The sequence below is a fragment of the Eschrichtius robustus genome, chromosome 8, assembly GCF_028021215.1.
Source record: "Eschrichtius robustus isolate mEscRob2 chromosome 8, mEscRob2.pri, whole genome shotgun sequence".
Taxonomy (NCBI): Eukaryota; Metazoa; Chordata; class Mammalia; order Artiodactyla; family Eschrichtiidae; genus Eschrichtius; species Eschrichtius robustus.
The window spans coordinates 85,384,217-86,467,223 of record NC_090831.1 but is presented as its reverse complement, the minus strand read 5'-3'; the positions used below and the strand labels follow the sequence as shown (position 1 = coordinate 86,467,223).

Sequence of the window (1,083,007 nt, the reverse complement as noted above, 5' to 3'; positions counted from 1 at the left end):
TCCTGCGGCCAGGCTCCTCCAATGCGGCTTTTTTTTTTTAAGGAGTTGCTCGCAGCGGTTTAGTCGTCGGCTCCTCCATACTAGAGAGGGGGCCGGGAGGAGGGGGTATCGGAGCAGCCGGAGATAGGCAGAGAGGAGTGGCTGCGCTTCCCGCTGCGCACCGCTGCACAGCCGCCGCCGCCGCCGCCGCCCGGGCTGCAGCGACTGCCCGGGGGCGCGCCGCTGCCGCGGCGTCCTCCACTCCTGCCCTCCCACCTCCTGACGGCCCCTCAGGCTCTCAGCCCGGCCCGCGCGCACGCTCACTCCGGCGCCGGAGACCCGGGCGCCCCGGGCGCCTCTGGGAACCCGCTGGGGGCGCCCGGGCGCAGGGGGGATTGCAGAAGCCCCGCGCCGGGCGCTTGTCTTCGCCAGGCGTCCAGCCCTCTCCCCAGCCCCTCGAGGGAGGCCACTTGCCCCGGGGCACGGAGCGGAGCGGGGCAGGCGTGTCTCCACCGCCCGGAGCGCGCAGCGCCTTCTCCCTTTCCCGGGGGAACCCTCCCCTAGCCGGGAATGCCGCGCCACCCCCGCTCACACCCGGGTGCTCCAACCCTGGGAGGGAGCAGAATATGGGACGCAGGGCGCCTCACCACCCCTGCTCGTTCCCAGACGCCCCAGCTTTGGGATGGAGCGACACGGGGCGCCGGGGTGGGGGGTGGGGGCCGCGCGACTTTTCTCTCCCTGCTCTTCTTCTGTCTGCTGGGGGCGAGACAGCGGACTCCCGCGCTGAGCGGACAGAGGGGCGAGGGGCCTTCCAGATCAGTGTTCTGTGCTTATGTGTCTGCCAGTCGTGACACTAGGGAAGACAGAAGCTGAAACTACACGCAAGGTCGATTAATAAACGCACAGAGGCAAACGCTTTTCGCCCTTAAAAAAAGAGAACAGTCGCTCCATGACTCCTCCCATCCAACCCCGGGCGGACCGGGGCGGGGAGGTGCTGTTTGACTAATCATTCACTGACCCGAGAAAGAGGGAGGGACCGGCGCGGCGGCTAATCTCCAGCAGGAATAGCCACCCCGCGGCCTCTGCAGCCGCAGCCCTGGGCGTCCAGGAGTCCGACCCTACGTACGGCCCGCGGATCCCCCCGGCCGGATCGCGGCCTCCTGCTCAGGCCGTGGCACCCTTTGCTCAAAGTGGGGGATGCAGTGGAGGAGAGAAGAATTTTTGTAACCAAATGGGAATTAGGGGACGCTTGGCAAGTGTTGGGACCTGATGATCAGCTGTCCTCGGAGCTCGCCTTGGGTCGCCGGCTTCCTCTTCCCACGAATGGAAACGGGACCCCCTCACGCCCATCCTCCTGGCGGGTCGGCCTGGGTGGATCTAAACGGCAGTCGCGGACTAGCCAAGCACGTTTCTAAGCGGAACGCACCTAACAATTTCCCGGCGCAAAGTGGGTTGTCGGTAGTCGCAGAAAATAAACTATACCTTTGCAAATACATTAGTCAGTTTGCGGACACATTTAGTACAGTTTCCTCTTAAGCCCTCCCCTCTTTGGGGGGGCGGGGGCTGTTTATTTGTTTTTATTTTTTCGAGTAGTTGGAGCCTTCACTTAAAGCTGCAATGCCCACATTCCGGCACGCCAAGGAGCCAATAGGAGCGCATTGCTCTGACAAGGAAAAAGTAAGAGAGGGGAAAGCTGTCATTAGCTTAGCACGCTCCATTTCCCTCTCAAAACAGATTTTTAGTGTAAAACTTAAATTAAAAGAGAAGAAAGATGATGTGTGGTTGCTTTTTTTCCCCCCAAATAACCACCACGGCCAGGCAGCTCCTTGAAAATCAGAGTGTTTAATGTATTTACTAACGATAAAGAGAACATGCAAAAAAAGAACTCTCTAAACCTAGCCTTACCTCCCAATCCATTTTTTATCAAAAAAATAAAATAAAAACGTTTATGACTACAGAGAAGTACAGTCAGTTGAAACCACTACCTAAAAAAGATTCTCTCTGCATGAGGCTTTTAGATAAAGATGATAATCGTGACTTAATTAAGGAAAACGGAATAATGGGTAGGCTGGGAGACCTTTCATTGCCCTAGACTTCAGCAGTAGACCTGGATAAACTCACATTAGAGAATTGCAGGCTATTTGAAGAGTACACATTAGTTACTCAGATGTGCCTTCCCTGACATCAGCCATACGTACTCAAGGGTTTGCATGACAAAAGTCTTTATGATGGAATCTGTGTGTGTGTGGCATTTCTCAAACTAGGGACCTGGTGCTTTGGGGTGCACTGGAACTTGCCTTATAGGTATAAATCCAAAAACCACCTGGAAAACATTTTCGTCTGCCTGGAAGTTTACCAATGGGAAAGATGCACAGAAGCCTTTGGCAAACCTGTCCCTTCTTCCTGTTTGTTCTAATCAGCTGCCACCAGTGATTTCCCCTGCTGCTTTCTTGGCAAATGGGCCCTACTTCTGGAAGAGCATCTTTCTCCCCAAAGGGCTTATCAGCCCTCCACTGCTGCTGCCACCACCCCTTCAAGTGACAGTCTATCAGCTGCCAGTTGGCCTCTGTCTACACAAACCTGAGATATTCTAGGGTCAAAAAAAGAAAGAAAAGAAGCAGGCATGCACGGAAAAGCATACAGCTTCTGCCTTCACTTGTTTAAAGTAAAGGGCGGAGCTTCTGCCTTCACTTGTTTAAAGTAAAGGGCGGTACCATCCAAATCCCCAAATGCTCTTGACTGAAATCAGAAGGAGAACAGATATGTGTTTGGCTCTGTTTATGACATTTTTCAATGTAATGGAGGTAATGGGTCCCAAAGATCATTATTTAACTACAGCTATCTCATGCTCTTCAAAATGAAATATATAACCTAATCAGACCAAAAGAGAACGAGGCCTGTGGTAGGAGAATTCTCTTCATCTCTTGGCAAAACTATGATGCTGAATTTGCACTGAAAAATCCAACTAAATATACCACTTAGTAATGTGGATTCAAAGTTACTTCAAGAGAAATTACAGCAGCCCAGTTTCCTAAAAATAGAAATAAATAGACCCTTCAAAAAGGCAGCAGGGGAAAGGAATTGTGATACCAACCACTAGGGAGGGCCGAAAGTATTCCATAAATGTGTGAGGGTTTTGCTTTATGAAAGACACGAGGCATTTCAGACTTGATGAGGATAAGGGATGGTGCTACCTAGGAGCTTGCAGTCTAGTAAGGGAGATAAAGCATGTTTATAAATGAATGCAGTACAATGTAGGAAATGAATGTAAGAGGAGGAGATAACATGCCCTGTCATGGAAGTTTAAAGAAAGAAGAGACTTAGCTTCATGGAGGAGGTGGCAAAGGAGCTGAGATTTGAAAAGCAGGGGAGGCTTTAGTAGAAAGAAGGACAATCCAGGAGCAGCAGAGAGTAACAGCAGGGAGACGCATGATTTACAAAGAGAATGGGGAGCAGTCATTTAATTGGCTCTATCTGTCAGCTGAGCAGAGCTGTGGGAAGGCTTGATAATGAGGGATGTATAGACAGCACTTGAAGGATCCACCTCAGATTAGCAACAGGATATTTACCATGGAGTAAGTGCCTACCTCTTAGAAACAACCAGACTACATTTCTTTAGATTGGAAAGTATTTCTGCAGGTGCATTCAGCAATCTGTGCATTTATTCATTATTAATCATGATACTGGAGAGCACCATTTCCACCTCCATCTGTTCAAAAGGGTTTGGGTGATGGAATGAGTAATACATCATGAATCGGTTTCTCAACCTCTTTAGCAATGGCTATATGATTCTTCTGGGGATGAAAGTAGAAATGGTGCTTTGACATTTTTTTTTAAAACACTGGAGATCTTAGAGATCATATAAACCAACTCCCTGCCCTTTCCCTTTGAGAATGAGAATTCTGAAGACTGACAGGGAAATGACTTGCCTAGGGTCACACAGCTGGTTAATGGCATAGCCCATTTAAACAGAGTTCCTCTGACTCTCTGATCATAATGCTTTCCATTACAACTGTTCTGCCTTATTGAGTCATAAGAATATAGGAAAGGACCACTAGATGTTTTAGATATGATACAAATTAAAGTTACAGAGTTAGCGCAATTGGTACTGAAGTATCTGTTGAACTGAACTGGCACCAATGACGCAAGTTGTAAGACCAAGAAAAACAGACCACAACTTCGCTCACCAGTTGAACAGTGACTTTACTCTTAGGTCACTAGGCTAAAACATTAAAGAACTGCACTCTCTTCTGGGTTTTGCTACTGGTTTGCTCAGTTTCTGGTCCTTCAGTCAGGAGAGGGTACCATTGAGGCTGATGAGAAGTCCTCTAGATTCTGCCAGAGGGCTCTAAGTCATGTCATTCCAAAAAGTCAGAGGCTCTGAAATTACTTTTTCTGTGAAGGTGAAGAGACTGGAGACAATGACAAAAGCATCACTTTAGTGATATTGGTCTATTTTATTTAAATGATCTTTGTTAAAATTGAATTATTATCATTATGTGATCTTTCTCTCACTTAATCATTTTCTCTACTGTTTGTAGCCTTAAGGGTCTTTTCATATGACTGTACTCACTGAAGAGTTTATTCATTTTTAAAGCAGGGCATTTTGATAAAGACGATGGGATCAAGGCATTTTTAGACACAGTTGCACTGAAATAACAAAATCAATGTTTTTTTAAATTTTGAATTAATATTGTAATAAATAAACTCCCCTTCACTCCTTCCCTGACCCTCACTCACCTTTGGCCTCACCCCAATCCCTGCCTCAAGGATGGTGGTTCATCATGATTAATGAGGTGAGTTTTGCCTGTTTTACAAAGTACTTGTTCATTTAAATGTCCATGAGCCAAAACAACCACAGTGGAGTGTCATAGATTCTCCAGTTCTACAATTAAAACAAAAGCAACTATTTTTCAAAGATTTCTAAAATTTTCATCAACATCTAAAATGCTTAATAAAGAAATCATTTTGCTATTGGAAGTTATAAAAATCAGATACAAATTTGACTCCACTAGGTAGGCACCAATGTTTGCTCATTAATAGAGTATGATCTTTGAGAAAGTGTCCTCATCTCTACATTCCATCTGGGAAGTAACTCCCCAAAACAACTTTGCCTAATCACCAGCTTCATTGGCACCAAAGCTGTAACCCTGTCTATCTGAAGTAGGGGATAGTTGAGGGGATCTCAGCACAAGCCCAAGACACCAGAATATAAAGCCAATGCCTTATGCCTATTGTTCTAGGTTTTACGAGCTCTCCTACAAGACTTGATAAATCAAGTTTGGAGTAAGTATCAACAGAGCTGAGAAAATCACCATTGCCTCAGAACTATTATTAGAGATTATCTATAGACTCAGAGAGAAACAGTTCAACATTACCTACCTAAGGATGTATATTCCAAGATGCTAGTTAACATGTATGGAGACTCTGGCAGAGAATCCTGGCTGTCCCCCAACATCCATTCTTTCTCAGTATTGAGTCCCTAATTTGTGCAGTGTGTATGGCTTATTGGCAATAAACACCACTTTTCTCAGCCGTGAGTGATCCCATGACTAACTTCCAGCCAATAGAGTAGAAATGGAAAGTATCTTTAAAGAAGGGACATTCACTTCCTTCTTCCCTTCCTCCTTTCTGGAAGGAAGAAACAGAAATAACGCTGGAATAGAAGCAGAAATAATGCTGCTAGAGCTCCAGCAACCCACTTGTCCCATGTAAAGACCTCAGGAAAAAAACTTTAGGGACATGGCAGAGCAAGAAGAGAGAAGTTTAGACTCTGTTACCATGAAATGCAGTATGAGCCCCGGGCTGACTACCTCTGACTTTCAGCACCCGTCTTGTTTCAGCCCTTGTTGGTGTTTTCTTTCCCTTGTTATTTTCAACTAAATATAAAATCTTCTGAAATAATTAGCCTCAAAGACAAAGTGCCCAATAAAAACTAAATATATTAATTAATTAATTTATTTATTTATTAAACACTTTCTGAGAGAATGAACAAATCTAGGATCACCTGTGTAGTCCCTGTTTACATGTGCCTTATCAGTTTTAGGAAATTTAGAGGAACTTATACTATTCTTTCTTTGAAAAAACAATCTTTAAATATTTGTACATCCATGTTCATAGTTGTATTAGTCACAATAGCCAAAAGACAGAAGCATCTCAATTGTTCATCAGCAGATAAATGGATAAGCAAAATGTGGTATATACATACAATGGAACATTATTCAGCCTTGAAAAGGAAGGAAATGCTGACACAGGCTACAATATAGATAAAGCTTGAGGACATTATGCTAAGTGAAATAAGCCAATTACAAAAAGACAAATACTATACAGTTCCACTTATTTGAGGTTCCTAGAGTAGTCAAATTTATAGAGACAGGAAGTAGAATGGTGGTTACCAAGGGCTGGGGGAAGGGGGGGTGGAGAGCTATTGTCTAATGGGTATAGAGTTTTAGTTTTGCAAGATGAAAAACATTCTGGAAATTGGTTATACAACAATGTGAATGTACTTTACACTACTGAACTGTAAACTTAAAAATGGTTAAGATGGTAAATTTTATGTAATATGTATATTACCACAATTTAAAATTTTTAAATAATTTTTTAAAAATAACTTTTATATTTTCTTCATCATTACCAAATTAACATAATTGTTGGCCCGAAAAGTAAGAAATACAGATCAGCAAAGAAAGAAAATGTGGCACTCTTTGATAAACTTATTATAGAGCCTGGCTCTGTGCTAAGCTGTTTATATGGATTACCTCATTCATTTCACCCAACAAGCTTCTGAGGCCGATACAATCGTTATTAGCCCCATTTTATATCTGAGTAAAATTAAGCACAAAAATTAAGTAAATTGTTCAAGGTCACACAATGGGGAGTTGGTTGAGCTAGAATCAAAATCCAGGTTGCCTGACGCTGGAACTTATGCTCTTATTGGTTAAGCTATTGTGAATGTTTTTGTCACTAATTATTCTTTGGCAGCATCATTTTTAATGATTATAGAATAATCCATTGTATAAAGGTACCATAATCTTCCTCAATAATCTCCCATCTAGAATCTTAAAAGCATTACGCTAGTGGAAGAAGCCGGTTTATATGATTCCATTTATAGGAATTGTCCAGTGTAGGCAAGTCTATAGAAACAAAAAGTTACCAGGGCTTAGGGTCTTGGGAGGAAATGAAAAATGACTGCTAAGGGGTACAGGGTTTCTTTTAGGGGTGATGAAAATGTTCTAAAATTGCTTGCGGTAATGGTTGCATAACTCCATGAATAAATCAGAAAGTATTGAATTGTAAAAATAATAATAATAATAATAATAATAATAATAATAATCTCCCATCTAAGTTGTTCCTGTTTTTACTACTCTAAGAGATGCTTCAGTGAACATCCTTTTACTCTTCATCTTTATTTCCTCGAGGATAAATTCATTAATTGGCAGACCAAAGGTATGTGCATTAAGGCTTTTGAATCATAATGTTATACATTCTTAATCAAAGATTATTTTCCCCCTTGTTCTTAAAATTTTTATATGCTAGCCTGAAATCCTTGCTTAAAAAGAAAGCCAGTCATTAGGAGCTCTAAGCTAGTTCTCAGAGTGATCTTAATAGATGTTTGTGGATGCAGGAGATATACAATTAATTTAAGCCTTGTTAAAAATAAAACACATTCCATTGACTTTCTAGACTTCATTGATTGTGTGGAGTAAATATTTATTTAGGGAATTCTTAAACAATGGCGACTTATTTGACCGTTATCTGCTTCACGGGTAATATCAAGTGTCTGTGACCTGGAAGATAATAATCAGTTTTGCCCCCAGTCTCTCCCTCAATCTCTTCCTATAAGCAGTTTCTTTCAACTTGAATTCTCAGCAGCTTTTCTTTCCCCAAGCCATACTTTCCAGTACTTCCCATCAGAAAGACAGTAATCATATTAATGAATAACCTCAGCATCTCTCAGAAGGCAGCTAAATTAAAAATTCAAGTGCCCAAGATTTAAACTATCCCATCAACTCTAGCTTAATTTATAGTAGTTTGCTACCAATGAGATTAGTTAGTGGTCATTACAGAATGAACAAAACTAATTTCACTAATGTGGGTAGCATTCAAAGGGAATCCTTTGAAACTAATCCAATCACTTAATATGTAGTCCTAGTTCTGCCACTTGACATTCTAATGATTGAGGCAAATTAATTAACTTTGTGAAGCTCGGTTTCCCCCATCTAATAGGAGGGTGAAGTAGCATCACCTCTACCTGCTTGTCAGAGTTGGATATGAAAGCATTTCATAAAGTGCTACGTAGGAACGTAACTGAAAACTAGAGATTTTAGATATGAAAGGGCCCTCAGAAAGCATCTAATTCTACTCCCTCAAACAAACATACAAACTCTTCAACTGAAGTTCAAATAAAGTAACTTGTTCCAACTTGTGATGGACACGAATTTTTTTTCCAGAAGAGCAAGCCCCTTCTTTGGGAAATATTCCTCAAAATATATGGTTTTACTAAAGTTTTAAATAATTATACCCCCCCACACACACACACATACTTCCAGCAAACAGGAAGATCATGAGGCCAAAAGGGGGCCAGTTGTAATCTCTATCCCTCTGACCACATTCATTGATCCAGGGTTGAAGATATGACCCCAGTTCTTCTCGTGGATTTTTCAAACTTAAGCTGCGAGGACAGTACATTTTCCTCTCTGCCTGAAGCCTGCCACACGGTTGCCCTGAACAGAAGTTGGCCAACATAGGTATTTCTGGTAATAATAATTCTACATAATTAATATACCAATATCTGGGTACAACAGCATCTGCTAATAAGCAACACCTCAACCTAAAGAACTAAAACTAAAAGTAGAAAATTTGGGGCTTAAGAGTAGGAACTGCAAAGGAGGAAAGAGATACTAGCCTTGCTGAAGCCCTGAGATCACGGTAAGTAGATAGCAGCAGCCAGCTTCCCACTCTGGAGCCCACCCTTATCTTCACAATCCATGTCAGTCTTTGCTATGCAAACCCAGCAATCAATCTTAAGGCAGTAAATGCACATTTTTTGAAAAACTACAATGTGCATAACAGATACTTTGTTCCCATTGAAGTTACCATACTTTCTTTCATTTTCTTCCTATTAAAGTTGCCATAATTTCCACTATTCTAATTTGAGACATTCTATTCTCTAAGATATATAAGGCCGTCATTTACATTTAACCATTTACATATATGTATTTTATCTGTGTAAATAGGAAGGCATTGGGGAGAACTCAACACCTTTCTTGCATAATTTTTTGAGTTAATAGGCTATTTATTTTTTTATTATTTTTTTAATATCTTTTTCTTGTATATTTTAATTGATGTTGGGAAAAAAATATCAATTCCAAACAGAAGATCTAGTTCCATTGCAGTTTTCATCCCCAGTGAGGTGTATGACGGAAATAATTACTGGGCATTAGCTACTGTTATAATAACAGATGCCATTCAATGGACCCTAGACAAAACAAACAAGTAAATGACTGTCTATTTATGGGTCACTTTATTCTTTACTTCTATAAATAGCTTGTCCTTTGAGCATCATAGGTGTTTGCTCTGTATCACATGTGAATGTGTTACTTTTTGCCCTTCAACATCTGGAGACTCATACGCGTAAGCATAAATGGAACCCCAAATCTGAGGGATATTAGAAGGTGCTTCCTGGTTGTTAAGTGGGTCAGTGGGTCTACTGCTCTATACTTCCATGCAGTCAATTCCCTAGATGGCAAAAGAGTCAGACTGAAAAACCAAAAAAAGCAGAAAGTTTAATTTTGACAAGTTTTTCTTATGTTGGTATCATCATTACTCTCCCTCAAAGTTTGGAAAATAATTCTCATGGTGCATAAATTACCCTTTGATTGAAGGTGAAATTCCTTTAGGTCACAGAGTCTAAAGACAAACACTTTATAATCCAGCCGGGGTAAACGAATAGAATATTCGGGTAAATTCACTGTTCTAGTTGATAAAGTATTTTAGATGGGACATAGATTATAGTTTACTGACTCTCAACATATTAGGAGACAATAAAGTATAAGTAATACACAAACAAGTAAAATTTTATCTTGGCGATTCAGAAGAACTTCAAGATCTTCAAACCCCTTGAAACTCAAAGTGCGCTTGCCAGTAGCTACCTCATCACCTGGGAGCTGGTTAGAGATGCAGAATCTCAGAGCCCATCCCAGATTCACTGAATCAGAATATTCATTTCAGCAAGGTCCCCAGGTGAATGGTATGTACATCGAAGCTTGAGAAGCACTGTTAGTACCGCAGGAAGGCCAATTTAAACATGACCTTTGTAGTATAAATGTAGCATAAATGTGCCCAAATGTTGATTAATTAATAGAGTTTGAGCTGGTAAAAGCAAGACAGACACTTTGTTTTGTAGTTTAGTCTACAACATTAATGCACTCAGATTGGCTTGGATTAATAGAAATAATTTACAAATGGACCAAGATTTGGGCCGTGGTAATAAAGTCCCTACTCCCTTATATAAGTGAAAAATTTCTGCTATAGCATCTTCATTTGAGAAGTTCAGATTTTCAAAGCTCAGGGTAAGCATCATTTGCCACGCGCAAACAGAAGCTCTTTGTGACTGGTCAACTCAGTTGTGTGCACTTTTATACTTGGGAAAGGTGGGACAATAATTTGTCAGGTAGTGTGTTATGACATATATGGACTTTGGAATGGGAGTGGCACGGGTTCGAAACAATTGTGTATTGGGTTATTCAATCTACCTTGAAACGGGCATAAAGCTACTGATGCTGTCTGTTATGTGGATTGAATGCAATTTCATGTGCCAAGCCCCTAACTCAGTGACTGGCACTTGGTTCTACATCAATGTGACATTTCTGCATTTCCATGTGTGGAGCTCTCTCTGATTTTATTTTTTCATTCCCTCCCCCCTTTTGGAAATAATGTTTATAAATGTCTCCCAGACTTTTGTGTCTAGGGCTAGAGGCATTAAAACCTGTAAGAGAGGGAAGCTAATGAGGAGGTTACCCATCCAGCGCCGAGCCAGCGCCACCCCCCCCCCGCCCCCGCCGCCCAGGAGCAGTGAGGGCTGCGCGCTTTGCCTCAAAGGCCCTGTAGGTGGCAGCACTGAGGCTACCGGCGAGAGCAGCTCTGGACGCTGCAATTGAAGTGCCCGCCGCGACCCCGACAGAGGGTAAGGCCCTGTCATCTGCCCAAAAGTGCAAAGAGTTTGCTCCCACGCATGCAGAAACTGTTCTTTCCAGTACCTGTCAAAATTTCCTTTTCCCTTCCCTTCCAGCCAAACTTCGCACGCGTTTACATTTGTAAGGCTTCTCTTTTAGGAGGAGTCTGAAAAACTCAGAAAACTGGCCTTCCAGTATCTATCTGACCAATTCCTTTTGATTCACATCCAGATGTTTTCCAGTGGTCTTTGAGAATTGCTTCTTCCTCCTCCTGGCCACTCCCGCCCCATCCCTGCCCAGTTTTTGGCAAGTCATAATGCTTGCAAACCACGTATAGGAAATGCTTTGCACAATTCTAAGCACGTTAAGTACCTTTCTTCATCTTTAAAACCAGTCCATGAAGCAGGTTGTATTGTCCATAACATGCTCAAAGTCAGACTGTAAACCAGAGTTCAGGCCCAGGCAGCCTGGTGAGTTGCTGTTTTTAACACCATGTTGAGCTGCCTTTTGAGGGAAGATTGTAAAAGAAATTTTCAAAGCCATCAGATAATTGCCTGCAAATTGAAGAGATCTCAGGAAGGAAATAAGTCTCTGCTATTGGAGAGTTCCCCAAATATAGATAATAACTCTTCTGGCCCACAAATAAGCAAGCTAATGGGCTCAGTAATGGTCTAATTTAGGCTTTCACCAAGGCAGTAGAAAGATGAGAGAGGTCAGGTCTGGCAACAAAACAGGGAGTCCCATTCAGAAATGCATGTTGAAAGAAAAGAAGAGTTTCCTATCTCAGGTCTTGAGAAAAGCCACACCCAGTTCATTTAATGTCAAGTCCTCACCTTTAGGGTTGGCTTTGTGTCACTTCTCATGACACTGCTTTCCCCAGGGAGATCTAAACCAGAGGTGGAGTGGAGTTAAGTACTTTCTTCTGTGGTCTTCGGAATCCAACAGACCTGGATTCGAATTTTCTTTCTGTACTTACTTGAGGATTTCAAGTTAATCAATGGTAAACCCCATTTCCTTGTCTGAAAGATGGATCTCTTGGTAACACCTGCCTCAGAGTGACACGAGATATTCCAGGCAGAGCTGTTTGCACAGTGCCCTGCACTCAGTAAGAGCTTCACCTGGGTTTTCACAGTAACACTCCCAAATGTTTCCATTTCCAGCTTCTATCTGGTCCAGTCAGAGAGACTCCACTCCCCAATTCAGATTCATCGATCTGAACTGAGCAACATGCTGTCATTCTTTTGCTCACCAAACTTCACTAGCTCCCATGGCTTAGGAAAGAACATTTAAATTCTTTCCACTGACCATGGATTTGCTGCACATCCCTCTCCGGCTGCCTGTACTACCAGTGTCCTTCTCACACCCTGGGCTTCAGCTGAGCTGAAACGCGAGCTGCACCCCACACCTGCCCCCATGATTTTCTGCTTCTCTCACTTTTGCTGTTTCCTCTGCCTAGTCCTGGGCTGTCTAGTACCGTAGCCACTGGCCATATGTGCCTGTTTACGTTAATTAAAATTAAATTTAAAATTCTCCCCTCAGTCACACCAGCCACAGTCCAAGTGCTCAGTAGCCGCCCGTTTTAGACAGCACAGATTAGAGCACATTTCCATCACTGCAGAAAGTTTAATGAGACGGAGCTGGCCTAGAGGGTGTGTCTAAATCCTAACCATCCTTAGGGACCAGCCCAAATGTCACTGATGCCACAAAGCCACTTCTTTGCCTCCCCAGCTGCAAGTTATCTTTCCCAAAGCAACAGAGACCCCACTAGCCATGACTCACCCAGCCGCCTGGTCACTACTGAGACACCCAATGTCCCAGGCCACATGTCACTTCAAGTAAAGCAGCTCTTTGGTTTCTGAGCCATGTGTGGTAGACGGGGAGGCATGGAGGCTGGAAGCTCCAGGGAGCAAGAAATTTAATCTTATTGGTCTTAAGGAGTTTGGCTCCCAGTTTTAGGTACATTACAGATATTATCTTATTTGGCCCCCTTCTACTCTATCAAGTAGATAAGATTGTCCCTATGCTACAGATGAGAAAACTTAAACACACCATGGTTAGGTAACTTGTCCAAGATCACACACCAGGAAGTTATCAAACCAAATGCAGAATCCAGAGTTTGTGACTCAACACTGGGGCTTGTTCCATACACAAGCTGCCTGTCCTCAAGCCTTCATTGCTTTCAGGCTAAATTGAGTGATTTCAGGCAGACTTGGAGGAGGGGGATGAGGGAGGGGGTGGATATCCCTGAACAAAGGACAAGAGTATTGTGAGTAGAACTGCCTTTCATTCATATAAATGTGTTACCTCATCGTCATCTGGTTTTCTTACCTCTCTAAGGTCCCAGGAAAGAAAGAATAAGTCATATTCTGAGTGTGAGTGTGTGTGTGTGTGTGGTCTTAGCACAGGTATACAGGGGACAGGAAAAGAAGTTAGGGGGTATGGAATATAGTGAAAAGACAAAATAAAAACCTTTCAATATCTCTTCATTGATGTCTGAAACCATTTTGCAGTATTAGATCAAACCATAGGAAATTGCTATATTGATAAGCAAAAATGGTTGAATATTGGCAGTTTCCTATGATTCAACTGAATAATCTTTATAATTATCAATTATTTTATCAATTTTTCTATCAATTATTTTATCAATTTTATCTATTTTCATCAATTAGAAACATTGGCTATTTAGGGGTCCAGCCTTGAATTTAGCACAATCCAAGTATCAATGCTTTAAAGCCCTTGTCAGACATCTGGGACACAGAAGTGGTACCCTCTGCCTGCAACCCTCACCTGAACTTGTAAACAGGGAAGGCAGGCTACTCTCTGAGTCAACTCTATGGACTCTATGGGCGCCATAAATAATCTGAGTAGAGATAAAAAATCCCTTCAAAGAGGCTGAGAAGCTGCCCCAGGTAGCTCCTTGGAGAGGGCATTAACATATCTAAGGAAAGAATGTGAAGATCTGAAGGGGAGGAGCGGGGCTCAGAAAAGGAGAATCTCAGCAGGAGTCAGGAATACGGGGACACTGCCGGTCCTGGCTGACTGCCTTGCAGGGATATCTCGCCTGGCTGAGATAGAGGAACCAGGCTAACTGCCATGAAGATAGCACAACTCAGCTTCCTTGCAACTTTCCATGTGGATTTTTCTTCGGGGGAAGGAATTTCTTGCACTCTGCTAGCCATTCCTGGATATACAGCAGTTTCGTTAAGTCTGCACAGAAGCGAGGTGATCCATGCCCCAGTCTCGCATTTCTGGAGCAGGCTGCCTCCTTCTCTAGATAATATCTGAATCAGAATGGTCAAAGTGAAAGTCAGTCCTACTTGTGCGAGAACCTGGTGTAGAACCAGAGAGAAAGTTAAATTCCCAGAATATTTACGTAAAAGGGGAGAAACCTAGGATTCCAAATGTGTTTGGCTGAATTCTTTAGTCTATACCAGAGTCAAGTACCCTGTGACATTTCACTTCCTGTGAAACTGATACCCACAGTTTAATGGGCACATTTAAACAATCACAACACAAGCCAAACTACTTTGAAATGCTAACAGCCCTATCAAATACAAAAATGGAAGTGAAGAAAAGTTTACCCTTGTAAATATGAGTGGTCACGTGTCCTCCTGTACAAATGCTTTACTTCTGACCCACAAAAAACAATTCACTTTAAGATTTAAGTGTATGCAGAAATTTTAAAATAGTGTATGATATTTATTTTAGTTATCTTTAAGGAAAGCCTTTGAAGTCTTATAAGAAAGATCTCCGTAGGTTCAAATTCATTTGTTTAGTGATAAATTGTCCTTGAAATGTTGAACTAATGTTTCTGCTCATTTCATTTAATATTTTTTAAACCTTTGTGGCCAAATGATCTCATCTTTAGAACTTCCTAAAAATCTAGAGACAGCCTTAAGTCACTATTAAAATTTAAGATGTCAAGATGGACCTGTAATGAAAATAGGCAGAAGGTTTCTTTTTTTAAGTGAATAAAGCGGTCCAGTAGCTTGCATTTTTTATAATGCCTGACTCCAAAAAAAAAAATCAAAATGCAAGAGAATATTTAAAGTCTGGTTAATATTAAAAAATAACCTCTGAACAGTACAGTCTCAGTACAGTCTTCCTTTGAATGATGGAGAAAATAAAGCCCAAGGAAAGGAGCTGATTGGCCAGCAATGCCTTGGTGGATTCTAGCACAGATCACCATCATTAGCTAAAATTACCTGATGGCATCTGGAGACCTGGGGCCCTGCCTCCACCCTGGATTGTGTCTCAGTCCCATTCTCACTTTCTCTTAGGGTTGCCTCTCAGACTGGACCACATTTGCAAACCATTAAACCAGAGGTTGCTGCTGCTGGTCAGACCATGGATAACAATGATGATGGACTAGAAATGACCTTATCTCTTTCAGAAGTAGCAATCCCTGTTTACCTTGCTCTGGGATGCTTCTAGCCTCACAATTTAGCACTGTCTTCAGAGCAAGATCATAACCTATTCAAAGGGTAGGAAGAGTATTTGAAGTATCTTTTAATCTTCCTGATCTAAAACTGAGGCTCTCATATAATCCAGTACAAAACAAAAGTGGATTATTTTGAAGGCTGAATATCAGTGGACTCAGGCAGCATGGATACCCTTAACTATTCCAGCTTCGTGATAATTTAAAGAGATATTAGGTGGATAAAGTTCACTAAGTAAACAAACCTCCTAAGGTTTGTTTTCCTTGGATGCAAAAAACATATACAGATGTAAGAAATGAGTAGGGCCAGCCTCATGCGGGTGCATCCTGTGCAGTGACACAGAGCTCTCGGTTTAATGCTCTGCTATTTCAGTCTTGAAATTCTTAATACTTTCGAATAAGGGGCCACTCCGCATTTTCATTTTACCCAGGCCCTGCAAATTACATAGCTGGTCCTGAAAAATGAGAGTCCACACTTGATTCTTGGGGGTTTTTTGAATCGGCAATCAGAAGACTTGGGACTTATTATTCCAGCATTCTTTGACTTCAACTAGATTTTTACTTAAGGCTTTTATCATGAGCATATTCTCAAACTAAAAAAGGGCAGCACCGTGACAATGTTTTTAAACAAAACTATTGATGTTGCAGTAAATGCACACAGTCATCTTTGTTAATATAAAATATTAGCCAGCAGCCAAGTAAGTTGTTTCTGTGGTCCATGGTCAATTCAACCTCATATTTAAGGGTCTACTATGTGCCAGGCATTGTTCTGGGCACAGGAGACATCAATCAGCCAAAGAGATAACAAACTCTGCTTTCAGCTGGTTTAGATCCTAGTTAGGAGAAATAGACAATAAATATAAATAAATAAGTCAACTGTATGTTAGAAGGTGACCAACTACAGAAAAACAAATCAGAAAAGAGACACTGGGAAAGTTTTAAATAGGATGGTCAGGGAAGAACTCAATGAGAAGAGGACATTTGAGCCAAGCTTTGGAGATAAAGGCACAAGTCGTGCATTCTCTGGCCAAGAAACAGAAAGCTCAGAGGCTCTAGGGCAGGTGTGCGCTGTTTGAGGACTAGTAAGAAGGGAGAGAGAGTGAGAAAGAAGAGGAAAAGATGAAGGCATAGAGGTAATAGGAGTCGATTTTTGCACAGGCTCGTAGATCACTGTAAAAAAAACTATACTCTGAGTAAGAAGGGAAGTGATTGAAGGGTTTGGAGCCTGGGAGTGACATGACAAGATTGAACAGGACTGTTCTGGCTGCTGTGTGGAGGGGCCAAAAGGCATCAGGGATGAAACCAGGAGACCAGATAGGAGTGTGTTGCAATCATGCAAATAGAGGTGATCATAGCTTGGACCAGGTGATTGGCTGTGGAGGTGATGAGACGTGGCTAGATTTTGGCTTTATCTGGAAGACAGAGCTGGTAGGATTTGCTGAAGAGGAACCACAAACAATAACAATAACCACAAGAAAAATAATAACAAGATCTTAGAACTTATTTTTCAACTAGACTGATTCTAGCCAACTTGGCTAAACATTTTCTCAATCCAGCTTCACAGCAACCCCGGGTGAGAATTATTACCTCCATCCTGCCGATAAGGAAACTGGGACTCAGAGGATTTAGATGATTTGATAAGGTCACTAACCAGTAAGTAGAGGAGACATTGATCTATTTAGATCTAAAGCTTTACCAGCACGCCATGCTGGATGCATGCTAGATTCCAGAGTCAACTCAGAAAAAAATAAATAAAAGAGAGCAAGAAAAATCTTATTTGGACTCTGAACTTTATTCTCTGTTTCCTGGCTGAAAGGGTAGCTAATGAGTTAGCTAGTAGCTAGTGAGTTAGCAGTGGGGTACCATAATGAACTTTGTTCTGGGAAAATGAGAGCTCTCCTACCAGGCACTAATTTAAGAGAAATGAGCTCATCTAGTTCTTTGAAAAATTTTAACAACCACGGAACTGTGCCAGTAGGGTAGAACCTGAGCTAGATAGATACCCGCTAAGGCGGCTTCATACCAGCCACTTTCACAAAGAGCCCATAGCTGCTCCTGGGGTGTGGTGAATGGAGTAACTACAGAAATGGCTTAGAGTTGATGGGAAGTTTTTGCCCTGGGGGCCCAATGGACTGAAAGGTATCCGCCATCCAAATGGGGACGCACAGGGGAGGGAGTAAGGAGCTGTCAGCTACAAGTGAAGTATGGAAAGGGGCTGGGAGTGGGACCTGGGGGCCTGGCTAGGAGAGGCAGTAGCAAAGCAGCTGGCTCATCTTTGCCATTCTAAATGCCCTTATCAAAAGATGAGATCAGCCCAGCCTGTGCCGTCTTCAGAGGACGGCCGCCACTGTATCCACAGAGTTCACTGAAAGGTAAGAGCTTGGCGTAGGGGACAAGGAAAGGAACGTGGGCTTCCCCTAAAAATAAATGAAGTGAGATGATGTCCTGGCTACTGCTGCTGTGCAACAAGTCACCCCACAAGTCTGTGGCATAAAACAACGACCTTATTATGCTCTTGGATTCCATGTGTAGGGAATTCTGATGGGGCATAGTCAGAGCTTGTCTTTGCTCCATGATATCTGGGGTCTGGACTGGGAAGATAAAAAGATGGGGCGGTGGGGGTGGTAAGTTGAAAGCTGTGGACTGGAATCATCTGGAAAAGTCTCCACTCGCACATCTAGTGGTTGATGATGGCTGTTAGTTGGGACTCCACCCGGTGAAGTTGGCCAGAACACATGACCTGGGCCTCATAGCATGGCAGCCCTGTGGGAACCAGATTTCTCACACGCTCAGGGTTCCAAAGGTGAGCTTCCCAACAAAAAGTTGGCAGCTGTGTCGCCTTTTCTGACCCAGCCTCAAAAATCTTGCAGTCACTTTTGCTGCATTTTATTAGTTATTAGCAAATCACAAGCCCACCTAGGCTCAAAGGGAGGGTATGTAGATACCCTCATGGGATGAGTATCAAAGAATTTGCATGCTTGTTTAAAACCACCACAATGAAGCTTAAAATATCCCCGTGTTTGGGGAGCCTGCACTTATCCCAGGATCTGGGAGGAGAGTGGGAGGGTGCTGTGACCTGTAGGGGGTGTCAACCTCCAACAGGAAGTGCTTTCGTCTGTTCTCTGCTCCTTTTCAGAGTCTACAAGCTCATTCTTATTTTCTCCTGCTTCTTGATGCAGAAGTGGGCTCCTCCCTGCCATCTTTATTAAATTTATAATTGGGGCTTCCCTGGTGGTGCAGTGGTTAAGAATCCGCCTGCCAATGCAGGGGACCCGGGTTCGAGCCCTAGTCCGGGAAGATCCCACATGCCACGGAGCAACTAAGCCCGTCCACCACAACTACTGAGCCTGCACTCTAGAGCCCATGAGCCACAACTACTGAGCCCACAAGCCACAACTACTGAAGCCCGTGCACCTAGAGCCCATGCTCCACAACAAGAGAAACAACCACAATGAGAAGCCCGTGCACCACAACAAAGAGTAGCCCCCACTTGCCGCAACTAGAGAAAGCCCATACACAGCAATGAAGACCCAACGCGGCCAAAAATAAAATAAATAAATTTATAATAAATAAATAAATAAATAAATTTATAATTAATTTAGTGAGTTAACAATTTAATACTTAAGATTACAGATGACCTGAGTTTGAGTTCTGACTCCACAAGTCCTTAGTCATCTGACTTTGGACAAGTGGCATGACCTCTCTGAGTCTCAGTTTCCTCATCTACAAAATGGAAGTTTTATAAGGATTAAAAAGAATGATGCCTGGCAGAGAAAAGCCACTCAATAAACGCAAGCTGACCTGATTTTAAACTGTTCAGTGATAAGTCATTTTTATTTTTTTAATAAACTTCCTACTCCTATACTTGGTTCATGGCTGGGACCAGGGAGACCATATTCCCATCCTGACCCCAGATCTACTACCTGTGTACCCTTGGGAAGTCCCTTTATCCCCATTAGCCTCAGTTTTGCCATGTGTGTACAGTGGATAAGAGAGAGATAGATAATAGAGGTCTCAAGGGTACTTGGGTGTGTTAAATAAAATAAAACATATAAAACAGCACCACCAGACCAGGCTCTTAGGAAGGTTAATTCCCTCCCTGTCCCATTTAGCACCCGCCCACCAAACACACACACACATATCCCCCTCTTTTCTTCTTTGGTACCACTGTGCCTCAATGAAGGGAAAAAAGTTCATTCTGCTTAAAGATTCAGAACTTTCCATCTCCATCTCATGAGCCTTTCCCATCAATACCCATTGCCAATTTCCCAGTCTCCCACTATGAAAATTCAAATACCTGAACCTTTTGTGAGAAGATGTTGCCTAGAGATAGCATAATCTACCGGAGCCTTGAGAAGAAAGCCCACAGGACAGCCCAGGGTAGGCTGGGGGCAGCCGCAGATCACAGTGGGCCGCCTTGCCTGGAGGCCTGGGTAAATACATTAGCCACGCCTGACTCCAGCCCCCTGGTGGGGAGGCTGACACCCGCGGGCTGGCGGGAAAATCCCTCTCACTGTATGTCTGTTACTCAATTTCCAGCCTTTGTACTGAAGGAGCTAGAGGGGCAATATTGCTAAAGCCCAGGGTTTTCTCATTCAGGACTAAACTGAGCATAGCGTGACAGCCACTGCCGGGTGTGACTTCCTCCCAAGAGAAGAGCTTAAAGACTTCTCCCCCAAAGTGGGGTAGGCCTTAAGTGATCCCAATCCTCCCTGTAGTGTCTTTGCCCAAATACCCGTCACAGTCACAATCGTGTTCCCTGGCAACCCAGCAGAAACCGTTCCCCCAAGTAACTGTCAGTTTTCCTTCCTTTTTTTTTTTTTTTTTAATGGCAGGAGAATTTATTTATCAGTGAAAGGAATCTGAGTGTTTACATTCCTTAGACCAAGAGAGGAGACACAGCCCCTGGGAAAAGGCTAGCCAGAAAGCTAAATGAGCTGCCTCCTTCTCGTTTCTTCCTCTAACTTTTTTTTTGAGAGTACCATGGGGTTGAAGGTGTCATCTTTTTTCTCCCATTACCCTGTGTCTGCACTGGTTCATCGACTTAGGCCTTCAACAAGCATTTAATGAGCATCTATTCTGTGCCTGGCTACGTGACCCATCCTGGAAACATAAAGATGAATTAAACAGGATCCAGCCTTCGAGATGCTCCGTGTGTGTTTTGCTGGGAGGTGGTGGGAGGGCCAGATACGTGAGAACACATAAATGTCATTGGGTATCCCAGTGCTGCGGTAGAGCCTGGCAGGGCAGCCACACAGGAGGACCAGCAGCTTCTGGTGATGAGTGAGCGGTGGGTGAGTGGGCGTTTGCTGTGCGGGAAGGAATAGGAGAGTATTTCAGCGAGAAGGCACAGCATGCACAGAAGGCATAATGCAACAGGACCCTCTGCGGCAGGGCGCTGGGTGCAAGAAGGACTCAGCCAGAAATGTAGCTGAACTTGCTGGCTAGGCTGGGACTTGCCATGCTACAGAATCTGGGCTTTTCTCCAACCCTCCGGAGAGCTGCTCTTCCAAAATAAGAGCAGTTGGCAGGCAACTTTCTGATGGCCACACTCGGGGACTTGGACCTGGTGCTGCCTCAGTTTCCCCCATCTGCAAAACATAAACGGTTGATTCTCCAAGCCCTTGCACGACCTGGATGAGCTACAAAGAGAGTATTATGTGGCTCCCAACTGTCATCTGCTTTATTGGTTCGAGAATGAAAACGTTCATTTATTTTTATGGGACACGTGGGCTTGGTAATTTTTTTTATTATTATTAAAAATGAAATTCTTGAGAAAAATTCAAAAGTTCGGTTTCACAGCTTCCTACAATACTGAGTTTGGACTGGGTTTCTCAGGCAAAGCCAGGGACTAATCTATGCTGAATAACAGTGAACCATGTGGGTTTCTTTTGAGACAAATTGAATGTGTGCACCACACTCCTCACCCCTTTCCTACATGTTCCCCCAGAAGACTTGTGATGATTTCGCTTCTCTATTGTTCAAGGAGTTGACATCCAAGTAATGAGCCGGCTGGCTGGTGGACTAAGTAAGGCTTAGAGCTGGTTGTTTCAATCTGTGACCACCAGGATGTCCAGTTGACAAATGAGAGAACACTGCTGTAGAGGAGAGGAGACTGTCTCCCTCCTCCTTTGTAATTGTTCTCACTTTTCAGCCTCAGATCCCGAAGAATTGGGACCTGACGTTTTTATGCGAAGGTAGACCTTGTCTGAATTTACTCTTGTGCTGAGGGAAAAGGGTGGGAGGGGAGGTATGGGTGCTATAGTGAGGTCAGCCCAAAGTGGTGGGACGAAGAATGGGCTTTGGAAAGAAATGAACTTGATCGAGGGAGTTTCATGAAATAGGCAGTGAGTCTTAAGCTGGGGTTCAGGAAGCCCTTGCATCAGGACCACCGGCACTGCTTGCTTAGAGTGGAGATTCCTGCGACCCCACCCCAGGGGTACTGAAGGGAATCTTTTGGAGTGAAGCAGAGCAATCTGCATTTTTGATAAGGACCCCAGGTGGAGTTAGAGAATTACTATGAGGGCGAGTAAGCGTTCTGCCTCTGGACTCAGAAAGAGGAGGATTCCAGGCCAAGCACTGCTACTCACTAATGTGTCACCCTGGGCAGCCTCAACTGTCCCCACCTATACGATAGATAATAACAGGACCTATCTGTATCGGTAGCATATGGTCAGCTGCAGTGAACAGAATTCCCAATATATTTTTTTCTTTTGGCTGTGTTGGGTCTTCGTTGCTGCGCGTGGACTTTCTCTAGTTGCGGCGAGCGGGGGCTACTCTTCGTTGCGGTGCGCGGGCTTCTCATTGCGGTGGCTTCTCTTGTTGCGGAGCACAGGCTCTAGGCCCGCAGGCTTCAGTAGTTGTGGCTCTCAGGCTCTAGAGCGCAGGATCAGCAGTTGTGGCGCACGGGCTTAGCTGCTCCACGGCATGTGGGATCTTCCCGGACCAGGGATCGAACCCGCGTTCCCTGCATTGGCAGGCGGAGTCTTAACCACTGCGCCACCAGGGAAGTCCCCCCAACATTGTCTTAAATAATGAAAGTATTTGATTCTCTCACATAACCAGAAATCTGGAGACGGAGTCCCAGGGGGTCTGGTTCTGCAACTTTGCATTTCTGCTGACCTTTCCTCCAAGCTCCAAGGTGACAAGATGGCGGCAAAAACACAGTCCATCAAGCTTTCACACTAAGGTCGCAAGAAGAAGGAAAGAGTAACTGCAATAGGCTATCCCTAGAGGAGTTTCTGTCCTGTTATCTTGGGAGAATCCCCTTACATGTCATTGGTCTGAGCACTGCCACCTCCTCTGCAAAGCGGCTAGGTAAGGGTGCCCAAGCAAACGGAAACTGAAATCCACGACAGGCTTCCTGCGGGGCTTTGGAAAAGGGTGACTTCCCCTGACACCTGGACTTCTTTACTACCGGAATAAACGTGGCTCAGTGAGCAGGGATGAAGAAAGCAGGCATGGCTGAGAACAGGTGTGTTTTTCCTCTTAGTCAAGAACCTGTAGCAAGTCCTTTGAGGGTTTTGGTGATTTTTTTTTTTTTTCTTCATGCCTTTTGTGCAACTCGGTTATAGCCACTAAATCGTCCTGTATGTCCTGGCCCAGGACCTTGACTTCCTATTCCATTTATATTATACTGTAGGATAGCTCAACGCTTTTGTTTTTGGATAAAATAGGCGAAGACAGGCAAACAGTAGGGAGAACTCAGGAATGAAAGAGTACGTCTGTTCTGCTATAACTGCACAGAGCAACCTCCCTCAGCTTGAATTAGCAACTGGCTACCCTTGTTCTTAAATGTTTCCTGGTTGGAGTTAACAAGAATGAAAATCAAAACAGTCCAGATTCAGGGCCTCACCCCATCCCGTCTCCACCCAGGGAAGGGCTGGGAGCCAGGATGGGAAGTAGGAGGAGATCAAGGTAATGGTCTACTGGATAAAGTAGGGAGGAGACTATGGGCAGCTCTCTTGGGAGCCATAAGGCTGGCACTAGGAGATAACCAGTCTAGACTTCCTGCCAGGGGCTGGGAGACAAGCCCTCCCCAAGTACAGCCCAACAAAGCGGCCCACCCACCCCTCTGCCATGGCTTCCCAGATGCTGCCACCATGGAGTTGTCAGAAAATTGTGATAATTCTTTTTATTGATTGTCTCTATTGATTTTGTCTATGGTGAAAATATAATGCAGACACATTAAGTAGCTATTATAGGCAAATTGTCTTTTAATGAATTGTACCAACAGACCGGATCTTACATTTAACCCTAACTGGGACTTGGACTTCTTCTCAGGCACTGAGTGATCTCAGAGGGACTAGATTCTAGTACAGAACCCAAGCTGGCATTTGACTGTGGAGATTTTCCTGGATCCTGCTGGGGAGCACCAAAACCTGCCCAAATAGAAGGGCTGAAAAACATCTTGTTAGATGAAACTGATCATCATCAAAATCATGCAAGAATCAGTCCTGTGACTCAAAGCATGCAATTTTCGCCATTTTCCCAAACTTTAAATATTAATCTCCATATTTCAAAACTCCAGCAAAAAAAATGGGCATCACTCTGGATGAACTCCCTGTTCTCATCCCACATCTTAAAAATGAGATTGTTGCTATTAAGAGGCTAGAAGAAAGCAAGACTTCATGCTTTGTCAGAGTGTGCTTCTTCCTCCTTCATGTGGTTTTTTGGGGGTTTGTTTTCTCAAAAAAAAAAAAAAAAGTGTGTGTATGTGTGTGTGCGTGTGCATGCATGCGTGCATTCTGGCAAAACTCTATTCAGAGGAATGCCTGGAAGCTTAAATCTAATAAGCTAAGTGTTAGCCAGCAGCAAAAATTTCCAACTCTGTTATCACATCCCCCAAAGAGGGCTTGAATTGGAAGTGTCACCTTGTGGTGGTGCTAGAAGATACTTAAAGGATACTTTATTATCAGAAGCAAGATTTTTTTAAATTTAAAAAATTTTTATTTTATTTTTGGCTGCGTTGGGTCTTCGTTGCTGTGCGCGGGCTTTCTCTAGTTGCGGTGAGCGGGGGCTACTCTTCCTTGCGGTGCACAGGCTTCTCATTGTCGTGGCTTCTCTTGTTGTGGAGCACAGGCTCTAGGCGCGCAGGCTTCAGTAGTTGTGGCATGTGGGCTCAGTAGCTGTGGCTTGCGGGCTCTAGAGCTCAGGCTCAGAAGTTGTGGCACACGGACTTAGTTGCTCTGTGGCATGTGGGATCTTCCCCGGCCAGGGCTCGAACAAGTGTCCCCTGCATTGGCAGGCAGATTCTCAACCACTGCACCACCAGGGAAGCCCCGAGTTTTGGTTTTAAGGGGAACAATCATTTAAGGCTGGTCACATGATAAAACTGCCCTTTCCTTACACAATACACAGGAAATAGAGTAGCCCTTCCAATCCTCACTGGCCAATGCTCCAGAGTCCTTTTGGTGCAGATTCAAATGAGGGTTCCTCTCCAACTCAGAACCCAGGCTACTGCTCAAATCACACACACTGAACACTGACTATGGGTCAGGCTCTAAACTTACAGCTTTGGCCCTCTGCTCTTCTGATTCTCAGCAGAGGCTCTGTCCCACAGCTGTTTTGCCTCTTGGTTACAAGATGGCTGCCTATTGCAGTGAGTGTTCATACAATTCCTGGCTCACACCCAGCAGGAGACAGAAAGAAATAAGCAAAGAATGCTTTTTCCCCAACACGGGATGCAAATCATTCCTGCTTGTATGACTAGGTCAAATCAATCTTGTGCCCTCTCTTAAACAATGTAGATGCCAAGGAAGGGCCATGGTCTCTTTGGTTTACACTGCTCAGGACACCTCTCTTGAGCTGGAGACAATGTGGATGTCAAATTTGTACCCCCAAGATTTTGATTTAGACTGATGGCAAAAGGGGATAACGCCATTGAGAGAAGATTTTAGTTACTTACGTTTCCCAAGAGAAGGAGACACACCACACCGTGCAGGGCTACATGGGAAAATACCAGGTTCTGGACTGGAGGCAGAAGCAGGAGCCAGGGGGAAGCTGGGGCCAGGGACTTTCATAGCGTTTTCATGCAAAAGACAAAGTGGGGCGGGGTAAACAGTTTAAGATTGGCTAATTTGAATAATTTCTGCAGACTTCGGGGCATGGGGGCTGTCCCTAGCTGCCTGGTAGCTGGTCTGGGTAGATTTAGGGCAGGGGAATGAGGTAGATAAGGAGGTGGGTGGGGCCTGGGCACGGGATGGAGCAGTCTGCAGGCTCCGGGCAAGCTGACCACCACGTCCAAGAATTAGCCAGCCTTGGGAGGGGAGGTCACTCCTCAGGTCTCAAAGCCTCCCAAGATGTCAAAATGTATAAGACGCAGAAAACAAAAAACATGATTAATACAGTGCTGCCATCAGCTAAGTCTCCTCAGCTCTCCTCCACATTTTCCAGTAAACTCCACTGGGCTTCTCTCCATAGCAGCAGGACTCCAAGAGAGAATGCAGATGCTTGCAAGGTCTCTAGAGGCCAAGTCTCAGAAATGACATGATGTCACTTCCATTGCATTCCATAGGTCAAAGCAAGGCACAAGGTCAGCCCGGGCTCAAGAGGTGGGGAGAAAGAATCCACTTTTTAATAGGAGAAGCCACAAAGAATTGGTGTTTGTATTTAATCTACCCAAAGAAACCTATCATATCTCTCACCAAATCGTATTGAAATTGCTTATTGATATGGCAACACACACACTAAACAATAAGCTTCTTATGGGCACACTTATCTTTGTACCCAAGGGCCTGAGATAAAATAAACACTGTTTATCCAAAGCTAATGGGTGGGAAGATCATCCATATGGATGGAATTAAATGAGCAAAGACAGGGAAGCAGGAAAGTACAAGAACTGCCCACTTTTCAGACGTTGTCCCATTTGGTGTTTGATAGAGGGTAGAAAACAAAAGTTGTCAGAGCTTATAGTCCAGACAAAGGAGTTGGACTTAGTTCTTGGAAAGTAGGATACCATGGAAGGTTTTCCAGAGAGAATGACTGGTACTATCGTTTCTCTCAGGTTGCTTAACTGATGGTTAATTACCTGATGTCTTGGCTGAGGGACTAGTTTAACCAATTATTTGCCATAACAAAGAAAAATGCCAGGGGACACAAGCCATCTGATGCATTAGCCTCTTTGGCACACCAGCACTTTTGCAGAATAGCCCAAGTCAAGTTGGTCATTCACAACTGTTCTGCTCTTTGTGATTTCTTTAGCCTCTATTAGAAAAAGGTGAGAGCTACAGATTTCTCATGTCCTCAGGAGCACATAGTGTGTTACAATGAAAGCAAGTCTCTGACCAAATTTTGCCTCATAAACAAGCAACTCTTAACATAAAGGAATGAAAATGTCTTGTAATCTGCTCCTGTAAGCTCAGGGAAATACCAGCTCCACCCTTCAGACTCTTGACAAGTAGCTTGCTTGAAGGTTTTACTTGAGACAAAGGCCACAGTGTTCCAGCCGTAGATCTTAGCTAACCTGAGTCAAATCAAGCCACAATAATTCCTCCATGTGATGGCCCAATCCAGGGCTGAACGAGACTCCTAGGCCTGGGGTACCATTTAGAAGAGTACTGGGCTCTGGGCCTACCATATTCTTATGCCTTTTACATGTAAAGGCAGAAGTACTCTACTGCACATTATTTCTAGCCAACTCATATACTTTGTACACCACCATATACTTTCACGAACATATGTATATGTGTTTAATATTATTTATACTATCTAATGAATGCTCTAATATACATTTTAAGTAACTTTATTGAGATATAGCTTACAGACCATGTAATGCACCTGTTGTAAGTATATAGTTAGATCAGCTAGTATAGAATAAAACATGATCCTTGTAGCTCTTGTGTATTAGTTATCTATTGTCGCATAACAAATTACCCCAAAACTTAATGGCTTCAAACAACATTGATTAGCTCCTGGTTTTGGTGGGCCAGGAATCCAGACACAGCTTAGTGGGGTGCTCTGCTTCATGCCCTTCCACAAGCTGCAATCAAGGTGTCAGCCGGGTCCATAGTCATCTCACAGCTCAACTTGGGAAAGATCAGCGTCCCACCTCGCTCAGGTGGTGTGGACAGGATTCCATTCTTTTTGCAGTCTTGGACTGAGGGTCTCAGTTTCTCACTGTCTAGAGACCTCCCTCAATTACTTGTCACATATGCCTCTCCAACATGGCAGTAGCTTCATCAAAGCCACCAAGCCTAAAAGACACGATATAGAATGCCAGCAAAAATGGAAGTCACAAATTTTTAAAAGCTAATCTCAGAAGTGACAACTCATCTTTTTTGCTAAAGCCAGTCACTTGGTCCCGCCCACATTCAAAGGGGTTTGCACAAGGGAGAGAACACTGGGAGGCTGCCCACCACACCTTGTGTTAACTTCCTGGAGACGCTTGGTTAGGGTTTTTCAAATGTTTACCGAACACGGCTAGTTAGGTAGCTTCAATCAGTAACTTGCCCAGTTTAGGGTAGAGGACGAAATTAACACAAGTATTTATCACCTTGAAGTCCATGTTGAAATTTGTCCATGTGATCACTGATCTTTTCGTTTAACTTATCAGATAGGACTTATGTTTGTCTGGAGGAAAGGCAGGGCAGGTTAAGGTGGAGGAGTAAATAGGCCTAAACTTTAGAAAGTTGGGATGTTTTTGGATTATAAAATGTTTAAACCAACAACAAGATGCAACACAAAGATACCATGTATCTATTGAGGTTACCAAAGTTGTTTCTGGAAAAAGACAGTTGATATTGAGGTCATTCTTTCTAAGAAAATAGCAAAAATATTTTTGTCTATCTTGAGTCGAGGGAAAAAAAAAAAGAACTGCAGGATTACTTCTGCTGAAAATAATCTACTCTCTTTGTAAATGAAGAACATAAACTGTATATTTTGATAAAAAAGAAAATATACTTATTCGGGATGTGATTTTTTAAACCTGACATAAAATCGACAACTTCTGTTGTGAGACTTGGTTAATGCAATGAAATTTTCTTCGTGTAGATAAGCTTTCAAACAAACTGCCTACCAGCCTGTACTGTAAAGGATAACGGAAGAGAAGATCACAGACTCCCACCCCTGGACTAGATTAGGTTTCTTGGAAACACAGGACATACTTTTATCCATTGCTTTATTCAAATACCCCTTGGAGAGAAAATCATTCTTGAGGTACACAAAAAACAGAAGGCTCTTGGCTAGAATACAACCTGCAAAAATTAAATGATTCCAATCTTGCAAAGTTTCAATTGGATTCATGTCCTTATAAAAGCCATTTTACTTCAGTTTGGCAATTGCAAGGTGAAATTGAAAGTGGACAGAGTGAAATCTTTTAAATGGTATCATTAGGGAGCCAAACCTACAGAATGTCAGATTATGAAGGCAATGTACAGCTCACTCATTGTTACTGGTAAAATCATTTTATCCTAACAGCAACAACGAGCTTGTAAAATGGCTCAAATGAAAAGCAAAAAAATTCATTTCCATCAGCTTTGGAAGGAGACCATTACTACCACATATCCAGCAATAAGATGAAAATTTCTATTTGTTTTTGATATAATTGAGAGCATCTTCATAAATGTCAGAGTGACTACTGAATAAAATCCATGTCAGTCTACCGCATAAAAAGACATTTTCTTCTGATAACCTCATGAAGTCAAGGCATTCCCTGGCCTTGAAGCTTGTTCCAGTGAGAAACAATAAGATCCTTATGCAGCTATTCATTCTGAGGTATAAATAACCAGAATCCCAGATAAGAAAATTATATTTACAGCCTAACTTTATATTTTTAAATTGTTATTTTTCTCCTTAAATAGGTCAGCTGACTCTGGATTGCTGGAAATCCCTGCACATTTTATCACGCCTGGGTCAGCAATATATTCTTGGCTTCAGAAACATTGATGTTGAAAATTGAACATCTGGTCTTCCCTTCCCATTTCTCTCCCCACCTTCTCTCCCACCATTTCTCTCCCAAGTAATCAGCATTTCCTCCATTGTCTCTCTGGCTTGAATAGTATTTAAAACTTGACTTTGGTGTATACTATATTTATCTGTTTGTTTTTGGAGCCAACTTGGTCCCGTTTCCAGTTCTGAAAAGTTCCTAGCAGTGCCATTTCCTGTGGTTCTTGTTTATAAACCACGTAAAAGCAAGGGCAAAGGTTATTCTGATGGGTTGGATTAATAGGTTACTAGTAAAAGGAATTATATCTCTGCCCAAGGTCAGAATCCTATTTCTTTCCTCCTGTCTGTCATAGACATTTTCTAAATGAAAATTCTCCCATAATGATGTTCTAGACCTGGAGTTTTTGGAACCCTGAGACGGAATGTGATATGTATATGATACATATGTTCCCTTTTCCTTGTCTTGAATTCGTTTTTCAAAATGATCTCTAAACCTAATACAGTTGACCCTTGAACATCAAGGGGTTGAACTGCACAGGTCCAAACTGCACGGGTCCACTTATACAAGGATTTTTTCCAATAGCAAATGCTACAGCACTACCCGACCTGCAGTTGGTTGAATCCATGGATGTGGAACCACATATATGGATAGAGGAACCACGTATATACTGAGTGCTGGCTATAAATTATACTCGAATTTTTGACTGGGCAGAATGTCAATGCTCTGCTCCTAAATCCTACCTTGTTCCAAAGGTCAACTGTATTTTACGAACTGCATTTCTAGACCAAGAAGATTCGTCACTTATTTTAAATAAGCACCCAAATTCCATCCTAGGACAACTGCTGGTTTTCAGATGGCGTGAAGGACACTGCTGAACAGAAACTTGTTAAAGCATAGAGAGCAGACACATCTGGAGCAACCCCACGACGTTCCCGAAAGCATCTGAAATGTGAGGCACACACTGGCTGCAGAGCACACCACGATTACTTGAATCCCATTTGGAACCCCCCAATGCTTTTCAAAAACAGATCATTCTTTTTTTATTATAATGTAAGATTCTTTGATAATTCTTGCCTCTCCAGTTGAAGACACCTTTGAAAAAAAAAGACAAGTTGTATATTTTTTCCTGATTCTCTAGCAATGTATCTTGCTGTAGTCGTTGAAAATACCACACACTATCTGGGGTCTTTGAAGTACATGGTAACTAAATGTTTGATTGAGAAGCGTACTTCCTGCAGACTTTCCTAGGGTCACTGAGATGTGAACAGAACCCAGTTGAATTCATTTCTGCTGTTCCATTTTAAAATAGGGCTGGGAATAGAAATGATCCCTTTTTAAGTGGAACTGAGCTTCAACTTTTAAGAGATGCTGTAGATTTTTGAGGGAACAAGGGGATGTGTCTGGGACCCAGCATCCCCATGTGGTTTTCAGCTTCTAAAATGTTACTCATGTGTTTTAAGTGTTTGATATAAATCTGTGGGACTTCACATTTCCATCCAATGTGTTAACACTTAGATTAAGACCACACTTACACACCTTTTTTAAATTCATGAGCAATTAAATGATGCACTAACAAGAAAAGTGACTTTATAGTACCGATGGAAAAAAATGGCAGTGTGATAACTCAGTATAAAAATGGGACTTCTTTTTATACATTTCTAAACTAACTTTTAGAACAAACTATGTCTTTTTTTCAAGGCAAGGCCCTTGGAACCACTTGGTGAGTATATACTGAATATTTTACTTTCTTTTTCCTGTGATAAAGCAAGAAGTTCATCCAAAAAAGAACCATGCCTCCACCACATAAATCATTCAGAAGATCTGGTCACTTTCCATGTGATTCAGTTAAATCCTTTAAATCCCCCAGGAGAATTTACTTGCTTTTGGCATATTTCACCATATTCGGAGGAAAACCAGTCTCCAGGGACATGGTGGTTAATGGGAACAGGCCAAAAGCAGACGTCCTAAACTCAGTTTTGTTAGCTGAGGCATTGTCAGATGGTGTTTCTCTTGGTGCCTGGAGAAGTTTCCTTTCTGAATCCTCAATACCCCTCTAGGCTCCCCACAATGCCTTTAAAAGGGCAGAACCTTTCCTCCCCTAATTAAAGATAAGACAAATGCAGAAGGAAATTAACACGTTGAACTAAATTCATGACACTGAGCTGCAAATCCAGCTATACCGAACAGCAGAATCCATGGGTTTGCAGGCAGCAGGAAGAAGGGACATGAGGAGAGGGACGTGAGCAGGACACTTGCTGGGAAGTGGAAGGACTGTGAGAGGTAAACCAAGTTTTCCCAGCTCTCAGTGCTGCCCAGTCTTCACCTGTGTGTGTGTTCTCTGAGCTGAGATGGAGGCAGTTAGTATTTTATGGGTGATGCAAACCCTAAACTGCATTTTAAGCCAGAAGTCTTCCCCATTCTCTATTTCTTTAGGTTTCATTAAGTAAACATGCATCTACCATGTCCAGGAGAGGGGTGTCCTGGGCCCTAAGAAGGTGTTAAGATCATAACACATATTTTGCTCAAGAGACTTTTCCCTCAAGTAGATGGAAATGAAATGGGAGGAGGGAGAGGAGACAAAGTCAAGCCTGAACGCCATCTATTACAGATCATAGTGATGCCACAGTGAAAGGAAACATCTCTTCTGAAAGACTTCACATATTCCGATTGATCAATAAAGAAATGATGTAAAAATTTCTCAGTGCCATAAATTGGAGGGTAAATTTTAGAAATCTTAACTGGAGGTCTCTGCTGAAGGACGTGGCAAAGTCTAGTTTCTCCCAGGATCAGATTGGTTGCTGGTCATCCCCACCCCGGGGAAGTTTCAAGAATCTGTATCTTCAGACTGGAGAAGGGTGGATATAGAGTGAAGAAGGAAACAAAAAGGGAAGTTGTCAGAGTGTGGCCTCTTACTCTGCCTTCATTAGTGATCTTAGTCGTTCCTGGTGAGCCCCTCCCTGCTTTTGTGCCAATATCTGCTATAGAAAACTTCCCAGAGCAGAGGTACCAAATTTATTGCATTTTTACAAGTACACTTGCTTTGAAACTCAGTATACCTGTTATGCTAGCAGATAGAAGGAGGAAAAGTACTGCATTCAGTTTAACCTAAAAGGAGCATGGATCACCAAGGGGTTCCCTGCACCTAACCCGGCCCCCAACAAGGCTCTCATTGGGGCTTATTCTTCCTTAAATTGAAAAATAGACTGTGTCTTAAAGTCTGCATGCAAAGTTTCAAGTAAGATATAAGATGCTATTTGTTGAGGAAGAGAGAAGAATTATAAAATCGAGGGATGAGTGTAGATACCAAGCCATGTCAAAGGATGGACTGTCAGCTTTTCAACTGAGCGTAGCGCGCTGAAATACTCCAAGCCTGCAGCTATGACCTGAGCCCAGGGCTCCAAACTTCAACAGAGTGGCTCCTTCCCAAGTCAGCACTTAAACCAGCCACGCTCACCCCCACCCCAGCCCCAGATGTAACAAGAACTGGATTAATCTAAGGTCTTTCTAGACTCCCACTTAGCATACATTTTTTTAAAATTTTTATTTTATTTATTTATTTTTCGCTGTGTTGGGTCTTTGTTGCTGCGCACAGGCTTTCTCTAGTTGTGGTGAGCAGGGGCTACTCTTCCTTGTGGTGCACCGGCTTCTCATTGAGGTGGCTTCTCTTGTTGTGGAGCACAGGCTCTAGGCTCACGGGCTTCAGTAGTTGTGGCTCGCGGGCTCAAAAGCTGTGGATTCTTAACCACTGCGCCACCAGGGGAGTCCTAGCATACATATTTAAATACTGGAACTCCCGAGCCAAAATTCCCCAGTGGACCACCTTATCCCTCGTTAATTAAAAAATATAAACAGGGCTTCCCTGGCGGCACAGTGGTTGAGAATCTGCCTGCCAATGCAGGGGACACGGGTTCGAGCCCTGGTCTGGGAAGATCCCACATGCCGTGGAGCGACTAGTCCCGTGAGCCACAGTTGCTGAGCCTGCGCGTCTGGAGCCTGTGCTCCGCAACAAGAGAGGCCACGGTAGTGAGAGGCCCGCGCACCGCGATGAAGAGTGGCCCCCACTCGCCGCAACTGGAGAAAGCCCTCGCACAGAAACGAAGACCCAACACAGCCATAAATAAATAAATAAATAAATAAATAAAATTTAAAAAAATTAAAAACTTCATAAAAATAAAAATATATATATAAACAGTTCTGTAGTAATGGAGAAGGGCCCTTTTCACAGAAATGTCTTTCATATTAAGGCTGCTTTGAGCATACATGTTCCTTTGCCTCCTGTGAATTTTAACACCAGACAAACTCAAGGACCCCATGATACAGGGGGGCAACCAACAGTCAAGACCAGAGTGTTTTCCGTAAAGGCAATGCACGGGTAGTTGTGGTCACCCTGACTTGAGGTTTGGGGTACTGGATCAAGGGGTGGGGAAGGCGTAGGGCAGTAACAGCTCGCGCTTCAACACAGAAGGCAGAGCTCAGCACAGTGCTGGTGTGACTGCCACACGCACACCAGGCTGCTGCTGCTTCTCTCTGGAGGTGGTGACAGCTTATGACACCTTGGCTGTTGCTGCTGATCCTCTGGAAGGAGCCCATGGAACGTTACAGCCAAGCCACTATTTCTCCATTTACTTATCTATCACCATCATGGTGACAGGAAAGGAGAGTTTGTCACTCTTTCCTTTATTTTTACCTAGGCTGGGGAGTGGAGGAAGCTAGCGTGTGCCTATATATTCTTGTTTTCAGTTGTCTGGTTTTAAATAAGCCTGACAGCGTAGCTGACTGTGACTTTCTCCTCTGTGCAGGATTTTTATCAAGAGAGTAAAGAACACATATCCGCAGGGTAAAAAGAAACACCCTTGTGTGTGACACAATAAGAAAGGTGGTTATATAGAATTAACGTCTGGGTAGACCAACTTGCCAACAAGCCCACACCAATAAACTGGGAACACATGCTGGTTAAAACTACGTGTGCTTGAGTCAGTCAGCCTTGGGTTCAAATCCTGATTTCTGCCACTTAGGTGGATAGCTGGCTACAGTCAGCTTCTCCCAGAAGCAGGCTCTGAGCCAAAGATTCAAGTTCAAGTGATTTATCAACAAAGAACTCCCAGGAAAAAATGGTAAAAGTTTGAAAAGCCGACTAGGGAAGAAGAAGCTAAGCAAGGGTCTGATTTCAGTTGAAGACCAGCCTCAGCCTGATCCCTGGAAATCTCTGACGTATGAATTTCACCCCACAGTTTATCCAGAGGTTAAAGAAGCTGGGCTTCTGTACTTGAGTGTCAGTTAGTCATCAGCTCATGGATGGAGGTTCAGGAGCAAACTCCTGGGCACTTGGGGAGGTGGGGCAGCTATGGTAGCCCGTAAGCAATCCTCTGAATAATTTTGTAGCTACAAGCAATCAGCAGCCAGACACACCAAACTTAGGGATGGATGCAGAGCAATGGTGAAGATGACCAGAAAGAATCTTGGTGGGAGTACCAAGAATATGCACTACAGTGACTATGGGCAAGTTTCTTAACTTCTCTGAGCATGTTTCCTTCTATGTAAAATGGAGATACTAGTACTAACCTCAGAGAATTGTGATAATGAAATGGAAATACCACCTGTAAAATGCACAGAACCTGATACAGAGTAAGTGTTCAACTAAATACAGTCAGTCCTCCATATCTGCTGGTGCCACATCCACGGGTTCAACCAATGACAAGTGGAAAATGTCCAGGAAAAAAGAATTCCAGAAAGTTCCAAAAAGCAAAACTTGAATTTGCCACACTCTGGCAGCTACTTACATAGCATTTACGCTGTATTAGGTATTATATGTAATCTAGTGATAATTTAAGGTCTTCAGGAGGATGTGCATAAGTTATAAGGAAATACTAAACCATTTTATATAAAGGATATGAGCATTCGTGGATTTTGGTATCCACGGGGTTTCCTGGAACTAATCCCCTGCAGATACCAAGGGACGACTATACTACACGTTATATTTTCTGACTGAACTATCAGCTCCGCAAGAACAGGATAACATCTCCTTCATTATACTGTCTCCCTACTCCCTAGAAAACTGCTTTGCACATAGGAGATACTCAATACCTATGTGTACAGCTTTAAGATAAGAACAGTGTCACAGGGATGCATGAGACTTTGCCAAAGAGAGAAAACTATATTCAATTGGGATTGGACAGTGACATGACAATTCAAAAATTCTATACTTGACAACAGAAGCAGAGTCCTCATGTAAGTCCGTGAAAGTAATAAATGAGACTTACTAAAAAGACTTTTATTGGCAAAAATCAAAATCGCTGTTCTCCAAGTTTAGAGATAGACCCAGAGTACTGAGGGTCTTCTGAGCTGCCTTCAGTGCATTGTAACCCACAGGTCTCAAACCAGTAGCTTGACTTCTTGGGAGCTTAAAAAAGGATTGTCTAGGACTTCCCTGGTCGTGCAGTGGTTAAGAATCCGCCTGCCAATGCAGGGAACACGGGTTCGAGCCCTGGTCCGGGAAGATCCCACATGCCGCGGAGCAGCTAAGCCTGTGCGCCACAGCTACTGAGCCTACGCTTTAGAGCCCGCGATCCACAACTACTGAGCCCGTGTGCCACAACTACTGAAGCCGATGCACCTAGAGCCTGTGCTCCACAACAAGAGAAGCCACTGCAATGAGAAGCCCGTGTGCCGCAATGAAGAGTAACCCTTGCTCGCCACAACTAGAGAAAGCCCGCGCGCAGCAACAAAGACACAATGCAGCCAAAAATAAATAAATAAATTAAAAAAAAAAAAAAAGGGATTATCTAGTCCAGTGATTCCCAAATTATTTGGCCCCAGGACCTCTTTACATTCTTAAAATTTATTGAGGACCCCAAAGAGCTTTAGTTTATATGGGTTACAGCTAGGAATATTTACACTATTAGAAAATGAAACTAAGAAAAAATTTAAATATTAATTACTTAATTTTTAAATAAAAATTACATGCTAACATAAATATTTTATAAAAAATAGCTATATTTTTCTAAAACCAAAAAAGTGAGAGAATAGTAGGGTTGTTTTACATATCTGCAAATTTCTTTAATGTCTGGCTAATAAAGACAGCTGGTTCTCTCTTCTTCTGTATTCAGTACATTGCAATATGTTGTTTTGGTTGAAATATCTAAAAATAAACCAGCCTTGTGCAATTATGTAGTTGGAAAAGCAAGAAATATATTATAATATTGCCAGATAATTTTAGGTATTTTTCTTTGATAGTACATAAAGTCTTGACAAGCATTACTTTCTTAAAGGCTAGTTGCAATGCAGAATTTGATATCATGTAATTGAACATGTCATACTCTGTTACATTAAATCCATTGCCTATCTTGCATTCTAAGAGTATCTTTTATCCTGCATGATTCTGTAACTTAATCCATTGGAAAATATTACACCTTCATACAGATTGTCCAAATGTTAACACTTTTCATTATACGATATTTTTAATTTAATATATTGAATTTACATTATTTTTAAATTGAATTATAATTGACATATTATATTAGTTTCAGGTATACAACATAGTGATTCAATATTTTTATACATTACAAAAGGATCACCACGGTAAGTCTACATATCATCTGTCATCATACAGAGTATTACCATATTATTGACTATATTCCCTGTACTGTACATAACATTCCCATAACTTATTTATTTTATAGCTGGAAGTTTGTACCTCTTAATTCCCTTCACCTATTTCGTTTTTCCCCCTACTCCCCTCCTCTCTGGCAACCACCATTTTTTCTCTGTATCTGAGTCTGTTTCTGTTTTGTTTCTTCGTTTGTTTTGTTTTTTAGATTCCACATATAAGTGAAATTATACAGTATTGTCTTTTTCTGTTTGACTTATTTTACTTTGCATAATACCCTCTAGGTCCATCCATGTTGTTGCAATGGCAAGATTTCATTCTTTTTTATGGCTGAGCAATATTCTACTGTATGTATATACCATATCTTCTTTATTCATTCATCTATTGATGGGCACTTAGATTACTTCCATATCTTGGCTATTGTAAGTCGTGCTGCAATGAACATAGGAGCACATATATCTTTTTGAATTAGTGTTTTCATTTTCTTCAGGTAAATACCCAGAAGTGAAATTGCTGGATCATATGGTAGTTCTATCTTTAGCTTTTTGAGGCACATCCATACTGTTTTCCCCAGTGGCTGCACCAACTTAACATTCCTACCAATAGTGCATTAGGGATCCTTTTTTTCCACATCCTCACCAACACCTGTTGTTTCTTGTCTTTTTGATAAAGGCCATTCTGACAGGTGTGAGGTGGTATCTCACTGTGGTTCTCATATGCATTTCCCTGATGATTAATGCTGTTGAGCACCTTTTTATGAGTCTGTTGGCCATCTGTATGTCTTGTTTGGAAAAATGTCTATTCAGGTCCTTTGCCTATTTTTTAATCAGGATATTTGGTATTTTGATATTGAATTGTATGAGTTCTTTATATAATTTGAACATTACCCCTTATCAGATATGTCATCTGCAAATATCTTCTCCCATTCAGTAGGTGGCCTTTTCCTTTTGTTGATGGTTTCCTTTGCTGTGCAAAAGCTTTTTAGTTTGCAAAAGCCCCATTTGTTTATTTTTGCTTTTAATGCCCTTGCCTGAGGAGACATATCCAAAAAAAAAAAAAAAAAAAAATTGCTAAGACCTATGTCACAGAGCTTACTGCCTATGTTTTCTTCTAGGAGTTTTATGGTTTCAGGTCTTTCTTACATTTAGGTCTTTAATCCATTTTGAGTTTATTTTTGTATATGGTATGAGAAAGTGGTCCAGTTTCTTTCTTTTGCATGTAGTTGTCAAGTTTTTCCCAACATCATTTATTAGAGACTGTCTTTTCTTTATTGTACATTCTTGCCTCCTTTGTCAGATCAACTGACCATAAAAGTGGGTTTATTTCTGGGCTTTCTATTCTGTTCCATTGATCTAGTTGTCTGTTTTTGTGCCAGTACCAACCTGTTTTGATTACTGAAGCTTTGTACTATAGTTTGAAACCAGGGAGTATACAGTATTTTTTTTAATTCCATTTATTAATAATACCACTGATCTCATCAGGGAAGTCTTTAAGTATTGTGAAGCTCTCAAACTGAGAGTGGAAGATAAAAGTTTTCCAAAATTCAGTTTACATTTGAGAGCTCAAACTTACACTGCTCCTCTACCTCTTGTTATGGTGTTAAGGACTGGTTACCCTTGAGACTGGGAAGCTTTCCCTGATCTTCCTGGGCTGAGTTATGGATGGTCCTTCAACCACATTCTTTCTTGATCCCTAGTAGAGCACTTGCTGAAATCTATCGAGATTGTTTTCTTCCCTGTATCTCTCAACGTGCCCATCAGCTCCTTCATAGCAGCACTGTGTCTTCTATCTCCTTACCCTCAGTGCCTCACACATAAACATTGCTCAGTGAATAAATGAGTGATTGAATAAACCCCTAGGACTGATGGATGTGGTGACTATGGAAGTCTATCTCACATTCCCAGACAGGAGATTTTGTTATAATGTAGATATGTATCCTATGTATTACTAGAAATGGAAACAAAGTCAAAGAGAATTGCTTTACAAACGTGGGTGTGACTTAGGTAGCTATGAAAAAAGATGTATCAAAGAAATAAAGGTCTGATGTCCTGGGCCAAAGACCTGAAACAAAAGGACCAGATGGAGGTAGGGAGAGAAGATGGACCCCATGAAGCCAGAAGCAGAGTGGGTGGGTCATACGTGGTATAGATGGGTGTAGAGTGATACTGTGAGTGAGGGGAAAAGAGGGAGAACTGAAAGGAAAAAGGAAAAATAAGGATAGCAATAAAAGAGGCCAGCCAAAAGAAGAGAAGAAAATAAGAGGAAAGAAAATTAAAGGATGGCAAAAAAGTTAAAGGAGAAAAAAATAACCGGGGCCCAGATCTTGTTCAGTAGCTACAGATAGGATAGGAGATGGTGTGGTGATAGTAAGACAGTCAGATCTGAGGTCAGCTGAGTGGACAGTAAAAGATAATAATTTGTGAGATTTCTGTGTAGAATTAATCTATTCCCTAAAATCCCCATGGCCTTGCCTCTTGGCCCCAAATGTTTAGGTGTGCAATAACATTATGTCTCTGGGTTGGTCTACACTGGAGAGAAGGCCTTACCTTCCCCAAATATTCATCTGTCCGTGTTTGAGAAGACCCGGGCTGACCTCTTTTGTAAGACCACATTTCCAGCCAGCAACGACTCCTTTCAAAGTAACAGTTAGCCAACGAGTCCATTTCATCCTGAAAGATGTTCTGTATTTGCCCTCTGTGTCCAGGACCCAGTGGTCATGCAGGAGAGTTTTACCACCTAGACCTGCCTGACAATCCCACAACACCAACATTATGGAGGACGGAAAGGACAATTACCAGACAGGCTGCAAACCGCCTGAACACTACTACGTGGGCTGCGGGGCTCGGCTGAGCATCTGTTCTGTAAGATATTAACAGCTAATGACATGAGAATAAGTTAGGAAAGTTTGGGGTTAAACCAAAATCAACAGGTTTCTTTATTGCAGGGCTTTTCAAAGGTACTCTTCAGAATTGGGAAAAGAGCACACTGTATTTCCCTAATTTCTTTAAGAACGAGACTCTTTTCTCCTGAGCAGTTATCACTCAGGTTGAGTTCCTGAAAAACACATTTTGGAAACACTAATATAAACTCTGATGGCAGAGAGAGGGTCTGTGGGGCTTCAAAACCTGCTAGCTCCTTTTCCTGTGGGAAAGCTGCAGGTTTCAAATAATTTCTGACTAAGGTTAAGATAGTTCCCTCCTTCGGAATTCCCTGGTGGTCCAGTGGTTAGGCCTCCCTGCTCTCACTGCCAAGAGCCAGGGTTCGATCCCTGGTCAGGGAACTAAGATCCCCCATGACATGCGGCACGGCCAAAAAAAACCAAATAAGTAAATAAATAAATAAATAAATAAATAAATAAATAAATAAAATAAAAACTCAAACTGCTAAAAAAAAGCAGAAACTATTTTTAAAAACGTAGTTCCCTCCTCCGAAATAATAGGAATTTATTAATCTACAGACTGTTTTCAAGGTTTAAGCTATTACCATCATAGACTGACTAGAGGTGAAGTCCAAAGCTAGAAAATATCAGAAGGAAGCCCCTCTCTATGCCTGGTACATATTCTCCCAGGTACCTGCATGGCTAACTCATCTCCCTCCCTCAAGTCTGCTCACATGTCATCTCCTCATCAGATCCTTCTCTGTCGGCCCCATTCCTTAGCACTCTCTGTAGCCCTGCTCTGCTTTGTTTTTTCCCTATCACTTCTCAATTTCTCACATACTGTATACTCCCCTTATTTATTTTGTAGACTGTATCTGTATTTCACAACTGTCTTTCTCTACCAGAATGTAGGCTCCACAAAGACAGGAATTTTTATCTCTTTTGTTCACCATCCCACCTCTGGATTTAGTGTTCTAAAGCTAGAACGTTGTCTAGAATAATGCCTGGTGCACAGTAGGCATTCAAGAAATATTTGTTGAATGAATGAAAAAATGAATCAAAAAAGACAGGATGTTGAGCTTTTACTTGAGGCTGTGGAGTGTGTTTTATATTTGCCATTCCTCCATTCTCCAACCTCTAGGTCCCAGCATGCTCGGCAGGCCCCGAGATTACATGTTGGTCCTTCGGTACTGCCTCAGTTCAAGTCCTTGATGCAGCTTTGGTGTTTGGTATCCTGGAGATGAAACAGCAGTAGCAGTAACCTTTGTATTTCCAGGGCTCTGTCACTCAGAGACATCACACAACCACCCACAAAAATGCCAGCTTGCGAAACTGTTAAGGCGAATGGGGAAAATATTATTTTCATCACCACACAAATAAAAATGATCAAACATAAACACAGAGCTGCTGATCTGGGAAATAGCCATCAACCATCAAGAGAAGGTGACATCGTTTACTTAATATTCCCAAATACTCCATTTTTAGCAGTATTTGCTAATTTTTTCTATTATAAATAACTTCTGAATGAACATTTTAGGATAGAACTCTTTCATATTTTGTTTATGGAACTTACTTAAAAGTATAAGTACTGAATCACTCTGTAAATTTTATTCTTGATTATTTTCATCTAGTTCCATTTCCTGGGTTCAATTATTCAGATTTAAATTTTGAAAGACGTTTTTATTCTTCCATTAATAGTTCAACTTCCATGTGTAGTTCTACTGTGAACAGTTCTATTTTAATTAAGTATTTATACCCCGTTCTTTATTTTTGGTGAATTTTTGTAGTTTTCAATATTATGAACAAGAGGTGACTTTTCAGACAGTTAATCATTTAACACTTTGTATTTCATATATTATCTTTAGCAACATATTATGAACTGAATAACAGTCTGATAGTTTGTATTTATTTCTTAACTAAACTGTAATAAAATTGTAAGCAATTCTTCTCAGATATTGGAAGCTTGCTGTATTATGAAAATACTCTCACTGTTCTCAAGAGTCTTTTCAACTTTGATGAATTTCAGTAGGCTCTATGCATAGTCAGCACATTCTTGGGTCAAAATGGTAGGGGTGAAAACGGTGGGGACAATATGTCCTGCTTTGGATAAGAAAAGACCTAATGCAAGATGTTAAATTTCAGTTAAGCATTGAAGGATAATTAAGATTTGCTGCCAGAAGGAAAGAATACAGATTGTTCTCATGCAGCTGCTTTGCTCTGTATTTCTGACTCCACCATTTGACCAGGTGGATAGTATGATCTCAACCTTCTAGCTTATTTTAGCTCATGTTTGTGGATTTCTTATCCAAATTTTGCCAACACTGATGAATCATCTTCTCATGAAATCTTTCTTGGATGAAAAGCATTCTTTGGGTCAAATGCCATTAAATCATTTTACTTCTTTGGTCAAATTCTATACCACACGTTTAAACCTTTTAAAACCTGTTTTCCGTTTTCATTTTTGTTCTACTGAATTTTTTTAATCAGATTGTATTCCTCGTGAATTTTAAGATTTTGTGCAACACGTTTTTAACTGAGATACTGTTATATGCTGGGCTCTGTTCTAGATGCTGGGAATATACAGTAAATAAGATTAGATATTGTTTCCTGTAATCATGGAACTTAATATTCAATCATTAATCAGGATTTCTTGTTGTCTAGAAATAAGTTGAGAGGAATAATCTCTGCCTTGTGAGCTTTGTTTTTGAGGCCACTATTTCTACCAAGTTCATGTTTCTAGGTCCAATTTTGCAGGTTTAATTTTTAAGAAGACTTGATTCTTCTATCAGTTTTTTTAAAAAATCTGTATCTTGCCATGTGTAATTTTAGCTGTTGACAGTTTTATTTCATGTTGATTACTTCGACCAAGTCTAATTTTTGTCCTGAGCCAATTCCTGCACTATCCATTATGACTGACAGTATATGACCCGTTAGGCAGGTTTTCATTTATAATAAGTTTTACCACTTGCGTCTTTAGCCATTGTCAGTTTTATTCTGTGTTGATTATTTCAGCCAAGCCAAACATTTCCTCAGCAACCTAGTAAAAATGTCCTTTGAGTCAAATTTGTGGGATCAAAACTGCAGAGTATTAAAAAAAAATCCTTGATTGAAAAGATATGGTAAAAATTGTGATTCAAGACTTTCTATTATGAAAGAAAGAGCATTAGAAAATCTGAGAAGTCATGATTGTTTAGAGTAGCACTTCTTACACTTTAATGTGCATAAAAATTACCTGGGATCTTGATAAAATACAGATTCTGATTCAGTGGGGTCTAGGGCAGGGACCTGAGACTGCTTTTCTAACAAGCTCCCAGGAAGACGCTGCTACTGCTAACCCCCAGGCTGAGTAACAGGGAGTTAGGATATATGCTCTGTGGTCCATCAGGCCTGGGTTCAAGCCCCATGCTGCCCTATAAACGTGAGCAAGTTACTTAACTTCTGAGCCTGGCTTTATTCATTTATAAAGCGGGATGATAATACAATTATCTATCTGAGAGGTTTTGTGTTAGAATTAAATAAGATGATTTATGCAAAATGCTTAGCACAGGGCCTGGCACCTAGTAAAAAATAAATGGCAATCATTATTAACTGACAAGTAAAAGCACACTGCAGTTTCTGAGAACGAATGGTAAGCAGCCTGGCTAATCAAAGTGTGGTCCACGGACCAGCAACATCTGGGAGCTTGATGAAAATGGGGAATCTCACACCTACTGAATAAGAATCTGCATTTTAACAAGAACCCTGGAGATTCGTGTGCCTATCATAGCTGAAGAAGCACTAGCACTGAATTTAAAGAAAAGGGGCAGGAGACAAGTCTAGAAAGTCATCAAGAACTGTCAAGTGCCTTAAGTGCCCACTGAGGACTTTGAAACTTTTTTGGAGAACTGTAGGGTGGCAAATACCTGCCCATCCTATCCCTCCTCCCTGCTACACAGACATTCCCCTGGCAGGCATTGTTAATCAATCAGGCACTCTTCCAACTCAGCCTTGGTTAATCTCAGGATCCCTATTGACACAATGCCCTAGGCAAGGCAAGGCCTTGTCAATGGACCCAATGTGACAAAAATGGTAAATTGCCACCACTGCAAAAGACCATGTGGAACCATCAAAGATCTTTTAAAAAAGAAAAAAAATGAGATAACACACATAAGGGCTTAAAAGAGTGCCTGATATACCTGGAAAAACACTCAGTAAATATGAGTCAATTATTTCTACATAGCCTAGCAATCTGTGCCAACATTTTCTCCAGACAGTGAGTAAATGAGAAAACTTAGGACAATATTCATATTTTTGGTGTTACTTTTATTGTGAAATGATAGGGAGAGTAGATAGATTTTTTTTTTTCTCATATGGCAAAATTACAATTTTAGCAACCTGCCCATTTTTGGGTGGTTGGGGTTTGTTCCCAGAAAGAATGACACCATGAACACCTGGAGGGGATTCTGGCCTGTATTTCGGGGCCTGCGGGCACTTGGGTCCCTCAGGCTGGCTGAGAAGGCCCGAGCAGAGTAGGGCAGCCTTTCAAGGTCTGCCTTTGGACAAGTGAGGATGAGAATGCTTTCTTCTGCAAATGGCCTGAGCGGTGCCTCTTACCACATCATGCCAGAGCTGACTTGGCCTTTAGAGAAACGCTGCTGACAGGAGTGGAAGCCCACGGCAACTCCAGGGGTGGTAGCAAAAAGCCATCACGGAAGAGTAAACTCCAACTGTCCCCACGAAGCACAGTCCACTGAGAGCTGAGTCTCCACATCAGCAGCCCTGCGACAGGCTGAAATTGGGTAGGATTAGCACAGAGTCCAAGGCCCAGAGTTGAAGAGGGTTTGCTTTGTGCTGGATGACCCGAGAGAACTTCTCCAGCGCGAGCATCAGACTTCTGGACATGAGTGAACGGTTGGCTATGTTTTCTGGATGCTGCACTGCACCAGGACACCCTGAACTCCCAGAGCCAACACTGGCTTTGAAACGCATGTGCTCCTTCTTCCAAGAGCTCAGGTCTCCCTGAGAGCTCACTCAGTGATTCAGAGACCAAACTGTTCTCACAAGCCCAAGAACCAGTCTATTGAGGTTTAAATCTCTCTCTTTTAAAAAATATTTTGTATTTATTGCCTTTTATTTTCGGTCAAACCCAGGAATCCATGTGCTGTAGAAAACCACCCACTCTTTCATACCGTCCCTGGTGTTATGTATTCAGTTGCATTGCCATCTGATTCTAGAAAATTAATATGCAAATGGAAGTAACAATAATGCCATATAGTGAAATACAGTGTTATGTGTAATTTTCTAACTGGTTTCTTCTCGGCAGGGCAACCCAAGACAGAGAGAAAGAAGGGGAACCAGAGTTCATGTGGGGATGAGACAGGAACCCCCTTTATACTACAGTGTAAGCCATTTCCAAAGGGGGACTGTCCCTGACATCTTTTTGAATACCCAGCTTACCCAAGCTCATCATTAATTCACTTTCAAAGTGTGGTATCAACAGACTCTGCATAAAAACATCTCTCAAATAATGAAGGCTTTGGTTCTACTAGATCGCTTTGAAACAGCAGCCTTTAAAAACATGATTAAAAGTTTCCATTGAAGTTTATTATCAATGAATAAGGTTTTGTACTTATGCATATGAGGCCTTCTACAGAGAAAGATTTCAAAGTCCTTTCCAAGCGAGGACTGGGACAAATATAACCGCTTCCCTTCACGAGTGGATACACTAGGGCTGGTCTACGTGGCTAACTAGGGGCCATGACTTAAAATGTAAAGTGTTTTAACGTTTTATGAAATGTTTGAAAAGAAAAAGAAAAAGTGGTGCTCACCGCCTCCCAGCTGGCTTGTGGTATTAACTGTGTCTTTTATTCTCTCTATTCAGATGCTCTGACATCTGGGGCCTTGCTGACAGTGGAGAGACTGCCCGTCCCAGGGTTTGTTAATTCCCAGAGATGAATGACTCACCTGGGAACACACTTTTCAAATACACACCAACCACTCTAGAGCCCATAACCCAGCCACCTCCTTTATCAGGCTTTCACACTCCTGGCCACTGCCCACCCGCCCTAATCACCCCAGGGCTAGGGTCCAGACAGCCAGGGACAGCTCCTGTGCCCCTGAGTCCACCGAAACCATTAAAACTAGCCAGTCTTAAGCCTGCTTACCCTACTTTGCCTGTACCTCCCTGTGCAAAGCATAATAAAGATTCTGGTCCACAGTTTTCTCTCTCTCCCTCTGCCTTCTAACCGAACCCAGTGCCTCTCTCTGTGGCCCCCCTTGATGTGCACACCCCCTCCTCCTGGGAACTGTAACACACCATCTTTTAATGGTAATCATCTCCTGACCCGTTGGCCTTACTGTACCTCAAATTTTCTATGAGTACACTTTATACCAATTTTCCAACACTTATTTACATAAACTCGACAGTCTTGGTCATCTTCTGCCACCAGGTGAGCATAGCTCCAGTATCTTTGCTCCCCGATTCTTCCAGAGGGGTCCTCTAATCCTCCACGGTCCCCACAACCTGCACCTATGCCCCGTTTGCCATCCCCACTCCCCTGAAATGACAGTCAGTCTCAGAGCTGCCACCGTCACTAGGCAGCACTTTGAAGTTACGACCACTTCAGCCTTCAGCACCTCCTAGGGATTCCTTTCCCCGATTCGAGGACCAACCTCTGAGGCCGCTCACTTCTGTTGCTACTTCCAAAAATGTGGAGTTTATTTAATCTTATCCTTAGGGGGGATTACAGAGATGTTGTTATGCCTCTTCTTCCAGAAATTCCTCTGAGGCCTCGGAAATGACCCCCTTTCTATAGATATTGAGGGTTCTTGGCTTGGTAAAGAAAAGATTTCCGCCCCCTCCTGCCCCAAACAACTCATTTTAGTAGAGCTCTATTTCCTGGAGCCAGAGGGCCCTGCCCCCAGTGTGGGAGAGCAGAGAGATCCACCCCCCTCCCTCCCCAGTCCTGCCACGTGCATGTCCTCCCTCAGGAGGATTTGGTAATAATTTTCCACACAATTTATCATGTTCAATTTTATGAAGGCCAAGGTAAATGTTTTCAAAAGGTACACAGGGCCCAAAGGTTCTTCTCCCACTGGACTTGAGATATGTAGGGAAATGCTGGGTTTCAAACCACGCCCACCCCTAGCAGCCTACACCTTCCTCCCCCAACAAAAAAAGAAGTAAAGATTGTTTTCTAATTTTCCAGTGCCAACTGTGTCTGAGATGACTTCCACATATAGGTTTCCTCTCCTTTTATCTATGTTTTCCTAACTATACCCCCAACATGGTTTCCTATTTCTTTATAATATTCTACCTGAAATAGAGGCATGGTTCAAATGACAATAAACACAATTTGATTGTGTGGAAAAGGAGAAAGAAAAGAAAAGAACTGATTTAGTCACTCATTGCTATAGGGTTTTTGACTGAATTTGGATTTAAGCTGGGAGGACAATATGTCTAGCTTAGGGGTTTGGCGTTTCTGGGAAATAATGCCCCGCCTCTTTCTCCATAAGCAGCCTCAGGACCAGGAACCTAAGAAAACGAATCCTTCCAATCACCTGAGACAGATGTTCTCAGTACTCTCCCCGTGGCCCAACTTACTCCCTCCCAGGGAAATGCACATATGTTTCTCTGCTGGAAGGTCTTTGCTGCTGCTTGCTTGGCCAAAAGTACAAGGGAATTCATGTTGCCCATGAAGAGGCCTGAACAGAATACTAATGGGAGTTGGTGTGTAAATAGTCCAGCTCTCTTACGTCTTAGGGGGAGTACTTTCCACCCCAGGGTGTGCCCCATGCTGGCTCCCAGCGATCCACAGCAGGACAAATCTTCAGCTACCCACAGTGGGAACTTGCTTGGTAATGGACCCTTATCTTGGCTGCCTTCTCTTCCCTGTCTCACCTCCCCACTCTCCTACCTGTGTTTCCTGGGATCACCTCCACTGGAGTCTGCGTCTTAGCATCTGCTTCTGCAGAAGCCCAGGCTAAGACCATTTATGAAAGAGAGCAATCCTTTTGCTCTAAGTTCGCCTTTTTCACACTAGGATGTGAACTTGGGTGGAATTATTCACGTAAGAAGTAGTTATTGTACATATCACAGTGTGCTAAGCCCCTTGCCTGCTGCCTCTGCCTAAAAAGCCAGGCTCAGTCCCATTCCTAGTCATTCCACATACTAAAGAGCAATAGGGTATAATGGTGAAAAGTCGGAGCTCCTGAGTCAGAGTGCCTGGGAAATTAATGCACACTTATAATATATGCATATATGTATATATTATATGTACAAGTGTGCATTAGTGCACAGGCAGACAAAAAGATGCCTGATCTCATGGAACAATAGAACATTACTGTTTACCAAGGAGGACAGGCATTAGACACATATTTGAAATAAACATTAGTGAGGATTATGATAGGTGAAGAACAGGGAATACATGAGAACGTATGAGAGAGACTTAATCTCAGGTCAGGCAAGGCTTCCCCTAGGAAGGGTCATTTAAACTGAGACTAGAAGGACAATAAGAAGAGCTGACATTTATTGAGGACTTGCTTTGCAACAGACGATGTAAGTGCTTCACATAAGTTATCTCATCTAATCCTTTAAGGCACAACTGTTATCTCCATTGGAGATATAAATTACTCAAAATTGCACACCTAACAGGTGTTAGGACATGGACCTATCTTTTGGGTGACCACCACTCAGCCCACTACCATATACAGACATAATATATATATAATGAATGTGTGTATAATATATTCATATATGTACATATACACACACGTACACATATACATATATCCCCTCCATGAGTAGCACAGACCTGTTCACATAATGGATGTTCCGTAATAGTTGCTGAAAGAGCAAATGGATAAACAGAATAGGATCTCTGCCTTCTAAGAGTTACAGAAACTAAAACCAAAGGTAGACAGAGTTACAAAAAAGGCAAAGAGAGCCTTGCTTTGGTAAGGCTGCCAATCCTTCTAGAAGTTCTGCTGTTTTCAGGTCACTGCCAGCCTCCAAAGTTTCCCTGGAGAAAACACAATAGCCCTTTTACTTTCTAATCAGCAGGACCCCCTCCAGAATATTCTAGCATTTATAAGAAGCTTTCATTCACCCTCATTTTCCCTCAGGAAATCCTAGCTCTCTACTGTTCACAACTTTTCATTATGAAACTGAGGGAGAGAGTTGGGGGTGGGAACCCTACTGTTTCCTTTTCCTCAACACCCACTATTTCTCCTGGGCTCTTTTGCCGAAAATGGCACTTCAGAAGATATAAGAGGGAATAAGAATCAATTATTGCCAAGATAACCACGGAGAATACCACCCATCTAGGCCACACACCCTCTAGAACACAAGCAGGAAATTTGCTTTTCATTTCTTTCTGTTTGGTAAAGACAGATCTGCAAAGACATGGTGCAGCGTCTATGGATCACTTCATTATTTGGAAATGTCGCTTTGACAGCGGCCACCCTGTCGGAGTGGCTGGGTCACCTGAAGGCCACGGAGAGGTGTAGTTCTTTCTCCCTCCCGTGTCACACTTCGAAGGAAGGGCAGGGGCACAGAGAGGCAACGCTGGTGCTGGAGCCCTGGTCGCAGACCGCCTCCCCGCCTCACCTCCCGTCACCGGGCAGCTCCAGATGGTGTAACCATTTCACGTTTTCCCAGTTAGGTTTGGAACTGAACCAGTGTCAGCATCTCCTCCCTGCCCCCACCGATCTGTAACGGGATTGCCCGGGGTCAGCTGCTGACATTTGCTTCTCTCTGTGGCCCTCCCCAGCCCTAACTTTGGTGCCCAGGCTTTCAAACAAGGAGCTGTGGATACCCCATGCTGGGGCAGAGCACACAAATGCCACAGGAAGAGGACGGTGTACCCTGCTCTTTGCTATTAAAAATTGTTTTTCTGACTACGAAAGTTGAGAGTGTAAAATAAAAGTGTCCAAAAAATATAAAAGCAAAATAAAATCACCCATTATCCTACTATTCAGAAAAAACCACTATTACCATTTGATGTCATGCTTCCAGGCTTTTTTTCCCAGGCTTTTTAAATGCAACATATACTGTACATATTTTCTTTTGTTCTTTCTTTATCCTTGCAAAATTGGGATCATATAAACAATGGATCTTGGTGGATGTTCAAAAGAACCTTGCCCAGTTTATGAAGTGGTTTTAATCACTACAGCAAAAGTGAGATGTTAGACAAGGAAGGTGAGAACTCAGTCCGATGCAGGCTGGGATGATGCAGAAGGCAGAGCAAACAGGTACAGCCTGGCTTCTGAGCCCAGCAAACCTGGCGTATCCCACTGGGGCCCTCAACTTACTAGCCCTGTGACCTAGCAAGTTCCACAACCTTTCTAACCCATAGCTTCCTATCTAGTGTATTTGCAATGATTAGCTCCTGTCTAACAAATAAGTAAAAACACGAATAATGTTAGTACCCTTCTCTTTCTAAGTGACAATGTGGTGCCCAAAGAGACTTCTATCACTTCCTCTGGGTAAACATTTTATTCTTAAGAAATCAAGGTCAGTTCATAGGATAATTACTGATTATATTAGCCTACTCAGGCTGGCATCACAAAATGCCACAGGCTGGTGTGCCTTAAACAACAGAAATTAATTTCTCTCACTTCTGGAGGCTACGGGTCCAAGATGAAGGTGCTAGCTGATTTGGTTTCTGGTGAGAGCCCTCCTCCTAGCTTGTAGATGCCACCTTCTTGCTGTGTCCTCACCTGACAGGGAGAGGGAGAAAGAATGAACTTTCTGATGTCTCTCCTCATAATGACATTAATCCTGTCGGATCAGGGCCCCACCTTCATGACCTCATTTAACCAGAATTACTTACTTATAGGACTTATTTCCAAATACAGTGACATTGGAAGTTAGGGCTTCAACATTTGAATTTAGTGTGTGGGAGAGACACAATTCAGTTCATAGCACTGATTAATAATACTTACAAAATAATAATTTACTCCTGTTGAGAAAAGCAATATGATGCTTTTAGCCTACAGCTGATTGAACACATAGAAAAAAAAAAAAAAAAAAGAGGGCAAGATGAGTCCTTTCCATTGTAATGAGAGAAGCACAGTGATCTATTCCCTCGAGGAGACCAGCATTTTCTTCAAGGCCTTTGTCAATGCCCAAGGAAAAGCATAGTTGATTTCTATAGACTCCGAGAGGAATTCTTGAGGTGAAAGCTTACTGTCTTGGAGGCTTGTATTACAAGGAGTCTTCCTTATTTTAGATGAAGAAGAGATAAAAAGGATATTAACTTCTTTTTAGAAAGTAAAGGCAACTTTTCTCTTCACCCCCACCCCCTGTTTTGGAGTGATTTCCTCATCTTTCCTGTAGCTGGCTGGTAAGCGATGTTTCTGAGGAGGACAGGAATTCACTCTAACTCCAGAATGATGCATCTTGACTCACCCATTCATTTCTCCCACTCTTCCCTTCAGCCATGTAAACACTGGTCTGACTCCTTGCCCTCAAGCAGTCTCCTGAAATTCAAACCTCTGAGGGGCCGAATGTAATCATACCTACAGACTGTGAGCGAAGCTCTGGTTCCAGAATCCCATCTACCATTCCCTCTCCGTTTTCTGCACAAAGAACCTGGGGTTGTTTAATTCCTGAGAAATGCCTCAGTCTTGTGAAGAGCAGAAGTGCCTCAGGCGGTGGGAATTGTGCTCTGATTTCTCGGTGGTTCCCGACTTCCAGATTTTGCAGACCAGGATAATATATTCTGGGGGATTATCAGAGAGTTATCAGTTGAGTACATGCTGTCATTAAAGAGAAGGCATTTTAAATCAGGGAGAAGATATTCCTAAAATAAATGACAGTCTTTCCCACAAAAGACCTTTAGCAACCTTAAACTGGCATATGGTAAAGTACTACACTGAGCTTTCTCTTCTCATTTTGCCATAGGTTATAAAATATCACCAAGATGGCACCAATCCATGGAATAGACTTTGAAATCTTTGGCCTTTTACTCTGTTCTTCCTTTTTTCCCACAGCAGAGCTGGCTCTATTCCGCTCTGCCATTATCTTCTCACTTTATCTTCTTTCTGTCGTCTTCTCTATTTTGCCCCCAAATTTTGTTGGCTAACCCCACAGAAACAATGGGAGGTGGACAGATAATTGTGGTCAGAGTTGGATGGCTGTCAGGTCTAGAGTGGGACAGCTATTCCTGCTTCTATGTAAACTCATCTCCAGCCCTGCAAGCCTCTGGTCTGAAATGATTTATGTAGAATAAATTTACTTCACCCACATTTCCAAGTTCCTGGAGAGTCTAAGCCCTTTGAGGACAGGAACTAGTGATATTTTATCTCTGTATCCTCTGGCTTAGCACAGTGTCTGGCCCAGAGTAGGGCCTCAATACTTTCCTGTCGAATTTATATATGCTGCATGATTATTCATTCATTCTCCTTGATTATTACTATTTTTTCTTGCTGATCCTGGACCTAGTTCAGCCAAAGAGACTTCAAAAGAATTGTGATTGAGACCCATCCCATCACCATTATACATTGCTATATTTTATTCTCAGAAACAACATCATCCAAGAGTGACAGGGCTTGGAATAAGAGGGAGCCAAGTACTGTTAAAAGTACAAATGCTGACCCATGTTTCCCCCTTTGCTGAGACTTCCTCCTGCCCTCTCTTCTGCAGTGGACTGATTCATGTGACATAACTGCATGTTCATAATAACCTCCACCTGTGCACTGGCTTGTATCACACAAGTAGTGGTCATTTTGAAAACTTCAATACCTTGGCACTTTATACTAATTTTTAAGTCTTTACTTAAATAAGCTCTATTTAGAGCTTAGTTAGTAAAATGAAAATGAAATAATTAAAAGGTCAATAAGGCCAAGGCAAAGTTTCACACTAATTGCCTAAAACCTTTATCTCTTTAGAGGTGGAGAATTTCAGAAAAGAGAGAAAATATAGGAGGCTCTGGATTCCAGAGGTCTTTTTAACCAACATTCCCACTGATGCACATCCTGAAACTAGATCAATCTCTTCACCTTCTTCAGCCAAATCATTGAGTTGATGCAATCCAGGAGGGTTTATGAACTGTTGTTTTTGTTTTTGTTTTTTTTAATTATTATTTTTATTTATTTATTTATTTATTTATTTATTTATTTATTTATTTATTTTTTGGCTGTGTTGGGTCTTCGTTTCTGTGCGAGGGCTTCCTCTAGTTGCGGCAAGCAGGGGCCACTCTTCATCGCGGTGCGCGGGCCTCTCACTATCTTGGCCTCTCTTGTTGCTGAGCACAGGCTCCAGAAGCGCAGGCCCAGTAGTTGTGGCTCATGGGCCTAGTTGCTCCGCGGCATGTGGGATCGAACCCATGTCCCCTGCATTAGCAGGCAGACTCTCAACCACTGCGCCACCAGGGAAGCCCCCTGAACTGTTGTTTTAAGAGAGATCTGAAAGAAAAAAAGATTAACCACTCCACCTGATTTTTCCTTATCAACAATGTAGTACCTAAACAGTAATGCCATCAGTCCAACTCTTACTAACTTAAGCAGAAATAAGACATTTTTGGAAGGAAATAAGGAGAACGCTTTAGGTCAAAGGGATGCTGAAGGATGAGGTTTGGGCAATGGTAGGAACCAAGGGAGCATAACTGAGACATGCTATTCCCAGACTTTGGGCAGAGCTGGGCTGCACCTGCCTCAGACAGTAGGTAAAAGCTTCCCCAACCAGAGCAATCACCCCAATGTCTCCCTCATCTCCCCTTAACCCTGACTATGTGCATTGTGCTGTGTGTGTGTGTGTGTGTGTGTGTGTGTATGTGTAAGGGAGAGAGAAAGAGCGAGAACAGACACATCCATTCAAGTAGAATTTTACAGCAAACGTACACGGACCATTAGCATGTGCTGTCATTCTGCCCCAAGCAAGCTTTTCATCTCAGATTTCACGCTGTTCTTTGTCACTCTCCAAGATACAGAGATAGGGCTCAGACCTCATTTAAACACCAGCAGTGGGACAACATCATCTCTAAGCACACCAACAGTGTAAGAGAGTCCATGGCCTTCCTTGGCCACCCACTGAGCTCTACTCACACCTGTACTGCCCAGATCCCAGAAAGAGCCTGAGCTTCCCTTGCCAGACTGGCCACTCTCTTATGATCCTTAATCATCAGCTACTGGGGACACAGAATGGGGCTGCCTGGAATCAGTGACTGGGCACCTCGTTGGCCCATCACAACAGAAATGTTTCCCAGTGTCGATACGCCTTTCCTGGACATAGGATGGCAGCCTTACAGCAGCAGGCATGAGAGAATCACTCAGACCATCTGAGTGAGAATGTGTAAAAACAAGTGCAAATATAGACAAGGTTCCAGGCCTTCAAGGTCAATAATGGCCCACAAATGGACAATTATAAAGAGGAAAGGATGGCTGCTATGACAGTGGACAAAGAAGAAGCAGTAAATTTGGGCAAATATGGCAGAGCAGAGAAGCACTGGGTGTAGAAAAGTAAAAGACTTGGAATTGGGGCTTTATTCCCTGCCTCATGGCTCAAGCTGAGATCTCCAGGTTTCAGAATGAGGGAGTGTTGTGTTTGTTCCTGGTTGGCTGCCCTTGTCCATCAAGACCTTGGCAGCAATCTAGACTGACGCCTATGTCTGGACAATCATGTCACCAACAGATCAGATCTCAGTGACACAGACCCACATGGCAAAGAGACAATCAGTGCCTCTAAACTTTGTCCATTGGGAGGTGGTGCGTAGGAAAACAAAAGCGAGTCTTTTGGCTTGCTGAAACCATCTGACACATTTCCCAGATTTTCAGGTCATTTCAACTGAAATCTGAGCATCCAAGATTTGGGGTGCTGAGTTAAAAAAGGCTGGATATAAGATGATATAAGATGACTCATATGCCAGCTGAATGAACTATCAACTCTGTGATTTTCAACTAGATAATCCAAATGGTTTCTATAAACTTCTAATGGAATGGCTTCTGTTTTAAAACCTTTGGGCTGCCAAGTAATCTTACATTTGAAAAGAGCCTCTTAGGTTGCCAAATGCCAATTCGTCTCAAGACTCAACTTCTTAACACAGTTATTCCTCCTTCAGAATGTGAACATTGCTAAATGATTTTGTTGTAAATGTCACCTTATTTTATTTGGGGGTTATCCTAATTTATTAGCCCTGCATGATTCCTTTTATAAAGAACGAAATGTCATGACTACATAAAGGAGGCATTATAGCCCCTTTGACTGTCAGGCCATAACTTGAGAAGCAACTAGAAAATCGCAGGAGAAAGAAATGAAAGAGACAAAGATGAAATCAACTGGCCAGCGTAAGACTCCCTAGAATAGACTTTGGAGTGCTTTCTGCTGTGCCATCCGAAATGGCTCAAGAAATGGGATTTCCATCTTTCCTTTGAAATGCTTAGCAGCCCAATGGATCTAATGTTTAAACTCTTCCCTGCTGGAATTTTCCTGAGCCAATTTTTATCCAGATTCATCTAGGAATCTGTGCTAGATGAATGCAACTCTTTACCTCCTTAATATCTGCCTGTCCTTCAGATCTGTCCTTCAGTGCAGGGCTAGGTTGTGTTATTTTCTTATATGTGTCCATAGGGCCTTGTTCCTTTTTTTTGGAGCACATCTTTCAGTTTTCAATTACACATTTGTTATCTGGTCATTTGGTTAACATCTGTCTCTGCCCTTGGACTGTAAGCTCTGATTGCAGGAAAACTATCCATTTTGTTCACCACTTATATTAGTTTGCTAGGGCTGCTGTAACAAAGAACCTCAAACTGGTTGGCTTAAACAACAGGAATTTATTATCTCAGAGTTCTGGAGGCTGGAAGTCCAAAATCAAGGTGTTGGCAAGTTTGGTTCCTTCTGAGGGCTACGAGGGAAGAATCTGTCCCAGGCCTCTCCCCTTGGCTGGTTGATGACCATTTTTACATTCGCATGGTGTTCTCCCTGCCTCTTCACATTGTCTTCCCTCTGTGTGTATCCCTGTGTCCAAATTTCCCCTTTTTATAAAAAGCCCAGTTATATTGGATTAGAGCCCATTCTAATAACCTCAGTTTCAGTTCATTACCTCCATAAGGATCCTATCTCCAAAGACAGTCACATTCTCAGGTACTGGGGGTTACTTCCAAGACTGAGTCACGAAAGACAGTGACTTCCATCCTGCTTGCTCTCTTTTGCTTTCTCACTTGTTGCTCTGATGGAATTCAGCGGCCATGATGATTTGCATGGCCCTTTGGAGACACCCACATGGCCAAGATTAGGAGTGGCCTTTGTCCAAAAGCCATCAAGGAACTGAGGCCCTCAGTTCAATAGCCACATGAGTGAGCCTGGAAGTGGATTGTGCTCCAGTCAAATCTTGGGAGCACTGGAGCCACAGCCGCCAGCTTGACCGCAACTTGGTGAGAGATCCTGAGCTGGAGGACCCAGCTAAGCGATGCCTGGATTCCTGACTCACAGAAATAGTGAGATAATATCATTATGGGTAATTCTTTCCACAACAAGAGATAATTAATATACCTGGCACATGTACGTTGTTCATTAGGTAGCACTACAAATTACTTGAGCTGGAATTTCACAGGATAATTTTTTTTTCACAATTTATTTTGATAGCAACTAGCTTAGGGAAGTGAGATATTGAAAAAGAAGATGTTGTTCCTCTGAAGTTAGCAGTCAAAAACCTTATCCTCAGGCTTCCCTGGTGGCGCGGTGGTTGAGAATCTGCCTGCCAATGCAGGGGACACGGGTTCGAGCCCTGGTCTGGGAAGATCCCACATGCTGCAGAGCAACTAGGCCCGTGAGCCACAACTACTGAGCCTGCGCATCTGGAACCTGTGATCCGCAACAAGAGAGGCCGCGATAGTGAGAGGCCCGCGCACCGCGATGAAGAGTGGTCCCGGCTTGCCGCAACTAGAGAAAGCCCTTGCACAGAAACGAAGACCCAACACAGCCAAAAATAAATAAATAAATACATACATAAATAAAGTTGCATCCATCTCATGGATATTTGTTTAAAAAAAAAAAAACCTTATCCTCGTTTACTCCCTACCTCCGTTAATATACTAACCATGTTGCTTGTCTACAACATACTCTCTTCTTGGGTTTAGTTGCTCAAAGGATCCTCTACTGTCTGCTAAGGATTCAACTGTCTTTGTCATTTTCCCAAGCTTTAGAATTAAAGCCCTTGCAGATCAAGATGATGTCAGATTCACTAATTATTCTCCCTTATGTTCTGGCAGCATAATCTTTTTTTTTTCTTTTCTTTTTAATTTGGCAGCTTTCGAGTAGTTCCCTGACCAGGTATCGAACCCGTGCCCCCGGTAGTGGAAGCACAGAGTCCTAATCACTGGACAGTCAGGGAATTCCCAGGGGCAGCATAATCTTTAATAGGTTGAATCATATGACATTGCCCATATTCAATTGTTTCTGCCCTACAAAGATGGTCATTTCATACCGTTCGACTTAACACCTCTCTGATATTGCTTCCTGCTCTATGTTGTCATTCTTTTTCACGTGCCAATCTCCTCTAGACACTGGCAACTCTAGGAGAAGTAACAGTGATTTGTTCATGTTTGAATTCCTGACACCTGGCCCAGTGGCTGCCATGTGGCAGACATCAATAAACATCATCAGAAGTGAATTGTTGGGCTTCCCTGGCGGCGCAGTGGTTGAGAATCTGCCTGCCAATTCAGGGGACACAGGTTCGAGTCCTGGTCTGGGAAGATCCCACATGCCACAGAGCAACTGGGCCCGTGAACCACAACTACTGAGCCTGCGTGTCTGGAGCGTGTGCTCCGCAACAAGAGAGGCTGCGATAGTGAGAGGCCGGCGCACCGCGATGAAGAGTGGCCCCCGCTCGCCGCAACTAGAGAAAGCCCTCGCACAGAAACGAAGACTCAACACAGCCAAAAAATAAATAAATAAATAAATAAATTTATTAAAAAAAAAAAAAAAAGAGACACTGAAGATTTTCCAAAAAAAAAAAAAAGAAGTGAATTGTTGATTGGCTTACATTGCCTTGCAAAGCAATTAATTATTCATCAATTCAATATATATTTCCAAAGAACCTATGTGTCAGGACTGGGCGAGGTGCCAAAGTTACAAAGATGAATCTGTATTCTTGACCCTGAAGTGTCCACCATCTAATAGTAGAGAGACAGATAAACAGAAAATTATAATTCAATATAGGAAGAGCTTAAATATATGTATTAACAGTGATAAAAGTCACAAACAGAGCTAATTGTATTTCAAGTAGAAAAAATTTCCTAAAGGAAGTACATTCCAACATGATGGAACCCCTGTGTCCCCCAGTAACCAGCTCAATAAGATGCTCTTTAATGTACTAAAAACCATTTCATTGTATGCTTTAAGTGGGTGAATAGTATGGTATTCACTTAAGAATATAAGAAAAATAAACTTTCCTGTATATGTTCCAATTATATCTCAATAAAGCTATTACCAAAAGAAAAGAAAACAAAACAAACAAAATCTCTTTATGGGTTTTCCCTGTCTCCTACTCCTGCTTCCTGGGATAACCTTCCAAATAAACTACCTGTATCCAAGTCCTTGTTGGGTTCTGTTTTAGGAAAAACCTAACTAGGACAGGCCCCAAGTAATTCCTCACTAAATCACATTTTTTAGTTCCTCCATTTAGTGATGCTACAAAAACAGGCCTATGGCAGCTTCTGCAGTGGAAATATTGCCAAGAAATATGTTCACCTCACCCTTTGATGTCTACCAGGTAAAGTCCCGCATTAATGTCCCTCAGGTTGGGGGCTCCAAAACTGCCTCTGTACCACCAAGGAGTTTTCCCTCTTTGCTTCAGCCACTAGGAAGCATCATCCAATCTATGGCTTGCTAATGCAATTAACTAGGACGTTATGGCATGTAGATCTGGGTTGTATTTTTATCTTTCAGTCTTGACGTTGTATTCAATTTTATTTTTTCTTCAATCCTGATTTTCTAATTGTGTTTAATCATTTTATCCTATGTATGTCTCATAATTAGCCTCAAATCTCTTATGGAAAAATGGGCATGGTTAAATTAAATAATGTTACTTTTGTCATACCCTTTAATAAACTGCTCAGTTCTTCAAAAAATATCAGAATTATAAATTTTGAAATTATGAGTAATGCACATTTGTTGTTGAAAAGATGGTGAATATAGAAAAGTAGAGAAAAAAAGATTTTCCATAATCTCACCAGCCAGATATAAACCAAAATGTAACAGTGATTAAGTACTTCTAATATTTTTCCTATACATATATTATTTACCAAAATTATTTAATTCATTTCATTCCCTGCCTTTTTTACTTAACATTGTATTAAAAAATATTCCTTTCTATGTCTCTAAACAGTTTTCAAAAGTGATTTTATGTCTGCAGAATATGTATGTCATAATCTATTTAACCATTTTCTTATATTGGGAATTTTGTTCCCAATATAATAACTTTGTTCCCAAAGTTTTCATTCTTAAAATGATGTGATGAAAATCCTTGTATATATACATTTATGTATGTTACTGATTATGTCCTTAGGATAAATTATTAAAAGAAGCATTACTGAATTACAGTGTACTAATAATTTTATCTAAAAACCCATAACAGGGCTTCCCTGGTGGTGCAGTGGTTGAGAATCCGCCTGCCAATGCAGGGAACACGGGTTCGAGCCCTGGTCCGGGAAGATCCCACATGCCACAGAGCAACTAAGTCCGTGCACCACAACTACTGAGCCTGTGCTCTAGAGCCCGTGCTCCACAACGAGAGAAGCCACCGCAATGAGAAGTCCACGCACCGCAACGAAGAGTAGCCCCCGCTCACCACAACTAGAGAAAGACCGCACACAGCAACGAAGACCAAACACAGCCAAAAATAAATAAATAAAATAAATAAAATTTAAAACCCATAACAATTTATATTCTTATTGGCAATGTAGGAGTATGTCCATTTCCCAACCTCTCACCAACAGTGGGTTCCATCTTTTTAAAAAATGTCAACATGATAATGTACTGCTCGAGATTAAAGAGCCAGCTAAAGAGAGTGGACACATCTGCAAGTCACTTTGTTTCTCTTAAAGCAACACCTCCCCATTAACTCTTCAACTTCTACTCAAAAGCAAAGATATTCTATTGAATAAATAAGTATTGACCATCTACTTGTGTAAACAAGGTCCTCAATTCTCAGTTCCTTCAGTCAATATCAGCTTGATGAAGTTTCTTGGCTCACGTAAGATGTAAGACTTTGCCATGTGCCTGGGAAGCTCAGCATTACAAATACAACCAACAAAAGTAAAATCCATAGCTACACGTTTTGGTGCAATGCCACCAGTTGTCAGACACTGGATTGATGTCTTTGAGAGTTTTAGAAGTGTGCACTGTCGCTGGGAGATGGGACATACAGATAGTTCCCCTGGAGGGTCAATTTTGAAATGAATTCCAACGACAAGGTCACCACTCCAGCTAGATTCTCCTCCCAGGACAGTGACTCCAAGGGAATTCCCATAGTCCATATACAGCTGCCACTCGTGGTGGGTGAGAAGGTGAGATGAACACAGATCTCTTTCTTTGAGGTCTGTGTCACTTGGAAAATAATTAACTTTAGCAGGTGGTTTTGACATCTTCGAGATCCTGGCTTTAAGGTGACCCACAAAAGGAAAATTTCAGTTGAATTAAGTTGTTGCAGAAATAAGAATGGCCCACCACCACCCCTACCGCCAACTGGGGCAATCAAGTGACTATCAGGCAAGGCTTCATTTGGAAATGCAGATCACATTCTGTACCAACTGTTCTTGGCCAAGAGGTAAGAGGTAGTGGGGAGGGGTTGGCCTTCGGGCTGAATCTCATCGCCTTTCTCTTCTCAGAGATGCATCGTGCAAGTCCATTTTATTTTTCTTATATGCTCCAAATTTTGGTCTCTCCCATAAGGAGGAAAGATAAGGACCAGGTCAGATTTCCTGCCTAGAGGTGATGGTTTTTGCTCTTCCACAGGCTATCCCATGCACTGGCAGACATGGAATCCACTCTGCTCTGATACCCTGAATCCCAGAGTCCTCTCTCCTTACGCCTGCACTCCAGGAACTGGTTTCCTCAGTCAAATTTCCCCCACTTTTCCCCCACTGCATGAGAGCTCATGTGCGTGGGCACACACACATGCACACAGACACACACATGCACATATACACACACACACAAAGTAACGTGCCCAGCAGTTCCTTTTTGCATGCCCTTTTGCTTAGAGACTTCTTGTACAGGTTTCCTGAAATTCAGTTCATTTTTCATTCCTATTTCTTCTATTTTTTTTTTTTTAGCATCGTTATAATGAGGGGGACTAAAGCAATTCAACAGATGCTTCACCATTCCTTTGGTTTGTGTATTATATCCTTCAAAAAATGAAGAAAATTCACATTACTCAATGTCTACCCATGATATAAATAAATGTTTTATATGTAGCAGAGGGTAATCTCCATGCTCCAAGTTAAATTAACTCATTTTAAAACTTTATAGGAGATATTTTGATTTTTTTATATTCCCAAGAGAGAGATTAGGGAAATAAAAATCTCCGCCCTTCTACCAAGTAGAAAAAAATAGCACATTTTGGCACAATTTGGGATCAGAGAAAGGGCAAAAAGAAAAATGTAAGTGAGCAAACATATAGCCATATATTTTCATATCCCACCTTGTTTCCAAAAGGATTTATCATGGAGGAGAAGAAAATACACCAAGATTGTGGCAATTTTCACCTCCATTCACTGGAGCCAAAAGGAAAAACCCAAGCCTGCATTTGGATTTGTGTTCTTGGGACTTTATCTCAACCATTCCCCAAGATTATGAGCAGAAGTTGAAGGAAACTTAAGAAAGAAAGCAACCAAGTTAAGAATTTGTATGTTAAAGCTAATTTATTTTTGGCTTGGGATTCACTATAGCGCAAAACAACTTCCTCTTGATTCCCTCAAGGTTTGCCCACGAAGCAGCATGTGCTCCACTCTGGGAAGGAAGGAACATGTACTCTGTAGCATGTTTTTCACATCATGAAACAGGCGGACTTTAGAGCAGGAACCTCAAACAGCCCACAAAACTGAGTGAGGCTGCGAGTCAAGAGGAGTCCTGAGTCAATAGCAGAGAGGCTGCCCTAGCCTGGGCTGGTCCCACCAGTAGGTGTTACTTTAGCCATTAATCCAGGGCTCTCCATGTATGGAGGACGGTCCCTTCCTGCCAAGAAACACACAACAAAACTCCAAACCAAACTGAAATCTGCCAGCCTGCAAGTCTCCTCTGAAGGCAGAGTTGGGCCCCTAAGACAGGATGCAGAGCTTGCCTGAGAGGGCTGACAGCAGCCCTGCCGAACAGGGGCAGAATGGACAGCCTCCTGGCTGCCATTGCAGGCCACTTCACTTCATCATTCAAAGTGGCTTGTGGCATTGGGATTAGTATGATTTAATGCAGTCACAACAATAACCATCCTCACCTACTGTCTGAGGCCATGAGAGCCCATCCAGCATTGTTTATTAGCTTTGGCTTCATTCACCATGATTAAGTTCTTTTCAAGCAAGCTTTCCCTGTCCTCTCTTGGTTTTACTTCTTTCCAAAGGAGCTCTACACTCTAGCTTGATGACCCAAATTCCCCTAGTTTCCCTACGTAAAGCACGTGCTTTATGAGTTCAAAGGCATCAGGAGCAAACGGAAACTTCCCTACTGACCAGCAGAGACCTCTGTGTTGAAAATGAGTCTGAGGGTCTGATTCCTGCACAGATTTGTTACTTTCTTGTACTTCTCTAGCCTACGTTACAGCAAAAGGTCCTCCTGGCCAGCAGGGGGCGATGCAATCTATCACTGTCAGGACAATTGGCTTGTGGATTGTTGGTAAGTTGCTTTCTGGTTTTTGGACTCGGATTTATAAGTCTGACTTCATCTTCTTCCCTTTCTCACTCTCCTTCTTGTCTTTCTTGGGGTTAGAAACAAAAAGTGAAACTGTCCTCAGAGATCATTTAATCCTGCGATAGACAAGCTTTTTCTGTACAGGGTCAGACAGTAAGTATTTTATGCTTAGCAGGTTATACAGTCTTTTTTGCAACTAAGCTCTGCTGTTGTAGCTGAAAAACCAGCATATGTAAACAATTGGTTTGGCTGTGTTCTAGGAAAGCTATATTTACAAAAACTAGCAGTAAGCAGGACCTGCCTGAAGGAGGCAGGGACTCCTTATCAACTAATGTCCTCATTTTCTTTTCTTTTCTTTTTTTAATCTAAAAAGCAAACAGAATCCCAGAAAGTTCAACTGACTTGTGCAAGATCACAAGGCTAGTTAACTGAGAGGTGGGGGAGGAATCGAGGTTACCAGGTCCCCTTTCTAGAACTCTTTATTTTCTGCACTATTTCCTGCAGTGGGAGTTTACCCCAAAGGCCTGAAAGCATCTCTTAGCTGTGATTGGCTAAGATCTATCAAACAGCCACTGGCTAAAAGCACTTTATTACTTATCGACGCAAAATAGTGTAGAAACATGATGCTATAAATACTTGCTTCCTTGATGCTGGCCCATGGTTGGTTCAGCCACTGACTTCATGGTAGGAAAAATCAGTTCGGGGTCTAATTCCTGTACAGATCTGTTAACTTTCTTGTAGTCCATGAGCCCACACTACAACTTCAACTGTGATCATCAGTTCCTCATTTATTCCCCCAAATTTTACACCTGGCCACAAGAGGACCAATTGAGAGAGCATGGGATAAATCCAACTCCCCATCACTGGAAAATAATGGAAAGAAAATGCTGACCTTTCAAATAGCTTTGAAAATAAATTAAATTGCCCCATTGTTAGATGAGTACCATTGTTTTGGCATAGATAAAACACTCTTTGGGAGGTACCATGATGAAGCAGAAATAATCTCTGTTGTCAAATCCTTGTTGTGTTGAGTTGCGTGTGTTGAACCAGTTAACCTCTCAGAGACTCAGTTTCCAGACATGAACAGTGGAAAGAATGAGATTTTTCCCTAGAAAGAGCCCTTGTTCAGACTATACATAGGGCAACCATGTAATTTACTGTCTAAACCAGGAAACTTCTGAAAGTGAGAAGAAGTTTCATGGTTAATTACGCTAAACCCATAGGTAAAATCTGGGACTGGGTGTATGGCTACCTGAGTTATGCAACATAGATACCTGACAAATCTTAGTGTCCTTTCTCTTCCTTTTTCTCAAGAATTCAAGCAAGTCTACATTAATATCCTTCTCTTCCATTTGTAAATGTGATGTCAAGCACTCCGATTGACTAGTAAAGCCTCCATTTACCCTATGGAGCACGTCCTCTTTCCTAATACTACAGAAAACCACAGCTATGTGATTCTACGCACTCTGCCTTGCGTGTTCACACTGCCCTTCCAACCTTGCTGTGACACCAACAGGGCCTGGGATGGGGGTGAGAGGGCAAATGGAGATGGCATTCACTATTCTGCCAAAAGCACAGATGGTCATTTGAAACAACAACATTCCTATTTGGGAAGGAGAAACGTTGTGCTGTGACTACGACGCTTATGAAAGCACCAGAACTGAACGCCTTGGATGTGGCAGAGGGCCGCGTGAGGGTTTCTGATCGGTTCCACCCGTGTACACTACATGAACTCACTTAGAAATAATAAAGCCTCTATGCTCTCTCAGTCTTGTATTTGTCTTAAACTCAGGCCCACCAAATTGTGCCAAATTATGTGTTGTTCAACTTGCACTGCTCCGAGAACACTAAGCTCATTTTGTGAGTTAACTGGGCCGTGTTTATAAGATTTCAGCATTACAACCAGGAGTTATCGACAGAGAAAGGGAAATAAACAGATACTTTTTTAAAAGTCAAAACTACAGCCATTTTTCCCTTCAAGCTTGAATCAAGGTTAAATTCGTTCAAGTCCCTAGGTGACATTTACACATATGTACACATGGGCAGACTCATATTATACAGTGCTCTGTGTATGAGAACATGTAAATAAAGAGGATTAAAATAAACATCATGCATTGCATTTCTGAATTTTGCGTCTATTTTAAGACAGGACATTTTGGGTGAACTTCTCTTTCACTTTATAGAGCATCTTTTTTTCTACATGAAAATGTGATTTATTCATTTCTATTTCAAGCTAGCTATTTTTTCCAGGCTAATAATGATAATACTAATAAATTCTTTTGAAATATTACATTTCCAATATTTTTTAAAAGTTTCTTCCCCTTCTCCCTCCACCCTGCCAATCCCCTCCACAGTCAGGCAGTAAGGCACACACAGTGGATGGGAGTTTGGAAGGTAGGTTCAAATCTCAGTTCTTCCACTTTCTACAATATGACATTGATCAAGTTACTTGACCCCTCTAAGCCTTGGTTTCCTCATCCAAAAATGGGACTAATGAGAGTTCCTACTTCACAGAATTTCTGTAAGGATTAAATACATGCAAAGTGCTTAGCAATTTGGTGGGCACATGGGAAGCGTCCAGAAACGTTGGCTCTTACTCCAGCCCTTAACAATTCAGCATAGCTACTTCCTCCTCTGCAAATCCCCTCTTTTCTCCCCTTCTGTGGCAACTGGAGATCACGGCTTCCTGGCTGCACCCCTGGATTCCGGCAGTCTGGTCTCCTGTCTGGTTTCCATGTCACCTATCTCATCCTACCTGCCAGTCTGTCCTGTGAACACCTATCCCATGTTTTTCTAAACTAGCGTCCTCATTCACATCAGAGGCTCCCTGTTTCTAGGGGATAAAATCCAAACTCCCAAAATGTGACAAGTTTGCTCTGATCTCCCTTTCCAGTCTTACCTTGAACCCCAGATATGAATTACTAAATACCTCCCTACCCCAACAAGAACCAAGCCCTTCTCTCCTGCACACCTTTCCTTCTCCAAGGGCCATCTTATCCCCTCCTCTTCAAAGTCTTGTCTGCCTTCTCCACCCTCACCGTCTCATCCCTGCAATGAATCCACTCCACTCATTGTTGCCAGAGCTCCTTTGGCACTTAGTTATAAACTGTCTTGTGACAGCTCAATGGACTTTTGGGGAGCAAAGAATATATTTTATTTTATTATTTTTTTAAAAATTGATTAATTAATTTATTTTTGGCTGCATTGGGTCTTCCTTGCTGAGCTCGGGCTTTCTCTAGCTGTGGCGAGCGGAGGCTACTCTTCGTTGTGGTTCGTGGGCTTCTCACTGAGGTGGTTTCTCTTTGTTGCGGTGCCTGGGCTTCGGTAGTTGTGGCACGCGGGCTTAGTTGCTCCGCGGCATGTGGGATCTTCCCGGACCAGGGCTTGAACCCGTGTCCCCTGCATTGGCAGGTGATTCTTAACCACTGCGCCACCAGGGAAGTCCCCAAAGAATATATTTTAGATTGTTCTAGATTTCTGTCACTTCCACATAGGAGATGCTCAATAAAAAACTTCTTGCATGAATGAATAAATTAAGAGAAATGAAAATATAGACTATAAGAGGTCAACATTTTTTTTTTTTTTTAATAAATTTATTTATTTATTTATTTATTTAATTTTGGCTGTGTTGGGTCTTCGTTTCTGTGCTAGGGCTTTCTCTAGTTGCGGCGAGCGGGGGCCACTCTTCATTGCGGTGCGCGGGCCTCTCACTATCGCGGCCTCTCTTGTTGCGGAGCACAGGCTCCAGACGCGCAGGCTCAGTAGCTGTGGCTCACGGGCCTAGTTGCTCCGCGGCATGTGGGAATCTTCCCAGAACCAGGGCTCGAACCCGTGTCCCCTGCATTGGCAGGCAGACTCTCAACCACTGTGCCACCAGGGAAGCCCCAAGAGGTCAACATTTTACAATCTAAAAAATCACACACTGTGATAAAGACCAAAGGCCCTAATTTATAATGACCGCAATAGACTTTTCTACCCTGGAAATGTATATCATGCTATCACTCGTAAAAATGATGTTGAGAGATATGATTGACGTTCCTTCTTGTGGATGAATATTCCAGAGAATTTGGCCAAATCAAAAATAAATGCAAAAAAAATCCTGTGTTTAACTCTTACGTTAGTCCCATCTCAGGGGCAAAATCGCCTGAGATCAACCTACCTTTTACTAAAGTTCCAGGGAACAAAGTCATTTAAATGATTATCTAACATATATACACCAACACATCAAATACAGTAAGTCAGAGATTCAAAGAGATCTTTATTTTCTAAATAGATGTAGTATACCTCCAAGTCCCCTTTAAGCCAATATTTGTCACAAAGGCAAGAGAATTTGCTCGGTGCATGGAGAAACTTGATAATGTCTCAACATTGTCTGAATGTCTGAGACATGTGCTACCCATCAGACCCCAAAAATGTAAAAATGCATCTGTTTTTACTCAGAGCCCACTTTTACATCTTTATGAAGTGAGCAAAACCGAAAAGTCACCAGGAATAAAAAGATGGTTGTAACATACGCAGTACTAATCGCTTAATCCTCTCTCTAGTGCCCAGGCTGTCAGGGCCAAGGACGATAATACCGACGCTAATACACGCTGTCTGCAGGAGCTGTCACTGCCGCCCATGTCCCTGAGTTCTATTTGTCAATAACAGAGGGATTACAGAGAGACAAACTACATAACTGAGTAAAGTTCGTGTCCAACATGGATCCAGTTTCCTTGTTTGTCAGTGAGTGCTGATGGATCCAGGAGGACGGTGATGACACCAGCTGAGCTCTCAGCAGGCAGATGCAGTGGAATTTCTGTTCCAACACAAAGTAACAGGCAGAAGAGGCCAGAAGAAGAGGCCACAGAAGAAAGTGTTGGCTTTTAAAATACCTGGGTGCTTGGAAACCCAAAATCAAAGACCACCTGTATGGCTGTTTGAGTAGAGCAATCACATCCCTTGCTTAGGCCTCCCCTCGGCTCTGCATGAAAAGCAGTAGGAAGATCAACTGCTCAGGGATGTAGCGAAACTAAAGGAAGAAAAGTAATTGAATGCCCCTCATACGGGTCCTGCAGCTTGCAAGGTGAGGAAGGTGAGGAAGCACTGTGGAGTGGCCCTGAACTGACTGCAGAATTGCACGACTCTCTTTCTGCATTGGCTGGGGGATGCCCAGCTTAGGTGTGTCGCCAAACTTAGCTCATCTTATTTAAAGACCATTGTCTAAAACACCAGTTCTCCTCCACCACGCCTTCCCAAAGACCTCAATTCCAATCCAGCTGGCATTCGAAGAGAGAATGGATTAGGTCAAGTAGCCAGTCTTCATTAGAGCGAAGGCCGATAATGTCTAGAAGAATAACAGGGAGGCAATGAAAGGAAAAACTCCTCTCACTTAACCAGCTTTATGACTTTAGCTGTTTCACCTGAGCCTCCCTTGCCTCACCTGGAAAGTGGGATCATCATGCCCACCACCACAGTCCAGCGCTGAGGCTGAAGTAGATGATTTATGTTAAAAGTACCTGGCGTTGTTTCTAGAACTATATAGCCACTCAAGACTATGTTATTAGCGTCCTCTTCCTGAAAACAAAAAATTCCAGAACATGAAATGTTTAGGGACAGTTTCCAATTCAGTGAGGCCACAGCGGGTGGTCTCAGACTCTACCAGATCCTTGGAGTATAAGAAGGAGGAGGACAATCCCATGGAAAGAAATAGTCCAGCAATAGCTTCACAGCTGGCTCTGACAAACAGGGGCCTGACTTTCCACATCCTCCTCCAGGACACGGTGTAGCTTTAGCAGGACGCAGGAGGCCATAGCCACAGTTCTTTGTGCCTCAATAGATAATTGAATACACAAAGGTTGAACTTCGGGTGTTCTCAACCTATCACAGAAAGTGCCCAGTCAGATTTTCTAGACCGTTTTTTCCCTTATGTAACAGAAAAACAGGTGCTGGGAGGAACGGGCTCAGGGCAAATCCAGCTTAGGGAAGGGACAGATAGATTGGGGAAATTTCATCAACACATTAATAAAATTGAAGCTTACATTTCCCCAAAGTTTGCTTTCCATCACACTGTTCCATTTTCAATGTGATGGAAAGTACCACATAAGTTTCTTACTAAACGCAGTGCATGTGTTCCAAACCTCTGAGGACAATTCCAGGCAGGAAGGTGGTAAAAGGAAGGGCCCGGGGCAAGCCTTTGTCCCTGTGAGTACCAGGAATAACAAGCCAGACATTCAGACTTCAGTGCCTCTGCTTCTCTAGCTTGCCTGATGGTCTCTGAAGACTGTCTTCCTTAAGCCCCTGATGAGGTTAAGACACAATGTCATGTGAAGAGAGATTGTGAGAGGCCAGCATCCAGAAGTTAGATGAGTCCCAGATGGTTTATGCTCCTCTGCTAGGGTTCCCATGAAAACCTGTGCTGGGCACAGATGCTGAACCGAGGGTGAGTTATTCTTATTATCTTATGTAATTCCATGCTTCATGTCTTACTAGTCTTTTCTGGCTCCACACAATCCAGAGCCACACTGACCTCCTTTGATATTCCTTCAAAATGAGTGCATGCTCCAACCTCAGGACCTTTGCACCAACTGTTTTCTCTGCTCAGAACACTCTTCTGCAGATGAACTGCCTGGCTTGTTCTTCACTTCACTGAGGTCTCTGCTCACATGTCAGCTTACTGGAGAGACCTTTCCTGACCACTGCATCTCAAGTAGCACCATGAGGCCCCACACACATCCCACCATCACTGTCACTCCTTACATTTCACCCCACTTAGTTTTCATTCCCAGCACTTACTACCCCTGATATGTTATATATTCATTTGTGTTTTATTTATTGTCTGTCTCTCTCACTGGTATGTAAGTTCCATGAAAATGGAGGCTTTGCTTGTTTTATCGCTGTAGCCCCAGTTACTACATTGCACTTGGTACTTAGTATGTGCTCAATAAGTGTCTGCTGAATAAATAAAAGAACAGTATTCCTCATATCACAGAATGTAGAGCTGTAGGGGGCCTTATAAACTATCTGGTTTCCTCCTTTTGTTTTATAGATCAGGAGATTGAGTCTATTGAAGGGAAATAACTTACCTGAGAGCCCATAGCTAGTAATTTGAACAACATAAGAGGCCAGAGGGGTGATCAGCATGAAAAAGCAAACGGTCTAGTGTGGAGAAAATGTGGATCTGGCCAAAAGGCAAAAGACAAAAGCAGAAAGCGCAAAAGAATAAGGGAGGTGGGGAGGAGGGAGATGTGAAGGGAGGGAGGGAGGAAGGAAGGAAGAAAGGGAAGAAGGAAGGAAAGGGAGGGAAGGAGGGAGGAAGGAAAGGAAAAGAAGGAAGGAAATATACACATTTTACTGGCTGAAAAAGAGTCTAGAGTCCAAACATGTTTTAGATGGGGCTGAATTAGTACTGAGTATGCATAAAGCACTTTCCAACTGCATCTTTTGCAAGCAGACAGACAAAACTCAGGAATGGCCCCTGAGAGGTCCAGTTCTCCATTCATCACTGTGGTGCAGTGAGGATATTCTAACTGCTGGGGTTTATCTAAAGAACAATTATTGTTTTGGTTCAAATCTCCCACCTGCAGGCCGAACTCCACTCATCTTAGACCGAGAAGGGGAAAGGGGGAGGAAAGAGATATTTACTGAACTAGGCACTCTGCCAGGGGCTTTCAAGTATCTCAGTTAAGTTTCATAACATCTTTGCAGATGAGCCACTTTACAGATGAGAAAACTACATCTCAGAGGATTGAGTGAATGGCTCAAAATCTCATAGCTGATCAGTGGCAAAGCCAGGACACTAACTCGGGTCACTGCAGCTCCAAAGCTTTTCACTCTGTTCGGCTCTTCTCTGTAACTTGTAAAGAATTTCAGAAAAGAAAACTTCCCCATGTGCATTTTCACCTAGCGATTTTATAGTCACCCTAAGGCAAGGCGGGATGGATGTTTAGTCCCCAGAGTGAATCTGGGTTCCTCAGTTTTCACAGATAGGTCTGATTCCACCATCCAATCACTGGACTGCTAAAGTATTCCAATTTGGCATCGCAGAAGACGTGCTTTGGCTTTGGGCAGAAATCCATCAGTATCCCCCAGAGCCACCTAAATAAACATGCAATCTAAGCAGAAAGCACAGTGTGTTCGCTATGTCACTGTGGCTTTGGAACTCCCAGCCTGGCACTAGGGTGATCCACTGTTCCGTTTGCTGAGGACTGAGGAGCATCCGGGGATGTGGGATTTTTAGTCCCCCAAACTGAGAAAATTCTGGGCAAGCTGGAAAAGTTGGTCACTCTACCTAGCGCCTCCACTTCCAACCAGACTGTCCCTCTTAACCCCCTGCCCAATGAAAAAATTCTGAGGCCACTATTGTACTTATACAACCTCAGACTGTCTTCTACCCAATTTTTTATTGAAACTCCATTGATAAAAATGTCATTTATAGGAGATACATTAAAAGATATGCATTTTATCCATTTTTTTTTTCAATTTTAGATTTTAATTCTGGATTTGTTGGAGCTCCAGAAATATGTACCCATGAACCACCTTCTTTTAGCCCCTTTGCAGAATTCCTTTCAGTGGACTGTGCTTTGGTATTTTGCCTCCATTGTAATATTGAAGATACCTTAAGAATTCTATTGAATGTAATGGGCAGAGGGGAGTGATGAGGAAAATGGTGATCCAGTGTCATCCTCAATCTTTTAGAGAAATTTATTTCCAATCTAAGTGCCAGGGAAATCTCTGTGCCCCTTGAGAAACTGTATTTTCCATAGTTTTTTTCTTTATGAGAATTAGTATCGTATACCTGATCTTATTTTTCTTTTTACTTTGACCCACAGGAAATTCAGAGCCAAATTTTTTGCTCAGCATTAAAAATTGTATAGGACTCTTTTGTCTGTATATTCACATTTTAACTTCCTGCATTTCCCAGATCTTAATTTTTTATGTAATACGATGAGGTGATAAATGAAAATGTGATCATTTGCACATTTTATTATAATTTGCAGTTTCTCCTTACAACAACCCAGCAAAGTGGATATTATTGGGGGGATTTAAAGTTCATGTTGGAATCTGTTAGACAAAGGAAAACTTTGGTTCAGCATTGGAATGGGAATTTAAGATATGAGGCAGCTGAACAAACATAGCAACGATTGGTTCAAAATTTTCTAATTTATTCCAACATTTGTCAACACCCTCTATATGCTACCTAGCAAGACAGAGAGTGCCCAGCTGAAAATTTCTTTGTTCCTATCCCTAATTCACTTTCTTTGCATGATCTCAGGTGAAGTGGGAAAAAGCCTTGGTTCCTATTGACCAATAATGGAGGACAAATAACCAGCTTTAGGCCATCTAGCTCTATGTTCTCAAGTCATCTTAGGGGCAGCCTGGTGCAGAGCAGGTAATGGGTTTGGAGTGGAATCTCAGTCCCAAGATTTATCACCAGTGTGACCCTGGGTTTGTCATCTAAACAATTTGCATCTCCATTTTATCATTGGTAAAGTAGAATTAATAATATCCACATTACAGTGATATTATAAGGACTAACTGAAATCACGTGTGTAAAAGCATCTCCCCCCATCCCCACTCCCACCACCAGCACAGTGTCTGGCATGTAGTGAGAACCTCCCACCCCCAGAAAAAAAGGTCTGAGCTGTTACTATAGAAAAGTCAGTCCTCAAACTGACAGGGACCACACTGTCCCTGGCAGTGACTGGAGATTTTATCATAAACCTCTGGCAGCGTTGCCTAATATAATTTTGGCCACTTCTGCTCATTTGTTAAAGGATACTACACAGGCCCAAAGCAGAAGCCCCACATTAAAGCGGTTATTATAGTGGGTCACTGGGGTTCTTTTTCCCTAGGCAACAATGAAACTGAATTAACAAGCACTCACCAGGGCAAACCACAGGCAAGGAACATTAGAACTTTGCAAAAATAATAAGCTCTTAAAGAGACACACTGCTACATAGGCCAAACTTTGGGGCTTCTTGCTTTTTGCACATGCTGAGCTGGCTGGAGCCAACACAGTAAAGCAGAAGTGCTCTGCGCAGCCCTGTGAGTGTTCATCCTTGGGGTCCCTGAGAGCCAGCCTTTGAGAAGTGGTAGATCCCACTCCAATTTTGTTAGCTAAGGACACATTGTCTTGTTCGGTCCCTCTTGCCTCTTGCTCGCTTCCTCCCCATCTCCACTCAGCATCCCACCCTGCCTGAATTCGATGTTCTGTGAGCTTCCCCACCCACTGCTCTCTCTACAAATTCAAGTGCTCGAATGCACCGAATAAACAGAACTGATTACACATTTTACCCCAGTCTTTGGATCACAAAGCCCCATCACCAGAAACAGAGAGACCAACAGGGTCAAGGCTCCCAAATCTCCCGCTGGAGGCATCAAACACTTCTGAGATGCTCCGTGGACCGGCAATTCAAAGAGGAAAGGGATAGTGCCGGTGAACAGAGTGGCAGAGCACCTCCCGATAAGTTCTGTTCCAGGAGTGACTTGAATATGTGGAGTATTCAAAGCACAAATTCTTGGACCTGACTCTTAGAGGCCATCTGGGCCAACCTTTGTCTGGTGTGTGACTCCATCTAGATGTATGAATCTCTGTTCACTAACAGAGAAATGAAACCCACCCAAGGCAGTCCACACCCCCTTTAGAACAATTATAGTGTATAAACTGGTCTTCACTGTCACACAGTTTCTTTTTCATCTTGAAACTCTTTACGTATTAATGAGCACCTGCTGTGAAGTCAGGTACTGGGCAAAGGGGGTGCAGTGGAGGGCTGAGGAGCTAGAGATGTGTCCCCGCAGGGCTTTCTCTAGTTGCGTGGAGCAGGGGCTACTCCGTTGCGGTGCATGGGCTTCTCATTGCGGTGGCTTCTCCTGTTGCAGAGCACAGGCTCTAGACGCGCGGGCTTCAGTAGTTGTGGCATGTGGGTTCAGCAGTTGTGGCTCGCAGGATCTAGAGCGTAGGCTCAGTAGTTGTGGCGCCTGGGCCCAGCTGCTCCGTGGCATGTGGGATCTTCCCGGAGCAGGGCTTGAACCCGTGTCCCCTGCACTGGCAGGCAGACCCCCCAACCACTGCGCCACCAGGGAAGCCCGAGAAACATGTTTTTTAAAACTGGAGAAAAAGCAATCCACGTTATAAAATGTGAAAACACTTGGCTGAATTGAGTTCTACTGTTGGGCAGAAGGCAGAACTTGTAAGCCATGAACTTGGATATTTAGCTGAAGGATTTTTCAAGCCAAGTCTGGAAGATGCAGCCTGGTCTCTTCTTGGTGCTTATATAAAATGTGAGGGGAAAGATAAATTGAGGAAGGAACTGCTGAGCAAAAAGGAACCAGCACTTGATGATTTGAGAGGTTCTTGGCCCATCTAGATTGCAAAGGATGCTAAAATTAGAAAACTAATATAAGTGTGCTCACTTACTGACAATACATCAAGCTGATACTTACAAATTATATACTTTTATGTGTGTCCGTTGTACTTAAAAGTTTTTTTAAGAGCAACACAAGACAAAGTGAGAGAGTGGTAGTGTATATATGGACATATATAGACTACCAAACGTAAAACAGATAGCTAGTGGGAAGCAGCCGCATAGCACAGGGAGATCAGCTCGGTGGTTTGTGACCAACTAGAGGGGTGGGATAGGGAGGGTGGGAGGTAGGGAGACGCAAGAGATATGGGAACATATGTATATGTATAACTGATTCACTTTGTTATAAAGCACAAACTAACACACCATTGTAAAGCAATTATACTCCAATAAAGATGTTAAAAAAAAAAAAAAGAGCAACACAAGCTCACGGTTGAAAAATTAGAAAATAGATAAGCAAATATAAGAAAATAAAAATATTATCCATATTTCCAATACCTAGAAACAACCCATATAACATTTTATTTTATATGCATCTAGATTTTCTTCTACATATTTTTATGTTTCTACATACATTTTCACCAAAATAGGACCTTATCACACATTCTAATCTACTGGCTATTTCTGTCTCTTAATGTATTTATTGATGGATAACTTTCCAATAAATATACTCCTAGAAGATCATTCTCAAAGATTAAGAAGATGGTAAGTGCTTTACAGGTTTACAAGAATTTCACAGTAGCATATTTTATTTTTAAATTTTATTTGAATGCTTTTTAAAAAATAATGTTAAGGGATACAAAAGTTTATAAAGTAAAAAAGGAAATGCCCTAGTCCTCAGAGGTAACATTTAAATATTCATTTCTTTGATTACAAGCAAGATTAAATATGTTTTCACATGTATTGAGCATTTCTATTTCTTTACTGTGAATTACCTCTTTATAGCCTTTGCCCCTTTGTTTCTATTCATGTTTATTTTTTTCTTATAGACTTGTAACGATTCCTTACATATTGAAGATATTAATCTCCTGTTTGTCTTATATGTTAAAAATATTTTTCTCAGTTTTACCATTTGCTTTTCATTTTGTTTGTGATAACTTTTATGCATAATTTCACATTTACATAGTTACATATTTCAATTTTTTATGGTTTCTGCCTTGGGATTATGCCTGAAAAGACCTCCCACATACCCAGATTATATGAATAGTTAACTAAGATTTCTTCTGGTGTTTTTATGGTATGTTTTATCTTTTTGATTTTTTTTATCTTCCCGAGATTTGTTTTAGTCTATGGTGAGAGGGAAAGGATTAACTTAATTTTTTTAATAAAAATTATTCTAAAAAAAAATTATTCTAGCATCATTTATTGGATAACCCATCATTTCACACTATTTTTAAGTGCTGGAGTTATTTTTTTTTCTTTCACATACTAAAAATAGATGTATCCTTGCATTTGGGTCTGTCTATTCTATTCCATTGCTCTATCTATTTGTTACAGGCTCTGCATGTTTATTTGAATGCAACTTTATGTTACAATTTATTATCTATTATTTATTTATTCTATTATTATTTATTATTAATTTATTAACATTAGTGTAATGTTCCCCTCCAATTTCTTCTTTTAACTATATTTTTGCTATTCATATGTCTCTCTTCTTTCAGATAAACTTTAGAAGTTACACAAACAAATCCATTTGCATTTCAATTGCAACTCTATTAAATGTGTAGATTAATTTTGGGAAGAACTGCCATCTTCTCCTGAATACAGGGTATTCAGGAAAGAAAGGCTGGCTATATGGAGAAACAGTGAGAAACACAACTCTGTGCTTGAAGAAAAGTATTCATGTAGAAGCTTTCTGTAGAAGCAGAAAGATAGAAGCACTGGTTTTGGTCAGAGTGTACTTAGATTTCTCTTGGAAGCAGTACAAAGCACTTTTAAGGAAAATTAATCTCACAAACACATATGCCCTAATGAAACTGGAGAGACACAAGATGCTAGAGGCTGACTGGGGGCTCCTGCAATAGTTTGGAGGTGAAAGGAATAGAAAGATTACAGAATCAGGACCTGGTACCTCTTCAGGAGTGAGGAACAAGAGAGGAGAGCCTCTTATGATACTGCTGAGGAATCAGCCTCATCGGACAGGAAGAAGCTGCTGCCAGCAAAAGGATCCAGGAAGTTAGGAAGTAGCTTCCAAAAGGCAAGGGAGATGCTCAGTTCCAGTTTAAACAGGCTGAGATGAAGTGATGGCACGACTTTTAGGTGGAAAAACATTCCTCCTCCTGAAGGAGGTTGTAGATCTGGAGCTTCCAGAGGATGAGGATTGCAGAAAACACAGAGCCTGGTGCACAGGGTAGCCTGATAAACATGTGGCATAGCACTGATTAAGTGGTAGGTGCGACAGGACGTGAGAGCTGAAAATCACGTTGTGAAAGAGCAAAGATTCAAGAAGCGTCCCTAAACTTTGTTGAACACTGCATTTACAGGACCGAAAGAAAACTAGAGTCAGAAAAGTAAGCAGTTAAGAACAAACCAACTGGGACTTCCCTGGTGGCATAGTGGTTAAGAATCCGCTTGCCAATGGAGGGGACACGGGTTTGAGCCGTGGTCCAGGAAGATCCCACATGCCGCGGAGCAGCTAAGCCTGTGCGCCACAGCTACTGAGCCTACGCTTTAGAGCCCGCGATCCACAACTACTGAGCCCAAGTGCCATAACTACTGAAGCCCACGCGCCTAGAGCCCGAGCTCCGCAACAAGAGAAGCCACCGCAATGAGAAGCCCGCGCACCACAACGAAGAGTAGCCCCCGCTCACTGCAACTAGAGAAAGCCCGCACACAGCAACGAAGACACAATGTAGACAACAACAACAACAACAACACCAAACCAACCTACCAACCAATCAATGGGCAGAATGGTTGTGATTTTGAGCAAACATTGCTGAGCATCACAGATCTCTAGTGATGATTCAAGGTGAACACAAGTGCACACCCCCAAGATAATGCAGTGGTATGTTTAGAGACCCTTAAAACATTTTAAAATCACCTTCTTATTTGATCCTTGTAACAATTCTGATGTTGGGAAACGCCAGAAGGTTCCCACCAGCAAGGAATGGCTCTAATTCAGTTAAAATTTGCCCAGTCCAGTTGGGCCATGTCACTTGTGTTTAAGGATGTGACTTCAATCATATACAGTCAGCAAGAGAAAAAATTAAAGTCATGTTGTCACAGGGAGGAAAAGGCTAGACATGGGATGTGTGAAGTGTTCACTGGAGTTTGTAGGGAATCCATTGCCTCGTGGTTTAACATTGTTGTAACAGGCTGCATGCTCACAGTTATATACACAGAACATGGTGAACAATTTAAGAAATTTTCAAGGGTAGTTTTGACTCCATGTGATTGTCACCATAGGCAATGACTTTCAGATTCTAATCTTTTCATGAGATACGACTTTAACTTGGTCCTTTCACATAGTTTTTATCATGTCACGTTTTTATACTCAAGTTGCCATGAGCCCATTATCTAAGCTAAACCCAGAGAGATTTCTGGGTGGAAATCTCACACGGATCACATAGATGGAAATGGTACTGCTGGGACTCACATTCAGGTCTGTTGCCCGCAGACCTTTCCATCACTACTAGAGGGAGAATAATACAGTGGCTAAAATAATGGACTCTGGAGTCAGACTCTCTGTGTTCACATTTTAGCTCCATCACTTTCCATCTGTGTGAGCTTGGGCACAATGCTTAATCTCTCTGAGCTTCAGTGGTCCCATCTGTGAAACAGGGTGAACAATAACCTATCCCATGAGATTGTATTTAGGTAATTGTCAAATGAGTTTGATATATGTGAAAAGTTTAGAACACTCTCTGGCCTCTTATAGGTCCTCATTAAATAAATATTAGCTGTTAATTTTCATTAGTACTCCACATCCTTTTCCAGCTGGTTAAGTGGTTAGATAATTAATAAACATATACAGTTAGTAAGTGGATGAACTTATAGTTCTCTTGACTAATGCAATATTTTTTTCTACTATTTTACACTTGCTCAAACAGGTATACTCAAAGGAATGAGCTGTGTCCAATTTGGATAACAATGTTATTTGGCAAAGAACAAGGGCTGCCTAATTCAATTTATTTTACTTTCATTTTGTGGGGCATATTAGATATATTTATACACACACAAATACTTATCTTGTGTATGATTGACATGTTGACATGTCATTGATCATACCACTACAGATGGTTCTAGTGTCCCTCGGAAGAGTGAAGAGCCTCCGCAACCAATCAGTGACACAGGCCCTCTTGCACTAAGGGACCCTGTCACCACAACTTCCAAGTCTGAAGAATGAAACCCATGATGAGTACCATTTTGGGGGAGCCTGTGGTACGTTATACTATGCCAACCTCTTTACAGATATTTTGTCTAAAATAATGTTTTATGTCTCATCATTCCTGTGTTATAGAGGGGAAAACTGGGGCTTAGGGAGGTTATATAACTTATCTAAGGCCAACTTACTAGTATGAGATGAAATAAGATTTCAAGTCTAGGTCCAACCCCAAAGCTCTTATTCTCCCCTATCTCAACCATGCTGCTCCAACTGATACTAACAGGAATTAAAGAAGAAATTAGGTAGCTGAGATTTATAGATGACGAACCACTATAAAAGCCACTGTTGTGAACTTGAAAAGGGGAAAAGCCAGCCAGTTGAACATTGGTTAAGGGAATGCTTTTACAATGAAGACATTTTTCCCCTTATTTTTCATGTTGTCCAAAAACAAGAGAACAAAGGGTCAGTCCAAGTTCATGGCAGGTAAATTTAGAAAAAAAAGAAAGAAAATACGTTTTGCCCCCTAGCATGGAGCCTCTCTATGGACTTCCATATTTGCAGAGTCAAATTTCAGAGCTGTAGTTTTTAAAAACAATTGTGTTGATTTAATGCCCCATAACAATGCTGGCTGTTGACTGGGCGAAGATTAGAGTAATCAAATCACACACTTCAGGGCTTCAGCTAATTTCTGCAGAAGTCAAAGAAGCAGTTTTCTTCTCTCCTACTTTTGCCATCTGCTGCAGACCCAAGGATCCAGGGGTCCTCCCACTGTCTTCTGGAGTTCCAGGCTCCCAGCATGACCAGTATGTATCTGACAACGCATCTAACCGAGGCAGAAAGTCTCAGTCTCCACAGAGGTAGCTAATCCAGTCATTGAAGGGTTACCCAGTCCAAATCTCCACCCACAAAATGAAAACAGAGCAGGGTCTTTGTTTATTGATTTGCCTAGGATCCTCTGACTGGCAAAGGAAGAAAAAAAATAACCCGGCACAAAATAAATGTTCGATTTCTTTTATGTAAACAAGATTGAAACCAACTTGGCTGTACAAAGCAATTCTTTGCATGTACAGCAAAAAATAGCTCCCCTGAGGAGGAAGGAACCCAAGCCCCACTCAACTGCCCCTCCCCTCCACCCTTCCCCGAGCCATTTTCAGTAACCACTGCCTTTCTGCCAATGAATGTCTGTTCAGGGTCCCTGTGCGGGAGTCACTGCAGGCAATGAGCTCACCCCCACCCCACCACGCCATCCAAAATGTTTTCTGATCGCGATAAAGGCTATGGACTCTATGCTGAAAGTCAGTATTATTGCAAATTATCTCCGTTAAAATTGAAAAACTTTCATCCAAAAATCTCAGTCTCCTATTCCTTTCTGTGGGGCTCCGACCAGTCCCAAACTGCTTTTATGTGGGTTTAGAAGTGGACTAAAGGGAGACCTAAAAACAAAAAATCCAAATTCTGTTTTGTCAAATATCCAGATGGTGGATGCCAATTTGGAGGCAAATCCCTTAAAGAAGGGTCCCAAAAACTTGGTTGACCTTATGGGACCAAGGAAGTTAATCCTAAATCCTTGTTCGATCTTTATTCATGTCAAACTCTTAGTGACTTAAGCAAAACATCTGCCAACTTGGATCACATGACTCAGCTTCATTAGCCAGTATATCTATGGACAGGAACGTTTTACGGAAAACAAGAATCTAGCTGAACCTTCACCCAAAACTCAACACCAACACAAACAAAGACACTCAGATTTCAGAAGACCTGATTTCCTGTGGAAAAAAAGGGCTGCTTTCATTTTCATATAGGTCCTATTTTCTTAGTGAATTCAAAATGAAGCCTGGATACATCCCTCTGGAAAACCTAGACCCCTTACAGCCCAGAGACACCAAGCCAATTGGCATCAGGCATTTGGGGGAGAGAGTACTTGTAATGCTACTAAAGCTCCAAGTGTTAGGGAGGTATTTGGACTCATAAAGGTTCCCACATTTATTGGGGTACTCAGTGAATGCGAAGATAGAAAAATGGATCTTACACCTGACTCGCTGATACTTCTCTGACTGAGAACCCAAATCTTAGGGGAGAGGCTCTGAGAGCATAAGGATGTCCACTGATTAATGATGTAGGTATAAGAAGGCTTTTCCTGGATTTACTCAACAAACCCATGAAACATCCTCCACCAGAACACTTGGAGTACTCCTAAGAACCATGGTGGTGTCAATACCATCCTTTCTTCCTGATCACTCATGGTTCCGTCACTTGGTAGGGAATGTTCCTGGAACTGAGTGGCTTGGTTATAGAGGATGGGAGGGGACAAAGGCACTCCTCTCCTACCTAATCCTGCCCTTTCCCAACCATCCCGGTGATCAGGAAAAGCACTTGGGTGTAGAAAGTGTTAGGTGTAAGGAACAGATAAGCAAGCCTTATAGGTTCACATGAAAATTCCTGGGGGCTTCTCTGGTGGCGCAGTGGTTGAGAATCTGCCTGCCAATGCAGGGGACATGGGTTCGAGCCCTGGTCTGGGAAGACCCCACATGCCGCGGAGCAACTAGGCCCGTGAGCCACAATTACTGAGCCTGCGCGTCTGGAGCCTGTGCTCCGCAACAAGAAAGGCCGCGATAGTGAGAGGCCCGTGCACCGCGATGAAGAGTGGCCCCCACTTGCCGCAACAGAGAAAGCCTTCGCACAGAAGCGAAGACCCAACACAGCCATAAATAAATAAATATATTAATTAATTAATTAAAAAAAAAAAAGAAAATTCCTGGTACCTCACCCATACAGCTCCCCCAGGCTTGAGGGAACTTGTGGCAACCCAACTTTTCTATCTAGCAATGAGATTAACCTCACAAAATGAGCAAGAAGAGCTATCAACAGAAACATGTATTGCTTACTCACTTGTTCACACAGGGATATATTTATAGCCTGCCTCATTCCACAAAGGATTTGAGGTGGAATGACTTCACTCTCAAAGGCCCAGATAAAGCTCTTTATAATGGTTATCATCTTGACTCAAAAAGACAATTCAGAAAACACGGGACAAAATCGAGGAAGCAATCGCCACCAACATGTCAACAGACCCCACCTAGCTGCCAGTCTCCAGGTAGAAAACGCTCTGATAGTTAAGAGTATTCTATTTCGGGATTTTTGCAGTGGTACAAACTGTATCAGACTGACACTTCTTTTCATTCACCATAATGTCTGCCTTAACCACTGGCAGTAAACTACCTGCAAGGCTAATTCATTCAAAGTTTACCAAAAGGAAATGAGCTATGGTAGTAAAGTCATGGGAGGAGGGAATTATTATCAAGGGACACATGACATCCACCTATTTCCTACCAGAAATCTAATCTCTAAGGCAATTCTTAGGAGAGAGGTCAATTCAAATTAGAAAAAAGTCCAAATTTTAGACTTTTGGAAAAATAGACTTTATTTTTTAGAGCAGTTTTAGGTTCACAGCAAAACTGAGCAGAAATACAGAGAGTTCCCATATACTCCCTACCTCCACACAGGCACAGCTGCTCTATTATCAACATCCCCACCAGTGTGGTACATTTGTTCAGTTGATGAACGTATATTGACACATTATAATCACCCAGAGTCCATAGCTTACATTAGGGTTCACTCTTGGTGTACTTTCTATGGGTTTTGACAAATGTATAATGACACACATTCACCATTACAGTATCAGGCAGAATAATTTCACTGCTCTAAAAATTCTCTGTGCTCCAACTATTCATTCCTTCTTCCCCACTAACCCATGGCAACCACCGATCTTTTTACTGTCTCCATAGTTTTGCCTTTTCCAGAATGTCATATAGTTGAAATCATACAATATGTAGCAAATATGTAGCCTTTTCTGATTGGCTTTTTTCACTTAATAATATGTGTTTAAGGTTCCTCCATGTCTTTTCATGGCTCCCTAGCTCATTTCTTTTCAGCACTGAATAATATTCTATTATGTGAATGTACCACTATTTATTTATACATTCACCTACTAAAAGACATCTTGGTTGCTTCTAAGTTCCGGTGATTATGAATAAAGCTGTTATAAACATCCATATGCAGGTTTTTGCGTGGACATACATTTTCAGTTCATCTGGGTAAATGCCAAGGCATGCAAGTCCTGGATTGTACGGTTAAGAGTATGTTTAGTTTTGTAAAAAATGTCAAACTGTCTTCCAAAGTGCCTGTACTGTTTTACATTCCTGCCAGCAATGAATGAGAGTTCCTGTTGCTCCACATCCTCACCAGCATTTGTTATTGTCAGTGTTTTGGATTTTGGTCATCCTAATAGGTGCACAGTGGTATCTCACTGTTGTTTTCAGACTTGTTTTTAGTATGTAATACATTTTTTCATTTCAAAGCATCCACTTATACGAACTCAATTAACCAAGGAAAGTTGATATCTAGTGAAAGTGGATACCCTCTATGCCCAGGAACAGCGCTAGACATTCCTTATTCCTGTTTCACAGACAAGAAGACAGAAGTTCAGAGATGTTGCTTAATTTCCCAGGACACGCAGGAAGAGAGTTGAGGCCTGAATTTGTACCTACATCTCGCTTTCTCTAAAGTCCTTCCCACGCTATACCACACCAGTCAAAGCAGAAGGGAAAGCGAACTCATTTATGGAGTGCCCACATGGGGCATGCCAGGCCTTACGCATTCACAACCTTAACTACATTCTCTCATTTAATCCTCACAATAAAGCTAAAAATGGCATTACTGTGCTCATCTACAGTGGATAAAGAAGGTGAAACTCAGAAAAGTCAGATTCTTCCTGGGCTAGGCATTAACCATTTGGTTGTTAGACTACGCGGGAGGATAAAAGGTGGGGTTGCGTGGAAGGGACTGGGGTGCTGGGATGGTGGGATGGAGGCCCTCAGTGGGGGACTCTTAGAAGAGACAATTTATCAATTACTCTGGAAGGATTTCAATATATCAATCTGTATAACCACATCAGCCAATGCCAACTCTGAAAGGGCCTAAGAGGATTTGCTGATGGATTGGACATGGCGAGGTGTGGACAGAAAAGAGAAGGATCATAGATGTTTGCTTCTGCAGTTGGGTAGTGACGCCATTTCTTGAGACAGGAAAGACTGCAGAAGAAGCAATTTGAGGGAGGAAATCAGAGTTCCAGGGGGATGCAGTCAGTTAAGGGGAGCGTACCAGCTATCCTCAGGTTTCAGAACTAAGTCAGGGATACAACACTGCAAAGAAGAATAAGACATCACTCCTGGTCTCACAGCTCCAACACGGCAGACAGTCACACCTCCCAGGAGCTATGATACAAGACAGAACATGAGAGATGGGGAGGGGTAGAATTTGAAAGCTGTACTAAATCTTAGCTTTCTATATACTTATTGACCAAATCAAGGCTGTACCATAAACCTTAAGATTGAAATCCCAGCCTCAAATCTAGTTATAGTAGGAGAAAGTTATAGTAGGAGAAAGAATACAGAGAAAACCCCAGAGAGGCTAGGGAAAGATAGCCTACCACACACAAACATCTGGTTTGCTTGCTATGACTTCAAATGGCATGAGAGTCATTTATCATTAGTTATCTGCTCCAGGAGCTTTTCTTAGTTTATGTGGTAGGAAGGGAGGGAACGTGGTCTAGTGTTTTGTGTCCTAGGTTTCTGGCTCTGCTGCAAACTTGATGAGTGGCCTTGAGTAAGGTATGGAATGACACTAAAATGTGAATCTATGAGTGTCTGCCTTTTTAGAGGAGTATGAAGAAGAATAAGAATATGCCACAGCACTCTGCAAGATTCCAACAGCCCCAAACAGCAGTATAGGGGGTCATACGGAACCTGGATGTCACACAGGAGAAGGGAGTCATCCCCTCATTAAGGAATCACCTTAAAATTCCCTAGGGCACGTTCTGAAGAACCACTGAGGCACCCTATAGAGGGCTATGCACTCAGTCCCTAAATGAGCCCAGAAAGTTTTCTACAAGTCCATAGGCAGCCGTGGTGGGAAAAGAGGTTGCCAATTATTGACTGTGTAGGAAAGGCAGGTTTTGCAGAGAATTTAGAGTTAGTGACTTAATCAAGGGCAAGGAATAGCTACGGAGATACTTAGTAGAGAGCGAATTTTAATGATAACCTGACTCTCCCGGGCGGCTTGTGCGGAGAAAGAGGCTCTGTCCTCTAATTCTCCTTACAACCCCCAGGCAGGGAGACACTGTACCCCTACTTCGTACACATGGAGCATGGAGTTCAGGAACTTGCCAGAGGTCAAACACAAGCAGAAGAGCCAAGATGCGAAGGCCAATCTGTCCAACCCCTGAGTCCGGGCACATTCCTCCTGCCCTACATTGCCCAAGGCAAGGAACTTTTGCCAAAATGAGTTTTCCTCAAGGATCAAATTCAGTTGCCCTCTGAGGACCTTTGCTGTGAAGGGAAAGCTGTCTCAGGTGATCTCTGAGGACCCTGTGAACTCTAGCACTACCAGAGGCTTTAGTGTGATTTTTTTAAGCCAAGATAAGGCTGGTTTCACAAAACAGCTTAGAGGAGAAAACTGCCTTTATAAGCTCCACCTTTGATATAACTCTGAATTAACTGCCTTGATTTTCCATTTCAAAAAATAGATCTGTACCAAGCTCACCACTTGCTGCTCTCCAAATATATCCCATGTTCCTGAGAGATACATTTATAACTAAGCGAAAAATGAAAGTTGACGACAATGCTGTGAGAAAAAGCAGGGAATAAAACTACTTTGCCAAATTTAACAAGGTTATCACTCCTCTTTGAAAATATTCTTTTAAAAATGCTGGTCACCATGCACTAAGGAAAATGCAATACGAGGCGAGGGATAAAGAATGGGTTGGGCACCTCACAATCTGTCATCTTCCCTCCTTTGAAGTGTGAGAGCTAAAGTCTCACTAGGCGCCCCCCAAAGCAGGGTGATGCCAGGAGTATTAGTGGTAAAAATCAGTGTTGATGCACCGTTTAATCGTGCCAGGCAGCATGCTCAACTTTAAGAAGAATGATGGCTAAGATTTAGTCCTTGCCCTAAGAGCTCGTGTTCTTTTCTGTTCTTGTCTGAGGACTCTGTTTCCATCATAACACACGTGACTAATGACTTTCATATCACTGACACACTAAGATAAATGATCACAATGCTCAGTTATACCTATTCAAATTCTGGAGCTGGACCTCCACCACCTCCTGTCTCCCTCCCTCCCTCTCTCACTCTCTCTCTCTCTCTCTCTCTCTCTCTCATATCTAATATTGAAATAAGAAAAACAAAGCCAGCGTATCTAACTCATAGTAAGTGACCTAGCAATGATGATCTTGGCTTTCTTTAACTCATAATAAAGAAGGGCATGTTTGCAAATGTTTGTACTTTATTATTAGATATGAGTGACTTGCAAGCACCCGCTAGGGTATTGCTGCAGAAGTACACTGAACACAACGTGAGGCTGAGAATGACTCACAACGTGAGTCATGTGGAACTGAGGCTCAAGTTCAGGTTGCTGCCTCCTGCTGTGCAGGTTGTACACTGCACTACTCCAGAGGGCGCCAGGCACACAGTCGGTAATGTGAATGATGCCCACCCTCCACCCCCCACCCCAACCCCCGAGTTGTATAATGAGATGAGCATGCCCAGATTGCACTTTGGAACCAGTGTGGAACCTCCTACATACCCACTTTGACCAGGTTACACTTCTACCTCACAACCTTCCCTCTGGCCAAACTAGACAGACTGGGGCTTCCCTGGTGGCGCAGTGGTTAAGAATCCACCTGCCAATGCAGGAGACACGGGTTCGAGCCCTGGTCTGGGAAGATCCCACATGACGTGGAGCAACTAAGCTCGTGCGCCACAACTACTGAGCCTGCGCGGTAGAATCCGCTTGCCGCAACTAGAGAAAAGCCCGTACATCAAAGACCCGATGCAGCCAAAAATAAATAAATAAATAAATAAATAAATAAATTCATTTAAAAAACAAAACAAAACAAAACTAGACGGACTGTTTTCTACAAGAGTCCCTTAACCTGACTTCTGACTTTGGTGAAGAAGAGAAAAGCAGGAATGCTGGTTTGCACTCTAATCAGCCTTTAGGAAGACTTGGCTTCTTATGAACCTGGGCTCTTCCATATAGAGGATAATCCATCTCTAAGGAAAGGAGAACTTAATGTGACAAGGCGTGTCTCCACCTCCTTGCTTTCTGTTGCCAAAAGAAAACTGTTCTCAAAACCTAGGACCAATCACATGGAAATGACCCAATAGTAGCATGCTTGCAGAATGCCTAGCGGATGCTGGAGCCATGGGAGCAGCTCTGAGGTGGGGGCAGTGCCAGAGGCCCATCCTAGGGATGGGAAGTAGCCCCACCTCTGCCCCAGTGACAGTGGGTGATCTGGGCAATAGTAGCTCCAAGAGGCTGAGGGCGATTCAGGATGTCTTGACTTTGTCAGGAGCTCTCGTGTTCATTAAACCTCTTTTAAAGACACGGTGTTAAGAGAGTTTATGTGTGGGGTACATTGGGCTGTCCTATAAGAGGGCCTCCCTCTCCCCCCATAAATAAGCCCAGATGTTTTGGCCCTCATCCCTAATATATCATCATCAGAGTTTCCATTAGGAAAAAGGCTCTTAGAAGTAAGTGCTCCATGGGAATTCCTGGGTGGTCCAGTGGTTAGCACTCTGCGCTTCCACTGCAGGGGGCACGGGTTCAATCCCTGGTCCAAGAACTAAGATCCTGCAAGCCACGCGGCAGGGGGAAAAAAAAAAAAGAAGTGCTCCTCATTCCCCAAGAAAACTTCCCAGTCGTCGTGGCTGCTTCCATTTCCCCCCACAAGCTGCTCCAAAGTTATTTCAAGATGGCAGCAGCAGAAAGATGGATTGGCTCTCTCAACAGGGAGTCCTGAAGTCCTGCCATTCACTGAGCAGAGAAACGTGTGCCTGCCATGGGCGGCTGATAAGGGAAGTGGACACAGGATAAACTTCAGCCCAGCCAGCTGACAAAGCTCAAACGCAGCCTTTGAAAAAATAGCAACTACTGGGCCTCTGCTTTGTGAAGCAAAGACTGTGGGCTTTGTTCGATTCCCAGGCTATTAACGTCAGCAGGAGGCTTGCAATTCTGAACTGTTGCCACCTGCTACAGAGACAACAGGACCCAAAAGTGTATCTTATAAGACAGTTTCCTTGTAGGGAACCTAAAGCACAAGCTGTCACAAAAATGTTCTTTCACCTCCTGCCCCAGCTCTCTGCCCGTTGTCTCTACCACCTAAACCTCTCCATTCTGATTCATTTTCAGGAGCAGAACACCATTTGTAAGTAATGGACTTCCCAATGTCCATTTCCAAACTGGATAACCACTAAACTTATTGGAGGGTTTCGTATGTGCTTAATAAGAATAGTACGAGTTTTACATGCATTATCTCATTTCACAGCACTCCAGTGTAATAAGCACAACATTTTATAGATGACGAAATTGAGGTGCAATGAGGTGAAGATCACACAGCTAGTAGGTGGTAGCCCTGGGATCTGACCTCCAGCCAGATAGGGCTGGTTCCAGGGCAGAATCCTCTTTTATTCAGGATTTATCCTCTCTCTGGCCCCTTCTTAGTCTATGGAAAGAGGTCACATTGAGAGAAATTTCAGACTTGTGAAGGGTTGGGAACATTTTCCCAGATTACAGGTTTGAAGAAGCACAAGCTGGACGTGTGCCAATGCAATAAAATAATAAGCATGACTCCTTCCCAAAGTCCCTCGTGTCTGAGCTTGTCCCCTTTCAAACGCTGTCCACTTTGCTTGTTCCTATCTTATCATGGTTAATCGAGCTATATTTTAGTTTTCTCTGGCTCCTGTAAAGATCCCCTGAAGCCTTCCCCAGCTAGATAAGCCTCCCAGAGTTCTTTCTCCTCACAGTTAGTCAGAATTTCCTAATGTTGAGCCTCTGTCCAGAAGACAGAGGAAGCAGCTCCAAATGCAAGTGATTAGCTTATGTGTGGGGCTTTGACACAGAGTTTTGCTCACTTACAAAGGCAAACACACAGCTGGTTCAAGGGTAGCTCCTCATCACTTTCCATCACTGAAAAAAAATGTAAGTCTCAGTAATGGCTTCCAAACAGCTAGTCCCTTAACTTCTGTGGGGATAACTCGGCAGATATCTGAAGACCGTTACCGGGTCTCCACACACCTGGGCCAATCTAGGAGCTCACCTAATCAAGGCAATGTGCACATTGCTGAGTGCTGTTTTCTAAAAAGCTCTGATGGTCCATTAGGACAACTCATCCAACCACACAGAGATTTACAAATGAAACACGTATTCCTGTGCCGTTTCTTTAACAAACATTCCTCTCATTGCAATGCAAGGTCCAGAGCCAGAATACTAAACTGCGCTGAAAACTTAATGAAAACTGTTATCAAAGAGAACAGTTTTTTTTTAAATAAATTTATTTATTTATTTGTTTTTATTTTTGGCTGTGTTGGGTCTTCGTTGCTGTGCGTGGGCTTTCTCTAGTTGCGGCCAGTGGGGGCTACTCTTCGTTGCGGTACGCGGGCTTCTCATTGCGGTGGCTTCTCTTGTTGCGGAGCATGGGCTCTAGGCGCGCGGGCTTCAGTAGTTGTGGCATGCGGGTTCAGCAGTTGTGGCTCGCGGGCTCTAGAGCACAGGCTCAGTAGTTGTAGCACATGGGCTTAGTTGCTCCACGGCATGTGGGATCTTCCCAGGCCAGGGATCAAACCGGTGTCCCCTGCATTGGCAGGCAGATTCTTAACCACTGCGCCACCAGAGAAGCCCAAGAGAACAGTTTTGAATTGGATTTAAGTACATTTCTCAAGTGGCCATTATTTTTTAAGGGGCATAGAAACACTGTTTTTTGATTAATAGTTTTCTGTTGATATCCCTGGGATTTAAATGCCTTACCTATGTATGCATTCAATCAACAAACATTTCACTGAACACCTACCATGCGCTTGCAAGACAATAGGGATCCCAAGATAACAGACTGAAGCCTCTTGAGGAGTTCACTGCGCCATGGGGATAACACATGTTGTATCAGGAAGGATTAGTTAGGTGATGCTGCAGTAACAAACAGCCCCAACATCTCATTGCCCCAAATTAGCAAAATTTCTTGCTCATGTTTCATGTGCATTGTGGGTCAGGAGTCTGGGTTGATGGAGCAGTCACCATCTCTAACATTGCCAGTCACCACACTAGAAAAAAAGATATGTCTGAAGATTCTTGCACCGGCAATTAAACGTTCCAATCTAGAAATGACACTCATCCCTTCCGCTCCCAATTCATTATCCGGAACTAGTCATTGATCCCACCCAATCACAGAGAAACCAGAAAGGGCCATTCTACCTTACTACCAGATTGGGGAAGATCCAGCAACACATGAAGGGTAGCCCTAACGAATCCCACACACACATTGGTAGGTAATTGCGATACAACGTGGAAAGTGCTATTATAGAGAAATGGAAAAAAAGAGGGAGCAATCGCTAAGAAACTTCTTGGAGTAATTACAAAAGGTGCCCATAGGAGGGGACACTTGCGTTTAGTCTTGGAGGATAAAAAGGCGTTTTTGTGGGGGCAAAGTATGAGCATTCTAGGAGAAAGCGCATTGCAAAGGCAGGAAATGTGAAAACTCCTTCCATTTGAAGGGAGTGGAAGGAAACTCAGTGTGGCTGAAGCACCAAATCCGGGAGGCATAGAGAGAAGAGGGGCCAGCTGTGAAGGACATTTGCCTATCTTGGGAGTTTGCTTTCACCCTGCAGACAACAGGAGATAACAGGGATTGTCCTATAGAGGAGAGTCTGGCAGTGGAGTGTCAGGAGTATGCTTGCTTGCTTTTAGGAAGATAACACAGAGGGAGCATGGACAAGGACCTGGAATGGAGAGGGAAGCCGGTTAGGGAGCTGAGTCTGTCATCCCAGTGAGAGACAGAAAGCCCGGACTCAGTGGAGTCTGAAATTTGAGGCATTTCTGAGGAAGAGCTGATAAACCCTAATGTTTTATCGTTAAAAAACATTAACGTTTTAAGTTGATGGGGGCTGATGACAAGGGAAACCTTCAAGACCACTTCAAGGCTGCCAGTTTAAGATATGAGGTAAATGCTACACCATTCACCAAGACAGGATTACAGCTGGAGGATAGAGAGGGTCGAGGCAGGAAGATTTGGACATGTTGAATTTGAGGTGCCTGTGGAGATTCAGGTGGAGATGTCCCTGGGAATATAGGGTCCCGGAGTCTGAAATCGTTAGGTGATATGAATTTGGGATCAATGTAATTTACGATTAATGCATGGAGCTGGCAACTGAGCCCTGTTAATACTCACAACGCCTCATAGAGAAAACTGACGGGATAAGCGCAAATATATGGAAACATTCTGAAGTAGACCTTGTTAGCCACCACATTAAAACACACACACACACACAGGTGTGTGTGTGTGTGTGTGTGTGTGTGTGTGTGTGTATACACACATATATCTGTATAGTGAAATCTCAGGGGAAAAGAATTTGGAAATATGTCATCCATCCAAATGCCCGGAGAAAAATTTCACTTAATATCTACCCCCATCGAAGCACAAAGTTCTTGCCTATGGAAATGTCGATAATTTAGAACAAAGAGATGTATATATTGCAGTCAGAACTGATTGGATGTTTAACCTGGAAAGAATTTTGAAACTGAACTTTTAATGACAATTATAATTAATCAATGCTGTTTTTCAAAGTGACTAATCAAGTTTTCAGGGTTTCTGCAAATTTGGGTGGCCATCCATAGGAATTTTCATTAAACTGGGTTTTTTTTTTTCTTCTAATTTTTAATTAAATTGGCCAAAGTCAGCAATCAAGGTTTCCATGTTACTATGTAATGTATAAGGTAGCGAGTACACTGGGCTCCCACCAGCTCCAAAAAAGATCATTTAGAAGGCTGGAGGGAGAAATCTGAACTCTCATTGTCAACGTTCCAAGAGATAAACAGAGCATTATAAGTCGTTCTGAGGCAACGAGATCAGGGTTTTTAAGTAAATCATATTAATATGTGAATAAGACAAGCATTATTCTCTTCCTTCGAAATTTAATAGAGCTTTTGTTTCTGCCAAGTAGGAAGGTGACTGTTGGGCTGTGTGGCTGGGGACACATTGAGGACTTTAGGGTCTTGCCTGTCACATGCACTGCAGGGTCACACCACGTTCTAAGTAGGTAACCTTGACCCCCAGGGTTAGTTCACTTCTGGCAGGAAGCTCAGGCGGTTTCTGGTGACAAGCTACATCCTATGTCAAGGAAAAAACATCTCTTCTGGGGTGCGGACCACTCAGGAATCGGTAACAAGCCACACATTTCCAGAAAGTGAGAGTAAAAAACTGACAGGTTACATTCTGCGGGGCTGTTTTTAAGTTTGATTTTTTTTCAAAGGCCAGGTGACTGAGAGAGGTTCAAGCTTCTATCCTCCACATGCAGCCCCACACAAAGATAGTTGAGTCTGTCTTTTTGCGTTTTAAAAACTAAACATACTTTTCCCCTTCTGTGCTAATCTATGTTCTGAAAAGCAGTGGCTTTTAAGTGCCTAGGGCCTCACATTAAGAAATGCACACAAATATCACTGAAACAAAAGATTCACAAAACAACATTTGCCCTTAAATGTGTGACGCAGCCTGATTTTTCCCAGTCTGTTCTATTTCTCTAAAAGATGTCTGCTTGTGTCCTAAATGATTCATGACCCACTAAGTGATTTTGACCCACATTTTGAGAAATACTGCTGTGGAACATCCCTTCCAAAAATATACATTTAAATCTACCTTGAAAAAAAGCAAATAGCATTGGTAATGGATGTTGCTCTCAGCAGGTATATGGAAGTACTGAGTCTGTGAGGTAATCTATTCAGGGCTGACTGTCTCCCATTTCAGAGCAATGTTGATCGGATTCCAGTGGGCCTCAACTCTGTGGAACCATCTACAGTACAGCTTTTGACCCAACTTTCATCACCAGCATATTTACCACGTTCGGCTTTTACCTTCTCAAAGCGCCATTTTTTTCTGACTTAACTTTCAGCTAAGAGGCATTTGACTTTGCTGATTCTAGACCAGCACTACCCACTAGAACTTTTTACGTCGATGGAAAAGTTCTATACCTCCCCTGTCCAATATGGTGGCTACTTGCAACAAATGGCTAGTGAGCACTGAAATGTGACTAATGCAACTGAGGAACTGAATTTTAAGTTTTATTTAATTTCAATTATTTAAACATAAATAGCCACATGTAGTTAGTAATTACCATATTAAATAGTGGTGACTCTAGATAAACTCTCAAAATATGTTTCCATTTCTTCATTATATACCTTCCCTTCTTATTGCTTATGGTTAATTGCTTTGCATCACATTGACAGTATATTCTTTACACACTGTCTGGTTCATTCTTGGTCCTTTAAAGTCCTGTTTGTGGACAAATGATTTGATCGACACGTACAACACTCTCCATTTTCCATTTTTAAAACGCATTTTTCTTTTATTTTTGTCATAGCCTCATCTTCCTAGAATTTTCAACATCCTACCCATTTTTGAAAGCTTAAAAAAAAAACCAGGGGCTTCCCTGGTGGCACAGTGGTTAAGAGTCCGCCTGCCAATGCAGGGGACATGGGTTGGAGCCCTGGCCTGGGAAGATCCCGCATGCCGCGGAGCAACTGAGCCCGTGGGCCACAGCTACTGAGCCCGCGCACCACAGCTACTGAAGCCCACGCACCCAGAGCCCATGCTCCGCAACAAGAGAAGCCACCGCAATGAGAAGCCCACTCACCACAAGGAAGAGTAGCCCCCGCTCGCCACAACTAGAGAAAGTCCACGCACAGTGACAAAGACCCAATGCAGCCAAAAATAAATTAAATAAAATATATAAATTTCAAAAAAAAAAAACCCCAGAAACCTAAAAACTAACCACAGACTCAGTAGGCATGCTATGGACTGGTGAACAAGATGTGGTTGAGGCTGAATAACCAATCCCAAATGCCATCTGGTGGTAGTGAGCAGAGTGAACTTGCTTTAGCTCTGGACTGTACCTTTTTTTGCATCTATTCTTGGGAAATGTGTATATTTTGTATCTGAAATTGCAGAGTACATAAGTAGAGATTACTATTTGAATGGAGTAATATGTTGGGGCATAAAAAAGGAAAGATACTTTCTGCCTTCTGGGGAGATTTTGACTGAGGGAGGTAGACCAACATAGGTAGATATAACTTCACCATGAGGCGGACTCTTTATGAGATGATGCTGTGAGGCAGGTGTAATATTTAAGAGAGTGTTAGAGACGAAAGAGTTCTGAGTTGGGAATGGAGGTATGGAGGGCTTCATAGAAAAGATGACTTGTAAGCTGTATCTTATGGATTGGCACTTAAAAGGGTTTTGGGACAGGGAAGAGCATTCCAGGCTGGAAAACAGAGTGAAGGGAGAATTATAGAGCTTGAGTGTGTGGCATGTTCGAAGAAAGCTAACTTACCTAGAGTCTCAAAGTCTGATGTGTCTAATCAGGTCTGTATTTTAAGAAGATGCATCCGTCAATAAATATTTACTTTGGACAGCAAGATAAAAATAATTGGTTAGAGGAAAATAATATTGGAGCAGGGAGATCTGCTCTTGGAGTGATGAGATAATCCAGGTGGGAGGTAACAATCCTCTAAACAAGAAGGTGGCAAACTATGTCCCACGGGCTAAATCAGATCAGAAGTCTGCTTTTGTAAATAAAGTTTTATTGGAACACAGTCATGCCTACCTTCTCATTCATTCACCTATTGTCAATGGCTGCTTTCATGCTACAAGGGCAGAGTTGAATAGTTGTAACAAAGCCAGTGTGACTCAGAAAGCCTAAAATATTTACTATCTGGTCCTTTCAAGAAAAAGTTTGCCAGCCTGTGGTCTAAACTAGAGTGGTGAGAACAGAAAGGGTGGCATCCACATCAGGGAAATGATGGTGGTGAAATTCACAGGATTCAGAGATACATGGCATACTGGGATTGATTCACAGGGGAAGTTTAATTCAAGGTGTCTTTAGGGTTTCTACCCTGGGAGACATGAAAGAAAGCAATTTCATTAACTGAGATAGGGATGAGAAGAAGGTAGGCTAGGAAAAGAGACAAGGAGTTCCAAGTTAGACGTGTTGTGTTTGAAGTCCCGGTGCCTCCCCCCACCCCTGTGAAGATGAATGTATGCATCTTTGGAGCCAAGGAGAGAGGCCATATGTGGCTGAAGATGCAGACTGGGAAGCTACATGTCTGAAGTCAAGAGGTGATAAGAAGATGGCCCAAAGAGAAAGGAAAGGAAAGAACAGGAACAGGCTGAAATCCCCGGGGAACATTTCTATTTAAGCAGCAGGCAGAGAAAAGAGAACCAGTAAAGAATTCAACAGAAAGGTAGGAGGAATACCAAGGCATTATGGAACTAACAGGAGGCAAAAACATACGGGAGAGAGGGTGGCTGACAGAGTCAAAAGTTGTCCTAAGGGTGATAGAATGAGGATGTTTCAGGGGAGGTGACTGAACACATTAGAACACTATTGTTGGTATTTGGGGACAGAATCCAAGGAATGAACAGAAGGAGAACAAATTGTGACGGCAAATGAAGACTAATCCTTTGAGATTCTTAGCTATTGAGGAAAGATGAAGACCAGCTGGATGCTGGAAGGGGGAACAGGTCTAAGGAGGGTTTTCTTGAGGAGATGAGAGCTTTGGGTCAGCTTATTTTACACAAATGTCAATAGATTCTGGCATGAGGACATTTCCCAGACTTTGGACAGTTTACATATTGCTCAGATGCCTTTGTTTGCTTCCTTTGGAACTTACATCATTGCTATGGTCTGAAAAGTTGATACTTCTGGAACCCAAGCATGAGCTAAATGAAATCTTCCTAACTCAGCCTAAAATCTTCTTAAGTTTTCTAAAAGGAAACAAAGCCTTTTTAAGATCTTCATATATAGATCCTCAGGTCAAGAGCTTCATATGCTTTGAGTTCCAAAGGTGAAAAAAGCCATGGTAGAATCTGCCAAGTTGAGGAGAGGCTGGTATCTGGAGTCTTTGGCCTCCCCAGCTGGAACAATCATCTCTCCTGAGCCCAGAAGATTTGCCCCCAGACTCACTTTTTTGGGGCGCAGCGTTCCAGCCCTCAGGAATGTGCCTCTTCTCTGGTGTTGCTTTGAGCCATCAATTTAACATTTGACTACAAATAGCAGTACCTTAGAGGGAGAACAGAAACTAAAAACTTCCAGATTTGGAACCCTAAGTTCTGGGTTGAAACCAGTAGTTGATGAGCAAAATAGACCCCAGGGGACATTTGGCTATGTCTGGAGAAGTTTGTGGTTGTCACAGTTGGAGGTGGGGTGCTACTGGCATCTAGTGGGTAGAGGTCAGGGATGTTACTAAACTTCCTATAATGTACAGGACAGCCCTCCCATGACAAAGAATTATCCAGCCCAAATTGTCAGAAGTTCTATCCAGTGTGGTCTGAGCCAGCTGCTCTATTGGAAAAGGTGTCATATATTAATTCATACTAAAATAAAAAGACATTGTATTAATGTGTCATTTTTCCTGGTGGGGGTAGGTGAACTGTACAGTTGTAGGTAGTTTTGCTTGCCTAGCCGAAATTCATCCCCTGCTTCCTTTTTCCTCACAAACCCTCTTTTTAGTTCAGGAAACTACCCATTCCCAGCCACAAAGAGCAATTAATGTATGGCATTCCTGGTTTAAGGGTGGGCATGTAAGCAAGATCAGCCCAATCAAACTAAAGGAATGAGGGGTTGGTGCTAATAAATGCTTAACAATGGGCTATCCAGAGAAAAATACAGTCTACATACATATAGATATCTATATCTATACATATCTGTTTGTATAGATAGGAATACATTTATTATAAATTTTTACTGATCTAATGGATGTTTAGAACCCAAAATACAAATACAATAAAACATGAAATGTTCTTTATTGTAAATTCCACACTACAAATTGATTTTTACAGAATACTCTTACTGGCTTTTGCCATTCTTGCATCTATAACCAACCTATGGTTGCAGTTGACAGATGAGTGTAATACTGGCGTGAATGCTGGCTGCTTTTGCTTATGTTAACAAGTAAAACGATGAAGGCATATGATCAGAACTTCACTCACCTGTCAATGATGTGAGTGACTTTGCTGAATCAGATAAAACTGGAAAAATATCTCCTCAAGTTTTTGCACTGTTCACAATGTAACAGTATTAGAATAACACTTTTTCAAATTTAGTCTGCATTATTTACATTTCTCCATCACTTTCTTAAGTCTAGATGGTCAAAAAACAATAAATCATGACTTGATTTATCGCATTTGCCCATTTCTGTGCTGTAAACACTCCCATCATGGCTGATTTCAAGACATCGGTATGGAGTTGGAGAGGGCAGTGCCGTAGCTCCCCTTATAGCGTATCCCCACCATACAGATCCGATAGAGGTAAATCACGTCAGGGGCATGGATGATAGTAAAACTAGTAAAATAATAGTGAGTGATGAATTTTGAATACTTATTATCTTTGTTTTCAATGTAGTTTATTTTAAGTTTATATAATTTAATTTTTAATAACACCTACGTTTAACAACGAGCTTGCAAAATTCTTGAAAATTTGACAATCAATCTCAGGAGCCAGGACAAGCCAACTCCAGTGCACCAATGATTCGGGGAGAGAGAGGTTTTTGCTTTCTCTCCTGCAGGGTGTAAGTAAGCACGTCGGTCCGATTTTCACTGATGGCCGTTATAACCAGGAGAAGAACATCCAGCCTTTGGCTGAGGCCAGTGGTAAAACAGGCAAAATGGAGAGACAGAAAAAGGCTGAGTCCTCAGTGCCATCACTCAGTTAGTGATCAAACCCGTGCCCGGAACCCACCCCAGTACTGATCTGCTCATGGAAAATACTCTTGCCCTTATTGTTCAGGCCAGCTTGTATTGTGGTTTTATAATGTTTATAGCCAAGAGCATTCCAAGTCAATATTGTTTTTTGTTTTTGTATTTTTAGGAAACAATGGCTTAATGAAAGAAATCATCTCTGATCATAGAAGTTAGGCCTTTGAAATTGGGGAGGGTATTTGAGAACCTTTCAGAAGGCAGGGAGGGAGACGGCTTATTTCATCTATATTCTTTACTCTTTTTCCTGCCAATCTGCCTATGCCAGACTTCCCTTCAAAACTCAATTCACTCAGCTCCTTGTCTTTGAAGCCTTCTCTAAATCTTTCCTCTTCCATTCCCCAAAACAAAGTGGATTCTCTCCTTCAGTGACCTTGGTGTAGATAAATTGCCTATCATGTTGCATTCTTTTACGATTGTCAGACTCCCAGCTTCCCAGAGGCCAGGTTGTTATACTGTTTTTTTTCTGTATCTCTGGTGCTCAGCACATAGAAAGTGCTCAATAAAGTTGTTAAGGACTGAATTGTGTCCCCTCAAAGTCCATATGTTGCAGCCCTAGTTTCCTGTGTGACTGTATTTGGAGATAAGGCCTTTGAAGAGGTAATTAAGGTTAAATGAGGTCATAAGGGTGGGGCCATAATCCAACAGGCCTGGTGTCCTTATAGGAAGAGGAAGAGACACCAGGGATACATGCACAGAGAAGAAGCCACGGTGAGAACACAGTGAGAAGGCGGCTGTCTACGTGCCAAGGGGAGAGACTTCAGGAGAAATCAAGGTTGCTGGCACCTTGATCTTGGACTACCAGCCGCCAGAACTGTAAGAACGTACATTTTTGTTTCATAAGGCTTCCAGTCTGTGGTTTTTTGTTATGGCAACCTGAGCAAGCTAATACAAAAGGAGTGCTAACTGAACGTATGAGTGTCCTTTAAGAAGGGAGGGTGGGAGGGAGGCTCAAGAGGGAAGGGATATGGGGATATATGTATGCATATGGCTGATTCATTCTGTTGTACAACAGAAACTAACACAGTATTGTGAAGCAATTATACTTCAATAAATATCTATTTTTTTAAAAAAAAGATCGTTCACACATATCCATGAATCTACTGGTCTTAAGCGCTTATTTGCTTTCACTACCCCAAGAATATGATTTCGCCAAAACTCTGACAAAGTAATTTAATTTAATTTTGGTTAAGAAAAAGAAGAAAACAGAAAAACAGCATATCTCTCTGCCATGGAAAATAGAGATATTTTCTCCATTAAGTCCTTCCATATCCCGAATTTCTGATTTGTTCTCTTTTAGGTTTGTTTTAAACGGAGAATGATGAACCCAGTGGAGACCTGGGAACTATACACAAAAGGGAAATATGACCAAAGAAAGCAGTCACTTTCATCTCCATGAAAGCAAAGCTGTTTTTGTTGATACATATGGAAAAAATCAGGCCCAATTATAGATTGCGATTTGGCACCGAGGTTGCAGCCTCACCACAGGCCTTTTCTTTCTTTCCACACATATACCATTACAGTCCACTGAGCCCCAAGCCCTCCATCACCGGCAAGCCATTCCTCGGAGAGATGGACCTCGCCAGAGGTGTCTACATCCCTGTCAGGATGGGTTTCAGTGAAAAAGTGTTTCCTGTCTGTTGACTCTAAGGAAGAAGATCCCTACTTGGTCAGGGCAACACCCAGTTAGGCTCCCGTGGAGACAGTCACACGCTGCTTCACGCCAATGGGTGTGGGCACCCCTGTCTTAGCTCTCGCTCTAGCGTCAGCCCCCCTCCAAAATCAGAGTCTTCCTGGTATTTCACATGGGTTTTAGGTTGATAATGATCAACCCTCTTTTCTAATCTCCTGGTCTAAATCAGGGATGTTCAGAATGTTTAAAGTGGAGAATATCAGGGTGCTTGAAGACCTGATTCTGGACCTGCTCTCTGCTAACTTACTGAATGACCTTGGGCAAGTTCCCGCCCCACTAAGAACCTCAGTAGTGTCATCTGTGAAACAAAGGGGTTGGACTAAATGATCTCCAAAGTCCTTCCCAGATGAAACCATTCCTGTGCTGCCACCTTAGTAGCAACCAGCCACACTGGCTGTTTAAATTTAAATTAAATTTAAATTAAACAGCCACACTGGCTGTTTAAGATGTAGTTCCTCAGTCTCACTAGTCACATTTCAAGGGCTTTTATAGCCATATGAGGCCAGTGGCTACCATACTGAACAGCAAAGAAAAAGAGTATTTCCATTATTGCAGAAAGACTACTGGAGAGCCCAGGTCTAATGCTCTTACTTTATCATAACTGTAGATAATTTCACTGCAAAGTCTGACAGTTCAATAGCACTTCTATGTCTATCATGTATTTCAACACACCATTACATTCAACCACCCAAAATGGGTAAGAGAGGTATTATTATGTCTACTTTATGAGACAAGGACACTACTCAAAGATTAAATGACTTGCTATAGGGTCATGCTGCTAAAGACCAAATGTTATTTTCCAAATTCGAAGCTGTCTCTACATGTGGCACTAAGTCACAGGGAGAAGACATGCTTGGCCTCGCCAAGGCCACTCCAACCCATGGTAGCACAAGAACTAAGACCTCCTTATTAAGAGCTGATCTAGAGACCCTGTGCCTTAGTTTAGATTTTAGCTCAGCACGGCCTCGCTGTGTGACCACAGACAAGTTAGTTAATGTCTCTGGGCTCCTTTCCCCTCATCTGTCAAATGGGGATGACAACAGTATCCACTGCTTATGAGAATCACACCAGCAGATGCAAATCAAGTGCTGAGCTCACAAACTCATTCACATAGCAATTGCTCTCTGAAAGTTAACGACTAGTGAGAATTGACATTCTCACTACCTCTATCCTTCCCCCAGGCCTTTGCATTTCCTCCACCACAGCAGCCCCACTGCCAGCCCTTGCAGACTTACTTACTGCCAGCTTGTCTAAGGAAGATGCTACTCTTTCCACCTGGACGACAACTCAGTTTTTGAAACCTACTGAGTAATTTGTCCTCATAACCTCCTGAGGCTGTGAGCTTTCCGGATTAATTACAAGTTGTTCAGGAAGAGCTCTCTCCTTGGAGGGACTGGGTTAACCGCCTGGGCAGCGTGCCACAAGCAAATAGCTCTCCCCCCTATAATTTTTCCAAACCTTTTTGGTGCTGGGAGCCCACAGTATGCCTGCCCCCGAGGAAGGCCTGGCTCACGGTAGGTGCCACCAGTGCACGTGGGTGAGGGGTGGGCTGGTGGGGCCCTTTGGAGCCTCCTGCAGGATGATTTTCTCCCCTGCAGCAGGGTCCAGCAGCCTGACAGCAAAGCTGGCTCTGCCCAGACTTTTGTCTCCTGGAAAAGGCACTGCAGACATATGTGTCCCCCCATGATGGCTTTTCCTTCCCTGTCCCCCCACAGCGGAGTGCCTCAAAGAACAATATGTACACTGACGGAGCTGCAGAGAGTGGGGGACAGGCTACCAAGACAGGTTCAGCCAGAGAGTTGGCGGGGGGCGGAGGGTGTCCCCGAGTGGGAGCAAGCAGGGCACTGGCCCGGCTGCACGGGGCTTTCCCCATCCTGCCCACCCTCTCCTGGGGCCAGCCCAGAACTGAGGAGGCAAGGAAGGATCTTCTGGCCATGCTTCATTTATCCAGGAGCCGGGAATGGAACTGTGGTCAGACCCTAGGTGTTTCCTGGGGCAGGAAAATGAAGTGCTTTTTCTCCTGGCTGCAGCAATGGACATCACAGCACAGAAGGCGTGGCATGAACCATTAACAGGGCCCAGTTGTGGAATCGGTCTGCTGGCCTCCATGTAGCACCAGGGCCGTACGCACCTCATGGAGAAGGGGCATAAGTCACTCACACATTCATTTGCTCATTCATTCATCGAACAATTCAGTCCTAGGATGATTCTTTTTTTTTTTAATTTTTTTTTTTTTTTTAAACTTTGGGTTTATTTATTTATTTATGGCTGTGTTGGGTCTTCGTTTCTGTGCGAGGGCTTTCTCTAGTTGCGGCAAGTGGGGGCCACTCTTCATCACGGTGCGCGGGCCTCTCATTATCGCAGCCTCTCTTGTTGTGGGGCACAGGCTCCAGATGCGCAGGCTCAGTAATTGTGGCTCACGGGCCCAGTTGCTCCGCGGCATGTGGGATCCTCCCAGACCAGGGCTCGAACCCATGTCCCCTGCATTGGCAGGCAGACTCCCAACCACTGCGCCACCAGGGAAGCCCCCTAGGATGATTCTGAGATAAGTAAAAGCCAGTTCTTCTTCCAAGAACCTCAGAGACCAATGCAGGGGTGGAGAAGATAAAAGAAAAATTCGGTGTCAGTATAGCAAATGCTAAAGCTGAGACACAAGCAAAGGGCAAAGGAGTGCACAGAGGCCCAAGGGCCTCTCCAGGAGGAGACGGCATGTAAGTTGGGTCTCAGTGGCTAAAGGAGAATTTAGAGGTGCTAGAGTGGGGAATGGGGACTTAGGGGAGAGATCTTGTGCATCCTTGTTGACTACTGTACAGACTTACTCTGAGAGATGTGGAAAGCCTCTGGTGGGTAACATGATCTGAACATACATTTTCCTGGGATCACTCTGGCTGTTCTGTCGATAACAGGTTGTTAAGGGTGGGGGATGGATGGAAGCAAGGAGACCAGTTTGGGGGGCTCTTGCCACATTCAGGTGACAGATGATGGAGCCTGTTAACCCAAGCTCCAAGCAGTGCCTGGTGTATGTGAGACATATGATCACTGTTTGAAGGAAGGACACAAGCAGTCACTGTAACATCCACTCATGATAGTTTTTAACCACCTGGCCAATCCAAACCTTCTCTCTCCTCAGCAGCTGCCAGTGTTCTGAAGACTGCTCTCCCATAACAGCTATAGTCTCTATCTCCTTATTCCTTGCTCTAATTTTCCTCCTAGTCTTCAAATAACCACTAAGCTCGTCAAGTTTCCTTTCATAGTATCCTTTCTGGATCCAAGTGCTTTGCAGAGTGCCTGCTCTGTCTCTGGGGTGGTAGGAATCCCCCTCCCGTGGAATCAAGGGGACCCTGCTTTTGACAGTGGTACTGGCTCAAGCCAAACCTGAGCGCAAGAAACCCTAAAAATGCTCACAGACCCAAGCATTGCTCTGAAGATTCAGTCCGAGTGATATGGGATGACAGATATCTAAAAGCCATGTGAGCACAATAGATGCTATTCTTCCCAGAGTTCTTAGGAGAGACCCTGGCTGTCTTACAGAAGACCCTCTTTTGTTTCGTTTCTCTCCCTTCCATAGTGAGCAGAGTCCTTCAAAGGAAGCTTTTAGAGGAAAATGTCTCCACAGGCTGATCCCTTTCTTTGAAAACATAATCACACTCAAGAATGACAACAATGTAAATCGCCAGAATCATTAGGCGGAATCTCGATGAATTAAAATTGCTTACATCAGGGTAAGATTAGGTCAGTTGCCTTGAAGGGAGCCTGAGTGCTGCTGCGGTTCGCAGACTTCCAGCCTTTCAAAAGCAAATACTGTCAGAGCTCTGCGGTTGCCTCAGCAGCGCTGACAGTCAACCCCTGATAAGACCATCCTTGTCTGGGATGGAACAAATTACTCTGCTGCTTGGTCTCTGAGACCCCTTCATTACGCATCCCGCAAAGACAAATTACCCTGGACACGTTGATAGGATTGATCCTTCAAAAAGTCTAGGTTTGTCCCACAAGCAAGGGCTACCTCTGCCCATAAAATGGGCGGAGGCAAAAGAGATGCCCGAAAAGTCCAAGCTGTTGCCTCGTGAGAAACATTGCATTCAAATCACCAAGCAAACCCAGGAAGGTCTGAATGCCCAAGGGCGGGGCGCCAGGGTGGGCGGGTGGGAGACCACGGGAATCCTAAAAGCAAAATAGAGCCATTATATCTCAGGCCTAGGGGCAGCCTGAGAGATTCTGGTGCCTGAAACAAATAACAGGAAAAATATGTCAGATGTGTGGTCGCGGTATAAATCATGAACAAAAACACAATTCTAAGACTCCAGAGAAGCAGGAGGAGCAGTCACTTGAGTACAAACCTTGATAACTACTGAATACAATTTTGGCTGCCGAAAGGCAGGCAGTGTAACCAAGTTTATTTTAGGATGTCAAGAGTGACTTGCCCTGGGAAGCTATGGTGTGTTCCTTTTTTTTTTTTCTTTTCCACTTAAAATAAAGTAAGACTTATCTTAGAGAAATTGGGAGTTGATTTTTTTCTGGGAGTAGAACTCACTTCAGACCTCAACTGACTATGAGAATAAGGAGGGAACTGGCCTGGAGGACTAAACGTTGGTGTGAGTTCTTCAGTTGTGTCTGAACCTCACATCCCATTTCCTGTTCCACACTCTCTGTTCACAGGTGAGTCTTTGGATTTATCTGATTTGTACTTCATGATTTGGGCCCTCATTTGTGCAATCTCTCCTAATGGGCTAAAGGAACACCCTGTGGGTGAAGGCGCAGTCCCTAACGACACTCAGGTTCTGAGGTCAGACTGCCTGGGTTCAAATCCCATCCCCACCACTTATTTGTTGGATAATCTCAGATAAGGTGAAGATTAAATTAGATCATCCATGTAAGCCACTTAGCTATCATGAAATATTTGCAGAATTGAATGAAGAACAGACTAGAGATGAGAAGGCAAGGGAGGAGCAAGGGTCTGTATAATGCATGGAGAGTAAGCATTAAACACCTAGTCCCTGATGATCAAGAGTTGACCTAATAAAAACAGCAGAGACAGTCCTAGGGCAATCCATTTTCATTTGGGGAAAAATAGTTTATATTTTAAAAATTAACAAGAGAAAACGATTTAAGGTGGGAAGTGATCCAGAGGGCCAGTTATCGTATCTGCCAAGATAGAGGCAGATGATCCAAAGTGGCCTGGGGAGAATACAGAAAGATCTAGGAAAGGTTTACGTGCAGCCTCTGAATGTGGCCATTCTCCACTATATGGCGAGGAATCTTGGGCCATCGTGAGGACTTTAAAAAAGAGGATACAGGAGCCGGACTTCTCAGGAAATGAGAGGCCCAGAGTGGAAAGGAAAGAACCAGTGATTCACTTTTACGATGTTACATGATTCTCAAATATTGTTTAATCATAACAGCCCAAAGAAATATCCCATTTGACAGGTCAGGAGACTGAGGCTCAGGGAGGGGCCCAAAGTCACTCAACCAGTTAAGTGGAAAATCTGTAATTACACCAAAGTTTGTCCAACTTCCAAACCAGTGCATCCAAGCGTCAGGGGTCACCAGCCACACACATTTGGAGAAAGATATCAATTAATCTACTAGGCCCATTAACAAGCCAGTCTTTCATTAATGACAGATGGCAGCGATGGTGAAAGGATCTTTATTCTTTCCCTTACCGGATCCTCCCTACTCTCACGATGCAGTTATCCTCGGGCATGTTTCTGCAAGGCAATGTAAGGTTTCAGTGTCCCATAATGTCAGGCTGCCAAGCAGGAAAGGAAAGCCAGTTTTAACAGTGCATCTCATTTTTCGCCTAATTAGTACCAACACACATAGGGATGTTAAGGGTGAAGTCTGACTTGTCAGCTGCTGGCAAATACAGACCCATCAGTGTAAATCTCATCCCGGATGGGGGCCGGGGGTATTTCCCTAGTTGAAGGTTGTTGTTCTTGGCTGGGTGATTGACAAAACACGGTCCCTTTTCTTCCTCGTCTATGGTTCTGGGAGAGTCTGGTGCTGCCTGGAGCAAGGCTGACCTCCCTTCCAGCGTAGGAGTTTCTTGTGATTCTTTACACCTAGGAAGCCCGCCTCTGAGGGAGTGAAACGACAGGGCCACCCTTTCTTTTGCCCAGGAATAGAAGCTGCATTATGTCAACTGTCCCCGACTATGGATTCTCCCTCCTCTCTATTTACAAAAGGGAAACAGATGAATTCAATCAAATATAAGCCCCCCGAATTATGGCTTCCTTTATACCTTGTGGTAAAGGAGTTTATACATAATTGGCACATGATTTTCGCCAGTGGTTTCAAGTTGTTCCCAGTTGTAAAAAGGAACCTTTCAGTTTGGGAATGAGATGGTTTTGTTTCAAACCAATCCATCATGCCTTCCAGAGGCAAAGAGGGTGGGTTGGCTGAGTGAAACCAGGAAAGCAGCAGGCAGGTCATGGCCTCAGCTGCTTTAATTGGGTAAATGGAGGCAGGCAGTGAGTCAGGGAGAAGAGAGGCACAAACCTCCTTTGAGCAGTTGTGATGGTTCTCATTCCCCATGAGACCCTCTGTCACAGTTGGGGTGGAAAGCCACCAGCTCCCATGCATTTAGCACTGCAGTCTCTGTTATTAGACTATGAGATACAAAGGTAAGTCCTCCCCTTGTTCAGGTCAAGGTCAACCAACACCCGAAGCCTTCACCTTCTACAGACTCTGAAAATCAAAAACACCCTCTGCCTGCAAAAGCCAATTCACATAATTGGCTGGCACCAAAGAGCAATGGAGTCACCGTCCAGTTATGTTTATGCAAACCTTTAATGAAAGTCAACATAGAAAACAAGGAAAGACCACTTTACACTTGGCTTTTAAAAGCTGCGTTTGGAGCCTGAGAGATTTTCCTAAATTACTATTAACAAAGTCAACAGGTTAATATGCTTTCAAGGCTTCATCCAAATGGGGCACCCAGATAATGATCCTATTACATTAAGGTAAACAAAAGTGCAATTGTGCTCACCCCAGGATTAGGAAGTATCTTAAAAGTTCTTTCACATTTCTTTTCCACAGTTTAGCAGGCCCAAAAGGGAAATGTCCAACGTCATTAGAGAGGATTGCTTACATGTTGTGGAAACAACAGGTCACTCCGGGTTCTCAAGGCATTAAAGATTCATTTAGGAATTCTACCGAGATGACAGGCCTCAGTGGGTCAGTCTGCAAGCTCCTCCAGGAGATGGTGGATGCAAATTCCAGACGATAGAACCATCACGTGTGAAAGATAACATCTCCCACAACCTGTTATTGATTGCTTTTGGGGACCAAGAGGCTTTAGTTATCAAGAAAGTCTAGATTGATTGTGAACCAATAGTCTTCCAAGCTCAGAGAACCCAAATATGACTCTGTGGGTTGCTTCACTGAGTTTGGCTCCTCTTTGGTCCCCCTCCCAGAGGAGTAGAAGCTGAGAGCTCTGGTCCACAGACAGTGGCCTGGCAGGAGCCTGGGGCCAAGGGTGCACTGTGTGGCGGAAGCCAAAGGTCCCAGGAGAACTCTGAGAATATCACCACAATCAAAGCCTAGACCATCAACACAACTGGGACCCAGTGGAGAGGAACCACCGCAGGCAGAGCAATGGTTTGGAGACTGTGAGACAGCCCCTGAGAAGGAGTCCTGTGGCCACTATTGATAGGACCTGTGTTACGAAGCCTTTAAGAGGGCCCTCCACTATCCCTGCCTCCTGGTAGTACAGGCTCGTGCAATCCCAGCCCCATGATTGTGGACTGGACCTAGTGACTAGCTTCTAAAATGTAGAATACGGCAAAAGTGATGGGATGCTATTTCCCAGATGAGGTTACTGTCAAAAAAGAAATCATATCCGGACGGAAGTTAGAGAAGTGAAGGCAAAATTTATTCAGGAACTACTGCAGTTAGGGAAGAGAGACCTCATTTATAGAACTGGGCTTGATTCTGAATGTGAGAAGGACAAGTGGGGCTGTATGGCCAAGGAGCAGGGAGGGCGTCAGTGGATAAAAAATGACTAAGGAAACATGAGGTTAAGGGAGATCTGGCTAACCTGACGCAGCAGAATTTTTGCTGAAGGTAGTTCAGGGCGATAAGATACAGAGGGTTGGGGATGAGGAATTTGGTCAGATATCGAGAGTGGTCATACACCAAGAGCAGGGGATTCTGACTAAAGGGACTCAGCAGCATTCTTGCTAAAACTGGAATAAGTGGGCCAAGGACAGAGACCAAGTTTGAGGCCTGAAGGGCTTACAGGAGCCTGACTAGAGTTAGGTCAAGGCAAGAGCCTTGGTCATTACAAAGGGAGGTGGCTTCTGTCCTGCATCCCCTTCATGCCATGTCATGAGCTGCCCTCTAGAGAGGCCCACAAGGCAAAGAATTGAAAAAGGCCTTTAGCAGACAGGAAGCCAACACCTGAGGCTCTCTGTCCAATGGGCTTCGAGGAACTGAATTCTGCCAACAGTTACATGCGTGAGCTCGGGAGTGGGTCCTCTCCTGCCTTCAGATGAGAACACAGTCCCAGTTGACACCATGATTGCAAACTTGTAAAAGATCTTGATGCAGGGGCACCCAGCTAAGCCATACCTGCCTTGCAGAAACTGTGAGGTAAGAAGTGTGTGTTATTTTAAGCTGCTGGATTTGAGGGATACTTTATTACAAAGTAAAAGAAAACTAATAGAGGGCGTCTGAGGGCCCAGATGGTTTAGGGAGTCACTGAAGTTACTCATGGGCCCTAGGACTTGATCCTTAGAGCCTCTGGGGCATCTTGGGGGTTGCCTCAGTGGCCAGGCACTTCCTTCCTTTGATATGGAATGAATAAGAGTTCTGCTGGGATTCACCATCATCAGGTGACACAGCAAACCACCACAGCCACAACTGTGGACATCAGTGTAAGGCAAAGGAACCAAAAGGAAAAACAACCAGGGTATTCTCTCCAGATAAGTTTTATGATGGAACAGAACAGAATCCATTTCCAGGATAATAACAACCCAATGGAAGAAAGCCTTAGGGTTTACAAAGTGTTTTATACCTGTGATGGCATCTAACCCTCACAAACACCCTCCACATGTCTTCTTGGATTTTGAGGGACCATTGGAAGGACTGGTAGAGAAGCACACTTTCCCACATTCCCAAGTCAGAAGGACAGTCCCTCTCTACTTGAGAAGGAGACTAATCTCGTTGACCAAACACAGAGCTTCAGGTGAGGAAGGCAGGGGCCACCTGCATAACTAGCCAGATGGGTTGCATCAGTGGGTTGATCTCTGCCAACACAGAGAGAGAAACGCTGCAGGTAGATCACCTTCACGCCTGTGCCCCAGAGCAGAGGCTGTCTCCAATTCTGCAGACGAGGACATTAAAATTCGCAGAGGTAGTCCCAGGTAGCATAGCCAGGACATGGCACATATAGAAACTGGGTCCAGGCCTACCTCATACCCTGTGGCTTTTCTGCATTCCAAGTTGAGCTGTCGACTATTTAGCATGCAAATCCAGGTTAAGACCTTTTCCCAGGTTGCACTAGCAATTTTCTCCAAGCCTCGGCAGGAAACAAATGAACAAGGAGAATATGAGAGTATTAGCAATGGGGCTTCTGCATTTGGAATTATCTCACACCCTTTGATGTAAAAGATCAAAATGAATGGGCATGCTTCTCATTCCCAGTCCATGCTCTAGCTGAAGTGTTGTTCTCTCTCCTCTCTATGCCTTAATTCCAATCAACCCCCAATCATGATTTGCCCTCCTGAATACGGAGCAAATCTCTTTCTTCCCCCATCACCGTTGGCACTGATGTTGAGCAGGTGATACCCCTTCTCACTACTTCATAACCAGTCTCCTCATTGCTGGCTTTGTGCCTTGTCCACAGAGGGAACTTAGAACCCAGATCTGATCCCACCACTTGCTCCTTTCAAACCTCACAATGTCTCCCCATAGATTCCAGGGTGGCTCTCACTTCTTAAATAGCAGACAAGGTCTTCCGTGGATGGCCTGACCACCATCCACCTCAGCAGCTTCAGCTCTTACCCGCCCATCACCTGTCCCCCAGTTTATGTTCCAGCTACTGCTGGAACTGTTTCTGTTAACTTACACAGACCGTGCTGCCTCACACTCTAGACCTTTGCTAGCGCCATTCCCTCCACGTGAACTGCCTTTTCCTTGTATACACGTGACTAAATCCTACGCCATCTTTAAGACCCAGGCATCCCATCCTACTCCATCCCCGGCCCCTCCTTCCCTTCTCCAATATAGTCCCTCGCTCCTTTGTGCTCCCCTTATACTCTGGGCATCTCCCTGCCATCACTCGACGTCACATTATAGCATCATTATGCGTGTGTGTACATGCCTCCTATGCCAACTTGGGATGGTAGGTGAGAGTGAAGCACACAGAGTACAGAAGGCTGACAGTGAGGCCTGTTATCCACACCCTGGAGGCCAGACAGAGCACACACACGCAAGGTGAAAAGCAAGGCAAATGGAAAAATGACAAGCAAAGGAGCAGGTTCACACAGTCACCTGCTATGAATACAGATTCAGGCTTGCTTGCTAGCTCTCTTCTCAGTGTATGGTTGTATGGTCATACAGCCATACCTAGGTGGCCAAAAAAAAAAAAAAATCCTCTTTCTGGATGCAAATCAAGCACATCTGCTGAGGGAGTTTCAGGCAGATGTGGGAGAACGTCAGGCCAGCAGCAGCAGAGATACGGGTGTTCCTCAGAACATTAATGCCAACAAATGCTCCCTCGAAAAGCACTTGAGTGGCAGATGGCGCTGTGAGGTTCTTAATATTATGATCCCTTTTTGGGAAAACAAAAAGGCATTTGTAGGTCACAAATCCTGCACGGTGGTATACGAGAAAGCTCTGAGAAGTCCTGCAGTTTTAAGAAGTCCACCAATGTCGTTCATCTAACCTTTCCAAAACGCATTTGCTCATGGCCCATCCCACAACGTGTCCCTTTCCACACATTATCCGTGGTATTCCCATTCTAAGTATACCTTAGGAAAGGCTACTTTAATGGAAGCGTGTTTAAGCTACAGAATCAAGCAGACCCCGGGTTGACTATGTGCTCCACCATGTTCTAGCAATGTGGGCAACTCATTTGAATTCTCTGAACCTGAGTGTCCTTATCTTTGCAAAGATGGACAGTAATGTTAACCTTGTGGGTTACTGTGAGAATTAAAAGAGATACCTTAAGCAAAGCACTTGGCAAAGTACTTAACGGTTGTTAATTCACTTTCTTTCCCCAAAGTTGCCTTATTTTTACCCTAGAGCCCTGCCTATATGGCCTTAAAATCTCTGGCAACAAAATAAATGCCAGCTGCGTGGTTACTTGCTTTCTGAAATACCACACCAACACACACCAAGCTTTACTGAATTTATTTTTAACTAACTCAACTTAAAACAATACCCCCTGTAGGCACACCAGCAGACGCTCCTGTTTGAACTGACTAATCACTATTTTCAAATAATGACCCCTTTTGTGCCATGGATATCAGAAGACCATGACACAGACAATAAAGCAGAATGTTCTGGCGCCTGGGAGACGCTCAGTTATAAATTAGCCCCCCAACTAGAGGACTGTGGCCACCAGGGTACCATTCAGAACACAGAGCAGACACAACCTTCGTTCTGTTTCTCTTCCTTTGAATAAAAACGTGTCTGATGCTTCACCTACAATGAAAATATTCTATAAGTTGTAAAAAACAAAAGTAATAACACACTTCATAGGCATGCATAACCATGAGATAATTGTGCTTCTCAGTTCGTTGTGGTCACCTCCCCCCCACCAACCCGGGTGCTATAATGTACGCCTTGTTGTGTGGAAGTTCCCCAAAATATTATTCGTAGGAGGTTTATAATAACAAAGCATTACCATAATAAATACTGGTCACAAGAGTCTTCTATCGAAGGGAAGCCTGCTAACCTTGCTCACATTTCCCTACCCTTGATTCAAGATTAAATTTCACTTTTTTAATCAAAGAGTCTAAATCCTAAGAACTCTAAACCTTGAAATTGATACCCGTCTTTGAAAGAAAAATTAGATTGGAACTGTCAGAAGGAGCGAGCAAAATGGCATGAAGCAAATCAGATGACGTGTGTGTAAGAGGTTTTCTTTAGTTCAGCTGTCAGGGAAACATTGAAGTGTCTTATCTCCCCAAAAGCCCCAAAGCCAGTGTCCCAGGCCGGGCAAGACAAAATTGTTTTAAGAAAAACTAAAGGCACGAAAGGCTTCTAAAGAAATTCACATTTAAAGTGTTACTTAAGCCCATGTTTTGGACCAGTAAGAAACAGGGAATCCAGGATGGTGGTAGACAGATTAAAGAAATTATTTATACTAAAGATCAAATCCTGTTTAAAACAATACTCTAAAGAGACCAGGATTGTTTAATTATTCTGCCATATTACCCTATCAAATATTCCTCCAAGTAAGTGGATGAGGTTTGAGACCTTAGAAATTTAATTATAATACGCAATTTTGTTGGAGGAGCATTTGTCACAATGTGATTTGACCTTCAGCTTTGATTGAAAAGAGAGACTCCTTTTCAAAAATCCCTTTATAATGAAGTATTGGTAACTGCTCTCGAAGGGTCATTGTCTGGATGTCTCTTAGATCATTTAAAATGGATAATGCAGCAGAGTTAAATCTGTAGTTAAGCAATCTGGGAGATACCGATTATTAAAGTTGCTGCCGGGACTTCCCTGGTGGCCCAGGGGTTAAGAATCCGCCTGCCAATGCAGGGGACATGGGTTCGAGCCCTGGTCTAGGAAGATCCCACATGCCGCGGAGCAACTAAGCCCGTGCACCACAACTACTGAGCCTGCGTGCCACAACTACTGAAGCCCACGCGCCTAGAGCCCATGCTCCGCAACAAGAGAAGCCACTGCAATGAGAAGCCCGTGCACTACAACGAAGACCCAACACAGCCAAAAATAAATAAATAAAATAAATTTTTAAAAATAAATAAAGTTGCTGTGTTCTGGAAGTTAACTGGAGCCCCATTTGCCTTAACACTTGCAAAAAATATTGAGAAAGGGTTTGCACGCACACTCATCTTTGCAAGGACTATATCATGACTGGGATAGAATGAATGGCCTCAATTCTTCACCCTCTCTTGCCCTGGTCATGTCATGGGCAAAGTGCACTTCCTTACCTGCATCAGGAAAGGTTCAATCAGGGAAGCAGAATCATGAGGCAAATACTGGATTTATTTTAGAATTAGACTCTGCGTGATCTTGGGACTGGGTGAAGCAGTCCATATGAGGGTGATGTGCTTGCAACAGGTGCTAGGCCTGAGGTCAGCAGGGTCAGCACGTGAGAAGGAAAGCTATGGGCAGAGTAGGGAAGACCAATGGCCAATCGGAGCCTACAAGGATGAGCTAGTATTCACATGGGTGTGTCACTGCCTTCAAGACCCCAGTGTTCGTGCAGAACTGCAGAAGAGCTGGTGCATTTCTCCCTCCGTGGAGCTGCCCACAAACCCGGCCCATGATTCAGAGGGGCTGAAGGTGGTGTGGAGGGCACTAAAGGAGCATGGGCTGGCCGCTGCTCCACACTCACAAGGTGAGCCAGCGGGTCCACAGCAGTGATCTGCAACTCTCATAGACACCGCCGTGGCTTCAATGCCACCTTCCAAATCTTCTGCAAATTTCTCTTGTGGCCAACCCTCCTCTAGAACCATGCAGGGAAGGGCATTCTCGGAAACATAGCTCCAGCTTAGCTAAGCCACCACACTGCCCCCTGACTTTGAGCTCAGCCATATAACTTGTCTTGGCCAGTGCATGTGCCCAAAAGTGACAGCAAACCAGTTCGACGTCCAGAATTTGAGACCTTAAGTTGCATCTGTCCGCTTGTACCATCTTGGGCAGAAGTGAAGAGACAGAGCGAGCTCAATGCAACTGCAGCAGTCACAGCCCAAAGCAAAGGCCCCAGCCAAGCCCCAATGAGATGAGCTGAACCGCAGCCAACCTGCAGATGTGTGAGCAGCAGCAAATGATGGTTGAGGCTCCTGCATTTGGGGGAGTACTGATACTGACCTACCTTCACTTTTATGATTAAGGACCCCTCTCCCTACCCATCACTCTCATGAACCTGAACTCCTAGAATGTACCAGGCCCCTACAGCCCACGGGCACACACCCATGAGGTGATACAGTCTGAATCGCTATAACAGGAATCTAACCCACTTGCTTGATTTCAAGACCTCCCTTTTCAAAACAGCTGGAGAGTGTGTGCATAAATTTAACATTAAATCCCAACTACGGCCACAACAGTATAAAACCTGGAGAAATACAGTTAAAGAAATGCACGATTCCTGTGTGGAGATAAACCTAAAATCTGATTAAGGGACGTGAATAAACAGACAGAGACATAATGTTCCTATGTGAGAAGAATCAGCATTGTCAAGAGGCCAGTCCTCCAAATTTAATTATAAATGTCATGCAATTGCGTTTAAAATCCCATTGGGGTTTTTGGAAGGGGGAAGCTTGGTAACATCATGAGGGAAAAGAGATGCATGGGAATAGATGAGGAATACTTTTCTGAAGTAAGGGAAGCACACTCAGAACCTGTTGGCGAAGACTCTGCTGGCCCCGAGGATGCCATGAATCTTTGCCTTGAAGATCTGCACTTCTGTCTCCTCTCAAGAACAGGCCAAGGAACTCCATACAGAGAATCAATAAAAGCTGATGAGATAAACACATACTTACACACATACACAGAAAAGTCTTTTTGTGTGTGTGAGTGAATTTGTTTGAATTTCTTTTTTTAGAGGTGTCTTTCCATTCTTTGAGCTACTTCAAAAGTCTGGGAGTTGGGACTTGTCCCTGGGCAAGAGAGAACAAAAGAAGGGCAACCCAGGGCTTCCAAATACAGCCCCAGCCCCCAGCAGTGCAAAGCTGTCAGCTGCTTTGTCGTGATTTAGACTCAGAACAGACTGCTGCGCAGGACAGGGGTGAGAGAGGGATGTGAAGAGTCTCCAGTCTTGTGGAGGATCTGAGACGGACAGTGCAAATGTTGGTTACTTTGGTCTTTAAGAAAAAGGCTTCACTGGCACTCAAAAGCCTTCCGTTTTAACCACAAAGGCCCTGAGTATCAAGGAAATCACATGCCAGCCACTAAGACTCAACTGTGGATTTTCCTGACTGCTGGGCTATTTCTTACACAAGTAGCATCAGCTATAGCCTTTTGAGTCAAAGGCTTTACTGCAATAAGATTTGGGGAGAGAGCCCAAGCAATCAGTAAGTTTACATTAGCCAACAAACAGTCCCAGCCCCTGCAGTGAGCCAGGGCCCAGGGGAAGCCAGAGAACAATCTGATGGCGATTCTGCTCCCAAGAGGGTCGCAGCTGAGTATAGGCGCTGGAGGTGGAGTTAGGTCCGCGGATAACGAACACAGAGTTGAATGTGGTGAGTCAGGCGGTTTAGCCAAGGAAAGGGAGCCGGCTCAAGGGTAGAAAGTTCTGGGTTTAAATCCCTCTTCTACAGACTGTATCACTCAGAGAAAGTCACATGGTCTCTCAGAGGCTCTTCTTCTCATCTGTAGAAGGAGGGTAATCACGGTTTCTACTTGATAGATCCTGATGGGGTGAAATAAGAAAATTATACAAAGTCCTTAACAGTGAGCCTGGTAGCACTTCGTAGATGCTTTGCGTATAAATGAATGCTGAAAACAGTGTCTTAAGTGTAGACTGTGGACACATTCAATAGGCAGCAGGGGGTGGGGCTAGGACCATTTATTGAGCCTGGGATGTTGGTTTAGGCTTCTCATAGGAGGTAACACTTGACCTGGAGCTTCAAGAATGAATGCGTTCCAACAGCTGATGAGGAAGGGTGCGCTTTCCAGGATGAAGAAAGAGCTTGTGCAGAAGGGTGGAGGTATAAAGGGCATGGAGGATCTGTGGAGGCGGGAGAGGCAGGTGAGGCCACAGAGGCAGGTGGGCCTAGGTTGTGGGGTGCCCTGTGTGCTTCGGTGAGGATGTGGGACTTCATCACGTAGTCGGTGATGGAAAGTTGTGAAGCAGAGGCCATGCCCAGTCAGATAACATCAATTTCTTATACCACCTTTCCCTTCTAAACTTAAGACCTTCAAAATTAAACAAAAACAACTGAGGAATGGCTAAGAAGCAGATGTCCCCAGAATCCCATCACCCATTACCCTGCAGATCCTGTGCAGCGTATTACACTGTATCCGGCGGAATCTAATCTTCCCACCATACCCTGGCCGGGCAAGCCTGGTTGCCAGGCTGTTCCATTTTCCCAGAGCCCCTTCAGGTATAAGAAAATATTTTTCCACTGGGAGTCTACTAAATGTCATGTCTAATTTAATCTTAAATACATTTCCACAGAAAAAGGAGTCAAATGAGTAAACCTCTCCTAACGTCCCTGATTTCTTGTTTCTCTAGCCCTTCACCCACATCTCCGTTCCATCATTTTTTTTTTTTTTTTTTTTTTGCAAGGGAAGTAGAAATGAACAGGGCAGGTGAGGGGGGCCTCCACGACTTACTAATTTGTTTTCCATCCTCAGCCCTGAATCTTTCTCTCTGGCCTGCACTGAGACAGGACAGATGGGATGGTGCCAAGGGGAGACTACCTTATTTATCTTGAAAGCGTAAATTGCCTCCAATGATCAGAATACCAATTATACCCAAGCGAGCACCTCTGCTTCTCCTTAAACGTTTTGGTTTTCTCAGCTGTTCATTGAAGTTTTAACAGGGTAGCAGGAGGTCCGGAAGTTGGGGAGAAATTTAACTTTGCTGTGGATTTAAGCCCCTTTCCCGCTCCACCTCTGTTTTCTTCCCTGCTCTTCCTCTTGGGGGGAACTGAAATGATCCCAGTCAGAGTCAGATGGTGGGAAGAGGCCTGATTAGGGACCAGAGACCCAGACGTCCCGTCAGCTTGCCACCACATTCCCATGTGGAGCCAAACCCCTGAGACTCATATTCCACATCTGTAGGATAGGGGAATTGAAAGGATTCTCACCAAGATCCCTTCCCATTCTCACTGCAATGATTTCAAGATTCCAACTCAAATTCACTTTTTATTTCTGAATCATACTCAGCTTGATTTAAAATCATTTACTGAAACCTCCTGTGTTGTACGTGTGAGCACGATGCTACTCAAAGTGTGGTCATGGACCCAGGCCAGTCTGCAAACTTTTACTGGTCTGGGATGAGATAAGCAGGTGAGTTGAGAGTAAGCATTAGAAATTTTCTGGCACTTGAAGTGGCCGCACCAACCAAGCATGTGACCAGTGGCCTTGTTTGGTTGCGCTTGCATGTGAGTTGGATGTGGTGTGAACTGTGTCCTGATTGTGTGCAATAGAACCAGGTATGAAATGGAATGGAAATAAGAAAGAAAAAAATGCTCCAACCAGGTGATCAAGATCAGCATCAACCGTCATAAATCGTGTTGATAGTTTGTACCCTTGATATGGTGTGATGAGAATGGCACTTTACCTCTGTGGTCTTCCACCAAGACCAATAGCCCATAACCCCAGTCTTATTATGAGAAAAATATCAGATAAATTCCAATATTGGGACATTTTATGAAGCATTTGACCAATATTCCTCAAAACTGTCAAGGTCATCAAAAACAAGGCAAGTCTGAAAAGCTGTCATAACCAAGAGGAGCTAAAGAAACACGATGATTAAATGTAATGTGGTGTCCTGGAGGGTATGCTGGAACAGACGAAGGATATTCGGTAAAAACTAAGGAAATCTAAATAACTGTGGACTTTAGTTAACATATTTTTTTGAAGAAAAAGAACAGAAACAAACTGGTCCCTACTGTAGATAATTTAAGAATTGTTTTATCATATATTAGTTTATTTGATCCCCTCACAAAAGCCCTGGGAAGGTTGGAGGGTAGACAGTAGTATGGTTGCCATTTTATGGATTTTATGGTTGAGGAAACCCATTTAGTGACATTTAGTTAATAATGAAAGAATAAAGTTTGAGTCCACTTCTCTTGACTTCTATTTTCTCTTTCTTTTTTCTACTTGCTTTTCTAAGTAGATAGACATTTGTCCAAATTTAAGCTACTTTTCTGATTAAAACTAGGCTTAATGTAAAAAATTAGAAAGTACATAGAAGAATAAGCAGATTCCTTTTTTAAAAGTCCGCAATAATTTCCTAATCAGAGCAAACAGTTGTTAATCTTCAGATTTCCTTCTTTTTTTCTTCTTTTTTAATTTTTTCCTGAGCACTTATCACTCCTAAGTGTGAAGGAGAGTGAGAGAGCACAAGTGCTATGTGGAGAGGGCTATGCAACAAGAGATCAGGAGGTAGGACCTCCAGTGGAGGGATGCAGCCAACCTGCTGGAAAAGGGAGGGAAAGAAAAGGAGTAGCTTACAGGAGTGGCAGAACAGAGGAAGCTTGATCTAGACCAGAGTAGCCATGATCGTCTGTACACAAATAAGAAGGTGCTAGTTAAGATGAAGGGACTGAAAATGCACAGGAGAGGGGGCTAGATGGTAAACCAAGGCACTGGAGGGGGTGAGAGGGATGGGGTCAAGAGCCTTAGGGAAGAGTCCAGTGTTGGAACCAAGAAAGAACTAGATTCCTCAGAATCAAAATGAAGCACAGAGGAAGAATGAATATACAGTGATCTCTGAGGAACAAAGGACACAACTCATATCAAACGACCTCATGTTTTTTTTTTGTTGTGTTTTGTTTTGTTTTGTTTAGCAAAGTAGGACTTGAGGTCACCTTCTACTGAGGAGGGGACAGAAATGTAGTCAGAGTTTGGGGTTAGATATACTAAGCTTGAAACATCTGCTATAGGGATTAAGCCAGAGAACTCATAAGACATTGAATAAAAGTGGATTCTAGCACAGTTTAGGCCAGGGATGTGTCATTTCTCAGCTGCGTCATTGGAACAATGGCTACACTTGAACAAATTGTGTAAACTCGGCATTGGCGAACCTTCGACCTCATGACAGCAAACCTGAAAGGAAGCCCCATAGTCACCAATCAGTTCTCCCAAGCCTGCCACCAGCTGCTTCATCTGCAAAGGCTTGGACTCAACATTCTCCACACACAGCAATGTGACTCAGCTTGAGCAGCACTTGTAATCATCATTATCCACAGAAGAGACATGCCTGCTACCCTAGTATGCTATGATATTCTAATGAGGAACCTGAGGCTGTGAAGGAAAGCAGAACCCAATACAGAAAGAAAAACTATGGTGAGAACGAAATACAGTCGAATCCACAGGTTCCACATTCGTGGTTTCAACCAATCATGGATAGAAAATATTTGGGGGAAAAAAATTCCAGAAAGTTCCAAAAAGCAAAACTTGAATTTGCTGCATGCTGGCAACTATTTACGTAGCACTTACATTGTATTAGGTATTATAAGTAATCTAGAGATGATTTAAAGTATATGGGAGGATGTCCATTTGTTATATGCAAATACTATGCATTTTTATATAGGGAACTTGAGCATCTGCAGCTATTGGTATCCACCGGGATCCTAGAACCAATCCCACATGAATACCGAGGGGTGACTGTACTTGAAAAGGTGGGGTAGAGCAGGCCCTGAGGTGCTATGGATGTGCCCTGAGGACTTAGGAAGAGGGGATCTTCTGATCGGTTTAGTAGACACTGCTAGTTGTCAGAATAGTATACCTTCTCCCCTTCTTTAGAAATGAGCCCCAATTTTGTTGGGGACAACAACATGCCCAGCTAAAAGACTTGTACTTCCAAGCCTCCTTTGAAGATGGAATGGCATGTGAGATAGTTCTAGTTAAATTATATAAGCTAAAGTTTTTGAATACAGTTTCCAGAAAAGCTCCTTAAAACGTGGGCATGGGAGTAGAAGGAGAAGGAAGCGCTCAGACTCAGCGGCGTCCCGCCCATTCACCCTTCGTCTGCCCTCTTCATCCTGCCTAGAACTTGGAGAAGGTGCCAGGGAAGAAGAGAACAACCATGGGTCTGCAGTGAAGAAAGCCAAGAGATCACTGAGGACCTGGATCCTGGCATCCCTGAGCTGCCTCCAGACTTCCTATTGCCTAAGAAGAATGGGGGGCTTTGCTTCTCCCAGTCAAATATAATCCCCAATCCACACAATAGGCAACACTTCATTTCAGTCATTAATTTAGAAAGCGTGTATCAGAAATTTGCTTATACTAGAGTTTCATGTAGCAAATGTCCCTTGAAAGAACCAGGCCATCCTTCAGAGGCTTGGAAGTACTTTCATAGAACTGTTTTGTTTTGGGGGTGTCTGTCTTTGCTGTAAAGTGAGCTGACCTACATGCACAACATATGATAAGCATGAAGCAGCCCAACTGGTTTTATTAGTTTTCCTTGGTCTTTGGTCTAAAAAGGTTTCTTGCTGAGTTGATTTCACCCCCGATAACTTCCTTCACACTCCACTTCCTAATCGAAAAAGGCCCACATCAGGGGTAGAGAAACAGAGACCAATCCTTTCCCACCCCTCTCCTGGGACTCCTTAGCTCTTTACTACACCCCTGGGCTGGCTTAGCAAAAGCAATTTGATGTCCAGAATTTCCTGGCAGCCTTCCACGAGTCTGTCTGCCTCATCAGAAAACTCCAATCAGTAAGTCTGTGGACTGAAGGGAGTCTGATCTCACTGGTGGTGTTGCCACACTTTGTTCTTTTTCTGATATATTTTGCATTCACAATGGTTTTGTTCTTTTTTAGTCCTGAAAGCTGACATGATTTTGAAAAGTGAAACATGCTTCCCTAAATTCTGGTCCACACTCCCTCAGGTAAATCTCTCCAAGTCATTAATCTTAAGGTAAATCTCCTCAGCGCAGGGCTTTTTGTGTTTGATTCCAAGAGCTACTATTCCTAAAGACTTGATTTTAAAATTGTTGTTAGTTGCAATGTAACTTTTCTAAACTAAACCAAACGGGGAAGGCCAATACATAAAAGTGATAAAAGCAGAGTTGTTCTGATTGAAGGGAAGGGGAGGGGAGGGGAGGGAAGACGTGTGTGAGGGGGAGACAGCTGAGAGCTCCTCCATATTAACCATAACCTTTCCCCAAGGGGAACCCCATGGGAGATCCTCCAAAGAACACTGGGATTCCAAAGAACACAGTTTGAAAACCTCTTTGCAAGTAAGTCTAGAATGGCAGGAAGATGTTCCATCATTGTCTTTAAGACAAGCAAGCTAAATACAACTGGAATCCGGGATATTAGAGACTTGTAATGAAAAGAGTCTATTTAAAACCTTCCCTCAATCTCCAAATCCTATTGATCATTTTCAAACCCCCTGCGTTTTGTTTGGGTTTGTTTTCAGCGGGCTTGGAAAGGTTGTTGATTTGCCAAACCTAAACAGGCTTGGATCATTACTACAGCTCCCCACCATTTTCCAAGTTGCAAAGCAATGAGCCTGCCATATTGGAAAATGACCATATTACATGACCAACAAGCAGTGATTCAGAATTAGGGACTGGATAAAGGAACACATTCTTTGGGGTGTGGTGCTTAGGTATAAAAAGTAGGCATTCCCTCACCTGCAATGCCAAATTATATTTCCTTTACGTGTTCTAAGGTTTTGCTTTGCTTTTCTCCAATATCTGCCTTCGATCTCAAAATGGACAATTTCCTCTGATCTCTTTTATGTTTAACTCTCCTAAACATACTATAAACATTCATAAGCAGACACACCTAAAAAAGACAAAAGCCCCATATGCAACAGGAACTCAGGTCCTTCACCAGCAAAATGGCGAGATTAAATCTGTGTATTTCCTACCAAATGAAATAAGGTCACATGCAAGCACTTAGAACAGTGCCCAACACACCCTAGAAATTCCATTAAGGATGTTGTTTTCCCTTTGTCCTTCCTTCTCCTCGCCTTTCAAGGCAACATGAGAGGACATGGGTGAGAGTGTTCTGAATAATTTAGAAAACTCAGAGTCGGTGAGTGATTAGCACTCGCAGAGGCTCAAGACCGCTGGTAAAGCTCTGTGCTGAGTCACTGTGGAGCCTCTGAGCCCAGAAGGCTGACGCTCCTTCACCTTGGCGCTCGCTTGCTCTTTCTTTGGTTTGTGTGTCTTTGACTCACCTGTCAGACCTGTGAGAGGGGAGCTTCAATACCTGCAGTGACGAATGTGTGTTCTGCTCTAACCATGAAGCCTTCCATTTCATTCTGGAAAATACGTCTTCTTTAAAAGGGTGCCCTTGGACCAACAGCAGAGTTAAATGTTAGAATGAGGAAAATGTCTCCCATTTCCTGCTCCGCTTTGGACCCTTTTCTGACAGAGTGGTAGAGAGCATGACCCCAAGGGGCACCACATTCGGAGTGAGGCAAAGAAGCCATTTCTACTCAGCTTTCATCCTGCTATCATGAAATTCCACCACAGAGCTGTCTTTAAATTGCTCTGATGGTTAGAAACTATATTGCATTCAGATTTCGCTTAAAAAGATGTGTGTGTGTGTGTGTGTGTGTGTGTGTGTGTGTGTGTGTGACTGTGCGCACGCATGTGTATACACTTATGTGAATTCGCCAAGATTTTGGTAGAATGTGGTGGAAGAAAACCCCAATTGCTGTCTTCCCTGCAACTCCATCTTGCCTTTCAATGTTACTAAAAAAGTTTCTCATCTGCCTCTTGCCCCAAACTGGAAGTAGCAGTGGGAAGAGAATTAATGTATTTTGATTCTAGAACCTTGACACTACTTTAATTCATGCAATAGCCCTTAAGGTCAAGTACCATTATTGCCATTTTTAAGGTGAAGACGCTGAGGTCAAATACTTCAAACTAAGCTCTCAGAGAGTAGAACTGCGTTTTGTTCGCTTTTCTATCCAGACCACAGTTCCTGACATGTCATGGGGACTCTCTCGGGAAGGTTCAGCTCACTGTAGGGACAAGGGTGATGACTAAGATTAGAAACTCAGGCCAAGTGGAAGCTGTTGGTGAAGGAGCCCAGGCTGAAGAGGGGGACGGTCTGGAGAAGGCCTTATCCACGGGGTGGGCGAGGGCGTTGCCTGGATTTCCTCAATAACAGATTATGGGGTTGCAAAGAAAAGTGGGCTTCAGAGTGGGAGAGAAACACCCACTCTGCCAGTTACAAGCTCTATCATTTTGTCGTCTCTTGTATGATCTCCTTGAGCTTTCATGTTCCATCTGAAACAGAGATGTCAGTATTTATCTCAGACAATCATGAGTACCGAATGAGAGTATTACATGAGAGAAGTGTGGCTCTTCCTGGCCTAGATCTTGGCATACGATGGATGCTCCATGAATATTTGTTTGTTCCCTCCATTTCCCCCTATGCCAAAGCAGTCCTAGCCTCTCTTTAGAAGGTGACAAGTTGTGTTAAGTATCACCACAACCTCCAACATTCACAATCTCAAAGTCTTTACGGGACAGTATCTAGAAATGATGACATTTTTAAAACTCAGAATAATGAAACAAGAATATGATGCAGTGGAGTTAACTATCTTCTTTCCACGTTTTCCCCCCCTGTAATTGAAAGCATTTTCAGGTTTTATTTAGTACAAAATTAATTTCACATTTCCATCAAGGAACTCATGTGGATCCCAGGGTGATTCAGATTTTCCAGTACAGAAATTCATCGCATTCATCACTGGTATTTTTCAAGACAAAAGAGTTTATGCCAGAGGAAGCCAATTTCAGTCCTGCTGTATGAGCACAATAAAAAACCTTTTACATGACACTTCCAAATTCAGGCCTAACATTAATGTTTTGTAAGAAAGCTGATTTAAAAAAAAAAATCTGTATGAGTTACTCAGCCCCAACATTCTTGTTTCCCAAATGAAGAAAACAACTTGACTTACCTTAGAAATAAACTGGTTTCCTCTTGAACTGTACTCAGGAATGACACTGGGCTCACCTGTCAGGGAGAAATGCACGTTATGTCAACATGTGTGGGTAAAGCTCTGGCCATGGAAACTAGGAAGGTTGGCCTCCTGCACTTCCCTGCTGGCACGGGCTCCCCAGGGCGACCCCAGGGCTGTTGTACGGAGGCTCATGCGATACACATGGCATCAGCACTAGGACCCCTCTAGGCTGGATTCCATCCCAGGCAAAGAAGAGCAGAGGCTGGGCTTTGGGACATCACACCTATGCATTTCAAGGAGTGCTCCCTGCTTTTAGTCACCAGAATATAATCCAGGGTCAGAAAAAACAGCCAAATAGGTGCAGGTGAGCAGGGAGCAGTGGCCAGGGAAAGGTGAATGGGTACGTTCTGGACACCCCTGAGGCTCACCAGTCCTGACCCCGAGATCCTTCACCTGCCCCTCTCCAACGCTGGAATCCAACCACCTTCTTCCCAGGCCCTGTCCCCAGCCCCGGGAGCACCTCTCAGCACTCTCCAGGATACAATCAGCCCTCTGTTCCCTAGCACTGGGGAGACCTGACATTTGTTCCATGGCTTAACACTCTTAGTTCCTGGTCCCTCTTTTTTTTTTTTTTTTTCAATTGAGGTAAAATTCACTTAACATAAAATCCACCACTTTAACCATTTTAAAGTGTACAATTCAGGGGCTTTTAGTAAATTCACAGTGTTGTATAACCATCACCACTGTCTAATTCCAGAACATTTTTATTACCCCCCAAAGAAACCCTGAACCCATGAAGCAGTCACTCCACATTCCCTCCTGCCGTAGCTCCTGGCAACCGCTAATCTGTTCTGTCCCTGTGGGTCCGGGCAAGTGCCCGCCCCACCCCCCCACCCAATGAGCAGCACTTCGCCCTTGGCCAAAACCATGAGAAATGAAGGTCAAAAGATGACCCAAGCCTTTTTAAGATATCAAAATGTCTTCAGCAAAATGGTAAATTGCTCTCAGAATAGATTTAATATACTTTTTTATTTGATTCCCAAACTCCATGACACTGCCATGAACCTGGACTCTTGATCAACAGGTCAAATGCACGCATGGACAGCTACGTGTGTTTAAGTTCGTCCCTGCATATGTACATGTATGTTACTGCACAAATGTGTTCTGTTAACACAGAAAGGCAACCTCCTATGGTCTCTGTACTAAAAGGCCTTGCTACTATCAAATGAAGGGAAGCACATGATGCTAGTTTCCAGGGAGAAAGAAAGGCCCTTGACTACAGCTGGGCACAGTGGGGAAAAACAGTGACGCTTGATTTGGCCAAGTCACCCTTGCCCATGGGCCTTGTGGAATCTGTCCCCCTCTGGACCTGTGCTTATGGAAGTTCAGGAGGGGGGGTCGTCATACATTGATCTGTCTGAGGCCTCCTGGCAACACTTGGGGGGCACAATACAGTCTTGCAGAGTTATGTTCAAAGGTCAACTCTACTTGTTAAGATTCTTAAGGTGTCTGTTTCATTTAAATCAAGTTTTGTGTTTGTACATGTGTGTTTTTTAAGGGAGAATGGAATCTCCTGAGAGAACAATTCCACACAAATTAGAAACATATGCAGGCATTCAGTAGGTCGGCTCTGTAAAGATGTGTTACTGTATCTTATGTTTATAGGAATCTTATTCACAGATAAGGCCACATATGAATTGTATGATTCTCTGGTGGCCAGGTTAACAGGTCCCTCCCATGCTGATATTGTTTAGATATAAAAATATATATATATTTTTTGCTGCTCCTTCAGAGAGAGATAAAGAAGAAAAATATATTCCATACAACTCAAAGAGCTAGAGCTCTTTAAGTGGGTACACTTATGAAATATTTCAATGTGGCATCATATTTGATACCAAAAACGTGGAAGAGACACAAGGTCTGTGTGGACCACACTGCTTTTAAGTAGCCTTGGCCTGTTTTGCTTTCATTGTGGCGGCACTGCCCACCTAGGGGCTAAAAAATTCTATCTAAGTATGAGACAGATTTAGAGACAAGGTTAATACTGTTAATGGGAATTTCTACATTTAAAGTTAAATACATAAAAGTGTATTTTATATGTTGTTTACAATTACTGCTTCCTCCCCTGTTTCCAAAAATTGCTAAATCACCTATGTCAATATAATGGGAGAAGGAAGCAGGAATAAGAAGGAAAAGAAAACTAACATTTATTGACTGTCTTGTCCTCTCTCTTAGGTCTTAATCTATTTGGCCTTATTTTTATTTCTTACAACTACCATGTGGGGCAGATAAAATTATCTCCATTTTATAGATGAGAAAACTGAGATTCAGACAGATTGGGTGAGCCATTCAAGCACCCAGCTAAGCACTGAAGGTGGAATTTGAAGTTAAGCTGGTCTGACTTTAAGAATCACATAAGACTGTCGGTATTAGGCGAGAGGCTCCCAAACACAGTGGGAAGAGCCTACGCATGAGGCTGGATCATCCTGCTCCTTCTCCAAACTTTGCCACTTTCTTGGTAATGTTGTGAGAGAACCAAGAATTCTCTGGGTTTCGCTTTCCCCACTGGTGCCCTGGAATAACACTGCCTGCCCATGCTGCCTCTTAGGGATATCATCAAATAAGGAACATCAAATAAGGAAATTTATGGTGAGACTTTGAAATACAAAAGGAAGGTATTTTATAATATGGTTTAGTGATCTACAGGTCTCCCCAAATTGGGATGCTCAGGATAATTCACTGGCGTGTCGGGAGAAATTAATTATTCAAACTCCCATTTATATTTCATTTTACTCTAAAACAAGAAAAAATATATAGACATATTAATAATAGTAGATGTACATAGTTTATCAGTAAATTCACAGATATTAGGAGTGGATGTCCAAAAATTTTTTACTGATTAGGTGCATGATCAAAAAAGTTTGAAGACCACAAATCTTTACAGTAAAAAACAAAACTGTTGTGGGCATATGGGTAGTGGGTGGTGGCTACAGACGTATAATGAAACTACAAAGTGAGTAGCTTAGAGCTGTACTAGTAAGTTGTCAAATATTTGTTTTTAATCCTCAGGCATCTCAGCGTAATGGAAAGACCATAAAAGTCACCTTTTTTTTTCTTTTAATGAACTTCAGTTCTAGAGTTGATTATTCATTATCTTAGTTCATCATTCAACAATCATTATTGGTCTAAGCAGGGTGAACTTTTATTTCATTCAATCATTTACCCAATCATTCATTCTGTTATAATGCCATGAAGCCCATGAACCCACTACTCTACTCGAGAACTTGAAGTATATTTACCCATGTTTGTCTCTGTCTCTATTATCTTATCTCTTATCTCCTCACACAGAGGTAACCAGTATCCAGAATTTTATGATTATCATTCTTTTCTTTTAAAAAGTTTGATCATATACGTATGTATGCTTAAATAATATATTTAGTTTACTTGTTTTTGAACTTTATAAGAAGAGTATAATATTCTAAAAAGTCATTTGGGACTAGTTTTCATTTAACATTATATTGAATGAAGTCCATATTTTTGTGGGTGGTTGTAAGTCACTCCATTTCACTGCTGTGTAATATTCCATTATACCATAAGTTATTCATCCATTTCCTTAGGGATGGGCATTTGGATTATTTGCAGTTCTTTGCTGCTAAGAACAATACTTCTTTGAACATTCTTATATGTGTCTCCTGGCACTCTCATGTCGGAATTTCCTTTGGGAATATAACAAGAAGTGAAAATTTGGGGTTGCAAGTGAAAGTTCAATTTAACAGAATAAAACCAAATTATTTTCCAAAATAGTTGCACCAGTGGGTCACTTTCTTCACCAGTTTACTCATCTTTCTTATATGGGAAAAACTGACTAAAATGACTGCCATACAGGGACCTGTGGAGGTTAAAGAAGATAAAGAGGAAAGTACTCAGCACCCTTCCTAGAAAACAGAAGACTGTCAATAAATTAGCACTTAAATCTCTCTCTCCCAGTTATCTTAATCCCATGCCTTATGCAGCCTCCTTTCCCATTTATAAAATGAAGGAGCAGGATGGGAGGAGCTCCAAGGCCATCACAGCTCTGACACATTGTAAGGTAGTGAAAGGAATGCTAGACTAGTAGGCTCTCACTGCAGGTTCCAGAGGCTTAAGTTCACAACAGGATACGCTTTCTCACCACCCTGGTACTTATTCCCTAATCTTTGGAGCACATACGCCTTGGAATTCCTGCAAAATTGGATGACAGCTGGCAGGTTCTTGATGCTATATAATGGTTGAAATTACAATGGGAAGGGAATAAAACTAATGATGAAATTGTACTTAGAATGAAACCCAAACTCTCTACCAAGGTCATGCATGACCCATCCCTGCCGACTTCTGCCTCATTACTCCCTAGCAGTTCACTTCTTTGCTCTCTAGGCCATAACCCATTGGTCTTGTTCAGTTCCTGGAACACTCCAGGCTATTGCCTGCCTCAGGGCTACTGCACATGCTACTTTTTCTGTTTAGAATGCTGACCCCTTACTCTTTTCATGGCTGGCTCTTTCTCATGCTTTAGCTCTCTTCTTCAAGTCACCTGCTCAAAAAGCATTCCCTCTCCTACCTGGGACATAGTTTCACTCTTACTACAAATATCCTCAGTCTCTGCATTTGGGATCTTTTTTAACATTTGGCTAAATTTATAGTGATTATATATATATTTATCTGTTTACTTTTATTTTGGGTCCGTCTTCCCCACTAAAATGTTAGCTCTATGAGGGCAGAGACTGTCTTTATTATTCTTGTATGCCCCAGCCTATAGTGGTGTGCCAGATGTTTGTTGAATGAATGGATATATTGAGTGTCCACTAGGTATCAAGTTTTGTGTAAGCCACTCTACACATGTCACTGTTTTCATCCTCTCAACAACCTTGTGACATAGCTATTATGAACCCCATTTAGAGAGTAAAGAAGCAGGCTTATAAAGGTAAAGTAATATCTCCAAAGGCCCACATCTAAGGAGTGTTAGAGCTGGGATTTGAACACAGATCTGACTTCAAAGTCTGTTCACATTCCACTGAATCATGAAGACCATAGGAGAAGGTATTTAAGGAATGCAACTGATGCTGGATGTCCTCTTCAAACTAGCAGCCTAGAGTTTCCCTGGGAACTTCTCATTTTCTATGCTAAATCTCAGAGCTGTTAGTGTTGCAATATTGCACAACCCACTGATGGAAAATGTCACCTGACTTCTTTATCTGTTAACCAAACATTAAGAATAGCTATTTGGCCAAACTTATGCTATTGTTCCTCATCTATCACACTACAGTATTACTTATCGATGAAAAAGCATTGTTCCCAAAATGTCACAGCAGGACTTTAAAAGCTAAGTAGACCCATAAATCATTCTTCTAAAAGCAAAAAAGCTGACCTCTTCCTTAACACTCAGATTTCTAATCTGTAAATTATATAGATTGCACCATTTCTTTTTCCCAAAGCTTAAATAGTAAAGCAGCCATTTTTATTTCCTTTTGTATTTCCCTAAGTGATTAGAAAATAGCACTCTTCAGAAACACAGGTCACATTTATATTTTCAATAAATGGATTAAAAGAATAGGTTTCCTTGGCCCACTAGATGTACTGTGCTCCCACTCAAGGGACCCAAATGCCAAAGGAAAATTGTTAGAATATAAGTAACTTCCGATTTTCAGGTAATAGTGACAAAGTTGGAAAAGACTAAAGAACCATACACCTCTCTGCCAACCACAAACATCATTTCTCTTAAGATTTAATTAAAGATTGTGTTGCCCAGAGACTCTTCGCTGGACTAGTCCCAATTTGTGCTGCTCAATCCCCTTCTCAACACTTACACATGACACTAATACCACACTATTAACTTCTGATTTGGGCGCTTCCTTATGTTTTTGTTCCAAAAATTTGCTGCATGAATAAAAGTTCAGTCTTGTCATACTTAGATGGCAACCATTTCAAGAATATAGACAGTTTCTTCAAATTCTTTTGTGTCCTACACACACCTATGAATGCATGTTCATACTTCTATCCCTCCATCCACTCAGCACATCCCTCAGAGCAACTTTCAGGCTTTAGAAATAGTGCTAGGGCCACCTGGGGAGAGAAAACTACATGCAATTTGAACTCAATCAAAATGAAGAGGTGCTGACTCAATATGCATAGAAAAAAATACAGCAAAATGTTCACAGTGGTTGTATAATCAAGGCAATAGAGTTCCTTCACTGATTTTTCTATTTTCAATAAGAATATGTGTTTATTTTCTATCAAGGAACAGCTATTTTAAACAAAATCTAATTGGACTTAAAATCAGATAGGACTTAAAGGTTTGAATCTGAGTTGGGAGTTTGCCCTTTACTAACCTTGTGAACTTTTCAAAGCTTGGTGTCTTTGTCTATAAATTGAAGATGAAAATATCTCCTTCATTGAGTGGTTCTGAGGATTGTATGAGATAATGTGACTGAAAATGCTTTACAGGACTGTAAGAGGCATTAAATAATGAAAGGTATTATTACTTATGTTATGAATTGGGTCTAATTTCAATTGGCCAGTGCTGCAAGTCAAGCCTATTGTAGACACCACTAAGCATATTATGGGATTAGGAGGCTCAAGGCCAATTATCCACAAAGGTGGTTTAAATGTTTGGTTCTTCCCATCCCATGGATATCACAATTTTCTCCAGTTGAGTGGATGCTAAAAAAGTCTTACCAATTCAAGTGCCCTTCCTACAATTAAGACCCAAGCATTGGGGACCACATAACTGGCCTAAAAACTGCCAAGTAAATCACTACACATGTGGCGTCCCCACCTCCTTTGAACCTCAGGCCTTTAAGGTCTCTCTCTCTCTCTCTTTCTGTCATTAAATGGAAAGATTACAGCTGTTGGAGTCACTACCCTGGGTTCAAATCCTGGTGACCCCACTTACAAGGTTCATGGGCTTGGGTAAGTCAGTTGGCTTCCTCATGCTAGTAAGAATACCTAACTTGCAAAACTATTATGAGGATTAAACGAGATGATTGTAAAGCATCAAGCACAATGCCTGGCACATAATCAGGCTCCATAAATACTAGTTTCTATCTCCCCCTCCTTTGCCTACTTAATGCTGGTTTGAGCACTGCATATGTCTTGATTGTACATTCATCACAAATTCCTGGACCTCGGGCACATCAGATGTTCCAAGCATTGAAAGGTAATAAATTGGAGGAAACCCCCAGGGCTGTGGGAAGCCTGACTTCCCAGCCCCTTAAGCAGACCACCTACTGCTGCCTGAAGCAGCCACCCCGTGAGGGGAACAGCTGCCAGACACAGGGACAGGGGACAGAGGCCTCCATCTGCACCTCCACCCTCTTGCCTTCATGCACAGAGTGCAGCCGCGGTCCCCCAGGAGACTCCAGGGGGAGATTTCAGTGTTTCAGATGACAGATCAGCCTGTGTTCTCTGACCCAGATTAGACCTGACTCAGAACTAGCTCACCTGCCTATGTCACCAGCAAATGATTTTAATTCACCCCCGGGAGACTGTAAGGACCGCTTGCACCAATAATGCATGTAATCTGGCTGAGCTCTGCAGTGAGCACTCATAAGGCTGTGGCTTTCACATGTTCCACAAATATTTCACGGGCCTGTCAGCCTCAACTTATCCACGGGGGCCAGACTGCACATTCAGCACTTCCGTGTCCCCAGAAAGTTGGGGGAGGGAGAGACAAGGGGGAGGCAGGAGAAGATCCCAAAGAGAAGAAAGGAAAACACACTGAGGACCTAACACGGTGGTTCTCAGAGTGTGGCCCCCCGTCCAGCAGCATCACAGAGAACTTGTTAGAAATGCACTTCTCAAGTCCTGCCCCAGTCCCAGGGAATCAGAAATACTGGGGTGGGGCCCAGCTATCCGTGTTTTTACCAACCCTTTTGTGAAACTGGGGCAGGTTAGAGTTTGAGAACCACTGACCCAGCTAAACAATGTATAGGTAGACTGAAAGTCTAAATTCAAGGAGAAAAGCCAGAATCCAGTGAAGTGCAGTTATGATAAAGGGGAAAACCTCTGGGTTTGATCAGGAGGCTTTCATCTGAATTTCAACTCCAGTGATTGCTAACTGTGTGATCTTGGGCAAGTTGCTTAACTTTTCTGAGCCTCAGTTTCCCTGTGTGTGAAATGGAGGTAATTAGACCTCCCCTGCAGAGTTGGGGGATGAGGTGATACACTCTGTGCTTGTTCTTTTCTCCACTACACCATACAGCTTCCCCTGTTGCCTTCAGAGCAGGATTTCTCAACCTTGGTATTATTAACATTTGAGTTTGATAACTCTTTGCTGTGGTGGCTGCCCTGTGCACTGTAGAATCTTCAGCAGCATCCCCGGTCTCCACTCACTAGCTGCCTGTAGCTGTCCCCAGCTGTGACAAACAAAAATGTCTCCAGGCATTGCCAAATGTCCCCTGCAGGGCCAAATTGCCACTGGTTGAGGACAATGGCATTAGAGTATTAGAGATGCAGCATAAGTAAAAAGCAAGAGCATCGTATTCAGTTAGACCTAAGATCCATACCCCAGTTTGCCCACCACCTAGCTATCTGACCTCAGATAAGTTTAGTAACCTGTCTGAGCTTTGGTTTCCTCCCCTGCAGAATGGCAATTAGAACATCTACTTCACAGGGAGGAGGTAAGATTGAAGAGTTATCATATACAAGATGCTCAACAAATTTGCAGCTCACCATGAAAATCTGATCTCTCTGTGCTTTTGATTTGACTACTATGGGGCAGAGATGGACTTTTGATGACCCCTCTTAAATTACAAGGTAAGAGCAGCCCAAGTCATGAAATAAAAGGAAGGCAAGCTAAGGTCAAAAAGAAGGGCTGGGTCTTCACCCTGCTGAGCTTGGTATGACAAGACACCCCTCTTCCAGAAAAGAACAGAACAGGCAAGTATTTGACAGGTCATATGACTGCCCATTTCCCCAAGTTCCCATTCTGAAGCTCGGCCCCAGGTCAGTATTGGAGCATCATATGCTTGCTGTTCCCATCAGCATGGCAGAATGAGAGGCAGTGAAGAAAATGGAGTGATGAAGAACTTGGGGTCTGATTCTCACAGACCCAAGTTCAAATCCTAGGTCTGCACATATTGGTTCTGTAAGCTTGGCCAAGTTACTTACCCTCTCTGAATCTCAATTTCCTTATCTTTAAAATGAGGAGACAAAGAGTAGCCATCTGTTAGGGTCTTAGCCAAAAGGTATATGAGCTCATGTGTGTGCAACACTTAGCACAGTACTTGAAAGTTATCATAACGTTATTGTATCAGAACCAAAGAGGCCATGAATTTTATAATGTCATCACATTGGCTAGGCTCAGTACAAGCATGCGTGATAAAGTTGAGAACACTGTCTCTTAACAATGGTCACAAAAATGATACATTTCAGAACGATGAGAAACTAGTGCAGCATTTCACTTTCCATCATTCAACCCTTTAAAGATCAATCTAAACCTAGTGGCTGTCCAAGCAGAGGGAGTGCAGCTCTCACCAAGCCCTAAAAGATTAAGCACCACAGCTTTCAAGGAACACTTTCCTTAATACCTGTCGGCGTGTGTGTGTGTGTGTGTGTGTGTGTGTGTGTGTGTGTGTGTAGACAGAGTGAGAGAGAACATGAGAAAGAGAGTCTTCTCGAGCTCAATAACAATCAGCTGGAATCTCTCACTTCTAGGATAGGAAGGAAAAACCTCTCTCCATAATCTATCATTTAGGGATCACTTACAACAAGGTGGCTTGGTGCATTACCTACATAACTCATTTTATCCTCACAACCACCAGTCGAGGTAGCTACTACCATAGTCCCCATTTTAAAGATGAAGAAACTGAGGATTATAGGGCTCATTATATCTATACCATAATCGGCAGACAGAGAACTGGTCTAAATAACTCTTTTCCTAATTCTTAGAGAGATTTTACAACCAATCTTTGTCATCTAATGTTTGTCATTGTCTAATACTTTCCACAGTCAGAAGAATTATCTTCCCCTGCCTTAAGCTCAAGTCGCTCTGAGACCTGATTTAGGGAGGTGAAAGGAACTGGACTGAAGCCAGGGTCATGGGCTTGATTTATGGTCTCCTCCAAATATCTTTATATCCAGGCCAGACACAGCCCCAGGGAAAGTCACAGAGGTGCAATTCAGTGTTCCTAATTTCTACACCAGGATGGGGCTCCCAGCTGGGATTATGCCTGAATGACAGCTGGCAGACACCTGTCTGCATCTCAGCCATATCTGGTACCATTCTGGGGAGCTGAGGTCCTCCTTTCCTTTTTGAGATTACCAACTTTCACTGATTCACACACTCTTCATTTTCTGAATCTCAGTTGATCACAAATTTGATGCCTCTGAAATCTGAACATTTATTCTGGGTCTGCATTGACTGAGGCATCAACAGCCTCTGGACTTCCTGGGTGGTTCTTCAGACATAGTTGCACTTTGCTCTCCTCCTGAATTCTTTAAAATGTATACACTGAGAATACGATGAACCAGGCTCTGAAAAAAATCCCACTGCGGGCTCTCTCCTCAGTGGCTTCCTGCACCCTCTCAGTAAAGTCTTGGTGAAAGACTCTCATTAGGTTGGTGATCTCATTGTCCTGATTAAATCATGGCAAGTGATAATTTCAAAGGTCTCCTCCAATTTTCTTGATGATGTTTACACTTAAGTCCCAGTTTCATTCTTTTCAGAAAAAGAATTTAAATCACCTCTCCCATCTGCTCTGGTGTGAGTCCATCTGAAACCATTTGGGGCACATTGTTAGGAAGATGTTTAGTTAAGGCCGGAGTTGCATGGAGGGTGGGGTTGGTAAATGTGATTAGGTGACTGTTAGGATCAGCTTGATTAGCTTATAAAGCAAAGACAGGCTGCGAATTGCTTTTGCCATAGAACTCTCACTTCTATTAAGCTTAGTCCAGTTGGAAGATCCTTCCCTCTGTCAGTGGAAGAAACCAAATAATAAGCATGCTTTGTAATTGAATTTGTGAATTTTGATTTCTAAGGCATGTGTGACATTGGCCCTTGAGTTATAGTGCTCACTAGGCAGTGGGAAATAATGCAGAGGAATTGAGGGAAGCGGCTTGTATTCATCCCTAATCTAGTAAAACTCCAGTTCATGCTGGAACAAACTTGTCTCCAAGGTTTTGAGCAACATTTGGTCTTACCATCTTTCCCTCTCTCTGACGCATCTGGACGGCTGGGTTCCAGGCTAACTGGGAATGAAACAAAAGCTGAAATCTTGCAGCCGGAAAACCTGTTTATTTTTATCTGAAGGACTTAAAAATTGTATCTGGGAGGAAGTGTGGTCTAATTGTTAAAATTGTGAGTGGTCCCTAATGTCCTGAGTTCTAGTCTCTTTTACTATTAGCAACTAATCATACAAGAACTTTAGTGATTTAATTTAAACTAAATGTGGCCTCGTCTTCCAGGCGAGTCCTAAGACCCTAGAATTAAAGATGTTATTCATGTACAAGTTAGCATCTGAAATAGAGAATTTTATCCTGAGCAAGGAGCTAGAAGCTATGATCAAATTTGGCCAACAAAGAGAATCAGCAGGTATTGCTTTTAGGGAGCCAGCATCACCATCCCGTATTTACAAAATTTCTATCCAGCACCCAGGAATTAATGATAAAAGTCTTCAAAGGCAGTAATGAGAATTAGTGAACAATTTCCATTACTTCAAAAAGCCCAGTAGAATCTGTATGTGTACCCATGATAAGACTTTACAAGCACACTATCTAAAACACTAAATTTCTTTGATTTTTAGCTAGAGAAACACAACTCATCTGGTAACACTTGTTGTCATATTCTGAGCAGAAGCTCTGATAGGCAGTCTTTAATGAATGAAAATCCAAAAATTAATTTCTAGTATTAATTGAAGTCTGTTTGCTAGACCAAAGCTTTGAAATATAGGGTCTACAAGGAAAAAAATAATGTAAAAAAAGGGTACTTGGTGGAGATGTTTGTTCATTGGACCACTGGGTGGTTGGTTTGTCTTGAGGATGGTTGGCAAAGTGGGGCAAAGAACTAAGTGAGTGTGAAAAGGAAACAGAGTAGCCAGCAAGCAAGCCATAAAGCTTTTATAAATTAAGGGTAATAGATTATAGCGCCACCTAATGTCTGGAGGAGTTTTCGTTGTAATAATTTATTTAGGCTGCATTCACTTACCACTTTTTCTCCAACTCAACTAGAAGATGCGAAATAATTCTCCTCTAAATAGGATGCTTTCAGGGTGTGATAGCCTAGGTATTTCCTGGGTGCCTTCAGGTGTGTTCTACTTCGAAGAATATGAGCCCCTGAAACACTGGTTGACCACAACTTGATAGTTTCCAGAGTAGCAATTGGGAGGCATTCTTTCTGTGGAAGTTTCTTCCCAACAGGACAAGAACAATACCTTGCTACCAACTTATACACATCAGGATACTTGATGCAGGATGTATGTACAGGATATACATTACTACTCAAAGCAAAGTTCACACAGGCACAATTTTACCAAAAGATGAACTATCTCTCCTAGTAACCTGAGGGGAAGGCCAGCATATGCTTAGCCTGTGTGTGGCTGCTCTCCCCGCAGCATACATGCCAGACATCATTAATCAATCACAGGCTCTTTCCCAGTAAGAATCTTTCTCAACGCAGCATTCCAGGCTCTACTACTAATCGGCCGAATTTGGCATAACTCCTATTTGCCTACCCAGCCTTAAAAAACAAAGAGGTCGGGCTTCCCTGGTGGCGCAGTGGTTGAGAATCTGCCTGCCAATGCAGGGGACATGGGTTCGAGCCCTGGTCTGGGAAGATCCCACATGCCGCGGAGCAACTGGGCCCGTGAGCCACAACTACTGAGCTTGCGTGTCTGGAGCCTGTGCTCCGCAACAAGAGAGGCCGCTACAGTGAGAGGCCAGCGCACCGCAATGAAGAGTGGCCCACGCTTGCTGCAACTAGAGAAAGCCCTCGCACAGAAACGAACACCCAACACAGCCATAAATAAATATATAAATAAATAAATAATTTTAAAAAACAAAAAAAACCCAAAGAGGTCACATAAATTTAAGTTATCACTCTTGGGAGGGAGTAAGGCATAGGAGAAAGAGCATTTCAGATCCCAGCCCTGTGCCTCAACTAGCTCTCTGTGTTTGGGCAAGTTACTTTGCCTCTCTGGGTCTTGGTTTTGTTCTCTCTTAAACAAGGATTATATCATCCACCACAGGATTACTGTGAGGAGTAAATGAGAGAACATTTCCAAACTGTCAGCACAGTACCTGGAATTTTATGTGTTTCACAAATGCAAATTCCCTCTCCTGCCAGTATGAACCATAAAAGGATTCTGCATCTTACCTAGAACTCTAAATCCTCCCTTAGTATTCCCTGCTGGTCTCCCCAGCTTTGGTTCTTGAGCTCATGAGTGTGAAGCTCATGAGAAGAGGCACGCATTGTGAATTTTAGGCTAAGTTAAAGAACTAAATACAGACTGAGAAATCCCAAACATTAAGTTTCATGGCTCAGCTTTGACCCTATACGGTCGAGGGTTAACTGTCCTGTTGTACACAACGTAGGCACTAAACAGACAGTTAAACCTATGACACCAGGGACATATGCTACTAAAGCAAAGTGAAGGAAAGCAATCTGGAGACAGAACTGAGCAGACTTGCCATCCTCCAGGCCGTTTCTGGCTAAAACTTCTGTTTCAGGTCCTGTGACAGAGAATCATTTGCCTCAGCAATTCCATTTTACCATACAATCTTTTTCTGCTTCCTTCCTCTGCAATAGAGCTTGTCCCCGGGTGTCTCCGTGACCTGTTTCTCAGTGCAGATACTAGCTTTTGCTGAATCCAGGAGAAGGGAAAACCAAAGAATCAACAAAGAGAGACGGCTGCTACCTTGATCTATTTCCAAAGAGCAACCCTGCTGTTTTTGATGGGCAGACAGGAGCTGTGAATGTAATTATGACCAATGCTGAGATTAAACCCATGAATGATTTGGCTTGAGCTTTTGAAAGAGATCAAAATTGTGTAGCATAGCAGTGTTTACAGGTTTATAGATTTGCCTGGGGCATCTGACGCCCTTGAATATGATTTATTATTACAGGACAGAGATTATCTCAGACTGGGCTGGAAATGGATCTTGGCTGAGTTATTTACTCACCGGATGCAATGTGTGAGAGTTGATGGCCTTGTTTCTCAATTTGTCAGTTGTAAAGGGAGTCCCCAAGGCTCAATTTCAGGCCCAGTATTGTTTACATAGCCCAGCAATAATACATCACATGTGGCAAAATATTACAAATTCATTTTTATGCTGATGATATGGCTCATGCATAAAAGCAGCTAATGTGCTTCTCTTTTTAGTTGAAATTGCAGCTAAGTTTCTAAAGGCACAAAGGGCCTTTTGTGTTCTGAACCATAAAGAAGAGAAAGTATATTACAGTTTTTAGAAGGACTAATGAAGGGTTTGATCTGCCTCGGCTGCCATCTGTAAAAGAGTCCCATTATAGCAGTTACGGTCATTATAATACCATACCCTCTGAAGGTATCTGCCAGGATTTTTAACGCTATTATTGTTATTATTATTATTATTACTACTATTATTATTATTATTATGGAAGCTATGGAAAATGGCTTCCCATTTTGCTGTTTGCATTTAGGTGATGGGAAAGGAATAATTTGAACGATGATTTCCATCTGGTACTTTATTCATATGGTCTGCACCAACCATATGGAGATGACACACTAACATGTATACTACATACCAAGGGATACACTGCATTTAAAACAATCTCCATGTAAATCAACTCATTACGAGTCACAGCAAATTGCCTGCACTCTGTCTCTGAAGAATCTTTAGCAGGAAAAACACCGGCATATTTTAAGGAACACAGAGGTGCCCCAAAGAGGCAAAAGCTGTATATGGTTTCTGGACTTAGACTCTGAGAACGCAAATCTTGGGCATCTTTCTTAAGAAAGAACAGTGATTTTTAAATAAGGTTTCATGCTCTGTGATACTAACAAATCAAAAAAATAAACAAATAAAACGGCAACCTCCTCGGGAATTTGGCATGTTTTAAATGAACATTTACAAAAAGGAAAAGGACAAAGCCGTTGCATACCTTTTCTTTAGATATATTCTAGCCCTAAAAGCCCAACTTTTCCCCACACCAAAAGACATCAAGTAGCTGCTCGGCCATGGGTAATTTGGATTTAATTGTGTTTGCTTAAACCATACATTCCACTCCCAAACCATAAAAATGAATCCTAGAAATCTCAGACTTGAAAACTTGAGAGTCCCTGTCCTGTTTGCCTTCTCAAAGGAAGATTCTCAGGAAAGCTTTATTGCAACTTGTGTGTTTACCTTTGGCATCTTTCTAACTCGCTCCACACGTATTCAGCAGCACCTTATTTGGAGATACTCACCAAATAGTGATATCACAGCCAAGTGTCAGAGGAGGCGAATCAAGAAAGCAGAAATGGGGTTTCTCTGGTGGCGCAGTGGTTAAGAATCTGCCTGCCAATGCAGGGGACACGGGTTCGAGCCCTGGTCCAGGAAGATCCCACATGCCGCGGAGCAACTAAGCCTGTGCACCACAACTACTGAGCCTGCGCTCTAGAGCCCGTGAGCCACAACTACTGAAGCCCGCGTGCCTAGAGTGCTCTGCAACAAGAGAAGCCACTGCAATGAGAAGCCCGAGCACCGCAACGAAGAGTAGCCCCCGCTTGCCGCAACTAGAAAAAGTCCACGCACAGCAACAAAGACCCAACGCAGACATAAATAAATAAATAAAATTTAAAAAAAAAAAAAAAGAGAAAGCAGAAATGGATTCCCAAGGCCTTTACTCTCATTTGCATATTACATGAAGAGCTTGCATCCATTCATTCTTTTGTTTTTTTCAACAAACATTTAGTGAGCACCTACTCTGTGCTGAGAAGAAAAAAACAAAGTAGTGAGAGCGTAGGCTTGGAATTTGAGAGGCCTGAGTTCAATAAATGGTGTCTGCAACTTTCTAAATGGGTGACCGTGGGCAAGTTATTTAACCCCTCTAAGCCTGGCACATAGTAGGAAGTCAATAAAGTTTTGTCAAAGAAATAAATGACTAAGTTTTTGTTTCTTAATCTGTAGAATGTGGCTATCAGGGCCTACCTTGCAGGGCTGTGGAGAATCTAATGAGAAAATGGATGGGTAGTGTCTTATCATTATTATTATTATTTATTTCATAATAGTCAGCGGTGCCCCACTTTTGGTCTCATGAGGAAGGCAGATAAGCAAATCCACAATTATTCTACAGTGGGGTTGAAGACCAAACCAAACTGGGGATGGGAGGGCACACTGTGGTGAGATTCAGAAAAAGCTTCTCAGGGGAAATAACTCTTGAGCTGTTTTATAAAACAGGTAAAACCTACCCAGGCAACAGAAGGGAAGAATGGCATTCCAGGCAAAGGGATTGGAAAGCATAGAGGCAAAGAGGCATGAGGGTACAGCATGCCCTGATCAGGTGGTTCAACTTCCAGGCCTGAAGACGTAGACTATGCAGTACACCTGCTGGGTCTCGAAGGCTAAGCTGAGGAGCCTGAGATGTGCCCTAAGAGCTGGGAGCTACGAAGAGCATGCAAGGACAACTTAGGGTCTTAAATCCAAACCGAATGCCAATGATGGAGGCTGTGATATTGTGATTTATAATAAGAAATATACATATTTGGCTTCCTCCTCATTTCTGGCACAAAGCTCCTAAAACCATTGGAATTTCCTAAGTGATGGGAGCATTGAAGGTGTCTTTTGCAATTTTAATGGGGCGACTTTTGGACAAAAAGAAGGATGGGGGCTGGTTGCCAGGAGAACCAACCAAGTGATTCGAGGGTTGGAACTTTCAGTCCCACCCCCACTTACCTTCAGGGAGGGAAGAAGCGCTGGAGGTTGAATGGACGATCACCAGTGGCCAGTGATTTAATCAATCATGCTTATATAATGGAGCCTCCAAAAAAAACCTAAGCAGAGAGGGTTCAGGGAAGTTCAGGGCTGGTGAACACGTGGAGATGCAGAGATAGTGGCGCTCTAAGAGAGGGCATGGAAGCTTGAAACCTCTTCCCACATGCCTAGCCCTGTGCATCTCTTCTATCTGGCTGTTCCTAAGTCATATCCTTTTATAATAAGCTGGTAATCTAGTGACTGAAATGTTTCTCTGAGTTCTGTGAGCCACTGTAGCCAATTAATTGAACCCAAGGAGCTGGTCATTGGAAGCTCCTATCTATAGCCTGTTGGTCAGAAGCACAGGCTGCTTGGACTTGCTAATGGCATCTGAATTGGGGGGGAGGGGGGAGGGGGAGAGCAGTTGTGTTGGATTGAACCCTAAATCTGTGGAATCTGACACTATCTCTGGGTGTAGATAGTGTCAGAATCGAGTTGAATTGTAGGATACTCAGCTGGGGTTGAAGACATCTGGACATCTGGGGCTGCCCCCCCCCTCCCCCCGCCACGTTGGAATTGGGTGCAGAATCTTTAGGGGTGGAGAAACCACCCACTGACGTCATTGCTGCTGGGCAGTGGGAGGTTCCAGGTGCCAGCTCTCACAGTAGCCACCAGAAAATCTGGGGGAGCCACCAGGAAACCTATTATTCCCTAAGCACTCAATTCTGAAGAACTTCTGAAGTCTTAGAGTTTTCATATTTTCAGCCTAGTCTTTTTAGTCCTGAATTCTTGAACTTAATTCCTAATCCCATCAACTTTTACATTTTTTGCTTTTCATCTCATGAGCCTTTTATCTTAGCATTTTACACCTTCTTCTTTTATGTTTTTAACCTTTTATCTCATTAGCTTCAAGCCTTTTATCTTTAAATATTACCCATTTTATCTCATGGACTTTATCTTACAAAGATTTTAATTGATTTTTAACTAATACTCTATTCCTTTTCCTTTACATTTTTTTCCCATCACCTTGATGGAAATATTTTAGTTTTATTCTCCTGTAACTTTCTAGTTTCCTTTTATTTTAGGAGAGTTTCTTCATCCCTTTCTTTCTCATTTTCTTCTTCCTCCTCCTCTCTTTTACCTTCTTCTTTTTCTTTTTGACCTTGTTTTGGTTTTGTGTTTTTAATGTCCAGGAAAACAAATGCTGATAGAGAAGGAAACATGGTGAGACGCTGCCCCAGAGCCTCCACTATGAGGCTGAAATTGAGGACCGGTTACAACGGAAGCAAGGCTTAAAGAGAATTTAGAAGGAATGGAATTGCCATGATGGGGGAGGGGAGAGAGTGCTCTCCAGGAAAATGAAGCAGGTTCACTGCACTCCATTGAGATCCCAATTAGCATAGTTGTTCCAAAATATATGATGTTATTAAGTTACCCAATTGTGTAAATTTCCTCTGGTGATTTTCAGATGCCAGGAGAAGGTGGATGTTAGGTTGATCCTAGGTTGGAATTGCACGAATTCCATTTTGGAAAGAAAGAACTGCGTAAGAACTTGTTTCATATGCAAGAGAGTTGTTTTATGAAATCTGGATTGAACAACAAGGAAATAAAGGTATTACTTGTATGGGTGGGCTGGTCAAAGGACTGGAGGTCTCAATTAATTCTAAGAAGAGATGAAAAGCAGGGAATGTTGAATGAAGAACTGGAAAGGACAAGAGGCTAAGCTAGAGAGTGAGACATTTGATTTCTGTGGGGAAGTTCCTGGAGATGGCAATGACCAAGGTGTGACCATGGGAGTGAGCAGCTGCAGTTGGATTCGGCAGCAAAAGATGACATCGTCAAGGGACTAGGAGGAGGTTGGATGGGCTAATGCCTTGTTAGCCATTTGTTTGGTAAGCAGATATATTAACCTAGGTAGAAAATTCTACCACAATTTACTACAGAGGTGGTGGCATTAAATAATAATGTGGGAGGCACTTTTGGGGAGAATGTTCACATCTCTTACCCAAAGGGTATAGCATAATATATACAATTTGCCTCTCTGCTCTCTACTATTATTCAAAACAAGAATCTGAGGGACTTCCCTGGTGGCACAGTGGTTAAGAATCCACCTGCCAATGCAAGGGACACGGATTCGAGCCCTGGTCCGGGAAGATCCCACACACCGCAGAGCAACTAAGCCCGTGTGCCACAACTACTGAGCCTGTGCTCTAGAGCCCACGAGCCACAACTACTGAGCCTACGCGCCACAACTACTGAAGCCTGCACACCTAGATCCTGTGCTCCGCAACAAGAGAAGCCACCGCAATAAGAAGCCCGCGTACCACAACAAAGAGTAGCCCCCGCTCGCCACAACTAGAGAAAGCCCGCTCACAGCAACGAAGACCTAACACAGGGCTTCCCTGGTGGCGCAGTGGTTGAGAGTCTGCCTGCCAATGCAGGGGACACGGGTTCGAGCCCTGGTCTGGGAAGATCCCACATGCCGCGGAGCAACTAAGCCCGTGTGCCACAACTACTGAGCCTGCGCGTCTGGAGCCTGTGCTCTACAACAAGAGAGGCCACGATAGTAAGAGGCCCGCGCACCGCGATGAAGAGTGGCCCCCGCTTGCCCCAACTAGAGAAAGCCCTCGCACAGAAACGAAGACCCAACACAGCCAAAAAATAAATAAATAAATAAAATTAAATTTAAAAAAAAAAAAGACCTAACACAGCCAAAAATAAATACAATTTAAAAATTAAAATTAAAAAAAACAAGAATCTGAATGGTGTAAAAATGATTATCCCCCACCTCCATTTTTAAAAGGGAGTTTTATTTCTTGGTGTAGGAAATTTAGAAAATAAAAACAAGGAAAAAGAAACAGAGAAAATGGGGGAAAAATGTATACTCAAAAGAAGTATCACTCAAAATATCACCCTAAGAAGAAAACCACTATTTATATTTTAGGGTGTGTGTGTGTGTGTGTGTACATGTATGCATGTTTTCTTTTCTTTTAAGAAAATGTGATTATACTGTACATACTATAAGGTAATATGTTTATCTCACCTACTTAATTACAAACATATTTCCACATCAAGAAAAATCATCCAATATGATTTATTTGAAAAATGTTTTCTTCAGTATGATTTTTAATGCCCATCCCATTTTATGAGCAAACTCCGATTTGTTTAATCTCCTATTTTGTCATTTTTAGATATTAGAAACAATACAGCAATGAACATCTTTGTAGCGACATCTTTGGGCACACCCATGATTACTTCCTTCAGTGAATTTCCTAGAAAGAGTCTTCCTCAAGGCTATACATGTCTTGATGTGTTTTCATATTTCCTAATAGCTGTGCAAGAAGGTAATATCAATTTAGTAATATAAAAAGTGCCAGTTTCTACATACCCTCACAGGTATGAGGCATTATTATTCTTTTGAATTCTTTATGACCTTTGCCAATGTGATAGCTGGAAAGTGGCTGTGCATTTTCATTTGCACTTTCTGGATTCCCAGTGATGTCGAACATCTTCTTGTATGGATGCATTCCTGGCCCAACCTTAACCCTTCCCACCCAAACTGCTTTTTTCAGCCTGAAACTTGGAGTATTGCCTTGAACGTACATGGGAGGACACTATAAAGAAAAGTCCCACACATGTGTTTGTATTCACACTAAGAATGTTGTGAAGGGTCATTATGAAAATAATGTCTTTTTTTAGGACACATTTTAGTACTAGGAATAGCTATATTTCCTCTTGAACATCCAATTTATTTTTATCTTATTGATACTGGGGAATGTGCAATTGACTGTGTTGTTTTTTGTTTTTGTTTTTTGGCATTGGCAGCTAGAAAGTTCTGAGCCAGTTTCCTTCCAAGCAATGTCTATTTGTGTACCAACTTCTCTCTTGGCTCCATCTTATCTTTCCAACCCTGATTTTCCCTTTGTCATATTTTCTTCAACTATTTCACATTGGATTGCATCTTGTTTGGCAGGCATTTATGCAATGCAGGGTGTAGATAAATAAGATATCACAACCTATGGGTTGATTGTGGCTCACCTTGTTTGGTGCCAACCATCGCCTTAGCAGTCACTGATACTGAGCTAATGGGCTACTTCTCAGGATTTTCCACATCAAGGTGAGCATTGAAAATGATGGTGTTGGTATGATTCACTGCAGTGAATGGAGGAGATGCTCAGAGGCCAAGGAGATACTGAGGGTTCTATCCCCACCTGTCCCATTCCTTAAGGCATGAGAAGACCATTATCTCAGGGCACCACTGGTGGCACACAGGTTGAGAGACACTGTGCTAGAGGGGGAAAAAAATACCTTACAAAAGTAAAGCTAAGAAAAGTAAAATAAAACTCTTCCCAGGCTCGTGCCTGCTTCAAAAGAAATACTTTCATTTCCTTTCCAAGAAATGTCTCTTCTTTAGATATTCTATAAATAAAATGAGAGCAATTCCCCAGTACAGAAGTAGCATGGATAGCTACTACCCTGACATCCTTCCTGGAATTTGTGCTTGCCTATGCCCTTCTTCCTTCTTTTTCCATGCTTCTTTAACAGCATTCAGGGCCTCAAGGTGGTATTCTCTATTCATGGAGATCATGGATTCTTTGGCTCTTTATCCTATAGGTAGCTCTCAGATATCCCTTTCTCTTTGCTGCAGGCTCCACAGACTCTTGCCTGTCTCTAATTCTCAGTAGCGTCCACCACCTTCTCCATCTCTTGGGTCTCTTCCTTCTGCTCTTCCACCAAGATTAGCATCAGAATAGGATTCAGATAGCTAAACTCACTATTTTTTCTTTCTCACAGAGACAGAGATGAATTAGATGTTCACCATGTATGTTTCATTTTTCTAGGCACATGGCTAAGCCACCTTTCCTAGCACATGTGTATCTAGGTGGGGCACGGGACTGATCTCACCCATGGAACGTGAGCAGAATGGGCTACGTCACTTCTAGACCCAGGAAGTTAAGAGCATATGTCTTCTGCTTTCTTTCTCTCTTCCTTCACCTACAGCTGGACCACATCAGAGGACCTCAAAGTCCCATTCTGAAGATGGCAAAGCCACAGAGCAGGAGGAGTATGGATGCCTGAATGACTGCATGGAGCTGAGCTCCCCACTAACTGCTTTAGACTGTGGAATAGTCTTTATAGTTTAAGATCACTGAGATTTAAGGAGTTGTTTTTTTAGTGGTTAGCATATGCTAATTAATGCATCCATTTTTTTCTTGTTATTTCTAAAGAAAGAGAAAAAAAACACAAGCCTTTCTAACTTTTCCAAAACATTATTATTAATCACCAGGGGAACACAGATTGCTTTTTTTTGGCGACACCGCATGGCTTGTGGGATCTTAGTTCCCCAACCAGGGATTGAACCCGGGCCCACATCAGTGAAAGTGCCGAGTCTTAACCACTGGACCGCCAGGGAATTCTACAAGATTTTTTTTTTTAAAGCAGGAGAGGTTTTGAAGTTATAAAATTCTTAGAGCAGTGCTTCCCAAAGAGTAGTTTGTAGAACACTAGTTTTCCAGGAAGTACATAGTAAAATATGAAAAACAGAGTTCTATGACAATAATATTAGGAAGAGCAGTATGAAAGAAACAGGCTTCCTTGCTGCGGAACTTCTCAGAGCCTTTAATATAAAGCTGTATATTGTGACTCTCCACAAGGGGGCTCTGTTCAACAGATTTGTCTCAGCCTCAAAGACTGAAGATCAAATTAGAACAAAACAAGAACTTGTTCCTTTAAGATGTGAGATTTGTACCTCTTAGTACATTTTGATGCAGAAATTCTATTCCCCTGGAACTCTGTTATAGTCTTGAGTTCCTCCCCAAACCGAGGACTCCTCATCCCCCAGAAGAGGAGCCAATCCAGGGTTGACTGTTCCATCATCTGCCTCATCATGACGCATCAATCACTCCAGAGTTTTGGCAGTGCTACCTCCCCCAGGCAAAATAACAGGTCCCTTCCACTTCTGAGTTCCTGCTACTTGGAACAATGATGGCCTCTTTCTGGGAAGATGAAGGAAAAGACAGTCTCTGATTGCTCAACAGCTACTGCAGTTGAATTGTTGTTCCGGTACAACTAAAGAGAAGGATGGTGAGGGGCATATCATGTGTGGCATGAAGGAAAAGAGTGGGGAAGGACAATAGGATGGAGGAAACCAAACCAGCAAGGCAACGTTTGCAGTGTATGCTTAATGACAGTCCAGAGGAGGCAAGATGGGTTGTTGTCCAAATTCCATATGAGCACATTAGCAGCAAACTGCCTACAAGCCTCTTGGCAAATAGAGCTCAGATTCGCATTGATTTCTAAGGGGATACTGTCTGAACTTGCTCTGAATCACATCCAACTGAATGTTGTAATGCTACAGTCTTCAAGCCTCGACACCAACTCCAAACTATATTACCTGCCTCTGCCGAAAACCCTTAGATTCCATTCCCAAAGAGGCTCGCAGAGCACAGATCTCAGCAAATAGGATTGCTTGTGAGATACTTTTAGAGCCCACTAAATAGGCATTTTAGGTTTAACCTCATTTGGAAGATTGCTAACACCAACACCAGGAGAGCTCCAAACCAGAAGGAACCGACATCATCCCCAGAAAGGGAGCAGAAGAGGGCCTGGCCACAGGCCTGCAAGCCAGTGGTGCTCACTAAGACCCTCACATCTGTGGCACATTGATGGGGTGATAAACACCAGCTGACATGATAGAAGTCATCTGGCACCCAGGATCCTGGACTGCTTCATCCCAAGCACTCAAATCCTTGTCTCTCTGTTCCTAGCTCATATCTCTTGGCTCTGTCATCCAGACTTTATACCTACCCCGAGCCTAGACACGGCAGCAGAGCTAAATGTCCAGACTGAAACTGCCCCTTGCCTCTCCCGGAAGCAAAAGCCCAGGCATTACGTTCCTCCCAACTCTCGGTACTAGTACCAAGGCATAAGCCCAGCAAACCGAGCTGGAGCTGCTGCCGGTGCTATGCAGACAGATGCAGGAGGCATGCCTTCTTTACTTGCGTTTCCTGCAGCACCAGACATACCGGAGGTCAACAGATACTGTCAAATAGATGAAATACACACAATAATGCACTTATGATCTCTAACTCTACCCAAGTTGCCGACAGTCTCTCCTGTTCACCTTTTGTTTCCTCACGGTATCTCCTGGGTGAGGTTAATTGCTTGCCAGCATCATGATCCCCTGGTACTTTTAAAACAGCAATTGCCAGGTCTCTCATCAGAGTCGGAGGGAAGAGCCCAGGAATCTGCTTTCTGAAAACTCTGTCCAAGAACTGCTTTTGCACGTAGAGTCTGAAGAACGTTGCTCTGGGGGTTCCATTCCCAGCAGTCTCCCCTCCCATCGAGAAGGAGCTGCGGATCTGCCCCCACATGTCCACCTCCTACTCCCCATTGGCCCTCTCCTCCCCACCTCTACCGGGTCAGCGGGGCCTCACCTCAGAGCAGAGCTGTAGCCTTCTCGCTCTTGCCCATAATCCCACCTCCACTGCCTAGTCCAAGACAGTCCATCACACGGACTCCAACCACACGTGCTGCCAAAAGAGATTCCCATCCCGCTCCCTGCACCTGTCCGTCTTCTCCGCCTCCCACTTACTCTTTAACCCCCCAGCATCAGACTTCTGCCTGCGCCACTCTACTGAATCAACTCTGCAGCATTTGTTATGAAAATGATGATATATTACACTCCAAGGGTACTTTACAGCTAATAAAATACTTTCACACATACTCTGTCATTTGGAATTCATGATCCTATGAGAAAAGCATGTAATATCTCAGAGATTCCCAAACTGCAATCTAGATTAACATACTACCTTCCCAATTTTTGCCGTATCTATTTGCCCCTGCATTTTTATGTACTTACTGTATTTCTGAAAATGACTTATATTTTTTTTAAAAGCAAACATCTGACTTTTTAAAAAAAATTAATTAATTAATTTATTTTTATTTTTATTTTTGGCTGTGTTGGGTCTTCGTTTCTGTGCGAGGGCTTTCTCTAGTTGTGGCGAGCGGGGGCCACTCTTCATCGCGGTGCGCGGGCCTCTCACTGTCGTGGCCTCTCTTGTTGCGGAGCACAGCCTCCAGACGCGCAGGCTCAGTAGTTGTGGCTCACGGGCCTAGTTGCTCTGCGGCATGTGGGATCTTCCCAGACCAGGGCTCGAACCCGTATCCCCTGCATTGGCAGGCAGATTCTCAACCACTGCGCCACCAGGGAAGCCCAAGGACTCATATTTTAACTTAAGTTCATTTTGAAAGAAAAAATGTATATCATTCTCATAAGTGGAGAATCTATATCATTTGTCATAAGTAAGAAGAACCAGTATAAAGAAATTCAGTGAAAACAAAATAATGTTATTATATTTTAAAGTGAAAGGGACTCTGGCCTGTGGGCCTATAGTTGAGGGTAGAATCCAAGCCCCTGGAGAAAATCAGCTCTCTGGTTTCCCCACTGCTCCACCCAGAGACTAGGAAGGCTCAGCCCTACTGAGCTTCCTCTTGGACTTTCCGGGTTCACAGAGGCTTGGCTTATTCACAAGGGGTCTATCAACCTCTTCCGCTCCCCACGTGTCAGGCCTTTCCCATGACCTAAGCCCAGACACTGCTCCCCAACCACTGGCCAGCCCATGGGGAGGAGGTGCCACAGCAGTTCTCCCATAAGAATCTCAGCAGAGTCCAGGGCCTCACTCCACCAATTGCCCACAGGTTTCTTCCACAGCACATAGAAGAAGCAAAGAACAGGGGTGGGGGCCTCCTTCAGGTGGCCATGTTTCCAGCATTCCCTCTACAGTATTATTCTAGCTTGAATCTACTGCCCACCAAGGCTTAGAGGCTAAAGTCCATTCACACTTTGTTTAAAAATGAAACCAGCACATCCAGTAGGATAGCTATTTTGAAACAAAGAAAAGAAAAGAAAAAGAAAGAAAGCAAAAAGAAAAGAAAGATATAAAAAAGAAAAGAATACAGAAGAAAAGGAAAGGAAAAGAAAGGAAAGGACAGGAAAGGAATGGAACAAAAAGAAAAGAAAAGGACAAGTGTTGGCGTGGATGTGGGGAAATTGAAACCCTTGTGCATTGCTATTGGGAATAGGGTGTATCCACTGTGGACAATAGTATGGTGGTTCCTCAAAACATTAAACAGAGAATTACCATTTGATCCAGGAATTTCACTACTGGGTACACACACAAAAGAATTGAAAGTAGGGTCTTGAAGAGATATTTGTAGACCATGTTCATAGCAAAATTATTCACAATAACCAAAAGGTGGTAACAACCCAAATGTCCATCAACAGATGAATGGAACATTATTTAGCCTTAATAAGGAATGAAACTCCGATACAACGTGGTAGCTACAACTTTATGCATAGTGAAATAAGCCAGTCACAAAAAGAGAAATATTGTATGATTCCACTTACATGAGATACCTAGAGTAGACAAATTCATAAAGACAGAAAGTAGTTACCAGGGGCTGGGGGGAGGGACAAGTGGGTAGTTATTATTTAATGGGTACAGAGTTTCAGCACAGGATGATGAAAAAGTTCTGGAGATGGATGGTGGTCATGGTTGCACAACAATGTGAATGTATTTAATGCTACTTGAACTTTACACTTAAAAATGGTTAAAATGGTGAATTTTATGTTATATATATTTTACCACAATTTCTAAAAATGAAATCAGCAATTACTTATTAGAAATGTGTTAAAGTCCTACTAGCACCAAACTGAGACTTTCTACTTGACCAGGTTAGGACTGAAATTGAACTGGGAAGCAGATACCTTTCTCACTAGGTGATTCAATATCATCAAAGGTCACATTCCAGCATTTCCAAATCCACCAGTAATATGTTTACGAAGAGTTGAGAAAACACTCTAATATCTTATATACTCATTATACAGATGAGGACGCTGAATCTCAGACACAATAGAGATAATCAGTGAATTTTCCAAGGTCACACATTAAATGGCTTGATACCGGCTATTCTGATTCTGATTCCCGATTTAGTGTCACTCCCATTAACCCAAAGTACTTTTTCCCACCCCTCTCTCTTTCCCTCACCTTTGGTATCCAAGACACTAAACTCTTTTTGTTCTCCTCCTACCTATTTTTCTTTCCTTATTTTTTTTGTGATTAAAAAAAATATATATATATATATTTATATATATATATATTTTATATATATATATATTTTTTTTTTTCGAGCAGTTCTAGGTGTACAGAAAAATTGAGCAGGAAGTACAGAGAATTCCCATATACCTTCCCTCGCTTCCCAGTATCCCATATTATTAACATTAGTGTGGTATATTTGGCATTATTGATGAGCTAATTTTGATATAATTTTATTAACTAAAGTCCATAGTTTATATTGGGTTCACTCTTTGTCTCCTACGTTGTTGGTTTTGAAAAATGTTTAATGACTTGCATCCACTATTACAGAATCAGACAGAATAGTTTTACTGCCCTAAAAAGCCCCTGTTTTTTCTCCTCCTTCTTTTTTTACCCAAGTTGGGAGATTCCCCAAAGTTCCAATCCTGACCTGTTTCTCTTCTTGCTCTATTTTCCTTCTTAGGGAGTCATTTCCATTCTCACATTTTCAGAGACCACTTCCATCCTGACAACTCTCCAAGTTAAATCTCTGCTGGCCCGCTGCACACCTCCACTTGGATGTCGAAAGCAAGCCTGCTGTGTGCTCTGCCCCCCCAGCCCCTGACCACACATTTCTCTTAATGACAAGCCATCCTCCTAGTCACCTCGTCACCCTGGAATCAACTTTGACTCTTCCCTCCTTATCCTTTGAGGCAGAGGCATTAAAAGGAGTGGGGAGGGCACCCAGTGACAGGTTGGAGTCATGTTCATGATGAGCTTAGACTCTCTGGCTACAGGAATCTGTCTTCAAGTCCTCTGACCCATGCAAGGTGAATGGCAAAAATAATGACCTGGTGAGCCAGCAGCCATTTCCACAGAAGTGCTTCTTTGTAGTCAACCTAGCAAAGACCTCTCCCTCTTTTTTAACATCAAACAGGTCTTCCCCTCTCCACCCCCAGTTGCCTTTGATGTCTCTCTTCTCTGACCCAGATCTTGGCACTGGCAGGAAAGAAAGTCAGGATGAGACCAGATTTGCTGATCGCCAATAGAAAGATTGAGCTTATTCTCTGAGGTCAAAGCTCAAAAAATTCATTAAAGTTTTCTTTTAAATATAAACCCAGCAGTTTAGTAAAATGTACCATACAAGGCTAGGTATAACCTGACGTTTTCCCCCAGTTAGTTTACTGAAGAGTTGAGGATAAGCCCATGTAAGTAAGTAATGAAAATTCAGTGTGATATGTGTCATAATAGAAGTTTTAGTAGTTCAGAAGAGGACAAAAGAGCGTATTGGTTAGGATTGTGTCCAGGTGCATGAAACAAGAAACGGACAACAGGGATGTAATGAAACTGGTGTCATTTTTCTCCAATAGCAAGAAGTGCAGAGTTAGGCAGTCTAGGCAGGTATAGAAGTTCCATGAAGCTGTCAGGGACCAAACTCCTTTTATCATTCCCCTCTGCCATTCCTCATTTGTGACTTCCATCATCATGCTTGCAGAATGACTGCTTGCACATCCAGACATCAAACGTGAGTTTCAAGCAGGAAAAACAGGTAAGGGTAAAAGAATGTGCCAAGTAAGACTCTCCCTTTTAACCAGGAAAATAAGAGCTTTCCCACTTGCACCTTATCGGCTAGAATGGTGTCATAGGGCCACCATAGGCTCAAGTGAGCCTGGGAATTCAAGTTTGTAAGGTTGGCACACTGCTACACTGAACAAAATTTGAGGTCAATAAGCAAGGAAGATCTGGGACAAGCCAGCCACCGTGTCTGTTGGGGAGACACTTCATCAGCTCAGTGAGGAGGTCCATGTGTCGAGGAACTGAAGCATCCTGCCAACAATTGGCACTAATATGTCAGCCATGTGAAGTGAGACATTTTAGAAGCAGATCCTCCAGCCTCAGTCCAACCTTCAGATAACTGCAGCCCAGCTGTAACCTGACTGCATCCTCATGAGAGACCCACAGCCAGATCACCCAACTCAGCCACTCCTGAATCCCTGACCCTCAGAAATAGCATGCAATCAAGGCAAATGTGTTAAAATAAAGGTCTATGGCCAAGGCTGGTGGAGATAAAAATACCATGCGGTAATGATCACACACAATCAGGGTCAGTGAATGGAGGGTTAACAGGGATGTAGGATGGAGTAAGAAGTGTTTCCTAGTTAGTGATGTTCACTTTTTAATTTCTCCCCAAGAATGGTTTTTATTTCCTCAAAAGAAGAAAGGAGAAAAAAACCCTCACCTTTAATAAAATTTAATAAAATACATTGCAATGAGTCTTTTAACAGACACACAACACCAATATGTAGTATGTTTGTTTCAGAATGAAACAGGGTTAGAAAATATGATTACGTAATGAATCAAAATTTTAATTGTAGACCTGCTTATTGATGATGTATATAAACATACTAGTAAAAAAGACTCTTGATCAAGTAATAAACACTAAAGGTATGTTTATGTCAAAAAAAAAATAGCATGCCATCATAAGTGATTACTGTTGTTTTAAATAAGTTTAGGGGCAATTTGTTATGTGGCAGTGAGTAACTAATATGGAAAATAAGAAAGAAGAGACGGAGGGAATATGGATTAGGCAACGAACTGTGCTTGTCACAAAGAGGGAATAATTAACTTCCAGATTTGGAGAGCAGACAAATCCTTACAGAGGAAGTAATACCTTAGTAAGTTGTATAGAAATAAATAGTTTACCGGGCGGAGAAGGAAGGCACATGGGGAACCCCTTTCGGGTAGAGAGGATACATGTACAGCTCACTGACCCAACACAGTGTGGGAACGGAAGTTGGAGGCAACATGACTACTTCCACTTGCTTCCATCCATCGGTGGCATGGAGGTGGGGAGGGGGTCTGGGGAGAGACGCATGAACGAAGCAGGAGGTATATGCAAGAGCTGGATCATAATCGGTCTTGAAATTCTTCTTATGAATCTTGGTTTTCTCTCATTGGCAATGGAGAGCCATTGAAGGATTTTAGGAGGAAATACTCGTGATCAGATTATATCTGAAAAAGATTGCCCTAGCAGTGGTGAGGGGCACAAACTAGACATGGACTTCCTAGAACATCCAAAAGAAGATTCAGTTTGTACAATTAGATGCACAATATTTGGCAACCATATGGCTTTCAGGTACTTTAAAGTACCTGAGATCGTAAAGTAGCAGAGATCATGGACTATTTCCATGAGGCCTAAGAACAACAGAGTATTTCTTACATCCAAAATAAAGTAGTGGACAATGGGCAGAGTACACCTGCCAGGACTCTGGATTTAGACCTGGGCCTGAATCATACTCTGCTACTTAGGCGGCACTGTGGCTAACCCTCTGAGCCTAATGACGATAATAATGTAGCCTACCTTGTGTATCAGTGGGTGAGCCTCAGAAGTAACTATGTAAATATCCCAGCAGAACACCTGGCATGTGGTGGAGTGTACCTAACACTTCTGTTGACGATCCCATTTTACCTGCAAAACGGATGAGTGAGAAAGATTGGGCTGAGTTATTCTCCTCACAGGTGGGAAAGCTGAAACAAAGATGATTTATGATTTACGGCAGAGTTAGGGTTTGGATCTGGACATCTGGATTGTCAGTCCAATGCTACTCCACTGTGCAACCACACAGTCAAGCAATTACACTGTCACTTCTTTTTGGTGGTGAAAATAAAAGTTGAGAAACGTCAATGAAAAATAAAATGAATAATCAAAGTAAAAGCAAAGAATTATTCCCACAAAATGATCTTCAGTCTTCTCTCCTCTACTTGCAATTTACAAATCTCCAGTCCATCTTATTTTTATTCCTTGCTCGTATTCATAATGTGCCATAAGGAAGCTGATAGAAGATGATCATACTTTCCTATGAATGATCTCATTTCCCCTCATAACTGTTCAGTGAACAAGAAGAAATCAGCTCTTGGTTTTGTCACGTATGTTACAGGTACATTGTTTTAATTCAGAAGAAACTGAGGATATAGCATGTGCTGGTTTGGGGGTATCTAAAGATGAAAATAAGCCTTGGGGAGTCTAGTACTTAGTGGGGAAGTCAGACCTTGAACTAATACCTATCAAGTCCAGATGATAAACCCTGCACTAGAGGAATAAACAACCTGCCCTGAGCACAGGAAGGAAACTTTCAGTCTATTTCAGAGTTACAGTAAGGACGGTGAATGGCCCCCAGAGTTATGAGGGCACTCGAGTTAGGTTTTGAAGGATGAGTAGAAGCTCACCAGAAAGATAGGCATTTGAGCCAAAGCGTGAGTAATGCCAGGGAAATATAAATTGCCTGGGAAATTTAAAGTATTTTGGCGCTGCCAGAAAGAAGGATACACAGGCAGGGAGTGGCAAGAGATGCAGCTGAAAAAAGAAGGAGAGACCTTGATGCCTCACTGGGAGGTTGAGGCTTAATTTTGAAGGCAATAGGGAGCACCTGGGATGTCTGTAAACACTGCGTTCAGCTATTAGACTTTTGGAAGAGGCACCTACCGTGGGGTCCTCTTTCTGGCCACTCGGCTTGTCTTACAGTACTGCGGTTAATCATACGGCTGGCTTGCATGGGGAATGTAAGGTATCCGTTTTATTGGGGACTGAGTCTGTCCCTTCCGTGAGGCCACTGGACTCACAAATGAGAACTATTATGAGTAAATTACAGGATCAAGAGACACTGAATATGGGCCAAATGCATTTGGTCATGAGTGTGATTTATCCAGAAAGTAAACCCACTGCCAAGATAAGGGAGAAGCCTCCTGATTTACACTCGCCAGCAGAACAGGAACGTGGCTGCATCTCACTTCCCAGCCGTCACCACGCCCTGACCACTTTCTTGCCTCCCGGCCATCACACAGGACTACTGGGAAGCAGAACCTCACTCTTCAGACCACAGCACCACAAACACAACACCAACCAACAGAAAGGCTTTGGGGTCCATGGAAGCTGTCATGAGGTCCTCCCCACCCCAACCTGGCTCCAATAATGTGATTTCCAGCCCTCATGGTGGCCTTATCTAGGGGCCAATCTGGGCACTCCATAGAGACACTGGGCGCCACTGGGACTGAAGAAATTATTTATCACCTGCAGCTTACAGGGTTGCAGGGGCCGGAGGGAGACCTAGACAACTCCGAGCCTCCCATGGTTCAAGGAACACCCTGCCCAAATATTATTCTGCACCAGGCATTTACTACCCTTCTCAGCAGCCCTCTGGATTCCGGCTCTGGGGCATTGACATGCTCTGTGGGAGGAAGCCCCTGCCATCCCCGCCATCCCATCCAGTTCTCTCAAGTGACATCGGACCCAGCCAAGGAGCATACCGATCTAACTGGCAACTGCCGCCTCACTACCCGCGAGACACATAAGGATCTCGGGGCCAGGACCTCATGCTGTTTTGTAACATAAGCACTTTCCACCCAGGGTGCATAAGTCAAGGAGGGTCTGGTTGTGGACTCCAAATAGTCCCTATCGCAGTGTTATTGTAGCCTCCCATTCTTCCTCCTGATTACTCCACTCAACATAATCTACAGTGCTCAGCGATAAACCTGCTGGCACTCAATTTATAGGCAAACAATTCCCGTCTCTTTTCAGCCACTTATCTTTTCCAGCAGTCAAAGAAAAACTATATATAGTGTCTCTCTGGCGTCTAATCTTCTTCTTCTTCTTTTTTTTTTTTTTTTGACACGAGGGAGGCATCAAGGTTTTATGTTGGGTAAAAAAGCAGAGTCTAGCTTCTCCCTGGAACATAACAAATGGCCGTGCACCGGGATGGGGCGGGCTGGTGAGGCATGCCCGGCTGTAGAAAGAAAAGGCAAGAGAAGAGGATGATCGAGGCTGGAAACGTGGCCCTGATGTGGCCTGTGATGAGCCCCCATGCACAGACTCAGATGTGATAAAAAGAAGAATAAGTGTTGGAAAATACAATAGCAACAGTGCCAATTAACAAGAGTAGTCCTTTACAAAAACACTCACTGCTTCTTCACAAAGCCTGGTGTCATGGAAATGCCATGGGAAGTCTGGGCAGTATTTTATTTATTAAGCATTTTCAAAACATGTGACTGTATCCCCATAACAATCCTATAAGGCAGGTAGAGATGAGAATTATTCTCAGTTTTAGATGAGAAAATAGATATAGTAAATTCACTTGCTGAAGGTCCTAGCACTGGTAAGTAGTAAAGAGAGGGATAAAATACAGAGGTTTCTGATGTCTAACCCACTGCTTTTCTCATTCACTCCACTGGAGGTTTATCCTCCTCAGGCTAACTCAGTTGCACCCACACTCAGTTACACACACACACACACACACACACACACACACACACACACACACACACACACACACATACATATGCATATCCTCACCTACTCAAGCAGGAGGAAACCTGGAAATGTGGCCAAAACATCTCTCTATGGCAACATTTATAATATTCTTGATTACTGCTAAGAAAATATTCTTAGCACTTCAGAAGGAAAGTGAAAACTAATCAGAAGTCAACAAAAGAAACCTTCATTTAATTGATTATTTTCTGCCCTCTACTTTTGGAGAAAAATATAAAATTCTCAGAAAACAAGTAGATAAATGGGGATTTATAAAGGTTATGCTCCAGATTCCTCAGCTTGATTCCCAAACCTACATCTCTAGTCCTCAATCCTAGGAGAACAAAGTGAGCGTCCCATTTGCTGCCTTTCACCTACTAACACAAAAAGAGATGTAGTTTAGGCAAAATAGTATCAAGAATTACAACTTAAAGGGGTTTGGCTTATGACAAATTAAAAGAACAAAGCTTCCCATTTCCCAAATATTCCAGGTAATCAAGGTTTTTTCTACAGAACTTTAAGAGGCTTTTAAAACACTTAGAAGAAAATGCAAAATCACTCACTATGAAAAAGCACCTGCACCTACCTGTTAGTTTTAAATGAGTTTTTAGGGACTAGACCCGGTCTTTATCCAAAATTCCAGATCAAATTCTTCTACCAGAAACCCTATGATGATGAAATGTTTCTTTCCCACCTCTAGTCCTGGCCCTATTTGGTTCTAACATGACTTTTTCAACAGCAGCACTTCTTGAGCAAGGATTGTGCTAGGAAGCCTGTGTGATGTAAGTCAGGGAAGACGGGGTTTAGGCAAACTGAGGGGCAAGTTCCAGACGTATGAGGTGCTCAAAGGTGTGCATCAAATGGTGGGCAGAGCCACACAGGAGTAAGGAACGATGTTTTGATCCAAAAACAGGAAAAGAGAACTAAAAAGACTCAGATGGAAGGTCTTCATGGAAGAGAGAAGCTGAAAGGTGAAGTTGGCCTTTGCAGCAAAGGGCACAGGCCCTACTCTGTCCTTGAGGAGCTCACGGTCTAATGGACCAGACTATCGAGGTGATAAACGCCACGCATGTGAACAAAGAACTATAGACCCAGGAGGGCTGTGAGTGAGTCTGATAGTGCAGTTCAGGCAAGGTTTCATACCGGTGTGGGGTACGAAAGTGATACTGGAGTGGGGACTTGAAGGATTTTTCTAGATAGAGAAGGGTTGGGGAAATAGCTTCAGCAAAAAGAGATTGTAGTGTGTTGAATAGTGCCTCCCCCAAAGTATCAATACACCCGGAACCTGTGAATGTGGGCTGATTTGGAAAAGATGTAACTGAGTTAAGGATCTCCAGATGAGATCCTCCTGGGTAATCTGGGTGGGTCCTAAATCCCATGACAAGTGTCACACAGAGGAGAGACACACAGAGGGAAGAGGAGAAGGCCACGTGAAGACAGAAGCAGAGACTGGAGTTATGCAGCCACAACCAAGGAACAACTGGGGTCACCAGAACCTGGAAGAGGCAAGGAAGGACTCTCTCTGAGAGCCTCTGAAGGGAGTGTGGGCCAGCTGACACTTTGATTTTGAACTTCTGGCCCCCGAACTGTCAGAGAATAAACTTCTCTTGTTTTAGGCCACCAAGTTGTGGCACAGTCCCTCAGTATCCATGGGAACTGGTTCTGGGGAACACCTCCCCCTCCCACCATGGATACCAAAATCTACGGATGCTCAAGTCCCTTATATAAACTGGTTTAGTATTTGCATATAACCTACTCATATCCTCCCAGGTATTTTAAATCATCCCTAGATTACTTATAATACCGAATACATTGTAAATTCTATGTAAATAGTTATAAATACAATGTAAATACTATGTGAATAGTTACCCAGGCACAGCAAATTCAACTTTTGCTTTTTGGTACTTTCCAGAATTTATTTTTTTTCTGAATATTTTCTATCCAGGGTTGGTTGTGGGTAGCAGATACAGAGAGATGACTGTAATTCATTGCAGCAGCCACAGGAAATGAATACAGAGGCCTGAAAGGAATGCCAGTCCTGAGCCTGGTTGCCCAAGGTCCATTCCTCACCCTTTTCCTGCTCCACTCTCTATGGCAGGGGGCTGCTCCCTGCAGACTGTTTCCTAGACCCCTGTGGTTTCCAGCTGGGCTCGGCCAACGGGATGCACTTGGCAGAGACCAAGGATGGGAAGAAGGGAGCAGCCAGGGCCTTTCTTCCCTCCTTTCTCAGCCTCGAGTGACACCCCCAGCAGCCGCCCTGTCTCTTCCATGGCTCCCACTCCCACCAAATAGGATCACTGCGATTCCAGGTTCCCTTGGGTGATCCCAGCCCCTGTTCTAACTAAAAGTCACAGTAGTTTCTAGAAAAAATAACTCCACTATGACTAGACCACAGACCATTGGGGGAGGGTGGGGAGGAGAGCCCGGAGCAGTAGACTGACGCTGGGTTGGGAGGTTTTGGGCCTCATCCAATAAAGCAAAATCTCAACAGGAGTCACAAGCTCTTGTCTCTGACATCCACTGGTACCTGGCTAAGTCACCATGAAGGCTCCAGACATTTCCTGGTGGGGGATTATATTAGCTTGTTAGGGCTGCCATAACAAAGCACCACAGACTGGGTGGGTTAAACAACAAAAGTTTATTTTCTCACAGTTCTGGAGGCTAGAAGTTCAAGATCAAGATATTGGCAGGGTTGGTTTCTTCTGTGGCCTCTCTCCTTGGCTTGCAGATGGCTGTCATCTCCCTGTGTCTTCACGTGGTCTTCCCTCTGTACTTTCCTGTGTCCAAATTCTCTCTTCTTCTAAGGATACCAGTTATATTGAATTAGAGTCCACCCTGATGACCTCATTTAACTTAATTACCTCTTTAAAGAGCTTATCTTGAAACTCTGAGGTACTGGGGGTTAGGACTTCAACATATGAATTTGGGGGGAACACAGGTCAGCCCATGACTTAAGTATGCACAGCAGATTGAAAGGTAGTGAGAATCACGGCATGCCCGATGGGAATCTGCTGTAACCAGCAGGGGTTCAGTAAGAAACAAAGGTGCCAGGTGGACTCAGGGGTACTTGGTAGAAATCATAAGGTGGTGGATGGGAGACCTGTCCAGCAGAAGAGGCCAAAACAAGGAAAAAAGGAAGAAAATGGAAGACGCCTTGTGGGAGTTGACCAGATGGACAACTGGACTAGCTTTTGAGAGCATGTGAGAAATTCACCGAGGACTTGCAGAAGGCTTGAGTTGAGGGTCTATTGGCCGGTAAGGGCAAAATTCGGCAAAGGAAAGGTTTACATTATTAATGCGATTCTGTTTGTACCCACAGGTTGATAAAATCTATACGGTAGAAGCCTACATTTTGGAAGGAATTAAATTCTTCTTACAGCCCCACTGTCCCCTCTACAGCACATACGCAGATGGTGTCTGGTCTCCTTTACATAACATAGCGTCCCTGTAGAGATAAAAACAGGAAACCAGGGCCTGCAAACAGTGATTGCAAGGAAAGGGAGAATCAGACAGAGGCAGCGGGAACTTGACTGGGGCTCAGTTCAATCGGCACAGCTCAGGTTGTGTGTTGGCCACATGCAGACGTGCTGCGGCTCTAAGGCCGTAAGCCTATGTCCAAGGGAGCCATATACACGTGCTTTTGCAGATGAGACTCAATTTATTAATATGAGACTCTGCAGGGTGCAGGGCAATAAATTGTAATTCGTGAAATTTATAAACTGAGATAGCAGTAGTGAGGGTCCTGTGAATTGTAATTCTCTCGACCTGACAAATGAACTGCTCTAGGCAGCGACAGCTTCAGCAGGGTGAGAGAAATAAATCAGCCGGCTGAACTGTGGTAAGAAAGCAAACAGTTTTATTGGTCTACGGATCTTGAGAAATGTTGATTAAGTCAGATCTGGAATCCCCCCCCACAGTTGTTTTACAAGCTGCTTTATCCTGGAGACCCCCCAGTCCTCCCCATATTATCACAATCTCCCAGGAAAAACAGGAAGTGAGTTATGCTGTGTTTGGGGTAGGAAACAAAAATATGTATCTTTATGGTCCTGGGAAAAGTTAGGTCTGACCATTCAAGGAGGCTTCTGTGTTCCCAAGGTCTCTATTAGAGAAAAACTTTATGGGATGTTTTTCCACATTGATAACCTCGCAGTCTCCAGAGAGCAGAGAACAGAAAATACCTTCAGGAACTCACAATTTGAGAATATATTTAGAATAAGTAGGACTCATCAGAGGTTAGCTTTTGAATTCATAAAGCATGGATTTACTCGGCAAGAATAGACAAAAGAACGCTGTGGGCAACGTTTAAACCGCAGACACTAGAGCAAACTGCTTTTAATTATATTTGTGTCCTAAGAGAACCCACTTGCTATCAAATAACTAACACGCTAATGACCCTCTGGTCTGTTCATGAAGCAGGACCCTATGGACTTCATTCTAGAATATGGTTTGGTTTCAGTAAATGATCACATTTATTCTAAACCGTAGCCTTCAAATTCAAAATGTCATGTATTCGAGACTTGTGTTCTCTCTAGTTGATCCAAATTACCAGATGGGAGTTATTTAATTCAGAAGTTTATTTGCAAGAAACAGCAGGAAAGAGGTAGCAACTCCAGAGAAGGGAAGGGTAGGAAAATTAACATTGGTTGGCCATCCATGTGCCAGGTAGTACGCTCAGGGTCTCACTACCTTCGAGAAGTGATTATCATCTCCTTTTAGAGAAAAAGCTGAGACTCAGAGAGGTCTGTTAACTGGTCAAAGTCACAGAGCAGCAATTTTAAAAGGCTGCTGTTAGTGAGATGAATGAGCCTATTGATGAAATAGTATTTCATGCTGTATAGGCCTCTGGGTAGTCAGAGTATCGTCGAGGTATACCGGATGGACCTAAGAAATGTTGTGGGAAGAGGGTCATGTTGATGGCTACAAATATGATTACAAAGTGGATTTTTGCTCATGTTGGGTTGAGTGTATATCCTGAGAATAAAGGAATTAACTGACAACTAAGAATAAAAGGAATTAACAGACAAGCAAGTTCATGCTCTTTCCTTTCAAAATTGAGAGCCTTAGAATCTTTCAGTTGAGTTCTCTCCATGTCACCCAGCATCCCTTTCTGCCTACAGATGCAGGCCTAATTGGGTCCCAGACCTACATCACTGCCTCACTTATTCTAAACCATCTCTGTGGAAGGAATAACCACCCCCTCCCTGGGGTAAGAGGCCCAGGAAACCCAGTCTGCCCAGCCAGTTGGACTACCATGCTTGGACACAGAGGGAGGCATTAGGGGTAGTCCTCTTCACCCCATGGGAAGTGGAGGCCAAGGGGCTTTTGGAATCTCCAGTTTCAGGAGCTGGCTGCCCTAAGATTGAGGAAAGCAGGTGGTCACAGCGGTGCCGTGGGGCAGGCCCCAACAATTCGTTGCAGCTGTAGGAAACTTCCAAAATGTCTTTCACAGAAGCTCTGGCTCTACCTGGAGCAGCCGCGTGTTTGTGTGGCCGCAGGGCACCGGCCGCCCCTGTGCTATCCCGGCTCCCCGGGGTCGGGCGTACAATCAGCCACAGCGATGAAATCTGACCTCAAAAGCACAGATCCTGGAGATGTCCACCTCCAGAACACACATCTCCTGCCTAATGTACAATATCTGGGCTGCCCACCACCTGAGGGAGAGGTCAGGCGGTAGAGGCCTGCCTCAGGGGTTGTTGCTCTCGTCAAAATACCCATCTCTGACTCTCCTCTTCACTCTCTCTCCTCTCTGCCACACCTGGATTATGGCCATGGGCTCCTTGGTGGGTGTTCTTCAACCACTTCCATAGGCTTATTCACCAAAACTTTTTCCATCCCATTACTTCCCAGCTGCAAAATCTTTCTTGCTTCCTCTTAGCCTAGAATAGTACTTGAATGAAGATACAGATCTCTTGGGGTTCAAGTTCAAATGCAGATTATGATCGTAGGTCTGAGGTGGGCCCTGGGATTCTGCATTTCTAACAAGCTCACAGACAACAGTGTGTTGCTGATCCTTGCACCACACTTTGAGTGATCAAGACCAGTAGGCTATGTCCCAAATTCCTAAGGCTGGGGTTGAAAACTCTGGGCTGCCCCCAACCCCCAGACCGCCTTTCTGACCTCTCCACCCCTCCTTCCCACCCCCCTGCTCTGCTCCAGGCAGACATCATCCAGCCCTCAGGGATGCCCAGCCCACCCACTAGGGTTATGTGCCTACCATTTCCCTTGCCAGCAATGCTTGCATCCTTCTCTTTGTTGTTCAACTCTTTCTTCCTGGTAAGTGCTAGCCTTCCCATAAAGACCATTGTCTTCCTAACAGGAAGAGCTGCATTCCAGAGTTGTGGCACACAAGGGAAGAAGCCAGGCTTTCTCAGCAAGTGTCAAACCCAGGGACTATTTGGGAGAGAAGGATCTGGACCACCTCTCGCCAGATGGAGCATGCCCAGAAAGCTGCCTGCCCTGGCCCATCACTTTCCAACTGGAAGTCTGCTCCAGGATGGTCAGGAAGCAGCCAACTTTGGAAGCAGCAAAGTTTAGCTATTCTTGACTACTTAGGGACCAGAGTGCCTTGTACAGTGAATACCTGTGTCTGAGAGAGCCTGGCTGACACAGCTAGAGTCGAAATTTCCTGCCTCACATTGTTGAGGCCAAATACTTTAAGAAACTAATGAAAAGTAGATTAGGTACTTTCTACAAAAAAATACTGGGGCTTCCCTGGTGGCGCAGTGGATAAGAATCCGCCTGCCAATGCAGGGGACACGGAGTTCGAGCCCTGGTCCGGGGAGATTCCCACATGCCACGGAGCAACTAAGCCCGTGTGCCTCAACTACTTAGCCTGCGCTCTAGAGCCCGTGAGCCACACCTACTGAAGCCTGTGCGCCTAGAGCCTGTGCTCTACAACAAAAGCAGCCACCACAATGAGAAGCCCGCGCACCGCAACAAAGAGTAGCCCCTGCGCGCCGCAACTAGCGAAAGCCCGTGCACAGCAACTAAGACCCAACACAGCCAAAAATAAATAAATAAAATTTAAAAAAATTTTAAAATATACTTTATATAGTCTGATGTTAAATTGGGAGATGACTAAAGAGTACAAATTCTTAGCCATCTTTTGTTTCAATTTAAATATTCAAAAGCCCCTGTCATAACAAAGCCCCTCAAGAAAAGCTATCTGAGGCCCTCCTTAATTTGCCTTTTTTGCTTCCAAACAGTGAAACTCCAGCCAAGATTTTCTGGTTGTGGAACCTCTTCCGATCCAGATATCTCGCTGGCTGTGGAAACTATTGGGAACTGGAATGAAAATTTCCATCTTATCTGCCCTCTGTTATTTTGCAGGGGAGGGTGTGGCGTTATCAGTTTGCAGTGGGGTGTGGGGGAGGTTTAGCCTTGCAGAGACTTGTGGGCCCTCTCTTCCCCAGATTTGCTGTCCGTTGTTTTGAGGGAAATGGGTAACCGGATCTTAGAATCCCTGGATGTGACGAGATAACATTGACTATAGGCAATTCTATTTACTGATAAAAATAATATATAGTTTTCAAATAGTCCCATAGTGAGTCACTTCTAAATAGTCAGAAATACATTTCCTGCAATTCTTCTTTGAGATTTGAATTAATAGTTTTTCAAAATTTCTCCCCTCACTAAGATAGTCCTATTGAATGCTCATAGAATTAGCACCATGCTCTTAAACTTGCCATAATCTAGACTTTGGGGACACACCAGATATGAATCAAAGTCCAGAGCGTATTCTCTCATAAGAAATGTATTCTACTCCTAGCCTGACTTCCTGAAAGTAGCAAAGAATAGCATAAGAGCAAGAGTTAGACAAAACCTATCGGCAAGTTTCCAGAATGCCAGACCACTGGCAAAAGGCAAACATCCCAAGTCATGGACGGATGTAGCAGCTGAAGCCTAATTTAAACACCATGAGCTAAAGAAACTGAGGAGTCTTGAAGAAAATGTCAGGAGACTTGGATGCCTTGTCCTGTTCAGCCACTCAGCTCTGTAACTTTGGATAGGTCTTTTTTTTTTTTAACATCTTTATTGGAGTATAATTGCTCCACAATGGTGTGTTAGTTTCTGCTGTACAACAAAGTGAATCAGCTATATATATATACATATATTCCCATTTCTCCTCCCTCTTGCGTCTCCCTCGTTCCCACCCTCCCTATCCCACCCCTCTAGGTGGTCACAAAGCATTGAGCTGATCTCCCTGTGCTATGCGGCTGCTTCCCACTAGCTATCTGTTTTACATTTGGTAGTGTATATATGTCCATGCCACTCTCTCACTTTGTCCCAGCTTACCCTTCCCCCTCCCCGTGTCCTCAAGTCCATTCTCTACGTCTGTGTCTTTATTCCTGTCCTGCCCCTAGGTTCTTCAGAACCATTTTTTTTTTTTTTTAGATTCCATATATATGGACAAGTCTTTTAAATCATCTGAACCTCAGTTTCCTTATCTGGAAAGCGGGACTAATGACTGCCCCATGTACCTTGCAGAGTGGCTGTGACAGTCAAGTCAGATCATCTCCCAGCGAGCATCTTTTAAATTTACAAAGAGATTGATGCCGTGTCGTCGGCAAGCAGTACTTTCTGCCAGTTCTGGAGCAGCTCTCCAGAGCTCTCCACAGAGCAGCTCTCTTCTGCTGCTGCTCTCCCAGACCTCCCTCCCTACTCTGGTTACTTTGCACAAGTAGAAATGGGAGGAAGGGAAGCAACAGGTATTTTAGAAGAACCATAATCTTATCCAGTTTCAATTGTGATTCTCTAAATCTCTCTCCTGCATTTTCCTCATTAAGTCCCCCAATTCTCTGGTCCTACTTCCTTCCCTATCTCAGTAAGAGAGTTGGTTAATTCTAGTTAACCTAGAGAAGCTATCTTTCCCCTACCCCCTAAATCAGAGGCCATCATTGTGTTCCTATAGGCTCTCTGCAGGGACATTACTGGCTATCTTCTCTAAAGGATGGAGAGGGAGACAGTCCTATTAGTGAAGGAAATCCAAAAAGTATTCTGGCCTCCTCCAGGGGCTGGAGGGGATAGAGACCTGTGTTCCCAGGTGCAGAGGTTCTACCTCCCTGAAAGCCCTCGGTTGTGGTGGGGAGCTGCAGGGCCTCAGGGAGAAATTACAGCCATGGCAAAGCTTTGCCAAGAGACGGTAAAGCCACCAGCCTCCAAGGACGATGAGGACCTGGCAAATGAACACATCAGCAGTCACCCATGTGGACAGGAGACCAGAGGGCTCCACCTGAATGTTCTGGGTGAACATTCACAGAAACTGGGAGGAAGGGGCTGTTCCAGGAAGGTCTGAGCCTGATTTTCCCACCACCCTTGCAGGATGGCTACAATAGCATATCAAATTTAATTTCAAGTAACAAAAGAAATGTGACATTTCTTATGCCTGATCACGTGGCACAGAATTCACAAGCCTGTTGTTCTTTCTGGGACATTCTGGCAGATAACACTGCTTTCTTTGGATGCTCCAGAGTTTGGGGAAAACGGTTCTAAAGATCAGCATAAGCTCTTTCTGAAGTTACCTTCCACTCCCTCCCCTGGTGAGAATTTACCCAGGGAAATACCAGCCCAGCAAGTATTTCCTGCATAACCTGAGACTCAAGGCCTGAGTGGCCTACATCCCCTTCACTAACAAGTGCTTCTCAGCCAATCTTTGGTGGAAAAGAACTTTTCATCCCAAAAGTTACACATAATAAACACATCAAAAAATAAATATGAAACATCATGACTAGCAAGCAGTGTCCATGATTCCCAGGCGAGAATGATTGTTGAACTACTCTAGCAACTAAGCTCATGATTTTGGAAAATAGAGGTGTTATTGTCCTTATTTCACCCTGAGGAAACTGAGGCCCAGAGGTGTTAACTAATTGGTTAAAGATCTCAGGCTACTAAGTGGCAGAGCTAGGATTAGAACCCAACTCTTTATTCTATTCTCCTGGGCTACTTAATCCCAATTATCTGGGGTTCTTCAGCAATATGCTTCTCTTTCTCAGTAAGTGTGTGTGTGTGTGTGTGTGTGTGTGTGTATCTCTGTGTGTGTGTGTGTGTGTGTGTGTGTGAGATGAAGGCCTCAGCTGCTGAATGTAGAATAGAGAGCACAGATTTTTAAATAAAACTGTTGCCATATGTGCTTAATTCTGGAAGGAGAAACTCTGAGGTCCAGTAGGCATCTGTTGAGCTTGGGCTGAAATGTGCCCATTGCTGATTTAATGTGATAATCAGGGGTGGGGGACCTGGTGGCAGACTATGATGTGTTGACTGTTGTTTTGTACTTTGATGTTCCTTGGAATTTGTCAAAACTTCACTTCAGCACTCCCAGAAGTGCCATGGAGTCATCTGTCCTGCTCTCTGACTGCAGGAGCAAATGGCAGGGGAGTGGTGGCCACTGGAGTTAAGGTCAGCACCAGGTCAGAAAGTGGCAGACCTTTCCTGAGGACAGCCGGCTGCCGCCGCTGCCCACTTCACACCCAGGGGGCTCCTGTCTCTGGGGGATAAACATCTTTGCTGTCTCTGACTGAAGGGGGCCTGCAGACCCCTCCTGTTGCAGCTCAGTCTCGGGGCTTCTGGAGACAGGGATTCTTTTCCACACCCTTAGTCACGGGGGATCGAGCTGCAGGCAAGGAAGGCAGGCATGGAATGCAGGGGGCACGCCGGCTGAGCTCACTGCCTCCGGGATGCTCCGTCTCAGGGCTGCGTGGCCAGCAGCACCCAGGGTCAGGAGCCAGCCTCTGCCGTGCCTTCAGGCCGCTGTGGTCACGGCAAAGGCAGCGGCAGGCAGGAGGGCATGCTGATGCTCAGGCTCCCGCAGCCAGATGATCTCGCCAGCTGGGCAGCAATGCCTATTTCCCAAGGCTGGTCTGGGCAGCATAAAGACTTTGGAACACTGCTGGCACCCAGCACGGGGGATACGTAGAGCCTTCTTGGGAGCAGCTGATCTGAAGGGTCACCCTGTCCTAGCGGTGAGGAATGGCCAGGTTTGGTTGCCCCAACTCTCCTGTTGGAGAAGGAGAGAATGGTTTGCCTAGAAAACCCTAGTGGGTTTTTTTCTGTTGGGTTGCTTCATGTTGGCCTCTTGAGGAGATGGGATCTATTAAATGGGGTCTCACGGGGTCCTGGTTCTGTGATGTTGGGATCATTGCTCTGATCTTCCCACGTAGGATGACATCACCCCTACTGAGAAGCCAACCTCCAAGAGAATCAAGAAAAAGCCATATAACTCTTCATTTTATTTTTAACTCTCCAAATCTTAGTTTCCAGATCTGTAACATGAGGTTTATAATAATGTCCTAGCATGGGGAGTTCTTTGAGAGCTAAATGTGATTATATGCATTAAAATATTTAAGCACAGTGCCTGGCGCAGAGGAGGAGCTCAATAAATGTTCATGTGTTCCCTCCTTCCTTGCCCCCTTGGATCCCTGGATCCATTGCCATATCCTCCCCATGTCCAAATTAAAATGAACACCATTTTGTAATAACTAAAGCTTAGGAAAGATGATGCGACACTGTCAACCATGACAAAGCCAGGGACTCAGCATGAGTGCAGGATTCTGCTCAGTCTATTGTTGGAAGCCACATTTTAATCCTCCAAGTTGGGGGCAGAAAATCATGCTAAGTGCCTATGGATGGTGTCTAGCTGCTGAGGATGACAGTTGTTACAACTTGTGGAGGCAAAGAGGCAAAGATCGAAAGTGTGAGGCTTGGGCCGCCCAGACATGGGTCTGCAGGGGAGAGGGCCATTAATTTCCTTTCCATTTCAGATTGAAAGGAAAGCTTCCTTGCCAACTTTAGGGACCCAGAAAGGGCCACTTCTCACTGCAAACCAAAAATTTCTGACAGGTGAGTGGCCTGAAGGGTCACTTGGGATCAACTTCTAGGAAGCAGTTCCAGAAAGGAGCCCCAGACATTGAGACAGTTTGGCTCCCTGTGCTGAGAAGGTGACGTCATCCGTGCAGATAAATTCCAAAGACTCTCTCAACCCTCCAACAATGTTTTACCAGCCTGTAAAATGTCCCTGAGCTCTTTCCATACTGACAACCTCTGGGGGCTGCCCAGGGCGTCCTGGAAAATTACAGCAAGAGGGTATCTTTCCAATTCTTTTTTACCCAGAGACTGATTTCTTTTAGACTTAGTCTAATTTATTTCTGTTCTATCAATTAGTGTTAAATGGGAAAGCTTGTTCCAGTACTAAATATTGAATGCTGTGCAGAATAGACTGGAAAATTCCAACCACAAAACTCTAGGTTCTGATCAGAAAATATGCCAGAGTTGGATGAGGACCACAGTACTGAAATTTTACAATTTTCCTCTCTGAGTTCTCACTAAGTCATTTCTCAAGGCCTGCTTATGGTACTTGTGTATCCGTTCTGCAGATCAAGAAACCGAGGTAAAGACAGACTAGATATAATCTGCTTATGGGCATTCAGCAAAACAGATGCCGAATCAATCAAACGTATGATGCCTTGCTCCCAGACCTCCTTACCATCATTCTGCAGGAAAACAAAGTGAGATTCAGGAGATCAAACAATGGTGGGCACAGAAGGGCCTAAATAGAGCAGGAGTTCCCTTGATCTAATAAGCTCCCAGTGTCCTTTAGGGGGCTCTATGAGAGAAAAGAGATTTCCATGGGGTGGAGAAAGGGGGGTTGTATGGGAACCAATCAAATCCAAGCAAACATTTGCTACCAGCCCTCATCACTTAATGAAGAAGGCAATCTACTTTTACAAAGAGCTTTTTAAAACTATATAAAATCCTCCCTCTTGTCGCTGACAACAGAACTACGAGTACAGTCTTATTATTGCCATTTTCCAGGCAAGGAAACAGAAGTTTGGAGAAGGTACCAATGTCATGCAGCTAGTAAGCAGTAAAACCAGACCACCCAGCAACCCAGCTTTCCTGAAGCCAAGTCCAGTGCTCTCTGCCTTACATTTCAGAAGTTCTTACGCAGAAGAGTTAGCCAGAGCTTGTATCACTGGGCACCAAAGGAAACACTTATCAAAAAGGATGTCATAACTGGAACTAGGGGGGTAACTTATTAAAGGAATGTTCATTTGTCAGCACCCCAAACTACTGACACACGACTCAGATGGCAGAGGTGTTCTAGGGTGGGGATCAGGAGAAGTCCTAAAAGTCTTTCTTTGACCAGAGGACCCCTTAGGGCGGGTGTCTTTCTATAGTGGGGGTCTCGTGTTCACTCAGCGTAGGCCAGTATGGCCCCTGAAACCTTGGACCCTGGAGCCTTGCGGGGAAGCCAAGGGGTGTCTCAGGCCTCCTGAAATCCTGGGATCTGATCCAAGGATCCAAGAGTGTCAAACCTGGTCCTCACGTTCCCCCGGGATCATGAGAGAGACCAGCCCCCTGCTCTCTGTTCTGTTCTGTGTGCACAGGGCTGGGCCTCAGGAGGTTAAGTGGGGACAAGACAACGCCCCCAGGTGTCAACTCCAGCCTAGGCACAGACCAGGGGAGCCCAGTCCGCAGCAAAATGGTTTGCCCTGGCCAACACAGTCATAAGCAGAGACGACCACAGTCCAGGCTAAAAAGGCGGAAAACCAGTAGGCAAGGAAAACGTTTTGTCATCCAAGGACAATAAAGTTTATATATTCCCAGATGTGGGTCCTCCCACTTAATCAAAGCTGAAGCCCATTCCAGTGAAAAGAGCTTTTCTCCAGCAAAAAGGGAAGGCAGTTTCTTTGGGGCTAAATTTAGACTTCACCCACAGGGGAAGGGCTCCAACTCTTCCGGGCTGCCAAAAGAACAAGCAAATGGTTCAGTGTCCCATGTGGCCACAGCCAGCTCCAGAGCCAAGCCAGCGCGAGTCTGAAATGCTCCTAGCCGGGGAGTGTGGGCTGTGCTGTCCCCAGGGCTGGGCTCTGTCCCGGGCTCGGTCACAGCTTGGAGGGTGTGTGGCTCTGGGCACTCTGCTGGGGTGTCAGGGCTCTTCGCTCACTCTGCCAGGGGGCAGCTGCTCAACTCCCACTACTCCAAAGACCAGGGCTCAGAGCTCCAGAGGTGCTAGAAGGCCAGGATTCTGCCCTCAAACTTATCTTAAAGGTATCTCAGAGATCCAACTTCAAGAGGGCAACGCTTGCAAAATGACCAAATTAATATACAGAGTGGTAAGGTTCCCAAGAAGGAAGAATAAATTACGCACGGTCACATAAAGCTTCATGGGAGAGTTGGAGTTTTCGCCTGGGACAGGGACTCTTCCCCCATCTAAAGGCTGCAGTGTCCTCTCCCTGACTCAGTACTTTTTCTCAGTGACCCAAAAAAGTCATAGCAGAATACTGAGGAAAACTGTCTTGAGGAAAACTTACTGTGGTCCCTATCAAAGGAAGTCACCCAAGTTCCATTCACTTCTCTCCTTGTGGCCAAATCAAAAGAAAGAGGGAAGAAGCTGGCGTTTTCCCAGTGGCGCCCTAGGCTCAAGATCTGGCTTCCCATCCTTAACTCTCAGGAAGTATGTGCCAGCTCACCTCACTGTGGTCGCCAACTCACTACTGTCAAATCTAATCATAACTTATACCAGGCAGGGCTGGGGTGACTTGGAGGGGGAGTGATAACAATAAAAATTGACTGCATCTTTCTCATCCAGCCTTCCTGTAGACATGACCAAGGTTTGCTTAGGGAGTGGAACAAGATGAAAAATTCTGAAACGTATCCCATAGACACAGCTCCAGCTCCACCTCCTCAAGAAGCCTCCCATAGGCAGAGCTCATCACCATTTCCACTGTGCTCTCATAGCCATGCACCCTTAGCTCAGTTACAACACTTACTCCTCTGTGGGTCATTAATGGTTTGCACTGGTCTCCCACAGAGACTGGGAAGGGTCCTGATCTTATTTCATTTTGAATGTCTAATTTCTGGCATATAGTAAGCCTTCCACTGGCATTAGATGAGTGAATGAATGAATGAGTGAATGACACTCAAAAAGTATAAACCATCGTGTTTAAATATCTTGGTACCTTCCTTAATAAAAGGGGCTGGTATGATATGAAAGTTAATAGATGTCCATAAAAAAGAAGAGGTATCCCAGGATTGCCCAGCCACCTCTTCCACCCGATGATGGGACAAAAACGGTCCTCTCCAGAGTGAACAAGTAAGCATCTGCTAATGTTTGATTATCCCCTCTGCTTAACTGGAAAGAACAGGGCTGCCTTGTGTATCTCTTTCTCTCTCTGCCTCTCTGCTTAACTGGAGGTTGTTGCACCAGCTTGTTCTCATGTACCTCCCCCTGCAGCAGGTTAAAGCAGAATATCAAAGGTCCCACTGCACTCATTATCTGCAGTGAAGCCCCCCAGCAACTTCCCAGCCTCCCTGCCCCTGCACCACTGACCTGACTGCTGATCAACATCATAGGAAGGAGTTCCTAGACCCTATCAGATAGACTCAGGAGATCAGTTTCTTGGTGGAGAACTTTTTCCACCAATCTTGGAATGAAATACATATACTGGCAGTCCAGCAAACAGAGAGTATAGGTGGGAGAATTCCCACTTGAGGAGTGGGAGAATTCTCGGATAACCTATAGCAATTACCCTATCTTATAAGAGCAATGCCAAGGATATAAATATTCAAAAGAGAAGCATGCCTGTGTCATCTGTCCTGAGCCACAATCTGCTCTGCATTTTACCCAGCCACCCAGGAAAGAAGGGAGAGAATGCAAATCCTATTTAAAAAAAAAAGATAAATTTCAAGGCAGCCAGACATTTCCAGAAGCAGCTTGGGTTAGAAAGCAATGTACCAAACAAGAATATCTGAAAATTGCTGAACGGAAGGATTACTAGGATAGACACGTGTGTTTCTTTTAACAATAAATAAGTATGAATGATCATAAGTTGCCATGATTGTACTTCAACTGGATGTTTAAAGACATTGGACTTAGCTGGTGGGAACTGTTGCCCTCTACTGGATGGAATGTCACAGGAACGTCATGATGTCACATTTGCAGTTGCCTGGGTGTTTTCATCCACCCAAGAATGCAGACGGTCCTGATGGTGGTGATGATGAGAATGAGGATGGACAAGGGGGAGGGGAAGGAGAAAAGGAGAGAGAAGGAGGAGATAATAACTGTGACAATGGGGAGAACCCCTTCGATTTATATAGCACTTTAGTGTCTTACAAATTGCATTCACAAAATTGTCTTACTTGAACTTCACAATTATCCTGTGAAGATGATGTATAATGTTGCAAATAACAAGACTTTGGCAAAGAAGTTAAATCATTTGTAGACAGATTCAGAGCCAGAAAGGGGCAAAGATGAGATTCCGACTCGGGCTTTCTAAATTCAAGCCCTGGAATGGTTTTCCTTTACATATTTGGTGGGCTTTACTTACATTTCCTTAAATCCAGTCTTGGATTTTTAAAAAAGTCTCTTTTATGTATTGCAGACCCAATTCATTCACACACTCATTCAAAAACATTTATTATACACCTTCTCTGTACTTGGCCCCCAAGATATAAACTGGGAGATAGCAGAGAACAAAGCAAGGTCTAGCTCTCATGGAAGGGGTAGTCAACAAACAAGGGAACAAATCAATAAAGAGCATAATGTCAGAGAGATAAATGCTTGGAAGGCAGTGAAACAAGGTGAAAATGTACAAAGGCCCCAAGATGGGAATCCAAATAGCAAATGACAAGTTTTGGTAATTAGAATTTTTGGAAAGGTAATCTCTTATGGCAGAGGACCGCCTTGGTCTTCCCAAGCAAAAGTCTGAAAATCATTGGTAGATATCAGAAGGATGGCCTGGGAATGGTCATTTGCCTAGACACCCCTTTAAGAAACCCCTCAAGAATGCAGGTAGGAAAGAACTCCCCTAGAAATGTGTGTTTTTCAATTAACAAAGATTAAAAGAGCTCATTCGTAAAATATCCATAAGACTATTATGCATTTAGCTTATCCAACCAGTTTATGTCACTTGAGCATTTTGATTTACACTATCCAGAACCTGGAACCAATCCAACGTCCTTCAGCAGGTGTGTCCATACCATGGAACACTATTCACCAATAAAAAGGAGCAGATTATTGATACATGCAACAACTTGGCTAGATCTCAAGGGCATTATACAGAGTGAAAAAAAATCCAGTCTCAAAAGGTTATACATACTGTGTGATTCCATTGATACAACATTTTGAAGTGGTTGCCTGTAGATAGAAAAGTGAAGGAGGGTGTGGCTACAAAAGGGAATATAGGTGGCTCCTTTGTGGGACAAAACAGTTCTGGAACTCGATGTGGTGATGGCTATACAAATCTATACATGTGATAAGATATCATAGAATTATACACAAAGACATACCAAAAATGAGTGCATGTGAAAACTGGTGAAATATGATAAGATCTGTAGTCTAGTTGATGGTTTGGGGCCAATCAATTTCCTTGCTTCATAATGTATTGTTATATAAGAAGGCACCATTGGGGAAACCTGGGTGATGGGTACATGGGACCATTCTGTATTATTATTACAGTTTATTGAGTCTATAATTAATCCAAAGTAAAAAGGTTAAAAGAGAAAAAAAAAGAAGAAGAAGAAAGTGTCCTTGGAACTGCCAAGCTGTCCCACCACTTAATCAGGCTCTTGGGAATTCCCTGGTGGTCCAGTGGTTAGGACTCCACGCTTTCACTGCCGAGGGTCCGGGTTCAATCCCTGGTTGAGGAACTAAGATCCCACAAGCCACGCGGCACGGCCAAAATAAATAAATAAATAAAAATAAATAAAAACAAACAAACAAACAAAATCAGGCTCTGCTATTACCCTTAAAGAGAGTATCCTGGGGTCCCTGGGCTTTGGAAGGTGGGTAAATAATTGTATGATGCGCAAATAATCTGACAGTGACAAGGATGTCATATGAGAAGGAAGAAATCAGGCTCCACAATGAATGCTGAGTTTCCAAATCAAAGAGAACATTCTGCACGGAAAACTCACTCCATCAACACAAGATTTGTCAGCCCCATGCAGTAGAGAAAAGAGAGCGAGGGCAAGGGAAGCACTGTGCTGGAACAGAGCCTTCGTCCTTTGATCTATGGCTTCAGTACTGCTCCTCTGTGGTTCCTAGAGCCCAGATCTGGGGTGGCAGCTAGAGCACCTGAGGTGCTGGTAGTCGGGCTCTGGTGCTGGCGGCTGTGGCCTCTATGGAGCTTGGTGGCTCATGTAGCAGCTGCTCTCAGAGCTGGGCCCACAGCAGAAAGAGCCTGGAGACAGAATAGCCTTGGGCACTTGGAGGTCACTTTGGGAAAACCCTTGATGGGGGCTGGCACTGCTGCTGGGTCTGCTGGCAGGACATTTTGGTGGGAATTCAGTCAACGCTGAAAGAGGTATATTTTTATTTTAAATGGAAGGATTATATTAGACGGCTTTTAGGACTACTCCAGTCCTCATCTTCTGCACTTCCATGAGTCCCCTAGGCTAATCTAGTCACTGTGATTCAGCATTTACTTGTGCTCTTTGCTCTCAGCTTCTGGGCGGCCAAAGTGAAATCACCTAATTTTTGTGCCAAGTATTTGACGCTCACCATAGATGGCTTGTACTAGTGCCTATAGTTTTGAGTATCTTGTCTCACAACTAAAGTATAAGTTCCCCCTGAAACCATAACTGACTATTATTTGTAACCCTTGGTGTCTTTCACACAGCAGATATAATTGTGGAATTTAATTAAGCATAACTCAATAACTAAAAAAATTAAAAGGATTCAGTTGAAATGTTGGTAGATTTAACCAGTTGACTATATAAAAAGTTTAAAGTTTTGCAGGGTAAAGATCACCACAAAACGAAAAGAGTATTGGCAAATTGGGCGACATATTTGCAAAATACGTGGAATAAAGAATAGGCAACTCACAGAACAAAAACCACAAACGGCCAAGAAGTATAGGGAAAGATATTCAGTCTCACTACTCATCAAAGACATGAAAGTTAAAACTATGAGATGATGGCTTTTTGTTTTTGCTTTGTTTTTATCAGATCAGCAAAAATTTTAATGAATCAGAATATATAACATTAGTGATGATCTAGAGAAGTGGACATTCTCATACTCTCCTGGTGAAGCCATAAATGATGGTGGTAGAGATAGAGTAAAATGTGATGGGAGATAATGAAGGTCTTAAAAATGCATCTGTTAGGGATTTGTCTTAAAAAATAATAATTTGGGGACAAAGAGACATACACAAGAATAGCCGTTGCAGAATTGCTTGTAAATTTGAAAACAAACTAATTGTCCATTAGTAGACGAATATATAGACAAATAGTAGTGTTTTTATTCTATAAGCTATCATACAAGTTAAAATTAATGGACTAGAGCTACATGGGTATATTTCTAAAATACACTGTTGATTCCAAAGACCAGGTTGGAGAAGGAAATACAGTACAATATAATGCCATTTGAGTACATTTGGGTAAAAAACAAAATACCGTTTGGGTAAATTTTTTAAACACAGAAAACAACACTAGTTTTTCAACTACATATTGTCCATAGAAATGTAGCAAAAATATTTTTTAAAAGTCCGGAGAAGATCCTCGTCAACTTCAAACTTGTGTTTAAGGGAGGGGGGTGAGATTGGAAAGGCATACAAATGAGGCTTCAACTGTTTCTATGATTTTTTTTAAAGAGGTAGATTAAATGAGAAAATGCACATAAGGCACTTAGCATAGTATCTGGCTTAATAAATAGAAATATCAATTATCTTAATTATTAACACATACCGTGGCTGACTAAGTATAAGCATAGTCTAAGCGGAGAACTTAGACTTCATGGGGGAAGATACAGAGTAAAAAGCAAAGCTCAAGTTTGAGCATGAGTATAAAGGGGAGCAGATGCTGAGAGGCCGCCGGTCAGGAATGGTGTACGACATCCATTGTCTCTCTGAGTCCTCACAGCAACTTTTGACATGATTTCACAGGGCCCAGTTCACTGACTGGGAAACTGAAGCTGAACCAGATTACATAATTTGGACATATCATATCTCTGCCAGTGGAATCCCAGGCTGTGAATCCCTGCTGGCTTGATGCAAGTCCCTTCTTCTGTACATTGGAGCACACGGAATCCAGAAATGAATAAATAAATGAAGTTTCTACACAGATGCTGGAAGGGTTTGCAAAGAAAGGCAGGGTGACATGGGCCTGTCCTACACTCTTACCACATCTGGGGATGGGTTTGCCATGGAATTTCCTGCTTACTTATTCTCAGAAGCCATCCCAGGGCTGGGCACTGGGTCATTAACCTACTAAACAAACTTCCGTGCTGACAAATCTGAAGGCTACGAAGATGGGACATGGAGTGGGTAGGAAGTTGACCAGAAGATCCCAGCACCCACAACATAATCAGCGGGATTTCCAGCAAAGTGCTCAGGCCTAGAGCATCGGGGTTTCCCTGGTTTTTGGCCCTTTGCTGAGGCCATAAAAGAGAACAAATAATAAGGAAATAAGGACCGCCTGGCATAAAAAACAAAGTCAGGGACTTGGGACTTTTTCAGGGACACATGATTTGCAAAAAGTTTTTATTTTTCCTTTTTGTTAAAATTGCCAAGACCTGAAATGTAAGTGTTGGGAAAGCGGAAGATGGTGCTAGTGTTATTGCAGATAATACAGTTGCTTAGCCAGAAACTGCAAGAGAAACATGTGAAGGACCACTGGAACAGAGCATTTAGCAAGGTGGTGATTATAACATGAATAGCTACATACCAACAAAGCTGAGAGGAAAAGTCATCTAATGCCAAAAAGAAATCCCCTTAGGGAAGAGATAACCAGATATTAGGATGAGCCCTTGGAAAAATCACCCTCAGGGCATGAGCGGATGGCCTAAGAGTAGGACCAAGGGAGCCTTCAGCGGCCCAGCATCCTAGATAAGCAGGAATTGAGGAGTCTTGGGGCAATGACGCTAGAAAGAGAGAGAAGGATGAAGGGAGTAAGAAGGAGCCTGGTAATTTGGCAAGAGTCTAGAATTTGCATAGAAATTAACACTGCTAAAAATTTCTCCAGAGTTGGAACAATCTACAAATTTCCAAGAACATGAATAGCCGGACAATGCCCACTCACCCCCACCCCCCCGCCAAAACTGCAAGTCTTAATCCCTGGAACCATTGAATGTTAGCTTATATGGGGAAAAAAAGGACTCTGCAGATGTGATTAAGGATCTTCAGATTGGGAGATTATCCTGGATTATCTAGATGATCCCTAAATATTACTGCATGTATCTTTATAAGAAGCGGGTGGAGGAAGATCTGACCATAGAAGAGAAGGCTGCATGGCTACAGAGGTAGAGATTGGAATGGTGTGGCCACAAGCCAAGGAATGTCAGAAGACGGTAGAAGAGAAAAGGAAAAAGCTAGAGCCTCCCTCTGATACCTTGATTTCAGTCCAGAGACACCGATTTTGGACCTCTGGCCTCCAGAACTGTGAAACAATAAATTTCTGTTGTTTTGAGGCACCAAATTTGTGGTAATTTGTTACAGCAGCGATAGGAAACTAACACAATAACTGACCTTCAATTTTGAGAAATTTGCTTTGCTGTTCTGGTAAATAATCCCCGCTACACTGTTAAATGGCCATTTCAGCTTTGCTTATAAAAGTAAAAAATTGGAAAGAGCCTAGAATGTCCATAAATAGAAGTTTAGTTAAACAAATTATGATAGTTTGTTGAGTGGAGCACTATGAAACTATTAAAAATGAAATGGCAGAAGTATACTCACTGACATGGCACTGTGTTCTTAATATCCTTACCATTAGTTTAAAAAAAACCCAGTTATATACTAATCTTTTTAGATTTAAATTTTGATACATTTGGAATTTATCCTGATATTCAGCATGAGGTACAGATATAAATTCATCTCATCTCTTTACACTTGGCTACGATTTTATGATTTGTTCCAATACCATTTATGGAGTAGTACAGGCTTCCTCCACTGATTTCCCACATATTAAATTTCCATATACTGAGGTTTATTTTTGTACTACTTAGTCTGTTCCATTGATCTGTCTGCTTATTCATGATCAATACCACATTGTTGCTATTACTGAGTAGTTATAATAATATAATTTAATATCTCATAGGGCAATCTCCTCCATTGCTCTGTTTTTTTCCAGAATTTTTCTGCTCTTCTTTCTTGATTTAGAATTACCTGAAGTTTTAAAAAGTCCAATGGGTTATTTTTTGTTGTGATCATGTTAAATTTGTAATTAGTGAAAACTGTCATCTTTATGGTATTATCTCCCTATCCAAAAATTGATAAGTCTCCCATTTGTTCAAGTGTGTGTGTGCGTATGTGTGTGCGTGCACATGTATGGTACATGCTTTTTAGAAGTGATTTTAAAGTTTTCTTCATAGAGTTTTTGTTATCCTTATGAAGTTTATTTCTAAGTATTTTATCTCTTTTGTTACTGTTAAACATGGAATCTTTTTCTGTTATACTTTCTAACTAATTATTGTTTTATATGAAAGCTATTTATTTCTCTATGTTAACTTTGTGCCCTGATATATTACTGAATTTTCTCATTTTCAGCAGTCTTTCAGGTGATGCTCTTGAGTTCTACAGATTTACAATATCTTCTGCAAATAGCTATAGTTGCATTTCCTCCTTTCTAATATTTATAGCTGTAATTTTCCTTCTTATCTGACTCTATCATTTTGTGCCTCCAATACAATGATAAATAGTAGTGCTATCTATATAATATTCCTGACTTTGGTGGGAATCTTTTAGCATTAAACATAGTACTGGCTTTTGGACTTGAGATAATGTCAATGAAATATCTGATTGCTATAACCTATGGAGTGTTTCATCAAGAATGGACATGAGATTATGTCAAATGATTTTTTTCAGCATCCATAAAAATAACAGTTTTTCTTAGATTAATATGATGAATTGATTTGCAGATTTATTAATGTTGAACCAACCTTGCATTCCTAGAATAATACCTACTCAGCTATGATACGTTATTGTTTTAACGTGCTGTTGAATCATGTTTTATAATATTTAATTTAGGATTTTAGAATAAATATTCATAAGAAAGGTTATTGTTTAACTTTTTTGCCACCTTTTTTAGTGTTTTGGTATCAATGTAATGCATTTTGTTGAACAAAATCAGAAGTTGTCCTTCTTTTTTCTATGCTATGGAATCATTTTTTATTTAAAGTTGTGGTACAGTTGCCCTGTGAAGCCATCTGGGCCTTGTGCTTTTGTGGGGGATTACTCTTTGACAACTTTCCCTATTTCTTCTGTGGAAACTGATTGGTCTAGATTTTCTTTCTTTCCTGGGGTCAGTTTTGGAGAATTATATTTGCCTGAAAAATTGGCTATTTCATCCAAGTGTAAAAATTATTTGCACAGAGTTTAACAAAAATAGTTTTTAAAAATTCTTTTTATTTCCTCTATTTCTCTTATCTTCCTTTACCATTTCACATTTTTTCAAAAAATAGGGGAGTCTTCTATTTAACTTCAGAGTAGAAAAAGAAAACTTTTCTAACTATGACTTAATGTCCAGAAGCCATAAAAAATAATTGATAAACTCTACCACATAAAAAAATTAGAAACCTCTGCATAGCATAAAGTACTGAAAGAAAAGTCAAAAGCGTGAAACAAACTGGGAAAATATTTGCAACTTACATAATAAAGCAAGCGTTAATATTCTCATAAATGTATGAGACATTTTAAAAGAGCTTTTGTAAGTACATAGGAAAAAGATCAACAAGCCAATGAAAAGTTACCAAATGATATGATCATACAGTTCAAGATAAACATTATGTATGGCTCCTGAACATATGACCAGATGTTCCCTCACTCACATTAAAACACAGCCAACTTATAGGTGGAATCTAAAAAAAGGGTACAAATGAACTTATTTACAAAACAGAAGTAGAGTCACAGATGTGGAAAACGAACTTATGGTTACCAGGGGATAAGGGGGGAGGGGAGGGATAAACTGGGAGACTGGGATTGGCATATACACACTACTATATGTAAAATAGATAACTGATAAGAACCTACTGTACAGCACAGGGAACGCTACTCAATACTCTGTAATGGCCTATATGGGAAAAGGCTCTAAAAAAAGAGTGGATATATGTATGTGTATAACTGATTCACTTTGCTGTACACCTGAAACTAACACAACATTGTAAATCAACTATACTCCAATAAAATTTTTTTTAAAACAACCAAAATATAATTGCTTAACCATATATCGGCAAAATGTAAAAGTTTCATTACATGCTCTTTGTAGTGTGGGCTGGGGGAAGCAGGTGGTCTCATATATTGCAGGTGGAAGTACAATTTTATACAATATCTAAGGAGAGAAATTTGAGACTTTTCCATCAAACAGGAAAATGCTTTGACCCAGACACTCCACCTGCAGAAACAGTAAGCTACATTTCCAGGACTGACAGCCAAATGCAGCCTCTGACACCATCTCTGCTTACAACAAGTTCCACAAAGTCTCACTGGATGGGAACAGTTTTCACACAATGGAAGACAGAGGCTACAACATACCTGACAAAATCACCCTTGCTGATATTGGCCAGAATATTTCTCACAGCTGGTTCTCTTTCCTTGGGATCTCACGCCTCTCAACATACCCAGCTATCTGATCTCACAGCACAGCACCCCTAAGTCTTCAAACAGTGAGAAACCACTAATGAGATGGGTATTCCCACCACAGATTGCTCTAAGATGTGAGAATGAATTCAAGTCACCCTTCTCTTTTTCTAATTCAGACCCTTCTATTAATCTTATTATGCAGAAGTGAGTATCCCAATTTTTCTAAATGTCATTTGGCAACCTGCCCTTCGCTTCACATGTATGCCATGTTTCTAGAGAAGGCCTTTGTACAAAAGTGCCCTCCTTCCTTAGACTTACTAAGCTGTACACACTCTCTTCCCTGCCTTTTCATAATTCTATATTCTGAGGGGCAATATGAAAAGTGACATGAACTTTCTTTACCCCGAATGGTCATGATCCTAATACAACATGTTCCATTTCTATCTCATTCTTCATTTCCCCCCAAATCAGTGCAGCCCTTCCTCCCCTCTTGCTCTGCTATTGGAATAAGAGAGAACCAGATGCTGGGTCCTGAGCTGACAGGAAAGGCAGCATTCAAAGGGTTAACTCCTTTCCCCCACAAAGTGAAGCGTTTTGCTGACCCAGTGTGAGATGGGTTTGGACCAAATTCAATTTAGCTGCAGTCAACAGGAAAGTAGGAAGGAAAATAGGATTTAACAAACGAAGCATTAAAAAAAAAACAAAAAAAGGCGTCCACAGCAGGAAATAATTATTTGGGCAATTGTTCACTTTGTGAAGGGGCTGGCCTGTACGAATATCCGTCAGGATGTGATGCTGTGTCCGGGATTTCTGTGCAGCACCCTGTCTGGTCTAATTAGTTACAAAAGTGGCTCTATGGGTTGAAGAAATTTGCAATTGTGTTGTATTTCGGGGGAACAAACACGTATGTCATTGAAGTGGAGTCTGGCACCAGCTTATGCTGGTGAAACCTCGAGTGGTTGGCCAGAATGGAATCAGTACGAAAGGAAGCTCTGAATGCCAACAGAAGTGGTTTACAAAAATAATTCACTGACCATTCCATCTGCCTCAGATTAAGCACGTTATACGGTTCAGTTCAAGTTAACATTTCTAATATATGGATACACATAAATAAACAAAACCACATATTTTTATCAAATATTTGCATTTGAAAACCTCCGCTAATGCACATAGAACCCAGACTGAGGTCTTTCATCTAACCATACACTTTTCCCCATAGAACATTTACACTAAAAACATGTAATCTGAAGGAGAATTCAGATTGTTCCCTTAGAGAAGAGTAAACCCCTTTTGGAAAGGAAAGTGAAAATAATATTTTCAGAATAAAAATCTTTCAGTCCGTAAAAGGAGTTTTATAGCTTAGCCTCAGGAGAGTCAGCCAAAGGTTCAATTGACAGGCCTTGGGGAACCCAGGCCTAGCAGATTGGTTTATTCACTACCCCAACAGTGGGTGCTGGAACCAAATCAATACTCTGTTGATATTGATTTACATCAATTTGCATGTAAAATCCATTTTTACATGTATTTTAAAATCACATCAATTAGAAATCTAAGAAGGTGACATGATATCATAGTTAAACCCCAAAGATGTCAACATGTATTAAATACTTACTAAGTCCTTTTCATGTAATTGCTACAGGTAGGTATTTTATGACTATCCCTATTTTAACAAATGTAGAAACTGAAGCACAGAGTGGTTAAGAAACTTGCCCAAGGTCACAAAGCCAGTAAGTACATGAGGCCTGCATTGGGATCCAGACAGTCTGACTCCAGATCATGCTCTACTCTGCTCCCCCGTGTACATAAAAAAGTCAAGGGACTTCCCTGGTAGCGCAGTGGTTAAGAATCCGCCTGCCAATGCAGGGGACACGGGTTCGAGCCCTGGTCCAGGAAGACCCCACATGCCGCGGAACAACTAAGCCCGTGCGCCGCAACTACTGAGCCTGCGCTCTAGAGCCCGTGAGCCACAACTACTGAGCCCACGTGCCTAGAGCTCGTGCTCCACAACAAAAGAAGCCACCGCAATGAGAAGCCCAGCGCACCGCAACGAAGAGTAGCCCCCCTTGCTGCAACTAGAGAAAGCCTGCACGCAGCAACAAAGACCCAGTGCAGCCAAAAATTAATTAATTAATTAATTTAAAAAAAAAAAGAAAGTCAAGAGAGGGGCCAAACAGAAACCCAGAGCAGTTTCCTAGAGCAAGTCCTAGGAACAGACAGAGTGAGATTCACCTACTCTCCTGCAGGCCTTCGCCTCCCCTTGACACTCCACACCCCACCCATCACAGGGCTATCACCCTTGTTCCAAAATAAAAGGACCCTCCATCCACTTGTCTTTCACTGCCTGACCCAGCTCCTGGCCTGCCTAGACCGGGTTCCCCCTGATTCTCACCTGTGATAAGAAGGGTACCATGGGATAACTTGAACTTTCCATCAGGGAAGAAAGCTGGCTGCTTCCCTGGGAACAAATTCCTGGGCCCTGCTAACAGATAGCTTTGCAGACTGTCAAACTCAAGCCCTGCAACTGAGCATGTTCTGCTGGGTCAATAGGCTTTAGTGCTTCCGTGTTCCTGTAGGGTCACGTGATCCATCGTTCCAGGCTATCTGGTAGGAAGCAGAGAGTGGAACAGCAGGGCAAAGTTCCAGTTCTGAGCAAGATCACTATTTTCCCAGCTCACCTCATTTGAGTCTAGCATAACATCCTTGATTACGGATGATGAAACTAAATCTCAGGGTGTGTAAGTGGCGCGCTCGACATCACACAGGCAGGAAATAGCAAAGCAAGGATTTGAGCTGGACTCTGACTCCAAAGTCCTTGCTCTGTCCCCACGGTGTCACTTGGCAGCCCTGCCACCAGCCTCAAAGCCCACTTTGTGTGAATTTGTCAAAGGTGACCTTGCTCAAGACACTTTGCTGCCAACTGCCAGAAAATGGTCATGATCATTAAAGAAAAACCTACGTGATGAATGGCATCCCTGTCAGCGGGAGCCCTGATACTGGAGGACAGGAACCCATGTCCCCCAGCACGCTCTCCGATCGGCCGACGATCCTCCTTCCCTGTAAACCTCCCTAAGGGGCAGAGGCACGTCATGCTTCTGGCCGTGCGGGGCGAGAGTTCACGCAGCTCCCGCAGGCTGAGTGAGACTGTGGAGTTTCCAGCACTCAAGGTAACGGGAAATGTTAAGCGAAGTAGGTGAAAAGCCTTGTCTAACATTTCCATTTACCTACTGTCTGTCTGAATGTGTCATTAATTCAAACCATTTCCAAATGGGGCTTGACGATGAGTGAGAGCGGAAGCCCCCGAGCACCAGGCCGCCCCGCATCCTCGCTGACGCTATCTCTTGCCTGGAGCGATCAATTGAACCCCGGCAAAGGTGCCGTGAATACTGTAGCTAAACTGACTGCTAATGCGCTTGTGTCTGTGCGCGCAGCAGGGACTGGGATTGAGGGCGGCAGCCGAGGCCGCTCTTCTCAGATACACTCCCCTGGCCTGACTTCCCTCCCTCCCCCAGCTACCCTTCTCAAATCCCCCGCTTTGAGACCACGCGAAGCCCACCTCAAAGGAAGAAAAGACGGATGAGTGTGGTTTCCTCTGTAGGAAATACCCCCGCAAATCAATTGCTTTGCTAATGCTTTTCGTATAGACAGCAGCGTTCTTACTCACAGCCTCAATAATACTGTAAAAATTCTGTAGCCAGGAGGAAAACCCAGCCCTTTCCAAAAGCAAGAGAAAAGTCTGAAAGCTTAGCAACGTACAACTTTAATATTTTGGTTGATAACATGCCATGGACTCAGAGTATTTTCCATTTCCTCTTTGTCCTTTTCCCAGTGATTTCAAAAACCTTTATTAAATCTATCAACACCTAAATATGGTAAAATTAGGTAACTTTTTTTTCTAAAAAATACATGAGAAAAGTATATGCATCCAAATAAGTCTCATCGTCTTCAAAGTAGATTCCTATATGGGACTTGGACTTATTTCAATGATCCCCTCCCTTCCCCAACACACACACACACACACACACACACACACACACACACAGTCACACAGTCAGTTATCTATCTACGTGAGAAATTCTTTTGCAATTGAGTTTAGCACTTAGCACATCATTTTGAATATCCTTCATGGTTGCATAGCATGATTTGTGGGAAAAGTCCAAGATGTTGAGTGCCATGTCTGATGTCTTAAAAATAAAATCAAGCTGGACCATAGTATTTGAGGGTTAAAATGAGATTGCACCAAAGCAAACAAAAAAAGTTGATTTTCATCACAAAGCTTTTAAGGGGGCTCTGCAGGCCACTCCAGGCCAGCAACTGCCAACTTGTTCTGCACAGAGTGAAGCATCACTGGCTAAATAGACTCTGGGAATGTCAGGGAACCTCAAGGAACCTGTTTCCTCACCAGCGAGACAAGGAAATTAAAAGCTGTCCCATCTGCCTCACAAGGCACCCTGAAGACCATTTCATGAAGAAGTATTTCTTCAGAAATCATTTATATTCCAAATGAACTTATTTGCAAAGCAGAAATAGAGATAAGGGTGTAGAGAACAAATGTATGGCTATCAAGGGGGAAGGGGGGGGTGGGATGAATTGGGAGAGTAGGAATGACATATATACTCTACTATGCATAAAGTAGATAACTAATGAGAACCTACTATATAGCACAGGGAACTCTACCCAATGCTCTGTGGTGACCTAAATGGGAAGGAAATCCAAAAAAAGAGGGGATATATGTATACGTATAGCTTATTCACTTTGCTGTACAGCAGAAACTAACACAACATTGTAAAGCAACTGTACTCCAATAAAAATTAATTTAAAAAGAAAAGAAAGAAATCATCTATATTCTAATCCAATACCCAAAGCACATCAAAGGAGAGCTGCTCCAGTTTGGGGGCAGAGCAGGAGGGCAAAGCCCTGCCTGTTTAACCTCTGGTAGTCAAATCCTCCCCACCTCTCAGCAGTCCCCGGGGCACCTCTGAGACACCCTGCCTGCCCTCTCCACACAGCCCAGTATTCAAACATCTAAGCCAGTTCTAGAAAAGTCTTTGTAAACTATAAAGCCTGGGATAAACATGAGTCTCTTCTCCCCAGTCTGCCCTAACAGCCTCAGGGTCTGTCATCTGTAGACACCAATGGTCACTGCTAAAATAATAATCATTTAAAACATGCATCTACAGGTTCATGGTCCTGGCCCTGACCTCTAGCAACTTCCTGTCCACAAAGGAGTTTCCTGTTCTCTCCAATAATCACTACTGTGGTAGGCAGAATTCTAAGACATCTTCCAAGATTCTCACCCCTGGATATTTAATCCAACACTAACCTAGGCACTCCTGTGAAAGGATTTTTTAAAAATATTTATTTATTTATTTGGCTGCATCGGGTCTTAGTCGTGGCACGTGGGATCTTTCCTCGCAGCACGCGAGCTTCTCTCTAGTTGTGGCGCACCAGAGCGCACAGGCTTAGTTTCTCCGCAGCATGTGGGATCTTAGTTCCCCGACCAGGGATTGAACCCATGTCCCCTGCATTGGAAGGTGGATTCTTAACCACTGGACCACCGGGGAAGTTCCATTGCGAAAGGATTTTGCAGAAGAAATTAAGCCAGGCAAAATTAAGAAACTAATCAGCTGACTTTAAAATAGGGAGAATGTCCTGGATTATCCAGGTGAGCCTGATATAATTACAGGGGCCCTGAAAAGCAGAAGAGGAAGGTGGAAGTGAGTCAGAGAGAGATGTGGAGGAAGAGCAAGGCAGAGGACAGAGGAACTGGAAGGACAGATCAGAGAGATTTGAAGCATGAGAAGGACTCAAACCACTATTACTGGCTTTGAAGACAGAGGAAGGGAGCCATGCACGAGCCAAGGAATGCAGGTGGCCTCTAGAAGCTGAGAATGACCGTGGCCAATAGCCAGAAAGGAAACCAGGACCTCAGTCCTGCAACCCAATGGAAGTGGTATCTGCCAACAATCTCAATGAACCTGGAAGCAGATTCTCCCCGCAGAGCTTCCAGTAAGGAGCACAGCCCTGCCACACCTTGATTTTAGCTTGGTGAGACCTATATCAGACTTCCACAGAACTACTACCTACAGAAATGCAAGATAATAAAAGGGTTGATAGAAATAAATTTGGATTGGAAGTAAATAAATTTTAAGCTGGCTAAATTGGTGGTAATTCATTATGGCAGCAACAGAAACCTACTACAACAACCCACAATGTTTTTCAGAAAACTGCAGCCTTCTAGAGAAACCGAATTATCCTTGGTATCTGAAGACCTTGTTTTGGTCAAGTTCATTTGGCAAACATATGAAAACCCATATACTGGGTGGAAGAGAGGGCATGGGGCAGGCGAGAATGAAGAACACACTCCCAGCAGCTGGATCGGTTATGGCCTGTTATTTGGAAACAGCCATGGGGAGATGATGTGAATCTAGCAGTGGCGCTCAATTTTGACTGCTCAGTAGAATCGCTTGGGGTGCACCTCAGACCAATTACATCAAAACCTCAGGAAGGTAAGGGTCATTGTATTTGAAACCTCCCCAGGTGATTCCAATGAAAGCCAAGTTTGGGAACCACTATGATCCGTGGGCTGGTTAGACATGAGGACAGAAGAAACTTTGACCAGTTGGGGGAAGATTTCATCTGGTGGTAGAACTCACAGGAAATACTTAAGAACAAAAACTCATATTCAGGTGCTGGTAGGTTGTCCTGATGGAGTTTATCTTCATTGTTGACATGGGCTGCTCAACAGAGGAAGGTGCAGACATTATCTGTCTTGAAAACTTTCATATCCCCCAGAACTTAGCAATGTACACAGTTGGTGCTCAACTGTTTATGAATGATCCTATCTTTTCAGTGATTCTCAGTTCCACCTAGAGGAATATGGACACATTGCAAATTTTCCTAACATAATAGTCAAATGCATTCATTAAGGGAACAGACGCTCTGCTCACCTTTGCCAGGAGCAGCCTTTAGAAAGACATAGGAGGTTAGAAGGTTTTTCTCAGAAATGGAGAGGAGAGTAGAGTGGAAAAACTGCCTGTCACAAGACTTTTCTTTAAGTCCAAGGTATGGATACCAACCGGGGTGTGATCCTTGTAGAGAGTTTCTTTCTAGTGAGTAACAAGCTTTGAGCCATGATGGAATTGACAATTCTACAGCTTGGGTTGATGGCTGGTTTTTCTGAGTTTGTAAATTTCCAGAGAGTGCTTTAGATTCTTCAAATTATTTTGTGCATTCTCAACACTTGGGCTTCAGGGCAAGGTGGAAGGGAGGGAGGTTTGTCTTTCTGGTAACATACTCTGTTGAGTAAGGCCTGTAGGATGCATTCGCTGGCTGAAGTATGAAGCCTTAGATACTAGATGGGTTCCATGTGATCACCTTATAGAATCTTTCCCACATGAATTACATCCTTGGGCCCTCTCTCCTATACCTGAGTTGGCAGGCAGAGCTGGCATTCTCCCTTGCCTGCCTGAGATTTTCCCACACCACAAACATGCAAGGTTTCTCTCCTGTATGGATTCACTTGAGGTCAGTTTATGGCTGAAGCTTCTCCCCACAGTGGCCCTGCGGATCTCACAGTCTCCTGAGCTCACATGCTAATCACATTTTGAGACAATCTGAAAATGTCAGTTATTGTTCCAAGGGTCCTTCTATTTCATATGTGTGAATCTGTTTTTATTTGGCCAATGGCCTAGACAAATACCATTAGCAACTCGAGCACGGGTTGGCACAAAAAACTTTTCCGCAAAATGTTTTTGAACACACAAATATTACTTGTCAGAGGCTTTAAATGCCACTACTTGCTGGCCCAGGAACCGAGAGCTAAAGTTTCTCAGCTGTTGCTATTGCTGCTGCTGTGAGCTGCTCCTTCACAGCCCCCTAAGCAATCCCTTCTAATAGCCAGTAAGCTTGAAGAGAAATGCAGAGCTGGGGGAGCAATGTCTGGGGAGGGTAGCCTGAATATAAAAATTGTGCAACTAAAAGGTTTTTACAGTTAATTCAGCTCTTTCCCATACAAAAGGCTACCTTTAAAAGCTGCCATTTCCTTTGCATTAACTAAAAATGGACACATCTGTTGAAAGAAAGGGGGAGGGGAGAAGACAATGGCTATTATGATAGCCAGGCAAAGTGTGTGTGTATGTATGAGGGTATGCGTGAGCATAAGCCGCTAAGGAAAGTGCAAATGGAGGCAAGACTGTTGGAAAGATTGTCGTGGAACTGCTGTCAGTTATTATTTATACAGCATCATAAATGCACGGCCGTCAAAGCCAACGGCCATCTTACTTAACTGCTACCTAAGTGCTGGCAATGCGAGACCTCAGAAGAATGACTCTCCTATTTAATATTTAACCAGATGCTTCCATTTTTGAAAATAGGCTTTGCTCCTTATGGAGGAAGGAGGGGAGGCTGACTTGCAACTTCTGTGATGTATGAGCTATTGTTGGGAGTAATAGAAAGCCAGTTTTTGTTCTTCTGACTTCACTGTCGATATTTCCATTATGTTGCCAAACAGAGCATTTTCTACAAGTTTGAATGACCACATGTATTATTATATTCATTAACATCCTGACAAAATAAGCTAAGGCTTAGTTACTCTGATCCTGTAATGCAGATGTGAAAAGCTAAGGCAAAAGGGTATAATGCAATTGGCCCCAAGTTGTGCTAGCCAAGGGAAGGGATGAACCAGAGGCTGACTTCTTTTAGGGTTTGAATTTTGTGGTATAATGGAAAGGCCGTGTTACCTAGACTGCTGAAGTCCCCGAGAAATTACCCAGACTACCAAATGGAAACAGGATGGCCAGTTCCACTTAGCACACGGCGATGTGCCAGGTGAAGGCGTCATTTTACCTCCTGCAACTGGCTGACTTTCCACCTCTCTTCCTTGAGTCTTCCTCTCCTTGAGGGCACAGGATGTCTTTCTCAGGTACATCCCTTGCCTCTCTATCATCTCTTATCTTTGTCCCTCATCTCTGGGCCTCCTCTGAGTCCCTGGAGTCTCTCTCAGATATCACAGCCACTACTAGCCATGCATGGGACTGAATGCTCGTGATTACATGGACTCATCTGGAAATGGACTCGGATGGCTGTCACTTCAACAATACAGCAGCCAACAGGCACACAGTAAATAGGTGCCTGGAACCTCTGGAGTTCACCTGCTGAGACACCCTTCTCCTTCTTCTGCATCATGAAGAATTTATCCTTGTTTCATCCGAGTGTGTGGTGAGTCTCTGAACGGCTCTGAGCTTCTGCCCATGATGTGGGGATGGATAGAAGAGGTCAGCCCCTGGAAAGGCCCTCTATTATTCCAGTGCTGTTATTGTTACAGCCCAACTGTCAAGCTCTTTCTCCCATGTCTCTCACACATCATTTCCTCCTGTGCCTGTATACTTTAAATGAAAAACGTAAGGACAGTAAGACAGTCTAAGAACAAGAGAGCAATACCCCCAAGAAGGAAGACTGTCTGGTCTTGCTGCTCTTGGTTTACTTTAATCTCACCTTTGGGCCCCTTTAATACATCCCACCCCCCTAAAGGGAGAATAAGAGCAACAGAGGAGGCTTGAACAATGAAGCATTTCTCTACTCCATTGCCCGCCGCCCCCACCCCTCTGCCCCAGACCCCCTAGGGACTCCCATGCCTCATGAAATTTCAGATAATGTTGAAGGAGGGGTGTCAGAATGACTTCACTGGCCCGTACAGACAGCATCTGCACTGGCTCCTGAGGGAGATGGGATCGGACACAGAGCAGCCTCTTGTGCTGGGGACAGTATCAGAGGGTCCCATTATCTGCTGAAGGGATGTGAAATTGGAACAACTCCAGCTGAGAAGGCAGGAAGCCACACCATTTACATGAAATATACGGTGTTGTGTCCGCCACAAAGTTGACTGGCTTTGATCTTGGTGAACTTCTGAATTATGTGTGACTAAAGAACTCTTTACAAAGAATTATTTCAGCTTTCTGAGTTAATGAAAAGCCAGCCCATACAATTTATGGAAGCAAGAGACCAAGCATTAGAGGAAGGAAAAAAAAGTCATAAAAAAATCCCCAGGAGCCTTTAATGTGACAGTCCTCATGGTCTGTGTGGATCCCTAACTCCACATTTTTCTGTCAGATTTATTGGGTTTTACTGGAATTCGTTTTTCTCAGCACTGAGGTTTGTGGAGATAATCTTCAGGAGAAAAATGTGTCTGAAGCAAAATGAACCGGATTGATGAGACAAAATCAAAGGAGTAAGCCCCTAATTATTGGGTAGGATCAACCCTATGTAGGCCACACTGCAAAACCAGCAACACATACGCACCACCACAGTCCCAAGAGGAAGTTACAGGAGGCTCTGATACCCAGGATCAATCGGTTGTAACCGATGTAGCAAAACGCCACAAAATCAACCTGTCTCTTTTATTGTGTGAAACAGTTCTGCTTCCTAACCTACTTTATGGTCAACAATGTATTCTCAGGGGAAGAGAAATATGGAAAGCTAGGGGAAAAGTGACCACTTACAAGCAGAGTGCGTGTCTCTTCTGAAATGTATAGCATCTGCGTGCTTTGGCTGGGAATTGGCTGCAGAGCCATCATCCAGAGAGTAAATCACAGGATATGTACAAAGAGAGAAGTTAGAGCAAAAAGGTTAAGACGTGAGTCATCTCAGATGTGGGAAACCATTTCTCTCCCAATGCTGGGCATCGTGCATTTTCATTTATCCTTTCCCAAGACTTCTCTTTCAAGAAGAGATTAAAGACAGCAGTGATCTCTGAGAGGTCTTCATTCCTTATTTTTTAAAATTCTTTTTAATAGAGCATGTTCTTATTAGTTATTTATTTTATACATATTAGTGTATACATGTCAATCCCAATTTCTCAATTCATCCCACCACAAACACCCCACCTGGCTTTCCCCCCTTGGTGTCCATACATTTGTTCTCTACATCTGTGTCTCTATTTCTGCCTTGCAAACCGGTTCATCTGTACCATTTTTCTAGATTCCACATATATGCGTTAATATACGATATTTGTTTTCCTCCTTCTGACTTACTTCACTCTGTATGACAGTCTCCGGGTCCATCCACATCTCTACAAATGATCCAATTTCGTTCCTTTTTATGGCTGAGTAATACTCAATTGTATACATGTACCACAACTTCTTTATCCATTTGTCTGTTGATCGGCATTTAGGTTGTTTCCATGACCTGGCTATTGTAAATAGTGCTGCAATGAACACTGGGGTGCATGTGTCTTTTTGCATTATGGTTTTCTCTGGGTATATGCCCAGTAGTGGGATTGCTGGATCATATGGTAATTCTATTTTTAGTTTTTTAAGGAACCTCCATACTGTTCTCCATAGTGGCTATATCAATTTACATACCCACCAACAGTGCAGTAGGGTTCCCTTTTCTCCACACCCTCTCCAGCATTTGTTGTTTGTAGATTTTCTGATGATGCCCATTCTAACCAATGCAAGGTGATAGCTCATTGTAGTTTTAATTTGCATTTCTCTAATAATTAGTGATGTTGAGCAGCTTTTCATGTGACTCTTGGACATCTGTATGTCTTCTTTGGAGAAATGTCTATTTAGGTCTTCTGCCCATTTTTGGATTGGGTTGTTTGTTTTTTTAATATTGAGCTCTGCATGAGCTGTTTGTATATTTTGGAGATTAATCCTTTGTCCATTGATTCATTTGCAAATATTTTCTCCCATTCTGAGGGTTGTCTTCTCGTCTTGTTTATGGTTTCCTTTGCTGTACAAAAGCTTTTAAGTTTCATTAGGTCCCATTGGTTTTTTTTTGTTTTTATTTCCATTACTCTAGGAGGTGGGTCAAGAAAGATCTTGCTGTGATTTATGTCCAAGAGTGTTCTTTCTATATTTTCCTCTAAGAGTTTTATAGTGTCCGGTCTTACATTCAGGTCTCGAATCCATTTTGAGGTTGTTTTTTTTTTTTTTTAAATAAATTTATTTATTTATTTATTTAGTTTTTTTTGGCTGTGTTGGGTCTTCGTTTCTGCGCGAGGGCTCTCTCCAGCCGCGGCGAGCGGGGGCCACTCCTCATCGCGGTGCGCGGGCCTCTCACTATCGCGGCCTCTCTTGTTGCGGAGCACAGGCTCCAGACGTGCAGGCTCAGTAGCTGTGGCTCACGGGCCCAGCTGCTCCGCAGCATGTGGGATCCCCCCAGACCAGGGCTCAAACCCGTGTCCCCTGCACTGGCAGGCAGACTCTCAACCACTGAGCCACCAGGGAAGCCCCTTGAGTTTATTTTTGTGTATGGTGTTAGGGAGTGTTTTCATTTCATTCTTTTACATGTAGCTGTCCAGTTTTCCCAGCACCACTTATTGAAGAGACTGTCTTTTCTCCATTGTATATCCTTACCTCCTTTGTCATAGATTAGTTGACCATAGGTGCGTGGGTTTATATCTGTGCTTTCTCTCCTGTTCCATTGATTTATATTTCTGTTTTTGTGCCAGTACCATATCGTCTTCATTACTGCAGCTTTGTAGTATAGTCTGAAGTCAGGGAGTCTGATTCCTCCAGCTCTGTTTTTTTCCCTCAAGACTGCTTTGGCTATTCGGGGTCTTTTGTGTCTCCATACACATTTTAAGATTTTTTGTTCTAGTTCTGTAAAAAATGCCATTGGTAATTTGATAGGGATTGCATTGAACCTGTAGATTGCTTTTGATACTATAGTCATTTTCACAATATTGATTCTTCCAATCCAAGAACATGATATATCTCTCTATCTGTTTGTGTCATCTTTGATTTCTTTCATCAGTGTCTTATAGTTTTCTGAGTACAGGTCTTTTACCTCCTTAGGTAGGCTTATTCCTAGGTATTTTATTCTTTTTGTTGCAATGGTGAGTGGGATTGTTTCCTTAATTTCTCTTTCTGATCTTTCATTGTTAGCGTATCGGAATGCAAGAGACTTCTGTGCGTTAATTTTGTATCCTGCAACTTTTCCAAATTCATTCATTAGCTCTAGTAGTTTTCTGGTGGCATCTTTAGGATTCTCTATGTATAGCAGTATCATGTCATGTGCCAACAGTGACAGTTTTACTTCTTCTTTTCCAATTTGGATTCCTTTTATTTCTTTTTCTTCTCTGATTGCCGTGGCTAGGACTTCCAGAACTACGTTGAATGATAGTGGCAAGAGTGGACATCCTTGTCTTGTTCCTGATCTTAGAGGAAATGCTTTCAGTTTTTCACCATTTAGAATGATGTTTGCTGTGGGTTTGTCATATATGGCCTTTATTATGTTGAGGTAGTTTCCCTCTATGCCCACTTTCTGGAGAGTTTTTATCATAAATGGTGTTGAATTTTGTCAAAAGTGTTTTCTGCATCTATTGAGATGATCGTATGGTTTTATTCTTCACTTTGTTAAAATGGTGTATCACATTGATTGATTTGCATATATTGAAGAATCCTTGCATCCCTGGGATAAATCCCACTTGATCATAGTGTATGATCCTTTTAATGCGTTGTTAGATTCTGTTTGCTAGTATTTTGTTGAGGATTTTTGCATCTATATTCATCAGTGATATTGGTCTGTAATTTTCTTTTTTTGTAGTATCTTTGTCTGGTTTTGGTATCAGGGTGATGGTGGCCTCGTAGAATGAGTGTGGGAGTTTTCCTTCCTCTGCAATTTTTTGGAAGAGTTTGAGAAGGATTGGTGTTAGCTCTTTTCTAAATGTTTGATAGAATTCACCTGGTCCTGGACTTTTGTTTGCTGGAAGATTTTTAATCACAGTTTCAATTTCATTACTTGTGATTCATCTGTTCATATTTTCTATTTCTTCCTGGTTCAGTCTTGGAACATTATACCTTTCTAAGAATTTGTCCATTTCTACCAGGTTGTCCATTTTATTGACATAGAGTTGCTTGTAGTAGTCTCTTTGGATGCTTTGTATTTCTGCGGTGTCCGTTGTAACTTCCCCTTTTTCATTTCTAATTTTATTGATTTGAGTCCTCTCCCTCTTTTCCTTGATGAGTCTGGCTAAAGGTTTATCAATTTTGTTTATCTTCTCAAAGAACCAGCTTTTAGTTTTATTGCTCTTTGCTATTGTTTTCTTTCTATTTCTTCCTTTCTATTTCATTTATTTCTGCTCTGATCTTTATGATTTCTTTCCATCTGCTAACTTTGGGTTTTGTTTGTTCTTCTTTCTCTAGTTCATTTAGGTGTAAGGTTAGATTGTTTATTTGAGATTTTTCTTGTTTCTTGACATAGGATTGTTTTGTTACAAACTTCCCTCTTAGAACTGCTTTTGCTGCATCCCATAAGTTCTGGATTGTCGTGATTTCATTGTCATTTATCTCTAGGTATTTTTTTATTTCCTCTTTGATTTCTTCAATGATCTCTTGGTTATTTAGTAACATATTGTTTAGCCTCATGTGTTTGTGTTTTTTACGTTTTTTTCCCTGTAATTGATTTCCAATCTCATAACGTTGTGGTCAGAAAAGATGCTTGATATGATTTCAATTTTCTTAAATTTACTGAGGCTTGATTTGTGACCCAAGATGTGATCTATCCTGGAGAATGTTCCATGTGCACTGGAGACGAAAGTGTAATCTTCTGTTTTTGGATGGAATGTCCTATAAATATCAATTAAATCTATCTGTTCTATTGTGTCATTTAAAGCTTGTGTTTCCTTATTAATTTTCTGTCTGGATGGTCTGTCCATTCATGTAAGTGAGGTGTTAAAGTCTCCCACTTTCTTTGTGTTACTGTCGATTTCCTCTTTTATAGCTGTTAGCATTTGCCTTGTATATTGAGGTGCTCCTATGTTGGGTGCATATATATTTATAATTGTTATATTTTCTTCTTGGATTGATCCCTTGATCATTATGTAGTGTCCTTCCTTATCTCTTGTACCATTGTTTATTTTAAAGTCTATTTTATCTGATATGAGTATTGCTACTCCAGCTTTCTTTTGATTTCCATTTGCATGGAATATCTTTTTCCATCCCCTCACTTTCAGTCTGTATGTGTCCCTAGGTCAGAAGTGGATCTCTTGTAGAGAGCATGTAGATGGGTCTTGTTTTTGTATCCATTCATCCAGTCTGTGTCTTTTGGTTGGAGCATTTAATCCATTCACATTTAAGGTGATTATTGATATGTATCTTCCTATTACCATTTTCTTAATTGTTTTGGGTTTGTTTTTGTAGGTGCTTTTCTTCTCTTGTGTTTCCCACTTAGAGAAATTCCTTTAGCATTTGTTGTAGAGCTGGTTTGGTGGTGCTGAATTCTCTTAACTTTTGCTTGTCTGTAAAACTTTTGATTTCTCCATCGAATCTGCATGAGATCCTTGCTGGGTAGAGTATTCTTGGTTGTAGGTTCTTCCCTTTCATCACTTTAAATATATCAGGCCACTCCCTTCTGACTTGCAGAGTTTCTGCTGAGAAATCAGCTGTTAACCTAATGGGAGTTCCCTTGTATGTTATTTGTCGTTTTTCCCTTGTTGCTTTTAATAATTTTTCTTTGTCTTTAATTTTTGTCAGTTTGATTGCTATGTGTCTTGGCGAGTTTCTCCTTGGGTTTATCCTGCCTGGGACTCTCTGTGTTTCCTGGACTTGGATGGCTATTTCCTTTCCCGTGTTAGGGAAATTTTCGACTATAATCTCTTCAAATATTTTCTCAGGTCCTCTCTCTCTCTCTTCTCCTTCTGGGACCCCTAAAATGCGAATGTTGGTGCATTTAATGTTGTCCCAGAGGTGTCTTAGGTTGTCTTCATTTCTTTTCATTCTTTTCTCTTTATTCTGTTCTGCAGCAGTAATTTCCACCATTTTGTCTTCCAGGTCACTTATTCATTCTCCTGCCTCAGTTATTCTGCTATTGAGTCCTTCTGGTGTATTTTTCATTTCAGTTATTGTATTGTTCATCTCTGTTTGTTTGTTTTTTAATTCTTCTAGGTCTTTGTTAAACATTTCTTGCATCTTCTCGATCTTTGCCTCCATTCTTTTTCCGAGGTCCTGGATCATCTTCACTATCTTTATTCTGAATTCTTTTTCTGGAAGGTTGCCTATCTCCACTTCATTTAGTTGTTTTTCTGGGGTTTTATCTTGTTCCTTCATCTGGTACATAGCCCTCTGCCTTTCATTTTGTCTATCTTTCTGTGAATGTGGTTTTCCTTCCACAGGCTGCAGGATTGTAGTTCTTCTGCTTTCTCGGTCTTCATTCTTTATGCTGTGGTAATGATAAATCTAATCCCTTTTGCTAGTTATCTTTCTCAATATAAAAATGTTTTCTCTGTAAGCCATCCTCTGGATGATGAGAGGGTAGTGCTTGGGATAATTTCTCTACTATAGGGAGGCAGCCTAGTGCAGAGGTTAAAGGCTTGGTCCCAGCCCTATGCTTCTTCCTAGCCAAGCTCTCTCCCTTCTTAGCTGAGACTTTGCACTTACTCTCTAAGCCTCGGTTTTCTCATGGGAGTAATGATGGTGTCTCCCTCCTCGGGTTTTTATAAGGACCAGATGAGATAATAACCACTTTCTGGTACACAGGAAACCCTCAGTAAATATTGAATAGCATCCTAAAACTAGATGCCTTGAAAAATAGATTATAGGTTAGGTCCTTTGTACTTAATTTTAAGAAGCTTTCATATTTGAGAAAAAAACATGCTATTTAAAAAACAGAACTGGAATGTAAATAACATCCATTTGTTATTCTAATACAGCTTTCAATCTAACAAATTCCCAATAACTATTTTTTAGGGTGTACCTATGTGTAGGCATCATTCCTGATGATTTGATGTACATTATCTAATTTTAATTTGCAGAATAAACATATGCAGGAGATCACTATCTTATAGTCTTGAACAATGTTCAGTGAGGTTATACGATCAGTTCAGTTTCAGAGGTAGGAAGTCAGAGCTTGCATTTAAACACAGATTTTCTTATTCCAAGTCCAATACTCTTTCTAGACACCATATTTCTTTCCTGCTTGTTTCCTACTCAGTCACGTTCAAAATTCAAATTATTGTACGCATAGACTTTATTAATACTAACAGCATATCACATTGTAAAATTAAAAGTGTGATCATATTATAATATGTCCCTTAGACAAATACACATGCCTTCTGCAAATCAGGGAAAGTAAATTATGTGCCTCTTGGACAACTAGTAACAATTAGGCATGGGATTAAAGAACATTGATCATTAAGGGTTCAAATTTAGAGGAAAACTAAAAAATAAGTCAGGAAGTTGCAATGAAGATTATAGAGTGCTACAAATCTTTAAGAAAATAAAGTGAAGATTTTAAGGTGGTTGTTTTTGTTTTTGTCATTTGAAAAGGAAATCCACAGAAATACCTTCTCTCCTTAAAAATATTCCATCAATAACTTGTGAATTCTTTCACCACTGGTTAAAATAAGTATTATTAAATTGCCCTGAGGGCGTTTCTTTCTCTTTTTCTTCCCTGTCCAACATTCCACAAAATAAAAGAAAGCTAATCTGTGAGTTCTTACCCTCCTCCAATACCATTTTTAAAAGACAAAAGGTCCTTATGCTGGGCAATACTTAATTCACAACCCACGCTTGGCATCTCTGAGAAAAATACTCAAGTTCCCTCCTGGCAGCCCAGAGGAAAGTGAGCAGCTCTGATAGGCTGAGGCAATATGGGTCAATAGACCCATATTCCCTCTACTTGAAGCCATGATGTCAGAGTTTGGTGGGCATCTTGGTTGACTAGAGCTGCCATAACAGACTACCACAGACTGGGTGGCTTAACCAACAGAAATGTGTTGTCTCACAGTTCTGGAAGCTAGAAGTCCAAAATCAGGATTGTGGTAAGGTTGATTTCTTCCAATGGCTGTGAGGGAAGGATGTGCTCAAGACCTCTCTCCTTGGTTTGTAGATGGCTATCTCCTCCCTGTGTCTGTTCACATCACCTTCCCTCTATGAGTGTTTGTGTCCAAATATCACCTTCTTATAAGGCTAGCAGTCACATTGGATCAGGAACCCACTCTACTCCAGGACGACCTCATCTTAATTACACCTGCTCTAAATTTTGCCTGGGAAATATTGACACTAGTCACTGAAAGGATGAGTTGAGTATTAGCCAAATAACATCATGCCCATTAATGTACTTTCTAAGAGACATTATACAAACGCAGATGGTATTGTTTCCATAATCTCCTTACAAATTATTTCCCCTGAGCAAATAGACTCTCAACCAGTATAGTCATGAGCTCTAAAATGGCACTCAACACTTGAGATTCCTAACTTGTTTTAGTGTGTATCTAACACCCTGAACTAAAAGGAGGAAGAAGCAGGATTGGGATGGGAAACCAGTAAAATAATATCCAGACCCATTATTATGTCTGAGTCACAATCCATCACTTAGTAAGACAGACAAATGTTTCTCACTAGGAAGTAAGGTTTGGGGCTTATTCTATGTAATTCATTTACATTTCAGAGTATCAGAGTCAGCTTCAGTGTGGTCTTCTCTGGATACTTTTCCTGGAAACCTCCCTCTGTGCCTCACTACCAAGATGAATTATCTGCCTTCCCCTGGCCTCCCCAGCATCCTGTGTTACTTCAGCATGGTTATTGCTGGGTTACTGACGTGTCTCCTTCAAGTGACTGTGAAATCCTTGAGGAAAGAGACCATGATTAATCCCTATAACCACAGTACAAGGAAGAGTATGGTAAACATTTGCTAAATGAAGGGAGTTCAGTAAGTGTTTGCTGAATTAAAATTGGACAAACATGGACCATCTTAACTCAAGAGTCTCTGAACACCTGACTGTCCCTACTGAATAGAGAGGGATGGCCATTCCTCACTTTTTCTGAAGACAGCACAGAGGAAACAAGCAGAAAGGATCTGGAACTGCACTAGAATGCTGCTCACCCTGGGATTGGTGGTGGCTATTTACACCAGTCCCTTGCTGGGATGTGCATAAGTGACATCATAGACCACAAACCACAGCTGACTCCCTTGTGAAGATGGAAAGATTATTTTAAATAATTTTGAGTCTGTTTTAATCAAAAGTATTAGGATTTAGTCTTTGTCCTACTTTATCTTGAGCTATCTTTGCTGAATCTCTGGCCAAAGCTGATAGTAAATATATATATATATATATCTTTTTGCAACAGTTTACCTTTCATGAGAATTTCACTGTGGCATTTACCCCTATTTTATTTGGGCACATTTGGTTTCTCCCCAAAGGACTATATCAACTGGCATTCGAAAACCTTAGAAATGTGTTTACACTAAAACACTCTTGAAATCGAATCTTCAAGATGACCCAAATCTAAAGGGACTGTTATTTTTTTAATGCAACTCTGTTTCCTCTAAATTTGCTTTTGTGAAACTGAATTCTCTCACAAGGTGGAGGCAACAAGCAAACTTGAGTTAACTCCTTATCAACTATAAATGATGCCAAAAGGGGGAAAGTTGACTTCATTTGGGTTCCCATCTCTGAACTAGCTCAGCATGTGGCCAAACTTTTGGCAGCCCCAAGCTAACTGCCTTCCAAAATGCTGTCTTCAAATGTCTTCTTGAGCTACCTTTGCATTCAAATTCAAGCACTCAATGGAAAGAAGTTCAGAGAGGTGTTCCGGGATCCCAGGACGATGTGCTCTGGCTGAGTCCAAGTTAGTCTTAGTTTGACAACATTCTTTAGGACGTGAAAGAAAACAAAACTTACTTTCTTGTTCGATGGCATTTTCATTAGAACTCCAAGCACTTAAGAAAAAAAAGATTCCCTTCACCTCTCATCTACCTGGTTCTATATGTGCCTTGTTCTGGGGCTATGCTATCTAGCCTTCACCTTGGGAGAAGAAGACAGCTCTTATTATTTATAAGATATTTTATAACACACTAGTCCACTGCAGTACAGATAAACCCTTCTCTTGCTCCATGGAAGACAGTGTCAAGAGTAGATGTGCAACCAGAAGATGGGGAGCTGAACCACTTCACACCACCCGCTCCTCCCCACCCTCCCACTGAACCCTGATCACCTATCCAAAGTCTTACTAACACTGTTGTGAGCTCTACAAACCATCTTACTGAGCCAGGCTCTGCCCATGGAGGAGATGAGCTACTCTTTTATTTCCACTTTCTGAAGAAACTATAATAGTTTATGTTTGAGGGGGAGGTATATATTGGTGAGAACGCAATATGAAGCATGCCTCCTCCATAGGCCATGTGGAAGATGACTCATGTTTCCTTACACATTTAAATCTGGAGATGGAGGAACGTCAGAAGAACTTCCCTTACGACTCTGAAGAGCCAGCACATGGGATAAAGTTATGGCTACATTAAGCCAATGCCAGGTAATGGATAAAAACTGCAAAATCTTTCAGTGGCTTTCCTTGTCTGCTGGATAGTTAAACCTCACCCTATTTTTCAGCATTCTACAGTCCTATCCATCACAACCTTACCCTTTCCTCCCACACCACTCCATTCCACTAAGCTTTGTGCTGTCAATTTCCTCCTTCCTCACATGGTTGGTCCACTTCTCAACTCGTGCTTTCCCTCAGTTTTGCTGTTAATCATCGTAGTTTGCCCTCTCCATCACTTCCTTTGAAGATCAGGTGAATTATGTGTCACAGTCTTGTCATAGCCACCTCTTCAAACTCTGTTTTATATCTCTCTCTTTTTTAAACATCTCTCATACTGAAAAGATAGACTTATATTCCTTTTTTCTTTTTTAACATTGGACATTGAATCAAGAGACCTTGTCACAACCATTCTCAATTCCTTTGAAACATTACATCTGAAGCCAGTTGTGTTGAATGTATTCATAGGTTTCCTCCTCTAACATTTTTCCCTTCCAATTCCCAGCTTTGAATTTCTCCCAAATAAGTACTCTGTTGGTGGGCTTTTTTATCTGTCCAAACGTTTCATAGTTAGTGTAAGCAACGGAAAATGTATTGGGTCTAATGAAATTGTGTTGAATGTCAGTAAGTGGCATTATCAGCTCTCCTCAGCCTCCTGGGCTGTGGGCAGTGATCAGAGAGGTCATCAGAGAATCCAGAAGGGAGAGGCTGTGTGAGGAACCATGGTCTGCTCACTCAGCTCTAAATTCAGTGTAGACCAACCTCTGAAGGGGGCTGGAAATCACACAGGGAAAAAAGACAAACTATCTTCAGAAACTGAGCTGGTGTAAATTTATATAGAACCTTCTAAATCCACAAATTTAAAAATGACCCAGTTCCTATAATGAACTCATTATTAAGTACTGATACCTCCACCTATTATGCAAGACAAAAGCATCTAAAACTATCCTGGCCCTTGAGAGGGCAGGGAACATGTCTTATCCATCTTTGCATCCCTAGCACATAGAAGAGACTAGACATATGTCCACAAAAAGAAACTGACTGAATGAAGATATGTATCTGTGGTTGCAAATAATAGGGCCTTTAATCCTTGGTTTTAGGATAAACTCGATCTTTATCAATTTTCTATTAATTTCAAGAACTAGGGCAGAACTCCAGGTATAAGTTTCCTATTGCTGCTGTAACAAATTACCAGAAACTAGGTGGCTTTAAACAATTCAATGTATTATCTTACAGTTCTGGAGATCAGAAATACAAAATCAGTTTCACTGGGCTAAGATCAAGGTGTCAGCAGGGCTACGTTCCTTCTGGAGGTTCTAGGGGAGAATCCGTTCCCTTGCCTTTTCTAGCTTGTAGAGCCTGCTCATGTGTTCATGACCTCTTTCTCCTTCTCCAAAGCACATCACTCCAACCTCAGTTTCCCACCTTCTATCTCTCCCTCTTTTAAGGACTCTTAATGCCTACATTTACTCCAGCATTCAGCACATAGGAAGTACCTAAAAAAATCTGTTGAATGAAAGACAAATATATAAATGCCTTCCTTCACTCAGTAGAAATGTTAAGAAGTTAAATGTACATCAAAGTGCTTAGGAATTCTTCTTATTCATAATCCTCTGTTAAACGAACCGGGTAGGAATGCTACTTAAATCAATCTGTGGAGAGTTATTGTATAAAGCAAAGAATTCTAGTCTACTGCAAAAAAAAAATCACCTCCAGATCAGCTGCTATTGCAAGTTTAGATTTCTATACATATATTTGAGAATCATGTCCTATTCTAATAAAATGAATTTGAGGAGATACTTTCATATTGCATTTTTACATCTATTTTTAAATTTATTTGTGGATGTTTGGGGTAAAATAAAATCTAAAATCAACTACCAGAATATTTATAAATAAAGTTCGCCACACTTAAAATGGGGAACTGGGACCAGCACACTATGTAATGTCTCCTATGGATGTAAACTAGCAAATGAATAATAGTTAAAATTATACATAAGCATTTAATGAGAATTAAAACACTGTGCTCAAGTCTTTGCATTCAAAAAATAGTAATAAATCAAGAATCTCTTAGGAATTTTTTATCACGTGAGGAAAACTCTCTCTCAACTTTTAAGGAGTTTTGTAATCTCATTAAAAGAAACATAAATGCTGACCCCCTCAGTCATGTTTAGGAAAAGTAATTCCATATGTTGATTAAATTAGAAAAGGTAATTATGTCAGAGGCCAAACATGCAGAAAATAAAGACAAACTCTAAGGTAAAGCCACCTCATGATTACCCCTTTCACCTTGAGATTAATCTTTGACCATGAGAGGAGATTCTGGAGCAGGCAAGGTAGGTGACTTAGGTGGCTAAGAAGGGATTCAAATTTTGGATCTGCCATATAAAGAAAATTAAAACAACAGTGGGGAACTGCAACAAAATCCTTTTTATCATTGCCCTGGCATCCCCCTAATGCCAGCTATTAAACCTCCAGCTCTCCTGGGCATTATGGCCCATGTTCCTGTTTCCACTTTTCTACCTTTAACTTCTGAGGAGTGTTTGGCAAGAGAAAAACAATTTAACGACCCGGGGTCTTTCGTCTAGATTTGCTACAAGAAGAGTTTAGTTACAGGCTGACTTTGGGAGTATTCTGGATTTCTTTCGGCCTCTTGAGATTTACCAAGCATCTTTCAGTGAAAAATCAGCAGGCTGAGTCCAAAGCATGTCGCAAGAGTATTACATTACTATCTCATTGCTTACTGAGCGGGATTCAGCATAATCTTTCTCAATATAAAGCTTGTCTTTCTGACATATTTTGTAAGGAAGAGGTTTAACAGGAACAAAAGAAGGAACACCTTGAAAAATCAGCTTCACCAATCCCTCGACTCTAGAATACCTCACTCAGGCTGGCAGCCACGTGCACCACACACAGCAGCCGTGATACCTAATTATGCTGCCACTAGAGGAACTATTTGTACTTGTCAATCACAGGACTACACTGGCAGAAAACCGCTGCAGGCCAACCTATTCACAAATATGCCGTCTCCTGACCAAAAACATGCTCTGTGATGTAATCTTCTTAGAGTGTCTATTGTTTGAGACTTGCAAAGAATGTTAGGTTTTATGTGTGGTGGGTTTGTGGAAGGACTAGCTTATAGAGCTAGAAACACATCTGAGGAGATTTTTTTTCCTTAATGCTGAAGACCAGCCTGGTTAACCCTTCACTATCTACCTCTCTCACTAGATTTCAGGCCCCAGCTCTGTCTGTCCTTTTTAACATTAAAATCTTTTAGTTAATTTTCTTGTCAAGTATATGTTTTTTCCTATACAGCATGTGTATAAATAATGTCCAAAACATAAAGCAGTCAGGAAAACATATGTGAAAACATGTAATTATAAACACCCACTTCTCAGGCCAGATTCCAGGCCCCGAAATTCAATAGCATCTCAGGAGGCAACTTCAGAGCTGTGGTCACACACTTTTCTGACATGTAAACTTAGCTATCCCATCCTGGGAGATTTCTAGATTCAAACCAATCAGCATGATGAACTGGGTCTAGCTTTAGAAGTTCAGGGTCATTACACTTACTTTCCTCTGCACCACCTGCCCCAGAAATCACCCTTTTCTAAAACTGAATTTTAATGCATGTTGCCTCATCAACAAGAAGCACAAACCATGCCTGATACAAGCATCCCCTGAATCTACTAGTACATCCACTCCATGAGGGCAAGAACCATGTCTTTGTGGAAACATATTCGACACTAAACTCAGTAACTGGCAAATGTTAGGTCTGCACTAGTAGTTAATAAATGAATACGTCCTACTAACTTAAGTCAACCTTGAAAGGTTTCTCAGGGTTTCAATATCTAAGAGTTTATACATGAGAGAGTCACAGGTCCCACAAGCTTTTTAATGTGAATCTGGCAGTATCATTCAATTATTGCGACTCTAGCTAGATTTCCCTTTCTTTAAGGAAGGACCTAGACTTTGTGTGTCTTTTTTAATGCCTCCAGGACCTAGTACTAGCTGCAACTAATTCTGGTGTTGGCTAGAAGGCAATATTTCACCTCCAAAGGTTATGATCAATGAATAAATTATGAATTTTGTTACATTTATCTTAGGTTGAGACATTTATCTCTGCACAGAAAGTTGAGTAGAAAGAAATGAAATGTTGAAAACAAGATTAATGAGAGCAAATAAAGAATTTAGAATTGTTTTTAACTCTTCTCTTAGCAAATGGGTTGTTGCTTCTCTGTTTTACCCCAAAGTAATAAAATAGCATTTCCCTAAAACATGCAGTAAAATATGCTTTTGGGTCATTTCTATTGCTGCTTCTTTCCTTTAGTCTCAACTGGTAAATTCTTTGCTACAAGAAAAAAAGGACCACTCTTAGTCATTTTCATAACCTTGTGTTTGAGAGCTGATTTAAAGCATTAATGGATAAAGGTAGAAATAATGACAATTGCAACTCTTATTTGAATAATCTGAAAAGATTTTCATGTTCACTCTTGTCTTAGAAAAAGAACCATAGAGTTTACTACTTCTAAAAGAAATGGAGCAGATGACTTTCTTTTCTAATTCATCCAGAAACCTTTCCCTCCTTAGATTTACCACTTGAAATTCAAGTAACCAGTACAATTCTGTCACTATTAACACATCTACACCACGATGACACTGTCTTTTAAGAGAAGGCAGAGCTTAGATCTTCCCAACACTGTCCTATTCTCCAGGGACGTCAGCTCTGGGAGAGACCCTTATTCTCTCTGCGTGGCCTTCCCTAACAATCCAGGAATTGGTCACTATTGATTAATGTATAATATATATAAGACATAAGAATATATCTAATACTATAGCATTTATCACACTGTATTTTGTGTATTTCTTCCATGCTTACCCCATGACCACCACCCAAAGTGGATTGAGTACTCATCAAAGAACAGGTTAAGTCTCACTCATGGTTTTTATTCCCAGTATGTAATAGACAACCAGAATAATAATAATAGGCCCTTGACAGATATCTGATGAAAAAAATGAGCAAATAAATAAAACTAAAAAGGGAGTCAACTAATGCTAAAAGTTTTTCTGAAACTCTTTTAAAACTACCTTCAGAACCATTTTTGCAAGGCATCCAAGAAAATGATTCTTACTACTTTACAGTGTCACCTCATGTATAAATTAACATGATATTTCATGCTTTATTTACATGACATGGTTGCGAGGTTTACGCAATGGAATTCATCCTTAAAAGGATGAAATTAATTGAGAGTATCCAATAGATCATGCTTCGATCTGAAGGCAGCGCTGGCACCAGAATCCACTTTCCCAAGAGACTAACCATGATAGAGGCCATATTTATCTCTATTATTTTTATCATCATTTTACAGCTACACTTCATGGGAGAAAATGTTTACCACTATCCTGAAATAAACTAAGCTCAGCAATGACCAAGTCATGCTATGCTCCCCAGGGAAAATATAAGCAAAGCCAGAAGCACTAATAGAGCAACTTATATGCTGTCCATGTCAACTCGTCTCTGATTCTAAGAAAGAAGATCGAGAACTTATAGGTGATTTATCCATCCCCTTTTGTGAACAATCTAATTAGAAAAACCTATGTTAACCTCAACAGCAGAGTTTTAATATTGAGCTAGAATTCTGAATGTGTCTCAAATGAGGGAGTCAGTCTCGATTCCATTGCAGCCCTTCGCAGGAATACCTTTTTAGGGAATTCAGGAATAGGCAAATCTAGCTCACTGTTAAGAAAAGTCCCCTTTGTGGTACAAGTCTGAGCACAAGGATTTTCATAGAACATGACAGCTGTTTTCTTAGAGAGCTATACAGAGAGTTCATAGAGAAGTACAGCAGAGGGCAACCTAATAGACCACATTAGTGTATATTTTGTGTACATAATGTATACATGCATATTAGATTATACTCTAATCTAATATACTAACTGCAGAGGTCAAACTGAACTGCTAAGAGGAAGAAATTGGCTTCCTAATGAAACCTATATAAAATCAGCCATAGATGACAAAGCACAAGCTCACCAACACACACACCACAAACACACACTGATGTACAAGTGTGTACACATCCTGCAGTGGCTATACCTGACTCATATGGCAGGTATCTGTATGTCTTGACTCCAAGATTTGAGAACCCCTTTAATTCTTTTTTTCTTTTTTCCCATTAATTCTTAATAAGACCACATTTAGGGGTTGAAGAGAGGGAGGTGACTAACATTTCTGGAGGGTCGGAGTCTTTGTGAAGCAATTCAACACTGAATCATTTTCCCTTTTCCATATGATGTTGATTCTCATCTGTAATCCTTGCTTATGCTGTCTCCATAACATGGAATATTCTTCTACTTCCTGTTCAGCTGGGTAACGCTTACTCTTCTCTTAAGATCTGCCTCTCAAGTCTCAGGTACCACCCTCTCGAGAGCAATCCCTGACATGCTCCCAACCCCCAGGGCGGGGTGAGTTGCTCACAATCTGTCCTTCCACAATGCATCCCTCTATCCCAGCACTTCCATTCTCTACCCTAATAAGCATTCCTGTGCTTCCCTCCCCTGTTAAACTGTTATCAAGGATTTTTGGATTATTTGTCTTTGCCTCACCAAGCATAATGCTTGGCACTTAAAAGGAGTTTCAGAAATATTTGTTAGGTAAATAAATGAACTAACTTCTTAATTCATTTAATATTTTCAATAACTCTTGTATTAGTTTCCCCAGCTTGTGGGAGAAGAGACTGAATTTGTACAATTGTTTAACTTATTCAAGTTCACATAGTTCATAAGGAACCAGCAAGATTCACACTCTGAAATAATGAGAAAGCCAATTATTTTTGCTTTGAACCAGATGAAGAGATTGGAAGCAAAGATGAAGAGCATTAAATTTTTTTAATTTATCACAAGCATCAGGGGGCACTAACCTTAAAGAGAGGGACCCACACAGTGAAGTGCCCATTGACCAGGAGGCCCTTGTTTACCTCATCACCAACTCTCCTCCCAGAAATACTTTGTATCTTTGGCTAACTTGATGCTGATGGTCTAAGGCAACTAAACACAGAATCAAAAGTTGGAAATTCCATGAAAACCAAACTTAATTATTGTAAAAGGAAGAAAGAGGGTTTGTTTAGCTTCTTTAGCATCCAAGTATTAATTTGTACCTGGAGCAACAATGTTCCATTTCTACTATATTCTGATGTAAAAGTTAACACCAGAGTCTTCACATTTTAAGATGATACAGTAAAAGGACATTCCTACCTCCTTATCCTCTGAAAAATTCTCTCCAAACAGTAAACAGAATGAGAAACAGAAACACAAATTCTGTCTTTAGTAGTATTAGGGGACATCTATCACCTTATACTGCAATACATAAACAGAAAAAGAGGATGGACCCAACAGAGTGCTAGAGGGTCAGAATAAGTGCCTTTGGATGGCACTCTTGATGAGAAGCAAGCTGAGTCACAGTGAAACCCTGGAAATGTTCAGACATTGGAAACACCACGAAGGCAGCAGGGAGGAGGATGGCTGAAAATGGGGTTATTTAAAGTCTTTATTAGAGTCATTTATAATTCCAGGTTCCATCCTTATCTACTGAAACCCTTTCCCCACCAGAGATAGACAATATGGTCTCTGGAGAAATTGAATTAAGAGAGGCTCCTGAAACAAGGATAACAGACTAAAAAGAAAAATGAAGTGAAAGACCAAACACTGAACAAAGATACCCCCAGGCTCCCTTTCCCACACAGCTCTGAACACCAGTAGTCAAGCTTAAAACATTTAGGCAGGAAGTTGAAGGATTCTTCTGAGGTACTGTCCCATTGAAAAAAATCTGTAGATACTGACATTTGAATCTGAGGCCTGTTAGTCACTAGACCACAATACAGTGAGGTATCACACACAGACACTTCCAATCAGCTTTTTAGTAACCCATTTTTTACCTATGAAAAGACAGCCAAGGATTACTAGACACTTGAGGAAAGCTTCCAAGATGAACAAGGGAAACTAAAACAAATAAACAAAAGGGAAGTCAGAGATTACAGATACACTGCAGGAAGCAGTAGACCATTTCAAAGAAACCATGAAACAAGAACAGGTTGCTATATAAGGGGAATAATCAAAGAAGAAAAAAGTTCTTGGATATTAAAAGTATAATAGCTAAATCTTTTCAGTCAGCAAAAAGTAAAAATGTCAAGTCAAACAAATCTCCCCAAAGTAGGACAAAAAAATCAAAAGTATATATAATAGAAAAAATAAGAGAGAGAAAGAGAATTTGTTCAGAGAGACTAGAGAACATGGCAGAAAAAATTATCAAAGAAACAATATAAGAAAATTTTCCCAGACTCTAAATTTGAAGGGCCCACTGAGTGCCCAGCACACACACACACACAAAAAGGCCCCACCAAGGCATATTATCATGAATCTACCAGAACACTAACAATAAAGAGATCTTAAAATCTTCCAGAGAAGAACAAAAGTTATTTACAAAGGACTGGAAAACAGAATGACATCAGATTTCTCATAACAATATTAGAGGCAATATTAGGCATGAAAAATGCTGAGTGAAAAAGAAATTCGAGAATCTTATATCTTGCCAAATCATAAATCAAGCACAATAATAAAATAAAGATACTTTAAGACATGCAAAGTCTCAAAGGAACCCATGAACTTTTTTCTTGAGATGTTACCAAAGGATACATTTCACCAAAATAAGGGAGTAAGCTTAAAAAAGAGGGAGAAGTGGGATCTGGAAATCAAATGATACAACAGACAGGAGCATGACAGAGGGAATTCTCAGGATAACAACTGGGCAGCTGGCCCAAAGATAGGCTTCTTTGGAGCAGGAAGTGAGAAAGTTATTAACTGAAGAAAAAGCAAAAAGTTACAAAAAACAGGAAAAAGAATCATGAACTATAACTTGGCTCAGCTGATACATGTGTGTGCATATATCACTAATAAGAACATAACCCCAAATTCTGATATTATTGCTGTTGTTCACAATACAGTGCTGGCCACCACAAGCCAACAGCAAGATGACCAGGAAGATAATACAGGAAACAGCTTTGAAGCTGGTGAGCCTCTGATTATACCTTCTCTAACAAGACTTATCAAATATTCATTGCATAAACTGACAAATCAATACATTTTAGAATTTTCTTTGTATCTTTATTGGAGTACAGTTGCTTTACAATGTTGTGTTAGTTTCTGCTGTACAACATAGTGAATCAGTATATGTATACATATATCCCCATATCCCCTCCCTGTTGAGCCTCCCTCCCACTCTCCCTATCCCACCCCTCTAGGTCATCACAATACATTTTAGAATTGAATCAACTATATATGTATTTCTCTTTCTGCCAGTTTCATTATGTATGCAAACATCAGACATACTGAGTAATAGAGAATTTGTAGAAATTATTCTCCAACAATCCTCAAATCCTAAAGTTTATTTCAATCTGTTACACTTTTTTGTTATACTTTTGTTGGGCATGCTATCAAGTCTTTTGAGCCTCAAAAAACACGGAGAACAATGCTTTGTTAAGTGTCTATTTTGATCCAGTTCCTTTACAAACATATATTTTCCACCTCATTCACCATCTTGCAAGGTAGGAAAGTATGACTATACATAAATCATTTTAAAACAAATTGGTTAAAATAACAAACTGGCCAAAATGATTAATCAGGTAAAAATGAATATTTCCAGACATAGATTTTTATGATATATATTGGTGATTTTGGTGTATCGTTAAGCAGTTTTGGTGCTCTTTATGAGTTTTTATGCATTTTGCAGATTTTTTACTTTGGAGAGCAACCCCAAATTTTATGTGTATTTTGCATTTTTGTCCATCTTCCAGATCATTAGTTTTCAAATATCTTTTAACCAATTCTGCCTGTTTGGCAATATATTTTGTGAGTTTTAAATTTTTATGTTCAGTTCTAAGTGAAGTGATTGAAAGTAAAATGATCCAGAAATTCTTGTTTCTGATAAGTAATTCACATACGGATGACGTCTGTGTATCCTAGAATGATTTTCTGATTTTTAATTAGAATTTTTATTTTAATTAAATTTTTAAGATATTTCACCACTTTCTAAGTACTTTGCTTTTGAAAAAAATTAAAACATATTTTCTGGTAGTCATGGCAATTTTGCCTTTCTAGCAACTGTGAAATAAAAGGACCTGCATCATCTAGATGCACAGTAATGAACTTGAGAAAAAAGTACCAACAATGCCTACTAGAATACTCAAACAAAAGAAAAAGTCTAGACAAATATTCCTCAGTTTTTTATTTCACATTCCATTTTTTAAAAAATATCCTATTAATGACCCTCTCAGGAATACCTAGCAAAAATTGGACAAAAGTAAAGGAATAAAATAAAATTAAAATATTGTACAATAAAATTTGCAGAAATACTGGCTAAAGAGGCAAAAATGGGCATTATTTTCACTGATATTTTACTTTTATTAATTTTGTCTATAGTTTTCAGTTTATTTTATCTTTATTTCTAACTTCATGTATTCATAAATGACAAAATAAATTTGAAATATAGAATATATTTAGATTTAGATTCTATATATAGAATCTCAAAAGCAAACAGAGAAAGCATTAGAACACATTAAAAGTTGCTACACCATCCTAGAAGTTATGAAACAAAGATTTGTAAACAAATGTTCTTTTAAAAATGCCTTTAAAGTGCATTAAAAATTGTAAATAACCAATATTTGAACAACCAGAAGCAGAAAATATCAATATTCAACCAATTAGTTATTTTGATATATTAATTGGCAAATAAATAATGTTTCTGTTGTTTTTGTTACTGTCAGGTTACTGATGAGGAGGCTGAGGATGGGAGAAGTTAAATAACTTGTCAAATGTCACATAGCTAGTAAGGGCAGAGCTGGATATAAATCCAGGCCTATTGACTCTTACTGTTCCCTGGCTGGGCTTTCTTTCCTGGCCCTCTGTTTTTTCCGGCTTGATACTCTTAATACCTGACTCCAAAGTGCTTGTCAAGTGAAAGTAAAGGGGAAAATCTCATGTCTAGGTATTTCATTTAAAACTTTGAGTTTTAAAAATAGCTTGATGTGAGAGTAAATTGAAATCAGTGGTTAAAAATGAGACTTTGAGATTCAAGATGAATTTCACATATATTTCACATATTCTTGATCCAGAATCAACAAGAATGGACTATTCTGGCAAATACGACCACCACAACAATGCCTTTCTCTACAGCAAAGACCAGGCACAAAGAGAGATGGCACCTGGAACAAGGGTCTTTTTGCTTGTACATGGTTCCAAACGGGAATAGGGATTTCTTTGCCAGACATTCCCAGGCTGCATCCACGTTTCTTGGACTCGCTTCTTGATTTGCCAAGTCAGGGAGATTTTTAAAAACAGGCAATGTATTTCAATGGGAACCAGTACATTTCCCTAATGTTCTAGCTGTCTCTAGGATGCAAATTCTAAACACAGTACACATTCAGGGCAATGGCACAAGCTGCCAGAGAGGAAGCCCTTGCCTAAAATAGCAAAGCTGGACATAAACATAAATAAAAACTGAAATATTTATAAACAAAGCAAGTTAGATTCATGGCTTAATTTCTTTATATCTTTTTTACCCTCTTTTAAAATATTAAATACATAAGTTTGTTTATAATGTTAGTAAACAAAACTCACTTGGAAATTCACTACTATTTGGTTAGTCAGATCATCTTTTTTTCTTCTTTTTTTTCCAGAATCATCATTGGAAACATTTAAAAGTAGAGAAGGGTGTAAGAGAGTGAATGAGTTCTATCTCATTATATAAATTATCTCCTTTAATCCTTACAACAATCTTGTGAACAGGATATTATTCTATCCACTTTACAGACGGGGGTGGAAAATTGAAGCCGAGAGAAATTAAGTAATTTGCTCATGTGCACACAGATAGTAAGTGTCTGAACAAAGTTTGAGGCCAGGTCTACTATTCCAAAACCCCCATTCTACACTGCATGTGCCTGGCACTGGCTCTCAAGGAGGGAGAGATTCTCAAACACTTTATTAAGGTTTCTGAAAAATTATTAACTCGAGGGGAAACTCATGTTGAAAGCAATGAATGAAGACTAAAGGTCACTTCTCTCTATGAATGTGATCTCACCAAACACATTAGTCTTCTCTGAGATGACCCCACTAAATAGGAGGAAACCTAGGAACCAGGCCTACTTCCCCCGACTGGAAATCCATCTCAAGAATATTGATTGGATACTGCATTACCCTTTGGTCAGCTTTTTAAAAGTTAAACAAGCTTGGTCATGTCCCACAAATCACCCCTCCTGTCCACCACACAGAAGGTAATACTTGGAGTGTAGATTTTCTTGTAGCTTCACTTTGCCTGATTCTGGAAGCTTCCCTCCCCCAGTCCTATTTCTCAGCAGTAAAATGCGGGGCCATGGGGGGTGGGGTCATAACTGGAGTTTAGGAATTGCCTGATTGTTTCCCTTTCCTCATTCGCTGTGCATTTCAAAACAGGCAGGCTTGGGGCACACATCAATTCAGACAGCTGTGACAAAGAACAGACTTGGAGAAAAAGCAGTTTCTTGTTTAATCTGTGGGCAATTTGTGGGAGCCATTCTTAGGATGAGCACAAAACAACTTGAAAGGGACATTTACTCTAACAACACAGAAAGAGAAAAGGGTAGGCAGATAGGCCAGGGGACAGGAATCGTTGTGGCATCTCACAAGATAGCACTGGTTTTAATTTGTCAAGTCACAGTGGTATAAGGAAAAATGGCAGAAACTGTCAAGGGGGTGTTGTGAGCTTGAAAGCAGAGAGCTAGCTACCTTTTTCCTTTTTTCCTTTTTTTGAATTTTTTGAATGGTGGGAGTACTTCTTGTGCTGCTGTTTTCAGCTAGCCAGAGCCTACAGGAGAAGTTGTTCCCTCCCACTGGTAATCCTGTCCTTCTCACTGGTGTGTTACTCTTGGGGGAGCCCCATGTAAAACTCGGGGGTATTAACTGGATCAGTCCTTCAACTCCTCCTAACCTTGGGGAGTTTCTTAGTTATTCTGCTTGACTGTAGTGCTGTTACCTTTTAGAGAGTTAATAGTCCCCTGTAAGTATTAAAAGTGCACATTTATGTGCTGGTTCATTTTGTGAAATCAATCAGATTTAGCTCTGACACATTACTCAAAGACAGTTAACTTTGACAAGAAAAACGTACTGAATATGATATTCCAGGATCAAGGAAGAATGCTTATTTTTCCCCCAAATGAATTATGTATTAACATGATTATGCAAATGTTTGCATGCAGCATCTATTTTGCTTTATCATTCTTGGTCTTCCAGAAAACCATATATCACTGTTATTTACAAAATCAATATGTCCTAATATTGTAACACAAATTCATAAATAATTTTAAAATTTACACATTTGTCAAAGATACAGAGATTCATACTGAATTTCTTAGAGACTCGATTTAAAGTACCCTCTTCCACTGTAAGGTCATAGTGCACAAACTGTAGTTCAAATTTTTGATTCAGAAAATTCTACATAAAATACCAGCCAGACCATGAGTTGCCGAACAAGGCAAAATGCTAAGATTACCCTGATGTGAACCAAGAGGTGCTGCAGAAGCCCAACCCCAGAGGCCAAAGACCCGACTGCAGTCCTTGAACCTTGAGTCCACCTTGCCTGGAATAGATTTCCATATTGAAGGTCACGCATGAGGCTTAGTTCAGAGGCAGCAGATACATGAAAGAGACCACGCTTTGCTCTGTTAATCCTTCAAAGTGGGGTTCACAGGAAGCCATTGCCAAGCAAGCAGAGGGCATAGCTGGAAAGAGCTATTCACTTAAAGATGCTGATTCTTGCAAAGACGTGAATCTATAGTTAAACAGCCAGCCCCTTACTTGTGTATATCATGTAGCCTTTTGTTCACCTGACCTGGGGCTCCCAGCCGAGAAACAGACACCCTGAACAACTTCATGACGTCGGGTGCCCAGCTCCTCTTATCCTTTGTCTTAGTCCGTTTGGCCTTCCATAACAAGATACCACAGACTAGATGACTTAGAAACAACAGAAATTTATTTCTCACAGTTCTGGAGGCTGGAAGTCCAGGATCATAGCAGATTTGGTGTTTGGTGAGGGCTTCCTGGTTTCATAGATGGCACCCTCTAGTCATAACCTTACATGGTAGAAGGGGCAAGGGGGCTTTCTCAGGCCTCTTTTTTTTTTTTTTAATTATTCTTTTTTTTTTGGCTGCATTGGGTCTTCGTTGCTGCACATGGGCTTTCTCTAGTTGCTGTGAATGGGGGCTACCCTGCGGTGGGCAGGCTTCTCATTGCGGTGGCTTCTCCTGTTGCGGAGCATGGGCTCTAGGCACGTGGGCTTCAGTAGTTGTGGCACGTAGGCTCAGTAGTTGTGGCTCACGGGCTTAGTTGCTCCGCGGCATGTGGGATCTTCCCGGACAAGGGCTCAAACCCGAGTCCCCTGCCCTGGCCGGCAGATTCTTAACCACTGTGCCACGAGGGAAGCCCCGGGGCCTCTTTTATAAGGACACAATTTCTGAAGCCCTCATGACCTAATCACTTCCCAAAGGCCCTATCTCCTAGTCCCATCACCTTGAAGGTTAGGTTTTAACAAGTGAATTGGAGGAGGTGGGTAACAAAAATATTCAGCCCACAGCACTCTTCTTTTCTCTAATTAACAACCAACAGAAAGAGGACCAAAGCAATGTTATCAGTCAAGTGATATCCACCAGGCTGACCTTGTTTCCCTTCACACCCCGTTTTTGTCAGAGTTAATATCTGTAATACATTACAAAATCTACAAAGAAGGTGTTATAAAAAAAATATATGTTTATCATTAATCCAAAATAGGTTAAATGAAGGTAGGGGAGTGAAGCACACCTTTTGAACTTTGGCTCTGGATCAAACAAGAATTCCTAAAGGAAGAGATCTCCAAATGCCTACTTCTTTTTGCCACATCTGGAGGTATAATGAGATATCGCGCTGGCTTCTAAGGCCCAGGAAGCCACAGATATTCCTGTCTTCTCTGCTCTCAGGAATGAGCACTTGCTATAGGAAAACCTCAGAGACATTTTCTAGACTCTGAGGTTTCCTTGGAAATCAAAAGTTGGATTTTCCAAAGTTGGGGGTAGTTAAAGCAGTGAGGCATGCTTACAGTAAAGAGATTTCTCAGGGAGACATGCTGAGGAAGAGCATGAGGAGAGTTTCTAAATGTCTTTGGAATGATGAGGCCAAATGAAGGTAAATCCTGGGTAGGATTTCAGTGCTCCAGCAAAGGACCAGCATCACTGAGCGTTCCTTTTGCCCCAGGCTCCTACATGACTCAGTGTGGCATGGTAACTTATCTGATCTTTATTCACATTTTTGATATTTTTGTTCCTCATGGAATTTTGTATTAATTTGGATTTTTTAAAAATACTGTATCGGGGACTTACCTGGTGGCACAGTGGTTTAGAATCAGCCTGCCAATGCAGGGGACACAGGTTCAATCCCTGGTCCGGGAAGATCCCACATGCCACGAAGCAACTAAGCCCATGTGCCACAACTACTGAGCCTGCGCTCTAGACCCCATGAGCCACAACTACTGAGTCCACAAGCCACAACTACTGAAGTCTGGGCGCCTAGAGCCTGTGCTCCGCAACAAGAGAAGACACCACAATGAGAAGCCCGCGCACCGCAACAAAGAGTAGCCCCTGCTCGCCACAACTAGAGAAAGCCCAAGCGCAGCAACGAAGACCCAACACAGCATAAATAAATAAATAAATAAATAAATAAATAAATAAATAAATAAATAAATAAGTTTATATATATAAAATACTGTATCGAAATATCATTTATCTTGATGACTGAGTTTTTTGACACCTCGTTCTATTTTGCACCCAAGGCACGTGCATCGCTCATTCATCTAGTCCTGCTCCTGCAATCCATCACAGAAAGTTTGCCGACCCCTGGCTAGAACATAGAGGAGATAAACAGAATTCTTCCTATTAAGAAATAGAATCAGCTGCCATTAAAAATAAGCTTGAAGGAAAGGCAAAGAAAAATGAAAGCGTTGTGCGTGTGTGTGTGTGTGTGTGTGCCTTCTCATCAGCACAATATCGTGATTAAGACCCTGTCAGTTGAGCCAAATGGAAAGGTGAACAAGTCCCCTCCCCCTCAGTTCTCCTGCCATCGGCTTGCTTCCCATCAGCCTTCACTGGAAAAAGCAACAGGTGGAGTGCTGCACATGAACAAGTGGGAGCTTGAATAGCCTGCAATGTAGTCGATGTGATGCTATCAGACACAATCACAGTTAGCTCATCCTCAGGCAAGCCCAGTGTGCTAACCCTGCCAGAAGACCTGTCCCATTCTGTTGGACTTCCATGAGCCTCTAGAACATCTAGATGCAGGGATATGCCTCTTTTATCTGTTTGCCACATTACTGGTACTAAACTATTGCTGAATGAATGAATGAACGAATGAGTGAATGATTGAATGGATGGATGAATGAATGAAAGACTAAGTAGCACACGCTCTACAGACAGAGGCCCTGGGCATAAATCAAACCTTGTATGACCTTCAGGAATTCTCTGAAGTTCAGTTTCCTCATCTGTAAAATGGAGATGAGAACGATAATTATTTCACAGGGTTTAGGAGAAGATCAAATGAAAAAATATTCATTAAAGTGTTTCATAAACTGTAAGAATGTAATTTAGCAAAAGATTGTATTGGTTTATTAAGTGATACTGAGAAAAATGTTGAATGCTCTGGAGGGTATATTTGGAGAAGGAGAAACTCTTCGGAGCCAAAATAAAAACAGTGAGGGAAGGTCATGAATGATTAAGGGAGGTGAGTGTCTGCTACTGTCTACGGAAAACAAAAATCAAAACATAATTCCCTGAAAACAGAAAAATGAGGCTTTCAAGTATTGACAAAAATCGTGGCAACAGACCACGGTCATCATTCCTGCATAATGGGAATATGTTTCAGATTATAGATCTAGTTTACTCAGGGCATAGTCAGAATCCCCCAAAGCCATCATTTTCTATTTTGAATGCTTTTCCAAATATGTAATATTCAAAATAAATGGGTAGATGCCCCCCACACAAAAAGAAAGCACGCGTGTTTTCAATAGCTTGTGAAATGCAGCAATGGGCCTGCTGGTTAGGGTTGAAAGGAAGTAGCCCATAAACAATTCCACCAAGCATGACACAGCACCTAAGTTTCACATAAAGGAAATTCTTCCATAGTTCTAAGTGCTCGGGTCCCTCAAACAAGATCTCACCCTGCTGGAAGAGACATAAGGCCCTTCAAGAAAGCCACAGTGACCCCTCGCAGACCTAGTCTCAGGACCGAGAGATGTGAGGTTTAGGATTTATAAGAAATGTGGGATGTATTTATTGCTCACCTCTAAAATCGTTTGATAAAATCTTTTCTAACAGTCTTATAAAATTAGAGTTTGAAAGAAAGCTTACTGGGAAGGGGGACAATTTCCATTTAATTTTACTTTGGGCCAATTAAATGTGCAGAGGAAAAGATATATCTTTGGGGGAGGGGCAGGGGTGTAATTCTTTTAGATTCCATCTTCTAGTACTTAGAATTACCTCTCAAAGCAGTTACAGAGTCTACTCAAATAACTTATTAGATTCCCTAGTCAGATCTAATGAAATACGTTCAAGTAGGGAGAAAACCAAAACCCAAGATCTGGGTTTCACTTTAATCCACTCAGTCACTTGCTGTCTGAGTGTGTCTGAGTCCTTCGACATCTTTTCATCTGAGCCATCACCTCAGATAAATGGGAGCCATGGCTCTCATCCTCTGGAATGACTCAAGCCGGCTTAATATCAAAGTACGGCTCTTCTCTACCCTCAAAGGTGAGTGAGAGCTCCTTGGCCCTACTACATGACCCCACCCTCTAGCTGCTGTTGATTGGCCCAGTGGGACCCAAGCCAGGGAAAGTCAGTCCCTGCAAAATTTGGATCAGATCTAAGAGATAATCATTTTCTGCCACCTGCACAGCTAAACAGGGAAGACTGCTCTGTAAGAAAGAGACAAGGGCCCAGGAGAAGCCAAGAGGGCAGGCACTTGAGGATTCTCAGGGTTCCACTTGCAGAATCCCTTCCTGAAGCCAAACTGCTTCCCAGCTTGGGAGGTTCACAATGGGTCCCAATCATGAAATCCATAAAATCCCCCAGTTTGAACATAAGCTGCTTGGTTCAGGTTGGGTTTCTATAACTGCAGCCTAAACAGCCCCAAATAACACATTACTCTAATATAAACCCCAAAACTAAATTAGGTACTACTTGTGAAGCCCACCCCCATAGTTCCCCTCACCTCTCTGTTTGCTGAGTAAATCAGATTTCTAGATTTGAAGCCTGGATGAACCATAGAGAATATCTGACCCCACTCCTTCAGCTTAAAGATGTAGAACCAGAGAGATTAAGTGACTTGCTCAAAACCACCCTGCCTGTAGTGGAAGACTCATGATGCTTTCTGCTATAGCCACAACATTTTAGGCATAAGTCTTAGGAGGCTTCTATTTTTCTCTCTGTCTCTACTCTCTCTGGATAACTCTGGTTTCAGTGGAAGAGAGTGTGTTCTAAGAAACCTGATCTAGGAATTTAAGAGGTTAGTATACAAATCCTATGCTACAAGATAGCACGAGGAGGTAGTGTGCTATGGTGGGAAAATGTGGTTTGGGCATCAGACTGGCTGGGTTCAAACCCAGTTCTAGTGCTTAGTGGCTAGGTGACCTCAGCAAGTTAAACTCTTCAGAACTACGGTTTCCTCCTGTGAAAATGGGGAGGACAATACCTATCTCATAGGGTTGGTATAGAGATAAATGAAATCATATTTGTAAAATGCCTGGTTCACCACGACATACTCTTGCTATTACTTTTATTAAAGGGCAGTTCATCCAAGCAGGCAGGGAAATATGGGCCACTCATAGACCTTTCAGCCTCACTGGTTTTACCTTATCAACAATACCTGCTGCCAGAGTCTGAGAGGAGTGACAGCTGCCCCAGTTGTGAGAGAAGAAAGCAGACTCATTAGAGATTAGGGAAAGCTTAAAAAGCCACCTGGCAGGGCGTTCACAACCTTGCCAACCGTTCCAAACAGATGGGTGTTAAAATGGGTTTTGTGCTTTTTTACAGTTCTCTCTTTCTGATTTCTACCTCCAGGTGACTAGGACACTCATTCACACCCTGGAGCTAAATACTTTCACATAGATGTGCAGAAATACTCCAGTTACTTCATAGCACTGATACTTTATCTGAGAAATGTATTTTTCAATTTGCCCATCCCTACTCCTTGGGTCTTCACTGCTAACACCAAACAAAAGCTCTCAGTCACTCCTTTTCTCACTGACACTGACAGAGAAAGTCATTTAGCAAAGCGGATATTTGTTCAAGTGACTGGGCGTTGATTTAAACACTAGTGATAAATTCGTGGATCTTGCTCTAAAGACTCTTATTCTTGGTAATGTAATTGTCATGGGTCATAACTACAAGATAAAGTACAGCTTCAGTCATCCTGTTTGTTGCAAGAGGATGGAATGTCAAGTGATGTTTTGACAATGGAGCATTTCCTGGAGAACAGAGAACAATAGATCCTTCTCAATAAACACATACGAAACATATGAAAACATGTCTTGAAGTGTGGTGGAAGCATGGATCTAGTAAGGAGTCACGGGACTCTTTTCTTCATCCCTCCCTCCCTCCCTCTCTCTCTCTCTCTCTCTTTCTTTCTTTCTTTCCAGGAAACAGCATTCAGTTAATGACAGTCAATGGCACCCCACTGCCTCCTAGAATACCTCTGCTTTTCTGTTTGATCCATGAACCCACCACACTTTCCTACCTCTCTGTCTTTGCATGTGCTCTTTCCCCTCTCTGAAATCCCTTTCTTTTTTCGTTTACTTTACCAAAACTTAACTAATTATTCTTCTTCATTCCTCAAGAGTCAGCTCAATTCTCACTTCTTGGAAAGTTTCCCTGAGAGTTCTAAACTGGATGGGGATCCTTGCTCAGTGTTTGCAAACCTGTGTTTCATGATCCCCTGCTGGTCAGAGTGGGTGCACGTATCTGTTATCCCAGAAGCATGAACTCCTTAATGCAGGGTCCACGATGCATTCACCTCTGCACAATAGGTGCTCAATAGATATTGTTGAATGAATGATTGAGTCTATTCACAAATCAGTGAATGACTGGCCTTTATGCCAAAAAGAAATTAAGACAGTATTTCTTGTAACTTATACAAACTGCGAAATTTCTGCCACTCCAGCCCAGCTGAAAGTACCCAGTGGATTTATGCAGCCCAGAGCAATTACATGGTAGAAAAAAATTTCAGCTTTACTTTTGGAAAGCAGTTTGTTTTAGAAACAATCTGAGATAACAGATCATATTTTGTGCATTCTCCTATTCTTGTTTCTTATTCCCAAACAATTTTCAGAAAAATAGGATGTTACTTGCTTCAGAAATCACTTATTTCTGATCATGTGTCTCCAACCTCCCATCAGAATGCCTAGTCCTCAATTGCTAGGCACTAAAGAAAATTACAATACCTCCCCACTGGGCCCTAACAAAAACACGATGTCAGATGGGTAAGAAGCTACAAGAGCAAAGAGGAAAAGTAGTAAACCATCATCATGCAGGTCTTATTTCTGTTCCTGTGTCAGACACAATGGGGAAAATGAAAAGAATCACACCATTCACGTGATACGTACGTGTTCATAGTGTTGTTTTGCAAGAGCCCACCCTAAAGATTCTCACATAAGAAGCTCTGATCATACAGGTTGATAAAACATGGAAAAATAACATGTTATCAAAATAGAGATGGACTTGAAAGTATTTAAATATTGTACAGGGAAATTACCTGGATTGGCCCATAATGACAATTCTGTAGTCCTTTGGCAATATGGCAGGAAGGAAAGTTAGAAATTAGATTACCAGTTTTTTTAGCAACAGTCCTACTGATGAATCTTGCAGTTCAGGCTCATGAGAAAGGCTTCCTGTGTCCACAGTGCACGAGGCTAGCCAGGAGTCTCAGGGTAAGAAGGAATCCCTCTGAACCATTCCACATTAAGATAACCTCCCTTGTTGACTAAATGCCTTCTCAAAGGGAGACTCTGCAAAGTCTTTCTACAGGCCATTCCACACATTCTAATCAGATCTGGAAGAGATGGCCTTATATTTAAATATAAATGCATATACCTATCAAACTGTGTGCCCAGCAATGTGTTAAGTACATTCTTCACAAAAACCCTTCAGGTTTCCTAGTACTGTTACCCCATTTTACAGAGAAGGAAACAGAAATCCAGAGAGATTGGCCAGTTTGATTATTTGTGAAGCTACGATGTGGTTGACCCAGATTGGACCCAGGTTGCCTAACTTCCAGGCACATTTGCTTATTCACCACATTCAGATGGATGGTCTCCATGATCTCCACGCTCGATCTATCAGAACACAGAAAAAGCCAGCACCATCCCTGCATGAAAACTGTTTGAAGACTGTTTCTAAGGCAATTCTCTCCTCAAGGCTGAACCATCGTAGTCCTTTAATGTTTCTTAATTCAGATGACTTTCATGTTCCCATCATCATCATCATCACCATTGTCATCAGAACTACCATTTACGAAGCCTGTACTATGTGCCAGTTTCCTTATTACAAAAATCCTGAGATGCACAATTATCTACACTATGAATGCACAAAGAAAACGCTCAGTGAGGCGAACTCATTTGCCCAAGACCTGGTTTCCAGTGAGCTGCGAAGCCAGGATTCTAATGGGATTGTGCAACCCTATAGCCCTGCTCTCCCTGCAATTCCTTGCTCCAGCCCAGCTGTTGGAACTCTTGACTTCATTCTATCCAAGTTCTTCCCAGTCGTTCTTTAGTCACAGAAACTAATGCTGGACCCTCAGAGCAGGATGGAAAGAGAATAAGCTTACGTGCCAGCATCATGCTTCAAATACCAGTCCTCATTGCCGACGCAATGCAGAGTCTTCCTCTATTGCACACCTTCCCTCCTTTCTTCATCTGAAACACTGTGGGACAGTGTGGAAGGAGAATAACCTGATCCAGCACAGCTGGTCAAATTCCTTCTGCTCATAGGAACTGGATAGGAAGTTAACTGTAGACTAGCCAGTTGAGAGGCTTTCCTTTGGAAGTCTCTCACGATGCTGTAGGAAATTTCCAAAACCCTTCCTGATTTAAAGTGTTTGGCAGGCTACTTAAAACTTTTTCTTCCTTAGTTTCCAGAAGACCCCCTGGGACAACGTGGTGGAGTTAAGTGGCCTGCGGCACAGTGTCACTCTCAAAATTCCACTTGGAACGGCAGTAGGGACAATGAGCTAGCTGGAAGGGGTGGCAGTGTGAGGGGGTGTCTTAAAGCAGATTTGTTTAGCATGCTCTATTTTCTTCATTATGTGCAATTTCTGCCAAATTATCAACATATTATTATTCGGTTAATTTTTAGTGGTAGCTTGGTGGTGGTGATAGGATGTTAATGAAGCCCTTGAAGCCAATGCTTGGCACCACGTTCCTTCTTCAAGGAAAATAACCTTTCTGAGCCTCCATTCCTAACCTGTAAAATGGAGATAAAAACAGCCACCACGTAGACTTTGAGGACTCAGTGACTTCTCATATACAGGGCTGATACACAATATATACTCAACTAACGGTAGCGACTCATTAAGATGGAACTGCGTTAAAACCACTAACCTTGCCTCTTTCTCTTTCACAGAGCTGCTGCAAAAATACTCTCTCTAATATGCATGGAAGTGCTTGGACTACTCCGACAGAAAAGTTCTATGCAAAACCCTGGCTTGAAGGACAGATGACAGTTTACATTTACTAAATAGTTATACTCCATCGAGGGCCAAAAAGGATTTGAAGTGGCTCACCATTAAAAACCAAATTACAAGAGCTCCAAGGAGCCATTAAAGAAGATGAAAGACGAGATTCCAGTAAAAGAAAGAGGAAGTCGTGACAGGAAGACTAGAGCAGGGCTTCTCATGCTAGTAGGACTTGCCTGGGGATCTTATTACAATGCAGGTTTGGCCTCACTGGGTCCTCAGGAGTGGAGCCTGAGATTCTGCGTTTCTAACAAACTTCCCCAAGAACCATGCTGCTGGCCCATGGACCACACTTTGTGTAGCAGGGTTGAGAGGAGCTAATGAAAGAGCAAAAATCTACTAGTTTATCGCCCAGGTAAACCTTTCTTTAAAATGCAGTGTAGGTCCTAATACAGAGATGCATTCTAATAACTTTTTAATTAGCAGAAAACTCTGAGGATATTGGTGTGTGTCAAACAGTTCTCCCCTCTGAAGAAATGCTTCTACTCTCCTGCCTCTCCCTCCTGCTCCTCCTCCTCCAAGGCTTTCTAGACGTGACACTGTGAGCAGGAAATCTGATGTGCCTGATGACCCTCTTTCTAAATGATTTCAAGGAAGAAGAAGCAGGCTGCACAGATACTGGAAATGCATGATGTAACCTTTTACATTCAGAGAAACGGCTGTCCCTAATTCAAGCCATATTTCGTCTAGTGAAGCAGACATATTTGAAATTGGAAAACATCCAAAGAAAATATGGAATTCAATATATTTCTGCAAGTCCTGGCCTTTGCCTTCTTGTGGCCCAATTACCTACCTGTGCCTGGCATGTCCCTTCCTCTTTCCTCATGCTGGATACCTCCCAATTCTAATTCCAACTTGAGCTCTCAAGTGAGGCATCTGTGGGTGAGAAATCTATAAAGCACTTAAAGGTTGCTGAGAGCTTCCCAGGACTCAGGCCATGTGCTAAAAGCTGTAAAAGATTATCTCATTTAACCCACGATGAGGACTTTACAGGTGAGGATATTCATAAAGACGGAGTGTGTTACAAGGTCACACATCTATTAGGTGTCATAAGAAGGATTCAGATTGAGGTCTCTGTATCTCAGGATTTCTCAGCCTCAACACCACTGACATTTTGGACCAGATAATTCTTTGTCGTTGAAGGGCTATCCCGTGCATTGTCTGATATTTACAGTATCCCTGGTCTCTACCCATTAGATGCCATTAGCAACTTCTCACTCTAGTTATGACAATCAAAAATGTCTCCAGACATTGCCAAATGTCCCCTGAGAGGCAAAATTGCCTCTGGTTGAGATTGTTCCAACCCAAAGCCTGAGCACCTGATAAACAAGGATAGGTATTATTTTTCAACACTTTGCAAGGATCAGCCCTGTTAGGGGCTGAGTTGTGCCTCCCCAAAATGCATACGTTAAAGCCCTGACCCCTAGTATCTCAGAATGTGATTCTCTTTAGAGATAGGGCCTTTAAAGAGGTGATTAAGTTCAAATAAATCTGTTAGGGTGAGCCCTAATCCAATCTGACTGATGTCCCTATAAAAAGAGGAAATTTGACCACACAAAGAGACACCAAGATTTCATTAACAGAGGAAAGATCATGTGAGAACACAGCAAGAAGGTGGCTATCTGCAAGCCAAGGAGAGGGGTCTCAGAAGAAACCAATCCTGCCAACGCCTTGATCTGGGGCTTCTAGCCTCTAGAATTGTGAGACAATAAATTTCTGTTGTGTAAGCCGTCCAGGCTGTAGTACTTTGTTACGGCAGCCCTAGCAAACTAACACAAGCTCCAAAGAGCCACACTGAGCTTTCTTCCTTTACTTTCCCATTTTGTTTAGAATACACCTTGGAAGGTTTCAGAATCAATTCCAAGCCTGGCAAAATAAAAGGTTAACTCACGGCAATGCTGTTTATAATCCATGTTTCTTTCACAGGCAGAGGGATACCACTGCTTGAAAAATATTTTTGAATACTTAAAATGCCACAGCAATTTGCTTTAGACGTTTTATGACTGCTTGCCTTTTACATTCTAACACACTCTTGTTTGTGCCCTTATCTTTGTATATCTTTAATGAGAATATACTTTCTAGAAACTATGAGTGGAATGGTAATATGGTATAGTGCCAGGATAGCAAGGGCACTTGTGATGTCAATCCCCAGCCCCAACTCATGGCAGACATTATAATGATGCACAGTTTCTTGCTAAGACAAGAAGGTCTCAGAATCCTTCTTAACACTAGGCTCCAGGTAAGACAACCAAAAGATCAGAGGAGGCAGGAGAGATGAAGCCTTATGCTATCCTCGATGTAGGACAGTGTTCTCAACTCTGGCTACACAATGGAATCATTTGGAGAGATTTAAAAATATACGAGTGATCAGTCTTTAACCCCAAATTCTGATCAATTCATCTGAGATAGAGTCCTGTGACTCTTATGCACCACCAAGATTGGGAACATTGGCTCTGTGGAACAGAATGTTCAAGCTTGACCAAACTAGCTATTGGGTTATGCATAAGGCTCTCAATTTCTTGAGGCCTCAGTTTTCTCACTTGTAAAACGGCCATCATAACTCTTGCCTTGTCTATCTTATAGGTCACCATGGTCAAATTAGGTAAGTTGGAAATCACATAGAAAGTACGGTATTATAAATTTTAAGTTATAACATCAGCACTGTTGGTTCTCCACACCACCGACCCACTGTGCATCCTCAGGTGAGTAACCACTTCTGTAGGTTTCCATTCAGACCCATGTAAAATGCGGCAGTGTCTAAAGTCACCTTCAGACCCAACATTACATGTTCTTGGCAGGGCAGTTTAATACATTGTATACAATAATGACTATTTCAATTGAGATCTGATTTTCTCATTAAACTAGAATGTTGAGGGCTTAGATTCTTCCTCTTAACCATCAAGATGACATTAGGAATAAAATTTAAATTACACTGTGGCCTGGAAAGTAACTTGATAATTTGGATTCAAGTACCTTAAATGTTCATTTTTAGCCCAGTTATTCCAATCCTGAGAATCTATTTTAAAGAAAGAATTGAAATATAGTCAAAGATTTATATACAAGGATGTTTGTTACAACATTCTTTATAGAAGTGGGAATGCTGGGGTGTGTCTGTGTGGATATAATGTCTAACAAAAAAAAAATGCTTCTGTAAATTATGATAGTCATAGGATAGAATGTCATATAGTCATGAAAAAATGTAGTTTTCAAAAAAATATTTAATGACAGGGAAAGTATGATAAGTAAAATAAATAATAATAGATAAATGAAACCAGAGAATGGGAAAGATAGAAAGCTATACAATATACCAATTAAATACACACACACACACACACACACACACCAGGAAATGATTAGAAGGAAGAACACCAAACATTGATCAGTCATAACAGTTGTGATGGTTTTCAGAATGTTTTTTCTTTGTATTTTCTGTACTTTCTAAATTTTCTTCCATATACATGGGTTGCTTTTATCATCAGAAAGGAAAAATCATTCTTTTAAAGAGCTACCGTGGGTTCAGATTGAGTAAAAACATTACTTTTGTATAGAAAGTGCCAACATCTCCCCAGCCAAGAAACCCACACCGTCCACCAGAAGTGGGTTCTATGAAAATCAGTGGGAGATCAGTCAGGACATCAGGTGAAAACTGCTGGTAGCTCCTGTCTCCAGTAGAAAAGTGGCAAAGTCTCACAGCTCATGCTTACGGGGCTTTTCCCATCTTATCTGAAAAACTAACACTCTATCTTTGGAGGACACAGTGTCAATAGTAAGTTGTGAAGTTAAAGTACTTTTTAAAACTATCAATAGCAAAACAAACAAACAAAGTTAATTTGATCAATCATGTCAGAGGAAAGACAAAATTATCTTTCTGTTCTCTCTATAGAAAAGTATAACATAACATGTCATATGAAGAGACAGCCAAAGAGTACGCAGATCAAAGATACAGAAAAAGTGTTACAAGGTCAGAGATCTAGCAGTCAATTAATTTTAAAAATTATGTTATTGTTCTGGATGTTGTAATATTTGTGACAATTATCAGCTTTTTAATTTTTAATTTGAGATTTTCCTCCTTCTTATATATATATTTATATATTTTTTAGTCTAATATATATATATTTTATAATCAGATTAAATCCATGAGGGAATATGCATTATTGTGCTACATTTACAGTATATGAAATGAATTAATTTGAAAAGCATTGTCTCGTTTTCTCTTTTTTATTAAATAAATTAGTGAAGTCAATTAGTTTTAAACTCTTAGTTCTGTATCTTTTCTTATAGGGCCCCCAAATTGCATAAGCTTCAGGCCTAACCACCTGCATGCTAGCCAGGCCCTGGGTATATGTCCTTTCAGGTCATACTCACACCCACTGATGAAATGGGTCTTATTATATCCTTTTTACAATTAATCTAATTGATTGGCTCATATACTTTTCTCCAAAATATATTAAGGACTCTGGGACTTAATTCAGAAGTACCCATAAGTCTACATCAGGGAAGAAATCTTTGCCATCCTTTATCACTGGACTCCTTTATTACTGGACCAGATTATACTAGCTAGAGTCCAAGTGGACTCTGGTGACAGAGAACAGACCCAACGCCACCTCTCAGCCACCTGCAGTGGGCACGGAAGCTCTTGAGACAGCAGCTAACATGAGTGAACACCTACCCAAACAGCTATGAACTAATCAACCCCATTACATTGTCTCCAGTTTTTCACATGTAAAAGATATGTTTTGTAAATTATACCATGACTAGGGCAAAATAAATAATCTTAGTTTACTATCAGCAAACTGCACAGAATAGCTAGGGATCAGCTGGCACTGTTTGTAATATTGGGCCATTTACACTGATAATATCTATTTTGGTGTTCTGAAGAGGCATATTTTTAGCCTTGTAGGCCATCTGGGAGAGGGTTTTTACATTTTCTAGAAAATTCCATGAAGACCAGGACAATGTGACAGTGCCTCGCACAGCGCCTAGAGCATATAGGCACCCAACAAATATTTGTTGAATCAGTGAGATTCTACCACTCTTCCCTATTTCCCGGAAGTGAGAGAGGGAAGGATACAAGTAAATATGAGAAGTCATTTTCTTTGCGCAGTGACCCCTGCTTAAACGAAGAAACTCATTCTTCAAAAACCCATTCCTCAGATTACAGAAATGAGTGGATTCTTTGAAAGGAAGCAAGGATGAATCCTAGGGACTAATGCAGACACATCTTAATTGCACCAACAGAGTCCAAGATGAAACTTATCAGAGCCAAAAGGCAGATAAAACCTAGAAATCCCCCACAGGGGGCTGTTTATTTACCTTAAAGACTAAATTTAGCACAATTCTTTCTCATATCAAAGACCAGGCAAGCCAAAGATTTAGCTTCGGAAGGGTGTAATTGATTATAAAATATTTTCAGTTTCCAAGCCTGCATTTCTACATATCTGACTGTTCGGACTATTAGCCAGAAAAGTATAGTATATATCCTCTTAAAATGTGTGATTTATAAAAGTTGCTTCAATCTCAACACTGATTTTTATTACATAGTGGGACAACTTCCTTCCTTCTCTTCTGAAAATGTACACCTCTAACACCATATTCCACAGGAAAAAGTTTCCTACAGCCAACTTTATAGAAACATATATTAAAATGAATTCTAAAAACCATTCCAAAATCCTTTCCTCACCAATGACAGGTTATGTATTTGTTAGACTTGAATCAATATACAATATTCCTATATCCTCTTGATTTTGCTTTTTATAGATTTTTATTTAGATGTTCATCCTTGTCTGTTTTTAAAAGGAGGCAGTACAAGATGATCATGCATAGAACTGAAAGCTTTCTATTTGACCTCACTCTGTCATTAGCTGAACCTCATGGTATAACTTTTCCCCTCTGCTCCTTTATATTTCTTCCTGCCTACTTACCAATGGACAACCAGAGTAAATTAACTGTCACATAAAGTATAATAATTTTCCTATTAAATTATCAAATTACTAACCCCATTTTGTGGTCTATTTGTAAAGGATATATAGAATATTATTTCTTTCAAAAGTATTTTTTAAGATCACATAGGTGACGGCAACCTGGTTTCTAGTTAATTCAATTCAAAACCAGACCACTGGGGCAAAAATGCAAAAAATTCCAAATGACTCAAAAATCACAGTAGGCTTCAATTATATTTTAACGACTTTCACAACAAACCCCAGTGTCTGTTTTGGCAAAGAATATCTCATAACTTTATTGAGAAAAACAAGCTTAAGATGCCAAAACATTTTTTAGCAAAACTTCAGACTTGTGGTTTATTGCTTTGTGATTTAAAATAATAGGAAAAATAATAATAATAAAAAGTCTGGAATGAAACTGCTAAAATTCAAACTTAAATTCTTCCAGCTACCTGCATATGGATGTTTATAGCAGCTTTCTTCATAATTGCCAAAACTTGGAAGCAGCCAAGATGCCCTTTAGTAGGTGAATGGATAAGTAAACTATGGTACATCCAGATACTGGAATATCATTCAGCAATAAAAAGAAATGAACTATCAAGTCATGAAAACTCATGGAGGAAACTTAACTGAAAATTACTAAGTGAAAGAAACCAATCTGAAAGGCTACATACAGTAGCATGACTCCAACTATATAATATTCTGGAAATGGCAAAACTGGTGACAATAAAAAGATCAGTGGGGCTTCACTGGTGGCGCAGTGGTTGAGAGTCTGCCTGCCAATGCAGGGGACACGGGTTCGAGCCCTGGTCTGGGAGGATCCCACGTGCCGCGGAGCAGCTGGGCCCGTGAGCCACAACTACTGAGCCTGAGCGTCTGGAGCCTCTGCTCCGCAACAAAGAGAGGCCGCGATAGTGAGAGGCCCGCGCACCGCGATGAAGAGTGGCCCCCACTCGCCACAACTGGAGGGGGCCCTCGCACAGAAACGAGGACCCAGCACAGCCAAAGATAAAAATAATAAATAAATAATAAATAAAAAATTTTTAAAAAAGATCAGTGGTTGTCAGGGGCTAGAGAGTATGGAGGAATGAATAGATTGAGCACAGAGGATTTTTAGGGCAATGAAAATACTCTGTATGATACTATAATAGTGGATATGTGTTACTATACCTTTGTCCAAACCCACTGAATGTAAACACCAGGAGTTAACTCTAAGGTATATGGATTTGGGATGATTATGATGTGTCACTGTAGGTTCATGTTGATGATGGGGGAGGCTAAGCATTTGTGGAGGCAGGGTATATGGGAAATCTCTGTACCTTTCATTCAATTTTGCTCTGATGCTAAAACTACTCTAAAAAATAAAATCTTTTTTTAAAAAAATGCAGTGCATCGCCTGAGGAGTGAGTCTATTCCTCTCACTGGAGCTTTTCAAACAGATTGGAGCATCTCACTGTCAGAGCTGTGTATAGGACCCAGGCAGTGGATGGGTGTTCAGATTAGATCATTTCGAAGGATCTTAAAAACATCAGGGAGTATTATATACAGCCAAAATAATTTAAGTCAAAACACCACCAATAAAACAAAATGGAGAAAAACCCTGAAGGCAAAAAACAATTTTGAATTAGGAAATTTAACAGCCAGTCTGGCTAGTAAAGTCATATTAACAATTTTTGCAAAAAAAGTCTTTTAGCAGAATTTCAAGTCTGTTAGAAGGTAGGCAATCAAATGATGCCAGTACCAGTTGCACATCTATACTCTGCCATGCTACCCCTCACGAGGGGAGATGATGCTTGCTGATAGTTAAACTGCGTCATGTTGTTTCTAGGGAGTGGAGCATACTGGACTCTATATCCCCACCTATGAACAGGGAAGAGGCCCAAAGGACAAGAAGTCCAAGTTAGGAGAGGGGCCAGTACCTGACTGGCCCACAACCAATCAGCACATGACTTTGGTCCCAAGTGCCAACGGAATTAACATTTAACACATAGGACTCCCATGATGTTCCCTGAGGTTAGGTAACCTTGGGGAGGAAATAAAACTTGATTCTAAGTTCATCACACCGTCCCATCATGGACCACATCTACTGCTACTCCTTCCTGAGCTGGCAACAGATAGCAAATAACCAAACCCTATCTTCTGAGACCCACGGAGGGGAACGACTAGCCATGCCAATCTGCAGCAGTGCTGGAAGGGGGATTCAGGGCTCTACACTTGCAACTAAAATCTTCCATGGCGCCTTCCCATATCATTCCACCCTGAAATAAACTGATTCTACTTCTTACCCCTTCAAGTGATTGTGATTTATGCTTTTCACTGAAACTCTGCTTGCCTTCAACAGTAGCTCTTTGCTAGCACCAAGTTCTATTCCATCCAGCCAATCCCTAACCTCGCCACGCTTTAAAGCAAGTGCCAAACGAGGAAGATAATGATGTCAATTGAATCTTCTCATTTCTCTCCAGAGAAGTTATGAAGTTGCCTGATGAAGTTAATTTATTATAGAGTAAATGAGTGTGGGGTGAGGGTGGTGGCTGTCCCATTTCAGTTCCTGGGTCTTTTGCTGATGAGGCCTTTGAACTCCTGCCCACACCAAGCCCATGAATCAGTGTCATTTACCATGTGCATTTAGATAATTGAAATAATGAAGATGAAATGGATACAAAAGATCTACTGTTTCATGAATAGCAACTCCTTTTTATCAGTGCACCAACAGGGAAGCAAATTAGACCACCTACATTCTTGCTTCATGAGCAAGATCTGATCATTTTGCCCCTATCTTTCCATCTTACTATTTCCATTTTCTTCCTCAAAAAGTACTAATATGTTCATAAAACTATATATATGACTTTCTAATCAAAATTATAATTCTGAACGGAAATGACGTGGGAACTTATACTAATGCTAATACACAGGAAGAAAGTTGAACACAACTGTTTATATTTTCTTTCTTCACCACGGTTATAAAAAGCTTAAGCGTACAAAAATTGGAAGTTTAAAAACTCAGCTTACTATAAACTTTGAAATACTATGCTGAAAAAGAATAAAAGTGTTCATATTTAAAGGCACTTAATGTGCTATAAAGTCAGGAAAAAATATCATTCTTAAAAATTAAATACCCCTAAAATAAACAGAGTCAGGAAGACAGTGTTGTTATGAAAGGAATTCATTAATTTTGAACATTATTTTAAATGTCCAAGCCTAGTCTGGAATCCCAGTGATGATGATAAATCATGCTTTATCTCCCTTAACTAGAAACTAACACAAATTTAAAAGTGACAAAACTCATATGATTCAAAAGGATCCTTCTAGATCCATTTCCAATTTCAATATTGGTTTTCTATCTAGGATTGAACTTCAAAATGCTAAGCAAACCATCCATGACCTCAAGTCAAAAAGAAACTGATGGATAAAAAGAGCACATACTCTCGACAAAAAATGCCAGAGACGAAAACTGAAGAAAATCTCTGTAGAAATAAACATTTAGCTAATACACGCATGGTGTTACCAATGCACTTTGTCTCTTGCCTTCTATGTCACAAGAATGCCACCCTGACAGTGGTCTGTGTGGACCTCTTGGCAAACATTTCAGAGCTGATTCCGTCCTTTCCCCATGGCAGCCCCCCTTTGTCTTCCTGTGCTGCCTCATCCCTTCAAAAGTTCATTCTCCCTAAAGATAATTCTTCCTCAGTGCCTAAAACAGTGGCAGTCACACAAATGACACACGACAAATATTTGTGAATTAGTTAGTTAGTCAACACTCCCATATCTCCAGGGTGTCTCCTCCACCTAGCCTTATAACCCAGCAGGAGAAAGTTAATTTCCCCAGAGCCTCTGGACCTTTCTGCTCAAACCATCTTGACACCTCCTTGGCTTGGCTTTCAAACTGGGTATTTCTCCACCTAGGAGTGCTCTCTGGAACTTTTACTATAAGTGATCAGATTAAATCCGCAACAAAAGAGGAGAAGAAATCAGAAAGTGCATAAATCATAAACCCTCATCTCTCTCTCCCACCAAATATTTTCAAACAAAATCAAAAACCTCCAGTACACTCTGGGGGACTACTTTTTATTTCTTTATTTTTTTGCATTCCTTAAAATGTGGGTATCAGTACTTCATGAAGGCAGGAATTCCAGCCTCTTGTATGAGGGAGTTTTATTAGAAAACCTGAGAGTTTAGAGGGTTAAAACGACACCAGAGCCAGGCTTCAGGGATCAGAAGACCCCCTCTGTCTCTGGGGACATCAGTAAAGAACTTTACACAATTTTGAGAAAATAATGAGTATTGGTATTTGCCAACCCAAGCATAGACCACTCACTGAAAGGAATTCACAATCCAATTCAATTCCAAAATCATCTTGTTGAACATCTATGCAGTGCCAGACACTATGTCAGACAAAGGGGAGTCAGATATGATTGAGACATTGTCCAGAGGAGACACATAAACAAATAGCTGTAATAGGACACACAGATTTACCTTTTGGGATAATCAGTTCTTCATTCACCAGACCTCATTACCAAAAGTGACTGATCTTTTGCCTCCAAATATGTTTAAAAGATTAATTATAAGCAGTGATCAAGCTCTGAAATTCCTGGAGGAAATCATTTTACTTGAAACATTATCCAGATGAGAGTTTGGGAGGCACTGCCAGGTAATTTGTGGGAAACACCAAGGGCAGAAGGGGCCCTTGCCTTCCTCCCTGTTTGAGAAAATCAGGGGCAAAATGCGATGCAGGGTTCCAGCCAACTGGGGGCAAGCCAGGAGAGCAAAGAGGGAAGAGCACGCAGTCGGGTGGAGAGGGCTGGTGTCTACTCCAGAGGATCCGTCTGGATCAAGGGGATTGGACACTGCTGAAAACCACTAGGGCTGCCCCAGGACCTCACAGGACACACGCTGACCTTCTGGCACAGCCTAAGCAGAGCAGCTGAGTCAGGAAGCAGGTGCAGGACCAAGGGAAGGTCTCGTCAACAGAGAGGGGCCAATCATCATTGGCTAATAGGAGGAAGACAAGGTGACACATTTATCAGCTGCAGACATCAGGGAAAGAGGCCAGCAAAACACACAGGGGCATGGCTGCCTGCAGATGCCAGCAGCCACAGTGTAGCTGGATCCAGGGAGGGACTCGGGCCCCTCATGTAGATCCAGGCACCATCTGGATGTAGACCCGGGGACCAGCCCATGGGGGACCACCCCATGAGAGCAATGCAGCCTCCACTCTACACACCCAACTACTCTAAAGACAGCAGGAGACATGGGATGGAAATTAGAGAGGAAATTAGAGCCATCATTCCCAAAGACAGGTTTAATTAGAGACATTCTTTAAATTATTGATTGGGTCTAAGGCTTAACGTGGATTGTGTACTTCTAAGAAGTACACAGTCTCATCTAGAAGGGTGGAGAGTCCTACAGAGTACAAAATAGTTCTAGAAAAAAAACCCTGTACTTCCTTTTGTGTATCTGAGTTTCAGTGGACATCCCCATCGACAAAAAGAAAGTGGTGGTGAGGGTAGGCCAGGCTCAGAGAATAAATGAAGCAAAGGTACAGAGTTGGGAATATGAACAATACATTTAGGATTAAAAAGATTTTCAACTTGACTGCAGAAGAGGGTTTAAAAAGACCCTGAAAGGTCAGGGCAGTACGGAGGCTTACAGTTCCCTGGATATGGAGTGTGAACCTTATTTTGCTGACTTTAAGTCTGATTTCACGAAGCAGCAGTTTTTTTCTTTGAACAAAAAAAAAATCAAAATTTCAAATATGTCAGCATTTACCTTCAACGCTCTAGTCTGAAGATCTTTTTCTTTTATCAAGATATGCACTAACAATTTGATTCCCAATAGAGGGAAGAGACATCCTCGGGGTAAAATAAATCTCATGGGCAAGAGGAGCTGAATTCATTTATGCATGTTCACGTAAAAAATGATCAAAATGAGCAAAATAATAAAAAGAGACACACAGTAAAACTGTACCACACCAAGGGATTGAATGGTTTTACTTTCCACCGGACTGTAAACTGTCTGAAAGAAACAAAAAAAGGTATGTCTGGGTTGAATTTCAGCACATTACATGAGGAATTAATTACCTCCAATTTCAAAACTAGCCTTTCTGGAGTTTGCTTTCAGTTTGGGATATTTATGACTTTGAATTATTTTTATACTGAATTAGCAGGTTTCCTCCTTTTTATTATCTATGATACAAAAACAGCCACATCCTTCCCCGTCATCAGCACTGAGGTCCTCATGACTTCATCGGGAAAGGTGGCTGTCATCAGAAGCCCCTTCTGTCTATCCACCCCTATAAGGGTCAGTAAGGATGTTCCCCTCCCCACTATTTGAACGTCTTCAGCAAAGGAGGGTGAGGGTGGATGGCAGCCCACTTCAGCACTGGGTGGTGTCACCTGACAGGCCAGGAAAATCTGCAGCAGGCACCAAGCAATTGAGGAATAGACTCATTGTCAAGGTCTCCCCTTCCATGCTGGTCTACATGCCTGTGATTTGAAGGGAAATGGATTTTGACCTCCTGGACCATGGGCATCTGTGGCTCACATGCTACATTAACCCAAACTTCACTAATTTAAATTGGAATTTTGTTTGGCCTTTGGATTGGCTCTTGTTTTAAAGTCAATGGTACAGTGCTCCTGCCATCCAATTTCCATGGGCTTTCAAGTTATTGAAGAGGTTGGGATACATGGGATTACATGCAGTTCCTCAACCATGCCACGTTGTTTCACGTCTTTTTCCTCTGACATACCCTCACCCACTTAGCCCATGGTGAATTCCTACACAGTCTTGAAGACCCAGCTCAAACACCACTACTAAAGGCTTCTCTGACCTCCCCCAGGGAGGGGTGACCTCACACAGCCCCTGATTGTGGTACAGATCTCTCTTCATTGCACTCATTTGTTAAGAAGTTGGTCAGTATCCCCACCACCACTAGGGACTCTAAGAACCTTGAGGATAAAGAGTTGATTCTAAGACAATGCTTGGCCACTAGTAGGTGTTCAATAAAGACCAATCAAACATGATGGATCCTAACGAAAGGACAAGACCACTGGGTTAAGCTTGCTGGAGACAAGCAAGTTGTTTCAAAGGCTTTGCTTTGCAATGAGCTTTGTTGAGTATGAGAGTGGGGTGGGTGGCAAGGGAGTTGGTGGAATGCCCATGTGAAATTCAAATCAATGGTCATTAACTGCTAGGCATTAATGAATGACTAATGAAAGGAGAGAGTATAATCAAATAAAACATTAGAGTTGGTAGAATAAATAAAATTTCCAAAAATTGACTCGTTAACTGGGTCTTCCCTGCCACAGAAATCCATAGGAGGCACAAATGCAGCCATATCTTTCCCCATCATACAGCACTGAGTCCCTCATGACTTCATCAGGAAAGGTGGCTGTCATCAGAAGCCCCCTCTGTCCATCCACCCCCTACAAGGGTTACTATACATGGATAAATGAGGCAGAGAGATGCAGGGTCTGATTAGCTCAGGGTGGTCTGAGTGAAACACCAGTCCTCAGAGTGTGGGCCACATCCCCAGGCATGAGAATCATCTGCAGTGAATCAGAACCTCTGGGAATGTAGCCTAGGAATCTACGTTTTACACACATTTCATGATGATTCCTATGCACAACAGTCTGAAAACCTATGCATGAGAAGAGAGTGATCTTCCTGTTGTGAATTTCAACCTTGCACTTGTTTCAAAAGTGAATTTTGGTGGAGAAAGTGTGAACTTTTAAAAAAATGATGTTGGAGAACTGCAACTCTGTATAGGAAAAAACCAAAATAAAACATGTACCTTGACCTGCACCTTAAACCACAAACAAAAAATCAATTCCAAATGGTTTGTAGATCCAAACCTTTTTCTTCTGGAAAAAGACATAGAAGAATAGCTCCATAGGAAAAGATTTCTTAACAGGACAAAAAAACCATTAAACAATTTTTCCTTTAAGAAAAAATATATAAATTGAAATACATTAAAATTAAGAACTGATGTTATCAAACGACACTAGTAAAAAAGTGAAACCCAAGCCACAGAATGGATGAAGATAGTTGCAATACATATATCATATCTGACAAAGGACTCATAACCAGAATAAATTTTAAAATTCCCATAAACCCATAAAAAAGGCAACTTGACAGTAAGATAGACAAAGAACTTGAACAGGTACTTCACAAAAAAAGAATAAACATATGTAAAGGTGTCCAACATTATTAGCTATCAGGGAAGTGAACATTAAAAACACAATGAGATGCCACTTTACACCCAACAGAATGGCTAAAATTTAAAAAACTGACGAAGCCAATGTCGGTAAGAGTGTGGAGCAACCGGAGCCCTTATACACCACTTAAGGGAGTGAAAATTGGTACAACCACTTAGGAAAATTCTTTGGTAATATCTACCAAAGCCAAGCACATGCATGTATAATTTATGAGCCAAGAATTCCACTCCTAAGTACACATCTAACATAGATACACACATATGTTCATCCGAAGACATCTGAAAGAATGTTTAGTAGCATTACGCGTAATACCAAAAAATTGGAAGCAATTCAATGCCGTTCAATAGTAAAATGGGTAAATAATGGTATATTTCTACATTACAGGCCGCACTATGAAATTATACAGTAAAAAGAACTGAAGAATCATTGCATAGATGAATCTTGCTAATAATACTATGCTGAGAACGAGAAGCCAGACCCTACAGAGTACATTTTGTGTGATTTGATCTATGTGAAGTTTAAAATCAAGCAAAACTAACCTATGGTGATAAAAAGAATGGAGGTAACCAGTAGGGGTATAGGGAATGAGAGGGGCATGCGGGGATATGTAATGTTCTAGCTCTTGACCTGAGTGCTGGTTACATGGATGTATTCACCGTGTTGAATTCATCAACCTGAACACTTATGATCTGTGTACTTTTTTGGTTTGTGTGTTTACCTCACTAAGAAGCATACTTAAAACATAAACTTCTCCAACAAGCTCCTTTATCTGAATATATACTTTGGCGTTGGCACTCCACAGCCTCATACACTCTTCCCTCCAACAGCATCACTAAGCTGGACTTCACCCATAAAGCCACTCTTCGGTAGGAATATAATGGATTTCTGCATTTATATGGCGCCTTTCCTCTGCAGAGATCAAAGGGCCTCTGCATAATAAAAGATAGCATATCAAATGCAGCATATCAAACACAGTTAGGTCTGAGAGAATAAAGGGGAAATACTGAACTCAGGGACACATAATCTAGGAACTTTGTAGACGTAAAAGAAGTCATAAAAACTGTATGTAAAAACAATCATAAACATCAACTCTTAAGAATTCAGTTGTGTGAAATAAAAGGCCTGCTGCTCTTGAGGTTGCTTTTTGACTCTTGATATGGGAAGGACAGAGCAGCCTAGGCATTCAATTTAGGACTTAGACTCGTAGGCACCACATTGCAAGATTTCTCTGGAGTCAACTTGGCACCTCACTGCAGTAAAACAGAACAACTAAATAAACTCTCTGTGCTGCTGTTCAAAGAGCTTTCACATGTACTTTAAGACATAAAGCCACTAGCCCTGACAACTAATTAAATGGGCCTTTTTCATGTTTGTGAAATAAATATTCTATTGATATATCTCTCTGAGGCATATAGAATTATATACACTGCTACTGTGTTTTACAATAACATTCACCAAATGTTTTCCTCAAACTTCAATTCTTAAAATCACCAAGGGAAAATGTTCACAATGAGGAATTTTTCACTGACCTGAGGCCGCTTTCAAAAACTGTATGGGGTGACATTCTGCCTTGGCCAGTGACCTCAGGAGATATTTCCATTAGCCTAACAAAGGACATCTTTAGCTTTGTGAATTGTGAAACAGCAGCTCAGACTTCTCTCTGTAATCTCTCCACATGCACAGAGAGGAAAAGAAAATAGGTGGCCTTGGATAATTTAAGTAGTCCCTGTTCCGCACATGGATGACTTCAATACACAGCGTCAGATAAATGAAAGCAGTGTTTTAACTTCATGTATATATCCCTTGAGAGGGATGAAAATAGTCAAAGATAATGGAGAGGAGAAGGAGGAAATTGGCCATAGCTGTCAAACACTCTAAATGGATAATCTCACTAAATTATCACAACAATCCTATTAAGTTGGAAGTTTATTATCTCCATTCTACAGATACAAAAATGAGGATTAAAAAAAACAAAAAAAAGGTTAAGGAACTTGCCCAAGGTCACACTACACAATAAGTGATGAAACCAAGACTTAAACCCAGGCCATGTGATTCCAAAGCTTGTGCTCTTTAGTACTAGAGTTTATGGAACTAGGCAAAAGCGATACTGAGGCATTCCAAGGTAAGATTTTGTGTTGAAAGAGGGCCCTGTCGTCTGTGGCGGCTCATGTTTTTTAGGGACTGCTCTGGCAGAAGTTGCTCCTATAACCGGTGATAAGCTCCAAAGAGAGGAAGACCTGTTTCCCTAAGTAGAAATGGATCACAAGTCCCATGTTCCTACAGGGACTGTTAAGATTCCAGGCACCTCTTGGAATCGTGCTTTGACACAACTCACATAAGTTTAAAATACTACAACCACCCCCACCATCGTTAGAGTTTGCACTTCTTGCCAATTTCTGACTTGTCCTGTGTTCAGGCTTCTAGCCTAACGGCATTTACAAAGGACTCCTGGAAGGTAAATTCACGTTCCTTGGAAGCCCTATGGAATAATTCAGATTTCCTCTATAGGCAGTAGCAATGATTCATTCATAACAAGAGTGTTGCTAACTTATTCAATAGGAGATCAGTCTTTGGGGAAAAAACAACAGCTAGGAGATTTTCATCTGAACAGGAGGTCACTTTAAAATTCAATTTAGTGACACTCTTGTGGGTTTTCCCTGGCACCTAGAATATATGGACTAATAATTGGGAACAGCTGCTTGTCTTGACTAGAACCACTCTATTTAAATAGCTCCAAGATTACACCCTTGGCCTCTGCTTCTTTCTATACTTTGGAAATAAACTACTGTGGATGCCCAAATGTATTCAGACAACGGAAGAAATGATTTATGGAGACTGACCACATCCAGAGCTGCAAGCCTCATTCATTTCCCTGGTTTAACCATCACCACCCATGCAAAGGAGAGGGAGCAAAATGACAAGGTCACACGGTTACTTATTCCCAGGAGTCACCCTGAATAAAAGTTATCCTCAGATTGAAGCACTTTTTCATAACCTTCACTCTTAGACACAGTTGCTGCATTTGACTCTACCAAAACCCTAACTTAATTATAAAGTTTATTCAACCTGACATTCCCAGAGCATTTATTTCTGGTGTGCCCCCCCAAGTGAAGTACTAAATAGGTAACGAAATTCCTGTAGAATATGAGATTTACATATTTTAACTGGACATTTTAAAGGACACTTCAGCTTTCTTCCTATTTGGGTAGTTTTGGTCAGTTTTATTTTTCTTCTGAATCATTTATTCCATAAAGATTTATTACAAGCTTATTCTGGGCCACATGCTCATCCCTCAGAATGGCCTGAGCTTAAATGTATTCATGCCAAACACACTTGTAACCTTCCTTTTCCAATGTAAACATCCAACAATAGAAAAGTAATCAAATATAGCATGACATATCCACTTGGCAAAATATGATGGGCCTATTCACAAACAAGATAGCATCTACAGGATTATGAAAGAAATTGGGGAAATTAAAATAATATTGTTAAGTTAAAAAGAAGCAAGATTGAAGAGACCTGTGATGACAACTATGTAAAATTACTCACAGACAAAAGATGGAGAGGGAAAGATCCGAAGGAAATAAATATTGTATATTCTGAATCTCTCCATAAATATTCCTGACCATACAGAGTAACAAAATGAGCAAGTCAAACCATTTAGAACTCATGCTTACAGCACATCTATGAGACAGAGAATACTACAAACTTCAAATTATGCCAGAATAGGTAAATAAATGACCAAATTCAGAAAAGCCAGTTCAGAAAAGAGGAAAGGAAAGCAGACCTAGGTGTAGAAAAACAGATACGATAACTCCCAAAAAGAGAATGTCTCCCTCTAAATGGGAATGAGACGTGGTAGGCATGAGACATGGTAGATTACAGCATTATTATTTGACAAATCAAAACGAAGGAGCTTGAAAGTCTTCAAGAACAGAGGTGGAAATCTTGGGAAAGCACCACGTCTGGAGGAGAAGTGGTAACTTGGAAAGAGTAGCCTTCAGATATTTGGTGATGAAGAAAAATAATCAAGAACTGGAAATTACAAGTACTTCAAAAACAAGAGGATCACAAAATCAGAAGATATACCACCCCCCCCCAAAAGGGGGCAGTATTTTTAAGAAACTGTACTTCACAAACAAAAGAGGAAGCTCTTGAATTAAGAAATCTCATATACCACCCAAACCTTCACCTCCTCACCTCCTTACTTCCATGCTTCTATGTACGTGTGACAGTTATTCTGGTTCAGGAAAATAAAACATCTCAAAATGAAGAGTAAACAGCATAATATCCATACAAAGTGACTGTAAGAAGAAAACATAAAAATCAAAACTTTTTAGCTCATGACTATTCTCCCTCCCAAAACAATAACAAAGCAGAAGATGTCAACACCCCAACCTGAATTAAATATCCTTAAACAAGCATTTGAAGGCTGATTCAGAAATTTTTAAACTCAAAATATAAGTGGACAAAAATCTAATAAGACTGACTCAGAATGGTCAACTTCAAGACATATTCTAGTTAGACTTCTAAAGAAAAAGAAAAAGAAAAAAAAAAAATCCTCTGGGCCTCCAAGCAAAATGACCAAATCACTCACAAAGGAAAGAAAATCAGTTTGGCATCAAATTTCTCAATAGCAATAGTACAAAACAAGACAATAGTAGATCAGCAACTTCAAGAGATTTGAGAAAAGAAGGAAAAAACCAAGGTCAAGTGTACAAAACATGAGGATATAAAAGACATAAACAAAACAGTAATGTATATTTAATGTATATTTCTTGATCTCTCCACTTTGATAATATACATGGAACATTCACAAAAATTGGTGATATGTTAGTTCACAAAGAGAGCTTCAATAAATTCCACAAAGTACAAATAACAAAAACATACATTGCAACGCAGTAAAAATATAAATTAATAACAAATTTGTTAAAACAAAATGGACTTTCATTGGGAAATTTAAAACCTTTTATTTTTTTAATTGAGATATATTTGACATACAACATAGTGTAAGTTTAAGGTATACAGCATATTCATTCGATACATTTATATAGCAGTATGTTTGCCATTGTAGCATTAGCCAACACCACTATCACATCACATAAGTATCATTTCTTCTAGTGTTGGGAATAATTAAGATTTAGTCTCTTAAAGGCACATACCATATGATATCACTTACATGTGGAATCTAAAATACAACACAAATGAACATATCTACGAAAGAGAAACGAGTCACAGACATAGAGAACAGACTCGTGGTTGCCAAGGGGCAGAGGGAGGGGAAGGGAAGTATTGGGAGTTTGGGATTAGCAGATGCAAACTATTACATATAGGATGGATAAACAAGGTCCTACTGTATAGACAGGGAACTATATTCAATATCTTGTGATAAATCATAATGTAAGAGAATCTGAGAAAGAATATATATATGTATAATTGAGTCACTTTGTTGTACAGCAGGAAGTAACACAATGTAAATCAACTATACTTCAATAAAAGTAAAAAAAAAATTTAGTCTCTTAAAAAGTTCAATGTTTATGATACTGTTTTGCTGCCTATAATTACTGTACTGTGTATTAGGTCTCCAGGTCTTATTTATTTACTAGTTGCAAGTATGTACCCTTAAACAACATCTTTCCCCACCTAGCCCATGGTAACCACCATTCTACTCTCTGCTTTTATGATTACAGTTTCTTTAGATTCTACATATATGACATATCACACAGTATTTGTCTTTTTCTGTCTGACTTATCTCACCATAATGTCCTGAAGGTCCATCACGTTGTTACAAATGGCAGAGTTTCCTTTTTATCATGGCTGAATAGTACTCCTTTGTGTATATATACCACATCTTCTTTATCCTTCTTTCTACCTGCTGATGGACATTTAGGTTGTTTCCATAGCTTGACTATTGTGAATAATGCTGCAATGAATATGGGAATGCATATGTCTCTTCCATAACCTGTTTTCATTTTCTTTGGCTACATATCCAGAAGTGGGATTGCTGGATTGTATGGTAGTACTACTTTTTTGAGTAGCCTCTATACTATGCTTCATAGTGGCTGAACTAGCTTACAATCCCACCAACAGTGCACAAAGGGGTTCTCCTTTCTCTACATCTTTACCAACACTTGTTATCGCTTGTCTTTTTTTTTAAAACATCTTTATTGGAGTATAATTGCTTTACAATGGCATGTTAGTTTCTGATGATAGCCTTTGTTACACGTGTGAGGTGATATTTCACCATGGTTATGATTTGCGTTTCTCTGATGATTATTGATATTGAGCACCTTTTCATGTACCTGTCGGCCATTTGATGTCTACTTTGGAAAAATATCTAAAAATGTTTCTCTGATCATTTTTTTAAATAGGATTGTTTGGTTTTTTGTTATCAGGTTGTATGAGTTCTTTATAAATTTTTTTTATCTGATACATGGTTTGCAAAATTTCCTCCCATTCTGTAGGTTGCCTTTTCATTTTATCGATTGCTTCTTTTGCTGTGCAGAAGCTTTTAACTTTGGTTTAACCCCACTTGTTGACATTTTTCTTTAGTTGTTTGTACTTTTTTTATCATATCAAAAAAAAATCATTGCCACAACAAATGTCAAAGAGATCTTTCCCTGTTTCATCCACAGTCAGGACATATGTTTAAGTCTTTAATCCATTTTGAGTTAATTTTTGAGGGTGGTGTAAGATAGAGATCCAAGTTCATTTTTCTGCATGTGCTTATCTAGTTTTCCCTACACCATCTGTTGAAGAGATTATTCTTTCCCCACTGGATGTTTGTGGCTACTTTATCAAATATAGTAGACTGTATAGAGGAGGTTTAATTCTGAGCTCCCTACTATGTTCTATATGACTATTTTTATGCCAGTACCATACTGTTTTAATTACTGTAGCTTTATAGTATGGTATGAAATCAGAAGTGTGATTGTCTCCAATTGTTTCTTCTTTCTCATTATTGCTTTGGTTATTCAGGGTCCTTTGTGGTTCCACACAAATTTTAGAATATTTTTTCTATTTCTGTGAAAAATGTCATTGGAATTTTGATAAAGATTGCATTGAATCTATAGATAGCTTTGAGTAGCATGGACATTTTAACAATATTAACACTTCTAATCCATTAACACAGTGTCCTTCCATTTGTTTGTGTCTCCTTCAATTTCTTTCAGCAAAGTCTTATAGTCTTCATTGTACAGATCTTTCACTTCCTTAGTTAAACTTATTCCTAGGTATTTTATTGTTTTGGATGCTATTGTGAATGGGATCATCTTCTTCAGATGTTTCATTATTAGTGTATAGAAAAACTGATTTCTGTGTATTGACTTTATATCCTGCAACTTTACTAAATTTATTGATTAGATCCAACATTTTTTTACTTGAGTCCTTGGGATTTTCAATATATGAGATCATATCATCAGCAAATAGCAATAATTTTACTTAATCATTTCTGATTTAGATGCCTTTTATTTCTTTGCCTTACCTAATTGCTCGACTAGAACTATGTTGAATAAGAGCGGAGAGAATGTGCACCCTTGTCTTGTTCCTGACCTTAGCGGAAAAGCTTTCAATCTGAGTATAATGTTAGCTGTGTGTTTGTCATATGTGGCCTTTTTATGTTGCAGTATGCTTTTTCTATACCCAGTCTATTAAGGATTTCTATCATGAAGTGATGTTGTATTTTATCAAATGCTTTTTCTGCATCTGTTGAAATGATCATATGACTTTTATCTTTCATTCTATTAATATGGTGTATCGCATTTATTGATTTGCGTGTATTGAATCATCCTTGCATTCCAGGGATAAATCCCACTTGGTCATGGTGTACAATCCTTTTAATGAGCTCTTGAATTTTGTTTGCTAATATTTTATTGAGAATTTTTGCATCTATGTTCATCAGGGATATTGATCTATATTTTTCTTGTAGTGTCCTTATCTGGCTTTGGTATCAGGATAATTATGGCCTCACTGAATGAGTTTGGAAGTGTTCTCTCCTTTTCAATTTTTTGGAAATGGTTAAGAAGGATTGGCATTAATTATTCTTTAAATGTTTGGTAGAACTTGCCCATGAGACCATGTGATCATGGGGTTTTCATGTTGGGAGACTTTACTGATTCAACCTCTTTATTGGTTTGTTCCACCTTGCTATTTCTTCCTGGTTTAGTCTTGGTAGGTTGTATGATTCTGTAAATTATCTTTTTCTTTTAGGTTATCTAATTTGTTGATGTATAACTGTTCACAATAGTTTCTTATGATCCTCTGTATATCTGTAGCGTCAGTTATTATTTCTCCTCTTTAATATCTGATTTTATTTATTTGAGTCTTTTTTGCCCCTTAGTCTCACTAGAGTTTAGTCAATTTTGTTTATTGTTTCAAAAAGTAGCTCTTAGTGTCATTCTTGTTTTCTTTCTTTCTTTCTTTTTTTTTTCTGGTCACCATCTCATTTATTTCCACTCTGATCTTTATTATTTCCACGCTTTTACTAATTTGAGCTGAATTTTCCCTTCTTTTTCTAGTTCCTTGAGGTGCAAAATTAGTTTATTTGTAATCTTTCTTATTTCTCAATATATGCATCTATCACTATAAACTCCCCTCTCAGAACTGCTTTTGCACTGTCCCATAGATTCTATTTATTTGTGTCTCTATTTTCATTTGTTTTGAGATATTCTTTGATTTTATTTTGATTACTTTGACCCATTGGTTGTTCAGGAGTGTAGTTTCCACATATTTGTAGATCTCCCAGGTTTCCTCATGTTGTTGATTTCTAGTTTCATGCTACTGTGGTTGGAAAAGATATTTGGAATGATTTTAATCTTCTTAGATTTGTTAAGACTTGTACCGTCTCCTATCATATAATCTACCATTGAGAACGTTCCATGTGAACTTGAGAGAATGTGTATTCCACTGTTGTTCAATGAAATGTTCTAGAGATATCTCTTAGGTCCATTTGATCTAATGTATGGTTCAAGTCCATCATTTCTATGTCGATTTTCTGTCTGGATGAACTATCCATTGTTGACAGTAGGGTATTGAAGCCCCCTACAAATATTGTATTGTTGTCTATTTCACCCTTCATATCTGTTAGTATTTGCTTAATATTTTTAGGTGCTCTAATGTTGGGTGAGTATTTATTTATGACTGTTACACCTTCTTGACTAATTGATCCCTTCATCATTATATAATGACTTTCCTTTTCTCTTATTATCATTTTTGGCTCAAAGCCTATTTTGTCTGACATAAGTATAGCTACCCCCAGTTTCTTTTGGTTTCCATTTGCATGAATATCTTTTTCCATCCCTCACTTGAGTCTATATGAGTCCTTAAATCTGAAATAGGATATCTGTTATGTAATTGACCATATTACTAGATCTAAGGAGAAACTTTTATAAACTGTTTTTACATGTAGAAAAGGTATTTGAAAAAAATCAAACCCATTCCTGATGAAAATACCCTATTTAATAAGAATTGAAGGATGCCTTTTTAAAAATTTTCTAATATTTACTTATTTTTTATTTTTTTAATCTTTTAATTTTTTTAATGTCTTTATTGGAGTATAAATGCTTTACAATTGTGGGTTAGTTTCTGCTGTATAACAAAGTGAATCAGCTATACTAAACATATATCCCCATATCTCCTCTCTCTTGGGCTTCCCTCCCACCCTCCCTATTCCACCCATCTAGGTGAAAACAAAGCACTTAGCTGATCTCCCTGTTCTATGCAGCTGCTCCCACTAGCTATCTATTTTTCATTTGGTAATGTATATATGTCTATGCCACTCTCTCATTTCATCCCAGCTTACCTTTCCCCCTCCCAATGTCCTCAAGTCCATTCTCTATGTCTGCGTCTTTATTCCTGTCCTGCCCCTAGGTTCTTCAGAACCATATGTATAAATATATTTTTTTAGATTCCATATATATGTGTTAGAATACAGTATTTGTTTTTCTCTTTCTGACTTATTTCTCTCTGTATGACAGTCTCTAGGTCCATCCACCTCACTACAAATAACTCAATATCGTTTCTTTTTATGGCTGAGTAATATTCCATTGTATACATGTGCCACATTTCTTTATCCATTCATCTGTCTGTCGATGGATACTTAGGTTGCTTCAATGTCCTGGCATTTGTAAATAGAGCTGCAATGAACATTGTCGTACATGACTCTTTTTGAATTATGGTGTTCTCAGGGTATATGCCCAGTAGTGGGATGGCTGGGTCATATGGTAGTTCTATTTTTAAATTTTTAAGGAACCTCCATACTGTTCTCCCTAGTGGCTGTATCAATTTACATTCCCACCAACAGTGCAAGAGGGGTCCCTTTTCTCCACACCCTCTCCAGCATTAATTGTAGATTTTTTGATGATGGCCATTCTGACTGGTATGAGGTGATACCTCATTGTAGTTTTGATGTGCATTTCTCTAATGATTAGTGATGCTGAGCATCCTTTCATGTGTTTGTTGGCAATCTGTATATCTTCTTTGGAGAAATGTCTATTTAGGTCTTCTGCCCATTTTTGGACTGGGTTGTTTGGTTTTTTGGTATTCAGCTGCATGAACTGTTTATATGTTTTGGAGATTAATCGTTGCTCAGTTACTTCATTTGCAAATATTTTCTCCCATTCTGAGGGTTGTCTTTTCATCTTGTTTATGGTTTCCTTTGCTGTGCAAAAGCTTTTAAGTTCCATTAGGTCCCATTTGTTTATTTTTGTTTTTATTTCCATTTCTCTAGGAGGTGGGTCAAAAAGGATCTTGCTGGGATTTATGTCATAGAGTGTTCTGCCTATGTTTTCCTCTAAGAGTTTTATAGTGTCTGGTCTTACATTTAGGTCTTTAAACCACTTTGAGTTTATTTTTGTGTATGGTGTTAGGGAGTGTTCTAATTTCATTCTTTTATATGTAGCTGTCCAGTTTTCCCAGCACCACTTATTGAAGAGGCTGTCTTTTCTCCATTGGATATTCTTGCCTCCTTTATCAAAAATAAGGTGACCATATGTGCGTGGGTTTATCTCTGGGCTTTCTATCCTGTTCCATTGATCTATATTTCTGTTTCTGTGCCAATACCATATTGTCTTGATTACTATAGCTTTGTAGTATAGTCTGAAGTCAGGGAGCCTGATTCCTCCAGCTCCGTTTCTCTTTCTCAAGATTGTCTTGGCTATTCAGGGTCTTCTGTGTTTCCATACAAACTGTGAAATATTTTGTTCCAGTCCTGTGAAAATGCCATTGGTATTTTGGTAGGGATTGCATTGAATCTGTAGAATGCTTTGGGTAGTATGGTCATTTTCACAACGTTGATTCTTCCAATCCAAGAACATGGTATATCCCTCTATCTATTTCTATCATCTTTAATTTCTTTCATCAGTGTCTTACAGTTTTCTGCATACAGGTCTTTTGTCTCCTTAGGTAGGTTTATTCCTAGGTATTTTATTCTTTTTCTTGCAATCATAAAAGGGAGTGTTTCCTTAATTTCTCTTTCAGATTTTTCATCATTAGTGTATAGGAATGCAATATATTTCTGTGCATTAATTTTGTATCCTGCTGCTTTACCAGACTCATTGATTAGCTCTAGTAGTTTTCTGGTAGCATCTTTAGGATTCTCTATGTATAGTATCATGTCATCTGCAACAGTGACAGATTTACTTCCTCTTTTCCGATTTGGATTCCTTTTATTTCTTTTATTTCTCTGATTGCTGTGGCTAAAACTTCCAAAACTATGTAGAATAATAGTGGTGAGAGTGGGCAGCCTTGTCTTGTTCCTGATCTTAGAAGAAATGGTTTCAGTTTTTCACCATTGAGAACGATGTAGGGTGTGGGTTTGTCATCTATGGCCTTTATTATGTTGCGGTAAGTCCCCTCTATGCCTACTTTTTGGAGGGTTTTTATCATAAATGGGTGTTGAATTTTGTCGAAAGCTTTTTCTGCATCTATTGAGATGATCATATGGTTTTTCTCCTTCAATTTGTTCATATGGTTTATCACGTTGATTGATTTGTGTGTATTGAAGAATCCTTGCATTCCTGGGATAAACACCACTTGATCATGGTGTATGATCCTTTTAATGTGCTGTTGGATTCTGTGTGCTAGTATTTTTGTTGAGGATATTTGCATCTATATTCATTAGTGATATTGGCCTGTAGTTTTCTTTTTTTGTGACATCTTTGTCTGGTTTTCATATCAGGGTGATGGTGGCCTCGTAGAATGAGTTTGGGAACGTTCCCCCTCTGCTATATTTTGGAGGAGTTTGAGAATGTTTGATAAATGTTTGATAGAATTTGCCTGTGAAGCCATCTGGTCCCTGGCTTTTGTTTTTTGGAAGATTTTTAATCACAGTCTCAATTTCAGTGCTTGTAATTGGTCTGTTTATATCTTCTATTTCTTCTTGGTTCAGTCTCGGAAGTTTGTGCTTTTTTGTGCTTTTCTAAGAATTTGTCCATTTCTTCCAGGTTGTCCATTTTATTGGCATATAGTTGCTTGTCGTAATCTCTCATGATCCTTTGTATTTCTGCAGTGTTAGTTGTTACTTCTCCTTTTTCATTTCTAATCATGTTGATTTAAGTTTTCTCCCTTTTTTCTTGATGAGTCTGGCTAATAGTTTATCAATTTTGTCTACCTTCTCAAAAAACCAGCTTTTAGTTTTATTGATCTTTGCTATCATTTCCTTCATTTCTTTTTCATTTATTTCTGATCTGATCTTTATGATTTCTTTCCTTCTGCTAATTTTGGGGTTTTTTTGTTCTTCTTTCTCTAATTGCTTTAGGTGTAAGGTTAGGTTGTTTATTTGAGATGTTTCTTGTTTCTTATGGTAGGATTGTTTTGCTATAAACTTCCCTCTTAGAACTGCTTTTGCTGCATCCCATAGGTTTTGGGTCGTCGTGTTTTCATTGTCATTTGTTTCTAGGTATTTTTTGATTTCCTCTTTGATTTCTTCAGTGATCTCTTGGTTATTAAGTAGTGTATTGTTTAGCCTCCATGTGTTTGTATTTTTTACAGATATTTTCCTGTAATTGATCTCTAGTCTCATAACGTTGTTGTTGGAAAAGATACTTGATACAATTTCAATTTTCTTAAATTTACCAAGGCTTGATGTGTGACCCAAGATATGATCTATCCTGGAGAATGTTCCATGAGCACTTGAGAAGAATGTGTATTCTGTTGGTTTTGGATGGAATGTCCTATAAATATCTATTAAGTCCATCTTGTTTAATGTATCATTTAAAGGTTGTGTTTCCTTATTTATTTTCATTTTGGATGATCTGTCCATTGGTGAAAGTGGGGTGTTAAAGTTCCCTAGTATTACTCTGTTACTGTCGATTTCCCCTTTTATGGCTGTTAGCATTTTCCTTATGTACCGAGGTGCTCCTATGTTGGGTGCATAAATATTTACAGTTGTTATATCTTCTTCTTGGATTGATCCCTTATCATTATGTAGTGTCCTTCTTCGTCTCTTGTAGTAGTCTTTATTTTAAAGTCTATTTTATCTGATATGAGTATTGCTACTCCAGCTTTCTTTTGATTTCCATTTGCATGGAATAACTTTTTCCATCCTCTCACTTTCAGTCTGTATGTGTCCCTAGGTCTGAAGTGGGTCTCTTGTAGACAGCATATATATGGGTCTTGTTTTTGTATCCATTCAGCCAATCTATGTCTTCTGGTTGGAGCGTTTAATCCATTTACATTTAAGGTAGTTATCGATATGTATGTTCCTATTACCATTTTCTTAATTGTTTCGGGTTTGTTATTGTAGGTCTTTTCCTTCTCTTGTGTTTCCTGCCTAGAGAAGTTCCTTTAGCATTTGTTGTATAGCTGGTTTGGTGGTGCTCAATTTTCTTAGCTTTTGCTTGTCTGTAAAGGTTTTAATTTCTCCATCGAATCTGAATGAGATTCTTACCGGGTAGAGTAATCTTGGTTGTAGCTTTTTCCCTTTCATCACTTTAAATATGTCCTGCCACTCCCTTCTGGCTTGCAGAGTTTCTGCTGAAATATCAGCTGTTAACCTTATGGGGATTCCCTTGTATGTTATTTGTTGCTTTTCCCTTGCTGCTTTTAATATTTTTTCTTTGTATTTAATTTTTGATAGTTTGATTAATATGTGTCTTGGCGTGTTTTTCCTTGGATTTATCCTTTATGGGACTCTCTGCACTTCCTGGACTTGATTGACTATTTCCTTGCCCATATTAGGGAAGTTTCCAACCATAATCTCTTCAAATATTTTCTCAGTCTCTCTTTTTTTCTCTTCTCCTTCTGGGACCCCTAAAATGCGAATGTTGGTGCATTTAATGTTGTCCCAGAGGTGTCTGAGATTATCCTCAATTCTTTTCATTCTTTTTTCTTTATTCTGCTCTGTTGTAGTTATTTCCACTATTTTATATTCCAGGTCACTTATCCATTCTTCTGCCTCAGTTATTCTGCTATTGATTCCTTCTAGAAAATTTTTAATTTCATTTATTGTGTTGTTCAGCATTGTTTTTTTGCTCTTTAGTTCTTCTAGGTCCTTGTTATACGTTTCTTGTATTTTCTCCATTGTATTTCCAAGATTTTGGATCATCTTTACTATCATTAGTCTGAATTCTTTTTCAGGTAGACTGCCTATTTCCTCTTCATTTGTTTGGTCTGGTGGGTTTTTGCCTTGCTCCTTCATCTGCTGTGTATTTCTCTGTCTTCTCATTTTGCTTAACCTACTGTGTTTGGGGTCTGTTTTCACAGCCTGCAGGTTCATAGTTCCCATTGTTTTTGGTGTCTGCCCCCAGTGGGTAAGGTTGGTTCAGTGGCCTGTGTAGGCTTCCTGGTGGAAGGGACTGGTGCCTGTGTTCTAGTGGATGAGGCTGGATCTTGTCTTTCTGGTGAGCAGGACCACATCCAGTGGTGTGTTTTGGGGTGTCTGTGAACTTATTATGATTTTAGGCAGTCTCTCTGCTAATGGGTGGGGTTGTGTTCCTATCTTGCTAGTTGTTTGGCATAGGGTGTCCAGCACTCTAGCTTGCTGGTCATTGAGTAGAGCTGGGTCTAATGGGAAACATCAGAGGCATACCTACCAATGTGAAGAACAACTATCACCATATTGGAGGTATTCACTGATGCAATTAGACAAGAGAAAACGATTAGACAAGGGAAAAACAATGGGAAGTCAAGAATTAGAAAAGATTCAGAACTCTATTTTCAGATAATAGAAATAATATACCTGGAATAATATACCTGGATAACAGATAATATACCTGGAAAACTCAAAAGAATCAATGACTAACTTAACCATTAGAGATTCAATAAAATAACAGGTCATAAAATTAACATATAAACATTGATAGTATACACACACACACACACACACACACAAAGACAATAGAAACACCTCATGTACAATAGCAACAACAAAAAATAATATACTTAGGAATAAACTTAGGAATATACTTTATATACTTTATAGGAATATTCCTAATATACTTAGGAATAAACTTTTTTAAAATGTGCAAAAGCTATTGAGAAAAACTTTAAAACACTCTTAAAATACACAAAATTATTCTTGAATAAATGGGAAAACATCTCATGCCAGGAAGAAGTGCTCAAAGACTGCGGGGACATCTAAAGGACTCATGGACTCACTGAAGGGACTATCACTGGCCAAATTTGGGGGCATCAAAACAACTAATAATGATAATTGTAAAACATTCAGTAAAGCAATCAAAGAGTCCATGTGAAATTAAGAAGGGGGGAGGAGCGAGAAGGGAATGGAAAAATTCTTTACAAAAGAATGCTAGCTAATCAATGTAGGAGTAATAGAATTTTTTAAATCACCATTTTTCATCCATTAATGTAACAATTAATTCAAGCAAATATTATCGATGGATGATAAAATCATTGAGGAAAAGTTTGGGGGTGGGCATGGGGAACAGAAGATCCACGCAGTGTCAAAATATTACCCTAAATAATATTTATTAATTGTGAAGGGAAAGAATATTTTCATGACAAAGGAATCTGGCAGACACTTTCTTAACCAAATTATCCAATTTAGCATCATCAATAATGTGATCAACTGACATTTGACTCCTGACTGATATGGTGAAGAGGAAGTCACTTCACTCGTATGATATTTTTGCCAAAAATGTTTAATCTGAATTGAATCATTAGGAAACAATCAGACAAATTCAAATTGAGGGCCATTTCATAAAACAACCAACCTGGACACTTGGAAAAATGCCAGTATCTTTTTTTTTTTTTTAAAGGAGCAGAAAGACTATTCCAGATTAAAGGAGATTGAAAGATGTAAAACAATTAAAATACAGCACATGATTTTTGATCCTGTCATGGATAAAAGAAACCTATAAAATTATTGGAATGATTGGAAAAATTTGGATATATTTATATATTAGATCAAATTACTCTATCAATATTTAATTTTATGAGTGTGCTAATGGTATTGGGGTTATACAGAAGAATATCTTTATTTTTAGGTGATATCTGATAAAGTATTCAGGGGTGAACATGGTGCTTACAACTTTAGAATAGTCCACAGAAATAAGAAAACAGTGGCAAAATGTTAACAATGAGTGAATCTGGGTAAAGGAAATAAGAGTGTTCAATGTACTACTCTTTCACCTTTCCTGTAGATTTGAAATTTTTCAAAATTATAAAAAGATGTGGATAAAAGAAAAAACAGGCAAAACTATTCAATGGGATTAGAAGACAAACCAGGCTAGCAATTTCCTGAGTGGGAGGGATGGAAGAGTGTCACTGAGAGGGCCCTTCCAGGGAAGATTTCTGGGGGAATGACAATGTTTTCTTTCTCTTTCTTGATCTGGACACTGGCCACACAAGGATGTTCACTTTTTGAAACTCTTAGAGCTGTAAATGTACGATTTAATTCTTCTGTGAGTCACACTTTAATAAAACTTTTTTCCTTTATAGCAATTGTCATTAGGCTAAGAGATTTAATTACTTTAGTTATTTTCTTTTCTATATTTTTTCAAAATTTTAGTTAAATAATTAACTTGTATCATTCAAATGGTTACCGTTGGTGGAAATAATCAATAAACAATTTATAATAGCAATAGAAAAGAGTTTTGTTTGAACCAAACTGAGGGCAATAGCCCAGGAGACACAGATTCAAGAAGCACTTGAGTCCTGGTCGGGCTCCAGCCCTGTCCCGACCCCTGGCCTGGCCCTCTCCAACCTTGCCCTGCTGAGTGGTCCGCCTGGCATGCGGTGGCCTCTGGAGCAGCCCAAGCCCATGAGGGTCACGCTCCCGGCCGCCAGCACTGATGAGATGGAGCCCCCGGCCCCCGAGGAGGAGCAGAGGATCAATGCAGTTCCAGAATCGATTCCAGCGGTGCCAGGAGGCAGCCAGGTATCATTTATTTAAGCCGTCTGGTGCCGGAACAGGTTCATAAACCACATATGCATATGGCACCTCATGTGCATTGGTTTATCTAGCTCATGGCAGCTGGAGGAACCATTTATGTATTTCTCTACCACGAAAAGTACAAGGTGGTTAAGCTCTTTTTCTATCTCACAATGGGTTTTTCTCCAGCCTTGGTGGAGACATCAATGAGTAACACCGAAGGACTTCACGAACTTGCCTGTGGGGGCTTAATTTATTTCCTGGGAGTTGTGTTCTTCAAGAACGATGGCATCATTCTATTTGTCCATGTCATCTGGCACCTGTTCATGGCCACGGCAGCTGCAGTGCATTACTATGCCATTTGGAAATATCTTTACCCAAGTCCTACAGACTTTATGCGACATTTATGACCAATCTTTACTAGGTCTCCAAACCAGTATTATTTCAATTATGGCACTTAGGAGTGGGGTAAGAGCTGAAAATTGCACAGAGGGAAAAAAAGAAGAAGAAGAAGACAACTGCACTGACTTTATATCTTTTGAATATAATTACTGTGAAAGTATAAAAGCTGTGTTCTGGAATTTTCCCCCTCACAGCAAATAAATAAGGTAGTGAATTAATTATTCATTCCATTCCACTATCATGAAGTACTCTGGATAGACTTGGCCAACTGATGTTTACAAACCAGAATTTTGTATTTTAATTTTACAGATTTTACTACATGATTTTTCTAAATTATTAGGTCAGGCTGTAAAAGTCAGTGCAATAACAAAACTTCCTTTTTAAGAGAAAATGGTTTCTATCACTTTCCCATTAGCTGTGTAAAGAATCATGGACAGAACTTACACTACTTTTTACCATGTTCATCTTGGCATAACATGGTTATTTTTTAAATAGAAACTTCAGTTTTTTGTAAATTTTAAAAAAATACTTCATTGAAGCACATCTCTGCAGTTCCTCATTCATGTGAATTTTTGCAGCAAGCTGTCAACATTCCAGAAATGAACAAACATTATACCTCTTCTGATAGTTTTATTAAGCATGGAGAAATTGCCAATTTTTAAAAACTACAAGTTTTCCAAAACTCTTCTGCCAGGCTCTGACTCTGAATTCCATGCTGCTTTGGGCCGTATACTTGACTTAGTTTGGTTTCCCAGCGATGGAAAAGTATTGTGATATCATTAACTTTTTCAAAAGATTCAACTTTTTCTCTATGCCTTTGCCATGTCTTCTTCAGGGTCTTTTTCAACAGTGGATGAGTATCTAGTCTGTACTAAGAGAGTATTGTTGGGTTGGCCATCCACTGAAAACTCCTGAAGAGCATTATGAATTACAGTGAATAGTGGTCATGCCTGTTTGGTGCCCAATGGTTAAGTCATTGTCACTTAGCTTTATATTATCAGTTTGATAGTCATTTTAAATTATGGAACTAGATGCATAAATTCGCATTTCTACCTTTCCTTTGCATCTCCTGATACACTTTCCTCTTTTTCATAGAAAAGTGTTTAAAGCACTGTTTGACAGATAGACTCATGTGTCTGTCATCCATGAGTTATATCCTGGCTCAGTGGAGTGGTACTTAATATATTGTTTTTGGCTTTCCTTCAGTGTCTTATATTAAGATTAACATATTAGTTGCTTTGTTGGTTAATATCCTGTTGGTATTTTAATAAATGAGATAACCTTAACTTTAGATCAGGTTCTGATATTGCCTGTTTTCTAGTGATGTGTTTGATCACTGGAATTGTTGGTTTGACAATACATTAAATTCAATTCATTGAAATTTTGTACTGATGTAGCTTTAAATGAGGGTTTATTTTGTGTGTGCATGTTTAGAACTCTCTGACTTTGGTAAATTATATAGGAATGAAGAACAGAAGAACGGCCTCTTGCTGATGAACTCTTAAATAGGCAAGGTAACCAGTGATAACACCAGCCAGACCACCCCTTCTGCATGATTCTGAACACCTGGATGCCTCTTGTTTTATTGTGTATATTTTATTTTAAATGTATTAACTTTTGTGGATTCATTTAAAGTCCGCTCGAAAGTACCACTGTCAAAACCACTAAAATGTATGTAAAAAATTGTGCTGTAGACTAAAATAAAATTGTTACTTGGATTTGGTAAAAAAAAAAAAAAAAAAAGCACTTGAATTGTATTCCACCGGACTACAAAATGGGGGAGGCTTATATAGGCAGAAACCACAAAGTTACATTAGTTGTTTGTCAAGAATTAGGATTGGAGCTGGCAAGAAGTAAGGATTTGTTGGGGTTTGAAATGGTTGCATAGTTACCAGGGGAGACCTTGAGACCATAAGGCTGCAGCTGACAGCAACTAGCAGATATTGTTTGGACAACAGCTGATGGTATTCTTGAGTTTGATACAGTTCAGAAAATTCAAGTGCGTAGTGATGCAGGAGCATGTCAGAAATCACATCCACAATGGTCACCGGCTCTATTTTGGATGCCTGAACCACAGTTACTCCATTTTTATTTTTAAATGCATCCTTTTCGTTAATTGTTAAAGCAGATGTACAATGCATGTTTGACAGGTTGTTCTAGTTAGCATAAAGTTCAGTCCAAATCATGTATAAGACAGAATGACTTCCTCATACCTCAATATGTGAACATTTCTTCCATCATTATAAATAATTTTTTTTTAAGTTTAAATCTTCCTTTTCCTCTTTAGGGATGCAGGAATATGAATAATTTAAGGTATAATATCCAGGTACTCTCATTCAGAAATGGGTTGACCTGCATACATTTTTTTTTTAAATTTTTATTGGAGTATAGTTGCTTTACAATGTTGTGTTAGTTTCTACTGTACAGCAAAGTGAGTCAGCTATATGCATACATATATCCCCTCTTTTTTGGATTTCCTTCCCATTGAGGTCACCAAAGAGTACTGAGTAGAGTTCCCTGTGCTATTACAGGACCTACATACTTTTTAAACGGAAATTCAGTACATTTACATGTATACCTTGTGTCTTAGTCCATTAGGGCTGCTATAACATAATACCACAGATTGGGTAGCTTATAAACAATAAACATTTGTTTTTCTTCTGGAGGCTGGAAGCCCAAGATCAAAGTGCTAGCAGATTCAGTGTCTGGTGAGAACCCAATTTCTGATTTATAGATGACATCATCTAGCTATAAGCTCACATGGTGGAAGGAGCAAGGGAGCTTTCTCAGGCCTCTTTTATAAGGGCATTAATCCCATTCATGAGGGCTCCAACCTCATGAATGGGTGGGGACACACATATGAATTTAGGGGGGACACACATATTCAATCTAGGGCACCTTGTAACAATAGGAGAAGTCTGCATTTTAAATATTCCCTTTGGAGATAAGTGACCATTATTTCATGGTGGTTAAACAATGGCTTCGTGAAAAATTATTTAGAACATCTGGCTGAAATGATTATTACATGTGAACGTTTGCTTTTTCACAAGTTCTCTGTTATGTTTTCAGATTAGTAATAAGCCATACCCTGGAATCTACAAACAAAGAAGAATTAGGTTAACACTGGCATCCAGACCTGCTATGCTCTGGTCTAAACTTGTGCAAAATTGATTACAATATTTATTTGTAACTAAATAAGAGTAGTAAAGATGTTCTTATCCTTATGTCCATCCATTTCAGAACAGACCTTGTAATCCAAAATGCAGATTTTATTTGTGATCTATATTTTCATGTATCTGTAGGATAAAGGTGGAAAAGTGAATAAAAGTGGTGTTTCTTTCTAAGCAGGTACTTGTCTAGAGAAGAGTGTCAATTTTTTTAAGGGAAGAAATGTCAGCTTTTTTTTAAGATTGTGACCTACACTCTGATTTAACTGATTTGATAGGGGAAAGAAAATAGTCCAAATGCTTCTTAAATAGACTGGAGAGCCAAAAGTGGGCAGTGTCCTTGTATCTCCGAAATGAGATGAATGAGACCTAAATAGGTCATTCTCAGTATCCTCTAGGGTTCCCTATATGTTCCTACTTCTCTGAACGCATTTTTGTAAATTATAAACTTACCTATTTTTCAAAACTTTATTAAATTAAAAGCATTTTAATCTTTGGAGAATGAAGCAAAAAACGATTAAGAGGATAATTCATTTCTTAATGGTTGTAATTTAAAACCTTGGCAGTCTCTCTTCATGTAAACAGTCCTCTGCTCTGAGCTCAGAGGGTCTGGGGGTGAAGTAGAGGGACTCACACAGACTCCAAAGAGAAAGCAGGTCTTTTCTAATGGAGGCCACATCAACACAGCCCTTGCTAAACAAAGTCTAGAAGGATTCCATTTCAAGGCAGCACTAAACCTGGGAGCAGTCTTAGTCTATATTCTTCCATGCACATGAGCCCCAAACCATTTCAAACAAGTCACTGTTACCCGTTGGCTTCCGATTCTCATAATGGTGGAGAAAAATGAGAGAATAGTGTTGAGGACATGGGAGGGGAAGCTTCCAAAATTCATCTGCTGAAGGATACCAGCTGGAACAATTACTGTCAGTCTTTGGCTCTGCCATCTGAAGGAGATGCAGCACATACACAAGCAAAGACTTCATCTCTGGGGACACGCTTACCTCCAAGAGACGGAGGCAAATTAGGCACCACTTCCCCGTTCCAGTAAAACATCATTTCCCTTAAAAGAACACAGTGCTGACCTTCCCATAGGAATTGGTAGAAATGCTCAGCCAAACATCAGGAGGGAAAGGAAATCCTCTTGAAAAATGACTTTGCCCATTCCTTGCCACCGGTTAAGATTGAACCAAAGTCATCTCGGACTTAGCACTTACAGCCTAAAATTTAAAATATCCATAGAAGGAAATCGATTCTTTTTTGTCCACGAAGTTCGAAGAATGAAAGAAAGGTATTTTTCTCTTTCTATATAAACTGAGTTTTTGTCAGTTCTTGATCGAAATGGAGAAAGCTTCTTATAATATTCCAGGCAGGGCTTCCCTGGTGGCACAGTGGTTGAGAATCTGCCTGCAATGCAGGGGACACGGGTTCGAGCCCTGGTCTGGGAAGATCCCACATGCCGTGGAGCAACTAGGCCCGTGAGCCACAGCTACTGAGCCTGCGCATCTGGAGCCTGTGCTCCGCAACAAGAGAGGCCACGATAGTGAGTGGCCCCTGCTTGCCGCAACTAGAGAAAGCTCTAGCACAGAAACGAAGACCCAACATAGCAATCAATCAATCAATCAATTAAAAAAAAAATTCCAGGCATTCATCCTTCATACATTGGAGCTATTAAGTCCCAACTCATATGAACCTTCTTCAGGTTGGATCACCTCATTCCTCTATCATTTCCTCACATGCATGGCATTTCATCATGAAAAGATATATTCTTAAATGTAACAAGCACACGTGCATAATACATCCATAAATTGCAAGGTCCTTATTCACTTGCCATACAAAACTAATTCAAATAAACTTGTAACCTATTTAGGAGTCAGAATGGCAGTTACCCTTGGGGGTGGGTGACTTGGAAGAGAGTACAGAAGTGTTGATATTGTTTTGTTTCTTGATCTGGGAACAGGTTACATGAGAGTATTCTCTTTGATAGTTCATTGAGCCATGATGTTATGATTTTCTGCACTCCTCCGTAAATGTGTTACTACAGTAACGAACTGTTAATAAAATGTTTGCAAAAACCCAGCAAACTAAATCACGTCCCCTACTGTCTAGTAGCTTACCAGCCACAGATGCCTCCTGTATCAGACAGAACCCTTACCCTTGGCTATCTCTCAGGGTTGTGAAAAAGAATTAAGATAATGTTAGGAGAGAGCTTTGTAAAATGTGAGATAAGATATAAATGTGAAGTTGGTGCTGTTCTCATCGATGATGAGCTTCTCAAACAAAGGGCTATGTTCACAGTTTCACAGGAGCAGCCTATACCCATGTAACATATTTACTGTATATGTGGGCAAAAACAGAAGGAATACATGATCTACACATTGTTACACCACAGTTGGAACTCCTATTACCCAACCCTTCTCTAGCCCACAGTCCCAAGATAGATTATTTTGCAACTAATTACTTACAGATGTGAAATCATTTCGAGTGTTATGAAAATAGCAGAACAGATCCTGGAATGGGCAGCACTGAGGACGCAGTGGACAACAGAACAAAATCATTGTTATTCTCAGCTTGAGGCCTTATTTTGTGGCTCTCAGTTCTGTCTCCTTCTAGTATTCTCCTAGGAAGGAAGTTGAAACTGTATCTATCTCATTAAAAACAAATCCAGATTGTGTTTTCTTGTTTAATTGTTCACATTCTCGACACCAGAAACTGAAAATACAACTTTAGCCTTTCCATTGTTTTCAAATAGCTTTTAGTGTCAGCCAATTGAAAAGACGACAAATTCTTCAAGAAAAGACAGAAGGGGCATTAACTTACTACAAGCTGGAAGGAAGTGGAAGGAAGAATAATGAAGCCATAAGTGGGAAGAGAGAAATTACGATCTGTAGGAGCTAGAGGCATGGGGTTTTGTCTCTCTTCATCTCTCTTTCGGCAAAATATTTAGCCAATGTTAGTAACCACTAGAACGGAATGGCTTTATTCTTGCTTTATGCGATCATTAAGAAAGAATAGAAATTTCAAGGGTGAAGGACAGAAATTGAAAAACACATTCGTCCCAAGTGGGAGAAGAACAATGGTAGAAGGAAAATGCTTGCTTGAGACACAGTGGGACCAAGCACTCCCTGCAGGATCAAATTGATCTGACAACAAAAATCCAGGTAGAGGCCTAATTGGAGGAGGGGAGGGGTTAAAGCTCAGTGAGGGGAGAAATCCATAGGTCATGAATCCCCTTAATTCATGTCTAAGTTGGCAGATGCACATCTTCAAGAAAATATTTAAAATCGCATTGCTGGCTGCTATAAATTTCTGAGCTCTTGCTACCTGAGAACATCTCTCTGCTGCTTCAATATATTCCAAACAACTTTGCTTCTAAATAAATTATTGGGTGTTCCAAAATAGAAAAGAGTAACCATTTACCTACAATGGAAGAAGTAACCGCAGATGCAAGAAGATAAAAAAGCAATAACTACAAAGTTCAGAAGGAAAAATTATTTTGACCTGGAATTCTATTGAAATATTATTCACTGAGAATTTGTCAGTCAAGAACTCTTTCTGTTAGGATCATTAGAAGATATCTTCTAGAAAAATAAAACACAAATCCAAGACACAAACCGAGAAAAGAGGAAAATATGGGATATGAGGAAAAGCAATAAATAAATTAGAATAACTCATAAGGAAACCTAAAAATGTATTAATAAGACTTCAGGCAGTTGTCAGGAAATTATACCTAAATAGAGGCCTAATGTTAAAAACACTTTTAATATTAGCATCAAAAATTTTTTCTTTCTCCTAGGTCATTCCCATCTGCAATAAAACTCTCTATTGTCAGTTCTTCCAAATCTAAAAAACAAAAAAACTTGCTTCAGAATAATCCAAATTGGTGAAAATTTATTGTTTTAGAAGCAGAGTGACATTTACTGTCCTCCTCTTTTGTGTTTGCTTGAAGTTTTCCATAATAGAAAAATTATAAATTTCCTCCTGTTGAAAGAGACACAGACTGGGCAAAAAAAAATTTTTTATTCTATGTTGATGTTTAAAAGAGATTTAAAACATCAAAACAAAACAAAATTATTCAGAAGCATTAAAAATAAAGAGATAGATATAATACACCAGATAAATGTTTTCAAAAAAGAACTAGATGTGATATTAGTATTCCAAAAATATAACTCCAAATGAAAATATTAAACATGACAAAGGGAAAACACATTGACAAAAAGTAGACACCTTTTAATGAATCTTTATGCACCTAAATAGTAATATATAAAGCAAAAATTGTTAGAAGAATAAGGAGATATTGACAAATCCAATGTCATATTGGAAAACTTTAGCCTAACCAACAGATCATGTAAGGCAATCATAAGTAAGAGTGTATAGAATATTTACAAAAAATGATGCAATGGTCCTCAAGGGGAACAACTCCATAAATTATAAAAAGTAACAATCATAGAGTGTTTACCCTCTGATCACAATGTAATAAAACTAGAAAGTAACTGTCAAAAGATAGCAAAAAAACCCACTTCACTTAGTAAATACTTTATTACTTCCTTTTAAATAATTTGAATACCTAAAATCTCAGACTACTTTCAGTGTGGCATATCAAAAGTTAGGAGAGGCAGCCAAATTGGTACTCAGAGAAAATTTTATCATCTTAACTACCTGTACTAGAAAATAAGGAATATTGAAAACAAAAGAACTAAACATTCAGCTAAAAGAAGGAAGAAAAAGAACCGAAAAACCTATAGAAAATAAATATGTAGGGACTTCCCTGGTGGCGCAGTGGTTAAGAATCCGCCTGCCAAGGCAGGGGACATGGGTTTGAGCCCTGGTCCGGGAAGATCCCACATGCTACGGAGCAACTAAGCCCGTGCACCACAACTACTGAGCCTACACTCTAGAGTCCGTGAGCCGCAACTACTGAGCCCGCGTGCCACAACTACTGAAGCCCGTGTGCCTAGAGCCCGTGCTCCACAAGAGAAGCCACCGCAATGAGAAACCCGCACACCACAACGAAGAGTAGTCCCTGCTCACCGCAACTAGAGAAAGCCCGCCTGTAGCAACGAAGGCCCAATGCAGCCAAACGTAAATAAAATTAAAAATAATAATAATAATAAATATGTAAATTTCATCTTATTCCAATTGTCTTTTCATCTCAGCCTGATCTCTCCTTTCAGTGTTGTTTTATTTGAAAGATTTTTTGATGTGGACCATTTTTAAAGTCTTTATTGAATCTGTTACAATACTGCTTCTGTTTTTCTGTTTTGGATTTTTGGCTGTGAGGTGTGTGGGATCCCAGCTCCCCGACCACGGAATGAACCCGCACCCCCTGCATTGGAAGGCAAAGTCTTAACCACTGGACTGCCAGGGAAGTCCCCAGTGTTGTTTTACTTCAGAGTCCATGTTTTGTTTTTGTTTTGTTTTTAAACGTATTGCTGGAGCCTTGTCATCTTTCTAAAAATTTCTTCCAGAATCTGTAGTAGATCTTTTTTTTTTTTTTTTTTAGTCTTCAAGATATTGGCCCCTTTCCCTTATTCTACAGTTTTTTTCTCACCAGCCTACACTGGAGATTTTTTCAAAATGTTCTATCCTCTACAGGGAGAGTTATCTAAACTCAGTATTTGCCAACAGCCAGCAATGCACCAACCTCCAGTAGCTCTGCTGACTGCCCCCTTAAGTTCTGGTCAGATCTGCATGTAGGCTGAGGAATATCTCACTGCCCAATTCTGAATAACTAGTAGGTACTCATCAAGTATGGCTCTGCTGCGATGAGGTGGAATTTTTTACTCACTCCACTGCTGAGAATCTGAATTGGAGATGGGAAATACCTGACCCATGTGGTATCACTAGAATCCACTCCTGTGCCCAAGGCAGACATCACTAATAAATAATCATGGCCGACCCACTGAACCTCCATTCAACCTCAGACTCTTTCTGAATACAATTCTCCAAGTAGTCTTCATTATCTGTCAAGAATCTTCATACAAGATGAAACCTATTTTTCTACCCTGCTCCAAATCAATGAAGCATATGCAAACTCCTGTCCCTGGTATACACTCTACGTGAACACTGCCCCTGACCAGGGCTCTGGTATTGCTGTTGCCCTTGGCCTGGATTCTCTGTAGCTGACTTTCTTCCCCAGAGCCCCTCCCTATTAAAAAGTTTTCCCCTCCCCCAACCCAATAAGTACAGAGCTCAGAAGTAAAGATAACATTTTGGGTTTCTTTAAAATAATCTTGCAGCCCTTTGGGATATCCACAGTGACCATAACTTGGGTCATAACCTAAAGTTGGGACCCAGTAATCGGTATTTAAGTCCTGGCAGATTTCCAGTTTTCTGCAAGTTGACTCAAACTCAGTGTGGAATGATCTAAAATTAAATTGCATTGTCTTTGCTCTTTCAAAAATAAAGTGACTTTATCATAGCTGCCCACTACTTTGAGCATTTTAGATGAAAAGAAGTATATACAGACCAATAATCTTACAATGAATTTAATTTCCTCCTTAATTACTCAGTGTCATTCGTTAGAGTGGATACTTCAAAGAAAAACACCTTATAGACTCTCCTGTGTTTGGATACTTAATAGTGATTTTAAGAAATTCACCTCAGGGAGGAACACCTTGGAGTTGGTTAAAGCACACAGAATTTTTCCAGAGAGAAGTGACAGAAACGCAATGCAATCTGATTAAAATACAAGGGAGGTTATTGGAAAGGCACTGGGGATAGCTCACAGACAGGAAGAGCTGAAGCTACATGGACCAGGCTAGTTCTGGGGTCTTGGGGGACCAGAACCAGGGCCTGGTCCCAGCAGGCCTTGCTCCAGCACTCATTTTGGTTTGGCTCGGTCCTGGGCTCCCCTTTGGCATACAGGCTTTCTCCACAGAGCAGACAAGGCCCTAGTGTTTCTAACTTCACAAATGGAAGACGGGAGGGCCTTCCCCAGTGTCAAGCAACTTGGGCAAGAGCTCTGATTGGCTTAGCTTGACTTTGGAGCCCATACATCAACCATCACCTGGAGATACTGGCCGAGGGGTAAGGTGCTCTGAGAGTCCAGATGGGTCCTCTGCCCACCCCTGGGGTCCAGACACCGGGTCTGTGACCAGAGAGGGATGGAGTGGGAGTAAAGGCAAGCAGGGAATTGCAAAGCCACAGCCGCCACAAGTCAGTACAACATCCCTCACGTGTGTTGCAGCATCTGATTCTGAGCACAGGATTTAATGGAGGGAGAGAGAAGGACGCTGGCTATCTGATGCCTTGGAAGAGTCACTAAAAGTGGGGAGGCAGCAACAATAAGGCCAAGGACCCCAACGGAGAATGTCACTCGCTATACACTTTTCCCCAGAGCCAGCTCTGCCCCCTAAACCCGTCAGTGGAGAAGAGCAGCGATTGCACACGCCTGCGCCTCTGTTTCTGCTGTGACCAGTGAGGGCGGGAGGAGTCCACTCTGCCATGTCCAACCCGACACTCAGGACTGAACCTGTAGCTGTAGAACCTTTTCTTGGTCACCATTGAGACAAACCATGGAGCCAGATCATCCTCCTTTCACTTGACAGGTTTCCGTTTCTGACCAGGACCTGCCTCAGCTTTCATTTACAACCTATCCGGTGAGCACACATACCGTGAGCTAATGCCTTATCATCAGTGTCTCTTAAATCGTGCCTTGTAGGGTTTCTTTGAGCTGTTTCCTACAAACATGCACTGAATCTGTTCTACTTGACACAACCTGGGGCAGGACAGAAACACACTCCTGGGGTAACGGCACCAACATATGCTACTGCCGACAGTGGGGGCATCTGACAGGGGTCAGTGGGAAAGTCTGGAAAGGCACTTTTGTGATTCCCAATATGTCAGGAAGCACGCAAAGTATTCTATACGTATGATTCAATTTAATCCTCACAACAGCCATGCGAGCAGGTATTATTATCTCTGCTTCATAGATAAAGAAAATGAAGCTCAGAGAGGTAAACAGCGTGACGGCTCACTGTAACCCAGATGCCAGGCTGCCCCATGACAGAGTCCATGCGAGGCCTCCCGCTCTAAGCTCACCCAGTGCCTCCCCTGCCTCACAAATTACATGACAAAAGTCTACGGGCTCTGTTGGGTCTTGTCCTCCTTTTCAGCAGAGCACTTTAGCCAAAACTGAGCCCTGCACGCACCCACCTCCCGACTGAAGCTCAGGCACTTCTGGGCAAGGCAGGGACTGGGAAAGCAGGGAGCCTGCAGGCTTTAGTCCATAAGCCTCCATGGGGCAAGGGGCTTGGTGAAGGAGGCGTTTGTGCAGCTTCTGAGGTGTGGTGGCCGACACCTGGGACCAGGAGAAGGCTGTGCAGTGCCTGTCTGCTGCCGATTCCTAAAACAGTCCTTTGGGCTCAACTCTGAACCATGAAGAGAAGCGCCGTGGCACCAGGGGAAGCAGCTGTTTTCCCAAGTTCAGGAAGGACTCTGAGAGATGAGGTTGGCAGAAGGTGGAGAGGGTGGGTAGGAAAACAGCTCTGATGCCCAAGTGACAAACTCCAGTTCACATGGAGGAAAGGTAGTCTACCAGCAAGAAGTCTCCCTTTTATTGACCTCAAAACCACATTTCCCAAGATAATTATATGAACACAGTTTTTACTAGAGGAAAAGAAATCATTTTTCCTCAGAACAACACTGCAGTTAAACTTGTAAAGTACATACAAGTCTTCCTTTATTACTTCACGAGGAAGTTGTTCCAAAGATCTTGGGAAAACCCATAAAAGTAACACGATAACTCTATTTTGGTATTTACCTGGTAAAGAGCTCCTCTCTTATCCTTATCACAATATTTTTCAAACCTGATTATAAAAAAGTTCACTTCACCAACTTCACAAGGCAAAACAATTGTTCAGATTGTCCATGAGTTCCCAGCTTTCAAAATCTGTCAGCTGAGTAATATAATTTTTCCTGAGAAACATTTCCAAAATGCATCCCCCAAAAATATATCTGTCACTTTTCCCAGAAAAAAAAGGCAATTGAGTGATTTTTTAAAAGTTTTTTTCCCAAGTCTTTTCTTTAAGTCTTTTTAAAAACAAGATAAAACTACATAAAACTGTTTTCTAGTAAAATCAGTGACTACATTTGCACTTTGCATTATGGGAAAAAAAAAAACAGTTCAATCAAGTCAGAAGTAACAGGTGAAGAGAAAGGAATTTCGTGTAAGGACAAAGCTTCAGTAAGCAGCATGCAAGTGGTTTTTCAGGGATTAAGTATTAGGGCAAGTGGCTTCCCCTATGCAAAATATCTTAATTCACAGGCCTTGTTTGGTTTGCTTAATCCAACTTTGAGCCATCTAATTGGGTCACATAAGTGCTTTAGAAGGGGTTAGGCTGTCCACTGACATTCTCCAATTGAAAGGTTTCAGTGATCCCTTAGAGCAAACCAAAGAAATTCTTCCTTAATGCTAAACATTGCCTCAACAGCCTCCAGGCATCTCCCTCATTTAAATTCACCCCAAAAGAAACCCTAAATCAGTTCAATGCTTTTATTGACATCTGTCTTTCCACTGTGGGGTTTTTGTTTTTTTTTTCCAATCAAGAACACTGGAGTGTAGAAGAGTATATATGTTAAAGCCGATGCACAAAGGACCCTAAATAATTATTTTTTTTTTTTATTGTCCTGGTCCAGGAGGGATGGGAGAGACAGTGCTATAGCCTGGCATCAGAGATGGGCAGTGGTAGTTCTGAAGCCCAACGCCTGAGCCCAAGCGGGTCATTCTGAGACAGGAAAACACAGGCACAGGCAGATCCAGAGGGAGGATAGGGCAGAGAGGCACGTCAAGCCAGAACAAATGAACAAGCCATGGGGGCACCCAAGGGTGGGGAGCTATCTCTCTGGGGAGGAAGGGTTGGCACGCAGGATGGAGAGGATGCAGGGTGCAAGGGAGGGAAAGCTTGCTGGGAGGAAGCCCTGAGTCAGTGGGTGCAGCACCAGAGGCTTTGGGTTTGGTATCTGTCGAACTTCGTCACTCATTTACAAAAAGAAAATAATGTCCAAAAATGGAAAGTAGCTTTCATTCTCTTCTCCATGGACTCAGCAGAACTGTGAATAGTGAACATTTCTCAGGGTTGTTTCTGTTTCTTGGAGCAGCTGGTGAGCAAAGGGGTTAAAAATCATCCAGATGAGGACCATTTGGTGAGTGCCAAGGAACACCAGCAATAAGATGGACTCAATTCTTCGAAAGAACAGTAAAGGAAATTCTAAAAAAAAAAAAACCACTTTTTTATTTGAGCACCTACCCCCTTCTCCTTCTGTCATATTTCATTACAGTCCGGGCATACCAATCTGGCCAGCAAACAATTTCTTCTCTACAGTTTCCAGCCTAATTTGTAGGCAAATCTCTCCTTTCCCTCAATGTGAAATACAATACCTTTCAGTGATGAGAGGGAATTTGTTCCATCTATGCCACAATTAACGGCTGTGATTCCCCATCCAGGTTTCCCTGTTGCTCACTGGAACACTCCCAAGAGGGAACAACCTCTCCCTCCAGGATTCCTTTAATAAGCCCCGTCTTTGGAACACCAAGCTGGGAAAGCTGATGAGAATCGGGGTGGCACCCGTAGTATGGAGTAAGTCACGGTTGAGTTCTTCTGTACAAACCACATGCTTCCACATCATATCCAGTGTTTCCTTACCATCTGAAATTACATCAAGCTGGGATTTGGTTTGAATTAAAAGGGAGGGGTCTTTTTGAGGGAAGGGGCCCCTGAACTGATGTTGGGAGAGTTGGGGCCACCCGCTGGGAAAGCCTCTGAAAATTGGACTCATACGGCCAAGTTGCCTCTCTCCATGCTCAGCGAGCAAAGCCTCCCAATCACGCTCAGCCCTGCCTTTCCACCTATACCCACTCCTCCACAGCAGATGCCTGCTTTGTGTCGGAGCCTGTGAAAGGAGCTGAGGATGCAAAGATCAGCAGGCTACAGCTCCAGAGGGAAGGCACTTCACTCTTTGGAGAGGGCAGGGCCGCCAAAGGCTTTCCAGAGAAGGGGACGCTTGAGCTGAGCCCAAGAGATGAAGGTGAAGTGAGAGGAGTGTCTCTCTCCCTCTGATGAGTGCAGCCCCACTGTGTTTCCTCCTTCTCTATGCTTCAGCCACATCCAACTTCTCTTTCTTCTAACCCACAGCTCCTACTATATCTTGCTCCTCCTCCAGTGCTCTGCCTTCACCCAGGTAACTTCTGCTCTTCTTTCTGTGTCAGGGCCACAGTTACTTCCTCAGAGAAACATTCCTGACTTTCTGACCAGATCAAGTCCCGGCATTTCACAGGGGTTGCATCACCCATGTCGTTCACCTCTGCATCATCCCTCAGAGCAGTCGTTTAATAGTTGCCTGTAGGATTCTTCAGTTAGTCTATTTCCTCCACTTGACTGTAACCCCATGAAGACAAGGACAGGGTTTCCGTCTGGCTTCCTATTGGACCCCCACCGTTAAGCATGGTGCTCATTAATATTTGTGGGATGAATGACTGAATGACCGAAAGGATGAATAGATGAGTGAGTACAGAAGACATGAAACCCAACACCTGGGAAGCGAGTCTTGTGTGGACAGAGGAAAGGGTGAGTGTGGTGGGTAGGGGATGCCAGAAGGAAGCCAGGGAATGCTGTGAAGGAATTGGGACCTACCAAAAATGTGAACTTCAATTCAATACTGAAAGCTGTGGCGATCCACTGAAAAAGAGGAGGGGAGTGGCTGCCTGAAAAACCCAACACACAGAAGACCCTAAGTGTGCTTAAGCTTTGGGGGCCTTAGAGAACTAGCGAGGAGAGAGAGTTTGCTCTCTAACTGACACAGGGGTGGGAAATACTGTGGTTTAGTAATCCAATTGAGTTTGCTCAACAGGCAGTAAATGCAATTTGCTGTGAACCATAATTATGTATGAATTTTGTTTTTTACTCCAAAAATTTCCCAGAAGAATCAATTATGCTCTGATTTTAAAAAACAAAACAGTATTTCAATGTTTACGCTTCAAAGTTCTCTTATCTACCTTCCCCACCTTATTTATCTTTTGTTCTATTTCAATTTGAATGAAATCCTCCACATATGCACAAATAAAATGGATTTCCTGTTGCTACACTGCTTGAAGCACTTTTCACATAGATCTGTTTTGCTTTGCTTATGTCTCAACCATACCATTTCTGTGTGTTTTAATCATTATTTGGCAAGGGGTTTTCAGATGTAATTAAAAGCAGCTAATCACATCAAAAATTTAAATGGAAAGGTTTATAAACCTGTGGCACATTACAAAAAAAATGTAAATAATACCAATGTGAGAACTGCGCTAGGTTGCACATAAGAGAACACGAACTGGATGAAAGCTCTTGAAATATAAACTGTTGAACCGAGAAGGCCCAAATCTGAAATTAGCCTTTTAAAGTCTTCTAAATATTTACACAGCAATAAAATACAGAGGCGTTTTAAAGGGACTCAGAGGTAACCACAGTAGCAAGTATAATTGTTGAAGTTTAATTTGCTGCTAACGTAAGAAATTGTATTTATGTAAGGGAGATTCAGCTGAATACATGGTTTCACAGAAATGTAATTTTAACACTGAATAAGGATATGTCACCGCGATCGCTTGTCCTGTAAGGTTTAAGTACTCTGTTTCTGATAAAGTTTAAAGACTATGTTTTAAAATATGTGAAAGGGAAAGAAGCAAAGTAGTATCATTTAAGCTCCTACTGTGTGGCAAGCATCATACCAGAAGCTTGCCATATTTTCTCCCAGCCTACTCAGCAAGCACCACAATGGGCTGAGGTGGTGTTTTTCACTCTTTTTACATACGCTAAGAACCTAGGTTCAGAGCCTGAGGTCACACAGCAAGCAAGCGGCAGAGCCAGGAAAAATTAACAAAGGAAACAAAGATTAATTTTGGAATCATTTCCTAAATGAGAGCTGACACATGAGTATTTTAGCAAAAACCAACAACAACTCATACACAGGATTTAAGAGTAATTATGTAAATGACATTCTTTGGCTTTGGAAACTATCCCTAATTCACACAAAATGCACATTCTCCTTGTCTGTGTTTTTGCCCCTGTACAGCCTTTACTGCACTAAGTCCTCGAGGTCAGCACTGATTTTGCTCCTTGTGCACAGACACTATTCAACAGGTTGCACGAATGAAAACAAGAACTCAGTTCAACCGGAGTTCACCCCCTCCCCTTCCATGGACCCCAGACACACCTCCACCGCTGGCCGAGTTGGGAGGCCTCTCCTGTTTGCTCCTGGTACTCTGGGCCCACCACTGCCAACACCTGTCACATTGCATTTTACTTAGTTATCTGTTTCCCTCCTGTTCTGAGAGCAGGGAAGAGTATTTTCTTTTTTTTTTCTTCCTTTTTCTTTTTTTAATTGGGGTATAGTTGCTTTACAATGTTGTATTAGTTTCTGTTGTACAAGGAAGTGAGTCAGCTATATGTATACTTATATCCCCTCCCTCCTTGGACCTCCCTCCCACCTCCCCCCCCCATCCCACCCATCTAGGTCACCACAGAGCACCGAGCTGAGCTCCCTATGCTATCTATTTTAAACGTGGTAGTATATATATGTCAGTCCCAATCTCCCAATTCATCCCACCCCCTTCCCCCTGCTCCCATGTCCACACGTCCATTCTCTATGTCTGTGTCTCTATTCCTGCCCTGCAACAGGTTCATCTATACTATTTTTCTAGATTCCACATACATGCATTAATATACAATGTTTGTTTTCCTCTTTCTGACTTACTTTACTCTGTATGACAGACTCTAGGTCTAACCAAGTCTCTACAAATGACCCAATTTCATTCCTTTTTATGGCTGAGTAATATTCCATTGTATATATGTACCATGTCTTCTTTATCCATTCATCTGTCGATGGACATTTAGGTTGCTTCCATGTCCTGGCTATTGTAAATAGTGCTGCAATGAACATTGGGATGCATGTGTCTTTTTGAATTATGGTTTTCTCAGGATATATGCCCAGTAGTGGGATTGCTGGGTCGTATGGTAGTCCTATTTTCAGTTTTTTAAGGAACCTCCATACTGTTCTCCATAGTGGCTGTATCAATTTACATTCCCACCAACAGTGCAAGAGGGTTCCCTTTTCTCCACACCCTCTAGAGTACTTATTGTTTGTAGATGTTTTAATTTCATTTTCCAAGTGTTTGTTGATAGTGTATAGAAATATTATTGATACTTTATATTTATATTCTTGAATCTGTAACTGCTAATTCATGAATTCTGGTAGCTTTTTTTGAAGATTATATTGTCTGTGAATGAAGACAGTTTTATTTATTCCTTTCCAATTTCTGTGCCCATCACCACCGCCTGCTTTTTTTTTTTTTTTTTTTTTTGCCTTACTGCACTGGATAGGACCTCCAGTAAGATGTCAAATAGAAATGGTGACCGCAGACACATTTTCACCTAATTTCCAGTCTTAAAAAAGAAGAGTTCAGTCTTTTACCACTAAGTATAATGTTAGCACATAAATGCCTTTTACCATGTTGAGGAAATTCCTTTCTATTTCTAGTTTGCTGAGATTTTTAAACCAATAATAGGCATTGAATTTTATCAAATACTACTGCTGCATCCATTGAGACAATCATACTGTTGTGTCAATTTGTGTTTCCATACAAATTGTGAAAGTTTTTGTTCTAGTTCTGTGAAAAATGCCAGTGGTAGTTTGATAGGGATTGCATTGAATCTGTAGATTGCTTTGGGTACTAGAGTCATTTTCACAATGTTGATTCTTCCAATCCAACAAAATGTTATATCTCTCCATCTATTTGTATCATCTTTAATTTCTTTCATCAGTGTCTTATAATTTTCTGCATACAGGTCTTTTGCCTCCTTAGGTAGGTTTATTCCTAGATATTTTATTCTTTTTGTTGCAATGGTAAATGGGAGTGTTTTCTTAATTTCACTTTCAGATTTTTCATCATTAGTGTATAGGAATGCAAGAGATTACTGTGCATTAATTTTGTATCCTGCTACTTTACCAAATTCATTGATTAGTTCTAGTAGTTTTCTGGTAACATCTTTAGGATTCTCTATGTATAGTGTCATGTCATCTGCAAACAGTGACAGCTTTACTTCTTCTTTTCCAATTTCGATTCCTTTTATTTCCTTTTCTTCTGATTGCTGTGGCTAAAACTTCCAAAACTATGTTGAGTAATAGTGGTGAGAGTGGGCAACCTTGTCTTGTTCCTGATCTTAGTGGAAATGGTTTCAGTTTTTCGCCATTGATGATGATGTTGGCTGTGGGTTTGTCATCTATGGCCTTTATTATGTTGAGGAACGTTCCCTCTATGCCTACTTTCTGCAGGGCTTTTATCATAAATGGGTGTTGAATTTTGTCGAAAGCTTTCTCTGCATCTATTGAGATGATCATATGGTTTTTCTCCTTCAATTTGTTAATATGGTGTATCACGTTGATTGATTTGCGTATATTGAAGAATCCTTGCATTCCTGGGATAAACCCCACTTCATCATGGTGTATGATCCTTTTAATGTGCTGTTGGATTCTGTTTGCTAGTATTTTGTTGAGGATTTTTGCATCTATGTTCATCAGTGATATTGGCCTGTAGTTTTCTTTCTTTGTGACATCTTTGTCTGGTTTTGGTATCAGAGTGATGGTGGCCTCGTAGAATGAGTTTGCGAGTGTTCCTCCCTCTGCTGTATTTTGGAAGAGTTTGAGGAGGATAGGGGTTAGCTCTTCTCTAAATGTTTGATAGAATTCATCTGTGAAGCCATGTGGTCCTGGGCTTTTGTTTGTTGGAAGATTTTTAATCTCAGTTTCAATTTCAGTGCTTGTGATTGGTCTGTTCATATTTTCTATTTCTTCCTGGTTCTGTCTCAGAAGGTTGTGCATTTCTAAGAATTTGTCCATTTCTTCCAGGCTGTCCATTTTATTGGCATATAGTTGCTTGTAGTAATCTCTCATGATCCTTTGTATTTCTGCAGTGTCAGCAGTTCCTTCTCCTGTTTCATTTCTAATTCTATTGATTTGAGTGTTCTCCCATTTTTTCTTGATAAGTCTGGCTAATGGTTTATCAATTTTTTTAATCTTCTCAGAGAAACAGCTTTTAGTTTTATTGATCTTTGCTATCATTTCCTTCATTTCTTTTTCAATTATTTCTGATCTGATCTTTATGATTTCTTTCCTTCTGCTAACTTTAGGGTTTTCTTCTTCTTCTTTATCTAATTGCTTTAGGTGTAAGGTTAGGGTGTTTATTTGAGATATTTCTTGTTTCTTAAGGTAGGATTGTATTGCTATAAACTTCCTTCTTAGAACTCCTTTTGCTGCATCCCATAGGTTTTGGGTCGTTGTGTTTTCATTGTCATTTGTTTCTAGGTATTTTTTGATTTCCTGTTTGATTTCTTCAGTGATCTCTTGGTTATTAAGTAGTGTGTTGTTTAGCCTCCATGTGTTTGTATTTCTTACAGATTTTTTCCTGTAACTGATATCTAGTCTCATAGTGTTGTGGTCAGAAAAGATACTTGACATGATTTCAATTTTCTTAAATTTACCAAGGCTTGATTTGTGACCCAAGATATGATCTATCCTGGAGAATGTTCCATGAGCACTTGAGAAGAATGTGTATTGTTGTTACTGGTTGGAATGTCCTATAAATATCAATTAAGTCCATCTTGTTTAATGTATCATTTAAAGCTTGTGTTTCCTTATTTATTTTCATTTTGGATGATCTGTCCATTGGTGAAAGTGGGGTGTTAAAGTCCCCTACTATGATTGTGTTACTGTCAATTTCCCCTTTTATGGCTGTTAGTATTTGCCTTATGTATTGAGGTGCTCCTATGCTGGGTGCATAAATATTTACAATTGTTATATCTTCTTCTTGGATTGATCCCTTGATCATTATGTAGTTTCCTTCTTTGACTCTTGTAATCGTCTTTGTTTTAAAGTCTATTTCGTCTGATATGAGAATTGCTACTCCAGCTTTCTTTTGATTTCCATTTGCATGGAATATCTTTTTCCATCCCCTCACTTTCAGTCTGTATATGTCCCTAGGTCTGAAGTTGGTCTCTTGTAGACAGCATATATACAGGTCTTGTTTTTGTATCCATTTAGCCAGTCTATGCCTTTTGGTTGGAGCATTTAATCCATTTACATTTAAGGTAATTATCAATATGTATGTTCCTATGACCATTTTCTTAATTGTTTTGAGTTTATTATTGTAGGTCTTTTCCTTCTCTTGTGTTTCCTGCCTAGAGAAGTTCCTTTAGCATTTGTTGTAAAGCTGGTTTGGTGGTGCTGAATTCTCTTAGCTTTTGCTTGTCTCTAAAGCTTTTAATTTCTCTGTCAAATCTGAATGAGATCCTTGCTGGGTAGAGCATTCTTGGTTGTAGGTTTTTCCCCTTCATCACTTTAAATATGTCCTGCCACTCCCTTCTGGGTTGCAGAGTTTCTGCTGAAAGATTAGCTGTTAACCTTAGGGGGATTCCCTTATGTGTTTTGTTGTTTTTCTCTTGTTGCTTTTAATATTTGTTCTTTGTATTTAATTTTTGATAGTTTGATTAATATGTGTCTTGGTGTGTTTCTCCTTGGATTTATCCTGTATGGGACTCTCTGTGTTTCCTAGACTTGATTAACTATTTCCTTTCCCATATTAGGGAAGTTTTCAACTATAATCTCTTCAAATATTTTCTCAGTCCCTTTCTTTTTCTCTTCTTCTTCTGGGACCCCTATAATTCGAATGTTGGTGCGTTTAATGTTGTCCCAGAGGTGTCTGAGATTATCCTCAATTCTTTTCATTCTTTTTCCTTTATTCTGCTCTGCAGTAGTTATTTCCACTATTTTATCTTCCAGGTCACTTATCCATTCTTCTGCCTCAGTTATTCTGCTATTGATCCCTTCTAGAGAATTTTTAATTTCACTTACTGTGTTGTTCATCACTGTTTGTTTGCTCTTTAGTTCTTCTAGGTCCCTGTGAAACGTTTCTTGTATTTTCTCCATTCTATTTCCAAGATTTTGGATCATCTTTACTATCATTATTCTGAATTCTTTTTCAGGTAGACTGCCTATTTCCTCTTCATTTGTTAGGTCTGGTGGGTTTTTGCCTTCCTCCTTCATCTGCTGTGTGTTTCTCTGTCTTCTCATTTTGCTTAACTTACTGTGTTTGGGGTCTCCTTTTCGCAGACTGCAGGTTCATAGTTTCTGTTGTCTTTGGTGGCTGTCTGCAGTGACTAAGGTTGGTTCAGTGGGTTGTGTAGGTTTCCTGGTGGAGGGGACTAGTGCCTGTGTTCTGGTGGATGAGGCTGGATCTTGTCTTTCTGGTGGGCAGGTCCACGTCTGGTGGTGTTTTTTGGGGTGTCTGCAGCTTTATTACGATTTTAGACAGACTCTGTGCTAATGGATGGGGTTGTTTTCCTGTCTTGCTAGTTGTTTGGCATAGGGTGTCCTGCACTGTAGCTTGCTGGTCATTGAGTGGAGCTGGGTCTTGGCGTTGAGATGGAGATATCTGGGAGATTTTTGCCATTTGATATTACGTGGAGCTGGGAGGTCTCTTGTGGACCACTGTCCTCAACTTGGCTCTCCCACCTCAGTGGCACAGCCCTGACGCCTGGCTGGAGCACCAAGAGCCTGTCCTCCACATGGCTCAGAATAAAAGGGAGAAAACAGAGAAAGAAAGAAGAAGAAGATAAAATAAAATAAAGTAAAATAAAATAAAAATTATTAAAATAAAAAATAATTAAGAAAAATTTTTTAAGTAATTAAAAAAAAAAGGACAGACAGAACCCTACGACAAATGGTAAAAGCAAAGCTATACAGATAAAATCACACACAGAAGCATACACATATACACTCAAAAAAAGAGAAAAAGGTAAAATATATATATATATCATTGCTCCCAAAGTCCACCTCCTCAATTTGGGATGATTCGTTGTCTATTCAGGTATTCCACAGATGCAGGGTACATCAAGTTGATTGTGGAGATTTAATCTGCTGCTCCTGAGGCTGCTGGGAGAAATTTCCCTTTCTCTTCTTTGTTCGCACAGCTCCCGGGATTCAGCTTTGGATTTGGACCCGCCTCTGCATATAGGTCGCCTGAGGGCGTCTGTTCTTCCCTCAGACAGGGTGGGGTTAAAGGAGCAGCTGATTCGGGGGCTCTGGCTCACTCAGGCCGGGGGAGGGAGGGGTACGGAATGTGGGGCAAGCCTGCGGTGGCAGAGGCCAACATGACGTTGCACCAGTCTGAGGCACCCTGTGTGTTTTCCCGGGGAAGTTGTCCCTGGATCACGGGACCCTGAAGTGGCGGGCTGTGCAGGCTCCCGGGAGGGGAGGTGTGGAGAGTGACCTGTGCTTGCACACAGGCTTCTTGGTGGCGGCAGCAGCAGCCTTAGCGTCTCATGCCCGTCTCTGAGGTCCGTGCTGATAGCCGCAGCTCGTGCCCGTCTCTGGAGCTCCTTTAGGTGGTGCTCTTAATCCCCTCTTCTCACGCACCAGGAAACAAAGAGGCAAGAAAAAGTCTCTTGCCTCTTCGGCAGCTCCAGACTTTTTCCCAGACTCCCTCCTGGCTAGCTGTGGCGCACTAGCCCCTTCGGGCTCTGTTCACACCACCAACCCCAGTCCTCTCCCTGGGATCCGACCGAAGCCCGAGCCTCAGCTCCCAGGCCCCACCCGTCCTGGCGGGTGAGCAGACAAGCCTCTCGGGCTGGTGAGTGCTGGTCGGCACCGATCCTCTGTGCGGGAATCTCTCCACTTTGCCCTCCGCACCCCTGTTGCTGCTCTCTCCTCCGTGGCTCCAAAGCTTCCCCCCTCCACCACCCGCAGTCTCCGCCCACAAAGGGGCTTCCTAGTGTGTGGAAACCTTTCCTCCTTCATAGCTCCCTCCCACTGGTGCAGGTCCCATTCCTATTTTTTGTCTCTGCTTTTCCTTTTTTTTTTTTTTTTGCCCTAACCAAGTACATGGGGAGTTTCTTGCCTTTTGGGAGGTCTGAGGTGTTCTGCCAGCATTCAGTAGGTGTTCTGTAGGAGTTGTTACACAAGTAGATGTATTTCTGATGTATTTATGGGGAGGAAGGTGATCTCCACGTCTTACTCTTCTGCCATCTTCAAGCTCCTCCCAGTTTTATATATTTACGTGCACGTTTACTACTTCTGGCAGTCTTCATTCCTTTGTGTAGATCTGCGTTTCCATCTGGAATCATCTTTCTTCAGCCTGAAGAACTTTTAAAAATAGTTATTGTCATGCAGATCTGCTAACAATGAACTATGAACTCTCTAGGTTTGTTGGTCTGAAAATCTTTTTAATCTTAACTTTGTTTTTGAGTTATATTTTCACTGGATATAGAATCTCAGTTGACAGTTTTATTCTTTCAGCACATTAAAGGTGGTGTTCCATTGTTCTGGTTCGCATTGTCTCTAGTGAGAAGTCATCTGTGCTCTTATCTTTGTTTCTTTGTATGGCATGTCTTTTTCACTGGCTGTTTTTAAGATTTCCTCTTTATCATTGGTTTTCAGAAAATTGATTATGACGTGCCTTGGTATGATCTTCTATATATTTTGCTCGGCATTCTTTGAGCTTCTTGGATTTGTAGGTTTATAATTTTCATCGAAATTGGTAAATTTTCCCTTATTATTTCTTCAAATATTTTTTTCTCACTCCGCACTCTCCAACCACCACTTCTTTAAGGGGCTCAAATTATACATATTTTTAAAGTCCTTGATATTTTCACACAGGTCACAGAGGCTCTGTTTATTTAATTTTCAGACTTCTTTTTCTCTGAGCTTTGGTTTGGATAGTATTTATTGCTAGTTTTCAAGTTCATTAATCTTTTCTTTTGCAGTGTGAATTTGCTGTTAAGCATACCCAGTGTATTTTCTATCTCATATATTGTAATTTTCTCTAGAGTTCCATTTGATTTTTTAAAAATATCTCCCCTTTTTCTCATTTGATTTATTAGGAGCCATTGGTGACAGATATAAACACAATCCCAAATCATGGGAAGATGCTTTCTAAAATCAACTTAATAATTCCAATAGTAGTTGTGTAATGGAAATTGAGGAGCCACCTTATGAATGTCCAAAAGGAGCCTGACCTCTGTAGCAGTAGTGGTACAGTAGCAATGTAAATAATAAAATGAAAAAAATCCAGAAAGTCCCTTGGCATAATAGACAGAAGATAGGCTTTAGAGTCAGACAGATCTGAATTTATACCCTTAATTCTGCCACTTATGTAATCTTGTGTGAATTCCTTAACAGTTTCCTCATCCAGATAACAGAAATAATCACTTCTTAATATGGTTGTCAAGAAGATTAAGTGCTATAATATGAGTAGAACTCAGTGCCTGGCACATAGTAGGAACACAATAAAGGCTCATTCTCATTATTTTATTATTATTTATAAACCTGTACAAATAATTTCCACCTCATCTCAAGAAAGAATTTTTATTCTTCTTGTCTTATATTTAAACCATCTGTCTACATTTTGAGCCCATATAGAATAGGACCCCGTTACTATATTTTGTGCTGTTTCAGGTGATAATCAAACTTTAAAAAATGACAAAAAATACAAAATCATCTTTCCCTCATAAACTAGTTGGACACTTGTTACTTTGCATGGATTGCTGGGAAAGCCCCCTCTCAATAAGCAGGCACCCCAATTGTTGGTGTCAATGAAGCCTAGTAAACACATATGTCAAGAGTGCTAGTTAGGGCTTCCCTGGTGGTGCAGTGGTTAAGAATCTGCCTGCCAATGCAAGGGACACGGGTTTGAGCCCTGGCCCGGGAAGATTCCACATGCTGTGGAGCAACTAAGCCCATGCGCCACAACTACTGAGCCTGAGCTCTAGAGCCCGCAAGCCACAACTACTGAGCCCACATGCCACAACTACTGGAACCTGCGTGCCTAGAGCCCATGCTCCACAACAACAGAAGCCATGACAATGAGAAGCCTGTGCACTGCAACAAAGAGCAACCCCCGCTAGCCGCAACTAGAGAAAGCCTGTGCACAGCAATGAAGACCCAACACAACCAAAAATAAATAAATTAAGAAAAAAAAAGAGTGCTAGTTAAAGACGACAATTATGACAGGGCACATTTCTTAAACCAAGTTAGTTTCTGTTTACAATATTTTAATTGTTGAAATAGGACCTGTACCAGACCAGATGTGTTTTTAGCTGGGTACTCACTGAGCTAGATTCCTCTATAATCAGGATGACCATACATCTCAGTTTGCCTAGAACTGTTCCTGTTTATGTGTCCCAGAATAATTATTAATAGTGCTCCCTTTCATTCCCAAAAGTGCTTGGATAATTAATTCCATGGTCACTCTATCTATAATTATCCTTTAACAACTATATTATGCAACTCATTTGGTAGATACCATAAGTACTACTGTGCTGTTGTTACTCTTAAAGCTGACCATGGTTTAAGACCTATATTAACATCTGGAATGTGAGAAATACCACCTGGTGAAGCAAATTACTTTTATTACAAGCTCATTGTGAATTTAGAGAAAACACATTCCAAGTCAATTAGAAAATGAAAGAGGAGAAATAGATCTTAGCAGTCCTGCCAAACAGAATGTTTATAGGAGAAGGAGATACAGATGGGTTTGTTAGATCAGAAAGTTAATATTTGCAAAACTTTCTGCCCACTATTATTCCCTGGCTTCTGATGTGGCTATTGTATGGTACTTCTCAAGGGTTGAGGGTAGAGGTGGGCGAGTGGTAGTTGATGGGTGGAGAAGTAATCAAAATCTAAACAGAGAGGGATAGGTATATATATTAGAAAAGGTATATTCGATATAGTATTACATATAATTTTACATTTTAAGAACAAAAATACCCATTGTTTTCTTCAATCAAGGCAAGTAAAGTTTAACCAAAACCTCTACTGGCAAGGCAAAGAGATTTGTAAATTGGGGCTCATCTCTCAAGGGCTAAAATTTATCAGAATATTGAGGGAGGTGATATATATGAGGTTTTTTGTTTTCAACTTTTTTATGGAAATAAAATTGCTATGCAGAGACACAGAATTCACTTTTGCAAATTGGTCTGGTGCCAAGCAAACTTGCTAATTCTTAACAATTAAAATAATTTATTTGTAATTTACACATAATTTGGGTGGGGAGCTTTCTATACAATCATGATAGCTGCAAATAATGACAGTTTTGTATCTTCCTTTCCACAATCCATATACCTTTTAAATCATTTTCTTTTTCTACTGCTAACTGGTACCTCCTGTAAGAAATTGAATAGGAGTGGTTTCTCTTGAAGGTGATGTCAGACTAGGAGGTCCTGACCTTCATCCCCTCATAGAAACAACAACTACTCATGAATGAAAATAGCTCTGAGAGTTCCAGAGCATGATTAAGAACAACAACCCAGTGGAGCACAATAACTGAGGACGGTTGCAGAGAAAACTGTAGGAAGCATTCTACCTGCATTATGCCATCCCACAGAGGGATTCCTCAGACCACGACTTGCCTTCATGGGAGAAAAAGAAAGCAGGAGGACCCCAGGGTCTTTTGCCACTGAGGAGCCGGCAGCCCTTGCCACAGGTACAGATACCCACAGCCTTTGCCATCCAGGATCCCTGCAGTCTTTTCAGGGCTTGATAGCTCATTTCTTTTTAGCACTGAATACCATTCCGTTATCTAGATGTATCACAGTATATTTATCCATTAGCCTACTGAAGGACATATTGCTTCCATATTTGGCAATTATGAATAAAGCTGCTAAAAACATTCAAACGTAGGTTTTTAACGTGGACATAGTTTTCAACTCATTTTGGTAAATACTAAGGAGCATGATTGCTGAATTGTATGGTAAGAGTATCTTTAAATTTATTAAAAACTTCTAAATTGTCTTCCAAAGTGCCGGTACCAGTTTTATTCCCACCAGCAATGAATGATTGTTCTTGTTGCTCCGACATCCTCACCAGCATTTGGTGTTGTCAGTTTTGTGGATTTTGGCCATTCTAAGATAAGTGTTGCAGTATCTTATTGTTGTTTTAATTTGCAATTCCCTAATGACATATGTTGTTAAGCATATTTTCACATGCTTACTTGCCATTCATTTATTTTCTTTGGTCAAGTATCTGTTAAGGTCTTTTGTCCATTTTTCAAATCCAGTTTTTTCTTCTTGGTACATTTTGGGTAACAGTTCTTCACCTGTGAAGACAAGTCTGTGGCTTGTCTTCTCTTTCTCTTGATAGTGTTTTTCACACAGCAGAAGCTTTTAATTTTAATAAAATCCTGCTTATTAATTTTTCCTTTCATGGATCATATCTTTGGTTTTATACCTAAAAAGCCATTGTCGTACATAAAGTTATCTAGATTTTCTCCTATGTTATCTTCCAGGAATTATATAGTTTTGTGTTTCACATTTACATCTATGGTCCACTCTGAGTTAATTTTTGTGAAGTATAAGGTCGGTTTCTAGATTCTATTTTTTTTTTTTTTTGCATGTGTATGTCCAGTGGATCCAGCAGGACAGACTACACAACCAAAGATAAGGCAGAGATGACACGAGTCAATGCCACTGGAGGAATCAATTATATATACACAAATGATGAGAGGGACTCAAATCAAGGACAAAGGCAACCAAATCAGGGGAGGTGATGAAATCGGAGGCCAGCCTGAGGAAAAATATACCACTGTTACTCGGGTGGAGAGGGAGGACTAGGTCCAGATGGCACTGGTTTTAGAAGTAGAATGTAAACTATGTCTGGTATGGTGTGTATGTGTGTGTGTGTGTGTGTGTGTGTGTGTATGTGTGTGTGTGTGTGTGTGTGTTTTAGGAAAAGTTGAAAAACATCCCACCTCTCGTCCTTATCTATCTCATGTGTGATTAAAATCTGGGAAATGTTTAATGTTTTCTTTCAGAATTACTTGTTAATTGCTTTTTTTCATTTTTGTGAGCTGCTGAGTGTGAAAGATGAGGATTACATACCATCATTTTCTCCAAGGAATGAGTAACTACTTAATTTTATCCCAAAAGAGTTAGGAAAATAAAAGATTCAGTTTCCTTACTTATGACTAGAGACCTAAAGATATTTCCTAATTTTCATCCTCAAATAAATAAGACAACTGTTCACCTAAATGCAGGAAGATAACATTAAAGGATTCAAGGAATATTATAGAACTAAACTTCACTAAATGGCAAGTGAATGGAGTCTGGGCTTAATTAGTATTCTGTCCTAAGTTAGAAGACAAAGTTTCTAGATTTTTTGTTTACATGAAAGGATTTGGTACCAACTGTTCCCCATATTCAGATGATCTTAATGTTCTTGGGATGTCAGGCACGAAGAAATGAGAATTTACAAGTGATGCCATGAACTTTTCTCTCTGGAACTGGTACCAGATGGAACAAGTATTGATTACTATGGCCAGTTAAACAGAATTTAAGTTAATAGCACTTTAAACCTCTTCACTCTAACTAATCGGATGATCCTGGAGCCAATGAAGGGGATGTGGCCTTCTTAAATTTGATAGCGAATTGGGGATGTAATATTTATGTGGCTTGCAGTCAACTCTGAATATGGCTAAAATCTCACTAGCTGTTCTGCTGAGGAATAGATTCCAGGAATTTCGCTACCGGCCACTGCTCCTCCTCACCCAGTGTCATGAGAGGAAGGCGCAGAGCAAAAGGCTGTAGCACTAGACGAGCATGTTCTGTGGTGCCCGGTACTGAAAGTGTAAGTGTGGTGGAGATAAAACACAGTTTGAAACATACGAAATCTGATGTTCTGAATATCAGACATCTAAAAGTGTAAGGGAAAGATTCCAGTTTCACAGACACCAAGTCAAAGTGGAAGTTCTTGCCTTTCAGGAATATTTGATACTTCAAAGTACACAATTACAAACCTATCATATACAATAACATTCTTTGTCATATAACTCCCATATAAAATCAAAAAACTTATTCTGCTATCAACAAGAAAATCATAACAAAAACACTTTAAAGTCATACCAAGATTAGTTCATTAAGACGAGATGATAAATTTCAGATAGAGGTAATTATATATAGGCTCTTGGAGTCCTTAATAATCTAGCTAATGAAGAAGAGTGAATCATATGAAGACATTAGAAAAATATTTAAATATCTTCCTGCTTTCACATAAAATACTGATGGTGATGAACATAACCTCAATGAGGACATTGATGACAAACTGGCTAATGACAGTTGTCAGTTCCATGGCTATTTAAAATTTATCACTGGACTTCCCTGGTGGCACAGTGGTTAAGAATCTGCCTGCCAAAGCAGGGGACACGGGTTCGATCCCTGGTCGGGGAAAATCCCACATGCACAGAGCAACTAAGCCCATGCGCCATAACTACTGAGTCTGCATGCTGCAACTACTGAAGCCCCCGCGCCTAGAACCTGTGCTCCGCAACAAGAGAAGCCATCGCAATGAGAAGCCCACGCACCACAATGAAGAGTAGCCCCCTCTCGCCACAACTAGAGAAAGCCCATGCGCAGCAACAAAGACCCAATGCAGCCAAAAATAAATAAATAAATAAATAAATTAATTTTAAAAAAATTGCTGTCTCTGAAACCACTAAAAAAAAAAGTTAAAAAAAATGATAAAATTTATCACTGAACAATAAAATTTGAAATGCTCTGAAATCTTATACTGCAGATATGAAAGAAGATTGATAAAGTTTCCCTAAATATGATAACAATCCTAAAAACTAACACATTACTAATAATAAGTTGTAAAGCAGAAAGAAAGTCCTGCAAACTATTAGTAACTTTTTAAAAATATTTGCTCAATAATGCCAGAGGAAAATTGAATTATCTTTCAATTCATGCTACAGAAAATGAAATTATAAAATTGTTGTTAATGGAAGAGGTGAATAAAGAATGTCAAAAATATGCAGAAGTATTAAAAAAGCACTATCCAGCAGTCAATAGTATAAATATGTTATTTTTATGGATTTTGTGACATTTGTGGCAATTATTGACTTTTTACAAACATGTAATATGTTGCTATTCTTTCTTGACTCTAACTAAATATACACTTTTATACCTAATGTTGTACTAAAATTTTTTATTCTTTTTCTTTAAAAGTGCTCCAAAATTGTATAAGCTTCAAACACTCACAAAACCTGAACCCTGTGTTCAAATTAATGTCACCTAAGCACTCATAGAAAAAAATGTCCTGAGCTATTAAATTTTTCAGAATCATACCTCTCTTTAAAGCCAACTTTAAGTAAACACAGTTGGAGAGTCATATCAGCCTCTTCTTAGCACAATCTGCAAAAATAAATTTGGAAAGTAAGATCGCAGCCAGTATTCTAAATCATTGATTGCTCCATTTATCTATGGCTTGTTGACTGCTTTTAGGTTAGTTGATTTATTGGTACAACAAATATTTACTAAACAGTAGAAAGAATCCAAGAACTGCTGTGTCCAAGGAATGTGCACATCTATTCTAGCAGGAAAGGAAAATCCAACTTGTGAAATACAGTAAGTGAGAGAGGTCGTTAGAGGGGCATGGAGTTCACAACGTTCTCGTGAGGGAAATGTGACTGCCAGCAATGGCGGTTAGGAAAGTCTTGAGAGGTGCCAATATTGATTTATTCACCTCCCCCCCGCCCCATTACAGAAGTGATTTAAGGGGCTTACAAGGTCCTGTCAATACAACAAAAGAGAATATATTTAAAAGTGGAGTGAAATAAAAAGACAGAAAAGGAGGAGAATATAATAAGGAGCCAGCAAATGGGACTAAAAGCTGTGATGCACAATGCTCTGCCCACTTGCCCCTAGAGGGCCTCAAATGTGGCTCTTGGCATCCAGGTGAGGAGATAATTTATTCAGACCAAGCCCTGAAGGAAGGGTTGGGATCTAGGTTGAATATAATTAAAATGAAATGATGGCGAGCCTGAGAATTAATGGTTTTGCAACTTTTTTTCCACATCAGCCTGAACAGAGACCCTCTCTCCAGCCCAGAGATTAGGCACTGGGGGACGTGATCACTCTAACAGCCATCTTACTCTAATTAGGCTTTGGCAATATTGCTGTACTGTAAGTTATACCTTTTGAAGTCCAAATCAACAAAACTCTTAACACATGCGATGTCCACATAGCTTCCATAATTTACCTACAAAAATAGAAAAATAACACCAGCTAATTCAATGCTTCATACACAGAAAGACTATAGAAAAGGCAGCATCTGTTATAATCTAAACAGCCTTGTGTTGCTCTTTCAGAATCCTCTTAATATTATTTTCATATTTAATTGACACATTTGCTTTTTTGCATCAGATGATGTTAAGGACATGAAGAGAAACTGTAATTTTCAATACAATTCTATGTTCATATTACTGCTATAAATTATAATAATCATGCTATTTTGATGAAAATACATTACACTCTGGACTTTTCTGAACTACTAGAGCTCATTGTCCAAGTAGATTATTCTCTAAAACTCACGCTGTTAATATAGAAAATGCTAATCAGCAAGAGTACATTTCTAATTATTATTTATACCACTAAAACTGATACATTCTAAGATGGGATCTGTTCTCTTATTACAAGAGCAATAAATATTCATTTAAAAAACACTGAAAATATAGATCAGCGAAAAGAAGAAAATAAAAGATCCTAATGTGCAACCAAGGCTGAAAACCACCAGCTTGAGTCTCTCTCCCATCAACCCTCCCCTCACAGGCTCCCTGACTACTGTGCACACACCCTTAATATCTGAACAGAAGGCCATGGACGACACTGTTGGCACACAAAGAGGACATTGCTGCTGTGGCAGGTGACCACTGACAATCCTGTGCTTATACAATGCTTTTTAGGGGGTTAAACACTCCTCACATATATTTTGTTTTGATTCTTTCGCTCATCTTTACCTGCATTTTTATGTGACAGGGAACTGTGTACATTGTGACACAGACTACCAACTAGTCAGAGACAGATATTTTAAGAAAACACAGAGGTCTCTTGGTTTAGCAACTTTTAGGCCAGAGAACATTTTTTCTAATTAATGGAATTTTAGAAAAGCCATTCATAACACAATCTGATGTTCCTCAACTTGAGGGAACCCTTGCACTCCAGGTGTATCTGACCTGTGGAAATACCAAGCCAGTCCCTTGAGAGGCTGGGGAACCAAACAGCTTAGAGAACTGGGGGATTGAGGTACAGAACTTTATCACTGACTCACCTCTCTTACGTCTGTACACATAGATATAAATGGGCCCCACGTGCCCAACCTGAGCCCAACCTGTGTTCACATGGGATGGGGACACATGTGACCACGTCTGGAGGGCATGGTGTGGGCAAGGCTATTTACAAGAGTGCTAAGGAAACTTTCGGAATGCCATTCATCCTAAAGGAGAGCCCATGATGGAGGAGGGGCAAGGATCAGAGGGGAGTGGTATTTTGAAAGCTGTGGAGTGTCTATCACTTGGGTCATTCTCCACAGGCGGAAGGAAGAAACTGGTAAAACCTAGGAGACATTTCATGTAAAGCTCTTTGAGATATGAAAGCAGAAGAGAACACAGCTCTGTGGCTCACAGAACCCAGTGCACCAGAGTAGAGGATATGACTGAAGCTGCCATAGCACAGAACACAACAGCCTGAGCACGACCGCAGACTGGCACAGAGAAGAAACAGGAAAGGGCATTAGACAGACCACCCAGGTTGGACACCAAAAGCAGAAACTACAAAGAAAGGGGTTAATAGATTTGGCTACTTAAAATTTAGAAATTTTCTATTAAAAAAAAAAAAAAACACACTCAGAAACAAAATTAAAAGACAAGTGAAAAATTGAGAACAATGTTTATATCATACTCAGTCAACTAAAGATTAAAATCATTTCCACATAAAAGGCTATTATAAATTAATAAGGAGATAATTATCACCACCACCAAAAAAAAGGAAAAGAAGAGTAGGAACAGGGAATTCACCAAAGGAGAAATACGAATGGCAAAAAAAAGTAAATTTTTTAAATGTGCAAACACACTAGAAATCAAAGAAATGTAGCTATCTTGGACTATAAGTCCTTGGTTTTAAAATGTACATCTTACCAATAATCTATACATTTGGGTGTGTATTTGGGCTTTTGGAATCAGCTTGGATTAAAATCCCAGTTCTGCTACATATTAACTGTGGGATACTGGACAAATTATTTAGACTCTATAAATCTCAGTACTCTCATTTGTAAAACAGAGATAACAACATTCTCTACATCACAGTAATGTCATGAAGAGTGAACGAAATCATGCATACAAAGTACCAGCACATAGTAAGAATTTAATAAATGTTTGCTATTTTATTAGTACCTATCCTGATATACTGGGTAATAATGAAACCATTGGGCTAATCAGAAACCTGGATCATCTTCCTTCTTCCAGATTTGTGAGTTACTCCAATATTATGTACACACACACACATACACACACACACACAAAAGACATAATGGACAATCGTTATTAAAGACTGAAATATTGGTCTCAAAATAATAGGAATAGTTAAGAATTATTTGGGTCTTGATTTTTAAACAGCCACTCTAAAAGATAACATAATTCTTGGTTCCATTATCTTTCTGCTAGTAGAAACACTTAACAGTTTTTGTGATTTTAAATCATGAGGCTAAAATCAGGAGTAGAAGATATGTACAACTTAAATTCAGGAAATTCTTTAACAAAAGGTACATTTATGTCATTAATCAAATCATTTTTATCATTTTAGAACTTATATTTTAAATTTGATAATGTTTAAAAGGTTAATTAAGGATGGACCTAGAGAATATAATGCTTAGTGAAATAAGTCAGACAGAGAAAGACAAATACTATATGACATCACTTATGTATGGAATCTAAAAAATAATACTGATGAATCTATATATAAAACAGAAACAGACTCACGGACATAGAAAACAAACTTACGGTTACCAAACGGGAGGGGGTAACAAACTAGGAATATGGGATTAACATATACAGACTACTATACATAAAATAGATAAGCAACAAGGATTTACTGTATAGCACAGGGAATTATACTCAATATCTTGTAATAACCTATAATGGAATTAATTCGCAAAAAAAAATCCGAATCACTATGCTGTACACCTGAAACTAACAAAGTATTGTAAATTAACTGTATTTCAATTTTAAAAAGTTTAATTAGTAACTTCTTTCCTTTTGGCAACTAGTAAAATACAAATAGTAATAAATTAGAAACATTGAAAAATATTTATATGTATGATGTATGCATATAGAGTTCTGTATTCAAATGATCCAAATAAAAAAATAAAATTATTTGGTCAAGTAATTTTGCTAATAGGCTTAAGATACTGATAATGATTTCTAGGAAAACTTCTTGCAAATATACTTCTTAACATTAAAAACTCTCAGTATAAGATGTAATTGTAGCAGCAAAAGTCACCTTAAACTCCCAAATCAGAGATAGGAAGCCTTCTGAGTTTACATTGGTAAACACTCCCTCACGGAATAGAGAAATAGTGGAGGCCATTAAAAAAAGGAAACAATGGAGGAGAGATTTGAAAGAGATAGAAATCACTGTACTCATGCACATTTAAAGTAACCTTTACAAATCAAACGATATGCTTCAGTTTTATATCACAGGAAATAAAGGGAGAGAATCAAAAAGTGAAGGGAAAGAATTGGGGGGAATAGAGGAAGGGAAAGACTGATCAAGGCTGATGAACATAGAAACAAGAGAGAAAAAGAAATTGAGTTAATGAAAGGCAGACAGGACACGACAAACAGGACATGACTCAAAAAAAAAAAGAGAAAGAAAGGAGAACAGAGATGAGCACATGGACACATGCACTCCATGGAAAAAATATCCATGGGAACCAAATACCAAAAAAAAAAAGAAAAAGAAAAAAAGACACAACCCAGAAACACTCTTTAAAGAAGGAATATACTTCTCTTCTAACCTTTCTTCAATGAAGCTGTTAAAGATGATCAGAAGTGTTGTGGTTTTGCATCTTTAGGCATACACAGAGCCAAGACATCTTTTACTGGTCCCCACAGGCTGGGTAACATTAACCTAATGGTTGATTCTGGCCCAAAGGCTAGAAGTTGTCCATTCCCATACTTGACAATGAAAACTATTTAATCTTCTGCTGTGTTGCCTAAAAAAGAATGCTATAAATAATAAATAATACATCCTCTGCAATTTTTTTGACATTTCACTTATAGAAAAACCGCGAGCCACTGAGGCATTCCAAAACTGGCACAGAAATATTTTTATTTAAAAAAATCAGTCTTTCAACTGTAATTTTAACTCAAAATTGGCAAAATCTCCTTTATTTCTTGCATATGAAAACCTTACCTTTTAATTATAATAAAGTGTGAATCCTTCTATAACCTGGATTTTTAAAAGGTATCTCCCATTGGGGTAATGAAAGAGGATGTTAATGTACTAGCTTCCTTGAAAATATTTTAACCTTTTCATACAATACTAGAAAACTCACCTTTTCCCACTTTTAGCCTAATAGCAGTTTCTTGTATTTATAAAATAACCACATTCAAGTCTTACCGTGGAGAAGCAACATTTTTAGTTCCGTTCAATTTCTTCACTTTAAATAAATAAAGAAATCAACTATATAACCCTCTGATTATAAATCAAATCCAAGATATTGTTTGACAATGAGATGCTTTTATTAAACTTGATACATTTAATATATAAGAATTCTGTGAAAAAATTGGGGTATCAAGTAGGATCTGGGTCTTTGCATTACAAAGTCTGCCCCCAAAAGATGTCATCTCACTATATCCTGTGGCTGAAAGCATACAGATGACCAAAAAGCAGCAACATCCTTTCCTGGTAAGACAAGTTCAACTGACTTGCCCATAGCATTACAAGTCCTCCTAGAAAAATTAAAAGTCCCCATCCCCATCTCTACCTATTGTTATCTCCTGGCAGGTGAGCTGTATGAAGCACCTTCATCTGTGCTTGGCATGAGGTCCACACATGATCAGCCTTGGGAAGGCCATCTTCCCCTCAACCAGACAACTCTACTTCAACTATTCTGAAACTCCTTGGAGGGGTGAAACTTCTGGAAAAATGAAAGAGAGCAAGACAGAGAAAAGGTCTGAATATTGAAAGGAATACACAAATGATCAAATTCAGCTGCACTAATGCCAAGGGGAAGGATGGATAAGTTAGAAAACAAGCAATCTTGCAAAATGCTTTCTGGTATGACAAAACCTGACCAGTGTCTCGCTGTTCCTGACATACCATTTGCGAAGGCCCCCCATTCTCTTACCAGGCATGGGCGTCTCCACGATGAGGTGTTTGTGGCTGGTAAACAGTTCAGTGGAGTCTTGTTCTACTGATCTTTCCTCTAGGTCTGATTCAGGGATCGTAGCACAGCCACCTAGTTGAAAAATACAAACAATATTTTAAGCATTGTGTAGAAAAATCTACCTCTCCATACGGCAACCTCAGCTTAAGAACGTACCAGTCATGAAGATAATAAATAAAGAGACAACAATCTTCAGGAGTAGACCAAAAAAGAATAATCTTAAATGTTTCTCTTTTGGTGAAAATGCTGGGAATGAGTCATTGCCTTTAAAGACATACCGATGAGCACTTAGCAACAGCAGCAATGGTGTTGTCTTCAAATTTAACCCTTTTAAAGTCAGAAAGGACAAAATCTATAGCATATGTGATATCCATACTATAATGGTACCTCAGCAGAAATTCCCTTTAATACCAGAGCATCAGAAACTATAAAAGAAACAAAGCACATCGACTGTGAGGGAAAGAAAACTTCCCTGAACAAAGAGGAAGGCCACTGGTGTTCTGAGTTGGTGACTACAGTGGTATTTCTCAGGAATTTGATTCTATTCCTGAATCCCAACACCTTACAGCACAGACACAAACACTTCATAATTCACAGCAAAGCCATGAATGCATTGTGGAAGCTTTCAATTCCAAGTCAATTCCAAGGTGACTTGAGGATAAGCTGGGACCACTGCACTTTTAAAATATTAGGTATAAGTCATTTGATTTTATCCACCAAAATATTGTACGGAGAACTCATGTTGAGAATTTCATGACTACATCTGCAACTTGATTTGACTAATTTGACTAATTTTCTGGAAATGTACTAACATGCTGTATACTGTACCCATTTTTTCCCAAAGCCATTCTTGTAACTGAAGTGTGATTTTTCCTTTTCTGAGGCTTCGCATACACTGAGTCCAAAGCCTCCATATTCAAGTTTGGCTTTATGTGTGAGGGGGTTTATAAAGAGAGGGTATCAGCAGCACTGATGTGTAAACCACGTCATTCAAATGAGAGTGAAGTCAAGATCCCAGGTCTGAAAGAAAGTATACCTTACCATCCATCCCTCTGTATCACCTCTGAAAAAGAAATCGGTGTTGAGGGAAACTTGAGAGACAAGGATTTCCACACTCATAAAATAAGAATTAGAGGTAGCCTCAGAGGTTCCCCAAACAGGAAATGTTAGAATTATCCATCAATGCAATGGATCTTGCCCGGCTTTATCTTAAAATAGCTAGGGCCCCCATCCAGAAGGAGAACCAGGCTTATTTTTAATCTCTTTCCAAAGACTGTAGATCATGGTAACAATAACTATCATTATTACATACCTTCTCAATGCTGAAAACTCTGCCCATATCATCTCATTTAGTTCCTACAAACCACACCATGAAATAGATGTTATTATCTGCTTTTACAGATAGGAAGACTGAGGTTTCAGGAGATCAGTACATCATTTCCTGGAAATGTTCTAACATGCTGTACACTGTACTTATTTTTTTCCCAAAGCCATTCTTCTTGTTAATTCTTTGCCAAGGTCACACAGCTCCTAAGGAGTAAGACAGAGCTCACACCCAAGCGTGACAACTCCCAAAGCCTCTGTTATCTAACCATTTACTATATGGCTCCCAGTTGCAGCATCAACCAAAGAGATACCTGGCTGCAGGTCTTGGGTGTCAGCAGGTTTTATCTCACCTGATGATCTACCAGGTGTGGTTGCGAGGAGCACTGCTTAGAGTATTGTGAGGCCAGGGACAGGCTCAGAGATGCCAGGACTTTGGAGAAGCCCAAGAAACAGCACCTTTCTTCTCCTCCTGGACTCTCACCCAACTGAGAAAAAAGGAATAGAGTATGCAGAGGTGGGGAAGGGGTACCTCTGTAAGATTAATAACAGGGAAGAACAGAAAGAAGGGAGTGCTCCCGGCAAAACAGAACCCTGATCCCAAGAAAAAAGGCCGAAGAATGGCTTTCTAGACTCATAAGTCAGATTAAGTCATTTCTCCATCCCCAAGGCAGAGGGAGGGAGGAAGCAGGATGAGGGCAGGAATGTTGTACTGATGCAGCTACCTTTGCACACAAGGAAACTTCAAGACTGGGGAAGAAGTGTCTCCAGCCAACAGATGGGAGAGAGTGCAGTGATCGGACAGCAGTGCTGCCATGCGTGGAGAGAGGCAGGTCTCCTCTGATTAATCAGTGTCTACCGTTTATTCCAGCTGGCTCAATAGTGAGGCAAGTGAGAAGGATGAAGACTTCAAAAGCACTAGTTCTTCAATCAGGTGGGCACAAAAGGAAAAGTCACTTGCTGTAGACTATCTTGTAGACTATACATTACATAAATTACAACGTATGTAATTTCCTCTCTTGTCCTTGGCACAAAAGCTTTGCCTTGTCCAAAGTACAGAGATGACGAATTTCTCAAATCCCACTGCAGGGCTGACCAGTCACTTGCCCTAGGAATGCTACCCTCTTTTCTTTGGATACCTCCATGCAGCCAGACTGACCAACCATATGCCCAGAAGTTCTGCCACTTTAAGCTTGGAAGGAACAATAGGATGTGAGATCTGGCATCCTAACCAATGGGAAATGGGGGAAGGGAAGGAGCCTTGCAGAAAATTCCCCGCCTGCCTCTCTCCCTGGATCGACTCTGAATTATTATTTCTTTTTGGTCAACCTCCAGAAAAGTGCTGTGTGCTGAGTAGAGGCACCTGCTGGGACTCTTCCTGGCTCTTTGAGACAAGTGGTCACCAGCGAAGGATGCATCACTCTGTATTATTTCACGTATTTCCTTGACTCGCTTCCCTTTTTCCTCATCCTCCTTTCCTTGAGTTGGCCAAATAAACTGCCACTTTAATTCCCGCCTCAGGCTCTGTTTTCTTGCAAAAATCATTGACATGGGAAGTAGTACTAAAAAGCAGGCCTTCAAGATGGAATTTTGAGGTTAGATCGCCCACCTATCTGTAAGAAATAGGGGTTCCATGGCTGCGGGTAAACAGACTGGGAATAACTTCTGTTATGCAATTACTTAAGCTTTCACCCATGGTTAACTGGGATGATGTGCATGTAGAGGTCAAGCCCAGGAGATCAAGTAGCTGTGGCATGGCAACATTTATAATTATAAGGATTCCAGAGTAGGGTGGCTACTTCTGATAACTAGATACCTTGCAAAAAGAAAACGGCAAGTTCAGTGCAGCTAGCAGGCAACCGAAGGCAAATGCGATCTCAGGCCCCACCCACACCTACTGAATAAGAAGGGCAAATGGGCATATCTGATGAGATTTTTGCTAGGAAAAAAATATTTGTTAAACATTTCAAAGTAAAAACAAACAAACAAACAAAAATTTCAGAGTAAGCAGTAAAAGGAGAGAAATAAAATATAAAATTTCCAAACTAACAGAGACCTTCTGAAGCCCATTGTAGCAATGCTTCTCAAAAGGAACAGCCTTAAAATTTCCAATCTATCTAAACCAATACTTTTGTCACATATAATAAAAATGAATAAAAGGAATTACTAGAAAAATAAAATGAACAATATACAGGCCCTTATCTTTTAGATTCAATCATTGTAAAAAGTACACTGTCAATTGCTACAAGTTTCTGAACGCTTATTCTCAGTTTCAAGTAACAGACAGTTTGCAGACAGATGCTAGTCTTCTATTCACACTTTGAACAGCACTGACTTCAAGATATGGTCTACATTAATTAATATGATACATGGAATTATAGTTAAAAATAATAATTCAGCCAACTCCTAATTATCAGAAGTTCAAATAGCCAGTAAACTCATTCTGGCAACAGCAGGGGCTTCTCACAACTTATGTACCTCCCTTCTACTCCAATATCAGTCTGGCAGCTTCCTCCTTGCATAATGTCCAGAACAGCCCCCCTCTCCCCACCAATATGGGATGTCCAGGCACTCCTTTGCCCACTGCTGGTACAATTATGGAGATCCACTTCTATCCCTGTGCTCTCGTGTAAAAAGAAGTTTCATTAAGGAACCTGGGATCCTGAGTCAGAACTCTGGAGGCATTTTCATAAGGAACAATGTTATAAGTGGTGGCTTCATTTTAGAGTCCTATTACAATTAAATGCTTAAAACGCTTTTCTGGAGTAATCTGGAACCCTAACCCCTGCAGGTGAAATTTGAAAACATGAAGCATGTATCACAAATTGCAAACAGTATCTATAGCACTTGGAACAAGACAGTTTCTAAATTGGAGATTACACCCGTGATGTTTAAGAGGATGTTTCTGAGACATTTCACTATGCTCCCTCTTCCTCTGAATTGTTACCAATCAAATTATGTGCATGACCATTTGTGTTAACTAAACCTGGCTGTAAAAATTTGTTTCTTTGCAAATTAGTAGCACATTAATATATATAGCAATCCTCCAATATATAAAATACATAAACAACGACAAGTATAGCACAGGGAACTATATTCAATATCTTGTAATAACCTATAATGGAAAAGAATCTGAAAAAGAATAGATATATATATGTATATGTATAACTGAATCATTTTGCTATACATCTGAAACACTGTAAATCCACTATACTTAAATTTAAACATTTTTTAAGAAAATTTTTCTGGCTACAATCCTCATGTAGCCAGAAAATTATTTAAGTAGAAAATCTTACCAAAAATTCTGAACAATAGGAGATCACCCTATATTTATAAAGATAATTCAACTCTAGGGTTTTGTTTTTTTGTTTTTTTTATGGATTACAAGCTATCCTTAAACCTGTTTCTGCATTCAAAAGCAAATTATAAAATTGTTGAAACTTCCTCCTCACCAGGTGGAACATATTTTATCAACAAGGGAATTACACTAAGGAAATTCTACCCACTGTCAGAAAAACAAACAAACAAACAAACAAAAACAACAATAAAAAAGAGCTCAGGAACTTCCCTGGTGGTCCAGTGGTAAAGAATCTGCCCTCCAATGCAGGGGATGCGGGTTCGATCCCTGGTCAGGGAACTAAGATCCCACATGCCGCGGGGCAACTAAGCCTGCAGCCATAACGACTGAGCTCTCGAGCCTCAACTAGAGAGCCTGCGTGCTGGAAACTACACAGCCCATGCGCCCTGGAGCCTACTCACCATAACTACAGAAGAGAAATCCCGCACGCCACAACTAGAGAGAAGCCCGCACGCCGCAATGAAGAGCCCACGCTCCGCAACGAAAGATCCCGCATGCCTCAACAAAGATCCTGCCTGCCGCAACTAAGACCCAACGCAGCCAAAAATAAATAACTAAATAATAAATAAGTCTTAAAAAAAAAAAAAAACAGAGCTCAGGTCCTCTCTGTAGGTTGCTATAGCATGAACTATAAAAGTTATAGAGTTCAAAGGTCAAGATAGGAGGCCAAGCAGAAACAAATGTAACTGTCTAGAATACTAGAGATCAAAATCAGAATGCAGGGTAAGCACTGGTATTCTGGAAAACATGTAACCAGCTGGCTTTCAAGGAAAAAAGGTAAAGCCCTAATCTGTAGTGTTTGCCCATTTCTTTGGTATAAATACTCCTACCACGGCCAGTTTCAAGCAACCAACATGACATCACCAAACGTGGAGCTTGGCAGAGATGTGTAAGAGGACACCATGAGATAGCACTTTCACCATTCAGATTCCATAGACATAAATAATCTCAAGAGCATAGAGAATAGTAAAGTGTAGTAATAAAATAACTAGTGAAGAGTTTTGAGGTGTATTATCTTTGTTCTTAATACAATTTATTTGGTTATAAGTTTACATAATTTAATTTTTAATAATGGCTGAATTTGTTAACTGGCTCACAGAATTCCTAAAAATTCAATGATTGGTCCTCACCAGCCAGTGTGAGCCAGCTCCAGCACTGAATGCGGGCTTATTTGTAGGGAATTTAACAAAGCCTCGATTCAAACCACGACTCAGCATTTATGAGCCAAGTGACCTTCCTGAGCAAATTATTTCACTTTAATGAGCCTCAGTTTCCTTATCTATAAACAGAGACTATGGCAGCCCTACTTCATAAGGAAGAAATTGATGAGCATGTATAAGTGCTTGGCACATTGAAAAACACATAAAGTTCTGACTATTTACTCTCATATCAAAGTTAGGAACACTAAAAGAAGAGTAGAGTGAATAGGCCAAGACGGAAGTCCCTAAAGTTGGGAGTCTGAAGGGGTAGGATTCACACAGCTGATACACCCATGGGGCCAAAAGACACAGCTCTGCAGCAAAAAAAGAGAAAGTGTTCAGACACCTTAAACATGTAGCCACCTCTGAAGCTGACTACTCTATTTACTCACGCTACTTGATCTGCTGAGTTCTATTTTTTTTTTTTAATATTTATTTATTTATTTATTTATGGCTGTGTTGGGTCTTCGTTTCTGTGCAAGGGCTTTCTCTAGTTGTGGCAAGTGGGGACCACTCTTCATCGCAGTGCGCGGGCCTCTCACTATCGCGGCCTCTCTTGTTGCGGAGCACAGGCTCCAGACGCGCAGGCTCAGTAGTTGTGGCTCACAGGCCCAGCTGCTCCGTGGCATGTGGGATCTTCCCAGACCAGGGCTCGACCCCGTGTCCCCTGCATTGGCAGGCAGATTCTCAACCACTGCGCCACCAGGGAAGCCCCTGCTGAGTTCTATTTGATAGATACTTGATTCTAACCCAGATGAGTTCTGGTGGCCCAGCTTACCTGCCTCACCATCTGCCTTGTAACTCAAGTAGCCTAAACCGGGGGTTGGCCAGATAGTACATATTTTTTAAGCTCTGTGGGCCATCTGGTCTCTGATGCAACTGCTCAGTTTTGCCATTGTAGTGCAAAAGCAGCCAAGGACAAAATGTAAACATGAATGAGCATTAGTTGTGTTCCAATAAAACTTTATTTACTTAAACAGTCAGATCTGGCCCATTGGCTGTAGTTTGCCAATGCCTGGCTTAATACAAGGCTCACAGAAAGCTGCTCTTCAACTGCATCCTAATTCTAAAGGTTCCTAGAGGCATTTAACACTGCCAGATCATCTCATAGTATTACTATAATAATAGCAATAAGGAAGAGGAAGAGGAAGAGGAGTAATAGTAGCAGTTCTTTAAAAGAATATTATTTGCCCTACTGCTACAAATGCTCTTTTTGTTTGGGCAGTGATAAGCTTTTTAAAAAAAAAAAATAGACTAATTTTTAGAACATTTTTAGATGTACAGAAAAATTTAGTAAATGGTACAGAGAATTCCCATATATTCTCCACACAGTTTCTCCTATTGTTAACATATTGCATTAGCATGGTACATTTGATCAATGAACAAATATTGATACATTATTAGTAGTTAAAATCTATAGCCTATTCAGATTTCCTTAGTTTTTACCTAACATCCTTTTCTGTCTTGGGATCCCATCTAGAATACCCCATGACATTAGTTGCTGCATCTCCTTTGGCTCTTCTTGGTGGTGACAGTTTCTCAGACCTTCCTTACTTTTGATGGCCTTGAAGTTTTGAGGAGTATTGGTCAAGCATATTGCAGAATGCCCTTCTACTGGAATTTGTTTAATATTTTTCTCATGACTAGATTGGGGAAAAATTTTAAAGACAGTTTCTTTTCATAAATTCTTAGAGTTTCCCATATTTTAGGATTGTCTCCAGTTGTTCTTCTTTTCCTCTATCAAAAGTGAAAGCCAGGTGGGCAGTGAATGGGGAGGCCCCTGAAGGCAAAGGAGGCCAACAGCAAGGCTTGACTTAGACTGTGAAGTCCTCAGGAGTGGGTCAGTCTGGGTCTAGCTGCTGGATGCAGGCAGGTTATCAGTTGCCCCAACTGTAAAGAGAGGGTCTTAATGAGGCCTATTGTGAGGATCATGTGAGACCGTGTACACTGAACACAGTGCTCAGCACAAAGTACATTTTACCATCTCTGTTTTCTACGAATTTTCTTGGCATAGATACACTTTCCACACCGTATCTGTGGAATCAAAGAACTTTAGCTGTTAGTGCAACCACCTTCATTTAGGAGACATCAAAACAGAGGCTCAGAGAGGGTAGTGGATGCCCCTCATATCCTAAAGCCGATTCCTGGTTCTCCTGCTTCCTAAACCATTGGGGCTTTCTCAAGAATACCTTTTTTCCCGTCAAGATCTCAGTGGATTTGCTTGTGAGTTGGCTGTCCTAACCAGTACTTCCTCTCAGTGATACAGAAAACCCAGAAGGTTGGCAAGCTGTTCTTCGGGTATATTTTAGGACTTGGCGGATTTATATTCCTGCAACAGAAACCTTTGCAATCAACTGAGTGTATGGGTGCAAATGTTCCATTCCTTCAGGGAGGAAAAATTTTTTTTCTTCTTTTTTCTTCATATATTTAAAAGCAATCAAACAAGGAGACACTTTGAGAATCACAAATGACCACAGACCATGCTCTGACTTGCCAGCCAAAGAATCTTCTGTTCACATGCTTGAATTGCCACTAAGAATTTAAAACAGCAGAAACCTCAAAAATATACACCAGTGACATTTTTCTTTTAATCAAGATTTACTTGATGGATAAAGTGTTTTTGAGGTTAACATTCAGATTTCATTTCAAAGGTTTATAATTCACGTGAAGTGTGGCGAATGGGTGCTTTGAAAAGAATATTTCACTATCTTAAATATGAAAAGCTTCCCTAAGATACTATGAGTAGTTAAAAAATTCTCCGAAAATATATTCATTTGGAATAGTTTTACTCTTTATCCTTTCTCAGTCTCCCTCTCCCTCTCTCTGTAAATGTGCACATACAACCACACATAGGCATTAAAGATATGTATAAGAGTTTTCCTGATAATTCTCCTCTACTCTGTTCATTCTTCTATTTTCTTAAAATATATTTTTTTAGCCCAAGGAGAATGTAAGCTATAGAAAGCCAAGAATCCTACTGTATGTTTGTGTAGCAATTTTAACCAAGTATTTACAGATCTTTTGACAAAATGGAAGAATGGAAGGAAGAGGGGTGGGTAAAAGAGAGAAGGAGATAGAGGATGAAAAGGAAAAGTGGGGAGGGGAGGATGAATTATCAACATATTCCATTTTTCTGTGTACACTTCTACAGACGATATTTGGGGTGACTTACTGAAGGTATAGATAATAAAATATTAAAGAATAAAAAATACAATAGCAGTTAGAAAAATTTAATGCAGAGTAGGAGGTATAGCTAGGAAAATTTGTGTCAGATAAAGACTTACGTAAGGGCTGCCATGGAGAGAAACAGCAAAAGGCTTGGAGGAAAAGTGGGGCTGCACTTCCCCTCTTAATTCTCCACTGACTTCTCTTCTTCCACACTGGACTTCAAAGGGCCCAGTCCATCTTGTACTTGGACTTAACATTTCCTTAAGAGCACACCATAATTGGTAAAGCTATGCTTGTTGGAAATTTTTTGACTAATGATGTGTGTGTGTGAGTGTGTGTGTGTGTGTGTGTGTGTGTGTGTGTATGACTCTGTTCTGTGCTTACAGGCCATTTTAGAAAGCCAAGACTTCTGTGAAATTGGGTTTACCAAGGTGCTTACTAAGCAGATGCTCCAGAAAACTACACATATAGGAGATTGTTAAAAATACAACAGTCAGACCTTGTCAAAGCACATCTTGGAAATAAAGCCCTCAAGAATGTAATGTATCACTGAATGAGTTCTTATCACAGTGTGGCAAATCAGGTTGATATCATATGGTGCCACTGCTTCTCTGAAGGAGGAACTGGAGAGCATATGTCAATATCTTTCTCATCTCCCCTTCCATTCTGCCCTTTACTTTGTTATAATGTAGAGGCATCTCACACTTAACCTGGTACAGTTTTACAGTTTCAAACTCAAGAAAACAGAAGAAAACAATGCCTTTCTATATAGTCTTAGGTTTCCAGTTCCAACATATGATATTTGTTTTTCTATGTTTCTTTTAAATCCATTTGATAACTTTTCTTTCTCCCTATATTTGCAGATGACATGCTGACTGCTAGACAGTAGCTCATCTACTAGCAACAGAGATAATAATGGTTAACCACTGAGAGGCAGGTGAAGTTCACTGTAATGTGTGTCCAACATGATGCCTGTGGAATGTTTGGGATTTCATTTCCACTGCCTAATAATAAACTTTGATCCCCCCACATCCGGTAAGAACTTAAAATGTGTTCAGGACTATGCACGTATACCTATGTTTGAAAATATTTCCATTTCACACCTCACAGCAGAGACCAAGTTTGTGAATAAAAGGAAGTCTAATATATTTTAAGAGGTCTAGCATGTGTCTCAACAAGTTTTAAAAATCCCATAAAGACTGAATACTAAGTCCCTTGGGGTATAAGGGCTCCAGTCAGAGAATCTGGATTTAAGAGGGTAGGGTCCTCCTGGCATTAAGATGTTTCCACAACTTGAATAATGATAGGTGTCCAAGTATTCTTTGAGCTGGACCACCACTTAGAATTTAGGTCCACTTAGTACAAAGGATTAAGAAATACAGGAACATAGCCATTTTCATCCATTGATAATTATGTAAAGAGAATATACCAAGCAGAAAAAAGTCCTATTTACAAAAAAGCAAGCACAGTCCATAAATCCTAAAGATTGGAACAGATCCAGGTTAAGAAGTTCACCAGATGTCAGTCTGTAAACAGGGCTTCATAAAGTGAATTCCCCAATTAATTGTTGGTAAGAGTGATCTCTGTACTATGTTAGTGCATTATGATCCCCTACCATATGTAGGTGAATTGTCTGGTCCTATAGGTCATTAGTCAGTTATGATACAACAGAACTCAGGGGAAAGAAGTGGGGTAAGCACAATTTTTTTCTGATACAGAGAGAAGATCCCATAAAATTACTGCTCAGGAACTCGGAGCTTTCTTCACTGAAGGACATGAGAACTCTCCCATTTATTTGCATTACATCTGTTTTTCTAACACATTTAGTTCTTAACCTGGAGTACTTGGAAAGACACACACCAGTAAAAACATAAACATGGAAGTTAAAAAAAAATAAAACTACTCACTATTTTGTTGACGTCTCCAATCGCAATGTTTTCCCACATGTTAACAAGGCCATTAAATCCTCCAAACAGGAATACAAAAGTATTACCCAGCCATTGTGAGAAGGTGAGGAAGAAGAGAAAGTTAATACTTGCTTTTCCTTGCCAGCTGATCAATGTCTAGAGCACTCTCCAAGGAAATGCAAGATCTATTGTCTTTCAACTAGATCTTTTCTATACTGATAAGTATAGCACCTTCTTGTTCAAAAAGAAGGTGATTGTGGTATTTAATTTCCATTTTGTTTCTAAATCCTAAGGCAACCCAAGGTACAACTGGAAAGACACATGATTTTAAGACATTTCCATTTCAAATACTTTCCTAAGTCCCTCTTCAGAGACCAACTCTCTCTCAAAAGTATACATGCACAAATAAAACATTATAGCTACAGTTGAGGAGGAAAGGAAGCCAATAGTTCTGCAATTATAATTACTAAAAAAATGAAAGAGTAAGAGCATAACTCTACTTTGCCTGGACACCACATAATAAGAGATCCAGTGTTCTTCACAGCTTCCCTCTTGCATCAAGTGGTTATTAATTCCTCAGTGATCCTGGCAACATTTCTTCAACTTGAGTTTCTTTCCACAACCCAATTAAAAGCCATCATCTTGACCAAATTGTGTTGTTTTTAATAATGACAGAGTTTAGGTGGTGATTTTGAAACTGAGAGTTCTGCTGGGCCACTTCAGTTATAAACAGGTTGAGGGAAAAGAGTGAAGAACACAACATCTCTGGAGAGCACCTGTTTCACCATATTCGTTCACAAATGAGGAAACTGAACAAGCACTCAGGACTCGTTCCTAAACAACTCTGTTATCTAATGATATATTTCTACAATAGTCCATTAAACAATGTCATATTTTGCAGAAAAGGGAAATGTACACAAGATGAAAACCAGCCCATGGATAGTGGAAAGGGACATCCAAAATGGGACATGGCAAGTATCATTATGTCTGGAGCAAAGTCACATAAGTCTGGGCCTTAGTTTCCTTTTTTCTAAATTCAGAAAATATAGCATTTACTTTATGAGAGGCGAAGATTAAATTGGTCAGTGCTTGTAATACAGTTATCACAGAGCCTGGCACAGAGTACGCCCCCAATAAATGTTGGGCTATTATTTTCAGTACTAACCTCCAACATATGTTAGTCATTACGTTACAGCCAATTACACATGAAACTACAAGCCATGAGCACGGCATGAATTTATATTTGATGCTGTAAAAAATGCTCAGGTAAACCCAGAAGATGGGGTAGGCAGACCAGTGGTGGAATGTTTCTAGCTGGACCCAGTGGTCAAAGCCAAAATTGTCAACCAGGCATTAAAATAATTCACTTGAAAAACAGTGCACGCATTCTTTATAGGATGAAATCACTGATAATCTACTATCCTAGATAACCACTATTCTGAGATCAAAACAGGAATTTTAAAAGGGCTCCAATGATGATGATGATGATGATCAGGGGTGCATAATCACATTCATTGTTTTCTATTTACCAGCAGTGCCATTACTACTGAGAAACACAAACCCACAAGATAATATGACATAAATGGATGAAACATTAAGATAAAAGGGTAAAACAGTGGTAGCTTTGCTTTCTCATGGGAAATTGAAATGGCCAGCAGATGAACCTTAAAAGAGGAAGTCTGCTGACCTAGTGTTACTAAACATAGGAGGCAGCCAAGGAGCGGAGGAATAAAGCAATGTATTTAAATGTATGCCTTGAAGGAAGCAAACACCAATTATTTTTATATGATTTTAATTCTCCTAGTGAATATTTTATGGGTGCTGGCAAGTCCTTCTGGAAAAGGAAGGGATTATTAATGAAGGATTCAGTGGCAATTGCCTGCCAGTGCTCTAAGAACTAACACTTAACAAAGGGTCATTTAGTTCATACTTCATCTCTAAAGCTACAGAAATTTTAAGAATCCTTAAAAAAACAGTATAGTGTTATATTCACATATACAGTCCTTTTTATTTTAATTTCCAGATTGTTCTATAGCCTGCATGATAAACAAATAAGCTTCCCACAGGAAAATAAACAGATAGAGGAAAATAGTTAATTTTTTTTCTTTTTCATGCAGAGTGGATGCTTAATATATACTTGTTGATTTGGAAAGGAATTCATGAAATTTGAGGAAATACATAGGAAATACAGTCTTTAAAAAAGTTATCTTTGAAGAATGCTCTACCACATCATTCCAATATTACGCGCTGGTGACAGTCCACTAATGTACAGGCCAGTAAATCTGGGGAAATGCCCCATCAGCTCCTGTATTCTATCTTGTTTCTCAAAAAACTCAGCCCATCAACTCTAGAAAATTCTCATATTATGTAAAATGAAATCTCTCTAGCTAACATCTTGCTCTTAAAATTCTCCAGGTGCTTCAAGAGCATGGACTCTGGAGCTAGACTGTCAGAATTTTAATCCCAGCCCCACCATTACTTTTTTTTCTTTTAACTGGTAACTTGATCTTTCTCTGCCTCAGTTTCCTTATTTGTAAAATGCAGATGATAACTGTACCTAGCTCATAGGATAATTGTAAAGATTAAATGAGTTAATTTATATGAAGCACTTGAAATAATGCCTGGTTCATAGCAAGTGATACATTAAGTGTTATAATAATAAGTATTACTATTATTCTCATCATCTTTGCCTTATATTGCCAAAATTCCCACACCTAAGCCTGAGGTTCTCATGTAAGCTGAAGGAAAGGAGGGTGGTGAATTTTCAGAAGGCAGAGAGCAGCAGCTACAGCTGCCTGACCTCCAGGAAATACGAACTGTCGTGTTAGCTAGTCAAGGAAAACCTTAACTGGTTGTCTGGCCTAGCAAAAAAATTTAAAAAAACAGTAGCCAGTAGGAAATAACAGCTTGATAAAGAAAGAACAAGGACTGGGGTCTAGATAAATAATAAAGGGCAACAATAAACATCAAATCAGGAATAATTTACTGTCTCTTGACCCCCACTTTTCCTGCATCTTCTTCCATTTCTTTACTCCTCTTGGCAGCAAAACTTCTCCAAAGAACTGTCTGTATTTGCTATTTTTAATTCTCTTCCTTTCTCTTGTACATCCATTCCAGTCTAGACCTGGCCTCTACTACTCCACAAACAGTTGCTTTATTCAAGATCACTAGTGACCTCCACGTTGCTAAATCTATAGTTTTCAGCCCTCAACTTACTTGACCCATTAGCATTTGACACAGCTGATCGTTCCACCACCTTTTAAAACTCTTTCTTCACCTGACTTCCAGGATGCCACATTCTACTGATTTTCCTCTTACCTCACTGTATGCTCCTTCTCAGCATCCTTTGCTGGTTCCCCCTCTTCTCCCAAACTCCTAAAATTCTGACTCTCCCAGCACTCGGTCTTTGATTCTCATCTCTTTTCTAAAATCACTCTCTTGGTGGCCTTATCCAGTCTCATGGCTTTAAATAACACTTTCGTGCTGACAACTCCTAATTTTATAACTCCAGCCCAGATTTCTCTCCTGAACTTCAGACTTGTATATCCAACTACTTAGTCAATATCTCTACTTGGACATCTTATAGCATCTCAAACTCAACATATCCCAAACTGTACTCCTGATCTTCCCCACAAACCTGTTCCATCCCACAGCCTTTCTCATCTCAACTTCATCCTTCCTGTGGTTCAAGCCAAAACTCTTGGGGTTGTTCTGGATTCTCTTCTTCCTTTCACACAACACGGCCACTCTGTTAGGAATTCTGTTGTCTTTACATTTAAAATGTATCCAGAATCAGATCACTTCTCACCACCTTCAGCACTACTACCACTTTGGTGCAATCCACCATCATCTCTTACCTGAACTATTGCTAAATTACTTACCTGAGTAACCTTCAAACTGACTGCCCACCTCTACCTTTGACCGCCCCCCCCCCCATAGTCTATGCACAATACAGCAGGCAGGGATCCTTTTAAAATGTAAGATTATATTCCTTTCTTCAAAATGGTCCTCCCCACTTCACCCAGAAAAAAGCAAAAGTCAGCCAAAAGGCTGTACATGATCTCACCCCTCTGACCTCATCTCCTACCACTCACTACTGGCCTCACTACTGGCCTCCTTGATGTCCTTGGAACATGCCAGGCTCATTCTCCTTACCTGGGACACATTTCTCTGATCTCTGCATGGATAAATCCCTCACTTCTTTAAGTCTTTGTTCAAAAGTTGCCTTCTCAACAAAGCCTACCCTCAACCCAATTTAAAATTACAATCTTGTAACTGCCTCTTTTCTGACATTTCTTTTTCCATAGTACTTATCACCTTTTAACACTAACACTTGTTATTTTCTAACATACTATGTAGTTTACTTCTTTATCATGCTATTTTTTATCGTCTCCCCCGCTAGAATGAGAGTTCCAAAATTTCGGGGATCTTTGTCTATTTTGTTTGTTGCTGTATCCCAAGCCCTGGAATAGTTCCTGGCACACAGTAGGCACACAATAATTACTGGTTGCCTTGAGTGAATGAATTTAGGCTAAGGGATTAGGAAGAAGAAATGGAAACCAAAATTCATTCTATTTTTTACATAATATTATCTACGTTTTCCACTGGGAGGTTGGAAAATAATTACAGCAGAATGTAGTATAGTACCTCTTATTCCCATGCCCCAGCACACGTGGTTGCTCTGTGGATCAAAAAAGCTTCTCAAAAAGTTCTTTGTGTTAATTAATACACATCTTTAAGAAATGAATCTTCCTGGATGATAACACATGGAGAATCTGTGAGACTGAGTAGGTACGACAACAAAATGTTCAGCCCAGAAAAGAAATAAGATCCCGGTAGTAATTTCTGTGGGAGCTAAAGTTAAAAAGAAGTAACAGAACACTTGTAATTCTATTTCTTGATAACAGTCATTTGTGGATGAAGGAACTGCAAAGGAAGGTACAAAGACATCTGTCTGCTTGGGAAATTTCTCAAAACAAATGAAAAAGGATCTATCTTATTTCCACTGGGGCATCAAGTTATGGTCTGGAACAGTTTATTATTCCCAGGCTACTTCAAATCTAAACGTGTTTTTAAAAGCAAGCCCAATGAAAGATTAGATAAACAACTGGACAATGTTTTTTACACTCTGGTAACATAAACATTTCAAATTCCTCCCTAACTCTTGACTAGCATAAATCTCTAATTCCAGAGAAGGTAAAATATCCTCAAAGTTTAAACATTACTTTGAATTATTCACATTTACCTCCATTTCCATCTTATACTTTCTTGGCAATAAAAAGCCAGGTTTCGTCCAAACTATGGTAGGATGACTCTCTTCCAATTGTAAAACAACTTGGACTAACCCAAGCTCTGCTTTCTTTGAAGATAGAATAAGCAGCCCCTCCCAACAGTTTCTTTTCTCTTCTTTCTTACCTCCTATACATCCTGTACTGCCCTTTTTCAAACCAAACCTTTAAAAAACACAGAGGGAAAATGTGAAGCTGTCTGCCTATAACTGAGCTATGAAAACAATTTTTAAATGGTGTCAAACACAAAAGAGGTTGAAAGAGTCAGTAAGGCAAGAAAACATCAGGGTGAGGAGAGCTCTCTCTGGCTGAGAAAGGGAGACACAGAGTAAGACCTATCTAAGAGAAGAAGCTCTGTGGAAATGCCGCAGGGGATAAAAGGAAGGGAGGGAGAGAATGGAGGAAAACAAAGGTGTGAAAATGCAGAGGGAATGAGGATAACCAGCCCACAGTACAACCCACATGTCAGAAGACTTAGGAATAAAAGGGGGTGGCTAGGAGAGAAAAGAAAATACTAGGCTGATAGAGCTGTTCTGTTTGCATCATGTTCCACAGTCTGTGAAACCTTCTCACTTGACCTTGGTCCTCACAACAACTTTGAGTGGAGAGTAGGTAAAAATCTGCACCCCCAGACTCCAGGAAAACCACCCACTCAGCTCCTGGGCAAGTCACTTAATAATTCGGAATCTCTATTTCCTCATTTGCAAAGTGGGAATAATATCTTCCTAACAAATGATTATGAGGAGTAAATGAGATATTACATAAAGCATCAAAGTCCTGCTTGATAATTGGTAGCACATTGTGGTAGAAAGCAAGACAGAAGGCAGAAATTGAGGGAGCTCCTAAGAAGTACAGACAGAAATGTGCAGTACAAACAATGCAGACAACTGAAGATCCAGACTTCGGGTTCTGAGGGGTGAAAACTGGATGCAATTTTTGTATAAGAATATGGAAAGGAGGACCATGCCGCATGAAGGGACAGGATTAGGGGCTTATTTATGATAGTTGAATAATTACATTAGTACCATTTTTAATTACTTTTTATGTGCTAGTCATAGTGCTCCTTACTTTATATGTTTGCTCATTTTACAGCTGCCTAAAATGGTAGTTAGTAGTGTCTCATTTCACAGGTGATGAACTAGACTCTAAAAAGTTTAAGTGACTTGCTCAAAGTCATGCGCATAGTGAATGAGAGAATCTTTTATGTGCTGACTCCAAAATTCAGTCTTAAACCATTCCAGAATCTTGTTTCTCCCTGATAGAAAGAAAAGGCACACAGCAATGGGATTGTGAATTACTGTTTAAAGAATAAGAGTTTTAGATTGGCAAAAACGGGATCATGGCGTGTACCTCATACCCTCGACATCTGATCCCTCCCAATCTCATGCTCAAAAGAAAAGTGAAAGGATTTGGAAAAGTGACTGAGGTTTCATCTCAGCAAAAAAGAAATCAGCATAGAAGTAACTAAAAGAGCCACCAGTAAAGACAGATACTTAGACGTCTAAAAAGATCCTTAGACTGTTTAAAAAGAATTCAGAATTGATGACGCATCTATAGAATATAATTACAAAGGAGAGGAAGTGGCTCAGTAGAGTAGATAGGACTTACAACTAGCAAGAAGTGAAATAGTAAAGTGGAAGATAATGCCTTTTCAACAACACCGAGGAAAAGACAAAGCAGTCTTCTAAAAGTTGGGAAATTAAAATGAGTTCATAGAGGAAATTTTTTAACTACAACAAAAGTAAAGAAAATGATTAAAAGAATGATCATAGGGAAAGAAATTAAGTCTTTCTCAGGATGCTGCACAGTGGTAGAACATTTGACATTAACACGAAGATCTGTTTTCCAAAGTTAGCAGAACTGTGCTCAAAAACTTCACAAAGTCCTGAGTGCAAACTAACGCAGAAGAAAACCTCAAGGGCAATCTCATGCACTATATATATGCAAAAATTCAAATTAATACATTAGCAAATCAGTATGATATATTTAAAAAGCAACAATAAAGAAAAATATATTCCAGGAATGCAAAAGGATTCAATTAATGTTAATTCTTCAAAACATTATATCAAAAAGAAATCTCAACAGAGGGTAATAATATTCATCACGCACTTCTGATTTAAAAAAAAATCACCTAGTGAACCAGGAATAACTATCTGAAATTAATAGGCAACATTATGAATAAAGCAGATAAAAACATTCACGTTAGTCACGGTAAAGATGAGGATCCTGGCCACTTATCACTACTATTATTTAACATTATTCTAGAAATTCAAGGCAATATAATAAGATAAGAAAACAGGAAGAAATGTATATGTTAGAAAAATGATTAAATGATTACATTTCCAGATAATATGACTGTACACTTAAAAAATTTCCAAGAATATGAAAGAAAACTATATTTGAATAGGTTGAAGATTTGATCATGTCCCTCTGCATTAACAGCATTTAGTTAGAAAATATAATGGAGGAATTATTATACTCAAAAGGATACTATGGGGAGGGTGGGAGGGAGGGAGATGCGGGAGGGAGGAGATATGGGAACGTGTGTATATGTGTAGCTGATTCACTTTGTTATAAAGCAGAAACTAACCAAAAAAATAAATAAATAAATAAACCTGTAAAAAAAAAAAAAAGGATACTAACTAAATTTTTTAAAAAAACAGTAAAGATAAAATAACTAGGGGAAAAAAATGCCAAAGCTTATAGGTATAGAACTAAATATTTATAGACAACCATAAAAGATTTGAATAGATGGACAAAAATATAGCAAGATTCAGCATAAAAATGGTGTCAACTGTCTACAAATTGACTTTGAATCTTAATGCAATTTCACTCTAAATCTCAAAGGAGTGTTTTAACTTGAAAATATGATGCTAAAGTGCATAACAAAGAATAAATGGTTGAGAAGAACCAGGAAATAATAAATAATGAATTGAGGAATTTGTTCCACCAATTTTAAAGGCTATTATACAGTAATGATAATTACAACAGCATTACTATCAATGTCAGAATAGATGGAGAGGAAAATGGAATAGCACAGAAATACCAGGGATAGTCCCACGTATATAAAAATATTTAGTATATTTTACAAGTGTATTTCAAATTAGTGGGAAATGATGTATTATCCAATAAAATATGCTGGAATATGGGGTAAAAATTTTTTAAAAACCTCAAGTTAGATAGGTTTTTAAAAGTCCAATAAATTTCAGATGACTAAAAGAGCTCAATGTAAAATGCAAGAAGAAAAAAGTAAGAAAAAACATATTTGGAATCAATACAGAAAAAAATAAATAGATTTGACTACCTAAAGGAAGTCATGTTAAAAAAATACAAACAAACAAATTACCTTAAGCAAAATTCAAAACAACCAAAACCCCAGAAAAAAATATTTATAACATATATTAAAGAAAAGGAGTTAATTTCCTTTAGATACAAAGTGCTCTTCAAATCAATAATAAAAGGTGATATTTTGATTTACAGAAACATGGGAAAGCATGAAGAATAATTCACAGAAGGAAAAATATAAAAGACTAATAAACAATAGGAATAGTGCACATTATCACAAAATTACAATAGAAAATCAAACGGCTAAAAATATTTTTTAAGTACAATCTTAATAAAACCACAGATGCACAATTAAAATTCCAGTTTCCACTTCTGATATCAACAAAGATGAAAAAGAATGATAATCATTGATGTCAAGGAGGTAGCAAAAAGTCACAGATGCACTTTTAACTCAAGAAGCACTTACTTGGGAGCAAGCTGGAAGCAGAAGCAGGTTTTTCAACTCTAGGTCCTTACTCTAAGGCAATAATCAAAGATGCATATAATATCCTCATGCAGATGTATAACACAGAAGTATTTATAATAATTTAAAAATAAAACTATCTAAATGTCCAACAGTCAGGGTTACAGCATCTGTATACTCCTGTTACATATCTCTCACTCTAGAGATCTTGCAGGTAGTTTCCTGAACAAGCTCTGGTTTTCCACACTCATTTACTCTTATTTAAATTATGTCCTCTGCCAGGAATGTTCTCCCCTAATTTCCTTTAAATTCATGTTCCTCATGAATCAGTTTAAAGAATAATAATGACAGCTATGGTAATAATTATAGCAATAGTAATAGTGACAACAATGGCTAACATTTATCAAGTGCTTTTAAGAGGCAATTGCTATTCTAAGTGAGTTACATATGATAACATTTAATCCTGGTAACAACCCAACAAGGTAATGCTTTTATTATTTTGACTTCACAGAGGAGAATATTGAGGCATACAGGGGTTAAATCATTTACCCAAGGTCACACATCTAGTTAGTGCTAGGCATCCAACCAAAAGTGTGCCTCTAAGTCTATGTTAGCATTTGGCCTCTCCAGGCCACCTCTTCTGTAAAATTTCCCTCTGCCCCAATCCCAGAGTCAGGCCCTAGCTCTCAACCCCACTACATGTCCCCTATATAATCTCTAGAGAGCACTTCACACATGGTTTGACATCTTTATTAGTGCATCTCATGCACCAGACTCAGGATTTTATCTTACTCTGGTTTGTGTCTCCCACAATTAAGCACAATCACTAGAACAACGATTACTTTCTGTACATGTTTACCCAATAAATAAATAAATACAAAATGCATGCATAAAAAAGTAGAAAAACTGAATATCAAGGATCAAAGGAGGGGCTTCCCTGGTGACGCAGTGGTTAAGAATCCGCCTGCCAATGCAGGGGACACCAATTTAACCCCTGGTCCAGGAAGATCCCACATGCCACGGAGCAACTAAGCCAGTGCGCCACAACTACTGAGCCTGAGCTCTAGAGCCCATGAGCCACAACTACTGAGCCCACATGCCACAACTACTGAAGCCCGTGCACCTAGAGCCCGTGCTCTGCAGCAAGAGAAGCCACCACAAAGAGAAGCCCGCGCACCACAATGAAGACTAGCCCTCGCTCACCGCAACTAGAGAAAGCCCGCGCAGCAACGAAGACCCAACGCAGCCAAAAATAAATAAATAAATAGATTAATTAATTTTAAAAAAAGGGATCAAAGGAAAGAAATCTATATAGAGAGGGAATCAAGGACCAAGGATAGATGAATAGAGATTACCTATCTATCTATCTATCTAGATTACCTATCTATCCATCTATATATCAAATGTGTGCTGATGCCACACTAACAACCAAATGACTAAACCAAAAACAAAAAGAGGGAGAGAGGGAGGAGGAAAAGAAGTCAACACAGAGCATTTTACTACTTGTCGGACACTGTGCTAAATGCTTTTGTGTAATATATGTCACTTGAATAGCCAAAAAGGATATTTCCTTACTGGAGAGTCTGAACAAATAATCACAATGTTCCACAAAGGCTGGGAGAAAAACTGTCCAGAGAGTAACAAAAAAAGAGAGAAATATGAAAAGGAAAAATATGAGTACATTAACCTAGTAAGAAATTGACAGTGAATATTTCTGGAAAGTGTGTGTGTGTGTGTGTGTGTGTGTGTTTAAATTCATGTGGGCAAAAAACAACTGAAACAGTATATGCTATGTATATTATGGCTTTTATTTTCTAAAAACCCTATAAGGATAAAATGGGATCATATAAATGATTTTGGAAAGGTTACAATATCACTTAAACATTAGTGACTGTCATCATTCTGGAGCCAGTACAGGCTTTTGCTCCCAAACTCCAAGATAAACCCTCCTGGCAGGTGATACTTCTCCTAACTTTCATGAAAACAAAACCAGTCATTTATCGGCTGGGCCCTGTTTGTTACTACTGAGGGCTCTTCAGGTAAGTAGATCTAGCAAAAGTCTCTGAGTAAGTTACAACAATTGGTTCTTTATTTGATGTCTATTTGTCAGGGAAAGATACAGCTAGATGGGCCGTAAAACAAACCTCTGTTTTTACAGGAACAAGGCAAGGTTGAGGTAAAGTGGCATTTTATGCACAAGAAAATGGGCTTAATGTGTCCAGGCCATAATGTTTATAAAAATAAATTAAAAACTCAAGACATACAGTGAACTTCCATTTTGCCAATGAGAAGAACTTACTATCATTTAATTCTACCAGCAAAACTACTTTTTTTTTGAAACTAATATGCTTTACAGTCTTTCCCCCAAATATGAGTACAAAAGATCTTGGCCCAAAATGGTCATTTTAGAATTAAAGAAATGATCCTTCTTATAGACACAACTTTCAGTAAATGGTAGATAAACATTTTCTCTGAAGGCCATGGTCAATGACTAGTTTTAGGTATAAAACCACTTGGTATGGCTACTCGTCAATACTAAAAAAACAAAAAACAAAAAAACAAACAAAAAAAACTTTCACTTTTCCCAAAGGTTCTATCCTGAATGATACGGGTTACAATGCAGAGGGAGTGAAACCTCTAACCCTCCAAGTTACTGAATCATGGGTCTCAGTGATACTCATGGAAACCCTCAGCCTATAAAGCTGAAAACATCCAAAATTATCTTAGCATCCTGGTTGAATTCATCTCCCTATATGTTTGAATTGGAATGATTTCTGTTGTACCTCTTTCAGCTATTTCTAAAAGAGACAAATGAATAACCCCCATCTGCCAGTCTTATGTAAAAACTTTCCCTTAAATGAAATTATCCTTTAACAACTTCCCAGGACATTCTCTGTTTCAGTCTCTTGTGGCATTCTTCTGTGCTTTCTCTGGTCTCTTATCAGCAGCATATGGGTATCTATCACTTAAAAAGAAAAACAAAGTTTCATCTGGGAACATAATGAATAGCAATCATTTTGGATACAAAAAAGCAGTCGTACTTCTTGATTACTATACAACTGCAGTTCCACCTACTTCCATGAACTTAACTTCAAAAGTGCCTACAATTATATTATGTGGGTGCTAAACACACAAGTTTAAAAATTGTCAATTTCTCAATTAATGTATGATATCACTTATATGTGGAATCTAAAAAATACAACAAACTAGTGAATATAACAAAAAGAAGCAGACTCACAGATATAGAGAACAAACTAGTGGTTACCAGTGGGGAGAGGGAAGGGGGAGGGGCCATATAGGGGTCAGGGATTAAGAGGTACAAACCATTATGTATAAAATAAACTACAAGGATATATTGTACAACACAGGGAATATAGCCAATATTTTATAATAACTATAAATGGAGTATAACCCTTAAAAATTGTGAATCACTACATTGTACACCTGTTAAGTTATATAATATTGTACATCAACTATACTTCAATTTAAAAAATTGTCAGTTTTGGGCAATGCCACATGATTAGCTTTCTGTTCTCAAGTGATCATCCAGTAGACCTGTCATCAACCGACCACATTACCTGGATGAACGGAGCTCCATAAAGAAAACCATCTAGCGTGCTGATAAGAGCTCAGTGCTGCAGCTGGACTCATGGGGCTTCAGTTCCAGCTCCACAGTTGTATGATCTTAGTCAAGAAATCTAATCAATGGAAGCCTCTGTTTAGTAATCTAAAAAGTGGGGGAATAACAGTATCTACCTTGGAATTTTTGAAAAGATTAAATGAGACAATCTCCATAAAAATATGTCATGCATACAAATATGGCCAGTAAATGTTAGCAACTCTTATTTTTATCATAAATAAATTAGTTACAAACAGATGATAATTAAATAAAAACTTTTTAATTAATTGCTGCATTTTTGGTGTCCCAATTTTGAGTACTGACACACAAAAGAATGTTCTTTATTAAGAATACACCAGCTATGAAACAAACACTACAGACTAACTTTTTTGGTTGTTGTTCTGTCCCAAATGAATGAAATTCATCCAGTTGAACATAAACTGCTTAGTTTTCACATTTTAAACAAACATTTGCCTTAGACTTAGAATGAAGAGGTTGAGGGAATTGGGTAATTCTCTATCTGTCTTGAAGAGCTTGGCTGACATTTTATTGTATATTTTTTAACCACCATCAAGGGTACTGGGCAGCTCACTAACACTCTGTTGAAAAGGATTCTGAAGTCTGGTTGTTATCCAGGTCATCTCATAATTTAACTTCTCTTCACCCAATCATTAAAATGTCAGGTAATATCCCAGCCACTGTTGAAACTCTTTTATGTTTGAGGCTCAAACTGATGGAAAACAAATCTTAATGCCTCAGGACAGGCTGGGTCCAAACCTTCCAAAGAGTGTAATAAATATATTCAAACTCTTAAGAATTTAGAAAATAAATTTCTCTTGCATGACACAAATAAATAAGACCAATTTGAGATGGTGAATAGCTTGGTGACTTGGCCACGTTAGGAATAAGACAAACATACTGCCCTGTTCCATCTAAGAGAGAACAGCGTCTTTGTCCTGGCTCCTTTTCAGCTCATAATGAAGTGTTTCAGAGGACGAAGTAGTTAGTCTTTGGAGGCCCCTGAAGGACAGGATAAGTTCCAAGCCAAATACCGAAAAGGATGGTGCCCCCCAAACTTCCCATTTTTATTAGAGATTTCAAGTAGGAATACCCAACAATAAGATTTTCAAGCTGTTAGAACTTAGGGCCAAAGAGCGAGCTTGAGCCTTCTGAACATGGAGAAATAGCACGTCAGACCAGTGGGAAAGCAGAGTCTGCAAGATGAGACAGTCTAAAGCTGGGCTGAATTCTCCCCTTTGAACACTGAGGATTTTCATGTTCTGGTACTTTTAATGCATACTTCCTTCAGGCTTTACTCCAGTGCTTCATACTAGATCTTGCATATGCTTTTTCTTTGCTGAGTATATTCTGAAGCCAGATGGAAGACTACACCATTTCCCTTTGTCCCAGATGTAGGAAATATGAAAGCTTATACACTGATATGGAATAGATTTTAACAGCTCATGAATCTCAGAACATGGCTGTGAAGAGTCCTTCCTAAAAGGCAATGCAACATAAAACAGAAATTCCTACCCGAAACCCCTATAACATTTTGTTGCAGGCTGTAGCACAAGAGATTGTGCAAGGTAAGTAGTAACACACTCTACTTCCTATGTGATTTCTGGTTTGTCTTCTATTACTTGCCAAAACTAGGCTACAATTCTTTAGCAGAGTTCTCCACAAAAAAAGAGAAACATGCAGAGAAGTGCAAAAACGGTTTTAAAGGGCCAGCACAAGCAGATGAGTGACCACCTGTGAAAGAAAGAAGCAATCCCTGACACTGCCTTGCTTCACACCAGGCCATAGCTAAACAATTATTGTTACTGTTGGGATCTGGAAGACAACTTGTTTGAGAGCCTTCTGAAATTTATTTGATGTATCTATCCAACTTTAGGTTTTTAAAAAAATTTTACCCCAAATTCCAGCACAACTTTCCATGAATTTTAAATACACTTGTAAAAATATCCTAAATATTTGTATATAAATGGGACTATCCCTAGTATTTCTGTGTTATTCTAGTGGCGGGCATGGTAGGGGAGAACAGGCATCAGAGCCAGGAGGCCAGCTTACTCATCTCCTACCAGCTCTGCCCCCCCACCACTGGCTCTGCAACCGCAGGAAAATTGCTTGAAACCTCTAAGCCTTAGTTTTCTCTATATAGTGGTGGTAATAGCTTCCCTTCTTGTTGCAGGGTTGATGTGAAAATGAAACGTCATAACTTATGTGAAAACACCATAATAATACAAAATTATTACAAATAATGACAATTAAAACATGATAGGGGAAAGATATGCCAGAATCAAGCTTTTACCCTTCTTAGAAAAGGGACATTTCTCTAAGGCTTTCAACCTACTGAGGAACTGTTTCATGCAAGGTGATGGAATCCAGGCATGATTCCTTCCTTCTAAAAGGTCGAAAGGAAGACTGAGCCAACAGAGAGCATGTAGCATCAATTCTTCTCTGTCCTCCTCTACTTGGGAGAGGTTGGAATATCTATTTTTTTAATCATTTCATTTTTTTAAAAAGACAAATATTTACCAGCCTAAAGTCCTGGAGTTCAGAGTGGTTAATCATCCTATCGCCAGCCCTGTTCAAGACAGATAAGGTTACATAAAAGGAGAAGCCAGATAAGCACCTCACTTTTGAATAGAGATCATTTCTTTTTAACTAAGAGTAAGAAGCTAACCCAAGCTGTAACTTCAAGAAATGGAGTTTAAAGCCTACACATTTTAAATCTGAAAATAACAATCAGTTAACTACCATAAGAAAAGAAAAAAAAAAAAAAAGGCTTAAAAATGCCCTTTCAATTTTTCTTTTTAAATAGTCTTTCCACCTCCTCCAAAATATAACCTCTTCTAAAACTATATATTCTCTGTGATTCCCAGTACGGTAGATATGCTTATTTTTCCTGTATCAGAAATTACTAGGATTACCTGTGTGGTCCCAGAGGATCCCTGGCTCTGTCACCAAAGATGGCAGGAAAAGAATAACAGATATCAGGCAAACATCTTCCTGCCTGTGCTGCCAGGATCTTATCATACAATTAGTAGACTGGACTTCTGAACAAGCATGTGACCTTGAATGAGTTCTTTCAGTTCTCTGGTTCTTGTTTTCTTCTCTGAAATTGTGCCTAACTCATTGGGTGGTTAAAAGAATAAAGGCTTTAATATACGTAACGTGCTTAGAAAAGCGTCTGGCACATAGTAAGCACTACATAGGTATGTGTTGCATACCATTGACACAGGTTTGGTAAGAAGGGGAAAGGTTGCAGCAAAAACTAACTTAAAGATTAGATTCAAACTAAGCTCTTTAGCTTCTTCTTCTAATTATTATTTGAGTTTTAAAATAATGAAACTATGTAACTGTAGAAGAAAATATAAAATATAATAACTTCCTCTATAACCTGGGATTGGAGGAAATTTTCCCAATTATGACTCAAATTCCAAAAGGAATATGCCAAAAAATAAGAAAAATTAAATGATCATTTCAAAGATACATAAGATACATTTAATATTAAACATCTATTCATGATTTAAAAAAGAAAACTTTTAGCAAACTAGAAATAGAAGGAACTTTCCTTAATCTGATAGGAAGAATATTTTATGCTTTCCAGTTGCCCTTCCATTTTCCTCTTTCTTTTTCTCTTCTCTCTTTTTAGGCTATTTGTCTCTTTCTCTTTCTGCTTTTTTCCCTATTCTTTTAGTGGTTTTCCTAAAAATTATAAAATACAAACCTAACTTGTAAAAGTCAAAAGTTAATCAGTATTCCAATAGCTTTACCCTAAGTGTATTTGTTTCTTTTTCAGTACAGATCCTAGATCATGTTTATAGCTCTTATTTACAAAATATTTTACTTTTAATAATTTTAGACTTACAAAAAACTTGAAAAATAGTATGAGTTCCCATATACCCTTTACCTATATAACATCTTACAGAACCAGGGTACAATTATCAAAACCAGGAAATTAACATTGGTATAATAATACTAGCTAGTTAACCTACAGACTTTATTCAAATTTCACCAGTTTTTCCGCTAGCACCCCGTTTCTTTTCCAAGATCCAATCTGGAATTCCAGATGGTATTTAGTTGTTAAATCTCCTTAGTCTCCTCTAATCTATAAGAGTTCCTCAGTATTTCATGACCTTGATGCTTTTGAGACAAACTGATGAGTTATCTTCCGAAACGGTTTTCAGTTTGGGTTTGTCTGATGCTTTCTCATGATTATATAGAGGATGTGTGTTTTTGTCAAGAATACCAGAGAAGAGGTAGCTTCATCCACCAGAGGGCAGAAAGCAGAAGCAAGAAGAACTACAATCCTGCAGCCTGTGGAACGAAAACCACAATCACAGAAAGACAGACAAAATGAAAAGGCAGAGGACTATGTTCCAGATGAAGGAACAAGATAAAACCCTAGAAAAACAACTAAATGAAGTGGAGATAGGCAACCTTCCAGAAAAAGAATTCAGAATAATGATAGTGAAGATGATCCAGGACCTTGGAAAAAGAATGGGGGCAAAGATCAAGAAGATGCAAGAAATGTTTAACAAAGACCTAGAAGAATTAAAGAACAAACAAACAGAGATGAACAATACAGTAAGTGAAATGAAAAATACACTAGAAGGAATCAATAGCAGAATAACTGAGGCAGAAGAAAGAATAAGTGACCTGGAAGACACAATGGTGGAAATCACTGCCGTGGAACAGAATAAAGAAAAAAGAATGAAAAGAAATGAAGACAGCCTAAGACACCTCTGGGACAACATTAAACACACCAACATTTGCATTATAGGGGTCCCAGAAGGAGAAGAGAGAGAGAAAGGACCCGAGAAAATATTTGAAGATATTATAGTCGAAAATTTCCAGGACATGGGAAAGGAAATAGCCAGTCAAGTCCAGGAAGCACAGAGAGTCCCAGGCAGAATAAACCCAAGGAGAAACATGCTGAGACACAGAGCAATCAAACTGACAAAAATTAAAGACAAAGAAAAATTATTAAAAGCAACAAGGGAAAAATGACATATAACATACAAGGGAACTCCCATAAGGTTAGCAGCTGATTTCTCAGCAGAAACTCTGCAAGTCAGAAGGGAGTGGCATGATATATTTAAAGTGATGAAAGGGAAGAACCTACAACCAAGAGTACTCTACCCAGCAAGGATCTCATTCAGATTCAATGGAGAAATCAAAAGCTTTACAGACAAGCAAAAGTTAAGAGAATTCAGCACCACCAAACCAGCTCTACAACAAATGCTAAAGGAATTTCTCTAAGTGGGAAACACAAGAGAAGAAAAGGACCTACAAAAACAAACCCAAAACAATTAAGAAAATGGTAATAGGAACATACATATTGATATTTACCTTAAGTGTGAATGTATTAAATACTACAACCAAAAGACACAGACTGTATCAATGGACACAGAAACAAGATCCGTATATATGCTGCCTACAAGAGACCCAATTCAGACCTAGGGACACATACAGACTAAAAGTGAGGGGATGGAAAAAGATATTCCATGCAAATGGAATCAAAAGAAAGCTGGATTGGCAATACTCATATCAGATAAAATAGACTTTAAAATAAAGAATGTCACAAGAGACAAGGAAGGACACTACATAATGATCAAGGGATCAATCCAAGAAGAAGATATAACAATTATAAATATATATGCACCCAACATAGGAGCACCTCAATACATAAGGCAAATGCTAACAGCTATAAAAGAGGAAATCGACAGTAACACAATGAAAGTGGGGGACTTTAATGCCTCACTTACACAAAACGACAGATCATCCAGACAGAAAATTAATAAGGAAACACAAGCTTTAAATGACACAATAGACCAGATAGATTTAATTGATATTTATAGGACACTCCATCCGAAAACAGCAGATTACACTTCATTCCCAAGTGCTCATGGAATATTCTCCAGGATAGATCACACTTTGGGCCACAAATCAAGCCTCGGTAAATTTAAGAAAATTGAAATCGTATCAACCATCTTTCCCAACCACAACATTATGAAATTAGAAATAAGTTACAGGAAAAAGAAATGTTAAAAACACAAACAAATGGAGGCTGAACAATACATTACTAAATAACCAAGAGATCACTGAAGAAATCAAACAGGAAATCAAAAAGTATCTAGAGACAAATGACAATGAAAACATGATGATCCAAAACCTATGGGATGCAGCAAAAGCAGTTCTAAGAGGGACGTTTACAGCAGTACAATCCTACCTCAAGAAACAAGAACTATCTCAAATAAACAACCTAACCTTACAGCTAAAGGAACTAGAGAAAGAAGAACAAACAAAACCCAAATTTAGTAGAAGGAAAGAAATCATAAATATCAGAGCAGAAATAAATGAAATAGAAACAAAGAAAACAATAGCAAAGATCCATAAAACTAAAAGCCGGTTCTTTGAGAAGATAAACAAAACTGATAAACCATTAGCCAGACTCATCAAGAAAAAGAGGGAGAGGACTCAAATCAATAAAATTAGAAATGAAAAAGGAGTAGTTACAATGGATACCGCAGAAATACAAAGCATCGTCAGAGACTACTACAAGCAACTATATGCCAATAAAATGGACAACCTGGAAGAAATGGACAAATTCTTGGAAAGGTCTAACCTCCCAAGGCTGAACCAGGAAGAAATAGAAAATATGAACAGACCAATCACAAGTAATGACATTGAAATTGTGATGAAAAAATCTTCCAACAAACAAAAGTCCAGGACCAGATGGCTTCACAGGTGAATTCTATCAAATATTTAGAGAAGAGCTAACACCCGTCCTTCTCAAACTCTTGCAAAGGAAGGAACACTCCCAAACTCATTCTACGAGGCCACCATCACCCTGATACCAAAACCAGACAAAGATACTACAAAAAAAGAAAATTACAGACCGATATCACTGATGAATATAGATGTAAAAATCCTCAACAAAATACTAGCAAACAGAATCCAACAACACATTAAAAGGATCATAAACCATGATCAAATAGGATTTATCTCAGGGATGCAAGGATTCTTCAATATACGCAAATCAATCAATGTGATACACCATATTAACAAATTGAAGAATAAAAACCATATGATCATCTCAGTAGATGCAGAAAAAGCTTTTGACAAATTTCAACACCAATTTATGATAAAAACTCTCCAGAAAGTGGGCATAGAGGGAACCTACCTCAACATAATACAGGCCATATATGACAAACCCACAGCAAACATCTTTCTAAATGGTGAAAAACTGAAAGCATTTCCTCTAAGATCAGGAAGAAGACAAGGATATCCACTCTTGCCACTATTATTCAGCATAGTTTTAGAAGTCCTAGCCACAGCAATCACAGAAGAAAAAGAAATAAAAGGAATACGAATTGGAAAAGAAGTAAATCTGTCACTGTTTGCACATGACATGATACTATATATAGAAAATCCTAAAGATGCCACCAGAAAAAAATATAGAGAGACTGCCATCAGTATCTCTATTACTAGAGATAATCAATGAATTTGGAAAAGTTGCAGGATACAAAATTAATGCGCAGAAATCTCCTGTATTCCTATACACTAACAACGGAAGATCAGAAAAGAGAAATTAAGGCAACAATCCCATTCACCATTGCAACAAAAAGAATAAAATACCTAGGAATAAACCTACCTGAGGAAGTAAAAAACCTGTACTCAGAAAACTATAAGACACTGATGAAAGAAATCAAAGATGACACAAACAGATGGAGAGATATACCCTGTTCTTGGAAGAATCAATATTGTGAAAATGACTATACTACCCAAAGCAATCTACAGATTCAATGCAATCCCTATCAAATTACCAATGGCATTTTTTACAGAACAAGAACAAAAAATCTTAAAATATTTATGGAGACACAAAAGACCCCAAATAGCCAAAGCAATCTTGAGAAAAAAAGACACGGAGCTGGAGGAATCATACCCCCGACTTCAGACTATACTACAAAACTATAGTAATCAAGACAGTAGGGTACTGGCACAAAAACAGAAATATATATCAATGGAATAGGATAGAAAGCACAGAGATAAACCCACACACCTATGGTCAACTAACCTGTGACAAAGGAGGCAAGGATATACAATGAAAAAAAGACAGTCTCTTCAATGAGTGGTGCTGGGAAAACTGGACAGCTACATGTAAAAGAATGAAATGAGAACATTCCCTAACACCATACACAAAAATAAACTCAAAATGGATTAAAGATCTAAATGTAAGACAGGACACTATAAAAGTCTTAGAGGGAAACACAGGAAGAACACTCTTTGACATAAATCACAGCAAGATATTTCTTGACCCACCTCCTAGAGAAATGGAAATAAAAACAAAAATAAACACATGGGACCTAATGAAACTTAAAGCTTTTGCACAGCAAAGGAAACTATAAACAAGACGAAAAGACAACCCTCAGAATGGGAGAAAATATTTGCAAACAAATCAACGGACAAAGGATTAACCTCCAAAATATATAAACAGCTCATGCAGCTCCATATTAAAAAAACAAACAACCCAATCCAAAAATGGGCAGAAGACCTAAATAGACACTTCTCCAAAGAATTCATATAGATGGCCAAGAGGCACATGTAAAGCTGTTCAACATCACTAATTATTAGAGAAATGCAAATCAAAACTACAATGTGGTATCACCTCACACTGGTTAGAATGGGCATCATCAGAGAATCTACAAACAATAAATGCTGGAGAGGGTGTGGAGAAAAGGGAAACCATTTGCACTGTTGGTGGGAATGTAAATTGATACAGCACTATGGAGAACAGTATGGAGGTTCCTTAAAAAACTAAAAATAGAATTACCTAATGACCCAGCAATCCCACTACTGGGCATATACCCAGAGAAGACCATAATTCAAAAAGACACATGCACCCCAATGTTCATTGCAGCACTATTTACAATAGCCAGGACATGGAAGCAACCTAAATGCCCATCGACAGATGAATGGATAAAGAAGATGTGGCACACATATACAATGGACTATTACTCAGCCACAGAAAGGAACAAAATTGGGTCATTTGTAGAGACATGGATGGACCTAGAGACTGTCATACAGAGTGAAGTAAGTCAAAAAGAGAAAAACAAATATCGTATACTAATGCATATATGTGGAATCTAGAAAAATGGTACAGATGAATCAGTTTGCAAGGCAGAAATAGAGACATAGATGTAGAGAACAAACATATGGACACCAAGAGGAGAAAGCGGCGGAGGGATGAATTGGGAGATCGGGATTTACATATATACACTAAATGTATAAAACAGATAACTAATAAGAACCTGCTGTATAGCACAGGGAACTCCACTTTGTTGTACAGTAGAAAATAACACAACATTGTAAAGCAACTGTATCTCCCCCCCAAAAAAAATACCAGAGAAGTGATACTTGTGCGCTTCTCAGTGCCTCATACTGGGCATACATGACGTTGATAGATCTTACTACAAGTGGTATTAACTGTGATCATTTGGTTAAGGTGGTATCTACCAGCTTTCCCTGCTGTAAAGTAATACTTTCCCCTTTCGAGTTAATAAATACATTGGGGGGGATACTTGGAGACTATGCAAATATCCTATTTCTCCTCAAACTTTCTCCCATTGATGTTAGCAACCACTGGTGGATCTCACCTGAAATAATAATTATTGTGGTGTCTGTCTAATGGTGATTTTGTACTTCCCTCACTCCTTCTGCATTTATTAAATGGAATTATACTATAAGGAAGATCTGTCCCTCCTCCTCCATGTATTTATTCAATTATTTATTTATGTCAATATGAGTTCATGGACATTTATTTTATTCAGTGGGTCATAATCCAACACTATCATTATTTATTTTGTTGCTCAGAATTGTTCCAGCTTTGGCTGTTGGGAGCTCCTTGAGGCTGGCTTCTCTGTCTTTTGAACATGTTTTCAGGCTTACTGTCATAATAAGATGCTCCAGGCTCATCGTGTGTTTTCTTGCCTCTGGTCTGGAATCAACTACTTTCCCAAGGAGCATTGGTTCCTTTTTTGGTTGTTATTCAAGTTTTAAAATTTCTAATTCTTTTTTCTTCTAGATGAAAAGGCTATTGCTGTTTATTTTTAAGGTAAAGATCCCTTGCATTTGGATGTCCTTTGAATCTTGAGAAATGCTTTTCCACACACAGTACAATATTTATGATAGAGAAAGTAAGAAAAGCAGAATATACTACTACTTTTAAAAATAAGCATGCATTACCCATATAATTAGCCTTGTTCCTTTTATTAAAGATGGTAACCAAAACTTGGGCACTAGGAATGCTTACTCCTGTTAGTATGTCATTGCTTCTAGGCCTTCTCAGCAAACAGAGCAAGGGAATATTATGCATACTCACCACACGCACACACACACACACACACACACACACCTATTTTACTTTTGTATCCATGTTTCTGTGTGTGTGTGTGTGTGTGTGTGTGTATATATATAATATATATATATATAAAAACAGATATATAGTAAAAAACCATGAGTTCATACTACTACCTATGCTTTCAGTCCGATACTACAGGGTTCCCCCTTCCATAATTCTAACCTCTTTGTTTAACATAAAGCAGTTTCAAAACTGACAACCCACACCTGTACAAGAAACACTAACTTGATTACCGTATTCTCCCTTAGCTTCACAATATCCAGTCAAAATACTGTTTTCCAGAATTACCCAGGTTAGTGTTTCTCTTTCCCACTCTCTTCACTGTGGATATGTTATTAATTCACAATAAAGTTAGACTCTCACCTGTTATATTTTGTATTATATTTTGGATTCCTCCACATCCTGGTTTTATTTACCTATTTATTTTTGGAGAGGGAGTATGCAAAAGACTACTGTGGTTCCAGGAGTCAAGGTTATATTCAAAGGAGTTCTTGGAAAAGAATTGTTCCGTCCTCATCTCTGCTATCATGTTCCCAGGTCCCCACTTCTTTCCACCCCTCTCCCATTTACTCCCTATAGGTAACCAATCTCTTTAGTTCTTGGTTTATCCTTCCTGTACTTGTTTTGCACGAATAAGCAGACACATGTATATTAACTTATATACCTTCCTTCTTACCTTAAGGGACGATTACTGTAATACTATTCTGTATTTCACCTTTTTAATTAACCATATACACTGTTCAAAATGTTTTGAAGTTAAGTTCTCATATAAAATTAGAAGAGAGATTCTGAAACTGAGGGAATATGTGACACATGATGACATTGGCAAAACCACCATGGAAACAGTAAGGAAAAGTCACAATAATTCATTTACACACTCAATTCAAGAAATACTTTTCAAGCATACACTATATTCCAGGAACCAGAAGTTTCAACATCTTTAACCATAAGGAATTTACAGCCTGGAGGGGAAAGTTGAGAGTAAAAAGACAATTCTAATACATTGGGGTAAGTGCTATGATAGGGGTACTTTATAGGGGTATATAGGAGAAACACAAAACCTTGATTTGGTGAATGGGAGGAAGGAAGTGGAGATGTCAGAGCTTCTGGAGGAGATACCATGCAAGCCGAAATGTGAAGGTCAATTAGGAATTGGCTGGGCAAAAGTAGTAAGGTAGGAAGAGGCAGGGACTGCAAAAACAAGGCCTTGTCCAAATGTTTAAAGAGAAAATCTAGTTTGTTCATGTCATGGAGTGGGAGAAAAGACTAGAAAAAAAGGCAATGATGAGATTATGAGGTGATGAAGGGCCTCTTACCATGGTGAGGAATTTGGATTTAATCCTAGAAACAGTGGGAGCCACAGAGGTTAAGATTTAAGTCAAGGGGTTTCTTTATACATGGTGTGAAATGCAGAAAATGTATTGAAGAAGAAAGAGTAGCGGAAAAGAGAACAGGCTGCTGCAACAAAACAAATGTAGCTATAGTGGTGGCCTGGAGTAAGCTGGTGGCAGTGGAAGTAGAAATGGTTTGAGACAAGATTTTATGCATTAAACGGATTCTAGCTTGGGCAGCTAAATGGCAGTATTAATCCTGAGATACGAAAATACAAAGAGAAGTAGGCTTGGGGTAGAGCAGGATGTAGAAGACGATGACTTTAGTTTCTGAAAATGTTGAGCTTAAGGTGCATATGCCACCCTTAAGTGAAGAAGGCCAATAAGTGGTTGGATGTATGAATCTAGAGCTTGGGAGAATGTGGTGAGGATACAAATCTGGAAGTCATCAGAGTATGGAAAGTAATGACAGAAATTAAAGTCAACCAGTAAGTGAGAAGAGAGCCAAGCACAGAACCTGAAGGATATCAACTTTTTAGGTTAAGCAGAGGAAGAGGGACCCACAAAGAAGGCTGAGAAGGAGCAGCCAATGAGATGAGACAACCAGCAAAGAGTAGTATCATGGAACTTGGGGGAAAGAATTACTTCAAGGAGGAAGGAACAGCCAGCAGCACCAGATGCTGCTCAAGGTTGAGGAAGATAACAAGGGAGATGATTTCAGAAAAGTTTGACTTTGAAAGAAGGAGAAAGAAATGGCAACAGCTATTGAGAGTCCTGGGATCCAGGGAAATGTTCGTAATATTAAATGTATGTACTTACAACAGAAAAAAGGGAGAGACTCAGCTGAGTTTGAATGCTGCTGGGACAAGGAATGCATTAATATAGTTTCAGGTCAAATAAAGAGCACTGTATCATCAGATGGAAAGAAAAAGAATAAAGATGAGGTCTTAGGTAGGCTCATCCTAAGTGCTTAATAGAGAACCAACTGGATCTGATTAGGGATCCCTTTAGTAACATGCATCTAATTAAATCTACATCAGGCTTCCATTCTGAAGGGGAACAGAACCTGAGTACCATTCCTGTCTCCTTTTCCTTTTATAGCCCTCACTATCCCAGTGAACCACCACCTGGAAGGAACTTACAACCTGGGGAAATTAAGCTCCTCATATGGTTATTTTTCTTATGTTCTTAAATTGTAGCTGTTTATACTCTTAACATAAAGGATCTAATACTTGTTCTTGTAATTTTCTTTGGAAAAATGTCTCTAATTTGTCAAATGTACATTCTTCTTCAATGAAATTTTAAGCCAATTTAGAATCTTTCATTTGAAAGTTTTGTCTTTATATTAATAACATATGTATTTTATAACTTTTGGCAAAAAAATATACTGTATACATACAGTAATGACTCACTAATTCACCTTGTTTAAAAAAGGACTGCATTCTGATAATAACCAGAGCTATCAAAATAGCAAGCAAGTGTTTAAATGTGAAAGACACTAATTCTTTTCTCTCTACCTTCCAAATCATAGATATTATTTCGAAACAAACAAAACAACAGAGCACCTCCTCTCTAATTTTTAGGTGAGGGGGTCCTTATTAGAAATATTTGGCTCTCTTTATTAAATGGGAACTTTAAGGCGGATGTTGCTCTCAGAATTTACTCTCTTCCAGGAAATAACTTACAATCAGAATATATATATATATATATATATATATATACCTGTATAAATTATAGATATATAATACATATATAGAGACATACACATACATATATATTGCAATATAAGATCTCTCAAAATTAGCAAAAGTGCAGACATCTTTTTCAAGATACATTACTGACATTACTGCTTTTCTGTAGCATTTCTTCATCGCTAATCTAACATTATGCCAACACCTTAACGATAATGAGAACTAATCTTTCTCATCAGAATGTATCAATATTGTGTACATATACATGAATGGGTGAAGCATAAAGTGGAGTCTGTGACCCATAGGCAGAAATCAACAGAATCTATGTCTAAAGGAAACAAACCTAAATAGACATTTGGAGATAAAACTGGTCCAGATGTTATCTGCAGACCACACTCCCTGTACTTTTTTCCAATAATAAATAAATGATCCAAATAAGATCCTGGGACACAGTCCCTTCCACTTCCCACCTTGTGCCTGTATAAACAAATGCTTTGTAACTGCTGTCTAAGAAGTGTTCTGATTTATTTATAGCTATATTTTAGAGTTATACTTACAACAGATGCTTCATCTGAGGAGCTGATAGCCTTAATGCTTTGTATTGATCTGGGCTCTGCTTTTGACCCTACTTGGATGCTGGTTGCTACGCCAGTCTCCAAGTCAGCCCTGAGGATGGGCTGCTAAAACTTCAGGAATGACATGCATGTCTTTCTCCTTCACTGGCAAGAGAATACTCACAATATGGCACCTCTGGACTAAATATAGAATTTAAAACAGTCTCTGCTATCTTCATGTATCATGAAAAAACCAAAAAAAAACAGGGGATCAAGAGAAAGAACAGAAGAAAGTAAACTGTTGCATAGCATTATTTTGTTGACTGTGATGGACTTACTAAGGAGGAAGTCATTAAGTGGTACTGATGCATCTTCTGACAGCTCACCAAGGTCTTAGTTGGTAAATAGGTACTAGCTTATTTCTCTTTAAGTCATATTTTCCTGAAACTCTACTAGGCAACTTATGTGACAAGGCCAGGCTTCCTCTTACCAAGTAGGCAAACACAGTGGGTCAGAAATGACTCAAAGTTAGAGACCCTAGAAAGTAGGGCAAGTGGTAAAAACAGAGGTAGTTCTATATGGAACTATCTCAAATACTGTAGGAAGGGCAGAGGGCAAGAGGATTTACTGAGTATCTACTATGAGCCAGATACTAGGTTAAGGTACTTTATGTATGTTATCTTTTTGATATTTCAATATCTTTGCAAATTAGGCATTATAGTCATCATTTTAGAAATGATACTGGAGTAAATGATATAAAATTACTAGTTAGAATCTGGATTGAAGCAGGTTCTCCCCATACCAACCTTTAAGCTATTTTCACTTCCCCATGTAGCCTCACCCATCACAAGATGCAAATATTTCCTTCTGATGTTATATCTACACCGCAGGTCTGCAGCCAGACATTCCTAAGTGTTAGTTCCAAAAAATCAATACAAATCATTCTTTACCTCAAAAAGAGAGATTATCTCCCAGCAATGAGTTCAGTTTTTGGAGAAACAGGCTGGATCTGCTTTCAATCTCAAATGCCTGGTAAGGCAACACAGAAATATTTATGAGATTGTTATTCTCATCATAGTATGAACACACACTACATTTTCACCTCTTTTCCAGAAGAAATTGATCAGGACTTTAAAGTAACAGCCAAGAATTTCTTTATGTACTCTTCCATGGCAGTTTTTAGCACATCTGACGCAAAAAGGAATAAATCATTTTCCATCACAATAATAATAAAAGAAAAAATCATCATGAGTTGAGCATTTCCCACGCGCCAATCCTGCGCTGTCTTCCATGCATTATTGCCATCGGTCCTCGCAATGCTACCATTGTATCAGTTAAGGAGACAGAGGCTCAGAAGGGTTAAGTTACTTGCTCAAAATCACATGGCAAGTTCAGTGGTAGATTAGAATATAAATCCATGTCGGCCTGCCTCTATCTATCATGCTCCAAAAACACATCACCTCCAACTAATTATATGTTGCTTGCCTTATATTAAAATGCCTTCCAGTATTAAAATGTAAGAGGTATTATAGATGAGAGTTACAAATATGATGACACAGGGGCATAGGGTAAATAGTGTAAGAACAGAACCATAGCAGGTAAGTTACATTATAGTAATGTTACCAAAATGCAAATAAAAGAAATCTCTCTCTCTCTCTCTCTCTGTCTCATTCCCTCCTTCTCTCCCCTGTCCCCTTCCCCTCCTCATTTGCCAGTAAAACAGAGAGGAGACAACTTAAAAGAACACAATCTTTATCTTTAAAGTAAAACGCAGTAATACAATGAAATATATTTTTAAATTAATGAATTCCAGGCAAGATTTTTTTAATCTTTCAAAGCTGAAATGAATAAAGCATAAGTTCCAGTCAGTATTTGGTCTTATTGGCAACAACATACTGAGATCTGAAGTTTTAGGCTAGCTTCTTTCTCAGACACTCCAAACATGTAACAAGGCCCACCATAAACAATGTTCAAAGAAGTCCTTACTTCACATCTCATGACTCTACTTTAGCACCAAATGCAGATTGGCACAGATATTATATTGCACTCCTACTCAAGACATACCTTCCCTTCGCCATCATTTACAGTATGCACTGCAGCTAAACTGACCCATACGTGCAACTCAATAGGCATAGAGGATTGAGTTATTCACATGAGAATCAATTTTACACTAAACTAAAATTAAAAGTTTCTTTTAAAGAGCTGGATAAGAGGCCAAAAGTACACACCATTTCTTTGAAGCATAAGCACCACACTGTCTCCTTTCTAAGACAGAGAGTTGTTGTAAAACAGGCTGTAAAAATGTTATCAAAATTCAATTTTCTAATCAATGTCTTGATTTCAAATCAGAATAATGTCAGAACTGGCTCAAATAGAATGATTTTTTTCCACGTAGACTTCACTTCCTGTGTTTGTGGGGACTGTAAATTCTTTTAAAAGCAGTCTCTTAGGATAATAGTCATAGGATGACAATGAATTAAAAGGAAACAACTATTACTAATCCCAACAATAAATCCATTTTTAGATTTCAGGTTCCAGTGGTCTTTACCTTGGCTTAAAATTGAAGTAAAATGTATAGATGCCTTAAAACCTGGGAGCTTAAATCTAGGTATCTATATATATATCCTTGCAAATTATTTTATCATAGATCTGAACTTGCCATTTTGACACTATAGATGACACAGCACATCTGGAGTACTGTTTTGACAGTATTTCTGATTTACACATCTAAGACCCATTGCAACTGTCTAGGCCTTACCAATGTAAATCAAAAAATACACTCCATAATAATCATCACACTTTTACTCATGCTCTCCATTGCATCAACAATATGGCATCAAAATGGGCATATTTTTGGTTGTGTAAAAAATATTAAGAATATCTCCTGGGCTTCCCTGGTGGCGCAGTGGTTGAGAATCTGCCTGCCAGTGCAGGGGACACGGGTTCGAGCCCTGGTCTGGGAGGATCCCACATGCCGCGGAGCAACTGGGCCCGTGAGCCACAATTGCTGAGCCTGCGCGTCTGGAGCCTGTGCTCCGCAACAAGAGAGGCCGCGATAGTGAGAAGCCCGCGCACCGCGATGAAGAGTGGCCCCCACTCGCCGCAACTGGAGAAAGCCCTCGCACAGAAACGAAGACCCAACACAGCCAAAAATAAAAATAATAAATAAATAATAAATTAAAAAATTAAAAAAAAATTATCACCAAAACTAGAACTGCATCTAATTTTAAAAAAAAAAAAAGAATATCTCCTTTCTCATTTCTATGGCTCCTATCACTAAGTTTCCAAGACATAAGGCTTTTTAAGTTTTTGTAGGTTAGATGTTTCAAGTTTAGTTTAGGATTCAAGACTGTGCCTTATAATAGGGCACACACTTGATTTAGTGGAAGCCAATTAATTTAATTTGAGGGGAAGATGGCATTCCATCCTGTCTGCAGACGGAAACTTTGGTCAAATGGTACCTTTTCAGAGAAGCAAGAGAAAGGAATATTTCATTTCCTTTTGAGTATTTGTAGTTAATTTTAAGTAGTCCTAAGTAACAAACAGACATGCACATTTAAAAAGAAATCTCGCCTTAAGGAATCCTCCAAAAGTGATTACTAATAATGTTTGAAATCCTCTATTGAATACTACAGAGACTTAATATTCAGTCCACCAGCCATGCACACCAATTTATTCCTTTGATTTTCAAGGGTAAATTTAAGGGCCAATTAGATATTCATTGAAATGCCCTGTATGGCACTGCTACATAGAAGACAGAGTATCATTAATATAATCTTCAATTAATACAAGAAAACATAATACTGTTTATATGTCTACTTTGAATTTGAAGTTACTTTGAAGTTACAGTAATTTCAGTGACATCTCTATTTACAGTCAAGGATTATTCCTGAAGGCTCAGACTATGTAGAATTGCTAAGCGGTCAAATTAATAACACCCATCTTTCTACAAAGCATAGGCAGTTGCTGTTCATATGTCTATGAGGAGTCACTGAATTAATAGTATAGCCATCAACAGAAACTCTTATCATATTTATATTATAAACTTGAGTCACTGTTCTTATTCTAGAATTTTATACTTTTTTTTTTTTTTTTTAACTAAGAGATCTTACCATGATATTTTTCGGTTAGAGGATCACAAATTAAAGCATTTTTTCCTGCTTCACTTGACCACATCTGTGTTTTCTTCCTGCTCTGCTTCCTCTTCTCTCGTTTTGCTGTTTAATTTAACTTCATCCTCATTCACACCTATCATTATCTCCTTTCTAATTTTTAGGGAGAAGTTCCTATTTTTAGGAGGAAGATACAACTGTATTTTTATGTTCCAGCTAATCTTCCTTTTCATATTATTCCCAAGTTGTTATCTCAGATTCCCAAAAAGATCAGTGTTCCATGAGCTGGAAATTTGTAGCTTCTGCCAATGCTAATGGCTACTTAGCCATTTCCTCTTCCCTCTATCCCCTGAGCTATTCTGGCAGAGCAGCAAGTAGACCTGGGACCCAGAAACACTGTAGTTGTGGCCACATGAAATGTATGCATGAAGAGGGAAGAAATAAGACAAGAAAAACATTTCACCCCTAGGTATGGAAATCAGGGAGGGAGGGTACTGGACAATGGTAGCAGATCTCTTGAAGAGATGAAGAATTTCATAACTGTAAAGCACTTCACAATGGTGTCCATTGATTCTTTTTCAATGTGTTAAGTGGCTTACTAAGGTTATACAGATTGGTAGACTGAAAAAATAAGTGTAGTGTTAAAATGACAGAACTGAAATGTATGGTCCCTGATACTTGGTGCAATAAGAACAACAAAACTTTTAAAAGGAAGAGTCTCCAAGAAAGGCAAAAGGAGAAAAAGGGCAAAACTCAGTCCATTTAGCACTAGAAAGAGCTGCCTGGAGGAAGTCAGACATCTTCAATTACAAATAGGGGTAGGTGGGTACTTGTGAGTTATTTTTTATTTCCACTGAAGCCAGGACAAAAGGAAATGAGTTTAAATTGCAACAGGAGGGGTTAAAGTTAGACATTAAGGGAAAAAAACCTTCCTGATGAGAAGACTGGTGAGATAATGGATTACATAATTGAGAGGGCTGTGGAAGCCTATCCCTGGAGATACTTAAGAATAAACATCCAAAAAAAAAAAAAGAAAAAGAAAAAGAATAAAGATCTATCTTTCTGGGGTAGTTTTAGATACACAATAGCCTGGAGTAATAGAATGGAGACTTTTAGATGTATCTTCCAGCCCTAAAATACTATTGCTTTATTTAATGAGACAGACTGTTCAGTGGTACATGCACTGAAACTACAATGAAGAGGGGAGGGGAAGCACGCAACAGCACTCTTATTTTGACTTTGCTTGAATAAAAGCAATTCTCAGAGCACCTGAATCAAAGCCTATACCCAGGTGTGGCTAATCTCATAATAGTTAATGAATGAGTCTCATGAGGATTTCCAGAGTTACAGCAAGTTTGGACCATGCTCCTTCGTTAAGTAATGGGATTGTAAAAATGTCTTCATTTAGAAAGGAAAGCAGTCAAATTGTAATGTGATGAGGAGACTGAAGTAAGTCTGGTTATCTTGTTACTACCAAGAATAATCCAGTATGATACCTAGCCCAGTTTGCAGAAAAGCCAGTTGTTCTACAGCATTTCAAGGCCAAGAAAGAGATATACTCCATACAGCAATTCATCCAGCACCAAGAGTATACCACATGCAAATTCTGTGCTAACAGCTAGGGGTACCAAGGGCACGAAACACATCCTTTATCCTCAAGGAGCCCACAGCAGGGTTGGGTTAGGGGATACCGATCTCTATAATACAATGCAATCCCATATAGGGTGCAATGGGCAAATGGGGGTAGAGCCATGACTCAGGGAGAGAAGGAGTAGGGGGAGAGGAAGGAATGGTCTCAGACAATATCTGAGTTGCAAAAGATCACATGAGTCAGTCAGCTGGAATAGGCAAAATGGGAATCCGAGGAAGAGAAGCTGTATGCCTGGGGACAATGGAGACCTGAAGAGAAGGAAAAACGCTTCCTTCCGGGAGCTTGTGGGTAGGTCAGAATGGCAGCTGCATAAGTGGCAAGTATGAGTGAAGGGGCTGGAGACACAGAAGCCAGATCATTATAGGACTCATGAGTCATGGCAGATAACTGGGAGTTTATTGTGAAGGTAATCAGGACTTCAACTCTGAAGGGACATCATCAGATCATATGTGTCTACGTGGGTTGCATAAGACATGTAAATTCAGCTAGCAGCGTATTGGGCTGAAATTCCTCAGTACCTGGATAGTGGATAGTGGTTGGGTCAGGTGAGCATTCAATTACCAGACTGGTAAGTCTTCCATGCCCAAGCCACAATATTATTTTTTATTGGGTTAAGCTGCTATCTAAAGCATCAGTCAGGCAAGCCTGCTGGCTCATCCTGCCTCTATGCCCGACAGCTAGATGATGAAGTCATGATACTGTGGGCAATTCTTGGCATTTATTTCTTAAAGAAAAAAACACACACACATGGTTGGCTAACTCCATTCTTAAAGAGCAGCATATATCACTTGTACCCTCCTGACACCAAGAATTAAAAAAAGAAAATGTCAACAGTTACAGAGTTCTACTTTATCATCATCAAATATCCTGTGGTTTTAAAGCAATTATTATTGTGCTTTACCCATCAGCTATGCAATGTTTATTCCTGGTCTCCTATGGACACAAAAATGTTTAGGAAATCAGCTACGAAGATAAGCGTGGCCATTGGGGACAATTCTCTTGCTGACGATCATTTTCACCAAAAGCAGGGAGCAGTGTTATGAATCATCTGTGACCACTTATGCTCAAGCTGAATACATTAAAATTTAATGGTTTCAACACAAGAAGCCAGTCGTAAGTCCGCACATCAAGGCACTAATGTGTTGGGCCTAACTGTACTTAGATGAAGTAAGTCAGGAACGCATGGCAGCCAACTACATTTTGCTGTAAAATGAAAATTATGAATCTCTAATCACAAGCGAGAATTCTTTTTTTACAATTCATTATTCATGATTTAATTCACTTTAAATTATTCATTTTCTCAAATGTTATTGCTACAGCCTTTTAAACTTTTCTACTCCTCCACTTTCAAGTGATAAGTGCCTGACAACTGAGTGGTCTCAGGCCTTTGAATATAATAAGGTACTTTTTCAACATGCTGCTGGGTTCTGCTCAAAACCATTCCAGATTATGAATGCACGTTGGCTAGTCAAGGTTAGGATTGCCACCTTTCATTTGGTCTAAGAGAAAACAGGTTCATAAAAATGTCCTATTTCAAGGATTGTCATTTCTAATAAAACCTAAACTTTGAAACAAGGCCTCCTCTAAGATCTGGACCCTACCCACTTTACCAATCCCATCTCCTGTCATTCTCCCCAGTCACCTTGGCCTTCTTTCCTACTTGCTTTGAATCCTTTGCATTTCCTATTCTCTCTCTCTGGGATGTCTACCGCTTCCCCTACTCTCAGTCCCTACCCCACCAACGGCATCTTCATACAGATGGCTCCTTCCCATATTCCCAGTCTCACTGCAGATGACCCTTCTTCAGGAAGGCTTCCTCAATACCTCCTCCTCCCTCTGCTGGTTACTCTTTACCACACTACCCTGCTTATTGCCTTCATATTATTTATTACAGTTTATAATTATCTTTTTTTGTTTGTGTATTGCCTTCCTTCCCCACTGGCATGGATGTTTTATTAGGGCAGAGCATTCATCTATTTTGTTCACCGCTATACACCTAGACTCTAGTAATGGTAATAGGCGCATAATGAGTACTCAATAAAGATTTATAAAATAAATGAATTTTTAATTCCAAGAGATAATGATTAAAGTATATTTTAACCTGAAATCACCTCTTCAATTAAAGAAGTACAATCTATCCCCAGTTCTCCTCACATCTTTCTATGAACAGACTTTATGGGCCATCAAAGTGCTCTGCCCAAGCAATCAGCAGAGTCACAAGCCATAACCTAGAACTTGGGACTGTTGTTCGTAGAGGGTTGTATCACAGGCTCACAGAGAGAGGGATACTGAGATCCTAACAGTTAGAGGTAGAGAAAAAGAAACTGAGCTTCAGAGACATTGAGTGAAAAACCATCTGCCTGTCTTTCAGCATACTGCACTCCATGGAGGATCCCCACCACCCTAGCCAACAGGAGGATCTTTGGAAAGAAGAGAGCCTGGAAGCAGCCTGGTGCACTATCAACTTGGACCAACTCCTTAGAAATGCCACAAATCTGTGGGTAGCTTGGTTTCAGACTGAATCCTCCTCTTGGATAAAGAAAGAAGACAGACACACTTTGCCCAGGATCACCCCTCATCAGCTGTCATGGTCCACCATCACTGCCTTCCTGGTTAGAGTCTCCTCTGAAAAAAATCATTAACCAGACCATTTTGTGTAAAGGACTTATGCTAAACGCAAAAGGAAAGGAACTAAAGAGGTCAAGTTAACAAACAGTAAGTCTGTGAGCTACTGCAATATATTTTCACAATAAAAATCAAAGTCTGACTGGTACCTTTGAGCATTTTATGCTTTCTCAAATTAAGTGATGTTTCTGGCTAGCACACAATGTGTAACTACAATAAGGAAACCTTAGATTCAGATACTAAACATGAATTCACGCTGATGGCCTTTTAAGTAATTCAAAAAGCTATTCAAATGGAAACTGAGTGTATAATTTCTAGACATTCTTGGCAAAGGCAAATGAAAAAAGGTAAAAGATCTTCAGATAAGCGGTCCAATTAAGCACCTTGGGATTATTGAGAGATGATTTTACAAGTATTCAAGACAGGATTATTATGGTATTTTTTTTTTTGAGTAATAGTAAGTTTTTTCATGACACGTCTTTGAAATACTATTATTGGCATTTGTAGGAGACCTGAAGCCAGGAAGAAGAAAGGTAACTTGTCTTGTTAGAAAATCCATGCCTGAAATGATAAGGGCTCGGAAAAGGGGGATTAAGTAAATATTTGCTAAATAACTGATGAGCCAGATAAAGACTAGAAAAATATAAAAGATTAAGTTTCAACTCCCAGTTCCACACACAACCCTTTAGATTCGGCTGGTTTTCTTTCAGATAGTCTTGTACTTCTCATTACTTATTAAAACAAGATTTCTGAATGCCAACTGAAGTCATTCAAATTGCCCTTTTGTACCTTAGGTGGCTAACGGAGCAATATAATTTACAGAGGATACATTATGTAAGACCTTACAATGGTTCTGTGATGTTCTCAGATGCCCACCAAGGACTCCAGCAAATTGACACCTCTAATGTCATTTTCCTGGCATCCTGAGACGTGTTTAATGCCAGGTCTTCAAATGTGAATAGCTCATATGTCATCTCACTATGCCACCTGGCCCCAGACCAGCTCACCTTTAAAATAGATTTATTTAGGCTATAAACTTACAGGACAGTGCCTCTGTCTTCAAATATATTACATTTAAAGAGCTGGGAAAATAAAACCCCAACTTTCCAATGCTGAAGTCTCTGAGGCCAATTTGAAGTAGGAAGGGGTTATCAAATTCTATAAGAGACACAAATTTAGATGATGTTTTGTAATGTATTAAAGAAATAACTCACAAAAAGCAAAATATAAGACTGGCAAAACTCAAGGGTTCACCATCCTTGTCTTTTACTTGAAGTTCAGTTAATACTACTCAACACAGTAAGTAGTAGGGGTTTCACATCTTTAATTTGAAAGTAGTTCCAGATAGGGAACAAATTCCACTAGAATGTCAGAGTATATAATTCACTTTATGTCAATAAACTCATTCATTCCTGTTGCCCTGGAAGACATTTGTTATCTAATGAATCTTTGTAGATTATTAATTAACCCATAAGAAATTAGCCTTATTTTAAGAAAATCCCATAGTAACATTGGGGATTCAAATACGTACTACTACATAACATCATACTTTGCCAAGTGTTGTCAACTGTATAAACAAAAATAGTAATCATGTACTCTCTGCCCACATGGAGTTTGTGTTCTAAATTAGAATGATATACAGCATATTAGAGAACCAGACAGTGTAATAAGAAGTGCCAGTGGGAAGTATTGACAGTAAGTACTGGGGCTGAAGCATATGAAATTGCTAACATTATTTAATCTATAGGAGTTAGAATAATTAGCAAAGGATAGAATATTCAGGGAAGGCTTCCTGCAGGAAAACCAGACATGAGATAAGCACTCAAATTAATTTGGATGTAATTGAACTCATGACCTGTCTCCTTCAACCTTTGTTGTCTTCCAAAGATACCTTCTTGATGAATGGAGCACCAGCCAACTAGAACAAGCAATCCAGGAGCCCTCCCCAATACTTCTCTTTTCCACTCAACCCTTATCTCCAATCAATTAATAAAGTCTGCTGATTTTCTCTCCTGCAAAAGTTCTCATAGCTATCTGCTCCTCTTGATTTCCACTACTACTTCCCAAGTCTGAGCCTCTATCATCTTTTGCCTCATAGTATGTACCTCATTTTGTAACTGGATATCTATCTGTATGATTATTTCATTAATTGACAAAATAGACTCCGTAATGGTAGAGACCATGTCTGTTTTGTTCACCATCAATTTTCCACTGCCTGCAACAGTACCCGGAACATAAAGAAGGAATAAGTAAAGAAACTGGCCTAACTGGAGCTAAGGGTTCAGGATAAAGAGGAGTGAAAGAAGTGACGATTAAGCCAGATTATGAAGGGCCTGAACCTAATCAAGAAACTTGGTACTGTTCTATTAGGAATGGGGTTGATACTGTGTACTTCTGAAGAAATAACAAGATGGGGACAAAGTACTGATTTGTCTGATACAATGCTTAAACTCTCTATTTCTATAAACTGAAAAAAAAATAAAATTTATTTCCATTAATGATAAGGAATAAATATACAAAAGAAGAAATGTTACAAAATATATTAGAACCTTAGGTAAAAGTCTGTCAGCTCCCACCTCTGCCCTCATCTTGCTCCATCTCAGCAGCATGTGACAATGCTGACCTTGGAAATTCTCCCCTCTCTTGGCTTCCATGTGGCTCCTTTCTCACAGTTTTCGTCTTACTCATTCCTTGGCTACTTCTCCTCAATTTCCGATGTTGGTTCTTGCCCTTCCTGACCTCGAGATGCTGGAAGGCCTCAAGATTTAGACGAGGCCTCCCTTCTGTTTTCTCTCTCCATACAAGTGAGCCCATCCAGCTTCAAATACCATACAGAGGCTGCCGCCTCCCGACAGTCTCTCTGCTGCCCCGGCTTCTCTCCTGAGATCCAGACCACTCAACATTTACGACTGGGTGCCCACTAGGCCTCACAGGGGGAAAAGGCCCAAAACTGAGTCTTTTATTCTGTCCTCCCCATCATCCACATTCACACACACACACTGGTCTTCCTCCACATTCCCCATTTCACCAACAGCATTACTGTCTACCTTGTTACTAAATCCAACATTCCAGGAGTCATCTCTGCTTCCTCCCTCATCTCACCCCTTACATGCAATCCATCACCACGTTCTACATATTCTAGCCTCTAAAATATGCCATTGCCACAACTCCAGTCATCGTCATCTCTTGCCTACACTTCTACAATAGTCTCTCTAGTTCTCCCCCTGCTTCCATTCCAGCTGTTTTCCAAATCATTCCAGACACAGTAGCCATAGTAATTCTTAAAAACATAGATCTGATCATATAATTTCCCTGCTTAAAACCATTTGATGGCTTCCCACTACTCAAAGGATAACATCTAAATTCCTTACCATAAATGTAAGGAATACTCCATGATGTGGCTCTCCCTGCCACACTTCCTCACTAAGATCAAGCCATCAAGTATCTTTTGAATACACTAAGCCCTTTCTCATCTCTAGCCCTTTAAATTCTCTTTTCTCCAGCTTTATTAAGGTATAATTAAATAAAGTTGTAAGAGATTTAAACTGTACATGTGATGATTTGATATATAATATGTTGTGAAATGATTCCCCTCAATGAGTTAATCAACACATTCATCAGTTCACATATTTACCTATGTGTGTTGTGTGTGTGTGTGTGTGTGTGTGTGTGAACATTTAAGTTCTACTCCCTTAGCAAATCCAGGCCTTTGAATCCTATTTGTTCAGCCTGGAATGCCCCTCCCCTAGTTCTTTCACATCACGGAAGCCTTCCCCAATCACCCTGTCTAAAGAAGCCCCCACTGGCAACTCTCAACTTCTTATCTGTTTCACCGCACATAATACAACCTGCAACTCTTCTGTTTATTATCTGGCTCCTCCACCAGAATGTAAGCTCTCATGAGGGTGGAAATGGTGTCTCTCTTCTTAATCAGTATATTCCAATGCCCAGTATAGTGCCTGGAACATGATGGTATTTTTTTTTAAATTTTTGTTAAATGAACAAAAAATAGTCCTATTTCATGAAGAAAACTCCTTTCCCCCTTCCAAAAATTTTACATGTGCAAATTATACTTCTAATATTGTTCCCTATACCAAAGATGAATTGTTTACAGATACTGCTATTAGCTTCATCCCACATTTATATTTAAGAGACCACAATATAATTGGTATAATTTATAAGTCTGGAGGAGAAGAAAAAGAAGATAGTCAATGTAACGTAACAGAGGAAAACTGAGCAAAGTTTAGAAATGAGAAAGCAACACCAGAAAATAAAAGGCAGATGGTTCAAGTGAGATGAATATGGGGCTACAAGGTCCCTGAGGAAACAAGAATACAGGAGAGGAGGCAATTCATCCATTAACTGTCTTTGGGATACTCATTACATGGCAGGCGCTGAGCTGAGCAGTATACGGTAGTGAATAACACAGACATTGTTTCTCTCCTCATGAAACTTATAGTATAGTGGGGAAAATATTAAATAAACCCATAATGAACATATAATTTTGAACTATGCTTTATGCTCTAAAGAAACAGTCCAAGAGGCCATGTGTGAGAATAACAAGGGTCATAGAAAAACTCTTACAGGAAAGTGACCTGTAAGTTGAGACCTGAGGATGGATATAAATTAGCTGGTGAGCATGAGTATCTGTGGTGGGTGAAAATTTGGGGGTAAATAGAGGACAGTATTCAAGACAAAGGGACCAGCATATGCAAAGACCTGAGGCAAGGAAAAGTTTGATCAGTGGAACTGAAAGGAGACTTGTGGGCCTAAAGCAGAGAGGGCAAGAGGAATTGTGGGGGAATTGCTGGTAGAGGACTGGATGGAGAGAGAGAAAGGAAGCAGAGTCCTGTAGGCCAAAGTAAGAAGTCTGAGTTTAATCCTAAAATCAAGTGTGTCTTCTTCTGAGAAAGAACAGAAAGACAAACAATGAATAAAATTACAAAAGAAATTCTGAAGTAAACTGATGGGAAGCAGAGTTTGCTTTGACAGTCTTGATCTTCATGGTATAGCAGGAGGATGTCTTCTGCTCAGTTTGGAGAAGAGGTGGGATCTTGAGTAAAATGACAAGGATTAACTTCTGTTGAAAATAAGGCGGGAAATCAATCAAAAACAAGTAAATAGCATTCTAATTCGCAGGGGAGGGTCCAGGTGAAGTTACACAGCATGAAAGAAGACAGAAGCAGTTGGGTCAGTTTTATGATTAATATTAGCAACTACTTCCAGTCCCAGAGCAGATCCAAGGAAAGCCAAAGATTTACTCAGGCTGGAAACTGATAAGGAAACTAGGTTAGAAATCCACGGGGTTCCACAAGGCAGAGCAAAAAGGGAGTGGAGGAGCAGATGGAGGTGGAGTGGGTGTGTTGGAAGGCAGGGGTACAGAGGAATAGAGAACTGAGTGATGTGAAATCAGAAAAGGGAGGAGATAATGTTCAGGTAAATGGTTCAATTCAAATCAGTCTCACAAGGATGTGCTGAGCACCTTCTGTGTAGATTCTAGAGTTTGGAAATGAATGACAGTCTCTGCCCTCAGAGATGTCATCTTCTAGAAAGCTGATGTCAACAGAGAGTAGACAATAATGACTGATGATATAACACAAAAATAAGAATAAACTCAAAGATATGATGAAAATAATATGAAAATTGTTTTTATGGTACAAGGTGTTTTAATGATCACTACAGATATTTTATCAAATTTATTAGGAAAATTTCTCAAGAATTACTTTGATCTAAAAAAGAATATATATATATATATATATATATATATATATATATATATATATATATATATATATATATATATATATATATATATATAACTGAATCACCGTGCTGTACACCTGAAACTAACACAACATTGTAAATCAACCATATTTCAAAAAAATTTTATTTTAAAAAGAATTACTTTGGCTTCTTTTTCTGGAAATTGAAACACATTCTTTCATCAGAAAACTTTGAAAATTATAGTGCCCGAATAATAGTAATAGTAATAAACTAAATTATATAACTAAACACAGAATTATTTTAACTAGTCACACAAAGAATCTGTCTCAAATAATAAAATATACCATCCTTCCATTTCACTAAATGAAGGAAAAGAGAAAGAAGCTTTAGTCATAAGAAAGACACGGGCACAAATGGTTTATAACTGGCACTCTTTCCCCTTACTCTGACTTATTTTGCTGCTTGGCATTTTCATTGTCTAAAATTTGGTTTTCTGTATATTGACTGCCCGATGCCAGAATGTTAGCTCCATGAGGGCAGGAATTGTTTGTCTGGTTTATCACTGTGCCTGTAGTACCTAGAACAGTGCCTGAAACATAGTAAGTAAGAACTCAACAACAATTTCACTTTGGGGTCTCAATCTTGGCTTGTTATATGATGTGTTTTTTAATGGAAATGATGGATGAAGTACATAATTTATAAATTTATAAAGTGTATAAATTATCAGTGATTTTCCATGAGTTAACATGTTAAGTTTTAAAAATTATAGCACTCATGTTTTTTTGTTTTTTTTATTTTTTATTTTTTTTATTTTTTATTTTTAGCACTCATGTTCTATCTAATTTTGAAAGGAGAGATTATTTTTTTAATCTCTTAAAAAAATAAAAACAGGGCTTCCCTGGTGGAGCAGTAGTTAAGAATCCGCCTGCCAGTGCAGGCGACATGGGTTCAAGCCCTGGTCTGGGAAGATCCCACAAGATGCTGCAGAGCAACTAAGCCCGTGCACCACAACTACTGAGCCTGCGCTCTAGAGCCCACAAGCTACAACCATTGAGCCCGCGAGCCACAACTGCTGAGCCCACGTGCCACAACTACTGGAGCCCGCACGCCTAGAGCCCATGCTCTGCAACAAGAGAAGCCACCTCAATGAGAAGCCCACATACCGCAACAAAGAGAAGCCCCCGCTCACCGCAACTAGAGAAAGCCCGCACACAGCAGCGAAGACCCAACGCAGCCAAAAATAAATAAATAAAATAATTAATTAATTTATAAAAATAATAATAATAAATAAATAAATAATAAAAACAGATAACAACATCAGGTAACTTATCTGCATAAGTATACTGACTAAATGTCCCAGTGACAAAGTGTGCTGCATCGAACTTTATTTTTTCATTGAAACTCACCAGACTTCACACCAGAACCCTTGGTATCTGCCATGGCACTTGCTTATAACTAGAATACTAGTAAGTTGGAGCCCTGCACCCCTTGCCACACTACTCACTAGTACAATGTATTTGCTTCTCGTTTTATGGTTACAGTCACTTCCAAGCCTACTTTTTACCAAAAAAAGTAAAAGCCAAAAATATCTTAAAACAACCAATATGCAAATACCTGTACCAAATAAAAATCATCCTATTGGTATTAGCATAAATCACAGCTCCTGAAGCTAGAGAGTGACATCACTTTATTTTTCAGTAACATTTTCCATATGGCATGGAGTATGGCTCAGAAAGTAGACGTGAAAGAAATTACAAAACTTCTAACTAACCAAAATGTTTATTTTTAAATAAAAAATTAAACATTTTAAAAACAAAAAGCTACATTTTAAAAAACATACAGAGTTGAGACATATTGTACAGAGGAATACAACTAAAGGTGCTTTACTTTTCAGAATCAGATTATATGCTCCGAGGACCACCAGCTATAATAGTTTTTCATTTTAATTTTAAATTGTTTAAGAAATAACCACATTACACATAAATCAGAAGGGGCTAATTATTCCAACAATTTATTTGAATAAATACAATAAAAAAAATTTATTTTAAGTTTAGTAGGAAAAGTTTTTTTTAAAGGCCGGCAGCTTAGACCAGACTTCATTCAGCAGTTCAAACTGCAAGAACATCACCTTTCCCTGTGGGGGTCTGTGCGGTGTCAGAAGCAGAATGCCATTCTGAGCTTAGGCCAGGTATTTTGACCAAAACTAAAAATGACTAAGCCACAGGAGGAGGCCAGATCGCTGGGTCTGCCCCATCTATCTGTGGATTTTCTCATTATGCATATATTTTAAGTGAAAATAAAGTGATGTAAAATAAGTTTTAATGACTGTCTCACATAAGTAACTGGTTGGTGAGTTGCTTTTAAGCACTTGAAATACTTTATCCAGGCACCCTGAAATCTAAAGGAAAATGAAAATAAATACAACTTTAATAATATTCCTGAACTTACACTGAAAGCAGAGAATTTATTGTTGAAGATCGACTTCCTCAGAGAGGCAGCAGGTATTGGGAGTAAAAGTTGAAGGGAAGAAGATGTGTATTTACTACAACTTTGAGGTGAACCAGTAAAACCTTACTATTGAAGGCAAACCCACTGAGATAGCAGAAGTTCGGGCAGGGGTAGAAGTCGAGGGGAAGAAAACTAGAAAAAAATTTTACAAATTGAATTTGTAGAAATCCCTTCAAACCAACAGTGGCTGGAATAAATACAAATTTTTTCATCCTCCCATTTGAAGATAAAACAGTCCCAAATGTCAATCGAATATGTGAGAAAAGTTATTTTTGGTATCATACAAAGCCTCAGAGATAAATATCTTCCTCATGGCTGCTCCAGTGTTACAAAGATACTCTTTCTTTTGGCCAACCTATGTAATTTTTCAGGATATTGAAAATTACACAGAGTTAGGTTTTCTATTATAATATTTCATATGAGAATAGTCCAAAGAAAAGACAGCTCACATTTACAGCTGGATGACGGTAAAAATGTACATTTTATATATTTGTTCATACGACGCGACTAAAGAAACAGAAATAGTGATGCACTTTAAAAGTTATTTAATTCATCCCCCCTACTTTCAGGCAGGGTTTTCCCCAAAGTATCTTTAGACTGTTGACTATCTGTATTAGTTTAAACATCTGTAGAGAAGGAAATTCCTCAAACTCCCCTGGTATTCTATTCCTGTATTAACAGCCCTACTTCCAAGAAACTGGGCTTTGGTCATCACATTCTAATTAGTTACCAGCCAGCTTGTCTATCAACAAGTATTTGCTAAGTACACACAGGGAGAATGTTATTCTATTAGGTCTTTGATGATAGGCCTTCCCAGATAGTTACTCCTAATTGCTTCTCCTCTCAAATACAACCATAATCCTGGATTCAAATGCTCTTCCACTAACCTTTATTCATCCCAGTATGGACTCCCTATTACAATGGATAATTACGAGCATCCTATTAAAAACTGAATGCTTTCTTTACTTATAACAATATAGGTTGATTTTCAAAACAATTTTGAAACAGTGTGTTATTTCAAAACAAGGTGGTGCTATCTCAATATTTCAAGTGAGGAAACTATGGCTCCCGAAGAATAAGTAGCTGCACAATTGCTAAATGGTTGAGCTTGTCCTTCCCACAGCAGCTACTGCAAATCAACCTTAATTTACCACCTCACCATTCACCCCTTCTTGCTCACAGATTATTATAAAACTTTATTTCTCCAAAGCTCATGTGGCTGGACTTCATTAAACTTTCTTTTCTTTAAATCTCCCTACACTTCCAATTTATACCTGGGTTCTCATTTTTTTCTCTTCTCAAATACTAACTCTTTTCAGTTTACCTGTATTCTAGACTATTCCTCTGCCTCCTCAAACCTTCCATTTAACATGAATGTTGGATTTTAGCACTCTCATCTTGCCACCACCCCCTGACCTTCAAACATCTCGAAATATCTTTTCTAAAGAGAAGAAAAAGAAAAGAAATAAAAATCTTGATCATAGCCTACTTACTTCTTTTTCTATCTGCCTTCCTAAACTGTTCCATCCAGTTACAGAAGGATCTTTCCTTGACCTTCTTCTGTCCTTTATAGTACTGACACAACCTCTTCTGGGAATTCCTTGAAATTCACTTCCTCCCTGTAGAATCCACCTCTTGTCTGGCTCTGCAGATAAGTCCCAAATCCAGTGTTCCCCAGCTTCTGCCTTCACTACCAGAGGGTTCATCCAACTGCAAAGTTGCAATGATGACCTCTAAGCTGAGGATACTAAAATCTACTTTCAAGCTTTAATCTTTCCCTTCAACTCAAATCCCTCAGATCCAGCTATTGACATATTTCTTTTCTTGGATGCATCTTAATCATCTCAAGCTCACTGTATTTGAAATGAAGCACATTATTCATAACAAAATTACAAACTTAATCATTTCCATCAATGGCAACTAAAAAACTTGATGAACTATCTATAGTCTTCCCTATTCTTCATACTTCTCTCTATCCTGCATACCACCATCAGATTAGTATTTCTAAAACACTGGGAATTATTTTTGTTTTGTTTTGTTTTTTAAACCATTTTTTAAATTGAACAAAACACTGTTTTTTCATAAATCACTTATAGCTTAAGAATCTATAATAGCTTCCATCACCATTTGCATCATGCTCAATCTCTTTTATCCAGCTTTTCAAGTTCCTATATCAAAAGATGCTTACTGATCTACCAAACTGGATTTCTAATCTGAAACTTAACCAGTTTACTTACAGACCCATACCTCCTTGCTTAGATCACCAACTCTATCTATAATATCTGCCACTATCCTTTCTAAAAGTCTAAAATTCACACTTACTTCAAGACTTAGCCTCTTTCGAAACAGCTCCACTGATTCATTCTATAATATAAGGTAGACCAAGGGCAGTTTCCTATTTTTGATACTATACTACAGTCTATGAAATATCACCATTATGGAAAGCTGGATGAAGGGTACATGGTATTCTATGTAGTATTTTTGCATCTTCCTGTGAGTCTGTAATTATTTCAAAATAAGAAGTTTAAAAAATATATGATGGGCATCAACTATATATATACCAGGCATAAGTAGGATGCTGTGTTCACAAAAAAGAATACAATATAGCAATATATTGAGTCTTTCATGCACTCACTTTCTATCTGGAGGTATTATGGACTGACTTATGTCCTCCCCAAAATTCACAGGTTGAAGCCCTAACCCCCAATATGACTGTATTTGGAGATAGGGCTTTTAAAGAGGTAATTAAGGTTAAATGAGGTCATGAGGGTGAGGCCCCAACCCAAAAGTACTAGTATCCTTATAAGAGGAGGAAGACATACCAGGAGTGTGCATGCACAGAGAAAAAGGCCATGTGAGGACACAGAGGGAAGGTGGCCATCTGCAAGCCAAGGAGAAAAACCTCAGGAGAAACCAAACCTATGAGCACCTTGATTTTGGACTTCCAGCCTCCAAAACTGTGAGAAAATAAATTTCTGTTGTTTAGGCCACCCAGCCTGTGGTATTTTGTTATTAGTTTGCCCTAGCAAACTAATACAGTGGTAAGGGATGAAGTAAAAATATTAAACAATGGTACCCTAAAATAAGTACTGTAAGAGCCATATGACTATAGACCAGGGAAGCACAGAGAGGAACTAGCAGTGCCAGGAAGGCCAACGAATGCTTTGTGGAATATCATTTCTTCTGGGTCTTCAGAAATTAGTGGTAATTTTACCACCAGCTAAAGACTGACTCTCTAAGTCAAAGAAACTATTTAAAAGTATAGAAGCTTACAAAGCATTGTGTATATGGAAAATACTGAGAAATTCAGTATTAGTAAAGGATTTTAAGGAAGAAAGTACAGAATATAAGGGTAGAAGGATAATGTGGGTCTATTTAGTAAGGAGCATTGTATTTCAGGCTTAGAACTTTTGATTTAATGTGGTAGGTAACACCTGTTGAATATTTTCAAGCAGAGAAGTAACATACCCAGATCCCTATTTTTCCAAAGAAACTCATATTCATGGAAAAGTATAAATTCATTATGGATGTATACAGATTTAGCTACAAGAAAGGAAAATCCATACCGTTAGCCATCACTATGCACTTCCCCATGCCCACCTCACCCCCAGGCCTAGGCAACCACTAATATACTTTCTATCTCTATGAATTTGCCTATTCTGGATATTTTATATGAATGGAATCATATAATATATGGTCTTTTGGACTGGCTTCTTTTACTCGGCATAATGTTTTCAAGGTTCATCCATGTTGTAGTTTTTTTTATTGCTAAAGAATATTCCACTGTATGGATATACTATATTTATTTATCCATTCATCATTTGAGGAATATTTGGATTGTTTCCACTTTTTGATTATAATGTTGATATGAACATTCATAAGTTGTTTGTTTTTGATGGTAGTACTAAAAATAAAAGAGGATTTTTAATACAAGAAGACTATTGGTAGGTCATTTTAGTAGTCTGAATAGGAGATAAGAGCATTAGTAATGTAATGGCAATGTGGAGAGTGAAAAGAGATATATTTGGGAGGTGCTACCATCAGGTTTTGGTGACTGACTGAACATGGAGAGGAAAGGAAACAGACTCAAGATTGTTTCTGAGGACACTGGCCTGGGCGTTGGGTAATATCATCGACTGAGATCAGGCGCACCGTAGGAGATGAGTTTCACTCAGGCATGTGGAATTGGAGAGGACTATGGGGTACTGATGGAGACATGTGAAACCTGGAAGACGCCAGACAGAAAGGCACAAATTTAGAAGCACATGGAATTCAGGCGGTAGTTGGATCAGATTGTCCAGGAGACCATAATGATGGAACACCAATAGTCAAGAGACAAAAAGGAACAAGAAGGCACAAAGCAGACTGGAAAAGACAAGCCTGAGGGGGCCAGGAACAGTTTCCAACAGTAAAAGAGAAGCCAAGGAATGAAAACGTTCTAAGAAGGAAATGGTCTCACTGATAAAGGCTGCAGAGCAGTCAAGGGGGTTGTAGGCAAAGTGCTCACCCAATTTAGCAATTATGAAGCCACTTGGGAAAAGGTTTAAAAAGTGCTCAGAGATCAATAACTTGCATGATTTGGCCTACTTTCGGAGAGGAGAGGCAGGGGTAGGAAGGAGGCAGAATCCATAAACTAGCTGCACAAAGTCCTGCAAAGTACCTGGGTTTGCTTATCAGAACTGAAATACAGACAAGCCCCATAAACACAGGTCATTGCCCGTGAATAACATAAAAGTCATTAATTTCCTGACTTATGAAACCAATCCTTGTTTTTTCCTTACCACCATTTCTGATACAACTATAGTCATTTTATTGTTGGCATTTTCTATCACAGTCTGTTTTTACAAAAGTTATATACGTTATTTGTAGGAAAATGTACACATTATATGGAAGGGAAATAGCAGGAGGACACTCAGACACCACCTATAACTGTGGCACCTAGGATAATTATCATTAACACACACCTCGGTTTATATGCTTCTGGACCAGATTGTGAGACTGAAGCTCTGTCTTTTGCTTTCTGCCTTTGCTGACTTACTTAGAAAGACCTATCCTGCACCTCCATACCTATGTATCTACCTCTATTTCATTCTGTGTTTTTGTGTTTCCTTTTTTTTTTTACATTTATATCTCTTATCCATCTGAAATGTATCGTGGCACACAGAATGGGTTAGGGAATCTAACTATTTTTTCTCCAAATGGTTGGCCTGTTCCCAGCAACATTTTTCAATTAATTCACCTTGTCCTCTCTCCATTGCTTTGAAATGCCACATTAGCACATGAGATCAGAATTCAGGCTAGCACCTTCTAAATTCTTACATACATAATTTGGGGGAGGGGGGATTCTCCTACTTATAGATGTTCTAATTATCCCAATTGTACTCATAAAAAAGCAAAAGCATAATACAAAGATATTCACTCAAAAACTAATTGGCCACTTATAAACTTAGTCTCTACTCCAGTATCTTTCCACATTTAACACTAGAGGAATCCCCATCTGCTATCAACTTTTTGTATTGGTTCATCTCTCACCAACTGTTGGAAGCTGTTGCAAATACAGCATAAATGGGTTGCAGAGGGAAATTACAAATCTTGCAAATGATGCAAGATGCAATGCAGTTAAAGTGTTATTAGAGAACCGCTTGTATCACATGCAAGGACAGTACCCGGAGAAAATCTGGCAACTGAGGACAGGAATAAAGACGCAGATGTACAGAATGGACTTGAGGACACAGGGAGGGGGAAGGGTAAGCTGGCACGAAGTGAGAGAGTGGCATGGACATATATACACTACCAAATATAAAATAGATAGCTAGTGGGAAGCAGCCACATAGCACAGGGAGATCATCTCCGTGCTTTGTGACCACCTAGAGAGGTGGGATAGGGAGGGTGGGAGGGAGACGCAAGAGGGAGGAGATATGGGGATATATGTGTATGTATATGGTGATTCACTTTGTTATAAAGCAGAAACTAACACACCATTGTAGAGCAATTATACTCCAAAAAAGATGTTTAAAAAAAAAAAAAAGAAAGAAAGAAAATCTGGCAATTGGTCCAGTTAACAACAAAGAGAAGAAAATTGGCTAGAATGATGACATGATAGATGTTTCTGAAGAAAATGGTTTGCATATCAAAGAAAGACCCCTAGGAAAATGGATAATGCCTTGGAATATTTTTTCCTAAAAATTACCTTCTTTGTGAAGGTGCTAGTTAGGCCAAATTTGAGTGTCCATCATCATACCAGAAACAAAGCAAAAACAAAAACCTCACGCAATTCCTTCATTGCTGTATCTAAGAATTGGCACAAAATTGCAGGCATAACATAAATTTTGGCAAATATATGATAAACTTACTGTTAATTTTAATTTTACTCTTTTTCAAACAAATCTTTTGCTTTCCTAATGAAAACAATGAAATGTTGGTTCCAGTTTCAGGTGGTCTTTTTCTGATACCAATTAGTCTCGAACCTTCCATACTTTAATCAATCTAGCAATCTAAGGTAAACCTCAGCCTCAAGCACCTGCAGGGATGCAGCAAGTAACAAATAGGTATGATTAAACCAGCTAGGCAACTAAAGGCATTCACATTCAGATTTTTTTTTAAACACTACCCTGGTGGCCCTCTGTAACTCTTGTTCTAAGGGTAGAATACATACCACTGAGATTAGAAAAAAGACATTTAATGAAAATGCAATATTCCCCAGCTGAAAGATGTGAATACAGAGGTACAGATAAGAAAAATACAAGTTTGATGGTTCTGTAATAAAAAGAATACCCAATAAAGATTAGGCTAAATCCTGATAGAGAAACTGAAGGTTGATAAAGGCAAGCAGGAGAAATGCGAGGCAAAGAAGTCCAAAAGGTAATTCCCAGTGGGAAATATTTTCAAATTCTGGACACCAGGGAGGATGTTGTCATGATGGCCTTTACTGGAGCAAAGAAAGGGCACATCCAAGGTGCTGGGTTCATAAAGTCATGAGGCTAGAGAAGACGAAGAGTTTTTTATTCTGAGATTCATCTGCAATTTAATAGGGAACATGGTAAAATTACACACACCCCTGCCTTTTAATATCAACCACTAAGTCACTTCATCTTCCTAGGGCCTTCGTTACCTCAGCTATCAAGAGAGGGAAGTAAACCAGATGATTTCTGAGTTCCTGCCCAGCTATTAAAAAAAGATCATGTCTGTGAAAAATGCTTGTATGCTTATGTGTTCAGTAATCTACTCCTTTCTAATATGCCACTTTACCTTCACATATTCTGAAACAAGTACTATAGCTAAACATCATAAATTTCACAACTACTGGTTTGAAGCAGAAATAATCTCTGTAATAATGGTACCATGTCACCTATTGAGATAATAAAAATTAAGCACAAAGCAAATACAGGGTAAATCCTTATTATATTCCTCATAGCAAAGAAAAGAGACTGTGTGAAATTTCTGCCCTTTTCCTCCCACAATCCTAGGCCAATTTAAGTGAAAACAAGGCCAGATCAAGAATAGCTCACACAGGAGGAGGCTCTGGCTAGAAATATATTTGTACCGTGTGGTCTGTGTGGTCTAGAGGGAAGCACAGTGGGCTACAAGATTTGGATTCTAGACCTAACCCTTCCGGTAACCATGTAACTCCGGGAAAGATATTTAGCTTTCCTTAACTCCATTTCTATTTGTAAAACAGCAATAATTCTACATGTTTCTTCTACCTCAAAAACGTGTTAAGTACAGAAATAAGTATGTGAAAAATTTGAGCTCTATGGAGGAAAGGTATTATAGGCAATAATGGAGCATGGTAATGACGAAGAGCACTGATTTAACAAATTTTAAGAACTCGCTATCATGATTGGATATGGCGGGAGGGAGGGACAGTCACTCAACTAAAGTCAAAAAGTAGGTCATCATTAAGTAAAAGCAAGCAATTATGACCGCAACAAATACACACAGCCTCAATCTCTCCAACGGGATGAACTTGGCTAGAGTAGAGTGACAGGCACACACCTGGCTTCCAGATTCCTGGTTTGTGAACAAACACATTTTCCACCTTCCTTCATTTCTCCCTCCCTTCCTTCTCTTCCTCCTTTCCTCTGCCTCTTCCTTCCAAACATTCAGAAATTTTACATCAAGGGTTTCTAAGGACACAGCCCTGAGGTTGCTTCCAAATCTAGTTATTTAAACAAATGTCTAAAGTTCTATAATCAATAAATGTGACTAAAGAAGCATCGTTTCTCTCCAGGTGTCCAGGTGTTTGCTCACAGCAATGCCACCGGACTCCTAGTGGCTGTTCCCAAAGAGGCTCCAACAAGGATGTGGGGAAGAGAACGCAGGGCTACCGAGGCCTGCACTGACAAACACACCAGCCAATCAGGGGGTCAATCCATCTCTTTTTAAGCTTTCCCTTTTATGTATTTGGCCTTCTCCCTCAAGCCTCCTTTGTTTCTCTAATTGGCAAGAAAGGAGGGAGAGCCATACACTGATTGCTGATTATAGTGAACATTTTTCATTTACTATCTCATTAAGCCTACATATTTATTTCTTAGGAAAATCATCCTAACAGTGGACAGAGATGGATGAATCGAGGCCCAAGGACCAGTTAGGAGGATGTTAACAAGGGCAAGATGAAGAAGATCTAAATTAAGACAAACTATTAGAACTGTTTCTATGTAGGAAGGCAATTCTATTCTGAGATGCCATATTAGAAATATTATTTTGGAATGAAAGTTAGGTTCTGCCTGTGTATGATTAAGGCAAAAAAATTTTCAAACCATAGAATACAGAATCCCATGGTCCCAAGCCGGCCATTCTCTCCACCCCAAATTTATAAGGTGAATTATGCATACATCCGTACAATGGTAATAGTTATAGTTTGAATTTTTTGAGTGTATCTCTGTTCCAAGAATTGTGCTAGGTGCTTTACAAACATATAATGCCCTGGCAACAAGGAAGGCATTATTATACCCACTTTGAAAGGAGAAACTAGACTCTGGAAAGTTAACAAACATATCCAGGTCACATGAGCAGTAACATCAGCATGGGGGGGCGGGCGGTAAGTGTACGAAACACATGTAAGGAGGAAGATGAAAAACTCCACACCACTTCCCATACTATGGTCCTTGCTTTAGGAGGAAATAGATGCTACCACTGCTGCATTTAATAAATTCATTTACTTATGCTCCTTGCTGCTGCCATAAAGAGAGACACTAAGTAGAGCTAAGCGGGACTTGGGAGCTGTGGCCTCTAAAGGACCGAATGCAGCGCTATTGACGGCTCAGCCCCTCTGACTGTGGGAAGGGCTGACTTGGATGCCCATGGTCATCACTGACTGCCCAGGTCTGGGCAACCGGGATCTCTCTCCCCCTGGCACATAGAGGGCTCAGCCCTGAAGCCTGCTCATGTCTCCTGAGCTCCAGTCTTTTTCTTTGTCTCTTCCCCCGTATTCTGGTGACCACAACCAGGAAAACAGCAGAAGGGATGGGACTCATCTGGACTATATTAGCTGCTTGTATTATGCTATTTACATTTATGAAATACGGTATCGTGAGATCACATTTAGTAAAATTTTCCTTAAAAATAGTTTTATTCTCTAATCCACTTTTTATTGGTTAGAAGCAAAACAAAATGGATCATATATTTAAAAGCAGAGGGAAGAAAAAAGACATACCATTCTAGAAATGTCTAGCAAGCAAATACCCCAAGAATATTTATCTAAGTGGTTACCCTGGGATATCTGAGGGGAAACGTGAAAGCAATTTTCTTGGCTATCATCACTTTAATATGAAATGTAAACCCCAAGTACAACCACAGGCACATTCCTTTAATTTGGCCAAAGTACAGTTGTGTTTTGGGAGCATGAATGGAGCTCTTACCTGGCATGACCATGGTCTGCGGAGCCGCTGCGTCAGTACTTAGGCAGAGACGTCCACCTTTGGCTAATCGATCGCACAGCAAGGTGATATGTTTCTTCAATCGGCTTGTGTCTTTGGGTATGCTCAACTGGCTGCTGAGGTTCAAAGCCTGCTCCTTGGAACTCTTCGATAGGCAGGTCTTCAAAAGGTGGGAAATAGCAGCATCCACCGTTTCTTCCCAGCCCTGGATGCAAAAGCCAATTTGGAATTTATGCATAGATGACAAATGAGCAAAGTAAGCACTTTACTGTTAATCAAGTTATAAGATTATGAGTGTTTTTATGTCCCAGTGTTGGGGACTTGTTAAGAGCTTGGTGTCTGGAATATTCCAGACCAGTCTGGTTTTAAATTCTAGCTCTGTCAATTGTTTGACTTTGAGCACATTACTTAATTCCTCTTAGCCTCATCCTCACCTACAAATGAGGATACTAATAATATGTATCTCCAAGGGTGGGGGTGATTAAATGAGATGGTATATGAGAAGCTTTTAGCCCTGTGCCAGGCACGATAATCATCATCATCTCAGGTGTACGCACGTCTGATGATCCAGAGAGTGAAGCCCTAGGATTATAGTTCATTTTGCTGCTGAAGGAGAACCAGCCAGGACAAGGGGAGACTGGGGGAAACCGGAATGGAGAGAAAACCCTGATGTCTCTCTCAGCTATTGGTCCCACAGCCTTGGGTTTGCAGGCCAAAACCAGAGGAGCTTTGTCAAGAGGGATTTTGGGAGACACAAGCCTATCCAGTCCCACTCCCGTGCCCAGGTGACAAAAAGTGACACGAAGTGAGGAAGTGAGCTGTTTACCCCCATTTGCTGGGAACAGTGTGGCTGGGCTGCAGTGAAGACCATGAGGAGTGCAGTGTCACCTTGGCACCCTGCAAGCTGTAATTCTAGGGATATCTATGGCGGGCAGGGACCGCGGTGTCATCACAGAGGATTGGCATGAGGAAGCACCACCCTCAGGTGGGTTCAGATAACAACAGAATGAGAAGCGGGAGGGGTCAGCTTATGCTCTCCCATCGGACATCCGCAGGGGGCCCCAGAGATAACTGGATATGATTTTCGGGGGGTCTGGAGGTCTTAAGCAGCAAAATAGAGAAGTGTGAATGAAATCTGGGTATTATTGCCAATGTGATTGCATTTGTACCCAGAGGCTGGTGAGACCTAGAACACCACAGGCTTGACAATCAAAGTGAAATTATAAAGGATGATACTGAATGACTATCCTCATAGAATACTGCAGAATAGTCCAAGCCCCTCACATAAGGGGTGAGAAACCTGAGACGCAGAGAGGAGTCCCTGGGTGACTTCACTGTTGGTACCACTCTATCCTCAACCTTATCAGTTGAGCCACCTTTCATATATGCAAATCGGATTACATTATTCCTAAACGTCAACTCCTAAAGCCAAATGCTCAGTTTAGCATATAAAGCACTTTCTGCTCCAGCTCCTGCTCCATTTTATTCTCTCCCTGTCCATCTGCACCCCCACTCTCACCCTGGCCTCTACACATGCTCGGCCCTCCTGCTGCAATGCCCTATCTCTACTTGTTACCTGGCCAACTACTACTTACGACTCAGCTCAGGCACTGCCATCCAAGCATCGCATTCGTGGGCCCTCTCCGGGACTCTGAGACCTCACACACCCATGTCCATCACTGTACTCCTCACCCTGTGCAGTGGCCACTGTCTGCATGCCTGGTTTCTCCAGTGCCTGGAGGTCTCCGCACCCCTAGCACTGTGCTTGGTCAAGAAATGTGTTTGCTGGACGGAGAGATGGTGAACTAGGACCTTAGCATTGGGAGGACTTTGGAGATCTTTAGTCCAGTCTCATGGGACGTTCCCTGGAATACAGTAGCAACCATCTGCCTAGGTATGGTTGTCCCCAAGATCCAAAATTACTACTTTTGGGGGCAGTTCACTCCTTTCAGGGACATATGTAACCAGCAGAAAGCTATTCCTAAACTGAGCCAAAATCTGCCCCGTTGGCCCTTATTCTATCCTCCAGCACCATGCAGAATAAATCTAACCTCTCTTCTACATGACAGCCCTTTATATCTGTGAAGACAGCAATTCTGTACCCTCTCCTCCAGAATAAACATCCTCAGTTCCTCCAGCTCTTCCTTATATAAACATGGTTTCAAGTTTTCTCTCCATCCTGACCACTTGTCTTTGAATGAGCTCCAATTTTAAACACTTAAACATTTATACAGCTAACTAGAGAACCCCAAACTGACCCCAAGACACCAGGCTGGGGATGGGAGTGCAGGGTGGAAAGAGCCGCCACCCGTTTACTGGGAGTTCTCACTGCCAGCCTGGCCTCTGGTTGCCTCTGCTCTCTTGGCAGCTGCACCACACTCCTGATTCACAACGAGCAAACAGATGATTAAGCCTCAGGCCTTTTCCACACTCACCACACATCTTCCTTGTAGGCTTAAGCAGCTGGTTCTTTAGACCAAAGTGCAGACTCTGTATATATCCACTAGAGAACTTCCCGCTGATTGCCAACATCAGGATTTTTTACTCTATTGACCCATTATAGATGGCAAATTAGGAAACAAATTAACTATTTTTAAATGAGATGTCAAAGGCTATAAAAACAGCTTCCTATCCCAAACCACTAAAGAATAATAAACCGCTGGTTACTACAAAGACATCTCTATACAAATATCAAAATCTAAACTAGACAAATATTTAAAATTGAATTGTATTTCAATAATAATGGGAAGAGGTAAATTAAGACAAAATAGTAACCCAAATGTCATTGGAGAGGACATATTTTCAAGTTGTTTTTGAAGGCACTGATGACGACCTCTGGAGTATAAGAAGGAAAAATCCTTTGTATATAATTTGGCATTTGTGTGCTCTGTGGTCATTTCAGCATTAAAACAGTTCCTACTATTTTATAGATTATTCACCTAAGCAAACTACTGTTTTCATAAGTAGGTTACAGTAACATATTAGATAATTTAAGTAGATATGGCATTTGGTTAATATAGAGGTACTACAGAATTTCCTTTTCTACTGCCAACTTGCAGATCAAGTCAAAAACCATGTCATGTTTAGGTATTTGGCGTGGATATTTCTTTAATATAATGAGGCATGATGCCAATACTTCAAAAATATTGTTACTGAAATACAGGGTTATTATCTGGAGGGCCTGAATTGCTACATAAACTCAAATATGATAATAAAAAGGAATGTTTATGAGACAAAAGAAGAGCCTTAAAAATGCAATGTGATAATCCACTGATCAACCATGTAGCATACTTACCTGATAAAATGTGAAACAAAACTATGTGGAAATCTAGAATCTCAAGTATGAGAAGTACATTAAAGATAAGCTATTTTAACCACCTTTTTGGTGTTTGAATCCATTACCTTTATTTACAGCCCTTAAATTGATAAGTCCAATATTCAGTTTTAATGTCTAAACACACACACACACAGACACACACACCCCCCCCACATGCACATACCTGACCTTTATCCTTTAAAGTTGAACACCAATTGTACTAATAATTGAACATCAGTTGATGTTTATCATTTGAACATCAATTACCTCTCCTAATTGCAAGAGTGAAAGAAAATCTTAATTTTGGTAAAATGGTGCTAAAAAACATCTGGAAGGGAAGAAATTACTAAGCAAGTGCTCTTTGGTGATAGTTGAAATGACTTTAGTTCTCAAATCCATAGCCTAACTCTTAAAGTCCCAGTTAACCCATGTATGGCTTTTAGAAAACAACAGTAGGTGTGAAGTTACAGCTATAAATGTGTGACTAAATCCATAAATAAATTTAAATGTACATGTTACTCTGTTTTATCTTCTTCATGGCCCTTGTCAGTACTAGAAATTAATTTATTTACTGGGCTTTTTTGTGCTTACTATATCTAGTCTAGTATTGACGATTGGGGTTTTGCTTTGTTCCCAAGGTCTAGGCTCTACCCCATGTGGTAACTTAACTTTTGTCTTAGTCCTTCTACCTGAGCCCCTACGTTGGGAGCCTGCTTAAAGGGTCACTCCTTAAAGGACTGGGCTGCCTTGCTCCTGCCAAATCCCTTCCAAGAAACTAGACCTAAGGCTGTAGCCCTGCTGCCTGACTTCAGTGCCAAGTCGCCTGCTGTGTGCGTTCCCCAACATGGCTTTTCATGTTTCACCTGCCTGTGTGGAGGCTCCTATATGCCATGCTGGTCCCAGATGCCTCTCTGTACCAGTGTGATGCCCCATTTCTAGGAGGAAGCTTTTCAAATTCAAGGCCTCAGCCTCTGCTAGCCTGTTCCTCCTCCTGCCTGAAGTCAACCGAGCTGTGCTTTTTGCTATCCAGAGACCACACAGCCATGGCTGAGTTTCTGACTTCCCTGCTCTACGTGCCCTGCTATTCTCCACTGGTCATTGTGCCCAAAAACCAGTATAAGCAAGTGGCTTTTCAGAAACGGTAAGACGCAGAAAGTTTGACCAAGTTTGTCAAGTTAATTTCCTAGGGTATCAATCAAAGTAACCAAAGAAAAAAATAAACTAAAAGAGTATTCTCATGCCACCTGCAAATTAAAACAGCCGAGTTGAAGATAACTGCCCCAAGGCTTCTGGATTTTGACTTAACCTCATTCACCTCAACAGCCTCTTCCCTGTATGACCTTAGATAAATCACTTAAGCTCTGTAGGGTATATCTAAGGTCTCCATAAAACAGGAATAACACTATTTGCCATGCCAATTTTACATGAATGGTAAGGCACTCAAATCTTAAGCAGAAGATACTAATGGCATAAGCATGTATATTCAATCGTACTTTTTTTTAAATCAGCAAATACAAATACACAATTGGAATCCAATGTGAAGAGTAATATCTTTAAACTTTTATTCAAACAAATTATAAACTTCTGGGGCTTCCCTGGTGGCGCAGTGGTTAAGAATCTGCCTGCCAACGCAGGGGACACGGGTTCGAGCCCTGGTCTGGGAAGATCCCACATGCCACGGAGCAGCTGGGCCCGTGAGCCACAACTACTGAGCCTGCGTGTCTGGAGCCTGTGCTCCGCAACAAGAGAGGCCGCATCAGTGAGAGGCCCGCACACCGCGATGAAGAGTGGCCCCCGCTCGCCGCAACTAGAGAAAGCCCTCGCACATAAACGAAGATCCAACACAGCCAAAAATAATTAAATAAATAATAAAATAAATTTATAAAAAAATTTTAAACTCCTGCAAACTTATGTTTATAATAGAAACACTACCACGTCCGCAACTATAGTAGTATAGGGAAAAACCACACAATGCCATGGTAGCATTTGTTACCAAATGTGCACACAGTTAACTCTAAGGGAGAGAGGAAAGGTTAAAAAAAAAAAAAAAAAAAGAAATCTGTGGAAAGGAACAAATGGAGATTGTGTACCCACATCCCAGGTTTCAGTTGAGGAGAGAAGACTCTCAGAAATGGCCCATCTTACATTATACATTTGAAGGTAAAATGACCTTTACATCGTATTCGTTTATTTGAAAAAAAAAGTTGTATTAAAGAGAAATAAATTTCCTCTTGAATAGATGTAAAGGATTCACAATTAAAAGTCTTTGGTATTTATGACTGATCTTATGATTACTACTACTTTGCATTGTATCATATTATAATTAGCCAAGATAAGGAAAAATAATCAAATGAAGGGTCATTGTAAACCTAGGTACAAATAACACTTAGTTCTTTAGTTGTAAATTATATATTTTGGAAGATATAAGAATTTTTCCAGATTTATCTAGGTTCAGATTATTTCTAAAGACTAGATTTTATTCAGTGAATCTTCCTTCATGCAAAGGAGGGCTTGAAATGTTGAGCTATTTACCTTTGAAGAGTAAAACAACTCTTTGAACCTGAAACAAAATAAAATAAAATTTAAAAATGAAACCAAGCTGTATGGCCTACGTGGCATCTTAATGAGTTTAAAATTACGTTCAGTGGTTTTTATAAAATAAAACATTGAAAAAAATCAGCTTAAACTTTTTCAACCCATCACTAATAAAATGAAGCACTCCCCAATATCATCATCTTTTAATCTTAAACTGAAGTGATTTATTGGACTTCAGTATTGTCATGATTCAAAAGCTGTAAAAATCTCATTCAGATTTTAACCAAAAGTAGAACAGGGTGCCATCCTTATCAACACAGCGTTGTGAAAAGTAAGGCACATTGCTTCCTATTGGATGAAAATCTAAAACCTTTTTGAGAAACAGAAGCTAAGCACTCTTCATGGAGTTTAGCAGCAGTACAAGCAGAAAACATAAGGTTGCTTCCAATCAACCTACTCTGATACTTTTTTTTAAGTTATGTTTTGCTAAGAAATTTGCATTTGACCTGTACTCCCATTCTGACCCCAAAGATTTAGACAGAGGAAGGGACACAAGTAGATTACCTGAATTATCATGAAACCTGATCCTGGATAGCCATATTCAATTTTAAAACAAAACAAAACATTAATGATGTCCCACCTAGCCAATCATTTTTTAAAAAATAAATTTATTTATTTTTGGCTGCGTTGGGTCTTCGTTGCTGTGAGCGGGCTTTCTCTAGTTGCGGCGAGCGGGGGCTACTCTTCATTGCAGTGCACGGGCTTCTATTGAGGTGGCTTCTCTTTGTTGCAGAGCATGGACTCTAGGCACACGGGCTTCAGTAGTTGTGGCTCGTGGGCTCTAGAGCACAGGCTCAGTAGTTGTGGCGCACGGGCTTATTGCTCCATGGCATGTGGGATCTTCCCGGATCAGGGCTCAAACGTGTGTCCCCTGCACTGGCAGGCAGATTCTTAACCACTGCGCCACCAGGGAAGTCGCTAGCCAATCATTTTGACTAAGCATTAAAGTCTGCTTCAGGCAAAAGCTTCCAGTCACATGCACTACTCAGAAACAACTTACAAAAATATTAAGACTGGAAAATAAAATTGATAATGAATATTCCAAGGGAAACCTGCTTCTGGTGACGGTAGATTAGATCATTTGGAGCAATTATCCCACTGAGAATAACTAGAAAAAACATATACAAAAATCACTTCTTTGAAGTTATAGGAAAGCTAACAAGATAGTAATTACCAGGTCAAGATCCAGGGGACAAGGGAAGCCCAGGAAAGTGAGTCCTGAATTTGTGGCTGCTTTTTCCCCTGAGGTCATTAGTTACCTGGCCTAACATGAAGCTTTGGTCCTTCACTTATTCACCATCTCAGGCTATGACTTATGCTTGCTTATGTATTTCCATGTAAGAGGCAGCATGGGTCATGAGAAGGGCACTGGGTTAGAAGTCGGAAGACCTAGGCTAAAATGTGGCACCTTTCCTTATAAGCTGTATGTCTCTGGGAAAACTATTTTAGGTCTCTGGGTCTCAGTTTCCTCATCAGTTAAAAATCAGAAAAATAATTTCCTTTGCCAGGTGTTTTTAGATTTAATGAGACATATTTAGCAATTGTAGTTACTTAATTCCATGCTATTATTCTTACTTCTGGGAATTGTCTCTAAAAGTTGATCTTTTGGGGGCTGGTTCTTGTGAATAATAATGACACTAGAAATAACAACAAGAACAAAAACTATTTAGGACCTCTTATGTACTAGAAAGTATGCTAAGAAATTTACAAATATTATTTGTAAATAATTATCTTGTTAAATTGGTATTGTAACTTCCAACTAAGGTGCTAGATGCGAAGTATTTCACCACAAATGACACAATTATTAAAAGTAAGAGCTGTAATGGGATTCAGGACTGTATGGCTCTAAATTCCATGCTCCTGGTCACTAAACTACAGACCACTTTTTTCCCATTTCATCATGTGTGCCTTTCAATCTATTTTCATCAGATCACCTTAGGCAGATAATATCATATGAGGTCTTCCCCCAGAAAATTTATGGTCACAATTAACATATTCATGGAACCAAAATTCAAATCAGCTTCTTTATCCAAGTGAATAATCTGTATACAATTAAATAAGATTTTACTGCATAATCAAAAAGCACTATGATTTGTGCCAGTTTGGATGGGTCAAAGCTTTTAGCACCTGCATAGACTACTGTAACTAACATCTAGGAATGGCCTTGGGACACCACATCCCCTGAAAACATAACAATGGTCAGACTTGACTCTGATGAGTCTGAGTTACATGCTCATTTCAAGGACTCATTACTGAGAATACTTGGAGAGCCCATTCTTATTATGGAATCAAAAGATTCATGGGGTCACAGACTCCCCAAATACCCATATATCTGACAGAGTCTGGGGAAAATCTTACTGAAGCTAGGACAAGAGAAGAGCCATGTAAATAAACTGAAGGCATCAACTCCTCCCTAACAACGCTGTGTTCTTAAAAATCTCAAAGAATAGGAAATAACCAAATTCAAGAAAAAATGTCCCAAAACACATGAAACCACTGATTTAAGTGTAAAGCACTTTTCTTCAGGATCTCTTTCTTTCTGTGTCTCTCTCTTCCTTTTAATTAGTTTGTATTTTTCAGGACCACCCAGAAGCTTCACTATTTTAAGACTCGCCTACTTACTTCCTTCTTGGTCAAAGCCACGGGTGGATCTGAAACAGCTATAGGAAGGTCCAGATACTAGATTTCTATTTCTATTTTCTTTCAAATAGAATTCAAGTCCGAAGAAAAAAATATAGAAAATGGGATCTGAAGTGACTGACTGTACACCATTCAATGTTCATGTCATTTTTCACAGCAATCAAGCTAAGATAACAGCAACACAGCAGCACAAATCTCAAAGTTAAATAGTAATTGTCTACATAATGAGGTACCTTCCCATAAACTTTGTGCAAAAATCAATTATATAGTTTGAGTTCTTTTTAGTGTTATGTGAAGCAAATAAGTAGATTAAATTTGTTAGCATTTTCTAATATAGAATCCAGCACAGGTACACATAATACACAATATAAATTATACTTATCCTTGTTAAAGTAGTCATATTGGAGAAGAATAAAACTTCAGTATGATCACCTTGTCAAAAGTTCCCCCATTGAGTCAGGTTTCTCATTTTTGTGAAGTTCCTTAGCTTGGGTTCAAATCTCGCCTCTGCTATTTTCTAGCTATATGACCTTGGGCATATTTCCTCATTTGTAAAATGGAAGTAATAGTTGTGAAGCAAGGATGTGGATGCAAGTAGTTTATCTGACAGCTGATCCAAGAGGTGCTGGTGGGAAGTGAGTAAGTGAGAGGGGGAAGGGGGAGAAGACAATAAACTGTTGGGCTGTGAGCAGTTACCGCTGTAGGTAACTGGTGCAATCCTGCTGGACTACTCTGGGAGGTGGTGTGTAATGTACCTTGGACTTTGCCAACTGGAGGGATGAGGGAGCTGGGGTATTAATCTACCAAACCCTGTCAGTCATTGATCAAACATGTGGCTGCACAGCCTCTGCCAAACAGGGAGAATCCCCAGGCAGCAAAACTGCAGGTGTCCAGCAGGTAGAAGCTTTCAGGAATGGCAGGAGGTGGAGAGACATGGGTGAAGCACAAACAGCATCCAGCACAGAGTGAGGATGAAATGGGGTAATGTATGCAGAGTCCTTGGCCAATGCGTAGTACTTAATAACGCTCAATAAGTTAGTTTTCTTACATTTCTTTGAATTGGGGGAGGCAGGCCTATATCTTCTGTGTGTGTATGAATGTGTATGTGTGTGTGTGTATTTAATTTCTCTCTTTATTTCTCTACAAAACAGGGATGTCTTCTAATTAGTGAAGTTTATTGGATGTGGTTCTGAGATTGCTAAAAATTATATAGAGATGTTTATGACTTTGAATTTACAGCCCATGGGTTAGAAAACAACTAACCACTGCAACTGATCACTGCCATTAAACCACAGAAATTAGATTTCATAGGAAACTGGCCAGTTTCACCACTTTAAATGCAGAAAGTGAAGCATATTCCTGCTCACAATATCAGTGATTTCATCCGCATCGTCTCATTCACTGCGGTGGGAGAGAAGACCTGTGTTCCTGCAGTCCTCATAAATGACATATCAGTGAAATCAAAGCTTAGATTTCATAATCATGTTAGGCAATCTGCCAAATTAGGAGTGATAGCAACCTTCATTACTCAACCTTCATTACTTCTCACAGTTTATTTGCAGCTTTCTCTTCAAAACGCAACAACTGGTAAGATCTTTCCTATTTATATGAAATCTGCTTCTGGTTAAGGACGCCTGCTCCAGGATGGAACACCAAGGCATTGCCCTTTCCTATAACTTCCTGTCCCCGATTCAAACCACTCACAAATTTCCTGTTAATAAAAAAATGACTGTAATTAAAATCTTTGACTCTGTGCCTACAATTATGTTCCATCAATTCCAGAGCAATTTTTTCACCTTTTAACATCTCTGAAATAGATTGTGTCAATTTCAGCGGCGTCTGACAACCGCTGGCTTCCAGGCACCAGTCATGCTATTGCTGTCAGTGCCTGTGTATGTGCAGTCTTTGTCTTAGCTGTTCATATTTTGTCACTTCAGTTGATGGATGTGCAATGGCCATACTTTCCTGTCAAACTGATTATCATTTAAAATATCAAAATTATACTATGACTCATCATTGAACAAAAAAGTTGTGTGCACGGAAAGGCATGGGAATAGAACAGTTGGAAGTATAAATTTGAAATTAGTGAAGCAAATATTCATGACAGAAGAATGACAGCACTGCCATATGTCCTTGCAAAGCAAAAGCTAAGTGCCTTCCAGGATGTAAAACAAGAAGATACAGATAGGAGAAATGTATTATGTTTTGTTACTGAGATACATGCACACAGATTACTATCCTCTGTCAAACAATACAACTGAAGTAAGAGAAATTGCCAAATCTCTGGGATAGATGTGGTTTGATTAATTAATGTATCACACAGGACTACTGTTAAAGCAGTAAACATCAATTTGCCTAAAATTTCTTGCTAACTATGGATAGAAGCTTCTTAACTTGCACCAATATATGATTCAACTGAAGGAAAAAAACGAAGCTTTGAGCTTAGTCAAAATGGAAAATTTTTAGAATGGATATTAGGGACTCAGAAAAAAATCATGAAGGCAACAGTGGCACACTCTTAAGGTTGCATCAAAATGCTCTTCATGGCACACAGGACAATGCTGTGTGGAAAAACACAGATAGGGATCACCTGTAGTTGAAAGGTGACTTAAGAGAATCAAACTTTGAATGTGAAGAAGTTTCAGGAATACCTTAACCAATTTATGCTGCTTTCCTCTTACTGAGGCTCAAGAGTAAGATGTGATAAAATGTATGTCTAAATAAGTCTAAAATCTCTTTCAATAATTATCTAAAATTTTAAGTGATAAAGAACACTATATCATAGTTTAATTGGCAGTGTTTGTTTTTTTTTTTCTAAGTGGTCCATAAAATAATGCTGTCACTTACAATGGATGGCATTCCATTATTGAAATAGTAGTAACAAGAGCTAGTAATTCTTGGAGACTGTATATGCCCAGCACCACGTTTAGCACTTTATGTACATTTCCTCAATTAGTCCTCCTATGAACCTTAAGAGGTTTATAAAAGGTGTCCTTAACATCTGCACATCTTTGACAAGTAGTTTCCAAATGAGTTCACACGAGTAATATTGTTTTAAAATAAGGTTTAGCACTTCTGTGGTAGTATTAATAATAGCAGTAGTAGTAGTAGTAGTAGTAGTGGTAGTGGTGGTAGTGGTAGTGGTAGTGGTAGTAGTGGTATTCTGGTCTTCCAGTTGACATAGATAACTAAACATCAAAACCCTGAATCTAAAAATGATGGTGAAGACACCCAAAGGAGGCTCAGTATATGGTCTAGTTCACTGAGACCAAACGAGCAATGTAACTTTCTTACTTTGTGTAGGAAATAGAATTTGGATAAGTATTATTGAAGAAGAAAAACCTTATTTTATACATATTTTTATTCAATATTTATTGTGTTTCAGTAAATCATGAATAGTAGACCATAGCCAAACCTAAGGAAAGCCAGATTACGTGGTAAAAAAAAAAAAAAAAAAAAAAAAATACATAGTAGAGGAAAGGATATACCTGAAATGTAAAGAGAAATTCCATGTGTACAGCTCCTCAGATCCTGACATGGCCTTTCTCCCGACCTAACTGTGTGAAGGGCAGTGAGTTTCTGGCTCTGAGCACCTCTGAACTGGCAGATTCCTCACTCGGCACGAACTGTGTTTTCCAACAAACTCTGGGCATGTCTTCATGAGAAAGGCATTGGGGAGCCAAGTTCACTCACTTTCTTTATGTCATGTTCTTCCTCTGTACCATTTATTTACTGGTTCAGTAGGAATATAAAGCGAAGGTAAGGTAAAATCAAAGCTGGATGGCCACTCTCAACTCTCTTCGAAGCAGAACCAGTCCTTGGGGTCTGGTCTCGTTCACCAATGTACAGATAAGGAAACCAATGCTTAAAGAGTTCTGTAATTTGCCTAAGGATGCCCAGCTAGTTAAGTATTTGCTCTAAAAGGGATGTGAACCCCGGTTTGACATAATATTCTATTCAACTGATATACCACCATTTGTATTTTCCAACTATTAGCATTTAGGTTGCTTGTGGTATTTCATAATTATAAATATAAACATTATGGTACCAAATGGATTTTAGTTTACTACTTTCAGTGCATTAACTTAGATTACTGGTGCCCAAGTGTTGGATTAGTTTTATGACCCACATTTTCCTAGAGGACTCTCTGGAAAGACTATATCAGAAATAGCTGGGTGTGTCTATTTCACTACATGTCTGTTAGTAGTATTTATTACCAAATTTGACTAAATCAATAAAGGTGAAGTGTACCTAATAGCTGTTTACACTTGCATATATTCATCACTGGTAAGACTGAAAATTTTTATGTTAACTGATTTGAATTACAGGATATGTGAATGAATATATGTATAAATATTTATGTGTGATGGTCTGGCTATCAGTTTACCTATATCTTTTACCATCTGTACAGGAAAGATCAAGTTTTCTCTTATAGAATGCCCCAAAAATTTGAGGTTGCTTGCAAAAAAAAAAGGAGTAATTCAAAATGGAAATAGATTGCTTCCTTTTTTAAAAATGACTTTTAAAAAGCTACACAGTTGTTGGAGGACAATCTGTAATTGTGTGAAACATTATGAAAGTAAATGGGGTATCAAACAATCCACGGATCTTATATCCGACTATATGCTTAATTTAAGCTTTAATTCTGTGGGGATATGAAAGAATCTGTCCTTAAATTAGAATACAAGACAAGCACATAGACAATTTTAGAGTATAAAATGAGAGCTAAATTATGTCATACCCCCAAGTGAAATTCACAAGAGAATGAAAGCCAGAATAAATAGGGAGGAAATGAAAATTGATCTGCCTCTTAAAGAGGGTAGATAGAAGGGTAAAGAGAGGACACTATTTTAGGTGAGGGAAAAAAGCTCTATTAGCCCTGCCTGATGGAAAGAAGTTGTGTATCCATGGAAAGTCAGCTTTCCCAGAACAAAGTGGGGAAGCTGGGAAGTCACAGAAAAGGAGTTTCAGAAAGAAGATATAGTGGAGCCAAGTGACTGAAAGTCCTGAATGCCTGGCACTGGAATCCAAACTCGACCAGGGGCAAAGAGAGCCATGGAAAGTATGTAAGCAGATGTGTGACAGGAGAGCAGTGGGCTGAGTCTTGCAGAGATGTGCGGGGCAAAACGTGGGTAGAAAGGCAAAAACATGGGTAGAAAGGCTACTTCAAATGCCACCACAGAAAGCCAGGTAGAATAACAAGGACGCAAGCCAAGGGGGGTTCCCAGAAACATTTCCAAATGAACAACCACCAGCTAGGGTGACTGACTAAACCTGGAGGTGCAGCTCTGCATGTGGTTACAGAGAAGAGGGAGCACCGGTTTTTTAGAGGAAAGAGTCACCAATTTCCAGGTGTACATTTGTAAAAGAATGCAACGTCCCAGAAATGGCAAAATCATCTCTTTGTAATTAGTAGACTCAAATTAGGCACAGTAAAGGTATTTTAAGGAAATTGAACTAAGTAAATACACTTCCAGCCAGGAATCAAATTGGCAAGCATTATAAGGATGGCGATGATCATTATTTTCCTCACTGTGGTAGCGTGATTTTTACTTATTTTACTTATTTATAATTAAATCACACCTTATTTCACAAAGGATCTCACATACAGTGAGAGTGGAGCTTCAAATAATCAATTCTTTGTTCATTTACTTAGTCTCTTTATTCTTAAATGCATGAATAATACTAAATATGTCCGTTAAAGCGCTGTTTCATATTTGATATACATAAGGAAAGATTAAAAAATTAGACATCACCACCTGTAAATGTATTCTACTTGGCTCCTATTCTGATGTATTTCAACTATTTCAATTTTTAAAACTGCAAGCAGGTCATCAGAAAAGCTCTGAGATACATTATATTCAACTCTAGTCAAGTATTACATTACATAACACCAGTTGCACCTAACTAGCAACAACACAGAGTATGTGGTCATTATGAACATAAAACTAATTCTTTCATGTTTATCTTGCTGGCTAAGATCATGGGAATTACCAAAATATTTACTTTCTGCACTATGTTCCCATAGACAGTTATAATTGCGATGATACTTTAGCAGTCATAAAGGCAGGCTTGATACTGACACCAGACTTCCTCCTTTTGTTTGCCTTTTAAGAAAAGGTCATTAATAATAGTAATGATTAGCCATCTCAGTCATCACTCAATCCAGACAGGCAGCACAATGGCCCTTGCATCAAATCTGACCTGTGACGTAGAAGTCTTTAAGCCTTGTAAGTGAGTCTTGATAAGTCCCTCCACACAATAGGATTTCCTATTATAAACATCTGTTTTCTCACATGAACCATGTTGAAAATGTTAAAAATAAGTTTCTCTTTCCATATCAGTTTGTAAAAGGAATAATCAATCAAAAAGTAAGGCTGAAGGTCCAAATCTCCTTCCCCCACTGATGTAAATTTCCATCTTAACTTTCCCAGGGGATTTTAAAGTTCAGTACTAGGGAAGGTAACTATTAAACCCCTAAAGGACACAATAAAGCTTTTCTTTTTTCAAATAGCAGATAACAGCTACTAAAGATATTCAATGCACTTTGAAATAAAAGAAAAAGGCAAGATGCTATGCAACGTGCCAATATTCCTTCCAACTCTAGGATTGTATGTAATCAGGTCCCCAAACCAGTGCACTGTTGCTCTTTTCTTTAGAGATTCCTCTGGAATCAGGTGGAACACATGAACATTTAGAGCAGAAGAAGTTTGAGACAGCCATTTGGAAATACCAGCACTGCTTCTCCTTATTTTCCTGCCATCTGCGGGACTTCATCGTACAGAATCTTAGTCATCTAAGCTGTTTACTAGGAAAATAAGAAGCAGATCTGTATAGAGATTAGGAAGGGCAAAAAGGAATCATCCACGTACCAACTCCAAGGGACAGTAACTACCTAGAGTGCTGTATTCAAAAGGATTCTGAGGCCATGGTGTCAGCTCAACAGGAAAGAGTCTATGATGATTATAACGTCTACCAAGGCCATATGAAGGGGGAGTAGCAGCCCCTGTGCCAGATTCTTGCCTCTCCTTTATGCAGATGCACACATCTCCCTAGAGAAGTTTCTTGTTCCTGGGAGAATATATGGTTATTGTGAAAATGACCAGGCTGATCCCAGAATACCAGAAATAAGGGCTGCTAATGCAAACACCATGGCATCATTTAATGTCAGTATCCTACCCTGCTTTCACTAATTTGTTAAAATGTGCTTAAGTTATTAACTCAACTGAAAAAACCCTTTCCCTCTTAATGACTGATACTGTTATGCAACAGAAACTTCTGCAATGATGGAATATTCTGTATCTACACTGTCCAATGTGGTACCCACTCACCACATGCGGCTATTGAGCAGTTGAAATACAGCTAGTGTGGCTGAGAAACTGAAATTTTAATTTTATCTCATTTTAATTTACTTAAATATCAATTTAAATAGCTACATGTGACAAGTGGCTACCATATTAGATAGCCAATATGTTTACAACTGAATATGACTAGAATATGTTTGCTTGTAATGTTGAAGTAAATCCCCAAAGGATGGGTACCAAGTCTATTCGGTTTATTGAGGTATGCTAAGTGCCTAGAACACTGCCTGAAACATAGCAGGTGCTCAATAAATATTCATTGAATGAAAAAATGGTTAATAAATGAACTGGATAAAAGATTTTTCCTCTTAGGCCAATCCCGAGGTATGTGTAGTTTTGCAGCTTTTGGCTTCTATACAGCATAATGAGGGGGAGATGTGTGTAATATCACAATTAAATACTCTCTCAGGCTCAAAACAGTAACACATTGACCTAAGTAGACTTACTTAGGTAAGTCTAAGGAGACTGTATTTTCCATAGAGCTTCAAGTGGATAGAGGGTCAGTAGAGGCATATTTAAATTCTGCATTGAGGATCCAAATACTCTGAAATATCCTCAGAAAAGTAAGAAAATTCATTTTAGAGTTTCCCTAACAGGTACTCTGATAGAACATTATTTTAGGTAAAACTTCTCCAGCATCACAGGAAGACAATAGGGATAATACTATATTATCAAATCCACCGATAGAACTATGTTTATGACCTCTTTTTGGAGACGCCAAATAAAACATTTAACGTTTTTCTTAAAGTGATAGGGAGTATCCCTACAAAAACACATTTGGTATATATAACTTTCAGCAACTTAAAAAATCACATATAATAGTCAGCAACACCAGCATTTATTTGCCTTCCAAAAGTATTGAGAAGTGGCAAAAATGGAAAAGTGTTACTAAAGAGACAGATCAAAGAAAACACTGATGAATTCTGTTCCAAATGGGATGGTATTTTTTTTAATACTGATAATATAGTGTGAAGAACACTACCTTTCATTAGCAATAATGAATTCTAAACATTTTTGCTTTGTGAAACCGAGGCTATTAAGAAGAAAATATTCCAGAGTTGACTATGGTATTTAGCCTGTCTTGTGACACATGCCATCTAAATAACAATACAACAAACCATTATGCGGTGCTGTTTGAACCGTAAATAAAACATCTTCTGAGCACTTTCTCTTACCTCTCAATACTGTGGGGACATCTGACCTTGAACTGAGAGTCTCTTCTGAAAATGTTGCCCACATGTCTAAAGTTCTCCCTCTCACAATGTATTCTGCCATCCACCCTCAACCAAACCGTCTAAATTACATTCAGATTTTTGTGGTATCATAATAACTTCAATATGGGATATATTTCAACATTCTGGTCAGAGACTCCTTTCTTCCCCGCCTCACCCTCCTTCCAAGTTATTTCAGGTTTGCATATTTCATTTTCACATCTCAGCGGGATACCCATCACATAACATTTATTTGTGAGGTCTAAAGGCATAATGTGGAGGATTGTGAACCAGCATGTCAAAACCACATACTGCATGAGTACGTCTTAAAGAATGAAAAAGGATTCCTTTTTTTCTCAAGATATATAAGCTGTCTCAATAGTATAAGTCCAAAGTGAATACCACAACCTAATTAAAGATGAAGAGTATAACAAGCAGTATTAAAATGTCTTTTTTGATTCATTCTTCTCCAAGTTATGTTTTTATCAAATGTCCTGTCTCATTAATGACTTCGATAGACATAACAAGTATACACACCTTCTAATCTCACCAAATTCAGAAGAGAGTTGAAGTAATTTTTTCTTACATGATTTGGGAGGTATGACAGTAGAGAATACAGAGGCAGGGCAGAAAGGAGCTTTGAGAAGATGCTAAGTCCATTCACCTGCCTACAGGGATGAGCATACTTACACACTCCTGGTGAATGAAGCTGTTTTTAAAGATCTCTGGAGTCAGAAATACCACAGTCTCTCTTGGGACTCAATTCCTACATTTGAGAATGTTTATTTCTAGGAAATTCTTCCTTTGGGTCTAAGCATGCTTCAGGGCCAGCTTCAGAAGCATGCAAGCTGTGTAACTGCACAGGGCCCTGTGCTCAGTTTAGTGCTTTGTTGTCATCATCTTGAAATTCTTAATAATTTAATCTTTGAATTTGTGTTTTGTAAGTGAAGTCTGATAAAACAATGAAGCACGTGTGAGAAGGGAAAATATGTGCAATATGCATGCCTCCTCCCTCCTTTCCCCCCATTCACATACAGCCCCATAGCTCAGAATTCCCGTGGCCCCAGGATGAGTGGGAGTTCACAGAGACTCAAAGTAAGCAGGAGGAAGGCCTATTCTGTCTAGACTGATTAAGCAAAGGAACTGACAGTCCTGAGAGGCTTTTCATTTGAACCAGAACTTGTTTTGAATTAAGAAAGAAGGCAATAGATTCAAAGAAACAGGAATGACTAAGGAAACCCACTACACTCCTGTTACTTCCCTGTATTAACCAACCACTTACACTGAAAATGATAACATAGAAAGAAAGGGCAATAGAGTGACACAGAGCTCCTTTCCCTTCAGTCCTTCCTTACTCAGCAGGAAGCTGAAGGTAGAGAGTGTTGGTAGATGTGCACTGGTTAAGAAGTGAAATAAAGACAGTTAAGTTTTGTGCAGCAATTCTGCAGTTCCATGAGAACAAAATGCATATGAGCTACAAAATACAAGTTGCATATACTGTATATATTGTATAATTGTGGCAATTCTTTAAATTTTTCTTTATTTAGAACTACATAAATAAATAGCAAACAAAAATACCACGATGAGAGAGAGACTACAGAAACTAAAAAGCTATGTGTTTAGTACCTGTTTTAACAGCACTTCAGCATTTTTTCCTACTTTTTTGAACAAGGGATCTGCATTTTCATTTTGCACTCAACCTTGTAAATTATACAGCTGGCCCTGCCCTGCTTCCTCATGCTCCAGACTCGATCCACTGCATCTGTTCTGCCACGTCACCTCTTGTTAGCTTCCACCCTTATCTCCATTCATTCACCCCAACAAATATCAACTGCACTATGGTCAGTCATTGTGCCAGGCACTGAGAATATAAAAATGAGTAAGATATAATTCCTGCCCTCAAGTGTAGTTGAGGAGACAAATCACCATGAAAAGGTAGTAATATCTACCTTGCATGGCTTTAGTGAGGACTATAAATAATACACATAAAGTAGACAAACCACTACTAATGATGATTAGCACTCTATCCAATTATCTCATTTAATTCTTATTACAATTTATTGGACAGCTAACGTAATTGTTTCCATTTTAGAGCTACAGAAGCAGAGATTTAGATCAGCTAAGAAACTTGACCAGATGGACTTTGCTGGAACCAGCACCTCAAGCCACCCAAGTCTTTTTGACTACTAAATCTGAGTTCATAGTGATAGTGATAGTTAATATTCTTATTAATATAATCTTATACAGATGGCCAAGAAGCACATGAAAAGCTGCTCAACATCACTAATTATTAGAGAAATGCAAACCAAAACTACAGTGAGGTATCACCTCACACCAGTTAGAATGGGCATCATCAGAAAATCTACAAACAACAAATGCTGGAGAGGGTGTGGAGAAAAGGGAACCCTCTTGCACTGTTGGTGGGAATGTAAACTGATACATTCACCATGGAGAACAGTATGGAGGTTCTTTAAAAAACTAAAAATAGAATTACCATATGATCCAGCAATCCCACTACTGGGCATATACCCAGAGAAAACCATAATTCAAAAAGACACATGCACCCCAATGTTCATTGCAGCACTATTTACTATAGCCAGGTCATGGAAGCAACCTAAGTGTCCATCGACAGACGAATGGATAAAGAAGATGTGGTACATATATACAATGGAATATTACTCAGCCATAAAAAGGAACGAAATTGGGTCATTTGTAGAGACCTGGATGGATCTAGAGACTGTCATACAGAGTGAAGTAAGTCAGAAAGAGAAAAACAAATATTGTATATTAATGCATATATGTGGAACCTAGAAAAATGGTACAGATGAACCGGTTTGCAGGGCAGAAATTGAGACACAGATGTAGAGAACAAACGTATGGACACCAAGGGGGGAAAGCGGTGGGGGGTGAAGGTGGTGGTGTGATGAATTGGGAGATTGGGATTGACATGTATACACTGATGTGTATAAAATTGATGACTAATAAGAACCTGCTGTATAAAAAAATAAATAAAATAAAATTCAAAAAATATATATATATAATCTTGACCATTCTATTCTTTATTTTCTATTATTACAGTGTACACTTCTAGCTTCTCAAAGGTCGATTTTAGCTGTAATTTTATCAATCTAAAAATAATGTGTACTCTAAAATTTTTCTGATTTATTTTTACAGTTTTGTTAAGGATATAAAATATAGCTTGATTTTTTTTTTTATTCTGACAACCCTTTGACCCAACTGTAGAAAATTAGATTCAACTGACAAAGCTTGTGATTTTCAAAATCATGTTCATGACTTTGTTGCTAAAATACCATATACAGGTTAAAAACATGTCTTTGGAAGCAGACAGACTTTGGTCCAAATTCTGGCTCTACCACCCACTAATTTCAGAAAGGTACTTAACTCTCAAAGCCTAAATTTTCCCATATGTAAAATAGGGATGAAAACAATACCTTAACTATATTATAGGTCCTTGTTTAAGATTAAATGAGATAATCCTTGTGAAACACTTCAAAGAAAACATGGTACCTAGTTAACACCCCAAAATTTTAGTTTTAGTACTATTATCTTTAGTACCATGTTTTCACATCTGTGTTTAAAAATGGATCTGAAATGACTTTTTTGTTGAAACAGTTTCCTCCAATACAAAAATATAAGTTCAAGCATCTCTGATTTCAAAGAAGTATATTATTTCTTTGTAAATAAAAGCATGCATTAACGGCACCTGGTAGTCACATACCTCAAAGATTCAAAGCATCTAAGATGTTTATTTATATCGTCCTTCACCAAAAACTCCAAATGCATACCCCCATTTTTTCCCTTTTTGTTCTAAACTGCCTATTCAAAGGATCAAGAGTAAAAGAGTTTATAAACTACATATAAAGAATTACATAAATGTAACAAAATATCCCTGTCATTCAGCAAGGCTACCTCAGTTCTCTCTAACCCTTGAAGTGACACTTAAATTTAAGAACGTTGAGCAAATTAAAATGGCTGAACTGTTTTCTCTCATGGAAAAGGAAAGGATTAGATAATCTGAATGTTTACTGCCATCACCCTGGCGGTCAAATGACTGTTTCCCTGGCTTCTAAGTGATTGAAGAGTATATAAAAAATAGACTGGATACCACATAAAAATGGACTATATACCTATTTTTTCAAATAGCTGTAGAAAAAAAAAAAAAAGGCCTTTACTTGACATTTTTATTATGGTTTGAAGAAAAGGAAAACAGGATTTGGGTAAAAAAACAAAACAAAACCAAGCTTTCATTTGATACCTTAGAAGACATGATAGGCATGTGATATCTTCCTAAAACCACAACCTTTTTCAATAACGGTGGCTGTTACCACTGCAGGCTTGTGGGTCCTTACCAGTTCTTGAGTGTCCTGCTGCAGTGGCAGAAATGCTGCTTCCAGGATAGCAATCTGGTCGGCGCTAAGCTTCTGCCACAGCCCGATCAGCAGAATCACCAAATGGGTGGCACTTTTCAGCCTGGTGAATGACTGGAACAGATTGTCTTGGTTTTCCTCTACTGCATCTGCTAGAGCGATTACCTGCAGAAATTACAAACTTCAGTTAGGGATAATTTCACAATTCTTGAGCCCTCAACAAATTACATTTGGCACACTCTTGTTTTTCTTTAAAACAACTTCATGAACTTTGTCTTCCACAAACACAAGCTATGTTGAGTAATAAAAGAGTTATCATTCATCTGTTCGCTTCCTTCTTTAAAAAAAAAATACCCAAAGTAATTCCAAATCCATATGGCCAAGAGATGAAAATATCCACGAAATCAGCTTAATGGGGACATTGTTCAGTGTCTGCTTCACCATCGATTCACCTTCTACAATATATGATAATATAAGTAACCTCTAATACAGTTATTACGGTCATCATTACCAGTCACAGAGATTGATCAATTTAAAATATTCTTGATCAATTTAAAAAATTCTTATCAAAGTAACTGCATTTACCTTGGAATTTCAAATAATAACTTCATAATACCCTTTTCAGAAAATAACTGTCTTCCTCTGACTATTACTTTTTACGTGGTATTGGAATATCCAATATTTCTTTACTATATTTAAAAGGTAGATAATGTTCAAACATTTGACTAATCAAGCAATGTCATTTTTAACACAAATGTCAGGCACGAGCCCACAGGGACCTGAAAGAAAAAAATGTTCAGGGTGCGTTAGCTTTACAATGCCTAATCTACTTAGGATAAAACTGGCAGGAGTGAGTAGAATTGGCTTTTTTTTTTCATCCTCTTGAATAATCCTGTGGAAAAAAGAACTAAAGTAACAATTGGATAGAACATTGAAGACAGCCCATTGGTGTCCTATTTTATTTTAATGTCTTGGTGAACTTTGTGCTCCTTAAAAGTAATGAACTGATTGGCCCAGGGGCTCAAGGCACCTGACAGCCCCCAGAACTGGAATAGTGAAAGCCGGGGCAATGTAAGCTCCTTTCTACAAGTCCCCACCAGCTTGAGGGCCTAGAGCTCAGGTGAGTTTCAGAAGCCTAGTGCAGATGATCCATTTGGTGATATTTCACGGCTTACTGACACTGGCCCAAAGGGCCTATTAAAAAGTCATCAGTCAAACAAGTATAGTCTGCAGCTGTGTGGTCTCCCAAATTCCATGTAGGAGAAGGGCTGTAAGGGGACAGTCCTCAGAGTATCTGGGAGACACTGGAAAAGAGATGTAGGTTAGAGAAAGACAAAGCACCTGAAGGCCCTTGCCTGACAATGCCTGGCAAACCAGGATTCCTTGCCACTTGCAGGAGTTATGAAAGGCAATCACAATTCACATTCAGCTCTAGAGGGAGCCCTGGGCGTTGGGACCAAGGTAAGCATTAACAATAAAGCACACTGCTTACTGAGTGCCTACTACTGTGCTACTTTTCACTTGCATTCAAGGGTACATGATACCCTATAGCCCATGAGGATCTTATAATTTGTTGGACAGGAAACATACATACACAACCAATTAGTGGAAAGAAGCATTACTGTAATAACGTCCTTATTGTGCAGCACAGAAAGTAAGTGTGAAAGAAGCTAGCTAAGGGGCAGATTACTATGGGCCAGAGTTAATATCCCTGGGGCCTCTTCTACTCAAATGAGGCTTGGAACTCATCCCTTCCCCATTACTTCAAGAAGTCCCCTCGAAGAGATGGAGAAGTCACTTTCCTTAAACCAAAACACCTGGAATCATCTGCTTCCCCAACCCTCACCATGATTACAACTGACTCCTGTTAAAAATCTAAGTTTAATTTCATTTTCTTCCTGTGAATGTTATCAATTAAGCCTCACTGTGGGGGCCATCATATTATGACACAGATGCTTACTGTCAGTAAGTCCAAATCATACAAAGACCAAGGTGATAAACACCTCCTGAATGCCAGAGATATGCAAGAATTTGCAGGAAGCACTACAGGGAATTCAATGGCAACAGAGATAACCTCCACCTTCAAAGAGTTTATAACGGAGAAAGGAAAATAGGTCAAGGAGGCAAACACTGACAATATAGGGAAGACCCTATAGACTACTAAGGAGGAGAATACCACTAACATTATGATCATTTTGTTAATAATAATAATCCCTACAATTAATTGAGCATGAACTGTATGCCAAGCAATCTGCTCTGTGCCATACAGGTATCAGTGCGTTCAATCCTCACGCCTCCACTGAGACTTAGTTGGCAAGATCTCTGTTTTATAGATGAGGTCTCTGAGGCTCAGCAGATGTAAGGAATGTGCCCAGTACTGTACATAGGGTGTGCCAACTGTGCCTGTGCTTAGAAGTGCTCCATGCTTGGTTTAAGGCCCTGTTGTGTCTGTCTTGAAAGTCTTCATAACTTTATTTTTGAATTTGTGCTTTGTAAGTGAAGTCTATAGGATAATGGACCATGCACATGATCAGAGGAGATATGCTCATTAACTCAGAGAGTTAAATGCTCTTACATTTGCATTTAAAACTGGCATTGCACAATATAAAGATTAATCATAGAATTCATGCTAACAATTTAAAATTTTAATTTTTCCTTACTTGAAATAACATTAAATAGGAAATAAAAGCACCACCAGAAGGTGTGAAAGAGAGACCACTGAAGAAAGGAAAGAACTTTATATTTTAGTAGCTGTTTCAATAGCACTTTCTTCTACCTTTTAACAAGGGCCCTGCATTTTCATTTTGCACTGGGAACTGCAAATTAAGTAGCCAGTTTGACCATCACCTAGTAACAAGAAACCAGGATTCGACTTGGAGTCTCTCACTCTGAAGTCTGCATGAGACCTGAAGCACCTTATAGGTTCGGAGAAGGGCCTAACTACTAGTGAGTGTGGAGGGCCTTGGGAAGGAAAAGGTGGAAGAAGCAGCAGTGGCCACTGGACCAGGCTCAGCCAGCTCCTACCAGCTCAGGAGAAAGGACTGATTATTCAGTTTTCAGGAATTTTGTGAGCCAGTTGTTAAACATGGCCATTGCTAAAAATTAAATTATGTAAACTTAAAAATAAGTTACATGAAAACAAAAGTAATAAATACTCAAAACATATTACTTCCTAATTATTTTACTGTTATCTAGGCCCTTGAGGTTATTTATGCCTGTTGCATCTGTATGTTGGCAACACTCTGCAATGGTGAGCTACTGCCCATTTCTTCCCAACTCCACATTCAGTGACCTCATGCTAGAAGCTTGAAATCAGCCATGGTGGAGGTATTTACAACATGCAAATCAACAAATGTTATAAAGTTAGGCTTCCCACCCACCCTGCTCCTCCCAAATAGCCAGTTGGTAAATATTTACCAGCATGCCACTGAGAAGAGGTACCTGAAATTTGTCCTCAAGAACAGATATTGGGTAAGGGGGCTTTAAAAGTGAAGGACACAACCTGAGCAAGTGCATTAAAGCGCAAATGTAGAGGCTGCTTGTTCAGGAAGGAGCAAATATTCCAGTTTGGGAAGAGCATTTGATGAGACAAAAAAGGTCACCTGGGCAACCGTTGTAGAGGAACCAAAATGTCAAGGTGAAGAGTGTGCAGGTACTGGAGAGCCACAGAGTATTCTGAGTATGGGCATTATCTGATGGAGGCTGTGCTCTAAGTAGCCATCGGATCACAGCAAACATTTAGAGCATTTGCTGGGACTTAAGTGAGGCTTTTATGCACGTTCCTCACTATCAAGGGAAAATTCTTACTAAGTGTAACAGCATGTCAGTTCGTGGACCCACCCAACTTGCTAAACACAGCTGTGGTGGAAGAATGACTTCTCAGTGAGACAGCAGCCCAAGCCACAGGATCTTTCCTGAGCAAGACCCAAAATACATCAATCCTGGAGAAGCATCGTTTCTCTAAGTTTCAGTCTCGCTGGATATATTTCTGTGCCATTGTGGAAAGAGTCTGCTATCCCCAAATGGTCACAGAAATTGGAAAGAAATGGGATAAACAATTCTTTATGTAAATTACCCCCAAGGAAAATCTTCCTGACCTACTGGCCAGCATGAAATACTAAACAGATCTCCATGTTCTCAATTTAGTTTTACACGTAATAGCCAAGTTTACTTTGTTCTCCACAAGAGCCAAATGAATTTAGCAGAATTAACATAGTAGAAAGGGGTGGAAAAACTAGACCCATCAAGATTTAGATCTGTCTGACCAGGGCCTAGAGGATCTCGCAGCTCACCTGGAACTGAGAAATGAGGCCAACCAGCTGCTAGGGCTTACATTTGAGGGACAATGATTTTTCAGTGCTCATCACTGGCTGTACAAGATGTGTGTTCCCTGGTGTTCAACAGAACTACAGAAAGGGAGAGGTTTAGGAAAAAATAAATGCTAACGATTTCAAGCACAATGTGTTGATGGCCTTTGTTTTGCTTTTTCAAATTGAAGGATTCCAAATAAAATGGAGACCCCAAAGGACATCTCTATCCAACTGCCATATCAATTGATGCCAAAGTAATGAGGCAGAGGCCCAGGGAGCTGCTTGCAGGAAAACGTTCAACTCATAAAGTGAGTGTGAAATTAATCCCAAATACTTCCAGCTGCCAAGATAGGCTCTAAAATTGGTTACAGGAAAGCAGCAGCAGCAACAGCAAAGTAGACATGAATCATACTATGTGAACACAGACATGTCCAATTTCTTCACCTAAACTTACCATCGAATCTGGCTCCCAATCTCATGTATGGCATACAGAACCCCACTACATTGCTGTTTAGCTGTCATTTACTGAGCCCTGACTGTGGGCCAGGCACTGGGCTAGTGCTGTTATACTCAGGTTATCACTTGGTCCTCATGATACCCTCTGAGATGAAAATCGTTGATCACCTTGGCTCCCACTTCCAGATGAGGAAACAGAAGCTTAGAGCTCTGATGAGATTAATGCTCAAATGATGAGCACACTGCCTGTGGTAATGAACTAGGGCAGGGAAGGACCGGGATTTGAATCCTGTCTTCTGATTCCCCATTGGGTGCCCTTTCTTCTCACTGATACACAAACGTATACAGTTGGCTCCATAAAGTAATCCAGTGGATTTTTATCTTGATAATCAAACAAAAACACTGAGGAAAAACACTACTAATATATTGTAGCAATAACAGGTATATGTGCTTTAGTTAAGTTTTCCCATTGTTGGGGCTTTTAACATAGGTTGAAATTTCCAGGTTGGTTTCTGCCCAAAGTTACAGTATAAAGGAAATTAGTTCATAATTTGTAAAGGATGGGAAGTTAACATAGTAAGTTTTTTTCTCTTAACAAAGGGAATTTAATTATGTTCTATATAACTCAAAATTATGAAGACTAGAAAACAGCTATTTCCTAGGCCTGCTCCTTTAGTGAAGCTACTTTTTTAAAAGGAATGATTGATTTATTTTCTATAAATCATAGAGTACAATGTTTTCCGTGGTCTGAGCAAGTTGATGGTATATAACAATAATTGTTAACATTGTCTTAGGACTTTCTAGGAGCCAGGCACTGTGCTAACGTCCTTACAGGGATTCTCTCATTTCACTTTCAAAACAATTCTATGAGGTAGATACTAGTACTGCCTCCATTTAAAAAATAAGGAAACAGAATTACAGAAAGGGTCAAGCAGTTAGTAAGTTACAGAGCCAGAATTCACACCCAAGCAATCTGACCCAAGAAACATCACCAAGCAACATTGCCTGCATTAATTTTCTGCCTGCACATCAGTTTCATCATAGGCAATATGTGGAACAAATTCTATCAAAAGTTTCCCAATGGGAGGTTTCAGCTTTGCTGATGTTCCAATACCCCATATGAATTAAGATAGGTTTATTTTAACAAAAGGTCAGCATGGATGAACAGTTAGGAAAATGGAGTTCCTATGATACGGATGAGTTTATATATCCCCCAGGACAGAATGTAATAGGCTGTGCTGGAACAGGCAATGGCCTGGGAGCCAAGAAGACAGAGATTCTAGTCCTGGCTTCCCTACTAAACAACTTTAGGTCAGAGTTCAATGTACTTCCCTTTTCAGGGCTCTAGTTTCATCACCTTTAAAATGTAGGGGTGGGAAATATGATCTCTAACAACCATCATAGCTGTGTCAGATGCAAAAACTTTTAAATTACTTTTGTATGATTTATTTTGAACTATCCATGCTCCTTCCCCATCTATCCATCCATTTCTTCCCCTCTCTTTGTACACATACTGAGTTTCTCATTTAATGTTTGTTGATTTGCAGCTTTTATCTATACAATACCAGTAAGAATGTTTTTCTTTGACTAATTCATAGGATTATGAGAATTAAATTAGAGAAGTAAAAAGATGAACAATACCAAGTGTTGGCAAGGATGTGGAGAAATGGGAACACTCATACCTTGCTAGTGGAAATATGGTATGGTCACTCTGGAAAACAATCTGGCAGTTCCTCAAAAAGTTAAACATTGAGTTAACATATGACCCAGAAATTCCACTTCTAGGTTTATGCCCGAGAGAAATGAAAATATATATCCACTAAAAAACTTGTTCAAAAATGTTTATGGAAGCATTATTTATAATAGCCCGAAAGTAGAAACAACTCAAATGTTCATCAACTGATGAATGGATAAATTAAACGTGGCATATCCGTATAATGGAATATTCTTCAGCCATAAAAGAAATGGAGTACTTACACATGCTACTACATGGATAAATCTTAAAAATATTATGCTAAGTTAAAGAAGCTAGTCACAAAAAGTCTTTTTTGTGACTGTCTTGTATTATTCATGCTGTATTATTCCATTTATATGAAATGTCCAGAATGGGCAAATCTATAAACATAGTAAGCATGTGGTGATTACTTAGGGCTGGGGTGGGTGGTAGACAGGAGGAAATGGAAAGCGACTGCTAATGGGTGTGGAGTTTCTTTTAGGGAGGATGAAAATGTTCTAAATAGATTGTGGTGATGGTTGCATAACCCTGTGAATATGCTAAAAATCATTAAGTTGTCCACTTTAAACGGGCAAATTGTATGTATGTAAATTATATCTCAATAAAGCTGTTAAAAATAATAATAGAAGTTAAAAGTACTATGAAAGCATAATTCATAAAAGGTAGATAAATTAACACAAATAAAGGCACTTTTATTTAAGAAACAATTTTGATATATTAATGGCTATATCAAATTGCAACTGGGGCTTAATGACATTCTAGATGATGGAATGATCATGTGACTTTGAAGTCTATTAGATCTAAATCTGAATGCTGGTAATGCTTGCTTACTAGCTGTACAACCTCTGGCTAGTTACTTTACCTCTCTCAGACTCAGTTTTCTCACCTGTAAAACAACACTCCTGGTTACTGTTTCTTAATATTTCCTATAGTTGAAGGCTTATTTCAGTTTAGTAACACCTGGTAAATTCTACTTTTTCTGTGAGACTAACAATGACATTGAAAAAGGAAGACCTTTCTCCTGGTACTTGAGGCACACTACCAACTACTGCCCCCTAAGGCGATGCAGGAGAGCTGATAACTCTGCAGTGCTCCCTGGCCCTCTCTGTGTGGTCACTCATTGGGACAGTGCTCATTCTGTAGCCAAGTTTAATCCAGTTTCAAAGTAAAATGTCATGAGACCCTGTTTCAATATATTACTACAAGCTATGTAAGTTACATGTATTGGATTCCCTTTTCGACTTCGTTAGCAATTCTATTAAAACACACACGCACAGACACACAACTTTGCCTGATATGACTTGTGCTCTAGAAATCCTCTGAGGCTTGTTAATCAGGGAGCTAGACATTGTTTGATTTTCCTTTGTACCTTAGTGAAAATGCTAGAAAATTTGGTGATGTGAATAAAATGTTTATGAAGTTACACCCAACATGCCCTCAATTTTCCAGTACTCAGTACACAGTGGGTGTCCCATAATGCTGGTTGAACTGATGAACCTCAAAGTCAGTCTGCCCAAAAATCCAGCACAACTAGGAGCCATACTAAACTACTTCTTAAATCCTGGACACAATCAGATACTGTCAGGCTCCCAATTTGAATGGAACTCAAGGGATGTCACATGGAAACAACTGACCTACCTCAATATATCTGTCATGTACTTTAAAAAAAAAAATCCCTCCAATTCACCTTTAGCCACAGCTGTCTAACGCCAAGCTACAGACAGCTCTAATGACTGCTGAAATTAATTTATTCTTCACATGGCTGCCCTTTGGTTAGAAAGACACTTTGAATCTGGGGGAGACTTGGAAGCAGGCAAGAAATAGGACATGCTTCCTACTCAACCATGTTATTTGTCATGGCATTTGCTGCGGACTCCAACATGGCAAAGGCCTTGCAATGAGGAAGAAGAAAAAGTTTACCAGGTCTAAACTTTTACTTTGGCTGAAAAGATCCAATTTGTATCCAAAAGAATTATTCTTTTACCAAAAAACAGTGAAATAAGGTTCAAAATGAAAAGAGAAAGGGCACAGAGATGATTTAAATGCCAGATGAGCATATAAGAAGTGTTTCATTATCTATGTGCTGAACCTTTAGCTAGATAAAAGAGAACTTTGGGTTTTTACTTCAGAGGCATAGCAAGAATCTAATTCTTAGGTACTTTGCTACTATGTTATTTTGTATAAATAGGATAGGGGACTGGATTACATTCTATTGTACCTCACATGAAGTAAAAAACCTAAGATACCCCTATAACATGCATTTAGCTGAAACTTCTAAACCAAACCCAGGATTAGCATACATTTTTAACCATGCTCAACCTTGGGGTAGCTATTAAAACAACAGAGAAAGTGTACCCATTCAGTAAAAAACTTCAGTTGCACAAGTTATTTATCTTCATAAAAAGAGACCTGCTAATTGCCTAAATCACCTGATGCTTTGCAACAGCAAGATATGATCTTTGTGACTCTTTGAAGCCCTGATGGTTTTTCTGGTCTAGGATTATAACTTTCCTTGACACCAATCTACACTTGCCAAACGCCTTGCGAATTCATATAAAACTGGTTTTAGAAAAACAAATTACTCCTGAGAAATTTCTTTATACTATATACTGTAGAACCCTCTTTTTTTTCTTTTTTAATGTTCTGCCCAGAAGAATATAAAAGGTAGGCAGTGCTGGAATATAGACTTTGGCTGGGACTTTTAAAATATATACCATTGATACATAAAAATGTTAAATGAAAAAGACAATAAATCATTTATAAGTGACACAGAGACAAATTTTGCTATTTCTGCAAAGTTTATTCACCAAATAGACATGTAACTTAACCAGCTGAAGGGAAACTAACTCCAGTGCTTGGCTAATATAGTGCCAAAAATACAACTGGTCTCAAACCTGATTACTGTTCTTACCACTGCCCCCCAACACCAGGAGACCAAATTTTCACCACTTTCCATAAAATTATCTACTTATACCAAGTGAAACGCCTATTTAAAAAAAAAAAAATTAATGGACTCAAGTTGTAAACAGAAGAATGAATGCTCTCCGGACCACCGTTGCTCATTGAACAGATCGCTGTTAAAGCTGGAACCTATGGCTGGCAATGTCAAAGCTCATTTTACAAACCCTGGAGAATGCCACAGTTATCACTGTCCAAAAACAACCACCACGAGGTCTGACCTGAATAGCTTCTAAGTTTAGAATGTTTCAGGCCACATTCTTACATGTAGCCACCCACACAGCCTTGAGTGCCATCTCCAATGAGGGGAAATGATGAATAGATGGGCAGTTGGCAGGTGTCCTAAGAGCATGCCTTAGCAAATGCTAAGACACATTATTAAGTGTGATCAATTAAGGCATGCTGATGATCCACCCGAAGGCAAAAAGAGAGATTGGAGACCCCAACGGTGCCAGCGATGCGACTGATCATTTCCTTGGTTCCAGAATTTGAGAGGTGAGCGTGACATGTTCACAAAAAAGTGAAACTGTTGAGTTTTTCCTTTATATGAATCTTCTTTTAAAACATCTGCTTTTTCAAAGAGTCTGTTTCTCTTGAACACCTGTGAATTTTAATCATTTTTGCTTTTTTTAGATAAAATACATAGTTATACCACTACTATCTGGTAGTACTTTGGCAAGACATATAGAGGACTATATGGCTCAGACAACATGGAAATAATACAAAAGGCAATAAATGGAGCTTCCTGGTTTCATGTGAAGTGAAACTAAGATAAACTATGGGCATCTCTACAATCATAGGCTGTAGGGACATTACAATTGCAAGTGGCTTTGTTGAAGACATGTTGTGCCAGATTTCTACAGTTCTGTAAACTCCTCCAGGTCAGAGACTATTTTATTGTTTGCTGTACCCTTCCCATAGTCTCTGGCTCACAGCATGTTTGCTGTACTGAAGTAAATTAAAAAGCCTAATAACTCAGTAGCAGAGTGTCCATTAAGATGCCAATTTACAGGAGCACTACTTGGGCAATGGAAGCCCATCCCTACATTCCAGGTGAACAAGACCAGAACCTCCCATTTTTTAAAAGTTTTTATAGGCTTTGTTACTTATTGGGTCTACCATAGATAGTAAATAACTAGGGTCTAAATTCATGCCTTCCACAGGTAGTATTACAATGAATTACTAAATTCATTCAAGTCTTTGCTGCTAAGTTTATGTGGTGAGTGTTATAAAGTCTGTAATTTAACTTTAAAATACATCATCATAGACAAGGTCATATGATTAAAGCATGTGAATCAGCTTAAGCTACACTCTAGAGCAGAGTTTCTCAGCCTCCTCATTAATGACATTTGGGGCCAGATGATTCTTCGATATGGGGAGCTGTCCCGGGCACTGCTGGAAGTTTAGCGGCATCCCTGGACTCTACACACTAGAGGGTGTCAATAGCACCCTCCCCCTAGTTGTAACAACCAAAAATGTCTCCAGACATTGCCAAATGTCTCCTTGGGGGCAAAATCATAGTAGTTGAGAATTGCTGCTCTAGAGTCTGCATTTGTGCTCAAAACAGCCATTCCAATCAGAAGCAAAGCTCACAAGCCAGAGGGGTCTACCACAAACACTTAAGCTATTGGTGTCTCTAGTAACACTGGAGACTTTCTAATTACCATAAATGAACATCAGAAATGAGTTTTGATTGGTGCAGAGGTTTGATAATTAGCATTATGGGTGCTAGAAATAGATTCATTGACAAAATTAATGGTATTTAAGATAAGTAAATAAGCTGAATATTTTTACACTCATACTCTTCTTTGCTTGAACAGAATATAAGAATCCAGGAAGACCCTGAGGGGATATGGTCCAAGTCTTGAGCCTAAGTGATCCTTTGTCTTGTCTTTGGAGCAGAAAATTTCTAGCTATCTGATGCTCAGTATGAGGATAAATGGATCTTGCTTTGGATTACTGTCCTATCTGCCTCAAGTGAAACTTTCCAGGAAGGTGATGTTCTAGTATCTGAAAGACATAGAGATGAGCCTTCCCCAAGCCTAGAGTATGAATGGTTCCATGCTTATGTGTTTATTTAATAAATGTCTTCATATGTGGCAAAATTTTACGTGAGACTTACTTTCACTATAACGAGGAAGAAAGGTTGTGGGGAAATAGCTCATTCTTATTCATCTCAAGTATTTTGATGGCTATCATTACTTACTGAAAAGAATTTAAGAGTTATGCATGACCAAATTGGCAAAGGTAATGTGCAATGTCAAGTCTGTGCTAAGTGATGAGGATATATGTGACTTAACAGCTGCCTGCAAAGAACAGTTTAGCAATAAAAACAAATATATTAATAAAAACAACAGCTGCTGCTTACTGTGTGTTCACTATGTGCCAGGCACAATCCTGAGAACTCCATGTATATTACTCCTAAACCTTTCAACAACCCCTCTGGGTAATTATTATCTTTGACTGATGAAGGAAACACAGTTCAGAGAAGTTAAACAACTTGTTCAAAATCACACAGCAGTTCCTATATTCAAACCAGGACTAAAACCTCCAAAGCCCAACTATTTCCCAGCATACCACACTGTGCCCATAGACACACACACACACACACACACACACACACACACACACACACACACACCCCTATGCTATGTAAGTGGTATACAAATGATTATTGGGTTAATATGAGAAAAATCTATAAACGACCCCTCCCCACCAAGGAGGGTGACTTTCTGGGGATGAAGGGCCCACAGATTCCTTTGCCCTTCTTTTCAACAAATCCACATTTGAACGTTTGAATGACTTTGGCTCAGAAAAGCATTCATGAGTCTTGAACATCACTCCTTACTGTATTGCATCTACATCTCTGTTTCCTGCCTGGCCCTGTAGTCATATGAGTTTGTAATCCCTGCAATAATCACAAACTTTTCAAACATAAAACAACTACAACAGGTATGACAAAGTAGAAATCAGCTGCACCACAAATGAATAAACCTGAATCTGGGCTCTCATCCTGTCCCACCCCTCACTGTGGTTTGACCCTAAGAGAGGCCCGTAATCTCTTTAAGCTTCAGTTTTCTCCTCTGTGAAAGAGAGGCATTTGCTGTAAAGATCGAATGAGATACAACATAAATGTGTTTGTCACGACACCTAGCACACAGTAAGTACTCAATAGAGCTTAGAAGTATTAATATTATTATTATTCGTTGTTCCAACATCTGATCAACATATTTTTTATTAAAACAAAACAAAAAAAGGTCCCTCTAAGTCCAACATATTTTTTCTTCCTTCTAAGTAGCTGAAATAGACTATACATGGAAGACAGTATCTGATGAGACAGGTATGGGTTACAAGCTAGTTTTAAAAATAACTCACTTTCTAGTTTACTTAGCTAAACCAAACAGGTGTCAGAGGTTAAATCAGAATCCTCCAATAGAGTCCAATTACCAGAAATCTGAATCCATTTTCAGAAAATAAGAGAAAAAGATTATCATCACACCAGTAACTGATTCACACAGACACTTTTTGTTTAAATTCTTGGAATTAATATCCAAAAATGTGATAACAAGCTGAATTTGGGTAAAATAACAGATATCACACCAAATCATCCAGAGAAGAAACTTTTAATCTGGGGATAGAATGCCATCTTGGCACTTTCGGGGCATGCATGAGTGATGGGAAAGATTACAGTTTGGCTTGGGAACCCTCAGGAAATAGTTCTTTGTTTCAGTTCTCTAGTGTTTTATCCTGCAGCCATCATTTTAAGTCTCCTAAGAACACCTTAGAAAAGTAGAGTTTAGTAATCTTTAAAACTATATGATTTGATGATTAAAAAACAGTTTTACGAAAGATTATACACATTACTGGGGAACTGCTCACCACAAAACTTCCAGGATGTCAGAAATCCATTCTGGCAGGAATCTGAGAATGAGAGGCTGACCAGTCACATCTTAGTTTACCGATATGTAGGATAGTTAGATTGTTTCTCTGGTTTTATAACAACTTTTGCTTGAACAGAGACAGGAGCAATAGAAAGGTTTTGGTTTTTAATACTACTTTGACAAGGTATTAAATATCCAAGTTTTCCTTCCACTTACTGAAGAAAAACTCAGCGGCAACTTTAGCAACAAAGAGTTAGAATCAGATTCATTTTTAAAAAGAGGGGGCTGGGTTAGGACCAAATCTCTAGACCAATCTTCTACTAGTTGACTCTTCTCCCAATCACATTTAATTTCTTTCAAGAAGAGAAATCTTTTGGGTTTTAAAAAAATATTTATTTATTTATTTGGCTGCACTGGGTCTTTAGTTGCAGCACATGGGATCTTTGTTGCAGATCTTTTTTTTTTTTTTTTTTTTTTTAGTTGTGGCATGTGGGATCTTTGGTTGTGGCATGTGGGATGCAGGATCTAGTTTCCTGACTAGGGATCAAACCTGGGCCCCCTGAATTGGGAGCACAGGGTCTTAACCGCTGGACCACCAGGGAAGTCCCAAGAACAGAAATCTTAACTAGGAATATCCACAAGGTTTTCTGTAATGTTCTAGACCAAAGGTTTTTCAATAGTTTGTCACTATGGGAATCTCAATTGGTTATTTTGATTTAAAGAAGTCTATCCTGAGTGTTATAAGGTATCTCAGATATGCTAACCACTCACATATATTATCAATTAGTAGTGATGTTCTGCTAAAAACCAAGCAAACTCCATTCCCTAATATGAAACTACTTATCTAGAGGTCTGATAAATTCCTTTCCTCTGACTAGAAATAAACTCTAATATTAATGAGACCAAGAGGAGAAGAATTTAGCAATAACAGAATCAAAATTGGAGGGCTACATCATAAGACACTTACTATATCACCCAACAGTGATTTGTTTACATGTCTCCATTCCCTAGATATGTTCTTCAAGACCAAGGACTACATCCTTATTTAAAGCTCATGACACTGTAAATATTCAATACATTCATCTGAATTCAACTGAATTGAATTTGAAAAGACTTTCAAAATCATCTAGTTTAAGCCCCTTATTTTTTATATATATAAAAAATGCTAAAGCCCAGAGAGGTTCAGTGACTTGCCTAAAATCACATAGAAGGTTAGTACTAGAACCAGGGCACATTCACATCCTGCTTTAAGGATTTTAGTTACACTGTCTCATTAACTATTCACAACAAGCTTTCAAATCAAGTGGAATAAGCACCTATATCCTCATTTTATTAGGAAAAACTGCAAAATGCCAAGGTCACATGGCAGGTTTAAAAGTGTATTAAACTCAGAACTCCATGCCTTAGCTTTTACTCTTAAGCCACAGAGGATTTAAAACATGCCACTCTTTACCTACAAGGAACAAGCTAGGAAGGGGAAGTGAAATTAGTCCAAGTGCTCAAGAAAATGGGATGGCACAAAAGGGGGAAACATAGATGTTGCATAAAAAGAAATTGATATAAGGGGCACAGGTGCAGTTGGCTGGAGGAAGGAGGAAATCTTGAAGCTGGTCTCTCCATAAAACAGGATCATAGTCTGGCTTTGTTTTGACTTTCTATTTTCCCAGAAATTTAGTAATTTTCTTCACTGTCACAGTTTTATAATTTTTATAGCTGATCTCATGTACAGTTTACAGTCTATCACATCTCTGACATTGATGATTATTTTCCCTGTGATCACTAGGCTGTGATATTGGGACATTAAGTTGAGATGTTTTCTTTATAGGAGAACCTGAGCCTCTACCTTAACCCTTTCTCAGGCTGGGCATAAGGTGTTTCCTAACAGTTGAGAACAACACAATTCATAAAGGGCAGAGACCAAGACATATAACCTGGCCATTCTGGCCAGAGTTACTGGGATGAAGGAGATCAAAATGTGGGCATGGAATAAAAGAGGAGAAGAAATAGCCCAGGCCACTTCTTCCAGAAGCAAAAACCTGTCTCAAGATTGCTTGATGTGACAGAAAGAACACAGGCCTTCAACTTAACAGTCTGGGTCCCAGTTTTGCTGTTTAGCTCAGGCAAGTCATTCTATTTTTCTCGACGATTCTCATTTTCCTAATGTAAAAAGTAGCAAAGTAATACTAACTTGCCTCACGGAGTTATTATAAGGGCCAATTAAAACAATGTATGTAATAGCTTTTAGTAAACTGTGAGATACAATATAAATGTTAGCTGTCACTACACTAGAAGAATAAGGAAATTAACAGCTCCAAATATTCTTAATTAATATTCTCCAAACTGAGGTCTCTATTCAACTAATTTACAAGAAAAGAATATAAAATCAGTATCTGGAAATATATAGCATCTATAAATAATATCTGGAAATAATAGCATCTGGAACAGATTACTGTTTAAGAAATGGGGATACCAATGAATTACAATGAATCTTTGGCATCTGTCCTTAAACAAAGAATACTATTTAAGAGTAAAGATTTGCCAGATTATACAGGAGTAGAGGGGACATTCAATAGCCACAGGTGAGGATCAAAGGATTTTCAATATCAAAAAATTTTATAGAAAGATCTTTTGCTTTCTGTAACAGTGGCATTGAATTTCAATATCTAAAATAAAATATAGTCATTGGCTTGGCACATTCACATGATGAAGACATCAGGTAAGAAACAACCCAACAAATCACAAACTCAATCTGTACTCAATAAAACACATTACTAGCTAAGACAATGAATCATGTTTTCTTGGTTGGTGAGTTAGGCAAGGATCCCAGAACATGTAAAAATATGAAATCACACAATATTGGAGGAGTTTATTCACTTTAAAGAAATGATTTTTAACAGAATCCCTTTTATGTTCAGCAACTCTCTAAGTACACCAAAAATAGAATTTGATTTAAACAAATTTCATTTCTTTACAGGTTTTTCTCAGGAGCACACTGTCATGCAGCTGAATAGGAGATTCTCTGACCGTGGCTCCCTCACTCCAGCACTTCCTTTCCCAGGGGCTCTCTCTGGGGCTGCCCCAGCACATACATCCATAAGGAGACCATTTACAGCCCACTTGAATATTATGAATTTGAGGTGCTGTGACAGTACCTTTATTCCAAGGTTGCTCCTGATTTTAAGCTAAAAAATGATTTAGCCTATATGATTTAGACTGAGAAAAAAAGAAACTCTGCCCCAGACTCAACTTTGCCAGAGAGTCTTGAACAGCAAGGTTAAATTATGTCCCTGAATTTTGGAGAAGACAGAGACTACTTTGGTTGTTCCCCCGCCATACCCCCCCCCGAAAGAGCATAAAAAAGATTAATTTCTAAAGTTAGGAAATCAGGCTTCAACCCACCATTGTGAGGTCATAAGAATTACACCCAACTATTCATGAATCATCAGGCACTGGATTCAATCAGTGAATGAATTCATCTTTTTTCCAGTGGCTATCTCCACTGCAGCAAAGAACTGGCAAAAATGAACAATTTGGGTAAAGTGAATCAATGGCCTTCTTAAGGTTCACACCTAATCAACTGTTTAATTTTGTATTTGAATGTATTCAACTAATTTGACCGTATCTTCCCACTCATGTCAAGGTTGTTATTCTCTATATCACACCATGTCCACCTTATAAAGACTGAGGAGAAAACTCCTCTTAGACCTTGGTATTAGGAAAGTAAATCTGCTATTGAAAAACCAAACAATAACAAAAATAAACAAGCAGTCAAAAAACTAAAACAAGGAAAAAGTGTTCTCTGTTTGTTTTAAACATTAAGAATCTTTTAAGTGGTTGTGATCTCAATTTTGTATTGTTTAGAGATAAGTCAAATCTGTGGTCCATGTCTAGCAATGAAGGAATATTTTTTATACATTTCCATGCAGATTGTTTGAGACTTGTTGAGAAATCTACCTTGATTTAACGTACTTTTCTCTAGATTTTCCTGGGTACTACTGGGCTGACTCTACTAATTAACAACAACTTCTTGCTGAATTTAATTTAAGTGGCTTATACCAGGCTGAGCACAATAAAAATAGTCTCAATAGCTCAATTAACATTAGCAAATATTTAACTCTCAGCCCAATAAGTCTCATTTCAGAATTTTTTCTCTATATCACCTTAATATTAAGGCCAGTAATGTTGATCATTTACTATGTGCCTGACACTTTGCCTCAAAAAGAAGGTTCTTGTCTTTAAGTTTAAAGGCGATACTCAGTAAAAGTTTAAGTTGAGATCAAATTAGCATCTATTAAACCAAAGGAAATATCACAGGGTACTGAATTCAGTGGTAAACTTCAAAGTGTTTCCTAGGAATGATCTTGATGAGCTTAATAAATGAAGCCTGGAGTTCTTAGTAAAGACTCACTGAAGGTTGGAGAACCTAAATTAGTTCTGTCAAAGAAGACTGGAGGTGATTCCAGGTAAGGTAAATATGCCAGTGAAGGCACAGAGGTGACTCTGTTTTCATAGGCCAATGACACCATGTTTTCGTACACTAATGAAGACAGCCATGGGAAAAAAGCAAAAGTTATAAGATAGAAAGTCCTGGAAAATTCAATTATAGAAGGACATAATGAATCAAATCAAATATTTGAGCTTGGTGACTCCAAAGGCCAAGTGCCGAGTTTTTCCATCTTGGGCCAGGTCAATACAGAGTGTAACTACTTCTCTTCATAGAATGTAAGGATTTTCTGCTCAAGGCCAAGGACCAAATTATTTTAAGACAGGCTATCAAACATTTCAGTCTATGTTTAAGCTATTTCACAGAAGAAAATAAAGGTGTTTATTCTTCATTTAGAATTCATGACTTATTCAAGCTATGAGATTAAAATGTAAAACTGCCCCTTCCCTTGATTTCAATCCAGAATCTGGCTTACTAATCCACCCTTAAATAGGGATAAATAACATACTTTTATCCAAAGGAAATGAATAAATCTCATTTCCATTCCAGAACAGCCCAGACACAAAAATGGTAAAGTGTGTATGGCCCAAACAAGAGGGTCTTAACTTTTGAAAGCCACTGAAGCACTAATGCTTTAAATCCCAACATTTCTGTCAAAGTCTATAGAACCTGGAAAGATACAGGTTTAATACCATGTAATTTCAACTGAACTGGAAATAATGTGGTTTCCAACATAGTTTCAGGAGACAAATTTAAGGCTAACTCTTAAATTGAAAGAAACATTTTCTAAAATTAGTAATTAGAGGAGGGAAAAGACCAGTATAATTAGAAGCTCTAAAACTTACTACTAAACATAATATTATTTCCAGGATATCGCTTTTGTCTCAATTATACAATTGTATTTTCTATTTTGAGTCATTCTTCATGGCATCTCATCAATGTTATTGGTTAAACTTTAAAAATAGGCCACCATGGCTTTTGAAAACAAAGCCCTTTTTTTATCAGGATTAAAAAAGAAGAAAGAGTTACAACCAAAGGAGGGCCAATCACAATGGGATACAGGAGCATCAGTGATAGACTTTTTCTCCCATCCAAGGCAACACAGTAGGCAACCAACAGGAAGAACCTCCCGCTGCCATTCAGTAAGCACTGGAACATAACTGGAAGTTTCTCCATTTCCCTAATTCTTAATTCCTCAGTCTCTAAAATGAGGATAAATCATATCTGTCCATTCTATTCAAGAAAATATGAGAATTGAGAAGACATTTGTTTTTTCAAGAATGCTGAATTCTGTGGTAGAAAAATCACAATTTACTACCAGCCTCTGCTTACTCCAGTCTTTTCTTTACCTGATCTAGTTCACTACTAGCTACTACTCCAGCTGCTGCTTCATGTATTTACATAATAGTTCAAGATATTAACATTAATAAGCCAATTTTCCAATGAAAAGTGTCCCAACCTACAGGGTGCACATCCTTCCCAATTTTGGTATTAACCATGCCAACTGGCTCAAAACCTCAACATCATATTTAACTCACAACTCCTCTTTGATCCGCTTTATTAAGTAAGACCCCCCAAGTCCTTTCAATTCTGCCTTCAAAACATCTCCCCATATTTATTTCCTCCTCCCCACCCCAACCATCATTATCCTCCTCAAATCACCTCTAAGTTACTGAAAGAGACTTCAGCTAAATTGGAAAAGCGGGAAAAAGTTCACTCAGATTACACTACCTACAGAGAGCCATTATTAATATTTTGGGAAACATCTTTTCAGACAATTCTTTCTAAGACTAGCTACACATGTATAGATATATACACAAGTTCACATGAATGGGATCATATTTTAGATGTTTGCTTAATTAAATCAACATTATACAATAAATATCATACTATATAATTTAATTCTAAAATATCATTTTCTGTATTTGTATTTCCTAACTGATCTGTTCGTATCCTCATTTTATAAAGAAAGAAATACATGTTGAAGTTGGAGATCTTGCCCATGCTATGGAGTAATTTAATAACAATATTTAGTCTTCCCAATCTTGCCAGTGTTTATCTTACCTAATCTCAACTTTGTTACTCTCCTATATCAGCCTCTTCATCACAAGTAATTTGGTCCAGTCATCATCTCCCAGACTCCTCAAGGATTTCCATGACCATACATTAACTTCTACCCTTCTGTCTGACTCTAAGTCCTTCTTATGTCCTCTCAAATGTGTGCCCTTCCCTCAAAATTAAACACAAGTATCACCTTCATTTATACATTCATTCAACATATATTTACTATGCGTCTACTATGCCCCAGTGCTAAACATACAGAGGTGAACAATGCACCCATCAGCCCTGCCCCTAAGCAATCTACCCACTAATGGCCAAGAAAGACAACTAACAAATTGATAACACAAAACGTGATAAACATTAGGTCAAGATACATGACAGAGAACTTTGCGGCACCCATCATAAAAATCTCCTCTGAGAAGCTTTGACAAGACATCCTAGCCCATAATGTCTCCTCCCAGATCAGAATTCCTCTGCCACTTATTTATTACCCATGCTATTCATTTTGAAACTTAGTCTATGCTCTCTTATACTGTAATTTACCTTTGGGGGTACAAAGGTCTTTCTCCATTTAAACAGTCAATTCCTTACAACTAAAGAATTGCTTTATCCTTCTTTTGTGTTCCTAGAAATTAGTACAGAGCCCTGTACAAAATTAGTAAGTAATAGTGTATTGTTATTGCTGCTGCTAATGCTGCGAGATAAGAATTTGGCTGTGACTAGTAATTGCATGCTCCTAATAAAAATTTAGAAGAATTTTTTATAATTTACATCTATTCCTCTTATTTCTAAGTTGTTTCTAGAGTTCAGAGTTTAGGTAACTCTCTACTGAGACTTTCCTCTCTGAGCATTACCACAGGAAAACAATGCTGTGACTCCTCCTGAGCTGAGCCATGTAGGGCTAGAAGTCAACAAGCTTGGCACCCAATGGTCTGAAATCCTTCAAAAAAGACAGAACTGCTTGCTACATTGTATAGCCATACCCTGAACCAGCCTGATTGCTTTGCTTGATAACGTTGATTTCAGGAATGTCAGTTATTAGTAAATGGACAGTTAAGTAATATTATCAGTCAAGAATAAATTATGTTTGGGAAAACAAGAACACCATATTTAAATAGGTCCAAAAACCACTAATATCAACTTTGCTTCTCTTGCCTATTTGGAAGAACAATCTACTTTCACTGTTTTACAGACTTGTTAAGATTGTCTAAATGAAGGTTTACAAACAGTTATAAAAGCAAAGTATGTGGCTCTAATGAATCATGTTCTGATTTATGTAGAATGAAAAGAAAAGTAAAACAAACAACAAACCTGGAATCATCTCTCAAATTAAAAAAAATTACAAATAAATTGCTAACAAATCTTCCAGATTGTTTTGACTAAAATCAAAGCTTCCCATAAGAACACCTTTTATTCTGAAGCAAAATTACATTTAATGTACTTTTTTGTGTTTCCCTTGATAAACATTTGAAATTCTTATTCTTTTTCAGTTAAATACGTAGTTCTAACTCTATTGCACCTTGCATCAGCTTTTATATTCTATATAATAGAATTCTATAGATATTCTATAAGAAGTGTAAGAATTACCATGACCGTGCCAATCCCACAATCAGAAAACTACAGTGGCTCCCAGCTGCTTCCCAAATGAATAACAAAATTATAAAGACTGACATTTTCCTAAAAATCCTAACTTTTCATTTAGACTAGAGGTTTGTAACTTGGGCCCAAGAATGGGTTTCAGGGGTCGGTAAATATCCTGAAATTGTAAGTAACATTTTAGATGTTTTTATGTATTTTTCTGGAGGAAAGAGCCCAAAGCTTTCAGAGTCCCATTGGAGTCTCTGACCTCAAAAAAGGTTCACAGGTATCGTAATTTTAATATTCTACTTTCATCACCTCCATCATATTTAATGGCCCACATCCATTATTATTTCACAGATCTGGAATTTCTAGCAGAGTCAAGTAAACCTACCTGCTGCTTGAAGCAAGGGACATATGATTTCCTTCACTTAAAATGCACTCACACTCACAAAGCTCTCTTTGAGATTCTCTCTTCTACCACTCCCCTACCAGGTCTCACCGACCCAATTCACCCTGATGTATCAGTGTTACCAATCTTCAACTGTTGACAGATGGTACAGCTAACTAACTAGTTAAGGACAACTAGCCAGTCTGCTTGAACTAATGTGGGCAAATGTGTTCACAGGGATTTTTCTATGCCACATTCCCTGGGTAAACATGTTATAAGGACTTTCCATACAAGTGTTGAAATAAAACAAATAACTTCAGTGATAAAAACTGTAAGCATCTGAAGCTGGAATAATAGGATATTTTAAGGCAAGTTGAGTCTTACATCACACTTTATGTCACATCACATCAGCATGCAGCTCCAGCTCTTATGGGATGATCTTTACTTACAAAATGAATCCCAATAATAATTTCTTTAAATTTACACAATAGCAATTAATGTTAAAATTCATAAATAATATGTGCAATCTTGAATAAAAGAAGGAAGTGATGCTTTTCTCTCTTTGTTATCACTTCAGTTTTACTTTGGGGTAAGATACTTGACAAATCTAACAAGCAACCCAACTACTTTTAGGAACTTAGCAGAAAATAAGAGACAAATAAAACAAATTTTCACATCTCACACCAAATGTTTCCAACTTCTTGGATCTCTTATGAGAAATTTAGGGCTAATGAATAAATGAATAGTAGTGCAATCCATAGAAAAGTCAAACCATTGAGTTAGAAGAACTTTCTTTTTAAATGTGCATTTTAATAATTAACAAGTCATGATTAATATTTCCTGGCTTTTTTTTCACATCACTCAGAAGACTTCTCTCTTCTTCCAGAAAACAAACAAATAAAAACAAAACACAACACATTCTGTAAGTTTCAATTGATATTCTTTCTATTCCTGACCTATTAGCTCTTGTGTTTGCACAACTTGTGGTGACCACACAAACTTTAATGAATTAGCTAAGTCTCTTCTAGAAGCCCACTGCTTACATTCAATGATTAAAATGCCCATGGTCAATAATATATCTATGGTGAACAACCTAGTGTATACTTGCTTATTCACAGAGCTTTAGGACATTGCGTGAATAACAGAACTGCCATGGGTCAATTAAACCAATGTAATCAGGAGAATCTTATCTTACTCTTCTTAAAATTGAAGTCCTGACATTCACAAAAGCTTTTTTTAAGTAATAATCTCTATTATGAGATATTAAGGTGTGGGTATGTATATTAATTTATACATGCTTTAAAGCAGTCAGACTTACAGTAAGCAAATTAGGAGGAAAAAGGAGGTATTTCAGGGAGCATACTTTCGAATGCACTTTTCTCTCTGATACACACTTTCATCCTTATTCCATGTAGAAACTTATTTTTAGGGCCTAAAATTTTTCTCCATAGGGACAGGCTGACTCAATCAGTTATGGCTCGGGTAAGTTAACAACAATAGTGATGATGATGGCTAATATTTATTGGGTGCTTATTATATGCCAAGCACTTCTCAAAGTGTTTTTGGTGTATTACTCAATCCTCCCAACAATCTCTTTGAGACCTAATATGTACCATTATTATCACCAATTCATGGTCAAGAAAACTGAGGTAGTGAGAAGTTAGATCATTTGCTTAAAGCCACAATGCTAGGAAGGGGTATGGCCCACTTGAACCTGGGCAGTTCAACTTTAGAACTAGTGTTCTTTGTCTCTAGGCTATAAAGGGTCCCCATTATAGTGAACTTGTTAACTTCCATTTTCTGTTTTTATAAGAATCTGAAATTAACAGCTATCAAGGTTACACATTAGCATATGGGTTATTATTGACAATTCTAATAGATATTTTATTTGTACAAAATCTCATGCAGAGATGTAAATTTTTTAGGTCTGTATGACAAGACAGTTGTGGTTGGGCTTTGCATCAGTATGAGTTTAATCGAGAAAACAGAAACCACTTCCAGTATTTACAGTTCAAGGATTTTGATATAGGGTTTAATAGGTATGGAGGAGCTAGAAGCCAGGCAGGGGTTGGGTGGTGAGGTAACCTGGAGATTAGCAGCAGTAGTAAGCTACTACCATCTACCTCACAGGCTGGAAGGATAATGAAAAGGAACAGAGATATCAGAGACCAGGGATCCAGGATCACCAATGTCAGGTTTGTTCAGAGAGAGCTGGAGCCCTTGAGGAAATGCAGCCACTAATGAGATGCTGCTCAAAGCAAATAAGGAAGGAAACATTGACATCAAAATTCATGCTGCCTTCAGGTCTCCTACCAGTACCTCCCAGCTTACATGGATCCTAAGAGATGTGGCCCACAACCCTCTATGACACAGACCTGAACTGGAAAAGGGTGAGGAATGGCTCAGTAACCACACAGGTTTCCACCATGCTTTATTACCTACATAAATAGTCAAAGTTCTAGCCCAAATACTATCCAAGAATAAATACTTCCTAAGCAAAAGTCCCATAAATTTACCAAAAACAGGTGTTTCACATTTTAACTATAAAAAATAGAAAGTAGGGCTTCCCTGGTGGCGCAGTGGTTGAGAATCTGCCTGCCAGTGCAGGGGACACGGGTTCGAGCCCTGGTCTGGGAAGATCCCACATGCCGCGGAGCAACTGGGCCCGTGAGTCACAACTACTGAGCCTGCGCGTCTGGAGCCTGTGCTCCGCAACAAGAGAGGCCGCGATAGTGAGAGGCCCGCGCACCGCGATGAAGAGTGGCCCCCGCTTGCCACAACTAGAGAAAGCCCTCTCACAGAAACGAAGACCCAACACAACCATAAATAAATAAATAAATAAATAAATAATTAAAATAGCTTTACCTTAAAAAAAAAAAAAGTCTGTTAATGATCTTTTGAAAAAGCCAACAAAATTTTATAAATATGACATTAACTCTTTTACAGACTTTGCATGAAAAAAATCCTGTAAGAACAAAATATAGATGTCACCTTTAACTAAGGCTTTACTTAACAGAATGTTTTACATATTATTTGTCCACCCCTCTGTATTTATTGTCAAACTCTCTGTAAAATTCCTTCAATTTTGCAGTCAATATTATGCTCAAGAAAAATCTTAGAAAATGGGTATTCTTGTTCCATTTTCTGGACTGTTTTGGTCAGTGAGGTCTTTTTTCTCAGGAGCTCTGATGTGATCAGCAGTAGACACTGTTGGTTGCCTATCCAACAGAATCATTCCTCTCCCTTTTTTCCTCGCAGAATAGTAACACTGCTCCCCAAAATGCTACAAGGAAAGATGAACCTATTCCCAGATCCAGGGGGTAGATCTGAATAGTGTAAGTCTAACGGGGAGGGAGAAGCAGAGATTCTGTCCCCTAGGGAACATCTGGCAATGTTTCAAGCACTTCTGGTCATTGTACTAAAGGAGGAGCAAGGAGGCTACTGGCATCTAGTGAATAGAGGCCAGAGATGCTGCTAAACGTCCTACAATGTACAGGACAGTTCCCACACACATGACAAAGAAGTATCTAGAAACCCTGGTCTATTATTGAACCAGCATCAACTCGATCTTGAACACAGTATCAACTGGGAACTTGTTAGAAATGCAAATTCTCTGACTCTAACCCAAATCTGCTAAATCAGAAATTCTGAGTGTGGGACCTTATATTTTAGCAAGCTCCTAGTTGATTCTGATACATGCTAATGTTTTGGAGTCACCGGTCTAAGGCTCCAGGAGCTGTCTATCTATGGCCCATAGGCCTGCCACCTATTTCTGTAAATTAAGTTTTATTGAAACGCACCCATACCCATTTATTTACTTTTTATCTATTATTGTTACAATAGCAGAGTAGAATAGTTATGACGGAGACCAGATGAGCGGCAAAGCCCTTTACAAAAAAGTTTGCCAACCCCTGAAAGCCAGTCATGGTAATTTTATTGTTCTTGCCAGTTATTGGTTTAGGAATGGAATGCTCGGGAAGGCATAAGATCATTAGGATGGGAGAAGAATATTGCTAGACATAACGGTGGATCATTAGGGAAAACATTCTTTATTTCTAAGGAGGAGACAGAAAGGGATGTCCTCTTTTTTCCTCTGGATATTATATTGTCTGGATGTGATAGCTAGAACTACAGTAGCAACCTTGCAACCAAGGCTAGGGAAAGAATAATACTCCAAAGATAGGGGAAGTAAGAGAGGGAAACAACCTGATTTCTGTATGTTAAAATTTTTTTCCACAATGAGGATGTATTACATGAGTAATCAGAAAAAAATTAAAATTGAGAGGCAAGAAGACTTGATAAGAAGCGAAAAAAAAAGGCTGAACCCAAATAACCACAGGAGTTTTTAATTACCTTAAGTCTATATTTTAGTGTACGTATGTTTGGGTCCCTAATGCATATAAATTCTAAAGTAGAACAATTCTGGTTTGAAGCAAATTAAATTTCCCCCAACAACGACAGTGAAGAGTAACTATTTCCTTTTTCCATCGCAACTGGAGCAATTTAAACCAGCAGAGGCCACGTTTGCAGAGATATAATCAAAGGCTTACCACAGGCAGCACACGGCACCAGTTCCTGCTGCTTGCAATCTTTTCTCCAAAAATCAGCAGCAACTAAAGAGACCACAACTTGGATTTTAATCAGTTCGAATTTGTGATGCACCAAACCCAAATGGTTATTTAAAATCTTCAAAGTGTAAGGAACCTCATTTTCCACAGTATGTATTGTAGCCCAGCACATATTTACATAATATATAATGCACCTGGCATTGTGTTAGGTTCTAGAGACACAAAGGCAAATAAGACATGATCCCCTGCCTTCGAGGAGCTTTCCATCTGGTGGAGAAAATGACAAATATACATAGAGAATTATAAGACAAGGAATCACAGAACAGAAGTTTACAGTGTCATGGAAACACATAGGAGGAGCAGATACTCTAGTCAGAATCAAAGTCATGAGTGAGAAAACATCATGGAAAGTGCAATTTACCACACAAACACAAAAATTTTAGAAGCTGCTATTTGGAAAACTACTAATTTTAAATGTTGCATACAGAAGACTGTGAAGCTTGTATCATAAGTTAATTTGAATGTAGTTACTTAAAACACATTAGCGTGTAGGCAGTATTTTTTTATTTCAAAGCACTGTTCTTCCTAAAAGGTCACTATACTTGGTGATTTGTCTTCATTAATTCCTCAATATAAACCTGGTAGGGGAAGACATCCTCTTTCAAGACTGACAAGATGGTCTCAATTTCATGAAGGAGAAAGTCTTCCCAAGTACCAAAAAGGGTCCATCCCAGAGCTGGAGCTCAGCAGGACCATCCAGGTCCACATGGCCAAACTAGAGCCTGGGGTTAGATAGAGTCCAAAACCCTGTGGAACCGGGAATTAGATCAATACCCAATCAAGTCACCATGAAGAAGAGGTCTGGAATGAATCATTTCATTACAAGTTGGCCCAAGTGGAAAGGCAATTTGTTATGTGGTTATGATCACTGACGCTGTTGACAAAGTTTATCATGTGGTGAGTTCCACAAAAAATAAAGTTTATACGTTCACCAGAAGAGAAAAACAAGGGTGATTAAAAGGATGGAGCTAATGCTACTGTATGTTAGGACGCAAAGAGCCACAGGATAAAAAGAGGCCATTTGGCCCAAATAGCTCACACAACTAACTATGCCCTTAACTTCAACTATAAACTCTGATGGTCAGTGCATCCTGCAATTATCTCTTTGCTAAAGAACTTCTGAAGCAGCTAACTAATGCCACACCTGCTAGGGATAGTCTGTTCACAAGTACTAGCCAGCCCGCATGTTGTTTAACATCATGCCCTCATCTTATTAGATCTGAGAGGTCACCTAGCTTCAAGCTTACTTATTACATTTGGCCCACTTGCTAGAATTAGATCCAGAATCTTCTCTGAGAGATATTTTCACAAGTATTACATAAGAAATCAGTGCTACATTTTTCCTGGAAAATGATCCTCTTTATGAATTTTGCTTTGCTATTATCCACTCTAAATATCAAAAAATAAATAAAATCCTCCATGATCAAGGTCTAGGCCTTCATCTAAGATTCTCATCTACTCCTCATCTATTTCTTTTCTTTCAAAATTTAATAAACTCACCTGAACATCTTCACAGTGCTTGAGATATGCCTATTGCCTCTGAAGGAATAAAAATACCATTTCTCTGCACAAGTCATTACTTATCATTGAGCAATCACTCCTACACCCTCTTGCTTACTTCACTAATTCTCAGTCGGTGCCTACAGAAAGATGAGATGAATAAATGTCTCTCTGGAAGTTACTCTGTGAGCCAAAAGGCATTAGAGAGAAAATGGGTTTTTGTCCTAAGAAATGACGAGGAGAAGATCTCTGGGAGTAGATGATTTTAGGCACTTGTGGTCAGAGGCAATTCAGCCAGACGGAAGTCCTCAACCTGAGCCACCATTACCAGTCTGCTCTACCAGCTGTGCAGAACCCTGGGTTCCCAGAAAACCAACTTTGTTGACCTAGTAGCAGCTCCTGGTTTTGAAAATTCCACTTTAACTGGAAATTTTCTAAAACAGTTCTGTAATTCTGGTTTGCTGACAACCAACATTTGCAAATTTGGCAAGAAATCCCTCTCGCCCCAGCTGCCTCTGATTTCCTGTCCCTGGGCACAGCCTCCAGCTTGGCTGTTGGGCTCTACGTGGCTAGCACTGCCATGGCCTCTGGCAATGAGGTGTAGTAGAAAGCACAGTGGATGGAAGGTAAGGAGACCTGGGACCAGTCCTGATTCTGTTACTAATGAGAATGCCCTTAAATTTCCTGGACATTGATCTCTGCATCTCTAAGCTCCCTTCTAGCTCCAGTCAGACAGTTATTCCACCGCAGTTAATAGGCACCTATTATGGGCTAGATGTGTAACAAGGGGTATAAGTCACAACCCCCACCCTCCAGGAGTTCATAGTGGAACAATTCTTTAATTCTATACACAGCCAACTTGTCATCTTTTATGCTAAAAAAGAAATACTGCTGATAAATCCAAAATCAATTCCAACATCTCACTTTAGCCAACTCTTTTAAAACTTCTTCTCCATCAACTTCTGTACAAGCAAATAGGTGACGATTTTAGAATAAATGAAAGATCATCACTTCATCGTTCTTCCTTTGTCCCACTAGGATTGTCCACTTAAAAGTCAAGTGAAAGAATGAAACAGGAGAAACAAGAAGCTTGGATAAGTCAGCAATTAGATAATAAGCCACTGGAACAACAAAAAGTCACCTGAATTGATGCTAAAGAAAAACATACTTCTTTACTGATATCAGCTAAAAATCTCACATTATTCCACATGTGAAGATGTCAAATTGAAAACTGGTTAATAAATAATGCTCAGGATGACAACCTATACCAGTATGTGGCATGATGACATTATAGAATCTTCTAAGACTCATCACCATCTATTTCTCAGATGATTCCTATTTGTCCCCTCTTTTGAAAAGCGTACTCAAAATTCAACATCTCCTGACCCCAGGGTATCCTCCCCCTTCAATTTCATTCTGTATGTCCATTTAGCTGCTCAGATCTTCAGAGCAACAGAGTTGGTCCAAGGATTTTCTTGCATCCTTCATATGTTGCTTGTTGGAACAGCCTTCCACAACTGTTAATTTGAACGTGATTTCTCTTCTACAATAGAATTTTTAATTCTTCAGCGGTAGTATCTTATCATAGCTCAGGGTGAGTAGGCACTCACTGCTATTTTCTGCCTCCCTTGGCTTTCCATCTTCCAAGGCCTGTTATGCTGAGATAGAAGTCCAGTACCACTCTGAAAAGAGGGAATTCATCACCGAGCTTTGGCATCATACATCTCCATAGAGGGAAAAAGCTTGCTATTTCCATGGAAAACTAGAAATGATCTACAGGAGAATAATATATAAATTAATAACAAAGGGGAAGAAATGGAATTTACATTAGGAGGTCAGGGAGACAGCCTGAATATCACGAGAAAAGGAATTTTTTTTAGAAGGTTTGGCCATTATAAAAAACCTAGGTTCTAATTTTCCACTATAGAAATAATTAGTTGTTTGACCTGTAGCAAATCATTTATCTGAGAAAAAGTATGCTGGTATTCACTGTTTACAGACATTTAGGAAGCTAATACTAAAATAAATGTGAAATTCTGGGGGGAAAATATTGTAATTCTATACTGTTAATGAAAAAGCAAAGTAACACCACAGTTTGGTTTAGCAAAATAAGCATTTCTTGAGGGCGCCATGGCCCCTGGCATTGTGCTAGGTAGGCCCTCAGTTCCAAGGATGAATAAGATGTAGCCTCTGAACCTCAAGGAGCTTACGTTCTTTTTTCTTTTTCTTTTCTTTTTTTTTTTTGGCTGCGTTGGGTCTTCGTTGCTGCGCACGGGCTTTTCTCTAGTTGTGGTGAGCGGCGGCTACCCTTCTTTGCGGTGTGCAGGCTTCTCATTGCGGTGGCTTCCCTTGTTGCGAAGCACAGGCTCTAGGCACGCAGGCTCAGTAGTTGTGGCTCGAGGGCTCTAGAACGCAGGCTCAGTAGTTGTGGCTCACGGGCTTAGTTGCTCCGCAGCATGTGGGATCTTCCCGGACCAGGAATCAAACCCGTGTTCCCTGCATTGGCAGGCGGATTCTTAACCACTGTGCCACCAGGGAAGCCCCAAGGAGCTTACATTCTAATTCCAAGCTCACAAAGGCTCTCTCAGAACTAATCCAATCTAACACACGGACATCTGCTAGTTATAGTAATTAAAACAAAGGTTCCTTAAATGTGCCCACAAGTATATACTCTTGAGAAAAAGAAGATATTATTGTAAGAAAATCAAGACAACATAGCCAGCTGGTTTGTTCAAGGGCACACAATGAGGAAAAATGGAAGCAAAGTCAAACCTTAAGGCACTTTGAGTTACAAACCAGGGTTACGTGCTTTCTGGAACCACTGAGGTCTAAGCAGCTTTTCTTTTCTTTATTCTTTTTTAACAGCTGGGAAAGTTGTGGGGTAAGGTGCTTGGTCCAAAGAAGTTATTCCTTTGGCTTTGCTTAGTTTTGCAAAAATAAAAAGGGTTTCAAATAGACTTCACATTTTTTGTAGTTCATTTAACCCTCCAGATATTTTCCCATTTTGTCAACTGTTTCATTTTGCATCTTAGCTGAGAAAACATCTTCCCCCTTAGTAATTTCTCTATTATTCCCCATCTAATTTAGTAATGATATTCCTCCTGTCTGTAAAGAGATAGGAGCTTTGTGATATGTGATACACTACATATCAAAGTTATTTAGCCAAATAAAATTGATGTTGATTGGAAAGCGGGCTTTAAAATATAGTCCAAGATCTTGTTATACAAAAACGTGCAGGGATGTCTGCACACACTGACTCCACTGACCACTCCACAGGTCTGTACCAAATGGAATGCAACATAAGATAGACTGCCCTTGTCTGAGATTCTGTAAACTGTAACTCATATTGTTTTTCTTCTGTAGCTAAGAAGAGAAACGTGTACTAAGATAGTTTTGAAAAGAATGCATTCACCAGTCCCTCTATTTTGACTCAGATTCCACCAATGAATCACTAGAAGGGGTGTTGACCAATCTGACACTACTTACCAATGCACAGTTAATCTACTCCTCTGTGATAAGTGGTTATTAGTACAACCTCCAAAAGAGTGGTTTCTAAATTTAGATCAGAAATGAAGAATTTATCACTGTTTGATGGGGTCTGCCTTCATAGTGAAATGAATCTATTAGAACAGTTTTCAAAAAGTACTGAAAGATATCTGGGCTTGAAACAACTTGAGTCAACTCACTATGTCTGCACTGCCCCCGTTAATGCTAAGAGTCTTTTTTTTTCTTTCCTGCAACACCTAGCTATTTTATCCACTCCCTGACCGCCCTCTTTTCAACTTCCTCTTCCCACTATTTTCTATAACATCAGAGTGAAAAAACACATGCATCTTCCTGTAGCTACATTTTTCCCTAAAAATGAATAATCACTTGAACACTTAGATCACAGACTATTATGTCTTAAGGTTTGATCAATTATCAGCAAAGTAATGGACGAAATCTTTTTCAAGGTGACCATGTATTCTTTAGCCAGGGATTTGGACAACTCAGTGAGGTAATTACATATTTAGATTTCAGCCTCAGGACTGGTCTGCTTCCTCCCTCCCATTAACAGAAGCTGTCATATTTTCTCTTTTCAACCGCTGTTTCACCTAGGTACACTGACTACTCAGAATCTATTAGAGTTTCTGCACATTAAAAGATCCACATCATTTATTATCTTTCAGCACAAGAAATATCTATTTATTCATTGCTGATTCTGGTTTTTCAATGTAATTTCTATCACCTAAGGATGATACAATGTTATGTGCAATGAGTTTTCTGTTGTTTGTTTGTATGTATGCAAAAGAACCCCCAAAATCAAAGTCCAGCTTAATATCTTGAACAGACTAAATTCATTCTGTTGACTGAACTACCTTTCATTGCTAAAATAATGGAGAATAGAGCAGATTTCCTGGCAGCTGGGCCTAAATTTAGGATCTACAGGAGATGAATAGATTTGGGAAGAGGATAGCTTTGGGGATTAAACATGGTGAGTCTAGTCTAGGACAGAATTTTCAATGTGATCCAAAAATTTAAAGAGTCATAATAGTGGTTCAGGATGGGAGAAAGAGCTGTAGTATCATAAAGTCCACAGCTATTGTTCTGTGTCAATAGAAGTCAGATATCTCAAAATGGCTAAAGGTTATATTAAATTCCTACAGACTTAACACTGGTATAATTTGATGCAACTTAGATGGCAAAAGGCTGCTAATGGATTCTGTTACCCATGTGGCCTGTAATAAGTTCAAAGAAACCAGTAAAATGTCTTCAGCCAGTATAATAAATGATCAATATTTTAGCAAAAATGAAGACAGACAAGAGTCATGATTAAAAGTGAAAGAAACAAAAAAGGAGAGAAGATAAATTCTGAGTGAAGAATTTGGCTTTTAAACCATTACTCCAGCAAGATCCTTTCATTTATGTAGGAAAATTCCATTATAAACTCTAAGTTAAGACAGAAGATTAACACATTATATCAAGAGTACTAATAGTTATAAGACAATTACAAAAGTGGGGTTGGGCTAGGGGTTTGTTCCACAGCACAACTGGATCAGTGATAAAGAAGGACATTTGAAAAAGAAAGGGTCACACAACGGGGCCAAAATGCAAAAAATATACAGATGAATGGGTAGACTTACTCGTGTAAACTAGGAATAGGAAAACAAGAATGAATTAAAGTTAATGATCTTGTCCAGCCCCAAAGAAGATACAAGGGAAATTTAACACAGAATCTGGGCTCTCTAATGATTTTTAAATAGAGCTGGAAGGTGATAAAAACACAGAAGACGGTATATCATTCTGGATCTAGTAAACAAACTGGAATGTAAGGCAGTGTTTTGCTGTTCAAGTCACTAAGCCAGCAGACAACCTAGAGATATGCATAGAATGCTCCCTGGAAAACCATCTTGTCAGAATCAAGCCCCTCCCATCCCTCCACCCCCATCTCTAAGGATGCATGTAGCAAATGTCTTTAGGCCATCTTCAATCACAGCTTCCACCTCTACTAAAAAGGGAACCATATTCTCTTAATTGAATAGTTGTTATTCATTAGTTTCATAATGAGGAGTTCAGTTGTCATAATAAGGGAGAGAGAGTAAGGGGCTGGGTGGAGGTGTCCTGATATCTGGGAAGCTGTACCAGAGGAGCTCAGCTGATACCCTCCACCCCAAGCTTTCCACACTAAAGCAGAGAATCTGATAGGCCCATGTCCAAGACATATCCCCTGGGCCAAGTTTGTGCCCACTGGGCTTGGATGCCTGCTTGTATGTCTTTTCCGACTTATATTTGATCAACACGCGACATTGTCCCGTTTCTTCCTGGTTATAGAATTACTCTTTCTCTTCTTTAACTGCTATTTATCCTTCTTTTTCAGTCTTTTTTTTTTTTTTTTTAATTTTTAAGGATGTCAAATGTGATGTCATGATTCTTATTCTTCTACCTAGTAATCAATTAGTGTCTTTCATGACAATGATTATTCCTAATAAAACAATCTTTCTTGATTTATTTTTGTAGTTCATCAAATATAGTAAGAAATGAAATTGTTATTCTCGTTGCTAGAAGGGGTATTTAGTGAAAGCATTATTTTCACTGCTAGAAAGGGTATTCTTTAAAGTTACTACTCCAGTTAACAGTAAGCAACAAAGCAGGGAAAAGTAATAATAACTATATTGATAGCAGCTAACGTTTATTGAGCATTTAGTATGTACCATGTACTAAATGTGAGGTTCTTTTTTTTAAAGGAAGGACTTTTAAAAAATATATATTTATTTATTTATTTGACTGCATCAGGTCTTAGTCGCAGCATGCGGGACCTTCGTTGCGGTGCGCGGGTCTCTCTACAGTTGTAGCGTGCGGGCTCTAGAGCACACGGGCTTAGTTGCCCCACAGCATGTGGGATCTTAGTTCCCCGACCAGGGATGGAACCTGCGTCCCCTGCATTGGAAGGCGGATTCTTAACCACTGGACCACCAGGGAAGTCCCGAGGTGAGGTTCTTATTACTCCATTTTACATATGAGGAAACTGAGATACAGCAGTAACGAGCTCAGGAATACAAAGCTAATGAGGGCCAGAATTCAAATCCAGATAGGTCCCAGAAAGAGATTTATAATTCAAAACGTCATTTTGGATGGAGTAAGAGTATCCTGAAATTAACTAATGTTTATAGAGTGTTCATTTTATCTTTTCAAAATGAGACAGCCAAAAAAGGAACTATCCTTCACTTTGTTAACGGAAGTACTTTTAGGACAATAGCATTCATGTTTCCCCCTGCTGGCCTTCCTCTGCAAGTGCACTGTTCACATGTTCAGGGTCTATTCCACCTCACCCACACCCCACCGTGAGAACTGCACTGGGAATGGTTTTCATAAGGATCATAAAATGAATATGCTTCATGGAAGCATTAATGGTAAAAAGTTGAAGAAACCAGAACCATTCATACTTTTTTTTTTTAATGTATGAATACAGAGTTAGCCTTTCTGGTACCAAATGTATTACCTCTGAAGCAAAATTACAGGCAATAACCACAGATCTCCATCTCTACATGGAGCTGCCACCAAGTAACGAAGAAACAAAAGCTCTGGCTTTTATGGAAGAACTGGCTTTTGCCAGCTCTAAAAGAACAACATAATTAAAAATTATAAAGTCTGACCAACTGACACATACCATCCGTCTCAGTGACAGCTGGGATTGGCAGAGAAAGCGATAGTCAGAATAAGTTTCTAAGCCTCAGGTTCCTCGCCTGTAAAATACGTTCATAACAGCTATGTAATGGGCTCATTATGAGAATTAAATAAAATTAAACAAGAACTGGTGAATATGCTTTATAATATTAAATATTATCAAATATATAATATAAAAACTGAGAATGAAAACACTAGCACTCCACATTCATGATCTATCAGAACAATCTGAAAGATATTAATATATCCTCCTGTATTCCAATGTGGAAAAAAATTATCAAACAGATGTTATTATATTTTCAATCAGATCGTCTAAATGGAGACCTTTAAAAAGTTCTGGGGAAAAAATGAAGTTCAAGAAAAATATTCCTCACTCCCCCCACAAAAACTCTACAGAATTATAAAGAAATTTTTTCGTTTTATATCTATTACATTTTATTATTCCCATTCTATCTACTATGAAAGAAACATATTCCTATTTTACAGAAGAGGAAACTGAGTCAGGGAGTAAGTGGAAAAGCAGGAAATAATTCTCAATCTTCCAATCTACACCTCTTATCTTTTTACATAATCCCAGGCTGTCTAAAGAATAGTCCCCTCATTGTCATGAGGTTCATTTTTGTTTTATCTTGACCTAGTTTTTCTGATAATGATGTCTGTGTCTAGGTAAACAAAGCTAAAGTCATGTTTTCAATTATTTTAGGTTTATACGCAATTCTATTAGCCAAAGCAGATAGCCACATTTATAGACTGAGTCCCATGAGACATTATACAAATTTGGATATATTATACATGGAATATAATTTTCATTTAACAAAACAACAAGGATTGTCATTTAAAAACATGAAGCATATTTAAACATCACCACATCTAAAAATACTTGAGAATATTATGCCATAAGATTTGTCAACTTATTGAACAACAAACAATTTAAAAGTTTTCACATACCCATATAAAATATAAATGTCAACTCTGGGTTTATAGGGAGATGAAATTTTTAATTTTAAGTTTAATCTCTACAAAAGTGAATCGAGCACCTTTATATTTGTATAATATTTGATGGGTCTCATTCTATATAAATTAGGCTCTTCTGCTTTGGCTAACAGAATAGCTTAAAAGCCTAAAATACTTGAAAACCATTATTTTAACTTTGTTTATATATGGCTGCAATAGCCCCATTTTACTAGCTGAAGCTTGTTCCAGTGTAGAGGAATTTGATTAACTTTACTTCAAATAAAAATAGAAGATTAAGAGCAATGATAAGAGCACATCACAGCTCCCAGAAATACTATGTAAACTCAGTCTAGAGTCTCAGAATTTTTAGAACTGGAAGGGATCATTATAACAAGGAAAACTTTGGAACCCATTTCACCCACTGCTCCAAACAACACTATTTTTTTCTCTCACAAGGTCCCTAACTGAAACTGGATCTACAGAGGAAGATAGAGGCAGCTCCATGTCAGAAAGTTAATCTAAAAACTCCCTTTGCTATTTCACTTCTGAATATACAATGCCAGCACAATTGGTTGAAAAGGGAAAATCTAAGCCTTTGCACATCTGTGTTTTGGTCTATATGACTCCAAGCAACCAGTTTGGTTTGGTTTTGTTGATTAATTGATTGACTGTTCAGCTGAACAACATAGCCTCTGGCCAGCGACAACTAAACACAAAGGAAGCCTGGGCACACTACTCCCTTTAAGAAATATTGGCAAATCCAGACAAACTACAAACCCATTATTCCTTATGCAGACCCTCAAGCTCCCCAGGCCTGGGGATGGCCCAGGCCTCCTATTTTGCACATCACACATAAGCATACCCCCTTCTTTCTCCCATTTTATCCTGGCTTGCCCTTACATTTCTAAATCCCAAGAAGGTTTAAATGCAAAATGACTTTGTAGTTGATCTACTCACTCAGACTTTCTTTAAATGTTTCCTAATTAAAAAAACATTTTTTAGAAAGTGGGCAGAGCATGGGCTTCGTGGGTGTTTGTTGAATCAAATCCACAGAGCAATTCCACTGTGCAAGAAGAGCTGCCATTCCAGACATGTCCTTTCACTTTTCCTGGGTAACTTCATTCTGACTTGTTCCAGGTAATATCTTCATTTGTGTGGAATAGGTTTTAAAGAACTCACTTGGAATCCTTAAATGTTTTTCCATAAGTATGTGCCTAAGCACAGATTTTTTTCTAAAGTTTAGTTAAAGACAAAAGAACTCACCATCACTTTTCTGTCACTGCCAGAAATAATGTGAACAGTACTTTAAGCTTTCATAGTTTCAAATTGAACTACTCCAATTTTCCAAGTCAATATACGGTAATAATTTGTACTGTCAGCCCACAGTGTTTTCAGATAAGTGTAGCCATCCATAGGAGATATTTCTGTTACCTAATAATTGTGGCAACTTGGAGTTGAATTTACTATGTGCCATCTTCCAGTGCCCTGAGGGAAACTACATATATTACTTCATTTCCTACAATGACATTCTATTTCTTGTCAAAAAATTTTACATATTTCCTTAATTAAGGAAATGATTGCAAGAAAAGATCTGATTGACTTCAAATGTAAATGCAAAACACATCTGGGATATAAAAGCCAGTTATGGATATAAATTTGGAATATTTTATTTATTTAATAGAAAAAAAGTATTTCTCAATAAGAGAAGCAAACAACTAACACCAAGTATTAATCTGAATAAAATGTTCTTGTGTAATCAAACTAGTTAACATTTTAAATTTAGACTGACTTCTATTACTTAACAATTAACCTAGTGTATGTATCTCAAGGAAAAACTACATATCTTCATGTTTGAATACCGTAAAAATACCAAATAGAGAAATAAAATTAAAATGACCTTTGATATAGGAAGAATTAGCTTCAGAAAACTGCCGTTCATCACCATGTAGAAAATATTTATGTTATACATTAGAGTTGGTGTGCTCATTCATTCAATAAATATTTATTATGTGGAAGAGACAGTGTTGGGTGCTGGCAGTATTCCCACGAACCAGACAGACGCGCTTCCTGCATTCATGGAGTCTCCTGTCTGGAGAGTTTACCATCAATTCAGTTCAGCAAGTATTTATCAAGCATCTGTAATAAACCAGTACTGTTCTGACTCATTTAAGGGTATGAGAGAGCTAACATAGGATCCCTGGCTCCCTTTCTGTGTCTTCGGAAATAAAAAGCTCATATAAATGAAGTGCTTAGAAAACAATATAAACTATTAGTTGCCAGTAATAAAGACCATGGAATGTACACACTATTTCTGAATCCACTTGGTAAAAAACATATGCTGTATGAAGCTACAAGAGTCCAATGCAAAATAATATCTTTTTAGGCAAATCTTTAAAATTCTAGCCAATATGGCAAAGAAGAAAAAATTAGCATTCTATTTCATGGATACATCTTAAAATGCAGATCTCTTTTTATCCTATTCAAAGTAAACAAAATATTTATTGTCTCCTTAAATATATAAAAGGTCATTGAACACCCAGTATAATTCTTGTTTGTTTTTGTTTTGCTTTTTATCAAGTCACATGGAAAGCAGATTCTGTGTTTGGACATTTAAATTGGCTTACCCTAAGCTCAGGGGAGAGCTAGCTAATTGTCTTAGAGCAGAAGACCAGAAATTAAAAGCCTTGAATCTTTTTCTGAGAGTCTTACAAACTCTCCTGAGAGGAACATGGGAATTATCCAAAGATTTTTTTAAGTAGCTTTGGAAAAAGCAGTGGATATGTTAATTTACTTTTTAATAACAAAATCAAAGCACTGAAGAGAATATACTTCCAAATAGAGTATTTTGATTTAGATAACAGACATAAAGAATATTTTTAAAAATCATTCCACTACTGTGGAAAACAGTCTGATGGTTCCTCAAAAGTTAAACACAGAATTACTATACGATCCCATAATCCCACTCCTAGATATATGCCCCAAAGAACTGAAAACAGGTACTGAAACAAGTACATATACATACTTGTTCACAGCAGCACTCTTCAGAATAGCCAAAAGGTTAAAAACAACCCGTGTCCATTAACAAATGAATGGATAAACAAATTGATACACCCACACAATGGAATATTACTCATAAAAAGGAACAAAGTACTAATACATGCTACAATGTGAATGAACCTCCAAAATATTATGCTAAGTGAAAGAAGCCAGACACAAAATGTCACATATTGTATGATCACATTTATATGAGATATCCAGAATAGATAAATCCACAGAGACTGAACTCAGATTAGCGGTTACCAGGAGCTAAGGGGAAGGTAAAATGAAAGAAATGCCTTAATGGGTAAGGGGTTTTACTTTGGAGTGATAGAAATTTGGGGGCATTAGATAGCAATGACAGTTAAACAACATTCTGAATGTACTAAATCCCAATGAATTGTTCACTTTAAAATGGTTAATTTTATATTATGTGAATTTCATCTCAAATCATTCTTTAACAATGCTATATCACCAAAATTTCTGATAACACTGAGGACAATATTGTTTGGAAAAATACAGATATTGACAACTCTAAGTTTAAAAGTGATCCCAAACAGACCCTGAATGTGAAAAAGTTTTAAAAATATCTTAAACAATTTATTTTGTTTACATTTTTCTTTATATGTACACTGAAGTGTGAAAAAAATCATTGCATTGTTTTGTTTTACTTGTATGTGGAATGTTTTAAAAGTCAGTGATGACACTTAAAGAGAAAACCCTGACAAGTTATGTAGATCAATCATGCGTATAGAAGACAGTTTTTTAAAATAAGCAAAGCAGTTAAAGGTAAAGCCAGGAAATTTTGGAAATCATCTTAGGAGAATTTAAACCTTAAATTTCCACAGAGATATGAACACTGACTAACGAAAGACTAAAGACTATCAAATAAATTTAACTTAATCATAACAGAACTCTTATAGCAAAGTTCACCATTATGCAGATTCTTACACACTTCAGAACAAATTATCCGTATGTAGACAGGGCAGGACTAAGCACCTTCCAACCTCCTATTTCATAGGAGGCTATGAAATAAAACTAAATAAAACTATATGTGGTAAGTGTTCAATAACAAAAGTTGACTTAAAGCAACAGATGCCATCATTATGTTATAAAAGAAGAAATATACTTTATAAATCACATTATTAGAGCTCTTATTTTTTATAAAACTGTCATTTCAAATTTCAGTATTACCTGGGTAATTTGAATGTTCTACATAAGCTCAAACATTGGGAAAAAAATTTTTTAAGAAAAGTATTTTTAAAGTACACTCATGCATATGGTAAAGAACAAGGTTTAAAAAATGAATGAATGAACCAATGAATAAACCAAGTTTAGATTATGGAGTTTAAAACCCCACTGCCAACGAGCACGCTCAGCACCCAGGCTGTGGTTTCTAATACTACTACTGTCCAATAAAAGAACACGGCCTCCTTGGAGAAACAACTGATTCTAGGGCTAGGGTAGGAAATACACAAGATGAGCCTGGAACATCTTCCAGTGTCGGGAAGTAAGGCAGTGCTGAAAACAAAAACAAAAACAGCTCAATGCCTTTATTATCTGGAACGGGATATTTTGAATATTTGCTTGCACAAACTGGCTATGAATTTGCAGAGACAGGCCAGTTCTTTCAAAAGCCCTTTAATTTCTTCATCTAGAGCAGAGTTTCTCATTGTCAGCACTATTGACATCTTGGGCCCGTGCTTCTCTGGGGGACTGCCCTGCACACTGAAGGAAGTTTAGCAGCATCCCTGGCCTCTACTCACTAGATGCCAATAGCATTATCCCCTCCTCCCCAACTGTGACAATCAAAAATGTGCCACCAGTCAGAATGGCCATCATCAAAAAATCTACAAAGAATAAATCTGGAGAGGGTGTGGAGAAAAGAGACCCCTCTTGCACTGTTGGTGGGAATGTAAATTGATACAGCCACTATGGAGAACAGTATGGAGGTTCCTTAAAAAACTAAAAATTGAACTACCATACGACACAGCAACCCCACTACTGGGCATATACCCTGAGAAAACCATAATTCAAAAAGAGTCATGTACCACAATGTTCATTGCAGCACTATTTACAATAGCCAGGACATGGAAGCAACCTAAGTGTCCATCGACAGATGAATGGATAAAGAAGATGTGGCACATATATACAATGGAGTATTACTCAGCCACAAAAAGAAACGAAATTGAGTTATTTGCAGTGAGGTGGATGGACCTAGAGTCTGTCATACAGAGTAAAGTAAGTCAGAAAGAGTAAAACACATACTGTATGCTAACACATATATATAGAATCTGAAAAAAAAAATGGTTCTGAAGAACCTAGGGGCAGGACAGGAATAAAGACACAGACCTACTAGAGAATGGACTTGAGGACACGGGGCGGAGGAAGGGTAAGCTGGGACAAAGTGAGAGAGTGCCTTGGACATATATACGCTACCAAATGTAAAACAGATAGCTAGTGGGAAGCAGCCGCATAGCACAGTGAGATCAGCTCGGTGGTTTGTGACCACCTAGAGGGGTGGGATAGGGAGGGTGGGAGGGAGACGCAAGAGGGAAGAGATATGGGGATATATGTATATGTATAGCTGATTCACTCTGTTATACAGCAGAAACTAACACACCATTGTAAAGCAATTATATTCCAATATAGATGTTAAAAAAAAAAATGTGCCAAATGTCTTGGGGGTGGGAAGGGAGCAAAATCTCCTCCCCACATTGAGAACCATGCTCTAGAGAAACTTTCAAAATGATGAACTAAATAAAACTTGATAGTTAAACACACTGATCAAATAATGCTGTGAAATTCTGGCTGGTGTAAAGAGCCAATACAGCAACAAGAAGAGGGATCTTGGGGGAAAGGAGTTTGTTTTTTCTTCTTTAACATTTCTCCTCTTCTTTCCCCCTCAGCAGTCAGCAGCAAGGCCTTTTTAATGGCTATTTTAGTGCTATACTCCTGATCCCCTAACTTCATTCCCACTGCTGCTAAAAAGCTTCATGGCAGAAAAGAGAAAAGCCCTAGTGCTTGACACACTTCACGAAAGCTGTCTTTCAAAGACACTGGGTTGAAGAGCAATTTAATTAAGAACAGAGACAACAGCCTTTCGGTTAAACTCAGAAACACCAAATAAGGAGGGTGTTACAGTTAGTGGAATCCCATCTCTTCCGCTGCTAGCGAAAGCTCACTGAACTCAGAGCACTAAAATTGCCATAACATATTCAGGGTGTGAAATTGAGAAATGTTCAACTATTCCAGTGAATCACTCTTCCATAACATTTGCAAAGAAGTGCAAGTATACTCCCCTTGGGCAAACACCTGTTTATGAACAAGAACATGTCATTAACAGAGACCAGTTTCTTTTACACCCTGTGCCAAATTCAGTGTAACTCATTTGGCTTCTGTCAGAATTGGATTTTTAATCCTGTATTCTAGACAATTAGCTACAAGCCTTAGCTTCTTGTTACTTATTCTAGCCTAAAAGAAGGATTTTTCACAAAGAGAAATGGGTGCAGAATAGTTAATATGAACATTTTCCCCAAAATGATAAGCTAATTTCACAAATTCTTAAACTGGACTTGAACCTTAAGGGCAAATCTAATTATATATCGACGTTAGGTGCTCTCAAGGAAGAAACTTATGAATCAAATGAATAAACAGGTACACTGACATAATGTTCTGAGAGCTATCTTTTCAAAATGTAAAAGAAGTTTCTTTCATTTTTTCTCTCATTCAGAAAATCAACTTTACAGATGTGTTCCATTTACCCATTCCTCAGCTGAGTTCTAAATTCCTTCTTAGATAAAGAGTGACATAAACAGTTTAGCCAAAACCAGACATTTTCTATAACAAGTACGATCCAAAAAAAAAGAAAAAAAGCACAGATTCATCCAGGCCAGACAACTGTCCCTTTTACAAAGTGCACCTGGAAGCCTGTTTAAATTGTCTTGTGCTGAACTCGAGGGAGAACTAGCTAATTGTCTTAGAGCAAAAGACTAGAAATTAAAAGCTTTGAATCTTCTGATTCTGCCGCTTGCTGTGTTATGTTGACAAGTTACTTAACCTCTCTGGACTTTTATTGATCTATAAATGGCAACTATTTGGCAAATGATAGGGTAATTTATGGAAGGGACACTTTAAGAGCATTGGCTAAAAGTTGTCAAATCAAACTTAAATTGTATTTTTAAACTCTAAATCGAGACACTGGGGTCTTTAAATAACACTCTTTTCAGACACAATTTCACTCGAGTTTTTCCATAGATAAATCTTTTACATTTCCTGACAAATTAATCTTGAGTTCAAAATTATCAGCTCGCTAAGAAGAATGCAAAAGATTTTCCTAAGATACATGTTTTCTGTGTATTCTGTGAAACATTTTAAGTACAAAAATTACATCTTATTCTATCAACAAATAAGTTTCAGAAGGCATCTGATCTTGCGACTTCCTTGGTGGCACAGTGGTTAAGAATCCACCTGCCAATGCAGGGGACACGGGTTCGAGCCCTGGTCCGGGAAGATCCCACAAGCCACGGAGCAACTAAGCCCATGTGCCACAACAACTGAGTCTGTGCTCTAGAGCCCAAGAGCCACAACTACTGAGCCCACGTGCCACAGCTACTGAAGCCCACGTGCCTAGAGCCCGTGCTCCGCAACAAGAGAAGCCACCACAATGAGAAGCCCACGCACCGCCACGAAGAGTAGACCGTGCTTGCCGCAACTAGAGAAAGCGCGTGCCCAGCAATGAAGCAAAAATAAATAATAAGTTAAAAAAAAAAAAAAAGAAGGCATCTGATCTCATAATGTATGGAAATGAGTATCATGACATCTCTCATTGATTAACTATAGTGGACAGGTTTATTAAAACAATAACATTAGCCAAGATTCATGAATCCTTATTCTTTGGTCCAGAGAAAGTCTTAAAATGTTATCCTCAGGGCAAGCCAAAGAAAGGCCCTGAAATCTGCCCTACCGCATTTCTCAAAGTGTATTAGTAATAAGAGACTAGTTTTGTGGAGGTAAAAACTCCTCTGAGCAAGCATAGGCTAATTTATTTCATTCTTGACCTTCCTCTTTACCTTAGGAAAATATGTGGCCTCTTGCCAATAACTCTCAGAATTACAAAGCTAACTGCTTCTGTGACTCATTAATCAGTGTGTTCCATGGATTTTCCAGAAAGATGACCCTCTGTGTAAACAATGTCTGAGGAGGCCCACAGAAGCCAGAGAAGAGGGCAAAAGGATAAATCCTAATCTATCTCCCAAAAGACTAGTTTTAAAATAGTTCTGGAGTGCACCTATGCCTCCCTCTTAGGGGCTACATACACACATTCTCCACCACGCACCATGGAGACCAAGTCTCGGCCCTACTTATGAGTCACCCTACTAATTAACAATGTGACTTGTTTGTTCTACAAACATATTTTATTAAGAAAAACCATCTCATAATCAAAATCAGTTCTAAAGATAATTGGTATTCCTTCTATTTATGGCCTATTTGTTCTATTTAAAAACTTGAACTTTTTGAATGATGTTACATCTTGCCACTTCTTTAAAGCTCCAACTGACACTGCAGGAAATGCAGGGACATTATTTAGTGGGAACCGACATTCACGGCTTTGTTCTTTATGATAGCAATCCTAAACTTTCCATTTTATCTGGAAGAGGCATTTATTTACCCAAACCTAAGATACAGAAAACAACTTGTTCAGGGGGAGAGAAAAAACACAAGGGAAATCCTGGTTCTCACTTGAGCTTTGCTTTTTTAACTCTAAAAAAACAGTCATAAAACCCACCTAGAACAAAGTAAAAGAGTCTTGCAATTACAACTTAAAAATGACTCTTCATATTAGACTAATATAAATTGGTACAGCACATGTTTAAGAAGAAAGATTCTGAAGTGAAGACACCATCTTATTTCGTTATCTATCTTTTCTTTCATTCAAAATTACAGCAATACAGCTATCACTGTGAAAATGATGTTTTCTTAATTAAATGCATATTTTTCCTTTAACATGGAATTAATTCCAGTACCTACATTCAAATTCAAAGTCTGTGAGAAAACTGAAGTTACCTAATAGTTTAAAGGATTTAACTTAGAACTTAAATTTTTTAAAATACCACCCCTAAATCAGTTCCAAGATACTTAGTCGCCTTCTCTCTGTGTACTATAACTAAAATATTTGTTATTTCTATGATTAAACAAAAATTGTTTACCAAAGAACACTAACATTACATAAACACATCTTGGATTAATGGTGTGTGTGTGTGTGTGTGTGTGTGTGTGTGTGTGTGTGTCTGTTTGATCCCATGCTTCTGCTTTGATGGTGAATTATTCCCCAGCACAATAATTTCATTATCTCCACATATTCCAAATATTTCTGAAATTGCTTATTAAATATATAAAAGGCAGATATATTGACTTAATAGTACTAATTAAACAAATGATTTCTTCTTTTTTAATATTGTAACAAAATATATTGAGCCAAATATGCAACTGCTTATCACTAACAGCTCTGTTAAAACGGAATAAAAGGTTTTTCTTACAATCCCCTGTGATTCTCATCTTGGTTAGCTGGAGTCCCATTCAGATACTGCCTTTCTTGAAAAAGTCCACATCCCGGTTACCATACCACACGGGGATGTTTTTTCACCATTGACAGTTTTCTACAGTCTCAAATGCCATGGGAACCTGTTAATTATCATTATGGGGATAATTTTGCTTAAATAAAGTCAAGGAAAAACAAGAGTAACTTTGTCAGACTGCCTTGAGTAGAGGTGGGACATGAAGGCAACACTTTTAAGTACAATAAAAGAACAGGGCTAATTTGTCAAAACTTTCTTTCTGGTTTAATAAACTGAATTTCTTTGAAGTCTGAACAAATTATCTGGTCAGCAGTAGATTTCACCTGGAAAATTTTACCTGAAAAATTATAGAGGGCAGTAGTGGCCTAGAACCTCTACCTTATTTCATCAGAAACGCAGAGGTTACGAGGAGCTTCAAGATGGCGGAAGAGTAACTTGCGGAGATCACCTTCCTCCCCACAAACACATCAGAAATACCTCTACACATGGAACTGCTCCTATAGAACACCCACTGAACGCTGGCGGAAGAACTCAGACTTCCCAAAAGTCAAGAAACTCCCCACGTACCTGGGTAGGGCAAAAGAAAAAAGAAAAAACAGAGACAAAGAATAGGGACGGGACCTGCACTAGTGGGAGGGAGCTGTGAAGGAGGAAGGGTTTCCACACACTAGGAAGCCCCTTCGCAGGTGGAGAATGCGGGGGGCGGAGGGGGGGAGCTTCGGAGCCACGGAGGAGAGCGCAGCCACAGGGGTGCGGAGGGCAAAGCGGAGAGATTCCTACACAGAGGCTCGGCGCCGAGCAGCACTCACCAGTCCGAGACGCTTGTCTGCTCACCGGCTGGGGCGGGCGGGGCCTGGGAGCTGAGGCTCCGGCTTCGGAGGTCGGATCCCAGGGAGACGACTGGGGTTGGCGGCATGTACGCAGCCTGAAGGGGTTAGTGCATCACAGCTAGCTGGGAGGGAGTCCGGGAAAAGGTCTGGAGCTGCCGAAGAGGCAAGAGCCTCTTTATCTTGCCTCTTTGTTTCCTGGTGCGTGAGGAAAGGGGATTAAGAGCGCCGCTTAAAGGAGCTCCAGAGATGGGCGCGAGCCACGGCTATCAGCACGGACCCCAGAGACGGGCAGGAGACGCTAAGGCTGCTGCTGCCGCCACCAAGAAGCCTGTGTGCAAGCACAGGTCACTCTCCACACCTCCCCTCCCGGGAGCGCGTGCAGCCCGCCATTGCCAGGGTCCCATGATCCAGGCACAACTTCCCCGGGAGAACACACGGCGCGCCTCAGGCTGGTGCAACGTCACGCCGGCCTCTACCGCGCAGGGTTGCCCCGCCTCCGTACCCCTCCCTCCCCCGGCCTGAGTGAGCCAGAGCCCCCGAAGCAGCTGCTCCTTTAACCCCGTCCTGTATGAGCGAAGAACAGACGCCCTCAGGCGACCTACATGCAGAGGCGGGTCCAAATCCAAAGCTGAACCCCAGAAGCTGTGCTAACGAAGAAGAGAAAGGGAACTTTCTCCCAGCAGCCTCAGGAGCAGCAGATTAAATCTCCACAATCAACTTGATGTACCCTGCATCTGTGGAATACCTGAATAGACAACGGGATCATCCCAAATTGACGAGGTGGACTTTGGGAGCAATGATATAAATATTTTTTCCCATTTTTCTCTTTTTGTGAGTGTGTATGTGTATGCTTCTGTGTGTGATTTTGTCTTTATAGCTTTGCTTTTACCATTTGTCCTAGGGTTCTGTCTGTTTTCTTTTTTTTAATTACTTAAAAGAATTTTTTTTCTTAATAATTATTTTTTATTTTAATAACTTTATTTTACTTTATTTTATTTTATCTTCTTCTTTCTTTCTTTCTTTTTTTTCTCCCTTTTATTCTGAGCCATGTGGAGGACAGGCTCTTGGTGCTCCAGCCAGGCATCAGCGCTGTGCCACTGAGGTGGGAGAGCCAAGTTGAGGACACTGGTCCACAAGAGACCTCCCAGCTCCACGTAATATCAAACAGCGAAAATCTCCCAGAGATCTCCATCTCAATGCCAAGACCCAGCTCCACTCAACGACCAGCAAGCTACAGTGCTGGATACCCTATGCAAAACAAATACCAAGACAGGAACACAACCCCATCCATGAGCACAGAGGCTGCCTAAAATCATAATAAGGCCACAGACACCCAAAAAAACACCACCAGACGTGGACCTGCCCACCAGAAAGACAAGATCCAGCCTCATCCACAAAAACACAGGCACTAGTCCCCTCCACCAGGAAGCTTACACAACCCACTGAACCAAACTTAGTCACTGGGGACAGACACCAAAAACAATGGGAACTACGAACCTGCAGCCTGCGAAAGGAGACCCCAAACACAGTAAGTTAAGCAAAATGAGAAGACAGAGAAACACACAGCAGATGAAGGAGCAAGGCAAAAACCCACCAGACCTAACAAATGAAGAGGAAATAGGCAGTCTACCTGAAGAAGAATTCAGAATAATGATAGTAAAGATGATCCAAAATCTTGGAAACAGAATAGACAAAATACAAGAAACGTTTAACAAGGACCTAGAAGAACTAAAGAGCAAACGGAGATGAACAACACAATAAATGAAATTAAAAATTCTCTAGAAGGGATCAATAGCAGAATAACTGAGGCAGAAGAACGGATAAGTGACCTGGAAGATAAAATAGCGGAAATAACTACTGCAGAGCAGAATAAAGAAAAAAGAATGAAAAGAATTGAAGACAGTCCCAGAGACCTCTGGGACAACATTAAACGCACCAACATTCGAATTATAGGGGTCCCAGAAGAAGAAGAGAAAAAAAAAGGGACTGAGAAAATATTTGAAGAGATTATAGTTGAAAACTTCCCTAATATGGGAAAGGAATAGTTAATCAAGTCCAGGAAGCACAGAGAGTCCCATACAGGATAAATCCAAGGAGAAACACACCAAGACACATATTAATCAAACTATCAAAAATTAAATACAAAGAACAAATATTAAAAGCAGCAAGGGAAAAGCAACAAATAACATACAAGGGAATCCCCATAAGGTTAACAGCTGATCTTTCAGCAGAAACTCTGCAACCCAGAAGGGAGTGGCAGGACATATTTAAAGTCATGGAAGGGAAAAACCTACAACCAAGATTACTCTACCCAGCAAGGATCTCATTCAGATTTGAGAGAGAAATTCATAGCTCTAGAGACAAGCAAAAGCTAAGAGAATTCAGCACCACCAAACGAGCTTTACAACAAATGCTAAAGGAACTTCTCTAGGCAGGAAACACAAGAGAAGGAAAAGACCTACAATAATAAACCCAAAACAATTAAGAAAATGGTGATAGGAACATACAAATCGATAATTACCTTAAATGTAAATGGATTAAATGCTCCAACCAAAAGACATAGACTGGCTGAATGGATACAAAAACAAGACCTGTATATATGCTGTCTACAAGAGACCCACTTCAGACCTAGGGACACATACAGACTGAAAGTGAGGGGATGGAAAAAGATATTCCATGCAAATGGAAATCAAAAGAAAGCTGGAGTAGCAATTCTCATATCAGACAAAATAGACTTTAAAACAAAGACTATTACAAGAGACAAAGAAGGACACTACATAATGATCAAGGGATCAATCCAAGAAGAAGATATAACAATTGTAAATATTTATGCACCCAACATAGGAGCACCTCAATACATAAGGCAAATACTAAAAGCCATAAAAGGTGAAATCGACAGCAACACAGTCATAGTAGGGGACTTTAACACCCCACTTTCACCAATGGACAGACCATCCAAAATGAAAATAAATAAGGAAACACAAGCTTTAAATGATACATTAAACAAGATGGACTTAATTGATATTTATAGGACATTCCATCCAAAAACAACAGAATACACATTCTTCTCAAGTGCTCATGGAACATTCTCCAGGATAGATCATATCTTGGGTCACAAATCAAGCCTTGGTAAATTTAAGAAAATTGAAATCATATCAAGTATCTTTTCCGACCACAAAGCTATGAGACTAGATATCAATTACAGGAAAAAATCTGTCAGAAATACAAACACACGGAGGCTAAACAACACACTACTTAATAACCAAGAGATCACTGAAGAAATCAAACAAGAAATCAAAAAATACCTAGAAACAAATGACAATGTAAACACAACAACCCAAAACCTATGGGATGCAGCAAAAGGAGTTCTAAGAAGGAAGTTTATAGTAATACAATCCTACCTTAAGAAACAAGAAATCTCTCAAATAAACAACCTAACCTTACACCTAAAGCAATTAGATAAAGAAGAAGAAAAAAACCCCAAGTTAGCAGAAGGAAAGAAATCATAAAGATCAGATCATAAATAAATGAAAAAAAAATGAAGAAATGGATAGCAAAGATCAATAAAACTAAAAGCTGGTTCGTTGAGAAGATAAACAAAATTGATAAACCATTAGCCAGACTTATCAAGAAAAAAAGGGAGACGACTCAAATCAATAGAATTAGAAATGAAAAAGGAGAAGTAACAACTGACACTGCAGAAATACAAAGGATCATGAGAGAATACTACAAGCAACTATATGCCAATAAAATGGACAACCTGGAAGAAATGGACAGATTCTTAGAAATGCACAACCTCCCGAGACGGAACCAGGAGAAATAGAAAACATGAACAGACCAATCACAAGCACTGAAATTGAAACTGTGATTAAAAATCTTCCAACAAACAAAAGCCCAGGACCACATGGCTTCACAGGCGAATTCTATCAAACATTTAGAGAAGAGCTAACCCCTATCCTCCTCAAACTCTTCCAAAATACAGCAGAGGGAGGAACACTCCCAAACTCATTCTACAAGGCCACCATCACCCTGATACCAAAACCAGACAAAGATGTCACAAAGAAAGAAAACTACAGGCCAATATCACTGATGAACATAGATGCAAAAATCCCCCAAAAAATACTAGCAAACAGAATCCAACAGCACATTAAAAGGATCATACACTATGATCAAGTGGGGTTTATCCCAGGAGTGCAAGGATTCTTCAATATATGTAAATCAATGTGATACACCATATTAACAAATTGAAGGAGAAAAACCATATGATCATCTCAATAGATGCAGAGAAAGCTTTCGAAAGAATTCAACACCTATTTATGATAAAATCCCTCCAGAAAGTAGGCATAGAGGGAACTTTCCTCAACATAATAAAGGCCATAGATGACAAACCCACAGCCAACATCATCCTCAATGGTGAAAAACTGAAACCATTTCCACTAAGATCAGGAACAAGACAAGGTTGCCCACTCTCACCACTATTATTCAACATAGTTTTGGAATTTTTAGCCACAGCAATCAGAGAAGAAAAAGAAATAAAAGGAATCCAAATTGGAAAAGAAGTAAAGCTGTCACTGTTTGCAGATGACATGATACTATACATAGAGAATCCTAAAGATGCTACCAGAAAACTAGTAGAGCTAATCAATGAATTTGGTAAAGTAGCAGGATACAAAATTAATGCACAGAAATCTCTTGCTTTCCTATACACTAATGATGAAAAATCTGAAAGTGAAATTAAGAAAACACTCCCATTTACCATTGAAATAAAAAGAATAAAATATCTAGGAATAAACCTACCTAAGGAGACAAAATACCTATATGCAGAAGATTATAAGACACTGATGAAAGAAACTAAAGATGATACAAATAGATGGAGAGATATAACATGTTGGATTGGAAGAATCAACATTGTGAAAATGACACTAGTACCCAAAGCAATCTACAGATTCAATGCAATCCCTATCAAACTACCACTGGCATTTTTCACAGAACTAGAACAAAAAATTTCACAATTTGTATGGAAACACAAGAGACCCCGAATAGCAAAAGCAATCTTGAGAAAGAATAACAGAGCTGGAGGAATCAGGCTCCCTGACTTCAGACTATACTACAAAGGTACAGCAATCAAGACAGTATGGTACTGGCACAAAAACAGAAATATAGATCAATGGAACAGGATAGAAAGCCCAGAGATAAGCCCACGCACATATGGTCACCTTATCTTTGATAAAGGAGGCAAGAATATACAGTGGAGAAAAGACAGCCTCTTCAATAAGTGGTGCTGGGAAAACTGGACAGCTACATGTGAAAGAATGAAATTAGAACACTCCCTAACACCATACACAAAAGTAAGCTCAAAATGGATTAAAAACCTAAATGTAAGGCCAGACACCATCAAACTCTTAGAGGGAAACATAGGCAGAACACTCTATGACATAAATCACAGCAAGATCCTTTTTGACCCACGTCCTGGGTGGGTGAAATGGAAATAAAATGGAAATGGAAATAAAAACAAAAATAAACAAATGGGACCTAATGAGACATAAAAGCTTTTGCACAGCAAAGGAAACCTTAACAAGACAAAAAGACAACCCTCAAATGGGAGAAAATATTTGCAAATGAAGCAACTGACAAAAGATTAATCTCCAAAACATACAAGCAACTCATGCAGCTCAATATCAGAAAACAAACAACCCAATCCAAAAATGGGCAGAAGACCTAAATAGACATTTCTCCAAAGAAGATATACAGATTGCCAACAAACACATGAAAGAATGCTCAACATCAGTAATCATTAGAGAAATGCAAATCAAAACTACACACCGGTCAGAATGGCCATCATCAAAAAATCTACAAACAATAAATGCTGGAGAGGGTGTGGAGAAAAGGGAACCCTCTTGCACTGTTGGTGGGAATGTAAATTGATACAGCCACTATGGAGAACAGTATGGAGGTTCCTTAAAAAACTAAAAATAGAACTACCATATGACCCAGCAATCCCACTACTGGACATATACCCTGAGAATACCATAATTCAACAAGAGTCATGTACCAAAATGTTCATTGCAGCTCTATTTACAATAGCCAGGACATGGAAGCAACCTAAGTGTCCATGAACAGATGAATGGATAAAGAAGATGTGGCACATATATATAATGGAATATTACTCAGCCATAAAAAGGAATGAAACTGAGTTATTTGTAGTGAGGTGGATGGACCTAGAGACTGTCATACAGAGTGCAGGAGGGTACTTCCCTGGCGGTCCAGTGGGTAAGACTTCGCCTTCCTAGGGGCAAGACGGGAATAAAGATGCAGACCTACTAGACAATGGACTTGAGGATATGGGGAGTGGGAAGGGTAAGCTGGGACAAAGTGAGAGAGTGGCATGGACATATATACACTACCAAACGTAAAACAGATAGCCAGTGGGAAGCAGCCGCAAAGCACAGGGAGATCAGCTCGGTGCTTTGTGACCACCTAGAGGGGTGGGATAGGGAGGGTGGGAGGGATGGCGATGCATGAGGGAAGAGATATGGGGACATATGTATCTGTATAACTGATTCACTTTGTTATAAAGCAGAAACTGACACACCAATGTAAAGCAATTATACTCTAATAAAGATGTTTAAAAATAAAATAAATAAATAAATAAAAAAGAAACGCAGAGGTTTCCTGAGAGTCGAGGCTATGCTGCTGTGTATTTTATGTTCCCTCCCATTATATCCATCAACAGCGCCAAAGGCACCACCAACTGTATTTTAAAGAGAAAGTGATGTTTGAAGAGGTGAAGCAACTTACTTGTCCAAGGTTTTCCCATTAGTGAGAATCAGAGCCAGGAAACACTTGTGTACTGGGATACTTAATGACACTAAAGGGACCTGGCATTTGGTGAGTATTTGGCATACCTCATCTCACTTAACCTTCACAACTCGATTAACTGGATATTACATGCATTGTCCCACTTTACAAAAGAAAACTGAGTCTCAGGGGAATTGTTACTTGCCTGTGGTGTCATAGCTCATCAGAGTTGCCCTTATACCAGGAAGGTGAGCCTTTACCCTGGGTACTGGGCTTTGAAAGGCCAGAGTGGGGCCCTCCTTTCTATACTTCTCTCCAAGGATACAATAGGGTATAAGGCCAAGGGTGTGTATCAACCAAGAGTCACATGTTTGTTTTTTCTTTAATAAATTTGTTTATTTATTTTCATTTTTGGCTGTGTTGGGTCTTTGTTGCTGCACACAGGCTTTCTCTAGTTGCAGCAAGCGGAGGCTACTCTTCGTTGCGGTGTGCAGGCTTCTCACTGTGGTGGCTTCTCTTGCTGTGGAGCACAGGCTCTAGGCACACTGGCTTCAGTAGTTGTGGCATGCGGGCTCAGTAGTTGTGGCTCACGGGCTCCAGAGTGCAGGCTCAGTCGTTGTGGTGTACGGGCTTAGTTGCTCCGTGCCATGTGGGATCTTCTCGGACCAGGGCTCAAACCCGTGTCTCCTGCATCGGCAGGCAGATTCTTAACCACTGCGCCACCAGGGAAGCCCTCTAGACATGTTTTGATAAGTTCAGAATTCCCTGCCCAAACTGCCCCAAGCTCACCTCCAGGGCCTCTTTCCCAAATCCTTCCCAGGGTTGACTGTATAGCAGATATCACATGGCCACACGCCTAGGCCCAAGGTAGACAAGGGGTGGCCTTCTGAGTGTGAAAGACACAGCCTGGACTATGGGCTGGCATGTCAACACTTTACAGTGTAGGATAAGAGGCAGGGAGGCTACGGACACAGACAGCAGACCTAGGTTCTACTCACCTTGTGTAACCATGTTCTAGGGCAGAACTCTGAAATATCCAGGAATTCAAATTCAAACATGACTTTCCAGGTCACTATAAAGGTAAATTTGTCAGGGTAGGAGAAATTGGCTTGATTTATAACTTTTTTAAATGTTTTGACATACGGTATGTGAGCCATCATTTGTATTCTTCCCTCAGGGCCCACAAATGTTAGGCAGGGGCCTGCAGCTAGTAAATGATGGAGCTGAAACTTGGGAACAAGTCCTGTTTGACTCTAGAAAGAATACTGTGTTATCCTCAACACCTATCCACCCACAGCGTAGCAGCCATTGTGATTTAGGTGGTTTGACTCCAGCTCTAGAGGTAAATCATGATTTGTCTAAACCAATCATGATAATCCCATTCCTCTTGGCAATGACTGATTCAGGCACCTGGACTAAGCTACTCAATATTTAACATTCCTCCAGAATCAGAGATTGCTTCCAAAATGAGTAGATGACCCAATATAGAACAGAGAGACAGAAGGAAAAGTCTGCTGGATGCTTCGTAAGTCTCCAGATGTCCCGTGTCCAGCACTACTGTGGACATCTCACCATTACCAGCCTGAGGATGAAACCAAAACACAGAGGAAGGCAAAACCAAGTGCGTCACAAGAAAACAGAATGGAAGCCACTGGATAGACAACCCTGAATCCTCTGGACTTTCAGTTATATGGACCCACACGTTGCCTTATTGGTTAAGCCAGTCTGAGTTGGGTTTCAATTACAGCCAAAAGCATCCCTTAACTGGTAGATCTCAAAGCTCATGCTCTTGACCACTCTACAATACTAATTCCCAGGCAGAGCAAGGAGGAAGGGCTCAGGGGCAACCCTTACCCTCAGTGAAGAGCCAAAAGGCTCCTAAGTCCTGCTTAAATCCAGAGTAACATGTATTTAGATCTAGGCTGGCACTGTCAGCCCAGCAAGGGTCACTTAGCCCCTTCTTCCCTTTAGCTCAGCTGCTTTTGTGAGTGGAGTCAGAGGATGTAAATCCTCTGGAACATTACATCATCTGAAAAGCATGTCTTGCTAATGGCACTGCCATTCTTACTCCAGAACTACCGAGATCTAGCCTGCTTTCCAGCACTTTAAATGTTCATATGGAACATCAGGGATTTTTATATAGGCTGAGGGTCTGCAGAGCCATCAGTAAAAAAGGCACTATTTTGATGAAAAACCTTTCTAAATTGTGCTCCAACCCCACTGCCTTCTTAAATGGAGTGCACTTCACATAATTTAATCTTTTCCTGATGACTCAAAGAAGTCCCTATTATGAATATCAACTGCTGTATTCAGCTGTACATTTATTCAGCTGGAAGAAATTATGGAGAGGTGGAAAGCTCTTTTGATCCTATACTACATGAGTATAACTATTGAACAATTGTTGCTCTTATATCTAATTTTATAGTGTCTGTCTCCTTTCTTCCAATCACACAATCAGTTGTTACTTCCCACTGTTGCTAAAGTGTCTTCCTACAATGACTCTCTTACCTTCATAACTTATTACATTTACTCTACTGTCTTTTTGAAATACATGAAACATTAAAAATGTATTGTTTTAAATAATATTTAATAATATCGTTTACTGAGCACTTAGTGTGTTCCATGAATCATAGTCAGAGTTTTGTGTCCATTATCTCATTTAACACACAAACAATCTTATAAGGAAAATACTACCCCCACTAGAGAAATGAGAACACTGAGGCACCAGTGAGCTGGGTAAATTTTCCGAGGTTAGACATTGATTCAAATACAGGTTAGTCTGACTATAGAGTCACTGCTCTATAGTGACTGCTCTATACCCCGACCCTTTGCTGCCTTCATAACAGCAAATGATAGACTATATACCAGAGCCCTTAAAGTGGAAAACTGCCATGACAAAGGGAAGGCACTCAGACTACAGCTCAATCTGAAGAACCAACCCCAGTCTAAGAGAATGTGTGTCAGACACCAGAAAAGCTAGGAAACAAGAGAGAGAGGCCTGAGCTGGGGAAATATCCAAAGGTCTGAGCAGAGCTGAAATCAGGACATTTGGGGGCCAAAGAAACAGTCTGGCACTGGCACACACACCGATCAGAGCAAGTCCTTGTTTTCCCACATGGTGAGCAATGTTGCAGCTATCACATCTAACAGAGGCAGAAATCTGGCAGCCAGGAATCGGTGTGATGGAACATCAAAGAAGGCATGAGGCCTTCCACTTCCATCTCACTAGCCAGACCTGTGGAACATGTCCACTCTGAGCTGAAAGAGAGACTAGAAAATGGAGGGACTTTTAACTAGGTACCAATAAAACTTTGCCCACCCACTCCTTTCCCCAACCCCCAAATAAAATTGGAGTTCTACTAGTAATAAAAGGGGTGCTAGGGCTTTCCCGGTGGCGCAGTGGTTGAGAATCTGCCTGCCAATGCAAGGGACACGGGTTCGAGCCCTGGTCTGGGAAGATCCCACACGCCACGGAGCAACTAGGCCTGTGTGCCACAACTACTGAGCCTGCGCGTCTGGAGCTTGTGCTCCGCAACAAGAGAGGCCGCGACAGTGAGAGGCCCGCACACCGCGATGAAGCGTGGCCCCCACTCGCCGCAACTAGAGAAAGCCCTCGCACAGAAACGAAGACCCAACACAGCCAAAAATAAATAAATAAATAAACCAATTTAAAAAAAAAAGTAGCTTCATCTATCATTTATTAAAAAAAAAAAAAGGGGGTGCTAGACACCATGTAGGCAACCTGAGGTCCCTGAACAACATATACCCACCTTTCTTTCTTCATTAAAATCAACTATGATTCTCTAATTTTTTTTGAAACTTGCAAAAATAACGTATCTATTGTATCTAGGGCAAAAGCGATCCAAAGTCAGCATTAGTTTAAAACTCACAGAAATTCTCTAATAGACACATGACCCACAGTGGCCATATCAGACTGGCTGCTAATCATTCAGCTGACATCAAAAAAATATTTAACAGATCAACGGTACATTTATGTAAAACAACACTAAATATATCTAGTGGCAAATTAAGGAAAACATTATAGGAAAGCCTTTTGGTGAGCAATTAGATGACTAGCCTTCTAACAAGCACCCAAATCAGATCTAAATTTTCTAGATGCAAATTTTAGAAAATGTCAGGACAATACCCAAAGTCAACTCAAGCCGTAACTACTGAAAATGTATTTTATTTGTTATTATTATTTACTTCATTAAGTACTGAAAATGCTAATTGTAATGAGGTTTCTCCTCTGAAATACCAGGTCTGACTGGACTATCTTCCTCTGAAGTCTGTTCCTTCATGAAGGCCCACCATGACTGCTTCCCTGCAGCTTCAGTAATTAATTGTGGATCTCAGGCCTCTCATCGTAATATCAGTCTGTGGTCATCTGGCCTAGTAGTGAAGGGAGAAAACTGCCAAATAGGAATAAAGTGAAATATTCTGGTTTGTCTCTTGCACATCTTTAGCAATCTTTGTTTTTCTCTTCCTTCCTCCATGATAATGTGTAAGAAACACAATCCTAAAGATACTTGCATGGTTTGGGGATGGATGCTCCTAAGGTTTGATCCTGGCTTTTGATAATATGACATGCTTCTTTGCTTATCTTATAAATTCATTGGATTCTTTACTGCCCATGTTTGGATTTTTTTTCCCCCCTAAACTAGTAAGCAGTCTTCCCTTGAGAGCAGGGATTGCCACCTTTGGCCTAATATAGGATGAAATGAGTCCCACAGTCAACTCAGACTAAATCTGTTCTCCACATGTTTGGGCCTTGTCTGGATGCCAGCTGGAAGACCTCTGCTGTGCTCAACACCAGATCCTATCTGGGGATTGGTGTGCTTCACACCAAGGGAATGGAAAGGCAAGCAATCCAAGTCTTCTCTCTAGTATTGCTCACCACTCACCTCAATAGCATGAGAGGAAGTGGCTGATCCTGGAAAATGTGGTATCATCTTTTTGATGGGCTAGGAGAAATACAAGGCAATGAAGAAGGCAGGAATTAAGCCACCTTCTCAGTTAATCATTTTCTGCCTTTTCTTGGCCAACCCCACATTTCCACCTCCAATAAAGCTTAAATGAAGACCTTAATATTCCTTTAGATAGGCTGTTTATCAAATATGATTGTGCTACTGAATGGGTACTCGATACTTGACATTTGCCCAGTTTTAGATTTGATATAATGATAGTTATGACACCTAACGTTGTAAGGGAATTTTGAGCTCTTTCAAGAAAATAGCTTTAATACTTAATTTCATTATTAATTATTAATACTAGTTAATTAAATATTAATACTTAAATATTAACATAATATTTAATATCCAGATATTAACCAACTGGCAACACTGTGGACTCAGAATTGTACCCTAATAGCAGACATAGGAAGACAGGAACTTATGGCTTATGTGAATTATTCTCTTGCTCACAGGGACTGCATTTTTAGGGCTTCCTTTATTCCCTTATAAAGCATTGTGACTTTGTCTCTATCATAAAGTGATTTGTTGCTGTTGTTGTCGCTGCTGTTTTCATCTCAAGCAACTATATCCTAGGAGACCCACTCCCACATCGAATAAATTTAAATTTGAGGCGGTAGGTCTTAATGTATTATTTGAAAGAATAATGATACAATTCTACATTATCTGCTTAAAAAATATATTAATACCATTTAGAGAGGTTAAAATAGTTTCACAAAGAGAGGAACAATTTGATAAACAGAGAACCTTCCAATTATATGACAACAACTCAAACTTTTTACGCCTCAGCTTCTCAACCTGGTCACAGAGGTCTTATAACAAAATTTAACTATACATCAACATGTAAGCAGTTTACTAAGTAAATACTTACCATGGTATACAAGCATTTCTGACATAAATATAATATTTGTGTTTCTACAAAACATCACATTCTGAAAAACTGCCTAATGAAAATAACAAGGCTACGGCAGGCAGTGGGTAGTAGGGGGTGGAGGATTATGGGCAGACCTCTCGAAAAGTATACAGTTCTGTAATCAGAGTACTAACTAAAATAATAATAGTGTTAATAGTAATATCATCACAGTTCAATATTTACTAGCCTTTGGATCCAGCAATTGATCAGTCAGTGCTTTACAGCCTTAAAACCCAGACTCATGCTTCCTCCTACAAAACATAGGTCCTTATATGGATTCATTTCCAATAGAGATCAGATTCACCAAAATTCAAAATCTGACCTAGTGGATCTGCCCTAGCATATAGCCTTGCTCCTCTTCTCCCCCTCCCTCCTTCCACTCACTTCCCCCCAACACACACACACAATTTATTTAAACACAGGGAAAGATGCAGTCTACACTCTCAGCTTCCCCACATAACTAAAAACTGTGGAAAATGCAGCAGTTCTTAAATCAACTAAACCAGCCACTATTTGCCCTAAAGCAAGAGTCTTCTGCAAGATTTTCAACTTATATCTTAAGGTCTTCATGTACTGAAAAGGCTTTGTCTTTAGTTGTGAGAGATTTTAAAGTATGTTGTAGGAGAATAGACTACACTGGGCATCTACTCTCTACCATTTACAGACTCCAAAGCATAGACTAGAATTCTTTTAATAAAAAGGCAGTTAGCTTGACCTCCCATCATGCGATGTTCTGGGCTCTTACTTAAGATCACTAAGCCTCAACCCTGGCATAAATCCAAGCCAGCACTCATTTAATACACGTGTTCTTGGAGCCAAGACATCTGTGTGTTATAATGACATGCAAGTTATGAAGGAGTGTTTATATCTCACTTTAGTATAATGCGAACATTCAGCTGTTGCAAATCAGCTTTCTATAATGAGTAGTCCTTACTTAAAGGATTTATTATATTTCCTATTAAAGTCCTTAGCAGTGTACAATAAATTTATAAGACCTGATTAAGCTGTTTATTACTACAACTCCAGAAGTGCTATGAAGATAAGATAGCAGCTAAACATGTTGAAAAATAGGAGAAACTTTTTAAAATCTTCATAATATAAAATAACTATCATATTAGACCACTTTCAAATAACTTACTTCATTTTTATCCCCTTGAATAATAGAGTCATTGTTCTCTAAAACTGACAATGAAAAAAGAAAAACCGTTTGGGTAGAATAGAATGATCCTCCTGCTATTAGAAGCTATCAAGATGTAGACTGGTTTGGATCTGGGGAGGCACCACCCTAAGCCCCCATCCAAAGGCAGCAACAGTGGTAGCCATGTCTATTCAGTGGTCCTAGTGAAATACAGATGTGCAGGGTCATATCCTGACCCAATGCATTGTACCATGATATCACCCTTCAAAAGGACAAACTGAAATCCTGGCCAGGGTTGCCTTAGGGGGAAAGAAGAGGAGAGGAATTATCTTCAAACCTGAGGAGGCAATGGGAAAGGTCATTTCAGAGGTCAGAGGACCAACTCAAACAGCTCAATTCAAACACCTTCTCTAATTTTTTAACTACTTCTGCTTTTGGTGAGCATGGTTTGAACCCTTTGTTTTGGTAACTCATAAACCTCTGCTGATGACTTCTTTTCTCAGGCATTCACTTTGTTGCCCTAAACTAGTCTCAGGTAAAACCCCTTTTAAAAAGTTATAATCCATGTTCATAGAGAAGAGGTCTGGTGTCATACGTACCCCATTTTGGCTTGATCAATAGATCAATGCTTGCTAACAGGACTGTAAGAAAATGCCTCCAATGTGGACTCCTTAAAGGTCAAAATGGAGAGTCAACAAGTTATTTTCAATATTTTTTTAAATGATGAAACGTGCGTGTTTATGTATAATATGGTTTCCAAAGTGGAGTAAAATATTAAGTCTCTTTGTAGCAATACAAATTATTTCACACTGGTCAAAAAACTTTTATATGTCATTCTATGTGGTATTCGTAAAAATGACTTAATATCCTTGGGAGACAAACAATATTTAAGGCATGGAGTCCAAAGGTAAGGATAATATATGGGTTCCCAGAATGGAAGTGAGGGGCCTGGAAGACAGGATATCTGGATTTAAGAGAAATCACTGACAAAACTACTCTTCTACTAGCCAAAACTCAAATTATGCAAGGATGAAATTTTCCATTTTTCTTTTTATGAACCAGCAGATATAATGACAAGCAACTCTCATTTCCCACCTCCACCTTTTTATCAAACCAAAATCAAGTAATTCTGGTGAACAGTTACAGACTGAAAGGTTTGGTTATTAAAGCATTTGGCTCAAGACAAAGTCCAGTTTTACCAAAATCATGCTCCAATTCATAAACTCTTGATAATACTGCCAGTTCTTCCATGGAGTGGTCATAATTTTTCACAGAAATGAGTATACGATCTACCCATTTACGCATATACAAGGTGTGACAATATAATAAGGAGACCAATTCCATTAGCCAGTCATGAAAACCAATTCCATTAACTTTTCATACATGACATATAAGATGCCAAAAACACTTTATATTTATTTCCAACAGACTTCCTTAGTTTTCAAATCTATTTCTTAGGAAAGTTTTTTTATTTCTGCCTATATTTACATAGTGTAAAAATTGGACAAGGACCAATCCAGGTGCAAGTAGCTTATAACTCTAACCAGACCTAGGTTAACTATAGAAATCTGATAAACATCAAGCTAACCAGACAAATATAAGTGATCATGTCATCTTTAATGCATACCTTCTTTGAGGGACAATAATTCTCAAATTTGGTGTATATACATTGGAGCTTCCCATCATTGCTGTCGATTTGTGAGGTGCTAATCACCCTTTCCTTCCCACCCAAGAGAAAGTAATAATTTTTCAGTAAAAATGGACTCACTTCCCTTTTAATCAATTGTAATACTTTAGCTTGTGATTTTAAAAATACTTTCTAAAATTATTAACTTTCACCCCTTCTAATTCCACCACAAATAATATTATTAATTTGGTAAAATGTTTCCAAAGTACTTCAAACACATGCCACTGATACTTTCTTGAAAATGCATTTCAGTTTTTAAAAGTTCATACTTGTATTCTACATATAGCTTACACACCACAAACCACATTGCTCTTTTTCTATGTTTTATATTACAGCCTGAATTATGCAAACTGTTGTTATCTTAATCTCTTTCCTGTTCTTTGACGAACTTAATACAATAATTAGTATCAAGGGCTTTTAGACCAAGAGTTCATGGATTCAACTGTCAAACTGACTGAATGTGAAATTTTCTTAGAAGTATATGCCAGGGATGATTGAAAACATTCCTATAATTGACGGGCAATTTTTATGCATTGAGTTGAGATAACCATTAAAGGAATGCCTTTAACACATCTTAAACTTTCTGAGCTCTGCAAAAGATGAGTCGAAGTCCTCATAATGGATTCTTAGGAAACAAAACAAATCAAAAAGGTAATGAAATAAAACAAAAGTCATCAAAGCGCACGTTGGTTCCAGTTAAAAGGGATAATAACCATGTGAACACTAACTTCCTGGTATAATAGAGATCTTAGATATATAAATGCAAAAAAAGTGGGTGTTCAAGCTTCAGTCTTTACTAACAAGAATACTCAAGATGTCAAAAAGAACATTCTAAAGAAATATATATATTTTATGCAGTAATAATCCAAAATATCATTAAATGACTAATTATTAAGTTTCCACAAGCTGTTACTGGGGTTCTCATTTTATGAATAGACACATTAAAGCATTGTTACTCCATCATAAATTCTTTGAAAAAATCAATCTGCTATCCTGCCTCAGTTTGTACCCTGCTCCCTCTGAGCCCTTGTGCATATGAGTTTCCAGGATTTGAAAGGTCTTTCCCTTCTTTTTGGCAATCTACAGCTCATCCTTTCCTCAAAACCAAGCTCAAGAACCCACCAAATAGGGGGCATTCCTGGATTAACTCCACTCCAAATACTTTGATGATTTTTTCACTTTGTTTTCCATTAAAATTAGATGTTTTACCTATACTATGATAATCTGTATCCATTTGATTATTTCTTTCATACCTAGTAATTTTTCCATTTAAATATTTTTTCTGCTTTTATTATTTTGTTGAAGCATAATTACATGCAAAAATATACAAATTTTAAGTGTTGAGTTCAATAAGTTTTGACAAATGTATATACCTGTATAACCAATACCTTACTCAAGATACGGAAATACGCAAGAGGGAAGAGATAGGGGGATATATTTATATGTATAGCTGATTCACTTAGTTACAAAGCAGAAACTAACACACCATTGTAAAGCAATTATACTCCAATAAAGATGTAAAAAAAAAAAAAAGATATGGAAATAGAACTAGAAAGTTGCCTCATTCCCTTTTCCAGTTAATTCCTTTCCCTCCATGAAAGCAACCATTCTTCTGATTTCTGTTCCTGTAGATCATGTCCATTTATTGAATTATAAGTTATGTCACTGTCATATGGGTATATACCATTCCATAGTTCCTTTGATGCTGCTAATATATTTTTATTGTTCAAATTTCATTTATGTCTCTGGCTCCCAAATTTTTATCCTTTAGAGTCAAGTCTGTTTATTGATCTCCTGGTCTAACACGTTGCCTATTTGAACAAAAGAGGTACTAACACAAAAGGTCACACTTCTTGCTTAGGTAGCACAGGTAGCCTGGTCTTTGAGAACACTACTGAACTATTTTAAACTACATAAAAATTAAGTCTTAAAACCTTAACCCTTATATTTCCATGGCAAGTAACATACATTGTCTCAGTCAATCTTCAACAGCCTTTCAAAATAGGCAGGGGTCAGTGGTATTCTCAATTTATAGATAAGGAGGAGAATAAAATAGTAAATGACTTGCTCAAAATCACCCTACAAATTATCTGGTGTCACCAGCATTAGAAATTTTTCTTTCATTCCACTAACTCAGGCTGCATATATATTGATACAAAGAAAGGGCTAACTTATGTTCAAAATTCAATTACCTTGTTTATTCTCTGAAAATTCATATGTTGCTCACTTTTTCCAATCTCCAGCATAGTACTGAGTACTATTAAAGCCCAAAGATATTGCTGTATCCAAAGTCATCTTCCTTCTTTCTCATGTAGGTAGACAAAAAAACACTAGACTGCCAGGTTTGGATGGTTTTACTTCATTGTACTTCTCTTTGACATATCTTGGGTTCACATGAGCTTGGCCTACCTTATCTAAATGTGCACTGATGGATCCTGGAATTTTTCCATATTCAAGAATTTCCAATGACTCTTTAGCATCAATTAACATAATATTTTGTAATTCAGTAGGCTTTTAGGTTCTTGATAAATACTTCCTTGGGAAGGAAATGCTGAAATTCTGGCAGTTTCTCTTTATTGATATCAAATTCTTGACCATGGCATCCAAAGACTGGAGCACAGCCCCCCAAAACTAAGAACTGTGGCCCACAACCCTGCATGCACCACGCAGTAGCATCCCCACCAGTACCATCCTATATTTAGTGACTTTTGTGTGTTAAAAGGGATGCCCCCAGCTGCAATTCATCTATGGATAAATAATCTACCCTTTCTTTATGAAACAAAGGCCACTAAAAATAGGGATGAAAGTCTATGTTGAGCTATGAGCACACTGACATCATGTATTGACAAAGCCAAAAAAGGTCAAGAGAATGTTAAGCATCATTAAGAAGAATACTGATGACACTAATATCTTATATTTGTAAGGTACTACATAATTTGCAATGCACTTTAAAACATACCACAAAACTATATGAGATAAGTTTTATTATTTCTATCCTTCTATGGATGAAACTGTGGCTTAGAGATACTAAGAGTCTTTTCCAAAATTACATAGCTAGAAAACTGCCATTCCTAAATTCCAAAACTTTTTACATTATACTACCAGAAAACATTTTCTGATTGCATATCAAATTTCCCCTGGTATACCACGTACTGTTCTAGACAAACACCTCATGCAAAACCTAACTGCTAAGGTTGACCTTACTTGCTTTGCCCACCTTGCAGCCAGTTCCTTGTGCCCTACTCTAGGTATCAGAAAAGACTAGAGGGGAAGGTGCTCCCTTAAGAATCAATAAGAAAGAGGAAAAGTGGGTGTGGGTACAGCCTTACGAAGACAGAAATGTTTCAGTCTGGAATAATGAAGGCTGGGAAGGAAAATTAGAAATCTATGAAATCATGGATGGCACAGGAAAGATAATAGTATTTTTCCCCAAAATAATACTGTAAAGGGCATTCTTTAAAACTCAGATAAGTTTATTTGATATAAGCAAAACATAGTAAGAGCTCACACAGGCAGTCACTCAAAAATCAAAACACTCCACTCCAGGGCATTCCAAGAGAAAGTTCTTGTAAGAAATGAATGTATTAAAAAAGAATGAAACAAAAACATGTATGGCAGAGCCATATGAGTGGTAGTAAGAAAAGGTGAAACTGATCTTTCCAGCTGGCCCAGGGAAGACAACTAGGGCCATGCCTGGCATGCCCCTCAAACCTGAGCTGGCCTCAGGCTTTAGAACTGGATGAGCCATAGAGCTTGCTCAACAATGTAGGCATTCTAACTGTTTGTAAATCAGCTTGAAGCTTGAAAGTTCTGTATTCATTATCAGTAGCCTATCTACCAAAGTACCAGTAGAGTGCTCCAAACCCTATAAGTACCTACCAAAGGTTATGAACTAAGGTCAAAAGGGTCTTCTTCCGGAGCTCTAGACATCATAACTCAATGAGTTGAATGTCCCAACTAAAGTAGAGAATAGCAGTGTATGAGAAAATTTACCAGCTTTGGGAAGTGAATATCCTGTATAAGATCTGATTCCTGGCTCATTTTCTAGGCTCATCTATAATAACCTTCCTGATTTCTCATCCCATCCACACCCCTGTCTTGGAACTGCAGAAATAACAAACTGCATATAGGTCCCTGAATACGAAATGCTATTTCAGAACCCCATGCCTTTCCACATACTATACCACTTTTCCAAAACCAGCTTAAAGGGCACCTATTCCAAACAGCCCTCCCTGACCTTCCCTCAGAAAATTAATTCTCCACTGTGCTCTTTCTTCCTTTCCTTTTAGTATGAAATAGCTAAAACATACAAGGTGGTACAGGAAATAATATAACAAATACACAGCATTTAAAGTCTTACATGATCCCCCCCAAATAAATAAATAAATAAATAAACAAATAAACAAATGTCTTACATGATCCCATATTTGCCATTGATTTTAAGAAATTAAACATTTTAGATACAGCCAAAGCCCCTCTGGGCCTTGCTCCCATCATATTACCCTCTCTTCCCCTGGAGGTAACCAGTATCCTGAATACAGTGTTTGCATATTTTACTATGTATGTATACCTAAACAATACATTCTGCATGTTGTTTAACTTTGACATCACACCATAGGTGGTTATTGTTTCTCAACATTGTATTTTTTAGATTGTTTTAAATGTTGACAGATGTAGCCCTAGTTAATTCATTTTAAGTGCTCTCCAAATATTGTACCAATTTGTACTCCTACTAGTAGCATATGGTAGGTTCTCATGGTTCCATGTACTTGCCAATACTTTATCCTAACAGACATTTTAATATTTTTTTCAGTTTGATATGTGTGAAATGGAATTTCACTGTGGTTTTAGTTTACATTCCTTTGATTATTACCAAGGCTAAGCATTTTTAATATGTTTTTTGGCTATTTACATTTCTTCTTTGAGAATTTTCTTCACATACCCAATTTTCTTCACATTGCCCATTTTTCCACTGGGTTTGTTTTTCTTTTTTATATGTAGTCCTTTACATACTCCTTTGTTGGTAGAATGAACTAAAAACATTTTGTCTTAATTTCGTTTATAGTTTCTTTTTTTGTACAAAAGTTCTATATTTTAACATAGTCAAACTTATCAATCTCTTCTTTTAAGGACTGTGCTTTTTGTAGCTTCTTTAGGAAATTCTTCCCTACCCTGACGTTATAAAAATATGCTTTTGTATTCTCGTAAAAGCCATACCTTTCACATTTAGGTATTTAATTCACTTAGAATTTATTTTTGTTTTTGGTGTGAGGTGAGGATCCAACTGTATTTTTTATACAGTAAGTCCCCTACATACGAACCTTCAAGCTGCAAACTTTCAAAGATGCGAACATGTTCACTCTATGCCAGCCCCTGTATGCCAGCTGTTGTTCGGTACTACTATACTTTTCAAGGTACTGTAAGATTAAAAATGTGTTCTTTGCTTTTTGTTTGTTTTTTATGTATTATTTGTGTGAAAAGTATTATAAATCTATTACAGTATAGTACTATATAGCTGACTGTGTTAGTTGGGTACCTAGGCTAACTTTGTTGGACTTATGAACAAATTGGACTTACAAACATGCTCTCGGAATGGAACTCATTCATATGTAGGGGACTTACTGTATATAGATAGCCAATCAGTTTAGTTCTATGGTATTTTAAAAAAGCAAAACAACACAAAACTTTTATTGTGGCCCTATCACAAGGTATTTCAAAGTACTTTTTGTTTTGTTTTGTTTTGTTTTGCCAGTGGATTAGAATTGCTAAAGAAGAGAGCCTGTGTCTTTTTCATTTCTGTATTTTAGAACCTAACACCATGCCTAGCAAAAATACTGAATATATTATTTGTTAAAGCACAAAAGCTGTTCCCAAAGATACACTGAAAACACATGAACACCATTATCTAAGAAGCTCTTACTTCTTGTGCATAGTAATCCTCAATATAAATCAGTGTTTCCAGCTAAACAATTAATGTAAAATTCAAAAGGATTTTCCCAAAGAAATTGGAAGTAAGTCTTATGGATATCACTCTGACTTTTCTCTGAAATTCAGAAATTAAAACTATAGTTTAACAAACATTCATGTATATCCACTAAAAATTCCCTGGAGTTAACCTGATATAGTACTAGGCTTTGTTCGATGAATACTCTCAAACCACTGTTTGGAAGAGGAGTGGTATGGGAGCTGAGAGGTCAGCGGCGTGGCCTTTCACAACAGGGCAAGCCTTGCTCTGACATTAAAGAGGGTAATTCCAAGGCAAGTTTCAATTTATCCTAACTCAATTTACAACAGAGATGACGTTGAATTGGGGGGTTTCTAATTATCCTTCTAGAAGGATTAAATGTTTGAGATGGGCCTGAAGATTGCGATAAACAGAGATGGATTCTAGAAGGCTGGTCCAACTGACACTTAAAAGCTGAAGGCTGTTTCTTTATTTAATTCCTGATACTTTGCTGTTGTTGTTGCTTACAAATACAGTATGTTTTCACTTACATGTGGAATCTAAAAAAACAAAACAAATGAACAAATGTAGCAAAACAGAAACAGATTCACAGACACAGAGAACAAAGTGGTGGCTGCCAGAAGTAAGGGGCATAAGAGAAGGGGCAAAATGGGTGAAGGGGAATTACCAGTCTTAAGTTAAATAAGTCACAGGGCTATATACAGCACAGGGAACATAATCAATAGTTTTATAATAACTTTGTATGATGTGTAATCTATAAAAATATGGAATCATTATGTTATATACCTGAAACTAATATAATATTATGTCAATTATACTTCCATTTTTAAAATAACAGTTAAAATAAATAATTCCTGGTATTTTGAATCATCTATTAAAATTTCCTCACTCTTGTACAAATGTAACCACCAAAATTCATGTTAAATAAATCATGTCACAGTTCCAAGTCAAGTTACACAAAAATGACCTTGGACTGCTAATGCTTTATAACTTGAGTGTTTTATATAATGTTTCATGGTTAAGTCATTTCAAGATCATTTGGAAAAAATTTATCTGGAGCTTATTTACAATGGGGACAATTACTAACACTTAGGGATATCACTGAAGAAGACAGGCCCCCTCCCCTCAAATGCTCACAACGTTTTTAAAACAGATGTGTTATCAAGTGATTGCAATGCAATGTCATAAATGCTACAGTCAAGGTGGATCAATGGCAAATGGGAGTCAACAGTGGATTGGAGTGTTAAATAATATCAGGAGATCTAATGCCTTTGGTTTGGACTTAAAAAACCAAATATTTTTTAAAAACCAAATATTTTTATTCATTATTTCCAGTATGAGAGTGTGAGATTATAAATTACGTGATTACAAGTGTCAATTATACAACACTTAAGAAAATAACTTTCTGAGTAATGATCATCTGAAGTTAGATGTTAGATGATTCAAAGTGGTACACTGACCAAAGGAATATTACAACAATCAGTAATGATAACAAAGAAAAAAATTTAACTAATGGGCATCTTTCTTCAAGTACACTATAACATACTTATTCCATGCATGCAAAAATATGATCTAAGTTCACATCCAGTGATAGCAGTGGTCATATATTTTTGTTACAGGGTTCCCACATCTCCAAGATTCAGGAAAGAGTTAAGCAGCAGAGAGGTAGTAGGTGATGGCAAACCAACAATTCTTGCTCAAATCAAGCAGTCCCAAATTGTAGTGGCTCTAGCCTCAGTGTAGCAATCTGCTTGGAAGTTAGGGGGCTGACTGGTCTTGAAGCTGAATTTGCATGGCACTTTCCATTAAAAAAACCTGCAAGTATGTTATCTCTCCATATCAAAGAATTGGGGAAGGCTACACTGAAGGTCATGGGGGGACTAAAGCCACCTGCCCAAGTGAACACGTTGTGCCACCTCTGGCCCCCAAAAATGCCCTGATAACTCAGCACAGAACGCTTGCTTCAATGTGATGAGTGACCAAATCATACTGACAATTCTGAGTACTTAAGTTTCTACATATCAGAAACACAAGGGACCAAACACTCAGTGTCACAAGAGAACACATTAAATCCTCTTGGAACCAATTTAATGATTTTCATGGAAAATATGTCTCCATAGTGAACATCTACTGCTATTTAGTGAATAACATATTCATAATTATGATTCCTGCAAATTGGGCAAATTAGTACCAAGAGAGTTGCAAATACAGAATGTTGCCAACCCACACACTAAGTTAGGCATTTAATTCAGTATCTATTGATGCATCTGTATTGTAGAGAAAGGAAAAAAAGATTTTTGATGGTATTACTTTTCTGAGTGCTGCAGGCTGTGAGCTTAATGGTTTGGCGCCTTTCAACACAGTTCTTGGTCTAGCCCTAACCTTCCACATATTTTACATATAAGGACTAGAAAGGGACAAACTTTTATTAAGGATCTCCTACAAATGGGGCATTTCACTCATTATTCCCTTAAATATTTGAGGCAATGTCATCCCTCATTAACAGAGGAGAAAACTGGGGCTTTGAAAGTATCTAGAACTTGAAAAGCATCATATAGCTAGTAAACGTTACAGATAAAATATTTGAATGACTCCAAGTATCTTGATAATTCCAGTGTTTCCTTCCCTTCACCATCAATAAGATGGTGATCTTATTGCAGGACCCAAAGAGAGATATTCAAGTAGAAAGAGCAGTAAAATGCACTACTTATATTATACCAAAAATGCAGTATTTATATTATGCCCATGTTTTAGGGTTACTTTTTAATCAAAACAGTGTTCCCACCAGCTTGGACAGAGGAATAGAAATCATTATTCATTTTACATAGTCTTTACAGAGGATGTGAGATTTCCTAATATTCTTTAAAATGTCCTGTGATAGAAGGCTAAAATTAGTAACACAGACACAACACTCTAATTAAAATATTTCCTTTGAACTTAGTGTTTTCTGTGTATTTTATAAGGTCAAAGCCACTTATTATTTTAAACTCATAAAAAATTATGTCATGACCATCACTGTACATTCTAGTTCCCCATTACTTAAGATTCAATAAGTTAATGAGCAGATATATTATATCAAATGTAACCTGTTTTGATAAAGTACTTAGACTTTCTACTAATTTAGACATATTTATAATTAAAAAACTAGGTCACTAAATGGTTCTAGGAACTAGGTAAAATCACAGGTAAAACACAATAAAAGCTCAGTTATTATTCATGAAGCAGTAGATAGTAGTTCTCACTTTTCCACAGCAGACAGTAGAACTGTTGTTATCTCTCTGAATGCTCAGACCCATGCCATATTTCTGTCCATACATTTAGCTACAGAATCGAACAATTTAAGTCATCAAAAATTACATGCTAAGGAAAGATGGTCCACCAAGACATCAGGCAGCTTTTAGCATTAGGAAGCTATCCAAGGAGTTGCCTTAGTTATTTTAGCAATCTAATAATGTCCTAATGTATCTACTAAAGTGAATATATTACTAAAAAGACAGAGATATATAACATTACACCAAAAATGACTATAACAACATAAGTTAAAACCAGATGATTACATTTTTTGACCAGAAGATAATGGTTCAGTGTTTGGGGAAAGTTGTTTGGCAATATGTATCAAGAGCTTTTTAAATGTTTATATTCTTTGGCCCAATAATTTCACTTCTAGAAATCTATTCTAAGGAAATAATCAGAGATATGACCAAAGATTTATGAACAAGGATGTGCATTACTACTGATAGAAATAAAACTATGGAAAAATATAAATGCTTGAAAATTAATAATGTTTGAAAATGATACAACAACATGAACCATTACAAATACATCAAAAATCAAGTTTTCCAGAATGTTTATTACATATAATAGTAAAGGAAAAATCGGTATTCAAAACTGTATATGTAACATGAACTTAACTTTTATTTGTGGTTTTTTTGTTTTGTTTTGGTTTGGTTTGGGTGTTTTTGGCCACAAGTTGCGGCATGCGGGATCTTAGTTTCCCGACCAGGGATAGAACCTGTGCCCCTTGCAATGGAAGCATGGAGTCTTAACCACTGGACAACCAGGGAAGTCCAACATGAACTTAACTTAAAAAAAAAAAAAGAGAGAGAGTAGAAGGCACAGTATTGGATCAAGACGTGAATAGGGTGATGAAATTATGGATGACTTTATTTTCCTCCTTAATATGCTTCCAAATTTTCCACATTTGGTACAATGATTACTTGTAAACTAAAAAATTATTTAAGAGGGCACATTTACATCAGCCTCATCTTAGCTTCTTATATCATTTCAATTAGAACCAACATAATAAAACGGTCTACTATACAAAAGGAGTCTCTTCTATGAATATGAAACAAATGCAAAATGGAACAAGCTGATCCAAAGAGCTCTTGACGTAATTGTATCTCTTTATTTAGAGTGAATACTAATGCTGATAGCACTAATGGAATGAAACCAGAATGGCATGAATAATACATTACTTGCACCAATCAATGCTACAATGCTACAAGATGATGGAAAATAAATACTCAGAGTAAAAACAGAGGAAGAAATTTCAAATGCAAGTACAGTATAGCAATCCATCTAATATCTCTGTTGGATCAGGTTATGGGAGAATTGATGCAACTCTGCCGAAGGAATGCAAAATCGATTAACAACTGTTGCTATCTCACTGCCAAATTGTGCTGTACCAATGATGTATCAGAGGAAAGACATTACACAGATGACTGTCACTGAATGTAAATTATTGATTAATATACAATGTGTTTTCACGTAACTATCAGTACTCATCAATAAAAGACTTGTCTTAATGCTAGGAAATGCAAAATTTTAATTGCTTATCTCTGTAATTAGTATAAAACTATATGCTATGTATTAAAACAAAGAACAGAAATAAAACAGATACAAAAGAGTTAATTGTAGCACACATTATCCATATTCCTAAGTCAAGGGTCTTCTAGCCTGTAGCACTGGAGGAAATGATTCACAGCTTTCAGTCTCCTTGGTAAAGTGGCTAGGTGATTAATGAAACATGCCTCAAGGAATACATAAGCCCTCTCTTTTTCACATGTATGTCAGTTCCTTTTCAACTGAGGGTCTGAATTATAGAATGGATCAGTGCCTTAAGAGAGAGTGAAGGATAGAGGATCCTAGCAGGTAAATGGCTCCTCAACTCTAAAATCCTACAGGGGAAACTCATAGAGCATAATATTCCACATGTGATACAAATGGGGGGAAATCGCTTGGAAAAAAGGAAAAGCATGTTTATCATAAAAATTTGTTTAGACATTAATAATAACTCTCCTATATACCTAATTTTTAAAAATTACATAGTTTTTACTTCAAGTCATCCTCTATTTTGAAAAATAAAATATACAAATTTGATTTTCCGAGAGCATTTTTCTGCTAAAACAAGAAAGAAAAGAAACAAAGCTACCTTAGTTTAATACTTTAGCATAATGGCCAAAAAGAACACCTTGAATCTGATGATATCAGCTAGTTTTTCATGGAACCCTCTAGGTTTATCATGAAAGAAACATAACATTTATAAAATCACATCATAATGGAATTATACTGCAAAATAAAGATTTTTGAGAATAATTTAAGAAAAAATTCCTGGCACAAGGGTTGGACAAACTGGAATGAGTTCCTTGGGAATATTATAAAATATTTTTTCTTTGGTTATTTTTACAAGAACAAATATAATATAAGGGGCTTTCTGGTTGACATGGTAGCTAGCACACAGTACTTGATTTGCTCTTTTCTCCTATTTCAACATTAATCCTCTTGAAAGCACACAAAAAAAGGCTCAGTTACAAAGCATTGCAAAGTAAAAATATTTGTCAACTATCCACCAGCATCAGGAGTAACTTCTACTAACCATGTGACTCTGGCTCTGAACAGGAAAGTCAGGTTAAGCAGAGAGAGTTGGACCTTCAAAAAATATTTCCACCAAAATCCAGATCTATTCCTTGCCTGTGTAGGTTTACCTATGCAAAATTCTAAAGACCACATGGTCTGATCAGCTTATAAAACAACTAAATATTAGGAAAACTGTATGTTTTTAAATCTTGCTATTTGGGAAGTAAAATCACTCTCCTAAAAAGCTACTGGACAACTACTGTGTCAAAGGGAAATAAAAATTTAAATTATAGAGTATTTGTAAAAATATAAAAATAATAATGGTAAGCACCCATTGGTCAACAATCTACCATCCAGGTACTATATGCTATGAACTCTACAGACAAAATTTAATTACTTATTTTAGTAAATCTGAAAGCTAAGTATTAACAGTCCCATTTCATAGTAGCATAAAGTGAGACTCAAGATCATGAAATAAGCGACAAGATCCTAATAAAGGTTCAGCTGCCTCCTAAGCCTATGGTATTTTCACCAAGCCATACTGCATCATCACTACACTTAAATGTGTATGTTGGCAAAGCTGTACTCAAAGACAAATTCATAGCCTTACATGCTTTCAGTGTTCTAAAAGAATTAAAATAAATGTTGCAAGCATTCAAGTAAGAAGTTTGAAAAAGGAACAAAGCAAACCACAGTAGGCAGGAAAAGGGGGATTAAGAGATTCAAACATAATGAATTAGAGTAAGTTTGATAAATAAATAATAGAGACAGTTCTGGTTGAATTTTTTCAAATCCCAAGGCAAAACTACTCAAAACAGTGGGGAAGTGACGGCAACACAAAATTAAGAAAGAAAAGGAGATATAATAACAAATAAGAGTAGAAATACACACATACCAATGGATTCCAAAATGTGCTTCTAAAGGTCTATAGAAAGTTAATAGATGCTCCACAAAAAAAAAAAAAAAAAAGACATTTGGTGTCTAAATGTGGGAAATGCTAGGCTAAAGAAAGTGAACAAGTTATTTGTTCACACGCATTTCTCTTAGTCTAACATGCTAAATTGTATGGTTAATCACCAAAAGATACATTATTTGATAGTGGGATCATTTCACAGAAAATACTCTTTCAAAAATACTTCAGTATAGAAAAAAAATGCACAAAATGTATATACAAAGCCAGCCTAACCCTGACATCAAAAAAATCTAACAAGTAGTGCCATAGAGAAAAATCAATTGAAACCCACTGTAATATCCTGTAGAGGCTAATTAAACAATTATGTATAAGCCACGACAAGAAAACTACCATAGTTATTATAGATCTGTATATTAAATACTATTCTCTCTTTAACTCCCACTGAAAATGATGTCAAGGAAAGCAAAGTTTAAGTATTTTATCCTTTGTCAGTTGACATTGGGAGGACAAGATAGAGTTGCAATTTTCCATCGTCAGCTACATTTCATTTAGATTAGGAACGTGGACCCTATAAAGCCAAGTCAATCATTTTCCTCAGTTTGAGGGAGTGGAGAAAGAGAGAGGAAATTAATTCTCTCCTGTTTTGTTTTAAAAATGTCATAAGTATTCACTCTACTTTGGGCCGTACTAAATTCTGGTACCCATAAAACTCTGAGGTGTGAGAAAAGGATGTGCAGTAATCCATTTTATTTATACTGGAACTGTCAGTAAGGGTGGATCTACCTTCGCAATAAAACACTTTTAAAAGAATACTAAAATACTTAAAACTATTTGAATTCAACATATTGACTCAATGGGAGATAATACCCTAGAACCACAACTGTCAAAAGTCAGTACTGCAAATATGCTCAGTCTATCCTAGAACTTACTTGTTTTATTTGCACATCACTGAGTGACCACACACCTGCTTTTCCATGACAGTCTGGGCTTATTCCTTTTGTCCTGGTGCAATTATTAATATTGCTCCTCTTTCCTCTCCAAAATATCTAGTTTGGATTTTAACTACATAGTCACCTTAAGCTCAAGCCACATAGTACTGTTATGTTCATAAAACCTTAAATCAAGGCTTGAGGGGATGACCTGATATTGAAGTCATAGATGCATACCTGCATTCAGATCATAGCTCTGCTAATTACATGACCTGGGATCACTTCCTCTCTGGTCCTTTGTTTCCTTATGCATAAAATAGGATAATAATAGTAACTATTTCAGGGTCATTATGAGAATGAGATAAGAAAATATCTTATACTATTATGTAGTATCATATACTATTAGCATAGTAGCTGGTGTAGGAAGTGTTCTATAAATGCTAGCTATGACTATTACAACCACCACCTCAGAGCCCCAAGTTGCTTCTTGAATATAATAATACCAAAATCCTGAGTAGCATGGAAGATTACACTTAAAAACCCATGTAATGTGCCTAGCAGAGTGCCAGGTATACAATACATGGTCAATAAATGTTTATTTCTTTCATTTTCCTAAATCTAAAAGAGCTGCATTACTAATGATCCACCACCACTTTATGTTTCATTATATAAATAGAAATTCTACACCTGGAAAAATAAAGCATAAAAAAGAACAGTAGCAAAATATAACTGAAGTCTAGAAAATACAGCCTAAAAGGAAAGCAATAGGAACTGAGATTAATTGTCTCAGAGGAGCAAAATTGCAAGGAGATTCAATATTCCAGAATGTTTGGAAGGTTCTTGCATCTTGGCGACATACATTGTTGAATCTTTCCTTTTTTCTTTTCCTTTCCATTCTTCATAGCTTTTCCCCCAGCTACTCCACCCTATCTCACCCTAGTTTACGCAGCCAGAATTAGACTCGTTTACCTCCAAGGACATATTTCAGCATTTCCTAACTGTCAAGAATTGTGTAGGGTCTAAGATTTCACCCTGCTTGCAAGTTAACAAGTTAATCTGTCATAGTTTCATGGATGCTTGCAGAAGATTCAAAAGACAAAAAATTTTATTACTTATAGCAACCGTAATACCCAGAATTCAGTGAATTCTCTAGTGGCACAGTGGTTAAGAATCTGCCTGCTGGGGACACGGGTTCGAGTCCTGGCCCAGGAAGATCCCACATGCAGCGGAGCAACTAAGCCCGTGCGCCACAACTACTGAGTCTGCGCTCTAGAGCCTGTGAGCCACAACTACTGAGCCCACGTGCCACAACTACTGCACCTAGAGCTCGTGTTCCGCAGCAAGAGAAGCCACGACAATGAGAACCCCGTGCGCCACAACAAAGAGTAGCCCCTGCTCGCTGCAACTAGAGAAAGCCCACGCGCAGCCAAAAAAAAAAAAATACTCAGAATTCAGTATTTGTGCCAGTTTCCTGAGCCCAAATTCCCACAAGTGATATAAAAAGAACCAAGGTGACATCTACACCGGCAGTGGGTTGGGTTACAGAAGAAGAATCCAGAGCTTAGGGAACCCAAATATTTTATAATGGTAAGTATGCCTGGAAGGAATGACTATCTTTATTATACTAGACAAGAAACAACCTATGCTTCACTCTGGAGGGAGATGCTATCTCTATCATCCAAGGCTATTCCCTGTAAAAATAGTCTTAAAGAGATAGTTCAGAGCAAAGGCAGCCAGTGCCTTAGCTCGCAAGATGTGCAGAAACACGATACAGCATACAGGACTGTCTCCCAACACCAGCCACGTACTCATGGGATATATACTCCCTTCTCCCACACACAGTGTTCTGTGCTTACATAAATTAGGGAAATATTAAACATAGTTTTTTTTAAGTTTCTTTAGAGCAAAACTTCTCAGAGCCTTTAATAACCCAACGTGGCTTAGTGAACCCCTAACAGGAGGATATAGAAAGCAGTGTTTTAAAACCCATTTTTCACAAAACACTTATTAATATCTCCTGAAGGAATATTCCTTGGAGCACAGTTTGGGAAATCTGGGGAGAGCTTATACCATGTGCCCAATATCATCATTCTCTCTTACACAAGTTTAGCTAATATTTTCCCTTTTATTTCCTAAAATCCCAAATCCACAGGGAAGTGTTTACATAAAGAAATGCCTTTTAAAAGAATTAAATTATTGAAAGCAAAAAAATTCAGAGTCCTTCTGTGCAAAAGAACCCTTAAAAATAATTGAGATAATGTAGGTAAAGTACTTAACACTAGCTGGCACACAATAAGTGCTCAAAAAATAGCAGCTATTATAAGTATTAGTCATTTTTATCATGGTGCATTTACAGAACCCTCTTTGTTATAACACACTGAATTCCTATTATAAATAAGCTGGTGTAGCTGTAGTAACATCGGGTCATGACTAGTGATTTTTCCCTTCTAATTCTACTACCGAACATTTTCCTACATGCAATGTTTCCATTCTCCTCATGCCAATATTTTACTCCACAGACCGGACCTTATAAACCTCTAGGTTTATTTTAGTCTAAATTTGATAAATGTTACCCAAAACCAGGCTTCCTTTTTGTTTTCTTTTAAGGTAAGAAAATAGATCCTCTTTTGTTTAGAAGAACTAATTCAAAGTTTCTGTGTTTGTGCTTTCTTCAGTTTTTTCTCTCTTAACAGGGTTGCCACCGAAAGGTCAAGCAGGATCCTATGAGCAAGTGGCAAAAGACACTGGTTTAGTTTATGAAGCTCAGCACCAAAATAAAATACCGCGAGGCCTGCTTGGTTTTTTAAATCACAGGCAATGCCAAAGTTAGCTTGAGTAGGTCCCGAAAGATGTTTCTTAATTCCCTGCTACTTCTAGTTCCTCTCATAACAGTACTTTTTTTTTTTTCCTGAGCCTTTTGAGGAGGGGAGACCTGACATCCATTTCTCCAAGACACGTATCACCTGACCAAACTGCCTCTCAAAAGTGTGCCTGTGTGAATTAACATCATGCTTTGAATTAATTAACGATAAACCACTAGATAAAGTGAAGTCTAGGAAGAAATGACTTAACAGCTGGATCTATAACCAGTCTCTAAGTTTAGACAGGGGGTAGGAAAAGGAGAACTTCTCCAATTATTCCAAAATAATGGATAACAAAATGACATGGAAATCAAAATAATCCAGGGCTCTTCTGTGTGTTTACAGTATGTTAGAATGTCCTTACATAAGTGCTCTCTATCCTCATTGCTCAAGTTCTTGTCTGTAAACTAGACATAGTTTTCATAGTTTAGAGGAGAGATTAATGAACACATAATATATTAATTTTATACCAAATAAATGTGTACCAAATAAATCATAAACAATTTTAAAATTTTTTACCATAACATGATGGTGACTATCCACTTGTACATCTGTTACTCTTGGAGTGATCAAATCTCCAAGTCAAGTCATAAAAAGGAACTCCAATTACTCTGGCATTAATGATCTTTCTTGAAAAGCTGCTAAGCAGGAAAGTACATTTCCATTTCCAAAATTCAAAAAACAAATGCTATACTTAGATAACCATAAGTGTAAAGAAGAAACCCCCAAATAAGAAATTTCATTAAAATATAGTCTACATACTAAATTTTTTTACAAAATTGTATTAAAACCTCTGCTTAAAACCTTATTACATGTACTATTTGTAGATATTTTTAAATACCTGTTTCCAATAATTCAAACTTTTTAAAAAGTTAGTTCTGAAGAATTCTCTTACTAGTGTAGTGCTCACAAGTTACAAGAGAGAAAGTTGCCAGGCATTTTCCTGGACTTTGCATCAGAATCACCAGGAAAACTTTAAAAAAATCCCTTCTTCCTTGAAATTCAGTGAATCTACGGTGGGTAATCTGTATTTTTAAATGCTCCCCTTTAGATTCAACCTAAGGCAAATTTTAGAACTACTAAAGGATAGAGGTTGTACATTTCAAGCAGCATCTGGCTGGCAGCAGAAAACTGTGCTTTGGAAAAGGGGTGGTTCTCTCTTTTATAAGAATAGAGAGAGCAGTCTTCTCTCTGTTCTTTTGAAATGATAAGCCAAGAAGTTTTCTTCTGCTCCTCCATAAATCACCTTGCTATAACCACTTGTTCTTCAAGCACAGAATCAAAAAGATAGAATTTTAAAATAAAAATAATACATATACATGGTGTATGTGTGTATTTCTCTAGCTACAAGGTGATGAGAAAAACATCAGGAAAGTCAAGTCAGAGAAAGATGGTGCAGTCGGAGGCTGAAGCAGAGAATGCCACTCAGTAGCTAAGAAGTCAAAGAATGCATTAATTCTGTTTTGTAAATTTTACTTAACTTTTTTAAAATTTTATTTGCTTTAGTTCAAAAAGGAATAAAAGCAGTCCTTTTAACTTTCCCACCAGAGAAAATACTTTATTGTTCAGACATGCAATAGTTTTAACCAAGCTGTGGCTGCCCCCTGGTGGCTGCTTACCTCCATCACAAGATTTTTTAGGTAGCTTATGTCTTTTTTTTTTTTTTAATTTTTATTGGAGTATAGTTGATTTACAATGTTGTGTTACTTTCGGGTGTACAGAAAAGTGAATCTGTTATACACATACATATATCCACTCTTTTTTAGATTCTTTTCCCATAGAGGCCATTACAGAGTATTGGGTAGAGCTCCCTGTGCTATACAGTAGGTCCTTATTAGTTATCTATTTTATATACAGTAGTATGTACATGTCAATACCAATCTACCAATTTATCCCTCCCCTTCCCTTACTCCCTGGTAACCATAAGTTTGTTTTCTACATCTGTAACTCTAGTTCTGTTTTGTAGATAAGTTCATTTGTACCCTTTTTTTAGATTCCACATATAAACGATATTATATGATATTTGTCTTTCTCTCTCTGAATTACTTCACTCAGTATGAGAATCTCTAGGTCCATCCATGTTGCTGCAAATGGCATTATTTCATTCTTTTTATGGCTAAGTAATATTCCATTGAGTATATATGTACCACATCTTCTTTATCCATTCCTCTGTCGATGGACATTTAGGTCGTTTCCATGTCCTGGCTATTGTAAATAGTGCTGCAATGAACATTGGGTTCCATGTATCTTTTCGAATTATGGTTTTCTCCAGATATATGCCCAGGAGTGGGATTGCTGGATCATATAGTAGCTCTATTTTTAGTTTTTTAAGGACCCTCCATACTGTTCTCCATAGTGGCTTTACATTTATGGAGGCTTACGTCTTGAAAGACAACTTCAAGTTTCATCATTAAAGTAAGGACAGAAACTAAAGTTGGTTTTTAAATGTCCTGATATGCTCATTCTTGTAAAGTGAATATCTCCAGCCCTTAAATTTATTTCCTGAGGCATCTACAATTTTTGAAGTTTACCGACTTTGAACTCTGTTGCTAAAACAATGCAAGATATTTTTATGTTTTTTTGGTTTGTTTTCTATGACTGTATATTCTTTACATACCGTAAAAAAGACTCCCTTAATCTTAACTCCTGCTAACTACCAGAGGCAGGGTGTGCCCACCCATGGGCCCTGACTCTGCATGCCTCCCCCACTGTGTCCCTGCAGGCCCAGGGCTGCTCCTGCCCGCAGTAGCAGAGGCAGGTGTTCTCTGCTACAGAATCTGGTCCACACCTGTGCTTTTGCAGCCAGTCTTATCCCACAGCCAGGCCTGCTAAGTCCTCAGCCTCACAGCAAGTCGCTTCCATAATCTCTCTAACCTGGCTATAGTTTCCTACATAGCTGATCTCCTTGCTTCTGAATCAACAAGTGTCCAGATCCCAGGCACTCATCATGACCACTGCCCCAGCCTGTTGGGGAAGTGGCACTCATTTCTGATGGGAGGGTCCTTGACTTGGGTCACTTCAAGTTCTTCCCCAGTGAGGATTCCTTCAGGAATATTCATATGCCAGACATAATTCAAATGGATGTGCTCATATGCCAACTAAATAGTATTTATTAATTACATTTGTTTAAAACTTGATAGCTCTTGCTCTTTGTGGAAAGCCAAGTATAATCTTTTATGCTTCTTTTTTTAATTATCATATGGTGGACATAATTGTGAACACAATTATCATATTGAGAATATAATAACATATTATTATTGTTGTTAAGTAGGACAATCAAAATTAATAGAATTTTGGCAGACAGAAAGCAAGAAAAGTAGGCATCTATTTTCCTACTTAACCAACACTTTAAAAATTACCAAATTTGAAGTATTATCACTATGTAATCACATTCTTGTAAAAAATATCACTCTGTCTAAAAATGGGATAGAAGTTAGAAAGAGAAGTTTCTTAAAGTAAATTACCAACAGAAAGAAAAATCGGCTAGTCTGCAATAGTAAATATTTATTCCTTGTGGTACACATCAAATATACAGTGGTCTGCATCAGAATAATATTTATTCACAAAGTGAAATGAATTACTTACATGTTGCTGTGAAGCAGTATGCCACATTTTTTCAAAAGGCAGAAACATACCATACAAATGTTATTGAAACTAGCTGTGAGAGTTAACTATTTTTCAAAAGGTCTAGTAGCTAAACTACATACATTATTAACATGGAACATATTAATGATTTATTTTTACATGGAAAAAAGAACTTTCCAAACAGTATGTACCTCATGACCCCATTTTAAAATATTTCTATTTTTTATTTATGTTTATACACAATACAACAAATTCACAAATCTGGAAAGAAATATACTTAATTTAAAATATGATTTCTTTCTGGGCAGTGGGATTAGGGTAATTTTTATTTTTATTTCCTTCTCTTTACTTATCTATATTTTCTGACAAAGAATTCTGTTATGTAGTACTTGTGTCTTTTTAAAAAGTTATATTTAAAAGACAAGGAAGTAAAAATAGACCACACTAACTTTTAAGTGTTATCCTGGGCTACAACCACTTCCCTTCCTCAAGAAAGATCAGCATTGCTGAGTAGTTAGAGAAAACTTGACTTGTTTGAGGCCTGCTCATAAGGATGGGGGACAGGAACACTGTTTCAGGATCTCTATTGTTTGTTTTCATCATTTTTTGAATCTGAAATTCCTCTATGTCTCCACATTCCAGACTGACTAAAGAAAGACAAGAGTATATTTTGCAATAATTGGCTTTTGCTGCACTCTGCTGGAACATTCTCTGATGCTCTGCACAAAATGATCAATAAAGAATGCTTCCGTCTTTGCTATATCTGGTTAAAATGTTCTCATGGAGGTTTACTCATTTTTATGGATAAATGAGCATATTCTTTAATCTAATAAAAGGGATATGGTTTATAAACATACACACCAAGGATCACCATGCTCACATATTAATCAATGACTCTACATGCAATAGTTAATTACGGTATGTTAGAGGTAATATTTTTAAATGTTTATTTTGTACCCCCCTCAGAGACAGATCTTTTCTCATCTCTTTTAAACAAATTCAAAGATCTATCTTTAATCTTGTAAATTCCCTGGATGTACCTAACTGGACTCACGTTTTGTAGAATCATTTGTTACATTTAAAAAAAAAAAAAAAAAACCAAACCTACCAGGGCTTCCCTGGTGGCGCACTGGTTGAGAATCTGCCTGCCAATGCAGGGGACACGGGTTCGAGCCCTAGTCTGGGAAGATCCCACATGCCGCGGAGCAACTAGGTCCGTGAGCCACAACTACTGAGCCTGCGCGTCTGGAGCCTGTGCTCCGCAACGGGAGAGGCCGCGACAGTGAGAGGCCCGCGCACCGCGATGAAGAGTGGCCCCCGCTCGCCGCAACTAGAGAAAGCCCTCGCACAGAAACGAAGACCCAACACAGCCAAAAATAAATAAATAAATAAACAAATAAATAAATAAATTTATTTAAAAAAAAAAACCGCCTACCAAATTAAGCAGTTTTGCAGTTTGTTGGGAAATAGTCAAATGACTTACACCTGCTTTGTCTAACTACCAAATCCCTCAGTCTTTACTCTTCTACCCCTTCCTCCAAAACACACCTGCAGTCAACATTCAGCATGAAGCTCTTTCGGTGAAAAGTAAATTAATTTGTGTTGGCCCAAGACTCCACAAAACAGTGTCTAGAGAGGCCTCGGTAACACAGATGCGATGGAAAAGAACTGTGGCCGGCTTGTTTCAACAGTCTTCCAAGGGCAGGGAGGAAAAACTTTCACCTTAGCCCTATCTTGAGAGTTGCAAACACAGATGTTGGCAAGAATCCCAGCATACATAAAATATTCTCAATTTTTACTAATACCTGCTAAAATTATGTGTTGGCCTCTTTGCCTGGAAAGAAAAGTCTGGAATGACCCCATCTTTTGACTTCATAATCTGTATAAATCTCCTGAAGAGGGTTCACAGGGAAAGTTTCTGTGAAACATTTCTTTTGCAAAAAAAAAAAAAAAGAAAAAGGCAGCGGCCTCCACAATGTCATCTCCCTCTCTGTGGACTCCTCAGCTGCACTATCAAATTTAGAGTGGAGAAATTCAGGAGTCCATAGGCCACGGAACAAAGGTGTGGAATGGCCTCAGCATGGGTTCCCTGCTCTAACCTTGAACACTATCATCAAGAGCCGAGTGTATACTATATACTACTGCCCCCACATGTCTGGTGCTGGACCAGCAGCAAACTCGGACCTCAAGGCCAAAATAGCCAGGGTCTCAATCTGCATAAATGACCTGCTGTCAAACAATTGTGTATTGTACAGAAAACACCACCAGCCTGGCAAAGGAAAAGGAGCCCATGCTGACTAAGCACTTAGAAGAGCCAGGCCCTGAACCAGCCCTTCGAATCCATTACCTCCTGAAATTCACTCAATGCCCTTGAAATGGAAAATTATCCCCATTTTATAGAAGAGGAAACTGAGGCTCAGAGAGCTTCAACAATCCGCCCATGGTCACATAGGTGGTTAACCATGAAGTCAGGGTTGAAACCCAGATCTGTCTCTGACCCCAAAATCTATGCCAAGCCCACCAAACTGCCCAGAGACCCCAGTTCCTTTCCCATCTCAACTATTTATATTAGCTGGAGGACTTTGGACAAGTCATTGAATCTTTGGGGCTTCTTTTTATTCTTTTGTGACATGAGGTGACTGAACCTAATTTCTAAGACTCTATTACACTCCAAAAATCCATATTCTCCAGATTTGCTCATATCTTTCTTTGCTACTCCCACCACCGCCACCACCACCTTTTTTTTTTTTTTTTTTTTTTGATTTGACATAAGGTAATCCTAAGGGTTTCATATGGCAGACACTCTCTACTACTGAGTAGAGTTTGCAATTGTCAGTAATGTTCTCTCTGAACCTGGTCGTGTTTAATGGTGTATACTGGTTATCAAATAAAAGTAAGCCAAATAAAGCACCAAGAACTATTAAAATATGGTCTCAGGAAATTTCAATCCCTAAAATTATTTTTTATTTATTCACTACAAAATTGAAAAAAAATTATCTAACATATTTGAATCAAATAACAAAAAGTTTATTTTTGCCACATCACCATTAGGATCTGGTTTCACTTGTTTTTCTACTGTATCATAACCTCTAAGCATATTTATATAAGGTGACAATGAATTAAAGTGGAAAATTATTACATTTAAAAAGCAACTGTTTTAATATTTTAAATGGAAATAAGCTCCCCATTTCCATCAATTGTTTAATCAAGTGTTTGGCCTTAACCAAAGCATGGTTATTTCAAAAAGAAAGCAAGCAATGCTTTTTAAAGTCTATTTTCCTCAATAAAAAGTACATGTTATGTCCTTATTGATGTGCAATTTTAATTAAAACTCCAAGTCCACATTTTGCTTTTTAAATGATAGATATTTTCATTAACTAACAAATAGCTAACCCATTGCCACAATCCTCCTGAAATAATGTGTGTGATGAAGAATAATTAAGGTAGCAGGGGCGAAAGGTTACTTAAGACTTTACCATGGTGTGAGCGTAAATTACAGGTTTTAAACGAGATGTAAGGACAAGTGCACCTGAAAAAAAAGTGCAATTTTAATGGAATGCAGAACAAATTAACTTTTTAACATTTAATAATACCCAATTGCACAATGGGATTTTGCTCAGTGCTACAGGGAGCAGAAAATAAAAGTAACACTGCAAGGTATGCTTATTAACTACTTTAAGCTAAAGGCATTATTGGCCTACTAAATGCTGTGGTAAACGGACACATTGTGACATGAAAGACTCTGGAGACTGCCATCTGATTGGCACGTTTTATTTGTAGTTTCTTTTTAAAAGTGGGAGAAAGATCAAAACCCTTTAAGGAGTTTTGTTAGCAAGTTCTCAGGATTTCTTATCCACACTTCCCTAGGCTGGGAAATGCTCCTTTGCAGGGTTACCTTCTCTCCGATTAAGTCAACCAGAAAGGTGGCTACAAGATGCTTTAAACTCAGCTCTCTCCACAGGGCCAGAGCCACCACAGCATTCCGGTCCTGGACCTACAGGGAGCCTGCAGTTCAACCTGCGCCTCTTGCTTATAAAGCAATAACCACAGGGCATAAGGCCAGCTTTTGTTTTCATCCAATTAATTGAGCAAAAATGGTTTACACTGTGAAAAGACCCCATGACCTAGCTCCAGAGCTTGAGAAAAGAGAACTGGAACACACACCCAAGCTTAAGAATTACATTGCAAGAAATCACCGTGCCACACTTGGCCACACACTCTGTCTCCCAAGGGAGAGGGTCAGTGGCATGGTCAATACTTATTCCTCATCATCAGGGGTGAAAACATATCCATCATCCTTCTGCTGATCACATTTGTAATCAGAAACCTGCTTAAGCATCCAGTACCAGGTACCATGTAACTCTCAAGAAGACCAAGGGCTAATCATTAATTTCCTCCAAAGATGTCAGGGGTTGTATTCATTCATTCACTCTATAAACTCTGAGGCACCCATCATATGCCAGGCAATGTGCTTGATAGAGTGAACAAGACAGATGTGGTCCCTGTCCCCACGGACCCGGAACCTAGTAGCTGCACACACTGCGACAGATAGTCTCAGTAAATCAGGCTTCACCTTTGGTAAATAGGAAAGGGCCCAAACTCAAAACGTGAACAAAGCAGCTCAGTAGAAACACTTTTTCCATCTCTCCTCATTATATGCTCTCTTTTTTGTGCTTAAATCCTTTGGCGACGTTCCTAAAGAATCTGGCTGAATGAAAGATTGGCCATTAGAAAGAGAAAATAGTACTGAGACTTCTATTTCTAAAGGCTGATGGTCAAAACTTACTCCCATTAGCCAGAAAATCTCCTTCATATATTCAGGCATATATTAAAACATTCTTAATTCCATGTCCTTAACAAACTCTGCTAAATGGTCATGGAAACCTTTGCCTCAGAGCCCAAATAAAACCTCAGAATCCTTCCCAACTCAGTATTTTAGGCAGCTACCACCAACTGTTCAGAATTGGCATAGGAGATGAAACTCATTTGCTAGTGCAGTCTTAGATTGCAATAAAAAAAAAAAATTTCAACACCCAACAGAAAGTTGGACTAGATGACTAAGTCAGTTGCAATGCCATGAATCTAAGAATATGAAATTCCAAAATTGGGACGTATCCAACTTAAATTAACTACAACATTCCAAAAATGTGTTTATTAGTAGGGTATTTAAACCCATAGAAGGAATTTCCCCAGTGAGACAATACTATAAATTGTGTTTATTTCACAAACCAGTCCTCAAAAGACCCTTTTAGACCATTATGTGACAAAATGGAACTGAACCAGTATACATTTGAAATTAAAGAGTAGTAGAAAATAACAGACTTATGGGGGGTTAGTATACTATTCTCAATAAAAGTTTAAAACAGCTTTGTGGACTAGACCCAAGATCTAACAACTACCAAAACTGCTAAAATGTGGTGTCTGTTGCAGCTGTGGGAGTGCATATCTCATCTCCCTGACTATACTGGAAACAATTCGAGGAGAGCAACCATTTCTGACATATTTTGTGTCCCTCCCCAGCTCCTCTGCCAGTGTGCCTAATAAATATTAAGCAAGTGTAGATAAATGACAGATTTTCTTAGGAGGAAACCTAAAAGCAGCAGGGAAGCAAATGCCCCTACTCTTTTCTATTCACATAAAAGGAAAAAGGGACAATGGGGCTTCAGTGTGTTTTTTTTGTTTTGGGGGGGGAGGTTTGCTCACTAAAAGGAGATAATTGGCCACCTCCTCTACCGCCTCTGAGTGACTTGGAATGGCCATTTACACCTGTCAGATGCTTATAAGCTATGGGTTTGGAATAACACGGAAAACCCCACCAGACTGTAAACTTCATAATGGGAGGAACCATGACTATCTTGTGAACTATTGAGGTCTTGATGACTAGCTCGGTGACTTGGCACATAGCAGGCACTCAAATGACATTTGTTGAATAAATGAATGACTATCATGTCCAGGCAATATATTTTAACAGGCCCCCTGGGCTCTGCACTAATCAGTATAGTGTTTTGAACCCTAAAGTATACATAATTTCTCAGTCTACCATTCATTTTTCTAATTTTTACAAATGTAGGTAAAAAAACAATTTCCCTTTCCTTTTAAGTTTATAATATGAAAAAAAAAAGGCAGCACAAACTTGATGATAAATGGTAACTGACCCTCTGTCTCAGTGTCAGCAGACAATACCACTGATGAGGATTACCAAGCATGAAGAGGACAGCCAGATAGACACCACAGGCAAATGTAAGCCCAGTGTGGCTAGGACTTATGATTTTTCAAGAGAAACCAAAAGTCAATTTTTTAAATGTAAAATTTTCTGGCTTTTAATTTTGGCAATTAATAAATGTTTCAATAAAAACACTGTGTGAGCCCATTCTAATGTCTGATCAAGAAAATGAGGATGATTTATTCCTATGCTGTTCCTTCCAAAAGGCAAAAGAGACAGGAAAGTGGGAGAGAGCACTTTGCTTCCTTGGGAGTATTCAAACAAAGCTACAAAGGCTATAAATCAGGGATACAACAAGCAGGAGGCTGAACAGGCAGCCTTGAAGGCCCCTTCTAACTTGGAAAAACTTGAATAACTAGGGCAAAGTTTTCAAGCTTTTCGAAGATTGAAATCCTAAGTGAAGCCCAATACCTAAAAAAAAAATAAAACTGAGGTACTCCAGAATGAAGGCTGACCTCTCACCCTTTATCTTAACTGCCCAATAGGCTCCACTGAGATCTTAGGGTCTCACTGAAACCATTTTGGAAAACAAGTGACTATGGTGATAGGCTTCTTGGGGTAAGAGGAGGGGAGACAAAGTCCAAGGCTAAATCTGAGAAAGGGATAGACTTAGAGTCACATACTGAAGTAATAATATGTTTTGTAAAATGTTCCATTAAAAAGTGCTGTGGGTAAGAGCCAAAAGCAGAAGGAAACCTAGTAGTAATACAAACTGAGAACCATAGTAATTCCCATATTCCCTGAGTTCAGAAAGCATGTGTAAAAGAAGACACCACTATGGAGCCCAGAGACAAACTAGATAAAACCACTTAGAAACAGAATTGGATGGGAGTTCAATTAATCTTTACTTTAATCTCCACATCCAACAATTAGACATGAAAGAAGAACACTCATCCCAAATGTCGACAGAGATTAGGACCAAGACCTCATAACACTACAGACTCAAACTAAAATTAAAAGACACCATTTTCATCTATAAAACTGGCAAAGATTTTTTTGGGTTTTTTTTTCATGATAATTCTCAATGATGACAGAGATGCCGAGAAGTGGATTTTCTCATGTGCTGCTGGAGGGAGAGTAAACTGATACAGCATTTCTGAAGGAAAACATGTATTAGAAGCCTTTACAAATATACATGGACCTTAGCCCAGCAATTCCCCAAGTAGAAATTTATCCTGAGGAAATGGTCATGAATATACCAAGTTTTACCCCCAAAGATGTTTACTGCAGCATTATTTATAGAAACAAAGTCATCAAGGCAAACAAATTATCCAACACTAGAAAACTGGTTAAATTTTGACATAGCCACACTATGTAGCATTTAAAAAGATGTTATAATAATATTTATAATGACATTAAAAATAATCCTGAGATGAAACTGAGGGAAAAAATAGGACTACAAACATATCTTTTATATAATGACCCCAATTTTTAAAATAATGCACACATGTATACACACAGAGAAAGAAAAAGAAGAATACTCACAGGGAATTATGGGTGTTTTTCATTTTCATTTTTGTGTTTTGCGTTTGTTTGAATTTTACAAATTTTCTACCATGATAGTATTTAATGTAATTCTTAAAAATTTTGTAAGTACATAAACCGAAAGTATTTCTGATTGTCTTGAAAAAGAATTTTGTAAAAATTTTCTTTGTGGGTATAATTTAAACTCATTTCACTATATAATCCACTCAGAAGTCAATCACTGCTTACCACCCTTTTGGGTCATTTCCCCCTTTTTCTCCTGTGTATTTGTAGGCCTGAAGCAGTCAGAGAAATTGTTACTAATTGATCTAAATCCCCATATAAAACAAGACTGCAGAGGTACTCCAGTGCTGCCTCCTTCTCAGTCCACTCTGGGAAGCTGGGTTTTTGTTTGGCTTGGTTTTTAAATTCACCATTAGCAAGGGGTCAATAGCCAGCCCCTATCTTTAGCTATTCATGCTAGTATTCCATGTTTGTTTCCATATACAACTCTTCGCTTTCTCCAGCTGGGCTGGGTGGTGTTCTAAGATAGGACCACGTAGACACATCCTTTTGGCAATTCCCTGTAAGGCAGTCTGCAAACAGTGATGCCGATGCACAGTGAAGACATTGTCAGGGAATAATTAAAGAATCACCCTTGCACTTTCTCTGCTTCTGGTGGCACTATCAACTCATAAAATTAGCAATAATCTGGTCATTTAGATTAAAGCCTTAAAAAGTTCCTATTCTTTGACCTGGTAATTACTATTGGGGAAGTCTATCTTAAGAAAAGAAACTTTTATATAGAAAAAAATGATGTTCAGTACAAAAAATTAAACTCAACCTAAGTCTTAATAGGGAATGGTTAAGTAAATCATCACTCATGGTTCCAACAGAGTCTCCACCTTGACAAAGCTGTAAGTTATAATGGCTGAGAGTAGAAACGAGCCTATAAGTTTTCTCAGGCACCAAGAGTTGTAGGAACACCTGGTTTTTCACACACTTACTATTGAAACACATTTTATCTGGACCAGTACTTGATGGGAGGCTAGAGGAACTATCATTTAACTTATCACCTAGTGTTGACTGTAAGGATTTCAGAAAAACTAATTCATAACAAAAAATGAACTGACTCCTTTTCTAGGTCCCAGGTATCCAATTATTACTTAACATTCCCCATTAAATGATATCAAAATTGCAGTCACCAGCTTTGAAATTTTTATGGAACATTTTTTTTATTTTAAGAATAAAAGCCAAACTCAAGGAGAGTGCTATCAAACGAGAAACCAAAATTTGGAAAGATGAAGTACCTCATCTTAACCTATGATACAGGCTCATGAAAAATATGTTTAAAAAAGAACTGTAAACCTAACTGGGATGTAAAAAATAATTTACCTCAAATAATATACAGCATAAACCTTTCAAACACTTGCAACTTAACACCAGAAAGATGATGGAGCATGTTCTTGTTTCAAGATGATAATTGCTTTTTAAGCACAAAGGGATCATAAAAATTCCACAGTGACAAAACAGAGTCCTGAAACAATCAGTGGTTAAAACACAATCACAGGGCTCTTTGGTGGGGCTAATGGTGGACTCTGGGAGGGCTCACGCCAAGGAGTCCTTCCCAGAACTTCTGCTGCCAGTGTCCTTGTCCCTGTGGTGAGCCACAGCCACCCTTTACCACTGCAGGAGACCCTCCAACACTAGCAGTCTTTCTTTCTCTTTGTGGTGGCTTCCAACCCCACAACTGTACTGCAGAGCTTGCCACTGTAGGTGCATGATGCTGAAACCGATGATGCTCTAAACTATGTTTTGGCGGATGCGTACCAGACGTCATGGAGTACATCAAGAAAGAACGTGGGTGTTGGTGCCGGCTTCCTCAGTAAAGAGATGGAGGCAAAGAAAGCTTCTTAGAGGAAGCAGAAGAAAATCTTGCAGAGTTGTAAGGGACAAAGTAGTCATAATTTGCTGAAGAGAAACAAGGAGGGCATTCTAAGAAGAAGATCCAAAGGGCCCAGCATTTTAATCAGATATTGACACAAATTTTTTTAAAGAAGAAAAGCAACACCATTTCCACAGTTGGTATTCCGTTGTTTGCCGTGTGGCTGCCAAGGTCTTAGTGCTCTGGTCGGGTGTCAGGCCTGAGCCTCTGAGGTGGGAGAGCCCAGTTCAGAACACTGGTCCACCAGAGGCCTCCCGACTACACGAAATATCAAATGGCGAAAGCTTTCCCAGAGATCTCCACCTCAACGCTAAGACCCAGCTCCACTCAACACCCAGCGACCTACAGTGATGGACACCCTGTGCCAAACAACTAGCAAGAAAGGAACACAACCCCACCCATTAGCAGAGAGGCTGCCTAAAATCATAATAAGGTCACAGACACCCCAAAACACACCACCAGACGCAGTACTGACCACCAGAAAGACAAGATCCAGCCTCATCCACGAGAACACAGGCACCAGTCCCCTCCACCAGGAAGCCTACACAACACACTGAACCAACCATACACACTGGGGGCAGACACCAAAAACAACGGGAACTACAAATCTGCAGCCTGCAAAAAGGAGACCCCAAACACAGTAAGTTAAGCAAAATGAGAAGATAGAGAAATACACAGCAGATGAAGAAGCAAGGTAAAAACCCACCAGACCAAACAAACGAAGAGGAAATAGGCAGTCTACCTGAAAAAGAATTCAGAGTAATGATAGTAAAGATGATCCAAAATCTTGGAAATACAATGGAGAAAATACAAGAAATGTTTAATAAGGACCTAGAAGAACTAAAGAGCAAACAAACGAGGATGAACAACACAATAAATGAAATTAAAAATTCTCTAGAAGGAATCAGTAGCACAATAACTGAGGCAGAAGAACAGATAAGTGACCTGGAAGATAAAATAGTGGAAATAACTACCACACAGCAGAGTAAAGAAAGGAGAATGAAAAGAATTAAGGACAGTCTTAGAGATTTCTGGGACAACATTAAATGCACCAACATTTGAACTATAGGGGTCCCAGAAGAAGAAGAGAAAAAGAAAGTGACTGGGAAAATATTTGAAAAGATTATAGTTGAAAACTTCCCTAATATGGGAAAGGAAATAGTCAAGTCCAGGAAGCACAGAGAGTCCCACACAGGATAAACACAAGTAGAAACACGCCAAGACACATATTAATCAAACTATAAAAAATTAAATACAAAGAAAAAAATTTTAAAGTAGCAAGGGAAAAGCAACAAATAACATATAAGGGAATCCCCATAAGGGTAACAGCTGATATTTCAGCAGAAACTCTGCAAGCCAGAACAGAGTGACAGGACATATTTAAGGTGATGAAAGGGGAAAACCTACAACCAAGATTACTATACCCAGCAAAGACCTCATTCAGATTCGATGGAGAAATTAAAACCTTTACAGACAAGCAAAAGCTAAGAAATTCAGCACCACCAAACGAGCTTTACAACAAATGCTAAAGGAACTTCTCTAGGCAGGAAACACAAGAGAAGGAAAAGACCTACAATAACAAACACAAAATAATTAAGAAAATGGTAATAGGAACGTACATATTGATAATTACCTTAAATGTAAATGGATTAAATGCTCCAACCAAAAGATATAGACTGGCTGAATGCATACAAAGCAAGACCCATATGTATGCTGTCTAAAAGAGACCCACTTCAGACTTAGGGACACATACAGACTGAAAGTGAGGGGATGGAAAAAGATATTCCATGCAGATGGAAATCAAAAGAAAGTTGGAGTAGCAATTCTCATATCAGACAAAACAGACTTTAAAAGAAAGACTATTACAAGAGACAAAGAAGGACACAACATAATGATCAAGGGATCAATCCAAGAAGAAGATATAACAATTGTAAATATTTATGCACCCAACATAGGAGCGCCTCAATACATAAGGCAAATACTAACAGCCATAAAAGGGGAAATCGACAGTAACACAATCATAGTAGGGGATTTAAAACCCCACTTTCACCAATGGACAGATCATCCAAAATGAAAATAAATAAGGAAACACAAGCTTTAAATGATACATTAAACATGATGGACTTAATTGATATTTATAGGACATTCCATCCAAAAACAACAGAAGACACTTTCTTCTCAAGTGCTCATGGAACATTCTCCAGGATAGATCATATCTTGGGTCAGAAATCAAGCCATGGTAAATTTAAGAAAATTGAAATCATATCAAGTATCTTTTCTGACCACAACGCTATGAGACTAGATACCAATTACAGGAAAAAATCTGTAAAAAATAGAAACACATGGAGGCTAAACAATACACTACTTAATAACCAAGAGATCACTGAAGAAATCAAAGAGGAAATCAGAAAATACCTAGAAACAAATGACAATGAAAACACGACGACCCAAAACCTACGGGATGCAGCAAAAGCAGTTCTAAGAGGGAAGTTTATAGCAATACAATCCTAAATTAAGAAACAAGAAACATCTCAAATAAACAACCTAAGCTTATACCTAAAGCAATTATAGAAAGAAGAACAAAAAAACCCCAAAGTTAGCAGAAAGATAGAAATCATAAAGATCAGATCAGAAATAAATGAAAAGAAATGAAGGAAACGATAGCGAAGATCAATAAAACTAAAAGTTGGTTCTTTGAGAAGATAAACAAAATTGATAAACCATTAACCAGAGTCATCAAGAAAAAAAGGGAGAAGACTCATATCAACAGAATTAGAAATGAAAAAGGAGAAGTAACAACTGACACTGCAGAAATACAAAGGATCATGAGCGATTACTACAAGCAACTCTATGCCAATAAAATGGACAACCTGGAAGAAATGGACAAATTCTTAGAAAAGCACAACCTTCCAAGACTGAACCAGGAAGAAATAGAAAATATAAACAGACCAATCACAAGCACTGAAATTGAGACTGTGATTAAAAATCTTCCAACAAACAAAAGCCCAGGACCAGATGGCTTCACAGGAGAATTCTATCAAATATTTGGAGAAGAGCTAACACCTCTCCTTCTCAAACTCTTTCAAAATATAGCAGAGGGAGGAACACTCCCAAACTCATTCTACAAGGCCACCACCATCCTGATACCAAACCCAGACAAAGATGTCACAAAGAAAGAAAACTACAGGCCAATATCACTGATGAACATAGATGCAAAAATCCTCAAAAAAAATACTAGCAAACCGAATCCAACAGCAAAGTAAAAGCATAATATACCATGATCAAGTGGAGTTTATCCCAGAATGCAAGAATTCTTCAATATATGCAAATCAATCAATGTGATAAACCATATTAAGAAATTGAAGGAGAAAAACCATATGATGATCTCAATAGATGCAGAAAAACCTTTCAACAAAATTCAACACTGATTTATGATAAAAAACCTTCCAGAAAGTAGGCAGAGAGGGAACTTACCTCAACATAATAAAGGCCATACCTGACAAACCCACAGCCAACATCGTTCTCAATGATGAAAAACTGAAACCATTTCCTCTAAGATCAGGAACAAGACAAGTTTGTCCACTCTCACCACTATTATTCAACATAGTTTTGGAAGTTTTAGCCACAGCAATCAGAGAAGACAAAGAAATAAAAGGAATCCAAATCGGAAAAGAAGAAGTGAAGCTGTCACTGTTTGCAGATGACATGATACTATACATAGAGAATCCTAAAGATGTTACCAGAAAACTGATCAGAGCTGATCAGTGAATCTGGTAAAGTAGCAGAATACAAAATTAATGCACAGAAATCTCTTCCATTCCTATACACTAATGATGAAAAATCTGAAAGAGAAATTAAGGACACACTCCCATTTGCCATTGCAAGAAAAAGAATAAAATACCTAGGAATAAACCTATCTAAGGAGACAAAAGACCTGTATGCAGAAAACTATTAGACACTGATGAAAAGACCTGTATGCAGAAAACTATTAGACACTGATGAAAGAAATGAAAGATGATACAAACAGATGGAGAGATATACCATGTTCTTGGATTGGAAGAATCAACATTGTGAAAATGACTCGACTACCCAAAGCAATCTACAGACTCAGTGCAATCCCTATCAAACTACCACTGGCATTTTTCACAGAACTAGAACAAAAACTTTCACAATTTGTATGGAAACACAAAAGACCCCAAATAGCCAAAGCAATCTTGAGAAATAAAAACAGAGCTGGAGGAATCAGACTCCCGGACTTCAGACTATACTACAAAGGTACAGTAATCAAGACAGTATGGTACTGGCACAAAAACAGAAATATAGATCAATGGAACAGGATAGAAATCCCAGAGATAAACCCATGCTATGGTCACCTTATTTTTGACAGTGGAGGCAAGAATACACAATGGAGTAAAGACAGCCTCCTCAATAAACGGTGCTGGGAAAACTGGACAGCTACATGTAAAGGAATGAAATTAGAACACTCCCTAACACCATACACAAAAATAAACTCAAAATGGATTAAAGACCTAAATGGAAGGCCAGACACTATCAAACCCTTAGAGGAAAACATAGGAAGAACACTCTATGCCATAAATCACAGCAAAATCCATTTTGACCCACCTCCTAGAGAAATGGAAGTAAAAACAAAAATAAACAAATGGGACTTAATGAAGCTTAAAAGCTTTTGCTCAGCAAAGGAAACCATAAACAAGACGAAAAGAGAATCCTCAGAATGGGAGAAAATATTTGCAAATGAAGCAACTGACAAACGATTAAACTCCAAAATTTACAAGCAACTCATGCAGCTCAATATCAAAAACACAAAGAACCCAATCCAAAAATGGGTAGAAGACCTAAATAGACATTTCTCCAAAGAAGATATACAGATTGCCAACAAACACATGAAAGGATGCTCAACATCACTAATCATTAGAGAAATGAAAATCAGAACTACAATGAGGTATGACCTCACACCAGTCAGAATGGCCATCATCAAAAAATCTACAAACAATAATCTGAACCCTCTTGCACTGTTAGTGAGAATGTAAATTGATACAGCCACTATGGAGAACAGTATGGAGGTTCCTTAAAAAACTAAAAATAGAAGTACCATACCATCCAGCAATCCCAGTACTAGGCATATACCCTGAGAAAACCATAATTCAAAAAGAGTCATGTACCACAGTGTTCATTGCAGCTCTATTTACGATAACCGGGACATGGAAGCAACCTAAGTGTCCATCGACAAATGAATGGATAAAGAAGATGTGGCACATATATACAATGGAATATTACTCAGCCATAAAAAGAAACGAAATTGAGTTATTTGTAGTGACGTGGATGGACCTAGAGTCTGTCATACAGAGTGAAGTCAGAAAGAGAAAAACAAATACCGTATGCTAACACATATATATGGACTCTAAAAAAAAAGAAAAAATTGGTTCTGAAGAACCTAGGGGCAGGACAGGAATAAAGACGCAGACATACAGAATGGACTTGAGGACACAGGGAGGGGGAAGGGTAAGCTGGGACGAAGTGAGAGAGTGGCATGGGCATATATAGACTACCAAATGTAAAATAGATAGCTAGTGGGAAGCAGCCGCATAGCACAGGGAGATCAGCTCGGTGCTTTGTGACCACCTAGAGGGGTGGGAGGGAGATGCAAGAGGGAGGAGATATGGGGGTATATGTATATGTATAGCTGCTTCACTTTGTTTTAAAGCAGAAACTAACACTCCATTGTAAAGCAATTATACTCCAATAAAGATGTTAAAAAATTAAAAAAAATTAAAAATTAAAAAAAAACACAATCATAGCAAAGGAGGATTAATAGCATTGCCCATAGTATCAGCAATGGCTGTTCAACTCCAGGAGTGGGAACAATAAATGTAGATCTAAAATATACAAGTTATAAAGTACATATCTCATTATCTAAATAATATCCTGGTCCCAGAAAAATTATTGGCAGAGACAGAAGGCATGCCTTCAGAAGCTCCCTAAAGAAAGGCCAACTGCCCTGGGGGCAGGGCCATCAAGTTCAACAAATATTGAGCACCTACTATGTGCCATACTAGGCTCTGTGTTAGGCAATGGGGCACAGTAGTGAACAATGTTAGGTCTGGCTATTAATTCTTCCCTGAAGACAAACTAAAAATAGACTGAAAATCTACTTCAGCTGAAATGTACAGTATTCTTCTGCTGGAAGGAAAATTACCTGGAAGCCCAGCTATAAATTTATTCTAACAAGATGGTTCATAGAACAAAAACTACATTAGAATAATCTATTGTTGAGCTATATAGCTATTAATCACTGTAAATATCAATTAAGATAATTTTCATCATTTTCATAATATATTTTAATTAAAAAATTATGTGCAATATATCTGCTAATATTTCACTTAAGAGGCACCATTTTATCTTTTCAAATATTAAAGTGATTGTGTTCAGTGGCAAAAGACTAGACAAAGAGGTAATGTTAGTCTATCTTTATAATTATCATCAGTATAAGTAAGTCATGCTCCTCATGGTTATATGATTATAAACCACATCATAAACACCTTTATACCTCTCTTCCAATCACAAAAAAACCTATACATAGTAGTTGCTCAATAGATATTTGATAGAGAAATCCCTTAAACCGAATCTCTTAATCCCTGAATTTTAATGATCAAATAGGGTATTCTTTCTAAGAAGTTTTTAAACAACTTACAAATACTTTGACACATCATAGTAAACATCTGTATACTGAAAATGCTTTTGAGAACCAAGAATCACCACAAAATACATTTCCTAGGCTGAATCTGAAGGAGTTAAATTAAGCACACATAAAAGTTTATATGAAAAGGAGTAAGAAGTACACCATTTTTGTGTTATTTCTTGAAATCTGAGCAAAATCTAAGTTTAAATTTAAATGTATAGGAAAGAAGAATAAATTGGTTTATTTCAAGAGGATAGTTTCACTAAGTTTTAAAACTAGTTTCCACAGAAACTACGATTTCATCTGTCATTAGTGAACATAACAATAAGGTTTGTGGACAAGCAACAGTGTTGAAACCTTGTCAAGAAACATTTTAAATATTAAAAAACTATGTCAACCCTGTTCTGTTCATGACTAAACTTGATACAATCAAGAAAAATTAGTTTCGGATGTGGGATACTTCAGGGATTTGAAGTAGTTTGCTAAATAGGAAGCTAAATCCAATTACTTTTCTGAAGATTTGGCATCTTCAACTGAAAACCAATATTCCAATTAACATTAGACAAATATCCAAGCTTATCCACATGTTCCAGGCATCCTTTCTGGCTAACAAGTAGGCTGCATTTCTGTATTTAATTATTCCCTTATGTATACATAGGGCCTACATTATACTAGAGGTATATAAGGCAGTTATTTTTTTTAAAAAAAAAGGAAAACTTTAAATTCTTCTGTGGTCTGCTTGTACATGTGCACAATCTAAATTTAACTTCTTATATAATTTTATCCTCTTTCCTAAGTTAAAAACATGCCAACACAAGTCTTTTTTAAAATATGTGATGTTTCAAACTACCTAAATGGTACTAACGTCAAAGGCAATCTCTAAATCATTTCACTCTACCCAGAAGTTACAAACAAACAAACAAACAAAAAATAGCTTCATCAGCAAATACTGCCTTTACCTTGCCTGAAGTTTAAAAGCAATTCAGATATTCTGAGCCAGATTATTTATCTACATGGATCCCTTAACTTCAAGGGAAACTTTCTAAGCAAGAGTGGCTTCAAGAAGAAAAGATTCAATTCATTTTAAATCAGTAGAAGCTCTTCACAAGTGGAAGAAGAAATCCCCAAGGGTGGTAAAATTGGTTAGCACAGCATAAATACCAGTGGCTCTACGTTGTTATAACTTATTTCATCTTGTGTCAACTAAATAAATGTCAAATTTTATATTAACGCTATGTTATTTAACACAGCATATTTTTTTTCTGGCTAGGACTTTTAGAGCAACTGATATGTATTTATTCAGAAACATCAAAGAATATCATTATGTAAATAGTGGCATATCACACGGTGTCTAACTTTAGAAATCGCTTTCAGTTTATTTTCTAAGGGTGAAAACCTTTGTAACAAACTAAAAGAATGTATGCATGCATATAGAAGTGTGGGAAGGTGTGTACATTCAGTAAAATATCAGCTATCTAGATGCCAATTTTCCAGTAATGTCATCCATCCAAAGCAATAATAAGAATTATGAGGGGGTGGAGAGAGTAAGGGGAGAACACACCTGAACTCATAAAATGGATTCATAAATAAAGCCCATGCCCTAAAACAAATTCACATAAAGCACTAACAAGAACTTTAGGCCCCTGCTTAGCACTCACTAGCCTTAATTATGTATCAAACAAACAGACTTGGTAACCTGTTTGCTAAACTTCTAGAACTAGTAAATTAGGAGTCAACAGGACTATTACAAATCAGAAAAAGAAAGAAACAGAAAATGGTACCCCAAAATCCAACAGAAAGCAAGAAGTCAAATTATATATTTTTTAAAAGTAGACAAAAGAATTTTAAATAGCATTTTTGTCTAGACTATTCACTGGACAAACAAACAATACTTAATAAGCCTTAAATGTTGGAGGAACACCAGGCTCAGTCCTCAGACCTGTTTTCTGCTCTATCTTCAGTGCTTCTCAAACAATAAACCAGCAGTGTGTGCAATCAGTTAAATAGGTCATGAACATGTTTTTGTGTGTCTAATGGGACGGGATATTCCAGTTGAAAAATATATTCATTGAATGTGGAAACAGGTAGAGATTACCTCTGTTTAACTTTTATCACTCCTCTCCTCACAGTTCTAACATAGAGTTTTATACATAAGCAAACATCAGAATGTCCCATAAGGGAATATAGAAATTACATAGAAATCATATAGGCAGTGAGAGTATGTCTAGAGAGAAGAGCAGCAGATCAGGTGGAACAGCAACATTTAAAGGTAAAAGAAGGAAGAGTAGCCCATGAGGAGAGCAAAGAAGAAAAGGTCATAAGAATGGCTATACAATTAAAGCAGCCAGGAAAGATTTCAAAACAACAGGAGTACACAACAGAGTTAAACATGTAAGAAAGACCATGTAATATTATAACCAAAAAGTATTTAATGGATTTGACAATCAGAAGGTCAGGGGTAACAGTGGCAGGGGCATAAACGACATTAAAAGTGGATGAATAATTAAAGAAGACACAAATAATTGGAAAGACATCCCATGTTCATGGATTGGAAGACTTAATATTGTTAAAACGTCCATACTACCTAAAGCAATCTACAGGTTCAATTCATTCCCTGTCATAACACTGGTCTTGGCAATGGTTTCCTGGATATGACACTAATAGCATAGGTAGAGATAGCATAGGTAACGAAAGCAAAAATAAAGTCAGACCATACCAAATTAATAAGCTTCTGCATAGCAAAAGAAATAATCAACAGAGTGAAAAGGCAACCTATGGAATGGGAGAAAATATTTGCAAACCATATATATACAATAAGGGGCTAATAACACAAATATATAAGAAACTCCTACAATTTGATAATAAACACCATTATCAAAGAAGAAAAAGAAAATAACAATGTTGGCAAGGATGTGGAGAAATTGGAACCACTGTACACTGTCGGTAGGAATGTAAAATGGTACAGCCACTATGGAAAACAGTGTGGAGGTTCCTCAAAAAATTAAAAATAGAACTACCACATGATCCAGCAGTCCTACTTCCAAATATTTACCCAAAAGAATTGAAAACAGTAACTTGAAGATATATCTGCACTCTCATGATCACTGCAGTACTATTTACAGTAGCCAAGATATGGAAACAATCTAAATGGATAAAGAAAGCATGCCATATATATATATATATATATATATATATATACACACACACACACACACACACACACACATATACATGCCATACACACACACACACACACACACACACACAATGTAATATTATTCAGCCATAAAAACGGCTTCCATCTGCCATTTGTGACAAGATGGGAACTTAGAGGACTTAACGCTAAGTGATTATGCCAATCACAGAAGAACAAATACTGCATGATTCCACTTAAATGAGATATCTAAAGTAATCAAACTCCTCGAAAGTCAAATGGTGATTGCCAAGGGTTACGGGGATTAGGTGATGAGGAGTTGCTGTATATTTGGTATACAGTTTCAGTCACGCAAAATGTAAAAGTTCTAGAGATCCACTGTATAACAATGTACATGCAGTTAACAAAACTATACTGTATACTTAAAATTTTGTTAATAGAATAGAGTTCATATTATGTGGTTTTTTTCAACACAATAAAAAAAGGTGGATGGATACATGAAATGGGAGGTGAGAGTAGAGAAAATAAAAGTAGAAAGCTCTTATGAGGGAAGTGTGTGAAAGGAGAAAAGAAAGGATGGCTTACATCTAGGGGAGAAATACCAACAAAAGCTGCAGGAGGCAGGTCTATGTTGGAATAAACTTCAGTATGTTTATAAGCTGTAGGGAAAAAATAGAGAGAGGGAGAGATCAAAAATATAAGACCCAGAATAAATGACTATAAGTTTGTATTCCAGAAGCTAGTGGAAGGTCAAAAGGATCAAGTGGAGAAAAGGAAGGAACCTCATCCTTTGAGACAGGAAGGAAGACAGAAAAATAGATGTAGATAAGTTTCTAGAGCCTTGGTGAGACAATGAGAGAGAACTACCTGATGGTCTCAATCTTCCTGGCAAAATAGGATTTAAGGTTGTCTCCTAAGAGTGAGAGGGAGGGGGTGAGTATTGGGCTTGAGGAGATTGCTGACTGACTAAGACAAATGGGAGAGGTGACTGACCAAGGTGAAGGTAGGATTTTAGGCAAATGAGCTTGGAGGCATGAATTTCAAGTGGCAGCAGGAACAGAGACAGTGTTCTGATACTGGTTTCCCAAAGGAAAGGAAAGACTATAACGAGGGACTCATGGGCATAGGGAATAAATCACTTGAGATGATCATACTGGAATCTATGCCCTAAAGAGAGCAAGGAACATGAAAACAGTTTGAAGAATAATCCTCACAAAGTGGGAGAGGAAGCATTGTGGCTGTAGCTAATGCAGACTGAAACCGCGCCCACTTAGCCTATCTGCCTTTATTACTAACTAAAGAAGCCTCTCTTCTTTAACATACACCTTCCTCCACAAGTCTATTTGGCAAACAGTCATGCAGTACTCCTCCCAGTATGTCATTGTTTTGTGCACTGATAGGTAAGTAAAGAAACTGTCCCGGTTATCCAAGAGCTTACAGATCACCAGGAGAAAAGAGGCAAATACTCAAGTAACTATAATATCAGGCAGAAAAATATAAATAAATGTCACAACAGAGATTTAATCATAGTGCTCCTGAGGTTTAAAGGAAGGAGAGATCACAGATAACTGGAAGTGGCAGGATGAAATAAGGAAAGGCTTCAAAGAAGAAGATGGACTTTGTAGAAAGCTTCCAAAAAAGATAATGGGGAAAAAAAGGTAAGGTTCAGGTACTGAGAACAGCATAAGCACAGGCATAATGGAAGAAATGTATAGGGTAAGTTTGATCAAAAGAGAATAGTCTAATAAGCAAATGAAAAGATGCCCAACATAATTAGTCATTAGGAAGAATGCAAATTAAAATCATAATGAGATACCCACTGGAATGCTTATAGATAAAATTTTAAAAAAGAATAACAAGTGTTGGTGACCATGTGGAGAAACTGGAACCTTCATACATTTCTGGCGGGAATATAAAATGATACAACACAACCCTGAGGAAAACAGTTTGTGAATTTCATAGAAAGTTAAACATAAATTTACCATATGACCCTGCAATTCCACTCCTAATAATCCACCAAGAGAACACTAGTAGCAGAATAGTGAAGTAGCAGAATAGTGAAGTAGCAGAATGGTGAACAGAGTTTGCTCTAATTCTTAGTATTTTCTTCTTAGTTGTCATTTTAAAATAATTTCTCTTTCTGATCTTTTTTTCTTTAGAAACAGCAATATTTTTATGTTTTAGCACATTACATCCTCACTGCACCCTATGAACTAGCAGGTAGGAAAACTGAGGGACAGAAATAATAAGTAATTTGCTCATGGACACATAGTAAACTGCAAAGTTAAGAAACGAGCCCAGGTAATCAGACTCCAAAGCTCTTCCTGTTAAACACTGCAGGGTACACTCTGAGCCTTTCTCAGCCTCAATTTTCTCATGTATAAAATACGGCCTATAATTCTTATCTCTCATAGTGGTTGCAACAATTAAATAAGATGTGGAGCTTGGGTGGGGGAGATGCTGGTGCTGTCTTTATCTGTTTCTGTATTGTTTGATTTGTTATAATGAGCATGAATTATTCATGTATTTTTTAATCAAGAAAAAAAATGTTAAGGCCTATAAGAGTGTCTGGCACAGAAGGGTACCCGATAAAGTCATTATTATGCCTGAGAGCAAAAAAATTAATTAATTAAAATAATAACAATCTACCAAGAGAAAACAAAACGTGTTCATATAAAGACATATACATGAATGTTCACAGTAGCATTATTCATTTATTGGTCAAACTGAAAACAATCCAAATGTCTATGAACTGATAAAAAACAAAATGTGGTATATCCATACAATGGAATACTATTCAGCAATAAAAAGGAGCAAGCTCCTGGCACATACTATAATACGGATGAAACTCAAAAGCATAATGTTAGGTTAAAAAAAAAAAAGATCCAAAAGACTACTTACTGTGTGACTCTATTTATATGAAATATCCAGAAAAGGTCAACTTAAAGAGACAGATAGTAGATCAGCAGTTTCTTGGTGTTAAGGCTGGAAAAAGGGCACAAGGGAGCTTTTGGGGATAGTGGTAATGTTCTAAAATTGGGTTGTGGTGATGGCTGCACAACTCTATAAATTTACTAAAAATCATTAAGTGGTACATTTACAACAGGTGAATTTTACAGTATGCAAATTATACATCAATAGAGTTTTTGTTTAAGAGGATAGGCTAGCTTGATTGGTATGTAGGTTTTGCAGAAGTAGGAGTTTAGAAGGAGTTGGGTTCCACTCTTCAGAGACCTTTGAATGTCAGAGTAAGAAGTCTCAACTTAATTGGATAGACAGCAGGGATGCCCTGAAGGTCTTGGAATGAGATAGGATAAAAACAGACAAAGAAAAACTACAGATAATTACATTCAGAAGATTAATCTTGTCTAATGTGTCAGACAAGTAATTGACATATTAGACTACAAGGACCAGGAACTTGTGGTTTCCTTGAGTGTCCTCGAGTCCATGGCCTCAACTTAGCAAGAGCCAATCCTCTTACACATCTTTACCTTGAATCACAAAGGTGGGATAAAAGATGGAAGGTGACAGCCCTGTGAAAATCTATCACTTCCATGGAAAGAACATCTCCAAGAATATGGCCTTTGAGCCCATCTTTCTAACTGGGGAACCAACTGAATAAGAATATTAACTGCTGGCCAGAAGCCAGTCTTAGAATGGGGTAGAGGGAGGCAGAGAATCAATATTTGGGTGGGAAAGGTGGCTGGATTTCCCTGAAATCTAATATCCTGCTATAAGAGATTTGGAAATCATATAAAAGGAAACTTAAAAACAACAATATAGGGTGATCCATCAGGTAAAATAGTGAAGATAAATGCCTGCTGATTTTACTGTACAACATTTTATTAATGATTCCCAGGTAGAGTGATAATAAATTTAAATCCATTTAAAGTCCAATGTTCAAAGTTCATTTCTTTTAATTAGATGAAACTGATTTTACTATTACTACCTTGTTCCTAGACATACAGGTAGGTCTCACAAAAATATCTTTTTAAAAACATACCACCTCAATTTATCCTTGGTTACATTTCATACTTTCAGAGCACTATTAGCCCTCTACTTATTAATATACAGAGAAACACATATCAGACTGATATAATTATTCAGCTATTCATAGATACTCTTATAAAGACCATACATCTTTTTTCTTTTGCTAAGAAAGATCATAAAATAATCTCTCCAGGAAAATGTATTTGTTTTCCTTTATTTAAAGAGAATGAGAAAGGCAGGGAAGGGAAGGAAGGTGGAGAGGAGGGTTGTGAAGATTGTGATCATCACAATTGTTGATTCACAATTCAAACCATTCAGAACTCCATTTACAGAAAACTAATACAAAAGGAATAATTGTGCTAGATGGGATTAAACAGGAAGATAGATAACATAAATGAAAGAAAACCTCATACAATTACAGATAATTGGAGGCCACTTATATATTTTTCTCTCATCACTGACACAGAAAGATCTTCATTTCCTTATAATGGACCCATTAATTGTTTTATTGAAATATTAGAAACATCTTGCTTCTGAGTGTATGTCAAAGGACTAATTTTTTTTTAAAGATCAAACAATAAATAGAATGAAATTTTAGCACAAGTGAGTACCCCTGATTACTTTGGGCTTAGAATGCTTTATACCAGACAAATACCACATTTCTGCATCTGCTAAGTTTGCCAAAATGAAACCTTAATACTGAATTTACAATCTAGGGAGACGTTCAAACTAACACTAGCAAGCAGAAAACTCCAATACTGATTGAACAACATGAAGACAAAGAAGTATGCATTCAGTTTATAAAAAACACATATGCCCCAGGGAAGTAAAGCATACCAGACGGACATTAGAAGTAGAATGTTTTTTATACACACTAATAGGTCTGTTCTCCCCTTGATTTATGTACAATCCCCATTAATATCAATTAGCATTACATACATAAATCCAGGGAATAAATTGTAGCTCCAATTTATAATAATACTTTGCACTTATATATTTTGTTTGAAAACTAATTCAGTCTCACAAAGCCCTGTACCTTAGATCACTAGCATTAGCGTCCACCAGACAATGACTGGCCCACAACCACATTCCAGTCTAGGGGCTGGCGCTAGATGACCCAAAGGCCCCATTTGTTTCTGAAATCCTATACTAATGGAAACTTAAGATTCTAAATCACTTGCCCTAACCATTATACAACACAATAAATATTTATTGAGAATTTTACTAGAAGATAAGCCCCATGCTGGATGCTGTGCAAAAAGGTCCTAAGATGTCCAAAGATGAAAGTTAAGAAGCCAAGGCTTAGAGCGTTTAAGTGACACATCCAAAGCCAAAGAGCCAGAGAGAGCTGGAACTGGGACCCAAACCTGTTGCCACAAAATTTGATGGTTTTTTTTTTTTAAACAATACCTGAAGGCATGGCTTATGTAAGCAAAGGTTCCTAGTAGTCCCATAACAATCTAAGCGATTCCCACTGCCTGCTATTCACATGGAGTAAGTGAAAATCCATGGTCAGTGATAGTCTTATCATGAACAAGAATTTAAAGGGACTAAGGGAAAGAAAAAAATCAAAAGAGACATTATAAGAAATAATATAAAATTATGAGTTGACAATTATCTGTAGCCAGAACTGTAATGTTCACTAAGGTAGCCACTAGCCACATGTGGCTATTCAGCACTTGATATGTGCTGCAAGTCTCAAATAAACCATGTCTTAAAGACTTACTGTGGAAAAAACATTAAATATCTCATTAATAATATTTATTTGATTACATGTCAAAATGATAATATTTTAGATATATAGGGTTAAATAAAACACATTATCAAAATTAAGTTCACTTGTTTCATTTTACTTTTTAACATAGTTGCTAGAAAATTACAAATTACATGTATGGCTTATATTTGTGGCTTGAGGTATGTTTCTGTTGGGCTATATTTCTATATAGCCACACACTTATATTGAATACGTCAGTGATGTACTTAAAACAAACACACTTTGGAGATTACATTCCAGATTGCACTCTGACCTGGATGAAGAAAAACTGACATCATTTTGAAAGAGCTTTGTATGCTTCTCCAGTTTGGCTGAGGAACTGGTGAGTTTAGGGTCAGATCTTAGAGCAAGACAACATCCATCCTATTCAGATCTTCATTCAAGCATACCATCCAGTTATCTAATTGCTCTCTTTTGAGTGAATAGGAATAAACTATCTCATATATGCAATGATTACCTAAAGTTCTAAACATTACGAGACTAGAGAAATAAGATTACAAGGTATATACAGGTGAGAGAAAATACTTCTCTCAGAAGACCAAAGACGGGAGACCTTCAAGATGCCGGAAGAGTAAGACGTGGAGATTACCTTCCTCCCCACAAATACATCAGAAATACATCTACATGTGGAACAACTCCTACAGAAAAACCTACTGAACGCTGGCAGAAGACCTCAGACCTCCCAAAAGGCAAGAAACTCCCCCACGTACCTGGGTAGGGCAAAAGAAAAAAAGAAAAAACAGAGACAAAAGAATAGGAACGGGACCTGCACCAGTGGGAGGGAGCTGTGAAGAAGGAGAGTTTCCACACACTAGGAAGCCCCCTCACTGGCAGAGACCGGGGGTGGCGGGGGGGGTCGGGAAGCTTCGGAGCCACGGAGGAGAGCGCAGCAACAGGGGTGCGGAGGGCAAAGTAGAGAGATTCCCGCACAGAGGAGCGGTGCCAACCAGCACTCACCAGCCTGAGAGGCTTGTCTGCTCGCCCGCCGGGACGGGTGGGGGCTGGGAGCTGAGGCTCGGGCTCTGGTCGGATCCCAGGGAGAGGACTGGGGTTGGCGGCGTGAACACAGCCTGAAGGGGACTAGTGCGCCACAGCTGGCCAGGAGGGAGTCCGGGAAAAAGTCTGGACCTGCCTAAGAGGCAAGAGACCACTGTTTCAGGGTGTGCGAGGAGAGGGGATTCAGAGCACTGCCTAAACGAGCTCCAGAGACGGGCACGAGCTGCGGCTTTCAGCGCGGACCCCAGAGATGGGCATGAGACGCTAAGGCTGCTGCTGCCGCCACCAAGAAGCCTGTGTGCAAGCACAGGTCACTGTCCACACCTCCCCTCCTGGGAGCCTGTGCAGCCCGCCACTGCCGGGCTCCCGTGATCCGGGAACAACTTCCCTGAGAGAACACACGGTGCACCTCAGGCTGTTGCAAAGACATGCTGGCTTCTGCCGCTGCAGGCTCGCCCCGCATTCCGTACCCCTCCCTCACACCCCGCCCCCCACCTGAGTGAGCCAGAGCCCCATAATCAGCTGCTCCTTTAACCCCGTCCTGTCCCGGCGGGAACAAACGCCCTCAGGTAACCTACATGCAGAGGCAGGGCCAAATCCAAAGTTGAACCCCAGGAGCAGTGCGAACAAAGAAGACACAGGGAAATCTCTCCCAGCAGCCTCAGGAGCAGCGGATTAAATCTCCACAGTCAACTAGATGTACCCTGCATCTGTGGAATACATGAATAGACAACGGATCATCCCAAAATAGAGGCAGTGGACTTTGGGAGCAACGATATATATTTTCTTTCCTTTTTCTCTTTTTGTCAGTATGGATGTGTATGCTTCTGTGTGTGATTTTGTCTGTATACCTTTGCTTTTACCCTTTGTCCTAGGGTTCTGTCTCTTTTTTTTCTGTTCTTTTTTTTTTTACTATAGTTTTTAGCACTTGTTATTATTGGTGGATTTGTTTTTTGATTTGGTTGCTCTCTTCTTTTTTTTTTTCTTTTTATTACTTTTTAATTTTTATATTTTTAATAATTATTTTTTATTTTATATTTCAATAAGTTTTTAATTTAATTTTATTTCTTTGTTTCTTTTTTTCTCCCTTTCCTTCTGAGCCGTGTAGATGACAGGGTCTTCATGCTCTGGCCAGTGTCAGGCCTGTGCCTCTGAGGTGGGAGAGCCGACTTCAGGACATTGGTCAACCAGAAAGCTCCGGCTCCATGGAATATCAAACAGCAAAAGCTCTCCCAGAGATCTCCATCTCAACACTAAGACTCGGCTCCACTCAACAACCAGCAAGCTACAGTGCTGGACACCCTATGCCAAACAACTAGCAAGACAGTAACACAACCCCACCCATTAGAAGTGAGCTGCCTAAAATCATAAGAAGGTCCCAGACACCCCAAAACACACCACCGGATGTGGACCCGCCCAACAGAAAGACAAGATCCACCTTCATTCACCAGAACACAGGCACTAGTCCCATCCACCAGGAAGCCTACAAAACCCACTGAACCAACCTTACCACTGAGGGCAGGCACCAAAAATAACAGGAAGTACGAACGTGCAGCCTGTGAAAAGGAGACCCCAAACACAGTAAGTTAAGCAAAATGAGAAGACAGAGAAGCACACAACAGATGAAGGAGCAAGGTAAAAGCCCACCAGACCAAACAAATGAAGAGGAAATAGGCAGTCTACCTGAAAAAGAATTCAGAGTGATGATAGTAAAGATGATCCAAAATCTTGGAAATAGAATGGAGAAAATACAAGAAACATTTAACAAGGACCTAGAAGAACTAAAGAGCAAACAAACAAAGATGAACAACACAATAAATGAAATTTAAAATTCTCTAGAAGGAATCAATAGAATAACTGAGGCAGAAGAACGGATAAGTGACCTGGAAGATAAAATAGTGGAAATAACTACCGCAGAGGAGAATAAAGAAAAAAGAATGAAAGGAATTGAGGACAGTCTTAGAGACCTCTGGGACAACATGAAATGCACCAACATTCGAATTATAGGGGTCCCAGAAGAAGAAGAGAAAAAGAAAGGGACTGAGAAAATATCTGAAGAGATCATAGTTGAAAACTTCCCTACTATGGGAAAGGAGATAGTTAATCAATTCCAGGAAGCTCAGAGTCCCATACAGAATAAATCCAAGGAGGAACACACAAAGACATATGTTAATCAAAGTATCAAAAACTGAATACAAAGAAAAAATATTAAAAGCAGCAAGGGAAAAGCAACAAATAACATACAAGGGAATCCCCATAAGGTTAACAGCTGATCTTTCAGCAGAAACTCTGCAAGCCAGAAGGGAGTGGCAGGACATATTTAAAGTGATGAAACGGAAAAACCTACAACCAAGATTACTCTACCCAGCAAGGATCTCATTCAGATTCAACGGAGAAATTAAAACCTTAACAGACAAGCAAAAGCTAAGAGAATTCAGCACCACCAAACCAGCTTTACAACAAATGCTAAAGGAACTTCTCTAGGCAGGAAACACAAGAGAAGGAAAAGACCTACAATAACAAACCCAAAACAATTAAGAAAATGGTAATAGGAACATACATATCTATAATTACCTTAAATGTAAATGGATTAAATGCTCCAACCAAAAGACACAGACTGGCTGAATGGATACAAAAACAAGACCTGTATATACGCTGCCTACAAGAGACCCACTTCAGACATAGGCCTACATACAGACTGAAAGTGAGGGGATGTAAAAAGATATCCATGCAAATGGAAATCAAAAGAAAGCTGGAGTAGCAATTCTCATATCAGATAAAAGAGACTTTAAAATAAAGACTATTATAAGAGACAAAGAAGGACATTACCTAATGATCAAGGGATCAATCCAAGAAGAAGATACAACAATTGTAAATATTTATGCACCCAACATAGGAGCACCTCAATACATAAGGCAAATACTAACAGCCATAAAAGGGGAAATCAACAGTAACACAATCATAGTAGGGGACTTTAACACCCCACTTTCACCGATGGACAGATCATCCAAAATGAAAATAAATAAGGAAACACAACCTTTAAATGATACATTAAACAAAATGGACTTAATTGATATTTAAAGGACATTCCATCCCAAAACAACAGAATACACTTTCTTCTCAAGTGCTCATGGAACATTCTCCAGGATAGATCATATCTTGGGTCACAAATCAAGCCTTGGTAAATTTACGAAAGTTGAAATCGTATCAAGTATCTTTTCCGACCACAACGCTATGAGACTAGGTATCAATTACAGGGAAAAAAATGTAAAGAATATAAACACATGGAGGCTAAACAATACACTACTTAATAACCAAGAGATCACTGAAGAAATCAAAGAGGAAATCAGAAAATACCTAGAAACAAATGACAATGAAAACACGACGACCCAAAACCTGTGGAATGCAGCAAAAGCAGTTCTAAGAGGGAAGTTTATAGCAATACAATGCTACCTTAAGAAACAAGAAACATCTCAAATAAACAACCTAACCTTACATCTGAAGCAATTAGAGAAAAAAAAAACAAAAAGAAACCCCAAAGTTAGCAAAAGGAAAGAAATCATAAAGATCAGATCAGAAATAAATGAAAAAGAAATGAAGGAAACGATAGCAAACATCGATAAAACTAAAAGCTAGTTCTTTGAGAAGATAAACAAAATTGATAAACCATTAACCAGACTCATCAAGAAAAAAAGGAGGAAGACTCATCAACAGAATTAGAAATGAAAAAGGAGGAAGACTCATCAACAGAATTAGAAATGAAAAAGGAGAAGTAAAAACTGACAGCGTAGAAATACAAAGGATCATGAGAGATTACTACAAGCAACTCTATGCCAATAAAATGGACAACCTGGAAGAAATGCACCAATTCTTAGAAAACCACAATCTTCTGAGACTGAATCAGGAAGAAATAGAAAATATAAACAGACCAATCACAAGCACTGAAATTGAAACTGTGATTAAAAATCTTCCAACAAACAAAAGCCCAGGACCAGATGCCTTCACAGGCAAATTCTATCAAACATTTGGAGAAGAGCTAACACCTATATCTTTCTCAAACTCTTCCAAAATATAGCAGAGGGAGGAACACTCCCAAACTCATTCTACCAGGCCACCATCACCCCGATACCAAAACTAGACAAAGATGTCCCAAAGAAAGAAAACTACATGCCAATATCACTGAAGATCACAGATGCAAAAATCCTCAACAAAATACTAACAAACAGAATCCAACAGCACATTAAAAGGATCATACACCATGATCAACTGGGGTTTATCCCAGGAGTGCAAGGATTCTTCAATATACACAAATCAATCAATGTGATACACCATATTAAGAAACTGAAGAGAAAAACCATATGATTATCTCAATAGATGCAGAAAAACCTTTCAACAAAATTCAACACCCATTTATGACAAAAACCCTCCAGAAAGTAGGCAAAGAGAGAACTTATCTCAACATAATAAAGGCCATATATGACAAACCCACAGCCAACATCGTTCTCAATGGTGAAAAACTGAAAGCAATACCACTAAAATCAGGAACAAGACAAGGTTGCCCACTCTCACCACTATTATTCAACATAGTTTTGGAAGTTTTAGCCACAGCAATCAGAGAAGAAAAAGAAATAAAAGGAATCCAAATCAGAAAAGAAGAAGTAAAGCTGTCACTGTTCGCAGATGACATGATACTATACATAGAGAATCCTAAAGATGCTACCAGAAAACTACTAGAGCTAATCAATGAATTTGGTAAAGAATCAGGATACAAAATTAATGCACAGAAGTCTCTTGCATTCCTATACACTAATGATGAAAAATCTGAAAGAGAAATTAAGGAAACACTCCTGTTTACCATTGCAACAAAAAAGAATAAAATACCTAGGGATAAACCTACCTAAGGAGACAAAAGTCCTGTGTGCAGAAAACTATAAGACACTGATGAATGAAATGAAAGATGACACAACAGATGGAGAGATATACCATGTTCTTGGATTAGAAGAATCAACACCGTGAAAATGACTATACTACCCAAACAATCTACAGATTCAATGCAATCCCTATCAAACTACCAATGGTATTTTTCACAGAACTAGAACAAAAACTTCCATAATTTGTATGGAAACACAAAAGACCCCGAATAACCAAAGCAATCTCGAGAAAGAAAAACGGAGCTGGAGGAATCAGACTCCCGGACTTCAGACTATACTACAAAGGTACGGTAATCAAGACAGTATGGTACTGGCATAAAAACAGAAATATAGATCAATGGAACAGGATAGAAAGCCCAGAGATCAACCCATGCACATATGGTCACCTTATTTTTGATAAAGGAGGCAAGAATATACAATGGAGAAAAGACAGCCTGTTCAGTAAGTGGTGCTGGGAAAACTGGACAGCTACATGTAAAAGAATGAAGTTGGAACACTCCCTAACACCATACACAAAAAGAAACTCAAAATGGAGTAAAGACCTAAATGTAAGGCCAGACACTATCAAACTCTTAGAGGAAAACATAGGCAGAACACTCTATGACATAAATCACAGCAAGATCCTTTTTGATCCACCTCCTAGAGACATGGAAATAAAAACAAAAATAAACAAAGGGGACCTAATGAAACTTAAAAGCTTTTGCACAGCAAAGGAAACCATAAACAAGACTAAAAGACAACCCTCAGGATGGGAGAAAATATTTGCAAATGAAGCAACTGACAAAGGATTAATCTCCAAAATATACAAGCGGCTCATGCAGCTCAATCAAAAACACAAACAACCCAATCCAAAAATGGGTAGAAGACCGAAATAGACATTTCTCCAAAGAAGATATACAGATTGCCAACAGACCCATGAAAGAATGCTCAACATCATTAATCATTAGAGAAATGAAAATCAAAACTACAAGGAGGTATCACCTCACACCGGTCAGAGTGGCCGTCATCAAAACATCTACAAACAGTAAATGCTGGAGAGGGTGTGGAGAAAAGGGAACCCTCTTGCACTGTTGGTGGGAATGTGAATTGATACAGCCACTCTGCAGAACAGTATGGAGGTTCCTTTAAAAACTAAAAATAGAACTACCATACGACCCAGCAATCCCACTACTGGGCATATACCATGAGGAAACCATAATTCAAAAAGAGTCACGTACCATAATGTTCATTGCAGCTCTATTTACAATAGCCAGGACATGGAAGCAACCTAAGTGTCCATCGACAGATGAATGGATAAAGAAGATGTGGCACATATATACAATGGAATATTACTCAGCCATAAAAAGAAACGAAATTGAGTTATTTGTAGTGAGGTGGATGGAGTTAGAGTCTGTCATACAGAGTGAAGTAAGTCAGAAAGAGAAAAACAAATACAGTATGCTAACACATATATATGGAATCTAAGGGGAAAAAAAAAAGGCCATGAAGAACCTAGTGGCAAGACAGGAATAAAGACACAGACCTACTAGAGAATGGACTTGAGGATATGGGGAGGGGGAGGGGTGAGATGTGACAGGGTGAGAGAGTGTCATGGACATACATACACTACCAAATGTAAAATAGATAGCTAGTGGGAAGCAGCCGCATAGCACAGGGAGATCAGCTCGGTGCTCTGTGACCACCTAGAGGGGTGGGATAGGGAGGGTGGGAGGGAGGGAGGTGCAAGAGGGAGGAAATATGGGGATATATGTATATGTATAGCTGATTCACTTTGTTATAAAGCAGAAACTAACACGCCACTGTAAAGCAATTATACTCCAATAAAGATGTTAAAAAAAAAAAAGTGAATAGGACTGTTAAAAAAAAAAGTTATGTTTAGTCTACACTGCAAAAAAAAAAAAAAAATAGAAAACCAATGATGACAAGGAGTTTCTGACCACATCCCAGTTTTCAAAAAGTTATTATTCTTTTTAACTGTGGTAAAACAGAACATAAAATTTACCACCTTAGGTATTTTTAAGTGTACAGTTCAGTAGTGTTAAGTACATTCACATATTGTGAAAAAGAATTTCACACTTATAAAATTATGATCATAACAATTTTTTTAATTATTTAAGAATTTAAAGTCATCTAAAACAAATGTATGTCATTTTTAATTTTTTGTATTCCTTCCAAATCTTTGCACACTTATCTATTATAGATACATCTATTGGAGACTTACTATATACTAATCTGCTCTTTCCAATTATTTAAAATGTTTTAGGGGCTTCCCTGGTGGCGCAGTGGTTAGGAGTCTGCCTGCCAACGCAGGGGACATGGGTTTGAGCCCTGGTGCAGGAGGATCCCACATGCCGCGGAGCAGCTAAGCCCCTGTGCCACAGCTGCTGAGCCTGTGCTCTAGATCCTGCACACTGCAACCAAGAGTGGCCCCTGCTCGCCGCAACTAGAGAAAGCCCGTGTGCATCAGCAAGGACCCAATGCAGCCAAAAATAAATAAATTAAATAAATAAATTAAAAAATAATAATAAAAAATAAAATGTTTTATATTATTCCAGTTTTTAAAATAATAAGAAATGATATATCAAATGATGGTACTATAATAAATCTAATCATTTTCCAACTATAGAAAGCTGATTTATAATTTCTTGCAAAGGTGATTAATACTGTAAATGAACAACTTGATGAAAGTATTTTTTTTCCTTTGTGAACTATTTTCTTAGATAAACATCCAAGAATAGAATTATAGGGTGAAAACATGCAAACTCCATTTTTTTACTGCCATCCCATCCTTTTATTTTTTTAACTTAACCTCTCACATTCATCCCCAAACATATGGTTACATTTTTCTGTGCTCCCTTTATCATCTGTTTATTCCATCTCCTTGGGAAAAGAAAGAACTTTTTCTTAGCTCTTAAGTGGTTACAAGGAAGACAAATGCAGCAACATCATCAAATCCCTGATACTTCCTTCTCAGTCTCAGCATATTGTTTTTTACTTGCCAATGCAAAGAGGAAAGTAGGCCTCTGAATGGCCTCATCACATATTCCTTTGTGTTATCAGCCAAAATCATGCTCATTTAAAAAGTCACAGACCAAAAAGCTCTTAGATTTTTGCGTGACTTAAAATGATTTTTATATATCAATAACACACAAATAAACAGAGTAGAAGGAAGTTTTAAGTACAGAAAAAGTAACAAATAGCAAACTCCAAACCACAGGATCTCTGTTTAAAATTATGCCTAATACAGCCTCCGTTTTGCAGAAGAGAAAAACCAGCCAAGTGCCTTTCTAAAACATTAATGGCTATCAGTCATTACATCACACATATGTCATCTGACACAATTAAACTTTTAGATTAGTAAACACTTTTCCCCTGTTACAACAGAGGGTTAGTGTTCAAGCAGAGAAAAAAAAAATCTTAGTACACATAAAAGCATCAAAACTCAGCCAAACCATAGGGTAAGTCTAAATTTCCCCTATTTCAATTCAACCAACCAGTCCTGCTTTGACAAACAAATACACGTGAAAATTTTATAACATCAAAGAGAACTTATTCTCCAAAGCTTTTCTGCCAAATGCAATAAGCACTAGCATTTGATGGCAAAGAAACTGAACTTCAGTATCAGTTAAATTAACAAACTCACCTCTTCCTCTGATACCCAAGTTTCAGATGTAATACACATTTGGGGAACTCTCCAGAAGATTTTGTTACCTTCTGATAGGTGTATATACAATGAATATTGGATGATCATGAATATATACATATATACATCATAAATATGTACAAATATTTTGCACAAATCTGTTTTTTCTTCAACCTGACTGTAGTTTTGCTAAAGAAAACCTATGATGTCTATTTCCCACCTGGAAATAATTGAAGTAAAAATGCCACATGACATACTAAAACATGGACTTTGGAATAGATGGCTTAATAACTGTGTAACACTGAGCAGGTTGTTTAACCCTGCTGTAAGTCTCAAGTTCTTCATCCATAAAATGGAAACAAGAATGCCACCCACAAGATGGCTGTATAAAATGATAAATAAATGAAATGTATCTCAGACTCAACAGATGCTCAATAAACATGAATTTCCCTTCTCTTCCCATACTTTTTTTCTTAGGTCCTCCAAAAATATATTCAGTTGGTTGACAAAGCAGGATTCCAATTATCCAAATGAGGAAATTTAGGTTTCTAACTGCTGAAAAAAAGAAATTCTTGACACGGTTACTTTCTTTCAACATTATGCCTCTATAGCTAGAAGTAAAGGTGAAAGTTCTTTCAAAAAGTAAGAGTTTTTTCCCAAAATTCTAGAATAAATTATAGAAATTGTGGTGAGCAACTGGAAAATCCTCATTCACTGGAAACCAGATCCTTCCCACGTAAGAATCACGAGATGCTTTTCCCAGAGTGACAGTCCTAGTCCTCTCTTCTTGTCTCAGCTGTAGGATGACCTCAGTAAAGGGTGCTTGGTAGATGCCCCCAGTGAAGTGTGATGTGATGGTTAGTAGATACTATACAGGAAAGGCATGGTACTAAAAGTATAATGTGGTGCTGTGGTTTTGGGGTTCCTGTCCAATCAAAGATAAGGATATAAGAAATAACCTGCAGTTAAAAACAGGAGAAAAGTGGTTGGCTGAACCCTTTGTGCACCAAAACTCATAACTATTCATGGTGCATCTTGAAGCCAGTGACCCACAGAATGGAAATCTAAAAAAAGGCTGCCACCCACAACATGCCTAGAGACAGCTAATTGCAGGATGATATTCTTAAATGAGATAACCCTTGTCACTTCATTGTCAGTTAACCAAGATGCCTTTCCCAGAAAGAAGCCTTTGAGCTATTCAGAGGAGTTCATTGATGCCCACTGCATCCCTTTCTGTTCATCTTTGGGGAAACGTACAGGTGGTTTTGGGGTAGTGGTAATTAAACCAGTATGTCTTTGAATTCTACTCTGTATTTGAGCTCCGAATTGTCTTGTTCTACTCATTAAAAATTAGTTAGTATCCCAACAGGGCAAGAACCACCTACATTATTTGAGGGGCCCAGGGCAAAATGAAAATATGGGGCCTCTTGTTCAAAAAGTATTAAGAATTTCACGACAGCTACCACAGAGCATTCAACCAAACACAGGGCTCTGTGACTGCATAGGTCACACACCCATAACGCCCACCCTGGACAGGACTATGGTGGGGACCTACAAGGAGACTAGATAACAGATTCCATCCCCGAAACACCTGACCATAACTAAGCACATAGGCAAGTATTCAGGCAGTTTCACTAGCCTGAAAACAGCACAGATGCTCTGTTTGCTTTAAATAACTCTTGACAAATCTAATTATAAGAGAAATTATCTTTCAAATCCATAGATCATAACTGATTATGAATTAATAAAATTTTAATAACAACAAAAATTTAGGTTTCAAAGTTAAAAGTATAGAAAACCTAAGTTCAAGGATTAGGAAAGGTTGAAAAAAATTATCTTTCAAAACATTTTGCTCATTTAGTATATGCTCATTTAGAATTAGGGTAAATTGTAAAAATGCCCACAGTTCTCGACTCCTTAAATAAAGAAGCAGAGTCTATTTCCCCAACCCTTTGATCTGGGTTGCTCAAAACCAATGGGGAATGAGAGACATGGCACAGGCAGAGCCTTGAAGAATACTTGTGCACCGGGACCTGTAGCCACCATGTAAACAAGCCCAGGCCAGCCTGCCACACAGGAGAGACATGTGGTACAATCACCCCATCTAATTGTGAGCCAAATGCCAATATGTAAGTAAGCACATCCTAGGCCATCCAGTCCCCAGCTGAGCAACCAGCTAACCAGAGACACATGAGTGAATTCAAACAAGAACAGCCAACCATGGCCCAGGTCAACAGAACTGCCCAGCTGATTGAGACTCATGAACAATAATGAACTGTTGTTTTAAACCACTAAGGTTTGGGGTAGTTTGCTATACAGTAAAATTGTTAAATGATACAAGTAGTATTTCAGCTCAGCAAGAGAAAAATGGATTATGCAGTAAGCAGGGGCTGAGACAACTAGCTCACCATTTTTGGTGAGGAGATGAGATTCTCACTAAATTGCAGAATACATTCCAGATGGATTAAAAAAAGTACATATAAAGAATGATAGCATAAAAATGTTAAAATAAATTATAGGTCGATAATACTCTTGGCGTGGGAAGACTTTCCTAGACAGAGAAACCTAAAGGAAAAAGATGAATAGACTTTATTATGTAAATACTTTATAAATTTTACTTGTCTAAAAAACATCATAAATAAAAATAAAAGGCAAATGACAAATTGGTAAAACTTCTTTTACATATGAAGAGAGATTGCATTCCTTACATACACAAAGTATTTTTTATGCATGACAAAAGTATGCTAAAAGATTGCCACTCGTAATATACACAAAGTAAGAAAAAGCTGAACTACCTGATATACTATTGAACAAAAGGTTCTATATATGTAAATCACAAAAGAAGAAAGATAAATGGCCAATTAACATTTTTTAAATGTTCAACCTCACTGGTAAGCAAAGAAAGAAAGATTGAAATAACAGTCAAATTATTTTTTCAGTTAAGAATTGTAAAGATCAAAACAATAATACCTACAAAATAGACATTTTTATATACTGCTGGAGTAACTATAATTTAGTACATTTTTGCTAAGCAATATGTATGTGTACGTGTGTGTGTGTGTGTGTGTGTGTGTGTGAGTGAGAAATATTTTTTGATTGAGCAATTTTCCTTCTAAGAATACATCCAGATGAAACAATCAGGGATTTTGGGAAGATGGCCACTTGACCTCACGATCCTGATGCGCCTTTCCTTTTGGTATCCTCTCTGGAACCAAACACCCAAGGCAGTTACGCTAGAGGAGTTTGGGGGTGCCCCTGAGGATACATGATCTTCATGATTCTTAGCTGAGATCTAGATTTGTGATGCCAACAGATAGCGAAGTTTCAGAAAGATGATGTATTATAACCTCTTTTTTCTGACCAATGAATAGCACCATTTTTGAGATGGTGTAACTTATTAGTCAAATAAAGATGAAAAACTATCCTCAGAATTGTAGTTAACATTTGTTGAGAGATTATTGTGTTCCAAGCACTATTCTAAGCAATTTATGTCTTTACACATTTCAGTCCTCACAACAACCCAATGAAGGAGGCACCATTCTACAGATGGGAAAACCGAGGTTTAGGAGGGTTTTGGCTTTCTTTTTGTTTAAGTAATTTGCCCAAGGTCACAGAGCCAGGGCTGCAATACAAGTAAGCTGTCTCTAGACACAGAGTTCTTAATCATTATACTAGGATAAGTCAGATACGCCACTTCAAACCCTAGAACATTTATTAGCAACCATTTAAAGGAAACAATGTTGGATGTCTTACTGCAACCTTAGAGCAGTGGCTTTCTCTAACAGGGTCTTGCTGGACCAGATTCAAAGGAACCTACATCTCCAGTCATTCGAAGATTGGAGGCCCACTTCACTGGCCTCACCATGTAAACTAGTGGTACCCAGAGTTTCTGCTAAACACCAAGGGCACAGAAGCCATTCTGCCCTCCCACCCTGACCTTACCTACTCCTGTACCTGGTAAATTGACTTTTTGGTTCCTAAATAACAATAGCTATCATTACTGAGTGCAGAGCTAGTAAGCCAAACTTTGACCTCAGAACCTATGAACGTACCATCACTAACTCTATTACACGAGTAAATATACCATACCAACTATTTCACATTACAGCCAACTCAGCAATGCTTAATCATTCGTATATGAAGGGACTTGGGCTTCACTTTCAGTTTGTCCTAAGGACTTTATTGGAATTCATAGCAGTTGCTGGACATGTAGCACCCATAAGACCCCCAAACTTCCTCAGTTCTACATTTCTACATCCTATCCTCACTGTTCAGAGGATACATTTTATGAAAGAAATTTTGTTTCCAAGAGAAAGAACCCAACAATTATGTAAATGGAAAATGAAGACAAACTTTTCATGCTTCTGGACAGGTATTAATACTGAAAGATCTCAAATAATTCTCATTACACTTAGAATATGATGAAATTTAACCTCTGTATCTGCATTGAGATATTTCAACAGATGATTATTTCATATTTAACTTTGGCACACACATACTCACAAAAAAAGAATAGAAAAGATTTCTTTAGTCAAGAATTTTCAGCGATAAAACCTTCCTAGCTATGACAGTTTACCTGAGTCCTCCAACAATATTATTTAGGAAGCAAGAAGAGTTTCATTTTTTTAGTGGCTTTTGAGGATTTTAGAATAAATCATCCTAATGATTCATGAGCCTGAACTGAAGGAATTCTCTGCTGCTCTGTTCTTTGTAGGATTGCCCTTATCCAAGACATCCAGTTTCAAGAAATTATCTTAGTGGCAAGAAAGCATTCATTCCTAGAACAAATGTTTATTAAGCACCTATAACGCGACAAGAAGTGTATTGTGCTGAGAATATAGTAGTGAATAAGACAAAAGAAAAAAAAGGTCCCTGCCTTCAGAGAGTTTACACACTAGTTTTAGGAGGATACTGACTTCTGCTTCTATTTTCACATAAACCAATTATCACCACTTCATTATATGATGACAATATAGCATCTTCCTGATGCCTGGTGACAAATGGACAGGAAGTAAGTTTATCAATGCACAGCTCAGAATGCTTATCCAACTAAAACTAAAGTGGCACTAAGATCCACAGAAAAGAGAAAATTAAAAGCCCCTTGCACATGAGAAAACAAGGACTCCACATAGGTAGCAGAACTAATTTTAAACTGACACATTAGAAAAACACTTTACAAATCTAGTGACACTCATGCGATGGTGTTATGCCATGGAGAGTAAGAGCAGGCTCTAGCACAAATCATTATTTCATGGGCTTGGCTAATCTGCCAAGTAAATCATCCAAGTAATCTGCCCCCTAGCCAGGCAAAGTATAAAGATAAGTTTACACTAAACCAAAGGTATGTGATAGTGAGGTATGTCATACACCTGTCTAGTCACAATAGAATTGTCTAAAAGGGATTTTTCTCAGGGTTAGACTCAGCATTAAAACTATTTTTAAGATTTATCTTTCAATAAACTGTGCTTTTCCATACTACAGAATGTCTATATTACAGAATACTATGCAGCCATTACAAATAGAGAAGTAGATCTACACAGTGTGAAAAGAGCTCCAGTACATACTGTTGGAAGCAAAACAAAAAAGAAAGGCAGACTAATACGTATAGTATGATACTATTTATGAATTTTTTAGCCTCACAAAACAACATTTTGTTTTTGAATGCAAAGAGGTCTAGAAAGACACAAAAACATACAAAAGTGATTATATTTCGGAGAAGATGATAAAGAACTAAGTTCGAGAAGTTAGCATTTTGTATAATCTTAATATATATAATAAAACTGAGTAGTAAATTGCATTAAAACTAACTCAAATTTCTTATAGTATTCATATGTTTCTTTCAAAAGCTTGTTCATTCTCTTTTTTGATCTAAAAAGAATGGAGACTTAACGCATAGATTCAAGCAAAACTCTATGGTTTTGATCATCTTGTCCATATTAAAAATCATGGAAAAACCCAACCTGGAGTTAAGCAGAAAAAAATAAACGCCAGAACTGAGAATGCATAAAAGACAAAGAAAGTCTTGCTATATAGAAAATATGGAAAGCATTAAATCAAGCATCCTCATCAAACCCCTTTAAAGACCCCTCTGCCATTGTGTCCACAAAAAGATACAGCACCATTAAAGATAAGATTCAGCGTTTCTTCAGCCCCAAGTGCAGGTGTGGCAGGAAACCTAAGAATGAGATAGGTCATCAAAGAGATATGAAGAAGAAGGAGGAGGAAAAAAAGAAAGAAAATGAAAAACCAAAACAAAAAGTGTACCGAAGAGAGAAAAAAGAAGTCTGGAACAGAAAGAGTGTTAGTGCCTACTAACCTAAGAGTCACATAATTGCTCCAGCACAAAAGAAATTGGCAGTCTATATTTGTAGAATAATTTACCAAGCATTTCTACATCCATTATGGAACAGAATCTTTGTAACAACACAGTGAGTAGTTATTCCATTTTATAGAAAGAAACTGAAGTTCTGGGAAGGTAAAGGAATTGCCAAAAGCCACATAGCTAATAAGTGACAGAACTGGGGTCTTTGGACTTCAAGCCCAGTGTTCTTTCCAATACCCTACTATTGCTATAGACTGTCCCTCGAATTGCTACTAATTTTCAAATAACCATGAAAATTTCAAGAAGCAAATGTATTATCAACACATTTATTGATATTTACATGGTAAGCTATTTTTCTTTCCTCTAGAAAAGCCAACTATAAAAAAAAATACCTGATTCGTTCTTTCAAAAACAACAGAATGTGGTAGAGAGCAGTGGACGGGAGGGGAGTTCTGTTAATAAAAGGCAACATGAGGGAGTCTTGTGTGATGGAGCTGCTTGGTGTCTTGAATGTGGTGGTGGATACACAAACCTGCATGTGTGATAGAACTATATAGAACTTAATACGCCCACAAATGAGTATAAGTAAAATTGTGGAAATCTGAATAAAATCTATAGATTTTATCAATGTCAATACCCTGGTTGTGATATTATACTACAGTTTTACAAAATGCTACTGCTGGAAGAAAGTGGGTAAAGGATACATGAGATTTAGCTGTATTTTTTGTTATAACTGCATGGGAATACACAACTATCTCAACAAAAAAATTCAATCAAAAAATCAACAGAATATTCATATCACCAACACTGATTTTGAAACAGATCAGTGATATTGTATAGAAATATGAGAAGACATAATGCAGTTATTCAAAGCTGACTTCTTTATAGTGGAACTGGCAGAGGCCTTACCCATGAAATTTGAATTTTAAAAATTATTATTTCAAGCCTGAGATGATAATTTTGAATGGTTTTTGAAGACATAATACCTTAAGAGTGAGACTCAGAACACCCTAGTCATGCAAATGATAAACCACTGGTAGAAGGACGAATCAGGAAGAGGAAGAAAATAGTCTTTTTGATTTAGAACAAAGGGCTATTTAAGAATTCCATCTCATGACCAACAGGCACATGAAAAGATGCTCAACGTCGCTAATTATTAGAGAAATGCAAATCAAAACTACAATGAGGCACCACCTCACAACGGTCAGAATGGCCATCATTAAAAAGTCTACAAATAACAGATGCTGGAGAGGGTATGGAGAAAAGGGAACCCTCCTACACTGTTGGTAGGAATGTAAGTTGGTGTGGCCACTATGGAAAGCAGTATGGAGGTTCCTTAAAAACTAAAAATAGAGTTGCCATATGATCCAGCAAGCCCACTCCTAGGCATATATCCAGACAAAACTATAATTCAAAGAGATACATGCACCCCTACTATTCATAGCACTATTCACAATAGCCAAGACATGGAAACAACCTAAATGTCCAATGACAGATGAATAGATAAAGAAGTTATGGTACCTATATACAATGGAATACTACTCAGCCATTAAAAAGAATGAAATAATGTCATTACAGCAACATGGATGGACCTAGAGATTATCGTACTAAGTGAAGTAAGTCAGAAAAAGAAAGACAAATACCATATGATATCACTTATATGTGGAATATAAAATATGACATAAATGAACTTACCTACGAAAGAGACTCACAGACGTAGAGAACAGACTGGTATTTGCCAAGGGGGTGGTGCAGGATGGATTGGGAGTTTGGCATTGGCAGATGCAAACTATTATATACAGAATGGATGAACAACAAGGTCCTACTCTATAGCACAGGGAACTATATTCAATATCCTGTGATAAACCATAATGGAAAAGAATATGAAAAAGAATGTATATATGTATAACTGAATCACTTTGCTGTACAGCAAAAATTTACACAACATTGTAAATCAACTACACTTCAATAAAATAAATTTTAAAAAAAGAATTCCATCTCAAAACATCAACTGACATAAAACTAGAAGTGTAATCCAATTGCTCTGTAAGACAATTTGAGAATTATGATGGTAATTATGGGATGTACCAAGAATTGTCCAATAATAACACTAATCCTAATAGCTACTATTTATCAAGCATATCCTATGTGCCTGGCATTAAGCTGGCTGCTTCACATAAATGATGGAAAATCCTCACTACAACCCTGGGAAGTAAAATATGGACGGATCTAATCTAATTTACTCAAGGTCACATAATTAGAAAGTGGCAGAGCTTGACTTTAAATTCTGACTCTAAAGCTTGTGTGCTATTTGCTGCTCCATAATACATAGGAAAGAAATACCTTATCTTGATAGTCTGGTGCATGACTCTAGGGTGAGGGAAAAAATTATATCCAGTAGTATAAAACTATCACTGTTATTATACTAACCTGCTTGTAAGTTCCATCTAGCAAGGTGTCCAGGTGTTGGAGAGGAGCAGGTGTTTTATCTTTGAACCTTGTTAACAGCCGGCGTTGAATGGCCCGAAATTGTACAGCTCTTTCAGATAAGAGTTCTTTTAATTTTTCACCATTTATCCGCAACTACAATGAAGAATTTCTTTAATTCAGGTTAAATGTGCACAACAAAACGTGTCTAAGGATACTGGCAATGCCGATAGAAGTTTGAAAAGAGTAAAGAAGAAATTTAAGTGTGTTACAGAGTTAAGAGAATTAAAAGTGTGATATTTGATACATGAATACATAGATGATACAGTGAAATAGGTCAAATGGAAATTTAGTAAAAATGGTCCAGTTGTCATTGGGGTAAAGATAGATCATTCAATAAATGTTTGTGATAACTGATTAAATACATAAGGGAAAAAAGGAATAAGGATTTTTCCCCCAGTCTTTACAGCAAAATCAACTGCAGAGGAATCAAAAGTTTAAACACAACAAAGCATTAGAAAATTATATTTTTTAAAATAATCTTAGCATGAGACAGATCTTTATAAGTCAAAAGTCAAAAGCCACACATACGCAAACACACACACACACCCCTGATAAATTACTAACTAAAAAAAATTTTTTTAATTCTACGTGGTTAAGAAAAAAAGTAGAGAAAAACATTATAAGTAAAGTGATAAGACAAACAGCAAACTGCAAAAAATAATAGCAATAACCACAGAGACAAAAAAACATGCCTATAATATCTAGAAAGCATCTACAAATTGATGAAAAAGGACCACAACCCAAACAAATGAGTAAGAAAAAGAGCAACAATCCAATAGAAAAGTGGGCAAAATTCACAGAAAAGTTAATACAAATAGCTCTCAAACATACAGCATTTGACCTGGCAATCCCACTTCCAGGAATTTATCCTAGGGGTGAGCTTGCAAAAAGTAATGTACACACAAGGATATTCATTATAGGATTTTTTCTGTTGCTATTATAGTAAGATAATGTTAATAATCAAAATACTCATCAATAGAGGAACAGGTTGAATAAATAAAGAGGACTTTGCAGGACCACCAGGTACTGATAAGCAATGCTAGCCAAAGATGCATTGAATGAAACAAAGCAAAAAAGAAATACAGAATATCATTCACTTATTTTTTTTAATCTATATAGTAACATAGTTGTGACTGCATAGAATAGTTCTAGAAAGGTAACAAGAAACTGTACACCAAAAATTGCCTCCAAAGAGGAGACTGAATAGTGGGAGGATGAGAATCAGAAATGACTCTTTTCAGTATAACTCTTCTCATAACTTTTGAATTTAATATTATTAAAATAAAGAAAGCTAGTCAAAGTCATAGGGAACACTCCATGAACCCAGATCATGTGAACTGCTAATTCAACTTAACAAAACAGTCATAACTAGTTCTGAAGTAAATACCATATTCAAAATGTTCAGAAATCAAACATATTATAGTTTACATTTCTGATATCAAACCAAACTTCCTTACCTTTTCAGTGCATGTATGGAGAACAGACACATGATTGGAAAAAAAACTTGGAATTTTATTAACTTCTTTTAACCCCAGTTTCAGAAGCATTAAGTAGCTAACTAAATCAAAGAATATTCTCTTGAAGGAAAAAAAAAACCTTTCATTACCAAAAGTTAAGTGATATAACAACTAAATTTTTAAAAAAGAATATTAGAGTTATCAATAATTCACCCTTTTAATTGTATGATTTCCTGCTATAATATTTTATTTCCTCAATTCATGAAACAAAATATTTTTTAAATATTCTCAAAACTGAGACATCAGCCAGGTTATCATTCCTTTGAACGTGTAACAAAACAGCAGTGATTGAAATGTTTTCACGTCAGAATTTCAACATTTAACAAATATTTATTGATATTAGTGCCACACAGTGTTCTAGACTCTAGGAATTACAACAATGAATAAAACAGACAAAAATTCCTGTTTTCATGGAGCTTACACTAAGCGACACTTAGATTCCAAAAGCCACCTTGATTCAAAGTTTAAAGTCATATTAAAAAAAAATAAGTGGAGCGGGGCCAGAGAGCAAAGGAAGTATAAGCAAGCCCTTTCTAACTGTGTAACAAAAGTGCCTATAGTTCACCACATTCCCTAAGTCCCTCCCCAGAAAGGAAATGTCCCTCAGGTAGAAACTCCAGGGATTTACTAGCCAGCAAATAAGGCGGGGAGGAGGGAGGCAGACTGTATGTCAAACATAGTCAGTTAGAATCTAATATTTTCGATTTTAAATATTACAAATAGGTAATTAGTATAGTCTTTCTGTGGACTGTCTTCCATAAGTCACTGGACCCCAGTTTTGCACAGTGAAGCAGGAATTTCTTAAGATATATTCTAGAGAATTATAAAGGTTCTCAATACTTAGCGTACCTAAACACATTTCCCGAACTATTGATTTTGGTGCCACAATTTGATCAAAGTATACTGTCCTATACAATATTATCAGCTTAGATGAGGGAAGACCCAAATAAATTCAATTTATTTGATAATGACGTGTTATCTGCAATTGGATGGTATGCACTGAAATTTTCCCTTTATGTTCACACTGTATTCAAAGAAGTCTTTATTTGTAGGTTAAAGTCAATGCTCTTAGAATGTTCAAGGGACTGAACATTAAGTAGAATGTTCATGTGAATGACAATTTACATGACGTATTCTCTCTCTCACTCTCTCCCTCTCTCTCTCTCTCATCCTCTCTCTCACTAACACACACACACACACGCATGCACACACACACATGCACCATAGTTTACAAATTGAAATGCAAAAACCTATTGATTCCTTAAAAAGTAGCCACTCTAGGGAACCAATGTTTCCTTAAATAAAGTGCAAACTTGTTCTGAAATTCCTCTTTGTAATTCCCTACAGGGTCTACTTATAGGCAAATAAGAAGAGCCTGGTGAATTTTTTTTTAACACATGGGACTTAAAACAATGACTTTCATTGTCCAATTTTTTTCACAAAACATGACTCCTGACTATTTCCAAATATCAAATCAATCTTCAAAGGATGAAGATTTGACACCCTCAAGATACTCAAGAGAATCTAACACAGGCTCTGAAGGTACTTCCAAAGAAGAAATGCAAACATATCCAGGCAACAAAGTCACTGTCAGATCTCATTAATTTAGACATTTAATCATTCAGCATTTACTAAGCACCCATTGTGCCAGATACTGGAGAATATTTTATGTGATTAACCCTCATTCAGATGCAGAAGTTCTGGTGTGCTTGTTAAAAATGAAAAGGAAAAATCACTTTACTTTATAATCACACCTCATTTATGGCCTGCTAGAATTAGTTAGCCAAATGGCTGCCAATAAGCTCAAATAGTTTTAACACTGGGTTATTGGGGTCAAAGGTTAAATCCCCATGTGGGAGAATTAAACCAGCTCTGTTCTGAGGCCAGACCACAGCTCCAGGCAGCCACTCTGTAAAAGCCTGCAATTGATCACAAACTGGGCAAGAGGGCAGGAACAGATTCACAACCCCACCATCCACATAAGAATAACAACTTGACGTACACTGCCTAATAGCATGTATACTAGAATCCTTACCTCTTAGCATCTTTCTTTCATATATTGAAAAATTACAGATGATACGGGTTATGATCATACACACCTCAAAATGATGATCGATCAACTCAAAATATTCTTGAAGGGGCATAGATCCAGAAAAAGAACATGCGAAATCTTTGATTCCCTGTTTTTCAAAATATTCCTGAAGGCGCATAATAAGCTCATTTGTTATGAGCCAAAGATCCTCAAATTGTTCACTCTGGATGCGATATCGTTCTAAGGAGAAAAAATAATTAAGGAAAAGGCTTATTAACACATAATTAGTAGCAGAAACTACATGAATTATCACTAACTCTGACATGAATACCAAAAGGACAAGGATTTCTTTTTTGGAATATAGATACAATTTCTACTGGCTTAATAAAAATAATTCTGGGGCTTCCCTGGTGGCGCAGTGGTTGAGAGTCTGCCTGCCAATGCAGGGGACACGGGTTCGAGCCCTGGTCTGGGAGGATCCCACATGCCACGGAGCAAATGGGCCCGTGAGCCACAATTACTGAGCCTGTGCGTCTGGAGCCTGTGCTCCGCAACAAGAGAGGCCACGACAGTGAGAGGCCCGTGCACCGCGATGAAGAGTGGCCCCCGCTTGCCGCAACTGGGGAAGGCCCTCGCACAGAAACGAAGATCCAACACAGCCATGGATGGATAAATAAATAAATAAAATAAAATAAAATAAAATAAAATAAAATAAAATAAAATAAAATAAAATAAAAATGTTTATAAAAAAAAAAAATAATTCTGCCTTATCGTGATTTTCTGCATCAACAACTTAACATTTTCAAAGCTCATTCCAAAGGTATGTGGTCACAGCAGCAAGCTGCACAGTCCTTTTAACTATGTATCTTATAATAGGTTTCAGTATGGTAAAAACACAAAATTTGGATCCTTCTAAAAAGAGCTTTACTCAAAAGGTAAAAAACAAACAAACATAACAAAAAAAAAAGGTAAGAAAACAGCCATTGCAAAAGTACAACCTGGTATCATTAGTTTGTTTCAAAAAATTGATGTGAAATAAAATTTATTCTATAGAAAGCCCACATCCTGGACACAGTAGCCAGCTTAAATCCCTGTAATCGTTATCAAAGTTTTCTATTTTTCTAATAGTTCTTTCATTTGAAGAGAGATTTTGCAATAAGACCCTTCCCCAATTATAAACCTTGGTTCCCTCCGTTCCCTGACACATCAGCTCCAAGACAGCCAAAGTCTTGTCTATCTCCTACCCTGATGATGATGACAATGATGATGACAGCAGTGACAATAACCACATCTATGGTGAGAGCAACTATGATAAGAGCACCAGCTATGCATCAAGCACTATTAACTACAACAACCCATTTTTTATAAGAAGGAAAACCAGGCACAGAGAATTTCAGAGACTTGCCAAAGGTCACAAAGCAATTTAAATGTCAGACCTATAATTCATGATATATATCCTTCTTCCCCAATTGTCTAAACTCTACCTATTCTTCAGGATCTGGCTTCAGTCTCACCTACCCCAAGAAACCTTTATTTCTCTACCATCTGTAGAAGCCTTATATGTGCCAATCACTATCTAAAGCACTTCACATTCACTCTCTTGTTTAAACCTCAACAGCCCAATAGGCTACTGGCTATATAACAATAGCCCCATTTTACAGAAGAATAAATCTAGTGACAGAAGAGTTTAAATAATCTGCAAGGTCATCTAGCCAGTTAGTAACAGAGCAGGGATTGGAACTTTAGCAATTAATCCAAAGATTATCTATCAATTTTAAGCACCTCATAACATTGCATTTCTCTGAATTTATATAGAGAATTCTACAGTTTACTATGCACTTAATACATACAACCATGTACCCTTATTTAACTTTCCAGATGACTTTATTCAGTCTCTGCAAAGAGACTGTACACTTTTTGAGATCAAAGTTACCTATTTTATTTAGTTCACCATTTATTGAACAACTATTATGTGCAATTTCATAAAGAAAGAAATGTTGGGGGTACAAAAATTAACTTAGTCTTTTTGCTTAAGGAGCTTAAGGTAATACGATACGTGCATGTGAAATATTTATTTATATTCCCCATGGTTGACAAATTCTATAAATATATTACCTCTTTAAATTGGTTTTTAACTTCAATTTGTCATCCTCAGCCAGAATTCAAGAATATATCTGCTCTCATTCCCCTAGTCACACTCTTTTCACTTCTATAAGGAATAAAATACACTGAGTATGCCTGCCCTGGTGCATTGCAAACACCCTGGTATTTTCTGCTGTCATATCATTCCCCTTGGAGCTTCCCCACTCTTCCCCTCACTCCAGTCTTTTTCTTTTTTTTTTTAACATCTTTATTGGAGTATAATTGCTTTACAAAGGTGTGTTAGTTTCTGCTTTATAACAAAGTGAATCAGCTATACATATACATAAATCCCCATATCTCCTCCCTCTTCTGTCTCCCTCCCACCCTCCATATCCCACCCGTCTAGGTGGTCACAAAGCACCGAGCTGATCTCCCTGTGCTATGCTGCTGCCTCCCACTAGCTATCTATTTTACATTTGGCAGTACATATAAGTCCATGGCACTCTCTCACTTCGTCCCAGCTTGCCCTTCCCCCTCCCTGTGTCCTCAAGTCCATTCTCTACGTCTGCGTCTTTATTCCTGTCCTGTGCCTAGGTTCTTCAGAACCTTTTTTTTTTTTTTACAATCCATATATATGTGTTAGCATACAGTATTTGTTTTTCTCTTTCTGACATACTTCACTCTGTATGACAGACTCTAGGTCCATCCAACTCACTACAAATAACTCAATTTCGTTTCTTTTTATGGCTGAGTAATATTCCATTGTGTATATGTGCCACATCTTCTAAGTGTCAATGGACACTTAGGTTGCTTCCATGTCCCGGCTATTGTAAATAGAGCTGAAATGGACATTGTGGTACATGACTCTTTTTGAATTATGGTTTTCTCAGGGTATATGCCTAGTAGTGGGATTGCTGGGTTGTATGGTAATTCTATTTTTAATTTTTTAAGGAACCTCCATACTGTTCTCCATAGTGGCTGTATCAATTTACATTCCCACCAACAGTGCAGGAGGGCTCCCTTTTCTCCACACCCTCTCCAGCATTTATTGTTTCTAGATTTTTTGATGATCGCCATTCTGACCGGTGTGAGGTGATACCTCATTGTAGTTTTGATTTTCATTTCTCTAATGATTACTGATGTCTAGCATCCTTTCATGTGTTTGTTGGCAATCTGTGTATCTTCTTTGGAGAAATGTCTATTTAGGTCTTCTGCCCATATTTGGATTGCGTTGTTTGCTTTATCGATATTGAGCTGCTTGTAAATTTTGGAGATTAATCCTTTGTCAATTGCTTCATTTGCAAATATTTTCTCCCATCCTGAGGGTTGTCTTTTAGTCTTATTTATGGTTTCCTTTGCTGTGCAAAAGCTTTTAAGTTTCATTAGGTCCCATTTGTTTACTTTTGTTTTTATTTCCATGTCTCTAGGAGATGGGTCAAAAAGGATCTTGCTGTGATTTATGTCATAGAGTGTTCTGCCTATGATTTCTTCTAAGAGTTTTATAGTGTCTGGCCTTACATTTAGGTCTTTACTCCATTTTGAGTTTCTTTTTGTGTATGGTGTTAGGGATTGTTCCAACTTCATTCTTTTACATGTAGCTGTCCAGTTTTCCCAGCACCACTTCTTGAAGAGGCTGTCTTTTCTCCATTGTATATTCTTGCCTCCTTTATCAAAAATAAGGTGACCATATGTGCATGGGTTGATCTCTGGGCTTTCTATCCTGTTCCATTGATCTATATTTCTGTTTTTATGCCAGTACCATACTGTCTTGATTACCGTAGCTTGGTGTATAGTCTGAAGTCAGGGAGCCTGATTCCTCCAGCTCCGTTTTTCTTTCTTAAGATTGCTTTGGCTATTCGGGGTCTTTTGTGTTTCTATACAAATTGTGAAAGTTTTTGTTCTAGTTCTGTGAAAAATGCCATTGGTAGTTTGATAGGGATTGCACTGAATCTGTAGATTGCTTTTGGTAGTAGAGTCATTTTCACAGTGTTGATTCTTCTAATCCAAGAACATGGTATATCTCTCCATCTGTTTGTATCATCTTTAATTTCATTCATCAATGTCTTATACTTTTCTGCATACAGGACTTCTGTCTCCTTAGGTAGGTTTATTCCTAGGTATTTTATTCTTTTTCTTGCAATGGTAAATAGGAGTGTTTCCTTAATTTCTCTTTCAGATTTTTCATCATTAGTGTATAGAAATGCAAGAGATTTCTGTACATTAATTTTGTATCCTGCTAACTTACCAAATTCGCTGATTAGCTCTAGTAGCTTTCTGGTAGCATCCTTAGGATTCTGTATGTATGGTATCATGTCATCTGCAAACAGTGACAGCTTTACTTCTTCTTTTCTGATTTGGATTCCTTTTATTTCTTTTTCTTCTCAGATTGCTGTGGCTAAAACTTTCAAAACTATGTCGAATAACAGTGGTGAGAATAGGCAACCTTGTCTTGTTCCAGACCTTAGACGAAATGGTTTCAGTTTTTCACCACTGAGAATGATGTTGGCTGTGGGTTTGTCATATATGGCCTTTATTATATTGAGGTAAGTTCCCTCTATGCCTACTTTCTGGAGGGTTTTTATCATAAATGGGTGTTGAATTTTGTTGAAAGCTTTTTCTGCATCTATTGAGATGATCATACGGTTTTCCTCATTCAATTTGTTAACATCGTGTATCACATTGATTGATTTGCGTATATTGAAGAATCCTTGCATCCCTGGGATAAACCCCACTTCATCATGGTGTATGATCCTTTTAATGTGCTGTTGGATTCTGTTTGCTAGTATTTTGTTGAGGATTTTTGCATCTATGTTCATCAGTGATACTGGCCTGTAGTTTTCTTTCTTTGTGACATCTTTGTCTGGTTTTGGTATCAGGGTGATGGTGGTGGCCTTGTAGAATGAGTTTGGGAGTGTTGCTCCCTCTGCTATATTTTGGAAGAGTTTGAGAAGGATATAGGTGTCAGCTCTTCTCTAAATGTTTGATAGAATTTGCCTGTGAAGGCATCTGGTCCTGGGCTTTTGTTTGTTGGAAGATTTTTAATCACAGTTTCAATTTCAGTGCTTGTGATTGGTCTGTTTACATTTTCTATTTCTTCCTGGTTCAGTCTTGGGAGGTTGTGCTTTTCTAAGAATTGGTTCATTTACTTCAGGTTGTCCATTTTATTGGCATATAGTTGCTTTTAGTAATCTTTCATGATCCTTTGTATTTCTGCAGTATCAGTTGTTACTTCTCCTTTTTCATTTCTAATTTTATTGATTTGAGTCTTCTCCCTTATTTTCTTGGTGAGTCTGGCTAATGGCTTATCATTTTGTTTATCTTCTCAAAGAAACAGCTTTTAGTTTTATTGATCTTTGCTATTGTTTCCTTCATTTCTCTTTCATTTATTTCTGATCTGATCTTTATGATTTCTTTCCTTCTGCTAACTTTAGGGTTTTTTTGTTCTTCTTTCTCTAATTGCTTTAGGTGTAAGGTTAGGTTGTTTATTTGAGATGTTTCTTGTTTCTTGAGGTAGGATTGTTTTGCTATAAACTTCCCTATTAGAACTGCTGTTTCTGCAACCCATAGGTTTTGGGTTGTCGTGTTTTCATTGTCATTTCTTTCTAAGTATTTTCTGATTTCCTCTTTGATTTCTTCAGTGATCTCTTGGTTATTAAGTAGCGTATTGTTTAGCCTCCATGTGTTTGCATTTTTTACAGACTTTTTCCTGTAATTGATATCTAGTCTCATAGTGTTGTGGTTGGAAAAGATACTTGATACGATTTCAATTTTCTTGAATTTACCAAGGCTTGATTTGTGACCCAAGATATGATCTATCCTGTAGAACGTTCCATGAGCACTTGAGAAGAAAGTGTATTCTGTTGTTTTGGGATGGAATGTCCTTTAAATATCAACTAAGTCCATCTTGTTTAATGTATCATTTAAAGCTTGTGTTTCCTTATTTATTTTCATTTTGGATGATTTGTTCATTGGTGAAAGTGGGGTGTTAAAGTCCCCTACTATGATTGTGTTACTGTCTATTTCCCCTTTTATGGCTGTTAGCATTTGCCTTATGTATTGAGGTGCTCCTGTGTTGGGTGCATAAATATTTACAATTGTTGTATCTTCTTCTTGGATTGATCCCTTGATCATTAGGTAGTGTCCTTCTTTGTCTCTTGTAATAGTCTTTATTTTAAAGTCTATTTTGTCTGATATGAGAACTGCTACTCCAGCTTTCTTTTGATTTCCATTTGTATGGAATATCTTTTTCCATCCCCTCACTTTTAGTCTGTATGTGTCCCTAGATCTGAAGTGGGTCTCTTGTAGACAGCATATATATGGGTCTTGCTTTTGTATCCATTCAGCCAGTCTATGTCTTTTGGTTGGAGCATCTAATCCATTTACATTGAAGGTAATTATCGATATGTATGTTCCTATTACCATTTTCTTAATTATTTTGGGTTTGTTATTGTAGGTGTTTTCCTTCTCTTGTGTTTCCTGCCTAGAGAAGTTCCTTTAGCATTTGTTGTAAAGCTGGTTTGGTGGCACTGAATTCTCTTAGCTTTTGCTTGTCTGTTAAGGTTTTAATTTCTCCATCGAATCTGAATGAGATCCTTGCTAGGTAGAGTAATCTTGGTTGTAGGTTTTTCCCTTCCATGACTTTAAATATGTCCTGCCACTCCCTTCTGGGTTGCAGAGTTTCTGCTGAAAGATCAGCTGTTAACCTTATGGGGATTCCCTTATATGTTATTTGTTGTTTTCCCTTGCTGCTTTTAATATTTGTTCTTTGTATTTAATTTTTTATAGTTTGATTAGTATGTGTCTTGGCGTGTTTCTCCTTGGATTTATCCTGTATGGGACTCTCTGTGCTTCCTGGACTTGATTGACTAATTCCTTTCCCATATTAGGGAAGTTTTCAACTATAATCTCTTCAAATATTTTCTCAGTCCCTTTCTTTTTCTCTTCTTCTTCTGGGAGCCCTATAAATCGAATCTTGGTGTGTTTCATGTTGTCTCATTGGTCTCTAAGACTGTGCTCAATTCTTTTCATTCTTTTTTCTTTATTCTGCTCTGCAGTAGTTACTTCCACTATTTTATCTTCCAGGTCACTTACCTGTTCTTCTGCTTCGGTTATTCTGCTATTGATTCCTTCTAGAGAATTTTTAATTTCATTTATTGTGTTGTTCAGCATTGTTTGCTGTTTAGTTTTTCTAGGTCCTTGTTAAATGTTTCTTGTATTTTCTCCATTCTATTTCCAAGATTTTGGATCACCTTTACTATCATTACTCTGAATTCTTGTTCAGGTAGACTGCCTATTTCCTCTTCATTTGTTTGGTCTGGTGGGTTTTTACCTTGCTCCTTCATCTGCTGTGTGTTTCTCTGTCTTCTCATTTTGCTTAACTTACTGTGTTTGGGGTCTCCTTTTTGTAGGCTGCAGATTTGTAGTTCCCGTTGTTTTTGGTGTCTGCCCCCAGTGTGTATGGTTGGTTCAGTGTGTTGTGTAGGCTTCCTGGTGGAGGGGACTAGTGCCTGTGCTCTGGTGGATGAGGATGGATCTTGTCTTTCTGGTGGGCAGGACCACGTTGGGTGGTGTGTTTTGTGGTGTCTGTGACCTTATTATGATTTTAGGCAGCCTCTCTGCTAATGGATGGGGTTGTGTTCCTGTCTTGCTAGTTGTTTGGCATAGGATGTCCAGCACTGTAGCTTGCTGGTTGTTGCATGGAGCTGGGTCTTAGTATTGAGATGGAGATCTCTGGGAGAGCTTTTGCCGTTTGATGTACTTGGAGCCGGGGGGGGTCTCTGGTGGACCAGTGTCCTGAGCTTGGCTCTCCCACCTCAGAGCCACCAGCCTGACACCCAGTCAGAACACCAAGATCCTGTCAGCCACAGGGCTTCAGTGTCTTTTTCATCCCCCCTCCTTTCAGCTTCCTTCTCTGCCCTCCCTCACTCCAGTCTTATTCTGAATGTTGGTTTCTGCCCATGGTGCTGATCAGATGTTTTCCTCATTTCTCCTCATCAAAGATAGTAGGACCAAGGTCAGATATAACAATTTTACCTTTCTTTGTAAATGTCACTGAAGGTTTAATCCTTTAGAAGAAGGATAAAGAGAGCACAGTTATGGAGGGGTGTGAGTAGAGAGGTAGAAGGGAGAATGCTGATGACAAAGTATGCTAGTATTAGGATCCTCTAAATCTGGAGTCTTACCAAAGGTAAGCTTGGGGTCCAACACAGTAAACCCAGACTGGTATTTATTCACTCTTTCATTCATTTATATAAGTCAGTGCAAGATGCTGGGGATAAAATCAGCAAGAATGGGAATAAAGCAAGAGCCTCTGCTCTCACGGAGCTCACCTTCGACCTGGGAAGATGGAGTGATGGGGGAAGAACAAACATGGCTTCCGCCATCACTGAGTCAGGGATACCCCATTAAGGTTGACTTTGCCACAAAAGTTCCAGGGCTTTCCCCCAGTGATATATAACTATTTTCAAGTATGTGACAGTCTATCACACAGCAGAAGGATTAGACAATAGCAAGGGAGCTGCAAAGGGCAGAAGGCACGATAGAATTATAGAATAATTATAGATATTCACAAGTCAGTTGCCTCAGGAAGTGTTTAAGGCTCTGAGCTCCTTGGTGTTTGGTGCTTTCTTTAAAATCTCCTTGGGAGATATAGAACTCAACGGGGAAGAAAGACAGGCCATCTCTGGAGGTACAGACCTGTCTGTCCCTCCATCCATCCTGGGACAGATATTTGGCAGCTCAGTGCTGCCTCCGGGTCCCAGCCATTTGTCCCTACTCCTAGGTAGATGGGTGGCTTCTGGCTCAGGGTTGGCTCCAGGACCTTGTCTTTCTCTGTGTCTGCCCATCTTGGGGCAGGTGTTTGCTCCAACCGAGAGCACCCATCCAGGCCCAGGCAGTGCCCTTGGCCTTCTAGAGGATGAAGCTGAGCTGATCCAGCTACATCTCCTTTTGTAGTTTTGTGAGCTCCTGAAACACTGGCTTCACATTCTGCCACACAGTCCTCACTGGATGTAGCAGATGTAGGTGATGAAGTTGCATGCTGCAGTGATGCAGGCCCAAGAGGATGGTGAGATGTAGTCCTGACTATTGGAGTGACAGAGCCAAATGTGATAGTAGCAGGTGTGGGCACATACGTTGGCACTTGCACACTTGACTGTGGCTGCCTGCAAAGCCACAGGCTGGGTGGTGAGCATGTTGTCCTCCAGAGTGGCCTGCACCAGCACCAGGAGATCCCACTTTGTGGGACCCACAAAGTGGGTAGGCAGGGGCCCACATCCTTATGGTACACCCTTCCCAGGAAGGAACAGGGCTTGTCCAGGGTGGGAAAGAACTCATGTCCACCTCCTTGTCATCCTAGTCCAGGGTGAGAGCATGTCCCACAGCGGGACACACAGCTGGGCAGATGGAGCTGCCAGTGCTCTGGGCCCTTGTGGGGTCCAGGCTTAGTGGGGCCAGGTGGAACTCATGGTTGGGAGAGGCTGGTGTGGATATGATGACCGATGTCTTCAAGGCTGTCACTTCCACCTACGGCATGTCAGCCCATGCCTCCTTCAGCTGCTTTTCTGATCCCACCTACTTCATGTGGGCTTCTTACACCATCTTGTGGGCTTCCTCAGACAGGCTGGCCATCAGTAACTCCTCCAGCTCCTGTTCCAGGTGTTCCCACACCTCAAACAGCTGTTCATGGCCCTCATCTTTCAGCCTCAGCTCCTTCTGGGCAGTGTGAGCTCCTTCTTCAGGGCTCAAAGCCCCGCCCTTCTTGCAAATCTCCATGGAGATCCTGCAGGAATGCCTGTCAAGATCATTAGAGAAGAGCTACCTCCAGGGTTCATCATACTGAACAAGATCCTTTACTACTCCCAGATTCTGAGATCCTGAAAGTGAGACAACACACTGCCTCATTGCAGTCATTTCCTCTCATGTATACGTACCTTTTAATAAAATACTCAAAACGGTGCCTAAAATATATTAGGTGCTCAATAAATGCTATCCATTGTCATCGTTCTCACCATTATTTCCTCAGGGCTATTATAAACTAAAGAGCAGGGCTTCCATAATAAACTTCATAAGACCCACATAGAACCTAGCCCAGTAACTTTCAAATAGCAGATATGAAAAAAAAAGCGGCCTTAATAAAATGTGTTTTCCTTAGGATAGAATTTATTGTCATTTTAGATAGAGCTGTAAATTTTTACATAAATATTACAGCGCTGATATTTCAAAGGAAATTTAATTCATTTAGGTCCTAGAAGGATTTTGAATAGGCTTCCACATACAAGTAGAAAAACCTGGGGTATAGCCTAAATATACATAAAGAATAAAATTTCTTATATATAAAGTGAAATAGGACTTCCCTGGTAGTGCAGTGGTTAAGAATCCGCCTGCCAGTGCAGGGGACACGGGTTTGATCCCTGGTCCGGGAAGATCCCACATGCTGCAGAGCAACTAAGCCCATGAGCCACAACTACTGAGCCTGCGTTCTAGAGCCCGTGAGCCACAACTACTGAGCCCGTGTGCCACAACTACTGAGCCCGTGTGCCACAACTACTGAAGCCTGCACGCCTAGAGTCCATGTTACGCAACAAGAGAAGCCACTGCCATGAGGAGCCCATGAACCGCAATGAAGAGTAGCCCCCTCTTGCTGCAACTAGAGAAAGCCTGTGTGCAGCAACGAAGACCCAATGCAGCCAAAAATTAAAAAATAAAATTTAAAAAAAAATGAAATAAAACTACAGAGGAAGTTATCCATTCAGCTACAATTTTTCAATACAAATGTGTCACAATTTACAAATCTTAAAAGAGATGCACATAAACAACTGGGATTATTATGACACATTTTTTAAAAGAACTATGTCATCTGGCCCAAGATGCGAAAAATATACATCTCAAGATACCTGAATGAAATGATGGAGCAAGCCATGGGGATATCTGTAGAAACAGCATTCCCAGCCAAGTGAACTGTGAGTGCAAAGGCCCTGAGGCAGAAATGTGCTTTTAGGAACACTGAGGAAGCTAGCATGGCTGAAGCTGAGTGAGCAGTTTTTATGCTGCACTATAACGAGATAATACACCGGTTTCTGTTAAATCACCTACGTAGGTACTGCAAGAAAATCTCATAATAAGGCATACTCTGGTATGTCCTGGCAAGTTTGTCCACCAAAAGTTAGTTTTATTAGTTAAGTTTTATTTAAAAGTTAAACATTTTATTAGAATTTATGACTGGGGGAAATATGGAGAGGATTCTCAGCCAAATACCAACCAGTACCCCAAGCTCAGCTGTCCACTGGCTGAGCTGATGCTGGGGAAAGACAAATCCAATTAACACCTATTCTAATGCCTCCGAGGAAGTGCTGGGTTTAGTCCCCATTCACAGCTTACACTGGGCATGGGTGTTTCATTAAGGAGAGCAGGGGATGTTGTGGGATAGCCAAGAAAGGCAGTGGTGCCCAAAACTCTTCCCCAGAGAGGGGAAGTGTTTATCTCTGCTACCTACAGCTGGAGCTCCTTCCTCACTCCTGGAAGACAACAAAATCCCTAATCCGACAAAATGAAATGTGGGCAAGTCTCAACATTTCCCTTTATCTTTTATCAAGATTTGAATTATCTGAACAGAGGCCTGTGAACTCTCTGAGAAACCCATCTCAATCCCCTGTACTGGGCAATGACTTCCACTTTCTAAAGATAAAGTAACAGAGAAAAGTCGTGTACAATAGGCTCAAAGGAAAGAGACAAATGAGAGAAATGAAATGCAATTCCCTTTACAAAATAGCCATAATTCAAGACTATCTTTATTTGATAGTCTCAAAAAGATTCAAAGTTACTCTGCACCTACTCATTCAATTCAAAAGATATTAAATGCTAAGTGCTGGGGAAACAATGGGGAACAACACATACTGGTCCTGGTCCTCATCCTAGTGAGAAGGGCAGAAAATAAATAAGTAAATAACAAATAAATAGTTAAAAGTTATGAAAGGACTATGATGCAGATAAAAAGGGTGCTGTGATAAAGACTAATGGGTAAAATAGTTTTTATATTATTTCATATAATACAGCAGCTAAATAATACTAGCAGCTAAAATTTCACGAGCACTTACAATGTACCAGGAAATTGCTACATGCTTTTTAGGAATTATCCCATTTGATTCTCACACGTTATAATTGTACTATTTTATCTCCGTTTTGTAGATGGAAAAAACAGGCACAGTAATTTTTTCAAAGTCATTCAAACGAACTCTAAGCCAGAGCCTGGAGCCCACACTCCTAACCATTTTGTGCATAAAGCTTGGAGCTTAAGGTTAGGCAGAATAGCCCAGGTAGAGGGAATGGCAAGTTAAAAACTTCATGGTAGAAAAAGTCAGACATGTACCAGGAACTGAGAGAAGGCCAGAGTGAGGAAGAGAGTGCCCGTAGATGAAGCTGGATGTTAGGCTAGGCCAGAACATACAGGGAGACCTATAAGGGTTGGTAAAAGTTTGGATATTATTATAAAAACAAAAGATTTTAAGCTGGAGAGTGGCATGATATAATTTGTAATTGTTTGTTTCCTCGTTTTTATTACAAGAACTGCCGAGTAGAAAACGAATTGGAAAGGGACAAGAATAGACTTAGAGTTAGGACATTATAACCATGACCAAGGTAACAGATGGTGGTAGCATATATAAGCAATTAAGGGTATCACATTAGGAAGGAAATCTCCAGTTTCTCAGGTCTTATCCCTGAGCAAAACTTAAAATGTAGTAAATTATTAAATCTATGACTTCAGTACAAATAAATCATCCAATCTTCAATTTCTTCATCCACACAAAGGGGAAAATAAAACGTACCTCACAAGGTTGGTATGGAGATCAACTATAGTGTTATATGGAAAAGACCTACACAAGCACAATTTATCTTTGTATTATAAAATTTAGATCAAGCAAAATTAGATGTTCAAAATACATTGGCTGAAAAAATTAAAACTTTGATACAAAAAGTGTGGAATGAAGTGAGTAAAAAATCTAAAGCTCAATGAAAAATTTAAATATAAATAAAATTCTATATATCCAGCAGGTATTTGCTATAGCCTGAATGTTTGTGTCACCCAACATTCATATGTTAAGTCCTGATACCCAATCTGATAATACCTGGATATGGGGCCTTGGGGAGGCGATTATGTCATGAGGATGGAGCCCTCATGAATGAGATTAGCACCCTTATAAAAGAGACCCCAGAAATCTTTGTTGACCCTTCTGCCATGTGAGGACACACTGAAAAGTCAGACATCTATGAACAGGAAGCAGGCCCTTACCAGAAACCAAATCTACTGGTGCCTTGATCTTGGACTTCCCAGCCTCCAGAACTATTGGAAATAAATTTCTGTTGGGTAAAAGCCACCCCAGTCTATGGTATATTTTAATAACAGCCCAAATGGATTAAGATAGTACTCCACTGTGATAAACTATAATACATGAATGTCACCAAACAACAAAAAAGTAAAAATCATAATAATAAACATTTAAATAGTGTGATATTTTCTGTAACTTTAACATTTGGGCCTCAATTATTTTCTTATTCATCAACACATGCGGGGGTGGGGGGCAGGAACAAATGTTTTAAAATAAAAAAACACCATCAGACTTGGGATTTAAAAATATAAACACAAGGGACTTCCCTGGTGGCACAGTGGTTAAGAACCTGCCTGCCAATGCAGGGGACATGGGTTCGAGCCCTGGTCTGGGAAGATCGCACATGCCACGGAGCAACTAAGTCCGTGCGCCACAACTACTGAGCCTGTGCTCTATAGCCCGTGTGCCACAACTACTGAGCCCACGTGTCACAACTACTGAAGCCCGCACGCCTAGAGCCTGTGCTCCGCCACAAGAGAAGCCACCACAGTGAGACGCCCGTGCACCACAACGAAGAGTAGCCCCCACTCGCTGCAACTAGAGAAAGCCCGCACACAGCAACGAAAACCCAACACAGCCATAAATAAATAAATAAATAAATTTATCTTTAAAAATAATAAATATATAAACACGATATCTGCAAGTTGATTTTTTTTCAGATTACCAAAAATCAACAAGAATCAATGAGTTGAAGATTTATAAGGCATTATTTTGATTATTAAGCATATTCTCAGTACTAGTACTCCCAGGTAGTTAACATTGCCCTGGAGACTTTCCAGAGTACGCATTTCATGGAAAGGAGAAATGAAAATTTCTGTTTGCGATATAACATGAAAGAAGAAAGTTGTATTATAAAATATATCTTTACAATATGGTAATTAAAATAGCTGCCAAAATGAACATTCAATTTATTGTTTTATCTCTTTTCCTTTGCATCTTGTAATAGCAGCTCAGTGGAAATAACCATTTCAGCCTCCAAATGAAATAAATTTGGATGATTAGAACCCAGTCAATTGTCATTGCACCCTACTACAAATGGAGAAAATAATACATTTAACTAAGCAGGGCACAAAAGTGCATAATGTCAGTCTCTATTCATGTCAGAACATCTGAAGTTCATCAATATAAATAATGTTTGTATCCATATCATAAACAAAGCATCAATATAATTTATGATCTTTGGAAATTTTAAAATGTGAGATGGAAAAGCAGATGAATGCTTTTTAAACCAAAAGTTGGAAGAAATAATAGAAACAATTTCAGTAGATACTAGTATAATATTCTACATATACAACCTCTTCAATATTAGTAGAAACTGGGGATGGTTTCTGTAAACTTACTTTGCAAAAGGCTTTTTCCAAGCAGATTTATATAATATTCCCATTGTCCCTTGATAATACTGCTAAGGTGTTCTAAGATAAATATTAATAGTAATATTATATTGATGAATCACTGTACACATTAAAGCACTCACAGTGGCATGAGGTGGGTGTCAGGTGAGTTTAGATTTGATCATGACACTTGTCCCTAAATTTTTTGGCTTTATTAAAGGACTATCACAGAGACCCTACTCTATGAACTTCCAGGCACAGAAGAAAATTTACTGATCTCTAAAAACCCCACACTTTATCAAGCATCTGAAGATAACTTTTTCTCTTTATGGAATGCCCTCCACCTAATAATCTCCTATTCATTCCTCAAGATCCTTCACAAATAAAATCTCTTATGGAATCTCATTCCTTTGGACTCCAACAGCAGCTAAAGTGTGCTTCTGTAAGCACATCAAGCATTCTGGTATCAGTTCGCTACCTGTTTGTCTCTCCCGTTAGCACAGAAGCTCCACAACAGCCACGACAGTCTCTAGATCTAATACGTCTGCTGAATGAAAAATGAACAAAAGCACGTGGTCTACCCAGATGGAGTGGAGCAAGACTCTCACTTTCCTTGTTCTGAAGATATTTTGTTTAACACAGTTCAGGATCACATATGCTTTCTTTTGACAGATGCAAAACAAAAGGCTTTTTCAAGGCCCAACCCTTATTCACGTACATGACTACAATTCTTTCATTATACCTGAAAACAAAATAGTCAAAATGGATAAGCAAAGGACTTTTAAACTTGACCTTGTTCAATTCAATCACTCTTTCTAGCATGTTAAAATCTTTCAGGATATTGAAATGTTTAGTATATTAGTTATCCTTTCCATATCCCAAAGGCCTACCTGAGGCAACATAAATTTGCTATTTGCAATTGCTTAGCCCTACTTGTGACACTGAGAAGATGTATTTACTCAGCACTCATTGCTAATTACCAATTTAGCAGGGTACAGAAGTCTAAATTGAAAATCATTTCCCTCAGATCTTAGCGAAAATTTTTCCATTGTCTTCTAGCATCTAATAATTTTGATGTTAAATGCCGTCTTGATTCATGTTCCTTGAGTAGATTGTTTTTTCCTTTATAATCTTTGAAGATATGCTCCTGATTCTTAGTGCTCTAAAATTTCACAATAATATATCTGTATGTATTTCTTTTTCTCTTTCATTGTGCTAACATCAAATAGGCTCTTCCAATATCCACAACTGAGACATTTCATTTCCTAGAAATCCTTGTTTCCATTGGTTTTCTCTCCATCTTCACAACCCACTGCCCCAGTGTCACACCTTGCCTGATGAGCCTCTCATCAGAATCTGCAGTCTCTCTGAACGCTTTACATCAGCACTTCATTCATTCTCTGACCACCACCTTTTGTTCTTCTGGTTCACTTGCTCTATAACTCCTACTACTTCACTTCTTCAACCTTATCAAGGCTTGTGATCCATTGAACCCATTAAATTCTCACCATGTATCAGTTTTCTCTACTTTATTTCTCTTAGATTTAGTAGTCCATTATTACAGTGATTCTCATAAAAATATTTTATCTGAAATTCTCTGTTTCAAAATCCCAGCCCTGACTTTAGTTGCTTGGATACTGATAAACAAATCACTGCCAGGCAAAATCGTCTAAGGATGACTGGCTTCACTTCAAAATTCAGTATCTCAGACTTCAACATTGCCTTATATTTCATGAGTTTGCTTTCTTATTCTTCAAGACATCAGTGTCATGCCTTTTCTTTTCTTTTTCAAATTTAGACATCATCAAAGCTCCCCTATCTTTCCGTCAACAAATCTACAGAATCTCCCTGGACCTACATCTTGTCACAGTAAAGTTACAAAAGGCCTGTCCTTCAATTCTCCTCACCCTCCAGGCTCTGCATCCCACCCCTTCTCTCCTTCTAAAGGACTTCATTGCTTTGTGATCCCCTTCTTCCTGATCATCAGCCTCTCCCATTAATTCAATCATTTCAATTGCTATTCAAACATGTTCTAATACTGCTCATTTAAAAACAAAACCCACAACTCCTTCCAGCTACATTTTACTTCTGAATTACTGAGTTTGGTTGTCCAATTCTTACTGAAAATGCTAGATACTAAATTAGAGTGTGTAATACTAGACACTCTAAATTTATCCTTGGATTAAGCTGCAGCTTAGACTGTACTGCTTTGGGCTCATACAGAATTATACCTAGTAATTGCATTTTGTCATTATTTTTAAAGCTTTATGAAATTTGTTACTCATAAAGTATAATTATATAAGTATAACAATTATAACTATAAGAATAAGCTATGGAGACATTATTGAAGAAGCTATCTTTATGATATTCAGAAGAGAAACTTCATCCTGGACTCAGCATCAGTAAAGGCTGTGCATCTCCTGAACAATTGATTTGATTTGATCTTATGAACATTCTGAAAATTGGAACTAAAATGCTTTCTTGTTATTTTTAGACTGCTAGCATCTTATTGATTCTGCAGTATAATCTTTTTCTTATCTTTATTAATTTCCTGCTCTTATTTTCTCTCTCTGTTCCTTCAACTGTTTACTTTCTCCTTTCATATTCTGGAAATTTTTATAATTTATATATATACTTTAAATCCATTAAAAAAAAAAAAGGAACAAGGCAAAGTACAAATAGATATAGTAGAGAAAAAGACAAAAATAGATATATAAGAAAGATCAGGAAAAGTATGGAGACAAAAGGGGCAGGAAGGAAGAGGGAGAGAGAGGAGGTAGTGTCTGTTGTGCGAGGTAATAAATCACAAAGTGGATCTGGATCTTAAGAGAGTGCCATGGCAGGAATATATAAGTATTTAGTCAATAGCATATTTCTTCTGAAATTTCATTGTACTGAATCAGTAAAAATAATTGACTTCCATGTAGAAATATTCTATAATTCTGATTATAAAAATATTTGATTTCACAAAATGTGACCTACTGGTTATTTTTAACAAGTTTATAGAGGTAGCACTGATATACAAAGAATGTATATATTTAATACACACAATTTGATGAATTTGGACAATCAATCAATAATATACATAATTAGTAATGTAATATACATACATATATACATATATTAGTATATATTACATACATATATTAGTAATACACATACATTAAAAAGTAATATACATATCCATCACCTGTCTTACTATTTTCAATTTAGGTCTGTGGAAATCATTTTCAGAAATTTCGCTAGTGTAGAGTATTTTTCCTGCATATTTTTATGTTCAATGCATTGGGATTTTTCAGAATTCACATAATAAACTCTAATTACATTGAATCATTACTTTCTGAAATTAAAAACTTATTCAGCTCCCCAGAGAAGGTGACTGGATACCTGAGCCAAAGAGCTGCATTCACTTTTCTCTTGTCTGCTCTGACTGATCTACACCAAATTGAACTAAAATTACCGCATAGTACACTTCAAGACTGGTTGATTATCAAGCAGGTTTTAAAACCCACATAAAACACTATCCAGGATCAAGGACAACTATATATGACATATGTAGCATTTGACTGTTTGCTAGGGAAAAAATAGTGGGTTCTTTCCATATGTAGGGTTTTTCTGTCCATGCAGATTTCAAGACAAAAGATTGTGTGACTTTCATAAAAAAGAAAAATGCCAAACAAATTGGATACAAATTACTTCATTCCTTTCTTGGGTATGAATGCACTGATAGAGCAGTAGGGAGCACCAATATCTGCCTAGACTCTGGAAAATTGTACTTCCTTATTTTATCTTTTTATTGGAGTATAATTGCTTTACAATGTTGTGTTAGTTTCTGCTGTACAATAAAGTGAATCAGCTATATGTATACATATATCCCCTCCCTTATGGACTTCCCTCGCCTGCTGCATCCCACCCGGCTAGGTCATCACAGAGCACCGAGCTGAGCTCCCTGTGCTATACAACAGGTTCCCACTAGCTATCTATTTTACACATGGTAGTGTATTGATGTCAAACCTAATCTCTCAGTTCATCCCACCCTCCCCTCCCCCACCATGTCCACACATCCGTTTTCTACATCTGCGTCTCTAACTCCTGCCCTGCAACTAGGTTCATCAGTACCATTTTTCTAGATTCCATATACATGCGTTAATATACGGTATTTGTTTTTCTCTTTCTGACTTACTTCACTCTGTATGACAGTCTCTAGGTCCATCTACATCTCTACAAATGACCCAATTTCATTCCTTTTATGGCTGAGTAATATTTCATTATATATATGTACCACATCATCTTTATCCATTCATCTGTCAATGGACATTTAGGTTGTTTCCATGTCCTGGCCATTGTAAGTAGTGCTGCAATGAACATTGGGGTACATGTGACTTTTTGAATTATGGTTTTCTTAGGGTATATGACCAGTAGTAGGATTGCTGGGTCATATGGTAGTTCTATTTTTAGTTTTTTAAGAAACCTCCATACTGTTCTTCTCCACAGTGGCTGTATCAATTTACATTCCCACCAACAGTGCAAGAGGGTTCCATTTTCTCCACACCCTCCCCAGCATTTATTGTTTGTAGATTTTTTGATGAAGACCATTCTGACCGGTGTGAGGTGATAACTCATTGTAGTTTTGATTTGCATTTCTCTAATAATTAGTGATGTTGAACATCTTTTCACGTGCCTCTTGGCCATCTGTATGTCTCCTTTGGACAAATGTCTATATAGGTCTTCCGCCCATTTTTTGATTGTGTTGTTCGTTTTTTTTTTTTTAATTAATTTATTTTTGGCTGCATTGGGTCTGGTCTTCGTTGCTACGAGGGGGCTTTCTCTAGTTGCAGCGAGCGGCGGCTACTCTTCCTTGTGGTGCACGGGCTTCTCATAGCAGTGGCTTCTCTTATTGTGGAGCACGGGCTCTAGGCACGTGGGCTTCAGTAGTTGTGGCATGCAGGCTCAGTAGTTCTGGCTCTTGGGCTGTAGAGTGCAGGTTCAGTAGTTGTGGCACACAGGTTTAGTTGTTCTGTGGCATGTGGGATCCTCCGGACTAGGGCTGGAACCAGTGTCCCCTGCATTGGCAGGTGGATTATTAACCACTGTGCCACCAGGGAAGCCCTGTTTGTTTTTTTGATATTGAGCTGCATGAGCTGCTTGTAAATTTTGGAGATTAATCCTTTGTACGTTGCTTCATTTGCAAATATTTATTACCATTCTGAGGGTTGTGTTTTCATCTTGTTTATGGTTTCCTCTGCTGTGCAAAAGCTTTTAACTTAATGAGGTCCCATTTGCTTATTTTTGGTTTTATTTTCATTACTCTAGGAGGTGGGTCAAAAAAGGTCTTGCTGTGATTTAAGTCAAAGTGTGTTTTTCCGATGTTTTCCTCTAAGAGTTTTAGAGTGTCCGGTCTTACATTTAGGTCTTTAATCTATTTTGAGTTTATTTTTGTGTATGGTGTTAGGGAGTGTTCTAATTTCATTCTTTTATATGTAGCCATCCAGTTTTCCCAGCACCGCTTATTGAAGAGGATGTCTTTTCTCCATTGTATATTCTTGCCTCCTTTGTCGTAGATTAGGTGACCATATGTGCATGGGCTTATCTCTGGATTTTCTATCCTGTACCATTGATCTATATTTCTGTTTTTGTGCCAGTACCATACTGTCTTGATTACTGTAGCTTTGTAGTATAGTCTGAAGTCAGGGAGTGTGACTCCTCCAGCTCCATTTTTCTTTCTCAGGATTACTTTGGCTATTCAGGGTCTTTTGTGTTTCCATACAAATTGTAAAATTTTTTGTTCTAATTCTGTGAAAAATGTCATTGGTAATTTGATAGGGGTTGCATTGAATCTGTAGATTGCTTTGGGTAGTAGAGTCATTTTCACAATATTGATTCTTCCAATCCAAGAACGCGGTATATCTCTCCATCTGTTTGTGTCATCTTTGATTTCTTTCATCAGTGTTTTATAGTTTTTTGAGTACGGGTCTTTTCCCTCCTTAGGTAGATTTATTCCTAGGTATTTTATTCTATTTGTTGTAATGGTAAATGGGATTGTTTCCTAAATTTCTCTTTCTGATCTTTTGTTGTTAGTGTATAGGATTGCAAGAGATTTCTGTGCATTAATTTTGTATCCTGCAACTCTACCAAATTCATTGATTAGTTCTAGTAGTTTTCTGGTGGCATCCTTAGGATTTTCCATGCATAGTATCATGTCATCTGTAAACAGTGACAGTTTTACTTCTTCTTTTCCAATTTCTATTCCTTTTATTTCCTTTTCTTCTCTGATTGCTGTGGCTAGGACTTCCAAAACTATGTTGAATAATAGTGGTGAGAGTGGACATCCTTGTCTTCTTCCTGATCTTAGAGGAAATGTTTTCAGTTTTTCACCATTGAGAATGATGTTTGCTGTGGGTTTGTCGTATATGGCCTTTCTTATGTTGAGACAGGTTCCCTCTATGCCCACTTTCAGGAGATTTTTTATCATAAATGGTGTTGAATTTTGTCAAAAGATTTTTCTGCAATTATTGAGATGGTCATATGGTTTTTAGTTTTTAATTTATTAATATGGTGTATCACGTTGATTGATTCGCATATATTGAAAAATCCCTGCATACCTGGGATAAATCCCACTTGATCATGGTGCATGATCTTTTTAATGTGTTGTTGGATTCTGTTAGCTAGTATTTTGTTGAGGATTTTTCGTCTATGTTCATCAGTGATATTGGTCTGTAATTTTCTTTTTTGTGATATCTTTGTCTGGTTTTGGTATCAGCATGAAGGTGGCCTTGTAGAATGAATTTGGGGTGGTCCTCTGCAATTTTCTGGAAGAGTTTGAGAAGGATAGATGTTAGCTCTTCTCTAAATGTTTGATAGAATTCACCTGTGAAGCTGTCTGGTCCTGGACTTTTGTTGGTTGGAAGATTTTAATTGCAGTTTCAATCTCATTACTTGTGATTGGTCTGTTCATATTTTCTGATTCTTCTTGGTTCAGTCTTGGAAAGTTGTACCTTTTCAAGAATTTGTCCAGTTCTTCCCAGTTGTCCATTTTACTGGCATATAGTTGCTTGTAGTAGTCTCTTATGATGCTTTGTATTTCTGTGGTGTCAGTTGTAATTTCGCCTTTTTTCATTTCTAATTTTATTGATTTGAGTCCTCTCCCTTTTCTTCTTGATGAGTCTCACTAAAGGTTTACCAAGTTTATCTTCTCAAAGAACCAACTTTTAGTTTTATTGACCTTTGTTATTGTTTTCTTTGTTTCTCTTTCATTTATCTCTGATCTGATCTTTATGATTTCTTTCCTTCTGCTAACTTTGCGTTATCTTTGTTCTTCTTTCTCTAGTTGCTTTAGGTGTAAGGTTAGATTGTTTATTTGAGATTTTTCTTGTTTCTTGAGGTGAGATTGAACTGCTATAAATTTCCCTCTTAGAACTGCTTTTGCTGCGTCCCAAATGTTTTGGGTCATCATGTTTTCATTGTCATTTGTTTCTAGATATTTTTTTATTTCACCTTTGATTTCTTCAGTGATCTCTTGGTTATTTGGCAGTGCACTGTTTATCCTTCATGTGTTTGTGTTTTTTACAGTTTTTTTCCTGTAATTGATTTCTAATCTCATAGCATTGTGGTCGGAAAAGATGCTTGATACGGTTTCAACTTTCTTAAATTTTCCGAGGCTTAATTTTGACCCAAGATGTGATCTATCCAGGAGAATGTTCCGTGTGCACTTGAGAAGAAAGTGTATTCTGTCACTTTTGGGTGGAATGTCCTATAAATATCAATTAAATCTATCTGGTCTATTGTGTCATTTAAAGCTTCTGTTTCCTTATTTATTTTCTGTCTCGATTATCTGTCTTTTGGTGTAAGTGGGGTGTTAAAGGCCCCCACTATTATTGTGTTACTGTCGATTTTCCCTTTTAAGGTTATTAGCATTTGCCTTTTGTATTGAGGTGCTCCTATGTTGGGTGCATAAATATAATTGTTATGTTTTCTCCTTGGATTGATCCCTTGATCATTATATAGTGTCCTTCCTTATCTCTTATAATAGTCTTTATTTTAAAGTCTATTTTATCTGATATGAGTATTGCTACTCCAGCTTTCTTGTGTTTTCTATTTGCATAGAATATCTTTTTCCATCCCCTCACTTTCAGTCTGTATGTGTCCCTAGGTCTGAAGTGGGTCTCTTGTAGACAGCATATATACGGGTCTTGTTTTTGTATCCATTCCGCCAGTCTGTGTCTTGGTTGGAGCATTTAATCCATTTACATTCAAGGTAATTTTTGATATATCTGTTCCTATTACCATTTTCTTAATCGTTTTGGGTTTGTTTTTGTGGGTCTTTTTCTTCTCTGTGTTTCCCACCTAGAGAAGTTCCTTTAGCATTTGTTGTAAAGCTGGTTTGGTGGTGCTGAATTCTCTTAGCTTTTGCTTGTCTATAAAGCTTTTGATTTATCCATCGAATCTGAGTGAGATCTTTGCTGGGTAGAGTAATCTTGGTTGTAGGTTTTTCCCTTTCATCACTTTAAATACATCCTGCCACTCCCTTCTGGGCTGCAGAGTTTCTACTGAAAAATCAGCTGATAACCTTATGGGGATTCCCTTGTTTGTTAGTTGTTGCTTTTCCCTTGCTGCTTTTAATATTTTTTCTTTGAATTTAATTTTTGTTAGTTTGACTAATACGTGTCTTGGTGTGTTTCTCCTAGGGTTTATCCTGTATGGGACTCTCTGCACTTCCTGGACTTGGGTGGCTATTTCCTTTCCCATGTTAGGAAAGTTTTCGATTATAACCTCTTCAAATATTTTCTCAGACACTTTCTCTTTCTCTTCTTCTTCTGCGACCCCTATAATTTGCATGTTGGTGTGTTTAACGTTGTCCCAGAGGTCTCTGAGACTGTCCTCAATTCTTTTCATTCTTTTTTCTTTATTCTGCTCCTCAGCAGTTATTTCCACCATCCTATCTTCCAGCTCACTTATTTGTTCCTCTGCCTCAGTAATTCTGCTATTGATTCCTTCTAGTGTATTTTTCATTTCAGATATTGTGTTGTTCATCACTGTTTGTTTGTTCTTTAGTTCTTCTAGGTCTTTGTTAAACATTTCTTGTATTTTCTCAATCTGTGCCTCCATCCTATTTCCTAGATTTTGGATCATCTTTACTATCATTACTCTGAATTCTTTTTCAGGTAGTTTGCCTATTTCCTCTTCATTTATTTGGTCTTGTAGGCTTTTGCCTTGTTCCTTTGTCTGTAACATATTTGTTTGTCATCTCATTTTTTTTGATGGGTGGGGCTGTGTTCATGTCTTACTGGTCGTTTGGCCTGAGGCATCCAGCACTGGAGTTTTCAGGCAGTTGGTTAGAGCCGGGTCTTGGTGCCGAGATGAGGACTTCTGGGAGACCTCACTCTGATTAATATTCCCTGGTGCCTGAGGTTCTCTGTTAGTCCAGCAGTTTGGACACAGCTCTCTCACCACAGGAGCTCAGGCCTGCCCCCCTAGCCTGGGAATCAAGATCCTGCAAGCCACGTGGTGCAGCAAAAAAAAAAAAAAAAGGAGCAGTACAGTAACAAAGAATAAAAAATAAAGTAAAATTAGAAAAATAAAAAATTTTTAGAAAAAATAAAGATATAAATGCAACAACAACAAGGTAAAACAGAACCATAGGGACTTTGCTGGTGGCCCAGTGGTTAAGACTCCATGCTCCCAATGCAGGGGGCCGGGGTTCGATCCCTGGTCGGAGAACTAGATCCCACATGCATGCCACAACTTAACATGCTGCAACAAAGATCCAGTGTGCCACAACTAAGACCCAGTGCAGCCAAAATAAATAAACATGAGAAAAAAAAAAAAAAACAGAACCACACCTAAAAAAAAAAAAAAAAAAAGGCTGGAAAAGGTCTTGGTGGTGGGGGCGGGGCTTAGGTGGGGGCGGGGCCTAGGCTTAGGACCTGCAGGGCCGGAAAATGCAGCAGGGCCGGAGGGGGCCTCAGAGTGAGGAGTTCGGAGGTTAGGCCCTGGGTGGGGGTGTGGGGGCGGGGCTTAGGCTCCGAGCAGCACAGGGTGCCTCGGAGTGCAGAGGATCAGGCCCCGGACCTCAGCAGGCTCCCCGCTGATCCCCTCACTGTAGTGGGCCCCTCCCGAGCGTGGGAACCCCTCCCCTCCCCCAGCCGCCCCCCCAGGGCCACCAATCCCGTCTGGCCTCCACTTTTCCTCTCCCCTCTCCCTCTCCCCTCTCCCTCTCCTGCCCTCCCATGCCCTCAGGACCCACACAGCTGGAGGGGCCTCAGAGGGCAGAGGACCAGGCCTGGGACCTCAGCAGACTCCCCGGAGCCCAAGTGGGCAGGGGAAATGCTGGCTGTGTTCCCTCCGATCCCCCAAGGGTCTCTCCCCCATCCCCGATGCTCCCCTCACCATGCGTGGGCCACTCCAGGCATGGGAACACCTCCCCTCCTTCAGCCACCCCTCAGGGGCACTGGTCCCAACCTGCCTCCTCTACCTCTCCCTACGCTCCCTCCCCACCCCCACATCCTACCCAGTTGCTCAGGGGTTCCTCCCATCTCCTTAGGTGTCCGTGGTCCCCCACCAGTGCCTGGTAGGTGCCCTAGTTGTGAGGAGACACAAACTCCGCTTCCTCCTACTCCACCATCTTGACTCCATCCCATTGTGTTTTCTTCATATCTATCTCCCTTCATCTCCAAGGACATTCCCTAGGTAGAATTCTGGGCATCACTGAGGCCAAAATAACCATCAGGGAATTGTAATGGCTACACTTCATGTTTCAGTTTACACAGTTCATTTGATTCTTTATTTAGTAGTTCCTGTCCAATTCCATTATTTAGTCTGTCTGCCCACACTGTAGCTGTGTCAAGGCATTCATTACCATATATTAAGATGAATGTGAATAAATCAGTTATATACATGGATATTTGGTAAAATTTAGAGAATGATAAAGTAACTATGGGCAACAGCAATGTTCTAAGAGTTACTTTATATAAAAAAGAATAAATATAATGCATTAGGACATAAATACCCTCATTTGCACAAAGAATAAATTTTGCCTTTTTTAAATGGTCTCAATTGCAGATTCATTATACAGCATCATCAACTGAAATCAAAGAGATGTGTATAATTTCCCAAAGAAATGTTGGCAACAATTTTTTAGTATAACTAAAGAGAACACTTTAACAAAGAGAAATGTACAAAAATGATTCCATCATCCAACTGAAGATTAAAATTAATCAAAGCAAAATGGTGCCAATGTAAAGAAGACTACAATCATGATCAATCACAAAGACCACGAAAAGTACAGAATTCTCTCATTCTTCTCAGAAATGTCTTTAATTTGTGTATCTTATTCTTTAATTTTTAGTTGTTTCCAAATCTATTTCACTAGCCACCAACCTACACATTCCAGAAGCTGTTATGATCTTAACCACAGAAACTTCATTAGTTTCTAAAATAAGGATGTATATATGTTCCCCCTGTTAACATCTTCATTTTTCAAAAAGAACATATCCTTATTTTACTATCTTTTCTAATTATAAAAGAAATAACCAACTAAAACTGCAAATCCATAAAGTATTGATAGAAAATGAAACCCACTGTACAAATGGCAGAGATTTTAAAAATTGGAGTGTACTCAGACTTATATATATATATATATATATATATATATACACACACACACACACATTCATTTCCCCTAATACCCTTAGTGTACCTAAAATTTGTTAAACACTTCCTTTCTTAATATTTTAATTTATTTCCAAGAAGGTATATAAAACTCAGTGAGTTTAGTAGCTTCATTGTCTACATACATCAGAAGTCAGTTTTACATTGAGTAGTTTCAACCATTATTCTCATATGAAGCAAACAAATCAATAAAGCATATTTAAATCTGAAATTCAAACTTGACTATACAATTACTACTTTTCATTCTACTGAGATTAATCTCAGCAAAAGTTATTCACTTTCACTTTCATCTTTGCAAGTGTCCAAAAGGAGGATGTAAGAATATACACATAACCCAAAAAAATTAACTCCAGTTTCTAGTAACTCCTAAAACCTACTTCACCATATACCTATCTCAAAAACATTTTTCAGTTCTTTAAATTCCTCTATCAAACTCACCTCTTCCCCAAAACCAAAGTTAAGTATCACTAATAAAACAGGATTCTATCTTCATAACTAATATAATGGCTCTTAGTTTTCAATATCTAACATCACCCTTGCAGAAATCTTTGATGTGGCAATGATCTGTGATGCACTGTTCTTAATAGAAGTTTTCAAAAGCAATAATACCATGGTTTTACTTACGAGAGGTTTTGGAAGCAAGAAGAGTAACTCGGGAACCTCCTAAGAAGCGAAAACCCATTACATTCACCTGATCATCTTCTGACTGATTGGCAAAGCCTGCAAAGAAAAGAAAAAATCACCTTACATAATCACAAGGCAAAACACTTAATGTTTAAAATAGGAAGCTTAGATGACAATGAGTATTTTTTATGTCACTAGTCATGCTTAAGGTCCATGTGTGGACTATAATATATTAACTGATCTCCACAGTTGCTTCCAATCGCTAAAATTACTGCCTCAGAAGAACATGCTGAAATCACTTAATTTTCTTCTACTAGTTCATTCTAGGTCTGAGGCAGGAAATGTACAAGATGAACTTAGAATGCCTGTCACACCAGAAAGCAAGGAAACTATCAGTGACCAGCAGATTTGTATGAAAAGGACGTAAGAGCCAACTTAAAGAGACTACCACTGGCCAGAGATGAAAATACTTGAGTATCAAAATAATAATAATAATAACTGCAATGAAGTAAAATATATCAAATATATTGAAAGGCATGTGTTCATACTGACACTAAAAATAAAACAAAAAACCCAAATGCTCACTATTGAAGGATCCTAGAGGATCAACTCATTATTTTAAGAATCAATAATAAAGACAAAGAACCAAGCATTTATCCTGATGATCCTACCAAATTGTACCACATGAACAGTGGTAAATAAGGGAAACATTCTCTGTGTGGAAATATTCCAGCTAAAAATTGTAGAAAGCTTGAAAGAATAGAATACCACCATTTTTCAACTTCCAATGAATTAATGGATCTTAGCATTGACTATCAATAGCTGTTACAATCACAAAAAAGGAGACAAACAGATATAATGTACCCACTGCTGAAAGTATATATCACCATTCTTGCAGTAGTATGGCCAAAATAATCAATCCTAACTCTATTAGCACTAGATGCAACTATCAATTTACAGGGAACAAGACAGAGAAAATATTAAACAAAATCACAGGGATGTAATCAGCAAAATTCAGAGAATGGGAAACTCACAGGAAAAATAATTTGTATTCTTTAACAAATAAACTGCAAATTAAAAAGAGACATGAAGGAGAAAGCCTACAGAAGAGGAGATATCAAAAAATTCATATCAAAAAATTACAAGTGAAACATATTTGATTCCTGACTCAAAAAAAAAAAACCAAATAAAAATTATAACACTGGAGACTTTCACTCTGTGCCCAGATGGAAAAACTGGGGCCAAATTTACCCTCCCATCTCAAAAAACTAAAAAATGGAATAAAATATATGAACCATTTTTAAGACACTGGAAATTAGCAAATGAACAACAGGGATCTCTGACAAACAAGAAATAAAGTGAGCCCTATGTTTGCACCAGCTTACCACCTAGAGAAATTTCCAAGCCACAACACAGGGGAGGGGAGCCCAGGAGCAACCCACCATTCTCCCCGAGTTGAGGAGATAGATTTGGTAATCTGGGAAGGCCAAAGTGGCAAACGTTCTCAAGGCAGAGAGCAGACATAGCTACAGAGAAAGAACTCCAGAGATTTGCAGAGTCCCATTTGAGTACTCAGTAGAATACTAATGGATGCATGCCTATGAGGAAACTACCTGAGGTTGGGGAGAAAAAAAAAAAAAAAAACAGTCAAAAAGATTACAGGAAATAATCCACAAGCCCAGACAGGGCCAGAGATAATCCTTGTTTTCGCACTGGCCATAATATAGACCATCAAAATTCACTAGGTATCAGGTAGATCACATAGAAGAGTTTGGTTTCAGTAGCAGGTAAATTTCACACTAGAATAAATGTTGCTCCCGTCCCACCTAACAAAGCTTCAAAACAACACTAAAAATGATCAAACTTTTTCAAGTAACTTAAATGTGTCCCAGAAAAAAAAAACCTCAAGAATATTTATAGGAAAGCTAAAATACTCAACACACAATTAGATAAAATTCAGGAATTCTGTCCTTCAGTCAAAGATTACAGGACACAGAAAGAGAAAAGAAATTACAACCCATTAACAAGGAGAAAAATCAATCAAAACTAACTCAGAAATGACACAGACAATAGAATTAGTAGACAAAGGCATTAAAATAATTATTATATTATTATAAATATTCAAAGGAGCTATATTAAATAGAGACGTGGAAAAATTTTTTTAAAAAGAGAGAGACCCAAATCAAACCTTGAGAGATGACAACTACAATGTCTGAGATTAAAAAAATACACTGAGTGGGATTATGAACACATTACACACTGAAAAAAGAAATAAGTTGAATGTATAGCAGTAGAAACTACCCAAAAAAAAGCACAAAGAGAAAAAAGATTGAAAAAAGAAAAACAGCATCATTGAGCTCTGGGACAACCTCAAGTGAGAAATATACATATAATTGGAGTCCTTAAAATAAAGATGAAAAAAGGAGTGGAGACAGAAAAAAATATTTGAAAAAATAATAGCCAAAATATTTCCAAATTGGATAAAAATTATAACCCATAGATCAAAATATCTTAACAGAGGGAGACCTTCAAGATGGTAGAGGAGTAAGACATGGAGATCACCCTCCTCCCCACAAATACATCAGAAATACACCTACATGTGGAACAACTCCTACAGAACACCTACTGAATGCTGGCAGAAGACCTCAGACTTCCCAAAAGGCAAGAAACTCCCCACATACCTGGGTAGGGAAAAAGAAAAAAGAAAAAACAGAGACAAAAGAATAGGGATGGGACCTGCACCTCTGGGAGGGAGCTGTGAAGGAGGAAAAGTTTCCACACGCTAGGTAGCCCCTTCACTGGTGGAGACGGGGGGTGGCGGGGGGAAGCTTCGGAGCCAGGGAGGAGAGTGCAGCAACCGGAGTGCAGAGGGCAAAGCAGAGAGATTCCCAACAGAGGATCAGTGCCCACCAGCACTCACCAGCCCGAGAGGCTTGTCTGCTCACCTGTCGGCCGGGACGGCTCGGGGCTGGGAGCTGAGGCTCCGGCTTCTTCGGAGGTCAGATCCCAGGGAGAGGACTGGGGTTGGCTGTGTGAACACAGCCTGAAGGGGGCTAGTGCGCCACAGCTAGCCAGGAGGGAGTCTAGGAAAAAGTATGGACCTGCCTAAGGCGCAAGAGACCATTGTTTCAGGGTGCGCGAGGAGAGGGGATTCAGAGCACCACCTAAAGGAGCTCCAGTGACGGGGCGGAAGCTGTGGCTATCAGTGTGGACCCCAGGGACGGGCATGAAACACTAAGACTGCTACTGCAGCCACCAAGAAGCCTGTGTACAAGCACATGTCACTATCCACACCTCCCCTCCTGGGAGCCTGTACAGCCCGCCACTGCCAGGCTCCCATGATCCATGGACAACTTCCCCAGGAGAACAAATGGTGCGCCTCAGGATGGTGCAATGTCATGCCAGCCTCTGCCACCACAGGCTCACCGAGCATTCTGTATCCTTCCCTACCCCCAGCCTGAGTGAGCCAGAGCCCCCTAATCAGCTGCTACTTTAACCCCGTCCTGTCTGAGGGAAGAATACACCCCCTCAGGCGACCAACACACAGAGGCAGGGCCAAATCCAAAGCAGAACCCCAGGAGCTGTATGAACAAAGAAGAGAAAGGGAAATCTCTCCTAGCAGCCTCAGAAGCAAAAGCTAAGAGAATTCAGCACCACCAAACCAGCTTTACAACAAATGCTAAAGGAACTTCTATAGGCAGGAAACACAAGAGAAGGAAAAGACCTACAATAACAAACCCAAAACAATCAAGAAAACGGTAATAGGAACATACATATTGATAATTACCTTAAGTGTAAATGGATTAAATGCTCCAACCAAAAGACATAGACTGGCTGAATGGATACAAAAACAAGACCCATACATATACTGTCTACAAGAGACCCACTTCAGATCTAGGGACACATACAGACTGAAAGTGAGGGGATGGAAAAAGATATTCCATACAAATGGAAATCAAAAGAAAGCTGGAGTAGCAGTTCTCATATCAGACAAAATAGACTTTAAAATAAAGACTATTACAAGAGACAAAGAAGGACACTACCTAATGATCAAGGGATCAATACAAGAAGAAGATATAACAATTGTAAATATTTATGCACCCAACATAGGAGCACCTCAATACATAAGGCAAAAGCTAACAGCCATAATAGGGGAAATCGACAGTAACGCAATCACTGTAGGGGACTTTAACACCCCACTTCCACAAATGGACAGATCATCCAAAATGAAAATAAATAAGGAAACACAACCTTTAAATGATACATTACACATGATGGGCTTCATTGATATTTACACGACATTCTATCCAAAAACAACAGAATACACTTTCTTCTCAAGTGCGCATGGAACATTCTTCAGATAGATCATATCTTGGGTCACAAATCAAGCCTTGGTAAATTCAAGAAAATTGAAATCATATCCAGTATCTTTTCTGACCACAACGCTAAGAGACTAGATATCAATTATAGGAAAAAATCTGTAAAAAATAGAAACACATGGTGGCTAAACAATACACTACTTAATAACCAAGAGATCACTGAAGAAATCAAAGAGGAAATCAAAAAATACCTAGAAACAAATGACAATGAAAACACGACGACCCAAAACCTATGGGATGCAGCAAAAGCAGTTCTAAGAGGGAAGTTTATAGCAATACAATCCTACCCCAAGAAACAAGAAACATCTCAAATCAACAACCTAACCTTACACCTAAAGCAGTTAGAGAAACAACAAAAAACCCCAAAGTTAGCAGAAGGAAAGAAATCATAAAGATCAGATCAGAAATAAATGAAAAAGAAATGAAGGAAACGATAGCAAAGGTTAATAAAACTAAAAGCTGGTTCTTTGAGAAGATAAACAAAATTGATAAGCCATTAGCCAGACTCATCAAGAAAATAAGGGAGAAGACTCAAATCAATAGAATTAGAACTGAAAAAGGAGAAGTAACAGCTGACACTGCAGAAATACAAAGGATCATGAGAGATTACTACAAGCAACTATATGCCAATAAAATGGACAACCTGGAAGAAATGGACAAATTCTTAGAAAAGCACAACCTTCCGAGACTGAACCAGGAAGAACCAGAAGATACAAACAGACCAATCACAAGCACTGAAATTGAAACTGTGATTAAAAATCTTCTGACAAACAAAAGCCCAGGACCAGATGGCCTCACAGGCGAATTCTACCAAACATTTAGAGAAAAGCTAACACCTATCATCTCAAACTCTTCCAAAACATAGCAGAGGGAGAATCACTCCCAAACTCATTCTACGAAACCACCATCACCCTGATACCAAAACCAGACAAAGATGTCACAAAGAAAGAAAATTACAGGCCAATACACTGATGAACATAGATGCAAAAATTCTCAAAAAAATACTAGCAAACAGAATCCAACAGCACATTAAAAGCATCATACACCACGATGAAGTGGGGTTTATCCCAGGAATGCAAGGATTCTTCAATATACGGAAATCAATTAATGTGATAACCCATACTAAAAAAATTGAAGGATAAAAACTGTATGATCATCTCAATAGATGCAGAAAAAGCTTTCAACAAAATTCAACACCCATGTATGATAAAAACCCTCCAGAAAGTAGGCAGAGAGGGAACTTACCTCAACATAATAAAGGCCATATATGACAAACCCACAGCCAGCATCGTTCTCAATGGTGAAAAACTGTAACCATTTCCACTAAGATCAGGAACAAGACAAGGTTGCCCACTCTCACCACTATTATTCAACACACTTTTGGAAGTTTTAGCCCAGCAATCAGAGAGGAAAAAGAAATAAAAGGAATCCAAATCAGAAAAGAAGAAGTAAAACTGTCACTGTTTGCAGATGACATGATACTATACATAGAGAATCCTAAAGACTCTACAAGAAAACTACGAGAGCTAATCAATGAATTTGGTAAAGTAGCAGGATACAAAATTAATGCTCAGAAATCTTTTGCATTCCTATACGTTAATGAGGAAAAATCTGAAAGAGAAATTAAGGAAACACTTCCATTTACCATTGCAACAAAAAGAATAAAATACCTAGGAATAAACCTACCTAAGGAGACAAAAGACCTGTATGCAGAAAACTATATAAGACACTGATGAAAGAAATTAAAGATGATACAAACAGATGGAGAGACATACCATGTTCTTGGATTGGAAGAATCAACATTGTGAAAATGACTACACTACCCAAAGGAATCTACAGATTCAATGCAATCCCTATCAAACTACCAATGCCATTATTCACAGAACTAGAACAAAAACTTTCACAATTTGTATGGAAACACAAAAGACCCCAAATAACCAGAGCAATCTTAAGAAAGAAAAACGGAGCTGGAGGAATCAGGCTCCCTGACTTCAGACTATACTACAAAGCTACAGTAATCAAGACAGTATGGTACTGGCACAAAAACAGAAATATAGATCAATGGACAGAATAGAAAGCCCAGAGATAAACCCAGGCACATATAGTCACCTTATCTTTGATAAAGGAGGCAAGAATATACAATGGAGAAAAGACAGCCTCTTCAAGAAGTGGTGCTGGGAAAACTGGACAGCTACATGTTAAAGAATGAAATTAGAACACTCCCTAACACCATACACAAAAAGAAACCCAAAATGGAGTAAAGACCTAAATGTAAGGCCAGACACTATAAAACTATTAGAGGAAAACATAGGCAGAACACTCTATGACATAAATCACAGCAAGATCCTTTTTGACCCACCTCCTAGAGAAATGGAAATAAAAACAAAAGTATACAAATGGGACCTAATGAAAGTTAAAAGCTTTCCCACAGCAAAGGAAACCATAAACAGGATGAAAAGACAACCCTCAGAACTGGAGAAAATATTTGCAAATAAAGCAACTGACAAAGGATTAATCTCCAAAATTTACAAGCAGCTCATGTAGCTCAATATCAAAAAAATAAACAACCCAATCCAAAAATGGGCAGAAGATCTAAATAGACATTTCTCCATGGAAGATATACAGATTGCCAAGAAACACATGAAAGATTGCTCAACATCACTAATCATTAGAGAAATGCAAATCAAAACTACAATGAGGTATCACCTCACACCGGTCAGAATGGCCATCACCAAAAAGTCTACAAACATTAAATGCTGGAGAGGGTGTAGAGAAAAGGGAACCACCTTGCACTGTTGGTGGGAATGTAAATTGATACAGCCACTATGGAGAAGAGTATGGAGGTTCCTTAAAAAACTAAAAATAGAACTACCACACCACCCAGCAATCCCACTCCTGGGCATATACCCTGAGAAAACCATCATTCAAAAAGAGTCATGTACCACAATGTTCCCTGCAGCTCTATTTACAATAGCCAGGACATGGAAGCAACCTAAGTGTCCATCAACAGATGAATGGATAAAGAAGATGTGGCACATATATACAATGGAATATTACTCAGCCATAAAAAGAAACGAAATTGAGTTATTTGTAGTGAGGTGGATGGACGTAGAGTCTGTCATACAGAATTAAGTAAGTCAGAAAGAGAAAAACTAATACCATATGCTAACACACATATATGGAATCTAAAAAAAAAAAAATGGTTCTGAAGAACCTAGGGGCAGGACAGGAATAAAGATGCAGATTTAGAGAATGGACTTCAGGACACAGGGAGGAGGAAGGGTAAGCTGGGACAAGTGAGAGAGTGGGATGGACTTATATAGACTACCAAATGTGAAATAGATAGCTAGTGGGAAGCAGCCGCATAGCACAGGGAGATCAGCTCGGTGCTTTGTGACCACCTACCGGGGTGGGATAGGGAGGGTGGGAGGGAGACACAAGAGGGAGGGGGTATGGGGATATATGTATACGTATAGCTGATTCATTTTGTTGTACAGCAGAAACTAACACACCATTGTAAAGCAATTATACTCCAGTAAAGATGTTAAAATATATATACATATATCTTAACAAACACCGAGCACAAGCAAAATAAAAATACAACAAAACCAAAAAACTAAACCAAGGTACACCAAAAATGAATTTCTTAAAGAAAAAAATCTTAAAAGCAGCCAGAGAGAAAAGACATATTACATATAGAGGTACAGCTTATGTCTTAAATCAATGCCAGAAATCAATGGAGCAATATCTTTACAATATTGAAAGAAAAACATTGTCAACCTACAATCTTTACCTAGTGAAAATAACTTTCAAAAAAATGGTGAAAAAATACATTTTCAGACCTACAAAAGCTGAAAAAATTCATCACCAGTATTTCTACACTAAAAGAAACGTTAACAAAGTACTTCAAGAAAAAAGGAAAATGATACCAGATGGAACCTGGTTCTACACAAAGGAATGAAGAAGAGCAGTGGAAAAGGTAACTCCATGAGTAAATATATAAGATCATTGTCTTAATTATTAATATCTCTTAAAAAGAGAATCACTGTACATGTATGACTGAATTACTCTGCCGTACACCTGAAACTAACAGAACATTGCTAATCAACTATACTCCAATATAAAAAATTTTTTTAAAAAGATAATCACTGTTTAAAGCAAAATTCATAACAATGTATTGCAAGCTGTATAATATATGTAGATATAAAATATAAAACAACAATAGCAAAAAGGCTGGGAGGGGAGAAATGGAAGTATACTATTGTACGAGTCTTATAGTATGTTCGAGGCATTATACTATCACCTAAAGATAGACTGTGATAAGTTAAAGATGTACACAGTATTATGCATCTGTGCATTTTTGACAGGGAAATATTGCTTCCAAAGGGGCAAAAATCAATTTATAGGGTTCATCCATTGTAAAGCAATTACACTCCAATAACGATGTTAAAAAAAATTTATAGAGTTCAGAAAAATCTTACTCATTTTATCTATAAAAACATATTCATATAGAATGTGAACAGATATACAGGATTATCTGTGGTACTAAAACTGTGTGGAGGGGCTGATTAAGAAAAAGATTCTAAAAAGTCTTGTGGAGAAAATCATAAAAGAAAGGTTGAGAAACACTGCCATAAGCTTCAAAGAAGCATCTAAATTAACACTAGGTGGTATAGTGAATAAGACAACAAAGGAGATAAAATGGAATCATAAAACATACTCAATTCAAAAGAATGCAGGAGGGGACTTCCCTGGAGGTCCAGTGGTTAAGACTTCACCTTCCTAGGGGCAAGACGGGAATAAAGATGCAGACCTACTAGAGAATGGACTTGAGGATATGGGGAGGGGGAAGGGTACACTGGGATAAAGTGAGAGAGTGGCATGGACATATGTACGCTACCAAACGTAAAATAGATAGCTAGTGGGAAGCAGCCGCAAAGCACAGGGAGATCAGCTCGGTGCTTTGTGACCACCTAGAGGGGTGGGATAGGGAGGGTGGGAGGGAGGGAGACGCAAGAGGGAAGAAATATGGGGACATATGTATATGTATAACTGATTCACTTTGTTATAAAGCAGAAACTAACACACCATTGTAAAGCAATTATACTCCAATAAAGATGTTAAAAAAAAAAAAAAAAAAAGACTTCACCTTCCAATGAAGGGGGTGCGGGTTTGATCCCTGGTCGGGGAGCTAAGATCCCACATGCCTCGTGACCAAAAAACCAAAACATAAAAAAAAAAAAAAACAGAAGCAATATTGTAACAAATTCAATAAAGACTTTTAAAATGGTCCACATCAAAAAGAATCTTTAAAAAAAAAAGAATGCAGAAAAAAAAACAGATGAGGCAAATAGAAAACAAAGAGCAAGATGGTAGATTTAAAACCAACCATATCAATAATCACATTAAAAATAAATGGTCAGGGCTTCCCTGGTGGCGCAGTGGTTGAGACTCTGCCTGCCAATGCAGGGGACACGGGTTCGAGCCCTGGTCTGGGAAGATCCCACACGCCTCAGAGCAACTGGGCCCGTGAGCCACAACTACTGAGCCTGCGCATCTGGAGCCTGTGCTCTGCAACAAGAGAGGCCGCGATAGTGAGAGGCCCGTGCACCGCGATGAAGAGTGGCCCCCACTTGCTGCAACTAGAGAAAGCCCTCGCACAGAAACGAAGACCCAACGCAGCCAAAAATTAATTAATTAATTAATTTTACAAAAATTTTTAAATAAATAAATGGTCTAGGGACTTCCCTGGTGGCGCAGTGCTTAAGAGTCCGCCTGCCAATGCAGGGGACACAGGTTTGAGCCCTGGTCCGGGAAGATCGCACATGCCGCAGAGCAACTAAGCCCATACGCCACAACTACTGAGCCTGTGCTCTAGAGCCCGAGAGCCACAACTACTGAGCCCACGTGCCACAGCTACTGAAGCCCGTGTGCCTAGAGCCCATGCTCCACAACAAGAGACGCCACCGCAATGAGAAGCCCGCACACTGCAACGAAGAGTAGTCCCCGCTCGCCGCCACTAGAGAAAGCCTGCGCGCAGCAATGAAGACCCAACGCAGCCAAAAATAAGTAAATAAATTTATTTTTTTTAAAAATGGTCTAAACACCCCAATTAAAAGATAGATAATATTGTATTGCATTAAAAAAGCCAAGACTCAACTGTATGCTACCTATAAGAAACCTACTTTAAATATAAAGATGTAAACATCTTAAAAGGAAATATACATATATATCACTGTAACACTACGGAAAAGAAAGTTGGAATAGCTATATAAATATCATAAAAGTAGATTTTAGAGCAAAGAATATTAACAAAGACAGAAGCTATTTCATAATAATCAAGAGAACATTATACACCTAAACTTTCATGTGCCTAAAACAGAGCTTTAAAATGTATGAAGCAAAAACTTCAGATCTGCAAAAAAAAAAAAAAAAAGAAATAGACAAATTATAGTTGAAGACTTCAACAAACTACTCTCAATAATTGACACATGTAGGGCTTCCCTGGTGGCGCAGTGGTTGAGAGTCCACCTGCCAATGCAGGGGACACGGGTTCGATCCCTGGTCCGGGAGGATCCCACATGCCGTGGAGCAGCTAGGCCTGTGCGCCACAACTGCTGAGCCTGCGCTCTGGAGCCCACAAGCTACAGCTGCTGAGCCTGTGTGCCGCAGCTGCTGAGGCCTGAGAGCCTAGAGCCCGTGCTCTGCAGAGAGAAGCCACCACAATTAGAAGCCGGTGCACTGCAATGGAGAGAAGCCCACGCACAGCAACGAAGACCCAACACAGCCAAAAATAAATAAATAAATTTATATATATAAAAAAAGAGGTGGTTACTCTTATAAAAAAAAATAAAATAAAATAATTGACACATGTAGACAGAAAATCAGTAAGGATATAGAAGATTAAAAACATTATCAGAAAACTTGCCTTAACTGACATTTACATAAGATCCCACCCTACAACAGCAGAAAATCCATTATTTTCAAATGCACGTGGAACATTTATAAAAACAGTCCTATCTTGGGGCCATTAAATAAGTTTCAATAAATTTAAAAGGATTCCAGGCATACAAAGTATGTTTTCCTACCACAGTGAAACTGAATTCCAAATCAATAACAAAAGTTGTATGGAAAATCCCCAAGAGTTTGGAAACTACATACCATACTTCTAAATAACACTAGGGTCAAAAAAGAAATCAAAAGGGGAATTTAAAACTGTTTTATACTGAATGAAAATTAAAATTACAACATTTCATCATTTGTAGGATGCAGCTAAAGCAGTAGAGGAAATTTTATAGCATTAACCAACTAACCAAGAAAAGAAAATTAAACCCAAAGTAAGCACAAGAAAGGAGTATGGGAGAAATTAAAAGGAGTAGAAAACAAAAAATAAAAAGAGGAAATGAATGAAACAAAAAGCTGGTTTTTCAAAGCGAGATAAAATGGATAAAACTCTAGTCAACAGATCAGGAACAAAAAAGAGAGAAAACACAAATTAGCAGTATCAGTAATGAGTGAGTTGTCATCACTACAGATTCTACAGATATTAAAAGGATCAGAAAATATTATGAACAACCTTATGCCAATAAATTCAACAATTCAGATGAAATGTACATATTCCCTGAAAGACAGAAACTAACAAAGTTCACTCGATAAGAAATAGATAACCTCAAGAGGCCTATATCTTTTGAAGAAATTGAATTTGTAGTTTAAAAGCTATCCCATACAGAAAACTCTATGTCTGGAAAACTTCTCTAGTGAATTCTTCCAACTATTTAAGCAAAAAATAATACCAATTCTGCACACTGTTCAAAAAAATTGAAGGGAGGTAAATATTTCCCAATTCATTCCATGAACTCCACATTAATGACACATAATTATAAAGAAGCAAAATTACAGATCAATATCCCTTATAAACACAGATGTAAAAATTATAAAGTTTAACAAATTAAATCCAACAGTCTACTGAAAGGAAAATACATCATGATAAAGTATGATTTATCTCAAGAATGCACAGTAGGGCTAACATTAAAAAATTAATCAATGTAATCCACCTATTAACAGACTAAAGAAGAAAATGATATAAAATATCTCAATTGATGTAGAAAAAGCATTGAAAAAATTAAATATCTGTTCCTAATAAAACTCATAGCAAACTTGGTATAAAAGGAAACTTCCCCAAGCGTGTAAAGGACACCTACAAAATACTTACATCTAAAACATATTTAATGCTGAAAGACTGAATGTCTGCTCTCACCATTACTATTCAACATCGTCCAGAGGTTCTAGTCAAGGTTAAAAAGCAAGCAAAAAATAAACAAACTGAATCTCCAGATTGGCAAGGAAGAGGTAAAACTGTTTTCACTTACAGATGACATGATCATCTATGTAGAAAATCTGATTAAATCTACAAAAAAAAAAAGCTAGTAGAAACAATGCTGTGTGATACAAGATCAATATACAAAAACCAATTGTATTTCTATGTACTAGGAAAGAACAATTTGAAATTGAAATAAAACACTACAATTTGCAATCACATCAAAATATATTTTAGGGATAAATCTGACAGAGGTTTGTAAGACCTGTACATTGAAAACTATAAACTCTTAGTGAGAAAAATAAAATATGTCCTAAATAAAGGAAGGTCTCTACTTTCATCTTAAGAAACTAGGATAAGTGGAGCAATTTTTACCATGTTCAATATTGTTAAGATGTTGTTTCTCTCCAAATTGATCTATAGAATTAGATCAGTTGCAATCCCAATTACAATCAAAATCTCAGGCATTTTTTAAATTGATAAGCTGATTCTAAGATTCATGTGAAAATGCAGATGATCTAGAACATCCAAGACAACTTTGAAAATAAAAGAATAAAGTTGGAGAAATTACGCTACCTGACTTCTAGACTTATATATAGTAATTAAGACACTATGCTATTGGTATATAGCAATATTGATGGGCAAAGACAAATAGATCAATGGAACAAACTGAGCAGAAATATATATATACATTCTGATGATTTATATAGTCCTATGATATACATTCAGATGATTTTCAACAACTTTGCAAAGGTGATTCAGTGGAAAAAAATAGTCTTTTCAAAAGTAGTTTGGGGGAATTCCCTGGCAGTCCAGTGGTTAGGACTCCACACTTCCACTGCAGGGGGCACGGGTTCAATCCCTGGTTGGGGAACTAAGATCCCTCAAGCCGCGTGGTGAAGCCAAAAAAAAAAAAAAAAAGTAGTGCTGGAACATTAGATACTCATATGCAAAAATATGAATTTTATCCATATCTCACACCATACATAAATATCAATTCAAAATGGATAAGAGCCCTAAATATAAAACATAAAACTAGAAAACTTCTAGAAAAACAAGTACGAGAAAAACTTTGTAACCTTGAGTTAGGCAAAAATTTCTTAAATATAACATTAAAATCATGATCCATAAAAGAAAAGACCAGATAAATTGGGCTTTATCAAAATTAAGAACTTCTGCTCTTCCAAAGACACTGTTAAAAGAATGAAAAGACATGCCATAGACTGGGAGAAAATATGTGCAAGTCATATAATCTGATAAGGGAATGAAAGAAGGCAGACAAAAAAGAGCACATACTGAGTAATTCCATTTTATAAAACTTTAGAAAGTGCAAACTAATCTATAGTGACAGAAAGGAAACCAGTGGTTGCCTGGGGATGGGGGAAAAACAGATCACAAAGGGGCACAAGGAAGCTCTTTGGGGTGATGGATATTTTCAGCATCATGATTGCAGGGGTGGTTTCAAAGGTATATACAAACACCAAAACTTACCAAATTGTATACTTTATACATGTGTACATAAGTTATACTTCAATAAAGTTGTTTTTTATAAAAACAAAAAATATATACTGAAGCTGTGTTTCAGAATTAAAGAATGTATTAAAATGTACCAGAAGAAAATATAATTAATATTTTATAATCTTAAAATAGAGATCATTCTAAGAACAACATGAAAACTTGAAACTAAATAAAGCAGTTATAAAATTAAATTTTAAAATAAATTTTACTGCCTAAAAATATAAACCTTATATGTTAAAAGAATACAAGTAGTTAATAACAATTACAAAATTTCTATGCTAACAAATAATTTAGAAATGCAAATTTTAAAAAGAGATGTCATATTTCACCTAACCATGTCAAAAATTTTAAAAGCTTTAAATCCAGCTGCTATCCTGGGTACAAACCCTGATGTTGGGCTTGTAACCTGATACAATTATTCTGGAAGTAACTTTGGCATTTGAATAAAGTTTTCAAATGTGCATATCCTTTAACTCAGTCATTTATCTTCAAGGAATTTCTCCAAAGAGAAACAGAGAAGTACAAAAAAGCTATGTACATGGCACCCCTAAACAATAGAATATTATGTAAACATTAAAATACAAATTCATTGACAAGGAAAGATAGCCATATATCTGAGTACCATAAAAGGCTGCTACAATAGCACGCTATTTGTTATTACATTTATGTAAAATTTTTGTGTAAAATTACTGGTATCATGGCATACAATGAATGTCAGCTAATTTAACATCTATTCCCAGCCTCCTTTTCCCCAGCCCATCTACAGTAGTTCTCAGCCCCCTTTACTGCTAGAAGAGGCCATGTGACAGTATTTTGGCTATTGAGGCCTAAGTAGAAATCTCCTAAGAAGTTTATGGAAACATGCCTTTCTGATAAAAGTTACAGTCATTGCTATAGCTATCTCTTTCCCCTACCTCCTGCCCTGTAGTCAGTTATGATGACTTAAGCCAAAGCAGCTATCCTATTGCCATGGAACAAGCCAACACACTAGAGAATGCACATTGCAAAGAAAGAAAAAAGCTGGGTCTTTGATAACATTCACAAACCACTATACCAGCTTCCATTGCCCACTTGTGGACCTCTCTTTATCTGAGATAAAAAATACATATTATCTTGCTTAAGTCACATTTAGCCAAAATCACTCCAGATAATTATATATATATATATATATATATATATATATGTAAATAAATATTTTCTATATAGCCACTAAGCATATTAAAGCTTTTTATAATTATAATATTCTCTACTGGCCAGTATTTGGGGCACTAGACACCTCCATTCAAACACTGTTGATAGAGTTAACTAGTGGCCCTTCAGGAAGTCAATTTTACATTATATTTCAAAAGCTTTAAAAATATTATTATCCTTTGCTTGACTCAGTAATTCCACTTTTACATATTCATCAAAGAAGTAATAATAAATTTAGAGAAATATTGCTATAATATATTTACAATATTAATAAACTGAAAACAACATAAATACAGAAAAATATAATGCTGGCCAAATGATTTATGATAGAATAGTATGTAATCATTAAAATCATAAAATAAAAAATCTAATTATATAGAAAGGTGTCTCCCAACAATATGCAAAGTAATATTCTCTGGGGGGATGAAATGCTTAGAAAAAATATTTTTTAAAAGAGTAGGAAAATGTAATGAAATATAAGTAGATATTGCTGGGTGTAAGAATTACCAGTAACTTTCATTTTCTTCTTTTTGGTTATCCATTCCTAAATTTCACATTTCTTTTGTAATAAGAAAAATTAATTTTAAATATACAAAAAAAAAGAACTGAAATAAACAAATAGAAAGAGATGTAGATTAAAAGTAGTTTTATTTCTACTCTATGAAGATCATTAATTTTATTTCCGTTAAAAAATAACTTGTAATAGCAACTTTAACATCAACATATAAAAGTCATATATAGCAAGAGTGAAACGTATCATGAAAAGTGAAAAAGTAGCAAGAGTACTTCTTTTAAACAATTACAGGATTCCAGCATGTTTAATATGAACACAAATCTGGAAACTCAAAAAGAGAACACACTATATTACATAAATTGACTCTTAGGGGAAATTTTTTAAATTTGTCATTGAGTCCCATTTCTAAAGTGAATAAGAAGCAAATATATGCTGAAGAGCCTAAGATACCTGTGACATCAAAACAACTGACTCCAAAATCAGGACACATGCGTTATCTAAGCTTTCCTTAGTACTTCTTACCCAATTCATAGCTTACAGAGATACCCTCTCTGGTCAAAAGCATACATTCTTATTCAATCTCCATCGGTTTCAGTCATCTGCAGTAAAGATTGACCACTCAGAGGCCAGAGTCTTAAACATTTTTCAAAGGCATCAATAAATTTGGTGCGCAACATACAATTTCCAACTATGTTGTCAGGATAGAATAGGAGACCAAGGAACTAGTATGTTTGCATAAGATGTTCTAAAGGTAGTGACTCTCTGCCTTTTTTATAATCCAAATTTTTTATAAGAAAATTGACGAAGAAGAAAGGGAATGAAAGGGAATAAGAAACCAAAAGGTACAAAACTATTTGCTAACTACACACACACACACACACACACTCATTCACTCGAACTCATTCAAACTAAAGAATAGATTAATTGTAATAAAGAGCATCTTGGAGATTTTTCATAGAGTTATACATAAATAAAGCTTTTAAAAACACTTCAGGGGCTTCCCTGGTGGCGCAGTGGTTGAGAATCTGCCTGCTAATGCAGGGGACGCAGGTTCGAGCCCTGGTCTGGGAAGATCCCACATGCCGTGGAGCAACTGGGCCCGTGAGCCACAATTACTGAGCCTGCGCGTCTGGACCCTGTGCTCCGCAACAGGAGAGGCTGCGATAGTGAGAGGCCCGCGCACCGCGATGAAGAGTGGCCCCCACTTGCCGCAACTAGAGAAAGCCCTCGCACAGAAACGGAGACCCAACACAGCCATAAATAAATAAATAAATAAAAGTTAGCTTAAAAAAAAAAAAAAAGTGAGCTTAAACTTAAAAAAAAAACAAAACTTCAAACTAATGAAAAATAAATTTTAGTCACTTTAAGTAGGTTATAACACAAAAGTTGACTTACCATAAATTTCTAAACCTTGTGGGAAATACTTGTATTCTAAATCCTATCCACTAATGCAAGGGTGAAGATGCATCTTACAGTCAACAGTGCTGATTTTTAATGATGGATTTAAAAGGGTCGATTTAATTCCCAGATTATTTTTTTTAATTCCACCTCATCACCAAGAAAGTTAATAGATGCGACACATTAGAAACCCTGGCAACTAAAGATGTTTTATCCAATCAATGCCTCTCTCTTTTCTAAGCTACTCAAAAAGAAAAACCAACACCTGGAGAAAGTCACACCTTCACAAATTACCAATAATGTTCGCTGTGATATTCTAGCTTTATACATGTAGCCCCTTCTAAAGCACTGGAGGCAAAGAATGGACACTGCCCCCTCCAGCTGCTGAAGACAGCAGAACCACATAGAGCACCTACTTATGAGGTTACTTTTCAGGCGCATAAGAATATGCTTTTAGAAGGGACATTTCCAAAAACCTACAATGAAGATGAATAATAAATATTTACATGCTTAGAAAAGGGATATATTTGAAAACCTACAAGAAAGATGAATAATAAATATTTACATTCCAAGCCAAATAATTCCACAGCCTAAAAAGAAACATTTGATGTTTTCATTTCTGAATACTGAAGCAAAATAATGATTATAATAATTTTAATCATACTTAAAAGGTACGCTTTATTACCTTGTTGATATAAGCTATTTGCCTTTGAACCCGCAAACAAGATGAAAAAATCCTTGAGGCACTTTTATATTCTGACTTAACAATTATCTGATAATTACCCCATCATTACCTGCTGATGAAGGATTCCATTCTAAATTCTTAACATTTCTGATGTTACAGGCATGTTACTTCAAGAGTCCTACCTGGAAAGAGACTGAGAAGACTGACTGGAGATTTGTTGGTATCAATAGTTAGTTTGTGGCTTGCAGTTTTTGAAGGCTGGCCTGGCAAGCAGATTAATTTCAGGGGAAGTCTAAACTTACATTGGCTAACTCGAGGAATGCCTGAAATAAAGAGAAATATATATTCATAAATTTGACAAATAAGAAAAATATTGTACTACTAATAGTAGTACATAGTAGCAACATATCTTAGTTTAAATGTTTGTTACCTGCCCATTTCATTTAGCATAACTGAAATAACTGGAAAGCATTATCATAATTTATGTTTTTACTTTATTGTCAAAAAGTGCAAGGCAAAAATAAAATCTTAAAAACGAGCATAGGATAAGCTCTGCCTTTAATAGTAATATCATATTTTAAAAGTCATCACAGTTGAATGCTATATAAAACATTATATGTAGTTATATTCAATTACTGAACTGTCTTTAAGACCTTCAAAGCTCTAGCCCTAATCCAAGACTATCTGCTAAAATGAGCAAAGAATATGAAATTTATATCAGGAAGACTCTATATGACCATATCTAATCATTTCTCTACCCCCTGAATTTTTTAATTTTAGTTTTTTTACTTATTGAAGATTCGAAGTACAATTAACAATTTGCAATAAATTATGAGCATGAAAGCAGAATTTGCCCTACTGAAGTTCTAATGAAGTTCATTCTAATGATGTCATTTTACACATCAATATGAAGAATATTACTTTCATGCAAATTGAATTTTCCTCAATCCATTTAACTTTACATATCACTGTTAAGCAACATTTTGAAAGGCTTACATAGTCATTCAATTCTCAAATTTTTTTCAGAAAGTATACAGGTATATTGAAATAAGTAACTGCATAAATAAATAACAATGAAGAGTTTTATATCAGAATTTAAAGTTTTTAAAAATCATTCCTTTTAATATTTTTACAAAGAATGAAACTGAAACCAAAGCAAATTAGGCTCTCTACTTATAAATCAAGTAAAGCAATTCTACAACTTTAGTTCTCTCTCCTTTTATACTAGGATTCTATTTTTGACTGGATAAGACAAAAGATAATATACAGAAACCTATATCTTAGTAAACTACTGTAGAAAAAAGGAAAACTTAAAATGTTCTACTCTACTGGATAGATCCACACATTAATTCCTTTATTTCTTTACAGTGGAGTCAGAGAGCAGCTTAAAAATAGCAAAAGCGGAAGCAGTAAAGTTTGTAGACATGATCCCAAATAGGATTCCTAGAATTAGCAATATATTTTGTTAATGCCAATTGGAGTTGTGTGGTTTACTCTATAACCAAGCTGGGAGTACACTTTTCAGAACTACTTATTCACTAGGATAGTAAGAGATCATCAACAATGGCAAGCATATTGATATATGAGGCCAATTAAATACTTTTTCAGAGCATGTGGAGCATATTTGTCATTCTCTTCAACATAATCTATTATCCATCAAATTTTACATAGCTCATTTTTTGCTCATAACCAACAGATGTTAAATTCACTTCTCCTGGAATCCTAGATGCAAATTATAACTGGTGTCTCTTCAGAGAAGTCCCAGGGTATTATTTCCTGACATTTTGTGAGGTTTTAGAGGCATGTGTATTTGTACTTTAAAATGATGAAATGTTTTGACTCAAAATATTATGGTAACATGATCTAAGCTACTGCTCAGACCACAACTATCAATATCACCACAAAAAACATTACAAAGCATTATTTTTTCCAACTTCATATATTCCATATATCCCCAAATTATGGAAATATACCTACTAATGTTTTTCCTCTACAATATATACATTACAGCCTCAATTAATAGATGCAGTCTGGAAAGAACAAGGAAACTGAAACCTAGTTCCATTTCCTTCATTTTCAATGAATAGAATAACGGGGAAAAAATGCTTCATCTTCTGACAACTCTGTACATGCACAAAGAGAAGCTATCTTCTATGTACTTTCAACCAAAGTCTGAGCTAATTGTTCAAATAAAATTTGGCTGTAAATGCTCTTCTAAAACTACACTGCTGAAACTGTGGCTCTACTTCACTTGGACCAGGTACTGACTGAATTTGTGGTAAAACAAAATTAATCATGATCAACAACACTAGCCTTATGTTACTTAGATTATTACCCTAAAACTCTGAGAACCCAGAGCTAAAGAAACTGGTGGTATATAAATGTTTCAGAAATTGAAACAAATGGATTGCAAGCACTAATAAACCCAAGAAGGGAAATACATTGTAACTCAATTCACAGCTCAGTTAAGTCAGTTAATGACAATATCACACACTAGGGCAATGGTCTGCAGTTGCTAAGATTTGAAGAACCCCTCCAGAATTTCTTTTCTCTCCAGGAATTGTAAACCTGTTTCACAGGACATTTGGAAAACATTACTTTGAAAAATGATGACACTCATACTTAATAAAATGATTATGGCTATTTTTTAAATGATGGCAGCTTGAAAAGTTTTACCATTGGGGGGGAAAAAAGCATGAAATCCTTTAGAAACCAGTTTAAGGAAACCATACCTTTAAAAAGAAAAATTATACTGCCAATATTTTATATTACTTCCCATCAAATTAAAACCCAAACGTTTCAAAATGTAACGTCTAGTGTTTAGACATGGAGTTCATCAGAGGCACATTTCTATTGAGATTTACATTTTCTTAAGAAACCTGAAATGCAGATTTGGCTACCAGTTACTCTTCAGGCTATAACTGTAGCTAAGAACCTGAAGCCAGAGACACGTAGAGGTATGTGTGAGTGTATGCATACGTGTATCTGTAATGAGGAAGGAAAGGATTATATGCATTTAAAGACTTTCCAAAGTTGCTAGTAGGATAGCTTTCAACTCAGTTGAAAGAGCCTAACTGATCCTAACTGCCTACCATCAGCGATATTTAGTTGGCAAAACAGTCTCTATTTGGCTCATTCAACTCTCTGAATATAATTCTGAGAGAAAAGAAGAAATTGGTCATTTGTAATACTCAAATATTGGCCTACTCACTCATCAGACTGACTTTTTTCTACAGTTTTTTAACAAATATAATCACCTCTCCTTCAAACACTTCCCCTTCTAGCCTACTAGAGGAAATGGATAGTCGCAACTACCATGGTGCAATTAATCACAAAATTATTTAACACTTAGAGAGAAAATTCAGATCAAAATCACTCCTGACAGAACAATTTTTCCAGGAAGAGAATTCTAATTACCCCTGGCACACCCAAGAGACCAGTATCACTGTCAAGAGGGATGCCAAAATGTGCTTTAAAAAAAAGAAAAAAGAACTTATATACCAGAGTTGAATAACTATATCTATATATTACACATCTACATAATGCCTTTAGAACTCTTTCCAGGGGCCTGCTAGAGTCATTTCTTATTGAAAACAAGGAACCCCAAAGCAGTAGCAATGTCTGGTAGCCAGAACTTCCTTGATCCCTTCCTGTTATGTCTGGCTACGTACTGTGCTCCATCTGCAGTCATGTTTTACACTGCCCATGTCATGTAACTTTAATGCAGAAATAATGGAGACAAACTCTTATGGGACAACATAAAACCTCGATTGCTTCTCTTTTTCCATATGTAAAAGCAGGACTGCTTATCTGCAATACAGCCTGAACAGATCAGGCCAATAAAATGGAAAAGTCTTTGAAATTTGAAGCCTTATGTAAGTAAGATCTAAGTAGCCACATATTAATTTCTTGCCTACTAGGTAAAGCTGAATATTTCAACTCTACTCCCTGAAGCTTAATTATAATTTTAAAATATATCATAAGAGATTATTAAAACCAGCTTTAGGTTTGCATTGAAATACTAAAATTTCCATATATTGTGATTTTTTTTCTCATGGTTTGATCTGAATTTTTAGTAAGAGGAAATAAATTCCTTTCAATAATAACCTTTACTGATTTTTTTAAAACTCAAAACAAATAATTTAAATAATAATATTGTATTTTATAAAAGTTATTGTGAAATCTTATCAGTTACATTGAAATCTTGCAAAGTAAATATTCATTATTAAAATTATTTTTAATAACCCAAATTCTAATTTGACAAGTATACTTTATGTTATTAAGCTAAAAGCTTACTTCTATTAAAATATTTCTCATATAAATATATATTCACCTCCCAGACACTATGCAACTCAGGTTGTTGGAACCACCAAAACTATATGAGTAAATAATGCCATTATTTTTAAGTATTTTATTTATCTAATTATTACTAATTAATATTATCTAATACTAATCTTAAAATGGCTAATAAACTAAGACAAACCATCACATTAAGTCTACGTCTAGGAGGAAAAATAATCAAAGTAGAAGATCCTTATAGAGTACCTGCCATATAACCAGATACTGCACAATCCTAAGATAAGTACTTGAACCCTACTCTTAAAGAGCTCAAAAATCTACTAGGAGAACCTAAGGAACAAACTTAATGAAACTCATATTATGATAAGTATTATAGCAGAGTAGTAAACAAAGGATTTGGGGAAAGCAAAATGGTGACAACACTGACCCAGGCAAGTTCAAGGGGTCAGTCCTTTGATGATATTCCCCCACAAATTCTAAACAAGACAAGGAATAGGCCCATAGAATGAGTACACATGGCATTCTGATCAAAGAGGTGAATATTTTGGGGTATACAGAATCATACAATTTAGAATTCAGAATTTTTTTCCTTACTCTTTTTAAGTACACTAAGATAACTGAGCATACAGGTAAATCACCAATGACTTACAAAAATAAATTGTCAGTGGCGCCTTTGGTTTTGTTCAAAAAAGTCATGGAGCTTCATTGTTTCTCATGACTCTGAAACAACTAATAATGAATAACAAGTATCTATAAGTGGAAACATCTACTAGCTTCTCCATAGCCAGATCAAGGCACTGAATCACCCTAAAGAGGTTGCTATGGTTAAAACAGCAGTCCATAAAAAGAATTCATTCATGGTATAATACCAATTCAGTTAACTGACCAAATTTCAGTTCTGAAATTCATTTTGTTCTAAATTATCTTTTCACTTACCCTCAGGATTTCGATCTATCCATCAGAGGCAATGCAAAACGGGATAGGGGAGAAAATGTAACAAATTATCTGTTATAAAATTACAACACAAACTTAACACATATCTGCTTAAAATATAATTTAAAATTTTCAAGATTCTTACAGATGATTTAAATGGCCCTCCAATAAAGGTAAGCCAATTCACAATTGAAGAATATAAAATGAATAAATGAAATCTAACAATATATTTCATTCATTCTCAGAAGTCCATGAGAGGGTGTTATTCCAGTATAAATGTGGCAAAAAGAGGTAAAGATATATGATCTAGCCAAAAGCAAACCAGACTCAATATGTAAATGACATCAAGAGCATTAAATGAATTTTTTGGAAAAAATTTGAGTGAAAGACAAATATATAATATTAATATTTCCAGTTAGTCTTGCTTATAACTTTAGTTAATAGATACTACTATGGAACAATGTCTATTTTTTTTTCAGCTTGTCTTGGTATTCTTTTACTTTTATAGACTTGTTTTTACTTTAACTTCTAATTAACTTTCAACCAATTAATGCCTATGCTCTTTGGTTTAGTAATAATTTATAGTCTTTCAAATTCTGTCTTTAGAAAAGCATAATAGCTAAAAATGGTATGTGCAACCATAAGCTCACTGAATGATTTTATAACTTCATAATGCATTTTTAAGCCTTTTGCCCACTTGCTAGGTAATCCATTTCTTTATTTTAAATTTATTTTCAACCAGTATCACTACTTTTCCTTGAAAGCAAATGAAATAATTAGTTGAATTAAGGTATCAACAATCTCTATACCTACATACACAAGGTGTAACAAAGATAAAAAGTATAATCATGCCTATGATTATTGAGATGTTCAATTAATGATAAATGATCTAGAGATTTTAGCCAACATTTCCTGTTTTTTATTTCACAACTCAAAATTAAAATAACACTGAACATTTCAATGTTCTTTTCAGAAACATCCAACTAAAAAGTCCATCATTCTTTGATCCCTTACAAAAGATTTGTATTTCTCTCCAAAGCCAGGTTTCGCAAAGCCTTTTAACCATAAAATATTTATGTTACCCCAAATTTTGAAAATATAGGTAAATGGTTAAAGTGGTCACTTCTGGCCAGAAATGATTTTTTAATAATTTAAAGTAAAATAACTTACAAAGAAGGAGAAACAGATTTTGAAAACATGTACTAAAGTTATAAAATCACCTCCAAGCATAGAGTTGTCAATGCATAAACCAGAAAATTCACTTAGACAAAATAAGAACTACTATTATTAAAAACATTGCCAAGGTGCCTTGTTAGCACAGTAGGTAGTTGCATCAGTCTCATAAAAACATTGCTAAGTAAGCAAAGTAGGTATCAACAGAGAGAAAAAAATATGAATAAGGCATCTCTAAGCTTTTTAAATTAAGAAAACTGTACAGAAATGCTTAAAAAACACAAATGCAACATTGTTGAAATACCCTATCAGTTACACCACATTTAAACGGTTTTTAAAAACAGCAATAACTATTCTTATTCTATCAATCAACTAATTGTCAAACTGTTACTATGAAAAATTCACTACACACACACACACACACAAAACTATAAAATTGAACCCAAGTTGAAATTTATAATAATTAGATCTCAACTGGACTAAAGATAACTTTTTTGATCTATTAAGAGTTTCTTGAAATAATACAGATCCTGTTCTTAAATATTTTAACATGTAAGATAATAAAGAGTTTTTTTTAATCACTAAAGCAGTGTCTGAAACTCTGAAGACTGACTTAATATTACAGCAACCCATAATAGTCTTTTTTACTAATTCAGACTAGGCTTTTCTCTTTAGTTCAAATACATGAAGTCTGGCTAGATAACATTCTTCTAGTGGGAATAAAAATACATCATATTTGCTATTAATTGAAAAGATAGAATCAAACATTACATATGGAGACCAGCTAAATAGACTATCACTAATTATTCCTAACACATCAAAGTAATTTGAACATACATTTTTATTTAACACTAGAAAAGAATATTTTTTCATTTAATAATATTTTACAATGTGTTTTCCCATTTTAAACACTTAAACATTTAACTCATAACTCCAATAACTTAAAAGAAGTGATTAGGCTTGTAAATTCATGAACAACTGTATGCTTACCTGTAGGTCTGGAATAAGAAACAACAGTATTTCCTTCCAATTCAGGTGGTAAACAACTTCCTTTCAGATAAACGGAAAAGCCCACTGTTCTAGTCATCTCCGGTGCTATAAGCAATGTTAAAATAATATGTTACATAATTTTGGACAATTATTATTAACAAACAGTTAAAATTAGACATATACTGCATGCCAGCTACTGTCTTAAGCACTTTACATAACATAGATTAACTCATTTAATCCTCACAACAACCCTACATGGTGGGTATTATTATTATCCCCATTTTTTGGTGCATGAGGAAAATGGCTACAAAGAGATTAAAAAGCTTGCCCAAGGTCATATAGCTAATACAGAGCTGGGAATTGACTCCAGAACAAGGGTACCTAACATTCTACACCACTGCTTCTCTTTACTCAGATGAACAGGCAGCATGAACAAAGCAAAAGGTATGCAAAGGGCAAGAGAACTTGGGAGTGGGAAATAGTACCTTATCATGGCTAGAACACAGACTGCAGGAGAAAATGGAAGGGGGAATTGGATATGGATGTAACTAAAACTGTAGCAACTTGGCAGATTGTGCATAGCCTTCCTTATTCATGTATTTGACCTCCAACCTGCATTAGAGAGCTATAAGAAGTTTTTAACTTAAAACATTAATTGTCCAGAATGTGTTTTAGAAAGACAAATTGGAAGTATTGTGAAAAATTAAAAAATAAAGTGAGATATCAACTACAAGTTTACCTCAACCATTCAATCACTCATTCACTGATTCAATGAATACTTATTGAGTTTCTACTATCTGTCGGGCACCTAAGGTAGAGGTTGGTTATAAAAAGGAAAAAAGAGAGATATGTTCTTGCTTTTTGTGAATAAGACATAGGGTTCCCAGCTGAACAGTAGCAGTGAAGAAAGACAGAAAAATACTTGAAAGATAATTCAGAAATCATTTTAACAGGACTAATGACAACTGGATGTAAGTGGTAAGAGAGACCCTATGCAAAGAAATCTTAGGCATTATTACAGTTATCTTACATAGATTCATTTTCTAATTAAGTCCAATTAATTTTCTGATTAAATTCTAATTAAAACAGTTCTGTAACACAGATATCATTATCCCCTTTCTGCAGATTAAAACAAAACAAAACTGAGGCTCCAAGTAATTACTAAAGTAGCTTGCCCATGGTTACACATTGAGTGTCAGAGCCAGGATTCAAATTCCGGCCAGACTCCAAAGCCAATATTCTTTCTTCAAACATTACAGATTCAATAAATAGCTCACTAGAGAAACACCAATAAAAAAGCCTTCCAAAATATAGTATTTAAGTACAATTACACGTCCATCTAGTTAAGAAAAGCGTTTGAAAATCTGTAATTACTTCAACTCAACAGCCATTCACTGAATGTCCATGCTTGATGTTTGGAGGGAAAATATAAGCAAAACAACACAATCACTGATTTCAGGAAGATACCAGTCTCACTATTCAGACAAGAAATATAGCCATGAAATAAACCCACTGATAAAAAAATTTTTTAATTAAAAAAAACCTCACACCATGATAGACTTTAAGCCAAAACAAAACACTTACCCATAAATTCAAAGGTGAACTGATCACAAGTCAATACTAAAGGTGGTTGTACATAGACCGATAATCTGATCTTTTGCAATGTCACTCGATTCTGCAGTGTGACCTGAGAAAATAGAAATTGTTATTAATAAAAAAATTACATTTTTTCCAAATTGATAGAATATCACAACTACTTAAAAAATCATTTGCAAATAATTAGGAAATACCATCTGAGAAAAAAAAAATGAGCTGTCACAAAACATAACCTGTAACATAGGTAGTAGATTAAAAAGTTCTACCCAGTTAGAAACTGGGCAAGGGAGTTGAACAGACTTTTCTCTAAGAAGATGTACAAATAGCCAATAAGCACGTGAAAAAATGCTCAAAATCTTTGTATGAAATACAAAGTAAAACCACAATGAGATACTACTACACATCTACTTAAATGCTATAATCTAAAGGACAGACAAAAACAGGTGTTAGCAAGAATGTAGAGAAACTAGAACCTGCATAAATTGCTGATGGAAATGTAAAATGGTATAGCCATTCAAGAATAAAGTTTGACAGTTTCTTTAAAAATTAAACATAAAATTACCATCTGACCTCACAATTCCATGCCAAGAGAAATGAAACATATGTCCACCCAAAAACTTGTACACATGTTCATAGCAGTACTATTCATAATAGCTAAAACTAGAAACAACCCAAGTGTCCATCAACTGATGAATGGACAAACAAAATATGGTATATCTCTACAACGAAATATTATTCAGAATAATATTTAATAATAATAAAAAGAAATGAAGTACTGACACATGCTACAACATGGGTACATTATACTATGCTAAGCGAAAGAAGCCAGTCACAAAGACCACATATTATATGATTCAATTTATATGAGATATCTAGAGTGGGCAAATCTATAAATCTACAGAGACAGAAAATAGATTAGTAGTTGCTTTGGGATGGTAGTGGGATTGGGGGTGGGGGAATGGAGAGAACAGCAAGTGACAGCTAATGAATATGGGGTTTCCCTTGGAGGGACAAAAATGTTCAAAAATTAAATTGTGGTCATCATTCTACAACTCTGCAAATATACTAAAAATCATTGAATTGTACACTTTAAAAGAGTAAATTGTATGGTATGTGAATTATATCTCAATAAAGCTATTAAAAAATGTTCTATCAAAAGCAGACCAAAAAAATCTGCCCTCATGTCTGGTGAATAATTACATCATGAAATATTATATGTGTTCATCCTTCTTTACATGTATAGATGTGGCATCATGAATTATTTATTTTATCTAGTATCAGTATATTACCTTTTATACAAGTTACTCTCTAAAGATTTCCTTTCTAGGTAGGTATTTACCATCAGTAGTTTAAATACATATCAAAGCACTACAGTTTCTTCCACAGCTTAATACAAAAATACCTGACATAACTAATTCTAGAAAATATCAAAGAATGGCAATAATGACTGCTGCATTTCTAAGCTGGCTGTATTTCCAAACTGGTGCTCTTGGTTGATGATGCTTGGAATGATAATTCCCATTCTAGTCAGAGTTAATAGCTATGAATTCTGGGGTAATAGTTTGACTGAGAAATAGGGTGGGTAGGGGTAGAGAAGGCCAGGACTTCTCTCACTCTTCCTGAGGAGGAACGTCAATAGAATCCATCAGGCCCAAGGATCTTTACTGGGCCACAGTGCTAGAGGCATCAAAGAAAAAGCTTAAAGATCTGGCTTCCACTGGGAACATTCTCTCTTTGGATTTTGTCTCCTAAGAGTCCCAGCCTCTTTGAACAGTCTCTTTGGATGAGTTTATCCACATGGTAAGCCAGATTTATCACAGTCACTGGCCAGGTAGAGTTGCTAGGCCAACTAAATCACAATCTCTGGGAGTAGACCTGGGTATTGGTATTTCTTTAATAGTTCCCCAGGTGATAGCTATTTACAACCAGCGTTGAGAAGCACTCTGCTATTATACAGGGCACCTTTGCTACGGAGCAATGTAGTCTAGTTACTAGACTCTAGTATATGAGACAGATACATTTCATTATTAATTGACATAATGCAAGGGCATACTTAATTTTTAAGAAAAGTCATTTTGAATTTTCTCTTAGGTAAAAGGCATGTATCCACTATTCATGAATTATATATATACATACATACTATAGATAAACAATATACAAGAATATACATCTGGCCCACAAACATTATACACATATAATTAGATTCAGTAAATGTCTTGTATTAATTTTAAATGATGTGGATATTCTGCACAACTTAAAAATAAGCATAACATTTTTGACTTGCAAAGTAAAAATTTTAAAGGACAACTATTGATGCAAATAAATACAATAAACACAGCAAATGAACAATGAACCCTCAATTTTTACTTTATAAGCCCTGGGAATACATGGGGGGAAATCTGCATACCACAAAGAAAGATTCCGTAATGATATCTGACCATTATAAAAATCATAATACCTTTTTAATAAAACACTGAGGGTAATTATGGGAAGAAGAAAGTACACGTGCTGTAGACAACATTCCTTCTGATAGCTATTCCACTAAATAAACAGAACACAATTTCAATATCTTACTATTAACAATAATATGCTGGTCTGTACATATATATATATATATATTTTTTGTACATATATTTTTAAATAAAATTAATGATAACCATTAGCAGCTTTCTATATTCATGGAACCACGCTAATAAATTATTTATGTGTATTATCTCATTTAATCATTACAACATTGTAAAACAGGTACTATCACAATATACCATTTTACATAAGAGAAAAATGTGGCTCAGAGAAGCTAGATAATTTGACTAAGGCTACTCTGATTATAAGTGGAAGAAGCACAATTTAACTTCTGTCTGTCAGAATCCAGAGCCCACACTCTTAATCAATTGTGGTTAAGTCCCAAAATAACTCTGCAAATGAAGAAGTACCCTCATTTTACAGTTTAAAAAATAGAGGTCCAGAGAAGCTCAATAACACGTCTAAGACCATCCAGCCAATATGTGCAAGAGAGCTGAAAACTATGACCAGGAACATCTCGTGAGAGGTTACTTTTAAAAATGAAAATGAAAAATCCTTAAGGTAGTAATAAGCCATTTTTAAGACAGCAGACATTTTGACTCTGCCTGGCATAACAACATGTACTTAGACAACAATCGTACAATTTTACATTGTTACAAGTGCTTGCATTTAGTTTAGATGCAAGATTAATGGTGATAACTCTCATACACAGATCTATCGAATCCCAACAATGGACTAGGCACTTTCAAAAGTGAATCAAGAGGGCTTCCCTGGTGGCGCAGTGGTTGAGAATCTGCCTGCCAGTGCAGGGGACACAGGTTCGAGCCCTGGTCTGGGAAGATCCCACATGCCGCGGAGCAACTGGGCCCGTGAGCCACAATTACTGAGCCTGCGGGTCTGGAGCCTGTGCTCCGCAACAAGAGAGGCCGCGATAGTGAGAGGCCCGCGCACCGCGATGAAGAGTGGCCCCCGCTTGCCGCAGCTAGAGAAAGCCCTCGCACAGAAATAAAGACCCAACACAGCCATAAATAAATAAATAAAAATAAAATGACTAAATACTCTAAAAAAAAAAAAAAGTGAATCAAGAAGATGTGTGACAAAAATAACTACAGTAACAAAGAAGAGTTGTGTTTGAGCCAAAAAAAAGAGTTAAAGACTTGGCTAGACCATGAACCTCATATTTTAAGAGAAAAATAATTATAGATTAAGGGGAAAATACAAAAATTAATATCAGAATTTTCCATGCTATTTTCCATTTCTAACAAAATAAAATATGATCCTCAGGAAACATAATACTAAATTTTTATCCTAGATATATAAACATGACTCCAAAGGCCAGGTATTAACAACCACTCTGCCTTAGTTGCCTGCAATAGATGGTCACGCATCACGCACACACACTCAAGGTAGCCACATCTTCATTCACTTGGAACGGATGGAAAAATTTTCTCAATTAACAGGATTTATTATGATGGAAACTTCCATGGTTATATACCTTGGCTGCTGTTGTTATAAAAGGCTATAAGGATAGAGTTATAACAGAAATTTGTATAGGAACTGTCAGGCAGAATCAGGAAGTCATGGTGTCTGCTGCTTAAGTCCAGCTGATTTTGTGCAACTCGTGTGTCGCATTCTCTCCCATTCTTTTATAATGGCAATAAGGAAGAGAGCTGTGACTTAGCCATTCTCAAACATAGTTAAATGTTATTCTCCTAATGAAGGAGAATTTTCCAATAGTGTCATGCCACCATTTTAAGGTGGCTATTACACATGAAAGCCTAAGAATGGCACGGGAGGGAAATGTGTATTTATTTATAGCAATAACTAGTAGTGAGGGAAAAAATTAGCATGAGCAAAGTTATCTGGTTTAGGTACAAGATTTCTTTTTGCAATTTGCAGTGTGCTCCTGAATTATTATGTTATGTGTCAGAACAATATCAGTAGATAGATATAAAAGAGATTTCCCTACACAAAAGTCTATAGATCATTCCTGGAACGCTACAGGGTTGTTGGGTTTTTTTTCTTAAATGTTTGATTTCTTGCCACTAATGCTCTTCCAGACTCAGAAGTATTAATGGGATAGAGCCTTTGATTGGACAGGGGGAAGGGAGACTGGGAAAAGACCACCCTTGCTACCAGTGGCAAGAATCCAAAAAAATTAGCTTAGGAAACTGTTATAAGGTTGGGCTCCCTTCAACTTCTACCAAAGATCCCCACACTTGGGCCACCCGCTGGGTCCAGTATAAGCGAACACAATTGGTAAAGCCTGGTGCCCTGTCAAGCTCCTCCAAGGACAGCAACCCAAAATCTAAGAAAATATAAAGCCCTGTCCAAGTTTTGACTTAGCAAATCGCCAAGATCCACAACTTTCCCTGGCTCCAAAGTCTGGGCAGTGATAAATATTTTCAGCTTAATAATGTGCTGACTTATTACCACACTTTAATCTAAATGCCTTAAGAGGGTTCTACATTTGAGTCCTAGTTCTAAAATTCTACAATGGCAGGACTAAAAATCTTAACCAAAACCACATCCTTCATACTCTATTTTTTGGGGACTATCAATTTGTCACTACTCTATTTTGTGGTTTCTTCATTTAATATTTTCTTGCTATAAATATATCCATTTAAAGCTAATACTATGGCAGATAGATGGCTGGAAATTCTTTTCAAACACACACATAATCATACATAGAAGAAAGATATTATTAACATTCATATGATTCCCCAATATATGTATGATACTGCAATCAACTGCTTGGTCTACTATGAATGTGATGACACAATTCCTTTAGTATACTTAAATACTAATTTTGTTTCTAGAAAAAAGACCCTTAATCACACTACACATTTAATTAATGGTAGGAATAAGTCCTAACAATTATTATATACATATTGCTATAAATGCAATTACTAGTTTTAAATTTGTAGTAAACAATAAAGGCTATCTATTTACTACTCAAGGCTGAGGAAAACTCACAAATGTCAAGTGTTTGGGTTTTTCTATTTCTTAACTTTTTAACCAAGAAATCTTTTGTTTAACTGAATAAATTTAATGTGTAACATTGTGTACATTTAACATGTACAGCATGTTACTTTGATACATTTATATATTGCAATATGATTGCCAAGGCAATGATATTTATCACATTACATAATTATAGTACAATATTATTATCTATATTCATTATACTGTGCATTAGATCTCTATGGCTTATTTACTACTCATTACAAGTTTGTGCCCTTAAACATCATCACTCTTAACCGCCCCCAATCCCCTGGTAAGCACCATTTTACCCTCTGTTTTTTACAGGCTTAACTTTTTTAGATCCCCACATATAAGTGATATCATACAGGACTTGTCTTTCTCTGTCTGACTTATCTTACTTAGCATAATGTGCTCAAGAGCCATCCATGTTGTTGCAAATGGAAGGATATCCTCCCTTCTCATAGTTGAATAATATTCCATTGTGTATATGTACCATATCTTTTTTTATCCATTCATCCATCAATAGGCATTTGGGTTGTTTCCATATCTTGGCTATTTTGTGAATAATACTGTGATAAACATGAGAGCGTATATCTCTCGTGGGAAATACTATTTTCATTTCCTTTGGTTTATAGCCAGAAGTGGAGTTGCTGGGTCATACAGTAGATTTTTTTTTAATTTTTTGAGGAACCTCCAATTGATCTCCAAAGTGGTTGGATCAACTTACATTCCCACCAACAATATTTAAGGGCTCCCTTTTCACCACATCCTCACCAGCACCTGTTGTCTCTTGTCTTCTTGATGACAGCCATTCTAAGGTGTGAGGTGATATCTCATGTGGTTTTGATGTGCATGTCCCTGACAATCAGTGATGTTGAGCATCTTTTCATGTGTCTGTTGGCCATTTTGATGTTCTCTCTGGTAAATGTCTATTAGTTCTTCTGCCCACCAAGTGTTTTTTACATTTCCATAAGCTACTTATAGGGTGACAAGTGACAGATGTGATGAAATGTGTGATATTGTTTGCACATTACAGTCTAGAACTATGTACAATACCTTCACTGTGACTGAAGGGACAAGGTCAGCTCCCACTTCAACATCAGTAGATTGCTGTAAACACAGAATTGAGAAGAGAAGGAAAGAAAGAATAGTTTCAATACTGCACATCAATGAGTAAACACAGTAGGTGTGATACATACTTCTCACCACCAAAAAAAACTATAAAGGATTTATCACTCTGACAGCAGACTAAAAGAGTCAGTGTGGCTTTTTGGATGGCTTCATTGGGAAAGTCACAAGCTAATATTAAAAAACCCACAACTCCAAAAAGGGAAGAAAAGTTCACATATTTTACTATCAAACTACTCTATTGCCAAATTTCCTTAAAAACTGAAACTAATTCTATTAACTCATTCTTTATATTATATAAAAGAAGACTTCTGTATATTTTCTATATAAACAGTATGCCATTCTTTTAGGTCCTTGTATTTTTAGCTTGCCAAAGGTATGTTTTATTCTGATTAATAATATGTATTGATATCTAAGACATGTAACTAATGATATAAAGATTGAGTGGCCTTACACCTAGAAAATAAAACAAAAGTAGGAGTGTATTTTTTTTACTAGCGCATATCATAAACTCTTTTACTCTTTGAGCATCAGCCTTGGTTACCTGGTCCTATCTCTTAAAGAATTCAGAATATAATATAATAGAGCAAACATTTCCTTAGAATTTATAACTTATTTTTTAGAGTGGTAGGTTGAGAGGAAAATATGGTCACTCTACAATAGAATAAGATCAAAGCATAACATATTTTCTAATAATACCCACATGAATTCCTGAGGGAACAATTAAGATCATGAAGTCTCTGTCCAACAATGAATAAATCCATTGTACTTTGTTAACCTATTTGGAATTATTTTACTAAGAAAAATTAAATCACTTCTAATCATCGGGGATCACTATGATGTAATGGTCATCAGCATAATTAAGAGTAGGGAGATTCGTATTCTATTTATGATTCCATAGGAAACTATATATGAACTTTGATCCAACTTCTCAATCAAGAAGAGAGGATAGCGATGTTTATCTCTTCTGTAAAAGCCCCCATTCTAACACTAATTATATTATTTTTTGGATGTGTGCTTTCATAACAATGATTGAAAATAAAATATTAAGCCAGGCTTTTTGCTCTAGTATTACCTAAAATCTAGGAAATGTTTTACATTTAGCTGTCGGCAATTCTGGAAGAGAAACCAACATCTCCTGTTTCCTGCTCTTTTCAATCCATATCTAAACACCTAGATATTTCAGGGACAAAAGTCCTTTGGAAACATGAAATTACAGCCAGAGAGAAGTAGCTCTACAAAGACAGTATAGCATCACAGCCACCTAAGTCGTTGGACTGATGTTTTCCAATGGGATGAATATGATACTCTCAAGAATCTCTTAAGAAGAAAAAAAATAGTAAGAAGGGGAAATGAAGCTGAAAAGAGACATCTAGTTAAGAGGAAAAAGCACTCCAGGTTACTGATAGGGAAATATATATTACAATACAGTGCTATTACATAAGGCCTTTTCTCACAAAGATCAAAAGTTGCTAAAAAACAGAAAGGGAATTTCAATCTAAATAGCCTATGTTTAAGAGAACCTAGAAAAAATTATATAAGTTGCCCAAAGGAAAAAAAGAATCATTTCCAAGGCAAGAAAATGTGTGTACATTTGTCAGCTAACTAAGCAAAAATGTTCCACTCAGACTACACCCTTCAGGTAGAGTGAGAAATGGTGTGTGCTGAATATCCAATGTTTAAACAGTACCTCTACTATGTGACTCAGCTGGGTGAATGTTTCTTTCATATATAGCCCTACTTTTTTAAAGTATACCCAACTTACTATACTATGGCAATGTTAATGTGATTTTTATCACAACTTGGGTTGGCTGTTTATACCAAGATTAATCTTTGAAAAGCTTATGGAACTACTTACTATATTACGCTCTGATACCTAAATATCAAAGTCATTTCCTAAGCAAAATTATATGACATAAATTCCATACAGAGTAAAAAACAGTGAATTCAATCACTTTCCTAAATTGATCAACTTTGGTACAGATATAGATAAACTTAATATATTTTGCCCAAACTGCAGGCAGTGAGAGAAAACCAACCATAATCTAACAAGTGCTTACAGAAGACTAAACAAAGAGATGGGGTAATGTAACCAAGGACAGTCTCTCTTTCTTGTTTCTCAGCTTTATTAATTCATTTATAGAGCGAATATATACTGAACACCCATTATGTGACTGGCACTAAGGATATGGCACTGAAGGAGACGAGTAGAATGCAGGTGGTGGTGGTGGTGGTGGTGGTGGTGGTGGTGATGATTGTGATGATCGTTTTAAAAGAATTAAAATGTAATTTTATTATTATAATGATTTGTTAGTTAATTATCATAATTCAACAAAGTGGATTCTATTACTATTCCCATTTTACAGATGAATACATTGAGACTAAGAAAATTGAATACCTTGCTCTGGGTCATACAGATAGAAATGAGAGGAAAAATAATTCCTGGCCCAACTCTATTCTTAAACTACTTCTCCACCACAACCACCGTAATATATTAAAGACCATAAATTACCAAACCCTGAGCTATGCCTTTCATAAACATTATCTCATTGAACCTTCAACAAAAATCTAGTGGGGTCAGTATTATTCCTCTGGATTAGGATTATCTCAATACTCAGTACTGAAAAAGTTTTTTTAAAAAAAGTAGGTAGATTCAGAGTAATGGTGAGAACCTCTTTGACCATTTCCCTTCCCTCCCCCTTTTTTAAGACAGAAATCCTGCCTAAGGAACTTCTTATTACACAAAGAGCTTAGAAATGTTTTTTTCTAGAAGTAACAAAGCCTAAAACTTATCTTCCCTAAAGTTTCTATTTGGAGGCCCAGAATTTAAACCAATACATTTTGATCCCAATTTATCAGAGTTCGCCACTATCGCAAACCCTTTGAAAGTCTGCAAATACACCTACAGATACTGAATCAAAGTTAGGAGAAACCATGGCAGAGACTTTCAGGTCATCTTCTCTCTCGGTCATAGGCCAAACACCTGTAATTTTAAGAGAAAAAAAAGTATTTACTCATAAAGTAAAACTTGCTGTGTATAGTTGTTTTAAGGTTTATCTATACCATATATCAAAAATATACTCACGAGTTGAAAAAAAAACTGAGGCATTACAGAATGAGAAGCTTTATGCTAATTCTTTCCCCTCTACATTACTAGAAAGAAAAACTGTCTCTTTTTCCAAAGATATTAGCTAAGATGTGACCCATTGACTGACCAGTGTCAGGAATTTCAATTCCCTATCCTTAGCTACTGGTAGAAGCCCAAAAGAGTACAACCCTTTTGAAGGTAAACTGGCTATAATTATCAAAATGTAAAATTCACCAAAAAAATGTAAAATTCACACACCCTGTGACTTAACAATTCTACTCCCAAACATTTACCCAATACTCATAGACATGCCCAAGGAGTTTCTCTGTTGCTAGTAATTATTAAAAACAAAAACAGCCTAAATCTAAATTATATTTCTATTAATAAATAGTTAACTAAATTATGGTATATCAATACTGTGCAATGGTCCAAAACCCAAAACTCTAAATAAGAGTGCTGTCCATCTTTATATACTGACATGAAAAGAACTCCAAGATATGCTATTGATTAGAAAGAAGCAAGATGTAGTACAATGTCTCTAATACACACGTATTTGTGTAAAAACAATTATATAAACAGTAAAATTTTCTCAAAGAATGCACAAAAACTCTTAATAAAGGTTACCTTTAAATAATCTAGTGGAACTAAGACCTGGGGTTTATGCTTTCAGTACTGTTTGAATTATTTTGACCATATTCATTTTCTCTTTACAACTTAAAATTTCACAATTTAAAAACTGTTTCTAGTGCATAATGAGATATTATGAACAAGTTATAGAGATCCTAAATAAACAAGAAACATAAATAATACATATGCACATACATATGTGTGTATATATACATATATATATGACAGATTATTGGCTGTCCCCCTAACATCCATTCTTCCCTCCTCCTTCTTTGTGGCAGAACACTAATTCTGTTGAGGCGTTCACCTCATCTCAAAGTTATTGAATTGGTCAAATCCCATCATGATGATTTCATTCCCCTGACCTTTTGTTGTTTTAGTCGTGAGCATGGAGCCTAATCCTGGCAGATGTGAGGTGAGGAAAGGTGGGAGTCGGCATGCTGGTACATGCTTCTGGGAAAGCTAGGCCTCCCTAATAAACGGGGAGACTTGGGAGAAATATCTCTCTTCTTCCCTGGAAATCATACTTGCACATAATGCCTGGAACTGCTAAAATCACCCTGTGACCCTGAGAGGAAACAGCCCCCCACACTGAGGATGGCTGACTGAAAATATAGAAAGCACCTGGATGATGTCACATGAATCAGCTGTCTCACAAAGAGAAAAGAACCGCCTACAATTGCCACCAGGCATTCCCACCAATATTACACTGTTTGGAATAAGAATTTCCACAACTTAGTGAGAGTACAAAAGGCTGCTTGTTGCCCACCCAGTAAAGATTCTTCAGTTCTTTTTTACTAAAAAAGAGTCCAATTTTATCCTAAGTAACAAAGTGCTCAACCAAAATGCTAAATTTCCCAGGCTCTTTTGCAGCTTGGAGTGGCCAGTGAGATGTAAGTGGAAGCTGTTCAGGGTGTGGCTTCCAGGAAAGATCGTTAAGTGGGCTGACTCAGCTGCAGATGTGAGGGCAGGAGTTCCAGAAGCAATCCTAGACCAACAGAAGACCCTGGGTGAGAAGGAATCAGAGTCCCTGATGACTTTGGAACTGCCAAATCAACCCTGGACTGTCCATTACTGGACTTCTTTTCCATGAGAAAGAAATAAACCTGTGCCTTATTTAAGCACCCTATTTAGGCATTCTGTTATATGCAGCCAGACATAACCCTGAATAGCACATCTTCCAACAAGGTTACCAAGTACAAATGTTTCTACTACGCAATGGTAGAAGCAACTTAGTTATCCTAGACATATTTCAAATGGATGAAGACTTTCATTTATACGCCCATGTCTTACTGCTCTCTTTCCCTTCCTGAAGACACAACTATGCTGTGTGGGAGTCTATCTCAGTATTGTACCCTTTCCTTCACATCCATCCCAAGTAAAGAACATATCAACTGTCTAAATAAATCATAAGGAAACTCTGCTTTTGAAAGTGCCCACTGATAGATGTTGTTGACTACTAGTAACAGAAATGCAAGGCAGGATTCTCACTAATGAGTTGAGTATGAAAAGCTTCAAAATCCATAAGCCATACAGAAATTATTACTATAATTTCATGCTTACAACATACATCCCTCATATAACTTACACACATAAAATCAGCTTCAAAAATACTTTTATTACAGTAGATAATATATACCATGTGTACAACAAAATATACTCTTTAAATTGGCTTTACATTTTGCTGCAATTCTTGCTTTGAAGAAATAAAAAAGCTTTTAAGTGGTGAACATAACCCACAAGACCGTGAACCTCCTTTTTGCAAGTTAAAGTCACTGTACTAAAATAGGTGGCATTTAAATGAATAATGAGGTCATCAAAAAGTTCAGAGTTTTAACTTCTCATAGTCTTCTGTAATGAAATGATTTGGTGCTTTTATATAATTACAGGTATTTTAATGAACAAATATACCACAATTTTATAAGTGTAGAGAATACTAAATTTTTTCCATATCTAGAAATAAAATATGTTAAAAGTCTCTCTTTTTTAAAAGAGTCTCGGTTTCTTTTTTAGGAATAATACCAAATGATGGTGGCAAAGAAGGGGCAGAGAACTTCAAATATTAACTTTGAGGTTATATAAATAATAAACTTTGCACTCAAGTCTGTAGGTACATCCCTAGCTTAATTAGCACTTATTTCAAGATACACAGAAGAATCAGGGTAATGACAAGTAAAACAGCCTAACCCTTCTCACCCAGGGGAATCACTATGGCCACCAAAAAATAACTTTTAGCTGTAAGGGATTTATCTGAGAAATGTTTTACATAATTAAGTGTTCATCAAAATATCGTTAGCACATTGTTTATGGAAAGGCCAAAATCTCAAGACACAAAATTTGGAGTGAAAAGCCACATTAAATTTATTTAACCAACTCTGGAAATTTCATGTTTCATATGTATGCCACTCTTCTCCAATTACATTTTTAAATGACAAAATGAGACTTATATTCCATTAATCCCAAAACACTAGTATCAAAAATGGAAAAAAATGTGCAATATGACACATCCAGTTTTAACTATTTTCTATTTGACATGAGGGTCCTGACAACAAATGGGTTTTTAAATAATTGGAGGTACTTAAAAGACCTAAGTTTCACTTGCTTACTTTCAAAACTTTCTAAGAGAATGTGTAAAACCAAAGCATAATAATTTTATTTTAATATTAATATTTTTTAAATATATTATTTAAATTCCTCTGAATGTCTCTTGGTAATATGGACTCAAAAATACATAAATCTAGGAAAGTGATTGGACCAGGATTAAGACTGGCTCTGTTGTTTTGGTTGGCTTTTGATGCTCTGCTTCTTTTATTATTCCTGCTTGTTTTAACATTTCTTTTATGTGAAAATAGTCCATATTTTTTCTCATTAAAAAAATACTTTTACCTGACCCTGAGAAGGGAACTTAAAGTAATGCTTTTCACATGTCCAACTCAAACTGCAGGATTGCTGTTTTGTTTCTCCTTTTAATTTACAGTAAAATTATACCCTTGTGAATCCCAAAGTAAGATAATATTGAGTTATACAAAACTCAAGAACTGAAAATATCATCAGCCTCTGAGTCATTAGAAATCAGCATACCACAGGCTACACTCCATTTGGATGGCTAATTAACTACAAACATAAATTATATCACTAGGCTGCAAATGACTACATTTTTAGTAACAAAGTAGTAATTCACGTACTGCTTTGATTTCTTTTAAAAGAAGCAACTAAAATTTTTTCAGGGATATTAGGAGTTAATAAATGATCACTCTAAACCTTAATGTAATTCTAAAGGTCTAAAACCACTATCCAAAGAAATACATGTTCCTTTCTTAGAGTTTAAAGAAAAAAACTCAGCACTGCCCCTGAAACACACTAACAAAAGTATTACCTTAAATAGGACATATTTTTCAGAAGCCATAAAATACAAATTAAGCACAAAGACTAGTATGTTAAAGAGCAATGCTGTTTTTACAAAAATGACTTTAAATAAGCCTGGGGGAGAAAATCAACTAATATGTACAAAACATTATCCATATACAAAATAATATAAATTTTACACTGAATACTAAAATCAAATAATAAAAAGCTGCAAATGAGATACCTTGTGATTTGTTAACATCTTTGATGATTTTCTGAAGTTCTTTCAATTCTATATCAAGTTCATCATAGTTTAGTTCTCTAGATTCAACTTTTGGAGCTTGGAACAAAGAAGGGTCTGTCCCCAGGTATGAACACTGCAAGTGACCATCATCACTCAGAGTGACTATCACTCCCTTTAAATCACTACAAAAAGGAAGAGAAAATGAGACATAATTAAAATTTTTGGTGGATTTAGACTTAATCTAGACCAACTAGATTTTCATTCAATTCAGCTTCAACATACCATTAAGAAAATGACTATATAATGTATCTATTTCTAAAGTTTTACATCAAGGACTCAATTTAAATGTTTCAAACATGATTTACATTTACAGAAATATAACAATTATTATTAAAGCTTCCACTTTTGGGGACATAACTATGTGGCAACTTCTGCTCTAAGAGCTTTTCAAGGTCTTACTTGTATCATTCAATCCTCACTGCACCTCCCACTTGGCAGATTCATAATAAGCAGTGAACAACACGTAGGAGCTACAATGGGTCAAGAGCTAGGCTACTGGCTGGCTGAAGACTAGGGCTGAGGCACAGGAGGAAAGATGGGACAATCCAGGGGAATGGGAAGGTTAGTGGAGGAAGCCCTACGAGGCCTTGAAGAGAAATGTGCCCCCTGCTCTTTTCCTTTTCCTTCTCTCTACCCTGGGGACATGCTTCCCCTCCCTCCCCAGGTCCACTCACCATGGCTTCCTTCACACGCACTCCTATTCAAGTAGCTCTCTGGTCTGTTCTCTCTTTCCCTTCACTCTTAGATAGAAGTATCCCATTTTCTCATTTAGTAGCTCTTTCTCCATCACTCTTCTCATCCTGATTATCTCTTTTCCTCCCCATCCTTTCACTCTTCCTTCTCTCTTAGGCTCCCTCATCTCTGTTATTCTCTAGAAATAGCCATAATATATAAATTATAGATAACTTTAGCATAAATGCTTAAAAATAAAAGTTGTACGTTTTCCTGAACTTGCTATAAAAAGTAGTTGAGATGAACACTATTGGCTTCCTCCCTACCTTGCCCAGAAGAAAAAAAATTCAATATTGCCATAAGTCATTTTGAACTGATATAAAATGAATTTGTTTTAGATTTGTTTGTTGTGTTTTCTATTGGTATGTGATTTAAAAAAAACAAAAAACAAGTTTTCCAACACTTTTCTAAAGGTTAAATATTAGTCAAAAACAACAGAAAACTTGAGAGAGAAAAGAACTTGAAAAGAAGTGTTGCTATTTATCTGAAGAAAAGGAGTTAAGGTATATAAGGGTCTAGGACTCATTCAGAACAAATAAGAATTTTTAAAACTCCCCAACTTTGGGTCACGGCAAGTGGTCAGCTCATTAATCTAAAAGCTCAACTTGATTGACAGTAAATACTACCATTGCTCAATCCTTCCCATAAGGTGGCCACCAGCAACCACTTCACCACCTGCCTTCAACACAATATTCCTGTACATACTTTCTCCAGGATATATACATAATTCTGTAATGTGACTTCAGAAAAATAAAAAATAGATTGGTATCACTGATTTGATAGCTAAAAAACTAGCTAAAAACTAAAAAGGGGACTTGGGTTCTAGCTCTGACTCTGCTCTATGTAGCTGAGTCAACGTGGAGAAGTCTTCATAAATGCTTTATGTCTAAAATGAGAGGGTGAAACGAGATGATCCTCAAAGGTCTTTAAGTTTAACAAACTGGTTCCATCAAAATAGCTCAGAAAATAAATATTCCCAAATAAAATTATTTTCCTAAAATAAAATGTTTTCACCCCTGTAGTATCTCTGGGCCTGACCCTTTCCTTGCAGGCAACTGAAGCCACTTAGTGGCCATGGAAATCCCAACTTCCAGCTCTGACAAGCCCATTTCAAGAGGGCAAACCTCTGTCCCTATTGAGTTAGTTGTGACTGTAGTCTGTTCCCCATTTCACCCAGACCTACTAAAGTCTGAGAATACAGTAAGTCCTAAGGAAATGCTAGGAAACTAAAAGGCAGAGCTTCTCAGACAATGTGGGGATCATCTGTTCTTTGAATCCAAAAGGGTATTTCCATTTTATCTTCCCCCTTTGAGTGATCCATTATAAAGGAAACCTAGCATGAGGCATTACAAATATACCTCACTATCCAAATTTATTTGGTCTTTGAATTGGATAGCTTATTACGGAATCAGTTTCATCCCACTGTTTTAGATGGCAAATAGCAACAATTTAGATACAGGGATTTATCTAAAAATTTATCTGAACCTATTAAGTTGTTGAGTCCAGATAGAGAGAGTTTGAATAGTAGTGTATACACATATTTCTTCAGCGTCTCAAAAAGAAAAAATTCTTTACTGGTGTTTTGAGGTGTCCAAACAGAAAAGGGAGGAGCCAGGGTCTTTACCCACTCAAAGAGCCTAACAAGCGTCACCAGAATGTCTTAACACTAAATTACAAAACTTAAGCAATTTACTTTTTTCTTATCAGTGGTATCAGAGCCATTACATACAATTTAGATCAAATAACAGAAATTTAGAATAGCTGAATTCATTTAACATTGCATGTTTTATTCCACAGGAACACTAACACAAGCTCTAAAAATTTTAGAATAAATCAGTGAAATTTCTGTCTAAAACATCTATGATGGAAAAAGTACTTTGACACAGGCCTATACCACTACTTAATACATAAGTAATGTCATCACTTGGTATCTTAAATGCAAAGGAAAATTTTAAATTATATATATATATAAATATATATATATATATCATTCCTAAAGTTAAGCCCAACCTAAGTATAAAGTCCAATTTAAGTATACAAGAGAATACAATCAAGATTTTTTTAATCTTTCTACTTAAAGAACATTTTTAAAACAATATTGTCCATGTGAGTTAATGTGTAAAATTTTCTGAGTGATAGAATTTTATGTTAGAAGAAGCCATCAAGTAAATCGAGTATTGTGTACCTTATTACTTACATCCTTAGAGTTAACACTTTCAAAATGAAGGTCTCTAGATTACTCTGGTCCTTGAAATACATCAGCTAAACCAAGGAACCAGAATGATGTATTTTACGAGGACTCAAGGTCAAAGATGTTATATTGCTAGGACACACAATAATTTTGTGATTTTAGCAATGGGGATGAAATTAAACAATAGAATTAGCTCAGGAAACTGAGGGTAATTGTTTCTTCATTCAGTAAACAGATCCTGGCCTTAACAACACATTCAAACAAAATTCCAGATGGATTTTAAAAGTTAAATTAAAAAATATGAAACTACAAAAATATTTATCTGCCCTTGGGATGGAAAGAACTTTTGCTGCAAGAAAGCAATAGAGGACAAAGCAAAGGATCTCTAAATTAAACCACAAAAAAATTTTAAACTTGTTCTATGCTTTAAAAATACATCACAGTAAAAAGAACACAAGACAAACAAACTGGGAAGACATTGGCAACCAACATAAATATATGATTTAACTTGAATCATATGAAGTTGTGGATATTCAACTGTTTTTGACCTATAAAAACAATTTTGTATGTGTCATCTACTATGTAAAGAACTCTTACAAGTCAATGAAAATGAGTATATCTCAAAAGAAAAAGGTCAAAGAAAATGTACAATTCACTTGAATCAGCAACTTAAAGGTTAAATAATCTATGGAATTAAAACTTTTATCTAGCTCTCTTTTTCTGACAAGCCCAATCTATAAAATGAGCAACTTGAAAGTATTTGAAATACAGCTCAAAAGGTAAAAAATGAACAGTTTCTTTTGCTAATACAATAAAACAAATGAATAATAGCTTTAAAAACAAATGAAAAGAACATGCACTGAATCTAACGGTTCTTGTCCAGCTGCACTTTATGCAAAATAGAAATATTTTAAATTATCAAATCATCAAAGTCTGGTTTTTATTATGATATACAGATATCAAAGAAATCTTAAAAACTTAAATTTTGGATTCTTTCATGCCTTTACCAAAATAATACTGAAACAGAAAACAAAAAGTAGGAAGGTGCACGATTTTCATCTAGTCTCTGTTTTATTTACTATCTGCCTCTCATTTCTCTACTATATTTCATTTGCTCATCATTCACTCACTCATTCATTCATTCATCAAATATTTTCAAACACCTGTTATATGCAGGATGCCATTTGAAGTGCTATAGAGCATACACAGATAAAATCAGAAATTAGCTGAAAAAGATTGCAACCCTGTAAAAGAGTAAGACATGCATCTCGATAAGTACGCATGGGGTGGAAAACATAAGAGCTATAAGACAAGTATAAAGTACTTTAGTGTTCAGAAGTAGGAATGTCATTTCTAGCCAAGGGGATCAGGGAAATTTTGATGGAGGAAATAAAAGCTTAAGCTGGACACTGAAATTCAGTCTATTCTTCAGATTATTTCTGAAATCTGAATTAACTCACATGTGATTTGTAAGCAAGGAAATGACATCAATAGAACTTTGAAGTTGGTTCATACTCTTTTACCCATCGCCTGAATGTTTTGAACCTCCAAGTAGTAGCAGGAAAATATAGTACATGACTATATACAAAGCACCATTATTCCACTGTTCTTTTTGGCTCAGTTTGCAAATATGTCCTGGATTGAAAGTGTTTCCTACATGGTTCTCATGTTCAGTTTGTCTTTTGCTCTTTTTTCCTCAACGCTTCCTTCACGCTACCATCATCTTTCTATTTAAAAGTAAAGTCCTATTTTAATATGACTGTTATTTGGGTTTGGTTTGTTTGTTTGGTTGATTGGTTTCTTGGTTGGTTGGTTTGCTTTGCTTTGCTTTTTTGGTGCTCCAATCACAGTTGTATAAATTTTAAGTGATCTGCCCCACGACAATTTATTTTGTTTGTTCGTTTGTTTTTTACTTGACATATAGTTGATTTACAATGTTGTGCCAATCTCTGCTGTACAGCAAAGTGACTCAGTTTTACACGTATAGACATTTTTTTTAATATTCTTTTCCATATGGTTTATTCCAGAAAATTGGATCTAGTTCCCTGTGCTATACCATAGGACCTTGTTGTTTATACATTCTAAATGTGGCAATTTATTTTTAAAGGCTTCTTACTGTTAACTTGTAATTTATTACATTATAACATAAATATCTGTAGTATTTGAGCCTTTGGGATTTGGAGAACAGGTGTGAAGAACATTCAGCATAGAGAACGTGAGAGAAGAAGAGGGAGAAAAGTTTAGACTATGTATGAGAAAGAACAAGTAACCTGGATACAACATTCACTGAATAAAAAAAAAAAAAAAAAAAAGAGGAAAGAGACTCTTGGGAATAAAGCCATCTAAAGATCTTAAGCTTTAATCTATGTAATTGTAGAACCAGTAAAGGCTTTTGAGCTAGTAAGTGACATAAGCAAAATATGCTTTAAAAAGATGTACCCTAAAAGACTCAATATAGTTTAAAATGTTGATTCTCACCAAAATGATCCATAATGTAACACAATCCAAATGAAAATCCCAGAAAGCTTTTTTTGTAGAAACTAACAAGCTGATTTCCACATTTCTATGGAAGTGCCAAAAAAACCACCTAGAATGGCAAAACAATCTTGAAAAAAAGAATAGAGATGGAGGGCTTTCATAAACTGACTTCAAGACACACTATAAATCTACAGTAATTGTGGAAAAGGACTTGTGTCCTCTGCATATAAAGAACTACTATAACAAATGACCAAGACACACACACACACACACACACACACACGCATACAAAATTCAACTGGGCAAGACTTGCATAGATATTTCACAGAGTAAAGTATAAAAACTGTCAACAAGTTAAGAAAAAATGCTCAATATTATTAGCCATTAGGGAAATGCAAATTAAAATCACAATTCGCTACCACCACACATACATCAGAATGTCTAAATTTAAAAGATTGACTGCATTAAATGCTGGAGAGGATGTGGAGCAACCAAAACTCTTATATGTCACTGGTGGGAGTGTAAAATGGTTTAACTAACGTGCACAAAAGTTTGGCAGTTTCTCATTAGACTAAACATATACCAACCCTCTAACCCAGCAATTCTACTCCTAGTTATTTATCTAAAATAAATGAAAACATATGTCCACAGAAAGGCTCATACATAAAATGAGATAAACAAGTTATGATACATTCATTGAATGTAACATTACTCAGCAGCAAAAAATAAACCAACATTGGTACATGCAACAACAAAAATGAATGTTGAAAAATATTATGCTGAAAAAAATGACAGACATAAAAAGTACATACTGTGTGATACCATTTATATGAAGTTCTAGAACAGGCAACACAAATCTATTATGAAAAAAATATGAACAGTTGTTACCTGGAAGCAGGGAAGAAGGGGATTATTAACTGGAAAGGGACACAGGGAAAATTTCTGTGATGGAAATGTTCTATAACTTGAGAGAACTATGGGTTACACAGGTGTATATCCATTTGTCAAAACTGTACAGTTAAGGTTTGTGATTCCCAATGTATATAAATTTTACCTTTGAAAAAGGAATTAAAAAATAGGGTAGGCAGAGGTGTAGAAAAAGCCAGCATGCCAGAACACTGATAAGTGCTGAAGCTGAGCACTGGCTACAAGGGAGTTCATGATGCCATCCACTTACTTTGTATGTATTTAAACTTTTCCATAATACAAAAATTGGGGGGTTTAAAAAGAAGCAAATAAAGTGTATACATACTACACAAATACATATAAAGTGATACCACCAACACAAAATACCTTTAGTGATAACGTATAAAATCTACCTTGACATGAGCTGGGACCTGCCTCACATTTTAGCACCCATTCCCACCCTTATTCACACATGCATAAACAGACACACAGAACTTTTAAGTGTGTGTGTGTGTGTGTGTGTGTGTGTGTGTGAAATAGAGAGCGAGGGATGATTTATGTGAATACTTGGTATTTTTAAGTACCTTGTTGACATATAGCTACTTAAATGAAGCAACAATTCCACAGCAACTGATTCACTGGTTAAAAAAAAACCTAACAAGCCAATATGTGGGCCCATCAATGTGACCCTTTCCCCCCAAAATAATTAAAGACATCATTATTTTTTGATGCTAACACTGACTCCTCTTTTAAAAAGTATCTCTTCCACAGCCAATCTTACTACCTTCAAATAAAATAGACCACTTTACTATACCCACTAAATAATACTTATATAATAGCATCTACAAAATGTTATAGCATTTCTTTAAATTTTTGCATGTTTGTCACCTTTAACCAGGCTGTTAATTCCCTCAGGGCAGGAATTATGTGACACTGAATTTGTGTCCCTCAGTGCCAGACACAATGACTTCATCTATATGAAATTTTCCAAAAGAATTCAAAATTCACCTCTAATACTAAGTCATAAGCAAATACAAAAATACCACAACACTCCATATACCAATCAATAATTATAGACTAACAAATAAATCTAGAGGACCTCTGTAATTGTCCATAATACTTTAAATGGAAACCTTTAGATCAATATAAGATAAACCCAACTTTATTTACAGTTATCTAATGTCCCTTCCTTATTCCTTCTAATCATCAAATAATAAGACAATGCCAAAAGGAGTGGGAAGATAACAATATGCAGGTGGTAGCTCTAACCTGGCACTGAGCCTTGAACGTATGAATGTCAAGAAAGCTAGTATGCAAATATAGTCTCTCCCAAGGAAAATAAGAACATTTTCTAAAGTAAAAGTTCAAAGCAATGAATCTTTCCATAAATAAAACTAGATGTTGGAGTCCTTCCCTGTTGCATGAAAGAAGACATGATTTGATGCCATAATTTTCTAATGTATTAAGCCCTTACCGGAATTAAGTCAGGCATTAAGGAAACTACCTGTGTATTTTTAGCTCTTATGTGTTGAGGAGTTACTTTTGCAATTTTTAAAAATAATTAGGCCTTGTTTGTTCTTCTCTGTATGACCATCTCCCAGGCAAAGCTTCATATCAATATCTTTTGACATACATAGTTCGTACCAAATACAAAATCTGGGAGCCAGGAAGAATCAAGCATAGAATCTAAGTTTCCTGATTCACAGTGAGGTATATTTTTGCCCACCATTCCATGTTGACTTCCCAAGAATGGAAAATTTAAAACAATTTTTAAGGTGTAATTTGAGGTTTGTGTAAATGGTTTTTAGTTATTATTGCTATCCACAATTAGCCTCGATAATCAAGAGCTGGATTATTTAATACGAGAGACATGGTAATTAGAATGCCCAAGAAAAGGACAAGTAAAATGGGGGAGCCAAGGCCAGAGTCCAAACATATCATAGTAAAAATAGCTCTGCCAAAAGAAGTTGTCACAGCAAATTGCAGAAATTACAGAGGCTGTAGTTGGGTAGACTGAACAAAATACCGTTTGTAGTAAAGAAATTTCTAAGCATCAAAAACTCAGACGTGAGCTTGCTCTTTCAAACCTATCTCTTATTAGACTTACTAGAAAGTCACACAAGACTGCTAAATTATGTTCACAAGACTGAACAGGTAAATTGCTAACCAGAAAAAAAAAGAAAAGATATAACTTCTAGAAGTGCCTATTTTGCACTGGGGAAGCAAAATACATTTATAAGGACTTAACTCTAACCTCTTTCATTATTGAAAATTACGTGTTTATTTAGAACTTACTATATCCAGGCATCATTCTAGATGTTATAGATAGATAGGCAGGTTACACTGGTCATTTTCCTCAAAGAACTTAAAGTACAGTGGCCATTACAGTTATGTAAATCAAACAAGAATGTATGAGATGTATGAAGCATGCTCTGATGAATGATGGATGTAAGCAAGGGAACCAATAAAAACAAAGTGAAAGAATATCAAAATCAGACAGTGAGCAGAGAGAACGCTTTCTAGAGGAGATAACACAAGCAGGAATTGGATAAGAGAAGGAGCAGGGTATTCCAGCAAAGCATTCTCCTTAAAGGGGACACACACACACACACACACACACACACACACACACACACACACACACACCCTGCATAGAGTACAGGGCATTCAGGAGGCATTTTACCAAAGCCAGAACCAAATAGATACTCAACAAATATCTATGTGAGTATCAAAGATGTGTCAGAGATAGTTCTCAAAGTGAGTACCAGTGAAGAAACGACACAAAAATCTCTGTCCTCCAGGAGCTCACATTCTGGTAAGGAGAGGAAAAACAATGAACAAAAGAAATAAATATATAGTAAGTTCAAAGGTGACAGGCGCTATGAAGAAAAAGTAAGCAGGTAAAGTAAGACTCAAATTGGACCTAGAAGGAAAGACATGAGTTGCATAGGCTGGGAGGGCATTCCAGAACAGTGGAACAGCATTAAGTATTAAGATACACCTGTTTCCATCAACCAGAAAGTCTATTTCTCCCCAAGGGGATTCATATGGAAAAGTGGGGGTGATAAAAATTAAAGATGACAAAAATACAAAGGCTTTGAATGCCCTGCAAAGAATTGTAGACCTTACGCCACAAGCAATAGGAAACCACTGAAAGATCCCAAAGGAGGAGAAACAATAAATTTTCTCAGTACTCCTCAATTTCATGTAGTATTTGACAGAACTGATCATGTCCCTCCCATTCACTCATTCCATAGGCACTCACTGTGCAGCTACATGATACGGTGTTAAAAATAATATTTTAAAATTAATACTATAATACATGTCATAAAAGGTTACAGAGGTGTGGTTCATCTCTGGTCACTAAGGAAGATAGGTGCTTATATTCCATTCTAGATAACACAAGACCCTATGTGCTAAGTAATATAATGAATGAACAAAGTTCAATAGTAATATAGAAAAGGACACTATAAAATGTTAATATTGTGAAACCAAGAAAGGCTTCATGGAGGATTTGAAAAACAAATAGGACGTAAACAAAAAGAGAGGGACAGAAAAAAGGTATTTCAGGTGGAGAATTTTAGAGGGACACAATCATATGTCATCTCAAGTGCAGTATGGCAAGAAATCATAAGAGCTTTTCTGCATCAGAGTTAATTCACAAAAAATGCAAATCTTTCTGGGCCACATTACTTTTCCTCCAAAATTAAAATAGCTTTTATCATAATATACCCTGTGGGGAAAAGTGTATTTCTTACTATTTAGATTAACATTCTTTTTTGTTGTTGTTTTGTTTTTTGGGTTTTTTTTTTTTTTAGACTAACATTCTATTCAAGAATGTCAGTGGGAAAAAATAATGACCACTATTTTAAGCAATTAAAATGTTAACATCAATATACAGATATTTTTAGGAGAAAAATCAAGGCAGCTTTCGAACACATCATGCAGTAAACAAGGCAGGTAAGTGAAGAGTCTCTGTAAATGCAAATGGGCCAGACTATGACAGATCTTGAAGGCTGTGAGCACTCTCTTTTAAGTAAGGCAATAACAGAATTAGACAACATTTTAGAAAGGGGATCTTTTTTTTGAAATGCAAGTCTAATCACACCATTCCCTGGATCAGAAACCTCCAGTGATTTCCCATTTAAAAATCAAAATCCTGGGTTCCCTGGTGGTGCAGTTGTTGAGAGTCTGCCTGCCGATGCAGGGGACACGGGTTCGAGCCCTGGTCTGGGAAGATCCCACATGCCGCGGAGCAACTGGGCCCGTGAGCCACAACTGCTGAGCCTGCGCGTCTGGAGCCTGTGCTCCCAACGAGAGAGGCCATGATAGTGAGAGGCCCGCGCACCGCGATGAAGAGTGGCCCCCGCTCACCACAACTAGAGAAAGCCCTCGCACAGAAACGAAGACCCAACACAGCCAAAAATAAATAAATAAATAAGTAAATTTAAAAACAAACAAAAAAATCAAAATCCTGGGACTTCCCTGGTGGTCCAGTGGTTAAGACTCTGTGCTCCCAATGCAGGGGGCCTGGGTTTGTTCTCTGGTCAGGGAACTGGATCCCTCATGCTGCAACGAAGATCTCGCACGTGGCAACGAAGATCCGCGTGCCACAACTAAGATCGGGCGCAGCCAAATAAATAAATAAATATTAAAAGTAAAATAGAGGAGAGAGGGGCAAGATGGCGGAAGAGTAAGACGCGGAGATCACCTTCCTTCCCACAGATACAGTAGAAATACATCTACACGTGGAACTGCTCCTACAGAACACCCACTGAACGCTGGCAGAAGACGTCAGACCTCCCAAAAGGCAAGAGACTCCCCATGTACTTGGGTAGGGCAAAAGAAAAAAGAAATAACAGAGACAAAAGAATAGGGACGGGACCTGCACCAGTGGGAGGGAGCTGTGAAGGAGGAAAGGTTTCCACACACTAGGAAGCCCCCTCATGGGCAGAGACTGTGGGTGGCAGAGGGGGGAAGCTTCGGAGCCACGGAGGAGAGCGCAGCCACAGGGGTGCGGAGGGCAAAGCGGAGAGATTCCCGCACGGAGGATCAGTGCCGACCAGCACTCACCAGCCAGAGAGGCTTGTCTGCTCAGCCGCCGGGGCGGGCGGGGGCTGGGAGCTGAGGCTCGGGCTTCGGTGCTAGCCGAGAGGGAGTCCGGGAAAAAGTCTGTGGCTGCCGAAGAGGCAAGAGACATTTTCTTGACTCTTTGTTTCACGGCGCACAAGGAGAGGGGATTCAGAGCGCCGCCTAAACGAGCTCCAGAGACGGGCGCGAGCCGCGGCAATCAGCGCGGACCCCAGAGACAGGCGTGAGCCACGGTTATCAGCGCGGACCCCAGAGACGGGCAGGAGACGCTAAGGCTACTGCTGCCGCCACCAAAAAGCCTGTGTGCGAGAACAGGTCACTCTCCACACCGCCCCTTCCGGGAGCCTGTGCAGCCCGCCACTGCCAGGGTCCTGTGATCCAGGGACAACTTCGCCGGGAGAACGCACGGCGCGCCTTGGGCTGCTGCAACGTCACACCGGCCACCGCAGGCTCGCCCCGCCTCCTCCGTACCGCTCCCTCCCCCCGGCTTGAGTGAGCCAGAGCCCCCGAAGCAGCTGCTCCTTTAACCCCGTCCTGTCTGGGCGGGGAACAGATGCCCACAGGCGACATACACGCAGAGGTACAAATCCAAAGCTGAACTCCGGGAGCTGTGTGAACAAAGAAGAGAAAGGGAAGTCTCTCCCAGCAGCCTCAGAAGCAGCGGATTAAAGCTCCACAAACAACTTGATGTGCCTGCATCTGTTGAATACCTGAATAGACAACGAATCATCCCAAATTCAAGAGGTGGACTTTGGGAGCAGAATATATTAATTTTTCCCCTTTTCCTTTTTTTGCTCTTGGTGCTCCAGCCAGGCATCAGGGCTGTGCCTCTGAGGTGGGAGAGCCAACTTCAGGACACTGGTCCACAAGAGACCTCCCAGCTCCACGTAACACCAAACGGCGAAAATCTCTCAGAGATCTCCATCTCAACATCAAGACCCAGCTTCATTCAACGACCAGCAAGCTACAGTGCTGGACACCCTATGCCAAACAACTAGCAAGACAGGAACACAGCCCCATCCATTAGCAGAGAGGCTGCCTAAAATCATAATAAGGCCACAGACACCCCAAAACACACCACCAGACGTGGACGTACCCACCAGAAAGAAAAGATCCAACCTCATCCACCAGAACACAGGCACTAGTCCCCTCCACCAGGAAGCCTACACAACCCACTGAACCAACCTTAGCCACTGGGGACAGATAACAAAAACAACGGGAACTACGAACCTGCAGCCTGTGAAAAGGAGACCCCAAACACAGTAAGATAAGCAAAATGAGAAGACAAAAAACCACACAGCATGTGAAGGAGCAGGGTCAAAACACACCAGACCTAACAAATGAAGAGGAAATAGGCAGTCTACCTGAAAAAGAATTCAGAATAATGATAGTAAAGATGATCCAAAATCTTGGAAATAGAATAGACAAAATGCAAGAAACATTTAACAAGGACGTAGAAGAACTAAAGAGGAAGCAAGCAACGATGAAAAACACAATAAATGAAATTAAAAATACTCTAGACGGGTTCAATAGCAGAATAACTGAGGCAGAAGAACGGATAAGTGACCTGGAAGATAAAATAGTGGAAATAACTACTGCAGAGCAGAATAAAGAAAAAAGAATGAAAAGAACTGAGGACAGTCTCAGAGACCTCTGGGACAACATTAAACGCACCAACATTCGAATTATAGGGGTCCCAGAAGAAGAAGAGAAAAAGAAAGGGACTGAGACAATATTTGCAGAGATTATAGTTGAAAACTTCCCTAATATGGGAAAGGAAATAGTTAATCAAGTCCTGGAAGCACAGAGAGTCCCATACAGGATAAATCCAAGGAGAAACATGCCAAGACACATATTAATCAAACTATCAAAAATTAAATATAAAGAAAACATATTAAAAGCAGCAAGGGAAAAACAACAAATAACACACAAGGGAATCCCCATAAGGTTAACAGCTGATCTTTCAGCAGAAACTCTGCAAGCCAGAAGGGAGTGGCAGGATATACTTAAAGTCATGAAGGAGAAAAACCTACAACCAAGGTTACTCTACCCAGCAAGGATCTCATTCAGATTTGATGGAGAAATTAAAACCTTTACAGACAAGCAAAAGCTGAGAGAGTTCAGCACCACCAAACCAGCTTTACAACAAATCCTAAAGGAACTTCTCTAGGCAAGAAACACAAGAGAAGGAAAACACCTACAATAACAAACATAAACTATTTAAGAAAATGGGAATAGGAACATACATATCGATAATTACCTTAAATGTAAATGGATTAAATGCTCCCACCAAAAGACACAGACTGGCTGAATGGATACAAAAGCAAGACCCATATATATGCTGTCTACAAGAGACCCACTTCAGACCTAGAGACACATACAGACTGAAAGTGAGGGGATGGAAAAAGATATTCCATGCAAATGGAAATCAAAAGAAAGCTGGAGTAGCAATTCTCATATCAGACAAAATAGACTTTAAAATAAAGACTATTACAAGAGACAAAGGAGGACACTATATAATGATCAAGGGATCGATCCAAGAAGAAGATATAACAATTGTAAATATTTATGCACCCAACATAGGAACACCTCAGTACATAAGGCAAATACTAACAGCCATAAAAGGGGAAATCGACAGTAACACAATCATAGTAGGGGACTTTAACACCCCACTTTCACCAATGGACAGATCATCCAAAATGAAAATAAATAAGGAAACACAAGCTTTAAATGATACATTAAACAAGATGGACTTAATTGATATTTATAGGACATTCCACCCAAAAACAATAGAATACACATTTTTCTCAAGTGCTCATGGAACATTCTCCAGGATAGATCATATCTTGGGTCACAAATCAAGCCTTGGTAAATTTAAGAAAATTGAAATCGTATCAAGTATCTTTTCTGACCACAACGCTATGAGACTAGATATCAATTACAGGAAAAGGTCTGTAAAAAATACAAACACATGGAGGCTACACAATACACTACTTAATAACGAAGTGATCACTGAAGAAATCAAAGGGGAAATCAAAAAATACCTAGAAACAAATGACAATGGAGATACGACGACCCAAAACCTATGGGATGCAGCAAAAGCAGTGCTAAGAGGGAAGTTTATAGCAATACAAGCCTACATCAAGAAACAGGAAACATTTCGAATAAACAACCTAACCTTGCACCTAAAGCAATTAGAGAAAGAAGAGCAAAAAAACCCCAAAGCTAGCAGAAGGAAAGAAATCATAAAGATCAGATCAGAAATAAATGAAAAAGAAATGAAGGAAACAGTAGCAAAAATCAACGAAACTAAAAGCTGGTTCTTCGAGAAGATAAACAAAATTGATAAACCATTAGCCAGACTCATCAAGAGAAAAAGGGAGAAGACTCAAATCACTAGAATTAGAAATGAAAAAGGAGAAGTAACCACTGACACTGCAGAAATACAAACGATCATGAGAGATTACTACAAGCAACTCCATGCCAATAAAATGGACAACCTGGAAGAAATGGACAGATTCTTAGAAATGCACAACCTACCGAGACTGAACCAGGAAGAAATAGAAAATATGAACAGACCAATCACAAGCACTGAAATTGAAACTGTGATTAAAAATCTTCCAACAAACAAAAGCCCAGGACCAGATGGCTTCACAGGCGAATTCTATCAAACATTTAGAGAAGAGCTAACACCTATCCTTCTCAAACTCTTCCAAAATATTGCAGAGGGAGGACCACTCCCCAACTCATTCTACGAGGCCACCATCACCCTGATACCAAAACCAGACAAAGATGTCACAAAGAAAGAAAACTACAGGCCAATATCACTGATGAACATAGATGCAAAAATCCTCAACAAAATACTAGCAAACAGAATCCAACAGCACATTAAAAGGATTATACACCATGATCAAGTGGGGTTTATTCCAGTAATGCAAGGATTCTTCAATATACGCAAAGCAATCAACGTGATACATCATATTAACAAATTGAAGGAGAAAAACCATATGATCATCTCAATAGATGCAGAGAAAGCTTTCGACAAAATTCAACACCCATTTATGATAAAAGCCCTGCAGAAAGTAGGCACAGAGGGAACTTTCCTCAACATAATAAAGGCCATATATGACAAACCCACAGCCAACATTGTCCTCAATGGTGAAAAACTGAAACCATTTCCACTAAGATCAGGAACAAGACAAGGTTGCCCACTCTCGCCACTATTATTCAACATAGTTTTGGAAGTGTTAGCCACAGCAATCAGAGAAGAAAAAGAAATAAAAGGAATCCAAATTGGAAAAGAAGAAGTAAAGCTGTCACTGTTTGCAGATGACATGATACTATACATAGAGAATCCTAAAACTGCCACTAGAAAACTACTAGAGCTAATCAATGAATTTGGTTAAGTAGCAGGATACAAAATTAATGCACAGAAATCTCTTGCATTCCTATATACTAATGATGAAAAATCTGAAAGTGAAATTAAGAAAACACTCCCGTTTACCATTGCAACAAAAAGAATAAAATATCTAGGAATAAACCTACCTAAGGAGACAAAAGACCTGTATGCAGAAAATTATAGGACACTGATGAAAGAAATTAAAGATGATACAAATAGATGGAGAGATATACCATGTTCTTGGATTGGAAGAATCAACATTGTGAAAATGACTCTACTACCCAAAGCAATCTACAGATTCAATGCAATCCCTATCAAACTACCACTGGCATTTTTCACAGAACTAGAACAAAAAATTTCACAATTTGTATGGAGACACAAAAGACCCCGAATAGCCAAAGCAATCTTGAGAATGAAAAATGGAGCTGGAGGAATCAGGCTCCCTGACTTCAGACTATATTACAAAGCTACAGTAATCAAGACAGTTTGGTACTGGCACAAAAACAGAAATATAGATCAATGGAACAGGATAGAAAGCCCAGAGATAAACCCACGCACATATGGTCACCTTATCTTTGATAAAGGAGGCAAGCATATACAGTGGAGAAAAGACAGCCTCTTTAATAAGTGGTGCTGGGAAAATTGGACAGGTACATGTAAAAGTATGAAATTAGAACACTCCCTGACACCATGCACAAAAATAAACTCAAAATGGATTAAAGACCTAAGTGTAAGGCCAGACACTATAAAACTCTTAGAGGAAAATATAGGCAGAACACTCTATGACATAAATCACAGCAAGATCCTTTTTGACCCACCTCCTAGAGAAATGGAAATAAGAACACAAATAAACAAATGGGACCTAATGAAACTTAAAAGCTTTTGCACAGCAAAGGAAACCATAAACAAGACCAAAAGACAACCCTCAGAATGGGAGAAAATATTTGCAAATGAAGCAACTGACAAAGGATTAATCTCCAAGATTTACAAGCAGCTCATGCAGCACAATAACAAAAAAACAAACAACCCAATCCAAAAATGGGCAGAAGACCTAAATAGACATTTCTCCAAAGAAGATATACAGATGGCCAACAGACACATGAAAGAATGCTCAACATCATTAATCATTAGAGAAATGCAAATCAAAACTACAATGAGGTATCATCTCACACCGGTCAGAATGGCCATCATCAAAAAATCTACAAACAATAAATGCTGGAGAGGGTGTGGAGAAAAGGGAACACTCTTGCACTGTTGGTGGGAATGTAAATTGATACAGCCACTATGGAGAACAGTATGGAGGTTCCTTAAAAAACTAAAAATAGAACTACCATACGACCCAGCAATCCCACTACTGGGCATATACCCTGAGAAAACCATAATTCAAAAAGAGTCATGTACCAAAATGTTCATTGCAGCTCTATTTACAATAGCCAGGACATGGAAGCCACCTAAGTGTCCATCATCGGATGAATGGATAAAGAAGATGTGACACATATATACAATGGAATATAACTCAGCCATAAAAAGAAATGAAATGGAGGTATTTGTAATGAGGAGGATGGAGTTAGAGTCTGTCATACAGAGTGAAGTAAGTCAGAAAGAGAAAAACAAATACAGTATGCTAACACATATATATGGAATCTAAGGAAAAAAAAAAAAAAAGGCCATGAAGAACCTAGTGGCAAGATGGGAATAAAGACACAGACCTACTAAGGAATGGACTTGAGGGTATGGGGAGGGGGAGGGGTGAGATGTGACAGGATGAAAGAGTGTCATGGACATATATACACTACCAAATGTAAAATAGCTAGCTAGTGGGAAGCAGCCGCATAGCACAGGGAGATCAGCACGGTGCTTTGTGACCGCCTGGGGGGGTGGGATGGGGAGGGTGGGAGGGAGGGAGATGCGGGAGGGAGGAGATATGGGAACGTGTGTATATCTGTAGCTGATTCACTTTGTTATAAAGCAGAAACTAACACACCATTGTGAAGCAATTATACTTCAATAAAGATGTTTAAATAAATAAATAAATAAATAAATAAATAAATAAACTGCACACTAAAAAAAAAAAAGTAAAATAAAATAAAAATAAAAATCCTTTAAATTAAGCTATGACCCCTGCTTATTTGACCTGTAGTCACTTCCCTCCCCAGCCCTCCATTCCCTATCCTTCTACTGACTTCCCTCTTCCACTTCATTGCAATTGTCATTCTCCATTCCCCTTTAGTACCTGGTATGCTCTTCCTCCCCTCCCTTTAAAAAGGATCTTTGTCTAGCTCAAGTCTACTCATCCTTCAGATTTCAACTCAGAAAATTTTCCTAGGACCTCACATTCTAGGTGAGGTCCCTTGTTTACATGCTCCCAAAGAACAAGGTACTACTATTCCTTCAGGATTTTTCACTATTGAAATAATATCTTTATCTGTGTAATTATGTATTTAATATCAGTCTTCCTCACTACAAGTTCCATAACTTCAGTAACTATGATTGCTTTGCTAATAAACGTATCTCCAGAACCTAGCAGAGTACCTGGCACAGAGAGGGAGGCTAAATAGACATTCACTGAATTAATTAAATGAAGAAAGTGAAATAATTCTTTGTTGTGGGGGAATATCCCATGCATTCTAGGATGTTTACCACCATCCCTGCCCTGAACCCACTAAATACCAATAAAAACTCTCCCTCCTCCTTGTGTTATGACAACCAAAAATGTCTCCAGGCATTGCCAAATGTCCCCTGGGTAGCAAAATCTCTCCCAGATGAGAACCACTGAGCTAGGAGATAATACATCCTGGTTTGCAAAGGTCAGTCCCAGTTTATGCCTGTTGTCCTGGTACAGTTATTAACACCACCCCCTTTCACTCTCAGAAGTATCCCAGTTAATAAATTATATTGTCATCCTACCTGGATGTATCTATATGGGTTCTCTTGTCCAGACCAAGTGAACTATTATGTACATAATGACCATGGTATTTCTTCTAACCTAGCAGAAATTATAGCATTATTTCCAAGAACTATGGTTTAAAACAAACAAACAAAAAAAACCACCTTTGTATTAGGCTTTGGAATTAATGAAAATAGTACGATGACAGTGGACAGAAGAAACACGGCAGAGATACAAAGAATAATAAATAGTACATGATGATCAATTAAATGTGGGAAAAAGAAGTCAAAGAAAATCCCTAAGGTTTAGCCTGAGAGAGCTGGATATAAAGACATCTATCAAGATTAGATATACAATAGAAGATGGGTTGTATTTTGTGGAGTGAATGGGGAGATGATGAAGATAGTAAGCTTGAATTTTGAAGCACCCTCTCAATACTCAGGTGATACCCACCAGACATGCGGAAGCACAGGACTTGCAGGGACACAGATCTTTGTCGTGATGTGCTCTGCTCCTTTGGCTCCAGTGCCATTGGACTTCTCCCACTTGTCTACTCCTTGTTTTCTTCAAGGGCTCTTCTTCCTGCTTCCTAATTTTGAGAATCCCTAAACACTACTCAAACTTCTCTGCTTCCCACTCTCTGTTAACTCGGAGAATTCATTCTATTAGCTATTACCTCTGTGATAACAATTGCCAGTCTCACTCACAGCCTGTAATCTCAAATATCATGTGACCAGATCACCTCTGAGTACTTCCACTTGAATTATATTAACTTTCATGTGTATGAGTCTTTTCAGTTTAAAAACAACTTTCACGGGGGGGGACCTTCAAGATGGTGGAGGAGTAAGACGTGGAGATCATCTTCCTCCACACAAATACATCAAAAATACATCTACATGTGGAGCAGCTCCTACAGAACACCTACTGAATGCTGGCAGAAGACCTCAGACTTCCCAAAAGGCAAGAACTCCTCACACATACCTGGGTAGGTCAAAAGAAAAAAGGAAAAACAGAGACAAAAGAATAGGGATTGGACCTGCACCTCTGGGAGGGAGCTGTGAAGGAGGAAAACTTTCCACACACTAGGAAGCCCCTTCACTGGAGGAGATGGGGGGTGGGCGGGGGGAAGCTTTGGAGCCAGGGAGGAGACTGCAGCAACAGGGGTGCAGAGGGTAAAGCAGAGAGATTCCCGCACAGAGGATCAGTGCCAACCAGCACTCACCAGCCTGAGAGGATTGTCTGCTTACCAACCGGGGCGGGCAGAGGCTGGGAGCTGAGGCTCAGGCTTCAGAGGTCAGATCCCAGGGAAAGGACTGGGGTTGGCTGCTTGAACACAGCCTGAAGGGGGCTAGGGCACCACAGCTAGCTGGGAGGGAGTCCGGGAAAAAGTCTAGAACTGCCTAAGAGGCAAGAGACCATTGTTCTGCGGTGCGCGAGGAGAGGGGATTCAGAGGACAGCGTAAACAAGCTCCAGAGACGGGCGCAAGCTGTGGCTACCAGGGTGGACAGCAGAGATGGGCATGAGATGTGAAGGCTGCTGCTGCAGCCACCAAGAATCCTGTGTGCAAGCACAGGTCACTATCCACACCTCCCCTCATGGGAGCCTGTGCAGCCCGCCACTGCCAGGGTCCTGTGATCCAGGGACAACTTCCCTGGGAGAACACACGGAGTGCCTCAGGCTGTTGAAGTGTCACGCCACCCTCTGCCACCACAGGCTTGCCCCATATTCCAAATATGATTACCGTACCCCTCTCTGCCCCAGGCCTGAGTGAGCCAGAGCCCCCTAATCAGCCGCACCTTTAACCCCATCCTGTCTGAGCAGGGAACAGATGCCCTCATGCAACCTAAACGCAGAGGCGGGGCCAAATCCAAAGCTGAGCCCCAGGAGCTGTGTGAACAAAGAAGAGAAAGGGAAGTCTCTCCCAGGAGCCTCAGGAGCAGCGGATTAAATCTCCACAATCAACTTGATGTACGCTGCATCTGTGGAATACCAGAATAGACAACGAATCATCCCAAAATTGAGGCAGTGGACTTTGGGAGCAACTGTAGACTTGGGGTTTGCTTTCTGCATGTAATTTGTTTCTAGTTTTATGTTTATTTTAGTTTAGTATGTAGAGCTTAATCATTGGTAGATTTCTTTATTGATTTGGTTCCTATCTTCCTTTTTTTTATATATATATTTTTTCCTTTTTCTCTTTTTGTGAGTGTGTATGTGTATGCTTCTTTGTGTGATTTTGTCTGTATAGCTTTGCTTTTATCATTTGTCCTACAGTTCTCTCTGTCCGGTTTTTTGGGGGGTTTTTTTGTATAGTTATTAGTGCTTGCTGTCATTGGTGGATTTCTTTTTTGGTTTGGTTGCTCTCTTTTTTTTCTTTTTTTTTTATTTTATTATTTTTTATTTTTAATAATTTTTTTTTTATTTTAATAACTTTTTTGTTTCTTTCTTTCTTTTCTCCCTTTTCATCTGAGCCGAGTGGCTGACAGGTCTTAGTGCTCCGGCCGGGGGTCAGGCCTGAGTCTCTGAGGTGGAAAAGCCGAGTTCAGGACATTGGGCCAACAAAGACCTCCCGGCCCCACATGATATCACATGGTGCAAAGTCTACCAGAGATCTCCATCTCAACGCTAAGACCCAGCTCCACACAACAATCAGCAAGCTCCAGTGCAGGACACCCTATGCCAAACAACTAGCAAGACAGGAACACAACCCCAGCCATTAGCAGAGAGGCTGCTTAAAATCATAACAAGTTCACAGACAGCCCAAAACACAACTGGACGCGGCCCTGCTCACCAGAAAGACAAGATCCAGCTTCATCCCCTAGAACACAGGCACCAGTCCCCTCCACCAGGAAGCATACACAACCCACTGAACCAACCTTACGCAATGGAGGCAGACACCAAAAACAATGGGAACTACAAACCTGCAGCCTGCGAAAAGGAGACCCCAAACACAGTAAGTTAAGCAAAATGACAAGACAGAGAAATACACATCAGATGAAGGAGCAAGGTAAATACCCACCAAAGCAAACAAATGAAGAGGAAGTAGGCAGTCTACCTGAAAAAGAATTCAGAGTAATGATAGTAAAGATGATCCAAAATCTTGGAAATAAAATGAAGAATATAAAAAAACGTTTAACACGGACCTAGAAGAACTAAAGAGCAAACAAACAATGATGAAAAACACAAGAAATGAAATTAAACATTCTCTAGAAGGAATAAATTGCAGAATAACTGACGCAGAAGAATGGATAAGTGACCTGGAAGATAAAATAGTGGAAATAACTACCACAGACAGAATAAAGAAAAAAGAATGAAAAGAATTGAGGACAGGCTCAGAGACGTCTGGGACAACACTAAATGCACCAACATTAGAATTATAGGGGTCCCAGAAGAAGAAGAGAAAAAGATAAGAGACTGAGAAAACATTTGAAGAGATTATAGTTGAAAACTTCCCTAATATGGGAAAGAAAATAGTTAATCAAGTCCAGGAAGCACACAGAGTCCCATACAAGATAAATCCAAGGGGAAATGCCAAGACACATATTAATCAAACTATAAAAAATTAAATACAAAGAAAAAACATTAAAAGCAGCAAGGGAAAAGCAACAAATAACATACAAGGGAATCCCCATAAGGTTAACAGCTGATCTTTCAGCAGAAACTCTGCAACCCAGAAGGGAGTGGCAGGGCATAATTAAAGTGATGAATGGGAAAAACCTGAAACCAAGATTACTCCACCCAGCAAGGATCTCATTTAGATTCGATGGAGAAATTAAAACCTTTACAGACAAGCAAAAGCTAAGAAAATTCAGCACCACCAAACCAGCTTTACAACAAATGCTAAAGGAACTTCTCTAAGCAGGAAACACAAGAGAAGGGAAAGACCTACAATAACAAACCCAAAACAATTAAGAAAAAGGTAATATGAACATACATATCAATAACTAGCTTAAATGTAAATGGATTAAATGTTCCAACCAAAAGACATACACTGGCTGAATGGATACAAAAACAAAACCCATATATATGCTGTCTACAAGAGACCCACTTCAGACCCAGGGACTCATACAGACTGAAAGTGAGGGGATGGAAAAAGATATTCCATGCAAATGGAAATCAAAAGAAAGCTGGAGGAGCAATTCTCATATCAGACAAAGTAGACTTTAAAATAAAGACTATTACAAGAGACAAAGAAGGACAATACATAATGATCAAGTGATCAATCCAAGATGAAGATATAATGATTCTAAATATTTATGCACCCAACATAGGACCACCTCAATACATAATGCAAATGCTAACAGCTATAAAACGGGAAGTCGACAGTAACAGAATAATAGTAGGCGACTTTAACACCCCACTTTCAACAATAGACGGATCATCCAAAATGAAAATAAATAAGGAAACACAAGCTTTAAATGACACATTAAACAAGATGAACTTAACTGATATTTATAGGACATTCCATTCAAAAACAACAGAATACACTTTCTTCTCACAGCTCATGGAACATTCTCCAGGACAGATCATATCTTGGGTCACAAATCAAGCCTTGGTAAATTTAAGAAAATTGAAATTGTATCGAGTATCTTTTCCGACCACAACGCTATAAGACTAGGTATCAGTTACAGGAAAAAAACTGAAAAAAATACAAACACATGGAGGCTAAACAATATGCTACTAAATAACCAAGAGATCACTGAAGAAATCAAACAGGAAATCAAAAAATACCTAGAAACAAATGACAATGAAAATACGACGACCCAAAACCTATGGGATGCAGCAAAAGCAGTTCTAAGAGGGAAGTTTATAGCAACAATCTTACCTCAAGAAACAAGAAACATCTAAAATAAACAACCTAACCTTACACCTAAAGCAATTAGCAAAAGAAGAACAAAAAAACCCCAAAGTTAGCAGAAGGAAAGAAATAATAAAGATCAGATCAGAAATAAATGAAAAAGAAATGAAGGAAACGATAGCAAAGATCAATAAAACTAACAGCTGGTTCTTTAAGAAGATAAACAAAATTGATAAACCATTAGCCAGACTCATCAAGAAAAAAAGGGAGAAGACTCAAATCAATAAAATTAGAAATGCAAAAGGAGAAGTAACAACTGACACTGCCAGAAATACAAAGGATCATGGGAAATTACTACAAGCAACTCTATGCCAATAAAATGGACAACCTGGAAGAAATGGAATTTCTTCTTTTCGAAGAAATTCTTAGAAAAGCACAACCTTCCGAGACTGAACCAGGAAGAAATAGAAAATATAAACAGACCAATCACAAGCACTGAAATTGAAACTGTGATTAAAAACCTTCCAACAAACAAAAGTCCAGGACCAGATGGCTTTACAGGCGAATTCTATCAAACATTAAAGAAGAGCTAACACCTATCCTTCTCAAACTCTTCCAAGATCTAGCAGAGGGAGGAACACTCCCAAACTCATTCTATGAGGTCACTATCACCCTGATACCAAAACCAGACAAAGATACTACAAAAAAAGAAAACTACAGACCAATATCACTGATGACTAACAAACAGAATCCAACAGCACATTAAAGGGATCATACACCATGATCAAGTGGGGTTTATCCCAGGACTGCAAGGATTCTTCAATATAAGAAAATCAATCAATGTGATACACCATGTTAACAAATTGAAGGATAAAAACCATATGGTCATCTCAATAGATGCAGAAAAAGCTTTCAACAAAATTCAACACCCATTTTTCATAAAAACCCTCCAGAAAGTAGGCAGAGAGGGAACTTACCTCAACATAATAAAGGCCATATATGACAAACCCACAGCCAGCATCGTTCTCAATGATGAAAAACTGAAACCATTTCCACTAAGATCAGGAACAAGACAAGGTTGCCCACTCTCACCACTATTATTCAACACAGTTTTGGAAGTTTTAGCCACAGCAATCAAGAAGAAAAAGAAATAAAAGGAATCCAAATTGCAAAAGAAGAAGTAAAGCTGTCACTGTTTGCAGATGACATGATACTATACATAGAGAATCTTAAAGATGCTACCAGAAAACTACTAGAGCTGATCAGTGAATCTGGTAAAGTAGCAGGATAAAAAATTAATACACAGAAACCTCTTGCATTCCTATACACTAACGATGAAAAATCTGAAAGCAAAATGAAGGAAACACTCCCATTTCCAATGCAACAAAAAGAATAAAATACCTAGGAATAAACCCACCTAGGGAGACAAAAGATCTGTATGCAGAAAGCTATAAGACACTGATGAAAGAAATTAAAGATGATACCAACAGATGGAGAGATATACCATGTTCTTGGATTGGAAGAATAAATATTGCGAAAATGACTATACTACCCAAAGCAATCTACAGATTCAATGCAATCCCTAGCAAATTACCAATGGCATTTTTTACAGAACTAGAACAAAAAATCTTAAAATTTGTATGGAGACACAAAAGACCCCAAATAGCCAAAGCAGTCTTGAGGGATAAAAACAGAACTGGAGGAATCAGACTCCCTGACTTCAGACTATAATACAAAGCTACAGTAATCAAGACAATATGGTACTGACACAAAAACAGAAACGTAGATCAATGGAACAAGATAGAAAGCCCAGAAATAAACCCACACACCTATGGTCTACTAATCTATGACAAAGGAGGCAGAGATATACAATGGAGAAAAGACAGTCTCTTCAATAAGTGGTGCTGGGATAACTGGACAGCTACATGTAAAAGAATGAAATTAGAACACCCCCTAACACCATACACAAAAATAAACTCAAAATGGATTAAAGACCTAAATGGAAGGCCAGACACTATAAAACTCTTAGAGGAAAACATAGGAAAAACACTCTATGACATAAATCACAGCAAGATCTTTTTTGATCCACCTCCTAGAGTAATGGAAATAAAAACAAAAATAAACAAATGGGACCTAATGAAGCTTCAAAGCTTTTGCACAGCAAAGGAAACCATAAACAAGATGAAAAGACAGCCCTCAGAATGGGAGAAAATATTTGCAAATGAAGGAACTGTCAAAGGATTAGTCTCCAAAACATACAAGCAGCTCATGCAGCTGAATATCAAAAAAACAAACAACCCAATCCAAAAATGGCTAGAAGACCTAAATAGACATTTCTCCAAAGAAGATATACAGATTGCCAACAAACACATGAAAGGATGCTCAACATCACTAATCATTAGAGAAATGAAAATCAAAACTACAATGAGGTATGACTTCACACCAGTCAGAATGGCCATCATCAAAAAATCTACAAACAATAATCTGAACCCTCTTGCACTGTTAGTGGGAATGTAAATTGATACAGCCACTATGCAGAACAGTATGGAGGGTCCTTAAAAAACTAAAAATAGAAGTACCATACCACCCAGCAATCCCAGTACTGGGCATATACCCTGAGAAAACCATAATTCAAAAAGAGTCATGCACCACAGTGTTCATTGCAGCTCTAATTACGATAGCCAGGACATGGAAGCAACCTAAGTGTCCATTGACAAATGAACGGATAAAGAAGATGTGGCACATATATACAATGGAATATTAATCAGCCATAAAAAGAAACAAAATTGAGTTATTTGTAGTGACGTGGATGGACCTAGAGTCTGTCATACAGAGTGAAGTCAGAAAGAGAAAAACAAATACTGTATGCTAACACATATATATGGCCTCTAAAAATAAAAGAAAAAAATTGGTTCTAAAGAACCTTAGGGCAGGACAGGAATAAAGATGCAGACATAGAGAATGGACTTGAGGGCACAGGGAGGGGGAAGGGTAAGCTGGGACGAAGTGAGAGAGTGGCATGGACATATATACACTACCAAATGTAAAATAGATAGCTAGTGGGAAGCAGCCACATAGCACAGGGAGACAGCTCGGTGCTTTGTGTCCACCTAGAGGGGTGGGATAGGGAGGGTGGGAGGGAGGGAGATGCAAGAGGGAGGAGAAATGGGAATATATGTATATGTATAGCTGATTTACTTTGTTGTACAGCAGAAACTAACACACCATTGTGGAGCAATTATACTCCAATAAAGATGTTAAGAAAAAAAAAAAAACTTTCACACACATTTATTTCCATCTATGTACATCAGTTGCCTTAAATTCAATATAGTGAAAACTAAACTTTTCTTTCTCATAAACCTGGTCCCTTTTCCAACCTTTCCATCTCTTTTCAATATCAGTACAATTAACCTCAACACCATGTTACAGAAATGACCATAATTCTTTCTCTACTTCACGCCTCTGCATAAAAAGTCACCGAATCAGATGACTTATTTGCTTCTTAGTGTCCTCATTTGCAAAATGAAGTAGTTAAACTAGTTGATCTAATGCCCCTTCTAGCTCAACTCTGTTACGATTTTAAGTCCTCCAAATTCTTGAATTCATTCGTCACTACCTTACTCTAGGCCAATGATTCTCAATCCTAGCAGTACATTAGAATCACCTGGGGGAATCTTCTAAAAAATCACCTATACCTAGTCCTTCTGGGGTCCAAAAATGAGTGTTATTTAAAGACCCCATGCTCCAGTGATTCTAAAGCCACCAAAACTAAAAGCCACACGTCTAAGCCCTCAATACTGTCACTTCCATTTTGCAGGTAAGGAAATTCAGTCTCAGAGAAGTGACAAGATTAGCTCAAGGTTTCTTAACTAGTAAATGGACCAAGCTCTCTCTGATTCCAAAACTCACATTCTTTTCATTGTGCCAAAGAACAACTACTACTTATATACAATCTACACCAACTAATATAATGCTTGCTTCTATGTTGCTTTAAAAATGCTTTCTTTTTTCCCCCATATGTGTATGGTTGGTGTCTCTTAAAAGGTCACAGGTCAGAGATGTAATCTTCTGATTTCCCCTATAGAAACTATGTCAGGATTGAGGACGTAATAAGTATTAAGTCTATTTTTTTAAAATCCCTCATAAAGTAGTGATTGGGGCTTGCATTTTCAAAATACCAAGAAGAGATCTATTTATCTCTTGAAAACTGCTACCATAATTTAGAAATACTGTCAACTGACTGAGATGGAGAATCAGTGTGGCACAAAGTTCAGGAGATAAGGACAATTCCTAACTTCAGAATTGTGGTGAATGGTGTTTTCCTATAGCTCTATAAACTCAAGCTACCAAACATCAGACCTTTAGTGAACAACCAAATCTTATGATTAGACACCTTAGCAATGATAATTCTGCAGAACAATCCAGTTAAAACAAAGAATTTCAGAAACTCACTGATGTCTATTTTCTGACCTACTTTACTCCTACCTGAAAGTTTAGGCTAATCTTGACAAATCAATCTCTAAATTTCCTTTCACCATTTCCTTTCAGTCCCTTTAGGCAGCTTAACCTTATTTCTGGCTTTAACTTTCTTCTCTAGGGAGAACAGAGGGTTCTGTGATGAGCTGCATCCTCCAACTCCAGTCCTTCCTAACTTGATTCCATGTTTCCCCACAGATGCTGCATGTGGTCCTTGTGGTCTTTGTGGTCAATGTGGTCTTTGTAAAGCATACAGTCAGCTAGCTGCCTGAATTGCTGAGAGCACCCAAACAACAATATCCTGCCAACTTACCTTTTACCACTCAGAAGATGACATTTATTCACTTGTACATCTTCAATTCGCACCCCCCTACACACATCATTTACTCCAATGAACACATGTACTTCACGACCACCTAGCTTTTGACTTTTTCTTCCTTCAATGATTGAGGCCATTTTGCAGACCTGCTAACAATATCTAGCAATTGGTTTGTTTTACAACTTCATTTTGGTAGAGTATAAAGTGACGCTATTGCAACAAAATACAACATAATTTGAATAGTATCAAACGGTTTCATTACAGCACAAATCTGTCTCCTTTTTGTAGGCCTAGAGTACTAACTTATTTGCAATGATACTTAATGATAAACAAATAATCTAAATCTATTAGAACTTAGTCCAAGTTAGTAACACCTTTAACTTATTAAAGCAAAATACTCCTCAGTGTCTATCAGCCCCTACAACCGAGTAATCACTAGTAACAAATATACCAAAAATGCAGTATGTAAGGCAAAGATTGTACTTATAAACTGACAGCCAACTTTTAAACACATTTCAGTACTAATAAGGAATTTTTTTAATTTATTGATTTTATTTTATTTATTTTTGGCTGCGTTGGGTCTTCATTGCTGCGTGCGGGATTTCTCTAGTTGTGGTGAGTAGGGGTTACTCTTGGTTGCAATGTGTGGGCTTCTCATTGCGGTGGCTTCTCTTGTTGCGAAGCACAGGCTCTAGGCGCGCAGGCTTCAGTAGTTGTGGCATGCAGTCTCACTAGTTGTGGCTCACGGGCTCTAGAGCACAGGCTCAGTAGTTGTAGCACACGGGCTTAGTTGATCTGCGGCATGTAGGATTTTCCCGGACCGGGTATCGAACCCATGTCCAGGAGGATTCTTAACCACTGTGCTACCAGGGAAGTCCCAAGCAATTTTTTGAAAATTCTAGATGGCCTATGATAAGCCATCAATTGTAACAGATCACACAAGGCATATGACCTCTAAGTGGGAAATGAGAATGGCCTTCTTTATGGTTACTAATACTTCTGCTTCTACTATGATTGCAGACTGTAAATTCCCTTAGGGTTCAAATGACTTCAGAATTTTGCCATAACTTTAAAATTCAGTAAATACAGACCACAAGGAGAAAAAAGTCCTAATTTTGTGGCTGCAAGTGCACAGCTAAGTGATACTTTAAAAGCAAATATAGGTTGCAAGTTAAAAGTTGAAAATTATACTATATTGCAGTCACCAATGAATTGCTGGTCATTCTTTGCTTTGTCAATTGCTTTATATTCTTCTTCTTTTTAATTATATGGTTTAAGGACATAAGTCTTGAATTTAGTAGCTTTGGGAGAAGACTTCTCACAGATACTGCACTCATACAATGCCCCTGCAAATATCATTATTTCATTCAATAGACTACCCACAGAATTTGCTATTTCAATTACTTGCCAAAATATTTTATTCTGTGCTATTTCTATTATATATCATGCTGGAGTCACAGGAATACAGAACTTAAAGGGGCATTTCAATGCTTAAAATGTAAAACAAATTATTCTGCTATCTAAAATAACCTAACTGGACTTCCCTGGTGGTGCAGTGGTTAAGAATCTGCCTGCCAATGAAGGGGACACGGGTTTGAGCCCTGGTTCGGGAAGATCCCACATGCTGTGGAGCAACTAAGCCCGTGTGCCACAACTATTGAGCCTGCACTCTAGAGCCCGTGAGCCACAACTACTGAGCCCATGTGCCACAACTACTGAAGCCCGCGTGCCTAGAGCCCATGCTCCACAACACAAGAAGCCACCGCAATGAGAAGTGTAGCCCTTCCTTCCGTGCACCGCAAGGAAACGTAGCCCCCGCTCACCGCAACTAGGGAAAGCCCACACGCAGCAACGAAGACCCAACGCAGCCAAAAAATAAAATTAATTAATTAATTAATTATTTTTTAAAAACTTAACTGTGAAAGCAACTCCTACACACATGTGGTAATAATTTGCAAAAGCTATCTTTTATTGGATTCTAGGTAATAAAAACGACATATGCTTTTTGTACATCTACTCTTACAAGACAAATTTTTCACAACATAACCTTTCAAGAAATCAGAATGCTTCAAATATTTTCCACTGTACAATATCAATCCAATAACTCAAATATCTGGTTTACAGGACTTAGTATACAAACTTTTTAAGATTACTATCAAAAGAAAAGCATTTCATCATTTTTACTCCAATACAATTTAATGATTGTAAAAAGACTCTTAAATTTTACATCATAAAATTTCTTGTTTTCCTTTTTCTACATTTTCTTGTCCTGAGTAACAGAATTGACTATGGGAGATTTTGCTGAGGCTAATATGATATGAATTTGGTGTATGTAAGGAAAAATGTTTCAGTAGCGTGACAGCCTTCACTATAGACTGACAATTCATTGGGCAAAATAATTTGTTTTTTTGCAATAAACAATCTTCTACTATTTTCAAGATCCTTCACTTTGTATAATACTTCTGAATTGACGTAAGTCTATCCTTTCCTTCTCTTCTTCTACATTCCTGGCATTAGATAAGGGAAAGAGGGAACCTTGTCAGATTCTCTTTGACCTTACCTGACTTCCTGCACTACCATCATTCTTCTGTTAAGAAGCAACGTTGGGCTTCCCTGGTGGCACAGTGGTTAAGAATCCACCTGCCAGTGCAGGGGACACAGGTTTGAACCCTGGTCCGGGAAGATCCCACATGCCGCGGAGCAACTAAGCCCATGCACCACAACTACTGAGCCTGTGCTCTAGAGCCCGCGTGCCACAACTACTGAAGCCCGTGTGCCTAGAGCCCATGCTCCGCAACAAGAGAAGCCACTGCAATGAGAAGCCCGCGCACCGCAACGAAGAGTAGCCTCCACTCACCGCAACTAAAGAAAGCCCGCGCACAGCAGCGAGGACCCAATGCAGCCAAAAATTAATTAATTTTTTTTTTTAAAAAAAGGAAGCAATATTAACACACACACACTCACAAATGGTACCTATGTGAGATAATGAATGTGTTAATTAGCTTATGGTAATCATTTCTAAATGTAAACATATATCAAACCATCACATGGTACACCTTAAATATATACAGTTTTATTTGTCAATTATACCTCAATAAAGCTGGAAAAAAGAAGCAATGTTAAGAAGAAATATGTAAAAGTACTTAAAAGAGAAACCTGTTAACTTATCTACATCAGCCCTCATTAGCTATCAGTTTTTTTATTAATTTTATTTTTTAAAAATAACAATTACTTAACACTCCAACCTTTTGGGTCCTCTTGAAATAAGTGTTTTGGAAAGAAGCAAGTTGTGAATATATTAATAACGTTAAGCCTATTATAGTAAAATTTCTGAAAATCAAAGTGAGAAAAATCTTAAAAGCAACTAGAAAAGGACAGACTACCTTCAAAGAAGTAATAGTTAGAACAACACAGCTAGCTTCTCAATAGTAACTACAGAAACCAGATGACTAAAGGACTGATATTTTCAAAATGTTGAAAGAAAATAACTGCTAATCTAGAATTCTATGCCCAGCAAAAATACCCTTCAAAAATGAACATAGATAAAGAAATCATTTCATTTCAGACCAAAAAAAATCGAAAAACTTACCAGCAGACTCATACTCAAAGAAACAGTAAAGGGTGTTTTTTAGGGAGAAGAAAAATGATCTCAGATAAACACTTAAGGATTTAGAAAGGAAGAAGACTAGTAAAAAAGGTAAAAATGTAGACATATGTATATGTTATTAAATGTCCAAATTTTATAACTATTTCATGAACGTTTATTGTATCTACCTAGAACAGTACTGATATTGTTATTCATATTTTAAAGAAGAGGAAAACAGTTGAGACATATCCAAAGTTAATTTGTTCAAAATCCTAAACGTAACCTTGGCAATTTCAAGGAAAGCATCTTGGTCTACATTCTCCCTACCAATGCATGCTGTTTCTGAAATCTATAATTAAGAAGTCAAAATAAAAAATTAAAATTAAGAATAAGCAGGTCAAATGATTAGAGACCTAAATAGAAAATCCTGGCCTCACTAATGCTTTGACATTGAGAAACTATTTTCTTGGTAGTGCATCTGTGAACTGGATATTTTCTGTTTGCCCTGCAAACTTTTTGTCTGTTTCCAACCTGCTGTGTGCCAGAAGAAGCTCATCACTGCATCAAAGGATCTCTTTTCCTCTGGCTTCCAGTTGAGTTCAGCCAATGAGGATCACTGGCAAGAGACTGGAGAGAGGGAGGAAAATGCGGTCAGGGTATTTATTTCCTCGGCTCCTTCCCTGCTAGGTCACCAAGCTTGGTTATGTCCCTCAACCTAAGACAACATGGGCTGTCAGATGGCCCTCTCTTCAAGATCCAGTAACCAATCCCTTCTTTTGTCCCTTCGTATATAGGGATGATAATATTTCCCACTGTTGCTAGCCTCACCATCTCTTCATCATCCCTTGTTATTATCTCTTACTCTTGTTCATAACTCCTCTATCAATTACCCCATTTGAGTGTGCAATCTATTTGCCGCCAAGACCCTGATCTATATAACTGCATGCCAATATATAACATGGAAGGTAGTAAAAATAGAACAGACACTAAGAGCTCAGGCTCTAAAGTCAGAAACAATTGGAAGTGGATCCCTGCTTCAAAACTGTGTGGCTAATTACTGAGCCTGCGCGTCTGGAGCCTGTGCTCCGCAACAAGACAGGCCGCGATAATGAGAGGCCCGCGCACCGCGATGAAGAGTGGCCCCCACTTGCCACAACTAGAGAAAGCCCTCGCACAGAAACGAAGACCCAACACAGCCATAAATAAATAAATTAATTAATAAATTAAAAAAAAAAAACAACTGTGTGGCTTTGGAGAGTATGCTAACATCTCTAAGCCTCTGTTATCTCATCTGTAAAATTAAAAAGTAATACTAGCACTTGCTTCAAAAATTGTTGTTTGGTGTGAATTATTTAATGTAAAGAGCTTAACCCAAGTGCCTGGTACAAAGTAAAGGCTTAATAAATATTAAATAATTATTATTTTTATCATTATTATTATTGATTACCACTATCTGCTTCACAGGTATGGTATAAAATTGACCACATGACTATAATTCTGGAATAAATATATCCATCTTGCGTCTTATTTTGATTAATATTTAATACATCAAGTTTCATACCAGAAAACCATGTCAAAGAGGCAAACTATACCTTTTACAATATGCTACTTTGCCTACCACAAGATTAAAATGCAACTAGTATGGATACTTTTTTCAGACTATGTAAATAAGCCTGTACATTTTAGAAGTGAGCATTAGCACAATAAGTGGTTCTGCTCCGGTCAACATTACTGGAAAAAAAATAGTGGCATAAATCAGCTGAATCTTATTTCAGCTGGCTCAAGACTTAAAGTAAACTCTAATTGGGTCAAGTCAAAGCAAATCATTTCAGTACATCATATACTTACATAACTGCCCTGAACCAAAAAAAAAGGATATATTAGATAGAAATTGAATGTATGCTTGTGATCAGAAATGCCCAAGAATAATAGCAGTAATTAAGAACTACAACCAAGAACAGACGAAAGAGAAGATAAGGACCATCAAAATATAGCACCCATCCTTCAGTTTTAACACTGTGACTAAAAGTGTTAGTTAGTATGCATGCATCTGTGAATAAAAAGACCAAATACAGCCAGCAATACTAAAGCTGGGTGCACGATAGCTAGATTGGTTGCACGTCCTTTGGAAAACAACTGCAGCTGCTGCCTGCAGGGTCTGCATAATAACAATATATTTGGCAGCAATATACAGATAACCATCTTCCAAATTTTCTCTACGTATCAACAACAATAAAAGACTGCTGACTGTTTTTTTTTTTTTTTAAAGAGATAGCTGCTGCTTTTTTTTTTTTTTTTTTTTTTTTTATTTTTGGCTGTGTTGGGTCTTTGTTTTCTGGGCGAGGGCTTTCTCTAGTTGCGGCGAGTGGGGGCCACTCTTCATCGCGGTGCGCGGGCCTCTCACTGTTGTGGCCTCTTTTGTTGCGGAGCACAAGCTCCAGACGCGCAGGCTCAGTAATTGTGGCTCACGGGCCCAGTTGCTCCGCGGCATGTGGGATCTTCCCAGACCAGGGCTCGAACCCGTGTCCCCTGCATTGGCAGGCAGATTCTCAACCACTGCGCCACCAGGGAAGCCCTGCTGACTGTTATTTAAACCACGAAGCAAAGTATTTTTTTCCAGGCTGATTATGGTACTGGTTCAATAGGTAGAAAAAGAAAAGTACGACTTGTTCCTTTGTACTGCGTCAAGGTACCAGTTCAACATGGATTCCATGTGGACTCCAGTTCAAGTCCTTGATCTTAGAAACCATAATGAGCTGCCTTCCTGAATCAAATTCCTCTAAGAAACACAATTTCCAAATCCCTGTGATTTGAACTGTTTGAACTTGATGCAATCCAGCAAACAGAAGAGGCTAAAACAAAACTCTGAACACATGTGGGCACTAAATGATGTTGCTGACTCAGTGACCCATTACATAATATTTACCAGGAAATATCTGTTTTGCCTAGCTTTCCTATCTTGGGCCCAATCTTCTAAGAGAGATATAATTCAGAGACAACTGTATTCCTGCAAAGAATTTAATTCAATAACTAGAGAGTTATAGGCTCTCTAAGGAAAACAATCGTCAAAGTAAGCAAATTGGCAAATGCACCAAATCTAATAATAGTGTTGGCTAAAACCTATATAGTAGTGCTATTAGTACTTGTATTAACTTATTCAATCCTCATAACAACCCCACGTGGTAGGTATTTAAATTCTCTGCGCCCCATTTTACAGAAAGAGGGTCTGAGGCACAGAGAATTTAAATACCTTGCCCAAGGTCTCATAGTTAGTAAGCTAGTGAGCATGTGGTCCAGGGTCCTCTGCTTTAACCATCATAATATCTTAACGGTAAAAATATGGCTTTTAAAAATATCCCTGGGGCTTCCCTGGTGGCGCAGTGGTTGAGAATCTGCCTGCCAATGCAGGGGACACGGGTTCGAGCCCTGGTCTGGGAAGATCCCACATGCCACGGAGCAACTGGGCCCGTGAGCCACAATTACTGAGCCTGCGCGTCTGGAGCCTGTGCTCTGCAACAAGAGAGGCCGCGATGGTGAGAGGCCCGTGCACCGCGATGAAGAGTGGTCCCCACTTGCCGCAACTGGAGAGAGCCCTCGCACAGAAACGAAGACTCAACACAGTCATAAATAAATAAATAAATAAATAAAAGAACGTGAATTTCTTTTTTTTTTTTTTTTTTAAATTTATTTATTGATTTATTTATTTTTGGCTGTGTTGGGTCTTCGTTTCTGTGCGAGGGCTTTCTCTAGTTGCGGCAAGCGGGTGCCACTCTTCATCGCGGTGCGTGGGCCTCTCACTATCGCGGCCTCTCTTGTTGCGGAGCACAGGCTCCAGACGCGCAGGCTCAGTAATTGTGGCTCACGGGCCTAGTTGCTCCGCGGCATGTGGGATCTTCCCAGACCAGGGCTCGAACCCGTGCCCCCTGCATTGGCAGGCAGACTCTCAACCACTGCGCCACCAGGGAAGCCCAGAACGTGAATTTCTTAAAAAAAAACAAAAAAAAAAAAAATTAAGCACATCTTTAAAAAAAAAAAAAAAAAAATCCCTGAACCTGACATTACTCAACTGATTAAGGTTCTTCTAAAGCTCTAGTCTCTCCTATATCTTCTATTTATTTTCATATTAACAATTCAAAGCCTAGATTTTCAAACAAATAAGAGAACTGAGCATATCTCTCCTAAAAAAAAGAAGGCTATCTTAAGATTTCTAAATAATGAAATTTCAGAAGGTTCTCTATGGTAAAAATGTAGAGGATTGAAAAACTGACTTTGATAACTATTTATAAGGTACCCAATTATTCAATAAGTTTTCAATAACATGAAGGTGTTTGGATATAACAAAATTGATTCTGCCCTATGCTTGATGTTTAAAGAGAAGCATCCTAGATGTAGAGAACAGACATCTGGTATATGGATACCAAGGAGGGAAGGGAGGGTGAGATGAACTGGAAGATTGGAATTGACATATATACACTACTATGTATAAAATAGATAACTAATAAGAACCTACTGTATAGCACAGGGAACTCTATTCAATGCTCTGTAGTGACCTAAATGGGAAGGAAATCCAAAAAAAGAGGGGATATATGTATACATATAGCTGATTCACTTTGTTGTACAGCAGAAATTAACACAACATTGTAAAGCAACCATACTCCAATAAAAATTAATTTTAAAAATATTTTTTAAAAAATAAATAAAAAATAAAGAGAAGCATCCTTTCATGATTTTGAATGTACTATTTTGCCGACCCAACTAGAACTTACCAAATATATTATCAAATGCCTGTTTTTAACTGCTTCTGTTCCTAAATAGAACATAATCAACTGAATTCCAGGAGTCAGCTGCATCGGTAGTATTGTGAAACATATATTTTGTTGCACACTTTATTTTACGAAAAGGTAGAAAGCATATGCCTAAGAAAGGATCTATTCCTTCTTGCTTCTCTGCTTCTTAATTCCTCTGTCACTTCCAGATTACTATATCTGTTGCTAGAATCACCTAAGTGTAATTGGCAAAATGCATCTACTAGTTTTAGATTCTGAAATCTGTAAGCCAAGTCACCTATGACAAAAGACAAATCAATAGCTACAATTTCTTAGAGAAATACTTCTTTACATTCTTTAGTCATATAGACACATTTTGCCCTTTACAAGTACATACTTTACAGTATGTGCTAAAACAACTGGTTTATGTATTCCTAACAGTGATATTCGTTGCAGTGACTGTTTCACTCTAAAACAGAGCTGATGCCTACTCAGTACGTTCATAGGAGCAAGGATTCATAGGAGAAAAATCAACCAACTGAGATATCCACTGAATTCTGAAATAATTCACAACAGGTCATCTCCCGGAGTCATAAGTTTTTCATTTCTACATGTTCTTTTACTCTGGCTTGTTTTCTAAGGCTTACATCCCAGAAAATCAGAATGTTTTCCCTTTCATGTCAACAATGACTCTTTTTAAAGGTCTTTTCTATATCAGAGGCTGAAGTATACTTCCACTGAAATTTTCTTTTTTATTCTGCAACTCTTGAAGATAACCAGGCACAGAAAGACAAAAACTTTCCTTTGAAGAGTAAACGTTACTAGCACTTGGTCTTTTTCTTTTTTTTTTTTCCTGTTGTTTGTAACAAAAGTACTAAGTTCTAAGATTCAAGATACACTATTGAATTCTATCTGGTTTCCTATCCTAAAAAAACCACAATTGGAGGTACCAAATTAATTCTGAACAAATTTGCTTCAGGGTACCTGCAGGGTCCATGGCCCTTTAATCTTCACATACCAAGAGTGTTTATTCACCCCTGTTGGAAAGAAATGCAGGTTTGGGAAGACAAACGTTAGTCAATGGTGGAGGAAAATGGGGTAGAATCTCTCAAGATGACGGAAGAAAGTAGTGAAACCATCAAGTGTTTTCCCTGGCAAGCTGAGAAAACTGCTAAGTTTGGCTCAGATGTCTAATTTAAGTAGGAGTCCCATCTTGCTCTTTTTAGATTACCATAATCTCAACAAAGCAAGTGATCATTCCAACTTAAAGATTTACCAAATTACAAACTCAAAATGAAAGCATGCCAAATAATGCAATTTCTGAATAATAATTGCTTTAAATTAATTGGGTGGCACGTTTGTTTATAATATCAATAAAATTTTATCAAATGTCATCTAGTCAAAAATTAAATTCTGATGATATAGTATTTTTTATATATGGTATATAATATTTCCCACAGTTCTATAACTTGTAAGTACCAATCAATTCCAAGGTACATTCAGAAAGCTACTATCAAGAGTCACTAATTATAATATTTTCTGGGCTATTCTGTCAACAGTATGGTTTAAACATTTATTGGTATGGTGATTAAATCACATTGCAATGTATTTCCAGAAATTTTTTTCTTCATTTTTCTGCCTACTACATGTTTTAAATACTCACATATTTTCTTCAAAGTCAGTGTTTTCTGAAATAGAAAGTCTAGACTTTCTTTTTTAACTTGGAAGTGGCTGGAGGAAAATGTAGACATTCAAAAAGACAAGGAAAAATTAGAAATGTAATTAAGAAGTAAAAGCAGAAAACTTGCTCAAGCCTCTTAGATAGCCTCACCCACCAGAGGGCACATAGCAGAAGCAAGAAGAACTACGATCCTGGAGCCTGTGGAACAAAAACCACATTCACAGAAAGATAGATAAGATGAAAAGGCAGAGGGCTATGTACCAGATGAAGGAACAAGATAAAACCCCAGAAAAAGAACTAAATGAAGTGAAGATAGGCAACCTTCCAGAAAAAAAATTCAGAATAATGATAGTGAAGGTGATCCAGGACCTCAGAAAAAGAATGGAGGCAAAGATCAAGAAGATGCAAGAAATGTTTAACAAAGACCTAGAAGAATTAAAGAACAAACAAACAGAGATGAACAATACAATAACTGAAATGAAAACTACACTAGAAGGAATCAATAGCAGAATAACTGAGGCAGAAGACAGATAAGTGACCTGGAAGACAGAACGGTGGAATTCACTGCTGCGGAACAAAATAAAGAAAAAAGAATGAAAAGAAATGAAGACAGCCTAAGAGACATCTAGGACAACATTAAACACAACAACATTCGCATTATAGGAGTCCCAGAAAGAGAAGAGAGAGAGAAAGGACCCGAGAAAATATTTGAAGAGATTATAGTCAAAAAATTCCCTAACATGGGAAAAGAAATAGCCACCCAGTCCAGGAAGTGCAGAGAGTTCCAGGCAGGATAAACCCAAGGAGAGGCATGCCAAGACACATAGTAATCAAACTGACAAAAACTAAAGACAAGGAAAAATTATTGAAAGCAGCAAGGGAAAAATGACAAATAACATACAAGGGAACTCCCATAAAGTTAACAGCTGATTTCTCAGCAGAAACTCTACAAGACAGAAAGGAGTGGCATGATATATTTAAAGTGATGAAAGGGAAAAACCTACAACCAAGATTACTCTACCCGGCAAGGATCTCATTCAGATTCAATGGAGAAATCAAAAGCTTTACAGACAAACAAAAGCTAAGAGAATTCAGCACCACCAAACCAGCTCTACAACAAATGCTAAAGGAACTTCTCTAAGTGGGAAACACAAGAGAAGAAAAGGACCTACAAAAACAAACCCAAAACAAGTAAGAAAATGGTCATAGGAACATACATATCGATAATTACCTTAAACGTGAATGGATTAAACGCTCCAACCAAATGACACAGACTCACTGAATGGAAACAAAAACAAGACCGTATATATGCTATCTACAAGAAACCCACTTCAGACCTAGGGACACATACAGACTGAAAGTGAGGGGATGGAAAAAGATATTCCATGCAAATGGAAATCAAAATAAAGCTGGAGTAGCGATATTCATATCAGATAAAATAGACTTTAAAATAAAGAATGTTACAAGAGACAAGGGAGGACACTACATAATGATCAAGGGATCAATCCAAGAAGAAGATATAACAATTATAAATATATATGCACCCAACATGGGAGCACCTCAATACATAAGGCAACTGCTAACAGCTATAAAAGACGAAATCGACAGTAACACAATAATAGTGGGGAACTTTAACACCTCACTTACACCAATGGACAGATCGTACAAAATGAAAATAAATAAGGAAACAGAAGCTTTAAATGACACAATAGACCAGAAAGATTTAATTGATATTTATAGGACATTCCATCCAAAAACAGCAGATTACACTTTCTTCTCAAGTGCGCATGGAACATTCTCCAGGATAGATCACATCTGGGGCCACAAATCAAGCCTCAGTAAATTTAAGAAAACTGAAATCATATCAAGCATCTTTTCTGACCACAACGCTATGAGATTAGAAATGAATTACAGGGAAAAAAAGGTACAAAACACAAACATATGGAGGCTAAACAATACATTACTAAATCACCAAGAGATCACTTAAGAAATCACAGAGGAAATAAAAAAATACGTAGAGACAAATGACAATGAAAACACGACGATCCAAAACCTATGGGATGCACCAAAAGCACTTATAAAAGGGAAGTTTATAGCTATATAAGCCTACCTCAAGAAACAAGAAAACACTCAAATAAACAATCTAAACTTACACTTAAAGGAACTAGAGAAAGAAGAACAAACAAAACCCAAAGTTAGCAGAAGGAAAGAAATCATAAAGATCAGAGCAGAAATAAATGAAATAGAAACAAAGAAAACAATAGCAAAGATCAATAAAACTAAAAGCTGGTTCTTTGAGAAGATAAACAAAATTGATAAACCATTAGCCAGACCCATCAAGAAAAAGAGGGAGAGGACTCAAATCAATAAAATTAGAAATGAAAAAGGAGAAGTTACAACAGACACTGCAGAAATACAAAGCATCCTAAGAGACTACTACAAGCAACTCTATGCCAATAAAATGGACAACCTGGAAGAAATGGACAAATTCTTAGAAAGGTATAACCTTCCAAGACTGAACCAGGAAGAAATAGAAAATATGAACAGACCAATCACAAGTAATGAAATTGAAACTGTGATTAAAAATCTTCCAACAAACAAAAGTCCAGGACCAGATGGCTTCACAGGTGAATTCTATCAAACATTTAGAGAAGAGCTAACACACATCCTTCTCAAACTCTTCCAAAAAACTGCAGAGGAAGGAACACTCCCAAACTCATTCTATGAGGCTACCATCACCCTGATACCAAAACCAGACAAATATACTACAAAAAAGAAAATTACAGACCAATATCACTGATGAATATAGATGCAAAAATCCTCAACAAAATACTAGCAAACAGAATCCAACAACACATTAAAAGGATCATACACCATGATCAAGTGGGATTTATCCCAGGCATGCAAGGATTCTTCAATATACGCAAATTAATCACTGTGATACACCATATTAAGAAACTGAAGAATTAAAACCATATGATCATCTCGATAGATGCAGAAAAAGCTTCCGACAAAATTCAACACCCATTTATGATAAAAACTCTCCAGAAAGTGGGCATAGAGGGAACCTACCTCAACATAATAAAGGTCATATCTGACAAACCCATAGCAAACATCATTCTCAATGGTGAAAAACTGAAAGCATTTCCTCTAAGATCAGGAATGAGACAAGGATGTCCACTCTCAGTACTATTATTCAACATAGTTTTGGAAGTCGTAGCCATGGCAATCAGAGAAGAAAAAGAAATAAAAGGAATACAAATTGGAAAAGAAGAAGTAAAACTGTCAGTGTTTGCAGATGACATGATACTATACATAGAGAATCCTAAAGATGCCACCAGAAAACTACTAGAGCTAATCAATGAATTTGGTAAAGTTGCAGGATACAAAATTAATGCACAGAAATCTCTTGCATTCCTATACACTAATGATGAAAAATCTGAAAGAGAAATGAAGGAAACACTCCCATTTACCACTGCAACAAAAAGAATAAAATATCTAGGAATAAACCTACCTAGGGAGACAAAAGACCTGTACGCAGAAAACTATAAGACACTGATGAAAGAAATTAAAGATGATACCAACAGATGGAGAGATATACCATGTTCTTGGATTGGAAGAATCAACATTGTGAAAATGACTATACTACCCAAAGCAATCTACAGATTCAGTGCAATTCCTAGCAAATTACCAGTGGCATTTTTTATGGAACTAGAATAAAAAATCTTAAAATTTGTATGGAGACACAAAAGACCCCGAATAGCCAAAGCAGTCTTGAGGGAAAAAAACAGAGCTGGAGGAATCAGACTCCTTGACTTCAGACTACAATACAAAGCTACAGTAATCAAGACAATATGGTACTGGCACAAAAACAGAAACATAGATCAATGGAACAAGATAGAAAGCCCAGAGATAAACCCACGCACCCATGGTCCACTAATCTATGAAAAAGGAGCCAGGAATATACAATGGAGAAAAGACAGCCTCTTCAATAAGTGGTGCTGGGAAAACTGGACAGTTACATGTAAAAGAATGAAATTAGAACACTCCCTAACACCATACACAAAAATAAACTCAAAATGGATTCGAGACCTACATGTAAGACCAGACACTATAAAACTCTTAGAGGAAAACATAGGAAGAACATTCTTTGACATAAATCACAGCAAGATCTTTTTCGATCCACCTCCTAGAGTAATGGAAATAAAAACAAAAGTAAACAAATGGGACGTAATGAAACTTCAAACCTTTTGCACAGCAAAGGAAACCATAAACAAGACGAAAAGACAACCCTCAGAATGGGAGAAAATATTTGCAAACAAATCAACAAAGGGTTAATCTCCAAAATATATAAACAGCTCATGCAGCTCAATATTAAAAAAATAAACAACCCAATGCAAAAATGGGCCGAAGACCTAAATAAACATTTCTCCAAAGGAGACATATAGATGGCCGAGAAGCACATGAAAAGCTGCTCAACATCACTAATTATTAGAGAACTGCAAATCAAAACTACAATGAGGTATCAGCTCACACCAGTTAGAACGGGCATCATCAGAAAATCTACAAACAACAAATGCTGGAGAGGGTGTGGAGAAAAGGGAACCCTCTTGCACTGTTGGTGGGAGTGTAAATAGATACAGCCACTATGGAGAACAATATGGAGGTTCCTTAAAAAACTAAAAATAGAATTACCATACGATCCAGCAATCCCACTACTGGGCATATACCCAGAGAAAACCATAATTCAAAAAGACACATGCACCCCAATGTTCATTGCAGCACTATTTACAATAGGCAGGTCATGGAAGCAACCTAAATGCCCATCGACAGACGAATGGATAAAGAAGATGTGGTACATATATACAATGGAATATTACTCAACCATAAAAAGGAACGAAACTGGGTCATTTGTTGAGACGTGGATGGATCTAGAGACTGTCATACAGAGTGAAGTAAGTCAGAAAGAGAATAACAAATATCGTATATTAACGCATATATGTGGAACCTAGAAAAATGGTACAGATGAACCGGTTTGCAGGGCAGAAATTGAGACACAGATGTAGAGAACAAACGTATGGACACCAAGGGTGGAAAGCGGCGGTGGGGTGGGGGTGGTGTTGTGATGAATTGGGAGACTGGGATTGACATGTATACACCGATGTGTATAAAACTGATAATTAATAAGAACCTGCTGTATAAAAAGTAAAATAAAATAAAATTCAAAAATTCAAAAAAAAATAAAGACAGCGTATGTTACCACTTACGTGGAATCTAAAAAATAAAACAAATGAATGAATATAACAAAACAGAAACAAACTCACAGATACAGAGAACAAATTAGTGGTTACCAGTGGGGAGAAGAATGGGGGAGGGGCAAGATGGGGTAGGTGATTAAGAGGAGCAAACTACTACGTATAAAATAAGTAAGCTACACGGATATAATGGGACTTCCCTGGCAGTCCAGTGGTTAAGACTCCTCACTCTCAATGCACGGGGCACGGGTTTGATCCCTGCTCGGGGAACTAAGAGCCCACATGCTGCACAGTGTGGCCAAAAAAGAAAAGAAGTAAAAGCAGAACTAAGGTTTAAAATTTAGGTATCACATAAAATTTTGGTCCTTTTAAAATATATATTTCTTAATTTTGCCCACTTTATTGCATTTTTATACAATTAAAAATTTAACTATATAGTCTGTAATCTTTAAGCTTCCATTATAAAAATGCTTTTTGATCATTTCCCATTTCAAACCTAAAATTAAATAACAAAAGCTGTGTATGAATAACATTAAGAGAATGATATGAGGAGAAAAATATGCGGAAATCCTCCATCACGGTTAAGAATTTTACTCTTAAAAATCAACGGCAATTCATCTCTCTCTCTTATTAATTAGGGAGAAACAAACCTCTCTGAATTTCTGCCTCTTTGATTCGATTTTAGATCCAACATCACTTAAGTACAAATCCCAACACTACTTGCTTTAAAGGTAGATTACATAACATCTCTGTATATCCTTTAATCTACAACCATATTTCAACTATTCAATATGCCCACTCAGGTTGTACCTAAATAAAAGACTAAGTAAAAGATTATACTGGTCTCATTCTAACAATAGACATATTAAGTTATTTCCATCTACAGCAAACTTACTTAGGAAAGAAGAGACTATTTGAAAAAGCCTTAGACAAAAGAAATGTATCATCAAGAAAATCATTTGAAATAAAGCACAGAGTATCACAAAATAGCTTTCTTTTTTTTATTGTGTCATTTACATAGATGAACACTAAAAGCAACCATTTGAGTTTCTAGATGAATTGGTAATTACCTAGAAAATCAAATTTTGCTTCATGAATATAAATTCATTTTTAATGTTCATCATGTTTAGGCTTTTTAAAAACAAGCATGACTATGATAACGTAAAAGCTTCTAAATATGATTTACTTAGTAAGGACATAACTCTAAGGTATCACATTAAAGTTGCCACTTACAGCTCGGGTATCCAACAGCTAAAAGGGTCAGCTGCATTACTAAAAAATGAGAGGGCAGATGCTGCCTATTAATGCCCACTGCCTTAAATCAATAGCAGCCTCCAGCCAAGGCCTCCTTCTCCCTCCGCTCTGCAGAAAGCCACGCACATCCCACCAAATGTGAAGGGGAGGAAAGATAAAAATGTAAATACATACATACATATATACATACATACATAAATGAAAGTGTTTTGTGTGTGGGAGGGGAGGGGATTGCTGTTGATGACAATAGTAAACATCTCCAAATGGAAAGATATTTAGAAGTAGTCTTATTGCTACTAGCTGGCCAGATCAAAGTTAAACAGCATCGTATAATACAGAATAAATAATTCACCTGTAGTGGCTTCTAAGAAAATACATATTAAACTAAGATTCACAGTCTGATGCTTCTGTGCTTTTAGTTCATAGGTTTCAGGCCACTCAGAAAGAAAGGGAGAAAATGTCTTTAATACCCCCCCCCAACATTAGGGCAATGTAACTCATGCTCCACTGAGAAATGAAGTAGCATAAAAATATTTCTAGCAGTTACATTGAAGCCACACATAAAATTTTGTTAAATCTCTTCATATAGGAAAAAACTTAAGTCTCCCAGAAACACAAGGTGATGTATTTAACAGAGAATAAAAGAAGGTATTGGGGGGGATTAAGTATATTACTCATTAATAATTACAGAAATTAAAAGTATATGAGAGAGCCTCCCATCAAGCCTCTTAGATAGCCTCAACCACCAGAGGGCAGACAGCAGAAGCAAGAAAAACTACAATCCTGCAGCCTGTGGACCAAAAACCAGTTATAGAAAGACAGACAAGATGAAAAGGCAGAGGGCTATGTACCAGATGAAGGAACAAGAAAAAAACCCAGGAAAACAACTAAATGAAGTGGAGATAGGCAACCTTCCAGAGAAAGAATTCAGAATAATGATAGTGAAGATGATCCAGGGCCTCGGAATAAGAATGGAGGCAAAGATTGAGAAGATGCAAGAAATGATTAACAAAGACCTAGAAGAATTAAAGAACAAACAAACAGAGATGACCAATACAATAACTGAAATGAAAACTACACTAGAAGGAATCAATAGCAGAATAACTGAGGCAGAAGAACGGATAAGTGACCTGGAAGACAGAATGGTGGAATTCACTGCTGCGGAACAGACTAAAGAAAAAAGAATGAAAAGAAATGAAGACAGCCTAAGAGACCTCTGGGACAACATTAAACGCAACAACATTCGCATTATAGGGGTCCCAGAAGGAGAAGAGAGAGAGAAAGGACCAGAGAAAATATTTGAAGAGATTATAGTCGAAAACTTCCCTAACATGGGAAAGGAAATAGCCACCCAAGTCCAGGAAGCGCAGAGAGTCCCATACAGGATAAACCCAAGGAGAAACACGCTGAGACACATAGTAATCAAAGTGGCAAAAATTAAAGACAAAGAAAAATTATTGAAAGCAGCAAGGGAAAAACGACAAATAACATACAAGGGAACTCCCATAAGGTTAACAGCTGATTTCTCAGCAGAAACTCTGCAAGCCAGAAGGGAGTGGCATGATATACTTAAAGTGATGAAAGGGAAGAACCTACAACCAAGATTACTCTACCCAGCAAGGATCTCATTTAGATTTGATGGAGAAATCAAAAGCTTTACAGACAAGCAAAAGCTAAGAGAATTCAGCACCACCAAACCAGCTCTACAACAAATGCTAAAGGAACTTCTCTAAGTGGGAAACACAAGAGAAGAAAAGGACCTACAAAAACAAACCCAAAACAAGTAAGAAAATGGTCACAGGAACATACATATCCATAAATACCTTAAACGTGAATGGATTAAATGCCCCAACCAAAAGACATAGACTGGCTGAATGGATACAAAAACAAGACCCATATATATGCTGTCTACAAGAGACCCACTTTAGACCTAGGGACACATACAGACTGAAAGTGAGGGGATGGAAAAAGATATTCCATACAAATGGAAATCAAAAGAAAGCTGGAGTAGCTATACTCATATCAGATAAAATAGACTTTAAAATAAAGAATGTTACAAGAGACAAGGAAGGACACTACATAACAATCAAGGGATCAATCCAAGAAGAAGATATAACAATTATAAATATATATGCACCCAACACAGGAGCACCTCAGTACATAAGGCAACTGCTAACAGCTATAAAAGAGGAAATTGACAGTAACACAATCATAGTGGGGGACTTTAACACCTCACTTACACCAATGGACAGATCATCCAAAATGAAAATAAATAAGGAAACAGAAGCTTTAAATGACACAATAGACCAGATAGATTTAATTGATATATATAGGACATTCCATCCAAAAACAGCAGATTACACGTTCTTCTCAAGTGCGCACGGAACATTCTCCAGGATAGATCACATCTTGGGTCACAAATCAAGCCTCAGTAAATTTAAGAAAATTGAAATCATATCAAGCATCTTTTCTGACCACAACGCTAGGAGATTAGAAATGAATTACAGGGGAAAAAACGTAAAAAAGACAAACACATGGAGGCTAAACAATACGTTACTAAATAACCAAGAGATCACTTAAGAAATCAAAGAGGAAATAAAAAAATACCTAGAGCCAAATGACAATGAAAACACGATGACCCAAAGCCTATGGGATGCAGTGAAAGCAGTTCTAAGAGGGAAGTTTATAGCTATACAAGCCTACCTAAAGAAACAAGAAAAATCTCAAGTAAACAAGCTAACCTTACACCTAAAGAAACTAGAGAAAGAAGAACAAACGAAACCCAAAGTTAGCAGAAGGAAAGAAATGATAAAGATCAGAGCAGAAATAAATGAAATAGAAACAAAGAAAACAATAGCAAAGATCAAGAAAACTAAAAGCTGGTTGTTTGAGAAGATAAACCTAATTGATAAGCCATTAGCCAGACTCATCAAGAAAAAGAGGGAGAGGACTCAAATCAATAAAATCAGAAATGAAAAAGGAGAAGTTACAACAGACACCGCAGAAATACAAAGCATCCTAAGAGACTACTACAAGCAACTCTATGCCAATAAAATGGACAACCTGGAAGAAATGGACAAATTTTTAGAAAGGTATAACTTTCCAAGACTGAACCAGGAAGAAACAGAAAATATGAACAGACCAATCACAAGTAATGAAATTGAAACTGTGATTAAAAATCTTCCAACAAACAAAAGTCCAGGACCAGATGGCTTCACAGGTGAATTCTATCAAACATTTAGAGAAGAGCTAACACCTATCCTTCTCAAACTCTTCCAAAAAATTGCAGAGGAAGGAACACTCCCAAACTCGTTCTATGAGGCCACCATCACCCTGATACTAAAACCAGACAAAGACACTACAAAAAAAGAAAATTAGAGACCAATATCACTGATGAATATAGATGCAAAAATCCTCAACAAAATACTAGCAAACAGAATCCAACAACACATTAAAAGGATCATACACCACGATCAAGTGGGATTTATCCCAGGGATGCAAGGATTCTTCAATATACGCAAATCAATCAATGTGATACACTATATTAACAAATTGAAGAATAAAAACCATATGATCATCTCAATAGATGCAGAAAAAGCTTTTGACAAAATTCAACACCCATTTCTGATAAAAACTCTCCAGAAAGTGGGCACAGAGGGAACCTACCTCAACATAATAAAGGCCATATATGACAAACCCACAGCAAACATCATTCTCAATGGTGAAAAACTGAAAGCATTTCCTCTAAGATCAGGAACGAGCCAAGGATGTCTACTCTCACCACTATTATTCAACATAGTTCTGGAAGTCCTAGCCACGGCAATCAGAGAAGAAAAAGAAATAAAAGGAATACAAATTGGAAAAGAAGAAGTAAAACTGTCACTGTTTGCGGATGACATGATACTATACATAGAGAATCCTAAAACTGCCACCAGAAAACTGCTAGAGCTAATTAATGAATATGGTAACGTTGCAGGATACAAAATTAATGCACAGAAATCTCTTGCATTCCTATACACTAATGATGAAAAATCTGAAAGAGAAATTATGGAAACACTCCCATTTACCATTGCAACAAAAAGAATAAAATACCTAGGAATAAACCTACCTAGGGAGACAAAAGACCTGTATGCAGAAAACTGTAAGACACTGATGAAAGAAATTAAAGATGATACCAACAGATGGAGAGATATACCTTGTTCTTGGACTGGAAGAACCAACATTGTGAAAATGAGTATACTACCCAAAGCAATCTACAGATTCAATGCAATCCCTATCAAATTACCAATGGCATTTTTTACAGAGCTAGAACAAATCATCTTAAAATTTGTATGGAGACACAAAAGACCCCGAATAGCCAAAGCAGTCTTGAGGGAAAAAAATGGAGCTGGAGGAATCAGACTCCCTGACTTCAGACTATACTACAAAGCTACAGTAATCAAGACAATATGGTACTGGCACAAAAACAGAAACATAGATCAATGGAACAAGATAGAAAGCCCAGAGATTAACCCACGCACCTATGGTCAACTAATCTATGACAAAGGAGGCAGAGATATACAATGGAGAAAAGACAGTCTCTTCAATAAGTGGTGCTGGGAAAACTGGACAGCTACATGTAAAAGAATGAAATTAGAATACTCCCTAACACCATACACAAAAATAAACTCAAAATGGATTAGAGACCTAAATATAAGACTGGACACTATAAAACTCTTAGAGGAAAACATAGGAAGAACACTCTTTGACATAAATCACAGCAAGATCTTTTTTGATCCACCTCCTCGAGTAATGGAAATAAAAACAAAAATAAACAAATGGGACCTAATGAAACTTCAAAGCTTTTGCACAGCAAAGGAAACCATAAACAAGACGAAAAGACAACCCTCGGAATGGGAGAAAATATTTGCAAACGAATCAACGGACAAAGGATTAATCTCCAAAATATATAAACAGCTCATTCAGCTCAATATTAAAGAAACAAACACCCCAATCCAAAAATGGGCAGAAGACCTAAATAGACATTTCTCCCAAGAAGACATACAGACGGCCACAAAGCACATGAAAAGATGCTCAACATCACTAATTATTAGAGAAATGCAAATCAAAACTACAATGAGGTATCACCTCACTCCTGTTAGAATGGGCATCATCAGAAAATCTACAAACAACAAATGCTGGAGAGGGTGTGGAGAAAAGGGAAACCTTTTGCACTGTTGGTGGGAATGTAAATTGATACAGCCACTATGGAGAACAATATGGAGGTTCCTTAAAAAACTAAAAATAGAATTACCATATGACCCAGCAATCCCACTACTGGGCATATACCCAGAGAAAACCGTAATTCAAAAAGACGCATGAACCCGAATGTTCATTGCAGCACTATTTACAATAGGCAGGTCATGGAAGCAACCTAAATGCCCATCAACAGACGAATGGATAAAGAAGTTGTGGTACATATATACAATGGAATATTACTCAGCCATAAAAAGGAACGAAACTGAGTCATTTGTTGAGAAGTGGATGGATCTAGAGACGGTCATACAGAGTGAAGTAAGTCAGAAAGAGAAAAACAAATATCGTATATTAATGCATGTATGTGGAACCTAGAAAAATGGTACAGATGAGCCGGTTTGCAGGGCAGAAGTTGAGACACAGATGTAGAGAATGGACATATGGACACCAAGGGCGGAAAACTGCGGTGGTGTGGGGATGGTGGTGTGCTGAATTGGGGGATTGGGACTGACATGTATACACTGATGTGTATAAAAGTGATGCCTAATAAGAACCTGCAGTATAAAAAAACAAACAAACAAAACAACTAATACTAAACTTTCATTGGGTTATTTGTATGGAAATATGTTAATATAAATGTTTCAGACTTTACATGAAATTTCTAAAAATCTTATATTTGTATTTGTATGGAAATATGTTAATATAAGTGTTTCAGACATTACATGAAAAAAAAAAAAGTATATGAATCACAATGGCCCAGTGGTCTACAGACATAGGTTTTTATCTATTGGTTAAACAAGACACAATATTATTTAAACACACGGAAAAGAGAAAATGGAAAAAAACATAGATAATACACTGCACTCAGTCTCTGCTATCCTACAAGACAGTTAATTTTATTATAAATTTTCTTTACTTAACACTGTTTCCTAGATGATATTATGTGACCTCAAGAAACAATATTTCAGGGGCTTCCCTGGCAGTCCAGTGGTTAACACTCCGCACTTCCACTGCAGGGGGCGAGGGTTCAATCCCTGGTTGGGGAACTAAGATCCCACATGCCACGCAGCATGGCCAAAAAAATAAAAAATAAAAATATAAATAATATTTCAATAGAAACAATAGAAGTTTGCATTATAAGGTATGAAGTTGTTCAGTGCCTAGGTAGAAATATACTCTGACCTACATTGACTCATCTCCTCTCTTGTGACAAATTACAGATCCCCTTTTTCTTTTGCCCATGAGTCCTTTGCTTGCCTATTTCATCATTGGATGAAAAAAGTCAAAAGGTACAAACTTCCAGTTATAAGATAAATAAGTACTGCAGATGTAATGTACAACAAGACAAATATAATGAACACTGCTCTATGTTTTATATGAAAGTTGTTAAGAGAGTAAATCCTAAGAATTGTCATCACAAGAAAAAAATTTTCTATTTCTTTAATTTTGTATGCATATAAGATGATGGATGTTCACTAAACTTATTGTGATAATCATTTCATGATAGATGTGAGCCAAATCATTATGCTATACACCTTAAACTTACACAGTGCTCTATGTCAATTATATCTCAAGAAAACTGGAAGAAAAAATTAAAAATTAAAAAACTCAATGAACACTTACAGTGGGTGAATTTAACTATATGTAAATTATACCTCAATAAAGTTGAATTTTTTTAAAGAAAAAAGCCCCTGAGGTTTCTCCCAAAGAGCATCAGAGTGCTGTGTAATATCTGATTATCAAAAAATTTTTGTTGGTATAACCCGTTCTATTTTCACTCTCTTATAATTATATATTTCAAGTGGCCAGTCCTGATACATATGTATATGAGTTTGATAAGAATATAAAATATTTCCATGTAAAATATGTAAGGGAAAGAAATTTTGACATAATCCATTAGAAGATAATTAAATATGCTTTCTTAACCATATGTGTGTTGTTAGGCCGGAAGGCCTCTTCCATCCTCGTCAAGGGGAGTGCTAACCTTCTCTCCTTTCATACAACACTAAATACGCTTTCTATGAAGTGGTATGAGACACTTTGTACATAAAAATACATGAACTCATGACTGCTGACATAAAATAAAGTCAATGCCAATAAAAACATAATTCTTTTAAAATTTCTTTTCTACAACCTAAAGTTAACAGTACAAGCATACTCATTAGCATAATAAATAATTATGCATATAAGGAATTCAAATCGCAATTATGTCCTTCATGAAATATGGATCTAAGACTCTTCATGAGTTATTCATCTATGTCTGACAGAATACAAAAGGTTAATAAAATGTTTGACCTCAACAAACAAATAAATGTTCCATAAACAAATTCCCATCATCCACAGAAGAGAAGACAGGATTACTGAGACTAAATTAAATTCCCACAAAATTGAAAACACTTTTTTCAGGCCATAGTTTTAATCCACTCCTATAACAAATGCATTATGGTCAAGAAAAAATTTTTAAGCAGCCAAACTAAATACTTTTTTAATTTCCCATAGGCAAAGTGTTCAGGCTGTGAAGCAGTATGCCTTTGACCCTTCTAACTGAGTCACTTGTTTTCAATTGCTTCATTAATCCCTTCAGTCAGTCAGTCATTCAACCAACATTCATTGAATACCAACTCACTGCCACGTTTGAAGAAATTGAACAGGGTGGTCCCTATGTGAAAAAAAGAAATGCCCATTCTTTTATTTTTCAGTTTTATTGAAGTATAATTGACAAATAAAATTGTATATAGTTAAAGTATACAATGGGATGATTTGACATACATACACTTCATGAAATGATTTTCACAACCAGATGTAACACATACATCACCTTACATGGTTGCCATTGTGTGTGTGTGTGTGTGTGTGTGTGATAAGACTGCTTAAGGTCTACTCTCTTAGCAAATTTCAAGTATACAACACAGTATTATTAACTATAGTCACCATGCTGTACATTAGATCCCCAGAGCTGATTAATCTTATAACTGAAGGCTTGTGCCATTTGACCAGAATCTCTCCATCTCCCTCACCCCTAATAACCACTATTCTAGTCTCTGAGATGCCCATTCTGTAAGCCAACTCCCCAGAGAAAAAGCTCAGCTGGAGAAGGTATTCTCCCCAGACTTGAAACTAAAGTGTCCCTAAAGACTACACATCATAGGACCCCAGTCCTGGCCACAGAAAGAGCCTAGATTGGGGAACTAAGACCTATTAGAATTCACACTGGAAGACAAATGACTTGTTTCCGTGCTACATGGCATTCTGAATGAAACTCACCTAATACTGCTACTCAGTTTAGCTTGTTTTTAAGAAACCAAACATTGTAGACTCACTGGGCTTCTAGGAGCTAGTGAATTTCACTACATATTTGAGTATCACTTGGGAGGTTCAAATGGCTTAAAGATGAGTTTGCCAAAACTCAAGGTACTGTATTAATTCATTTTCATATTGCTAAAGGTAAAGCAATACTTCTAGTCAAAATTGGATTTCCTGAACTCAAATGTGGCATAATCTTGAAAGATTTTTTCAAAATAAATATGAATTCTCGTGAAATATATACAAGCTGGAAGAAAGATATGTATTGGGGGGGAATAACACAAGAAAGGTGACAAGAATCTCCTTAAAAGCAACACATAACTATTGCTTGATTTTTCTAAAGTATTTTTAAATTATAGCACTTAAAAATGGGCAAAAGTAACCTAGACAAGAATTATTCTAATTTTAACAAAACTTCATTTAACTTTTCATAAAGACTAGTTTTCAGACATAAGTAATTAAGGAGTAAAAAAGGAAAGAATTAAGATGAATAATCAATCCAAATTTACTCTAAGGATATGAATTTGTTGATTAAGAGTAAAGAATTCGGGGCTTCCCTGGTGACGCGGTGGTTGAGAATCTGCCTGCCAATGCGGGGGACACGGATTCGAGCCCTGGTCTGGGAAGATCCCACATGCCGCGGAGCAACTAGGCCCGTGAGCCACAACTACTCAGCCTGCGCGTCTGGAGCTTGCGCTCCGCAAGAAGAGAGGCCGCGATAGTGAGAGGCCCACGCACCGCGATGAAGAGTGGCCCCCGCTTGCCGCAACTAGAGAAAGCCCTTGCACAGAAACGAAGACCCAACACAGCCAAAAATAAATAAATAAATAAATAAAATAAAAATAAATAAAAATAAAGGAATTCCTTTAAAAAAAAAAAAGAGTAAAGAATTCACTGTCTAAATTCTATTCAAGCAAACACAAATTCTGTTTGATAAAAGTGGCAAAAAAACAAAAAATAAAATTTATGAGATCTGCCTTTAGGCAGACACCAATAAATAAAAATTATTTTATAATATTTTATGTTATTTAAATAGAAATTTATTTTGCTTAACTATTTTAAATTTTTTAAACTACAAAAATTATATATTTGCTGGACTGAAACTGGCACAAATAATTATTATTATAACTATTTTCTTTAAAGTAATCTTTGTGTAGAAAACAGTAACACACATATCCATTTCTGGCAAAGACTAATAGTCTGGGGAAAAAAGAAATAAAACAAATGCATAGGTTTAGTGGATCACATACACTATATCCTTTACTTAAAAAGTAATTCATTTCAATGATACATAAAGAAATCCCTGTGTTTAATTCTAAATCATGAAAATTTTTCTACACCACCTCAAATAAGGGAAATTTGTTCTAATCTTAGAGTACATCATTCCTGGGCATTACTTCTATCATACCACTACGCCACACACACCAAAAAATAAAAAATAAAATAGCAAATCTTTCAACAAACTATAACTTTGATTCTTGTAATCTTCTTTCCATAAAACTATGCAATACGTTCTAAATTTTGCCATTTTTATATGGTGATGCTTTAATGGTTGCAGTAGTTGTGGTGATGTCAGTTACACTAAAGAACAACAGATGGGCTGGAGGGAAGAACAAAGCATTTCGTACCATCTGGAAGCCTGCAGAAATTTAAAAAAGCAGCAAGATAACTTTTTTATCTCCATCCGCCCATTACTCCCAATGTGATTGTGTTTTAATTTTTCATATTTTTCTGCTAAACTTTAAGTACTCTGAATATTGTTTCCATAGAAACTGTTCCTGCTGCTTGATCACTCACACACTAGCTCCATGCTGCATTCACACAGTATGGGCATAGCTGAGGCTTTGCAAAGTAGAGAATGTTTTTTTCCAACTACAGATCTTGAAAGATGTCATATATGTTTTCTCCATCGTTAACAAAGTTTTTTTAAAAGAAGGGAAATGTAGAATTTGTATACTCCTAAATGTTCAGAGTTATTGCAAAATTCATTGCTAAAGGTAAATTGTTATATGGTCCAAATCAGAATAATTTTCCTTCCAAGAAAATTTTTAAATGTTCAATTAATATGAACTGTTCCTACTCATTTGAAATACGAAGGTAACAAGATGGGATAAGAAGAGGAGAGAAACTCGCTGTTGGAAATAAGTATAAGTAAGAGATAAAAGGTATTATTTTTTTCATTGTATTTTGATAACTGAATACTAGTAATTTCTAATTCACAAACCATAACTTTTCTTTTAAATAAAAAGAAAAAAGGAATAATTTTCTACAACACTGTTCTTCTTAATTAAAATACTTAATAATTTATCTTTCACTTTTTATTCATTCTAAAATATTTATATCTATATTCATACATCTAAACTATTTTAGATTTAAATGAAAGCGCCTTGGCAGCATCATTGTTTTTCCAAAGACTGAAGTTGATTTTTAGAATACCTAAGGCTTATCTAAACGTTATTTAAAGAACATATCCAGGGGGCTTCCCTGGTGGCACAGTGGTTGGGAGCCTGCCTGCTAATGCAGGGGACACGGGTTCGAGCCCTGGTCTGGGAGGATCCCACACGCCGCGGAGCAACTGTGCCCCGTGAGCCACAATTGCTGAGCCTGCGCGTCTGGAGCCTGTGCTCCGCAGCAAGACGGGCCGCGATGGTGAGAGGCCCGCGCACCGCGATGAGGAGTGGCCCCCACTTGCCACAACTGGAGAAGGCCCTCGCACGGAAACGAGGACCCAACGCAGCCATAAATAAATAAATAAATAAATGAATAAATGAATGAATGAACATATCCAGGTTCTTCTACCCCTCAGTCCCACACTCCAAAAGTAATCACTTTTGTTTTAGGCTTCTACTTTCTGGTTTTTCAAATGTTTATCATTTTAATTTCAAACAATATACTGTCATTAGATTGAATATTGGATAGCACTAATATGAAAGGTAAGCAATTGTTCTGGAGAAAAAAAAGGTATGAGAGTTTTTTAGTAGAAACAAAAAGAGTTGGGACTTCGACTTCTAGTAGCATGGTAGACTAAATACTCTGAAGGGCCCTATCACTTTCTGCTTTTCTATGTTGGGACATTAACCCATTTATGCTATAATTAGTTGTTTACATCTTTGATTATGAGCTCCGGCTTATTATTGATTTTTCTATGCCTCAGTTTTATCACCTATAAAATGGGAATGGTAATAATATTATTAATAGTAGCAATTCTTAGAAGAATTAAATAAATTACTATGTATAAAGCACTTAGAATACTGCCTGGTGCATAGTAAGTGAAATAAATATTAGTTATTATTATCATATGGACTCTTGGAACAGTGTTATGGTAAAAGAACACATTACTAATTAGACAATCAATGTATGCTCTAAAACATCTTCATAATATGTAATACATGCTATCTACAAATATTAAAATATTCTCACTCTAAAAACACTGGAAAATTAAAGATGACTTTTTGATGAACTACAAGGGGAAAAAAGCATAATAAATCTTTCTTTCTGCACTAAGCAAAGATTTCACATAGCCAAAGCTTATCAAGATTTGAACATAAGTTCTAATTAGAACATATGTTCTACATTAATGAATTAATATTCAATAATGGCATTCTGTCACCTACTTAATTAAAACAAAAACACTTTAACTTTGAATTAGTACAGTTTTCTCTATGGTTTTAAATATTACACACTCAAAACAAATTATATGGGCATCTGAATCTTTCTTTTTTTAGCATATCAATAAAGCAGGTAGTAAGTCTGTTTCTATTTTACACTTATTTTAAATAGTAAACTGCATTTCAGTGGACAAAAGTTAGTAGACCTTCTCTATCTACAGGCAGGAAAACCACTGAATACAGATCCCCATTTTAGAATATGTGGGAACCCTCCTATCTATTCAGTGACAGATTCCGTGTGTCACAGAGGTCAGATAATTGAGAGATAAAGCCCTATTTTAGCAGGCAAATTTCATTTACTTACCAGTTTCAAGTTAAAGTTATAAAGAGAACTTAAATGATAACATGATTGCTTGACTATATTATATCTTTCAACCCCTTTTTTTGGTAATTTTATTTAGTATTCCAGTCTCTTGAAATGAAGTAATGCACCATCACTCTCCCCAATCTGTTTTTTAAAGATGTAGGGAGTTAGTGAAGATTTCTAAACTATTAAACACTTCAGAAGTTTTGAATGAGTTACTAATGTAGTTCCTTTCAGAATTTAAGAGCCTAATGATACAACGATGCCAGTACACACCAGGCAATAACTATGTATTGCTGTATTCTTGCATTTCCTTTCAGATAACAGTTGATTCTAATTTTAAGGCATCCAACTTTAGCTTATAGAGTAAGATTTATATACTTACATACACCCTTTTTTATTTTGGCAATATCCCAGATATGCACTCCAATGCTAGTTCAAAAGTATAGACCATATACTGGTTAACAAGTTAAAAGAACTAAGTTCATTAAAAGTTCCAAAGTTATTAGTAGCAGAATATAACCTAATACTACCCCAAAAAATAACTTTGTTTCTCTTTTATACTCTCCAGTAAGCAACTTAGAAAATGTAACTCTTTTTATCTTGGAAATATAAATATTTTTTAATAATTTAGAAATAAATTTAAAGCACATTCTATCTTTGAAACCAGAGTATTTTAAGTGAGGAGGGAAAATGTAAAATTATATACTTCCAAGAAAGATGCATGCATTTCCAAGAAAGATGAAAGCAAAGTCACCAATCTGATACAAATAATCTCCAAGACCAAAGGGCCAAGGAGCTATGCATTTATTAAAAGACAAAACTCACCCTAACTAGTGAAAAGCAAAACACTTTTCTGCTGCTACCACTCTATTGAACAACTGACTCCTCTGCCAGCCCCTTCATCTACTATGAAATTAACTCTCATATCAGTATGGGACAGAGAATCAGAAACCAAAACACAAGGCTTTTGCATATAGATTATTTTCTTTGAGACTGAGCACTTCCTTTTAAGAGAAGTTCACAGTCTCAATGACAGTATGTCTAAAGAAATTTTGCAGTGGAAATACATGGTAATAAGATGAATTCTACCATTAAAACATTTAATTTATAAAACACAAAAGAATAAACCCAATTAGCATTCTAAGTGCAACTCCTTATCTTTGGCTGTAGAGTGTTTCTAAAACCTCTGGCAGACAAATTAAACAGATTTGCTACGGAATGTACCAAAGTCAAACAATCTGCAACTGTAATTACTATCAAACTTTTCATGAGAATGGAGGATGCTGTGTTTTACATTACTACATAAAAAATAAAATGATAATGAAAACATGAGACCACAGCAAAAGATTTCTAACTTTCATAAGTTTTCTAAGGATTATAACCTCAACTGATAAATAACAATAAAGACATGGCTTTTTAATTTATTTATAAGATTACTGCAAGTCTTTTCCATGTGAATAAAATACTTATGGAAGGAGCAATACTGCAGTTCATAAAGCAGCATATTGATAGGCCATAGGTCAACCATGGTTTAGCTACATGGTTATAAGGACTTTACAAGCACAATTCTTGTTCAAATGATATAAAATCCAATCAACATAAAATCTAGAAATCACCTCATTAAAGACCTTGACCATACACAATAGAAATACTGTATATGCACACAAGTAATGATGACCATCAAAAGTACAGCAATTCATTTTACTCCCTAAATGCTTCAATAGAATTGACATAAACAATTTGTCTAGATCATGGTTACTGAGGTATCAACAATAAGAGAAAGAAAAAAAATACCAAATATGATAAATTCTGTTGTTCCTTCTCTTCCTTCCCCCATATCTCCTTACATTAAGTTATAATCTATTGTGTTACACTAGCAGGCCCACCATGTCCCAAACTGAAATTCCCCTTTTCTGATAGGGGTTCTCTCGCTCTATTTATATTTATATTTATTTATCACATAATATATTATATAATATTAATATTTCTGGTTAACAACCCAATTATCATCTTATGCCACTTAAGTCTCAATGGGTTTCTTTAAAACTGATTTATCACTATTAATACAGAAAAGGTATTTTTTACTTCCCAAATAAAAGGAAAAAGCAAAACAAAACAAAAACTAAACAAGCAAATAAAAAATAGGGGAAGGAATTAGACTTCTCAGGAAAAAATAATAGTGAAAACACTGAAAATCAGTAAGCTTCATCACAGTAAAATGAGCTAAATTAAGCTTAATTTAATTACAATGCCAAAAGCACCAATTACAATCAACTACAAAATTTCTAAAAATCACCAAAAGAATACAAATGCTACATTATGGTGAGGAAAATGGAAGGTTAGGAAAACAATCAAATTAATGTCAAAACCCACTATGTTAAATTTTATGAGGGTATGCAAATTCTTTCAATTGATCTAGAATTCATCTATAATGAACACTGCACGAAACAAGACCAAATATGAACCAGTCAGGAAGTACAGTGGGATACCCAATTACTAAAGACAGTGATATATTCTGTGTAAAATTAAGAGCTCAGCCACCTTTCAAGGACCATATCTTCCTAAAAAGATTGCCATTTTATTTTTTAATTTTTTTCCCAAAAAACTCACTATTCTGCTCAATCTCTAGCCTGAACCAAAATTATTTTTGGAAATTAAATGGTGGTCAGGACCGGAAAAAAGCCAATTTCTCCAAAAGGATCCCTAAATTCAGTACTATTCAAATCTAATTGCCAACTAGACTTTTCTCTGCAATTTAATGATATGATCCTAAGGCTCTTCTGAAATGTTCAATTCAATATGGCAACAGTCCTCATGCAGTCTCTCCAATAGCTAACTAAAATGGCCATGCAGGAGCTGAAAGAGACAAAGACACAGACATGAAATCATTGGAAAAAGGGAGAAAAGGGGAGGAAAGTGTAGAAAACAATCCCATAAACTGTAAATTCAGAACCTAAAAGAAATTTAGGCTAATTATCAAGTAGATAAAGCCAAAAATGCAGCTTTAGCTTATGCCACACCCCAGCTTCACTTCATAGAGACCAACTGAACAAAGGTAGGAAGATGTTTTATTCTTTTCCCTAATCTCAACACCTACCCTAATCTGGTTCAGAAACCCAGATTCCATAGGAACCATAAAACTACGCTGACATCTTTTACTACTCAAACCTGACCTATTATGGAAGCAAGGTATTTTATCCCTACCCATCGGAACCTTTCCCACTTCTGCCACTGCCCTTGGCCTCTCTACACTATCTATATCCATACAGAGGTAACAAATTCTATAAAACAACTGGCTAAGTAAAGGACAGAAATTAATAGTAGCATATTATATGCTCAGAGATAGAATCCCAAAGTAAACACTAAAAACAGGTTTCAAAGTAAGACATACCTGGCACAAGTACATCATGGGAATTATAGCCTGCCATGTACTACACTGGTTAATAATACCAAAGATGCAGGAGGAGGGAGGCATGCGGAAGGGAGAAAGATATCACTTCAGTAGGCTAAAAAAAATCTCCAATGGTAGACATAGAAAATGCTGTGGAAGCACTGATACAGAACACAAAATTCAGACACTCTCCCAGAAAACAGGAAGATAAATGACAAAGAAATAAAAATTATGAGGAAGAACATAGTGGACATGGGGAACAGAAAATAAATACCCAACCAAACAATATTCATTTCCCTGAAGGATGGACTATATCAAACAGAACTGAAAGAATAATCGAACATACAATATAAGGAAGCTTTCTTCAGCAGCCAAACAAATAGTCTAAACAGATTAAATCCACCACATTCCCAACTAAATCAAGGAAAACAATATCATACAAATATATAGTGACAAATGTGGCATTTACAGAAAAAAAAAAAACATTCTTCAAGCAACCACACACAAAGAACTAGTTACTTACAACACAACAAAAATCAAGTTTTCCATAATTCTCTCCCCAGCAACAATAAACATCAACTGATAAAAAAAATAATGACTTCCAGCCAAAGATGGCACAGCAAAACTCCTCAAAACTCACAAAAAACAGCAGAAAGTATGACAATAACAACCAGTGCCCCCATCAAAAAAAAGGGAAATTGAACAAGGACATCACTACAGTCACAATCAGCAAATTTTGAGGCCGAACATCTTATTTACTTTTTTTTAATTGAAGTATAGTTGATTTACAATGTTCTAGGTATACAGCAAAGTGATTCAGTTATACACATATATATATATTTATGTCTATTCTTTTTCAGATTCTTTTCCATTATAGATTATTACAAGCTATTAAATAGAGTTCCCTGTGCTATACAGTAGGTCCTGGCTGTTTATCTATTTTATTGAGGCTGAACATTTTAAATTCTGTACCGTAATAAGACAGGATGCCAAGAGCTGACACATGCTTCTCAGACCTCAAGCATAGAGGTATACAGAGTCAGGCCCTAGACTAACATAATGAGATCTAAGGGTACAGGTGGGATGCAGGAAATGGAAAATAGAAAACCACGGTATGATAACCAACAAGGACCTACTGGATAGCATAAGGAATTTTACTCAATATCTTGTAATGGGTGGGGGTGGTGGTGGTGGGATGAATTGGGAGATTGGGATTGACATATATACACTAATATGTATAAAATAGATAACTAATAAGAACCTGCTGTACAAAAAAATAAATAAAATAAAATTCAAAAAAATCTTTTAATAACCTATAATGGAAACAAATCTTAAAATATATATATAAAATACATATATATAACTGAATCACTTTTCCTTACACCTGAAACTAACACAACATTGTAAATCAACTATATTTCAATAAAAATTAAAAAAAAGAATAGAAAGATACAGTAGAAGTATAAGATGCATTTATCAATCAGCTAGCTTCCTAACCAATGAAGATAAGAGGACAAGCAGCAGCCACTGATTTTTAACACCAACAGCCTGTGACTGGAGATACAGGGGGATTTCTGTTAGACTCATCCACCTCTTAAACCCTGAAAACTGAGGAAGATGGACCACCAGGGCAAAGGAGAAATTAAACACAATGAGAAGATAAAAGACTCAGGTGGTCCGAGTTCATTACTCTCTCCCATCACTTCCCACATGATTCTTAAGTAAATTGCTGCCATCATTTTTTAAATGAGCAATAATTGCAAAGTAATGAACAGAGGACCTTTGTGTAGAAATTGCAAATAAAGTAAAAGAGACAGAGATGAGGGAGATTAGAACATAAGCAAAAAGCAGAAAATATCCATAGCAAGAACTTCCTAGGGAAATAAATGAAGAAATCAGACAAACAGCTACTATTGTATCGATGAAACGAAAGAAACATAATTTTTTCTTTGTTTGAACAGCACAAACACAAACTGGAGGGATGAAAGCCACATTAGGAGCAATAACAAGAAAAAATAAAATAAAATAAAAACAAACACAAGAGCATGGTAGAGAGACATGGATAAATCAAAATAGACAAATAGACAAATCAAAATAGAAAAAAATTGACAATTAATGAGGTGATGCTAGATTTGGAAGACAATGTAAGCTTAATATATTTATAATAATGATATTGATTAAGAAAACTGAACTGGTAGACCAGAACCAATATTCAAAGGTATTATGGAAGAAAATTTTTCTGATATGAACAAAAACTTGAATCTATCAAATCTCACCTTGTTCTAGAACAAACTGATACATACAAAATTAATCAATTCATGATAATGCTAGTGAATGTACAGTCTTTTAAGGATCTAAAAAATAAGTCAGATATGAGCATCCAGGAAGAAAAAGCAATTCATTCAATAAGAAGTTTTAAGAAAAGTTCAGCCAGCCTCAGACTTTACCACAGTAACTATCAACACCAAATGGAGGTTCCAAAATTCTGGGGGAAGCTAAGATAACCTTCATGTATAAAAGCAATAAACAATTCTCAAGATTGCAAGAAGACTTATAAGGCTTTCCTCAAATCTACTGGATGATTGAATTCAACTAACCAAGAAGTAAATCAAGATAATTCAGGAACGGTAAAAGAATTGGCGGTGAGCTTTGAGAGGATAGAATAAAGGACTAAAAATAGTGATTACTAAAATGTATGTAAATGTTTTAAACTTTGACAAAATAAATAATAGTAAGATACCAACAATGCCAGAACTTGGTAAGAAGAGAGGAAGAAGAAAGCATAAGTTGCTGTTTTCCTTATCTTTTATAACAGGAGTCAACAGACACTGCCAAAAGTTGAAATACCACTTTAAAAAATTGAAAATATCAACCTTTTACTTTTTTTCTATACTTAGAGGGGTCTTTTAGAAACTGAAATACATTGTTGTGAATAAATATCTATGTAAAATTCATTTATTCCTTCCATTTTATCTATTTCTTTTTTCTCTTAGAACATAAAATGAACTTATATATAAAAAACATGATTCTGCTTTGTAAATTTTATCCTATGCCTAATTGGCATATCTGTAGACAAAAATATCAGGCTTGATGTTTAACAGGTGCTAACAAATGTCAATTCTGGATGGTAAGATTGAGGTAACTTTAAATAATGCTTGAGTTTTATCTTTTTTTTTTCCAGCCATGCCATGTGGCTTACAGGATCTTAGTTCCCCCACCAGGGATCAAACCCAGGCCCACAGCAGTATGATAAAAATTTATCATTGTACAATATGTTTCTGTCATGTATTTTTATCAGCTATAAATTATTATTGTAAACTAATGCTCTTTTCAAGAATGTTTTTAAAATTTGCATTCACTTTTTATCTAGGCAATACGATCATACAGTGATTTTAATGTATTTTTCTATATCTGTTAGAGATTGTGAATCTTTTTATATCATGAATTATAATTTTTTAACTTATTAATTGTGCTTCTTCCCTCAGTAGGCTGATTTAATGTTCCCCAGAATGGTATAGGGTGTTATATTGTATGGTAAAATAAAGAAAAGAGATATGTATGTGTATGTAACATCTAATACATGAAAGAATTCCAAGTGCAATGAAACCACAACTCACATACAAGAAATGGAAAACAAAGAAAATAGTATAAAAAGTAGAGAATATCATAGAAGCTGAAAATTGACAAAATACATCAAATGTAACAATTTTAAATGGGTCTCCAAAATGGGTTGAAAAAATCCAATCAAATTCTTTTTATAAGAAATACACCCAAAATAAAGTTACAGGTTAAAAAAGCATAGACAATAGCATACGAATAATTAATAACAAAGTGAACTCAAAGCAAACAAAACAAAACAAAGAAGCAAGAAAACATTAAATGAAAGCACAAAAAAAGGTCACTTTATACTGGCAAAATTTTTTAAACTAACCAAAAAAATAAAATAAAATAACTATCATAAACATAAGTTGAATACATAGAACTAGAATATATAAATCAAAAATACTTAGATTTCAACAAAAAACTGACAGAAAAATATAGTAATGAAAGACAAGCATTCCACTGCTGATTAATAGATTAACAGAGGAAAATATCAGTAAGAATGCACAAGCTCTGAAAATCATAATTTATGTTCTACCCTACTTCCAAGAATATTTACAAATATTATGTGGAATATTAAGCCACAAAGGAAATCCTTAAAAATATAACATAGCAGAAAGTGTATATTTAGGCCAACATTCTCTTTCTACAAAGCACAAAGGAAAAAAAAGACAAATTAACAGCAAACGTTAAACTAAAATGAAAGAAAAAGTCACTTTGAAATTTAAAAACTCTCCTAATAAATATCAAAGAAATAATATCCTTCCATCTGTGAGTCTCAATTTTTTCATATTTAAAAAAAACTTTAAAAGCTCTTATGAGGTCTTTCTAGCCACCCCTCACCCTGACACACACAAACCACAATGATTTTCATGTATCTACCGAGCATATACCGTATGTTCAGCTTTCTGACTGATTATTCAATGTGATATGCAAAAGTAGAACAGGTCCTTACATTAAAACAGTGTATGATCAAATTGGGGAGTTAGAAAAAGCAAAGAACAGTCACCAACATACTATAAATATTATAGAAATTCAAAGAAGGAGATCAGGGTAGGAGGGAAGGCTTATTTATGTGACTTGTTAGGACTCGAAGATAGAAGAAATCTGAAAATCCAGAGAAGAAATGGGGAAAACATTCTGGTCAAGAATACTATATCAACGGAGACTAAAGAATAAAATGTTAAATACTGACAGTTATAAAAAGTTACTATAGTGAATATAGCCTAGGAAGAAAAACACCATAGTCCTAGACCAAATTGTTTATACTAAAAAATGAGCTGTAACAAGATTTTAAAGCACAATGGCTGTGGCTGCCAGCTAAAGTTTGGAAAGGCTCCCATCACTTTGAATGTCCATTCAAATAGACTTCTACTTTTAGGTATATTTCATATCTCTAGAGAGAATAACGTTACCGATAAACAATGATCTTTATTTGCCGTTTGGGAAACTGACTATAGCAGAGGTAAGATACTCCGCCAGGCTTCCATAGCTACTTTGTGCAATGAGAGGAAAACAGTAATAGCTAAGAATTTAAAGAACATTATCACATTCGGGCTCTTCTGATTCTGTAAACTGCATATTTATTTCACATTCCTATAGTCTAACACACAAAAATTAAAATAATTAGACTAAAAAAATTCTAATCAAGAATGCCATTTACTCTGAAAAGAAAGAAGGAAACCCAGACAGATTCAAAACTGGTTTATAATAAACAAGGTAGAGAGGACTAGGACTGCCAACTAGGAGGGAGTGGGAGGAAATAAAGCATCGTAGTTTCTGAAGAAAATGCTGCTATTAAGTATAATTGCACCAACTTGATCCAAATCCAATATTTCTTATTCATTGAAAAGAAACATATTAAAATAGCAGCAATTTCCTTTACAAATAAACACATGCAGCCAAGGAAGCTTCTACCAAAAAAGTTTAACCCTAAAGGTAATAAAAAGCAGAAGTGACATTATTTCAGTGCTCTAACTTCAAATAATAACTTCTCAATACAAATATGTTATAGTTAAGTCAGTAATAAATTTTTTTGATTCTACTAAAAGTTACAGTGAAATTCTTTCAAACACTCTAATCCTATATTTTTATGTTAAAGTGCATAAAAATAAGAAAAATCTTCCAATGAATAATTAGAAATTATTGCTATATATTAACCGTGGAAATCATTAATGGTAATATTTGCACTTATTTATAATTATGATCTTTATGAGAAATAGGAAGTTTCATTTACAAGTACCTAAATTTAGGTGTGTCAGGCTAATTTTGAATATAAGCATCTTGCTGCACACTATATAGAAATTTGACTTTTTATTCAAGGTACTTTCAGTTACTATTTGTCCCTTGACTTGTAAGTTGCATCTGGACCAGAAACTATAAATTAACCATAAATATCTGCTGGCAACCCATATCTCTGAGCTTCTCAATGAGTATGGTGACTCTTAAAATAGATATATCCCTTGTAAATAATATACCTGTAACATAAGTATTTCAACTAAATGATCTCAATAAGTTCTTTCTATCACTCTCCCATGCCCCCCATACATACAAAAACCACAATGACTTTTTAGTATTTAAAGAAACTGGCTCCTGAGGGGCATGGAGACTCTAAGCCAAGATGGGCTGCATACCCACCAGTGTGAATCTGTCTTCTTGCACCTAAGCTGTCACTTGGGGGGCCAAAGAGAACAGCTCTTGGATGGATATATGGACCGCTGCAAGAATTACTCTCCCAAAAGAGAATTACTTGATGTTGTCCTGCTGGCAAGATATTTTTCCTGTTCTAAATCCTTATAAGTAAATCTGATATAAAATGTCTGGTGAGTCTGAGTGTTTGGTTGAACTTAAAAGACCATCTGGTGGACTTTGCAAAAGCTAACTCAAAATTTTAAATTTTTCTTCAGATACAAAATAACTGTAATTTGTGTTAAGTGCACAGAAACTATAATTATAGTATTATAATTATAGTATTTTCTCATAAATATGAAAAGCAGTTTCTTTTTAAAATATTCAATGTTTCCAAAACATTGTTTTCATTTTTCCAACATCTAAGCTTCAGATTAACCATTAATGCAAATATGAATGCCTTTCATTGAGCCTCAACAATAATATTCCACATTCAACCTCTTAAATTGCGGGGATTAGCCACATTGACCAGATACTATAGGCATCACTGAAAAGTTCTACATACGGTTTTTAAATGTTCAATAAAATGATCTAAATAAGCAGAATTGAATAGATCTGGGAACACATGAAGCTTTATAGAAAGTTGTGTTTCTATACATTTATTGAGATTTTCAATTCCTAAACATAATTTGAGATGCTAAAGAGTTTGTCAAGATCTTGCCTCATATACTGACAAACTAGAAAAATTACACAGTTAGATATCTATTTCTCTCGTTTTTGATAAATTTTGTAAAGTTAATGTTAACACACGAATTTTGTCTTTCATTTAAATGCAAAAAGGCTCTATTTAAAATCTAAACTGTCCTGAACACATAATCATTAGCAATTCTGCACCGTTTGACATAATAAGTTCTGAAACAAATTTTGAAGTGTAACATTCTCACAGTCAACAATAAGTGATCTCTAAATGGGATCCATTAAGTGCCTGAAGAAATTCTTTTCTATTTTAAAGAAAATAATCTATCAGGTAAACTATTTTCTTGAAATCTTGAATTTATAAAGAATATCTTGTTAGAGATACTAGATAAAAATGATTAAAGGTGCTAATTAAGGGTTTTTAATATCCTTCTTTACCAATAAAATTTATATTTTAAATTATCTCCATTGCAGACATTCAATGTCACTTGTCATTTTTTAGTAAAATCATTTGCCATACAACTTCTAGTGAATTCCTTAAGATACTCTTTTTAAAAAACTGTTCAGTTAAACCACTTACTGTAAACAGCCCACTCTTACTGCTACAGGAATGTGGGGAAGTTGAGTGGCCCACTTCAATGTCACATCCTGATAAACATGCAACATGTTACTATGGTTTCCAATCAAAGTATTTATTGTTCCTTCAGAAACTATGGGTTGAAGATAGAAAAAGAGGATAATAAGAAAACAATCATTTCCAACAGTATATTATATCCCTTTTAGAGGATTTATGATACAATTTAATTCTAATATCTTGACAATGCATAAAGATTTTAAGTAATAAAACATTATTTTTCAACTACAAGCTACCAATATCAAAAAGAAAAAAATCATTTTATAAGTATATAAAAACTACATATATAACTATAAAAACTGTAACTAGATAGTGGCCAACATTTTTGCATTTTATCTAGAAAGCATGAATTTGATTAATATTTAACACATTTAAGCTAATATTTACTAGACATTCACTACAGACAAATAATTCTATTAGGCATTACTATGCTCCATTCTGCCTGTAAAAGAGTCTGATGTTCTCTTAGAAGCATCTTGAACAGCCACATCTTGGAAAGCATTAATGCATACCTGAGGCCAATTCTACAAGTCATTTTGTATGAAGTAAAATAACTGACAAAACCAAATGTGTGCTTTATATCACACTTCTATTCAAATTTTAAAAGTTAAAATTTCCATTACATGTTCCATATAAAACTATTTTCCTAAATGTTTAAAATATATGTGAGTGATTTGGGCTTTTTTTGGTGTATAAAATATAGTCATGACATATGGAAGAGATAAAAGAAAATCTTTCTACTCACCTGAGCAATATGGGAGAAAACAACTTGGGCTACAATCAAGTTTCTTCATAAATCGAATTTGTCCATTATCCTTAAGGCAAAAAAAGTTTCTCTCACCAAGAACAAAAACAGAAGATGCTGACTGATTGAAAGAGACAATACATATATCAAGGGCTTGCTCTCCAATATTTAGAGTCCAATCCACCTGCAAAGGAAAACTTATGATCAATTTAGTTGCTAAAAACAGAACATTTTAGTCACTGCCATATCAATACAATTAAGAAATGCTTTACAACAACGCAGGCATAAAGATTGGCTAACCTTGGGCTTCCTTGATGGTGCAGTGGTTAAGAATCTGCCTGCCAATGCAGAGGACACGGGTTCAAGTCCTGGTCCAGAAAGATACCACACGCCATGGAGCAACTAAGCCCGTGCACCACAACTACTGAGCCTACGCTCTAGAGCCCATGAGCCACAACTACTGAACCCGTGTACCACAAATACTGAAGCCCGTGTGCCTAGAGCCTGTGCTCCGCAACAAAAGAAGCCACCACAATGAGAAGCTGCGCACTTCAACAAAGAGTAGCCCCCGCTCACCGCAACTACAAAAAGCCCGCATGCAGCAACGAAGACACAACAGAGCCAAAAATAAATAAACAAAATAAATAAATTTTTTTAAAAATTAAAAAAAAAGGATTGGCTAATCTTCATTCACTTTTTTTTCCTATGACCATATTTTTGATATTTTGTAGACTCTAATAGTTTTTGCCCCATCTTTTACCAAATGATATTAGCTATTCAGCAGTTCAAAAACACTCGTATAAGTTTAATCAAGGAGGTGAAGATCTGTGCATCAAAAACTATAAAACATTGATGAACGAAATTGAAAAGCACAAATAAATGGAAAGATATTCCACGTTCATGGATTAGAAGAATTAATATTGTTAAACTGTCCCTACTACCCAAGGTGATCTACAGATTCAAATCTCTATCAAAATTCCAATGACATTTTTCACAGAAATCGAAAAAACAATGTGTAAATTCATATGAACCCACAAGACTCCAAATAGCCGAAGCAATCTTGAGCAAAAAGAACAAAGCTGGAAGCATCATACTACCTGATTTCAAAATATACTACAAAACTATACTAATCAAAACAGCATGGAACTGGCATAAAAACAAACATCTAGACCAATGGAAAAAAACTCTGCATTTATAGTCAACTCATCTTTGACAAAGGTACCAAGAACACACAATGGAAGATGGTACAGTCTCTTCAAAAAATGGTGTTGGGAAAACTTGATATCCACATGCAGAGAAATGAAAATGAACCCTTATCTCATACCATATGCAAAAATCAATTCAAAATGGACTAAAGACTTAAACATAAGAACTGAAACTGCAAAATTATTGGAAGAAAACATAGGGAAAAGCTCAATGATTTTTTGGGATATGACCTCAAAAGCACAGGCAACAATATTAAAATAGACAGAAGGGATTTCATCAAACTAAAAAGCTTCTGCAGGGAAAAAAAAAAAAAGGGTTATTATGGGATTATATGAAATCATGTGTGTGAAACTTTTGAAAATTGTAAAGCATTATGGAATTTAAAGTCTTTCATTCAATAAAAAAATATTTTTTTAAAGCTCTGCACAGCAAAGGAAACAATCAATTGTGTGAAGAGACAACCTATGAAATGAAAAAAAATATATCCATATAGCCAATAAGGAGTTAATATACAAAAATATATAAGAAACTCAGACAGCTCAATAGCAAGAAAACAAATATCTGATTTTAAAATGGGCAAAAGACCTAAACAGACATTTCTCAAAATTAGACATACAAACGGCCAACAGGTATATTAAAAAATGCTCACCACCACTAATCATCAGGGAAACACAATGTGAGATGGAATGCACAAAAGTACGTGGATAAAAAGGAAGTAAGATTGCCCTCAAAGTTAGGCTTTGAGGCAAGAATCAGCAAATAAAAGTTCAAAGAAGAGATATGAAAAGTCACATTAAAGATAGGTAGATATATATATAGACAGATAGATAGATAGATATGGACTTCCCTGGTGGCGCAGTGGTTAAGAATCCACCTGCCAATGCAGGGGACACAGTTTTGATCCATGGTCCAGGAAGATCCCACATGCTGCAGAGCAACTAAGCCCACGCACCACAACTACTGAGCCTGTGTGCTGCAACTACTGAAGCCCGCGTGCTCTAGGACCCACGTGCCGCAACTACTGAGCCCACATGCTGCAACCACTGAAGCCTGTGCACCTAGAGCCCATGCTGCACAACAAGAGAAGCCACTGCAATGAGAAGCCCGCGCACCGCAACAAAGAGTAGCCCCCACTTGCCACAACTAGAGAAAGCCCGCGCGCAGCAACGAAGACCCAAAGCAGCTAAAAAATAAAATTTTTTAATATATATATATATATAAATTTCATGCCATCCAGAAATGATTTAGGTATTAATCTGTCTACTTTAGGATTAAAATACCAAAGAAGGTATGAAATCCAAATGGGGCTAGCCAGAGAGGCAAATATAATCAGTGTGTATATAAGAACTATCTGGAATAGGGAGATAGCATAGTGAATATAGGTAGATGCATCAGATTATCTTCATCTAAATTCGTATTCAACACCAAGAAATCATTCAATTACCACTTAGTTCAAGTGTAGTTTACCTATATGAAAAGATTCTACTGGACACAAGACATGAACATCAGTCCTAAGACAGTTAACATTTCTCATTACAATATAATAGGTTAGCATTCTAGCATTACTTTTCAGTGCTTGTAACTCAGGCTGATGTGTCCCTGACTCTGAGAGATGACGATTCATTCAGAGTGGATAGGCAAAGTTTCTGAGGCCACAGGCCAAGATCCTGCCACTAAATACTTTCAGTTCACTAGGTACTGAGTGCCACTCTTTGTAACATCCCCTTAGGGAAACATACCACATTCTAAATTAATGAGTCTCAAAATGCACAGAAGTTTACTAAGAACAATCATTTAAAAATTCTTCCATTTCCAGCCGTGATAGAGTAATAGGAAAAAAATCTTCCATCCATCTGAAACAACCACAACACAGGCAAAATGTATGAAACAACCATTTGCAAGGCACTGGATATCAGAAAATTAAGGACAGCAATCCCCTTAAAAACATAAAATAAATGAGGTGAGTGGTAAAATTGCTCCAGCCATGAGAGAGTTTTTAGGCCATGGCACAGGGAGAAACAACCCAGGCAAAGCCCAACAGACTCCCTGAGTTGAGGAGATGGATGCTAAGAGTTCAGAGAAACCAAGGCAGCTAGAGTTCATAAGACAGCATGACAAAGAAAGAGAGCAGCACAGGGACAGAACTCTGAGATCTGTAAAGAATCCTCTCAAGTATTCAGCTGAGTACTTATCAGCACATTCATGTAGAAAACTACTCAAAGCCAGGGAAAGAACCACCCAAAAGGATAAGCGGTAACAGTGCCCAGCATTCACAAAGGGCCTGGAATACTGCCAGTGCCCGCCAGCCAGACTGGAACACCTCATAATTCAAAGGGAGCTGGACAGAGCACTCAAAGGGTATTACCTCAGGAGTAGGGAATAAGTAGCCCCAGAATGAGCACTGCTCTGGTCCCACCTAACAAGACTTAAAAGCAAGACCCAAAAAGATCAAACTGTTTCCAACTAACTTAACTGTCTCCCAGGCCTAAGTTCAAGAAGATTTATAGAAACACAAAAATATCTAGCACCCAACAAAGTAAAATTGACTATATCCGGGCATCTAATAAAAAATTACCAAGCATGTAAAGAAACAGGAAAGTGTGATCCATGATGTGGAGATAAATAAATAAACTGAAATTCACTCAAAATTGATACAGACTCTTTTTACGGCGCCTCAGAGGCGGTCGGCCACTTCAGAATGAAGCTGAACATCTCTTTCCCGGCCACTGGCTGCCAGAAACTCATTGAAGTGGACGATGAACAAAAACTTCATACCTTTTGTGAGAAGCGTATGGCCACGAAAGTTGCTGCTGACGCTCTGGGTGAAGAATGGAAGGGTTATGTGGTCCGAATCAGTGGTGGAAATGACAAACAGGGTTTCCCCATGAAACAGGGTGTCTTGACCCATGGCCAAGTCCGCCTGCTACTGAGTAAGGGGCATTCTTGTTACAGACCAAGGAGGACTGGAGAAAGAAAGGGCAAATCTGTACGGGGTTGCATTGTAGATGCCAATCTGAGCGTTCTCAATTTGGTCATCGAAAAAAAAGGGGAGAAGGATATTCCTGGACTCACTATACTAGTGTGCCTCATTGCCTGGGGCCCCAAAGAGCTAGCAGAATCCGCAAACTTTTCAATCTCTCTAAAGAAGATGATGTCCACCAGTATGTTGTGAGAAAGCCCCTAAACAAAGAAGGTAAGAAACCTAGGACCAAAGCACCCAAGATTCAGCATCTTGTTACTCCACGTGTTCTGCAAGACAAACGTCGGTGTATTGCTCTGAAGAAACAGTGTACTACGAAAAATAAGGAAGAGGCTGCAGAATATGCTAAACTTTTGGCCAGGAGAATGAAGGAGGCCAAAGAAAAATGCCAGGAACAGATTGCCAAGAGCTGGAGGCTGTCCTCTCTGAGAGCTTCTACTTCTAAGTCTGAGTCCAGTCAAAAATGAGATGCTCTAAGAGTAACAAATAAATAAGATCAGACATCAAAAAAAAATTGATACAGATGTTAGAATTAGAAAACAAGGACATTAAAACAATTATTATAACTATATTCTTTAAAAAGTTAAGTAGATACATGGAAGATATTTTTTAAATCACCTGAATTGAACTTGTAGAGATAGAAGCTATACCAGATGGGAACTAATACCAGATTAGACACTGTAGAAAGAATATTAGTGACCTTGAAAACATAGCAGTAGAAATTATCCAAAATGAAATAGAAAAAAGAATTTTTGAAAAGAAAAAGAAAATCTGTGACCTGTAGGGTAACTTCAAGTAGCCTAAATGTATGTGTAATTGAGAGGAGAGGAGAAAAGATGGAGAACAGAAAAATATATATGAAGAATTAATAGCTAAAAATTTTCTAAATTTCATGAAAACTATAAATTCACTATACACGAAGTTCAACAAATCTTAAGCATCAAAAAAGGAATGAAAGAAAGGAAAACTACACAAAACACATCATAATCTAATTGCTCAAAACAGGTGATAAGAGAAAATCTGAAAAACATCCAGAGAAAAAAGACATTATGTACAAAGGAACAAAGATAAGATGAAAGATTTCTCATGGGAACAATGCAAGCAAGAAGACAGAGGAGACCTCTGCTCTTGGAGGAAGAAATCAAGATGGCAGAGTCAGAGGATGTAGAACTCACCTCCTGCATCAAACACATCAAAAATACATCCATATGTGGAACAATTCTCACCAAAAATTAACTGGAAACTGGCAGAAAGACTCCTGTACAACCAAGGCTGGAAGAGAGATCCACACATAATCAGGTAGAAAGGGAAGAGAAGCGATCAGGTCAGGACCTGTGTGAGGGACGGGACTCAGAGGAAAAGGGAGATTTCACAGGCAGAGATCCTCCTTGGGGAGTTAGCAATTTGAACTACATGTTGGGCACCCTAGCTCTGGGGTCCTGCACAGAGAAGACAAACCCCCTTGGCTGGTTGGAGGGCAGGTGGGACTAATAGGAAGGTTGGGGGAACCCCAGATCCAACTCAGAAGGAGTGCACACATGCTTGTTCACTCCCAAAACAGGGTGGAAAGTGCAGATCAGAACTGAATGGGTGGCTGACTGGTTTCCTGCAACCACCTCGTGAGTGCCCCAGCCTGAGCAGACTGAATGCTCCAGCCCTGCTTACTTCACATTGCAGCTCCACACTGGAGTGAGGGCTGCCATGACTGAGGAAAGAACTCAGCAGTGACACACAGAGGCAGCTAAGACCAAAAGCATTGTCTAACCAGGGAGGGGGCAGCACAGGCAGCACATCAGAAGAAGCCTAACCTCTGTTTATGGCTGGACCACCACAGCCTATACCCATTCAAACACCAAGAGCCTGCACAGGCCCTCCTACTCCAGCACTGCTCCCCTCTGGGACAAGGGTGCCAGTGCTGGAAATGGGGAGGGTTCACACTTAAAGGGAACAGAGCCAGAAAGACTCTACCCTCAGGGCTTCTGCTCCAGCAACTTGGAACCTGACCCCACCTTTGATAGGGTAGTGATGGCCACTGAAGAGAGGGGAATCCTTGGCTCACACCTGGCTCTGTCCCTAGCCCTCCTCCTCCAGCCCACTTCCTACCAAGGTAATACCTGCCAGCACACCCTGTGGAAAGATGTGACTTATGTTCACATCAAATCCAGCTCTCCCATCAAAACCACTGGGCACATACAAACTATACAAGGATGCTCCCATATAAGGACACTGAATTAGATAACTGTTTCACCTAATTTCATAGAAAGAGAGAAAGTTAAGCAAAATGAGAAGACAGAGGAATTGGTCTCAATAGAAAGAGCAAGAGAAAACACCTAAAAAAACAAAAAATGAAACAAAAATAAACAATTCACCAGATAAAGAATTCAAAGCATTAGTAATAAGACTACTAATTGAATTAGGGAAAAGAATAGATGAACAAAGTGAGAATTTTAACAAGAAACTGGAAAATATTTTTTAAAAACCAGTCAGACTGAAGAATACAATCGCTTAAATGAAAAACACACTAGAAGGAATAAATAGCAGACTAGGTGGTACAGAAGAACACATAAGTGATCTGGAAGATAGAATAATGGAAGTCACCAAATCAGAACAGCAAAAATAAAAACAAATTTTAAAAATGAGAACAGTTTAAGAGATAACATCAAATGTACCAACATTCGCAGGGGTCCCAGAAGGAGAAGAGAGAGAAAGGGGTTAAAAATGTATTGGATGAAATTATGGCTGAAAATTTCCCAAACCTAAAGAAGGAAATGGATATACAGATACAGGAAACACAAAGGGTCCCAAAGAAGATGAATTCAAACAGATCCACATCAAGACATATCATAATTAAACTGGCAAAAATTAAAGATAAAGACAGAGTTCTAGGGGCATCAAGAGAAAAACAAAGAGTTATACACAAGGGAACCCCCATAAGACTACTAGCTGATTTTTCTGCAGAAACTTTGCAGGCCAGAAGGAAGTGGCATGATATACTCAAAGTGCTGAAAGGGGGAAAACCTGCAACCTAGGATACTCCACCAAGCAAGATTATCAGTTATAATTGAAAGGGAGATAAAGAACTTCTCAGACAAGCAAAAATTAAAAACATTCATCAATCAATACTAAATCTACCCTAAAAGAAAGGCTAAAACATCTTCTCTAAGTGGGAAAGAAGTAAAAATCTATAGGAAAGGGAAAATCCCACTAGGAAAGACAAATATATAGTAAGGGCTGAGGATCAACCACTTAAATAAGCTACTACGAAGATTAAAAGGCAAAAAAATTATAAAAGCAACTATAACTATAATAAACAGTTAAGGGATAAACATGAGGACATAAAATATAACATCAAAAACACAAAATATGGGGGGAGGGGAGTAAAAAATGTAGATCTTTAGAATGTGTTTGAACTTAAATGACCACCAGTTTAAAACAAGTAGATACAGTTGTAGGTCAACATATATGAAACCCATGGTAACCACAAATCAAAAACCTACAACAGATAACACAAAAATTAGAGAGAAAGGAACACAAGCATACCACTAAAGAAAATCATCAAACCACAGAGAAGAAACAACAAGAAGAAGAAATGAACAGAGAAGAACTACAAAAACAACTGGAAAACAAGTAATAAAATGGCAATAAGTACATACCTATCAATATTTTTTTAAATATCAGTAGACTAAGTGCTCCAATCAAAAGACATAGGGTGTAAATCAACTATATCTCAATAAAAAAAATTTTTTAAGACATAGGGTGTCTGATTGGATTAAAAAAACAAGACCCATCTATATGCTGCTTACAAGAGACTCACTTTAGAGCCAAAGACACACACAGACTAAAAGTGAGGAGATGGAGAAAGATATTTCATTCATGCAAACAGAAACAACAAGACAGCAAGGATAGCAACACTCATATCAGACAAAATGGACTTTAAAACAAAGTCTATAACAAAAGACAAAGAAGTGCATTATATCATTATAATATCATAATAATATAATACATGATATCATATAATAATATCACTGTATTATTATAAAAGGATCAATACAAGAAGAGGATATTACAATCATTAACATATATGCACCCAGTACAGGAGCACCTAAATATATAAAGCAAATAGTAACAGACATAAAGGGGAAAATTGACAAGAATACAATAATAGTAGAAGACTTTAACACCCCACTTACATCAATGGACAGATCATCAAGACAGAAAATCAGTAACACAACAGTGGTCTTAAATGACACAATAAATCAATTGGACTTAACAAATATCTACAGGGCATTCCATCCAAAACCAGCAGAATACACATTCTTTTCAAGTGTACACGGAACAGTCTCCAGAACAGATCACATGCTGGGCCACAAAACAAGTATCAGCAAATTTAAGAGGATAGGAATTATACCAAGCATTTTTTCCAAACACGATAGTATGAAACTAGAAATCAATTACCGAAAGAAAAATGGGAAAAGCACAAACATGTGGAAGTTAAACAACATGCTACTAAAAAACCAATTGGTCAATGAGGAAATCAAAAAGGAAATCAGAAAAATACCTCAAAACAAATGAAAATGGAAACACAACTTTCCAAAATCTATGCAATGCAGCAAAAGCCATTCTGAGAGGGAAGTTTATAGACACAGGCCCACCTCAAGAAACAAGAAAAATCTCAAATAAACAACCTAACCTACCATCTAAAGCAATTAGAAAAAGAAGAACAAACAAAGCCCAGAGTCAGCATAAGGAAGGAAACAATAAAGATCAGAGAGGAAATAAATAAAATAGAGACAAAAAATATAAGAGAGAAGATCAATGAAAGCAAGAGCTAGTTTTTTGAAAAGATAAACAAAATTGATAAACCTTTAGCCAGGCTCACCAAGAAGAAAAGAGGACCCAAATAAACAAAATAAGAAATGAAAGAGGAGAATAACAACCAATACCACAAGATACAAAAAATTATAAGAGAATACTACAGCTACATGCCAACAAATTGGACAACCTAGAAGAAATGGACAGATTTCTAGAAACATACAACCTGACAAGATTGAATCAGGAAGAAATAGACAATCTGCATAAATGGATCGCTAGTAGTGAAATTGAATTTGTTATTTTAAAAAAATTTCCAGCAAACAAAAGTCCAGGACCAGACAGGTTCACAGGGGAATTCTACCAAAAATATAAAGAAGAACTTTTACCTATCTTTCTCAAACTTTTCCAAGAAATTAAAGAGGACGGTAAACTCCCAAATTCATACTATGAGGCCACCTTTACCTTGATACCAAAACCAGACTAAAACACTACACAAAAGGAAAATTACAGGTTAATACCTTTGATGAATATAGATGCAAAAATCCTCAATGAAATATTAGCAAACTGAATCCTACAACATATAAATAGAATCATACACCATGATCAAGTTGGATTTATTCCAGGGATGCAAGGATGGTTCAATATTTGCAAATCAATCAATGTGATACACCACATTAACAAAAGGAAAGATAAAAATCACATGATCCTCTCAATAGACACAGAAAAGGCATTTGGCAAAATTCCACATCTACTCATGATAAAAACTCTCATCAGAGATGGTATAGAGAGAGCATATCTCAACATAATAAAGGCCATTTATGACAAACCCACAACTAACATCATACTTGATGATGAAAACCCAAAAGCATTTCTGCTAAAATCAGGAACAAGATAAGGATGCCCACTCTCACACTTGTTTAACATAGTATTGGAAGTCCTAGCCACAGCAATCCAACAAGAAAAAGAGATAAAACGTATCCAAATTGAAAGGGAAGAAGTAAAACTATCACTCTTTGCAGATGACATGGTATTTTATATATAGAAAACCCTAAAGTCTCCACCAAAAAACTATTGGAACTAATAAATGAATTCAGAAAGTTGCAGGATACAAGATCAATATAGACAATCTGTTGTTTTCCTATAAACTAATAATGAACTATCAGAAAGAGAAAGCAAGAAAACAATCTTGTTTAAAATCACATCAAGAAGAATAAAATACCTAGGAATAAACTTAACCAAGGAGGTTAAAGACCTATGCTCTAAAAACTATAAAACATCGATGAAGGAATTTGAAAATGATACAAAGAAATGGAAAGATATCCTATGTTCTTGGATTAGAAGAATTAATATTGTTAAAATGTCCATACTACCCAAAGCAATCTACAGATTTAATGCAATCCCTATTAAAATGCCCATGATATATTTCACAGAACTAGAACAAATAATCCTAAAATTAATATGGAACTACAAAAGACTCTGAATTGCCAAAGAAATCCTGAGAAAAAGAACAAAGCTGGAAGTAAGTCCCTGAGTGCAGACTACACTACAAAGCTGTTGTAATCAAAACAGCATGGTACCGGCACAAAAATAGACACATAGTTCAACAGAACAGAATAGAGAGCCCAGATATAAACCCACACACCTATGGTCAATTAATCTATGACAAAAGAGGCAAGAATATACCATGGAGAAAAGACAGTCTCTTCAATAAGTGGTGCTGGGAAAACTGAGCAGCTACATGTGAAAGAATGAGATTAGAACATTTCGCCACACCTTATAGAAAAATATACTCAGAGAGTGGATTAAAGACCTAAATGTAAGACCAGAAACCATAAAATTCAAACAATTTTTCTTCAAACTACTTTTTCAAGTTATCAAACGTCCACGTTTGTCTTTGAGCTAACTTTATCTTTGTAGGCTGTGAAAATTTTTTCATCTTTTACTTATATATTTCATCACATGCCTACTAGTAGCAACTTTTTTGCCTATTAAAGGAATTTTTAATTTTTCTATTTTTATTTTGTTAGTTTATAATCGCTTCAGTTAAAAGTGACTGCATCTGGATATCTATCATTCTAGTGGTACAACTCTATAATCTGCTATATTATGACCATGACTAGGCATATATCTCCATTGCTCAATAATAGCCAACTAAATTCTTTGATCATTGACATAACTTTAACACAGAAAAGAGAAATGGCTAAAATATATGTTTTTTAAATTTTTATTCCCAGGAATTCTTATTCTAAACGAACATCTTTAATTAGATATAACATTACTAAAATTTTCATATATTTTTAAAAGACCTTACAACCAGTCTTTTTCCAGAACCAAGTTTTTGCTGTTCAGTCTCTTGTCTTTTATCTGCATCCGTTGCAAAAGCAAGTACTTGGTATCTGTTTAAAAGATATGGAATAATTGTAAGTGACTTTATAGTTAAAAAGTATAAATTATTTTAAACTTTAAAAACACATAATCTCGGTATAGCTACAATTTTTAAATGCACATTACCTACAAACCTTATGAATAACTTCTTCCTTGATTTTAAAAATTGTAAAATTTAGTAATGAATTCATACTGAATGATACTGTGGCTTAAGGCTATGTAAAACTGCAATAGTAAAGAAATTATAACCATATGTCCCAAAATTCAATGTTGGAAAAATAACTCTGCCAAATATCAAAGCATCTCCATTAGAACTTTATGTGACAAATAACAATACTCAAGAAACATCCAGCACCAAAATACACAATAGAAAAAAATGCAAATAATGCAAAGCAACCAGACGACTTGTTTCAACCCCCCCAAAAAAGTAGTAGTAGAAATAGTAGAAATTATTAATAGATAATCTATGGACCCCAGAACACCTGAGTTTAATTCCCAGCTAAACCATTAACTAGTTGAGAAAATTTTTTTAAATTAATCACTGTCTTATCTATAAAATGGGAATAATAATCTCGAACTTAAGCATTGTTAAAAGAATTAAAAAATAATTTAGTGCCTAGTACAGTATCTGGTATATACTAGGTGCCCAATTATTGACAGATTGACAAACACATAGACAGATACAGATTTATACATACATAGAGATAAATCACCTAGTAATTTATCTAGTATGTAATAAGTTCTCAATAATGGACATTATAACTTTCTATAAGTATTTTAAAGCTTTTATTTCAATAGTAACATTTAACACAACATTGTAAATCAATTATATTTCAATAAATTTTTTAAAAGTTAAAAATTAAAAAATAGTAACATTTAGCTCAAATCATTCTTAAAAACAATTTATAAATATCATTCAATTTATAAATGATTAATTTAGACAATAAAGTTTAAATTCCCTTACTCGCATTAATTTATGGTATATTGTTAGTAATAATCCTACACAAAATGAAGAAATTTTAGGCTCATAGATTCCTTTCCCTCTTTTTTTTTTTTTTTTTTTTTTGAAGTTTCTTACTTTTATTGTTGGTGCGTATCTAGTTACATAGGGGAGATAGGGAAGGCTCTCCAAAAGGTAACACTTGGCAGAGAAAAGGTATTAGAAGGTTAACAAAAACATCTCAACAAATAATTAAGCCTTTCCCTCTTACTGAATCAAAACTTCTTACATTGCTCTTTGATAGCTAACAGGAAAATTAGTAGATAGATATATTCAGACATCTCATATTGTCTAAGAGAAAGATGTCTGATAGTGTAAACATCAGGGGCCTGAATGAATAAAGGCAATGCAGAATATCTAAACAAGCACTGAAATTTACACTGGTATTCAAATGTCATATACCAACTCTTAAAGCCTTCTATCTCAATCAGCAATACTTAATTTGTAAAAAGCCTCCAATTTTCAGTGAATGCAGAATGGCTATGAATTAAGATAGATTTTGCAATGCATTCATGAAAATTACAGTTAATAAGAAAGCTTAATATATATAAAGTTCATTCATTCAATAAACATGTAGTAGGGATCTCATATAAGCATTAACAAGGGGAAAAACTACTACATGACCTGTGTCCACCAGGACCTTCCAAAGTAGTTGTGACGATTCATATACAAACAAGTGTAACTCAGAGTGCCCTGTGCTAATAGAAGGTATGCATATAAGTACCAAGGGAATATGGTTGCAGGAACAGGTAACTGGGGTGGAGGAAATATATATGTTCTTGGTATCAGTTCAGGAGGAGAAAGCTAGGTTTTGAAGAATGAGTGAAAACTCATCATGCTGTTAAAGAGGTAAAAGGCATTATGGCAAAGCAAACAGCACATGCAAAGGCATGCAGCAGTAAAAGAGACATGAAAGGCCATGGCAGGAGTTTAGGAGAGACGCATGGCAGAGAGGAATGAGTCATGGGAAATGAGACAAAAAATGGTAGGAGGCTGAAGATCTCGGCCTTGTAAAATCATGCTAAAAAATCCCGTAGGCAGCTGCAGCAAATATCTCCATACCATCTGAGACTGACCTTCAAAATCCCTAACTCTCCAAAAGCGCCAAATAATTAGACCTCATAGTCCAACCTCCAAATAAGATTGCTTTACTCTTTCTGGTTCATGGTAACAGAAATTAGTATGCACTAGTGACTAGAACATCAGTCCAGAGCTGGTCCTGCAAATGGATCTAACCTCTGGCAATTAATTACATAGACCATTCATTTCATGCAGACACCAACCTACCAGAGGATGATACAGATATTCATGAGATTGTTGCAAATATCCAAAGATTTTGAGCTGTTTGAAGCTTCTTATATAACTAAAAAGAGTTATTATTTCATGTGAGCCATAAGTGAACCCCTAAAGTGGCCTCATGAACATCAAAACAGCAGGCACAGACAGAGCCAAAATTAACTCCTGATTTCTAAATCCAGACCAATTCTCTTCCCAGAAGACAACTCAGAAGAGTATTTTATTACTAAACATAACTGACAGTAAATTTAGATGATGACAAACTTACAATAGCATTTATTTTATGATGCTTCCTGAAATTCTCTTAACTGTGACCAATAATGTACATGGAAATCTGTTTCCAAAACCAAACAATTCCAAGCAGACTTGGAATTTCCGAAATAAAGAAAACACTTGGATTTTTTTTTTTTCTTATCGCTCAGGTGTTATGTGATATAAGCTAAAGAATAAAATTCCCTTGTTGAAACTGCTGAAAGAATAATCAGGTCCAATGTAAAAAGATTTAATGAAAGAGTGTCATATGTGTTTTTCAGAACAGAAAGGGCACTAATCACAAGTACAGCAAGTCCAGGTGAACAGTGGTACTTTTTGAACCAATAGCCACAAATGCTTAACAGGTCCTGTGGAGCACCAATGACAAACTCAACCATATAATTTAGTGCTCCTCTGTATCACATCGTAAAAACAGCAGCAAGTAACTAAAATATGGATTGAGGTGTCACAGAACACAAAAGTAAACCCTCCAAAATCATTTATTTTCAAATGAAAAATAGTTGTCACCTCAAAGTGTACCAGGAGATTTGGGAACTTTGATATTTAACCTGCAGAACTCTACTAGAATTGGAAGCTCTGGATACAGAGCATTACTACATTCATTCCAACTATAGCTAAAGCATTCTTGATTATGCCTGGGAGAATCATTTTCATTGAAAAATGCCAGTAACAAAATAGAAGGTTTACTCATAAACTTTTCATTCCTTCATTAAGATCTTGTTAAACATCTACTTTCAGCAAGGTACAATGCTAGGCACTTCAGGGGATATAAAATCCCTGCCATCAAGGAACATTTAGCCTAGTCAAGGAGAAAAACAAGTAAATATGTCATATCAGCGAAAGCATGAATAGTGCTTATGGAACGCAGTGAAAAATTACTCTGTGAATTGAGAAGAAGGAGTTGTTACTGACAGCTATGTCAGGCAAGATCTGAATGGGGAGCAGGGAGGCTTCCAGACCTAATTTTCATTCACAGAAAAGGAAGGAAGAGCATTTCAGACAGAGTACATCATGAGCAAAAGAGGAGAGAGAAAGAGAGAAGCTCTGAATATATATGAATAACACCAAATATTTCAGTTTGGCAAGAGCCTAAGGCTGGTGAAGAACACAATCCTCTTTTTCAAATACTATCCATTAAATTCAACAAACAGATTTTAAAATACTGATTTAAAGACTATTGTCTACTTAGCAATGTATTAGTATTAGGAGCCACTGTAGGGGTACAGGGGAAAGTGTATAGCAAACAGGGGAGAAAGATAAAACTCCTGGCAAGTATACTTCTTCAGGGAGCCTCCTTACATTCAACTCTTATTTAAAGGTATCACCTCTAGGCTCCTCAGTTTCCTGTGCACAGTGCTGCCATAGCCAGTATCACAATGAACTGAAGTAGCTGATTGACTTGCTACCTCCCCACTTGCTGGCATACTGCTGGAGGACAAGAGACAGGTCTTATCTGGCTTTGCATCTCCAGTGCTTTGCATAGTGTGTGGCACAGAGAAGCCTCTTGAAAAATGTTTGCTGAATGAATGACTGAACCAATGAACTGAATTATTCCTTTAGTGAACAGGTATTTAAAACAGATTCTGCTCTCAGGAACCTGATAATGCAAGACATACTCTGGAACATTTTAGCACAACACAAAAAGCAAATATGATATTGGGCAACAATCAGTGTGTTGGGCAATAATATATCTAGGAGGTTAAAAAAAAGGAAGATATTTAAACCAGTTAATTTTAAAAGTCCCTTCCAAATCTGAAAGTCCACTTAACAGAGGTAAAATGGGACTGGAGCATAAAGAGCACTGAATGTCGTATGAGAAGATTTAGATTTCTTAATGGACAACAAAAATTATTCTGGCTTAAAGAGGTGTTTTAAAAGAATAGCTATGAGAAAGGCCCTTCAAAGTTTAGATTAGAGGTTAAAAAAAAAAAAACAGAAATCCAAGTGAAAAGATAAAGGTCTGAATGCCAATGCGAATGGGAAGCAACGGCTGAATAAGAGAAAAAAAAAAAAAAGGTAGAAAGGTCACGATTTACTGACTAAATAATTCTGACAAGCAAAGGAAAGAAAAAGAGAATAAAAGATGATCCAAAGTTTGTACAAACGTGGCCAAGGGAATGGCCCTAAGCCCCTCCTCTACCAAAAAAAAAAAAAAAATTCTCTCACTTCAAAAGAAAAACAACAGTCAAAGTATGTCCTGAATTAGAATCACCTGGAGTATGTATTTGTGATGATTTCTGGGTCTTTTCCCCAAACCTACTAAATCAAAATCTAAGGGGTTGGGGATTAAGAATCTGCAAATGTGCATTTCATAAAAGGATGCTCAGATAATTCTTATGCACACTAAAGTTTGAGACTCACAGCCTTCTCTAGTTCCTACTTGAACATAGTTGATCTGTTTTTAAAGTAATTAAACATCAATATCAAAAATGAAAATGAATTATGTCTTAAAATACTTTTCTATTAACTGATTATATTTTTAACTGATTATAAATAGATTTAATGAAGCCTCCAAACACCAAAACTACAGTTTTCATGCTTTCTCCCATCCTAAATTACACCTGATTACCATTTAATCTATTAAAGTTGAAAGTATATATAAATACAACATACTACTCAATGTTATAAACCCTCTTGATTGTCATCATTTCACAATAATCACATATCCCATGCATTTTTACCATTTTAAAAGATCCACATAATAAATAAAATGTGCATTTTTTTAGTCTTAGATGGAGATGAATTTAATAGATCAGTATGTTGGAGAGTTACCACAGTTAAAACAGTATGAGTTTCTGTGAGATTAAACCTTCATGTTAAGGAAACCTACACATTGTTTTCTCATCCAATCACTCCTGGAATTATTACCAAATTAATTCCTATTCCCATATTTCAAAGAGTAAGTCATGGAACATTCACATCTTTGTATCATGACCCCAGTGTAACACTGCTAGTATCACTCTACTTGGCAAGAACTGGGTGGAAAGCTGCAAAGCAGATCTTCTCAATATTGCTTAAGTTTTGGCAGGACTGAATGAATTATACAGATATTTTTCTCAGCGTCTCATAATAATTATGATATTTTATTTATTATCAGTAGCAATGCCACAACTCATTCATCTTCTTTGGACAAGCACCATAGGAGTTGTAGGAGGAATATGACATAATGATACACTACCTCCATCAGTTAACTTCTGCTTAGTCACAAACATTTGCTTATTTTCAGAGTTTTAAATCCTAGATGCCTCAACAATAATTCTCAGAATGTAGATTGCCACTTATTAAGAGAAAACTACATTAACTTGCAATATACACAATAACAAAACGTGAAGGCAAAAATTTACATCTGTTGCCTGATGAATTTATATTTTCTTCCTGCCTTGGGAAAAATCAGGTGGCCAAAAATAATACTGAAAGGCTATAACGAAGTGTTGCTTAGATGTTTAAAGTTCTAAATGCTGCCATCAGTAAGATAACAACAATAAAGTTACTGAAAATATTATAATTCTCCAAGTCTATTTCTTTTCCCAGAATGGATTTCTACTTTTTTTCCCATTCTCCCTTCCAATAAAAAACACAGCCTCCAAAAACTCAAAACCATAATTTTTATTGAAATTTAGCTGGTAGAGGAGAAAAAGTTCTCTCTGAAACACAATTCACCGAAATCAATATGAATTTCTAGCAAAAAGTATAAGCTGTTTTCATAGGGTCATTTTCATACTTCACTTCTGTAAACCGTTCTTTTAAAAACATTCATAAAAACACTTGTATTTCTTGCCAGTATTCTTCCTATGTCATATACATTCTTTTTTTGTTATAAAATCATTCTATATATGTATTTGTACCTGGCTTTTTTTCACTCAGACTGTGTTTTATTATTTATAATTCAAGGAACAATCACAATAATTACTGAGCATTTTCTATGGGGTGGTAACTTGACATACACTTAATTCTTTTAACAAATTTGTCGAAATAGATGTTATTACCTCCTTTACCTTCAGGATAAGGACACTGACCATCAAACAGCTGTGAGTAGCAAAAATCAGGACTCCAACCCAGGTGTGCCTTTCTCCAAATCCTTCCTCTCAATCTCTGCACTATACTGCCTTTCAAATGTTTTATGATATGTAAATGATATCCTCTAAGTCACCACAATTACATTTTATCAGAGAAACCACTCTCTTTTTCATTTGCAATATTCAAGCTCTTTGTGGATAAGAAATTATCAGCAGCATACACTTAAAAAACCATGATTCCAAAGATTCAAGATCCAAACTTACTTGTAACTTTCCACTTGTCGGCAGGATGAAACAGTAATGAAGGAATCTGTACGGTAACTGTAAGCAAGAGGGCCAGGTAAAAGAGAACCAGGGAGAAATCTCCCAAAAGCATAGCTTTCCTGCTCAAACACCATCAGCATTCCATCCATAGACTGGATACAAATTAAATCGCGACCTAAAGAAGAATTAGAGGAAATTAGGTAACTTATTCTTTTTATGAATGTAATGATTTTATCCCTATTCACCACAAATATGTCAGTTAATTTTTTCCCCAAGGGACAAAATGGGCAGTTTAAATTTTAAATCGCAAACTGATGAAGCTATCAGATTATTGTATATCACTATCTACACATTTCCCAATTTTTTCATTATTCATGTCTATAGTTTTAAATACATTTATTTTCATTTATTTGAGCTAAAATCTGTAGCTCAAGAGAATACCTGAGGACAATCATGACTCTTTGCAAGATATCATTTTTTCCAAAATCAGAAATACAAACTGTTCTGCACGACGCCTTCTCTTCTTCATAGTATGTCAGCCCCATACTTTCAAATGACTTAGACATCAGTCAAACACAGCAGACCAAATCCATAGACATGTATTAAGCACCAGTTTTATACAAATCACAGTGTTGAGCACTGTTGGGAGAGAAAAATGACTAATACCGAAAAACACTAGTCACTGATTGCCCTAAACTATCGATTGATTTTGAAGTGTCTTCTACTATTAGTCTGTAAACATTAACTACAAAATTCACGGTTCTTAAAACATACTGAGATGATGATAATGATGATGATTTCTATGGTACAGTATAGTATCCCTAATCTGAGAAAGATCTAGTGGCTATAACTTTTCACGTTCTGCTAGTGCGATTAGTGTATCTTATAATCTATTATATAGGGAAGAACTATGTCAAAGAAAAATTAAGCTACTCATTAAGAGAATAAACAAAAGGTCAATATTCTAATTAATTTGTCATCTCTAACCCATACTTACCATATACAGTAAGTCCTGTAGTAACTATTCCATTTTACCTTGGCTATCAGTGCCAATACAGTTATCCCTAAATTTTGAAATTTAAAGAATACTTTGCTCAAAAAGAAATTAAATTGCATAGAAATGGATGGTAGTCTTATTATTGTATCTGAGTATGGATATAAGGGCAATTTTTAAAAATCAAAATATGTTGCCAAAGGAGTTTTTTTAAAAAGAAAACAAACTGAGATCTTTGGGGTGCTTATTACTGCAACATACTCTACCCCATCTTAATTGATTCAATAAATTTAACAACTTTAAATAGTCTGAGAGATGTTTCGGGTTGAATACTTTCTTAGCATATATTCACAAAATACACATCTGAACCACTCTGGGATTGCTAGAGAGAAAGGGATTGTTCATGTTAATGCTGTTTTGAAGAGTATTCCCTCAAAGCTCAAATTCTTTTATAAGGCATAGTAGGTTTTTCAGTCATTGTTTTAAGATTTTTTAATCTATTCTTTATCTACTATGCTTATTAAAGTTTTCATAAAACAAGATATGAGTTTGTATGGATGCTGTATGTATATGCATGTTGTACAAGTGTATTCACAGAGATATATTTAGACAAAGAGTACCTCATCTATCCAGAATTTAACTATATAGCAATCCTCCTGTCTGTACCAAGCAAAAATGAAAAAGTATAAATATTCCTCTAAATAGTCAAAATAGATGCTGCAAAGTCTTTGCAATGAAAATTATGCAAACTTTTTACAGGTAGGATTCCCAGGTCTCACTCAGGGCATCGATTCTTATTCTAATTATGGTTCAAACAGTTGCAGTTCTCATAAACTAGTTACTGATATTCTAGGAGCTTCAGCCTCCTCATTTATAAAATGAGTATATTTGCCTAAGAGCTCCAAAGTTACAGATAAGATTTAATAGTCTCTAACACTGTGTAGCACACATAAAACACAATAAATCATAGCATCATTATGACGGTTATCATTACCTGCTTCCCCAGCCCAGAGAAAAGAAAATAGCAAATTAGAAAAGGTATGAAAACACTGATAGCTGTGAGCAGTGACAGCTATGCCCCAACAAAAAAGAAGGCAACAGGACATCTATAAAATATATATCAAATAATTCAAAAAAGAATAACAGTCAGGGCTCAGCTTAGAAGCAATTACTAGCCCTATATATCTCAAAAAGAGAAATGGCGTATTACAATGTACTAGTAGCTATTAAATGGATTTAATACAGTTTAGTATAGTTTAGTCATTTGCAAAAACAAACTTGTGGCCGAGATGCTAACTGCTCCCCCTAAGAGCCATTCTTTCTTTTGGTACTTGAATTATCACTAGACTCATGGCCATCCAGTTAGAATAAAGCCTGTATCTCCAGGCCTCTGTGACAGATACATCATATGAGTACTTTCTCGCCAATGAGATGGGAGCAGGGTGATATGTGCAACACCCAGACTTACCCTTAAAAGGACTGAGTATGCACTCCCTTCCCCTCTTCCCAGCATGATGGTAGGGCTGGAACAGCTATCTTGGCCTCAAAGATAGAAGCCACATATTGAGAACAACAAAGCTGCCTACCAGTCCTGGACCACTTTATCTCCAGGTGGTTAAATCTGACAGAAATAAACATTTTCCTTAATTAAGTTTGGTCTTTATTAAAGCAATGAAACTTATATCTTAAATAACACAGAACTTATCTGAGCATAAAGATCCATCCAGCTTTACTGACTCTTAAAATTTAATTTCACTTGATTGGATCCTGATACCAAAAAACAACCAGATATAGAAGACATTGGGACAACTGGGGAAACTGGAATGTGACTGCATGTTAGACAACATTAGGAATTATTGTTAATTTTCTTAAGTGTGATTATGGTATTGTGATCACATATGAGAATGTTCTTATCAGGAAATGTGTTCTGCAATAGTTATGAGTGAAGTGGCATAAGATCTGTAACTTACTTTCAAATGGTTCATCAAAAAAAAAAAAAAAGTGTGTGTATACATGTGTATACATTTACAACTGCTGACTCTAAATGGTGGAAAAATGGACATTCATGTTACTTGTTCTGATATTTAAATTTTTTCACAATCAAAATGTAAACAAATAACATAAAGTGTTCAAATATATTCCTTTAGTATACAAATGCACTTTATTAACCATCAAGGAGGGAACTGAGCATTAGCACACTGAGCAGGACTTAGGAGGAGAGCAATAAATCTAATCTTAATAAGTTAAGAATCAGAGACAGAAGAAATCCAATCAATGAAACACATGCAATGACCTTGACCTATGGGGGAGGATATTACTGTAACCAAAATATACTCTTTGTATTATTAAAGAATGTGAGGTCAAGGCATGTATACTTCCAAGCAGAAGTACAATAAACTTTGAGTTCATTTCAATATGTTGAATGTCTCTGAACCACAAATCTTCCAGTCTCCCAAAGACCTTAAAGAAGTCGTCCTCAAAGTGTGGCTCCCAGACCACCAGCATCAGCATTGTCTAGGAAATTCTTAGAAATGCAAATCCTAGGGTCCCACTCTATACCTATGGAATCAGAAACTATGATGATAGGGCCCAAGTCTAGGTTTTAACAAGCCCTAGAGGCTACTTGATGCATGCTAAAGTTTGAGAACTACTGCTTTCGCATGGTATGACAAAGAGCTAGAGCTTGAAGAAAACTTGAGCCCCAGAGAACACTTGGCTCCTTAGCATGATATATGAAGTCTTATTTCCTGAAACTCTAGCAATATAGAGGAGATACTTAATATACTGTAATGTCCACATGGGCTGCCTCTAGAGCCAGATAATCTGAGTTTGAGTCCAGTTCAACCAATTATTAGCTGTGAATTTGGGCTCAAGTTTCCTTATCTGCAAGATGGTGTACCTAACTTAGTTAGCTGTTGTGAGAATTCAATTAAGTAATGTACGGAAACTAGATCCAGCAGGTGTTAAATACTGCATCGCATTATTATTTTATAATTATTTTCTAAGTCTCATACTAAATGTTGTATTAATATTTAACTACTTGCTGTTTCCCACACACATCGTAATGGTGCATACTTCCTTGCTTTTGCTTATATTATTTCCTTTCCAAAAAAATTCTTACACTTTTCTTCCCCTGGGATAGTGAACATTTGCTGGATGCCTCCTGGTCATCCATTGCCCTCTCCTCCCATCTTTAGCCATGAGGCTTGAATGAGACTGACTTCATTCTAAGCTTGAGAGTAGGTAGGCCCTGACTTATATAAACTAATTAGTATCCCACTAGTCACAGTGATTAGTTAAGGGATGGTTATAATTTACAGCCAATGAAAGAAACTAAATCCCTAAACTGAGCTGAAACTAAAGAAAAACTTACTCTTCCCCCTGGGGAGTAATATGTGAGAAGGATAAGGTCTGGAATCAGAGAAGCCATTAGGCTTTTACAAGGGTGCAGTTAAGAGAGGGCCATGGAAGACACTGTTTAAGCCAGTGCATCAGGCCTCACTTGGAGCCAAACCTATCCATGAACTTTATAGGCAATAAATTCTCATAAATATTGAAGCTGAGTTGGCTCTCTGTCCCTGAATCAAGTGGATCAACCCATTTGTCCTCTGAGAGACATCACAGACTGAAGCTCATGTCTTCCCAGAAATCTTCTCTTTCCCTTCAATTACCCTCCATCTGTGATCCCACAGAGCCCCATCCTTACCTTCATCTTACAACTAATCACTGATTGAAATTATCTATTTTTGTGCCTCTCATTAACCTTAGCTTAAACTCAACGGCAAGAAGGTATATCTTACTCATCTTTGTAAATCCAACAATTAGAAAATGCCTGGCACATAGGAGATACATTAATAAATGTCTGTTGAGCTGAAGTAAGCTAGGCAAAATACTTTATTCATCTGCAGCTCAGATTGGCTGAGACTTTATTATGCATTTCACATACTGCATTTTAAGTACATGAAAAATGCTTTATTTATTACAATCCCAGCCACTGACGATTAGAAAAATGTAGGGATCAATCCAAAACATTACTCAAAAATAAATAAATAAATTCTTCAAATCACTGTATTGGAAGCCACTTCAGAATACATACCAAAGGCTCCCCTTACTGATAATGAGAACAGAAAGAACAGTCCAGAGAAGCCATGAAAGTTTTGTAGTTCTAATAGGACAGAGCCAACAGGAAGCCTTCATAAAAGTGATGGGATTTCAGGAGCTATTTAAATGACCTAGCCATGAACCATACTCAAAGAGTCTTTACCACATGCTCAGTATTATATTAGGAGCTGTAAGAAATATAGAACAACAGCAAATAACTACTACTGCCACTTACTGAGCACCTGTTATATTCCCGCCTTTGTGCTAAACATTTATCCAGCATATAGCTATAATCTTTAATAACAATAGTCCCATTTTACACATGAGAAGACTGAAACCCACAGAGCTTAAATAATTTGTCTAATGTCAAAGAATTAAAAAATGACAGCTAGTACTCAAGTCAGAATCTGACTCCATTTTACCACACTGGATCCATTTTTTTAAAATAACATAAGTTAACATATAAAATCTAAATGATGTGAAACTGACTAAGCACTATAGAAAATCAAAGAGCCTCATTACAGTGAACTTCCTAGGAAAGGTTTCATGATAGAGGTAGGATGTATCCTACCTCTCAGTTGAGAAGGATACCTAGACTGAGAAGGATGAGTAGAATGAAAAGAGATCAAAGGTAAAAGCAGAGGAAATTTCTGCAAGAGAAAAAGAACATATTAGAAAAAGATACAGAGACAATTAGACTTGATCCAATGCAATGGATCAAGTTTTACCACCAGGGCATGAAATGTAAAAGCAACAGATTGAAAAGATGACAATAGCTAAGTGATGTTTCCTCAAAAATTATGCCTAAATAATACAGGGGAAAAATTATCTTTTAAAGTTGAAATAACTAGGAAGGGTGGAGATTTCATCAGAATTTAAAATCTGGATGTTTATCTCATTAATCATAACCATGATGACAGAAAAATAAGCATTGTGATTTGAAACACTATTTGCAAGATCTAGGAACAAACTGACAAAGGACCTACCAAAATCATTTTGAAAGAACTTTGGAAATCAGTATTTTTCATTTTCAAAGGCAATGAAAAAATTTTGTGCCTGTGGGGATGGGTGGGTGGAGGCAGGAAAGTTCCATTATGGCAGCCTCATGAAATGAATATTTATTAAAAAGTGTGTCTCATTTCCTGGTGTTAAAATATCATATAGACAAAGCTTTAACATTATGCATAAATTGGTAATCAATTACATGTTGAACTGACTGCTAGATTAACACTTTTCTTTACTAAATTACAGTCTGTTCACTAAAATGGTCTGTAGCAGTGTGTGTGTGTGTGTGTGTGTGTGTCCCTGTGCTCAGTTCTTTCCACCATGCCTGACCCAGAGCATTTTCCATCACTCATTATTATAGCAACAAGGGCCCCATGGAGGGTAGTTCTGAATACCATTTCCTCCATTTCTCTGCTGTCTTTTTCTTCCTGTGGAATCTATGTAGCAGAGTAAGTGGAGAAGAAGACTACCATTACTCAGCATGCTACATGTTTTCTGAATCTCTCTATGCTCATATTTCTTTTACACATCGAGTAAAAATACAAGTGAAGAAATGCAAACGTGACCTGTGGCCAAGCATACATTGCAGTTCAGCATACAGCTGTCAAAAATACTTGGTCTTTCTCCAAGTCTGAAAAACACATGAAAAACAGCTGTACAGGTAGTCAAAAAGGCAGACAGGAAACATCAAGAGACTTATACATAAGAACAGAAGAGTCCAAAAGTCTGTGGAACTTCCGCTCGTTTTATGCATGCACTTCATGCACAGAAAAAGGTTTTGTTGTTGTTGTTACAGAAAAACTGAAACACTAACTTATTAATCTTTATTGCAAACTTAACTCAAAAATGATACAACATGTTTGGTATGAGCACAGACACAAAAATGTTCAGAGTAGGATTTCAACAGATATTGACTTAAAAACAATGGTAGATGGATTTCTAGAGCTTGCAGGATAGTAAATTTGCCATTAAATATCATTTTTGTGCCTTTTCACTCATATCATTATAGAAATAAAACTATCACCATTTTTTGAGATACATGCTACTATTTGGCTATGCTTAAAAATTAATAATTGGTAATTAATTGAATAAAAGAATAGCTAACTTCTTTCTTATTACTCTCTCCCTCATATTCTTTTTTATTTGAGCATTTGAAAAGTAATTAGTGTCTAATAATAATGCAATATTCAAGTAGATTTGAAGTTTAAAACCTTAGTTATAAATAAATAAATAAAATTTATTTAAAACCCTAAGAAAACAGAGGAAATCAACAAATAGGATACATGTGTTGAGCTAAATGGCTAATATTTTTAAATATGTAACACAGAAAAATTACACAAATTCTCAACTATTATTCAAGTGTTACACCAATAAATAATTCATGAGACTAATTAAGACTGAGGAAAATAAAAATTGGGTCTACATACTAACTCTTCCTATGAACTTGACTTTTGACATTTTAATGTTCTCATTTTAATAGGAATTTTAATAGCCTCACAAAGACCACTAGTGTGTGTTCCACTAAGCTATTTATCACTATTTTCCCCCCAAACTGTGAACAAGGTTAATAACATATTATAAAGAAATTACAACCATTCATTAAATTAGCATTACGTGTGATAGATTCAATATGAATGCAATGTTAGAGTTTAAAAGAAGGCCCTAAACATTATATTATCACTTGCATCCATCCACAAAATATTGGGTGAATTACTTTGTCAGACGTAATGATCATGAAAGGTTTGATAACATTCTCCAGAATTCACATTCATTCAACAAATTCCACAAACATTTGCTGTACCTAGTATACGCTAGGAGAGACGGTCGCTACCCTCAGAAAGTTCAGTGAATACGGGAGTTATAACAATGTAAGAACAGAGGCATACAAAGGCTATGGAAGCATGATTAATAGTATCTGGAAGAATCAAGAAAAGCTTCAGAACAGAAATAACACTTGGGTTTTGCAGGCTGAGAAAGAGTTTGCCAAACGTTCAGAGAAGCAAAAGCAGAAAGCACGCCATTCAGAGACTTGGATTATAGGATTATAAGAAAGCTCTGTTTGAAGAGGAACAAGATCAGTAAACTCTGAGGGAGGGCGTTGAGTGGAGGGAGATACTGCTGATGAAGATGGCAGGCATGCTCATCAGAACTGATGGCAAAGCCACAACTTAAGTCCACATTTGCTGCAACCTTACTTTAGCCCTGAAAGCTCTATCAAATATCCTCATCTGTACAGCAGTCGTATGAGGAGAAGATTGTAATGATGCTACTGTAAGGATAAAATACAATAAAAATGCATACTGGCTGGTACCTAATAAGCATTCAATAAATGGCAAGTGTTTGATATTACTGGATTACCAGTTTCCTTACAGACCAAATTATGTGAAAAACTTAAAATTGAGAGGAAAAAAATCCTTCAGACCAAAAAGGATAAAATTTAATGTGGGAAGAAGCACACACCAAATCAGAAATTCACCCTTTTTGCCAAAGCAAAGGATTTTTAAGACTTCAAGAACTATGGAAAATCTCTCAAAACCTAGGTCTGTGTGAACTGCTGTCTATTCAGGATGATTTTCTGTCTATTTTAAGTATACTTTCCTCAAAACAGCAATTCCTCTAACATGGTAACTATTGAAGAAATCTCTAAAGAAGTACATTATGAGTGTGTCAGAAAGCTCTATTTGGGAATGAGCTGTCCCTGCCTCTGTACCCTCCCCCAACACACACATACCCATTTTCTTCCCCTACCCCCAACCCTGCCTCTCTTTTATTGACGTTTTTTGCAGGATGACCCTGAGTGACATACGAAAGACAAGATAGATGATATCATACAGCAGAGCCCATTATTTATTAGCATTCCTTTCTTCTCTCTCAACCAAAAGGAAAATTCTTAAAGGGTGAGTATAATGTTGGAGATATATTTTTTTTAATAACTGGTTTCAAAGTGAGGTAAACTTCTCAAGGTAATAACCAGCCATGATAAGAAATCCAGAAAACTCTCCACAAAAAACAATTTAAAAAAGAAAAAAAATTTAAATACCTCTTCATTTTGTACAAACATTCTTCATTTGCAATATTATCAGTCCAATAAAGCAATAACACCAAAAGCTAAATATTTGCTTTTTATATATTGTTAACTCTCAATCCTAAAATCGTCATTGTATCAAAAGAAGGAATAAGAAAAAACTATAGTCTACACTGAATTCACTATAACCAATTAAATTAGGTTGTGAAAAAAATAACTAAAGCCAGGAAATTCTCAGCTGAGGTTCAACTTCATCTAAACTCATACAATTTTAAAAGGCAAATCAAAATGAATTTGGGATAATGACAACAATGACTTTAAGTTTCCTGAACTGTCAATTCTTATCACAAAGTTTGATGTGCCGCTTAACCATTGTTTGGTCTGTTAAATGTCCTTGGATTCTTCTAAAAGAAGCAGTTAAAATACCATATCTTGAATAAAAGTCATGAAAACAAATATACCAAAGTTATCATCTTAATATACAGATGGAATCACATTGTCAACCCACTCAAAAACTTCAAAGGTACACCAGTGTCTCCAGAAATAAGTAGAAATTAATAAGCAGGATATCCAAAGAACTCTTCAGTGTATCTGCTAAATGAACTTTGACTACTCCTTCTCATCCAGTCCCAACCACCAAATACTTCAGGTAACATAAGCTTGCCTTAAATGCCCTTATGCATTTGTTACTCTAGTTCAATTCACCTCAGATATCATTCCCCCATCTTAACCTCATAAAATCCTTCTACATATCCTCCATCCCCAGCACCCAACCATTTTGAAGCTTTCTCCAATCCCCTTTAGGCATAAATAACGCACTCTTCCTCTCTTCTTTCTTAGTACATTCTGCATCACTGCCTATTAGTACTGACAATATTTTTCCTGGTGATACAGCTAAATTTGGCATATTTCTCTCCCCTCCTCAACTCCCATAAATGAAGCATAAAATCCTTGAAGGTAAGTCGATTTTGTTTTCACGGTCTGGCTCACAGCATTCAGTATAGTCCCTTATATGTCAGTGCTCCAAAAATATCTGTTCAAGTCAACTGAACTCACATGGAAGTAGAAAACCATGTCAAACTGTAATACTAGGTATCAGGATGCCAATGATCATCAAGTGGGTCAAGATATTTGATAATATTACCATAGTCACATGAAAACTCCTTGAGATTTGGCATTATGCTTTATTTACCACACCTTCCCACCCCAAATAGTCCCTAGTATATAGTAGAGATCAATAAATAATCATTCAATGAATGAATGAATAGCAGCAAAGTAAAAGTGGTATGGAAAAGGCCCTAAAACAATTAGTTTTAACATGTGACACTTAAGAAGCTGAAATTCTAAATTATTTCAAGGCTTAGTACTATGTCAAAAGACAAAGTATTCACTGCATGTGCAACATTAGATACACTAGGAAATACTCTGCTCTTAAGAAAGATAAAGCCTGATAGAAAGACACAAGAAATAAAGGTGGGGTGGGAAAGGATGGCAAAAGGAAAATATATAAATGAGAAGGGAAATCACTTAACCATAAAGAATAAATTGTGGCAGCCCAAAGAGGATACCAAAGAAACAGAACGATCTTTAAATCCATCAGTATTTCATAAAACTCTAACTGCAAAAACATACACAGATTAAGCCTTAAAACTTTAGTAATTATTAGAGCCCTGGGTACAAAGTCTTTCTCTGGGTAACAGGAAACAAGGGATTATTACCAGCAGGAAAAGCACCCCCCAAAAGGGTACTGAATAGGATACTCTCTGGCTATTCCTTGTTCTTAGAGCAGGATGGTATATTATAAAAGAATAAATTGAGCAAAGATGGGAAAAGTATCAAATGTAGCATAAAGTATTAATATGTAGTGGAAAGAGCAATGATTTTGAATCAAAAAGGCAACCTGGTAATGTTTTAATCCTGCTCTGACACATTCTAGATACGTGACTTTGGCTATTTTGTTTAATTTCGTTCACTCTGTTTCTTCACATGCAAAATAAACCTTATCACAATCTCTATACCCCACTGGGTTGCTGTAAAGATACGGAACATATGCAAACTATCCAGTTCAGGACCTGGAACATGGTAGGAATGCATGCCGATCTTAATTCCAAATACAGCACACTTAAAAAAATAATCAAACCAACTTTCCCTAGTACCTACACTTATATCTTGAATATCAGATACAGTAGTTTAGTCATTAAGTCTCACTCCTTAGGTGTAAAAGGGAAGTAAACATCTCAGGGAAAAGTTAGGAAAAAAGGTGACCAGGAAGTTGGAAATGGTTCAGTTCAGAAGTTCCAATCTTTATTTGCTAAAGTAGTTGGCTCTTGAATTTCACTGATCTATAAAATTTCAGAAACTACTGGGGAACATCATAGGTTGTCAACCTTGTAAACTGCCCAATAAGGATATTTAAAAAAAAAAAAAAAACAGAAGTAAAGACTATCATCACCAACATTTTCTACAAAGACAATGTAAAACGATTAAGTAGGAAGTAGAAAATGTTAGTCTTCAATATAGTCCATTAACTGAACAAATTTTAGCTTTATGAAAAATTTACTTCATTAGCTAATTTTTTTTCATTACCTTAAGACCATTTAAAACTTTAACGGGGCATAGCATTTGCAAACCACTAGTTTATCCTAGCATGAACCACTTTTAAAGAACCCCCATACCAGCACTTAAATACCACTAGTATAAAAAAAACTCAGAAAACAAGCACAAAAAGTTTTCCCATTAGAAGAAGAAAGGAAAAACTGGTTCCAAAACGTATTCAGGCCTAGGTTAGGTGAGGAAACAAGCATTTTCCATAATATGCTGGCTCTTTACAAGAGCCACCACTGTCAGACTTCTGGAATCAAAAAGTGAGGCAAAGGCTCCCCCTGCTGACAAGTGGACAAAGAATCTAACCCTATCAAAAGGCAACTGACTTTGCAAAAATCTTTCCAATACTGACTGGATATCGCATGGGCTTTTACTATTCTCTATCAAAGACTAGTTTTACTTTATATCCTAAAACACTGGAATATAGCTCCATCTGATAAAAATGTGAAAGACATTTATAACTAGGTAATACTCCGTGTACATTTCACTAAATCTTTCTAAACCAGCTTTCAAATTTCTTGGTGTCTGCTCTATGCTCTAAAGCTTAACTGAGCTAGAATGTCATACAGAGAGGAAATTTAAAAAGGCTAAAGAAATGAGGTGGGTTTCGAGAGGTTATGCAGAACAAAGGTAGCAATCTATGAATGCATTAACGGCCTTCTCTCACAGAAATCTCATGAGATTAAAAGAAGCAAATTAAAGACTTCAAAATTAACAATAATAGCAGGTTACAAGCACTGGCCCATATATTATTAACACATCCAACTCTAGCAACTATTCTATAACTTGGGAAGATCAAGAACTATTGTTCTCATTTGGCTATAGAGAGACCTAAGGCTCAGGAAAGTTCAATGTTTGTTAAGGACACACAGCTGGTGAGTAGCAGAGGCAGAATTCAACCCTATACATCTTCTAATCTTCATTCTGCTTCTCCAACTGAAAACTATGCATAAAGTAGATACTCTAATGACATAATCTCTAAATTCCTTTCTGATTTCAAATTTAACATGGCCTAACATCACAAATGCACTTGGTATGCTTATAAATAACATCAGATTTAAGTAGAAAATGTTAAATATTTCACTTTGGCAGACAAAACTTGATATAGCTGCTTGGTAAATTCTTTGCTATAATTTATTTATTCTTGTCTTATTTCTAAAAGGATTGCTTGCAAAGGTAAATAAAACTAAACAAATTCTAAACTAAGTAGATGAGGAGAACAGCAGATAAAACCCTGATTCTCCCACTAAAATTACTGAATAAAATGTTTGTTAAAAGCAGCATTTTTGAGTACATCAATATGCTGCCCCCCCCTTAAAAAAGGGTAAATAAAGTTCAGAAGCCAAACACTAAGTGAATGTGAGAACCCACAAAGGTAAACAGAACCCCTGGGGCAATCTCTTAAATCATATACCCACAGCGTCAGTTTTCATAGTCTCAAAATAACATGTGGTAAAGGAGAAAAACCTTGGAGCCCACTCTAGGTGGGAAATCCAATTGATCCTGTACATTATCTTTCTCCCCCCCTGGTATAAAGCTAAGACCACAAAGGGCTCTACCCTGAGTGTAAGGAGAACTTAGAACTAGCATTCCCCCCACCCCCACCCAAGCCCAAGAGAAAGCAAAATAAAATGCATATCTCAAAACTTGGAACGAGATAAAGGAAAAAAATCTCTCCTAAGAATTCACAAACCCCAAGCTGATCTTAATGTGGGTTTTCAGACCAAATTCACTCTATTGACTTGCCCAAGAAGCCTCAATCTGTGAAGTTAGTAAAAGTGATCCTGGGTTAGAAGTACCACCAAATCCCTGGCAAAAGACAACTCAAATATTTGAAGGGACACACCAATCATTCCCATGGATAAAGTTCCAAGAATATGACCTCACAGGCAAAAGTCACAATATACAAGGAATTGGAGGCAATATAAGCAAGAGACAGCAAAAATAATAGCACAATCGGAAATGCAAAGACTTCATTTACTGAAATAATCAACAGAATAAAAGTACTACATTTTATGTTTAAGGAAATAAAAACAGGTATTAAAAATATGAATAAAAGATTTTATCAATCACCAAGCAGATTTTTAAAAGGACCAAATAAACTTTGAGAAATAATAAATATAATAACTAGACTTAACAAAGTTAATAAAACTCCAAGAGTAGTTTCAAAAGAAATTACTCTCCGAATAGCACTGATTTAGGAAACAGGAAAATACATCTAAGAAATAATCTAGAATGCATTAGTAAGAAACATAGAGACAGAAAATACAAGTGCAGTTAAGAGACTTGAACAATAGCATAAGATGGTCTAACATGTATCTAATTGGATTTTCATTAAGAGATAATGGAGAGAATATGAAAGAGGCAATATTCAAAGAAATAATAGCTGAAGATTTTCCAGAATTGTTGAAAGGCACTAATCCTAAGACCAGGTTTAAGCCAAATAAATTCCAAATAGGATAAGTAAAAATAAATCCTCCCTTAGATACCCGACAGAGAAACTGCAGAACACCAAAGCCAAAGAGAATTTCTTAAAAGCAATAGAGAAAAGACAGATTAACTAGCAAAAGAATAACAGCTAGACTAAAAGTTGACCTCTTAACACCAGTGAAAGCCAGAATAGAGCAGAATATTATCTTTTGTGTAGCAAGAAAAATAACTATCAACATAACATTATATTCCCAGACTTCCTCCCATTCCCTCCAAAAAAAAAAAATTTAATGTTATTACAAAGATTCCATTCACAATAGCAACCAAAGCAATTAAGTTCCTAACACACTGACTCTAACTCAACTTTCAGATCTTAACTTCCTTAGGAAGGCCAAATTAGGCAATATACACCTAAAATATACCCTCGTTATCATGGCATCTTTTCCTTCATAGCACTTGTGATTTTATATCTATTTCTATGATTATCTACTGACTGTGTATTTCCCTCTCCAAACTTAATGAGGCCATAGACCTCTATACTTATCACCATATTGTTTACCACCGTGCTTGGCACATAAGTGAAAGGAAAGAAGGAAGGAAAGAGGCAAGGAAGATATAACCAACAAATAAACAACTAATATAGAAAAAAAGTAAAATTTTTACTAAAAGACATAAAAGTACAGCTAAATAAATAGTAAGACATATTATATTCCTGGATGGGAAGAATTAATATATAAACATGTCAGTTATGCACTAAAATAATCTATAGATTTGATGCAATGCCAGACAAAATTCCAGCATGATTTTTTCATGGAACTCAATAAACTATTTTTCAAACCTGAAAGGAAAGTGAAAAAAAAGCAAGAATAACCTATAAATATTTAAAAACAAGACCAATAAAGAATGATTACTCCTCCCACATATCAAAACATACTATACATTAAATTTTTTAAATACAGTATTGGCATTCTTTATAGGTACACTACTTATGGACAAATAAATCAAGGGAAAGGAATAGAGTCTAAGAGCAAATTACAGATTATACGGGAATTTAGCATATAAGAAAATTAGCATTTCAAATTATAAAAAGAATATTCATATATGGTTCTTGGACAACAGGGTATACACTTGGGAAAAAAATTAAATTAGAGCCCTACTATATACGATACCTAAAAATAAATTCCAGAAAAGTTAAGAAAACATATGAAAATATTTTAGAATCGTACTATAGGAAAGGTCTTCATTAGAATGATACAAAGATCAGAAGCCACAACAAAAAAGATCAAAACGTTTAACATCATAAAAAATTAAAGTATTTGTCCCATTAAGTAAATGAACAAGGTTAAAATAATCATTCACAGGACACAACCTGGGGCAAATTACTTAATCTTGCCAAGCCTAAATTTTCTTGTGCCTGAAATGAAAATAATGACCTGATTTTCAGGGTTGCTTTGAGAATTAAATGAGAAAGTTAAGGTTAAATCCTTAGCACAGTCTTAGGTGGTAGCACCTGGCAAGTGTCCAATAAATATTTTTTGCTACTATTTTAAATTATGAAAATTTAACATATCACTTTTGCCCATTAAGTGGAGATTTTGAACTTTTTAAAAAATGATAATACATGATGTTGGCACAGATATTATACATAGCTGAGAAAAGGGTATATTTGGCCCATCTCCCTGACATAAAACAATTTATAATGTGTATCGAAAGCTTTTTGTCTCAGTACCTAGTCTTAGGATTTTTTTTCTGAAAATGTTTTTATTTTTATTGGACTATAGGGGATGGATTGAGAAATATCTCTGCAAGCTATGCCCCACTAGGGAAATGTCCATTCTAATTCTCCTGGGACAGCTTTTGGAGCTTTTTCTTTTTCTTGGACCTGCTGCTCTTGCTGGCAGCGGCCTCTTCAGGTCCACTGATGAGTGGCTCCTCCTTGGAAGAGAATTTCCTCTTTTTCGTGGGGACACTCTTTGTTTCCTGACTCTTCAGGGTCACTAACTGGTTCCTCTTCGGGCACAGATTTCTTCCTGTTGTGAAGACTTCCACTGCCAGCTGTCTCTTCAAGATCACTACTAACCAGCTCCTCCTTGGAAAAAGATTTCTTTTTCTTGGGTTTGGAGAAGGAGACGGATGGGTCTTCTATTCCATCCTCCTGAGGAGCCTCCTAGGGCTTTTGCTTTTGCTTCTTTTTGGGTCTTTCACTTATCTCCTCAACACCCCTCTGGAGTACTACTGCTGTTTTCTGAAGATGCCAGGGAAATTGCAGCCAGCCATTTCTTTTCCTTCTTCAAGCGTTACTTCTCCTGTTTCTCCAGCTTCCTAGTAATCTCAGCAGCTGCTTCCTCTGAACCATTACCTCCTTCATGAAATCCAGATTCTTTTGTGGAATCTCTCCAGTCTCACAGAAGGACAGCTGCTCCACAACTTGTTCTATTTGCCAGGTATCAGGAGATGCAGCCTTTGTTCTTAGCAGCTGCTCAACTAATGAAGGTAGAGTGGAAAATAAGGCCATATTTTGGGATGTTAGCACTTGTCTTCAGGGCTCAGGAAATGTGGTCCTTTTGCTGGGCCCAGGGAATCACTCAGACACCAGGACTGGCCATCACCCCCATAGCAGAGGCCTGTATAGGTCAGGGAGCCCTGGTAAACCATCACCATGATCCCCGCAGTTTAGAATTTTAGAAGAAAAAAAAAAGTCCTAGGATTCTAGTAGAAAAGTAACTGCTAGGGGCTGGGGATAGAGGAAATAGGGAGAGGTTGGTAAATGCGTACAAATTTTCAACTATGAAATGAATAAGGCCTGAGGATCTAAGGTAAAACATGTAGTTGATAGCACTGTATTGTAAAATTAAAAGTTAAGAGAGTAGAACTTAGATGTCCTCACCAAAAAAAAAGAGATAAATATGTGAGTTGATGGATGTGTTTGAAATGGGGGGGAATGCTTATTTTTCTGAATTTTTGAATTTTATTTTATTTTTTTATACAGTAGGTTCTTATTAGTTATCCATTTTATACATATTAGTGTATATATGTCAATCCCAAACTCCCAATTCATTACACCACCACCACCCCCCTGCCACTTTCCCCCCTTGGTGTCCATACGTTTGTTCTCTACATCTGTGTCTCTACTTCTGCCCTGCAAACCGGTTCATCTGTACCATTTTTCTAGGTTCCACATACATGCGTTAATATACCATATTTGTTTTTCTCTTTCAGACTTACTTCACTCTGTATGACAGTCTCTAGATCCATCCATGTCTCTACAAATGACCCAATTTCGTTCATTTTTATGGCTAAGCAATATTCCATTGTGTATATGTGCCACATCTTCTTTATCCATTCGTCTGTCGATGGGCATTTAGGTTCCTTCCATGACCTGGTTATTGTAATTAGTGCTGCAATGAATATTGGGGTGCACGTGTCTTTTTGAATTATGGTTTTCTCTGGGTATATGCCCAGTAGTGGGATTGCTGGGTCATATGGTAATTCTATTTTTAGTTTTTTAAGGAACCTCCATACTGTTCTCCATAGTGGCTGTATCAATTTACATTCCCACCAACAGTACAAGAGGGCTCCCTTTTCTCCACACCCTCTCCAGCATTTGTTGTTTGTAGATTTTCTGATGATGCCCATTCTAACTGGTGTGAGCTGATACCTCATTGTAGTTTTGATTTGCAGTTCTCTGATAATTAGTGATGTTGAGCAGCTTTTCATGTGCTTCTTGACCATCCGTATGTCTTCTTTGGTGAAATGTCTATTTAGGTCTTCTGCCCATTTTTGGACTGGGTTGTTTGTTTTTTTAATATTGAGCTGCATGAGCTGTTTATATATTTTGGAGATTAATCCTCTGTCTGTTGATTCGTTTGCAAATATTTTCTCCCATTCTGAGGGTTGTCTTTTCGTCTTGTTTGTAGTTTCCTTTGCTGTGCAAAAGCTTTTAAGTTTCATTAGGTCCCATTTGTTTATTTTTGTTTTTATTTCCATTACTCGAGGAGGTGGATCAAAAAAGATCTTGCTGTGATTTATGTCAAAGAGTGTTCTTCCTATGTTTTCCTCTAAGAGTTTGATAGTGTCCAGTCTTATATTTAGGTCTTGAATACATTTTGAGTTTACTTTCATGTATGGTGTTAGGGAGTGTTCTGATTTCATTCTTATACATGTAACTGTCCAGTGTTCCCAGCACCACTTATTGAAGAGACTGTCTTTTCTCCATTGTATATCCTTGCCTCCTTTGTCATAGATTAGTGGACCATAGGTGAGTGGGTTTATCTCTGGGCTTTCTATCCTGTTCCATTGATCTATATTTCTGTTTTTGTGCCAGTACCATATTGTCTTGAGTACTGTAGCTTTGTAGTATAGTCTGAAGTCAGGGAGTCTGATTCCTCCAGTTCTGTTTTTATCCCTCAAGACTGCTTTGGCTATTTGGGGTCTTTTGTGTCTCCATACAAATTTTAAGATTTTTTGTTCTAGTTCCGTAAAAAATACCATTGATAATTTGATACGGATTGCATTGAATCTGTAGATTGCTTTGGGTAGTATAGTCATTTTCACAATATTCATTCTTCCAATCCAAGAACATGGTATATCTCTCCATCTGTTGGTATCATCTTTAATTTCTTTCATCAGTGTCTTATAGATTTCTGCATACAGGTCTTTTGTCTCCCTAGGTATTTTATTCTTTTTGTTGCAATGGTAAATGGGAGTGTTTCCTTCATTTCTCTTTCAGATTTTTCATCATTAGTGTATAGGAATGCAAGAGATTTCTGTGCATTAATTTTGTATCCTGCTACTTTACCAAATTCATTGATTAGCTCTAGTTTTCTGGTGGCATCTTTAGGATTCTCTATGTATAGTATCATGTCTTCTGCAAACAGTGACAGTTTTACCTCTTCTTTTCCAATTTGGATTCCTTTTATTTCTTTTTCTTCTCTGATTGCCATGGCTAGGACTTCCAAAACTATGTTGAATAATAGTGGCGAGAGTGGACATCCTTGTCTTGTTCCTGATCTTAGAGGAAATGCTTTCAGTTTCTCACCATTGAGAATGATGTTTGCTGTGGGTTTGTCAGATATGGCCTTTATTATGTTGAGGTAGGTTCCCTCTATGCCCACTTTCTGGAGAGTTTTTATCATAAATGGGTGTTGAATTTTATCAAAAGCTTTTTCTGCATCTATCAAGATGATTATACGGTTTTTATTCTTCAGTTTGTTAATATGGTGTACCACATTGATTGATTTGCATATATTGAAGAATCCTTGCATCCCTGGGATAAATCCCACTTGATCGTGGTGTATGATCCTTTTAATGTGTTGTTGGATTCTGTTTGCTAGTATTTTGTTGAGGATTTTTGCATCTATATTCATCAGTGATATTGGTCTGTAATTTTCTTTTTTGTAGTATCTTTGTCTGGTGTTGGTATCAGAGTGATGGTAGCCTCATAGAATGAGTTTGGGAGTGTTCCTTCCTCTGCAATTTTTTGGAAGAGTTTGAGAAGGATGTGTGTTAGCTCTTCTCTAAATGTTTGATAGAATTCACCTGTGAAGCCATCTGGTCCTGGACTTTTGTCTGTTGGAAGATTTTTAATCACAGTTTCAATTTCATTACTTGTGATTGGTCTGTTCATATTTTCTGTCTCTTCCTGGTTCAGTCTTGGAAGGTTATACCTTTCTAAGAATTTGTCCATTTCTTCCAGGTTGTCCATTTTATTGGCATAAAGTTGCTTGTAGTAGCCTCTTAGGATGCTTTGTATTTCTGTGGTGTCTGTTGTAACTTCTCCTTTTTCATTTCTAATTTTATTGATTTGAGTCCTCTCCCTCTTTTTCTTGATGAGTCTGGCTAATGGCTTATCAATTTTGTTTATCTTCTCAAAGAACCAGCTTTTAGTTTTATTGATCTTTGCTATTGTTTTCTTTGTTTCTATTTCATTTATTTCTGCTCTGATCTTTATGATTTCTTTCCTTCTGCTAACTTTGGGTTTTGTTTGTTCTTCTTTCTCTAGTTCCTTTAAGTGTAAGGTTAGATTGTTTATTTGAGATTTTTCTTGTTTCTTGAGGTAGGCTTGTAAGCTATAAACTTCCCTTTTATAACTGCTTTTGGTGCATCCCATAGGTTTTGGATCGTCGTGTTTTCATTGTCATTTGTCTCTAGGTATTTTTTGATTTTCTCTTTGATTTCTTAAGTGATCTCTTGGTTATTTAGTAACGTATTGTTCAGCCTCCATATGTCTGTGTTTGGTATGTTTTTTTCCCTGTAATTCATTTCTAATCTCATAGCGTTGTGGTCAGAAAAGATGCTTGATATGATTTCAATTTTCTTAAATTTACTGAGGCTTGATTTGTGACCCAAGATGTGATCTATCCTGGAGAATGTTCTGTGTGCACTTGAGAAGAAAGTGTAATCTGCTGTTTTTGGATGGAATGTCCTATATATATCAATTAAGTCTATCTGGTCTATTGTGTCATTTAAAGCTTCTGTTTCCTTAGTTATTTTCATTTTGGGTGATCTGTCCATTGGTGTAAGTGAGGTGTTAAAGTCCCCCATTATTACTGTGTTACTGTCAATTTCCTCTTTTATAGCTGTTAGCAGTTGCCTTATGTATTGAGATGCTCCTATGTGGGGTGCATATATATTTATAATTGTTATATCTTCTTCTTGGATTGATCCCTTGATCATTATGTGGTGTCCTTCCTTGCCTCTTGTAACATTCTTTATTTTAAAGTCTATTTTATCTGATATGAATATTGCTACTCCAGCTTTCTTTTGATTTCCATTTGCATGGAATATCTTTTTCCATCCCCTCACTTTCAGTCTGTATGTGTCCCTAGGTCTGAAGTGGGTCTCTTGTAGACAGCATATATATGGGTCTTGTTTTTGTATCCATTCAGCGAGCCTGTGTCTTTTGGTTGGAGCACTTAATCCATTCACGTTTAAGGTAATTATCGATATGTATGTTCCTATGACCATTTTCTTAATTTTTATGGGTTTGTTTTTGTAGGTCCTTTTCTTCTCTTGTGTTTGCCACTTAGAGAAGTTCCTTTAGCATTTGTTATAGAGCTGGTTTGGTAGTGCTGAATTCTCTTAGCTTTTGTTTGTCTGTAAAGCTTTTGATTTCTCTGTCGAATCTGAATGAGATCCTTGCAAGGTAGAGTAATCTTGGTTGTAGGTTCTTCCCTTTCATCACTTTAAATATATCATGCCACTCGAAATGGGGAGAATCCTTAAACCATGTGTACCTATATCAAATCACCACGATGTACTTTAAATATCTTACAATTTTATATGTCAATTATACCTCAACAAAGCTAAATTAAAATAAGAAAATTTTAAAAATACAGTGGTCATAATTACCAGTATTTGAACCTCTGCGTGTCTGTTAGAATTTCTACTGTCTGTTTCTATGAGTTGAACTTTTTTTTTAGATTCCCCATAAGTGAGTGCAGCATTTTGTCTTTCTCTGTCTAGCTTATTTCACTTAGCATAATGCCCTCAACATCCATCCATGATGTCACAAATAGTAGGATTTCCTTCCTTCTCATAGCTGAATAATATTCCATTATATGTATCTACCACTTCTTCTTTTTCCATTCATCTATTGATGGATGCTTAGGTTGTTCCATATCTTGGCTATTGTGAATAATGCTGCAGTGAACATGGGAGTATAGATATCTCTTCAAACTCCTGTTTTCATTTCCTTTGGATATATAACCACAAGTGGAATTGCTGGATCATATGGTAGTTCTATTTTTAATTTTTTGAGGAAACTCCATATTGTTTTCCATAGTAGCTGCACCAATTTACATTCCTATCAACAATGAATAAGGGTTCTCCTTTCTCCACATCCTCACTAACACTTGTTATCTCTTGTCTTTTTTCATGATAGCCATTCTAACAGGTGTTAGACAGTATCTCATTGTGGTTTGGATTTGCATTTTCCTGATAATTAGTATTATTGAGCACATTTTCATGTACCTGTTGGCCATCTGGATATCTTCTTCGAGAAAATGCCTGTTCAGTTCCTCTGCCCATTTTTAAATTGGATTGTTTGGGGGTTTTTCTATTGAGTTGTATGAGTCCTTTATATATTTTGGATATTAATTCTTTATCAGATATATGATTTGCAAATATTTTCTCCCATTCCACGGGTCACCTTTTCATTATGTTGATGGTTTCCCTTGCTGTACAGAAGCTTTTTAGTTTGATGTAATCCCACCTGGTTTTTGGGGGGTTTGGGGGGTTTTTTAGGCAGTGATTATTTATTTTAAAATTTGCAACTAATCTCATGGATACATTTTTGTTATAATAATTACAATGATACAGGCAAAGGAAAGGTCCCCCTTTGGCCCCACCCACTTTTCTTTCCAAAGAATTTATCCAAAAATGTGATAGAAATAACAAATCTGAATGGTCATCATTTTCTCAGTAATAAAAATGTATGCTAGCTACTCCTTGCTACTCAATTTTGATCATCAGGCAACTTTTCTATGGGTATAAAATTTCTAGCACTTCTATTTCTCTTTTGATTTTTTGTGGTGCTAAAAAATGTTCTCCTTTTTATTCTTTCCAGTTTTATTGATATAATACTTGAAAATTGTTAGGAGAGTAGATCCTAAGAGTTCTCATCACAAGGAAAAATATTTTTTTTTCTTTTTTCTTTTTTTTGTATCATATGACGGACGTTAACTAAACTTACTGTGGTAATCATTTTACAGTATATGTAAGTCAGATCATTTATGCTGTATACCTTAAACTTATACAGTGTTATATGGCACTTGTTTATTTTTTCTTTGTTGCCTTTGCTTTTGGTGCCAAATCCAAAACATCATTGCCATGATCAATGTCAAGAAGATTACCCTCCACGTTTTCTTCTAGGGGTTTTATGGTTTCAGGTCTTACATTTAAGTCTTTCATCCATTTGGAGTTGATTTTTGTGTATGGTATAAGATAGGGGTCCAGTTTCATTCTTTTGTATGTGGCAATCCAGTTTTTCCAGCACCATTATTGAAGAGACCATCCTTTCCTCATTCTGTATTCTTGGTTCCTTTGTCATAAATTAATTTCTGAGCTCTCTATTCTGTTCCATTGATTTATATACCTATTTTTATGTCAATATCATATTGTTTCGATTACTATACGTTTCTAATACAGTTTGAATTCAGGAAGTATGATTTCTCCAGCTTTGATCTTTTTTTCTCAAGATTGCTTTGACTACTTGGGGTCTTCTCTGGTTCCATACAAGTTTTAGGATGACCATAGTATTTTTAAAAGCAAAATATTTTAAAAGCAAAATTTAACAGTGGTAAATCATAGAATTCTCTATAATCATTTAGAATTACATTGCAGTAGAATATTTGTTGATTTGGTAAATATTTGTGATATTGTTAAGTGAGAAATAGACCTTAAAAGAGTAAATACAGGGACTTCACTGCTGGCACAGTGGTTAAGAATCCTCCTGCCAACACAGGGGACACGGGTTCAATCCCTGGTCCAGGAAGATCCCACATGCTGTGGAGCAACTAAGCCCATGTGCCACAACTACTGAGCCTGAGCTCTAGAGCCTGCGAGCCACAACTACTGAGCCCACGTGCCACAACTACTGAAGCCCACGTGCCTAGAGCTCGTGCTCCACAACGAGAAGCCACCGCAATGAGAAGCCCGCACACCACAACGAAGAGTAGGCCCCACTCACCGCAACTAGAGCAAGCCCACATGCAGCAACGGAGACCCAACGCAGCCAAAAAATGAATAAGTAAATAAATAAATAAATGTTCCTTAAAAAAGAAAGAGTAAATACAGTATGAATCTGGTTTTATGGCATAAAAACTCAAAATAAAAAGTTGAAATAAATATACTAGAATAGTAATAATGATTAGTTAGTTCTTAGTGTTGAGTAGAGATTATTTTATTTCCCTTCTCATATAAACCTCATCCAAAGTTTCCAAAATTAACATGTTACTTAAAAAATTTTTTTTAATGGAGGAGGCAGGTATCAATCAAACTTCCCACCATTCCTGAAGCTCAGGCCCCACCAATGATTGGCTCTTCCACAGGTATAAAGATCAAAGTTCAAGCAAACATTTTTAAAAATCCATTACCAAACATATAAATTGAACCTTGGCAAGAAGGCAAATACGTTAAAACGCTTTTGGAAAAATGATGACCTAAATTTTAAAATTGCTGATTTATAGTCTTCCTTCCAGAAGTAGACAAAAAGCATCTATCCTTAAGCAGGCTATTTTTATTTCATGAAATAAAACAATGCCCTCTGTACATGAAATATCTCTTTATTCTTAAGGATGAGGGAGAAGGGAAGAAAAGCGAGGAGAAAACAGAGAGAATATGCATTCACCTCATCATATACTAACTGATGCAACTTCTAGAGAAGCCCTGTTTCTACTGACTATAAAATATCATATGAGCCATGAAAATGCCAGACTCCTACTGATCTTGATCTTTGCCAGGATAAGAGTTTGAAAAAACACTAATTGCTGAGTAGCCTACCTAGAAAGCCCTGATACATTTGGAATCTTTATCAATTTATTTTCACATGGTAAAAAGCCAACAAAAGTCAGAAACAAGTGATAACAACATTATTTCTCTAGAAGATGATAAAGACCTTAAAGGCCATCAAGAGTAGAATACCTGTGGTTCAAGTCCACCAGCTCCCAGACTGGGTTCAAAATTAATCAGAAGAAAATATTACACGATGACTTCTGTTGTTCAGTATCATTGTCAGATTGATGTATGTTACTCTCATCTCTCCAGCCACGTGGAAAGATCCTTATGGAAGGAATAATAAGCATTCAAAAAATATTTGTCTGACTGAATCTTGGTTTTTCATTCCTGCTAATAGCTATAGTTTTTCTTCAGTAGCTTTCTGGAACTCTTCCATTACTCAAATGGGCTTTCAGTGAGAAGGTTAATTAAAATGACTGTTAAAGAATGTACTAGATAACTGTAGTACCAGAAGTGAGGAAACTCCTGTGCTCAACTTATTTGATCAAACTCTGCAAATTTTCTAGAATGTTTAGCCAACTGCCTCTATTCTCCATCATAAGATCAACAAATACAACTGTACTCCTGAGTGTAATAAAATGTAAATAATAAAGTACATGTCACAGTCAGTCCAATGGACTAGTCACCTGTGAGCTTTACTCTGAGCCTATATATCAAAGCAGAGTGAGCCAATGCAAAAAGAGGTTGTCCACAATAGTAAATTTTGGAAGCAATCTCCATGGTTAAATAAATTATGAAATACCCATATATAGAATTCTATGGGGACTTCCCTGGTGGCGCAGTGGTTAAGAATCCGCCTCCCAATACAGGGGACATAGGTTTGAGCCCTGGTCGGGGAAGATCCCACATGCCATGGAGCAACTAAGCCTGTACACCACAACTACTGAGCCTGCGCTCTAGAGCCCGCGAGCCACAACTACTGAGCCCACGTGCCACAACTACTGAAGCCCACACGCCTAGAGCCCGTGCTCCACAACAATTGAAGCCACCTCAGTGAGAAGCCCACACACCGCAACAAAGAATAGTCCCCGCTCGCCACAACTAGAGAAAGCCCGTGAGCAGGAACAAAGACCCAACGCAGCCAAAAATAAATAAATAAATAAATAAGTTTAAAACGAAAAAGAATTCTATGAGGCCCATACAAGAACGAGGTAAGCCTATACATTTGGACATGGAAAGATATCCATGTAAATGAAATGAGCAAGTTATAGATGAACATATAGAGAGTGATCCCATTGACATAAAACAAAATAAAACAAAACCAAATATGTTTATAAATGCATTGAATAATGTATGCAAGTGCAATGTTGTTCACCAAACTGTTTACCTTGAGAGAGGAGTAAAATTTCATAGGCAGCAAGGAAATAAAAAAGGGGCTTTCAGTTTTTATTCTTTTTTTAAAATATAAGGATATATTTGTTTTTAATAAATATATAAAGAATTACAAATACATTCAATGATTTATAAAAAGAAAAATATTAAAAGCATTAGATAGTGTATATACCAACAGAAATTAATTATGATGTACAGTTGACCTTTGGACACAACAGGGGTTGGGGTACCGACCCTCCACACAGTCTAAACTCTGAGCATAACTTTACAATCAATCCTCCATATCCATGGTTCCACATGAGTAGATTCAACCAGCCAAGAATCGTGTAGTACTATAGTATGTATTCACTGAAAAAAATCCAAGTATAAGTGGACCCCTGTAGTTCAAACCCATGTTGTTCAACAGTCAACTTATATGTATGCATAAAACACAAATTCTATGCCATTAAAAATGTAGATTTATATTCATTGACATGGAAAGACAGTCACAATTTATAAGGCAAAATGGCCAGGAATGAACAGTATTACCCATTTTGTTGAAAGCAGCAGTCCCCAACCTTTCTGGCACCAGGGGCCAGTTTCGTGGAAGACAGTTTTTCCACGGCCGGGGGTGGGAAGGGGGGTGGAATCATTCAGGTTGGTAATGCAAGCGATGCAGGGGATGGTTCAGGCAGTAATGAGAGTGATGGGGAGCGATGGGGAGCAGCAAATGAAGCTTTGCTCGCTAGCCCACTGCTCACCTCCTGCTGTGCGGCCCAGTTCCTAACAGGTTCCGAACAGGGGTTGGGGACCCCTGGTTTAAAGAATATGTGTGTATATAGGAACTTCCCTAGTGGTCCAGTGGCTAAGGCTTCGTGCTCCCAGTGCAGGGGGGGCCTGGGTTCCATCCCTGGTTGGGGAACTAGATCACGCATGTTGCAACAAAGAGTTCCCGCATGCCGCAACTAAAAAGATCCCGTGTGCCACAACTAAGACCCAGCGCAGCCAAATAAATAAGTAAATATTTAAAATAAATAAATAAAACATATATGTGTATATAAATGAATATATAAAAGTCAATAATCACAATTAGTCATAAAATTTAACAGTAACCCACTGTATAATTTTGTTTATTCATTTAACTATATTCTCTAATCTGTAAACAATTAACATAGTAGTAGAGTAATAAGGAAAAATATTCCTTAAAACAGTTTCATTACGCACACAAAAAAAGCTATATATCTAAAGTTCATGAATAAATAATTGTTAATACCGTTTCTAGTCACACAAAGTAAAGTGAAAAATAAAAGAAACTGTTTGTATAACAAAAGAAAATAGCCAAGTATTTCAGGTGAATTTGGTAAAGAATCTGAATTGCCCGGGTAAGCACCTCCACTTTTCTACTTCACTTCCTGTATATGTACACACCTCAGTTACTTTATATAATATATGCCAGTGCACAAACATTTCCATCTTCAGTCGTGTGTGTAGCTTTAAAAGTCTAATCAATTTTATAAAGGACAAAAAAGTTGCCAGTGAAGCCAAGACCTTAATTTAACATCATTCCAACAGAAGTTGCTGCATTTTAATGCACCTTTATAAAACCCATAAAACAAGCATTATAATGAAAGAGAAACTAACTATTAAAATGATGACTTTTAACCTTTTTAATGCACAATGGGCAGTCAACAGTTTTTTAAATCCTGAGGCTCAAATGAATTTTAAGGTTTATAAGAGAAAACTCCACTCCCAAGTTCAAAATACTCATTGCTTAAAAGTAATAATAAATTCCCTAGTGAAACACTGGGCTCTGGTTTTAATTAGAAGTAAATGTGCTAAGATTGCCACCTCCTGCTGAAGAAAAAGTCAAGTCCTTCATGACCTACCTCAAGTGGATTTTCAAAATACCTCAGATCTGAATCCTGTCTTAAAGGAAGAAAGAGGAAAGAATAGAAAAATATATTCTCATGCAGAAAAATAAGTGATTCCACTTAAACTATCCAATGCTGCCAAATGCAAAATTCTCATTTCCCAAAAAAGTAAAACATACTCTTCTTTGGATCCATGATCTGAGATAACAGATAAAATCCCTTACTTGATAGCATTACTCTAACAAAATATTAAAATATACTTGTCACATGTCAAATTCAAAACCAAAATATATCAGCAATGACGAAGTCAAGGAGGAAAAAAATGAGATTGCATAATAAAACCATGACTTCTATTATTGTCCATTCAAAAAAATTCATCCGATGATACAATGAATGTTGAAAAACATCAGTATTTCCCGAAAACTTAATTTTTCTCTCTTCCCCTGAGATTGCCATTATGATATTTAAACCTTGAAATTTTCAAATCTTTTAATATATATGTGTGTATGTATGTATATATAAGTATATGTACATACACACACATAATATACCTATAAATATGTACAAATATATATAACTGTACAGAATTCTGACTCTTGTCAATTTCCTCATCTGTAGAATGGGAATAATATCTACTTTGCAGGTTGTTTCAAGAACTAAATGGAAACGTGTGAAGGAACCTGGCACAGTACCAGACACATAACCAAATCTTGCAATCAAAAAAATGTTTTTCTTAGCCTTTGGAAAGACAATAGAGATTTCAAAGTTAGTAGCCTTTATTAGGAGATCTCTTTAACACAAGAAAAAGAAACAACATCTGCAGTTGTCTTGTTTTTTCCCTCTTAAATCAAACACACTCTCCATCTAAGATATTTTCATAGTTTTTTACTGACTTCATATTTTGGGATGTCAGTTATACAATACTAGTAGCTTTCATTTAAAAAAAACGGGTTGGTCTAACAAAAACATAAATTAATGTATGAAACACAATGCTGTTCCTCCTTATAGAAAGTTCATATGCTTTAATATCAAAATAAGCCGTTGGTCAATAAATCTCTAATGACTCCAAAATGAGAAAGCAAAAAGTTAAGAATGAAAACTCCTCCTCTCCTAGATAAAGTAAATAACATTCTGAACAGATTATTTGTAATTTATAAAAATATATTTGCAACTTGGTAACATTTTACTAACTACTTGAAACCAGTCAAAATTGCTATGGTACATTCTAAAGGAAAATAATACAAACAAAAAATTAACATTTCAGCATCATCAATAGCCACCTAAACTATCAATGCCATGATTCAGATTTCAACAGCCACCTAAACTATCAATGCCATAATATGATTCATATTATAATCTGATAATAAAAGAAGATTATTTCAGCTTTCCAGACAATGTCTCATTTCTCAATCTCCTCTATTTCTCCAATATACACAGCATGCATCATTCTGGAAAATTTCTAATTGTTAAACTCTGTTAAAAGTTTAAGTCAATGAACAAATGTTTCTCGTTACAAAATTCAATAACTGTAATAGAATTATGGATTTAACATGTAACGTCCTGAAAGCATTTTCTAAACAGATGAATTGTTTGAGAGTTACTACTTTCCTTAGGTTTGCCTACATGGAAACACATGTTTTTTCAATTATATAGCAAAGACTATGGCTTCTGTTCAAACCTAGATTTTATTGTTTATAAAATTAGAAACAGATACAAATATATAAAGATATATACACACACATTTATAAACATATACACCCCGGCTATATATTATATATGAACAGTTGAAAGGTTTAGAGTGTTATATAAGTAGGTACTTTACACACGTATGAGGAAATTAATATTAATCTCTCAAATGGATAATTCATTCATAAACAAAACTTTTGTAATCTCAAAGATATCCTCATAAATGCTACCACAATTATTTATACAATTCAGTCAAAATTAAGCTAAGTGAAAATACTGGTGAGCTCTAGCACCTTTATTTCTTAAAAAAATCAAGAATTGTTTACAGTCATTGTTTGCCATTTTTACCCCAAAAAGGGAGGATTCTATTTTAATCTAGTGTCTCTAAATGATCACCAAAATCACACTGCATTTTCATCAATACTTGATTTACAAGTTCATGTATTTCTGTTTATATTTAAATTTTAAGATTAAAGGTAATTTAAATTTTCTTCTTAATAATGTTCTGTATTTTTCCAAATTTTGTGCAAATTATATGTGGCCTTCATAATTTAAAACAGAAGTAATTCTAAAGCAATAATTAAAACATTTGAGTATGAATTATAAATCAGAAAGCTTGGTATTGGTAACTCCCTCCAAAAAAAAATGTATAGTACCAAAGGGCTAATCTATGAATTTATGACTTTTCATGTTTGTTCAAAAGGGACATACATATATTAAATTCTGATTCAGACCTAACTGTTGTAATAAGAGAAGAAAAGAGATGTGTAAGTTATACCTAAAATATAGTCCTTAATTTTTGTTAATATTAATCCTATAATGAGAGCAGTGGGGGTGATTCTGTCCCCCAAGTGGTTGTCACACGGGTTGGTGGAGGGTGCTACTGGTATCTAATGGGTAGAGTGCAGGATTGCTGCTAAACATCCTACAATAGCACAGGGCAGCCTCCACAACAAAGGATTATCCAGACCAAACTCAGCAGTGCCAAGGGTAAGAAACTCTGATGTACAAAATATAAATCTTTTATGTTTAAGTTACAAGTCAAAATCCTAAAGACAAATAATTTTAATTCAAAAAGTTATTCCTGTTTCTTTTGAAGAACACACTAATTCCAACTTTCCAAGCATCTAAACTACTTACTTCTTTAAAGCAGTTTAAAAAATAAAGCCTAACTTTTCTTTCATTCTCAATTTTAATTCTCTGTCCTCACCGCCCTCAGCATACCCCTGACCCCAAATCAAGTATAACCTTGAAATAAGAGACTTAAAGATACACAAAAGTTCTTCCTCTTTGTTTTGTGAGTGTATCTTCTAGAATAAAGGAAATGAAAAGTTTCTGAATTTGGATAAAGATAATCAAATCCAGCTAATAAGATTTTTATTTCAAATTAATATTTGTTTTATTTTTAATTGTCTCAACTAAATAAAGATTGAAGGCTTTAAGGACTCGAAACAAACTACATACTGTACTAACACTCTTATCACAGCTTTTTGATATTTATTTCATCCTGCTTTTTTTTTTTCTTGATGCTGTATGTGTTTTTTTAAATTGCGGTAAAATATATATAATGCAAAATTTACCATTTTAACTATTTTTAAATGTACAGTTCTGGGACATTAAATACATCCACATTGTTACACAGTCATCACCACCATCTATCTGTAGAACTTTTTCACCTTTCCCAACTGAAACTTTGTATCCATTAAACACTAACTCCCCACCCCCTCCTCTCCCAGCTCCTGGCAATCACCATTCTGTTTTCTGTTCCTAAGAATCTCACTACTCTAGGAACCTCATATAAGAGGAATCACAGAGTATTTGTCTTTTTGTGATTACCTTATTTCACTCAGCATAATGCCTCTCAAATTCATCCATGTTGTAGCATATATCAGTACCTCATTCTTTTCTATGACTGAATAATACTCTATTATATGTATATAACACATTTTGTTTATCCATTCAAGTGTCATTGGACACTTGGATTGCTTCCACCTTCTGGAGGCTATTGTAAATAATGATACTATGAACGTGGGTATACAAATATTTGCTTGAGTCCTTGCTCTCACTTCTTTTGGGTGTACACCCAGCAGTGGAATTGCTGGATCATACAGTAAGTCTATGTTTAATTGTTTTAACTTTTTGAGTATTCATTCACTCTTGATAATATAAAGACATATTTTGTATGGCTCTTACACCCTCTTCTTTGTTCTGCATAATATTAGAAGTGAGAAGAGATTTCTCTAATCTTGCAGTACTTATCAATAAAAGACCTACAAGGGGTCTTCCCTGGCGGTCCAGTGGTTAAGACTTCACCTTCCAATCCGGGGTGCAGGTTCGATCCCTGGTTGGGAAGCTAAGATCCCACATACCTCGCAGCCAAAAAACCAAAACATAAAACAGAAGCAATATCGTAACAAACTCAATAAAGACTTTTAAAAAAATGAAAATAATTTTAAAAAAATCAAAGACCTACAAGATATACCTATAACGCACAAGAATGTCTAACAAAGCAGATCTGTGTATTTGTTTAAACCCTAAAACTGACACCATCTAACAGTTAAAAATTCATTAAAAATGATCTCCCATGGATTGACATATACACACTACTATATAAGATAGATAACTAATAAGGACCTACTGTATAGCACAGGAAACTTTACTCAATACTCTATAATGACCTATATGGGAAAAGAATCTAAAAAAGAGTGGGTATATGTATATGTATAACTGACTCACTTGCTGTACACCTGAAACTAACACAACATTGTAAATAAACTATACTCCAATAAAAATTTTTAAAAAACAAAGAAAAAAAATGATCTCCCAGGCTAATATCCAAAATTCTCCTGAAAAAAATCTCTTTCTTCTTGTTTTGTAAGATTATTAATTATTGGTTAAATTTCTTTTTTTAACTTTTATTTTATATTGGAGTATAGCTGATGAACAAAGTTGTTTTAGTTTCAGGTGTACAGCAAAGTGATTCAGTTATACATATACAGGTATCTGTTCTTTTTCAAGTTCTTTTTCCATTTAGTTATTACAGAATATTGAGGAGAATTCCCAGGACAAATTTTCCTCTTCTGGGGTATGAATTCTCAAAGGAATGAGTGTAAAGATAGTTTTTCAAACTGCACTGACACTCACCAATGAGAACCTATAGGTTCTCCATCTCTTTTTTCCCTTGAGAATGAAAATCATTGCCACAAAGCCAAAAGAAAGTGTGTTGCAGCTTTGGTTATCCTGGGAAAGAAAAAACGTCTGAGAACCAGTGACTATGGCAGTGTTCCCAAAATTGTTCCAGAACACATGCACGTGTATGTATATAAGATGAATGAGGATAAGTAAATCCTGTAATTCTGAATATGAACTGGAAGTACCAATATGAACCTATAATATATTTTATCTTTAAAAATTATTTGTATATATTTCCTAGCTCTATCCACCAAAACAAACCAGAAGCAATAACTAACCAGGAGCAATCAGCACCATTAGCACCCAGATTGTGATCTTCAAATGCCATTTCCCACCAAGAAAAAGAAATATGCTCCTTTAAAAAAAATGACTTATTCCAGTTCTGGAAGGGGAAATATACAAGATGTGGCTGGAATATCTCATAACAGAAAGGAAGAATGCTGACAGGGACTACTGGAGCTCTGTCAAAAGGGCTCGGGAGCACCAACTTGTAAAGGTTCCCTTGGCCAAAAATGGTATGGTGTTATTTTTAGCATTAATAAAAATAACAACTTCAGTAAATTAAAATGCACCAAATATGTAAATCCATGAGTTCATAATAATATGCAAATAACAAAAATAACAACTAATTTGTCATCTTTGGAGGGTTCTACGGAACCAACTCTGTATTTAGAAAAACAAAAGAGAACCAAGCATTCATCCTGCCTTTCCTATATGAAATGTATCTCTGGGTAACCAAATAGTTTATAATTTATTAAAAATCTATTCTTTTAGATGTATTTACATAATAAAGAAATGACAAAATCAGAATATAACAATTTTGAATCTCTAATAAAATAATGATCTAAGCAATGATCATCAATGGCTATTGACAACACAAAGACAGACAACCTGGCATCATGTACCTACTTATAGAAGAAGTACACAACACCAGCTGTGAAGCTGTCTTGCCAAAAAATCAAACCTGAATCTGATAAAGCTTCTAGATCTAACTACAAATTTACAAATTTGAAGGACAGAGGAACACATCTATAAGACACCATGGGGGGCTTCCCGGGTGGTGCAGTGGTTAAGAATCTGCCTGCCAATGCAGGAGACACAGGCTCTATCCCTGGCCCAGAAAGATCCCACATGACACGAAGCAACTAAGCCCGTGGGCCACAACTACTGAGCCTGCACTCTAGAGCTCACGTGCCACAACTACTGAAGCCCGCGCGCCTAGAGCCCGTGCTCCGCAACAAGAGAAACCACAGCAATGAGAAGCCCTCACACCACAACGAAGAGTAGCCCCAGCTCACCTCAACTAGAGAATGAGAAGGCCGGCGCACAGCAACGAAGACCCAATACAGCCAAAAAAAATAAAAACAAATAAATTTATTAAAAAAAAAAAAAAAAAGACACCATGGGCATGCAACAAGCAAAAACTAGACTATGGGAATTAATAGGACAAACAATTCAATCTATTCAACAAATAAGTTACAGAGGAGAGAGAGAAAGAGGGAGAGAGTAGGGAGGGAGGGAGGAAGGAGAGAAGAGGGAGGGGAGAGGAGAGAGAAGAGAAGGAGAATCTAATTTTAACCTATTAATATATTTTAATGGAATAAAAAGCCAGTAAAACTTGGCATTTTAACACATTATTTTGCCACTGTACTCTCAAGTTAATCCTAACTGAAAATGTGCACTGTAAGAAGGTTTTTAAAAACTTGAAATGAACTTATGGCTTTCAAATTATTATTTTCAATCACAGCCATAAATGCAACAGGGAGACAAAATAGTTAAGAACTCAGTCTACAAGTCAGATCCACCCAGGTCCAAACCTCAGCTCTTAATAGCTTATCACTTAATAGCTGTGTAAACTGAGGCAAGAAATTTTATTTTATAAGCATTAGTTTCCTCACCTGTATGATGAAGTTTAATCACACTGACTTGACAAGATTGTTTCGACAATTAAATAAGATACTGTATACAAAGAATTTAGCAGAATCACTCATAAAACATGCCCACTAAATGTAGTTTTTATCATAAATAATAAATGTCTCACATTAGAATTTTTAAAATATAAATGTGAAGAATCACAAAACTCCTGTTCAAAAGTAAATACCACACTCACCACATTTACATACATGAAGACCCATTTAAGGAAACATCAAGAAAGGAGGAAAAATTAATTTTAAATATGCCTCAGTCAACCTTAAACCTATGTTAACAGATAAGAGCAATTATTTACCAAATATAAAGAGGTTAGAAAATCAAATTGACAATTGGTACTACTTGTTTTACTACAAAGTGGCACTAGCCTTTGGACCAGTAGCTATTTGCAAAATAGACTCAAATATAATAAATACTAAACATTCCTTTGAGTTTTTAGGGTTCTAAATAAATAGAAGTTCTGTCAGGCATCACAGATGAAAAGATAAAAGAAGTTCTTGATCTCAAGGAACTCATAGTCTAGTGAAAGAAACAGACAAATAAAAAATTATAAGACATTGTGGTGTCATGATAGAAGCACACAAAGGGTCTTATAGTTTCACATAAAAGGCATACCTAGGACCGGGGGATGAGACAAGAGGTAGGTGTAATTGGTTTCAAAGTCCTCCCACCAAAAAAGTGAGCCTGAATTGAATTTTGAAAGAGTAGGAGTTGGCTAAATGAAAAACTGAGGGAAAGTAAATTTTACTGTACAGGCAGAAGCATGAGAAAGTATTGTTTCAAGCTGGGGTCTGAAGTAAGATCAGATGATAGAGTTAAGCAGGCCAGAGACTTATATAAGCCTTGTTATTCTCACAGGTGATGGGAACCATGAGGAATTTTAAGCAGGTCAAAGACATGATAAGATTTGTGCTTTGAGAGATTACTCTAAAGCAGCAGAATGAAGAATGGAAGGAAGAAAGAAACAGGCAGCCTAGGGAGCAAGATAAGAGGCATACAGAGCAGCAGGGAGGCTCTTCCAGCAATGTAGATGAGAAACAGAGAAAGCCCAAATTAAGGCAATGATGGTAGAGATGATGATGAAGCATCTTATTCCTCCATTTTCAATGTCATTAGAACTCCTTGTTAGCAGGACCTACAGAACAGCATAGAAATCAAGGCCAATAATCCTGATCCTCCAGTTCATGTGATAATAAAGATGTCACCCAATTCCACCATTATGGTAGCCTAGACTTTTTCAAAACTCAGCCACAAACCAATTTGATGCCTTGGTTATAAAAGAGAGAAAAAAAAATTTAAGGAGCAGAACTCCATATAATCTCTATTATTCCTGTAAACAAATAGACATGTGCGTAAGTCTTTGACTCCTTAGACAGAAACGCGTGCACACAGACACACACACACACACAATAAGAAATAAGAAAAAGTTTCAACTTTCAATAGAGTTCATGCTACATAGATTAAGAGGCTAAAATTATATTCAAATTCATATAGTGTCTGCTATCACTAATTACACACTGGCTTCCTTTCATTTACAAAGACTGCCCAATTTCATTCTATATATATTGCAATATTTTCCTCTTAAGGTTAAAATTCCTATAGTGTATTTAATCTTTAACCAAGAATACTTCTTTTAAATATATATATATATGAATACATAGATAATAGATATATAGTTGTTTTTATTTTCATCACCTCCAAGTTCCTCAAATGCAAACATGATTCCCTTTTCAAAATAATTTCCTTATTTAAAATTCAAACACAAATTCATTTCCAAATTCAAACTTGCCACATACCTCTATGAAGAACAGCAACTCTGGCAAGGTTTGTAAGGTTGTTTAAAAAATGTTAAGGGGGGGCTTCCCTGGTGGCACAGTGGTTGAGAATCTGCCTGCCAGTGCAGGGGACACGGGTTCAAGCCCTGGTCTGGGAAGATCCCACATGCTGCGGAGCAACTAGACCCGTGAGCCACAACTACTGAGCCTGCGCGTCTGGAGCCTGTGCTCCGCAACAAGAGAGGCCGTGACAGTGAGAGGCCCGCACACCGCGATGAAGAGTGGCCCCCACTTGCCACAACTAGAGAAAGCCCTCGCACAGAAACGAAGACCAAACACAGCCAAAAATAATAAATAAATAAATAAAAATTTAAAAAAAAAAGTTAAGAGGTTATAAGCAATTAAAAATTACTCTAGTATCTGAACAGTACAAAACCTTTATCTTCAGCTACATGAATTGCCTGAAGCACTCTAGATTTATTCCAAAATTCCAGTGCTCTACAATTTTTCTGTAACAACAAAGTGGGTAATTTAAAAGCAAGGGAATTATTTAATCAAGTACATAACATCCACAGTAGAAAGCAGTTTCCCCTAATTTTTTTTTTCTTCTTGTTAAAATGAAATAACCAAAGAACACATTTTAATTTCAAACTGAAATGTTTTAAAATAAATACTTTTTGCATGGAGTTCACTGTACTTGGTGATTTCAATCTTATACATATTTTTTTAATCAAAATATAATTATCATATTCATTCAATCCAGATGTTAATTACTTGCTGTATGTCTGAGACTGGGCTATGTACTAGAGATTAAAAATATGAATAAAATATAGTCCTAATCTCAAGAAACAAACACTGGGGTCAAGAAATACTAAAACAAGTCATTATACCACAACTTAGTACATGCAATAATTAAAGGTAAGGTATAAACAAATTCTGTAGAAATAGAAATGGAGAAATAACCAAACCAGCAGGCCAGACAAGAAAGGCTTAACAGAGAAAGTGACACCAGCAGGGGTGGGGCTCCAAGTAGGCTCTGATGCTGAAAAGCCATCATTTGGTAACTGCCACCAGGACAGGAGAAATTGCATGTGCAAAAAGCACTGCTAAACTTATAAAAGAGGCTTTAGATTTTTCTTACACTTTAGAAAAGGTACATGACTTTAATTTTGTAGTTGTAAAACAAATTTCTTAGTCTAAATCAAAACCATAAAACATGATTTCTCTCCCTTAGCCTTAGAAAAGTGAAATTTTATAACTTGCATTTCAAAGGTGATCTTAGAGTATTTCATTTTATTGTTATTACTCCATGCTAATTTCAGAATTAAGAAGGGCATTGGCATTTGTTTAGTACGAGTTGCTGTAAGATTAAACGTAAACTGGTAAACAGATGATTTGGATAACTTACAATATTGCAAGTAATATATGTATAAAAGAAGGTATCACATAGAACTCATTTCTTTACTATTAAATCACAGTGTGCCTGCCTGAGAACCAATTATCTTCACATTTCATAAACACGATGGTGCTCAAAACTCCTTAAATCTAGTCTTTATGTTTATGGACACAATTGTGTAAAAAGTAGTTTTATATTTAATAGGAATCACTGTGATAGTGAAGACTCAGTCTAACAACAGGACCCAGGCGAACATCAAAGCAAATTCCAAGTGTAGGTCAATCAGGAATATCCCGAACATCCCAACACCAGAGAACTTCTCCCATTTGGCAAAAGAGGGGTGGGTCAGTCAAAAAGTATCAGTGGCATCCACTCTGATCATCCCTCAACATGGAAATATGCCTTTTTTTTACCTATGTCATGATACCTAACTCTCAAACTCTTTTCATTTGAAAATATGTTGCCCCCAACTGTGAAGCAAAGCACGCATGAAATGTGCACCCTGCCACTTAGCACTATATGCTCTTAAGGAAATTCTTTAAAGCTTAGTTTCCTCATCTGTAAAATAAACTACAGTTATGCAACTCCAGCAAAATGCCTGGCACATAGTAAGCACTGAATAAAAGCTGTTGTGAAGTCTTCAACTGATATAGGTTATTACATGAGGTCTGTCAATAACCAGCAAAGTACCCGGCACAATTCAGCATGTAACTCATGTTGGTTTCTTACATTGGTTTCCTTTATTTCTTAGGGCTAAGACACTAGCATTTATTTATCTTATAACTCTAACAGTATCTAGCAAACAGCTTCACAAAAGAAGCCTATGGTAAAACCCAGCTAACTAAAACGGCTTGGGTAACTACTTCTGAATACTCAACAATCTCTCAATGCCACAAGTGGTTCATAAGCTCTGGCTGTACCAGTTCAGTTAGGGCACACTGTAAAAACAATACCCTGAATTTACAAAAATGGCTTTCTTACCAGGAGCTTAAGCCACTTCTAAATAACAGTTCATTACTGACAATGACAGGATGAGGTAAGCACATAACCATATTTTGAGGGAAACCCAAGGCTAAAAGAGTATGTTTTATATGGACAGTGAATCAATGGCAAAACAAGGACTCGAACTCAGAAATTTTTGCTTCAAGTTTAGAGTTTTTTCCATCCCAGACTGCATTTCCTCAAAGGACAAAAGTACATTGATTCACATTGATTTTCCAAGTCTTCACTCAAAAAGTATGAAATCTATATACAGTTGCAAATAAACATTTATAAAAGGAACAATGCCAAAATCTTTTCTTTATTAAGCTATTCAATGTATCCTTCTCTGTAATATGAGGTTGATTGTAAATCGTTTTGCTTTTTTAGGGACGTTGGCTTATTATATTAAGGATAATTATTTTTAAACCTACTACAAATAGAATAAATTAAAATTGTACACAAAATTTAATGTTTTTATCCTATGAGCTTTTTATAGTTCATCTTGTTTCCTCTGGCCATTTGCTTTTAATGTGCAACCAGTGAATAGTGGGCTTTTTATGTTTCACATTTAAAAATGCAGTCTTCCAAGCTAAGCCAGAAATGTCCATTTCAAAAATCTTACTCCAGCCAGTTGGCTTTGTCAGTGACATATGTGCAAAGTGAAAATGTAACCCACAGTGGTTTTCTGCAGGTCAGATGGAATCACTTAGCATACTCAACATGGTTTCCAGTTCGTGCCTCAAGAGGAATTTCCTTCAGCTAGCAAGTGTTTCTTTTAAACGTCAGACCAGCTACTGTTGTTTGAACACAAGTGTTATCTTGGCATGGTTGGAATATATGTGCATTCTGAGAATTATAAATGTTATTCTTATCAAAATATGAAAATTTTGAATATATTTGCATTATAAACATTGTATGGATTCAATATAAAATTTAAGTAACCAGTGGGTGGTGTTTGGGGAGCTAAAATTTTTGAATTTTAGTCAATGCCTCTGTTTTCAAAGTTTCTTTAAGTCCAAAACACTTCACAGATATAGTGGCTCATGTAAGCAGAAATGCTAAATGTCAAAAAAAGCAACTTTAGTGTTAAAAAAATTAGGAACTGCAAATAATATTAAGTATGCTCTTTTCTGTCACATAACAAATGACTATTAACATAGAGCCTTTTTAGCAAAACATACCATAAATACATCAATGTATGAGAAATTTTCAGTTATTAAAAATGAAGGGTCAGCACCTAGAGGGGTGGGATAGAGTGGGTGGGAGGGAGACGCAAGAGGGAGGGGATATGGGGATATATGTATACATATAGCTGATTCACTTTGTTATACAGCAGAAACTAACACAACATTGTAAAGCAATTATACTCCAATAAAGATGTTAAAAAAAAAAGAAAAAATGAAGGGTCGGGACTTCCCAGGTGGTCCAGAGGTTAAGACTTCGCCTTCCAATGCAGGGGCTGCAGGTTCAATCCCTGGTTGGGGAGCTAAGATCCCACATGCCTCGCAGCCGAAAAACCAAAACATAAACCAGAAGCAATATTGTAACAAATTCAATAAATACTTTAAAAATGGTCCACATCAAAAAAATCTTTAAAAAAAAAAAAAAATGAAGGGTCAAATTTCACCAAACATAATTCTTGTTTTTCCAAGGGTTGCAATTTTAAGTTGGTTAACTATTTAAAAAAGAAAGGCAATCCCAATTTCATAAAATAATCAATAAAACAAAAAGCAATTTGGCCCATCCAAGAGACCCTTTCCTTCATACTATATCAATAAGCTAGACAAACACATGCATCTGCTGCATCAAATAAGGTTAAAGTTCTCGCACAAACTATGACCATGTGAAGAAGCCAAGCACAGCAAACCTCTTGATGATCCTAAAACTGATTTTCAATAGGTTTATTATCTGATTGTTTCTATACTCTCCATAGATATCTTTTTTGTGAAAGATCAGGGATTGTTTTCATTATTAAAAGGCAATTCTTTTTCACTCCAGAGGCTTATCAACCTTGAATGGAATATAGTACCTACACTTTTCTTGTATGGCTAATAATTACTTTTCTTTGTATAGAGAGACACTAATCTCTTTCTCTGGTAAACAGAAGACATAAAGTTCAACTTGGTTTTTTGCAAGGATAGGACTGAGACCTAGGTTTGGAAACCAAAAAATTATGTCAACCATGAGTAAAGAGCATCTGCTACTAGTGGAAGAACTATTCTATGTTTAATGGCAGTATTTATAAAGGGGTCTTATTCTTATTAAAAGCAGAAGTGTAGATGCCATTACACTAGTCAAAAGAACAGCATGTACATTATGACATTATATATTTAACAAGAACACAGAAGGCCTGGTGGCCTAGTGTCAGAGTGCGTGCTGCCTTGTAAGGGGTCAGAGTTCAATGACTTAAACGAAGCCTTTGATCCTCAAATGGGTAAGAATAAGGAAACTAATAACAATGAATTACCCATGGTAGTAACAACCCTTTCCCTGTCTAATGCAGAATCAGCATTCAGAGCTTCCCTTTAATGTTAGTTTCCTAAAACATGAACTTTTCCTAAGAAGAAAATTCAAGAAAAAAGGGACAGGATGTAAATCAAAAAGAATATATATATATATCCTAATGATAAAATGATTCTAGAGCTTCTCTTCTCATCCAGCTTCTATTGGTGCTATTGGTTCATCATGTTGGTTCCAACAAATGTAAGAAAAACATGCAAAGTTAATTCCTCTTACCAAATAGAGGAGTGGGAGGGTGAAGCAAATTGGTGCACTTTATATTCATATACGAATATAAGATTATGGATTCAGTCAGTAACAAATGCATTCTGAGCTGTTTCTTAGACATGAGAACAAGTTTCTAGGGAACTAACCATAGCCTTTTACTTAATCCCCAAAAGGCTAAAATGGATGCAGAAGTTAAACAGGTGCAGTTAATTAGCCAGCGATGGGATCAAACCTACAGGTGTAGCTTTGTTACTAGTACCTGAATTGGGTACAGCAAACTCCTAAAGTAATTTTATTCCCCCACTACAAGCATCCCTACCATTCTGTCATCCCTTAGAATTTGCACACATACAAGTAGATGAAATGTTAGAGGAAGACAATACATCAGAGAGAAAAGAAAAGGCTAGGGGAAGCCAAGGAATAGGAAAATAAGGGGGAAAACTGAATTAGCTAATACATAATTTTAAGATCTCTGTGTTAAATTGTCTACCATTAATACAACTTCCAAAATAAACTGTCTTTCTAAATGCATACAGAATTACTTGGAGAGGAACGTGATTTATCAAACTGATGAAAGAACAGAAATTTTATTTTGTAATTCTGAATTTTCTCATACGAAAAATTGGGGTAAAGTATCACCCATTTTTTATAGGTACTTATTTCTTAAGGGAATTCCCTTGGCGGTCCAGTGGTTAGGACTCCATGCTTCCACTGCAGGGGGCCCAGGTTCTATCCCTGGTCACGGAACTAAGATCTCGCAAGCCCCACAGCGCGGCCAAAAAAAAAAAAAAAAGATATACAATATAAGCAGTATTGCAAAGCACCTAGCACAGTAACTGAAACAGTATTCAATAAATGATAGCTATTTTTAATCATATTAAAGTAAAAATTGAATGATGAAAGATGTTTATGAAGCCCATGATGTCTAACATTCTTATTGTATATTCTTGATATCAGTATATCATATATTTCCATTTTAATTAAACAAGTATGTTACTTCTTAGAAGGAAATTATCTGAGAAAGATAATCCAATACTCAGAATAACAAAAGATTTCAAATTATTTTCTTTCGTCATTGCCAAAGCTATGTAAAACTTATAAACATGATATTTGTGCTTATCAAAGGACTGACTGAAAACCACCTTTGAAGTCACAGACACATGTCATATGACATTTGAAGAAATAGGGAGCTACACTTACGCACTTACTCTTCTTAAACTTGATCTATTTTTTTTAACATCTTTATTGGAGTATAATTGCTTTACAATGTTGTGTTAGTTTCTGCTGTATAACAAAGTGAATCAGCTATACACATACATAAATCCCCACATCCCCTCCCTCTTGTGTCTCCCTCACACCCTCCCTATCCCACACCTCTAGGTGGTCACAAAGCACCGAGCTGATCTCCCTGTGCTATGCGGCTGCTTCCCACTAGCTATCTATTTTACATTTGGTAGTCTATATATGTCCATGCCACTCTCTCACTTCGTCCCAGCTTACCCTTCCCACTCCGCGTATGCTCAAGTCCATTCTCTACCTCTGCCTCTTTATTCCTGTCCTGCCCCTAGGTCCTTCAGAACCTTTTTTTTTTTTTTTTAGATTCCATATATATGTGTTAGCATACGGTATTTGTTTTTCACTTCCTGACTTACTTCACTCTGTATGACAGACTCTAGGTCCATCCACCTCACTACAAATAACTCAATTTTGTTTCCTTTATGGCTGAGTAACATTCCATTGTATATATGTGCCACATCTTCTTTATCCATTCATCTGTCGATGGACACTTAGGTTGCTTCCATGTCCTGGCTATTGTAAATAGTGCTGCAATGAACATTGTGATACATGACTTTTTTGAATTATGGTTTTCTCTGGGTATATGCCCAGTAGTGGGATTGCTGGGTCATATGGTAATTCTATTTTTAGTTTTTAAGGAAACTCCATACTGTTCTCCATAGTGGCTGTATCAATTTACATTCCCACCAACAGTACAAGAGGGTTCCCTTTCCTCCACTCCCTCTCCAGCATTTGTTGTTTGTAGATTTTCTGATGATGCCCATTCTAACTGGTGTGAGGTGATACCTCATTGTAGTTTTGATTTGCAGTTCTCTAATAATTAGTGATGTTGAGCAGCTTTTCATGTGCTTCCTGGCCATCTGTATGTCTTTGGAGAAATGTCTATTTAGGTCTTTTGCCCATTTTTGGATTGGGTTGTTTGTTTTTTTAATATTGAGCTGCATGAGCTGTTTATATATTTTGGAGATTAATCCTTTGTCTGTTGATTCATTTGCAAATATTTTCTCCCATTCTGAGGGTTGTCTTTTCGTCTTGTTTGTAGTTTCCTTTGCTGTGCAAAAGCTTTTAAGTTTCATTAGGTCCCATTTGTTTATTTTTGGGGGTTTTTTTGGTTTTTTTGAATTTTTGAATTTTATTTTATTTATTTTTTTATACAGCAGGTTCTTATTCGTCATCAATTTTATACACATCAGTGTATACATGTCAATCCCAATCGCCCAATTCATCATACCACCATTCCCACCCCCCCGCGGCTTTCCCCCCTTGGTGTCCATACGTTTGTTCTCTACATCTGTGTCTCAACTTCTGCCCTGCAAACCGGTTCATCTGTACCATTTTTCTAGGTTCCACATACATGCGTTAGTATACGATATTTGTTTTTCTCTTTCTGACTTACTTCACTCTGTATGACAGTCTCTAGATCCATCCATGTCTCTACAAATGACCCAATTTCGTTCCTTTTTATGGCTGAGTAATATTCTATTGTATATATGTACCACATCTTCTTTATCCATTCATCTGTCGATGGGCATTAAGGTTGCTTGCATGACCTGGCTATTGTAAATAGTGCTGCAGTGAACATTGGGGTGCCTGTGTCTTTTTGAATTATGGTTTTCTCGAGGTATATGCCCAGCAGTGGGATTGCTGGGTCATAGGGTAATTCTATGTTTGTTTTTTAAGGAACCTCCATACTGTTCTCCATAGTGGCTGTATCAATTTACATTCCCACCAACAGTGCAAGAGGGTTCCCTTTTCTCCACACCCTCTCCAGCATATGTTGTTTGTAGATTTTCTGATGATGCCCATTCTAACTGGTGTGAGGTGATACCTCATTGTAGTTCTGATTTGCATTTCTCTAATAATTAGTGATGTTGAGTATCTTTTCATGTGCTTCTTGGCCATCTGTATGTCTTCTTTGGAGAAATGTCTATTTAGGTCTTCTGCCCATTTTTGGATTGGGTTGTTTGTTTTTTTAATATTGAGCTGCATGAGCTGTTTATATACTTTGGAGATTAATCCTTTGTCCGTTGATTCGTTTGCAAATATTTTCTCCCATTCTGAGGGTTGTCTTTTCATCTTGTTTATGGTTTCCTTTGCTGTACAAAAGCTTTGAAGTTTCATTAGGTCCCATTTGTTTATTGTTGTTTTTATTTCCATTACTCGAGGAGGTGGATCAAAAAAGATCTTGCTGGGATTTATGTCAAAGAGTGTTCTTCCTATGTTTTCATCTAAGAGTTTTATACTGTCCGGTCTTACATTTAGGTCTCAAATCCATTTTGAGTTTAGTTTTGTGTATGGTGTTAGGGGGCGTTCTAATTTCATTCTTTTACATGTAGCTGTCCAATTTTCCCAGCACCACTTATTGAAGAGACTGTCTTTTCTCCATTGTATATCCTTGCCTCCGTTGTCATAGATTAGTTGACCATAGGTGCGTGGATTTATCTCTGGGCTTTCTATCCTGTTTCACTGATCTATGTTTCTGTTTTTGTGCCAGTACCATATTGTCTTGATTACTGTAGCTTTGTAGTATAGTCTGAAGTCAGGGACCTGATTCCTCCAGCTCCATTTTTCTTTCTCAAGATTGCTTTGGCTATTCAGGGTCTTTTGTGTTTCCATACAAATGGTGAAATTTTTTGTTCTACTTCTGTGAAAAAATGCCATTGGTAGTTTGATAGGGATTGCACTGAATCTGTAGATTGCTTTGGGTAGTAGAGTCATTTTCACAATGTTGATTCTTCCAATCCAAGAACATGGTATATCTCTCCCTCTGCTGGTATCATCTTTAATTTCTTTCATCAGTGTCTTATAGTTTCCTGCATACAGGTCTTTTGTCTCCCTAGATAGGTTTATTCCTAGGTATTTTATTCTTTTTCTTGCAATGGTAAATGGGAGTGTTTCCTTCATTTCTCTTTCAGATTTTTCATCATTAGTGTATAGGAATGCAAGAGATTTCTGAGCATTAATTTTGTATCCTGCTACTTTACCAAATTCATTGATTAGCTCTAGTAGTTTTCTGGTAGCATCTTTAGGATTCTCTAAGTATAGCATCATGTCATCTGCAAACAGTGACAGTTTTACTTCTTCTTTTCTGATTTGGATTCCTTTTATTTCTTTTTCTTCTCTGATTGCTGGGCTAAAACTTCCAAAACTATGTTGAATAATAGTGGTGAGAGTGGGCACCCTTGTCTTGTGCCTGATCTTAGTGGAAATGGTTTCAGTTTTTCACCACTGAGAACAATGTTGGCTGTGGGTTTGTCATATATGGCCTTTATTATGTTGAGGTAGGTTCCCTCTATGCCCACTTTCTGGAGAGTTTTTATCATAAATGGGTGCTGAATTTTGTTGAAAGCTTTTTCTGCATCTATTGAGATTATCATATGGTTTTTATCTTTCAATTTGTTAATATGGTGTGTCACATTGATTTGCAGATATTGAAGAATCCTTGCATTCCTGGGATAAGCCCCACTTAAACATGGTATATGATCCTTTTAATGTGCTGCTGGATTCTGTTTGCTAGTATTTCGTTGAGGATTTTTGCATCTTTGTTCATCAGTGATATTGGCCCATAGTTTTCTTTTTTTGTGACATCTTTTTCTGGGTTTGGTATCAGGGTGATGGTGGCCTCGTAGAATGAGTTTGGGAGTTTCCTCTCTCTGCTATATTTCGGAAGAGTTTGAGAAGGATAGGTGTTAGCTCTTCTCTAAATGTTTGATAAAATTCTCCTGTGAAGCCATCTGGTCCTGGGCTTTTGTTTGTTGGAAGATTTTTAATCACACTTTCGATTTCAGTGCTTGTGATTGGTCTGTTTATATTTTCTATTTCTTCCTGGTTCAGTCTCGGAAGGTTGTGCTTTTCTAAGAATTTTTCCATTTCTTCCAGGTTGTCCATTTTATTGGCATAGAGTTGCTTGTAGTAATCTCTCATGATCCTTTGTATTTCTGCAGTGTCAGTTGTTCCTTCTCCTTTTTCATTTCTAATCCTGTTGATTTGAGTCTTCTCCCTTTTTTTCTTGATGAGTCTGGCCAATGGTTTATCAATTTTGTTTATCTTCTCAAAGAACCAGCTTTTAATTTTATTGATCTTTGCTATTGTTTCCTTATTTCTTTTTCATTTAGTTCTGATCTGATCTTTATGATTTTTTTCCTTCTGCTAACTTTGGGGTTTTTTTGTTCTTCTTTCTCTAATTGCTTTAGGTGTAAGGTTAGGTTGTTTATTTGAGATGTTTCTTGTTTCTTGAGGTAGGATTGTTTTGCTATAAACTTCCCTCTTAGAACTGCTTTTGCTGCATCCCATAGGTTTTGGGTCATCGTGTTTTCATTGTCATTTGTTTCTAGGTATTTTTTGATTTCCTCTTTGATTTCTTCAGTGATCTTCTGGTTATTTAGTAGTGAAGCACATTGATCAGTAGACCAGAATAGAGAACATAGAAATATATCCACACGAGTATGGCCAAGAGATTTTTGACAAAGGTGCAAACCAATGCAATGAAGGAAGGATAGCATTTTTAACACATTGTGCTGGAACAGTTGAACCCTCTTAGAAAGAAAAATGAACTTTGAAGCAAACCTGAAAACTAATGCAAAACTTAACTCAAAATGGAACATAAGTCTATGTAAAAAGTAAAACTATAATATTTTTAGAGGGAAACTTTCAGAAAAAAATCTTTGTGACCTAAGGCAAGCAAAGAATTCTTAGATATAACATCAAAAGCAAAATCCATAAAAGAAAAATTGATAAAGTGGACTTCACCAAAATTAAAAACTTTTGCTCTGTGAAAAACCCTGTTAAGAGGTTAGAAAGATAAGCCACAGATTGGGAAAGCATATTTGCAAATCACATATCTGACAAAGGCCTTGTATCCAAAAGATATAAAGAACGCTCTGAGTTTACCAGTAAAAACACAAACAATGCAGTTAGAAAAACAAAAACAAAAAACACCAAATCCAGTTTGAAATAGACACTTAACCAAATAGGGAATATGGGTGCACATAAGCATATGAAGAGATGTTCAATATCATTAACCATGCTGAGTGAAGAAAAGCCAATATCTAAGGGTTACATACCATACGATTCCATTTATACAAGTTTGAAATGACAAAATTAGAGCGATGGAGAACAGGTCAGTGACTGTCAGAGGTTAGGGAGGGGTATGATTATAAAAGTGTAGCACAATGGAGGGCCTTTGTGTGATGGAACAGTTCCATATCTTGATTGGGATGGCAACTACCTGTGTCCATACAAGTGATAACATTTCATAGAACTATACCCACACAGAAAAAAATCAGTTCAGGTAAAGAGTGATGCAATCCAAGTAAGGTCTGTATCTAGTCAGTAGTATTGTGCCAATATCAGTTTCCTAGTTTTCACATTGTACGATGTTACTATTGGGGGAAGTTGAGTGATGGGGTATACAGGACCTTTTTGTACTATTTTTGCAACTTCTTGTGAGTTTATAATTTTTTCAAAAAGTTATCAAAAAGGAACCACTGAGGGACTTCCCTGGTGGTCCTGTGGTTAAGGCTTCGCCTTTCAATGCAGGGGGTGCGGGTTTGATCCCTGGTCAGGGAGCTAGGATCCCACATGCCTTGGGGCCAAAAAACCAAAACAGAAAAAAACAGAAGCAGTATTGTAACAAATTCAATAAAGACTTTAAAAATGATCCACATCAAAAAAAAAAGAATCTTAAAAAAAAAGGAACCACTGAGATGCCATGACTACTGCCACCTCAACAACAATTTTATGCCAATGAATTTGAAAACCTCAATGAAGTGGGCAAATTTCTAGAAAAATTTCCCACAATAAAAGCACTGAATAAATTCTACAAAACTTACAAGAATAAACTTTATTCAAGGGAATAAAAGTGTGACATTTCACAACTCAATGTGAGTAATGTCACTGGAGCCAATTTTGCCTCTCCAATAGAACTATATATATTGCGAAATTGATTTTGTTTTCTCCAATATCTTGTAATTTCTTAATTATGTCTGTTTCAATGACTCATTCAGAGTTTGGTATTAAGGGATACTTCATAAATTCCAGTAAGGCAACTACCTGGTGTTAGATCTCATTTTACCAAAACTCCTATTGATGTGGTTCTTCCAAACATTTTAAATCTTATCTTTCTTTTTCCTTTATGTATACTTGGCCATTTTTCCTGAAACTATTGATACCTGTGATCATGTATCTAGTGATCCTAACATTTTTAGTTCAATTACATTTTAATAGATTAAATAGAAAAAAAATTTCTAATCTGGGAAGATAAAACAATGCCAAGTCTCTAGTTTAGAGCTCTAGGTTTGCTCTTTATCCTTGTTCTAAGCTTTTCACTGGTCTCTTTGATTGTGACAGTTCATTCCTTCTCTCTCGTTGTTGGAATGGTAGAAACTCTTTGGTTTGGGGCTGCATGACAGCCATTTGTCTTTATGTGGTCTATTATTCTGTCTCAGGGGTTGCCTGTCCATAAGATTAAACTTGATCTATTTTTAACCATTTTAAATTATAAAACTAATAGAATTGAACAGTCAGAAGAGTAGCAAATGGAAAGGTGAAGTCTCCTTCCTTCCTGAACTCAGCAGAGTACAACCAGGAAACAATTTTTTCCCCATCATTGTTCCTGTAAAGCTGTTCTGTGGACTCATTCTTCACTGCTCCTGAATGAAGTTTAAGGCAAATCTTACAGCTTTCCTATTCTCTCTTAGGAAATCATGAATAATCTCGTTTTCCAAGTATTAACACATCTAGACTCTCTTGGAGGATTTCAACTTCCAGCTAAAACAAAATAACTAGCCCTCCTACTGTAAACGACTATAAACTGGACAAAACATATCAGGCTACTGTCAGCAGGCATTTAACACAACAGGCAGCACAGCCTATGACACCAAGAGAAGGGAAACTCATGAGGTGAGCCCCTGCATCTGCCCAAGCTCTGTCAGGAGATAATTTCCAACTGCAGCACAGCAAGCTGGAGTTCAAGCAGAGCACAGTAGCCCCACTAAGCTAAGAAGGCAGCTATCAGACTTGGGGGCAGCTGCAGAACCTGAAATCTGGGGCAAGGCACCAGAGAGGAGGGAGCCTTTCAGTGGGAGAAACAGAAGGCTGTGAGACGTTCCCTGATTGTCTCTAATTGAGCGCTGAGCTGAGCATGCGCATGGAGAGACTGTGCAGGATTTATCAGAGGATGACTGCTACAGGGGTGAGAATGGAACAGATACCAGAGGTCAAGCAGTGCTGGGGGATGTTAAAGGCCTGACCCAGCTGATATGAAAAGACCTCATTAATACCTTGTAAATACCCTGAGAAAGGCTGCTCTGTTAAGAGTAAGGGCCAGGTCCCAGAGTAAGGTCTGCTCTACACCCACCTAACACAGTCTAAAACCAAGCCCTTACAAGCGCCACAGGGAAGAGAGAGTTTGGGAGTTGAGACATCCCAAGTCAAAGGAGTTTAGGAAATACCTTGGACTTTCCGCAAATCTGCCCTACAAGAACATAAAATCAAGCTGTCACAACATCAAGGTGATCAGCCAGTAATTTTATTGTAGCTTTTCTGCTGGATATGTAGAGGTATCTCATTGTGGTTTTAATTTGAATCTCCCTGAGGCCTAATGATGCTGAGCAACTTTTCACACACTTATTGGGCCATTTGCATATCTTCTTTTGCGCTATGTCTCTTCAAATATTTGTCCATTTTTAAAAATTGGGTTGGTGCTTCCCTGGTGGCATAGTGGTTAAGAATCCACCTGCCAATGCAGGGGACACACGTTCAAGCCCTGGTCCAGGAAGATCCCACATGCTGCAGAGCATCTAAGCCCGTGTGCCACAACTACTGAGCCCACGCACCACAGCTACTGAAGCCTGCACGCCTAGAGCCTGTGCTCCACAACAAGAGAAGCCACAGCAATGAGAAGCCCTCACACCGCAACAAAGAGTAGCCCCGCTTGCCGCAACTAGAGAAAGCCTGCATGCAGCAACAGAGACCCAATGCAGCAAAAAATAAATATTAATAAAATAAATAAATTTATTTTTTTTAATTGAGTTGTTTATCTTCTTACTGAGTTATAAGATTTCATTATATATTCTGAATACAACTAATTTGTCAGCAACATACATTGTGAATATTTTCTCTCAGCCCAAGGATTGTCTTTTTATTTTCTTGACAGTTCTCTTTTGAAGTTGTCTTTTGACTTTTAATTTGAGTGCAATGTAATTTATTATTTTCTTTCTTTTATAATTAGTGCTTTAAATGCCCAAGAAATCTTTGCCTACTCCAAGGTCATAAAGATTTTCTCTTAATTTTTTCTTCTACAAGTTTTACAGTTTTAGCTTTTACATTTCAGTCTATGACCTTTCACCTGTGAAACTATACACATTAGAAGTTTTCTTTGTGAAAAGGTTTTTATTATGAATTCAAAAAATGTAGTAGATATAGGGCTATCCAGACTTTCTATTTCTTCTTGTGTCAATTTGTGGTAAGTTGTGGTCTTCAAGTCATTTGTGTATTTCATCTAAGTTATTAAATTATTGGTGTAAAGTTGTTCATAATATTCCTTTATATTCCTTTTAATATCTCTGGGACCTGAAAGTGTCTTTTAAAAAACAGAGTTTCTGGGGCTTCCCTGGTGGTGCAGTGGTTGAGAATCTGCCTGCCAATGCAGGGGACACGGGTTCGAGCCCTGATCTGGGAAGATCCCACGTGCCGCGGAGCAGCTGGGCCCGTGAGCCACAATTACTGAGCCTGCGCGTCTGGAGCCTGTGCTCCGCAACGAGAGGCCGCGATAGCGAGAGGCCCCCGCACCGCGATGAAGAGTGGCCCCCGCTTGCCACAGAGAAAGCCCTCGCACAGAAACGAAGACCCAACACAGCAATAAATAAATAAATAAAACAGAGTTTCTGGATTTAGGGAATAATGATGGTCACCTAATTCCAAAACCCTCCCTCCTTTACTCTCCTGGAAAAAACCATAAAACAACACTGCACCCATACCTTCTGCATTACTATTAGATGGAGAATACTGTAATCTCCACCATACATAAGGGGGGTGGGGGAGAAAATTCCAACAGTGCTTCCACCATCAGCCCACTGCTACTACTAAAAACCTGAGGGTATGGGGAATGGAGAAGGGAAGACTTACATAAGATTCTATGAAAAGGAATAGAGGGAAGCAGAGATTTTAGAGAAAGCACAGACAAAATCAGAAGAATATGTGAAACAATAAATGTAAATACTTAACATGGGGTGGGACCTAGGAATTCATGGCTCTGGCTACAGGAAAGGAGCTTGAAAGTGTGCAGGACTGGAAGTGGCAGCCTTAGAGAAGAACTTGATTTGGGGAGTGAGTTAGCTAGAAAGAGAAGATAGAGAAAGAGCTTTGTTTACATGATAAGTGATATGGTCAGAAGCAATTATGAAACTACTTTAGATGTATTATAGGAATGAGCAAGTAAATACATGTGTTGATGTTGTCGGGAGTCAGGGATCCACTTTGGAAGACAGGACATATAAATATGGAATGGGGAAGGCAATAAAGAATCAGGTAAGGATGGAGTGAAATTGGAGATACTGGTGTGAACTTGCGGTATCTAAATAATGTTAATGTATGAGTTTATGAGTACTTATGTGCATATATTCATGGTTATGTGCATGTTTATATGTATGCATGTATGTGTTTATGTATATCTGTATATATGTATGTGTATTTGCACATGTACATATCTCCTAGCTTTGCCCTCTGAAAGGGCCTAAAAGCAAAGACACTATGTAACCTGAGCACACCTAGCACTTAGATCTTGGTCTCTAATACCATTTCCCAATGAAAAGAACAAGGGTTCTTCAGAGAAAAAGCTTACTCCATGGCTGGAGCAGGATAGGTATAAGATTATCCTGGAACATCTTGCTATGCTAGAAAGTAAAAAAAACAAAAAATGCTAGGGACAACTTAAGCACCAAAATTATTAAGTTCAGTATTGAATTATAGAAATTCATGAGTGCACACTAATAATAAATAGACAAATACATGAATGATGGAGAAGGAATATCTACTGCGTATAGTAGAATACTAAGGGCCAACTGGCAAATGTGAAGAAAATGCTGAGTTAGAAAAATCATTTTGCAACCATCACAGGAAAGGTTTTATCAGGCAAGAATCATCAATGAATGATAAATTTACAGGGAAATTTTGACAAAAAGCAGGATATTTGTACTGTTTACTAGTAGCAAGAGGGGAAAACAGTAATTATGCAGTGGAAAAATCAAGCAACACCTTGACCAGCAGATCAAAATTAATTATCAATAAAGATGACTCTATGTGATACTGTGAAACAAATGCTATATTACCTACTCTTGGCAGTATTCTGACCAAGAATGCATATTCTCAACGTAATCACAAGGAAACAGGTGACAAACAAAATGAGGAAATGAGCAATATTTTCTTTTTTTAAATGATGGGGAGACTACATTCTTCAAAAATGTCAATGTCATAAAAGACAAAGAAAGGGGGTGAAAATTTTCCAGATTAAAAGAGGCTAAAAATGGCACTACCCTGGCAGTCCAGTGGTTAAGACTCTGCACTTCCACTGCAGGAGGCGCGGGTTTGATCCCTGGTCTGGGAACTAAGATCCCACATGCCTCGCATGGCACAGCAAAATAATTAATTAATTAATTAATTTAATTTAATTTTTAAAAAAGAGTCTAAAAATACATTCAACTGAATGCACTGCCTGCCTCTAGACTAGATCCTATAACAGTGGGATGAGGGTGGCGGGGGGTGGGGGCGGAATCCTATAAAGCACTTTATTATATTATTAGATCAACTGAATAAATTAGAATTTGGATATTAGAATAGATGAAAGTATTATATCAAAGTAATTTTATGAAATTAGCAACTGTACTGTGGTTATGTAATAATATTCCTATTCTTAGGAAATACACACTAAAGTGCTTAGGAATAAAGGGCCACGAGGCATATAATGTACTCTCAAATGGTTCAGAAAAAATAATTGTGCGCACATGAGAGAGAAAGAGAGAGTGAGTGCAAAAGAGAAAGAAATGATAAAGCAAATAAGATAAAAGTATTAGCAATAGGAAAACATGGGTAAAGGGTATAAAGGCTATTTCTTATATTATTTTTAACTTCAGAGAAAACAAAGAAAGGAAAGGTAATCAAATCTCAGTTGTCAGTAGTGTCTACACATAGCCGTAATAATGTAAATTCTTGTACTAGTTAGGGAAAAGGCCAAGCTACAATAACAAAGATACACCAAAATACAATGACTTAAATTAGATAGCTTATATTTATTTTTGCTAACTATAGAGACAATCTCTTCTCCAAACCCTTTCCACATCTCTATCTGTAATCCCACTTCTTCATTCCACTTCATTTGAACATCTGCCATGAATTCTGTTTCCTGCTGGGATCTTAACTGATACAGTACTTAAGAGATTTGGGGACTAGTTTGCTCACATATCTGATGAACGCACAGATGACTTCCCTTTGAGGAAAAAAACAACAGAAATACATGGTATGCAATGGAATCACAATTATTCAAATTAACATTGGTGCAGTGTGCGACAGAGTACCAGTGGAAGACTTTGAGAGATAAATGGCTATTGCACTTGATTGTTTGATGAGAGTGGTAATTACAAAGATTGCTGAATGGGCTGCCTGCTTGGCTTAAGCACTTACAAAATATAAAAGCTTGGGATCTTAAACTCCCAAATCAAGGTACAATTGGAAAACTCAAAAGCTTCTATGAAGACCATTTAACAGGATGACACTGCACAAAGAAAAAGGAAATATACAGACCTTCCAGGGTTCATTAATCCATGAGAATGCCAAATACCACAGTATCCACTAGTCAAACTGGGGCTTATAGAATTCCAGTTATAAATGGAGTCTTGAAATAGGAAATTGGACCCTGGGATTGTTAGCCTCTCTAACAAACACTGGGTTAAAATGTTCTTATAGTAGATTGTGGATTACCACAATGTTCATTCCTCTCCCCTCCAGAAACTATATTAGAAAAATGGTAATCCCAAACATCTACCAAAATTAAAAACACCCTTAATCTCTGAGCAAAACCAATCCTATTAGTAGCCATGAAAATGAAATTGTAGGAAACTAAGAGACAGTCTTGTCAAACGTTTATACTCCCTCTATATTCCCCATTCATTATTATGCCAAGTACTCAGATATTACTTGCCCTGCTGCCAACCATGTACGTGAAGGTAGGATTACTCAACTGTCTGAACATTCACTGGGTCCCAGAGGTGAAATAACTCACTCAATCATGGGGGCAGACAATAAAGCTTTTTGCCCATGACTTAGAGCCAAGCTTCTGTAATCATGACCTGGCAACCATTCTCACCCCCTTTATTATTATTTTACTCAGGGTAGAATTAAAAGCCTGTGGAGACAGGCACTCAGATTTTCTTTTAACTGACTAGTGACTCTGAGGACAAGTTTCTCCTCAATATTTTATAGACGCATTATAACAAAAGAGCAGGTATGACTTCCCATTTCAAGATAATCAGCTAAAGACCCTTATGTCTCCTCTAAAAAAAACAACAACAGCACCGTGATGAAGAGTGGCCCCCACTTGCCGCAACTAGAGAAAGCCCTAGCACAGAAACGAAGACCCAACATAGCAATCAATCAATCAATCAATTAATCAATAAAATAAATCTTTAAAAAAAAAAAAAAAAAAACAACAACAGCAACAAACCACACCAAACAACAAGGAGTAAAATAAACAGACATCAACTCCTTCAAAGAAATCAGAACTATGGTAAGCCTAACCACAATCTATGAAGATAGCAAGTGGACAAAGAAAAGGTAAACAATAGAGAAGAGAAGAGAAAGGTCAAATCTAAATGCCTAGAAAGGAATACATTTATCCACCCCCCAAAATTCTGAAAAGCACCAGGCACCACAGAAAGTGGGGTGAGGTGGGATCTGAAGATAAGGGTAATATTTTAATGTCTGTGTAATTAACATTTAGGTACCCAGACCTCCACAGGATACAGAAAGTGTAATCTCTGGAGCAGTTGAACTAAGCAAGTGATTCCAGATTAGAGGGACACCAAGTGTGAAATAGCATGGGAACAGGGCAAACAACTGAAAATACAAGGATAAAAAACCTGTCTACATCTTGAATAGTCAATCCTCTAACTCCCTTCCCCACCAAGCTCCAGAAAACATGGGACTAGCTCTTCTCCCGAGACAGGACTTAAAGAAACCTCTAAAGAAAGAAAACCACCTCAGGAGAAAAGACACACAGCTACTGATAACCAAGTCCCCAGTGAAACAGTGAGGTAGTCCCTAACTGCCCTAAGATGAAGCCCACCAGTTGATAAGCCCTGGCCCCTGGCCCCAAGGACACATGGTTTGCAGTTAGCCTTTATTGCTTGACTGTTAAATATAAATGAGTAGCCAATAATCACATCAAAAGGTGTTCAAAATCACTAGCAATCAGAGAAACACAAATCAAAACCAAAATGAGATACCACCATATATCCACTAGAGTTGCTATAATCAAAAAGGTAAATAATAACGTGTTGGCAAGGATATGGAGAACCTCATCTCATTATTTAGAGATAAGGAGTTAGCCATCAGAAAAAATAAAGGTAGAAATGAATCATATTGGAGAGTAGGGGGAAGTGGGGGGCTGACGCCTTCATAAGTTTGTCAGTACAAGGTAGAAATGAATCATATTGGAGAGTAGGGGGAAGTGGGGGGCTGACGCCTTCATAAGTTTGTCAGTACTATTTGACATTTTATTTTTATCAAATAAATTGCACATGGTTAAAAGTTATTTTGAATGTTTCTGTCATCTTGCAAGGTTTAAAGTAAATGGTCTACAAGGAGGTGAAAGACTTATATGCTGAGAACTATAAAACGCTGATAAAGGAAATTGAAGACGATTCAAGGAAATGGAAAGATATCCCATAGTCTTGGATTGGAAGAATTAATACTGTTAAAATGGCCATACTACCCAAAGCAATCTACAGATTTAATGTGATCCCTATCAAATTACCCATGTCATTTTTCACAGAACTAGAACAAATAATCCTAAAATTTATATGGAACCATAAAAGACCTAGAATTGCCAAAGCAAAGCCAGAGGCATAACCCTCCCAGACTTCAGACAATACTACAAAGTGTGGTATTGGCACAAAAACAGATATATGGATCAATGGAACAGAACAGACCGCCCAGAAATAAACCCACACATCTACAGTCATTAATCTTCGACAAAGAAAGCAAGAACATACGATGGAGAAAACACAGTCTATTCAGTAAGTGGTGTGGGGAAAGCTGAACAGCCACATGGAAATCGATGAAGTTAGAACACACCCTCACACCATGCACAAAAATAAACTCAAAATGGCTTAAAGAGTTAAATACAAGACACAACACCATAAAACTCCTAGAAGAGAACATAGGCAAAACATTCTCTGACATAAATCGCATCAAGGTTTTCTTAGGTCGGTGTCCCAAGGCAATAGAAATAAAGCAAAAATAAACAAATGGGACCTAATCAAACTTAAAAGCTTTTGCACAGCAAAGGAAACCATAAACAAAACGAAAAGACAACCTATGTGGATAAAGAAGATGTGGTACATATATACAATGGAATATTACTCAGCCATAAAAAGGAATGAAACTGAGTCATTTGTTGAGACGTGGATGGATCTAGAGACAGTCATACAGAGTGAAGTAAGTCAGAAAGAGAAAACAAATATCGTATATTAATGCATGTATGTGGAACCTAGAAAAATGGTACAGATGAGCCAGTTTGCAGGGCAGAAGTTGAGACACAGATGTAGAGAATGGACATATGGACACCAAGGGGGGAAAACTGCGGTGAGGTGGGGATGGTGGTGTGCTGAATTGGGCGATTGGGATTGACATGTATACACTGATGTGTATAAAATTGATGCCTAATAAGAACCTGCAGTATAAAAAAACAAACAAAACAACTAATACTAAACTTTTATTGGGTTATTTGTATGGAAATATGTTAATATAAATGTTTCAGACATTACATGAAATTTCTAAAAATCTTATATTTGTATTTGTATGGAAATATGTATGGAAATATGTTAATATAAACGTTTCAGACATTACATGAAATTTCTAAAAATCTTATATTTGTATTTGTATGGAAATATGTTAATATAAATGTTTCAGACATTACATGAAATTTCTAAAAATCTTATATGTTCTGGTATAATGTTATATGTAATAATCCTAGTTATTACTTTAAAATGTATATCTCAGAAATAACTAATTTTCTTGTCAACTGCATTATTATGAGCTTTCATCAAATCTTTAACCGTGGTCATTTTTAAGTCTTTTGTCATTTACAGACAGTTCTGGGTGTACTCTGATGATTTTGCAAATATGTTCCTATAAAAGGGTTTCATCTTCAAAAAATTCATGGAAAAGACTCTGACAAGTACAGGTTTCTGGTAACTGACTGTACTGCTGAACTGAATGAATAAGCATTTTCAGAACTCTAATGAAAAACTGATGAACTCATAAAAGTGCTAACAAAAGATCAAGATGAAAAAAAAAAATTAATTACATGGGACTGAGTGAACTGATGAGGATGAGTATAATTTTTGTGACTTTCTGTCTGAATTAAAAAAAAAAAAAATCCCACAAGGACTCAGAGGCAAAGAATATACAAATCAATTTTCACTGCAAAGTAAAGGAGCTGTTACAGTGGAGGATTACTGGACTGAATGTCAATATTATGACATAGTATGAGTGTGTTTCATGTTTGGTAATTGCAATCATTGTTGCTTTTGTTGTGGTCATCCATGTACAATGCTTGGTGTCAGTCTATTTATCTCTTGTAAAAATAAAATACAGTGTGTGTGTGTGAAAAAAAAAGAAAAGACAACCTATGGAATGGGAGAAAATATTTGCAAACGATGCAACCAACAAGGACAAAATATACAAACAACTCATACTACTCAATAACAAAAACAACAACAAAAAATCCAATCAAAAAATGGGCAGAAGACCTAAATAGACTTTTCTCCAAAGAAGATACACAGATGGACAATAGGTACATGAAAACATGTTCAACATCACTAATTATTAGAGAAATGCAAATCAAAACTACAATGAGGTACCACCTCATATGGGTCAGAATGGCCATCATTAAAAAGTCTACAAATAACAGATGCTGGAGAGGGTGTGGAGAAAAGGGAATCCTCCTACACAATCCTCCTGTTGGTGGGAATGTAAATTGGTGCAACCACTATGGAAAACAGTATGGAGGTTCCTTAAAAAACTAAAAATAGGGTTGCCATATGATCCAGCAATCCCACTCCTGGCCACATATCTGGAGAAAACTCTAATTCAGAAAGATGCATCCACCCCAACACTCAGAGCAGCATTATTTACAATAGCCAAGACATGGGACCAACCTAAATGTCCGTCGACAGATAAATGGATAAAGAAGATGTAGTATATATACACAGTGGAACACTACTCAGCCAGAAAAAAGAATGAAATAATGCCATTTGCAGCAACACGGATGGACCTAGAGATTATCATACTAAGTGAAGTAAGCCCAACAGAGAAAGACAAATATCATATGATATTGCTTACACGTGCAATCTAAAAAAAAAAAAATGATACAAATGAACTTGTATACAAAACAGAAATAGACCCACAGACATAGAAAATAAACTTATGGTTACCAAAGGGGAAGGTAGGGAGAGATAAATTAAGAGTTTGGGATTAACACATATACACTACTGTATATAAAATAGATAACCAACAAGGACCTACTGTATAGCACAGAGAACTATACTCAATATTTTGTAATAACCTATAAGGGAAAAGAATCTGAGAAAGAATATATAGATATAGGTATAGATATAGATGTATAACTAAACCACTTTGCTGTACACCTGAAAATAAGACATTGTAAATCAACTATATTTCAATTAAAAAATAAAATTAAAAAAAATTATTTTTGGTTGAAAACTAAAAAAAGAAAAGAAAAGAAAATATGACACAAATGAACTTATTCACGAAACAGAAACAGGCTCACAGACATGGAAAACAAACTTATGGTTACCAAAGGGGAAAGGGAGTGGGGGAGGGATAAAGTAGGAGTTTGGGATTAGCAGATACACACTATATACAAAATAGATAAATAACAAGGTCCAACTGTATAGCACAGGAAACTATATTCCATATCCTATAATAACTCATAATGGAAAAGAATATGAAAAAGAATATGTATATATACGTATAACTGAATTTCTCTGCTGATTTACAAAGGCAAAAGTTAATCACTCTGCTGATTGAAAATAACACAACACTATAAATCAACTATACTTCGATTTTAAAAATTGTAAAAAAAAATAAAATAAAAAAATTGTTATAGTAAGTGGTCTATTTTTAAAGATGTAATAACATATTTTGCTAATACACTTCTAACATCTCTCTCCTAAGCCTAGGAGCTTCACCTCTGATTTTCCAACAGCCCTGCAGTGGATTGTACCATATTAAAAGGTATCATTAAATTCCCCCACCTTGATTTAAGACAGTACATAAATGTACATAGTGTGTAATTTTTAAGTGGGAGAGGGAGGAGAATAAGTAGGTATAATATTTTTTAAAAAATAGATTATTGAAAAGCCAAAAAAGTAGAAGACTGACTTCTACACTTCTAGCTCACTTCAGTAACTGTGTGATAAATACAAACAGCTCAACTATTCTATAATAAGCACTATATAAATCCTAAAACTCTACCATAATATATTAGCCTTTAAAAGCCTGAAAAACATAGCTATTGCCAGTTAATCTCAAAACTGAGGAAAATTTACAAGAAATATGGTTCGGGCATATTAGAGGTCCCTAATTTTAATGTCCTCATTAACTGAATAACCTATTAGGCCCGATGCCTACTAATCTATATCATTTGCCACGCTTACATTTATTCCAATATAATTAATACACACTGATTCCCCAACAGATAATCTATTCTACATACTGACATCAAAACAATATGGTTTTCAGGAAGTTGGGCAAGAGAAGCAAAGAAAGAGTAAGGGGTGAATGATGGAGCCAATTTCCCAAGTTTCAGTAGAATTTGTCACCATCTTTCAAAAAGAAAAGAACTACTGATTGTGTTCCCAAATTATGTGTTGATCAATTGAAGAACAGCCTAATACTGCTGAGAAAACCACAGAATAACAGGATTTGGAATAATCTTTCATTGAAAGGCAAAAGTTAAACATCATATTCCTTAAGAGAGCTATCAACAGTAGACATATTAATAGTGCTAGGCACTGTTCCTAATATATCAGGACCTACATTAAAACCCCTGCTAAGTCAAGAAATGGTCATAACAAATCTTTCAGCCTTACAGCATAAAAGTCAGTTGATAATTTCTTTGTCTAACGCCTAATAAAACTTATTCTTCCAAAATTGTGGAAAAGCTAAGCACAGTCCTCCTATATTATAAAGTTTCCTGTTACAAAGTTGCATGGTTTACACATATGTTATACTTTATTACTGAAAAAAGAGTCCTCCTTATAACACCCTCTTTGTTGTAATACTCAACATTCTTTGCCTCCAGGCTAGATATATAATGAAAGCAAAATGAATTCAGACAGATTGTTGAGGAAAAAAGCTAGTTTCTTTTTAGTAGCCTTTCTAAAGTCTTTTTTCTTTCCTTGTAGCTTTTCATCATCTCAACGTTTTGTTCCTGCTGAACATTTTCCTTTTATTTTTACGTATTTCCTTTGGTAAATGAAAGATGATAGACTGTTAAAAACCAGTTTGTACTACCTTGGAAGCAAGCACTTTTAATATAAAACTCCTACCTTCCAAAACCTTGTACAAATTTCATGTTTAGGGCAATGAACTGCATAGGACTTAATCAACCAGCTGCAAAAAGCTATATGAAATCTTAATTTTCCACTCACACATTTTTATGTTCACAGTCCCCTAAAATCATGAATATTACTTTCCAAATTAGATTTAGGAATACTTTTTGGTTATTGTTTCCATGTTAAATAGTACTGTCCTATTTTAGCAAAGATCTGCAAATGCTGCTTTAAAAGGTTCTTATTCACAAATTTCAAGATAAGGAAATTTGTTTTAAAAACACTGTTTAGGGGCTTCCCTGGTGGCGCAGTGGTTGAGAATCTGCCTGCCAATGGAGGGGACACGGTTTCGAGCCCTGGTCTGGGAAGATCCCACATGCCGCGGAGCGACTGGGCCCGTGAGCCACAACTACTGAGCCTGCGCATCTGGAGCCTGTGCTCCGCAACAAGAGGCCGCAATAGTGAGAGGCCTGCGCACCGCGATGAAGAGTGGCCCCCGCTCACCGCAACTAGAGAAAGCCCTCGCACAGAAACGAAGACCCAACACAGCCAAAAATAAATAAATAAATAAATAAATTTATTTAAAAAAAAAAAAAAACACTGTTTATTTTTAACTTAGGCAGAATTACAGTTCAAATATTAATAAGATGGGGCGGGGCTTATTCTGATATGCCAAGCTTAATAATTTCTGATATTCTAAATTAGCCAGAAGTGACTTAAATTATGTACTATATGAAATACTGAAGGTACACATTTTATATCTTTAACGTCTAAGAAGTAAACACACACAATACTACTCTTGCACATAAAGCAAGAGTAGTACTTTATTACTACTAATAGAACTCTACTCTCGATAATCTTGAATATCTTTAAAAATTTTAATAGTAAAAAGATTGGGAAAAAATTGTAGCAGTATAATTTTTAAAATCATCTACATTTGTTTAACACTTTTATTTTTGTACTGTCCACATAAAGAATTATATTAGGATGTTTATAGCCTTTATTCATTTTAGTCAAAAACTGGAAGCCACCCAAATATCCATCAAAAAGATAATCTACTTAAAATTTCTTTTATATGTAAAACCTCTACACAGAGGACTACTAATGCACTTTGAAAATACCTTTAACATGGTAGTAGTCAACACAACATTTGTTTTTCATATTAAGCATTAACATGTATCTCTACCTTGTGCTTTAGAATTTAAATCTGCAAGCAAGAGTTTCCATGTAGAATGGAAAAGGGTTAATGAATCAACTTAATTCAAGAGAGACTGGGGGTGGGGGGAGGGAGATTGTTCATTTCCCATGACAATGTGTTTTGTAGATGAATTTTTTTAAATGTTGGAACCCTTTATATCACAGTGTCATCTGAATAAAGTAGTTTTATGGTAATCATTTTCCTTCTCAGTTGAGTAAAATATTTAATAGCTTAGTTATTCCACTCTTAAGAAGGGGACCATGATTAAACATATATAGAGATCAAAAATGGCTGTCAAATCCTATCAAGACTACCATATTTAACCATCTTCTTGTCAAAGGCAGTTCTGACCACAGACATTCCCATAACACTTTTCCAGCCTTGGCATTTGGCCACCATGAAAGAAAGTATTTTTTTCAAACAACACCAAGAAACTTCAAATATTCTTTTTAACCTTTCCCCCCCTCTTAGCCAGAGTAGGCAAGGAGGCATTTAACCACTAAATTTCTACAGCATATGTATAGAGGGAATCAGAATTCACCTTTCAGGAAAAGTAACAACTTTAAATGATCGTGTGAAAAATGAATTTGCAGAACACAGGGAACTCTCTTTATAACATTCCCACAGGAACAAAAGGTTTTATAAAACATAATATACAGGAAGATGCATTTGAAGTAACATTGTTTTATGGGTCTTGGACCAGAGATTTTATAAATGAATACCATATATATGAGAAAAACCAGCACAGGATGAAAATCAATACTATCATCCTCCTGATCTTCTGACTTTTCACAGTGGATCCATAAAGGATCTTAAAAACAAATGAGGGAAGTTCTCCAATATTATAAAACCTCTATACTTTAATGCTTAAGCAAGGAATGGGAGCAAGCACAGCATAGGGATTCTTCCATAACATTATTTTCCAACATTTCAACCATATCTATTGGAAAATAGAGGCCGTATGGTTCACTAGTGAGACAAGGGTTATCCAAACATTATTTTTTGATTCCCTATAAGGAAAATAGCATTAATCTTTTATTAGCGCTAACATCCCTACACAGAAAAGCAAGGCTGTGTTCTGGCTGTTCATTCACCCCACTTGAGCATATCAGCTCACTCTCTGGATGGCAATCAAAGAATCCAGACGGCTTTGAGAAGTATAGCCTCTCAGCAACCACATGTGGCCACTAATACATTTCCTTGGCAGACAAGAAAAAGGCTCCAGTTTAGACAATTAGAAGTTATTTGAAGGCTGAGGATCTGATTATCTAGGGTTGCCTCAAGATGAGGCAAAGGTGACTTACTTATTCTTCAATTCACTATTTTCTTTGGCGGGCTTTTTATTCCTAAGAATTCATGAATTTTTATTTATGTGACAATATAATCCCATACAAGCTTATAGAAGTCATTTTATGATTTAAAAAATATTCCACCATGCTCATATATATTATTGGTAAAATCTGTTCGCCTCCTTTACTGACAATTATATTCCCAAACATACTGAACCTTTTATATATAGTATTTTCTTTACACCTCAGTCACAAACGTGGGACTACTGTGCTGTCAGACCTTTATAATCTATACCATGCCCATATTATGTCTACACTCTAACATTAACCTTTCCTTGATAAAAATTCTATTTTTTTGAAGTTCCATTTGACTGAAAAAATCAAAGTAAAATAAAAGAACTGAAAGAATTAAAGGAAAATGAGCTTTCACAAGGCACAAAAACAAGAGAGATAAAAGGGTTAAAGAGAAGAAATACTAAATATTAAAGAATTTAAACAATTTTTGAAAAATAAAAACTTTTTGATTTGTGAACATTATCACAAACACTCAAATAATTCTGAATATCATTTTATGCTGAAAAACATATTAATAACAAAAGAATCAATAATGTATAGAAACACAACCCCAAGTAGATGAAAAAACTGATTATTTCTATTGGTAAGTTTGTCTTGTATAAGTGCTGCCTCACTGGCATATTGAGAAATAATTTGAGCAAAGGTGAATCCAGGAAGCCCAAGTAATCACTTCCACTTTTACCACTATGGTGGTTAACAGTAATTACCATGACCCATGCACTGTAGTAGATGTTCAACACGTGCCTGTTAAAGAAGAAAACAAAACCCAGAAGTTGGCTGGAATGAGGGCACCGGGCTAACATTTTTTTCTGAAAAATAACCTTGAAAGCCTGATGTGTATGACGTCGGCCCTGCTCAGTTACATGGGTATTTTGGTTCATTCACTCAACAAATACTTATTTAGCCCACTAAGTGCCAAGGACTGTGCAAGACATTAGACACACGATGGTGAACAAAAAATATGGTGTCTGCCCTCATTAAGCTTACAGAAAAGGCTCCTTCTCCTGCCTCTCTCACGGTTCACATAAATCCTCTAACTAGAAAGGCAATTAAATAAGAGGTAATGTATTAGAAATAACATAGGCTTTAGAATCTGAGAAATGGAATAGTTCCTGCCATATCAATAAACAAAGGATGTCACAGTCATCAGCAATTGCAGCCCTCCAACGTGAGCCAGTGAGCCCTGAGGAAACTCAGAAAGGAAAGAATACCTGCCATCTAGCAGCCATCAGACTGCAGCCACTCCCCACAGTGAGCCATGAGGAAACTCAGGATGTAAAAATACAGGATACTGGCCCCAGATAGCTGAGGTGCATACCAAAGGAATGATTTCAGTGAGTCCAGACTCTTGCATCTTCCCAGACACAGAAAAGCGTTAAATTCCTTAACTTGGGATATCTGGTTTTCTTTAATTAGCAATGATCTTTTGATGTTCCCAATTACTTGCCCTTTGTTTCAGAATGTCCGTATAACCTGGCTCCCCCACTTGCCTCCTCAGAGCAGTTTTCTCAGGGTTACTTGAGATGTTGTCTGCCGGGCTTGAAGTCCTTAAAACTCCCACCAAATAAAACATAACTCTCAACTTTTAGGTTGTGAATAATTTTTTAAGTCTACAAATCAGATAGCTCTGGATTCAAGGCCTCCCTCTGTCCAGGTATGATTTGCAGCAAAACACTTATGGTCTGTGAGCTTCTGTTTTCCAATCTGGGAAATGGTAATTAAGTCACCTATCTTACAGGGTTAAATGCAATAGCACAACATAGAGAAGATAATAAACATTAGCTCTCTCCATATAGTCTTCTCTATAAATAAATATAAAAATGCCTGTTGGAAAATCAAACTACAGAAGACAGAAACATCAAAACTCTGCAAGGGAGAGATCTTTCTAAACTTAGAACAAATAGAATAAATTGAACAGGAAAGGAACGATTTGACCACATTAAAACAGACACACACACATAATTTAAAAGCCAAGAACCCACAGTTTAAAAGCCAAGAACAATCTGGCAAAAAGACGTTCGCACCAAGTACAAAGAAATTAACCTGTACTAAATAAATAGCTCAAATAATAGAAATAAAATAAAAGATCATCTATCCAGGAGTCTACCAGAATCATCCAAACAACTGAACTGTTGAATCCAGAAGAATTTTTATAATAAACATCCATTCATCAAATCTGGCAGTCCACAGACTACTTTCAAAAAACCCTTTCAAAAATGTAACATTGTGGACTAAACAAACAAATAAATAATTAAATGATAAAAAGAATAGTAAACATACACCAGCAGCAGTGGAACAAAAGAAAGAACACAACTTCATGCCATAAGCTTTGAAAAATGGTGACCATCATGAAACGTAGATGTTTCCAAGAATCTTCAGGGCTAGACTTAGTGCATTTTTTGAAGGTGCTAAATCCAAACTCCACATAAGGAGGACGGGTGGTGAGGTAGTGAATAAACAAAATTCTGAAACCTTACTAAAACTCCCAAATTAAGGGAAAGACAGACCCAGAAGGGATATAGACAGCCTGGAGAAATGGAAATGCCCAGAATAACAAAACCTCTACCTTTACCACATTCCCTTTCTATCAGATAAGTAAAACAAATTTTACCATGTTGGTGTTTTTGTGCCAAAAGAAAAACAACAGTAAAGGCCATAGACCGTAAGAATAGCAGCCACACTAAATATCTCCAACAATGATGATGAGGATGGGGAGGGGAAGATGGGCTAGAGAAGCCTCACACATACCCACAAGGGGCCAGAAGGAAAGGGTGGGGTGGGAGGAAGAGGGGGAGTGGGGAGGAAGTCAGCACAGAGAAAATCCAAAGCCCAAGAATACCCTCCCACCTTCCAAAATAACAAGTTAAAGACCATCCAGGTGGAGTAAACAGTGATCCAAGACGATGAACAAAACCACAAAAGACAGGGCTGAGGCCGGATGGTCCAGTATGGCTGCCACAGCCACAAATACTCCCTGAGCAACATCTAGCCCTCAAAACAGTGTGTCAGAAAAGAAAACAAACTCATCTCTGGTTGGGTAGGAGTAAAGGCAAGGAAAATTCACCAGCACCATAAAAAAGCAAACTGACCCAGACAGAGTTGCCCTGTCTTGAGCAAGATAAAGAGAGATTGCCCTGGCAATTCCACAAACGCACTACAAAAAAAGGTAGGGAGAGAGAGAAAGGGGAAGATAACAAATGAAAGACAGATGAAGAAAAAACAGAACTGAGAATCAGCAGAGGGCATCGATGACTGTCAGAAGTGCTGTCACACATGCTCCCCATCAGTCCCAGAGTACTGATACAGGGTACTGCCCATCAGTCCCAGAGTACTGATACAGGATACTCCCCATCCACCAGCAGACAATGTTACCAAAGATCCTGAGGTGTGACTGGACACACCCTATGTGCACCTCAAGATGGCTTTCCCAGAATATAAAATGTGCATAGGTTTAAAATCAATGTGTGAAACTTTTTGCCACTTTAAAGGAAAGGCACGTTACCCTACATTGTTTACTTCCTCACAGCAGGCTGACAGTGAACTCAAAACCCGCAGATAGATACCAAACTCAAATGTTCACACCTCCAGCTGCTTTAAATATAGCCCAAATTAGCATATCTTTACCCATTTAGAGTGTACGTTCTTTGCATACCCTGCGAAACTGCAACTAACATCTGCTAGCCACATATAAGACAAATCCTGGGGCTATAAAAGGCTCCAAGTCATGGTTGCCCTTCACAGCTCCCTGACAGAGACTCAATATCCTGCATCTGAGCAACTTCACCTAGACACATAAGCCCCACTCGAACTTCCGCCTCCCCTGGGAGTTTCCTTGCCCTCTTCCCCTTCTGGGTGGTGGTCCTGTGTCACTGTCTCTGGAAGATCTCCTGCTGCAAGGGACTTCCCCTCATAAGAAATCCTGTCAAAGCACCACCCAAAAAAAGCTCATTGTGTGCTACTGCCATCTCACAGTCTTTTTCCTTGAACAGCTCTGAAGTCCTCAAACTCACCACAGTTAATTATTCACTGATATTCCCCCGAAGATCCACCCCTCCCCACTCTCAATCTTATTTGTAAAAGGAGAATTCACTATACCTTCAGCAAAAGTAACTCTAGCCCAAGTGTAATCACATTTCTTTGGTGAGAGTAACAGTTCAGAGATGCCCAACCAGAGCCACTGAATTGGAAAGAGAGCTTTGCTGAGCCTTCTGGGAGGAAAGCAGGCACTTTTTCACATGGACTAGAATCTGAGAAGTAAAATTTAGAGCTGCTATAGCCATCTTGTAACCAGGGGGAAATAGCCTGTCCAAGGAAACGGAAGCAAGAGATGAAAAGAGAGAAAACAGATCTGATCACGTTGAAGGCCCAGATGATGAGAGCCAGTAAATTTCTTACTCTTGCTTAAGCCAACTGTCAACTGCAATCAAAAGAATTCTCAGTTGTACCAAAGGCAAGATTCAAAAGAGAAAAGAAGCACATCCAGTGGAAAAGCAGAATTGTGGCCTATACAGAAATTGGGAAGTTTTGGGTTTTGATGGCAACATTTTTTTAAGTCTTGAGTTGTTTATTACCAGGTAAGGTCAAAATATAAATACTCTCATGAAAAACAAAAATTTATGATCAAGAAAATTAATTTTAAAAATTAGAGTAGACTATAGATAACAATACTGTGTTATATCATTTTAAATCTGTTAAGAGATACAAATATCAGATCACTCTATTGTACACATGAAGCTAATATAATGTTGTATGTCAATTAATACCTCAATTTTTAAAAATCTATTTAAAAAGTAGATTTCATGTTAATTTTTCTTACCACAGTAAAATTATAGATAGATAGAATGAATGAATAAATAAATGGAAGATAAATATAAAAAATAAGAGCAAAGAAGCAAAATGTTGGAGAAGGTTAAAAATTGAATAAAGAACCAGATGGTGGTGATAATCACTATTGAAGTATTATAGAGCCTATTTTTAATAAACCACAATTCATTATGAAGAGATGGCAATAATTCAACATGACTAAAAAGCACAAATTATGTAATGGGAAAAAATTTTAAGGAACAAAACTGGCCCATCATAATCCAGTGTAATTTTTCAAATAAAAATGTATTCAAGTTAAATTTTTCAACAAAATATCATGGAAGGCATTTTGTTCATCAGATCAAGATTTCATCTTATGTCCTCGAAGACTCCTCAAAGACTTTATAATCTTTCTACTCTAAGAAACTAGTACAGTGCCTGGGCATTCAGAAGACTCTCAGTAAATGGGCATTGGATGGATGGATGGATGGAGGGGTGGATGGATGGATGAATGGATGGATGGACAAACAGACACACAGAGAGAGATGATGCAATTACCACACTTGCTCTAGTCCCTGAAAGTTCCCATACATCTCCAACAAATCAACTATTTCTTCCCACTGTCCTTGTCACACATTTGAAAGATTCCTATACATTATAAGGTTCATCAACCTGTCTCAGCCCTACAGGATAAATTTTGGGTAATTGAGGATGCAACTAACTATAGGGTCTATAAGTCACATTATGAGTAAAGGAAATTCTAGCTCAAATTTATCTTGATAGTAGCAAGATACATTACATAGACTACATAAAGTATCATATTTTACCAAACTAGGTATACACAGTTGTTGACCTTAAAACAATAATGTTCCTTCTTCATTCCACCACTGGGTTTTTGTCAGTAAACATTAATGATGTCCTTTTCCAAATACTATTCTGAAATGGCAAGCTTATCTTAATTAGGTAAAGTATCATGTCAAAAACCATTGGAAGTTGTAGTGACACAATGAAACAAAAGCAGAGGAAAATCTGGCAGGTATATCACTTGTTCCTTTTTTCAAAAACAAGTAGAATTCAAATTACCAAACAAAACAAATAACACCAATTTTAGTTACATATTTTTAAATCAATTCAAATCCACCTTTTCAAAATTGATTTAGTATATTTCCAAACTATAATTTGATTGTCCAAACTTATGTCACTCACTAAATTTTGCAAGCATTAGTCAATAGTATAAAAAGCATAGATAAACTACCATATTTACAAAAACCCAGAGTCACATGTTCCTTCAAATAAGCGGCTTAGACGCGGAGCAACTAGGCCCATGAGCCACAACTACTGAGCCTGAGCGTCTGGAGCCTGTGCTCCGCAACAAGAAAGGCCGCGATAGTGAGAGGCCCACGCACCGCAATGAAGAGTGGCCCCCGCTTGCCGCAACTAGAGAAAGCCCTCACACAGAAGCGAAGACCCAACACAGCCAAAAATAAATAAATAAATAAATAAAATTTTTTGTTTTTAAAAAAGCGGCTTAGATTAAAATCAAAGAAACTATAAACATTTTAAACTTCAAACACATCTTCCACACCCCTCTGTAAAAAAAAAAGCCCAGGGCTTCCCTGGTGGCACAGTGGTTGAGAGTCCGCCTGCCAATGCAGGGGACACGGGTTCGGGCCCTGGTCTGGGAAGATCCCACATGCCGCGGAGCAACTGGGCCCGTGAGCCACAACTACTGAGCCTGCGCGTCTGGAGCCTGTGCTCCACAACGAAAGAGGCCGCAACAGTGAGAGGCCCGCGACCGCGATGAAGACTGGCCCCCGCTCGCCGCAACCAGCGAAAGCCCTCGCACAGAAACGAAGACCCAACACAGCCAAAAATAAATAAATAAATAAATAAATAAATTTAAGAACAGTTTAAAAAAAAAAAAAAAGCCCAATATAGCCACTAATATCGCACATTTCAATCGTTTCCCTCTAAAAAGTATAATATGGAAAGAATTTTTATTTAAATTCTGGAATGGCAGGTAGTAGTTTGAATAATGGAAGCTACTAGGCAAATATTCTTCAAGTAGTTCATAAAACTAGATTTCCTATTTCTTTAGCACTTCTTTCTCATTAATAGACATTGCAACATAGCTTGAGGTAAAACCAAAACTTATGACATCAAATGAACGCACCTTTGAGTTTTTGCAAATGTATAAAGGGTATTTTTGAAAGGTTTTCTTAACAAGCAAGCAAACAAAAAAAAGGTTAGAAAAAAACAGTAATTACTCTTTTGCTGATTTCAAATAATATATTACCTCCACACACATATAAACTCTCTGATTATTTTAGGGGGTACTTTTCTTATAAACCAAAGTACCAACCAAAGAAATGAAATTGAGAAAGCAAATATCTGACCTAGAAATTACCCAACATGTTTTCCATAATCTATGCAGAACCAAAGTTATGCACCATCTTTAGCCAAACCAAGTACACATCTTTCTGATTGGAAAGTTTTTTTCCTGAATCAGGGAGAAAGCAAATTTACTCATAGCCTAGATAGCCCAGTTTAGTATGGTTAACGCCATAAGATTCTAGAAGCAGAGAGCCTGGGTTGGAATCCCTCCTCTACCATGTACTAAGTATATCTTAAGTTACTCAACCTATAAAGCCCTTAGGACAGTGCCTGGTACAGAATAAGCACTCAGTAGATGCAGGGTGGCAGCAAACCTCTAGATCTCTGCAACTTGGCATCGGTTGGGAGACTGTCAGAAATTCAAACTCTCAGGTCCAATTCCAGACTTACAGAGCCAGAACCTACAATTTTATCATGATCCCTTTATGATTTGGATGCAAATTAAAATTTGAAAAGAACATCTAGAAAGCATTTTTACATTATATTCTGAGGTATTACCTATAATAATTAATTTTTTAAAGAACCACTCCATTGCCCTTCTGAAGTTACATTTATTTTTAGCAAAAGGCAAAGTATTATTTGGGATAAAAATTCCTCCGTTAGTGATTTTTTACCATACCTCTGTACTCAAAGAGAGACCCAACTAAAGCCCAAGGTTGTAGAGGACTGCCATCTAGTGGTAGTTCATTCTGATGCACATACCAAATAAACTCCCTCTGCCTATCAGTACTCTAAACACATTTGTTTAAAATGCTGCTAGGTTTTCTTTTTGCTTAATTCCTTTCTTGAAGACTACTGACACGATTACCCAACTTAATAATTCCACAAGAAGACATCTTAAATACAGAGGAAGGTAGAAGACAAAAATTTTTCAATTTCCTTTTTTAAACTCAGATAAAAAATTTAAAAAAAAAACCTCAGATCAAGTGATCAAGCCTAGGGAAGTTTTCAGATTAAAAGACTGACCCGCTCTCTCCTGTAAAGGTGCGCATCAGACACACACTAGCAGCATCAGGCTTAGAAAATAGGCTTTCTTTTGAAATGTGCATTTCTTGGGGTGACTTCTACTTTCTTCTTCCTAAAGTTCTGTACTTTTTACAATATATTTATATAGTTTGCAGGGGTGCTTTTTTGAGAAAAAAAGTATTTTGTAACCTTCTGACTCAATAACTCCACTTCTACATTCTATCCTAGGAAAATAATAAGAAACATGGGCAAAGATTTATATTCAAAGACGTTCATTTCAGCAAACCAAACTTAATCTCAACAGCTTCATAAGAACCCACTGAATCTATGCATCAAAACTTACTTAATCATTCTCCTCTGTTACTCATTTAGATCACTTCTAATTTTTCTATATTACAAATAAATATATGTATATACAAAAGGAAGGAAGGGAGGACAAAGAGGAAGGAAATAATTAAATATATGTCAATTTGATATGACTTTTTCACATTTTGGATCACTTCCTAATATACATTCCCGTAAACCACATATCAGCATTCAAGAACATTTTCACAGTTCTTAACAGCCAACCTGCTTTATAATAGTACTGTAAAATTTTACATGGCCACAAGCCATGTAGGATGTACAGACTGTACTATCACCACTCTAGCAGCAAGTTTTATCCCATGGATAATTTTTTAACAGTTTTACAATTAAGATATAATTTACTTACCACCCCTTAAAGGTATACAACTCAGTAGTTTTCAGTGTATTTATAGAACTGTGCAACCATCACCATAATCTAATTTGAGTTCATTTTCATCATCCCAAAAAGAAACCTTGTAACCACTAGCAGTAACTCCCCATTCCCCATGCCAATCCCCCAAAAAGGCTAATTTTTACTACCTTACCACCCCACTACTTTTTCATGTTTTCTTTTAGATACCTCAATGATATTATGCAAGTGTTTCAAACCCATGAAACGAATAATTGCTTCTGCTACTCGGATATCTCTCTGTTTCAAATTGGGAAATATCCTGCTTAACCACAGGAAAGTAAGATACCTTATAATCACCTCTTGTTTTTTCAGAAGGTACTTTTTAAATGTAAGGCATAATTTAAGAACTAAGAGAAGATATATAAGTACAAAGTTACCTATTCTTTCCAAAACTAGTAGCAACTCTAATTACATTGAAAGTCCATTACTGAATATAGCAAAAATGTCACACAAAAGCAAGGAATTTCTTTTTTATTTAATTTATTTAAAACTTTATTTTAATTGGGTTAACTTGATCTGGTAATAAAACTAAAAGTTCAGTGCAATCAATGTAAGATAACATTTGACATGTGATCTAAAGAATTGTCTTGTTAAAAATAGGGCTTTCCTGGTGGCACAGTGGCTGGGAATCTGCCTGCTAATGCAGGGGACAGAGGTTCGAGCCCTGGTCCGGGAAGATCCCACATGCCTCGAAGCAACTAAGCCCATGCGCCACAGCTACTGAGCCTGCGCTCTAGAGCCCGTGAGCCACAACTACTGAGCCCACGAGCCACAACTGCTGAAGCCCGCACGCCTAGAGCCCGTGCTCCACAGCAGGAGAGGCCACTGCAATGAAAAGCCTGCGTACCGCGGCAAAGAGTGGCCCCCGCTCGCCGCAACAAGAGAAAGCCTGCGCACAGCAACAAAGACCCAACACAGCCAAAAATAAATAAAATAAAAAATAAATAAATTTTAAAATAAATAAATAAATAAATAAATGTCTTGATACTACCAAAAAATAAAAACTTACTTTCATTTAGCCAAAGCACTTTTTCCTCATATAATAATTTTTTTTACTCCAGATGTATAGAATTTAGCCATTTTTCTTTTGGGGATTTAGTAGGGGAAAGAACATGGAAAATAATTAAACAGGGGAGACCTAGGTCCCCCGATCATATCAGACGTTTTTTTAAAGAACAGTGGAAATCAGTTCTAACAGCTGAAGTTGGGAGGGGACACCTCACAGAAGTTAGCCTCTCATCAAATTTTAGCTTTTTCTTTCCTCTCTTCATTTCACTCTAGACATCTCCCATATTCTTCAAATAATCCAAACATTCCTGTTACTCAAGGTAAGCAATACTGCAATCCAGCCAAGTGTTTTGTCTCATATCACTTTAATTACACAAAATGTTTATTTTTACATTACCACCCAAAATATTCTTGCCTTTACCTCTATATATGAAAAAAGTGAGTTCACATGAATGAAGGATGCTTCCAAAATAAAGACATTTTTTGTGTCACTAAAGCAAAATCTAACACAGGTAGCCTACTTTTTATTAACACAAGAGTTAAACAATAAACTCATACAAACTTGAGCCCAAAGAGAGCTATATTATAAAATCCCTAGTTACATGTTCATCAGGTGCCCCCCACAAACACACACACACACAATCACACAGGTGTCGACACCTGGCTTCCTATCCTCATTTCAGCACTAGCAGCTCCTCTATCGTCCTGTCACAGTGAAGTGAGAGGAGTTGGCTTGTAAATTATTCTCCCACACCAACAGCAACAGTATACACAAGCAAGCACCAAGCCCTGGTAACTCAGAAGCTCTGGAACTATGGTGGCAGCCCTTGCGCTAATTAGAAAGAGATACCACCAGGGTGGGAGGAACCCAGCCTCACTGAGCCAGTACTTCGCAAAGGTAATGCCTTTGTGAAATTTAGGAAAGGCACCCTTCCTCTGGGGATGTTTATTCCAGGCCAGAGCACATGGCTTGATGAGCAGGATCAGGTCTGCATTTCAGTCTCCACATGCCCCTGGTCCAGGTGCCCTGGTTTAGAAACAATCTGCACAACCCTGTACAGTGGCCCTGGAGGTGGATTGGGTGGAGACAGGGGTCTACAGCTTCACCCTGCCTATACCCTGCCTAAGTAGAGCAGGGACCCCCATCAACGAAAAGATCAACCCCTTCTTCCACTGAGAGAGGCAGGGACACAGTTCCACCACAGAAAAGCTCAATTTCAGTCAGCTCATTTATAAAAGACAAAATGTAAAGAAAAGACAGTTTTAGAAATGTCTCTGTAGACCACATAAAAGTGCTGGTTATATGAAAATCAAACACATTCAATGTTTAAAGTTTTCTTTTTTTATTACTTTGCCCAAGTATTTGAATATAAAGGTTTCAATAAAATATGTTTAACTCTCTCTAAGATTCATACCACATAATTCTCCATTTTTATATGGCCAAATATTCTGGCCCTTACAATAGCACACTCATGATTAAATGCAAATTACCTTTTACACCACCAAATGATCCATAAGTCATATTGCAGGCTGTTCTCTGAAGATTATGTTCATACATCAATTTGATCTGATATTGGGTCCCATGTTCCACATTACCCAAGCTTCCTAAAAAGAAAAAAATAAAAAGACTGCTTTGTATTTGTTTACATTAAAATATATTAATATCTTCTCATCCTCTTACCAATTCCAAGTAATTCAATTTCAGTGAAATTTAAAATGGCAAAGCACTAAAGCATATGTATTATGAACAATTAGCATACTGATGACACAGAATGCCAGCACAGTTAAAACAATTTAAGTCTCAGCTAGATTATACCAATAGATGAAATACTACCCTGGGTGACATTTTGTTATCTATGTCCATTATGTCTGAGTAAAGTGTAATTATTTAAGTAACAACAAAATCCTCCAATTTCAGTTCTGAAATAAATGAGGTTAAGTTCCCTGCATTTATAACAATGATAGACCAAAGACATGAATCAAAGTGTCTAAGAAAAAAATTCCCCACACTTTCAAGCAATTCAATTTTCTGTCCCAACTCTCAAAATATTCAAGCCCCTAATATATTATGTTCTAATTTAATAGAGAGATCTAAAGCTTCTCTCAGCAAGTAAAGAGCAATATGTTTTCTTTGAAGTCTGCCAAGAAGAATCTCCTTCAAAACAAAGAAAAATACTTTCCCTGCATTTAATAGATCATATGTGCTACAATCACTTTGTAGTTCATTCCAAATGAGAAAAGATTCTTTATCCGCATTTTACTCTCTAGTTGTTAGGCTTTCTAGAGTATATACAGTTAGAGCTATATCCTAGTGATCAGGCAAGAACATTATGATTAAAAGAGGTGTTAGAAAGAAAAATGATTCCAAATGTAACATTTTCCATTAAGAAGCATCTTTGTCATTCGTTCAAAAATGCAAAAGTTAAAAGAAAAACTTAAAATATCACAAAGCAAATGAAATAGTCCCAAACTGGATAATATTAGATGATTAAAACAATCTAAATATAGGGGCTTCCCTGGTGGCACAGTGGTTAAGAATCTGCCTGCCAATGCAAGGGACACAGGTTCGAGCCCTGGCCTGGGAAGATCCCACATGCCGCGGAGCAACGAAACCCGTGTGCCACAACTACTGAGCCTGTGCTCTAGAGCCCACAAGCCACAACTACTGAGCCCATGTGCCACAACTACTGAAGAAAGCCTGCGTGCAGTAACAAAGACCCAACACAGCCAAAAATAAAAAAGTAATAATAATAAATAAGTAAATTTATTTTTAAAAAATCTAAATATATGTTTGTATGTATGTATGTATATACATATTTATACATGTGCATTTACTTGTTTGTTTTTTGTCCAGAAGGATTCACCAGTGTACACTGAGGTTGTAAGAACAGAAGTATTTCTACTTCCACTTTACAACTGAGGCACCTTAAGTTTAAAAAAGAATTCAATAAATTTCCCCCAAAATCACATAGCTGATAAGGGACACAGTACTCAAACTAGGTCTTCAGAGCCAGCACTATACATCCTGGTACCTGGTTGTCCATCATTTAACAACTTTCAGGGAACCTGGTAAGCCAATGACAATTTCCAAAATTGAAAAAAGAAAGCAGCATCAAAAATATGTTATTTCCTGGGGAGGGATGAATTGGGAGTTTGGGGTTAGCAGATGCAAACTATTATATATAGAATGGATAAACAACAAGGTCCTACTGTATAGCACAGGGAACTATATTCAATATCCTGTGATAAACCATAATGGAAAAGAATATAAAAAAGAATGTGTGTGTCTGTGTGTGTGTGTGTGTGTGTGTATATATATATATATATATATATATATATATATATGGATAACTGAATCACTTTGCTGTACAGCAGAAATTAACACAACATTGTAAATCAACTATACTTCAATATAATATATATATGTTATTTTCACGTCCACTTTTCTCTCCCTGGCTTTCTCTTCCTCATTTGGAAGGTGGAGGGTTGAAAGAGAAAAACTAACAGGCAAGGATTTCTTGGAGGAGAACCACTTCTACTCAGATCTATGCCCCTGAAAATGCTAACAACTCACATACCAATAGAGTAAAAAAACAAAGAGAAAGACTCAAATTTGCCAGCTAACCCTGATAGGAGATTGAAAGCTTTCTGGAACCTAAATGGTAGTAAAATCAGTAAGGTCCAGAGAAACTGGTGGTAATCACAACCATACCAGCCACACAGGCAAAAACAAAAAACAAAAACTCTAAAAACATAACTCACAGCATTGACCTAAGGACAGTTCTAGCCTCTAAGAAACCAGGAAAAAAAAAAGATCCAAGAAACTTTTGGTTTGTCCCTACAGAAATTCCAAATTTCATTCTGCACCTAAAACCAGATGGATCCCTCCGAGTAAGGAATGCACTTACGCATGCCTGCTAGCCAAAAGGCCAGTGAACACAAGGGTCAGCAGTCAATATTTAAACAAACTTGCATGAAATGACATTAGGATTTATGTCTTGAAAAAGCTGCAAATGCATTGGTAAGTTTTTAAATTTCAGGTGACAGCACTTTAAAATGTATTAGTGCGCCTATGGAGAACAAAAGACAATTTATCTTCCTTCAGTACTAACTTGGAATAAAGGTAGTACCTGAAAATCTAAAAATTCTGATCACTTGTTTTCTAGAGAAGCATTGATGACATAAGATTAAAATTACTTACATAGGTTTTGTCCTTGAATATACAGACTGAATACAGTAAATGTATATCTATAATGATAGTCTATATATAGCTAAAGTTAATGTAAAGTTTCATCAATTAGATAGTAAATGGATATCAGAACATTTATGCTGATGGTCTTATTTAAACAAGACCTAATTTAAACAAAATAATTCTCTGGACAATCAAAGGTCACCTTGAAAACAGGTTTTGGTGTAATTTTACATAACTGCTGAGAAATCTAATGATGTTAAATGAAATAAAAGCCATTACAGAGTAAGCTAAAAGGTTCATTGTATTAAGTAATCAAATTAGGTTATATAACCCTGTCAAAAGTAAAGAGACATCCTTTTGCCCTCTCACGGCAAATATTAAAATTCTATAAATATGTCAAATGCTTAGTAAGTACAAAATTTTTGGAAAAGAATATTTAAAAGAACATAATCAGTATGGCTTAAGCTCACACATCTGTGACCATTTACTCAGAAACTGCGGCCCATCAGGAAGGAATCTGAGATGCCATGTGATGCTTTTCCTTTACCAGAGTATAAGATGGGCAAAGTTCAGGTCAGCAAGACCCTGCTGTTTCTCTGTATTAAGCCTGCATTTAATGACATATCACCCCCCGCAAAAAAAAAGTCAGCACACTAGCCTCTGATTATTAAGAGTTGTTTGCTATATCCAGGAGGTCTCCTCTAATTTGCCTCAAATATTTTTTAGGAGCACATTAGCGCATAAAAGAAAACAAAAAACATTTGGGGAGGGGGCCGTCAGGGTTAAGGATGTCAAGTTCAGCTAACACTTTTCATCTGCTGACACCAGTGGTTTCACTTAAACTAGAAAGTGTTTATGCTTCCCCTGTTATAGTAAAAGCTAGGTAAAAGTTCAGTCTGGTACCTCAAGAAACATATTCAAGAGAACAAAAACATTAACTTCTCTGCTTCTCAATTTAAGCCAAGCCAGGAAAAATATACAAATTGCCAGGCTATGAATATCATAGGAAGCTGAAGAAATGAGAGACAGAGAAGGAAAATGAGGTGGAGTGTAAGGGAATGTAGTTTGGACAACTCCTCATCCCCGGAGAATACAAAGCTTGTAAATGAATAGAAAGAATAAAAGAGCAATAAAATCGCCATTCCCGTGACAAATAACTTTCATTATCAACACTAATTTGAAGGAGGATACCAATGTCCCATAAGCAAGTTGTGACCAAACATGCCAGTTTCTTTCACTAGCCTTTTTTGATAAACACACACTGCATCCCTAGTCTATGCCCTACACCCCAGTGAAACTCTAGAGACTTCTGGCTTTCTGAGCCATCATTCAAACGGGACCAGGGAAGGCCAAGAGTCTAACCTAATTCCTAGATTTTAGGATGTGTCCCTCTCCTGCCCTCTTAGAGCTCCCAGAGCCTCTAGAAGGGACCAGTACCCCAAGCAGTATTCAAGAGTCACTGTGGGCAAGTTCTTCTCCTCCATACCTGTTAATAAAATTTCACTTGAAGTTAACAGGCTTATGATGGAAAACAGAGGAACAACTAGACTCCGGCAATAAAGTAGCCTATATCATACCTTCTCCATTTACTCTGGAACACTAAATATCTGCCCTACCACTAGAAGGAGCAACATCTTCTACCACGAAACCAATAAGAGTATTTAGCAATGACAGTAAGAGGTAGTTTACCAGGCCTCTGATATAAATAGAATGGAAATGGAAAAGAAAATGATAGTGGTAACAGATAAGGAAAAGAAGAAAGAAGAAAATAACATACAGAGAGTAATAAATAGCCACTACCAATTGCCTCAGCATTACCTAGACATAAGTTCATTCATTCATTCAACAAGTATGCCCACCACACACCATATATCAAGGCTGCCTTCAAAATCTAATAGATCTTTGCCCCAAAAAGAGATGGCCTAAGAATAGCCAGCTCTGGGACTTCCCTGGTGGTGCAGTGGTTGGGAATCCGCCTGCCAACGCAGGGGACATGGGTTCGAGCCCTGGTCGGGGAGGATCTCACATGCTGCGGAGCAACTAAGCCCGTGCGCCACAACTACTGAGGCTGCGCTCTAGAGCCCGCGAGCCACAACTACTGAGCCCATGCACCACAACTACTGAAGCCCCTGCATAGAGCCTGTGCTCCGCAACAAGAGAAGCCACCACAATGGGAATCCGTGCACCGCAACGAAGAGCAGCCCCTGCTCACCACAACTAGAGAAAGCCCGCGCACAGCAACGAAGACACAAAGCAGCCAAAAATAAAATAAATAAATTTATTTAAAAAAAAAAAAATCCAGCTCAGTGACAGTAAATATGAATCATGACTCAAATTGAAAGCAAAATACAAAGAAAGCCCAAATCAAGAAAATGAATGTGAGACATCCAAATCCTAGAAGCTAATATTTACAGCAAATTCCGAAAGAGAGTATCTTTTGTATAAGCAATAGGTCCACAGACACTCAGCTTTATTGTATCCGTTAAAAGATGCCCCCATATTGCACATCGTAAAAATAACTGTCAACTTGGACTAAAATTTATCTAATAACTGAAACAAAATTTGTAAGTTACCTTTTCATATTTAATAAGGGCCAAAATACTGAAACCAAAATGCAATTAACTTTCATACTTGTACCCACAGAACCATGTCAGGGAATGAAACCTAATTAAGTCTCAAATAAATGCCTTGAGGTCTGGTTGAGTGAAGACAACCAAAAGCCAAGAAATTGGAACTGTAAAGAGAAATACTCGAGGTTCACCAAAGAAAATGTACTTTAAACCACCATGACTCAGCACCTAATGAATTTTGCTGTTGCTGTTGAACATTTCTTAAGACTCAAGTGTCCTAAATACCCAGAATTGGCCTCTATTAGTCATAGGCAATCCTGCACACAATTCCTCAGAGGAAGGAGATCCCAAGGAACCCTCTACAGTGATAGAAATTTAAGTATGCATGGAAATAGCAGACCAAGAAAATGTAATAGCCTTTGTACCTGAAAGAATAAATGAACAATGGGAAAATGCTAAGCAAGATAAGAAAACCTTCAACTGAGTCAATATTAACTATTCTTACATAATATTAAGAAGTCCAGATTTTAGTACAAATTCTACATTAGAAAAAAATGTTTCTTACCTGAGACAGAGTAGACACACAGTTTTCTAGAATGCAACACAGCCAAATGAAGCATTTCAGTACCTCTGAAAAACAGGGAAAGTTTTAAAAGTTTAAATACTAGTTTCAGGTGTAACCCAAAAAAATGACAAAATGATTTTAAAAAGAGATTTTAACCATAACCTATCATGAGTGAACTAAATAATTCACTAGATAACATTCAAAGCTGAAAAATAAATTGAACAACAAGCAACCAGTTTGGCAATACCAGAGGCCCAAGGACTCTGCCTCAAGGAGCTGCCTTCACATTGAAGCCAAGGGAGTCTCCCAGCAAAAGTCATATCAGAGGCGCCTTCACGAGTGCTCTCCCACAATAAGGAGATCCACGTGGGACTTCCCTGGCAGTTCAGTGGTTAAGACTTCGCGTTTCCATTGCAGTGGGTGCGGGTACGATCCCTGGTTAGGGAATTAAGATCCCGCAAGCCGCAGGGTGTGTGTGGAGGGGGAGACCCACGTTCTGTTCCTGGCTTGAGCAAGTCACTTACACACTCTAAGCCTATTTCCCCTTTTGGAAAATAAGAGGTTTAAATTAAATGAAATAAAAATCATGTGAAAGCACCTTGTAAAGTATAAAGCACTACAGAATATTACTCATCATTGGCAAGAGGCATATATCACATGGAGGTCTGAAATTATACTAAAGGTATTGAAAATATTTCAGTTTGGTCTAAATCTCAAATAGATATAAATGGCCACTGCCACCACTACACTTCCCAGCCCCTATCAAGTGGTTTCCAGAGACAAGGCACAATCTAGAAATCCCAACTTCAAAGTCTTCAAGGGTCAAGTCAGAAGATGTAAGTGAATAAAGGGTGTAAATGGCTGTGATCAACTGGAGACTAGGGCCAGACTAAAGGAGGCAACGACTACTCAGCTCTGGGCTTGTGGCCAGATCTCCACATTTTTTTCAAGAAAAGCCAGAAAGCAGGGATTTTACGTGAAAATTTCTCATTCCTAAATGTTGGCAATTCTTTTAAATTTAAAACTAATCTGCAAGCAGGCCTCTGATGTTCGACCTCTGATGCACACTCTGTTCTAAACTGAAAGGACTATAGTTGAAGTCTGAAGGCCTGGACTGGGGTCTTGACTCTGCACTTTGATATTTCTGTGATCATTTAATCTTTCAGAGTGTGAGTTTGTCATTTATCAAATAAGAATTATATTAGATAATACCTGCAAAACATTGTTACAGTGAATATATAAATACTCACCAACTCACTCTACTACCAGAAAATGAAAATATACACAACTACCACATAATCAAGACCGCCTTCAAAGATTTTTATATGTACCCTGTAACACTCAAAACAATCTTTCCATCATGCACAGGAAAAGAATATGATGTCACGGAAAGACAGTAAAGAATGGAGTCAGACAGACCTGGGCCTGAATGCTGGCTGTGTAACCTAAAGCTCTGAGCTCTAGCCAGTTTCCTTATCTCTAAACGCAGATCACATCTTACAGATAAGATTAATGAGATAGTACTAGTCAATTAATACTAGTACAGTATCATTAATGTTCACCTCCTCCCTTCCAACAAGTGATCACATAGGTGAAAGCCACACTACTGTGTAGAATGATTGTGACAGCATTCCACTTTTTTAAAAAATGAAAAGGTAAAAATGCTTCTTAGAGGCAAGAATTCTTTTGTCTCCTTACTTTATACATCCATCATATTTAATATGTGCTAGGTACACAATGGGCACCTAATCATCATCAGCTTTGAGATGGAGTAGATATTTACCAGCCACGTCAATCATAACATCCTGATCCAGCCTGTCACAGGGCATAAAAGTCCCATCTCATGTCCTGGCCTATAGCATCAACGAAGCAGCTTCCCAACAGAATGAATCGTGTTACCAGAAGAGGGTTAATGCTCGGGAGCAGTCTTTCAGGTTTTTCTAGTAGGAGTCAGGGCCCCGAACAAGTGGAACCTGGGGCCAATAAATCACGATGTGCAACTGGAGTGAGCCAAAATCCAGAGCTCAGGGCACTCCCAGACTTAAGACAGCAAAAGGGCGCTCAAAAAGAAAAGGTATGGGAAAACAAGGCCACCTCTGTCTACATAACACTTCACAATAGATACTTTTATAAATGATTAAGAAATACGGGCTTAATTTTAAGAAAATGCATGTATGAAAATAAGATAAAATCAGCAATATCATCAGTAAATAAAAAGCAGATATATTACACAAAATGCAAAATAATAAACAGTGTTCTAAAATAAATAAGGTTTAAAAATAACGTACTTTGAACCAAAGACTTACTTTGTGGGGTGAGCTGGCTTCCTTTAAGAAACTAAGGACCTCTCTACCCCAAATAAGTAATTCGTTTCAAAGCTTCAAAGTTATGCACCAAATCACATAACTGCTATGATGTCTAATTTTTTTAAACAAACAATTAGTTTGTTTAAAACTGGACAATTAGTGCTTTAAGTGGTGAATACTTTCTATTTCTTTGTCTGGTTATTTTTCAAAAGCTTATCTCTTTTCCTTTAAGCTTCTGACACATCAGGCATCTTAGGTCTGTTACTATAAAAAAGTCCTAAATTATTCTATCTTAAATGTACAGGTTTCCAAATTTTAAAATGTTCAGTACATGAGGACCACCTAGGTGACAATATACAGGAAATATATTTAATTCATAGACAGTCTTTTTTTTTTTTGAAGCATCCACAAAAGTGACATAGTAAGGGATTGACATACTCCAAGTATTAAGATAAAACACCAGAATTGGTGGGCTGTACTTACGAAACAAACTTTCCTACTTCCACTTGCAGTATTGGATCTCGTAGATGCACTTCTAGAAGCAAATCTTCGGCTTGAGCTCCATCTCCTGTTTTTACAGGATGAGGATTAAAGATCCTTAGGTATCCCATAAAGCTACCCACAATTACTTTATCTGTAAAGAGATTTTTTTTAAGATATAGAAAGAAACAAACATTAGCAACAAAAATTTTTTGGAAATAAAATTTCCAGTGTCTAAAAGAGAAATCTAAAATTTAAAAGAATCCAGTTTTGCTTCATATGCAAAAACCAATCTGCCAATAAAATATGTAATTAAAGTGAACTTATCTTAATAACACATAGCTTTTCAAAAATAGCTTTACATCACCAATATTCAAATGTACTAACATATTACATTTTTCTTAAGCCTTGATTTGGGGTCGTAGCCATAATTTAACACAGTCAAAGCAAGCCCTTTTAAGAAAGGACCAGTATCAGGTTGTAAGCTGATTTCGTCATAGAGTGTCAACTCTACACCTGGTTTTGGCTGTTGAAAACACCGTATTAACTCAGTGTAAAAACACTGAGGCCTCATTAGACAGAGTGCTCTGATTTACAATTTCTAGTCTTGGGTACAAAAGGAGGAAATAGTAGGATAGGTATTATGGGTTGAATTGTGTCCCCCAAAAAGATATGTTGAAGTCCTAACCCCCAGTACCTGTGACTTTATTTGGAAATAGGGTCTTTGCAGATGTAATCAAGTTACGATGAGGTCTCACTCAACTAGGTAAGTGATAGGACTCAATTAGTATCCTTATAAGAAGAGAAAACAGAGACAGGGGTGGGGAGAGGAGAATGCCACGTGAAGACATAGAGACAAGCAAGGAGAAGATGATCATGTGACAATGGAGGCAGAGATTGGAGTGATACATCTACAAGCCAAACAATGCCTGGTACTATCAGAAACTGAAAGAGGCAAAGAAGGATCCTAGAGGCTTCAGAGGTAGCATAGTCCTGCCAACATCTTGATTTTGGACTTCTAGTCTCCAGAACTGTGACAGAATAAATTTGTTGTTTTATGCCAGCCAATTTGTGCTACTTTGTTATGGCAATCCTAGGAAACTAATACTTTGGGTTGTTTGAAATCCCTGGATTAGTAGAATACATTGACTTTTTTTCTATCAGCTTAAAAGAAGGAGTTCTACACACTTATTTATTGAGAGTTTATTAGGTGCCAGGCAATGGTCTAAGTAGCTTATATATACTAACTGATTAAATCCTCATAATAACCCTATGAGAGAGGTACTATCCTAGGAATTTCAATCCTGAATAGAGACACACATGTCATTAAGAATCTGGTGATACTATTCAAAATAGCCAAGACATGGAAACAACCTAAATGTTCATCAACAGATGAATGGATAAAGAAGATGTGGTACATATATACAATGGACTACTATTTAGCCATAAAAAAGAATGGATTAATGCCATCTGCAGCAACATGGATGGACCTAGAGATTATCATACTAAGTGAAGACAAATACCATATGATATCACTGATATGTGGAATATAAAATAGGACACAAATGTACTTATTTACAAAACAAACAGACTTATGGTTGCCAAGGGGGAGGAGGAATGGGGGAGGGTTGAATTGGGAGTTTAGGACTAGCAGATGCAAACTATTATATATAGAATGGATAAACAACAAGGTCCTACTCTATAGTACAGGGAACAGTATTCAATATCCTGTGATAAACCATAATGGAAAAGAATATGAAAAAGAATGTGTATATATATATATATATATATATATATACACACACACACACACACACACACACACACACATATATACATATATATATAGCTGAATCACTTTGCTGTACAGCAGAAATTAACACAACATTGTAAATCAACTATACTTCAATTAAAAAAAAAATGAATCTGGTGCTAGGTGATCTGATGGCAGCCTCAGAGGTCTACAAGGTCTCTGGAAACATACTGGTTCCTGTCTCTGACTAAGGCTTGGCCAAATGAACTCTTCCTGCATTCAGGAGAGCTATGTCACTCTCATTCCAATCTCTCTTTTATTTGCATTTATCATAATTGTTTCCTGTCACTTTGTGGCAAAAAAATAAAATAAGATGTTAATTGATATACAGATTAGCACCAGTGAATAAACTACAGACACCAATTCCTGCAGGGATATTTGGAAATTGGTTGTTGAGCTAAGTTGGGGCACAAAGCATTAAGACTCCTGTTCATATTCTAGGTGGGGTTAAATAGCATTGTACACAGTGACAGAACAGTTAATCAAGTTAACACCTCCAAGCATCTGGAACACTGTGCCCATTGCAGGTGACACTCTGGTGAACTGAACAGCTGCTGCCAAATGAACAGGAAGGAGGGATGCCAAACCATACATAAGATAGCTTTTTCTAAGGGCACTGGATAATTTAAAGTAAGAGAATGATAGGTTTAAATCTCAAAATTCTCATCTCAGGGTAAAGAATAAAACTCAGGGTCTTTGGGAGTCTGCAGAATTTCTTACCTCTTTTAGCAGGGGGCTTAACCCCTAAGAATCTAGTTCAGGGATTAACTCTATAGGTTTTAAATTGCAGTAACAAATGAGTTCACAGTCTCTCCAGGTTTCTTGCATAAAAGTAAAGACATTGATCACAAAGAATGGGACTCAACTTCAACAAAGCCCTATCCTCAGGGGTAAGAGGAAACCAGGATGGCCAAGTCCAAGTGGTGACAATTTAACCCCTAGAATTAAAATGTGTATGTATGATTATTAAAATAGACAGCGGGACTATTATAGTAACCAGATCTCAGGTAACAGTCTAACTATCACAGATTACAAGCTATAATTAATTAATATGGGATCCCCAGGAATGGAACAAACAGGCAACTCATTAAGGCCCTTTTTCCCAGTGACTGATTTCTTTTTATTATTGAGTAGTATTTAATTGTAACAATGTACTATAGTGTGTTTATCAAATTAAGGCCTTTTCTGAAGTCTATAACCCAAAGTAGTCCAGGTCTATGGAAAAGAGGACTAACTCAAGCCACCATATTAGACAGTCATGGCATAGCACTGATCCCCATACTTAAGTCAATTTATACACTCAGAGTCACTTGAACAAAGACAAGATTATGTATAGACTGCTGTAACACCACACATGCCTAATGTGAAGTTTCCTCAGATTCTTCCCTATTGGACCAGTAGTCATTTATCCAAGTGTACTGAGGAAAGGTATATACCCAACCTTTATGAGAACACTTGAATATTGGCTCTAAATTACTGCTAATTCTGGAAGCCCAGGAAGATACTGTTGTTGCCAATTATGGAGATCCCATGATAAATGAACTTCCTAATTTAGTTCACCCAGTGGGAAAGCAAAGCCAACCTATGATTTCTCACCCAGCATCTGAGAGCTTAAAGGAAATGTATTTCCGTAGAAAACGGTAGAGTATCCACTTGGTTCTCTAACATGCAGAGCGAGGGATATTATATTGAAAGGACTATATGGAAGCCAGTGGAACTCCATCTCTCCAACAGGGAGAAAATCAAAATCAATACCACTCCTAAGCCTGATTTGGGGTGGTTTCCAAAATTTAATTCCAAAACACTTAACTCTGTAATATGTGATAATTCCTATCAAAGCCCTGTTTAATAACCAGATTTGCTGATATCAAAGTCTAATTAATGGGTCTTATACAGTTAGAGTTGATCAGTATAACTTAAATGGTAACTCTAAATTCTTCTGTTATTCCACAAATTATTTTTTCTTGGAGCCAACTAATACATCCCATCTGCTTGAGTACAGTTCTAAATTTTAGTAATGCATTTTCTCCTTTCCAATACACAGATACCAACAGAAATGATTTGCTTTCACCTGACAGGAGCAGGAGTATATCTTTACATGTACGACCACAATCCAATCTGCAGGAACCAGGACTACCTCACCATCTCATAAAGGGTGAATGGGGCTGAAAGAAATATGAGTGAAACCCAGGGATCCCCATGGGCCCTTCCTGTACTGTCTGTATCAGTAGTAAATGGAATTTCTATAACCCTCTTTAGGCAAGCGTCAGTGTTCTAGATCCCCCAGGAATGAAGAGGCCTAGAACACAGCCGGGTGACCAGTTGCAAAACAAAAGGATGTAGCTCCCAACATGACTTCTTCAAGTTGCCATACAGTTTTTCCTGCTCCTTCATCTTAACTTTTAAGTTTTTCCTTCTCTTCTTCTTTTCCTCAACTATTATATATTAGGTTGTGAACACGGATTGTATGTACCAATTATTCTAGAGGAAGCAGAATATTGGAACATGATCATGACCGAATGACAAACGAAAGGTATAACACCCAGAGATCCTAGATTTGAAGAGCCAGAGCTCCCTGAAAGAGCCTCTGAAGCCGTAGGTGCACGCAGTTATCTCCTGTGGCAGATGGGTAAGAGTATGTGTATGTGCAGTTGTACAAGGGACAGTTGCCCCATGTAAGGTATAAATGCTGAGAAGCTAAAAGATAAATATAAGAACTATTTTTTAGTCTGCCTTATATAATGTGTTTTTAACTCTGATTCTTGTAATAAACACTCCCTCCAGGTTATATGTTAGCACGTAATCTAAGCTGAACCATTCAGATTCTCTCAAGATTAACGAGGAATCCTTCTTCTATGAATCAAGTCAGCTTCACCTAAAGCAATTTCAAGATGCCTAATACTATCCTTTCACTCTCTGATCACCTCAGAGAAAGTAGGGATCAACTGGCATTATTGTCTCAACTTCCCAAACTGACCTGCAAACTTCTCTTCATCTATGTCCATTCTTACCTTCTTGCCTTCTATCACAGTGAAAAAAATTCTCAAACCTCTTTAAAGTTAACCCTTCCATCTGCGTACTTGATCCCACCTCCAACTGTCTTCTCTGGATCCCTGCTTTATCAATTATATCCTCTATGTTACACACTGAATTTTTCCCATTTCTCTTTACCCTACATTGTCCCCAGTCATCATTCTCCCTTCTTCCCTTCACAGCTGTTTCTTTAAAGGGCCATAAACACTCAGGCTTCCCCACTTCTAACTCTTTCACTCTCTGCAAATCTAGATTTTGTTACCATTATGCCCATTCATCCACCCTCACCAAGGATACTAACAAACCACTTGCCGCAAAACAATATGGAAATTTAAAAATCAGTCTTCACGTCACTAAATCTTGCCTCCCAGGTATCAGCCCAACTGGTTCTCCTGCCTCTCTGCCTGCCTTTCTCAGAATCTATTACTGACTACCTGTCCCAAAGCTTCTCCCTTAATGCTCATATTCTCCAGGTTATGGTCCTAAAGTTCCTTCCCTCTTGTTCCATCTTCTCTCTCGGTGCATTTGCACCCATTCCCAGGGCTTCAAATACAACCAGCGTACTGCTCATTCCCAAATCTCTACCTCGATTCTGCCTACCAGACACTTCTGTTTCAAACAGAGCATTTCCGAAACTGCTCTCACTAAACTTCCACTCCATAAGATCAACAGTAATAATTCTTAAACTTCAGTGTGCCACCATTCAACTTTGGAGCTTGTCAAAATGCAGATACCTAAGCCCCCGTCCAATCCATCTACCCCCCAGAGAATATGATCTTAGAAGATCTTGTACATCTGGGATAGAAAATCTTCATATATAATAATCACCCCAGAATATTATGATGTAGGTGGTCCAGGCTTTGAGAAATAATGATCAGTGGTTTTTTTCTATGTGGAACACACATACACACAGAATGATTTTTGTATAGCATGCTTGGGAAAACAGAGGAAGCTGCTCACAGCTGGAAGTAAATAGGGCGGATGAAACATCTCAGCATATTGGTAACCCACTGGTGGCACCCCAGTGAGGAGCTCTAATAGAAATGATGAGTGAACACTATGTTATTCAGATAATCAGTAAGTATAGTTTCCAACCAAGTTAAGCTTTAAATAGTTTGGGCAGAGGTGGGTTTGAAATTGTTTCTCTCTGGCAGGTATTTTTGTGGTATGACTCTTCTATGCTACCAAATTATAGAGGAATCATAAATTTTAACAAACAGTTGGGCAGGAGGCAGGGTTGCTAATCTTTGAAGAACAGCTCAGGACACCTTATGAATAGAAGACCTTCGCCTCTCCTATCAGTAGGAGGGCAGGGCCCAGATTTTTCTTAGAAACAATTTAGTAGGTGCTCAGAACAGTTTAGTGCCTCCCACTCTTCTTTGCCAATATAATTTTCTTTCACTTTATCCCCCAAATTCTACTGTTTTCATTATAGGCAAGAGAAATAGAATAAAGAAAAATGTAGGGGGACAATGTTTATATACAATGAACAAAAGAAAAATTATTATAATAAGTTTTCTTTTTAAGAGGCCAGTGACTATCTGAATTACAAAAAAAAAAAAAGCTCATGACTATAAATCACTCAAACCAAATATAAATTTCAAGTAGCAATAATATAGAACTAAAATGTTTTAAAGACCACTTATATGAAGATGCAAAGAGGAGCAAATAATATAAGAATAAAACAGAATATTGTTTCTAGTTTCAAAATATAAAAATGAAATTAATGATTTAACAATTGTTTTCTACAAACAAATAGAGCTAACATAATTTCTCCATTCTGGTAAATGGCTTTCAGATTCTATTTTAAAAGAATATAATTTTTCTTGCAGCTTCTACAAAAGAAAAATTTTCAAAATTCAAAATATTTTACCAGCTCTACCCTACGAAACCTGATTTTGCAACAAATAAAAACAAATTAAATGATGGTTTATAATATTTTTCTGAGTTCCAGTAAATAACATGACAGAATCAACACAAACCAGAAAAACACAAACAACAAAACATAAGTAATAACTACATTTATCAGCCTGCTACTTAAATATTACTTATAAGGAAAACTACCTTAAGAACTAGGGCATAGTCATGACAGTTCACCTAAGTTCTATAAAGTACACATTAAAAAAAAGAAGTCATTTTTATTCCATCCCTATAAAATGCTTTGCTCCAAGATGCTTGGTCATAAGTTGTTTACCTTGTCCATTTCCAGTATTGTCAACATCAGCCAAACACAAACAGCCTTGATCAAATTCTTCTTTTTCTCCCAGAACAGTAGACCACCAATCACGGGCTTTAAATAAAGACATTTTCGCTCACTCTAAAAAAGAAAGCATTTATTTATAATAAAAATCCACTTCACAAAAAAAGTCCACTTCACACCATGATTTATGAATTAATTAACTCTTTTTTGTTGTTGTTGTTCTGAATTAATTAACTCTTAAGGCATACATAGCAAACTAAAGTTAGACAACTTTGAGAAAAAACATTGTATTCAACTCTAATTTTTTGTATTTTGTGGACATATGTGAAACCACAAATCCAAGTGAGTGGAAACATTAATCAGATATTTTGCAATGCCATCGAAAAGTCAAGCTGAGAAATTATACATTTATGTTGGGTCAATTCTCTATTCTGGGACATTTAGTAGACAACTGTACAAAGTAACAAACATATTCTTCGGAGGATCAAGATTCAAATCCTACCAGAACTAGTTAGCACATAATTCCTAGGCATAACACCTAATTTCCCTTCAGTTTGGTCATTAAAAAGACTGCAGCATCTGCTTTCACAATGAGTTGCTGAGAAGAGCAAATGAGATCAAATGCATCAAATGACTAACACTGGAAGGGGTACATTACAGGTACTCAAAAAGCATTCACTCCATTTCTCCTTTCTAATTGTAGAAAGGAAGATGGAAGAGGGAAATTCACACCAAAAACAACCAGGAAAAGTGGGTTGTAAGTCTATTTATACCACTAATTACCTGTGTGTCCTCAGGCAACCCACACAACCTCTCTGTGCTTTGATTCCTCATCTAAAATGAGGATATACCAGCCATACCACTGAGTTACGAATGTGGTGGATGTGAAAGCCCACTGGACTTTTGAATTACAACACAAACATCACATACCCTGGGATTCTATGAAAATTCATTTATCTAACATAAATGAAGATTTCCTTCAAGCTACACTGATTTAAATGTTAGGATACGCAGTCAATGCTCTTTATTCAAAAAAACTCTGTTCTATAAGGTTGCAGCAAACATTGAATTAGCAAATACTGAACCATTGCTCCTAGAGGAAATACAGGGTTAGGGGTCGTACAAGCCTCTATTTACAACATTTTCATCAACCAATCAATACATAACTTTGTTTTTTGTTTGCTTCTGTTTAAAGATACTTTATTTAATATATTGCTGGTTCATTAACATTGAACTCAGTGGCCAACACTATAACTCATATTTGAAAGAAGCTTATCTACTACATGTATTTTCTCCATAGGGTACGTCACAGCCTTCTTGCACTTAGGAACATTAGGCAGCACTTCAGCATGACTTTGGGGGACAATTTTAAACAGCAATATCACACACACACACACACACAAACCCAAACCACAGAGATGTCGAAAACATGGCACTAAATAGACTACGAAAAGGATCCTTGTTTATAGTATGAGAGCTGAAACAAGAAGGCAAGAAGGCAGAGAGTCGCTGTGTGTGACATCAGCTGGGAACACGCGTATCAAGTGACTCAAATTGTTTGCAACTCTGCACACAACCACGAATGACCCCAAAAGCAAAGTGCTATTTATTTATTTGTTTTTTACTTAAGCATAGTTGATGTACAATATTATATGCCACAGGTGTACAATATAGTGATTCACAATTTTAAAGGTTATACTCCATTTATAGTTATTATAAAATATTGCTATATTCCCTGTGCTGTAAATATATCCTTGTAGCTTATTTTATACATAATAGTTTGTGCTTTTGAATCCCCTACCCCTATATTGCCCCTCTGCCTTCTATATTGCCCCTCTGCCTTCTGGTATCCACCAGTTTGTTCTCTATATCTGTAAGTCTGCTTCATTTTTGTTGTATTCACTAGTTTGTTGTATTTTTCAGATTCCACATATAAGTGATATCATACAGTATTTGTCTTTCTCTGTCTAACTTATTTCATCTAGCATAATATCATCCAAGTCCATCCATGTTGCTGCAAATGGCAAAATTTCATTCTTTTTTATGGCTGAGTAGTATTCTACTGTATATATATACCGCATCTTCTTTATCTATTCATCTGTTGATGGATATTTAGGTTGCTTCCATATCTTGGCAATTGTAAATAATGCTGCTATGAACTTTGGGTTGCATGTATTTTTTTGAATTAGCTACAACTCAGCAATTTTTTTAAAATGAAGCAACAACAACTTGGGTGGATCACAAGGGCATTATGCTGAGTTAAAGAAACAGGTTACCAATCCCAAAAGGTTACATTTTTTTTCCTTACTTCATTATTTTTTATTGAAGTGCAGTTGAGCTCCAATATATATGAGTTTCAGGTGTATTTTTTATTGAAGTACAGTTGAGCTCCAATATATATGAGTTTCAGGTGCACAGCATAGTGATTAAGTATTTTAACTCCATTATGTTAACTCCATTAAAAGTTATTACAAGATAATGACTATAATTCCCTGTGCTATACAACTTATCCCTGTTGCTTATCTAGGTTTTTTTAAAATTTTCATTGGAGTATAGTTGAGTTACAAAAAGGTTGCATTTTAAATAATTCCATTTCTATAACATTTTCAAAATTACAAAATTAAACTGATGGAGAACAGATCAGTAGTTACCACGGTTAAGAGAGGCTGTGACTTTAAAGGAATTTCTTTGAGGTAATGAAAAAGTTCTGTAACCTGACTTTGGTGGTGGTTTCACGGGATAAATTTTATTTCTTAGAACTATATTTCTCCCCCCAAAATAGCGTATGTAATATAAAACCTGGGAGATCAAAATAAGATCTATAGTTTAGTTATAGTATTGTACTAATGTCAATTTAATGGTTTTGATAATTGTACTTTATCATTGGGAAACCACTACTTGTGCAACTTCTATGTGAACATAAATCATGTCAAGGTGACAAGTTTAAAGAAACAAACAACAGGGGGAAAAAAGAAAGAAAACTCCATCTAAGGCCCTCTCTTTACGCTAAAAAGGAAAGTAGTCAGGTAAAGGCAAGGTGTTGATGAAAGTGAAGGAAAAATACATAGCAGGTAAATAAACTTATCATGAGTTTTAACATGTGGGAGAGTTTCTGAAAAACATCTGCATCAGCTGTTATTAATAATGGCACTATGTAACCATACAAATTGCCAGATGACTTCAAAACTTCAAATCTCACAGCAAGTATTCAAAAATGTAATAAACACTCCTATTATACTTTTACTGGATTTTTTTAATTTGAGAGGGAAGTAACAGTACTTAATAAATACCATATATTCTCATTATGTACTCGAGATACACTGGAAAATTATAATACGCCATACCATTGGACTGCCGCAATGGAGACACGTCATTCTCTTGCAGCACAGGGCAGAATGCTACCCAAATTCAATACCATTCAATGATTCACTAGGAGGACTCACAGCACTACAGTCATCATATAGTCATCATCATGGCTATGATTACTCAAAAGGATAAAAAGCATAATCAGGAAAGGGAAAAAGCGCGTGATCTGTAGTTTGAATATAAACACACATGACTGCATCAGATGAAAATAGCTATAATGTGAAAATGGCCTTAAAAACCTTTGTTACTGAACAAATTTTTTCAGCTTGCTAGTATAATGGGGGGAAAAAAACTCCAATATGAAAAACTAACTCTCCAACATGGTGTGTAAATGGAACTGTTCTACATCAAGCACTAATTTCTCATGGACTTCTATCATAAAATTTAGTATCTATTCCTAGTAACAAAATACCTCTGGCAACATTTACTTCCTTCCTGTTTCTCCTGCTCTATCAATTTCTGCTTAGTCACCTACCACTTCATTAGCTTCTGAAAGCCCTCCTTTCCTAGATTGTTTAGCTCCTTGCTACCCAAAGTGTAGTCCCTGGACCAGCAGGTCAGCATCACCCAAGAGCTTGTGAGAAATGCAGAATCTCAACCCCACCCCAAACAAGATCCCCAAGTGATTCACACGCACCTTAAAATCTGAAAAGCACTAGTTGCACGGATACCTGATAGTCTAAGTGGATGTTTTCTTATAGCAATGCTCTACTTCTCTTCCTTTTTCCTGTGACCTCTGTCACCAGTTAGTTACCTTTCCAAAGTTTGAAAAAAAGACTCACTTTTAAAATCAAGAGCTTCAACAGCTAGAAGGTACCCATCAATCAGCTGGTCTTCTCATCCTGTAGATTATAATGACTCCCCTAAATCACACAGCTAATGGCAGAAACTTGCTTCTGCATACCCTGTCCCTACTCTAGACCCTTGTATTATTAGGCTGTCACTGCCTGCAATTTAATATCCAAAACACTGAAAAAGCATGGGTCAGTAGAGGGATTTTTTTTTTGTTTCTCTTTGTTTTAATTTTTAAAAGGTTGGGGGAGAGGGTGCTAATTTCAAACCTAGGTCCAACAAATGGTTCTTCCTCACAAGACCACAGCTGCTTCATTTCAGATCAACTTACTTTCATACCAGGGCAAAACATAAGTTAATACATAGCAGAACTGCATAAATTCCATTATGCCAAAATTCTGCATACTGGTTCTCCCATGACCCAGGTGTTAACATTTACCATGGTGGACAATAAATTATTGAATAAGGTCTTACATCTTTGAAAAATTAGTGAACGATAGGAAAACCAACAATTTGGGCTGATGGTCAGTAGCATGTTTCCCAGTGCCTCTCTCTCCAATTTCAAAGGCAGAAGCAGAGGAAGGCGCACTGCCCACTCCCAAGAAATTAAGAAACCACAAACCCTCATTTGTGCAATTTGTACATCATTAATTTCCTTTTTTAAAATTGGTGTATTTTTAAATGACAGCGTAGGCTGCAAGGCAAAAGGTTTCAAAGGGGAGTTCTTTTCCACTTTGGCTTCAAAGACGGATTTGATAGCAAGTCTGAACAACTTAAGGTTGCTGGATATCCCTGTTTATCCAAAAAAAAAAACAAAAGCTTAATCCTTTGGCTCAATCCTTTGGCTTGAACAAATAAAACACACCTACAAAAAATTTCTCTTTGCACACAGCAGTTGTGTTCCTAATAAGCTTATATATAATCACTTTTATACTTGCTCTTAAATATAAGTCTTACAGACACTGGAGCACCTTGATATCTAATGGAACTCTGATGAAATCTTTTGATAATATAGGTATTTCTCCCATAACCATACGCTAAGCAATTTAAGGTTTCAGAGAATTCCACTTTTCAGTGTGACATGTGAGAAACTCCACTGGCCCACTTCCCAGTGAAACTGAAAATTATTTTTTAAAAATAATAATTTATTTTTTTAAAAAAAACAACCATTTCAAGTCTCTGGAAATTGTCCTAAGAGCATACAACAAATAAAGAAACATTAAAAATCTAAAATTCAGTAAGAACAGTAAGAGTCTGTACTATTTAAACTAAGACTCACTCCTCTCCATACTCCTAGCTCAGCAAGATGGAAACTGCACTCCAGAGTGGTACATCCAAGAACCCTCTCCCCACAGCTCCCAATCAGAGAACTATTTTCCCAGGAAGGGCAGGACATCAGTATTATTTGTCCTGCTCCCAGCTATCTGTTGCTGACTACAGAAGAAACTGAAAATCTAAATAAACCTAAAACAAGTAAAGAGATTGAATTAGTAATCAAAAAACTATCCACACACACAAAAAAAGACTAGGCTCAAAAAAAAAGAAAAAAAGAAAAGACTAGGCTCAGATGGTAAATTCTACCAAATATTTTTTTTTAATTAACATCAATTCTTCACTAACCTCTCCAAAAAATAAAAGAGGAGGGATCACTTCCCAACTCATCCTATGAAGCTAGTGTACATTGATACCAAAATTAGACAAATACAAGAAAAAAAAACTACAGACCAATATCTCTTACAAATATGTATGTAAAAATCCTCAACACAACACTAGCAAAGTGAATCAAGCAATATATTAAAGGAATTATACACCATGGCCAAGTGCAATTTACCCCTGGAATACAATGTTAGTTTAACACCCAGAATTTATTAAGGAAATATACCAAAGCAATAAAATAAAAATCACAAACCACCTAATCATGTCAACAGAGTCAGAAAAAGCATTTGACAAAATCCAAAACTCTTCCATTGTAAAAACACTTGATGGAAGAAATGTTCACATATTGAGGTATGGGGAAGTCATTCTGGCTTATATATGATTTAACGTAAACTTTATGCTAACTAGAACAGCTTGTCTCACGGCCTGTCAAACATGCATTGTACATCTGCTCAAACATGCATTGTACACCTGCTTTAACCATTAAAGAAAAGAGTGCATTTAAAAATCAAAACGTAGGGACTTCCCTGGTGGCGCAGTGGTTGAGAATCCACCTGCCAATGCAGAGGACACGGGTTCGATCCCTGGGCCGGGAAGATCCCACATGCCGGGTAACAACTAAGCCTCTGCGCCACAACTACTGAGCCTGCGCTCTCTAGAGCCCACGTGCCACAACTGCTGAAGCCCGTGCGCCTAGAGCCTGTCCTCCACAACAAGAGAAGCCACCACAATGAGAAACCCGCGCATCGCAACGAAGAGCAGCCCCCACTCACCACAACTACAGAAAGCCTGTGTGCACCAACGAAGACCCAACGCAGCCAAAAATAAATAAATAAATTTATTATTTTTTTTAAAATGGTATGTTTAGTAAAAAAAAGTGAGATGCTAAAAAAAAACAACAAAAAACAAACAGAAAAACTCCAGGAAACTGGAGTCGATTGCAGGAATTGATTGGGGAAGGAAGATGCTAATAATATCACCTCAGCTCATCGAAACTGCTGTGGTCTGCAAGGTAAAGGGAGAAGGAGAAGCAATAATCCTATTGCAAGAAGGAATTAGCGGGTATTAGTACATGCATCCTACTTCAGTCATAGGATGGGAACTGCTTTGACCATTTGCTCACAAGACCTGTTTTAGTGTCACAGGAGGAAAATGCTTGTGCACCACGTGACATTCCTGAATGGAATCTCTAAAAATTCTTATCACCCTTTCTCAAAAATGTTCACAGGATCACACACACACATTGTTCTGGCAGTTTCGTTTTGTTTTGTTTTGAATGCAAGCATCCTTCATAAGAAACCTATCACCCTATATCCCCCAAACCATTATACGGCATCAGAGAATCAATCTGACTAAAAAATAAAACACAGAAAGGGCATTCATGCACCGCTGTTTAATTCTAGACGTACTTTCTTACCTGATGCCGAGTCAGGTGGGTCCTGCCCCACCTTTCTTCGAACTCTCCTTCCACCGATTTCTCTTTAAGAACGTCTGCCAGGATTCCAGGGCTGGAACGACGAGCAAGAACGGACGGTGCAGGAAAAAGCAACCCTTACTTCTCCCTCTCGTTCTCCTGATCCAACTTGTTTCACGTCCCAGGCAAAGACAGCGCCTCACCAGTTGGCACCACCAGCTCCACAGAGCTTAAGCGATCCCACCAAGTAGCTCTCCTGCATCCCCTCTCTGTCACGCTCAGAGACAAGCAGGAAAAACGGCATCAATCCCGTGGCAGATATCAGGCAGGAAGGAACAGCGGTAAGACCTGCTGCTCACAAAGAGGAGGAAATAATGAAGGAGGCAGTGAGTGGGATGTAGCAGAAAAAGGACAGCAGCGGCGGAAGGGACGCCTACTCAAGCCTAACTCCAAGCCATCTCCGCCCTGTTGTCATAGCACTTTACAACGAACGCTACTGCGCAAGTCAGACTGCTGAGCCCCGATGCCTGCTGGGGGTTGTAGTCCTGAGTGTCAGGAGAGAGGAAGGCGGAGGATTTTTTTCTGAGTGATGTTTGGAATCAGATTTCTACTGGGCGGAGCTAGAATGAACTACTGCCCGGTCCTCATTAGCAGAGACAGAGAGAGAATTAATTCGACTCCCCTTTTCTGTCCTTGGACAGTTCCTTAGACGCGGGCTCTGAGGAAGACCCGCCTCCCGACCCCGGCGGGGACGCAAGCCACGCCCCTCCCACGCCTTTCTCCGTTCCCGCCGCTCGTGGGTGGGGCTTTCCTCGGAGGCGGGGCGCGGGGCGCGGGGCGCGGGCGTCTGTGTTGGTCTCTAGGGCGGAGCATCCGAGGCCCGAGCCACCCAGCCACCTCTTCTCCTGACCGGGAGGCGCAGGAGGCCCCGTCCATGGACCAAGCGGCCATGGCGAGGGTGAGCGCGGTAGCAAGCGCTAGCGTGTGCGCCCTGGTGGCTGGGGTGCTGCTGGCCCAGTACATTGTTACCTTGAAGAGCAAGGAATATGTATTGTGCGTGGGACACCCGGAACGTGCTGTTCTATAACAACAGCGCTGGAAAAACACTACCTGATTGCTTTCCCTTGGTTTTCTTCTTGATTCTGTAGACCAACTTCTTTCTGCAACACAATTACATTTTCTTTGTTTGTAAATCACAGCTTCCAAAGACTATATCCTCCTTCTTAACTGGATTTGGATATCTTATAAGATACCATACAGGTCATTTATTGGCCCAGGTAACTTCCATCGTTATCGAGCGCAAGTTTGTGTGCCCGACACACAGTGAGGCCAAACAAACCCAAATGTTGGAGCTTGGAGCAGAGAAAGGTTTATTGCAGGGCCGTGCCAGGAGAACTGGTTGCTCATGCTCAAAAAAAAGAAAAAAAAAAAAAAAAACCCTGAACTCTCCGAAGGGTTTCACCAAAGCATTTTTAAAGGCAAGGTGAGGGAGGGGCTTCCCAGGGTATGTGATCAGCTACTGCACAACTCTCTGATTGGTTGATGTTGAGGTAACTGGGTGGTTAATTTAACATTATCAATCCTTAGGTGCCAGAAGGTCTGGGGGCTGGGGCTCATGATCATCAAGTAGTTAATTTCTTCCACTTGTGGTGCTTTTTACCAAATGAAAAACTCAGGAAATATGCATGAGATAGTATTATCTGGGTACTTCAAACAGGAACTATAGCAGAGTATATGGGGGAGGGGTCTATCCCGGAAGGCCCCCATAGGGTCCTGATCTGTTACACATGAATGGCTGAATCATACATTCATGCAACAATTTTAATTGGCTTCATTCTTAGAGGAAGAGGTCATTTCCAAGTTCCAGAACATGTATCAGCATAATTTCACATGTCTGTGCATAGCTTCTGTGTGTTTGTGTTTTCTTGAATAAATTTGAAAGAGCTCTTCACTTTGGGGTATTAACAACTGAATATTTTGGCAAGCATTTCCCTTATGCACTTATTTTTAATTCCTCTGCAGCTTCTTCCATTATTTCAAGGCTGAAAAAATTATATATCAGATACAGTTTCAAAGCACAACCTAGTTAAGCACCTTACACTTTTGCATCCTGGCTCCATGACCTAAGAGTTCTGTTTCCTTGGGCATGTCAGTTAACTCTCTGGGCCTCCTTATCTGTAAAATAAGGATAATACACATGGGTATTACGTACAGCACTTATTACGATTTTAAAAATTAAATCAGGGCTTCCCTGGTGGTGCAGTGGTTGAGAATCTGCCTGCCAGTGCAGGCGACACGGGTTCGAGCCCTGGTCTAGGAAGATCCCACACGCCGCGGAGCAACTAGGCCCGTGAGCCACAACTACTGAGCCTGCGTGTCTGGAGCCTGTGCTCCGCAACAAGAGAGGCCGCGACAGTGAGAGGCCCGCGCACCGCGATGAAGAGTGGCCCCCGCTCACCTCAACTAGAGAAAGCCTTCTCACAGAAACGAAGCCCCAACACAGCCAAAAATTAAAATAAATTAATTAATTAATTTTAAAAAAATTAAATCAACTCCTATTAAGGGCTTAGCTCAATGACCGCATAAAAAGTGCACAGTGTATATTAGCTTTTCGTTTCCATAACCCAAACCTTATCTGAATACAGTATACTACACTGACTATACATCGCATGGATCACATGTTCTGGAAAATTGGAGAATTTCTATGGAAGCCTTGCTTTCTTCCAAAACCGGATGAATCCTACTAACATGTAACGAGCAGCTCCTGTGTGCCTAGCCACTACGGGAATACGAAAATGACTTGCACAGGTTTCCCGGCCTCCAGGGACGAAGATCTCGAGGGGAGGCGCCCGACCCGGAGAGGGGCCCAGCCACGCGCAGAACGGGCTCTGGGTCCCCACAGAGCGTCCTCAGCACCGAGACTCCTGGCCGCCGCCAGGGGGCGCGCTCCGGCCTCCGGCACCAGCCGACCTGACTGCAGGACCCGGCGCTACGATCAACAACTTGAGGCCGCGCTGGCCTTTGGGCGGCGCGGTGCAGGCGGCCGCGGAGGGGACACCCGGCTCGGCCCGGCGGGACGCGGAGCGGCAGCGGGAGGGGGCGCTGCGGGGCTAGGCGTTCACAGCGCAGAGGAAGTACCGTCTTCGCCGCGCCGGCCGCCTCAGCCGCGCCGCACGGGGACGCCTCAGCCGCGCCGCGCGGGGCCGCGATGTCGTCCCGACCCGGGCGCGACGACGCGGGGGCAGGGGGCGCGCGGCGGCCGCGAGAGCCTCCGGAGCAGGAGCTGCAGCGACGCCGGGAGCAGAGGCGGCGGCGGCACGACGCGCAGCAGCTGCAGCAGCTCAAGCACCTGGAGTCCTTGTGAGTCCGTCACGCCCGCCCCCAACTAATGCGAGGAATGGGGTCGGGGCCCGCGGTCGCGCGGCGGTGCCCGCCCGGGGTTGGAGACCTGCGAGTGGGCAGGTGGGCCCGTCGGACCCCAGCGAGCCAGGTGCGGGTTTTGATCCCGGGCTGCCGGACGCTGGACTCTCAGCCGCTGGAGGAAGAGCGGGGAGGCTCCCTCCACAGGCTCGTCCCGGGCGCGCGAGGCGGCGGCGGGCGGGCGCTTCCCCGCCGGAAACGACGGTTTTATTGCTCGTGCGGCGACGTCGGTGTCGGTCAGGATTTGAATACAGGCGAAGTGCGGCTGCGTCCTTGGGTCCTTTCCCGTTTCTCAGTTCAAGCGGCTCGCTCTGAACTGGGTAAATCCCCATTCTTTTCATCTAGTGCTGTTAACTAGGGAAGAAAAAGCCCAGTCCCGTAACATGAGTGCGGTGAGGAAGGGAAAAAGTAAGCGTGGGGTGAGGGCCTGGTCCCTGACTCTGCGGGAGGAGCTGTCAGGTAGAAGAGAGCGTGGACTTCTCTCTCGTCCCCAGGATTTTTTTTTTTTACCAGGGTTAAGGGTGGAAGCTACAGAGAGGCCAGTTCTAGCTCAACAAGAAGAATTAGGGCCAGAGTCATAGATTCTTGCTGGTCAGCGTGGCCTGACCTAGGAGACACTGTACTCCCCCAGCTACCCGGGGTTGGAGAGAGTCCAGATAACCCCTGAGAGAAGGGTTGGTTGTAAAAGAGACTTAAACGTCAGGTGGAAGGTTGGATTAATGACCCTTGCGGTTCTTTTCTGTGTTTCTGTCGTTCAGTAATCAGCTTTAGAAGTCTGACTTTACTAAGTTTGGTGTTCACTGAGTTATCTGAATTATTTGTCTTAGGCACTTCCCATTACCTACCTTCTCATGATTGCTGAGACAGCATGAAAAGTCCTTAAAGGGTTAATCCTTCATTATTAACCGCTGGGAGCTTTGGCACAAAATGCATGCTTCCTTGTAGCCTGGCCTGCTCTTTTCAGTGTGGCTCTTGAGCTGAATTTCACTTCAGTGGGCAGTGGTTGTGGACTGCTGGCATCCACGGTCCTGGCCCCTTCAGGGCACTCTGGGAGGCTCTTTGTTGCCCGTGCAAGGCCGATGTTGAACAATATTTCCCTAGGATGAGTTCAGGCAGGGCTCAGTCGCCCTACCCCACCCCCTAGCCCTCAGTATCCTAACTGTAGGATGCCACATAGTTGTTAATACTCTACATTTATTTTGTAGCTCAGAGCGCACTCACAGACATCCTTTTATAACCTCCTTTTGCACATGAGAAAATGCAGGTTCAGCAGTTAAGTAACCTGATCAAGCACACACGGAACTGTAAACTAACAAAACTAAAGAGAAACCCGGGTGTCTGATTCTCAGACCAGTGGGATTTTTCAGTTCAGAGATTTTAAAAGTTCTGGGCTGTTGACATATTTATAGTTTGGCTAGTTCAGAGGCTTCTTTCCTTTTAAATGAAAGTCTGTATTTCCAGAATAATACTTTAACGTAGTTTAAACATCAAATAGTATGAAAAGTCTAATTTCAAAAAATAGTGGTTTGTATCTCTACTCACACTCCCTGTACCTTTCCCTCCAACCAAGGCTTCAATGGGGAAACTTTTAATTTTTTTTCTGGGATTTAACTATTTCTGAGTTATATGCTTATACTGCTTTTTTTCCATTGAATAGTAAACGTTACCTATTATGCTCATGTTATAGTAGATGAGGGTTTAGTTCTCTTTCCCTTCCCTTCTTGTCTCCAGCCTTGTATCTCCTCTCAGGATTTCTGTGTGGCTTCTAACCTTTTTTTATTTCTTTAATTGTCATTTTAAGAGAGTCTGGGGAAGGAAGACAGATAAGTAAGTTGGTCAACCAGGCATGTTAAGTTCCATTGTGGTTTTTTACAAATGGAATTCAAATCCTTTTGCCACCTGGTATGCCCTCTTTAGTTACCCTCACACTCCTCTGGTCATTTTCTTACACCTGACCTTAATTTTTCTTACTCTTACCATACCTGCCAGACCCCCAAAGTCATCTGAGTGTTCCACACATGCTCCTGCCCATTTTCCAGCTCTGTCACTCAAGTGCTCCTGGGCTACTGGGCATAACAGAATGGGCATTTTGAGTATATGTGGACTTTCATCTCAGCCTTCCAGCCCCCACAGGGCCAGGCTACAGGAACAACTGGGATGGAGTATGCTTACATGAAGGACTCTTCCAAAAGAAATCCTACCCCAACACTCAAATACACAAAGAGCATTATTAAGTACTTGGCAAAATAAAGATTTTTTTGTCCCATGCCTATTTAGGAGATAATCTCTTATCGAAATTTATCTTAATTTAGTCTTTATACTGCCCAGGGCAACCTGTCACAATCTGAATGATATAATGGCAAGGATTCACAGATGGCACAAAATAATGGGCCTCCACTAACTTTTTTTTTTTTTTAATTCTGAGGATTAATTACAAAGATAAAGCACACTTCTCAGCTGTCACAGCACAGAAGCCAGCTACTCAATAAACACACTCCGATTCTCATTTCCAAATGTTATTTTCAATAGTTAAATATTACCTTAATCTTTGAGAAATATCTTTTTAACATGCTACCTAAACTAATGAATTGTTTAGCCCAAGAAAAAACATCAACCACATTCCTTTACACTTGTGGAAACAGTTCTAAAATGGACTTTTTTAGGGAAGTCCATTGCTAATAATAACAGATTTCAAAACGGGCAGTTCCGGGAGCTTCCCTGGTGGCGCAGTGGTTGAGAATCCGCCTGCCAATGCAGGGGACACAGGTTCGAGCCCTGGTCTGGGAAGATCCCACATGCTGCGGAGCAACTGGGCCCGTGCCACAACTACTGAGCCTGCGTGTCTGGAGCCTGTGCTCCGCAACAAGAGAGGCCGCGACAGTGAGAGGCCCGCGCACCGCGATGAAGAGTGGCCCCCGCTCGCCGCAACTAGAGAAAGCCCTTGCACAGAAACAAAGACCCAACACAGCCAAAAAATAAAAATAAATTTAAAAATTAAAAAGAAATGTGCAGTTCCATCACATTTTTTTTCTATCTAGGCAAAAACATTTACATATTTTTCAGGAATTCAGATAGTTTGACCATGTTATTTGTACAACTCCTATGGCAAAAAGAAATTATTGTCGGATTACTGGATATTTACATAGACTTTACCACCTCCCTTCCAAACTCCCTTAAGTCCCAATGCCTAAGACATAGCATTAATGTTTCTAATGAAGGGATGCTGATGGACTGTATCACCTGCCCAATTTATGCAAATTTCCATTATTCCTCCTAAAAGAGGCCTAGGCCTATGACATGCGACAGCTTTCCATTGGAAAATATTTTAAGAATTTGCTTTGGAAATACCATACCTAAAAAGCTTTGTACTCTATCTAAAAGGCTAATTCTACTTATACCCAGGTGTTTATTGTGTAATCTTCAGGGAGTAAATCTTCCTCTGTCCCTTTAGAAAGGCCCTGGATTAGTGACAGTGAGGATGAGGATGGAGACTAGACGCCTCCATCATAATCCTTATTTGGAAGAGTCCAGAGATGTTTGCAAGTCCAGGTTGGTACCTGCTATAAATTGGAGGTTTCCAAAACCCCCTCCTCTAGTTTGGTTAATTTGCTAGAGCAGCTCATAGAACTCAGGAAAATGTTTTACTAACTGGATTACTGGTTTATTATAAAAGGATATAAGTCAGGAACAGCCAGATGGAAGAGATACATAGGGTAAGGTATGTGAGAAGCTGTGTAGAGTTTCCATGCCCTCTCCAGGTATGCCGCGCCTTCACGTGTTCGCCAACCCTGAAGCTGTCTTAACGCCATCCTTTTGGGTGTTTATAGAGGTTTCATTACATGGGCTTGATTGATTCATCATCGGCCATTAGTGATTAATTCAGCCTTCCTGGAGGTGGGGCTGAAAGTTCCAGTCCTCTAATCACATGGTGATTTGCTGAGCCTCAGAGGAGGTAGGGATAGATTTGCTGAACCCTGATCTACCACCTCTGCACCTCTGATATACCTCGCTGCACCCCACAGGCCTGCAAGCCTTATAATTGCCCAGCCACAAGACCAAAGAAAGAGGCTGGAGATAGCAACAGAGACACTGAAGGTTTATTGGATAGGGGACCTTATAAGTCTGAAGCAAAGTCCTGGAGCAGCGCCCCACTGTGTACAGCAGACAGCAGTCAGGACACAGACAGCAGTCTTTGCTTGGGGGGTGGGGAGGTTTACCAGTTATAGTGGGGATTGACATCAGGTTGGCTCATCAGTTACCAGGGAAATCAGCAGAGAGGCGTGCCCCTCACAGCCCCTCAGGTTATCAACCATCATAGGGCAGAGGTTTTCACTTTGATAAACTATCCTAGCGGAGCTGTTAGCTGGGGCGGGGGCAGGCACAGAGGCAGTTATTGAATAAGTTCTGTGATTAAGAGGGAAGGTCAGTCATGCGGGAAGGTGTAGGTGAAGCACAGGGACTGATCAAATAGGGGATATAAAGAGAGCCAAAGAACAGCCAGCTTAGGTGGCATGATCCTATACCACCTCACCTGCATGGGGAAAAGGCAGTGATCCCTGGAGCCAGATGTTGAAGAGTCACATGGCCTAGAAAGGCAGTAAACCCGGCTGGGGATGATGTCTGCAGGAAGTCCACTGCCAGGTCTGTGCCCACCTCCTCTTAGGAGCAGCTGGTAAATCCCCGTAAAGCTGCAGATCTGTAAAAAGATGTGAGGGTTGGCGAGGCCTCTCTCTTGGGTCCAGATCTTGACCTTTATGATGCTAGTGCCTAATCTTGCGCTGCCTCATGAGGCTACTAAGAGCACTAACTTTTCTTCAACAGAAGAGGCAGAAGCCAGCATTGTGGAGTGCCTTTCACATGTTTGCTGTGAACTCTTTACCCATGAGGAAATTGAGGCTCTGGGGGTTTAAGTAACTTGCCCAAGGTACACAGCAGTGAGAGTGGATCACAATTCAAAGTAAAATTTTTTTACCTGCAAAGCCCATTCACACTGATTTAGAACTGGAAAACGTTCTGGCTGGGATATGGGGTTCTCTACTCCAAAAAAACAAAACATCTCCTTTATCAAGACAGTTCTAGGGGCTTCCCTGGTGGCGCAGTGGTTGAGAATCTGCCTGCCAATGCAGGGGACACGGGTTCGAGCCCTGGTCTGGGAAGATCCCACATGCCGCGGAGCAACTAGGCCCATGAGCCACAGTTACTGACTCTGCGCGTCTGGAGTCTGTGCTCCGCAACAAGAGAGGCCACGATAATGAGAGGCCCGCGCACCGCGATGAAGAGTGGCCCCCGCTTGCCGCAACTAGAGAAAGCCCTCGCACAGAAACAAAGACCCAACACGCCATAAATAAAATAAATAAATAAAATTAAAAAAAAAAAAAAGACCGTTCTAAAGAATGTCAAAAGAGAAAAATTACACAATTTGTTAACGAGTTTGATGTCCTTAATTCAAGGGAAAACAATCCGCGGATTGAGAAGTACAGCACTTCACATGCAGTGGAACACTCTTCCCAGGGATTTTGGACAAGAGCGGGTTTTATAGGGCGTTAGGTGAGGCAACTTGGAAATAGGGCACGATTGGCTAGAGGGTCAGGGATTTCCTTATAAGACTAGCATGTCCTCTTACCTAGGGTCAGATAAGCTAAGTTAAGCTGAGTTGGAGGATCGTGATTGGGGTATTCCAGATTTCCTTGACAGTGAGGCATTTCCCGTTAGTGCAGGCTGACTTAGGTTTAGATTTGTGACATGAGCTGGGCCACTGGGGAGGCCTCCATTCTGGGGGTCCCAAGCTACGAAGTACCTTTGTCAAGAATTACATGGGTGTTTCTGAGAGGAGTTTCAACTTTATGGCTTTTCTAGATTTCATTTAGGAGTACCCTTATCCCCTTAGTTCTCCCTTCTGGTACTTAGCACTAAGCCTGGCATGATTATTGTTGACTGGTTACTTCTGCAAGGAGTAAATTTTTAAGTTGAACCTTCAATATCGCCTTAAAATTAAGTTTAGTTTCTCCTAATATACCTGTTCTTTTTTGGTAAGTGGAAATAGCAAGTTGGTTAGAGCAAGAGTGAGGATTTAATTACTGAAACAATTAGAGAAATAACATTGAAATTTTTTTTTTCATACAAATGGTTTTTTTTTTAATGTGATGATCCATTTATTTATTTATTTATTTATGGCTGTGTTGGGTCTTCGTTTCTGTGCGAGGGCTTTCTCTAGTTATGGCAAGTGGGGGCTACTCTTCATCGCGGTGCGCGGGCCTCTCACTGTCGTGGCCTCTCTTGTTGCAGAGCACAAGGTCCAGTCGCGCGGGCTCAGCAATTGTGGCTCACGGGCTTAGTTGCTCCGTGGCATGTGGGATCTTCCCAGACCAGGGCTCGAACCCGTGTCCCCTGCATTGGCAGGCAGACTCTCAACCACTGCGCCACCAGGGAAGCCCAACATTGAAATTTTAAAACAAAAATGCAGCCTATATAACTATAGCAGAAATGAGCTCCTATTAGCATATTTTTGGCATTTTTTTTTCCTACGTCCCAAGTTACCTTTGGTTTATCTCTCAGAACTTTATTAGCCTGGGCTCATACCAACATAGGTGTAAGGAAGATGACATTAATTTCATTTTTCTTTTGTAACTAAAAAACATTGAGGCAGTGTATTTGCATGTAAATAAATGTAAGTGAAAAATAAAGCTCCCTCCCTCAGGTATCCTATATATATAATCTCCCTTTTCCCGTACACACAAATAGAACCATACCAAACACACTGTCCTATACACTACTGCTTTCTTTCTTTTAACTTAAACAATTTTCGACTAGTTTTGGGATAATTAGTATCTATTTGACTATTAGATAAATGATTAACCATTTTAGAATTTATTATTTTCACTGTACAAAATTCAAAAAATTAATCATCTCTGAACTCACCTTCTGTGTGTAGCAACCTTGGGACTCCCCCATTTCCAAGTTGTTGGAGCCCAGATACAGTTTTAAACCAGCCACAGCATCCTGATGCCCTCTCTCAGTAAAATTTCGTTATAGAGGCATTGAAAAGACCTCTGATGTTCAGTTGTTCTGCCTCTTTTTCCAACTACTTTTTTTTGGCTGCATCGTGTGACATGAGGGATCTTAGTTCCCCAACCAGGGATAGAACCCGTGCCCCCTGCATTGGGAGGACAGAGTCTTAACCACTGGACCGCCAGGGAAGTCCCTCCAACTACTTTTTTTTAAGAAGGGGGTTGTGTCAATTAGGCACTCATATTTAAAAGCCAGACGCCCATGCTATGTGCTGCATAGCCTGGAATGTGTCAGTACTTGAAACTGAACATAATTACACCTGAAAGTAATACAGTGTTATATGTCAATTATATCTCAGTTTTTTAATTTTAAAATTGATTTGTTTAAAATGAACCCTAGCATTGGATGCTGCTTTTCTAGATTTGGCATCCATCAGCCTTTTCCAGAAGTTCCAGCAGAGTGATGAGAAGTGGAAATGAGTTGGGAGCACAGGCATGATTTGTATCCTCAGGACCCTGGGGGTCTGAGAGCTCTCTTTGTTGGTGGAAGGGGAAGTACGTTTGCACACAATCAGTCACCTGCTTCTCTAGCGGTAGTTCTTCATTGAGTGCCAGCCTGTCGTCCAGGCACCAAGCAGGAGTCCTGCATCCCTGAGTCCCAGGAGGTCAGTAGGGGCATAAAGGGCAGTCAGAGAGCTGAGCAGCAGACGGCAGCCCAGCAGCCCACTCTGCAAACAGGATAGGCCAGTGGGGAGGATCTTGAATCTGGAGCTTTTGGGGCGGGGGTTGGGGGGGAGCGGGCGAGGTGGGAGGGGGAGCCTCTGGGACAGATCACCCTCCCCTCCTTCCCCTACAACAGGCCCTTCCCTCTGGCTTTGCTCCCTCCCCTCTGCACAGCCCCCATCCTTGTTAGAACAGATCACTCACACCCCCCCACCCCCATGAGCCTCTCAGTGTTATGGAAGCTGGAAGTTATGGTAGGTAAATCAACCAACAACTGTAATGACAGGCTGGAACCATAATTCGTTCAAGGCTCTTGTTACCTCACATTTTCCCTGCAATCTCTTGCTTTCCCTTCTTCCAAAAATAAAATCATTGTCCTAAGACACCAAGTTAGTTATTATTTTGGTGAATTTAAGTGCTATATCCCAGCAGGATATGGTATAGCATCAGTTTATTTATATAAGATCTCTGACTGCTAGGCATATTTTATTAACTAAGTTATAATATGGTTTTAAGTTCTTACTAAAAATATCCTTTTTATTTTGGTCTGCAGTTGCCTTTTGCTGATTGAGATGTGTTACGTTCCTATGAACATGGTTGATGACCAGTGTTTTTTTCCTTTCTAGTTATGAAAAACCTCCTCCTGGACTTATCAAGGTCAGTGTGAAGTTTGTACTTTTGGTTTTTCCCTGAGACAGATTTGACTCAGTGCTCAGACTCAGTCACTTGTTATGAAAAACAGCTGCATAAGGTTTGAACCTCCTTTTGTGATAGTTCTGTGTCTTCCCTGCAGATGGCAGTCGGTTCATGCACTTTGGGCTTTGTCACAGCCTGTGCCTTTGCAGAAATTTAATCAGCCTTGTGTCTGTCCCTTAAGAAACCACTGCAGGCCCCCCCGAGTGTTCCCCAGCGCTCACTCCCATTCTTTCTGTCTCACTTGTGACTGTCTTCTCAAAGCTCTCCTGCCCCATGTTCCTTCTCTGACCCTCCCGGTGCTGATTTCTTGAATGTCATCAGCTCAGAGAACACTGGACTCTGAGGAGACGTGAAGCTCATCCAGTCCAGCCCTGCCTGTTGCAGAAGTCCCTCCTCCAGCACCCTGGCCACAGTGTGTCTTTCTGCAGGAGTGAGACTTAGAGGACTTAAGGCCAAAGTAACCTTTTCTGTTTGGTAACTTCCAACTTAAAAAAAAGATTTTTAGAAAACATTCTTCCATTATAAATTTAATATTCATGGAAACTTGAAAAAATCATAAGGTAAAAAAACAGCACCTTAATTACATAGTGCAGTTATTTGGTAATGAAAATACATCTCACAAATACGGCATGTATGAGATTATGAAACATGACAGTGGCCTTCAAGGTCTAATCATCTATTTTACTCTAACACATTGCTCTTATTCCAGGAAACCTCACTTGTTTAACTCTATATTCTGCCTCATTCCACAAAGCTTTTAAGTTAGCAGAAAACCTTTTGTGATCTTAGAATCTAATTTTTGTGATCTAGAATCAGAATTTGGGGCTCACAGATCAATCCTATGTAAACACTAGTAACTTTTCTCTAAGAACAGCTACTTTGTTTTTGTGGCATAGCTAGCTCTTCTAGTATAGTTACTTCCGTTTTTTCTGTCAGTTATGATTTGTCTTTCTTTCTAGCTCTTCAGATGGTAACTTATGATGACATTGGGATCTCCAGCCCATGAGAAAGCCAGGCAGTGCTGTGTTCTCAAACAGGTGGGAGAGAGTTCCGGTGCTTTTTTGCCACATAGCTTACACACTGTTTCCTTTTTCAGGAAGATGAGACTAAGCCAGAAGACTGTATACCAGATGTCCCAGGCAATGAACATGCCAGGGAATTTCTGGCCCACGCACCAACCAAAGGACTTTGGATGCCACTGGGGAAAGAAGTCAAAGTCATGCAGTGTGAGTGTGGAAGGGTTTCAAGTAACACCCTCAATACATGCAAGTTATAGACCACTGTTTACAAACAAGTTCACTTCTTTTGATTCATTCTCACCACAGCCCTGCTAAAGTCAGGGCATGATCTCTGTGCTATAGATGAGGAAGCCGCCTTGCATATGTTATTAAGTGTTTTGGGGTAAGAGGCAGAGCAGTGCTTTGACTCCAGGGCTTCTGGCTGTAAGGGTAATGGTCTTCCACAGGGCCGTAGCTGCCTGCGGAGTATACGCTTCAGTAATATTACTGTAACAGAAAGGATATTCCATGTAGAAATGCCATGGAGGACAAGGGATGCATTGGAGGGTGGTCCCTTGGGTCTTGCCTCAGTCAGTCATCCTCATCAGAGGTGTTGAGGTTTTATCCAGGTAACCTGAGAGGAGCTCTGGGCCACAGAGGGCGGGTCTGGAACAGGTAGAGCTCTGTGTGCACACCCTCCACCGCACCAGAGCAGCAGCACCTTCATCCAGTGTAAGACGGCGTTTGAAAAAGGGATACAGCTGTCTTTAAAGACATTTGTTTGTACAAAGATTCTTCATGCACATAATTAATATAGCAGTTCTCAGCCCCTTTCCTTCATTCCCCTTACCTAAAAGGCGACCACCTCAACCTCTTTTAGGAAGGTTATTTTGAAGTTTATCCCTATGTATCTATAAAGATTTTTGTTTTTTTTTTTAATTAATTAATTAATTTGGCTGCATTGGGTCTTCGTTGCTGCGCACGGGCTTTCTCTAGTTGAGGCGAGCGAGGGCTACTCTTGATTGCGGTGCGCGGGCCTCTCACTGCAGTGGCCTCTCGTTGCAGAGCATGGGCTGTAGGCACGCGGGCGCAGTAGTTGTGGCTCACAGGCTCCAGAGCGCAGGCTCAGCAGTTGTGGCGCACGGGCTTAGTTGCTACGCGGCATGTGGGATCTTCCCAGACCAGGGCCCGAACCCATGTTCCCTGCATTGGCAGGCAGATTCTTAACCACTGCGCCACCAGGGAAGCCCCTATCCCTGTGTATCTAGATAACAGGGTTATATTCCTGCCCCTTGATTTTTCAGGTTTCTTCATTATCTATTGACTTCTTCCTGTAGAAGACAAGAATTCAGCTCTTTTTTTCTTCCTCCATCCCATCTCATACACATACCCTTCCTAGATCTCATTTTCCCAGTAATAATTATATCATAAATTTAGTTAAGTAAACCCTTTGTGTTTATTATTTTCAGAGTTGAATCATGTATTAAACTGATTACATTTCTTTTTTCTTTTTTTTTCTTTTTTTAATTATGGTTAAAAACCACTCCTCTCTGTAGTAGGGTAGTTAGTTGTGCTTCACTTACCATTTTATAGTTCTTTTCATTGACTTGCAAATTAAAAGTGTTTAGTCTGGACCAGAACCAGTTTTACATGAAGTTAATGAAGCTTAACCTTTAGGGCCCTTGTACCTTCCAAAGGTCTTTGGAGTCCCACCAATGCGGTCATATGGTTCTTTCTTTCTATAAAATTTGCCAAGGCAAGACTTTTTTCCCCCTAAAGAGCCCTTCCTCTACTTAATTTATGTAAGCTTCAGACTCCACAGAACTTGGATCCATCCCAGATGGAAAAACACATGCACACATAACCCCGTATTCATTGATTTCCATGATCCTAGTGTTATCTAGAGCAGAGCTTCTCAAACTTAGGGTGGGCCTGAGATTCCGTATTTCTGACAAGCTCCCAGGTGATGCTAATCTTGCTGGTCCGTACCGTTGACCACACTTTGAGTAACAAGGATCACCTTTCCTTTAACAAAGAGTTTTGATCACAGATGGTATGTATCCTTCTTGATACCCACACATCAATCCGTGGCATTTAAAATCCCCCCCTTTTTGTCATAGGCAGACATGTTTGAAGCGGTCTGCATTTGCATTAAGAGTGCATTCCTTCTTCCCCACGTGGAAATAGTGGGGAGATAAGGACAGGGGCAGGTCAGAGAATCCCTAAACTTCATTTTTTCCCAATGGTTTCCTACTACCAACTCTCAAATAAAAATATAAAGGGGAAAACGTTATTTCCCTGTCACTACATATTTTCAGTAGCTACCAGCGTGGAGCAAATTTGGCTGATCTTACCTATAATCCCTCTTCCTGCTTCCTGACCTCCTTGGTTGGAGTTGCTTAATGCCTGTATAGTTTACTAGGTCTGCTGTAACAAAGTACCACAAACTGTATGACTTAAACGAGAAATTTATTGTCTCACAGTTCCGGAGGCTAAAAGTCCAAAGTCAGGTTGTCCTCCTGAGTGCTGTGAGGGAAGGATGTATTCCAGGCCTCTCTAAAAACCCTGTTTCCCAGTAAGGTCACATTCTGAGGTACTAGGGGTTAGGACAATTCAATACAGTGGGGAAGCAGACGGGATGATACAATTCAATCTGTAAGACACTTAAAAAACAAAAAATCACACTTTGCTTTTTGCATGGGATTGTTTAGTAAGTACTTGGTTCATTTCTAAACCTCTACGATTAAAGGATACTTGAGGAAGTAATTAGTTTCCCTCTCTTTTTTGGGATCTTACATGGTTCATCCATTAATTATATTTGCTTTTAAAATTGGAATCTAATGAAGAATATCTTTAATATGATCTACTGATACCTTTATCTTGACTGAGTAAAAATGCATTATCTTACAGAAATATATCCCTTTTTCTTTGTTTTAGGTTGGCGTTGTAAACGGTATGGTCACCGAACGGGCGACAAAGAATGCCCTTTCTTTATCAAAGGCAACCAAAAGTTAGAACAGTTCAGAGTAGTAAGTAAAACCCCAGAGTGTCAATTTACGTTTACTGGAGATGATGAATGTCGGTGAATCAGGCAGTCACCAGTGAACTGGAGGTTCACATAAAATACATTCCGAAAGCCTTTAGGCCAAAGTATCTGGTGTTAACTACATCTCTATTAAATCGAATTTGTGTGAAAGATTAGTTCATTAACAAAAAATGCGTATTAAAATGTTATTTGCTTTTGTCTTGGGAACAGTGCTTCTTTTTCTGAAGCAGGCATTTTTATCAATTCAGTTAGTCTTTTTTTTTTTTTTTTGGCATGCAGCTTGTGGGATCTTAGTTCCCTGACCAGGGATCAAGCCTGGGCCCTCAGGAGTGAGAGCGCAGAGTTCTAACCACTGGACTGCCAGGGAATTCCCCAGTCAGTCTTTTTTTACTTATGTAAAAAAATCATATTTCATAAATAAAATCAGGGTTCTAGTTTCCCAGTCTTTGTCTAAAGTCTGTATATTTTTCTATCATAAACTAGAAGTGTGTGTATAAACGATGTACCCTCTTTAGATGACAGTAAAATCAATCTATCATTTCATCACTTTATTTTAACAAAGTCACCTCCCAGGGTTAATTCACCATTCAGTAACTGTTTTGGTCAACTTAACTATGCTATTACTGGATATATTGGGATTATCAGCATATCAAACAGGGGTATATAAACATTCTCCAAGGATTTTAAGATATTTAAAATACTGGGTTTTCATTTTACTAATTTACAGAAAATATTATGGATAAATCACTGCTACCTGGAATGTCAACTTTTACAGTGCCTATAATAGAAAATTTAATGATAAATCTCAAAAACTTAAACATACTCATATTTTTTAAATTTAGAAACCTAAATTCTAAGAATTGATCTAAGGATATAACAGAACATCAGTATGCACAAATTATTATGAATGTATAAGGATAACTTTCAGAATTATTTATATGATTAGAAAATAGAAACTGAAGAAAAATAGGAAACAACTGCAGTGTCCAATATACAACATAAGTTACCACTATATAAATCATATAGCTTTTAAGAATTATGTTTTAAAAGAATATGTAATGTCATAGGAAGATATTCATGAAAGCATAAGTGAAAAAGAGAATAGAGTTGTATATATAACATGATTATAATCTTCTGTAAATTATGAATAATGACTGGAAGAACCACACTAAAATATTAACAGTGGATATCCCGGCTGGTAAAATAATAGATATTTTTAACTTTATGTTTTCTTTGATATGTAAAAATTTTATAATAAACATACTTTTAAAGATAATTCACATGCCATAAAATTCATTCTATGTGTATTCATATTTTAAGTAATTTAAGTAGCTTTTAATTATACAAACATCATAAGAATAAATTTGCCTTATTTTAACAAAATGGAAACATTACAGTAAGGTTTTTCACAATTGATTTTTCAAGTCCAATCTTGCCTCTCTCCCCAGAGGGAATTTGTAGTAAGTAGCTTGAGTATACTTCCAGACTTCTCTTTGGTCATATCCAGTATGTTTTTGTGTACCTATAAATGAATCATTCTTACGCATCATTTCCAACTCACTTGTTTTGCTTAATAATATCTCTTGATCTTCTTTCCACATAGAACAAATAGAATTACCTCAAAATTTTTAACCTTGAGTGGTATTTAATAATGATTTTGCCATGGTTTATTTCCTTATAAAGGCTATGTAAATTATACCCTGTATTTGTATAACTGGAAAATCTTTTTTATAGTCTCCAGGAGTTTGAAATGATGGCAACTCTTAGGAAGGATTAGAACGTATTAAATATAAAATTACACCACACAGGAGGGGAAAAAAACTGGTTTCAGTGGAAGAGGGATTTAATTTTAACTTAACAGTCTATGAAGCCTAACCTAACCATAACCTTCTCTATCCCTCAAGGCACATGAAGATCCCATGTACGACATCATTCGAGAGAATAAAAGACATGAAAAGGATGTAAGGTGAGATCGTCTGGATGATAACAATATCCTCTTAAAGTTTGAAATTATATAGTTAGAAACTTTATAAATTAAAAATTTTTTAATTCCAGTATTAGAGGAGTGGTTTTAGTAAATATGGTACTTTAATTGAGAAATATTTGGAAGACAGGAATAGTCCCTGAAAAAGCCAGTGTGTGGGGAATGAGCAGGCCAGCCTGTTCTACTTGGGTTAACTTAAAGCAATGGGCTTGGCCCAGCCCACTCATGTCACTGATAGTTGACGTTGGCAACTGTAATTTATCTTCTGTAGATCTTCTTTAAATATCTGAGCTTTTGTTAAAAATTCCTAGACAGGGTTAAAGACAGGGTGAAAAAACAAGACTTTTTTTGGGGTGTGGGGGGTATTTTTTCAAATTGGTGATACTGAACTATAATTATATATAATTATTATATATAATATATATACATAACATATATTCTTCTTCAGATTCTCTTCCCTTATAGGTTATTACAAAATATTGAGTATAGTTCCCTGTGCTGAATTATAATTGTTGAGGAGGTAGATTACTTAGTATGAACTTGAACAGTGGGGGAATGATTTAGGAAAGTATCCATCTGTTAGAAGTTATAATAGTAAGGACTATGGAAACATGCAGAAACATTTAGGACAGTGAAAAGAATACAAAATAGCTTGTACACTGGTTACAGTCATGTAAAATAGGCGGGGGTGTAGACAAGAATGGGGAAAATATACAAAAATAAAAATAAGTACTGTCTTTAATGAGGTAATGCTTTGTGACATTTTTCACCCTCACTACTGTTCTTATATTTTTATCTAAAAGAATTTTTTAAGTTACATTGAATATGTTTCTTTGGTCAATCTTATGTGTTTAGGATACAACAGTTAAAACAGTTACTGGAGGATTCAACATCAGATGAAGATGGGAGCAGCTCCAGTTCCTCAGAATGTAAAGAGAAACACAAGAAAAAGAAGAAGAAAGAGAAGCATAAGAAAAAGAAGAAAGAAAAGAAAAAGAAGAAAAAACGAAAGCATAAGTCTTTCAAGTCAAATGAGAGTTCAGACTCAGAATGACAAGAGCTTGACTTGTTCAACATTCTCTTCTCAAAAATCAAACACTGTGGCCAAAGATCAGAGGAATGTGGAATCAGAGAGGAATAGGAGAGAGAGACACCAAGAGAGGAGGAGATTTGGTGTCACAGGTGTGAATTCTCACCTACCTTCCAGTAAAGATGTGACCCCCAGGAGAGTGAGTTGTATCTTGCCAGGTGCTAGCTCTGGACAGTGGCTGATTTCAGGCTGGAAAGCTTTTCTCATTGTTCTCCTCCCTGCTGATCACTGTGGGTCCTGATTCCTTAGAATTGCCTCTGGCAGGGTGGCCAGACTAAGGGAATCTCTGAGGAAGCTCCTCCAGGTGCTGCCGCAGCTTCCACCCTCCATGGTGGGGCTACTTAATGCCCTTAGATTTCAGGTTTGACTTTCCTCTGTTGTCGAGGATAATAAAATCTCGTTATTTATTTTTTAAATGTATTTATTTTTTATTTCTTAATGCATGCATGTATGTGCTCCAGATTTAAAAGGTACCTAAGGTTTACTTATGAAAACTCTTACTACTTCCTTTCTCCCACAGCTTCCCAGTTCCTTCTCCCAATGGCTACCAATTCTACCAGTTTCTTGTGAAGTCTTCCAGGAATATTGTATACATCACAGACAAGCAGAGGGCCTTTTTTTTTTTTTTTAACACAAATGCTATACACATTCATCTGCACGTTATTTTTTTAACTTAACAGTATAAAACTTGTTTTTTTATTTATTTTATTTATTTATTTTTGGCTGCGTTGGGTTCGTTGCGGTGTGCGGGCTTCTCAGTGCGGTGGCTTCTCTTGTTGCGGAGCATGGGCTCTAGGCACGTGGGCCTCAGCAGTTGTGGCACGTGGGCTCAGTAGTTATGGCTTGCAGGCTCTAGAGTGCAGGCTCAGCAGTTGTGGCACACGGGCTTAGTTGCTCTGCGGCATGTGGGATCTCCCCAGACCAGGGCTCGAACACGTGTCCCCTGCATTGGCAGGCAGATTCTTAACCACTGTGCCACCAGGGAAACCCTAAAACTGATTTTAATATTAAGTACATCCTGTGCTGCTGCACCACAGGTACAGTGTGTTCATAATCACCTGAGATGATTTGTTGACTGTGGGGAGGGGTTCCTATAACAATAGTGAAAAATCTTGTGTGGCTACATTGTATTTAACTTGCTTGGATCTTACTGCGCGAGTCCTATGATTTTTCCAGAGTAATTGACTCAGAAAAATTTTTAAGACTATAGTGGAATTACTATTCAGGGTCAGCTACCCACATCCCAAAATATATCCCTCACTTCCTTCCTCTTCCTGTTGGTAAGCATGGCCCACCTGTGCTCTTCTAGCTTTGTGCCACAGCTGAAGCAGCTTACCCATCAGGGTGGTGCCTGCAGCTATGGGAGCGTAAGTAAGTCCTATGGTTTGCTGAGCCAAATGGAGCTAGATCTTGCTCACAGGTAAGTGTCCTTACCTATCCAGCAGGTCTCTTGCTGTTTTCAGGGTCCCAGGAACTTTCTATTCCCATTTCCAACCTCTTACCCTGGGGGTTGGATTCCCCCTTCTTTAAAGAACAGCCAATCCAAGCCCAGAATGGACCCACCTCTTACTCTAATCAATAAATCCTCCTGGTCTTGCCCTTGGAATAGTACCTCAGTAACACAATTGTCCAGATTGGAATCACCAGGGCGTGTTATTTCTGAAAATCCTGAGGCCAGTTAAGTTAGGCATGCCCTAAACTTATCCTTGGCATCCTAGCTCAGCATGCACAACATGGGCCATTTGTCCTCTTCTATATGTCTCACAATGTTTGCTACCCAGTCCCAGCCTCTTCAGGGAATTTCTTACTGTCCCATTCAGGATGAAATGTTCTTTAAAAATAGGAAAGAATCTGCATCAATGATTCTCAAACCTTTGGGACATCAAAATCAACTAGAGTGCTTGTTAAAACACAGATTCCTGTGCTCCCAGAATTCTAGAGTTTCTGACTCTGAGGTGGACCTGGGAATTTTCCTCTCTAACAAGTCCCCAAATGATGCTAAGGCTGTTGGTCTGGGGACCATACTTGGAGAACCACTGCTCTATATCTTTAACCTCTTACTGGAGCATTCCTTCCTGCTTTAACTGGAATCTGGCCATACGCTGCAGCTTTTGTAAATTAACTGTCCATACTCCCTCACTGTGGTTTTCTATCTTCTCTTTCTGGCCTAGATTCTAAAGTCCATTATTTAAGCCTGTCATCTCCCTTGACCTGTGGTCCTTTTGGCCTTCTTTCTCAGAAGAACCTCGAGCCAGACTGCTAGAGAAAAATCACACAGCCATGTAGTTGGTACCCCCCTAAAGTCACCTCCAAACTCAACTTACACCATAAAGCTGACTAGTTGCACACTTTGGGTTGCTAGTCACCTGTTCAAATCTTCATCCCAAAACATCTCCCTTCACGTTGAGCATTTTCAAGTCCTATCCAGGAAGGCATTACAAGCCCTCAGACCTTCCTGCACCAAGACGTCCCACCATCCATCATAGTTGTGGTAAGCAGAATTCTAAAATGGCCCCAGGATTTTCCCCCTATTCTCCGGGAGTGTTAAGTATGATGAATTTTTCTCTGATGATTGGATTATTTTACAAGCACAAGGAAAGGGAAATTATGTGGGTGTTCCTAACCAAATCATAAGAGCCCTTTAAAATTCCAGAGTTTTCTCTAACTGGTCACAGTATAGGGACTCAGATTTCAAGCCTGTTGAGAGATTCCACGTGCCACTGCTGACCTTACAGACAGATACAGATGAAGTCAGGATTACAAGGTGAGGAGTGCAGCAAACTAATTAGAGGCCCCTAATAGCCAGCAAGGAAATGGGGAACTCAGTCTCAGTGCCAAAAAAACTCAATATTGCCAACGTCAATGACCTTGGAGGCATAATCTTCACTAGAGCCTCAGGTGTGAGCCCAACCCTGCTGACATCTTGATTTTGGTCTTGTGAGATGCTAAGCTGAGAACCCAGTTAAGCCTGCCCACACTTATGACCTACAGAATGTGAGATACTAAATGGTTTTTTTAAGCCGTTATGTTTGTGGTAATTCGTTATGCAACAACAGAAAACTAATTAACAGTTCAGTCAGGTTTCTCTCTTCCTCCACCTGTGCTCTGGACCCCACCTGTCAGCCAGCAGTAGAGGTCAGTGATTAATAAAAGCACTGCCTCTGAATTCAGACAACCTGGTTTTGAATCCCAGCTGCACCATTCATGAGCTCTCAGATTGGGCAAGGTGTGTGACCTCTCTATGCCTTCATTTCCTTGACTGATAATATTTACCTCATAGAATCAAGTGACTTGGTATTGTAAAGCATTTAGGACACATTTTGGCACATTTCAGTTGCTAAATGAATACTAGCTACTCCTGCTACTACTTATGCTATCATCAACATCTCTTCCTGCTTTCTTGGGCATCTTCCTCCTTTCATTATCACATTTCCCGTCTTCAGACTCTTTTTGACTGCTATGTTGCCCCCAGCATTTAAAAATTATTTTAAAATTATAAAATTAATACATGCTCATAAAAAGTTCCCCATTCAGGGCCATTATAAAAAGTGAGAGTCTACTTATAATGGTTTGATATAGCCTTCCAGATCTTTTTAAAAATGCATTACCAAACACAGGCACAGGGTTATTTTATTGTAAAAACTGAAGAACACTATGAATATTGTTCTATGACTTGGTTTCACTTACTATACCTTGGCAAACTGCTTACCACAAGCTTTATTTTTTTTAATTTTTATTTTATATTGGAGTACAGTTGATTTACAATGTTATGTTAGTTTCAGGTGTACAGCAAAGTGATTCAATTATACATATACATATACCTATTCTTTTTCAGGTTCTTTCCCCATTTAGGTTATTACAGAATATTAAGTAGAGTCCCCCGTGCTATACAGTAGGTCCTTGTTGATTATCTATTTTATATGTAATAGTGTGTATATGTTAATCCCAAACTCCTAATTTACCCCTCCCCCCCACCTTTCCCCTTTAGTAACCATAAGTTTGTTTTTTTAAGTCTGTTTCTGCTTTGTAAATAAGTTCATTTGTATCATTTTTTTTAGATTACACATATAAGTGATATCATATGATATTTGTCTTTCTCTAACTTAGTATGATAATCTCTAGGTTCTTCCATGTTACTACAAATGGCATTATTTCATTCTTTTTAATGGCTGAGTAATAGTCCATTGTATATATGTACCACATCTTCTTTATCCATCACCTGTGATGGATATTTAGGTTGCTTCCATGTCTTGGTTACTGTAAATAGTGCTGCAATGAAACACTGGGGTGCATGTATCTTTTGTAATTACAGTTTACTCCAGATATATGCCCAGGAGTGGGATTGCTGGGTCGTATGGTAGTTCTATTTTTAGTTTTTTAGGGAACCTCCATACTGTTCTCCATAGTGGCTGTACCAATTTACATTCCCACCAACAGTGTAGGAGGGTTTCCTTTTCTCCACACCCCCTCCAGCATTTATTGTTTGTAGACTTTTTGATAATGGCCATTCTGACTGGTGTGAGGTGATACCTCATTGTAGTTTTGATTTTCATTTCTGCAATAATTAGTAACGTTGAGCATCTTTTCATGTGCTTTTTGGCTATCTGTGTGTCTTCTTTGGAGGAATGTCTGTTTAGATCTTCAACCCAGTTTTTGATTGGGCTGGGTTTTTTTGTTTTGTTTTGTTTGTTTTAAATTTATTTATTTTCGGCTGTGTTGGGTCTTTGCTGCTGCACACGGGCCTTCTTTTTTCTAGTTGCGGCGAGCAGGGGCCACCCTTCCCTGCAGTGCACAGGCCTCTCATTGCGGTGGCCTCTCCCATTGCGGAGCACGGGCTCTAGGCGCGTGGGCCTCACCAGCCGTGGCACGTGGGCTCAGTAGTTGTGGCTCACAGACTCTAGAGCGCAGGCTCAGTAGTTGTGGCACACAGGCCCAGCCACTCCGCAGCATGTGGGATCCCCCTGGACCAGGGCTCGAACCCGTGTCCCCTGCATTGGCAGGCGGATTCTTAACCACTGCGCCACCAGGGAAGCCCGGGCTGTTTTTTGATATTGAGCTGCATGAGCTGTCTGTATATACCATATACACCACAAGCTTTAAATGGCCACAGAATTCCTTGGTTTGAAGGTGTTATGACTCATTTGACCATTCCTCTATCGCAATTCAGTTGTTTCCTATTTCTAATTCTTCAATATTGTGATTTATAATATATATTTGATCACTCATATGACCAAAATATGTTTCTCAGATATACTTGGTCTTTGTCCACAGTTTCTGGCCCACAGCTCCCAAAACCCTTGGAATGTCATGCATGGCAAGAGCAATGGGAGCATCTTTTGTTATATTTGGTCTCTTGTCCTCAGTTCATGACAGAGCCTGAAAGGTGAAATGGGTGTCTTGTTATTCACAACTAGGTGTATGTTCATAAGGTGACTTCTGAAAAGTACCTAAAAATGGGGGGAGGTGCTGGTTGCCAGGAAAACCTAACTGAATAGAGTTGGAAATTTCAGTCCCACCCCCTGACTGGGGAAAGAGGAGAGGGACTGGAGGTTGAAACAGTCACCAATGGCCGATGATTTAATCAATCATGCCCATGTGACGGAGCCTCCATAAAAACCCAAAGGGGGGGTTCAGAGAGCTTCTGGATTGGTGAACACATGGAGGTTCTGGGAGAGTGCTCCGCAAGCAGAGGGTGTAGAAGCTCTGTGCCCCTTCCCACCTACTTTGCCCTATGCATCTCTTCCATCAGGCCGTTCCTGAGTTACAGCCTTTTATAATAAACCAGTAATATAGCAAATTAATCGAACCCAAACAGGGGGTTACGAGACCTCCGATCTATAGCCAGTGTGTCAAAAGCACAGGTGAAACCTGGCTTTTGAGTAGAATCTGAAGCTGGGGTGGGGGGCGGTGGCACAGTCCTATACGACTGAGCCCTTACCACGTAGAATCTGATGCTATTTCCAGGCAGAGAGTGTCAGAACTGAGTTAAATCGTAAGACATACTGCTGGTGTCAGGATCTGCAAAGGAAGCTTACCGTACCCTTCCTACCCAATCCTTTGTTACCCCAACCATTGCATTCCTATCTCCAGGATTCCTATCTTGAACTACCTCTGTAGTTCAGTTGTCTTCTGATGGGCTTGGAATGCTAGTGGAGACAGGGACCACAGTGCAAAATGGGTTAATCTTAAGTTAAAACTAAGCTATCCATTAAATACTGTACACTAAATGGCAATCTCTATACAACTACTTAATGAGGATATTATTGATTATACAGCAAATCAATATCAGCCAGAAATGTATAGTATAGTCAGGAGACTGACAGCTACTGCATTTCATTTGTCACGTTATGAAAGTGGTAACAGTGCACTGATGACACATGAGGGTCACCTTATCCAGCCATGGGCGGGGATACAGGCCAGAACCACTTTCCAGATGTTACTTAAAGCAGGTCTGAAGTAGGAGTTAGTTAGGCAGTCATAGACCTTCTAATAAGACTGGCTTTGCAAACACTATCTTTTGCTTGTCTCTGCTCATTTCTATCACTTTTTACATTCTCATTACACCAGCTAGAAGTACTGGTTTAGTATAGGGAGTTATAAGCACATCAAGGATATGCTCATAGAGCTTAACTCGGAACATTGGCCAGTCCCAACCATGTATCCCCATAATGACCAAAGACATTCCTGGTGGCACTCCCGTTGTCTCCCACACCTGGAAAACCATGAATTCTGCCATGCCACCTTCTTTCAAAAAACCTAGCTGTCTTCAACCACACAAACCTTTTGGGTACCTAGTCAGACCTAATCTGCACCATTTATTGGGAGATTGGTTCCACACATTGACCATCCAGGTCCTAGGGTCTGAGTATAAAGAAGTCTTACTTGCCTAAAGCTTCCTTTGTTTCTAGGAGTAGACACTAGATGCTAGTAAAGAACATGTGACAACCTACCCTTCCACATATCTATCAGGGACCGGCTATGTGCCTGGCCTGAGTTAATAAACAATGAGTCAGCATCCTCTCTATCCCCAGGATAGTTCCTCTTTATGGGGAATGCTTAAATCTTTTTATTCTGTCCTCAACTCCACCATCCTTTTCTCCTTATCCCAAAGTCCCTGGAGATGACAAGACAGAACTATTCATGAATGATCCAATTCTACTGGTGTTGTCGTGAGTGTTGTGGCCACTTTGAGAGGGGAAGAAAATGCTTCAGAATCACACACTTTTGCAATTCAACTTACTTGCTGTTTTACAACTTTTAATTCCAAAGGCTTTACAATGTCACATTTTCTTGTTTGTTGCTATAACTTTAGTAGTTCAAATCAAGAAAGAGATCACATTTTCTAATCCATCATGATGATGCATATTTAGCTCTTCCTTGAAGCTGGAACTCAGCCATTTGTTTCCTATGAAATCACAATGGAATAATACAGTTGTGAAACAGATGTGATATAGAGAATCATTACCAATAACTTTAGTTTCCATTTTTAGGATAAAGCCAAAGGTCTTGACATTTCGCCTGAGCTTAGTTATCATTCTTCCCTTTATGACCACTGCAGGGCAGAAGTGACCTTTAAAAGGCCATTAGGGACTTCCCTGGTGGCGCAGTGGTTAAGAATCCACCTGCCAATGCAGGGGACACGGGTTCGAGCCCTGATCCGGGAAGATCCCACATGCCGCAGAGCAACTAAGCCTGTGCGCCACAACTACTGAGCCTGTGCTCTAGAGCCCACAAGCCACAACTACTGAGCCCGCGTGCCACAACTACTGAAGGCCGTGCACCTAGAGCCCGTGCTCCACAACGAGAAGCCACCGCAATGAGAAGCCCACACACCGTAACTAGAGAAAGCCCGCGCACGGCAACTAAGACCCAACGCAGCCAAAAATAAATAAATGTATTTAAAAAATAAAATAAAAAGGCCATCAATCCACTGCTCCAGGACTAGGGGTTGAAGTGAGGCAGGGTTACCCAATGCCAACACTCAGTGTGAAGGGAAGCCTGTCAAGCTACTGGCTCCTAAAGGGAGATGCTAAGCTTCCATTACCCAGCTCTAAACTAGTACACTAAGGGTGAAGCCACCAGGAAACTTACAAAATCCCATATAATCCACACTATACTACCATTAACAGTATCAGGAATTAAATGTGAAAACTAGGATAAAAATAACATTCCACAGGGCTCAAGGATGTATTGTACAACATGGGGAATATAGCCAATATTTTGTAATAACTGTAAATGGAAAGTAACCTTTAAAATTCTATAAAAATAAATTATAAATTAAATAATAACAACTTCCACAGAATTGAAAAACTTTGGTTCCAGTCTTCTTGTAAGCTAGGGTCTTACAAGGTATGTCTGTTACCCAGTTAGAACACTGCCATTTGTCATCTACCATAAGCAGTGTTAGCTTTGGAGGGCAGAACAGGCACCAAGTAGGAAACCCCAAACAAAATCCAAAAAGCAAATCATAAGACAAACTGGACACAGGATAGATACCAACCTCTAGAGCTGCTGGGTATTTCCTAAACTTTATAGCATCTGCCTCAAATCTCTGGTACTTTGTAAGGTACCTTGGTTTTAGCTCTCTCATAGTTACCTGAGGGAAGGGATTCATACATTAAACAATCCAAGTGGCTTCAAAACCAAAGGGAAAAAACAATTCAAAAACACATCGTTCAAGAAAATGACCTATTTTTCACGATACAACTCTATGCCATTCTATTGTTCCTGGCAGTAAAAAATACATTTGGCAAAAATAATAGACAATCTAGAGAAGAGAGCCTTCAGCATGAAAATTAAAATCTTGACTGTGTAACCTGGAGTAAACTGAAGTTCCCATTAACTTCTTCACAGGAAAACTCAGTGAGACGTTCTTTCAGACGTGGTCAAAGGAGAAAGTGCTGAAAACAACTAAGCTACAGTATTAAAAGGGGAGGGGTGGTGAGGGGAGTAAATTTATAACCAGTGTCATTTCCCAAGATAGAAAAAGATTCATACACGCTCTGATGGGCAATGACATGACACGGGAATACAGAGGCAAATAAGACTGAGAAGACCAACAGTATTATGGCTGGTGTTTTAATTTAACTATTGATTTTACAATGTTAGACGTTAAAAACGAGGGCTCACATCTGGAATGCTCACATTCATTCTGAAGTTTACAAAATGCTGCCATCTCTTATGCATGAGGGGTCTCTAAGCACAGTGGCCCATATCATTTCTTGCCCTTTTGCAAGCAAGGACTAACTTATCAAAGCCAAAAAACCCTGCTTATATTGTAAAGGCAACGTGTGTTTTACAAAATCCCCTCCAAATCACTGAGCATGAATCTAAGTGACAATAGCCAAGAGTTTAAAATCTAACAATACCCTGACTTTTAAGTGGAAATGGTAGGCTTAAATATTTCTTCAGTCTAAAGGTTTTAGGACTAAGACTGGAACTTATTTAAACTTCCCTGGGGCCCTTATGCATCCCATTCTTCACTTACCTGCTTTGCTTCATACTTTGCACCCCAGAGGTAATCATCTCCCAAAGCTCTCCTTTGGGCCCTCCCTCCCTCCCCACTCCTGTCAGCTGTGCCCCCACCAGTCATAGGATGGTCCAAACTCAAGCTTCAACCAGGTGTGGGGAGGCTGCTAGTCTAGTCCCTCAATCTCACCATTTTATGCCCCTCCCACCATAACCCACACAGCAAAGCAAAACAACTTCTCTTCCCAAGTTAACTCTTTTCCATGGATGTTACCATTTTTTTCGATGTACTCAAGTTCAAATTCCAGTTTGTTTGTTTTTTAAGATTCAATTGTGCTAGCCCTCTTACATGTCTATTTACTCCCATGTGAGTTAGGATCCTCACCACTTGGTTTTGTTGAATTACAATACTTTTTATTGAGTAAAACTGACTTTATGGCTTTCATCCATATAGGCACTCTCCACTCTAATTCCTACTCTTAAATACTACCGGTGGAAGACAAAGCACATTTCTTTGTCTCATTTCTCTACTCAATCTGGATTAGCCCCTTATTGCCTACAGGATAAAAATCTACAAGTGAAGAGAAACACTACTACTTTACCCCATTCTCCTTGGCCTATTTCCCAATTCCTCACAAGTCTTCCCTCTGGCAGGATAGTCTCGAGAGAAATCCTGCCTGAGCTCACGCTACTGTCTCCATTCCCACTCCAAACTTGCTCCTCTTTATCTCCAAACCACAGAACTTAAAACTGTGTCGAAATTCTCTGCCTCCACATGGACTGCCCATTCTCAGCAATCCAGCTAGACTGATGTCCTCCTGACTATCTCAGCCCAACTCTCCTTACCGCTATCACCCAGCTTTCTATCATCTTCTACTAGAGAAACTTTGTTTCAAATTACACTGCAATTTCCTAGAATGCAGGAATTCTAACTTGGGATTCCCTTTGCAAATCCTATGAATGTGAGCAGTACAGTTTAAGTGACAACATACTTTCAAAATGAAGAAGTGCTATTGATTCACCTGGTAGGGAACCACAACAGACAACCAAATAGTATATGAACCCCCTAGTCACTTACATTCCAATGATTTGTGAGAGGCTCTCCTGGACTGCAGTCCCTCTTGCTTGGCCATGGTGTATTTGCTTTGGAGCCTGACACCAGTGCTTTCATAGCCATCCTGTTGTTTCAACTGGTAAACCACAGGGATGCGCTCATATTCACCACCAGCTTGTAATAACTTGTACTTATTTCTGGTGGGCCAGACCATCAGTTGGGGAGGGACAGAGCACTCAGGTGGCATCCTCATTATCCTTCCAGCCTTCAGATAAGACCTTCCTTTGGAAGATGTCAGAGGGCCCTGTGGACTCACTTCTTCAAGGAGGCATTCTACCTCATCCATTACATCTTCAACTTCCAACTCAGAGTCTTCTGAATCCTCGGGAAGCACAATGGTCAAGGCAGTGCTTTTCTTCAACAAATAGGCTGTCTTAACATTTGAGAAGCTGCTCAGGTCTTTCAGCTTCCTGCCTTTCACAGTCTTTTTAATCTCTGCACACCTTTTCTCTTTATGCACCTCCCCAATCTCATCATTCACCATCACTTCATCTTTGTCTGTACTTAATTTCCTATTTGTGACTGGCTTTTTCCATGACCCCTTGGTTTTGCAGTCTGGTGAGGTCCCTTCATCTCTGGAGGGCATTTGCTGGGGGGATTTCTCTACCTGTGCTTCATACCAACTCATGTTGCACTGTATACCCTCATCTACTTTGGTAAACTGGGCCAACCAGGTAGGGGAGGGAACGCACCCCTCGCGGCCATTGTTCTCTACCTCATCAACTTCATCCTGGTTCCTGCTCCCCACTGACATCTGCTCTGCTCCCTTTCTACCACTTTCTGGTGAAGACTCAGGGGAATTCTCAGACTGTACCTCATACCACCAACTCATATCGCATTGGGTGGCCTGCCCTACTTTGTTGAACTGGGCCAACCAGGTAGGGGATGGAACACCCCCCTCAGGGTAGCTACTGCTCTCTACCTCTTCCTCTCCACCCACATTCTCAGGGGAGCCATGGCTCCCACTACTATTCTCTGGCATACTTTCCCCTACAGTAAGGAGTTTCTGAGATTCTGAATGTAGGCTCGGGTCTTTAACTGCTTCCATGCTGGCACAGAGTGGCCTTTCCTGATGAAGCTTGTTGATATCTCCAGTAGACTGGTACAATTTTGAGTTCAGGCTATTCTGGATCTCATCTCTGTCAGTTGGAGGTGGTGAGTTTTGGGAAACAGCTGCATATACCTTCTTTTCTTCACTCAAGTTCATGCCGTCTCTACCCTCACGAGGGTTACAGAGCACACCTCTACTTTCACAGGAACTTTGTGAAATCCCATTGTGCTGCACCTCGTTCCCTGGCATGGCTTTACCATAAGCCACATCATACAATGGCATAGTTTCTTTTGATGTAATTGTAGGGATACTGGTCACCCTTCCTACATCAGGGCTGTCGCCTTCTGAGCGCACATCTTGTTTTTCATTCAAGTTTTCAGCCTGTTGAGCTTCAGTTTCTGTTTGTGTGTCCTTTGTTTTCATTTTTTCCCAATAGCCACCATATTGTCGGAATTGTGCCGTGTTATAAAACACAGGGACTATGGGTCGTCGGTTAAGAGTAGTGGGCAACGGGGATTGAGGGACAAGGAAACCAGGATACTCATTGAGCACCACAGGATATGAAAAATACAGACTTCCATTTGTGAAACCTAGAAAGAGAAAGGGATAGCCATTTTGTCTCCTGCAGCTGGTCACAACATTCAGCCAGTACACACCACACCTGTACAGCCACAACTGTTCAAATCCACCACAGGACTACCACTTAGTCTTCTGTTACCAAAGCAAAGGTCTTAAAGTCCTCCCCAAGTTCTTACATGAATAACTACTAACAACTTTCTTAACCCATCTCCCACACATCTCACAGGTCTGTAATCCATTTTGCTTCCAGAACAATCTTTCTGAACAATCTGTGATCCTCACTTCAGTTACAGTATTTGAATGGCTTATCGTGGCCTGTCAGGATAATGAGGGACAATGACCTTAGGATGGCATAAAGCACCTCATTATCTAGTTTCCCACTGTATCATCTCATTACATCCATTAAAGTGTAGGTGGTCCACCAAGGCTCTAGCCATAGGCACATTCCTCCACTAAGCCAACTTTGAAAACTTCTCTTTCATTTTCTGGAACACCCTCCCTTCCCCTAATCTTTTTTTTTTTTTAATCTTTATTGGAGTATAATTGCTTTACAATGTTGTGTTAGTTTCTGCTGTATAACAAAGTGAATCAGCTATATGTATACATATATTCCCATATCCCCTCCCCCAAAACATTTTAAAAATGGAATCCTGCCATTTTCAACAACTGCTGGACCTTGTGGCATTTTGCCAAGAGAAATCAGTTGGACAGAGAAAGGCAGATGCTGTATGATTACTTTTATGTAAAATCTAGAAAAGATGGTATCAGAGAAACAGTAGAATGGTGGTTGCCGGGGTGGTTGCTAGATGGTTGGGAAATGGGGAGATGTTGGCCAATGGCAAAAAGAAACCTCTAATTCTGCTTATCATACAAAAGACGAAATGGAGGCAAAGAAAAGGGAAACATTTACCCAAAAAAAGAACTAATTCAGCTATTTTAATTCTACAGCACAGTGTACTGCATGTCCAATTAATATTTAAAAGATGGTAGGCTTCATAATTCTGGATATTCTAGAAGCTTGGAAGTCACTCAGTCCTACCAAAGTAAAAAGCTGAACAAGAATTAAGAATTCTCAGATCATTCACAGCAATGTAGTTACAGGGAAAACTGCTACCACAACACAGAGAGACATGTGAATACATTCACAGCTTACAGGAGCACAAACTCAAAAAATCAAAACTCCATGGGAGGGACTTCCCTGGTGGAGCAGTAGTTAAGACTCCGCACTCCCAATGTAGGGGGGGCCCAGGTTCCGTCTCTGGTCACAGAACTAGATCCCACATGCATGCCACAACTGAGTGTTCGTACGCCACAACTAAGGAGCCCTCCTGCTGCAACTAAGACCCAGCGCAACCAAATAAATATAAAAAAAAAAAAAAAACTCCATGGGAACTCAGTGGGGTAGGGAAATCTGAACTGTTATTGACAGACTGCAAGATCAGGATGGATGCAGAAGTCTGAGTTCAAATCCTCAGAGGAACCCATTCATAAGGGGACCACCCCACATACTTTTTTAAGTTCTACATGCAGTAGTTCAACCAGTTTCTCACAGTAAATCTAGGAGAAAAATCCCCTGTCCGTCCTGCAGGGAGAGAGGGAAAGGAATCACTGTAACATACACCAAAAGCACTGTTCTTAACAAGGCTCATCTTCAAAAGAAACTATTTAACCAGAGCCTGACTGATGCAGGGGAATGAAATACTTTTCTCCAGCCCACTCTAGCCACCCTTCCCAACCCAATGGGAGGGGGAAGGTGAAGCATGTGTATTTTGCTGTCCAAAGGCACAATCACACTAAAAGACTGAGACCTAATCATAGTCCTTTCACAAACAGGACTATGATCCCTTCCCCACCTCCACAAGGTAACACCACATTACTAAAGGCCTATTCAGATCAGTTCCTTTTATCCAGTACAAAATGGCTGACAATCAAAAAGACATTATAAGGCATAAGAAAAAGCAAAAACTGTCTACAAAAAAAACTCACTTTAAATATAAAAACAGGGATTATATGGAAATGGAAGGAGAAAGGTGTACCACGCTAATAACACTAATCAAAAGAAAGTGAGAGAAGATGTATTTATTTCAGACAGATTTCAGAGCAAGGAAAGTGACCAGGGATATAAAGTGGGGCATTACAAGAAAAAGTCAGTTCTTCATTGAGACATAACAATCCCTAATGTGTATGTCCTTAACAGTGGGTGAAACTATGTGAAGTACAAGTCACAGAACTACAAGAAAAATAGATGAATCCATTGTTGGAAACTTTAACACACCTATAGCAGAAATGGATAGATGCAGCCAGGTAAAAAAATCAATAAGGACCGCTGAACTCCACAGCACCACCAACCAACTGGACATAACTGACCTCTACAGATCCCCTCATCCAACGGAATATTTTTCTCACACTCACATAGAACATTCACCAAGATAGACCACATTGTGGGCCACAAAAAACACAAATTTAAAAGTATACTAATCACAACATGTCTGCTTAGACCACAACTGAATGAATGTAGAAAACAAAAAACAGAAGACACAAATTCCTAATATCAGAAATGAAAGAGGGTCGGGCTTCCCTGGTGGCGCAGTGGTTGAGAATCTGCCTGCCAATGCAGGGGACGCGGGTTCGAGCCCTGGTCTGGGAAGATCCCACATGCCACGGAGCAACTAGGCCCGTGAGCCACAATTACTGAGCCTGCGCGTCTGGAGCCTGTGCTCCGCAACAAGAGAGGCCGCGATAGTGAGAGGCCCGCGCACCGCAATGAAGAGTGGCCCCCACTTGCCGCAACTAGAGAAAGCCCTTGCACAGAAACGAAGACCCAACACAGCCATAAAAAAAAAAAAAAAAAAACAAAACCTGACTCAGTAGAGTCTTAAAAAAAAGAAATGAAAGAGGGTCCATTACTACAGATCCCATGGACATTAAAAAGAAATGAATATTATGAACCATAGTCCCACAATACTTATTACATAGATAAAAAGGACCAATTCCTTAAGAGACAATTTGCCAAAACTCACACAATTAGAAATTGACAATGTGAACGGACTTCTATCCATTAGGTCCAAGATGTCTACCTTCCAGATATTTTCAAGACTTGCTTGTCATCTTCCTCCAACATACTTTTCTGACATCACCATAATAGCTTTTAGAATCTTTTAGGGCATGTCGAAAAATTACAGGGACTAGGAGCACTAAGGTACCTCTGGTCTCACAACATGAGGAGACTTTGGTTGGATTACTCTGTGACCCTGGGCCAGTCACTGACTGGGAGCCTCAGTTCCCTCATTTGCGGAGCAAGGAGAGCAACAATACCTAGCTCATGGGCTGTTGAGGTCAATGAGAGAAACTATTTCTAGCATTTAGCAGAGTAACTGGCATATAGCTAGAATTCGAATGTTTCCTATTAACCTGAACAACAAACACTGCCCCATGCGCTGCTGCAGTCTCTTTGGTGTGAGCACAGGGTGAGGAAAGGGAGGTAATGGACACAGGTGTTAGAAACCTTCAGGCTTTGGTTTACAGGGAGGGTCCCTAATCCCACTGAACCTCTTTGGGGATTCAGATTCCTTACCTGCCCCAGGAATGGAGAATGGATTATAGACAGGATTCTGGTACCAGGGACCCAGGTGAAGCTGCTGGGCCACAGGGTGCACATAAAAGAAAGGTCTGGAGTTACTGCCCTCAAAAGTTTCGTTGTTTCCTGAAGAGTTCATTGCCCAGGCTGAAAAGCAGGTGTTTGTAGTTAGGAAAGGACAGCCGCACTCTGCCCTGTAAAGTGCTGTGAAGGAAGAAAGTCGTCCTTGTCCCCCATCAGAACTGGGAGCCTGGGTGGGCAGGTCCCTTACCTTCTCTTCCCGCTTGCCTGGGATGGGGACACGCGGGGGCTGCCCGGCGTGCGTTTCGACCAGGGCAGCAGCGCCGAGGCCCGGGCCCACGTCGTGCTCAGCAAGTCTGGCTCCCCCGGCAGGAGCACCGTGGGGAGATGAGGCTTTGGAGGCGCGGGGTACCTAGTGCCGGGCGCCAAACGCCAGGGGCCGCGCCCCGCGGCTGCACTGGGAGACGTGGCCTAGGCCTCGGCTGCACCGCCTTTGTCCGCAGCCTCTCCAGCCTGGCCCCCAGCCTCCACCCGGGCCGAACCCCTCCTCAGTCCGGGAGTCCAGGCCTCCGGCTCCGCGTCTCCTAACAACCCCCTCCCCGCAGGCCAGTCTGTTCCCGCGACCTCCACACCCTGCACCCCCGCGCCCTGCAGGACCCGCGCTCGCATTCGGGACACCAACCTGCTCGATGTCTGCGACTGGGAGTCTCTGTGGTGGCGCACACGACCCGCGCTGGCCTGACCTCAGCAGCAGGTGAGCCTACACTGCTGTAACACTGGCTCCCGCCTTTTTATGCGGGGCGGCACGTAACGCCTCTTCCGCAGGCACCGCCCCTGACGCATTCCCTCCCGCGCATGCGCCCTGTGAGAGCTCCCAGGCCAGGCTTCTTCGACCGAAGGCGCTGGAAGAAACCGGTGCTGAGACTTGGTGGAGGGGAGCAGTCCTGTGCACCCTGTTTCCGGGTGAACCCCAGTCCTCCCTTCTGCACACCCCTGTGTGAGTGGGCGCCCTGGCCTTGACTCTTCTAGAGGACAGAGCCCTTCCCGTTTCCTTCGTTCTCCACGACTGTCCCCTCCTCTGAGTGTGTTGAGTTAGGTCGGGTCAGGCCGCTCCTCTGAGCTCCTGGTCTCCTTCCTTGGGCCTAAAGCCGCTGACACTTAAGGAAGAGGAGCCTACCGAGGAGAAGCAGAGAGGAAGGAGACCAACCTGGACGGAGGACAGACCTGAGAGGAGGAAGTTTCACACAGGAGAGGTGAACAAGCGTGCTTAATGCTGCTGAGAGCAACATCTCCGGGGCGGGGGGTGGGGGGGAAGGGGCTTCGGCAATTTGGACGCTAGTGATCAGGGGAAGTGGTGGGACAGGAAGGCGCTGGAATTCTGTGGGGTGATGGATGGGCAGTTAGAAGGGGGAAGCTGGCAAGTACAGAGTACTCTTTGTACATGAGAGAAAGGAAAGACATAGGACAGTAGTAAAGCGGACAGGAATAGTACTTCTAAGGAGCATTAAAAGTTTGGAATGACTGTGTTACCAGGTCGCAATCGTGTTTGGCCAGAAATTGCAGTTGGTGAGACAGAGTAAAGGTTTTCTTTGTCATAAAAAAACTCTGGAGGTGGACTGCCTGAGGGCTGGCCTGGTGGCTTCTTGGTCTCACAAAGGACTCCCATCTAGTTCACTCTTTACCCAACATCCTTAGAACTGGCTTCTTCCTTCAACTTGCCTCTTTATCCAAATGCTTGTTCCAAGCAGAAAGCAGGAGGAAAACAAGGGAAATTGGAGGGGGGAGGGGGGCACAAAGGACACAGCAGCTGCTCGTCAGTCATCAGTCGTGTTCTTAAAGAGTTATAATAGAAAACACATGCAGCTTCAGGTTATATCTCTTTGGTTACCCCCAGTTGAAAGGATGTGTGGGAGCTCTTGTCTTTGAGCTGGGCATATTGCCACTTGGAAGAAACTGGAATGCCGTGACTAAGAAAGAGTGGAGAATAGATATTAATTGGGCAGGTAACAGTGTCTGTTATATGGATTCAGGTAATGAAAGAAACATTCTTCTTCCACTTCCCTTTACCCTTATCGTCCCCAATCATCATCCTACCTTCTTCCCTTCACAGCTAAATTTCTCTATAAAGGACCATAAACCCTCAGCCTTCTCCACCTCCTGTTCCTTTACTCACTGCAAATCCAGATTTTGTTACCATTATGCCCACTCATTCACCCTCACCAAGGACACTAATAAACCACTTGCTGCTAAATGGCATGGAAATTTTTCAGTTCATATCACTAAACCTCACCTCCCAGGTACCAGCCTAATTGACTGCCTCTCTACTGACCCTTCTTAAAGGCTTTTACTGGCTCTCTTCCCAAATTTCTCTCTTTAATGTTCATATTCTCCAGGTTATGGTCTTAAGTTTTTCTCCATCTTATTCCACTGTCTCTGCATTTTCATCCATTCTCGGGGCTTACAGTACAACCACCATACTGCTCACACCCAAATCTCTATCTCCAGTCTCTCGACTAGACATGCATATCTCAACAGAAGACTTGTGCTGTTGTTAGGACATGTGCAAATGATGTCTTTTGTTATTCATAATAAGCCCCTTTCCACCACTGCAGAATTTATGCTAATAAGGTGAGTAGCGTGGGGCCCCTAGATAACTCGAGGAAGGAGGCTGGTCACCAGAAAGACCAAACTTGTGATTAAAGAGTGGGAACTTTCAGTCCCACCCCTCAACCTCTGGGGGGTGGGGGGGCGGCAGGGAGCTGGAGATTGAGTTCAATAAAAGTCTTGAAATTGACACTGTTTATTAAGTACCTAAGAAATGTTAGTCATTGATGCTGTTTCCTTTTCGTGGTTTTCAAAAAGCAACATTCAAGGAAAAACACAAACATTCTTCAATGTGTAATGTGTAAAATGGTTAAACAAACTGTTATATCCATATCATGGAAAACAATTCAGCAATAGGAAAAAATGAAGTACTGATGCACAAAACAACTTAGATGAATCTCAAGGATATTATGCATAGATCAGTGGTTTCCAGTGGTTAAGTTTGGGGTGAGACTGTGACTATAAAGTGGTCATACAAGGGAATTCCCTGGCAGTCCAGTGGTTAGGACTCGACCTTTTCACTGCCAGGCGGGGTTTGATCCCTGGTTGGGGAACTAAGATCCCACAAGTCACAGCTGCTTGGCCGAAAAAAAAAAAAGGTCATAGCATGGGAACTCCTTTGGGGTAAAGGATCCTGTTCTGTATCCTTAAACTGATTTCACCTGACAAAATTTCTTAGAACTATATACCTACCACAAAAATAGTTCTTGTGAAAACTGATGAAATTCAAGAAAGATGTATAATGGACTTTCTATATTGTACCAATGTCAATTTCTTTGTTTTGTAATTGTGCTATGGTTATAAAATAGAGTTGTAAGATGGTACCTTTGGGGGCTGTGTGAAAGGTACATGGGAATTCTGTGTACTATTTTTGCAACTTCTATGGGAATCTAAAATTATTTCAAAATGAAAATTAAAAAAAGAAAAAAACACTGGAAAGAAAAGAATACAGGAAGGAGAGAGGGAGGGAAGGAAGGAAGGAAAAAGAAAGATGCCTCCAACCAAGGTATCTTGCTAAGAAGAAAGAAACTAGTCAGATTAAAAACAAAAATTACTGCTGGAACTGAAGAAAAGAATACATAGCAGATAAATAAATTTATAATGAATTTAATATATGTGGAAGAGCTTATAGAAAATTTGCATCACTCATTATTGCTAATTGCATTATATAACCTTACAAATCAGCCTATGATTACACTTCAAATCTGGCAGCCAGACTTAAATGCAATAAACCCTTTTATTGTACTTTTATTGCTTTTGTTTAATTTGAGAGGGAAGTTACAGTATTTAATAAATGACATATATTCTCATTTGTGTACTCCAGAAGCATAGGAATACTATAATATGCCATACTATTGGACAACCAAAGATACATCATTCTCTTGCAGCCCAGATCAGAATGTTCCCCAGCTTCCCAGCCTGAAATACCACCTAGTCACTCTGAATGCTCTGAAGACCCAGAATCAATGTAGATATTCTCATATTTTTCCTGGACCTGCTTCAAATCACCTAGGCTTTTTTAGTGTAGCTTCAAAGTGGAACAAGTTTCCAAACAAGGTTTCAGAATCTTGTGGCAACCAAGCTGCCAGTTCAAATGTATTCCATGACAGTAGCAAGGGTAGATACAAAAATAATAATAAATTGAGAGCCATTAGAAAAAGTAAATAAGGCAAGGCAGAAATGAACTGATGTTTAAAAAAAAAAAGTAAATGAGATGAAAATTTAAGCCCACATGCCTTTTGATCCTACTTAAATCTGCATCCATATTCCATCAGGTTATTTTTTAGTGTACTGTTGAGTTACTGTTAGTTTCTTTCAGATACAAGAAACTAATTCTCTAACCCATAAAAGACTACAATGGTAATTTGTATTCAAAAGAAAGATGAAGGGGAATATCCCTACCTTTCATCCATCCATCCAGACCCAATTCCTGGCATATGCTAAAATGTACCAATATGCTTTCTTCATTCAGTCAACAAATATTTATTGAACACCTGCTATGTGCCAGGTACAATTCTTTGTGTATGTACGTGTAGAAACTTTTAAAATTCAGGATCTTGGTCATGAGGGCTTAAAATACAAAGCAATCGACACATACACATTTGGAAATTTATTAACTGCTGTAGCTACACACACTCTACCACCTTCTGTTGTTGTTGTTGTTGTTATAGTGCTAACTTTTTTTATTTTTTAGATTCCATATATAAGTGATATCATACAGTATTTGTCTTTCTGTGTCTGACTTATTTCACTAAGCATTAGTACCCTCCAAATCCACACATGTTGTTGCAAATGTCAATGTTGATGGACACCTGGATTTCTTCCATATCTTGGCTATTGTAAATAATGCTGCTATGAATGTTGGGGTGCCTGTATCTTTTTGAATTAGTGTTTTTGTTTTCTTCAGATATATACCCAGTAGTGGAACTTCTGGATCATATGGTAGTTCTAGTTTTATTTTCTTAAGGAACCTCCATACTGTTTTCCACAGTGGCTACATCTATTTACATTTCCACCAACAGTGTACAGAGGTACCCTTTTCTCCACATCCTTGCCTACACCTAAAGGAACTAGAAAAAGAACAAACAAAACCCAACGTTAGTAGAAGGAAAGAAATCATAAAGATCAAAGCAGAAATAAACAAAATAGAGACAAAAAAAAAAAAGTAGAAAAGATCAATGAAACTAAGAGCTGGTTCTTTGAAAAGATAAATGAAATTGATAAATCTTTAGCCAGACTCATCACGAAAAAAAGAGAGAGGGCCCAAATCAATAAAATCAGAAATGAAAAAGGAGAAGTTACAACCAAACCACAGAAATACAAAGGATCATAAGAGATTAGTACAAACAACTCTATGCCAATAAAATGGACAACCTGGAAGAAATGGACAAAGTCCTAGAAATGTACAATCCCCCAAGACTGAACCAGGAAGAAATAGAAAATATGAACAGATTAATTACCAGTAATGAAATAGAATGAGTAATTTAAAGAAAAAAAAAAAAAAAAACTCCCCAAAAAAACAAACGTCCAGGACTAGGTGGCTTCATAGGTGAATTCTACCAAATATTTAGAGAAGATTTAATGCCTGTCATTCTCAAACTATTCCAAAAAAATTGCAGAGAAAGGAATGCTTCCAAACTCATTATGCGAGGCCAGCATCACTCTGATAACAAAACTAGACAAAGATGTCATACAAGAAAGAAAATTACAGACCAATATCATAATGAACATAGACGAAACATTGTTGAAATCCTCAACAAAATATTAGCAAACCAAATCCAACAGTATATTAAAAGGATCATATATCTTTTAATGAATCTAAAAGGATCAAGTGGGATTTACACAGGGATGCAAGGATTTTTTCAATATCCGCAAATCAATCAATGTGATACACCACATTAACAAATGAAGAATAAAAAAACACATGATCATCTCAAAAGCTTTTGACAAAATTCAACATCCATTTAGGATAAAAAAAAAAAGTCTCCAGAAATTGTGTATAGAAGGAACATACTGCAACATAATAAAGGCCATATATTATAAGCCCACAGATAACATCATACTAAATGGTGAAAAGCTAAAAGTATTTCCTCTAAGATCAGGAACAAGACAAAGATGCCCACTCTCACCACTTTTATTCAACATAGTATTGGAATTCCTAGCCACAGCAGTCAGACAAGAAAAAAAAAGGAAAGAAAAGGAATCCAAATTGTAAAGGAAGAAGTAAAACTTCATTGTTTGCAGATGACATGATACTACACATAGAAAATCCTAAAGGTGCCACCAAAAATCATCAATGAATTCAGTAAAGTTGCAGCATGCAAAAATACAGAAATCTGTTGCTTCTCTATACACTAACAAGGAACTATCTGAAAGAGAAATTAAGGAAACAATCCCATTTACAATTGCATCAAAAACAATAAAATACCTAGGAATAAACCTACCTAAGGAGGTAAAAGACCTGTACTTGGAAAAGTAGAAGACACTGATGAAAGAAATTGAAGACAACACAAACAGATAGAAATACATACCGTGTTCATGGACTGGAAGAATTAATATTGTTAAAATGGCCATACTACCCAAGGCAATCTACAGATTCAATGCAATCCCTATCAAAATACCAATGGAACTTTTTACAGAAATATAACAAATAATTTAAAAATTTGTGTGGGAATGCAAAAGACCCCACATAGCCAAAACAGTCTTGAGAAAGAAGAAGAGAGCTAGAGGTATCATGCTCCCTGAATTCAAACTGTACTACAGAGCTACAGTAATCAAAACAGTATGGTACTGACACAAAAACAGATACATAAATCAATGGAACAGAATAGAGAGCCCAGAAGTAAACCCACGCATCTATGGTCAATCTATGACAAAGGAGGCAAGACTATACAATGGAGAAAAGACAGTCTCTTCAATAAGTGATGCTGGGAAAACTGGGCAGCTACATGTAAAAAAAATGAAATTAGAACATTTTCTACCACCATATACAAAAATAAGCTCACAATGCAGGAAAGACCTAAATGTAAGACTGGAAACCATAAAACTCCTAGAAGAAAACGTAAGTGGAACACTTTTTTTTTTTTTTTCTTCACACACACACACTGTATTTTATTTTTACAAGAGATAAATAGACTGACACCAAGCATTGTACATGGATGACCACAACAAAAGCAACAGTGATTGCAATTACCAAACATGAAACACACTCATACTATGTCATAATATTGACATTCAGTCCAGTAATCCTCCACTGTAACAGCTCCTTTACTTCGCAGTGAAAATTGATTTGTATATTCTTTGCCTCTGAGTCCTTGTTGGATTTTTTTTTTTTTTGAATTCAGATAAAGTCACAAAAATTATACTCATCCTCATCAGTTCACTCAGTCCCATGTAATTAATTTTTTTTTCATCTTGATCTTTTGTTAGCACTTTTATGAGTTCATCAGTTTTTCATTAGAGTTCTGAAAATGCTTATTCATTCAGTTCAGCAGTACAGTCAGTTACCAGAAACCTGTACTTGTCAGTCTTTTCCATGAATTTCTTAAAGATGAAACCCTTTTATAGGAACATATTTGCAAAAGCATCAGAGTACACACAGAACTATCTGTAAATGACAAAAGACTTAAAAATGACCACAGTTAAAAATTTGATGAAACTTCATAATAATGCAGTTGACAAGAAAATTAGTTATTTCTGAGGTATACATTTTAAGGTAATAACTAGGATTATGACTTATAACATTATACCAGAACATATAAGATTTTTAGAAATTTCATGTAATGTCTGAAACATTTATATTAACATATTTCCATACAAATAACCCAATGAAAGTTTAGTATTAGTTGTTTTGTTTGTTTGTTTGTTTATACTGCAGGTTCTTATTAGGCATCAATTTTATACACATCAGTGTATACATGTCAATCCCAATCGCCCAATTCAGCACAACACCATCCCCACCCCACCGCAGTTTTCCCCCCTTGGTGTCCATATGTCCGTTCTCTACATCTGTGTCTCAACCTCTGCCCTGCAAACTGGCTCATCTGTACCATTTTTCTAGGTTCCACATATATGTGTTAATATACGATATTTGTTTTTCTCTTTCTGACTTACTTCACTCTGTATGACAGTCTCTAGATCCATCCACGTCTCAACAAATGACTCAATTTCGTTCCTTTTTATGGCTGAGTAATATTCCATTGTATATATGTACCACATCTTCTTTATCCATTCGTCTGTTGATGGGCATTTAGGTTGCTTCCATGACCTGGCTATTGTAAATAGTGCTGCAATGAACATTCGGGTGCATGTGTCTTTTTGAATTACGGTTTTCTCTGGGTATATGCCCAGTAGTGGGATTGCTGGGTCATATGGTAATTCTATTTTTAGTTTTTTAAGGAACCTCCATATTGTTCTCCATAGTGGCTGTATCAATTTACATTCCCACCAACAGTGCAAGAGGGTTCCCTTTTTTCCACACCCTCTCCAGCATTTGTTGTTTTAGATTTTCTGATGATGCCCATTCTAACTGGTGTGAGGTGATACCTCATTGTAGTTTTGATTTGCATTTCTCTAATAATTAGTGATGTTGAGCATCTTTTCATGTGCTTCGTGGCCATCTGTATGTCTTCTTTGGAGAAATGTCTATTTAGGTCTTCTGCCCATTTTTGGATTGGGGTGTTTGTTTCTTTAATATTGAGCTGAATGAGCTGTTTATATATTTTGGAGATTAATCCTTTGTCTGTTGATTCGTTTGCAAATATTTTCTCCCATTCTGAGGGTTGTCTTTTCGTCTTGTTTATGGTTTCCTTTGCTGTGCAAAAGCTTTGAAGTTTCATTAGGTCCCATTTGTTTATTTTTGTTTTTATTTCCATTACTCTAGGAGGTGGATCAAAAAAGATCTTACTGTGATTTATGTCAAAGAGTGTTCTTCCTATGTTTTCCTCTAAGAGTTTTATAGTGTCCAGTCTTACATTTAGGTCTCGAATCCATTTTGAGTTTATTTTTGTGTATGGTGTTAGGGAGTATTCTAATTTCATTCTTTTACATGTAGCTGTCCAGTTTTCCCAGCACCACTTATTGAAGAGACTGTCTTTTCTCCATTGTATATCTTTGCCTCCTTTGTCATAGATTAGTTGACCATAGGTGCGTGGGTTTATCTCTGGGCTTTCTATCTTGTTTCACTGATCTATGTTTCTGTTTTTGTGCCAGTACCATATTGTCTTGATTACTGTAGCTTTGTAGTATAGTCTGAAGTCAGGAAGTCTGATTCCTCCAGCTCCGTTTTTTTCCCTCAAGACTGCTTTGGCTATTCGGGGTCTTTTGTGTCTCCATACAAATTTTAAGATGATTTGTTCTAGTTCCGTAAAAAATGCCATTGGTAATTTGATAGGGATTGCATTGAATCTGTAGATTGCTTTGGGTAGTATAGTCATTTTCACAATGTTGATTCTTCCAATCCAAGAACATGGTATTTCTCTCCATCTGTTGGTATCATCTTTAATTTCTTTCATCAGTGTCTTATAGTTTTCTGCATACAGGTCTTTTGTCTCCCTAGGTAGGTTTATCCCTAGGTATTTTATTCTTTTTGTTGCAATGGTAAATGGGAGTGTTTCCTTCATTTCTCTTTCAGATTTTTCATCATTAGTGTATAGGAATGCAAGAGATTTCTGTGCATTAATTTTGTATCCTGCAACTTTACCATATTCATTAATTAGCTCTAGCAGTTTTCTGGTGGCAGTTTTAGGATTCTCTATGTACAATATCATGTCATCCGCAAACAGTGACAGTTTTACTTCTTCTTTTCCAATTTGTATTCCTTTTATTTCTTTTTCTTCTCTGATTGCCGTGGCTAAGACTTCCAGAACTATGTTGAATAATAGTGGTGAGAGTGGACATCCTTGTCTCATTCCTGATCTTAGAGGAAATGCTTTCAGTTTTTCACCATTGAGAATGATGTTTGCTGTGGGTTTGTCATATATGGCCTTTACTATGTTGAGGTAGGTTAAGTGGAACACTTTTGACATAAATCATAGCAATGCTTTTTTGGATCTGTCTCCTAAAGCAAAAGAAACAAAATCCAAAATAAACAAATGGGACCTAATTAAACTTAAAAGCATTTGCGCAGCAAAGGAAACCATTGACAAAATGAAAAGACAACCTACTGAATGGGAGAAAATATTTGCAAGTGCTATGACCAATAAGGGGTTAATATCCAAAATATATAAACAGCTCATACAACTCAACAACAATAAAACAAACAACCCAGGACTTCCCTGGTGGCACTGTGGTTAAGAATCTGTCTGCCAGTGCAGGGGACGTGGGTTCAATCCCTGGTCTGGGAAGATCCCACACGCCGCAGAGCAACTAAGCCTGTGCGCCACAACTACGGAGCCTGTGCTCTAGAGCCCGCGAGCCACAACTACTGAGCCCGTGTGCTGCAACTACTGAAGCCCGCGCTCCTAGAGCCAGGGCTCCACAACAAGAGAAGCCACCACAATGAGAAGCCCGCGCACAGCAACGAAGACCCAATGCAGCCAAAAATAAATAAATAAATTTATAAAGAAAAACAACCCAATTAAAAAATTGGCAGAAGACCTGAATAGACATTTTTCCAAAGAAGGCATACAGATGGCCAACAGGCACATGAAAAGATGCTCAAATCATTAATCATCGGAGAAATGCAATCAAAAACACAATGAGATATCACCTCACAACTGTCAGAATGGCTACCTTCAAAAAGACCACAAATAAGAAATGTTGAGGATGTGGAGATAATGGAGCCCTTGTACACTGTTAATGGGAATGTAATTTGGTACAGCCACTTTTTTTTTTTAATGTGTGTGTAATAAGGACACAACATGAGATCTATCCTCTTAAATTTTTTAAAGTATACAATACAGTATCATTAATTATAGACACATGTGGTACAGCAAATCTGTAGAACTTATTCATCCTGCGTAACTAAAATTTTATAGCCGTTGCACAGCAACTCCCCATGTCTCTGTCCCCTGGACCCTAGTAACCACATTCTATTCTCTGTTTCTTTCTATGAGTTTGTCCGTTTTTGACACCTCATTTAAGTGAAATCATGCAGTATTTGTTCTTCTTTGAAGCTGGCATATTTCACTTAGCATACTGTCTTCCAGATTTATCCTTATTTTTACATATGATGTAATTTCTTTCTTGTTTCTAGGTACAGTTCTAAAGCCAAAAATACATCAGAAAACAAAAATCTCTGCCGTTAAGAAGGTTATTGTATCAGGAAGAGAGACACAATAAACATAATGAATAAATTCTATACTAGTCTGTCAGTCTGTTAGAGACAGTAAGTGCTATGGCAAGAGTGATGAGGATCAGAATTGCCCGAGCTGGAAGGACTGAAATTACATATAGGGTGGCCAGGGTAATGATCACTGAGAAAGTAACTTTTGAGTAAATATTAAAGGAAGATAAAGGAGAGTATAGGAATACATATACTTACAGCCCATCGTGAGGACTTCAGCTTTTACTATGAGTGGACTGGGGAACCATTGGAGGGTTTTGAGCAAAGGGGTGATATGATTTGATGTACTGTACAAAGGATCACTATGGATACCATGTATGGAACAGACTGTGAAGGAGCATGGATAGATTTTGGAGGGAAAATTTTTTAGAAGGCTACTGCAGTAATCCAGTCGAGAGATGATGGTAGAATAGACCAAAATGGTCAAAGTGGAGGTGAGAAGTTGTCTGATTCTGGATGTATTTTGGATCCAGATGGTGTGTTTGAGAGAGAGGTCAAGGATGACTCCAAAGTTTTGACTCGAGTAACTGTACAGATGAAATTCCATTATTGAGATGGAGAATACAGTGAGTAGCAGAAGTTAGGAAGGAAGGTATAATGAGTTCAGCTTTGTACACATTAAGTGTGGATGTCAATTAGACATCTCAGTGGAGGTTCCAAATAAAGAGTTGGATATACTGTGCAGGATGCAGCTCTGGGAAAGAGAGTAATCAGAATATACATGATACTTAAAGTCATAAAAACAGAAGGAGATCTCTTAGTGACTGAGGTATAGAGAAATGAAGAGGCAAAAGGACTGGGCTCTAGGGTGCTGTAGAGGTCAGGGAGAAGAGGAGTCACCAGAAAACTGAACAGGGGCATCTAAGGAGATCAAAGGAAAACCAGGAATGTTATCTGGAAGGAAGTGGGGGAAAAAATGTATCTAGGGAATTCCCTAGCAGTCCAGTGGTTAGGACTTTGCACTTTCACTGCCGAGGGCACAGGTTCAATCCCTGGTCAGGGAACTAAGATCCCGCAAGTGGTGCGGCCAAAAAATAATAATAATAATACAAAATAAAAATAATACCATTGTGATCTGTTTTTTTTTAAAGTGTATCTAGAAAGAGGGAGTAACCAGCTATATCAAATGCTGCTGATCCACCATAAAGAATGAAGACTTGGGGGCACAAGCTCCATTTGGAGTCACAGCCAAGGACAGAAACCAATAGGCTAACCAACAAGTAAGTGATCCTTTGCACACAGTCTGCAGGAGCCAGTTCAAAAAGAGTCTCAAGGAGAGAAAATAGGAAGGGAAGATCTGCCCAACATCTGAAGAGGTCTTACTGTCTGCTCATGCGGACAGAAGAGAGAACCCCATGCGCCCTGCCTAGAGAACATATGAAACACCCAAGCAATGGTGCAAGAGAATTTTTCTTCTTCAATCAAGGCTACTGAATGATATATACAAAATCAAAACGCTTAGATAAGAGACATGGCTTCTGTTTGAATTTAAATAACTTCAAACAAGAAGTAATTGTAGGGCTTCCCTGGTGGCACAGTGGTTGAGAATCTGCCTGCCAATGCAGGGGACACAGGTTCGAGCCCTGGTCTGGGAAGATCCCACATGCCGCGGAGCAACTAGGCCCGTGAGCCACAACTACTGAGCCTGCGCATCTGGAGCCTGTGCTGCGCAACAAGAGAGGCCGCGACGGCGAAAGGCCCGTGCACCGCGATGAAGAGTGGCCCCTGCTTGCCACAACTAGAGAAAGCCCTTGCACAGAAACGAAGACCCAACACAGCCAAGAATAAATAAATAAATAAAATTTTTTTTAAAAAAGTAATTGTATCAGGTAAAAGTAGCTGTAATGTGACAAAGGCCTTGAACACCTTCGTTAGTGAAAAAATTGTCAAGTTGCTAGAATGAAGAGAAAAATGTCTCCATTAAGCAAAACTAACTTTCCAACATTGTCTATATCAAACTGTAATTTCCCATGGACTTCAAACATAAAACTGAAGATCTATTTCTGTTGACAAAATAACATTGGCAAACTTTAATTCCTTCTTGTTTCTCCTGTTCTATCAATTCTCTTTAGCCAGCCCTCCCTCCATTTGTTAACTCCTTAAAGTCTCTTAAAGCCCCCCAATCACAATTTAGTTCCTTGCTACTGAAAGTGTGGTGCCCAGACGAGGAGCATCAGCAACACCCAAGAGCTTGTTAGAAATGTGGAATCTTGGCCTCACCCCAAACAACATCCCCAACATTCACCCCAACATTTGAGAAGCACTTGTTGAACTGACACTTGATTGCCTTAGGTGGATGTTTCTTAATATTTAAGGTTTTTTTAATTTGTTTTTTAAAGTAGAGGGAAGGATTTTTTTTTAAATTTATTTATTTTTGGCTGTGTTGTGTCTTCGTTTCATGCGAGGGCTTTCTCTAGTTGCGGCAAGCGGGGGCCACTCTTCATCGCGGTGCGCGGGCCTTTCGCCGTCGCGGCCTCTCTTGTTGCGCAGCACAGGCTCCAGACGCGCAGGCTCAGTAGTTGTGGCTCACGGGCCTATTTGCTCTGCGGCATGTGGGATCTTCCCTGACCAGGGCTCGAACCTGTGTCCCCTGCATTGGCAGGCAGATTCTCAACCACTGCGCCACTAGGGAAGCCCTGGATGTTTCTTTATAGCAGGACTTCCGTCTTCTTTTTCCTAGGACCTCTGCCAAGTTCCAGGGCGTGAAAAAGACCATTACTTTCTAATCAAAGAGCTTTAATAGCTAAAAGGTGTCCAAAATCATTTGGTTTTTCTCCTTTTGCAGAATAAGAAAGCAAAGCCTAGAGATTTGACATTACTCCTCTAAGCACAGCTAATGGCAGAAGCTAGCTTCTGCCTACTTTCTTCCTGCTCTTTAGTTTCTTGTATGCTGTCACCATCCCACAACTTAATATCCAAAGAAATGAGAGAGCAGGTGTCAGTGCTGTGTTTTTAGTTTTGCTTTCCATTGTTTTAATTTTTAACAGGAGTGTTAGTGTGAGGAGATCTTAAACCTACATCCAACAAATGGCTCTTCCTCACAAGAACACTACTTAACTACTTCAAACCAAGGCCAAGCCAATTATCCTATCAGAGCAAAGTGTAAGGTTGTGCATAGCAAAATTCATAAATTTACATCAAATTCCTGCATATTTTTCCCATGGTTCCTGCTGTCCCAAGTGGCATCATGTATCATTGTAGACAATAATTTACTGAAAAACAAAGATTTACATACTTAAAAAGTTAAAAACAACAACAGAGAAACCAAACATATGGGCTGATAGTAGCCACCATGTGTTTCCCAGTTCTGCAAAAGGCATTCATGCACCCAGTGGTTAATTCCAGACTTGTTTTCTTACCAGATGCCTGCTCAGGTGAGCTCTATCCCACCTTTCTAAGAACTCTCCACAAATTTCCCTTTAAGCAGAACACCTGCCAGGGTCCCAGGGCTGGAATGACTAGAGCAAGAGCAGAGGATGCAGAGAAAATAACCCTTACTGCTCCCTCTTGTTCTCCTGCTCCAACTTCTTCCATGTCCTGGGCAAAGAACGCACCTCACCAAGTAGCATCACAGAGTTGGTGTGATTCCCCCCCACAGGTAGTTCCACTGCATCCCCTTCCTGTCATCCCCAGAGAAAAGCAGAGGAAACTGCATCCATCCCTTGAAAGAGACCAGGAAGGTGAGAACATGTCCTGCTACTCACAAAGAGAAAATGATGGAAGAGGTGATGACTGACCGAGATGTAGCAGAAAAAGGACAAACACCTACTTGTTCCAGCCTAACTTCAAGCCACCTTTGCTCTGTTGTCATAGCAAGTTTTTATGTGTGTGGCATAAAACGCATAACGTAAAATTTACCAACATAACAATTTTTAGAGGTACAATACAGTAGTATATAGGCACATAGTTTTGCAGCAGATTTCTAGAAGTTTTTCATCTTGCAAAACTGGAACTCAATACTCAGTTGAACGACCCCCCCCATTTCCTCTTCCCCAGACCCCATGACCACCATTCTACTTTCTAAGAGTGACTAATCACGTAAGCAGACTAATGCAGCACTTTTGTGTGTGTGTGTGTGTGTGACTGGCTTATTTAACTTACCTTAGCATGGTGTCTTCAAGATTCATCCATGTTGTCAAATACTGCAGAATTTCCCCCTTTTTAAAGGCTGAATAGTACTCCATTTGATGTACATACCACATTTTCTTTATCCATTCATCTTTTGATGGACATTTAGGTTGTTTCCACATCTTGGCTATTATACATAGTGTTGCAATGAACATAGGAGGGCTGAAATTTCTTTGAGTACCTACTTTCAGTTCTTTTGGATATATACCCTGACATGGGATTGCTGGATCATATGGTAATTCTATTTTTAATTTTTTGAGGAACCTCCACACTTTTTCCACAGTGGCAGCAGCAATTTACATTTACACCAACAGTGCACAAGGGTTCCAGTTCTCCACATCCTCACCAACACTTTTAATTTTGTTTTTTTGACAATGGTTGTCCTAATTTGTGTGAGGTGATATGTCATTGTGGGTTTGATTCGCATTTTCCTGATGATTAGTGATATCGAGTATCTTTTCGTAAGCTTCTTGGCCAATTGTCTATTTGAGTCTTTTGCCTATTTTTTAATAGGGTTGTTTTTTGTTATTGACATAATTTTTTAACATAATCTGGATACTAACCCCTTATCAGATAAACGGTTTGCAAATATTTTCTCACATTCTGTAGGTTGCCTTTTTACTCCCTTGTTTTCTTCGCTGCACCCTGCAGTCTGTCACAGCACTTTACAGCCAAGCTACTGCGCAAGTCAGATAGCTGAGCCCGGATGCCTTCTGGGGGTTGTAGTCCTGAGCGTCAGAGGCGGGTGGAAGGCGGAGGATATTTTCTGAGTGATGGTTAGAATCAGATTTCTGCTGGGCGGGGCTGGAATGAACCACTGCCTGGTCCTCATTAGCAGAGAGAGAATTAACTCCAAGTCCCCTTTTCTGTCCTCAGTCTCTCGGACCCAGGTTCTGAGAAGATCCGCTTCCCCACCTTGGCCGTCCACGCAGGCTAGTCTCTCCTCCTCCCTCCGGCTTCCCGCCTCTGGGCGCTCGTGGGTGGGGCTTTCCTGGGGGCGGGGCTCATGCAGGCGGGGAGGGGCGTGGGGACTTCTTCCCTGGCTGGCGCTTCCGAGGCCCGCAGCCATCTAGCGACCTCTTTTCTTGGAACGCGAGGCGCAGGAGGTCCCGTCCATGGACCGATCCGCGGTGGCGAGGGTGGGCGCGGTAGCGAGCGCCAGCGTGTGCGCCGTCGTGGCGGGGGCGGTGCTGGCCCAGTACATTTTCACCTTGAAGAGAAAGACGGGCCGGAAGACCAAGATCATCGAGATGGTGAGTATGGGGGCTCGTCGCTACGGAGCGCTTAGGGGGCCGCGGGTGGTCCGTCCGGCCTCGCCTTCCCGTGCCGACCGCTACTGGAATGAGAGGGGCCCACAGGGGAGCCGTTCGCCCGGCGTGCGGCCACACCGCGGCCAGGTGACCTGGTCTGGACCCTCGACGGCGGCACTCGGCTTCCCATGGGCTTTGTTATGTCTCCATTTGAAACAAAAAGGCAGCAAAATAGGTGATTCGGAAACAAGCTGCCTCCCGCCGCAAAACCCGTTTTTTCGAGAAATAAACGGACGTTTCTGGGCAGATTTCTCCTTCCCTCATCCCGCGTCAAACCGTTGCAACAATCCCATTCTGATGAGGGTTTTTTTTTTTTTGCACCGTGGCTAGGATGAGTGCGATTATGACAAGGTGTAACTTATCAGTGGTTAATTAAAGGAATGCCAGTTAACCCAGCTGGAGTTCAAAATAGTTTATTTTGTATTTGAATGTTATTCCTTCTTGTCTCAAACTGCCAGGATGTGCCTTCGTGTTCATTTTTTCCCCGCAAACCTCTTACATAACGTTTTAGAAATTTATTTCCAATTTTATTGTAAGACAGTGTTTGAAGAATTCTACTTGAGGTACATTATAAGCAATATTTTCTCCAAAGTTGGGGATGTTTTTAGGTTTTTGTTTTTTAATTAGAGCCCACTCGTCAAGACAGTTTTCTCAGTGAGTTGCATTCTAATATACTTCCTGGAGTGAAGAATCGCGTGTATACTCCCGATGAGGTACTACACGCGTGAACTTCAGGGGTCAAGTATTTTTGACAAGTCAGTTGACAGTTTACCGCTGTACTAAATAATATCATTTTAGGCTCATGTTAGAATACTTAACCCAATCATATGTTCTAATTGATCAAAGAAACTTTTTGTCCCGTTGTTTGCTATTGGCCCTAGGTCGAATACAGAAATATTTTTCCATAAATAAAAGTAAAAAAAAAAAAAAAAAAGTTAATTCCCACATATCTCATATGCCAATAGTTTTGTTTATTGGTAGGGTTAAATTAGTCTTAGATTATTATTACATAGTCTTTCTCCATCTCTGTACTCATAGCAGCAAATGTTTTTATCTCAAAAATTTCATTTTATGTTGCTGTCCTGCATAGAAAACTTTGGTGGCTTCCTTTTGTTCCAAACCAAAAATGTGTAATACAAATGTGGGGAAGAAACCCACATTGCCATACCTTCCTGTATGTACTTAGACTGTGGATTAGTCTATCACTTCTCCTCTAAACCAGGTAGAGGTAAAAATCAATGCTTTCACAAAATCCACAATGAAGCCATTATAAGAACAGTTTGCCATCTTTGTGAAAATAATTAAGGCCCATTGTTTGTAGTATAGAAATCAGTCAATCTTTATATATACATAATGTTATATTAATTCAGGCATAGGGACAAGTAGTCTTGTGGCTACAGCATAATATACAGATGTGTATTTGTTTTTGTTTTTTAATTAATTTATTAATTTATTTTTGGCTGCGTTGGGTCTTCATTGCTGCGCGCGGGCTTTCTCTAGTTGCAGCGAGCAGGGGCTACTCTTCGTTGCGGTGCGCAGGGTTCTCATTGTGGTGGCTTCTCTTGTTGCGGAGCACGGGCTCTAGGCACGCGGGCTTCAGTAGTTGTGGCACGTGGGCTCAGTAGTTGTGGCTCTAGAGCGCAGGCTCAGTAGTTGTGGCGCATGGGCTTAGTTGCTCTGCAGCATGTGGGATCTTCCTGGACCAGGGATCGAACTCCTGTCCCCTGCATTGGTAGGCGGATTCTTAACTACTGCGACACCAGGAAGCCACAGATGTGTATTTGGAAGGAAGAGATGGGGAATGTGGGCAAAGAGGCCAAATTGTAAAGGAGTTTTGTAAAGCCATTCTAAAGGCTTTGCCCTTTATCTTGTAGGCAATAGGGGGCCATGAAAGGTTTTTAAACAGGATAGTTGCATGTTCAAAACTATATTTTATGCAGATCACTTAGACAAGATAGGGTGAAAGGGGAGAGCCTGGAAAGAAGGAGATAATTTAGGAGGTTGTTGGCAGTATTCATTGTGAAAGATGATTAGGGTCTAGACTAGGAAACGAGCGATCAGAGGATAAACATTTCAGAGGTAAAATCAACAGGACTTAGTGGCAGGCACTACAAACTCTGGACTCATACAAACCTAGCTTTGAATCTAGGCTTTCTCATTTATCAAGCTGTGTGATCTTTGGCAAGTTATTTAACTCCTCTGAGTCTGTTTCTTCATCTATTAATTGGAAGATAATAATACTACCTACTTCATGGGGTAGTTGTGAAGATTACATGAGATAACACAGTGGACATAATTGCTATCATTTGTGAGCTTATCATTATTTATGATCATTAAATAAAGAGATTAATCACAGGGGTGGGGAGGATTACAAGCTAAATGGTGATACTGGCTACATTATTAGCCAAGATAGAAAGGGGGAAAGAAAGAGGAGGCAGGGACAATGTGGAACAATAAGTTCACTTTGTCCTGTTTAGCCAAGTAGAAATGTCCATAAATTAGTTAAAATAACTAAAGTGCTTAGAAAAGCATTTGTTGCCATATATTGGCCCATAGTAATATATAGTATATACATTACCTGTTATTATTAGCAACAGCAATGGAAAATGTAGTGCTGGAGTTGCGAAGATAAACTGGGACTAGAAGCTACTTTCTCAAGTGTCTAGCCTCTTGGCAGTAATAGTGGAAATGATTATAATTTCTCACCCATAACTTAGCAGCAAGATGAAAAAGAAAACTTGAGAATACTGACATATAGTGGGTGTTCAGTAAAGAAAACAGAGATCTCAGAGATGGGGTAACAGGACATGTTTCCAAAAGAAAGGGCAGAGGCAGAAGTGTCAGTCTGCACAGATCAAAAATTGACTGAAAGCCTTGTGGGTTGGACAGCCACTAGAGGAACAATGAAGTGAAGAAGACCAGAGAGTGATTGTTGAGTACAAAAATACTTGTGCCGTCAGTGTACGTTTGGTTTGGTTTTGGTTCTGAATGGTTGGCACGTGACCATGTTGGCAGGCAGAATGGCAGTGAAAAACGAGTGCTTAAAGAAGTGAGAGAGGAGGAAGGGAGTTCCCTGGTGGTCCAGTGGTTAGCACTCGGCGCTTTCACTGCCATGGTCTGGGTTCAATCCCTGGTTGGGGAACTAAGATCTCCCAAGCCCCACAGCTTGGCCAAAAAAAAAAAAAATGAGAGAGGGGGAGAGGGAAAATCAAGCTGAGTTCCAGAGGAGATAGGAAGGTAGGGGATAGAGAACACAGGTGGACAGATGCCTTTTTAAAGGAATAAGGAACATCCCTCTCTCTAAGAGTGAATAGTAGCCCCTCGCTATCCATGGGGGATTGGTTCCAGGACCCCCTTGGATACCAAAGTCCAAGGATGCTCAAGGCCCTTTTATAAAATGGTGTAGTATTTACTTATAACCTATACACAACCTCCTATATACTTTAAATCATCTCTAGATTATCTCTAATACCTAATACAATGTAAATGGTATGTACATAGTTGTAAATACAACGTAAGTGCTATGTAAATTGTTGCCAGTAAGCAGCAAATTCAAGTTTTGCTTTTTGGAACTTTCTGGAATTTTTCCCCCCACATATTTTCAGTCCTTTGTTGGTTAAATCGCTGATGTGGAACTGACAGATACGGATGGCCGACTGTACTACTCACTGATTTATAGTATCCACTTATTCATGCATATTTTAATTTACATTATGTCTTATTTTCAGCCCTGCACTGTCTCTACTTACTTTGTTCTTTACTTCTGTCCAGTTGACTTAATTTCTCCTACTAAATGGCACCTCTTTCCAATTATTATATATCAATTGTTTTCTTTTTTGTTTTTTTTTGTATTACCAGAATATATTCTGGTTTTACTTTTTACCAGCAGATTACTTATTTTTCTCCAATAGAAAACTAATTCCAAAAAAAGATAAGATGGTTTAATCTTATTCAGTTCTTCTCATATCCTTTATTAAAGGTACAAACTTAGTTATAAGATAAATAAGTACTAGGGTTATAATGTACAACATAATGACTATAGCTAACACTGCTGTAGGATATATAGGAAGGCTGCTAAGAGATTAAATACTAAAAGTTCTCATCACAAACAGAGACTTTTTTTTTTTTGGCTTTCTTGTTGTATCTATATGAGATGATGGATGCTAAGTAAACTTATTGCGGAAATCAATTCACAATATATGTATATCAAATCATTATGCTGTATACCTTAAACTTATACAGTGACATATGTCAGTTATATCTCTATAAATTTGGGGGTGGGGAATTCTCCCAAAGTAGAAGTATCTAACAAATGAAATAAAATGGAAGCACAAAACCAGAACAAATGTATAGTCTCAACGCTATTCTGTAAAGAGCAACAGAGAGGGTGGAAATTATTTCGACAGCAGGAATAGGAGAGATGGAACTGTCACTGGAAGTTCCCCAACCAGTTAAAATTGTCATTTCTAATTTAAACACGTCTCAAGTATTTGTGGCTTCCTTGTGAACATCAGCAGTTATTCCTTAAATAGCTGCTGCTGTTTTTGAAACTTCAGTGTGTTTCCTTCCTGGAGATAAACTTCTAACAAAAACTTCTTCCTTTCTTCTAAAGATAATATCAAATGTTTTCTGGGTACTATTCTAAGTGGAAAGCCCACTATTGAGTCTATATTTAGATATATTTAGAAAAGGGAGGGGGGAAAACCAAGATTCAAACAGCTGCTTTAGTGGATCAACACTATCACATAGGCTTTTAAAATATTTCTATAACTCAACTTTCATCTAATTTATATCAGTACAGAAATTTATGACCTTTTAGCACCTGTTTTGAGTTCTTGGTTTGTTCTGTGAAGTGTATTCCCTGAACTCCTGCGGCATTTCCTGATGATTTCTCGTAATTTAGCAATTTATGTACTCTCTTATATTGTTTACTGTAATGTATATTCATTTATTTATTTATTTATTCATTTATTTATGTATGTATGTATGTATGGCTGTGTTGGGTCTTCGTTTCTGTGCGAGGGCTTTCTCCAGTTATGGCAAGCGGGGGCCACTCTTCATCGCGGTGCGCGGGCCTCTCACTATCGCGGCCTCTCTTGTTGCGGAGCACAGGCTCCAGACGCGCAGGCTCAGTAATTGTGGCTCACGGGCCCAGTTGCTCCGCGGCATGTGGGATCTTCCCAGACCAGGGCTCGAACCCGTGTCCCCTGCATTGGCAGGCAGATTCTCAACCACTGCGCCACCAGGGAAGCCCCTGTAATGTATATTCTTGAAGAGTCTGGATTGGTGCATAGTTCTTTGTCATCCTTTTTTATTAATTGTACTTGACTAAGAGAAACAGAGACCCCAAATCAGTGGCTTTATTAAACAGTGCAGATTTTATTTTTTTAGTGTAATGAGAAGTCCAAAAAATAGGTAGTTGCTGGTGTTAATTAGAGGGTACAAGGATATAAAGAGGTCTTTGAAATGTCCTTGGCTTTTCTCATGGTCACAAGATGGCTGTTGTAGTCCTGGCCAACATTTCCGTCTTCCAGGCAGCAGAAAGGAGGAAGCAGGAAAGAGAATACTTATTTAATAAGCAAAACTTTCTTCTTGCATGTCATTGGAGGAAACAGTGTCATATGGTCATCCTAACTGTAAGTGAAGCTGAGGAATTTTTTTTTTTTTTTGATTGAGCAACTTGCCACCCTCTGACAAAATTGAGATTCTATTAGTAAGAAGAAGAGGAGGGTGTGTATTAGGTAATTACCAGTCTACCGTGCCACACCACAGTGCCTGTTCTTTTTTCATATCATTGACTATTCAGTAAATATTCAATATTTAATCAAATGAAAACACCTGTATATAATATAATATTACCAGTGGTCAGTAGGCTGGTAGAAAAATGAGCATTCCAACTATTCCAAGTATTTGGTTATACAGCAGTAGAGAATACAAATTCTGAATAGCTTTGATCTTCTGTCCACCCCAAGAGTAAAGATTTATTCATTCACACCTGAAATATCTAGATCTTAAATAGCTCCTGCACATGGCCACTGCCTTCATACATGCTAATGAGATTTAGAAGCTAATCTCCCAAATGTGTCACAACTAGCTTAAAAGCTAAAGTCCTAACAGTACTTCTAGAATGAATGAATATAAATGTCTTGAGAGAGAGATCAACAGAAGGCTTTGTGGAGTTCAAAGGAACAGGAGATGACGTTGGGTAATGTTTGATGGATGTGGTGGTATTTGAGGGGTAGCAATCATGATTAGTCCAATTTGAATAAAATATATTGTCAAATAAGGAAAATACATTAAAATCTTAACTTTGGCAAAGAAAATATCCAAGGTCATCTTGAATCTCCAAATTTGGAAGTAGGGAGATGTTTGTACCAGGCATATGACTTTATCTTTTCAAAGCACGTTTGTCATGTTTCCTGTGTGTTATCCTCATGCAGCAAGTTAACCACATTTTCAACTTCAGTGAAAAATGTGATCTCTTATCTAGTGAGCCATTTTTATATTAGCTAGAATAGTTCCTGAAAAAGTTTTAGCTTTACAAATTTTTTTTTTTTGCTTATTCCTTTTGTTGTGAATTCATTTACATGACAGATAGAGCCACCCTTAAACCAGATACTAATATTTTTAATTTATTCAAGAATTTTGTTTTCTGGCTAAAAGCTGTCATATCCTTAGATCCTTTTACTTTCTTCATTTAACAAGCTACCACCCCAACCCACCCCCCGCCCCCGCCCCGTGATTCTGAGGCTTGCAAAAGTTTGAGAACCATTGAAGTAAAAAATTCAAGTTCTTGCCTTCAGCAAAATTACAAATTTTACAAGTCACAAGACTTCCAAGTCTTGTGCTCACAAATAGTGAAAATTGGGGCTGCCAGAAATTACTGTGTGAAGAAGAGAAAGCAGAGTGATGAGGATGTAGAAAAATGGTCACTTTCATTTACTCTGGAGGTGGTATACATTGGTTAAATAAACAATAGTGCATGGTTAAATTATGGTGCATTTGTATAATAAAATATTGTGCAGCTTTGGAAACAAAAAAGTAAATCTGCATGAGTTAACATTTTAAAAAGTTCAAACGAGTTGGCCAAGAGGCACATGAAAAGCTGCTCAACATCACTAATTATTAGAGAAATGCAGATCAAAACTACAATGAGGTGTCACCTCGCACCAGTTAGAATGGGCATCGTCAGAAAATCTACAAACAACAAATGCTGGAGAGGGTGTGGAGAAAAGGGAACCCTCTTGTGCTGTTGGTAGGAATGTAAATTGATACAGCCACTATGAAGAACAGTATGGATTCCTTAAAAAACTAAAAATAGAATTACCATATGACCCAGCAATCCCATTACTGGGCATATACCCTGAGAAGACCATAATTCAAAAAGACATATGCACCCCAATGTTCATTGCAGCACTATTTACAATAGCCAGGTCACGGAAGCAACCTAAATGCCCATCGACAGATGAATGGATAAAGAAGATGTGGTATATATATACAGTGGAATATTACTCAGCCATAAAAAGGAACGAAATTGGGTCATTTGTAGAGACGTGGATGGACCTAGATACTGTCATACAGAGTGAAGGAAGTCAGAAAGCGAAAAACAAATATCGTATATTAATGCATATATGTGGAATCTAGAAAAATGGTACAGATGAACCAGTTTGCAGGGCAGAAATAGAGACACAGATGTAGAGAACAAACGTATGGACATGAAGGGGGAAAAGCGGCAGGGGGGTGGTGGTGGTGGTGTGATGAATTGGGCGATTGGGATTGACATGTATACACTGATGTGTATAAGATGGATGACTAATAACCTGCTGTATAAAAAATAAATAAAATTTTTAAAAAACAAAAGCTCAAACGAGGGGGAAAATAGCAAGTTGGAGGACAGTTTTGGTTCCAAAAGAGATACACATGTATATGCTTGTTATTGGAAATTCTTGAAAAACTATATTAGAAGCTGTTTATACTTGTTGCTGGCGAGAGTCAAACTTGGGAGGATGAGACTGTGGAGGAAGCCTTCAGCTTTTTCATTCTTTAACGTTTCATACTGTTTGAAAGAACATGAGCATGTATTTTATATATTTTTTAAAACTGGTTAATTAAAAGCAATAACATTATAAAAAGTGTGTTGGGACCACATTGTAGAAGCATCTTTATTATCAGGTGTTTGTAATTAATTTTCTAAAGAGCCTTTGAGTTTGTTTTTCTAAAATAAATAAGATCTGGAATGCGTTTTAGTATGAATAACCTGGTATCTGAGGTACACTGAATTAGCATTACTAGGATCAGGAGGAGAGAAGTATAGGGGAGGAAAAAATAATTTTCCCTCCACCTTTCTAAATTCTCCACTGGGGACCCCATAACAAGACAAACTAACAAGAGAAAAACAAACAGAAGTTCATTAACATGTACACATGGGCGATACCAGGGGAAAATGAGTAACTCCTGGATGGCTTAGAATTATACCATCTAAAGCTAAAGACAAAAGAACGGTGTGGGAGCCTGTTAAGAGTTGCGGCAGAAGAAGGGTATGGCAAGCCTGACCTAGGGTTGATACACAAATTTAAGTGCATTCTCCATTAATATGTTTCTTGTGCTTTACTCATCTTCTCTTCCTGGTACAAAGGGAGACACACAAATGGAGATGTCCTTCATAAATGTAAATTTCCATTACAAAAAGGTAATTTCTACTCTGTTTTCAGAGCTTCTCCTGTGTCTGCTGTTTCTTTGAAATAATCATCTAAAAATAACCTTTATGCCAAAGAGGTACACCTTGGGGTGGCAAACCTGCCACTCTGGACGAGCAGGAATTAAAATAAGCCTGGAGTAAAGAGAATGACTATGCTCTCTAGACTGCTGTGGGAGCAGTTGAGAGAGGAGGACAGAAAGAGGATTGCAGAGGTGAAATCTACAGTATTTGAAAGGGAGCAGAATTTGTAACCCCAAAATATGCCTCTGTGGCATTAGGGATTATTTTAGGCTAATTATTTTTTTTTAAAAAAACAGCTGACACAAGAGAAACTCTGAAAAGCAAGCAGAAGTTACACTTTGATAAGAACAATTTACACTTATAAGGGAAATCTCCATTTGTACGGGTGTCTACCTCTCTGTCAGAAAGAGGGCAACAACTGAACCTATAGAAACTCTTAAAGGTCTTAACTCCGCATGACAACCATACCCTTATTTACTGAGCTTTGCCTGAAAACCTGGCTTTCCCCTGCCCAGCATCTTTTGTCTTTAGCTAGAGATGGTATTTAAGGCGATGGCTTGGGCCATTTTGAGAGTTAACTCAGTTTTCCTGGGTATCTCTCATATATACAGGAAGTATACTGTATATGTTATTCAACTTGTTTTTCTCAATCTGTCTTTTATTACAGGGGAGTCTCAGCCAGGAACCTAGAAGGATAGAGGGAAAATCACTTTCCCTCCCCCACAGATTTTATAATTTTGCCAAGCGTTTTGGGTTATCCTTAATTTTTCACAGCAGTTTGAATGTTCCCTATAATGTATGTTAAATCATTTCCATATATTCCTCTTTTACTTGTTTTTAAAATAATTATTAAATTAATAATATTTAATGATATATTAATATTAATAATTATTATTAAATTAATAAGCATACAGAGGGACTTCCCTGGTGGTGCAGTGGTTAAGAATCCAACTGCCAATTCAGGGGACACGGGTTCGAGCCCTGGTCCGGGAAGATCCCACATGCCGTGGAGCAGCTAACCCCGTGTGCCACAACTACTGATCCTGTGCTCTAGAGCCCTCAAGCCACAACTCCTGAGCCCGCGTGCCACAACTACTGAAGCCCACGTGTCTAGAGCCCGTGCTCCGCCACAAGGGAAGCCACTGCAAGGAGAAGCCCGCACACCGCAACAAAGAGTAGCCCCCGCTCGCCGCAACTAGAGAAAGCCCGCGTGCAGCAACGAAGACCCAACGCAGCCAAAAATAAATAAATAAATAAATTTATTAAAAAAAAAAATACAGAGAATCTGAAATCCTATTTTAATCTTTATTCTTCTTTTAATTATAGGTTGTAATTTATATCGTCATGTAATAACTTATTTGAAATCTAATGTCGTGAACCTTACCTGATAGGTTTTCCCCCTTTAAAAAAACAGCAATCAGGGAAATTATACAATCCTGTTTTTCTGTCAGCAGGTGGCAGACTTCTCCCTCTGCTATGGCACGGTGCTACATTTCTAAACTATTTACCTTCTTTATTAATGCACTTTTATGTTTACCATCTATTTCTTAAACCTGAAGGGGAGCAGAATATGCCACCCCAAAAATGTGCCATCTTGGCATGTGGATTATTTGGCGCTGAAGGCAGTAAGACTCAGCAGACTCAGGAAAGGCTTTTTACCTCCTCCTTAACTGCCTAAAAATTTAGAAAGGGGTCCTGTACCAGGAAGAGAGCTATTACCAGAGATCACATTTTTCATCTGAGAGACTTATCTGCATAGCAGGACAAATGTTTGTTTACCAAACGTTTGCTCTTCCCCTCTTCCTGTGAATTGCCTTCCTCCCCTTTAAAGCCCCAGACTCCTACCTCTTTCTCCTTAGCTCAGTATGGTATATAAGCCTCACTCAATTGCCTGGCTGTCTTTTTTTTTTAAAGGAACTCTATTTATTTATTTATTTATGTATGGCTGTGTTGGTTCTTCGTTTCTGTGCGAGGGCTTTCTCTAGTTGCGGCAAGCGGGGGCCACTCTTCAGCGCGGTGCGCGGGCCTCTCACTATCGCGGCCTCTCTTGTTGCGGAGCACAGGCTCCAGACGCGCAGGCTCAGTAATTGGGGCTCACAGGCCTAGTTGCTCCGCGGCATGTGGGATCTTCCCGGACCGGGGCTCGAACCTGTGTTCCCTGTATTGGCAGGCAGATTCTCAACCACTGCGCCACCAGGGAAGCCCCTACCTGGCTATCTTTGGGTCTCATATCTTCGTGGGAGCTCTTGTAGGTACAAAAAATTTTTTTCCTGTTAATCTGTCTTTTTAGTACGGGGGGTCTCAGGCAAGAATCTAGAAGGATAGAGAGAAAATTTTTTTCCTCTCCTAAAGACCATTAACCTATGAAATTTAAACCAAGTATGACAGTATTCTGCCATTATAGATGTAAATGCCATTTGTCTACTTTTTTCAACATATATTCTTCATTTTCAAGGTGCTAATAGATTACAAAGTTGTTTAGCAGTTGATTGGAGGGTTGCTTAATTTGTTTGGCAAGTTCCTGCTTATAATTAGGTGGAAGTAGACTGTCAGAGGTTTAACATGATGTGGGTTCCTGCAACATCCTTCCTGCCTCTGTTGTATCTCCTCTGAAGCCTTGTCGTGGCACAGCCCTCTCATTTACCTTACCTCAAATGTCCCACTCAGAGTCTGGGTTCCGAATACACCATCAAAAAAATCATCATGTTATTATACAGTCTTCCCCCATGAACAGTTTGTCAGTTTATCTTTGTCAGTCACACCATTAGCGTTCTAGCGTTCTTATTCTCTAAGGGAATGAAACACTCGATGGATTTTGGTAGAGAGAGATAGGAAAAGTTTGAGAACCTAACCTAGCTTTAAAGCATAGTGAAATGTTACAAAAAAGAAACCCACTGAAGTTCCCTAAGATAACAGGGGGCTCTACACTGCATAGAACTAGAAAACAATTAGAAACCGATTTGCATTTGGGTTAATTTGGCACTGCCTTGGTATCTTGTAACCAGGGAAAAGGAACTAAAACTTTGAGTTATCTACTTATGTCCAAGTGTGCCCTGCATGTTTACCTGATTTAATCCTTAAAACACAGTACAGCTGGTAATTATTGTAATTTTCTATCAATTTGCTTAGGAACTTAGCTAATAAATAGCAGAGCCAGCATTCACTCGGATTATAGCTCTCTCTGAAGCTCTTGAGTAAAGCATGCTTCCAGTTGGGAATGAGAATTACTTCTTTAGTAAGGTGTTGTTGTGTTGCTGATCTTTAAAAATTTTGTCTTTCTAAGCTAATTAAATACTTTATTCTATTTTGTCTTTTGTACACAACTGTGTACCATGCATGATATTGTCACGTGTTCCTAGTTTTGGCAGGAGAAGGAACTCTATCTACTGATCCATAATTATTGTTCTGTTTTTCTCTGCATAATATAAATATTGTGGTTTATCTAGTAAAGATACACAGCATTTTCTTTCTTTAACAAGTTATGTTAATCTGTGATCTGACCACTAGACGATCTTGTAAGGGAATGGGGTCATGTAATAGATGTTTGAGTTTAGTATTTGGTAAATCCTTGGTTCAGATCTCAGCACTGCCACATTCTAATGGTTTAGCCCTGGACAAATTTCACTTTTGTAAGCCTTAGTTTCCAGTTCTCTAGAGTGGAGAAGATTCACCTAAAAACTCTCCTGCCCCTTGTTTCCTTCAGGGTATTATATTAGAATATGTTCTGTTTTTGTGTTGTTATTTTTCATTTCACTTGTTTTAAATAATTACACTTTGGGAGAATTCCAACAGTATACTATTCTAGTATCCACCTGGGTTATTAAGATTAAAAAAGAAATTATATACATGCAGTGTATATAATAAACAAAGCTATTCTTTTCCCAACTTTATTTTAGACATGATGTTCTCATATAGTATATTATTCATATTAAGTAATGCATTTAAAAATGATCTCTAAACAGTATTCCATTTGAGCCCTCAGATTTGGAGATAAAAACTGAATGACTAGTTTTATCATATATCTTTCTTAAAGTTAAAAAGATTGGGAATGAGAAATGTCCAGCATTATGCCAAATTCTGAGCAACAGTTTTTAACCTGAGTACCTAGCACTCTAGAAAACAGTACCTAGCCCAATCCCTGCATGCCTGCTGTCACAATTGTAGATGGTTCAGCTGACCTGGGTAGCACACTTGGAGGCTTGGCATATATCATTTACAATTACTGAGATTTAACTTCACTACAATTGTATGAGAAACATGAGTTATCATAAAGGATAAAGCTGTATCTGTTTGACTCACTTTTGAGTCCCCTCTAGTATACTTACAACAAGCACAGATCATGTGATTCATTATATATTTCAAAATTAACTCATGGGGTCCACAGGTGTGGATTTCCAATCATTTGATTCAGCTTTAGGGGAGTTTTGATGATTAAGGACTCATGAGTACCTGAATTAAGATCCAGCTTTTTACAAGGAATTTCTCCATTTTAAATTATTTACCTATCTTAAACTTAATTTTCCCTTTGATTCTTTCTCTTTTTATTTCTGGTGTAGTATATGCTGATATAAAATTAGAAAATCTAGATAAGCAAAAAAAGTAATCTGCAATTTTCACCACCTAAAAAACCCCATATTTTAGTAAATGTACTCCTTTCTCCTCTGTACATATAACTATTAAGTATCATTTTTCCCAAAATAAGACCATACTGTAACATTGTTTTTAACTTGTTAAAACAATGTTTAACTTGTTAATTTATTTCTTAATGATAAACTTATACTTATTTTAATGACTATATTGTCTTTGGTATTATATCATATACGGATATCATTAATTATTTAGCAAGTTCTTCATTGGTGAACATTTAGATTGTTTCTCACTTTCAGTTATGATAAATAATGGATCAGTGAACATTCTTGTAGCATCTGTGCGTGTCCATGATTGTTTAAATGGAATTGCTTGATGAAAGCCTTTTGAATGTGCTGCCAGGGGTTACCCTCTGAAAAGGTTGTACCAATTTATATTTTCACCAACAGTATATTTAAGTACCTAGCTCCGTGTTTTCCTGGGAGTAGATATCTTTTTTTTTTCCTGATCTTTGCCAAATGATAGCTTTTTTAAAAAGTATTAATATTTCTATTACTTTTGAAGTTGAACTTTTTAAAAAATTGGCCACTTATTTTCTTCTTTTCTGAACCATCTGAGTTCTTTTTCTTGATTTGCAAGGGCTTTTATAAAATGACTTTCAGCCATGAGAGTATGTTAGAGATATATTTTTCCAAGTTTTTGTTTCACTTCCATTTTTGAGTAGTCTAAATTGACCTTCCTTTTCAAACCTTTAAATGGCTTCGTTAAGCCAATGTACTAATTCTTTAGAATGTTTTACTAACCTTGATTGCACATGACTCCTCATTTACACATTATGACTTCATTCGATAGCCAGAGTAGGAGGAGAATATAGCATTAAATAGTTTGTATAACTTACTCACTAGTTGACCCTCCCAGCCATAGAATGAGGAAGGCTAATTACAGAAAAAAATAGTAAGGCATTATGATTTGTCCCAATAGATAATTTTCATTTTACCTTCATAAATATTACTTAATATATGCCATGTCCATTTCTTCTAAAGATGTAGTAGCATTATACACACTTTCACTTTCTTTCATTTTGGGACATGTAACTTTTAAAAAATAATCTTTGTTTTCTTCTAGGTATAAGATATTATTCATTATAGAAAATTTAGAAAATACCAGAGAGTATGAAGAAGAAAATACAATCACCTGTGATCCTATCATTGCTGTTTGATAACTGTTACTTGATCTTTGGAATATATTTGATTCAGTCATGTCAGATGATTATTATACTATTGAATTTAGTTTGTTACTGGGTTGTTGGTTTTTTTTTTTTTTTCTGCTTTATAACAAAGTGAATCAGCTATACGTATACATATATCCCCGTATCTCCTCCCTCTTGCATCTCCCTCCCACCCTCCCTATCCCACCCTGTCACTGGTTTATTATTTAAAACTTTTGTTATGTGTATTCATAAGTGAAATTAGGTATCTTTTCTCTTTTTGTCTCTTTTTGAGAGACATTTGTTTCAGGGTTTTATACTAGTTAGTTCATAAATGGAATTGGGTAGTTAACTTCTTTTTATGTGTTATAGTTTATCTAGCATGGGAGCTATCTGTTAAAGTTTGAAAGAGCTCACAAGTATAAAACCTGATCACAAAGCTTTTTGAAGGCCATTTTCTAATAAACTTATTTTTATAAGTTCTGTTCTAATGAGCACACATTCCATTGTTGGTTTTGGTTTGGTTTGGTTTGGTTTATTGAAGTATAGTTGATTTACAATGTTGTGTTAGTTTCTGGTGTACAGCAAAGTGATTCAGATATATTTATTTATGGATAAATAGATAAAGATATTCTTTTTCAGATTCTTTTCTATTATAGTTTATTACAAGATATTGAATATAGTTCCCTGTGCTATACAGTAGGACCTTGTTTATTTTATATATAGTAATTTGTCTGCTGATCCCAAACTTCTAATTTATCCCTCCCCTCCCAGCCCTTTCCCCTTTGATAACCATAAATTTGGTTTCTGTGTCACACATTCCATTATTGAATGTACTATATGTTATCAAAACTTTTCTAAGATAAAATTAATTACTTTGGTTTACTATGTTGAGTTTATTAATCAGAGAGGTTTTGAAAGGGTTATATTTTGTGTTTTCTTCTACTTATATACTTTAAAAACTCAAGTTATCAACCGCTGATATCATCCATATAATTTCAAATAATTCTTTGCTACAAGTTATTAGTTTATGAACTTGAATCTCAGTAATTTTCTTCATTGTTTTCTTACCTTATTACTTTTTAAATGAGTTTATTTAGCATAGCAAGAAGAAGGGATAGTAAGTTGTCTTTGTACTCTCCTTTTAGATGTACTGGATATAATACATCAATAATAAAAGCCATTAATAACGTAACTTTTTTACCATTTTTATTATAACCCATATCAAAATAGCAATCCTAAACAATACTGTTTCTTTTCAACATATAGAATTCCAACTTTGTGATGTAGAAGGAGTCCAAAATTAAAACAAAAGTTTTTCTTCTTGTTGCATTTCAGGCACAGAAATCCAGATATAATAAAATAGGAACAATAATCTCAGTGCTAAGCATCTTGAAAGATTAGAACATAGTACATTTGAGAGTTAGGAAAGACTTCCTTCATTTATGGTACTGTCTTACATCGGATTTTCTTGAACTTGACCTACTTATTGCAACACAAATGTCATTTCCTCTAAAGGAGTTTACAGAATTTATTACTTCTTAAGTAAGAAAGTAAAAAGATATAGACTGTGTCCAAGAACTTCATTTGAGTTTCTGAAAATTAAGTCACTCAATCCTAGATTTTTGAGTAGTTTTTTTTTTAATGTGTACATATCAACAAAGATGTATTTTTTTTTAATATATACATTTATTTATTTTATTTATTTATTTTTGGCTGCATTAGGTCTTTGGGCAAGCAGGGGCTACTCTTCGTTGCAGTGCCCACGGGCCTCCCACTGCTGTGGCCTCTCTCAGTGCGGAGCTCCGGCTCTAGAGCACAGGCTCAGCAGTTGTGGCATGTGGGCTTAGTTGCTCCAAGGCATGTGGGATCCTCCCAGACCAGGGCTCGAACCTGTGTCCCCTGCATTGGCGGGCAGATTCCTAACCACTGCACCACCAGGGAAGCCCTGCATAGAGTTTTTAAGAAATGTATTGAGATTAGAACCATAGGTTTTCCTCAGTTTATATATATATGTGTGTAAATTCATAAATGCAGCAATCAGCTTTGCTAAATTCATAAATGCAGCAATCAACTTTGCTAACAGTCACCTAATAGGATAAGTCTTTGGAATTATTTTAAATGAGAGAAAAACTTATGAGAAAATCTTTACTTGCTGTTCATTTCCCCAACATATAATAATTCATTGTTTTCGTCTCTGTTTTTGCTCCTTAAACATTTTAAACCATATTCATATAAACATCTATATCACCTTATTTCAATTTTATTTTGAACAGTCACACTTTTAAAGTTAGTTGACTGTTGTCTTTTTCCGAGAAGTTTTGAGAGAAGTCAAATGCCTAGACAGGTGTTTTGCATGTTTAAAAAAATGGTCTTTCTATTTACATCATGCAACAATTAGCAGGAACAAGTTTGGCAAGAGTCCTTATAGAGAGTATTACATCTCACCTCCTACTGAATTGTCTTCCTTATATGACTTTATTGTTTGGTTTGGAATAACTTCCTAGGGTGTCAAGCAAGTTCAGAATGAAGTTTAAAAATACATTCCACAGAGAAGTGGTAATTGGATTATGGTAAATTAACTCTGAGTTAGTGGTTAAGTCATAGATTGGATTATTGAGAAATAACTACAATACCACAGGTTTTATGTGGGATTATGAAATGATTTTTTTCATATATAACTATTAATTAATATAATACCTTTATTCCCTTTACTCCCTGCCCAAAGATTAAAGGCAAAATCAATTAATAAGCTATTAAAATTTAACCTGATAGATTTTCTGTGTACTTTTTTGTTTTTTCATTATTTCAAAATTTTGAGAAACTTTTTTGATGGCAAAATATGAAGTGATCATTTTTAGCTTTTCAAGTTAATTGAAAATTGACGGTACCTAAAAGTTGTAACAAGTTACTCTGAAGTACAAATGAATATCCCTTTCTCTGTTGATAAAGACAGCCAGTTTCAGTGTTATAAGGGGAGAAAAATCTGCCAGATATTTGAGTCCTGTATGATTCTTTGCTCTTGGCATATCAATTTCATGTTTAGAGTTTGCATCAGGTGTGATATGAGTAATTTTTGTTTCTATGACAGTGAATAAAGAAACTCCAAGGCAACAAGGCCCAGTCATTGTGTCCAGAGGTGAAAGTCTACTGTGCTGCTAAAGAGACTGCCTTTATGATTTCTTTTATTCCTGGATCCTTTATGTCTCCTCTCAAAAAAAAAAAAGAGGATCCTAGAGCTATTTGAAACAAAATTCATTTTCTTTCATTCAGTACTTTGCTTGTGTCCTTGTTCCTTTTCTATGGCACAGTTTCAAAACATTACTCTTATCATACACATCTTTAGCCCTCTCATGTAAGTGTTATGTTTATAATATTGCCTAGAAACAGTGCTGATAAAGTAAGAAAAAAAGTCTTCCAGCTCATGTATGTAAGTAACAAGTGACTTCTCCCAGATGTTAGATTCCTTACCTATAATGAAGGGGGAAGTATTATCTTTCTCTTAAGGTTTTACTGATTAAATTACACAGGCATACCTCATTTTATTGCACTTTGCAGATATTGCATTTTTTTACAAATTGAAGGTTTGTGGCAAACATGCATCAAGCAAGTCTATTGGGACCATTTTTCCTACAGCATTTGCTCACTTCATGTCTCTGTGTCACATTTTGGTAATTCCCACAATATTCAAACTTTTTCATTGCTATCATATTTGTTATGGTGGTCTGTAATCAGTGTTCTTTGATGTTACTATTGCCAAAAGATTTTGACTTGCTGGAGGCTCAGGTGATCATTAGCACTTTTTAGCAATACATTATTTTTAAATTAAGGTATGCATGTTTTTTTAGACATAGAGGGACACCCCACCAGACACACAATCCACCCCCACCACGTATACCCACCTACTAGATGGAATTGAAAGGCCGAAGAAGTCCCCTATATGTGATCAGGAAACAATGCTCATATTTCCTCTCTTCTCCACTCTCCTTAGAGTAGCTGGACAGAACACTATCAAAGCCAAAGTCATCTATCCCTTAGAGACCAAAGCACCCCTCTTGATAAGAAACTAGCCATCTTGGTTTTCATGCTGTAAAGTATTTTGTTTTGTTTTAGGGTAAACTGGCTGAATTCCTTGCTTCTGTCTCTACTTTAGAAATATTGTTTAAAATAATCCATCCGTATGATGTTGACTGGTTCTGATTTTTTTTTTTTAACTTTCTTTTCCGATTATGGACATGATCGGTTCTACTACTATATCATTTTTAACAAGCCATTTTTTCCCTAAGGAACTCATTTATTTTATGAAGCTCAGAAAATAAAAATGGCCCCTTAATCCCATTACTGATACTGTCTTATGTATTCTACTTTAGACTTTCCTGTCCCAAAATTGGACTCTTGCTATAGATACTCTCATAGCTCTTTTCACTCAATAGTAGATCATGTATGTCTCAGTATATATGTAAATATTGATCTCACAGAGCAGTACTGTATAGTGATTTACAGGCATGGATTCTGAAGTCAAGAGACCTGAATTTGAATCCATTTCTGCTATTTGCCAGCTACAAGCCTTAATTTATTCACCTTTAAAATGAGGATAATAATAGCACATACCTTCTAGGGTTATGAATATGAGGTGAGATGAGAAGAGGTATGTCAAGTGCTTAAAAGTATCTGGGACACAGTAAACATACAATAAATATTAGCTATTTATAATAATCATGTTTGAGAACTGTATAATTTTTTATGTGTATACCCCAATTTATTCACCTCTCCAGTATTAATAAACATTTAGATACTGAGCATTTAGGCTGTTTACAGTTTCCCAGTATTATAAAGCAACTCTGCAATATACACCCTTGCAACTAAGTCTTTGTGTACTGTCTTATTTCCTTAGGACATAAAATTGGTGTGTCAAAGGGAATGTGTATTTCTAAAGCTTTTAATAGTATTTCTAAATACCCCTCCAGAAAGGTTATGGAACTCTGACTCCAGCATTCTTTGTTGTTTTTGTTGAAGATGATTTATCTGGAGTCATGTTTCAAAGAGATATCTTTAAAATTCTTATCATTACTAACCATATTAATATATTAAAGGACAGTTAAGTCGTCACATTCATACCTAATACAGAGGTGTTTTCAAAATGGATCACCTGCTTGCCCTTGAGCCTCCATTACTAGAATAAAAAAGATTTTCCTCTAAGAGAAATGTTATGTTGTCAATCTTCTCATCTTATTAAAATAAGATAGCAATGCCAAATTTTTAACATTTGGTAGGATACCAAGTTTGGATAATTTGTTAGTGGCCTTTTTTAAAAGCTATTTTAAAATTTTTTGTGTTGTTTGTAATAGAGAATGCCACTTCACAAAGTTTGATTACTGAAATGTTTTGTGGGTTTGATTTCTCTTGAGCGTAGAAGAGAGAAGGCTGATACAAAAATTTATTTACGTAAGTGTAGCATAGCCATGTTTCTAATGATAAAGCTTCCCAGAGCCCGTAGCATAACTTATGTATCAGGCCCTGACACATGGTATTAGCATATTTATTCCTACTACTCAGGTTGAAAACAAGACTGATTTTTCTTTAAAGGTTAAAAATATTTTTCTTCACAACAGTTTGCTTTCATTTCCAGCAGGAAGGGAACTTTTTTCAATTTTTTTAACCATAAAAATTAGTTTTCATTGTGTTCAGATTTTTTAGTAGATCTATGCATGGTCTTGTTGAAATTTACAGTGTAGGAAAATATGAAGAAAAACATAAAAGTCACTTTAAATCCCACTGCCCTGCAATAAAGACTGTTAACATCTTACTGACCACACTTTTATGCATCATGTTTTTTTCACGTCTTAAATGAACAAATCTTTTTAAAACTGTAAAACATACATAACAAAGTTTACCGCTTTAACTATTTTTGAGTGTACAGTTCGATGGCATTAAGTACATTGACATCGTTGTGAAACCACCACCACCATCCATCTCCAGAACTCTTTTTATCTTCCAGACTGAAATTCTGTACCCGTTGAGCAATAGCTCCCCTCTCTCCCCTCCTCCAGCCCCTGGCAACCACGACCTACTCTTTTTCACTTTGTATTGAAATATAATATTCATACAGAAAAGTACACATACTACAAGTACGCCGACAGCCAAAAAACACATGAGGAACAGAGTGTTTCTAAGTGTTACTGTTGAGGTTCCTTTTTTCTTTGCAGAGCAAGTTGGCAGTGCTCTAATAGTACAGATTTACCTTCTCTTAACTGCCACATTATGTTATTTGATCATGTTCTGTAGACTGACTGGTGACTAACTCAGAGCTAGCAAGCCTGTCACCCAGAGCATAATAAAGCACTGTGTAGTGATGCGTCACAAGACTGTTTTTGCATAGAGCTTATTAGCCAAGGCTTTTGGAACCGCCCTCAGCTGCACCTTGTGCTATATTAGTACTCCTCAGACAGGAAGAATTTTCTTTTGCTGCGGTAGCTTGTCCGGTTACCTTCAGGGTAAGTGTGTACAGTTCGTGTAAAAATGAGTTTCTCTTGTTTAACTTTATCTGATTCTTTTTTGATTCTGTATCTTACTGAAATTTTAGGCATTTAAACATCCAAATTAAGGAAATAAAAACAGAATGATCCTGTATAATGTAAAACTTTTTTATAGTTTGCAAAGATATGAATATGTAAAACTTTGCAGTGTCTTGAGTCTCAGAAATTATAATTTGTAGGATCTAATTTTAAGAGCTTATTGTTTAAAAAAAAAGAGCTTATTGTTTCACACATAGATGTTAAGGAAAAGCAAAGTACCCTCAGAAATCTCTTTTCAAGGGGAAAAAAGATCCAATTTTGTTGTTCATTAGTTGTTGTGTGATTCAGTTTTGCTGATAGCCACATGCTTTGTGTACCTAGGATTAGGAACTATTTATTATGGCTAGTAATAAAGATAATTAATTTTTATTTTGTGCCCATAAGCCTTATCCAGGATATCTTGGAATGGGTTTATACTGGTATGTTTTATAAATTAATAAAAGCTGGATTACTGTCTGTAAGGATTATAACACATTGTATATTGAAAATTAAAATTCAAACATATATATCACCATAATAGCCTAGAACATTTTAGTTAACTTAGATTTAAATACTTGAATTTACCTTATTTTTTATAGTTAGCTAATGCAGCAGACCATTTCTTAAAGTAGTTTACTTGGTTTTTATTGGCAGCCTATATCCAAGCCCTGCATCTCTGGATACTGCTTACTACCTATGCTGTTGTTCTAGGACATATTCAAGGACAGAGGAACTCAGAGTACTCTAAGGGTAATCAGTATATATTATCTACTTTCTATGTGCCTTGGTTTACTCATCTTGAAAAACGCTATTAGTTATTAGGTTAGTGGAGGTGGGGAGGATAGATGAATAAATTCTAAGCTTTGAAATTGTGTATTTTCATAAGTATCTACAAAATTCTGACTGAGAAGCCACATTTTACTATTTAAGAAAATTGGTATAAATTGCCAATTTTTAAATAACTGGCCTTTGAAATCTATTTTCTTTTCTTCTACCACCTTCTCTTACCCTCCCACCTTTTGCTATTCGGTTTCATTTTTGTTTTATGTCTGTATCAAGAGAAAGTTTCATTTTCCAGTTTGTGTATTTTTTTTCACTGCTGCCTTGAAAATCTAATTAGGGAGAATTCTTTAAATGCCCCCAAGAAACTGATTTTATAATGTTATACAAATAAGGAACTTACAGTTTGATTTTCCATGTGCTAATCACCCTAAAAAAGTGTCATTATTAAAAACCCAAGCTTATGACAAGTAATATATGTTGCTGGAGATGTGCAGTAAGATATTTAGGACTGTTGCTGACACACTGTCCATACTGTAGTAATGCATACCTTTTCTTATGTAAGTAGTATACAGTTTACCATTCAAAATTTCATTAATTTATTGTGTAATTTAAATGTTTCTAAAAGTATCAAGCTTAAAGCAGAATCACAGCTTTTTAAGCTAAGAATATCAGTGAATTTAATCTTTTTTCACTTTCCCAGAAGACAGTCAAGTGGGCCTTTAAAAGTATTCAATTTGCATTCAAATAGATACTTTAAAACTTGTATAAAGGCAAGTAAATTTTTTTCAGGTAGATATAGAAATTTTCAGTCATTTTGATTTGTAAATAACTTCAAGGTGTAAAGAGAATCATCTCAGAATGAAATACCACAATAGCTAAAACTTTCAGTTATCAAGTTTGTGCTATGCAAGTGAAGTTCTTCTTACCTCTTGCTTCAGTCTTTAGCTTTGTCCTACATGTTCCTTGTAATGAACACTGTTACAGTAGAGACCTTAACCTCACAGTGAAAGAACACAAAGTAATTATTTTCCAGTTTCCACATTTTCCAGTCCACATTTAAAGGTTCCAAATACTTAAAACTTCAGAACTTTCTTAGTAGAGAGTTCATAGTTCAAGGGTAATATTTTCTATTTTTGAACATGTCTTCTACACTTGATGTGTTTTTTTCAGCAACTCTTCTCTTGAAGCATCTGCAACAGATGACTGCTGGCAAAGTAAGCCAGAAGTTTATATACCAAGTATAGGTTTACAAGCCTATTGGTTTAAAAATATCCTGCCCTAATTTTCAATGTCTTCCTTAGAATAGCGCCAGAATGCTGACATTTATACCTTAGTCTTTACACTTCTATAATGATAGTGATTTTTCTATTAGGACTGCAGTATCACTTCATGTGAGATTATCTTTGAGTAAGGATAAATTCTGGTCAGATTGCCAGTGAGGATTAGGAAGAATGAAATATCGTCATTGAAATTTGCAGAGTATCTAGTAAACTATTAGGTTTACTTATTAAAAATAATGTCCTAAAGTTGGCCATTATCAAATTTCTGATCACTCTTTGTTTTCATTTGTATAAATAAAATAATGAAGAGACCATGAGAAAGATGATTAACTCCTTTACCTACTAACACTGGCTTTTTTTTTTTTTTCCTTCTTTCCTTTTCTACTAAATAACTGGCCTTTGAAATCTATCTTGTGATTTCTATTTTGTGATTTCTATTTTGAAATATATTTTGTGATTAGCACATGGAAAATCAAACTATAAGTTCCTTATTTGTATAACATTATAAAATCAGTTTCTTGGGGGCATTTAAAGAATTCTCCCTAATTAGATTTTCAAGGCAGCAGTGAAAAGAAAAATACACAAACTGGAAAATGAAACTTTCTCTTGATACAGACATAAAACAAAAATGAAACTGAATAGCAAAAGGTGGGAGGGTAAGAGAAGGTGGTAGAAGAAAAGAAAATGATTTCAAAGGCCAGTTATTTAGTAGAAAAGGAATGAATGCTCCAAAAAGAGCCATACTTGGGGGCGGAGAGTAGAGAGGAATTGGGCTACTTGGCTATGTGTAACAAAAGACTTGAGATTCCCAGATATTAAAACGTATTCTTCACTGCTTGAATTGTTTTCCTTTGAGCTTTTCAAATGTTTCAGAGTATGTGATATTTTTGTAAACTCCACTGTACTTTTTCACATTCTCCTTCCTCATTTTCAAGCTAATAAAATGGTTTTATTTAAATAGTGCCTTCTGAGAAATCTAGAAATCCTTTTCAGATATTAAACATTGAAGAAAAGCCATAAGCATTTAATATTTTACGCTTTGGATTCTATAAATGAAGAAAGAGACTTGCCAGGCAGTTTTGATGACAGTATTTTTCAGATGTGAAAAAAATGGAGGTATCTTACTGTTTGGAAATACTGTTTATTCAACTCTAAGATACCATCAGTTATAAGATCATCAACTTACTAGCAGCCTTTCTGAGAGGGGTGGGAAATACTTTTTTAAGTAAGATATTTCCCAATTTTATATATGTACTTTAAGTGGAAGGGGGGATGGATTTTAGAATTTGAGAAATTTTTTATGTCTGCTACACACATTTTAATTATAAAGAACACAGATCTAATGTTCAACTTCTATTGCTAGAGTTTAAGAAAAAGTCAGTTTTTCCCTCTCAACTAACTTACCCTTTTTAAACAGTGCTTTTATTATAAAATTTTGCTTACCTAGAATAAAGTAAAAGTAAAGTCATTGAGGAACAAAAATAAATAATTTTCCCTAAAATTTATACTGCAAAAATGAAACTTAGTATAATGATAGGGTATTTTTAAAACTTCTTTTGGTTTAACAAATAGATGCATATAAATTTCACCCAAAACCCTTAAATGATCATTCAATTACATACTATTTTGTGCCAGACACTATGCTAGATTCAAACACAAGTCAGATCTTAGTCACATCATTTCACAAAATTAAAGATTTTAAAATGAGAAAATTGAAGAATAAATTTGACTTGTGTGGATTATGCTTCTCCTTACATTCTTATTCAGTAATAATAATGCATAATTTTCCCACAAACTTCACCCTTACATGTAGAGATGTTGATAAAGTGTTCTTGCAATAGAGCATTTTCTTGCAAATATATACTTCACTGTAATTCTATTCAAATCTTATTAACACCATATAAATTCTTATAGGAGAGCTGCAGCTTCTCCATACACAATTTTAACCCAAAACTTTGTGAGATAGAGTAAAATCTTTGCTGAGCTTCTTAGGAAAGAAAAAAAGAATGCCTTCAGTAACTGGGTATTTCAATCAAACCAAAAGCACCTCCCAGGTATGTCATTAACATAAAGGAAGAGACTAAAATGTGTATGTATGTCACATGTACTTTTTTTCTCTCTCTTTCACTGTGACATCACCTGGGAAAATCCAGAAGATTGGATAACCAAGAAATGCCTAATCAAGATTCTGCTGTACATGTGAAAATGGTGGGTATTTGAATATTTCCAGTTCCATTTATTAATGGTGAATCTTCACCACTTTTACCTCTGTCTCTAACCAGATAATTAATTATGGGACTGTAAATGTATACAGATCTTTCTTCCCAATGTTAGACACACAGTAGAACTTCGAATGTTTGTTGAATTGAATTTCTTTGGAATTCTTTTTGCTTGAAATATAATGTGCATTAAAGTGTTTCTCGGCATATAAAATGATTACCCCGTTCCTTTTTGTGCTAAATTTTCCTTGCTCAGCAACAGCACACTTAAATCATACAACATGAGATCTTTTATCTTAGGCCTCTGAATTAAAATGACCAGGATTTAAGAATTTTTAAAAACTTCATGAACAGCAGTAGCTTTCATTGCATTATAGAAATTAGGATGAAGTAGGGAAAATATAAGCTTTGGCATCAGAACTGGCTTCAGATCTTAACTCAGTCCTTGATAGCTGTGATACCCTTGAATGAAGGCAACCATCTCACCTTTAAGGAATGGGTGTGAAAGCACCAACTTTGTGTTATTTTCATTCATATCTTTTCCCAGCTTTATTAAGATATAATTGACAAATAAAATTACAAGATATTTAAACTGTACAGTGTGATGATTTGATATGCATATACATTGTGAAAGTTTACCCCATCTAGCTAACACATCCATGACCTCACAAATTTCCTTTTTTTTTTTTTTTTGAGAACATTTGAGTTCTACTCTCTTAGTAAACTTCAATTTTGTGATAGTGTTAAACATTATGATCACCATGTTATACGTTATATCCTCAGACCTTATTCATCTTATAATTGAAATGTTCTTATATTTAATGAAAAAGTATATATAAAGTACCTCATAGCACATAGTAAACACTCAGTGAATGTGAATCTCCTATATTATGTTAGTAAGTGTTTTAGCTCTGTATGTAGCATTTATTTGTATGTGTGGGGAAAATTATGTCCATCCTCCTTATTCATAAACATTTTTTAAATCACAGTTTCTGTCTTTTAAAGAGGACAACTGCCCCATGATCTCTTTCGTATTTTCTCTTCCTGTCCTTTTTTTTGTTCTTCCTCTTCTCTATTTTTTCATCCTTTTTCTTTCTAGTTTTCTTTTTCTGGTTTGAGCCTATAAACCAGAACTTAGCATGCAAACAGCTTTGTGTCACAATTAGTAGATCTCTCGTTTAACTTTCCTCATCCAATATGTGATGGGAGGTTAAAGTTGACTCAAAGTGCTGATTAAGCTTGTCATCAGTATACTTAGAGCTGTTAGAATAAAGCATATGAAATTGCCGATATTTTCAATACATCAAATATAGTCCAATATTGGCAATTTTGTATGGTTCAGCCTAATACTTGGACATGATCTTTGCATCCATTGCATGATTGGCATTTGATTCATTGGTACTCAGCATGAACATTGCTGAATTAAATCATTCTAAACTCATTTTCTTGCTTGAGTTGATTTTCTTTTTCTTTTTTTTTTTTTAACCAAAATGAATACAAGAGACATAGGAAAGTCTTAGCATGTAATTTGTTGTTACCTGGATCCTAGAACCTTCTAACATGTGTCTCCTTTAGAAGCAAGTAGCAATGTAGTTAACCCACAATAACACTACTGAAGGAAAACAAGCCAAAAGATGATATATACTTAAGTACTTTTTACTATCATTGCATGAATTTACACAATTTTTACCTTGGGTTTGCTTTTCTAAAAACATTGATACATCTTTAAGTTGATATCTCCTTAGGATGTTATTCTTAACTTCTCATGATCTGAGTCCAAATCTCTCCTTCCAGACTTTACACACACTCACACTTTTCTCCATGTACACTTAAGTTCTAGAAAAACAGAGCTATTTATCCTTTTCCCACATTAGACCCTGTACTTTGACCCCTCCCCAGTCTCAGCATACCCAAATCCTGCTTCACTCTGAAATCCTAGCTCCATTGACCCTCCCTCCTTTGACCCCAGCAGAAGTAATCTCAATTTCTTCTGTTTCTCTACTATTGTACTTGGACATCTTGGCAATGTACTAGTTATTTGGGTTCCTGTATTATAATCCATGTTAGAGAACATGCATTTGAGTATAAGGTGTATATCTTACTAAAACTTCTGTATCTTTTACAGAGTTGCTTAACAGAATGCCTTACAGTTAAAGACTATATGGTAAATGAAGGAAAGAATTTGGCCTACACTCCCTTAATGTGGAGACAGGCCAGATATGTGGTAGGCAGGAGAGACGGCTATCAATAAAATTTAGCAGTACATAATCTTCAAAGTAAATCATAGAATCATCCAGGTATGTGAGTGAGTAAATGTACCAGTCTGAATAGGTGGTTTTAAAAATCTATACTTTTTATGTCATCACATAAAAATTGTAGTGCCCACTCCTTTGTACCAGTAATGAATACTTTTGCTTGTACCATATCTGAACATTGGAAAACAAAGAAAAAATATTTTCCCTGAGAGCTTCAGACAAAGATTCTTAAGTAATTCAAGCTAATTTTGATGTGGCCGTGTTTAGAAAAATACAGGTAGACATCCTTAGGACAAGTTTGTGACTACCATGCAGATATTCATTTATATCATCTCAGTGTATCCACAAGATAATATCAAATACTCTAATATTGCTATAGGGTTGTGAACAAAACTATATAACTTTGAAATCAATTTCTTTAGAAATCATGCATTCTGAATATGTAAGTAGACTAATAATTAGGAATTCATTTCATCTGTACAAATACAGTATATTAAAGATCAGCCAGAATAAGTATATTTTAGGTTTTCCATAGTTATCTTTAGCATTGCTTCAGATTAGGCTCCAGTCAACCAGAATACCCTGATTCTTGTCAGGAAAGCTTCGCTCCCTCCCTAACATTTTATATTATGGCCTTAGAAAATGAATTTGTTTTCTTTTGCTCACAAATGATGGAAATCTTTAGCCCCTTATTTTTCATAAAATTGTATTATCAAATTGGAAAGTTTTCAAAAAATTTAAAATAACTTGCCCTTCAAATTTCAAGTATCATTATTTTATGTACCACCAAAGAGGAAGGTGTATTTTGTCCAAGAGGAATATGAGGAAGGGATTTGAGGAGGTAACAAAAGTATGTGACATATGATGAAATGCATACTCCTGCAGTGTGCTTCATAATGTTCTGATATTCTGATATTCATTGACACATTTCATATATAAAATTGTATTTCTTAGGCTGTATTCTAAAATATTTGAGTAAAATGTCCAATATCTCAAGTTCCTGAGAAGTATTTATCATATATTTTAGTAATATTGTATGTGTATTGTGGAAAGGGGGGTGTGTGGTGTATTAGCACATAGTCCAAGGCAAGTATAATTATAATTTTTTTATTTCTTACGCCGGTGTCCTCCATCCTGTCGTGTTCTCTGGAGAGAGTAGCTGCCCTTCCATCTGTTTTCACCACTGGTATTTCACCCTAGTACTGTTTGAGTATTCGCTACTCATTTATCTGAAAATGAATGGTTATATTTTGTGCAGAAGCAGGGATATGAATGCCTCTAGCCACTGGTTCTCTTTATTTTCACCGTCAAATAAACCAATCTAATAGTTGTGTAGCCTAGCAGAAACCAGCCTACTTTGAAGTCCTGTTTAAACATGGCTTTTTAAAATTAAATGTATTGTAATATGTGATTTGCTTGAGGCAGGACATGTTCCTCAGTATCGACACACTGAAACAAAATGTCTAATTTTCTTGGCGAAAATACAGTAGGTGACATATACCCTCTATTGCTTTCATCAACGGGTTAGTTATTGAATCAAGCATATGCTGGTTGTTATGCATCTGCCAGTTAAGGCAGAAGTAAGAGCAGAATTTAGTTAGGGGATCATTTACTAGCTAAGGTATTTGTAAGGGAGCAACAGAAGTGATATTCCAAAACAGCAATGATTCCTAAAACTCAACAAGAAAACAGTATAAGCATCATGTCATCATATCTCTAGCTTCTCGTGTCTGACACAAAGTAGACACATGATAAGTATTTATAAAACAAGTGAATGGATATTAATGAATGAAAAAAAGGAATGTAGGGACAAATGCCTATTGGTTTTTCTCATCTATTAAAAAATCACAATAAAATAGTGATTTATTTAGATGATTTAAATAACCTTCTTTATTCTTTTGAAACCCTTTAAAGTCCATTTAAATTAAAAAGATCACTGTATAAAGGTTAGTTGCATTGCAGGTTATCCTATCCTATTTAAATATGGCTTTTTAAAATTAAGTGTATTATAAGTCCAGGTCTTTCATTCATGGAGAAAAATTTAATGTTCCCACTTCTCTTTCCTGTACACTCTGTATTCATCCTCCAGTCTTAGGAAAACATTTTAGCTTTCTTCTGATTTTCTAATTTTGTCCATTGTGTAGCGACAACATGGGACCTAATAGACTTAACTGGTCAGACTCTCTTGTAGCAGAGATGCAAGGTCTGGGGAATTTTTCATAACTGTGTCCATAACACACATGAAATATGTTAATATTGGTGATAACACACCCATAATAATAGGATATAAAGTAAATAAATATTACCTGATACAAACCACTATAGAATCTTGATTTGAGGTTCAGTTATTTGCTTTTTATACTGTGAGCTGACTATTAAATGATTCATAGTTTCCTTCCCCCAGTCTGCTTGTACAGCTGTAAGAGCACTGTGCTGGTGCTGATTTTACTCTGATCAAACTCTGATCAATTTCATTATATCTGTGATATGGTAGAAAAGAGAAACAATATTTATATAACATTAAATTGTTGAGCAAAACTAAAGCCTGCATAAACCAGCCTAGTGGCAGCTTCTAAGCCCAGGTGGTCTAATACCTAGTAGGGTCTTAACTTGAAATAAATCCATTGTAAAATTTATGCCAAGAACAATGAAGTTTTGGGGGATATAGTACAATAAAGAAGCAAAGATCTTGAAGCAACTTTTCAAATTAAATACATTAATATTAATTTCAAAAAGCCAGATGCAAGGACTTCCCTGGTGGCGCAGTTGTTAAGAATCCGCCTGCCAATGCAGGGGACACGGGTTCAAGCCCTGGTCCAGGGAGATTCCCACATGCTGCGGAGCAAACTAAGCCCGTGCGCCACAACTTCTGAGCCTGTGCTCTAGAGCCCACAAGCCACAACTACTGAGCCCACGTGCCACAACTACTGAAGCCTGCGTGCCTAGAGCCCGTGCTCCGCAAAAGAGAAGCCACCGCAGTGAGAAGACCGCGCACCGCATCGAAGAGTAGCCCCCGCTCACCTCAACTAGAGAAAGCCTGTGCACAGCAACGAAGACCCAACACAGCCAAAAATAAATAAATAAAATAAATTTTTTAAAAAAAGAATGCATTTTTTTTAAAGTACTGTTAAAACTAAGGTATTTACTTTAAAAAAAAAAAAAGCCAGGTGCAAAAGTATGTAATGAAAATGAGATAAATTATGTGCATATACATACATGATTGCAATCATAAAAATGAAAATAATGGAAAATTGATTAAAATGTTTACTTGTTTATCTTTGGGCAGTAGAATTCCAGGCAATTTTTATTTCTTTTTTATACTTCGGTTTTTTCTGTGGTAAACATGCATGACTTCTATAATTAGAAAAATTGCATTTTCTGATAATGTATTACAAATGTAGTTTTGCCTTAATCTTCTAGATGGAAACTACTGATGTGCTTTAAAATTTTTTGTACAAATAAATGGCAACTTGATATGGTGGTTTGCTTTTTTAAAAATAACGCCCCAACATTTTTACATCTTTAAATAATATAAGCTTTTTATATTATTCTGCTTAGTATCAAAGGAACCTGGGAGAAAAGGAATTAAAAATAGTTAATTAATTTCTTTGATTTTTAGATGCCAGAATTCCAGAAAAATTCAGTTCACATCAAGAACCCTACAAGAGTAGAAGAAATTATCTGTGGTCTTATCAAAGGAGGAGCTGCCAAACTTCAGGTGAATAATTATCAAGAAGCCTTTAGTATTAAACCTTTATTTTTAATGTTCAAGCAGACTCATTCATCCTATGTGTTGCTACAATCTAAGTAAAGAAAGTTTAGATAGCAAGCTTCGCCTATCCTTTTGGAATGTAAAATCTAAGAGATATATCTAGAATTGGTCTAAAATCCGCAGAATGACCCACTGGAAACAAACAAAATTAGTAGCCTTGAGATAAATTTAGCTTTTCTTTTTTTTTTTTAATGCTTTCCTTTTTTTTTTTTTTAATTTTTATTTATTTATTTATTTATTTATTTTTAATTTATGGCTATGTTGGGTCTTCGTTTCTGTGCGAGGGCCTTCTCTAGTTGCGGCAAGCGGGAGCCACTCTTCATCGCTGTGCGCGGGCCTCTCACCATCGCGGCCTCTCTTGTTGCGGAGCACAGGCTCCAGACACGCAGGCTCAGTAATTGTGGCTCACGGGCCCAGCCGCTCCGCGGCATGTGGGATCCTCCCAGACCAGGGCTCGAACCCGCGTCCCCTGCACTAGCAGGCAGACCCTCAACCACTGCGCCACCAGGGAAGCCCTAGCTTTTCTTTAATATTAAGTGCTAAGCTAACTAGTGCTGTGCATAAGTATTAAACCATCTTAAGTAAAATATTAATGTTAATAATATAATATTCTTTAAAATGTGTACAGTTTCAAGTTGTTCTTTTAATTTAATTAATCATAGTAGTTCAGGACTTTCCTGGTGGCACAGTGGTTAAGAATCTGCCTGCCAATGCAGGGGACACGGGTTCGAGCCCTGGTCTGGGAAGATCCCACATGCTGCAGAGCAGCTAAGCCTGTGCGCCACAACTACTGAGCCCGCACACTGCAACTACTAAAGCCTGCACGCCCTAGAGCCCGTGCTACACAACAAGAGAAGTCAGCGCAATGAGAAGGCCGCGCACCGCAATGAAGAGTATTCCGCGTGCCGCAGCTAGAGAAAGCCTGCGTGCAGCAATGAAGACCCACCACAGCCAAAAATAATTTTTTTAATAAAATAAATCTTAGTAGTTCAAAGTAAGATGTAACTTTATTAGGAGATAGATAACTTTTTTTTTTAATTCTTTCCTTTTTTTAAAGGAATGTTTTACATGTAAATTAAATCAACAGTCTGGATATTCAGTAAAAACTTATTCCTTTTTTTAAACATTTCTGAAAAAATATTTAGCCCAGTCTCCTAAGTTTCAAGAGTTGGTAAACTGCTGCTACGTATCATTCATTCATTGGTAGAGTTTACCTAAATAGACTAGTTAACTCAAGAATGTAACAGTTTCAATAACGTAAAGCTTCATGTAGTTTGCTTCCACTGCATTTTTGTACATTGACCAAGTAGGTTGAAATTGTGCAATGTTTTATTGCTGTCAGCAATAGTAACCATATTACCTGCAGTTGCAAATTCCTATACCGATTAGTCAGATTTTATTTGGCGACAGTGCTGGGGCACTTAAGGTTCACCTTGTAGTTAAGGAAATTCTCAGGACTTGATATATGAACTGCATTAGAAATCTCAGTGTAGACCGAATAACCTACGGTGGAGGGCAGGGACGGAACACAGTCTCATGCCTCTAGGAAATGTGCATTAAGTGTCTGGCCTTGGTGGCTGTAATTTCATAATGCCTTTTTCCCTTTTCTTACAGATAATAACAGACTTTGATATGACACTGAGTCGATTTTCCCACAGAGGGAAAAGATGCCCATCATGTCATAGTAAGTGTGGCATTCATAAACAAATTTATGAAAGTAATCATTATTTTAAGTTCCTTTTCTACCTGTATTATCTATGAGATTGCTTGGGGTTTTTTCTTCTTTTTGGACATTGAAAGTGAGGGAGCCTTATTATTTTATTATTATATTTTTAGGATTTGTTTTCCCCATGTTACATAAATGGCTATTTTCCTGTATGGTTTTGGTTGCAAGAGGAATGAAGACTTCTGAAATTTTTCTCTCCAAATGTGGTCTATTTATTATTCAGGAAATATTTAAATGAATTTAAACTTTGAATTAGCCTAAAGAAACAGATTTATCAAATGCTTTGTGTTTTCTAGGAATGTTACTAAATTTTTGTATCATTGATAAACTAAGTAAAAGAGTGAGTTACTAAATAAATATCCAGTTAAAGTCTGTTGCTAGGATAATATACCTTTTTTGTTTTCCAAACTTGGCAGTGAGTTTTTAAAATAATACTCTTCAACCTGATATAAGCCCTCTCACTAACTGTTGGAACATGTGTAATTTGAGAAATCATTGATAATTTATTTTTAAAAACTACTAAAAATTGTACCCTTTGGCCCAGTAATTCGTCTCTGGAGAATTTCTAATCAAGTAATCCCAAATGTAGGAAAAAAGCTTTAGATCCAAGGTTTAGATTTTAAAACCATTAGATTCTCTAGGAATGCCATGTGAATTACAGCACTAACACCAAAAGTTGTAATGACCATGCTACTTGACTTGGCATTTAAGTTAAAAGTAATAAGTTATTTATAGTACTAGTAGCATCAGAGTATTTCTTTTTTTTTTTTTAATTTATTTTTTAATTGAAGTATAGTTGATTTACAGTGTTGAGTTAATTTCTGTTGTACAGCAAAGTGACTCAGTTATACATATATATATATACATTCTTTTTTATATTATTTTCCATTATGGTTTATCCCAGGATATTGAATATAGTTCAGAGTATTTTTTTTAATGCCTAGTTTGCTTTCTTTCTGTAGATGTCATTGACAACTGTAAGCTAATTACAGATGAATGTCGAGAAAAGGTAAACACTAACTATAATCCAGAGTTACTCAAAGACTTCATTACCCTTTTTGCTGAGAGTTTTTTCAGGTTCATTCATACAAACAAGAATGGTTGCAAAGTGCTTATAGCCATATCTGGTGCATAGTAAACACTCAATAGATCTTAGGTTTATTGTATGGACTATATGCTCCCAACTTATTTTAATGAAAAAATTAACAGTTACTTTTTAACAATAACAACAAAACTTACATGAGAAACTTTTAATAGATTACCAAAATATTCTGGTGTCCTTATATTAACTGGAGAATTAAAACAAAAATACTGTGACAGGAATTCCCTGGCCGTCCAGTGGTTGGGATTCCGAGCTTCCAATGCAGGGGGCACAGGTTTGATCTCTGGTCGGGGAACTAAGATCCCACAAGCCTTGCAGCCAAAAAAACGTGCTGTGGTTTTATGTATTTTATCCCCTTAAATTGATCAGGAAACTGGCTTAGTTCTCTACTTCCTTGAGTAAGTGTCTATCTGTGTCTATTTTAACAAATAAGACTCCAAATATGAATCAAATTGAATACTTTCATAGGAGAACAAGAGTTTTTTGGTAGTGATAATTTGATTACTGGTTTCACTGAATTACTGACCTGAAAGTACTTTAAAAAAGCAAGGTAACTTTTTTTTTTAGTTTATTTATTTTATTTATTTATTTTTGGCTATGTTGAGTCTTAGCTGCTGCACTTGGGCTTTCTCTAGTTGCGGGGGCTACTCTTTGTTGCGGTGCGCGGGCTTCTCATTGCAGTGGCTTCAGGCACACGGACTTCAGTAGCTGTGGCATGCAGGCTCAGTAGTTGTGGCGCACAGGCTCAGTAGTTGTGGCACACGGGCTTATTGCTCTGTGATATGTGGGATCTTCCCAGACCAGGGCTCGAACCTGTGTCCCCTGCATTGGCAGGCAGATTCTTAACCACTGCGCCACCAGGGAAGCCCCCGAAAAAGCAAGGTAACTTTTTGCAGGTGTATTTAGTTACATGTAAACTAAGCTCAACAAAGATGTCTTCAGTGGATCTATGCATTAGCTAGGCATGATCTAATCATTACCATATAAAGCAGTTTGTGGAAAACACTTGCTTACATTGTTTTGCTTTCTGTAAAACTAAGCAGCTTAATGACAACTCTGTAGTCTTAACGATTGTTATTCACTTATTTCTAGTTACTGCAACTAAAGGACAAATATTATGCTATTGAAATTGATCCTGTTCTTACTGTAGAAGAGAAGTACCCTTATATAGTAGAGTGGTAAGTGTGTATTGGGTGATGGGAGGGTTAAAAATATAAAATAACATTATAGTTACAACTAATGGTTTTCCCCTGCACTGTATATAAATAGATTCATAGATTATCCAGTGAGCTAGAGCAGTGATTAAATATGACAAAATGAACTCTAATTCTCTAATCACTGCAACAGTCTAGAATTTGTTTTGTTAATATGAAGATCAGTGGGAATAAATTTAAATCCTGCACTCAAGCCTTAAATTAAAAAGAAGAAAAAATTTTATTTAAGTATATGGACAGATGTGGCTGAATGTATAAAGAAAAAGAATTAGGATTTAAGTTGACTCTGAATTTAGTTGGAGCCAGCAGGTGACATAGTTACTGAGAAATGATCCTCTGATGTTGGTCGCATTAATCAAAATGCAGCATTCCAAGCAGACCACAGTGAAAGCATTGTGTTGAGTCCTGGGAGAATGCTATTAAGAGAAATGTTGACAAACTTAGTCTGTGTCAAAGGAGTCCACTAAGATAACCACAGGAATTGGAGCCATCCCATTTGAGGAAGATTTCAAGGAATAGAGAGGATGCTTTGATTTGAGAAGCAACAACTTGTGGTTTTAGTTTCAGAAGACTAGGAATGATGTTACTGGTTTTCATTATCCCATTACCTAACCTGAATACGTTGCACACTTAATTAGTGTTTATGGTATGAAACACTGAAAAGAGGATTAGACTTACTCTACGTGCCTCTCGAAACAGAACTAGACTTGGAAGGCTTAAGCCAACTGATTTCAACATGATGAAAGAAAGGACTGTCCAGCAATTAGAATTTTCTAGCAATGGTATAAACTTCCCTGGGAGAATGAGCTCACTAACATGATGGGAGCTGACTCAGAGAGGAGGGTCACTTAGGAACATTATAGGTGGATTTTTAGATATCAGCTAGAGAGGTTCTAAAGGCCTATTATACTGAGATGCTATAATTATAGGTGGTTTTATGTAATTACAAAGCACCTATATATAAAAATTTCCATAGCAAGAATTTTCTCCGGCTCACTAGGCAACATCTTCAGTACTTCGGCTCTTCATGAAAATTCAGACCACAAACAGGTGGGGGAAAATGGCTTAGCTCTAATTCTCCCTGCAATCAGAGAAATGATTGTGCCTCCCTAGCTTCAATTCAGTGTTATCTGTAGACTGAGGAAAGAGTTACACCTTGTATCCTTTCATTATCTTATTAACACATTTAAATTAAACCAGACTTTGAGAACTGGGAAATACAGTAAGAACGTGCATATCACATTTTGAGACACATGGGGTATACATTCATTAGTGATGAATTTAAATCTCTAAAATTTAAATTCAAAATTATGATGAATGAAATACTCATTTTCTCATACTGAAGAATGCTTTTTAATAAAGATAATAGTCTTAATTTGCTTTAATTGATATTCTCTTTTTCTTTGGTAATTGATATCCTCTTTATACTTTCCAGGTATACTAAATCACATGGTTTGCTTGTTGAACAGGCTTTACCAAAAGCCAAACTTAAAGAAATTGTGGAAGAATCTGACATTATGCTCAAGTAAGTTTCTCGGGTGTTTTTTTGTTGTTGTTAATTGTCTACAGACTTGAACTGTTGTTATATATGTATTCAAGTGTGGTTTTTTATTAAAATAATCTATAAAATATCACATATAAAAACATATCCAAAATATGCCACCTATCATAAAACAGTGGTGAGATAACGAACGTAGAATGACATATCAGATAATTTCAAGACTAACTTAAAAATTTATGAAACCAAGACCATTTTGAAATATTTTAGCAAAATACTTTTGAAAGACATGAAATATGAAAGGAATGTTTATAAATCAACTTGAAAAGGATTTTAAGCTCATGAGTCTGTTTCTGTTACATGATCTGCCTTCTGAATTCTCAAACTCCCCTTGAAAACTACTATCTCTAGGAAAGGCGAATATGTTTTAGCAGATAATAAAAATATTTGTAATATACGAATTATAATATATAAACATTTTTAAGCTTATTTTCAGTACTGTTTACCACCTTTTAAATTTTTCAACTCATTAGGTGAATATGATGATGCTATTTCTTTTTTCTCTTTTTTTTTTTTCATGATGCTACATTTTAAGGTGATCTGCTTCTAAGGAGCAAAGCATTAAATTGTCAGAAAGAGTGTGAGGACAGCTAATCAGTATTTCATTCCTTTGTAGGCAGCTTACCCTATAGTCCATTAAGAGTAAAATGAGTTTTGATTTTAAGATCAAGACATTACCTATGGCTGCCAGATCTTAGGTAAGAGAGATGCCAGATGTAAAGAGAATACACCACTCTTCTTTTCTTTTTTTTTTTTTTTTAATAAATTTATTTATTTATTTATTTATTTTTGGCTGTGTTAGGTCTTCGTTTCTGTGCGAGGGCTTTCTCTAGTTGCGGTGAGCGGGGGCCACTCTTCATCGCGGTGCGCAGGCCTCTCACTATCGCGGCCTCTCTTGTTGCAGAGCACAGGCTCCAGACGCGCAGGCTCAGTAGTTGTGGCTCACGGGCCTAGTTGCTCCGCGGCATGTGGGATCCTCCCAGGCCAGGGCTCGAACCCGTGTCCCCTGCACTGGCAGGCAGACTCTCAACCACTGTGCCACCAGGGAAGTCCCTGCTTTTCTTACAATAAGGAGTAGATGAGCAAGATGACAAGCAGGAGGTCTTCCAGCTCACCTTTTGTGGGTTTTTCAAGGTGTGCTTCAATTATTTGCTGTAAAATGATATACATTCTGAACGGTAGGTTTATATCCATATTCAGTGCAAGTCTAAAATCATCTAATTTGTACTGTTAGAATTTATTGAAAGGAGGATAAAAAGCTAACCAGTTTGAAAAACTTGCAGTAGTGTTATAGACAACAGTAACAGCCCTCTTGGGCAGTATTTTGAAATGAGAATATAAATGAGCCATAGAATCAAGTAGAAATATTTAGCTTTTATAACTTGTAGGTGAAAAGGAGATATACCTTGCTCTTTAACACTCACTTCTTACCTCCATCTTACAGGGACGGATATGAGAATTTCTTTGATAAGCTGCAACAATACAGTATTCCTGTGTTCATATTCTCAGCTGGTATCGGTGATATACTAGAGGAGGTTATCCGTCAAGCTGGTGTTTATTATCCAAATGTCAAAGTAGTGTCCAACTTCATGGATTTTGATGACAATGTAAGGATAGCAAATCATTCTTCATGATTAATTTTAGTATCAGAAAATATTTTAATCGTGCAAATGCATTTTAATTTATTATTTAATGTATATTCATTAAATTAGGCCAAGTTGATAGGCCTGCTCTGGAAATCATCATCTCTCCCAGGGTTATGTCTATATCCATGTTTTAAAAATAATATACCAAAAAATAATAATATACCCTTCTTCTGTTTCTGAAGCTGCAGACTAATAATAAAATTAGTAAAACTTCTTTTAAAGTAATTTAATGCAGCAATTCTGAACACTTAATATCCATAGATAGGGAAAAAAAGTGAATTAGAACTGACGTTATTTGAGTTCTAAGAAAGACAATATATTATGATATACATAAAATGAGACCTTTTGGTTGGGAAACAAATGAAAAGTAAAAATTGGGTTTTCAAAGCATTGTGCTTTCAGTGGTTTTCAGTGGTTTTTCAGTGGTTTTCAATGCATTTAAAGTGGTCTCTAGGAAGTCATTAACTTCTCAGAGCCCTTCTTACCTATCATGAATGTAAAAATACAACAAGTAGAACTTGCAGAACCTATTGTTTCAGAGGATTTATATTTTTAACAGGGGCTGCTCAGAGGATTTAAAGGAGAACTAATTCATGTGTTTAACAAAGATGATGGATCCTTGAAGAATACGGAATATTTCAATCAACTAAAAAACAATAGCAACATAATTCTGCTGGGAGACTCCCAAGGGGACTTAAAAATGGCAGATGGAGTAGCCAATGTTGAGCACATTCTGAAAATTGGATATCTAAATGATAGAGTAAGTATATAGATGTCATTTAATTTTCTTTAGAAAAAAAAAAATTAGGATGAAACTTTATAGACAATTGTTACCAAAGGTGCCTGAGAAAGTAGTTATTTTAGAGACTTTTTTTAAAAATTTATTTATTTAATTTATTTATTTTTGGCTGTGCTGGGCCCTCGTTGCTGCGCACGGGCCCTCTAGTTCGGCGAGCAGGAGCCACTCCCCGTTGCAGTGCACGGGCCTCTCATTGCGGTGGCTTCTCTTGTTGTGGAGCACAGGCTCCAGGCGCGTGGACTTCAGCAGCCGTGGCACGTGGGCTCAGTAGTTGTGGCTTGCAGGCTCAGTAGTTGTGGCTCACGGACCTAGTTGCTCCGCAGCATGTGGGATCCTCCCAGACCAGGGCCCAAAACCGTGTCCCCTGCGTTGGCAGGCAGATTCTTAACCACTGTGCCACCAGGGAAGCCCCAGTTATTTTAGAGACATTTTGATTTCTCTTTGTCCCTTTACTTTGGTGATGATTAAGGGAGTTGGTATGCACATATGTATGCTATAGGTATTGGCGGGGAGGGAGAGTGTACATTCTAAATGAGGTGCCTCTGGCCTCTCCCCACTAGAAGCCCGTATCATTCCCTAGTTGAGAATCAAAAATGTCTCTAGACATGGCCAAATGTTCCTTGGGCACTATCTCCCCAGTTGAGAACCACTGGGCTAGAGAGAAATCATTTCATAAGAAAAGCCACCATATGGGAAACTTCCTATGTCAATGAGTTTTAAAATTTTGAAAGTATTTCTTCATTTCAAAGGTTTTATGAAAGCAAATTAATTTACAACATTTTACCCAAAAGATTTAACATAGCAGTGAGATTTATACTGAGATTATTTACTTCTCCCCCCTGCATATTAATTTAATTTTTGTGATTTTTTTGGTTGTTGATTAGGTGGATGAGCTTTTAGAAAAGTACATGGACTCTTATGATATTGTTCTAGTAAAAGATGAATCATTGGATGTAGCCAACTCTATCTTACAGAAGATTCTATAAACAAGCATTCTTCAAGAAGACCTCTCACCTGTGGGTGCAATTGATGCAAGAGCTGCTCATCTGTTCATCTTGTTAAAAGATTTTATTTATAATATATTCTTGATCTTGAAGTTTTTCCTCTATACTGCTGAAGTATTTTCAGATTTATTGAATCCATCAAGTGGAAGCTCCTTTTTCTCCATCTCTCTCAACACACTCCTCACTATATTTTTTAACAGATTAAAAAAAAACTTAGAGCAAAAATTTGAAGAATAACTCCCTACATTTCCATAGTGAATTTTGTAGCTTAATGTTATGACATTTTTGAGAAGTCTTTTTACATTGGGAAAGTTTGTAGATGTTTAAAAAGTTTTATGAAATGGTGAAATAATGTGCATGATTTTAAGTGTTGTCATTTTTATAATTTGGGTGAATTATGCTGATAGATTAACCATCTCCTAAAATTGTGTTATGTTTGGTTATTTTGTTTGGTGAAAATCGATATTTACCAAAAAACATTGGCACTTGATGTTTGAAAAAAAATCTATTGGTATCTACATGCCACTAATCATTACAGAATGTTCTATATTGAAGCACTGATGATAAAAATGAAATGAAAAGCCTTTTTAATTCTGTCAAGACTATTATTATTCATTCAACTGAACCTGCCATGTTTTTGTGTGTGATGTATGAATCCTAATGTCCTTGTCATAGTGGCTATTTAGATTATTTTCAGATTTACACACTATAAAAATAAAAAGATTTTTGCAGAGAAAATTTAATCTGTCCTTCAGAAAATACTGGGGCCTAGGAAAATTGTTTTCCCCCATTGAAAATATTAGTAAAAGAAGGTACTATATTGAAAGTCTAAGCGTTTCAGAAATAGCCATAGGCAGAAAACAAAATGTAGCTGGGTCTCATGATGACTAAAACAAGAGTACTTCAGGGTTAGGAACTGCCATTCCTCTATGCAGTCTGACTTCCCATTCTGAGTTTTGGTTGCCCCATAATGGTTTACACAAGGCTTAGACTTGCCATTGTGATAAATTTTTTTTTTTAATAAATTTATTTATTTAATTTATTTATTTTTGGCTGTGTTGGATCTTCGTTGCTGCGTGCGGGCTTTCTCTAGTTGCGATGAGCAGGGGCTACCCTTTGTTGCGGTGCGCGGGCTTCTCATTGCGGTGGCTTCTCTTGTTGTGGAGCACGGGCTCTAGGCGCACGGGCTTCAGTAGTTGTGGCTCACGGGCTGTAGAGCGCAGGCTCAGTAGTTGTGGCGCACGGGCTTCGTTGCTCCACGGCATGTGGGATCTTCTCGGACCAGGGCTCGAACCCATGTCCCCTGCATTGGCAGGCGGATTCTTAACCACTGCGCCACCAGGGAAGCCCACCATTGTGATAAATTTGACCCTGACTCTAGCCCTTGAACTGCAGAGTCTATGAGCAACTAATTGGTTTTCTTAGCATGTGAGCTATGATACAGACAAGGCATGATCCAGCTGGTTCTGGACATCTAGTGTGGTCAGTAATCTCTAGTCCAGTCGAATATGGTAGGGAGGCAAGGTCTTGTGATGCAAACCTTTTTCCTGCAGCCCATCCTTATCTTCCATCACTACTTCTCCTTTTTATAATAAACAGTGAAGCAAAGTACTCGGTGGCACAAAGGAGACTGTTCCCTGCTTGGGTATTTCCAGAATGGAACTCAAAACCAAGCTTCTTGCTTTAAAGCAGATAGCATGGCATGGGAGTATCAATTACCTGGAGGACTTTTTCACATAGAAAAAGTTGGGAATCCCTTATCTAATGAGAGCTCTTTACTCCTGTATTTGCTATTAGAGCTTGCCATATTGGCTATTTTCCAAAGGATTTATAATGTGCTTCCACAAATAAGCACAGTGCATGGTGTACGTGTAAAGAATACTGTAGTTATGACCTGCATTCTAGTCATTGCTCAGTCCTTTGCTAAGACTATAGGTCAGTCACCTCCCTTTAAAATGGAAGCCATGAGAGCAGTCTCTACAGCCTCTTCTAGCCATTACCAGTTCAGAAATGGCAAAACTTGCTGTTGGATTAAACATGTGGGGTGAGAGAATAGGGTGACCCCAGGTGTCTGGTTTGAGCGAATGGGTGGCAAAAGAATGAGAGAGGAGAACAGGCTTGGATGGAAGGTGCTGGGAAGGGAGTGGGAATATACATTCTATTTTGAACACACAGTTTGAGATGCCTGTGAGATATACAGGAGAAGATACCATAGGCAGATTAGAGCTCAGAGGAGAAATTTTGGCAACTATAAATCTGGATGTTGTCTGCATTTCAATGAGATTTAAATATGGCCACTGTAAGCTGGAAGGAATTCCCATGACCTATTGAAATTCCAACATTAAGGATGACCACACAGAATCAAACACTATTTTAATAATATCTGCAACTAGCAATAAATAATTGAGAGCAGTATTCTTATTTTATAAAAAGACTCCAGACCCTAAGATATCCAAGGGAAGAAGCCTTCAAAGAAAGCAACTCTGTTCCTAGAAACCTAAGATATTAAAGTGCCTATGTATAATCTTGCAGTCAGGCCAACTTCCCTAACAAAATGCATACGTTCCCTTAGCAACGGAAAGAATGGAAGTGCCAGGCAGCACTCAAGCCAAAGGTTTAGAAAGATAAATACTGCATGGTATCACTTATATGTGGAATCAAAAAATAATAAGTTGAAGTCATAGAAACAGTAAAAAAGTGGTTACCAGGGCCTAGAGGGTGGGGGAGATACAAAAAAGGATACAGACTTTCAGCTATAAGATAAATAAGGTCTGTGGATCTGATGTATAACATGGTGACTATAGTTGATAACGCTGTCATATAGCTGAAATTTGCTAAGAGTAGAACTTAAACGTTCTCAAATAAAAAGGTGATGGGTGATGTATGTGTTAATTTAAGTAGATGGGGGAATCCTTTCACAGTGTACATTTATGTCAAGTCATCACATACACTTGAAATGTCTTACAGTTTTGTTAATTATACCTCAGTAAAGCTGAACAACAAAAGCCTGCAGGACAGAGACCCAAGAAGAGCCAAGACTTCAGTCTGAGTCTGAAGGCCAGAAAAGACCAGCGTTCCAGCTCAGCAGTCAGGTAGGCAGTTTAAATACAAAAACAAATACAAGCTAAAGTTACCCTTCATTCTTGAAGCTCTAAGGCCCACAGTCCTTAATTTCCCTAGAGAAACTTATTTTTTATTCAGCCAACCTGTCTCCACCACTATAGAAAACAGCCAGTGAAGATATTCAAACAGGACCAACTAAAGATGTAGGGTAGAGAACAAGCACAGGATGTTTATCTTCATGAAGATACGTAAGCGTAATGAAGTGCTACAAGTCAAATGCATTCCAAAGAGCAGTTCAGTTTAGCAGATCATAAATGCATCTAGTGCACTTAAGGAATTCTGTTAAATGAAAAGGCTGAGTGACTGTGTGCACCGTAGAAGAGGGTTCGGGAACAGCCAGGAAGGCCATGGGCACCTCCTTCCCCTCCCAAAAGCACACAGAGTCCCTGAAGTTGCTTCTGCAAAGAGTAAACCAGAACATTTGCTCTTTAGAAAGCCATATATGTATAGTTTTTTCCCTATACATGTGCCAGTTATTCTCCATTTGCTCCCAACCCAACCCCAACCGGTCATTCTCCACCTTCCTCTGCACCCCAAAACACTGATCCCTGAGAACACCAGCCCCTGAGCTCCTTGCCCTCTGGCTTCAGGTTGGCTTCAGCTAATGGGAGCCAGTGGCAGGACAGAGAAGATGGGTGTTTCTTCCCTCAGTACTCTGCTCCACTGCCAGCCGCAGTGCTGGGAGTGGCTGCATCCCTCCACCCGCTCCTACCAGGCAGCCCCTCCCAGGCTCCCCTGGACCCTTCAGGCCCAGGGGTGGAACAGCTTCCTACTGTCATTGGCCAACAGCAGTCATGGGTACCTTGACATCCTTACTGGGCCCCCTGAGCCCTGCCCACGCTTCTGTAAAGAGTACTTTCATTAGCTTCTCTTCAGAAGTCCCACATGAGGGTATGTTTCCAGCCAGGACTCTGACTGATACATCCCCCATATACCGTACAGCAATCTTCCACTTCTTCCAATTCAGTCCTGCTGAGTTTTTATCAAGGGGATTCTGATGGCATGGTGTATTCTCATGGGAAAAATGAGACTTCAAATAAAACACCACAAAACCTGATGATATAATTCAATATTTTATTTATGAAAAAGTCATCTTCCAACATTTATTCCATTGAATGAGTGCACAGCATTTTCAGGAACTATCTATCTCAGGGCTACATCAGTACAAAATAGTTTAAATTAGTAGAACAAAGCTGTTTCAAAAGGAAAATCATTGGTTACTGCAGGGTGAGTGCCACCACCACTTGGGAACAGAGGACATGAGGCAGCAAGGTAGTTACTGCATAACATGGGGACAGGCCAGCAGGTACACTGTCCTTCTACTATGCAGAGAGAGGCTCCCAGGCCTTAGGGCACCTCCCTCTCTAGGACACAAATGAGAGGCAGAAGTATGTCACTTTGTCTATGCTCACCTGTTGGGATGACATTTCCATCTTGGCCACAGTGAGATACACTGGAGCTAGGCTTAGCCACCAGCCCTACATGTATCTATATCTGAGCAAAGGATTCAGGGTGAGAAGAGAGGGTGCTATGGGATAGAGTGATGGGAATAAGCAAGAGTGAAGAAGATAATCTTATGTGACAAATGCAGAATCAAATTCTCTACTCATGGTCCAAGATGCCTTTTGTTTGGTCCACTGATTTTCTTTTTAACCTCCAAGTTACCTAGCCAATAGGAGGACCACAGTGAGGTGGGGTATGATTAACTAGAAGAGCACACCTGTGTGTGTGTGTGTGTGTGTCTGTGTGTGTGTGTTTGAGTAGAGGCACGGTGGAGGTTGGGCATTACCAGGGCCCATACGGGCCACTGGGAAAACTTTTCTGGGGCTGTCTGGGAATCCTGCTGGGGCATGCCCTCTGTCTCTTCTAGCCATTTGGAGAATAATTTTACAACACCAGCAAGTTAAAAACATTTTTAATCCTCTTTATGTAAATATCCTAGACACATTTTCTTCTGTTCCCTCCAAGATGATTATAACTTCTGTATGACACTATTTCCCTTTAATAACAAAACTACCCAGAAGGCTCACAAAACAACTGCTGACAATGCAGCATTTTCAATATTCTATACAACCCATGCTAAGGCACCCGCACTGATTTTTCTAGTATCACTGGCATCAGCCTAGAATTCTCACCATGTGTATCAACCCACCCCGATGTATGTCCCAGGTACTATATGACCCACCTACTACTTGCTGACGATTCCCCTTCTGAGAGACCCTCGCACCCTCACTGCACATTCTGCCACAACAGGGGGCTTGGCATCACACAAATGGCTCATATCAGGTTTAGAGTTCGTCGTGTTTTGCCTCCTGGTCTTTGAGTTTAAATTCCTCAGCTGTGACCTTCCCATCTCCATTCCGGTCCTGGTTGGAGAACATATTCTTCACAATCATCTCAGCATCGAATCCAGGGGCAAGTTTCCCTTTGCCAGATGCCACCTGGGCATGAATGTACTCTGAGAACTGGAGAGAAAGGGGCAGGACAGACCATGAGATACAGCAGCTGAGAACACCAAGCTGGAGCCTGAACAGAGCAGCCCAAAGGCGATGGGGCTGGAATTTGAGTCTGAGCCAGCAGAACAGACAAAATCTTCTGAACTACACGACCCGGGTTTTTTCCTCCAGATGCAGGTTAAAAAACCCCTGCCAAAATGACTCCAGGAGCCCTTAGGTCCCAGGCAGCCAATACACAGCAGCCACTGGAACTATCCCTTTTCCCCAAATCAACACTTAGTTTAACACCAAAGGCCAATCCCCTAACCACCCTCGCCTCTAAGAATTCATTCATTCATTCATTCATTCATACAATAAAAACTTACTGTCTACTGTGTGCTAAGCACCATCCTAGATCCTGGAGCTATATCAATAAACAAGCAAAACATGCTGCCCTTGCAATTCTAGCATATGCTAGTGGACAAGATACACAATTAAAAAGGAACATTTAAAAAGTAAGTAAACTACATGTTAACTTAGAAAGTAAAATGCTCCAGAAAAATGAAAAAGTAGAGCCAAGTAAGGAAGATCCAGAGTGCAGTTAGGGGAACGGGTTGAAATGTCAATTTGGTGGTCAGGGTAAAACCCTAATGCTAAAGAGAGTCTTGTGCAAAGGCTTGAAGGAAGTGAGGGAACACGCCCAACAGTTATCTAGGGGAAGTGTCTTCTGAGCTGAGAACAGCTGGTAAAAAGGCCCGGGGTGGACACATGGCCAGTGTGTTTACAGGACAGCAAAGGGAGAGTTGTTGGAGAGGAGGTTACAGCGAGCAGGTGGTGGAGGGCCATTGTAGGGCCTTTGTGGGCCACCGCAAAGACTGGAAATAGGGGGATGTATGGTCAGACCACTCAAGATGGCTGTTCTCTTGTCTTTGTACATCCCCTGTTTGACTAGTCCCTGCTTCACCTACACCCTACTCACAAGAACGTGCTTGCCCCCTGCCCCAGCTAGTGATTGTTCTAATCCTTAGGCCAGAATGGTTCCACCTGCTAGTTTAGTAAAGGGAAACCTCTGCCCTCATGATGGTCGTTAACCTGGGGCTGTGAGGGACATGCCCCAGCTGCTGGTTTCCCTGGTAACTGATAAGCCAAGCTGACGTCAATTCCCCTATAAATGGTGGCCTCCTTCTCCCCCAGGTAGCGAAGATTTCTGTTATGTCCTGCCTCCTGTCTGCCGTACACAGTGCGCGGGGGGTAGCTCCAGGACCTTTTGCTGCAGACTTGTATGATACCCCTGTCCAATAAGTTGTTGATGTCTCTGTCGCTGTCTCTAGGCTCTTTCTTCAGTCTCAAGGCTGGGCAACTACAAGGCTTTCAGGCCTGCGGGATGCAGCCCAACAGGAGGCTTCTGCAGGGTTCTGAGATGAAGCAGGCCATGCTCTGACTTATGTTTTAGAAGGATCACTCTGGCTGCTGTGAGGGGCAAGGGTGAGAGCAAGAAGACCTTCGTAGCGGTCCAAGCGGGAGGCGGTGGGCCCTGGACTGAGATGCTGTGGGGCAGAGGTGACGAGAAGTGGTCAGGTTCTGGATATATTTTCAAGACAGAGCTAGAATAATTTCCTGATGGATCTATTCTAGCCTGTGAGAGGAGGAGAGGAGTCAGAGATGACTGAGTGCTCTCACCTGAGCAACTGGAAGGAAAGCGATGCCATCGAATGAGATGGGGAAGGCTTTGGGTGAAGCAAGTTCAGGGGGGGTGGATATTGGGGGTTCAATAAATGAAGATATCAAGTGGGCAGCTGGATACCTGAGTGTGAAGTGGAGAGAAGATGGGCCCGGAGCTGCCCATCTGGAAGTCACAGGACAAGGATGGTAAAGCCATGGGACCGGAGGAGACCACCAAGGGAGTGACGTAAAGGGGGAGAAGAGCTCAAGTTCAGGACTTAGCCTGGGGCCCTCCACCCTGAAGAGCCCAGGAAGAAGACTCCTGAGAAGGAGCTACCAGTGAGGTAGAAGGAACACAGAGAAACTGTGCTGTGGAAGCCAGGGAAAGAAGACGTCTCAAAAAGGAGACAGCTGTGCTGAAGTAAGAGTAAGTAAGGTTCAGCACCTTAGTGAGACCAGGTTCAGTGGCGTGGAGGGATAAAAACCCAACAGGAGTGGGTGTGAAATGGATTACAAGGAAAGGAACTGGAGGCAGGGAGGACAGACAACTCTTCTGAGGTTTTTGCTGTAAAGGGAGCAAAGACATAAAAGAAATGGAAAGATGCATTAAGAGAAGGGAAAACAGCAGCATGTTCTCGGGCTAATGTGAACGATCCAGTAGCTGGGGAAATGTTGATGACAGAAGAGAGAAAGGGGAAAAGGCTGGAGCCATGTCCTTGAATAAGCAGACATGGAACAGGTGGAGAGCTGGAATTCCCTGGGGCTGTGACAAGACAGAGGACTCTATTGCCCAGTTCCACAAAGGGGTGTCTCGTGCAGGACAAACAACACAGGATCTAGATGCTCCAGACGGGGATGTGTACAAACCGCTGGATGGCTGTGCAACCTTGGGGAAGTCATTTACCTTCTCTGTGCACAGCTGCTGCTTCTGAAAAATAGGGATGATTACAAGGCTGTTGTGAAGGCCAAGCAAGATAATGTATGTGAAAAACATTTAGCACAGTGCAGGCCGCAGTGAGCACCCAGGAATGAAGAGCTGAATCCAGAGCTGTGAGACCTGGAGCCAAGCCCTGAAGCTCTCAGGGCCTCGGTCTCTTCAAAGAGGAATTGTGAGCTCAACTTAGAGACTGTGTGCGTGCAAGTGCTTGGTACACGAGCACGCAGGTTACCAGCATCACAAGCAAGCACAGCTGTCCTCACTCTGAAAGGATTCACATTCAGGGTGGGTACCCAGCCCAGTGAGGCTCCCTGAGCTCCTTGGGTCCCACTTCCCTTCAAAAAGGTCAGTTACCTCTTCCAGGAGGACTTCTCCATTGCCGTCCTTGTCAATTTCTTCAAAGAGGTTGGCTGACACCTCGCCGTTCCATATGAACATGTACCCCTCCGGCAGGCCGGCCACGAGCTCCAGCAGCTCGATGTCAAACACCAACACAGCACTGCCGGGCACTTCTCCATCTGCCGCAGTGACGGGAGGAGGGGGCGTTAGCGACAAGGCGGAGGGCACGCCCCTCTCATCCTCCCCCCGCCACCCCGGTTCTAGCTGCCTCATGGATGGAGGCATCTCTTGCGAAAGCAAGAAAGTTCAGCATCAATCAGCGAGTGGTTTTTCCAAACTGTGGGTAGTGAGTCTCAAAATCAGTTTAGAGAATGGTGACCAACATTTTTTTAAATTAAGGGATAGAATAAAATCAGAGTACATTGCACATAGAAAGGATAGGTATTGTTTTATGAAACTTAGTTTTAATTTTATATATAAAATTAAATGGATATGTATATTAGGTAAAATTGCATGCTTATGTGTAACACAGATTGGGAGATAAAATGTAATTCTTACTGTGTGTCTTGGTGAAAAAAGTTTAAAAGCCACTAGCAGAGACTACAATGGTAGAACTTTTGAATAAATCTAACCGCTGAACTTTAAGAATAATACAGTATGCCTTAAAATCATGATCCAGGATACGATTTGTAAACACAAATTCTAGAACAGTATATACAGTATGGGTCCAAAAGAACTTATAAGTATGTGACTATAAATAAATGTGCATTATTTTAAATTATATATTATAACTATAATCTATATCATAGGAGCATGGTCGTATAGGATATACAACATATTTTTTAAAGTGTTTCTTCTCCGATTGGGGGGATTAGCAGAGAGTATCTTTTACAATTTCTTAAAAATTTTGAAAAAGAAAATCCAAAGTGCCTATCACTTCTATAAGTTAGCACTTCCCATCTCCTCCATCTCCAGACAGCAGGGGCATAAAAACTGAAAAAGAAGGGGTTCCCACCCACCCCCACGAGGAGGGCTCATTTTGGCCAAAATCATGAAGTAAACTGTAACAGTTGTGAGGGCGACGTAATGCCAGTATTTCCAGAACTTGAAACCAATCTCTTCCACAAGGAAATCTCCTTGGATAGCTTATAGGTTCAGCATTCTAGTGCCCTGGGAAACAGTTCCCCAAGGAAGCACCTGGCTCACCTAAGAGAAATCACCTGGCAAGCCCTTTCAGGGACATTTCCCACATGTGGGTTTGAAGAGCCAAGGTTTATTTCACAGAAACCCCTGCTTAATCCCATTAACGTGGCACTAACACTGAATTCACGGGGTCTTGAAACAAAAATGCTAAATACTTAAATAAAAGTCCCCAGGCTTCCCTGGTGGCGCAGTGGTTAAGAATCCACCTGCCAATGTAGGGGACGCAGGTTTGAGCCCTTGTCCGGGAAGATCCCACGTGCCGCGGAGCAACCAAGCCCGTGCACCACAACTACTGAGCCTGCGCTCTAGAGCCCATGAGCCACAACTACTGAAGCCCGCGCACCTAGAGCCCGTGCTCCACAAGAGAAGTCACTGCAATGAGAAGCCCGCGCACCGCAACGAGGAAGAGTAGCCCCCGCTCGCTGGAACTAGAGAAAGCCCACGCACAGCAACGAAGACCCAACACAGCCAAAAATAAATTTGAAAAAAAAAGTCCCACAGAGTCTTTGGGTTTTAAATGGAAGAAGCATATTGTTCTAAATAAGCACAAAATACAGACAAAACATGTGCCCCAAACACCTTTTATAAAACATTGTTGCATACTCACCCACACCAGCCTCCCCATATCCCAGGTGGGGTGGAATGATCACGGTCCGTTTCTCCCCGACGCACATCTCTCTGAGACCCATATCCATTCCCAACACGACTTGTCCAGATCCCAGAACGATATTATACGTTTTACCTAGGTTCCACCTAAAAATGAAACAGAAGAGTCCCCGGTTAGGCCATCAACCCACTGGTACTTAAGAGTGTCCTCCTGAGAAGAACATACCACTTCTGTGATCTTTCTGCCAAAGATACAGAACCTCTATGGAATCATAAGGAAACATCAGACAAGCCCACATTGAGGGACATTCTGCAAAACAACCAGCCTGTAATCTTCAAAAGTGTCAAGGTGAAAATCAAAGGAAGACTAAGGGAGTTCGAGAGTTCAAGAGTTTTGGACATACTGAAATGGATCCTTTTGCTTTAAAAGACCTTATTGGAACATTTGGCAAAACTTAAGTGGGGTCTGAGGATTAAAAGTAATGTATCAACATTAACTTCCTGATTTTAATTGAATTATGTAAGAGAATGTCCATGTTTGTTGGAAATACACACTAAAGTTTTCAGAGGTGAAGAGACATCATAGTGGCAACCTTCTCACCAATGGTTCGGGGTGAGGGGGGAAGTTCTTTGTACTGGTCTTGCAATTTTTCTCTAAGTTTTAGTCAGTGTTGTAGCTAGTCAGAAATTTTCATGAGAATTTAAAAAATATATAATGTAGTTAAGACCCTGGGATTTGGATTCAGCAAGACCTGAGTTTGAATCCTGGTCAAATTTAATTTGACCCTAGGAAATATAATGCCTCAGTTTTCCTCATCTATAAAATGGAGATAATAACAGCTATTGCACAGGTTCCAAATAGTAAATAATATGCTTGTCACGGCAGAGAGCAAGCATGAAGAGCTCAATAAACGGATGGCCTTGAGAGTGTGAAGTGCTTGTGCCTGTAATAGCCTATGACTCCAGAAAAATAACTGTGAACTTGGGCCATGGTGTTAATTATCCTTGATGCCCAAGGTCCCAGGGGAATCTAAACAAATAAAAGTTGGCTCAATCACCTCATTCACTACTGAAAGTAAATCTATTTCCAAATTGATGGCATTCCTATCACATCCTAAAGGCAAACAGTGGGAATGTTCTTCCATGGCAAGGAAGAAAAGCCTCCTGGATATCTTGGCGCCCCCTTGATGTCCATCACCAAGTGGTGACAACAGGGAAGGGACTGCCCCTGTGGTCGCCTCCGCTTCTCAGGCTTCCCAGCCTCCCCTGGCTGCAGGGCCGCAGCCTCCTTCCCTCCTCAAGCTGGTTCCCAGGGCCAGGCTGGTTCTCTGGAGCTAGCAAATTAAAACCGCGTTTGCATTTGTCCTACCTGGGAGGAAACAGAAACAAAGCCAATTCTGGCACAGGATGCCTTGGCCCCAGGCCTGAAGGAGGGCAGGCACGTCCTCTGTCCTGCCCCCCACACAATCCCTCCTTTGTCAGCAGCACAGAGGCGCCCTCACACTGCCTCTCTCCAGGGACCGTGGGGAACTTCCCGTGGGACTACTGGGTTTCAAAGTCTTACAGAATATTTGAGAACTCATTTAGTTATCAAATAACAAATGTTTACTCTTCTCTGAGGCCAGTTTCAACATACATTAAAAAAAATCCTCCAAGGGCTTCCTTGGTGGCACAGTGGTTAAATCCACCTGCCAGTGCAGGGGACACGGGTTTGAGCCCTGGTCTGGGAAGATCCCACATGCCGCGGAGCAACTAAGCCCGTGCACCACAACTACTGAGCCCACATGCCACAACTACCGAAGCCTGCATGCCTAGAGCCCGTGCTCCGCAAGAGAACCCCGCAATGAGAAGCCCACACACCGCAATGAAGAGTAGCCCCCGCTCACCGCAACGAAGAGTAGCCCCCGCTCACCGCAGCTAGAGAAAGCCCGCGCACAGCAACGAGGACCCAACACAGCCAAAAATAAATAAATAAAATTAAAAAAAAAAAATCCTCCAAGCAAGCAATTTGTTTTCATGTGTCATCTCCGAAAACCCTGCTAATTCTTTTTCCTCAAGTCATCATTTTATTTTTATTTTTTATTTTGCAGTTTTTCTCTCAGACATTCTCCTCATTCCTTCTGTGCATTCCCGGCTTCCCATTCATTGCAAGCTTCCTGCTTCCTGCCTGCAGGCTGCCCCCTCTGGCTCTCCACCCACATTCCCCTCTATCCTCTCCATCATGGATTCTCCTAGCGCTGATGAACGAGCAACCACAGCAGCACCTGCCTCGTTGTTTACAGAGCCCATGTGGGCTTGGGGTGGGACCAGATCCCCTCTTCCAGAAGGAGCTCCTCTCCCACACCCAGGTAAGCAGTCTCCTGACACACTTCCCATTATCCCATTATTCTGAAGCTTCCACCCAGCGGAGACCAGCAGGGAAGCCCAGACACTGCTCTTCCATGTCGATTTACACGTGACACAAATGACTCAAGTGGTTCAGAATGGAGTCTCTGAGAAGAGGAAGGAGCATCACGTGGCTCCCGGATGCTCTGTAACAATATTGTGCATCCGCCAAACACACATCAGAAGCAGGAAGACTGATTCTCCCCACCCCACGTGAGAAGCGTATCCTGAACCCACCAGAGAAGAAATTCCTTTGTTCATTTCCCACCCCCACTTCCCTTTCCAAGGCCATAGGAGCACCAGACAAGAATATGAACGTTGGCCAGAGCAATGACAGCCAGCCATCGGCCTTACAGACTGTTCTAACCTAGTTTTCCCATGCATAAGCCCACTTGATCCCAAAACAACTACAAGCCATGCTTCTTCCTCACTGTCTAGTCATCAGTGCAGAGGTTTGTTGTAAGCCAGGTCCCTGTAAATCTGGGCCCCAGAACCTAGAACATATTTCCTTGATTCTATAATGCATATTTTTTTCACATTTTAATATCTCTTCATTTGGGATACATCTTACAATTGACATCATCTCATTATTTTTTGGCAGTGTTCTTACTTTCTTGAGGCACATAAAATGATGCTTCTAACAACCAGCACATTGTAGATCTGATGAAATACGTTAACTGCCTGAGGATACCGGATGTCATAGCACCAGAGAGAATGCTCCGAGCAGTATGTCCCTCAGGCTCTGCACGCTGGCTCTCCCCAGCCACACTCTGTCACCTGAAGCCACAAGGCAGAGGCACGCATGAGAGGGAGAGAAGACCCTCCCCATCTAGAATAAAGGCAGTAGCACATATTTATATGAAGCCCTTCTTTCTCCTCAAGACTAAACTTGGGACTCTAAGTCAGGCTCAATACAAAAATGGGTGTACTTATATGGAGACATAAAGAAAGACTGAGGGCTTCCCTGCGTGGCGCCGTGGTTAAGAATCCGCCTGCTAATGCAGGGGACACAGGTTCAAGCCCTGGTCCAGGGAGATCCCACATGCCGCGGAGCAACTAAGCCCGTGCACCACAACTACTGAGCCTGTGCTCTAGAGCCCACAAGCCACAACTACTGAGCCCACGAGCCACAACTACTGAGCCTGCACTCTAGAGCCCATGAGCCACAACTACTGAGCCCGAGTGCCACAACTACTGAAGCCCACCTGCCTAGAGCCTGTCCTCCACAACAAGAGAAGCCACCACAATGAGAAGCTCGCGCACCGCAACAAAGAGTAGCCCCCGCTCGCCGCAACTAGAGAAACCCCGCACATAGCAACAAAGATCCAATGTAGCCAAAAATAAACAAATAAAATAAACAAGGACTTCCCTGTTAGCATAGTGGTTAAGAATCTGCCTGCCAATGCAGGGGACACGGGTTTGAGCCCTGGTCCGGGAAGATCCCACATGCCACGGAGCAAATAAGCCCGTGCGCCACAACTACTGAAGCCCGCATGCCACAACTGCTGAGCCTGCACGCTAGCGCCCGTGAGCCACAACTACTGAGCCTGTGTGCCACAACTACTGAAGCCCGCGCACCTAGAGCCTGTGCTCCGCAACAAGAAGCCACTGCAATAAGCTGGCACACTGCCACAAAGAGTAGCCCCCGCTCGCCACAACTAGAGAAAGCCCATGCACAGCAACAAGGACCCAATGCAGCCTAAACTAAATAAAACTTAAAAAAAGAAAGGCCAAAAATGTTTCTGTCCCAAAGAAGAGAATAGTGTATTAACTTATAGATACCTCTGAAGATTCAGATACATAAGAAGGAAAGCTCCTTTTACCTGTATGCTCCTAGTATACACTGTTGATTCCTAGTAATATATTTTCAGATTCATCTCAATCACTTAACATTTATAAAATACTCCCTTTGTGCTATGTTCTGGGCTAGGTGTAAGGAATAATATGAATAAACATGTTGGGTGTCTAAGGTTTTCAGACCAGCACCAGTGATAGAAACAAAAATAACTAAAAGGCAGGTAATACATAAAACATTATGAGACTATGAGACTACAGAAATGGGAGCAGTTGATTCTGCCTAGGAATTAAGCAAAGATTTTGAGAAAAGGGAATACATTTAAGCCAGGGCAGAAGCTGGCCAGAAGGAAGGGTGTAAGCAGTGCACATCCTGCACCACTGCACATGGCACCCCTGGGAGGCGGAAGACGGGCCTCAGCAGAAGATGAGACTGGCGAGGCAGAACAGAGCTGCAAGAGAGCCTGATGTGCCAGACTCTGAAGTTTAGATTTTATCTGTGGGTTGATTTTTAAAGACAGCAGGATAAGATGAGATCTGCTTTTCAGAAAGACAGTTTCACGGGTGCAGGATGAAACCATTCATAGGGAACTCTTGGAACAATGCACCAGAGTAGCAATGTACACTTGAGATACTCAGCACAAAGGGCGTGAAGATAAAAGCTCTCAACCAGTACCGGATGAAAAGAAAAGGAGGATTGTTGGAACACTGACTGTTATCTGCCAGGCTCACACCCCACCCATCCCTGGCTGCCCTTACGTGGAATCCAGCAGGGTCCCATCCAGAAGCGAGGCGTTGTAGTGATACTTGAGGTAATCCCCCTTCTTACTCAGCACTGAACAGTCGGGGGGCTTATAGTGGGAGGTGATGCTGATGGAGTCTGAAGGGTTGTGAAAGTCAATCACATGGATGTCAAACACCAGCACAGCCGAGCCGGGGATGTTCCCTAAAGGACAGACAAAGGCAATTAGAGTGAACCCTCCAAGCAGCAGCCCACGTGCCTCCCCAGTATCACCAGCTATTCCTCACAGACCTCCAGTGAGGAACACGGGGACCCACCTGTGAAATCCTAGGGGATGCTGGAAGAGTGAAGCTGGAAGGGCCATTAGAAGTAGCCTAACCCAATTTTATAGATGGGGAAACTGAGGCACAGATTTGTCCAGGGTCCACGGTCAGGAGCACACTTTGGACTAAAATTCAAGACACAGTACTACTGCCCCATGGAATGGTTCAACCTGAAAGACTTATGGCTAAGTTCATCACAGATGAGAAAACTAAAGCTCAACCCTTACCCCGCTCCTGCTAGAAGTAAGAGGTGAGATGAGAAAATCAGCTGTAGAATGAAAATCACTTTAGTGCCCTCCCACTGCTCAAGAGAAGCAAAACCAACAGAAACTTCACAGGGGAAATCACCTAGCCAAACTTGGCCCATATATGCCCCTTAAGATATACTACACCTAACAATTCACAAAGTGCTTTATAACACATCCTGTTTGTTCTACACAAAATTATTACTCTTTTCCATTTTTGAAAACATTATCTCACATCTGAATAATGTTTTACAGTTTACAAAGCATTTTTCACATACGCTCTCTCATTAAATCCCTGCAGGAACCTTTTTGGGTAAATATTACCATAAATGCAGGAGTAGCAGGTCATCCATTCATTTAATGACAGCTTCTCAGGGGGGGTATCAGTTGTTAACCACACCCCCAGATCATTTCAGAGAAGTTTACGTGTAAAAAATTTGTAAATAGTGTTACTTAGAATCAAGGAGGTATAGTATTTTCATTAGCATTTTACGGACAAGAAAACCAACTCAGATATAACTTGTTCAAGAAAACAACACAGCTATAGACAGAATTCAGTAGCGCTACGTGGACATCAACAGCCCCTCCCCACCCCCTATCCTCCAGATCACACCACCCCCATCCCACCATGTACTCTTCGGTTTCTCGGCTGCTGTCTCTCTAACACACACTTAATGGGTAGGTGCTCGTTAGGTACCAGGCACTCTTCTAAGTGCTTTAGATGTATTAGTTTATTTAATTCTCATTATAATCCTATATTCCCAACCTACAGATGAGGAAACTGAGGCACAGATTTTGACGGCTGCCCAAAGTGACCGAGGTAGTAATTAGAGAAGCTTGGGCTTTTACAGCAGCACACAGGTGCCTCATACTCACTAGTGATGGGGAGTTGCTGAAATGAGTGATTAACAGGGTCCGGGATCTTTCCCAGAGGAACCAGGTATTGCAAACTGCCATAGGAGGGTGCTTGGAACCAAGGCCAAGGGCAGTTCTTTGCGGGAAACAGCACACACTAACAGGGGTGAGCGGCTGTGGAGCCAGACAAGTGGTTTCTCAATCTTGGTTGCTCATTAAAACCAACTGGGAACGAACCTCGAAAACATTATGCTCAGTGAAAGAAACCAGACACAGAAAGACAAATATTGTATGCTTTCACTTATATGAGGCACTTGGAATAGGCAAATTCATAGAGACAGAAAGTAGAATGGTGGTTGCCAAGGGCTGGAGGGGGAGAGGGTCATGGGGAGTTTGTGTTGGGGATGATGAAAAAGTTCTGGGTAGAGACAGTGGTGATAGTTACACAACATTGTGAATATATTCAACGGCACTGAACTGTAAACTTTAAAAGTGTTAAAATGGTAAATATGTGCATTTTACCACAATAAAAAAATAATATAATTCACCACATTCACAGAATAAAAGAAAAAATCATGATCATCTGAAAAAAATATCACCTGGGCCCCACTCTGAGATTCAGATGTAGCTCACCTAGTGCAGTGATCTCGGCCTTGGGCACCATCAGGATGTCCTGGAGAACTTGGTGAAAACACAAAGGGCCAGACCCTTTCCCATGCAGCACCTCTGGTTCTGTGATCTTTAAGCTCTCCAGGTGATTCTTGCCTGTGATATGCCCAACACTGCAGAACAGCTGGACTACAGTGGCACCAGGCGTTGGTTTTCCAGGAGTTTCTAAAGGGCAGCCAAGGTTTAGGAGCGCTGTGCTAAATGGTCTGTAAGTGAGCAGCTGAGGATATTTAGGAACCCCGCCTCTCATCTCCATGAGGAGGACCAAGGTGCAGGCCATGGCTGTGATGAAGGGGATTGGTGGAAAAGAAAGCTGCACCTTGAGCAGCTCCAATAACCTCTCTGAAGAAAACGTGTGGATGGAGCCCAGAAATGGACAAGAACCTGATGGCATTGGGCTGGTACAAACTTAACCTCCCCTTGCCAACTATATGGTTGGACCATTCAAGAGGGCTGTTCTCTTGCTCTCTGTACAGGCCCTGCTCGACCAGTCCCTGCTTCACTCACATGACTATCCAATTCTCTTAATCATAGCGCTTAATCAGTAACTGCCTACATGCTTGCCCCCTGCCCCAGGTGCTGGTTTCCCTGGTAACTGATGAGCCAAGCTGACATCAGTTCCCCCTTTAAATGGTGGCCCCTTCTCCCCCGCACGTAGCGAAGATTCCTGCCATGTTCTGCCTGCTCTCTGCCGTTCACGATGGGGTGTTACTCCAGGATCTTTTGCTGCAGACTTGTAAGATCCCTTATCCAATAACTGGTTGATGTCTCTGTTGCTGTCTCTGGGCTCTTTCTTCAGCTTCGAGGCTGGGCAACTACAAGGCTTGCAGCCCAGCACCAACTAAGTGAATGTTGCTTGCCACCTGGATCTACAAGAATTCAGTCATTAGCCACTGCAGTCACTGACCCACAGCACACCCTGGAAAAAATTCAGGGGGAAGATCAGGGATAAGGTACCTGTGCTCTGGGAAAACTGGCAGAACAGGCCTCCAGGTAGTTAGAGGTTTTCAGGAGAAAACGTTATGAACCCAGACTCTTGCATCTTCCTACACTTAGAAAAGCACTAAAGTCAGTAACTGAGATACCTATTCCCCGTGACTAGCAGTTACCTTCTACCAAGATGTGTGCTTTAGGGCTTCCCTGGTGGCACAGTGGTTAAGAATCTGCCTGCCAATGCAGGGGACACGGGTTCGAGCCCTGGCCCTGGAAGATCCCACATGCCGTGGAGCAGCTAAGCCCATGCACCACAACTACTGAGCCTGTTCTCTAGAGCCCGCAAGCCACAACTACTGAGCCCACGTACCACAACTACTGAAGCCTGTGTGCCTAGAGCCCATGCTCCACAACGAGAAGCCACCACAATGAGAAGCCTACACACTGCAACGAAGAGTAGTCCCCACTCACCACAACTAGAGAAAGCCCATGCAGAGGAACGAAGCCCAACACAGCCAAAAATAATAACAAATAAATTAATTAATTAAAAAAAAAAAGATGTGTGCTTTATTGCACATACCCTTCCTCCAAATTCACATATTTACTGGCCATCCCCCTTACCTCTTTGGAGCAGTTCCTCAGAGCCATCTGAGAGGCTATCTCCCAGGCTATAGTCCTCAGTAACCCCAAATAAAACTATAAAACTGAACTCACAGCTCTTACATTGTTGTTGGGTTTTTTTTTTTTTTCTTAATTGACACCCTCAAAGGCACATTCATGTGCAGGACTATCTTAGGGCACCAGGACTACCCACGCCCCTGTGCTCTGATATCAGTTTGCCCAGCACTTTCCTGATAACTAACCCAGCTTCTCAGGCCCCCAGGATCCCAGGTCCAAGTATTCTGATCAGTGGAGAGGTCAATCACACCCTGTCAAGTAAGTATTCAATGTCCGGTTCTATGTCAGCTCCTAGGAAGTTAGCATGAGTCAGTCTACCAGGTGTCTGATTAAGGCACAAATGCACATCTACTGAGGCATCAATAAGAACGTAAGCTCTATGTGGGCTGGGAGTTTGTCTTTTTCTCTGCTGAATCCCCAACACCTTAGGGCAGTGCCTGGACATGAAGGCACTCAATAAATTTTTTTTTTAATAAATTTTATTTTTATTTATTTATTATTTTTGGCTGTGTTGGGTCTTCGTTGCTGCGTGTGGGCTTTCTCTAGTTGCAGCGAGCGGGGGCTACTCTTCATTGCAGTGCATGGGCTTCTCATTGTGGTGGCTTCTCTTGTTGTGGAGCACAGGCTCTAGGCGCACAGGCTTCAGTAGTTGTGGCTCGCGGGCTCTAGAGCGCAGGCTCAGTAGTTGTGGCACACGGGCTTAGCTGCTCCGTGGCATGTGGGATCTTCCCGGACCAGGGCTCAAACCCGTGCCCCCTGCCTTGGCAGGTGGATTCTTAACCACTGCGCCACCAGAGAAGCCTGGCACTCACTAAATCTTTGATGGACAGATAGATGGGGTTGCTGGGCCTGCAAAAAACCCAGACTAGACCTCGAGCCATAAGATCCCACCTGCCCCAGGCAGCCAGCACCCCTTCCACCCTCATTCCCTCTATCTGGCTCTGCCTTCTCCAAAGAATATACAGTGTAAAAATAAGTGCTGACCAGTGTAGGGGAGTAAAATTGCCACCCCAAAAATGTCTCTTCGACGTGTGGATTATTTCAAGTTGAAAATAAACAAGACCCAAAAGACTCAAAAAAAAAGAAAAAAAGAAAACCTTTCTTTTTACCTCCTTAACTGCCTAAAGAATGTAGATAGAAGACCTGTTGGGGCATGGGGGGAGCTATCACCATACATAACTACGGTATGAACTAGATGTGTAGACAGGAGGGAACCTAGCAAAGTCCGTTAGTTAAAATTTCTCTTGGTGTCCCAATGTCTGTGTGGCCCAGTAAACATTTGTTTACCAAACATTTGCTTTTCCATCTCCAGGTCCGAAACCACTACCCCCAACATCCTCTTCTGTCTTTAGCTAATGGTGGTGTTTAAGGTGAGGGCTTCAGACATTTTGGTGAGCTACTCAGTTTCCCTAGGTCTCTCCCATATGTGCATGTCATTAAACTTTGTTTGACTTTCTCCTGTTAATCTGTCTCATATCAATTTATTTCTTAGACCAGCCAGAAGAGCCTAGAAGGGTAGAGGAAACTATCTCCTCCCCAACACCAGCAAACAGGTGAAAATAATCCAACATTTCATTGTGGCCCCGACACCAGCCTCCTCTCTGAATAAACCCTTAACCAATGCAGAAAAGTATTCATCAATTTTCCCCACTAGATAAACCGCCTCAAGAAGAGACACAGATGACAAAAAATAAAGCGGCCGGCCAGCTGGTCCAGAAGGAAACACGGCAGCTCTTGGCAGTGTGGGTTTCCTCTGAGAGCTCTGGGACTTCTGGTTGGAGTTCTCAGTTCTTCATATATGGGTATCAACAAGTCACAGCGTAATGGAAACTCATTCTTCCCCTCTGCCTATGACACAGGCAGCAAGAACCCTGGGTGCAATTCAACTCCATCACTGATTAGCTATTGCGGCCTCTAGCAAATGACTCAACCTCTCTGGGCCTCGTTATCTTAACAGAAAACTGTTTTGAGGTGTGAATGAGCTCGTACATGAGAAGTCCTTCACAGTGTGGGTAAAATATTAGCTTTCTTCACTTTTGAAAAAGAGTGCTTAAAAGGTCATGTGGAAGTTGGCGAACAGAAAATCACTGAGAATGTGATGTTGCCACAACCCTGCGGCAGAATCCATTCTCCACTTCAGGGTTGCAAACATCCAAGCGCTCTAAATTCAGGGCTGTCCCCATGGAACAAAGCAGACAGCAGAAAGGGCCAGAGCCTTTACAGAAGGTCTAACCCCTCCCCTCCACCAACCCTGCAAGAGAATATGGCTGCAACAAAATGAAATGCTGATGAGTCGGAGAGTCCAGCATTTCTTCCTTCCACAAATATTTACTGAATGCTTACCATGTGCCTGGCCCTGTGGTATGTGGTGAGAAAGCCACAGGCTTCCTCTGTGTCCTGACACCCTTCTAAGGTCAGTCCCTCAGTGATTAGCCTTAGGTCCTGTGCAAACCCCACAAGGAGGCCAAGGGCACTCGCTAATCAATAGGACAGAAACAGACCCTGTGCAAGAGCAGCTGGGTGTTACTTGCCAGGGTGCCCCTCTCCCCCATGGGAACAAATGATTCAGGGTGAAGTAGCCTCATGCCCAGAAAATTTATGAGACTTCAAATGTTTCCCAGAGCCTTATATAATTCTTTACAAAACTGTCTCATACTTGTGAGAAAGCCAAAAGGAGAAATAATTTAAGCAAATGTTTTCCATCAGTATATTCTTTTTAGGGAAAGGAAGAATTAGTCCTGAGGGCAAAATGAAACATGAATACACTGAAAGTATTTGTCTATTCCTGCATGTATTTGGCTAGAAGTAGAAATTTACATAATACAAAACAACAGAGCATCAAGACACTAGACAAGCAGAACATGAAGCAAGGCCTGTTGAATGATCTTAAGACCTTAAGCTGTGATTTGTTATGGCTTTATAAATCAGAAATTTAAGTCAGGAAAAAAAAAATTTCTCCATGGTACAGCCTAGTTTCCAACCAACCTGGTGATTCTTAGATCCTCCAAACAAATCCTACTGGGAAAATTCTGAAATCCACTGTAGCAGTAGAAGTCAGAAGCAGGTTAACGAAATGAATGTGTACAGCCAGCCAGGCCAGCCAGAATCTCATCAGCAAAAAGAACACAAAAGCAAAATAAATACTGCATCAACTCTTCCTAAGTAAGTTAGCAAAAAATGGTATCTGAGAAAAAAAAAAAATAAGGAAATATGGTTTGGAATACTATGCAACCATTAAAATTCTATGCAACCTGTTGGCATAAAACATTGTTCACAACAAATTACGTAAAGAGAGAAATTACAAACTAATATGTATAGATGATTCCACTTTTGTGAGTATTTATTGACAAAAAATACTGTAGTATTTTTTGTCAGTAGTGTAGATGGATATGTGTCTATTTCCTTTTATCTACATAGATTCACATATACTCAAAAGTATAGAAGGATAGTCACTTCATGGTTATATTAGTTTCCTATTGCTGCTATAACAAATTACCACAAGCTTGGTGGCTTAAAACAACATAAATTTATTCTCATAACTCGGGAGTCAAAGTCTAAATTCAAGGTATTGGCAGGGATGTGTTCCTTTTGGAGGTTTCAGGAGAATCTGTTTCCTTGCTTTTTCCAGCTTCTCAAGCCCACCCTCCTTCCTTGACTTGTGGCCCTTTTCTCCATCCTCTAAGTCAGCAGTGTAGCATTTTCTCCTCTCTCTGGTCTCCTGCTTCCCTCTTGCAAAGATCCCTGTAAGTACATCAAGGCCACCTCGATGATCCAGGATAATCTCCTTATCTCAAAACCATTACCTTAATCACATCTGCAAAGTCTCTTTTACCGTGTAAAGTGACATATTCACAAATTCTGGGGATTAGGACATGGACATCTTTTGGGGCCGATATTCCACCTACCACATTAACAATGGTTATTCCTGGGTGGTGAGATTATGGGAGATTTTTGTTGTTGTTGATCTCTATTTTCTTTTTCTAAAGTCAACATATATTATTTGTGTAATTTTTAAAAAGAAGTTTGCTGTTTGGGTGACAAATATTCTAAAACTGGATTAAGGTGATAGTTGCACAACTCACAACATTTACTAGAAGTCATTGAATTGTGTACTTAAATTGGGTGAATTTTATGGTATATAAATAATACCTCAATAAAGTTGTTAAAAACAAAAACCAAAATCTAATGCACAGTATAGTGAATATAGACAACAATATTGTCTTATAATCATCAAACTTACTAATTATCAATTATTCCAACCATCAAAAAGAAATGATAATTATGTACCATGATAGAGGTGCTAATTATCACCACAATGGCAATCACATTACAATATATAAATGTATCAAAATAACATGTACACTTTAAATGTACACAATGTTATATGTCAAATATATTTCAATAAAAACGAAAAACAAAAAAAGGGGGGTTGCAATTTACTTTCAAATGGCTCAACAAAGAAAAAATGTACTGTAGTTATATATATAAAGCAAATATAGCAAGATGTTGACGACTGGTGAATCTAAGTGGAGTTCACTGTACAGTTCTTTCAACTTTGGTGTAGGTTTTAAATTTTCCAAAAGGAAAAGGAAAACGGGCAGGGGGAACAAGGAGTAACGACAGAGCATCTCTAGAAACTAGAGTTATTTGAGTATTCGAGCCTGAGGCTAGATTTTAGCTTCTATGCTTTGCCAGAGGCCCTGGTTCCAAGCAGCATGGAAGCATCAGTTAGTGCCTCTCAGTTTAACCTTAGAAGGCAGCCAGCGCTCACCTCTTCCTTCCTCGCCATACCCCAGGTGAGGGGGGACCACGATCCTCCGCTTCTCTCCTATGCAAACGCCGAGTAAACCTTCATCCATCCCAGCAATCACGTAGCCCTGCCCAATGTACGTGTCAAAGGTGCGGTTCCGCGAGTAGCTGGGAAAGAGGAGAAGAGCTTGGTCACAAGGGATACCGCAGCAGCAGTGTAGTTGGTACCATGAGGCAACAGAGCACAGGGGCCTCCAGACCCCGGAATAGGGTGAACCCTAGAACCTGAGTACAAGCCAGGAAGCAGGCTCCCCTGAAATGATGAACAAGTATCCACACACTGCGTGGGAGCTGCCGCCTGCACAAACGCTCCCAGAAACGAGCCCTCCAGCCCTCTGGTTTGGTCAGGTTATGAATGGATGCAGGTTACAAGAAGCAATCACACAGAAATGTAGCTAACGTAAGTCGGACTGTACGCTTGTTGACCATGTCAGGTTAATGAAAAAAGCATCAAGGGGGCCCTTGTCAGAAACTAAGAATTTCTCTGTTATCTCTTGTAAAGAAACAACTTAGAAGTTCTAGAGTCTTCTATTATGCTAACATAAGTTTCAAATGAAAGCCGAAAAAGGAAAAAGAAAGAAAGAAAGAAAGAAACTAAGAATTTCTCTAAAGAGGAGAGTATCTGTATATGTGGGACATGAATATTCGGATTGCCAGAAAAGTAGCATATATACTGAGAGCAATCTAACTCTGCAGTGAACTCGCCCTACTGCAATCCATGCTCACCAAGCTACCTCCCGGTGAGTACCTGAATTTCCCAAGTGCCTCCGGTAGGAGCCCCAAGCATTCCACTCAGTGGAGAGATCCAGCCTCTGTATTAATTGCCAACCGAGTCTGATTACTATGAGTTTGGAGAAAACAAAGCCTGATGATTCCAGAATAAAATAATAAAACTTTATTTGCCACTTCAGTTACTGAACTCTGAACCACAGTGATCTGTACCCATTACCCACCCCCAGCTGGAGCAAATGTGGCAAAAAGCTTGTCCTGAAAGGGCCAGTCAGTTCCACTGTCACCTCATCAAACACAGCCCAAGGATGACTGTGTCAGAGAAGATGGTCAGCAGTGGGACCAGGGAGATGAAAAGGCAGAGCTGTGAGGGGCTCTTCCTTCTCAACACCCCTCAGGGACCACAAAGCCAAGGGGCGTGAAGAAATGATAGTAACAAATGATTCTCCTCACCCAGGAAGCAGATTTTCTACATAATTATCTGTATTTCATTTTATATGTATGGAAGACCTATGAAATGCATAACTCTGGTTCCCTGTGAAGAGGGGAACTGGGTGACTGAGGGACAAGGATAGGGGAAAAATTCTTCATTGTATATTCTTTTATACTTTTAGGATTTTGAACCATATCAATGTATCACAGTAGGAAAAAGTGATGTTTAAAAAGAAAAAGAATATTCTCTACCATACAAATTAAAAAGTTACAATAGCTAAAGGTATGATTGTGGCCCAGGAATAGCTAGATCACTGGAAAAGGATAAAAATTCTAGACCAAGACCCAAAAGTGTATACAAGAATTTGGTACATGATCAATGTCAGATTTTAAATGAGTGAGGAAAATACAGTTATTCAATAAAGGGTGTTGGAAAAACTGGCTAACCATCTGGAAAAAACCATTTAGATCCTTACTGTCATACTGAACACCACAATAAATTCCAGATGGATTTAAGATTTAAACATGAAAGCATTTATAAACATGGAGAGAGCCTGCAGAAGCTTTTTAATATTTACTTCGAGTGGTGAAAATGGAAGGGGTTGATGTGAAATTATTACCTTTTATTAAATATCTTTGCATTGTTTCACTTATACAACAAGAACATAATACTTTTTAAGATAAAAATTCTAATAGAGAATATTTTAAAGGATAAAAAAATAAAGCCATTAGAAGAGCAGGAGGAAAATACAGGTGAATATTTATATACTCTAGGGGAAAAAAAACAAGTCCAGGGGCGGGGAGAGACTTTTTAGCAAGTTACTCAAGACAGAATATATAAGAATTTATATAAGAATAAAGGAAGCCATAAAGGAGAAATGGGATGTATTTAACAACATAAAAGGTTTATATTTAAACAGATCAAAAATCACAACAACCGAAATTAAAATGCAAATAAACAGGCAATATGCTTTCAACAATATGCAACCATAAAAGTGTTAATATCTTTAATGTACAGAGATCTTAAATTAATAAGAAAAGGACAAATACCAATATCCTCAATATAAAAACAGGCAAATACACAAACAGGTAAATCACAAAAGAAAATATCCAAATAGTCAATAAACATTTGAAAGAATTTCAACCTTAATAGCAATCAAAGAAATTCAGATTACAATTATAAAGTTCTATTTTTCCCCTACAAATTGGCAAAGATTATTTTTAAATAATACCCAATGTTGCTGAGTTTGCAGGGAATGGGGTACTCTTAGTGATGTAAAACCTTCATTGAGGACAACTTGCTACTTATATCAAAAACTGTAAAAATACACATAACCTTAGACCTAGAAATTCTTCTAGAAATTTATCCTACGGAAACAATCATATTATTTAAGATTTAGCTACAAAAACAATTATTGCAGTCCCACTTAGAACATCAAAAGATAGAAAATAATAGGGATTGATTACTAAATTAAGGCAAATCTATATAATGGAATATTACTTAGCTCTTAGGATGGATTAGACCCCAGTGTACTAAAATGGAAATCTGTTTGAAACCTAAGAAAACTGTGGTTCCATTAATATGGAAAGAAATCTGGTATCCACTAGAAAAATGGCTTTTCAGCTAAAAACAAAATTCCAGGGAATAAAAGACAGGACTAAGCTCATATGTGACAAGTAATCACATGCACACACTCTCTCAATTTTTTTTAATAGAAAAAATAAAAACAACTCAAATGTCATCAATGGGGAATGGTTAAATAAATATGGTATATTCACTCAATGAAACACTACACAGACATAAAAAATGATTTCTCTCTACGCATTAATATGGAAAAATTCCAAGGTGAAAAAAGCAAGGAGCAGGGGCTTCACTGGTGGCGCAGTGGTTAAGAATCCGCCTGCCAATGCAGGGGACATGGGTTCAAGCCCTGGTCCGGGAGGATCCCGCATGCCGCAGAGCAACTAAGCCCATGCACCACAACTACTGAGCCTGCACTCTAGAGCCCGTGAGCCACAACTACGGAACCCGCATGCCACATCTACTGAAGCCCACGTGCCTAGAGCCTGTGCTCAGCAACAAGAGAAGCCACCGCAATGAGAAGCCCGCGCACCGCAACGAAGAGTAGCCCCTGCTCGCCGCAACTAGAGAAAAGCCTGTGCGCAGCAACGAAGACCCAAGGCAGCCAAAAATAAATTAATTAAAAAAAAAAAGCAAGGAGCAGAATAGTGCATATAGTATGTAGCATTATGTTATGTGTATATGTATATAATACATAATGTTATATATGTATGTATATAGTATTCTATATGCTATATACTATAAAGCGGAGGAAATAATATAACAATTGTATTTGCTTATATCTGCTTTAGGAAAAAAATCCACACATTTGAAGAATAAAAAAAGAAACTTATTAATAACAGCGGTTAACTCTAAGTGGCTTGGGGGGAGGGGGATGTGAGGTTGGCAGGGATGGTTGGTACAACGTATCTTAACGCATATTTTGTTTTAATTTTGAACCATGAGACTATTGCCTTTTTCCAAAAAATCAAATGAAAAATTTAAAAGAAGGGATCCTCGGAGTAGGAAGAATGAATTATGCAAATAAAATTATACCATATAAAAATTCTGTAACGTTTCTGGGTGACTAATTAAACGAGAAGTCTCTTACCTCAGAGAAACAGGTAGATTGCTGTCACTACTTGCTTGCTCTATAGGAAGCTAAAGGAATCCAAACCAACACATGCCACTTGAATGAGCAACACATACCAAACACCTGTTGCCTGCTCACAACTGCAGGCTAAGCCTGATAAACAAAACAAAGCTTTGAATAACAACAGGCTCAGTAATTAGCCTCCGCCCAGCATCCAAACAGTCCCTGCAGCAGATAAGCCATTAAAGTTTGCAAAGTGCTTCTGCCTACCTTCTCTCTTTAATCTAACCATCTCTTTGAGAAAGGTGCTAACAACAGGGAAAAAACTGAAGCTCAGGGAGGTCAAATGCTATCCAAAGTCACACACCTAGTGCACCACACACAGGGACTGGAATCCAGGTCTCCCAGCACCAAGTCTGTTCTCTTCGCATCCTACCGCCTGGACCTGCCTTCTGGTCACTTCCCACCTTGGACCCCAGAGTTGGGTTTATACTTGGATAGCTAAGCACAGTCTAGAGGGATGGTGGGAGTCTAGGGTGAGCCTCTCCTGCTTTCCTGCAGACCCATCTCCCACATGCCCCAAGGAGACTGTTCTAACAACCTCTGAAGGAATTCAGTATCAGAAAATAGAAACCTATACTGGAGATGAAAATACTAACTCAAAATCAGCACTGACAAGCTATAAACTATATTTAATAAGAGGTTCTGGTAAATGAAGGACCCTGTTGTTTGCTTACCTGGAATCAAAGAATGTGCCGTCCAGAAGTGTGCCGTTGTAATGATACCTGAGAAAGTCCCCCCTTTGACTTTGCCGCTCACAGTTTTCAGGTACTACCTTATTCTCAATGGAAATGCCATCCTTGGGGTTATGGAGGTCCAATAATGCAACATCAAACACCAGAGATGCCTGTCCAGGAATGTCTTTCCCTAGAGTGGAATGAAGGAAGATGATGAAATCAGGACACAAGATTTAGGAAGCATCAGTACTTTAACTACAATTCAACACCCACTGCATTGGTGTTACACATTCCTTGAAGTTTCCGAGCCAAGGAAACAAATGTTCTTCCACATCTTGGGTGGTCCCCCATGGTGTCTAACCGTGCTGTCTCACCATGGTGTCCAACCGAAGGCTGGCAGGTATAATTTGAAGCCTGACTTCCTCAGAAAAAGGAGCAAACCGATAATAATGACATGGAGAATACTGTGACCACATTTTCCATGCTTGTGCTTGCAAATCAAGGCTCTGTGTGAGTGGTTATATACCCACATGCAAACCCCAATACATACCTCTGTGGGTTTCTGTTTGTATACAGATGCAAATCACAGACATTCCAAAGCTTGGATCTGGTTCTGGAGAACACTATATAGACTTGTTCTTTGGAACTCACAGACAATTTTTTAAAAATTTATTTTATTGAGTATAGTTGTTTTACAATGTTGTGTTAATTTCTCCAGTACAGCAAAGTGATTCAGTTATACATATATTCTTTTTTTTTAATAGATCGTTATTGGAGTATAATTGCTTTACAATGTTGTGTTAGTTTCTGCTGTATAACAAATTGAATCAGCCATATGCATACATATATCCTCATATCCCCTCCCTCTTGCGGCTCCCTCCCACCCTCCCTATCCCACCCCTCTAGGTGGTCACAAAGCACCAAGCTGATCTCCCTGTGCTATGCGGCTGCTTCCCACTAGCTATCTATTTTACATTTGGTAGTGTATATATGTCCATGCCACTCTCTCACTTCGTCCCAGCTTACCCTTCCCCCTCCACGTGTCCTCAAGTTCATTCTCTACATCTGAGTCTTTATTCCTGTCCTGCCCCTAGGTTCTTCAGAACCATTTTTTTTTTGATTCCATATATATGTGTTAGCATATGGTATTTGTTTTTCTCTTTCTAACTTACTTCACTCTGTAGGACAGACTCTAGGTCCATCCACCTCACTACAAATAACTCAGGTTCGTTTCTTTTTATGGCTGAGTAATATTCCATTGTATATATGTGCCACATCTTCTTTATCCATTCATCTGTCGATGGACACTTAGGTTGCTTCCATGCCCTGGCTGTTGTAAATAGTGCTGCAATGAACATTGTGGTACATGACTCTTTTTGAATTACGGTTTTCTCAGGGTATATGCCCAGTAGTGGGATTGCTGGGTTGTATGGTAGTTCTATTTTTAGTTTTTTAAGGAACCTCCATACTGTTCTCCATAGTGGCTGTATCAGTTTACATTCCCACCAACAGTGCAGGAGGGTTCCCTTTTCTCCACACCCTCTGCAGCATTTATTGTTTGTAGATTTTTTGATGATGGCCATTCTGACCGGTGTGAGGTGATACCTCATTGTAGTTTTGATTTGCATTTCTCTAATGATTAGTGATGTTGACCATCCTTTAATGTGTTTGTTGGCAATCTGTGTATCTTCTTTGGAGAAATGTCTATTTAGGTCTTCTGCCCATTTTTGGATTGGGTTGTTTGTTTTTTTGATATTGAGCTGCCTGAGCTGCTTGTATATTTTGGAGATTAATCCTTTGTCAGTTGCTTCATTTGCAAATATTTTCTCCCATTCTGAGGGTTCTCTTTTCATTTTGTTCATGGTTTCTTTTGCTGCACAAAAGTTTTTAAGTTTCATTGGGTCCCATTTGTTTATTTTTGTTTTTATTTCCATTTCTCTAGGAGGTGGGTCAAAAAGGATCTTGCTATCATTTATGTCATAGAGTGTTCTGCCTATGTTTTCCTCTAACAGTTTTAGAGTGTCTGGCCTTACATTTACGTTTTAATCCATTTTGAGTTTATTTTTGTGTATGGTGTTAGGGAGTGTTCTAATTTCATTCTTTCACATGTAGCTGTCCAGTTTTCCCAGCACCACTTACTGAAGAGGCTGTCTTTTCTCCATTGGATATTCTTGCCTCCTTTATCAAAAATAAGGTGACCATAGGTGCGTGGGTTTATCTCTGGGCTTTCTATCCTGTTCCACTGATCTATATTTCTGTGTTTGTGCCAGAACCATCCTGTCTTGATTACTGTAGCTTTGTAGTATAGTCTGAAGTCAGGGAGCCTGATTCCTCCAGCTCCGTTTTTTTTTCACAAAATTGCTTTGGTTATTCGGGGTCTTTTGTGTTTCCATACAAATTGTGAAATTTTTTGTTCTAGTTCTGTGAAAAATGCCATTGGTAGTTTGATAAGGATTGCATTGAATCTGTAGATTGCTTTGGGTAGTATAGTCATTTTCACAATGTTGATTCTTCCAATCCAACCACATGGTATATCTCTCCATCTATTTGTATCATCTTTAATTTCTTTCATCAGTGTCTTATAGTTTTCTGCATACAGGTCTTTTTTCTCCTTAGGTAGGTTTATTCCTAGGTATTTTATTCTTTTTGTTGGAATGGTAAATGGGAGTGTTTCCTTAATTTCTCTTTCAGATTTTACATCATTAGTGTATAGGAATGCAAGAGATTTCTGTGCATTAATTTTGTATCCTGCTACTTTACCAAATTCATTGATTAGCTCCAGTAGTTTTCTGGTAGCATCTTTAGAATTCTCTAAGTACAGTATCACGTCATCTGCAAACAGTGACAGTTTTACTTCTTTTCCGATTTGGATTCCTTTTATTTCTTTTTTTTCTCCGATTACTGTGGCTAAAACTTCCAAAACTATGTTGAATGATAGTGGTGAGAGTGGGCAACCTTGTCTTGTTCCTGATCTTAGTGGAAATAATTTCAGTTTTTCACCATTGAGAACGATGCTGGCTGTGGGTTTGTCATATATGGTCTTTATTATGTTGAGATAAGTTCCCTCTATGCCTACTTTCTGGAGGGTTTTTATCATAAATGGGTGTTGAATTTTGTTGAAAGCTTTTTCTGCATCTATTGAGATGATCATATGGTTTTTATCCTTCAATTTCTTAATATGGTGTATCACATTGATTGATTTGCATATATTGAAGAATCCTTGCATTCCTGGGATTTTGTTGAGGATTTTTGCATCTATGTTCGTCAGTGATACTGGCCTGTAGTTTTCTCTTTTTGTGACATCTTTGTCTGGTTTTGGTATAAGGGTGATGGTGGCCTCGTAGAATGAGTTTGGGAGTGTTCCTCCCTCTGCTATCTTTTGGAAGAGTTTGAGAAGGATAGGTGTTAGCTCTTCTCTAAATGTTTGATAGAGTTCACCTGTGAAGCCATCTGGTCCTGGGCTTTTGCTTGTTGGAAGATTTTTAATCAGAGTCTCAATTTCAGTGCTTGTGATTGGTCTGTTTATATTTTCTATTTCTTCCTGGTTCAGTCTCAGAAGGTTGTGCTTTTCTAAGAATTTGGCCATTTCTTCCAGGTTGTCCATTTTATTGGCATAGAGTTGCTTGTAGTAATCTCTCATGATCCTTTGTATTTCTGCAGTGTCAGTTGTTACTTCTTTTTCATTTCTAATCCTGTTGATTTGAGTCTTCTCCCTTTTTTTCTTGATGAGTCTGGCTAATGGTTTATCAATTTTGTTTATCTTCTCAAAGAACTAGCTTTTAGTTTTATGATCTTTGCTATCGTTTCCTTCATTTCTTTTTCATTTATTTCTGATCTGATCTTTATGATTTCTTTACTTCTGCTAACTTTGGGTTTTTTTGTGTGTTCTTCTTTCTCTAATTGCTTTAGGTGTAAGGTTAGGTTATTTTTTTGAGATGTTTCTTGTTTCTTGAGGTAGGATTGTATTGCTATAAACTTCCCTCTTAGAATTGCTTTTGCTGCATCTCATAGGTTTTGGGTTGTCGTGTGTTCATTGTCATCTGTTTCTACGTATTTTTTGATTTCCTCTTTGATTTCTTCAGTGATCTCTTGGTTATTCAGTAGCGTATTATTTAGCCTCCATTTGTTTGTATTTTTTTCAGTTTTTTTCTTGTAACTGATATCTAGTCTCATGGCGTTGTGGTCGGAAAAGACACTCGATACAATTTCAATTTTCTTAAATTTACCACGGCTTGATTTGTGACCCAAGATATGATCTATCCTGGAGAATGTTCCATGAGCACTGAGAAGAAAGTGTATTCTGTTGTTTTTGGATGGAATGTCCTATAAATATCAATTAAGTCTATCTTGTTTAATGTGTCATTTAAAGCTTGTGTTTCCTTATTTATTTTCATTTGGATGATCTGTCCATTGGTGAAACTGAGGTGTTAAAGTCCCCTACTATTATTATGTTACTGTCAATTTCCCCTTTTATGGCTGTTAGCATTTGCCTTATATATTGAGGTGCTCCTATGTTGGATGCATAAATATTTACAATTGTTATATCTTCTTCTTGGATCGATCACTTGATCATTATGTAGTGTCCTTCTCTGTCTCTTGTAATAGTCTTTATTTTAAAGTCTATTTTGTCTGATATGAGAATTGCTTCTCCAGCTTTCTTTTGATTTCCATTTGCATGGAATATCTTTTTCCATCCCCTCACTTTCAGTCTGTATGTGTCCCTAGGTCTGAAGTGGGTCTCTTCCAGACAGCATATATACGGGTCTTGTTTTTGTATCCATTCAGCCAGTCTGTGTCTTTTGGTGGGAGCATTTAATCCATTTACATTTAAGGTAATTATCGATATGTATGTTCCCATTACCATTTGCTTAATTGTTCTGGGTTTGTTTTTGTAGGTCTTTTCCTTCTCTTGTGTTTCCTGCCTAGAGAAGTTCCTTTAGCATTTTTTGTAAAGCTGGTTTGGTGGTGCTGAATACTGTTAACTTTTGCTTGTCTGTAAAGGTTTTAATTTCTCCATCGAATCTGAATGAGATCCTTGCTGGGTAGAGTAATCTTGGTTGTAGGTTCTTCCCTTTCATCACTTTAAATATGTCCTGCCACTCCCTTCTGGCTTGCAGAGTTTCTGCTGAAAGATCAGCTGTTAAGCTTATGGGGATTCCCTTTATGTTATTTGTTGCTTTTCCCTTGCTGCTTTTAATATTTTTTCTTTGTATTTTATGTTTGATAGTTTGATTAATATGTGTCTTGGCATGTTTCTCCTTGGATTTATCCTGTATGGGACTCTCTGTGCTTCCTGGAGTTGATTGACTATTTCCTTTCCCATGTTAGGGAAGTTTTCAACTATAATCTCTTCAAATATTTTCTCAGTCCCTTTCTTTTTCTCTTCTTCTTCTAGGACCCCTATAATTTGAATGTTTGTGTGCTTAATCTTGTCCCAGAGGTCTCTGAGACTGTCCTCAATTCTTTTCATTCTTTTTTCTTTATTCTGCTCTGCAGTTGTTATTTCCACTATTTTATCTTCCAGGTCACTTATCCGTTCTCCTGCCTCAGTTATTCTGCTATTGATTCCCTCTAGAGAATTTCTAATTTCATTTATTGTGTTGTTCGTCATTGTTTGCGCTTTAGTTCTTCTAGGTCTTTGTTAAATGTTTCTTGTATTTTCTCCATTCTATTTCCAAGATTTTGGATCATCTTTACTATCATTACTCTGAATTCTTTTTCAGGTAGACTGCATATTTCCTTTTCATTTGTTTGGTCTAATGGGTTTTTACTTTGCTCCTTCATCTGCTGCGTATTTCTCTGTCTTCTCATTTTGCTTAACTTACTGTGTTTGGGGTCTCCTTTTTGCAGGCTGCAGGTTCGTAGTTCCTGTTGTTTTTGGTGTCTGTCCCCAGTGGGTGAGGTTGGTTCACTGGGTTGTGAGGCTTCCTGGTGGAGGGGACTGGTGCCTGTGTTCTGGTGGATAAGTCTGGATCTTGTCTTTCTGGTGGGCAGGACCACATCCGGTGGTGTGTTTTGAGGTGTCTGTGAACTTATTATGATTTAGGCAGCCTCTCTGCTAATGGGTGGGGTTGTGTTCCTGTCTTTCTAGTTGTTTGGCATGGGGTGTCCAGCACTGTAGCTTGCTGGTCGTTGAGTGGAGCTGGGTCTTAGCGTTGAGATGGAGATCTCTGGGAGAGCTCTTGCCGATTGATATTACGTGGGGCCTGGAGGTCTCTGGTGATCCAATGTCCTGAACTCGGCTCTCCCACCTCAGAGGCTCAGGCCTGACACCTGGCTGGAGCACCAAGACCCTGTCAACCACACGGCTCCTTTGCTAGTTTCTGTCCTTGTTCCACACATATAGGTTTTTTCCTTCATATCATTCAGTCTTGCTGAAGTTTTGGGGTCATCTCGGAGATCAATCTGAGTCCCTGTTAGTGTTGGAGGGTCTCCTGCAGAGGCAAGGGGTGGCTGTGGCTTACTGTGGGGACAAGGACACTGGCAGCAGAAGTTCTGGGAAGTATTCCTTGGTGTGAGCTCTACCAGAGTCCCTCACAACTAATTTTTTTTTTTTTATAAATTTATTTATTTTATTTTATTTATTTTTGGCTCATTGGGTCTTCGTTGCTGTGTGCGGACTTTCTCTAGTTGCAGCGAGTGGGGGCTACTCTTCGTTGCAGTGCGTGGGCTTCTCATTGTGGTGGCTTCTCTTGTTGCGCAGCACAGGCTCTAGGCACGTGGGCTTCAGTAGTTGTGGTGCACGAGCTCAGTAGTTGTGGCTCGCAGGCTCTAGAGCACAGGCTCAGTGGTTGTGGCGCATGGGCTTAGCTGCTCTGTGGTATGTGGGATCTTCCCGGACCAGGGCTTGTACCCATGTCCCCTGCACTGGCAGGCAGATTCTTAACCACTGTGCCACCAGGGAAGTCCCCCAATTTTTTAAAGAGGCAAAAATTCAATCCTTTAAGTGCATCCAAAACAAGATATAAGTAAAACTAAAGTTAGCTGAGATAAGAGGGGAAAAAACGGCACCCACAATCCAAAACATAAATAGCCCTCAAATCATTTCTATTTCACTTCAGGATGGTATTGCTTCTCATAGATGTTCCTAACAGTGAGGATTTATTGAATATGTGCAACACGATAATCCACATGAAGAGATTATTGGGCACTAGCTCTTCCTGAAAAGATCAACATCAACCAATAAGTAACTCTAAATCCAGGACTCTGGGATAAAAGGAAGTTAGTTACCTGACAAACCACTTACCTCAACACTCTTACTTGTCATTTGTTATGTCATGCAAAGGAGAAGGCCTAGACAAGTGAACCACAGGGCATGCCAAGCCTGTGCTCCTTCAACTGGCTCTTTGGCAGAGCCCACCCCTCTGTCTCCTTCCCCTCAGAGGAATGGTGAAATCTGCTGAAAGCAGGCTGCTGAGTCAGCCTCTGGATCGCCAGGTGTGGTTAATCCCTGAAATGCAGGTGTGGGTGTGGGAGGGTGTGTGATAGAATGTTAATCTTTTTTACTTTTCTGTATCTTTTAATTTAATAGAAAACAGAAAGCCTTACAGTAACCCCAGGGTTTAAATTTTTCTAGCATTATTATGTACTACCTGAATATTTGCTTTTTTTTATAACAACTTTATTGAGATATAATTCCCATACTATACAATTCACCTGTTTACATTTATACCTGGATAGCTGAGCACAGTGTCAAAGTAAAAAGCATTCAAAAATAACTATTTTAAATAAACTTTATTTTAAATATTTAAATTATTTATTATTTATTAAAAATAAATAAATAACGTTCCTCACATCAGGCTAGGCATCTACCTTTATTTGGTACCTCATATGCATGTGGATGATGACAAAAGGATTTGGGAGACAAGGGGAATGAACTTCCACTAGCCAAGGATGAGAGAGTTTGAGTAGTGATAAGAATAATAACATATCTTGGGGAGGGGAGAATTAAGATATATTTGTGGCAGTTATTTTCAAGTTTTATTTTTCTTTTAGCAGGTTTTTAAAGAAACTGTCTGCAGATTCCCAGTAATAAAAGTGGAGGTCGACAGGAGAGAAGGCTAACCTCTCCTCCTGCTCTGTAGACCTAGAGCCAGAAAACATAGCTTGGGGGGCTTCCCTGGTGGCGCAGTGGTTGAGAATCTGCCTGCCAATGCAGGGGACACAGGTTCGAGCCCTGGTCTGGGAAGATCCCACATGCCGCGGAGCAGCTGGGCCTGTGAGCCACAACTACTGAGCCTGAGCGTCTGGAGCCTCTGCTCTGCAACAAGAGAGGCCGCGATAGTGAGAGGCCCGTGTACCGCGATGAAGAGTGGCCCCCACTCGCCGCAACTGGAGAAAGCTCTCACACAGAAACGAAGACCCAACACAGCCAAAAATAAAAATAATAAATAAATAATAAATTTTAAAAATTAAAAAAAAAAGAAAACATAGCTTGGAAAACATTATATTAGGGGGTTATTAGAAGTTGGGTATCGCTGTCAGTAAGCTTCTTAAATAGCATCACATTTTCTCTTTTTTTCTCTTTTCTTTTTTTTTTTTTTGGCCACACGGCTTGTGGGATCTTAGTTCCCTGACCAGGGATGGAACCCATGCCCCTGCACTGGAAGCATGGAGTCTTAACCACTGGACCACCAGGGAAGTCCCGAGATGTCTTACTTAAGAACAACAATGAGGGTGGTATGAATTGGGAGATTGGGATTGACATATATACACTATTGATACTATGTATAAAATAGATAACTAATGAGAACCTACTGTATAGCACAGGGAACTCTACTCAGTACTCTGTGGTGACCTAAATGGGAAGGAAATCCAAAAAAGAGGGGACATATGTATACGCATAGCTGATTCACTTTGCTGTACAGTAGAAACTAACACAACATTGTAAAGCAACTATACTCAAATAAAAAAATAAATTTTTAATAAAATAAAATAAAATAGTGCTAGGTGGAAAAAAAAAAAGAAAAAGAACAACAATGACCATGAATAGGTGGAGATTTCTGCAACTTACTCATCAGACAGCAAATGATCTAGACTAGCACCATCCAAACAGAACTTTCTGCAGTGATGGAAATGCTCTGTATCTGCCCTGTCCAGTATAGCAGCCCTTGGCAACAAGTGGCTTTTAAGTACATGAACTGTGGCAGTGTGACCAAGGTACAGAATTTAAAGTTTTATTTAACCTAATGTAAATGTAAATAGCTATATGTAGCTAGTGGCTACCATATTGGACACTGCAAGTCTAGACCAAAAGCTCTGGTGGGTTTCACACAGTAAGTTAAATTAACCACTGCAAAAGAAATAAAGACAGATGAGAGTGGCTTGAAGAATGAGAAGGACTTACCATCTCCATCTTCTCCATAGGCCAGAAAAGGAGGTATGGTGATGATGCGCTTTTCTCCCACACACATTCCCAACAGCCCTTTGTCCATTCCAGGAATCAGCCAGCCAATTCCCACATATGTGTCATATGTTTTCATGCGATTGTGACTGAAAACCAATGAGAAAGGGGAAAAGTTCCATACCATGAGGGCATTTCCAATTCATCCTTCAAAAGGTTTTTCTTACCCAAAACTCAGCTACCAATGAACTCATACCCATCCCTGGAGAAAAAGCATGTATACATCTTTGTTCCCAATCACAGAGAAGTTGGGAATAAATCCCTTTTCTGATTTCTCCATGGGCATAAAAAAGCGAATGAGAGAGAAAGAACTAAGGGGCATTTCAATGATACTACCACGAATGGCGGGACTTACCTCGAATCAAACAGTGTCCCATCCAAGAACGTTCCATTGTAGTGGTACCTAACAAAATCAGACACCTGGATGGTCCGAGGGCAACTGGGGGGCTTGACGTAAGTGTGAATCTGAACCTGATCTTCCGAATTCCAAATATCCATCAGAAGTACATCAAAATGAAGCACTGAATCTGGGGGGATCACACCAGCTAGAAAATAAAGAGGGTTCACACTGAGAAGGTGCTGCCTTTTGGGCCAGACAAATAAACACCTAGGATGCTGCCAAGGTGAATGGAAGCCAAAAGGGCTCAAGAGGTCACATACAATTCCAAAATGAGCCACGTTCCCTCCTTCTTTTTTCCAAATGAAAAAAAAATCTTTTTGGCCACCCTGTGGCTTGCGGGATCTCAGTCCCCTGACCAGGGATTGAACCCAGGCCATGGAAGTGAAAGCCCAGAATCCTAACCACTAGGCCACCAGGGAACTCCCTCCAAATGAAATTTAAAGAAAAGAGAAAAAACACAAAAATTTCCTCTCAGCAAGGATAACATTCAGTACATCTGTGTTAATAACACTTCTTTCATATCTAGAATAAATAAACTTTTAAGATGAAATTTTAGCTGTGTGTGTGTGCTCACAGCTTCTCATTTTCCCCTACCTGAAGCTTCCAAAGACTCTAGTCTACCTGACTGAAGAGCCTGCAAATGTTCTGGTGGTTTCGGCAGATGTGTTTACAAGCACAGAACAAACACTTACAAACTCCTTCACTTCCGTAGGCCAGCTTTGGGGGGATCTTCACAAAACGCCTCTCATTTACACACATCCCGACCAGAGCTTGGTCCATCCCTGCAATCAGTTGTCCTTTTCCCACAAACACGTTGAAAGTGGAGTCTCTGTCATAGCTGAAGACCCAAAAGGTAGGGAGAGAGAAGGAAAAGTGTAAATAATCCTTCCCTTAGTGAAACTAACCTGTAAAAATGTACCCATGGACAGAGTGAGGTCACTGCAAAGTAAAAAAGCCCACAGAGGAGTTACTGATGCAGGAGATATCTTCATTGGACAGTACTTGCAGGGTTGGAATTTTTTAATTACCTTGAATATTGCCAGCAAATCTAGTCAGATAAGCATCAGCATAACTCTCTCTAGAAAAAAATATATGTTGTTTGTTGTGAAATATCTACCAATTCTTCCATTAAAAAAAAAAAATCGTTTACTCCATTTCCATGTGATTGGTACCTAACAGCAACATCACAGATACTCATGTGCAAATTAACACTAATTTTCTTTTTTTTTCTTTTAAGTCAATAAGTTAAACAAAGAGGCAGCGTGGTGTAGCAAGAAGTGCACTTAAACTCTCTTAATCTCAGTTTCCTCCACTGCAAAATGTGAGTGATGATAATAGCCATCACAAGATCCGTACCATAAAACAATGTGAAAAGTACTCTGAAACCCTAAGGGTTATGCCAATATTACTTACTATACATAATTATTGCAGGTGACAGAAAGTCTGATGTAGTCTTGAAATCACTAATACATGTGTTTTAAAGGCTGACTGGTGATGGCCTTAAGTAGGAAAATAAATAATGGAATCATGGCTATGATCCAAGCTCTCATCCTCTTCCATGTCAAACTTAGCAACAACAAGGGGGTGCCAATTAGGATACTATGCTAGGGGCTTTGGGGGATATAAAAAAGTCCAAGGCATGGACTTTGCCTACAAGTACCTTATATACTGGCAGAGACACCTACAGAGTTTTAGACACTGTGTTTAAGAAAATGACTACAGAGCTTGGTTTATAATAACTAAACACTGGAAATAACTTAGAAGTTCAAGAGTATGGCACTGACTGCATATAAGGCAAGGACATATAATAAAACGCTCTATGACCATTTTAAAATAACAGATCTCTGCTATAGGGATGTAATGTATAGCATTACTATACATGACTATAGTTAATAATACTGTATAGTGAATATAGTTAATGGTGACTATAGTTAATAATATTGTGTTGCAGGGCTTCCCTGGTGGCACAGTGGTTAAGAATCCACCTGCCAATGCAGGGGGCACAGGTTCGAGCCCTGGTCCGGGAAGATCCCACATGCTGCGGAGCAACTAAGCCCGTGCACCACAACTACTGAGCCTGCACTCTAGAGCCCGCAAGCCACAACTACTGAGCCCGAGTGCCACAACTACTGAAGCCCACGTGCCTAGAGCCTGTGCTCTGCAACAAGAGAAGCCACCGCGATGAGAAGCCTGCACACCGCAACGAAGAGTAGCCCCCGCTCACCGCAACTAGAGAAAGCCTGTGCACAGCAACGAAGACCCAACGCAGCCAAAATTAAAAATAAATAAATTAATTAATTTTTAAAAATAATAATAATATTGTGTTGCATATTCTAAGTTGCCAAGAAAGTAAATCTTAAAAGTTATCATTGGGACTTCCCTGGTGGCACAGTGGTTACGAATCCACCTGCCTAAATTGATACAGCCACTATGGAGAACAGTATGGAGGTTCCTTAAAAAACTAAAAATAGAACTACCATATGACCCAGCAGTCCCACTACTGGGCATATACCCTGAGAAAACCATAATTCAAAAAGAGTTGTGCACCACAATGTTCATTACAGCACTATTTACAATAGCCAGGACATGGAAGCAACCTAAGTGTCCATCGACAGATGAATGGATAAAGAAGATGTGGCACATATATACAATGGAATATTACTGAGCCATAAAAAGAAATGAAATGGAGTTATTTGCAATGAGGTGGATGGATCTAGAGTCTGTCATACAGAGTGAAGTAAGTCAGAAAGAGAAAAACAAATACCATATGCTAACACACATATATGGAATCTAAAAAAAAAAAGAAAGGTTCTGAAGAACCTAGGGGCAGGACAGGAATAAAGACGCAAATGTAGAGAATGGACTTGAGGACACGGGGAGGGGGAAGGGTAAGCTGGGACGAAGTGAGAGAGTGGCATCGACTTACATACACTACCAAATGTAAAATAGATAGCTAGTGGGAAGCAGCCACATAGCACAGGGAGATCAACTTGGTGCTTTGTGACCACCTAGAGGGGTAGGATAGGGAGGGTGGGAGGGAGGGAGACGCAAGAGGGAAGAGATATGGGGATATATGTATATGTATAGCTGATTCACTTTGTTATAAAGCAGAAACTAACATACCATTGTAAAGCAATTATACTCCAATAAAGATGTTAAAGAAAAAAGAATCCATCTGCCAATGCAGGGGATACGGGTTCAAGACCTGGCTGGGGAAGATCCCACATGCCGCAGAGCAACAAAGCCCGTGCGCCACAACTACTGAGCCTGCGCTCTAGAGCCCGCGAGCCACAACTACTGAAGCCCACGTGCCTAGAGCCTGTCCTCCACAGCAAGAGAAGCCACCACAATGAGAAGCCCGCGAACCACAATGAAGAGTAGCCCCCGCTCGCCACAACTAGAGAAAGCCCGCATGCAGCAGTGAAGACCCAACACAGCCAAAAAAACAAGTTAACATCACAAGAAAATAATTTTTTGTAACTATGCATGGTGATGGATGTTAACTACACTTATTGTGGTGATCATTTTGCAATATATACAAATATCAAACCATTATGTTGTACACCTAAAGCTAATATAATACTATATGTCAATTATACCTCAATAAAAAAAACTTCTTAACATTTCTATTCATTGGCATAGAAGGACATACACATGAAGAGAAAAGTGTAGGTTACAGAGCCACATATAAAATAATCCCATTTTGAATTTACATATACAGATGCATGTGAAAAATCCACAAGGTGACACGTGAAAATATTACCAATAGTAATCTATGGGTAGGAGATTTCAGGTGACGATTTGTCTTCTCTTTAATTCTCTATTAATTTCAAAATGATCATGGAATACATGTTCACAGGTTTCACTTCATGGATTCGACCAACTGGAAATTGAAAATATTTTTTCAAATTTCAGATAGATCCAAAAAGCAAAAACCTGAATTTGCTGCACACCAGCAACTATTTACATAGCACTTACATTGTATTCGGTATCAGAAGTAATCTAGAGATGATTTAAAGTATACAGGAGGGTGTGCCTTGGTTATATGCAAATACTACACCGTTTTCTATAAGGGACTTGAGTATCTGAAGATTTTGGTATCCAAAGGGGTCCTGGAACCAATGCCCCATGGATACCGAGAGACAACTGTACTTGTGTAATAAAATGTTAAGGGCTGTTGGAATCTACCTGCCCTTCACTTGGTAAATTACTTCTACTTTTTCCTCATTTTCCTTAATGAACAGCTTGGGAGAGCAGCAAAGTCTACCTAACCACTTGTCAGGTCATCTTCCTCAGACCTGCCCTCTCCTTCCCTTTCTCCTCCTAGTTTTACAGTCCGTTTCACAGCCTTCCTTTCTCCAAGGTCAGTGAACAGAAAGCAAATGTCCAAGTTCTGGCTGACAAGCCAGAGAACAAAAGCACATCATCAGCTTTGTGCCAAAGTCGGCTCTAGCCTCCACCCTCTGTCTCCGGGGGACGGAAACCCAACTTGGGGAATGCCAGCTCTTCAGTTTCACTTGGCTGGGGCTTTGCCACACCCTGAACCATCATCAAACTGGAGGATTTATGGACCAGAATTCAGGCTTCGAAGACTTCCCAGGCACGGAACTTTATATTTTTCATCCACAGAACCCAAATTTAACGGGAGTTTTTAATAATAACTACTATTTAGAGAGCGTTTATTATGTGTCAGGCACAGGGGTAACCTAAGCTTTTCTATACGCTACCTCATTTAATCCTCATACAACACCTGAAGGTAAGTGCTGATACTCAGGCTCCTGGGAGGTGAAAAAATTTCCCAAGCTCACAGAGTTAGCCAAGTGGGAAAGAAAGCTAGAACCCAGGACTATCTGACTCTTACCCTCCACGCACAGGGCCTCCCTAGATAATGTATAAAAACTGGTATGGCCTCGCAGCATTAATTTATTCATTTGATGACTGCCTAAGCAACATGCTAAAAACAAAAAACACCTTTCCAAAAGAAAATGTATAATTCACATACATGAGAAACTAACAAGCAAGGCCAGTTTTGTCTACAGCTGAAAACTCTGACCATCTGGAAAAATAAAGTTGTTCTCAGCAAGTCTGTGCTGATCAGTACAACTGAAACAAATTCATACGCAGGATCCAGCCAGAAGCTGGTCATGAAAATTATTTCTGCAAGTGCTGGAATTAGCCCTTATTCAGCCTGTCCCAGTATCGGGCTGATTTGCAGATGTCCCAATCGAGGTCCTGCAGGAAAGAGATGACAGGCACAAACTAGGCAGCTCCAGGACACTTTAATAAAGGGGCTGTGTGCAGGGTGCAGAGAAACAATTAAGGGACAATGCAGTACCTCTGGGGACAAGAAGGGAGTGCTGTTGTCACACCCGGACCTGAAGGATCCAGGAATAGAGAGGGAGCTCAGAGCACCCGACAGAAGCTAAGCTAGGACCTTTGGTCTAGGGACACAGCCCATGTGATGACTCTATAGGCAGGAAGCCAGAGGAAAAATATCTCCACCTCACTCTCCTCCCTCCCTCTGATCTCCTGCTGATGCCCCATTGGCTGAACCCAACCACAAGCCGGACTACAAGGGGGTCACTGATATAACCCGTACTATGCACAGGTAGTCCGTATAGGTCAACTTCCCAGAGCAAAAAGCAAGTGGAACAGGGGTAGAGTGGACCTAGAAAGGCAAATGGAAATTATCCAGCACATCCAACACCCCCTCTCCTCTCCACCAGCTTATTTTTTCTCCCCTGCTCATTCACTGCTGTAGACCCTTTGATTGCTGCCCCTGACACTTCTACCTTCCTCTGCCCCAAGCGGGGTATGGGAGGTGGCTGCAGCACCCTCCAATGATGCTCTTCCAGCTGATCAGCTCAAGGACCACTACGACAGGAGACATCACGTAACACCCATCATATTCAACTCACTCAAATTCAACTCACTCATCTGCTACAAACAAGCATACACTGTCTTGCGCTTATTCCTCAAGATAGGTAACTACCCCTGTGGCTGCGTTCTTAAAGCATAAATACTGTGGCTCTACTTCTAAATGCAGGTTTCAACCTGCAGTGAGGATGAACTTTAAAAAGAACATACGGCAAACTGAACACACCCCCTTCTCTAGAGCCCCCAAAGCCCATTCCTAGCCAAGCTCCTAAGCTCTTTTTTTAAAAAGGACTGAGAAAACCAGAGCGGAGACCCTTGCTGTCAAGAGATGGCAACATTTTGGAAGATGGAAAGGGAACGGAGGGGCAGAAACTGACCTAGAAGGGAAGAAACAGAATCTAGGTGTATGCAAAAGGGGATCTGGTCAAGGGTGGAAGCCGTGTGCCTCCTAGAGCCTGCGGAGGCCGCAGGGCAGAAGGAAACCTGGAGCATCAAAGTCCAAATTCAGAGCAGCTACACCTCATGCCGGAGCCCCTTCCCCACTCTTAGCAGCTTGGTAACTATAATTTTAAGCTTTATGGAATTATTTAACTGCTTTTAAAACTCTGTGCATCTGTATTGCTTTAAAAATTAAATTAATTTTAAAACATTTTGCCAAAAATTGACATGCATGTATACTACTTGTTGCTGAGATTATTCTGATCTCAGAGCCAGAAATGAAGTTAAAATGGCCATTACAAAGGGAAGAGAGAATGGCCCTATGGTTAGCAGAGCTGAAGCCCTGATCAACTATGAAAGGAAAAGACAGCTTGCTCTAAATGCCAATTTTAGATTCAGTTTAGACAAATAATAACCAAATACATTACTCCCCCTTGCACCTTTATTGAGGTATAATGGACAAATAAAAAGTGTGTATATTTAAGGTGTATAACTTGATGTTTTGATACATCATGAAATAATTGTCACAATCAAGCTAATTAACATATCCATCACCTCACATAGTTACCATTTTCTTTTTCTTTTTGTAGTAAGGACACTTAAGAATTACATTCTTAGCAAATGTCAAGTACACAATACAGTATTATTAACTATATTCACACTGCTGTACATTAGACTGAATAAATTTCTTTTGAACATTAAAAAGACTGCCATATTTTGAGAATTCATAACAGAAGGGAAGCAAGTTAATAAAGAGCCAGTCGATTGGGCATGGGAACCGCCTTCTGGTGTCTCAAAGTTGGTCAGATGGCTGGCTTACATGGGACGTGCTTGACATGAGGACTGTGGTCCTTGCCAAAGCCCTTGGTGAATGAGACTAGAACATTCATGAAATGCACAAAAGCAGAAACTCACCTCCTAGCTGGATGCCTAGCCCTGGGATGACACAGCTGAGATTCAACACACTCCCCAGGCTGAATTCCACTGCTGAGCTTGGGCCCAACTCAAGGGAGGGAGGCCAAGTCTGATGTTTCTGCCTCCCACCTCCCTCCCCACACCTCTTGCTCCCAAAGGTGACTCTGGGCTACCCAGACCCTTTGCCCAAGAGTATCTTCCTCAAACAACCACCTCTACCAGCAGCTAATGAGCCCTGGCAGGGGGGAAAGGCAAGCCATTAATGATCTGGCAGACTACCAGATGGTACCCAGATGTCTGCTACCCAGATGGAAAAATGAGAGGAAGAGAGAGAAGGTGAGGGAGAAAAGAGGAGCGAGTAGGAGTGCAGAGGAAGGAAAGGAGAGAACACATCTATTCACACCTCCACGGAGGGTCAGACCCTGACATGCAAGTGGCTGGCTTGGATGGTCTTTGGTGCATTAAAATATCATTAAAAGAAAAGTTTTGCAAAGGAAAGTAAAATCGTTACATTGCTATTGTGGATTTTTGCTTTTAAGCAACTGCACAAGTTAAAATGTCAGCTCTCTATAAATAATTCTTATTTTACACAAGTTCTCAGCCCAGCAAAATATAGCCAACTTAAATAATCAATATGAATGTATAGTTACTTGCAATGACCCACAAATGAAAATTTAAAGCAATGCCATTAATGCAGTGGTTAAGAATCTGCCTGCCAATGCAGGGGACATGGGTTCGATCCCTGGTCTGGGAAGATCCCCCACAGAGCAACTAAGCCCGTGCGCCACAACTACTGAAGCCTGCGCTCTAGAGCCCGCGAGCCACAACTACCGAGCCTGCGCACCACAACTACTGAAGCCCATGTGCCTAGAGCCCATGCTCCACAACAAGAGAAGCCACCACAAATGAGAAGCCCGCGCACCGCAACCAAGAGTAGCCCCCGCTCACCGCAACTTGAGAAAGCCTGCGCACAGCAACGAAAATCAAACGCAGCCAAAAATAAATAAATAAAAATCAATCAGTAAATAAATATTAAAAAAAAAAAAAACAGTGCCATTAAGTCTTCAAAGGGGGCATTAGGTTGGCCTGCCAATAAAAGAATAACTTTTCCTAAAGTTAGCAGAACTGCACTCACTGGGCAGCTTCTCTTTCTTTACATGGCTTTTCTGTAGGAAGGCTTACCATGCAAATCAACAATTTAAATGCTTCCCGCCTAAGTAAGCCAGTCCTGACCTGAGGCTCTCTGCCGCCACTTAACCCTTCCACCCTTCCAGTCCACCCTGACACTGTCCGAGGTACTGACCAGCCCACCGGCTCTCTGAGATCCAGTCCTGCAGAAGGGATGAGCCTTAACACCCTTCCACTTAACACATGACTTAACACCCACGTGGTGGGGGGGGGGGGCCGGGAACCTGACGCAAATGGGACCAATCAAATGGGAGAGATCCTGGGAATGTGGAATTGAGACAGAATCCAGTGAGTCAGCGTTACTGGACCCAAGAGGTCACGTATGTGGCATGGAAAGCCTGCTGGAGCTCTCTTTCAGGGAAGAGGAAAATGCGGCCCCTCTGCAATCCCTCAGAGAGATCCAGAAAGTCACCTCCATTCACGATTCTGGATCCTCAGGAGGAATTGGAGATCCTTCCAATAAGTTCCCTTCCTTTCTTCTTAAGCCAGCTGGAATGGGTTTCTGGGCCCTCCCTCTACCCTGGCTTGAGTGTAGGGATTTTTTTGAATAGACTTTGGTTTTTTTAGAGCAGTTTTGAGTTCACAAAAAAATGGAACAGAAGATACAGAGATTTCCCACACACCCCCCCGCCGCCACCCCGCCACCCCACACACACACAGCCTCCTCCATTATCAGCAGAGTGCATCACCAGAGGGGTACCTTTGTTATAATCAGTGACATGTCATTACCACCAAAAGTCCATAGTTTACATCAGGGTTCACTCTTTTTTTTTTTTTAAGTTTATTTATTTTATTTTGGCCGCACGGCACGTGGGACCTTAGTTCCCCAACCGGGAATCAAACTCGCGCCCCCTGCATTGGAAGCATGGAGTCTTAACCACTGGACCGCAGGGATTCTTTTAGAGCAATGGTTCTCCAAATGTGGTCCTAGACCACTGCATCAGCATCACCTGGGAACTTGTTAGATACACAAATTCTCAGGCCCCATCCCAGACCTACCTAATCAGGAACTGTGTATAATAAGCTTCAGGTGATTCTGATGCGTGTACAGTTTGAACACCACTGGGTCTGAGCATTTACAACTCTATATACCCAACAGGGCATGTAGTGGTCACACAGTAATATTTATTGAATGTAGAGACCTTAAAGGTCTGCAGACAGGCCTGAGACTGTGCATGAACTGACCAGGATGCCGGTTTTGCCTGCTAAAGATAACAGGAACATGTTAAACTTCAGTCCCTCACTACTAGGAATGCTATGGAACTCCTCAAAAGCTGAATCAAGAGTGGTGGACAAGGAGTTTCCAAGGACTAGAGAGTGAGAGCAGGAGCCCCCCACAGAAACCTGCAGGCGGGAAGCTGCTGTCTTCTCCTTAGATCTGTAGCAGCAGCCACAGAGCATATTAACAAGGCCATGGAGGCTCCAAAATAAAATGAAACCACGTCCAAGCCAGTGACCAAGGGCTGAAGGGCTGGGCCTCCTGGCAACTGCAAATGCCCATAAGCTGAAAAGATACCAACTGCCCCCAAGCGCCAGGCACAGACGCAGGAAGAATGCTCTGTGGAAAGAAAGGCCCTTTGTGGTTTATGACTCTGGTCACAGCGACAGCTATCATTTTCTTCTGGGCAAAACCTCCAGATCAACAGCCAAAGCCCAAAGCATGCGGATTTCTCCTTCCCTAAGCTCTTTGTGCAGGAAGAGCAAAGTAACGCCCTAATACTTCATGAATTCCCAAAGGAATAGAGGCCCTAGAAGGAAACTCACATTAATGAATCACCTACTGTGTACCCTGCTCCTACCATTCCATTGTCCACACTGCAGCCAAAGGGACCTTTGTAAAATGCAAATCTGATCCCTCACGTCCCTGATTAACTCTTCAATGGCTTCCCATTGTCCCTCGAAAAGACCAAACTCCATAGCCAGGCAGGGGAGAGCTCTCAAAAGCTGGCTCCTGTCTTTCTCTCTGGCCTCCCTTCACCTCCTCTTTTACCCCCTCTGTCACTCCTCTACTCCCACTCCAAGCTCAGGCTATTTTGAACAGCTTTCACATGCCCTCACTTCCAGGCCTCTGCATATGCTCTTCTCTCTACCAGTCACACCCTTTCTTCCGACCCCTACTCCTCAGCACTCACCCCTCAGCTCCTCCTGGTAAATTTTAATCTTCCTCAGGCTTTATTCCTGCTATCCCAGAGCTCCATCTTGACCACCCCTCCCCCTCCCCCCGACCCCTCCACACACACACACACACACACACACACACACACACACACGACATATAGTTAAGCCTTCTGGGTGCTTCCAAAGCTCCTTGCCGTTCTTCCATCATATACGTGGTGGACTACAGATCATAAACTTTAGACTCTGGCACTAAACTGCCTAGATTCAAAGCCCCACTCCACCACTTAGTAGTTAAGTAGTTAAACTACTTGGTAGTTTACTCCACCTTGGGTAAATTACTTGAACTTCCTGAGCCTCAGTTTCTTCGTTCGTAATGAGATACCTCCCTCACTGTACTGTGAGGTTAAAAGAATTCATTTTAGTTCATATATGTAAAGGCACATGGTAAGAACTATGTGTGAACTCTATGTGAGAGACAGAAGTGTGTGCTATTATTCTTTCTGTACTTATCACACTATATAATTGTCTGGACTATGAGCGAAAGGGCAGGGAGGGGATACCATCTTCAGGGGCAGACACTGCATACACATTTGCTGAATGGATGGTAGCTCCTCTGTTTTCTTTCCACTGTCCCACACTGCCTCACAGTGACTGCCATCCTAGAGGGTAGAAAGTATTAGACAATTTGTTCCAATGGGAATTATTAACATCAGCACAAGCAGGAAATTCTTACCTATTTTCTAATTAATGAAGCAAATTTAAAAAGATACACAAATGGCCAATAAACTCATGAAAAGATGTTCAGCATCTTTAGCCATTAGGGAAACATGAATCAAAACCGCAAGGACGTGACTTCTCTGGTGGCGCAGTGGTTGGGAATCTGCCTGCCAGTGCAGGGGACGTCAGTTCAATCCCTGGTTCGGGAAGATCCCACGTGCCACGGAGCAACTAAGCCCATGCGCCACAACTACTGAGCCTGCGCTCTAGAGCCCGCGAGCCACAACTACTGAGCCCGCATGCCACAACTACTGAAGCCTGTGGCCTAGAGCCCGTGCTCCGCAACAAGAGAAGCCACCGCAACGAGAAGCCCGTGCACCACAACAAAGAGTAGCCCCCACTCACTGCAACTAGAGAAAGCCCGTGCACAGCAACGAAGACCCAACGCAGCCAAAAATAAATAAATAAATTTCTTTTTTAAAAAAAGAAATGAAAACACACATCCACAGAAAACCTTGTACATGAATGTTCATAACATCATTATTCATAACCAAAAAGTGTAAACAACTCAAATGTCCACCAACTAATGAATAAACAAAGTACAGTATGGAATATTATACAGCCATAAAAACGAATGAAGTACTGATACATGCTACAACGTGATGAACCTTGAAAACATTATGCTAAGTGAAAGAAGCCAGACATAAAGCCTGCAAATTCCATGATTCCAAAAAGAGACAGAAAGTAGATTAGTGGTTACCTAGAGCTGGAGGGGAAGGGAGTGACTGCTAATGGAGCCAGCATTTCTTTTTTGGAACAATGAAAATGTTCTGGAATTAGAGACTTGTGGTGATTGCACAACTCTGTGAATATACTAAAAAGTAATGAATTGTATGCTTTAAATGGGTGAATTGTATGGAATGTGAATTATATCTCAATAAAGCTGTTTTTTTTTTTTAAAAAAAGAAGCAACTGAAACAATAGTGAGAATGACTATTTCTCAGCACTTGCTATGTGCCATGTGGCATACTAACTAGCTTTTTTATATTCACTCATTGTCTGGAATTTCAAAAAAGGCAAGAGAGGCTAAGAGTACTTTTTAAAAGGTAACTTCAGGAATGAGCCTAGCCCAGCCTCGAACACAAAACAGATGCTCAACAAACATTTCTCTTTACTTAGTCTGGCGATTCACTTAAGAGATTATAGGGCACAGACCTAGGATTATAACAAAGTCTTGGGAAGGAAAGCAGCCTGGAGCTGGAGGAGAAGAGGCCTTGTCAGCGCTAAAGCTAAACTGGAGAGAAGCTGGGAGAGGTGTGATCTTGGGGCAGAGTTTAGGGCTGAAACTGTGGACACGGTGCATGGTCCCGTGGCAAAGTTGAGTGACTTGCTCTGGACTACCTCCTGCCCAGGGAGTTTTTGGTAAGGCAGTAAAGGGAGGGCAGTAGTTAACAGGCACAATCCTGGACTTGGATTGTCTGGGTTTGAAAATGATTCCGCTTACACAAGCTTCTTAGCCTCAATGGCCTCAAGTTACCTCACTGGCAAAATGAGGGTAATGATAGTACCTACCTCAGAGAATTGTTAAGAATTAAATGAGTTCGTTATATGGAAGGCACTTAGAACTACCCTGGCACACTGTAATAGCTCCATATATGTTAGCGGCTGCTATCATCACCTTCGAGAGGCATGTCTGACTAGACACTCAAGGGCCTTTCCGGAAGGAGCAGTAAAGGGAGACCCGCAGGCGGACACCAACATTTGCTCTTGGTGTCTGCTTGCGGGCTGACGACTTTACACCCACTTCGCCTGTGTTCATGCGCAGAGTGGAGATGGAGGGCGTGATCTGTCCTGACCCAGCTGCTGCGCAAGGTCCTATCAAGATTCCCGCTGACCAGGGAAGCAAAAGGGCCGGGAAACTCGCGACACCCCACCCCCACCCCCCAACACTCCAGGCTGAAGGGATGAAGGGTCTGGGAAGCTTTGGGGTGGGAAGAGGGAGAGGGAGGAGCGCGGGGCGGAGCTGGGGGAGGTCCGTCGGGAGGGAAAGGCCTGTCCGGAGACAGGGAAGCTGGAGAGTGGGCGCTGCAGCCTCGGAGGTCGGGCCGGCACGCAGGGCGAGGTACCTGGAGTCGAACTTCTGGCCGTCTGGGAACGTTCCCACGTAGTGGTAGCGCACGAAGTCGCCGCTGCGCACGGTGCGGGGACACTCGTCGGGCACGAAGCGCCGCTCGATCTGCAGCTCCGTGTCGGAGCCCAGCCCCAGGCCCGCCACGGGCGCCGCCTGCCCGGTCACCCAGAGCAGCAGCAGGAGCAGCGGCGGCGGCGGGGGCCGCCAACCCCGGGCCCTGATCGCCATCGCGGACAGAGAGGAAAGGAGGGGGCGCGGCGCGGAGCTGGCGAGGCGCGCGGAGCTCGGGTGGCGCGGGTCGGGCCTGGGCGCGCGGCGGCGTTTGCAAACGTGGAAAAGACTCCCGGCCCTCCCCGGGCAGCAGCAACCGCCCCCTCTCTCCCGCCCCCCGCCCCCAGGCCACATCCGAGGGAGGGGAGGAGCCGCGGCCGCGCGCCAGGACCCGCCTGCTGCGCCCTGAGAAGCCTGGGCCCGCAGGGTCCGGTGGGCTGGCCCGCCTGGGGAAGAGGCGGGCCTTCTTCGGCTGGCGAGTTCAAAGGGGACCCGTCCCCGAGGGAGAAATCGTGAACTCCTCGGGACTGGGCTTCGGCCCAAAGTTGGGAGGGAAAAACTGTTACTACCCAGGCAAACCCGCTGGTCTCTGCCTGTCGCTAGAGACTCTCCGGATTTAGGGCCACCAGAGGCTTCTACGTGGCCGCGGATCCAATAACCCCTTGCTGCTTTGGGGAGGGAGGAAAACTTTTTTTTTTTTTTTTTTAATTAGTTTCAAGGCTGGATTCTACGTTGAAAATGACTGAAACCGTCTTCAAGAGTTTTTTCCAGGATTTTCTTTTAATACTCAGAGAAAGGGGGAGACATGAATTGTGAGACTTCCCTGACAGTTGTCCAGACGAAAGTTTTAAGTTGCTAACTGTGAGTGATACTTAATAGCAAACATCCCACCCGCATGACTAAGCCGGTTAAGACCCCACATTAGAGACTCAGATGCTGCGGGAAATTCATTAGAGTAGTTTTAATGCATTCTTAGCTTAGAATTGGTTGTTCTCATTTATTGAAACTTCGGACTAATGAAAGCAAATCACCAAAGGTTTCTCAACTAGTTTTGGAAGCAAAACCTGGCAAAGATAGCAAGAGAGAGAGAGAATGTGGGCGCCAACCTAATTTATAACTAGAAATGCAAAAATGCTAATAAATTGTGACTAAATTGAATCCAACAACTTATTAAAGAAAAAAAACACAATTATGCGGACTATTTAGGTGACCTGCAAATTGTGTCCTCTGTAAGATGAAGATAGAACGTGCTAATTTTTTAAAAAATGATAATTATTAGATTATTATAGATTTTATTAGATCCAGGATCTAATGAGAAACTACACGTAGCCCTAAAGAAATGTTCATTATTCCTAAAGAGCTTATTCTATTGAAATAGAAAACCTATTAATACAACTCATCCTAACACTGGTTATTTATAGGTGGTTGAATTTGGGGTGATCATTTTCTTCCTTCTATGTACTTTTCAGTAGTTCTTTATGGTTTTTAATAACAATGTCAGGTTTTACACAGAAACAAACAAACAAAAAAGTCAACCTGGTTCCAGTCAGGAATCTTCCACTCCCTTACTGTGACTGTGGGCAACGCATGCCACCTTCTGGGCCTCGGTTTCTTCATCTGTAAAATGAAGGGGTTGATTTCTAAGACTTCTTCCAATTCTAAAAGCCTATGATCCTGTGAGAGAGAAGACATTCCAGAATGGAAAAGAAGACAGATGTAGGAAGAAACAGGCCAGGCAGTGACTGCCACTTCCATTTTGCCTTGTAGTGCTTCCAAGTGGTTTGATTTCTTGTCATTCCTTTTATTTTATTTATTTATTGGCCAAGCTGAACAGCCAGGGATTGAACTCAGGCCCACGGCAGTGAAAGCACTGAGTTCTAACCACTGGACCACCAGGGAATTCCCTTGTTATTCCTTTTAAAATGTTAATTATCTGATCAAACAGTATGTGTGCTCTATAATGTCTCTTTAAATCCTAACAGACATTCTTTGAATTGGATTTCTGTAGCAATTTACCAAAGGGAAAATTTACGTCTTGGCATTACTGACTACATTATCATAAGAACTAATTAAAATCAAGCTGAGATTTTAAAGAAAGGATTTCCATTAAACTTCTGGGGGTGACTTTGTGAGGACTTGTCAAGTCTAAAAACTGTAAATCCAGTCAAGAGGAGTCAACAGTAGACTAAAAGCTCAGAAAGGTAAAGATAGGGGGAAGAGGGAGCAGGTGAGAGACAGGAACCAGAAAGAAGGGAAAGGTACTGGAATTTTTTTAAAGGAGCGGGGAGAGAAGTGAGAGAGAAAGCAAGAAGGGAAACACAGAAGAGGAGAATCAGTGAGAGAACAGAGAGCCAAGGAACAAGAGAACGTGACATAGTCAGAGGCAAGGACATAATAGGAGAAACATCCAAAAGGTCTGAGGCCAGGATGGGGGCGTGGAACAACATGGAGAAGGAAGCGAAGGGGGATCTGAAACAGGATCGGTCTGAATGAACGTCAGAAAACTAGGTTCTTTCTATCCACCTCTATACAGGAAGTTAGCGGAAAAAATACAAACATAATCCGGCAAGTAAAGCAGGGCACTAAAGAAAGAATCCCAGTTTTCATTGAGCCTGAAATAAAGGACTCATGCATGAATCAGATCTTCCAAGAGCAGTAAACCCTGGGGGCTAAGCTTTGTAAGCTATTAACGTTAGCTTGGCACACACTGAGTGGGGGATAAAGAAAAGGCCAGTATTAAGAAAAACATCCCCCCCCCCCAAATTCATCTGAGTTGACCTGAGGCAAAAGTGAAGTAGGAGAAATGTTTCCAGCAGTGTCTTCTCTCCCTCCCCAAGAGTTTCCAAGAAATTCTCCCACCTTCAGTATTTGACAACACACCTGGAGTCACCATGTAGTTTGATGAAAAACCGTGGACTAGAAATCACACCACCCTGGTTGTAGGGCCACTCATGCCCCTACTCTCTGAGCCTCAGTTTCCTTATTTGTAAGATGTCTTGCCTACCTCCATAGAGTTTCTATGAGGATCAAGTGAAGCAATTTATGAGGGATGGAAATCTGCAAAGTACTGTGTAAATGTAAGGAATCACATTTATCTATGAGTGAGAGAAGACCCAACTCAAAAATCACTTAACCCATAAAGATGCATACTGTCTCTCAGCAGAGAAAGTCTGGATGGGAAGCAGCTGCAGGAGTGGTTAATAAAGTGTCGCTAGAACATCCTCAAGGGCTCAGGTGTCTTCTCCTGTCCTTCTCAGGGGGTTCACTGCTCCCCCTCATGATTCCAACACGGCTCCCCCAGATCCAGCTACCACATGCAGGGAGCGCCACCCTGAGGCAGAAAAGGGATCTTTTATCTTTCCAAGTATCCTTTATGAAGAGCAAGCATTTCCAGAAAGCCTCCCTCCTACAGACCTCCCCTCATGTCTCATTGACTGAAACTGTATCCCATGCCCATTGCTAACCTATCAGTGGAAGAGAAATAGGATTACTACGATTGGTTTAAGACTAATCAAGATTCATCTCCAGAGAGCAAGGAAAGAGTCTCGACTCTCTAACCAGCCTCTTCTGAAGTAGATGGCTCCCTAAGCTTCCTGAACAAAACCAGAGTGCTGTGAGCAAGGAAGTTAAGGAGGAATGGCAATTGGTTTGTCAACCAACAGGTTTTGTCAGTTACGTTAGATGTCTCCCCTTTCCCTCCAAGCATCAAGTAAAGCACATTGTCTGCAATTTTTCCTCTAATCCTACTGGTTACTAAATAGAATACCAGTTTAAATTATTAGAAATAATAATACGGGACTTCTCAAATGTTTCCACTGTGCTGCAGAGAACTGTGGACATGGACCCTTGGGAGCTTACTACTTGACCAGAATTCTTTGAAGTCTGGTGTTTAGCAGGGGGAAAGGGGGGAGACAGATTCTGCAGTCTACCCTCTAATCTAGCCATGATTCATCAGTACGTAATAGGATGTGATCTTTCCCTTTAACTCATTTTTTTCCTTCCTGCATCTTCCCAGTGGGGAAAAGGACATTGGTAAGTTAAGAACTAGTTAAAAAAACACCTTGTGAGCAAAACAATGGCATCAAAGCTATGCTGCAAAAGCTGGTCAAGATAAGCAGGAGCGGGCTTCCCTGGTGGCGCAGTGGTTAAGAATCCGCCTGCCAATGCAGGGGACACGGGTTCGAGCCCTGGTCTGGGAAGATCCCACATGCCACGGAGCAACTAAGTCCCTGCACCACAACTACTGAGCCTGTGCTCTAGAGCCCGTGAGCCACAACTACTGAGCCTGTGAGCCACAACTACTGAAGCCCGCGCGCCTAGAGCCCGAGCTCTGCAACAAGAGAAGCCACCACAATGAGAGGCCTGCACACCGCAACGAAGAGTAGCCCCCACTCACCACAACTAGAGAAAGCCCGCGTGCAGCAACAAAGACCCAACATAGCCCAAAAAAATAAATTTAATTAATTAATTAAAAAAATACATATAAGCAGGAGAAAAATCTAGTCATTTGGGGGAATTCCCTGGTGGTCCAGTGGTTAGGACTCCATGCTTCTACTGCAGGGGGCCTGGGTTCCATCCCTGGTCGGGGGGTTGAGGAGGGGGGAAGAAGAAGAAAATCTAGTCTTTTTAAAATTGTTTCATTCAGAAAGGCTTCAAACCTATCCAGTAACACAGAGTCAGGACTAGCTGCAGCCACCCCTCTACAATTAGGCCAACACCAAGGCCCTTTGGCTGGCCTTGAGAGTGAATCTGCTATCTTAGGATGAAGCAGAGGGGTAGAAAAGACTGAAGCAGAGGATAGAACACAGAGGGAGGACAAAGAAGGCATCTCTCACTCACCTGGGCTAGGCGCCCGGGTACAAAGTGAAGGGTGACTCCATGTGTATTCACAGTTGGGTAATAATCACTCTACTCTTTCTTTCTGGAAAGGAGCTGTACCTGCACACCCCTCCAGATGCTATAGGCATAAAGAAAGGGTGATGGGTAAGAAGAATGATTCAGAATCATAACCACCAGAGAAAGAATTCCTGTTTGTCTAACTGCTTACTAGATGTCACTACATTGAGTTTATCACAATCAGAAAATGGGGCCGAATTTGAAAGATGGCCCTGGGTCAGAAAGAATCTGACTCCATTTTTTTATGTTGACCACTGCCAGCCTTCAAGCCCCACCTCCACTTTCCGCTTCCTCCCCACCTGTGGACAAGCTGATAAGAAAGCCCACACACTCCTTCCCTTGGCACCAGAGGAAAGTTCAAACCCCACAAAGCCTTGGCCTGTGTGCAGGAGTATTCACCCAGGCTCTACCTCCTAAACACAATAAAACCCAGGGTCACTCACCTTTCCTTTGCTGAAGCTATTTTTGAACTGTCTTAGGTGCCTGACCTGCTCTCCCAGAAAGCCTCAATATGTGAATAATAAATTTCTCCCTACCCTCTTGGTGCATATATGGCACCATCAGTCTTGACAGCAAACTGATTTTGGGTGGAGGAGGGTCCAGCATACTTCTGTGGAGTGACCACAACACCTTGCATATCATCCTGGATCGGTGACCAGGAAACTTCTCAGTCTGGTGCCAAAATACATAAAGAACCCAGGCTCACATAAACAGGTGGATACAAGCAGCAAAAGAATTTTCACTAAACAAATATTGTATGTTAACGCATATATGTGGAATCTAGAAAAATGGTACAGATGAACCTATTTGCAGGGTAGGAATAGAAAGGCAGATGTAGAGAACAGACGTGTGGACACGGGGGGAAGGGGAGGGTGGGATGAACTGGGAGATTAGATTTGACATAAATATACTACCGTGTTTAAAATAGATAGCTAGTGGGAACCTGCTGTATAGCACAGGGAGCTCAGCTCAGTGCTCTGTCATGGCCTAGTTGGGTGGGATGGGGAGGGGAGGGAGGTCCAAGAGGAAGGGGATGTGTGTATGTGTATGGCTGATTCACTTCGCTGTGCAGCAGAAACTAACACAACATTGTAAAGCAATTATACTCCAATAAAAAAATTTAAAAAAAAAGAATTTTCACTGCTTTATAAGCTCTAACAGGGTAATCATCAAAGAGAGATGCCTAGAATGCAGCTCAGGATGTGGTACTGGGTGAGGCTGTCAGACTACTGAACTGTACATCTGTTATTTTTCCCTGCCCAGCATTGCTCTTCTCTTCTCCTTCCTCCTCCTCCCCCTCCTCTTCCTCTTCCTCCTGCTCCTCCTCCTCTTCCTCTTCTTCTTCTTCCTCTGTCTCTCTCTCTCTCTTTTCCTCCGTTAATAGCACCTGGATTTTGCTTTGAGGAACAACCCCTCCCCCTCTCTTAGTCTATATGGCTTGGATAAAGCTGATCCACTCCTTGGATTTAGGGTGGACATGTAACATAGGCATGAGCAGTCAGTGTTCTGCAACTCCTTGACTACAGTGATTGTTTCCATGACAAATACATGACTCTTGCTAAGCCAATGAGTATAATACATGGAATTCTTGTTGGAACTGAGAAACAAAGTTTCTTCCAGCTGGGGCTGCTAATTTGTTGGCCATCTTTGGCTTCCAGTGGCCATCTTTGCCCCCACAATGGGAGAAACTGCAAAGAATGAAGCAATACAAAGGAACGTGAAGCTGAGAAATTGCTGACTATAACATTTCAGCACCTAGATCCAGCCATTCCTGAAGTTCCATCCCATGACATTTCACATATGTAAGTCCATAAATTACTTAATTTTTTTTCTTAGAACAGTTTGATTTGGATTTTGGTCCATTGTTGTTTTCAAAAGAATTTTGACTAATACTTGCTAAAATGGAATTATCAATCCCTGGGTCTTCTTGCTGAGAGAGCAAATCACTATGTTAGGCAAACTGACTTTGAATTGACTTCTTTCAACTGCAAGTGAGAAAAATCCAACACAATTGCTTACTGCATATAAGTATATACTAAAAGTTTTCAGATTATTTGCTTGCATGCCGTAAGGTCACTGGTTGTGGTTAGATAATGTTTGTTGTCTTTTCTTTTTTCCTTCTTCCATCTTCTTTTCTTTTATTTTAAGCACATAACTTGGCCGGCAACAAAGCCTCCCCAGCAGGACAGGAACAATTCTTGGTTGACGTGAGCCCCTTAAGATTTATCTTTGGCTTGCACCAAGGAAGGAGTTGTCTGACCAGGGGTGGGGTGTGGTTAGGCAGTGGGGTCTGACCTGACATCCCTTTTTTAATTGTCTCAGGGCCTCTTCACGTGATCTCTCCCCATTTGTTAGCTTGGGCTTCCTCTTAGCATGGTGGCTTCTATGCAACTGAACAGCTTACATCCCTGAAGGCTTCAGGAGGGAATACTTCAAGAGAACCAAGGGAAAGCTCTGGCTCCCTCCGCAGCATCCTCAGCGCCGGGGCTCCGGGCCGCCGCCAGGGGGCGCGCTCCGGCCTGCGGCACCCGCTGACCCCGCAGCACGGTTCGGGCGCTCAGAGCGCGGACTTGCAGAGGCAGTCGGGCCGGCCTGTCGGGAGGCGGGGCACTGGCGGCCTCAGCCGGGACGTTGGGCCCGGCCCAGCGGGCCGCGGAGCGGCGGCGAGAGGGGGCGCTGCGGGGCCGGGCGGGCGCGGCGCGGCGCGGCGAGGAGGAAGTGCGATCTTCGCGGCTCGGCGCGGGGCCGCAATGTCGTCCCGGCTCGGGCGCGACGACTCAGGGACCGGGGGCGCGCGGCGGCCGCGGGAGCCTCCGGAGCAGGAGCTGCAGCGACGCCGGGAGCAGAGGCGGCGGCGGCATGACGCGCAGCAGCTGCAGCAGCTCAAGCACCTGGAGTCCTTGTGAGTCCGTCACGCCCGCCCCCGACTAATGCGAGGAATGGGGTCGGGGCCCGGGGTCGCGCGGCCGGGCCCGCCCGGGGTCGGAGACCTGCGAGTGGGCAGGTGGGCCCGTCGGACCCCAGCGAGCCGGGTGCGGGTTTTGATCCTGGGCTGCGGGACGCTGGACTCTCAGCCGCTGGAGGAGGAGCGGGGAGGCTCCCTCCACAGGCTCGTCCCGGGCGCTCGAGGCGGCGGCGGGCGGACGCCTCCCCGCCGGAAACGACGGTTTTATTCCTCGCGCGGCGACGTCAGTGTCGGTCAGGATTTGAATACAGAAGAAGTGCGGCTGCGCCCTTGGGTCCTTTCCCGTTTCTCAGTTCAAGGGGCTCGCTCTGAACTGGGTAAATCCCCATTCTTTTCATCTAGTGCTGTTAACTAGGGAAGAAAAAGCCCAGTCCCGTAACATGAGTGCGCGGTGAGGAAGGGAAGAATAAACGTGGCGTGAGGGCCTGGTCCCTGACTCTGCGGGAGGAGCTGTCAGGTAGAAGAGAGCGTGGACTTCTCTCTCGTCCCCAGGATTTTTTTTTTTTTACCAGGGTTAAGGGTGGAAGCTACAGAGAGGCCAGTTCCAGCTCAACAAGAAGAATTAGGACCAGAGTCATAGATTCTTGCTGGTCAGCGTGGCCTGACCTAGGAGGCACTGTACTCCCCCAGCTACCCGGGGTTGGAGAGTCCACATAACCCCTGAGAGAAGGGTTGGTTGTAAAGGAGACTTAAACATCAGGTGGAAGGTTGGATTAATGACCCTTGCGGTTCTTTTCTGTGTTTCTGTCGTTCAGTAATCAGCTTTAGAAGTCTGACTTTACTAAGTTTGGTGTTCACTGAGTTATCTGAATTATTTCTGTTTTAGGCACTTCCCATTACCTACCTTCTCATGATTGCTGAGACGGTCGTGTAAGGAAAGGCCCTCATTAACCTTCTGGGAGCTTTGATACAAAGTGCATGCTTGCTTGGAGCCTGGCCTGCTCTTTTCAGTGTGGCTCGTGAGCTGAGTCTCACGTCAGTGGGTCGTGGTTTGGATACAGGTGCCGCGTTGCTGGCATCCACAGTCCTGGCGCGTTCAAGGCACTCTGGGCTCAGGCAGGGCTTAGCCCCACCAGCCCTCTGTATCTTTAACTGTAGGATGCCAGGTAGTGGTTAATACTATCTGTTTATTTTGTAGCTCACAGAGCTTTTTCACAGACAAGAGAAAGTTGCTAACGTTTTGTAGATGAGAAAATGGAGGCTCAGTGGTTAAGCCACTGACCTGATTAGCCAACAGAATTACAGCAGAATTCAGGAGTGTGATTCTCAGACCAGTGGGATTTTTCCAGTTTCACAGATTTGAAACTGGCTAGGCTATGGACATATTTGCTTTTTCTAGTTCAGGGTTTTGTTTGATTTTAATTAAGTTTAATTCATACCAGAGTAATACTTGTATATAGCTTAAAAACTCAAATAGTACTAAAAATGCTACAAAAAATAGCGGTGGGCTGCCCAACTCCTCATTTACCCCCCAGAGTAACCTGCACAACCCTCCACCCCCTTCCCTCCTAACAAGGCCAAGCCTTCCATGTGCAGACTCTTTTAGTTTTTACTTCTTGGATTTAACTGCACATTTCTAAATTATATGCTTATACTGTTTTTGTTGACTCAACAGTTTTAGACATCTGTTAACTTCTTGTCATAGTAGATAAAGATTTAGTTCTCTTACTTGCCCTTCTTGTTTCCATCCTTCCAATATAGCTCCATCATAATAACTTTCCTAATCAATGTCAGTGTTAACATTGTTATAACTTTTTTTTTTTTTTGGGGGCTGTGTTGGGTCTTAGTTGCTGTACGCAGGCTTTCTCTAGTTGCGGCGAGCAGGGGCTACTCTTCGTTGCGGTGCGCGGGCTTCTCGTTGCGGTGGCTTCTCTTGTTGCGGAGCACAGGCTCTAGGCACGCGGGCTCAGTAGTTGTGACTTGTGGGCTCTAGAGTGCAGGCTCAGTAGTTGTGGTGCACGGGCTTAGTTGCTCCGCGGCATGTGGGATCTTCCCAGACCAGCGCTCAAACCCGTGTCCCCTGCATTGGCAGGCGGATTCTTAACCCCTGCGCCACCAGGGAGGCCCTCAAGGCTCTTCTTACCTCACATTTTCCCTGCAATCTCTTGCTTTCCCTTCTTCCAAAAATAAAATCGCTGTGCCAAGGCACCAGTTATGATTTCAGTGAATTTAAGTTCTACATCGAGCAGGATGTGGAATAGCATCAGTTTATTTATATAGGACTTCTGACGGCATATTTTATTAACTGTTTTAGTTATAATGTAGTTTTAAGTTTTTACTAAAAAAAAAAAAAGCCTTTTCATTTTGGTCTGCAGTTGCCTTTTGCTGATTGAGATGTGTTAACGTTCCTATGAACATGGTTGATGACCAGTGTTTTCTTCCTTTCTAGTTATGAAAAACCTCCTCCTGGACTTATCAAGGTCAGTGTGAAGTTTGTACTTTTGGTTTTTCTCTGAGACAGATTTGACTCAGTGCTCAGACTCAGTCCCTTGTTATGAAAAACAGCTGCATAAGGTTTGAACCTCCTTTTGTGATAGTTCTGTGTCTTCCCTGCAGATGGCAGTCGGTTCATGCACTTTGGGCTTTGTCACAGCCTGTGCCTTTGCAGAAATTTAATCAGCCTTGTGTCTGTCCCCTAAGAAACCACTGCAGGCCCCCCCGAGTGTTCCTCAGCACTCACTCCCATTCTTTCTGTCTCACTTGTGACTGTCTTCTCAAAGCTCTCCTGCCCCATGTTCCTTCTCTGACCCTCCCGGTGCTGATTTCTTGAATGTCATCAGCTCAGAGAACACTGGACTCTGAGGAGACGTGAAGCTCATCCAGTCCAGCCCTACCTGTTGCAGGAGTCCCTCCTCCAGCACCCTGGCCACAGTGTCAGTGTCTTTCTGCAGGAGTGAGACTTAGAGGACTTAAGGCCAAAGTAACCTTTTCTGTTTGGTAACTTTCAACTTAAAAAAAAGATTTTTAGAAAACATTCTTCCACTATAAATTTAATATTCGTGGAAACTTGAAAAAATCATAAGGTAAAAAAACAGCACCTTAATTATATAGTGCAGTTATTTGGTAATGAAAATACATCTCACAAATACGGCATGTATGAGATTATAAAACATGACAGTGGCCTTCAAGGTCTAACAATCTATTTTACTCTAACACATTGTTCTTATTATTCCAGGAAACCTCACTTGTTTAACTCTATATTCTGCCTCATTCCACAAAGCTTTTAAGTTAGCAGAAAACTTTTTGTGATCTTAGAATCTAATTTTTGTGATCTAGAATCAATTTGGAGCTCACAGATCAATCCTATATAAACACTAGTAACTTTTCTCTAAGAACAGCTACTTTGTTTTTGTGGCATAGCTAGCTCTTCTAGTATAGTTACTTCCGTTTTTTCTGTCAGTTATGATTTGTCTTTCTTTCTAGCTCTTCAGAGGGTAACTTATGATGACATTGGGATCTCCAGCCCATGAGAAAGCCAGGCAGTGCTGTGTTCTCAAACAGGTGGGAGAGAGTTCCGGTGCTTTTTTGCCACATAGCTTACACACTGTTTCCTTTTTCAGGAAGATGAGACTAAGCCAGAAGACTGTATACCAGATGTCCCAGGCAATGAACATGCCAGGGAATTTCTGGCCCACGCACCAACCAAAGGGCTTTGGATGCCACTGGGGAAAGAAGTCAAAGTCATGCAGTGTGAGTGTGGAAGGGTTTCAAGTAACACCCTCAATACATGCAAGTTATAGACCACCGTTTACAAACAAGTTCACTTCTTTTAATTCATTCTCACCACAGCCCTGCTAAAGTCAGGGCATGATCTTCGTGGTATAGATGAGGAAGCCGCCTTGCATATGTTATTAAGTGTTCTGGGGTAAGAGGCAGAGCAGTGCTTTGACTCCAGGGCTTCTGGCTGTAAGGGTAATGGTCTTCCACAGGGCCGTAGCTGCCTGTGGAGTATACGCTTCAGTAATATTCCTGTAACAGAACGGATATTCCATGTAGAAATGCCATGGAGGACAAGGGATGCATTGGAGGGTGGTCCCTTGGGTCTTGCCTCAGTCAGTCATCCTCATCAGAGGTGTTGAGGTTTTATCCAGGTAACCTGAGAGGAGCTCTGGGCCACAGAGGGCGGGTCTGGAACAGGTGGAGCTCTGTGTGCACACCCTCCACCGCACCAGAGCAGCAGCACCTTCATCCAGCATAAGACGGCGTTTGAAAAAGGGATACAGCTGTCTTTAAAGACATTTGTTTGTACAAAGATTCTTCACATACATAATTAAAATAACGATTTGCAGTCTCTTTGCCTCCATTCACACATCATCCTTTTTCCAGTACCTAGGTTACAACAGTTAGCCTTATTCAGGGTGGCAGGGAATACATGAGGGCATGCTTTTTAGAAGTCAGGGATTTTGGGGTCCATCTTTGAGACTGGCAACCACAGTTATTGCTCATCATTGGGAGATAAAAAGTGGATTAGGAGCTCTAAGTGTGTGAGTGGGGCTTGCTGAGTTTCACTGGAGGGTGATCTTTCTAGTCCTGTCAATTGGGAACTTGTGAGGTCAGTACCTGTAGGTTTTTCTTCTTGGGGTGGGTTATATTTTCCTAGAGAAGAAGGCTCCTCCCTGGAGGGTGAAGGCCAAGCTGCTAGTGTTGTGGGATCTGATTGGAGCAAGAAGGCTGGGAAATCTTGCCATTTACTTTTTATTTGTTCATGTAATCTTCTATATTTACTGTGGCACCTTGCCTTCACATGTATCTGATGTCATTTTGCCAGAGATCTATGCTTTACCTTTTTCAGACAATAAACTTCCTTCCACCGGGGCTAGTAAGAGTTGCCCTTGGACTTTTCATCAATCCTCCTTATTTCAGCTCCTCCTTTACCTTTACTTTCAGAGGTACCTGGTGCTCAGAGCTCAATTCCTAAGCTCTTTGGAGGTTCTGCAAATAGAAATTGTGCTGATTTTCCGTTCTCCCCTCTGGTGGCTTAGAATTCAATTTTCTGGTGTCTGCTCTTCATTTAGCATTTAGTATTTTTAAAAAATATTTATTTATTTATTTGGCTGTGCTGGGTCTTAGTTGCAGCACCCAGGATCTTCGTTGCCACACACGGGATCTTCATTGCCGCATGAAGCCCCCGGCTTCTTTCTTTAAGCATAATATTTTTGAGGTTCATCTGTGGCACAGCACATGCCAGTAATGCCAGTAGTTCATTATTATTATTTCCTCCTCCTGCTTGCCTTTGGTTTGGGTTGCTCTTTGTTTTCTGGATTTTTTAATTGAACCTGAGATTATTGATTTGAGAGCTTCATTCTTTTCTTTTTTTTTTTTTTTTAAAGATATTCGCCATGTATTTCTTCTTTAGGTCTTTTTTTTTTTAAATTAATTTATTTATTTTTATATTTATTTTTGGCTGTGTTGGGTCTTCGTTTCTGTGCGAGGGCTTTCTCTAGTTGCAGCAAGCGGGGGCCACTCTTCATCGCGGTGCGTGGGCCTCTCACTGTCGTGGCCTCTCCCGTTGCGGAGCACAGGCTCCAGACACGCAGGCTCAGTAGTTGTGGCTCACGGGCCTAGCCGCTCCGCGGCATGTGGGATCCTCCCAGACCAGGGCACGAACCCGTGTCCCCTGCATTGGCAGGCGGATTCCCAACCACTGCGCCACCAGGGAAGCCCCCTGCCTAGTATTCTTTCATCATTTCAGCTTTGTTATTTTTTGTAGGGTAAGTCCATTAGCAGTAAATTTTCAGATTTTGTTTATCTGAACTTTAAGTCCCCTCTTATTTCTGAAGGATAATTTTGCTGGCTATAGAATTCTGGCTTAATAGTCTTTCTTTCAGCACTTTGAATATGTTATTCTACTGCCTTCTGGTCTCCATGGTTTGTGATAAGAAGTCATCTGATAATCTCATTGAGGATTGTTTATATGCGATGAGTAGTTTTTCTTTCATTGCTTTTAAAATTTTCTTGTTATCTTTGGCTTTTTAACAGTTTGCCTATGATGGATCTCTTTGAACTCATTCTACTTGGAGTTCATTGAGCTTCGTGGATTTGTAGATTAATGTTTTTCATCAAATTGGGGAAGTTTTTGGCCATTATTTTTTCAAACATTCTACACTCTCTAGCACTCCTTTCTTTCTGAGATTCTCTTTATGCGTATGCTGTTAATCTTGATGGTATCCCACAGGTCTCTGAGACTGGCCAGTTTTCTTCATTCTTTTTTCTTTCTGTTCCTCAGACTGGATAATCTCAGTTGTTACCTATCTTCAGGTTTGCTTATTCTTTGTTCTGCCATCTTAAATCTGCTGTTAAGAACTTCCAGTTAATTTTTCAGTTTGATTATTGTGCTTTTCAACTCCAGAATTTCTTTTTTATTAATTTTTATAATTTGTATCCCTTTATTAATAATCTCCATCTGTTATGACATCACTTTCATACTTTTCTTTAATTCTTTAGACATAACTTCCTTTAGTTCTTTGAACTTATTTATAATTGCTGATTTAAAGTCTCTGTCTAGTAAGTCCAGTATCTGGACTTGCTGTTGCTTTGTGTGTTTTGCAATTTTTTGGTGAAAACTGCCCATTTTAGATAATATAAGGTGGTCTGGAATTCAGATTCTCCCTTCTACCCAGGTTTTATTGTTCCTTTTTGTATTTTTAGTGACTTTCCTGGACTAATTCTGTAAATCTGTATTCCCTGTAGTATATGGCCACTGAAGTCTCCTCTGTTAGCTTAGAGGTCAGCTAATAATACAACAGAGATTTCCTTAAATGCATTGATCTAAGAAGCCTTCTCCCCTTTGCCAAGAGGTTATATGTGTGTCTTAAGACAAGCCTCAAATGCTCATGTGGTTTGGTTTACATGTCTGCCTTAGCCTGTAGTGCCTGCTTGCACAGAGCCTTAACAGTGAGTCAGAAGTGAAAAAAAAGGCCTTCTCAGGCCTTTACTATGCATGCACACAGCCTTACACATGTGTGTAGTCTTCTAGCTTCCCAGAATTATGTCAGAATTTTTGAGAGCCCTCTATGGACATCTCATTCCCCAGATCTTCCTTTTAAACTTTTGGCTGGGCTCTTGTTTACCCAGTGATACCACAGCCATAATAAGCTGTGATGTTAAACAATTGCAAGTGACTATTTTTGACAAATATCCTGGGGTAGGGCTTTTTATGTAGAGCAAACTACATGACTAGTCAGATAGCAACAATACCCTGCCAGCGTGGCTCTGTGCTCTGAAGTCAGGGCTTTTTGAGGTGCTTAAAATCCAGTCTTCCCTCTTCAGTGGGTGTGACACTTCTGCTTTTCACAGCTGTCATGGTTGCATGGCTGCTTGTTTTTAAGACTGTTGTGGAAGTAGGGGTTGGGAGTAAGCCCACTTAAAACGCCAGAAATCCTGCTGTTCTTACCAAGGCTCAGTAGGGTTTCTTTAATTAATACTCTTTAGATTGTGGCAAGCCTTTGGTTAATTTTCAAGGTTTCAGATAACTTGATTTGGAAAAATTTGCAACTATTTCCAGTGCTTCTATGGAGGAACAGATTTATGGAGGTTGTTACTTGGCCCTTCTTGAAATACTTACTGGATTATTCCTTTTGAAAAGAATTCTCTTCATTGTCATTTTTATAGAATCTCAGGAAGGAAATGAAAGGAGACGAATGTGTTTAGTCTGTCATCTTTACCCAGAAGTCTGTGGCTTTTTTTTAAAGTTTGAAAACCACTGCTCTGTTTGATGGGGTGGTTAGTTGCATTTCACTTAGTATTTTATAGTTATTTGCATTGACTTGGAAAATAAAAGTTTGGGTTGGGACCAGATCCAGTTTTACCAAGAAGTAAATGAAGCTTAAGTTTCAGGGCCCCTTACTTGTGTCTTTCAAAGACCTGCAGGAACCATAGTGATGTGTTGATTATGGTCATATGATTTTGCAAAATTTGCCAAGGCAAGATTTTTGTTTTTCCTGAAGAGCCCCTTCCATCCCCACCCCCACCAAATAATTTAAGCTCAGGCACCACAAAATTTGGACTCATTCCAAACAAGATATATATATATATACATATGCATACTTTCATTGATTTTAGTGATTATAGTATTATCTAGAACAGTGGTTCTCAAACTTTAATATGTCTACACATCACCAATAAGTCTTTTGAACTCCAAGTATGTGTCAGTGTTTCTGGGATAGGCCTAATACTGTGCATTTCTACCAATCTCCCATGTGTTGTTGACATGGACCACATTTTGAACAGTAAGGATCACCTTTCCTTTAAAGGCAAGAGGGTTTTGAACACAAAGAAAGACATTGGTTTGAAGGAGTGTTATCCTCCTTTCCTGAACTTTAAAGGTTGGGAGAGATAAAGACAGGGACAGCTCAGAGGCAGTCAACAGAGAACCCCCAAACTTCATTGTTTTTCAATGGTTTCCTGAGATCCAGCTCTCAAAATTATCTGCCCATACAACCGTTTTGTTTTTAACTTTCAGTACAGTATTCAATAAATTACATGAGAAATTCAACACTTTATTACAAAACAGGCTTTGTGTTAGATGATTTTGCCCAATTGTAGGCTAATGTAGGTGTTCTGAGTGCATTTAAGGTAGGCTAGGCTAAGCTGTGGTGTTCAGTAGGTTAGGTGTATTAAGTGCATTTTCAACTTACAGTATTTTCAACTTATGATGGGTTTATTGGGATGTAACCCCATCATAACTCAAGGAAGATCTGTAGTTTCCCTTTGTTTTTTAGGATCTTACATGGTTCATTCACTGATTGCATTTGCTTTTAGAATTGGAGTTTAATGAAGAAAAACTAATATGATCTACTGATCCTTTGTCTTCATTAAAGGAAACTGTGTTATCTTACAGAAATATTTCCTCTTTTCTTTGTTTTCAGGTTGGCGCTGTAAACGATATGGTCACCGAACAGGCGACAAAGAATGCCCTTTTTTTATCAAAGGCAACCAAAAGTTAGAACAGTTCATAATAGTAAGTAGAACCCTACCATATCAATTTACATTTATGAGAGATAGTGAATATCAGATGATTAGGTACTAACAGTGAACTGCAAATTCACACAAAATACATTCCCAGAAGTCATTTGGCCAAAGTATCGGGTGTTAACTACATTTGTGTTAAATTACAGGCATACCTCAGAGATGTTGCAGGTTTGGTTCTAGCAATATCTAGAACCTCAATAAAGCAAATATCACAATATAGTCAATGACATGAATTTTTAAATTTCCCAACACATATAAAAGTCATGTTAACTCTATACTGTATTCTGTTAAGTATGCAATAGCATTCTGTCTAAAAAAACAAATTACATAACTTAATTTAAAATATTTTCTTGCTAAAAAACGCTAACTATCATCTGAGCCTTCAGAGAGTTGTAGTACTAACATCAAAGATCACTGATCACAGATCGCCCTAACAAATGTAATAATAATGAAAAGTTTGAAATATTGTGAGAATTACCAAAATGTGACACAGTGACATGGTGTGAGCAAATACTGTTGGAAAAATGATGCTGATATACTTGCTCAACACAGAGTTGCCACAAACCTTCAACTTGTAAAAAACGCAGTATCTGCCAAGTGCAGTAAAGTGAAGTGCAGTAAAATGAGGCATGCCTGTACATTTGTGTGACAGATTAGTTCTTAACAAAAAACTTCTTATTAAGGTGTTATTTGTAAACTTCTTATTAAGGTGTTATACCTTGGGAATAGTGATTCTTTTTCTGAAGCAGACATTGTTATTTATTCAATCACTTTTTTTTAACTTATTGTATAAAAAAATCATGTTTCATAACTAAAATGAGGGTTTTAGTTTTCCAGGCTTTACCTGAAGATTATATGTCTTAAACTATAAGCTAGAAGTGTATATATAAATTATATTTGCTCTTTACATGACAGTAAAATTATCATTTCCTCACCTTATTTTAACAGAGTCACTTCCCAGGGGTGTAAATTCTCCATTCAGTAACTGCTTCTGTCAAGTGAAATATGTAGCTGTCTGGATGTACTGAGGTTATCAACATATATCAAACTGGAGTCAACATTCTCCAGTTTTTGTTTTGTTTTGTTTTGTTTTCTAATTTTATTTTTTGGCTGCGTTGGGTCTTCGTTGCTGTGCACAGGCTTTCGCTAGATGCAGTGAGCAGGGGGCTACTCTTTGTTGCGGTGCGCAGGCTTCTTATTGCGGTGGCTTCTCTTTGTTGCAGAGCACAGGCTCTAGGCACACGGGCTTCAGTAGTTGCAGCATGCAGCCTCAGTAGTTGTGGCTCACGGGCTCTCGAGTGCAGGCTTAGTAACTGCGGTGTGTGGGCTTAGTTGCTGTGCGGCATGTGGGATCTTCCCAGACCAGGGATCGAACCCGTGTCTCTTGCGTTGGCAGGTGGATTCTTAACCACTGCGTCACCAGGGAAGCCCCATTCTCCAGTTTTTAACACATTTTAAGATGTTGTGTTTTCATTTTAATAATCTGAAATAACTTACTTTGGATCAATAATTCTACTTTTAGGTGGAATGACAATTTTTACAGATACTATAGAACATAGTTTGGTGATAAATCTCAAAAACTTTAAACATACTCATTTTGCCTCAGAAATCCCACTTTAATTTACCTTAAGGATGTAAGAGAACATTAATATATACATAACTGTTTATGTATGTATAAGGATAGCTTTCATTATTATTTATATGGTTAGAAAAATGGGAGCTAAAGAAAAATAGGAAACACCTTAATAGTCCAACATATCAACATAAATTACTGTAACAGAAATTATTTAGCCATTAGGAATTGTGTTTTAGAAGAATGTGTAATATCATGAGAAAATGTTTATGAAAACATAAGTGAAAAGTAGTAGAGTTTTATATATAAATGGTATGATTATAATTTTTCATAAATTATGAATAATGATTTAAAAAGAGAGACCAGGGACTTCCCTGGTGGTCCAGTGGTAAAGAATCCGCCTTCCAATGCAGGGGACACGGGTTCGATCCCTGGTCGGGGAGCTAAGATCCCACATGCCGCAGGGCAACTAAGCCTGCGCACTGCAACTGAGCCCACACGCCTCAACTAGAGAGAGAAAAACCTGCACACCACCACTAGAGAGAAGCCCATGCACCACAACAAAAGATCCTGCATGCCGCAACTGAAAATCCCGCATGCTTCAACAAAGATCTTGTGTGCCGCAACTAAGAGCCAATGCGGGACTTCCCTGGTGGCACAGTGGTTAAGAATCCGCCTGCCAATGCAGGGGACACGGGTTCAATCCCTGGTCCGGGAAGATCCCACATGCCGCAGAGCAGCTAAGCTCGTGCGCCACAACTACTGAGCCTGTGCTCTAGAGCCCGCGAGCCACAACTACTGAAGCCCGAGTGCCTAGAGCCCGTGCACCGCAGTGAAGAGTAGCCCCCGCTCGCCACAACTAGAGAAAGCAGCAACGAAGACCCGATGCAGCCAAAAATAAATTAAAAAAAAAAATACAAAAGACCCAATGCGTCCAATAAATAAAAAGAGAGGCCAGGGAATTCCCTGGTGGTCCAGTGGTTAGGACTCAGCGCTCTCATTGCCGTGGGTGCAGGTTCAATTCCTGGACAGGGAACTAAGATTTTACAAGCTGCGTGGCGCAGCCAAAAAAAAAAAAAAAGAAAAAGAAAAAGAGAGACCGAATGTTAATATTACTGTTATCCCTGGGTAGTGAAGTAGTAGATAGTTTTTAAAAACTTAATTTTCTGATAATATCTAAAATTTCTGTAATAAACATTTATTCTTTTTTAAAATGAGATAATTCATATACCATAACATTTCCCATACGTGTTCTTAGTTTTAAGAAATTCAAATCATTTAAAATTATCTATACCTCCAGTATACTTCCAGACTTTGTTTGGGATACTTATATATTTTTGCATACCTATAAATGTTTCATTGTTATATATAATTTTATAATTCACTTGTTTTTCTTAATACTATTTCTTGGTCATGTATCCACATAGAACAAAGAGAATTGCCTCAATATTTCTTCCTTGAATAGTTTTTCATGATTCTGCCATGGTTTATTTCTTTATAAAAGATATTTAGGGGCTTCCCTGGTGGCACAGTGGTTGGGAGTCTGCCTGCCAATGCAGGGGACATGGGTTCGGGCCCTGGTCTGGGAGGATCCCGCATGCCGCGGAGCGGCTGGGCCCGTGAGCCACAATTGCTGAGCCTGCGCGTCTGGAGCCTGTGCTCCGCAACAGGAGAGGCCGCGATAGTGAGAGGCCCGCGCACTGCGATGAAGAGTGGCTCCCGCTTGCCGCAATTAGAGAAAGCCCTCGCACAGAAACGAAGACCCAGCACAGCCATAAATAAATAAATAAATAAATAAAATTTAAAAAAAACAAACAAACTTCAAAAGTCTTTTTAAAAAAAAGGATATTTAAATTATATACTGTATTTTTCTCTTTTTAAAAATACTTATTTATTTATTTATTTATTTATTTATTTATTTTGGCTGTGCTGGGTCTTAGTTGTGGCACACAGGATCTTCGTTGCGGCATGCGGGATCTTTAGTTGTGGCGTGCAGGATCTTTTGTTGCAGCATGCGGACTCTTAGTTGCGGCATGCACGTGGGATCTAGTTCCGCGACCAGGGATTGAACCCGGGCTCCCTGAATTGGGAGTGTGGAGTCTTACCCACCAGACCACCAGGGAAGTCCCTCTTTTTTTGACCACTCTGCTGTGGCTTGTGGGATCCTAGTTCCCTGATCAGGGATTGAACCCAGGCCCTCCGCAATGAAAGCCTGGAGTCCTAACCACTGGGGAATTCCCTTCTGTATTTTTCTAATTGGAAAATGCTTTTCACAGCTTCAGGGAGTTTGCAGTTCTGGTGACCCTTAGGAAGGATTAGAACATTTGAACAACCAAACTGGAAAAGAATAACTGGCTTTTAGTAACAGGGATTTAATGTTTAATTAACTAACAACCCATGAAGCCTAACCCAACCTTAATCTTTTCTCACCCTTAAGGCACATGAAGATCCCATGTATGACATCATACGAGAGAATAAAAGACATGAAAAGGATGTAAGGTGAGGTTGTCCTGATGATAACAATATCCTCTTAAAGTCCGAAATTACATGAAGTTGGAAACAACCATTCCAATATTAGAGAAATGGTTTAATAAATATGGTATTTTAATTGTGAAATGTTAGGAGAGCAGGAGTAATCCCTGAAAAGGCCAGTATGTGGGGAATGAGCAGGCCAGCCTGTTCTACTTGGGTTAACTTAAAGCAGTGGGCTTTGGGACTTCCCTGGTGGCGCAGTGGTTAAGATGCAGGGGACATGGGTTCAATCCCTGGTCCAGGAAGATTCCACATGCCGCAGAGCAACTAAGTCTGTGCACCACAACTACTGAAGCCCGCGCGCCTAGAGCCCGTGCTCCGCAACAAGAGAAGCCACCGCAGTGAGAAGCCCGTGCACCGCAACAAAGAGTAGCCCCCTCTCTCTGCAACTAGAGAAAGCCCGCGCGCAGCAACGAAGACCCAATGCAGCCAAAAATAAATAAATTAATTAATTTTAAAAAGAACCGTTATTAAAATTTATTAAAAAAAAGAAAGAAAAAAAGCAGTGAGCTTCGCCCAGCCCACTCATGTCACTGATAGTTGATGTTGGCAACCCACATTGTGGTATCTAGTTCTGCTATATGATTGATTCTCTTTCGTATGCTTACTTTATCTTCTCCAGCGGCTTTAAGGATTTGAGCTATTGTTAAAAATTATTCTTAGACATGAATAAAGATAGGGTGAAAAAACAAGAGGTTTTTTTTTTTTTTTCGAATTGGTGATATTGAATTATAATTGTTGAGGAGGTAGATTGCCTAGTATGAACTTGAGAATACAAAATGGCTTGTACACTGGTTACAGTCATGTAAAATAGGTGTGGATGTAGGCAAGAATGGGGAAAACATGCAAAAATAAAAATAAGTACTGTCTTTAATGAGGTGATGATTTGTGACATCACTACTGTTCTTATATTTTTATCTAAAAGAATTTTTTAAGTTACATTGAATATGTTTCTTTGGTCAATCTTATGTGTTTAGGATACAACAGTTAAAACAGTTACTGGAGGATTCAACATCAGATGAAGATGGGAGCAGCTCCAGTTCCTCAGAATGTAAAGAGAAACACAAGAAAAAGAAGAAGAAAGAGAAGCATAAGAAAAAGAAGAAAGAAAAGAAAAAGAAGAAAAAACGAAAGCATAAGTCTTCCAAGTCAAATGAGAGTTCAGACTCAGAATGACAAGAGCTTGACTTGTTCAACATTCTCTTCTCAAAAATCAAACACTGTGGCCAAAGATCAGAGGAATGTGGAATCAGAGAGGAATAGGAGAGAGAGACACCAAGAGAGGAGGAGATTTGGTGTCACAGGTGTGAATTCTCACCTACCTTCCAGTAAGGATGTGACCCCCAGGAGAGTGAGTTGTATCTTGCCAGGTGCTAGCTCTGGACAGCAGCTGATTTCAGGCTGGAAAGCTTTTCTCATTGTTCTCCTCTCTGCAGATCACTGTGGGTCCTGATTCCTTAGAAATGCCTCTGGCAGGGTGGCCAGACTAAGGGAATCTCTGAGGAAGCTCCTCCAGGTGCTGCCGCAGCTTCCACCCTCCATGGTGGGGCTACTTAATGCCCTTAGACTTCAGGCTTGACTTTCCTCTGTCGCTGAGGATAAAAGCTCATTCTTTTATTTATTTAAAAAAATACTCATTTATTTTTGAATCATAATAATATATGGTCCAAATTTAAAAGGTATATAAGGGGAATTCCTTGGCTGTCCAGTGGTTAGGACTCGGCCCTTTCACTGCCGTGGCCCGGGTTCAATGCCTGATCAGGGAACTGAGATCCTACAAGCCACGAAGTGTGGTCAAAAAAAAATTATAAAAGGTATATAAGGTTTAATCATGAAAAACTTTCCTCTTCTCTTCCCCAGCTACTGAGTTCCCTTTCCCAATGGCTATCCATTTTACCAGTTTCTTGTGAAGTCATACAGAAATGTTTTGTATATCACAAGCAAATGTTTTTTCTCTTTTTTAACACAAATACTAGCATACCACACACATTTGTCTGCATTGTTGTTTTCATTTTTTAAATCAACAGTGTAAAGTATGTTGGTCTTTGCTGCACACAGAAGTCTTGAGATCATAAATCCCTGTTATGTTTGGTTGAGTTTTTTTGGGGGAAAGGCTATCCTATAATAACAATGAACAATCATTGTCTTTACCTTCTTTAGCACTTATTGCCATTGTCCCATGATTATTATTATTCCCAGAATAATTGATTCAGAAAACTTACAAGGATATAGGAATTACTGTACTGGGTCAGCTACCCACATCCCAAAATATATCCTCATCCTGTTGGCTAAGCACAGCCTACACGAGAACTCCTGGCTTTGACTGCTGCAGCTGAGGCAGCTCAGCAGGTTGGGATGGTGCCTGCAGCTAGGAGAGGGCGTCTGTTCTTGCTGAGCCAAAGTGGAGCCAGATTTTGCTCATGAGCAAGTGTCCTTCCCTCTCCACTAGGGTCTCTTGCTGTTTTCATCACTCAGGGTCCCAGGAACTCACTGTTCCCACTGCCTGCCTTTTTTCCTAGGGATTGGATTCCCCCCCCTTTAAAGAATAACCAGTGTGGACCAGGCTGACTCCTTCCCAGTTCTCCTCAGTAACTGCTCCTAGTCTTGGCCTTGGAAAGTTTATCTCAATAACACAATTGGCTGGAATGGCCCAGGACTTGCTCTTCCTGAAAACCCTAAGTCCAGTTAATTCAAGCAGTGCCTTACACTTATCCTTGGCATTTCTAGCTCAGCATGCAGCAGAAAATTCTCCTTCCAGGAATTTTCTTTCTCCTGCTAGAGTCCCATTCATGATAAACATATTCTGTTACCATATGGAAGAAGAATATCAATGATTCTTGAGCTTATGGTGCATCAAAATGACCTGGAGTGCTTGTTAAAACAGATTCCCATGCCCTACTCCTAGTTTCAGAATTTCTGATTTATTGTACTAATTCTGGAATGGACTGTGGAATTTGCATTTCTAACAAGTTCCCAAATGATGCTGATGCTGTCAGTTTGGGGACCAGATTTGAAGAACCGCTGATCTAAATGTTTAACCTCTTACTAAAGCCTTTCTCCACTTTCTGCTTTAACGGGAATCTCTCCATCCACTGTAGCCCTGCAAGTTAATTCCTGTCCCTTCTCCCTCACTCCAGGTTTCTCTGTCTTCTATTTCCGGCCTACATTCTGTGGTCCATCAGTTAAGCCTGTTACCTCCCTTGACCTGTGGTTTTTCTGCCCAGCTTACCCAGAAGAACCTCAAACCCAACTCCTCCTCCTCTGTTCTGATTCCCAGACTGCTGAGCCCATAAAGCTTCCTTCATCCTATAACCTCTTTCCTCAAACTCAGTACTCTCTATTAAGGAAGTCAAAAGAAGCCACCAGACCTCCCTTTACCAAGGTATCTTATCAGCCTGCCATCATGGTTGTGGTAGGCGAAATTGTAAAACAGCCCCAAGGTTTCCTACCCAAACATGTAGAACTTACTTTAAGGGATTTTACACCCATGATTAGATTTTGTTAAAAGATAGTTTGGCCTGTTATGGGTGACTGTTTGGGTGATCTGAACCAAATCACATAAGATTTTTTTTTTCAATAAATTTATTTGTTTTATTTATTTTTGGCTGCGTTGGGTCTTTGTTGCTGTGCGTGGGCTTTCTCTAGTTGCGGCGAGCGGGGGCTACTCTTTGTTGCGGTGCCCTGGCTTCTCGTTGTGGAGCACGGGCTCTAGGCACGCGGGCTTCAGTAGTTGTGGCATGTGGGCTCAGCAGTTGTGGCTTGCGGGCTCTAGAGCTCAGGCTCAGTAGTTGTGGCACATGGGCTTAGTTGCTCCGTGGCACGTGGGATCTTCCTGGACCAGGGCTTGAACCCGTGTCCCCTGCATTGGCAGGCTGATTCTTAACCACTGCACCACCAGGGAAGCCCTCACATGAGAATTTTAAAACCAGAGTTTTTTTTCTGGCAGGTAGCAAAGCATGGCAGCGGTTCCCACAGAGGTTTCTGCTCCAGTAAGTTTTGACTCTGTATCTGCCCATCTCTCCAATTTTGGGGTCAGCGGTTTGCCCTGTGGCCTCAATTCTCTGATAGATTTAAGAAGATTTGATGATTAGTTTGTTCGGCTTTTTACTTGTTAGGACAGAGTGAAGACTTCTAATCTCTCTACATGCCAGACCAGAGACCGGAAGTTAATGGATATTGCTTTAAGCCACTACATTTGTGGTAATTAGTTCCTGCCCACATCTGGAAAATTCTTGAGGGCAGAGACCATCTTGTTTCATGTTGTAGTCTCACCTTCTAACACAATGTGTCATGCATGGTGGTGTTCAATGGGAATTTATTAAAAGTTTGGTTACATTTTCCATTTGGAACATGATTTGGAAGTTGTAGTGGATGCTGTATTGTGCCACTTGTATTTGCCTCCTAACCCCTACGCCTGACTTCAGGACTGAAGTATTTATTCTCCCAACTGCTGGTTAACAGCTGACTTCAGGTAACAGTTGCAGATGACCTCCCCTTTCCAGGAATTGGTTGTTCTTTCTTGAAGAGAGCTACCCTATCCAAGGCCACGCCTCATTTCCAGGGGCATCCTGCATCACAGTGACTGGTCTATGCAGGGGTGTAAGATGTAGCCTCTTGCCCCAACTGGGACAATCCTGCAGGGTCATTACAGCTCATGAGCTCTCAGTGGGATTGGCCAAGGCCTTTGTTGTGCCTGCATCACACCCAAACTCCTGCTTATCATGCTTTCTTTGTCCCCTCAGAGATGTTATTCCCTAAAGCACTCCCCATTAAATTTCTTGCACCCAAATCTCCATCTCAGAGTCTGGTCCTAAGGAACTCAACCTGCCACAGAGGTAAGATGGCAGGGAAGAAGAAGGGTAGGTGTGGTCAGAAATTATCGTTCATTTTAGACTCCATTTTCCAAATTTATACTTGGCTTTTCATCTCCCCTCTAGGATAAAGGCAAGACTTTGGGAAGGATTACAGAACAGGAAAATGTTCATTGGTACTCTCCTCTGTCTTTGTGCTTCCTCTTCCATATACTGGCATTACCAGTTTCCCCACCTTCTAGAGTCCAACCCACAAGGCCCAATTTGTTAATCTAATTAACACTAAGCCATTCATTCACAAATACCTGAATATATATGATGTCCCAGGCTCTATACTCTTCCATGGGGATACTGCATTGGCTACACTAATCCATGGCCCTAAGGAATGAATATATGGTCTCCTTTGATGAGGGTAAGAATGTTACAAGTCTCATCTGTCATGTCATGAAATGGGCTATTAAAGTTAAGACACAGGTGCTACTAGAACACATAGGAGTGTCACATAATCCAGCCTTGGGTGGGGATAGGAGTGAGAGGTGTTTTCCTGGAGTATCTAAACAAAATCGAAGTAGGGGTTAGATAAAGTCATAGGTCTCATAAGACCAGCCTTGGAAACACTATCATCTTTTGCTTCTCATCTGAAAAAATGTAGTGCTTAATCAATCACTTTTTACCATTTCTTTAATCCATTTTGAGGGATACTTGGTTAATACAGGGAGTTAAAGGACATTTTTCTATAGGACATTTTCATCACAGGGTACTTAGAAGCAGCATTGAGTGGACACTTTGATATGTATCAAAATACTGTCCATACTATCACCCAGAAAGCCTTTCTTGGAGGCACCCCCATCCTCTCACATATGCTCTGTTCTTTCAAATAACCGTGGGAGAGCCTCCAATCACATAAAAATCTTTTTAGCACATAGTCACAGACCTAACCTGCACCATTTATTGGGAGATTGGTTCTACAAGTTGACCTCCTAGGTTCTTAGTATAAAGATCTTTTGTTTCCTAAAGCTTCCTTTATTCCTAGGAGTCTACACTAGTTGAAAGCATAAAACATATGATTCTACAGGCCACCACTGGAAATATCCATCAGTGAACCTACTATGTTCCTGGCCTCCATTTACAAACAATGAGTTGGCATCCTTTCTGTCTTCAAGATGGTTCCTCTTTGTGGGGAATGCTTAATCTTTTTATTTTGTCCTCAAATCCACCATCCTTTTCTCCTTATCTAAAGGTCCTTGGAGATTACAAGACAAAACTATTCCTGACAGCTGGTGCTGTCATGAGTGATGTGGCCATTTTGAGAGAAGAAAATGCTTAAGAATCACACACTTGCAATTCAATTTATTTGCTGTTTTACAACTTATATTTCCAAAGGCTTTACAATGTCACATTTTCTTGTTTTTTGATACAACGCTTTAATAGTTCAGTCAAGAGAGATATCATATGATGCAATATTTAGCTCTTCCTTGAAGCTGGAACTCAGCAATTTATTTCCTATGAAATAACAATAGAATACATTTCCTTAAATTGGTGTGTAACAGACTCAAGATGTTATACAGAGAATCATTACCAATATCTTTAGTTTCCATTTTTAGGATAAAGCCAAAGGTCTTGACACTTTGCCTGAGCTTAGTTATCAGTCTTCCCTTTATGACCACTGCAGGGCAGAAATGGCCTTTAAGGGGCCATCAAGCCACTACTTCAGGACCAGGGGTTGAGGTGAGGCAGGGTTACCCAATGCCAAGACTCTGTGTAGGGAAGCCTGTCAAGCTACTGCCCCTTAATGGAGATGCTAAGCTTCCAGTACCCAGCTCTAAGTTGGGACACTAAGAGTGAATCTGCCAGCATCACTTACAAAATCCCATTTTAATCCACTACATACTACCATTAACAGATCGGGAGTTAAGTGTGAAAGCCAGCTTAAAAATAACATTCCACAGAATTGAAAGGCTTTGGCTCTAATCTTGTCAGGTAGGGCCTTCTTTACAAGGTATGCCTGTTACCTGGGTAGAACTCTGCCGTTTGTCATTGCCCATAAGCAATGAAGGGCTTTGAAGGGCAGACCAGGCACCAAGTAGGAAACCCCAAACAAATAAAGTCCAGAAAGCAAATCATAAGACGAACTGGACACAGGACAGATACCAACCTCTAGAGCTGCTGGGTATTTCCTAAACTTTATAGCATCTGCCTCGAATCTCTGTTACTTTGTAGGGGAACTTGGTTTTTGATCTCTCACAGTTACCTGAGGGAAGAAGTGATTCATACATTAAATAATCCAAATTGCTTAAAAACCAAAAGGAAAAAATAAATCAAAAACACATCTTTCAAGAAATTGACCTGTTTTTCACGATACTATTCTATATCATTCTGTAGTTCTTGGCAGCAAAAAATATCATTGGCAAAAATAATAACAAAATTTATAGAAGAGAGACTTCAGCCTGGAAATTAAAATCTTGACTGTGTAACCTGGAGTAAACTGAAGTTCCCATTATCTTCTTCACAGGACAACTCAGACTTTTTTTTTTTCCGGCTGCACCATGCGGCTTGCAGGATCTTAGTTCCCCCATCAGGGATCGAACCCCGGCCCTCGGCAGTGAAAGCAAGGAGTCCTAACCACTGGACCACCAGGGAATTCCCCAGACTTTCTTTCAGACATGGCCAAAGAAGAAAGTGCTAAAAACTACTAAACTACAGTATTAAGAAGGGGGAGAGGGAGTAAATTTATAACCAATGTTATTACCCAAAATAGAAAAAGATTCATACATGCTCTGATGGGAAATGACATGGGAATTCAGAAGCAGATAAGACTTTGAGAAGGCTAAAGGTAAAGTTGCCGGTGTTTTAGTTTATTCATTTTACAATGTTAGACATCGTGATCTAGGGCTCACACACATCTGGAATGGTCCCATTCATTATGGAGCTTACACAGTGCTTCTTTCTTATGCATGAGGGGTCTCTAAGCACAGTGGTCCAGACAGTCTCTCTTGCCGTCTATAATAAGCAGGGACTAAACATACCAAAGCCAAAAAACTCTGCTCATATTGTAAAGTCACCGTATTTTAAAAAACCCCTTTCAAATTACTGAGCATGAATCGAAGTCATGACAACAGCCAAGAGTTAAGATGTGACAATACCCTAACTTTTCAATGGAAGTGGTAGGCATAAATATGTCAAGTCTAAAGGTTTTGGGACTAAGACTGGAACTTATTTAAACTTCCCTGGGGCCCTTATACATCCCATTCTTCACTTACCTGCTTTGCTTCATTCTTTGCACCCCAGAGGTAATCATCTCCCAAAGCTCTCCTTTGGGCCCTCCCTCCCTCCCCACTCCTGTCAGCTGTGCCCCCGCCAGTCATAGGATGGTCCAAACTCAAGCTTCAACCAGGTGTGGGGAGGCTGCTAGTCTAGTCCCTCAATCTCACCATTTTATGCCCCTCCCACCATAACCCACACAGCAAAGCAAAACAACTTCTCTTCCCAAGTTAAGTCTTTTCCATGGATGTTACCATTTTTTTCGATGTACTCAAGTTCAAACTCCAGCCCTTTCTTAAAGATTCAATTGCGTTAGTCCTCTCACATGTCTTTTTTTTTTTTTTGTATACATAGTTGTTAAGCAGTTTAAATTTTATTGACCTCCTGGTTTTTTTTAAAAAAGTTAAATTTAAGGTCACACCTCTAGTTTGATGCACTATATACAGATCGTGCAGAGTATGACTATGAAGAGATACAAATTAGTCCATGAGGAAAAAGATTTACTAGAGTACAGAATCATTTTCATAAATACATGTCTCTATCTCATACTCCCATGTGAGTCAGGACCCTCACCACTTTGTTGAATTATTGGGTTGGCCAAAAAGTTCGTTCGGGTTTTCTGTACGATGTTACGGTACTTTTTGGCCAACCCAATACAACACTTTTTGTTGAATAAAACTGGTTTGGGGGTACTTCCCCGGCGGTCCAGTGGTTAAAAGTCCACCTTCCAATGCAGGGGGCCTGGGTTCAATCCCTGGTCGGGGAACTAAGATCCCATATGCCACGGAGCCAAAATATAAAATTAAAACAAACAAACTGGTTTTCAGCCATATAGGCACTCTCCGTCCACTCTAATTTCTCCTATAAAAATACTGCTGGTTGAAATTCCTACAGCACATTTGTCTCATTTCTCTACTCAATCTGGATTAGCCCCTTATTGCCTATAGGATAAAAATCTGTAAGTGAAGAAAAACACGACTACTTTACCCCATTCTCCTTGGCCTATTTCCCAATTCCTCACAAGTCTTCCCTCTGGCAGGATGGTCTCGAGAGGAATCCTGCACTGGCTGCCCATTTGAGCTCACGCTACTGTCTTCATTCCCACTCCAAACTTGCTCCTCTTTTGTCTCCAAACCACAGAACGTAAAACTGTGTCAAAATTCTCTGCCTCCACATGGACTGCCCATTCTCAGCAATCCAGCTAGACTGATGTCCTCCTGACTATCTCAGCCCAACTCTCCTTACTGCTATCACCCAGCTTTCTATCATCTTCTACTAGAGAAACTTTGTTTCAAATTACACTGCAATTTCCTAGAATGCAGGAATTCTAACTTGGGATTCTCTTTGCAAATCCTATGACTATGGGCACCTACAGCTTAAGTGACAACATACCTTCAAATCAGAGAAATGCTATTGATTCACAGCTGCCTTTGTATCCAGGACCTGGTATGGAACCGCCACAGACAACCAGATAGGATGAACCCACTAGTCACTTACATTCCAATGGTTTGTGACAGGCTCTCCTGTACTCCAGTCCCTCTGGCTTGGGCATAGTGTGTTTTCTTCGGAGGGTGACACCAGTGCTTTCACAGCCATCCTGTCGTTTCAACTGGTAAACCACAGGGGCGACGTGCTCATATTCACCACCAGCTTGTAATAGCTTGTACTTATTTCTGGTGGGCCAGACCATAAGTTGGGGAGGGACAGAGCACTCAGGTGGCATCCTCATTATCCTTCCAGCCTTCAGATAAGACCTTCCTTTGGAAGATGTCAGAGGGCCCTGTGGACTCACTTCTTCAAGGAGGCATTCTACCTCATCCATTACACCTTCAACTTCCAACTCAGAGTCTTCTGAATCCTCAGGAAGCACAATGGTCAAGGCAGCACTTTTCTTCAACAAATAGGCTGTCTTAACATTTGAGAAGCTGCTCAGGTCTTTCAGCTTCCTGCCTTTCACAGTCTTTTTAATCTCTGCACACCTTTTCAAGTTCTCTTTATACACCTCCCCAATCTCATCATTCACCATCACTTCCTCTTTGTCTGTACTTAATTTCCTATTTGTGACTGGCTTTTTCCATGACCCCTTGGTTTTGCAGTCTGGTGAGGTCCCTTCATCTCTGGAGGGCATTTGCTGGGGGGATTTCTCTACCTGTGCTTCATACCAACTCATGTCGCACTGTATACCCTCATCTACTTTGGTAAACTGGGCCAACCAGGTAGGGGAGGGAACGCGCCCCTCGCAGCCATTGTTCTCTACCTCATCAACTTCATCCTGGTTCCTGCTCCCCATTGACATCTGCTCTGCTCCCTTTCTACCACTTCCTGGTGAAGACTCAGGGGAATTCTCAGACTGTACCTCATACCACCAACTCATATCGCATTGGGTGGCCTGCCCTACTTTGTTGAACTGGGCCAACCAAGTAGGGGATGGAACACCCCCCTCAGGGTAGCTACTGCTCTCTACCTCTTCCTCTCCACCCATATTCTCAGGGGAACCATGGCTCGCACTACTGTTCTCTGGCATACTTTCCCCTACAGTAAGGAGTTTCTGAGATTCTGAATGTAGGCTCGGGTCTTTAACTGCTTCCATGCTGGCACAGAGTGGCCTTTCCTGATGAAGCTTGTTGATATCTCCAGCAGACTGGTACAATTTTGAGTTCAGGCTATTCTCGATCTCATCTCTGTCAGTTGGAGGTGGTGGGTTTTGGGAAACAGCTGCGTATCCCTTCTTTTCTTCACCCAAGTTCATCTCCATGATAGATCCTGATTTAAACATCTCATGTCTTACAACATCAAGACACTGTTCTGACTGGACAGCTGTGTGTTCATCTTTATATGCAATGCAGTCTCCACCCTCATGAGGGTTACAGAGCACACCTCTACTTTCACAGGAGCTCTGTGAAATCCCGTTGTGCTGCAGTATGTTCTCTGGCATGGCTTTACCATAAGCCACATCATACAAACCCATAGTTTCTTTCAATGATTTCCAGAATTTTATTATAGAGGATCCTTTGCCCTGTACTAGCCTCCTTTGCTCTTTCTCGGATACACAGATTCCTTGAGGTGCATCTCTATACAGAGTGTTATTAGAAGGGCTCTTGCTATGTAGCTCCCTCTTCTGGGCAACAGAAGTCAAAGCCCCATCTGTTTCTTGATGAATGTTGTCAGTTTCAATGTCAATATTAGTAGCAGGGATACTGGTCACCCTTCCTATGTCATGGCTGTCGCCTTCTGCGTGCATGTCTTGTTTTTCTCTCATGTTTTCAGCCTGTTGAGGTTCAGTCTGTGTGTGTTTCGTTTTCATTTTTTTCCCCCAGCCACCATATTCTCTGAACTGTGCCGTGTTATAAAACATAGGGACTATGGGTCTTCGGTTAAGAGTAGTGGGCAACGGGGATTGAGGGATGAGGAAGCTGGGATACTCATTGAGCACCACAGGATATGGAAAATACAGACTTCCATTTCTCAAACCTAGAAAGAGAAAGGCATAGCCATTTTGTCTCCTGTGGCCAGTCACAACATTCCGCCAGAACACCTGTGCAGCCACACCAATGGTTAAAATATTGAGTTTTCCCTATGTCAGTTGGTAAGGCCCCCAGTTCCTCCCTGGTCATCCACAGGAGTCAACCAGTGAAGGAGCAATGACTAGAACAGTGGGGCCTCCAGAACCCTTCTTCACACTAGAACAGCACTAGAGTAGGCATCTGTTCCAACTGGTTGGTTCCCAAGCCATCAGTTGGTCAGCATAGTAAGAATAGCACCCCTACTTTGTAGCCTTTAAAAAGAGACCAAGCACATACCAGGCATAACTCAGGCTTGTCATGGTTGCAAAAAGAATAACATCAGGCCTTACAGAGCAAGAGGGAACAAAAGTTCTTTGGATTTAAAATCCTTTCTAAGCCTATGTATTCAGCACTATTCATTCACACACATACACATATCTTCCCCTATTTCCACTCTTTAGGGATAACCACTGCAGTGGTGTCAATAATGCCAGACATATTTCTCTCAAACAAATATATTTTGGGGTAAGGCATTTGACTTTGCAAGACAGATTTGTACAACTGACAAATGAAGCTAAGGTAAAACTTCTAACTATATAAAAGAAGGAACAGTCATATTCAAATCAGTGTTCATGAAGCAATTTAGCCAACATTGTGCAGTAGATCTTATGAACCCAGTTTCACTGTTGAGGAATGTATCAGTGTGCCTCTAGTACCTGGCTAATATACCTCTAGTATATTTGTATAAGCACATGCATATGGGTATTTTCCTTTATTGAAGGAAAAGGAAATCTCAGCTTGGGTTTCAACACTGTCTTAAGAGGTTAGAAGCCACAGAAGGAAGTTCATCTAACTACAGAGACAGATAACTTCAAAGCCAGTCCATGGAGGGTCAGGTTTGGAACTCTTGTTGAAACTACTGCAAGAGTGGTCTCTTCTCTTGGATCACTAGCCATAGAATCATTACAGGCCTGGAAATGCTGTGACCATCTTTGCCACTTTGAAATAATGGCTGACAGTGAGGCCAGCAAAGAGAAAGTCAAAACCTAGAAATAGAGGGAAACACACTAAAAAATGGATTATGTGTTTTGAGTCCCCATCTAGCCAACCAGAAGTGGCTTCACTCTTGGAATTCTATACATTCCTTTTTACACTAAAATCTGAATTATGTTGAAATTTAAAAAAAAATACAAATTTTATTCCTACTCCCAGCACCATCCACTTTAATTCCCCTAAACCACAACTCTAAATGATAATTTAAACCTTAAGCTGAATGGTGTGGAAAAACCACAGAGGTATAGCATCTCAACCTGTTAATTCAAAGAATTAAGATACAATATGAATTGCTTTCTTTCAGAACTTTCTACCCTCTGTACTCACACAATTCCTTTCTCTGCACCATTTCAAAATAGCATTTCAATGTCTGTACTAATTAGGGAATCTCCAGAGAAACAGAGCCAAGAGTTTATATACGGTAAGATTTCTTGAAGGAGCTGGCTCATGTGGAGGTGCTAGTCCAACATCTGCCAGGTAGAGACACAGTGAAGAATTGTAGGTCACAGGCCATACGCTGGCACAGGTCCTTCTTGCTCAGACTGAGACTACTATTCAGCTGGCAACAGTGCTGAATTCAGAAGCTCTCCTTATCACACCTAGTTTTCTACTTGGAAAAGTTGCGTAATATTTACAACACGCTTTATCTCCAGCAGGATACTCAGAAGAGCAAGTTTAACGTTATCTTTCCTACTTGGAGAGGTGAGATGGGAGAATCACCCCATGGATCCTCCTGCCTGCCTAAAGCCCTTCCCCCATGTACTGAATGAAACGCTAGATGTCTACCTTCCAAACATTTTCAAGTCTTGCTTGTCATTCTTCCTCCAGAGGACTTTTCTGACTTCACCATAATAGGTTTTAGAACCTTTAGGCCTTGTCAAAAACAGTATAGGGACTAGGAGCTCTAAAGTACCTCTTCCAGCCAGACTGGTCTCACAACATGAGGAGACTTTGGTTGGATTACTCTGTGACCCTGGGCCAGTCACCGACTGGGAGCCTCAGTTCCCTCATTTGGGGAGCAAGGAGAGCAACAATACCTAGCTCATGGGCTGTTGAGGTCAATGAGAGAACCTATTTCTAGCATTTAGCAGAGTAACTGGCATATAGCTAGAATTCGAATGTTTCCTATTAACCTGAACAACAAACACTGCCCCATGCGCTGCTGCAGTCTCTCTGGTGTGAGCACAGGGTGAGGAAAGGGAGGTAATGGACACAGGTGTTAGAAACCTTCAGGCTTTGGTTTACAGGGAGGGTCCCTAATCCCACTGAACCTCTTTGGGGATTCAGATTCCTTACCTGCCCCAGGAATGGAGAATGGATTACAGACAGGATTCTGGTACCAGGGACCCAGGTGAAGCTGCTGGGCCACGGGGTGCACATAAAAGAAAGGTCTGGAGTTACTGCCCTCAAAAGTTTCGTTGTTTCCTGAAGAGTTCATTTCCCAGGCTGAAAAGCAGGTGTTTGTAGTTAGGAAAGGACAGCCGCACTCTGCCCTGTAAAGTGCTGTGAAGGAAGAAAGTCGTCCTTGTCCCCCATCAGAACTGGGAGCCTGGGTGGGCAGGTCCCTTACCTTCTTTCTCTTCCCGCTCGCCTGGGATGGGAAGACGCAGGGCAGCGGGCTGCCCTGCGTGCGTTTCGACCAGGGCAGCAGCGCCCAGAGGCCCGGGCCCGCGTCGTGCTGAGCAAGTCTGGCTCCCCAGGCAGGAGCACCGTGGGGAGATGAGGCCTTGGAGGCGCGGGGTACCTAGTGCCGGGCGCCAAACGCCAGGGGCCGCGCCCCGCGGCTGCACTGGGAGACGCGGCCTAGGCCTCGGCTGCACCGCCCTTGTCCGCAGCCTCTCCAGCCTGCCCCTCAGCCTCCACCCGGGCCGAACCCCTCCTCAGTCCGGGAGTCCAGGCCCCCGGCTCCGCGTCTCCTAATACCCCGCTCCCCGCAGGCCAGTCTGTTCCCGCGACCTCCACACCCTGCACCCCCGCGCCCTGCAGGACCTGCGCTCGCATTCGGGACACCAACCTGCTCTAGCTCGACGTCTGCGACCGGCAGCCTCTACGGTGGCGCACACGACCCGCGCCGATCCGACCTCTGTAACCGAGGGAATCCACGCTGCCAGTGGCCGAGGCTCCAGCCTTTATCTGGGCGGCTGGACGGCACCGTGCTGCCTCTTCCGCAGGCACCGCCCCTGACGCATTCCCTCCCGCGCATGCGCCCTATCAGAGCTCGTAGGCCAGGTGAGTCGGATTGAAGGCGCTGGTAGAAGCCAGGGCTGAGACTTGGTGGAGGGGGGAGGTCCTGTGCACCCTGCTTCCGGGTGAACCCCAGTCCTCCCTTCTGCACACCCCTGTGTGTGTGGGCGCCCTGGCCTTGACTCTTCTAGAGGACAGAGCTCTTCCTGTTCCCTTCGCTCTCCACGACTGTCCCCTCCTCTGAGTGTGTTGAGTTAGGTCGGGTCAGGCCGCTCCTCTGAGCTCCTGGTCTCCTTCCTTGGGCCTAAAGCCGCTGACACTTAAGGAAGAGGAGCCTACCGAGGAGAAGCAGAGAGGAAGGAGACCAACCTGGACGGAGGACAGACCTGAGAGGAGGAAGTTTCACACAGGAGAGGTGAACAAGCGTGCTTAATGCTGCTGAGAGCAACATCTCGGGGGGGTGGGGGGGAAGGGGCCTCGGCAATTAGGACGCTAGTGGTCGAGGGGAAGTGGTGGGACAGGAAGGCGCTGGAAGTCTGTGGGGTGATGGATGCGCAGTTAGAAGGGGGAAGCTGGCAAGTACAGAGTACTGTTTGTGTGTGAGTGAAAGGAAAGTCATAGGACAGTAGTGGGGGGGGGGAGTCGTGGGGTTGTAAGGAGGATTGTGGATCTCGTTTTGTTTTTGAAAGAAAGGGATTGAGGTATATTTATCCTGGGATGGACTGACAGGGAGACGTTACTGATAGTGGAGAGAGAAGGATGTTAGGACGATGTTCTGAGGATGGGAGAGTAGCCAAGGCTGGTTACAGTGCTTGGCCTTGGACAGAAGAAAGTCCTTGCGGTCGGAGGGAAATGAAATCCTGAAGGCAGGAATTTAAGTGCATTAGCATCTGATGACCTTGTTATTACTATATTTTCAGTCAAGAGGGGTAGGAATAGTACTAACCATGTCTGCCGTATTTCCCCATGGAATGGGAAGAGCAGTAATTTACAGACATGCAAAAAGAGCTGCTGGTAGAGTTGGGGGCCGACCTGGGGTGAGATTCAGTAATTTGTATTGGCCTTCATCTGCAGTGTTATGTCACTTGCCTAGTCATTTTCAGTTGCTTGGGAGAGACACAGTGGTTGGATGGATCAAGGACTGTGGTTTTGTAGGGCTTGTGGGAAGAGAAGTCAGTGGTTCAAGAAAGTTCAGTGTAATGGTGAGAAGTTAAATACATCATGGCACATGATGTATACCCTGCACTCGTGTGACCCTGAGTGTGAGTGCCTCCATAAATTGTGCTCCCTAGGTACCTCACCTCACCCTACTTAGTGGCCTAGCATGTAGTCAGGAAGAGAAAGTAATGTCAGAGAGGAACTGATCAAGTTAAGAAAAAGTAATGGAGGTCTTATACATGAGAATGAAAGAGCTAGAGGAGGGCGTTCGTGGTCCGAGAATGGAAATCTGAAGTTTCGGCTTTCAGAGTTGGAGCAGTTGTAAGTTGTAACAAGGTCCACGGGGTGGCCATTGGTTTGCTGAAGTCCTGTGGGCATGAAGGTCATTTGTGCTGAGAAAGGAAAAGATCTGGGAGGCTGGGGTTTTGTATGAGTCACCCCCTCTGTTGCGGAACCCAAGTTTGTGTGCCAGACACACAGTGAGGGCAAACAAACTGAAACATGGGAGTTTGGAGCAAAGAAAGGTTTACAGTATTTGTTGAAGAGGCACCAACCCAAAAGATGGGAGACCTAGACTCATCTCAAATCCATCTTGCTGGCTGGCTGGCTGGGGTGCAAGGTTTTTAAAGGCAACAGAGGTAAAGGTTCTTTGTGATTTCAGCTTCTTTATAAGACCTCAACTTCAGACTTCCTGGCTTCCTGTGACTTGATGTGTCATTGGTGACTGTGATTGATCTATGTGTTCCTGCAAAGCAAACTAGTAAATCATGGTCTTGTGATCCCTTAACTTCTTTCTAGGAGAGAGCAAAAGCAATGGTTGAGGCATTTTATTCTGTACTTAGAGCCTTCATGATGGTTCAGGAGCTTCAGTTCTTAATTGACCCTCCAGGTGTCATCAATTTTAAGTCTGCTTGGGGCCAGCTGGTTGAAGCCACAGGACATTATCTCGACAGTTTGGGGTCATAAATCAAGGCATTAGTTTAAGCTAACAATCATGGAAAAGGTTATGTTGGGCTTGCTTTTCCTTTGTTTCTGCATTCCCTCACTTCCCCAGTTAGTAACTGTTTGAATCTGCTCTTTGGGATTCAGGGAAAATCTAGGAGACTTAAACCTTTTTCTACAAATGAGAAATGGCAGACACAGAAAGGCTTTTGTACCCGGGAGGGCCCTGCTGCGCCCTGCTTCATTTCACCTCTTTCGTATTGTAGTCATTTAGAGGTTCCCATGTCCTCAATGAATGTGGCAGAGTGACCAGCAAGGTGAGAGATAGAAACATCACAAGATGTTTGTATTCATAATGTGATGTTTTTCTTAAAGAGAGTCCCCCAAATTTTATAATCTTCAGTCCCCAGAAAACTTGGATTTGCCACATGCTAGTGGCCATGTCAGCCCTGGAGTGCATGGAGAGTGGGAGAATGAAGAACCTCCTTATGAGGGAACAAGTTTCAATGACTATTCAGTAAATAGGGTGAGGAATATGGTGGCTTGTGCTTAGCCAAACAGGGCTTCCAGGTAGCAGTGGCTGGGAGAGTTGGTAGGTGGGTCAGCAGGGAGAAGGACTGGAATGAAAGTGTCCCAGAAATGCCAGCTAACTGGGAACTTTGAATTTGAGGCAGTGCTGGAAGATGTCAAGAATGAAACATAGAGTGGTACTACCTGGCCCATAGATTCCAACTAGACCGCTGATGTAAGGATGTTTTTGTGCCAACTGAGGCATTTTGTGTTGGGTGGGGTGTCTGAGGTTAGATGGTGGTTGCTATTTTTGCATTAAGTTCCAGCTAGTAAACTGTGTGTTCTCTGCTCAGGATTCCAACTGGTTGTTATTATTATCATCTCTATTTTAAGATGAGGATATCTGAGATTCAGGAAGGTTAAATAATCTGTCCACATATGTTAAGTTGCAGTTCTACTAGTTGGAAGGGGAGTGGGGTGAGGTCTTTGAATTCCCAGACCCAGTGCCTTTTCTACTGTTTGTGTGGTCAGTGTCACTCTCATTTTGACAGTTTGACAGTCTTCGTCTCCCATTAAAGCAGAGTAATTTCCACTTCCCCCTCAACTGACATGCTGATTTCAGATAGAAGTTTTAAACACAAATGTAATGATAGTCTTGCTTTCCACACCTAAAAACCTCCTTCAGCCTCACTAGTGATCCTTCATTTACTCATTCCATTCACAAAATTTGAGTCCCTATAATGGTACCAGCACAATTTTAGCCCTAAGAAAACAGAGGAAAAACAAAATTGTAATTCCTAAGGAGCCTACATTCTTGTGGTATTTGCAATGAGATGCCATTCACAACTAACATATTGGGGAAAAAATGAGTCTGACAACACCAAGGGTTAAGGAGGAAGTGGAGTAACAGGAACATGTATACATTACTCCTGAGAGTGTAAATTGGTAAAAATCACTTTGGAGAGCAAGTTGACAGTATCTGAAAAAGTTGAAAATGTGTCATACCCCGTGAACCAGCAATTCTACCTCTCGAAATATCCTAGGGAAAAAACCTTGTATGTACACACAAGGAGCTGTTTATTAAAAATGTTTGTTACCATAGCATTGCTTTTAATATATATATAAAAAAAAACGAAAACCACCTAAATGTCCATGAAACAAGAGAATGGATAAATAAGTTGTAGTATAGATAAATTACGGGAAACTACATAGGAGTTAAATGAATGAACTAGAATCACATCTGTCTCCATGGATAAATCTTAAATACAAGGTTCTAATTTATAATTTCTTTTATAAATATCTTTTAGAGTTATAGTTTTTCTTGCTATTGAAAATGATTTATTTAAACTACATTTTCTAACTGTGTTGGTGGTATATAGGAATAATATTGATATTTACATATTGATTTCATATTCCAGCAACTTTGCTGAACTCTTTAGTTTCAATTTTTTATGGATTTGACTAGATTTTCTATGTGAACACTCAAATCATCTACAAATAGTGAAGCTTTTTTTAAAAAATATATTTATTTATTTTTGGCTGCGTTGGGTCTTCTTTGCTGTGCACGGGCTTTCTCTAGTTGCGGTGAGCGGGGGCTACTCTTTGTTGCGGTGCACAGTCTTCTCATTGCGGTGGCTTCTCTTGTTGCAGAGCATGGCCTCTAGGCACGCGGTCTTCAGTAGTTGTGGCATGTGGGCTCTAGAGCACAGGCTCAGTTGTTGTGGTGCATGAGCTTAGTTGCTCCGCAGCATGTGGATCTTCCCAGACCAGGGCTCGAACCTGTGTCCCCTGCCTTGGCAGGCGGATTTTTAACCACTGCGCCACCAGGGAAGTCCCAATAATGAAGTTTTGTTTCTTCCTTTTCAATGAATATCTTCTCATTTCTCTTATTTGTATTAATCTTCTAAGACCTTCAGCACAATATTCAATTTAAAACACTGATAGCAGATAGCATTGTCCTGTACTTAATTTCTAATGATACACTATAAAGAATTATTGTAGGTTATTTTCAAGATACTCTTTAGCAAGTTAGTAGGGTCTGTTATTCCACATTGGCTGAGAAGTTTTAAAATTTTGAATGAATGTTAAGTTTTAGCAAGTGGTTTCCTGCATCTTTGAAATAATATTTTTTCCTCTTTCTTCATCTTGCTAACAAAGCAGATTCCTTACTAAATTTTTCTCTCATTAAACAATCCCTATATTCCTAGAATACACTCAACTTGGTCTTGATATATTTTAATATACATTGCAGGATTCCATTTGCCAGTATTTTATTTAGAATTTTGGAATCTAAGACTATAAGTGGAATTGTTTTATAATTTTTAATTCTCATATTGTCTTTTCTTGGTTTCAAGATATCCTAGCCTCATAAAATAAGCTAGATAACTTGCCATTTTTTTCTGTTCTCTAGAGCAATTTGCGTAAGACAAGGATTATCTACTTATTCCTTGAAGGTTTGATAGAACTTCCCTGAAAGAGTATGTTGTGTATTTTGTTTTGTAGGTAGACATGGCTACTGATGCAGTTTATCTAATGTTTATAAGTCTGTTTGGTTTTTCCATTTCTTGATTTGGTTTTGATGACTTGAATTTTTCTAGGAATTTGCCCTTTTTGTCTGAGTTTCCCAATTTATAGGCATAAAACTTTTCATAATTTTTGATTTTTTAAAAGTGCTTGTGATATCTGTAAACATGTTTCCATTTTGATATTTAATATTCTTTGTCCTCTATATTCTTTCCTGATCAATGTGCTCAAAACTATATCCATTTCATTAGTCTGATCAGAGAACCAACTGTTTTGTTGTTGTTCCTCTCCTTTATTTCCTATGTAATAATTACTGTTCTTTTATTTCTATTCTTAAATGTCTTTGTGTTTCCTCTGTTGTTTGCTTTTCTAGCTTATGAGTTGGACATTTACCTAATTAATTTAATTTTTTATTCCTTATACATATATATGTTTAAAGCTATAAATTTCCTTCTAAATACTTCTTTAGTTGTATTTCACAAGTTTTGTTGTGAAGCATTCTCATAGTCATTTATTTCTAAAATTTTCTTATTTCCACTCTTTGCTCCTTTTTCTAATTACAATATGCTTTCTGTCATGATCCTTGAATTATTAAGAACTAGGTTTTTCAATTTACAAACATCAGATTATTTTGGTTTACATTTTATTAATGATTTCCTATTGCATTTTGGTCAAAATACATGATTTGTAAGTTACCAATAATTTGGTATTTGTTTGGACTTGTCTTATAGCCTTGTAAGTATTCAAATTTTGTAAATGATTGTAGTAAACTTGAAAAGAAGTTTTATCCACTAATTATCAGATGTTCCTTATTTATAAATATCCTTTAGATCCAATATTTTTCTGTTCAATTTCTCTATACCCTTACTAATTTTTGGTCTACTTGATGTATAATTTACTGAGTTACACGTGTTTGAAATCTCCCATCATGAGACAGATTTTTCACTAGTAGAGGAGAGAGTTACAAATATGGAAAGGGGGAATGAATCCACTATTGTTAGATTGGAATCAGAGATGTTAGTGTGAACTCATGGCATGTATATAGATAGATATAGATAGATAGGGATAGAATGTATGTATATATGTTGATATAAATGAGTGTATATACATGTAAATATGTACATATATATATGTGTGTGTGTGTCTGTATGTATGTGCTTACATCTGTTTTCTGGTTCTGTTTGCTGAGAGGGCCTAAAGAAATAATACCTTAGGGGCTTCCCTGGTGGCGCAGTGGTTGAGAATCTGCCTGCTAATGCAGGGGACACGGGTTCAAGCCCTGGTCTGGGAAGATCCCACATGCCACGGAGCAACTAGGCCCGTGAGCCACAACTACTGAGCCTGCGCGTCTGGAGCCTGTGCTCCGCAACAAGAGAGGCTGCGATAGTGAAGAGGCCCGCGCACCGCGATGAAGAGTGGCCCCCGCTTGCCGCAACTAGAGGAAGCCCTCACACAGAAACGAAGACCCAACACAGCCAAAAATAAATATAATAAATAAATAAAAGATTACTATTAAAAAAAAAAAAAAGAAATAATACCTTAGGAACAAGGAGCACACCTAGCCCTCAAATCTTGGTTTCTAAATGCCATTCTCCACTCAAAGGAATCAGAGCTTGGAGAAATGGCTGTTTCTAGGACAGGCAAATACAGAGAATCACAATTTACTGGAGAAGCTCAAGAGCAGCAACCTCTATGGGAACTAGCACTCAGTAGGGAAACCTGAACTGTAATTGACAAATTGCTGGAGGCTCAGTGTTGACAAGTCTGAGAAATAAAAACTCCAGGTAAGCCCAGTCATTGGTGGGGCCCCCACACGTTTATGAGTTTTACCTCCTGGAGCTCTACAGTTTTCTCATGGTACATATTGCAGAATAATCCCAGAGTGCTTTCAGCAGGGGTAGCAGAAAAGGAACCATTTTAAAATATGCCAGATCGTTCTTTTCTTCTTAACAAGGTCTGCCCTCAGGAGAAACTGTTCAGAGCCTACCCTTCTGGGGTTTTATCAGAACCTAAACTACTTCTGGGAAGGAAAGTTCCCAACTACATACACTCTAGCTGTCCTATCCCACCTAAGGGTTGGGAGGTGGGACAGAGAGACATGTGTGAAGTTCACAATCAGAGATTTAAGCTCACTAAAAGACTGAGACATAATCGTAGGAATATAGAACACTTGCCCTGACCCCATACCATAACACTACATTGCTAAAAGCTAATTTACAGCAGTTCTTCAGCCAGTACCCATGATGTACTTTACCCAGTGCATTATGTCCAGCTATCTAGAAAGAAATTACAAGATACATTAAAGGGCAAAGACCACAGTTTGAAGGTACAGAACAGGTATCAAAATCTGACTCATATGTGGCAGAGATGTTGGAATTATTAGACCTGGATTTTGAAACAACTGTGATTAATATTCTAAGGGCTCTAATAGATAAAGTAGACAGCATGCAAGAACAGATGGCTAATGTAAGCAGAGAGATGAAAATTCTAAGAAAGAATCAAAGAGAAATGCTGGAGATCAAAAACATTAACAAAATGAAGAATGCCTTTGATGAACTCATTAGTAGACTGGACACAGCTGAAGAAAATCTTTGAGCTTGAGAATATGACAATATAATAATAGAATTAAAAACTTCAAAAATTGGAAAAAGACTGAAAAAAGCAGAACAAAATACTTAAAAATTGGGAAAACTATAAAAGGTGAAACATAAACATAATGGGAATACCAGGAGGAGAAGAAAGAGAAAAGAACAGAAGCAACATATGAAGCAATAATGACTGAGAATTTCCCCCAAATTAATGTCAGACACTAAACCACAGATCCAGGAAGCTCAGATAACACCAAGCATGATCAATACCAAAAAAAAAAAAAAGCCTACACCTAGGCATATCATTTTCTAACTATAGAAAATGCAAGCTAAAGGAAAAAATCCTGAAAGAAGTCAGAGGAGAAAAACACTTTTACTTATAGATGAGCAAAGATAAGAATTACATCTAACTTTTTCTTAGAAACCATGCAAGCAAGAAGACATTGGAATAAATATTTAAAATGTTGAGAGAAAAAAACCAATCCACCAACCTAGAAATCTGTACCCTGTGAAATTATCCTTCAAATGTGAAGGAGAAATAAAGACTTTCTCAGACAAACAGAAATTGAGGAAATTTGTTGCCAGTGGACCTGCCTTGCAAGAAACGTTAAAAGAAGTCTTTAGAGAGAAGAAAAATGATATAGGTCAGAAACTCAGATCTGACCTATCAAGAAAAGATCATTACAGGAGGAATATGTGAAGGTAAAATAAAAACTTTATTTTTCTTATTCCTAATCTGACAGATAAAAGTTTACTCAAAATAATAATAGCAACAATGTATTCAATTATGTATGCTTTTGTGTATATATATGTTTATATATGCTTACCTGTAATTGAAATGAATGATAGTAATGATAAAAAGGTCAGGGAGTAGGAATTAGGAATTAGTAAGGTACTCATACTATTGGTGGAATCAGTATAGTATTATTTGAAAGTGGACTTGGATTTGTTGTAAATGTATATAGCAATCTCTAGGGCAACCACTAAAAAGAGCAAAAGCAGAAGTACAACTGATAGGCTAAGAAAAAACAGAATCATATAATATGGTCAGTAAGAACCACAAGAGGCAGAAAAGAGTGGAAGACAAAAATGGAGACAAAGAACAAGGGCAAGAAGTAGAAAACAGTAATGTATATGGTAGATATTAATTCAACTATATGGGTAATCAGTTTGGATGTCAGTGATCTCAAGCACCAAATAAAAGATGCAGATTGACATAATGGATCAAAAAATAAGATTCAACAAGAAATTGACTTTAAATATTAAGACACACGGGGACTAAAAGTAAATGGATGGAGAAAGATGTACCATACTAGCACTGATCAAAAGAAAATGGGGGGCTTCCCTGGTGGCGCAGTGGTTGAGAGTCTGCCTGCCGATGCGGGGGACACGGGTTCGAGCCCTGGTCTGGGAGGATACCACGTGCCGCGGAGCAGCTAAGCCCGTGAGCCACAACTGCTGAGCCTGCGCGTCTGGAGCCTGTGCTCTGCAACGGGAGAGGCGGCGACGGTGAGAGGCCCGCGCACAGCGATGAGGAGTGGCCCCCGCTCGCCGCAACTGGAGAGAGCCCTCGCACAGAAACGAAGACCCAGCACAGCCAAAAGTAAATAAATTAATTAATTAATTAATTTTAAAAAAAGAATACATAAAGAGGATCTAAACTAGACAGGGGAAATAAAAATAAAATTATAGCTTGGTTTGAATCTCACTAAGATGTCAACCTTTTAAAAAAAAAAAAAAAAGAAAATGGGAGGGGACTTTCCTGGTGGCGCAGTGGTTAAGAATCCGCCTGCCAGGGCTTCCCTGGTGGTGCAGTGGTTAAGAATCTGCCTGCCAACGCAGGGGACACGGGTTCAAGCCCTGGTCTGGGAGGCTCCCACATGCCGCGGAGCAACTAAGCCCGTGCGCCACAACTACTGAGCCTGTGCTCTAGAGCCTCCATGCCACAACTACTAAGCCCACCTGCCACAACTACTGAAGCCCGCACGCCTAGAGCCTGTGCTCTGCAACAAGAGAAGCCGCTGCGATGAGAAGCCTGTGCGCCGCAACAAAGAGTAGTCCCCGCTCGACACAACTAAAGAAAGCCCGCACACATCAATGAAGACCCAACGCGGCCAAAAATAAATAAATAAATTAATTAATTAATTAAAAAAAAAAAGAATCCGCCTGCCAATGCAGGGGACACAGGTTTGAGCCCTGGTCCAGGAAGATCCCACATGCTGTGGAGCAGCTAAGCCTGTGTGCCACCACTACTGAGCCTGAGCTCTAGAGCCCGTGAGCCACAACTACTGAGCCCGCATGCCACAACTACTGAAGCCTGTGTGCCTAGAGCCTGTGCTCCGCAACAAGAGAAACCACCACAATGAGAAGCCCACACACTGCAATGAAGAGTAGCCCCTGCTCACCACAACTAGAGAAAGCCGGCATGCAGCAACGAAGACCCAACACAGCCAATAAATAAATAAATAAATAAATAAATTTATTTAAAAAAAAGAAAGAAAGTGGGAGTGGTCATATTTATTTCAGACAGAGCAGATTTCAGAGCAAGGAAAGTGATCAGGAAATAAAGAGGGGTATGTCATAATGATAAAAATGTCAGTTTTCCAAGAAGACATAATAATCCTTAACATGTATGTGCCTAACAACAAAGTGTCAAACTAAGTGAGGCAAAAACTGATAGAACTGCAAGGAGAAATAGATGAATCCACTGTTGTAATTGGAGACTTCATTACCCCTCTATCACAAATGAGCAAATCCAGCAGACAGAAAATCAGTAAGGACATAGATGAACTCAACAACACCATCAATCCCCTGGATAAAATGGACATCTATAGACTACTTTATTCAACAATAGCAGAATATACAATCTTCTCAAGTTCATGTGTAACATATTTAATGGTGGGAAACTTGAAGGCTTCCCACTAATATCTGCTACAAGGCAAGTAGCACTGCTTTTCAACATCATACTGGAAGTCCTAGCTAATGCAATAAAATAAGAAAAGGATAATAAAAGCATACTAATTGGGAAAAAAGAAATAAAACTGTCCTTGTCTGCAGAATACATGATCTTTCATGTAGAAAATCCAAAAGAATGGGTAAGAAAACTCATGGAACTAATACGCAATTATAGCAAGGTTGCAAGATACAAGGTTATTATTCAAGAATCAATAACTTTCACATTTACCAGCAATGAAAATTTTCAATTTGAAATAAAACACATTACACAAGCACTCTCTAAGAATGACATATTTAAGTATAAATCTGACAAAATATGTATAAGATCTATGAGAAAAACTACAAAACTGATGAAAGATATCAAAGAACTAAGTTAATGGAGAGATGTTCTATGTTCATGGATAGGAAGACTCAATCTTGTCAAGATGTCAGTTCTCCCAAACTTGATCTCTAGATCCAGTGCAATCCCAATCAAAATCCCAGCAAGTTATTTCATGGCTATCTAGAAACTGATTCTAAAGCCTATATGGAGAGGCAGACTTAGAACAGTTGACTCAATATTGAAGGAGAACAACAAAGTTAGAGGACTGACACTACCTAACTTCAAGATTTACTGTAAAGCTACGGTAATAAAGACAATGTGGAACTGGCAAAAGAATAGACAAAACAATCAATGTAATCTAATAGAGAGCCCACAAATAGACCAACATAAACATAGTCAACTGATCTTTGACAAAGGAGCAAAGGCAGTACAGTGGAGCAAGATAGTATTTTCAACAAATGATGCTGGAACTATGGGACATCCACATGCAAAAACAAAAAAAAGAATCTATACAGAGACCTTACACCCTTCACAAAAATGAACTCAAAATGGATCATAGATCTAAATGTAAAATGATGCAAAATTATAAAACTCCTAGAGGATAACAGAAGAGAAAACCACGATGACTGTGGGTATGGTGATGACTTTTTAGTGACAATTCCAGTGGCATAATCCATGTAAGAAAGAATTGATAAACTGGACTTCATTAAAAGTTAAAAACTCTGGGAAAGATACTGTCAAGTGAATGAAAAGACAAGCCACAGACTGGGAGAAAATATTTGCAAAAGGCAAAAGGCATATCCGATACAGGACTGTTATCCAAAATGTACAAAGAACTCTTAAAACTCAACCCTAAGGAAACCAACACCCCAATTTGAAAAGAGATCACAGACCTTAATGGATACCTCACCAAAGAAGATATACAGATGGCAAGTAAACATGTGAAGAGATACTCCACATCATTATGTCACTAGGGAAATGCAAATTAAAACAACAATACACACCTATTGGAGATACAACAACACACCTATTGGAATGGCCAAAATCCTGAATACTGACGACACCAAAGGCTAGTGAGGATGTAGAGCAATAGGAACTCTCACTCATTGCTGGTGGGAATGTAAAATGGTATAGCTGCTTTGGAAGAGAGTGTGGCAGTTTCTTACAAAACTAAACATATTCCTACCATACAATCCAGCCAACTATTAAAAATGCACATTTTCTCTCTGCCACTGTGACAGTAGCAGTTTTGCTAGATAAAGTACTAAGGACTTTCATGATTTTTAGAATTAGAGTACTTTTGAAGCCAAGACGAATTAAGCGTAAGACAAACTTATCTCATTTTAACATCACAATAGACCTAGGAAGTAGGTACTATTATTATTTTTCCCAGTCTATAGATGAGAAAACTGAGGCTTGGGTAGATTAGGTAATTTGCTTTAGATCACAGATCTAGTAAGTGACAAAGCCAGGCCTCTTTCCAATGTTTTCTTGTTGTTTTGTTTTGTTTTAACCTTTTTTTTTTGGTAAAATATACAGAAAAATTATCATTTTAACCATTTTAAGCATACAGTAGCATTAAGTACATTCACAGTGTTGTGCAAGCATCACCACTATCTGTATTCAGAACTTTTTCATCATCCCCAAACAAATTCTGTATCTACTAAACAGGAACTCCTCATTCTCCCCTCCCACCAGCCCCTGACAACTACCGTTCTACCTTTCTGTCTCTATGAATTTGACTACTCTATGTACCTCATATAAGTGGAATCATATAATGTTTATCCTTTGATGCCTAGCTTATTTTGCTCAGCATAATGTCTTCAAGGTTTATCCACAATGTAGCATGTGTTAGTTTTCTTCTTTGAAAAGGCTGAATAATATTATATTCCCCTTGCAATAATATTCCAATGTATATATCACATTTTGTTTCTCCCTATATCTATTGATGGACATTTGTTCCTACCTTTTGGCTATTGTACTACTATGTACATGCGTGTACAAATATATGGTTGAGTCCCTGCTTTCGGTTCTTTTGGGTATATACCTAGGAGTGGAATTGCTGGAGAGTATAGTAATTCTCTGTTTAACATGTGGAAAAGAACATAATTTTAATTACTGTTATTTATTTATTTTATAAATTTATTTATTTAATTTATTTATTTTTGGCTGTGTTGGGTCTTTGTTGCTGCACACGGGCTTTCTCTGGTTGCGGCAAGCGAGGGCTACTCTTTTTTGCGGTGCATGGGCTTCTCATTGTGGCTTCTCTTGAGGAGTACGGGCTCTAGGTGTGCGGGCTTCAGTAGTTGTGGCACGCAGGCTCAGTAGTTGTGGCATGCGGGCTCAGTAGTTGTGGCTCGTGGGCTCTGGAGCACAGACTCAGTAGTTGTGGTGCATGGGCTTAGTTGCTCTGCGGCATGCGGGATCTTCCCGGACCAGGGCTCGAACCCGTGTCCCCTGCATTGGCAGGCAGATTCTTAACCACTGCACCACCAGGGAAGCCCTACTGCTATTTATTAAATGACTACTGTGTGCTAGGCACTTTACTTATATTGTCTTGAATCCTTATACAATCTCAAGGCATAGTATGCCCATTTTTTATATGAGGATATAGGCTTAGAGAGGTTAAATAACTTGCCAGGAAGATGTAGCTACTGAATGGCAAGTTGATAAAACCCAGTCCAGTGCTCTTCCTGAAGTACACTCTCGTTTACCATGTTGGTCTCATGGATTGATTGTCTTTGTAGCAGGCATTGTTGCTAGTTTTACTAGTGGTCTCACCCACTTCTTCCTTGCTGGGAGAACCACAATTTTGTCCAGATAAAGAAAAACAATGTGTTCAGAGAAAGTAGGTCTTTTCCCCCTCTAAGCCCCATCAATGTCTGAAAACCAACTACAGGAATCTCATTATCCTGGGCAAGAAGATATCAATGTAAGAGGAACTTTGCTGAAGATTCTGAGAAATATTTTTCCTATCTGTTAATCCAAGAGAAGGGAGAAGAAAAATCACCTCTTTTTCCTTCCTGCTCATACTACTTAAACCATGTTACTGAGATAATATGGTAGTTCCTAAGATTTGAAGTGATACATGGAAGCAGTTGGCTAGGAGAAAAGAAAGCAGTAAAACAGAGTAGGTAAAATCATAGACACTGGAGCCAGGCAGCCTAGATTTTAATCCTGGCTCTGCTAATTTATTAGTAGTGTGATCTAGAGTGAGTTACTTAACTTCTTTGTGCCTTAGTCACTTCAACTGTAAAGTGGAGACAATAGCAGCAAACTCATACAGTTGTTGTAAGGATTAAATGAGTTGATATAAAGTGCCTGGCACATAATAAGTACTCACCAAGAGTTAGATTTTGTTTTGTTTTTATTATTATTGGTGTAGAACAAAGACCTCAGACACTCAGAGGCTGGTAGACATACTATCCCTTGAGTGAGACCTGCAGTTACTAACAGCCTAGCTTGCTTTCCTCTGCTAACACACAAACTACTCAGGTTGCATTTTGACTTTTTGGGACACTGCTACTTTTTGCTTCTACTCTACCACTTACTCTTCATACTGTCTTTCTACAACACAAAACTGATTCCACTGCTAGGTCCCCATTAACTTTAGGGTAGAGTCCAAACTTAACCTATAAGCAGCTTCATGATCTGTATCTACCTCTTGCTTTCCTCTCCAGATACCCTGTCACTCCCCCACAAATACTCCATGTTCTAGTCATGGCTAATGACCTTGTTCACCCAACAAATATTTATGAGCGCCTAGACACTCACTGTGTAAGGCATTGGAGAGTCAACAAGATACAAAAGGGGTTTCCGCATTCATGGAACTTACATTATAAAAACATTTAATTATAACCATCAGAAGGGCTGTGAGTTAAAAATACTGTGTACAATGAAAACATTAATAGTGAAACCTACCAGCTCGTTTGTTTAAACCTCTATCCTTGACCCCTGCTATGTTCCTCTGCTGGTCCCCTTCTTTTTCTGCCTACCCTACTCCACTTTTTCTGAAAAAACTTTCTTGAGCTTCTTGTTTTTCTTATGTACTCTTATAACACCAGTGTACATATTGCTTTCACAGAATTTATCCTACTGTTGATTTGCTTGGGTCTTTTCCTCCAACATTCCTGTTCCTCTATGAGTCTTTTATCTCTGTATCCTAGAGTACTAAAGCAAATCTTTGTTGAATAAATGATATCCACTTTCTAAAACTTTTTATCTTGAAATAATTATAGACTCAGAAGTTGCAGAAATAGTACAGAGAGTTCCTTGTGTACCCATCACCCAACTTCCTACAGTGGTAACGTCTTATATAACTATAGTACATTATCAAAACTAGGAGACTGACATTGGCACAGTGCAATTAATTAGACTATAGGCCTTACTCAGATTTCATCACCTTTTATATGCACTTATTTTTTGGTAGGTGTTACATGTAGTTCTATTAAATTTTATCATATGTATATGTTTATACCACAATCAAGATACAGAAATGTTCTGTTACCATAAAGAACTCCCTTGTGCTACCCGGTAATAATGATGTCCATTTTAACTGGATTTTCTCTGTATATAATACAGGGAAGCAAGATGGAGAGGGTATACACTTGACCCTTGAACAACATGGGGGTTAGGGGCACTGACCCTTCTCTAAGTACATGTAACTTTATAGTGGGCCCTCCCTATCTGCAATTCCACACCTGCAGATTCAATCAACTGTGGATTGTGCACTCTCCCCCCTCACAGATGGCCTGGTAACTTCCTCCCCCAAATCCAGGGTTTTTAAATAGGTTAAAATTAACATTAAGAATATTTTAGATTATCTTAATATCTTAAATGATTCTGATGTGTAACATCAGAAATGGTTAAGCAAAGATTCAACTTTAGAAAATGTGTAGTTGCATCTTTATTTTCCCAGGAAATCATTTCTGTTTTCTTTCTAGAATCATGACAATGTTTAAAATGCAGTCTTAGAAGGATTCTGTTTCATGGCCATTGGCACTTAATTGAAAGAAAATGCCTTATTAACTAAAAGGGAATGCTTAAAACAATGTCATGTGCCTAATTTTGGATATAGATCACATGGGAGCTACTTTACATTGTAAAAAAAAAATAGTATAATAGCTAGAAAATACTGATTTATGATCTCCCTAAACTGGACTCTCAAACTAGCAGTGATTGTTCCGCTTCCAAGCTACGAGGTGAAATCTGTAAAGCAGTCAAGGTGGTGTTGATGCTCATAATGCCAAGCACCCTATAGTTGTTCTACCACAGCAGCTGCAAGGAGTCAGCCTCCTCTGACTGCAGCAGGCGCTTCTTCCTGATGGTTCCAGTTCCCGCTGAGGATTTTTAAGGGGATGGCAACTTTGAGGAGAGAAGGAATGGAAAACAATTACAAATATTTGAGGATAAATTTTCAACCTGTTCTTTTTCCCAGTTAAGATAAAACACCAAAAAGAGTGGCTTCTTTGAAACTCTAGAAACTTCAATCCAGGCTACCAGCCCACGGTGTTTTCAATGTTAAAAAGTGATGCTTTAAGTATTAACCAAGTAGCAGACTGCTATGTGCCTGACCCAAATAGCCTTTTGCTAGAGCTTGGAAAGACTAAGTCCTCACAGCTATAGTTGGCTGAAAGTTCTAGAAAATGAGATCTATGTGAGAGTCAGCTGAGTTGGGGGTATGGAGTATTATCCTGAGAAAGCTTTTACTTTCCTGGAAAAAAGGAAAAAGAAAAAGGTGGCTGAAGCCACTCCTTTCCCTGTCTTCCTGCCTTGAACAACGGGGGTGTAAAGAGTAAAACTGCTGCAACCACCCTGCAACCATGTGAGAAATGTCAAGAGAATCACAGAAATTGTGGCTCTCCTGTTCTTGAGCTGTTGAACCAACGATAACCAACTACCTGCAGACTTAGGTGACTAAAGAGACGCTTCTTTAAGCCACTGCAATATAATGTTTTTTAATTCGCAGCCATATGCATTCCTAACTGTGCAGCTATTAAAATGACACCTTTTTAGTACTCTCTTTCATCCTCACAATTAGCTACTCTTCCTATAGTTACTGCTATTACTATCTAGTCACCCTAACTGGAAAACTCAGTCATCCTTCACTTCTTATTTTCCCTCATCCTCTTAGTAACCAAGTCTTGTTTATTATATCTAGCTAGTTGCAAGTCCATCTCTGCTTCACTATCCTCGCTGCCACTACGTTAGTTTGGACTCTCTCTCCACCTCCTGTCTGGACTATTTTTACAGCCCCCTTATTAGATAGTATCCCCACATCCAGTCCAATATCCACCATGCTTCAGAATTACTTTTCTAAAATCTTATAAGATACTCTCCTCCTTAAAAATCTTAAATGGCTCTCAGTCCTCTAGAGGAGGAAGCACAAACTCCTTTTTTTGTTGTTTCTGCCTTCTTGTTTAGGCTTTGCATCTCCAGGATCCAGTCTGGCCCAGAGTAGGAGCTCAGGTGTTTGTTAAATGACTGAATCTTTTGTATGGCTTCTTTGTTGTTAAATATCAAAACACGTAAACATTTAATCAGACTAAGCAGCGTGATAGCATCCTGGATAGTCAATAAAGCTTTGCTGAGTTAATCTAGCTTCTAGATTCTACTGTAAAATCCTTTATCAGTAGTCCCAGATATACACATCTTGGTGTGTATTCAGTTGATTTAATCTGGCCTAAAGAAAGAGGCTCTTCAGTAACGTGTACGCATTTAGTTTAAAACTGGTCACGTACATCCTCCAGACTGGGCTTGTCCCAAGAAAGGAAGTTACGAAGGTGGGTGAAGAAGCCTATATGGGCATTTCTGACAATTTCGATCTATGAATTACTGCTATCAAACGAGAGAGTAAATCTACGACTTCTGGCAGGCTCGCAAGCCGTACCAAGTTAACCACACTAGTGTGGGCCACAGCCTACAGCTGCTACAAAGGCTTCGCTTTGTGAAGCGGAAGGCTCTCCTTTGGAACTTACTGCGGGGAGCGGGGAGCCGCTGCATCGCAGCACAAAACTAGCTCAAGGCTTCCCGTGCAGAGCTTCCCCAGAACTGCGGGCTCTTTCAGGTGCTGCTTCGAGTTTTTTCTTGGCCTAGAGACCAGGACATGAAGCCTCTCTTGACGAGATCAAGAAAACGGAGCGTGCTTTGATACGTGCAGAGCGTGTTTTGGAGAGCAGGGGTCGAGGAGACAAAGCTCACTCAGCCAGCCGCCCAACATCTCCCTTTCTTCCCTGGTCTGGTGTTGTCTAGTCCTCCTCATTTCCACTCCCCGACTCAGCCTGCAAATTTCTATATTTCAAGAGGGAAAAATCACTCTACGGCATAAAACCTGGTGCCGTGCTGTCCGCATTTCCTAGCACTGAATTTCTCCGGCCTCCCTTTTCGCCAGGCTAGGCCTGAAGCCTTCACCGCCCGAACCCCCGGCGCCCCAGGCCCGGGCGTCTCGGGGGCGACCCCTCCGCCGCGCAAGCGCCCTACGCGGGATCTCCGCTGACCTTCTCCAGAAAACCCCTTCAAAAGCGTTTCCCCTTCACCTCGCGCCTTCCCCGCCCTTCCGGCTCTTCCTCCACGCGCCTGCGCGGACCCAATTGTTTTGGCTTTCCGGTGGGATCCGGCAAAGGAAAAGGGCGGGGGAAGCGAGGGTAAGGGCGGGTGGGGTGGGGGCGTCTCAAGAACCCGGGAAACTGCAAAATTGACGTTTGTGCTGCTAGACGCGGGCGAGCAGCGGAAAGGGGAAGCTGGCGAAGGCTGGCCCACGGTCTGCTGTCCGCGCGTTCCCGGGCCTCAGAAGGGGCCCGCCAAGGGGGCGAGAGCGCGCTGCAGGGGCGGGGCGGGAGCGGCTAGTCGGGCGTTTCGCGGCTCCGGGGCTGACGAGGCGGCGCGGGCAGGCTGCGCGGCTCCCGGGGGAGGAGTCTGGCGGTGGTCGGGCCTTGTGGAGAGTGCAGCTGCGCCCGGAGAGGACGCTGCTTTCCGCTCAGGACGGACCGGCCGAGGGAGGGCGCGAGGGGAAACCGGAAGGAAGGGGAGGCGGCGGCGCCAGCCTTCCTCGGAGGGAAGCAGAAGCGAGACCCCGGCCCTAGCCGCGGCAACAGGGCCACGCCCCCGCCGCCGCGCGTGAGGGGCCCAGTGTCTTCGTGGCCACCAGCCGCATCGGATCCCAATCCTCGGGACTGAGGGACTCGGGTGAGCAGGCGTCGCTAGCGCCGGGCGGGGGTACCCCGAGACGACCTGTGGAGGAGTTGGGGGAGGAGGGCCGCGGCGGGAGGGGGCTCGGCCCTTTGTGGCTCGGCGGGCGGGGGGCGGCGGCGGCATCTTTCAAACCGGAGACGCTTCCGCTGCGGGCGGGGGAGGGGCGCGGGCGACTGGCGCCTCCCTCCACCCCCGGCGGCGGCCCCTCTGCGGCTCTGCCTCCGGCCGGTGCTTGGGGCAGGGGCGGCGGGGCTTGCCACTCGCGGGGGCGTTTCCGGCCGCGGGTCTCCCAGGCGGCGCCCTGGCCCCGTCTGGCGCCCGCATTGCCAAAATGAAGCTGCTTCCCTTAAAGACTCGCGACGTTTTCGGGAGACGGTGGGCAGTAGGAGGGCAAGACCTTCCTTGCATTTTTTTCCCGGTACTTTTGAAGTAACCAAGAGATGTCTAGATTAACTGAGGCCCCATTGTGATCTACTGATGATTTTAAAAAGAAAGAAGAAACTGCCCTTTGAAACGGAAAATTCTGTACGTATTTACTTTAGACTGTGAAATCGCTAACTTATTTGAACTCGACCACCTTTCTCTCCCTATGAATTGAGAAACCGTGAAGTGGAAGAATATCCCTTAGTTTGATGTGGAGCGGTTATTTTGAGTTAACGGGTTTTTTATTTCTCGTTTGTTGATCTAAGATCTCTTTTTATACTACCTCAAAGAGAGAATAATATACCCTCCACAGATCTCTAGAATTGTCCGATGCCACGATTGCCCCTTCAAATGAAAATAGAAAAAGAATCTAAAAATGTAAAATTAACTGTGAAAGGGTATGTTTGTGTGAAATATCTATCTTCTATATCAGTAGTGTTATAAAAACGTAGGGTACAGGACTGGTCACGTGTTGTTGACACATGAATCTGTACGTCTGGCTCACTTAGCATTCAGGCATTCAGAAACAACCCTATCAGCAATGTGGTCTGACTAAAATTTTATTTTCTTCTATTGAGGCAACCAGTTAACAGGGTGGAATTAACAGAGTGGTTTTCTTCCTCTTTTTCTTTTTTTTTTTTTTTTTAAGACAGGGTGGTTTTTTTTCCCCCCCCCCCTTCCCGCTGTGTTGTGAATTTTTGCCTGAATTTGAGTGGTATGGACTTCAAATCTCGCAGTTGTGAGTGACTTACTTTAGTTAACCTTTGGTAAGGACCTTTTTCCTGACTTTTTTTAGAAGTACTTTTTCTGACTGAAAGTAAATCGAAAAGTCAAACCAGTGAGTTGTTTTCCAGTCTTGATGATGTAGAATTTTCTTAATGTTAAGCTTACTTCTTCACTTTGATCTTTTGTTGGTCTAGTGTTTATTGAAGTCGCTTTAGATTGGGCCCTGAAATTCTCAAGAGGTTGTTGTCCTCAGTAAACAGTACAGGGCTATGGCATTTCTGTTGAGCTTGCTTTATAGTTCGTGCTTTTCCACATAGTACTATTTTCTCTACAGTTTTGTAAGAAGAGTTCTAAGTGCTATAACTCTTCTCTCCTTTTTGCTCTCATAAGCATTACCATAAAATCTGTTAGCTTTGATCATTCACATGCCCTTTAAGGAGATGGGTGGGAATAAAGGTGTCATAGTGCTTTCCACACTTCTCCATATATTTTCTTCTGGTTAATGGAAATAACGAGCTGTCTCATAAAATCCGAATATTGAGCACTGAATGTGTTTAAAGTGGATGGTAGGGACTTCTCTGGTGGCACAGTGGTTAAGAATCCGCCTGCCAGTGCAGGGGACACAGGTTCCATCCCTGGTCTGGGAAGATCCCACATGACGCAGAACAACTAAGCCCACGTGCCACAACTGCTGAGCCCACGTGCTGCAACTACTGAAGCCCGCGTGCCTAGAGCCTGTGCTCTGAAACAAGAGAGGCCACTGCAATCAGAAGCCTGTGCACCGCAACGAAGAGTAGCCCCTGCTTGCCACAACGAGAGAAAGCCCATGCGCAGCAACAAAGACCCAGTGCAGCCCAAAAAAAAAAAAAAAGTGGATGGTAAATTCATAGAAACTTGAATGCAGTCACAAAAGCCAAAAGATACTTTGATTTTCCCAAAGATTTTACTCATATACTTAGAAAAGAGTTTTATTTTTTCTTGCTCTCCTTCCTAAGCCCAGGAAAAAGGATTGGTCCTGCTATCATAAAAAATACGAATGAAAATGTCAAAGTCCTTCATTATATCTTAGTCTTATCATTTTCAGTTTTGTGGAGTTTGAATAGAGCAGATGATATTTAAATAACTCAGGGTATTGGAAATGATAGGTTGATTTCAAGTAACGTTTTAAGTATATGAAGGTTACTCGTGGTTCCCTTGCCGGATTTTTCAGTACCTAGATTCCTCTGTGTGGGAAGAAGGGATTATTGGAGAAAATTTGGAGAAAATGTAATCATTTAATGAGAGATGCTTTTTAAAGTCTTCCCTTTTTTTCTCAGCTCCACTCCCATACCTCTGACAAGTGGCAACATGTAGTAGGTTCCATGATAGGCAGGGGATTCTAAGTATTTCTCAATTTACCCCCCCCTTTTTTTTTTTAAAGAAACTGAGAAATTTAAATAGTCATAATCATTGTTAAGCAGCTATGCCCTTAATGACCTCATGAATATATTTATTATCTGGGAAATATTTTCTTCTGCTGTTGTGATAGAAAAAAATCATTGATTTGGTGGAAAATGAAATCCCATTGAAAAGGTTAAGGTCAGTTTTGCTTTAGTCTATACTTCTCCAGCTTTCTTAAGTCTATGCAGAGCTGAGAAGAAAAGAGAAAAGTGATATCCAAAATAAAAGGACATGCTACACTCATATAATTATTCTGTCACAGATGGTGTCTCCTTTATGTTCTTGTTTAATTTTTTTAAAGTGAGACAACTTATTATTCATAATGTAGAACAGAAGCTTATTCTTGTGACCTGAATTTACTTAGGGTACTGAGCATAATTAACTTGATGGAGCCATGTAGTTTTTTCAGTATAGTTGGAAAGGAGGAGCACAAGGGAATAGACCTAGGCTCTGAATTTGATTAGAGGAAGCGGTACTGAAATTTATCAAACTTGATAAATTATTTAAAAGGCAAGGTGTTTGGTCTTTTTTTTTTTTTTTTTTTTTTTTTTTACTTTGGCTGCATTGGGTCTTCGTTGCTGCACACGGGCTCTCTCTAGTTGTGGCGAGCAGGGGCTACTCTTCGTTGCGCTGCGCGGGCTTCTTATTGCGGTGGCTTCTCTTGTTGTGGAGCATGGGCTCTAGGCGCACGGGCTTCAGCAGTTGCGGCATGTGGGCTCAGTAGTTGTGGCTCTCGGGCTCCAGAGCGCAGGCTCTGTAGTTTTGGTGCATGGGCTTAGTTGTTCCGCGACATGTGGGATCTTCCCAGACCAGGACTCGAACCCATGTCGCCTGAATTGGCAGGTGGCTTCTTAACCACTGTGCCACCAGGGAAGTCCAGGTGTTTGTTTTTTAATTGATGCTTGTCACGACTCCAAAAATTTCTATTTGTGTAGTGGTTGACAATCAATCTGAAGATCAGGTGGTCTTCCAAACATTCTCAACTGTCAGGGTTGTTTTGGTAACTTGAAAGCAAAGTATTTCTGGCACCAATATTTTGTCCTCCCTAAGGAGAAACCTGTGTTCTCACTGAAATGAAGAAAGGCTTGTGTTATGACTGGTATCATTTAGTTTTTCTGCATGGGCATCAGCCTTCTCAAGGTTAGTCTTTGTTGTACTAGTTTGTTTCATGACTTGTACCATCAAAATACTCCCTAAAATCTTTGAATAAATTTCTCTTATCTAAAATATCATTCACCCAGCGTGAAAAGAGAACTGTGTTTGAGTGTTGAGACCTTGTAATTGGGACCCTTAGACCTGTATAGGTGTGAAGTTTTGAAAGTCGGGAAAGTGCTACAAAAAGCTTGACCAGTGAGTGCGTTAATAAAAATAATTGCCAATTTTTTTGCACACAGTAGTAGTGTTGTGTGTCAGGCAGCACTGTTCCATGCTCTTCATAGAACTCATTTAATCCTTAATTCATTGAGAAGAATTCTATTTTTATCCCCCGTTTTACAGATGAGCATACTACAGGACAGAAAAGGGTCACACAACTAGTAAGTTGCAGAACTGGGATTTCAACCCAAGTAATTTGGCTCCACAGTTCACGCTTTTAATTTTTTGGCAATACATGACGTTCAGAATGCCCTGGATTCTTTCTAACAAAAGTTTTTGATTTTCTGTATTGACATTTGTAGCACTGGAAGATGGAGCATCACCTAAGTTAATAATATACCGCTTGAAAATGCTTCATACACATGATAACCTGTAGCCCACTGCCCTTCCTTTTTATCACTGTTTTATCCTTCCTGTGTAATTTTTGTGCAGTCCTTGTTTGCAGCCTCCTCCCCATCTTTTTATCCTTCCTCATTTTACATATACAGCTCAGTTAATTGCTGAGCAGACTCATATTCACAATCAGTAGTTATTTAATCCTTTATTCTTTCCTTTATCCTCCAGGTCTTCCCCGTATAACATTGGAAAAGCTTGTTTTGTATCTGTTTGAGTTTCTATAGCTACTCTGTGGAAGGGCACTACAAATGACACACCTGTGGGAATGAAAACTAGATTTCAAAGTGAAGTTAGACACATCTGCTTCCCCTAATAAAAAACCACTGCCATCAACCTCTGAAACCTGTGAAAGTATTTGGAATTTTCTTTTTTTTAATATTTCATACCTTTTTCCAATTAATCTTGATTCCTGTTCCTTGAATATCAGTATTTAGATCCTATGAAATTTATTGTTACTATTATTTTTAAATTATGAGTATTATAGTAGCATTTACTTTATGTAAATTTTCTTTGCAGATACACTTTTGGGCATATTTTAGCTTCTGCAGCCTAAGGACTTCAACAGTTTTTTTTTATAGGAAAGTGAAGTGAGGATTTCAGACAACCAGCGTAAACTTCTGGAGTACAACTGACCCTTGAACAACTCGGGGTTGGGGCGCCAACCCTCCTAATACTAGAAAATCTGCATGTAGCTTATAGTCAGCCCTCCAAATTCTATGTTCTTCCATATCTGTGGTTCCGCATCCGAGGATTCAACCAACTGCAGATCGTGTAGTGCTGTAGTGTTTACCATTGAAAAAAATTGGACCTGTGTAGTTCAAACCCCTGCTGTTCAAGGGTCAGCTGTACAGGTACTTTGAAAGTTGGATTTTTCTACAATTTGATTCTATGGTGAAAATGAAAAACAAGTTAGCTCTGTGAAAATTTACTTTATAGTCGCATTGATTATTCAAAGGGAGGAAAACCTATTGAAATAACTTTCCATAAGAGGTGTTTCAGATTTTTAAGTAGAATTGTATATATTGATATGGATTGTTGACTGATTTAATCCTAATGACCGTTTAATAACAGAATGTTTGTTTTGAAACTGTTTTGTGTGGTGGAATTCACTCAGAACCTTGGAGGCTTGGGTATCCTAGAGCAGCGGTCCCCAACCTTTTTGCCACCAGGGACTGGTTCCGTGGAAGACAGTTTTTCCACAGGCGGGGGTGGGATGGGGAGGGGAGGGTTCAGGCGGTAAGGCTGCCCTCCTGCTGTGTGGCCAGGTTCCTAACAGGCTGGGGACCAGTACCAGTCCACGACCCGGGGGTTGGGGGCCCCTATCCTAGAGAAAATGTTAGGATCAAAGTTTTTGCTTTTCCTTTTTTTCTCTCAATCTCAAGCAATTTATAAATTTTCTGCTCTTACAGGGAGCTCTTAGATTTAAAAATAAGTTGGTCTTTGTTCTGTACTTATTTGCAGGAAGTCGGTAAAAAGGAAAGGATCTCATCCTATGTATAGCATTCTAACCTTATTCATTGCTGTTATTCTCTGCTATCAAACAGATCAATCAAAAATATTGAATTGAGCTCAGAACTTAGAAAAAAAAGTAAGAATGTGCATAGTTTTAATGCCAGAGTACATTGTACTTTATTAGATTCTGAATTTCGTTATATTGTGTTTGTATGACTCCCATTTAATTCTTATTCTAGTTGGTTTTTTTCACTGTGGAATATGTTCTGACAACCAGCTTTAAAATACAGGACTTTTCTATTAATCTTGAGGTGCCTGGTACCAGGAAATGTGGCAGGTAATAGTGGTTTCCCAGTCTTTGGCCCTTGGTTCATCTAATGAATCCGTGTGTTCACTAAATGTCTTTACACATTGTCTTGTATACATCTTCTATTTTTCAAATGTATGTAAATATGTTGTAGTTGATAAAAAAAAAAGAGAAAGTGTTTTTGACTCTAAAATAGGTTTTTCTCATTGTGAGTTTTTTCCAGCAGATTATCTTCAGAAAAAAAGTCCTTTTTTTCTAAGCTTAATAAAGGATACTCACACTAGATTAAAAAAAAAAAAAAAGTGTTTCAAAAGTCCACTGAGCCTGTAGTAAGTGGGGAAAGCGGTTGTGTGATTAGGTAAGAGACATTAAAATATTTCAGTTGGAACATGGAATGTATACAGGTTAGATTAAGAATTATATTTAGGACTTCCCTGGTGGCACAGTGGTTAAGAATCCGCCTGCCAATGGAGGGGACACGGGTTCGAGCCCTGCTCCAGGAAGATCCCACGTGCTGTGGAGCAACTAAGCCTGTGCGCCACAACTACTGAGCCTGCGCTCTAGAGCCCGCAAGCCACAACTACTGAGCCCGTGCGCCTAGAGCCGGTGCTCCACAAGAGAAGCCACCTCAATGAGAAGCCCGTGCAGCGCAACGAAGAGTAGCCCCCGCTCGCCGCAACTAGAGAAAGCCCGTGTGCAGCAACGAAGACCCAACACAGCCATAAATAAATTTATAAGAATTTTATTTAATTCAACTTTCAAGCATTTGAGGTTTGTGCTTTTTCCTTGTTTGTGTGATCTGAAGGGAAAACAATCTTCTAGGAAAAACAGCTTGAGATATGTATTTTTGTCACTGATTTTTTTAAAATTTCTTAATATTTGATCAAGAAGCAGCCTGAAGCAGAGATTGGTACATTTGGCCTGCAGTCTGTTTTTGTAAATAACATTTTATTGAAACAGTCACGTCCATTTGTTTACAGGTTGACTTTTGCTGCTTTCAGGCTACAATAGATTAAGCATTTGGGACAGAGACCTTAATGGCTTGCAAAGCCTAAAATATTTTGTCTTTATGATGAGAAAAGAGAGTAGTATACCTTTTGAAAGTTTGGGTTTTTTAATTAAATAATCATTGCATATGTTAACAAAATTCAGAAGGTTTAAATAGGTCTTCAATAAGTTTTTCCTTCCTCTGCAGTGTGAACCACTGTTAGCAATGGGGACAAGTGCCAATTGCCTCCTTTCCTCATTTTACTTGTGCCACAATTGTTCTTATGGTAAACAATAAAATTTTCTTGTATTATGTCTCTATCAAAAGTTTGGAAATGAAAGATCAAGACAGCTAGATTTTATTCATTTGCCTGCCTCTTTTTGAGTTTGTCTAGAATAATTGGTTTTTAAAACACCCTGTTTTTAAATGATAGTCGTGTTTTGGCTGTAGTAAGAGTAAATGCGCTTGGTGTCTTGGAGCTCTAGTGGTTGGCAACTCTCAGTCTGAGTCCTTAGAGTACGATACAATGACCAGCCCTTAGTAAATACTCAAACATTTGTTGAGTTAAATTTAAGTAGCCAGTAATCTATAATAGAAAATTAAGTAAACAATTTCATTGATACCTGAGAATTACTAAGTCTGAGGATGCTAACTTCTACTGACAACAGGGAGTATGACTTTTTTTTTTTGAAACTAATTTTAGGTATAACACAGAATGATATATGGTACAATATATTTATTAAAAAGGGAAAATTCATAAAATGTCAAATCATTGGTTATTAAGTAATATAGTACAGACATTGTGAAATGTTTCAGAGTATGTAGGATATTGATTTTAAGGGTTTTTTTTTTTCTGGAACAAGTTGGGAAATTATTTAAGTTTTAGTTTTAGGAGAGAAGGAATCTTGTTATAAAAAATATGTTATGGGCATTTAAGGTGGTTGTTGTTGATCATCTTAAACTTTGCCATTTTTCACATTTTTATTTAATACATTTTGAAGTCTATGTTCCCAGAGAAGGGACACTGAATTTTATTTTGGATTGTACTAGATACAGATCAGTTTAAATTAAGTTGACTTAATACGATGTCTGAATGACTTTCTTTTTCTGCCTATTTTAATATTAAGATATCATAAATAAAAATTACTTTATTAGGAAGAAATGTACCCTAGATTTCAAAGGAAGGGGTGGGAATAGGGTGTATAAAGCAGTGACAATGAGATTATATAAAGTTGGCTCGCCATGTAGTATTCTAAAAGCAGACTTCAGTTTTAATACAGTTTCATGCATATGATAAAAAGAAATCAAATCTAGTAAAACTGAGACAAATTCAATGGGGCTCAAAAAAGTCACTGCAAAAAAATCAGGTCATAGTATGAGGTCAGAGAGATGACCAGAGTGAACCTGTACAGCTACCCTGCAAGGAATTCTGGAGTCTAGAGTGTATAATCTAAATACATCCCTGCACTGGCCACCAGATCCTGTCACCTGGTTTAAATATGGATGGGGGGGCTTCCCTGGTGGCACAGTGGTTAAGCATCCACCTGCCAATGCAGGGGACACGGGTTCGATCCCTGGCCCAGGAAGATCCCACGTGCTGCAGAGCAGCTAAGCCTGTGCACCACAACTACTGAGCCTGCATGCCACAACTACTGAAGCCCATGTGCCTAGAGCCTGTGCTCCACAGCAAGAGAAGCCATCGCAATGAGAAGCCTGTGCACTGCAACGAAGAGTAGCACCCGCTCGCTGCAACCAGAGAGAAGCCTGCAAGCAGCAATGAAGACCCAACGCAGCCAAAAATAAAATAAATTATAAAAAATAATAATAATAAATAAATAAATAAATATGGATGGAGACAATTTTGGGTCCTGCAGCTGGGGTTAGGACTTATAGTCTATTAATACATGCATTTCTGTAAGATAGATTTTTAGAGGTAGAATTGAAAGATTGAGGTATTAAGCATTTTCACTGCCAAATATATCTTCTATAATCATTTGCAATCTGAAATTCAAAAAGCTCTTAAAATCAAGTTAAAAAATTTTTTTTCGCAAAACTTGACCTGAAGTAACATAAGACTGTACATAGTATTGTTTTTCACACTGTGCATATTTCCCTCAGAATAGTAGGATGTTCAGTTCTGGAGCTCTGCCCCAGACCCTTTGTGATACATGGTATGTGTACCACATTACCTCTGTAAGATCTGAAAAATTCTAAATTCTAGAACACAGCTGGCTCCAAGAGTTTGTTTTTGTTTGTTTGTTTTTGTCTTCATTGGGTTTTCGTTGCTGAGCGCGGGCTTTTCTCTAGTTGCAGTAAGCGGGGGCTACTCTTAGTTGCAGTGTGCGGGCTTCTCATTGCCGTGGCTTGTCTTTGTTGCGGAGCACGGGCTCTAGGCACGCGGGCTTCAGTAGTTGTGGCACGTGAGCCCTAGAGCACAGGCTCAGTAGTTGTGGCGCACAGGCTTAGTTGCTCCACGGCATGTGGGATCTTCCTGGACCAGGGCTTGAGCCCGTGTCCCCTGCATTGGCAGGCGGATTCTTTTTTTCTTTTTAAAGTTTATTTATTTATTTTTGGCTGCATTGGGTCTTCATTGTTGGGTCTTTGTTGCTGCACGTGGGCTTTCTTTAGTTGTGGCGAGCGGAGGCTGCTCTTCGTTGTGGTGCGTGGGCTTCTCATTGCAGTGGCTTCTCTTGTTGCAGAGCTCGGGCTCTAGGTGCACAGGCTTCAGTAGTTGTGGCACGCAGGCTCAGTAGTTGTGGCGCACCGCCTTAGTTGCTCCGCGGCATGTGGGATCTTCCTGGACCAGGGCTCGAACCCGTGTCCCCTGCATTGGCAGGCGGATTCTTAACCACTGCACCACCAGGGAAGTCCCAAGAGTTTTGTTTAAGGGCTTGTACGTATGTATCAACTTATACTCCTCTGTAAGAATGCTCGTTTTCCCACACCCTCACTAACACTGGGCCTTGCTGCTGCATTATTAATATGTGAAAATAGCCAGTGATTTTAGGTATTATTAGCTTTGGAGGTTATAGTAGTAAACTTAGATTTATAGTGTAACTTTCAGATTTGGAAGAGCAAAGTCATTACCTTAAATGACCCAAAGTCTCTGCCTTTGCACCTGTTTTAGTTACTTCCATATAGTTAACTTGGCGGGAAATTTGACAGTCTACGTCAGGTTTGCAGTTCATGTAATAGTATAGTTTGGCAGGAAGTACAATGTGATCTTCTCTTTGACATATGGATGATATTTTTGTGAGAAAAAGTATTAGTGGTTCCAGTGATGGTCAAATATATTTATAGGTTTCATGTCAACAGCACTTGACTTTCTGATTATGGAGCTAAGAGTCATCTAATTAGGAAATAGGTGATAGTTTTTAACTGTTATTAGCACTGTATATTATATATGTTTTTCCTGATTTGTAATTCCTTTGCCATATGTTGTAAATACTGATTTCTAAATAACATTTTAAACTAAACTTTAATGCAGCTGGAATTTCTTTTGATGAATGGTATGCAGTATGACTAAAACTTAGGTGGGTTTTTTTTTTCCTCCAGTGGGTAACCAGTTGTTCCAACGTTATTTGTTGAAATAACCCAGTCTTCTAGTTTGAAATGACTTGTTTATCTTTATCATATCTAATGTCTTTTTTTTAAACATGGATGTATTGTATTTACTTATTTACTTATTGTATTTACTTATTTTTGTTTACTTGGGTTTATTGTAGAATTGTAATACATTTTAATATTTGTTAAGAGTATGAGGAAAAACCTGTCCTCCCTTCTCCTCAAATATCTTGGCAGTATTTGTGAATTCTTCCAGATGAATCTTCTGCAAGTTGGATTTGTATTAAATTTACACATTTTGAGAACATTCATATCTGTATAGTATGAAGTCTTCATGTAGGAATACATTTCTCTATTTTATCATGTTTTATGTTTCATTTTTCAGTAAAATTGTATGTTCTTATAAAGATTTCTAGGAAGGAACCACTGTACAGAGAGATATGTTGTATTTATCTCCGTTACAGGATTGAACTGCAAATTTTATAATATAGTTTATGCTTTGGAAATAAACAAATTCAATCTATTTATCATATAGTTTAAGTAATTTAAATATAAAGGCTGTGTGAATACATTTAAATTATACTCCCCAAATGAGAATCTCCTTGCAAGAGAAAGGGGTTTTTTTTTCTCTTAAATTACAGTCATGTATTGCTCCTAAACAAATAAGTAGGAGATTTGGCTTTGCTGGTAATTGAAATTATTTATTTTTAAAGAACTTTTAAAAAAATGTATGCTTGTTGATGTGTTCCTTATTTTCTAGAATGTTTATATTTTGTATAGAAGGCAAAGAATTAAAACCACAAATGTAATAAACTTATTAAATGTCCCTTTTCTCATGTTTCATTTTTATGGTAATGTCTAAAGTTGAACTTCAAAAAAATGTAATTCATATTTAAGTCTGCAATTTTAAACATTGTATTCTAAAAATGTACTGACCTAGATACTCTAACTGAACTTTTTTTTCTTTTTAGTTACTCCAGAGGATCCACAGAACATAGGATGTTGCCACAAAATCTACCTCGTGTGTTATTCTCTTTCACTCATGAGTTGAACAACAGTTACAAATTTGAGCAAGGTATCTGCAGACTGTGTTGAAAAACTCTGAAGAACGTAATTAACACAGGATGACCTGCTAGTGATTCTAAGCCTAAAAAGATACTGCTCGTTAGTGAATGTGTCAATCTTGGTTCTGAATGCTGCAGATAACAGCAAGCAGAGTTTCTCCTTTCTTTATTTCTGAAGCATTCACTTGACCTTCCATCAGTAAGACTGACTTTTCTAATCTGTTCCTGGATATATTAATGGAATACAGTCATGTCCACTCAAGACGAGAAGCAGATCAATACTGAATATGCTGTGTCCTTGCTGGAACAGTTAAAACTGTTTTATGAACAGCAGTTGTTTACGGACATAGTGTTAATTGTCGAGGGCACTGAATTCCCTTGTCATAAGATGGTTCTTGCAACATGTAGTTCTTATTTTAGGTAAGTACTGTAATCTTGGTTAGTTTATAATTTCAAATGCAGAATGTTAGCTTGTTTTAAACTTTTAATAGGAATTCTTTTAAACATTTAAATTTTTTTAAAAAGTTAGGTGTCTTAATGTTTTGCTTAAATTTTCTATTTGGGTGATATAGTGCTTGTCAAATCACCTCCTTGCGTGTGTAAGTAAGGGGCAGGCGAAAGAAGTTTTTACAAAGGATTAAATACAAGAAACTTGTTGAAATTAACTAAGGTAAAGTTTTAATGATGGGGAGGCAAAAAGGTTCAGAATCCTGTTTTTTCATTGAAAGAGAAAGAAAAACGAATGGGCTGATTTTCACTTTTAAGATTTTAAAATGTTAAATTTAGAAAACAGTCATTGTTTATAAATTTAAGAGTTATAGGAGGCTTAATAATAACTTTTAGAAGATAATTGGTACTGTTTAGACATGTTAAGGACTTTTATTTCCTTTGCAAAAATGAGTTTCTTTTCTCACTCTTGGTTTCTTCATCATTTGTGCTATTGTTTTAGCTGTACCAGACTCCTTGCCAGATTGAAATAGTTAATAATTAATAATGTTTTTGTTCTCTATGCCTCAGAATTTATAAGTTGATTTAGTTATTTGTTTGCTAATTACAAATAAATAAAGCTTAACTTTACATTTTTATGATCTTTTGCAACTTTTAATCTTTTTAAGGCAGGTTTCCCTTTATTATGTGTTTCATGGGAGGAAAAGAATTAAGGCGTAGAAATTCCTATATTTGGTCTCTGCCCTTAGGTTGAATTTTTACTTAATATTTGAAAGGGACAGGGAGAATAAAGATGAATGAAATGTGGACCAGTATATTCCTGCTACAAATCTTAGCTGGCATAAGTGGAGATCAGCAATGAAAGTTATTTTCTGCTGCTCCTTAGTGGCAGCTGTAGACAGGACAAGTTTAATCTTGACTTTTCAAGGCCTACATACACGAAGGTGTAGAAATTTAACATTCCTTAGTATAACACATCTCATGATGATTATAGAAGCTAAGGCCCAAATGTCAGTTGCCTTGCTCTGCCTGCCATTGTTTCAGGTTTAGCTGTGGATATTTCATGCAATTTCAGACACTGATTTTCTTATCTTAGGAAGCTTAGCATATTTGCAAACAGTGGTTCTAGAGAATCTAATGGATCTAGAGGATGGTCAGAATCCTCTTGTGCTTCTACAATTAGAGATTCTTGGATTTCAAACCTAGAAATTATGATTCAGTGGGTCTGAGTTAGAGTTTCAGGATTTGTATGTTTAAGAGCTTCCCAGATGATTGTGATGGTCAGGTTTTTGTTTTTGTTTTTGTTTTTTCATATTTATTGACTTAGTAGATGGTGTTAGAAATTCAAGGTTATAGATTCAATCAAACCTGGGTCCATTAGTTCTCCCTTTTTAATGGTTATTAATTACAAATTGATTATCCATTGTTGGAATGAGCTGTATGCTTTAGTTGTGGATTTTCAGATTGATATTTGTAATCATAGAGTAGAATCTTTTGTGGTAATATTTTAGCAGTCATCTTGTGTAACTTTTAAACCTATGCAGAAAGTCTATCTCCATATTTTCTGAATTGTCATCATCTTTATCAGGAAGTAACATGTGGGTTTATGGGTTAGGTATCTTACCCTTTTTTCTTCCTCGCTAAGTCTGTTTTTTATTGTATAGATAACACACTATTCTTTAAATTCTCTAGCCATGAGGTTATTGTTTATCTTTAATTGGGTTGGAATTGGTTTTCCTGAAGACCAAGAAGTTTAAGTATTTCATTAATGTTACAATCTTAAAAACAACACATTCTCTTTAAGGCTGCTGTTGTTAACTTATCACTAGCTAGTTCCCTTCTTTAGCATCCTTGGTGTTCTGAGAGAATATATTCTCCCTAAAGCAAATCAGATACTAAGAAGTAGAAATAATAGTAGAAAGAGTAGTCCTATCCATGTTTGGGCTTAAAGCCATCCATCTTTAAAATCCTGTGTCTGGGCCAGTTTCATAATCCACAAGATGAAGACACATGTATTAATTTTTCCTCCCATATATATCTTTTCTCTGGACTGGGTAGATTATTGTTACTGTATATTCCCACAATAATAACCTGATTTTCTCCCAAGTGTTCTTCAACTGGATTCTGCTTTCAGGTTTGTAGATTTTGGTATCCTTACATATAATGTTGCTATCAATCTTTATCATTAGAAACTTACTATTAGAAATTTTGCCTTTTGAAATAGATACATTCCTCCTTTGTAGTTCACCAGTTCCATCCCACTAAGAATCAAAAGAACTTCTAAAAATTCAGAGAGTCTCTGAAATGGTAGTTTCTTCTTCTTGGTAACATATACACTTCATTTTAGACCCTAAATGAAGGGGATTACTTGAGAATTACTCAACACCTCTTCCACTATGGTAATTTAGCCTCCTATAATATTATGCAATTCAGTATTTACTCTTTCTTTAAAATGTCTGTTTAAAATTTTTATAATCAAGTTGGCTAGGCTTCTACTAATCTTTGGTCTTCAGGAAGCATAGTTCCTTCACAGAAGTCCATCATTCTGGTGTCATAAACCATAGTCTAGAATAACCAGTCTCAGTGTCATCTGTATAGTCAGCTGTTCCCTTGCCCTACTTCCTCTTCCAAAGTTAACTACCTTCTACTGGCACAGACAGAAAGGCACATGACCCCTAAATCTTCCATTTTTACTCAGAGCTCCTATAGTTCTTTTCAGGTTGCTTTTGTTATTTCCCATTCTCCCTTGTCACACAAGTGAAGCCAGTAGCAATTGGTGTTTTTATTAGTTTCTTGTCACAGCTTGGGTATTTTTCAACAGCACTTCCTAATCTCTGTTACTTGGTTGGGTTTATTTATGGCCATGTATTCTTTGGGAGGAAGTTATCAACCACCCTGATTGATGTTTTTGCCACTCTTCCATTCCCTAACTGCCTGAAGTTTAGTTGCTGTTCTTACTGCTCATTCTGAGCTACACTAGAAATAACCAGTGCCTTCCTAATTGCTTTTGCAATGTTTGTTATCCTTGACTCTACAGTTTTTGACACCCTACCTCTCTTGCCCTGAGTAGCATTGTACTGACTGGCTTGTTCTTATTTCTCTGATGAATGTTTCTCAACGTTCTGTCATTCTTTTTTCTTCTAATCGAACTCTACCTCAGGTTGGTCATTGGGATTCTGGGTGGGTTTCTTTTAGTCTCCCTCAGATAACTTACTTGGCTTTAACACATGTCATTTTGTAGATAATTCACAGTCTACTGCATTAATGCCTGACCTTCAAAGTTCCAGTTGTATTAAATACTTAACTGATTATTGTATTACTTGCATTTGACTCAGCTGCTCACACCTCAAATATATCTAAAATTTAACTCACCTTTTTTGCAAGATTAACTGTTTTCCTTGACCTTATAATTTTTCTCTCAATGGTTAACAATATTTTTTTTCAGGTACTTACTTGAAAATAAACAGATAGCTTTGATTCTTTCCCTGTCTACTTCCTACTCTAGTCTATTCCGTACGTTCAGAAAATCACCGGATCTTGTTGGTTTTTTGTAAAAGCTTTTGTATCCATTTCTGCCACCCTAGCTCAGGTGGTTCTTACTTCTAATCTAGATTATTGCAGTAGCCTCAGAACCCTTTTTCCTGTCTCCAGCCTTTGGCTCAGGTGGTTCTTACTTCTAATCTAGATTATTGCAGTAGCCTCAGAACCCTTTTTCCTGTCTCCAGCCTTTGGCTCAGGTGGTTCTTACTTCTAATCTAGATTATTGCAGTAGCCTCAGAACCCTTTTTCCTATCTCCAGCCTTTGGCCCTTGAGGTCTGTCAGTACAAAATATTCATCCTAGAATACATTTTATTATGCTAATAAATCCATGCTGAAAACCCTTCAGTGAACCCTTCTTCACTATCTACAATAAAAAGCTCAGACTCGTATGTCTCTGTGTGTGTGTGTGTGTGTGTGTGGTTTTTTTTGGGGGGGCCATGCTGAGGGGCTTGCAGATCTTACCCCAACCAGGGATTTGAACTCGGGCCTCGGCAGTGAAAGCACTGGGTCCTAACCACTGGACTGCCAGGGAATTCCCTCCTATATCTCATTTTAAAATCCCTCTGTGGGACTTCCCTGGTGGTCCAGTAGTTAAGACTCTGTGCTGTCCATGCAAGGGGCGCCAGTTTAATCCCTGGTCGGGGAACTGAGAATCTCACATGCTGCGCGGCCAAAAAAAAAGCCCTCTGTGATCTGACTGCCATTCATCTTTCCGATGTTTTGCATGAGCCCTTATGTTCAGCAATGTCACTGGGAAAAACAGTTCTTATATTCTACCCTGACTCACTATTTTATCCATTTTAAAGCCTTTCTCATCTTCTTGTCCTTGAGGTTGCCCAGGCTAGTTCTTGTGCTACCCACTTATGATCACTATAGGCATTTCTGTACATGCAACAATATTCTTTGTTTTTTATACCTCTTCCATGTATATGGGCATTTTACTTTGTATTCTCCACAACACTAATTGCCTTTCCAGCATATTTTCCTGCATGTAATTTTTAGGAAACTGTTCTGCATATTTTTAGGAAATCATTTGAGTAAATGAAAATTTTAACGGCTTCATTGAGATCAAATTTACACACAATTAAATGAATTTTAGTATATTTAAAGGGCTGTACAACCATCATTACAATTTAATTTGAAACATTTCCATCACTTTGTGCCCATTTACAGTCACTCACTGTTCTTACCCACAGTCCTAGGTAACCACTAATCTCCCTTCTGCCTCTATATATTTGCTTTGGGGGGACATTTCATATAAATGGAATCATACAGTATGTGGTCTTTTGTATCTGCCTTTTTTCACTGAGCATAATGATTTTGAGGTTTGTGTTGTAGTACATATAATAGAGTTCCTTTTTATTGCTGAATTCCTGTATGACTATAAGGATTAAATTAATTTTGATGTTATCACTCAGAATGGCACAGTGGAATAGCTTGGTATATCTTTGGCACTGGATTATAATTTTCTATTGTCTCCCTTGAAAGCTTTCCCTATAAGTTGTCCATCAGCAAATACCCTAAATAAACATCCCATGTTGTCTAGTTTTTCTTTTTAGCCTTACATTTGTTTTCCCCATCTCTACTATAGGGCCATGTTCATGAGTGGACTAAGTGAAAGCAAACAGACACACATACACCTGAGGAATGTGGATTCAGCCACCTTACAGATAATAATAACGTACGCATACACGGGTAACCTGGCAATAAATGACGGCACTGTAGAACAACTTTATGAAACAGCTTGCTTCCTGCAGGTAAGCAGTTTTTTTGGTGTCTTATAGCTATGTAATTTTATTGCAGATTTTAGAAGGTAAAAGTTTTCTTCTCTTTTTCAGATATGTAAGGGAAAAACAATAGGATTTGATCAGCTAATAAACTTAGTTTTATGATGGGAACTTGACTAAAAAGATAGGTGAAAATTTCATATTAGTTTCATATTCTGCCTAATATACCACAGGATTTAGATTCCAAGTAAAAGAAATTTTTAACAGCATTTGTTAAGTTTAAGTGCTTCAGTTTTTTGGCTAAAAGCTTAGATGTGCTAATTTTTTGATGGTATTTTCACAGAAAATGTCAAGATTCTTATGGAAGTTATCAAACATAAATGTTTATAATAGGCTTGAGACCTTACTGAGCTATTAAGGAGAATTATTTAAACTAAAACAAAAAGTGATGATTGATATATTTACATATGATAAACTATTTCACTGTTTCCCCTTCAACTTTTTTTCTTTTTTGGCCGTGCCGCGTGGCTTGCGGGATCTTAATTCCCCGACCAGGGATGGAACCTGGGGCCCCTGCAGTATAAGTGCAGAATCTTAACCACTGAACCACCAGGGAATGCCCCCCTTCAACATTTCTTTTAATTTTAAGAGGAATATAAAAATGTTTTCCTCATTTTCTCCAAAGGGAGAAACTTTAAACTAAAGGTTAAATTCTGGGAGCACAGTTCATGATACCTAGTAGGTACTTGATAAATGTGTGCTGAATAAATGTGAATGACGCCAGTCGAATGCCAGTTTCTGGGTGTAACTCTGGGAACCAGAACTCAGTCTGTCCATGCCTTAAGTATCTGTCTTCCTTTTTAGTTCTGTATTCTTTCCCCCACCCTGCCCATAAATTGTGCAGTGTCCTTCTATACCTATAACTCTGGGGACACGGAAGCCATGGTAGCTTCCTGGTGCTTTAGAATGGAAGACATTCACATCCTAAACCCAAACCTAAAAGGGAGAAATACCTACTGTAAGAACTGTATTTCTTCCATAGCTTACATGTTTTCATTACCTCTTTTAATTTTTCAGCAATTCTAAAAGCACGTTTTTTTATAATTGCTAAAAAATTGAGGAATTTTAAGAAATTTGGATTCCAGAACACTGTTATTATAGTGATACCTTTCCTTATAATTTTTTCTATCATGTTAATGAAACCTATAGGCATGTGCTTGGCCAAATGCAAAACAGGACTCTGCCTCTGGGAGTAAGTTGCCCTGGCAAGCCCGGGAATGTGGCATTTTATGACTACCAACATGGCTTTTACTATTAGCCACATGAAATTATGTTTTTATATGCCAGATTCTGTACTAATGCTTTATATAGGTTCTCATCTAATCCTTAAAATAATCACTTGTAAGGAAGGATTTCCCCATCTTATACAGGAGAAAGCTGAGGCTTAGAGAAGTAAAGCTACTTGTCTGATATTGTACAAGTGTTGACTGGCCAATCCAGGTTTTGAATCCAAGCAGCCTGACTTCTTATCACAAACTGCTTCTAGTCAATCACTGTGACGTTGAATAAGTATAGTAGGTAGCACTTCTGACTCAACTGAGATCTACTGTTTCTTAAGAAGCAACAAATCTAGGAAAGTTAGAGTGGCTAAGATGGGTCGTTTAAATGTAGGTAATTTGTAATTGCACATGAATATATTCTTTTGATTGGTTATCCTACTGCTCCACGTAAGAAAGGCGAATAATAACTACTGTTAGGCATTGTGTATGATTTTCTGCTTCTATATGACTGTCTTGTCCATGTTGAGAAAAGCAGATTCCAGCTTCTCAACAGTAATCATTTCCTATACTGATTTACATTGTTTTCATTTGGTTCTCTCAATTACATGTTTTGCTAGGCTTTAAAAAATACATAACTTATGCATGAATTAATTTCTTTCCCTTTCCCTTTAAGGCTGTTTAGGTTTTTAAGAGCCTATTTAATGTTATACTACTGACTCCTAAATAGGGCAGTTAAGTAGGCCACTGGACAGGAAGACGAAATGCAAAACTATGCATAGTCTTCTAATTTTATTATCACTGAAAGACATTATCTCTTAGCCCAAACGTGTATCTAAAAATAAAAACTACAGTATAGGGATCTGATTAATATACCTGTGTGTTACATAAAAATAAAATTTGTCTAGCCTGCCTTTATCAGCCTTTTTTTTTTTTTTTTCCATTTTAGGTAGAAGATGTGTTACAACGTTGTCGAGAATATTTAATTAAAAAGATAAACGCAGAGAACTGTGTGCGATTGTTGAGTTTTGCTGATCTGTTCAGTTGTGAGGAATTAAAACAAAGTGCTAAAAGGATGGTGGAGCACAAGTTCACTGCTGTGTATCACCAGGAAGCTTTTATGCAGCTGTCACATGACTTACTGATAGACATTCTCAGTAGTGACAATTTGAACGTAGAAAAGGAAGAGACAGTTCGTGAGGCTGCTATGCTGTGGCTAGAGTACAACACAGAATCACGATCCCAGTATTTGTCTTCAGTTCTTAGCCAAATCAGAATTGATGCACTTTCAGAAGTAACACAGAGAGCTTGGTTTCAAGGTCTGCCACCCAATGATAAGTCTGTAGTTGTTCAAGGTCTGTATAAGTCCATGCCCAAGTTTTTCAAACCAAGACTTGGAATGACTAAAGAAGAGATGATGATTTTCATTGAAGCATCTTCAGAAAATCCTTGTAGTCTTTACTCTTCTGTCTGTTACAGCCCCCAAGCAGAAAAAGTTTACAAGCTATGCAGCCCACCAGCTGATTTACATAAGGTTGGGACCGTTGTAACTCCCGATAATGACATCTATATAGCAGGTGGTCAAGTTCCTCTGAAAAACACAAAAACGAATCACAGTAAAACAAGCAAACTTCAAACTGCCTTTAGAACTGTGAATTGCTTTTACTGGTTTGATGCACAGCAAAATACCTGGTTTCCAAAGACCCCGATGCTTTTTGTCCGCGTAAAGCCATCTTTGGTTTGCTGTGAAGGCTATATCTATGCAATTGGAGGAGACAGTGTAGGTGGAGAACTTAACCGGAGGACCGTAGAAAGATATGACACTGAGAAAGATGAATGGACAATGGTAAGCCCTTTGCCTTGTGCTTGGCAGTGGAGTGCAGCAGTTGTGGTTCATGACTGCATTTATGTGATGACACTGAACCTCATGTATTGTTATTTTCCAAGGTCTGATTCATGGGTAGAAATGGCCATGAGACAGACTAGCAGGTCTTTTGCTTCAGCTGCAGCTTTCGGTGATAAAATTTTCTATATTGGAGGGTTGCACATTGCTACCAATTCTGGCATAAGACTCCCCTCTGGCACTGTAGATGGGTCTTCAGTAACTGTGGAAATCTATGATGTGAATAAAAATGAGTGGAAAATGGCAGCCAACATCCCTGCTAAGAGGTACTCAGATCCCTGTGTTAGAGCTGTTGTGATCTCAAATTCTCTGTGTGTGTTTATGCGAGAAACCCACTTAAATGAAAGAGCTAAATATGTCACTTACCAGTATGATCTGGAACTTGACCGGTGGTCTCTGCGGCAGCATATATCTGAACGTGTACTGTGGGACTTAGGGAGAGATTTTCGATGCACTGTGGGGAAACTTTATCCATCCTGCCTTGAAGAATCTCCATGGAAGCCACCAACTTATCTTTTTTCACCGGATGGAACAGAGGAGTTTGAACTGGATGGAGAAATGGTTGCACTACCATCTGTATAGTCAGGAGTTCAGGGAGTGCACGCCTGATCTATTTGCTTTGTCATTTTCTTTGCTAAATGAGAGAGGCTATGAAAGGACTGAATATGAGTACATAAAAATCTATCTTTGATAAATTTTATTTTTATGCCCTACTTAATATTTGCATCAGTATAATATATATCGGTGAGTCTTAAGAAAGATATGCTTCCATAATATGAAATAGATTATCCAATAATTGAGAAACTTTTATGTGTATCATGAGAGCATAAAAATCTGGATTATCTAACATTGTTAGCCCTGTGTATGTACAGTTCCAAAAGTTCTCTTATTAAAGTAGTTTTCCTGTTCCTAGTGTGGTATATCGCAAATTATGCTGAGGTTATTTTATTATATGTATTTCATTCCTGTGCTTCTGTTCTGAAGTCCTGGAATAGTTTTTTCGGTGTAGTTAATTGAGCTGCACTTAACACTAATGTCCATGTTGGTATAGAAATGTTGTCTAAATCCTATAGTTGAGGAAGATCTTCCATTTTATGGTATTGCACAGGGAAAGTATGACTGCAGGATCAGTCTAACTATTAGGTGCATGTAGTCTCTCACTAACTTATACTTGTCTATCTAGAATACAGGTCTTCCAATCAGCTGGTCATTTACCAGGTGTGGACTTAAGTTGCTGGGCTTGCAATATGAATTGCTAGTCCCTCATTGTGCGGGTCTGTGTGGAGCTTTAATCAGTAAATGCCTCCACTTTCTGTATTACATTAACATTGGCTCATGCATATAACTACCTGCTGCTGTTGTATTTCTCCATCTTAAGATTTAGAGTGGGTTAACCAGGTCATTACATCTTAATTTAATAACAAACATTACTGTAGAGTGATTGTGTATAGATATTCGTTAGCTGTCAGGGTGTGTTTTTTTTTAACCTGTTGTGTGTGGGGGGTAGGATTAGAAAGGTGAACTGTTCAGGAATTCTCTGCACTAGTGGTGCAGAAGAGCAGATAACTAGTGCTGCTCTGGCATTAATCCCAGGAACCACTAGCAGTAGCGGGGTGCCGCCAATCTAACATGAGCACAGGTGCTTCATGACAAACATTACTAGCATGTTCAACTGCATAATGTTCTGGCACTGTATTTTGAATGACATTAATTTATTAAATAAATTGTATATATTCAATATCTGTTTTTCTTTTGTGATGGGAATTGTGTGCTTCTAGTTTTAGTTTTACGGGGTCAGCTTAGTTTGTTACAGGTGATTTCTTCAGAATTTTGTTGATTATATGATATTTGTCTGATTTGAGCCTTACTGTAGGAACACAAATTACCTAAAAAGTAAGAGGGAAACCAGAGCCTAATGTTAAAAAAAAAAAAAGATTTTTAGTTATTTGAATGGGCCTTGTCCTCTTTCACATATGGTTTTTTCTGCCTCACTCTTCCCCTTAGACTGGTTAGCTCTCAGGTGATTATACATCCTAGTTTGTGCCTGTTTTCCCTTTCACTTTGAAAAGTGTCCCTGTTTGGATAGTAAATGATATGGTAACCCTGGTTGAATTCAGTTTACACTTCAGGTAACTTCCTCCAACTGGCTTAAAAAAAAAATTCTATTGATACTACCATGAGTACCCTTTGTTTAAATCTCAACTGTGGGACTTCCCTGGTGGTCCAGTGGTTAAGACTCTGTGCTCCCAATGCAGGGGGGCCTGGGTTCCATCCCTGGTCAGGGAACTAGATCCTGCATGCTGCAACGAAAAAAAAAAAAGATCCTGCAAGCCACAACTAAGATCCAGTGCAGCCAAATAAATAAATAAATAAATTTTAAAAATTTTTGGAAAAAAAAAAATAAATCTCAATTGTACCCCATATTACCTAATACTCATTAAACTATCTTATACTTATCGATTGTTTTCACCACTGCTGTGAGGGCAAGGGCTTGTGTCTACCCTATTTCTGCATCTTAGCACAGGATGCCTGGCACATAGTAGGCACGCAATAAAACCTGTATAAAGGCATGCATAGGTCACAAGGGGAATTTGAATTACAGTAAATCATTCACACCACTATTTCGGAATTGTAGTAATTACTGGAGTATCTGACAGTATGGAAAAGGATTTGTCAGTAGATTAACATCAAATGAGCTGGCATTAAAAACACAAACTTTAAAAACACAAACTTTCCGGGGCTTCCCTGGTGGCGCAGTGGTTAAGAATCCACCTGCCAATGCAGGGGACACGGGTTCAGTCGCTGGTCTGGGAAGATCTGACATGCTGCGGAGCAATTAAGCCCGTGCGCCACAACTACTGAGCCTGCGCTCTAGAGCCTGCGAGCCACAACTACTGAGCCTGCGCTCTAGAGCCTGCGAGCCACAGCTACTGAAGCCTGCAAGCCACAACTACTGAAGCCCGCGAGCCACAACTACTGAAGCCCGTGCGTCTAGAGCCCGTGCTCTGCAACAGGAGAAGCCACCACAATGAGAAGCCCGTGCACCGCAACGAAGAGTAGCCCCCACTCACCACAACTAGAGAAAGACTGCGCACAGCAACGAAGACCCAACGCAGCCAAAAACAAAGAAATTAAAATTAAAACACAAACTTTCCAAAACAAACAACAAAAAACCCCACAAACTTTCAACAATATAAAAAGGATTTAACCAAGTGGGGTTTATCTCAGGAATGAAAGGTTGGTTTAACATCTGAAAATCACATAATATAACATATTAACAGAATAAAGGAGAGAAATCATATCATTTCAGTAGACACAAAAATTATTTGACAAAATCCAAGGACCATTTGTGATACATATATATATATATATATATATATTCATAGAAGTACTAGAAGAAACATGGATTAATTCCTCTATAATGAGGGAGTAGGGAAAACTTTCCTAATAATAGCTCAAATTCCAGAAGTAATAAGACAAAATGTAATTTCACATACAAAAAAATAAAACTTTGGTATTGAGTAAGACACCTAGGCAAGACACCATAGGCAAAGTAAGAAGACAAAAAACAGGAAAAAAAATTTCAAGTGCTAGTATCTCTAATATCTTTAAAGAGCTTTTAAAAATAAAAAGGCCAAGAACTCTATAAGAAATTGAGCTTCTGAGGTGAAAAATAAACCATATAAAATATGCTAAGAGAAATACACAATAAAACCAACACTGAGATACTATTTATCATGTATTAAATTGGCAAAAATCCAAGAGTTTGAATACTGTTGGTGGAGAAACAAGCACACCCATACATTCCTGATAGTCCTACAAAATACTATGGTAGCTGTGGGAGATTTGACAATACTGGTAAAATAATCCTTTGATCACAATCCTATATCTAGCGATCTCTCCCAAAGATAAACTGGCAAAAATATTTTTTAAATGTATGCACAGGTCTGTTATTCCTTACATCAGTATTTGTAATAGCAAAAAGACCAGAAACAACACAAAATCCATCAGCAATTGGTTAAATCAGCATTGGTTAAATAATGTCAGATCCATAAAGTAGATCTCCAGAATATATCATTAAAGGGCAAAGTGGAGAAAAGTGTGTATATACAGTAAAATGTACATTATTTACAAAATTTGCTATGTGTTTAAGGTAAAAAGATAAATATAAACATTTTTAAATGGTTAACTAGAGGGAAAGGAAAAGAACAGTATGAGGGATAAAAATAGAAGTCTTCTTTGAACATACCTTGTTTTATAAATTTGACTTTGGAATTATGTAAATATTTTACATAATTATAAAGCAAAATTAAAATTAAAGATTTTAAGATGAAGCAAAAGAATCTAGATTAGTATATGGGGGTGGCATAACCCCACAAAAAGGAAGTTTCAATCAACTTAAAACAGTAATTTGTGCATCCCTAGTGGAATAAACCCTAAGGAAAAAAAAAAAAGGAAAAAAAACCTTTAACTTTTTTTAGTCACATTATTAGTGGTAGTGTTGGTATTAGTATTCTAAGACTACTGTGTGTGTACTGTGGTTAAAGCAAATGAGTAATAATCTTACCTGTTATTACTAGAATCTTCTTAGAACTGGAATTCCCTGCAGAGGAGAAAGGAAGAGTAGAAGAGGATAAGTAAAACCCTGAGTTTGCAGGGTTTTATAAATAAAACCCTATACAAATTCACAATACATTTTATTTAAAAAAAAAAGATTTTCTCCTTTCTATTGAACAGGCCTCAAAACAATCACCAATCCTATGGCAGTGAGCATCCTAGCCCGTGGATGGTAGTCTTGAAATAATACTTCCCACTAAAGGAAACAAAGATTCTTGACAAAAAAAAAAAAAGGCTAATTCCAGATGTGAGACAAGAAATGTACAAAGGAGGCTATAAGTTAGAGAGAAGATGGCAGAGTAGAAGGACTTGAGCTCACCTCTCATGAAAAACACCAAAATCACAACTAACTGCTGAACAACCACCAACAAAAAAGACTCGAACTTACCAAAAATGATAGTCTACATCCAAAGACAAGAAGAAGCCACAATGAGATGGTAGGAGGGGCGCTTTCATGATATAATCAAATCCCATACCTGCCAGGTGGGCGACCCACAACCTGGAAAATAATTATATTGCAGACAGAGGTTCTCCCACAAGAGGGCAAGTTCTGAGCCCCATGTCAGCCTTCTCAGCCTGGGGGTCTTGCATCAGGAGGAGGAGCCCCCAGAGCATTTGGCTTTGAAGGCCAGCAGGGCTTGAGTGCCTGAGCTCCACAGGACTGGGTGAAACAGAGACTCCACTCTTAGAGGACACACACAAGGTTTCACATGCACTGGGAGCTTGGGCCAGACCTACCTGTGGGTCTTGGAGGGTCTCCTGGGGAAGGCAGAGGTCAGCTGTGGCACATGGTGGGGGCAAGGACACTGGTGGTGGAGGCCCCAGTGAATATTCATTGGCATGAGCTCTCCTGGAGGTCACCAGTTTGGTACTGAGACCTGGCCCCATCCAACAGCCTGCAGGCTCCAGTGCTGGGACACCTCAGGCCAAACAACCAACTGGGTGGGAACACAGCCCCACCCATCAGCAGACAGGCTGCCTAAAGTAGTCCTGATCCCACAGCTGCCTCTACACATATCCCTTGACACGGCCCTACCCACAAGAGGGACAGGACACCCAGCTCCATGCACCAGTGGGCAGGGAGTCCCTCCCACTGGTCCCTCCCACCAGGACACTTGCACAGGCCCTGGACCAACCTCACCCACCAGGGGGCAGACACCAGAAGCTAGAAGAGCTACAACCTGCAGCCTGAGGAACAGAGGCCACAAACACAGAAAGTTAGACAAAAAGAGTCGGCAGAGAAATACGTTGCAGACAAAGGAACAAGATAAAACTCCAAAAGACCAACTAAATGAAGTGGAGATAGGCAATCTTCCTGAAAAAGAATTCAGAGTAATGATAGTAAAGATGACCCAAGGTCTCAGAAAAAGAATGGAGGCATAGACCAAGAAGATACATGAAATGTTTTACAAAGAGCTAGAAGATTTAAAGAACAAACAAACAGATGAACAATACAATAACTGAAATGAAATATACACAAGAAGGAGTTAATAGAATAAATGAGGTAGAAGAACGAATAAGTGAGCTGGAAGACAGATTGGTGGAAATCACTGCTGTGGAACAGAAGAAAAAAGAATGAAAAGAAATGAGGACAGTCTAAGAGATCTCTGGGACAACATCAAATGCACCCACGTTTGCATTGTAGGGGTCCCAGAAGGAGAAGAGAGAGAAAACGGGCCTGAGAAAATATTCGAAGAGATAATAGCCGAAAACTTCCCTAACATGGGAAAAGAAACACTCAAGTCCAGGAAGCGCAGACAGTCCCACACAGGATAAAACCAAGGAGGAACACATCAAGACACATATTAATCAAATGCACAAAAATTAAAAACAAAGAGAAAATATTAAAAGGAACAAGAGAAAAGCAGCAAATAACATACAAGGGAATCCCCAAGAGGTTATCAGCTGATTTCTCAGCAGAAACTCTGCAGGTCAGAAGGTAGTGGCATGACATATTTAAAGAGAAGAAAGAGAAAAACCTACAACCAAGAATATTCTACCCAGCAAGGCTCTTGTTCAGAGTTGATGGACAAGTCAAAAGCTTTACAGGCAACCAAAAGCTAAGAGAATTCAGCATGACCAGACCAGCTTTGCAACAAATGCTAAAGGAACTTTTCTAGATGGAAAAGAAAGGCCACAGCTAGAAACAAGAAAATTATGAATGGGAAAGCTCACCAGTAAAGGCAAACATACAGCAAAGTAGGAAATAATCCACACACAAATATGATATCAAAACCAGCAACTGTGAGAAAAGGAGAGTACAAATGCAGGATATTGGAAATGCATTTGAAATTAAGAGACTAGCAACTTAACATAATCTTGTATATATATAGACTGCTATATCAAAACCTCATGGTAACCACAAACCAAAAATCCACAATACATACACACACACACAAAAGAAAAAGTAATCCAAACACAACACTAAAGATAGCCATCAAATCACAAGAGAAGAGAACAAAAGAGGAAGGGAAGAAAAAAGACCTACAAAAACAAATCCATAACAATTAACAAAATGGCAATGGGAACATAATATCAATAATTACCTTAAATGTAACAGATTAAATACTCCAATCAAGTCATAGACTGGCTGAATGGATACAAAAAGAGGACCTGTATACATGCTGTCTACAAGAGACCCATTTCAGATATAGGGACAAACACAGACAAAGTGAGGGGATGGAAAAATGTATTCCATGCAAATGGAAATCAAAAGAAAGCTGGAGTAGTAATACCCATATCAGACAAAATAGACTTTAAAATAAAGATTGTTACAAGAGACAAAGAAGGACACTCCATAATGATCAAGGGATCAATCCCTTGAAGAAGATATAACAATTGTAAACATATATGCACCCAACGGACTTCCCTGGTGGCGCAGTGGTTGACAGTCCACCTGCCAATTCAGGGGACACGGGTTCGAGACCTGGTCCGGGAAGATTCCACATGCTGCGGAGCAACTAAGCCCGTGCACCAAAACTACTGAGCCTGTGCTCTAGAGCCCGCAAGCCACAACTACTGAGCCCATGTGCCACAGCTACTGAAGCCCACGCACCTAGAGCCCGTGCTCCGCAATGAGAAGCCACTGCAATGAGAAGCCCACACACCACAACAAAGAGTAGCCCCCGCTCGCTGCAACTAGAGAAAAGCCTGGGTGCAGCAATGAAGACCCAATGCAGCCAAAAATAAACAAATTAATTAATTAAAAAATATATATATATATATATATATGCACCCAACATAGGAGAACCTCAATATATAAGGCAAATGCTAACAGCCATAAAAGGAAAAAATCGACAGTAACACAATAACAGTGGGGGACTTTAACACCCCACTTTCATCAATGGACAGATCATCCAGACAGAAAATCACTAAGGAAACACAGGCCTTAAATGACACATTAGACCAGATGGACTTAATTGATAATTATAGAACATTCCATCCCAAAGCAGCAGAATACACATTTTTCTCAAGTACACATGGAACATTCTCCAGGACAGATCACATGCTGCACCACAAAGCAAGCCTCGGTAAATTTACAAAAATTGAAATCATATCAAGCATCTTTTCCGACCACTATGCGCTATGAGATTAGAAATCAATTACAAGAATAAAACTGTAAAAAACACAAACACATGGAGGCTAAACAATATGTTACTAATCAACCAATGGATCACAGAAGAAATCAAAAAGGTAATCAAAAAATACCTAGAGACAAATGAAAATGAAAACACAGTGAGCCAACACCTATGGGATGCAGCAAGGGCAGTCCTCAGAGGGAATTTTATAGCAATACAATCATACCTCAGGAAACAAGAAACATCTCAAATTAACAACCTAAAATTACACCTAAAGCAACTAGAGAAAGAAGAACAAACAAAAACCAAAGTTAGTAGAAGGAAAGAAATCATAAAGATCAGAGCAGAAATAAATGAAATAGAGACAAAGAAAAATATAGAAAACATCAATAAACGAAAAGCTGGTTCTTTGAAAAGATAAACAAAATTGATAAACCTTTAGCCAGAGGCATCAAGAAAAAAGGGAGAGATCTGAAATCAATAAAATTAAAAATAAAGAAGATACAACTGACACCACAGATATACAAAGGATCATAAGAAACTACTACAAGCAACAATATGCCAGTAAAATGGACAACCTAGAGGAAATGGACAAATTCTTAGAAACATATAACCTTCCAAACCTGAACCAGGAAGAAATAGAAAATATGAATAGACCAATCACAAGTACTGAAATTGAAACTGTGATTTAAAAACCTCCAACAAACAAAAGTCCAAGACCAGATGGCTTCACAGACGAATTCTATCAAACATTTAGAAAAGAGTTAACACCTATCCTTCTGAAACTATTCTTAAAAACTGCAGAGGAAGGAACACTCCCAAACTCATTCTATGAGGCCACCATCACCCTGATTACAAAATGAGACAAAGATACCACAAAAAAAGAAAATTATAGGCCAATGAACATAGATACAAAAATCCTCAACAAAATACTAGCAAACAGAATCCAACAACACATTAAAAGGATCATACAGCATGATCAAGTGGGATTTATCCCAGGGATGCAAAGGTTTTTTAATATCTGCATATCATTCAGTGTGATGCAAAATTTTTTTTTTCAAAAAGTCTTTTAATTGTTCAAAATAGCACAAAATGACATCGCAGTATGGTAATATTGAGTCACAGGGGTTACTCTACAATAGATGAAGAGGCTTACTGTTTCCAGAAATGAGAGATCAAAGGGTGCTTGGGAATAGGGATGGGGGAAAACAATGGGACCAGGCAGTGGGCTCCAAGGTGACTAAACGTGACGTTTTCCACACATTAACAAATTGAAGAATAAAAAACATATGATCATCTCAATAGATGCAGAACAAGCTTTTGATAAAATTCAACACCGATTTATGATCAAAACTCTCCAGAAAGTGGGCATAGAGGGAACCTACCTCAACATAATAAAGGCCATATATGACAAGCTCACAGCTAACATCATACTCCCAATGGTGAAAAGTTGAAAGCATTTTCTCTAAGATCAGGAGCAAGACCAGTATGTCCATTCTTGCCACTCTTATTCAACATAGTTCTGGAAGTCCTAGCCATGGCAATCAGAGAAGAAAAAGAAAGAAAAGGAATACAAATTGGAAAAGAAGAAGTAAAACTGTCACTGTTTGCAGATGACAAGATACTATACACAGAAAATCCTAAAGATGCTGCCAGAAAACTACTAGAGCTCATCAATGAATTTGGTAAAGTTGCAGGATACAAAATTAATACACAGAAATCTCTCACATTTCTTTTTTTTTTTTTAACATTTATTTATTTATTTATTTATTTGGCTGCACCAGGTCTTAGTTGTAGGACGCGGGATCTTCATTGCAGCACCCAGGATGTTCACTGCAGTGTGTGGGCTCTTTTAGTTGCGGCATGTGGGCTCTTTTAGTTGCAGCATGCAGGATCTAGTTCCCTGACCAGGGATTGAACCCAGGCCCCATGCATTGGGAGCACAGAGTCTTAACCGCTGGACCACCAGGGGAGTCCCTCTTGCATTTCTATACACTAACAACGAAAGATAAGAAAGAGAAATTAAGGAAACAATCCCATTTACCATCACAAAGAATGAAATACTTAGGAATAAACCTACCTAAGGAAGCAAAAAACCTGTACTCGAAAACTATGAGACGCTGATAAAAGCAATCGAAGATGATACAAACAGATGGAAAGATATACCATGTTCTTGGATTGGAAGAATCAATACTGTCAAAATGACTATACTACCCAAGGTAATCTAGATTCAATGCAATCCTTATCAAATACCAATGGCATTTTTCAGTAGAACAAAAAATTTTTAATTTGTACGGAATCACAAAAGACCCTGAATAGCCAAAGCAATCCTAAGAAAGAAAAACAGAACTGGAGGAATCAGGCTCCCTGACTTCAGACTATACTACAAAGCTACAGTAATAAAAACAGTATGGTATTGTCACAAAAAGAGAAATATATAGCTCAATGGGATAGGACAGAAAGCCCAGAAATAAACTCATGTACCTATGGTCAATCTATGACAAAGGAGGCAAGAATATACAATGGAGAAAAGACAATCATTTCAATAAGTGGTGCTGGGAAAACTGGACAGCTACATGTAAAAGAATGAAACTAGAACATTCTCTAACACCATACACAAAAATAAACTCAAAATGGATTAAAGACTTAAATATAAGACCGAATACTATTTAAAACTGTTAGAGGAAAACATAGGGCACTCTTTGACATAAATTGCAGCAATATCTTTTTGGATCCACTTCCTAGAGTAATGAAAATAAAAACAAAAATAAACAAATGGGACCTAATTAAACTTAAAAGCTTCTGCACAGCAAAGGAAACTATAAATAAAATGAAAAGACAATCCTCAGAATGGGAGAAAATATTTGCAAACAATGCAACCAACAAGGGATTAATCTCCAAAATATACAAACAGCTCAATATCAAAAAAAAACCCAATCAAAAAAATGGACAGAAGATCTAAATAGACATTTCTCCAAAGAAGACATACAGATGGCCAAAATCACATGACAAGATGCTCAACATCCCTAATTATTAGAGAAATGCAAATCAAATCTACAGTGAGGTATCACCTCACACCGATCAGAATGGCCATCATCAAAAAGTCTACAAACAATAAATGCTGGAGAGGGTGTGGAGAAAAGGGAACCCTCCTACACTGTTGGTGGGAATGTAAATTGGTACAACCACTATGGAGAACAGCATAGGGGTTCCTTAAAAAACTAAAAATAGAACTAGCATATGATCCAGCAATCCCTCTCCTGGGCATATATCTGGAGTAAACCATAATTACAAAAGATACATGCACCCCAATGTTTCATTGCAGCACTATTTACAATAGCCAAGACATGGAAGCAACCTAAATGTCCATCAACACAGGAATGGATAAACAAGATGTGATACACACAGACACACACACACACACACACACACACACACAATGGAATATTACTCAGCCATAAAAAAGAATGAAATAATGCCATTTGCAGCAACATGAACGGACCTAGAGATTATCATACTAAGTGAAGTCAGTCAGACAGAGAAAGACAAATATCATATCATGTCACTTACATGTGGAATCTAAACAAATGATACAAATGAACTTATTTACAAAACAAAAACAGACCTACAGACTTCAAAAACAAACTTATGGTTACCAAAGGGGAAAGGTGGGAGGGGAGAGGGATAAATTAGGAGTTTGGGATTAACATATACACACTACTATAAATAAAATAGATAAATCAACAAGGACCTTCTGTATAGCACAGGGAACTTTACTCAATATTCTGTAATAACCTATATGGGAAAAGAATCTGAAAAAGAATGGAAATATGTATATGTATAACTGAATCACTTTTCTGTACACCTGAAACTAACACAACATTGTAAATCAACTATACTCCAATATAAAATAAAAATTAAACTTAAAAAAGAATAACTTCAATTGCAAAAAAAAAAAAAGGAGAAATGTACAAAGGAACCTAGAATATCTTATTATACCAGATATAAAGAAAGCTATCAAAGACTATTAGAGTCACGTTAAATGACTCTGGAGCCCACTAGTCAACAAGAACCATTGAGCAGGCCTGACTACTGCTCCATGGGATGGGAGACACCTGGGACGCTTGACTGCTGGACCCACAAGGACAGCAGGGACTGTAACCACCATTCAAACCTCCTCGTCAATCGCACAGTGTGGGCAAACCCCTGGTCCCAGGAATACGGCCTGGTGGGCCACAGGGGCCTGACGCCCAAGGGCAAGTGTGCAAGAGCTAACTGCAAACGTGTGTTCCACTGTGACTCAGCATCGAGGCTCCCTAGAATCAGTTCTCAGGTCTGGCTGTGTAGAGACAGATGAGGCCACAAAAAATTAAAAATGAACCAAAAAACCACTGAGCAGAGAGAGGGCGGTATGAGCAACAATAAGAATAAAAACTCCAACAACAGGAAGACATATTAGGCTAATGATTTGTTGAAAATTAAAGCTTCTGAATTATAACACATTTCCCTTTCACATTTTTTTGACCCAGACAAATACCACGTTTATTTCACAAACACTGGGAAGATGGGTTGGAGGCAGAGGTGGGACACGGGTGCAAAGGTGCACACAGTCATCAGCAGCCCACTCGCCACACTGAGGGTCCAGCCAGGCAGTGCCTCCAAGTCCAGAGGCAGCAGAAGTGAGTGCAGGGAGGGCCCTGAACACCAAGCCCCCTGAAAGCCTAAGGGGCACAGCTCCAGCTGTCCCGGGAAAAACTACAAATAAACAAGAGTGGGGGGTGGCCCCACCCACACAGATCATCTAATCACCCATCTTCACTCTGGAGGTCTGAAGGATTGCAACGATGACCCCAAAGAGGCCAATGGCGCTGCCAAAGATCTCCACGATGAGAATCTTTACAAAGAGGCTGGGGTTCTGCACATCAGCCAAGGTGGCTCCACTGCCCACGACACCCACACAGACTCCACAGAAGAGGTTAGACAGGCCCAGTGTGAGGCCAGCCCCAAACATGGAGTAGCCTGCATGGTAGTTTTTTGTTGTTGTTTTTGTTTTTAATTTATTTAATTTATTTTTATTTTTGGCTGCATTGGGTCTTTGTTGCTGTGCGCAGGCTTTCTCTAGTTGGGGCAAGCAGGGGCTACTCTTTGTTTTTTTGGTACGCTGGCTTCTCACCGTGGTGCCTTCTCTTGTTGCGGAGCACGGGCTCTAGGAGCGTGGGCTTCAGTAGTTGTGGCTCACGGGCTGTAGAGCGCAGGCTCAGTTGTTGTGGCACATGGGCTTAGTTGCTCCACAGCATGTGGGATCTTCCCGGGCCAGGGCTTGAACTCATGTCCCCTAGCATTGGCAGGTAGATTCTTTACCACTGTGCCACCAGGGAAGCCCCCTGCATGGTAGTTTTGATGGCCAACGGCCTTGGGGTCAGTAGCACTGCAAGGCTCAGCCATGTTGCTAATGACAATCGCCATGATGGTGCCGTAGATGGCCACAGCCTCACAGAAGACGATGCTGATCAGGTTCTTGGTCTTAATCCTGGGTGCCTTCACCCCTTCCCCAGTGATGTAGATGCCCCATGCTGCCCCAACCACAGACAGGGAGATAGCTAGGCCAATGCCCAGGTTTGACCACATGACAGGGGAAGTCTCCGTCAGGAACCATGCCACATCAAAGCGGGAGCCCAAGTCAAAAATGGTGTAGCAGATTCCCACGACGAGCAGGCAGGCCCTGAAGGCCACGAAGACCCCGGAGTAGAGCAGCACTAGCCCCATCCTGGCGGCAACGACGCCATGGGGGGGCAGGAGCTCAAACCGCGTCCCTGCATCCGCTATCCACCCTGCAGCCTGTGGGCCCACCCTGCAGGGTCACCTCCCCTTTCATTTTTATTGTGATTCCTTTTCCCTGTTATTTTTCATTGTACCAGTAACATTATTTTTAGAGGAAAAACACTGAAATACAAACATTAATATATGTATTTGAAAGTCGATATTTTCCCAATACTAAGCACATGTTGTATCATATATTTTCCATGTTGAAAATATTCTTCTCTCTGTGGGAGAGTACCAGCTGTTTAGTGGTATGCAAAGGAACTTATTTTACCCTTAATCCACTGAATCTCCTAGGGGATACCACTGTAAAATATGTCAATGGTTTTTTTTTTTCCTGGAAATGGTCTACTAAATAATCTCTTTATTGTCTTCAGAAATTAAAACATTAGCATGAAAAATTTCAAAATTTCTTAATTATTTTTATTGGGGAAAAGTGTACTCATTAGAATATATGGAATATTAAACCCTAAATAAGAGGACTTTATATCAAAAGAAATATCATTAATCATCTAACGAATGTCAAAAATTCTATTTGTGTTCCTGCCAAAATACAGAAACTTATTTTTAAAAATTGAACTATTACTTTCTTTGTGTGTGTGTGTAATTCAGATTTTATTGCTTATTATATCATTCCATACAATTTTAAGTAAACAGACTTTGAGAAAATATACTGGGAATATTAAACAGATGATGGCAATATTGATGAAAATGTTCCAGTGTTTTACATAAGGTAGTATAAGAGGCACCACTGCCACCATCACCCTCTGAAATTTGTATGTTTCACATAAAAAGAGTAAAATAGTTCATTGGCATTTAACTAGCATTATTCTTTGTAATTTATGCACCAAGATACACCTAAACAACTGCAGAATCTTCAGAGCAAAACAAAGCATTTTCTTTCACTAGCAGATATAGCAGTTTCAGTTTCTTTAAAAAACAAGCAAACATGGGCTTCCTGGTGGTGCGGTGGTTAAGAATCTGCCTGCCAATGCCGGGGACACAGGTTCGAGCCCTGGTCCGGGAAGATCCCACATGCCGCAGAGCAACTAAGCCTGTGTGCCACAACTACTGAGCCTGTGTTCTAGAGCCTGTGAGCCACAGCTACTGAGCCCGCGAGCCACAACTACTGAAGCCCGCGCGCCTAGAGCCCATGCTCCACAACAAGAGAAGCCACCACAGTGAGAAGCCCGCACACCGCAACGAAGAGTAGCCCCCGCTCGCCGCAACTAGAGAAGGCCCACACGCAGTAACAAAGATCCAATGCACCCAAGAATAAAAATAAAATAAAATAAAATAAATAAATTTAAAAACAAGCAAACAAATCAACACAACTACACACACAACCCCAAAACAAAAGCTGGCATATTTCAGTGGTCCTGAATTTTGATGTTTCTATTGTATTAATTAAAGAAATAAAATGTGATTCAGCATTTAAAAATGAGACTGATCTTCTTCACCATAATTATACTTACTTTATAATTCAAACGATTTAACTGATGCCAATGTTAACCCAGCAAAAACCATGGATACAACTCAAACTGCTCTTTGGCTAAGGAAGTTTCTTTAAAAGTTAACTATTCTTTAAAAACTCAAACCCAAGCTGCACAGGTGTAACTTTAAGAACCAACAACTGACCCTTCCAGAAACCACAGCAGTAGTTCCAAGTGTTTTGAAGCTGGGGAACATATACAGAATCACTGTAAATCGCACATACACATCAGTAACTTCCTGATAAAACTGTACTAATAGTTTCCTCTACTATGACTAAAAAAATAAATCAAGCAGGTACTACAGCTCAGCATTTAAAAGACTTCTATGCCTATTTTTACAAAGATGCTTGGGCTGAGACATACATTTGGATACTTGAAAACAAACAAGGCTTGAAATGTGGTTTTATGTGAAACCATTTAGAAGAACTCAGTTATCAAAAAACTAAAAATACACAACAGATAAATAGGAATTTATTAAAACCATTGTCTCTAACAATATAAAAATTAAATATTAAGGCATCTTTTACTCTCATCTTGGTGCATGCAGCAAAGAGAAGTGTTTTAAATAGGAACCAGCACTTCTATTTCAAATGCTTTCTAACACATTTGGCAGATTTTTTTTCTTTCTCCTATTCTACATTCCATTGAAAGCTCTCATGATCAAACACCATGACCCAAACCAAGAGAAAAGTATAAACAGACATTGACTTATTAAAAAGCAGTTCACCCTTGAAAAATAAAAAGGAACTACAAAGAATATTCTGTATAGGGAATTTCCCGGCGGCCCAGTGGTTAGGACTCAGCGCTCTCACTGCCAAGGGCCCGGGTTTGATCCCTGGTCAGGGAACTAGGATCCCGCACGCTGCGCGGTGTGGGGAAAAAAAAGAATTATGCATAAAGTTCAAATACTAGTATTTAAATTTCTCTGAAGCAATTTGCCCTTCAGTAATTAAGAGAAAGAAGGGATGAAGACTTAAAGACGAGAAGCCTATTAATATGGATCACGCTGTGGACTCGTTCACTCGTAGTCTGCTCTGTTGAGATGAGAATTTGAAAAGGGCTTCATACTCCCTTAAAAAAAAAATCACATTCACCAGAATAAGATCATTTAAATTAACACTGATTATATATAATTCCCCATATTTGTCCACTTATGAAGCTCAATTTCTTCATAAAATATACTAAACAGTAACATTTTCACCTTTTATTAAGGCAAGTTTGGGACTTTATGTTTGTAGAGTAACAGGCCATAGCATGTAATCTTGCCAGCCCTCCCGCCCCCATCAAGTGTGAATGTGATCAAGCCTCTACACCCAGCTACCAACCTATGAAACTACAGATGTTAGAAGAACATGTTAAATTATTTATGCCTAAAGGATCCAATCAGCAAAATCCAGATCTTGGAAAACTGTACAGGACAAATGACCCAGTTTCTTCAACAAATTGGAAAAAAATACAAAGTTGTAGAGGAGGAACCTATGGTGACTTGAAAGATTTATCAACTAATGGCATTGTGTAGTCTTTAGTTCAGTACCAATTCAAACAAACTAAAAATAAATATGGCTCCACACAAACACTTGTACATAAGCAATTATTCGTAATAGCCAAAAAAATGGATAAACAAGGCCTGGTAAATCCATACAAAGGAATATTATTCGGCCACAACAAGGAATGAAGTCCTTATTCATGTTACAACAGATCAACCTTAAAAACTTTATACTAAGTGAGGGTGTTACCGAACCAGGTTTGTTCTGCCGGATGCGCAGAAAGTCAAAATGGTGAGACGCCGAGATTTGCAGCAAAGCGAGGAGACGGAAAGACAAATCTCAAACCTGCCTTCCCAAAGGCAAGGGGCTCAGGTATTTATGGGAAAAAGAACAAAGAAGCAGGGCAGTCCGAGGCGCGGAGGAAGAGGAAAGGTTATTGGAAAAAGGTGTGATAATTGTTCTGGGCAGGCCTCTGCACGTTCAATATGTCACAAGCAGATGCTCCCGCATGCCCAGTTGAAGGGTCAGTGGTCCTATCCAGTCCTAAGCAGCTCGGCTCAAACCAGACAGAGCTGACTCTTGGCTCAACTTGAAGCAGAGGCAGCTGACTCCAAGTTCCTGGAAAACACCTTGGGCAAACATATTGTTCAGGCTACGTGCTGCTTGGAGGACCTGAAAGCCTTAAAACCTTGATTAGTGAAGGCAGGTGACGTGGATTGCACCACGGTTTCAAATGAAGCCAAACATAAAAGACCACATATTGTAATCATTCCACTTATATGAAATATCCAGAAGAGGCATACCCACAGAAATTAATTTGGAAATGGGTAGTGACTGCTAATGGATACAGGGTTTCTTCTTGGTGTGATGAAACTAGTGGTGATGATTGTACAACTTTGTGAAAATAACTATAAACCACTGGACTGTACACTTTAAAAGGGTGAATTTTATGTCATGTGAATTGTATCTCAGAAAATACAGCATTCATGGGACAAATGGAAATTTGAATAATGACTTGCTACTTGATAATATTATCAGTTTATAATATTAAAAAATATTTATTTTTTGAGATACATTCTCAAAAATTTACAGATGAAATACGAGGCTAGAATTCGCTTTAAAAATAATACAGAATAGGTGGGAAATCATTATTTTGAGTAAGGATTACATCAGGCAAGAATCATCAATGGATTCTGTAATGGTCCTAACATATGCCCACCAATTCTTTGATATTCTCCCTTCAAGAGTTGGAACTTTAGGGAATTCCCTGGCAGTCCAGTGGTTAGGACTCAGCACTTTCACTGCCAAGGGCACGGGTTCAATCCCTGGTCGGGGAACTAAGATCCCACAAGCCGCGCGGTGTGGCCATAAAAAAAAAAAAAAAAAAAAAAAAAGAGTTGTAACTTAAAAAAAAAAAAATTGGAGCTAAATTTCCCTTCCCTGGAATGTGGGCTGGACTTGGTTCCTCACTTCTAATGAGTTGACTGTAGTGGAGGTGACAGTGTGTGACTTCTAAGACTAGGTCACAAGGCTTTGCCCTCTCCTTGCCCTCTCAGGGATCACTTGCTCTAGATGAGGCCAGTACCATGCTATGAGGACACACAAGCAACCCCAGGGAGAGGCCCATGTGGCAAGGAACCAAGGCCTCCTCAGTTCCCACTAACTAAGATCCCATAGGCTGTACGGTGCGGCATTGAAAAAAAAAAAAAAAAAAAGCTCTGAAGAACACAATTGACAAAACTGGAATAAGAATGGTACAGTAGATAAAATTATTGAGTCAATGTTCAATTTACTGAGGTTGATAATTATACTATGGTCTATAAGAGAATATCTTTATTCTTAGGAAATACACAATGAAGTATTTAGGGATAAAGGATTGTGATGTATGTTGCCCTCAAATCATTCCCCCAAAAAAGTGTGTGTGTGTGTGTGTGTGTGTGTGAGAGAGAGACCTACAAATGAAGCAAATGGAATAAATGTTAATAATAGATGAAAGTAAAGGGTAATGGGTATTTGGTTTTTTACTATTTTCATTTTTGCAACTTATATGTAGGTTTGAAACTATTTCCAAATAAAAACTTTAGAAAATCATATGGCGGGCTTCCGTGGTGGCACAGTGGTTAAGAATCCGCCTGCCAGGGGACACGGGTTCGAGCCCTGGTCTGGGAGGATCCCACATGCCGCGGAGCAACTAGGCCCGTGAGCCACAACTACTGAGCCTGCGCGTCTGGAGCCTGTGCTCCGCAACGGGAGGCCACGACAGTGAGAGGCCCGCACACCGCGATGAAGAGTGGTCCCTGCTCGCTGCAACTGGAGAAAGCCCTCGCACAGAAATGAAGACCCAACACAGCCAAAAATAAATACATAGGTAAATAAAATTTAAAAAAAAAAAAGAAAAAAAAGAATCCGCCTGCCAATGCAGGAGACACAGGTTCGAGCCCTGGTCCAGGAAGATCCCGCATGCCGCAGAGCAACTAAGCCCATGCACCACAACTACTGACCTGCGCTCTAGAGCCCGAGAGCCACAACTACTGAGCCCTTGTGTCACAACTGCTGAAGCCTGCACGCCCTAGAGCCTGTGCTCTGCAAACAAGAGAAGCCACCACAATGAGAAGCCTGTGCACCGGAACAAAGAGCAGCCCCCGCTCACTGCAACTAGAGAAAGCCCGCGCACGGCAACAAGACCCAACGCAGACAAAAAAAAGAAAAAAAAAAAGAAAAAAAATCACATGGCAAAAATATTCTATGGGAGGAAGGAAAATAAGTGAGGGTAAAGATGAAGTAAGATTGACTATAGGGGACTTCCCTAGCGGTCCAGTGGTTAAGGTTTCCAACGAATGGGTTGTGGGTTCGATCCCTGGTCGGGGAGCTAAGATCCCACATGTCTCAGGGCCAAAAAACCAAAACATAAAACAGAAGCAATACTGTAAGAAGTTCAATAAAGACTTTAAAAATGATCCACATAAAAGAATCTTAAAAAAAAAAAAAGATTGACTATAAATTGATGAGTACTGAAGCTGAGTGGTTTATTATAAAAAGCTTAGGAACTTCCCTGGTGGTCCAGCGGTTAAGACTGTGCTACCCCCAATGCAGGGGGCCTGGGTTTGATCCCTGGTCAGGGAACTAGATCCCACAGACCTGGCACAGCCAAATAAATAAAAAAATTTTTTTTTAAAAAAGGAAGTTTATTATACTCTCCTGACTACTTTTGTATGTATTTGAAAATTTCCATAATGAAGGTAAACAACAATGAAGCGACTGAACTTGAAGATCCCCTATGTTTCTCGGAGTTCAATGGTCTTTTTGAGCGTGGTGGGTTATGGATGATGTGAATTTGAGTTTCACCTTCGTTCAAGTTTTTCCTCCAAAAATTGGGGATAATAATTTCTACTAATAGGATTATTAACTTTATATTACACGTCAAAGTTGTTAGCACATTTTCTAGCATATCCAATTGTTCAATATGTGTCAGTAATAATTATTACTATTGGATGAATAAGTGAAATATAAAGATTAATTTCCACTTGAGGTTAAAAGAAGTATTGTCTTCGGAGTTTGCTGTTAAGGGATTAGACCTGCATAACCACGATCATTATAGGCATGAGGTATTGGAATAGGTTCACCCTGGGTGCTGCGGAAAGAACAATGTCCTTATAATTAATTAGGTTGACTCCTATGTGTTAAGAAATTTTTTTTTAACAGGATGTAACAGAGTCCTCTATTTACCCAAAATATCTTGTACAGAGCCCCCAGTAAAAGTACAAGACATAAAATTAGGCTTTTCCATCATTAAACAAAGGACTGGTGGAATCAAGCCTGCATTAAAAGTTGTGGTAAAACACACATAAAATTTACCATGTTAAGTATTTTTAAGTATACAGTTCGGTGGCATTAAGTACATTCAAACTGTTGTACAACCATCACCACCATACGCCTCCAGAACTTTTTATCTTGCAAAACTGAAACTCTGTACCTATTAAACAATATAGCTCCCCATTCCTCCCTCCCCCCAGCCTCTGGCAACCACCCTTCTAATTTCAGTCTCTGTGAGTTTGACTATTCCAGGTAACTCACACCAGGGGAATCAATACAGTAGTTGCCCTTTTGTGACTGGCTTATTTCACTGAATGTAATGTTCTCATGGTTCATCCACACTGCAGCATGTATCAGGTTTCTTTCCTTTTTAAGGCTGAATAATATTCCATTGTATGTATATGTATCCACCACATTTTGTTTATCCAGCGATGGACACTTGGGTTGTGCACACCTCATGATGACTGTGAAAAATGCTGCTATGAACCTGGGTGTACATATATCTCCGCCAGTCCCAGCTTTCAATTTCAAGCTTGGATGTTTACAATTTGTGGGAGAAAGTTATATTTTAAATTCCTCTTACCATCTGGCATTTAATTTGTTTGTTTGATGTTTTTAAGTGACCTGTAAGGGGACAATGATAATGCTTTTCCTCATAAAATACTAACATGAATGGTCTTGACCTATTCATAATAGCTAAGCTTCCGTTTCATTTCAGGTGAGTTCCTTCATGTGCAACACTACTCACATGACTACTGGAAAGTTATTTCTATTGGAGGGATTTGAAATAGCAACCTTGTTTTAGGCTTTGGATGCTGGGTGAGGATGGGGAAAACTGAAGCTGGTCAAGTTCATGGGAAAGGGCCTGGTTTCTCTTCAGCAAAAAGTCTTCCTCTTTGAGGCCTGAGAACTGTTACTTGCTCACATTTGATTTTCCCCGTGCACCCCTGTACGATGGCACTTCTTCCCTCTTTCCTGGAGGGTTACATAATTATGCAGCTCAACATCGTGGGCCTTTTCCCCCCGGACAGTACTTTCTGGAACTGCTAGATTTCCAGATGAGAACTGTTTATTCTGGATCAGACTTAATTTGGTCATCTGAATTCTCTTGGGTATGGAGAGTTTTTCTTACCCTTGGCCTACTTTTTGTGGTGCTAAATATCCTCTTACAGTTTCACCAAGCACTTTGTAAGACAGAAAGAGTTGAAAGCACTGCTTCTTTTGCTTTGTCAGTTCCTCTGGCTGTTTCAGTGCATCAGTTACATGGTGCTTCTCAGTAAGCCACAACCACAGAGGAAGGAAAGGAAGGTTTTGTTCATGTCACAATGTAAATCAAGTGCCTACTATGTGCCGTGCTCCAGTCCTCATAGTTCATTACAAAACTGGAACAGTAAGGATGGTGATGGAAATACATTCAGGGCCCAGCTGGGGGAAAAAAGGCACTGAAGGCCTGAGAGGCTCTAATTCCCATGCAGTGTGCTTGTATTCTGTGCCCTGGCACAGTTCAGAAGCAGAAAATCACCATTGTGTTATTGACCTCATATATCAACTCATTTTTCCATGTTCCCATAGCAACGTGGGAGAAACTGAGAAAAGACATAGGAAAGAGGAAGAAGAAACGCAGGGGAAGCAAGCTGGCCTCCTGCTTCCTCTGTATACTTCAGTAGGTTCTGCCATTTTCTCTTCTCCTCGTTACCCCAGTTTCCACAGTGATTGTTCTGATAGCCGTCAAATGTGACAATGAGCGTCGCACTCACTAGTATAACACTGAAGCATCATAACTCAGTCCTCCTCTGTTGGTTGTTCCCAGTGTTTCATTTTTCACTATAATGAAAAATGCTATGACAAAGAACTCCACGCACATGGCTTTTTTTTTTTTGCCTTTTGGATTATTTCCTTGATATTAACTCTTAGGAATGGAATGCCAATCAGGCTTGGGGGGGATTAAGTCCATTTACATTGAGTTGGACACTCTCCTGATGAAGGTACAGGGTCATAAAAATGTTCATGCCTGCGTTTTTGACACTCCTTAAAAGTGCATCTCGTTGAAAGCAATGAAATGAGCGTTAGCTTAACATTCAAACACACTCAAAAAAGAACTCCGCTGGAGTGTGCAGGAACTCGATACAGTACAGGAAGCACTGCGTCATGGAGACCTAAATAAGGAAGGAATAAACAGTCAAGTGCTGGGGAAGGCATCCTCTTCAGTCAGTCATCATCCGGGAGGATTTTGTTGGAACAGCTTCCCACCTAAGAGAGGATGTGAAAACCACCAATCTACCTCCTTTCTTTTATTCAGAACATAGGCCCAGAGAAGTCTTTTTTTAACATGCCCAAGGTCACATAACAGTCTAGGACTGTATTCTGCCTTCAGCTTTTGGGGTTCTCTGTACAGAAATGCTGTCCTAGTAAGTAAGGGAAACTGAGGTAAGCGACTGGAGCCCAGGGGAGGAGGCCCTGAGGGAAGCGGCCCACGTGCTTCCTTGGGCCTTTCCTCTCTCCTCTTCCCATCTCTTTCCCAGCCTAGAGGGATGAGAAACACCATCTTAAATCGGCTGGTGGAGTGTTCATTCTATTGTTATCCTTTATACCCTACACATTGGATAAAAATTCATTTGAATCTCTTCAGTTGTTAATTTATAAAGAATTAAAAATTGTTGAAAGCAAATGTGTGTTCAAAGCTAACTGCGTATCAGATACACTGCCCATGGGTGTGCTTAGGAAATTCACACTTTCCTTTTATATCCAATTACGCTGTTCATTTCTGGTCCCCCCTCCTCGAACCCTAGGAATTCACACCATTTTCTTCATTTTCCTTTCATCTGTCTGTGGATTGTGACCTTTCACCTTCCAGTTACATATATCTTCTCCCTTCTCCGAAAGTCACAAATCAGAACTGTCTGTGCATCCAGTGTTTACTAAGGGCTTACTACGTCCCAGGCACTGTTCTAGTCCCTGACGACACAGCAGTGAATAAATCAGAAAGAAATCCCTCCTCACTTTCTATGGGGGAAGATGGACAATAAACCAATATGAACACAAATAAATGCATCGACAACCCATTCATCATCTAAACCCACTGCACCCATGGGAAACCCAAGGTTCAGAGATGGTGAGTAATAAGCAAGTGTGGGTGCTGGATTTCAAACCCAGGCCTGTCTACATCCAATTTATGAGATCCTAACTTGTAAGCTATAAAGCCCTGAGCAAAAGCAAAGACTGATGCTGATTACTGTTGCCAAAGTCTAGCAAAATGAAAATGCAGGCACTTTTTTTGGTAATTTTCACTTGTCAGAGACACCAGCTTTTTTGGGTTTGCAGTTTTCTTGAAAGATGTGCCTGAAAAATGGAAACCATATTCCTTCCATTGACCATGCCTACCTAACTCCAGAAACAAATTACAGTTTGAAATGGTTGGGGTTTTTTATGATTAAAAATTTTTTAAATGTGTCTTATGTGTACAATTTGATTTTAACTATGTATATACTTATGAAACCACATAGATCAAGTGAAATAGTTGATTTTAATCAACACTGTGCTTGGCCTTGATATCTGTCACAGCTTGAAAGCGGATAAAGTATCTTTTGGTCCCCAAAGAAAACAACTTGATGTTTCTGTTCGAAATGCTTTGTTTTGTGAAGGTGATATAAAGGCAATTGCACTTTCCAAAACTTTCCAGCTTACTTGATGGAAAGTATTTCATACTCCTGACCCTGGGAAGGCAGCCACCTCATCCAACAGAAGTCCTCAACATACAGATGACCCCTTACAGGTACTTCTTTTCCTTCGTGTGTCGGCGGGGATTTCCCCCCCTCCTCACTCTTTTCCTTAATCCTTGTATTCTCACCAAGAGTGATCTCCGGTGGTTTCTATACTTCTCAGGTTCCTTCTGGCTTTAGCATCCCCAAGGACTGTTCTCTTCCTTCTTTCTCCTCTGTCATCACTCCATAACCCTTCCTAGGCCTATACTCACTGACCTGCTCTTCTGCATCACAGGCCACAGGCCCCCCTAGGGTGGACTGAAAATCTGCTCTTATCTTTACTGTCTCTACTCAAAATCTTACCATCTTCACTCAAGGAGCAGTGTGAATGCCACCTCCTACAGGAAGCCTTCTCTGATTGTCCTAGCTGAAAGCACTGCCATGGCACTTTACTGGACCTCTCAAGACACTCATCACATTTTTCACTATCAAATTTTTTTATCAGATCTCCTCTTGTCTCCTGGAGCCCCGACAGCATCTCACCCACAGCAAGTGGTTTTGTGACTGAATCTTGACTTACTCCTGCTGGGGCTGTGCAGACAGGAGCTATGTTTTCAGCTGTCAAGTTGTAAGTTACATTCTTCTGTCTGTTGTGTGGAGCATTTCAGTTCTCTAGCACCTTCTACTATACTTCGGTACATACTCTGGCTCTCTGACATTCAGGCTTTTATGAGCTGAGACACAGCTCCCACAAACAACATTGTCCATTTAGGAAACCCGTTCTGCATTCCCTAAGAATTGTATCAGAAACCTTGGAAATACAATCTGCTCTTCAAGTGAGAATAGTCACAGAATTTAACCTGGTAACTTAAAAGGAAACAAAAAAAACGTTTTCCAACCAGGAGCAGTGACTAGTATCCTTCATTTCCAAGGAGACCCAAGAAGAAAAATTCTAAGGATTCATTAAGCCCAGATGCTCAAAGGAGTGGAATTAATGGCACACAAAATAAAAATGTTTTAAACTTCGAGTCCCAAAATGCAGGATCTATCACTAATAGAAAAACACACTTTAAAAGTTGTAAAATATAAGATTTTTAAATTTCAGGGACTTCACTGGTGGCACAGCGGTTAAGAATCTGCCCGCCAATGCAGGGGACACGGGTTCGAGCCCTGGTCCGGGAAGATCCCACATGCCGCAGAGAAACTAAGCCCGTGGGCCACAATGACTGAGCCTGCGTTCTAGAACCCACGAGCCACAACTACTGAACCTGCACGCCACAACTACTGAAGCCCACGTGCCTAGAGCCCCTGCTCTGCAACAAGAGAAGCCACCACAATGAGAAGCCTGTGCACCGTAACGAAGAGTAGCCCCCACTCGCCACAACTAGAGAAAGCCCGCACACGGCAACCAAGACCCAACACAGCCAAAAATAAATAAATAAATTTATATGTATTAAAAAAAAGATTTTAAAATTTCAGTCCTTGAGCTTTTAAATGACCATAAAGTGGGTGACACACAAAAAATACTAATTTATCTTCATCTGTTAAAACCTTACCTGGAATTTCCATTTGTAAGGCATTTAGTGGGAGTGAATGATCTATCGAGGGCACTGAGGCTGTGGCGTTTAACAGATGATCTTGTCCGAAGAACCAATTCAGGATTCCTGCAGCTGAAGACGGGTGCAGCGTAACTTCTGTCTCCGTGGTTTCTAGGAAGTGCTGCTGACTGACTGTTTTCTAGGGCAGAGCCAGGGGGCAGGTGGAAAGGCTACTTTTCAGATTATCTTCTGTCCTACTTTGGGCTAATCATTCCTCAGCGCACATGGCTCATCTGGTAACGTTGATCAGAATAAAAATTTCATGGATTAGATCACATATAAATGAAAGTCCGGATGTTAACTGCAGATGGACTTTTGAACATACGAAGTATTCCCTTCCTGCTTGTAAACTTCAGGAAGAAAAAGTGAGTTTCACCCAGGTTTATCAACATGGTGGTGGTGGCACGGGTGTCTTGTGTCTCCCCTTTGCCAAAAAGAGTAACTTCAGCAGATGCTGAAGTGTCCTCCGTGCTCTGCCGGCACCGCCCACAATCACTTTAGAGCTGCTCCTCGTTCACAAGTCCCCGCGAGTCTAACGGCTGGGGAAATCAAAGGAAAAGAGTTCTCAGGGTGACATCAGGGTGACTGGTTTTTGACTGAGGGCTGGGTCCATAGGAGTTTTGTTGTTGGGCCCATTGTTTGGGGCAAATGGGATTGAAAGCTGTACAAAGCTAAGAGATTGGGCCCTTGAGGAAAAGGAAGGCGGTGATTGCTGAGTTCAGAGAAACATCACTAGAGCTAATGGTTGTGCAAATACAGTGGCGCCCAACCCAGAATGAACTCTCTCGAATGCAGCACCCAACCTGCCACTTGCCCTTGGAGAGCCCTTTAAGGTTTTCCCCTGACCTTTTAGATCAAGTCCACCCCCCTCTGCCAGGCTGACAGGGATCTCTTTTTCCAAACCTGGCCTTATCTTACAGCCTCATCTCTTGCCCATCCCCCCTTGCCATTTAGGTTCCAGCCACACCAAAGAACATTCACTGCTTCCCAGTCTTTGCCTATGTTGTTCTCCTAGGCCCTGGAGCCCTTTGTATCTAAACCCACCTCACTCCTAAAACTATCACTTAGCCTTCAGGGGAAGAGACATCTACTCACCCCTGTCAAAAAGGAGCTGGCCAACATGCTGTGCTCAAACACACTGGGCTGACCTTTGACCCAGCCTCTTTACCGTCTATGGTAAACGTCCATTCTCCCCCTGCTACGTGGGTGGCATGTAGAGTGGCATGTACTGTGTGTGTACACAGTAGGCACTCAAATACTTGATGGGAAGAAGGTAGGGTTTAAAATGCAGTGTGAGGGACTTGGGTTAGTTTTGAAAGTGACTTCCCAGGGCAAGGAGCCAAAGATGTGTACATCTTGGATCTCTGGAGGCCAGTGTGAGTCTCTGCTTCGGTGTTAAAAGTCCTTAGGGCTTGTGGCTGCCCAGGACAGTTCTGGACATACCGGACATTTATGTGATTGCTAGACTTGGAGAACATCAGCCCTTCAAAGTAAAAAAAATTGGGTTCCTTCCTCTGTCTTCAAAAACTCATGCTGAGGCAAAGTTTTGCACAGGACCTGTAACAAAATGAGAAAAATATGGACAAATTAAACTCATACAACACAAAGAGGTACTCATTTGATTTAAAGGATTCTCCTTTACTCTGACCCTATGCTCTTCCCATGTTTTGGGATTAAAACGTCTTTGTAAAAAGTGACAGTGATAAGAGAAAGACAAATATCATATGATATGGTTTATATATGGAATCTAAAAAACTGATACAAATGAACTTATTTACAAAACAGAAATAGACTCACAGGCATAGAAAACAAACTTACGGTTACCAAAGGGGAAAGGGGACAGGGGAAGGATAAATTAGATGTTTGGGATTAAAATATACACACTACTATATATAAAATAGATAACCAACAAGAACCTACTGTATAGCACAGGGAACTCTACTCAGTATCTTGTAATAACCTATAATGGAAAATAATCTAAAAAACGGTGCGTGTATGTATATATGTATATTATATATATATAATATATATATATAAAACTGAATCACTTTGCTGTACACCTGAAACTAACACAACATTGTAAATCAACTATATTTCAATAAGAGGTTTTTAAAAACCAATAAATAAATAAATAAAATAAAAATAAATAAATAGAGTCCTTACTTGGCAAAATAAGAAGTGCCAAAACTTTCTAGCCATATTGGGTAGGGGAGGGGGGGAGTGGGGACTGGGAAAGAAATTTCAGGTGAAGAAAGCCCTAAATGTGAAAGGCAAAACTGAAAAACTCCTAGAAGATTATAGAGAATATCCTTATGACCTTGAGGTAGAGAAAAGTTTCTTAAATAAAACACAAAAAGATATGATTTCCTCTAATCATAAGAGGAAAGATAAATTTGACTACATTAAGAACTCTATTCATCAAAAGAGACCATAAAGAATGAAGGTAAGTCACAGAATGAGTATTTGCAACACACATAATTGACAAAGAAATAGTATCCAGAAATCTATCTACCTATCTATATCTATCTATATATATATAGATTGATGTATACACACATACATACACACTCATAAAATTAAAACTCAAGCAAATAAGAAACAGATAACCTAACAGAAAAATGGGTAAAAGACGAATAGGCATTTCACAAAAGTGGAAATCTAAATAGTCAATAAGTAAATTAAAAAGTACTCAATTTTATTTGTACACAGGGAAATGCAAATTAAAACCCACCATGAGATACCATCTTACACCCATCAAATCAGCAGAAATTTAAATTCCTGGTGATACCAAAGCACTGGAGACAATGTGGAACAATGCTGTTCTCATTCCCTGCTGGTGGGAGGGTGAAATGGTATCATCCCTTTGAAAAACAGGTTGGCATTAACTAACAAGTTCGAAGAGATACATATTCCCATGACCCTGCAGTTTCATTCCCACATTTATACCCTAGAGAAAACGTGCACAGGTGCACTGGGAGATGCACACTAGAAGGGTGAGAGCAGCACGGCTCTTCACATTAGCTTCAAACCAGAAACAGCCAACGCCCACCCATAGCAGACTGGATAAACCGTGGCGCAGTCGTACAGTGGAACAGCTGATAAAGCAGTGAAAGAGAACCATCTCCTACAACCAAAATTAAGCAGAAAAAGACAATACGAATGGTGTGATACCGTTTATACAAGTTTAAACACAGACAAAAAATAACAATGCTGTTTGGGATACATACGCAGGAAGGAGGAGGTCGAATTATAAGGAAATGATTATCTCAAAAATCAGAAAACCAAACACATCTGGAGAAGGAAGAATTATGATCTGGGAGAGACACAAGGGGCGGGGCATTTTAGGTGCGGGCAATATCCTATTTCTTACCTGGGTATTAGTTGTGTGATTGGTTAAGCTTAATGTATACGTTTCTTTTCCGTATGTATATTTCGCATTTAAGTTGCCCATCCCTTTATCTTAAAGTTTTGCTGGTTGAAAATCTCCAAGACGGAAGCACCTATTTGCGTGGTGCTCAATAAAAGCTGAGTCCAAGTATTTTAGAAGGAACTCAGAGTAGCCCCAGGGGAGACTCTGAGAAGCAAGAGAGGCTGGAGCTGACCTTCAGTTAAGTGTCTATCAGGGGTTCTCTCAATAATGCTTCTCCAACAACTAGAGGGGTGGGAAAGCGTGACCACAGCAAAGGTGTCACTTAGCCAGGGGGCTTGTGGAGGCCAGGGTGTCAGGGGAGAAGTTTGGGATGTTACTGTGTGGTGGACCCTGAGTGCCTGATTTAGGAATCTGGATTTAATTCTGTAGACAGTAGGTAGACTTGGAGGATTACCATGCAGCAAAGGGACAATTAAAAATACCCTAATGTCTTAGGGAGATGATTCTGGGTGTGAGGGGTAGGGCGGACTGAGAGTAGAGAAACCAATAAAGGCTCAGGCGTAATGGACCAGGAATGACGCAAGTGAAGTCAGAAAGAGATGGAACAAAGACGAGTTACTGAGGAAGAACAGTAAGAACTTAGTGACTGAACAGACTTTTTCAAAAACTTATTTTCTGTTCTTTCCCAGCCCTTCCATTCTAAAGCTAACTCAGGAGAGATTCTGCTTTACAAGGACAAGTGGCTGGAACCACACAAGGTCAGAAGAGGACTAGCAGACACACTGATTTGATGCCGAGAGCCCGACTGAAGGCTTCAAAATTCCCTGCAACTACCTGAGAGTATTGCCGGGGTGGGGCGGGGGGGGCGGGCAGGGAGGACACAGAGGGTGGAGCCTTTTCAGCAGCAGCAGAGTTGTTTAATGGCGAGCAAGGAGTTTTTAACTTTTCATTATGGAAATTCTCAAACATACATGACACCAGAATAGTCTAGCAAACCCCTGTGTACTCATCTCCTGGCTTCAACAATGATCAATATTTTATCGAGTGGCTTTCGCCATTTTCCCACCCTCCACATCAATGCGCCCCAGGAGGGAAGCCAGGTCTGGTGAAGGATAAAACATATACACATTTAGAAACATCTGAATCTTAGTTTTTGTGTTATGCTGGGATGTCAGTGGTTCCACAGCAGGTATACATGGGATCAAGAGCAAAGAGCACGACCATCTGGCTTTCCTGCCCCGGACACTGTCTGGCCTCTGACTCCACAGCCATGCGAAGCGTGTTACCTGTGCTGGATGACTAGACCTTAGCCGCCTCGACTGGAGTCGGCTGTCAGTCACGCGACTGGAGTGTCATCTGGGGATTTGTCGATTGTGAACTTGGACAGATCAGTCCTGCTGCAGAGAGGTTCCCCAAGCCTGTGATTACCACAGGAGGAGATGAGCCCTTCACAAAGTGTGGTTCCTTGGAAGAAACTGGCTCTATACTCATGCTCCTTCCAGATGTGGCCAGGTTTGATCACTGCAACTCCCATCCTATCAGAATGAAGAGCAGGCAGCTCTGACCTGGGAGACGATGGGGGACCATCCCCTCACCACGGCAGAGCCTGAAGCGCAGCTGGAACAGGTCCTCGGAAAAGGGAGATGTTGGCGGCGTCCAGCTCTACTGCCCGAGTCACCTTGTCAGCTCCAGGCAGCAACAATCCACGCTGTAAGAACACTGGTACCTTAAATTTAACCCTGTACTCAAGGCAGCACACATTCCTGGGAGCAAAGACATTTGTCTCCTTCTTCTGTGAAGCTGTTTTGCAAAACAGCTGTAAGGAAACCATGGTACATGGAAATACATATGTGAAAATGTGCTAGGAGTCCTCAGTGGAAATGTCAAGGTTATTTTGAAGCTCACCAGTACGGATGGAAAAATGGGTCGCTTGGGACAACATCCTAGTCCCCTGGGGATTTCTGTCCATGATCATGTGACAAGATGTTACTGCATGACCAAACTCCGTTTGGTTGTACTTTGTGCAGCCCCAGGCACTAAACATTCTTGCTGCGAGGGTCACCACCTCACAAACTGAAGCACCACCACAAGTATTTTCAAAATGAGAGAGTAAAAAGAACGAGCAATGAGTCCTTTAGTTCCGCTGGTTTCCTAATAAACGAGGCTGGCCCTTCTGTCCAACTGTGAAGCAGGCCAGAAACCACACTGACAACATGAAGGGTACTTCTAGAAAAACAGGCCAAGTCCACTGTATGCAGGACAAACAGCATAATTTTATTCTCATTTTTCCTTAAAATAAAGATACAGTAGAAGTTTTACAGTTCAGTATGATTGGATGTCATTTATAATTTTAACATTTTTTAAAAAACAAATGACAACAGAAACAAAAGACTAGTACAAATTATAAAACTACTAGAGCAAAGAGAAACTACCTTTCTGATCAAAATATGTACCACAGCTCTAAACTTCCTAAGAAAACTTTCTAAGATTTCTAAGCTAAACTTTCTTAGAAAGGGGTTTGTGGAAAGCCTTTAATCTCAAGTATTTAAACTATTCCTGTACCCACTAAATGCTTTCACCAACTTGTTAATCATATGCTTCCTAAATTTAGGAACCAGTGATCAAGTGGACTGAAACAAGTCTTGATCCTATATTTCCAGCTATAAATTATTAATATTTCAAGAAAACAATATATTTCCTAAGCATGTAAGTTTTCTAAAAACTTCAATTACCTTTTCTGGCTCAGTACCTGACTGAAATGTTCAAATATTCATATTGCACACAAAAAAATTTGAGCAGCATACTCTATGAGTGTGAGAAGCTGATGAAAAATAAGATTGAGGAAAATCCCTAAGTTGTGTCCCATTTAACATGATTTAAATATATAGTTTCTATATCTTTAATTAATATTAAGTAAAAAGGTAATCTTTAGAACAACACAGAAATACAAATGCATTAGCGTTTTACAAAATATATTCAACCCCTTATACGTGCAACAATCTTTTAGTCTTGGAGCTGCCATACAAGGGAGCTAGTTTCTTCTCCTTCATATGAAAGCAGGAAGTCATGTGTACAAAGTTATTTATATGAGAAGAATAAAGATCCACATTCCTTTTCTTTGTCCTTGACAAATATTTATGGAATGTTGGAAATGATGAAAAAACAATTCCAATGTTATGAAGTCCAAAGACTTGGAATGAAAAAACTCATAGTGGCACGCTGAGCTACACGGAATGACAATCATCTTCTAGAAACTAGGGTTGCGTTCTCTATCGTGTTTAGAGGCTACCACAGAACTGGGTGGAAAGCCCATGAATGCTGTGCCACCTCTGGTCAAACAATCAGAGCATGCAAATGTCAATGCCACCTCAAGAGTCCCAACCAACTCCCTGATAAAATAACAGGCAACACTTACCGGCTACCAGCCTAACAGGCTACTTTCCCAAACTGCTGAAGCAGATAAAAGTTCAAGGGGTTCAGGATAAGTCCACTGGCCCCTCACAGGGCTGTGCGCTCCTAAACTCATCACCAGGCCTCAGGAAAAAGGACCACTGGCTCTAACTTCCACAAAACAAATTAAAAACAAAAACTGCCTGCCAGGGAGATAAAGTTAAAGCCTCGTTTTAAAACTTGTAACTAGCAGATGAAAAATTTAAGTTCTCCATAAAAGAATTCTTATAACCTTTAGCATATTAAATACTGCTCTCGGGCTTCCCTGGTGGCACAGTGGTTAAGAATCAGCCTGCCAATGCAGGGGACATGGGTTTGAGCCCTGGTCCGGGAAGATCCCACATGCCGCAGAGCAACTAAGCCCGTGCGCCACAACTACTGAGCCTGCGCTCTACAGCCTGCGAGCCGCAACTACTCAGCCCACATGCCACAACTACTGAAGCCCGTGCTCCTAGAGCCCATGCTCCACAACAAGAGAAGCCACCACAATGAGAAGCCCGCGCACCGCAATGAAGAGTAGCCCCTGCACGCCGCAACTAGAGAAAGCCTGCGCGCAGCTACAAAGACCCAACACAGCCAAAAATAAATAAATTTATACCAAAAGAAAAAAAAAATACTGCTCTCAAAGTACTTTCATTCAGATTTTAAAGGACCTTGTCTCTCGGCTTTGCAACTTCTCACCTATCCCTTCCTAATTTGTTTTCTCCTTGCCTTTCTAAGTAAATTATTCTAAAAAAAAAAAAACAATGCTTAATATAGGACTTGGAAAGCAAGATAAGGTTGAGGAAATCACGTCATATGCTCTGGTTTGCTGCCCAAAGATATAGCTGCTGTGTTTCTTAAAGCAAAAAGTAGAAGAGAACTGTATTTTAGGGCCTGGGGGCTAGTAAATCACTAACAGATTTGGGGATAGACTATTCATACTGGCTATGTGAGCCAAATGCAGATGCAAAATAACCCTAAGCCATACTGTGACAGGCAACTTTTCCTATTCACTTAACTCAGGACACTTGGGCCAGCTCAACCCTCTTTCCTTTACCTATGTCAACGTCATTACAGTGCCTAGTAGGAATTAAAGCACACCAGGGACTTTTTCCAAACACTTTTTTTTAAGTCACCTGGCAGCAGCGAGGTCTCCACCAAGCTATGGATGCAGTCTGTGTTGCCTGGCACACTCTGAAAAAGCCTGGCTGACCCTAGCTCCCTCGGGCCTATGTAAACGCACTCAGTTCTCAGGCAAAAACACTGTGGCCAAGCAAAGCACACACCTTTTCCAGGGACTTGTCCGAAGACAGCCACACCAGTGTTGGCTCCTATTGCTCACAGAGCCAGTGGCTGCAGGAGGCTACTGCTTCCGGGCTGGATGCTGGGCTGGAGCCCGGAACCCAAACTTGAAGCACGTAGGCTCCCGGGACCAGGGGCCAGGCTTCCTGCCTGCAACTGTGCTGGCTGCCCCAGGGCCCCCCACCAACAGTCCAATAGCCTGCACTCCCTGAAGACGCCCATACCTTCTAGAACCTGAAGGAAATAGAGTTATGGTCTTTTGACCGTTTCTATGACAAAAGTTCTATCTTCTGAAATACTCACTTTATGTTGAAAGCCAGTTAAAAATGACCACTGTTAAATAAGAGTTGAACTCTTAACCAGAAACATGAATAGAAAGTTCCATTAAGGTGTATATAAAATAGGGAGTGATACTAAAGCAAAGTTAAATTTTATGGAACTTGTTTTATTTCAGTGTGATTCCAAAGTGGATTGGACTTCTTTGAATAGTGAGAGATGAGAATTCACCCCAATCATACAAGCCATACAAACAAAAGGAGGAACCAGCAGCGTGCTGGCTGACCCCTCACAGCACTTTTAGCGCCGTGAACAGCCCCGCAGTCGAGAGTAGCAACTGCGCACCGATGCACTATCACACTCTACCCAACAATGCGGTCTCACCAAACAATAAGATGTTAGTCTCAGTGCAACTTTAAAGTACCTTTTAAAGTTTTGCTTGGTACTACTTTCTTCTCTTCAAATAGTATTTCCTGAGAAAGCTAACTTTCCTAGCAGAAGTGGAATTAATAGAGTTCTCACAATAAGCCCTTTACCTTGAGTTATTATACTCAAAGGGAAGTACGCTTTTAGGTGTGCAGGACCTGTGTTAAAACACAAATTGGAAAATTTAGGGATATTTAGATTATGTCCCTATGTTTCATTTCACATGCCCTAGTAGTGCTTCTTACACAAACGTTTCTTAAAGGATAAATCAAATATAATCAAGTGTCCTCCCTAATTAGGTCCCCGATTTTCTCTATACTCTTCATATCAAATGTAGATTATACTCACGATGTATTTTCCAAGTATCCTTTGTTACTGAAAAAGCAGTCTGTCGCCTGTAAGTACTCCCTGAGAACACCCATCCAAAGTCCCCTTGAAAAGCAAATGAGAGCTGAGCCTGGCAGCCACATGAGGTCTAGTTGTGTAAAAATCTTCAGTAGTGAGCACACCTGTGTCTAAAATGAACCCAGGTGTCCTTCATGAAACATGACTGATGTCATGGCTGTAGTTTTCTTCTCTTGCTTTTCTAAATGTGAGCCAAGATGAGATTTCTATTTAATATTTACAGATCATCTTGCTTTTCTTTCATAAATACTTTTGGAAGGGGGTAGAGATTGATTACATGAGGATTTTCTATCAGGGAAGTAGGAAGGCCAAGCGCCCTGAAAAGCTTTATGAAGATTAAGACAAAGAAAAAACCTGTAAGTCTGTAAACACCCAATGGAAAACTGTTCAAAAGAAGAAATAGAAGGCACAAACTCTGGGTTAAAAAATGCATGTAAAGATTGCAACATTACTACAGTCAATAGAACTAACACCTAGATCTTTAAAAGTCTTGCCCTAAATACACACTCAGTTAAACTGCTTGAACACCGCTATAACCGTCACCATGCTATTTCTTTGCACATCTACTTGAACAATTAGGAAAAGGAAGAAAGCACAGTGACACTCCTTGATACCTCAAAGCAAGTGCTTAGGATTGGGAATTAATAAATTAAAAGCACAAAACACTCCATCCTCAGAACTACCACCTCAGACTTCCACGGTTTCTAGGAGGAAGTGAAGTGATAAATGTGTTTTGTGGGTAGAAAACCAACAAACAAAAAAATCCTCATATAACTCAGCAAGATAATAATGAAGGGCTGGATTATAGGGCCCCTCACTGTTAAATGTAAGCACATTTTAGGGCCCATTTTAGAGAAATTAAAATAGTAATATAACTTAATCTTAGCACATATGAATATCCATCTGGATATTCAAACAGCAATGACAGAACAATCTACACCAAGTAAAAACTTTTCTAAAGTAAACAAATCTATAATATCAGAACTCAAAATTCATTAGAACGTTCACTGTGTTTTAATCAGGCTCAGACTGAAATAAAAGTAGTCAATTTAAACCCCAACCTGGGAAGCCGTCCCTGCTACGGTTGCGGTTTCGTCTTTTCAGCATCCCGTGACATTCATTTACACAGAGGGCAACCGTCCATGTAAACAGTTCGACCTATCGGTCCCTGCTGTGGACCTGTGGTCGGTGAAGAGGAACAGTCTGGGAGCAGCAGACAGACAGGGGACGCTTAAACCTAAGAAAGCGACAGCAGCTTCTGGGTGGCTTGCTCCGCTCAGGGTTTCCCGTCAGGCAGCTCAGTGAGACTCTGTGGAGTGGAACTGGTGAAAGTAGAAAGCCATGAAGACATGGCTGTCTTTGCACTGGAAAAAGCTCCTCCAACTGACTGGCCTGAATGGGAAGAAGGGGAAAAACAAAAGGAAAAATGTCTTCACTTTTGTTAAGAGACACTGAAAAACCAATGTTAATTAATAAATGTTAATTAACTGCAACCGACATGCTAATAGTTACTAAAATACCATTTACACTTCTAGTTTCAAAATAATCCCTTACCATGGGAATGTCTAAGAGGAACTTGGATAATGCCCGGGTGTAAGACCCTGCTCTCCTAAGCATTTTGAAAATCTTGAGCAAACTCTTTCCTTAATACCCACTGTGCCAGGCCAGTGGTTCTCGGCACTGGCTGTGCAGCAGAATGACTTGGAGAGCTGAAAGAGTCCTATGAGCTCTCTGTACCCTAAATCCAAGTTGATAACTAAAAACCACCTGCAGGGAAGAATTGTTAGGCTGCTTAGGGAAATTTGTTTTTGTCATCTAAAACGATGTTGCATCAAATGAAGACACACAGAGCTCTATCTGCCTGAGGTCTGTTCTGTTTTTAAGAGCGTTATCTCAAAAGCTGGTGTTAAAGTGAAATTATTTAAGCTGAATCATACATATTCACTATTCTTGAAGAAGGGAGCGTGGAAGAAGAGAATAGGCCTTAGAATTTAAATATCAGCAGCATCACTAAAAATTAACTAACAACTGACATCATATAACTATGATGTAGAATTTTCCTACTTTTCCATAGTGATGGGGCTATGTGCCTTGTGTTTCTCTTCTAAGACGAGTGTGTGGAGTAGTTCTCTCACCCTGTCTATCTCTGGATATACAGGACGTTAGAGCTACGAGGACCCCTGCATAGAGATCACTTAGTTCTGGGGCTTTTGAGTCGTGTTCAGTAAGGGTTAGCCAGGCTCTCTCAGGAGCTAAGAAAGGAGACGGGTCCTATTTTCAATACTGATATGACAAAGCAAACGTAGCCAAATGTAAATAATCAGTGAATCTGAGATAACTGGGAGTTCCTTGTACAATACACTGTTGCACAATTTAAGTTTGAAATAATATAAAAATAAAAAGCTAAAAATATAGAAAAGAGGGAACAAGAAGTTTCTTTAGAAAGGATATGGAATAATCTTCAAAATATTTTAAGTGAAAAAAGGTACAGAAGGGTGTGCACAACAGCATGCTACCATTTGTCTGGCTTTGGTATCAGGGTAATACTAGGCTCAGTAAATGAGCTGGGGAGTATTACCTCAACCATTACTTTCTGAAAGAGTTGGTATAACAATAGCATTATTCCTTAAATGTTTGATAAAATTCATAAGTGAAGTCATCTGTGCTTAGATTATATTTAAAACCTGTGGCAAGCTTTTAAATTTTAATTCAACTTATTTAATAGATATAGGGCTATTCAGATTTTCTATTTCTTTATTGCATTGGTTTTGGCGATTTGAGTTTTTCAAGGAAATTGTAGATTTTACCTAAGTTGTTGAAAAATTGACATAAAATTATTCACAATATTATTATCCTTTTAATTTCTGTAAGATCTATAGTGGTGTCCCCTCTTTCATGCCCAATACTGGTAATTTGTATCTTCTTTTTCTCTTTATTAGTCTAAAAGGTTTCACTAATGTTGTTGATTTTTTCATAAAAACAACTGTTGCTTTCACTGATCTTCTTTATTGTGTGATACTACCTTAAAAGACGGCAGCTCCTAATGCCTACTTTATTATTATGGCTCTCTACTATTTATAAAGAACTGTGGGCTGGGACTTCCCTGGTGGCACAGTGGTTGGGAATCCGCCTGCCAATGCAGGGGACACGGGTTCGAGCCCTGGTCTGGGGAAGATCCCACATGCCGCGGAGCAACTAAGCCTGTGTGCCACAACTACTGAGCCTGCACTCTAGAGCCCAGGAGCCACAATTACTGAGCCCGCGCACCTAGAGCCCAAGAGCCACAGCTACTGAGTGTGCGCTCTAGAGCCCGTGCTCCACAACAAGAAGCCACCGCAATGAGAAGCCCGTGCACTGCAACGAAGAGTAGCCCCTGCTGGCCGCAGCTAGAGAAAGCCCGTGCGCAGCCAAAAATAAATAAATAAATAAATTAAAAAAAAAAAAAAAAAAAAAAAAAAAAAAAAAAGAACTGTGGGCAGCTCAGGGAATGGAGGGAAAACTCCAGAGAAGATTGAATCCTGGTAACAGAACAGATAGGACAATATTTCTTAACTTGGTTTGACATTATCTAGTGCCACAAGAATTGTTTTAATGAATAAGACCAAAATTTAAAACAAAAACTTCTGTATTTGACCATCTTGCATTATTATGTTATACACAGATCTCTACAACTTTATGTTTTTATCAATGACATATTGAGCATAGAGAAGAGATGTGTTATGATTCCAATCTGTTCCTGCCTAAGACATCCTTACCAACAGCTTTTCCTGTTTGCACAACATTCCGACTCGTTGTGACCATGACGTTTCCAAGTTTTTTGCCACGTTCACTGTTTTGAACAGAACTGAGTAAAGGAGAGAAATGTTAAGTACAATATTAAAAAATCCCTCAGGTATACATTCACCACTCCATAACCACCCCTCAAATCAGTACTGAGGAAAGAAGCTAAATAATTCATTATTTGTTATGCATCAATTAATTTACTAACATTTTAAGCATGTGAATTTTCAGAAAACACTAAAAGAATATGCAGATGAGCCAAAAAGTGGTAAGGGCATAAGGATGTATGCTTAACTCTCCCTAGAGTCACAATATGCTGAAGTAACTTCACCAGAATAAAAATGGCAAATCCGGCTATTAGTTCACACCATTCTCCATGAAACAGCAGTGTTTTCACTTTGAAACATACACACTGCTGAGCTAGAGAATGTTATGCACATATTTGGTTACTATTTGAAGCACAAGTCTGTGAAGTAGAGAAAAACAATTCCCAATTAGCAATGAAACACATGGCATAAATTCAGACGTAAGAATGTTCCTAGTATTTTCCCTAAATACTCACTGTGAGAATCTTAACTTCATGTCTGACACTGAATACTGGCCTTGGAAAGGATGGCTGTAAAACAAAGTTTGAGTTTAGACTATGCGTATTTCACCAATAAAGCTGCAACACAGTTATCACACGGAAGAATCAGGAAACCTCACAGGGGTGACTCAGCTGGGTGGCGGTGCTCCAAATGCGATATAGGAAACAGGGCTTTGATCACAGCTCTCCACTTAGTTATGTAAGTCCCTCTGAGCTTATGTCCTTGCTTGTAAAATAGGTGTGCTTTTTTTCTTGGGTGGGGATGGTTTGTGTTAGTGCTGCCCTAATGTTCTGATTTACCTGGTCTGGGGTGGGGCCCAAGCACCGACATTTTAAAATCAGGCAATCTGATCAACTTTATACACTATTAAACAAGGCGTCAATAAATATTCAAATTCTTATCTCATACACAGGGGTCTCTCTGTCAATGTCTAACAAAGAAAGTGACCCTAGTGAAATTTGTAGCCACTTATTGAAATATCAAAATGCTATTTATGGCTTTTCAAATGACAACAAATTGATATATTGGCCATATTAAGCATATGTTAACAACCCCTCTTTTTCTGGATTTCTGAATGACCGGTTGGAAAGAATAGAGAGATTAGTTCATCATTTTCTATTCCTGCAAACGCTGTGCTTAAAGGATGAAACATGCCTGCTGCTTTTAAGGGAAGTCAGAGGACTGCCTTCTCCGATCTTTAGGAGTTGAAGAAAGGGTTTCATAGATCTCAAACCTTACATTTAGTTTTGAATATTTCTAAATTATACCCACTGGTGACAGCTGAAGACTATCATTTCTTGTTTTGAATTTGGTGAAAATATTGAAAATCTGCTGATGGTCATATCTGCATAATTTCCCTACCTTTTTTTTTTCTGGTCCTTTTCTTCAGCTTTCTCCTCAATCTAAGTAACCGCCATTTATTTACATATTTTTAAAAGTATTGTTTTTACATTCCTTTAAAACGCATTCCAGCTAATCCTCACATGGACCTGCAACACAGTCTGTCGAGCTGCTTCAAGTTAAAGGCACTACAGCAGACGCAGGGGCTGAGTAAAGATCTGACCAGGCTAAAGGTCAGAGTACCGGGGAGAGACCAAACTGTGAACGGTCACTCCCCCAGCACTGTCACAAGGAGCGCCGCCAGGCAAACAAACTCACATCTGTTTCCCCTCATTACTCTTTAGAACACAGACCTTGTGGTTAGTGAGGGAGAAAACTCTGAACTCTTAGTCCTTTCGTTTAATACCACTAAAACGCTTGTGCCTTTTAATTCTCTATGTTTTTACCACACCCAAATGGCAACATAGGTTTCTGCTACAGCCCAGTATGAGGATTAAATTCCCCCAAATCGGTCCCGAACCTACTCATTGTTCTTGATAGGTACAAAGTATTGGCAGACATGTTCTCCCACACCCTGCTTCCTTACAGATGCTTCTGCAAGTTACTATGACATAATTCCTGGTTTTTGTGTTTGTAGCACCACTTAAATCACATCCCCCAGTTGAGCTAAGTTTACCCTAGTTCCCAAATAATATGGTAATCAATACTAAGTTGATTTTTGTCAGATTCTCACGGAGAAGTAAAGTTTAAAATACGAATGAAAACAAACGTTCAGCGTATGCTTGTATTGTAAATAAAAAATTAAATTTTTTAACTTAGAAAAGAAGTTCCCAAGATGTACGCATTATATTAACTGATCTCCTTAGACACTACTCTGCCATTCACACAGTATTATTTCTTAATGGCCCCACTCCCCAGCATGTTTAAATGTCTTTTACACGGGATAAAGTCTTTGCCCAGCAGTCGACACTGTGACAGGTATTAAATTTTGTTGGATCTTAGAATCTGACGTGGAAACTGCATCAGATTTGACTGCAAATCTAGGAGTTCAAATATTAACTTTACTTGTTCACACTTCATATTTTAAAATAACCTCTCAGTTTTAACCAGTGCTATTTCCCTCAAGCCTTCTGTCTCGCTTGACCATTCTGCTGAGGCACAGATCCAGGGAAAGGGAGGGAAGAACCATGAGGTAGCAGCACCCTCACAGGCCAGGACTTCGTCTCCAAATCACGCTGGAAGCTGGGAGAAATGTTAGTGCTTCCAAAATGCCTTGTGCTTTGTGGGTAAGAAGTGTGAATAGGGAAGCAGTTTTCAGCTGCTTCTCTGTACTTGGGAGCCTTTTTATAAAAATCTACTCAGGGAGATTCTTGAAGATATTCACAATATCATCAGAGTTAAGATACGATTTTCTTTATGTTGGGCCACACTTACTAAGTGAACCACCTCTATCAACCTTCAGAGGATGTGCTTACTTCGGATTTATTTCTGCAAGCGCTGGATGCTTGTTGCTGTTCCAGACCCTGTAGTTGTGAGTGTTCTTCCATGCTGTAACAAAGGTCGTCCCGTAGTCTGATAAGATCTTTTCATTATCTGTCAAGTAAATATTTGAAAGTTGAGCTGGACTGTAGCCAGTCAGGGATGTAAAGATTAATAACCTAAACCAGTAAAGAAATGGCTTTAGCCTCCCTGTCCCCCTGCTTTCTTGGGGAGACAGCCTACCAGATGTCAGGAATCTTGGGTCTAATTCCAGAAATCCTGTTAAGAAGCGATGTGGCCTTTGGTAAGTCACTTACTCACTTACAATTTCATTTTTCTTACTAGAAAATAAGGGGGTTGAGCCAAATATTTTCTAAGGTTCCTTAAAACTCCAAAATATTTCCAAGTTCTCCTTACCAAGGTAAGGAGGCATCGTATTATTTATTAAAATCTATAGGCTCGACAGTGGGTTAAACATACTGATGTATACACGTGGAGCAGGCAATTAGGGTATCTTTTCATCTTTTCACAAATGCCATTTTGCTAAGAAAGGCAACTAGAAAGAATACATTAATTGGTTCTTTTTAGACACTATTTACTTTTCTTTGCCTCACTATTCAGTGAAACTTACTCTTGAGTTTCCATACATTTCGCAGTCAAAATACTTAAAATAACAAGGGGATTCTCATATATTTAATGCTTAAAACTTTTTGGCTTTATCACCATCGAGGGGAAGCTTCAATGCAGAGCGTTTCTTCTACTTGGAAGAATAGAAAAGGTTTCGAGGACTGATTCAAATGGCTATTGCTTCCTATGTTAACTTCAAGTTGCTTGCTTTGAGGGTGAAACGTGACTTTTTTTGCTGGGAGAGGAAGAGAAGGACTAACACGGTTCTGTATGCAGCATAAGGAAGTTCTTTTAAGAACTTACTCCTCAAACAGCTCACTGGACTGAATTTCCGTTAAGAGCTTGGGCCTGAGCCAGACTTCTTGGGCTGAAGTCCCAGCTCAGCCTCTTACCAGGTGGAAGAGCAAGCTATTTAACCTCTCTATGCCTCACCTTCTCGTCTGTAAAATGAGGATGACACAGTATCTACCTCTAGGATTGCTGGGAAGATGAAATGAGTTAGCAGATGTTAAGTGCTCAAAAAAGGGGGTGCTGCGTATGTTACACGTTCCCCCCAAAAGTTAGCTACTATGTATTATTCAGTGCTCACAGCTACCGGGGCAAATATTTTTAAGAAGTAAATTAATTACTCAGGAAGCTACATGGCTGGTGGAGACTTGGGTTTTCTTACTAGATAAACTGAATGATTCTGGGTTAGAGGATTTAATTTTGGGGTCTCAGCTGCTACAACTATAGAAGAGACAGACATTAAAAAAAAAAAGTCCCATTAGCAAATAAGGAGTCGCTCTGTTAGCTTTCCTAACGAATGAAGAACATACCCGAAGCCTAGGTTTAAAACTATATATACTATGTGAAGAACTATCCTGGAAGGTGGCAGTGGTGAGGTTGATTTAAAAATACTAACACAACAATGTGAAGGTACTTAATGTCACTGTGGAATGATACACTCATAAATGGTTACGACGGTAAATTTTAGGTTATGTGGATTCCACTACATTTTTTTAAAAAGCAACTGCAAAATAGTTGGGTAACTGAAAAGAAGGAAAAACAAAAGCTCTATACTCTTTTAACACCACCACCACTAAAGCTACTGAATATATGCTAAGTGTCCAGGGTGGTAGGTGTCCACGGTGTGAGAGCTCATTGCAGAGCTTCATTTTCTCCTTGTATATATTCTTTTCTATGGGGAATGAGATAATTTTAACTCAGGAGTGCTTCTATGTTTGCCTGTTCCATTTTAACCACTTAATAGGGATAAAATTTCTCAGAATGGGGGATAAATTTGAAGGTCTAATCACTCAGAATGTGATCTTCAATGATTTTTATTTTTTATATTTCTCTTTTCACCCATTATATATCTTAACATGTAAGCAGTGTTTATAAATAGCACTCAAATACTGATATATCCTTCCATATGGTGGAATACTAAGGGGCCATGTAAAAAGTGATGAAGATCTGCACTTACTCTCTTGATAATACGTTTATGTTTCTATTATAAAGAAAAACTAAGTTATAAAAAACATGAAAAATGGGATCCATGTTTGTAAAAGGACTACCACAAATACCAACAAAACTAAAATCCAAAACACAGGCTTAGAAAAAGGTCTAGAAGGATATAAAGTACTCAAAATGCAAAGAGTAGTTAAGTCTGTATAAGGGAGTGACAGGTAATTTTTCATAAACTTGTTTCTTATGCAATTCAAAACATCGTAAGAGTTACAAAATGAGAAAGAGGCTGTGAGCTCCTTACCTAACTGCAGTGTGGCGGCCAGCAGTGCATGGATGTAGACCGCAAACTGGGCTCGAATCCATTCGTCGCCTCCCTCCCAGCCCGTGCCATCCAGGAAGACATCATCCCGGTTCTCGGTCACATGCCTCACTAGGTAATCTGAGAACCTTAGGTCTGCAGTGGTTGGGTTAAGCAGCTTCCTGAGTTCTGGATCATGGATCTGGATCAGAGCTTCTTCTACCTAGAGGGTACCCAGGTATAAGTCAGAGTCTGGGCATTCACGCAGATATCCATGCCACACTTTAAAGAGTAACTACTGGGGAGTTGGAGCTGGAAATAAAAAATAGGAATAACAGCATTCTCAAAAGGTGAGCCTAAGAAAGAGACAGGTTTTTTACACTGAAGTTTTTTTTTTTCTTTCACTATTTTAAAAATGCTCATTTTCTGTTCTTAGAAAATATATGCATAAATATTTAATCTTGAATTATAAAAGTAATTCATGTTGACTAAATATTTTGGAAAATATAGAAATGTATAGTTAAAATCACCTTTATCATACAAACAGAAATGAATACAATTAAATATAATTCCTAAAAAATTTTTCCTTTGATTGCACAGATACTTTGGAATATTTTTATTATGTAATACTTGATACAGAAAGAAATATATGTAACTTACAGGTTAGTTTTAAAGTATAATAATAAAACAAATACCCATGAACTTGCCAACCAACTTCAGAGCTAGAATGTAACCAATAATGCTGAGAAAACTCTGTGGTCCTCCCATCTGTATCCTCCTGCCTTGGAAAGTATATGTATTTTTCTCCCTCAAAATTGGGATACATATAGCTTTGAATCCCAGATTTTTCATTTATTGTATTATTAAACGTTTTCCCAGGAAGCACATTCTGGTACTTTCTGTTAGAAACTACAAAAACCTTAGGGTGGCCGAAATCACCCTCACACATTTGTAAAAATTAATTGTAAAATTGAACAAATTATTTAAATTTCTTATATATTAATAAGATGTCAAATATTTATCTCTAGTTCCTTCCTTTTGATAGCGGGGCATATTAAACAAGCTAGAAGTATTTAAAATATTTATACGATAAACACATTTTAATTGTGAGACTGTAGTAGGACCAGATTGCCTAGGTAGGAATCCTGGCTCATCCAGTTAGTAGCTGTCTGATCTCTCTGTTCCTTAGCTTCTGCAGGTGTAATACAGACAGTAACAATGCCTATTTCAAAGGCTGTTATGAAAACCAGACCAGTTCATACACCTAAGGCGCTCAGGATGCCTGGCAAAGGAAGCAATTATTACCACGATTAGTATTATTACTATGCCCCAAATTCCAATTAAGAAAGAAAGAATCAGAAAGAGAAAAACAAATACCATATGCTAACACATTTATATGGAATCTAAAGAAAAAAAAAAAAAGATTCTGAAGAACCTAGGGGCAGGACAGGAATAAAGACACAGACGTAGAGAATGGACTTGAGGACATGGGGAGGGGGAAGGGTAAGCTGGGACGAAGTGAGAGAGTGGCATGGACTTATACCAAATGCAAAATAGATAGCTAGCGAGAAGCAGTTGCAGAGCACAGGGAGATCAGCTCGGTGCTTTGTGACCACCTAGAGGGGTGGGATAGGGAGGGTGGGAGGGAGGGAGACGCCAGAGGGAGGAGATATGGGGATATATGTATATATATAGCTGATTCACTTTGTTGTACAGCAGAAACTAACACACCATCGTGGAGCAATTATACTCCAATAAAGATGTTAAAAAAAAAAAAAAAAAGAAAGAAGGAAAACAGACCAGCGGTGTCAAGGACCCACACTCATATGTAAACCTACTTCCACAATGGCATCACTGAGGTGTTTCTGTTGTCGAAAAAGGATGTTAGTAGCTCCAGCAACAAATCCTCGAATGGTGACATCAGAGAGAAGATGATGCTGCTGCAATGCCATATAAGGCAAACACAGGTACCCCTATGAATTACAAGAGTAACAGAAAATATTAGAAAAGTAAAGGAACGGCCACGTCTCTCCTCAAGCCTAGAGAGCGAATAGCAGGAAAAAAAACTCCCCATCTTTCCCCAACCCCACACCATTCCTAACACAGCTGATCTTTGACTCAATACAATAATATTCCAATAATAACAACCATAGGTCCTGACTGTATTAAGGCCAGTTAATTGCTAAGCGTCTCCATGAATGGTCAATCTTGGCAAAGTGGTCTACCATGAAGGTTGTCTCACTTGACCACTTGTTCCTCAGCTCAACTTAAAAGCCTCCACTGTAACTAACGAACCGAATTCTTTTTCATTTAGGAAATGAAGTAGTAAGCCCATTAAAAAGTATGTTGGGGCTTCCCTGGTGGCGCAGTGGCTGAGAATCTGCCTGCCAATGCAGGGGACACGGGTTCGAGCCCTGGTCTGGGAAGATCCCATGTGCCGCGGAGCAGCTGGGCCCGTGAGCCACTACTACTGAGCCTGCGCGTCTGGAGCCTGTGCTCTGCAACAAGAGAGGCCGCGACAGTGAGAGGCCCGCGCACCGCGATGAAGAGTGGCCCCCGCTTGCCGCAACTAGAGAAAGCCCTCGCACAGAAACGAAGACCCAACACAGCCATAAATAAATAAATAAATACTTAAAAAAAAAAAAAAAGTATGTTGTTTAGTAGAAAGCTGTTTGTTCTTCCAGTAAAATTTTAAAACACATGCATTTGCACATAACCAGCAAAGTACTATTATAAGAATAGCAAACACTGCATAGCAATTATTTTATTGTCCTATTGTTTAAAATTATGCAACAGTATTTTAAGACACTTGCTACTAAATGTTTAAAGCACAAATGACAGTGGCAGTAGTGTATTTAATCAATTTCCATTTGAATTGCATTTGAAAATACCATTGCCCTGAAAATTATACTTTAACCACCAAGCCACAGCAGGGAGTTAAGTGTACAGAAAGCAGCCTATATCCTGAAAATAAAGGTGTTAGCACTGGAGTGATGCACTGAAGGAGGAAATGGAATTTCTGCTGAAAGATTCTGTATCAAGACAGATTTCCAACTAGTGGCACAATTTGCATGTGAAGGCAGGAGGGAGGACTTGCTGAAAGCCTGAATTTGTTTCAATCAAGTTTGATGACAGTTTTATTCATTTATTTTTTACTCTCACCTTTTTTTAAGAAACACTGACTATAGTTATCTGGATAGTGTCTTGTTTCCCTCACGAGACGAATTTCTGGGAGGGCAGGAGACACCCCTTCTGCTACTGCATGTCCTTCCGTGCATCTACCATCTGCCTTGTACCTCACAGCTGGTTGTTATATACTTAACATGAGAGAAGACTTCCAAAAGTTGGAATATATGTCTAGAAACCTGGTTTTATTCTTCTTCTTGACAGTGTCTTCCTCTGCTCTATAATATGCCAACTAATAGAAGCAGCAAAAATAAATCTATGTCTATGCATTAGACATATTCAGTATATAGTGCTTCTCAACCCACACCCTCTTGTGACTAAAGGTGGAAAGGACCCCTGGTCCTTATGCCAAATCACTCAAACAGCTGGTGCAAGGCTCACAGGTCATGCTTTACTTTGTGTGCTATGTATTAAAAACAACAGGCTCCCTGCTCCCCAACTACCTGTTTCTAAACATAAATACTACAGTATTGAATGCTCTTTCAAACTTGATATGGACCCCAGAATACCCTACTCCCCCAACTAGGCCTGAGAATCCTTCTGATAAAGGCACTCTCAGAACTGCCAATTTTTACAAAGATTGATTTAATTGCTCATAGTATTGCATTTCATAATTGATTCTGTTAGAGAAGAAAAGTCTACTGTCAACAGCGGAATTCTTGGCTAAGTCTATAACAGCATGAAAACTAAGAATGTGTTTTTTAAAAAAAATCAATAGTTCAAAGCTTTTTTAAAAAATGAAAAAAATATTCCCTAAAATATTATACATATATATAGTCTTTGACCCAGCATTTTACTTCTCCTGATTTATCCTACAGATACACCCGTTCATGTGTGAGATTTGTAAAAAGTTATTTATTGCAGCATTGCTTATCATTGCAAAAGACAGGAACCCTAACTATTCATGAACAGGGCAATGAATAAATGTTCTTCTATATGATGGAACACACTGCAGCGAGTGATGAAGTTCATTTCCAAGGAATATTTTGCTTAAAAAAAAAAAAAAGACATAGATAAGGTTGGTTGCCACTGGGGAGAGCAACTGAATAGCAGGGGATGGAATGAGAGAGACTTTTTATTATAGATGCTTTGGAACCTTTTGAATATTGAACCATGTGAAAGTATTACATATTTATAAAGTTATTTTAAAGAGTAGATCCAAATGGCCTTAAAATTTTGCCATCATTACTTTTAACGATGGTCAATTTAGCCTAAATCTTTTAAAGGTCTTCAGTGTCTGGTGGCAGCAAGAGCCTGGGTACTTTCACATAGAGTAGCCTCTACACCCAAACTCACCATGGCTTTCCACTTTTCTAGGATGCTTTAACTTCCACATTTGGAGCTGCAATATATAATGGTTTAAAAAAAAAAAAAGAAAATTGAAGAGATATTTGCACACCTATGTTCACAGCCACACTACTCAAAACAGCCAAGATGTAGAAGCAACCCATATGTCCATCGATGGATAAATGGATAAAGAAAATGTGGTATATACGTACAACGGAATATTATTCAGCCTTGAGAAGGAAGGAAATCCTATCATATGCTACAACATGGATGAACCTTGAGGACATTATGTTAACTGAAACAGGACAGTCACAAAAAGATAAATGCTGTATTATGATTCCACTTATGTAAGGTATTTTAAAGTAGTCAAGTTCATGGAAACAATGATGGGTGCCAAGGGCTGGGGTGAGGGCAGAATGGGGAGTTGTGGTTTAAAGGTTATAGAGTTTCAGTTTTGCAAGATGAGAAAGTTCTGGACATCTGTAGTACAACCATGAGAATACACTTAACACCACTGAATTGTGCACTTAAAAATGGTAGAGATGGGGCTTCCCTCGTGGCACAGTGGTTAAGAATCCGCCGGCCAATGCAGGGGACACGGGTTCGAGCCCTGGTCTGGGAAGATCCCACATGCCGCAAAGCAACTAAGCCTGTGTACCACAACTACTAAAGCCTGAGCTCTAGAGCCTGTGAGCCACAACTACTGAGCCCACGTGCCACAACTACTGAAGCCCGTGTCCCTAGAGCCCGTGCTCCACAACAAGAGAAGCCACTGCAATGCGAAGCCCACGCACCACAATGAAGAGTAGCCCCCGCTCGCCGCAACTAAAGAAAGCCTGCGCACAGCAACAAAGACCCAACGCAGCCAAAAATAAATTAAAAAATAAAAATAAATCTTAAAAAAATGGTAAAGATAAATCTTATGTTGTTTTTTTTTAAACCACAATTAAAACTAAAAAACAAATAACATCAAAAAACACACCTCAGCTTGGTAAACCTGGCAAACCTGTTGTGAGCTAATCTGCTAGAGAGCTGCAAAAGCATACTGCCTTCTCCACTGCGACTTGGGAAGGGCTACAATGCCATCAGGACCAACTGCCATATTCTCATCTCTCCTCTGTTCAGGGATGATAAGCATGTTCATGAACTGGAAGCCTCCATACTGCAGGGATGTCAGTTCTCTCCAAAATTTTATCGAGCGTTTAAAGGTAATCTCTCAAAATCTCAACCTGTGTGAGTGAGAACTTAAGTTGATCCTAAAATTAATGTGGAAATGCAAAGGGCTAAGAAACTCTTGAAGAACAACAGCAAGAGGGGAAGCCTTTTCTCTGCCTGACACGACATACATGGTAATTAACACAGTGCAGGACTGACACAGGGATAGACAGATACACCAATGAAACAACAAAAAACACAGAGACAGACTCCCTTTCTTAACCACACACAAAAATTAATTCTAGGTAGATAAAACCCAAAATGTGAAAGTCAAAACTACAAAGCTTTAAGTCCCACAAATCAGTGATGACAAGGGAAACAATCCAGAAGCTTTGAAGAATGAGTACACAAAGGAAAATCCAAACGGTTAAGAAGAACATGAAAAGATGCTCAACCTCAATAGTGACTACTGAAAAAAAATTACAAACTAAGAGCCAGAAGATACTATCAGATTGGCTAAATATCAGGAAGTTTGATAATAACAAGTGTTGGTAAGAATGTGAAACAATGGGAACTCTTAACCACTGCTATGGGAATGTAAACTGTCACAACCACTTTAGAAAACAGTTTGGAATTATTCTAGTAAAGCTAGCATACCCATACCCTGTAATCCAGTATTCCCACTTCTAGGTGCTGAATCCTAAAGAAATGCTTGCATGTATACAGCCAAGATTTCTGAATAAGAATTTCATAGAAGCATTATTTGTAGTAGCCAGAAATTGGAAACAATGTAGATCTCCATCCACAGAATTCGTAAGCTGCATAATAGCTGAAAACAGAAAACTACAGAGGACTAATAATACACAACTTCACGCAAAATTACAGATGAAACTAAAAACGATGTTGAGAGGAAAAAGAAAAAGTATAGTGCCACTTAAATAAAACTAAAAAACATGCATCCATTACTTTTTAGCTAGTCACAAGTTATTTGTAGGTTCCCTAAATTTGAATATGATACTCTGTAAGCAAGCAAACCAAATATAAACTCAGAAGCAATACATAAAGCGGTTTAATACATGTGGCAGAAAAAAATTTTGGTTTCCAACTACATATACTTTTAATTCTTTCATATATTTGTTTTACTAAAACAGTTACAAATTGTGGGCTTCCCTGGTGGTGCAGTGATTAAGAATCCTCCTGCCAATGCAGGGGACACGGGTTTGAGCCCTGGTCCAGGAAGATCCCACATGCCGTGGAGCCACTAAGCCCGTGTGCCACAACTACTGAGCTTGCACTCCAGAGCCCGTGAGCCACAACTACTGAGCCCATATGCCACAACTACTGAAGCCCACGCACCTAGAGCCCATGCTCCTCAACAAGAAAAGCCACTGCAATGAGAAGCCCACGCACCACAACAAAGAGTAGCCCCTGCTCGCCACAAATAGAGAAACCCCATGTGCAGCAATGAAGACCCAACACAGCCAAAAATAAATAAATAAATAAATAATTTTTTTTTTAAAAGATGCTTTTTAACCTAGTTCTTCTGTACAAGTATTTTTAACATCTTCAAGAGAAAAAAAGAAAAAGCCTAAAGGCAATTCACTTTTAAGTATATTCTGTATTTGAAAGCTATTGACATGAAAGAGTCAGCAATTGTATTTGAAACTGTGATTAAACAAGTTAGATTTGAATCATTACACAGTAAAAGTAATAAGGGCTCCAAAAAGTATAGGCAGTCATGACACTCACATATGAGTTCAGAAAACCCACAATTTGTGGCTATTGAGTATACTCAGTAGTTTGAGAGCCCTGAGTTTTCTCCCCAGGCTCCTGAATCCCAGTTTTAAGAAAATGTACATTAGTTCAACCATGAAACCAATTAAGATAATTTCAGCATCCCCTAACAGGTCACAAAATGAACAAAGACAGCATTTTCTGTTAACTATTCAGCCAACACTGACTTGGGGCAACTACTTATTTGTAAAACTGAATAAACCCAGAAAGAATTTATCATATAGTGGAAATACATGTTCAAGTCAATACTATCCATTTTCTTTCACTTCAGGCATAAAGGAAGGTATTTACAGAAAACAAAAAACATTGCTCTCGTTACTGGACAGATGTATCTGTCTTTCATGGTAGATTGCAAGACCATGGTTGCAAGAATTTAGAACCTAGTACGAGCCTAGCACATAGGAAGGCAATAAATACTTTTTGACTAAAAAATGAATTGGGGGACTTTGCTGGTGGCACAGTGGTTAAGAATCCGCTTGCCAGTACAGGGGACACTGTTCGATCCCTGGTCCGAGAAGATTCCACATAGCGTGGAGCAACTAAGCCCGTCTGCTACAACTACTGAAGGCCGTGTGCTTATAGCCCGTGCTCCACAGCAAGAGAACCCACTGCAATGAGAAACCCACGCACCACAATGAAGAATAGCCCCTGCTCGCTGCAACTAGAGAAAGCCTGTGCACATTAGTGAAGACCCAATGCAGCCAAAAATAAATAAATAAATTTTACTTTAAAAAAAAAAAATGGGATTTTTTTCTTCTGCTCCATTTTGAAAAATAATGCATGAACGGCAATAAAATAAGGAGTTTCTCCTGAGAAACTCCTGAGTAGGATGAAAAATCAAAAAAAACCAAATGTCGCTTCCAGAATCCTAAAATATTCCTGACATTAAGAAATGATATCCTAGGACATAAGATGCTGGCTCAAAGATTCAATTTGATTTACTACGTTGTGTTTAAGTTAAATCACAAATACATTTTGAATGTTTTTTCATAAAAAGATTAAAAAATAGTTTTTAGGGCAAGTTAACCAAAACACTATATTATATCTACGAGGGGTACTAATATTTAAGTTAGCCATCTAAGCTTTCTTGTTCTTACAAAATTGTAGTTTTTGGAATTGTCGTATTTTAATATACATTCATTTAATGTAATCAAGACTGCCTCCTCCCCCACCAAAGATAAACCTGAATAATTAAAAACAGACCAAATACAGTGATTGGTGACCTCAAAATCTCCTGAATTAATTCTCTGTAGCCTTACACTATGGTCACAGATGCCACAGCACTGTGTATTTTACAGTCAAAGAAAAATTTTCAGACTGAAAATGTGTTTAACACTAAAAGTTAAATTCTAAAAGGATTTTGTTATATCCTTAAGGGCCTTAATAAAGGATTTTAAACCCTACCTTTGTGAAGATGGCCAGGGGCATGCCATACTGGTCCTCTTCCAAACCGGAAATTAGCCCTGGTATCAGGACTACCTGGCCTGTGTTAGCTTGAGGTTGTACAGTAATCGGAGGACTGTCTGAGGGCAACGACTCCTTTGGAAATGAGTTTGTCTGTTCCGATCCCACCTGTTCTCTTTCTTTCAAGGAGGAGTCCTCTAAGACACTAGGATCCAAGGTCTCCCAGTCACTTTCTGAAGACTCTGGAGATGGGCGAGAAGGAGGTTTCAAATATTGATTGCTGTCATTGGGTTCCTGTCCTTCACTGTTGTCATCGTCTACCTGGAACAAAGGTTCTTCAGTCTTGATGGCAGCATCTCTTCCATGGTTTCCCATCATGATTTTCTCGACAGTTCCCAAGTTGGTATTTGAAACGTCAGGAGCAGGCATAGAATCAAATTCATCTTCAGGGGGATTACTTTCTTGAAGCCCAACATCTTCAGACATACTCTTTCGGGGTCTATACTGAGAACTATCACTGAGACCATGTTCAATCATGCCTAAAACATACAATATTGGAGAATAGTTTGGCTTACAATAAGGTAAAGGAAAAACAAGAGTTGTATATTCTGCTTTAAATAGTGGAACTCCATTGAAGTAAGTCAGAAAGGGAAATACAAATATCGTATATTAATGGATATATGTGGAATCTAGAAAAATGGTACACATGAACTGGTTTGCAAGGCAGAAGTAGAGACACAGATGTAGACAACAAATGTATGGACACCAAGGGGGGAACGTGGGACATTGGGGTGGTGGTGGGATGAATTGGGAGATTGGGATTGACATGTATACACTAATATGTACAAAGTAGATAACTAATAAGAACCTGCTGTATAAAAAAATAAAATAAAATTTTAAAAAATACAAACAAAAGAGTGGAACTCTCCTATAAAAATTTTAATAAGCTATGCTTGCACAAATTTCAATGAGAAAAAAAGAGAACAGAGAGCATAAGCAAGAAGAACTACAATCCTGCAGCCTGTGGAACAAAAACTACATTCATAGATAGACAAGATGAAAAGGCAGAGGGCTATGTACCACATGAAGGAACAAAATAAAACCCCAGAAAAACAACTAAATGAAGTGGAGATAGGCAACCTTCCAGAAAAAGAATTCAGAATAATGATAGTGAAGGTGATCCAGGACCTCAGAAAAAGAATGGAGGCAAAGATCAAGAAGATGCAAGAAATGGTTAACAAAGACCTAGAAGAATTAAGGAGCAAACAAACAAAGATGAACAATACAATAACTGAAATGAAAAGTACACTAGAAGGAATCAATAGCAGAATAACTGAGGCAGAAGAACGGATAAGTGACCTGGAAGATGGAATGGTGGAATTCACTGCTGTGGAACAGAATAAAGAAAAAAGAATGAAAAGAAATGAAGACAGCCTAAGAGACCTCTGGGACAACATTAAATGCAATAACATTCGCATAATAGGGGTCCCAGAAGGAGAAGAGAGAAGGACCCGAAAAAATATTTGAAGAGATTATAGTCGAAAACTTCCCTAACATGGGAAAGGAAATAGCCACCCAAGTCCAGGAAGCGCAAAGAGTCCCATACAGGATAAACCCAAAGAGAAACATGCCGAGACAAACAGTAATCAAATTGGCAAAAATTAAAGACAAAGACAAATTATTGAAAGCAGCAAGGGAAAAACGACAAATAACATACAAGGGAACTCCCATAAGGTTAACAGCTGATTTCTCAGAAGAAACTCTACAAGCCAGAAGGGAGTGGCATGACATATTTAAAGTGATGAAAGGGAAGAACCTACAACCAAGATTACTCTACCTGGCAAGGATCTCATTCAGATTCAATGGAGAAATCAAAAGCTTTACAGACAAGCAAAAGCTAAGAGATTTCAGCACCACCAAACCAGCTCAACAACAAATGCTAAAGGAACTTCTCTAAGTGGGAAACAACAAACCCAAAACAATTAAGAAAATGGTAATAGGAACATACATATCGATAACTACCTTAAATGTGAATGGATTAAATGCCCAATCAAAAGACAAAGGCTTGCTGAATGGATACAAAAACAAGACCCATATATATGATGTCTACAAGAGACCCCACTTCAGACCTAGGGACACACACAGACTGAAAGTGAGGGGATGGAAAAAGATATTCCATGCAAATGAAAATCAAAAGAAAGCTTTAAAATAAAGAATGTTACAAGAGACAAGGAAGGACACTACATAATGATCAAGGGACAAATCCAAGAAGAAGATATAATAATTATAAATATATATGCACCCAATATAGGAGCACCTCAATACATAAGGCAACTGCTAACAGCTATAAAAGAGGAAATCGACAGTAACACAATAATAGTGGGGGACTTTAAAACCTCACTTACACCAATGGACAGATCATCCAGACAGAAAATTAATAAGGAAACACAAGCTTTAAATGACACAATAGACCAGCTAGATTTAATTGATATTTATAGGACATTCCATCCAAAACCAGCAGATTACACTTTCTTCTCAAGTGCGGATGGAACATTCTCCAGGATAGATCACATCTTGGGTCACAAATCAAGCCTCAGTAAATTTTAGAAAATTGAAATCATATCAAGCATCTTTTCTGACCACAACGCTATGAGATTAGAAATCAATAAAAGGGAAAAAAGCGTAAAAAACACAAACACATGGAGGCTAAACAATACGTTACTAAATAACCAAGAGACCACTGAAGAAATCAAAGAGGAAATCAAAAGACACCTAGAGACACATGACAATGAAAACACAACGATCAAAAACCCATGGGATGCAGCAAAAGCAGTTGTAAGAGTGAAGTTTATAGCAATACAAGCCTACCTCAAGAAACAAGAAATGGGCTTCCCTGGTGGCACAGTGGTTGAGAATCCGCCTCCCAGTGCAGGGGACATGGGTTCAAGCCCTGGTCCGGGAAGACCCACATGCCACAGAGTAACTAAACCCATGTGCCACAATTACCGAGGCTGCGCTCTAGAGCCCACAAGCCAGAACTACTGAAGCCCGTGCGCCTAGAGCCTGTGCTCTGCAACAAGAGAAGCCACCGCAATGAGAAGCCCGCGCACCACAACGACGAGTAGGCCACGCTCACCGCAGCTAGAGAAAGCCCGCGTGCAGCAACGAAGACCCAACGCAGCCAAAAATAAATAAATTTATTAAAAAAAAAAAAAAAGAAACAAGAAACATCTCAAATACAAAATCTAACCTTACACCTAAAGGAATTAGAGAAAGAAGAACAAACAAAACCCAAAGTTAGCAGAAGGAAAGAAATCATAAAGATCAGAGCAGAAATAAATGAAATAGAAACAAAGAAAACAACAGCAAAGATCAAAAAAACTAAAAGCTGGTTCTTTGAGAAGATAAACAAAATTGATAAGCCTAGCCAGACTCATCAAGAAAAAGAGGGAGAGGACTCAAATCAATAAAATCAGAAATGAAAAAGGAGATGTTACAACAAACACTGCAGAAATACAAAGCATCCTAAGACACTACTACAAGCAACTCTATGAAAATAAAATGGAAAACCTGGAAGAAATGGACAAATTCTTAGAAAGGTATAACCTTCCAAGACTGAACCAGGAAGAAGCAGAAAATATGAACAGACCAATCACAAGTAATGAAATTGAAACTGTGATTAAAAATCTTCCAACTAACACAAGTCCAGGATCAGACGGCTTCACAGGTGAATTCTATCAAACATTTAGAGAAGAGCTAACACCCACCCTTCTCAAACTCTTCCAAAACATTGCAGAGGAAGGAACACTCCCAAACTCATTCTATGAGGCCACCATCACCCTGATACCAAAACCAGACAAAGATAGTACAAAAAAAGAAAATTACAGACCAATATCACTGATGAATATAGATGCAAAAATCCTCAACAAAATACTAGCAAACAGAATCCAACAACACATTAAAAGGATGTTAAGTGATCAACACCCCATGATCAAGTGGGATTTATCCCAGGGATGCAAGGATTCTTCAATATATGCAAATCAATCAATGTGATACACCACATTAACAAGTTGAAGAATAAAAACCATATGATCATCTCAATAGATGCAGAAAAAGCTTTTGACAAAATTCAACACCCATTTATGATAAAAACTCTCCAGAAAGTGGGCATAGAGGGAACCTACCTCAACATAATAAAGGCCATATATGACAAACCCACAGCAAACATCATTCTCAATGGTGAAAAACTGAAAGCATTTCCTCTAAGATCAGGAACGAGACAAGGATGTCCACTCTCGCCACTATTATTCAACATAGCTTTGGAAGTCCTAGCCATGGCAATCAGAGAAGAAAAAGAAATAAAAGGAATAAAAATTGGAAAAGAAGAAGTAAAACTGTCACTGTTTGCAGATGACATGATACTATACATAGAGAATCCTAAAGATGTCACCAGAAAACTACTAGAGCTAATCAATGATTTTGATAAAGTTGCAGGATACAAAATTAATGCACAGAAATCTCTTGCATTCCTATACAATAATTATGAAAAACCTGAAAGAGAAATTATGGAAACACTCCCATTTACCACTGCAACAAAAAGAATAAAATACCTAGGAATAAACCTACCTAAGGAGACAAAAGACCTGTATGCAGAAAACTATAAGACACTGATGAAAGAAATTAAAGATGATACAAACAGATGGAGAGATATACCATGTTCTTGGATTGGAAGAATCAATAATGTGTAAATGACTATACTCCCCAAAGCAATCTACAGATTCAATGCAATCCCTATCAAATTACTAATGGCATTTTTTACAGAACTAGAACAAAAAAATCTTAAAATTTGTATGGAGACACAAAAGACCCCGAATAGCCAAAGCAGTCTTGAGGGGAAAAAAAACGGAGCTGGAGGAATCAGACTCCCTGACTTCAGACCATACTACAAGCTACAGTAATCAAGACAATATGGTACTGGCACAGAAACAGAAATATAGATCAATGGAACAGGATAGAAAGCCCAGAGATAAATCCATGCAGCTATAGTCAACTAATCTATGACAAAGGAGGCAAGGATATTCAATGGAGAAAAGACAGTCTCTTCAATAAGTGGTGCTGGGAAAACTGGACAGCTGAATGTAAAAGAATGAAATTAGAACACCCCCTAACACCATACACAAAAATAAACTCAAAATGGATTAGAGACCTAAATGTAAGACTGGACACTATAAAACTCTCAGAGGAAAACATAGGAAGAACACTCTTTGACATAAATCACAGCAAGATCTTTTTTTGATCCACCTCCTAGAGTAATGGAAATAAAAACAAAAATAAATAAATGGGACCTAATGAAACTTAAAAGCTTTTGCATAGCAAAGGAAACCACAAGCAAGACGAAGAGACAACCCTCAGAATGGGAGAAAATATTTGCAAATGAATCAATGGACAAAGGATTAATCTCTAAAATATATAAATAGTTCATGCAGCTCAATATTAAAAATACGAACAACCCAATCCAAAAATGGGCAGAAGATCTAAATAGCCATTTCTCCAAAGAAGACATACAGATGGCCAAGAAGCACATGAAAAGCTGCTCAACATCACTAATTATTAGAGAAATGCAAATCAAAACTACAATGAGGTATCACCTCACACCAGTTAGCATGGGCATCATCAGAAAAACTACAAACAACAAATGCTGGAGAGGGTGTGGAGAAAAGGGAACCCTCTTGCACTGTTGGTGGGAATGTAAATTGATACAGCCATTATGGAGAACAGTATGGAGGTTCCTTTAAAAATTAAAAATAGAATTACCATATGACCCAGCAACCCACTCCTGGGCATATACCCAGAGAAAACCATAATTCAAAAAGACACATGTGGGCTTCCCTGGTGGCGCAGTGTTTGAGAGTCTGCCTGCCAATGCAGAGAACACGGGTTTGAGCCCTGGTCTGGGAGGATCCCACATGCCGCGGAGCAGCTGGGCCCGTGAGCCACGGCTACTGAGTCTGCGCGTCTGGAGCCTGTGCTCCGCAACAAGAGAGGCCACGATAGTGAGAGGCCCGCGCACCGCGATGAAGAGTGGCCCCCGCTCGCCACAACTAGAGAAAGCCCTCACACAGAAACGAAGACCCAGCACAGCCAAAAATAAATAAATTAAAAAAAAAAAAAAAAAAAAAGACACATGCACCCCAATGTTCACTGCAGCACTATTTACAATAGCCAGTACACGGAAGCAACCTAAATGCCCATCGACAGACGAATGGATAAAGAAGATGTGGTACATATATATAACGGAATATTACTAAGCCATAAAAAGGAATGAAATTGGGTCATTTGTAGAGATGTGAATGGACCTAGAGACTGTCATACAGAGTGAAGTAAGTCAGAAAAAGAAAAACAAATATTGTATATTAATGCATATATGTGGAACCTAGAAAAATGGTGCAGATGAACCGGTTTGCAGGGCAGAAATAGAGACACAGTTGTAGAGGACAAACGTATGGACACCAAGGGGGGAAAGTGGCGGGGCGGTGGGGTGGTGGTGTGATGAATTGGGCGATTGAGATTGACATGTATACACTGATGTGTATAAAACGGATAACTTATAAGAAACCGCTGTATAAAAAAATAAATTCCAAAAAAATGGAGAGAGAAAAGAAAATCTCAGACAAAAGAGAAACCTATTGCCAAAGTGAAAATGTCAGGGAACTAGATCCCACATGCCACAGCTAATAGATTCCCCCATGTCGTTTCCCTGGTGCCACAGTGGTTAAGAATCCGCCTGCCAATGCAGGGGACACGGGTTTGAGCCCTGGTCCAGGAAGATCCCACATGCCATGGAGCAACTAAGCCCATGCGCCACAAGTACTGAGCCTGCACTCTAGAACCCGTGAGCCACAACTACTGAAGCCTGTGTACCTAGAGACTGTGCTCTGCAACAAGAGATGCCACCGCAATGAGAAGCCCGTGCACCACAACGAAGAGTAGCCCCCGCTCGCCACAACTAGAGAAAGCCCATGCGCAGCAACGACGACCCAACACAGCCAAAAATAAAATAAATAAAGAAAAAATAAATTAAAAAAAAAAAAAGATTACCCCATGTCGCAACTAAAAGATCCCGTGTGCCGCAACAAAGATCCAACGTGACACAACTAAGACCCAGTGCAGCCGAATATATAAATATTTTTTTAAAAAATAAAAAATAAACTTCTGGAGAAAAAAAAAATAGAATGGTAACCCTAACCACTTTTTCCTTGAAAATTTTTATCATTCAAAGGTCCAGGGACTTCTCTGGTGGAGCAGTGGTTAAAAATCCGCCTGCCAATGCAGGGGACATGGGGTTGAGCCCTGGTCAAGGAAGATCCCACATGCCGTGGATCAACTAAGCCCGTGTGCCACAACTACTGAGCCTGCGCTCTAGAGCCTGCGAGCCACAACTACTGAAGCCTGCGTGCCTAGAGCCAATGCTCTGCAATAAGAGAAGCCACTGCAATGAGAAGCCTGCGCACCACAACGAAGATTAACCCCTGCTCACCACAACTAGAGAAAGCCCGCAGGTAGCAACAAAGACCCAATGCAGTCAAAAATAAATAAGTATATACACTAATATGTATAAAATAGATAACTAATAAGAACCTGCTGTATAAAAAATAAAATTCAAAAAAATAAAAATAAATTAATATTAAAAAAGAAAGTCCAGGACAGGGCTTCCTTGGTGGTACAGTGGTTAAGAATCTGCCTGCTAATGCAGGGGACACAGGTTCAAGCCCTGGTCCAGAAAGATCCCCCATGCCGCCGAGCAACTAAGCCCGGCGCCACAACTACTGAGTCCATGTGCCACAACTACTGAAGCTCGTGCGCCTAGAGCCGTGCTCTGCAACAAGAGAAGCCACCGCAATGATAAGCCCACGCACCGCAACGAAGCATAGCCCCCGCTCGCCGCAACTAAAGAAAGGTCGTGCACAGCAACAAAGACCCAATGCAGCCAAAAATAAACAAATAAATTAATTTCAAAAAAAAAAAAGGTCCAGGACAAATTAAAAAAAGAAAGAGTAGAAACTGCTACGCTCTTACCTGGAAAAAGGGATAACACCGTCATCAGGGCACCCACCAATTTATTCACTGGAGAAATATAAAAGAGAACCTGAAATGGAGTCAATCAAAATTAAATCAGAAAATCCATGAGTCCACAATGATACTTTAAAACAAGAAAAAAGAAAAGAAGGGAGAGGGGAAAACTCTTCTTTACAGAAGTATAACAGCTAACACATACAGAATTTAAGATAGAATCAGAAAATCACCAAGCATCTATCATGGTTCAGGTAAAAATTACCAATGGATGCTAAAACTACTGTGAAAGGTTGTTGGGTAACAGGATATCCACATACCTTCAAATTTATCAACCCACAGTTTACCTATTAATTGCAAAGAGAAAAAACAAGTACCTAATTTGAAGAAACCCGGCAACCACCACCTGAATCAGATCATCAAATTTCACATTGCCAATAATAATACAAACAGTTATGGGGCTCCTGTTGTGATGCCCTGAGAAGGATACACCACCACCTGTATTCTTGCCAAAAAAAGTTTAATCTGAAACTAGTGACAAGACAACAATCAGACAAATCTAATATTATAATGCAACTAATCTGGATTCTTAAAAAAAAAAAAAAATTAAAAGGCCAATGTCATAAAAACAAAAACAGAGCGAGGTGGTGCCACTGTTTGAGATTAAAGAAAGCTAACAATGCAGTAAATGATCCTTGGTCTCCAGATTAAGAAAAGCAACCAGCTTATAGGACATTATTATGACATCTGGGGAAATCTGAAAATGGACTGTACATTAGATAGCACTTATTATATCAATCTTAAATTTCTTGAATGTGAAAATGGTATTTTGTCTATGTAGGAATGTACCCTTATTCTTAACAAATATATCCTAAAGCAGGTGTCCCCAACCCCGGGGCCATGGACTAGTGCCCGTCCAGGGCCTGTTAGGAAACGGGCCGCACAGCAGGAGGTGAGCGGCCGGCGAGTGAGCAAAGCTTCATGTGCTGCTCCCCATCGCTTGCATTACCGCCTGAACCATCCCCCCTGCCCTGCCCCCGATCCATGGAAATACCGTCTTCCACGAAACTGGTCCCTGGTGCCAAAAAGGTTGGGGACTGCTGTCCCAAAGTATTTAGGGATGAAGTACCATGGCGTCTACAAATTAGTTTAAAATTATTATGATTCAGGGAGAAAAATGAACACATATAAAGCAATGTAATACAAAAGCAAAATGTTAACAACTCATAAATACAGATGAAGGGTATAAAAGTGTTCATTATATATTACTCTATCAACTTTCTTGTAGGTTTGACATTTTTCAGAATAAAAATTGAGAAAAATTAAACTGGAACACGGTTCAGTTAGATATTGCACTAAAACTAACGCTGGTGATAATTAGAGGAAAAAAACAAGCATATAGTTGCTCAGGTGAGATTTTTTTCTTTTTTTAAACAATTAAATCATTTAGTGGCACTAAGTGATATCCAGTAAAGCATAGCACCCACAATCTCCTGTGCTCTCCTTACAGATTGCTTATTTGAGTGCTTCGCAAGTACAGAGAAACCAAGACTGCATTAAAAGATGTCCTTACTTTATCAAACCAATATAAAAAGTGTGTACCTGTGATTTGCCACATTAAATAAAGTCTACTTGATCATAAATGTCACTGCATGTGGCTAGGCTAAATATTATTTTGCAAAATTTTGTTTCAGATACATGTATCCACATGTGCTCTAGGTTGCAACGAAAAACATTTTTTATTATGGGTTGCAATAAAAAGTTTGAAACCTAAAACTCAACAACAAAAAAACAAACCTGATTAAAAATGGGCAAAGGATTTGGACATACATTTCTCCAAGGAAGATATGCAAGTGGCCAAAAGGCACATGAAAAGGTGCTCAACATAACTAATCATTAGGAAAATGCAATCAAACCCAGGAGATATCACCTCATACCTATTAGGGATGGCTACTATCAAAACACCTGAAAATAACAAGTGTTGGAGAGGATATGGATAAATCGGAACACTTATGCACTGTTGGTAGGAATGTAAAATGATGTAGCTACTGTGGAAAAGATGGCAGTTCCTCAAAAAATTAAAAATAGAACTAACATGTGATCCAGCAATACCACTTCTGGGTATACACTCCAAAAAACTGAAAGCAAGGTCTTGAAGAGACATACATAGACCCATGTTCATAGCAGCATTATTCATGACAGCCAAAATGTGGTATGTACATACATGGAATATTATTCATCCTTAAAAAGGGAGGAAATTCGGACATCTGTTGTACATGGATGAACCTTGAGGACACTATGCTAAGTGAAATAAGCCAGTCACAAAAAGAAACACCTATGATTTCATTTATATGAGGAACCTAGAGTAGCCCAATTCATAGAGACAGAAAGTAGAAGGGTGGTTGCCAGCAGGTGGGAGAAGTGGAGAACGAGGAGTTAGTGTTTAATGGGTACAGAGTTTCAGTTTTGCACAATGAAAAGAGTTTTACAGATGGATGATAATAGTACAACATGAACATACTTAACACCACGAAACTGTACACTTAAAAATAGTTAAGATGGTTAATTATATGTTATGTGTATTTTACAAGTATAAACTTTTTTTAAAGGTTGAAACACTGTACTAGTACGTGTTAGTTTCATTCACTTTTTAAAAATTTACTTTTTTTCTGTTTGAAGAAAGAATACATATTCATCCAGAAAGCTAGAATACAGAAAAGTGTATTTCCTTCTTAAAAATATAGCCGATATTCTCACCAAACTGTTGCTGTCTTTCCTCCTACTCTCTTTTCAATGAATACATATTTATTTATAAAATTGGAATCATGGGCTTGATACGTAGCTGGGCAAACTTTTTTCACTTAACATGCCATGAAACATCTTTACAACAATAAAAAAAACCCACCCAGAATCTTTTTTGTTGTTTGGAAATTATATACAAAATAAATCAATACTTACTTAGTCACTGATAATTCATTATTAAAAATGACTGAAAGAATCTCTTAGATAGAGCTTTGCATCAACTAAGATTAATTCTGGAAAATAAACCTCTAAGAGGACAATTACTGGGCCAAACAGATAAACATTTTTATGGAAACAAAATATACTGGATATTGTGAATGGTTGACTCTCCAATATCCATTCCACCCTACTCTACTGAGCACAGTAATACAGTGTATACAACTGGCCACAGATCCAGGAATGGCTCCTCATTACTCTAAACCAGAGGTCAGCAAACTTTTCTATAGAGGGTCAGATAGTAAGCATTTTTCATTTGTGGGCCATTTGGTCTCTGTCCCAACTACTCAACTGTCCCACTGTAATACAAAAGCAGCCATAAACAATAAGAAAAAGAATGGCCGTAACTATGTTCCAAAAAAACTTTATTTACAACATAGGTGGTAGACCAGATTTGGCCCTGGGGCCTAGTGTGTAGACTCTTGGTCTAAAATCCCTCATCTAAATCTTTGATCTAAAATCATTGCAATCCTATCCCTTTGTACTAGAGAGTGGTCTGGAACCCAGGTTCAAGCCAATCAGTACAGGCATTTCTTTGGCAACAATTACTGGTTCTGGGTAGGCACATGGCCTCATAGGCCCAAAGGAATTGACAGGAAGAATCCTTACTAAATGGTTTGGGAAGAGGTATTATCTCTGCCACCAGTTATAGCTAAGGAAGCACATAGTTCAATTACTGTTGGCAGTTATCCTACACTACAAGGGAAGTTAGGCTCAAGATAAAGCAAGCACTGTGGACCATAGAACAAAGAGATGGAAAAAATCTAGGTATTTAATTATATTGTCAAACCATTCAGTCAATCCACTCTGAAGTCTGAAGCGAGCCAATACATTTCCTTATTTTTTAAGTCAATTTAAATTGAGTTTTCGGGACTTCCTTGGTGGTCCAGTGGTTAAGATTCTGCGCTTCCACTCTAGGGGGCATGGGTTAGATCCCTGGTAGAGTAACTAAGATCCCTCATGCTGCACGGCATGGCAACCAATCAATCAAGAGAACTTTGTTATCTATAGTCAAAACCATTCTGATAACTGAATACTATCAAACTGCCCCCAAAAAAGACTGCACGAATTTACACTTCTATAGTAGTGGACAAAAATATGTGCTTTAGCCCACTGTACTTTTATAGCCAAAAAAGTCTTAATTTATATTTTACCATTAGTTTCAATTTTATATAGTATTTAAGAAATGTCAATAAATATTAAATATTAAATATTCCAAACATTCAAATCTCACCTTTTTTTCAAGAAGAATTAGTTTAAACAGGATTAGGACCTGAAGAAAGAAAAAAAAATTGTATTAAAATAAGAAACTCAAGCCTATTTTTCATTTGCCTTTGCCTCTCCTCAAACATAACCATGTATCATTGAATCAATAATATTAAATAATTCTAGTGCTTTAAACACTACATTGAAAATTATGAACTTATACTGAGAAATTCCTGTGTCCTCTAAAAATGTGAATACCACTTAAATTGCTATCAAATTGCACTTTTTGGAATAAGCTGCGCCAGTTTTTCTTGAAATATCTGCAAGCTCCTTAAAGGTAAGGTACTATTCATTTACTTCTGGATGTCCAGGGCATTCACAGAGCAGATACTCATTAGAGCTGTTAAGTGAATGATCAATGTGTGTATGTCCCAGTCAACAGATGCCTTAAGAATGGAGATCAAAATATATAAGCGTAGATATTTTACTGGAAAATGTTTCACTCTCAGGGCAACATATAAAATATTCTGCAAGATAAAAACATGTTTCTTTCAGATGTGGTATATATATACAATGGAATACTACTCAGTCATAAAAAAGAATGAAATAATGCCATTTGCAGCAACATGGATGGAGCTAGAGATTATCATACTAAGTGAAGTAAGTCAGAAAGAGAAAGACAAATGCCACAGGTATCACTTATATGTGGAATCTAAAATATGACATAAATGAACTTATCCATGAAAGACTCACAGACGTAGAGAACAGACATGCAGTTGCCACGTGTGTATGGGGGCGGTGTGGGGGAGGAGTGAATTGGGAGTCTGGGATTGGTAGATGCAAGCTATTATATAGAGAATGGATAAACAACAAGGTTCTATAGCACGGGGAATGATACTCAACATCCTGTGAAAAAAAGAAAAGTTTCTTTCCACTCTGATTTCATGATATCCGAAATTACAAAAACCATAGAAAAAAGTATCCTATCCTGCACAGAAATAAACAGACACTATTTGTATACTTTTAGAAATTTCTATCATATGAGCACTACCAACACTTTCAACTTTGTATCACTATGACAGCTGTCTCAGAAAAACTAAAACATGGTTATGCCACAATCTGCATTAGACCATGCAGCTCATGGAATTTGCCCAGTTAAATAATTTTAGTACATCATAAATTAAATAACATATCATACCTTGTGTCGAAAATGAAGTACAAGATCTCGAGGAGACAGACCTATAATGTTAAAAAAAAAAAAAAAAAAGCTAATCTGTGACTACAACCTACTGTTTTTGTCAAAGAAAGTTTTAACCTCCTCAAAAGAAAGGCAGGCAAAAGTAGGAATATGCAAATATTTAAATATTTATGTAGTATCTCATTGTGCACACGCATAATCAGAATTTATCAAATACTGTTAACAGTCAAACAGCACTGCGATAGAACTTTCTGCAATAATGAAAATGTTCTAAATCTTCACTGTCCAATAGAGTAGCCATATGTGGTCACTGAGCACTTGAAATATGGCAAGTGTGACTGACAAACTGATTTTTAAATTTTATTTAATTTCTATTAATTCTAATCTAAATGTAAACAGTCACATGTGGCTAGTGGCTCGTGTTGTGGTCATGCAGCTCTAACACCTCCCCATTTTCCAGCCATCTTACAAATTACCCAAGTTTAGAAACTATAAAGCTTGTACTACTGTGGCAGTCAATCATTTAAACATGGTTTTTGGTCACTACACCCCATAGGCTACTATTTCTGAATCACAATCTTCTCTGATCATCTGCCATAAGACAAAATAAATTAATTTAGAGAAAAACATATTCTCAGAATAGGAGCTTTGTAACCAGCTTACATTACACACAGGATTGCAAAAGTGAAGTTCCAGGGTTTGGCTACATCATGCTAAAATGGGAATTGAGCAAGCATAAACCACTATGTGATCAACAATTTTTTTAAAACATGAAAAGGACATTTATTGAGTGCCTAACACACGAACGAATGTTCTGGGTTGTCAAAACAGCATAAAACCCTCAACTTGAAAGATCTTAGAATAGAAAAGAGCTAATAAGCAGATCTCTCTCTCTTGCTCTCCCTCTGTGTTATGACAGGGAATTGACCTGGTCAGCATTAATGTAAGGAAAAGAAAAAACTTCCATTATTACTCTGAAAAGCAGAAATTTTCCTTATACAATAATAGTTGTAAATTTTGATACAAGTATGTTACAACCCTTCTTAATGTAAATACTGCCTAAGAAGATATTTAAGGAAGCAGCAGCATCAAATGTTGGGGAATTTAGATCCCATATAGAAACGTAATTCTTATCATGAAGTTTTACATGCAACTCAGCATGCCAAACAAAGAGAAATGAGGGCATTTCTTCTGACCTGTAAAAAAGTGACTTACCAAGATATACCTGGGATCCTTCTAATGAAGTTCCTCCCAGGGAACTATTCATATGTTCATAGAGCTCCTATAAAATACAAATTCAGTTTAGAACACTTTACTATCATTTTAGACACTGAATTAGATATGGGATGACCAAGGGAAAATTAGTTCTTTAACTGAGGCAATTTTGTCTCTCTGAAACTTGCCAGTTTCCAACAATCCTTCCTTCTCTTCCTCTACATATTAGAGCTTGATTCATTCCCATGGTGGTACGGATTCCTAGGATAAATTTCCTCTACTTCCTTGCTAAATAACTAACTGTCCTACTCTCACTAGAATCCAGGAGAGATCCATGTTCTATACATCCATGGCAGCCTCAAGAAAAACATATTATCCATCTTCAGTAAAATAGGAATGTGGTTTTTTTCTGTGTTTTTTAGTATGGGAGTTAGGATCCAGAAATGTGATATATAAACGTACTGTTCAGTGTATTATTAAGAAAACAAATGTAGAGAAGCAATGCCATAGCGAAAGGGCTATTATCCATTAACAGAAACATTTATGTTATAGTCAACTGTCAATCATTATTTTCTAATAAAAGATGGTTTCATTAAGTTTAATAAGTATGAACTGTACATTTTGGGATGATCATTGGCCCTTCAATATTATTTTCAAAGAAGAATGTCCTTCTTAAGCTAATAAATGATTAGCTCACGCTATTAAAAGTCTACTTGATTCATGAATCTGTCTTCACACACATCTATGGGGGGGGATAAAGTTACCTTTAGAATGGAAATTTGGGAAAAATCCTTCTCTTCAAAATATGCATGCGTAATGAGTTGAAGTTTTGCTTGAAGTAAGCCATAGAGAGGCTTAAAGAAAAAGAGAAATTACCATTAGTTTGATAATAGTAAAATAACAAACACCCCACAACTTTTTAACTTGAAAAGACCGAGAAGGAAAAAGTTACTGACAACTTTAGTATCTTATTATTCACAGTTGAACGTTGTTAAGTCACCGTTCTAGCTCCTGGACTGCAGCTGCAAAGTGCCTGACCCACTCAGAGCACCGGGGCTGAGAGTGAGCACAGACCTCCTGAGTCTTGCTCCAGTCACTCAGCCGCGTAACTCTGGGCGCTTAACCTCTCCACGTCTGCTGGCTGATGTGAACATGGGTATATGAAAAGACAGTACATCTTATGGGGCTTTCTCATATTAACACAGGTAAAAGCACTTTCTAGAGTATCTGGCATATAGAAAGCACTTAAATGCTAGCCATCATTATCATAAAATTTAAAACATATCGTAATCCTGCACACTGTTCTGCTAGCTTGTAGTAACGTTTAATCATCCTTATAGCACTAATTCTTATATTCAGTTGAACATTCATGATTAAATTTAATTTCATTTCCCCTTTTTTTGCCCTCTATAGAGGCTTAAAACAACTAGTCTGTGTCCTTTATAATATCCTATATAGTATTCTTTTCTGTATCTGAAAAAAGTTACTCCTTAATTCTTATTTCTCTATTTAAAACCTTCTTCCTACCATTTCCATCCTTTTATGTTCTGTTCTAGATGTTTTCTGGTTTCTGTGTCCTTTTTAGGATGCAGAGACTAATGCTGAATATATACTCTAATTAGTTAAAACAAGTAATACTGGAATAGTTTTCTCCCCCAATATCCTGGTTAATATATCATTATTTCTAACTAAATATATTTTTATATATAGACTAAAATGCAATATGAACCACCAAACATTTTTGTGTGAGCTGGCTCTCACCATCCCCCCTGCCTGTTTTATCTGTCTGATAAAACTGGATTTTCACCCCAATTTTATCATATAGCAGTTACATGTTCATGAGAGTTAGACATTTTTTCTCTGAGATATATCTTTATTTGTGAAATGAGAACAATAAATACTTAGATCTCTCTTCTTATGAGGATTAAAATGACAACTATATCTAAAAAGTGCCTGGTATAGAACACTTGACATATAGGCACTTGATAAATGGCACTTATTATTATTATTACTGTTCTTTGAAGAATTATTCAGGAAGCCTTTCAACATGTTGTGTTTATTCAATATCCAGCACTCCTATACTTTGGTCATCTGGTCCAGTATTAAAAAACAGTAATTCACTGATGTATATTTTTTCAGGCTACCCTTCTAGAAACTGTGTACAGGAATCAGATTAGCAATTTACCAATTTTCTGATATTGAAGTGTTTTATAACCATTCCTTTTCCAGGAGACTATTCTTGCCCTATATTTAAAATTACTTGGGACTTCCCTGGTGGTGCAGTGGTTAAGAATCCGCCCGCCATGCAGGGGACATGGGTTCAAGCCCTGGTCTGGGAAGATCCCATATGCCGCAGAGCAACTAAGCCCACGCACACAACTACTGAGCCTGCGCTCTAGAGCCCACAACCCACAACTACTGAGCCCGCGTGCCTAGAGCGTGTGCTCCACAAAAAGAGAAGCCACTGCAGTGAGAAGCCCGTGCACCGCACGGAAGAGCAGCCCCTGCTCGCTGCAAACTAGAGAAAGCCCGCGCACAGCAACGAAGACCCAACACAGCCAAAAAACAGAAAAAAAAAAATTACTATCTTGGAACAAATATCCTGATCCTCAAAATCTTATTAGTAAGGTCCATAGTACTAAATTATTCTCACTCAGGTTTTGTTTTTTTTTTTTAAAGCTTAGTACTAAGCAAGCTACATTTAAATTGTCTGTGAATATAAGAAATTGCAACAATTGGAGAAGAAATAATTAAATAAAACCATAGTTTTGTTGGTGATTAGGCTAATGAAATATTCTCAGTTTTGCATTAGGTTAACTGCAGAAACATCTGTACTCAGTAATCATATAGATCTACGATAATTAATATGATAGCTATCTAGGTATTTTTTCCCACAAACAGAATTGGGGGGACTATATTTTACATGTAGAACTAGGTATCTGGTGTTACTGGTAAAGGTGTTATTACCCCATTAATAATACAAATGGGACATCACAAATGATTTAATAGAGACAGCTATGAAAAATAAGAAATGCTATGTATTTTCTTTTGAAAACTAAAAAGTTAAAATGATTATAAACTTGCATCTGATCAACCTGTACAGAGAAGAAACAATTTTAAAGTGTTGTTATAGTACAATTCATTATGTCATTTCCTTTCCTCAAACATTTTTAGTTTTTTTTTTTTTTTTTTTTAAATGTTCCAACTACTGTGCTAGGGCTGGTACTTTATAATTTTATTATTTTTATTTATTTATTTATTTTTGGCTGTGTTGGGTCTTCGTTTCTGTGCGTGGGCTTTCTCTAGTTGCGGTGACTGGGGGCCACTCCTCATCACAGTGCGCAGGCCTCTCGCTGTCGCGGCCTCTCTTGTTGTGGAGCACAAGCTCCAGACGCACAGGCTCAGTAGTTGTGGCTCACGGGCCTAGTTGCTCCGTGGCATGTGGGATCTTCCCAGACCAGGGCTCGAACCCGTGTCCCCTGCATTGGCAAGGAGATTCTCAACCACTGCGCCACCAGGGAAGCCCCATTTTTAGTTTTTAAAGAGCAAGCTAGGGATACAATTTTTCACTGCAAAGAGCCACGCACTTTTGTATCATCAATAAAATCTGAGTAATTATGATACTTTGAATATTAGTAAAATATTACTTATCCACAGTCTCAAGAACAAAACAAAGCTGGATAAATTAAATATATCAGATGCCTCATTTTGCTCACATATCAACCTCCTTCCCCAAAACTGATCTATTAATTTCCTCCCTCTTAACTAGTTTTGGGCAGAGGGGAAATGAGAGTGAACCTGCTGAAAGGCAAAGAGGAGATGCAAGAGCATCAACAATAAGCCTCTGACTAATTTTAATGTATCACTGTTTTCATAAATCTCTCATTCTAATAATGCTTTATCATCAAATAAAAAGCTGCCATGAGTGTTTAACATTAACAGGTTATTTGCTCTCTTACCAGCTTGCTTAGAACACAGACACTTTTCTGAACGGTCTCTCTGGTGATATCTGCTTGCCGTACTTTCAATGCCTGTTATAAACAAATAGTCATTATTAAAAATATTTCATGGAAATATTTTAAAATAATTATTTTTCAATATAAAACAGCAATCAGAAAAAGTATCTTGCACTTAATTAAAAGTACTTATTGAGAATCTCAGAAGATATTTACTGAATGAATAAGTGTCAGCCAGAGCACCCTGCCAGAATCTGGCAGGCAATGGGAATATTAACAGTGAGAGACAATCTCTACTCTCAAGGAATTTACAGTCTGGTGGAGATTACTTTATGTGTAAATTGCCACATCCATAATGCAAATCAGTCATCCCTGGTTCTGGTTTTAAAATGGACACCCCTTTCAGAGACTAATGTTTCTGGTGAGAAGGGGACAGTTTAACAGCTTGTTTCTCCAGAGATGGAAGAATTGTCAGCAGTTTTGTTAAGCTGGTTATTCTACATTACTGGAGTCTATCCTGGCACACCTGTATTGTATTGTAGCCCAGCCCTGAGCCGTAACTCAAGCCTTGGTGATTCTGAAGATGACTACATGAGATATCTGCAGTTCTCTGCTAGTAGGAAACAGGACTTGATCAACCTCAGGTAAGGCTGTGAGGGCAGTAAGAACGACTCTTCCCCCTCTACTGTACTGCCTGACGTCTCCTTGCATCTGTCCTGAGGACCATGGGGTCTCAGTGTCTTCAACTGCCTGAGGACTGATGATTTGTCATTAGATTACATCAAGAATAGAGCCTTTCCTCAATCTGTTTCTACCTCTTTACCTTGATTGGATTCATCCATCGGGTCTCAGCTGTGTTCAAAAGGAAAGGAAAGGCTTTCTCCTAGGCTCTAGGGCTCTCTGATGTCTGGTTTATCTGTCTGGTTATCAGATGAGGTGAGAACCACCTGGAGAAATGGGCAACCCCAGTATACTCTGGAGTGGGTCAGACTCAGGAGGTGAGGGAGACAGGCAGTATGAAATGCCACTTAAAGGCTGTCTACGTAGAGCATGAGAACTGTTGTTAATGACAACAGCATCGGAGGAATAATTTTACTAGTGGTTATAAAATCTACAGGGGATAAGAGATAGTGAAAGGAACAGATTTCCAAGAAAGGGCAGCAGCTCAATTCATCTCATCTAATAAGATGTAAGGTACATGAAGAAATCAAATGCGTAATTATTCACAGGTTTATCTTTAAACTCAGTTATTCATTTGAACCACAAACATTTACTGGGTGTGTCCTATGTTCCAGGCCCTGTGCATGGAGCGTTATTTCACGGTAGTTAACTACTTTGCGTATGCTGGGATTTATTCGTGCAGTTTACTTTTAAATGCTTCAGGGAAACACACACACACACAGAGCAAATGTGGTAGAACATTAACAACTGTTGAATGTAGATGGTGGGTATACAGGTGTTTATTGTGCAATTCTTTTAATTTATCTGCGTGTTTGAAACGTTCATTTTAAAAGTTGAAAGAAAATTTTTAAAGACTTACTAAGTTAATTACCCACCTGAGGAAGCTTTTACAACTTTGTAATTGCCTAGGATCTACTACCAGAGAGTCTACTTCAGTCTGTAGAAGGAAAGGCCCGGCAAGTATACTTAAATTAAAAAAAAAAAGTCTCTGGGGCTTCCCTGGCGGTCCAGTGGTTGGGACTCCGTGCTTCCACTGCAGGAGGCACAGGTTCGATCCCTGGTCAGGGAACTAAGATCCCGCATGCTGTGGCCAAAAAAAAAAAAAGTCTCCTGGCCAAAAAAAAAAAAAAAGAAAAGAGTCTCCATGTAGTTCTGGTTAAAAATCATTGTTTCAGAGCAGTGGTTCATAGTCTTGCCTACATGGTTTATAGTCTTGCCTACATATTAGAATCACCTGGGGAACTTTTAATACTCCTGCTGCCCGGAACGTTAAATCAGAATCTCTGGGGTTGGGCCCTAGTCATCCCAAGTATCTAAAGCTCACCAGGTGATTCCAACGTGAAGCCGAGGTTGAAAAGCGCTCACTACTCCAGAGTATTAATGATTTCATAAGAGGAAAGAGATCTTTACTCAGAAAGGGTATCGCCACCACAAAAAGAACGGTGCTGCTCAGAAGCAAACCAGGAAAGGGGAAACTACCCATCTTGGTTTATTTAAATTTATTAATTAGAGATATTATAGTAAGTTAGGCATTAAGCGGGAAGGTAAGTTTAAGAATGATCAAAATCTTAGTTATATATAATTAAGATAACTTGTAAGTAGTTTGCAGCTACTATAAGTACTTTCCATTACTTCTAGAATGTTCCTTAAAAAAAAAAAAATACAACACTCATTACCATTCCATTTTTTAAAGTTACATACCAAACACTAGAAATAGAAAACTCAAGGACACCATGAAATTGACATACAGTATTTTGAAGACAAATGGATAATTTTGGTATCACTATCTAAAAACAATGTACAAAATATTATACAATACAAATATAATTAGTCACCAATGTCAACCTAGAAAAACATTCATGTGAATAAACTGGTACTATAGAGAAAACAGCTACATAGTTTATAAAAATTTAAAACAATATCACAGGTACCACATGAAACATAAAGACTATGCATTTCCCCAAATTCTACATCTTAAGTGGCCAACAATTAAACAATTTTTTAGCGTTTTTTAGTGTTATTCATTTTAACTGTACCTTGGCTTCAATTTGTCGATAGCAAGAGATACCATATACAGTGGCTCCATTTCCATTTCTGGGTGGCAAGTGAAAAAACACAGTATCTAAGAGATATACAGAAAAAGGTAAATACCAAAGTGGACTACCCGTATTAATAATGAACTCTGACGTTATTATAATGCAGTCACTTAAACAAAAACGATGAAGTAACAAGGAACCCATGTCAGACTTATTTCTAGCATCACAACCACTGGTTTCTTAGAATTCCTCTCACTGCCTTCCAGTGTACACTCATCACAAAAAGCCCAAGAGGCTGAATCATAACAGGTCGAATTGAGACTACAATCACTTTTCTCAGAAAATACTTTATTATACAGGATTATTCCACATAAAAAGAAAGTAAAGAATCATACAAACCAAAGGCAACACATAAATTTTGAATAGATCCAAGAAATTCTTGGGACAACTGGGGAAATTTGAACATAGATTAGATATGAGATGGTATTATGGAATTACTGTTAAATCTCTTAGCTGTGGTAAAAGAATCGAAAGTCATCCCGGAGAATGATCTTATTTTTACAAGATGCAGGCTGAAGTATTTAAAGTGTCATGATGTTTGCAACTGACTTTCAAATAGTATAGGCAAAACCGTACACATATATAAAGAAAGTTTGTGGAATATTTACTATTCTTCCAACTTTTCTGTATGTTTAAAAGCTTTCATGATAAAAAGGTTAAAAAAAAAAAGATTTGTGAGGTTAAAAGTACAGCATTTAAATTTTATGTTAGGGACTTCCCTGGTGGCGCAGTGGTTAAGAATCCGCCTGCCAATGCAGGGGACACGAGTTCGAGTCCTTGTCTGGGAAAATCCCACATGCTGTGGAGAAACTAAGGCCGTGCGCTACGACTACTGAGCCTGCGCTCTAGAGCCCGTGAGCCACAACTACTGAAGCCCGCACACCTAGAGCCCGTGCTCTGCAACAAGAGAAGCCACAGCAATGAGAAGCCCGCGCACCGAAACGAAGAGTAGCCCCCTCTCTCTGCAACTAGAGAAAGCCTGCACGCAGCAACGAGGACCCAATGCAGCCAAAAATAAATAAATAAATAAATTTTAAAAATTAATTTTATGTTAAACTGCAGAGTAATATTTGCTTCATTTCATACAAAAATTAGTAAATATTAGGAAAAGCAAGTAGTCAAGCCAAGTTTAATCTTGTGTCTTGGTAGAGCCTCTAATACCATGATCAAGTATAGTATATTTCTTCATTAACCCATTCAAAGCACTCATCTATACAGTGATAGGAGACTCAGTACTAACTTCACGGCACTGCTTTCTTTGAGGGTGTTAACATGCTCCCCACGCATGCAAGCAAACTTTTAAGCAGAGCACTGTGATGGCAGTGCTCCAGAGGTGGAAAAGCAATCCCAGCTGTTTTCAGGTGGGCACTGGAGGACGAAGCTAGAGCTCCAATCAATCTGCAGCTGGTGCAGGTAAAGCTCCTTAGTTCGTCTCTGAGAGGAGTCTGAAGTTTAAATGCAGAAAGTGCTACCAGTAGCAGATGTCCTAATATGGCTAATCACTTATTTTGGCCAGAGCTCTTGGCAAAGGAGTGGCCAGTGTTCACCAACCATTACCAATATAAGCCTGGCACTTCTCTGTGGATCCTCTAGTATATGACTAACTAGTCATCTCCAAAGAAGCATTTAAATATTTTATGAATAGTCACAATAGGCCAAAGGTCTTTCATTACCAAAGTACTCAGACTCGTGGCAAATTTTTAAAAAAGCCACCTACTGATTGCTCCACTGTCTGTTTACATACCTTCTTGGTAGTTGTGTGCGCCATCTGGTAAGGCAAGGAAGGGCAAATACTTCCATTCTTCAGGTAGAGTGTGACTGTCATGTCCATCTCCTGGAATCAGGGGCGGGTAAGAGAATTCAACCTAAAATAGTAAGGAATGTTAGCCAACAGGTTGATGATCAAAGGGAGCATAGCATTATATCCTGGCAGACAAAAATGCTTTCAAATTCTCAATGACAGAACTAAGGATAAGCCATATTTCTTGATGCCATTTTCAGCAAACCTATGGTGTAGAAGAGGAAAAAGAAAAAGGGAGGAAAGCCACGGAGCAACTAAGCCCGTGAGCCACAACTACTGAAGCCCGCGCGCCTAGAGCCCGTGCTCCGCAACAAGAGGAGCCACCGCAATGAGAAGCCCGTGCACCGCAACGAAGAGTAGCCCCTGCTCGCCGCAACTAGAGAAAGTGCGTGAGCAGCAATGAAGCCCCAATGCAGCCATAAATAAATAAATAGATACGTAAAGTTTAAGGAAAAAAACCCTAAAAAAAAGAAAAAATGAGGAAAAAGAAAAAATTTGTAAGCCTTTTCCCCCTTTTTTATTTAAAGGAGTTTAACTTTGATGTGCACGAGGGTAGGGGGTAGTGGTGGTGGTGACTGGATTGGAGATGTACATTTGGGAGCTGTTATCAAATAGACAGTAACAGAAGACATGGAGCCCTGAGAAAAACCAATATCCTCCTGAACTGAGTAGGAGAGATCCAACAAAGGAGCCTAAGAAGTTGAGCCAAGTTCTAGATTTGCTTCCCATCAATTGGCTCCCTTGCTCCCAATACTTGAAGCTTTGAGTTCATGGTTCGATGGGTTGTTAGGGAGGTGAATGGGCATTAACCACCACTTCAGGTTATTTTTTTCCCCCAAGACTGAGAACTGATCAATGAAGTCTCTCTAATACTGTTTGTCTTGTAGAAATAACAAAGTTTTTAGTATAAGCCCCCAGTTTCTGGCATTCCCTAGGTTTACTAACATTTTCCCTTTGCTTATGGGTTTTTTTTGTTGTTATTTCAATGAGACTTTTGGAGAGGAAGGCAGAATTAAATGCTGAGGACTTGGGTTATCATACTGACGTAAGTTCTAAGTGTCTTATGTTTAATTTTCTTTCAAAGTATATTTAAGCAGGAATTTGCATTGCATTAGTAATAAATACACTGAAGTTGGAACAACATAGGGATAAGAATCACTTCTAGATTCCATCTTTAATGTGGAAAGACGTGAGGGCTCATTTCCCCACATCTCAAGGTAATCAAGGTGCCACCAGTCACATGAGAGCCGATTATAAAAGCGCTTTAATAATGACTATTTTTAACAGGTGATCTAGTTCTATATTGAAAATGTTTAAATTTCCCTGTGCCCACCTCCAGAAGCAATAAACATTTCAATTTGAAAGGATCAGTTACTTAACATCAATTAACTGAAGGCTGGGCATAAATAATCTCAAGCTACATTTCACATTTCTCTGTATCTTCTCTATCACAGCAGTTTTATATTGGCAAATCTTAAAAGTGTAAGGGAAGGCATGGTGTGCCATAGAGGGAAAGACATAAATTCAAAGCTGATGCTATGAAGCTGGTAGTTACAGAGCTAAAAAAAATTCCCAACTCAGAATTCTTGCTTTAACAAGGAAAAAAAAAGAAACAAGAAAATAAATTATTGTATTTTATGTAAATACTAAAGTCCAATATATAACACATAAGAAGTCTTGGTAATTATTACAAAATAATTTCTTTTGGAAAACCACTAATTTTTATGTATAGTATTTATTTTAAAAGCATTTAGTATGGAATAAACATGCTTTTAAATAAATATAAACATCATGGACTCAAATTCTCACAAATGCATCATGAAGTATGTTGCTCTTCAGGATCCAAAAAGTTTGCCAACTAAAAATTATCACTTGCAATCTGCCTCTACAAGGATTAGGTCACTAGCCACTGCAGTCACTGACCTTCAACACACCCTGAAAGGAGTTCAGGGCGGAGATCAGGAATGAGGCACTCTGTGCTCTGGGAAAAACTGGCACAACAGGCCTTCAGATAGTTAGATCTTTTCAGAAGATTTGAGCCCAATTTCTTGCATCTTCTCATATCTAGAAAAGCACTAGAATCATTAACGGAGACATCTGCTCCTCGTGACTAGCAGCAACCCTCTGCCAAAATGTGTGCTTGATTGCACACATCCCCCTTCACCAACTCACACGTATACTGGGACTTCCATGGTGGTCCAGCGGTTAAGAATCTGCCTTCAGGGACTTCCCTGGTGGCGCAGTGGTTAAGAATCCGCCTGCCAATGCAGGGGACACGGGTTCAAGCCCTGGTCCGCGAAGATCCCACATGCCATGGAGCAACTAAGCCCGTGCATCACAACTACTGAGCCTGCGCTCTGGAGCCCGTGTGCCACAACTGCTGAGGCCTGTGCGCCTAGAGCCGGTACTCTGCAGGGAGAGAGGCCACCGCAATGAGAAGCCCACTCACCGCAACTGGCGAAAACTCGCGGGCAGCAACGAGGACCCAACGCAGCCAAAAGTAAAATAAATAAATAAAATAATAATAGATTTAGGATATTTCCTTAAAAAAAAAAAAAGAAAAATCTGCCTCCCAATGCAGGGGATGCAGGTTCGATCCCTGGTCGGGGAACTAAGATCCCACATGTCGAGGGGCAACTAAGCCCGAGTGCCGCAACTACTGAGCCCACACGCCGCAACAAACAGCCCACACACCACAACGAAGACCCAGCATAGCCATAAATAAATAAATAAATAAATAAATAAATAAATAAAAATCTCCATTTAAAAAAAAAATCACACATATACTAACCTCTCGTGCTACCTCTTCAGAGCAGTTCCTCAGAGGTTTCTGAGAGGCTGTCTCCTGGGCTATAGTTCTCATTTTGCCCCCAAAAAAACTTAACTCACAACTCTCACGTTGTGTGTTTTTTTGTTTGTATTCATTTGACAAGTTTAATCTAGAAAATTCCAAAAGAAAGTAGTATGCCAACGCTCAAACTCTTATTTAATGTTTATTTATTTATTTTATTTATTTATTTTGGCTGCGCCAGGTCTTAGTTGCAGCAGGTGGGATCTTCGTTGGAGCATGCAGACTTCTTAGCTGCAGCATGTGAACTCTTAGTTGCGGCATGCGTGTGGGATCTAGTTCTCCAATCAGGGCTCAAACCCAGGCCCCCTGCATTGGGAGCACGGAGTCTTACCCACTGGACCACCAGGGAAGTTCCTCAACCTCTTATTTAAACATGGAAATGCAATTTGAAATAATAAAGTTTTTACTCATATACTGAAAAACATGAAAAAGATTATTCATATTTTGTGTTGACAAGAGTATAGGGCTTGGCTGTGGGACTGTAAATTGGTGCAGCAGTTTGGATGACTATTTGGCAGTATTATCAAATCAACAATACATTGACTCAGCAATTTCAGTTTTAGGAATTTATCCCACGAATACACAGATATTCACACAGATATGTACAAAAATATTCACAGAAACATGACTTACTGAAGCGTAAAAATCGGAAACCTAAATATTCGTCAGAAGATTGGTCAAATAAATTTTACATCAGTTCTATCCAGCTGTAAAAAAGAATCATAGATTTATAATATATTGATAAAGCAAGATAGGTATGGTACACTGTATAGTAGGTAAAATAAGAGCCCTCCAGACATGTCCATCTCCTAACCCCTAGAATCTGTCAATGTTACCTTACAATGCAAAAGGGACATTGCACATAAGATTATCTCCAGATGGGGATTATCCAGGCGGTCCCAATGTAATCACAAGGGTCCTTAGAAGAGAGAGGCAGAAGAAACAGAGTCAGAGATATTTGAAGATGCTATGCTTCAAGATGCTTTGAAGATGGAGAAAGGGGCCATGAGCTAACGAATGCAGGCAACCTCTAGAAGCTGGAAAAGGCAAGAAAACTGATTCTCCCTTAGAGCATCCTGAAGAAATGCAGAGCTGCCAACACCTTGATTTTAGCCTAGTGAAACCCATTTCAGATTTCTGACTTCCAGAACGCTAATAAATTTGTGTTGTTTTAAGTGTGTTGTTTGTGGTAACAGAAGCAATAGAAAATTAATACGCACTGTTAAATTTAAAAAGCAAGCAGGATATCAGTAAATATAGTATAATCCTACTTATACTGTGCTTCCATTTATGCAAACAATTATACATCTTTGTAAATGGATTAAAAAACATACTTGAAAAAACCTTTAATAGAGGTTTTATCTCTGGAGAGGTGAAAAGAGTTGGGGATTGGAGCTAAAGGAATATTCCTGTTAATTTTTTTCCATTTTTTTTTTTTAAATTTCAAACTTACAGAAAATTTGAAAGAGTTCAAAAATCTTGTAACTTTCATCTATATTCACAAACTGCTAATTTTTTGGCCATATGTGCTTTATTTGTGTTGCACATGTATACAAATACTTTCTAAACCATTTGACAATAAGTTGAAGATATTATCATTTACTTTTAAGTAAATTGGTATTTATTTTTAAATGACTGCTTTTTAAAAATTAATTAATTAATTAATTAATTAACTTTTGGCTGTGCTGGGTCTTCGTTGCTGTGCGCGGGCTTTCTCTAGCTGTGGTGAGCGGAGGCTACTCTTCCTTGCTGTGCGCAGGCTTCAGTAGTTGTGGTGGCTTAGCTGCTCCGCAGCATGTGGAATTTTCCCAGACCAGGAATCGAACCTGTGTCCCCTGCATTGGCAGGCGGATTCTTAACCACTGTGCCACCAGGGAAGTCCCTAAGTGATTGCTTAAAAAAAAAATTTTTTTTTTTGACGTGGACAATTTTTAAAGTCTTTATTGAATTTGTTACAATATTGCTTCTGTTTTATGTTTTGGTCTTTTGGCCGCGAGGCACGTGGGATCTTAGCTCGAACCAGGGATGGAGCTAACCCGCACCCCCTGCGAAATCTTAACCACTGGACCGCCAGGGAAGTCCCTAAATGACTGCTTTTAGAATAATAATTTTTAAAAAAGCAAATGATAACCACAAGCAGTTCCTAACTTCAGAAGGAAGTATTTCCATCCTATCCTTTTGGAGGCAAAGGGACATGGAGAGATCCATTTCCTTTTCTGAAGATTTAGTTATCAAATTACCAAAGGCCAGAGTCTAATATCTGATGCTATGTTATGTTCAATATATGATCCTGATTCTATTAAAGGAAGATCTGTTTTGAGTGACCCTAGTTTGAACTTAAAATGCAATCAACTCATAAAATTGTTATAAATATAAGTTAAGTGTAGATACTACATATGTTTGAAGAATTCTGTTGGGTAAAATAAGGCGGCTTTAGACTGACTTGCATCCAGAATACTTGTAACATTGATTCTTCAGGAAAACGTATTCAGAATTTCAAACAGCTAACTTTTTTGTGACACAACTTTTTCATAAATTGTACACTGCCTATACTGTGTTGGCAACTTTCTAGAATTCTTCTGCTAGTTTATTTGCTACAAACAAATCCTTGCATTTGGAGACTGCTAAACTTGCTAATCAAATTTACAATAGTTCACACAAACTCCTTTCTGTGTCTACACACATACAACAATTTCAATGGCTATATGGTGTTGTTTCATTATTTAATCAACCCTTTATTGTTGAACATTTTAAGTTTTTTTAAATTATTATAAGCTATTCAGTACAGTTAAATGTGATGTAATAAAAAAAAAAAAGATTTTTATTTGGTCTTTGTCCCTGGTCCTGACCCAAAGCTCCTAAAACCCTTGGAATTTCCTAAGTGATAGGAGCAAACTTTGTTATTCATAACAAGATGCTTTCAACCATACCTGGGTTTATGCTAATGAGGGGACTCTTGGTGGGCATGGGCTAAATGGCTCCAGGATGGGGCCTGGTCACCAGAACCATCACGCCTTGATTTGAAGCTAGGAACTTTCAGCGCCACCCCTAAACCTCCAGGGAGGGGAGAGGGGCTACAGATTGAGTTCAATCACCAATGGCTAATGATTTAATACATTATGCTTATGTAATGAAACCTCCATAAAATCCCCAAATGATGAGGTTCAGGGAGCTTCCCAGTTGGTAAAGACACTGAGGTGCTGGGAGGATGCTGTGCCCAGGGACGGCATGGAAGTCCCATGTCCCTTCCCACCTACTTTTTGTCCTATGCATCTCTTCCATTTGGCTATTCCAGAGTAGTAGCCTTTAATAAACCAGTAAAGGTAAGCAGTGTTTTCCTGAGTTTTACGAGTTGTTCTAGGAAATTTTAGAACCTGAGGGGTAGACACGTAGCGTAGAATAGAACTGAATTGTAGGATATCCGGTCAGTGTGTGGGGAAAAACAAAATAACAATGAATCTGGTATCTCCAAAATAATGGGATTTATAAACCTTAACTTGTACATTCTTCATATTTTGAATACAGACTCAACACTCTATATGCCCCTTTTCAATGTGTCCAAAATAATCCAGACAGACACACAATTCATGGCATATAGGCTTAAGAGGAATTCTCTTGGAGGTTACCTGAGAGTCTCACGTAATACTCAGTTGAATCAAAATGCAATTTAAACAATACTGCCAATAAAACTAAGCAGTACCACAGAAAGTAAAGGTAGGTATAGTAGGCTGCCTCACTGTCCAACTGTAGGGGAAACCACCAACACTGCAGTTTACAAGAAGGGCTCTCCCTGCAGCTGTGCTGTGCAGGGTCTGCATACTGTGCAGGGTAGCCCTCAGTATATGTGAAAAATCACTGACAAAAACCAAAGTAAACCTTCAGAGATAAGCAACATTTAGAATGATTATCATCCAGTAAGGTTACTATTTTACAGTGAAAGTTCACAGCCCCAAATCTAAGTTAAATTTAGGGAGCAAAGATGGTATCTGGGAGGGCATTAGCACAGACAATATATAACAGATACATCAAATGTTCCCCTATGATTAACTCACACAAATTTTAAGTAGCTCTCTTTCTATGTCAACCAACACTCATATGGCAAAATCTATTTTGATCTCAATTAGTAGTAATAATTTACATACTTAACTACAAAAGATAAGAGGAGGGAAAAAGAAGACAATGGCTGATTGCTAACAAGGGAAAGCTGAATAAAGATGCTCTAATCACAAGGAATAAAAGGCAATTTTTCTTAATGCTAAATGAACTATGTAAGAAATGGTGACATATATATATATTTTTTTAAATTTTTGGCTGCTTTGGGTCTTCGTTGCTGTGCGCGTGCTCTAGGTGCATGGACTTCAGTAGTTGTGGCTCACGGGCTTAGTTGCTCTGAGGCATGTGGGATCTTCCTGGACCAGGGCTCGAACCCGTGTCCCCTGCATTGTCAGGCAGACTCCCAACCTCTGCGCCACCAGGTAAGTCCCTTGACGTATGTTTATCCTCCAGGAATGGTAAAAATTACAACCCCTTTCCACAGTTCACAAGTCAAATTGGGGTGCTCTAATCAGATTCCATCTACTTTGTCTTCAGAAGCAAAAGACTGAAAAAACAACAATGAAAAACTACAAAAACAAAACAATTAACATAGTGTCTTGGTGTGGACTTTGATTACTTCAAAAGTACCCTTTGTTCACTGTCTAACAATCCACTCTACTGTTAAGAGAACCATAAAAGCCACAATGCTAAACAGCACACAAATTAAACACATCCTTGGACCCCACAGATATGGCTACAACAGGGCTTACTAAGGGAAGGAGAGGGCTTCCTGAAATTCTGAAGCAACTGCTCCACCTCTCCGCTCCCTTCCTAAGTACCTCAGGGATTTTACCTCCTTTATCAGAAGCACGGGGTACTTGTTTTCTTAACAGTCAAAACATTTTAGGCACCAAGGCTCTGTCATGATGTTTTTCAATTTAAATGAAACTTCGGACGTAGAAGACACATCTTCTCTGAGTTATATTTTCCCTCGCAAATTTCTCAACAATTCAGTATTAGAAAAGAAATGGCACTCTTCCTCATTTAGTCTCTTACAAAGTTGGCAGAGCTGAAATTACAAAGGGATATTAGGAATATTGTATATAAAGTTCCTCTAATACAGGAGAGCTAGGAAGAGGATTTATAAAAAACATAGGGTGGAATGATGAAGACTGGTCTTCTGGATGAGATGATATAAATAGAACATTATTTATCTCTAGGCTATTGAGAATATATACAAAGATGATTATCAAAGCTACAAAAATTATTTTCTTGCAGGAAAAAAAATTAGAAACTTCCTAACAAATGATTTAAATCAATTTGTTTTAGGGACTTCCCTGGTGGTCCAGGGGGTTCCCAATACAGGGGGCCCAGGTTCGATCCCTGGTCGGGGAACTAGATCCCACACGCATGCCGCAGCTAAGAGTTCGCAGGCCGCAACTAAGGAGTCCGCATGCCACAACTAAGACCCGGCACAGCCAAAAAAAATCAATTTGTTTTAATGAACTCTACCCTAGCAATCTTTTACACATCAATTTATTTTTAATGTATTTATTTTTGGCTGTGTTGGGTCTTCGTTGCTGCACACGGGCTTTCTCTAGTTGTGGTGAGCGGGGGCTACTCTTCGTTGTGGTGCGTGGTCTTCTCATTGTGGTGGCTTCTCTTGTTGTGGATCACAGGCTCTAGGAGCACGGGGTACAGTAGTTGTGGCGTGTGGGCTGAGTAGTTGTGGCTCCCGGGCTCTAGGGTGCAGGCTCAGTAGTTGTGGCACACAGGCTTAGTTGCTCCATGGCATGTGGGATCTTCCTCGACCAGGGCTCGAACCCGTGTCCCCTGCACTGGCAGGCGGATTCTTAACCACTGCGCCACCAGGGAAATCCCAGGAATTACTTTTTTAAGCAAAGGTTTTACTTCGGCTCACTTGAATCTAAATATTACAAATTACAACCAAGTATGGGAATCTTCTCTATGAATAATCTCAGTGTGTGGAATGAACTGGTGATCAACATGACCTGCTGCATTTTGAGTACTTGGAAGAGCAGTCTAACAAAGCACCCTCAAACCACCTAAAACAATCCGAAGTCAGTTACAATTCAATGAGCCATGTACTTTTAATCCTTTACACCTGGAAGTAAAATCTTAACGGTGGAGAAGGTAGCTGATTAATCCATCCTGAGGGAAATCTTACATAATTAGAAAGTCTGAAACACCTGATACACTACTGATTAACAAAGAACGGCAGTCTCTAGAACAGTCCTTCTGCCTAAGACTTAATGCATGTACTTTACAGAACATCAAATATATTTGGATTTTGAAGGGTTAAGAAAGCAGAGTTGGACACATGCACCACAATGTCCATTTCAGCACTATGTACAATAGCCAGGACATGGAAGCAACCTAAATGTCTATCAACAGAGGAATGGCTAAAGAAGATGTGGCACATATATACAATGGAATATTACTCAGCCATAAAAAAGGACAAAATAATCCCACTTACAGCAACATGGATGGACCTAGAGGTTGTCATACTGAGTGAAGTAAGTCAAAGACAAATACCATATGATATCGCTATATGTGGAATCTAAAAAAAATGGTACAAATGAACTTATTTACAAAACAGAAATAGTCACAGATGTAGAAAACAAACTTAGTTACCAGGGGGGAAAGCGTGGGGCGGGGGGGGGGGGGGGTGGATAGATTGGGAGACTGGGATTGACATATACACAATACTATATAAAAAATAGAGGACCTACTGTATAGCACGGGGAACTGTACTCAATACTCTGTAATGGCCTATATGGGAAAAGAATCTAAAAAAGAGTGGATATACGTAAATGTATAACTGATTCACTTTGCTGTACACCTGAAACTAACACAACATTGTAAATCAACTATACTCCAATAAAAATTAAAAAAAAAAGAGTTGTAGGTCATCCAAAATCATTTGCAGAAGTGAAGAACATCCTTTAAGAACTAATATGACATATATCGGCATTTTTTGTACACTTTGATATTTTATAAAAACTAAGACAAAAAAGGGAGAAAGTAGGGCAACCAAAAATGAGAAATGTAGATGAACAAACTATTTTCCCATCTTTTCCTGTACTAGTATACATCAATCGAACATCCTATTCCAGCTGGATGAACTTCCATGAATTTATACAAATTACGTCTCCAGCAAAAGTTTGTTTTTCAACTGCAATGACGTGTCAATTTTACCAATCAACTCAGTGTGAGAGCCTTTCATTCATTCGCTCTGTTGGCTGAGTGGAGTGGTTATGTTAGCAGCCCCCTGACACAACCTGACTACCACCACAGAGGGTTCCAAAGGTTTTTCAGATTATCAACTCACCAACCTTAACTCTCTTTAGAGTCCAGAAATCAGTGTCATCTCTCCAGCTAACCTCCATTAGAGGAGTAACAGAAACCAGATTACTAGTAAGCCAAAATGTTTCTCTGAGAAATAGTAATAGTTCTATTAAAATTATAAGTGTTTGGGGCTTCCCTGGTGGCGCAGTGGTTGAGAATCTGCCTGCCAATGCAGGGGACACGGGTTCGAGCCCTGGTCTGGGAAGATCCCACATGCCGCGGAGCAATTGGGCCCGTGAGCCACAACTCTTGAGCCTGCGCGTCTGGAGCCTGTGCTCCGCAAACAAGAGAGGCCGTGATAGTGAGAGGCCCCTGCACCGCGATGAAGAGTGGCCCCCGCTTGCCACAACTAGAGAAAGCCCTCGCACAGAAACGAGGACCCAACACAGCCATAAATAAATAAATAAATAAATTAATTAAATTTAAAAAAAATTGTAAGTGTTTGACTCTTGCAAAAGCTACAGAACACACACTAGTTCAATCTAAAAATCACCTACATTTTGACTTTGACAAATTCTAACAAATTCTTGTTTGATTTGCAAAAACAGGTTCTAAGCTCTTCATTTTCTGCTATGAGATGTAATTATAATTTTAAATATTGATTTATGTATGTATGTACATATGTATTTATTTAGGCTGGGAATGGTCTGAGTTGCAGCACGCTGGATCTTCGTTGCGGCATGCACGTGGGATCTTGCTCTCCGACCAGGGATCGAACCTGGGCCCCCTGCCTTGGGAGTGCGAAGTGAGGTAAGTATAATTTTCAAAACCTGCTTTCAGCCAGCAATAAGAAAATAACCCTGGGACTTCCCTGGTGGTCCAGTGGTTAAGACTCTGCGCTCCCAATGCAGGGGGCCCGGGTTCGATCCCTGGTCAGGGAACTAGATCCTACACACGGCAACAAAGATCCCGTGTGCCACAACTAAGACCAGGCACAGCCAAATCATCTTTCATCGCATTGTGGCAGAACCCTCTGCGTTCTCTTCAGTTCTATCAACAACCCAGGTGAGCAGACACTCAACAAGTGTATGTATTCAAAAATAATTGCCTTAGTCTCCCTGAAGCACCTTGTGGATTACAAAAATATATATAAAAGGCATGTATTTTTTCCACTCTACTAAAAGCCTACAACCTAAAGTGCTACTAAAAGAGATGCAGTTATAAAGACCAGGGACAGCTGGGCTTTAATGTTAGTGCTGACAAAGAGGCTCTCCTTAACCAAACTTTAGTCAGGCTCCTCTGAACTCTCTTCTCAATTAGGCCCTGACTTCTGGGCTTCTGGGTTCATCTCTGCATTGTCCAATTTTAGCAAGAATCCTGTTAGACCGGTTTAGCTAGAAACCCCTGTTACCCCTGAGGTACTAATTTTCCATCCACTGGCCCCCACTCTACTTCCTGGCTATAAATTCTCACTTTTCCTTGTTATTTTCGGAATCAAGTTCAGCTCTATACCGAGGTCTCTTTTTCAATGTTGCAATTGCTTTTCTGAATAAAATCTGCTTTTACCACTAACTAGCTGTGTAACTATGTTTAAGTCACTTAACCTTTCTGGGTTTCAGTTTACTCATCTGTAAATTTAAGGGAGGTAGAGTAGATGACCTCTAAGGATCCCTGCCAGGTCTAAAATTCTCATGACAAAATCTGGTAGAGGAAAATGAGGTACAGAAAAAATTAAGCAATTTGGACTTGCTGGAGGTCATAAAGCTGTGAAGCCAGGACATCATCCAGGTCTTCTGACTCCCACCCAGCACAATGTCCATTTTACAAAACCAGTCACCGGGAATTCCCTGGTGGTCCAGTGGTTAGGACTTTCACTGCCAGGGCCTGGGTTCAAACCCTGGTTGGGGAATTAAGATCCTGCAAGCCATGCAGCACGGTCAAAAAAAAAAAAAAAAAACAATCTCAATGCTGAAACCAAAAGCCAGAACAAATCCAGAGAAAGGGCATACCCAGGGTGCTATTTCACCCCAGAGTTCTGCTTCATCTTACAATCTGTTGTTCAGTACTCTTTAATCCCTAAGCAGCATTACATTTTTTTTCCATAAGATAAATCATTTTTCCTTTTGGAAACATCAATTATACTACTTTTACCAATAAAACACGTAGAACACATAATAATTAATCTTGACTTTAGATGACAGCAACGATTAAAAGATTTTATTCTATTTCCTACCAAATTTCCTTCTGTTTTGTCACTAAAAGTTCCATTCAGTTTGGTTGTGAAGTGGGCCCCAGTTCTTACTTTACTGTAAAAGACTCCTAAATGCCACGGGGCTCAGCTGAATGTACACACATGGTGCCCAGGCAATTCTAACTCCAGCGTGACCTCAGTAAGATCATTTTACTTCCTCCAAGTTTCAGTTACTTCGCCCATATCCAAGATAAGTTATAAAAGACAACATCAAAGATGTGAAGTTTTAAAGTATTAAAAATCTGATGATGAACACTGTGTTTACATGCCATGGTACAATTATCTCAAATATCTATTTTCGTACCTCTAAATATGGGGCCACATTTTTTTAAATTTATTTTTTAAAATTAATTTTTATTGGCGTATAATTGCTTTACAACATTGTGTTAGTTTCTGCTGTGAGGGCCACATTTTAAAAACTTATATTCTACTGCTGCTGCTTTGAATTTTTTTAAATACTATACTGAATAATACCACTTCCTCCTTGGTATCTTTCTATGCCATTTTTACCTGAGGGACAAGGAATATGATATATTTTAAAGTTAAACAGTCTTTAAAACACGTACAAACACGTACAAACACAACTATCTTTCCACTCCATCACTTTTCTGTTATCATCCTCTAACGAACTTAAATTTTGCCAATAAAAGTCTTCTAAAATGTTACATTTTCTGTGAAACGCAAGAAACAAAATGTTACATTACCTAGTGGTAGCAATCAGTATTTTTAGTACTTTAAGAATTTCAATTTACCATTCACTAGCACATTATGACATCACTGCCTTCCAGCGTTTGCTCTCATTAAATAATCCTGTTTCTATCTTTGTTCCCTTGCCTTCCATACATAGACTGCAAATGTTCTATTGTTCCCGTTCACCATTTCAGTGAAGAAGCTTAAAAATGACTTTACATTTGCACGTTTCTTTGCTCGGTGAAATACACGTCCTCTCACTGCAATTGAGCTGGAGAGGTCGATCTCTCACCAAAAGGCAAGATCTGGACAAAACTAAACAGCAAAACCAAGGCCGAATGGGAAGGGGGGGGTGGAGTCAGTACACCAGCCTAACAGGGGTTCTAGGGCTTCCACAGATAAACAAAGGAAGTTGATTTCCCCACGGCGCCGCGTGTGCTTCACGCGTGTGGAGTCCCAGAGCTCATTACCTCGAAAACGCAGCCCAAGTGCTGCATTTTTCTAAAGGATCCCATTATAGGTGGACACCCAGAAAGTCAGCGGAGGCAGAGCTGGATGGGGAAGAGAGTGGGCCGACCTTCGATTCCTTCCTCCCACCCCACCAAAGAACCTAAATACCTACCAACCCCAATATACCGACACATAGCTCCTCCGCTGCTCAAGATACAATTTTCAGGGGCAGGAGAAAAAAGGGAGCGTGGGGGGGTGGGCTTCAGGTGGGGTGAGTGCGAGGAGCTGGAGAGAGGAATCAAGTTCAGGGGCGAAGCCGAGGGCACTAGAGGGAGGTCTAAGCGGAGCGGAGCAGCTTGGGTGCCGGCAGCGCGCGAACGCCCGAACGGCCGGGGGCGGGCACAGGCCCCTTCCTCACCTGGCAGCCCTTCTTGTGATGAAAGCCGACCACCGCGATGTGCAGTACGGGCCCCCGGGGGGCGCTATCGCCGCCCCGCCCGTTCTTCTCCATGGGCGACCGCCGCAGGCCCGCACGACGACGACTGAAACCGCCGAGGGCGGCAAGCCGAGCAACCCCGTGATCCCCAGGAGGACGGCGAGCAGTGGATTTCAGGTGTCAGCGAGGGCGCCGCATGAGAGCCGCGCAGGGAGCGGGGAGGAGGCCGAGGCTCCTGCAGCTCTGCACCGCCCCCTCGGGCCGCGGCCGAGCTTCCCTCATCCGCTTCCGCTGCTTCCGGGCTGTCACCTGATGCGGCGGCAGCCGCCGGTAAGGCGGGACTGGGCAGGATCGGGAGGCACCTGATGGGGCGGGGCCTGGCGGGGCCTGGAGAGGGGGCGGGGCGCCGGGATGGGGCGGGGCCTGGTGGGGTCGCCTGGCACACCTGTACCCCGGTCACACCCTCTAGGTGAGATCTTATCCCGCTTCCTACTCCTCTGTCCTCGTTTCTTCCCCCTTAAAATCTCCGCCCCTTCCCATCTCTTCCCTCAGCTTTCCTTTTTTTTTTCTCTTCACTTTCGGAGTATCCAGTTCTTTCACTTCCTTTCCTTCGCCTCTCTGGCCTACAGCCTCTCTGCTCTTTACTCTTAAATTTTGATAACACGGAGACATATTGGTGCGGCTGTATATCTGTGTATTCAACCTTTAAGTTACCTGCTTACCCAGAGTTTCTCTTTTGCTTCGTTCTATGTTTTTTTCCTTATTTAAATATTATGTATAGGAGTTTGGAAGTGTTTTAAGGCCTGATGCAGAATGTCCTTGAAAGTAAATTTACAGGGAGACCTGTAAAATGATCCTTCTAGTCCTGCTATTTTATTTATTTATTTATTTATTTATTTATTTATTTATTTATTTATTTATTTATTATTTTAGTCCTGATATTTAAAAAAAAAAAATCATTCTATCTTTCTGGGTTTAGTACTCTGGTCAGCACAGAGTACTAAAATGCATGGGGTCTGTTGTCACCAGGATTTTTTATTTCCTTGCTGATTGTACTAGTTCAATTAAAAAAAAATTGAATCTCATTTTGTGTCAATTTAAAGTGAGTAATGGAAATACTAATAGATTTAACAAGTCTTATCCAGGGCAGTTTGAGGATAGGTACCTGCTTCAAATAACATTCACAATTATTACAATAACGAGCTGTGAAGTTTATCATTACAAATTGCACATCCCTTAGTTTAGACAACCTTAGCAGCTGATTCCACTTCTGGCCTTGAAATTTAAGGACATTCATTCTAATCTAAGTATGGCTGAGAAAAACAGTATACTCTTCTTAGAATATACTTTCTATGATTCAGTTGAACTGTTTTAATGCTAAGAAAAATACTGTAGAAAAATTTCAAGATGTTGCTACTATTTCTTTTCTGTATTACAAAATTCTTGGCATTGGCTCAAAACTGTGTGTGAAACTATAATATTGCCTGTATACAGAATATGTTACTGTTTTCTTCCATCTGCTTACAGGGAAAATTGGAAGAGAAAGTAAACAAGCGGATTTCCAGAATTCTTTCCATCTCTAAATATACAGACTGGTCCATTTAACAATTTAGAAAAACAACTTTTACGGTAGTTTTTTTTTTTAATATTTTAAAATTAATTAATTTATTTTTGGCTGCGTTGGGTCTTTGTTGCTGCGCGCGGGCTTTCTCTAGTTGCAGCAAGCGGGGCCTACTCTTCGTTGCGGTGCGCAGGCTTCTCATTGTGGTGGCTTCTCTTGTTGTGGAGCACAGGCTCTAGGAGCACAGGCTTCAGTAGTTGTGGCACATGGGCTCTAGAGCGCAGGCTCAGTAGTTGTGGCACACGGGCTTAGTTGCTCCGCGGCCTGTGGGATCTTCCTGGACCAGGGATCAAACCCATGTCCCCTGCATTGGCAGGCGGATTCTTAACCACTGGTCCACCAGGGAAGTCCTACAGTGGTTGTAGGACTTGTATAATGAGTTGTATTAATATAAAATAAGTTCATTAACAACATATTGTCTACAAGGACAAATATCTATTGAGGGGAAAATAGAAATTTCTCCTTTATTTTAAGAAGTATTGTGAGGAACAAGATTGGAAATAACAATTTGAGATAATGGAATACTTCCTGAACATTATTTTGTTTTGTTTTTATTTTTTTAAACTTTTAATTTTATATTGGAGTATAGCCAATGAACAATGTTGTGATAGTTTCAGGTGCACAGCCAAGTGACTCAGCCATACATATACATGTATCCATTCTCCCCCAGACTCCTCTCCCTGAACATAACAATACATTGAAGAGCTTCTTTTAATTATATATATTTTATGGTGAATTATAAATTCTATTTTATATCTGCTCTGTAAGTAAAAGCTAATGGGAGAAAAACCCTGGAGACATAGAGCTGTGACATGTTTTCAAATTCATTAAAAATGAACTCTCCATCTGGAATTGCATATTTCTTTTTGTCTCTTGCCTCAGGAAAGTACTCAATAAAATAAAACCACTCTCTTCCTGCAATCCCCATTAACTCTACTCTGTAAACAAATTGTATCTCCTTTTTCAGAGTATAAAGAGACTTTCTTTATTCGTCATCAATAGTATTGAATATTGCTTATGTTAATTTGGTTTCTGTAATGGAATACAAAGTATTGACTTTCTTAAAGCATATTTTTCTGAATTTTAAACTCTATCAAGTAGCAACAATGCCTTGAATTTGGTCCCTACTCATATTATGGTATGGTGAAAATGAAACAAGAATAGAGATAGGAAAACAAACAAACAAACAAACAGGAAAAGAAAAGGGCTTCACAACAAATTTGGCATTACTTTGTCTTTAGAATCATGTGAAGATTAAGGAGGTTTTTGATGGATATGAATGAAATAGAATGAGAATCAACTTAAAGAACATTAGACCATACAGTACGCTTGGAACTGTGGTAGGAACAGTACATACACACACACACACACACACACTCAGACACACACACACGAAAGAAAGAAAGAGAAAGAAAGAAAGAAAGAAAGAAAGAAAGAAAGAAAGAAAGAAAGAAAGAAAGAAAGAAAAAGAAAGGAAGGAAGGAAGGAAAGGAAGGAAGGAAAGAAAGAAAGGAAAGAAAGAAAGAAAGGAAGGAAGGAAGGAAGAAAGAAAGAAAGGGAAAGGGAAGGGAAGGGAAGGGAAGGGAAAGGAAGGGAAAGGAAAGGAAAGGAAAAAATTGTAAGCAGAGAGGGTAGGGGGTGCCTGGAGGAAAAGAACCAGATATAGCTTTTTGATATAAGAGAAGCCATTTTAGGCTTAAGGGATTCTGTGATCTTAAGCCTGGCCACAATGCTTGCCCTTGAACAGGTGTCAGTAATAATGATCTTAATGGAACAAAAGATGTTATCAGACAAGAGAAGTAACAATAGCAAAGATAATAAATCTGTCATAAAGACTGCCAGTTCTGTTTCAACGATAAAGATTAGCCTGAAGCACTTTCTTGAGCTGTTTTGCTCAACCATAACCTGAGGTTTGATGTTGACCTTTTGTGACCCTCCTGCCTTCAACCAACAAAAACTTTGACTCTGTCAACCTTTGCCCCAATTCTGTGCTGAATTTTCTGCTCAAGCCCCCTCATGAATATGCATGTACCCTTAGCTTAAAACTTCCCCAATTTTCCTGTTCAGGGAGACACTGTTTTGGGAAAGATCCCTCGTGTTCTCCTTACTTGCTGCAAGTAAGAAATCCTGCCTTCTCTGGATCTTTGGCTTGGTTGTGTCTTTCAGCTGGACACCCACCAAGAGGCAAACCCAGTTTTCCGGTAACAAAATTGCTGCCTTAAAATGGCTTATGTCTTTAAAAGTAAGATAAATGTGAAACTAGCTAGCTAGCAATGCTAGCTTTTGTAACACAAACCATCATATTAAATATTAGGAAACAAAGATAAGTAATAATAGCTCATATTTAATGAGTCCTCTGCTAGCTACTTTTCATGGATTATCTCATTTAATCTTCACAACAGTCCTGTAAGTAGACACTATTATTCTGTTCTTTCCAATGGGTAACATGGGACTTGCAAAGTTTGAATAGGTCAAATAACTAGAAGGAATTGTGGTGGTGATGAGGTTTGAATCAAAGTAATTTAACTTCAGAACTAATGGATTTAATCATTATGCTGCTTCCCAAAATTCTTGACTTTGAGGAACCCACAGTCTTTTGCAGGAATGGGGTGGGGTGGGATGTGTGTTACCCCCTGGGTAGATAATTATAAGAGAATGTTACCGAACACAAGTTTGTGTGCCCAATGCACAGTGAGGCCAAACAGACCAAAACGTTGGAGTTTGGAGCAGAGAAAGAGTTATTGTAGGGCCAAGTAAGGAGAATGGGTGGCTCATGCCCCCCCAAACCCCAAACTCCCTGATGGTTTTGGGGAAGGAGATTTTATAGGCAAAATTTGGGGTGAGGACTGCAGGGTGTGTGACTTTCTGCTGATTGATTGGTAGTGAGGTAACAGGGTGGTGCTCTAGGAATCTTACGCTCAACCTGAAGTTACTATCCTCCACCTGGGTGGGGGCCTTAGTTCCTGCAGAATTCAAAGATATTGTTATGTATGTTCCTTGAGCAAGAACCAGGATCCTGCCCCAAGGCTGCACCATTGTTTCTTGATTGCTCCCCCCTTACTTCTGCATCCCCTCCCTTCCCTAATTAGAAACTGTTTGAATCTGCCCTTTGGAACTCAGGGAAGGTCAAGGAGGCTGAATGAAGCCTATTTTACTGGATTATTTTTTTTTCTTTTAAACTGGATTGTTTTCTTGAATGGTCATTAGTTTACAACAGTCTCCCAAACTCCCTTAAAATTCTCTTTCTCTCTTTAATCCCCTAGTGGGATTTATAAACTAACTATTTAATTATCCTACTCTATCTCTATTAAAAGAATAAAGATTAGGAGTAAGTGTATTTGTATGTTTCCTGATACATACTAGGTACTCAATATTTATGAAATGCAAAAAAGCCAGGATTGGCTTAGTATTTAGAAGGAGGCTGAAGCCTAGGGGGCTTTGAACTCAAAGGCCCACCTGTAAGGGCTTCTGAACCTCATCACTGATGTTTGCCTTAAATCATACCTACTTCTCTAGGATCCCTGAAGCTAAAAGAGGACTTTTTGCTTTATGTATTAAATTTCATATGCCTTCCACATAATGTTTGTTAATTGTCTTTCTCCCCTATTTATCCTCTGGCTCCTATAAGAACAGAAGACGTTGTAGTTCTGTTCTTTACACTGTTTTATACTCAGCAAAATGCCAGACAGTGTGCAACTAAAGTATTTGTTCAATGAATGAATGATGGGTGCTTTACAACCATTTGTTGTGTGAATGAAGGATGTTCTTTCTGGCCTCTCCTGCTTAGGCTCTTTAGTTTTAAGTTCCTCAGATACAAACATAAAATAGACTAAGGCAGAAAATTTGTTTGCTTTCTCTTTTCAAAAAAGAAGTGTAAAAGCATCAAGGTTTCCTAAATGTGATGTCATTAACATAGAGTGACATCTGGTGGTTGCCTGTTGGACAATGTGTTTGTAGAAGAAATAGTGAATACAAAAAGTCTAAAGTAGACTCCTGGATATAACATGATTTAAGAACGATAGTAGAAAATAGGAAACATATTTAAAATCTCCCCCTCGCCCAGAAAAGTTTTTTAAAGATGCTAGTTGTGGGTTTTATTTATTTACTTATTTATTTTTGGGCACACCATGCGGCAGGCGGGATCTTAATTCCCTGACCAGGGATCGAACCGATATCCCTGCCATGGAAGCACAGAGTCCTAACCACTGGACCACCAGGGAAGTCCCTTGCTGTGGGTTTTCAATCCGCCGAACTTTTAAAAGAAGCGGTAGATTCCTTAAAAGAAACAAAAACAAGAACAACAACAACAAAAATTTACGAAAATTACAACACAACGAATCGGTGGCGGGAAAATCAAATTTATTTATACTGGTCTGAAGAAAGATCCTGGGTTGAAATGAGATACAACTTGGGGAAGATAAAAAGACTCAAAGGTTTCCGTTTGGCAAAGTCTTCCGGGTTAGAGGAATAATTTATTTACAAGGCGGGATAGCTTTAAAGTCTCTTGGAAATTTGGAGAGGAAAATGAGTGTCTGTCGAGACCGCAGAACATTCAGTGAACGGAAATATTTCCCAGGATCTCCCTGCCGGGGAGCGATCCCCATGGACCACCCCGATCGCACTCTCGGCCTCAGATTGGTCGAGCCTGTCCAGGCTGCCGGAAAAAGCGGAAGCGCGCTCTTTAAATCTCGCCTTCCCAACTTCAAGAGACGCAGACCACTTCCGGCGTAGCCATGGCGGCTAACGCTACTACCAACCCGTCGCAGCTTCTCCCTCTAGGTAACCGTTGTCGTGTTGGGGTGCCGGGGCGGGGAGCTGAAGATTAGGGTCGGGGCCCGAGGGGCAGCGCAGCCCCTGGCTGAGTGTTAGAAAAATGTATATGACCAATTGCTTTCTTTCTCCGCGGCTCTCCTCTAGGTTCCAAGTCTCTGCGGCCTCAGGCCGCCCACGTCTCTTCGGCGTGGTGGGGTTTTCTCGAGGCAGGGACTTTTGACTCCCCAGACCAAACTGTCACCGGAAGAGGTTCACGCTTAGTGAATAAGTCGTCGGCCTTCTTTGTTGTGAGCTCGCCTTTCAGTAGTGGATAGCAGTACCGTTCTTCAATCTAGCGTTTAAAATCCCCAGATTAGGCCCTGTTGCCTGTCTGGCCAGTTGTTGAGAGAGGCACCAGGATCTGGACTGCGCCTTAAAAGAGGACTCTGGAAACTAGCTCTTATTGCCGTTCATTTATTCAACAGTTATCGCGCCTCTGTGCACTGGACACCATGATTGGGCACTGTTGAACAAACTAAAATCACGGCCGTTGCCTTCAGATAGCATACAAACCAGTATAGGAGACAGGATACCGGGCAAATAAACATCGTACCAAATAACTCTAAGCCTGCTGAAGAGATGTTCAAGCTGCTGTCAGACTACAGAGGATAGACTTTTGGGGGGTGGGGGAGACGTAGTGACAAGAAGGGATCTCTGCTGAAGACAGGCCTCTCTTTTAATATTTTGTATCTGAAGGGTGATTGAGCTAGTGGATGTGGCCGTGATTGTCAAGTGTCATGGAACAAACTCTTTTTGAATGATCAGTGTATGCCAGGCAGTGTCCATTGGGGATACACTGATGAGTAAAAACAACCACCGTCTCTGCTCTCATGGACCTTAGAGTCTGGGGGGCGGGGGTGGGGTTCATATTGTCAATAAGGTAACCTAAAATAATATTAAGCCACAACCATGATAAATTGTTACAAAGGAGGGGTAAGTGGAGAACAGGGAAAACTTTCCTGTTCATAGAATGATGAACAGAGACATGTAGTGTAAGACCTAAAGTTTTCGAGTGAATACTTTTCTTGGTTTATCTTTCACCATATGCAAGTAATAAGTGCCAGTAGGCACTCACATATTTGTTGAAGTAACGAATGGGCAAAATAATCTTTTCTCTCCTCTTCCCCCCCCCTTTTTTTTGTTAAAAAAAATCCATAGAGCTTGTGGACAAGTGTATAGGATCAAGGATTCACATTGTGATGAAGAGTGATAAGGAGATTGTTGGCACACTTCTGGGATTTGATGACTTTGTCAGTATCCTTTTAAAAGTTGGTAGTATGGTTTTTTTTTTCAGTATTTTAAAAAAACTGTAGACAATCAGTACTTACAGATTATTATAATAAAAATTAATTTATTCTCATGGAAATTGTGATGGTGTTTTAAGAGGTGCATGTACTGAAAGAAGATGAAATTCTTACCAATCACAAGCATTTTGAGTTTGAGCCATTGTGTCAATGTTATAATTAAAACTGAACAAAGGCAGAAGCCAGAGTAAATTTAACTTGGTATATTTATTTTCTTAACACCAAATTTCAGATATGGTACTGGAAGATGTCACTGAGTTGTGAGTAGTGTTAAAAATTAAGGAATTGGGCAGGGGAATCTCTTTTTAATTTAAGGCAGTTTTAGTACTGTTGAGTCAGTAAAATGATCTGTTGAGTCAGAGAACACTGCCTATTCGAACTGCTCTAAAGATAGAAGTTTTTCCTACTCATGTTAGTAAAATTGGATTAGAGGATTATTACCTTTATGTAATTGTCACTAAATTGCTAGGAAATTAGTAGAGACAAAGCTTTAAGGTAAAAGGTACTAAAAACAGCCAGAGATCTTAGGGCTCAGATCAAATAAAGAAACTGATAATAAGAGCATTTAATGCTTTAAATTAATTATTCTACAACTTATATATAATAGAAAATGTAAATGATGCTTCAGTTATATTAATTATAAAGATGGTGACCAGTAGCTCTGCTTTCAGATTTGAATTAATTACAGATTGGTATAATGGATAGGAATCAGTAGTAAATAATAGTAAAAAGAGTGAGGATAGTAAACGTTTTATTTCATATTTGATCTCCTTGGCAAGTTTCACCTTTTTAGATGAAGATCAGCCCTAGTGGATGTGGATCTTAGGCCAGTCAGTCCACTCTGTTGCCTTTGGGGAAGAATTTACATCACCCACTTTGTCTCTGAAGTGTTGATACAATTGCCTGACCTCATGTTCATTTATATATAATTAACCTTTAATCTATTTGTTTAGTGAAATCACACCAGAAGGAAGAAGAATTACTAAATTAGATCAAATTTTGCTAAATGGAAATAACATAACAATGGTAAGACACAGTAAAGCTATTTTATTTAGATGTTAAGCCATTTTTGTGGGGCAGGGATTACAGAACTAACTTGCTTGACTAAATGCTCATGGTCCAGTGGTGCTTAAGATGGGAAAGGGGTGCTCTGGTGGTCAGGGCTCTATGGCCAAACTGTTGAAGATGACATTAGGCCTAAGATTAGTTTGCTTGTGCTTTTTAATCATTTATTTTGCCAAGAATCATTGTTGAGACACTATGTATTAATTGATGATGTTGGAATTGTAAACAGCAGTGACATGGAGAAAATGGAAATATGGGGGAGGGGCAAAGAGGCGTGACTCCGATCAATGAGGAGCTCTCAGTAGGGGTTTTTAGATTATGTAGTACTAAACTAAATATTAAACTTTTTCCTCCTTTGCAGCTGGTTCCTGGAGGAGAAGGACCTGAAGTATGAATGGATTTCCTTGACTTACGCTAGATTCTGTTTTGTCTTATAATGACAACAAAATAGAATTTTTTTTAAAAACTTTTTAACGTTTGTATTCTGTGAAGCCAAGTTTTCCGTTAAAGGGAAATGCTTTGAAGATGCATTGTAAATGCCTGTTTTTGTAAGTTAATCATGATTATGTTGGAAAAAGAAGAACAGTTTGTTCTTTGAAGACAAAAATAAAGGTGTTTTTGTTAACCGTCATTTTATTTATTATACTGCAATAGCCAGTGGTTGTAGTTACTTTGTCACTTGCTTTCCTGTAATTTTATGATTATTTGCTTCCTCATTTAGGTGACCATTTGATTCTCAAAGAAAAATTGTTCCAAACAAAATGATGAGCTTTTGATTTTGAACAGGTGCATTAAAAAAACCTGAAATGATTACTTACAAAATTCAGTTCAAACTCTGATGCTTTGAAATGACGATTTTTCTACTGAACTTAAGTTCCATTAACTCCAATTAAAAACAAACAAGCAAAATACACAGGTAATATATGCACATTGTAGAAGTGCAGATAAAGGAAAAAGGAAAATATTAATCACTTTGCTGTATATCCTCTTAGACTTTCTTAATATACTCAGTACACATTTTATTTTTACAAAAACTTACTCTTCCTGAATGTACTGTTTTGTAGCCTCCATATAAGACTTTTTTTTGAATTTAAATGGGGAGAATCTTTCCATGTCAAATATTCTGGCAACATTAATGTGTGCATAGTATTTTATTAAATGGGTTTACCATAACTTATTTAGCCTATTCTTTATTACTGGCCACAGTAGTCTAACTAAATCTTTATACATTTTTATTTTTCTTAGAATAAATTCATAAATATGTAAGGTCAAAGGATAGATACTGTCATGTTGCCAACAAAAAGTTTGTGCCAACCTACATACAGTTGTAGTTTTTCATAGTACCCTTCACACACTTACCAACATTGGCTATGTTCTATTTTCTCCTCTCTTTGCCATTGTGATAGGCAAAACCTGGTATGTTTAAATATTTAAAAATTAATTTTGAACTGATTAGTATTTTGTGAATTACTTATATGAGGGTTTTGCCATTGAGATACCGTTCTTTTTCTTACTAATCTGTAAGAATTCTTAATAGGTTACTCTTAATCATGCATTTTGCAATAACTTCCCCAGTTTGTAGTTTGCCTGTTGGTACTTTTGTTTGTTTGTTTGTTTGTTTGTTTGTTTTTATTTTTGGCTGTGTTGGGTCTTCGTTGCTCCGCGCGGGCTTTCTCTAGTTGCAGCGAGCGGGGGCTACTCTTGGTTGTGATGCGTGGGCTTCTCATTGCGGTGGCTTGTTGCGGAGCACGGGCTCTAGGCACGCGGGCTTCAGTAGTTGTTGCACAGGCTCAGTAGCTGTGGCTCGCGAGCTCTAGAGCGCAGGCTCAGTAGTTGTGGCGCACGGGCTTAGTTGCTCCGCTGCATGTGGGATCTTCCTGGACCAGGGCTCGAAGCCGTGTCCCCTGTATTGGCAGTGCTGTGTTCTCGAACAAGTGGGAGAGAGTTCCGGTGCTTTTTTGCCACATAGCTTACGCACTTTCCTTTTTCAGGAAGGTGAGACTAAGCCAGAAAACTCTATGCCAGATGTCCCGGGCAATGAACATGCCAGGGAATTTCTGGCCCATGCACCAACCAAAGGACTTTGGATGCCACTGGGGAAAGAAGTCAAAGTCATGCAGTGAGTGTGGAAGGGTTTCAAGTAGCACCCGCAATACGTGCAAGTTATAGAGCACCGTTTACAAAAAAGTTCACTTATTTAATTTGTTCTCACCACTGCGCTGTTAAAGTCAGGGTACGATCTCTATTCTATAGAGGAAGCCGCCTAACATATGTTATTAAGTGGTACAAGGTAAGAGGCAGAGCAGTGCTTTGACTCCAGGGCTTCTGGCTGCAAGGGCAATGGACTTCCACAGGGCTGTAGCTGCCTGCAGAGTATATGCTTCGGTAATATGCCTGTAATAGAAAGGATGTTCCGTGTTAAGGTTTTATCCAGGTAACCTGAGAGGAGCTCTGGGCCACAGAGGGCGGGTCTGGAACAGGTAGAGCTCTGTGTGCACACCCTCCACCGCACCAGAGCAGCAGCACCTTCATCCAGCGTAAGATGGTGTTTGAAGAAGGGGTACTGCTGCCTTTAAAGACATTTGTTTGTACAAAGATTTTTCACGCACACAATTAAAATAGTGTTTCCCAGCCCCTTTCCTTCATTCCCCTCACCTCCAAGGGACCACCTCAACCTCTTTTAAGAAGGTTATTTTGAAGTTTAGCTCTGGACTAAACAAGGACTAAACATACCAAAGGCAAAAAATTTGCTCATAAATTCACCTTGTTTTTAAAAATCCCTTCCAAATCACTGAGCGTGAATCAAAGTCATAACAGCCAAGAGTTAAGATGTGACAGTACCCCAACCTTTAAGTGGAAATGGTAGGCTTAAATATTTCTTGAGTCTAATGGTTTTAGGACTAAGACTGGAACTTACTTAAACTTCCCTGGGGCCCTTATGCATCCCATTCTTCACTTACCTGCTTTGCTTCATTCTTTGCACCCCAGAGGTAATCATCTCCCAAAGCTCTCCTTTGGGCCCTCCCTCCCTCCCCACTCCTGTCAGCTGTGCCCCCGCCAGTCACAGGATGGTCCAAACTCAAGCTTCAACCAGGTGTGGGGAGGCTGCTAGTCTAGTCCCTCAATCTCACCATTTTATGCCCCTCCCACCATAACCCACACAGCAAAGCAAAACAACTTCTCTTCCCAACTTCTGACTACAGCCTTTTTTTTAAGATTCAGTTCTGTTAGTCCTCTCACATATCTTTTACTCCCATGTGAATCAAAACCCTCACCACTTGGTTTTGTTGAATAAAACTGGTTTTCAGCCATATAGGCACTCTTCACTCTAATTTCTCCTATAAAATACTGCTGGTTGAAATTCCTATGGCACATTTGTCTCATTTCTCTACTCAATGTGGATTAGCCCCTTGCCTACAGGATAATAATCTACAAGTGAAGAGAAACACTACTTCTTTACCCCATTCTCCTATTTCCCAATTCCTCTGCCAGTCTTCTCTGGCAGGATGGTCTCAAGAGGAACCCTGCTCTGGCGGCCCATTTGAGCTCACGCTACTGTCTCCATTCCCACTCCGAACTTGCTCCTCTTTTGTCTCCAAACCACAGAACGTAAAACTGTGTCAAAATTCTCTGCCTCCACATGGACTGCCCATTCTCAGCAATCCTGCTAGACTGATGTCCTCCTGACTATCTCAGCCCAACTCTCCTTACTGCTATCACCCAGCTCTCTATCACCTTCTACTAGAGCGCTTCGTTTCACATTACATTGCAATTTCCTAGAATGCAGGAATTCTAACTTGGGATTCTCTTTGCAAATCCTATGAATGTGGGCACCTACAGCTTAAGTGAAAACATACTTTAAAAATGGAGAAATACATTTTTTTTTTTTTTGAGAAATACTA

The 1,083,007-nt window shown here is 39.2% G+C and overlaps 9 protein-coding genes, 1 long non-coding RNA gene, 3 other non-coding genes and 3 pseudogenes across 31 annotated transcripts; 6 read left to right on the top strand and 10 right to left on the bottom strand.

Annotated features, from left to right (window-relative positions):
• Positions 1 to 291,235: 291,235 nt before the first annotated feature.
• On the bottom strand, positions 291,236 to 761,186 carry BBS9 (Bardet-Biedl syndrome 9). 4 transcript variants are annotated; one of them, XM_068549287.1, is made up of 23 exons: positions 760,721 to 761,186; positions 753,484 to 753,606; positions 746,447 to 746,597; positions 743,658 to 743,722; positions 737,822 to 737,935; positions 662,152 to 662,326; positions 655,229 to 655,313; positions 643,920 to 644,103; positions 643,121 to 643,250; positions 574,836 to 575,017; positions 570,438 to 570,514; positions 567,460 to 567,513; positions 560,884 to 560,986; positions 559,300 to 559,404; positions 557,140 to 557,154; positions 552,087 to 552,227; positions 533,903 to 533,998; positions 506,882 to 507,054; positions 503,206 to 503,358; positions 377,497 to 377,679; positions 355,986 to 356,208; positions 291,852 to 291,962; positions 291,236 to 291,641 (listed from the first exon to the last, which is right to left on the bottom strand). In XM_068549287.1, the coding sequence occupies exons 2-23, from the start codon at positions 753,593 to 753,595 to the stop codon at positions 291,610 to 291,612; spliced, it is 2,664 nt and encodes an 887-aa protein (XP_068405388.1). In that variant the 5' UTR covers positions 753,596 to 753,606; positions 760,721 to 761,186; the 3' UTR covers positions 291,236 to 291,609. The 4 variants fall into 4 exon arrangements, with proteins under 4 accessions (XP_068405388.1, XP_068405390.1, XP_068405392.1 ...); XM_068549289.1 differs by having other exon boundaries at positions 746,447 to 746,531; XM_068549291.1 differs by lacking the exon at positions 503,206 to 503,358.
• On the bottom strand, positions 515,806 to 516,669 carry LOC137768716 (guanine nucleotide exchange factor for Rab-3A pseudogene; annotated as a pseudogene).
• LOC137768945 (U6atac minor spliceosomal RNA) lies at positions 626,823 to 626,953 on the bottom strand. Its single transcript, XR_011074866.1, has one exon. It is a non-coding gene; the product is annotated as a U6atac minor spliceosomal RNA (small nuclear RNA).
• On the top strand, positions 647,799 to 648,619 carry LOC137768499 (small ribosomal subunit protein eS6-like; annotated as a pseudogene).
• On the bottom strand, positions 678,147 to 678,971 carry LOC137768715 (nucleolar protein 56 pseudogene; annotated as a pseudogene).
• On the bottom strand, positions 678,890 to 678,975 carry LOC137768939 (small nucleolar RNA SNORD86). Its single transcript, XR_011074861.1, has one exon. It is a non-coding gene; the product is annotated as a small nucleolar RNA SNORD86 (small nucleolar RNA).
• A 639-nt stretch (positions 761,187 to 761,825) lies between the features above and the next one.
• On the bottom strand, positions 761,826 to 764,317 carry LOC137768067 (uncharacterized). Its single transcript, XR_011074702.1, has 3 exons — positions 764,166 to 764,317; positions 762,817 to 762,892; positions 761,826 to 761,877 (listed from the first exon to the last, which is right to left on the bottom strand). It is a non-coding gene; the product is annotated as an uncharacterized lncRNA (long non-coding RNA).
• On the top strand, positions 763,895 to 780,097 carry LOC137768066 (retinitis pigmentosa 9 protein). Its single transcript, XM_068549286.1, has 6 exons — positions 763,895 to 764,077; positions 772,494 to 772,524; positions 773,660 to 773,789; positions 776,499 to 776,590; positions 778,512 to 778,573; positions 779,447 to 780,097. Exons 1-6 carry the CDS (start codon positions 763,926 to 763,928, stop codon positions 779,643 to 779,645), a joined length of 666 nt encoding a protein of 221 aa, XP_068405387.1. The 5' UTR covers positions 763,895 to 763,925; the 3' UTR covers positions 779,646 to 780,097.
• Positions 780,098 to 812,049: 31,952 nt separating this feature from the next.
• Positions 812,050 to 853,742, top strand: NT5C3A (5'-nucleotidase, cytosolic IIIA). Of its 4 annotated transcripts, XM_068549276.1 has the most exons (11): positions 812,237 to 812,261; positions 834,040 to 834,135; positions 837,602 to 837,656; positions 843,542 to 843,640; positions 845,309 to 845,378; positions 846,383 to 846,429; positions 847,615 to 847,700; positions 849,172 to 849,261; positions 850,739 to 850,901; positions 851,500 to 851,700; positions 852,624 to 853,742. In XM_068549276.1, the coding sequence occupies exons 3-11, from the start codon at positions 837,621 to 837,623 to the stop codon at positions 852,723 to 852,725; spliced, it is 894 nt and encodes a 297-aa protein (XP_068405377.1). In that variant the 5' UTR covers positions 812,237 to 812,261; positions 834,040 to 834,135; positions 837,602 to 837,620; the 3' UTR covers positions 852,726 to 853,742. The 4 variants fall into 4 exon arrangements, with proteins under 4 accessions (XP_068405376.1, XP_068405378.1, XP_068405379.1 ...); XM_068549277.1 differs by lacking the exon at positions 834,040 to 834,135 and having other exon boundaries at positions 812,172 to 812,261; XM_068549278.1 differs by lacking the exon at positions 834,040 to 834,135 and having other exon boundaries at positions 812,192 to 812,261; positions 837,605 to 837,656.
• Positions 853,743 to 856,926: 3,184 nt separating this feature from the next.
• Positions 856,927 to 904,640, bottom strand: FKBP9 (FKBP prolyl isomerase 9). Its single transcript, XM_068549266.1, has 10 exons — positions 904,216 to 904,640; positions 891,529 to 891,674; positions 890,792 to 890,981; positions 890,380 to 890,525; positions 881,034 to 881,223; positions 876,444 to 876,589; positions 867,987 to 868,173; positions 863,050 to 863,195; positions 861,255 to 861,418; positions 856,927 to 858,331 (listed from the first exon to the last, which is right to left on the bottom strand). Exons 1-10 carry the CDS (start codon positions 904,623 to 904,625, stop codon positions 858,155 to 858,157), a joined length of 1,902 nt encoding a protein of 633 aa, XP_068405367.1. The 5' UTR covers positions 904,626 to 904,640; the 3' UTR covers positions 856,927 to 858,154.
• Positions 904,641 to 911,851: 7,211 nt separating this feature from the next.
• Positions 911,852 to 929,532, top strand: LOC137768064 (retinitis pigmentosa 9 protein-like). Of its 3 annotated transcripts, XM_068549281.1 has the most exons (7): positions 911,852 to 912,069; positions 914,522 to 914,552; positions 915,693 to 915,822; positions 921,000 to 921,091; positions 925,113 to 925,174; positions 929,154 to 929,196; positions 929,323 to 929,532. In XM_068549281.1, exons 1-6 carry the CDS (start codon positions 911,918 to 911,920, stop codon positions 929,155 to 929,157), a joined length of 471 nt encoding a protein of 156 aa, XP_068405382.1. In that variant the 5' UTR covers positions 911,852 to 911,917; the 3' UTR covers positions 929,158 to 929,196; positions 929,323 to 929,532. The 3 variants fall into 3 exon arrangements, with proteins under 3 accessions (XP_068405382.1, XP_068405381.1, XP_068405380.1); XM_068549280.1 differs by having other exon boundaries at positions 929,154 to 929,532; XM_068549279.1 differs by lacking the exons at positions 929,154 to 929,196; positions 929,323 to 929,532 and adding an exon at positions 926,185 to 926,551.
• Positions 929,533 to 940,045: 10,513 nt separating this feature from the next.
• Positions 940,046 to 981,574, top strand: KBTBD2 (kelch repeat and BTB domain containing 2). 7 transcript variants are annotated; one of them, XM_068549273.1, is made up of 4 exons: positions 940,046 to 940,064; positions 970,849 to 971,361; positions 976,521 to 976,686; positions 978,883 to 981,574. In XM_068549273.1, exons 2-4 carry the CDS (start codon positions 971,192 to 971,194, stop codon positions 980,416 to 980,418), a joined length of 1,872 nt encoding a protein of 623 aa, XP_068405374.1. In that variant the 5' UTR covers positions 940,046 to 940,064; positions 970,849 to 971,191; the 3' UTR covers positions 980,419 to 981,574. The 7 variants fall into 7 exon arrangements, with proteins under 7 accessions (XP_068405374.1, XP_068405371.1, XP_068405370.1 ...); XM_068549270.1 differs by lacking the exon at positions 940,046 to 940,064 and adding an exon at positions 940,382 to 940,434; XM_068549269.1 differs by lacking the exon at positions 940,046 to 940,064 and adding an exon at positions 958,623 to 958,660.
• On the bottom strand, positions 977,200 to 977,272 carry TRNAI-UAU (transfer RNA isoleucine (anticodon UAU)). The gene has a single exon. It is a non-coding gene; the product is annotated as a tRNA-Ile (tRNA).
• A 2,829-nt stretch (positions 981,575 to 984,403) lies between the features above and the next one.
• On the bottom strand, positions 984,404 to 1,070,455 carry AVL9 (AVL9 cell migration associated). Of its 3 annotated transcripts, XR_011074700.1 has the most exons (19): positions 1,070,286 to 1,070,455; positions 1,056,225 to 1,056,345; positions 1,054,421 to 1,054,506; positions 1,051,707 to 1,051,778; positions 1,048,512 to 1,048,601; positions 1,047,748 to 1,047,814; positions 1,046,533 to 1,046,573; positions 1,045,363 to 1,045,401; positions 1,041,117 to 1,041,186; positions 1,033,041 to 1,033,579; positions 1,026,053 to 1,026,187; positions 1,024,218 to 1,024,437; positions 1,021,837 to 1,021,954; positions 1,019,497 to 1,019,550; positions 1,018,910 to 1,018,998; positions 1,016,216 to 1,016,546; positions 1,007,387 to 1,007,500; positions 1,005,902 to 1,006,482; positions 984,404 to 984,439 (listed from the first exon to the last, which is right to left on the bottom strand). XR_011074700.1 is itself a non-coding variant. In XM_068549265.1 (16 exons), the coding sequence occupies exons 1-16, from the start codon at positions 1,070,376 to 1,070,378 to the stop codon at positions 1,016,431 to 1,016,433; spliced, it is 1,950 nt and encodes a 649-aa protein (XP_068405366.1). In that variant the 5' UTR covers positions 1,070,379 to 1,070,423; the 3' UTR covers positions 1,014,472 to 1,016,430. The 3 variants fall into 3 exon arrangements, 1 of the variants encoding a protein (XP_068405366.1); XR_011074701.1 differs by lacking the exons at positions 984,404 to 984,439; positions 1,005,902 to 1,006,482; positions 1,007,387 to 1,007,500 and adding an exon at positions 1,011,552 to 1,011,602; XM_068549265.1 differs by lacking the exons at positions 984,404 to 984,439; positions 1,005,902 to 1,006,482; positions 1,007,387 to 1,007,500 and having other exon boundaries at positions 1,014,472 to 1,016,546; positions 1,070,286 to 1,070,423.
• LOC137768507 (V-type proton ATPase 21 kDa proteolipid subunit c''-like) lies at positions 992,824 to 993,781 on the bottom strand. Its single transcript, XM_068550042.1, has 2 exons — positions 993,404 to 993,781; positions 992,824 to 993,050 (listed from the first exon to the last, which is right to left on the bottom strand). The coding sequence occupies exons 1-2, from the start codon at positions 993,657 to 993,659 to the stop codon at positions 992,833 to 992,835; spliced, it is 474 nt and encodes a 157-aa protein (XP_068406143.1). The 5' UTR covers positions 993,660 to 993,781; the 3' UTR covers positions 992,824 to 992,832.
• Positions 1,070,456 to 1,070,551: 96 nt separating the features above from the next.
• Positions 1,070,552 to 1,079,730, top strand: LSM5 (LSM5 homolog, U6 small nuclear RNA and mRNA degradation associated). Of its 3 annotated transcripts, none has more exons than XM_068549285.1 (6): positions 1,070,552 to 1,070,633; positions 1,071,831 to 1,071,932; positions 1,077,895 to 1,077,990; positions 1,078,273 to 1,078,300; positions 1,078,994 to 1,079,066; positions 1,079,467 to 1,079,730. In XM_068549285.1, the coding sequence occupies exons 3-6, from the start codon at positions 1,077,936 to 1,077,938 to the stop codon at positions 1,079,497 to 1,079,499; spliced, it is 189 nt and encodes a 62-aa protein (XP_068405386.1). In that variant the 5' UTR covers positions 1,070,552 to 1,070,633; positions 1,071,831 to 1,071,932; positions 1,077,895 to 1,077,935; the 3' UTR covers positions 1,079,500 to 1,079,730. The 3 variants fall into 3 exon arrangements, with proteins under 3 accessions (XP_068405386.1, XP_068405385.1, XP_068405384.1); XM_068549284.1 differs by lacking the exon at positions 1,070,552 to 1,070,633 and adding an exon at positions 1,070,746 to 1,070,772; XM_068549283.1 differs by lacking the exons at positions 1,070,552 to 1,070,633; positions 1,071,831 to 1,071,932 and adding an exon at positions 1,076,631 to 1,076,703.
• The last annotated feature ends 3,277 nt before the right edge of the window (positions 1,079,731 to 1,083,007 follow it).

Coding starts and splice junctions, on each gene's coding strand:
- BBS9 (XM_068549287.1), bottom strand. CDS start 753,595: ATGTCTTTATTTAAAGCCCGTGATTGGTGGTCTACTGTTCTGGGAGAA. Junction 575,018..643,120: donor GTAAGAGTGGGCTGTTTACA/GTAAGTGGTTTA, acceptor TCCTTTTTGTAG/TGATTTAAAGGGAGTGATAG. Junction 567,514..570,437: donor CTAACTTTGATTCAGTATCT/GTAGGTGTATTT, acceptor CTGTGTTTACAG/CAATCTACTGATGTTGAAGT.
- LOC137768066 (XM_068549286.1), top strand. CDS start 763,926: ATGTCGTCCCGACCCGGGCGCGACGACGCGGGGGCAGGGGGCGCGCGG. Junction 764,078..772,493: donor CTCAAGCACCTGGAGTCCTT/GTGAGTCCGTCA, acceptor TTTCCTTTCTAG/TTATGAAAAACCTCCTCCTG. Junction 772,525..773,659: donor CTCCTCCTGGACTTATCAAG/GTCAGTGTGAAG, acceptor TTCCTTTTTCAG/GAAGATGAGACTAAGCCAGA.
- NT5C3A (XM_068549275.1), top strand. CDS start 812,124: ATGGACCGATCCGCGGTGGCGAGGGTGGGCGCGGTAGCGAGCGCCAGC. Junction 843,641..845,308: donor GAGGAGCTGCCAAACTTCAG/GTGAATAATTAT, acceptor CTTTTCTTACAG/ATAATAACAGACTTTGATAT. Junction 849,262..850,738: donor GAATCTGACATTATGCTCAA/GTAAGTTTCTCG, acceptor TCCATCTTACAG/GGACGGATATGAGAATTTCT.
- FKBP9 (XM_068549266.1), bottom strand. CDS start 904,625: ATGTGGCCTGGGGGCGGGGGGCGGGAGAGAGGGGGCGGTTGCTGCTGC. Junction 890,526..890,791: donor GGGACACTGTTTGATTCGAG/GTAAGTCCCGCC, acceptor ATTGGTTTTCAG/TCACAATCGCATGAAAACAT. Junction 863,196..867,986: donor GGGACCCTGCTGGATTCCAC/GTAAGGGCAGCC, acceptor TTTCATTTTTAG/GTGGAACCTAGGTAAAACGT.
- LOC137768064 (XM_068549279.1), top strand. CDS start 911,918: ATGTCGTCCCGGCTCGGGCGCGACGACTCAGGGACCGGGGGCGCGCGG. Junction 912,070..914,521: donor CTCAAGCACCTGGAGTCCTT/GTGAGTCCGTCA, acceptor CTTCCTTTCTAG/TTATGAAAAACCTCCTCCTG. Junction 921,092..925,112: donor AGTTAGAACAGTTCATAATA/GTAAGTAGAACC, acceptor CTCACCCTTAAG/GCACATGAAGATCCCATGTA.
- KBTBD2 (XM_068549273.1), top strand. CDS start 971,192: ATGTCCACTCAAGACGAGAAGCAGATCAATACTGAATATGCTGTGTCC. Junction 971,362..976,520: donor ACATGTAGTTCTTATTTTAG/GTAAGTACTGTA, acceptor TCTCTACTATAG/GGCCATGTTCATGAGTGGAC. Junction 976,687..978,882: donor AAACAGCTTGCTTCCTGCAG/GTAAGCAGTTTT, acceptor TTTCCATTTTAG/GTAGAAGATGTGTTACAACG.
- LOC137768507 (XM_068550042.1), bottom strand. CDS start 993,659: ATGTGGTCAAACCTGGGCATTGGCCTAGCTATCTCCCTGTCTGTGGTT. Junction 993,051..993,403: donor CCATGCAGGGGGCTTCCCTG/GTGGCACAGTGG, acceptor ACTACCATGCAG/GCTACTCCATGTTTGGGGCT.
- AVL9 (XM_068549265.1), bottom strand. CDS start 1,070,378: ATGGAGAAGAACGGGCGGGGCGGCGATAGCGCCCCCCGGGGGCCCGTA. Junction 1,048,602..1,051,706: donor TCTGTGTTCTAAGCAAGCTG/GTAAGAGAGCAA, acceptor TTTTTCTTTAAG/CCTCTCTATGGCTTACTTCA. Junction 1,021,955..1,024,217: donor GGCCGCCACACTGCAGTTAG/GTAAGGAGCTCA, acceptor TTTACTTGACAG/ATAATGAAAAGATCTTATCA.
- LSM5 (XM_068549283.1), top strand. CDS start 1,076,658: ATGGCGGCTAACGCTACTACCAACCCGTCGCAGCTTCTCCCTCTAG. Junction 1,076,704..1,077,894: donor GTCGCAGCTTCTCCCTCTAG/GTAACCGTTGTC, acceptor AAAAATCCATAG/AGCTTGTGGACAAGTGTATA. Junction 1,078,301..1,078,993: donor CTGGAAGATGTCACTGAGTT/GTGAGTAGTGTT, acceptor CTATTTGTTTAG/TGAAATCACACCAGAAGGAA.